Source organism: Chionomys nivalis, chromosome 15, assembly GCF_950005125.1.
Source record: "Chionomys nivalis chromosome 15, mChiNiv1.1, whole genome shotgun sequence".
Classification (NCBI taxonomy): Eukaryota; Metazoa; Chordata; class Mammalia; order Rodentia; family Cricetidae; genus Chionomys; species Chionomys nivalis.
In genome coordinates this window covers 7,232,904-8,386,336 of record NC_080100.1, presented here as the reverse complement: position 1 = coordinate 8,386,336, position 1,153,433 = coordinate 7,232,904, and the positions used below count along the sequence as shown (strand labels likewise).

Genomic DNA, 1,153,433 nt, shown 5'->3' with positions numbered 1-1,153,433 from the left:
AATTTCACATCATGCACCCCAATTACATACATCATCTAGTTTCTCTATATTCATCCTTCACCCCTGTAGAATTCCCCCTCCCCAGAAAAATTCCCCCTATTGATTAAAAACAAAGCAAAACAAACAAAAATCCCACCTCCAATCCTCCATATTTCTCATCTCTCCAACACCTCTTTATTGGCATTGGAAGCTACAGTTTGTCACACCCCTTTTGGTCTAATCAGCCACACAGACAAATGCTCATTTAGTGAGTCACTGATCTGGTTCAAGGCCTCTGGGGCATTATCACTGGACCCCCCACTGAACTCTTCTGGGATATCCTGCTGCTTCCCTAGTCACGGAGATCTTGCCTGTGGCTATCTTACTACAGAACCAGTCCCTTAACACACTCCAGCAGGTCATAGGTTGGATGGATGTTTGGGTGGGCCAACGCATGGCCTAGAATGTGGATATGGGTGATAGCTGATCCATGTGAGCCACCGGACCTATCACTCCATCCAGGCAAAGGGCAGAATCAGCTGCCCTAAACCCATGCCATCAAGGCCAGCTCTCCAATGCCTGGGGTGAGGGGTCTGGTTATCTCTCCATGAGAGGGCCAGCTTTCCATGAGGGTCTGGGCCAGGTGTCTTATGAGGGGCAGGCCCAGATCTTCTGCTACAGCGTCCAGTGAAGGACTGGGCTGGCTATCCCAGGGAAAATAAAGGGCAGAGCTGGCTCATCATGGCCCTCTGATTTCAACACATAAGGCTCTATGTACCCCCACTTCATCCTGAAACATAAGTCATAGACATCAACTCAGGTTGCAGCTGCAGCTGGACAGCAAATACAGATCTATTCTTCTGTAGCAGCCTGGGCCCAAATGTCACCATGGCCCTGATGGCAGAGCAGGTCACCCAGATAAGTATGTCCCTAGCAGCAGCATGGCCATCAGATACCAACATGGTCTCAGATGACTGAACAGACAAGGTTTTCGGTGGTTACTGAAGCATGAACATCAACAGGGAGACAGGTCATAGACCCAGACATGACCCTTGGCAGCAGTTCAGGCCCTTGCTGGGAAAGGCAACTCAGTACGAGACATTGGGTACTAAAGGCCAGTAAAAGTGTCTGAGACAGCCTCTGCTCCCACAGAGAGTTCCACAAGTAGACCGAGCTGCACAACTGTCACATACATGCAGAGGGCTTAGGTAAGTCCTTTGCAGGATCCTCGTTCTCAGTTCAGACTCTATGAGCCCCTATGAACATAGTTTAGTTGATTTTGTGAGTTTTCTTGTGATTTCCATAACTCCTGTGGCTCCTACAATCCTTCTTCCCTCTGTTCAGCAGGATTCCCTGACTTGGGCCTAATGTTTGACTGTGGGTCTCTGCCTCTGTTTCCACCAGTTGCTGCATGAAGCCTCTCTGATGACTATTAGACCAGGCACCAGTCTATAAGTATAGCGTAATATCATTAGAAAACATTTTATTGACTTCTTTTTCATCTAGTTGTGTTTAGTTCAATCCTAGATCTCTGGTCCATCCAACCTCTGTGCCCTGGCACTACAGCAACTGTCGGGAACATGCTCACTCTTGTGGCGTGGGTTATTGTTTGGCTACTCCCACAGTCTCAGTGGCACCCTTTCCCCAGCACATCCCATTGGCAAGACAGACTGTAGGTCAAAGTTTATGAGCTGGGCTGATGTCCCAATTCCTCCACTGAAAGTCTTGCCTGGTCACAGGAGATGACCAGGTCAGAATACATACCTACAATTGCTATGAGTCAAGGCTGGAGTCGTCCTTGTAGACTTCTGGGAGTTTCCCTTGCACCAGGTTTCCACCTGACCTTAAAATGGCCCTCTTTTCCAGGATGCTCCTTCAATACTCTCACCCCCACCCAACTCCAACCTGATCCCTCTTCTGCTCACCCCACCTATCCCCCTCCCCCATCCACCCACAAAATCTCTTTTATTTCCCCTTGTTAGGGAGAGGAATGCCGTGCATTCCCCATGTGGGCTCTCCTTATTACCTAACCTCTATGGGTCTGTAGATTGCAGCATTGTTATCTTTTACTTTTCAGTTAATATTCACTTATGAGTGAGTACATATCGTGTTTGTTTTGTGGGTTACCTCACTTGTTATGAGTTTTTTTTAGTCCCATCCATTTGCCTTCGAATTTCATGATGTCATTGTTTTTAACAGCTGAATAACACTCCATTGTGTAAATGTACCACATTTTATTTTATTATGTTTTTAGAAAACATGTTTTGATCATATGCTTCTCCTCTTTAAATTCCTCTTAAATCCTCCTTACCTTCCTGTCTATCCAATGTTGTCTTTAATCTTGTCTGTCTGTCTCTCACCCTTCAAAAATAAGAAAAACAACAAAAACTAACTAAATAACATATCATTAAAACAATAATTATCAAAATAAAAAGTAAGGAGTCCATTTCGTATTGGTTAACTACTCTTAGGCATGGGTTCTTCCCTTGAGTGTGCCTAACATACTCACTTAGACTCGGCTTTAGGCAGCTGATTTTCACTTCCCTACTAGGTGTCATAGCAAATAGCTTCTTGCTAGGAATGGGATTTCTGCTTCTCCGGGCTTTGTTTTTGACTGCTTTGGACCTATACAAGTCTTATGCATGCCAAATTTTGTTTTGTGGTGAGTAATTATTTTTATGAGAACAACCAATCCTGCATCAACAAATATCAAAGATAATAAAGTTTCCAATTATAATATCTGCCAAGGACAATGGCACTGGGTTTTGATCCTACTGCAGGATTTGTGGGAGCCTAGCCTGTTTGGATGATCACCTTCCTAGACCTGGATGGAGGGGGGGACCTCGGACTTCCCACAGGGCAGGGAACCCTGACTGCTCTTAGGACTGGAGAGGGAGGGAAAAAGGAGTGGGGGGAGGGAGAGAGGAGTGGGGGAGGGGGAGGGAAATGGGAGGCGGGGAGGAGGAGGAAATTTTTTCAATAATAAAAAAAATGTCTGAATCAATTTATAGGAGGAATGAATGGTTCCCTGTGACTCATGAGTGCATAGAATTTGCTCCATGGTTACTTGGATCCATTGCTCTTGTGCCCATATGGAAGCAGAGCCTGTGTTGATGTCATACTGCTCACCTCAAGATGTGCATAAAGGGAGAAGGAAGAAGTGTCTAGGGTTCCTAATTTGGTTCAAAGTCACACTTCCAGTCTCCTATCTTTTGCTATTGCCAGTCTCTTAAATGATTCATTAACTTACAGTGTTATCATGAGCAGGAAAAGGAGATAAAAATCCAACTCATAACCCTACCATTCCTAAATGTAAGAATATGACTATGATTGTGTGAATGGTTCTCCAATATTTCTAGTTGTTACCTTAAAAATAACAGTATTCTACAGGTTTCACATATTACTGAAGTTCCAGAACTGAGCTCAAAAGTGGGAGGGCTACTCTGAGGATGAATTCACTCCAAGGATACTGCCACATAGAAATTGTAGTCAATAATTTAGGGAAATATATGAACTTTAAATGTTAGGCATCTTTCCCATGGTGTCCCAAGTTGTAATATTTCTTCATAATGAAAAGGAACTCACCATAATATTTTAAATATAATTATTTCTAAGATAAAGCATTATAAATATGCTAGAAGATATCACCATCTCAATTCCATTTGTTTATTTTTAATTAGTTCCTTGAAAATTCCACACAGTATTTTTATTGCATTCACCACTGTCTCCCCTCCCAGATCCGCCTCTCCTTTCTGCATCCATCAAGCTTTCTTTTTAACCAATAAATATATGTGCTGCCCATGTATTCTGGAGCGTGTAGCTTTCCACTGGAGCTTTTTCAACCCACCAGGCACCAAACCGTTAAAGAGAACTGAGTCTCCTTTTCCCAGGAGCTATCAACAAGCAGTACCTGTTCAGCTATGGGAGGGACTTTCTGCCCAGCTTCCCATCTGGGTTGAAATTTTGTTTAAATTGAGTCTGCCCAAGTCTTTTGCATGTTGTCACAAGTTCTGTGAGTTCCTATTGCAACTGCCCAACTGTGCACAGAAAACACTGTTGCTTGTGGTGATCTGCCGTCTCATGTGTTCCTTTTGTTTAGCTTTCTTCTTTTTCTTTTCTTTTCTTTTTTTAACTTAAAAATTTCCACCTCCTCCCCTCCTCCCATTTTTCTCCCCCTCCCCCCACCTCCCTTCCCCTCCAATCTCCAGTCCAAAGAGCAATCAGGGTTCCCTGCCCTGTGGGAAGTCCAAGGTCTTCCCCCCTCCATCCAGGTCAAGGAAGGTGAGTATCCAAACAGCCTAGGCTCCCACAAAGCCAGTACGTGCAGTAGGATCAAAACCCAGTGTCATTGTCCTTGGCCATCTCTGACTTTTACACTCCATTCTGTCTTCTGCAGTGATGCCCAAACCTGTGGTAAGGAGTATGTGATATAGCTGTTCCATTTAGGGCCAAACATGCCACAGTCTATAGTTTTTAACACTTTGATCAGTTGTAGGTTTTTCTGTCAATCACATCCACAACAAAAAGGATTCTTAGATTGAGAGGTGCCCTCACCTATGAATATAATGAAAAAAATCGTTAGTACTCAGTCTGATAGTGTCTCCATTTAGCAGAGTAGTAGTAAGAGGTTGAATTTTCAAATCATTTTTATGAATTGTCATTTTACTTAGCAATAGAAATATCCAGTTTATTTTTCCATTCTACAGAAATGTGTATGGTGGGTGTTTTTTTACCTTGTTACAAAAACAAACAAAAAAATCATTCTACTTTGCACTTCCAAACAACACCTCGTTAAAGCAAACCTAATGATAAAAACCAATAGCTGTGCTTAAAATAAAAGCCAAGAGTGAGGAAGACAAGCGAAGACGTTTTTACAAAGAAAAAGTCTGCATCTGTTGACATTTGAGAGGTGCGGATGAAAAGTCGATCAGTCCCCTAATGAATTAACAGTCGCCATTGGCCTCTCATGCTACCTTGTGCAAAGTAACTAATGAGCAGGAGGGAAGCTAAAAGCAGAGCCGTCAGCACGTTTCAGAACTGTGCTTCCTGTCTAGAAGGCATTATAAATAGTACATGACTGTTCCCTGATAAGGAACTTGTTTCTCTTCTTCTACATTTAAAAGAATTTGGTAGATTTTTTTCTTTCTAGAGAAATAAAAATAACATGGGAAAATTAAAAATATGTTACTTGACACACAATTATACTTTCAGTTGTTTAACTTATTCTCTATGTGATATTCACAACTAATTTTATTAACAAGCTTTTTAATCCATCTCAAGTTCCCAGGAGAATAGCAGTCTCTCTCTCTCTCTCTCTCTCTCTCTCTCTCTCTCTCTCTCTCTCTGTGTGTGTGTGTGTGTGTGTGTGTGTGTGTGAGAGAGAGAGAGAGAGAGAGAGAGAGAGAGAGAGAAGTTGGAGTTGGGGGTATTATACGGGGTGCATATGGGTGGATTTGCTGTGGGAGGGTGAGGGTATGACGGTGGTGGGGGCAGGTGAGGGGTTGTTGTATGTGTGATGTGTAGTGTGTGTAGTGTCTGTGTGTGTGATCATGTTACAGGACTCTCATATATATGCCCATGTGAATGTCAGAGATCTACCTTGAATACTGGTCTTCCAAAGGTAATCACTTTTTAAAGAGGTATTCATTTATCTTATGAGAATTAGTATGTTTCCTGCTTGGATGTATCTGCAGTGCTTGAGTGCTTGGTGCCCATGAAGGTCACAAAAGGGCATTGGATTTATGAACTGTCACGAGCTGCAATGTGGTTTGTAATAACTGAAGCTGGGTCCTCTGGAAAGCAGCTGGTGTTCTTACTGCTAAGACATCTCTCCAGTCCCTCAACTTGCTAATTTTTAATGTATTTTTTTAGATCATAATTGCATAATTTGCCTCCTCTCTTTCCTCCCATCCAAACATTCCCATATAGCCATTCTCGCTCTCTTTCAAATTCATGCCCTCGTTTTTATCATTAATTGACTAATCTGGATAATGTTACTTATATGGACGTTTTCAGGACCCACCACTTGATACTATTTAATCAGTTGATGGGCTCTTCCCTAGTGAAGAATATTTCCACTGTACTCAGCGTTATTTTGTCTGTTGTTGGTTTGCTTGCTTGCTTGTTTGTTTGTTGAGAGAGGGCCTGTTTCTAGGACATGGACCTGAAAGTTGAGGCTAGAAGCTCCAGAGGAGTATACCTGTCTCCTACATCCCACATCCTCAGTGCTAATATTATGCTGTGCACCGCGGCCCCCGTCTGCGCTCTATGTGCTAGAAACCAGTTCGGGAGCTTCAGGCAAGGGGCTGGAGGTTGAGAATACACACGCAGAGACAGACTGACATGCAGACCTTCCAACATTGGTACCAAAAAGCCCTTCTTTAATAGCGCCATAAAGGTTTAAATACCCTGCAGTCAATGACCAACAGATGAAAATCCCATCCTCAGATCCTCTAAGCTAGGCACAGCTTCTAGTAACTTCAATTAGAAGGTTATAGACAGGGAAGAGCAGCTGAAAGCCAGGACTCAATTACTCTCAATATTACAAGAGTACAGCTAATAATTGCTCACTAACAAACAAATCTCTCTCTCTGTGTCTCTCTGTCTCTCTCTGTCTCTCTGTCTCTCTGTCTCTCTCTCTCTCTCCCTCCCTCCCTCCCTCTCTCTCTCTTCCCCCTTCTCTCCCTCTCTCAAATGTTGGCATGGATTAGAGAAGTAATAAACTATACATTATTAACATGAGTTCGTCATCTAAAAGTCAATTCCTTTCCACTTCAAGAGCTTGTGGATAGGTGAAGACAAAATTTTCGACATTGCATAGTTATTTAAAGTCCCAAATGGTATCTACCTATGCACATGAAAACTTCATTAACAAATGTTCATGCTTTAGTCAAACACACTTAAATATTTAGTTGCGCATAGCAATGTTTAGCCATAGACATGTAAGTTGACTTTAGGATCACAGAGAATATGTACCTTCCCCAGTGATCTGTCCTGAACTGATCTCTGGCTTCCTAGTGTGGAGGACCTAAGTTAGAAACTTGTGACCCAGAAAGGACCAACCAGACTGTTTTGAGTAAGATGGTTTATAAGAGATTCTCACAGATACAGATACTCCCATTTGTGGAGAATGAATCATCACAAACGGAAACAAAATAATAAGAAAGTTCAATGTTGTCTTTTATTTTTTTTTTTTTTTGGAGGGGTTTAGTGAACTGACTTAAAACCTCTTCAATCTCTAGGTACATTCCTAAAAGTTTTCATTATTTTTTTCCTCATGGTTGAATTTTATTGTCTATATGTAAAATAAAGACAACAAAAATAATCTAACAAGAAAGCCTGAATTTAGAAGGAGAATCAGATCTTTGGTTAGGATCCAACTCCTTGTCTTTGCCAATGGGGATCTGAACAAGAACCAAGTCGACCTTCTTTAACTTGAGTGAAATTACATTTGTTGGCAATTTGATGACTGTCAAGAGGACAGGTGCCACTGGAACTTGGTGTTTCCAGTGGTGGGGCTTAGAAAAGATTTTGTGCACAATGAGAAGTTCAGTTTTAGTCACAATTCATCAGATTTAAACACACCAATAGGAATAAATAAGCCAAACAATAGAACCAGAGAGACCCTTCCTTATTTAAAAAATCAAAGTGTCAATTTTGAGGTCGATGGTCACTTGCTGGAGTCAGTGCAAGTGCGCAGCCTTTTCAGATCAACCTTAAGTCACTGCCCCTTCTTTCCCTCCTCTCTCACTTCCTTCCTTCTGCATCTTTCCAAAATTCACCTGTTACTGTTTAACTTATACATGGAATATTAAAGTATATTAAATGGTTTTGGCTTTCTTTTAAACCTTTCTTGTCTTTTTATTATATTTTAGGAAGGAAAGAAAATGCAGCCTGTTCTTGAGAATCCTAAATCTAGGGATTTCACGTCATTTCTCACCTGTTTTTCTGCCAGCTCACACTGACTAAAATCTTACATTTCTGTCAATTCTTTTGTTGTCTTTTGAGAAAAATATCTGGAGACTTCTTCCCTTCTTATAATTTATTTTTGAAATTTTATATAAAAAGAAACTGTTCTAAAAGATCTCTACTTGTGAAGTGTTCTGTACCACATCACTAGCATAGGTCCATGAGGAACGATGTTTGGCATATGTATGCTAATCATAGCTATATGTGGCAATCACACACAGATACACATGCACACACACATTAGCATGGTTGCTTTGGATAAGAATGCATGAGAAATCTTGGGGAATTTGCAGGTTTTGAGTAGGCCTTGGTGTGCATTGTAAAGATGAACCTGTTGGTAATGCTGAGGAAAGCAAGGGTTGTATTTGGGGTGTTTTTCTCTTTTGCCTACACTATAAAAAAAACAAAACAAACAAAAAAAAAACCTGTTTTCTTCAAACCCATCAGCCTTCTCAAAGATGGCTCTTTGTTAGCTGAGTGGGTTTAGTAAACATGAACTTGAAGCTCACTATTATGTGCCCAAACCACCTCTAAGTTACAAGGAATAATCGATCATTCATGCACATGTGATGGTTAGCTAGCTGCAGAAGCACTGGGAAGACCGCTGCTGATGGGGAAAGAGGTGATGATGTATATGTCAATGAAATAACCTGTTGCACATATGCTGTAGTTCTGTCTGCCTTCTGTATACTTTGTTACGGTTTGACTGTAAATACTCCTTTATCCACCTGAGAGGTACCCAGAGCAGTCACTTCATCTCTGCTTTGTCTCTCTTTATCTAATTGACTTGCTTGGCTTAAAGAAGATACTTAATCGACATTGCTAAATGGAAATACGGAAAGTAATTCTGAATCACTGCTTTAATCAAGCTTCTTTTGGATTTGCTGACTTTTCAGGATTTTCTACTGAACATGGAACTCTGCCTAGGAACACTTTCACTACAAATGAGATTAAAATCGCCCTACCAATGTTGTCTATTTGTTGAACAGTGGGAGTAAAGTCCTCGTATCATCCCCAAGTGCAACTCAAAAACACAACGCTCACCTCAAAGAGATGATCATGGCCCAGGAACAGATTTATGGTACTACAATTTCCATGCTCCAATGTGGAAGCATTTTCATGAAGTATTTAGTAAAAAACCAAAGTCATGAATCAAGAAAAATTTAAAGCATATCAGTGTAAACATCAGAGAGATCAAGTATAGCAAGGCTAAGAAATCGCAGGTGTATTTTCTGATGCTGTTGGGTGACACTGTTGACTTTTAGGATAGTAGAAGCTAGTGGACTGATGATTCAATACATGCCTAAAGGTTTTTAACTGTTAGTAATAGGATATTAGGTCCAGCATAGAGGTAAGCATGGTGTGGTTAATTAAGAGACTAAATATAGCTCAACGGAAATTGTAATTAGACTCTTGTTTATAGCACGCTTTTTATTGCATTGGAAAACACCCTGACCACAAGCAACATGAAGAGAAAAAGGGTTTACTTCAGGCTACAAATTGGAATCTCTCATAGAGGAAAATCATGACAAAATCTGGTGCAAAGGCCATGGAGAAAAACTGTTCCAAAGCCTTGCCTCGATGCCAGTCTCAGCTGAGATTTAATCTTCCCAGATGAGTCTAGCTTGTGTAAAACTGACAAAAAGTAACCATTGCAGCCAGGGATGTGTGACAGTCCAACCTCCCCGTTTCAATGAGTCAATAAGTACCACAAATACTTCTTCTTTCCAGGGAGTCTCCTTCACAAAGGGGCATCTCTCAAAGAAGCAAGAGACAGAGCCTATGCAAGGAGACTATAAACATGTGAATGTACACTCAGTCTTTTTATTGTTTCTGTTATTTTCCATGTCTGAAAATCCATAGCCAAAAAGAATTTTGTATCATAGTTTTGTTTGCTTTGCTTTTAGCAGAATTCAAGCACTCTCCCTACAACACTTTCTTCACCAGATAGCTTCAAAATCGAAATTATCTGTAATATTTTCACCTTATAGTTATTTGCACAAATAAATTCAGCACCCACTTTCTTTCTAAAAAGAGTCAGTTTGAAATTCAAACTGAATTACACAAGCCTGACTTGAAGCCACAGTTTCAAATATGATTAGATAACTTTTAGGAATTGAATTTTGTTTCATGGTGACAATTAAAGTTCTTTAGAAAGCATTTGCCTTATAATCTTGTATACAAAGTTCACATGGTTGCCTTATAGACAGAGAAATAATGTCACCTCCTGACAAATACATTTAGGTTGTCAAGAAAAGAGTTATTCAACAGGTATATGTGTGTGTGTACATACATATATATGTATATATATGCAAACAATTAGTATTGTCAATTGATCAAAACTTGCAGGTTTTTGGCTGAGAAAAGTATTTTCCATTGTCTAAATGAATTGCTGAGCTATGCGTCATAGAAGGCAATTATAAAATCAGTTAAGCATGCTGATTTCATGTCTGTTACATTTCCAGAATGCATTAGAAATATAATGTTCCCTTAACATTCATGATGTCTCAATTTTGCTGTTAGTAAAATGATGTTGAGCTTTATGATGAGCAATCCTGAAGTCCAAAGGAAAGCATACACTGAGAAGAAGTATGAGCATGTGTTTTTTCCCTTACTAATGTGGTCTGTGAGCAGTAGTCACACAAACAGGCGCCATCAACTTTTCTGTCTCTCCGTTAGTTCTCTAAAGAAATATGATATTTTCTATTTCTTCACTTGGAAATCTGATAATTTACCACTTTGAAAGCTTTGTTTGCATCACTGAGTTTTCATTAATTTGAAGAAACCCATATGAGGACAATGTTTACTGAAAACCACAACCTGGACTTAGGATCCTGTCTCCCAAGATTACAGCATATTTTCTTTGCTGTTTTACATGATTACTGTGTTCTCAATTGCTTTATTTTTTAACTGAAGCTTAATAATACTTATTTTATAAGAAACTTCCAAAGGTCGGGAAGACTGCCTTGAAAGCATATTTTAAATATTTACTGAGAGTCATTACTAGCAGGATATCACATTTTCAAATGAATTAAAAATCATCATTCCTGTATAATTTCATAATAATACTGTCCAAAAATAAAACACTGCTTCAGATTATATTAAAATTTTCAAACTAGAGAATCCAGCTTCACTAAAGTAAGACCAACCATGCAGCCACACTTAATATGATGCCATGAGTTTCAGGTATAGATTTGAAAGCTAATCAATTACCAAATATAAGCCTCTGCTCATACATAGCTATAAATTAAAACAAAATTCATATTCTCTACCATTGCAAATAGGTGGTTTTCATAGATATGGACCAAATTTAAACTCTTTAGAGAAATAATACATTTCTAAACAAATAGAGGGATGAGTGAAAGGGAAACACATGGGCTCTTGGAAATCCAGAGCTTCTGCTTGTCTCCACTCTGAATCAATCTACAGAGGATTCAACCTAAGCCACCTCTTCTATTTGAACAAAACCTAGAAGTGTGACGATATGAAAACTATTTATTTAGTTAGAAGAGAAGGAATGATGAACCTTTACACATAAAGCAATAACTCAATAGAAATAAATCCAAAGCATTTAAAATAAATTAATATAAAATGGATAATTAATTATTTTGAACCTTAGATCAGATGAGCGACTAAATACTCAATATCAATAGTAGAAGCTATACAGTTGCCCCATAGTATTTGAATTTAAAATAAATCTTCCTTCTAGTTAGAATGCCTTAGGCCAGAGCTGCACTGAAATATTGGAGTTCAATTGATATCTGGTTATGCAAATGATGTCCACCGGTTTAGACCATAGTAGAACTTTTTCTCCTCAGTAAATCTAATAGTTTGCACTTAAAATTCTACCATGCTTAATATTTAAATGTTCATGGAATGCTTTCTTGCACTGTCTCTAATAGCTTCCTTTAAAGACTTTAATCATGAACTCTACAGAGACAGTGAAGAAACTAAAGTTTGAACTGGCTGCATAATTTCTAGCTGAAGGGAAATAAGAGTTTGTACCTAATGTAATGCAAGAATGTGCCTGTGAAGATGGTTTAATGTATAGATAAGTGAAGCTGCATGTGAGACTGTTTTCTTTCATATCATCGTGAAATGCCGAAATTAACCTTGCAGAGAATAGGGCAGAACTTCATTCCCCAGTCTGTGATCTGACCAGCTTCATTGACATGTTCTGTTTTTGTTCTTGGTTCAGCTAAGTGCACTAAACTTGTCTGCAATAGACATCCTCTTCACATGCTTAATCTGCATCCTTTAAAAATAAGTATAGCACTTATATATTTTTACATTTATGAAAAAGAAGATAATCTAGCACCATGTCTTATAACTGTTCAATGGAGTATAGAGATGATATAAGTCATGAAGTAACATTTGATTTATCCCTGTCTTTGGAGCAAATTACATTGACTCCAAGTTAGTGCACTATAATAAATAATTTAAAGAAATAATAATATATACAATAAATAACAATTTAAATAAATAGTTAAAGTAATAATATCAACATTTATTCTGGTGAGTTTTGTGCCTATGAAATGCCTTGGTCTCTGAAGACCCTGTTGTGTGCTTGAGGATTCTCCTACCCCACTCTCTACACACAACATTACTGTCCAGTCAGTCCTGCTGTCCACAACCTCCCAGTTGGTCTTTAGGTCTCATATTTACAAATATGAAAACAGTGGTGTCTTAAAAACCTAACTTTTGGTTAGACATTGTGTTCGGTTGTTAAAACATTTCCTTTTTAATCCACAAGCACTTGCATTCAGGTCTCCAAAAGCAATGTAAAAGCTTGAGGTCTAGCAGCTGTCTGTAATTCTAGTATTGGAAGATAGACAAGGGACCCTCTGAATAAGCAGATCAGCCATACTACTCATATATACATTAAAATATCTAAAGTCAATCACTTACCATGTCCCATAGCTTACCAATACAGTCAAGATTAAATTAAATCGTTTTTACCATCTCATGTAAAACCTCTTATGATGTTTTTCTGATGGCTTAAACAAATTGTTGATGCCTAACAATGATCCCTCTCAGTGTCACAGGTTTGACCAAATATTGGATTTTTTTCAATTCAGAGACAGTAACTTCACACTATATTCTGCCTATTTTAAGGTAAATCATTAATATTGAAGAATATGTAATGGAATCCTTGGCATGTGGTTAGCAAAATTAACAGTATGAGAATGACCCAAAAACTTCCTGACATACTTACACATGTGTGCACACACACACACAAAAAAAGAAACCTCTCTCAGAAATACTAATCTGGATTTAACATACATGTAAAATATAAAAATGTGACATTCTTTTCCTCTTCTACAGTCCTCTCTTATTCTTCTAATTACTTCCTCTATTCTTCCTTATTTAAGAGTTTTTATTTGTTTTTCCTATCCATGTAACTTTTTTGAATCAAAATTAAAAGACATAAAACATGACTTGAATAAATATTTGATTATTTTTGACAACATTTGTAAGCATGTGCCGCTTTTAAAAGAATAATATTCAGATTTTATTTCCTATCAATACACAAATGCATTAATTTGTTATCACTTTAAAATTATCACCAATACACACAGAATTGCTCAATGGCATTTTCATGAATTCTGGCAACTTGTTAACATAAGACACCCCTCAACAGTTTCCAGTTCCACTTTCCTTAGTTGGTATTTTTAATTAATAATTAACATACAACAGACAACAAAGGTCTTTGAAATGGTTAATACTGCCAACTTGATAGGACCTGTAGTTACCAAGGAAACAAGCCTCTGTACACCACTGTGAGGACTATCTAGATTACTCAAAGAAGGAGGATCATCATTCTGTGGGTGGTACGTATTGTGCCCAAGGGCTGGGACTCCATAAAAAGAAGAAAGCTGGATGAGCAGTCTTCTCCACTTGTTGACTGTAGATACAATCTGACCTACTATCCCACTCTCCTGCCATGGTGACCTCTATCCTCTGAAACTGTGAACAACAGTAACTGTGAACCAAAATATACCCTCAAGGTCGCTTCTTGTCATGGTCATGAGACAAGTAACTAACAGAGGTTTCCTCACTTGTCTACTGGAAAATGGACTACTGAGACTTTATCAACAACGTTTACAGTCCAGTAAACAAGTTCATGCCCCTTGTCCTTCAATTCACGTTTGTATAACTGATTCTTGTTTCAATCAGGAGTCAACTGTTGACTTGGTGAAGTCCTCCACATCCCTGGAAATCCTTACTCTGGTTCATGTAACAGCTATCTGTTTGAGCAGCCAGGTCACATGGGAGCCTGGACCACTGACTCTGTCTTTCTCAGTCACCAAGAATACATCCTGCAATATTTTCAGTCACAACCCTGAAAACTATCTCTGTTTGTTGTTACTCGTTAGAGATCCAACCTGTGGTTTATAACTTGTAACAATTTTGAACAATGAGAGAATAATGCTGACTATCTATTTGGGGTCAGAGAAAAAGTGTCTTTTGCCATGGCATAAAAGGGTACTTCATGTAAAGACTGAGGATGAACTACTAGGAGACCTTCCAGGGTGTTTTTAAATTTTCTACACTTTCTCAATCTGTTTTGTAAATAAGATGTTAGCTTTCTAATATTGTCAAATGCATATTATCCCCACAAATAACATTTTATTAAAACCCAATTCACTGACAAATATTTTAAGAAGCTAATTATGATGAACAGAATATATTTCTATTAATTATAAAATATAACTGGACTGTATTTGAATTACATTCATGGTCAGAATAAAAATGCTTTTCAATGCCTGATTCAGCTAATTAAAAATATACACTTCGATAACTTCGGTGAAGTTAATGTAACAATACCATAAATTAGATAGATTAAAGATGAACATTTGGGAGGTTTTTGTTTGTTGGTTTTGCTTTGTTTGGTTTGTTTTTACATTCCTGAATAATAAGAGAACAACATTATTGTCCACCTGATGTCTGTTCAACTCTTCTCATGTTGAAGGTGTGGTCCTCCTTCTGCTTTATCTATGACTTTCTTCCTCCACTCTCACCCTGTGGTTCTCTTCCTATGTCGTCTGTGTCTATGCTCCCCTTACAATGATGCTATTTAAATTATGAGAGCCCCATGCTCTCTACCTTCTCTACACAAATACCTTTCAAGAGACTCCAAGAAGGTTCACATCTTGTATTACTGAACCAATACAGTAACTTTTAGAGGGCACAGCTCCATCTAAGCCACTATGACCCAGGCACTCAAATTTCATGTGCTTCCTGTTTTGATCCTCAAATTCCAAGTCTTTATTCCAACACACATCATTTATAAAATTTAACATCTCCAATGACCTTCTAAATTTTATATAGTGAGCCTTAAGGAATTATTCATCCTGAGGCAAATTTTTTTCCACGTTTTGAACTTGTGAAGATTGGAAAGCTATATATGTTATATATAATATATCATATATATTACATATACATCACACCACACACACATATATATGCATATACATTTATATAACAAAAATTAATGAAAAGAGGCAATGAATTTGAAAAAGAGTAGGATGGATATATGCAAAGGTTTAGAGGGAGGAGAAGAAAGGGGAAATGAAGTAATTCTATAAATTACAAAAGTAATAATCGCAGAACTCTGTTTAACAATTTAACCCTCTATTCATCTCCTTTCCCCATATATCCTGAGTAGTCAGGGGACAGGGAAGCCTGTCAAGAATTTGCTTCACAAATAAGCTCTACTGTCTAAAACACACACACACACACACACAAAAAAAAAAAACCTGTCTAATTTTCTGCCACTTAATAACAATCGGTTTTTCTCCAGTTTCCCTGCTGAAACCTGGCAATAGTCATTCTCAGCATTTGTGTTTCTCTATTGGACTGAAGCTCTCCCACCCTACTGCTCATCCAGAGCCCACGCACTGCAATGTAGTAGGTATTTGTGACAGAGGCACTTCTCATCTGAGGACCAAAAGCTGACAATCTGCCTGGGCTCCTATAATTAAATGCCAGAAGTTTAAACAACACATCTTGATGATGCACCGATTTGTGGGATGACAAGGCCAATATATTGCTTGCCTGATTCAATTCCTGGTGCAGATCCTTTCTAATGTCATGTATTCTCTGGGTAATAATTTGTTCACAAGGTTGCAAGTATACCCTGGGTAATAATTTGCTCGAGAGGTTGGGGCCATGGTTACCTCATCTAAAGATATAACCATCCTCAGCTTCCCAACTCCCAATAACATAGTGTTTGAAGTTGAGGCTTCAAATACGAATAGAGGCAAGGTGGAATTCAGTTCTTCACCAAAAATTTGGTATTTCCTATATACGCTCATCCTTCTGTTTCTGCATACCACACCTCACAGTTCCACATTACCAGAGGGAGCTTGTTGCAATGTTTGGAAACATTAAGTTAAAGTTTGATTTTAGAAAATAAATACCAGTGTTTTCAGAGGAAAAGTTGCTGTATCAATTGATAGCACACCACATAGATAAGAAGAATGAGAACTGGGTATGGACTTATTTACAGAGTTTACTTGTCAGAAAATGTTTTTCAAATGAAGAAGACCAGTAATTTTGGAAAAAAAATGTAATCTTTTGCAGAGAGGAGAAAATTTTATTAAAACAATTTAATAATGACCAAGTTACTATGGATATGTGGTGAGTTAAAATGCTCTAAGGAAATGAAGGAGCAGTAATGACATGCAGCTGTTTTTCTAGGTAGAGCACACTGGCACACACCTTCTTTTCATTAACTGCCTTCCCTTGAGCTAATTTTCATCTCTTAAATATTTATAAGTTTGCATTGATGAGTAATGATAGACATGTATGTACTTTCAGTTTCCTAAAATACATAAGGAAATATATAGTTGCAAGCATAAAAAACTAATGTGGTACTGAATTTTACCCCTTGCATATTATTTCCTGTTTTCCTATAGACAGAGAAAGCAAACAAGCTTTTGCTTAGTGATTAAATAGTTTGGTTTTGTCTCTGTATGTCATGCAAATGCCTTTAAGGCTGCCTGAATGTTCAAAGTATACTTACAAGTCTATTAAAACACCCCAACATTGTAAAGTCAAATAATATTTTGGAACATATATCTCGGGTTGTTATCTCAGAGTTACACATTTAATGATTCAAATAATTATTGTTAAAGTGCTTGCCAGAGTGATATCTATTGATTACATGATGGCTTAGTAGAGATGGGTGCCAAGATTATTTAGGAATATTATTATTTAGAAATTGAAGGAGGCAAAGGGAAACACAACATAGAGAGTTACAAGAGAGGTGAGATCATCAATAAACTTTGCATTGACAGGCCCCAAACCAATGTGAGTTAGTGGAACTTAACTATGTGTCACCATGTCTGGGAGGCAGTGGTAAGTGTGAGCCACAGGTTATAGCATTCAAGGGGCAAAGGAACAGGGCAACTTTGTCATTCCCTATCAGGCATTAGTTGAAGGCAGTTACTAAGGATACTTTCATAATATCCAACCTGCTCTGAGGTTGACAAAATACGACACCCGGCAAGAGGAAAAGGGTAATAGAGAAGTATAATTGTTGGCATTTGTGATGTTACACTGAGATGTTAAGTGTCTGGCACCCTCAGATAGATGGTGGAAGAAATGATTCCATGTGGTGTGCGAATTTAGTTGATGTTACAGAATAAAGCAGACCTAGAACTTCGGTAAATCCAAATGTGTTTGTATCCTCTTAACTAAAAAGATTTTTCATTATAAATCTATATTATTCCTCAGTAAAACGATACTAGAAAACAACATGGCCACTGTTATCAACTTGACCATATTAGGATTCATCTTGGTGACAGCTCTGTTTGCCCACCATGTGAAGGATTATTTAGCTTCTGGACTTGCCTGTGAGGAATTGTTTGGTTAGATTTAAGGCAAGAAGACCCACATTAAAAGTGCACAGCATCATTCCCTGGGATTTCATCCTGGACCGTATACAAAGGAGAATTCTAGCTCAAAATGAGAATCCTTAAGTGTCTACTTCTTGACTGGGGATACAATGTGTCCAGCATCCTCAAGACCCTTCAGCTGGGACTTCTTCAGCATGAGGAATTACATTTGGAATTATGAGCCAAAATGCTGCTTTGTTCAGAGTATAGCAACTGAAAAAACAACACAAAGCAAACTAAGCAATTTAAGAAATCCAAAATAATTAGGATTCCAATGAGAAATCTAGAGCTACAAAAGTTACCATGGTCATTTCTGCATCATATAATTATTAATATAGATTTGTCCATGAATAACACTGGAGAAGTGTTTAAAATATATTGTTTCATACTTACTTTCCTTTTAGATATTTATTAAAATATCTTAGGGAAATGTTAGCATCATTCCATGACAATTATTTTCAGCCTAATACTCTTTTTTTATTATTATTATTTTCTTTCTACACAGGAATGACATCACCATTCAGCTGCCACAGTGTTTCTATGGAGTTCTGTACAAATCTCCTCACGAGAGGGCTTCTACAATTAGATTATGTTATAGAATATTATTTTAAGATATGTTACTTTTGTTTATGTTCTGGAACATCCGTTTAAGGATGCAAAGATGTGTTTGATTAAATAAAATTCACCTGTGGTTTGGAGGCTGATGAGAAGTTGTAGGGAGGAGACAGAAGGATAGGGGTTATAAGGAGGGGCATGAAAGAGTACAGACTTCTTGGGAGACACGGCGGGGGCGGGGGGGGGGCTTGGTGAGCGGCTTGCTATTCAGCCTCTCTGGGAAGCAGGATTCTACATCAAGCTTTGAATCTTGACTTCTTTAGCAGGACAGAGATAAGATTACTTAGTAGTTTTGAAAGAGTTGGTGTTTGAGGGACAGAATTTCTTTAGGCAGCAGCTCTAGTGGCCTAAGGGCTGTTGGTAGCAGTGGAGATGCAGCTGCTGACGATGAGAGCCATAGTTTAAAAGGGAGACAATTGAAAAGAGGAAAACAAGATTAAATGATCTTAATGTTTTTCTTCCCTAATAATTATGGAATTCATATCCTCGATTCAATAAATGCGTATCTTTCATTATTCAACACATGAAAAATCTATTCCATCACAAAGAATTTTTATTTCCAATGAGAAGAAACTCACCAAATCCCAGGACAGCGAGGAAAGTCAGACCGGAAGAAAATTCTTACTTTTCTTGTGTTTTTCTTCTTTAGATGCTGTTCTTTGTAGGGCTATTTTCTCAGGAGAGTTTGGTTTTAACTCTCAGCTTGAAATTGCTGAAGTGTTTCTCACATCTTGATGTTTGCATATTTAGTTTGGATTTGTTTATTTCTACCAAGAAAAAGTAAAAAAAGAACAATTAAAACCCACACACTCAGTTCTCTTTCTCACTCTAGGTTAGTAACACCAGATATCAACCAGAAAGAAGGAATTTATCTCGTTCCACTAGTTTCCCCATTCTAAAATTCAATATATAAAGCACATTCACTCTGTTTCATGTGACCGCTTCTGAAGCCAGCATCCCCTTTAGAAGACCCGAGACATCCTGCTTAGAAAGGAAGTCCGTACCCTACCCTGCCTCCCTTCTCTTGTCTGTGACTGACAACCCAAAAGAGCAGTTTCCTGCAGTAAAGTGCTGTATTGTGAAACAGAGCTTCAGGCACAGTCAGTTTTTCCCAGCCTTAAATAAAGAGGGGTGATCACTAGGAGAAACACTTGAAGAAATATAGGACTTCTTTCTATATCTCTAACTCCAGCCTAGGGAAAAGATACAAAGACACAATATAGAGGAGGTATCTATGTAGTCAGACAAAGAAGCAAACAACTGGCCAAACAGATGAAATTGATAGTTTAGTAATTGTGGATAACTGAGGTTCCTAGCTTGCCAATGTTTGGATGGGCAGATTCTCTCTCCCACTATCCTGACACCATGCTAGATTTCTTCCAACTCATTTTCCGAGCAGTCTTATCTGACGGTATCAATATTGTTTGCAATCCTCTGGATAAACAATCCTAAATGAAGCAGATACCATTTTCCCAGAGAACCATTTGGCCTCCAGCCTGGTCTGAATGTGGATATTAATCATGTAACTACTCAGTACTGTTCCTAAAGCAAACACTCAAACTCAGCAAGAGAAAAGCTGCAGGGATACACAACAAGTTCCCATGGGAGACAAAGCAGAAGCCTTTGCAGGGGGTATTCTCAGGTGTGATATTTAAAATGATCTCCTGGGTGCATTTCATGGGGGTGAACTTGGTAAGACTTCTGAGTTTACTACCAGGGAAAGAAGTACCCTCTTCCACAGTGAGTGAAATTTCTACTTGCAATAATAAAGATTACGAGGGAGTCAAATTTGAAGAGATTGTAGATTCTTAAATAAAAGAAGTCATTATCTGTAATTTAAGTCATTGCATGGCCACAGAAAATTATGATTGGATAATGTGTTTCATTCAAAACCACAGCCCTTACCATTTATCCTGGGATATTTCACCATCTAATTTTTAAGTCTCTCTAATTATCCCGAGCTGTTGAAGCCACTGTTGATTTGGGCATTGTATCTGGAGGCAAAAAGACCACTGTTCTCTGGGGTTTTTATTTAGAGCTTGAATAACTGAAACAAAAGAAGACATTTTTACTGCTCTCACTTTCTTAATTGTGAAAATCTTTGATCCATAACATTTGACTTATGATATAAATATTTACAAAATATAATAGTGAACTATAACACATTGTTTTTAATTATTTTAGGTACTTTGAAAGACTAACATTTGGGTCAATATTTAGTTCAGAAGTGCCATTATCTCTTGCAAATAACACAATAAATGCTATTGGATGAGCAAAAGCAAATAATGTTTATCAAAGATCTCATTTGCTCATGTCTAAATTATCTCATGGAGGACACTGACAAGTATTGGCAAATAACTATTTCTTTATCTCTGGCTAAATATTTTTACAATCATGTCTACAAGCGAGAATGTTACTGACCAAGAACAATAAAGCAAAATAACCCTTTGCTTCTCATGAACAGTTTAAGAAACAATTATTCTGAGAAAACTTTTATTTTCATTTTCATCCGTGGTCGTTCCTTGGATACCACATTCATGAGACATTCCTTCAATTTGCAGGAAAACGCAACAAAACAAAACTCTGTTCCCAGGTAGCCCCTTTGGCCAACAACTTAATTAGATATATCCCAATTCCATTACTGGAAGCTTCCTTGGTAGACAGAAGATGGTTGCTTAGGACTCTTTCTCACCCATTATTTGGCAATTCTGTTTACATCACCTTCATTTTAGGAGGTTTCTCCTGTACTAGGATTCCATGCTACCCCTCAAATGATCCTTGATTTTAGTTGTCTCTCCCCATATTCTCTACCATAATCCCTTCCCATCTCCCTCCCCACTTGACCCCCCTTTCCAGATTCCACCCATCTATCTATAATTATCTATTCTATCTCCTTTTCTTCTTTCCCTAGCAAGATCTATCTGTTCCCTCTACTCCCTTACTCTGTATCTGCCTTCTGTTATTCTATAGATTGCACCCTGGTTAACACTGACTTCGCAGCTAATACCCACATATGCAAGTGAATACATATCATATTTGACTTTCTAGGTCTAGAATACCTCACTCAGAATTATTTTCTCTAGTTCCATCTATTTGCCTGAATATTTCAAGGTATCATTGTTTTTTGAACAGCTGAGTGATACTCTGTGGTATAAATATGCCACACTTTCCCTTCCCTGCCCTAGATGGGATGTCCCCCCAAATCCCTCGTCTCAGCTTATACTGTGGAAGAGGAGGTAGGTGCAAAGGGTTTAAGAGCCAGAGGGGATGGAGGGCACCGAGAAAACAAGACCCTCTAAAATTAATGTGAGCAGAGCTCATATGAACTCAGAGACTTAAGCAGCATGTCCAGGGCCTGCACAAATCTATAACAGGTCCTCTGTGCTTATATTACGACTTCCAGTCTAGGGTTTTTATAGGGTTCCTGAGTGTGTGAAGGAGTGGGTCTCTCATTCTTGTGCCTTCTCTTGGATTCTTTTTCTCTTGTTGGCTTATCTTGTCCAATTTCAATGTGATAGCTTTTGTTTTATCATATTATATTTTATTTTGCTTTATTTTAAAAGGTAATTAATTGGTTTATTAATCAATTAATGAAAGGCTAGCCATTAGGGAAAAGGTTAACAACTGAACAGTCACTTAGACCTTTCGAAAGAGAGAAAATCTCTTTTCTTCATTTGAGAGACACTGGGTATATCAACCACTCCAGAATAGGCGTCATGTTCTGGAGTAGCTGACCAATATATGATTGGACTCCACAATTGTTTGTATACTTTTATTTGGTTACAGTTTAGTGGTTGGCCACTCTCACAAGTTCCACCTTTACCCCAGCGTATCTTTCCCTCTGCATATATGTATGGGTATGTAGCTTGGTCTTCTTGTGGGATGCCTAACAGTGTGTTGAGGGCAGGGAGCCTCTGACTCCATTTCTTGTGTTTGGGACTCTTCTCTCTATTGGGTTGCCTCGTCTAGCCTTAATATGCGTTGTATCTTGTAAGCTTATGTCTGGTTGGTATCTCTGGGAGGCCTGCCCTTTTCTGAAGAGAAACAGAATAAATGGATCTGGGGGAGAGGGAGGGAAGGAGGGAAGGACAGGGAAGAGAGGGGACGGAAAACTGTGGTCAGGATGAAACATCATATGACCAGTGGCATCATGCATCTTTAGAAGTGAAGATCGTTTCCTTTAACTACTAGATAACAAACATGAAATCTGAAGATCGGTTCCTGAGTTCCATAAGAAAGCAGGCTGAGCAAGGCAGTAAGCAGCACCCTTCCATGGCCTTTGCATCAGCTCCTGCATCCAGATTCCTGCCCTGCTTGAGTTCCTGCCCTGACTTCCTTTGGTGATGAATTGTAATAAGAAGTGTAAGCTGAATAAAAGCTTTGTTCCTCTACTGTCAATAAAATAAAATACTTCTGAGTGGAGGAAGCATTCTTCATGCCATAGTCAGGCAGTATTAAAAATCCAAAGTGAGCCTTACACTTTGATGCCACATATTAATAGCTGTGCCTTTTGTTTTGCCAATACTCATTCACCTCGACAATTTTCTTAACATTATGTCTTATAGATCCAAAACAAAATTATATCAGATGCAAAGAATAAAATCTAATGTTTTAAAACAAGCAAAACCACAGTAGGAATGGCTCATGAAATAGAAAAGGTCTTTAACTAGTATTAGTTTGTGTATTTTTTCTCTTTTTTAATTATTACTTAAAAAAATACCAATCCAAATTCCCACTCCCTCCCCTTCTCCCAGTCCCCTCTCTCTCCCTCCACAGAACCTCCCCACCTCTCCAACCCCAAGGGAGTACCATGCACCCTGCCCTGTGGAAAGTCCAAGGCCCTCCCTACTATATCTAGGCTGAGCAAGGTTTACATTCAAAGAGAATAAGATCCCATGACGCTGGTACATGCAGTAGAGACACATCCCAGTGTCACTATCAGTGGCCCCAACTGTCAACCCCCTTCAGAGGGGCTTGGTTGTTCTCATGCTCCTTCACTCTCACTCCAGTTGGAGTTGGTGAGCTCCCATTAGCTCAGGCAAACTGTCTCAGTGGATGAACCCCTCATGGTCTTGAATTCCTTGCTCATACTCTCACTCCTTCCACTCTTCAGCTGGATCTTGGGAGCTCAGTCCAGTGCTCCGATGTGGCTCATTGCCTCTGTTCCCATCTGTTGTTAGAAGATGGTTCTATGGTGATATTTAAGATAATCATCCAGTCTGACTACAGGGTAAGGTCAGTTCAGACACCCTCTCCTCTATTGCTTAGGGTCTCAGCTGGGTTCATCCCTGTGGGTTCTTGGACATTTTTCTAGAGCCAGGTTTCTTGCTAACTCCATAATGGCTCCTTTGATCAATATAACTCTTTCCTTGCTCTCATATCTGTCCTTCCTCCATCTTGACTATTCCATTCCCTCAAGTTCTTTTCAACCCCTCCTTCTCCCCTTCCTTCTACCTCCTCCCCACTGCTCCCAAATTTTTGTCTGATTCCAATTTCTAGGTGGGTCTATAGAACCTGGAAACAACCTAGATGCCCCTCAATGGGAGAATGGATAAAGAAAATATGGAATATATACACATTAGAGTACTACTCAGTGGTAAAAAAAAAAATTGACATCTTGAATTTTACGTGCAAATGGATGAAAATAGAAAACACTATCCTGAATGAGATAGCCCAGACCCAAAAAGATGAATATGGTATGCACTCACTCATTAGTGGACTCTAGCCATAACAAAGGACATTAAGCCTATAGTTCATAAGCCTAGAGAAGCCAAATAACAAGATGGACCCAAAGAAAAACATATATAGATCCTCACCTTATTACTTAGTTTCTCTAGGATCCTGAACTATAGGTTTGTTGTCATTTGTTTATGACTAGTATCTACTTATGAGTGAGTACATACCAAATTCGGGTTTTTTTTCCGGGGGGGGGGAGGGCATCTGGGTTACCTCACTCAGGATAATGTTTTCTAATTCCATCCATTTGCATGCAAAATTCAAGATGTCATTATTTTTTACTGCTGAGTAGTACTCTAATGTGTAGATGTGCTACACTTTCCTTATCCATTCTTCAGTTGAGGGGCATCTAGGTTGTTTCCAGGTTCTGGCTATTACAAATAATAACCTTGTGTATTTTTTTATTCTTACTTTCTTCTCTAAGGCCAGGCAATAGTGTCAGCATATTGAGATTTACTTTGTAAAGACATTCACTTCTAAATTTTAATATCAAGTGTGGTTTCAGTAAGTAAAGGTAGCTCTATTTGAAACTTCATCTACATCTTAAAATGAATGTACAAATTAGCCATTGCTAGACAGTAAACACTCCACAACATAAAACAGTATCTTTACTCTTTGTGGTTCTAGGAGTGTCTCACCAGTTTTCCTGTGTGGCTGGGTCTGTGATATCATATGAATTTATACATACATTTGCCGTCTGGAGGAAATCAATTTGCGTATGATTGGTGGCCAAGGATACATTAAAGTAGCTGAGTTAACTCTATTGAAGACTCACTCATATGGCAACTGGAATGGAGTACCCAAGTGCAAACTCATATTGCCTTTGTCTACTTAATGTTTGACAGGAAATAAAGAGACAGAAGCAGTGTGAAAAGCCTGCTGAAATCTTGTTTTAGATTTAAACAGATTCTTTTTAAATACTTTTGTTTTGCCAGGTGGTCGTGGCACATGCCTTTAATCCCAGCACTCGGGAGGCAGAGGCAAGCAGATCTCTGGGAGTTCGAGGCCAGCCTGTTCTACAAGAGCTAGTTCCAGGGCAGGCACCAAAGCTACAGAGTGATGGAGGAAGGTCATTGGCTAATAAAGAAACTGCCTTGGCCCATCTGATAGGGCAGAATTTAGATAGGCGGAGTAAACAGAACAGAATGCTGGGAGGAAGAGGAAGTGAGCTCAGATGCAGGGCAGCTCCTCTCAGAGACAGACGCCATGCTCTCCTCTCCAGAGCAGACACAATGAAGCTCCGACCCAGGATGGACGTAGGCTAGAATCTTCCTGGTAAGCACACCTTGGGGTGCTACACATATGAATAGAAATGGGCCAAGCAGTGTTTAAAAGAATACAATGCGTGTGTTGTTATTTTGGGTATAAAGCTAACCATGCGGGAGCCAGGCTGTGGGAAGAGGCCCGCAGCTTCCTACTACAACAGAGAGACCCTGTCTCGAAAAACAAAAAACAAACAACAACAACAAAAAAAAAAAAAACAAAAAAATGAGCAGCATTATTTTGGGGGCTTGGGTCCTGGAATGTATTAAAAAATAAGACAGTGATCTGAACAAAGATGTATAATATCTTCTCTTTGCTGTTGGCTGTGGATATAAGTGCTCGCTTGGCTCCCCTTCCTTCACAACTGTAATCTGGAATTACAGGCTAAAATACATACTTGCTCCACTTAGGCACTTTTTGGGAGCCCTTTATCACTGAAGTTAAAAAATTTTATAATTAGTGAAGCATCGTGACATGTGATAGTCGTTTACACACTGTCGGTCACAACCCCTTGAAGGGTCAAACAACCCTTTCACAGAGTCACCTAAAACCATCAGAAAACAGATATGTAAGTGGGATTGACAGCAGTAGCAAAATTACAGTTATGAAGTAGCAGCAAAAATAATTTTCTGGTTGCGGATTCTCCACAACATGAGAACTGTATTGAAGGTTACATAATTAGGCAGGTTGAGAACCACTGTGCTAAACTATCAGACATCACAGGTGACAGTACTTGGGTCAGAATTTCCTATCAGCTAAGTAAACTCAAAGCCCTGAACTCAATAGAAGGAATAGAAGGGAATTTTAACTACTGAATAGGAAAATGAGGCATAGTTTTATCAGGTAAACTTTGGACAGCACTTTATAATTCATTAATAAATTAGTCTTCTAGATTGATATTCAAAATCATGCAATGACATGCTTATGTTGTTATTCCCATGTGGTTGATGAGGACTGTATGATGTAAGTGCTTCAGGACTTTCTGTTGTATTTTTGCCAGAAGCAGTAGTACACTCCACATAGAGTTTGTCCTGGCTGGTTTTGTCACTCTGACAGAGACTAGGGTCACCAGAGAGGAGGGAGCCTTGGTTGAGAAGATGCATCCATAACATCTGGCTATAGGCAGGTCCTTAATTGGTGGCCCATGGAGGAGGGCCCAGACCATTTAGATTGGTGCCATACGTACTGGTAGTCCTGGGTTCTATGATAAAGCAGGCTGAATAAGCCTTGGAGAGCAATGCAGTAGGCAGTACCCCTTCATGACCTCTGCATGAACTCCTGCCATCAGGTTCGTTCTCTATTTGAGTTTCTGTCTTGACTTCCTTCAGTGGTGGGTTACTGATGTGGATGCTTAAGCCACACAAGCCCTTTCCTTTACAACTTGCTTTTGACCATGGTGTTGCATCATACCAATAGTGATGCTAAGGCAGAGTTCATCTTCTGAATCACCAATTGGATGATGTTAACCTCTGCTGTTAAACATGAAGGAATGTATAAAGTCACGTGTGTTGCTTTGGAGAGTCAAAGACAAAGACATTCCTAACAAGCAACTGACCACCTGAGTAAGAAGAACTTGATTGAATTCCCACAAAACCTGAGCCTTGACTGGCTATATCAAGGAAGAAAAAGGTTGTCAGAGATTAGTTTGCATCTGCCTTAGGGTATTCTGTGTTGCTCTGAAAAATTCCTGGGCCTGAATAATTCATGAGAAAAAATATATTTATGTATCTCACATGTTTTGAGATCCAATGGTACCTGCCAGTGTGTGTTCAACTTATGATGAGGTCCCATTACAGATGGCATCAGATGGCAGACATGGAAAAATGGCAAGAAGATTTGTGCAGAAAAGGGCAAATACCATGGTAACCTGACTTTACCAGCACCTGCTGTGCAGGCTAATCCAGTCCCAGGAGATCCAGATAGCTCCCAGGGTACTTAATCCAGTCTCTACAGAAAGAGAATTGTTTATAAGAGAAACCTAAGGTTTTTAAAGATTCTATCACATCTCAACACTGTTATATTTGGAGTAAAATAGGAATATGAGTTTTATTGGATACTATCCACATCCAAAGCACAATGCTAAAATAGAGAAAATATAGTAACAGTGACTACAAAGATAATAATCATAACAATTTTTAGCACTGTATAATTAATGATCTCATATTAATAAATATACATTCTATGTACATATATAATATGAATAAGAACAAATATCTATGTGTAAAAATACATCTATGCCATTGTGTATTAACATATTTTATATTGTAAATATAATGTATATTCTGAGTATGCAATAGTATATTGTAATCACTATAATATAATAACTGTATTGCAAATAATTATCAATGCTATGTATTTAAAGAAAGAATAGTCGTTGATAGCAATCAAATGTATTTAGTGACAGAGAGGAGCATGTGTGATCATTTCTGTGGTGCGGTGTGGTCTGCTACTCATGTTGGTGCATACAGGCTCAGAGTCATCTGTCTCTATCTCTGTGACATTCTGTATCCATTCTTTATGCTCAAGTGAGAAATGTATGGTTTATTTTCCGTAGGAAATTACATGTTCCTTTAAGGGTCTCCATTACAATTGTCAGATTTGTTATAATGGTAAACAAATAAAACCAGTTTTACTTGAATATCCACTGACCATCAAATAAAATTTTTTTGAGTAAGAAATATTTGTGTTGGGTTCTTAAATAAAGAAGAAAATATTGTACTTTTGTGATAACTTTCATTTGCAACAAGGCAGGTAAAATTTTATGTGTTTTTTTTTTTACTTTTATTAAAAGGCACAGTCAAAGATGAAGCAGAAGTTAAGGCCTGAGAACCTGAAATAAATAAATAAATAGATAGATAAATAAATAAATAATTTGGTGAACTGGCTCAATTGTATTTGGAGTTAAATTGTGAAATCAAAAGGTTTCAAAGGAAGTTGGTGCCATCAATTACATAATCAAAGTCAATGTGTCAGTACTTACCATGAACAGCAGCATGGTCCAGGGACAGAAAGTGATAGGTAGAAAACGTAGGGCAGGTTCCTTCTGTAATAATAGAAGGCCAGTCAGATGTATTTCTTATCTTACCATAAGTAACATGTATTGTTTTTACTGCAGTTTTCCTATGCAGAAAAAATAAAATTACACCATACCTTCATGATAAGCAATTGCTGAGGCTTATAAATAGAATCAATGAAGATGTCAGGTTATAAAAGGAATTCAGTGTAAGAGAAAGAACTTCATTTATTTCATCAACTGCAAGTCAGCCAACAAATTACATTTTGTTTTTTTAATAATATGCAATTTAGTAATAAAAACAAGAATTTGGATAAGATAGGAAATAGAGAGATCCCTCAAAACATTCAGTGTACCAAGACTGAACCATTGAAGGACTAGATAAACTTACTTGAGAAATCATAACTAGAAAGATTGAATCAGTGGCGTGGCTAAACATGTTTCAGGATTTTCCAGTGAAAGGAGAGAGTAGAAATATACAAGAAGGTAATTTGTATAAATGTTACATCACCAAAGTCCTATGGAGAACCACATAGCCCGAATATTACAGATTGCAAATGTACAGTTGAAAAATTAAAACACAAACATCAGTGTCTACTTTTTACAAGAACGTAAACATGAAAGAAGACACTAAACACTTCCTGGTCTGGAATTTAATTTTGCATGAATTTCTTCTGTATTGCCAGTACTCCTTCCCACATTCTCTGAAGAAATCTATTCACAAGGTGAAGACTACCCATTCCAAAATAATTTGGAAAATGGTAGTGTAAGTTATTTTCATTTTTCCAAATTTCCAGCGACAGGTAACATCTGAGTTCTGAGGTGTTAATTAGCTGATATTATAATTCCATAAGACCAGCTGAGGTCCCAGACAATTCTCCAAGGACTCCATGACATGAGTCACTTCAACAACTCCAATAATAAACAATTCATACCCATCGCAACCCTTTTCATCTCTCTCAGCTTATTTGTTTGGGGTTGTTTCAGTTTTTAAATGTTACCTCTTTGTCATCTATGTATTGAAATGTTACATGCTATGTTCCTTTCATGATTACTCTACCTACTTTAACACACAAGTGATGGAGGAAGGTCATTGGTTAATTAACAAAAAAAACTGCTTGGCCCTCATAGGTTAGAACATAGGTGGGTGGAGTAAACAGAACAGAATGCTGGGAGGAAGAGGAAGTGAGCTAAGACACCATTTCCTCCTCTCTGGGGCAGACGCCATGCTGCTGTGCTCCAGAGCAGACATGATGCAGCCAGTCGCCAGGTCAGACATGCTGAATCTTTCCCAGTAAGACTGGTGCTACACAGATTATTAGAGATGGGTTGATCGGGATATGAGAAGTAGCCAGTAAGGGCTAGAGCTAATGGGCCAAGCAGTGTTTAAAAGAATACAGTTTGTGTGTTGTTATTTCAGGGCATAAGCTAGCCAGGGGACCAGGAGCTGGGGTGGCAGGAACACAGCCCGCAGCTCCCCCTACACACAAGTACCCTTAAAATTCAGTTTTTGATGGGAGCTGGAAAAATGGTCCAGGTTAAGAGCATTGGCTTCTCTTTCAGAGGGCCTAAGTTTGGTCTTCAAAAATATAAAAAGGGAATCAAAATAGAGAAAGTGTTCCCATTAAACTGGCCCTTGGGAAAGCCTTGGGGTCTTTTCTTGATTAATATCACTGATGTTTCATGGCCCAGAACACTATTATTGATGCTATCTCTGCATAGACCATCCTGGGAGGTATATGTTAGCTTAACATGAACCTGGAGAACAAACCAGCAGACAGCAATCCTCCATGGCCTTTCATTCAGCTCTTGCCTCCATGTTCCTTTCTTGAGTTCCTTTGGTGATTTACCTCGGGGAAGAGGTATGATTTGATTGTTGTAAGATGAAATATAAACCTTTTTGTGCACAAGTTGTTTTGACCATAGAGTTTTATTATAGCAATACAAACCTAAGAGAGTTTGTGATGAGTTTCTCAGATGAAAAAAAAAATAATAAAATATAGACATTGTTAATGAATGAGAGGTACAAATATGGTGTTTTAGCTATGATTATATCTGTTTTTCTTTTCTTCAAAGACTTGCTACATGATCTTAACAAGACGGAGGGTGTGCTTATCTTATAAACATGCGAACAGTATGTTATTCATATACAGATATTATAGATAGATGCACTTTTTGTAATAAATACATAAGCAAAGAGATGATTTTGACTACTAAAGTTGAGAAATTTTAGGCTATTACACACACCTCTTGATAAATGAATGCATGGGTTGATTTATATTTGGATTAAATTTTTTAGATACACCTTATGAGGTAGGTAGAATTTGCTCCAAATAATGCATTCACAAACAATAGAAAAATAAAAGAGAACCACACAGCCTAGTTATCATATTTTAATTTAATTATATTTTTCCCTTTTCTAATTTTATTATGGTACAAAGAATTTCTTTGATTTTTAGCATTCTTGTCTTCTGTTTTTTTTTCTTTTTTAAAATTTATTAGATTTTTTAAAATTTATTAGATTTTTTAAAATACCAATCCAAGTTCCCACTTCCTCCTCTCCTCCAATTCCCTCCACACATCCTTCCACCCCACCTGCCTCCAAACCTCAGAGAGGGTAAGGCACATTGCTTTGTAGAAGATCCAAGGCCCTCCCTACTGTATCAAGACTAAGCAAGGTATACATCGAAAGAAAATAGATTTCCAAAAAGCCAATAAAAGCAGTAGGGATAAATCCTGTTGCCATTCCCAGTGGCCCCTCAGTCTGCCTCAGTCATGAAACTGCCAACCACATTCAGAGGGACTAGTTTGGTCCTATGCTTGTTCCGTCTAAGTCCAACTGGGGTTAGTGAGCTCCCATTATTTCAGGTAGACTGTTTCAGTGGGTGAACCCATCATGGGCTTGACCTCATTGCTCATATTCTCATTTCTTCCACTCTTCAACTGGACTTTGGCAGCTCAGTCCATTGCTCCAATGCAGGTCTTTGCCTCTGTTTCCATCAGTTGCTGGATGAAGGTTCTATGGTGATATTTAAGATATTCATCAGTCTGACTACAGGGCAAGTCAAGATCAGGCCCCCTCTCCTCTATTGCTTAGGATCTTAGCTGGAGTCAGCCTTGTGGATTCCTGGGAATTTTTCTAGAGCCAGGTTTCTGCCAAACCTATAATGGCTCCCTCAATCAAGATATCTCTTTCCTTGTTCTCATCTCTGTCCTTCCTTTATTTTATTGCATGGAATAATTGAAAAGGCCTTTTCTAGTGTAAGCCACTATACAGGGCTTTACCTGACTGCCAAAGAAGTGGAAGTAATATCTCAAGATGCAATGACTAAATTTTCTTTAAAGCCCTGGCTCTACAGCTTTGGAATCAAAGTGATTCATGGGTGAGAAATCAGGATAGCGTAATCAGAAGTCCCCGCGGTGCCATTCTTGACCTTTAAAGCCAAAGCACATTTGCAGAATGGGAAGCTGAGCAGGCTGTCTGTTTGCAAATACTGGCCTAGAAATGCTTGGTGTTTCACCATGACAGCGCACCTTATCAATATTTCAGAGACTGATGGAACAGGTGCCCTTTGTGATCAAAGGTCAGTGAGAGGAAAGGAAAAAGAATACTTAGAAGAAAGTCACCTTCAGAGTACGAATCCTAACCACTAATGTTCACAAAGGATTTCTACATGTTAGAAAAGGATTTTCTAGTATTGGATGTAACTTAGAAGCCTTAGAAATATATAATGCCTTTATAATTGTAAGAGCAGAATGGCATCCACATATACATGAATTCCACTATTGTGAGATTATACAAGTGATCTGATGGACATTTGTAGAACTGGGGCACTACATTTCCAAAACACATGGGTATAGAAGTAAAAAGTTAGAAATATAAGCCATCCCTCCATTTCATTCCTGCTTCTCACCTCATCTCAATGCATTCTCCCCCTCTTCTCCAAACACATGCCTGTGGATGAAACGTGTGTCTTCTACAGTCACAATGTGCATCTTAGTTTCATAGCCAAATCACCGCTACAGTTCTACACCTACCAGAATCTAACCTCAACTATGGTTTATGTTTCACATTCGTCTATCATCATAGACTGTATCACAAAATACATATTAGAGTCTTTGTATCAAAATCCCATCCTTTCCTGAACTGGTGTTCCAGGTGTGGAAAAGGAAAACATAGGATTTGGATTTTGGTTGAATCAAGTTTATTTATTAAGATGGTCTAGGTTTCAAAGCCATTAATTACTGTCTCCACTAAAATTAGTCAAGCACAAATAGGATCAAAACAAATTACTAGTCTAGCACTTGCAATTATCTGAATAGATTTATTGCACCATTCAATAGGAGATTGATATTGATTAGCAATTTAAACAATTTAATTGTGAAAACACTCATGAATAGCTATGCTACATACCCTTGTTTTAAAAGAATTGCCTACATCTTTGGGGGAAAGTGACACATAGATGGCATAAATGAGCAGAAATAATACAAGACCCAATTATTAATAATAGCCAATAAAAGAGGCTGAGAAAAAAAAAGCCTTACAAAAGAAGTTAAGAAGAAAACCTCAGGAAAAGTTTGTTACACCAACAACTTAAAAGGTGACGTTTCTTGGTAATGTTTTAATCTTGATATAGACAAAATTTTCTTTTTCTTTGTTTTAAAAACATGATCTCACTATGTTGTTCAGATTGGGAAGAAACTTGACACCATGGTTATCTTTTCCTTCCTGATATAAAGATAGAAGTGAACTCATGAAATAGCAAGTTACTGAGCACTACACTAAACGTAAGAAGGGTAACAGATCGAGGAATAGGGTGATGATGGTGGTGGTGATGATGACGATGGCAGCAATAATAATAGTACAGAAATGAAATCACTGTGAGTAGCATCATGATCTCGTGATAAGATATAGTCTACCTCTTAATCTAGTGTAAGTCATATACTGCGGGCAGTGATAGGATTGAAGGAGACATCACTATGTAATATTTCATAGCTTGGTACACTCAAATCTGCCTGTCTGCAATCAGTCTTCCACTATACATTTCTGAGCAGTATTCATAAATAAATTTAATATTAGAAAAAAAATTGTCACTTCCAAACTTGTGGCATTGTGTCTCTTCTCAAAAGAACTTGGGCTTTAGAACACTTCAAGTTTCCAATTCTTAGCACAGAATATTCAACCCCTGTGTAGTTTTTTTAAGGAAAATGAATAAATTGGAGAAATTTTATGTTCTAGTAGGTTCAATAACAAATTAGAAAAGGCTCATGGCAGAGGAACCCGTTGGAGCTAGAAAATAGTTTCTTGTTGATTCCTCTAAGAATCTGTTGCCTCACAGAAATATTCTGACCTTGAACATGTGTTTCCACAGAACTGGTTAATTTTTATCAGTCCAAATTGTAGACTAATGATTATCCTTACCTGTAATCACCACCAGTTTTCTCTCAGCTTGTTTTCTGACCCTGGCTTGTTGCTTGACAATGTCAGTATAATATGTTCCCTGCCCTACCCTGGATGACCTGCTCCTTCCCTACTATATGGATTGGAGCCTATTCGTCTCTTCAAGATCAAATCTTCAATCTATACGAAAGATTCCCCAGCCCCCAAAAAGTGCTTGGCCTTCCCTCATCCATGATTTCAATAGTCAAACTTAAGATAAATCCTAATGCATCTCCCTGATAACTAAACTCATCCAGAAGTAGATGTTGAGAACCACTGATCTAACTATCCTTACAAAAGTCTATGTAGACTCAACAGACTGACCAGAAGTGTTTCCCAATTGCATTTCCTGGTCTTTCCATAACTAATAAAAAATTTCAAGTATTAGCTTTTCTGTTGCTGAATTCCATGTTGTCTTTTTATTCTCTTCTACAAGTGGTCTGTTCATATCACTATCTTAGATCTTCAATGCTATGCTATTATATTTAGAGTTAGGCTACTCTAGGGGTTATTAGTCACTCATAAAGAACTGTCTATGAATAAAGGTTCATTTTTGTCTGTTTTATATGTAAATGTTGCCATACATCCAATATATTTCCACCTTGGTCAGATTTCTCAGCCAGCAGAGTAAAGAAATCTTGTGCCATATGCTTATATAATTAATCCAATATTAATCTCTGAAGTTCCTAACACAAAACACTTAGTTTCTAAAATTAACCATGATGTACAATTAATTATTCTCCCTATAGATTAAAAATAAAAATTCAGGGATTTTACAGAGATTTTGTTCTTGTATCATATATTTTGTTTCACATGAGACTGTTATGTGCTAATGTGAATACGTCTGGCAAAATAATGTTTTGAAATGAAAAAAATCATTTTACACAACATACCACTGCTTCTTTCTTGCTCTTTGGTTAGATACCAAGAATTGAAGAGGAAAGTAACAATAAAAAATATAAATAGTAACCAACTACATAGTGCAAGTTTAAAATTTCTGTGGAAAACAATTATATTTCATACTAACTACCTTGTTTGGATTGTAACGTGTTTGTTCTCTTCAGTAGAAGGAAGTTTTATGTCTTATATTTGTATGATCCTTGAAAGACAATAAAGCATTTTATTTTTTCATTCACAGTCTATAAAACTTAGAAGGGGCGTTTATGTGAAGTACATTTTATGTGTCTTACACAAGACTAACAATGGTTTGATATCTTTAAAAAGCAAACAAAAGCAATCACAAATAATGCTATTGTAATTATTATGCTTTAGGGAGCAATTTTGTGAACTGAACGTGCCTCATGCTCCCTTGGAAAAAAGGAGTAGGCGGGAGAATTAAAGAGACCAGGAGAGGACGATAGCTCTCCTTTGACCATCACTGCATCTCTCTCTGTCTTTAACGTCTCATTTTGTCACACTGACTTCCTTTGCCTCCAGTTCCTCTTTGAAGTCCCCCACGAAGGATGCTGAGTCTGAGTCTGTACCCGATTCAGGCAGTATGTATGACCTAGAAAAATAGACCAGCATAAAGCTCACCTTTCAGGCAAATATCTAAAGTCATGGATAAGTTTAAATATGTGCGTGTACGTTAACTTATATTTATTTAAATATATATATACACTAAGATATATATAAATGTAATATATATATACATATATATATATATATATATAAAATAAATGTCCCAGAGGGTAAGAGGTTTATGTCATCTCATTAATTTGTAAGGAAAGCCATATTATGAGGAAGAGATTTGACCCCATGTAGATCCTCAGAAGCTTTCTAAAACATACTTTATTTATATTTTTAAATTATCTTACAAAATTGCTGGTTTCCTTAAGGTCTTTCATGAAAAGTGTTCTCAAATACCCCACTCAGGCCAATGTCACAGAAGATGTGGTTACAGGCACTGAGTACCATGCATTAGCCATAAGCATCATGGACCTTTCTATAGCCCAGCAAAGTGGAAGAAGACAAACAGGAGACTCCATAGAGAAGCAAAACAACCTTTCATACAACTAGGGTAAAAGTCACAGTCATGGGGAATTAAAGGGTGCAAAAAAGGGACAGGGTGCAAAAAAGGGACACGGTGCTGGGTGGTGGTGGCGCACACCTTTAATTCCAGCACTCGGGAAGCAGAGGCAGGTGGATCTCTGTGAGTTCGAGGCCAGCCTGGTCTACAAGAGCTAGCTACAAGGAAACCCTGTCTTGCAAAACCAAAACAAAACCAAAACAAAAAACAAACAAACAAACAAAAAAAACCAACAACAACAAAAGACGCGGTATAAGGGTATTGGCTTGGGATAGAATAGTCTTCAGGGCTTGAGGACCCAAGATCCAGCATTGAGAGTTTGCATCTGCCAGCTTTCCATTCTTCGTTCACCTCTTTAGTGAAGAGGAAAGTTGCATAAGAGCATCTCGAATGTATCTTCCTGGTCTGGAAGTCTCGTGCTTTTTTTCTGTTTCAATCTTTTTTTTTTTTCATACTTTCTTTCTAGAGGTTAACACTTCATAAGGTTATTACAGCCACATGTTTCTGAAAATACAGACTCATTGAAATAGCAGAATTAATCAAGCCATAAAAATAGACAGAGTTCAACATGGTATTGAGCCTAAAAGGAAAAAAGTGAGGGAGTCTATGATGAGAAAATTATACCTGACCTCACCTCTCTATTTCCTTTGGCTTTAGCTTTTATAGGATGCTATATTTCTGGAGGAACCATTCATATTTGCTGCAGCAAAAGGTCAAGGTACAGGCCAAGGGTAACTAAAGCAGAGAAACAGCGCTTGAGAGTGATGGAGACAAAATGCCAAGTGTGGATTCAGCATGCACCGTGGATGCAGAGGGAAGAAACAACTGCAGGAAAATAACACAGGCCTCACCACAGACTCACAATGCAAAGAGAAGATTGGCATTTTCCTTTCTGTACCCCAGCTTTTAAAGTGGACCCTGGTTGAAGAAAAATAAGTCCTTAGAATTATAAGGCACTGTGCACGAAAACTTTTAGTTATTTAATTAGCTGACATTATGAAGAAAAACACAATTTTCTGCAATACAAAAAAAATTACCTGGACAAGAAACACAAAGCAAGCTAATCTCTCCAGTGACATGTTTTCTTTTCCCTAATATAAATCATAACTTCCACTGGAATTCTTTGTAATATCCTTTTAAAAAGTAAGCAAATATAAGCAACAGGCAAATCAAGTATTCTTTCATCAAGCCTCTTTTGGAATAGAGGTACACAGCACAGATCAGGATGTTTTCATTCTGAGAAGCCACTGGAGGATGTAAATAAGGAAGTTCTCATTATTTGACATAATTAAAAAATTATGTATACTGGTTTCTAATGTTTTAAAAGCACACAGGTATAACCTTCAGCTTTGGTTTGAAAGCCAAATGGGCTTTTGCATACGATTTCATGAGCTAGTGTGGTGGTCTCAGAGATACAGAAATTGGCGTTTAACTTGACTGCTAACCTGCTCAATGCAGCTTGTGCACTGACAATGGATTTGGAGTCACCATCAAAGAAAATACGAGCATCTTTTTCTTTAAAGATATTCTTTACAGTTGCAGACTCGTGTAGTTACAAGAAACAGCAGAAAGAGCGGGTACACCCTCTGTGCCAGTTTTCTGCAGTGGTTATGTGATTAATAGCACAACTTGGAGATCCTTGGTGGCAAGTAGGGGACGTCTGTAAGCTTTGATTTTATGTGCTTGTGTGTGTGGTATGTTTTGTTTATGTTTTTAAAAAATTATTGAGTGTTTCGTGCATAAATAGAATGCATTTAACAAAGCTACCACTCCTCCCTCCACCGTAACTCCTCCCATACCACCGCATCTTTTACCTTCTATCTTCATATACTCTTCTGCAAACCTACTGAGTTCACTTAGTGCCTCCAAGAAACACATGCTCCCTCTTTTATAATTTCCTTGTATCTTACAGTGTGTAATACAGATGTTCTTGCTTAGGACTGGGCCTGCAACAGACCCTTATTCTAAGCTTACTGTGCAGCCATGAATCGCTGCTTTTACCACCATTCACTGTGAGGTTGAACATTTTCTTAAGAGTATAAGCACAAACATTTAGAACACAATTTGGTGCTGTGTCCTCTTACCTTAACAACAGTAATGAGCTATTCTACCCTGAAAATCAGCTTGCCCCACCTGCAGGCCCTATGACCATCACCACCCCAGCCATGTATTTATGACAAGTTTATTCTATTAAGTATGGATTCTGTCCTTAGGGTGGCTCTTAAAACAGGTGATTGCCTACTTGCCAGCCATGAAATTATTGCCCCATGGGCATTTCTTGCCTCACATATTGGCACTGTGGTTTGCAGGATTCACAACTTAGAAACACTGTTGATGCTTTATCACCCTGAACAACCTGTAGAGAACTTTCTGGCACTATGAAATCTAGTCACCAGGTAGGAAGCCTGCAGTTCAGGTCTTGTTTGAACTCTCAGCACCCTGTATCAAGGTGTGTGTGGTATTCAGCTCTGGGCCTTATGTTCTAATTCCCATAAGCTATCAAGAGTAATAACAACAATTTGTATTGTTTAGGTAATACAGGGGCCCCCTGACCGACAACTCAAATGGCATAGGTATTTTGTCAACAATGGCTTTTAAGGAAGACATGATAACTTTGAACTTTTGACACAGAGAACAGTGAAATAAGAATTTGTGTTGTTTTAAGTCATCAATTTTGTGAATATTTGAAGTTTAGTATCAGTAGTAAATAATACAAGCCTCTACACCTTCCATTTTGAACCAAGAAATGATGCATTGGCCTTTGTCATGATCTACCTGGTTTGGGATGTTGAAGGATAACAAACATACCGGGAGGCATTCTGTTTGTAGTGTTTTTCTACTCTGTGATATATTTATTGAGGAGAGACTATTTCCTCAGGTATCAGGAATGCTTGTTTGTGCTATCATTACATGTAGACAGAGATTGCTCATTTGTTTTCTGGTCACCCAGACCTGGATAATCACACAGAAAATATATTAATTCCAACAGTGTTTTGACAATGGTTCAAGGGTATTTCTAGATAGCTCTTCTATCTTAAATTAACCCATTTCCATTCATTTGCGTGTTTCCATAAGGCTGTAGTTTACCAGTAAGGATCTAGGGTCCTTCTTCTTTGGCAGCTACATGGCGTCTCTTTGACTCTGCCTATTCTCTCCATATCTCTCTTCGGATTTCCTGCCAACCTTTACTCTGCTAAGCCATTGGCTGAAACAGCTTTATTCATCAAACAATAAAAGCAACACATATACAAAAGGACATTCCACATCAATTACATACCCTCCCCCAACAATAGCAGGCACTACTGAAATCTGTAGCTAAGATCAAAGCAACCAGAGCAAATGCAAACATCTCCCTGCCAGTGAAGCTCACAACATACATCCTATTTATAAATTATGACTCCCATGTGCCAGACCAGGTATTGTTTTCAGTTTTCCTCCGCAGACAGTAAGGAAATGACTTTGGCTTCAGCTTCAGCAGGTAAAAACATGCATTGCATAAGCACGAGTGTCTGCATATAAATTCCCAGCATCCGTGTAAAAACAAACAAGCAAGCAGAACAACAACAAGAACAAACTAGGGTGACTGCATGTATACCTGCAACCCCACCACTGTAGTAGGTGAATACAGGAAGATTCCTAGGGCTGCCGGCTCCAGACTCAGTGGGAGATCCTGTCTCATAGGAGTAAAGGAGAAGAGTGATAGAGCAGAAAACCCCATGTACTCCATGTATTCCTCTGGCCTTCGTCATGGAGGGTTACAGGCACACACATGGACACTCAGCACACTTGTGTAAACCAACACACACACTACTTCTCCCCCAACACATACTGCCTTTAGCTTATGTGTGTTTCTTCTACTCATGATAAATAACTCACCACATATGTTCATATTTGATCATTAATGCACCCATAGATCATTAGAGCATAGTAAATGGATGGATTTATTAATTAACATAGCTATAATGCAGACTTGCTCCAGGTGAAGGAGCTTATATGACATTTTATGTGTTTTGCCTCAATATGCAGTATGTAAATGCAAATCTGAGTTGTTAATCTTTTTAATTCAGGAGAACAAGATGAGGATGTGGTTAGGTTATTTCTAATGGACAATCTCTAGCCTAGTTTCTTGGGTCTATGGAAGAGATGGTCCTTGCCACTTGGCAAATGAGAGGTACAATGTACACACAGTCCCTGACAGCTGCCTTAGAGTAAAAGTCTCTCTATATTTGCCCTTCTCACTGTGCAGCCTGTGTTTCTATTTTGGCAAAAATACCTGCCATGGTATTCTTTGAGCTAAAATACCTTGACTATTGCATAATTATCAAATAACTTATCTCAGTGTACACTAAAGTGGTTAGCCATGCAGAAATTGGAAGAAGACTGTGTCAAGTTAACACAGTTTCTGAGAAACCTGAATATCTTACAAATGCAGAAAGTGATGCAGACATGGAAATATAGAAGCAATAGAAAGCAAACACCCATACCAAAGCAATATATAAAATCCTGAAACAAATAGATGAATTTGAAGATTGGCAAGAGTTTGCAAGGTGCAAGTTGAGTCAGCATGAGGTGGTAACACAAGCGAGGAAGCAGATGCTTGTATAGAGAGAGGTTTCTGAAGCTACTGTGTGTTGCAAGCCTCTGTGACCATCAATGCCTCTGTGTACTATATGACGGGAGGTTGTCCTTCACATTCTTTGTAGCTCCTGACACTCCTGCCCCCAACTATTTCCATTTTTACCAACACATTTGAATCTTATAACATCAGCTTAATAGTATCTTTGTTATGTTTTATAATAAATAAAACTTCTTACTGTCTCGGGTTTCTATTCTTCTCAATGGTAGAAAATTCTACTTAGATGAATATGTACCCCACATTCTCCCATACTGCACATATGAGGTAGTTTGAAGTTCCAGAAGACGGATGGTTGTGGAAATTTTGACAGTACTGTGTGTAAGGAGAATAGCAGAGTGAGTGGGAACATGCCTTCGTTGCCTTCTACTTAGATATATACATGCATAAATACACACATTAATGTGCATGTGTGATTTGTTCTCATCAAGCCGTGCAACGACATGCGTTTGAAACACAAGACTCATTATTACCCCTTGGCAATTTCTAAGTTGCAGGCTTCTTAACACCATATATGCTTGGATGCTAAATCATCTTGTCATTGCTGTATTTATACATCATTGAGGCTGTGCCTCTGAGGGAAAGGACTATATTGTTCATTTGTTCTTTCATTGACTAAATGCATCAACACATTTGGCTGCTATTGCCCTGATTTTGATGTTCTTTTGGGAGTGCGGCGTTCTTAGGGAGAACTCCGCATTGGTTGATACTTCCCCCCTTGTCTACTTAAACTTTTACCCTACCAACTTAGGACAATTTCTCCAATTTAGAAGCATGAAGATTCTAAGAAAATACATTAATTCCAGAAATCTGTCGCTAAATCTTCTCCCTTTCATATTAAGATTTTTTAAATGGCTGCAGATAGTAATGGGTTCTATATTCTCTTCTCTTGTGTCTTCTCTACAACTGGGAAGGGACAAAGTTCTACTGCTTTCATGGGAATAGGGGACATAGGTTGCAAGGCAATACAGCAAGGAAACCTTACAAATATTTCAAGAAAATGGATTAAAATATTCGCGTTAATTATGGAAGCTATAGAACCTAAACACTAAGAGTTTCTCATAACAAAAATGTTGTCTACCAACCTCACAGGAATAAGTTTCTCCTGTAAAACAATGAAAATCTCAGCACTCGATGGACACATTTATGGGAGTGCAGTTCTCCTTGTAAGGCTTCAGGACTTGACTCATTAATTAAACATACTTAAGTCAGAAACATTGAATAATAATGATGTGCCCAACAAACAAAATTTTCTATGAGAATACAAAACAAACAGTGGGTATTCTCTTATATGTTTGTGTATCATTCCAATATTTTCTTGGCTAGTAGAAATCTCATAGCACAAGCTCTGAGAAATAATGATAATAACAGCAGCTATACATTGGCATTGTATCTCAGTATTTATAAACATTCCTAAACATATTGTAAGATTCATTTATACAGGAAAAAAATTGATTAATAACTTTAACAGAGTCCATTATAATGAACAAAATAATTTATGGTTTTCTTATTTAAAAAAGAATATTCCAAGGAGTACATTTATAATCCCCAGATTTCATGCAATAGTTGCTGTCTAATAACTAAGCCCACAGTCACTTCCAAAAGCAGGAAAATTAGCCTTCTTCTTTAGATATACTGTATGGAATCTTGTCTCAATTCAACTCCAGTGTGTCTTCATTTTTGTGAATTATTTATGGGAACTTTGGTTGAGTGAATATGTAATCTGAAGTATTTATTTTGAACAGTTTCCTGCATGTCTGACTGTTGGTAAAGGCTACTCATTTGTTTCCTGACTGCCCAGACTCCTGAAACAATCACAAAGAAATCTGTATTAATTGCAGTATTGTTTGGTGAACAGCTTAAGCATATTTCTAGGCAGCTCTCACATCTTAAATCAACCCATGTCTATACAACAGCAGGATATCCAAGAGGAGTTTTGGTGAGGGTACAGTGATAATGGTGTTCAAGAAGTATTGAACTAGATTAATGATTCATTGCAGTGGACATTTTGTAGGTGGGGTTGATTGGACAAAAGAGTATACTGCATGTCACACCACAGCTCCCAATGTCATTAGGATACATGAAGAAGTGTTGAAAAGACAGAAAAATGAGGTAGGTTTTTGTTTGTTTGTTTGTTTGTTATCTTACTTGCTTGCTTGGTTGGTTTTAACTAATTTTGAAAGAGTGTGTTGCAGGGATAAGGGGTGGATTTGGAAGAACTGACAGGTCAAGATACCTGTAATATATAGACCCTTTTAGTAATTCAAAATGGAGTCTTTGATCATTAAAAAATTCCCTGAAATACCCAGGGAAACAACAGGAAATTGTTACCAGTGTTTAAGACTGGAATGTCAGTTAGAATGTGCTAATACTCTGATTTCCTTCTGGGTCTTCAGAAGGTCCTCTATATGGATCTATGGGTATGCATGCAGTTATGCGGTAGTGGACTTTAAACCCTTAAGCCACTCTCTTACTCATAGTGAATGGTTTGTAAAAATCAGGTTTGCCTGTGAGAGAATAATTTGGTTATTCTGATTCTTGTTTGAGTTATACATCAGGACTTAGATTTATAAATAGTGCTGCTATGAACATAGTTGAGCAAATGTCCTTGTGGTATATTTGAGCATCCTTTGGGTATATGCCCAAGACTGGTATTGCTGGGTCTTGAGGTAGCTTGATTCCCAATTTTCTGAGTAACCACCATAACCATACTGATTTCCACAATGGCTATACAAGTTTGCACTCACACCAGCAGTGGAAAAGTGTTTTCCTTACCCCACATCCTCTCCAGCATAAGCTGTCATCAGTGTTTTGGATCTTAGCCATTCTGGCAGGTGTAAGATGATATCTCAGAGTTGTTTTGATTTGCATTTCCCTGATGACTAAGGATGTTGAGCAATTCCTTAAATATCTTTAGGCTATTTGAGTTTCTTCAGTTGAGAATTCTCTGTTTAGATGTACAAGATCAAGATGGGGAAACCAAGAGGGACAGCTGACCATTCGTAGTGGGAGCTCCCTGAAGCTGAACTGATAGCTGGGGTACCTGCAGGGGACCGAACTAGCCCCTCTGAATGTGGGTGACAGTTCTGTTGCTTGGGCAGTCTGTGGTCTGTGCGTCTATGGGAAATAGGACAGGATTTACTCCTAGTGCATGAACTGACCTTTTAGAGCCCATTCTCTATAGAGGGCTACCTTGCTCAGCCTAGATATGGGGAGAGTAGTTTGGTTGTGCCTCGACTTGATATGCCCGACTATGTTGACTCCTCATGGGAGGCCTTACCTTTTCTGAAGAGTAGATGAGGGATTGGGTTGGAGGAAGCTGGGGAGTAGGAGGAAGGGAGAGAGTGGAAACTGTGGTTGGTATATAAAATGAAAAAAAAAACTTAAATAAAAATTTAAGAATAAAGACTTAGAAGCATAGAGCTAGAAAGAACCTCACACTTAAAGTTATAATGATCCACCATTTTCTACATCAATACCCAACGCTAGGATTTCTTCTATAAGAAATTATGTTCCAATATAACAAAATTTGCTTCTATGTGATAAGAACCGCATCCATATATTTAATATCTAACTCTAAAAGATTTTCCTTCTAAATTTGGAACTTCCTGCCGGGCAGTGGTGGCGCATGCCTTTAATCCCAGCACTCGGGAGGCAGAGGCAGGCAGATCTCTGGGAGTTCGAGGCCAGCCTGGTCTACAAGAGCTAGTTCCAGAACAGGCACCAAAGCTACAGAAAAACCCTGTCTCAAAAAACCCCCTAAAAAATTAAATAAATAAATAAATAAATAAATAAATAAATTTGGAACTTCCAATGATTCAATCTCTTGATCCTGATGAGTTTGTTACAATAATCATAACAATATCTAGAAATTCATCTATAAAATTTTTCTCTAGGCATTGATTTCACTGTAACAACCATAATTAACTTGTTTGGTACCCATCATCTCCAGCACAGAGCATCCACACACAGATTTTCTTACAGAAAATTTTGAATTATTTTGAATTACTATTTCTCTTATCAATTTTGCTTCCTTAGGGCAATATTCTTAACTGATATTCATTTTTCCAGTATATTCTCCTAATTTACTTAACATAGTATAGACTTTTCACAGCGAATCATTCTATCCCATGAGTTAAAGCATAGTTCTGCCAACATTTAATGATATAGCAGTTTTATGTGAGGAATTAAGTCTTCACTATAGGTTGCATGAGGGTACCCCATCCATTAAAGGCATGGTTCTCATCCATGGCACTATTGAGAAATTGTGAACTCTGTTAGAGTTGAGGTTGTTTTGAAAGTCTTCTTGCCCTTAAGGACCACAATCCAGAAGAGAGCATCAGCACCTGCCCTCCCCACTTGATATTTGTTGCCAGGTGTATGAACAGAGATATTTGGTTTAGAGTGTATTTCACCCAAAGTGAGATGCCTCACACAGCACATCAGCAGCAAGGTTAGGAACCATGGACAGAAGCTTCCAAAACAATAATACAGAATAAACATATTTCCTCTTCATAAGCTGACATTCTCAGGTGTTCACTACAGTACTCTCACACACCGTCAGAAAATGGTTGTAATGTTACAAAGTCTACAGATCATGCCCCCATAAAATTCCATTTAAGTTCATATAAAACTTTAACCTTTATTTCCAGGATTGTTTCTGTTCATGAATTTACTGTTCATCCAAACTAGTATGTGCAATATTTTCATTTAAAATTTTACTCATTATTTGCAAACCAAACTTTCCCCTGTATATTCCTGATCAATATTTATATCTTTTTTTTTTTTTTTTTTTTTTTTGGTTTTTCGAGACAGGGTTTCTCTGTGGTTTTGGAGCCTGTCCTGGAACTAGCTCTTGTAGACCAGGCTGGTCTCGAACTCACAGAGATCCACCTGCCTCTGCCTCCCGAGTGCTGGGATTAAAGGCGTGCGCCACCACCGCCCGGCTTTTCAGGTTTTTTTTTTTTTTTTTTTTTTTGCAATATTTATATCTTATGCCACTTCTTGAATTAAATAATTTAATAATTAGGGGTTGGGGTATCAGATTTCAAAGTGTGAATAACTTCCCATATTTGTACTTCCTATGATTTTTCTAGAAATATTCAAAAAGCAAAAGAGATCACTGATATGCATAGTTTCAAAGACTGGAGCATGACCAATTAACATCAATTAATTAACATCAAACTCAGAGGAGTGTTGGTACTTGAATCATGTGAAAAGCATTGATCAGGAAATGAATCAAAGTCAAAAACGTAAGTACGGTACCAGTCACCATGAAGCAATTATGGAATAGCTTATGCAAATGTTAAGGGCTCCTCTGTGTAATGATCACAGATCCAGAAAGGTTACTGTGAATTCAAGGACCTAAAGAACAGTTTCATTAAAGGAAACGAAGACTTTTTCAAGCTCCTAGACGTGTCTGACTGAGGCTTTGTTAACTTAAGAAAAGGGCAACTCCATCACCCTCTTCCCAGGACATGACCATCCTGTCTCTTCCTTAGTTGTGACAATTAGAGGATCTCCCGAAACTGACATGTGTCCCCTTAAAGGCAGCATCACCCTGAAATGAGAAGTTTGCATTTGGATAAAATTTAAGAAAGTCTCCCAGATTCCTACTATGGGTTGGAGTTTCATTGCTAACTCATTAGGTAAAACACCTGATCTATTGCCTCTGTGTGTTTATACAGAGGCCAAGTCTACATTTGAAAGCACCGCTCTTCTGTTCTATAATGAGCACCTCATAGGAATTTCTCCATCGTTCCTTCCAGAGAAGGTCTTGCTTCTCATAGCCTTGCACATTGAGCACACCATGCAATAGACAGAACCCTGTGTTTGCCACTTGTGAGGACTGACTTCATGGATCAACTTGACAGAAATCTCAAATTTTTTGACTGTATGTTCAGAGGGCATTACTAGCATTGTAATCAGCAGATTGAGTAAAGATGTTGGCCCTTCCCAATGACAGAGAAAGTGTATGTTTGTCGTCATCTTGAAAATATTCATCTTCCCTTACCCCAGACAAGACAACTCTGAGGACTCTGTTTTTTTTTTTTTTTAAGTATTTATACCAGCAGGACACTCTGTCAATCTATCAATATTAAGTTTGGTAGAAGTAGGTCTTATAAAGCCTTAAATGAGAGGAAAAATACTGCAACTAACACACATACACACACATACAGAGCCTTGGATCACAAATCAAACACCATCATATCCAATACTTACTTACCATGCACATTTCATACAAACATCTCCCTTGATGAGAACCCTTTTTTTCCTAGACAACCCAAACTGCAGAGTGCTTTCTCCCAACCAGAGGACTGCATTTTCTCTACCAAAGGTTCTCCAAGCCTAAAATGAAACTCAGAGCAAATATGTTCTCACGTTTTTATGGATTATAACAAGCTTAAGGACAGACATCATTCAGTCCTTAATTTATGATCTGTCCTTCACTATGCACCACATATTTTAAGAAGGTCTTTCCTTAATTAATAAATGAAATGTTCTGGGTAAAGAAAAGAAGTTCATTTAGTTTAGCATTGTGATAGCCAAGGAACTGGCAATGACTTCTACTCAGTTCTTCTCAGGACCTCAAGGAAGATGGCATAACAGGGGTAGAAGCCTATGTGGAAAAGGTCACAGTAAAGAAAGAAGATTGGAGTATAGAGAAGGGCTCTTTGTTCACCTACTAGTGACTCCTTCTAATGGGAACTAGTCAAGTAGAATAATAAATCAGTCCTAGTGAAGGGCTTTCAGAGATCTAATGGCCTCAACCACATCTCACTTCAGCACATGACTGACAAGACAGGAGCCCTGAATATCATATTCTAGCAAATCCAACCTGCAGCGGTGCACATGGATCAATCTGAGACCTCAATTCCAAGAACACCATTTGCCTGCATCCCCTTTGCTGCTTTGTGCAACCATATGGTTTGGATGGGAGTACAGAAGGTGTGTAGTTTCCTAAACACCCCCTTTAAACATATGAAAGGCCCTAGCTGTAAGCACTTCACAATTACACTGATTAAAGAGAAATTACAATTTTGCATTAAATAAAATGCATTCTCTATTAAAACTCTGTGATATAGGTTATCAAGACAAATTTTGTAAAATGTATTTTGTGATATAGAACTACACAGCTCAAATTAGAATTGAAAGAAAACTAAACCTAGGTTTTACCCAATACATTCTTGATTTGAAGAGGAATGAAGCATTTCCATTCATTGCCTTTTGGAAATTTTAGGAAATTCAAGAAGAGGAAATGCATCATATGTATAAATATCTAGTCTAGAATAGTTTAGTCATGTAGAATTATAGTCTGGATTTAAGATAGATCTTAAGCTCTGTTTTGAACAAACATGGCATATCATCTTATTTGTCTCAATAATTAACTTTTATGATATTAAATCTATAATATTCAACACAATTATAATAGAGTCAATTGTGGGATATTAAGATGTATCTCTGGAAATGTAATTTGCAAAATAGTAGGAATGAGCAGATCTAAAATTTATGACTATTCAGCTGGAGGAAGCAACACTCCCCCATGAGACTGCAATGACTCTGCAGTTCCCTCTGCTTGGGGAATATATATATTTGATTTTTCGAGACAGGTTTTCTCCGTAGCTTTTGGTTCTTGTCCTGGAACTAGCTCTTGTAGACCAGGCTGGCCTCGAACTCACAGAGATCCGCCTGCCTCTGCCTCCCAAGTGCTGGGATTAAAGGCGTGTGCCACCACTGCCCGGCTAGGGATTATATTTGCTTTATCTGGGCAATTTCTCCTGAAGTCCAAGGCTTGCAAAGGGTTGTGCTGAGAGCATGCAAGTCTTGACACGTATCCACTCAAGTTGACACTGAGTTACTTAATAGTCCTTAAATATATTAATGTCCCTTCTACTAAAAGAAAAAAAGAAAGAAATATTTGGATTAGTTGGTAACGTGAGAATTTAAATTTACTACACTTGGAATATTTCATGATTTAATGTTCCCCCTCCACTTACCATGACTTGTTAAATAACTACCACTTTACATGAAACAAGTCAAGGCCTCAGCACCATTTATATAAATCAATGGCTCTGTTCAAGAAGTCTTAACACTCAAGTCCTCCAGGGTATTACAAAATGAGCAATCCTAGTCACTTCCTTTAGTTAGCTAGCTACAGTTCTGTGTGGATATCCAGTATATTTTATCCTTTTAAATGTAGGCTAGGAGGCTATTTGGGACATTGGAGGGGCTGTTTAAGACTCACACAGTATTAATACACTCTGTAGCTGAGATCCCTAAGTTGAATAGAAGAGGTATTTATTAGACATGTCTGTTTGTCAGATTATTTTCTACCTAGTTTATGAATTTTATTTTATTTAGTTAAAACAACATTGAGGTTCCAGGGATATCAGTAAGTAAGATAACACTACTTATTGCTCTTGTAGAGGACCCAGGTTTATTCAAAATATCTACATCAATATGTTCAAAACTGTCCATGACTCCAGCTCCAGGGAAGCCGATGGCCTCTACTGACCTCCAACTGGCTCCTGTGTGCACCTGCTACACATACAAACACTTGGACATATGTACGTACACACAAAATCAATGCATCTTTATATAAATTTAACAATTATGCTTGTTCTCACCCAGTTAAAGAAATAGATACAGAGAAATGAGGGAATGTGATCAAGGCTGTATCGTTGTAAGGGACAAAAACTGGAGTCCCAATTATAGAGTCTGTCTCCACAGGTCCTTTTTAAACACCAGAATATCCACATAATAAGTCAAATAATATTGTAATATGGACAGCATCAACTTTAATACATTTGAGCACAACTAAACGAACATTATAGAAAAACATTCTTAAGGAATAATAATTAGCTGACCATTGAACAATATTAATTCTTTGGTATATTTTCCTCATTGGGTGGATAAATATGATGCAGAAACTTTATTTTCAAGTATCGTAGCATACCATTATTCTGTTAAATTGTGCAAATAATTTTGCACATTATGGACTTCTAGTTAATGAAAACAATTCCCTTCTTTCTCTTCATGAAACTTAAATTATAATAGAATATACTATTAATATATATAAATTATAAAAAGATATGTAATAAAATTTAAATCCAGACTGTATATATTACATATATTAACAATGGTATTTAGCAGTTTTGATAGCTCTCTGTTGAGTCCGAATTAATTGTTCCTCTCCAAAAGCTACACTGTGGTCCTAATGAATAGCATTTAGAATATGAACCTCAGAAAAGGAGTCACAGCAGCTGTAGCCAGCTCAGGTTAGAGGCCTTCCTCCAAGACTAACAAAGGCCTTCATCCATTGAGCACTGTGCTCTTTTTGGGAGGAAATAAGGACACACACAGACAGACACACACAAGAGCATCAAGTGTACTTTTCAGGGGAAGATGGCGCCCAGACATGGTGCACTGAATCTACAGAAAGCCTGAGAAAGCTTGGGAAAGAATAGAGTAAAGCATGTTTTCTTCGTAGCAGCAATTTCTTGGGTCTGTTCTGCTTGCTAGATGCAAGCAAGCGCTCTCATCTAAGAGAGGCTTCCTGACTCAGCTTTAGCGGCAAAACCCTGCAGCTCTTAAGAGGTCCTGCCACAAAACACTTAAATGGTATTGATAAAAGCTGACTGAATGCTTGTTTGTTTTCAGCTGTAGCAGGAAAAAGGTTGTGCTGTTTTAAAATGCTGGCTTTGTGGGCCATCCTGCCAGGGCATCTCTGACTCTTTGAAGCAGGAGCTCAGCTACAGAGAGAGCATTTGAGTGTTGTAGCTGGTTTGCTGGCAAGGACCTTGAAACGCCACAGAGTTGTGGTGATAAACATGGCTACAGCTGGTAACTCCACCGTGAGGCTGGAAAGCTAAGGAATGGGCTGGATCTAGCTGGCAAAGCCACGGCTTTAATCCTACCCATATTGCTCAGTAATTTAAAGGCTCATGTGGTCAAAAAAAGAAAGAGATACAGTAAAGAGAAATTCAAAGACAAAAAAAAAACCTTTAAATGATTTACAGTGTACTTAAAAATATATACAGACTAAATGTTAAAGTTCTTAAAAGTAAAAAAAAAAAAACAAAAATAAAAAAAAAGTAGTTGGGTGTGGTAGTACACACCTTTAATCCCAACACTTGGGAGGCAGAGGGAGATTTACCTCTGTGACTTCAAGGTGTGGTAGCACACGCCTTTAATCCCAATGCCAGGAAGGCAGAGACAAAAGGATCTCTGAGAGTTCAAGGACAGTCTAGTCTACAGAGTTATTCCAGGACAATATACAAAGAATATAAAATATCGGGATATGAGAATTAGCCAGTAAGGACTAGAGCTAAAGGGCCAAGCAGTGTTTAAAAAATACAGTTTCCGTGTAATTATTTCGGGTATAAAGCTAGCCGTGCAGGAGCCGGGCAGGACGAAAAGCAGGCCCGCAGCTCCCCACTACAGAAAGATTCTAAGATTAAGACAGAATGAGGCTTAGTATAGATGCTGCCTGAAGTCTTGCAACCTGAAAGATCCAAGGAAAGACTTATCTAGGAAATGGGGAAGATTCTTGCCCTACCCACACCATAACTGCAGACATCTAGTCCCTAATACAGTAAGAATTTTTGTTGATTTAGATTACCTATTTTGTTTCATATTGTCATGTAACAGGAAACTAGTAGACCACCCAAGTAACTCAACATTAGATTGGGTTTTTGAATAATTAGTTCTATTTCATGTACTTTCCTTAAGCAAATTTTAACCCAGATATAAAAGCTATACATATTTATGAGGTCCAAGTGATGTTTTGTGATATGTAAATACTGTGTAGTGTTAAATAATGTTAAATCCATTTACTTCCCCAAACATTTGCCATCTCCTTTCCACAAGCTAACAATCCTTTTTTTCTGGATTTTTAGAGCAGAAATTCACATTGGTACAGACTGCAGACACCAAGTCCATTCTATACACAATTTAGAGTTCATTTCTGAAAGTTTCTCGAGTTAAGTTTTTAATGTCTTTTTATGTGTGAGAGAGAGAAGGAGAGAGAGAGAGAGAGAGAGAGAGAGAGAGAGAGAGAGAGAGAGAGAGACTGTAGAGGGAAGAAGAGGGTATTGAATCTCCTGAATCTCCAATTGGAGAAGTTCTAAGTCACCAAGTGGATGCTAGAAACCAAACTCAGGTCTTCTGTAAAGACGGAAATTACTGTCCACTGCTAATCCATCTCTCCAGCCCAGTACTTTCATCCTTTGGATGACTATTCTCCATGGAATGAAGGGATCTTTTGAGGGTTTTTCTCTAATTTTTGTGATAACTAATAATCTTGGGATTCTTGTTATACTTTTGGCCACATGTGAATTTTAAGAGCTATGTTTTCTTGCTCCATTGTCTGGTCTTAAAATATTCTATTTAGAGACTGCTGAATGTTTGGGGTTTGTTTTGTGTACTACGGGTTTCGCCCCTTGTCAAACATTTGGTTTGCAAATTTCTTCTTCAGTTCCACAGATTGTCTCCCATCTTCTCGGCGGGAGGACCTTTCTTTTACTAGGTGGAGTGTTTGGGTTTTCCTGTTCCCATTTGTTATTTATGCTTTGGTGTCTGTGAATTGGGGTTTTTGTCTCTTACATTTTTTTCTGTTCCAATATCAGCAAGCTTCTAACTAGTTCTTCATGATGCATTATTACCCAGGTATTTCAGATATATCTTTAATCCATTTTATAAAGTGATTATTTATTTATTGTGTGTATGACACTGGGAAGGCATGACATAGTGCATGTCTCCTTCAATCTCTATGTGGGTTTAAGAAATTGAACTTGGCTTATCAGGCTTTGTAGCAAGTGATTTTACCCACTAAGTCATCTTGCCAAATCAATTTTAACTTGATTATACAGTGCGCCATCTTATTTGGGCAGAGAAATAATTTTTGTCTGTAATAATCTAACTTGAGCATTGAAAATGGTAGTCTAGGTTTTTAAAACAGATTTCTAGCCGGGCAGTGGTGGCGCACGCCTTTAATCCCAGCCCTCGGGAGGTAGAGGCAGGCAGATCTCTGGGAGTTCGAGGCCAGCCTGGTCTATAAGAGCTAGTTGCGGGACAGGCACCAACGCTACAGAGAAACCCTGTCTTGAAAAACCAAAAAAAAAAAAAAAAAAAAAAAACAGATTTCTAATTTTACCCACAAAAAATCTGAAAATTATATCTTTTATTAAAGAAATACAAATAATCTCAATTATTTGAAATTTGCTATCTAGATTTGCTATCTATCTAGCTATATTCTACATATATGACACTGTCTCATGGTCAGAAATGAATGCTATGTAGGATAATATTATCTGACCAAAGGGTTGACTTTAGTTATGAGAAAGGACAAATTACACATTGTAACTTAGACAATGGTAGTATCAGAAAAACCAAAACTAATAAAAATTTTAAATGGATGAACACTATATTTTATAGCAGCCACTTGAGAATGTGTTTTGTGTTTAAATTCCTTGTTAGACAACTTCAGTGTGAAGTTATTGGGAATCAATGGCTGAAAGATCGTTTGGGGGTAAAATGAGATATTTGCAAACATTATGTGACTGTTTATCAGAAGACGCTCATGTTATTTAAAGAACCATATCAAAAAAATTGATCCGTATGTTAATATCTCATTGATATTCAGAAATACAGCTTGTTTTGAACAAGAGAATTAATTGAATAGAAGATCAGAAAATCAAACTCCTATTTTAGGTATGCTGGCAAAAGCATCCCTCTGTGTTCCTATAAATATGTGTGTAAGTGAGAAAGATGTGTGTTGCCTGATTACTTCAATCATGAAATTCAAAAATTACTGGGGATTAAAATTTCCCCTAAAACTGATTGTTCTGTTGATATTTGGATGAATGTTGCATCAGAACGAAGCAGCGTGTGACCTGAAGAGACCATCTAATAATCTTCTATAGTTGTACACATAATGGAACAGCACGCTGGTGTTGTTCAATAAAAAAAAAAAAACCAAATGTGTATGCAAAATCATGAAATAAGACTGTTGGTCAGTTGAAAATAAAAACTGATCTACTAATTTCTACCTGACTCAGATGAAGAATGAAGATGTCATTCAATGAAATGAAGCACCCTGGACACTTGAGTCAACACACGGCAGTCTTGGCTTCAGTCATAATAAGAAAACACCAAATAATAGATTAATAAATCATCCCATAGTTACCAGGACTCTAGCCGCTTGACAACAGGGACAAAGGAACACTAACAGGAAAACAGAGAAGAATTCAAAGATGAAACTTTCTCAGGAACTGGTCAAGCCACAGTTATAAAAGGCGAAGATGCAAAGATGCTACTCTGTGCATGTTGCGAAGTTGCATTCTTTGGAAATGCTCTTCTCTTGCCCGGGTCTGCACAGATTAGTGCTTTCACCACAGTGATGCGGGCAAAGAAGAGGGCATGCTGGGCTTATTCTCAGCTGTAACTAGTCAAGCAACTGCGATTCTTCCGAAGTTGGAATACTCTACAGTAACAGTAAATAAAGAGAATTAGTGCATAGTAATATGAATACTAACTGCAATTGTTTATAGAATCTGAAGACTGCAACTAGATGTGGGTCTTATACGGATTAGGAAGTTACACACATGAAACCCTCCTGCGTAGAAAGAATTGCAGTACAGATTATGCAATACCATCTGGGAACTATTACTATCTATACTGCAGAGTGGTTGCTGCAGCAAATAATGAGAAAAATGTTGGAGGAGCTTCTGTAGCATTCAGAGGACAATTGCTATTCTCAGAGCCTCAAGCATCTCCATTCACTGCCACCAGTTTTCCAAATGGCCATGAAGAACGGTTCTCTTGTTTTCACCAAGTCACAGATACCCCTCTGCAATTTACCATTCTTTTACAATCTTTAGAAAGTCTAAGTTTTTCCGTGCTCAAGGTCAGTGTTGTGAATATAGCACAGAAAATATGGTAAAGAATCGGGTAATTTGATTATTCAGCTTGTCTGTGAACACCGTCTTCCATTAGATTTTGTCGTTGTCAAAGCTTGCAAGGCGAACTTTCCCAACAGGAGTCCTAATGATATCTGTGGACTGTCTCCGTGTGTTATTCCCAAAGGAGTTCAGGGAGGAGATTCTATTGTCATCATCTTCTACGTGAACAAATTGCATCTACCAGCCTGACATCACTCCTGAACTCACAAGTACACTCTCATTTAGCCCTGTGATGGTTCAACTCGAGAGAATTGGGAGTGAGCAAACAGGCAAACCTGTGTGCACATGTGTGAGGCTTTATGCTGAGGAGTAGATTAATTCACTTGGCAGATAAATGTAGGTGACATCATTCCTTTGGCTAGAGTCTGGGAGTAAATAAAAGCCAAAACTGACAGAGCATGGGGTTTGTGGCTCCCTTTTTCCTGACTTTGGATGCTATTTGACCAATTGCCTCAAGCTCCTGCCTCCCTGCTTTAACCACTGTGATGAACCACGAGTCAAAATGAACCTCTCCCACTCGGGAGGCAGAGGCAGGCGGATCTCTGTGAGTTTGAGGCCAGACTGATCTACAAGAGCTAGTTCCAGGAGAGGAACCAAAAGCTATGGAGAAACCCTGTCTCGAAAAAAAAAAAAAATCCAAAAACAAAAAAAAAACAAAAAACCTCTCCTTCATTAATTTGCATTTGTCAGCTATATTATTCCAGAAACTTACTAAGTGACTACGATAGCAACCTACTGTCACCAAATATCTAATTGGGTTAAACAATAATTTCCACCCCAATTTGCTAACCTGCCTTCTATTCTTGCAATCATGACAAGGTGTTTAATCTACTCAGTGCATTTTGATGTAATTGAGAATCAACTAAAAAACTAGAAAGTGGTCTTCGAAAATGAAAAGTTTCAAGTATACTACAGATATTAGCTTATCACTGTTAGGATGTTGTTGAGTCATGTATAATATGCTGAAAGCCTGAGGAAATTAGTCACATCTCAGCATAGCAGTCTTTGTTTAGACAGGCAAATGCATTCACCTTACCTGGAAGTGCTCAGAATAAAAATGTTCCTGCATCATGATCATTCATCACTATCTAGTTTGTCTTGTTCAGGTTCTCTTCACCTCTCCTCTTTTTAGGCCTCTCCTTTCCCCCTGTGTCATCAACATTTACCTGGAACTATGACTGGCAATGGGGTTTGACCTGGAAAAAAAAGCTTTATATCTGAATCATTTTGCCCTGTAATGAACTCTGGATCATAAAATTCGCTGATGTCATACTTACAAATAAGAGAAGCAAACAAGTGTGCATAAATGCTGAGATATGGCTACTGAGGTTAAATCTAGGTCACGATATAGAGAGCTTTACTGAGTGACAAACACCCAGACCCCGCATGACTGAGAATATATTTCACGCTGATTGAATGTCGTCTCAACATCACCTTTGTACAGACGTATAACCATAACAGTTGCAAAATTAGAAGATATCCAAAAGTCACTGTAGCTTATTTCAGGTCTGTATTTTGAGAACAATTCTATCAGAGAATTTATGCCCCATAACCTTTCAAGTCTTCAAAACAAGATCAACATAAATCTCTGTGAAATATGGCTTTATAATTTATGTTTTGATAATTTCTGAGCAAGCAAATTCAGCTGTTGGATAAGAAGTGATAAATTCCATGGTCTCGAAGAATACTGCTCAGTTTTGTTCTTTCCACACTGAAGTTCTTATTGATTTTTAATCTCTGGGACCCAATTTAAAATGAAATCTTCTTTGCTTATAATAGAGGTATGAAGAAAAGGGGCATGGTGCAATCACAATAGCACAGAAATGATCTAATCTCATTTCTCGTTTGTCATTTCCTTTAGGTTCTGGCAGGCGTGGAATCCCACCTATCATGTAAGGATCATGAACAAATACCTTAAAGAACCTACCCTGGTGCAAAGTTCATCGTTATTGCTCTGTTCCTCAGTCACTCCCAAAATGGAATTACAGGGCTCAGGAAGCCCTCGGGTCTGAAAATAATCCTATGAATATGGTTTTTACTCTCTAGAACAAGATATATGTGAATTTACTCATACTTTTCCCCAGTATGCATTTAAGTTTATTTGAATGGACTTTTCTAAGTACAGGAGCACTAATTTGTCTTGTTTCATGGACTAAATTCTGGGTGTGGGAGATGGCTCAGTGGATCAGGGACTGGCAAGGCTAGTGCTGGGACCCAAGTAAGGATCCCCAGAATTTATACAGGAGCACTGGGAGATATGGGAAGACAGAAGCAGGAGGATCCCAAAAACTCACTAGCCAGCCAGTGTAGCTCAAATGACAAGCCACTAGTTCACTATAACAAATGTAACAAAATTAAATTATATACTACTGCAAAATTGCTAAGCCGCACATGGTGATATGTGAGAGGCAGTGGCAGACAGATCTGTATTCAGGCCAGCCTAGTTTATATAGACAGTTCCTGGATAACCAGGGATACATAAAAAAATGCCCCTCGCCTCAAAACAACAGAAACAAAAAGCCTAAATTCTCATTTTCTTTTCAACTAAGTGCTTAGCTAATCACATAACTTTAGAATCTCAGTTTTTACAATTATTCTAATTACCAAAGTCTCGTGGGCTGCAGCATTGGAAATGGATGTTTCTGGACTTTTCTTCCAACTTTTCTCTGTACCCCCCATGAGAGCCCATGACTTTACTGTGTTCATGAGATTAGGCTGGCTCTTCTCTGCCCCCCGTCATGACATCTCTACATACAAAGCCTGGTCCCTTCCATTCTTGAAGAATTGTCTTCCTCAAAGGGAGCCTGCATCGCCTGTCAGCCAGAGTGAGTCCCTTGCAGTCGTTCTGCAAATTCAAACTTTTCAATCTTTCCCCTAAGACATGTCCCAAATCACAGCTTGCATCTTCCACATTTAGACAATCAGAGGGAGCAAGGGAAAGGAAAGGGTGGCTGCAGAAGGTGCAACCAGGCTCAGATGCAGCTGTGCTCGGTGTCTCCTCGGAGACCTAGGGCGGTTACTTTCCCTAAACCTGCGCTAGTTTGTTTATCTCTGAAATGCAGGTAACAAATAGTTTCCTATTTGCAGCCATCCTGGAAATTTTTTTTTTTTTTTTTTTTTTTTTTTTTTTTTTTTTTTTTTTTTTTGGTTTTTCGAGACAGGGTTTCTCTGTAGCTTTGGTGCCTGTCCCGGAACTAGCTCTTGTAGACCAGGCTGGCCTCGAACTCCCAGAGATCCGCCTGCCTCTGTCTCTCGAGTGCTGGGATTAAAGGCGTGCGCCACCACCGCCCGGCCATCCTGGAAATGTTTGGTGCGATTATATGATCAGTGTACAATCCCTCACTTTTCCACAGGCAACTAATTTCTCCATTGAGTTACTGGCTTCCAAGGGACTCAGACAAGGCTGGATCACCCCCAACCAGAGAGGGCCGTGCAGAGATTCCTAACATAGTACTTCTCGTGTACTGACAAAGCAATATCACAGCGTTTACTCAATCAGATATAGATAAAACTTAAGAGATGTCAGATTTTCAAACAGGGACATTTGCAAATATTTTGTCTTCAAGCAGAAAAGGTTTAATTGCTGTATGACCTCATGTCTTACTTATTAATGTATTAGTAAAATTCTTTTACTTTCTAAAAGTACAAAATCTGTTAAAACGTGAATTATGCTTTAACACAGATAATTTGCTTACATTACAAGTAGAGAGAGCATTGGATAGTGTTTGCATTGTGCAATTATAATTGAAATAAATGTAGTTAAATTTGAGCTCATTACACAAAGAGGGACTGAAATAATTTACCAGTATATAAATTTCAGAAATTGTACTATAAAGTTATGGACAAATGGCACATTCTTTTGTGATCCATTACTCTGAGATTGAGAATGATATGTTTAAAGTCTTGGGGAAAGAGCTATTAAAAGATACTGGATTGTTTGGTTTTGTTTAATAAAATGTTTGTTTTAAAACACTATGATTTATTTTAATTTTTATAAATTTTAGGGGTGTTTAATGTGCTTTGAGCAAATCTAAGTCCAATCCCAATTTTCACTCCTCCAATTCCTTTTTCCTCCTGACCACCATGTTTTCCTCCCAAGTTAATATGTTCTTTAAATCCATTGAATCCATTTAGTGCTGCCCGTATGTGCACTGGTGTAAAGCCGTCTAATGGAGCTAGGGCACCTCTCAGGAACTGCATCCCTGAAGAAAACTGACTCTCCCTCCCCAACAGCCAGAAGTTACCAATAGCTCCTCCGCTAGAGTGGAATTATAACCCACTCCCCCAGCCACTTGAGCTTTGTCAGGCTTGCACCTGTGCAGGTCACATACAGGGAGTCACAGTAGCTGTGAATCTGTCGGAAAACAAGTGTTGCTATAGTCTTCACTACCTTTGCTTCCCACAATTCTTCCAGCCCATCCTGCACAGCAGGTCTGGGGAAAGACATTTTACTAACTTACTACAGCTTTTGTAACAAATCTCCACAAAAGCAACAGGCTCAAAAGATCATGGAAACAATGTTAAGCCAGTCCAGAGAGGTTTCAGGAGTGGAGACCCCTGTGTCTAATAGCAATCCAAGGACACTGGTACTCAGTGTTCAGCTTCTGAATGCATCACCTCATCCTGTTTCCATGAGCACATTTCCTTCTTCCTCCTAAGGCAAGGCTCTTTGAATCACTCTTTTTAAGGATACATACAGCTGCCATTAGACTCTACATAAATATCTCAATCACATTTCAGAAAAAAGAATGTCAACACGAGGTCATTATTCAGCTTTACAGCAGAAATTTCACAATCATGTCTAATAGGCAGGAATACAGTTAAAAATTCCGAAAGTCTCTAATCTGAAGGGAAATTGCACAGATCAGTTTCCATCAGTAAATTGTATTGACAAGTCTGAAAAAAATATGTTTAGGATTGTGTCAATAACTTATTGAACCTGTCCCATCAATAGAAACAACTTTTGTTCAGAAACATTAGAAGAAATGTCTATAAATCCTTCCTAGGCAAGCTCCTGGGAAGGATGTTTAATCTACATTAAGAGAGGTTTACATTGATCTTTGGAAACTATTAATTAGCAAATGCATTATTAGCTTGTTAACCATCTTCTTATTGAAGCTATAGGACTAAAAGTTGGAAAAATAGATAAGTGATAAAAAGCACTGAGATATAAGCTAGAAGTTGGAGATAAAAGATTGTAGACATGAAGTTATAATTTCTTATTTTAATGAGATATTGGCCTGAAACTCACTACATAGACTATGCTGGCCTTGAACTAAAAGAGATCTGTCTGCCTCTGCCTCTCAAGCACTGGCATTGAAGTGTGAGTCATCATGCTTAACTCATTCATTTTTTTTCTTAAGGAGTCAACTAGTTAAAATGCTTGTATCCATCAGAGAAAAAATATATCCCATTGCTGTGGGATAACCCTTCTCTATGCTGTGAATATGTTTTATTCCCATTGGTTAATAAAGAAGCTGCTTTGGCCTATTGCAAGACAGAATAATGTTAGATGGGAAAGCCAAACTGAAAACACAGGGCAAAAGAAGGGCAGAGTTGGGGGAAAGACACAAACAGACACCAAGAAACAACATACCAGCAGACCAGTAAAAGCCACAACCACGTGGCGATACATAGATTAATAAAATGGGTTAATTTAAATATAAGAGCTAGTTAGTAAAAAGCCTGAGCTATAGGCTAAACTGTTCTAAATTAATATAAGTTACTATGTGATTATTTAGGACCCTTTAGTCAGGACAGAAAAGCTCAGTCTCTATTTACAAATAGGTAATGAAGGGGGGATATCTGTGGATAAGTCAGGTTTATTAATCAGGTACAAAATATAAAGTATACTCACAATATAGAAGGAGGTTGCAATGAATGCTACTGTTGTTTCAACTGCTGGTCCTCTCCTACCCAATGGTGGTTGGGGAGATTCAGGGAAGTTCACCAAGCCACCACTGTCAGCAAGCTCTCCACAGTCCAAGAGAGAGTCTATGTCTTTCCCCCTGGGGTTTTATGGGTTCACATTTCTCCAGAGAAGACAATGCCCATTGGGCCAAGACACCAAAAACAACTGGCTATCAGACTGAATTCCCACAACATCCCATATATTATAAAGTGAAGTAAATTGGGTCTCAAATTCATTTGTTGTGTGTGTGTGATGTATTGTATGTGTGCATGATTAAGAGTCCCTGACTACTTATAAAAGAAATAAAATAGTAGAAGAAAAAAAGAATAAAAAGGAAATGAGCAAAGCAGACAAAGACACGGAGAGGCAAGAAGGGAACAAAGAATAAAGGTCTTCCTGTTCTAATTAACAGTCAATGCAACTTGCAAATTAGAATGCAGAGACAAGACCACCAGCCTTCAAAGAGAGGATACCATCATCATCGGCTTTCATAGCCAAGTGTCCAAGAAAAAATGGGTTTCAGTGTGGGTAAGGCAGGCAATGCCCTGCTGACTAAGTAAAAATGCGCGATCTCATGCTAGCTGTATGCCAAGTTAATTTTTGAGTTCACTACATCCAAAATGATTAGATGAATCATTTCTGTATATTTATGGTACAAAATGTGGTCCCATCCATGCTGGCAGAGCAGAAGTATATTTCAATTACATATACAAAGGTAGAGCCAACTTGTCTATCATGTTAATAAAAAATAATTTAAATAATTCTGCAACCAATGTACCGAATTCTGTAGGTATGACATTGATTTGAAAACAAGCCATGGTGAGCCACTCTACTGAAGTCAGTATTGTCAAATGCTACCCTTTAACTCATAGCAAATGGTGAGGAAGCTCCACTTAGAACACAATAGCAGGGAATTTATATGAGTGCAAGGCATTCTGTGTTCTAAGTAACTGCCATGAAAATGTCACATGACACAGTGCAACTCAAAACAACTGCATTTCTCTTGTTCACAGAATGAAATCTGAGATAAATTAACCTCAAATAAAATGTTCATACTAGTAGCAAGAGCAACTATAGTAACTAAATCTAATTTGTGCAAAGAAAAACGGGGTGCTTTTTTTCTAGATGTTAGTAGCTTTACAATAAAGATAAACAGAATTTTACTTGTCTTCACTCTCTTTTACATTACTTGTCAAATAATGATGCATTTCACAATTATTTGTGAGACATATCTTGTCTAAATTTCTTTATAAGGTGCCTCGTGGGTTTCTCTATCCTACAGAAATTAAGGCCCCCCTGTGTTTCATGAGGGAATTCAGTTAATTATTGGCAATGTATTAGAAAATCAAAATCTGTATTGCTAAGAAATTTTAATTAATATGTCTATTGAAAGTATGATTGAAGGATGAAAATTACAGCTCACCCAATTAAATGGTGGCTATATTTAGCAGGATTAAATACTTCTCAGTGAAAAATCAGACATTAGATTGAGCAAAGACAGAAATACACTTTATATCTATACTGAGAAGAAATTATCCTATGTGCATGAAAACCACAAGGTGTCATATACAGTAAATGTATGCACTCTTCAACCATCACAATAAATACTTTAATTATATACACTGAAATAAACAAAGTTCATTAGTGCTGTATATGTATGTGTGCGGATGTAGATATAATTCATGAAGATAGAGGGAGTCACAAGAGAGGAAAAGATCTAAAGCTTTGGAAAACAAAAGAGAGTACAGATGACAGGGAAACAGACGGGAATAGGGGGACAGAAAGGGGGAAGATCAAACGCACATGAAAATGTCATAATGAAGCCCATTAATCTGTGTTTAATTCAAGCAAATGAGTGAAATGTGAAGGAGAAAATAAAGTTGAAACAGTTATGTGTGTTACATGTGTTTATATGTGAGAGATATATATATCACATAAGTCCATTATCATAAAAACATGATTTCCTCATTTTCTGGAATGAAATCTAACTTCTGCTTTTATACCTGCTTCTTAGGAAAGGTGACGTCATCTAGCTTTGGCCAATTCTATTACTTCCCTTCATGTCAAAGTTCTGGGAGCCTAGAATATAAACTCGGGGTGCTGTCCTGTAATGCGCGAAACAATCCCACACCAGCTAGGATTTAAAGGGGTGTTTATTTTGGGGGGTAAAACTCACAAAACACCAACCGTCAGGAAAGGAGCCTAGTCGCTGGAGCAGGAGCCAGAAGCAAGCACCGGAACCAAGAGAGCTAGCCTAGGCTTGCCGCTCTTTTTTAAAAGATAAACAGACCACGCCCCAGTGGGCTGGTATTTCAGCAGCTATTGGCTGAAGGAGCGGAATGTCCTCCTGCCTTAGTCCTGTGTTTGTGGGTGCATTTTCACGTGTGTAGTCCATAAATAGCAGTGCGTTTTGCTGTCATCTCAAGTGTAGTGGTTTCACTTGCAGTCTCCATTCTGTAGAAGAGCCCTGACCTTTGACAGGACACAAAGCTTCCTGCCCTCAGATTCACCCAGAGCTCTCCGATTGTTTCTAACACCATGAAGGACACACAAACATAAATAGTAGAAATGCATAGTTATCAAAGATTTCAAATTTGCGTAGGCTGTTTTGATGATACTTTTAAGAACAATCTTTTAAATCTTTTAATAGAAACATCTCAGGTAAGTTTGAGGTTCTGTTTTCGTACCTGAAACACCACTGTCTTCTGATCCCTACTGTTCATAAGCAAACCTCCCAGTCCAGATTAATGTGCTCACACCAGAGAGATGTCAGAGCATAATCCACCCATCTCATCTCCATTCACGAGTTCGTGTGCTCCTGACAATTTCCAACTTAAGTCATTTTTAAGGCTAAGTGAATATTTTACTGAGACATGACTAAAACTTTATCCATGCCATAGACATAATGTGTAAAGAATTATTTAAATTGTGGCACAAGCCCTCTTTGATTAAAACCCTCTTTGGAATAATACATTTTCTCCATAATTTGTATTTATTATTAGAATGAGTTTCTCTAAGTGTGGTGCGTGGTGTGTATGTAGTGTGTGTGTGTGTTTGTGTGTGTGTGTGTGTGTGTGTGCCTGCCTATATGTTAACAGATTCTGTGACTCAAGCTCAGGTCTTCGGCTCAAGCTCTCTTACCCACATTGTGAATTTCTCAAGCTTTTTAATGATTTTCTTGATTGTATATCATCCACAATTTCATTTTAATATTCACTATTCATATCTATTTTGATTTCTTTTTATTGCCTACTGCCCACCAGAATAAGCTTAAATAATAGCCATGGTATCCAGCATAGCTTCCTATTGCTGGCATAATGGAAATATTGTATTTTTCATCACGACTGTTAAGAAATATCCTAGTTTTATTTACATTGCTACAATAAAGCATCCTGACAAACAACTTAGGGGACAAGGGGTTTGTTTTAACTCATAATACTAGGTTCGAATATAACATTGTATGGAAGTCAGGTCAGAACTGTCAGCAGCTACATTCAAAATGAAGAGCAGAGAGAGAACATGTATACATGCTTACCCATGCTCACCCCCTTTTCTATAGTTAGATAGCCCTGGACTCTTACCTAAAGAATCTTCCCACATCAATTAATACCAATAATAAAGACAATCTCCCATTGGTATGCTAACAACCCAGTGTGATCTAGGCAATTTCTCATTGAGTTTCTGTTCTTAGATGATTCAAGATAATATCAAGTTGACAATTAAAACTAAACATCACAAATGTTTTATTCAATCAGTAAATTTATATGCAAGTTTGAACAGTCGAACACTATCATCTTGAGAATGCTTTGTCAATAACTGATTGGAAAAATCATCAGACATTTCTGACTTTGCCCTTACACTTTGCCTGCACATTTGCCTTCAAATAAGTTTGACTTACAGACCTCTAGTAATGTTACTTAATCAAACTCTTCAAGGATTTTTATATAAGCTTCATCAAAGTTATCTACAATTAAATATTAAGTGCTAGAAAAATACATGTATGTCAGTAACTAGCAAGACTGACTGATTAAGTGAACTGTAAATTTTACTGAAGGTGATTTGCCTTGCACTTTGCTCCATATTTGTGTTAGATTTAATGTACAAACCCATAGAGAGCCTTTCTATATTTTGTAATAAAATGACTTTTTTTCAGAGAGCCTAGCTATAGAACTAAAGTAATAATCAACAGATGAAAAGGGCTTTTAGAGTTTTGTAATCTCACGCTATCAAGCACCTTAATTCAGTGCTGTAAGAGTTTGGATGTGACAAGTGAATTCTGATTATTCTTCCCATAAATATGTCAGCCACTTATTAAAATACACTCAGACAGACTTGCATTTTAGAGCATAATGCATAAGAAGTTTATGAAAGCGACATACATTTCAATGCTAAACAATGCATAAATAGCTGAACTGTATTTTATTTTGCATTGAAAACATCAGTTGTCTAAATACCCTAAATTGCCTTTGGGACGCCTCAGTGGTCTTCAGAATATTATGTACTGTGCTAAACTGATGAGTCTCTTGGGAGTGAAACTCAATTCATAATTCTCATTTGAATATAAATGTGATAATATTGTTCAAAATATGAATTTATTATGTGTAAATTTGGATTTTAGTCCACTTCCAAGAGATTTAAACAGCAGTAATCAAATCAAATCAAATAGTGATCAAAAACTGCTTCTGCTCATTTCATGTGAGATAGTAACTCAATTAATTATCAAGAAAAGTTATACAATCATGTAAAATTATAAGCACCTTTGTTGTTTAATTAATATCTCAATACCACAATTAAAATTCCTGGATTTTTTCAATCAGCATTATACTTTTTTTTTATCAGTATATATGTTTTTCCTTTTTCTCAGTTATGTATTCAAGCAAACTACAAAGTAATTGATGACTGGAGGATGGTTTCCTACAACATCCTGCCTGTGGTTGCTTCTTCTCTCTCTGCAAAAAATGCTTTCGTTTTCCCCAGTGCTTGCCAGAGAAGCTCTTCCAAGGAGGCATGATCACATATATTTACTTATTCTAAAATGTTCCCATGGATGTTGTACAGAAACACTAACCCCACCTACAAGATTTTGAATCTACTGGTTTTCTCTCAATGAAATGTGTTAGTGGTGGCATCACTGATTTCAGTAACTAAAGATAAATCTTAGATGCCATCCTATGTATGCTATACATCTCTACTCATCTTTCTAACTTCCTTTTATATCTAAAGACTAAGACTAACTAAATACTTGTGTCCCATTTTTAAAATGGTGAAGCTGAAAATCATGACATATCACAGACATTCTCCCAAATGAGAAAGATGTACTAGGATGGAGGGTGCCCAAAATGAGATTAGAGTCTTTGGAAGTCTCATGAGACTCAGCCTTTGCCTCTTTGTATTCGTCTCCTTATCCAATTAGCTCCTATCTCCTCCTCTTGCAGCATTTTGATGCCCCTTCTACAGTCAAGGTCACAGTTATGTATTCCAGATGACCATGGTGGCTTCCTTCTTCATTTACATCAGACTCCTCGTTGTTTCAATGCATCCTACAAAGGTGATACATTGCATTCCAGGTTTAAGAACCCAGCCAGTCATTTGAAAGACCTGCTTCAAATTCTCCACAAATGTTTAGCTACCATAAAACTGTTCAATTCCCGCATTCACATGTGGATCATATTGTTCTGAATTTTTCTTGCTTATTTATTTATTCATTTGTTTATTATTTATTTTTGTTCAGCTATATGCTTTTCTTCAATCCCCTTCCCTCCTTCCTTCTCCACTTCTACCCTCTCCCATGATTCACATGCTCTCAATTTACTAAGGAGATCTTGTCTTATTCTACTTCCCATGTAGATAAGATCCATGTACATCTCTCTTAGTGTCCACTTTGTGGTCTAGGTTTTCTGGGCTTGTGAACTGTAGGTTGGTTTTTCTTTGTTTTATGTCTAAATGCCAGTCATGAGTGAAAACATATCATATTTGTTTTCTGGGTCTGGCTTACCTTATTCAGGATGATATTTTTTAGATTCATCCATTTGCCTCCAAATTTCAAGATGTCATTATTTTTTCCCACTGTGTAGTACTCCACTGTGTAAATGTACCACATTTTCTTTATCCATTCTTCACTCAAGGGGCATTTAGGTTGTTTCCAGGTTATGGCTATGACAAATAATACTGCTATGAACATAAATTAGCACATGTCCTTGTGGTATGATTGAACATCCTTTGGGTATATACCCAAAAGTATTGAGGTAGATTATTTCCTAATTTTTGGAAAAGTCGCCATACTACTTTCCTAAGCAGCTGTACCAGTTTGCACTCCCACCAGCAATGGAGGAATGTTCCCTTTTGTGTTCTAATGACATTTTCAAATTCACACAAAAACAACAAGTTTCATGACTTTTAAATATATATATATATATATTATATAATTCCACAGCACAGTAGAACATGTTCCATCTCAAAATTATGCTGTGTTAGGATTTAGAAAATTTTAAGGTGTTTGGTATGAGAAAAATCATATGTTGCTGATTAAGGATGATTTCTTGGACTTTCACAAATGAGGATCGTTAATAGACTTCAATAAATTCATCAATAATTAAAGATTCAACTATGATCTTCATACAAGTAGATGGTCTCTCACCTTTCCCAAGTGCTGGAGCACACAGGTGACCTTTCTGGGTTCATACACACCGAGTGAATCATTAAAATCACTACAGTTTGGGACTTGCCATACTAACTTAGTGCATTTGGGCCTGGGATAATTTTAAGCAAATGTAACCTGTCAAGATACCTGGTACTAGAAAAAAAATCACATTAATGTGCTCATCTAGTCTCTGATCATGTTATCTGTTATCTCCAAGAAATCACCAGGGAATTTCTCTTGCTAACTATAATTGCATTTAGAGTACCCAGAGAGTATAAAAAAAATCCCAACAAATTTTTTTCCATATTGCTAGTTTGGAACCTGTTAATTTTAAAAAATTCTTGCTGAAAATATTTAGACAAAATCATGTGTTTATTTATTGAGAGCTTTTGCTTTCTTGGATATATAAAATGCCAAATTATTTTTCTAATAGTTTAAAAAACTGCATTAAACAAAAACATATGACCCCAAGCTATTTCTCAGTTATAAAGATCTAGATCAGGAAGTCTATAGAGAAAAGAGGTATCATGGTCCTTGAGATAATGAACAATAGATTGAGACAAGGCATGTAACTCAGTGGAAAAACACTTGTCTGATGTGTGCAAGGACCATGTTTTGGTGGTGGTGGTGAGGGGAAGAAGGAAAAGGATGACAAGAAGAAGGAGGTTAAAGAGAATAATATCTCCTCACTGAAAACTGTGGAAGAAATGAAAAAGAGGAAAGGAAAGCCCAAATGCATGATCTGCACAGAAGGGCCAACAAGGACAGGGGAGGGGATCTCTGCCTTGCAGACCTCCCATAGACTCTCTGAAGCAGCGTTCCCCAGACAGCAGAATATAGTAGTGGACATGTAGAGGATTTGTGAAAAGCAGGATCTGGATGCACTGATTGCCAAAGAAGACTAATTCATGTTAGATAGCTTAGTAAGTGGAGGACAGGACACAGTGAGTGCAAACCCCCATCCTGCGACCCCTGCATGACACACATCAAGGACACCCTTCAGTGGTGTGAGCTGTAGTACATTTCTTTGTCTTCTTTTTCTAGATAAGTAAGGATCAGAAGAGATTTGTTTTCAAGACAGATGCTCAGCTGATGTGGGAATTTCAATCCCTGTTATTTCCTTTTCATCAGCTTTTTACTGGTGTGTTGTTTGTTACTTTTGAAACTTCTTTAGTGCTGAGAATATATGAAAAATTAAGACATATTTTGAGAGGAACACAAGTAATAGTGGAGTTCCAAAAGGTAAATTAGTCTCTCATTTAGTGAATAAAGTAAAATATGTTTTGAAATCAGAGCTTACAACATAGATCAAGAAGTTACTTATAAGAGAACTCAAAGGGGTTCTAAAAAGTTTGAACTTACAAGGCAAAGGTATTCCACATATCTCACAGAAAGTGCTACATGGTTGTACACACTGTATCTCAGTATATGCTTCCAACTGCCAACATCTAAATAAAATAATAATGAATGCAAAAGCAAAATTATAAGCATTAAAGGTAAAGATAAACTTAAAAAAGCAGAAATAAATTAGGCTGCTTCCAAAATTTTATATAACACCATTAAATAGATATGATAATATCTAAGTTGAACTAAAGTGGTTGTATTTTACAAATTTCTAAATTGTTGTGAAAAATGAAAAAAAATTGGAGAGATGCAACTATTTCTATGGTTACCAAGAGTGACTTTGTAAGAATAAATAAGGACAATATTCTCCAACAAAGGAATAACAATAAAACGATGCTTTCAAAGACCTAGCAATAAAATTCAATTCTACTACTTACATGTTATACTCAGGTGAAAATCATGGATGGGTTTATTCAATAAAGTATTGAAATGTTATAAAGCACAATCATAATAGAAGAATAGGAATAAAATTGCTAAAAGATACTCAGAAAGACAAACCAAAAAATTGTGAAGAAGAGGTGTACAGGACTATGGTTGTCTACCACACAGAACAAAACAAAACAAAAGAATATAGAAGAGGAAATAGAAAAAAGTTAAGAGCTAGAAGTTGAGGAGAGAGGCTATAAAATACTGTTTTCTGGACATTATGAGGCTGATGGAATCACGGACTCAGAGCAGCTATTGTTAGCTGCACAAGATCAAGTCAGCTAGTGCCATGGTAAGGAGGGAGGACCTACTCCTGGCTCTACCCTTACCCAGCAGCTGTTTGTCGTGGAGAGAGAGAATCATTGTTTTGAGGAAGTGGCCAGCAATAGAGGGGGAGCATGAAAAACCTATTTCTGGCCACTTTCTCTGATAAGGGTGAGAGGTGCATTAATCTACAGTTATAGCAATATGCCATTAGGACTTGATTTATACAGTTTCCACTTAACAGCAAAATGGTAGTAGGTTCTACCCTAGGGTATATGATCTGCCTAGCCCCAGGTTTTTGGCATTATAATGGTGATGTGTGTATTGGTTTCATCTTGTGCAGTAAAACCTCAATTCTAACAGAAAGTGTTTGGTTACTCCCATGTTATTCCCACTAGTATTGGACCAATACAGGAGCATATCTTAGTCAGCTATTCATTATTGTAGCATGCAGGGTTCAAATCTGGATAAGGTTTTTCTCCTGCCTCATGGGAAACACCTCTGAGCACCGTGAAAGCTACCCAGGAGAAATGATTTTCTGGGAAATTCTTGCTCTGTGATTGATCAGGCACATGGTCTCTTCAGCAATAGGGTTTTGTTGACAAGGTCGGAAGGGTAGCCAAGACTGTTGGCAATAGTCTGCAATGCTTGGGAGTCTGTGGGATCTGATTGGCCAGCAACTTCAAAAGAAGAAACACATTACTGGCCCTGGGATTGTTGTTTGTTAGACTATAGTGTCAAACAGAGTTATTATCACCCCATTATAAGTTAAATCTTATAAAATAATGTGTGTATGCTTATATCTATATGTATATTTTACATATGCATGTTAAATCTTATATGAGTGAATATATGTATGCATGTATGTATGTATATGTGGATATTCCATACTAGTTGGTGTCCACATAACTTTTTCAAAAGGCCTTTACTGTTATTTATCCCTCCCTGTATTCCCTCATTCACCTGCCCTCCATTTCCCACCCCAATTTAACCCTTCTTGGTTTTAGCCCCTTTAAACTATTTCATTATATACTTTGCTCTAGCTTCCATTCCTCAAATACCACCCCCATGACTTTTACTAAATTCCTGACAACTCTCCATTGCCCAGCTGAAACACACACCTCTGAAAATTGAAAGGTAATATTCGCAAATAAAGGAATCAGGCTTGCAAAGCTGGTGTTTCTAGACCTGGGTCACCTCCCATAGAATGATTGTGTCTACCTGCGCCCATTTCCTTGGGAATTGCACAATTTTGTTTTTCTTTGCTGAATAATATTGCACTGTATTTAAGTACCACATTTTCATTATCTAGTCATGAGTTGATAAACATCGAGTCTATTTCTATTCACTGATTATTGTGAATAGCACAGTAATAAACATGGATGAGCAAGTAACTCTATAGCAGGATACAGAACGCTTGTGGGATACACCAACGAGTGGTATAATTCGACCATGTGCTATGTCTATCTTTAGATTTTTGGGGGAAACCCCAGTGATTTCCACACTGTCTACAGCAGTTCACATTAACAACAGTACTTATTAAGTTCTCCATTTTCCTTACATCTATTCTGTATTTGTCACCGTTTGTGGTTTTTATCTTAAACATTCTGACTGGATTAAGATGAAATCTCAAGGCATTTTTCACTTGCATTTCCCTGTTGGTCGAAGACACTGAACATTTTTTTGAAATGTTATTTGGCCATAGGTTTTGTTCTTCTTGATAAATCTCCTTTAGCTCTATGCACATTTTTAAATTGGGTTATTTGTTCTCTTGAAGTATAGTCAGAGCAAAAAGACAAGTGAAAGAGACAAGGGGAAGCAAAGTGGAGAGGAAGAAGTCAAAGTATCCTTATTGGTAGATTATGTGGTCACGTACATAAAAGACCCTATGGACTCCACCAGAAAATGTGTACCGCAGATAAACACACTGGGCAAAGGAGCAAGGTATTCACTGTCTTCACTACAGTGACTTTCTCCACCCATAATTCTGATGGTCGTATTTTCATGGTGTTCTGAAATTCTGCCTTGTGCTATTTATATTTGATTTGAACCTCCATTGATGCTTTCCAGATGATCCGGTCCTAGACTTTGTCTTCCATACATAACTCTATTTTTCATATAGTCCATTCTGAGACAGGATGTGTGCTGAGGCTTTAAGTTGGCTGACTAACTTGTTCTTTTCCTGCATTGTTTGCTTGGATTTCCCTTTTATCTTTCATTCTCCTCTTCGAGCAACAGCTGAAATTTATACCTTGCCCGCTCTGCAGTTTTTCTTTTAAAATCTAATAAATGTGTCTTTGTGCCTCCAAAAAATATCAAATTCTATTTTTATGCCTAGTATTGACTGCCTTATTTCATTTATCTCTTTGTCTTTGTCTTATTTGAGGTCAGTGATCATAGTTATAATTCTCTTGAATTCTTTGCCTAGTTCTTCCAGGTAATTTGATATTCGAGTTTTATTTTGTATTTTTTTAAGTCAATTTTCTTTCAGGAGTGGGTTAATTCATATCATGATTGAAATGTTGATTTCCTCTATTTGGCATTTGGGGATATAGCCTCTTTCTGAGGTCTGCTGCTTGTCAGAGACAGGGTGCCTTGTCTCTGCATGGGACAATTTTGTCCTCAGAGTGTGGACTGGCAGTAAATATCAAGGCTGAATATGGCAATGCTGAATATGACTGCTGCAGTCAGCAACTGGAAATGCTCTGGTAAGATCTGAAAGGTGTGTCCCACATCTCTGCTTATGATGGTTTGAAATAAAATGAACCATCAAAGGGAGTGGCACTCTTAGGAGGTGTGGCCTTGTTGAAATGTATGTGGTCTTGTTGGAGTAGGTGTGGCCTTGTTGGAAGAAATATGTCACTGTGAAGATGAGCTTTGAAGTCTCAAATAAATGTTCAAGATATGCCCAGTGTCTCAGAACACCTCCTGTCATTGTGAGTCGAGAGAGATGTAAGAAGCCTCAGCTCCTTCTACAGCACCATGTTTGCCTGCATATTTCCATGCCCTCTGCCATGATGATAGGTGGACTAAATCTCAGAAATGATAAACCAGCTCCAGCTAAATCTTTTCCTTTGTAAGAGTTGGTGGGGACACAGCATCTCTTCACAGCAATAAAAACCTCAACTAAGGCAGAAGTTGATACCAGGGACTGGGGAATTGTTGTGATAGGCCAGACCATGTTTTGTTTGAAGGAATTTGGACCTTTGGTCTGTGGATTAGAAAAGCTTCTTCTTCTTCTTCTTCTTCTTCTTCTTCTTCTTCTTCTTCTTCTTCTTCTTCTTCTTCTTCTTCTTCTTCTTCTCCTCCTCCTCCTTCTTCTCCTTCTTCTCCTTCTTCTTCTTTTTTAGTGATTTTCTTCAAGCTTTACATTTTTCTCTGCTCCCCTCCCTGCCTCTCTCCTTCCCTTCAACCCTCTCCCAAGGTCCCCATGCTTCCAATTTACTCAGGAGATCTTGTCTTTTTTATTACCCATGTAGATTAGATCTATCTATGTGTCCTCATTGTTGTCTAGGTTCTCTGGAAGAGCTTTAAGAATTAGAATGTTTTAGGAGCTGCTAAATGGGCCATACTAGTAGAAACAAGGAAGACAGTGGTGCTGAGGGTGATTTCCACTGTGTGAGGCTAGCTCAAGTGGTTTTACAGGAAAAGAATATTAACCTGTGGCCTACAGATCATTCTTGTGATATTTGGGTGAAGAATGTGGTTTCCTCCTCCTTTTGTTTAAAGAATCTCTCTAAGGCTAAAGTGAAGAGATTTGGATTCATTCTGTTGGCAGAAGAAATCTCAGAATAGCCAAGTATAGACGCTGTCATGTAGTTATTAGTAATAATTCTAATGAAGATTTATAATGAAAATGAGCAAGTTGAGAAGGACAAATTATAAAATGTAAAATTTGAGAAGAAAAGAAGCACCAGAAAATGAAATAGAGCTAAGTCCTTTGTTCAAAGAGATAAACAGATTAAGAAATGGAATATAAGGAGCATGTTTCCAACTTGTGAAAAGAAAAAAAAGCTTAAGTCCAGGGTGGTTGTGAGGCATGCCTTTATTCCCAGTACTTCGGAGGTGGAGGTTGTCAGGTCTCTGAATTTGAGGCCAGTCTGGACTACAGAGCAAATTCCAGAACAGCCAAGCTTAGTCAGTGAAGGTAACCATTGCAAACAGAAAGCTGGTGAAGATGTAATTGAATGAGGGGGTCATGTTCCAGTCCTAGGAAGTAGCAGAGTTTGTCAGCTTTGGACATGAGGTTCTGGGATTAAGAGTAGAAGAAAGGGGCTATGATGGAATTTTCCTCCTCAATAAGGAAGCCATTGAGGCCAGGCATGTGTCAGGGGTATCCCTGAATGGAGGCCCAGAGAGGCCATTGTGTGAAACTGTGAAGTTAAAGCCCAGATTGCCTCAGAGATCTCAGGATGTTAGAGATACCAAAGATATGGCACACCTGCTGAGGAAAGCTGCTAACAGGGAGTGGAAACAGCCCAAGAGAAAAAAAGTGTATTGTAGTCAACAAAGCTGAGAAGATTTGGAGATCTGAAGATCTGACATGAAGATACAAAGATTTGAGTTTGCCCAGCTGATTTTCTGTCTTGCTTTGGTCCAATATTTCCTCACTATGTTCCCCTCCCTATGTTTTAGAATGGTAATATATATTCTGTGCCATTATATGTTGGAAGCATGTGATCACTTTTTGATGTTGATTTCACACAGGATTACAGTTAAGAGATTGCATGAATCTCAGAAGAGACTTTGAACTTTAGAATCTTAAATAAGTTTGAGACCTTTATAGACATGGAGACTTTCAAAGTTGTACTGAATGCATTTTTGCATGATAGGCCTATAAGCCTTTGGGGAGCAGGGAGTGAAATGTGGTGGTTTGAAAGAAAATGGCTCCCAAAGGGAGTGGCACTATTAGGAGGTATGACCTTGTTGGAGTAGGTGTGGTCTTGTTAGAAGAAGAGTGTCACTGTGGAGGCAGGCTTTAAGGTCTCCCACGTGCTCAAGCCACACCCAGTGAGACAGACATTTCCTCTTTCCTGCACAGGATGTAGGACTCTCAACTCCTTCTCCAGCACCCTGTCAGCCTGCATGCTGCCTTAATAATGGTTTAAACCACTGTACTCTAAGTGAACCACCTCAATTAAACATTTTCCTTTATAAGAGTTGACGTGGTCATGGTGTCTCTTCACAGCAATAGAAACCCTGAGAGATTGTTTCATGTACGCTGGCTAGAAGAGTGCCTTTGCATCTCCGTGCAATGTGGGAAACCTGGAGTACCCATGACAGGCAGAATTTGGGATCTTATTAGTCCTAAAGGGAGGGAGAGAGACCGAAGGAGACCCCAGCAAGCAGCTGTTGATCAGAGAGGAAGGAAGCTGTTAAAAGGAATAAGGGGCATCTACCTATCTTATTTAATATTTCTGTAATTTTATAGATATATATGATACAAATTTTGGAATGAAGATTCCAATACTTATTGTTCCAAATTTTATTATTCCTTTCATAACGCATCATATTTTGAAGTTTTTTCTGACTCTCTTTAAAAATAAATTAGTAATTTTCCTCCTTTAATGTGTTTTATATACTATAGTTTACATTAGATTTATACATTTTCTTCATAGTAGGTGCACTCATTTCTTCCATACAAGACATTAATAAAATACCGGTGAAAGAACCCTCAAGACCCAAGGTCTCTGCCATCCTTAAACTCACATACTACTGACTATCATTTCTTGGGAGAAGATATCATGTTGCTCTTGATATTTGCAATACTGGATGTTTCCTGATGGGGCAAAGAGAAAAAGATGTGAAAGGAATCTTACCACTAGCTAAGACGAAATGTCAATTCATGGTCACCAAACATTTCTTGTTTATGAAATGACATGATAGTCACTTAATATATATTATCCATTCGTAAAATTAACATTTTATCTAATTTTGCATATCACATATAAAATTTTGTATGATATTAAAAATGAAAATGCTTCTATTCACTCTCTGAAGCCTGCCAACTAAAAAGTTGAGACGAAACAAATGCATGAACACTGAAGGGTAGCACCCTGAGAGCTGCAATAGACTGTTGGGACTGCAGCGTACTTGAAATAAGACTTAGAACTTAAATTTTTCATTCAATTGCATATTTAATTATTTTGGGATTTTCTATGGATCAGTCATGTCCTTTGTTATTACCTCCTCCTCCCAGTTGCCATTTAGATATTTCACATTTTTAATTCCTCTAGGAGTGTGGAACCTAAGGAAGTAGAACCACTCATCCTCTACTAAATGCATTCTAGCAGAAATGCCTCTAGTAAAAGGTTAGGAGATGGAAACATTTAATCTACTGACCAATAGGCGGCTAGGGAATTAATTGTGAATTTCAATTCATTCTCTCACATATCGCATTATTGTCTTGGATAATCAGAGTTTTCTGTGTATTTACATGATTGATAAAAAGATTTGGAGCATATTGTTGAGAGGCTGAGATACTACAAGGAGAAGATATTAATAGGATTTGATATTTACTACACATAGCCACGTCTATTCATTTGGGAAAATAATGTAAAGCTATGTATGTATATCTCTGCAATTTCCATATTTCTTGAAATTTACAAAATCATTATATATTAGATTAAATATTTCACAAAAAAATAAGATGGAATAGCAAATTGTTCACTGAAAAGAACAATAGAAAAGAGATCACCCATTTACCTAACATTTACATATAATTTTCCTAACTTCTTCCAGGAAGTTTGGATACAGACATGGACAGGAAACCAAGACTATTCAGTATCATAAGTGAGAATGTGATCAATTTCATTGTACTTTGGCTTTTCCCAAAGGTGAGATTTGTCTGAAAAACAGATTCTAAGAAGAGGGAGACAGATTTTTGATTTATGCATTGAAAAAATACTACATACCTAAAATATTGGTGAATACTAAGAGTTCATACTCAATGAAGATAATGACTAATCAAATATGTTATAGATTTATAAACAGAATTACTTCTTTGTACCTTGATTTTTTACAGCTACATAAACATATTAAAAGAAGACCAAATTATATTTATTAGAAAGTTTTAATAAAGCATCATTTAGAAAATTGTAGTGTATATGTAATCAGATTATAAAGGCACATTGCAATTTCCATGTTAAGGATAAGGACATCATAAACACAAGAAGAGATAAATTTATAAGGGTACAGCATGAATCTACACGTTGCTAGAACAGTATTTTTAAATGCTTACCCTTCATAAGTAAGAAGATGATTTCTACTTAGGCAACCATAGCTAATAATCATGAAATGGGTGAGATGTCATGAGAGTTTGTATCTATCCTCTCCTTCAATCTTTACAAGGCTAAGTATTGAGTGCATTCTTCTCTAATTTTACATTAGATAAATGTGGATTAATTAACTTTTGTAACTTGCTCCCTAACATTTACTAAACTAGAAATGTTATCTCAGGCATTCTGCGGAAAGGCTCAATACTCATAATGTAATATTGCTTAGAGGTAACATGATTTTATATGCCAATAAAACTTAAGTAGTCACACATTATTATTAGAGTCCCACTTAGCATACCAAAGCTTATCAGCTTGAATCATGATGCATTGTTATTAACTGTGATTATCCTATTGCGAAATAGAATGTGAAACTATGCATACGAACTCTACACCTCTTCCCATTGACCAGTCTCTCCACATCTCCCTCCGTCCATCTTGTCTACCCAAAGTAATCCAAAGCAGTAATCACTTTATACTTCACACATGAAGATGATCAAGTGGTGTTCTTCCTTTTGTGCCTCACTTCTTTTACATAATTCAGTTTGCTCCTGGTTTACATATGATATGTTGTTAAAACTTGCAGGGCTCCCTGCTTCTTTGTAACAAGCCCAGGCCATGTTCAGTGAAATATACGTTTGCTACCCTGTGTTGTTGGAGGAGGCTGCTTGTTTGTCCCAGTCGCCCAGAACCCTAATAGCCACACAGAAATTGTATTAATGAAAACACTGCTTGGCCCATTAGCTCCAGCTTCTTATTGACTAACATTTACATATTAATTTAACCCATTTCTATTAATCTGTGTATTGCCATGAGGCTGTGGCTTACAGGCTAAAATTCCCAGCGTCTGTCTCCGACAGCTCCATGGCTTCTCTCTGACTCTGCCTTCTTCCTCCCAGCATTCCGTTTTGATTTCTCCACCTAGCTCTGTTCCCCTATAGCTCTTCTATAGGCTGAAAGCAGTTTCTTTATTTATTAACTAATAAAAGCAACACATAGACAGAAGGACCTCCCACACCAACTATGTCTTATATTTCTCATGTTGCCATAATTACATCTGTATGTGTATACACATTAGAAGCAAGCTGTGATAGTGTTCATTTTACTTTAAGCAGAAATGAAAAGGAAAACCACATCATATAAACACCACTGTTTGCTGTTTTTGAAGTTATTTTATTCTTTCCCCAAATTAGAATTTATCAGGCTTTTTCTTTGATCTTGGAGAATTCTACTTCTATCTTTTAGCATTGTTAAACCTTCAAGTTGTGTTACTTGATTAACTTTAATTCATTCAAAAGTATCTTTTCTTGGTTTTTATTCTCAATGGGTTTTATTTGGATTTCTTTGTGAATTTTTCAGTATGTCACCATATCTGTTTAAAGAATATGCATAGATTTTAGAGATTCGTTAACATTATAATCCAGATTTCTGGTGTTTAAAGGTTTGGTAGAGTGTCTAAAACCTGATCTGAACAGAAAGAAACACACTTATCATTCTTTATCCCCACCTCCTAAAAAGTGCATGTGTCCATAATCACTGATATCTTCTTCTGCTGAACAGATACACATAATAAGTGCCACACATGAAAGAAATAACATCGATTTAGTATTGGTGGAGTTACAACCTTGCCAAAACACCAACTGCCTCTAGCATTTCTACTGGTAGGCGAGATAAAGAAAAGATCATCCAGTTTCCATACTAAGTATTCAAGGAAGATTCTGTCCACCTACACACATGGGCTTCATTATGCATTTCTAACCAAATCCTGAAGTATATTGCCAGTGCCACTACCTCAGTGAAAAGATTTAATGAGAATGGGTGCCTATCTACAAGTGGTGGTAAAATAGCCAGAAATATAATAATTCTGTCAACAAAATCATCCATCAGCTGTGTCATCCCTGAGATAGCTTAATTTCCATAATCACTAGATTGCATAATCCTTTCTCAGTGCATAATTATCAAGTAGAGCCGAGCATAGCGTGGTCAGAACATGGTTCATCAGCTCCAGCCATTTCGGTGCCTCAAAGATGAGGCTGGTGTCAGACAGATGCTAGCATGTTTCTAGACAGAATTAGGAAAATGAATAGAAAGCATCATATCTGTGTGTTACAGATTACATGGTACATTTTGGTTATTTTATACATCATTTCCTCCCATCAGAAACATTAAATCCACCGAACTGCAAATCCCAGGAAATCTGCAGATTTTGATGGGGTTAAAAAAGATATTTAAACTTATTTTTCAGCCGGGCGGTGGTGGCGCACGCCTTTAATCCCAGCACTTGGGAGGCAGAGGTAGGTGGATCTCTGTGAGTTCGAGACCAGCCTGGTCTACAAGAGCTAGTTCCAGGACAGGCTCCAAAGCCACAGAGAAACCCTATCTCGAAAAACCAAAAAAAAAAAAAAAAAAAAAAAAAAAAAAAAAAAAAAAAGAATAAACTTATTTTTCATAAATTAAATTGATAAATCATGGAATTATATGTGTTTAAAATTTTAAGCATTTTACAAATATGAGTAATAAAATATATGTATTAAAATGCTTAAAATATGTATGGTACCACAAAGTAAATTATTTACTTAAGTGAAATAGCTCATTGTATTTTATCTTGGAATCACAGAAGTTCATGAAACTATAAATATGATGTTTTGACATGACAGCTTACAGGCATCCCTTGATGGGACAGCACCAGGTTTTGACATTTCTAATCAAACCTGTCAGCCCTAGTGACTTTTGTTTTTTCCTGAGGGCAGCATTTTCCTTTTAAATTTTTTCTCTCTGTCTAATATACAACTTTAACTCTGATTTTTTAATATCTTCTTTTAACTATCTATAGACACAATGGATGATTAACTACTTCTTAGATGAGTTACTGTACTCTAGTTTCACATACAAATTGTGATTGAGAGTTTCCCAGCTGGAATTTCAAACTAACACACTAGTGTTTTAGACTGATAGTGAACTAAATAGTATGTACAACAATTCTGGGAGGCAAGATATTATGAGAAGAGATTTGATGCACAACTCAAGTAAGATTGAAAAATGCAAGTTTACCTTTAGTCTTATGAAATGTCCTTGAGAAAGCATTTAAAGAAAATCTCTTGCTGAAATTGTTGGCTTACACTACCTTCACAAGTGGTGTCACTTGCTGGTAGTCAAGAAGAGCATCTGTCTCATAGTGTACAGTCTGATGTCCTCAGACTCCTACTAAAATTGGCCTCTAGGTAAGCTTCTAACTAAGTACTCTTTCAACAAATTTTATACCCCAAATTGGACAGCATCATATCAACACAGAAAGTAGAAAAAAATTCAAAAATGATAACCTGTTTTTGATATTGTCATATGCTTACACAGTTTCCGAGTTGGCCTACATCCTGAAGCTGCTGACTATTTTACCCTCCTGTATTTGTTGCCTCAGTCTTACTGTTGAGAAATAAACATGTACACCTAACTATGCCAACATAAAAAAATACATTATTTTTAGTTAAACGAATTATTTTTTTTCTTGCTGCAATGCTAGAGATTGATGTCAAGAGTCTTCTGCACCAACTTATTTTAGAGACAGGAACTCTAAAGGAGCCTGAATCTCACTGATTCAACCAGAATGGATTGCCACCAAGTCCTCAAGATCCACCTATCCATACCTTCCCCAATACTGTGTTACAGCCATGTGCCTCAGAACTTGGCTTTCACTTGAGTGATTACATTTTTTTCATGCTTGTACACCCTACATACACCTTACATAGATAACACCCTACATACTCTGTCATCTCTTTGACCCTATTCACTTGAACAAATTAGTCCATTCACGTTAAACTATACTGTTATTAAGATAAGATATTCTGTATTCCATAAAAGAAGCTCCCAAGACTATCATCAGGTTTGGAGATTTGCAGGAAGAACACCATAGCTTAGCCAATGACTCATTATTTTGAGATGACACAAAACAATATCATCAAAAGAAAAATTGTATGTAGTGATGTATGGAGAAACAGGCAAGTTTATAACAGTCTAATCACGCTGGAGTCATATATGATGAGACTAATTCCTCCAGCAGCAATTATCAATACCAATTTGAGACTCAGAATCCCTCATTCATGATGGGTTTTATCACAGACACATATTCTTCCTTGCATGTACGAAAATTTCAGACTCTAGTAAAGGAAACAAGAATTCAGAATTCGGCTTAAATAAGAAATTACAACAGCTTAAGCTAGTGAGCCAAGTTAACATCATTCATGCAGGTACAACTTTCTAAGGAATAGATCTCAGACTTAATGTCTGAACAGTTCACTCAGGATAGTGTTTTCTATTTCCGTCCATTTGCATGCAAAATTCAAGAAGTCATTGTTTTTTACTGCTGAGTAGTACTCTAATATGTATATATTCCATACTTTCTTCATCCATTCTTCCATTGAAGGGCATCTAGGTTGTTTCCAGGTTCTGGCTATTACAAACAATGCTGCTATGAACATAGTTGAGCATATACATTTGTTGTATGATAAGGCATCTCTTGGGTATATTCCCAGGAGTGGTATTGCTGGGTCCAGAGGTAGGTTGATCCCGAATTTTCTGAGAAACCACCACACTGCTTTCCAAAGTGGTTGCACAAGTTTGCATTCCCTCCAGCAATGGATGAGTGTACTCCTTTCTCCACAACCTCTCCAGCAAAGGCTATCATTGGTGTTTTTTATTTTAGCCATTCTGACAGGTGTAAGATGGTATCTTAAAGTTGTCTTGATTTGCATTTCCCTGATTGCTAAGGAAGTTGAGCATGACCTTAAGTGTCTTTTGGCCATTTGAACTTCTTCTGTTGAGAATTCTCTGTTCAGTTCAGTGCCCCATTTTATAATTGGGTTGATTGGCCTTTTACAGTCTAGTTTCTTGAGTTCTTTATATATTTTGGAGATCAGACCTTTGTCAGTTGCAGGGTTGGTGAAGATCTTCTCCCATTCAGTGGGTTCCCTTTTTGTCTTAGTGACAGTGTCCTTTGCTTTACAGAAGCTTCTCAGTCTCAGGAGGTCCCATTTATTCAGTGATGCCCTTAATGTCTGTGCTGTTGGGGTTATATATAGGAAGTGGTCTCCTGTGCCCATGTGTTGTAGAGTACTTTCCATGAGGTAAGCCAGACCCAAAAAGAGGAACATGGGATGTACTCACTCATATTTGGTTTCTAGCCGTAAATAAAGGACATTGAGCCTATAATTCGTGATTCTAGAGAAGCTAAATAAGAAGGTGAACCCAAAGAAAAACATATAGGCATCCTCCTGAATATTAAACTTCATCAGGCAATGAAAGGAGACAGAGACAGAGACCCACATTGGAGCACCGGACTGAAATCTCAAGGTCCAAATCAGGAGCAGAAGGAGAGAGAGCACGAGCAAGTAACTCAGGAGCGCGAGGGGTGCACCCACACACTGAGACAATGGGGATGTTCTATCGGGAACTCACCAAGGCCAACTGGCCTGGGTCTGAAAAAGCATGGGATAAAACCGGACTTGCTGAACATAGCAGACATTGAGGACTACTGAGAACTCAAAAACAATGGCAATGGGTTTTTGATCCTACTGCACGTACTGGCTTTGTGGGAGCCTAGGCAGTTTGGATGCTCACCTTACTAGACTGGGATGGAAGTGGGTGGTCCTTGGACTTCCCACAGGGCAGGGAACCCTGATTGCTCTTCGGGCTGACGAGGGAGGGGGACTTGATTGGGGGAGGAGGAGGGAGATGGGAGGTGGTGGTGGGAAGGAGGCAGAAATCTTTAATAAATAAATAAATAAAATTTAAAAAAAATGTCTGAACAGTTTTGTTTGTGGTCAATATAAGTCAATCTTACAAGGCATGCACTTTCTATAGAAGCAAATTTTCTTCATCTGGCAATTTGCATGTATGGAATCACACTGAATAACAGTGCTTTATAGTGATTTAATTTTCAGAAATATTTGATAGTTTCTAAAATCACGTGTTTTGATTTATTTTCGATCATATGTAACAGGCAACACGATGTAACTCAAACACTACGTCCACAACTAGTGTGAGATAGCCTTTATATGGTTTGAACACTGGAACGTCTGTGATAATGCACAGTTGACAACTCCAGGAAAAAAAAATCAGACTGAATTGAGTTCTGGTGCACTCCGAAAATGACATGGAGCAAGGAAAGCATGGTTGGATTGATTTGAAGCCAGAGGAGAGTCTAGTGGGAAAAGTGATTTCACTTTTTGATGCTTCCTGATTCATGTGGCCAATGCACCTTACCTCTCCTCTTTGTTATTAAAAACACTTGCTCATCTGAGCAGATGTCTCCCTGAGTTACTCCATCCAATCACCCTTGTTGAAGTGAAAATATACCTTTCCTTTTTGGGGGGGCTTTTATATTTTTATATTTTCTGTTTTGTTTCCAACATATCCCAATCTCAGATTCCCCACCCCTTTCACTTCTCCCAATCCCCCATTTCTTACCCCAATCCACTCCTCTGTTTCCCTTCAGAAAAGAACAGGTTTCTCGGGGATTTTAGCTGAATGCAGCATAACAAAATACAATAAGACTAGGCATGAACCCTCATTATAAGTCTGGGTGAGGAAACTCAGTAGGAGGAAAGGGGTCCCAAGAACAGGTGAAAGAGTCAGATATACATCCCCCCCCCTCCCACTGTTAGGAGCTACAGAGAAACACAAAGCGAACAACCATACCATGGATGCAGAGAACCTAGGTCAGACCCATTCAGGCTCCCTGATTCTTAGCTTCTGTTTCTGTGAGTCGCTATGAACCCTGCTTAGTTAATTCTGTGGGTCCTGCTCTCCTGGTGTCCCTGAGCCCTCTGGGTCTTACAATTTTTCTTCCCTTTCTCCCATGGGTTTCCCAACTCCACGTGGACAGACTCAATTTGGGCTCTTTCTCTATCTACTATTTGACTGTGGGTCTCTGCATCTACTCCCATTAGCAGGTAGCAGAGGCCTCTCTGATGACAATTGGGCCAGGCACCAATCTATGAGCATAATAGAATACCATTAGGAATCATCTTAGTGATTTTTCCCTCTACCAGAGGTCTCCTTTTTATACTTTTGTATTGTGAAATATCATTTTGTCTTTAAATGTGCTAGTGTCTTCCTCCCTCTTCCATATGCATGAGGAAAGCTCAAATACTTGAGAGTAAGCAAAAGCTTTTTAAAAATTTCATTTCCTACATCTTGAAGCATTAAAGTTTGTAACAAAAAAGAATGCAACTTTTACCAATATTTTATGCATATTCAATACCACTTTATAGTCATTAAGGTAACTCTCTCCCATATTAACATACTCTTAGTAAATTAGTTCATTCCTATCACATGAAGACTGCTTCTGATTAAGTTGAATTTTTTAAATCTTAAATTTTAATAAAAAGGTTTCTCTTTTCCAGTTCTGATAATCATAACATATGCAGATGCCCATGTTTTATTAAAGGACAACCCTCTGAACCATTTTGAATGAATATTTACTAACGATAATTTTGTGTTATGACTCCTGTACATGTACAAATCTATCCCCCAAACTCTTCTAATTAAATAAAACAAGACTCAGTGATCATCTTATAGTTAAAAATTATTCCATCCAACTTCACAAGCTTTAATTTTCTAATTTAATCTCTATTCTCCAGCTCTGTTAGTAAAGTGTACATATTGAAGATCCTAATAATATTTTTGTCAGTACCTCAGCAGCTTATCTTTGGAGCAATTTCTTTGCTTAAAGTATCAACAATCTGTCTGGAAAAGAACGTAACTTTTCTGCATGATATACAGCAAGAAATAAATGCAGAAAGAAACAAACACAAAAAAAAATCACTTTTGTAATCATCCTTAGTGTTCATCGCTCTTCCAGCTCTCTACATCAGGTTGCCCCTTCCTTCCACTCGGTATATCCATCCCTTCCTCCACCCCAGAACAACTCCTCCCTTTCTCCTTCATATCTCCTGTGTCCTACTATCCCTTCTTTCTAGGCACCCTTCTACCCCGCCCCCCCCACCATGTGCCTTCTTACTTCCCCATTTCTATGGTTATTCCAGGTTGTATATTCACAACTAAAGATTCACAAATATGAGAGAGCATATGATGATCGTCTTTCCAGGTCTGGGTACCACACTCAGTAAAATCTGTCCTAGTTAAACCAATTCACTCCAAATTTCATTCTTCTTTGCAGCTGGATAGTATTTCGTGGCACATGTGTACTACATTTTCTTCATCCCTCACGAGTTGAGAGACTTTAGGGTTGTTTCCATTTCTTAGCTGTTGTGAAAAGGGCAGCAATGAATATGGCCAAATATCTGTTGAGTAGGTGATGAAGTCTATTGGACATATGACAAGGAGTTCTATAAGTCATTCAAACATTAGATCTACTTTTATCCTTTTCTAATTCTCCACACGTGTTTGCATAATGGCAGCACCAGTTACTGCCCTGCCACTAATGAAGAGGGTTTCTCTTATGTTACATCCTTGTCTTTAGATGGAAGTTTCTGTACTGCTCAGTTTCACAGCTGTTCTGCCCCCCAAAAAAACACATAGAGGCTTATATTAACTATAAACTGTTTGGCCACTTAGCTCAGGCTTGTTATTAGCTAGCTCTTATGACTTAAATTTACCCATTCTTGTCTATGTTTAGCCATGTGGCTTGGTACCTTTTCTCAGTGAGAACTTCTCATCTTGCTTCCTCAGCATCTGGCTGGTGACTGAATCTCTGCCTTTCCTTTTTCCAGGATTCTCCTAGTCTGATTGCCCTGCCTATACTTCCTGCCTGGCTCCTGGCCATCAGTGTTTTAAAAACATTATCTTACATTACTTTCTGCTATAACACTGAAGACTACTTTTGAATAAAATGCATTTTTCACAGTAGTGGTTATGATCAAAAGACTGCATCTGCTTCAGCCAGTGTTACTGTTTTAAAGCATGTCATATTATACATGATGAAATATTAATGTACGTGTGTATGTGTGTGTGTGTGTGTGTGTGTGTTAGTAAAAGAGAGAAAGAGAGAGGACAATGCCTGCTTCCCTTTCACAAACAAGTCCCTCCTCTGTTAAAGCCCTAAGCCATTTACGAAGGCTGAGAACCCCTAACATTCTCACTTTTGAAAGGTTACAGTCTCCTGGCACTGATGGTAATTTCTCAAAAACAAATTTGGAGAAAAGCAGTAAAGTATTCAATTCACTTCTTACACTAAGAAACAAATGGATGCCAAATTAAAACAACAGCAATGACGTAATAAAATATAATAATTTGAATTTTATAACTGTATGTCTTCGGAATAAGTAAGAATTTGAAGAATATACTGACTAGAGAGAGTGTATGCTCGTACAATTTTAAATAATTTAATCTCTAGTCTTTCAACCTACATTTTTCATATGATGGAGCCCTATTTTAACTACCCATCAATTTATGGCTTCAAATCTTTAGAGATATCTCCAATTTCATAAGAAAAGCTAATATTCAAGGTGTCAGAACTACTGATGTTATAGAGTGGATGATCTTCCAGAAGCATAAGGTGCAGCTGCTCACATAATTTGTCACGTCTTTGCTCAAAATTAAAAGCCGTATCTTTGGCCTGGTATACCTTTTGCATGCTGACATTTCAAAACAACCTTCAAAGTTTAAATCCCTAGGCACTCACTTAATATTGATGTGTACCTTCTTATTGTTTTCTAATCTATGTTCTTTGTTTTTTTGAGAAAAGACTTTTTCCAGCTATAAAGGCCAATATTAAGAAAAGCAATGACTGTATTTTCAGAGAGAAAAAATCTGATCAGGTTTTAGTATATGAATGTTTTAACCCATAAAGATATTTTTAAACAAATGGACATAGGGTAGAACTTGTGTTTCAAACAAACTAAAAAATGATGCTTACTGGTTATATGAAAATAAAATTAAAAAGAATAACTTCAAAGACCCTATAGAATCTACTAGAAAAATTTATATCTACTAAGTACTTACAGTAATGTTATAGGATGTAAAATAATTATTAAAAGAAAGGAGAATATGTATACATATACATATACATCATATAATATGTTCTCAGACAAAGACATTAAGAAAGGTATTACAAAGTAACTGCATAAATATACATCTAGGGGTTGGAGAGATGGCTCAGAGTTAATTGCACTGGCTTTTCTTTCAGAGGTCCTGGGTTCAATTCCCAGCAACCAATAGTGACTCACAACCACCTATAACATGATCTGATGCCCTTTTCTGGCAGAACACTGTATACATAATAAATAAACAAATCTTTTTTAAAACCTTCTAAAGAATTTACAGCAAAAACAAGACAACACTCAGGAAGAAAATCATGAAGACACTAACCGACCAAAAAACCTTCCACGTTCCTAAACTGGCAAAGATAATATTGTGAAAAAGATTGTACTACCAGAATTAATCCAGAAAGGTAGCACAATATTACTCAACATTACAATGTCATGTTTCATAGTTTTGGGGAAAAAAGTGGCAATCCAAGACTTCATCTGGAACCACAAAAAAAAAATCATGAATGAACAAAGGGGTAAGAATATGGCTGGAGGTATTACAATATCCAACCTCAAATTATACTGCAGACCTGCAGCGAGAGAGACAGCCTGGCCCTGACATAAATCAGACAAGGAGACCAATGGGATAAAATAGAGGACCTAGTAGTTAAAAAGCTACATCCACCTAAGATTTAACAGAGGAGGAAAACATTTACATTGGCAAATTAAAGATACTGTATTCAACAAACAGTGCTGGTAAAACTGCATACCCCAGTTCCGTAAGAATGAAATTAGACTCATATCTTTCAATTGAAAATAGTTCAAAAACCTTAATTTAAAACCTGATCTGCTGAAAACTTAGAGCCTATCCCTTAAAATGGTAGCGTGAGTCAGAGCTAGCCTCAACTATCAGCAGGTATGAATAGAGCAGAGGAGGGCATCATCAGAGCACACAGACACCCCACACAAGGAGAGGACAGCTACTTGCTACACTCAGACAGAGTCCTAATATCTAAAACTTATAAATAATTGCAGAAATTAAATATCAGGAGAATGAGACTGCCAGTCAACAAATAGGTTAATGAATTGAACAGACAGTTTTCAAAGAGAGGCATTGAGCCAGTAACTATTTTTAGAAGTATTCACCATCCTTTGGTAACGGGAAAATGCAAATTACAACTACATTGAGATACCACATCACCCCATTCAGAACGGTATCGTCAAGAAACCTGCCAATACATGTCAGATACATGGATAGAAGTGTTTTTAGTGCTGATAAAGGGTGAAAATTAATATAGGCATTATGGAAATCCGTTTGGAGAATCCTCAAAAATTTTACAATGACTTACCATATGACCTGGCCATTTTACTCATGGGCATACACCCAGAGACCTCCATACACAACCACAGAGATATTTGTACACCCGTGTTTATTGCTACTCTATTCCCTATGGCAAGAAAATTGAACCGATCTAGTTCATCAACAGATGAATAGATAATGAAAATCAGGTATCTATGGAAAATAGAAAACTATTAAGGTCTAAAAAAATAAAATCACAAAATTTGTAGGACAAAGGATGGGTTTAGAATGTATACCATTAAGCAAGGTCATCTAATCTCAGAAAGAAAGAAAAACTGTGTGCTCCTTCTCATTGATGAATCCTACGTGTCATGAACACATGTAAACAAAATACATGTGTGAGTGAGCACACCATGACACATAGAAAAGGGAACAAGAAAGATACTGTTAGGCAAAGAAGAAAGAGGAAATGCAGACAAAAAACTCATGAGCTATGGGATAGGCTATTAACCAAATTGTGTTTTCTAGTTTTAACAGCGTCACAGATTTTTAAATTAGGATGAGTGGTGGATAAGATCATAAAATGTAATGTGGGTGAAAGAGCAAATCCCAAAGCAAAGCTCCACAGTTTCACAATGGCCATTGTGACTACACGGAAGTTTGTGTGGACTTGGGACCTGCGCAATACCTTGCATGAGTGATTCTGCTAGTCTAGGGGTGTGATCTTTTCTGTTTGCAAGTTCTTTACAATGAAGTGAATTTTATTTAATAAAAATAAAAATGAAATGAAGGATACTGATTATGAAAATTAATCAAGAATGATTGCTTTTTAAAAGCTTCAATTATGATGGTATTTCTAGCTACAGAAGAATAAAGATGTGAGGCATCTTAATATAAGTAAAAGTGATTAAATAATGAGATTTTAGAAATTATTTTTTAGTTTATATTTTGTATGCATATGTTTTCAAGTTGTGTCTACTTGATTGGTTCATTCTAAATGATGTCTTTATGAAACATGTAAGTTTTTGTTTCTAAAACATTTTAAATGAAATATATGAAGAAGAGAAAGATCAAAATTTCTTTTTCACATACTTCATTTAAAACATCATAACTTGGGAAATGAAAGTATAAAACTTTATAATTTAAGAACATGTAAAAGAAGTTTTTGGAATATTCTCATTGCACAAGTTACTGGCTTTGCAACAAATTACTTCTGAGCAGAAGGCAAATTGAACTAAATGCTATAAGCTCTCCCATTCCATGCAGTAGAGAAAAACTTGACAAAAACAGAAGGTTGAGAAATCATTGTTCAATTGCTTTGGGAACTTGGCTCCCATTGGTATACTTGATTCATTAATATTGACTTTCACAAAACACATGTTTATTTGTTTCCTTAAAACTTCTCTTTTTCTTAATGTCACAAATTTTTACTTTAGGTTTCAAAGATAGATTGGAATCAGGGAGCAAGTGAGGCAACACCTGATAAAATTTACAGAGCTAGTCCCTGGATGAAAGAAAAGAGTAATTTCTTGTTTTGAAGCAGACATTTTAGCACCTAGCTAACACATAATAATTTACAAAGGGGCTCTAAGTAAAAAGAGTACCAGTAGGCTTCCAAAAGAATGATTTATCGTGGGGGATCTTCTCAACTTGATTAACCTAATCAAGATAATCCCTTATAGGTGGAAAACTTGATCTGCAATGATTAGATTAGATAAAAAACAGCAAATAAAGGGGAAAAAAAGAAAGAACATGTAGAATAAAATAAAAAAGACTAAAACATGTTTTCTGTTGCTGGGATAAAATACTGCTACCAAAACAACTTAAGGGGAAAAAAAAGACTGTTTTGACTAAGGTTCCAGAACACAATCTTATACCTCAAGGTTTCTCATGTGGCTACAGTCAAGTTTTCCAAGAAGGTTTGCTCTCTTCTCTGAAAACCCAAGGAGGGGTTGATTTCCCACTCTCAATGACTGTTAGCATGATTTAGCAGCTAAGAGGTTGCTCAACTAAACATGCTGTTCACTTGCTGGTTGTTGGCCAAATGCTATGCTTCATTTTTGTTCGCTGTTATTAAAACCTTTTGCCATATGGAAGTCATGAAGGCAACCGGAACTGACTGCTGGTAAGGGCAGAAACTTCCAGTATTATGGAATGAATGCATCCTAAAAAGTGACTTTCCACTGTCTTTGTCAGATTCTATTAAATCAAAGCTAGTTTGAATAGACCTATACTCAAGAGCAGACTCCATTCAAGAGTTGGAAACAAATGTTTCAATTATAAATGGAAATTATGTGGAAATGCCAATGCTTAAGAATTGGATCTAGCCAGGCGGTGGTGGCGCACGCCTTTAATCCCAGCACTCGGGAGGCAGAGGCAGGCGGATCTCTGTGAGTTCGAGGCCAGCCTGGTCTACAAGAGCTAGTTCCGGGACAGGCACCAAAGCTACAGAGAAACCCTGTCTCGAAAAACCAAAAAAAAAAAAAAAAAAAATTGGATCTACTGTCCCTGGACTGCTGTTGCTGTAGCATCCCTGTCTTAAATACTGTCGGCACAGTTGAAGATCAGTCCCTTGCTCCATAAACACCAAGGTTTGGACAACACGACTCTAAAAAGATTGCTGACTTATTAAGACTGGCTAGGTCTCACTTCAAAACCCTTACCTTCTCTGAGGTATCCTGCTACACATCTATAACCCCTGCCCTTAAGACATAGGATAAGGAGTTCAACATTGAGTGTATATAATAGCAGACTGAGCAAGTCATGGAGACTAAAGCCAGCAAATGAATTCCTGCATGATCTCTGCTTCAGTTCCTGCCTCAAGTTTCTTGACTCGAGTTCTTCCTGCCTTGTAGTCTCTCAAAGGACTGTGAGTTGGGATATGGAATACAAACAAATTCTTTTCTTTCCCAGCTTGCTTTGGTTATAGTCATAACACATCAACAGAAACCTAATGAGAACAATGCAATATTTAGCAAATATTGGTCTCAAGTGAGTTTTTTTTTACCATGTTGAAACTATGAAGTATTAACCTTTGCCCAATCGCAATTCATCCATCTTACAAGAATGACTAAAACTCATTATGGATCTAGAAATAAGCAAATATCTTACCCTGGAGCCATCCTTCTGAGATATTATGAGAAGTAGGATAGTGCCTGAGAGCAGTAGGCCTGATTCAGCCAATACGTTTTATGAAGGAAATGATATTCACTACATCTAATAACTAGGTGCAGTTAAGAGGCCAACTTTGTTGAATGTCAACATAAATGAGTTAATTATTTCATCCTACATGTAGATGAAGAACATTGTATCAGGCTAGATTCTCTAGAGAAACTGAACAAAGAAAATATCATTAGAGATATTTATTGGATTGACTCAGCAATAGAAATGAGTGTTATTCTGTCTTCACACTGGAAGGAGCTATGTCTCCAATCCATGAAGAGTGATATTTCAACAGTTCCAGTTCATTGTTGAATTCATAGAAGAAGCCTGGAGAGTCTGAGGTACTAAGTCTGCATTGAAAGGCTGACGAATTCAGAGCCTAGTTTCAGTAACAGCAGCAAAAATGAACATATTCAAAAATAAGCATTAAGTTTATTTCATACATTTTGGTATCACTAATACAGTAACAGGAACATTTTCTGATCTGAAAAAGAGGCCTCTTCTCTGGCTTCAATACTCTGAATATGAAATTCTCCTGAGAGTAGCTTTCTTTTATTGTATTTGTAGAAGTTTAAGAACACAACTTTATTTTATTTTATTTTTGGGTTATGTGGTTACTGACAAATCTTTGGAATAGTCTTCCAATAATTATTCATTTTCTTTCACTGCCTTCAAGATTTCCTCTTAACAGTTAGTGGGTAGTTCCACCATGTTATGGTTACATATACTTTTCAGAGTTAACTTTTTTCTGAATTCATTTATTCTCTCTCATGTCTGTACCCTCTCCAGTCTAGAACTACTACTGCATGTTTATTAATGCATTTGATAATGGTCCATACCTGTAAAATGTTCTGTTGTTTTTCCTTCAGCTGAGATTTTTACCTCGTGTTCCATTTGAATATTCCACAGATGCAACTTCAACCCAGTTGCTGAAGAATTTTAATAATGTTCTCTATTTGTAATTTCTACTTCTTTCCTTAAATTCCCCATCAGTTCTTGCATGCTGTCCAACTTGTTGATAGATCCCTTAACATACAAGCTATAGGCATTTTAGATAATTATTTAATAATTCTGGTATCTAAGTAATCTAATAAGTGTAAGTGAACTCCTTAGTTTGGCTCTAGAAAATCTTTATTTGTACACTGTTTCTGTCTTACTTTGTTCTTCCTTCGCTTTATTTGTATGTTTGATTGATTTGGCTTTTAAATATGGAATCTTGCTATGTAATGCATTCTGTCTTTAAACTCACTATATGGCTGAAGGATGATCTTACATTTGCATCCTATTTCAACTCTGTGAATTTTGGGATTTGTTTCTTAGTGTTTGTATTGAATAGTGATTATTACACAGGCAGGCAAGTTGTATTTTTACCTAAATGCTATTTCCTGTGATCCTTTTAGATTGTTTATAAAATACTATTTAGAAAGCAGGGTTTGGTTGGCGTCTTTACTGTTGAAGTTATCTGAAGTTCACTGAAGTCTGAAAATCTCCCACACTTCTGCTGCTGTTCCCAGGGATTCGTGTGACACCTTCCTCTTCACAGTTTTACTAAATATTTGTGCATAGTCTTGCATCAGGAAAAGCAGACTTTCTTAACCCGGCTCTCACCCTGTATCTCTGCTCCTTTCCTAGAAGTTAGCTTGCTACTAATGCCTGATAGATGGGGATTTCTTAGCTGCTAACGCAGGTTCTAACAAACGCAGGTCATACGATGACCCCAGGGAGTATTCTCATGCACACTATGGCATCTAAAATTTACCTTGTATCAGGGAGAAGACAGATGAGAGGGACTTTTCTTCTTCCTCCAGCATCAGATCCTCAGTTTGTTTGGCTGCAGAATCTCTGGCAAGCAGCACTTCCAACCCTCCTCTTCCACAGGTAGCTTCTGCTTCTTCAGCTGCTTGGTCAAAAGATTTTCTGGGACAGAGGATCGAGGGATTACCTGTCTCCCTTCTGTGCATACTGCTTCTGCTTAGAAGAGAACGGTGTTCTGAGAAGTGGAGAGATCCCTGTCCTTACTTAGGAAGCCACAAGTGCTGTCTTTAGGACCGATTTCTCTGTGTTTTTTTGATAAACCTCACTCTGGAAGAGGCAAGGGCTATGTCTCAGGCTGGTTTTCCTGCATTTTCCTGATAAGCACTCAACTGGATCCTGTGTAATAAGGAGGGTGGTATCTAAAGCCCTCAGGCTTCTACCAATATTACTATGACAGCAAAATCAGATAAATTCACAAGAAGAAGAAACAAGAACACATCCACTATGGATAGGTTTGCCCAATGAGCAGCGATGCCAATATTATGACTGAAATATCTACCAAAAAATTTAAGAGTGTATTAAAAAGATCATGTTACCGCAACTACCTTTGTCTTATAACTGTGATTCCAGAGCACTTCAGTATATACAAAGTAGTAAGTTAATACACTATATGTATAATCGTAGGGAATGAAATCATTTTGATAGTTGCAGAAAAAATACTGACCAATAATGAACAATTCTTCATGAATGAAATATTGCATAAATTAGAAATAGATAACACATATCTCAACATAAAAAACTGTATACAGCAAACCTATAACCTACATTATAGTAAACATATATAGTAAATTATATCCCTAAGATCATGACCTCTAAAGTCTAGTGAGACAAAGATAGCTGCTCTCTATACTCATTAAATTAAAAGTCAGGATGACATGAAGTAAAATTTCAGGTGTGTTATTCATAACCTAATTTTAGAGTAGTATAGCTACACGCTATTATGAGTGTTTCAGGTTTATCTGTCACAGTAAGGACCTGTTGTCATAGCCACTGTATTTGTCACTTCCTATGCTGACAAGTCAGTTGACCGGTAATTACGTCATCATTATCAACAGATGCCGTATGTCCTCCAGTAGGCTCTATGCTAATCATTTATCATCCACATTCACCCAGTGCCATAACAAATATTATTATTCCTTTGTCCCAGGGAAGAAACCAAAGTTTGAGAAGCCCCAACTGCTCGCTGATGTCAGCTAGTTCATATATTGCCTGGGACTGAATGTTGGACTCCTGCTTCTAAGTCTAAGCTACAGCCAAACGCTCCACTTATGAATGTTCAGAACAATCATTGATTTGTGCCTATGCTGTTAGTCTTTACACCAAGACCAAATACACACCAAAATTTCTGCAGGTAGTCTTTCAAAAGTGTCTTTCAAGAGTAATGATGTATTTCTTCCAAGAAGAATTGATATGATTAATTTTAGAGTTTCCAGTGCAAGGTATTCACATAAATATAATTTAAGTTTAGAAGCTAAATCTCATAGATTACAAGCTTATTCATAAGATTTCTTGTTAGTCTTGAAAATTAGTATTCCTTTCCACATTACATTATAATGGCAATTACAGAGATTCATTTATCCCAGAGTATTAGTGACTATTTCTAATTTACTAGGATGAAATCTGTACATATTCACTAGATATTAAAATTGATCATTTAAGTTCATGAATGAAAAATGAAGAACTTAGTTGGAATTTAGGGACTAATAATAATGCACCAACGAATTCTATTTGTGTAGCACTCTCCATGAAAATCACACACATGTATTAAAGGTTAAATTAAACTTTATTTCTCAATGTCAGCAGAAAACTATTCAAAGATGACTTAAAATGAAGTAAGGGGCTAAGACCTGCTCCCTACTGGGCTGGCCTTTCTTTATAATGTCCCCATGTTATATTCTAAGTCATTTTCATTGAAATAATGTGAAATTCACATTTCTTCTAAGTTTACAGAAACGTCACTATTTCTTCATGTTTTCTGTGTAGTATACGATAACAAGAGCTGCAATATATGCTTTTGTAAAAAATGCCCAGGTCATTTGAACAGCAAAATACACCCATAGTTTGATTTTGTTAACACAGACAGCTGATTTCTCCATACAAATTTGAGAATCATGAGATTATTGTATACACAAAAAATATCTAAACAATCAAACCAATGAATAAAACAGTAGCATGTTGTGGCCATCGAGGAGGAAGTGTGTCTGGGTCATAATGGCTAACAAAGGGTATGTGTGGTTATTCTGGGGAGTCCATAGCAATTTCCCTAGCAATGGGCATTAGATGGGGGAGCAGCAGGATGAGTGAAGCAACTTTACTCTGTTAGCGTCAATGACACTCAGAGTGTTTTGTGCAGTTGCCTGCCGCACTAAACCACATTGCTGATGCTAAGATGCTGAAGGCTAAAAGCAATGGTAATTTAATATGTACTAGATTCAGGCAAATCATATTCCACAGGACGTAGTCTAATTTGCACTTCCTCAACCATTTCTTAGGCACACCCATAACTCTAAAACCCCTTTATATCTACATGATACTTTTCATTATAAGCTTTTAATTGTTCGACAATCTGGTATGTGTAGAGTTTTCTTAAAGGCTTTACAGCTCACTAAATACCTATGCATCTTTAGGAGTTGACTATCCGTTGATACTCCCCCTTACAAACTGAGTTGTTTATTCACATTTCATCTTTCTTTCAATCTTTCTTTCATTCAATCTTTCTTTCCTTCTTGATAAAACAGCGAGGAATTACTTTTTTTAAAGTATCACTAACTGCCTAAAGGGGCTACATGTGAATCTGAAAGAGTTATATGGAAGGCAGCCAAATGTGCCAAGAGGTCATAGGAACTGGGAGACAGTGGTGGAGATTTGAGGAAATTAACACAACTGTAAGCCAGGTCATGGGGCAGGCATTATAGATTCGGTGGGTTTGGTGACAAGAAGAGCAAGCTACATAACTACAGTGTGCTTGCTTAAAAAATACACAAATGAGGGATCATAATTAGAGAAAAACATTATACATCCAGGTAGAAAAGATATAAAGTTCATTGAGAGCCTAAAGCAAAACAAAAACCACATAGATCAGGAAACATTAGATAAAGTTTAACAAACAAGATAAAGAAGTGATGTGCTATCTTAAGACCCATTTATATTTCATCACTATCTCTGCGCTCTGTACACTTGCTACTTTCAAAGAGAGAATTGGGTGATTGGAGTTACTGCAACATGGGAATCAGCCATAAATGATCTGACACCATGGATTCTCTTCCTCTGTCTTAATTAAACGGGTTGCATTTTGAGAATGTGCTATTGCTACAAGATATTTATTTCAGGTGTGCTCTTAGCAGGTACCCTGCTATTTTAAGTGTTTGAGTCTCTAAAGATTCAGTTTCCATATTATTCTACTTGCTGACATTTGTGGAAAGCAAGACTCATATCATTTCAAAATAGGAAGAAAAGCCAGGGAAGTTATGTGCCTACACCTTGCACTTGCAGAAGAGCTGTGACGGAGAGCTTTGGAGTCTAGACTCCCACCTTAACTTCCTGCCTCAGTCCTCCCTACATGCTGTGTGACTGGAATATTTTTCACCTCTCTTTGCCTCAGGAATTTCAAACCAAGACAGTTGTGTTAGTCAGGGTTCTTTGGAGTAACAAAACTTACAGAATGAATGCCTCATGTCTCTCTCCTCCCGTCTCCCTTTCTCTCTCTCTCTCATCATATATATATATATATATATATATATATATATATATATATATATATACATGTGTATGTGTGCATGAAGGGAATTTGTTAGAATGACTTATAGGCTGTGGTCTATCCAATCCAACAATGGTTGGCTATGAATGAAAATTGCAAGAATCAGATAGTTGCTCAGTCCACAAGGCTGTATGTCTCAGCTGGTCTTCAGTATACTCTGGAATCCTGAAGTAGGCTCTAATGCTACTGACTTGATAGCAAGGTGAGAGCAAGCAGGTAAAAAGCAAAAGTTTCCTTCTTCCATGTCCTGAATACATAGGGTTCCAGCAGAAGGTGTGGCCCAGATTAGAGATGAGTTTTTCCAGCTCAAAAGAGCTGGATTAAAGGCATGTCTTCCTACCTCAAAGACCCAGATTAGAAGTGGATCTTCCTGCTTCAAATTAAGCTAAATTCCTCACAAGTGTGCCTTCCAATTTGGAGTTTTAGTTAATTCCAGATGCCATCAAGTGGACAACCAGGAACAACCTTCACAGGGGTGATGCTATTGCTGTCTCAAAGAGTTAAAATGTTGACTGTGTTTATGCATGCGGGAATCTGAAATGTATGCAGCACACCCAATAATGTTTAATTTGTATTAGCCATAACCTTAAATCTGAAAATTTAATCATCTTTTACCCATGCTTCTTTGGGTGGTTTGAACAGAAGTAGCCCCACAGGTGCATGGCGAGTGCATTGCTTAAAAGAAGTAGGGGATGTAACTTTGTTGGATTAGATGTGGCCTTGTTAGAGGAAGTGTTTCACTGGGGTTGGGCTTGGGGTTTCAGAAGCCAAAGCCAGACCTAGTGGCTCTCACTCTTCCTACAGCCTATGGATTCAGATGTGGAAATTCCAGCTACCACATCTGTTAGCATGTTATCACATGGGTAATGGACTAAACACTTAACACTGTGAGCAAGCCCTGGCTAAATGCTTTCTTTTATAAAAGCTGCCTTGGTCACAGTGTCTCTTCACTGCAATAGAGCATAGACATGACATCTCTTTCAGTCTTTATTTGGTTTAATTTAGTTTGTCTTCAATCAGTTTCATAACACGAGACACTACTATGAATCAAAAATGAATATACAAGCATAATACTCACACAAATAGATGTGTAACATTTAGATATGAAACAAGACATTCACATACAAGGTAGCTTTGGAGAGATGTGAATTGATTGCTCCTGTGCAAGTTTCTATTTACGGGGGAAGGGGGAGGCAGTTGTCGTATTAGATCTCAAATCTTATGACTGTATGAACACATGGACATAAATGTTCTCAGGGAGTGGTTATGCTTTAAAGGAATTTTGAATCTCAACAGAACTTGAAAAAACTTACTGCAGAATAAAGCCCATATTCAGACTCAGTGCCAGCTTCAAAGTGGATAAAAATATGAGTTAATAACAGAAAGCATTGCAAAAGTGCAAACTCTGATCCATTGTTCAGTTTTTCTCATTCTAAACTGGTTTTAAAGGAGTATAAATGGTTTTGTAAATTTAATGCAACTTTAGCATCCGGTCTTCATGTCCTCAATGCTGGATTGGGAGCTTATATCCTTCAGTCTTCGTGTCCTCAATGCTGGATTGGGTGCTTATATCCTTCACATATTTGCCTTCCTACTTTTGAGATTTCCAATTTTGCCTCTATAAAGGGTCATATTTTAAATTATGGAAAGTTTTCACCATGTATAGAAATATTAAAAAAAATCTTCCACAGATATGTGCTATTTTAAATTCTTGTTTGAAAGATAGTTCTTCAGATTTTCTTTTGTTCTGAAATCCAGGTAAGTTTGTCAAATTGATGATGTTTGTTATTTGCTAATTTATTCATTTTAGGAAGATATAGGAGCTGTTTTGAAATCAGCTGAGGTCACTGTGATTCTACTCTCTGCAATGCATCCAGCTAAGTAAACATTACAGCTTGCTTAGTTAAAACAGACAATGAAAATGGTGAGTATTTGGCTTTGTAAGCTGAAATTTATTCACGATTGCTTGACTTAGGGCTGGAGCCCAGCACATCATTACCTAGCATGTATCAACTACATCATGAAGGTCAGTCGAATGTCAAACCTGAAGCATCAGATAAACAGGTGAAATTATCAGCTCTCAAGAGAGAAAGGACAGATTAACAATGTGAAGCTTCATCTAGAGTTTATCATATTAAATTAGAAGTACTGAAACAATGTATATACTGACACCTCCTTAAATGTACACATAACCAAAACCACAGAAGCTTTCTTAAAATTTTAATATTATAGTGTAATTATATCATTTCCCTCTTCCTTTCCCTTCCTCCAAAGTTTCCCACATACTCCCACTTGCTCTATTGAATTCATGACGTCTTTCATCATTGATTGTTTTTACATACATATATGTACATGAACATCACCTACCTGTTCTCCTTTAGGATGAAGAACCAATTGAAAACTAAATCTCCACTTCAAATAATATCTTTCTCTCTTGATAAGATTCAAGTCATTTGTGAAACTCTTTTCAGGTCCTGCAAACTGCTCAAATGTGGAATTCTCTGTACTTTAGTTTCAGTACAATAACATGTGGGGTTAGGTTAGGCACAAACTGGCTTCTTCACTGCGTCAGACTCATTCTTGTCTTTGCAGATTCTGTTTTTAGAAGGTGGTGAAATAAAGATATTTCTTGGGCTGAGTCTGAGAAAGTAAAACCCTAAGGAGAGCAGCTGCTGACTGTTGAACATCGCCACCTGTCCTTATGGTAGAATTTCGGCACTAGAGACATTACTTGAAGGTGGTGCATCAGAATAATTCTTCACAAGCAAGAGCAGTGCCAGAAGCAGCAACCCTCCCCAGCCTGACACTGTCCCTCTGCCCGCATCCTCTCCATCCCCAGATTTGCCGACTCTTTGAACGCAAGCGTAAAAACTGTGCAGCAGACAGAGAGCTAATCTTACTTTCACAAAAGAGATTTATAGACATCCAAATGGCTGTAATATGCACAATCTAACAACCAGCCGATTCAGTGTAAAATCAGAATCATAATCCCTTTTGCCTCCAGATCTAATAGTTTTCCTAGAATCTTGATCATATTTTCCCTCCACCCAAGATACATAGTGCTTAAATGTCCATCCTATACCACAATGTGTAGTATTGAGCAGCGGGCCACTTCAAACCACCCAGCTAGCTTTACCCGAAATAATTGCACGGAAACAGTATTCTTTTAAACACTGCCTGGCCCATTAGTTTCAGCCTCTTATTGGCTAATTCTCACATCTTGCTTTAACCCATTTTTAATAATGTGTGTAGCACCACAAGGTGGCTTACCAGGGAAGATCTTAACCTGCGTCTGTGTCGGGTGGGAGAATCATAGCAGCTGACTGACTCTGCTTCTTTCTCCCAGCATTCTGTTCTGTCTACTCCGCCTACCTAAGCTGCTGTCCTATCAAAAGTGTCAAGGCAGTTTCTTTATTAACCAATAGACATATGACCCTCCTCCATCAACAATGTTCTTATTCACTTATAAATTATTTATTGATTCATTATCTATGAACCAGAAAAAAAAGCCATTAACAAATTATAGCCAATAGGAGATGTGTAATAGGCATGAAGTGTAGTAAATGAAGCAGCTGTAGAAGAAAAGATCAGAGCTAAGAGTGGGAATGATGGCTCTTTCAGTCCTCTGATCAGAAAAACACGTGGACTTATTCTCATCTCTGCAGCATGGAAATGCTACCTTTTCCCAACATTGAGCAAGTGTGTTTTATATAAACCCCTAAGAATGAATGCAAAATATATGTAAACATATAAAAATAAAATGTAAGAAATATGAGAAGATGGGAGAAAAGGATGAAGATCTTCCACTACTGTGGCCTTGTATGTCCTGTGTTCTACTTCAGAGAGCATAGTCAATAAACTGGGTATTATTATTAGCTATGGATAATTCAAGGAAAACCTTGGTGATGTACTGTAACCCACTGTGTCCAGCTTCTGCACATGTAACAGTAGGGCTACAGATACATTGCATTATTTCACAGTATTAGGGACACATATGTCTAGTAAGTTCACCACACTTCAAATTTCTCATTGTTGTCTTTGATAATTCAAATTATTAGAGCAGGAGGAGGCATTTAAATGTGCGTAGTTGTTCACTTGAGCGTGTTTTAATCCTTTTTCTTGTCACTGAGATAAAATATCTGAGATAAACAATTTAAGGAGAAGGAGGTGATTGCCTCATTGCTTCCAGGGCTCTCCAGCCATCACTGAAGAGAACATGAGCAACAGATAAAGCTCAATCAGAGCCTGGGCCGAGGGACAGCTGCAAAGCACTTCCTTTCCCAGTAGCTGGCTCATCCAAGCTGGACACAGATCTAAAGACTCTAGGATCTCACTTAAAGCACCTACAGCTGTTGACCAAGTGCTCAAACACAGGAGCCTGTGAAGAAGATTGCACACTTACACACTAACAGCACACTTACATGCTAAGAGCATGCTTACACGCTAGCAGCACACTTACCCCCTAACAGGATATGCCACAATTTCAAAACCTTCCCTGGAAAGCACAACATTGGTGAGAAAGGAGCGTTAGTGATTTGTTTCAGAAAGACTAGAATTTGGGTGGATTTGAAGCATTAAACAGTTTTTGATACCCAATGTTTTTGTTTGTTTGTTTGTTTTTTTAACAGCATAGAAAAAATGAATAAAGCTAAGAGGAGAAAAAAATCATTCATTTTCCTCCTCAGTGAAGTAGGATACAGCATTTTCTATTCTTTAAGGGAGTTTCATGTAAAATGCCCATTGTTTTACAAGGTCACTACTATTAGGAAGGCAATGAACATGGAACCCCTTGGAAACAGCTCTTGTGGCCCTTCTGAGCCAGTGGTACAGCAGGGTAAATAAATGATGTTCACAGGCTGCCAATCCTGACTAACCTCTTAGGAAGTAGGCATGGTGTGGATACCATGGAAAAGACTTGCAAGACATCTTTAAAGGCTTACAGAGTAGCCCTGAAGATAGTAGGCGTGTGAAGCACCAGCCTTAGGTTTAATCTCATGTTTCTTCTTACTACTACCTTTGTTAATTCACTCACTTTCTTGCCTATAAAATGGGGAAAATTATAGCCACCTTCCTATAGTGCTTTTAAGATTAATTTATCTAGTGATTGAAATCTCCCTTTAAAATATCTTCCCTTTACAACCTCTGAATGCTTGTTAATAATTATTACCATTATTAAAATATAAGGTTCTGTAGTGTTCACACCATATACTTCTAAGGAACGTGTGTGCTCAGGCAGACAATGTTTTACGACCCTTCCAACTCAATGCTTTAAGAATAGTCAACTCCCAGATTTTCCAGAAACCCTATTATTGATACAGCAGCAGCCACAACTCTCTGCTTCTCTGATGACTATGATACATGCTACAGTGTAATTTATTTTTAGCTAATGTGGGTTGTCTGCCGAGTAAGTTTTAATGTCTCTTTGCCTGAGACATTTCATCTTATCACCTCAATTTATCTAGTTTTATCAGTTCTTAGTGTTTTTTTTTTCCCTTACACAACATACAAAGCCCTCTTTTGGTGTAGAAAACCTGTTTTCTCTTATCTTAAGAAAACCAGATTTTTATCCCTTGAGTACTATATTTTTTGAAAAATTTTTACATTTGTCCAGGCAGTTCCGTCAACATAAATGAGGCCTTCCTACAATATGGGTTTTTTTACCTGCTCTTAAGTTTAACAGTCCCCATCTCTGAGTGGTAGAACACACAGACACACAGAAACACGGACACACACACACACAAGTGCTCTGTTGCTCTGTATAGAAACTTCTGCTTCACCTGTTGTGGAAAGATGTATTTTCCAAAAGCTACCTCTTAGAAAAACATTCTTGAAGGTCGCTGTCGCAGAAATTAGACACACTGTGCCCTGGAGAGAGAAATGAAGCAGAGAAGACCCAGGGCAAACACATCAGTGTAGGCCCATACTGCAAAAGCAGCCTCAGACTCTAGACTCTAACAACCAGTGAAGGCCAGAGGTGACCAGAGGTGACCATTGTCTACCAAAAATATGAGCAGGTCTTTGTCAGAAACATGAGCAAGATAATGAAGCAATTTCCTATCTTTAATTTGGGGGACCATATCATATTTAACAGTTTTAAATAAGAGATCATATCTTTTTATTTACTCCACCTTACTACTATTTTATAATTCTCCTGTGTCTGTATGTGTTTGTGTGTGCTGTTATATTTTGATTTTAAAACAATGTTTCATGTAGCTCAAAAGGTTAGACATGACCTTGAGCTCCTAATTCTTGCGTTCCTACCTTCCAAGTGCAAGGATTTCAGGCAGGCATGCACCACCATGCCCAGATCCTATGTTAGATCTCTCTAGATCTCTCTAGATCTCTCTAGATCTCTCTAGATCTCTCTCTCTCTCTCTCTCTCTCATCTTTTCTGGTTTTTTTTTGTATTGGAATATACTGATTGCTTTGTTTTATTGGAAATATATTCTTTTCTCACACAATACATCCTGACCACAAGTTCCCCCTCCCTCCATTCCCCCCAGTCCCCCCACCTCTCCCACTCAGATCCACTCCCCCTCCATCTCCCTTCAGAAAAGAACAGGCCTCTAAGCGACAACAAGTAAAGACAACAAAACAAGATACAATAAGACAAGGTAAGAGATCTCATATCAATGCTGGACGAGACAACCCAATAGAAAGAAAGGAGTCCCAAGAGCAGACAAAGGAGTCAGAGACACACCTGATCCCATTGTTAGGAGCAAACACCAAGCTAACAGCCATTACATATACTCAGAGGACCTGGTGCACAGCATGACAGGCCCATGCCTGCAACTTCAGTCTCTGTGAGCCCATGTGAGCCCTGCTCTGTTGATTAAGTGAGCCGTATTCTCCTGGTATCCTCCAATCCCTCTGATTCCTACAATCTTTTCTTCCTCTCTTCCATGGAGTTCCACAAGTCCCAAGAGGGAGGGACCCAATGGAGACCTCCAATTTAGACTCTCTCTCCACAAAATGTCTGACTGTGAGTCTTTGCATCTTGCCCCATGGGCTGCCAGGAGAAACCTCTGATGAACTGAACAAAGTGCTGATCTGTGAGTATATCAGAACGTCCTTAGGAACCATATCATTGCTTTGTTTTGTTTTGTTTTTTGACCAATTGTATTTGCTTCTAACCTAGGTCTCTGAGTTATTCAGTCTCTGGTTCCTGATCATCCAGGTTGTGTATGGTGTGAACTCCCTCTCATGGAGTGGGCTTCAAGTTAAGCCAAACACTAGTTAGCCATTCCCACAAGTTCTATAACAACATTGCCCCAGCACATCTTATAGGTAGGACAGATCATAGGTTAATGGTTTTGTGTCTGGGTTGGTGTCCAGGTGTCTCTTTCCATAGCCAACAGAGTACCCTCCCATACCAAAGAGACTAGAATGTGAGGCTGAAAGCTCCATGCAGGCACCAGCTCAATCTGTTCACATTCAATGAGCTGTAGGGACTTAGAATTTCTGTAGTGCAAATTCTTACTAGTCTTAATAATAAAAACCCAGAGTCAGATATTAAGGAATAAAAGCTGAAAGATCAGAGAAGCAGAGCAGCCAGTCACTGGTTGCCTCGACAAAATCCTCAGACTGAAAGGGGTATCCTGTCTCTACAAGTTCTCAGACTGAATGCTGTCTCTATGAAACCTCAGGCTGAATCCTGAGCTCTTGGTTCCTTATAGCTCTCTCTCCACTCATATTATTTCTTGTCTCCACCTCCCTAGTGACGGGAATGTAAGTGTGAGCCACCACCACTTGGTTCTGTTTCTTCTTTAGACTGATTCAATCTCATGTAGCCCAGGGTGGTCTTGAACTCACAGAGATTCTTCTGCCTCTGTCTCCGGACTGTTAGGATTAAAAGTGTGTGCCACCATTGCCTGACCTCTATGGATAACTATGGCTAGCTCCATACTCTGATCTTCAGGCAAGCTTTATTTGTTAAAGGACAAGCGAAATAACATAACAAACTTCTTTTGAAAGTATGTACTGTATCAAATTCTTTTGGGAAGATAGTACTTCATTTGAACTTACTTCGTTCTGAAACTTGGAGTGAATTCATTTTTATCAATGATGTTTGTATTTAGTTATTAATTCAGTTTAAGAAAGTGCATAGGCATCTGTTAAAGCTGTATGTTTTTGCTAGCTGTTAACTCTGACACACAGCAATGCTCCTCCTGTTCTTCTGCCCATTCCATGTCCAATCCTCCCCAAGCACATAGTCCACTAGTCTTTAACCATTGTTGCCATATAAGCAAATTACCTAATAATACTTATATTCAAGCTACTGTTCCCCTTTAGTGTTGCCCGAGTGTGCATATTTCATTTTTCTTTGCTGCTGAATAGTATTCTGCTGTGTATATGTACTACATTTACCTTACCTGCTCGTTAGCTGAAGAACATTTATGCTATTTCCATTTCTTATATTTTGTAAGTAGATTAACAATATTGCTGAGCAAGTGTCTGTGGAGTGGGCTGTTAAGTCCTTCAGGCATATGCCAGGAATGGTATATTTTGGTAGTCATGTGGCCTAGTTACAAATCAGCATATGGATGCTTCTCCAACAGGTCTCCAGGAGGCAAAGCAAGTACCAGTGGACATTGAGACGATGCAGAATACTGCTCAGACCACACAGCCTGCGTGCCTCTTCTCTCTCATAATGTTGATGATTTCTCTTGCTGGTTTTTTAGTTTCATTTTGTGGGTTATACATGGGACAGACCCAATCATTCCTGTAAACCCACCTTTTTTATCTGTAAAATTTTCTCCTACAATTTTCTTGGGAACTCTTGCTTCTCAGGATTCTTATCTGGAAATACCAGTTGTTACTCCAGACCCTAGGAACTTTTCTGATTCAGCACTGACAGGATGGGAGGCAATAAAATTTAATAGACACATATAAGAAAGCAATACAGGAGACATTAACTCTATCTCCCAGTTCTGGGGAAAAGAAAAACATCAAGAATGATGTGGCATGATGGGAAAAATGCCTTAATAAAGTTCGCCATTTATTGAGAGGTTCAGGCATGCTTTTATAGAACAAGAGAACAGTTAGAGAAATATGAGTTAACTGTATACAAACAGCTTATGCAAACCACCCCTATTTCTGTAAATGTGTTTTTTTTTTTTTTATTTTTAATGATATTGTTGCTCTTGGGAATGTGGACCTATGTCTATCCACCTTTTAGTTTTGTTAGGACAGGATGTGCCAACGAAACACTGAGCATTGTTTCTGGTTTAAAAGTTGTTTTGACTTAAAAGTTGGGCAACACATGTTTGTTTTTGCCTAAGGTTGCTGCTTTGGGGTGGGAAAAACATGTTTGTTTTTGAAGTATAAATAAAGATGGCTCAAGCTATAAAGGGCTGTCACTTGTGTGAAAATCCTCTGGTGGTTGAACCTTTCTTTGCTGTACAGATACTTCTTCCCCATCTCAGGACCTGAACCCAACTGGCAGGACCCTGGCAGGTATAATTAGGTCATTATGTAGGTCTTGTTTATACAGCCATTTTCTTGATCATATGCCCTCTCCCTCACCTCCTGTGGAGACCCAAAAATGTGAGCCTGTTTTCACCTTGTCTGAAGGTCAGAGTTTGAGATTGCTCAAAATTGTTGACAACAACCAGGGCTACACATACTGAACCAGGATGTGGTTACTTGGTTCTTCTGACGTTAAGAGAGCCCAGACAGGTAGATCCACTCTGCCTGATAAATGGTCAGGAGAAGCAAGCATACTTCTGTTCCTTCTTTTGAAATAGGAGGTTTGACATTCGGAGTGGACGCCTTCAGGATGCTTGGTCTAGGGTGGCTTTGTTGCCTAAACAACAGAATGCTAATAACTTAATATTTCAAATTAGCTAAGCAACTAACTGTTCCAGTTGTCCTTTGTACCACGTTAAAGAAGTCTTTTGTTGACTTCTTCCCTTTTTGTATTGGGGAAGTGTATAGAAAATTAAATGCAGGGATTTCAGTATTCACTGAAACTCCCTCCCAGTACTGTCCTATATTTTCTGTTTTATTATTTTTACTCGCATCTTCATCCTCTTTACTATTTTTCTGATCCCCATGCCCCTACCCTAGTAAGTGGTAATTTTGTCAAAGCTGGTCTCCCACAAACTCCTCCAAGGGTTCTCATACTTCCTGATTCATGCAACTTCATGTTCTTACCCATTAATTTTCTCTGTCTCTCTGTTCCTGTTTGTAAAAACTCACAAAATCACAAAACAGTTAAAAAAATTTTAAAATATGTCAAAGAAAACAAAATAAAACAAAAGCCCACAAAAAAGACATTTGAACTCATGGGCATGCCCTGGGGTGTGGTTGATGGACACAGTGACACTCCACTGGAGAAAGATGATTTCCCCTTTCTCAGTAGGTATCAATTGTGAGTAGGTTCTCTGTCCCCTTCTGTGGTTCTCCTTTTCCTTGGGAGTCACTGCCCTTGGCATCCCAGCCCCACAAGCCTCACAGTTCTACCACCACAGATGCTGCAACAGATAAAACACCTGGGGAATCCAAAGAAAATTCTTTCCCACATTAAGAATAGGAAATATCACAATGTAGGAAGTTAGGGCTCTGTATGCTGCCGCAATGGATGACTTAGACAGTCACTGGGTTCCCTTTATTTCTTGACTTGCACAAGTAAGTCTGTATCTATGGAAAGCGGGTATTTCAAACCTGCCAGACTGGAAGCTTCCCTCCTCGATACACTAAATCAGCTGAGGATTCTTTCTCCAAGGACGGTACCCCACAGGATCTGTGTGTTTTTTGCTTTCTTCTTGTTATATTCAATACTTTTTTATTCTGTCATGTTTTAAAGTTCATTTTGTCTGCCGCATTTCTTAAAATTATGGTGTATTTTGTAGTTTTTCTTCAAAACACATGATTGCAACCTCATTTTTTGGGTCTTGTAACTTCATTTTATTCCAGTGTGATTTAGCCTCATTTTATTTTCCTTGTTCTTCAAAATCTTCATTGTTTTTTTTAGTTTTCACTGCAAAACACTACTGTCATTTAACACAGATTTTCTAAAAAAAAAAAAAAAAAAAGGTTTACATGTGGCAAAGATCACACAATTTTTCAGATGGTAAAATTTGAAAAAGTAGAAGTTTTAAATATTAAAAAAATGTTTAGCAAATGATTATTAAACGGTGTCAGGCTTCAATTTCTTTTTCTGTCTGTTTTGGGTTAAGTTGTCACTATTAGCGGATTCATGTTATCTCAGTGTTTTAGCTGAGGGTATGTCTCAGCTGAAAGACTGTTTGCCTTGCATACACAAAGCCTTATGTTCCATCCCTTCTATTACATATACCAGACATGGTGGTCCGCACCTCCTCTCTCAGCACTGGAGAAGTAGAGGAAGAATCAGCAGTTCAAACTCACCCTCAACTACTCACATGGAGGCTAGACATGTGGCCCTGCCTCAAAAAGAAAAGGAACTTTTCAAGTTGTTCATAATATAATCGGTTTTCGTTGCTTAAATGATCAGTAAAATCTATTTAATTGTGATGATGATAGTGGTAGTGGTAATGGTTTTATTGAATCACTCACACACACACAATACAAACCAAAATTGTTAATTGTTTCCTAAATTTATAACACCTATATCTGTTTCACCTATGTGTGTCCTCTGAACACTCAGCTCCCCGCTGCTTACAGGAATCTCTAATTCCCCCTTTTTAATTCTTTCATTTGCAACTTCATCCCTACTAATGTTTTGACACTGCATGTCTAACTGAGATATCTTCTTACAAGGTTAAACCTTTTTCTCCCTAACTGCCTGTTTTTAGATTGATCATGCATTTTTGGTACATTTCATAATTACATTGTTAATTATACATGGCAATGTTCCCCATAGTTTCACTTATTCACTCTTATTTCAAAGGAATGCAAGTTCTCTCTCTCTCTCTCTCTCTCTCTCTCTCTCTCTCTTTCACACACACACACACACACACATACACACACACACACACTTCTTAATACCTATTAGAATACTTTTGAGGGGATAGAAAGATGGCTCAGCTGTTAGAGAACTTGCTGCTCTTTCAAAGGACCTGAGCATAGTTCTCAGCATCCATGAGAATCTGATGCCTTCTCTTTTCTCCTTGGGCACCAGCATACACATGGATTTTACTCACAGAGACACATAAATAAAAATAAATCCTTTTACAAAAAAAAAAAAACACTTTGTTCTCAGTGTTCAGCAGTTTCTTACTTATTTTTGCTACTTGCACTGACTTCATTGATTTCCAAGGGTAATCTTTTAAACAACCCTTCTTGTTCCTTTCCATTCAAATGTTGCATTATAAGTTACATAATATTTTATAATTATGATTATGAGTTACATAATATTTTGAATATAAGATTCTAAATATGAGGATGAAGAAAGTGCATTGCAGTCACTACAAATATCATACGAAAAAACATGTGCTGTATTATGAATATATCAGGTAATAAAATCTAGTACTGATTCTAGTAACTACTGAAGTTTAAATTAATTATGACTCAGTGACAATCTGAGTCCCTGCAGCATATGAAATATGGTATAACGTTATAAAGTCTTTGTTACCTTTGGTGTTCTATTTGTAAATAAGGAAGCGATGGGTTTTAGAGATTATGAAAAAGACGCTATTTCATGTTCATACTTCATGATCACTTAAATTATATTCACATCCCTATGTTCTTAACAGGAAACTCTGCTTCAACAAAGCCCGTGCCTAACAATGTGGCCGTGTGTCTATTCATATCTACCACCATCGTGTACACCTCGGCTGAAGAAATAACAGGGCCAGGATCTACAGGGTCTCGTGTCAGTTGTGTGTCCTTTCAAATTAAAGCAGAAGGTCATGGAAAAACACGATAGGTGTTGGGTGACTGGTTGTTGTGGGACAGTCTACTTTCCAGGTGGTCAGTGGAGTTAGTGTCCACTGGTGTTCAAAATAGACTTGGGAAAACTGAGTAGACAGACACAGTGTAAGAAACTTCCGATTTTCCACAGACAGACATACAACTTTTAAATTTATATCCAGTGTATAAATTCCATGTCTGGAATTCTTATAATATAGCTCGACTCGGGATACAACTTGACCAGACTGCATTATTCCTAAGGATTTTTGCAAAGAAAACGTCCTCGCTGGGCTGAAACAATGGCCTTTTGCTCGGGCATCATATTGTTTGAATTAAGAAGAGAGCCAACAGAAACTATTTCCAGGGAGTGACCCCCTCCAGATGGCAGTAGTAACTGAGGACCCTTTACCCCTCCTTGCAAACACATTCCTTCTTGTCCCAAGACTTCAGGGGAAGGTGTGAATGAATCCTTCCTTAGTTTATGCACTTCTAATAAAAGCAATTTGCTACTGAACAAGTTCTATGGACTATTGCCATAGGTGTCGTGAGTAGGTCACAGAACTGTTAGAATATCCTCTAATTTTTGTTGAGACAAACTAGCAATGATAGAACACAAAGGACTAAAAAGGACACGGACTTCATCGGAATGCTGATCATGAAAACAATCGAAAGAGGGGCTACTAATCAGTGGGTGTTTTGCCACCTGTGGATGTTCTGACAGCAAAGTGGCCCATGTTGTCCGGGGTGTTAAAATATTTTAAATGAACTATTTCAAATAATCATAATTTTCCGTTGTTACTAAATATGACATAAGTTTGAAGTACGATAACACACAGATTTCTGTCTTTTATATTAACATGTGATCAGTCTTACTTTAGTATTTGTTTCTAACCCCTTTTTGAAATCTGTCTGTGGCCCATTTCCTAGATTTTTTTTTTGCAAGATTTGCAAGAATCACAGCAAATACCATGCTATCACTCAAATACGAGTTGTTCCTAAATAGACTATCTAGTTAATAATACACCAATCACCTTTCACGTATTTAAATCTCTAATGATGTAAGATAAAACCTAGGACTCCCGCAATCAAATTAAATCAGTTTATCCAAAACAGTCCATAAATTAAAGTGCTAGATGAACAGATTTGATGCTGTAATAGTCTATAATAATTTATTTAGCCTCTTCCCCTTAAAAGGTATCAGGTAGCTCAACGTGAGTCATCTATTTGTGAATTCTCTGCCCTTAAGTAAGCCTCATGCCATCAACAGCATAAGATTTCTCCTTGCCCAGTAGAGGGCAGTGCTGCACATGGAACCAGTATATCCCAGTACTAGGTTCTTCAAGAGCTTTGAATGAATGACCATCTTCTCTCAGCATCTAGGATAATGATTGTTTCTTGAAAAGATAAGCCTAAGGGAACGATGGGTAAATATAAACATACACAAAACCAAGTGTTCTGGATGGACACCGATGGCCCCATCATCGCTGGGCATGAGCTATGAAGGATTTTCTCTTGAGTCAAATAAGACGATATTAGAAAGGTAATCAATCATTTTATTTTATTTCAGAGTACATTAACTAATTGGTGTCTACTGCTATGAGGAAATTCACATTTAAACCCCTGCAATCTCCACCATGATGTGTCATTCTTTTGAATCAATGATCTCCAAATCACGACTGAGTTTTACTTCACAGTATACCTTATGATGGGATCAATATCACGCCATTAAATATTCATTTTAGTAATAGTTTCTAATAAATCTCCCCTCAGAGGCATTGAAATAACACAATGGGACCTTGTCGACATATGCAGCTATGATTGTATTGATTCTTAGAGAAAAACACATCTGTTCTACGTGAGGCTTAAGTTATTCCGCTCCACAGTCTTATTAAACCAGCACTTACAGTTTTTCATTAGCTTGTCGGTTAGCAGTCCTGATGCATCATCTCAGATAGAACATCTCCATTCATTTCCATAATGCTTCTAAATTTTAAACACTTCAGAAAAAGCTATTCCGTCCTTAATTATTTTTAATTAATCAGTTATTTTTAAGGATTTTATATATGCATGCAATAAACTATGATCATATCTATCCCCACCTCTCCCTCCAATTCTCCTCATAGCTCCACAACACACATCTCTCCTAATTTTTTTGGATAGATAAATAAGTCCAGCTATTTATCCACATGTGTATGGGTGTGGAGCCATCCACTGTAGCGTGGAAAGTGGTCACATCCTCAATGACTGTTCCCCCTCCACCATTAATTTTCCACAGGCAATAGGTCCTCAGTTAGGAGTGGGGCCTGGATGACGTCTATCTCATGGTTGCTCGAATTTCAGCTGGTTTGACCTCATGCAGCTCTTGTGCAGGCAACCACAGCTATGATGAGTTCCTAACTGTGGCAGCCACATCATACCCAGAGGCCAGCACTATACAGAATTATTCTCCATCCTGCAGCTTTTATGTTCTTTCTTCCTCCTCTTTTTCAGATGTGGAGAAGATGGGGTTAAAATATAGATGCCCACTTCAGGGCAATTTGAAAAAAACAGAGATAAAAAGTTCCTTCTGGATATCTTATCATTCGACTTTTTGAGATTTAAGATATAAGAAAAAGAAATTGTTTTGTTTCCCGTTTTGAAACCAAGAGTTGAGAGTGATGGATCTTCCTCAGGCTTTCTTCTCTGTACTACTTTTTAAATTTTATTAAAGAGAAACATCTCATAAAAAAAAAAACCTTAAATAACGGCAAGTGTGCCTTAAACAAATCCAGTTAGTTTATGGTATAGCCTCTGAATCAACCCCCACTAAGAACAGTCTCTGCTTTTCTAATACTTTGCATGGAAGCGGAGAAATTGGTGTTATGGTAGAAAATTACCATTCAAAATAGTTATTTAGAAAAGACATTGTCAACAGAAACCTCCAGAAACCAACTATAAATTATTTTATATATAATAATTTGACCTGAAATACATGAACTCACATTTCTGTTATTATAAAATATTTATATGGTCTATTAAATGAGGAAGAAAATACCTAATCTGAATTGAGGGAATATTTCAATGTACAGTAAAATGCTGTGGATTTAATTTAGGCTCTGATGTTTACGGGACTAATTTCACTCACTGGTTCCATTAATTGGGAGCATTTTTATGTCCCTGAGAAGACTCACTCAAACAAGACGGGTGAGCGTATGTGAAGATCCTGTCCTAAGGACCACAATGTATTTGGTGAGTAGGAAATATTGATGATAATCATTTGCTCTGAAAATGACTTTGTATTTGATATTGGTTAAAGTGCTAAGTTCTTTGACTCATTTCAGCTTCCCTGAAATTGGTTACCAAAGATTGCTGTTAATTTGAAATGAAATAATAAAAGTGAAGCATAAAAACACTTTGCAAGTGATGAAATACTGTGCAAATATTATGGTGTGTAATTAATCAGAAATACATAGAGGAATTACAGTGGAATAATAAACACTACATTGAACAGTTTATCATCTGAGGAGATTGTTTAGAAAAACCATTTTTGAATGAAGTTTTCAAGGGCTTGAAAAATAGCAAGTCATATTAACAACATCGTTATACCTTTTTGCTTGTTTTGTGGAGATTGTGTTTATGCTTCAGAATTTTGTCTGAACAATGACAGATTGATTTAGTGCATCAGACCTAATAATGTTAATGCTACACTTAGATAAAGTAAAGTACTTCCAAGACAAATTCCCCTCCTATGTGCCAGCATCTCTCTCTCTCTCTCTCTCTCTCTCTCTCTCTCTTTCTCTCTCTCTCTGTGTGTGTGTGTGTGTGTGCATGTGTAGTTCAGAGGAAAATTTGCAGGAATCTGTTTTTTCTTTCTACCATGGGGATCCAGGGGATGAAACTCAGATAATTGGGCTTGGCATCATTTGCCTTTGCTTGCTGAGTCATTTCCTTGGCTTGGTGTATTGGGATTTTTAAAGGATGTATGCAGTTACTATAAACTTCTTATATCCGAAGAAAGCAGTGCAAAGGTAGACAACACTGTGAACCACCTTAGGGAAATATGTTGAAGAGCCTTGAACCTTGCCCTTCAGCTGCTCTCTCTCCTGACAACTCTTGATTTACCGGTCAATTGGTTTGTTTAGTTGCTTAATGTGGAAGTATCCAATTCTAAAAACATAGAAACTGATCATATTGATATATTCATACCTATATCAGGTCAGGTCACTGGCTTTATCTTCTAGGCCTCACCTCATCACTTCAATAATTCATGCTCAAAATATTGCAAGTGGTAAGAGACACAATAGTTTATTCTAACAGACAGGATGTCAGATTCACCTATAAATTCTTGTGGACATCAGACCTCAGCTAACTAAAACTCACTGAGAACATGTTTCTTTAACATATTTTTATTGATTCTTCAGAAATTTCACACCATTCACCCCAATTCCATTTATTTTCCAGTCCTCTCATGACTGCTCTCTATCATTGTATCCTTCTCCCAAAAGAAAATAATAATAACAATAATACAAAGTTTGAAAAAAACCCTTTGCTTTTCAGTCTTGCCCACCTCTCTGTCACATATTCCTCATCATACTGGAACTGCGAGCTGTGGTCTGTCCTGCAGTATACTCTTTCTGTTCGCAAATGGTCAGTGTAATGAGTTGGTCAGGTTCAAGGCCTCTGATTTCTGCTGCGCCATCAATACCGGACCCTCACTGAGACTCCTCTCAGATCTACTGTTTCCCTGAGTCACGGAGATTCTGTGGCTATGGTTCCACAGGACTGGTCCCTTCACGTGCTCCAGCAGAGTGACCAACTCAGAACACTAGATGTGGCCATGCATGGTAGACCAGTTGCACAACAGAACCCCCCCCCCTCAGGAGAGGGGCAGAGTCAGTTCTCCTGCCGTCGAGGTGAGCCCCCCCCCCCAGCCCAGCTCTCCAGCACCCATGCGGTCACCTTTGCCACGTTGTAGCCAGCAAAATGGCATTCACATTCCCTGAATGTGGTGGCCAGTGAGGGGCAGCACCTGCTCTCCTATGCCCATGCCAATGGAGCTAGATCTCCTAGGAGGGGCAGAGACAGCTTTCCCATGGACAGAGCACCAGGGACAGCTCTTCTACAGGTGTCCATTGTCCTGATTGTCACTTAAAACTACCATGTTGACTTCCAAGGGCTTTGCTGAGCAGGCCCTGCCCCTCACTGACCCTGGGAGAGCTGGCCCCACCCTTACGGGAGAGCTGGCTCTGGAGGCATAGGTGCAGGAGAGCATACTTCAGCATACACCTAAGTTATAGTGTCGCTCTTCAGTGCCTGCAAATACATGGTTTTCACTTCTCAGCCCACCATAGTGCCTCTTTACTGTTCACACCATGATGGCTCAAGCTGAAATGGAACATCCTACACAGGGATCGGGCACTGATTGATAAGTCGGCTCCTGTAGCAGACCATCCACAAAGGTACATGATAGGGCTTGTCTATGAATGCCCACAGAAGCGTCTGCTTTCTCATCACTGTGTCTAGAGACCACAGTACAGCGCAAAGGCCATGGAAGAGCAGGTAATTAGTAAATAGATCTTAACAAATAAGTTGGGTGTGCCATCATCTTTAGGACAGAAAAATAATACACTTTTTCAGGATATGTAGGTTATTTTGCCTCACTTTTAAAAACCAGAAAGCATTATGGGACCATTTTACAAATGGCGGGCAGAAAAGAGGTAGACTGAGAAGCAAGAGCACAATTGAGTGCTTAGGGTAGAGGCTGTGCTAGTATCATCAAATACCGTGGAAAAGCAAAAGGATAAAGAAAGCAACTCAGTGAGGGAAGGAAAAGGTAATGATACAAGAAAGGGACCTTCTGAGAACTTTCAAATAAAATAAGTGAAAGGCTGTGAGAACAGTAACCATGGAGAACCGGAGGATTCATGACTGTGGGAGGATGACTGTGGGAGGATGACTGTGGGAGGATGGCTGTGGGAGGATGACTGTGGGAGGATGACGACTGTGGGAGGATGACGACTGTGGGAGGATGACTGTGGGAGGATGACTGTGGGAACAATGCAAAGAATTAAAAAATGAAAAGACACTGAGCAGGTGACCCTCTTCTGTGAACCACTTTTCCAATGTTAATAATGGTTCTTGTTTGAGTTTATGTATCTGTAAGCAATTCAAAATAATATCTAGCTAACAGAACTAAAGTCTGAGAGTCTCGTCTGTAAAAAGTAGACTTATAAGAAACTGGGGAACGGAAAGGTGTGTGTTTGGCTCTAAAGGACCAAACTGGAACAGATGGGGAAGCATGAGAACAAAGGCCAACTTGTAGGTCGTTGATTTGAACAGCAACGACTGGAACACTCAGTGTATGTGACATATTTCCAAGCAGCTTTTAAAGAATAAACACTGAAATGACCTCCCACTACAAACACGGCTTCCACTAATTAAGACATAATTCATTAAAACCATGCAATTCTATTTAATTATGATGATCCGCCTTTTTCCTTTAAAATAAGAAAGCCTATTTCTACAGTTACACTTACATTTTGCATTTGGGAGGTATCCAAGTACAGATTTTTGCAAGTTATGTACAATACTGGCTAAAAATAATGTCTGGATATTTGTTTCAGAACAGAAGGAATTCTAGACTAATGCGGCAAATGGCATTCCCCCGACTGCACCCATAACTATTCCATTTCAGTTATGAAGAAAGTTTCAAGAGAAGACAGAAATTAAAATTTCTATCTTCATTGCACTTTAAATTGTGGCATTCAGAGTTTTAGCAATCCGAATACATTCACCATTCTCTGCTTTAATACATAGGTATAATATTGAATTTTAAACCATCTCTGTCATATGATTTTACTAGAATACATAGGAATAGTGAAACCCAATTGCAAAGTATCAAAATAGAAGCAATGGGAAGAAATACATATGCAATAATAAAACTTATATGCAAAATGAATTATAATTCAATAAGTGATAACAGCATGTGTGATGATCACTGTCATCAACTTGAGATCTTCAAGAAGACAAAAAGCTTCTGGGTGTGATATAAAGACTTAGCTTGATGAGGCAAATTGAAGTCTAAAGTCTCGCCTTTAAAGTAGGCAGCGTTCACAGGTAATACAAAGGAAGCCCTCATTCAATGTAAACATTTAATCTAATTGAATGTCCTTAATTATAGTCTCTCAACTGATTTGTAAAGGTGACATTGCAATCCAAAAGAACAGTAAGGGAAAAGATTTTTAAATTGCCATCCAATAAATATTTTAAACAGCTTAAAACATCTATTTCCTACAGTCATCTGCAAAAGGAGCAGGCATCACGATGCCATTAGTTTCACCAACCTGTGTGTCAAAGCCACAGTCAAGAGGTTACTCATATCCCCCAACCCAGTGAAGCAGGAGCGACACTTGAAATGCCACAAGTAGGTGAGGGATAACCATGAGGAAATGTGAGGAATTCAGCAGTCATTCACTGGTATTGGCTAAGACTTTCCTAGCAAAACATACAAACATATTTTACTTTTGGTTAGAAATAAATTGGCATGAACTCAACCTTGACCTAGCAGCCCTATGGACACCCCTGGATTCTAATTGAATAAGGTCAATGCTGAGTCATGATTTAGTTTTTCATGCACAATTAATGAACTATGTAGGTGTTGGCAAAAGTGACTGCAAGATTCTAGATCATTTTAACAATGTGAAGGATGGGCAAATGCCTTAGAAAGACATCCATGCAGTGGTTGTAGTTGAAAAGGGAAAAACAGATGATTCTGCATTCACTAGAAAATTCAATTATTTATATAACTGTACACAAGAAATTAGAATTAAAATGTCAATTTTAAAATACTTGGTTAAGAGGAAGAAATGCCACTGCCCGCAAAAGACAAAGCCATGTCAGGTTTATTGATCCTCACTGTGAATAGAATCCAAAGTTAACATCTTGCCTGGAAATCATCTTTTATCTTTTTAAATATTATCAAATTTGTTGATGTGCTGGCTAGTTTTACGCCACGTGACACAAGCTAGAGTTATGTGAAAGGAGGGTCCTCAAATGAGAAAATGCCTCCCTATGATCTGGTTGTAGTGGTTATCGGAGGAAGTCCCCAGCCCAGTGTGGGTGGTATCACCTTTGGAGTGGTGGTGGTGGTCCTGGGTTCTATATGAGAGCAGACTAAGTAAGTCAAAAGGAACAACCCCCTCCACGGCCTCTGCATCAGTTCCTGCCCAGGTTCCCACCCTCTATGAGTTCCTAAAATCCAGCTGTAAGGCATTTTTATTTTTAATTAGAGACTGGTGGGGGAAGGTCCAGCCCATGGCAGGTGGTTCCATTCCTGGGCTCGTGGTCCTGGGTTCTATAAGAAAACAGGTTGATCAAGCCATTGGGAGCAAGCCAGTGACCAGCTACAACAGTAGTGTGTGGAGAATAGAATGAAATAGTGGTAATGTCAGCTGGTCAAAGTCGGCCACTTAGAGTTTTCCAAAGTATAACTGAGCTGATGATTTATGAGACTGTTAGTGGGGAGAAAAACATAGCCCAATAAGAAGTGAAAATATTAACTCTTACCTTATTGGATTATACCATTAGCATAGTCCATACCAGACAATATTTATAATGACATAATTGTTTAGATACACAAGACAATCAGCTACGTGCTTGCTGACATACTCGGTGCTGCTGCTGATAAAAAAAAAAAAAAAAAAAAAAAAAAAGCAATCTACATTCCTCAGGTCCATGGCTGAGACTAAATGTTACCATGTTCCCACTGAGAAGCCATGCATGGCGTTGGAGCAGTGGTCAGCTCTCCCTTGGGAAGAGCATACTCAGAGCACAGGAGTGCAGATGCTGAGCCGACAGAGGAGCCTTCAGGACTCCTAGGGAAGGAGGCAGACACGGTGGCAGAAAAGACCCAAGCAGAGTCTGGTTTTCCACCCCTCCTCTCAGCTCAGCTCAGCTCAGCTCCTTATATTTAATCTCTTCCTTCATCGTACTTGTTTCGTCTTCGCCTTCACTGCCATATGGAAGATAGAAACAAATGCTCCCTCACTTGCCAAACTTACAGATGTAGATTGAAAAAAAAGATGAAGAAAATATTCTCTCGGGTTGAGCTTTAAATCTGTTAACCCTGTAAATAGCCAAGGTACTGCTCTATGGAACAGAAGCCAATGGTTTCTACTCTATGGGAGTGGCCAAGAACCAACCACACTGAAAGTCTCACGTTTTAAAAATAAGGCATTTACATAGATCTCATATGTGATATGTAGTGCAGTTTTGCTCAGACTCCTGACACTCCTAGGTTATGAAAACTTAGACTGCAAAAGAATGAAGGCGTCAGAGCTACTTAAATTCCCCGATATCTGGATGAAAATTGGCAACCGCGATGGACAACATTTTAGATTGGCAGGAGTCCACTGTAATGGCTCAATTTGGAGTCTTTTATAAAGAAAAATAATTTGGTCTGAAGATGGCCACATAATTGCTGGGGTTTGTGTAGGACAGAGATGAATGATTTTTCATTGTCCTACACTTACACTCAAGACATTCCTGTCTTTTCTCCTTTTTTTGGTACTTTGCAGTCCTGACTGGTTTTGCAGATGGCAAAGGAACCACTATTATGTTCACTCTAACTGTTGGCCAATCCCAGGCTTTCCCACATGTCATAAGTTAAGGACAACACTCCACTGTCTCAACAAAAACAGTGGAATACTGCCCTTGCCATCATGTGGGAAGTCCTTCTGTATATGTTTTGCTTTTATTGATTAATGAATAAAGCCAGTTTGGGCCAGCGGCTTAACAGAATAGCGCAAGGCAGGAGGGAGTTCCAAGAAGATGGAGGACAGAGAGAGCAAGTGGAGTCAGGGAGAAGCCATGTAGCTGCCAGAGGAGAAAAACATGAGCTGCCAACTAGAACCTTGTCAATAGGTCACAAGCCTCGTAGTAAAATGTAAAATAATAGGAATGGGTTGATTCAAGATATAAGAACTAGCTAGCAATATGTTTAAGCTATTGGTTAAGCAGTGTTTTAATTAATAGTTTTGTGTAATTTTTCAGGTCTGAGCGGCCGGGAAAACAAACAAGCAGCCTCCCACAACACCCAACCACATCCCACATTTAATCCTAAAGATATTATATCCCTATTGTAACTTCCATACAATTTTTAGCTGTTTGGTGATTCCCACAGTATTAATGTCCTTTTCACATAAGTAAGGTGTTTTTTTTTTTGTTTTTTTTTTTTTTTTGGTTTTTCGAGACAGGGTTTCTCTGTGGCTTTGGAGCCTGTCCTGGAACTAGCTCTTGTAAACCAGGCTGGTCTCGAACTCACAGAGATCCGCCTGCCTCTGCCTCCCAAGTGCTGGGATTAAAGGCGTGCGCCACCACCGCCCGGCTATAAGTAAGGTGTTTTAATTTTGTTTTGACTTAGTTTGCTGTGACTTTTTTTAATGCAACCTTGGTTGGTTTTTATGTATGCATTTAGCTATGCATTTATTTTGTTTTGTTTTTAATTTATATAAATTTATTTATTTTTAAAAAACAATCTTTTCTCATTCTCTGTACTAATCCCAATTCTCATTCCCTCCCCTTCTCCTGCTCCCCTATTTACCCCCCATCTACTCCTCAGAGAGGGTAAGGCTTCCCAAGGGGAGTCAACAAAGTTTAGCACATCAGTTTTAGGTAGGTCTAAGGCCCTCTCCACTATATCTAAACTGAGAAAGGTATCCCTCCAAAGAGAATGGGCTCCAAAAAGCCAATTCAAGCACTAGGAATAAATCCTGGTTCCACTGTCAGTGCACCAAAGATTGCCCCAGCCATACAATTGTCACCCATATTCAGAGTGCCTAGTTTGATCCTATGTATGCATTCAGTTTTATGGCTTGATTTTCAGGCCATTTTGTTGCTGTTGTTGTTACCTGGTTAAAAGTTTCCCTGGAGATAGTCAAATGGTCACCTTCTACACAAGTGTCTACTATGAATCAGATCAATAATGCAAAAACCCAGGAACAGCAAAAGCAAATTTATCAATCAAAACCCTGTCTTTAATGCCAAATTCCTAGATGCCAACCCAAAGCCAAGGTCATGAGAAAATTTTATAAAGATCAGTCCTATTTGTTTGACAGACTGTGATATCTGAAAGTAAATCCATTTAAGCTCTCTCTCTCTGTGTGTGTGTGTGTGCGTGTGTGTGTGTGTGCGTGTGTGTGTGTCTGTTTGTGTGTATTCATGTATGCATTTGTATTTGTGTAAAAAATTTAGGAAACTTCAAAATCAGTAGCATCCACATGGCTTTTCCCAAGATCTTTAATGTTACTTAACTCTCCCTATATCATTTTATTTACCCTCTTCTTCCCATTTCCCTCCCCACTTAAAATTTCCTTCCCAAATATTCCTTTTTTTTCCTCTTCATACTACCTCTATTTAACTCTTTTCATCTCTTAAATCTTCTCCAGTGTCCATTTCTAGTTTCTTGGTTTCTAAAGGTACTGCAGTTCAAACACACATATCTAAAGATTCAAAGCTAAGATCCACATATGAGAAATGCATGTGATAAACACACATATCTAAAGATCCACATATGAGAAACACATGTGATGCTTCTCATTCTGAGTGTGCATTACCTCACACAGAATGATTCTTTCCTGCTTTATCCATTTGCCTACAAATTTCATTTCTCTTTATAGTGGAGCAAAGTGGCATTGTGTCTATACACCACATGTTCATTGTCAATTCACCAGTGTGTGAACAGTTAAGTTTCCATATTTTGGATAGTGTGAACAGAAAAATAAACATGAGTGAACAAGTCTTCTGGAGACTTGTAGGAGATAAAGTAGATATAAATATTGTAACTGTAATTCTTGCTTGATAACTGTTTTGTTATATGTAATTTTACTATGTTAAAGTTAAAGCCTTCCTTTTTTGTTTAAACAGAAAACGGGAAATGGTGTAGGAGTTCCTTCTGTTTATGTGTTGCTTTCATTGGTTAATGAATAAAGAAACTGTCTTGGCCTAGTTGATAGGGCAGAACTTAGGTAGGTGAAGAAAACAAAACTGAATGCTGGGAGGAAGAAGGGCAGAGTCAGAGAAGCCATAGATCCTCTGCCTGGGATGGATGCTGGTTAGAATCTCAGGTAAGCCACTGCCTTGTGGTGATACACAGATTAATGGAAACAGGTTAAACTTATTTGTAAGAGTTAGCCAATAAGAAGTTAGAGCTAATGGCCAAGCAGTGTTTTAATTAATACAGTTTCTGTGTGGTTATTTTGGGTGTAAGATAGCCAGGCTGCAGGACAAACAAGGGGCTCTCTCCCTGTAACAGTGTTCTTTATTAGAAGGAATCCTTTGAGTCTATGTCAGGCAATGGTATAGCTGGATTATATTCTAATTTTTGTGGCACCTCCAGACAGATTTCAATAGTGACTGTACTAGTTTGCACTCCCATTGAATTGGATAAGTATTTTCTCCCTACACCCATCAAGAATTTGTCATTTTTTCCTTTTTTAAGAGATTTATTTCATTTTTAATAATGCCCAGATGAGTGGAGAGTGCCCATGAATGATAGAGGTCTTATATGCTGTGGAAGTGGATTATCATTGGCTGTGAACCCCCTGAAAAGGACTCTAGGAAATGAACTTCATTCTGGGAGAGCAGTGCACTAATTCATCTCTCCAGTCCTAAGCCTAAGAGATAGGTAATCTCTCTCTCTCTCTCTCTCTCTCTCTCTCTCTCTCTCTCTCTCTCTCTCTCTCTCTCTCTCTTTCTCTCTCTCTCTCTCAGGTTTGTCTTGCCTAGACTTGCCTAGGGCTCACTGCTTGACTCTACCTTCCAAGTCGTGAAATTAAATAAATGGATCTTTAAATTATTTTTTTAATATCAGTCATGCTGACTGGAGTAAAATAAAAATCTGAGTGGATCGGGGTTACCTCGTTCAATATAGTCTTTTCTGGGTCTATTCATTCACCTGAAATTTTCATGATGTCAATTTTCTGTAGGGCTGGAAAATATTCCCCTGTGTATATGCACCACATTCTCTTCAGCCACTTGTCTGTTGAAGGACACTCAGGTTGTTTCCTTTTTCTGCTTGTTGTGACAGGCAACAATATTGCTGAGCAAGTACCAGAGGATAGGATGTCAAGTTCTTTAGGTAAATGTCAAGGAGTAATACAGATTTCCTTTTAGGTTTTGAAGATTCTTAATACTGATTTCCAGAGTGGCCAAACCAGTTTGCAAACCCAACAACAGCAAAAGAGGGCTTCCCTTTAAAAAAAAAAAAAAAAAAAAGTCACTAACATTTGTTGTTGGTGTTTTTTTTTTTTTGTCAATCTTAGCCATCCTGATTGCTGTGAAGTGAAATCTCAAAGGTGTTTTAATTTGCATTTCCCTAATGGTTAAGGATGATCATCACTTTTTTGAGGTATTTCTTAGCCACTTTTATCTCTTCTCCTGAGAACTTTCTGTTGTAACATTTGTTTCCTTGACCCTTCTTTTTTTAATTTTTGGATATTCTATGTATTAATCCTCTGTCCAACATTGCTGACAATTATTCTCTCCCATTCTGTGGGTTTCTCTAATGCCAAATGTTCTCTTCCACCTGCAGTTTCTAGCTAGCTCTGACTCCTCAGCTATGAGTATACAACATGGAGTAACCACAGAAACCAGGAAAGTATAAAGGATCCATAGGCAGGGGTCGGTCTGAGTAGAGTAGATTGGGCAGGGGACTAGTAGGTTAAAGGTGATATGAAATGGGGAATAAAAACAAGGAAGGGGCCAACTGGAGAGGAGGGAGGGAGGTCAATACAATGGAACACCAAGCCTCAAGGAATCATATTACTTTATATTTAATATTTACCTAAAATCACAGAGGGGGGCATGGGGGAGATCATTCTTTTGTTTGATTGCTTTGTTTGTTTAAGGAAGTTGAGCCATTTGAGTTGACAATGCTGTGCACAAGAACCAGCCTAAAGAAGCTACAACTAGGCACAAAGTACTCCATTTGAATGGTTGGTAGTGGTAATCACAGTAGTCAAAATGGCTTCTAAAACAATACAATCAACTTAGCCCTTTCATCCACAGTTTCTAGCTAGCTCGCTTGTTTGTTTGCCTCTCGGGAGTTGCTGAGGACAAGGACGCAACACACATTGGACGCAAAACTTGGATAATTCAGGCTGAATGTGACCTGATAGCCTTTTTCCTGAGGTCTAGCAGCCATGGTTCCAGAAAATCATATGTGAGCTGCCATGGGAGGGAAACAATTGAGCAGTCCAACCCAGACACAGCACCTGTGAACCGCAGAGTGACCAGCAGTGCAAGAAGTGACTCTCACGTGTCAGTGGTAACCAACAGAAGTGTCATTGGACTGAATAGCAATTCAACAGGAGAGAAACATGCTTGGTAATATGTCCCGCTGGTCCCACTCTATTTCTTTTATTTTTATTTTTAATTTTTGGCTTTTTGAGACAAGGTTCCTCTGTGTAACTTTTGTTTTCCTGGAACTCACTCTGTAGACCAGGCTGTCCTTGAACACACAGAGATCCACCTGCCTCTGCCTCCCAAGTGTTGGGATTAAAGCTGTGTGCCACTACACTAAACTACTCTTTTTCTTTCTTTTCTTTTTAAGATTTTAGCCTTTTTTTTTATCCCAAGCCTACATATATTTTAAACACACTGTAAACCATTTAGAGGTTTTCTTCATCTGAATTTATCTTTACTGTATATCTCTCTTTTTCTGACATGAGTCTTTATTTTGCTAAGTGATATCGCTAGGATTAAAGCCGTGGCTTTGACAGCTGGATCCACCCCATTTCTTAGCTTTCTGAGAGTCCAGCCTTATGGCAGAGGTACCAGCTGGAGCCATGTTTATTGCCACAACTCTATGAAGTTTCAAGGTCCATGTAGTCACCAAAAAGCGTGCAGTTGGCTATTCATCAACACCATTTAAGTGTTTCATGGCAGGGCCTCTTAAAAGAGTTGCAAGTTTTTTTGCTTCTAAAGCTAAATCATGAAGCCTCTCTTAAATGAGGTGCACTTGCCTCTAGCAAACAGAGCCCACCTGAGTAAATACTACCAAGAATCCATGCATAACTCTGTTCATTTTTTTCTAGAATTATTTCCCAAACTCTCTCAGGTTTTAAGTGGATTTAGCTGTCTGTATTGGGTGCCATTCTATTGGCTGAGGTTTCTGTCCTGCCCAGTTTCCACAACTGTTCAGTCCCAAAGAAACACACAGAGGCCTGCATTAATTATAAACTGATTGTCCTATTACCTCAGATTTCTTTTAACTCTTATAATTTATATTAGGAGAACTCTGAGAAGAGGAAAGCTCAGTCTGCAGCCATCACCCAGATGCAGAGGAAGCAAGATGAGAATGCCTCACTGATGAAAGGTACCAAGCCACATGGCTAACACAGACAAGAATTATGGGTTAATATAAGTTATAAGAGTTATTAAGAAGTCTGAGCTAATAGGCCAAGCAGTTTATGATTAATGGAGACCTCTGTGTGTTTCTTTGGGAATGAACAACTGTGGGACCAGGTGGGACAGAAACCTCAGCCAACAGTAATGGCGACTAGAGAGCTTCCTGAGTCTAGGTAGTTCATGGATGTTAGAAAAGAATCTATAGCCATCACTTTTCTAGACCAGCAAAACTCCTTACAACATTCTAAACCTTATCCCTATACTCACAGAAAAGTGTAAGTACTACATTAAGAAGTCTTTATGGCAAATGGAGACTATCATATTAAACCACAACTGGATGCAATGCAGAGATCAATACATCATTGAAGTCCCAGATCCACACAGCTTCTGAATCAAAGGCTCAGAGAACATCACTGAAGAGAGGGCTAAGAGCCAGAAAACTAGGATGTCTTCTGTGAAACAGTTTGTCCTACAAATAGCTACATATACAATAGAGCCAAGGACATATTAGTGTAGAAGAGAGAGCTTTTCACTGTAGGATACTAAGACTGCTATATAAGCTCTCTTGACAACGAGTCCTCTTCCTGTCTGTCTGTTGTCAGCCCTGAAACCACATAAATACAAACAACAACATACACATGCAGTGTTTCAACATTTCTGCATACACGTTCATTCATATGTATTAATAACAACCAAAGTAATGAAGTTATCAACTTCAGAGTGTGCATAGGAACACGGAAGGAGCTGGACAAAGGGTATCAGGGAGGAGCCGGTATAAGGAGAAATATGTGGGGCGGGGGGGGGGGGGCGGGTAGGCAGTTCTTTTACAATATGAATGTGCCTAAATTTTTAAGTTAAATTTACAATACTCTGAGTGGTTTTGCCTTGACTGTTAAGTTGTTGAATATTTTAAATACATCAATAATTTAAATATTTAAAAATATTCCTTAGACATTTATATTTTTTCTTTTAAGTAATCTCTAAGTTCTGACACCCATTTTTTTTAAAAAAAATTCCATATGATATATTTTAATTACATCCCCTCAGCTCATGCCAGATCCTCCTCACCTCCCTACCCACTGAACATCATGTTCTTTTACATGGTCCATGTTTATTCAGGTTATTAATTTTCTTGGTGTTCAGATTTTTATAAAGTTCTTTCTGTGCTCTATTCACTATTCATCTCTTGTTAGATGTATTTCTGGAAAAGCCTTTTTTCTATTCTGTAGGCTGCCCTTTCACAAACACTGTAAGATGTAGGTTTAAGCTGTTGGTGAGGGTATTCATATTGACCCTCAAAATAATAACCTCCATTACCCACTATTGGTACACTGGCTAGTTTTATGTCAATCTGACATGAGCTAGAGTCACCTGAAAGGGGGAAGCCTCAATTGGGAAAATACCTTCATGAAATCTGGTTGCAAAGCATTTAAATTACTGATTGATGGTAGAGGGCCCAGATCATCATGCATGGTGCCAATTCTGGACTGGTGATTCTGAGATCTATAAGAGAGCAAGCTAAGCAAGTCATGGTGACCAAGCCAGTAAACAGCACTGCTTCGTGATTTCTGCATTAGCTCCTGCCCCAAGTTCCTGCTCTGCTTAAATTCCTGTCCAGAATGTCTTTAGTGATGGACTATGGATACGAAAACAAGCATAGGCCAAATAAACCCTTTCCTTTCCAACCTGTCATTGGTCATGGTGTTTCATATTAGCAATAGTGATGGAGGTGGTTCTTGTATCTTATCTGTTGCTTTCATTGGTTAACTAATAAAGAAAACTGCCTTAGCCCATTTGATAGGCCAACCCTTAGGTGGGTGGAGTAAACAGAACAGAATGCTGGGAGAAAGAAGCCGAGTCAGTGAGTCGCCATGATTCTCCCACTCCAGACAGACGCAGGTTAAGATCTTTCCTGGTAAACCAGCTCATGGTACTACACAAAATATTAAAAATGGGTTAGATCAATATATAAGAGCTAGCCAATAAGAGGCTGAAACTAATGGGCTAGACAGTGTTCAAAAGAATACAGATTCCATGTAATTATTTCTGGTAAAGCCATGCGGGTGGCCGGGTGCCGGGGACGCAGCCCTGCCGCTCTTATTACTACACAATAGTAATACTAAATAAGACAACTGGTCCCTTCAAACATTCCAAACCCTAGATGACTATTCTCAAGTTGAAATTCACAGGCTTATAAAAATTGGAGGTAAAAAGCCTGATGCTAAAGACACAACATTCCAAGTCATAGGGTTTGGGAAAACAAAGCTGGTACTGTATTTGAAGCATTATCCCTACTGGGTTAGATTTCATAGTGATGAAGGTGACATGCAGGCTTGAGCATTAGAAGACCAATCGTCAGCTGTGACCCCCGTGAGTACCAATATTTACTGACCTGGCAAAATAGGTGTATTTGATCTGTAGTGATATGAATCTGATGACAATAACGAACCATTCTCTTATTGTAGATTGACAAGATGAAACTAACACTGCTACTGTTAACATTGCCCATAGTTGGTAGATAATAGGCGCCAGTGGAGAACCTATTCCAGCTATTTAGCTAAATGGGCATACTATCAAATTATCCTGTAAATATTTGTCTTTATACCTATCAATTACTGTAGTTCTCAAACTTTGTTAGAGAAGCTTCTTTTTGCAGTAGATCAAGATTAATATGGATGCTCACTTGTCTAGAGAATGAGACTGTCGTGTGCTCATTTCTAAGTAGGATGTCTTGTCTGTATTACAAACCGTGGCAGCAAGGAAGAGGGGGAAGGACTGAAATATCCAACAATTTAAGGGGTAGGATGTAAGAAAGTGTTATCCAGACATGCTATGGCCTACAAGAACTCACAGCAGCTGTGGTTGTGTTCACTAGAGCTGCACAAAGTCAGATGTAAAGAAATTGCAGTGCCAAGTCCCACTCCAATTGCGAAACTTCCGGTTACTGATAGGAAGAAAGGGGGGGAGTGAAGAAAAATATATAGCTCAATAAAAACAATTAAAAATACAAAAAATGAAAATGTACCATTTTAACAAAAAGGCTAAAAGGGAAAGTACATATTACTGCAGCTGACTGTGACTACGAAGGTGAGGGTCAGGAAATAGGAGTAAATATATAATAAATAAATAAGAGTTTAAGAAAAAATAATTAGCAAATTCATATTTGGTACAAAAGAAATAGGAGCTGCAGTGGTTGTCTGCATAGTTTTCACTGTCAGGGAAGAAAAAACATTGTCCTGGGAAACAGAGGTTTCCTTGGCATTTCCTCTAATGTAACCACCCAACAGTGGATGCTGTCATGGACCTACTGAGCAGAAGGATGTGCCTCTGTGCAGAGCATCCCATAAGTACTTACTTAAAGCCATTTCCTGCAATAGTGCTACATGTAGCCAGTTGGAAAGCTGCCACATGCAGCTACAATGTGTCAACTTTTAGGACCATATGGGCCCAGGGTGTATCCTCGGGTGACCTGAGTAATTAAAGGATGAAATCTCGACGAGCAGTCAGCTTAATCTTATGCAATTGTCCATAATGGTAACATATACCAAGTCCTCCTTGGATAATATAAACATGAGCGATTTGGTGAAGGCTGTACACAAATTAGGCAAACCTGTCTGTTGGTCCTAAGCTCGTTTTCCCTTGATACAGCATTTAAAATGGTGATTATGTACTTACGGGAAATAATCTAAGATCACTTAGGTAATCTCCATAGAAGGTGAGATATGTGCTTCTTTACCTTCATTTCCAGCCATTCTTTCCCCTTCTCCCACGTTCCCTCTCGGGTACAGCAGTATACCTTGTAAACCTACAGCGAAGGAACCTTGGAGTACTTGCCTTGCAAGAGAGTCTCATCCAGCTATGAGCTGTGAGCTGTAAGCTGTTTCACTCGCTCAAGCTGAAAAGATACATTCTTTCTTTTCTGAATCTGAATCTAAAACGATAAATTGGGATGAGAACTTGAGAATGAGAGATAGTGCTGATAACAAGGCATAGTTCACGGACAAATGAACACAGGAATGCTTGGGGAATGTAAAGCCTCAGGCATAGCTGGTTGGGAAAACTGATGAACAAAGAACAGAAGAAATAGAGCAAAGGAGAGGGAAACATGGTGGGCTGTGTGAGACTCTTTAGACTGTAATAATAAAGTTATAATATGTGAAAACTAATACAGTCTTTACGAGAACAAAAACACATCCTGCAGTTTTAGATCCAGAGACTCCTAGGTGAGGGTAGAACAGTCAAGAGTTGGTACAGGCCCTCTTCTGCACATCAGATACTCCCTTCTTGAGAGATCTCACTGGGGACCTTTCTATGGGTACCATCTCCCAAAGGCCCTACCTCCTAACATAATCACCTGGGTGCTAAGAATTCCCACATGTCATTTTTTTTTCCAGTGGGCGACACGAAAAGACCAAAGCATCTAAAGATCTATAAGCTGCATAAAGTCCACATCCATCTTTCTACTGTTTTTCTACTTTCTACTTTTTCAAGCAAGTTTTCCAGAGTCAGGGAGTTGGCTTAACATTGTTGAAAACACCTGAGGATAGAAGGAGAAATGATGGATAAGGTGTGTGAAAGTGAGCTGGCAAAGCGAAGGCCCTGGAAGGAGATCATCAGGAAATGATGAAAGGGCAGCTTAGTCTCCAAGTCTCGGGCCCTAACACAAAGCCCCTACTTTCTTCACATTGATTCCATACGCACACTTTTAAACCAGTTTGCAAAGCTCATATAGACAACACATTTTCGAAAACTAAATTTTCTCTTCACTGGAGTATTATCACGGGGTTAGCAAAATTGAAACAGAAATCCCTGAGTAGAGAAAGGTATCGCCATTGCCCTCTAACAATACAACCTTAGCTGGGAGATGGAGTGGTAGAAAGGCTAAAAAGGAGAAGCTAAAACCCAAGGACAGGAGGAGGCTAAGGGAGATTGGCCCATGCCTCTGGGAATTCCTCATGAAGCAAGTTCACTCTTGCAGATATGTGGTCCTGGTCAATATCCTTATTCTGTTCTCAATATTGACCCAGAGAAGATTCTTCTGCAATGATCTCTAAATAGAAGATATTTGATTCCTATATTTGTCTCCTCCTGCATTGGAAAGTCTCCCCGTCCTCTCCCCCCCTCTCTCTCTCTGTGTGTGTGTGTGTGTGTGTAGTTTTGGGACTGTGGGAAGTTCTGTTGGACCCGTCTGTTGACTTGCTCCTCTTGTTATGGCTGCATGCACTCCGAATACATTTGAGAAAGTACAGTGTGAAAGAAGAGAGGCCTAACAACAGCTTTTTAGAATTCTTAAATCTGATCATTAGTCCAAAATAAACTGATTATACTTGAGAAATTTAATTAACAAAGCAAATTGGCAGCAAATATCTACATTTGGAAATGTTTCACATTTTTAAAATGAGTGCCATATTAAACTAGTCACTAGGGACATTTAAATAAAGTTTGTATAGGTTTCAGGGACTTCTCAGTGAAGTTACATAAATATAAAGAATATATCAAACCCTAAAATAAATAAAAAACAATAACACTACCAAAAAAAATCAAGATTGTCTCACCTCTTGTCCTCTATAGTCACAGTGAATATTGTTCAAGTCAACTACAACAGTACTGGAGGAAGAGACCTGGTCAATCAACTTAGACCATGAAATCCAATATGGACAAGTTCAACAGAACCACCATATACAGGCTGCTCATGCTTGCTTCAGCATTGTCAGGGCATAAATTTCATTGATTGATTATAGTACTGCAAAGAATCTTGATATGCAGTAAGGTCCTATAGATACCCTAAGAGCTCTTTGCAGAAATCAACGGCTACAGTGAGTTGTGTCTTAATGTTCTCAGCCTGACTTTGGTTCAGCAAACAGATACCTGAGAACTTGCCTTAATGCATAGTTTGCAAGAAAACTAGTTTATTTTGAGTCTGTTCTGAAGTCTGAAATCAGCTAAATGTGTAAAAATCTGTCTTTGTAAGAATGTTGTAATTTTCCTCTCTGAGCTATCCAAATTCCCATCCTTCCATCCCTCTCACCTCCACTCACTCAAGGGATCTCTTTTATTTGTCCTTTCCAGGGAAATCTATACATCCATCTTTGGGCCCTTTTTGTTATCTAGCGTCTCTAGGGCTGTGGATTGTAGGCTGGTTGTCATATACTTTACTCTTAGTATCCACTTAGGAGTGAGTACATACCATGCTTGACTTTCTGGGTCAGGGTTACCTCATTCAGAATGATATTTTTCTAGTTTCATCCATTTGACTGCAAATTTCATGAGGCCATTGTTTTTTTACAGCTGAGCAATTCTCCATTGTGTAAATATACCACATTTTCCTTATCCATTCTTCAGTTGAGGGGCATCTAGGTTGTTTCCAGGTTCTATTATGAATAATTTCTTTTAGGAACATAGTTGAGCAAGTGTCCTTGTGGTATGATTTTGTATCACCAAGATGGTAATGCTGGGTAGGTCAGGAGGTAGGTTGATACCCAATTTTCTGAGAAACTGCCGTAATGATTTTCAAAGAAACTGTACAAGTTTGCACTTCCACCAGCAATGGAGAAGTGTTCCCCTTTCTCTGCATCCTTGCCAACATAAGCTGTCACCAGTGTTTTTTTATCTTAGCCATTCTGATAGGTGGAAGATAATATTTGAGAGTCATTTTGATTTGCATTTCCTTGATGACTAAGGATTTTGAACAATTCTTTAGGTGCCTTTTTGTAGCTGTTCACTCTATTCGGGGAAATAACCAGGCCAACTTAAAAATAAACAATTATATTTTTAATTGTTATAAGGGGAAACTCATGCCACAAGAATGGGAAGTCCGAATTCCGCTGTGCCCTACAAGAATCACCCAGAGACAGGATGCACCTGGTCTGTCCCAGTTTCCTTCCTGGGCTCCAGGTAGCCATGCCTTAATTAGGTTCCACTTCTTTTTTTTTTAATATATATATATATATATATATTTATTATGTATACAATATTCTGTCTGTGTGTGTGCCTGCAGGCCAGAAGAGGGCACCAGACCCCTCTACAGATGGTTGTGAGCCACCATGTGGTTGCTGGGAATTGAACTCAGGACCTTTGGAAGAGCAGGCAATGCTCTTAACCTCTGAGCCATCTCTCCAGGTTCCACTTCTTAAAGGTGATTGGTTAACAGAGCTTCCCTCATCACCTTTTGGCCATTTAAGACTCTTCTGTTGAGAATCCTCGGCTTAGATCTGTACCCCACTGTAGTGACATTTCATTTGTATTTTAAGAAATAAGGTTTGCCTGAAGATCAGAGAATAAAACAACCCCATTGATCAGCCGTACAGACCAAGCAGTGGTGACACACAACTTTAATATCAGAATCACACTAGTTTGCCATAAAAATGGGGTCGTAGTGGTACACACCTTTAATCCCAGTCCTAGAGGGGAATATAAGATAGGAGGAGACATCTCTCAGACACAGCATTTTTCTGAGATTCCTGGAGTCAGGATTGTCATTTTAGACTGAGGTAGATGTAACAGCCAGTGGCTAGCTGTTTTGTGTTTCTGACCTCCAGATTGAACCTCAGTATCTGTCTCTGGGTTGTTATTAATCATGCTATACCAAATTTTAAAAATTGGATTATTTGGTATTTTTATATTTAGTTTCCTATATATCTCTATATATCTTGGAAATCGTAGATCCTACCTCAACTTGATGTGCCATGATTTTTTCAAGCACATATATATGTGTGTGTGTGTCTGTGTTTATATATATATATATATATATATATATATATATATATATATATATATATATAAATATATTATGTGATACTATTCAAGAGGTTGGGACAACATTTAAAATACATGTCTATGTAAGAACTACTTTTTCTCTACTGTCTGTGAAATTGGAATTTGCAAAGGAATTTGACATTTATAGTGAGATAAAAATTCATAGTTCTTGATCCTATTGCACGTAATGGCTTTGTGGGAGCCTAGGTAGTTTGGATGCTCACCTTACTAGACCTGGATGGAGGTGGGTGGTCCTTGGACCTCCCACAGGGCAGGGAAACCTGCTTGCTCTTTGGGCTGAGGAGGGAGGAAGACATGATTGGGGGAGGGGGGGAATGGGAGGTGGTGGCGGGGAAGAGGCAGAAATCTTTAATAATTAAATAAATTAATTAATTAATAAAAAAATAAAATATAAAAAAATATTAAAAATTCATAAAGTTAGAATTTAAAAATTAAGTAAATTATGCATATGTATAAATGACTTTACAAACTATGAAAAACTGAAAAAGAATAGTAAATATTTATTTAAAAATTAAATAAATCTTTGTAAACACATAAGAGGGACTTGATGTTTTCACTTTACAGGTGTACCCTGTGAGCACCAGTGAAGTCCCAGCATTCAAGGAGGCAGGTGGATCTCTGTGAGTACAAGTCCAGCTTGGTCTACAGAGGAAGTTCCAGAACAGCCAGAGATACACAGAGAAAATCTATCTCAAAGAGTTAAAAAATAAAAATATAAAAGGATTGGTATCCATTAAGTTACAGTTTCTTGGACAGGAAATCCTATTAGAAGTGATGAAGTATAAGTATCTTTTATGGCATTTCCTACATTACACATACAGAATATTAAGTAAAGTATTTACAAGGGAATTCTCTTTACACATCCATCAGTCATTCCTGGCCAGCTCAGCCTGATTCTAAATGTTGCACATGAGGAGATTGCGCTGACTTTATTTTAGATAGTTATTGAAATCAGGGCAGCAGGGGAATAAGAATGGAAGTTCTCTCTGTAGTTCTACACATAAAATTCTCCAAACCCCACCAAATTATGTGATTGGAAGTCAACCACAGCGCTAGCACTAACCAAAAGGACAACAGTTAAGAGAACAGGAATTAAATTCTGTCTCTTAAGGGAGATATGATGAGGTCTCTACAGAAAGGACAGTGGAAAACTAGAGAAAAAAAATTATCTCATTTTAAAACTCTACCAAATAACAGGGGAGGCTCAGAGTGTGACTACAGCGTCAAGAAATATAACTAAGAAACACCATGAGACTTGGTACCACATAGTCAGCATCCAACATGTTATACATTATGTATAATATATATAGTTTTCTTACGTGTGCACATATATATGAGAGGGAACCTCCAAGGAATCTATGTCTTATGATGCTAAGAAAGGTCGGAGGCAGACCATCAGTAGGCACGCAATCACAGGCAAATCACGAAAAAGCACAAGCAATCAGGTATTTCCAATGAGTAAAACGGCAAGAAAAATAAGAATTAAGTTAAAGAGGCCAGAACTGGAGAAGGAAAAACAAAACTGTCTTATTTGTACATAAAATAACTCCCTACATAGAAGGATCTAATAGACTCTAACTACAAAGTATTATGAATAATATGTGCTAGGTAGAATATCAATAGAAAAATGGTATTTCTTTACAAAGCAATAAGAAGAAAATTGAATTAAGAATGCCCTTTACTATAGCAACAGAGATGCAGTATCTGAGAAGATAATCAAATAACACTTGCCTAAGAACTCAATATAATAACTTTTAAAAGACCAAAAAGGAAGGAAAAATATCTACAAAAAGGCATTTGCTTGACATACTTATTTTATTTTTACTTTTTTTGTATTTTATTTATTTGCTGTATATATTTACAGGCTTGTATTTGCACACACACACAACACACACACACACACCACACAAACACACACACACAACTTACTGTGGAAACCAGGGAACAACTTGCAGGAGTTGGTTCTCCTATTCCATCTTGTGGGTTACTGCACTAATCTCAGATTTGGAGGCAAGTGCCTTTACCCCTGCCATTTGTCATCATTCCATGTTGACATATTTAAAATGAGATTTAAGCATATCAATATTCCTAAAATACATACTAAAGAAATTTCAAATCACATGAGAAGCAAACTATAAACTGTTTTAGTAGAGAAAGAATATGAAAGGAATTACAAATGGTATGTATAAAAAAATGTACATAGGCTTGAGAGAAAGAAGAAAAAAGTATAGAGAGTTATAAAAAGAAATAAATGGTTTTAAAAATACAAAGCAAAGTCTTTAAAGAGACAGAGTACAGACAATCATTGATTAAAGGAGTAAAGATAATGAAATAAATATTAAAAAGTAATAGAGTAAAAACAAATAAGCCACGAAAAGATGGACTATACAGAGGGTCTGGATTATGTATATTACCGTGGTTTTTTTAAAAAATTTGAGCCTTGTGGTAAAATATAAAATAATAGAGGTGGGCTAATTGTAGATGTAAGGTGTAAGCTAGCACTATGCTTAAGTAATTGTCCAAGCAGTGATTTAATTAATATAGCTTCTGTGTGGTTATTTCAGGAGTCTGAGCAGCCAGGACATGAACGAATGGAGGGCAGCTGGGAACACACTAACAGCCTCTTACTATATGAACCTGTTAATATTTCACAGATGCTGAACATAATGGACAATGAGGACTACTGAGAACTGAAGAACAATGGCAATGGGTTCTTGATCCTATTGCATGTAATGGCTTTGTGGGAGCCCAGGTAGTTTGGATGCTCACCTTAATAGACCTGGATGGAGGTGGGTGGTCCTTGGACCTCCCACAGGGCAGAGAAACCTGCTTGCTCTTTGGGCTGAGGAGGAAGGAAGACTTGATTGGGGGAGGGGGAGGGAACGGGAGGTGGTGGCGGGGAAGAGGCAGAAATCTTTAATAATTAAATTAATTAATTAATAAAAAAAAATATTTCACAGATGCTGCAAGAGCTGGAATCTGGAACAGTTTTTAACACTCTCACCAACACCCTTCATAGAATTCCCAGTGATGGTGACCAAAATTCAGACCAAAGGTTTAAAGTACTTTTGCCATAGCTTGATCAGTATCTAAAAACCATTTCCACATAATGCATAATCTCATAAAACTTAATCCTAAAAGTTATTCTCATTTCATTGAGAACCACATAGAAATTTCCAGTGTATCTAAATTTCCTGTATGTTTGGTTGTTTGAAAGACAATGCTATCCATAAGAAGTGGCATTATTAGGAAGTGTGGCATTGTTGGAATAGGTATGGCTTTATTAGAGGATGTATGTCACTGTAGGTGGGCTTTGAGGTCTCCTTAGCTCAAGCTACATAGATTATGGTACACAGACTCCATCTACCATCTACAGATCAAGATGGAGCATTCTCAGCAACTCTCAACCCCATCTTCAGCATCATGTCTTCACACAGCCATGTCCTGTGATATATGATGATAATGGATTAAACCTCTGAAACTATAAGCCATTCTTCCTTTATAAGAACAGCTATGGTCATGATGTCTCTTCAAAACAACAGAAACCCTAACTAAGACAGACAGTAGTACCAAGTACTGGAGAATTATTGTGATTAAGTCAGAACATGCTTTTGTTTAGAGGAATTTGGCCTTTGGAAGTTTGGGTTAGGAAAGCAATGGAATGCTTTAAGTGCTACTTAGTAGGCCGTATTAGTAAGAGCATGGAAGACAGTGGTACTCAGAATGATTCTAACTGTGGGGGCCTGACTCAAGAGGCTTCAGAGAAAAAAATTTTTAGTGTGTTGCCAAGAAACCATTCTTATAATATTTTGGTGAAGAAACTGGCTGCTTTTTGCCCTTGTCTGAAGAGTCTTCTTGAGGGTAAGTGAAGAGATTTGGATTAATTCCATTGGCAGAGAAAAATCTCAAAACAGCCTAGTATAGACTCTGCTGTGTGGTTATTGGTGTTAACTCAATGAAGATTTATAGTAAAAAGGAGCAAGTTAAGAAAACAAAAACACAAAATCCATAATGCAAGAAGAAAAAAAGCACCAGCCAGAACAAAGCACAAATCTCTTTCTAGTCTATGCTTAGGTGATTATTTAGCACATACAGCAACAAAGTTAGATTGGCTAGAGTCACCTCTGCCCTACACAGGAGCTTGTATTGTTATACAAAAAATCATGGGGAGGGAGCTGGAGAGATGGCTCACAGGTTAGGAGCACTGACTACTCTTCCAGAAGTCCTGAGTTCAATTCCCAGCAACCACATGGTGGCTCAGAGCCATCTATAATGAGATATGGTGCCCTCTTCTGGCATGCAGGCATACATGGAGGCAGAATGTTGTATACATAATAAATAAATAAATCTTAAAAAAAAAATCATGGGGAGAGAAGATAAAATTCATGTCAGGACCTCTCTTTCTTAGAAAAGTTCATTCTTGCAGAGCCACTATAGTATCTTAGGAGCAAGGAAAGAAAGAATATCAGAATAAGACATATAAATACGTTCTATAACTATATATAATGTAAACGTTGTATTGTGCCCGTAATTGAATAATAACTGAAGAATCTCTGGCCTGAGGATTTTTCTTGAACACTCTGACCATTTAAAGTTACTAATATGCTGCTCAGGACATGGTAATCTGCCCAGGCTGGCTTGCAGATCCTGTCTAGTGTCCTTGAAACTGGAAGAGCTGCATAGAAGTTGTCTCATAGAGTTGGAGAGTAAAAACGATAAAAAAAAAAAACCTCTGTTGTCACAGTTTATCAATGATGACTAAAAGATATGGAAGAGTAAGTAAAGCATGTGTCCAAAACCAGAAATGATATGATCTATGTTTTGGAACTATCTGAATCTATCCCTGATTACTGAATTCTTTATAAGAAGCATTCTGACTGCTAATCAGTCAGGCTGTAGATTCTCTCAACTATCATGCCTCATCCTTCCCTTGAAGACTTCTTATACCCTTTGGGGGACCTGACCACTGCTGGGGCTGGTTCCCAGCAATTGACCTAAAGGCAAGATCCCAGTCAGCTAAGTTTCCAACTTGTGAAAAGGAATTAAAGAAAAGCTTAGAGCCCTGTGTGTTGGTGCACGTCTTTAATCCCAGCAGTTGGAAAGCAGAGGCTGGAAGATCACTGAGTTTGAGGCCAGTCAAATCTACAGTTCCAATTTCAGGGCTGCCAAGCTTAGGCAGTGAAGGAAATGATGAAAAACAGAAAGCTGGTGAAGATATAATTGAATGAGGGGGCCGTGTTCTTGTCCTAGTAAGCAGCAGAACTTGGCAGCTTTGGCCACATGGTTTTGGCTTTAGAGTCAAGGATAGAAAGGAAGGAAGGAAGGAGTTATGGAATCTTCCTCTACAACCAAGTAAAAGCACTGAAACCAGGCATGTGTTAGAGATGTCCTTACATGGAGGCCTATGTAGAGAGGTCTTTTTGTGTAGCTGTGCAGATGAAGCCTGTAATCCTTTGGAGACCCCAAAATATTAGATACCAGTACCATGGGATACCTGGTGAGGAGAACTACTAACAAGGAGTGGAACTAGCCCAAAAGGAAGAAATGTGTTGCAATTAACAAAGCTGAAAAGAGTTGGAGATCTGAAGAGTGTTTTGACATCAAACATGAAGATGCAGAGATGGGAGTTTACCCAGCTCGTTTTTGGTCTTGCTTTGTTTCACTATTTCCTCACTATGCTCCCTTCCCTATGTTTTGGAATGGTAATGTATACCCTGTGCCATTATATGTTGGAAGTATGTGACCTGCTATTTGATTTTGATTTAATAGGTGATTGTAGTTAAGAGATTGCATGAACCTCAGAAGACTTTGAACTTTGGATTTTTAAATAAGTTTGAGACAGTGAAATGTGGTGGTTTCCAAAAAAAAAATGGCCCCCCATAGGGAGTGGCACTATTAAGAGGTGTGGCTTAGATATGATCTTGTTGAAGGAAGTGTGTCACTGTGGGGTGGGCTTTCAGGACTCCTTTGTTCAAGCTACTCCCAGTGTGGTACACAGGCTTCTGCTGCCTGCAGATCAGCAACTCTCAACTCCTTCTTCAGAACCATGTCTACCTGCTCACCTCCATGCCCTGCCATGCCATGATGATTACAGACTAAATTTTTGGAGCTGTAAGCTGCCTCAATTAAATGCTTTTCTTTTCTAAGAGTTTCTGTGGTCATGATGTCTGTTCACAACAATAGAAGCCATAAATAAGACAAGGTTCATGGGCATACTAGCCAATAAATTTAAAATCCAACTAATAGTAATGCTCAATTACCCACAGAAAGTAAAAGTACTATTTCTACACACACACACACACACACACACACACACACACACCTGTATTACTGCTAGGTTGTTCCTTCTTTGTACTTTGGTTGAATTTTTAACTGTATAAATTAAAGTTAGGAATTAAAAAGATATAGCTGCTCATTGTTTTCTCACCATGACTATTTCTATTTTGACAAGAATGCACCTTTCTTAACTTGTTATTTTTCTTTCATCCTGTGACTTCCTGACATTTTCGTTGTCCTTTTCTTCTTAGGGTGACATATGTCAAGGAGTCTGGGATATAGTAGAGGCATTTGTGATCTTTTACATTGGCCTAACTTTATTTGCATGGGTAATAGATAAGATCTAGTGGTCTTTTTTTCTGAATCTCAATTAACTGCATACATCATAAATATATATCATAACTACATATATCAGTGAAACAGTGCAGAGGTGGATCATAAATAGTCCCAAATGATCTGTTCATTTCAAAGTGGCTGCATAAAACTTCCTGCATATTGCTTTTAAGAGAGCACTGGAAAAAAAAGAGTTCTAAATGCTATAAATATATTATCAGTTTTATGTTTTTATTCTTTCTGGATTTTTGAATCTCCTATATGTAGCCCACATTGGTTGTGAATTCACTATGCAGCAAATGCTAGCTTTGAGCTCATGATCCTCCTGTCTCAACCTCCTGAGAGGTCCAATTATGAAAGTGAACCACCACACATGACTTACTGTTGTCTCAAAGCAATAGAACAATAATGGAAAACAAAGCATCTCTAGGGAGGTTGACTTACAATAAATTGCATTACCTCCTCAGTTTGTCTTTATTATAAAATTCAAATTTGTACAGAAAAAAAATCTTAATCAGCTACCACTAGAAGTAATTATGTATTTCTCCCAGAGGTGTATTTTATGGAATTCTAGCACAAAGAAATAACATTATATCTTCAATTTATTTAGAATTCCTAAATAATATTTAATAATATATTTAAATATCTATTGATAGTCAAATAATGAATTAAAAGCAAAATTGTGTTCTAATGCACACATTTATGGATACATTCATATATACTTTATAATACACCTTTAAGTAACACAGCTTATGTCAATTGGTAGGACTTGTTCTTCTCTTTTAAGGTGAAAGTTTGAAAAAGACTAGTTGTAAACGATAATATCAAGTTACATATGTATATTATGAGCTGCCAATAGAATGTGTAACCATAAAATACTGTCGAGAATAATAAGTTGGACATGTATAATTCCGTTAAAAGAGACAAGGATTAGAAGCCAAGTTTTATATGAATAAACTATTATTTAAATTAAAGATTCTCTGAAGAACACATCAGAAGAATCATACACCATGAAGTCAGCTTCACCCCAGAGATGCAGAGATGATTCAACATACGAAAATCTGTCAATGTAATCCACCACATAAACAAACTGAAAAATAAAAACCACATGATCATCTCATTAGATGCCAAAAAAGCTTTTGACAAAATATAACATTCTTTCATGATAAAGGTCTTGGAGAGAGCAGGGATACAAGTAACATACCTAAACATAATAAAGGCAATATTGCAGCAAGCTAATAGGCAACATCAAGATAGTTGGAGAGAAACTCACAGCAATCCAACTGAAATAAGGAACATATAAGCTTGTTCACTCTCTCCATATCTATTCAATAAAGTTCTTGAGGTCCTAGCTAAAGCAATAAGACAACAAAAGGAGATTAAGCGGATACAAATCAGAAAAGAAGAAGTCAAACTCTCACTATTTGCTGATGATATGATAGTTTACACAAGCAACCCCAAAAATTCTACCAGGGAACTTCTACAACTCATAAACACTTTCAGTAATGTAGCAAAAAATCAGTAGCCCTCGTTTACACAGATGATAAATGGGTCAAGAAAGAAATCAGAGAAACATCACCCTTCACAATAGCCACAAACAGCATAAAATATCTTGGAGTGACTCTAACCAAACAAGTGGAAGACTTGTATGACAAGAACTTTAAATTGTTGAAGAAAGAAATTGAATAAGACACCAGAAAGTGAAAACATCTCCCATGCTCTTGGGTAGGTAAAATTAACACAGTAAAAATGGCAATATTACCAAAAGCAATCTACAGATTCAATGCAATGCCCACCAAAATCCCAGCAAAATTTTTCATAGACCTCGAAAGAAAGGTGTTCAACTTCATATAGAAAAGCAAAAAACCCACAATAGCCAAACAATAAAACAACTTCTAGAGGCATCAGTATCCCTGACTTCATACTCTACCAGAGAGCTACAGTACTGAAAATAGCTTGGTATTGGCATAAAAACAGACAGGAGGACCAATGGAACTGAATTGAAGACCCCGATATTAGTCCACACACCTTTGAACACCTGATTTTTGACAAAGAAGCAAAAAAATACCAAATGGAAAAAAGAAAGCATATTTAACAAATGGTGCTGGCATAACCGGATATTAACATGTAGAAGAATGAAAATAGATCCATATTTATCACCATGCACCAAACTCAAGTCCAAATGGATCAGAGACCTCAACATAAAGCCAGTCACACTGAACCTCATAGAAGAAAAAGTGGGAAGTAGGTTGAACTCATTGGCACAAGAGACCACTTCCTAGACATAACCCCAGGAGCAAGACACTGAGAGAAAAAATTAATAAATCGGACCTCCTAAAACGAAAAAGCTTCTATAAAGCAAAGTACATGGTCAACAAGACAAAACGGCAGCCTACAGAATGGGAAAAGATCTTCAACAACCCCACATCGGATAGAGGTCTGATCTCCAAAATATACAAAGAATGCAAGAAATTGGTCATCAAAAGAACAAATAATCCAATAAAAAAAAGTGGAGTACAAACCTAAACAGAGAACTCTCAGCAGAGGAATCTAAAATGGCTGAAAGACACTTAAGGAAATGCTCAATATCCTTAGCCATCAGAGAAATGCAAATCAAAACAGCTCTGAGATCCCATCTTACACCTGTAAGAATGGCCAAGATCAAAAACCCTGATGACAACTTATGCTGGAGAGGTTGTAGAGTAAAGGGAACACTCCTGCATCACTGGTGGGGTGCAAGCTGGTGCAGCTCTTTTGGCTATCAGTATGGTGATTTCTCAGAAAATTTTGAATCAGCCTCCTCAAAATACAGTAATACCAATTTTGGGTATATATCCAAAGGATGCTCAATTGTGCCACAAGGACATGTGCTCAGCTATGTTCACAGCAGCTTTGTTTGTCATAGTCAGAACCTGGAAACAACCTAAATGCCCCTTGACTGAAGAATGGATAAGGAAAATGTGGTACATTTACACAATAAAGTACCACACAACAGAAAAAATTAACGATGTCTTGAAATTTGCAGGCAAATGGATGGAGCTAGAAAACATCATATTGAGTGAGGTAACCCAGACCCTGGAAGACCATTGTCATATGCACTCACTCATAAGTGGTTTTTAAACATAAAGCATAGAAACCAAGTCCACAACTCACAATCCCAGAGAACTTAGACAACAATGAGGACCCTAATGGACATACGGATATAATCTACATGAGAAGTAGAAAAAGACAAGATCTTCTGAGTAAATTGGGAACATGGGAGGGTTGAAGGGGAGAGGAGAGGCAGGGAAGAGAGCAGAGAAAAATGTGGAGCTCAATAAAATTAATTGGAAAAAAAGAAAAAAATTAAAGATTTTCTTATTTCATCATCTGGCTTTCCTTTTTACCTTGGAGGAATATATATCTTCTACCACACAATTTAAAATTCAAAACTGAACTAGATGAAATCTATGTTCCCACAATCTCTTCTAAAATGATAATTATGTCATTATATAACTTAAAATATATTTCAATATATTCCTTTTTATGTAATTGCCATTCTTTAACAGTTCCATGCATGAGTATACTTTATTTAAATCATTTCTACCCCTTCCTCTTCCACTTCAAACTCCTCTCTTCTGCTGTTCTGCCCCTCAGACTCTTGACCTCTTCTTTAATTATTGCTAACATACACACATATGTGTGTTTGTGACCTACTGAGTTTAGTTAGTGTTGCTTATAAAGACACATGCTTAGGACTAATAACATATGAATGTTTGGGATTGGATAAACTATCACAAGTCTGATAATTTTTGACCAGGAGTGGGTAGGACCTTGTAAAATGACTGCTGTTATGTCAACTGGTATGTTCTTTATGCAAGTCTTGTTTAGGTGATCATACTACTGAGGCTTCATGTGTGCAACTTCCCTGTCATGTTTAGAAGATACTATTAGTAGTAGGCATTCTGGTCTTCTTCCTCTGCTCATCTTCCCATGCCTCTCTTCCATGGTGTTTCCTGAGAATCAGGTGTAAGAGTTGTGCTGTGGATTTATTCATTGGAATTGGGTGCCCCATGGTCCTCTCTGAGTTTTGACTTCTGTGGATTTGTGCAGTAGCTTCCATCTGCTGTGAAAATAAGCTTCTGTGATGGGTTTGGGGACGGCACTGCTGTTTGTTTGGGTGTATAAAGAAAATATAGCCTGGTTACAAAAGATCTCAGGTTCAGGCTCCATATCCCCCCACTTCTAGGAGTCTTTGCTAGGTTCGTCCTGACCAATTCCAGAAAATATCACTGCACTATGTTTCTACATCACAATTCAAGACCCCAAATTCCAGTCATCTCTTCTAGAACTCTCTCCTCCATCCCATCCCACCCCATTTGATCCATATTGTTCTCACCCCAACCTGTCCCCAGTCTTCCCCACTCCAAAATCTATTCTGTTTTCCATTTTTAGGGAGATCCATCCCTGAGCCCTCCTATTCAGCATGCTAAATGCTATTTGTGCATACGTATCGTTATTCATGGGAAAACACCATAGATAACTAACTGAAACTGCGTTTTCTCATTGTGGAATTTTATTTCTTTTACTCTTATGTTGAAAATAATGTGTGACCAGAAAGAAAGTAATTTGTAATCATTTCACATTTAACCACCCAACTTTTCATTCAATATTTGCTAAAGCACTGAGCTTTGTATAATATGGCTAAATGTAAGTCAATAATTTTTCTAAGTCATCTAATATTCTTACAAAGACTAAAATAAGATTTATATATAACTAAAATAGGATATATATATATATAAATAGGTATATAACTGATTACTTAAGTATCATAAATATATTCAACCAATAATTTTAAAGAAAGCTGCTAAGAGAATTTTGAATGCTATGAGCAATGAAAAAAGTCAAATATTTATTTTTGTGCAACAAAAAATGAATCAGTTTATTGAATTAGCTCAACATGATGTGATTTTTGAACTAACGTGTCAAAGCTACACTTGATCTCACAAAAAAAAAAAAGAAATTCTCAACAATTATTTTGCTTAAAGTTAAAACACCATATGGTTTGAGTATAGAGTGTCCTCCACAGGTTCATGCACTCAAACACTTGGTTCAAGGCTGCCCATCAATTAAACTGTTTTAAGAAGTTGGGGAACTTTGAGGACATAGTATCTATCTAAAAGAGATAGGCACTTAGGTGCAGGCATTGATAATTACAGAGACTGGAGCTCTGCCCTGCTTCCTTGCACTCTATCCCCCAATATGACTTCTGCTGCTGATGGCTTCATCACTCCCTGTTCAAGATTTCCTTCCCATGATGGCCTCTATCCTCTGCAACCATGACTTTGCTAAATTGTGATTTTCAGCTATTTCGCTATAGCAACTGGAAGAGTAAATAATAAAGCAATTAAATAATGTCAGGCATGCATATGTAATTGATTAAGAAAGGATGTAATTACCTTTAAAATAGTGTTCTTGTTGAGTTTAGAGATACTGAATTCATTTGATCCTCAAAGTAATGTTCACTATTGATAGAATATGTAACATTAGTGAATCGAGACTTGTTTACTCCCAAGTTTTAAAAAGTTTATGAATACTAACGTGAAAAGCATCAACGATATCTTTGATTTTGTACTTTAGAGAGACATAAGTAATCTCAAAACGTCCAGGTAAGATGTCAAATTAGAACGGACATTTAAGGGAGTGGATGAACAGGGTGGAGAGTAAGGAAGGACTGGGCCCAGAAGGATGGGGCCGCTCAACCACCTCCACTTCCACCAAATCCCTGAACTGTCGGCCAGCACTTGATGCATATTTCAGCAAGTTTCTCTGAGGAAGGGATACAGGGAGACTGGTAGGTGTGTTCTCTGATGCTGCAAAAGACAGCGGAGGCATCAGCTACAGCCACCCTATTGACCAGCCTGCACTGACATACCAAGGAACTGATCAGAGTAGCAGCTACTGGGAATTCAGAGAGACGGTGTGAGACTGTGAAAAGAAAACCCCGTCATCAGCCTGGAGCAAAGTAAGCCAGAGCACACAGCAGAAATGTGGCCTGGATACCCGAGCCTTACGTAGTCAGCCAGAAAAGCCAGCTACAGCCCCTCCTCATCGCCAGGAGCAAGACATAACCACAGACACACTGCACTGTGGAACCCACACAGTACCAGGCTGGCAAGGAATAGGTGCTCACATGAGCAGCCTTCCACTTCCCATCACAGAGGGGCCTGTGGAAAGCCGGGTCACTAATTCCCTAGAGGAAAGGCTGTAACTTTGCAGGGCAGGGCCTTTGGCCTGGGAATTCTGACAGTCGTCTACATTCACAGAAATCCTGTTAACCGGAAAAGCCGCAGTGACTTACCTTGTGTGAACTCCTGGAGACAGGCAGTCTAACCCTTTCCTCCTTGGGAGACTGGTACAGGCCAAGGGCAAGGCGAGGCCATATCACCCCAAGGAACAAAAAAAAAAAAAAAAAATAAAGACTATTGCACGAACTGTCAATTTTTTATGTCTATTTTTTAGATGCTTAGCGCTTTTTTATGTATTTTTTCTTTTTATTTGAGCTTAAAATAGTATACTTAATTGTTAAGCTATCATGTTTCTCTTCATTTTTAACAAAATAAAATATAATTAAATAAAGCAAAAAGCATCACTTCATAGTTGGACAAGGCAAACTAACCAAAAGAAAAAAAAAGAGAGAAGGCACAGGAATCAGAAGCCCACTCACTCCCACACTCAGGAGTCCCAGAGAAATACTAAAGTGAAAGCTTTAATATATCTACAGAGGACCTGGTGCAGACCTGTGCAGGCGCTGTGCTTCTGCTTCAGTCTCTGTGCGCTCACGTAACCTTTGCTCATTTTGTTCTCCTTGTGTCCTTGATCCCCTTTGACTCCCACGTTCCTTCTGCCTCCTCTTCCAAGGGATTTCCTGAGCTCTGAGGGGAAGGATTTGATGGAGAAAACCCATTGAGAGCTGTGTGTTCCAAGATCTCAACAGAAAGAATTCAGGATGTTAGACTTTAAAATGATCCATGAACAAATAAAAGACTTATATAAGCAGATAAAAGAAGTAATGAAATCAACTCAGGAACTCTGTAAGAGAGTTACCAATGTGAATGATGTGGCCAGTAACATGGAGGAGAAATTCAAAATCTCAAAGGCAACATTTGCTAAAGAAATGAAGACACTAAAAAAGAATCACAAAAAAAAGTTCTGGAAATTAAGCAATCTATCAAATAAAATACACAGAAGAAATCAAATCAACAGACAAGAAAAATCAGAACAAGTTTCAGGTATCGATGACAGAATTTAGATAAAAATATATTCAGACATATATAAAGAAAAAAAGTAAAAAAACAAGCATGGCCCAAACTTCTAAGAAGTCTTAGATATATACAGAGACCAAACTTAAGAATCCATGGGGTAGAAGAGGATGAGATAAAATCAAATGTCGGAGACAATTATTTATTAAATTATACTAGAAAAGTTCCCAAACCTCAGAAAGACTTGACAATCCATAGCAAGATACATATATAACACGGTATACATAATGAAAGAATTGCTTTGGGGCATATGACAGCCAAGATGTCCCAAATACAATATAAAAAAAGTAACGCCAGTGGCTGAGGGAATGTCTCAGTGTACCAGCGTAAAGATCTGAGTCCAGTCCCCACGACCCATGTAAGAACGCTGGTGTTGCAGCTCAAGCCTCTAACCCCACAAAGGTGGGGCAGAGGCAGATAAATCCATGGACCTTGCTGTGAGAAATCCTTTCCCAAAACCAGGATAGAAGTGGCTTGAGGAGGACACCCAACAACAACGTCTGGCCTACCCACACATTGGGCACTCACACCCATGCATACGTGTAAACACATGTACATGAACAAATACACTCATGCACACTACACATATGCAGATACAGAGGAGGAACGAGGGAGAGGGGAAAGCGGGGGGGGGGGAGGAAAAGAGGGAGGGAGGCGGATACTAAAAAGCCTGAACTGGAAAAATGCCAACATACACAACACAATAAAGACACAATCATCAAAGCAGCCTTGGAGCTTTGATCAGTGACACTGAAAGACAGGAAATTGTATAGCTATATAGACGCCGAGAAGGCAATAGCTGCCAATGGAGATTTCGTACCCAGAAGTCATGTACTGCCTTTTCTTCACTTTATATTAGCACACCGAGTTTCAGGTTTCTTTATGACATTTCATACACACTTAGGCTTGTGTCGGCCTCCATCCCCACTCACCTGCCTCTCCCATCCGTCTCCCTGCGTTCTGCCTACATTTCACCCTCCGTATCTAGGGTACCCTGTATACTCTCAGAGGAACAGTGTTTTGTAATCTTCCTCACTTCCCTCCTTTAGAGCGCCCCCTGCCCCCCGCCCACCTTATCACAAACTCTTTTCTAGTTTCTGGCCTCCGTCTATACTCAATTCTACATGAATATACATGTAATAGTTAAAAGCTGAAATATGCATATTCAAGAAAGCTCTGGTGTTTGTCTGAGCCTGGATTGTCCTACAAGTATATTTTCCAGCTCCATTCAATTTCCTGATTTTGTTTTTTCCTGTATGGTTGAATAAAATTCTACTGTTCTATGCACCACATTCTCTTTATCCATTCTTCAGCTGATGGACATCTAGGCTTGTTCTCCTTCCTTGTTACTGGGAACAAAGCAGCAGCGGATGGATGTGCAAATGTCTGGGCAGCAGGATGTGAATCTTGGGATGTATGCTTGGAAATGGTATAGCTAAGTCATAAGTCGGTTTTCTCTTAATTTTATTGGGAACGTTCCATATTGATGTTCACAGTAGCTGTACCAATCAATACTCCTATCACAAGTCCTAAGGCTCCTCTCCAGCCACATCTCCCATTTGCTGTCATTTATTTTCTTAATAACAGTGAATTTAACTGGGGTGAGTTGGCATCTCAAAGAACTTTAAAAAAAAAAGTTGTATTGTCCTCATGTCTAGCAACATTAAACAATTTTAAAATATTTTTGGTCTTTTGTTATCTTCTTTTCAGGATTATACAACCAGTTCGTTATTCTACTTTTTTGGCAGTTTTGATTTGAGGAGGTGTTTAATTGTTCAGTTCTTTGTATATTCTAGATATTAACCGTTTGTCAGAAGTATAGCTGGGAAACATTCTCTCTCCATTTGCCCTCTTTCTTAGTTTGTTTTCTATGGTTGTGATATAAACCATGACCAAAAGCAATGCAGAGAGGAAAGGGTTTATTCGGCTTACATCCTTCAGTAGATCATCCAAGAAAGTGAAGGCAAGAGCTCAAACAGGGCAGGAACCTGGAGGCAGAAACTGAAGCAGAGACCATGAGAGGATTCTGCTTACAGGTTTGCTCAGCCAGCTTTCTTATACCACCAAGGGCTACCTGCCAGAAATATCATAGCTCTTAGTGGGCTGGGCTCTCCCGCATGAATCATTAACCAAAAAATGTCCCAGAGACTTGCCTGTAGATAATCAGAGAGAGATTTTCTCAACTGGGATTTTCTCTTCCCAGATGATTCCAATTTATATCAAATTAATGACAACAACAAAAGCAGCAGGCCCACATACTCTAATTATCACTTAAGATTGATGGAGAAGGGGCTGGAGAGATGGCTCAGAGGTTAAGAACACTGACTGCTCTTCCTGAGGTCCTGAGTTCAATTCCCAGCAACCACATGGTGGCTCACAGCCATCTGTAATGAGATCTGGTGCCCTCTTCTGGCCTGCAGGCATACATGGAAGGAATGTTGTCTACATAAATAAATAAATATTTTTTTAAAAAAAAGATTGATGAAGAAATAAGAATATTTAAGACAAACTCACTCAGATAATGCATAAAAACCAAACCAGCTCTGTGGAAATACTTTTAAAAGCTGAGCATGGTGGTGCATGCCTTTAGTCCTAGCACTCTGAAGGCAAAGTTTTAAGACAGTCGAGGCTATACAGAGAAATTGTGTCTTGAAAACAGAAAAGAAAGAAGGAAAGAAAAAAAAGTACTTAAAGAAAAACTACATATGGAAAAAAACCTACAATCTCATATATGTTAAAATAAGAAATAATAAATTTCATCAATAGAATAGATTAGTAGCAAAAAGGAGGAAAGAAAAAATTATATTTAGCACAGTGAACCAGCAATTTAGTATTACCAGGGTAGCAAAGGGATGACCAGCAATAAGCCAACATTAAAAAGGGTTGTCAGAGGCCTATTTTTTGGGCAACTTTAAATGCTTTCAAACTGACAGTTGACACTACCCACCAAAACAGTCTTAGCCATCTGGGAAAATGCAAATCAAAACGACTTTGATATTGAACCTCATCCCAGTTCCAGAGATTTTCATAAAAGACAAATGACAACAAATGTTGACGAAGCTGTGGGGAAGGAGGACCCTGTACTGCAGAGAGGCATATAAAGTGGTCCAGCCAGGAAACGGAGCTCCACATGACCTAGCTTTGCGATCAGACCAAAGACTACATCCTACCACAAAGACACTCGCAAATGTGTGCCTATTGCTGTTCTAGTCATAAACAAAAGGAAACGAAATTGCCCAAGCTGTTCATCTACAAATGGATGGATAAAGATGGTATGGTACATTTACACAGTGGAGTTTTACTCAGCTATAAAATGAAATTATGAAAACTTCATTAAAATATATGGAATTTGACAATACTACTTTAGAGAAAATAATTGGGATTCAGAAATATAAATATCACAGGTGCTCTCTCGTATTCAGGTGCCAGACTCTAATTTTCAATATGTTTACATGAAAGCGTGAGTGGGGGATGAAGAGAGAGTTCAGAAACTAGAACTAGGGCCATGGAAGGGAAGATAGGGGGAGGGGGGTTGAGGAAGCAAAGGGAGGTTCACAGAGCAGAACCCGTGGGATAAGAAGGCAGACTAGAAACTACTATAGTAGAAAGGTAAACAGGAGAAGGACAATGGGGGTGAGAGATGGAGGAGCAACACAAATGAATCATGTATGAAAATGCTATAATGAAAAAGACATTGTGCACATGTAATTTTTTAAAGCAATCTCATGGTAATTGGATGAAACGTTCCAGTTTCCAATAAGGTAATGATAAATTAAATCTGGGTTGAATTTTGTGATTCATCTGATAATAAATGTCCCTCTGGTTTATCATGAAAAATAATCCTGATAACATAAATTATATATATGTGTATATATATATATATATATATATATATATATATATATATATATTTGGATTTTTCGAGACAGGGTTTCTCCGTAGCTTTTTTTGGTTCCTGTCCTGGAACTAGCTCTTGTAGACCAGGCTGGTCTCAAACTCACAGAGATCCGCCTGTCTCTGCCTCCCGAGTGCTGGGATTAAAGGCATGCACCACCACCGCCCGGCTATATATTTTTAATTATGGGATAATTTTGTTCTTTTCATTTTTTTCTTCATATATGCATTAAACGCATTTTGCTCAGTGCTTGTAAGCAAAGCCTCACTCATCCCTTTGGTAAGGTAGTTATATCTGTAGCTGGGTAGCACCCTCCACAGTAACTATCAGTCATCTCTCAGACTCTTAGTGAGGATGGAAGTTCGTTCCAATGTAGCTAGTAAGTTAAGTGACAGAACAAAGCTATAAACCGTTTACTCCCTCCAGATTCTATCCTGCTTCCGGCACAAATCCTAACAAAGGGAAGCATGGCATGCTGGTTTGGTCTTCTCCTTTTGCTCCTTACCATTACATCTATCCTTAGCTTATGATCCAGTCAGATCTCTGAGAAGCCCTTCCCTTGATCTGCACTGACCATATATTTATTCTATGCCCAGGGGTTGTTCTATAAGTCTCTGGAATTCAGTCTTCAGCTGGAGTATGACACCAGGTCTTCAGAGCCATGTTTTTTTTAGGAAACTCTATGACAGGTCTTGTATTTGTCATGAGCTTCACGGAAAGTTCTGAGGCTTAAGGAGCTGCAACTGCAGAGGTTGCTAAGTAGGACTTGTGGTACATCTTCCTCTAAAGATGCCATCTCAAGGACCCCTACCTTCACTGTTTTAAATAAATATTGTATACATGCAAGTCTGTGAATACTTGCATAGACTTCCTAAACTTTGTGGAGTTGCAGAGGTAATATAGTTTTAGTAGAAACCATATCACTGTTTTGAAGTTTTGATCTTTTCCCAGTATGGTCCTCTTTCACTGTCTTGGGCAGGTGTCATTAGTCATAGCTCTCAGCATTGCTTGTGATTCTAAGAGCTAATCCATCTCCTGCTGTACACTAAACTGTGTAGCCAAACAATGATGGCCAGAAGGTCATGTGCACTTATTGAATTTGATTTGTATTTTCTCCTTACAATGGAATTTGGGGATTAAGTCTCAACATGAGTCAGGAACTTCTACAATTACAATAGGTAGGACATATTCAGATATCCTCAGACATGATTTTAAATGATTTTAGATTATAATATATTTACGTCATTTTCTACTTCCTTTTCTTCCCTCCAAACCCTACCATTTACCCACTTCCCTTGTTCTACTTTAAACTCAAAGCCCTTATTTTTCCTTAGAAATACACAAACACATCTTGCTCAGTCAAAGTCCATATAATGTTACTTGTATGCATATTTTCAGGAATGTCTTTTGGTATTAGACAACCAACTAGTGTGCTCTTCCCTGGGGAAAGCTCTTTCTTCCGTTCCCAGAGTGTCTTAGTTGCCTATAATATTTTGTGTAAGGTTGGGGCCTGATGAGGTTTATCTTTTTATGTTAGCATGTCTGTTGGTATCATAACTGTTCAGATCGTGTTTAGTCAGCCATGTTGGTAAGATAACATGGAACTAGATTATGATATTTCTATTAGATAGAGTCTCCTAGAAAACTCCCTGAACTTCTGGCTCTTACAGTCTTCCTAACAACTGTTCCATAATGATCTTGTAGCCTTAGATACAGAAGTTGTACTGTAGATGTTACCAGTTGGAAACAAGCTCTACAATTATGCATTTTGATAAGTTTTGGTTTTCTGTAATGGTCTCTATTCATTTCAAAGAGAAATTTCCCTGATGAGGGATGAGAATTACACTTCTGTTGATATAATGACAAATATTTAGAATGTATTCAGGGATTCTAATTGTTTAGTAAAGGGGTAATTGTAGGTTCTCCTTTAAAATTTATGAGTCCAATAACCTGATTCTTAATAAATTGTCACCATATTGCGCTCCCATATTTTGAAGTTTAATATCTTATTTTTAAGTTTCAGTCAAAATTAAAGAGACTAGTTCTACTTATTATAACATATCAACTACATATTGCAATAATAAAGTTCTATTATTATAAGCTGTCACTAAACCATAATTTATTGACAATAATGTTCACATTTATATAAACAAATTGGCTGAGGATTGGTTGGTGTGAGCTGGGATTCTTAGGGCATGGCTGTAGTTATTGGTAGAGTACAAATCTACTTTTATCCACTTAGAACCAGTGAGTCATCCAGGCTGAGATATTGGCAAAGCTATCACCAGAGCACTAGAAAAGAAAACAAAAAAGCAAAAACACACTGCACAAATTTTATCCTGCTGCTTTCTAGCATCAACGTGATGAAATAATGTCTGCAAGGTATTAATAATAACTTTACCTCAAGCATTTCAAGATCAGAGGACCAATTTCAGGAGTTGATTCTCTCCTTCCACCATGTACACACTGGAAATTGAGCTCAGGCAATCAGTTTTGACAGCAAACACCTTGACCCAGGAGTCATCTTTCCGGTCCCTCCTCTAGTTCTGAAAAGGAGAGCCTTTTGACTGATTTTCCTGACTTTGGATCTAGGTCTGGGTTATTAAGTGTATAAATAATTCTTCACACAACCATTTCTCCCATCATTACTTTCAATAGTTGGGCTTTTTGAGGGCTGCATTGCTTGCAGAATGATAAGAAATCCTACCCCACAGTACAACTCGTATGTTTTCAGAGTCCATCCTTCTAACTTCAAGTCAGCACAAATGAAAACTGCATGCAGCCCTACATATCCAAGATGGGCAATCAATAAATCCTATAGGCTTGGGTTTATTTACCCCCAGAGGTTTTGCTTTGTTGAGGTGTTGTTTTGTTTGTGTTCTTTCTCCTTTGAACTGAGTTACCAATGGACAGATGATCATTTCCAGAGAAAGTGCTGCAGCCCCAGGCAGCATGTGAAACCTGCAACAGTAGTGGCGTTTACTCTTCTTATCTTCCTTTTCATATAGCCAGTGACAGGGACATCTCCTTTAGAGAATTCTGTTTTATATGGCTTAATATGTACTATGATCCAAAGTACCACAGAATTACAATGAGATATTTAAAACTACCTAAAATTTATGTTAAAGGAGCTAGAGATACAGTTTGGAGGTTTGATATCACATTACCCTTACAGTGGTCTGAATTACTTTACTACATATATGCATATCAGTGTGTGTGTGTGTGTGTGTGTGTGTGTGTAATAGTCTAGAAACATCTCTTTAGTTTCTAAGGCTCGCCATATGTTCTACCAAGACTAGTTCATTACTAAGCTTGTTGTGCTTTATTTTCCACTTGCCTTCCAAACACAGCACCTTTTCTATCTTTGGAGCCATGAAACAGGCCATGCGTTGCTACAATCAGGTTTTTTTTTCATTGTGAAATTTTTTCTTAGAAATTTAAGTTTATCAGTGTCAGGTGAGGCTATTAACAATCCCAGTTAAGAACAGGAAAACTGCCTTGAAAATCAAATACCCTATATTAAGCCACTGATTAAACAGTAATGCGCTAAGATGTAACGCACTAATGTAGTAAACATACTCAGTCAAAAGGAAGACACTTTACACAAAGTTGTTTTCATAATCACAGTTGAGTTGTATGGTGTTCTGAGTGAAAATGTCTCCCATAAACTCATAGAGAATGGCATTATTGGAGGTGTGGCCTTGTTGGAGAAAGTTGTCACTGTGGAGTGGGCTTTGAGGTTTCAGAAGCAAGAAGTAGACATAGTGACTGTCTCTTCCTCTTTCCTGACAAATAGGGTTTAGAATTCTCAGATACCTCTCCAGCACCATATTCGCCTGTCTGCCACCATACTTCCCACCACGATGACAATAGACTTAACCTCTGAACTGTGAGCCAGCCCCAGTTAGATGCTTCCTTATAAGAGATGCTATGCTCATGGTGTCTCTTCACAACAACAGAAACCCTAAAAAGACAAGTAGTGTTTTGAATAATCTTCAAATCAAGATTAGGCCAATGGTTTGGCAGTAATTTGAATATGTATTTACTAATGGCCTATATAATATATTATTAGTATTGTTCTTAAAATAATTTTTTAAAATTGTAATATTTTACATCATTTCTCCTCTTCCCATTCCATGTACCCTTTTGCCTCTTGAAATTCATGTTCTCTTTTAATTAAATTATATATATATTATATAAAATATAAATATATATAAAAGCATATATATATATATATTCCCAAATACCTAAATACATCATTAAAACCTACTCAATCCATATAATGCTAGATCTAAGTATACGATCACAAGACTGACCTCTTGGTATTGGGTAACCAACTGGGGTGCTATTCCTTGGGCAACAATCTCTCTCATTCTTAGCATTCTGATGTTGCCCATAGTTCTTTGTCCAATGTAGAGATGCTGTAAACTTTTCTCCTTCAATTTTATTATTTCCAATAGTGCTAGCATTGTTTAGGTTTTGTTTAAATAGCCAAGTTGATGGGATTTCATGGATATAGCTTCTCTGACATTTCTTGAAGGCAGAGTCTCACAGCAATCTTTCTGTTCCTCTGGCTAAACCCTTCTTCCCCCTTTTAAATAATTCTTTTTTTTTTTTACCTATTTTCCTTTCAAAACCAAAAGCACACATATTTTTCTATGCTTGGGTGAAGCTAGGTTATTATTTGAGACCTTGTTTTTTTTTAAAAAGACTATAAACGAAATTGGCCTTGTGATATTTTTTCTTTGACCTGGAACTGTCTCTCAAAATTTCGTGTGATCTTTGAATCTAATAGCTTGCACAATGAGCATCAAGGTTTTCCTAGAAATAGGTCAGCAAATGAGAACACCTATCAAAACTGGTGAATATTTACATTGTATAGTCATATGTAAAAATTGTTGCAGAGATTTCAGTCACTGTGATGAATTGGGAGCATATGGGAAACATTAGCCAGACATTAGACAATGAAATACAGACTGATTTCCAACTGTAGTGATGTAAAATTGAAAATATTGTCTGTTATAACCTTAAATATCTGAATCTGAGAGGTACTTAATCACTTCCCTATGGACTCTAAAAACAATATCACAATATGATGAAACTGTCCAATATTGATGATTCTTAGGAAGAACATGAACCAATGGACTCACTGTCCAAGAGACAGACATAAACTGACAAACTGTATATTAATAAAGTACTTTGCAATACTTGATAATTTACACTAAAATTCCAACTGTGTCTTTGTTAAGTAAAAGCTTGAACAGATTCTTTTTCCCAAAATAAAAGCTCAGAGTAGGTTATAATAAAATTAAAAGTGGCCTCTGGAGATATATAAAAATATTAAAAGAGGAGGTTGATGGATGCTTGTAAAAACAGGTAGTATCGCAAAACCAAGCAATAACGTGCAAAGAAGGTAAATTTTGACGGACCATTCTTTGGCCAGCAATGGAAGTTGGCTTACTGGGAAAGAAGAGAAGAAGGTGGCTCAGGGGATTGTTAGAAGTAAAGGAGCAGAGAAGGAGAAATATGCTCCATATAGTCTCATGGCTTGCTATCTAACTTTAATTTTTGAAAAGTAAGGCTTCATAAGACTGAGACGCACAGAAGCAAATAAAATATATTTTGCACACAATCAAGTACATCTTGAACTCTGCTATGCTTACTCTTTATTAAACCCAATCTTAACTCAGGAAGTTATGCATTAAATGTCACTATACAATATAAAAGTTTAAAGCAATAGTATTTCCTCAATAGTTTCAGGTGATTTAATTTTTATCTAAAGGCATTATTTATTTCTATTATTAATTTAATGTTGATTAAACTTATGAGAAAAACATAACTATTACAAAATCATTTTTGGATGGTATCATCAAGAAAGAAAGGTCTAAACTTTCTTAATAACCATTCTGATGTGTATTGATCAGCTAGCTAAACCTGGTGTCTGTGTGTGTGTGTGGTGTTGATTTGTTTTCATCTTCAGTGCATCTTTTTTTAGGAGAGAAGAAACTTGAACTTGGTAGGTAACGAGTGAAAGAGAATCTGGAAGAAGTTGGTGGAGGAGAAAAAGTATGATACAAATATAGTGTACAAAATTCTAAAAAAGACTTAGATATATTTTTAAAAGTTAAAAATCATAACCACTTATAATTTCAGGCTTCCAAAAGTCAATAAATAAGTGTACTAAGTGTCCCTAACCACTGTATTTAGAATTTCTATACTCCTACTCTTTGCTCTACCCCAAGTTTATCTCCAAATAATATTTTAATCTTTTCTCTACTAACAAATTCATCTCACCTCCTATAGTTTTTATCCTTCCACTGTGGGAGCATTCAGTCCTTTCCTGATGTTCTATATTCCTGGTGACAGCCAGAGAATGTGTATTTCTTTCTTAACTAGATTTCTATTGCTGTGATAAAACACTGTAACCAAAGCCAACATGGAAAGAAAGGGTTTATTTCACTATGTGTGTCATACAGTCCTTTAAGAAAAGATATCAGGGCAGGAACTAGACCAAGAACCTACAGGTAGGAAATGGAGCAGAGACAACGGAGTGCTATTCACTGGATTGTTCATCCTGGCTTGTTAAGTTTGCCTTCTTTTAAAGTTCAAAACCATCTGCCCAGAGTTGGCATCACCTACTGTAGGATACACCCGCTAACATTCATTAGAATCAAGAAAATGTCTTACAGGTGGTATGATAGTCATTTTCTCCATCGAGAGCCCTCTCCCAAATATCTCTATCTTCTGTCAAGTTGGAAAGGAAATTAAAACAGGGACAACAGATAATGCCCTAATTTTGGGCTTTGGGTAAAGGATGAATATTTCAATTCCATCCATTTCCCCATAAGCAGAATTCAACACAGAGTCGTGTTTTTTTTTTTTTTTTCCTCTGTAGCTTTATTTTTTTTGTGTGTGTGTTTATTCCAGCTCATGGTTTATTTTTTTTTCTTGCTGATTTTTTTATTAATTAATTAATTTAATTATTAAAGATTTCTGCCTCTTCCCCGCCACCACCTCCCATTCCCTCCCCCTCCCCCAATCAAGTCTTCCTTCCTCCTCAGCCCAAAGAGCAAGCAGGTTTCTCTGCCCTGTGGGAGGTCCAAGGACCACCCACCTCCATCCAGGTCTATTAAGGTGAGCATCCAAACTACCTGGGCTCCCACAAAGCCATTACATGCAATAGGATCAAGAACCCATTGCCATTGTTCTTCAGTTCTCAGTAGTCCTCATTGTCCATTATGTTCAGTGAGACCGGTTTTGTCCCATGCTTTTTCAGTCCCCGGCCAGCTGGCCTTGGTGAGTTCCCGATAGATCATCCCCATTGCCTCAGTGTGTGGGTGCACCCCTCGCCGTCCTGAGTTCCTTGCTCGTGCTCACTCTCCTTCTGCTCCTCCTTTGGATCGTGAGACTTCAGTCGCCTGCCTGCACGCCGGTGCCTCTCAGAGTCGTGTTTTTTAAAATGAGTCTTGTCTCTGTGATTCATGAGTTCTATCCAGTGCTTATCTTACTCCTTTCTTCATACACTAGCTGTTAGATGTGAGCTTCTAAATACAAGAAGATTGTACCACGGCATGAATCAATGAGTATAGGTCAATGCAGGCCTTTGTACCACAGCATGAATCAATGAGTATAGGTCAATGCAGGCCTTTACACAGTCCATGTTTATTATCCAACAAATTGTATAACATAGTGTGGTAGGCAAACACTGAGATGCCCTCACTGCCAATGGCCATTGTAAACTTTGTCTTCTTTGGTAATAGAATTGATGAGAAACCAAGTGAAGGATGATTTCAAATTATGAAACAGATTTTATATTGATTAAAGGAGTTAGTCTGTTTGAGTCTATTCAAATCACAACCATTTAAAAGCAGAGAATTTTATTTGTGTACTGATTGAAAAATGTAGAAAGACTAAAGTTTGGAGAGAAATTCAAACTGAGAAAATTCTTCATGACTGTCTTTGACACTAGAGGAGCCACATGGGAAAGGATAGGGAGAGCAGCTCAACCTTGTAGCCACAAGGGATGAATTCTATCGACAGTAAGAAAGAGCTTTGAAGCATGTCTGTAAATAGAGCCTCTAGACAAGTTCAACTAAGAAAGAGATTTTAGCCTGTGCTGCCCATACCAGAGACTCCATGAACTGTTTCTGACTTCAGACTTACAAATCGGTGGGATAATATTGAGTTGATGCTTTGGGGTGTTTAGTTTGTAATACACTCATATTTAGCAGTAAAAATTGTGATACTCAAGCAATATTAACCTCTTGAGGCAATTTTTTCCAGGATCTTCATTGTTAAGACTCTCCTATTTATCTGTGTATTAACTAGTCTTATTTCAGGGGATTTAGTAAAAAATATACTTAACACTATGTGTCACTAGCATGCCTATATGCACAGAGATGTATACCTACATGGATGTACATATATAATAATCTGATCAATATTTTTATAAATAATGACAAAACTTTTTGAAACTATGCTAATTATTATTAATTATATTCTCAACCTTAGAGGTAGTTAATGATCTAAATTAGTATTTCTTTTGGCCAGAAATATCAGCAAGAATATATCTTATAAATGACAAAATTCATTATTTCATACTTCAGACAGCTAGAAATCAGATATCAAGTTGTCAGCATCTTTAGTGTCTGGGGAGATCCTACTGTTTTACTTAAAGCTGGTGCTTCTTGATGAATCCGTCATTGATAAAGAAGGCAGAAGTGTTTCCAGAGGAATTTTTTATGGAACATCAATTACACTATAAGGTTACCATCTCCCAAATGTCCCTTTATCCTAGATCTATACTTGAGGGTCACGATTTTAGCATATCACTTTTGAGGGGATGCAAACATGAAGAGATATATAAGCTATCAAAGTGCTATGAATAAGAGACAGTGTTATACCCTAAATGGAAAATCAGTCATGAATCTCCACATATAACATCAAGGCTCAAGAACATTGAGAAAGAAGATATGGAAAAAATATAAGAGCAAAAAGATAAGCGTGGGTGTTGTGAAATGCTGTCCTCTAGACCTGATCCGGTCATGGCACTCCTAAAAATCACAGATTCTTTGTTTATCTCGCAAAACCAAGTAAGTCTTTGCTGCAGACATGGAATAGATGATCTTCAATTCCCAACAAATGCTGAGGAGTTACTGCCGGTGGCTGGGAGATAGACAAGCATTCCTTTGTGGGGACGTGATTTCTGGTAGGTTTTCCATCCTCATATGGCCTCATACCTATGAATGCATGGGTAATACTAACTAGACCTACTGACTTGAGGGAGAGAGGGAGAGAGTTGAACTGGAGGCACACAGTAGGATGGTAGGAGGGTGGGTGGAAATGGAGAAGAGATAGGATCATAATTCATTGAACCCGTGTTTGAAATTCTTAAAAATGAAGAAAAATTAAAAAGAACAAAGTCACTTCCCACTGTTAATTTTAAAGTTTAAAACATGACTGTTTTCAATAAAACTGTTATTTATATGGAACTAAGAGGCTTAACATGTAAAAGTTTAAATAAAAAATACGTAGCTTTTTTATAATTCCTCAAAATCAATTGTTTCTGTAGTAAATACAGATAGATACAAGGCATTTAACCAAAGTCTTTGAGCTTTTAGTATAGTTTAAGAGTAAAAACAAACTCTAAGACCAACATATTTAATAACTTAGTACATATGCCTGGGTTTAGTGTGTAGTTTAGTGGTAATTCTGTGCTTAAGACCCTAGGTTCGTTCCACAGTAAAACACAGACACATAGACACACACACACACATACACAATTTCTAATGGAAATGTTCTCTTTTGGGAGACTTTTTTAAATTATTTCAGGCATGGTTGAAATACACTTAATACTTAACTAGTTATTTATTTTGTGACTGTGAATTCCTACAAGTTCTATTTTAAAGAATGTCAGCACTATGTAGAATTTAATCTGTAAAACTTAATCCTGCAGTTCCAGTCTGGAGAGTGAGTGTAAGAATATTAAAGGTTCCTATGAGACAGGGAAGATGTTTTATATCCACTTTAATGAAGGCAGACTAAGAACTTTTATCTTTGTAAGAAAACATATTGGTCATTCAGCATATGAAATATGGTTCTCTGTTTATATTGTACTCCAACAGTGAGATGGGGAGATACTCTGCCCCAAGCACCGACCTATTGACCAAGATAAAAAGTAACAACTATTCAGAACATTAGTTTACTTAAAAATACATGAGATTATTTGTGTAAAAGACATTAATACATATATTATTTTCAGTATACCATATAAGTATGGTAATAACACTTGGATTATTCTACATGAAGGAAATAAGAGAGAAAAGCATTTGTGGTGTGCATTAATAAGTATGCTGCCTTGTTGTTATTTTTAACCTGACACAAACTAGAGTCAACGGGGAAAGAGAGCTCAGTTGAAGAACTGCCTTCAACAGACTGAGCTCTGGGAATGTCTTTGGTGGATTGTCTCCACTGATGATTTGGAATGAGTCTTTTTCTGTCCTGCCAGCCAGTTTTCGAATAATGACACGAAGATTCTTATTAATTATGAACGCTCAGCCTTAGTTTGGGTTTGTTCCACTATCAGTTATAACTTAAATTAATGTGATTCTATTAATCTATGTTTTACCGTGTGATTTTTTATTTTTCTTTCATTTTGTACATCTGACTCACCCCACATCTCATTAGTGTCTCTGCCTTTCTTCTTCCCAGAGTCCTCTCTATCCCTGCAGATCCTTCCTACCTTCTTCCTGCCTAGCTATTGGCCATTCAGCTCTTTAATAAACCAATCAGAAGATACCTTGGCATACACACATCTTTACAATGTAAATAAATATTCCACAACAATGATTTATTTGAGGTGTCAAGCCCACTGTGGGTGGCACTACCCTAGGCAGGAGGAACTTGCCATAAAAGAAATCTACATGAACATGGGCATCGGAATAAGTCAGCAAGCAGCATTTTATAGTTTATGACGAAAGTTTCAGCCTTGAGTTCCTGCCCTGTCTTCCAGTAATGATGAATTGTAATCACAAGTGTAAAATTAAAATAAGTCTTTTTCTACCCAAGTTGCTTTTGGTCATATCACAGCAGCATAAAAAAGTAAAGATAACAATAAGAAAAGCTGAGGTGGACATCTCTACTGTTGTCAGTTGCTTACTTTATTATTTCACTGACATAAATACCCCACATTCCTTTGTTCTCCGAATAATGCCATGTAAAAGGAACCCATGTTTGTCTTTTATATCAGTTAAAATTTAAGAGATATTTTGGACAGGAAAGTTTGGATAATGTTCAAAAATAGCACTTTTACAAAGTTTTCTGACAAATAATGAGATTTCAAATGTATATTTCAGTTTTAGACTGGCAATTGCTGCCTAGCAATTTTTTTAAACCAGTAAAGCACAACTAAACTGTACAGATGACAAATTCAAAAGTTCATCACTTTTCTTTATCTAATAGTCTATTGTTGGTACAAGAAAAAAAGTGGTTGACGTAATTTTGAACAGTAATAACATTTTGAGAAAATAAAATGTTCAATTATCTTTGCATCTAAAATTCTTCTCAGGGTAGAAAATAACATACCAACAGCAATGCTCCTTGTAGAATGTATGTTAATTCAATGCTCAAATCACAAAGTAACTCAGCCACACATACATAAATCATTAGGAGAATACAATTTCCCCCAAATAATTTATACTAAGCTTTTCTTAACAAGTCATATTTATTAAAAGCTGAGCTTTTGAAAATGTTTCTGATGTTCTAAACCTTCAATACAAATTTATAAATTTGCTGTTAATTACCTTTCCAGATACTTTGACAAAATGTTTGAAATAATTACATTATATAAAGTAGTATTTTATTTTGACCCTTGGATTCGGAGATTTCAGTCTATCATGAGTTGGCCCCATTGCCTTAGAACTGAAACCAACTGAAGCTACAAACAGAAGCCCATGGAAAAGGAGCTTACCTAATGCCAGCCAGGCAACATTGAGGGGGAAACACAAAGAGGATACAATCCCAATAAACTCTCTCCAAGGTAACAACCTCACTTCCCTCCACTAGACCCAGTTGCTGAAGCTTCTGCCATGCCCCACAAGCACCACTGAAAAGAGACAAAGACACTGTCATGTGTCTGTTGGAGCACATCTGAAACCTGAACTGTAACATACAATCCGAAAGACAGCTTTTATTAACCCCAGTTCATCAGGACCATCAAATTGTACTCCCCAACAATATTCCAAGATCTAGGTTTTCAGTTGTGTTGTGTTGTTTGTTTGTTGTTCTGCCCTGTCATTGTGACATAAAGATGCTAAATTTAAGAAGCCCAAATTTCTTTGCATAAAACCCTTTGACAAAGCTGGGCAGTGGTGCCTCACACCTTTAATCCCAGCACTCGGGAGGCAGAGGCAGGCAGATCTCTCTCTGTGAGTTCAAGGCCAGCCTGGTCTACAGAGTTAGTTCCAGGACAGACTCCAAAGCTACAGAGAAACTCTGTGTTGAAAAACAAAAACAAACAAACAAAAAGCCTTTGACAAATATCATAGTCCTATTCTGTTTTAACCAAGAACCATTAACTGTGACTAATTTCAGTCCACTAAAGCATTATGTGAGTCAGGATATCTCAATGGTTTCTTATTTACTATTATTAAGCAAAAACAGACAAACATTAGTATTGATGTGCTTTGTCTAGGAAAGCAGTTCATCTCCAGACCCTGTCAGTAGACACTCAAATATATCATCTTAAGACCTAACCTTCTGTCTTAGTTAGGGTTATTATTACCGTGATAAAATACCATGACCAAAGCAACTTGGAGAGGAATTGGTTTATTTAGCTTAGACTTCCACACCACAGTTCATCATCAAAGGAAGTCAGGACAGAAACTCAAGCAGAACGGGAACCTGGAATCAGGAGCTGATACAGAAACCATGGAGGAGTGCTGCTTTCTGGCTTATTCCTCATGGCTTGATCAGCCTGCTTTCTTATAAAACCCAGGACTACCTGCCCAGGGACGGCACCATGCACAACGGACTGGGCCTTCCCACGTCAATCACTAATTAACAAAATGCCTTACAGGCTTGCCCATAGCCCAGTCTTATGGAGATGTTTTCTTAATTGGGCTCCTTCCTCTCAAATGTCTTTAGTTTATATCAAGTTGACATAAAACTTTCCAGCACACTGTCCATGTTATAACATAATAAGCATTCAATCTAACCTTTAAGTACCCATTGTCTTCAATAATACTAACATTTTAAAATTCTAAACTCACTTATTTTAAGCTCCTACAAAATAAAATATAATATGCATGTATAAAATGTTCAAAGAGCAAATTAAATTTTTAAAAACCTAGTGAGAGTTACGTTCATTCCACTTACCATTCCAGAGTGAGCATTCTGCTTCCAAAGGAAGGAACTGAGCACAAAAAAAGAAAAAAAAAAAAAAAAGGATGGTTACACAAGGTTCAACAGGGCAAACGCCAAATCTTCCAGCTCCAAGTCTAGCATCTGGGACTCAGACTGCAACATTCCAGGTTCTTAATGTTCTTGACCTATGTTTCTGTCTTTAGCCTCTGCAGTATGTAAAGATTTGCTCCTAAACCAGAAGGAAGTGACACATACCTTTAATCCCAGTACTCAGGAGGCACGGGCAGGCATACATCTCTGAATTCGAGACCAGCCTGGTCTACAAGAGCTAGTTCCAGAACAGGCTCCAAAGCTACAGACAAATCCTGTCTTAAAAAATCAAAATAAATAAATATTTACTCCTAAGCTAGCTTTGTTCTGTGTCTACAGAGATCAGTGGTAGGCCTCCTACAATCCTGGGATCTCAGTCCAAGATCTATGGTGAAATTGAGGTTTTACCTACATAGTTTTACACAGTGGCCTCTCAGGACTTTCTTCAGGGACTCGGACTGTGTGGCACTGATGTCTTTTTAAGGAAGCTAATGTTCTTAACAATTGCAGCTGCTTTGCTTTCTGTAGCTGCCTTGTGTTAAATGTTAGCATACTCACATGCCCTTCCACTGTCAAAATCATCATCGTCGTCATCATCATCATCCATTGTATTCAAATCCAGTTTCACTCAAGTCCACATGGACTGGCACAAGAAAACAGGATTCTTAGTTAAATTATCTCAGGAATAGTCCCTAGTCCAATGCCTTATAGAGCCCTTGCTTCTTCTGAAGCCTCTAGAGTGAGGCCTCTGCTGTCAACATTCTCTCTGCTTTCTACAATCTTCTGACCAAAAATGCCCTATTAGCCACAATTTCCAGCATGCTATGTTGTTTCTAGCCCCAAGTAAAATTTTTGCCTACATCCCAGCCGCAGAACAATTCCAAAGACCTAAATCTTTCCTCCTTTTCTGGATAAAATACCCTGACAACATACAGGGGAAAGGCTTATGTTGTTGGTTTTTTGTTGGGTTTTTTTTTTAATTTTTGGTTCATAGTTTCGTGTTATAGTCATAACAAGGAAGTCGTAGCATCAGGAGTTTGGGGAAGATGATCACATCTTGTCTGCAGTTGAGAACAGAGAGCACTGAGGAGTGCACCCTTGCTGTTCCATTTCATTCTACGTCCATAAAATCCCACATCCCAGGAAGGAAACGGTGCCACAGTGGAAGGGTCATCCTAACTCCGTAAGTGTAATACAAATATCCCACTGCGGGAATGCTAAAAGGCCCCTCTTCTGGGTGATTTTAGATCCTGTCATGTTGACAACTTTAATAGTAACGACTGCTAAGTAATTAAAGATAAATAGATGTGAACGGCAGCATCATGTTCTTCCTGCCACCGTGCCATCAGAAAGGCAGACTCCAGTTCATAGTATTGAACCTGATAGTACACATTGTGAATTTAAGCCTAAAACCAGTTTCCAACAAATCTGCATTTAAAGACATGAACTAAAATAACCAGTATTACTTCAAAGTAATAAAATATGAATAAATATTTAAAGTGAATGAAGATTACAGAGGTCTTTACATAAGTTCAACAAAGGATTCTGGATAGGAATTTGAATAAATAACTTGGATAAAACGTGAATAAAGCCCATAGATCGATTAATAGCATTATGTAAAGGCTAACTTTAAAGTTTTATTAATTATTTCATATACTTTTAAGGTTTTTAATGAGAGAAAGGTTAGCTAAACTCTACATTATCTCTGTACTGTTTCTAAAAGTATGATTTTATTCCAAATAAGAACGTTTTTAAATGGTCTTATGTCCTATTTAGGGTTACTGCTGCTGTAATGAAGCCCCAGGACAAAGCATCTTGGGGAGGAAAGGATTAATTCAGCTTACACTTCCACATCACAGTTCATCATTAAAGGAAGTCAGGAAAATAACTCAGGTAGGGAAGGAACCTGGAGGCTGGAGCTGATCACAGGCCATGGAGGAGCGCTGCTTAGTGGCTTGTTCTTCATGGCTTGTTCAGCCTGCTTTCTTACAGAACTCAGAACCACCAGTCCAGGAACACCACCACCCACAACGGGCTGGGCTCCCTCCTGTCTGATGACTCTAACTTGGGTCAACTTGACATAAAACTATCCAATACATCTTTCAAAAATAGATAATCAGTCCTCTAGAAAAAGCCTATAATCTCTTACCCTGGAACTTGAAGAAAGAGGACCTTGAGACCCAAGTTCACGGCACATCTAGGCTACACAATGAATCCAAACCATGCCTGTCAGAACTGTAGACATGTGTGCTCTCTTGCAACAGCTTTCTAGGATAATGCCAGATATATATTTATCCTCAAGAGTATCCTAACATACCTCTTTCCTGACAACAGGAGCCGCATAAGTACAGGGATTGTTATGACTGGCCAGTCTTCTAAGAGAACCTGGCACTTACTCAGCGTTCATACATGTGAACTGAAGGAGGGAGGGAGTGAATTAATCAATATCAATTGTATTTGAACACTGCATAGCAAAAGTACACAGGAGTTTTTGATAATAACTTATGGAGCTCTTCATAACGTAGTATAAAGTTTTATTGGCTTTTCTTAATGAGGAAGATCTCTACGTCTGCCTCTCTAGGTCTTCACGTTAAAGAGAGCTTTCTACTACTTACTCAGAAAGACTCACTGAGCAGTGAGAGTTCAATGGTCTCCTGTTTCCGGTGTAGTCACCATTCAGCTCCCCTTACCTTCTCCTAAAGTCTGGATCTGACCTTCTCTCAACTCAGCTCCCTAGCCTTGACCGTCCCTCACAGACAGTCAACAGGCCACGGGTCATTTTCAAACTTATGACAATACAGTAATATAAATAAACAATTTAAATCATAAATATCTGGATTAGAACTTGAATTCAAATTATCCTAAACTACTCTACAGTGAGGTGTGTGTTAATGAAATTTGTAACACACTAATAAGAAACCTGGAAAAGAAACTGCAACTTTATGTCCAGAATTAATACTGAGAATGGAGACTTTTGGGGGGACTTTTAAGCAATTTCAGCTGCTACAAATGCACTGATTATATGTTCTAAAAGTTATATTGTAAAGTTCTGGAAGTTGCTGAGTTTAGGGAATATACTCTATATGATACACCACCATAAACTATGCTATTTGGGTGCAAAGCTCACATGCTGACAGTCCTGGAAGCTGGAAAGCACAGGTTCAAAGCACCTACTGCAATGACCTCTGGGAGACCGTGTTCCGTGTTTGTAGTTCAGAGGCTCCATCACTCAGTTCCAAAGTTGAATTCAATTTTTTTTGGTATTTATTACAGTTGTGCTTTGCTTCTCAGTATCAATTTTTCTCTCTTAGTTTACCGAGTTATAAAAATATTATGAGTGGCTTATAAATAACAGTCATTGATTTCTCATCGCGGTGAGACTTGGAAGATTGAGACTGCCCTCAGACACAGTCTAGTGAGGCCTCACTTCAGATTGCAGAAAAGGAATGTTCTGGGATTCCAGTTAAGGGAACCCTAATTCCACTCAGCATTTCCTTTTCATGTCCTAATCCCAACCCTAAGGCCCTGCCTCTAAACATTGGTGCTCAGATTTCAGCTATAACAAGTGAGGGGAAATAACCAGTCTTTATCACAGTTTTTCACTTCAGTAGGTTTAACTGTACACTTACTTCACTGCAGCAACCAGTCCATGGAATGGGGAAATGATTTTTAAAATCTAGCCAAGAAAACAAATGAACAACAGAATCCACTAACATCAGCATGATTACAGGAGGAAATAATAGAAATATCAACGCACGTTTCAAAAGCAGTGCTTGAACACACTGTGACGTGATGAGGGTTTCAAATGTTGAAGACAGAGTCAACTGTTTCTCATCTTCCATTGACTATCATCCAACAATCTACTTGAAATGATTTTTTTTTGTCCAGAAAACCAAAGGTTTTATTATAAACAAAAAGTTAATTTAATAAGTCCTTGATGTCATGCTTTCAGACAGAGGCAGTAGAAAATTAATGTACAATCCTGGTCAAAAGCAGGGGGAATTAAGAAGTAAAGAAATAGATGGATAAGGTATTAGTCAACTTAAATTGATGATGTTAGAGAATCATAACCTAAACATATGTTCCTCCTTCTCAGGCTGTTCTTAATTCTAGCTCGACATTGTTTCTTCTACTACGTAGATCAGAGTTGTTGTATAAAAGATAAGCATACTGAAAGTAAAAGTGAATTGTGATGGGAATTTTCAAGGGCTGAAAGAGTAAATTGATTTGATTTTATTACAAGTGTCATAAAACATTATTAAATTCGTTCTTTGTTCCAAACAGAACACGCTACAGTTTTCACAACTAAAACAGTAAGCAGTTTTAGATAGTCCTGGAAATAAGTGATCTTAAATTTAGTGCCTTGTGTGTGTGTGGCATTATAAAAATATTTGTAGCTTTTTATCAAATTGGTATTAATACCTATGAATTACATAAAATTGTATTATGCATTCATTACCTTTAATGGTTAAAGTAACTTATTTGAGAAAATACCAAAAGATACTAATATTAATCAGGCATAACGTGCAGGTGGGATTGTAAGCATAAATTTCCTTCATATTCTGTAAAATATGCTTTTCTTTCTCAAGTAAATAAATCATAAGTGATTAATATATGCTCAATTCATAATCCTATAATAACAGAGTATGTACTCTAATTTTCAAATATATGTGACTTTAAGCTAGTGAAGAAGGGTCTCATCAGCTAGCAGTGTGGCTGCTGCCAATTATTACAGCTGTTGTAACACTACCTTTTATTATACTTGATTCACATACAGAAGAATCTCATGAGTCCATAAAATAGAACACTTAGAAAAATATAAAAAAATTACTGTTTTACTTAGTTTAACCAAGATAGAAGAGATAGTAAAATACTAGGATCAGACTAATGAAACATATTCACAAGAAGAAAAGAAGCAACTTGTCAAGATATTGTGAAATTATTGAAAGCTATTGTTTAATATTATTGAAAGTTTGTGATTGTTGAATGTATTGACATCTTCATGAGAGATTTTTTTTTAAAAAAAAAGAGTACTTCAAAAACACTCCACACACATTTCTGTTTTCTGTCTGAAGAAACAGAAGCTTGCTTGTGTAAATGCCCCATCAAATCCAGACTAAAGACCATTCCTGAAGGAGAAGCCCTTCAAGCATCTCTTCTAAAAGTCAGCAACAGCACGATTATAACAACCAAAACAGACAGTAGATTATCCTGTGCAATTAAAAGATACGAAATCAAGGGAAATAAAGAGCAAAAATAAGCTTTGCTAAGAAAATGTTCATTGGGGAGTAATAGAGAGAAAGTGAATTAATCACAATTGCCATCAATATTGCTCTTATAATTTTAATATGCAAAGAAGCAACCTTTAATGAAACTATAGCAATTAGAAAACCTATTGATGTAATGAATGCCTCATTCCAATGCAACATAACATGTCAAGCTCCTAAGCAAAATAGCACATAAATCTTACATGGATTCAAGTTCTGAAGTTCAAATACAGCTATGAATACAGTATCATATTCTGTATTTTATAATATGCTATTAGAATTAAGAAATTTATACCGCAAAACTCCATTGCAAATTCAAGGCTGGGATTCAAGTGGCTGTTGGTGACAATGTCTAAAGAATTTTAGAAGTGCACCTTATGGTTCTTTACATATAAAGGATATACTAAAACTGAAAGTACCAGCTTTTAGAGGCAACATGTTAGGTAACATATTGTCTAATGAGTCCTTCTAATATACACTTTTTAGTATAAGGGAAGCTCCTTCCTGTGTGAGTTATGTAGTTAATGACTGGCACATCTAGAGTTTCTATAAAATGCTTTGTGCTGACAAGCCACGCCACAGGGTCGTCTTTCACAAGGATCTGATGTTTGAATATTCCCAAATTGAACCAGCACTGCTGTGATGTTTACCTCAGCACAAACTGTAGTGTACAGTGGCATAATATTTTTATTCTTTTCTTTTTCACAAAGCTTCAAACTACTTGATTGTCTTGGCCTGGTAGAGAGGTCTGAGACAGGGGCCTGTCTATGGGCATCTTAGCTGCTGCTCTGAGGGTTTGGTAAGGAGCTAAGCCCACCTTGGGAAGTTTGGCTTAAGAGGAAATTAGAACATGAGAATTGAAGAGACAGATTTCAATGCTTATATTTAAACCACAGGACTCAAGTCAAACACCTTATTTTATTTACTGAGTTTAATTAGTACACCAGGTCATGGGTTGGGTTTGCCTCCGACATTTTCATACATGCATGCTTTTTCTCTCCCTCTCACTGCTTCTGCACATCTTCACTGCTTAAAATCGTGTTTACCTCTTTGTATAGGCTCCTTTATCAATTATGTATCTATAGCCACTCATAGAAATAAACACAAAATAATTAGTGAGGGGCATCTAAAGAAGAGAAAGAACAGTCCATATTTGTCTTTTTAAAAATTCTGTGTTCTCTCAATATAGTCCACTCCCATCCATTTTCTTAGAAAATTCATTTTTCTTTATGTGTTGGGGGAGATGCTTGTTGGTTCCTGGCTGCCCGGCTACTTAGGCCTGAAATAATCACACAAAAATTAATCACTGCTTGGCCCATTAGCTCTAGCTTCTTATGGGCTAACTCTTTTATTAATTTAACCCATTTTTATTAATCTGTATATCGCCACGTGGCAGTGACTTGCCGGGTAAAGTTCACAGCATCTATTTCCAGCAGTTCCATGGCTTCTCTTTGACTCCGCCCTTCTTTCTACCAGCATTCAGCCTAGCTTTCCCTGCCTACCTAAGTTCTGCCTTGCTATAGGTCCAAAGCAGTTTCTTTACTCATTAATGGTAATCACAGCACACAGAGGGGACTCCCACATCATTTATGGATGAATAAAATCACTTCATGTACATGGACCACATTTTCAGAATCCAATCACCTCTTGATGGACTCCTTGGCTGAATCCATTTCTTTGCTTCTGTGAATAGAGCAACAACAAGCATGAACTTGTGAATGTCTCTGAGATAAGAAACAGAGTCCTTTGATTGTGTCTCCAGTAGTGATGTGACAAATCACTTTAATGAGTAGAATCTTTCAGATTGGCTCAGATTAACAAATGTTTTGCAGTGCTTTCTGCTGGGAGCAAATGAAATCATGTCTACCTTACTGAGTGTGGTTTAAAGTATGCTATTTTAGAGTCAACACTTATTTTTAATTATTTATATAATATTTGAATGATTGCATGTCATTGAAATTGAGATGTATATCTTTCTGAAGAAGGGTTCCTGAACATGGTGAACTCTTGCATCTACCCATAGAGCTAGATGTCTCTTCTGATATATGTTCTTTGGTCTGTTTGTTGAGATTGAGGGGTCTCATTTTGTGGCCAAGACTGATCTCACACTTAATGACAATCTTTCTGTCTCAGACTTCCAAATTCTGGGATTACAGATTTGAGATGTGGATCTTAGCCCTGTAACACTCTCACACCCACAACATTTAAAATAATGTGTCATGGAATTAAATCTACTATAAGACAGTGCCGATGTTCCCCTCCACATACATCCTCCCCTGCCTGCCTCATGATTGGAATACGTACAACAACAGACTCAGCTAGCAAAACTTCACAAATAATAAAGTAAAGATGACATCCCAGAGGCTTTGCAGCCAGTAGGGTATCGTGAGTTCTGCAAATGATGTTTAACAAAGCAGTTTCTTGGAAAACTGTACTTTACTTGAAAAATTCCTTCTTAACCAAATTCTCCTAGAAGAAATGTATGCCCTGGTTAACTATCTAATTACTATTAATAAAAACTAAAATAAAGGAGGCAATTCACACCTTTTAAAACTTGAAATAGGCCTAGTAGGATGATTAGTGAGGAGGCTTATAGCCAAAATTATGGACCTGAGTTCAATTCCTACATGGTGGAAGAATAAATCAATTCTAATCTACACAGACATGCACAGACATGCACACACACAGGCACACATACACAAACACTTGTGAATGTGTGTGTGCAGAGGCACATGCACATAAACATACAAGTACACACACATATACAAACACATACAGTGGCATACACAATGGTCTGTGCCACAAATGATTAAAAAAATGTAGTCATTAGCTTTAAATAATGACAACAAAATTTTATAGAAAACACAACTTAATTAATAATAATAATATAGGTAATTGCAGAATACCTGTAAAATATAACTTTTACAAAATACCTGTAAAAAAAAAATAACTGAAACCCTGCTGGGTTTGGTTGTATTAGACAAAGTGCCTTATTTTCTCATTTTAAACCTTATCAGAGACCATCTTCCTGCAAGGAGGCTTCTGGTTCATTTCAGTGAAAATCTGAGTGACTGTCGGGTGTCTGTGGAAATCAAAAGTTGCTTTGCAGTAAACCTTTAGAACAGAAAACAATATCTGAAAGACAGAAAGTAGAGCCGACTAGCTTCCCAACCTTATTATACTTCAGTGATTAGAAGTTAATTGATCTTCTCTCCACGGTGCAAACCCAGTCGAAACCCACGGTTCTCTCTTAGGGCACTGTAGTGAGAAATCGTCTCTCTTAGGAGGGAGATATTTTAAGCCATTTTTCTGGAAGGGGACAAAGGGGATATTTCAGTGTAAAAATCTTCATCGTTTCAAATGTACAGCTAATTTTCTCAATAATTTTATTCAAAACTGAACTGTAGGAGGATCTCAGAAGACATTGGAAAGGGAAGCATCACAGGAACGAGTGTGAAGGTAAACAGATTGTCCACAGATCTCAAAGCAGATGTGGACTGTTTATTGTTGGGTTTCTCTTGCAAGCAGAAATGGAGGTGGTTAAGTTTGTTTTCAGTTGAAAGCTGGGTGTGAATGCTGCGTGTTTGTAATACTTCATGAGTTCTAACAATAGGAAAAAAAGCTACAAACAAAGAAAACAACAATAACAGTAAAGCAAGGGAAACATACAGGTTTAATACATGTATCTGACAACATCAGGTCATAGTGTTGCTCTTCCTGCTCAGCTGTGACCTTGTCTCATGCCCTTGAAAAGGTACCCAGGCTTACTACACACTTCCTCATTAAGAGATAGGAATAGCGGATGCTATCTTACATCTACTTACATGCAAAGGCAAGATCACCAAAATAAAGCTAATTTTAACATCTCTGTAAGAAAAATACAGAATCTTCTGTGTAAATGTTGCAGGAATTCTATGCCCCGGCATGACAAAATTCACACAAATCACAGATTAAGATTGTTTAGCTTCCTATGAACAGATTAAGTTCTTCTATTTTCCTTTATAAAAAGATTTGAACTTGGACACAGCTGAGATTTAACTTGGAATTATATCTGCAGAATTTTGAAAAATCTTACAAAATCTCAGTTAAGAGGAAACCATATAATGGAAGAATTGAGGATCAGACAAGCACATGTTCAGAAGGGGTCAGTATTTTCCTTACACGGAAGTTATCCTTAGCTTTAAAGATAGCACGATCCCTTATAGTGGTATAAAAATCCTTTTGCTTGGAGACTGGAGAGACTACATTAGTGAAGTCCTTGCCATGAAAGCCTAAAGACTTGAGCTCAGAATTCACATTTCAGTGTCAGGCATGCTTTTCTCCCATGGCACCTTACTTGGCACACTTTGATTATTATGAGACCGTGTCTTCAGGTAGGAGGTTTCTAGGTTAATCTAGCTCTTTTCCTCCAAGTACTATGTCCAGAATTTGTGACATCTTCAATAAGTCTAGGAGCCACAATAACGGCCATTGGTACAATAGTGGCATTTTATCTTAAGGGAAACAAACAGTTGTCTAGTTGGATTTAAGGGCCACTCACTACGAGGAAAGTTTTTGGTTCTGTGAATCTAGCCAATTGCCACCAACTAAAGTAATTTTAAGTGTTAGAGAAGAGCCTAATATGGTCATTTTCCTGAGCCAATATAATTTCTAACTGTCTTCTAAATCCTCATCCTTGTATCCATAGATAAGTGTGATTTTTCTCTCGTCAAATAAACATTTTTTGCAGCAGCAGATGGATGCTACTACAAAGATCTTCAATTGTCAAAATGCAGAGACTAAGCCGGGCGGTGGTGGCGCACGCCTTTAATCCCAGCACTTGGGAGGCAGAGGCAGGCGGATCTCTGTGAGTTCAAGGCCAGCCTGGTCTACAAAGGGAGTTCCAGGACAGGCTCCAAAGCTACGGAGAAACCCTGTCTTGAAAAAAACAAGAAAAAAAAAAGTGTAGAGACTAAGTGACTATGGGGGACCTGGGCTCAGAGCAGGAAACCTGGTAGACAGTGTCTTCTAGACATGACAGTAAACAGTATCCATGAAATCTCACCAATATGGTTTCTAAATGAGACATGAATAGTGACATTATGCCAAAAAAAACAGGGGAACTTTCATAAGCCCCCTCCCCCTCCAGATGAAGCCAATAGCTGTTGACTGAGAGATCAAGAACTAATTTTCCTCAGGGATGAGCCCCCTGAGAGGTTATCTACTAACAAGCTTTCAACCCTAATTATGTGTACACGCAAGAACACTAAATGGACTCAGTAGGGTGTGTGTGTGTGTGTGTGTATGTGTGTGTGTGTGTGTGTGTGTGTGTAACAATAGCAATATAAAAGAAGGGGTCATGAATTGAATTTGAGAGAGACTGAGGGGGAAGCTAGGGCTTGGGGAGGAGAGGAGGGGAAATGATACCTATGGGATACACATGGGCGGTCTGTGGGGCCACTGGCTGTGGGACCAGGATCTATCCCAACTGCTTACACTGGCACCTTGAAGTCCATTCTCTTTGAAGGGATGCCTTGCCGAGCCTAGATATGGGGGGAGGCCTTGGTCTTGTCTGGAAGTGAAGTGTCAGACTTTGTTGACTCCCCAAGGGAAGTCTTACCCTTTCTGAGGAGTGGATGGGGGGGGTCTAGTGAGGGGAAGATAGAGCAGGAGGAAAGGAGGGAGTAGGAACAGGGATAGCTATGTAAACAAGAAAAGATTTATTTTAAAAAATCTTAATAAAAAAGGAAAGAAAACAAAAAAAATCTCAAAAATCAAATTTTTAAAATCCAGGAGTGGTGGCTCTCCTTGCAATCGCAGCCGTGCACAGGAGGAGACAGGCAGATCTCTGCAGCTAATTGTCTAGCCGGTGGCGACTACTGGACAACCTCCCCTCCAATGAAAGACTCTGGCTCGAGAAATAACAGCAGCAGTTGTTTCCTGTCTTTTAAGAACATGCACACACACACACACACACACACACACACACACATGAACATATACAATCTTGTACCCAGACACATAAGTGCGCACAAAATTATTTGATTTGATAATTTTAAAAGTACGTAAAATTTCCTGAGAAGCATTCTTTCAACCTCTGTATAACTTTGGTATTTTCTATCTGTTTTGATCCTTAAAACATGCATGCATTCACTCACAAATGTCTTAATTACAGATTTGTAAATAATAAAATTGCACTCAAAATAATTTAAAACCACTTTTGTTCATAGGAAAACCGAATAATAGAAAAAACATTGCAATATGTTCCAGGTGCCTACTAACAAAGAGTATAATATAATAAATGTCTAGCATAGTGCTCACTCTATTACTTGATGATAAAATAACTGCTCTCAATGAGGTACTTGTTAGTTTTGTGTCTATTGAGAAGTATTGAGGACTGTCACAATAGATTTTTTTCTGTGTTATTTACCTTTGTGTCTGCATTGCTTCGGGGTACTTTGTAAACATACTTTCAATGAAGATATAGGTTTTCTTAATGCCAGAGATGAAAAACAAACCAAGACGGAGAAAACAGCAATAAACATTCAAGTAAGAATTGCATTTCATATCTCTTAAAAATGAATGTGATTATAAGCTCTAGTCAGTTAATGTCAACATCTGTAACAATATCTCCTTGCTTTTATCTCCACGGCATAAGAACCTAAGTTGGCAGATTCGCTGTTAATGGATTATTTCACTGTTGTGTTAAGTTCTGATATGACAATGGAAGTCTATTAAAATAAATATTGCTTCAATGTCATCAATGTGGTTTATAAATTATTTTCATAAATATATATGCATATATATCAGATAATATTATTTTTCTTTGCATTAAAATCTGAAGTGGGCCAGATAGACTGGCCTGAACACTAGGGCGATATTAATGGTGCTGTTTTATCATCTTCACAGAGGGTCCATGCAGTAACACACAAAAGCAAGCACGGATGAAGACTAAAAATAACAAGCAACAATCAGAAGCTTCTGAGTCCCAGGTGCATGGCTTCAGTATCTTCTGAATCCAGTTCCCAAAGGAACAGAACACATTTAGGGCAATTAAATGGCACTATCTTTTATCTCGTGGAAGGGTCAAAAATCTATTTTTGCAGTCAGCAGCAATTATTGGCCCATTATCCTCTATTTACCCCCGAGGATCACTCACCACCTCAGTTCTCCGCCAACACTTGGGGTCTCTGCACATGGGCCTTAAGGGAGGAGTCATCAGAATGCAATGGAAAAGAGCTCAGTGACAGCCATTTGGGGAATAACGACACAACTGGCAATCGGCTAGATGGATTTCCTAGGAGTGCTCATGAAAATACAAAAATAATTAATACAACCTTTCTGAAAACACAAGCCAAACACATGTGATCAGATGGGTTGTACTGATATGTTGGCATTTTAGGGAGCTGTGGGATAAATCACAAGAGTTCACTTTGGTTAAACATTTCACAGAAATACATGCAGCGTATATTACGTACAAAGCATTACTGGGTACTGGTGTTGCCATGACCTCAACATTAAAAGCAGAACTCAACCTGCCAAGAGATTTAGTTGGGGCAAGTGCAGTCAGGTACAGATTTCAAGGTGGGTGTGATTACATTCTTACTAGTGGGCAGGTCACACTGCAGTTATTGTCACTTCAATCACTCTGCCTGGAGCAGCCATGGATGGGGTGATAAGAGACGAGACAGTTCCTTGGGACCTGAGGGGATCACAAAGGCACCAAGACAGGCAACTTCATTTCAATGTTTTTTCTGATCCAGCTCAGAATGGAACAGCAGCTCCATGATACCTCTTTGTTCCAGGCTATTATAAAACATAGTAATATATTTATCTTAAGAAGGAAGCTTGGCTACAACTTTCAATCTTACAGGTACATGGTGTTCTCTAACATCGTGTCCTTTGGCTGCCAAAAGTCAAAAGGTTATTCTGTGTGTCTGATAGCCCAAATATTATAAAGTTTCTTGGGAAAAGAGTAAGTAAGAACCAATCTCAGTAACTCCATTATCACTGAGATTTGGAAATGATTTTACCTGGAAGAAAGGGACCATATTCTCATTGTAGTATGGTAACAGCAGGCTGCATTCCTGCGAGCTATTCCTGGTTTCTGCATTTCCTGGAATGTGACTCCACTGGTTAAGAACTCCCAAGATGGAAAAGCGATCTTGGATATTACAGCTATGCATTTTGTTTAACCCAGAGCTTCCTCTCCAAGATATTGATCCAACTGCCTTCTCATTTCTCCCCGAGCCAGCACTGCTCACACTGATTACAGAACAGAGGTAAGTTTCCAGCGTAGGAGCAGAAGAGGTAGGGAGGCTAAGAGCTCTCCCCTTTCCATGGATAAGCATGTTTATTTGTTTTAGAAAGGGATATTCTAGATAATCAAGACTGAACGGAAAAAAACCCTTCATAACACTTCTAAATAGTTTTAAAATAATAATAATAGAATGAGGCTGGGGAGACAGCTCAGCAGGTGAACCCAATTTCAGATTCCAGCACCCATATAAAAAAAGGTGAGCTCTTCTTTCCCATTTTTGCAGAGTTAGGAAGATCCCAGGGGGTCACCAATCAGCCATGCTAGCTGAATCAATCCGTAAATTCCAGCTTCAGTGAGAAATTATGTCTCAAGAAGTCAAGAATTCTCTGAAGAAGACAAACACCCACTGCTGACCTCAGGGCCACATGTGTTCATACATGCATGGACATACACATGTGCACGCACACAAATATGAACACATATGAACACTACATACATATGACATCATAAAAAAACCCTTTTGTATAATTGTTGCTTGTGCGCATGTGTGATTTGTCACTATGCTGACATCTCTCAGTATTTCAACGCATTTATTTTTTTAAGCAATTATTCACTTTATATTGTCTGACTAATGAAATGAATTATTTTCAGTGCCAGACATACACATACTATCCATAAATCTTCTTTTAATACAAAGGATTTGACACAGTTGTAGATTTCCTTGGATGTGGGCTTTAAGATGCAAAGTAACATGATCTACTTGGATTAAAAGTTATAAGGTCTCATTAATAGAAAAATTAAATATCAAGACATCGAAGAACACACAGCACCACAGGGCCAGAAAGTTAGAGTTTCACTTTGAAAGATAAAAAGCATCAAGTTTTTCAACAAGAAAGTGAAATGGTCATATGTAGTCTTAAGGAAAATTAATCTGACAGCTATGGTTATGTTGAATCAGAATGAGCGCAACTGGAGTGTGGAAGAGCATTTTCCTAGGTGAATTTAATAAGAATCTAAATTAGAGAAGTGTCAATGGAGCTAAAGAAGAAGGAGCTAAGAGGCTTGTGTTAGAGCCTGATCCAGCTGCACTCAGACTTTAACTAATGGTGCAGCAATAGAGGTGAGGAAGATGTCTCACCTCAAGTTCTGGGACCAGGGCACTTCCCTGACAGACTTATGGGGAAAGGTGGAGATGTTGGAAATATGAGAAAATAATATTCTGAAAATACGACAATCTCAGATGGAATACAGTATAACACAATAACAATTAGTGAAACGGCATTTAGATTTCAAAGAGACATGTTTGGGTTTCCATCCAAAATAGAAGAGTTTAAAATACACATGGAGACAAAGAAAACTATGATGGAGTTGTATAGAGAAAGACAAAGCAGGCCAAAGACTTTCTTTATTCACAGGAGAACCACTGCAGGAAAGCTATTGTTATGCATAGCCCGCGTTGAACTCCTGGATGACAAAGGACAAATTGTATTGACTTGTGAGAGTCTTTAAAAGGAGGACTTTCAAAACATGTTTATTATAGTGTTTAATTGTCTCAATATGTAAGCCAAGGAATTTATATATGCTATCATGGAGCAATTAAGGAGGCAGACTGTGTTCCAGATGTTTCTGCTCCAATGTTTGAGGTAAGACTGTGTCCATAACATCATGTCTATGAAACTGCTAACAGTAATGCCAGTTGGAAGGCTGGAGTAGAGAAATGGGCAGCATCCAGACCATGAGGGATAACAACAGTAAAACCACCAAGGCAGCAACCAGCTCAGGAAGCAACTACTGCAACAACCAGCTCAGGAAGCAACCACTGCAGCAACCAGCTCAGGAAGCAACCACTGCAGCAACCAGCTCAGGAAGCAACCACTGCAGCAACCAGCTCAGGAAGCAACCACTGCAACAACCAGCTCAGGAAGGAATGAGTACAGCAACCAGCTCAGGAAGCAACCACTGCAGCAAACAACCCAAGAAGCAACCAGTGCATCAAATAGCTCAGAAAGCAACCAGTGCAGCAACCAGATCTTGACCTACAAGAGCCCACTAAGACCAGGACTTAGCCAATTACTATCAGCATTCTCAACCGCTGTGCTTTCCCACTCAGGTTCAACTAGCAGAACAACATGCAACAGAACAAGTCACACAAGCACTTCGCTTTTATTGAACCGTCTTCAAACGGATATTACACAAAGTTCCCTGCTTATCACTGGGTTGAATTGTTTGGTTTTTGTGTTATGTGATTAAAACTTCCTGTGTCTCTGGTTGCCTTTGAATCTCTGCCAAACACTAGGCATGGTGGCTTGCTACTTGCTTTAGGGATTCCTGAATGATTAGTTTATGGGTTTGTTTGATTTTAAAATTTAGGGGAAGGGTTATTCATTTATTTCTACAGTTTTCCTCAAATGGCATAAGGAAATGAAGTCTTCAGCTTTCAAACAAGTACAAGCAGTAAGTATAGGGTCTTTTGTCACTGTGGTTTGTCAAATATGTGCCAGTGTGCTGCTAAGTTTGAAGAGGTCAAGGTTGGGTCCCTTTGTGTTAGGTTCCCTGAGAACTCTGTTCCATGCCTAGATGTTGTAAGATCCCATATGTGAAGCCTTCATGGAATCAGGCCATTAAGTTTCACCCTTCTTGACTTTTTTTTTACATTTCCAGGTTGTGCCACTCAGTCTAAATTCATTGCTGTCGTGTGTAGAACACAGCACAGTTTCTGTTACCCTGTTATCGAAGTGACTGTGGACTCTTAAACTTTTCTCACCTGTCAGCATCCATCTAAACATTCCTATAAGTCACCAAGAAAACTGGATAAAATTCTCTCCCTTCCAGTATTTTCTTCCTGGGATTATGGTTCTATTCCAAAGAATAATTTCAACTCATAAAGAAGCATAGATTGTTAAGACTCAAGTTGGATACAGTCATTAGCTTGTAACCCAAAACACAAAAGACCCAAGGATCACTTTGACTTACCATTGTCACCAGCCACAGAGTCATTTATGCTCACTAGTCACAGGGTCATTTTTGCTCTAGTATCATCATACCCTACTCAAAAGAAGAGTGAAGAAGGAGAGAAAGCTGTATATACAAGGTATATGTAAAGAGGTCGAAGAGGCTAGACTCCACAATAAAACACATCTTGTCTATGAAGCTATCAGATGGATAACTGCCAGATACGCTCCTCAGATTTGGGTGATTAAAAATGGGCAAGGTTATTTATTAACAGAATCAGGGGAAATAAAGCAAAAATGGAGACAATACCTTGACATGCTATCAAATTAGGCTTCAATGGGAAACACTTCAGCAGTCATTCGTACTCGAGAGATGTTGAGAAAATATTAAATATTGATAGGAGCAAGATAGAGGAAGCTATCAAGAGAGCAAAATGCAAGAAGGCCCCAGGAGTGGATGACATCATGGTGGAGGAGCTGGAGGTGGCTACAATAGGCTCAGGGGCCTAGGCACTTCTCAGACTCTTCAGAGAGATATGGGAACATGAAGTAATTCTCACAGAATGGAAGTACTCAGTCATAATTTCCATACACAAATAGAAGGACAAGCTGGACTGCTCAAACTAAAGGGGCATTACATTATTTTGCCACAGCAGCAAGATCTTCTCCTCCATCATCCTGCAAAGAATCAAAGGCAGAACAAAGGATATCTTAGCAGATGCCAAGTACGGATTTAGAATTAACAAGAGCACAACTGACCAGATCTTCACTTTCAGGCAACTGACAGAAAAATACAAAGAATTTGGGGAAATTTTATATGTCTGTTACATCTACTTTAGGAAGGCATTTGATAGACTTGGAGGAAAGGATCTGGGAAACAATGAGGTTCGGTAGGTACCCAGAGAAAATCATAAGAATACTAGAAAATGTCTATAAAGATACCTTTGCACCAGTCAAAATCTGTGGAGGACTAAGTGATCAGTTTAAGACAATCACAGGAGTGTTGCAGGGAGGGACGTGTTCTCTCACCACTACTCTTCAGTATATTCCTGGAATTAATAATAGCCACAGCCCTGGAGGATGAGGAGTTAGGCGTGCAGATAGCTGGTGTGTGAATCAATAACTTGCGTTTCACCGACGATACAGCACTGTTTGCTGAAAGTCCAAATGAGTTGTGGAAGTCAGTGAAAATCTTGATAAGAAAGTAAATATTGAGAAGACTGAGATACAACACATGGGAAAGACACACAAGGATTTTAACATTGTAATAGTCAGAACCTCAAGCAAGCAGTTCAAAGGGAGGAAGCCTTAGTTCAAAGGAGGGGAATATTTCAGATGTCAAGTGGTAGATAGGGACAGTGAGGGCTACATTCCAGGAGCTAGGAAAGGTTTGGTCAGCAAGAGACATAACAACAACAACAAAATTACAAGTGTATGAGACCCTTGTCTTGAGCTGCCTTCTTTACAGTTCTGAAACCTGGACAATGAAATCCTCCTCAGAACAATGACTGAATGTGTTTGCGACGCCGTGTCTCAGGAGGATTCCAGGCATCACGTGAAGAGATAGGCTGCACAATGATTACTTTAAAAAACATCTTTATCTACAGAAGGAAGTAAACTACAGGATACAGCACTTGAGATACTTTGGCCATGTTATAAGAATTAACGACAAATACAGCATAGTTTGGAGGAGTGCACAGGATAAGACAAAGAGGAAGGCCCCAGAAATGCTGGAGAGATCGCATTAAGGAAGACGTGGAACCTTGGGTATGACAGTAACAGAAGCCTCTAGGACTGCCCAGGACAGGAACAGCTGGAGAACCACTATAAATGAGCTGCTCATGCATGCTTAAGCATTGCTGGGGCATAAATGAAAAAATAATCATACTCTTCACTGTAAAAGTTGACATCCTCTGTGCCTCTAGGGAAATATTGTGTCTTAATCAGTTCTCACTGAACTTATCCATTCTCACTGAAATACCAATTTTTGCACCTATCACGTCACTTGTTGAAAGTGTGTTGAAACAAAATTAAGACAAGAACAAAATGAGATTATGGACCAATGGGTCAATAAGTAAGATTGTTTTCATGGAGATAGAGGTCTCTTACCTCCTTGTTTGGATTTATTGCTAGCTACTTATTTTGAGGCTAGTGAATGGGAGTGTTCTCATGATTTCTTTTCCAAGGCTACTGTTTTTGTAAGTTAATTTTGTTTCTTGCCACTTTGCTGAAATTGATCATTTCTAGAATTTTTCTGGTAGAAATTTTGGCATCTTGTATGTATAATAACTATCACATCATCTGCAAAAAAGGAGAGTTTGAGTTCTTATTTTCCTATGAGTTCCCTTTCACTTTTCTTCTCTTGAAACTTCTAAAGTTCTAAGCCTTCAGACGTACGGTATACTGGAAAGTAGTGGGGATGGTGGTTAGCACTGTCTCCTGCCTGACTTTAAGAGGATTCCATTCAGCCTTTCCCTACTTAGAATCACGCTGACTGTGGGTTTGTCATATATAGACATTACTAGGCTGAAGAGTATTCCCTCCAGTCCTATTCTCTCTGGGATTTTTATCATGAAGTCATGCTGCATTTTATCAAGAGCCATTTCTGTTTATATTGAGAAGATTGCACTGTTTTTACCTATAAGTCTATTTATATAATTTGTTACACATGTAAGCTCCATCTCTATATTTCTAGCATAAAATAAATTGCCACATTGGATACGTTTTTAAAGCTATGTGATTGTATTCAGTTTTCAAATAGCTATGTTCTTCAAGGAGCTGGTTTTTTGTTTGTTTTTTGTTTTGTTTCTTTTGGGAGAGTTTTTAATAGTTTCAACCTTAATATATTTGTTATGAGTCTGTTTAAGCTATTAAGAGATTAAAAATAATGAAGAAATTAATTAGATCACAACCACGATAAATATCTATTGGTAAGGAAACTTGCAGATAGTATATCAAAAGGCACACCAAGACCCTTTTTTCAAGGTTTCAACTTATAAAACAAATGCAAGGTAAAGAAAAAGCCTGAGAGTTAGACTCCAAAGAAGGAAAATTATGTTTGATATCCCATATTTTTCTTAAATAATCAAGAAGAACTATGGCTATAAAAGGTCAACCTTATCAAATTTTGGTAGATGTGGGTTCTATTATTTCTGCATTAACCCTTGTCTTTTTTTTTTTTCAAAGTCATGAAGTATTTCAAATAACCCATCCGTTTTAATTCAACATTAGGCCATTTGTTCTTTGTTTTGTTTTGTTTTTTGTTTGGTTTTTGAGACAGGGTTTTTCTGTAATTTTGGAGCCCATCCTGGAATTAGCTCTTCTAACTAGATAAGGCTGACCTCAAACTCATAGAGATTTGCCTGCCTCTGCCTCCTGAGTACAGGGATTAAAGGTATGTGCCACCATCACCCACCTAGGGCATTTGTTCTTTAATGAAGTACATTCCTTCAAGCTCCCTAATTGTAGCCCTATAAATCTAATAGTAAAAAATGTAGTTTACAGAATAAATGATCAAGGAATATACTTCAAAACAATAAGAACTTTCTCAGTCAGCATACCCCTTCCCCACACACACACACACTCAGGACCAGCCACTTCAAGCAAACTCACCTCTCACTTTGCCATACTAACACCCTCCAAACAGAGCACACCTGAAGCTACCCACCCTTTTTCCATTAGAAAGCATTTCCACTCCCCTTGGCTCCCATGCCTTCCAAATACAAAAGGCTCCTGGGTCTGGCATTATCGCATATGTCTTTTGACAAGCTTTAGTTTTGCCAATTTCAACCCTGCTTGGAGATAAGGTGTTTTAAAGACTATTGAGCTGGCAAGAAGCCATTAGGGTGAGATTCTGCTAACATGACAAGTGTCTTTATAAGAAAAGGAGAAGTCTCAAAAAAAAAGTGAGCAAAAGAAATTCCAGGTGAGAACACAGACTGAAGATGTCTATCTTGGAGCCACTTAGAGGCTGGGGGCGGGGGGATAAAAACAAGACCAACTGGCATCACAATTTTAAACCTCCTGCTTCTGTATATTGAGAAATAGGAGTCTACATAAGGTACCCGGAGAGTGCTATTTTGTTACGTCAGCATTAGAAAGCTTCAGGTTCCGGTTCAGGGTTGCGGGGCATTATCCTGGGCTGCATTGGGTATATTCATTTTGGTCCTTATAGACTGCTATGAGATAGGTACTCTCCGTTAGTGAGACTTTCAGCCTCATGACCAAATATCTCACAGAAACAACTTAAAGCAAAGAGGAGTCAGTTCTGGCCCAGTTTCACAGGTACTATCCATTAGTGGGAAAGAGGCCCGGAGTGGAGCATTAACATCACAACAACAAAGAAGTAGAGAAGGGAATGCCCCACACTTGGCTGACTTCCCCCTCTCCCTCTGGTTATTGTATCTAGGCCCTGAGCTCCAGGGAATGTTATTGGCCACATGCAGGGTGAGTATCTCATCAAAGTTAATCCTTTCTGGAGATACCCTTGTAAACACACCCAGAGATGCCCTTACCAATCTCCAACATGATTCAAAATCACGTCAAGTTGAAAATGAAAATTAATAAACATGGGTAGAGTTACTCTCCTTATTTTGTGATACAGAGATGGAGAATAAAGATTTGCACCTGGATTGTCTGCCCCATGATCCTCTTAACCAACCTGCCTTACAATTAATGTAACAGCACTGGAAACCTAAAGAAAAGTATCCCCTCTCCTTAAATTTTATAACCAAGTGCAAGTGCCTCTCCTTGTTTCAACGATTACTCTTCGGAAGAATTAACGGTATACATAAACAAACAAATAGTTCTCATTTCAAGCTACTTTAAACTTTTTGCCAACATTGAAAAGAAAACACCCTGGAAGTGCTGGTTTTCCATTTGCCAACGCTACTGCTTTTCTTTCCATGCTGTCTCATGGGTCCTTGAAGGTATTGACTTACTGTTTTGTGCATTATGACATGTTCCACAAAAGAAGTCCTCACTTTGGTCTGGTTCCTCGTATTATTAGATTGTATATGCTGCTGTAATTTCCCTACTTCGGTAATATTTCTCCTAATAAAAGATAAGCTGGAAGTGGTTTGACCTTTATGCACTTTCCTGACGTTTCTTCTAATTGTACATCTTAAACAATAAGACTACACAGAGATTGTTCAATTAAGGAGACTTATCTTTCACCAGGCCATTGGGCAAGGGTTGAGAATTGTTAAAGGGCAATTAATGATGTTGATGTTAATAATAATTCTTATGATAAGCATCTCTTCTGCTGCTTTCATTATTGTTGTAAGAAAAAATGTGGGAGAAGGGCATGTTGTGGCTTCCTAACTGACATCTCTTGCACTTTAATCGGTTCTCTGGCTGCCTTGAACAAATTTGCCATGATCAAATGACCATCTGGAATGTCCTTAAGGCAGTCTTGGCTGCTTTGAACCCTGGAGGAGATTGTATCCAGTCGTGACCCTTTTCCAGGATTCCCAGTTTATAGCCAACTGTTTGGCACCACAAATCTTAGTGAGTTAGAGGCGAATCCAGAGACTTCTCCACCTAGATCAGGGAAAAAAAAAAAAAAAAACATTTATAAGTGGCCTAGCAAAGGGACTGTCATGACTAACAATGTAAAGATTAACAGAAAGGTGCATTTGCCTGGAAGGCATACTATGTTTAGTGCCAACACCCTTCTCGAGCTAAAGAAGTAGACTATTCCCTTGTAGCATGCTGAGAAATATGTTCCTGTGTCACCTGGTGTTGGAGGTCTTTCATATTTTCTGTCGGCAGAGCAGGTTGAGCTGGCAACAGTAATAATCCAATGATTGACCCTGTACTAATGTGCACAAACCAGCAGCACTAATCTAACTCTGTTATAAAGAAGAAGAAAGAACAGCAAATGAAGCTGGGGGGAGATGAAGGATCTAATTGTAGCTCGGGCGGCTGGATACGCTAAAACTCATTGTATGTATGTATGTATGTATGTATGTATGCATATATGCATGATGGTTTCAAATAGGTAAATGAAAACCTTTAACAATATAAGTGAAGGTAGAGAGACTGTCAGGCTAATCTCCAGAGGCAGCAGGGTGGGTGACTCCTCGTTAACGTATATGAAGGTGGGGTTAAGCAGGCAGCAGGCTAGGATACAAGGGGTGCAGAGGAATGACTGTGTTGAAAACTGGAAAGGTATCAGAGCAGCAACTCCATCAGTCAACAGTAGCAGCCATGACAGCACCAGCAAAAGGAGCTACAGAAGCCACTTACTGACTTGCATCAACTGCGATGATGAGCTTAGCAGCGTAGCATGGCTTGGAAGTTCAAGAGTGACCTAGAAAGAAAGAAGGACAATGCAAGCAAGTTAGAGGGCAAGAGAGGACAGAGAGGTCAGACTGCAGAAAAGTAAAAGGGGTGAGAGTCGCAACAAGAAAACTGTGTAGATCTTGGTCACTAGGTCACTAAAAAAAATTCCAGAAAGTGATGACGTCTGTAGTGTTAAGGGTCTCAGACACAGGCAGAGGGGTTACAATGCAGGCTGCATTCAATGCCTTATCCTAATGTCTAACCTTGAAAAGTTTACCTGCTAGACTTCCTACACATACACGAGTTATACACTGGAAGAGTTAAGGGCCCTAATACTAGAGATCTATAAGCTGTAACATTTGTAAGGCTATGCAGTCCCAAAAAAACAAGCTTATACAAGAGCTGCAACACCAGAGGGAACTACTTGTGGCTGCTCAATCTGTGTCACTCCCAAGATATGCTTCTGTCAAAACTGAGGGATACAAATGTTCAGTTCTGAAAATACAAGTAACATTATACAGACTGAGTAGGTTATATTTATGTATTTAGATGCTACCTTTCATTTACCTATGGTTTCATCTGTCAGAACATGATTGGTGGCAGAAATATCAATCACTAGCATGAAGGACACTAGAGTCTGTTGACTAACTGTCTGTAGCTCTTGGGACACATATTTTCCTTCCTTGGGTTCTAGTGTTGAATTTCTTTCTTTTTAAATATTTATTTACTTTGTTGAAAAAATTTCTGCCTTCTCCCCGCCTCCCATTTCCCTCCCCCTCCCCCCACTCCTCCCCCCTCTCCCCACTCCTCTCCTCCTCCCCCTCAAGTCTGAAGAGCAGTCCGGATTCCCTGCCAAGCGGGAAGTCCAAGGTCCTCCCCCCCCTCCATCCATGTTCAGGAAGGTGAGCATCCAGACAGGCTAGGCTCCCACAAAGCCAGTTCATGCAGTAGGATCGAAACCTAGTGCCATTGACCTTGGCTTCTCATCAGCCCTCATTGTCCGCCACGTTCAGAGAGTCCGGTTTTATCCCATGAATTTCTTAATCTATAAAATGGAGAGCTTGGAATAAATGAGCAAAAGAACACCCCAGGAGGTAAATCCAAATGAAAAATTACCACTCCTGCCCCCTGTGCCCATGCATTTTATACAAACTTTATACGCTGGCAAACTGTATGCTTCTCAGTGCTCACACACTAATTAGGGTTTTGCAACTAATAAAACCTTCTTGGCTTTAAAAGGTGGGTGATGATGGAAACCTCCACCAAGGATTTCCAAGGTGCTGCTCTTTGACAAACACAGGCTCTTGGAAATGGAAACTGACTCTCAAGTCCATGCTTCCAATTAGATATTTAAGCTAAACTTCTGGAGTCAGAAGCATTTCTGCCACATAAATCTGGCATGATGATGTCAGGAAATCACTATATATTTACTAATAGCTTAACTTTAAATATGTAATACAGCATATTAATATCTAAAGTGTATTTACCAAAGGAAGCTTGCTTCTTCATAGGATAATGTAAATCAATAGTTTACTATTTATTATTTGTTGGTTTGCAAAGATTATAAAAGTGACTTTGAAAAAATATTGTCAGTTTTTACTCATTCTGTTATAATGATTTTTATCCATCTATACCAGAAACATAAAAGTGAATAAAAGCTGAAATTAATTTTATATGAAAAATCTACTTAAAGTTTTCAATATTGTATAAACTTAGGATTTAGTATCTATATTAATAACAAAAGTCTGTGTTGAATATCTCCTTTCCTTTTAGAAACCACATTTGCTGTAAAATTCTGAGCAAAAGCACAATATATCAGGTTGTTCCAAGTGTTCATTTTGATCATATTGCTTCTCATAATTAATTACACTTATAAAAACAAAACAAAATCAACAGCTCTTTGTTTACTGGTAAGATTCCTTTTTATCTTACCCAAGGCAAATTTAAATAACTTTAAAGAAGATTCTTTTGTACTATAGTTTAACTATTAATATTGATCTAACCTCACTTTTATTTTATATCAAGTCCAAATATACGACTATAAAGGATGAATTTTTCAGATTGCTAGAGAATTCTGACAATCACCATGTTCCTTCTCGAGATAATGTATCTGGATAGAATATAATGTTTGCAAATATCAGAGCATTTGATGAATAAATCCATGATGATGATGGTGATTATGATGATGATTTTGGTGATGACAATGCTGATGATGATGGTAATGATGACAATAATGATGATGTTGATGATAGTGATAATGATGGTGGAGATGATGATGGTGGCAGTGATGATGATAATGGCATGATGATCATGTGATGATGATAGTAGTGGTGGTGGTGATGGTGATGATGATGGTGGTGATGATGCTGATGATGATTATATGATGATGATGGTGATGATGATTGTATGGTGATGATGGTGATGATGATGGTGGTGGTGGTGATGATGATGATAGTGATGATGCTGATGATAATTATATGATGATGATGGTGATGATAATTATATGGTGATAATGATAATGATGGTGGTGGTGATGGTTATGATGATGATGGTGGTGATGGTGATGATGGTGATTATATGATGATGATTATATGATGATGATGATGATGATGATGATCATATGATAATGATGGTGGAGATGATGATGGTGGCAGTGATGATGATAATGGCATGATGATCATGTGATGATGATAGTAGTGGTGGTGGTGATGGTGATGATGATGGTGGTGATGATGCTGATGATGATTATATGATGATGATGGTGATGATGATTGTATGGTGATGATGGTGATGATGATGGTGGTGGTGGTGATGATGATGATAGTGATGATGCTGATGATGATTATATGATGATGATGGTGATGATAATTATATGGTGATAATGATAATGATGGTGGTGGTGATGGTTATGATGATGATGGTGGTGATGGTGATGATGGTGATTATATGATGATGATTATATGATGATGATGATGATGATGATCATATGGTGATGATGGTGGTGGTGATGATGATGGTGGTGATGATGATGATGGTGATGATGATTATATGATGCTGCTGCTGATGGTGATGATGGTGATGATGATCATATGGTGATAATGATGATGATGTGGTGGTGATGGTGATGATGATGGTGGTGATGATGATGGTTGTGGTATGTTAAGGATGGTGATAACAATTGTATGGTGATGATGGTGATGGTGACAATAATGATTGTGGTGGTGGTGGTGATAATGATAACTTGTTCTAAAACATACAGGGTCCTTGATGTGAAAACCATTCAAAGCTTATTTTGGCATCCCACTGTCATAAAATGATGCTATCAGATGGAGCTCTGTCCTCTATTGTTAGGTGAGAAATTTAAGTACAGCAAAGATTGTTTTCCTGAGTCTCAAGTTGGTCCAAGGCCTGGGAAGTTATCTCAGCAGTTAAAGCACTGTTTACACTTCAAGAGAACCCAGGTCCAGGAACCATCCTGGACTCCCAGCACCTCCATGGTGGTTCACAACTATCTATAACTCCTGTCTCTGAGGAGATCTTATGCCTTTTTCTGGGCTCTGCAAGTACAAGGCACATACCTGGTGTGCAGGCACATGAAGGCAAAACACCTATACACAAAAGGTAAACTAATAATAAAATATTTAAAAGAAGTTGAGTCGTATAAAAGAGCTTTAATTTCAGTCTGGATCACACAGCTAAGCATACTTGGTACTTCGTCACTTTAATTGGCACATTTTTACTCAGCATCTTATAAACTGTAAAACTAGGCGAGGTATTATAAATACCAAAAAGGTTCAATTCAGTTTGTGTTCATCACTCATAGATATTAAAAGGCTCTTATGAGATTAGAATATGGCCATAGCCTTATAAAATAATCCACTTTAATCCACTTAGATTTGAAGGGATTGTTTATAAATTTTTATTTTGTGTATTATATATGAGTGTAATTGAATTTTTACATTTTTTGTTGTTGTTGTTTTGAAACAGTATCATTATGTAGCCATGCCTGGTTTGTAACTTACTATGTAGACTTGGCTGGCCTTGAACTCAGAGATGTATCTGCTTCTGCCTCTGCCTCGGGAGTGCCAGGATTTAAGATGCATGCCACCACATCTGGTGAATTTTATGCTTAATTACACCTCCTAATAATGCCACTCTCTTTGAGCCAAGTATTCAAACACATAAGTCTATAGGGGACATTCCTATTCAAACCACCATAAAGCACATACAGGGAAAGAAAAATAAAGATACTTCTGGTTTTAGATGACATAATTTTGTATGTAGAAAAACATAAAAACTCCACTAAAAGATTGTTAAAACTAATCCATGAATTAAATACATTTGCAGGATAAGAGGTGTAGCCTCATTGGAATAGGTGTGGCATTGTTGGAGTAAGTGTGTAATTGCAATCTCCTGTTCTTTGTGGTGTCTGATTGGAGGGTCATAGGTTGGACTATTGGAAGAATTCTCCATTTTTATTCCACATTCACTCTGAGGAAACCATTTATTCATATTGTGCACAGGAAATCTCTTATCTGTTTCCCTCTGTTTGTAGTTGATGACATCAAGCTGTATCAATCCCATGAGTGCTTCATGTTAAATGAGACAGAGACAACCACTTTGGGAAGTGACTCCAAAGACCAAGCATGTGTGAGGCACTATATACTCTTCTTCCTTTATTTTTCTAGCAGGAGAAGCCTCCAACAGTGCACCTTGTGTCACACAGCCATAACCTCAGAGGCAGCAGGTGTGCCTGCTCCAGTGCCTTTTTTCTTAACTATTCCCACGAGTCTGAGTTATCCCAGGACTATCAGAGCCTGAAGCACAGTGAAAAATAATCCAGCCAGCCATGCAGTAAAACGAAGTCTAGGGAGGTTCAAGGTACACAACGTTTTCTTTTCCTTTGTGATGATAGCCCTGAGTTCAGGCCTTTTCTGTAACTTCTGAGTTCTGCTGGTTTGGAGGAAGATTTGATGCTTACGAAGTAAAATTGCTACTACAAAGATCAGTGCAGCTACTCATGACTACTCGAAGAGTAAATTTTATGCAGTTAACAGAGAATGAAGCTTTATAAACTTTTGTTTATAAACTTTATATTATTTATTGTATTTATGTTTATTATATACTGATAGGTTTTGAATTCCCAGTTATTGTAAATTCACCACTGCCAATGTAATAACCAAATCAAACTGAATTATTAAATCCAGATTATTGAACAGAACATAGCAACTCCTGGATGACCCTCAGGAGGGCAGGAGATGAATCACGTAGCAAATATGGCCACCAGATCTTAAGTTGTGTATAGGTGTATAATCTTGAGCAGCCCCTAGGAGGGGTTGACTACTGGCAGGCCTTCTCAGGGGCAGAGTTTGAAGAGCACAGCTCCAGGGGAGAGGCCATTGCTTAGCACACTGAGGGTGGGTTTTGGGATAGGAGGAGTGAGGCCTGAGAATGGAATGGGGCTCTGAGTTGGAGATCCCAATCATCCCAACCTTGTTGCTTATATATGAATGCCAGTAGGGCATCCACCTAAACTTATATTATAATAAATATAATTCTATTTATTACACCTATTATGTGTATACTTTGTTATACTTCAAAACACATTATAAAGATTACAAGTTTATTATAGGTTTATAGATGTTAAGTTTAAGAGGAAAAGAATAAGAGGAGAGCCTGTATAACATTCTAGGGATGGGCTACCATCAAGAGCACCTGCTTGGTTGTTAATAAGCATTTCTGGGTCGAGGCAAGGGGCAGTCATAAGGTCATGGATGATCGTTCCAGCTGGTCAACTAATAAGTTGTCCCAGTGCCTCTTCTTCCGGACAGTTATGTCCTTATTCTAGACAGTGGCACTCAATTTACATTGTGTCAAAGAAAGACTGCAAGAACCATATGAAGAATCACAGCTCCTCCCGGATGTTTCTGGCCCTTGACCAGGAAAGAATCAAGAACGTTTCCAGGTTTGAACCAGGGACAAGATATGTCCTTGACCCTCAACTGCCTGATCAGCTTCTCCATCCTGTTCTCCTCACCTCTGTGAAAGAACAAGAGTCAAGGCTTGAAGAGTTGCACTTTCCTGATGCCATTTCACGATGTTTCAACCTTGCTTCTCTTTGTGTAGGGGTGCTGGAAAATCCTCACCACCTTCATCATCCTCTTTGACTCTGCTTTTCTTTGTCTACCCCAAATCATATTCTAGGTATTTTACATAATTAAAAAAGAATTTTAGTGTGTATATGTGTGCATATAAAAATAGAGTTGTTTCTTTTATACATGAGAAGTTTTTATTCCCATTGTTGCTGTCCTGCCCACCCCCAAAAGAAACCTGTATTTGTCTGCTAAATCTGTCATAACAAAATACCACTGGCTGGATGATTTAAACAGCAGAAATTTACTTTCTCATGATTTTACATGGAAAGTCCAAGAACAAGGTCCAGTGAGGTCAGTTTTTCCTGAGGACTGTCAGGGTTACAATCAGTCACCTTCGACAGGGCCCCCACATGTCTTTCCCTTGGACATAGTAGATGGATGGTGACAAAAGCAGAGACAGATTTCTGCCATATTGTCCTCCGTCATATATGAATGTCAGCCCACCGCCCTCAAGATCTCCATTGTTCCGAATGTGCTAAAGGATCTTTTTCTAAACACAATCAAATATAAGCATGTGAGTGTACACATTTTAGTACATAACAATTATTGCAAAATTTTTCACAATTGTTTTTAGTTCCAGTAGTAACATTTCAACTTTATTTTTGTATAATGCCAGGATTACACATGAAATTGTTGTCACATTATAGCTGTGCACTGTTTATACGATTAATGATATCACCACAGATGCTGATGTAGTAAGAATCACTGACAATCATCAGCATTTCCAAATAGCCTATTCAAATTCTCACAAATACTATTGAATTTATATTTGATTAAAATAATATCAACAGAACACCACTAAATCACCATTGTAAAATTGAAAAATAATCTCATTTTGCATTTTCGTGTACCATATTAGCTGTTATTCAACAATGAATTTAAGGAAATGGGTTTTTCTGTGAATAGTATTATTATAAGCAGTAAAAATAATAAAAATTTTATTCTTGTAACAATATTATTTGATGAGATTGTCTGAAATGTCTGGCAGTTATTTCCATCTATGTAATTGATTTTTTTATGTGTTGTATAGTTTTTCAGAATAGTAACTTATTTCACTCCTTTACAGTTTGGAAAGTTGTACTTTGTCTTTTGGAAAACATTGCAATTAACAAAAATAAAACTGAGAGTTGAAGGTATGCATTCAGTTTCTTCTTGAGATCAAGATGAACTGACTTTGATGAGGCTGTCACTACTATTCAGTAATATATGTGTCTACATGTGTAAATTTATATGCATCCATATTTTCAGCAAATGTAGTCCAGGGGACAATAGCTTCCTGTGTTACCAGGAATTTTAAGTGGCATGTGTATGTATCAAACTGCTTGGAAAACTTACGATGCTATCAACAATGCATTCTTGCCTCCACAGTAACCTGCTATTATTACCATGTTCAAAGAAAAATGCATAATCCTTCTGTTGAGGGCAGGCCATATTATTGGACTAGCTCCCTGTATTGCTCAGTAGCGAATCTATCAAATAATATGACTATGTCATCAATACTGTGGTAGGTTATAGTGTTTTTGCATCTTTCTAAAAGTATTTAGTTAAAAATGGGTTATAATTAATGCATGGCTTTGGGACTGAGGTCTACTCTAACTCTTTTGACCTTGGAAAAATAATTTACCTCCTTTATGCTTCAGAAGCAAAATAAAGATCACACAAGTGATTTATAACTTCCTTTTAGATGAAACAATCTAGGACAATCTTATGAAATTAAGAACTAATTTCCTTCAGGCAACAAACATTCTAATCAGACTACTATAAAAACTCTTCCGCTTAATAGCATCCCCAGCCAAAATATGATTTTAAATTCAATGTCTCCCTCCCTTTTAAAAATAATAAATACACATTATCATCAAATATACATACATTGGATCTATTTAAAAGGCATATTAAAATTTAAAAAGTAATCATTGACCAGAAATCCACTTTCTACATCCATATCTTGCTTCTTTGTGTGGACAGAAATTCAAAAGGAATAGGGCTCCTTACTGTTCCTCTGTTGTCAACCATCAATCAGCACAAGCCTGGAAGTGCAGTACACTTGCAATCTTGGGTACTCTGAGCCTACGCACGTGCAATTGGGTTTGACTAGATGAAGAAGAGAAAGAAGCAACTTTCTTAATACTCGTTTTATGGACATACTATACAGACCTACAAGAAATGTGTGTAACACATTCAGAAAAACTTCAGTGTTCATGCAGATGGGGTGTGTGTGAACTCTTCTATGGCTGCCATCAGTACAGGCACACAGTGGCCACACCCATTTACTAAGATAGCCCACAACTTTTCTTAGCAAGCGGGGTACCTTAATCTGCACACAGACAGGCTCATCTGTGGTTCTTTCGCTGACACTGCCTGAAATTCTCTAGAGTCTAGAGTATTCTCAACCTGTGGGTCATGATCCCCAAAGAGAATTGCAGATCATATATCCTATCTATCAGATTATGAAGTAGCAGTGGAATCATTTTATGTTTGGGGGTCACCACAATGAAAAACTGTTTCAAAGGGCCACAATGTTAGGAAGGTTGAGAACCACTGAAATAGACTGTCAGGGAGGCTAGTAGATCATATCTACAGCTTCACCTTTGTGCTTTCAGTTAGCCATGAGCAACAGTGCTGTGTAAATATTAAACAGAAAATTTTATAAGAAAACAATTCATGAGTTTTAAATACACTTAGTATAGTGTTGAAGTGTTGTATTCTGTTATTAATCATTGTTGTTTATGTTGCACCATGCTTAGTATAGATTAAGATTTCATAGACATGGATCCATGGGTAAAACACAGTATGCAGATATGGTGCATTCAATAAGAATGGCTACCACAGGTTCAAATATTCAAATAGTTTGTCATTAGGAAGTGGTGTTTTTGAGAGTGACTAGGAGGTATGGCCTTGTTACATTAGGTATGCCCCTTTTGGAGGAAATATGTCACTGAAGGTGGACTTTGGGGGTTGGTTTCAGAAACCCTAGCCCTTCTGAGTGACTCTTTCTCTACCTGCTGGCTGTGAAACCAATGCAGAACTCTCAGCTATTTTTCCTGTGCTGTATCTGACTGCACACTGCCATGCTTGCCACCATGATGGCAATGGACTAAACCTCTGAACCTGTCAGCCAGTCCCAATAAAATGCTTTTTTTTTTGATGGAAGTTTCTCTGGTCTTGGCATCTTGTCAAAACAATAGAACATTGACTAAGACAGACATTGATTCCAAGAAGCAGGGTATTTCTGTCTGAGGGTTATTTGACCTGCAGGGGCCTGGTTCAAAGAGTTTCAGAGGGGAATAATAGTAGAAAGTGGCCTAGAGACTTTTCTTGTGATATTTTGGCAAAGACTGTGGCTGCTTTTCATTCTTGTCCAAAAAATCAGCCCAAGGCTAAATTGAAGAGTTTTGGATTAATGGCATTGACAGAAAGGATTTCAAAACAGTCTAGTATTGACTGTTTGGCGTAGCTATTAGTGGCCATGTTTATACAGATCTATAATTTAAAAAAAAAGAGAAAGCTGAACAAGGAAAAACGCAAAATCTACAGTGTAAGCAGAAAAGGAGCACCAGGAAGTGTAATGGAACTAAGACCTGTGTTCAAGGAGGTAAAAGGCTTTAAAAACCTGCTGGTAAATGAAATAAAGGGAGTAGTGATCTCAGGGCAAGATTCCATACAGGTAAGCTTCCAACGTGTGAGGAGGAATTAAAGAGAAGCACAGGACTGGGTGTGCTTTAATCTCACCACTCTGAAGGCAGACGCAGGCAGGTCTCTGAGTTTGAGACCACCCTGGTCTTCAGAGAATTAGGTAATGAATGAAACCATTGAAAACAGGAAGCTGGTGAAAATGTATTTGAATGAGCGAGCCATGTTCCAGCTCCAGAAAGCACCAGAATTTGGCAGCTTCAGCCATATGGTTATGGCTTTAGAATCAATGACACTAGAAATGGATTATGAACTCTCACTCCATAACTAAAGAAAACTGCTGAGACCAGCTCTATGTCAAGGGTGTGCCTGCATGGAAGCTCAGAGAGACCATGAGCTATGTGAAGCTATAAAGGTGGACCCTAGATTGCCTTGGAGACCACAAGATGTTGGAGATGTCAGAGATACATCTGCCAAGGAAAGCTGTTTACAGTAAAACCATTCCAGGAGAAAGAAGTGTGTTGCAGTCAATAAGGAAGAAAAGAGTTCAAGATCTGAAGAGCATTTTGATATCATATGTGGAGATCTAGAGTTGCCCTGGGGTTTTTAGGTCTTGCTTTGGTCCAATATTTTCTCACTATGCTCCATTTCCCCACTTTTGGAATGGTAATATATATTCTGTACTGTTGTGAGCTGGAAGTATATGATTGCTTTCTTATTTTGTTTTTACAGGGGATTACAGTTGAGACATTACTGTGAGTCTCAGAAGAGACCTTGAATTTTGGATTTTTAAAGTGTTGAGGCAGTTATAGACTATGGGGACTCTGGAAGTTGGAGTGAATACATATTTTGCGTTATGATATGGCTACAAGCCCATGGTGGTCAGGGAATGGAACGTGGTGGTTTGAAGAGGAAAGACCCCTCCAGGCTCAAACATTTTGAATGTTTATTCATTAGGGAGTGGTGCTATTTGAGAGAGATTAGAAGGTGTGGAGTAAGTGTGTCACTGTGTGTGAGTTTTGGGGTTTCAGAAGCATAAACCAGGCCAGTGCTTCTCCTTCTGCCTTCTGCCTGTGAATCCAAATGTTGACTTATCAGTTACAGTCCAGCACCATGTCTGCCTGTGTTCCACTATGCTTCCTGCCATGATGACAGTGGGTTACATCTCTAAACTGTAAGCCAGCCCCAGTTAAATGCTTTCCTTTATAAGAGTTGCAATGGTTGTGGGGTCTCCTGACAGCAACAGAACACTGAAACAGTGGAGGTTTTAGTGCTATCTTGATTTTATGCACTGAGCAACTAAACAAAGCTCCACAGATTAGAAAATACTGTTGTACACCAAATAAAACTCTCTATGTTCTTTTATTTTTTATTTTTTATTTTTGAGGCAGGGTTTCTCCGTAGCTTTTGGTTCCTTGTCCTGGAACTAGCTCTTGTAGACCAGGCTGGCCTCGAACTCTATGTTCTTATTCGATCACTCAAAGCACAGTCTCTGCCTTGCTGTCTTCTCTGTTCTCACATGCAGCCAGTTACAGGACCACAGCGGAGTAATAGGGCTTCAGAAGATAGCCATCATCACATCCAGACTCACAGATGTAGAGGTATCCACTTATCATGTCCCTAGCTTCATTACTTCTGTCAAACCTCCAGACTCAGGGCAGAGATGAACATTCCTCTGCATCTAGGTCAAATCTTTACTCACATAAACAAATAAATCAATAAATGAATATTACTGCTGCCATTTGTTTATTTTCTATAGTGTTACAACTTTTTAAACGGTTCTTTCAACAACCTATAAAATATTAAATTCTGATTGAGTAGGGTATCACCCACACATAATTACAATCATAATATAAAACTCATCATTGTCATGAAGATAACTTTTATATTGAACCATAAAAGGGAGATATGGTAAACATAGACATAATATGATTGATTATGAAATTATTCATTTATGTATCACTAGAAACATACATTTAATAATAATTATACTAATATTTAGAGTATCATTCATGCAAGATGTTAAACAAAAAGCATTACTTCCTCTAATTTCTGCTCTTCTTGCTAAGCCTTAGTCCCTACCATTGTTAGCAACCTGGAATTTCACATGATCTAGGGTGTGACCAAGGGATTTACTATATGGCTACAGGAGATATAAAATCAGTCACTTATCTTTGGGATAAACATATCTTGTCACATTCTCCATGATGCAGAAATAACGGGGCAGAAAGAACAGTGGCATGGAGCAGGAGAAACAAAGACCCCAGACTGGGTAAGAGGCAGCATCCAGGGGTAAGGGTTGTTTACCAAGGTCAGTACAATTGGTCCTCTAGATCTGCAATCTCCAAAGACACAAATCCAAACAACATTAGTTGGAAGACATTTTAAAATAGTGCACTGAATAGGTTCAAAGTTTTCACTTGTCATTATTCCTGAATGACACTGGGTTCTTTACACAACATTGGCTTAGTGTATGACTTGGGGATTTTGTTCACTCTGACACATGGCCAGGGGAATGACTTCAAGGGATGACAGGTTTGTTGTGACTCAGAGACTCTGATGTCTCAATACATGGCTATCTTCTCCACTTCTCTGGGCCTCTAATAAGGCAGAGTATCATGGCAGCACGAGCAAGAGGTGGAGAATGGTGCTCACCTCCTGGCAGACAAGAAACAGAGGCAGACAGGATATGACAAGGGATGAGAGACTTCTTTCAAAGTCTCTTTATCTCACCCCTTTTCTTAGCTAGCTTCTGATAATATCATTAAGTTAAAAGCACATCAATGGATTGATTAATTAATAAAGGAGACACACTATAATCAGTCACTTCCCAAAAGCCAATCTATGAACACTTCTTGCATGGGAAACCAAACCTTCAATACATGTGTCCTTTGAGGGGACACTTCATATTCAAACCATAACATGTGGTTTTATGTATTAGATATTTTAAGTAATCTAGGGATGACTTACAGTAGAAGGAAATATTTGTGTAGGTTATATACAAATGTGATGCCATTTTATATAAAAGAATTGTAGCTCCACCGATTCTGTTCCTAATGGGTGTTCTAGATTCATAAACACTTAGAAACATCTGTGTATTCTTTGAGTCAGAGGCATATATTTGTGAGTGCCTAAATATACACACACAATACACAACCAAGTATCCCAAATCCCCAAAGATAAAAGGAAGCATACATGGGTTCAGGTATCAGAGGTTAAAACAAAAACAGGGGGCTAGGGCATTGACTCAATTCTTAAAAACACTTGTTGCCCTTGCACCGGCTCTGAGTTCCACTCACAGCATCCACATGATTGCGCACAAGTAGTAATTCTAGTCCGCAGCAATTTGAAGTCCTCTTCTGTCTTCTGTGGGCAGAAGGAACACACATGGTGTACATACATACTGGCAAGTAAAACAGTCATACATGTAATATATTCATATATGCACATATACATTTATGGTTATATACATATTCACACATGTGCTTACATACATAATACAGGCTTATATCACACACACATGACTTAGAGTTTAGAGTTTCTGTCTCTGTGAAGAGATACCATGACCATGGCAACTCTTACAAAGAAAAACATTTAATTGGAGAGAAAGTTAAGAAGGTTAATCCATTATTATCATGGTGGGAAGCAAGGCAGACATGACACTGTAAAAGGAACTGAGAGTTCTTACATCCTGACTCCCAGGCAACAGCATATGATCTGAGATACTGGGCATGGCTTGAAAATTTATGAGACCTCAAAACCAGCCTCTACAGTGACACACTCCTCCAACATGGTCTTTTGGAGCCATTTTCTTTCAAACTATTACTCTTTCTCTCTCTTTCTCTCTCTCTTTCCCTTCCCTCCTTCCTCCTTCCCTCCATTTCTCTATCATCTATCTATCTATCTATCTATCTATCTATCTATCTATCTATCTATCTATCTATCTATCTATGTGTACATATGTGTATATATGTATGTACATATATATTTATACATATCAAGGTTCACAAATAATTTTTAAAATATATAAACAGCTTCATGTTGTGCTGTGGGTTTGAATTTTCTATTCCTGTGATGCTCGAAGTCTTAGAGCCCAGAAAAAGGAGCACCCCATTACAGGATGCAGACCAGTTCCTTACCTGGGTACACCCCACTACAGGACACAGAACGGCTCCCCGTCTCTGGGAATGCCTCATTACAGAATACAGGTCAGCTCTCTGTCTTTGGGAACACCCCACTACAGTATACAAAGCAGTTTTTTTTTCCTCTGGCTCTTAAAGCAAGGAGAGACAAGTAAAAAATGTCTCTAAGGGAAGTCAGCACAAGTCATCACAAGACCATTAAGGAAACCTTTATTTAGTCTCTGATTTTGATCTAGAGGCTAAAATCAAAGAACTGAAGGTGCCCAGGAAGAATTTCTTTGGTCTTTCCACCCTTGAATAACCAGCAGAACCAGCCACAATTCCAGGTGGTTTCAGGCTTCTAATCACTTGATTCTGGTCTCCGTATCTACATTATACAGTCTTCCTCCCGTGATATATCTCTGTATTCTCTTTTCTTACAAAGACACTATTTCTGACAGAATTCACCTAAAGCCAATGTAATTTGATTTTAATTCTCCTACTTATTTACAAAAGTCCTTTTTCTAAATATATCCCTTTTGAGTTACATGTAGAGACAAATTTCAGGGGCTAAGTTGGATTATTATATGTGTCAACCTGAATGATTGTTTGATATCTACATTGAATACTATTTCTGGGTACATGTCTGCACCAGTATCTCCTGCCTTCATAATGGGCTCTCTGTCATTGGCTCTATTAGTTTCCAGGCCTTCATATTCAGACAGGGCCACATGACCCACTTGTCTGAGTCTCTGGTTTGGAGCTGGCAAATGAGGGACTAATGAGCTTCCACGGTCTTGTGTCAGCCCCTCATAAAACGTTACAGAATTTATAAAGTTTCTAATTTCGGTGCCATGACTTGTGATTCTTCTGTTTTACCATAGAGTGAAAGCACATCCATATGACTGCTCTATTTATTTCCACTGTGCCCTGATAGTCAACAAATTACATGAGACACTCAATGTAGAAGAAGCTGCAGGCAGCATTCCTGCTGCCCAGCTTCCGGCTGCCTGGCTAGCTTATGCCCCGAAATAACAACACACAAACTGTATTCATTTAAACACTGCCTGGCCCATTATATCTAGCCTCCTCTTGGCTAACTCTCATAACTTGCTTAACCCATATTTAGTGATCTGTGTAGCACCATGAGCTAGCGTACTTCTATCTTGGGCTAGAGCTTCATCATGTCTGACCCAGAGAGGAGAGGCATGGCAATTTTCTCACTTCCTCCTAACATTCTGTTCTGTCTACTCCACCCACCTAAGGGCTGGCCTATCAAATGGGCCAAGACAGTTTCTTTATTAACCAATGAAAGTAACTCCTCCATCAACTCAACCCTTAATAAAGTTGGCTTTGTGTCAGATGACTTTTCCCCATTGTAAGTGTCCCCACAGAATTTAATATTGGCTAACCTAAAATTTTCAGAAAAATATAAAATGCATTTTTCACCTAATAATACTTTTAGCTTCACTTTGTTTTATTGGGATGGAACCCCAATCAAGGTAGGTGTGTGTGTGTGTGTGTGTGTGTGTGTGTGTATGTGCTCTGTTTTTCTGAAGAATACTACAGACTAGTATTATAGAGGAACAATATTTAACCTACTTCAAAGTATCACCATCCTGGCTAGGATGTGATTGACTGTGGCCATTAGGTAAATAGAGTTTTATAAATAAATAATATAAAGTAAAATAACAAAATTTAAGAAATTCATAAATAGAGCTGTGTGTTGGTGGCACGTGCCTTTAATCCCAGCACTTGAGAGGCAGAGGCAGGCAGATCTCTGTGAGTTTGATGCCAGCATGGTCTACAAGAGCTGTTCCAGGACAGGCTCCAAAGATACAGAGAAACTCTGTCTTGAAAAAACAAAAATAAACAAATAAAAAAACAAAGAAATTCATAATATATATTTACTGTAATTTTGTTAAAGAGTTGTTAAATGTCAGCATATTTCCACATAATTTTGTCTATGCTTTTATATTGATGTATGTTTTATATACACTTTGATTAATTTGGGACTCCAGCTCTATGAGTTTTGACAAATATATTGGGATGTTTTATTAGTTCAAAGAAAATACAGCTTCCAGGATTATACAAGAGGAAGAAGATTTTGTGTTTGGCAATCATGTAGGTGACCAATATGTTTACTGACAAACAGTATTTCACTGCAGGACAGTAATATTTTATACTTGTAAAGCCTATAAAATTGTACTCTGAGTTTACATGGGGCTGATATCAAAAACTGCATCTAAACATGGATCAAGTTTTCCAGGAATATTTCCACAACAGTAAGGGATACCCACTGAAGCGCTTCATATAGAAGCAGAGCTGAGATTTCAGATATTCTAATTACAACCTCCCCGCCTCTTTGCTCTCAGCCTGTAGGTTTGTTAAAAGTTCTCTGTCCCTGTTCTGGAAAAATAATCTTTACGGTAATGTAAATAAATGTCCCTGGTCATTCAGGTTGGTTGTGTGCTCAGAGGCTCCACAGGACTGTGTGGATTGCAAACAAACCCTCCCAGTGAAACTTATCACCTGCAGAGTGTTGGACCCTGCTGATATCTAACATCATTCTTTAGTAATACAGCCTTGCTTCATTCGACTCCCAGGGCCAGGTGAGATGTTTCTCTTAAACAAACAGAAGCTGAAAACATAGCACCTATTGTACATAGATATTCTGAGTTTCGTACCCACTCCTAACTTACAACACTGTCACAAATTCCTTCTGGCTTTCGCGCTACACATAAACATGGACAGCTTATGAATGCAGGGACCTTAGAAAGATACCATGACTGCAAATATAAGTATGTACTGGCTATTAATAAAATATGAGGGAACAAACTGGTACTATCAAGTGTTAAAATGTGGTAATATTCTATAAAGAACTCCTGAAAAAAAAAACAAACAAAATTAAAACAAAACAAAACAACAAATAGAGAAAAAACAACTAAGCCAACGGGAAAAAAATAGAACTTTAGCCTGAATATGACAGAGAGGAAACAGAAAAATGACATCTAAAGCAGTGATCCTGTTATGTAAATTATTACAGAAAAAATATTACACTAAATATCATAATTCAAGGTAAGATTTTAGAAAAATTACCGTTAAGGTCAGAGTGGGATCATACTGTGATTACTTCTTCCCAGGCATGCACTGGAATTACCAAGCAGAGAGGTGGAATTCTAACGACTAATACCACTTAACAAGATGTATGCAACTTTAAAGGGGAAAACACCAATATACGCTACATGTTGACAGTGCGGTGGTCCACTGAGCTGCTCCAAATAAAACTGGCATAAGCAACCTGGAAATCATTAGAGAATTCATCAAGGTTGCTGCTTCCTCCGCTTAATGTATGATGTGTGGTTGTTTAAGAAACACTTCCTCTTTTAATTCCATCTCATTCTCAACTCCCTGCATTTCCAGTAGCTGGAGCTCGGAGTTTCAATGCAGGTTTCAGTTGAAATAGAAATAAATACAGCTTTCTGTGTCAGATGAACACTAGGATTTATGAACCTATTTCTCTTCCATCGAAATGAAAATGCTGTGTACTAACTAACGAAAGTGCCCCCAGTGTTTACTAAACCCCATCAACAGTTTTTACCTTGCTCTTGCAGTTGTCGGTAGTCCTCAGGGGGCTGCTCACAGCTGGCCATCCTTCAGGAAATAAGAATTTCCCAAATGGGAAGGAAATACTGTTTTGGGATTAAACTCCAAATGGATGTATTGTAGCTAATCTCTGTTGTCAGTTGGATAAGATCTAGAATCGCCTAGGAGACAGGAATATACCTCCCAGGAATTATCTGGGTTAGGTAATCTTAAAGCTAGTCTGTGGGGAACTGTCTTGATTATGTGGATTGAGCCTGAGTGCTGGACTGGATGAAAAGGAGAGACTAAGCTGAGCCCATCATTGCCTCTCACTGGTCCTTGAATTTGGAGGCAAAGTGACCAGATGTCTCTGGCTCCTGCTTCTGTGACTTGCCCAGAGATAGGAACTGTACTGTATGTGGGACTGTGAGTCAAAATGAACTCTCATTCTCGCTTTTGTTAGAGTATTTGTTTGTACAGCAATAGGAAAAGAACTAAGACAGCCGGCATGATTCCCAGGGTAGGAGTTGTACGTGTCTAACTCCTTCCAGTCAGGTATGTGACAGACGGCAATTGAGAACAAGCAAAGTAAAGAACACCGATATCTTAAAAAATAAAAATAAAAACCAAAGCTTCATTATCCCCAACCAGCCCTTTGGCATGATGACGTTCTATCATTGTTGCTATCGCTGTTGCTAGGGTCTAGAAAACCATAGTACAAGTTCGTGCACAAAACAATCTCTTGTCATTGTCCCTTAAATTACCCATGCCTGGGGACTGTAAACCAGATGCATTTGCTTTTCAGCAGTCCCAGAGGCTAAGAGCTGAGAGTGAGGTTCAAGGTTGTTTTCTTTTGCTCCTCCTCCCCGCCTTGGGCATGAAGCCAATCCTCTATGGTGTCCTGCCTGTGCTCTGGCCTTTTCTTATCAGGACAGGGATGAGAATGGAGGTTGAGCTCAGTGGCTACTGCTTGTCTAGAATGGGCAAGGCCCTGAGTTCAGTTCTAGCACCACAAAAATGAACAAATAAATAAGAGAGTGACAATCATAGGTGACTGTGGCACAATCCTAATGACCTCTCTTTAATTTTTCTCCTATACTCTATACTTACTGCAATGGTTTTACATTCCTTATCCCTTGCCAGTGTTGTGTCATCTACTTAGAATACATGCATCTGTGATATTAATACAACTTCTTTATATATTGAGAGCCAAAATGTCATCTACCCAGAGAAGTGCCTCCTGAACACAGAATCGAAAGCAACATGCTTTAAAGTTCTAGCACTTGCTTCCATGTCCTTCAGGTTTCAGCACTGACATATGCATGCTAGAACAATATGGAGACATTTGTTTCTCTGCTTATTGCCTTTGCCCTCCCTTCTCTAGAGTTCTTGTTCCAGGACAGCAGGGACGCCTGCCACTCCTGGGCCCACAGCATAGCCTACAATTGAATAGGAACTTAATATTTGATGATCCAATGAATGGATGGATGAATAATGAATTAGCAAGGCGAGGCAAAGAGATCTCAGTCCCCAATTACCATTACAGACAGCTAGCAGATGGTCACTCTTAAGGTTAGAATTGTGGCTCACTCGTAAGTTGAAACCTTAAGTCTTCTTTAGAAAATGATGACTTTTGGAGACAAGGCCATGAAGGATGTAATTATATCAAAACTGGAGGGAAAGATGGAGAAGCAATAAGCCCACAACATAAGAGAGGAACAGAGCAACAGTTCAGAGAACACCGCAAGAAGGAAACCATTGGAAAGCCAGGGGCAGTCTCCATGGAAACTAAACCTGCACACACCTTGATCACATACTTCTATTCACTTGTAGTGGTATGTTTGCTTTGTCAAGCTCTGTCAACTAACACAGTGTCTGAACTTAAACCAACAATTAGGGGCAGAGACCTAATCTTGCTATGTAAAGGTGAACAGACAAACAAAGGCTATGCCTAATTGATAGTGCAGAAGGCATATTGAGCTGGAACATAAAATAGATGTTTTAAAAATTATACATCTGCTAACATTCAAATAATGCACCTTTTCTTTTAGGTCTGTTTTGGAAAAGTGTAAATTAAAATCCTGTAGGAAAGTTTGATGTCTTTTTCACATGTTGATTTCTAGCTTCATCGCAGAATTGTTTGAGAATATATTCTGAGTTCGTCTAACCTCATAAAGCTTCCTGAAATTTTCCTCACGAGTTAGCGGACAGTTTATCTGTTGAATGTTTAGAAAATATTCTTACCTGAGGTATTAAGTAAAATCTAATTAGCTTCAGTTATTGCAGGCGTCCTCGGACTCATAGAAGAGTTATCCTCACAGATTCCAGTGTTTTGGTGAATTTGTTGATTGTTTTTGTTGTTATTGTCTCTTGGTCACTTCCTTGATTCTATATTACTTTGAGCATATAGATCATTGCTGTTCTAAACATCCTGTCTCCTGGTTCCAACTTCTGGAGCACATGTGAGTCTATTTCTAATCCATATGTGTTCACTAGGTTTTAGTCATTATTATTTTTTTTTTTTTTTGGTTTTTCGAGACAGGGTTTCTCTGTGGTTTTGGAGCCTGTCCTGGAACTAGCTCTGTAGACCAGGCTGGTCTCGAACTCACAGAGATCCGCCTGCCTCTGCCTCCCGAGTGCTGGGATTAAAGGCGTGCGCCACCACCGCCCGGCCGGTTTTAGTCATTATTATGTAGACATTGTCCACATTCCTGACTAATTAATTGCACTGAGTAGTAGGTCATATGTATACACACTGTGGACATTCACCTCAAAGGTTTCATGCTTTCTCTACTTTTTCCAGGAGCAAGACTCACCTTTGCACTCAGGACTCCACTGATTTGAGCTGTCCCTCCCCCCATAAACACACACCATTCTTGTTCTGTCAACAGTGAGAGCAGCAAGACCTCGGGCAACATTAAACAATGGCTCTCTCCCTCGGAACCCAGCCTCTTCCACAGCTCTGGACTCGCAGAGACTCCTGTGGGAGAGAAGACTGTAACCTCAGCTCTGCCCTGAACCTTTTGTTGTCTGGGATCTTGGCTCCTCTGGTTCTTTCTGCTTCAGCAAGGCTCAGGTGCTTTCTGGGAATATTTCTGTTCTCCATTCAAGACTTCTACTTATACCCAGCAGGGATCGAGATCTGCCACAAAGTGGTCCATCCTCCCTAGCAACAGAAATCCGAACTATGTCACAAACAAAACATTTATCTTTTAAAATGATTGAGAAAAGTCTCCATTGGATGTTTTGTTGGCATGTAAAACAAGATATGAAATGGAAACTGGATATTAAGGGATGGTCTTGCTTTGGAATAGAAACATGCTAAAAGCAATTTAAAAGTATAGGAATATTGTTTTAAGTGAATACAAGGATATGCATTTTATATTATGTCTCAATTTAAGAAAAAATATGAAATGATTATTCCAAGTGATCTGAGGAGTGACAGCCTTGTTTTTTCATAAATTTTTGAATTATTTAGGTAAGAACTTGCTGATTTTACAACAAATGAAACAAAATGTATGATAATATACATACTTATAAATACAAATTTCATTTCAAAAAGCATAAAATATCACTTCTATATATCCTATGTAGAGAAACAAAATTTTTAAATATGAATCTCACTTGATACTGTATCAGTGAATAAATCAGAATGATGGACTAATATAGAAGAAACAAAAGCATCTAAATATGTATGACATCATGAAATATAGCAAAATAGATAAGCTTCTTGAGTCATAGATTTTCCCCTTTTAACTCCTTTAGATTCAGAGAAGGCATTTAACAGAGCTAGTCTACACAGTGGAACTGATCATGAAATCTCATCATTAATCTGCATGATATAATAGTTTGTATGTAGGAGACATTCAGCTAATGCCTATTTGAAATAAATGAATATGAAAATAGTTCATTGTAGTATTGCATATTACCGCTGTCCTAAACCAAAAAAAAATGTAATAAGTGTGTTTTGTTGCAGCAAGACCAAGACAACAGCAGTAAAGGACATTTCAATGTCATTTCTCATACCAACCACGAGTCATTAACCATTTCCATGTCCAGGCATGCGGCACTTGCTTGTGAAGTACTGATTCACTCATTTCAGACTCACAGAAGATTGGGAAGAGCGTTGTGCTTATTGTAGGTGATAAAATGGGACATTGAAAGGCTTTATTGTAATGAGTTGATTCACTTCATGCTGTGCTCTGTACACCATCTTGGAAGTAACATTTGAGTGGGCGGAAAACATAAAGCTGACCTATGGCAGAGGGGAAAACTATCCATTAGGGAAGATGTAAAATAACCACTGAAGCAGGCTTTTTACACACAGGATCGGTTAACAAACACATCACATCACATGCTGCTGTGCGCTGGCCTCCACTCTCACACATGGGGTTTCAGACCACACCAACAACTTCTTTAATTGGAAAAGGTTTAATTTTAATTTAAGGGAAAATACATGTGAGGAAAATACACTATATATCAAGAGGAAGAAACATGGTTTTTTAGTTTTCTTTTATTGAAAATAGATGTTTTTCATACAATAAATTCTGATCACGGTTTTGTGCCCCTCAAATCCTTCTAGATCTCCCCACTTTTTCTCCATCTACATACAAACCCTTTCTGTGTTTCCTTAAAAAATAAACAGGAATCTACAAAATAATAATAAAAAATAAAATTAGATAAAACAAAAACAAACAATCTAAAATAGGATAAAAGAATCAAACAGTATAAAAATAGCAAAAGAAATCACACAAGAAATACATATAGAGGCAGAGATACATGTTTACTTGCATAAGAATCCCATAAAAAGCCCAAAACCAGAAATCATAATATATATGCAAAGGACCTGTAAGGCAAAACAAACAAACAAACAAACAAACAAACAAACAAACAATGTCCTGACAAAACAATATGAGGCAAAGAACCTCCAGAGATGACACTGAGTTCATTTTGTTCAGCCATCTACTCAGAAGTGTGGGGACTTCAACCTCATTAAACCCTAAGAATGGTTTGTATTCCCAGTGAGACTGTTGAAAAGAACTAATGTTTCACTTGCAAGTAGTTATCAATCGGAGTAGTTTCTGGGTTAGGGATGGAGTGCTGGTACCCCATTTTGGCAGAGATCCATGAAGGCCTTATGCATGCTGTCACAGCAGCCTCAGGGAGTTCACGTGAGTGTCGCTACTGCATGCTGTGTTTAGAAGGCTTTGTTTCCTTGGTGTCCTCGATCTTCACTGGCTCTTACAGTTTTTCTGACTCTTCTTTCATAGGGTTCCCTGAGCTCTATGGAAAGGGAGTTGGTGAAGACATCCCATTTAGGATTGAGTGTTCCAAGTTCTCTCACTCTCGGGACTTTGTCTAGTCTCTGTATTTGTTTCCATCTACTGCAGGAGGAAGCTTCTTTGATGATGGCTGAGCAAGGCACTCACAGCACAATGTCATTGGGAGTCATATTATGTTCCTTTAACAGAAAAATAGTATTTAGTTTTACCCTAGGTCCTTGGACTGTCCTTACTCAGGTTCTTGGTCATCTGTACAGAATAGGTGATGGGTTCCATCTCATGGAGTGGATCAAACACAATCAGGTATTGGTTGATTACTCCCACAAGCTTTGTGCCAATAATGCAGTAGTGCACGTTACAGGCAGGTCTTTATAGTAGATCGAAGACAATGTAGCTGCATTGGTGTTCACCTTTCACTTCTGGTAGCACATCCCAGTACTTTAAACTCTGGTCAGTAGGGGTGAAGTCTTTAGCTATGCTCGAACTCACCTTCTCCATGTTTAACGAGTTGTGTAGGTGTTGATTTCAGGAACAGGGCCTTACTGTCAATTTGAGGACAGCAACTAAAAGCCTTGGCAATAGCCTGGGTTATTTGGGGGCTCCCTTGGGGTCTCTTTGTCCAACAATTCAATTAGATTTAATGCATTCTGAGCACCAGAAGCTTCATTCGGTGACAAGAGATGGCCAGTTGGGACTCTGTCTCCCCCATTATTTGACAATTTATATTAGATTGCATATGTATGTATGCATCTATTATAATATATATAATTAAATACACACCATATTTGTCTTTCTGTGTCTGGTTACCTCACTCAATATGATTTTTTCTATCTGGATTCATTTATTTGCAAATTTTATGGTTTCATTCTTAATGACTGAATAATATTCTACTGCATAAATGTATCACATTTTATTTATCCATCATTCATTGATGGACATCTTGGCTATCTCTAATTTCTTTCTGTAACAAATAGAGAAGCAGGATGTAGAGCCTTTTGGGTATATGCCCAAGAATGATTTACCTGGATCTTAAGATAAATCAATTCCCATCTTCTGGAGGATCTACCATCACACTGATTTTGACAGTGATTGTACAAGGGTGCTGTTTTTCCCTGAAGTCTGCAAAAATATAGTAATGCTCTAAAGTAAGATGCGGCATTTTTCATGTTTGCTATTGTTTGCATGCATCATATAAATCAGAGATCATGATTGCACTGATGGGTTACTGCATGGATCCTTCGTTGTAGAATTTAAATCATGGTTTTTTAAAAGATTTGTTTTAATGATGTATATGTATACACGTGTCTGCAAGGGAATGCAGTGTCTGTGGTCGCCAGAAGCAGACATCAGATCTTCTACAACTTGAGTTACAGGTGACTGTGGGCTGTGCCGCATAGGTACTGGAACCAAACTTAGATCATTTAAAAGAGCAGCATGTATTCTGTCTCTCTCTGTCTCTCTGTCTCTGTCTCTCTGTCTCTGTCTCTCTCTCTCCCCTCCCTCCCTCCCTCCCTACCTCCCTCTCTCTCTCTCCCTCCCCCTTTCTCTCTCTCTCCATTCTGTCCCTCCCTCCCCCTCCCTCCCTTCCTCCCCCCTCCTCTCCCTCTCTCCCTCCATCCCTCCGTCCCTCCCTCCCTCAACCCCCCCTCCCCGAGACAGGGTTTCTCCATAGCTTTGGAGCCTGTCCTGGAACTCGCTTTGTTGTGTGCCACCACCACCTTGCCTGCACCTTTAACCTCTGAGACATCTCTCCAGTCTCTTTTAAGGAGTTATTGTGACTATCTGTATTGACATTCAGTTATACTTTCCAATGTCAATAGCTTTGTTTACCAACAGGTAAACAAAATTTTAGAAATGGTAAGCCATTATTTTCTAGCTTTCATGACCAAGATAACAATTTACTAATATAAAGATAACAACTTTTCTAAAATCGGCATATTTTGAACTCTGAAATATGGTATATGACTTTATAAAATGTTGTGCATTGTTATATTTTATTCTCAAAACATAAGTCAAACTTCCATTTAAATATATTTGTTCCATAGGTTAAGTTGATTTGGAAAAAAAATCAAGATACACATGTTGCTTTTCGATGTGATTTCTGTAACTCATTGCTCTACTAATGTGCAAACCGTGGAGCAACAATTACGTGTTTTCCTTTAGCATTGATCGCCATAATTTGAAACAAACAGAATAACCATTTTCTGAATTCATAGTGGATGTGTGAAATTAGGATACTGCTTGCTCCAAAGCAGGAGGCAAAAGATGGCAGCAGTGAGTCATGCCAGACTCAGCAGCACACAGCAGCATTACGTCTTACTTTTCAAAATTATCTAATTGTGAATTTAATAATATCTCCAGTTACAAATTATTCTGGAAGAATAGAAATCATAAGTGTTTCAATGAAATGCAGCAGAGAGTAAATTAAATCAATGTAGTCCAGAGCATTTCTGTTTCTTAAGTATCCCACACCCACCACAGGAAGTTCTGCGGGGACTGTTCGTGGGTGTTGCCACGGTGCAAAATCAACCAATGGGAATTTTGCAATTGCTCACAAAAAGAGGAAAGAAAACAGAATAAACAACTTGAACAAGGGCTTTGGAAGATCATTTTCTCACACTGAGTCTGTTTGGACATAAAATGTGCTTATGTCTGAGGATAGATTCTGAGCACCCGCTACATACAATAACTGATTTTGCCTTAACATTTTCCCTCTCCCCATGGACTTACTAAGTTGAAGTACATAAGGTTTAGAAAAACAAGTGACGCAGAGATGGCTGGGTAAGTGTGTTTCTTCTACAACTGGGAGAATCTGAGTTCGGATCTCAGCACCGGCATCAAAAGCCTGTTGAGGTCACGCTCACGCCTGTAATCCCAGTAGTGTGGGGACCTGGAGACTGGAGGATTTCTGGGGTCTGCTGTCCTCCAGATGAACAAGTACCAAATGCAATTGGAGCTGATGTAAATAACACCTAAAAATGACCACAGGTCTTCCTTCGCAAGAAACAGACTATGTCATCAGCTTTAAAGTAGTCCTCACACTGGAGAACTGCTTTCTGCAAGTGAGACCTAGTCTACCTGAGGTCAGCGGAATGACTGCCATTGCTCCATCTTCCATTTGTTCCCTAGCCTGCTTAATCTGTTTAACTTTCCTTTACATTTGTCTCAGTCTTTAACTCCAGAGAATAATAGAGTATAGCTCAATTTTAATACTTGATAATCTCTTGCAAGCTGAATAGGAACGACCCTGAGATTACGGAAGCTGGGACAAGCCCCTCCTCTTATTACAAGTTTGTGCTTTCTGTCACATCTATCTGTGTCTCAGAAACTGGTCCTAGGAAGGGGTGGAGTGGAATGTGGGATCTTCCGGGTCTAGGCTGATGAGTAGTGGGATAATTACGAGAATTATTTGTCCTGAATGTGACTCTTGGACTTTGCCACTTAAGAAGTCTGCAGCACAGGGACATAGGAGAAAGGCCTGATGGCCTTGGCACGTGACGCCGGTCTTGTTTTCCAAAGTGTGATTTTGCTTGTTAGATTTCTCACCCTGTGGGCCAATGGCCATCTAATCGAGAGCCATATGGATAACTCAAGTGGAAATGGAGAAAGCTGCACAGGCTTCCCTGGGGTCTGTGGAAGAGGAACGAAGTTTCCATTTTAGCACGGGACAATGGGAAGAGGAGAAGGAAAAATGGTGGATGTGCAGAAGAGGACAACTGAGTAAGAAGTGACACGAGGACGAGGGGAAATCGACAGTCTTTAAAGCTCTAGATCAGACAAGGCTGTTTCTCGCAAGAAGTTCACCTACATACCAGATTTGAAACCAGACTGAGTTTGCATAAGGAGAGAGTATCTGTGAAAAAAAAAAAAACATAACCAGAACACTGGAGGTGGTGGAAACGGGGCCGACTCTGTGAAGAGAACCTCACAGACGTCACGCAATCTTCTCTTTGGAACCCTAGAATCTGCAAAAGCATCCATCCCCATCCCCATCCACTAGCTCGCAAGGCTGGCTCGGTGCTCTCGTTAACTCTCAAGGTAGTCTAGAACCCCTCCATCGTCACCCGTTTACAGACTGGCATCTGGCCCGCCAGAGTCTCCACACCTGTTCTAACCCCAGTGCCTCGCGTACCCGAGGATGCTCGGCCCTCTCCCAACCTGCTCCGCCTCCTGCCCCCCCTCTCTGCTGCTGTGGCTGCCGCCGCGAAAACCAGAAGTGGAATTTGTGTGGCGAAGCGCCGCGCTCTCTCGGCGGCACTGGGCATGCTCCGCACCCGGGGCAGCTTTCGGCGGCGGCGGGGCGGACGCTCGCTCACTAGCCAGGCGCCGGAGTCGGCCGCCGGGGCTGAGCCGGGGGCTGAGCTGCTGCGCGCGGCGGGAGGAGCCTCGCTCTCGGCGGCGGCGGCGGCACAGGTGGCGCGGGCCGCGCGCAGGGCGCAGCTCGGGAGCGCTCGGCGCCGGGCACCAGGGCGGCCCAGGCTCGCCCCCGCGGCGGCAAGCGGCCGAGCGGAGCGGCGGGCGCGGCGGCTCGGGAGCCCGGGCCGAGCCCGGGGAGCCCCGCGGAAGCCCGAGCAGCCCGCGGCGCCCATAGAGTCGGGCAGGGGGCGCTACGCTCGCCGCGCTCGGAGGGGCGGCCGGGCCGGGCGCTGCGCACTCGCGTCGGGAGCCGCCTCTCGCCCGCCGCGCTCGCCCCTGCTCCCCGCCAGCATCACTTGTCCCGCGGCCGCGCTCCGACAACAAAAGCGGAGGATGCTGCAGCTGGGCAAGGTCAGGACCTTGCTCTGAAGCCGGGCGGCGGCGCGCACGCCTTTCCCCCGACTGAGGAGCTGTCTTTGGCGGCGGGTGCATGTTCGCCAGGAAGCAGTCGGGCGCCGCGCCGTTCGGTGAGTTGTCTTCGCTGAGCTGCTGGAGCCGGGCGCATCCTCCGGGCGTCGTCCTCTTTCCTACCTCCGGTGGGGGTTGGTCCTTTGCCGCCGGCCGGGCCAGGGGTGGTGGTGGCGGCGGCTGAGGGGTGCTGTCTGCCTCCGGGGAGGACTGCGATCGCGCCGGGTCCCCTTTCGGAAGACTGCACTGCCCGGAACGGGGTCCGGGGCCAGTGTCTTTCTTGGAGCGGTTACCAAGTGGCTTCTCCGCGTGCTCCCCTCCCTGCCGCCCCTCTCCCCCGGAGGACGCGTATATAGGGCAACACCGACTGCTCCTCGCCACCCTTCAGAGCAACCCGGTTGCATTCATGACGTCCCTAATATACGGGAGAAGAGGGGGTGGGGGTGGGGAAGACTTCCTTCCAGTCTTTTGCCCTTATGTTCAATGTCATTACGATGTTTGGCTAGAACAAAATGGAAAGACTTGGTCATATGCGTCCATGGCCGTTTCTTCAGTCTCCCGCTGCTCGCCAGACCCAGACCCCTTTGGTCTATATTTAGCGTTTCCGAGGACGCATTTTCAGAGGGATTCACAGGCTTCCGGGGCTTCTCTGCCCTGACAATAGATAGCGAGGCTCTGGAAAGCGCTGCCTGACAGCCAGGTTTGGCAAGGGTGCTTGTGCTTGGGAGATCCGTGCAGCGATATTTGGGTGATTCGTAATTAATGGCTGAAAGCAAAGCTGCGCGTCGCTCTCCTCCCACCCGACCTTCCTCTTCTTCTGGTGTGTAATGTGTTCTTATCGATTGCTGCTCAGCAGGTTTGAGCCACTCTGTTCAGAATAAAGTCGTTAGGAAGGAGGTACAACCTCCTTGGTCTTAGGGTGGGGGTCGGAAAATAGACTTGGGGGGCTTAGGGGGTGTGTATCTCTGGATTTTCCACAAAGACCCACTTATTTCCCAAATGCCCAAAGTTGCGTATCACTGTAAACACCGGGGTAATGAAGGGTGTGGAAGAAGAGGAAAATGGGGAGGCTGTGCTTGCAAGGGGGTTTGTATTTCCCTCATTTGAACTGATCTGATGTGCTTTAGCTCTGCGAGGCTTTATAAATATGCGTGCCTAATGTTCTCAAACAAATATGTTGGCTTAGAAAAGAGATATGTAACGAGCAAAAACCAGGCCTGGTGAGCATGACGGACAGTTCACTTTTAGGAACTGTGTGACGGATATGTAAGGTGTTGGGAATTTTCTGCATTGACTTCCATGAAAATGGGGAGGTGTTGCCATGCCTATGAGTTACCTCATTGTGCGCCCTTCCACTGATGGTAGTTTAGTTCATGTCTGCTGGTGGGGATGAATCTACATAATCAGAAGGCTTCCCAGTCACACTACTAAAAACCCCATGAAAGACTGTTTGATATGAGTCCCTTTGGATTGCCGAAATAGATCTGTGCATGATTTGGGGGATCCGATCTATGGGAAGTATGACCAATAGGGGCAAGAATCCTAGTGTATGGACTAGCTGCTTTCAACTCCCGGATGTCTCGTTCTTTAGTGTTTCTCTGTGCCAATCAGAACCCATTGTTAATGTTGAACAGTATGCTTACTGCTCTGTGGGTCGCAAGGTCTCGGGGCTTGAATGAAGATGGCTGTGTTTGGAATTAGTTGTTGAAATCTAGAAGGACTGTAATTATAGCAATAACAAGTGAGCATGGTGGGCGCTGTACCGCCAGAGGCTTCACTGCTCCAGTTAAGGGAGCGCTGTGCTTCTTTCTACCAACATGCTGTACTTCCACCTTTATTCACATTTCGGGACCTTTACATGAGCGCTTGGAGCACACTGTTGCATTATACGAATGTACAGTTTCTCTCAGAAGCATGCTTTAGAAGGAGGAGGAATGCCTTTCTCCCTTCTTCCCTTCCCTCTCTTCAAGTCTAGTGTTTCAGTCTAAACCATGGTTCTTAGAATCTAGTTGATACCACTGTGTGGCTGCGTGCACCTTCAGGGAGCAGGTGCTGGACACAAGGCTTTTACGTCGTACTATGGGTTGGAAATGATAGCACCTAACTGAATGGCAGTTGCAGCAAGTGCATGAGGTGGTTGCTGTATTGAAACTGCCCTAGTCTTGCTGAAAGGGGTTATTTAATTCTGTATGTGTTTGTGCAGTTGTAAAACCCGGTCCTTGTAGATGTCACTGATGTTTGCATTGTTTATAATAAAAGTCACGCACAGTCGAATTACTTCATTGCCAGCCACTCTGTGTCTTTCACAATACAACAGAAGTCACCGGTTCTTCCTCCCAGTTCAGTCGTTCATCACAGAGAGGAAAAAAATGAAATTCAAATAATATTAGTTGGAAAAGGCAATTTGTAGTTTTGTTCAATATTTTCTAAGAATAATATCACTTTCATAATGGGATGTAAAATTGAAAAATAAACTTATAGTGTTCTCCAAGTATCTATCTCTTCGTGCACGTAATTGAATGGGTAGTGCCTCTCCCCAAAATGTAACTCTTTAATGTCGGACACACATGTGGAATTGTTAAACAGTTTTGCACAGTGCTCTTGTATTTAGACAGGTCCTTCTTATAAAGGAAAACCATCATTTTTAAGTTGGAAGTGATTTATAGTAATTTGTCTATAAAATCACATATTCTTTGTATGGATGGGTATATCTAGTTGCAATAAGCCAACTGAAACCAAAATAGAACATGTTACATCTCAGACTTCCCCAGAATGCACCTTTTGCCCTCCCCATTATGAATAGAATATGGACACGCCCTTCTTGGTGGCTTCTCTTTAGGAATGGTGCTGTCCCTTTTAGCAGAAAGTGAGGCTTGTGTTCCTCTTCTGACATAGTTTTCACTCCTAAGAAGATTCCACATAGTTGGAAGTATTTAAGCTCAAATTCAAACTATGAATACAACGCAAACTTGCATTGCACAGTTATTTTATTTAAGCCAGTAGTTTGGTTGAAGGTGTCGCACAAAGAGTTTCTGCTGACTGGGCTAATGAGTAAGTAAACTTTAGATCCAAATCCTCCCACTGGCTTGCAAGAGGGTTGTCATTGTCCGCATCCCAAAAGTGAGGTGCTTCCATGGCTTCATGGGGTGTGTGTTGTTGTGCGCGAAAAGTTAATTTCAGTAAAACAGTTCAAGTTTATCTGATTACATGCCAAAGTAGCAGCTTTTTATATGACTGTAGAGTATTAAACATGCCATACATAAATAGTTTCCATCCCATTGTCTGCCAATCCAGCCTACTGATTAATAAACTGCCTGGTTAGGTTTAATGAATCCAATTATGTTCACAAACAGTACCTCCAACACAGGGAACTCATAGAAATATTTTATCATTCTGTGATTTTAGTTGCTTAAATTATGACTCATAACAAAATAAGGGATGGCAATAACTCAAGTTCTTCATCTTTTAATTACATGGCAGGTGAGGTGATTTCAAGGTCTTTATCTTGGCTAATTGATTTGTAGGAAATGGCTCATAGACATTAGGATATTGGAGTTATAGTCGGTATCAATTGTTTTTTGATGGGTTACAAAAAATGACCAAATAAATGAGAGAGCAAGTGACATCTAGAACCTTCTGTGTTACACATGCATCCAGCCATGTCTCTGGTCAAGTTGTCTGCTGAAAGCTAAACTTATTTTTTATGATTATATATATTACATATTACAATACATACCACTATTTCAAAATCATAAAACAGTGACAAACAGGTTGTAGGGCATGGCTCAGTTTTTCTGTATACTTATGACCTGCAATGAAAGTTATTAGAAAATGGAATTTACATAATGTAACCCTGTCTCATATCTCTCCTAATGGAGAGAACACTGGCTTTGAGTGAAGTCGACTCTTGTCTTTTAGCTGCTTGCCTATGACCACTTATGTGGTCATTAGACTCAGCTTATTTATCTGTATAATGGGTCAAGTAAGGCAGACTATTACAACATTTTGATTTGAATATAAACTATGTGAATAAATGGCTTGTAGTTTTTTTACTTATTAATGAAGATGTATGCTTTAGAATAGATTATTGGCTTTAAATGATTCCCATCCTCTCTAAAATTAAACATCGTTTACTATTATTTTGTAGAGACCCATTATTGTAATATTATATTTTGTAGATTGACATGTAAAATGACAAATTTCCTACCTTGCAATATATATTTCCTATTACTTATTGATCTATATAGCCATTATGGTATAGGAAATTAAGTTATATCTTCTAGCACTATTTCTTTAAATGATTGTCATATCCCAGTAATCAGAAATTTCAAGACTTTGTTATTCTTTCTTATTGTTAACATAAACCTCCTGATGACGATCAAATTTTCTACAGAGATTAATGTTGTACAGCGAATATTATAGACTATTTAATCAGCATCACTCTGTGAGGTCAGATATTAACCAGCTGCTCAATTTAAAGGCAGAGAGCTCCATTCTCAGCAAAAATCATTGTAAGGAAATAAAAAGAAACAGCAACAAAACCTGTATGGAGAGGAGACCACGTCCTCTGACGTCCTCAGAAAGGGAGCCACGCGCACATTGGCGCCATCGTGAACATCAGTTGTCATGGTTATGTATTCCCTCATCCTAGGGATTTGCAGAGAAGACCCTGAGGGCTCCACGTCCTCCTGGCTCCTTTGGCAACACCGAATTCCCCAAAGTCACTGCAGCTGTGACCTTCCGTAGCCCAAGCTTTGTGGTCACTGCACTTGGATATGTAGTAGAATTTGTTAGCGACTGTGACCCGTGAGACTGACAGGAGAGACCAGCTTGTCTTCAGTAGAGGAAGCGTTTGGCAATCAGCATGGTTGTTTATATTCACATTTATGCTTTGTTGTAAGAACTGCCAATTATGTTTTCAGAGTAAAATGCATGCTAAGTAAGAGGCATTACTGGCTTTATTTTTTGTTTGTTTTTGAGCAAAGTAAACAGGTGAGCCAATTATGTTTGGTAAAATCAGTATAGGTATATGTGTGTCAAAAATTTCTACAACGTTTGAGTGGCATGAATATACTTCATTCAGAAAGTGGTAGTGTCATTATGGCCAGGAAGTTGTGTCGCTGAAGTTAGTAAGGATGGCTATTCTCCATAGGTAAGACCTGGGATTTTTTCATTAGTATTGATTTATTTCTTTAATGATTGTCATTATCACAACTAACCTTAGAAATTAGGTTTAAAAGATGTATGTTGGTTCAATACATTTTTGTAGCTGTTACATATAGTTAGTTCTGTTGGTTTAGGAAACTCTTCATGTCTACTGAAATACCTCCTCTCATTTACACATGCAGCAACACTATTATAGAATAGTTTAGTTTATCTTAAATTATGAAATACGCATAAATATTGATTAATAATGCCTCTAAGGAACCAAATAAATAATCCTACCCTGATGTTCTGGGCAAGTTAGGGAATTAGAAGGGGGAAAGATGAAGGAATCCCCTGTGGGGACTAAACATAGCTTTGTGTGACCACTGACTGACATCCTAGGTCCTTGGTCCGTCTTCTTTCTTCCTCCCCTAGGAGACTTAGCTGCATCTGAGTTGGTAGAGCCCAGCTCTGCTCTCTGAGACAAGGGTATGTCCAGAAGAGCAAGGGGGAAGAAGCAAGGCAACCCCTTCCTGTGTTCTTCAGAGACAGAGAAAGTGGAAGGTTGGACTGAGGCCAGAAGTGTTTCATTAATTAAGTTCCCTTCACCTGACAGGAAGCGTCAACAGTAAGAAAGAACTGTTCCCTGTTGGCACAGCCTATAAAGAATTCTGCTTCATAGAATTCAGGACATGGAAGCGTTCACAGCATTTCATTTAGTAGCTGAGTTCCTTAAATATTTCATGCTGTTTTGTCATTCTGTGAGGAATTGTCAGGGGAGTGTCTACTGCCTTGGCTGAGTTATAGCGAGGATGATCCATGAAAGTCAACTGAGTTATGAATGGCGAACTCAAAAGTAATTGCTGTTAGGGTTTCTTTCTTACTCTCCACGTTAGTTTTTTTTTTTTTTTTTAGCTAAAATTAATTGGATGGCCTTGTAAATGACAAACATTGACCATGAAAAGGATCATGTCACAGGCTAACTTCCCAAACCACATAAATACTGATCCAAGATAGCTACTTTAAAAAAAAAATATGAAGGTTGAATGTTTTATCAGCCTGTGTCATTTTCTTTTGGGGAACCTACATTTCTACACTCTACCCATTTCTCCTTTTCTCTGCTTACCTTTTAGTAATTTGAATTGTTTATCTGTAATAATTATCCTTCCCCTTTCTGTGTCTTAACAGCTGTAGAGTTCATTTCATTAACTCTTATTTGCAGAGTATGATTCTGAACCTCAGAGCGGCTGCTGAGAGGATAGCTTAGGAGTTGCACCCCAAAGGTGTGGGTTGTTACTGCCATTGTAAGTCGAGAAGACATACTAATTCTTAAATTTTCCAGTAGTATTGAGGGAAAGTTAAGGAATAATGTACTTAAAATACATAGCCAAGCACGTAGTAAAGAGACATTAGGAGTGTTGGTTATTTTTTCTGCGAAATAATAAAATATGACGTCATTGTTCTGTAATTCCTACTTTTGCCCCTCACCCCACGATGCATCATTAGGTGCCTGCAACAATACAGGGGCCAATGCTTGAGCAGGCCAGGTGTCCATGGTCACTGGGGCTCTTGGGTAGATAGGTGGTCCTTACCTTTATTACAGACCCTTTCCTCAATGTTGCTTTATAGACTCCTGCTTGTCAGGTTAAAGTTCATTGGGGAAGTAGAGTTTGGCACCGATCTAAGGAAAAATACTTTTTTTTTAAAAAAAAAAATACGTTCATCCTTTTCCTTCAGAGATGGGCACCCATTTTTTGGGGAGTTTATTTTATTATCGATCCTCATTAGATGGTGATGGGCACACAGTAAATATGCTACTCATTACAAGCGATACATACAGCTTTGCCTTCATTGTCTAAACCGGTTCATGGACCTTCATGAGGTTTTGTTGGTATTGACTTTGGGCTAATTTTGGATACTGGCTACTGGGACCGTATGAAAAAAAACCCAGTAGTTCCACTAGTTCAATAATCCAGATGATAGTGGCATTGGGGACTTCTGTTCACCTTACCTGTGTGCCTGCTTTGTCATTACTTATTGGGATGAAACTCTCAGGGGTTTCTGGATGGGAAAACCGTATGGAAACGTTTAAGTTCAAAATACGTTTTTTGGAACCTTTGATGTACTCCGAAATACATCAATTTTTATGAGTTGGAATGAAAGTATTTTCTTGCTTGTAAAACAGTGTTTGTGCTCCGTTTCAATACCAGTTACAAGCAAAACAAACCAGCCTACAAACCACAATCCCAGAGAACTTAGACAACAATAAGGACACTAAGAGAGACTTACATAGATCTAATCTACATGGGAAGTAGAAAAAGACAAGATCTTCTGAATAAATTGGGAGCATGGGGACTTTGGGGGAAGGTTGAAGTGGAGAGCAGAGAAAGGGAGGGGAGCAGAGAAAAATGTAGGGCTCAATAAAAATCAATTAAAAAAATAAAAAAAACCCAAACCCAAAACCAGTTACAACATCCCCACTTCATTGATTGACTATAATGATTGATGTATGGTATGACATTGGGTATCTCACAAAGAAAGGAATCTTCGTGGTAATATACTTGTTAGTTCTTTATACTACTTCAAGAATTGAATATAGTAAATCAGATCAAGAATTTTGATACTCTAAAAGGGGAAAGCATAAAACCCTATTGCTCTTCAGCAGTGAAGTCTGTGAAGCTATCTCTAGAATGCTGTTTTCTCTACCAGGGGGCTGTGGTGTCTGGCACCAATGAGGCTTTATCAGAACCGTTTTAGAAGTGTGAACTCTGTTTTGGCTTCCATTTTTTTCTCTTACAATATTTCTTTTAAAATACTCTGAATAGAATTACAGAGATTCTTATCACCCCAACTGTAGCCTGTCAGTGGCAGAAGTCAAGGGAAGTCACAAAATTTTAATTTGTTACACATTCTCCAAATGTTTGAAGGAAATAAGGAAGGGAAGTTAAAATTGCCCGCTGAGTATTATCACTTAGCAAGTGGCAAGATTTTAAGATTTGGAGAAGACCTATCTTTGTGGCTGTTTATTTCAGGCATGGCGGTCTGGTTCCCTTATTAATCTAATGTCTCTTCCGCAGCTCAGGTGCCTGATACATTGCAGAATGACACCGTTCTTCCTATGTGAGAACCTAGAGCATGCATGACCAACGGTTCTACCTTGCACCCGTGGACACTAGATAGAAGTGGACTGTCACAGGAAGGAACTAGAAGATGATTGTTGCAATTGAAAGGAGACACCCCTTGCTTGACAGGTTTATATACGGACAAGCCAGACAAGGTGTGTTGTGGCGAGTCCTGAACTGGGGGCTTGGATAAAAAGTGAAGTCATTTTGAGAACTGTCAAAGAATGAATGTATGGCTGAAAGTACTTTCACTAAGCTGGGCAGCACTAAGTTTTGGAGAAGTAAGAAGTCCACAAAGAGGAGCCAACAACATGTTCTGAGTGTGTTCTTCCAGAGCAAGATAGGATGTCTTCCCCTTCGAGATGTGGGGCATTTTTTTCTCTACTTGAAAGATTATAACACTTCTGTTCAAAATCAGTTTTTAAAAATGTAGATGGTAGTACAATCCTATTTTCCATTGGGTCTCTGACATACTTTGGTTCCTTGTGCAAGCAAGCTTTCTTAAATTATATTCATAGCCACAAAGACTCTGGATCCTTCAGTGTTAAGTGTGCATACTCTCTTTTTCCCACAGTGTAGCAAGATGAAATTACCTGTAGCCTGACCAACTGTCTTCTACAGCATCTTGTTTTGTACATGGAGGCTAGCAGGTGATGCCAAGTTGCAGGAGGGTTTACCGCTGACGGAGCCTAGAAGCGTTGGCTTTCTTTGAGCAGAGTGTTGAAGGAAATAAAAACAGAGTTATTTTTTGAGGTTTCCTAGCACATTTGTTTTTACATGTGTATTCTCATATTCTAGCACTGGATATGAAAAACATTTTTTAAAGCAGCATTTCAGATTTCTGTCCAGCCAGTTTTGCTGCTGCTCACAGATCTTCAGAATCCCCTTCAGTGTTATCTCCTTGATTGCAAATAGCAGGAAGTAATGTCAGGCATTTCTCATTGTAGCTTTTGAGGTAGGGTGTGGCAGGATTCAGTGACTTGATGAAATTCACAGCTTTGATCCAAAGAAGAGGTTAACACTAAGCTATGGTCACAATCTTGCTCAGTATCCTTCGTGCTCACACAGTTCTATCTATTGCGTATCACTCTTCCCTTTCCTTCTCAGTATTTAGAACAAACTGTAGTCTACGAGTGTATGCTTTGTTTACTGTAGCTTATTAATAATCAACATACTTACCAATAGCATATTAAAGAGGATGCTCACATACTATAGGAGTGATTTCAGTTTTACTCTGGAAAGCAGCCCTGCTACCGTGTCAGGAAGTAAACTGTACATGCATGCAGGTTTTAAATTGGGCGTACAGTAGGGTTTTATGTGTTTCAGTGTGTGGCTGTTGGGTGTGCAGAGTACCAGGATGCCAGAAGACTTTGTGAAGATCTTCAGGATGGCAGGGAACATATTGCATTTTAACAAAGTGTCTGTGGATGATCTGTAACATTACAAATCGAGTAGACTACTGAAAGACTTAAGTTATACCCAACTCAAGACCTAAGAACATATCATGTTTCTGTTTTGTGAGTAGTCCTACCTGGCTTTTGGGGACGTTCATTAATTGAAATATAGAAGGACTCTTGGTAAGATAGGCAGTTGTCAAAACAAGATGGGTAAGGGCTCTCTTCCTATTTCCAGATCCTCTCTTCTAGCTGTATATTTCTTCACATGGTCTTTTGCTCTCTGACCTCTGCTGGGAGGTATTTGTGTCCACCCCAACGATGGATTGAAGGAATGTTTATTCCATCTAAGACAAGCTTGGAGAGTCAATGTGTTTAATTGGGGTTACTTAACAGAAGGATCTGTGACTCTTAGGCACCTGTATCACCGAACAATCCATCCCAGCACAGATGAATGACTAATAAAATATGTAAATCCAGAATCCCCATACAGTTTTCAGCAAGTTACTACACTGAAGAGTTTGATATTGCCAAGTAATTGTTTGTATTCTGTAAACCATGGGAAGGGTTTTGTGAATCTTATGTTTCTTTATGAGTCCTGTGAGCTTCTTTCCATTCATGTTTCAGTTTGGAGGAACAGACACACACACTCATGTTCTAGATTTGTTTTGTCTATACCCTTCATTTTGTAAGATTGTTGATTCCATAAGGCCCTCCTGTGACTTTGTGGCACCCTACTTAGCCTCAAAAGACCTCAGTCGTTCATTCCCAGAGCTAGGGCTTCATCAGATACATTTTTTTTTTTCTGGAACGAGAAAGTGTTTCCAATGAGACTATAGGCCAAAGACAATGAGGTCTCCAAAACCAAGAAGGCCAACCTTAACAGCAGGTTTTCTGATTTTAAGACTGAATTATTTCTGGACAGAATGAGAATGTTCAGTAGATAAAGTTGTCAATTCTTTGAGAAATTTTAAATTATTCCTCAGGTCTTCTTAAATATTTGACTTTGATTTATAAACTACAGATCATGGTGTTAATTATGCTATAGAGTACTACACACAATGTGTTATTAAGGTTTTGCAAAATTATTTTTGCATGTATTGTTCAAAATTAGATGGATGCTTCTCATCTTGGTTAAACCTCTTTCTTCCGTGTATCTGAATTCCTAATGCTGGTCCAGCCCATCCCCCCATCTTACATTTCTACTGTAGATTCCTGATGGCAGGAACACTTGGCTTCGCTCCAGGACACCATTCCCAGAGCTTCCAGAAGGCTAACCTCTTGCTTTTGCTTATAGCATCTGCAAAGATGGTCAAATAAAGGACCAAATCTTCTGATTTCCATGCTAATACAGACATTGTTCTAGTAAAAAATGCCCCCCCACATTTTATCACCTTCCTAATATCATGTGAACCAGAAATCATCTCATCTTCTTATTAATGTGTAAGATTGTTTTCATGTGTTCATCCCTTGAGGGTTGGCGCTTCTATTATGTCAAAGGAAGCATAGATGGATGTCACACTGCACTCTGGGAACACTAATGCATTCCTGGCTTCTAGGCACATGCCTTATAAGGATCCATTCTTAATATATGATCATCACTGAGGCCTGTGTTAGGTACATGTTGAAAGAGAGGAGTTAGAGGGCAGCTAAGCTAACAGTAGATGGCCGTGAGAGATCAATGTGGCCGTCAGTGAGCAAGAGTTGACAGAGTGTCCATAAAAGGTCTAACATAGTACTTTCCTTAGTAAGTTAGCTGCCTTGTATTTCCCTGCAGGTTATGTCTCAAATACAGATTATCTCATCGTAAATATAATTCAAAGATCCAGAATATTTTGCTGCAGAATAATATTAAGCATACCTTTAGAATCCCACCAACTTCATATTTTCATGGGAAAATAAGCAGTACCTTAGAGAAGAGTTGTACATTAGGAACCACACAGGAGATGCTGGTTTGTGTAAGAACTTAGAGACGATTCTTCTAGAAACATCATCTTAAGGATAAGTATAGGCGAATAATGGTAGCATTACAAATGATTATCACATTTAATTATGAAAAGTTGACTTGTTTCCCCAAAGTAGGTACTCACCACCCAATTTAAATTTCAGATACTATCTGTGAAATAGAATATCAAAACTGAAAACTAATTTATTTCAAACTCTACTAGTGTCCAGATATTAATTCTGGGATAAGACCTTGATTGTTTTATGTGAAACACATCGTATAGTTTTTCATAAGGATACATTTGTGTGTATATGGGTTATCAATGGTTTTGAAATACTGAAATGTAATAAAACTGTCAGCCCCTAATTATGTGACTTCAAGAATTGAAATTTGGTAGCTTCATGTATACTTTTAGTTTCTCTTATATTCGTGACTCAGAAATAATATAATGCTTTTGCTTTTATATACATACCTGTCATTTGGACTTCCTTGTCACAAAATTCCCTGCCTAATTAAATTTCGTATGCCTTTTGAGTTGTCTTCAAAACAGTTTCCTTGTGAGATTCCTTTTTTTGACTGTCTACTCAAAGAGCAGTGTGGACCAAGGCGTTTTCCTCTTGGAGCCTTGTAGTGGTTCCGTGTTTGAGCATCTTAGGCTTTTGGGTACTGCACTCTGTTAATTCTTCCTTAAAACACCTGACTCAGTTTAACTCTAGAGAGTGTTCTAGAGTTCCAGACTTAGTTTGTATCCTCAGCAGCCGTGCTGAGAGAGTGGACACCTCAGGGCTAGGTAGCAGGTGACATTCTGACCTTTCCTTAACACCTTCCTATACACTGTTGGCAATTTGTGTGCTATTCGAGTCTCATGGAAAGTGAGAAAAGGAACATTCAGCTGACTATTTGCCAAATGTATCCCATGCCTTGAAAATGTTCTTATTTAATCATCTTGAGCATTTGAAAAATGTACACTCTGACCTGCATTACTACAGTGTTCCTGAGAATATTCTATAGGCTCAAAAGAATCCATGCTGTGTGTCCTTTCCCTACCTTTCATTCTTTTCATTTGTTTTTCTTGTAATAGGGTCTTGCACTTTAGATCAGTTAGTTTGCAACTCACTATGTAGCCCTGGCTGGCCTTAAAATTTCCATAGTTCTGTATCAACCTTCTGAATGCTGAAATCATCATATGAGATACAGTGCCTTTACATCTATCTTTTGTCTACAAAAATGTAATTTTAATCTAGTCATTTTTCTCCTCTATTGAGGACCTAATTAATAATTTAAATACAATGCTTAAATTTTTTTTCTCTTCACTGAAATTTTCCATTTGGTGGCTTACCGAGTAAGACACTTGAATCCTCCTGTTTTCAAAACACTAAGGGAGATGTGCCAACAGTTAGGTCATGGGGGATTTCATGATTGGATTAATATTGGTGTGGCTAGAAATAATTATCTGAAGTCCCTAAGCAACTCAAGAATCGTTGGGCTGTGTGTGGCTCTGCAGAGGGCTGCAGTCACTCTCCATAGGCAGCTGTTCTTACGTCAGCAGCACTTCTGTCTTTCCGGGTTTTATACCCAGCTGTAATACGAGAACTCAACTGATATACCATTGTAATGTGCTAGTGTTTTCAAGAAAATTCATTTTCTGAGTTTTACTTCTTTTTTTTTTTAATTATCCTTCTTTCATACATTGCACCGTGAACCACAGTTTCCCCTCCTTTCACTCCTGCCGGTCCCCCCATCCAACTCCCCAGTCCCCAGTTCCACTTCTTCATTTTTTTCAGTAAAGAGTGGGCCTCTCATGGATATCAACTGCAAATGGCATAGCAAGTTATGTAAGACTAGGCACACATCCTCATATCATGGCTGACAAGGCAACCCACTAGGAGGAAAGGGGTCCAAGAAGTAGGCAAAAGAATCAGCAATACACTCATTTCCACTGTTCAGACACACACACACACACACACACACACACACAAACTCGCAGACATAAAAAATGATGTAAAAGGTAAAGTGAAGCTTATCCACTTTGGGTATTTTGTTGATGTATCTGGCCTTCTGTATCTGGTGTTCTGCATTCAAGGACTCAACTACACCAGAACCAAAACTAAAAATAAACAAATACTAGCATATATGCATAGAGTTGTTGTCTTTGTTTCTGTTTCCAAAAATTACTCTGTGACAGCTGATCACATGGTATGTGCATTGTTTCTAGTGCGGTTTTGTCAAGAGCTGCTATAAACCTAAAGACCCTGTGTATACGTCATAAAGATTGGATACTGCATCCGTTTACCTAAAGGGCTTGACTATCCAAGTACCATGTCTGGAGCAAGTACATTATGGATAGTGGGGCATCACTGTGCTGAGTTGAAGGCATTAAAATGTAGTTGTGTATTACAGAATATGAGCAAACAACTCATAAAATTGTCTCTAACCCTCATGCTGCTCATGGTCTTGATACAACATGCTGAGAGCAGCACCTGATATTTGTGAGTTCCTGTGAGATGCTCATGACATCAGTCTGATGAGGGCAGCATTCCATGTGGTATAGGAACAATGCTGTTAGAGCAGCACTTGATCTTTGTGGGTTCCTGTGAGCTGCTCATGACATCAGTCTGATGCTGTTAGTGTTGTTAAGGCCCCCAAACAATGGCGATCTAAGACCTTTAGAGTTGACAGCAGCCCACAGGGATATGATACTAAATGAGGTGTGGGGTCTCCTGTGGACTCCTTGAAAAGTAAAAGGACATTAGGGAAATATGAGATGAATTTAAATTAAGTATAGACTTTAATTAATAGCAATGTTTAAGTATTGGTTTATTAATTGCAACCAGTGTACCATAGCAAAGAGGATAAATTGAGTATTAAAAGATAACTCAGTATTAGAATTCCAGAAATTCCTGTTCAGAGTTTTCAGAGGCTTCAGGAAGGATGGGGAAGCTTGCTTCTTTTGAATACTTTCGGACTCTGTCCTAATGTTTTATGCTTGTTTTTCAAACCTGACTTGCTGCTTATTAAATGGCAAATCAGTGAAGTATTATAATTAGTTCTGTCATAGATGTCTTGCTCTGGTAACAGGAAAGAGAACACTAAAACTGCTTTAAAGCAATAAGTTTTCTGTCGTCTTGATGGTTGCTCATAACCATAGGAAAAACTAACTCAGAAGTTGCTGAATTTTTCCATTCAGTGTAATTTTAGAGCAGACCTTTCAGAGAAGCAAAGAACAACTTTATTATTTATATCAAAGTTGCTTTGACCAATTATTAGGAATATTTTCTTCCTTCCACATACAAAACAAAACAACAATAATAACAAAAAGAAAGAAGAAAAAAAGAAATAGTGTATGTTTTGTGAATGGTTTTTCTAATACTTGAAAATGGAGTCTTAATGCCCCCAACAAGGCTGATGCACAACCCATTTAGTCCCCAGGTTCTTCTAGCCACGCTTACAGTGGATCCAGTTAGCAAGAGAGGATGTGAGAAGCCTACCAAGATTTAAATAAAACAAGACTTTAAATAGTGCATTTCAATTTTATTGTTTTAAGAATTTTTAGGGTAACTGTGTCTGAAATAGTACATTAGATATGTACATTGAAACAAAATTGACTTTCTCTCTAAAATCCAAATTGAACTTGGCCAAACCAAGTTAATTAGCAAAATCACAATTCTCTCCCTTAATTCTACTGATGCCAATATCTTTGATGCTGCTAACACTGGTGGACCAGTCTTAGCATTTTTTGGTCACCCACAATCGTGATGGGTTTCCCTATTCAGCAGTTTCTCATATCACTTACTTAAATGTTGTTTTCTTGTGAAAGCTCATCCAGTCCTACCTAATCTCAGCCCTGTGGAGTCCAAACCAAAACATACTCTGTGTTGCTTTTTATAGTAATTATGTGCTCATGAGAATCTGTCATAGTTCCCTGGGCTCCTAGTGATAATGGATAATAATGCTTTTCAATCACATATTTTATTTTTTTTATTGATTTTATTGAGCTCTACATTTTTTCTCAGCTCTTCTCCCTTTCTCTTCCCTCCCCTTCAACCCTCTCCCATGGTCCCCACGCTCCCAATTTACTCAGGAGATCTTGTCTTTTTCTACTTCCTATGTAGATTAGATCCATATAGTCTCTTTTAGTGTCTGCATTGTTGTCTAGGTTCTGTAGGATTGTGATTTGTGGGCTGGTTTTCTTTGCTTTTTGTTTAAAAAACAACTATGAGTGAGTACATATGATATTTGTCTTTCTGTGTTTTGGTTACCTCACTCAATATGATGTTTTCTAGCTCCATCCATTCTCCAGCAAATTTCAAGGTGTCATTTTTTTTTCTGCTGTGTAGTACTCCAAGGTGTAAAATGTACCACATTTTCCTTATCCATTCTTCGGTCTGGAGCATTTAGGTTGTTTCCAGGCTCTGGCTATGACAAACAATGCTGCTATGAACATAGTTGAGCACATGCCCTTATGTACGATTGAGCATCCTTTGGATATATACTCAAAAGTGGTATTGCTGGGTCTTAAGGAGGTTGTTTCCTAATTTTCTGAGAAATCGCCACACTGACATCGAAAGGGGGCTGTACCAGCTTGCACACCCACCAGCAATACAGGAGTGTTCCCTTAACCCCACAACCTCCAGCATAAGTTGTCATTAGTGTTTTTGATCTTGCCCATTTTTTGCAGGTGTAAAATGAAATCTCAGAGTTGTTTTGCTTTGCATTTCTCTGATGGCTAAGGATGTTGAGCATTTCTTTAAGTAACATGGAGGATGTGTGTCAGTGTGAGTCAACCTAGTTACGCAGCCTGAGAACTCAGTCCCTGGCTTCAGTAGACGAGAATAGAAAATTTGGTGCATTACAGCTTAGATTGCCCAGGGCTTGATATGAAGTTGTATATAAAATAGTTACCTGGGCATTCAGCCAATGGATTCTCCACCTTTGTAGGTTTCCTCGGCCAGTGGGGGAAATGAATGAAGTCTTAAATGACATCATACACCACACAGCCATATTTCATCAGGCAAAGTGAACCACAGAGCCATGCATTCTTACCTGTGCCAAGAGACAGAGAGAACGAGGGCAGTGGTTGAATGGCCCTAAGCATACCTTTAAAAGAGACAGAAGAGTCTTAGTGACCTGGGTAATTTAGAGTTTTGGATTCAGGAATCACTCCTCTGGAGCACGTAGTTCTATCCACAAAACCATACCTGGTTTAAGAACTCTTGTACTAAAAGCAGAGCTTTGGATATTGTGCAGAAGTTAAGAAAAAAAAAGTCAAAGCTTCATTTGTCGATGGTGCGGAATAGGATGTGAATCATGATTGCGAATCAATATTATGATAATGTGCTCAAATAAAGTAGCAGCACATTCCAAAGCAATCTTGTTAGCTTTCAAGAATTACCATTTCTAGATACCAAGAAAATCCAGACCCATTTTTTACATAGTAAAGGCATTTGTGTGTATGTGTGTGCCTATGCATATATTAGACATAGATTTGTGTTTATTTGGCTAATAGATAGGTTGATTTATGGATTGATTTTTATTTTATTTTTATTTATTTACTTTTACATGTGCATATCTCTGAGTGAGTTTTATGTGTATCACATGAATTCAGGAGCCAGAGGAGACTAGGAGAATGTCTTAGACCCTTTGGAACTGGCATTCCAAGACTTTGAGTTATGAGAAGTGAGCTACCGCATGGGTTCTGGGAACTAAACCATGAGCTGTTGAGCCATCTTCCAGTCCCAATAGATTTGACATTTTGTCTTAATTTGGTAGAAGTAACGGATCATAAGCAGGAATACTTGCTCATTTTCAGGCTTATTCTTCTCCAGTTCTTCCTTGCTACCATCCGTCCACATCTTCCTTGCCTATCACCTGAACCTCAAGGGTATTAGTTCTGCAGTCATGTTTCTCTGCTCCACTTGGCCCCACATCACCCTCCTTCTTCATGCTGGCATGGTCTCCATGGCAACCCCAGGCTGCTCCACAGGCAGCTGGCCGTGCAGGATGGCTGAAGCTGGCTGACAGAAGCGATCAAAGAGTGAGGAGGCCTTGAAGAACCCTGGAAAAAACTTCTGGTGTAATCACAGAGACAGAAATGAAAAATGTTATTAATTTGAGATATTCAGGCTAGTGGTCAAAGTCCCAGGAGAACTCATGTTCCATCTGCACCTTGCAAATGCTAGTATTCCCAAGTCCCCAAGCATCTTCCATGGGTGGGATTACTCTGTTGGTAGATGCATGAATATGGGACAGGCAGATTGACCACTGGGCAAGGGCCAGTATCTGCACTGGGCAGTTGTGAACAGACACAGGATGGCGAAAGCTCTAACGAAGCAATAGGAATGGTCTTGCCCCAGATTCCAAGATCTCTGTATTTTATGCTGCATATTTCAGTTTAGTAGTCTAGAAATAAGCTTTAGTCACTTCCTTAGTCTACATGTTTTAGCGCTGTTTGATTTCCCTTGTACTCAGTGTAAGGTCTGAACCACAGAGCACTGTCAGACATTCAGTGGTTATGCGTCCTTTAAGCATTGATCTGTCCTGAAGATGGGAGGCAAGCTGCAGAAGCCCTGCTTTTTCCTTGGGTTCCTCTGAACCTAGCACGACTTGATTGACCTTTCTCCAGGGAGCCCATCCCAGAGACAAGCTAGCAAATGTTTACAAGAAATAGCACATCATGGTGCAGAGTGAGAGGCAATAGCAAGGGGGGAGATGCTCTTTAGGGACCATGTCCAAAGAAAATGTGCAATAGATAAAACACGGTTTAAAAATAAACTCCACGCACATGTTTGTTGCTCCCTGCTTCTTAATGCGTAGTGATGTTGTTTCTCAATATAAAGTGAAATACAGTTTAGAAATGATATAATTTTATCTTTAGTCATGTTTCACATGCTTCTAAAACATTCCTTTTTGTATACATGTGTATGGAACTGGTACGTGTTCTACAATGAACTTTTAAAAGGATAAAGCTTAAATAGAAGGTAGTTGTTTCATGTGTTTCTTATAAGATTCAGTTACTTAATCCCACTATCATAGATGTTAATAATTTTGTTCAATGCTCTAAGGTACTTAAATATTTTTCATTATTAGGTGAATATATATGTGTAAATACCCATATGTATAAAATAATACATAAAATATATATGGAATTTGTCTGTAATTTATAACTGAATTTACTTTCACTTGTGGAATGGAGATTTTCCTGACGTAAATCAACTCTCGATTCATTGTTTCATGGTTTGGTGATGTTATTTGTCTTACAAATAATTGATATTCTCAAACAGATGTTAGTATGTGGTCCTGACAACAATAGAGACCATGACTGAGTGTGAGGAAAGTTTTCCCAAAACCCATTTTCAGACTCCAGCCTGTATGGTGACATGGGGTAAAAACTTCGCAGTAGATAACCCTAGCACCGCAGGCAGAGCGTCTCTAAGGTCATTCAGATAGCGATAATAATTATAACTGAAAAAGTACTTTTTTAACCTTTAAAGTCTTTCTATTAAAAGTTAAATCTGATTTGCAATTTTAACTGAAAAGTTTTAAAAGTAACTTTGAGATACCACAGTGGCTTGTAGAAAACCATATACCTTACTTTCCATTAATAAGCATGTATAACTGAAAGAACCTATCTAACCAGTAGTGACACTTGATGGTATTTAATGTACATATTGGAAAAGAAAAATGTCTGATGAAGAATGAGCCATGTGCATATCTGAAGACATTAGGAGAAAAGATAGTAAAGAAAATGAAAGAAAGCAGGTGAAAATTGGCCCTTACCGATATGTGGGCTATAATCGTTCCTAAGAACATAAAAATGGTTTAATAATTAAAAATTATCAGTTACAAGTCACTTCAGGATTTACAACAGAGAGAATTTAAAGGAGGGTGATGGATGTGTATTTGATAGGAGAGCTGAGAAGCCAAACAAGAGATGGAAAACTTACTTATGGACTAGTCTAAGAAAAGCTTGGCTCCCTTTTTGGGTATGTTGAGCGCCCTCCTACCTCCCACCGTTCCCCACCACCAATTTCCTCAGTAGTTAACGTGTTTTTCATGAGCATGGAGAGTATTATTTGAATCTCATATACAGACAGAAGTGATGGTCCTCAGAACCCAGCCCTGCATTGCTGAGCCTCCAGGTCTCCAAAATGTAAGGAATGTTAAGATGAAAAATTGATGGCCGAAAAAGATAGTGGAAGACACGACCCATAAAGCACCAGCATGGGCTCTGCAGGAAAAGCATAGGGCGTGTGTAACTGCTAGCTTGGAGTCTGAGGAAGGCAGAGAGGAGGGGACAGTAAGGATCTGGCTCTTCGATTCTTCTTTCTGTTCAGAGCTTCCAAGTGGGTAAAGCCAATTAAAATCTGATTGACAGACATCTACCTGCAGGGCAGCCCCATGGTATGGGGCAAGGCTTGCTGGGAAAGGTGTGGAAGTCAATATATATAGAGAAATGAATCAGCTAATGCTTCCAGTCAATGCCTAAAATGTATTAAATTTCAAAATTATGCACAATCAACAGCTCTCAGCAAACTAGAAATTTAAGAAAATATTCTGAACCTTAATAATATTTAAACCCTAAATTTTTGGTATTATTTTGGTCATGAAAAGAATAAGAAATATAATAATAGTTTTCCTCAACCACTACCATAAAGCGGGAAAGTATATATGAAGTAAAGGATTTAAGAAAACCAGTAAATTTAAAATATTTGCTGATTATTTGAATATTTACATACACTTCTGAAGGGAATCTGAGGTATTTATCAAAACTAGAAACAGAGCACAGAAAGATCTTTGGTCCCTACAATGCAGTTCTAGTTATGGCTTGTCTTATAGCTTGGTTTATGTTTGTTCAAAACGACTATATTATAATTAATTGTTTTAAATATTTATAATATTGATGTCAATTAATACTGCCAAAGAAATGAATTAAAAAGCAACAGCAAAAGTATAACATAGAATACAGCTGCCGTTGAATATACATTGCAATTCATTACATTGTTAAATGCCCATAAATATTTAGTATGTTTTAAAAATAATTGTTTATGCAAATTTGACTGTTCCTATATTCAGCTTTCATGCAAAGTTGCTTCTCTTTTGATCAGTTATTGTTTTCTTTTACATTATATGTGTTCATGTGTGTGTTACACATAGATTTTTAATTCTATGATGTTTTATTTAAGATGTAAGTCTATAGATGGATTTTTTTTTTTCAGTGAAATGTGTACATGACCAAAGTTATTTTTCTATTGTGGTAATGAAACACCGTAGTTATGGCAATTTAGAGAAGATAATTGGCCATACAGTTTTAGAGGATGGATTCATCCATGACGACCATTGCGTGGAGCATGGCAGTAGGCAGGCAGGCATGATACTGGAACAGTAGCTGAGAACATGTATATTGAGACAACAATGAAACAGAGAGAGAGAAAATTGGTAATGGAGTGGGCTTTTGAAGCCCTAAAACAGATTCACAGTGATACACTTTCTAAGACAAGGCCATGACTACTCCAAAGGCCATGCCTCCTAATCCTTCTCACACAGTTCCACCAATTGTAGATCAAGTATTCAAATATATGAGCCCATGGAACTCTTATGATTCAAACCATAACATCTACCTTGTTGAAACATTACGTATGCCACCAGTTTTATACCTATGTACCTATCATCTCTTCACCTTCTACCTAAACTCCTAACACGGCATCATCTCTCTATTCACTCAAGGGAATATGAGGATATGGTGGCTCTTCTGTATGGTGAATAAGCATGGTTGAATATAATATGAAGAGAAGTCACTTGATGATATTGTTCAGTCATGATATGAAAATGTCGAGTGTATATGCTTTTCACTATTTTATTTGTTTAATTCATCACCAGCCGTGTCCTTTGTAAGACTGTGGGGAAGCAAAAGCAGCTGTGTCAAAGAACCAGCACTCGAGGTCCTACGTCATTGTTGTAAGAATCAGAATCTATCAGTTATCATGGTGTTAGTTAACTTGGTCTCCTACAGAAACATGTGATCTGGTGTCTCCTCTTCTTGTAAGGACAGTGACCATATCACAAGACCCCTAACTTTGTAAAATTCTGTAAACCTTATTTCCTCCCTCAAAGTTCTGTCTGTCAATATCACCACAGTGGGAGTCAAGTGTCACCGTTGACCTGGGGAAAGGGAGAGGATTTCCTCTGCTCTAGTCACTGATTCCAGAGTCTGCAGTGAGTGCACTCACACATTCAGCCCTCTTCCTAGATCTGCAGGTTTTGAGCAGAGCTCTATGTTCTTAGACTAAGAACATAGAGAAATGCTGGGTGTGCTTGCACGAATTTAACCATGAATAACAGAATAAGGAGGCAAGACCTGAGCTTGTGGGAAAGGAAGCAATTTCAAGCTGAAGCACTGAATACCATAATAGACTAATAGGCAGTCTGAACCTAGGGTTTAAAACTCAGAAGAATACAGGTTTCTACCAGATGATTCAACAATTTGGAAACCTTTGTTTGTGAAAGAATAAGGGCTTTGTACTTTCATACAAAAAATTATTTTTAACCTATCCATCTAAGTGAAGGAATATAGCCATGAATACTATCTGAGGTCACAAATCCTGTCTTCTATCTATGAAAACCAATTTGGGATAATTTATAATTATTAACCATAAGTGTTTAGAATATTCTAGTTAATTACTACTACATAAACATTCTTTCATGTTTATTTTTACATCTATCTGGGCTATATTTTCCCTTCAGAGTTAGAAAGAGGATTTGCCTTCTTTTAGGACAGGCTGCCTAGCCAGCAAGTTACAGAACTTCTTTCCTGAATTACAACTCTTTATGTCTCCTTTGCTCCATGATACTGTGTGATCCTGCTTCCCTATTTGGTAAGGTATGGAGGTGAATAGGTTTTCCTCATGAAGTAGTGTTCAGGATGAAGGAATATGATTAACCCTTGCTGTTTTCACTTAATGGTAGTTGAGAAATAGAGCTTTGAGGTTTTGTTACTAAATTCCAAAGTTTCCTTTGTTCTCAAGACCTTTTCCCCTAAAAACAGCCCTATAAAAACTCTCCAGAGTCTTCTCACCAATAACTTAGCAGGCTCTGAAGGACGGCTGGAAGGGTTCTCCATACCCACTTCTCTCCCACTCTTCTGTAGATAGCTCCCTCTTTTTTGTTATATCCCCAGTCTCTCAAGAGGCTACCTGCTAAGATATCCAATAGATGCCTACAGCTGTGGCTAACACTGAACCATATGTATAGGAGAAGTGATATTTATTTTAAATACACACGAGGTAAGTGGTATATACAGCACGGCCACTCTTGCTTCCTCCCTCCCTCCCTTTCTCCCTTCATTCCTCCCTCCCTTCCTTCATCCCTCCCTCCTTTCTTTCTTCACAGATGGTTCTGAACCTCCATGTGGGTTCTGGGAAGCAGGAGTGATTTCAATTGGTGGAGCCATTTCTCTAGACACCTAGGTTCATTTTTAAATGTATATGTGTGTGTGTGTGTATTCCAGGTATGTGTATGTGTGTGTGTGTGCGTGCGCGTGCATGTGTGCGTGCTTGTGTGTGTGTGAGAGAGACTGCCTGCAGAGCATGCGTGTGTGTGTGTGTGTGTGTGCCTGCCTGCAGAGGCCAGAAGAGGCTGGAATTCCCGGGAACTGGTATTACAGGCTGTTGTGAGCCATCAGATGTGAGTGCTGGATATCGGATTTGGGTCTTCTGGAAGAGCAACAGGTGCTTTCAACTGCTGCATTAGCTCTCTTTCCAGCCCTCGCTGAGCTGTAAATGCTTCAGGTTAGATGTGCTCTAGTTTTTAAGGCAGAAAAGAACCGTGTTTGCATAGAATCTTTGCATGAGCCTATTGAGCACTGTTTAAGAGTGAATAGACTTTCTAGAAACTATATTCAGAGTGTATCACTGAGTAATACTACTACTTTGCCTTCTTTGAAAAGTCTGCAGAGAAAACTTCTTCTGTAATTAATTCTTGTTTGAACTTGTCTCCTCTCAAGACTCCCAACTGCTCGATGAGTGTTCAAGATGTGCTATATTTCAATTTGCTAATTTATAAACAACATCACAAAGAGTCACCAAATATTTTAAGGTCATTTAGAGGCCAAAGTAAAGCCTTAAGGGGTGCTGAAGCATGCTTCTTTGGAATAGTAGTGATGACAGGAAAATTCTTCTTTTAAATATTTCATCATCCTATGCTTTTATATTTTTATTATAATATTTTTATTTCTTCTGTATTTCAGATATATGCAATTTATTTTGATCATGTTCACCCTCTACTACTTCTTGTAACTCTTCCCGGATCTAACCTTCATCTCCACATCCCTTCCCAATTTGATATCTCTCTCTTTCCCTCTCTCTCTTTCCCTCTCTCTCCACTCACCCACCCACACACACAGAATGTAGATATATGTATGCAAATAAATCACCACCAAGTTCAGTTGTATGTCCCATATACTAGTGTATGTGGAGCCGTGACTTAAACATTGTCAGAGTACAAGGGACCAAACCCTTAACGAAAACTAATGTTTGTTTCCCTTCAGAAGCTACTCATCACTGCTCCTGGTGATTACAAATGTGTTAGTTCAGAATTAGTCGGCATGTAGAAAGGAGGGGATCTCTGGTGAACATCCTTCCTGAACCTGTTATGTACTCTGAAGGGATGGTGTGTCTGGCAGATACTCACACAACCCTTGTGCACAAGCCAGTTGACCGTGACAGCCGAGTGAGCAGAGTGGTAGCAATGGACTGGAAAAGATTCCCTGTTGACTAGGAGATGTGGAAGTCACATGTTTCTTGCTGTGCCCTGCAAGCCAACCTGGCTCTGGGAATATTTTTAGCACCTTTTTGTATGGAGGAGCCAGTCTAAAGAGCTCTCATTTATCATCAGGCCTGTTTATGTCAAGGGATGTTGCAAAAGAATGTTTGCTATAAGCAGATTTGGGGTTTTTATATTTTTGACTGTGTGGCTTGGTCACCATGCCCCTGTTGTTCCATTTTTAATGGAATGAGCAAGCTTTGACAGACTCTGTTTTTATGTAGCTTAAAGTTTGTTCACCTTAGTACTATTGACACTGGATTTGATGACATTCCAACTGTCTCTTGTGTTACACGAATTTTAGCGACATCCTTGGCCTCTGACTCACTGAGTGACCGTTGAATTCCATCTCCCAGTTGTCATTGCCTAATGATGTTGATACGCATGGCTAAATGTCTCCTGCAGAGAGAATCACAGGTGCATATGTAAAGAGCCCTTATGGGAGCCCAAGCCCTGCCACTGCTCCCTGTGACCCCACCGATAGACTGTGAGGCTCTGTCGCCTTCTGCAACATGTAACTTCCTACCTCGCCTCTCAGAACAAACACAAATCTATCAAGTGGATGGCCTGCCCCAGCAAGATCTCTGCCATTTTTCAGGAGGCCAGACACTTTGAAAGTTTTGTGTCATACGATTTAGTGACTGTGTTCAGAGTTTGAATAAGAATCTTGCTTTTTTATTTTCCCTTATTTTATTCCCAAGGCCTCAGTGTTATTGCTCACGGGATTAAAACATGAACCATTCTGTTCTATGACCAACGGCCAAAGGGATTGGTCTTTGGCACTCATTTCAGCACTAATAAATGGTAATTTTAAAAGTGCTGATCACTTACTGCTCACACAGTAGCCCCCGCGTCTCAGCATCTTCTGCCAGACTGAACTGCCATCATCTCTATGTGGACGGGAGAAAGGAAATCTTAAACAGCTCATTAAGGTTCTGATTGGCTGATTATAATAATCTGATATGTTCTTCGGAGCCTGGAATGTTTTCTGTGATTTGTATTTTCTTTTTTCCAAATAAAAAAACAAAACCAGCAATTATTTCTTGCCTCAAATAATCATTGGATGTTTTTTTCTGAAATGAGTCCAGCGTCTGAGCAAAGGGCAAATTTTCTGGCTAGAATGAACGTGATATAAAATTAGCACTTGAGCCTTTAGCAAGTCCGTGCTTTTCTGGAATAACTTGACTTGTTGAATCCTTCCCTGGCTTGAGTGCATTTTGCATCAGCCAGCCCACTGGGCATTCTCGGCAAGGGCATTCTGCCTTGGCAGCCCAGGAATGACGACACCTCAAGCTTTGATCAGAATCAGGTGGTACTATAGACAGGCTTGTGGTATTAAAAAGAGGCTGGGAAGAGAAGGTGTGATGCCATGTCATGCATCTGTCACAATGATAGATGTGTTTTCGGATACCTAGAGAATTTGTCCCAGCTTATCTGCTGCTCCTGATAAGGTGTCATGGAGGCAGCTACTTGGATGGTGTGCATGGTGGCTGAAATCACATATTGATCGGAACTACATAGAGAAGCACACAGTTATTGATTGTTTGAGACTTCTAAGAGCTGCAGTGTGGCACGTGACCCCTCTCTCTGCCTATCTATTTTGCATGGGCACCAGAATAGTGTGTGATGAGTTCAACACAGGGAAGAGTGCCCTTAGATAAAGGTTCCCGGTCTGTCTATGGGGAAGCACAATAGAATGTCCACAGTAAACGCTTATTTAGAATTTAGGAGGTACAGGCACTGTGCTGCACAGTTTAGATACCAAGTCTCTTCAAACTCTTCAAGTAGCTCCCTAAAGTAGGTTTTCTTTCTTTTTGTTTGTTTGATTTTCAAGACAAGGTTTCTCTATGTAGCTTTGCAGCCTATTCTGGTACTCTCTCTGTAGACCAGGCTGGCCTCGAACTCACAGAGATCTGCCAGCCTCTGCCTCCCAAGTGCTGGGATTAAAGATGTGTGCCACCATGTCCGGCTTCTAAAGTGGATTTTTAAAGACAATTTCAGTATTATCTAAAACCTTCTGATTCTTTTATAAAGAGTTGATTTGGCTCACAGTAGTATTTATATAACCACAGAGTATTCTGTACTGAGATGTTTTTGTTAGTTCTTTTCTTGACTCTTTTGAGACAGGGTTTCCCTGTGGAACAGTTCTGACTGTCCTGGTATTCGCTTTGTCGGTGAGGCTGGTCTTGGCTTCACAGAGATCCACCTGCCTCTGCCTCCCGAGTGCTGGAATTAAAGGCCTGCTTGGTGGTTGCCTTGGTTTGTCTTCCAGGGATTCCTTACATCCGAGGGTGTCTTTTGCCTCTGTAACAAATCACTGTCCTGCTGTGCCATAAAACACCACATACGTAGGCTCTTAAAGTACAGTATACCAGGATTCTACCTGAGCTCTCACTGGTACCATCCAGGCTGTGGTGTCTATGGAGATTCCCCCAATAGAGAATCAATTTCCTGCCTCCCCCATAGTCCTTGGCTCACCTAAGTTTTGCTTCTTTTTTCAAAGCCAGAGACCCACAGTTTGAGTCCTTTGGGTTGCACAGTCCTTCCTTCCTTCCCTCCTTCCATGTCCTCTGTGAGTCTCGCTCCCCTTTCTCGCTTGCCATTCTCTCATGAGTTGATCACCTTATTTCTCAAACCGGATAGTGCTTCTGAGTTGTTTGGAGATCCGTTCCTCTCAATCACAAAAAGTCTATGAAAGGGCGAGGGTGATGGAAAGAACGTTAGAACAGGTGGATGATCATCTTGAAAGGAATATCTGAGTAAATGGTCTCTTCTTTTGAACCCTTTTTAGAGCTTTAAAGCCACAAATCACCTGTGATTTGATGGGTTGTTTGTGGCAGGTTCTCCATGGAGGATGCTGATCGCATCTCTAGGCACTAGCTGAGGTTGTTGTTTTATGTTTGTTCTTGTTATTTTGTTTGTTTGTTTTTTCTCATCTGGGCATGAGGGATAGCACTGCTAATGCCCTCTAGGTTATAGAGTCCAGAGGAGTCTCTAGCACTTTGCCTTACTTGTTCTTACCTGCAGTACTGTTTCTTAAGACAGAACTTAAGACAGAACAGGTAAGTGCTCAGACCAGTAGCATCAACTGGGAAGCCTATGCTGAGTCTGCCAGATGGTGACAAGGGACTTGAGATTAAGAAGTTTTTATCTTTCAAGAGGTGACACCTTGGGACAAAATTTCAACTTTTCTTGCTACAAGTTAGTGTACTCATGTTTTGTGAATCACGGTCAGGGGATTTCCAAATTTACATCACACAGTGTTTTCTTTGCTTGATGTGACTTCCACTCCCCCCCCCCTTAGGTAAAACTATGATGATTTTTTAAAATGAATTCAGTATGAATTTCTAGGAATTGCAGCATTATTTGTTGTAAATGAGTTCTTGTTTCTGTTTTCTCTGAAGGGACTAGAAGACCACCATGGTCATTCGCAGTAGAAACTTTTAATATGGCTCTTGGAACTTTTTGTTTCTTTTTGTGAAAATATCATCTGCTATTATTGATGAAGACGAAGAAGTCAAGGAACTATTAGGACATAGAGAAACTGATCTGAGTGGAGAAGCTTATCTGAGTGGAGAAGCTGATCTGAATGCTTGAAGGGGGAAAAAGGCAATTCATGATCTAGTTCACAATCATAATCAACATTTGACAGACATGTAAAGAACCAGGATGAGCAGACCTAAGTTGTTGAAAGAACTCTGGCTTCTGTCCTAGGTGGATGCCAAGTAAAACCTTAAATAAGTGCCTATTAGCCTAAGTGCACTTCTACTGGCGCCAAATACACACATGTCTTTCATACAGAACTGTTGAAGAGCATCCTAGAATTTGGTGTTATGATTTCATCCCATTGTCTCAAACAGCCTGGTGTTATACTACCCTTAATTGTGTATTATTTTTTACTATGTTTCCTTTGTATTCATGATTACATTAATCTGAAATTCAATCTGGACAGAAATCATACTTTCAGGGAAAACAAAACCTACGTGACAGCTTGAATTCTGTGCTGATGATGTGCTCAGAGCATCCTGGTGCTTGTTTAGAGATTGCTGACTTCAGTTTTCTGAGCTTGGATCTAATTATTATTATTATTTTTATAAAGGTCAGGATTAAAAGGAAAGAACTCCATTCTGCTCTTGTTCTGCCCATCTAGCTTATAGGCAATCACCTATATCTGAATAATTGAATTTACTGTGGGAAGTTATTAATAATTTTATTGTCCTAGTAACATCTGCCCATGTAATGCCTATTCCAGTAAAAAATAATTGGTTCCTTGGCTAGGGAATCTATTGTGCTTGGGGTCCTGGTGTGAGATTTCTGGCCCTGTAATTTGATTTATTCCTGTTGAGCAAAATCCTTTGAGACCTATATCCCTCAAGCTCTAAAAAGGAATATTTTCAGGATACACATTCATGCTAAGAAACAGCCATTGTTGGCAATCAGCAGCTTTATTATTGAGTGTCTATTTGCATAACAATGTGCTGCATACCATGGAGAATGCAGATGACTATGTATGATTCATTTTCTGGAAGAGAAAGTTTTTGTGTTTATTAGGAAGAAACCATTTAATCACTGGAAACTCAAGGGTTAAAGGAAATCTGGTAGAAGTGATGACACCTGGCTGCATTGGTGAAGTAAGAGTGGAGTATACTATGCTAAGCTTCTCAATCTAATTCTGAGCCCTGTTCTTCCACTCTTGAAGCCTGAATGGACTTAATATATTATTTTAGCCCTAAGTTTCCTACTGAATTGGATGAAGAGGGCTTTTTACTTTAACTTGTGTTTCCAAATGGTATTCACTGTATTTCATTCATGTTCGATTTAATATAGCTCTTGTTTGCATCACCTTAAATGTATTCAGAATGGATTTACAATAACTATAAAGCCATTTGAGAACTGTCAAGAGGCTGAGAATGGAAGGGTTTCCTCATGTGTAGAAGGAAATAGATTGGAGTTAAGCCTAGGGGTAATTGCCTAATAGCTATGATAAACAGAAGCTCCCTTTGACAGAAGGGGTTGGAATGTAGAAAAGAAGGTATAGTCAATAATAGTAGGATGATTATTGTTTTTTTTGAATCACTTTTCAAAATGCTTACCATTTTTACAATCACAGGTAAAGGACTAAAAATAACTACCTCAGTAATAATGATTAGGAATGCATCAAAGTTTTAAGTTTGCTAAACCTGTACATATACTATGAACTCTTAACACATGAACTATGAGGGTTATTTTCTTTTGTTTAGCTTTTGAAAATCACTGGCCTTGTGAAGTGGACAGGGCTCATGTGGTTAGTTCACACTTCAGTGTTGCCAAGGAGCTCTGTTTGGGAAATGCTTCAGAAAATATAAGTCACGGTTGATACATTTTAAACAGTAAAAGAAAAAATACCTGCATTATATTGTATAACACAAATGTATTTGAAGAATTTTTCAAAACTAATGACCAAAGTTAACAGAGTACACCTATGAAAATTATGATTAAATCTACAGATAAAAGAAGTCTTGGCTTCCTTTTCACTGAATCCCCCTTTCTTCTAGTTGAAGGTAGAATATTTTAGGAGGTGATGTGTCATTGAATCATAAGGCAACTCCGAGGGGTTGTGTATGAGAAGTTCAGGTGCCTCTTTTGTGGTTGTAAATAGAACAGTGAGAGACACACATTGACAAGATGCCAGTCAAGATGAAACTTCAGGACGGTGGGACAATAGACAGCAGCCATGGGGGTAATTAGGTGCCGGGCAGGGATCCAATAGCTTAGCTTCCTGAAGAGTGAGAAAGCTGAGTGTATTTGCAGAATGTAAAGGACAGCAACTGGCTTGGGCACGTAGGCAGGACACACAATACGAGATGTCGGGATGATGTCAGTTAAAAATGGGAGGTCAAACCAAATTGCCCTGTGAGTCACTGTGAAGATTTCATTGCTTTCATTCTATAGAGTTTTGTTGAGTGGCCCAATCCAGTTCACATTTCAAAAAGATCCTTTTTTTTTTTTTTTTTTTTTTTTCTGCCCTAATTGTTTGGGGACCAAAGTTGGGGCAGCAAGATCCTGGCAGGAATCTTGACAAGAGATGAGTTGTTCTGTATAATTACACTGATTATATTCTATGGGTAGGTTTCAGACAGATCAAGTAGGGTAGAAAAATGGTGCAACAAATGTTGACTGGGAGAGTCATCTGAGCCATCATTGAGAGTTAAGCTTTCGGGGAGAAAAGTTCAGTTGGTCAGCTACATATTGAGATGTAGCAGATATACTATATTGTGTAAGGCTATGCCTGGCCGTAGAGGTTTACCAGATGTTTATTAAGTAGAGTGGCCCATAGGGTAACAGGTTGCACATATCTGACATTAATTAGAGAAGCCTCATTGGGACTCCAAAAACATAAAAATATATACGTTATTAATGGAAGAATTAAATATATTCTGCAGATATAAAAGTGAGCTCCACATAATAAGGATAGATAGGGGTTTGTTTGCTATTTAAGCCATTCCCTACAATTTAAAATTACATGACAGTGATAATAAGAGCATTCTTTTGCCTTTTAGGATTCTATTAAGTAAAAACAGTAACTTGATTAAGATTTGACGTGGGATTCCCCTCTGTGAATACCATTGGTTAATATAGAAACTGTCTTAGGCCTGTGATAGGGTAGAGTAGAGCTAAGCAGGCACACTAAACTGAATGCTGGAAGAAAGGAGGTGGAGTCAGGGAGACGCCATGTAGCCTCTGCCAGAGACAGATACACTGGAACCTTGCCAATAGGCCACAAGCCTCATGGTAAAATATAAAATAATGGAAATGCATTAAATTAAGATGTAAAAGCTAGCAAATAAGAAGTTAGAGCTAATAGGCCAAGTAGTCATTTAATTAATACAGTTTTTGTGTGATTATTTCAGTTATGGGCAGCCAGAAACAAACAAGCGGGGCCTCCTACTACAATGATTGGCAATAGAGATTTCTGAAAACATCATCTTTACTTATTTTTTATCATAAAAACAAATTATGATAAATTGGCACTATAGAAACTCTGCTGCAGTATTAACATGTTGATGGCCCTTTAGGCAGATGCACTGCCATGATTTATGCTGATTATATTGTTAGGGTGGAACGTTTTCTACAAAACCCTGATGTAATGGAGATTTGGCAGCTGTCTTTAAGAACTATTGTCTTTAAACACCACATTGCACTCATGGAGGTCATTGCTTGAATAAAAGTAAATTGCAGGTTCTAATTGGTTTCTAAATTACTTAGTTTAGCTTCTTTATGCATGTATCACAAGGGAGGTTTTCTCACTTGTATAAATACAATCAGCCTACCTTTGATTCCCATACGGTTCAGTTTAGAAGTAAAAACAATGACATGGAGTTTTGCCTTCTCATAACTTGCAATTTGAATATTTCTCACCTCTGTTAGATAATTTTAACTCTAGTTATACAATATTTAATTAAAATAAGTTGTTAAGACAGTGAAAATTAGAAATGAACTTAGAAACATGTAGCTCTTATAGAGTTTGTTGCAAATCTGATTTAAAAAGCAAAAGTACATCACTTGTCTTTTGCAATATTTCAAAACATGATATTATGACACAGCCATTGTAACAGAGCTTTCATTCCCCGATAACTGAGTTGTCCAGTTAATATAATTATTCAAATGTCCAGTGGTTAGAGTAGTTGTAAATAAGCACAAACAAACAAACAACAACAAAGCTGTTTGTAGGAAAGAATGGTGGCTCTCTTGATCAGAATATATATCTATATCTCTTATCAATAGAAGAATTAAAATAAGACCAAGATGTTGCTGTGGTCAATAGATTTTGCTTATAAAACATTTCTGCTGCAAATTTTTGCTATATATTGTTTTAATCAACACAGTCACTCTTCTAAGGATTCAGAAATATTATAATACTATTAATACTAAATAAAAGCATAAACTACCTAAGTTCAGCGTGAGCACAGCAAACACAGCAGATGGCAATAAGCTATACAGTAAGAACTGCCCGAAAATACTAGGACTTTTTTCATTTTTGTAACTCCTGTCCTATCTATTTTCATGATAAGTAGAGGTGGAAGTGGGAAGCCCTGATGGGATCACTCCCCTCAAGCATATGGGGGTGAATGAGGCTCAGCAGCTAAACCCATAGCTGGGAAAGCACTGTCCATGCTTTGAATGGATTTGTAAGTTTACTGTCCAATAAAGTTTGAATTTTCAAATTGTTATTTCAGTATCATCCAATTGAGGCTTGAGTATTTTAAGAGACTTCATCTGATTTGCTCATGAATGGCACTTCAGGCTCTACATTTTTTTTTCTGTGATGACTCTTAAATGACAAATAAAAGACTAGAAAAAAAGTGGCCAGTCCATCCCTGGTATGACCTGCATGATGGCAGTATTGTGGGCAGTGCGTGTGGTTGGATTTTAAAAATGTAGCCCTAGCTTCTACTCACAGGGTGCTCATTCTTAGCTTTAGCTCATTTAGAAGACAAGTTTCGCCTGTTAACGAGTGAATGTCAGATACTGAGAAAAAATTAAGTGTGAAGAAAGTAAGATTCTGGGAAGAAGAGAGAGTATTGAGAATGCCAGGAATGTCCTAGAAGGCGTGTTCAAAGAAGAGATAAGTGGGTCTAGTGGGAGGATGAAGTAAAAGAAGTAAGTTCAGGAAAAATATGTATAAAACACTCTGAGGCAATTTCCTGAATGGAAAGAAGGCTCATGGGATGAGCGTTGGTGAATGATGGAGGCCCTGCTTCGGTGTAGAGATCTGGGGATTTCCAGTAAAGAACCATGTTTTATTCTAAGAATTAGGAGCTAAGAATTACAATATTCTCATGATCTTCAGATCTATTCAGTGATGAAGATATATTTTAATTATTGCTGTCCTTGTTTTTCATTGTACTTAGTGGCATTCTAGCAAAACTGCTCTAGGAAGGTTGCCTTGTGGAACTTCACTCCTGTAGAGGTAGTACCATAGGATAGTTCAGAAGTGAACTGCTCCAGCCATTCACAGAAAAGAGACATTAGCACTGAAGGAAACTGAAGAATCTAGACATGATGAAGCTTAGGCTGTGAATAAGTTGATAGGCCTGGAGCCAGTAGTCACACATTTGTAATGAAGGCCAAGGGTCCTCAAGATCCAACAGTTAGCTTCTCACTCTATCAGAGTAGATCTTATTTATGCCATTGATTTCTTAAGTGAATGAAGTCATGAAGACAAGACTTTCATTCTGAGGCCAGCATATAGAAGCTTACTAAAATATTAAATACTTAATTTTTTGCTCTTGTAATTTTGTTTTGTTATTTAATCACTTTAGTAAAGGTCCTAGAATATTTAATGTTTTGTAGATAAGGCTGTGAACCTGTGATAAGACTCTAGATCAATAAAATGTATATACTGTTAGCAGATAAGACTAGAAAGAATGGGGCAATATTGCTATAGTGTGCTTACATTAAGACCTCACATTGTAGGTAGAAATTTTGGTTCCCTCAATTCACAACCACTTCAAGTTCTTATAAATCAACCTTCTTTCATTTTTATTTTAAAATCATTTTGCTGTCAATTGGAAATTTACCTTTAAATTATGAGGCTCTCCCTGGGTGCATGTATATTAACATCCCTTACCAGGAGCTATGAAGTAAAGCCAGCTATCTATTTTTATTGTTAATTAGAGTCCTGTGTTTGGGGAGATGTTTAAGAATACTTCTAGAGATGCCATGGCAACTAGGAAAACCAAATTAAAACTGGAGAGAAGTGAGTGGAAAACAGGGAAGAGCAGTCACCAAATAAAGTAACTCAAAAAAATGGTGTGCAGCTGGGTTGAAGCACGCTGTGTGTCGCTGAATTCCACTGCAGCCAGTCTGAGGGTCCAACTTCTACAACTGGTCACCCCCAGAACTACCCTTAAGGGAACACAATGTATGTTTTCCTCTCTGAAAAGTTTTCTTTGTCCCTTGAGTACTTTATGACCTCGGACAGAAATGACCTCGAGCAGAAAGATCGTGCAGAAATAACGGTATGTTCTGTTTGTTTGTTATATTCTTCCTTTCACACATGCATGTGTACTATTTCAGAACACACTGCAGAGCAGTAGGTGTAACTTCCCCTGTATTGAGACTCTTTGTCTTTACTAGCATGAGGATCCCTGGTGAAATAGGCATAGCTCAGTTTGATTAAACACGACACTAAGTAGGTTAACCCACACTGAATGCATATCAACTCTGGTGCTTGCTGAGTGCAAAGTTCATAGACTTGGTCAAGAGTCAGAGACTTTACATTTTTCTGGGTCCCATTAGAAAACAAGTGTAAAGTCATTGGCAAGGGGTAATCAGATCCTGTTATCGTCCTGCTCAGGACTCTCCCTGGTCCTCCTGTATACCAAGAAGAGCATCTTTTACAGATCCTGTAAGGCTGTGGCCCCAGCCCTATTACTGGTTTCCTGCTTCTTTCAAAACAGGTACTGCATTCCTTGTTACCTTTATATGTGCCATGCATTGTCCCACAAAAATGTCTTGAGACATGACTGACTAGCTCTTACCATCCCAAGCTTCATTGAGATTTTTTTCCCTGAGCACATTCCTGTATTGACCATCTGAGAGTAGAAAATGTTGAAATACAAAAACCAATGTATTCATTGTTTACTAGGCATGTGGGACATGAAGAATGCAACCTATATATCAGTGCTTTGAGCCTGACTTTTAAAGCCAGAGCAAGTTCAGGCCACATTTGCATGGCCTCAAAAAAAAAGATTTTCAAGTGCATATAGCCAACATTAATGATAGAAAAAAATTTAAAATATCTACTAGTTGAATATTGGTGTATGTTTGCAGGCAGATTTTAACAATATAATTGTTTTTTTTTTCCTGGGGATTTGATAAATGAGAATTATCAGATTTAGTTTATATGTAATATATTTCTATAATTTTAGTTTCTTATTGCCTGGATATTTCAAACTGATGGGATTTTAGTTATTATTCTAATTGATTAATTATTATTCTAGATTTAGTTTTTATTCTAATGGATTAATTATTCTAATTAATCAATTGAAATTAAGATCTGTTCCTGTCCAAGTATACACTTAGAAGTCCTACAAAGTACTCTGTTTTCACCATGCTATTGGTCGATTGTGTCACATGCCACATGTTAAAAAGAAGGATGTGTATGTGGTTGTATGTGTGTCTGTATATGTGGTTGTATGTGTATGGGTGGATGCCCTGTCCACCTTCCTCTTCCTTTTCTCCTCCTCTTCCTTCTCAATTTTGAACTCCAGGATCATACAGATTTATCTAGAATTCCATTCTAGAGGTGGACAGTACTTCCCATTCTCATCTGCTAAGTCTACTTCCTTTTCCGCCTTTCTTATCTTTTCTGGACCATTTCCTGTTCTTTCCCTCTCTGGGCTCTCCACTACGGTTCAGTTGCTGCTGCAATTCCACTCTGGGCTGAGTTTGTTGGAATTAGAGAAACACAGGCATTCTCCAAACCTTTGGCATCTTTTTACCAAGAGTAATAAAAGGAAAACTACTCATAATGACCCTTGAGCGCTGACCTATCTCCCACAGCTGTTCATACTACTCATAATGACCCTTGAGCACTGACCTATCTCCCACAACTCTCCGTGCTGCTTTCTCTGCCCTCAGACCACAAGCTGCAATTGGATCTTTGGTTGCATCTTGAGTTGCCCAAAGCCTTGCTAATTTCTTAGCTGCTATAGTAGGACTTGCATTTGTCTTTTGCATTTGCCTCCATTTTCCTGTATTTGAATTACTTTATAGTACTATAAATTTTCAATGGATAACCCACATTTGTTTGTTGGTTGAATTATTTATATATTTTTATTTACTTACTGTCCTCTAATATTGTCATGAATTCTTACAAGTTGTTGTTGCTGAGTAGCTATTTTTTGAGTTGAAGACTGTATGCTCCCCAAAACAGTGTGATCTTTTAAATGGATACCATATTCATTCTCCTTTCTAATATGTTTTTCTTGTGACCAAACTATATAACCTCATAATTTAGGGTAAAGCAAAAGACAATTAAGCTGAATTCTCCATCAGTAGTTTCATTTTCTTAGAGTGAAAGGCTTGAGGTGCTTTTTTTCTGCATTGTCTTCATCTTCAAGGACTTTTAGAAGTTAAACGGCTAACCCCCTGACCCAGAGACTCTGACTACCGTGGTCTGGAATGAAGCCTAAGAATGTGTGTGTCTCAGGGCTGGTGAGCCTATTATTAGCTAAGAGCACTTCCTACAAAGCCTGGCTACCTGTGTGCAGACCTGTGACCCCACTTGTTGAGAGGAGAGAAATCACCTCCACAGTTATCCTTTGAATTCTACACGTGTGTCATGATTCATATGTGTACACACAGGCACAAATACATACTAAATAAATACTTTTTAAAAAACAGACAGTACGTGTCTAAGAGGTGCTGGGTGACCTAGACAAGGCTCTGCTACATCTAGTTTATGGTGAACAGGGTCACAATTTTTCAAATGTCCTGAGTCAGAGAGTAGACTCTCTGTGGTTGATCTAAAGGTAAGAGATGAAACAGTTCTTTCGAGTCAGGAATGTTATAACATACCTATAATCCCTGAATTTAGGAGGCTGAGTTGGGAGGGTTGGGAGTTCAAGTTCAGCCTCAACTACATAGAAAGACCCTGTTTGGAAAAAATGAAAGGCAAAAGTCATGTACATACATCATACACTTTCTCACTTTTTGATTTTCTTTGCATTTCTACGCATGAAGAATCTGTACACAAACCTTTCACTGACCATTATGCATTTGGAGACAAAAATTCTTGGTGAATATATACATTAAACTTGTGTTTGCTCCTCGTGTTTAATTGTCCAGAAATGTTGCTGAAAAGGTGATTTGATTCATAGGTGACTATTCACTAATTTTCACAATGATCTTATGGATTGTTCCTGTTTTTAGCGAAGGAAGGCCATGTCAAGGTTCACTGTGATCTGCAAAAGAAAGGCTGATGAACTTGGATATCAGTCTGGGTCTGGGGACCTTGTAGTGCTCAATTCTCTCCTTTCTCTGTTGTTAAACAAGCTGCTGTTGTCCCATTCTGGGAGATGATGCCTTTCATACAGATTCTTTTGGCATCTCCTACTAATTCCTGTTTGAAGGCTGCCCTTTGGGCACTGCAAGGTTTTTCTGCTCGAATGGGAAAGCCCAAGCAACCATCATTCTTTAAGGAGCTGTGACATACTAAGATTCATTTGGGGATTTGAGTGCAGCTGCACCTCATAATTATGGTATGTTTTTAACACTTGCCTTATGAGAAGTGACAGCACATCACAACTGGCCAGGTTCAAAAGGAAATAGTGGGTGGCCATCACAGTCATCGTCCGCTTGTCCCCCTGTGAATACATAGCTTGATTGTGTCAGTACTTAATCTTAAAAAGAAATCAACAAAATTCTGAAAAGTGATGTTTACTTTATAGAGAAAAAACTTTGAGAAAGAGAAGTTGAAGAAATTCTTCAAAGCTATGCTGTAAAACCTGGATTGAAGCTCAGGGCTGGCTGTTCGTTCCAGCTCACTGATAGTTTCTCGGGATAGCTGGTGCTCGCCATGCATCATGACATTTATCTTTTACAAAAGTTAGGTGATATTTTTCAATTGCTAAGTACAGTTGTTAGCTTTGAGTATTCCTCTAATTAACAAATGTTTGCTTAGTTTCTCTCATTTAAGTAGGGGGCTCCTGGAGCTTCTTGGGTGGTGTCAGTGATCAGAGCTTAATGGCACTTGTTTGCATGGAACACTGAGTGTGGTGGCGGAGAGTGACAGTGACAGTGAATTATACTGTATAAAATCTGATGTGCGCTGTGGGAATGAAACGAGGAGATCAGGGTCAGGAAGACTGGCATCGAGGCAGTGGGAACAGGGATAGAATTTGGTTTAGGGCTCATAGACAGAGGTGACTCATAGGAATGAAGGATTTATGGAATTTGGCCCCATCTGAGAAATCAGTGGTCCATAAAGAGCCGTGGGGGTCTAGGGTCACATATGGAAGTGCGTATAATGCGTTAGGACTAGTGTCTTGGGTGCTGTAGCAAAAAGGAGAGTGGTATATGACACTTTACAGAATTACCAGCAGCTAGATTTTATAGGGTGTTGTAGCTCTGAGGATATTTTAAATTAATAGCCTTAGATATGTCTAGGTCTATGATAAAGAGGGAATGGTGGGCACATGGAGGCCTGTTAACAAACCGTGTCATCAGTTTAGGTGATGACTCGTGCTAGGAGGGGACAATAAGGTGGAAAGGTGAGCACATGTTGGATATATAAGAATGAAAGACTCTGCTAAAGCAATTCGTCCATTGGCTATAGAAAGAAAGAGGGAAGGCTAAGATCAGAGGTACTGTAGGCACCAGCTGAGGGGGAAGACAGTGTGGGTTGAGCAGGTTTATGAGATAAATCAACTGATCACAGCCATTTGAATTCAAAAGGCTCAGAAGGCCACAAGACATCACTGTAGAAATATGTATGTATAGAAGTGGAGTCCAGCTGCAGACAGTGTCTAGAGGTTCATTAATACTGGCATGGTGGTTCAACCTTCCAGAATGCATGTTCCCCTCGAACAAGTGGGTTACCCAGAGAGGAGCTTATAGGGCTAGTGAGTGTAAGTACATCAGCAAGAGCACCTGAGAATCACCCAGGGGCTTTGCAAGTGGTGCTTCTGGGAGACTGTGTCACTAACGCCTTGTGAGGAAGGGAGGTAGATCCAAGTGATAACAACAAGATGTTTCTGGAGTGAGCTTTCCATAGAACGGGGACTTGGGGGGGAGAGGTGGCAGAGCAGGTGTATTCTTTGCAAGTTTGTGTCCACTTTTAAGTTCTGAGAGGCCTTGCATTCTCCATGTGTGAATGTGCTTTCCTAATCTGAAGCCATTTTCACAAGACAGGAAAACAAAAACATTGGAAGAGAAACAGAGAAGTAGGTAAGGCAGACACACAGGGAGCAACAGAAGGATTATCAGAGAAGCGGGAAAGACACTCATCACTTAAAGTGCATAAGTTACCATACTAACAGCTTCCCTTCGTGCATTTCCAGATGTCTCTTCTCGAAATGGTAAATAATTAACAGAGTCTTTATGAACAAAAGTTCAAATATGTATATTTTGGGCCTCCCCTACTTTCCTTTCTTTCTTGATTATGTTTCCAAATGTACATAGTTTAGGCTGTAGTAGGCATTGAGAAATAACAAGTAAAATTTGAAAAGGTGTTGGGGATAGATATACATTGGTCTTGGGTTGAATTCTTACTGGCACACACACATCTAATCCCAGCATTTGGGAGGTGGAGGAAGGAAGATCTGAAGTTCAATATCATGGTGAGAATTAACAGGAAAAGTGAGGAGATACAGTGAGAAAATTCACTTGTGTAAACACAGGGCACTTCTACCTGCAGTGAAAAGAAACTGTAACTGAGACAGTTAGCTCTGTGAAATCACCACTGACAGAACAAAGGCCCTTGGAGTGGTCCAAGCAATATCCAGTCCACACACATACATCTCCGAAAAAGATAATGTACATGTAAATTTCAAAAACTTAGATTTGCCTTAGGAAAAAGTCTTTTTAGGCTAGGTACCAAATTTAAGACTAATCTGAAGGACATGAAACTTTTGTCTCAAATAGAAAAGTAAAAACAACTACAATAGGACCAGTGAGAGCAGGCAGTACATACATTGTATACATCTAAGAGTATAGAACAATAGGACCAGAGAGAGCAGGCAGTACATACATTGTATACATCTAAGAGTATAGAACAATAGGACCAGAGAGAGCAGGCAGTACATACATTGTATACATCTAAGAGTATAGAACAATTCGAGGAAGAAACCAACTTTAAGTGTATAGAAGGAGAACAGAAGCAAATGCACAAGGAAAAATAACTTGCAAATGACTTCAGGTAGAAGAAATTCATAGCTGGCTAACTGGAAATACACTCAGAATCTTTTACTTGTACTTTCTGGAGATTGTGGAATGAAGTCAGCTGCCCCTTGTCCTCACTAAATTGTCTCATGCTGATTGAAAAATAAATAGCTTGTTCTAGCCAGATATTTTGAATATCAAGACAGTTCTTTGGGGGATTCTTTTTCCCATCAGTACCTTTTGAACATATTATGTTTACCAAATCACAAATGGAATCCACATGGCCCAAGTGAAGACTTGGCAGCCAAAGCAGGCCAAGCAAATTCTAAAAACACAAACATGCCTACAGACTGATGGAGAAGCACAGCCAGAGGATGGCACATTGTGGCAGGACTGGGTGGAGCTGGATTACCAAACAGTCTCTGTATGAACACTGGCTCATAAAGCATGCTACTCCTGGCTTGAGAATGGAGGAAGTGAATTATCATCAAGTCCAACAGTAGGCTGTAATCACCCTGTTGCAGTTCCTCAAGTTATGAAGTCTACAGACTTCACATGGATTGTAGGTGTGTCAGCCATTGTATTGTCGCCATGCCCAAATACCTAACAAGAAATGGGTTAAGACAGAAAGGGATTATGATTGGGTATGTCTCAAGGGGCTCCTTCTTTCTTGGTGGGAGAAGGCATGGAGTCATGACCAAGATGGCAGGTAATAATTCACCTACAGTTTGGAATCAGAGAGTTAGGAAGAAGTGGGACTCAGGTATAAGACCTTAATATCATCACCCATCGATCCACTTCCTGCAGTGAGACTCCACCCCTTAGATTCTAAAACTTCCCCTGCTGCACACTTTCTGGGAACTAAATATTCAAACACATAGGCCCATGGGTGGATATTTCATATGGAAACCACAATGGTAGAACTCAGCCAAGATGTTTGCAGTGATATTTAAATACCACATCAAGAAGAGACCACTCCAGAGAAAAAGAACTGGTGTACATGACTTAATAAAATGTGTGATGTGTGACTATGTTCTGTACCTGTGCACATGTCCACATATATATTGTGCATATTCAGAGAAAGGAGATCATTTTTTAAAATTGACATAATCATGGAAACTGACAAGTGCAAAATCTATAGAACAAGGAGACAGACTATAAATTCAGGTAGTAGTTGAATTCAAATATGTAAGGTGAAATATGTCCACATCTTGAGGTAGAATTCCTTCTGTTGGATACCCCTGTTATGAAGACACTATGTCAGAAACAACATGAATCCTTTAGACCTTTCCATGATGTCAGAATTTATGAAATGTCAGAACATTTATGAAGTTATTTTTAAAAAAACAGTTTCTGAAGTAGTTCAACTTTCTTTCATAGCTGTTCAAGTTAAATGAAGGTCTTTTATTACAATATTTTTTACTAATACTAACTCTCAAATCACATTCTGTCATCATGCAGTAAAGCTTCTTATCTAGCATTCATCTATCTATCTATCTATCTATCTATCTATCTATCTATCTATCTATCTATCTATTATCTATCTATCTATCCATCTACTATCTATACTATCTATCATCTATCTATCTATCTATCTATCTATCTATCTATCTATCTATCTATCTATCCATCTACTATCTATACTATCTATCATCTATCTACCTATCTATCTATCTATCCATCCATCTACTATATCTATCTATCTATCTATCTATCTATCTATCTATCTATCTACCTACCTACCTACCTACCATCTATCAATTCATGTTACATATTGGTTGTAAAGATTTAACCATTGTAGGGATCGCAGGGCCCCTTTGTTCTGGCCGCCCGGCTAGTTTACACCCAAAATAACCACGCAGAAATTGTATTAATTAAATCACTGCCTGGCCCATTAGCTCTATCCTCTTATTGGCTAAGTCTCACATCTTGATTAACCCATTTCTATTAAATCTGTATATCACCACATGACTGTGGCTTACCAGCAAGATTCTAACCTAAGTCCATTTCAGTCAGGAAATTCATGATGTCTCCCCATCTGCCCTTCTTCCCAGCATTCAGTTCTGTCTACTCTGCGTACCTAAGTGCTGCCCTATCAAAAGGCCAAGGCAGTTTCTTTATTCAACCAATGAAAGAAACACATAGACAGAAGAACCTTCTACACCAAACCATGACCCAGCAGAGTTTAAAATGTTTGAAATAGGCCCAAGAAGCTGAGAGAGATGCAGAGAGAGTCTCTGCATCCGTAACTGAAGTTCTGCTGGTGACGCTACTGCTGCCGTAGAGTCCAGCTGCTGTTTCACAGTTGAGCTGTATCTGTAAGGTGTGGTACAGGCTGTAGCAGTGAAAGACAAAACTAGATTGAGATGATTGAACAGGCAGAGAGGTGAATGCCAGGTCTACACGGGCAAACAGGGGAAGAGACAGAAGACAGTTTGACTAGAGCACATCAGTTATAGAAACTGAGCTGAGCTAAAGCTGTATTTTATACAGTGGTATTTCTCTCTCTGTTAGTCCTTTCATATACACACTGAGAAAAAAAAAAGATAGGTTAGTAAGCCCTGGCCATCACAATGCTAAGTTTGTGACCACTTCTTAATAAGGGCAGGGCGAACTTGAACTTCTTCTGTCTGATGTGTCCAATAAGTTCTCATATCTGGTTCTCCTCATAGGATATTAATATGTACATATACCCCTATAGCCCCAATTGACCTTGATGTATATAGGGTGGCAGCCTTCCTACTTCTAGGGAAAATTATTTATTGATCTCTGCCACGTAAGTGTTTCTAGATGGGATACTGTTCCTGCATCCATCAAAGTGCAACGCCATCCTTCTTTTGCAGACGTTGTCAAAAGCTGCTTATCCAGTGGTGTACCTTAGGGGACAGCACAAGCTGAAAAATTACTGTTTTGTACAATATAGTCTAACCTTGGACAAGGCAAAGCATTGTCTCAGCACTTGTATGTGAACAAATTTTGGGTACATAATCCAGCCAAGATGACACATACCGTTACCTATCACAGTAAATCAAATGTAGAAATTTCAAATATGTTTAATTTATATAGTAGACACTCTGAACTATAAAGAAATTCATCTCCAGTGATGCACAATGTACTCTACATTACAAACGCATGCTCTTTATTAAATGAAATGTAAATGTGTGGGGAGTATACTGTGATCTTGAGTTGGCATTCAAGGTACCGTCATCTCCTTTACTGCTCAGTCATATAAAGGATTGCAAAGTAGATGAAGAAAAATTCCCATTACTTTTATAAAAACACTAAATATTCTACGTTAATGTCATTTGCCTTCATTATCATTCCTCAAGGCAATGCGTCTGCCAATGTGATTTTTATTATAGATATGTAGTTGGATAAAACTACTGCTCACAAGAAACAGGTATTTATTTGACGTAAATAATGCATATGAATCTCTGCTTCTGTATAAGTGAGAAGCTGATTATTACTAGTTTTCATGTCACCCCGCTGTTATCTTGAATTATATCTTTGTGAAATTCAGTTTTCTTTACACGATAAAATATGTTCATCAGTTTTAATTGGTTCGAAACTAGAGCCTCCTATTCCTTTCACTCATGTCCCTCCTTGCCTTGACGGTCTGGTACAGGGGAGATGATGGCCTTTCTACAGCGTTCTTGAGCCTTTGGACTTGGAGTACAAAGAAATCTGTGTTATTAGCTCGGCTTGTCACTGTTTCTGTATCCTCTCGGCTCAGGCGTTTGGTATATTTGAAAGCATGAGCATTGTATTCTGTCCGTTGGGCAAACCCCATGACCATTGGACTGTGTGTGGCTGTCCGGTCTGCAAAGACTACTGGTTTTCTTTCTTTTTTTTTTTTTTTATTAATTTATTTAATTATTAAAGATTTCTACCTCTTCCCCACCACCACCTCCCATTCCCTCCCCCTCCCCCAATCAAGTCTTCCTTCCTCCTCAGCCCAAAGAGCAAGCAGGTTTCTCTGCCCTGTGGGAGGTCCAAGGACCACCCACCTCCATCCAGGTCTATTAAGGTGAGCATCCAAACTACCTGGGCTCCCACAAAGCCATTACGTGCAATAGGATCAAGAACCCATTGCCATTGTTCTTCAGTTCTCAGTAGTCCTCATTGTCCATTATGTTCAGCGAGACCGGTTTTGTCCCATGCTTTTTCAGACCCCGGCCAGTTGACCTTGGTGAGTTCCTGATAGAACATCCCCATAGACTACTGGTTTTCTGACCAATGAATTTCAAGTTACTGGCCATGGGTGCGCTGTGCCTCTGTAGTCACAAGTTTCTTTCCTTACCTTGCTTTGTGTCTTCTCAGTGTTTCCATACACAAAACTGTTTATCTTTGTAAGGGTTTGCTGAAGGCTGTGCAAAGCATCCTGTGTGCTCTGACATGTCTGCAAACCTCCACCCCCAGGCCTGGGGCACGCAGACAGGAGTTCACTTGTTGCTTTGCAAACAGAGGGTAAATCTCAACCTTTCACTAGATCCAACCAGGTCTATTTTTCTGACTCAGTGCTGACTGCCCTGGGCATCTTTCTCCATAATTGATGATCCCTTTATTAAAAACGTGAAAGCCTTCTGGGTGGTAGTGGTGGTATATGCCTTTAATCCCAGCAGTTAGAAGACAGGAGGATCTCTGAATTAGAATTTATCCTGGTCTACAGAGCAAGTTCCAGAACAGCCAGAGCTACGCAGAGAAACCCTATCTTAGAAAAAAACAAAGAAAAAATCAATTAAAATCAAAATAACTGAAAATATGGCATTTGTTGACTCTTCATAAAGTTGCAGGTTGGTCCCTCCCCATGTTTATTAGGGCCCATTAATCTATTTACATATCAAAATTCTTTTATCTTTTTAAATGAGATTTATCTTCAGCATGCTGTTTATGAATGGTGCTGACAAAAAGAGTGAGATATGCAGACTTGGAGGGCATGGTTCCACAGCATCTTTATCCTTTGCAAGTGGAGGTACCCACGGAGGCCTGTATTTCAGTGGCTCTGAGTGTAGAACAGTGTCCCTCATGAAGATGTGTGAAATGGCATGGTGTGTAACTGAGACATCTCAGTCCTCGAGAGATCAGTTGAGGAGCAAAGGCGCATGAAGAGAACCAGCACTGGGGGCAGAGAAAAAGGTGAAAGCATCCCTCTGGATGGGTATGCCCTTAAGTCCAAGGTAGAATTGCTTAATAGGAGCATGTGGAGCAGAAGTAAAGATGTCAGAGGATGAAGGTATGTACTTTAGGCTTAGGGACGTGGGCCTGATTGGATCACGAGCAGAACATCCTAGCGAAGCAGTGTAGGCAAGGCCTCCTCGGGGATGCTGAGCAGAGACTCTATGTCTGTATCAGTGACTTTAGCCACCAGTTTCTATAAGGATGACCAAGAGTTGGCTGAGGACACCTACAAAAGTTCTGAAGTTCATTCACAGTGAGGACCACTGTGTCTGCATGAAGTCATGTTTTCAGTGTGTGAAAAAAGTAGAATTGAGTCATCCCCTGAAATCAAATTCCAAAAATGTAATATATTATCAGTGTGGCTGGTGACTTATCTTCCACAACTATTATTATCAAGCACACTATATTAATACCATTTATTTGTTTTTATTTATTATATAATAATGAGTAAACTACTTTTAGCTGAGTTGTGCATGATTAGGGCACTAATAAGCATAATTTAAAGGTGGATGTCTTTATTATTTTTATTGAAGGTCATGACTTTGTGGAATGTGAGATTTTTTTCCATAAAACATGGCAATATTTGAATATATGAGAGTAATTTGATAAACAGTTTAAAATTCATTGATAACTAAATAAATAGGAGGAGTAGGGCACAAAACTTTACCTTCTCTGGAAGTCAGTGTCTGAAGATGATGGAAAGAGCACCTAGGACTAGAAGGATCCTCATTGCCATTAATATCAAACTGTTAAAGGTAAGAACCAAATATATTTTATATTGTTATAAACAATGGCTAGTGTTTTTTTCCTTTTTTAAAATTGATTTTATGACATCCTAAAATTTGCAGACAAATGGATGGAACTAGAAAACATCATATTGAGTGAGGTAACCCAGACCCAGAAAGACAATTATCACATGTACTGACTCATAAGTGTTTTTTAAACATAAAGCATAGAAAACCAGCCTACAATTCAATTCACAATCTCAGAGAACCTAGGCAACAGTGAGGACCCTAAGAGACACATACATGAGTCTAATCTACATGGGAAGTAGAAAAAGGGAGGGGAGCAGAGAATAATGCCTAGTTTTAACAGAATTATGATTATTGAAATATTTTATTTATGACCCTCGACAATGTCATTCTCAAGTGATTTATTCAGAAAAAGGTACTCTGTACATATTGGCAAATTACTCTTCTTGTTTAGACAGTGCACCGTCTGCTTCCACATTGTGAGTTTTGTAATGAGCCTTTTAAAAATACAGCAGCTTGCTACCTGCACAAGGTGAGATAGAATTTGATAACTACTTATTTGACGTGCTGAGAACGCCACTGTGTGTGCGTATGCTTGTGTCGTTTTTCACACTGATGGCAAATGGCATATTTCTTATTTTTCCTCTAGGGTTTGTTATTTGTGTGTATATGTCTGACATATAGTTGTTAAAAATTTACAAAGTTCTTCTAGTGGAACTGGTAATGAAATGATACTTTCTTGTTCCTTCTCTGGCTTGAAGTGCTGATTTTTAGTAATTTGTGAATTTATTATTTCCTGTGCTCATGTATTTTGAGTTATTCTTTTCTGCATTATTATTCATTAGGCAAAGCATGATGGTTTGTGAACACAACAACTTGTTTTTTTGTTTTCTAAAGATGTGTAAATTTTTGTTTCTTTTTTTCTCAAAGGGCTTGTGTTACTTTTCCTTGACTAATTTAATGGATCTGTTCTTGCTTCCCTAGGAGTAAACAAACGCTATGCATTAAAGTCTAGATATTAAATTTTACAGTGTATAGTTTGACACCTTTTCTCACTCTGTCTGGGTTACACTGCTGGTTGCCAAGGCTTCTGTAACTCCACTGCTCCTTTTCAGGTCTGGAGCCCAGAAGTCTAGGCCTGGGTGTCCTCCAGGAGGGAAATGTCCCAGCTGTTCTCCACTCCATATCACAGTCTTTGGTGTTATTGCTCTGATCTCTGTGGTCATCCTCCGCTGTCATTCCCTTCCATGCGGACACTGGTCATGTTGAATACCAGCCTAGCTCTGCACTCTTAGGACTTTGTTCTCAGTGGCTGCATCACGATGATGTTTCCTACTTCTAGATAAGTAAGATATTCTGAGGTCTTGATGGAGCAGGATATCCGCACAGGAATTTTGTGAGTGTATAGAATCCATGTCCATTCAAAGCAGCTAACCATTCAGTAAAAGGAATTTTGTAAGTGTATAAGATTTACACCAATTCATAGCAGCTACCATTGAGTGAATGAGCTTTATTTTACTAAACATATATTTGCTACTTATCTACTAAGTCCTGCACCATGCAGCATCCACAGGAAATAAAATAAATTAAGACACATCCTCCTTTATAGCAAGTCAGCTTCACAGTGATAAAGCAGCACTTGCATCCTGACTTTCTAGGTCTAGATGTCGATGATAAAATCTGCTCTACTTAGACTTTCTCACCTATCACAAGCCTAGTTTCCTTCTCTGTCCCCAGATGTCCAGCCTGGAAGAATCAGGTCCCTTGACATGTCACATTAGATGACTCTAATTGGACCAGCCACTCATGATTATGACAGCTTCCCATACATAGTAAGGTGAACTCTGATCTTCACATGATGCATACAAGCCATTCCCAAGAAAGTTGACTAAAGATGCTACCAGGGCTTATAATAGATGAAGTGTAAGAGTAAAAGGCATTTTCCTGGGGCTGGAGAGCTAGCTCAGTGATTAAGAGCACTGCCTGCTCTTCCAGAGAACTTGAGTTTCATTCCCAGAACCCATACCTCAGCTCGCAAACATCTGTATTTTTCTAGTCCCATGGTATCCAGCACTCTGTTCTGATCTCCACAGCATCAGGCATGTATGGGGAACATGGGTGTACATGCAAGTAAAATACCCACACGCATAGAAAAATATTATAGTTAAAAGTGGGTCCCTGGGTAAAAGTACTGATTAATTTTTTTTAAAAAAATCAGTAATTGAGGTTGTTATTTACTTTTTGACCCTTCAGTTCTTCCAAAAGCAGACAGTAGAAGATGCCTGGCTTCTGTGAAGGACCCAGTAAAGTGAACAAAGATTGACTTGTGTCTCTGATTAGAAACAAGGTGAGACAGAAGGCCCGAACTGGGCTGGTTTACACTGGACACATTCTCCGAATTTCAGAACAAGTGAGATAATTACAGCTGGACATTGCCTTCATTTAAATGGGGTCTGCAAGTACAAATGCTTTTTTTGGCTCCAGGAGCTGCCTGAACAGGCTTGGGAATCTGTCAAGGAATGCATGTGTGTTTCAGTCTAGCATTCCTCACTTAGGAGACCTTTAAAACGCATTCAAGGTAAATGACTTCATAGTTTTCACGAAAAGTTTTAGGAGTTATCAAGCAAGCTTCCTAGAAATAGCCATTAAAGCCATTTGTAAGGATGTTTGTTCTTCAATATAACCTAGGGTTTTATTTGAGGAGATACGGGCTTTATTTGGCTCAACATGACACACTTTTCCTCCTTGCATCTACATGAAAGGTGGAAGATAGAAGGTTAGAATTGGAAGGAAGCACAGCAGGATAACCACGCCCACACTCAGAGATAGGACAGTGCAATCTCAGAAATAGCGCAAGTGTGGTGAGAATGGGCATTTCATGTGAATTCCCTTGAACCCCAGTTAGTATCTTAAAGAGAGCAGTGCTTTAACCATTTTGGGCTACTGATAATTCATAATTTGGGAATAGGTCAAGTTACAACAATTACATATTCTTGTTTGTATGTGGAAACAGAACAAAGCACTTGACCTGAAAGTGAAATCTTTCTTACAGAGGACCGGAAGGGTTCGAAGTTTGACCGAGAGTACAGGAAAGGTAGCTAGAAAGCATCAACGCATACCGCATATGTTTGTGGTGGCTTCCACGCTAAATCCCATTAATATTAAAGCACTTGGTTAGTGCGTAAATTGTTTTAAAATGCCTCTGACTTAGTGTCTTAGCAGATATCAATCAGCATCCCTAATGTGCATCTGGAAGATAAATTACTTAGAATTAGTGAGATATGAGCCCAAGTGTATGGTTTTAACTATAATAAAAGTGGGGTAATTCCTTTCTTAGATGGTAGTATATTATGGCAAGGCAAATTAAGGGAGGAATGGTTGATTGTGTTTCACAGTTCTGAGCAAGAGGTCCATCGTGGTGGCAGGAATTTGAGGCAGCTGGTCACATGACATCCGCAGTCAGGAAGCAGAGAGTAATGGAGGCTGGTACTCAGCTCACTTTCTCCTCTCTACTGACTGTGAGACTCCAACCAATTGAATGATGCTGCCCAATCTTTGTGTGAATCTTGCCACCTCAATGAACCTAAACTAGACAAAGCCTCCCAGTCATGCTAAGAGGCCTGCCTTTTGGGTGACTCTAGATTCTATCTGGTTGGCAGTTTGCGTTAATCATTGCACATACTACATCATAATGATACTTCTGCAGTTTCTTGTTAAATATTGTCAGCCAGGATGGCACTTTGTCGAGGTCAGGGTTGTAGAATGAAGGAGATTTTATTCATTTATTTTCCCTCCTCTGACACCAAAACAAGGTGACAGGAAGTTGGTTGGTTTCAGAAAGGCAAATTGATAAGGATATTTGGCAAGAGTAAATAAAAGGCATCTACAGGAGTATGTCCCCTTGGTGTTAGGAACCCTCTTTCTTCTGCTGATGTGGGGGCCATCTAACTTTCCAGTCACCATCTCTACAGTCTCAAGGATGTTGATTCACCTGAAGAGTCAAGTGGAGGACAGATTAGGAATGTCTCACAAGACCTTGGTTTTGTTGGATAGTTAGACATGGCTTTGCTATGCCATGACATTTGTTCAAATGTTTTAAAAAGATAGGCAAGTTCACTTTTCATGAGTGTATGGATAGTGATGAGTCTCTGTGGTCGATTACACTGTTTACGTGTGTTTAAGGGAAGAATGGTTCAGTTTTGATTTAACTTATACAGTAGGATCAAGCTTAGCTCTATTCCTGGTCTCTGTCTACATTGGTATTTCTGCTCAGCAGTGTTCTACACATGTAAACAGAATTATCTTAATGGTTCCTGTTTGACTGTAAAGTAGAACTTTCTAGTGGGAAAAAAATAATGTTCTACAGAGTTAATTTTGCTTTTCTTGTAGTTACATCAGCAAAAGAAATAAAAATAAGGACTGTTATTTTAGTAGTCTATTAACATGTAATATCATCCAGAATCATACTTCAATAAAATTATTTGAAGCATAATTTCTATTGGTTTCTCTTCCTGGTGATCCACGGTTTATGGTATATTATAGGTATATCCTGTATTATTCAGATTAACTCAGGTTTAAGTGCTGAAAGCCAACCGTGACTAAGGGCATCATATTGATAACACATTATAAGCCAAATATCTAGAGTTTTGTGATACTCCCGTTAGTTTCATAGATTCAAGCCTTCCACGAGCTGGTCCAAGTGACTGGTGTCATAATTGTGTCACAATGGGTCTTGGTGGAGGATGTGAATTCATTCTAGATCAGGCTGTCAAACCTCAATAATAACAGTAAGCCTTGCAAACTGCTTCTCAAATCTGGGTGTGCATAATGTATCTTTGAAGCCTACGAAGTCTGATTCTTGAGGCAATAGAACCAGATTTTATGTTCTGAGTTCTCTGGGAATTTCACACAGTTGGAGCAGAGACCACACTTTGGGTAGTAGCAACCTGGGGTAACTGTTGTGGAACCTCTTACTGTAGGCGTCTTTCTTTTTACCACCAGCCCTCAGATAATGACAAAGACTTTTTATTAATTATAAAACTTTGGCCTTAGCTCTTAGGTGTTCCCCACTAGCTATTATAACTTAAGTCAACAGATTTCTATTTATCTATATTCTGCCACATGGCTCTTTTTCTCTTTTCCATTCTGTATGTCTGACTTGCTCCACACTTCACTGGCTTAATCTCATGTGACTCAGATTTTTCCTGAGTTTCTCTCTCTCTCTGGGAGTCCTCCCTTGTAGTAGAAGACTACTTGTTCATTCCCAGCTGCCCAGACCATGAAATAATCACTCAGAAAATATATTATTTAAGTTACTGCTTGGCCAATCACTTAAGTGTTTTGTTAGCTAGCTCTTATGTCTTTGGTTAACCCATTTCTATTTTTTTTTTATTTTGTCACTGGCAAGGTTTCAGCTGGCAGCTTGCATCTTTCTCCTAGGGTGGCTCCATGGCATCACTCTGACTCCATCTACCCTCTTTTTATATATCTCTTCTAGCCTGGCTATATTCTGTTAAGTCATTGGCCAAAAGCAGATTCTTTATTCATTAACCAATAAAAGCAATACATATACAGAAGGACCTCCTACTCCACTGCGTATTCTCTCCTGAGTATCTATTGGCCATTCAGGTCTTTATTAAACCAATCAAAAGATACCTCACACATTTTCACACAGTGTGATCCAATATCCCAGAACATCTTACTGTTGGTTATTTTGCCTTATACTTCTATTGCTGCCTAGGACATTTTCTCCATATACACTGATGCCAACCTGTGATTTTTCCTATAGCTCTGATATACATGTTTTCTAAACTCAAGTTTAGAACTATACATTTGTTACTGGTGTATCTGACTAGATTCATTCAGTCCATCAAGGGTGAGAGGTCGTTGTGTGTCTTACTTCTTCATTTGAGGTATTCAGAATTGTCTCCTCCTTTCACATGATCCCTATATTCCCAATGCCATGTACTTCATATGATACTTTATCTGAAAAATTGACCAATAATTTTTTCACTGACAATGGGTCAAAGGTATTTTTCCAGTTATGAAAATTTGGACAGTAATTGGTAGATAGATTATATCACTATCTTTATGGAGAGACACAAAATCAGCCAGTGTGAACTCCTGTAACCTCTTTGGTTACATTTAGAAATACGGTATCTCTCATGTTTAAATATTTACTACTAAGCCTTCCTGGATTGGAAAGAAGGGAGCTGTGTGCCCTGCTGGGGAAAGGTGAGCTGTGTAAACAATATGGTTAGGACACGGTTGGAGCAGCTGGGCACTGTTGTTTTCTTGTGCTGAAAGGTGTCCAGTCCCAGGATTTCAGAGCCCGACTTTACATCCTGTGCTACTTGTGTCCAGTTTCCAGCTTTATAGTTCAGCAGTCCTGGGCATGAAGTGGTTACAACAGTAGTTTCTGAACAAACTCTGTCACCTTGTCAGAAATATCGGACCTAGGGAGCCCTTCCCTGTCACCACCTTCTCTCTCCTTGTCTCCATTTCATTCTCTTTTGCCTTTTAGCATTGTGTGTCTCTCGTGTTATCTCTCACCCTGTAGACCATAGGCTCTATAACATTGTCCTTTGAACTGTTTACCCTGGTACCTGGAAGAGTGTGCACATGTGGTCAATAAATATTTTTGCTTGTTTAATCAACCTATTGCCTAAATCTATTAAAAATCCATATTAAAAATATAGGGAAATTTACCTGTAATAACCAATGGATCTATGATTTTTTAAAATCTGAAATCGACTAACTGCTGACCATGAAGAATCTTACATGCCTGACTGTAGTGCTCATACTTGATTAGGGACTGATAGAAGTGAAAAAGGTGATTAAAAGTGATTGGGAGGGGGTGACAGGTACACACAGGGGCTATTTTAATTTTTCCCTTCTTTGCTATTTATTGTAAACAGTCCAGATTACCGCTGTATCATTGTGAAAATTGAACTGTCTATACATTGGGTGCTTCAGATCCAAAATAGAAGGAATATCACTCTCTGTATGGCTTACAGATTAATTGAAATAATGTAATCCTGTCACTAACATAGTGTTTCAAATACTTGTGTTAATGGTTGTGGAAGTTAACATTGTCAACTTGACAGACTCTGGGATCACCCTGGAGGCAACATTCCACGTGTGTCTGTGAGGGATTATCTTGAATAGATTGGTTGAGATGGAGAGACCCTCCTTCAGTTTTGGCTGGGATTCTGGACTGTATGAAATAGAGAATGTGGGCTGAACACTGAAATTCATTTTCCTTTGTTTCCTACATGTGGATTGCTTGTGTCCAGCTGTCTCATGCCTTGGCTGCTGTGACTTGCTAAACAGTGATAGACTAGACCCTGTAACTGTGAACCAAGATAAATCTACCCTTCCTTCCACTGCATCTGTCAGTTTGTCGCATCAAGACAGGTACCTAATGCAGTATTGATAATGTGAAAATATGTTTTAAAGTTTGTTAGTAACTACTTGGTATGAGATGTATAAATAGTGAAGAGTGGTTTCTAAAGTAATCCATAAGTACCCTGGCTATCAGATTTTTAGGTAATTTTGAATTTTAATTATAATAATTGAATAATTTGATTATAACCAACAAAGATACTTACTTTATACTAACATTCATTCTTAAAAAGCCTCTAATATTCCCCTATGTCCACTTGTTCCGATTGGCAGTTTATTACAGAGTACTAATTCTTAGAAAAATTTCGTCTCATATAGCAGGGTGCCTTGGGTTTACATAGTCATGATCCCTGTTATAATACTTGTATTAATTCGTTGATAATGGCATGCAATATATTTTGATCATATTTAACCTTCCTTTTTCCAACTCCTCTGAACTCCACCCCAACCAAATTAGTGCCCTCCTCTCTCCTACCCCTCCCTACCCAGTTAAACTTGTACTGCCCAAACAGGCTTGACTGTGCAACTGCCATGGAGCATGGCTGCTTTGTGTGAGATTATTTGGTGTGTTCAGATTTCAGCATTTGAATTTAAGTTTTTAAAGTTGCATTAAGATTACAAAGAGTGAGTGTTTCCCCACTAAAAGTTAATTTATTTCTGAAACAATAAAAACACAAGTCACTCTTAATGTTATCCAAATTGCTAGAGTTCACATTTACCTGGTTTTAAAAAGTAGGGAAAAATAAGCTATTCCTTGATCTTAGATAATTTTAAGGACATCAATAATTCCATCATGTGTTCTGAATGGATTTTTAATGTCCAGTAATAAACAGTTAATACTGAAGGAGAAGCACTGTATATGGTAACTTAGGAACCAGGTGAGAGAGCTGGAGAGATGACTCAGAGGAGGTCCTAAGTTCAATTCCCAGCAACCCCATGGTGACTCACAACCATCTCTAATGAGATCTGATGCCCTCTTCTGCTGTGCAGGCACACATTCAGGCAGAACACTGTATACTAAATAAATAAAATCTTACAAAAAAGAATCTGTTCAGAGTTTTTGTATTGGTGCAACTTGTGTTGAAGAAATCTGTATGTGTGCGTGTGTGTGTGTGTGCACGCATGCACACATGCATTTGTGTCTCTGTACATGCAGGTGTTTGTTTTGTGTGTATGGAAGTTCTTACACATATGTAAACACATTTACAGTATTTATGTGTGTTTATGCTTGTGTGTTTTTATGTGTGGTTTTTAGGTCTCCAACATACATGTATGTGTGCAAATGCATGTATATGTGTTTCCAAGTTCTTACACATGAATGTATAGGTGCATATTGAGTTTTATTTGTGTGCATGTGGATTCACTTGTGTGCTTATGTGTGTGTAGTTTTAGTTCTTCCATGTTTGTTTGTGCATGTACATTCATACATGGATGTATGTGTTTGCATTTGAGTGTTTGTAAATGTATATGTTCACATATGTTTGTGAGTTTCCACAAAGGCATGTATGTGTGTACACGTGTATGTTTGAGTATCTTTAAACATATATGTATGTACCTGAATACTTTCACTTATTGAAATCAGTTATATACTTATATGATAAGCTTTCTCTACTAAGTAGAGACATTACATTTAGCTCTTATACTTTATTTAAAAATAAAAATCTTTTTTTTTTGGTGTTTCACTTTCCCAGTAAATGTTATTGTAGGAAGATTTTGACTTAATAATTGGAGAATAACTATTTATATTTGGAATGCCTCTTCATGGTGATTTAATACTATGCCAATAAACTTAGAAGGCTGTTTTCCCAAACAAAGATTGGATTTAGTGACTTGATTTTAACCAACGTTCAAATACTCCCAAGTGCCTTGGTTACTGAGGAAGGTCTCAAAAAGTTCTGTAATTCACATAAACGCTTAGTCTAGTTTGCCTGATCCTTCCTTGCTCCTTCTTCCTTACCTTCCTCCCTTTTTTTGTTTCGTCATTTCTCTCATTTAGAGCTTTGACTCTACCTAAAAGAAGTATAAGTTCCCTGAAGTCAGGCTCTGGATCAATCTGAAGACTATATTGAGATTGGAAGAGTGATCCGATCCTGTGTTATAACCCCAGCTGCTCTCCAGATTTTCTATCCAGTCTCCAAGCCACTTCTGGACCCATCCACTCTTGCTCTGACAACAAATCCTAAATAAACTCCATTTAGCCCTGTCCGAGTAACTGGGGCAATGGAGCGTATCAATAATGATTAAAAAAAAAAAAAGGTGAGTGGTACCCATAACTCTGAATCATTTGTCACTCTAGAAAAGTCTGTATTTGAAGGAGTCTTATTATCCACCTGGGCTTTATAGTACATAGATCAAGAAACAATTCATGACTGTGATGTGTCCCAAGCCCTATCCTTTCCTGGCTATAAAGATCAAGTTGACTACTGCAGGAATAAATTTCAGTTCCTTATTTGATGAGACACAATATCAAATGCAGAGTATAAATGACTGTATGGTGTTCAGCACTAAGGAGGATGTGGTGTATATTTTATAGCCACTCCCCCATCAGTTCAGAGAACATTGTGGAAGAGAGAGTAGAATTATTGCGTGGAGGACTGATGCTAATCAATGTTTTCTGGACATGACAAGGTCACTGAATACATGAAATCACAGTGACTGTGATTGCCTGTGCATGACCTACATAGTCAACTCAGTTAAGAGCAGCGTGGATGGAGGGGAGACTCACAAAGTTCACTCCTAGCTGAGAAACTATTGGCAGCTGATGGCAACTGAGGACATAAGAGTCAGTCTTCTTCAAGAATTTGACCCTGTTAAGTTGCTCATGCTCTAGTACATGGTCCTACCTGCTACATTAATTCATCTCAGTGAGCTAAAAAAAAATGAAAGACATGAATTGGGGCAGGAGATGTGGTCAGATTTCTTGGAGGAATCGGAGGGGAGAATGAAGAGTGGATGTGGTCAAAATACTTTGTGCACTTGGAAATTCTCAAAGAATAAACATATTTTAAGAAGCACTCTAGAGTCACATGGATGTGTGTGTTTGTGTGTGTAATATACATAAATATAATGACTGAATAAAATAGTGTTATTTTATTACTTTATTTTCATAATAACTGGATGATTTTATTATTGCTTCTCTTTTGACTTTGACTTCAAGTGCAATTAGTTTCCTGTTGTATTTAGTTGATTCTAAGAAAATTTGACTTTCGGATGCATAATACAGTATCCATTACAGACAGCAACATGAAAGAAGATATATAGGTCGGGCGGTGGCGGCGCATGCCTTTAATCCCAGCACTTGGGAGGCAGAGGCAGGCGGATCTCTGTGAGTTCGAGACCAGCCTGGTCTACAAGAGCTAGTTCCAGGACAGGCTCCAAAACCACAGAGAAACCCTGTCTTGAAAAACCAAAAAAAAAAAAAAAAAAAAAATTTGAAGATGTATATTAAGATATCAAAGACAAACAAGTATGAAAACATTCTGTCTTAGCTGGATTCATTACAATGCTTAATGCTTCTATCTTCCTAGTTAGTTAAGAATATTTGACAAATAAAAGACAAATTGCAGTGTCGTCATGAATTGGGTGAACCTGGCCTTCATCAAGAAGTGCAGAGTGTAAGGAGTCAGTTAGAATTGCTTTCTTTGGCAGCTGAAACATGTTACCTCTAATCCCAGTGGTTCCTTCTAAGTACTAATACATATCTCAACCCTTATCCTGAATCATGGAGAGTCTGGACTTGTCATTTCACTAAATTGCCAGGTGACTCTGATACCCACTGAAGTGTCAGAACCAGTATTCCAGCACACAAAACATCTGTCAGAGAAATGGTGCACTTCAGATCTTTGAAGGATAGGTAGAGGAATCTAAACACATAGATTTAGGAGTGGAGAAAAATTGCACAAAACATAGAAGTCAACCCTAAAAACTGTAGTTTAGTAAAGGTGGGAAAATCATGTTATCAGAGAACTGATAATCATTGCCGTTCTTTTGAAATGTCAGGAGGGGAAAATTCTCTAGGAAGGGAGCATGAAGAGATGAAGGAGATGAAATTCAAGGATGTTTTATGTTATTAGATATAAGCTGTGTACAGAATTGATAGTCCCAGCACAGTGGGAGATGTGGTCAAGCTACAGACTGAAGGAAGTGTAAGCTTGACATAGAGCAGTGGTTTTTGCAATGGGGAAAGCAAAGAGCTAGAAACAGAAGAACATCAGAACTCTACACCTGGCTGTTTTCAGAACTGAAATCTACTCCAAAGATGACCTGAAGTGCTGTGGGACAGTTTTATCAGTTGTATTGCTTTTAATAAAACACTGATTGATCAGTAGCCAGGCAGGAAGTATAGGTGGGATGGCCAGGCAGGAAGTAGAGGCGGGGCGATGAGAACAGGAGAATTCTGGGAAGAGGAAAGATTCAGTCTGTAGCCATCAACCAGACACAGAGGAAGCAAGATGAGAATGCCTCTCTCATAAAAAGTACCAAGCCACGTGGCTAACACAGACAAGATTTATGGGTTAATATAAGAAATATTAAGAAGCCTGAGCTAATAGTTTATAATTAATGTAGATGTCTGTGTATTTCTTTGGAATTGAATGGCTGTAGGACCAGGCAGGACAGAAATCTCAGTTAACACTGAAGTTCTAATCCCCACTTGCCAATGGACATAGAAAACAAAAATCACTAATTTCTGTTCCATGGAAGAAAAAGGAAACTCAGAAGCCTTTAATGTGAGGTGGGGTTCCAATAATATTTCAGGTTCATGTGTCAAAGATCTGACTGGTCTCTGAAAATACTCATTCTGAAAAAAACAAGCAAACAAACAAAAGACAATCCCTGTGTTGTTGCTTAACAACTCAAAACCTGGGCAGGGTGGAGATGCCCACTTTGTATAGATGTTCAGGATTTCTCAATTCTGATACGACCTTGACATCTGCCTACAGGGCATCCTTCCTAATCCTGCCTTCACATACTTCACATAACCAGTGGCGATTCTGGGCCAGTCTTTGTTTATAATTTGCAAAGCATTTCCACTTACACTGTCTTATCAACTTTTGAAGAATTCTTTCCTGTTGGATTAGACAAATTTTATATCAATGGACTGCTAGCCTATACAGGTAATAAAATAAAAAACCTTAAGAATAATAACCACCACCACCACAACAACCCTCTGAACTAGTATTTTTTTGTTTTTGTTCCTGGCAGTCATAATCATATATTGTTATGTACTGGAGTATAATGATTTGCTACATATATAAACTGCTCATTGGCCAATTTGGGGTACTTAGACTATCATCGACCTTAAACACTTATTTCATTGTGATCTCGGGTATTTTAATTCAAGTACTTTGTTCTCTCTCTTCCTTTACCAGTTTTCCCCATGATGCTGAACAAGTAATCTAGTACATATTGAATGACATAATAGTGTTCTCTTTAATCTGGTGGAAAGTTTGCAGAAGTTTAAAGTTTGCAGTCTTCTGTATTGACAAATCCCTACATTAATGCTAGGAAAACTGGCATCCATGAATAAAGGTAGCTTAACCAAAGTTTACAAATATAAAACAAGTTAACAAGTCAGGTGTGGCTGGTTCCCTGACTGTTCTGAGAGATAAGCCTATTCTGTTTGCTATGCAGATAATTGGGCTCTGTGCCAACCTTAGTGATTGCTGCTCACCACCTTTCTCTTGCCGTCAGGTTTTCAGCCTCAGCATGGCCACACACACACAGTATAAGTTGTCAGCTCCTGGGATTTATCCATGCATGCATTTTTATGGCCATTATGGTTACTCTTGGTAAGCTGAAATATAGTATAAAAATAAAATGTATTGATTCAAATAAATCTATTTCAGGACTTTAAAAAAGTGATTTATTAGATTATTAGGAAGCAAGGGAAATTAAACGAATGTCAGCAAACAAAGATATAATTTATCTCTGTTTTTGGGTGAGAGGACTTTCGTTTTTGAGTTTTATTTCTTTGCTTGAATTTTAATTTGCTGAATGTTTTCTGTAAGGGAGTAAAAGTTTTGGTGAATCATTTCTTATTAGTTTGTGTCTTTTCAGTGATGCTATCTCATGTTTGAATGAAGGTAGGCAGTGTGATTTCTCAGAATCAATCAATGGTATCTGTACCCAGTAGGAAGCAGAAAGCCCTTGTGTTTACTTCCTCATCAATACTCACTCTGATGAACTAAGTACTTCCTATCAATAAAGGGAAGCATGTCTCTGCAGTTTCGAGATTTCACAAGATAAAACTACTCCCCACCTTCCAGAATTGTTTTCTGTGAGACACTAAAGAAGCTGAGATGGCTTAGTGTCAAAATATTCTTCATTTTCTTCTAAGTTTTCTATAAATAGAATATTTGAAAGTTTCTCATTTACCACATACTTCATTCTGCTCTCAAATGGTCCAGATCATTTTATTTGTGATCTGAAAGAGATGACACCTTCATTCTTTTGAAAATTAAATATCACACTTCTGATGGATCTGTGGATCAAAAAGGAAGGTCCATGAGAAATAAACAAAATATACTGAGCCAAATGAAAATTTATAATACATCATATCTAAATTTTGTGTGCGCAAAAAAGACACAATTGAGAAGGAAACCTCTGGCCCCAAATGCTGTACATACAAAATGCGAAAGGAGACATATCCCAGATTCAGTTAAAGGAACTTCAAAAAGAGGAGGTAAACCCTAGTACAACTAGAATGGGAGATATAATAAAAATAATACTAAAAATATAGGGTTTCACAGAGATAAATGTTAGTGAGAATAAATAGAACAGGTGCATCTTTAGGATTGTGATAGATCTCTGTCTGTGTGGCAAACACATGAAAAAGCAAAACAAAACAAAGCAAGACAAGTTTGATTTTTTCCAACTAGTTAATGGGTTCAAGTCATTGTCATTTGACTCCAGTGGTCCTGGACTAGCATTGGCAGAATGTCATAATGAAGAGTGTCAAGTGCAGTGTATTTACTCAGCTCCTATTGGCCAGAAAGAGAGAACACAGGAGGGATTGAGATATGGATGCCTTCCACAAAGCCCTAACTCCACTCCACTACCCTAATTGTGCCACACACTGGAGACTGTCCTTCTGTTTGATGATTTGGGAGAAGGGAATTTGAAATCCAAATCGACCAATAAATTAAGATTTCTAACATCAGAAGACAGAAATTACCATTATCAGAAAGCAACTGAGAAATCTTATTACCGATCATGTTGATACTAAAATGAGGTACCATGGACAGTTCTACATGTGTTAATTGGGCAAATTATATAGACAAAATGGAACAAATCACTGAGACTTATAAACTACCAACACTAGGTTGTAATTAAATTGGTCGTCTGAATACTCCTTCAGTTTTTATTGACACTGAACCCATAATTTAAAACTTCCTAGGTGAAATTGTTCCTATGAAGATTTATGAAATATATTTAAAGTGTAAATAGCAGTAATTTATATAATATCTTCTTTTGTGTGGAAAAGAGAAGAGAGAAGTACTTGCCAACTAATTTCATGAAGTCACATGAATCATAATACCAATTCAGATAATTTTAATGTGGAAAAACTGCAGGCCAGTATAGCTCATTTTGATACATATAAGAAAGTTTCAAATATTGTCCAATCAAATCCAGAAATTATGAAAGGAATAATTTACCATTACCATCTTGTCGCTATTTTACATTTTAAAGTTGGGGCAAGGTTAACAACTAATTAGTATACTGCATGTATTATTATCTATTTTATGAAGGAAATTCATATAATCTTTCAATTGATGCAGCAGATAGCATTTTCAAAAAGCCTGTTCATGATAAAAATGAATAGAACAAACTATTATTTGGAGAAAAGCCATATGCAAAAGACATATAGCTGCCAGGCGGTGGTGGCACACGCCTTTAATCCCAGCACTTGGGAGGCAGAGGCAGGCAGATCTCTGTGAGTTTGAGGCCAGCCTGGTCTACAAGAGCTAGTTCCAGGACAGACTCCAAAGCTACAGAGAAACTCTGTCTTGAAAAAGGAAAAGAAAAAGAGAGACGTATAGCTGTCTTACTTAGCAAAGAACAATTGACATGTCTATTTTCCATCATAGTAAATATTTACATGAAATACAGTAAGTGAAATATTATAAGAGCATTGACTCTCAACAGTGCTAACAGTGCTGAAGTTATTACCAGTGCCAGTGCATTAAAGGAAGAAAATCTGTTTAAAACGGTTGAGGAGGAAGAAACAAAAAGCCCTCACAGAGGAAGGATGGTCCTTCATGTATAATAATACAAACCGTTTACAAAGAGTTTGACTGTAGATACAGGCTGAACATACACAAATCTAATAATTTTTTTTAAGTACACCATCAGGAAATAATTAGAATCAAAAATGTTAAACTGACTCATTAATTTTCCAACAGAAATATGCGGACATATGCTGAGCATACTATCTATATGCTGAAAAAAATCACAAAATGCCTATAAAAGAAGTTCATGATATTTACAGCAGAGGGACCAACAGACCTTTGCTGCAGATTGTGAGACTACACAGTCTGGGCCACCCATCTTATCTACGGGTCTGATGCAGTTTCCACCAGATCTTTGTAGGAACCTTTGCAGATGCCAGTACTAACAATCTTTATTCTATGGAAAAGAAAAATAACTATCCTTTTTTAAAAATAGATTAGGTTTGGAGGATCCTAGTCGCTCATGTTAAGCTTCTTAACCACATACAGTATAAGACACAGTAGTACCTGAAGGAAATAGATCAAGGGAACAGAATAAAGACTCTGGTTACAGCCTTGCATGATTATATCCAGTTGATTTTCATGAAGTTGCTGGCGAAATAAATGTAGTAACAGTGGTTTTAATCAGATGGAGAGACTTGTTTAAAAGGAAGAAGAAAACCCCTTAATTTAAATTTGACAAAATTGAAAAAAATCTTTCATACATTTAAGTACAAATTTATAGGTTTTGTAGAAAATATTCATAACCCTAGTTTGGGTAAAACTTAGTAGGCCAGCTTCCCATGCAAGGTTCATGAACAAGGATGCTGGTAAATGGACTTTAGTAAAGTTACTTTTTTCCTGTGAGTTCTATATTAGCAGAATAAAAAGATAAATTTCATATCATCAAGCAACATTTGTTTATCACCTGTTCAAAAGGGAACTTGTATCCACTACATGAAGAACTGTCTACGATCATGGGAGAAAGCAATACAACTAAATACTGTCTAAAGATTATTGTGGCGGTGCATGCCTCTGTGTGAAGCACTCAGAGGCTGAGGTAGGAGGGTTGTGATTCTAATGCCAGCCTCGGTCATGTAGTAAGAACCTGTCTCAGAATTTAGCAACAGTGATGATGATGGTGATATTAATAGGTGAGAGAGCAAGAATAACACTTTGCCAAAAATATATGCTGTGGCATTAAAAATTCTTTCCTTCAAATTGAAATATTTCTTCTTAGTCAAAAACATTGATGACAACTTATGCTGAAGAAGATGTGGGGTAAGGGAAACACTCCTCCATTGTTGCTGGGAGTGCAAACTGGTACAGCTGCTTTGGATATCAGACTGGTGATTTCTTAGAAAATTAGGAAGCCACCTATTCAAGACCCAGCAATACCACTTTTTGGGTATATACCTAAAGGATGCTCATTTGTACCAAAAGGACGTGTCCTCAACTATGTTCATAGTAGCATTGTTTGTCATAGCCAGAACCTGGAAAAAAACTAAATGCCCCTCCACCAAAGAATGGATAAGGAAAATGTGGTACATTTACACAATGGAGTACTACACAGCAGAAAAAAATGACATCTTGAAATTTGTGGCAAATGTATGGATCTAGAAAACATTATTTAGAGTGAGGTAATCCAGACCTAGAAAGACAAATATAACATGTATTCACACATAAGTGACTTTTAGACATAAAACAAAGAAAACCAGCCTACAGATCACAATCCCAGAGAACCTAGACAACAAAGAGAACCCTAAGAGAGACATACATGGATCTTATCTGCATGGAAAGTAGAAAAAGACAAGATCTTCTAAATAAATTGGGGATCATGGGAGAGGATAGAAGAGGAGAGGAAAAGGAAGCGAGGGGAGTGGAGAAAAATATATGGCTCAATAAAACCAACTTTAAAAAAAAAAAGGTAAAATATCTGAACAAGCCATGGAGGAAGTCAGTAAACAGCAGTCCTCCATTGCTGTGGGAACTCCTTCATCCAATAGCCTTAACGATGCTGGCCTACCTTGGGTGTAGTCAAATGTACTATATGTACAGTGTAAAAACGTGTGCAGGCCCCTTGACTGCCGATCTGTGAATATATTCCTAAATAAAGAAGCCTTTATTATACCCTCCCCATAAAAAGAAAAGAAATATTCCTTCTTGGAGAGATGAAGGAGGTTCATGTGACTTACCAAGCTAAGGATAGTTAAAGGCTTTGGAAAGCTCAGATAATCACAAGATTGACAAGGGACCTCTCCAAGATATGAAAAGAACTAAATAACTCCTAAGAAGGGAATCTATGATAGAGCTACCTACAAGTTGGGCAGAATGCTCCAGGGATATAGCTTTTGTGAGTCACTGCCCATGCATGTTTGGGATTTCCAAGCTACATTTGATTGACCATGTTACTGTACGGAATCCCAAAAATGTCACTGGGTCACCAGGCTGAAGTTGGCATTTCTCCCCAGGAAAAGTCATACACGATATGACAAATCACTCAATATGAATAGCACACATGAAGAGATGTTAAAGGCACCTTGACTGTTAAGGGAATGAAAATTAAAACCATAATTAATTTAAATTTATATATCTCAGAATGATTCAACTAAGTGATGCCAACAATTATTATTATTATTTTGGCGTTTCAAGACAGGGTTTCTCTGTAGCTCTGGAGCACATTCTGGAACTCAGACTGGCCTCAAACTCACAGAGATCGCTCTACCTCTGCCTCCCAAGTGCTGGAAATTAAAGGCATGCACCACCAACAACCAATGAGACCAACAATTATTGATGTGATCTGCAGAGACTTGGAACTAGGCACCTTGCAGTTTCTTGGTATGAATGAAAAATGCTTTAGCCACCCAGAAAAAAAGCTTTTCTGTGGTGGCTTCCTATCACTCAATATGATGCACTGGAGATTACAGTGCACAGCTTTTTGTAGTGTACATCAATAAGGCAGGAAAACATCTGATTGATATTCAGTGTGTGAATGTATCAGACTTACCCACTTACTAGTTAATGGGCTTTTGTATTGCTTCTGCTGTAGAGTTATTATGAATAAATTTGTAATAAATAAATAAATAAATGTTTTCTTTCTCAAATGAATGCTAGAAATGGGGTATAGTTTATCTGTGTGTGTGTGTGTGTGTGTGGTACTTGGACTTGAAAATATTAAGTAGTTGCTATACCACTGAGCTGCATCTCATCCCAATTTTAATCGCTTGTTTGGAGGCAGGGCCTTCTTAATTTGCCAACAATGTCCTTGACCTAGTAGCATAGGTGACCTTTTAAACTTGAGATCTCTGACCCGGCTTCCCAAGCAACTGGTGTTCCAGAATGTTGCCAGTAGTCCTGGCTGAGACACATATTCCTAGGTGTGTTTAGTCGTTCCTACTGCTTCACACCCTACCAAACTCGCAGTGCATGCTTCTGTTTTGACCAGCAGTGTCAAAGGGTTCTAACTTCTCCCAATCTTTGAAGGCACAATGTAGTTCCTGTATGCTTTCATTTCATTCATGCAAGTTGATGGCTTGTGGTATTTCATTGCGGATTTTCAGTCCATCTCTAATGGATGCTGGTATTGAGCATCTTTTTAATGTACTGTCTATGATCCACATCCTTCCTCCCATGATGTCTATCAGGATCCTCTGCCAATGTTTTAATTGAGTCATTCTTCTTAAAGCTTATAGCAGGGAGATTTTTTTTCCCTGTATTCCTCTTCTTAAGACATTCTTTCATTAAGTGGGTGTTTGGATATATCTTCATTCAGTTTGTGTCCTTTTCATTTTTGATATAATATTTCAAAGAATAGATGCTTTATTTTGGTGTTCTTTGTTCTCTTTTTTTCCCCTGATTTCTGTGTTTTGGGTTCTATATTTAAAAACTTTAACTTGTAAGTTGAATTTTTAAAAACTTATGCCAATTGTATCATTAAATTGTTGCACCTTGAAGCTGGTGTTGTATAATGAGAGATTCTTTTGTTCATTTACCTCATAATTTCTCCAGATAAAAGGTAAATCTACCATCAGTTGTTGGGAACATCTTCGAGTATGCTGGAAGAGACCATGATCAAAAGCAACTGACCCTCATATGTGAATGTATATGTTAACGAAATTTCATTGGACCCTTATTTGTATATCTTGTCCTATATCAAAGTGATACAATCTTGACTCACTAAAGTTTTAATGGGGTCTTTTGAGGAGATCAAATTTGTTGCTTTCCCCCACAATTTTGTTGTTGTTGTTGTTTTACAACAGCAAAAAGATACTTTTTACCTTGTGACATTTAGTATCATCTGCTCCATTTATGTGGAAATGCTTACAAGATATTTGACAAGGAGTGCAAAGAGGAGCGGCTTGTAAAGAAGCTGTGCAGTCAGCATCGAGTCTTGAATCCAGCTTAACCATTAATGCATGCGAACATATTCTCCTGTAACTTTTCTATTGTTGTTTTAGAACTTTCCGTTTGCAAGTCTTACATTTATCACTACACATCTCATGTGGTTTAATGTTATAAATAGTCTTGGGTCATTTCAATTGACAGCTGCTAGTGATTAGTATATATTTAAGGCATTTTTTTAAATGTTGTGACTTGTCCTGCAACCTTTGTTCTTCTAGTAACTTTTTGATAGATTCTTTGAGAGTCTTTAGGATCTAATGTGCTGTAATCGTTCTTTCAAACAATGTATCCCTTTTCATTTATATTTTAATAATATGAGTCCCTAATTCATTTTTTGAACTAGCGGTGAGACTGACTGCCCTTGCCACATATACACCACCATCTTCACTTAGACGCTCATCGTTCCCACGCCTGCGCTTTATACCTTTTACATTTTACTTTTATTCACAACGTTCCCTTTTATTTTTAATTTGCATGCTTTTTATTATTCCGATCAAGACGATTTTTCACTTATTAACATAATTTAGTTTGTATGTTTTCTTAAATGTAAATTATATTTTAAAATTTCTGCATTTAAGTTTTTTTCTGTTGGAAAGGAGTGCTGAATTTCATAATGGAAATTGGATTTTATTCCCTTTTCTTCTTTTACTTTTATACACTTTATTTTCTATTCAGGTCTGAATTTTGTCTTAGTATACTGGGAGGATTTTTTTTTTTAAATTAGAGATTGAACCCATGTTTTTGCATGCTAGGTAATACTCTACCCTAGTTTCTTCTTGTGTCTTCTTGATGAATTGGTCATCCTACAGTAGTCTGTATAGTTATTGCTTTGGAAACTGTCATGTTCAGCAAAACATTAGCACTGTAGACATCCTTTGCCTGGTGTTTGATGTTATACACGGTCTGTTTGTAATTACTACCTCATACAGTATAACCGATCTTCCAACATGCTGGTCACAATGCATGCTGCAAGTGTTGATGGTTTCTCTTCATGAGTCTGCAGCTGACTGAGAGCTTAAGCTCCCCGGGAGAAGTTAAGATCCCAAAGAATCTACATACTACAGAATGCACACATTTCTTCATCGTCACGGGGAAGCCAGCAAAGGAATTGCTCAGTTTGGAGCCTTCTATTTGAGGGCCCATGAAACTTTTGCTTCTGCTGTTGTATTTCCCACAGCTTTCATCACTACTTTGGTTTCGTTGGAGTTCCTTTCAAAGTGTTGCTTGTTCTCTACTCTTGGCAGATTAGCTAGACACCTTCCTTTTGTTATTAGCTGGATGTTATATGGCTATGAAGGTATTTGTAACATACCCAATTTTACATCTTATTACAGAACTTATTATGTATTTCAAGAAACTAAGAGACTTTACTATTATTAACTCTTTATGCTGTCCCATGCTTTTTGCATATGTTTCAAACCCCACAATGTAACACCATTCTTTTGTCAATTGCTTTTTAAACGATTAAAAGACTTAAATATGAGAATATTTGTGTAATGATTTTTATTGAGAACATTTTTTTCTGTCTTTATACTATACCTTACATTGTATATCTCACTATTTACATGAACTTTTTCACAAGTGGCATTCATATCTCTCCCATAGATTTAATTCTTGAAGTACTACTGAGCAGTTTGTTACAAATGTGATACCTACTAGCCTAGAAGACTTAAGCACTACTATGAATAATGGCGTTTCTGCACACTCGCGGACGAGAGAGCATTGTCCTGCATTGGGAAATATTTATCAAAGTAAACAAGTAGCAGTAACTTTTGTGATGAAAATATGCTATATATTAGATGAGTATATAATAATTTTATAATAATTAATATAGCTTTACTCATATCAGCCATGAAATCCTGTGCTTATGATTCGGGCTGCCTTCCAGTGTGTTTCTTTAGCTATAGCTATAACATTTTCTGGATCATGCTAAAATGAAAATACTATCTGGGGACAGATTTGAGTCAAGAAAATTCCTGATTGACTATAGCACTCTTTTTTGTTTTAATTGAAAATAGAATCTTCTCTCACACAGTGCATCCCAACCACAATTTCCCCTTCCTTCAGTTTTCTCATAGATTCCCTTCCTCCTCCCCTTGATTCCAGATGCATTCCCCATCCATTTCTCTTCAGGAAAGAACAGGCCTCGAATAAAACTACAGCACTCTTCACACACACACACACACACACACACACAAAGAGAGAGAGAGAGAGAGAGAGAGAGAGAGAGAGAGAGAGAGAGAGAGAGAGAGAGAGAGAATCCAAAGTCACAGTAATTGAAGAAAGTTTGCATGTGTCATGAATGGTTTCCTACACTGATCCTCACATTAGCTGTCTGTGGGATATCAAATGTCAGTGTGAAGTCTTTATCGTGTGCAGTTGTAGTCCTCATTTAATCCAGGAGTCTCCAACATTAGTCTCATTTAAAATGTTGAATTGTTGCCGAGAGTATTGAAGTTATGGGTACAATATGGATTAAAGAAAATTATAATTAAATATAAATTGCCAACAGCTAGAACATAAGAATCATCTTAACATAGCAGCTGATTATATGAGAAATCTATTGTTAAGAAAGTTTTGAATATCCTAATGGCTTAGAATAACACAAATTAGGGCCTGGAGGGGTGGTTCAGTGCTTAAGTGTAGCTACTGCTCTTGCAGAAGACCTGAGTTCAGTTCCCAGCACCCAAGTTAGGAAGATCACAACCACCTGTATTTCCAGCTCCAGAAGGATCAGATGCCTCTTTTAGCTTCCTCAGGCAACTACACTCATGTGTGAGTTTGTGTGGTGACACACACACACACACTTAAAAGCAAACCTTTGATATCAGCTTTGTGGTGGGGAGTCAAGGTGTGCCTTAGGTGGTCTTCTGATTCTTGGACTCTCAAAGCATCTGTAATTTCATCTGAAGTCTTGTGTGCTAAAGGATCCATTTCTATAATCTCTCCAGATTTCCAGGAATATAGCACCACTTGTTGGGCTGAGGTCCTCATATCTTCATTCACCCTTGGTTAGAGATTTCCCTCTGTCCTTTGCTATGCTTTTTTTTTCTTTCTAGGGTAGCAGCTTGCCTTAACAAAGGATGTGAGCCTAGAAGGTCTATATAGAGTCTAATATCAATAATAACTTACAGTACAAAGTTTTATTCTTTTGACTCTTTTGGCTTTTTGGGACGCCCACCACCCAGCTCTCAAATAAATATCACATGGAGACTTACTTTGTACTTATTAGTACTCCCTCTTCAGCTTGGCTTAAATTAAATTATCCCGACTACCTTTTGCCTCTGCTTTTTTTTCCCTTTTCTTATTTTTCTGCATATCTTACTTTTACTCTACTCCATGGCTGACTGGGGATGGGTGGCTGGCCCCTGATGTCCTCCTGCCCCTGTTCTCTCGTCGCTCCTCCTCTTCCTCATTTCTTCTTCTAGTTCTTCTCTCTGCCTGCCAGTCCCACCTATCCTTTCTCCTGCCTTGCTGTTTGGCCAATCAGCTCCTTATTAGAACATCAGGTGTTTTAGACAGGTAAAGTAACACAGCTTCACAGAGTTAAACAAATGTAGATTAAACAAAAGTCACTCACCTTAAAATTATATTCCCCAACAGTAATCTTTCATTAGAGAAAGGGTCCTGGGGGAAACTTACATAAAGTCATAAATGCCAGGCTGTGGGGCCATTGGTTACCATCTCAGTGGCTGTCTACTATAGCAAACATCACAAAATACTTCTTACAAAACTAGGAGTGCTTGTCTTTTTATTTAGAATAATTGTTGTTCAAACGAGAATTAAAATCCCTGAAAATTTTCAACTTCTATACTATTTAAATTTTTTTGAAACACATCATTAAAATTTCATCTTAGCCAAAGATACTACTATTTTTCTGCCATAATATCACCTCTAGAGCAGGGAATATAGTCTAGTTGATAAAATCCTTGCCCAGTGTGTATGAAATGCTAGATTTAACCCTTCATATCATATAAACAGAATGTGATATCCCATACCTACAGTCCTAATACTTGTTAGGTAGTAACTGCATTGTCAAAAGGTCAGTACTGACCCTGGCATCACAGCAAATTCAAGGCCAGGTTGAAGTAAAAAAGGAGTGGAGGGAGGAAAGTGGGAAGGAAGGAGAGAGAGAGAGACAGGCAGAGAAAAAAGAGTAAGGTAGCCCCCCCCAAAGTAGTGTAAGACAAAGACCAAGTTGGGTAGCTTCAGAGCCCCTGAGAGACTGAGATAAGAGTTTCCTTTCCAAGTTCAAGTTTAACCTAAGTACATAAGGGCCCTGCTGGTGATATGCATATATAATATATTTATGTGTGTTAATGTCAACTTATTGTGAGAATATAAATAGCACAATGTAGAATCAATGCATGATTTTATTCAAACTCTTGTCCAACCGATATTTGAAAAATATTTCATCAAGTATTTTTTTTAATTCAGATGAAGCTAATAATTGACAGTTTTATAGTTTATATAAAATGATAAAATAAAACATCAGTATTTTAGAACTGAACTGTAGCTTGTTTGTAGTACGAATTATTATTATGCATACTACTCAAAAAATGAGGAATCCTGCTCCACTGATGGGACCTACTAACTTATTCTTAGTAAGCTGAGTGTATTCTTTGCTTATTTGGCACAGTTTTGCTCCTGTAACGGATTGTTAAGAAATAGTTCTAGCATATGCATTGCTAAATTAGATGCTTAAAATAACATAATGCTAAATTAAATGAGAATGGCTTTAGATTTTCCCAATTAAATAGGAATGTCAGTATTTTTAATTGACATCACAATGTGAATTTAAGTGTCCCTTATGCTAATATCAGGTTATTGACATTAACATTTAGCTTAGGAAATGATTTCTAAGTAATGTATAATGGTGTGTGGTAAATCATATATAGAAATTCACTCAGATAAAGCAGTGAAGTTCCAAAATAATAACTAGCCAGCAGTTCACATACAGAGGGTCTGAAGTAATGTCTTGGGTGAAATTCATGCATACACTTTTATGAGTGATTTAAATATGTTTTCTAGAATTTTACTGTAGAAACTTTAACACTACAAAATGCTGAATTTTCTAGTGAGCAACCACACATCTTTGTTCTACAAGTGATAATTCACTATACTAACTTTTGTCACATTTCCATTCATTCTGTCCTTTTCTTTACTCTTCCAGCTCAGTCTATTGTTGGTGTTTCAGCTTGTGCAGGAACTATTTTAGCTTGGTATTCTCAGCTACACCTTATGTTCTGACAAAAGAATTTTAATCCCGAGACTTTAAATGATATCTTGCAAGTAATAGCCAGCTTGAAAACAAGAAGATGTTGTTTTGATAACTGGTTAAAATGTTTGGATAATGACAAGAGCTAGTTCCAGGAAAAGCTCCAAAACCACAGAGAAACCCTGTCTCGAAAAACAAACAAACAAACAAACAAACAAACAAACAAAAACCTCAAAACTCACCTGTTGTGGGAGCTCAGTCCGTTTAGCCAATGGCATTTGGAGGGACCTTGCCATGGGTGTGGTTTTCTCTGGAGATGTGATGAAATAAAAGGGAGGTTAAGTGTTCTCTTGGGTGGTCAGCCAGTGGCTGAGGGCGCTGAAATTGCCTCACTGAGACTAATTCAACTATGTAGGTTTCAGTCTACTGTATGAGACAGACTCCCTTAGGAGTGTAGGCCTGTTTCCGTTCATCTATGCTCTGCTGAGTTTCTTCCCTTACTAGTCAGTCCTAAGGTGGCAGGGTCAGGATGGACATTTGCTGAAGTGGATCCTGGAATGTGTCAAAATCGCTGCCATGACCCTGGTGAAAGAGACACTGTCAAGAAGGCAGAAGTACTTTCTTTGGCTTGGACTTAGCCAGATCCTATGCACAATGACAAGTTGCTTCCGCAGCCACGCAGGGAAGTTACCTAACCCTGGCTCAGCAGGTGGAGATGACTGGGGATTATTAAACAGCTTCCAGCTGCCCTGGCTTATGCTGGCAAGCATTACTGGAGTTAGTTCCCAACCCTCCCAGGACCCTGATTCTTCACTAGAACTCTGTAAAAATCTAGATAGAGATTCAGACTTGCTGCTCTGACCTGAGCCAAGCAGAGACAAATCTACCAGCATAGTTCCTACTTTTCTGGTGTTGGAGAAAAGGTTCCCTACAGTTATACAACGTTTTCCACTGTGAGGTTTAAAATTGGACTGGAGAGATGATGTCTCAATGAGGAGGATGTCTTACTCTTAACAGAGAAGCTGGGTTTGGTTCACAACACTCAGATCAGGGCATCCCAGGCCACCTATCCCACCCCAGGTGATCTCGTATGCTCCTCTGGCCTCTGCAGGCAATTGCACTCATGCGTACATATCACCCTGCAGATACAGACATATACATAATTTAAAAGAAAATATATATTTAAAATGTTTTTATTTCTTTTAAATTCTATACCCTTTTATTCTTCTGTAGTTCCAAGACCTGATATGATCCGGCTAGTTAAATATTTATTAGATTAACATGGCAAATATATGTATATAGAGAGACTTCATGAACTCATAGCATCTGTCTGCAAGGAAACACTGGTAAAGAGGAAAGAAAGGCAGTAAAGACCGTTTAACTAAAAGGGGCAAGGAATAGACCCCTGGACATTCCATGCCCTTCCCCCGCCAGCCCATACCATCATGATCACACTTCCCTGCTGTTAGGGGAAAATGTGCAATGACTGAGCCTGGTGATTTCTTTCATTCTAATTTCATTGTGTGCATCGCTCAGGTTTAAAGGTTAATTTTAGATACCGGACAGATTTTCCTGTCTGTGGGTGCATGCTCTATGTTCTCTTGTCTTGGTGTGTTCTTTGATTCTGGGAGACATTTCTGTTGCAGTGTTTTCTTGCTAATTCATTGCAGCAGAGTGTGGCGGTTTAGAGTCCAGATCGGTCAAATTAAATTCTTCTATTTCGGTGTGTTCTGAACATTAGTGAATTCATGAAATATCTTTATTCATGATAAAACCCTCCCAGTAACACCTAGATTATAATCACTATACATCCTTCTTTCTGTCCATCTTTCCTTCTTTCATACTTGTTAAAATACTGATAATTGGTTTTCATATTATAAACTATAAGGAAATATAAGGAGTCACAGCCATGTTCTAAGTTAACGACAGAGCTGTTCTTTGAAAGGAAACATAATATAGACTTACTATTAGATTGAAGAGAGATGGTACACACCATTTCCTATAACACATATCTTCCCTTAATCAAAGCTTGAAACTCCTCAGGAAGATTTTTCTTATTGAAGTTGTAATTTTCTTTATATACTCCAATTCTGGTTTTGAATTAAACCCAAACATTGATTTTCTTATTTTGTAATCATGTTTCCCTTTAGGGTAAAGGGTATGCCTCCACTGCTGTTGGACGTGGATTCAGAGCCCTGATTGAGTTGCATGTTTGCATCCGGCTGATCAGATGGGCTCTGCTCCACTGACTCCTGAGGCCCTGCCTCTCTCCACCTCCTTTTTCAGCAGAATTGTAGAATCCCTAACTACTTCCCCCATCTGTAGACAGAGAGCATAGAAACTATTTCAGATAGTGGAATCAGTCAGATGTAATAAGCCCACGACTTTCATGAATTGTTTGGTTTAGAATTTCTGTGGTGTAAATCAAAACATCATTCCCTTTCTCCCTTTTCGTCCTCAATCCAGGCTTGACTTAGGGGATATGGAGACTGGAGGTTTTTGTTCTGTATGTCTGTGTTCTCTCTCTTTTTGTCTCTTCTTAACTCCCTCTTCCTTTTCTTCCTGGGATAAGAGGAGGGAAGGACCTCAGGAAAACTATTTGTGCTCACCCAGATAGCAGCAGGCCCTCCATTGTGACAGAAATACCATAGGCACCTCTCTGTATTTGTGAAGTTTTACTTAAACTTGGATCCATGGACTTTGCAGTTTAGCAAGGAGGCCGCTTGTTCGTTCCCCAGCAGCTCGGGAGTTCATACCTGAAATAATGACACAGAAACTATATTATTTAAAACACTGCTTGGTTTGTTAGCTCTAGCATCTTATTTGCTAACTCTTACATCTTAATTTAACCCATTTCTAGTAATCTCTGTATCACCACATAGCTGTGGCTTACCGGCTAACATTCTGTCCAGCTCCAGCTGGGCTACATGGCTTCTCTTCCGACTCCGCCCTTATTTCTCCCAGCATTCAGCCTAGCTATCCATGCCTAACTAAGTTCTGCCCTGCTAGAAGGCCAAAACAGTTTTCTTTATTAATCAATGGTAATCACAGCATACAGAGGGAAATTCCACATCATTTAGCCAGCATCAGGGGACAATAGAATGCTGTCTTCACCGCCACTCATCATAGAGCTCACTGTGTCCCTCATATACCCATTAGCTGCAGCAAGATTGGTGGCAATAGCCTTGCTCTCTGCCCTTCTGACACAAAGTTCAAATCTTCTCATAGCGAGCATGTTGGGGTCATCTCAGTTGTGCTCCTGAAAATGCGCACCTGCTCTGGACATATGCTGAAATGTCCACGCAGTAAGAGAGCTCAATTTCTCATCCTCACTAAACTAACAAATTGATTGTCTGAGCTGTTTTACTTAAAAATCATACTTGATTTTGTCCAGAGCTATCTCTAAATACTATTGCTTGCCAGTTACAATGTGGTACAGTTTAACAGAGCAGATGGAAAAAATAGAAGCTCAGTCCACTTAATGTTGTCTGTGTAGCGAGAAGAATAACTACTCTGTAATTAGGTTTTCCTAAGATAAAATTCTTAATAATGGTCGATTAGTTAAAGTAGAAATTGTGAGCTGGTATCTTTCTAAGAAGCACTTGTCCTTGCTCATGTGGTGATGAACATGAATGTAGCCTTAGCCATGGCAGTTACCTTACCAGGTCACAGTGTAGAGCAAGTTACAAAGTATCAATGAAGGTTGTAACATTCGTTTGAATTAACATTTAGTGTTAGTGGTTTTGGCTGCTGCAGAAATGATACTTCTTCTTGAGTTTGAATTAATTTAAATATACTTTTCATTTTTATTTCATCCATGACTATTTTCAAACAATTTCTACATCTGGATACATGTCATATTTTCAAATATGTTCACTTGCTATGTTTGTGTGTTTATGTATCAGTGTGGATGCCAGAGGGCCACTTACTGGAGCCAAACTTGGATATAGATGCCTTTTCCTACTTAGCTGTTTTCCTGGACCACATACCACTCCTTAATAATATTTCCCTGTCTTCATGTATCTTCATCTTATGGGAATTTTGTATGTGGTTATTATTTACACGTGGAATCCTTTTAGCAAATATAATCCTGGCATGCCCAAAATTTTGCAAGTTGAAACAAGAGCTTAAAAACAAGTCTCTCAAAAATCTTCTGTGTCTACAATACACATTTACTGTGTTCAATTCTGCCTGGATTCCCATTGATCTTGGTAATGGAAATATGGGCTCATTTATCTTCTTTATAAGCCCTAGACATAATCTATATTGTGACCTCACAGCCAGATATATGGAGCTACTTGCATAGCAGTTCCTTTGGAGTTTATTTTCTTTTGTCAGCTGGGCCTGCTTTGCATAGGAATGACCCGTGTGGTTCGGTGTGGATTGAGGCTGGACCTTGGCTAGCAAGACTTGTCATTTGCCGTTAAAACCTGCTGGTTGGATGTGACCACAGACAGCTTGCCTCTAACTAACAGATGCCTCTCACTTGCTAGGTAGGTTCTCTTTTCACTGGCCAGCTGCTGCTTGCCATAATTTATTGTATGTTCTATGTCGCTTCTTCCACATGACTGCAGTTGTCATTGATATGAAGTTTAAGGTAAATTTTAGACATATCTGAATTCTATATAGTATTTGCATATTATATAGACTGTGTATGTGATAGCTGCATAATATCCACATAAATCTAACATAAAGCTGTTACAAAATTCTTCATGTTAGCAATCAGCATCACAGTGTAAATGTCTCCATGCCTCAGTGGTATCCCACCCATGTGAAATTGAGCTTCCATTGGCCCTTACATCCTTTATTAAATGCATGTCTGGGCACTCAATGTTCTGTGATGTAAATATGCCTTAACTTTCTTATGTGTGATTCCTGATTACTCTCTGTACGTATACAAAACCATATGCAGTTTGTAAATATAGGTGAATTCAATGCTTATTGAAAATTTACTTTGTCACAAGTTAAAATACATTAGCAATAACTTAAATTGATTTTACATCAGTATCAGAGTGCCAAGTTATACCATTAGTACATGCAGAAGTCCGTGAAATACAAGGAATATAAAGAAGAGCCTAGGCTTCTAGAGAGAAGGCTCAGCTGTTAAGAAATTGGTTATTCTTGAAGACCCACCTTCATTTCTCAGCGCCTACGTGGTGGTTCACCACCTTTCTGTAACCCCAGTTTCAGTGGTCTGATGCCATCCTCTGTCTTCTGTGGGCACTGTGTGTGTGTGGTATAAATATATACATATGTACATGCAAGCAAAACACATTCACATGGAATCAAGATTAGTCTCCCAGAAAATAAATATCAAGCATAAAGGAAAGAAATGTCTGGAATGTAAATTCTATTAGCAGTTATCTTGTGGCTGTATTCGAATATATATCCAAATAACTATGCATATTCTTATAAAATTCTCCTGGATCAGTGAATAAGTGAGCCCCTCACTGATTCACAGTAAATACTGAGAATTATGGCTTCCTTCTAAAGCCTTGTTGATTTTTAGTTAATATACTTATCAAAATCCTTGCTCTAAAGCAAATATGGACTATTATATAAAGTGAATGCTGGCATAAAAGTATATATATGCATATATATATATATATATTCACAGTACCAGTTGCTAGGAGATAAGGGGATATATGTTTCAATTTATGCAAAACCAATTAAGGGCAGAAATAATTAAATTCATTTTTATAACAAGTGGAGGAGAAAGAGGGTTGCTAAGTTTTATAAAACGAAAAATTAACAGATCACTTCAGATTGTGAAAATGTTGCATGGGCTGGTGGAGGAGACAGAACTTAGTATTTCAATATGTTCTGGAAGAATATAATGTGAATGTTATTCTATAAAACATGTGACTGTATAGCCACTGCATTGTTGTTGATGGTGTTGGGGGCGGGGTGGTGGTGGTAGTGAGTATGTATGTGTGTTTGTGTGTGTATGTGTGTGTGTGTCTGCATGTGTTGTACAGTAGTGGTTATTCAGGATATTTTTGAATCATTAGCAGGAAACCGTGCAACATTAAATTATTGTGAGAATATGTTGTTTGACATGTCTGAAATTTTACTGTTATTGTGGGCTTCAGGCTCTATAATCAGGACTCTAATAACTGTTCTATAACTGACTTCTGGTTGCCCTGTACTAAGAGGTGGTTTGAACCTAGGCCTAGTCCCCTTGCTGTAAAGCAGAGACTACCTCAGTCCTGGTTCTCCCATGCCGAAATATATCAGCCAAAGGAAGAGACCCTCTGCTTCTATAGCGTCAAACAAAAAACAAAAAACCTCAGCATTGCTGTCACTTTCTTAACTTCATCTTCACCCGATTTGTTCACAAGTTCAATTGTATGACTTGCTTGAATGTCTACCCTTCAAAACACCAGTGTTCAGATTAAGCCAATTCAATGCAAAAGTCATGGCTGTTCATGGTGAGCTAGAGCAGGAGTCCGTGCTGGAGAAATCAGTCTGGTGTTGAGAAGAGTGTGGAGTAGGATGCTTGGGACATAAGAAGGACCATATTGTGTCAGCCGGAGGACACCTTTCCAGTTGGCCTTTCATGAGAACACCCATTACTGACTTCTTAACGAAAACATATTTTTAGGAATCTTTATTTAGCCTGAAAACTAAAATGAGGAGTAAGATAGCAGGGATGGCAAACAAGGCAAGGAAACCGAGAGGAAAATGAAGACAGAGGTTTAGGTTCCTGTCCCTCAAACACTACCAGGCTGTTACGTGATCCATGCAGTTCACCCCACAGTGAGGCATGGAAGCCAAGCCACATAAAGGAAGGGCTCTTTGACTCTTCCGCATGTTCGTAGACATCCCTTCCATCTGACAAGGAGCTTTGTCATCATTCGACTGCCTTGTTCCTCTCAATCCTTTCATTCCATGCTAGCAACACTTGAAGTTCATAGGAAATAACATCTTAATAAACTAAAGATCATTCTATATGAAAATGCCTATTTTTCCCCTCCTGCTCCCATTTCTAATCCAAGATGTCTAGCCAAAGATAGCTAACCTGTTGATCAATGTTGAGGAGGAGCCTGGACAGCCAGCCAGGAAATTAAAAGCAACAGTGGAATGCAGTGTCTTAGAGTCTTGTAAACCAGATCCACATAAGATGAAAATAGGAAATGCATGGCCTGTTGCTCCACTTCACTTTACATTTCAAAACTAAAATACATTATAAGGTTAAAATCCTTTTTTATCACTTTATATGTAATGAAGTCATCAGTTGGACCCTATGTGACCAAAAAGGAGAAAGGAGGAAGAGAAGAGGAAGAGGAAGAGGGAGGAGGAGGAGGGGAGGAGGAGGAGGAGGGAAGGAGGAGGAGGAGGGAAGGAGGAGGAGGAGGAGAAGAGGAAGAGGAGGAGAAGGAAAGAAAAAACATGGAAAATTAGTTGATATAGATATTTTGCAGTATACAAAATGTAAATGTTTGAAGCCTTCAAGTATTCTTTACATAAACATGGAGACTTCAGATGCAGCTGAGTGTTATCTGTGTTCAGACACTATCTTGATGAAGACTTGTGAAATTGCATCCTAAGATATATAAGTGTGTATGGGGTGTTAGACATGAGCATTCCATCGGGGAAACCAGGATGGGCAGATGGGCAGAAAATAACTCAGTCCCACCTGCAGTTTCAATATCTCCTCACCATTCGCAGGCTCAGTGTTCCTTTGTACAGCACCCTGAAGTTGATTTCAGTCCCAAAACAGAATTGAACTACTTTCTTCAATTTTAATAACGTCTACCCAGTTCCTTATGCTCCAGACTGCGTTGCTATGAAGAGAACGTGGTGCTGGAATTGGAAGGCTGTGGGCAAGCTGAGCTTAGCTACAAGCTATGTGAGAATGTTTGTATGATGTGTGTTATGAATCCCTAGGTCTATTTCTCTAGTTGCACATAGACTCATTGGGAGTGGGCCCCTAAGAAACCAAAGCAGTATGTGTTGGCTAACTGTAAAATCCACATAACTTTAGAACATTGCTTTTTAAGCACAAACATTTCAGTTTTAAGATGACTTTCTTAAAGCTTACTATAAACATTTGTAGCATTGTACACATTATATTAAAGTTCACATGATATAAAAATATAAATTATTCATGTACCACAAGCATCGTTTGTGTCACATGTCATAACATTTGTCTTTCATTAAAAATTCTTAGTGCTCAAGTGAAGTGCTGACTAATTTGCCCTGATTTTAAGCTTTCATTTAAGGTGGTATGACAATACTTAATTAACGAACTTAAGTGATGTGTTGCTTTTAAATTTAATCAGCAGGTACCTGTATATAAATGCATATGCACTCACAGGCACACCAACAATTCGGTTGGTTTCCAAATCACTCTTGTCTCATAATAAGCATTAGAAACAAAGTTGTTTTTCAAGTTAATGATTTTTCTGACATGGCACAATTGATGTAATTGCAATTATGTTTTATATTGAATGGAAAATATGATCATTTTTAATTTAGAAATCAACATTTGTTAAAAGTAGTAATCCACATTAAAACATTTAATTCATGCATGTTTAATTTTCAAAACATTGCTTCAGGCAAAGGTTTGACATTTACTTACAGTTATAAGATTGATTTTCAGGATTAAACTGAAAAAATTAATTTGCTATAGCAAATCCTTGATAAAAAATATGAACACCATCCAAAACTTCATACCCATCTTTAATGAAAGGCTTTCTTTGTCAAAGTCAGTGCCATAGTTATACTTAATTACTCTTTAGGCTTGTGTCATAATCGTGGCAATTTAGCTTAAATTAACACGATTGCTCAGATGGCAACATTAGTAAACGCTCGGGGAACATACTTAACACTATGGAAAACTGGTGCCTTAGACACAGGAACTGGGTTGTCTAATATATTAAGCAAGATGAGCTAAATGTGGCAGCCCACACCTGGAATCCCTGCGTGTGGGAGGTAGAGACAAGAGGATCAGGAGTTCACGTCCATACTTGCCTACGCAGTGAGTTCTAGGGTCGCTCGGCTACTAGGGGCCCTCTCTCAAGATGACTAAAACCCAAAATATATTAAGAAATATAAAATACAAGGAGGGGGGGATGAATGCTATCTTAGGCGTAACTCCTTATATTTAAGATACCAAGTTGGTGAGGGGTCGAGGTTTCATTGTTGTGTAGAATGTAAGATATCGTCAGCTTTGATGTTTTTGCTTAGGCTCTGACACTTTCCTTGGCTCGTTTCATAAACGATTAAGGCCAATATTTACATTTGGCAATGCAGCTTACTATACATTCTTCAACTGAAGGCAGTGCAAGCCTTCCCTCCAATTACAGTATTGTTTTGGCTGCAAATCATTGGCCACTCCATGCTTTCTACCCAGTGAGTGATTATTCTTCCTCCTGTTTATTTGGCAAGAGATCATATTTACAATTGCTTTCTGATTCCACCTAACTAAACTGTGAGAATTCTGTAAGCTGGAACTCATCCCTGTATCCTAGTAGAGAACAGAGCTTTAGGTGCTCTGAATGACTGGTGCTTTAACACTGTTTGGGTCAGTAGGGAAGTGACACTGGTTATCTGGAGTCCCGTGACTCAGCACCCTGACTTGGTAACTCTCTTTGCACTCATGACATCCAAGTTTCTAAACTTGACTTATTTTTCATTATCATCTGTGAGATTTATGCTTATTAGCATCCAATCATGGCACATAAGACTGAGATTGTTTATTAAATCTTGACCATGTGTCTGTACTTTTAAATGGGCATCTGAGCCTCTACATTCTGAGTGAAGGGTGGGTACTCTTCATTCCACCGCTTCATGTGGTGTACACATTCTGCTTTAGGATACTGGACCTCAAGACTCTTTCAGAAATCATCCCTAATGCACTGTCGTGATATGTAAGGTTTAACATCACTAATGGAATGATGTGCTGGCATTAGTGAATACACTTCTAGAATGTGATGTTTCAAGATCCCAAAAGGTGTTAACATAAGATAGCCATTATGAAAAACTAGATAATGAGAGCGTCCAAGTTTTACATGAGTATCTGAGAAACCCATGCTTTTACACATTTCACAACCATTTATGGTGTAGTGTAATGCTCTGTGTATCTCTTCAGTGAATTACAGACCCTGAACCCTGGTCTCCATTCTTACCCCATTTACTTTGTTTGGGGAGATTTGAACTCTAGTCCTCTTGCTTGTGTGAAATGTTTTAACCGCCAACCAACTCCGCGTGCCTCCGGAGCTCTATTCTGGCTTTGAGCCTGTGTCCGACAAGTGTCCGCTGTGTCTCGGAGCTGTTTCCACAGTTGTTCATTCCCTCCTTCGTATGTCGGTGTCCTCTGATGGTCAAGGTCTACTTTGTAGTCTCTGGACTCGCACGCTTCTCAGTAACTCCAGACTTTTCATATTGGACTGGCAAAAGTTCTAGCTGGGCCGTATCTTCTAAATAAATTGCAAGAGGAGGACGCAACTACAGCATTGGCATCTCTGCGTCTAGAAGCGCTACCATCATGCTTCCTGCATCTTGTAAGTACTGAGCACCCCATGGAAGAATATTACTGTTCATATAAATTTTCCACTGAAATTTCACAGGTGTTTGGACACCAATGAAATGCATGATGGGATGAGTAGCTCTATTGATTGAGCCACTTGACCGCAGCCAAGTCTTACCAACTTCCAAGGTTCAACTCTGGCACCTGAGGGTAGGCTCTTTTTCCAGTTGCATTTCATTGACTAAATTTCAGCATCTTCTGCCAGCATCTGCCTTCCTGTATTTCCACACCTGCATCTGGACTTGTCCTCTGTGTATAATGTAGTCAGCTTCCTCCAGGGCTACCTGGTCTACCTTCTAGATGAGGCTTCTGATGCTCTGCTCACCAGAAATCTGTGTAGCCTCAGCTTTGCCTCCCTTCTCTTTTGATACATCATCTGTCATTTTTTTTTTTTTACCACTGACATTTTATTATTTTTGTGAACTACTGAAATTCCTTCTCGGTAGAAAAGGCTCTTTTTTTTTTCCTCTTGTTCGACTTTTTTTTTTCCCAGTCCACATGGAAGAAGCTTCTAGTTCATTCTGTTACTCAAAGCTTAATCAATATTATTTTTTAAAGATCTCCTTGTGTTAGATTGACACAATATGGGTGATGTTTCTTGTGCTGAGTCATGTGGAGTGAAAGACTTGGGTGCCTTACCTGAAGATTGAAGCTGTCGCAGCTCTGAAAATCATAAGCTTCTTCATGTTTTCATGGCTAATCATATGGGGCAAAATGCTCACCTATTTTGATGCACAGATATTTGAAATTATTTGTTTACCTTGTATAGTGTGAGTATTCATAATCTTGTCTCATAACTATCAACATAAATTGGCACCAAGTCTTCCTTAAGACTTTACCATGACTTTGGTAAAAATAATACATTCATTTCTATACATCCAATAAGAATTGCACATGGAAACACATGCAATTTCATTGATTTATATAGCAACATATAACATGAGGGTTATAAATGATGAAATTTTATAGTTAATATTCAGCTCAGAAATTGAATCAGCAGTTAAGAACATTAGTTGTTCTTCCAGAGAATCCAAATTCAGTTCTAAGCACCCACATAGTGGGACACAACCATCTGTAAGTCCATTCCCTGGGGATCCAGTGCTTACTTATAGCTTCTACAGATACCAGATACATATGTGATACTCAGACATCAATGTAGGATGAACACCCATACACAAGGAATAAAATAAAATAAAGTGGCTCTTTAAAAAAGAACTGATTTTACTAAAATAAGAAGTGTTCATGATCAGGCATAGAGTAACGTTACCATGGTTAAGCAAATGCAGAAATTTGCTACATATATCTAAGTCTTTGAGTGACTGTAATTTATATTTTTTTCAATGTCTGTGTCTCTGGTAGAGAATTGGAGAAAAACAGAGGCAGGTGCATCCGAGGTGGTCGACAGCCCAGCTGGAAGAAAAAGAATAGAATAGAAACCTTCTAGTTGTAACAGACTTCAAGTTCTGGCAGCTATGAAAAATACCACAGAACAGTTGGCATGAAACTGTTTGAAGACCCAGAGCTACAGAAAAGCCCTGAGAGGAGCGGATTCCCAATGAAAGAATTCCCTGTGGGGATCTGGGGCTAGTTTGAGTAATGATTGATCTCAGTTCAGATTTCGCTAGGTTGTAATTGCCTGTTTGTATCTCTGCACCCTATCTAGACCGTGAGCGTGGGCAGCCAGTCTGTTTGTGCTGCTGAGGGGGTAGGAGAGCGTGCACTCCTCAGACATCATCTGGCAGCTGGTGGGTGTTCATTAGCTCTTTGGCAATATGTGAATGAAGGATGGTTCGCTAGGGTCCCATGGCTTCAAATCTGCACGTCATGTTTTTAGTTTTTGAAGTTTAATGAGTGTGTCAGAGTAGGGACAAGGAAAGGAAATGCTTTGTGCTTTTAGACGTTGAAGCTCTTTGGAGGGTGGGGTAGGGTTTATTTTGACCTCACTGCTTATGACATCCCATCCGAGCTCCCATATGTCATCGCAGTCAGGATATTCTATGTGTGATGCAACTTGCTGATGCACCGCTACTGTGACTGATAGACGCTTTCGCATGTTTGTTTGGTGCCGACATGGAACATAAGGGTGAGAACCACTGCTGGGAAGAGGTCCAATCTTAGTCAAACACATTAGTGAATGGGTGAGAGTGAGTGTGTGTGTTTAGAAATTGTAACAGCAAGACATGTTTAACTCTTTTTGGAGAGGAAAACCATGCATGAATTCCTTTTGGGCAGTTGGATCTTAGGAATGGTGTGGACAGTGGTGGCTCACGTCCACTCCTATAGCTGAGCAGTGCACACTGGGAATGGTGTGGACAATGGTGGTGTGTGTCCACTCCTATAGCTGAGCAGTGCACACTGGGAATGGTGTGGACAATGGTGGTGTGTGTCCACTCCTATAGCTGAGCAGTGCACACTGGGAATGGTGTGGACAATGGTGGTGTGTGTCCACTCCTATAGCTGAGCAGTGCACACTGGGAATGGTGTGGACAATGGTGGTGTGTGTCCACTCCTATAGCTGAGCAGTGCACACTGGGAATGGTGTGGACAGTGCAGTTGTGTGTCTACTCCTATAGCTGAGCAGTGTACACTGGGAATGGTATGGACAGTGGTGGTGTGTGTCCACTCCTATAGCTGAGTGGGTGCACACTGGGAATGGTGTGGACAGTGCAGTTGTGTGTCCACTCCTATAGCTGAGCAGGTGCACACTGGGAATGGTGTGGACAGTGGTGGTGTGTGTCCACTCCTATAGCTGAGCAGGTGCACACTGGGAATGGTGTGGACAGTGGTAGTGCACACTGGGAATGGTGTGGACAGTGGTGGTGCACACTGGAATGGTGTGGACAGTGGGTGTGCACACTGGGAATGGTGTGGACAGTGGTGGTGCACATTGGGAATGGTGTGGATAGTGGTGGTGCACACTGGGAATGGTGTGGACAGTGGTGGTGCACACTGGAATGGTGTGGATAGTGGTGGTGCACACTGGGAATGGTGTGGACAGTGGTGGTTCACACTGGAATGGTGTGGACAGTGCTGGTGCACACTGGGAATGGTGTGGACAGTGGTGGCAGCTCTGCTACACCTGGTGAAGTAATAGTGAATAGCATTGATGACAGCAGAGAGAAGGCTTGTGTACATTATTTTAAACATCTAAAGCCTGAGAAGTGCAAGGACTTTGTGAGCCACAAAGCTTGGGAGGCAGATGGAAAATAGGAGGACTTAGAAAAACTGACTTTTCACTTGTCTAAATGGGAAGACAACAGAGTCTAACTGGATCCAGCAAATAGCCTTGATGTGGGTCTATTATCCAGAGACGAGGAAGTCATGGCTCGAGATCACACACAGAAACAGAAAACATTTTAAAATCACTAACATAGTACATGCTAAGGTTGAGGGCAGGATAGAATTGATTCTCAACAGAAAACGTTCTGAATAATTAGTATTTAAATTTATGCACATACTATTATCCTAAGACAGAGTTTAAAAGGATAGACTATAAGTGTAGATGCTTATGTCTTAAATGCTTATTTTGTTATAAGTTAATGCATATTTATCAAGCGGTTGAAAACAAGAGAACAGCATAAAGAATATCACCCCTGACATGAGCACTTAAAGGTAACCACTATTTGCCCTGCCCTCCCCATTTTCCCCCAGTTACTGAACAAACCTGGAGAGAGAGGAATGACCATCTCTTTGTTTAGGATAACATCTTAATGATAACCTTCAGCATCATGATGGCAGGTAATGCTTGTGCTGATGATGTTTGAGATGCCCCAAGGTGTTTTATGAGCATATTTCCCAAACAACCATGTAGATAAGTGTATCCAGAACAGACATGTCCTAGGCAAGGGAGCCTAGATGCAAACCCAGACTGCTGGCTCACCCGAGATACACCACCAGACAAGAGAACACTCGAGAGTCAACACTGTAGAAGAGTCAGTGCGACAAACTAATGTCTGCCAAGGTGTTGAAAATTCTCTTCTACCTTATCCAATAGAGATTAATTTGAGAATAACTTTGAATGCCTTCAGGTTCTTAAGGAATTTAATTTGTAATCAGAATAATGTTGATTTTAGTAATCAGCTCCTATTGTTATTTGTTTAAATCACTATAGGTGAAATACATGTTTTTAAAATCTTTTAAAAAATGTTTGACAGTTTCATATATCTGTAAAGTGAGTAAAGAATTAATAAAGAATGCTTTAGGGGATCAAAGAGATTGCTCATTGTGTGATGGTACGGTTCACACTTAGGCAGAGAAGAGTGAGACTACACCCTTATCAAGAGTAATTCTTCTTCATGAGATGTTACCTTTTCTCCTCATGCTAAAATTTGTTCACACCTTTAGTGTGGATATGTGAATGTTCATTTTATACTTCAGGAAAAATTGCAGCACAAATGTGCTTAGTTTATTGTTGAGGTAGTTCTAGTTTTTTTCAAAGAAGCTATGTATTCTTTTGACATGCCTATGTGCATCTGTTTATTAATTACCACATTTTTCATTTTCTTTGTGTGGGGGTAAGTGGGGTGTGGTAAGTGTGTGGTTGTTTGCTGAGACCAGACAGTGGTGACATGCACCTTTAACCCCAGCAGTCACAGTAGTTGCTATAGAAACCGTGAGGTGCATGACTTTAATCTCAATGGTACACGCCTTTAATCCCAGCCCTAGAGAGGATTATAAACAGGACGAGACAGCGCTCAGTCTCAGTCTCATTCTGAGATTCCTGGAGGCAGAATCACCATTTTCAGACTGAGGTAGAGGTAACAGCCAGTGACTGGCTGTTTGCTTTTCTGACCTACAGGTTGAACCCCAGTTTCTCTCTCTGAGTTTTTATTAATCACGCTTCATCTATCCCTTCATTCTCTTATTCAACCCTATCTCCCCTCCCCCTCCCCACTTGATCTTCCTGTTCCTGCCCCCCCCCCCCCGCTACCTCTAGTCCACCCATAAATCTATTTTATTTCCTCCTCCCGGGGAGATCCGTGTTTCCCCCTAGTACTTTTGTCTATACCTAACCTTTTTGGGTCTATGGATTGTAGGCCACTTATCATTTAATGACTGATGTCCACATATAAGTCAATGGATAAGTTTGGTCTATTTTAATACTAGCATTTGTATAGTAAACATCCATGCTCTTCCTGCACAGCACAGCACAGCTAAGTGCCTATAAGCAGATGCCAAAATAAAACACACTTGATTACTGCCTATGGAGTCCCGATCATACACCTGAAGGGTGCCAATCATGGCTGCATTATGCAAATGGACACTGTAATTGTTGGATTATCATAGGTACGAAATCCTCACCTTGGCTTTGCCCTTTTCGTTCCTACTCAGTTAGGCTGGTGACCACCGAGGAAGAGCCCCTTTTTGTTGTTGTCTTTTAATTCCACAGCAGCTGTGCTGCCAGTCTGATGCTGTGCCCTTGGTAAATGGAGCCATCACTGTTCCTCCCCCCAGGCGATGAAGAATTTTGTCATTAATACATTTGTTCTATACTGGCTCGGAAAATAAAACCACTGTGTGTGCTTACACAGAAGCACCAGGCTTAACTGGTACCTGTCGGCTAACAAGACATTCTGCCAGCGGGCTATTTAGCACAAGGAGCAACATCAACAAATGAATGTGTTCATTTGGGGAGAGACGATTGTAAAAGATAATTACGGTAGAAAGGCCCAAATGTGTCTCAGCCTCGTATTATTGCTGTAGGAGATGAGATCCTTGAATCCGTTCTTTCTTTGTCACAGGTGGATGGAAAGAGCATCCTCCGGAACAGTCAAGCAACGCTGTCTGCGCCTCCTCATTAGAAGTCTTCACACTGTGGGTTGTTAGCTGCCGTGCTTACTGAAAGGAGGAGAGGGGGATTGTACAGTGTTTACATGGATGATAAATAAGACTTGTTAAGCTTCCGCTGCTTTGGCTTTGGCCTTTAGATGTGTGTGTGTGTGAGTGCGTGTGTATACATACAAATACACTCAACTTGAAAAGAGAGTGTTCAAGATTCCAAATATTCAAAAATATACAGAGGTGCTAATGTTTTGCTTAAATTGAGCCATCTTTGCCTAATTATTTCAACTGGCTTTTTTTTTTTTATCAATCACTATTTCACATTTTGAGGAGCCCAATGAAAGCCGCATTACAAAAGCTTCGTTGGTGGCATGAAGTATAACCTGCTCCCCACTGACACTTGTTATCCAGACACAGAATGGGACGCAGCAAATGTCTTACGTTTGGAGGAATAAATTAGAGGTTTTATGTTGACCTGTTTCTCTTTATTAGTACTGCTAATTACTGACTCAGAGGCTTATAGATACCCTTCAAATGCATCCCATAATTCTGTGATTACAGTGCTGAGGACATTACATTTATAAGAGGTTTGAAGGAGCTATCTCCCAACATTTATGCACTGGAACACATTAACTCACATGTGTAATTGCTAAGAGTTGCCAGTATCAGCCAGTAGCCTGATATCTTTCAGCCTTAGTGAGAAAAGCGCCCTTGCCTTTAATTCATCTCAGAATTAGCCTAAATGAGGACCCAAAACAAACAAACTAACAAACTAATACTGTGTTTTCATCCGTGAAGATTGACATTCCAATGAAACAATACTTACTCAAATCTATGATACGGCAGTATTTAACCCTACTTATTTTACTTCATTGTCTTACTGACCCATTCAGCTGATATTGCCACTTGAAGTTTGAAAGAAACTTTGTCTGAGAAGCATTCATTCAGAAGATATAAAGCCATAGATAGTCGCTCTTGGAAACCCACAGTTCTGAATGACAGGCTCTGTAATTTGACTAAAGTTGACATGTAAGAAAGTGAATGTTGTTTTTCTTTATTTTATCACAGTAAGAATCTAGCACTGCTGTTTGTGTTTTGTGTGAGAGAATAAAGCAAGGAATGTTTTCAACCTCCTGTCTCTGTAGAGGATTCCTTGAGTGGCATATAAATAGTACCTGTTACTCCCCACACTATCAGGACACTGTTCCTTATCTTTATAGATATTGCTTTCCCCTATAAACATCATATGCCCATTCTGTAGCCAAGAGGATATCTGGACAGAGAAAGGTGAATATTCACAGGATTGTAGAAATGTATAATATGTTTCATTAAATCTTTCAAAATATGCACATGTTGTCTCAGAAGAAGTAAATATATTTCAGATAAAGCAATAAATCAAAATAATGTAGGAGAAGTCTTAACAGAAGGCATAGGAGACAATTGTTTGGAAAATACACTCATGTTTTCAAGAGTGCGTGACCCAATAAAAGTTAAGAGATTGAATAATCTTTGACACCGTAGAACAGAAATAATAAATAGAGTAGCCAGTAAGGACCCAGAAACTTCACTGTAACACACAGAAGAGGAAAACAGTAAATAAAAATAGCTTATGAAAATGACACAGAATTTCCATCGGAATTTGACACAGAAATGAAAATTACGGCAGTGGAGGTGAGAGTAAGGCATAACACAGCTAGCGGAGGCGGGAGACTTGGTTCTGAGGAATCTGAATAGATGACAGCTGGGAGGCGGGCTCCGTGAAGACCTGGAATCTCACAGGCGTGCTGTTTCCCAAAGGGAAAGAACACGTCATGATTGAAATAGCCGCATACGTGTATACACAGCAGAAGGAGAAAGTGAGATCTCAGTTAGAGAAAATTTTAGAGAACTTAAAAATAAGGCCAAAAGCAATTGAAAGCAGAGTACTTTTCAGTTTTCAATTGTGGATATGAAGTATTGCTAGATATTAATTGGAAATGGCACAATATGCAAATCAATGTTTTAGTTTTCTTGTAGGTAGGGATTGCATATACATATATGCATCATGCATCAAAGCATGATTTTACATATCACTAAATATATATGCATATTAGTAATAACATGTAAGTTTTCTGTGTGTCCTCATGCTGGGCAGAGATAAATCGATGTAGTGAAAGAGAACACTTCACCTCAGTGACTCTCTAACGCTTCACAAGCACTCTTATTCTTGAGTGGAGGGTGGAGCTGTTGCTGTGGAAACATGTGAATGGTGATACTAGTTAGCCAGGAAATTTTATAATGATGCCATTCATGAAGTAAGAAATAGGGCATCCAATGATATACTTAAAAAGTCCCAAGTTTTGTCCCATGCTTTTTCAGTCCCCGGCCAGCTGGCCTTGGTGAGTTCCCGATAGATCATCCCCATTGCCTCAGTGTGCAGTCTCGCTGAACATAATGGACAATGAGGACTACTGAGAACTGAAGAACAATGGCAATGGGTTCTTGATCCTATTGCATGTAATGGCTTTGTGGGAGCCCAGGTAGTTTGGATGCTCACCTTAATAGACCTGGATGGAGGTGGGTGGTCCTTGGACCTCCCACAGGGCAGAGAAACCTGCTTGCTCTTTGGGCTGAGGAGGAAGGAAGACTTGATTGGGGGAGGGGCAGGGAATGGGAGGTGGTGGCGGGGAAGAGGCAGAAATCTTTAATAATTAAATTAATTAATTAATAAAAAAAAAAGTCCCAAGTTTATCTCAGCAGTATGTCAAGATGTTAATGCTTGTCAGTAATTCACAGTCCCCAGATGGAAATTCTCTTTGCATCCAAAGAGACTTGTTAATGGCCCTAGACAAACAACAACATGGACTTCTTTTTCCTGGTCTCTTAAAGTGTGATATGACTCACCCGAGATACCCATTTTCTGTGAAAAACTGCTCACTCATAGTAGCCTCTATATGAAGTGATTGGTAGTGAATCCACCAACAACTAATTATGCATGTGGTTTATAAAAGTAGTAATTGTGTTTTTTTTTAATTTAGAAGTATTCAGGGCATAACCTATAACATTTGTCTTTGTGCTTAAATGCTGTGTATATACTGTGTGCTTTGAAAGCAAGGTAACACCCTGCGCTCATGTGTGATTTCTTGAATGACAGAATGAAGTGAATCCCTCTTCTACCCCAAACCATCCTCTGTGGTTCCTTGGAACCTGTGTGCCCCAGCATACTTCTAGCTGATACAGTAACTAGTTTTCAGTATTGGTAGCAAATCATTCCTATTAATAATAATGATTAAAATAATAAGCTCTTCCTTCGGTTTAAGAAACAGCTACAAAACGGAGCTCAAGTGTTTTTAAAGTTTAAGCATACTAATTATTTTATAACTGAGCCTGGTTCTTGGGGAAGCCTTGCGTGTCTCCCACTGAAGTAATCACCTTGAAATGAGCGATGATAATCCTTGTGTGTACAGTGCTACATTCCTTGGGGAACAATGATGAAGATAAAATAGAGGGAAAGCTCACACTTGGCTTTGAATGCTCTTATTAATGTTTAATGAGAAAGCTAGCTTTTAGTCATTTAAAAATATGTTTGTTTTAAAAAGTCTTGTTTCAAAGTGTGGATTAACACCTTTGGAAAATATAAGCTAAAAAGTAAATATGAAGATGGATAGCTTAGTTGTATCTGTCATAAATCATTCTCCTTCACACACTAGCAAACCTGCCCACTCAGTACTTACCACCAGAGTAATATATATCAAAGTTATTACCAGTAAAATAGTTTATTAAATGCACATAGCAGTAAGTTAATATCTTTGTTTGAAGAAACAGAAGTTATTAAAATATTTTATTTCCTTCAATTTTGCTAGAAATGTGTATCATAAATTTTTTCTACCTGACAAACATATATACCTACTCAGTGGTTATCACAAGAGTAATATATACCAAAATAACTTCCACAAAAAATAGTTTATGAAATGTATAAAACAGTAAATTGGTATCTTTGAAGAAATGCAAGTTATTTAAATACTTTCCTTACTTTTTCTCAGTGCCTCAAAAATCGTTCCAAGACTTCATCCTTGCCCAGGAGCCAGGGAAGGCTGAGCATCTGCTGGGTTTCATTAAAAAGAAATGTGTCAAAAAAAAAAAAGAAAAAAAAATAAAAAAAAAGAAAAAAGAAAAAAAAAGAAAGAAATGTGTCTGTGTAAATGTGTTCTCTACTTCAGAATCATTCCTTAAAATCCTGCACAGAAGGGGACTGCAGAGATCGCTCAGTGTTTAAGAGACTTGCAGGTCTTACAGAGGACCTGAGTTTAGTTCTCCATGCTTGCGATTGCCTACATAACACAGCTTCCAGGGGACCCCATGCTGTCTTGCCTCCTTCGGGGACTGCACTCGTGGACTGCACAGAAACTCATGTAGGCACGTGCAATTATTACTTATACATAAACACATAGAAGTCTTAAACCATATACTAAAATATCACATTATTCTGGATAAAACTATTATTTTAATCTATACCTATGCCATTTAAATCTGCATATGGAGCCCTTTTTACCTACATTTCTTGGTGATAATCTAATTAGTGTACATATTTAAGTTGCATTGTTTAATGAAAATACTGAAATATAAACATGTTTATTTTTAATTGACCATATGAATATATTTCGTAATTCATATGACCTGTTAATGTTCCCTTCAGACACGTTTGTTGTTCAAGTTCCAAAATGCTTGGTATGTTAAGTGTTTACAAATAAACAAATTGAGGTTAACTTCCTCAACGATAGATTAGCAAGGAAGACAAACTTTTGAAGAACCAGGAATTGACTTCAGCTATTTCACACTCAGAGAGAGTATTAACTCTCATGAATGAAATTGTCCGCTCACTCCCCTAATTTTGTAGATTAAACTCATGATCACTCATCATGTAAACTACACAAGGCAACCACATTCTGTGTATCATACTGCTTAATATGTAAAATGCTTAATGTACATTTTAATACAAAATTATTGAACAAATTATTTTTCATTAAGTATTACTTTGGACTGTGTCTTTGAAATAACGGGTGATTACAATTGTGTAAATTCTCTATTTTTTGTAAAAAGAACCATTACTTAGGTGATAATTTGACACAGATTTTTGTGCATATTTAGTAGTTATCACAAGAGTAACTAGACTAATGTATAACAAAATAACTTCGAGGGCTGGAGAGATGGCTCAGTGGTGAAGAGCTCTGCCTGCTCTTCCAAAGGTCCTGAGTTTAATTCCCAGCAACCATATGGTGGCTCACAACCATCGGTAATGAGATTTGGTGCTCTCTTCTGGCCTGCAGGGATACATACACTGTATACATAATAAATAAATTAAATTTTAAAAAAAGAAAATAACTTCGACTAAGGATTACATACAACATATTAATGTAGTCAATATCTTGGTTGGAAGAAACACAAGTCATTAAAACGTTTTTTGTCTTCATTTTTTCTTGTTGCTGCATTTAGCCTGTGTCCAAAGTTGAGTTTTAGAAAAAACTGCATATAAATGTACATTAAAACATTGTGTCTTTTCATCTTCACTGAGGGGGAGAGGAAACTTGTATCTGTCTTTGTTGTGTTACTTTTATTGTTTCTTATTGTGTTGTCTGTCTATGTTAAACCCTCAAAGCTATGCTGTCAATTAACAACATTGAAATCTATAGTAGGAAGAAAACAATTAAAATTTAAATCCTAAGTCACACAATCTTAAATTTCTTGAATTCTAGCAAATGCTTACTGCTGAGCATATTTGAAAGCAGTTTATTATTTTCATAGTTGTGCTCTGAAAATTTTTCACTTAAAATATGATTAAAGGAATTTATATTTAAATTATTAAAGTAACTAGTAAAGAAGCTTCGTGTTTAGAGATGAGTTATTTGTGGATAATAGTTAATGTAGTGTGGAAAATCTTATTTTGGGATGGTTGTTTACCACTGATTCTATGTAACATATATAGAGTTTTCAGTTTATCTGCCATTGTGGGGATACTAGTGAATCCTAAGTTAGGGGATACTTTTAAAGCATAGGAAAGGTTAATTTATTTTATTCCTGTCGAATTTGGAAGGTCCGGCCCGGGCTCAGGACAGTCCCCTGCCTCCGTTGCGATTCAGGCTGGAGCAGAGGCAGGAAGATTAGAATACTGTGCCCCCTGCTGCCCAGGGTCCAGCCAGGCTCTTCACACAAAAGTGATCAGTGAGCATTCGCTTGCAATGATGGAGGTGGCTTTTAAGGGACTTTCTCCATTGTTCATCGAAAGAATTTAATTTTAGAAAGAAGTCTTTTTTTCAGTTAAATTTCCTATTTTAATATATCTAATGATTCCTTTCTGGCTTATTTGCCTGTTTATTGCAGTTAGTGTTTGGAAGTGTTCTCTAAAGCTCTCACTGCTGGGCTGCATCCAACACATAGATTTTACTCTGTCATATTCTTCAATAGTTTGGCCCTTAGGTTTTACCAACAGATGCAGCTTTAACTGTGGTCCTTTCATAAAAATATTTTGTTCATTTGACACACCAACCACAATTCCCCTCCCTCCCTCCACTCCTCCCACTTCCTCCCACCTTCCCACAACCTACCCTCCCACCCATGAACTCCTCAGAAAAGGTAAGGCCTCTTATTATAGGGAATCAACAAAGCCTGGCACATGAAGTTCTGTCAGGACCAAATTCCTTCCTCTTGCATCAAGTCTGAGCAAGGAATCACACCATAGGACTTTTGGGAACTCTGGTCCTTTTTATGTAGCTTCTGATGATTTTTCTTGTTGTTAGACTTCAACAATATTAAGCATTCTTGTCTATTGTTTGTTCCAAAAACAAGAAAATTGTTTGTGTAGATAGACGCTTGTTCTGATTTTTATGTAGATTGTTCTCATTTATTGAAAATAGATTTTTTTCTCATACAATATACTCTGATTACAGTGCTCCCTCCCTCTGTTCTTCCCAGTTCTTTCCCACGTCCCCTCCCCTCCAGATCCACTTCCTGTCTCTCTTTAGAAAAGAACAGGTTTCTAAGAGATAACAATGAAACATAACAAAATGAAGTATAAGATAAATAAACAAAAAGTTAAAAAAAAACCAGAAAGATGGACAAGGCAAATCAACAGAAGACTTTGCTTTCTTGGTGTCCTCCATCCCCTCTGGCTCTTAGACTCTTTCTGCTTTCTCTTCAGCAGGGCTCCCTGAGCTCTGATGGGAGGGATTTGATGGTGACATAGCATTTAGAGCTGAGTGCTCCAAGGTCTCTCTTCTCTCTCTGTCTCTGTCTCTGTCTCTGTCTCTGTCTGTCTCTGTCTCTGTGTGTGTGTGTGTGTCCCCTCTATGTGTGTGTGGGGGGTTCATGTATGTGTAATGTCTAGCTCCAAGTGTCTATATTTGCTCCCATATGCTTCAGGAGGAAACTTTTCTGATGAGACACTGATCTATGAGTATAGCAAATGTCATTATGAATCAGTTTATCACTTTTTTTTTTTTGCTGTTGTTGTTTTGTTTGTAAAGACCAGTAGTTTTTGGTTTTACTCTAGGACTCTGAATTATCTGCTCTTTGGTTCTTGGTTTTCCAAGCAGTATCAGATATGAGTAATATGGCATTTACTAACCATTAAAAGGATTAGGAGATCCAACAAAGGGACCTGTTACTTACAATTTTTTAAATCTTTCATTGATGTAAATTAATTTGTTTAGAATTATTTTGATAACTGACAAAAATTCACAATTGACAATATTCTGAGGTTTTCTTCATTGGTATAGGAACTGATAACTTTTCTGTGCTTCCATAAAGAGCTTCCTACTCATGTAAGAAAGTGCAGTTAAACTCTGAGTCTGGCCTAAACACCTAGACATAAAACACAGAAGGAGAAGGGGTTCTTGTTGAGAAGTAGGGTTTCTGGAAGAGGGTACGGAGTGATTATAGATAACCATGGGGAAGGAAAATGACAGAAATCCTTATACACAGGGATGAAACTGTAAATGATGTAACAATACTGTGTGGCTTGCAGCAAACCGTAGAAGTGAATTGAGAAGTTCAGTGGATGAGGCAAAGGTTTGGCAATGTTGTAGATGCTACTGTCCAAGATTATCTATGATAGGAAATTTGTTGGCTTGTTGTGAAATGGCAGCCATTCAGACAACGGGGCCGTGCATAGCCCACAATGATGTTCTGTATAAAACAGAACTCTTTTGTGAAGCAAACCCTTTCCAGGTAAGTAAGTGGAGTAGACATGAACTAGGGTGAGCAGGCAGAAATATCTCAAATGTGTGGTTAGCACGAAGATGTCCTTTGAAGGCATCCATTTCCCAACATTCCTAATTCTTAGATTCTATGACTGTGAGACATCCCAAGGCAGTGGGCTTTAGAGTTTCGAATTAGATTAAGATTGCAGTGCAGCTGGCATTGAGAAGATGTGTTTTTGGCTCTTCCTGATGGGCCTAATAAAAAACACAAGTCCTCAAAAAGATTTGATTCTTTCCCATACACAGAGGTGACAATAGAAGAGAACCATTGAAGATTTTGATCTGACGATAAAGGTCAGGGGCCAGGAGTCAGGGTCTGCAGGAAACCTATGTAAGATAGGGATCAGGGTCTTGACTAGAGTTTCTGGCAATGTCAGTGAAGGTTGCCACATGTGTGTTGAACTTCTGACCTAATGAACTTATTCTACATTGATTTGGGTGTTTAGGCACTTTGTCTACTCTACCTTTCCCTATCAAGTAGAACACACACTGACTTAGGTCTACTAGTGAGGTCTTCCATGTGCAGCAGTTCCTTCTAAAAACTAAGGAAATATTTGGATTTTAAGGTAGCATACCCTTGTCTCTATGACATTTTTTTCTCCTTCCTCACCTGTCATGTGCTGTCAGTCACTCTGGCCAGACCGTAGTGCAAGTCTATCCTCACTTCTGTTCTTTCTACTCTCTCATGCCCTCTTTCTATTTCCGCTGCTCTATGATGAAGTTACTGTAGCCGCTGCTCAGCTGACATTCTCTGTCCTGTCTCATCTCTCCCAGCTTTTACCCATTAAATGCGGAACTGCAGCCTTGCTAGTCCTAGTTCACCTTGGTGGTTTCTCAGTACTTTAAAGATAAAGTTAACTTTAAAACATGTTGAGTTTTGCTCCAAGCTTTTTGTTCCTTCTCTGGGTATTGTCTCTTCATCTGCTGGTTTAACCGCTCCTCCTCTTTTATTTATTTATTTATTGATTGATTGATTGATTGCATATCAATCCCAGTTCCCCCTTCCTCCTTCCTCCCACTCCCCTTCCTTTCTCCTCACTCCACCCCACCCCAGTCTTCTCCTCAGAGAGGGTAAAGCCTCGGCCTCCCCTGTTAAGTCAACTAAGTCTGTCCCATCACCTTGTTGAGGCAGAACCAAGGCCCCCTTTATTCTGTGCCTAGGCTGAGCAATGTATCTCTCCACAGAGAATGGGCTCCACAAAGTTAGTTCATGGGTTGGAATTAGATCCTGATCCCACCGCCAGTGGCCACATACACTGCCCAAGCCCACTACTGCCACTGTATTTAGGGGCCTAGTTTGGTCCCATGCAGGTCATTCCTCTTCTTATCTCAGCGCACAGCCAAAGTGTCATTTCCTTTAAAGGTCATCCCTGGTCTTCTGCAGACAGTAATCTCCCTTCTATGCTGTTTGGCTTCTTGTAGTTTCAATTGTTGGATGACAGCCATTTTCTGAAAACACTCAGTGGGGGCTAGAGACTTGGCTCAGTGGTTAAGAGCACTTACTACTTTTGTAGAGGGCCTGGGTTCAATTTTCAACATACTTATAGCAGTTCATAATCTTCCTTAACTCCACTCCTAGGGCATCCCGTGTCCTCTTTTGACCTTGCATGTATAGCAGACATACATACACATGAAAAATTATAAAGTAATTTTAAAAAAATTAAAAACTACTTAGTGGGGGAACAGGGGAGATGGATTAATGGTGAGGAATATGTGCTGTTCTTCCAGAGGACCTGGGTTCTATTCTTAGTACTTGCTTGACAATGTACACCAGTGTCTGTAATTCCAGGTCCAGCTAATCCAATGCTCTCTTTTAAAATGAAAAATGCTCAAAGGGAAATTCCAGCAATAAATATTAAAGTTTCAAGTAACTTTTATGTATATCATTAAAACTGTCCCATCTCATTGTTAATTGTTTGCTATGGTTAATTGGCAATTTAAAGTTTATCATAGGTATGCATGTACAGATGAAAACAGTATAGGTGGAGTTTGATACTAGCCACAGTTTCACCATCCCCTGATGGGTCTTGGAAAGTGTGCTCTGTGGGTAACAGGATTATATGTAGAAAGATACCTGTCATTCATTGTGTCTACTTCCTCCTCTGGGTGGGCATTAAGGTTTACGACAGAATTGATAGCACCTAGGAGATACCCAGGATGGTATCTCACAGAATACGACCATGCAAATTTTGTTTCAAAATTGAGTGAGTTGATAAGTTTTTATTATCCCTGAAGAGTTTTGTGCTTCGTTCTTCCCAATTTCATAAGGTTTTGATGAGGATAAATCAACACATAGGAGGAAATATGAGATTTGTAAGTATGAGCGCAGTGGTTTTTGAAAGGAAATATTGTTGCGTTAATTTTCTACAGGGATAATAACATGAGTTATTGAATCAAGCCATTACTACAAGTAATGATTTGAACCACTGTGAATACATGAAGTCATCCAAGTGTCTACCAAAAGAGGTAGACACAGTTAAGTGGGAAAACCATCCCACTGGGTTCTAAAGCTTTCATTTCATAACCTGTCCATCACTTATTTGATGGAGGATAGATGTTATAAAGTCTAATTCGGTCTATGATTGCTGTTGGTAATTCTTGTTTTTCTTCAGACTGAAAGTTGTCATCTTTTGGTACTGTTGAAAACAGTCCTTGTGAACAAAGATGTTTAAGTATGCTTTCAAGTTGCAAATGAATTCTAAGTACTTAATATCCCAAACAGAGTTTAATCCACAGACAACAAAGCAATCCAAAGAGAGAAACACAAAGGCACACAGCAAGACTCTTGTGCCCAGGCCTGCACTCATTGATCTAAGTAAGGCTACTCTGATCTCGTAGGCTGTAACATCGGTGCCTGCAGTTCAGCTCCTAATTACATAGTGTCTTGGTCAGTAACAATCGTTTTTCAGATTCACTATCTGATTTTTCCCCATAAGATTAGCTCAGTTTCTAAATTTTCTACAAAACGAAAGGTAAAATATGAGTATCTGTAAAACTTGAGAATACCACTGCCACATTGGTTCCTTCCTGGGAAAGACAATAACATGAGAAGCTGGCTTGTGAATAATGAATGCTAGGTTTAGTGCTTGGCGTGGTTCACAGTCAGTATTGCTTTCTGTATGATTGACAGGGGCACTGGTATAAAGTAGTTGGGTGATCATGTTTACTATGTGCCAGCAATAGTATAGAAAACATAAAATCGTGCATGGTACCTTATACTAGTTCTTACTAGTAATTTACTATTTGACTTATCCATATGCCTTGTATATACAGTTGAGACTGATACTGTTTCTCAGAAAATTTCCTCATGATAAAATATTGAAGAATAAGCCTATTAAAAGTAAGCATTGACCAGAAATTATGTCTGTGGGTGCATTAAATCTGTAGTATTGGCTGATCCATTGAATACAGTTCAGGTTTATTGGGGTGTTCTTTCAAAATATGGTAACTGGGCAGCCTAGGACCATAGAAAGTTTCTTCCTGTTCTAGAGTCCAGAAGTTGAAGGTCAAGGTGTCAGCTGAGCTGACTTCTCTGCAGCTGCTTGGGGATCTGACTCAGGCCTAGCTCTTAGGTTCTGACCTAATGGAAACAATTGCCAAACTTAGGTGACCAGTTCCAAACGACCTTTTGTCATGTCCAAAGGTTATATCAGATTGAAGTTTGCCCTACTCCATTGTGAATTTTTTTTAGAGAATTACATTCATCAAAACTTTCAGATATAATCACATCCTGTTTAATTGGGGGTTAGGATGCTAGCACCAGAATTTAAGGATGAGGCCAGTTTAAGATAACGAATAGAGTATTGAAAACTAAGACAGGAGTCATGGATGAGTGAGAAAAGTATATGAAACACCAGAAATAGAAAACTGGGATGATCAGTTCAGTGATATCGGAGACTAGGTTCCGGGCAGATTGACTTGAAGGGCTCATGTGGAGTGTGCTGTGAATCAGCATATATGATAAACCATACACATTTACTTAATTAAATTTTCTATTAACAGCTCAATTTCTCTCTGTGGGGAAAATGACAGACCTGATTTCAGTGACCTAAAGCATTTATAACTTGCACTGACATGTATCACTACTAAGTCATTGTGTTCAGTTCTTGTTTGACAAATGTGAGCATTTTACTCCTTCATAAATATAGCTTATGTATTTAGCCATGAGTTGGTTTACCATTTCAAGCCTTTTTGGCAAGGATTTGATGGCCATGAATGGGAATTGGCAGACAAACTTCCCTTAGGGGATGAGGAAATGCTAGGATAATAGAAGCATTGTAAGCTGCTAGAATATTTTTCTTTCAACAGGACATTGCTGTTTTATTGGTGGAAGTAACCATGGAATTTGATAATTAAAAGAAAGAATAAGCAAAATTCTAGGCAACCAAGAAGCGAAGATTTTTAAAAAGCCATGTCAAGTATGAATACTATCTTGAACACACAATTCACTGCCTATGATAAGCTTTCTTTTAGACCCCTGACTTAATTGTGTTTGAATGTCTGCAAGTTTTCATGTCTACACACAAAGATAGGGAAAGGATGTTCAAGACTTTTCCTGTCTCTTATGCTAGGAGACCCAGGAATCATTGTACCCGTACCCATGTCTTCTCTCATTTCGTTAGTGATTTGAATTACTTGAAAATAGAAATCTCAATATAACACTGAGAACTAATTTTCGTAGTTAAAATTTGGGCTTCAGTGATTATTAGTGATGAATTTTAATAGGCATATTCAGAATTTTAAAATATGTGTGTGAATATATTTTAGAGAAAATGGGATCCTGGTGTCTAAGTCAGCATGGCCTAACAGTTTATAAGTGTAGAACATTGCCATAACTATTATCACTCCTCCCCGACTGTGTAATTAGAACATCGAGTTTGGCAGGAGTTCCCTCATTTCAATTGATTATCATCTGAGAATAAAAACTTTGAGGCTGCCTGGTCTAGTGAAGAGAAAGGAGAATTGATGGGGAGAAATTCTGGTTTCATTCCCAGATTTAGAATAGCTCCATTATATGACTTGGACAGCAAGTCAATTAATTCTATTTGTGGAGTGTTAAATGCAGCCACTCCCTTCCTTGGCCTGGCATCTATGTCGTTGATCCTGTTTGACCAGAGGGAATGCAGCATGGCTTCTCCTGATTGCCTTGTGAAGTCAATCACTACACACTAGTTGACTTCTCCCTACTCATCAATCAGACAATGAGGATGAACAAATGAAACCTCCAAGTGTAAGAGCTGTGCTTTCCAAGAGTAATTTTGGATTTTAACCTTTAGCAGTGATGGATTGAAAAAACAAAAAGAGAGTACAAGGTGAGGATGTGTTCCCATGGCCAAGATGTGTGATGTGTTTTCAGCAACAACTTTCATTGATACACTGGAGATTATGCGTGTGTCTTTATTGCATGCAGTGTTGGAGGAGGCCGCTACTTCATTTGCCCACAGCCCTGACTTGAAATAATTACACAGAAACTATATTATTTAAATTACTGCTTGGCCAATCACTTAAGCATATTGCTAGCTAGCTCTTATATCTTAAAGTAACCCTTTTCTATTATTTTATATTTTACCATGAGGTTTGTGGCCTACCAGCAAGGTTCCATTGGCAGCTTGCATCTTTCTTCTCTGGTGGTTCCATGGCTTCTCCCTGACTCTGCCTTCTTTCTCCCAGCATTCAGTTTAGTTCACTCCCCACCCCTGCCACCTAGCTCTATTCTGCGCTATCACAGGCCAAAAGCACAAAAGCAGCTTCTTTATTCATTAACCAGTAAAAGCAACACTACACAGAACAACAGAGTAATATATACATAAACATGTCAACAGAGTAAGGTGGACTTCCCACATCAACAGAGTAAGGCTCTATGGCATTATTTTCAAAATACGTTAACAAATCTGAAAACCATTTCCCAGACTACTGGAAAACTTTGAAACAATGTTATTAACTTCAGCACACTTAGGCAGCATGTCTCCCGAGGCTGTGCTTTTTATGGCCTTCCACCCTTCCCTTTACATTGGCTCTCGATTGCATGCAGCTCAGAACACACTCCTGTTTTCATCCCAGTTGGGATAACATTTGACTTAGTATCAACATTTTCATGTTGCTGGTGGCATACCATCTGGCTCTTTGTTTACTTCATTGACATCACGAATCTCTGTCTCCTCTCCTGGCTTTGAGCTATCTCACCACCTTTCCTGGAGCTCCCCGAAAAAAGCAACACCATTGGTGTTTTAGAAGAACAGAAGTATCTTACCCTAGGCTTCTGGAGACTGAAGATAAGAAGTCAGGGTATTGACAGAGCAATGGTCCCTCTAGAGCCTGTCAAGGAGGATTCTTCCGTGCCTTTTCCAGCCTCTAGCTGCCCCTTGATTTGTATGTATTAGCTCAACTTCTGTGTCTTTATAAATTATCATAAATAATATCTAAATGCATTTGAGAGACTTTAATTCATACTATGCTTTTAAAGTAATTATCTTAGCAGAAATATACAGGCAGAATTGTTTAACTTTTTAATGCCGAGCGATACAGATGGTTTCAATAGTGAACTATTAGATTCTAGAATTATAAGGCTTTGTATAGTCTGTAGCACTCAAGATTAAGACACTAGAGGATCCTAAGCATCAGAGATGAAAGAACGAAGAATCATGAAGCATGCTGTCATTAGGACTTCATAATCACAGCCCAGAAACCTAGAAGAACAACCTGTAGGCTATTGGAACCAATCCATGAGTACATTTAAATACCCACATCAAATCTCAGAATATAGAACCAGAGAGCTTTCTATACCAGTCATAACTAGAAAATATAAAATGCAATTGCAAAAAAGAGTAAATTGATAAGAAACAGGTAAAATATAAACAATTTTATGATAAACACTCTAGAAGAAAATTGTAAAAATTTATTGGAATTCATAAAGGAAACTTGGGTTATAACTGCCTTATGAATAGGAAGGCTCAGTATACTAGTCTTACCTAAAAATATTAATCCTAATAAACTAATGTGTTGAAATTTCCCAAGGTGTTCAGGTGTGGAAAGAAATACTCAAGTATTACATATTTCACACAAAGAAGTCTAAAATGATTTCAAAAATAATGATGATTTTCCTAGGGCAGAACTTGTAGGCATTGATGGTTTTCATTCATATGACCACGTCTTCACATCACAAATCTATAATGCATCATATATGTCATGTAATTAAGACTAGCAACATACTCAATGTGTGTATGAGATTCTCCTCTGTGGGAGTGAAGGAAGAAACTTGCAGACGGCACCATTGTCGTGATCTTGGGTCACTGAGTATCTGTCTGGCGAAGCGACCATGACTGGACTTTTCACACTGTAAACTTGAATTCTGGGTTGGTTAAACCTGGAATTCAATGTTTTTAAATTATGCAATGTTAAGTAAATTTACTGTAATTTGATCTGTGGTTAAATTAATGGTCATCATCCCTCTCACAGATTTTAGTGAAGAGTACAACTTCCTAAGCACCATGGTGGGTAGGAGCTTAGTTTTTTAAATGAAGGAAAATGTATAGTAATAGGTTTAATAGCCAGACAGGGAAAAATTTGGATTCTTGAATAGCTGCATCTTTATAAAATCTATCATCTGTATGTCTATCATCCATAGCTGCAAATGTCTGGAGTCAAGAATGTATATGTAACTAAATCTACATATAGAAATTATTTTATATATATATATATTACACACATATATATATATTTAATTGCCTTAGTTTTGAGATCCTGTAAAGAGACTTTGAAATAGCATCATAGAAGAGTAATTTCTTGGGCTTTAATTTCTTGCGGCTTCTCCGCAAACAGGAATCTTGAAGGTGGATAGTCCATCAATGACTGCTGTGGACTTTCTTGGAAGTCTGTCTTCTGTGGGGCCCTGTGCACACTCATACCCAATTTCACTTTCAAGTAAACACACAGGAAATACCAATGTCCCCACTCACCCTCCAAAAATGTGCCTGTGTTTCACTTATTGGAAGTTCAAGAAGAGCTATATATAATAGCCTTCCTGGTAGTAATCCTTCTTGATCTATCTTCAGTCTAAAATCTGTAGTGCTAAGATATGAAAACACTCACAGGCAACACACCTAGCATGTCTTTAGTAAAGGCTAGATGTAAGTAAAGTTTGGTGGTTTCTAATATAATTACTAAAATATTCTAAATGTCATTCCAATAACTCTTCTTAATGGAAAGGCTTAGACACTCAAACGGTCTACTGAGAAGTTAAACAAACATTCCAAGTGTCTGAGAACTAAAGCATCTACTAACACATAGTGTATCAGCGTAGTCCTGACTAGAGACCCTGACTTACGGGAGGTCAGTGTTGCCTGTAACCAGTTCCTCGGGGAAGGGGTTGATCTGTAGTAAGTAAATCACAAACTATAGCTACTCTGTGACTGCTTTCCCCTTACCTATGATTTGTGTTTAATTTTTAAAACTTTAGCTGAGATGAAGATGTACGTGGAGACATTGACTGTCTTGGTTGTGCAAAGATGGTCCAATCTCAGTATAACAGTTATGCTTAGCTCTGTTTGGCTGGAGTATTGCTTAATGACACTGTTTGAACAGTTTCAGCTGTATTTATCCAGAGGGTTGTGTAAGAGTACCATTGTTTAATTTTGGAACAATTACAGATGTGGATAAAATCTTGCTATTCTCTCCCATTTCAGAGTGTTAATAACTTGCCCACTAGTGAATGGCATAGAAGTCCTACATGAGGCTCACGACATCATTCCATCCATAGCATATCTCAAATAGTTATAAAAGTCCAGCTCTGGGTGACTTAAGCTGTGATTTGTCACTTTATTGTTTAAGTAATTGAATTTTTGTGGGAGTTAGTCTGTCACTTTGTCTGCTGGTGTGATAAAAATACTCAGACAGAAACAGTGTCTGTGATCAAGGGTTTATTCTTGCTCGGAATTTAAGGTACAACTCAGCATGTCAGGGGAGTCACAGTGCCTGGTGTATGAAGCAGCTGGTCACATTGTATCCACAGTCAGGGAGCAGAGAGTGGGACATCCTTGCTTCTCTGGCTTGCCCAAACCTACATAGTTCAGGACACAATGAGGAACTGGTGCTGAACACTTTCAGGATAGGTCTTTCTACCCTAGTTAACCAAGTCCCTCATAAGCATACCTCATAGGTTTGTCTGTGAATTTGTTGCCTAACTAATTCAAGATCCTGCCAGTCTGGACATCAACACTATTGCACTTATTAATATGCCTTTTTCAGACATTTCATGATCTTACTCCTTCCTGAAACTCGGTTTGAATATTAGGAGAAAGATGTCACTCAGTGTAATAAAGTTAAAATGGTGTCTCTCTCAAACCTACCCAGGGCTGACAAGTCAGTTAGTGTAGCTGTGAGATTGTCAGAGGTGTTCAGGTCAATCTGTGGGAGTTGAGGGAAGATGTTAAATTTAAAAGGAAGGTGTCTTGAGGGTGAGTTATCTTTTCTATTTTCTATTTTTTTTTTGAAAAAACTTCAACTTATTTTGTCAGAAATATGCTATGAATGTGATGCCCCAGCATAGCGCCATGTTTTTCTTTCTCTCTGTCTAGCGCCAGAGCCTTTTGTATAACTGCATTGCTTGTGCATTTTTCAGTGTTAGAAGGAATTGAATTATCAACATCAATTAATTTTTCTAGCATTGCTCTGGAAAACCGGTAGCACTTAGCCTTCTGGGTTGGGTACTGAGGGATTTAAGGTGGAATGCTTTATTTATAACAATCTCAATGATTTATCTGACAGAGAGAACCTTGGGAAGCTGCCTCACTTTAAAAAGTGTTAACAAATTAATAGATATCTGAAAGAATCTCCAGGAACTATGTACACTGAAGAACTCCCTTCGGAGAGGGCCGTCTTCCTCTCTGCATTTCTAAAATAGAAGTGCAGCAGCTGTAGAAGCATGCCGCGATTGCGGTGAGAGAAAGAAAAAGGAGCCCCCACCCTTCTAGAGAAGATGAAGTACTCTAAACTGTGCTGGCCTATCAATGTGCTAGCCTATTGCACACACACACACACACATGCACACACACACACAGAGAGAGAGACAGAGAGAGACAGAGAGACAGAGACAGAGACAGAGAGACAGAGAGAGAGAGAGAGAGAGAGAGAGAGAGAGAGAGAGAGAGGCGGGTGGGGGGGAATCTAAAATACCATTACTCTATAATTGGCTAACAATGTCCCTACTAGACATCACAGGCCAACAAAAAGCCAAGTTCCAAGAATGGGTTTCCTCTGAATTGTTGGCTACTGTGGTAGCATACAACCCCAAACATTAGAGGTTGTTATCAATGTTGTTTGTTACTTTCCAGCACTTGGTAGTAAGGCCCCTTTGCTTAAAAGACATCATGCACTTGGATCCTAGAACAGGACAATATTAATCTGGTACTGCTAGAAGCTTCATTCCTACTGGTCAAATTTCATAGTGCTGGAAGGTGCAAGCTGCTGGGGTGGAAAAGTCGTCATCAGCCACACTCGGCTGGAAATCCTATAAACTACAGCAGACACCCCACTGGTGCAGAAGCAGCCTGAACATGCGAGAGGAACTGCCCAGTTTCTGATTGGATTGAAATCCTGCTCTACAAGATGAAAACCAAAGCTGGCGTCATTGCTAGCTAACTTTTCTGTACCATAGAAGACCACCTGCCCATGGGACGGTACTAATAAAAATGATCCGAGCCTTTCTACTTTGACCTAGCTTTCTTTCTATTCCTGTGATGAAGACCTGGAACAAAAGCAGTTTAGAGAGAAAAGGGTTTATTTGGCTTTCAGTTTAGATCACAGTCCATCATGGAGGGAAGTCGGGGTAGGAACTGAATGAAGCAGGGTAGGAACCTGGAGGCAGGAACTTAAGCAGCGACCATGGAGGACCTCATGACAAATGAAGGTCCTCTAAAAAGAGGTAACCTCAGCTGAGAAAATACCTCAACCAGATTGCCCTTTAGCCAAGTCTGCAAGGATCTTTTCTCAACTGATGGCAAATGTAGGAAAACCTGCCCTACCATGGGCAATGACATGCCTAGACAGGTGGTGCTGGTTTGAATAAGAAAGCAAGCTGAGAAAGCCATGGCGAGCCAGCCAGTAAGCAGCATTCCTCCATGGTCTCTGTTGCAGTTTCTGCCTCCAGGTTCCTGCCTTGAATTCCTGTCCTGACTTCCCTTTATAGTAGACTCTAAGTAACGTGAAAATAAGTGATTTTCTCTCTAGGCTGTTTTTGGTCATGATCAATAGCCCATTAGACAGGTATAGAAAACAAAGTAGTATATACATCGATTAATAATCAAAACAATCCCTCAGAGATATGCCCATAGGCCAGCCTATCTGGGCAGTCCTTCAGCTGAGACTCCCTTTGTAGGTAACTCTAGGTTATATCAGGTTGATAGTCAAATCTAAGGAGGACATTCAACCAAACCAATTGCTTCTGCAAGATAAATCCTAATACTTATGAATTTTATCTTATTTAAACCACAAGTGTGGGAATCTGCCTTTACTAAAAATATGTTCACAGCATACTTCCATCTCTTTCTACTTGTTAAATTGTGTTGAATTATTTTGACGGGCATATATTATGCAACTGACTCATATTTTATTCACTTTAAACTGGGACTTAAATTTTTGAAGCATTTTTCATATATATATATTTGATGTTCACATTGCTGGGTAGTGCTTAAAATATCTATTTTGAGAATCTATATTAACAATTTCTTTACTTCGGTCATCATTTATGATCCTTCCATTTAAAATCTCTGTATAAGCTACTTCCAGAGAGATAGCTTGCAGGATAATTATCACCCTTCTCTATCTTCATCTGCATTGAATTTCATGGTGAAGTATAATCATTTTTAAGCATGTCAACGGGAAATACAAAGAATTGCGACTGTATTTCACTTTTATTATTGCAAGTCAAGAAGACTATATGAACTACTCTTCATGCCGGTGGTCCTTAGTGACTTTTATTTCCTTTATTGCTGAGGTTATGATATAATTAGACCATTTTCCCTTTCCTTCTTTTGAATACTTCCATATTTCCCCTTCTCTCTTTCAAATGTGTACTCTCTCTTTCATTAGTTATATGCATATATAATATATATCTGCATAGATTCCTAAATACAATCTGATCAGTCCATATAATTTTACTTATATGTATGTCTTCAGGGTTAACCATTTTGTATTGAATAACCAATTGGTGTGCCCTTCTTTAGGTAAGATTGTTTATTCTTGTTACTTAGCTCCTCTGGGGTCATAGACTAAAGGCTCCTTATTTTTTGCTTAGAGCTAGTAGTTATTAAGAGTGAGTACATACCATGCTCATCTTTCTGGGTCTGGGTTACCTTACTCAGGATTTTTTTTCTAGTTCCATTCATTTGCATGCAAATGTCAAGATGTCTTTGTTTTTTACTGCTGAGTAGTCCCAGGTATCCTTAGCCTTATTCCCCAGGGAAAGATGAGTGTGCTATCTGCCCATTTGGCAGACTCACAATGCAGGACAATCAGACACGATAGGGAGTCAAGTCGAGTCAAATCAGGAACTCAGTTTATTATTGTGAGCGTCAGCTTATATAAGTTAAGTGACATGTGATGCGGGGGTACCTCCAGGCAGTGAGAGACATCCAAGCCATCCCTATGGCTAGAAGGGCGTCTTCCTAGATTTTGCTGTCTCATCCTCACTTAGTAGCTTTGAGACTATCCTTCAAACTCAAGCCAGGCTTTTCTCTGTCCTATAGACCTCGCGGTACAAGCCCCGAGATAACTTTGGCCGAACAGAGTAGTACTCCATTGTGTAAACGTACCACATTTTCCTTATTCATTTTTCAGTTGAGGGGCATTTAAGTTGTTTCCAGGTTCCGGCTATTACAACTAATACTGTTATGAACATAGTTGAACACATGTCCTTTTGGCACGGTCAGGGGCTATTGTGCCATTCTGGTCATTGATGGGGTCACAGATGTCATAGTGAATAGGATGGTTGATTGCTTCCCTCTTTGAAAGCTTACATGCTACTTTCTCATGTCACAAAAGGTAGTCCTCAGGGTGGAGGTCATTTAGGTCAGTTCCAGCTCAGGGGCCTCTGGGCCCTATGTCTGAAGTGTATGTTGTTTTACATATATGGGAATATATGTTTGTGTCTGTTACTTACATTCTCCAGTATATTGTTCCTCAGTTATATTATAATTTTTGAAAAAGTAAACACTTAGTCATGTACACATACAACATTTGGCCAATGATGGACTGCTTATATGAAGTCATTGCATGCAATTATATCACCTAATGATATTTTATAATGTTTGTCTTAAGCCAAAACTGACTGAAAACTTACGTTTCTGACAGTATAACTATTAACTAGTGCATGACTATGTAAGATTTTAAACTACTAAAAATGATCAATATTAATTTTAATTGTATGAACATGAAGACATGTATGTGTTTAGTTACTTTGTGAGAACAATGGGAAAGAACGGTTGCACACATTGTCTCGTGTTAGTTCATACTTTGGAGTCTTAATTATACCCATAAAATCCCCGTATCTTTGTCATTAAACAATGCTTTATCATACCCGCTGTATCCACGAGGCTTCCTTCTGGGTATCCTTTTATCTGTTTGCCTCCCATCTTCAAGAAAAATCTTCTAAGAACAGTGGAACTGCCACCATGAATCTCTGACCTGTGATTGGTGACTGTGCTATTTTCATTTCCTATACATTAAAAATCATCTTTTCCAAATCATTGTTACATAGTTCCCTTTGCCTAGTATGTTTATCCTTGCACGTTGCATGTGCAAAAAGACGTCTGTTATCTGGGCTGCAGGGAGAAGGATCTCATTCCAGGATTTCTCTTTCCATCGGGGAACCACATTCAGGAAATCTGTGCAACTTTTCTTGACCCCACCTTCTTCTTTTCCCTGGTGATTAGGAACCCAACAGAAGCAGATGCAAGTAGACACTGCCCCACTCTTTCTTCCTTGAGTTTAGTTATTTCTTCCTTAATGCATTAAGATTTAACAGTATTGTTTGTTGATCTCCCTATGCATGAGCTTTGACATTCAGGTTCCCTTGGATCGCTGTTCTAAAGCTTATTCTCAGTTGTCTATTAGACTAGAACATGGAAAGTCCATTTCTTTGTTGTCTCAAGTCCCTTCCTCAGGTGCCTGTGTCTAAACTTGAACAGAGACTATGAATAGCAATTTACTCGGTTCCCTGAAGAAATGTAAATGTGGCTTCTGGAGAATCCACTCTAATCCTGTGAAATAAGGATCAGCGTGCAGATGTAAAACGAAACCCAAATCTCATCCTGGAGTAAAATAATAATAGAAATATTAATATAAATAAAATAATAATAAAAAACATACATAAGTGATTGGGTGTTTCCCACTAAGGGAGACCACTCTAAGACCCAAAGCAAAAGTTACATTAAGGATAAATGAATGATTTAGGGACTATTATTGGGGAAAAGTTTGTATTTGTGGTGTATAATTATTCAAATATTTGATCAGTAGATGACAAAGGATGAAATTTGGTAAGAAAACAGATATGAAGGGTATTCTTTGTTCAAGATGCTCTTGGATGGGGTTTAAGCAAAGGGTCTTCCATGGTCATTCTTTCAAACCTTCCCTGTCCTCATTGGTACACATTTAGAAGTGCAGTTCAGACTGATGAGCTCGGACCCTTGATATAGTGTGTCAGCATGTTTGGCTCCATCTCATTTCTTTAAAAAGAAAAGGTTCTGACTCTACTAAATTCACAAAAGAGTTTCTTGTTTTTGTTTCATTTAACGTTTAGTGGCACTGTGGTTGTCAACCATTGAGCTTCTTAACATTCATTCCCTATCCCAGATCACACAGCCTGCTTAGTTGCTTCTGCATCTCAGATGTCAGTTTTTAGAAACCCGAATGTAGCTTAAAAGTTGTATGTTACACAAAGAATTTTGAAAATAGAGATGTTGGGAATTGAGTATATGAGACTAAATGGGGCCTCATTGTGAGTCGTTGGGAGTGAAGTGGGGCCTCATTGTGTGTCGATGTGAGTCTGATGCTGTGGGGAGAAACAGAAAACAATGATAAAGGGATGCTTATTTTACCTGCATTCACACTTGAAAATCAGGGGTAAATACATGTGAATTATTGCTTATGTAAATTAGCTATTGAATATATTAGAGAAAAGTGGAGATTTTCCATGTGTTTACTCATACCTTCATGTGTATGCTTATGTGACTTTTTAACTTAGTTTCCAAAGTAAATAATAACTAATTGCTGCAAAAGACAGCGGATGTGTCGCATAGCACAGAGAAACCCGTGGCAGGAAGCAAGTTCTTCAGTTGTGACTAGTTCTTTGTAGTTTTAAAAAACCTTAGCTTTACTTAATACACTCAGTTTTTGGCAACTGACGATCTTAAAGATGTTACAGATCAGAATTCAAGAATAAAAATAGCAACATAAGGGAAGGGTGGAGATTACGTAAGTATATGACTCATATATGAAAGCGTCAACAAATAAAAAGCCTAAAGACAAAAGAAAATGGTAACATGAAATTGGAAAGACAGAATTTTTTTTTTGTTACAAGTTAACCAGGCACAAGTGTTCACTGTCTGTCACTGCTCAGTTCCCTCCTAGGGAAAGCATGGGCGTTCACTGTCTGTTGCTGGGGGATTGTCTGAAGTAGTATTTTTCAGACTCCTAGTGATTGTCAGTAACAGGTATGTTTTAATGAACACTCTCTTCAACACGAGCTTGAAAACAGCACGGAGGCGTACTTGGCTAAATCAGTGCCTCTGAAAAGGAAATAAAGTAGTTAAAGACATTTAAATTGAAGGATATGTAGACAATGCATGGATACACAAATAGGACCTGCTCTCTCCCCAACAATGAAGTAGCTAGCTATTTCAAGAGGAACTCCGGGGATTGCGGTGACATTAGGAGAATTGTCTATAACAGGGGTTGATTGGCTAAGTGGCATCTTCTGTTTTCCAGGCTTGGGAATGGCGGGTGCTGGTTCACACACACTAAATTCAGAGGTTTACCTGGGCAGGGGTGATAGAATCACTGTCAGGGTCATAGCACTGTCCAGACAGAGGCAGTGTGACTTTGTCATCTTAAAATTTACAAGAACTTAATTTTCATTAGGGGAAATGGCATTATTTTAGTAAATACATTCAGTGATAATTTAGCATATTATATTTGACTGTCATTAAAACTAGCTGCCCAACTTGAGAGGGAAGTCTAAAATACAGCAGTCACTGGGTACTTTAATAAGGGAGGGAGGAATTACTCTTTAAACATTAGCAGCTGGTAAGTCTTCATAGAAGCAAGGTGGATCTTTCAAATGTAGCAGAATTCACCTTCATCTAAGGGGTTTACTGGCCTACCACGCCCCTAGTGTTCTAACACTTTCTCATGCCATGGCCCCTGCCACAGGGAACTGATTCCACCACATTCTTATCCTCTTTCCCCTCTTCCTCTTCTTCTTCTTCCTCCTCCTCCCCCTCTTCCTCCTCCTCTTCTTTTTTCCCCTCCACCATCAAACAGCTTCCATCTCTCCCATCAAGTGACTCTTAGTCAACAGAGCTTTCCACACTGTTTTCTTTGTCTGTTGTGTTATCTTCACACTGGAATATGGGGCAGCGCATAAAGAAAACTCTTATTTCAGTATAAGCTATACGCAAAGCCTTAAGGTAAGAAAAAGATCATAGCTGTAGGATTATTGAGGGGTGGGTGAGGAAGCAGAGAAAGGGGGTCTAAACAAGTGGTAAAAATCCAGGATTGTTTTGCACTTAACCTGTTACAGAGTTTTGGGGTTTTTTTGCATTAATTAAACACAGACCCGAGTCTACACCTCATATGTTTTCTTGTGAACGACATGATAGGGCCTCAAACCCCAAAGCTTAGATTTAGAAAGGGCCATACAAAAGTTGGGAGTGGTTGGAACTGTTTATGTCTTTTATACATCATACTAAAGGATGTGCCTATCCACTCTTGTCCTTTTTTATTTATTTCCTTGACTGTTTTAGCAAAGTTTTCTACTTAGTGCAGTGTTATAATCGCAGAGGTTTTTAGGGGGTAGTGGAGTTCCCACGGGCTCACACCCAGTCGTCTCTGTTATCCACTCCTCCAGAAATGCTGTGTATTCATCATGATGCGCAGTCCAGGACCAACACAAGGTCATCGACTGAAGCTTTAAGAAGTCTTCCTCCCTCACCCGCTCTGAGAAGCAGACAATGGGTGGACATCGGCGAGGTGGGGAGGGGGGCGGGAGAAGGGGAAGGAAGGGGAACTGGGATTGGTATGGGAAATGAAAAATAAAATTTTTAAATAATTAAAAAGGAGAAGCTTTCCTGCATTTCCCCTAACACTGCTTCTGTCCAGCATCCACCAAGAGCTGGCTGGAGACTATCTTAATAATCACATCTCCTCACTGTGACAATTTCTGCCTTTGTTGGCTTTGTGAAGAGCTTGACAGTTTGTGGGAGTGCTACTCAGGTGTTTTATGGAATGTTTCTCATTTGGTATCTGTCTCATTTTTTCCCCTCATGATTCATCTAGAGTTAGGAATTTTGGAAAAATGCATGAAGTGTCATCCCATCATTTTATGGGCCCATGTGTCACTCACTATAACTTGTTCCTGTCGATGTCGGTGATGTTCCGGAGGCCAGTATTTGTGCTCTTAGTCAACTTTAGAAACTGCTGGTTACTCAGAAATGAAGGATTTGGAGTTTTGATTCTCAAATGAAAAGCTCGAGGTTGTGTGTGGTCTAAGACAAAGGCTATATAAGTCTCATGCTTTGTGTTCCAAGAGGGCAAGGTGAAAATGGTGTGAACACAGAACCCGTGCATGAAATTCTCAAAAGAGAAATTAAAATTTTAGGTTCTGAAAACTCATATGCTGGGACCGTCCCATAGTGGAAATCCAGGTCCTGAAACAGAACAGACCCTGGGATGCCAAACAGCAGAGTCTGTCAGTCTCATTTGGGAGCTTTAACAAAGAGCTCAGGACAAGTCATGGAGCTGTGGACAGAGCCAGGGCCAGGGCAACACCGTTCTACACGGGAATTCTGAAAGTTGCGAGCAGCATAATTTTCTGCTGTGGAAAGATGGCTGCTGTTTTTGCTTGCCAGTCACCCCCTCCCTGCTTTCTACACCTCTTACTGGCGCCCAGAAAAAAAGCCCCCTCCCCTGCCTCTTCAGATTTGCTGCTAAGACTCTAAGGGTCCGGGATGAGACTTTGACCAAAACTCCCTTATAGATCTACTTCTGGTCTCAGAAGTTTGTGAAGGGCTGGAGACACAGAGAAATCAGCACGTCTCCTGTCTATGCAGAGGTTTGCCAGTGAAGGGGTGAGGGGACCATGAACTTTTTGCCCTTTGCAGCTGGAAGCATACACTCCTTACATCAGGAAATAGCCGGGTTTTGTTTTCATTTGCAAATAGAACTGTGAATGGCCACCGGTGTATCCAATCAATATTTCAGAATGGATCAGAAGCATTTTGTTTTCTATCAACAAAGTCATATGCACTTGAAATATATCCCAATGAACAAGTATGTGCACGTTTTTCAATAATAGTACTGGATATGGGCTTATTAAGTTATTTTGTTTAAAAAAATAAAATGAAGCTACTACTTGGATTTCCTTCTGCCCAGTATTGTTGGGTGACCTGATGCAGCCCTCCATATGCATGTAGTTTCTCATCTTGTTTAACTTCTCATTGAATGTTTTCTGTCCCGCAACAAGTTGATAAGAACGAACATGTAAATTTTAATAGCTACTTTCCGTGATCCAACCTTATTACTTATTCTCTTAGTATTAACAAAAATAATTTACTGGCTTTTACGTCATAATTTTCTTTTTAAGCAGATTCGACCTAGAGTTATATTTCCACATGCGTCATTATTAAATCTATATATATGGTATCTTAGTGTAAATCAAAACAGAGATTTCAGTAGTCTGACTATAAATAGCATCTGGAGCCAAAACTACATTGTGCCCCAGTAGGCTCAGGCTCACTTGGCTGAAGAGATATTACGTAATATCTAACTCTTTTTGCCCATGTTATGGGCCACTTGCACAGTTTGCAATCCTGAGCAGGAAAGCTCCAGAAACCGAGCTTGCTTCTTGATGAGCATCACTGTGTCGATGTAGGTTTGGAGGATATTGAAATGCACTCGCAGATTCGTGTCTTCCCCCTTGCATGCTCACTCAGCTGAGTGAGACTTAGCCAGTTATGGGGAGACGTTATTGGCTTTCAGTTTTCCGCTGGCATTTGGGTTGGCTTGACATCAACAGAAACTGTTCTGTTAGCACAGAAACCGTGCCAGGGGTGTCATTCTAGTGAGTTTGCAGGAACTCCAGTCTTGTCTAGGATGCTAGGGTGCTGCTGGCTTGGGCCATTTGCTTCCCTACTATTTGAGAAAAAAATAATATGAATTTTTCTCATTTAATCCAGAATGTATTTCCTGGTTCTGTAACTATAGTGCATCTATACTGCATTGAGTCTTTCTGGACTCCGTTTTACTTAGAGGAAAAAAAATGAATTCTGATGGCATGGACTACCTAGAACTGTATATATATATATATATATATATATATATATATATATATATATATATACACATATATATACACACACACAATATTTTTAAGTTCTGTAGTAGGTTCTAGACTGTCTCATGGAGCTCTCAAGAAAGACACCCTATCTCTATTGGACTGATATCAGAAACCCCTGCTCTGCCCACTGATATCAGAAACCCCAAACTCTCCCTCTCCTGAGGGAAGTTTTCTTATTTCAGAGCCCCTAAAATGGTACAAAAGAAGTCTGTTAACATATATCTGGGGTTGAGATCATGTGTATGGGAGTCAGTTATCTCCTTCCTCATGAGGGTCCTGGGGATTAAACTCAGGTCATCAGGCCTGGTGGCAAGTCCATTTACCCCCTAGCCTATTGAGCCATTTTGCCAAGCCTCATTCCCAAAGAGTTTATCTTACTGAAATGGACAGGTCAGCAGACTGCCTGCTGAAGTTCCTAATCTGGAGTAGGAAGCACTTTAACTATGTAGAATGTCGATCAGGCGGACAACTGTAAACATCCACCAGGGAGAGACTGTGTCACCACTAAAATGACCACATGGGTAATTTCAGTATAGACGGGGATCAGGAGAATGTATTAGTAGAAAAGCACATGCTATGAAACATCATCATATAACATTGAGCATGTGTCTGTGAAAAATAATGAATCAATATCAGTCAGCATATTAATATTGATTTTTCTGAATACTGATTTTTAAGTAATCTGGTTCTTTTGTGATCATGTTCCTTGTCTGTGTTTATGTTTTCTCTTATAGGCCTGCACTTAATAAATTTTTAAACGTATTTTTAAATATTTAATTAAAAAAATCAAATTACTACAGTACCACTTGGGGCCAGCAGAGGGCATCAGATCACTGGAACTGGACTTACAGATGGTTGTGAGTTGTGTGTGCTAGAAACCAAAGCCGAGGTTCTTTTTCATTTTTCAAAAAGCATAGCTTTTCTTCCTGTGTATATACTGTGAGTCTGAGTTTTAATACTCAAGCAGGGTGGTTTCTTTGTGATACATTTCACTCATCGGCATTTAGAAAAGAAAGTGGTTTCATTTGGCTTTAATTGGATGTGGCTGCTTCTCTCATAACCTGAGAAAGGAGCAGAGCCTGATCTCATGGGTCACTGAAGCTCCTGCTGCTCCTTCAGGGACAGCTCTGGTGTTTCCGTGGGCTTCTGTCGCTCAGTTGTTGTTTTTATCTCTGGTTTTCCCTCTCCTCTTTTCCTCTTCCCTCTCCTCCTTCTCTCTCCCTTTCACCCAGTCTAGATGAGAATTCAGATGGATCTCTCACCTTCGACATGTTACTACTCTCTTCCCTAGAAAGTGGTGTGGGTGTTGAGAGCCTAGAGGGAGCTGGAGGCAGTGAGATTCCCACACAAGGTGACTCTGGAGATAGTCTGCCAGCTCCTTCAGTCATTCCTGTCACTTGCACAGCTCAGAGTAACCCCCTTCTTATTGGGAGTCCTTTATCAAAATTAAAAACGGAATCACCATATTTAATAACATCTTGATTTTCTTCTGTATAACATGTAACAAACTGAACCTGAATCTTCCCTGGCATTTCGGGGTTTCACACATTCTAACTACGCTTGCTTTATGTAGAGTTTCCCCAACACCTGGTGTGCACAGTGAGGTCTCTGCCAGATTCTGTGACTAATATCCCTGGGTGTTAGATCTGAAGCTTCAGGATTTCTTGGATTTTTCTCTAGTTTGTGCTGTGGCTGTGGTCTGTCTGGGTCGAGGGCTACTGTGTCCCCAGTTCCCTGTGGCTTTTCTCTCCAAAGGCTTCTGCAGCCCTGAGGAAGCTTACGTTCTCCTTTGCAGTTTAACCCAGAGGCTGATTGCATTCTTTGAATTTCGTGAACCATTTTAAATTTCATGATTTCCTCCTGAAACTTAGCAGTGTGCATTCCTGAAAAATACACAGAAAGTTATTAAACCTGGAATTAGACTGCCAACATATTTTCAAATCGAATGTTTAATTTCATAATTGGAAAATGATACATCTGCCTAGAGAAAATCAGTGGGGTTGGAAAACAAATTATGTCGACAGTGTTGGTACAGAAAGATTATACATATTTATGAATGGCCAAATCATCTTATTACTGGGATTTGAAAATATAATTATTAACTATTTATAATGTAATGATTTCAGTTGGATGCCATATCCAGCAGCATAGTGTGTGTGTGTGTGTGTGTGTGTGTGTGCAAGCACATCTGCATATTTAGATTGGTGACTGTATGGGATTTCTGGTTAACATCTCATTTGATCTTTAAGCTATTATTACTATAACCCAGAGTCTGGTGAGCTGAGTGTCTGCTTCATTGATATAGGCAAATGGATACCAAATGATATGGTTAGTAAAACAAGCTGGTATTTTAATCTGTAAGAAAACGGTATAATTTGCAGTATCTTAGTAGGTATGTAATTTGCTCCTTAAGTACATCTTGTTAAGTGTTCAAAGACCACATTAAACTAAGTTCTTTAAGGATGTAGTTCTCGCGACCAGAGGGAAATGGGCGTGTTCCGTTGATCAGTTGTTATTGGAGCGAGGGATGAACACAGGTGTGCTCCCCACCTCCGTTCCTGTTAATATGGCTGGGAACCTTGTGTCATCCACACTAGGGGGGACCTCTGGAGGCACTCTGCCAACCCTCACAAAGCTGTCCCCCAAGACACAGCTTCTCTTTCTGTGTCTGGGCATTCGTGAGAGGTGTGGGGTGGAAATGAGTTTGTGGCCCTGAAGGCATTCAAGAACCTGTCAATCAGATTTTCTGAGGGTGATGCCTAGAATCCTGTGTGTGGAAGTTTGAGGAATTGATTGATTTGATTGATCACTGAATTGATTTGGAGCGATAGCTTTCATTTTTAGAGTGAAGAATGAGAGAGTAAAAGAAAACAGTCTCCTTTTCCTCGTAAGGAAATTGTCTTTGTTCTGCCAGCCCAGTGAGCTGAGCAACAGGAACCTGCACAGGATGGTGCAGTACAGGCAGTGTCTGCAGAGGAGGTGGGACTGGGTCTTGAAGAGGCAAGGTGGGGAAGCCGGCCTATAGGAACTTAAGGAAGTCTCCTTCTCATGGGAGTCTGTGATTGATTAATCTTTAGCCCTGTTTGTTCTCAGGAATAATTGTTGGGTATTCTTTTGGTGGGGGGGAGGTGGGGAGAGAGTGGAGCTGTGTTTGTGAAAATCAGGATGATGTTTTTATAGTTAAGGAACATTTCATACTGAGCCAGACTTTGTGGGTTCTTGCTGAGGCTTAGTTAGACTTGGCTTACAGGGACCATATATTATTGTCCATATGCCTGTTTTCTTTTTCTTTTTTAATAGTTTTTTAAATTAATTTATTTTCATTTTATATACCAACCCATTACCCTTCCCTCCCCTTCTCCCACAGCCCATCCCCTTCCCATCCCACCCCCCATCCACTCCTCAGAGGGAGTAAGGCTTCCCTTGGGGAGTCAACAGTGTGGCATACAAGCTGAGGCAAGACCAAACGCCACCCCCCTCCTCATGGCAGAGCAAGGTCTCTCACCATAGGGAATGGGCTCCAAAAAAGCCAGTTCATGAACTCAAGATGTGTCCTGGTTTCTCTACCGGGGCCCCTGAATAGGAAGGATGCTTTCTGGGCTCTGGATGCCCTTCTTTGCCCTTTCCAGTAGAATATATCCATAATAGGTACAGGGTGCTTGTCACAAAGGCCATGCACTAGTGAAGAGCCATAAGCAACCTGTGGCACTTAGTTCTGAAAAGCTTCTAATGAAAGCCTTTAGATGATTCATACTGTATTGTAAAATTTGGCTTAAGAAAACATACCAACTTTTTGGGGGGTTATTAATAGAAGTAAATGAACACAGAATTTCAATGCCAAATCTTTGCACTGTTATTAGTGATTTAGCAAAAAACTGATTGGGGTATTGTCTTAATTGACAAATAAACCTGGGGTATTATGCATAGGTACTTGCTTCTACATTTTTTGTATTTGCCCTATATTTGGAAAATTACTGTCTGAGCAATGTAGGATCAAGTAGCTAGTGGGTGCTCTAATATAGGCTTAGTCAACAGATGAAGCAGCTAGGGGTTGCTATAATGTGTGCTCAGTCAACAGGAGAAGTAGATAGGGGGTGTTGTAATACAGGCCAGTCAACAGATAGAGTACCCGGGAGGTATTGTAGTAAAGGCTCAGTCAGCATTTAGAGTAGTCAGGGTGCTGTAACGCAGGGTCAGTCAACTTTCCAGTACTGTCTGTTAGACTGCCATACAGAGAGTAGACCTCCTAGTCTGTAGTGACTCCTTCAGAACTCAGTTGAAAACTAGAACAGATTCAGGGACAAATATGCCTTATGGCAGTTCGCTTTGATATGTGACCTCTGGAATCCACATTCAGTGTGCTTAGAAGTAGGCTGAAACATAGCTGAGGTACTAAGAGTCACATGCAGGCATCCATCTAACTCCGTCTGCTGAGGGGAGACTTACTTTTCCCATTTAAAATAATCCCTTGAGTGGAATATAATATATACTCTCTGTCGTCTTTTTTGTTTCTATTTATAGATCGTGCTGATCAAGCAGGATGTGGGATTGCAGAAATTCAGTGTTTGTCTTTAATCAGATGAACATGTGTGCATGCCTGCCTACCACCACAGACCTGACATCACATGGCACACTAGTAATTAATAGTTGTTGTATAGCTGATGGCTTTCTACCGTTAAGACATCATTGATACATATAATTCCTGAAAGCTAATTTGAAGGAGAGCAAGGAGAGGCATATGGAGAGAAAGGAAGGAGGATATGATGTGATTATGTTATACTCTCAAAACTAATGTTTAAAAATAAGTAAATTTAAAAATAAAAAACAACATTGAGTCAATACTATGTTGAAGAGCTGCAGAGAATTTGTGCTGCAGAAGTTGAATAATTCATCCTTCCTGCACACCACATGTGGCTTTTGATCTTAATGTAATGATTTTATCCGGTAAGTGTAGGGAGAGGGGTTATTTGCTGCCTTTATTGGAGTTCACAGCTGATAGCACATGTTGCAGGGACCCAGAGATACTGGTGATGATTCCTGGTCATAGCTGTGTGTGTTAGAAACAGACCAGCTTCCTGCATCTCCTGACTAAGGTGCATGTGGTCATGAAGACCCACAGTGTCCTTTCCACTGTGGGGTATGTTAGAGGCCTCGCATTGTCGTGCTTTGTTTTGTAGGAGAGAAGGGAAGTAGGATTTGCAGCCAACCAGTCCTGAGTGTGTGCATTAGTCCGTATTCCATTGCCAGTAGCAAAATGTCAGGGCCTTAAGAAGTCACAAGAAAAAGACGCTTGTCAGCTCTGCCTTCATCCGCTGACACCTGGCTTGTTGGCATAGTCCCAGTCCTGTGCATGGAATCATATAACACAAGAAGGAAACTACAGTGCGACCCTTCTGCCCTCTCTTAAAAAGCCAATAGTATTCAGTCATGGGCATGCACTCTGGTGACATTTTCTCATCCTGTTCACGTCTCAAAGGTTTCACCTCTTCTATCCTTTTTGGCACCTTGCATGATGACTAAATCTTAGGGACATACTCAAGCCATTTTATATATATATATATAAAATCTCCTATATATATATAAAATCTCCAGACCATATCAGGTTAAGGAACAGGAAGGACTTCCTCACTGATTTGTTTGGGGTTCCCTTTTCATTTTGCCTATGCCACCAATGTGAGTATCACTGGCTCTGCCCTAGTCAAACCAATACCGTTACAGCTTGTGTTTCTGTCCTTAAGGAGCACTTCCCACTTATTCTCCTCACAGGTCTGCGTTCATTATCAGCGGAAGAGGTGTTGAACACCTAATAAAAGGAAATATTGTTCAGCCTAAATTAGCTGGGAGAAAATGTCATATGACTAAATGCTCATTGCAGTGTCAAACACACGCTGTGAGGTGTTCTCAGGTTTGTGTGCCTTCTACAAAACCAAGCTTTTCTTTCTGTGATTGGTGTAATGTTAATTTTTGAGAAATAAGGCAAAGTTCACAAAGTGGGCAGGCAGGAAGGAAGGAAGGGGAAGAATAAGGGGAGAAAGAAGGGAAGAAGAAGGGTCAGAGGCAGGAGGGACAAAAGGAGGGAGAGAAAATGGACCTTATGAGAAAACCAACAGCGTAACTTCTTGAAAATACACATCAAAGTGATCACAGCAGCACAGGACCAATGAAGTCTGATAAATTTACAGTCTGAGTTAGTTCCCATGATGTAAGGTTTCCAGCTGTTTGTCAGGATGGTTTTCCTGATATGAGTTTAACCTTCTATAACTCAAGTGTATAGTGGGGACTGCAACATTATAAATGAATTGGTATTGAAAACTTTTGCTGCTGACTTCCTGATCCCTCAGATGAGTTCAATATCTGGCACTCAGAGAATACTTTTTAATAACAATCAACCAAGGACCTTGTTATAGTCAGGGTAAGTGTCTGAATGAATTAACATTGTGTTTAGCATCTTTGGCCACAGATGGAAGAAATTAGAAAAGGAAAAGTTATTTATGGGACATGCATAAGGTACTTGGGCGGTAGAGGGAAAAAAAAAAAAAAAGAAGCTGAAGGAAAGAAGTGACCAGTGGTCTGGATTGCAGAGGCTCAGAACTACAGGAACATCAGCGGCAGGGGTGGTGCACGGAACCACCACCGCAGGGGCTGAGACACACCTGCAGCCGGCCTGGGGAAGACGGTTGCTGGTTCCATTGACTTCTGTGAAAATTTACCATGAGTGCTATGGTTTAAAACAATGCACATTGTAATCTTCTGTCTTTAGACATTAGCATCCTGATTCACATGCCCAGGCTGATGCTGTGTGTTGGCCATGGTCTTAGGCTTTCCTCTGGAGATTGCTGGACACATTTATGTTTCCTCTCATTGGATTTTAAAGTACTATTTTGGGAGGTCATCTAGCCTCTTGGATAAGCAAGTGTTTGCTGTTGTGTGTATGTGTGTGTGTACACACACGTGTGTGCATGCATGCTTGTGTGTGTGCACGCACATGTGTATATGCATATTTGTGTGTGTGTGCATGCGCACACGTGTGCACGCGCATGAGAATGCCTGGCCTGATGTCAAATGCTTTCATCTTTGTTACTTTTGCAAGAATATAAGATTGGAAGGAGCCCCTGGACATTGCAGTTTATATCTAACAGCCAAAACTTATGGTTTTGTTCTCTGCTTCATTAAAGAGTCAGGGTATGACCTTGAAAATATTACTTAATTCTTTTATGCCTCATTACGCTCCCACTTACATGATCTCAGCCAAGAGTCCTTCCTCTCCCTGGGGCTGCTCAAGGACTACTCATGTGCTTCCGAATGCTTTGTTCTATGCCAAGAAGAAATGGGTAGAATGGCTATCATTATTTTAGGGGGCTCTAGAATTGACAAGGGAAAATTGGAATTTCACCTCATCAAACCAGAAAATACTTTTCAAATTTAAAAGTGCATTTCCCCCTGCCCACGAGAGGAACTAAGTGCGTTAGAAGTCACTTACTTGTGCCAGAGATGATGGCACATGCTCGTGACCTCTGAAAATGGACAGCTGAAGCAGAAAGACAGCTAGTTAAGGTCAGCCTGGCAGTGTACAACAGGGACCTGTCTGTGAAGCAGAAACAGGCCAACGAAGTCACAGAGCCTTATAGGTAACTTGTTTTTGTGACATTAATCCATGTCAGTCCTTGTAGTTTTACTCTCTAGTTTTCTACTGATGCTAGAATATAGTTTTCCAAATTTTCCCATTACTTTCATTAATGTAGCCAGTTTTAATGTTAAGCTGACAGGTTTTTTGCTGACCAATATAATCTACATATTTTGTCCGGTGTAAGATAGTTTGTGAAGATAATTGTCTGCAGGTCCTATTGGGGGTATGTGGCTACCTAGTGAATTCTCATATAAGCAGGAGATTCCACTGTGCTCCGAGGGGGGTGACTGTAATAATGTTGGTTTCAGTTCATGTAGAAACCCAGGAAGCTTGGATTTATTGGTGTATTTGTATATGAAGGTGCAAATTTAGATATACAAAATTTAATATTTTGTTACTTATCTTCCCTAAGTATCCATGCATTTAAATAGTGACTTAATAATGAGTTTGATTATATCTTGAGAATAAAATCTTCAAATGAATTTGTAATTGACGTTCTTCCTATTTTACGCAGTCTCTTCGCTGTGTCACTGGGGCTTTAATCTTGTGCTCAGAGTTCAGAGAGCTGCTCTACTTTTTAAAATAGCTAATTAAGAGACATCTTTTCTCAATTGTGCAAATTATATGTGTGGTACGTAGAAATTAGATAATGATTTGCCAATAAGATGATGTGTAGATTGGTTATTCGAAATTGAAATTCAGTCAACTTGTACAATTTAAATTTAGCATCGTTCTGAGAGTAATTACCACTCCATAAACTCAGCTTGTCTGTGATGCCTCTTGTGGCTGTCGTGCACAAACACCCTCCCCAGGGAGCAGAAGCTGAGTCCCTGTGACACAAAAGGACCCTTCAAAACTAGGCTTCACTTTCCTGGGAGGAATGGCTGACATCATCAAATGCCAGTAGCCACTTGTTTGTTAATTAAGTTAATAGATGACTAATTGATCCAATAAGTAAATCATTCTTGGCAAAATACACACTTCCATTCTGAAAAGATCAACTGAACAAAAAAAATCTCTGAACAGACAGACTGGGTTTAAACATCCTCAAGTCACTTATTACTCATCTGCCAGTCACTCATCCCACAAATATTACTGAAACCCCACTTGGGGACAGGAACGCTTCCAACCAAGTTCTAGAGACCAGTGGGCTAGGATGGATTCTTCCAGTGAGGGACTCTTAAACCATCTGTGTGTTGTGCTTCTTTTGGCTCATTGACCTTATAGCAACCATGTGTCTTTTTTTATTATTGAAATGGGAGTCTGCACCTGTGTATGCCACGTGAACACTGTGTTTGCGGTTTCTGCTTCTTAAGGAGAGCGAGGAATCTAAAACATGGGTGAGAGGATCATTTCCGTGTTTGTGCTGTGTCCCTCGCCATTCAACACCGCTCCTCTGTAAATAATTTCATGGCGTTTTAATGGTTTGTCTTAAAGGGGGTTCACCAAAGCAGGCATTTAACAATAATCCTGTCTTCTGGATGCAGTTATGTTTCCGTGGTTTACAAATGTTGAATCGAATGACTATGAAGTAAAGTGAGGTGAGCGTGATTGGAGGCTTCTGATATATGTCCGTCAAATATTTGTGGGAGGAGTCCCAGGCTTCCTTGAAGTAAACAACTGACCATAGGTGGCCAGATTCCTGGGCAACAGGGTGACATGCTGGAGCTAATCAAGTGTCTTTTTAAACATGTTTTTCTGATGTCACAGTATACACTAAAACAAACAAAATACTAAGCTTGCTGGAGAGCTGCCTGCTGGTAGGCTTTCTTCTCTCTTCCTAACCAAACCCTGGATGCTATATCCTGTCAGTAATGTACACATTTTCTCCAGCAGTCACTCCGCAGGAGGAATTTATCTTTTCATCCAGCCCCAGTGGCTTACTCTGGACCTGGATTGTTTCTGAGTAATGAGCTGTCTTCTTCGCTGTGGCTGAGTTAAGGGCATCTCGTGCAGTTAGGCACAGTCACAGACTGGGAACAGCAGGGACTGGACAACAGCTCTTCCCTCTGATTCCCTGTGGGTGGCACTTCTCTGGTTTCCTTTTGCCCTCTGGAAAAGGTGGTAGGGGGGTGATAATAGAACAGCCTTAGCTTGTTTGTTAACCAGTCAGCCTTGCTGAAGAGCTTAGCCCGGTGCAAGGTAAGTACTCAGCTCACGCCGCTTTTATGTGACTTTGAGAAAAGCATCTGTTCATAAAGAAAACTTAAAACTCTGAGCATGGAAGCAGGAGAGAGACTCAGGTGTTAAGGGCATCTGCTGCTCTCCCAAAAGGCCAGAGTTTGGTTTCTAGCATTTGCAGCTGCGTGTAATTCTAGTTTCTGGGAATCTGATCCCCTCTTCTGCCAGGCATGCACATGGCGTGTAAACAGAGTGGTGGGCAAAACACCCACACTTGTGAACTTTTTAAAAAATAAAAATAAAAACTTTGAGTGCAGACTCATTTCTTTTGCCTCATTTGTAATGCCACCTATGTGCATATTCAGGATAACTGCTAGGGCTGGAGTACCACAAATGCAAATTTTCAATTGCTCTTTCTTCGAAGAAAGACAGAAATGGGTTGATATAGGACCTCTCTAGAAACAAAGAAAAAGGCTATGTTGTTAGGTGTTTGTGCATTTTTTTCTAGCCCAAAATCTATATACCTACAGGGTTTATCTTTATTTTTAGGTTTTCTTTTAGATATATGGAGTCATAGACATCATGGATTGGCCTTGTACTTGCTATGTAGCTGAATATGGAATCGAATTCCTTATCCTCCTTCCTCCATCTCTCCTGCATCAGCTCACCTGGCTTATACAGTACTGAAGATTGAACTCAGGGTTTCATGCAAGCATTCTAGGGTATTTATATAACGGAAAGTTTTAAATTTGTTGATAAATGGAGAGTTTAAAATATGTTAGTAATTTTTTTCAGATCTTTGGACCTAAGAGACTTGCTCTTTGTGGCTGGAAACAGCTGTTTGTCTCATAGAGTTTTCAGCATAACAATCCGGTTTATACTACACAAGACACTGTGTGCATTGTACTCTAATTATCACATTGTCAAAAAATATCAAGGATCACTCATTAATATTTGCTAAAGTGCATGCAGATTGTCATTCTTTTATGATGTAAGCATGTGGGAGAACTGTCTGTATTCTGTCAATCATATTTTAAATAAACGCTGATTGAACAGGCAGAAAGTATAGGTGGGAAAACCAGACAGGAAGTAGAGATGACAAGAAAATTCTGGGAAGGAGGAATCTGGTTCCTACCAGTCCTGCACAGACCACCAAGGAAGCAGGATGTGATCTTCTAGCTAAAAAAGGTACCAACCAATATGACAAAATAAATCAGAAAAATGGGTTGATATAAGCTACAAGAACTAATAAGTAGCCTGAGCTAATGGGCCAATCAGCTTATAATTTATGGAGACCTCTATATGATTTTCTTTGGGGCTAAACAGCTATGGAAACCGGACAGGACAAAAACCCCCAACTAGCAGGACCTCATGATACATAAGCGGACCTCTGCTGCTAAAAATACTCTAAGGGAAGGATACTGTTTCCTATCTCTGCCTCACACATTCAGATCCTTAGACCAACACATTTCCTAGGTGTCTGTTCTAAAATGATACATGTATGGAGTGACAGGAAAAAAAAAAACATGTCCCCAATGCAGTAGCTTTATCTGAAAAGACTTGCAAATGGATAAAAAGAAAAGAAGCACACCTCACTGGCAAAGACACTCACAGGCTAGGAGTCAGAGGGTGAAGCGCATCCTATCCCTAGACATGGTAAGTGCTTACTTTCCTGTACCTCAGAAACAGCATCGTGCTGTTAGCTTGGGCTTGGAGTGTACACTTGGAAATCGTCCCTAATAACTTGATTTCATTTTATGGATGTTTCTCATGAATTAGGGTGTAGCAATGCTGATGCAGAAAGTTATGAGGTTATGGGTGGCAGGGAGAACGCTAGTTGGTTAGCTGCAAGCTTGCCAGTATGATACTTAGTAAATGGCTTTTGAATTTGCCTTCCATTTTTGCCCTGAGTAGAAGGTTTGAGTATACATTAAAGGAGTGTTGCTTTAATTGCCTGCTATGATGAGGTGAATAACTATGTGGCTTCAATTTTGCCTCATAAAGATTTTGAAATGCATCCTAGTTTTGTTTAAGAACATGTCTCTACCTCTACCAATGTGTCATTTATATGACAAAGTAAATTCATTGTAATATACCCTGTGTGTTATAGTTCATTTATCAGTAACTATTGATTATATCTTAGTATGTAAGATGACTTAAATGGTATCCAATAGATTTTTTTTAAAACTTAGAATCAACTTAATAATAATTTTTAATGCCTAGTCAAGAACTTCATAGTTTTCCAAGTATAATAATGAGAATAGTTTTGAAACAGACATAGTCCTTGAACAGAGATCATTGCCTGCTCTGCCAATTACAATGGGGCGTACGAGTATATTTCCCAGTGGTATGGTAATTAAACCTGATCACTTCCATCTCCTTAGTCTGCCACAAATTACAGCCACTGGCTTCCAAGCCTAAAGCAAAGGAGAACAAAGGAAAATGAAGAATGAGATTGGTTTTTAAAAGCAATTCATATTCCCATGTCTTCTTCACTGAGGAAACTTTGTAAGACAGCTGTGTTGGAGCCTTTGGATGGTGTGTCAGTCAGTACGGGCAGGGAGTGTGGAATAACAAAGTCTCAAAGCCCAGCGCCTTTCTCCAGGCACTCTGTGATATCCCAGGTGATGTTTCTAGTGGATTTGAACAAAGCCTTGCTTTCTCATAGTCTTTGTTCAAGTGCTATGCCTCTGCCACCCACACCATGCCCAGAACCTCCCAGAACAAGGGAAAATGCAGAATGCAGATTTGTGCACTGGTTTGAAGTACATGTATAGCAACCAGGTCTGCTAGAGAAGGCATGGAATTCCATGTTTCATAACATGGAAAAGAAGCCATGTTTTGGGGTTTGTATGTGTTTCCTAGCATGTAGCAAGCAAAAGCAATTGAATATATATCAAGTAGCAAAACAAACAAACAAACAAATTCCCCACAGAGGTTATCCAGAATCATGAAATAGGCGTGTAGAGCATCCAGACTATGTGACTGCGGGGTCCCTTCTGAAACATTTGTTCTTGGGTTCTTGACTGAAAGGTTTTTCAGACGGGGCAGAGCAGAGGCTGGTCTCCCCAGAGATGAGCTCCCAGCTTCTTGTTTCCAAGATGGACAGTTTTATAGCATGGGATAAATAGTAGTGATCGCTTTTGGAAATGACTCACCTTCTAGCTGGTCTCTCATATGCCGGGCTTTTGATCACCACAGCTCTTTGTTTTTCTTTTTGTCCTCTGTTAATGGAGCTAGGGGACGATATTACCCAGGAAACAGGGCCTTCCAGGCTCCCAAGTCTACTTCAAAAGAGTATACTCCACAATTTCCCAGTATAATTTGTATCACAGTATAATTTATAATTTATATCTAGCTTCTCAAGAGGCTAAGGCAGTAAGATTACAGCTCCAAGCATAGTTTTTGACTACAGAGTGAGTTCAAAGCCAGTTTGAGTAACTTAGGTATATAGACTGTCTCAAAGTGAAAAACCCACCAAAGGAGTGGGGATACAGCTCTGTATTAGCCCTGGATTCTATCATTCAGAGGACAAAAATAATAAGTAAATTATTTAACAAATGGTCATGTAATCACTAATATTTTATTGACCAAATCAAGTCCTAATATCAAGACTTTTTTAATGAACTCTTTTCCTAAATTGAACTATACAAAGAGCAGCACCGATTTCTAACTAGATACAATTTCATACCATCTTGTGTTGGGAAAGAATGCAGTTCTTTTAGACCAAGACCTGAAAGGGACCAGTAGGCAATTAGAAAGGATCTTATATGTTATATTATAAGGCTTCAACTTGAACACATCACAAGAAGAGAGCAGGACCTGCCAAGAAAAGCTCACAAAATCCTTTCAGAAACTGCATCCTTGGAATCTTAGTGTCAGCCTTCGCCAGGTAATTGAGGGTGATTATAGGTATTCACCAGGGGGAACGGCTGAAACTGTAAGGAATAAGGATCTGTTTCTTTCTTTCTTAATTGGGGTGCAGTATATGAATGAAATTCAATCATCTTAGGATATTAAAACATTTTGTCCCCATCACTATTCACATAAAAAGAGACCAGTGTATATGCATATTTTATGAAAATTATAGAATAGATTCATGCAAGTTAACAGGATGTCCAAAAATAGCATCACAAATTTAGCAATACTATAAAATACTTTGTATACATGTGCACTATTCACTCAAATCTCTGAGCAGACACAAATAAAACACCTTGTGAAGTCATCTTCATACTTAACTAATTATTAATACATTGGTCTAACTGATTTCTCAATACTCTTGGCTTTACTTAAAAATGGCTGCCTATTGGAAATGATGAGTTGCCAACGTGGATGTGGAAAATGTCAGGGGTCCCCAGCCCTTGATGAAGAGCTACAAGCAGTTAACTACTGCTGGGAAATAGTCTTCCCCAGGGGTACGCCCTTTGATTATTCAATACCAAGTGATCAGCCCAAAAATCACATTCATATAAGCAACGCTAAATGCACTCAGTGGGTTGTAGTGTGTGTGTGTGTGTGTGTGTGTGTGTGTGATGGTGTAGCAATAATAAAGAAAAATAGGTCATGTACCTGAGTTTGAGAGGAAGTTGGAGAAAGGAGATGGGAAGTGGGAAATGAAGACATTTTAATTGAAAAATAAAATATACTTAGAAACTAACAAAGCAAAGTGTTAACTTATGGTAAATGATAAACTCTAAGCAGCTGTCTGGAATAGATTGTGACGATGAAGGATGAGTGTCTGTTTCTCTTATTTTTGTTTCATTCCACATGGGTCTCTCTAAAAGACTGTCACAATGTTAGCATTGGCATTGAACTCTCAAGCACATCAAGATTGACAATAATCTCACTACTGTTCATTTGTTGGTACAGAACGCATTGCCCAAGAAGCTAAAACACTAATCCAGGAATTTGGTAGCAGCTTAGGTACGTGTCTGTGGATTTGTATTTCTAATACTGTGTCTGGGAGGATCTCAGCCAGGAGTCAACCATTCTAAAAGCACGGGGGAGACTTTCCATTATAGCCCTCTTACACCACTATGGCTAACATTGTGTAACATTGATGGGAACGCTGGGCTCTGTCATTGGCAGTGTCTCTGTTGGAATGAGATAAATATCTTCTCTGACAATGGGTGTTTACTCACGGTGTGAGTTCTGACCCAGAAAGCTCACTGATAGCCACATGGGACAAGTGGCTTCCAGCATCCTGGGAAATTGTGAGAAATCACAAGTATATTCGTGATCAATGTGAAGGGTAAATTGCTGTAATTTCAGTGGAAACATTCCAATATGACATAGTAAGAACGTATTGCTGACCAGTGTGGGGCCGGCATTAGGGGACTTTCCAGTTAATAGATAGTGACAGTCTGAATTGGTAATTCATAGCAGTTAATTTTTTGAGGGCTGGCTGCTGCACATCATGGAACATCCTTTTTACACTGAGACCCCATCATGCAGATCTCTGTTTGAGCATGGGGATAGAATGGAAATCCATGTATTTGTTTGAAATATGGGTGAAAGAGTACTTTGGGAGGCATATTCTTTTCCTTGTCAAACCGAGATTGTTCAGCACCTTGCACAGACCCCAGGATTAGATATAGCTTTAGGCTGCAGGAGCTGAGAAGGGAAATCCTCCACACTCTGAGGCAGTGGTAATCTGTTCTAGATACTCACTGTGTGGCATGCACTATATGGTGAACTTTTTAAAAATTGTTTCTTTCAATTTTCAGCTAAAATTAACAATTCAACTAACCCGAGAGAACCTTCCATTATATAGTCAAAACCTTAATGTTGATTGTACCAACTCTCTGTCCAGCATATTGTTATGATGGTTAGTGTTTAATTCTAGAAGGCCATACTTCATTCCTTGTCTTGATGAGAAGTGTCTCTACAGTGCAGCAAACCCATTGATCAGCTCGGGAAATGCATTTGTGTTTTTTGGGAATGAGCGTGGTTATTGATTCCAGAGGTGGACAGCTGTAATTTTTGCCTGAAATGCTGCTTTATTGTGATCATTACTTTCACTTAGACATTCTTCTTGTAATTAGGGGCAAAACCAGTTGTGTGGCTTGTCTAAAAGCAAGGACAGTGTCTCAGTACTTTAATATTATGTGTATTGTTCAAACTCATTAGTTTGTCAGTTTCACAAATGTGGCAAATTTATAGGACATTTGTACAACAATCAGAGTTTTGGGTATAAAATTTCTTGACATTTTAAAATAAGGCTAATATTAAATTTTAACTCTATTCCTTTTTTGACATAATAAGTGCTAATCATGTCAGGCACGATTCTAGGCACTGAGGTCATAAATATGAATGAGACACAGTTTCTGAGCTCAAAGAATCCATGACCTAATTAGGAGACATAAAATGTAAATTTACAGTGTTTCCATAAATCTGAGCACATCATTGATTTAGGGGCACTTTTAGTTGCAAGTGGCACAAAAATCCATCCAAATCGCTTAAAGGAGAAGGGGACCATAGCTGTATCAAGTATTGTCCCAATTTAAAAAGCATTAAATGACCCTTTTTTAAAACAAAATACCAGGAGAAGTTAGATGGTTAGATCATGGGAGAACGAGCAAAGAGAAAGTTATCATCTTAGTGATGATGAATACATGCAGGAGAATGCTCTGTAGGGAAGAGTCCAGGTAATAAGGTATGCCGTGTTGATGAGTATATGGGTGAGCACACCCAATGTCCTGAGCTTCATCACTGGGACGTATATGGTGGAAGGAGAGGACCACCTTCTGGAAGTTTTCCTCTTCACACATGCATTCTATGACATGCACATGCCTATATTTGCACAAATAGCGTACAAACACATGCACACATAAACAGAAACACAACACACACACTACGTAAAATAAATAATAAAACATGATGTGCATGGAACTACACGAAGCTTGTGTCTATACTAGAATGTGTGTGTAGGACCGCTAGGGTAACTGAGACAAAACAGGAATTGAGAGAGAGAAAAAAAAGCAGCATAGTTAGGCCAGGACCACTGCTTCCCATGACCAGACTTCACACTTTATACCAGTGGTTTCTTCTCTACTTTGCTTCCATCAGTTTAGATGGGACTACTGTTTTAAAGAACATTTATTTAATGTGTGTGTGTGTGGAGGGTACAAGTCTTGAGCACCACAGTGCTCATGTAGATGTCAAAGGGTTGCCTGCAGGAGTCCTTTCTCTCTTCCAGGCTTTGAGTCCCCGGATTGAACAGGCTGTGAGGCTTAGTGCCCAACATATTTACCTTCTGAGCTATCTCACTGGCCCTCCCTGATGATTTTTTTAAATGAAATTAAAGGAAACAGAATAATGTTTGTGTGTTATTGGATGATAATTTAAAATATATTGTCTGTTTCAAATAAATTGACCCTCATTGTCAAAGTTGTGATTGGAGGAGGCAGTGCCGTAGGGAGATGGGTGACGCCGTGATTTTTTTGACTCTTCTGTTAAGAGATAAGTGCTGAACTTGGTGTCTGTGGGGTTCCCAGGAAGGAGATAACAGGAAATGACCTGCTTGGATGGTGGGGATCTGCTCACCGTAACCTTCCAGGTCATCATCTGCATAGCTAGCCTCAGATGAGTTTGGTTTCCCAAAGTGTCGTGAAGCAGGAGGATGTACTGCTTCCAAAGGCTCATGGGAAGGTTCTGGGTTTCAGTCTGCTCTCCATGGGCTATGTACGAGAACCCAACTCTGTATATAGAGTGCCTGAGTCATGTCCTTAGGTAGTCATGACACATGCAGTAGGTTACAAATGGGTAGTTTTCTAACATCACAAATCTATAATCATTAACAAATTAAAGGTTGTCACTGTACCTTAGAGAGTCCTCCACAAGTGTCTCTTTAACACAACACCTGCTTCCAGTTCCCTTTCCTCGTAGTATTTTGAGAGCCATCCTGATGTCCCTCAAATCCCAGCCCAGGGGCTCCTTTTCCCTGATCCCCTCATCTTACTTAATGATCTTTTCCTGTCCTTTCTTCTTTGTTACACTCAACTTTTCTACTCTTAGGCATTCAACCTTCGACCTTCTTTTGCCTTTTCTGCAGACACGTAGATTCTTAGAATCATGACTGCCCCAGAGGAAGCTGTCAGCTGTCACTGTGAACCTCCCCTGTTGGCTCCCTCTACCTTTGGTGCTAGCCTTGGCATCTCAGGATGGAGGCTCAACTGGAACAGATTTTGGGGTGAGCACGGCTCACCCTCAACTGCTCCCTGTAACCTTTTGCAAAAACCATTTTGGATACATGGTTGATAAATTGCCTTTCACAGCATGGAAATAACTCATCTCACACGTAAAAGGAAGGGGGCTGCACAACATGCGGAAAGAGAGGAGGAGCCTTCCTTTCTCACAAACCTCACAGTTCTCAAATATGGCTGTGCATTTGCCATTCCCTGTGGTAGCGTCCATAGGCACTTCCCTTAACCTGCAGATGGAATGCTTGTCACTAAGAATAATAGAAATTACAAAATAATACATTATAATGCAAAACTTAATACCCCAGACCTTAAGTTTGTGGTGATACTCAGTTGGGTTTCACCTTCCTTGATGATCAGTAAACAGTCTATGTAGTGATACAGAATGTGTCTTTTGGACTTCCAAGCTATGATTAGCTTCCCACCGTGCTAATGTTTCTGGGACACAAGTAGAATGGATGGTATGATGCATACATTTTTTTCAAATTCTTTTTTTCAACTTGCCATTTTTATGTGTCAGGTCCCAGAAGCCTACTTGATTGATGGTTGTACCTTAGTATCCAAATACCCAGGATTCATGACTGTCAGGACTCTAGTGAGCCAAAGCCTTCAGCTAGCCTTAGGATTTCTGAAAATCTTTCCTAAGTCAAAATAAATCACTCAAGTACTATACAGAAAAGTGCTCCCAACAAAAAGCCCATTTTGCTTATATTACATGCTCTAGTAAGCAGCCACTATTGATTTTACTCTAATAGTTTATACATTAACTCAACAGATATTAACTGGCTGCAATATATCAGCTACTGAGCTAGGTGTGATATATTGAACATGGATCAAGACAGATCACACTTCTATCCTAATTACTCAGCTTTGACAGTGATTAACTATTTTCCTGTTTATTTTATGCCGAGCAGTGATTTTAAATTTCTCTTCTAAAGGACAGAAGAAAGGGTAGATGTGTTTATATCAGTGCAGAGCACATCTGACAGAGGATGGGTTTCTGCTTCCCCTTGGCAATCGTATATTACTTACAAACTGAAGATTGAGCTTGGGTGTCCACAGTGATCACACAACGGATGAGTTAAATGTTAGTGTTTTAATGCTAATCTGTCCTAGCCATGGGTTTTATACAGCTTACTTTTCATAAAAATGCCGACGCTTATTCTTGAACTCTTTGAAATATTGCAATTTGAGGTAAAAAATATAAAATAAAAAAGTGAAACATATTAAACTTTTAATGATTAAGCAGCTCGTATCCATATGTATTTAAATGGAAATTCTTGAAGTACTTCATTACTTAGAATTAATTTGGTATGAGTGATACATTATGAAAGCAATTCTAAGCGATGGCAGCAAAGCAAACAGTGTGTTATGTGAAAGTGTGCTTGTGTTTTAGAGCATACAACCAGGGGGTGTTGTCATGAGGAGCTGGTTCTAAACAGTAGCAGCACAGGGAATTCTAGTTGGGTACGAGGAGAAGTCTAGGGGAGTCCTATAAGCTTTTATAGGGTTGAAGGTAGAGATGAGAATGTCAGAAGGTGTATAGATAATGAAGTAGAAGGTGAAATACACTTATTCGGAGAAGAGTAAAATACGGAAAGTATGCAGACTTGACACTCGGAGTTTAGAAACACCTGTATGTTATTCTGATTAAAAAGAAAATGTGGTTTCTGGCTGAGCATTCACTTGCATAGGATTTGCACCAAACATAAACCTTGGAGGGTGGATGTGGGTTTTAGGTTTGCTGTAAGGAAGGCCACCTAATACTGTATGTTGTATATTGAGCGTTTCCTAAAGGTGCAAGCGTGAAAGTTTTGCTCCCTATGGTGGCCCTCATATTATGTGGTGGAACGTTTAGGAGGTGGTGTCTCATGGGAAGTTAGTGGGTTATTGATGCAGGCTATACAATGCGCCCTCTTCCTCTTCTTATTGCTTCGAAGCTTGTGAGGTGAGCTGTAGCTGGACTTTCTTTTGTGGGATCACCAGCCTGCAAAAAACAAGAAAACTTATTAATTATGAAAGCTTGACCTTAGCTTAGGCTTTTTCCCAACTAGCTCTTATAACTCAAATTAACCTGTTTCTACTAATCTGCATTCTGCCGTGTGGCTCAGTTACCTCTCCTCTGTATCCTGTGTACGACTTCTTCAGAGTTCAATTCCTCTCTCTCCCTAGAAGACTCATCTGTTCTCTCTTGCCTAGCTATTGGCCATCCAGCTCTTTATTAACCAATCAGAGGCAGAGACACATCTTTACAGTGTACAGAAAGATGATCCCATAACAGTGAGCACTTAGCTCTGCCATGCTTTGACTATGACTCTCCAACCAGAGATTTAAAATCAATGGTTCACTTACCATGGGCTCAAACATCAAGAATTGTGAGCTAAATAAATTTTTATGTTAAGTTAATTATTTCAGGTATTTTTCTATACACTTGGAGGACTGACTAACATTAAAATGGGCAGAACAGTTTTTGGTTGAAGGTTTGTAGACAATGTCCTTCGTGCCAGAGTCTTTTCTACCCAGTCTGGATATCGCGGCAAAGCCAGTCGCTAAGAATATAGCTCTGAACTCACCTAGACTTGCCTCCCTTCCTCCCTGAACATTATTTCTTCAGATTATGTCCAAATGTAACAACTCACAAATTCTCCCATTTAGGATGTGAACTGGGATTGCATCCAAGACTTGAATACGGAGTGTTTATCAGAGACATCCATAAAACTTGGTGTGTGTCACTAGTAATACCTTTTATTTTTCAATATAAGTATCTACAGGTCAGAGCTACATGCTATTGGACACTTGAAAATAAATAGTGCAGCATTCATTCCTGTATTTTTACCTCTAGAAATTTGTTTATTGAAAAAATATTATAAATTCCAAAATGAGACAGATATTACACATAAACATTAGGTAAGTCAATTTTGAAAATGTAAGTTTATCAGACATTGAATATTTATTGCACAATTAAAATCATACAGGACATTTTATGCATACAAGAAGCTATTCAGGACATATTGCTGAACAATGAAACCTGTATATTAAGTCTCTGTTCATTATAGAGAATATATTATATAAAAATCAGGTTGTCATACCTTCTTTAAAGTAAACACATTTCTGTATCTGGGATGGTAGATTTACTTAAGTGTTCCTTCCTCCCTCCCTTCCTTTGTTTCCTTCTTTCGAGGTTTCGAGCTTTTTATGTTCCTGCCGAGGCAGTTTGGGACTCAGTTCTGGCAGGTCATCTCCACATTTCTGTTGCCTCTTCTTTGTATAGCATAAGATAACAAGTTTGGGAGGAAGTGCTGACAGTCTTTGCTTCTCGGGCATAGTAGTGACCAGTGGTCAAGTTACAACAGTAACTGTCCTGCAAAAGTTACTGTCAGTCGTATTCATTCAGGCATGAAAGTTGCCTCAGATAACACATGCTCTGCATGGGGGGTAAGCCGTGAATATTTCACTTTGCTTCCTGCTCGAGCTTCAGAAGAATGATAGGAAAGGGGAGTTGGATAAACAGCACTGTGTATCTCTTAATTATGATCTTATTTGGATCAAATGTCAAAGGGTAATCCTCGGTTCAATGTCTATTAAACATTTTATTTTATTTAGATAGGTTGCTGCTATAGTTTTAAGAAATACATTCTATAAAACTTTGTTGTTAGACTAGCATTTCTGATGTGTTGCAGATTGTTGGAAATAGACATATCAAAAGGTACTAACGGAGGAATGGAAAGACAGAAAACCTGAGTTCTGGCTTCTTAGTAACTTTGAGACCTTACACAATTTCTTTATCAGAAGACACTTATGATAACCCTATCCTAGAACCCAAATTAACATGGATCAGATAAAATTTAGAGAGCATAAAATTTATAATAATGATTTAAAGTATGCAAGACTCTAACGTTCTCAGAGTTAGGTGCTTCTATGTATTCCTGTGGAAGCCGCCTGCGTGGGCAATGGCAGAGGGTCCAGTGTCAACCGCAGAGGTGGCTCTCTCAGATGCGACAATGTGACATTTTCTTTCTTACTCCTCTGGGTCTCTAGCTCCTTCCTTTCTGAAACATCTCCCAATTTCAATGCTGTAGGTCTCACTTCTTTACCTGGGTGCATTTGTTGACCTAAATGTCTCCATCCTGCAGAATCAAGAGACTTGGTCAGAAAAGGAGAGCACCTGGCAAAGTGATGTAAATGCATAGATACGTTTCAGGTGATCTTCCCAGCAGCACACCATAGTCATCCATTCTCTTAGTTTTCATCCTTTCGAATAGACATCTTGAACTTGTCAGCTGTAGATGCATCTCCCCTAGTCATATTTGTGCTGATCATAATTGTATATTCAAATTTTGTTTTCCTAAATATGATCATGGGTTCTGTTTTCCTGGGCTTATTTTCCAGTGCTTGCCTGATCCTCCAGGTGCTATTCTAAGTAGCTTACTTCAAGAGCTGGTTGGCTGAAAGGTGCAGTGAGAAGTTTGAATGACACATTTTTATTATATATTTTGGGTAAAATAGGGTTTAAGTGGGCTTTCTTAGGTTTTTATACCCCAGTAATATTAAACAACTGTAACAGATAACATCGAATAAGAGCATCTGTAGAAATTCTACCTCAGTATCAAAGCTAGGATGCTCTGAATGGGGTCATAGAAAGTACTTTTGGATATGCGAATTGCAGTGGTCCCTACTGTTGTGCTGTTATGAGAATACATTTCATCTATCCTTAGCCTTTTATTAGGATGTTGTGGTTAAAGTTTATCTTAGTTTTTAATGCTTTCTTTGTTAATGAATGTTGCTAGAGGAGATATGCACCTGACAGAGTAGTTTTTGTCTTAATCCATTCAGGATTAATCCATCATGCCAGTGACGGAGTGCTTGCCTGCTGTGTATAACACCCTGGGTTCAATCTTCAGCACTCTAAAATACATACATGCATACATACACTCATATATATATATATATATATATATATTCATCACTACTCTACCACTACCATCATCATCATCATCATCATCATTTTTCACAGTTATAGAGAGTCAAATAGTCCAAGTTCAAGGAACAGCAGAATCAGTATCTGGTGAGGTCCTATGTTCTACTTCATGGATGATTCTTTTCCCTATGTTTTCATATGGTGGGAGAAGGAGGGGTACCATTTGGGCCACTTTATCATAACACCAGCAGGCTCATAGCCTAATCAATACCAAATAGACTAATCAATTACCAAAAGTGTACCACCTCATGCCATTAAAATTCGAATCTGTGTGTGAGTTTGAGCAATGCAATAGAACAAAAATAACTTTGGAGAATCTTACCTGCACCAGTGTGTCCATTTTGTATTGATATTAATGTGAGTTGAGTTTATGATTTCTTTCTTAAACTTAGACTATGTAAATGGATTAAAAAAGGGGAGGGCTTTCTGGTTTTAAGAGGTTTAGTCTTCTCTCTGTCAGGATATGAACTTAACTGTGTGCAGGATGAACCAGCTGTTTTCTGTATTTCACAGTACTAACCAAACTTTTTTGGGGGGTGGGGTGGATATCCCTTTAATTATTGATAATAGTTGGTCATTTACGTTGTGTGATATCTTGCTTCTACCTTATCATAATTTATTGTCCCACATACAGGATAAGAGAGAACAAAGGCATGCCTTTGCTATCTCAGACTTGGTTGGGGTCAATACAGAGTAACATTTTGTTTGACTTCACTCTTCCTTGTTATAGAATTATAACACACTTGTTGGGACAGCTTGTGCCTTTTATTCCCCCAACTGAATTCCCTGCAGTTGTGTTTGTTTACGATGATGTGTGGTTGGTCTGACCTTGTCTTGTTTTGTTTCAGGAGCTATGCCTGTCCCAGACCAACCTCCTTCAGCCTCAGAGAAGACCAGCTCCTTGAGCCCAGGCTTAAACACCTCCAATGGGGACGGCTCTGAGACAGAGACCACCTCTGCCATCCTCGCCTCAGTCAAAGAACAGGTAGAAGCATTCTATTTGTGTCTCGTTCATGGGGGCATGTAAAAATTGTTTCTTTGGGTGAACATCCATGGTTACATTGTTTGAGCATAATATTATGTTACTATTTATTATATAAACAATATTAAAATATGGTTACAATTGTTTTTGACTTCATGCTGTTACTTGCGATTCAGGCAGCTTTTCTTAAAAACATAATCCAACATATTTCATAAAGAGGAGAACACGTTCATGGAGATAAACTTTTGGAAGGTATATTGATTAAATTGGCATTTGTTGTTATTGGGCATTTCAGGCCAAATACTTGGTGTACTGAAATATTGTCTAACCTGTCAACAAATATCTGGAAACTTAAAAATTGAGAATATGTTGATAATAGCTGAATATTGCAGTAAGTGAAGGGAAAATGTCTTTCCTGGTGTTTTTTTTTTTTAATGACTTCATTTTTGGGGGGGAATGGAACAAGATTGCACTGATACTTTAAAAGATTGTACGAAAACATAAACACTTGACAGTTTAAGGATACCAATAAAATTCATCATATAAAACATGTTAATTACAATACAGGAAAAATTCTACAACTTTCCCTATCAAAGTCTTCAAAACCTGATTGACTTCTCAGATATGTCATTGCTATAAAAATGGATAAATAATTAAAATTTAAGTCTGAGATTTAAAAAGAAACTGTTCTACAAATGCTATGCTTCTTGTAAATCAAAGGTGATTACACAAAACTGGATGGAGACTTGTATTTTCTCCTGCACATATTCTAGAGAGTAAAACAGTATAAAAATGTAATTGACATATAATTTTTGGATTTATTTAAAAAATGCAGTTTATAACTTGAAACATGCTCTACAGAATCTATAGATTGGGTGATAGGCATTTCTACCTGTGAAATGAATTCAGGCTATTTTCTTACAGTTATTTTGAATTCTTACAGACTTTAGATAGTTATCCTGCCATGTTGTAGAACATTAGACAGATTCTTCCGTTCAGTCATACTTTGTTGCCCAGCATTGCACCTCTCTGCTCCTTCACATCCCAGTCTTCGTGGGCCTCATTCTGCTCTCTGTTGGGTTTGAGCCATTTTATTCCATGTTGCTGGGTTCTCAGATGCATTTGTATAAAAGTGACACATGGAACACAGACAGGGAGGAGCACAACCCAAAGGTGGGGCCATCAAGAGTAGGCACTGCTCTGTATGCAAATGAAAAGTTCCAGAGGAAGCTGATCATGTTTAATAAGTGGGCTGATTACATCAGTGTAGGAAGCCACCTACATATCAATCCATCAGTAAAGCTAAAGGAGATGCCATTGACAGGGAAGATCAATGACGCTGTCAGGCATGCTCCCTAGTCCCAGGCCCACTTCAGAAAGTGTGCAGCTAAAGAGGTCTACAGGGAAAGCTGAGTAGATCGATTTGATCATCTAGAGCGGGAAATGTTAACTAGGATTGTGCTGCTCCACGAGTTTGGTGGTGACAATCCCATTCGTGAGTTTTGTGATCATTCTGAGGAAGAGTGGATGTGGGAGCCCAGTAGGGCTTTAGGCCAGCCCAGAACTTGGGACAGTTGAGGCAGCCTGGTGTCTTCTTTGGATTTGATCTGGAAGTCTTTTGAGACACTGATTTAGTTCACTGACAAAATATAAATTGGGAGATCAAAATTTAACAAGAAAATTGCATGACTTGTCTAATGACAAAAACAGTGTTTTATTGTGGGATTTGGTAGTGTAGCTTACAATGAGAGAAAAGGCATGAAACATAGGTCATCAATATTTTTACCATATCCCACAGGGACACATAAAGTTAGACAATTGTTTCGTTGTCGTTTTGATGTAGTCTCATATAACCCAGTCTAGGCTTAAATCATTATGTATCTAAAGAAATTGACTTTGAATTTCTAATTCTCCTGCCTCTACTTTACAAGAGCTAGAACTACAAGCATGTATGAACATTTTTGGCTTATGAGATTCTGGGGATTCAATTCAGGGTTTCTTGCAGACCAGTCAGACACTCTACTGAGTGACATAACCTGCCCGTGTTTAGGAATCTGTAGCCAGTATCATCTGTCTGGTTGTTTTGTAGACAAACATTATTGTTAAGATCTTATGGATATATGAATATGTGAAGATTCAAAGAAGGATAGAATATGCTTCCCAAATATACTAATCACAGCAGTATCAAGTGGATGGAAATAGCAAGACTTATTTTGTAGGACATAATGAAGGGCTTATAGCAGATTCAGATGTGAGTCAAAGTCCAATTCCTTTCCAGTTAGTATTCAATTTAATACAGAGGTGTGGTGGTTAAATGATGCCAGTGTGAACATCTCAAATAAAGTTAAAGTTCTTGCTTTATAATATATAGGGAAAAAACATCCAAGGAAATACTATAGCTGTAAACATGAAAAGTAAGCATATTTGAAAAAAATATGGGAGATAGATAGTTGATGTCAGGCAGTGGTGATGAGGGCTTTTAGGCAGAAAAGGCAAATTATTAGGGAATGTGTGGTATGTGAGGCAGTGGAGGAATAATAATAGTAAGGAAATTATGCATTAAAAAGTAGAAAATGGAGCTGAGACATGGCTCAGTGTTGAGAGCACTGGCTGTCCTTGCAGAGGACCTGGGTTCTGTTCTCAGTGCCCATATGGCAGCTCACCATGGTCTCTGCTGTTCTAGTTCTGATGCCCTTCCTGATGTCTGCAGGTACTAGACACATGGTGCACATGGTACAGGCACGCAAACCATTCATACACAAAATGCAAGTAAAATTTATTTAATTAAAAGTAGAAAATACCCGAGGAAATATATGTCATAGTGTAACAAAATGTCCATAGAGCTAATGTAACATTTTTTTCTAATGCTGATGAGAAAAAGAACAGACAAGATTAGTAAACTAAGTAGAAGAATGAAATTCACAGGAGAAAAATTCACACAAGTCATTGTTGTGGGGAGCTGCGGGCAGCATTCCCACCTGGCTCCTGGCTGCCTGGCTAGCTTATGCCCCAAAATAACAACACACAAACTGTATTCTTTTAAACACTGCTTGGCCCATTATATCTAGCCTCTTCTCGGCTAACTCTTGCACCTGGACTAGCCCATTTCTATTAATGCGTGTAGCACCCCAAGGTGCGCTTACCGGGAAGATTCTAGCCTATGTCCATCCTGGGTCGGAGCTTCATCACATCTGCCCCAGAGAGGAGAGGAAATGGCATCTGAGCTTACTTCCTCTTCCTCCCAGCATTCTGTTCTGTTTACTCCACCCACCTAAAGGCTGGCCAATCAAATGGGCCAAGACAGTTTCTTTATTAACCAATGACCTTCCTCCATCAAGTCATGGCTATGCATTTGCCTTTGGATACATACAATGTGCATGACGAAGTTTAAATACAAACAAATTCTCATTTGATTCTATCAAGTATTCCAGTGTAAAAAATGCTATTATTTTATTCTAACTAATGGTTAAGGTTTAGGGAAATCCTCATTTTTTTTTTAAATTCCAAAAAATGACAGTGAATTGCTGTATGCTTTCCTTGGTCAAAGGATCTGTTTGTATGCACTGGCTTTTGAGTAACATTGTGAGTATCTAGTAGGAGTATTGAATCCTTTCAAGTTTGGACAAATTGTCTATACCTTCAGATTATATATACATATACATAATATTTACACACAGATAATCTGTCTGTCTATCTATCTATCATCTATCATCTATTATCTATCATATATATATGTATATATATATATATATATATATATATATATATATATATATATATATGGATATTTAGTACCATGGTTATTTGGGGGCCACAAAAAAACTAGAAGAATATTGGCTAACAAAGAGAGGAAATGATAGCAAATTCTTTATGTATGCAATCATTAGTAAAGGTGAGTTGGAGCTGTATGAGTAGCATTTAAAAACAAAACTATGAGACATTGTAAAAGGAAATGGTATATAATGGTGTTACCAGGTCTTTAAAACAAGAAGATAAACTGGAATTTAAAAGCAAGAATTGAAATTGTGTGGTAGGAAAGTGGTGAGAATCTGAGGGATGTTGAAGGAGAAGAAAAGAATATGGTCAAAATATAGTCAATAAAAATGTTAACAAAAATAAATTATTTAAAAATTACTTGTTTTGGATATTCTAGAGACATTCAAAGGAAAAGATAAAAATGTTGCCTGTGATTTACTGATTGTAGTGGGGAGCTGCGGGCCTCTTCCCACAGCCCGGCTCATGGCTGCCTGGCTAGCTTATGCCCCAAAATAACGACACACAAACTGTATTCTTTTAAACACTGTTTGGCCCATTAGCTCTAGCCCTTACTGGCTAATTCTCATATCCCGATCAACCCATCTCTAATAATCTGTGTAGCATCAGTCTTACCAGGAAAGATTCAGCATGTCTGACCTGGCAGCTTGCTTCATCGCTTCTGGCTCTGAGAGGAGCTGCCCTGCATCTGAGCTCACTTCCTCTTCCTCCCAGCATTCTGTTCTGTTTACTCCACCCACCTAAAGGCTGGCCAATCAAATGGGCCAAGGCAGTTTCTTTATTAGCCAATGACCTTCCTCCATCAACTGATTAGAGTGTGTGATTACTTAGGAAGAATATACTGTGTTCATAGAGAGTACAGAAGATATCAAAAGTTACAACGGAAAATTTGAGTCTAAAATAAACATTTGTAAGATTTGGTCAGCAGAAATTCCTCTTCAAGCTGAGTTATGATTGGATCAATGTTGAGAACTCAGATGATGCTCTTAGTGCCAGACTTCATTGTTGTAAATAAAAGAGCCCCAACCAACCCAGCCCCCACCCCCGCCACACACACTTTTTTACATTATTGAGGATAGGTCCAAAGCCCCTACATCCAAGGCTAGACCTGTAACACTGAGCCCCACATCTACTCTCCACCTTCTTAAGGAGAATAATGTAAAACCTGAAGAATAATTTATCTAAGTAGTCGAAGAATTCAGTGTTTGATTTTAGGGAGCAAAACTGAGATTCTTCTGTGGTAGATGATTAAGATAAGAAGGAATCAAATGCCTTCCTGGGAACATGACGTGGAGCACGCTGAAGGGCTCAAGGGAGACCTGTGGTCTGATGTGTAGTGTTTGCTTAGGTGGAGTGAGAAACACACAAGGAAAATACAGAAACATTCTTGGGGTAGCCTCATCCAGACGATCCATCACTTCTGTATTAGGGGATTTAAGTTCTAAACAATTTTAAAGGATTGTTTTTTCTCTTAAATACAATTTTTATTTGTACAGTTTAAACAAATTAATGCTATTTCTACGAAATATCATGTTGTCATAAAAACTGACTTTAAAAGTTAGTCTTTTATTTTTTTCAAGTTTTCTTCTTATTCATGGGTATGTATGTGTGTCTGTGTTAGTGTGTGCCATTTGTCCAAGCAAGTGCCCTTAGAGATAAAAATAAGATATAGGATGTCCTGGAGCTGGAGCTATGGGTAGTTGTAAGAAACCTTTCTTTGGATGCTAGGGACTGATCAGACCTTCTGAGATATGTGTGTGTACACACACACACACACACACACACTTAACAGCTCTACCATCTCTACAGCTCCAAGTTATTCATTTCTATCATTAGCAATAACATACAATGTAGTTTTGTATTTTTAATTTAAAGAATACAATTTTATCTCTATCCTATAGGTAATTTTGAAAACTGGCTATTTGACTAGAAATCACATTTATGAATAAGGAATTTCAAGTAGAATCTTCTCTGATATCACATCATGTTCTAATCCTGTCTTTTTGGAAGTCAATCATTTCTGCAGCAGGGAAGTCATTCTTTTGTACAGCAGGCATATGTTCTGAATTATCATGCAGTAGTTGAATAATTCATTAACCCATTCATCATACATACTAAGAACTTTATACTATCCGCATCAGCATACACTAGGGCAATGTGCACAGTGAAAATCGAGTAGCTAGAGTTCATTAAAATAAGTTGTTAATGAGATGCAGGCTGGTAGTTAACTTGAATGGAAATAAATTCTAGTTTACAACCACAGATTGAAACTTAAGTCATGCTACACCATGTGCTTGGTACCTCACAGAAAGGCGTGAGTGAAATGTTTGTAAGATGAGTCCTTGAACATAGCCGTCATGCATTGTTCGACATAAATGTGTTCACTGATTTTTATTTTTGCTGCAATTTCCTATCTTGATTTTCATTTAACTAGTGGATTTTCCACCTTCGTTCTTAGCATAAATAGATGGTTTAGCATGATAGGTGGTTAGTTAATTCCCATGTATCAGTTTCCTTGCCTCAGAATCCCTGCCTCACTTCCAACAGTTACCAAGTCTCTCCTATGGAATTTTTGAGAAATACCTAATCTTCACTTTCTGTCCTGTAACTGAGTGTTCTTCACCTAGTGAGTAGGGAAGAATGAGCATGCATTGTGTGGTGAGGCCGTGATGCCAGTCATTTGGATAAATAAGACTGGCCATGGGTACCTTTGTGGAAGGCATTATTCAGTCGTGTTTCCCAGGCCCCTACTGTGTGCTCAGGACTGTAATTATGAAAGTTGATTCTCAGATTTCGAGTGTGCCTTCATGACAGGTATGTGATAAGGTTTAGAATGCAAGGGTGGGAGGGGAGGGGCATTGAGGAAGAGAAGGCTCAGGAGAGCTGATCTTATGATGGAAGATGGAAATGACCCATGACTTGTGTAACTGGTGTTACCTGAGAGACCGTCATTGAGTGGACAAGAGTGAGCTGAATCCAGGATACACGTGGAATGGAGACAATTTAACTTTTTCAAATGGCTGCAGAGCCAGTTCCGCTGAGTCTAGTTTAGGAAGTTCGGGTTGTTGTTCCTACTGTTATCACACTGGCCCTGCCTACTGGTTTGAGTTCATAACTTCTAAATATGTAAGGAGTTGGGCTGAACCAAGTTAGAGAAAGAGAGACAAGGGAAATGAGGGATGAAAGACTTTATTTCTACGTCTTAGAATCCCCACCAAGTGAAAAAGATTACTGACTAACATGCCAATAGAAGAAGGGCTTCGTGGCCACACTGAAGATGATGTAAACCCAAGTATGGGTACTTAAAACCAGGAACTGGAAAGCAACTGTCGATAATGCCAAGACTCACGTTAAAACCATGAAACTGAGGGCATTAATAAAAATGGAGATGGCACATCTGTTGACAGCTGGTGTGGGAGTGGAGGTGGGGCAGTTGTGAGGAAGGCCTGGCGCTCTCTCCGGTGAGGAAGAGAGAGCTGGAGGTCATGCCTTGCTGCTGGAGAACAAGCTTGCCGGCCTGTGATCAGCTAGAGGACAATCACTTTGGTCTATGTTTGCTTGCCTTCATTTAGAAAAATAATGGTATGAAGTTGGTGTGTTCTCCAAACACGAGTTTATATTCGACCATACTTTATAACGTTTGCCTTCGTGTTCTGTTTGCAATGAATCTGAATATTACACTTGCTCTTTACAATATTATAAATCCCCTGGAAATATACTTTTGATTAAAAATAACATCTCCTCTGTTGTTTAGCCACTGTATCATTCGATAATTTTGTGCTTTCAAAAATTAGTATCCAGGTGAGCTTTCTAACTTATATTTTGTATGTGTTTCTGTGTCATGCATACATCTATGCTTGTTTGCGTGTGTATGTGTGTGGCAAGGCCAGAAGTTGATATATAGTAATTTTTCCAGTCACCACCCCTCTTATATACTGAAGCAGTACCCTACTTGAATCCACAGTTCACCAACTTTTCCAGTCAAAATAGTCAGCTTGATCCAAAACTCTTCTGTACTTGCCTCTTCCATGGCTGGGATCTCAGGCTGGCTGCCACACATTCTCAGCCTTGCAGGTGGTGCCGGGCATCCAGACTTGGGCCCTTGCATTATACGGCTAGCACCTTTACCTTCTGAGGTATCTCCCAAATACTCCAAAGTGGCTTTTTTATGAGGTAGAAGAAATTAATTGAGGAGTTTTACAGTCTTACTTAGTGCTTATTGATATTTGCACACTGTGTTAGCTATATAAATGACTTTTTCCACCATTCAGGTTTATTCAATTGTGAATCAGCCACACGGAGGATTTCTAGGCGTATGCTAGTTTGTGTAAAGACATTTTTTTCCCCATAGCATTTACCAGGCTCCTATTGTGTGCCCAGGACTGTGATTACAAAGGTTCATTCTCAGATTTGGAGCTTGTCTTCATGAAAAACATATATTTTTCATGTATTTTTAAAGTATAAATATTGCAAAGTTTTACACATTATTGAATTCCAAATGATTTATACAAAAAAGTACTCAGCACCGTTAAGACGCTTAGCACTGATGCCCTGTTGCTGCCGTAGTTTTACTTATTCTCCCCCATCACACACATTGTAAATCATATTCCTGATTAGAGAGGCATTTTCTGGGCCAGTGTTGAGTATTTGAGGATTAAGAGATAGCAAAGACCATCCTCTTGTTTATACGCCCTTGTGCTTGTCATTCAATAGAGGAAGAGACAGAGCTGGAGGCATTTCTGTGCTTCCAGTCTGACCGAACCACTCCACTGTGCCCTTGACACAGGATGTGCCTGCCATAGTAAGGCACATATAAACTATAAACTATATAAATTAGTTGTTCTTTTCTTTTTTTTTTTTTTTTTTTTTTTTTTTGGTGATTCAATCTTGAGAGCTCATGTCCATACCTGGGTCGGCCTGACTCTTGCCCTGAGCAGTTGCCCTCCTGTTAAGCCCTGTGATATAAATGCATGTAATATTTGTATGTTTCCCAATAAACTCCAACTCTGCTTCAAGAACTTTAATTTTATGTAAAATTAAATTTTACTCTTTTGCATTCATCCACTGGATGCTCTACTTCCCTTTTAAAAATATAGCTTCTATATTTATAATTTTAAAGAACTGTAGGATGGTGTCTTAGGGTTTCTATTGTTGTGACAAAACACACCATGACCACCGAACAAATTGGGGAGGAAAGGGTTTATTAGGCTTATACTTCAGTATTGCTGTTCATCATTAAAGGAAGTCAGGGCAGGAACTCAAAACAGGGCAGGATCCTGAAGGCAGGAGCTGATACAGAGGCCATAAGTAAGCAGTAGGGGAGCTGCTGACTGGCTTGCTTTCCCTGGCTTGCTCAGCCCACCCTCTTACAGAACCCAGGACTAGCAGTCCAGGGATGGCAGCACCCACCATGGGCTGGGTCCTCCCCCATCCATCCCTAATTGAGAAAATACCATACAGCTGGATCTCATGGAGGCATTTCCTCAACTGAGGCTCCTTCCTTTGATGACTCTAACTTATGTCAAGTTGACACACAAAACCAGCCAGCACAGCATAGAAGAACAGCATTTTAAAGATAAGATTATCTTTTCCCTTCATATGATAGTCTCTTAGTTGCTGTTCCCCAGTTTTGCATATTGCTTGACCTTTTAACGTTATTGATGCTACTACAAACACAGCTGTAGCTCTGATAACACAGTATGGAATATGACAGAGCACCATGAAACATCCCCTAAAAAGTATTCTGGAAAAGCATTTTGTGAAAGTAATGACAGAGTTATTTTCCATGGAGAGAAGGAAATTCAAACACCTTCGGGAAAGGTCAAGAACAGAAAGGATTACCTACAAAGACCAGTGAACTTTAGATTCATTTAGTCAGAAAGGCAGGGATTAGACGTACCATAATACCAGCATGGAAATTTTTCCACATGTCAAAATTAAAAAGAAAGTTACTTTGTTCTTGACTTTCAAACTTCATATCTTGTTTCAAGCCTTGCATAAATAAAGGAAGAAATGATTGCCAAAGTACGATTGTCCCTACATTTTCTTACTCATCAGAAGCTGCTTTAGGAGAGTGTGTTTCTCAAGGTGTTGCTAGGAGCCTACATAGTGGGGTTTCTGTAGTTTAAAATATAGTTTACAACAAAATATATACAAAAATATAGTTTACAACAAAAATAGGACAGAATCTCAGGCAAGACCTCTGCACGTCACTGACAAGGATGACCGGGCTGTGGAGTTCTGGAGTTGCCTGTATGGAAGAAAAGGATAGTCAGTATTCAAACGGTCAGACAGGGGCTGGACAGATGCAGAAATGAGGGCGACACAAAGGTAACAGCTGTTAGGAACTCGGGAGCTAAGGCTGCAAGTCATCTTTCTCTCCGACCATTCTCCTCTCACATATTGTTCTGCTGTTTCCTGTGAGGTATCTTGTCTTTGTCTCTTAAAATGTATTTTCTCTAAAAATTTCCAAATACATCTCTCCTCAGGACATTTCATTATCTACTTATCTGCTTGAAAAGCTCCACTCCACTCTAAGGGTGAATCCAATGGATTCCCTGTGCCCCTTTCTCTGTAACCGCTCATCGTGGGGTTCATATTCATATGGCCGTGGAGACTATGACGATTCGGCTTTGCATGCAAAGTAGGAAGGAAGCTTTTAGCATATAGGGTTTTGAAAAATGTTTTGGTGCCACTTACCATTCTCTCATATTTGTCAAAAGAAATCATTGTTAAATATTTATCATGTGGAATCATATTAAATATTTAAAATATAATATTTTAGCGTTTTATGGATTCCATGATTAAAGTAATTCTTGAATATTATGTGGAATACACAAATACTTATAAAAATTTTATTTTGTGATTATTGATACAATGTTTATTTTGCTTGGTAACTATTATGACCTATTGTAACTCATTTAGCATATCAGTAGTATTTTATATTATTACATTTTTCATCTTTTTCTAATATATACAAAATGCAAAATCATTGTGAATTTTTTAATAGTATATTTTTTTAAATTTATACGAGTGTTGGTTTTCTCTGTTGATTCAATTTTGTTAGTATAAAAAAATTCAGCTGCATGTCATACTTTCTCATTCATAAATCATTTGGTCTGCTCTGACGGAGGTGCCTGGAGCAAAGTTTTGGAAAAGAGTTTAATGACCCTTACAAACTCTCTGGGAAAATATGTCATAATTAATTACTGATAAGGGCCTCAGGCAGAACAACAAAGCAGGAACTCTTGGAATATAAAATTCAATGCCTTGTGAGTAGTTTTCTTAGAGTAGGAAATGAACACATGGAACTCCAGGAAAAATAAACAGGGAAAACACTTGTTGCTCACAAAAACAGAGATAAATATGTCAGCCTAGCATCCGTCTGTCCAGCAGTTAGCTGTGTGGTCGGAATAATTGCGATAACACACAACTCATTAGAGGACGAGGAAGCACTCATAAACAGTGTCTCAAATAAAATACTTTTCTAAAAGAATATATCTTTAAATCTGCACTACTTTATAAAATACATATTTGTTTTTTATAAATTCACATGCAAAATTGTCTCTCAGGCATATAATGTTTATCTGATAAAGGTTGTATCCGAGGAGGCTGCTGGGAAACCGAAATGAAACATCCATGTTTGCTGTCAGTGGTGGCTCTCACACAGTACCCAGTCTCATGTCTTAAATACAACAGTAGACGTGTGATAGATATGCTCTCTGTCCATCTTCCTATGAAAATGTTTTCCTAGCACAAGGGTTCTTTCTGCTCAGCTAAGACGGTTTCCCCTTCAGCGCTGAGCTCCACTGTGCTAGGGACAGGGAGGGACTGACAATTCCTTTAGCAATAGACGAGAGGGTCATTAGTGACGATTTAATCAGTACTTAGACACTGCACAGTTAGTGAGTTCTTTCTGTGGACAGGGTGTAATCCTTAGAGAACACTGGCTTAAGTGCGGTTCTACTTTACTGGGGCGTTCCTGTTGTAGAGAGTCAGTGCTTTTGGACTGGAGTTATCTGTACCATGCATCGATGACATAGGTAAACATGCCTGAGGCAGGCTGTCACTCATGTTCAAGTTGCTGTCGCCGGGCCGCGATCATAAAAGGCATGAACAGGTTCAAGCCTGGGGCTCTAATTGAGCCTGCTCTGTGGCTTGCTGCTGCTGGAACATGAAGATCAGCATTCTCGCCTTTCGCTAATGATGACTTCTGACTGCCACACTCCACTCATGGCCTTGGGAGTCAGTTGGACTGCTTGCCTAATTATTGTGGAAAAAGAGCAACTCAATAAGGCAAAAAGAGAAAAATCACTTTTGACATGTGATCCTCCACATTTAGAGAGTTGGGATCGAGTCATGTGGGGATGCCTTTGCAGCTACACATCTGAGATGTTATGCTTCCGGGTGACGTCGCACTCAAATGAAGACTTAAAACAACACATAAGTCAGTGCCAGATTATGCCAGAGTTGTTTTAGGCAATCACAAACAATGCGATGTGCAATTTTGATGCTCATCTCTTCTGTTAGAGGTGATATTGTAAGCCCCATGTGTTGGTCCCTGAAATTGCCACACTCATGACAGAGGAGAGGCGCTCTACCCAAACACGTCAGCCTGATACGCAGATCACCTATTAGCAAAATGAAACACCACTAGCTGCCTGTTCCAAGTGTTTATTTGAGACCCGAAATTGCCTGCTATCGACCTCCTGTCAAAAACTCAGGCAATTTATTCTTAAAATTAATAAATTAGAGTGAAAATACTCCCTCTTTGGGGAACTCTGCTCAAATTGGGAGCAGCAACTCAGCCCTCCATGGAATACTGTCCAAGAGCTTGGCTTTAATACTGCCAGGGAGAAAATATACCACCACATCTAAGATGATGCAAGAAGAAAAATGGCCATTCTGAGAGCTTTGCTGGGTTACACAAAAGGCTAACATCGGGAATCTTTCCGATGTGTTCACTACTTAATATTTAATAAGAAAAATTTAGAAATAGATGTGCAGTGCTGCTGTTAACTGGTTAATATCAATTAATAGGAACAGACATTTTATGATACATTAGCTAATTAATTCATTTTTCTAAAGCTTGCAAATTTTTTTATAGCCCAAATTCCCTACAGTTCTTCCCCTTCCTCCCATGCTGTCAATTTACTAAAGAGGTCTTGTCTACATCCCCTTCCGGGGCGGTCCATGTATGTCCCTCTTAGGGCTCTCCTTGTTTCTCGTCTTCTCTGGGGTTATAGACTGCGGGCTGGTTATCCTTTGCTTTATGTCTAATATCCACTTATGAGTGAGTACATACTGTGTTTGTCTTTCTGTGTCTGGGTTACCTCACTCAGGATGAGTTTTTCTAGTTCCATATATTTGCCTGCAAATTTCAAGATTGATGACTACCTTGATTGTCATCATAGAATCTTCATCCAGTAACTGATGGAAACAGAGGTAGAGATCCACAGCTAAGCACTGGGATGAACTCCTGGAGTCCAGTCATAGAGATGGAGAAAAGGGACCAAGACCATGATGGGGAAACCCACAGAAACAGCTGACCCGAACAAGTGGGAGCTCACTGAACCTGGACTGATGCTGGGGAACCTGCATAAGACAGAGCTAGGCTCTCTGAATGTGGGTGACAGTTCTGTGACTTGGGCAGTTTGTGGGGCCACTAGCAGTGAATCCAGTATTCCTAGTATATGAACTGGTGCTTTGGAGCTTATTCCCTATGGAGGGATACCTTCCACAGCCTAAATACAGGGGGCAGGGCTTTGGAACTGCCTCGAGTGATGTGTCAGACTTTGTTGACTCCCCATGGGAGGCCTCACCCTCTTTGAGGAGTGGATGAGTTTGTGGTGGCCATGAGGGGGGGGGAGTAGGAGGACAGGAGGAGGAGGCAACTGGGATTGATGTGTAAAGTAAGCTTGTTTTTAAAAATAGAACAATATAAAAATAAGTAAAAAATAGTGATGTAGTATTATATCTAGTTTGGTGTGCTTGTTTACTTTGATTGCCAACTTGACAGGATCCAGGATCATCCTGAAGACAAATTCATAGGCTCATCTTGGAAGGGTTTCTAGGTTGGGAAGACTGCTAAAACAAAAAAAGATACAGGGAGTTTAGCACAAGCATTTACCTCTCTCAGCTTCCTGGACTGGATATAATATGGCCAGCTCTTGACTCCAAGATGCCCCTGCCATGTGGGACCCTCAAACTATGAGTCCAAATACATCCTTCCTCCCTTAGTAAGCATTTGCCGTGGCAGTTTGTCCATGCAATGAGACACATTCCTGGTACACTTTGTATGAATGGGTCAAGAAGTTTTTGTAAGAGATACCTTTGTGGTGGGTACCCAACCACCCTAAGGCCCATACATGTGCACAGTGTCCCAAGTTCATGCTAACCATGCAGGATTGATGGCGTGGGAGTGGCCGAGTGAACCAATGTGAACATCCGAGTTTGGCTATATCTCTTTGTCTAGCTCTGTTTTGTGAGAGGAGTTCACTGACCTGTAGCAAAAGTTAGGACGACTAGAATACATGTTCTGTGAAAAAAAAAAAAAAAAAGCCAGAATGGTTAGTTGTTTTATTTATTTTTTTTTGAAGTTTTAGTTGATATGAACAAGTATCTTTTTGATAAAGTTTTTTTTTGTTTGATATAGTTTTAGAGGACTCAAAAAATGTCTCTAAAAAAGACTGTTGAGTAATTCAAATCGTGCTGGCACAACCAAATGATTCTCAGTAGGTCGCACATGTGGGATCTCATGCCCTCCCTTTATATGACAGTGTGATGGACAGTGCCTTTGAAGGCAGACCCATGACATCTCCTTTTCATTCAGGAGATGACTGTGAGACCCTTTTACAAACTTAGTGATCTGCTGCAGCACCCCCAGAGTATTCACTGAAGGCCAGGCCACTTAGAACTGACTTCCAAGGAAAGAATAGGATGGAGAAATCTGCCTTCTGCTTGCTTCTGTGACTTGGCTAGCATTCTGCAGTTAATTAAAGGCTATTTCCTTAAGCAAAACGGCTCATTTGCTTATAGGTAAGGTCTGCAATTAAGCCAGTTACTGTAAAGTAATGATTCCCAGGAACCTGCCAGGGTGGACTGGAACAGAAACCTTTGCACACTGCTCGTTTGATTTGCTTTCCTGCCTTACCAGCCAGAGAGAGCAGTGACAGACCGGAGATAACATGCTTCTAGAAGGCGTTTGGCATTCTTTTGAGATAGTCTGTAGCAGAATGTGTTCATGAGGAGCACACCCATGACATAGCCATCTTCCCTACATATAGAACTGGACTGGACTAGAGACAAATCTATGTTAATTTGGAGTCCACTTTTCTAACTGCTCCTGACTTAGGGACACTGAGGGACAGTCCATCTTCCACAAAAAGCATAAGGAGTTTTATTTCCACATAGCTGCTGTTGCTCTGCTTGATAAGGACAGGAATAGCTAACAGCAATGTGCCAAAATATAACTTCTCTTGTTTAAATTCCTAAGTCCTCCTCATTTTCAACATAAGAAAGATTGCACTGTACCCCTGTTTAAATTAAGATGAGGCTGAGGAAAAAATGTGATTCATATAGCCACAGATTATTAAATTTCTGAGTGTGGTTCAAAAATAAATTTCCCTGCTTTTAGAGTAAGTTCACTTCTGTGCTTTGTAACTTTACCTGAACTAAGTTATAGAAAGGAGAAATTTAGGCAATGAGCTTTACTAAAATAAGCCACACACACATACACACACATATATCATCATCATCATTATCACCATCATCACCATCATCATCATCATCACCATCATCATCATCCTCCTCCTCATCATCATCACCATCATCCTCCTCCTCCTCATCATCATCACCATCATCATCATCCTCCTCCTCCTCATCATCATCACCATCCTCCTCCTCCTCCTCATCATCATCATCCTCCTCCTCATCATCACCACCATCATCATCATCATCACCGTCATTGTCGTCATCATCATCACCATCATCGTCATCATCATCATCATCACCGTCATTGTCATCATCATCACCATCATCATCATCCTCCTCCTCATCATCACCATTATCGTCATCGTCATCATCATCATCATCACCATCATCGTCATCATCATCATCATCATCATAGTTGTTGTTGTCCCTAGGAATATAGATATATTTAAAGACTCAGGGAAATATTTGTTTCTCTTTAAAATCAACTGCAGTCAGTTTTACTGGGTTTCCTTTTTTATCTTTTTTTCTACAAATTTTAGCTCAGCAGGGACACTCCTCCATCATATTCATTCTGTGTGTTTTCAGATAGATTTACAAGAAAAATCTTTCAAGTTCTCTTTAAAACTAAATTAAACCATCTCTCACAGCAAACGCACACTCCCCATGTAGTGAAATTAAGTGTAGAGTGCAATTTACAATTAAACTAACACTGAACGTGCTGTTGGCACCACAGCCTGGGTACAGCCCTGCCATGTTTGAATGGCTGCGACTATGGAGTCCACAGGGTGCCCCCTGATGCCCTCTCTGACTCTGTCAGCCTCTGGGACACAGGTCAGGAAGTCACAGTCACTCGTGAGTGATGGCCTGTTTAGCTTCAATGGGTGGATTCTTCAGACTGACCACACTTCCATTCCAATGTGCTAAGAATATTATAGAATTTTCAATTTCTATTTCATGTCTCCCTGTTTAAACAGACTTAATTTTAAAATGTTTTAATTATATTAAGATTATTTGTGGAGAAAATCTTTATGATGAAAATGTTATGGAAAGTGACAGTTTATAGTCCTAGCTCTCGGGTGGCCGAGGCAAAAAAGAGGGTACACGTGAGGCCAGGCTGTTCTGCACATTGAGATGTTATCTCAAAGACATATACTGGGGGGAAATTCTGTGAGCATGTAAACAATTGCATTTTCTATGTAGATAGATGCTAAGTAGCCCTACAGTGGGTAAATAGTTTTAACCTGGATCCTAGCCACACAATAGTCACGGCAGTAGCAACAGTGTTGAGTTTCAGCAGTGAAATTTCTCCTTTGCATATGTTTCTCCCTCCAAAATAAGAAAGGAAAATGCTGACTGTACATACTTTCCTTTCTGATGAAAGCTAATAATATTTTCTCCAGAAAAGGTTAACTTCTTATCTCTTGCTACTTTCTCCTGTGTGCGTGCTATTTTATTATGTAGCTCTGTTTGCTGAGACTGGGCCCTGCCTTCATTTTCCTTTATATTCCATCTCGCCTCCAGGCTAAGACAAATTTTGGTAATAAGAAAGGACCATGCTCTCAAAGGCTGCTATTTAGTCCTATTGATTGCTCTCTTTTAAGCTTTTATATTTATTTTCATTTTATTTCTTTGTTTTGTTTTGAGACAAGATGTTGCTAGGTAGCCTTAGCTGGCCTGAGTGTACCTTAGAGGGAACTCACAGAGATCCCCCAACCTCTGTGTCCCAAGTATAGTGATTTAACACGTGGGTCGCCATGTTCAGCTGTTTCCTTTTAGTATTAATTATGTGTGTTGGGCTGGGCTAAGGGAGTCCTGTGTATGTGAATGCAGTTCCCCACATGGTCAGTTGGGGTCACCAGATACCCTGGAGTTGCAGGTTGTGGTTGTAAGGCTTCTGATGTGGGTGCTAGGGACTGAATTTAGGTTCTTTGCAAGAACAGTGCATTCGCTTAACTATCGAGCTGGGTTTTCAGGCCTTGACTTGCGTTTTAAGCCATCAAGCCTGGGACAGTGGGATGGTTCTGAATACAAATTTCCAGATTTGGCAGTGTTTCTTTAACATTTTTAAATGTATGTCAAAGTAATGCATTATCCTCAAATTCATTAAACAGTTGTTTTAAATTATACTCATTTATGCAGCATCATTGGAAATTGGGTTTTAATTAAGCAATAGCAAATGACAGTTCTTGACCTTCACAAGCAGTGTTTTCTATTTAAATCATTTTATAAAATTATTTTTATTTTTATCTTGATCTGTATTCCTTGGTGAATTAAGAAAAAAAACACTGCAGATGTTTGAACATTTTCATGACCTCTTTGTGTTATTAGTAGGAAAAATTAAGTTTACTGTGCTTCATCCATGAACATAGAAGCATGCGCTATAAAACTGCAGAGAGGATGGTTTGTGTACCAATTGCTCCAGAAATTGTTTCACATGCCACCCACACTTCACTGTCGAAAGTAGGGACAGCTTTATCAGTGCGAGCGCACGCCAGTCTGGGGACCTTGCAGCTTTCTGAAGAGGTAATTGTGGAATAAGAGGTTGAGGCAGTTTTCTCCCTGTGGACTTAATAAAAATGATAGTTGATATAGTTGATACAGTGTGCTGAGTACCTCTGCAAACATGCTTTGATCTGACCTTGAACTGTATGATGTGGTTTCAGGGGACATGTAGCTTAATCTCACAGCTCAGGCCCAGACACTGGCAAAGCAATGGTTTTAGTCAGTCCATATGAATTATGAGTTCTCCACATTGGCCAGGCTTTGAGCTTCTACTAATAACAGTACTAACTAAAAATCACTGAGGACTTAGTGTGACCTAGGGCCCGTGTCATTCACACTAACTTACTCCACGTTGGGACACGTGCAGTCACACAGTTCATCCGACAGGTGGAACTTTCTCAGAGAGGCTTAGCTGGCCAACTGGCTGGCATACAGAGAAGAGTCATGATGTGAGGATTATCCAAAAGACAGGGCTACACATGACTTCATTTTAATCATAAATGGGAGCATTGTAAGATATATTTTATATTTATTAAACTTCTCTCTGCTCCAAATTTATCCTCTATGAAAGTCAATGTCTATATTGAAGGGTTATTAGAAATTCAAATGCAATATCTAATACAGCTTAAAATCATTCATTTGTTTTTATATGAAAGACAATAATTAAACTAAAGCATTTGATATAAAAAACTTGGGATGGATAGTTATATATTTCCATATGAAATTCTATGTAATAATACCGCTGTATATGCAGTGTAGCACTGTGCCCACGCAACAAAAGAGCAATGCCCTAAGACTGTCAATAGTAGAAAGAAGGTGTCTCTCAAGGACTCCCCTTTAACCTAAGTCAACACAAGAAATATTTGAAGGCAAATCAAAGAGTAATGATGGCCGATGATGAGAAGTTGTTTGCTTCTGCATTTTTGAAGTTGTTACTGTTTCCAGCGATAAGCTGTGCTATTTTTCCATGACAGACAAATGAATTACTAAGAAAAACTTTAATCCAAGTTGTAGGCTCAGCTCTACCCGTCTCTTCTTCATATTGAAAATGCTGTCCTGGCAGTTCCCTGCCTTGTATTTCAGGTGTATTTAGTGGAGGAGGCAGCAGGAGAAGAACTGGGCATGAAGAATTAAAGATTTATATGAAAACGATGCCAGTGTTGTTTTGTGGTGACACAGACAGGCATGGGGACTGCCACCTACCCCCTTTCTCTCTCTTGATTTTCTGGGTCATCTTCTTTACCACTCCAACTTTAGAATTCAGCTGCTTTTCAAGGAATCTGGAAAGACATGTTCAGTCGCAGGAGTTTTCAATTTTTCATGTAGACAGTGGAAAAATATCGCCAAGGTAGAAGGGGTAGTTATGCTGTTTTGTGACACTATGCCTGGGGAGATGTGAGCAAATGTCTCCTCACCCCAGAAAGGAAACGAATGACAGACTAAAGTCCAACTATGTGAACAGATGTATTTTACTGGCATTACCTACAGGAGTATGGGTGAGAGCTTACAGGAGCAGAAATGGTTCAAAGAGAATTGCATCACAAAAGCAACATCCCACCCTAGGATGGGACACAGCTCACAAGAACTGGAAAACTGGAACTCACTGTACAACCTGTAGGTAGTTCGATGGATTGGAGAATCCTTTTTGTATAACTCAGTTGTCTCAGCCTCTTCTGGGTAACTCAGCTCTCTGTCTCTTTCGGGTGACTCTCCTGGTCTTTGCTTCTTCCAGGAAGCTCTGCTGGAAGTCTCAGTCTACTCATGCAGCTCAGCTGGAGCGGCTTTCAACAGGCAATATTGCTTAGGTGCTGTTGTGGAGGGCGGGGTCAAGGGAATCAGGGACTTCCCCAAGCTATCAAATTGTTTACTTCCTGAGCTTAAGGAGCATCCCTGCTGGATGGAATGCTTTTGCCTCTTGTGACAACATCTTGTCTGAAGGATCTTCTCAGATGGAAGGCTTTATCTGAGAAGAAATTACCACCCTACATTTAGTAACTGTAGTTCTCTTTTAAAGCGGAAGTACAGTTGAAGGGACTCTGGCCAGCTCAAGTGTGGCATGCTGGCTCTGGCAGGCATTGCCCTTCTCTCCTATCCCCCCTGCCTTGCCAAAAACTACTAGATTACATTTTTAAAGCTAGTCACCAAGGCCTGTTCCCTTATTTGGTCAGCTCTTCCTCCTAGGGCTGTCTACCAAGGTCCAACTATCAAAGTATTGATCGCGCCATTTCTGCTCCTGTAACCTCTCACCCATACTTCTGTAGCCATCCAAAGCCCCTGTTGACTCACCTAAGTAACATGCCCAATTAAAATTAAACACGTCATCCTATCTTGGGATTTCCCTTTTTACCTTTATATACTAGTATTTTCCTATGTGCCACATCTGTTTCTTCTCTGCACAGAGGCAGTTGTATTTCCAGAATAAACACACTTATCCCTTCTTTAGTTCTCTTCCCCTTCTCTCTGGTCCTCTAATGTCTATGTTTGTTTCTTATTCCCTGCCCTCTGTCCCTCTGAGAACTTGACCTTGGCAGTCATAAGCCAAAGCTTTTCCTTTCCAGAGTGAACAGATTGCCCTTTGGGAAAACCAAGACCCGATAGCCTTGTGATGGATGCTAATGGAAAGGTTAAGAATTGTTATAATGTGCTACAAAAGACGCAATAGGCCAACCCCAAAAGAATACTGGGAAATGAAATAGGATGCAAGAGATATAGACAAAGAATTGTTGTATAGCATTTAGAAGATTCTGACAAACACAGAAAAGCTTAAGCATGGTTTCGGCCTGAAAGATCAACAGGTTCTTTAGACTTTCATCTGACTTAGGACATGGAGGCAAAGGGAAGAGGTTGAGACAAAGATGGAGGCAAAAGTGAATTTTAATTGGTTCTCTAAAGCCAAGAATAAGCAAGAGATGATTATTGCTGGTATTAAGGTTGTCAGTGTGAGACATTCTCTCTGTATCTCCCTCTGTCCTTCTGAAAATTGTTTTATATATTATACCTCATAGAATGCATAGCATCTATGGATTTTAATTGAAACACTGCAGGCTTCAAATCACCACCTCTTTAGTTTTTATATTATCTTCATCTAATTTAATCAGATGTGCATACACTTTAGTGACCTCTTCAACCTAGTATCTTCTATCTAATGGAACCTAAATTTCATGTTAATGTTGTTTTATACAAAAGCCTCTCTGCGTTAAAATGAAACACCCTCAGCCCTCCTGACATCTTTTGCATCGTTTTAAGCCTTCTCAATCCTTTGTCTAGACTTTTTTTTAATAAAGGGAGCAGTTCTCTTTATGCTGTTCTTTTTGTTTTCTGCATAATTTCAAACTTTTTACATTGGTTTGTGGATCACTGTATGTTCTTAGCAAGCAGAAAAAGAAATAGCACAGAAAGTGTTTTGCATTGTTTTGTATAATTTTAGAATACAGTGTTCATTCATCATCTTCCTTTATGTGACATTTTGACAAGCGTCTTAACAGATTGGAGAATAGAGATGCTTTTACATGATTAAATTAGACAAAGAAACACACATACAAGCCGTGTCATGGTATAGCTCCATTTTCCCAGAGTCACTGAATAAGAGATTCTTGACACCTCTGTGTGCTGGGGGCTGGAGCCAGCTCTCTTGCTTAATGCTTAAGAATAACAACTTTGAAATCGCTTTGATCTTGCCAAGTCTCTGCCAAGCACTTTTGATAGGCCAGTCAAGACACCTCCACTTCTGGCTTGGGATACAGAAATTGGAAAGCCGAGTTTGATCTTCCAAGCTCTTCTGCAGCCAAGCACACCATTCACGATGCATAGTGTATGCTTGTCCTTCTTCAGTTGTGCTTAAAAAGTTCCTCTCCTGGGTAAACTGAGGCACATTTAATGGCATGAAATGTATACTTATTTCTACTTTATTTTTTACATTTTCTACTGATAAATCCATTCATTTCACTTTTATGTTTCAAAAAAGTTACAAGTTCAACAATTTTAATTTTATTTCTTATGAATGAGTTACCCCATAGTGTCTTAACTTACATTTTAGAATTAGAGAAATAGATAAACAGAGTATGAAAGTTTTCAGAAATACTTAATTTCATCTCTTTGCTCTATGTATACATGGAGACTCCAAGAGGCAATAGATTTTTCTGCTTTCTGTAGAGTGAAAAAATAGGAAATTTTCTATCTTGGTTTACTCTCTAAAATGCTTGAATGCTTAAACACTCCTATGTTCTAGGCTGCGGCATGCTATGTGTTTCAGTTTGGGCAGGATTCATCATCTATCATAGCCTTTCTCCGGAGTCTCTGTCTGAGTTCCAAGAGGAATGAGTATTGATGATGCATTTCCAAGACTGCTTTTCAGTCAGGCTGTTGGCCCTGATGCAGTTTTCATCAGTTGGATTATTTGCATGAAACTGAGAATGCAGAAGGATTTTGAGAGTAGTTATTTGGTAAACAGACATCGGGAGGCAGACAGGGGCTCCCATTCATCCATGGTCCATGTGCTTTTGTGGGAGGCTAGGGCGCTACCAGCTTCGCTGTTTCTGAAGCCACCAATGGGTAAAAGTCCCAGGAATGAGATAGTTCCTTTTCATTTTATTGTATGTAGCATATCTCTGACAAGGAAGTTCAGAAAGAAACAGTTACCAACGTACAGTGACAAGTGATGTGAGACTCCAAAGCCTGCTTTGATGCAGGAGACTGTACGATTTGTGGGCCCCACAAACAGATGGAATTAGACAGAAACTGTTAGCAGATTCCTGGGGAAAGGAGAAGGCACTGATTAAACATTCTGTTCCTTGACATCGTGACATGCATCTGTGTGCATTTGTCAATTTTGTATAAAGTTTATATACAAATGGTGGATTTTACATCATGGGAAATTTTTCATCAGTGGACTGTTGTAAAATACTAAAAAGTACAGTTGGGTGAGTAACTATATTCTGCCCAAATTTTCTCACCATGCTTCAGGTCACACCACACGACTGGGAAGAGTGTTGAAGCTTCGTCTCATTTTAGATGTGGTCTAAAACAACACCCATGTGTCATTCCCAGTGGGCAAGTTGGGAATTCTAGCTGGTTCGTCTGCTCAGCATGTCAGAGCAACATTCAAGGTGTCCTCTGGGTTGGATATGCTTGAAGGTCCAATGGAGATGACTTGTGCCCATGTTTATTCAGATTGTTGAAAGTATTCCTTTAGAACTCTCGTTTTCAAATGCTTGCTTGTCCAAGACTGCCATGGCTCCCAGAGGTCTCCTCTGGTTCTTGAAAGTTTGCAACATCTCTTGGTTCTGCAGGCTTTCCCGGCAAGACTGCTTCCTTCAGCAGCCTGCACAAGAGGGTCTCTAAGATAGTCTGATGGCAGGGCCCTCCCCTGTTGTGCAGGTTGTATGATGGAGTGCCCTCATCATATTCTGTTGTTTATAGCAAGTCACAAATCCTGGTTACCCTCAAGGCAGGCAAACTGCAAGCCCAGACTACTATACCCAGCCAAGCTTTCGTTCACTATAAATGGAGAAAACAAAATTTTCCAGGATAAAAACAAATTTAAACAATACGTAACCACAAATCCAGCCTTACAGAAAGTAATTGAAGGAAAATCACAACCCAAGGAGTCCAACAATGCCCACAATAACTCAGACATCTAATGACCCTTCACCAGCACAACTTGAAGAAGGGAAACACACAAACTCTACTACCAAAAAAAAAAAAGAAAGAAAGAAAAAATGACCGGAGTTAACAACCACTGGTCATTAATATCACTTAATATCAATGGACTCAACTCACCTATAAAAAGGCACAGGCTAAGAGATTGGATACGAAAACAGGACCCAACATTCTGCTGTTTACAAGAAACACACCTCAACCACAAAGACAGATATCTACTCAGGGGCTGGGAAAAGGTTTATCAAGCAAACGGACCTAAGAAACAAACAGGTGTGGCCATACTAATTTCTAACAAAGTTGACTTCAAACTAAAATCAATCAGAAGAGATGGAGAGGGACATTTTTTATTCATAACAGGAACAATTCATCAGGATGAAGTCTCAATCCTGAATATCTGTGCCCCTAATATAAAAGCACCCACTTATGTAAAAGAAACATTACTAAAACTCAAGGCAGTCATCAAACCACACACACTAATAGTAGGAGATTTCAACACTCCTCTCTCATCAATGGACCGGTCAATCAGACAGAAACCTAACAGAGAAATAAGAGGATTAAGGGAGGTAATGAATCAAATGGACTTAACAGACATCTATAGAACATTCCACCCAAATAGGAAAGAATATACCTTCTTCTCTGCAGCTCATGGAACCTTCTGGAAAATAGACCACATACTTGGTAACAAAGCAAACTTACACAGTTACAAAAAAATATTAGTAACCACCTGTGTCTTATCAGATCACCATGGATTAAAGTTAGAATTCAACAACAATGCTACCCCCAGAAAGCCTACGAACTCATGGAAACTGGACAGTCAACTACTGAACCACACCTGGATCAAGGAAGAAATAAAGAAAGAAATTAAAGTCTTTCTTGAATTCAATGAAAACGAAGGCAGGCAAACTGTATAAAACTGTGAGCAGACCTAAGGGCCACCTTAAAGTCTGTGTGCAGTTTAGAAGATGTTGTTGCTTTGGGAGAGTACGGACATGAGGGGAACATACAGAAGCAGGGCAATGGAGGTCAGAGCAGGAGGACATTCGACTTGGAGACAGTTGCAATGCTTTGCTGGGGTTTGTTTGAATTATTGGAGGATAGGCCCTAGGCAGATTTTCATAGCTATGTGTTAGGAAAGCAAAAATGTAACTATATGAATACAGCAAAAAGTAGAATTCCTCTCCTCACACTAGGTACTCAGATATGTGCTTTTAGTTCTAGATACATTATCCGTGGCATTATTGTATTTATATACCATCAAACGAATACATTTTACATATGAAGAAATACAGCCTTCTTAATACCCATTGAGGTGTCTTCTGGCTCATACTCGATTCTATCAAGTCTGGACAATGCCAATTGGTCATGGAGTGTTTGGAGTGATGCTCTGTTCTACTGCATTGTTTTTCTACACAGACATAGGCAGACATTTCCCTGGGTAGAGCAGCCAGTCCCCCTGGTTCCCCACAATGTTTGCACCTTAGGAGCACTTGAATTGCCATTTGGAAATTATTCATTCTAGCCCCACTGACAAATGTCAGTTCTTCACACGCTGATCATTGTCTCCTATTCCTCTCTGACTTTGTCATCAGATAGCTTGTCCTCTTTAATTGTAAGAAAATTGTCTCTTGTTTGTGAGATGCTTGGTTGAGATATTTCCCATTGATTTCTAGCAACATCTGCTTTTGGCTCAAGCTCTGCAGAGGAGTGTGTCAGCTCTCTGTTGCCTCAGTTCTGTTTTACTGGGTTTGCATTAGCATTGTAAATATTTCCTGTGTTAATATGTGTGCCTGTATTATCTCCCTCTATTCCAGTTGTGAGGAAAGAGCCATCAGGTGTGTGTCGGTCGGTAGTCCTCCCTCTTTCCTATCTCAATGCTACAGCTAAAGGGAAATGGTTGTGTAATAATTGGGGCAGACTGAAGACCTCCAAGAAAACCAGTTTCAACCAATATTTATTTAGATTTGAACAGAAGTGCACGTCTTGCTCTTTGTCAAATGACGGGTTAAATTTATAAAGATCAAAATAAATGGACTCATTTAGAGCCAACACATCCAGTCCCCCAAACTAATTGAACGGCACCCATATTTTGCTCATCTGGAACCTAGAATTTGAGTCACATCTGATGCCAGAGTTCTGGTCCAGCATCCTGCTACACAGTAGAGGTGCCTGTAATACCCTGGCCAGGTGGGAATGGGGTGATAGTCGCTTCTTTTCATCAAACTCATGTTAACCATCTGTTAACTGTGTCATCATGTCTCGACCCAAGTGAAAAATGGGACCTGTCACTTTGACTCTGGTGAGGTAGCCTTCTGCACTGTAAGGAGCGTTCTTAATTAATCTTCGTGCAGTGAATGTCAGGCAGTGCCATGCATTGAATCTGTTCTGATGTTGGAGCTGTCTTCCCACCTCTGTAGGTGGCTCTCTTAGGTCATACCCAAGCTAAATTGATAGGACGAGCCCTGTGCTTTCAGATAATGAACTTGAAATTAGTTTAAGCATATCTTGTTTTCTAGTTATTGTTTATAAAATAGCATGTTCAAAGTTTTGCTCAAAAATCATTCTCTTTCCTTATAGTTGCCATTAAAAAAAGACAAAGGTTGTAGAATTGTGGGCCAGTAATGCCTTGAAATGAGTACTTTAGTACAAGCATTGTTAAGACATTGTATTAGTCCTTTAAAATTCCATGTGGCTCAGAAAAGAATTAATTATTGTGATTTTCTACTTCCTGGATTACATTCTCTGGCTTCTTGTTAATTATTTCAATTACCTATTGATTGTTGCCAAAGCCTTTTAGTATTGGTAACATTCTATTTTGTTTCTGTGATGCTTAATCTGGTCCGTTTGATGGACTTAGAGTCATCATAGAACAAATCTCCGGGTCTGTCTGTGAGGGATCTTCTAGATTCCTTTAGCTGAAGTCAGAACACTCGCCCTGAATGTTGGGCAGCAGTATTGTAAGGGCTGGAGTCTTGAACAAAAAGGAGCCAGGGAGCCTAGGAACAGCATTCAGTGTTGTTTTGTTCCAGAGGATGCCATGTGACTCCTGCTGCCTTGATGAATTGTGTCCTTGAACTGAGAGCCCAAACTAGCCATTTCTCCTTAAAGTTGTTATCTTCAGGTGTTTTGTCAGAGCAGCAGAACTAGTAACTGATACAATATTTTTATTCCAAGCATTGGTTTGTTAGATTTACTACAGTAAGAGAAATAATTTGTAAAATTAGAGGTTTTGTTCCTTTGTTTTCAAACCTAAACAACTGAGAGTAATTTGTCCCTCTCTTTACTAAATATCTCTATGGAACGTGTGGTCTGTTTCCAGAGGCTCCCCTCATGTTGTACCTAGCCAGTGTCCTGTTCCACTCAAAATCCACGAGACACTATAAGCTCTACCTTCAGTATAGTATTTATTGAATGAATACTAAAATGAGGGTTAATGATTCATTTCTATTACATTTGGTATCTGCAGGAGATAGAGAATGCTAAGATACGGTGGTGTGTGTGTTCTACTCTGTCGCTGTGACTCTTCATACCTAGTTAAAGGGAAGTGAAAGTGAGGCGCTCTCAGCTGCCAGTGAATGCCAGGCAGCTGTGCTGATTGTGGTGCAGGATTTCTCACCAGAAGCACCGAGCCAACCAAACGTGGATCTTATCTGGTCTTGCTTGGATCATGTTAAGATTTAAAAAAAAAAAAAAAAAAAAAAAAATTACTTGCAAACTACATGCTTTCTAGTTCTAATGAAAATTTGGAAGATTGGAGCTGAACATGAGTACACATATCTATAGTCCTTGCGCTTTGGAGATACAGGCAAGAGAGTCAGTTCAAGACCATACTTGGTTTCAAATTCAAGGCTAGTCTGGGGTATATGTCATACTGTTTCAAACAAATGAACAAATAAACTAAATATTTGTGATCAAAATCCTTTGTTTTATAAAGAATTCACTAGAATCAAGTAGCTCTTACTACCTTTGGATAGAGCAGGAAGACTAGTTAGCCAGAGCCCTAGCCAGGTGCTGCCTGTCTGGACTTAAAGAGGTAAGCTTCATAACCTCTGAAGGTTTACACAGAAAATTTCTCTATGATCTCTGCCTCTCCCCTTCCAACACCCTCTCCCTCCCCTGCTCTCTCCCTTCCTCTCCCATTCTCCACCCTCTCTATAATATATATTATGTATGTAATATATATATATGTGATATATATATATATGTGAGCTACCTACAAAGGTGTGTAGCTACAACACACACAGAGAGAAAATGTGTATATATGTTTCTACACAACTTCTTGCCTCTGTTTTACTCTTGCTTGTATGAATAAGATTTCGAGGCTGACCTCTTGATATTAGAAAACCAGTTAGGGGACCCCGGGAATGATTCATACTCTCCTGTCTCAGCATTCCTTCTGTGCCTGTAATTCTTTGCCTAAGGGTGAGGTACCTTGAAACTTTACCCCTTCCTTAATAGCATTTGTTGGTTCATCATTGAAGTCCTGTTTAGACAGTTATATTGTTGAGGTTTCAGCGAAACAGGAGCACACCACAGACATCCTGGTCCTCTGAATCTCAGTATTGTGACCTCTCTGCAATGTCTCTTCTTCCTCCCTTGTTTATGGGAGAGCCCTATAGGACTTAAGCATCAATTATTCAAGTTGACCTCATGTGATATGCAGTTCATCCTTCGAGCCAAGTGGGAATTTGGTTTTTTGACTTAACGTAGAGTTTATAGTGTCAGCCTCAGTTTATATCTAGAGAGATTATGAGAGGCGTAGTGGTTTAATCCGACTTGAGAAAAGTGATGATGAGGAGGGGACAAGGCTCAGTCTCTGCATAGACACTGTGCTAACAGACAACTTTTGATCAGGGCCCATGGGACAGCTCTTGGATAGAATGGGCTGGAAGCCTACCAGGCAAGCTCTTTCTCCCTCAGTTTTCTACTATAAGAATGTGGGAAAAAAAAAAAAAAAGAATGTGGTATGGCAGTCTCTCAGCTCCAGAGAGTGTGTGTGAATTGGTTAAATGTTCTTGTCTTCTAACCCCCTTTGTGTCCCCAGCTCAGCATGCCTATTCTTCCATGTTCTCACATCAATGGTGGGTACACGAGGCAGAAAACAATTTACACTGGGCATGTGCTCATGAAACCTTCATCTCTGTTCTGCTTCCCTCTCTACCTGCTTCCAGGAAGAATTTAAGAGGATATTGCAAAAGTAATTCTCATTAAACTCTTGTTAACACATGCCGTAAATATCTTTGGGGTATTCTTGTCATAGCATATTTCAGCCAACTTGACAGGTGTGAATTCTTAAATATTTTCTCATCATTATTTTTATGTCACAGAAGATCTTCCATATAGCAATTATTTCTCTTTGTGTATGCCTATGTGAATGTGATATGGATATGCATGTATGTAGGTGTGTTTACACATGTGTATAAACATGCTATGTATTCATGTAGAGGCCTAAAATTCACATCGTGTGCATTCCTTATTCATGCTTAACTTAGATTATTGGATAAGCATCTCTAAATGAACTTAGAGCTCATCAACTCCTGCTCTGTTAGCTAGCCACTTTCCTCAGGGATCCTGTCTCTGTCTCTCAAACATTAGAGTTACAGGGGTGGGGACCAGCTTTTATGTGGGTTCTATTCCTCACATTTCTGTAGCAAACTTTATCTCCTGAACCCCACAAATATTTCTTATCATTAACCTTTTATCATAAGACTTTAAAAAAAGAAATTATGTATTTATGCTCTAGGGGACTTACATAAAGAATATTCAAAAGACTTCTTTATAATTTTATTGTTAAATGTGCAGGTATGTTTAGAGATATTCCTAAAAGACTCATTTTGATTGTTGATTAGTTTTGAGTGTTTTGGAGACAGATTTCAATATTTAGGTTTTACTAACTAGAGGTCACTATACAGTTCATTGGCCTGGTTTCAGACTCATGAGCAATCATCCTGCCTCTGTTCCATGGGCAATATGATTACAGACCTGTGCCACCGGGCATAGCCTAAGTTTTCATATACAAATTATTGTAGCAAATGTAGAGTAAAATTTCATCTTAAGATTTTTTGTGCACTTATGAGATCTTACAACAAAATTCATTTTGCAGTTTAACATTTCAGAAGTCTATCAGTTTAGCTCAATATAGGATATAGATATTAAATATATATTTATTTTGGAAAGTTTATATAGTCACTTTGTGCAAATTATATATTGGCTAACATCTTATCGTTGCTAGGATGTTCATTCGTTTCAGTTTGGACTGACAATACTAACGACATTCGTCCACTGTCTCCAGCTGCCTGGCTGGAACGTAGCTGTTGTCTCTGGTGCTGCCAGTGATGCACAGAGGGTTCATAGCTGGGCATGGCAATGCTCACCATCCACTCAGGAGAATTCTGTCAAGGAGACTTATGAAATCACAAGTCTTATGAAAGCAGAAATGAATACCCATTCAGCCTGTTGTGCCTTCAAATAAAGGGGACAAATCTCCACCTAAGGCCAATGGGTATTTTTATAGCCCTTTTAGAGTTTTGACAGGTGATTTAGACATTTGAAGAGGTTATTCTGTGCATATGGGTATCAGATTACCATAAGTGTCTTTAACTGAAATGAACATCTGTCTAATGAAGCAACTGCCTTTTGATTATGTGTGATGTTGCCAGTGAAGGATAATCTGTGTAGCCGCGTGCTGAGTTAGCAAGACCTGTCTTCACAACTTCTCAAGAGCTCTCTCAACAGGAAGGGCCCGCATTGTTGCTTAAATCGTCAACTTCAAGTAGACCGCTTGCTTTCACGGAGGCCTTTCTCCCTCTTTAGCTCAGTTGTTCAATAAGAGTCTTATTTAAGGAACTTATGTCTTCTTTTCTTAAGCTCCTAGCCGTATTGTGTCTTTTAGAAATGCTCTGAGATCTGGGAGTATTCTATCTAAAAAAGAAAATCTTCTATTCATTTGATGTTTCTATTGACTCTTGCCTTCACTGAGTCAACAGAAAACAAAATAAAAAGGATGCCAGCTGAAGAGGCTGGCACAGAAGTGTGTGTGTGTGTGTGTGTGTGTGTGTGTGTGTGTGTGTTTAGTGGAGACTGCAATAGTTTCCCTATATAGCATACTTACAGTGTGGTTTATTTCCCAAACACTCCAGAAAACAAAATAAGCCTATGATTCTTTAAGTAGTTGATTCAGCAATAAACTGGAACCTCCTTAAGGTAAGAGCAGGCATCTTCAGTAATTGAATCTTTGACTCAAAAATTACCATGGAGGATAGTCTTAGAATAACACGAATGCACACACATGCACAGAGAGAGAGAGAGAGAGAGAGAGAGAGAGAGAGAGAGAGAGAGAGAGATTTAAATCCATCATGCAAGCGATTGTACGAACTTTCGAAGATCAGTCACATGAATTTAATCAAAGGACCCAACTCCTCTGCCGATGAGAAAGAATCCGCCCCTGGAGATTGATTAAATTCACACTTGGAGGCAGTGTACTCATTTCATGCTCACCTTTGTAATTTCTAACTTCATAACAAACTAATTAAATTTCTTATACAGGTACAAGTTAGAATGCTTAAACAAAGGCTTCATTTAAAAAAGAAACTCTAGGCTACCCATGTGCATGTGGAAAAGCGCCCAAGATGTAAATACATGACTGACAGAGGATTTTTTTCTTTTGTCTCATTGGACTTAAATAATTTTTTGCTGAAACTCTGGAAAACATTGATTTACTGACATTCAGCCATTTTAACTTCTTTTCTTTCAAGGTTTCATGACCCCTGGACACATTAAACTCTACACGCCCATGATTTATCTCCTTCCCATTGCTTTCACCTTCTCCTTCTGTCGTTTTATTCTGAATCCTCTCATGATCCAGTCAGATGCCAAGTCCTTCGAGTAACTATCATTCCTCTTCTTCACTGGACACAATCCATAAATCACCAAGACCTATTTTTTGTTTGTTTGTTTTGATCTTGCTTTACTCTCCTGTTAATAACTCCAGAGCCTATAGACAATACTATGAGTTAAAGACAGAGCAATATCTCCAAAAAAATACCTGAACCTGTTTTCCTAGTATTTAATATTATGACTGTGTGAAAAACCTATTCTGTAGCCACTGACTTGATAAAACTGACATACTCTGTCACATTTTTTCTAAATTTTCTTTTTCTAAAAGCATAATTAGATGGACTTATAGATACATTTACATTTATACTTGTCTATATGTATTTATGAATATATCACATATATGTAGCTAACTAAACAAAATTGTGGAACATTTTAATAATAGCATACCATGGTGTTACAGCAATTGGTAAAAGATAGGCAATATTCTTAATTGATATCAATTAGGTTGGAAAAGTCTGAAAGATATAATTTAAAATAAATTAAATATATTTATAAGTTCTCTAATGATTCCATTTTCCAAAAATAATCAGAATAATGACTTACATTTTACAATTCTTCAAATTCTGTGATGATACTGGCTTACTACCCTTAGTAACATTTGTCATTGCCTGTATGCCAGCTGGAAAGGAACATTTCCTCCGTGTTACACTTCATCCCCTTACTCATTTCCAAGGCTTCCTGAGAGACAGGTTTAAGGTCAAAGTAATGCACCCTTCCCTTAGGAGAATGCACTGCGTTCATGGGAAGTAGCATTCTTGGTCTTCGCCATTAAGTGGCCCAGAGAATTAGCCTGGGGAATGTTGCTGGGGAGCTGTCTCCTTGGTGGATGTGGCAGTGTTCCCTCTTTCTCTGTTGTCTTCACTCAAATTTAAGTTAGAATAAAACAAAATAAACCCCCAGCAACCTTTAGTCTTCCCGTTTACATTCTTGTTCACCAGTCCTTATCATCCAATCGATACAGCTGCTGTCCAGATTGGCTTGTTAAAATGAGATTGTCCTGGGATCTCACTGCGGCCTCTCTTCGGCTCTCTGGTCCTTGTGAGCTCTGATGAAAGAGGTTTGGAGGAGAGAGAGAGTGTAGAATAAAAGCAGAATTTGTTACAGACGAAAATGAAGTGCTTTCGGGTGCTGAGGGTGGACAATGGCCCAAAGGATCTTCTCAAAGAAGAATACGCTCACAGGATGAGAGTAGACAATGACCAGAGGGATTATAGTGGCAACACACATTTTAGGTGGTCTTAATAGTATTTCCAAACTCCCTAGATTCACAGTTTTCCTTGAAGGGTATTGTCCTTCTCAGATGATTGACAAGTCCATTTGGATTAACTCAATGGAAGGAGCAGTGGTCTTTGTTCTTTACTAGAAATCCTCCAACTAGATAACAATGTTAGAAGACTTAGATTGTTGTCTGTTAATGATCTCTGAGGCAGTCAAATATCATGTCTCCACTTTACTCTGTCTACTGAAACAATGCTCAGATACTATTCATTTGTATAATCAGATTCCTGTAGGTGCAATTCCTGGTTTTATAAGATCTGGATTGTGAGGGAGGGGTCCATCCCCAGGGAACCTCAAGATCTTAATATCTTACCTCCAGCCTAACAACATCTGATTCATAACTCTTCATTCTTCATCCTGTAGCTTGATTATTTTTGGTTTGGCCCAGGCTTGCTGTAAACTTGTCATACTTCTTCCTCAATTTTCCAGGAGCTAGGGTTTTAACACTGCACACAGCTCTGCTTCTCTTTGAAGACTTCATAGCTTTCCATTATTAAGGGATAAAAGTTGAGCTCCTGACAAAGGTTTCCTCATGTTCCAGGCATATCAGCTTTCCCTTTGTGGAAGGAACAATGGAGTCTTCCAGAAATAGATGTTATACCTGCTCCATTTGAAGTGCCTGTCTTTTCTCATTGTTGATGCCCTCGAGCCTTTAGGCTTTATTTTGAATCATCATTGCTGAGAAAGACTTTCCTAGTCCACTGTTTCCTCAGATGACCCCTCCCTAAAGTTTTATTGTCCAAAACCAAAGTATCAAGGTTAAGATCCAGCCTCCGAGTGCTTGGTTTAAGATCCAAAACCTAACGTAAGTGTGGAGGCTCATACCTTTAACGTCAGCCCTCCAGAGGCAGAGGCAGAGGGGTTTCCCAGCAACCAGGACTTCATAGTGAGACTTTATCTCCAAAAATGAAGGAAAAAGAAAAGTCTGTAGCACAAATAATAAAAAAAAAAAACAGAGACAGATAATGGGGTTCAAGCTGAAGATCAGAGAAACAGTCAGACCATTAGAGAGATCTTACTATTCATACTATAAAAGTCCTAACCCACTCTTTGAAAGGTTGTATTTATATCAAGGAACCCACCAGTTCCATTGCCTTTAATTTCTTCATTAGAACAGTGAGTGCAACATTAGAACTTCTCTCATAAGGTTGGGATTTTGAATATATTTAGGTGTCCTGTGCTTAGAATTTCCTGACATACTGAAAAATGGTACTTATTATAACATCCATTTTTTAAAAAAAATTATTTTATATCCTGGCCATCATTTTCCCTCCCTCCTATCCTCCCAGTTCACCCTCCATATGCCCTCTGTTCCCACCCCCTAATTTATTCCTCCTCCATTTTTGTCAGGAAAGAACAAGTCTCGCATATATATCAACGAAACATGGCATATCAATTTGCACTAATACTAAGCACCTCCCCATGTATTAAGACTGGGCAAGGCAAACAAGTATGAGGAGTAGGGTCCCAAAAGCCAGTACCAGGGTCAAAGGCAGCCCCTGCTTCCACTATTAGGAGTCCAATAAGAGGACCAAGCTACACAACTCTAACTTGTATGCAGAGTACCTAGGTCAAAAGGTTGACCTAGCATCCCATTCCTGTAAAATACTAAGTAATGTCTCATCAATATCAACTGGTTGTTTCTTAAACTCTAACTTCGAATGCCAATGCCAAGTTAGGGATGGCTTTTGCCTTTTTCTTCAGTGGCGTCCTGACAGCTGCACACTAGAGGATCTCCACACATGTTTTATTGAAGAAATGAAAACTGGGGTCAGGCATTTGCTGGTCCCTAAACCATGCAGTTGAGGCCCATCTCTCCTGAGCTACTCCTGTAAACAGAGAATGACTGATACCACTCTGATTTCTGAAGACCCTTTAGGAAGAGCTGGTATTCAGCTGCCTTGGACTAACAACCAAGTTCCTCATCACATACTGCTGTTCAGACAGATTCAGGGATTCAAGGACCTCCATTAGGATCAAGCTGTAGGTACTCAACCTAAACACTTACAGAAGGCTTAAGAACTACCTGCGAGCATCACTGACTTGAACAGGAACAGTCTAATAGCTGCTATGCTAATGGACCACTGGTTTCCCCCATGGAAACTCATTCTACTGCACATTTCTTAAAGTGTCCATCATCCATCAGATTTAAAGATGGGTGATTCATTTGAGATAGTTCCTCTTTAGAGGATGACGCTTCTGATTGGAGAGAGATCAGGCTTCTCCTGGAGCAAAAGATGCTCATGAAGCCAAGTAGTAATTGACCAAGATTGAGGATCAGCAAAAGACAGCTAGAGGTGAAGTCCAATTGGCTGCCTCTTTTTCTTTGGCCTGTGAGCAAACAATGATGTTCACATTTTGGGTAGCTACACAGACTTGAAAGAACATAAACATCATTTAATATGGGAAGGTTATATGAAATTTAAAGTGCATTTTTGTTGGAGCAAAGCAAATATATGTATTCATATCTCAGCATCACTTCTAGGCACCAACATGACGGCATTGGATGCTTGCAAAATAATTATCGTTATTGGCATTAAGTGCCCAGTTTGCTGCTTCCTAGTTTAAACTGTCGTATAGGCAACATCATATTCTCAATAGTAAATATTTTAAAATATACAGACTCACATATATAAATATAATAATATATATAAATAAATATATATATTTTAAAATCTCCCTAAAAGTGCAAAATTATTTGTAGCATCCATGGTGAATGGCTCAGGTACATCAAAGTCATCTCTTTTAAAAAATGTTCTATGACATTAGACAACAGCCAATGAATTTTTAAAAGACTAAATGCTGAACAAGACAGCTGGATGTGATGGACTACACCTTGAACCCAGCAATCAGGAAGCAGAGCCAAGTGGATCTCTATGAGTTCATGGCCAGTTCATTCAACAGAGTGTAAAATGAATGGGGCCTGCTTGTTGGGGTACCCCAGCAGAGCAATCTCTAGGCTAGTCCTGGCTATACAGTGATTGAAAACCTGTTTCAAAACCAGGGTTTTTTGCTTTGTTATTTGTTTGTTTTTATTTTTTCAAGACAGAACTTCTCTATATAACAGCTCTGGCTGTCCTGGAACACAATTTGTAGACTAGTTCTTGAACTCACCCAGATAGTCAGTCTCTCTGCCTCCCAAGTGCTGGGATTAAAGATGTAGATCACAACTGCCTGGATCTAAAACAGTTTTGTAAGAAAGCAAATACAAGGCTTAATATATAATAAATATGCTTTTATAAATTTTGGAATAAATTCTAAATATGAATATTGTCAATAGAAGAAAAATCTCCAGTAATTATTTTTACACATTCATCAAGTCATATTTAAGTTTTATTTTACAAGTTATTCCCATTGCATGTTTTATAAATCTATTGAAAATGTATTAATTCATTTTATACTCTAGATAATCATTTTAAATTCTATTATATAAATGGATCATTTTATTGGTAAAAAGACATTTAAATTATGATATATTTATATTTTTTGTTTATATATGTTATATTAATTATAAAAAGAGTGTTATTTATATATTTTTTAATTATAATCAAATTTAAACAAGAAAAAATATATATAATATCACTTTCATTATTAAATATGTAGGCACATAATGTTTGTTTTTCTTAAGAAAACATGGAAACTTCTTAAGAGACTATGAACAACAGCAGTTTTATTTGTTATATAACATTTCTAAACATATCTACATGTGTTTAAAATAATAAGGCCACAAACTAACATGGACCACCAAATTCATGCCAATGATTAGTTACTAAAAGAACACTTTGCATAGTTTTCTCATTTTCGAGGTAAACATAAGATATTCCATCTATTTTCAAGAGATAGAAAAACATCTCTGTAATCCACAAATGAGAAAATAGTCCCAAATGGCTTCTTATTTATCCAGTCTATTTAACAGAGCAAAAGGAAAATTGAGGAATGTTCTGTGCCAGTTCTTAATGAGTCTGTAGACAATGACTCAAGCCTTGATTATCAGTGCAATGAAAAAGCAACAAACCAGGAGCTGCTGAGACAGAAGGTTGTTCTCCTCATTGTCATTGCCACCAAACAACAAATCAGGTACATACTAATGGGTGATTAATTCCCATCAGGACACTTGTTAAATTATTGTCTTGGACAGTGGGACATTGTGTGAGACAGTTGGTAATTTTAATAACATGTTATGAACCATTTTCTTCCATTATTTGATCCCAAATCTTCCAGCCCATCTCTTCTCGATCTGGCTGTCTGTAATTGTAGTCGTTTCTTGATACATAGGGGTATGTTTTATGAGCCACCTCCCAGCCACACACACACACACACACAGTGGATGCTCAAAACCTCAAACAGTAGCTAATTTTGTATATGCTGTGTTTTCCCCTCTATAATCTATTCTGTGGTCAAATAGTATTAGAATGCATCTGTTCTCCCATGCATTATACTACAGGACTGCCTCTACAATTAATATTCTTAAGGTTTAAGTCTATTTTTAGATAATAATGGTCACTTGAACTTACATACTCAATGATAGCAAGAAGTTTAGTCTTGTAACTGAAGAGGAATAAGTGACCTACAGGCAAACAACATGCATAGTGTTGATGGGGGAACTAAGGATAGCTCATGTCCTGAACAGAATGGAACAGCTTGGATAATCACATTATCCAAGCAATTGTGCATTTTAAAACTTTAAACTGTTTGTTTTTAGAACTTTCTGTTTTAGTGTTTTCTTACTTTTTGTTCTACTGTTGGTATTTGAAAGAAAGAAAACAAACCTCTTGATGGAGGTGGGTCTTTTCAGCCAGCCACACCCTTAATTAAAGGTAACAGCCTTCCATGTCCTTCCTGTTTACTCAGTGTCAATGTTTTAAGCTTGTCTTCTTGCTAAAATGCTTTTGTAACTCTCAAACTAATTGTCAGTGTGCTCTTGAAGTCATATACCACACTCATGTGGCCCATGCATACCACCAAAGAGATACTGGTTTACTTCTTTTGAGTTCACATATATAAAAAACCTCTGTTCACAGTCCATTTACTGCCACATTTTGAAAACATATTCTCTTGGGGATAAATGTTGCTTAAAAAGGGCCTCAAAGTGTGGTGCTACTGCTGTTCTACTATGATTTCTAAATACAAGAACGCTATCATATGACTTAAAGAAAGCTTCGATATGGTTTAAAATGTGTGATAGATAAGCTATGTTTAGGCTTGAGTTACAGAGCTGCTAGCTGTGGATTCAGCGTTAAAGCAGCTATGACTCATGATAATCCAATACCAAATGGTCAGCCATAAAACATAAATACAGGTTACATTATACATACTGAGCAGGTCATATTTAAGAATATACATGTATACACATATTCATATATGCATGTAATAATTACTGAAGAAAGAGGCCAAGAATTTGAAAGAGTTTGAGAAGAGGCATATAGAATGGTTTAGAGGGAGGAAAGTGAGGGAGAAATGATATAATTACATTTTAAAAGATTTTAAAAGAAAACTCATTCATATTTAAACATTGCTTTTTACCATATAAATCAATCTATGCATGCCACTGTACAGATTAGAGGGGATTGCTTATTGTTTTTTTTAACATTGGAGGTGCAACAATTTCATACAGCTAAGAATTTCTATATTGCTGACACAGTAGAACAAAAAGAAAAGAAATAATTTAAAAGTTGCAGGATGTTTTTAAAGGAATGTCCAAGATCTCCTGTGTAGTAAGTGGAAGTCTCTCGCGTGCAGTACCGTGTTAGGTTTTCTTGTTGCTATGACTGTATGATGGGACTCTTACTGAAGAATTAGGATTTTACAGGTGACACGATGCCAAAGCAGCAATATGGAGCTTAGACCCCATCAGCAGTAAGGCTGGTACTGCTCATTCCAAGTCACTCCCATTTCTCATAGCAACAGGCCTTCTTTTGTGGTCCTCGCTGTGTCCTTCAGTACAGGGGCCCACCCGTGACCGGTGGATACTGAATGAATTATTCCTGCTGGTGTTTGTTCTCGACCCTCACTCCCAAGGCTCACTTTTCCCCCCATGGCCTGTGGATATCTTTCCTGCCTTATGTGGACTCGCTAGGATGCAACCTTGGTGAGGGAGTGAGGGCTGTGTGAGAGGAAGCAGCTGTAGGGCCCTTCTCCCAGAACAGATTCCTGGGCACATGACTAAATTTTCATTAGTTGCTTCATATTTTGGTCCTCACTTTCCTTTCTTGGAAAATGGAGATGTTTAAATCAGAGTATCACAAGGTTATTTTTGAAATGTATTTAGATAACACATGCAAGAATTTTGAAAATCATAAAATGAAATAATTTTAGCAAAATAGCCAAGCACTGCTGAAGTTTATGCTGACATTGCTTAAAATTGAAAATATGATGTCAGGGGAGGGGACGTGCTTCTTTCCTGCCACTATTCTCAGTCTCTTCCAGAAGATTCTTAGCTCTGTGTGGCATCTGGACTTTGTGTGTGTGTGTGTGTGTGTGTGTGTGTGTGTGTGTCTGAGCGCATGCTTGTATGCCTCTCTCTGTGTATGTGAGTGTGTCTGTGTGTGTATTTAAAGCTTTTTTTAATTTTCCTCTTGTTCCTCTAGCATGCAGTGTTTACAGGATCTCTCCTTTGTTTTAAATAGCCAGGTAGTACTGAAAAACTGAGATGAATCCCAGCCCTGGCTTTCCAGGAAGTAACTGAGGTTTAAACTGTGACTATAATAAGTAATAGGAGGCATGGGCTGTTCAATGACAGCAGAGGCCTGGGGTGGGAGAGGAACCAGACTTTCAGAAGTGCAGGAAGCTGCCCTGGACCTTAGGCCAGGCATGCTGGATGGTAGATTTGGGGTCTTGGTAGTAGTGGCACTTGTTAGGGACTCCACATGAACTGTACCCAAACGCCCTGCCGGGAAATGGAAGGTGGTCTATTTGGGTGTGACAATACCACCCAGCCAGCCATGTGTGCAGAGACTGTACCTGGGCCTGTCAGGAAGGTAGGCAGGTAGCTTTGTGGACTTGGCAGGACAGGTTGGTTACTATAGCAACCATGGCAGGTTTAATGTGTGAAGTGAGTGTGTAGTAGGAAAATCACTCTTGATAGTAGTGTAAAGGATAAGCCGGAGGGAAGAAGGGAGACAGGGAGGAGAGAGAGAGAGAGAGAGAGAGAGAGAGAGAGAGAGAGAGAGAGAGAGAGAGAGAGAGAGAAAGAGAGAGAGAGAACACTCCGATCACACATTTCTAAAAAGAAGAAATCAAACAAAAGAACGATGTCTTGCTTTCTTGATTCTATTTTCTATTTAACTCTGTTATTAAAAGAAATAGATAATACATATATATTCCTTATAATAATTTTATGTAATTATATGCTACTTATATGTTTTATATGAATATCTGATGTCCTTATATATCATTTACACTTGTATATAAAATAAGCATATTTTATTGTATAATATTTATTATATAATGTATATATCGATACAAATATTTATCTGTATTTAGTCTCATATGATGCTATTATTCTCATCCATGTTCTCAGTTATGAAGCACAGTGGCCAGGATTTACTCCCTTCCCTCCACTCACACTATCCTCCTCAGAAGTTCTGCTTGATCCGTAGCCAGAGCGTGACAGGGGGAGGCCTTGCTGCAACTCTCAGTCTTGAGAAAGTACTGTGGCAAGAACCATGAGATACCAGTGTTGTTGTTTGCTGAAGACCCCAGGAGCCATCATCACCAAGGATACATTCCCTGGCAGGCTCCTGACCAAGGCCTTCCTTCTTGAAAACACTATTTTTTCTAAGTGCTTGAAAGAGAAAGATCATGAAAATCGAAGAAGTATGGGAGGACCTGGTATGTCAGGTCCTCCTTTTCTTCCAGGCAAAAATGAACACTGTAGTGTTATATAATAATAATTAATAAATAATAATAACAATGATAATATTAATAATGATAATAACAATCTCTTGTAGTATACAGCTTTTCATGAGGCTTTTTCCCTTAAGTCTTTGAATTTCTAAAATACATTTTAGTCATAAAAGGAATAGGCACCTAAATAAGCCATACAGAATCATTGATATAGTTGACCTTAGGCTATAAATGGCTTTGTTTGATTCAACTGCCAGTGAGATGGTGGGGAGGGGAGGACTGGACTATGAGACATCAGCGTGAGGGTGAGGAGTGGGTGCTTTCTCCTTCCTCACTGCTGAGAACAAAAACGTGACAAGGAGAAACTTCCAGAAGGAAGGGCTCACTGCAACTTCCACTTAGAAGGGCGGAGTCATGGTGACGGGTGTGTGAGCAGCCATAGTAACAAGTGTGAGCGGCCATGGTGACAGAGTGTGAGCACCATGGGGACAAGAGCTTGAGCAGCCATGGTGACAAGAGTGTCAGGCAGCTGCAGTCAGGAAGCTGAGAGAGATTAATTGCTGGTGCTCAGCCCATTTCCTCCTTTTTAAATAATACGAGAGCTCAGTAGACTGGTATTGCTTACATTTCGGATGAGTTTTCCACCTTTAGAAACCCAGTCTACAAGCTTCCTTGGAAATGTGCCAACGTGTTTGTTTCCTAGGTATTTCTAGATCCTACCTAGTTCTTAAGCTCTCGCGTTATCACGGCGTCAGCGTGCATTCACAGGCAGAAAAGAGGGTGGGGTCGTTGCATTGTTCTTACTCCTTTATTCCTATTGGGAAACCTTCTCGGCAAAGACCTTTTACATGAAGAAAAGTCTTTCCATCCTAAGAAAGGTGAAGTGGAAGCTGATTCAGTTAAAAGCTCCAAGAAGTGTGGCTGAGATGATTTACCCAAGGAATCCGAGGCAGTTCACACAGCCGTTCATCCCTTGGTGAGGAAGGAAGCAGGTGCAAACTCTGTAGAACCAACCGGCTTTGTTCTATCAGAGGTGGAGCATTTCTGCAGCCAACCTCCTGCTTCCGCTTCTAAAACCAGCCTGACATCCAGGTGCTTGTTTTCTTCAGCCTTGATTTTGTCTGCATTCTACGGCTGGGTTCTCCTTAGGCCTCCACTTGTCCTTCCAGTCATCTGTCTCACTAAGCAAAATCAAACTGTGAATTCAGAAATGTTGCTAAACAGGCCTGCTAGTTTCTGTGTTGGGTACAGCAAACCCAGCTGTTACCTTGGAAACTGTCTTGACACATAAAATTGGAAGGGTACCTACTCAGTGAAAAGAAAAGAAAGTGAAACTTCTGTGTCTAAGAATCACACTGTTGCTTCAAACACAAGTTCTTGGTAGCTGCGTCACTGAGAGCCACAAAAGCAGGTCCTAATCTGAAACATGCTCCTTCCCCAGCCATTAGATCACAGTTGATATAAAATAATCAAGCAGAGAAAAAGAAAACAAAAACAAAGAAATAAAACATGTACAACACAAAAAATGCATCAATGAAGGCTGTTAATTTAGCATATTCATGTTGTGTGTGTGTGTACGTGTGTCCATGTGTGGGCGTGTGTGTGTGAGGGTGGGGATGAGCGTATGATGGTATGGAGGCTAGAGGACAATCTTAGGTGTCACCCACAGGAAAGCTACCACACTGTTCTACAGCTCACCAGTTAGGCTAGACAGGCTGGCCAGGGAACTCCAGCACCCTTCTGTCTGCCCCTCCCAGGGTTGAGTTACAAGTGTACCATTATGTCCAGCATTTTTGCATGGACTTGGAGTATTTGGTTCAGGTCTAAATGGTTGCATGGCAAGCTCTGTACAGAGGGAGACTTCCTCTCAAGCCATAACTTCAAACTCTGAAATAAGAATGTGGGAGAGGAAGTATGTGTAATGACTGCCCATCATTATATTCTGGCTTCTTAAGTACCTTAATGCACTTCATATAATTTTGGGGATATACTTGCTTAAAATAAATCATGTAGAATGTTCTACTATTGCTTCAAGTAGTTAATTTGTTCAATAAAGCAGGATCATTAAAACTGTTTCTCTTTAAATATTTGAGTGAGTTTTCTTAATGTCAATAACCTTTCAAACTGTGATACTGGCAGTTTCTCTTGATTAAGAGTGGATCAGTCCTGTGACGCTGTGTTATTAAATCTAGATCCTCTTGGTTCCCCTTCCTCAAATCTCAAACTACCGAGTCTTTCGCTGTCACAGAGCTTGAGAACTGGCGGAAATCTGGAGTTTATTTCCTCCAAACTGCTTATGTTGCAGCAAGGAAGCAGAGACCCACCAGGCCTCTGTGACTCGGGCTTTGACCTAAGTGTGACACTCAATCATGGTGAGGGAAACACAGTTATTTTGCCTGGAGTTTTTAATGTTGTCACTCTGTGGGATTTCCATGGATTTTCAGGTTACTCGCTGGGATCATGCGTGGCTTTTGGAGGGAGAGAAATTAGAAACTTGTTGACCAGGGCATGCTTGTCCTCAAGCTTCAGAAGTTGTACATTCGTTCTTGCTGAGCACTTTCTGAAGAGCAGTTTTACAGAAAGTCAAATAACAGTACTATTCACTGCTAAGTACCATCCAATGCAAGGGCAACAGTGTCAGGGATAATATAGCTTACGCTTTGAATCAGCAGAACTGATAAGTTTTAATTTTGAAAAATTGGTTTTAAGCTGATTTTATTATTGTTTTGGATTATTACTTAAGGTTTTAAGATGTGGCTTATGAGACAGTAAGGTTAGAAGAAAATGAAAACTGTTTTCTGCTACACTTTAAAAACTAGTGTGCCAGGCTAGGGTATTTAATTATTCTGGATGAATTTTCATTTTTCATTGGATTTTGCATCCTTACTTTGAAGTTTAGCATTCTCTTTATTGAATTTCTGTTCAAATAGTATTTAAGTATCTTGAGTCTACTTTCTAAGTCAGAATTAGAGTATGTTATAAACTAATTAACTGAGCTATTGGCATATATATATATTTATATATATTAGCGTGACAGACTGAATCACTAGAAAATATAGTACATGCCTACATGTATGTATGTGTGCTTCATGCATGCATAGTGTTCACAGAAGCCAGGAGAAGGCAGCAGATCCCCCGGAAGTAGAATTCCAGAAAGCTGATATGCCCTGTGGCGCTAGAATCTGACTGTGAAGTCCTCTGCAGAAGCAGCAGTGCTCATTCTTAGGGCACCTCTCTAGCCCTCTATGCCTGCACAGCTGAAGGCATGTCTCCTTGAGAAGACTCTTGTCTTGTTTATGTCTCTAACCTCTCCAGAAGGAGCGGCCATTTCTATCACCCATAGTCAGCACATTTCCTGGAACACTGTCCGCTCAGGACTTCCCGTGCTGCCTGCTGTAGGCTGGAGCAGCAACAACTCCCAAAGGATCCTGTGATAAGGGCCTAGTCACAGCCTAGGGCACAGGAGGGACTTGGGGAATCGTTGAGGAGATGGAACTTACCTGAAGGAAGTTAGGTCATTAGAATCATGCCCTTAAAGGGGGGCAGAAGACCTAGATTCTTCTTCCTGTTTTGTATCCCAACCATGAGGTGTGTGGGGCTGCTGTACTACATACTGCCACCAGGACCTGCACCATTGCCTTCTATCTTAATACTATCTACTAAGAAGCAATTATATCAATTAGTCATGGACTGGGATCTCTGAAACTGTGAGCCAAGACTAGCCCTTTCTCCTTGTGGACTGGTGTGTACCTCAGGTGCTTGCTATAATGACAGGAAACTGACTAACATCCTGCCTTTGAGTACAAGATAGTTCACCTTTCATACATGTTATATAACCTGCATATTGTCCTCATTTGTTTTCTATTACTATGATAAATACCACATCCAAAAGTAACTTGGGGAGAAATATCTTATTTCACCCTACAACTTATAGTGCATCTGAAGGGAAGTTAGGCACTAACTCACCGCAAGAATCTGGAGGAAAGAACTGAAGTAGAGATCGTGGTGGAGGAATGTTGCTTATTGATTATTCCACATGCCTTGCTCAGCTTCCTTTCTTAGACTACTCAGGACCTCTGGCCCAGGGGTGGCATCACCTACAGTGCACTGGGCCCTCCTATATCAATTAAGAAAATACACTAAAGATTTTCTTAAAAGAAAATCTGATGGAAGCATTTCTTTTTGCAATCGAAAGTAATCTTTTCAGATGTATCTGCCATAAGTCAAGATGACAAAATACTAACCAGAAAAAATATTTGTATACATATATAAATGTATGTCTCTCTCTCTATATATATATATGTATTCCAAAGTATTGCCAACAGCAAGACACATTGCTTAGAACAATTTGTACAACTTGAATGTATATATTCATATATATACCCATATATATATATATATATATATTGAGAGAGATGATAGGTAGGTAGATAGATAGATAGATAGATAGATAGATAGATAGATAGATAGATAGATAGAAGATAATCTCCTTGCTCTGGAAGAGGTGGAGGTAGACTAAAGTCTCATGCAATAGCCAGCTTTATTCAGAGCATCAAACAATGTATACTCTATGAAGAGAAACTATGAGTAAAGTTCTGGTGGGTTCAAGCTGTGTACAGTCACAAGGACATTCCACACAGCGAGAACAAGTTCTTCAGTAGAGGAATAAAGAATGGTTTAAAATTTTAATTGACCAGCGTCAGCAGGCAATAACGAGCAATCTGAAGTAAACTCACTCCTGTGTGCTTCACCCGGGGAGAGCGTGCAACCACCCCAAGGGTGACTCCGTGTGTTGAAGACACTGAGGTCACAAGTTTCTTCTATTGTTTTCTTGGAGTTTTCTCACAAGAACTCAGAATCCTCATACAAATTCATTCCTGGACTGTGTTCCAACATATATGATCTTAGAGTCAACCTCTTGGTATTGGAAAACCAATTACATTTATTATAAATATAAACTAACCAAGACACACAGTTTCAGTTATGTTCCATATTTACAAATATAAGAAGTATTATTAAAAAAGAAAGAAGTTTTATTTTACCCTGTATTTACTCAAATAAATATTTTTGTAGCATCAGGTTGTGGAATCTTTTCATCTTGAATATGCTCACTATGCAGAGTAGACATCCTTGATTTTTGTGAGTCCCCTTAGATGTTACTGTACAAATTGTCCAAAGCAACGTGTCTTGTTTGCAGTACTGTGGATTAGGCCTAGAGCCCTATACATGCTAGGCATGTGTTGTACACTAAGCTACTTTTGTATTCCGTTTTTGTTTTTTTATTTTGCTAAGGCACTCAATCTTCCCTTAAACTCACTCCATAGTCCAGGTGGACCTTGAACTTGTGATCCTCTTATCTTAGCATTCTGAGTAGCTGTGATTATAGACATGCATCACCAGGCCTTACTGGCAAATTACTTTTGCCCACCTAGGGAATATAGCATACTGAGGTTCAAGGACAATTCTCAATACCTGTGAAGATCTCTGTAATCTTGTTTCCATCTATTATTTTCTAGTAAATACCAGTTCAAAATATGTGTCCCAGGCTTTATATTCATGGTATATCTAATATAAGCTTCTGAATGTAAGTATGAGAGTATGAAATTGCCTTGTGTTAAGATGAAGTATATCACCCCACCCCGTTTCTTTGTTGAAGCAGTAGATAATTCAAATGCTATCTGACTTTATACCATGACTCCGTGGTAGGAAGTTACAGTCAAGCCAGTTGCTATTCCCAGGTACCCAGGGCGAACAAGCTGGCACTCACCTGTGTAGAAGGACAACATGCTGTTTCAGGACTCTCCTCTGCAGACAGCTTGTGTGTATCTTACTGCACTGTGAGATTTACTTCCAGTGGCGACCATGAGGATGCTGCTGAGAAATGTTAACCCATTCCTGATAGGTCAGCAGGTTTCTCACAGGTAATTAGTAACCTCACAGGTAGCTGGCAAGGTGCGCGTAAACCAATTTGTTTAAGGAATTAGGCTCACAGCTCTAACACATATCTAAATGTCATGGCCAGTGGTAATTATATTGTGATAAATGACTCTATCATTAAGATTATTGTGTAGCTATATAATTGTTGGTTTACTCAAAATTAGCATTTTTATTTTTTGTTGCAAGTATTATCCCTTCATTATCTCTGCGTGATGAAAGTTGAAGGTGTTTCATTTCTTGAAGAGTCAGAATTGCTTAGAAAGCCCTTGACCAGGTGCAGTAGAAGCAAGGATCAAGCATACTTAAGATTAACTAAGACTGAGGTTAACCTGAAAGGATGGACATGTGTTAGAAAAGATCAAGCTTTTGACTTACTTTTTGAAAAGACTAATTTCCATCTGAAATTAGTTTTGAAATTATTTGAGAAGTCTAGTTATTCCATCTGGGGATAAGTTTCACGACCGTCTAGCCCATGCCATCCTTCTTTCCTGACAGACTCTCTTTGTTGAGTCCAGCATACAGTCTTTCCCTGGTTTTCCCCTTACAACTCTGCTCATTCTCTCTATTTTTCATTTCCCTTGCCACCACTCTCTTCTCTGCCCGACTTCTAAACTTGTGTGTTCCATAAGCTGCAACTGAGACCTCACAAGACTCGGCACCCCCTTTATATCTCTCTACATGCACATATAGTCATTCCTGGCTTTGTTAAAAAGTTCTCAAGCTTTCTCTATCCCACCCTAACTCTAAGTTAATTACTGAAAGTAGAATTTTCTCTCCAACACCAAGTCCTTCCTAGATATGACTGGTAGGTATCTCTCCCTACTCAATTGTAGAAGACAAAACAAGGGAGCTCACTTCTTGGAGCCTCTCCTTTTCTTGCTCCTCATGGCTGTCTATGGACAAGGATTTTCACCTTGCATATACTGGTACCATCATTTTCTATCGGCATCATGCTGGTTTGTGATGTTATTCTCATCCTGACATCATGGATTATTTCTAAATTCATCTTCCTCACATATGTGTTTGCTGTCTTTTTATTCATTTCCTCATACGACTATCAGAGTTTGTACGGTTTTAATTGCATATTCCACACATTCCATTATTATGGTACTTCTCTGCTGAAAGTGTCTGCAATCTTCCCATTGTGTTAAGGCATCGTTGTTGCTGTTCTTGTTTAACACTGGCACTGTTGATTTTCAATCCCAATGACCCTCTGCTATAGAGATCAGCCTTCTGCATAATGGGCATTTAGCAGCAAGCCTTAAACTATGCCAGATGCATGTTGTTACACTCCACTTACTACCCACGGCATCTGTGACAAGCAGAATTCTAAGACAAATGTTGGTGATGATAGGGGGACAAAGCTATTATTTGAAAATGATTTGAGTCTTCATATAAGCCTTTCCTTGTCCACTCTTTCCCTTGGCCCCACAAATGCCTTATGCCTTCCTCCCTTATTCCTCATACCTGGGTTTTCACATCTTCTCAGTGTGCTGTTATCTTTGCATCTCTGACTTATGTTCCATGGACTTTGGGTTCTTGTTCATTTTCTGTGGATCTGGATGACTTGTTAGTAGTCATACCACTAATGAGGCTGGAGCTCTCTGATGGAATCTAGGAGCTCTGTGTGGGAACCACACAATCTCTGACTAAAATAGAATTAATTTACAGTGTTCTCTCACATTTTGAGAAGTGTTGACTGAAACAACACAAAACGAATCTTAAGTACATGGGTTTATAAAAGGTGATGTATGCATTTTTTTGTAAATTTGGGTTTATATAACCGTGTGTTCTCTAAATATACTTATGATGCATTGGAGTTTTAGGTACTTGTCTCAAAACCATCTCCATCTGAGCATCACACCACATGCTCATTTTAACTCTTATTTCTAGACCATCATGATCATGATGCTCTTCCTGCCATCATCTTAATTGGGAGATGATTTAGAACTTAAGGTAAGACAGAATCAAACAGACAACCAGGAGAGACAAGGAGATGTGTTTTCGGTATAAATAAGTAGTTGAGGACCAAGTTTGGGGTTGTTTCCTAAAGATGATGAGATAATGTTGAGAAAAGATTCATGAGCTGAACATCCTTATAGGTAATACGTTAATGTACATGGAAAGAAAGCAGGTTTAATGTTAACTGAAATTAAGCATTTTTCATAGAAAAAGCTCTTAGACCAGACGAATAATGGAAAACTGAATTTGAAAATAAAGTACAATTGTGCTGTACTTCTTAGTAATGGCTAAGGAGTTTTCAAACCTTGAGATTAAAAACCCTGCAAATGGCTGAGAGCATATGGCACAAACTGATTCAGAAATAAGGTCATTTTTAGTTACTGAAAAAGTATAGGAAGCAGTTTGCAGAATGCTCAGTAGCTTACATGAAGCCCTGGGTTTGGTTCCTCGGCACTGTGTAACTTGGTGTGCTGACACGTGCATACCATCCCAACAATTCAAGGTCAGAGATGGGAAGATCAGAAGTTAGGGACCAAAGTCAGCAACATAGTGAGTTTGAAACCAGGTTGGTTACATAGGAAGTTATCTCAAAATCAATAACATTGAAATACGTACATTGTTACTTTAACTTTAGTCAGTATTCCAGGGTGATTTAGGCTGTTTGATGTTTTTTATTCTGACCCCTACGTGCTAGGGATGAAAGTTTTGTGCTTCAGCACTGAGATACAAAAATATAGCATTCTAAAATTGACTCTCAAACTTTATGCCACTATACTTACCCATTTTGTGGATTCATTCCTACATTTGATCTCTGAGCTTCTCCCTGTACTGCCTCTCTCCTTCCCCATGTGAGCAAACTAGTTTCTATAAGTCTAGAACTATCAATGCTGAAGAAGCTTAAAAAATTTACTTCATTTGCTTGATTGCCTAAGAGCTTCTTGGTAATTGTGACAACATTTAGCATGACCTAGTAATGGGAACAATATTGAGATGTGTTAGGGACCTTTCCCCCTAATTTTATGCAAATAGAACTTGGTACAAAGCTGACTTTTATCTGAAATACAATTTAAAAAAAGAGAATAAGATGAAGTGAGTTGAAAATATATCTATATATTGCATAAATATAGACATAGTATGTTACATGGGTAAATAGGGAGGTAGATAGATAGATAGAGAGACAGACAGCAGATAGTCATTCCTTTAAAGTTTTGTTTAATGAACTGACAAACTAATGAAAAGTTTTGATCATTTCTATAATAAAATCTTTTCAGAGAGACTCATGAGTTGAAAGAGTAGAAAGTGAAAACTACGGGAATGGAACAAAGACATGTCTACATTGTCAATAGTCAATTGACTCCGTGATACTGTGTATTTGTCATTTAGATTCGCATGTATGTGGCCAAAGGGACAGCTCCATGTTTCTCAAAGGGCCTAGAGAACATATAGCAAGTGCCCCTCCTCTTTCCCTTTGTGTTCGTGGCTTACCGGCTAAAGTTCCAGCATCCTTCTCCAGCTACATGGCTTCTCTCTGACTCTGCCCTTCTTCCTCCCAGCATTCAGTCTAGCTTTCCCTGCCTTGCTATAGGTCCACGGCAGTTTCTCTATTCATTAATGGGGATCACAGCACACAGAGGGGACTCCCACATCAATACAGAAGAAGTAAATCAGCTTACTGATGCCAACTGGGTCCTTGATGCTTTTTACTTGATGCCATTGAAGAACATCTAGTAACAATAAAATTTAACCTAAAGAAAAATTGAAAACACAGAGGAAACATTAGACTGGATTCCTCATTGTAAAACAGCAATAGCTCAAGTTAATTTTGACTCTTAATTATTTGAGTACCTCTATAATTATTTGCTATAGTTTCTGTTGGTCTTGTTAGAGCAAAGTCTCCAGGTCAAGATGATGCTTAGCCTAATAATTCGGTTGAACCTTACCATTTCAGTCAAGGGACAACCCCTAGGAGGGTGGACTCACTTTATGCCCTGCTAAAGAGATACATGGAATAATTAGTCCTTTAATGGGACACTGTAATTTTTTCTTCCCAGAATCCCTGCCTCTAGCACAGTCGCTTATGTAGGACTGTAAGTCCATCTAGTTTTATGAGTTATTCATAAAAGCCTATATTTTCCCTTTCTTCTATCTCTTCTCTAAGTGTGCTTCCTTTATCATTTTGAGCTTTCTTAGTCTTTGCATTTCTGCTCTATGTGGCTGATTTGTCAGCCTTGTCCCTAATCTTGTTCCACCTTAAAATGGCATGGCTTTTTTTCCTTTTTCTTTTTCCTCAATTCTCTCTTTCTGGAGGTGGCTGCGGTTTCACAGCTTGCCTGCCATAAAAAGTTTTTGTTATTTTAATATCTAATAATTATCCTTGAATTTCTTTTTGAATCTTTTTGTATTTCTTTTATTAACAAGACTAAGAAGCTCAAGTGGGGACTTTGCCTTCTCCTGTATTTGTATTAGTCTAAGTACAACATTAAAACAGCTTTTAAAACAATCCCCGAGAGCCACAACCATCCTTTTCTGGTGACATTCTTATCTTTTTGTGTTTGTGCATCTGGAAATAATATATATATATATTAATGAGTTGGTCAGTATACCAATAGTTACAGAGGTAGATATAGACAGGAAAAATCACCCAGAGATACTTCCGTCCTTTCTATTGTTCCTTGGGTAGAAAAAGGCTTCCCTAGTGAAAACTGTCTAAACTACATTCTCTGTACTCTGGATCTGAATGTCCGATGTGTCCTCACCTGGAAGAAATTTGACTCCCTCTCCAGGGAGGCTTCTGCGTGCCTTATCAGTTTCTTAGAAGTCACTTTCTCTCAATTTGAAGTGTAGAATTCCTTCTCCTTTACATTACAAAAGAGCAGTTAAGAATCTCAAGTGCTCTCTTTTGTAACTGACAGGAATATGCCAAGCAGCAAGTTCTTCTCCACAACTCAGATGCAGAAGAGAGCAATTCCTATGATGAGGCACAATTAGTTCCATTCTGTGATTTCATTACACCACACTTTTATTTTTACCCAAATATATTCCTTCAACTTGGTCTCAGATTTTTTCTCATTTTGTAATTTCCAGTTGTTCACATGATCCCGTGTATGAATACTCTTTAAAATCTTCCTCTCTGAAGAGTGCGATTGAAATTTTTTTTTCCTTAAAGTGCTCATTGCCTAAGGATGAGCCAAACATGCTGATTGACTAGAGACTTTGCTTCTCTCTGAAAGGAAGTACCTAGGCACCAGTATTCTGGTAGCTTGGGCAGTGTGTACTCTGCAGACAGAGGAATACAGGCTATTCATTTATCTAAGCTCAGAATTTGTATACATGTCTTTATCCCCTTAAAGCTTATTTGGGGTTTAAGGCTTGTCTTTTTCATTTTATGATAGATAGACATCGGATTTAAACTGTTGACTACCCAATAGATATAGCCAGCGTAGTGAAGCCCTCGGATCTCTGAAAATTGTTTCTGGTTCTTTACTTGAAACACATATGGCTCTTTGTTAGTTATTGTGAAAGGAAAAAGTTAATATATATCTTACTTTTTGTTTATTTAAAGTAGGAAACCTTGTTTGTAAAATGGGAACACATGTAGCTGGTGCTTTGGGAAGAACAAAGGTATTATTGACAAGGTGAGGGTGAAAAGGCTCTCATCACTCAGCTGACTAAAATACACATCTTTTTCTCTTTTTAGGTCATTATAAGTTACAGAGAAAAAAGTTGGCATCATTCACCCAATATAGGAATAAATATATGTCTTTCTGGAATGCTGAAACTAGCAAGAGGTGGGCAAACTTGCATAGACTGTCCCATAAGCGTAGATAGTAAAACACAATTGCAACCCCTGGAAAGAAAACAAGCCCTTGAGTGACCTAATCTGTTTTTCCCTCACAAGAAATCCCCAGAGACAGCAACATTTCTGTTCTGTGGAAAAGTAAAAGGAATTGTACCCAAGTCTCGGGGGCTCCGTTTCTATTAAGTAACCTGTTGTGTGCTATAACTAGATGGCATTCAAAGTATGTGTATGAAGTGGAACTACACCTTTTTAATGCCAGTTTCACTGTCCCCACTCCAGCCATGAAGCAGCCGTCTGGAATAATTTGCTCGTTTTATGGTTGCGAAGCAGTGGACCTGAAATGCATGGGCTGGGTTCCCAGATGGCGCACAGATGCCCCGCCACATGCACACACAGTTGTGTGGATTCGCTCATGTACTGGGGTTCCCAGATGGCGCACAGACTCACCGCCGCATGCACACATAATTGTGTGGTTTTGCTCATGTACTGGGTTCCCAGATGGCGCACAGACTCACCGCCGCATGCACACACAGTTGTGTGGATTCGCTCATGAACTGGGTTCCCAGATGGCGCACAGACTCACCGGTGCATGCACACATAGTTGTGTGGATTCGCTCATGTACTCTGATTGGGTATCTCACCTGCACCAATTGCACGTATTACCCTGGCTTTCTTTAAAGTAAACCCATGATTTAAGTTATTCTTAGGAACTATTGTGAGATTATTATTCAGTTCATCCACTTCCTTACTGATTAAAAAACACTAGTATCTCTGATACTAGAGCCTCACTAAATATGGATGAAGATGATATCAGATAAGCAATTGTCAGTGCCTGCTCATGACACGAAGCCATTCTTCCTATTTGGACACCCTCTTCATATTGCTTTCTGAACTGCTCTGCTGTCATTCTGCAATTGCATTGCCAATCGTACAAGAAACTGTGCCTTCATAGTGTTCTCTGTGTATATTCTATTGGAGCAGTTCATTCTGGGGAGGAAGGATGGCACAATGGTCAGTTCCTGCTTCTTTAATCAATGGGAAGATGGTGGCAGGAGTGGCAAGGGGTAAGCGCAATTAATTAATTGAAGGTGATAATTTATGAAAACAATCACTGCTCAGAGGCCATCTGAGACTATAGAAGGAAGCACACATTCTTCAGCAATATTTTTGTATTTTTACAGCATTTAGAATAAATAATTTTATTTTTTAAAAGTCTACTTAATGAACCCATTTTTGGAATCTCTTTACTTGTTCAAAGCTTTGGGACAGGAGTGGTCTTTTCTTAAAGTATTGCTTAGAATGAAAATATTTGATGGGTATGTGACATTTTGGACGAAGATATTAATAGTGCTCTCCATTTATAATATTATGCGGGTGTTATTTTCTTTAGAACCTTCACTTATAATATTCAGATCTGAATAAATTTTTAGACTAACATATAATGTAAGTCTTCTGTTGCTAGCCTTCTGGATGTGAAGATGAAACAGCAGTTGGAGGAATGAAAAAAAAAGAAATAATAGGAAAGGAAAGGAAAAGAAAAGACATGACTACTCCTAGGTATGGTGGGGGAGAGGATTTATTACAGACGTGGGAGAGCATAGTCACAGGCAGGGGTATCTGGTAGAGTCCAGAGTGGACATGACCAGACGGAGCTGGGTCATGTGGGGAGAAGGGGGAAGGGAAGGAAGAAAGGAGAGAGTGGAACCAGGTACATCAGCCAAGAGGCTAAGAGTACGAAAGGGGAAGGGTAACCAGAATTACTGGGCTTGTGATGGTTGCTACGGTTACAAGCGAGATCAGTTGCAAAGAAAGAAATCACCCGTCTGAAGTGTCCAGACAGTCAGACTTTAGTCTTGCTCGATAGAGTGTGTCCAGGAAGAGCAAACATACACCAAGGCAGGAAGTGCATTTGGTTTTTATCCTAAGGAAGGGGGTGACTGTGTCTTTTCCCCATTCATCCGCCACCTCCAAATCTTACTCAGTTGACTGATCTGAAAAGAACTGGAGCATAGGAAATGGCGAAGGGAAAGGAGTCACTGCTGTAGGCCATTCAAATCCTAGGATAGCGAGCAGTGGGCCTTTGTGTTACTGACTGGACAGGATTAAAGCATTTGCAGAAAAGTCTTACTAGGTTATGCAGGTATATTTTAATTTCTTGTCCTAAAAACATGTTTATATCATAGAAAAGAATCATATTTGATATTTCTTACACTGCCACCACAGATCAAAAGGATCTAGTTTTGTGAGGTGCTTTCAATTTTAAAAGGCTTCTAAAAACATGTTTTTCTGTCAGTTAAGAGTCTGTGAGCTCCTACTCGGTCAGGTCAGCTGTTTCTGTGATTTTCCCCATCATGATCTTGACCCCTCCCCCTCTCTCCCTCTCTTCAACTGAACTCCAGGAGCTCAGTTCTTCTTAAGGCATGATGAAGAGATCTTTTCTTGAGATTCTTTTGTGATAAAATAATCATTAATGAATTAATAAGTGTATGGAGATATTTTTCCAACCACCATGAAAATTAAATTTATCAACTAATTTAATTTAGGAACTTGATAATTTTAGCTTTTCAATATTGTTGACCTCAGATGTGTTGGCATGATATAAAATACGTTTATTATTATCTTACATGTCTAATGCCTTATGATAATTATTTTGTTATTTCTAGGTCAAATTATGATTTCTGGGATTATTTTATTAGCAATAACCTTTTATTTATATAGGCTTTTTGTTGAATGAGTGTCTTTTAGTACTTTGTGGAAACTTAGAATCTGATCTTAGTTGTCTTTCATTTCCAAAAATTTTCCTGTTACCCAGTGAAACTGGGTTCCTTTTTGAATTATTAGTTTAACCAATAAATACAATGTTTTTAAAACAGAGAGTGTTGTGGAATATTCCTTTACCCAGTGTGAAGATGTGTCCCTGTGATTGGTTAATAAATTGGTTTAATAAAGAGCTAAATGGCCAATAGCTAGGCAGGAAGAGTTTAGAGAGAGGACTTGGAGAGGAAGAAAGGCGGGGCCTCAGAGGAAACTGGACATGCAGGAAGAGAGGTAAAACCCATGAGCCACATGGCAACATGTAGACTAATAGAAATGGGTTAATTTAAGTTATAAGAGCTAGTTAGGAGCTAACAGGAGCTAAGGCCACGCTTTCATAGTTAATAATAAGTGTTCTTGTCGGGTTTTTTTTGTGTGTGTGTGTGTGCAGTGGCTGAAGGAAAGACTCATTGCAAGAGGGAAGTTCAGGGATCATTGTATCAACACTTGAAAGAAATACAGGGGAGACAAGCTGTAACTCTTTGCAGGTGCCAGGGCCAAGGCTGAGAAGAGAAGGAAAGGAAGGAAGCCTTTTTTGAGCTGGCATCCATGAAAGCTTTTGTGTTCAGCAGGCAGCACCATGGTGGGCAGAGGAAGACTTCAGAGATAAAGTCTGGAGTGTCAGAGCAAGAATAGTTTGACTTTGACATGGGAAAGGAAAAGGTACACTGTTCGAGTTAAAACTGAGAAAGGTCAGCAGACTTGGCTATGCCGATGGAGGCACCTTGAGCAACTGTGAACACATTATCATTTTTGTTTTAAAAAGTTTTCTGTACAATGTATTTTGGTGTTTTTCCCCTCCCCAATTCTTCTCATCTCCCTACCTACCCACCCAACTGTATGTTTTTTCTCTCTCTCTCAAACAAAGGACTTCACAATCCCACAAAAATAAAAAATCAAAACAAAAAAGACCAATAAGACAAAAAAAAGTCAAAACAAAACATAAAACATCATTAAAAAAAAAAAACACTGAGTTTATGATGCCACATTCAATCTAATCCCTGAAAAGAATCTTGGAGCTGGAACACACAGACTCTCCTTACTGCTTCCTCTCTGTCTGTCTGTCTGTCTGACCCGTGGTGTCTGGTATCTCCCTGGTGTCTTTTTTTTTTCCCCTTTCTTTCCGCTGAGCCTAAATTTCCCCTCCTATTTACTCTCCCTCCTTCCTCCCTATTGACTGTTCCTGTTAGACCAGTTAGGTGCCTTCAGCAGCCAAGGTAATTGAGCAACACATCTTTACATAATTAAACAAATGCAGCATATCTTTCCATAGTTAAACAGATATCCTGCAGCACCCTGAGCTTTGAGAGTTTGAAATATTAGTAAGATAAACCATTTAGGACTTACTTCTCTAAAGTTGCTCACTGTCTGCACACTGTCCAGTTGGGGATCTCTGTGTTAACTCTCATACACTGCAAAAAGAAGCATCTTTGATGTGGGTTGAATGAGGTTATGATCTATGGGAATAGCAGTATGATATTAGGATTCATTTTATTGCTATATTCCTTTAGTAGAATAATAATATTATATTTGCCCCTAGGCCTATGACGTATCTATTCTCAGATTCTTAGTCACTTTAGAAGTTTCAGATATGGGTATCATCTTATGTAGTGGTCCTTGAATACAATTTTACAAAGATGTTAGTTAATACCATAGCATGTGTGCCAATATTGCACCTAGAGGTTTGCAAGTATAGGTTGCAGGGTTTGTAGCTGGGAGATTTTGATAATTAACCATTTTCCTCCAGCAACATACAGTGTAACTTCCAGAACCGTGAAATCAAGTCTATAGGGATGGAACTTGTAGTCATGGGCCAGCTCACCTTCTCAGTATAGCATGATATAATTAAGTGTGGTCTTAAGCATTGGGTTCTTATCATCAGGTTGTGGAGAACAACCAATAGCCTTGGCAATGGCTTGTGATATTTGAGGGGTTCAATGAGACCCTTTGACCAATGGCTCAAAAAGATCCCCATTCAACATGTAACCCATTCCTGGCACTGGATTTTTCTTGGTGGCATAAGGTATCTATTGGGGCATTAACTTTCCTCAGTTGTTTCGTACTTTCCCAGTATGTAGTAGTAAAAAAGATCATTTCATCCCACAGCTATTAGCAAGCTTTACAGAAGCAAAGGCAGCTGTCAATACCTCACAGCCATTATCCTATTCTTATCTCACCTGCAGGCCACTGTGACCTCCCAGGCATTCCTGAGCAAAAGGTCAATAGCCCTCAAGGGCTGCCTGGCTCCACATTACTTTCCTTTGTTATCACCTTAGCCAAGTTAACAAAAAGACAGAGAGATCCAAATTAAAGAATTAGGAGTGAAAAGGAGGATGATTACAACCGACACTGAGAATTTAGAGGATCATCAGGATATACTTTAAAATTTCTGTTAGGTCAAACTGGAAAACCTAAGTACACTCTTTTATTAAGAGGACAATTATTCTTTCCATCTTCTTAGCATATCTTTAGATGACTCTGTTTTCCTGTGGGTTGGGCTACTAGCAAGGTGATTGACAAGTACAAATGGATTAGCTGCTTAAGAGAGAAGACAATAGTATGTAATGCCAATCTTTGAAGCATATCTGTTTGTCATAGGGTCAGAGGTAGAAGATACGATTCCATTCTTTTGACCCTTAATGGGCCTCAGCAAAGCCCTTGTACCTCCACCTTTTTGTTTGAAAAGTTGTGATGTTTTCATTTCTAGTGTAACCAGGGAAACATAGAGTTTGTGATCCAAAGCCTCAGTGGCCTTCAAAGCTACTGAGGATTCCTGGAAAGAAGCTGTCCACAATGGTTGATTGACTGATTAGGACTTCTCTGATAAGGACAGGTAAGAATATTGTAGACCTAGAGCCTAAGTACAATTTATCTTTCGCTGTGAGCAGCCCCTAAAGAGCCAACCCTTACCCATATGTTTAGGTTTCTATGACTAATAGATAAAGCTGAACCTAATGTTTGGGTAAACACAGTAAAACCTTAGGAATGTGTTAGTTTAACATAACCCTATTCTCCAGCAGTCAAAGGGCTAAGAATGCTCTCAGATAGTATGTGAGGTCTACAGCTGAGATTTCTTCAACGTGCAGTAATCACCGCCTTTGTTTCCACTGGTTTACACGAGAAATTTCTTGCTTCATCTTTGTTATGTTACTCTAAGAAGTGCATGAGATTGCAGCCTCATTTTAACATGGAATTTGGAGAACCTAAATCTCAGTTTCCAGGCCATTGTCACGCATGTCTGGCCCCTTATTTCTTTTGAAGTGAAACCTGCATTTTTTGTGTATGCTACTAATCCCTATAACAGGACTACTGCATTTAGAATAGTAGTAAGAAAAAAAAATACTGTGTTAATGAAAATATATAACCTATTTACATGTACATAACTAAGTTCACTATATTAAGAACATATTATATTTTAATGACTTTCCTGGTTATTGCAAAGCATGTATATTCTAAAAATAAGCATCTTTTTCCTCCAAGAATATCTTTGTCTTGTTCATTAAAGGACTTAAATTATGTCAGTATTGTCCATGATTTATTTTGACAGACTATTTATGTGAAATAATTGTAGATAGAAAAAGTAACTCATATTCATATCTGAAGTAAATTTTCTTGATGGAAAAATGCTATTCACTGCAGATCCGTCATCATAGATGTACAGAACATGAAAATGCTTTTTAATGAGTACGTTTTTCTTTTATATTTTGAGATTACAATCTAATTTTATTATTTATTCTTTCTCATTTTTCCTTCAAACCCTTCCATGTACTCTCCTTGATTTTTTTCAAATTCTCAACCTCTTTTTTTCCATTAATTGTTGGTATATACATATATGATACACACATATTTAAGAATACAGGCATCTAAGCCGCTCAGTCTGTCTAAGGATACTTGAGTTATTTTTTCGGAGCTGTCATTTTGTATTGGATTATCAGTTGCTTTACTCTTGCTTGGAGAAGGCAATTTAACTATTTGCACCTGAGTAAATCGTGGAGTCATATTCTTTTGTAATTTCATGGCAATTTATTCTCCAAATTGCAGAGGCATGAAAGACCATCTCGTTGTACGTCTTGTCTTTATGTAGACACAGGATTGAAGTACTCCTATAAAAAAGACATCTTGAAAATTGCTTGAGGTCATCAGTTATCAGCTTTGCTTCTATTATTCCCCTTAGAACATTGCTACACTTACCCTGTTTGTCAGGACTTAAGACAACATGGTCTACTCATTTCTGCCCTTAGTAAGTACAAACTGGAAACATTTGGACTATTTTATTTATTTACCATTTTTTGATATAATTGTTTAACTGGATATAATGTGAAGTGGTGTGTACCTGTAATTCCAGTGCTCTGGAGGCTGAGGTAGATTCAATGAAAAAAAAAAATGGTGGTAGTTGGGGATGTCAACATCTCTGCCTCAGTAGCTAATACAACACGTAAATAAAAATAGTACACACAAAATATTTTATCAGTCTTTGTGGTTTTTGTGCAAGGACACAGACTACATCAGCAAAATATAATAAATTTGAGAAAACAAGCCTCACACCAATTATATTTTTTAAATACCAAGTAATGTGTTTAGGCTAGTTCAAAAGTCTGAACAGTTTTACTTGTAGTTTAGTAAATGTAAACCAGGAAAGTTTAAATTGAAGAAGCATTCAGGGTCTGTGTGGTTTGAATGAGAATGTCTCCAATACATTCAGGTGTTTTAATACTTGTGCCTAGTTGATTATGCTATTTGGGAAAGAAAAAAAAATACTGTGTTAGAGTCTTAGTTGGGGTTTTATTGCTGGGGAAAAAAAAAACACCATGACTGTTGCAAATCTTGTGAAGGATAACGTTTAATTGGGCATGGCTTGTGGTTCAGAGATTTAGTTCATTATCATGGCAGGAAGCATGGTAGTACGCAGACAGACATGGTGCTGAAGAGGCAGCTGAGAGTTCTGCATCTAGATCCTCAGGTAGCAGAAAGTGACTGTAACACGCTGGCCAAGCTGGATGGAGAATCTGAAACCTCAGAGCCCCACCCTAGTGACATACTTTCTTTGACAAGTCACTCCTACTCCAAAAAAGCCATACTTCCAATAGCACCATTCCGAAAGAGATTATGGGTCTAATTTTACTCAAACCCCCACATTTAAGAAGTGTGGCCTTGATGAAGGAAGTGTGTCAACATTGCGATGTAAATGCAGAAATGTTGGTAAAGAGGATGTGGGGAAGATGTTCAAGTACCCAGAGTTAGGGCAGCAAATGATGGTTGTGACATAATAGTATTTGGCCTTATGACGACATGTGTCAGAATACATAGAGGGGCCATGGCACTTGTGTAGGGTCAGGTCCATTGAACAACATCCCTAAGCCTGGTTCTCATCGTCTTCTGTAGAGTAACATTCCAGTTACAGATATAGGGTCATGCCCTAGTGAGGTATGCTTGTGAAAATGTGCATGCTAACTCATAGAAAAAATAATTTATGAAGCAAGCAGGATCATAAAACTTCCAATTCTACAAACCTCACCTAACTTTGGTCTACAGAAATGAAGGATTCACAATAATAGCATATCTTATGTTAGAAATATGTGCAATAAATTATCTATTACAATGCAGTCTACTAAAATAAATTTTTAAAATCTTTTATTAAACTGCTAAATGGTTTTTAAATGTTCTATAATTATAATCAGTTTTATGAAAATAGTTAATTCATACATCTTTAATTGCTTTTAACTCATCCTTTATAAACTATAGAAAAAGGAAGATGTTTGTATTTCTTAGAGAAGACAGTGAGTTTTCAAATTTCAAGTTCCGTACCTCTTTTTCAAACTCATTTTAATAGTCAATAATGCTGATGATAGCCCATGTTTTCATATCGTGTGTGTAGAATTTTAATTCATCCATTTGTCACTTCCTTCCATCAGCAATCCACTGTCATTTGTGGAAAGCTTACAGACTGAGTTCATGGAGCCAGAGGGCTTAAGTGACTTCCAGACATTGACTGTAATGTTTTTAAGGCTTTGACAAAGATGAGGGATGTCAGGATTTTTCAGTTTAGTGAGTTTCCGACAGAATATGGCAAACCCCTTAGCACTTGAAGCCAGGAAATAAGAGCTTTGCAATAACGAATTTGGTTTAGTTGTTCACTCTCTATAATTTGACTTGACTGAATCTGATCCACTCGGAAGAGCAGATAGATTCAAAATGCCCAACACCACTGCACATCTTTGATGTGTAGAAGCTGCATCATTACAGATGGATTCACTCTTTTTATAAGGTGAACTATGTAATGGGAAGGAGTGTTTGCAGACCAAATATTTAATCGGGATAATATACAAGTATATAAGAACTATAAAAAATATTTTCCTTCACAACTCACACAACTAAAAGAAATGAGAAAGGAATAAATGTTCTTGTTTTCCTCAGAGAACACATATAAATGACTGACAGACTTATCAAAAAGTGATCAACATTGTTCATCATCAAAGGTATATAAATCAAAACTACAATGACAAATTTATTCATACCTGATTGATGTGGGATTTACCATTGTATGCTGTGATTACCATTAATGAATTAACTGCTTTGGGTCTGTTGATAGGGAGAATTTAGGTAGGTGAAGAAAACTAAATGGAATGCTGGGAGGAAGATGGCAGAGTTAGAGAGACGCTATGGAGCCGCCGCCAGAGTCTGACATGCCAAATCTTTGCCGGTAAACTACTGCCATGTGTGATGTACTAATTAATGGAGATGGGTTAAATTAAGATGTAAGAGTTAGCCAATAAGAAGTTAGAGGTAATAGTCCAAGCAGTGTTTTAATTAATATAGTTTCTATGTGATTATTTCGGGGCTGAGCAACCGGGAATGACCAAGTAGCCTCCCTCCCTGCACACCCAATGATAATGATGCCTATTATTAAAGAGTAAAATAAGTGTTGTTAATAGTGTGAAGACAAGAGGATCATTGTACAGTGTTTTGATGATAAACTCTCTCACCATGCTGGAAGTTTTAACTGGCTTCATGTGCACAGGTCTTGTGTGAGTAACCAATACCATTGCAATAAGAAGATTCTTTGATCAAGGTCAGAACAACACCAATATATGACTATAAACATGAGTATTTAATGTCCATTTGACAACATGAACATTTAGCAAAACAATATTGATAGGTTCTCCCCTAGAGCCTATGATTTCTGAGCCATGTTTTTTGACCATGCCTATAGTATCAAACATAAAATTCCTTCCTGCTGAGGAGATCTCAAATCCTATCAAGAGACCAGTTGATTACCTCATAAATAGCCTTGCAACGATTGTACTAGTTGGCACATGTTTCCTGGTAGGTCACTATTGCAGCATGTAAACAGACACAATTTAATATCAATCAGCTTTTAAAAAAGAAAACAAAGTCCTACACATTTCAACTAATATGGATAAAAATAAAGACATTAAGATTAGTGAAATAATATGGAGCTGGGAAGACAGCTCATTGAGTAAGATTGCTTGCTCCTCAAACACGAGATTCTGACTTTGACCCAGAACCCACATAAAAGTTTGGACATGTTGCTACTGTGCACATTAACATTGTTTGTCAGAGTCAGGACGAAACTGAGGGATTGTTGGAGCCGTGACTACAAGCTTGACTATTATAGATGACTATCGATTAACATATATGTTTTAACCTATATTTCTTAAGTATACATTAAATTTTAAAATAAACTACACAATTACAATACCTTAATCAAGAGCAGAAATATATGTATAACAAGATTTACCTTAAATTTGCATCAATAAACCAAGATTCATGCCAATGCAAATCTCTGTAGCATATCCATCTTTAAATATAAAGAAACATTTATAAACAATTTTTGGGAATTTGAGTGTAGTACTCGCCAAACTGCTTCCTGCTATTTATTAGGCAAAACAAATTTTTGAGGGGTGTTCAAGATGACCTTTCATGGGGTCTTGGTCCATAAAACCATATTAATCTGGAAACAATTCACAGGTTCTCATCCTCTGTGGGAACAAAGGAAGAACCTCTTTTCCGTAGCAAAATATCCTTAGATCCATATTTTGAATTCAGGATACCTTTAATATATATATATATATATTATATATAAGTGTAATATATATATTATATATAAGTGTAATATATATATTATATATAAGTGTAATATATATATTATATATATGTATGTATGTTGGCTTAGCTTAGCTGTCCCCAGAATCAGATGTTTCTCTACAGTCAAAAATTCAAAGAAAACACAATAATATTCGTAATCCATACTCTCTTTGTATATTCAATCTTTTTTTTTGTTTCGTTTTGTTTTTCGAGACAGGGTTTCTCTGTGGTTTTGGAGCCTGTCCTGGAACTAGCTCTCGTAGACCAGACTGGTCTTGAACTCCCAGAGATCCGCCTGCCTCTGCCTCCCAAGTGCTGGGATTAAAGGCGTGCGCCATCACCACCCGGCTGTATATTCAATCTTTACGTGGCTTATTGTTTTTTACTTTTTATAATCTATATCTGTCTGCACTCCGTCTCTTTAAAGACTTTTTTTATTTTTAAAACAATTTACTTCTTTTCCAACTCTCTATACTCTTTTTTCTTCTTTCTCCCAAGCCTACATACATTTATTCAACAATGTGACCCATTTAGAGGTCTATATCTGTCTGAATCTGTTTAGGATAGGGCCATTTTAGGGTCCCTCTCCTCAGCTGCCCAAGGAACTAGCTGGGGACATCTCTATGGACACCTGGGAACCCCTCTAGAGTCAAGTCTCTTGCCAACTCTAAAATGGCTCCCTTAATTAAGATATATACTTCCCTGCTCCCATATCCACCCATTAATGGTAATCACAGCATACAGAGGAAAATCCCACATCACTGGGTAGTATGAGTAGTTTTTTTGTGTTGAGAAGCATTAATTTCTATAAGGTATTAAGTGTAGATACAAATGCAATTACTACTTTTTCTCCAATGACATTATTTCCTTATTTATTTTTCATACCTCTGTGATAATTTTGTAAGTAGATGTATATATACATGTATACTGATTCAAAGAATGGTTTATTCTCTATTTAAAAAGAAATCATTGTGCCATATAAAAGCAATACATTAAACATCCCCATGGCATAGGCTTTGTTGCATATTAAAAAAAAAACTGGGTAGTAATTTTTAACCTGTGGTTAAACTTACTGTCAGTAGCTTGAGAAAGTAATTTGAGGTCAGGCCTTTTAGACAGTGCTGTAAGATGCACAGAATTTCAGGCAAGCAGTTCTCTGTACTATGCACCATTTTCAGAATGTTGACTGATGTAATACATACTCAGAATGATTTGTTGTGAATTGACACTGTGTACCAAAACTTATTTAGGATTTTGCTACTTTATGGTTTGGGACCACACTGACAATTCTGCCATTAAATCAAGTTACTTCTCTCATATTTCTACTTTCACAGAATTATCTACAAAAGGAATCCATGTTTATATTTATCTTCAGTTTGATTTCTGTGAGATAAGCACCCATTCTTCAACTGGGTGCATTAAAGTGCCAATACAATAAGCCTGTGAGCGGCAGCCATGACTGTCCTCCTCTTCTCTTCTGGGGCCAGGAGAATTAAAATATATATATATTGCTTGGTGATACACAGAGACTTTATTATTGAATAATAAGTCATTTGCCTTAAAATGTTTTGGATGTTGGTAACTTGTTATGAAAAATATCCTATAAGCTGCCTCCTTAATCTTTGTGTCCTGTGTCTGGAATGATATGTTCCTGTAATGTTTTCAAGTACTATTGATACTGTATAATAGTGTATCTGGAATGACATGTTCCTGCCAAACTGTCAAATACTGTTATCTTGGTGTTTTCACTGTGCCTTATTGACCTGCTGTTGGTTTTCCTGTTAATGAGACTCTCCACTCTGGGGAAAACAGACAAAGTAATAAAGTCAGACTCCAGACTAAGCAATTTTATCATCCTCCAGACTTTGAATATTTAGGAAAAGAACAATCAAGGCAGACTTCTAGCCTGTGACCTACTTCATGCTAGACAATTGGAATGGATCTTTTAAAAGATTTCTTCCTCTGTCAAAGAGTTGTTTTCAGTAATCACCACAAAATCGGATGGATAATGCTGTAACTATGTGAGGAGTAATGACAGAGAAATAGGTACGGAAATTTCTGTCATCTTAGTTTATATATTCAGGGTAATAAAACAGATGATATTACCATGAAAAAAGGAAATAGATAATAACAGTATCTATGTCACTGCATTTTGATAGAAATTTTTATAGAAATATAATTACTTTTACTTCTCATGATAATATGTAATAATACACAGCTTAATAGCATATATCTAAACAAATAATTTAAACATAATATTTTTCCTGAGATATTTTTGAAAGCAAGTGAAAGATGTGTATGAACTAAAATCTGCATGTGTGCATGCACACACAGACTTGACTCCTGATGGCTTCCGATCTATTTCACTGTCTCAGTGTGGGATACAAATAAAATGTCAACATGCCAAAGGCTTCAAGTTTAACCCGGTGCTAGACTGGGTTCTTGGTCTGGGCCAGCCTCAGGTTTAAATCTTGACATCCAGGAGAGAAAAAGGCCAAGAACTCACACAGAATCCATCTGAAGATCTTCCCTCTGGCAATACCTGATTTGTCATTTTTTCTAAGTGTAGGATTAGATTTGCAAAGACGTCAAACAGGAAGCTCATGTGGTTCCTCGATGTCATTGCGTGTGGCTGAGAACACATCTATAGGACCGATTACACAGCAGGGAGTAGCCACAATGATGCTGAATTTAGTCCAACAAAAAAGTTCAAGTGTTAAGGATGATTGTATTGGCCATGTTAATTAGAATTGTTGCCATCCTCTTGCTGGCTTCCTCACCTCCTCTAATTCTCTGATCAGAATCACATTAGGAACCCCTGCTTTGATTTTCCTACTGCAGACTGTATCTCTCGCTGTCACATTCTACTCTCCTTTAGACGTGATTACCTCCCTGGAATATAGTACATAATTTGTTGACTGGAGATGATATTCTTTATAATTGTTCTCTGCCTTTTGCTCCAGGAAGACGATGCTCTTTATTAAACTGATAAGCAAAGAGAGTACATGCGGTCTTAGGCAAAGAGTCAAGAGTGAATGACAGTGCTCTGTATGTATTTTCATCATTGTGACATTCCATACCTGGTAGGTAATAGTTTCTTGGTAAACATGTCTTAGTTCCTTTTTAGTTGCTATGACAAAACTCCATGACCAAGGCAAATCAGAAAATATTTCATTTGGGGCTCACAGGTACAGAGAGTTAGAGTCCATGGCCATCTTTCTGGGAGCATGGTAGCAGACAGGCAGATGGCAGGCAGGCATGGAACTGGAGCAGTAATTGAAAGCCCACATCTCAGTCCACAAGCCCAAGGCAGAGAGAAATAGCGTGGATTCGGCTTTTGAAACTTAAATTCTCATCCCTAGGGACGCACTTCCTCTAACAAGGCTATACCTTCTAACCCTCCTAAAGAGTTCCATCAGTTGGGTGGGGAACAACTGTTCAAACATATGAACCTACGGGGGCCGTTTTCACTCAAACCACCCCACATCAGTACTATTGTTGTTAACATGTATTAACTGCACAGATCAATGGGCTTCACTGTGAAATCTCAATGCATGCACATAGCATATTGATCACATCCTCCTTCTTCTTCCTTATCTACCTTAGCAACCTCCCATGCCCAGGTGTATTAGTTAATTTTCTCATTGTGACCAAGGACCTTATGGGGTTAAACTCTGTTCTGGGGTCTCCTTTTTTCTCATGGTCCATTGGCTACCAGACTGCAAGGGAATAGCTGCCATCCGCAGAACTTTGTAAGGTGGTGAGTATGATGAAAAGTCTTCCAGAACTCAGATTCAGTGAGACAGCTCAACGTTATTCCAGAGCGAGGAAAATATATAGGACAGGGACAGTGGCTGGGACATCACATAACTGGGTGCTCATAGCGTGATTCATTTGCACTCGGCAGCATGGTCCCATCATACAGATAGGAGCACAACATCTAATTATCATGTGGGCAGCAACAGGAGAGTGTGCGGTGAATTGTATCAGAGGTCACACATAAGATAAGTAAGGCATCCAGACCCAGGGACAGATTCCAAGTGAGGTCAGACAGCGAGGAGGAAGCCCTGCTGGGGGAATGGAGTCTTCCGTTATGCTCCAAGCTCAGAGAGCTGTCCAGACATAGTGGCCTGCAATCTTAAGCAGTAGGACTTTCCTACAGGGTTCCCTTAAATTTTAGCTGAAAGTTTGGGGGGTACAGCCTACCTCAGACTGCCGGGAAACTATGAAGACAGGAAAATGAAGCAACTGGTCACATTATATCCAGTCAAGAAGCAGAAATGAATGCTGATAGTCTTTTCTTACTTTTTATTCAGACTAAGACTCCAGCTTTTGGGATAGCGCCACACATGTAAGCAGTCAATATTAGCCTTTTCTATCAGGGCTGCAGAACTTGTTTACAACAAGGAAGTTAAATCTTCTTATCTCCTTCACCTTGTAAGATTTTTATGCAAATTATTTAATCCTCCCACTGATAAAAAGTTTTATGTGCCCAAAGGCCCTGCTATATTTTGGGAATGGAGTGACTTGCGCGGCAAACCTACCCTACCTTCTTTCACTTCCTTTCCACGGATTCTCTTAAAACCAGCCAATGGAAAAGGGTTGTGGGGTCGGATCCTAGCTACTGAGGGAAAGACACAGTTACCGTCTGCCTCAGAATTAAAATCAAGTGCACTCTTGCTCGGGCCTTCCTGCGCTTCTGTGCATAACGTCTGCCTTGTTGAGTGGTAGTCTATTTGGGACCCTGAACTTAATTCTAACACTAGCATCGAGGATACACGTCTGTCTTCACCAGTGATGCTTCTCAGGAAACACCCTCAAAGACACACCAACAGGTGGGTTTCCGTGGTGATTCTCAGTTCAGTCAGGTTGGTAATAAAGATTAATCTTATATCTGGTAGTCTGTATTTTCAGGTCGGCTCTTTACTTTCACGTGTAGGAGATAATGTGTTAAAATTCTCTGACTGTAACTGTCTTAATTTATTTTACATAGTGCCCTATGATTCTTCTATTTAGCCCTGAATGACAGGGTTTCGTTTTTCTTGATGGTAGAATCATTCTCTATTGCATGTACATAAAATTTAAAGTTTTTTTTTCTTTTCATGCATCTGTTGGCAGATGCATGCACTGATTCTATATAATGTGCGTTGTAAATAGTGCTGCAGTGAATGCCAGGGCACAGAGGTTTCTTCTGCATGCTTACCGCATGCTCTTCAGGTACATACTAGATTCATCCCGTATGCGGAGCCTCTGATCCTATGAGGGCTCTGCGTTTTGTGTTGTTTTCCCCCTTAATTCTCTGTACCATTTTCTATAGTTGCTGTCTTAGTTATTTTCCCTGCTGATCTTTTAAAATAACCCCAACAAAAGCAACTTAATGGAAAAAGGGTTTATCTTGGCTCCCAGTTTGAGGACACAGTCATGGTAGAGGTATTAAGGCAGTAGAAGCTTCAAGTAGCAGGTCACATTGCATCTAAAGTAAATGCTTGTGCTCAGCTCGATTTCTCCTTGTTATGCAGTCAGAATCCCAGTAGAGGGAGCAGTGCCAGCCACAGTGGGCAGATCTTCTCTTTATTTGCCTAGGATTGTCACCACAGGCACCACAGAGGCTGGCAGACCTGAGTAATCGCTCACATGTGTGCCTGAAGCTGTCTCCTAGGATACGCTACATCCTGTCAAGTCAGTAGTAACCATGACAGTTGCTATAATATTTTATACTCTCTTGAAGAGTGTATGAAAGTTTGTTTTTTTTCCATATCCTTACCAACAATTTTTATAATAGTTTTTGTAACTAGGAAGAATCCTATGTAATAAAACATCACATATAAAAATACCTTTAGAAATTTCTTACTTTCTAATGCTCATTCCATGGTTTCAGTTCTTACATTAAAGTTTTGATTTTCTGGAATATGGGGTAAGTGTTGAAGAATCTCATTGCTATGCACAGGGTTGTCCAGCCTCTACAGGACCGTGGTTGAAGATGCGCTTTTCCCGAATGGACATAACTCTTCTCAGTGTGTGGAACTATGATAAAAGAAATGTTTTCCAGACTTTCCATCTTTTTTCACTCTTATGAAATGATTTCTCTAATCTCACCAGTGAAGCTTCCACAATTTAATATTCCCCAAGAAAAGCAAGCAGCAATTGCCCTAAGCCTTGTGAGAGGGAATGCTGGGATTACGTTATGTACCAGAAAGAAAGGCTGCTGGGAAGGCAATGGGATCAGCGACCAGCTTTATCATTTTTAACCATATAAATTGTCTTATATTACCTAAATGAATACTTTCAATTACCTTGTGAGTGGGGCGGAAAATACTCTTTATTCTTGCTCTAAGAAGGAAGTTGATGCTAAAGGAGATTAACTGCCTCCTCTCATTTTAAGTGGCCAAAGCTAAAGAGGGCCTGGGGTGTGGTTTATCTTGTTCTTTAACTGGAACTGTTTCCATTATTGTACATTAGAATAAATCTAAGAGAATGAGATATGGTCATCACATTTTCTTTAATCTTAAATAAATGAAAAAGTTTATCCATTCCACATGGATTCAGGAATCAAGGACAGCTCACCCTTTCCAAAATCCTGTGCCTTGAATGAACTGAGAAGATGACTTCGCTCAGCACCCTGAACCCATCGTCTGTCATGTAGAAAGCACTTATGGCAGGATAGGTAAAAAGTTGAGATCATTGTACTCTGTGTTATGTGTGTGGCTCTGCTTTTATTGCTTCATTGATCAGAAGGATTGATTGGGCTTATCATTCTCACATCATCCATTGACCTGATTTATTTCATTGTTCAGAAAGGAATGGCTTTGGTTTATCAAAATGACTATTTAGCATCCAAGGGTGTCTGAATAGCTAACTAGTCTTAAAGATAGAAAACTTTGTATTCGTGTGTGTGCATGTCTATGTGTGTGTGCATGTGCCTATGTGTGTGTGTGTGTGCATGTGTGTGTGTATATATGTGTGTGTGCCAAGCCATTCACATGGAAGTTAAGGTTATCTAAGGTGTTGATCCTTGCCTTTGACATTACCCCACCAAATATGTCAAATTAGCAATGTACTGGGCCCTTTAAATGGCCTAGGAGTTTCTTTGAATTTGCCTGGCTCCACTTCCCATTTTGCCATAGGAGTTCTGGAATTGGAGACATTCATGTTCTACATGTTGTACCTGGCCTACATGGCTGCTAAGGATTCACACTCAGGTCCTCATGCTTTTGAGACAAGCACTTATGCTCACAAAGCCAGAGTCCCAGAACTCCAGAGCCATAAAAGAGATCTGAAATCTAACTAAAATCGTAACGGTGAATAGGATGTGTTGTGTGGGGGTGTGTCAGGGTGCTCGCGTGCGTGCGTGCATGCGTGTGTGTGTGTGTATGTGTGTGCGCGTGCGTGCGTGCATGCGTGTGTGTGTGTGTATGTGTGTGCGCGTGCATGTGTGTGTGTGCAGTTGTGTTTGTTGATTGTCAGTAATAGCAGGAGCAGAGAAATCCTGTTACTGCCACACACTGCTGCCAGCGGTCTGTTGTTCTTAAATCTCTCTCCTCCAGCAAAGCCAAGTAGTTCACCTTAGAAATAATGAAGCAGAATTGAAATTTATTAAAATAATTTGAAGCATAGACTTTAAGCATGGGAAAAATAGAGAGGCTCTTAAGTAAGGAATAAGCACACCAGAGTACCACAGGGGCAGTCCTGATTTGAGAGTATTGTAATAGCCAACGTTTCTGGTGACTTCTAAAACTTCACCTCAAAGGATGCTAAAGCATCTTTTCCTTTTTGGCAACGTACATCATGGCTTGGTTCCTGGTGAAAATCGGGTAGGGTCAGAGCAGATAAGGTAAAGCCACCACAAGGTAGGGCCTACAAGGCAGTGTTGATGCTTGTGGGGCAAGGAAAGGCTTAGTCCTCTTATGAGGCTGCCTGAAAATATCTGGGAAGAGACTAAAGCCTCACCTGAAAGTCATGTTTATTGCAATTTTAGCATTTTTATTAGAAAATATCTATATTGGGAAATATATGAAAGAAATACTTCTGTGTTAGTAATCTGAAATTTCATTTTTTGGTTTTTAATTTTGTATGCATGTGCGAGCACACATTTGTTGGTATGCACATGTGTGGTCAGGTGCCATGGAGGCCATCAAATCCCTGAAATGGTAGTATAGACGTTGTGAGCAGTTTGATATGGGTGCTGGGAACCAAACTGGGGTCCTCTGGAACAGCAGTATACACCCTTAACTGCTGAGTTATCTGTCCAATTCCAGATGCCTCCGTTTAAAGAAAGACTTAAAGTGTTTTATATGTTTTGTATGACAACAGTCTTCACAGCCAGTGCCGTCTCTTCTGCTGGAGTTCTTTGCTCTCAGCGTACGAAGAGTTTCGACATGGCTTCTTTCCCTTTCCCTGTCCCTTTAATTTTCCTTCTCATTCTGCTCTGCCTTAGCGATTGTTAATGGGCTGTTGGAAGAGACCTCTGTGTGCGTTCTTACATGCCATGCAGTTCATGCCACATTTAAATATTGTTGGATAAGTATGGCCTTTTCCTCCACTTGGCTAAGGTGTGAGCATGCTATTGGGTTTGAGCGGAAGGATACATAACTCCAGTCTTGGTTCGTCAGTAGTAACGCATAGGAATACCTTGTGTGCTCGCCATTTTAAAACTTTGACATTGCATCCATATGCATAACGACATATTCACATGAAATACCAAGGACACAAACTCAGTCTGTGGGACAAACTGAGGAACTGCTAATTGCAGAGGAAATGCTCATTGGTCTGCAGTACTGTCTACACTGAGATGATTGCCTTCACTGAGTAAACCTTCAGTAACCCTTAACATATTAGTGATGAGGGAAGACAGTCAGTGACTGTGTATTATTTATGGTGTAATAAAGTCACCGTTGATGCTATGAGTCACTCGTAGTTTTCCTTTCTCTCTCAAAATTGTTTCCAAGCATTGCTTGCTAAATTATTGCTTCCTTATTCCATACTTGGCTAAAGCAGCTGGATGATCTGAGGGAATTTTGAAATCTGATTTCTGAATGAGGAGACTCCGTTCCTAGGCCTCAAGTGGCTTCGTTCTCAGTGCTCCAACTAACACTGCCCTAGATTTTTTTTGTTTTGCATCTTGCTTTGTGTGTGAGAGAAAATGTCCACTGTTACAGTTCACCTGTTTCCTTGTGAATGTCTTCTGGGTTTTCATCATACTGCCCTTGTCCTGGTGGTCCTTAGGTGCTGTCCTTTGTTGAGGCAACGTGTGTCCTCAAGGATAATTGACCCACACCTCTATTAAGAGAAGTTTGAAATTATTCACTTTCTGTTTCATTCCCACACCAAGAAAAGAAACTGTGTTGCATGAAACCCTGCGCTTACTAAAGCTCTGGGGAAGGACAGATTGCATAGCTGAATGATTTTGCAGAATACTTGTAATACCTTTCACAGTTTCTTCAGGAGCCTTTGCCTCTTAGAGGTTCTTTAATGCATTTGCTTGTTTCACATAGACATGTTCACATTAACTGAAGCTGTCACTTTGTTTGTAATACAAAAACTCACTGAAAGTAGTGACAGTGTCGCATTGGAGACATGGTGCTGTACCAGGGAGTCACTGTTTAAGTAAATGATATTTTAGGGGGGCTGTTAGACACATGCTTAATATTTAAGGGTTTCCCAAGTATTATATGGTCAGTGCTTTCAAACTTGACAAACCATTTGAATCAGTTGTTGATTTGGTAATCATAGAATATTTGAGTAGGTTTGTGATGTGCTCAGCTTTCCCAACAAGATCATGTAAGCCAGAGCTGCTTGAAGACAGTGGTGTTAAGTAGAAATAATTTGAATCAGTGTTCTTACCCTTGACTCTTTACATCCTGGGCTCTTCATAATTCTTTCCTTTGTGTGTTACTGCTGGCCTGTGTCTGAGCCATTAATGATTCCATGACTAATAATTTTCATTTTAACTATGACAAACAAAATGGCTGCTGGGGAGTGGGAACTATATTGCTCTAGGGAAAAGACTATTTATTTACATGACTTTCTTGCTACAGACGGACCCTCTGACTTCTGAGGTATCCTGCCTCTGATGGAGAACTTCAGCCGGCATTGCAAATCTGTTCAAATGGGTGGAGATGAAGGATATTATTATTATGAAATATAGTAGCCGAGAGTGTAACTTTATGATTGAGCCTTTTCCTAAAATGAGCAATGCTTTGGGTATGATATTCAACGTAGTAATAATTAAAACAATGTCAAAGAAAATATGAATATGTAGATAGATGGATGGTTGACTGAATGAATGAATGAGGTATAAAAAAACTAGACTTCTTTCTAATTTGTGTTTACTGTGAAGAGAATGGAGAGGTGTTATTCCATTTAGTTACATTCATTGTTGGTATGCATGTTTGCTGACATTTGCCTGAAGAGTTTATTTGTGGTGTAAGTGGACTTTATAATCAAGGAGGGAATAGCTAGAAGATAATAATCCTTGGAGAGGTAATAAAGACTGAAGGCATCTTGTTCTTTACTACATGGCCTGACATTCATTTGACATATGCCACTCCTTTTGCCATTTTTAACTTAATAAATGAAAGTATAATTATGATAGAAATAAAAGATTGCCTACTGTATGATAAAATATCAAACATTAATTGTGACTGGAGTTTTAAACATCTGAGTTCTCTATTATGAGATTAGATACTGAAGGTTTGGGACTATGACTCTTTCTAGAGGCAAGTGCATTAGTTACAGAATAAGGAGAAGAGGTGTCCCTGTGTAGACTCATGGTGTCAGTCTCCCAGAAGGGCAGAAAAGGAAAGGAAATGCTCCTTCTGCTCTGCTTTCACCAATCTAAAGTTGAGAGAATATATTAAAACTTTAATAAACCCAAAGCTAATTCAGTTGACCAAAAAAGAGATGCTATTATCTTTTCTCATTAAAATCAAAGACTTTGGAGACTAGTTCTTTACATTAGATTTTACTGATGGCTTCTTACAAGGTATGACTTTTCTTAAGCAGATTAATCCTGCATCCCATTTATATCAGTTCTCTAGGCCCTGCATCCTAGTCTATAAAGTGAGGCTTAGATAAGATGGTCTCTAAGGGCTTATCCAGTTTCACAGCACCAAGATTTAGCCATTGTGTAATGGTTTTAGCAGAGGACTGAGAAACCAAATTAGTTATGAAAGTGAAATCAGAAATGCCAACTTTTTAGGATCAGCTTTATAAATGACTGCACTGTCTATAAACAGTTACTTGATTAAAGAAATCAATAGCTGGTCAATTTTAGGGGTGTTTATGAATATCATAATGTTAAAAATTAATTAGAAGTGATCACTGCAGCATTGTGCTGTGCGACTCTGATTTCCAGCAGTGTTGCTCTGAGACTGAAGGGCTAGAACTCCATTTAGTTACATTCATTGTTGGTATGCATGTTTGCTGACATTTGCCTGAAGAGTTTATTTGTGGTGTAAGTGGTGTAACCCTCAATAAGCAGTTAGGAAACAAATAATAAGCAATGCATGTAAAGACAACTTGGGCATATGAAAGTCTGCAGTTGGGACAGATGGATGGCTTAGTGGGAAAAGGCGCTAGATCCTTGGGATGCACGTGATGGAAACAGAGTACCAGCCCCTGAGAGCAGTGGTCTAACTTCCCCATGAGGGTGTGGCATGTGCACACACACATCCCCTCCCACACCACCATATCAGTAAAGTTGAAAAGAATCAGCAGCAAATGTAACCGAGTAGAAATTGCATGGTAATTATTTGCTTCTCTAGTCACAAGATAAAATTTGTTTCTTGAGTTTGTTTCACTGAGGCCACCTGGTGTGGGAGGCCCCCATACTCACTGTTTGAGGCACCTGTACTCAGCTATCAGCATGAAGCCACTGTTCCTGTGGACCTGGGTTCTGCTGAGTAATTTTGTTGAAAGGACTCGGGGTATTTAGAACTGTCAACATTTTTTCCTGTTTGTCTTTTCAAATGTTCATTATACATTTTAAGTGGAAAAATTAAGGCAAGCATCTATAAGTAGAAAAATTTTAAGGTCAATTTAAGCATTTTAGGGTAATATTTTTAAAGTTAAAGAAGCTATGAACTGCTACGTGAAATGGCTAGCCTTGTTGTTCTGAAATTGCCATCTGTCTGAGGTGGAGGACTGAATTTTTTTTTCTCATAACTGAGTTTTGTTTTGTTTAGTTGTCTCTGTCATAGTTTTCCAGATCATAATATTATTCATTTATATTACAATCCACCTGCACCTTGGAACCCTGAGAAATAAATTCTAAAGGCATAAAAGCATTTGTGAGGAATTGCCTCTGGCTCTCAAATGGAAGGTCACTGCTTAGTATTTATGTGACCTCCTCTGCTCCTTCTTCATGCTTCATTCAACACCAGTGTGCAAGCCTTCAACTCATTCCCCGTGCTTGCTGATAAATAGATCTGCTCCAAATGGCCGCACTCCGGCTGCTTGGCAAGATGACACTCTTTATAATGTCTCAGAAGTGTCTCTCAAACTTGTGCGTTGGACCTGATATCCTTTGATTAACAACACTCTACTTTTCTGGGAAGTAGAGTTTATACAAGCTTGCCAGGCTGGATTTGCGGATGGGCCTTATCACGAGATAGAGAAGTGCACCACTGGGGCTGTACTGCTATACCTGTGTTTTGCCTAACTGTTCACACGGCTCAGCCATTTGAACAGCTCCCCCACTGCAATTCTGTGTTTTCTTACCACTTAAAATTTAATTTCCATAATTACTGAGGACATGAAGTGTCTGTTATCATCACCATCTACATGGATGTAGAAACACGCTGTTCTCCTTCACACAGAATTACCTCCTACTCTCATGGATGGTTTTATCACCAAATGGAAGGAGATGTGAAGGCAGTGATGTTCTCAGATTCAGTCGTATGCACAGTTACAGTGGGACAGCAGTAGGCTTGAAATTGCCAGTAATGAGGTAGTCAAATATTCTCCAACCAATTTATAAACATGTCAAAAATGTATATGTGTTTAATTTTTGGTTAGGTGTTTTAATTTTTTTTTACTGTCTATTTGTGGGTAGTAACAGAAGACTAAACCACTGATGTAGAGAAGATCTGAGAAATTTGAAAGTATTTGTAGGGAACTGAAACTTATGGAATAATTTTGATCTATGATATACATACCAAAGAAGTCATAAAGGAACCAGGACAGGAGTGGCCCTGGCTGGATGATGAGTTTCCCAGGAAGCATGCATGCAAGGCAGGATGAAAAGAACCCTCACAATGTGTCAATAGATGAGCAGTCTGAGTTAGATTTTCAGTGCACTCTCTCCTGTGTATAGTGGAAGACTGGTCTGTGGTGGGACAGGAGGATGATGTCCCAAAATCCCCAAGAGTATGGGATACAAAATGTGTGCATTTCATGAAGGTACAGAGGACTGCAATATTGAGGGGAATTTGGAAAAGAGCTGTTGTGCATTTTAGAGTGCTGTCAAAATCAATACTAGAAATACATTATTATTGTCCAAAGCAACTTTCCAGGAATGGTGGTTTTCATCCCTTTCTATCACAACTGATCACTGGTGATGGTTGTTATGAAATCTCCTTATCACTGGACTCCTTTCCCCATCCACTCTCTTCCCCCTCATCTCACTTCTCTAGTCACCCCACCCCCCTGGGCTCCAGTTTTCTGCTACAGCCCCAGGCCCTGTGCTCTGCGTTTTCATGTTCTCATACCTGCCTGCCCTGCAAGGTTCCAACACTGTATTTCCCCTGTGTTCAGTAGATGATGTTAGGACTTGGGTTTCTCTGTTCTTCTAGTCACTTTTCAGGTATGAGTGGTCCCTTCTTAAAAGAAACACTGAACCATAACCCCAGTCATTTTGTTACACATTTGGACCTTGGATCAGTACTTTGCTTTTTCTCAAAAGTGAAGCCATTCCCCTTCTTAAAGCTGCAGGTTACTGCTGGAATCATCCAGCCACAGCCTGTCTTCACTCTAAACTGATAGCCAGAGCCCTTCATTTTTCTTTCTCACTATTCTTCCCATGCCCTTACCACCTAGGGCCTTTAAAAGCGTTCTGTAAAATCTCTCTCTATCTTAGTTTTTATTGATCTTTCAGCCCCAGCCTGCAGAATGTCATTAAGGTTGCTCTAAAAGTTCATGATCTGTTGGCAGAAAGAAATGTTCTCTAATACTTCTTAACATGACTGATATATTTATGGAATCTAATGCTGTGCGCTACACAAGTGGGAAAGTCTTACTCTGGATTTTCATTACCCCTCCTTCCCCACACACCTTATTTTCCTTTTCTTGTTCATCTCCTAGCCGTCTATGTTTCATTTCCCCCATGTTTTCTTAAACATTATTATTCCCGGTGGTTCTTCCTTTAAAGCCCTTGTCATTGTGCAAGCATTTTCTGAGTCATTTCATGTTAATGTGCCTTTGTCTGCTAGCACATCACCCGCAAGGTAAATGTTCCTCTTTGGTGTCTTCCACATTGTGAGTACCGGGAGTTGCAGAGCCAGAGAATAGGATGGAGACCCCTGACTTGTCACTTATTTTTACTCAAGAGTAAAGTGACAGGTAGAACCGGAGAGCCAACGTACAGACCCAGAGAAAAAAAGATCATGTAACTGCTTTTGCACATATATGTGCGTTGCACTGTCCAAAGTGCTGAACTTCCTTTGGGCCCTCCTGCATGAAGTTAGATGCCTTGGAAGACAGTGGCTTATTGCCAGATGCATGCTTGTGCCTCTGCTCAGAGTGCTGGTGCTGAAGACAGATGTTATAGTAATGTGCTGTTTTCTCTACCCAGGTGTCTTCCCACCTTCTAGTGAATGCACTAGAAAACTAGTGAAAATAGATGTGTCTCTCTTTGACCAAAGTTACGGAAGGGAACAGATGAGATCAGGGCAGCTCACATAGAGGTGAATGTTATATGTCAGAAGCATAAGCCTGATTTGGTCAACTTAAAGCTGAACTTTAAAGCTGAACTCACAGCTCTGCTTGTGAGTACTTCCCGGGACCATTCTTTTAGGAGTGCCCAGTCTTATAACTAGCATAAGCTTCCACAGATATTTGGATGTGCCACAATCATTGAACCAAGAGGTATACCAATCTTACCAAGACTACAACAGGAATATTCTTGTGCTTGTAAACAATTACTGAAGTCAGTTAGTTTCACTGTTGGACTCTTAACCTGTGTACCTGAATAATACTCAAGAAGAAGAAAATGGACATATTTCATTCAAAGTTCCTAGAACCTCAGAGTTGACCCACATTAAAGAAAGGAATATATTTTCTTTAAAATGAAGGTTTTAAAACAATGGATAAAGTCCTTCAAAGAAAAGCTTTGAAGAAAGCCACAAATTCAGAATGAACCACCGAGAAACTCCACAGCCCACAGGGAGTGTTATATATAGCATGTCAATCTTTGCTACACTGTTCTATGTGTTTCTTGGCTTTCGATTCTATTCCATTGATAAAAAGCTGTGTCAAGTGCTTTCATCTACTACTATAAGTAGTGTGTTAATTTTTATTACAGTTACCTGTAGCTAGTTACCAATTGTAATTGGTTAGTAACCAATCATTACTGTTGAATTTTCCTTGTTTCTTTTCAGTTGTGCTTTTGTTTTGTATATTTGGGGATCTCTGTATTAGTTGAATGTGTGATAACTTTGAATATTTCATGCCACTGTCTTCTGTTCTTTACTGTTTAGTGATTGTTGGTTTTCTTGGTATTCCTGGACCATTTTTCCTCTTTCAACCTTTAACTATAATATGCCTGGCTTGGCTCTATCTGTTTATGCCCTCCTTGCAGCTCTTTGAGCTTTCTGGATGTGTGAGTTGAAGTTTCTCACTAAATTGCAGAAGTTATAGTCATTAGGTGTTGAACTTTTCTCCGTTCTCTGTCACACCAGCCCTTCTGGATACTGACTGGTGTCCCCACTTCATTCAGATATTTTGTTCAGTTTTTAAATTTGATAATTTGTTCCAGTCTCATTTCTCTCCACCATTTTGGTTTTATGTCATGTAATAGTCTATCTTCAAATCCAATGAGGTTTCTTCTGTTAGCTCAAGTCTACTACCCATGTTTTCTGATAAAATGTTTGTTCTCATTATTGTCCTTTTCGACTACAGAACTTTAGTTTGATGGACTGCTGCAACTGCCTTTTAGGATCCTTACGAAGGGACCAGCAGTTTTTGCATTCCACTCCTCTACCTGATCTACATTTTCATATTTCTCTGATATCTTGTAACTAATTTAATTGAAAACTAGGCATTTTAGAAAACATACTGCTTCAAGTCTGGATAGTGAGTGTCACTCTTGTTGATGATAGTATGGGCTGCTGTCTGCTTGTTTGTTTGTTTATGGTTGTAGTCTGGTGAGTCAAGGTTTCACTTACTGTATGCTGGTCTCAAATTTTCTCTATAGCCAAGGATGATGTAAGCTCCTGATCCCCCTTCTGTCCTCCCAAGTTCTGTGTGTACCACCATACCTGAGTTGTAAACTGACAAAGATGTTTTTGTGATGTTTGTTTTTCTGTATTAAGCCCCTTTGTATAGAATGTGGTCACCCTTACTGCCTTCCCCCTCTGTCAATACCCCCATGGTTGATGCTCAGCTGTAGTTTTGGCAAGGAGTCTTTGAGCTGTTTTTTCCTTGAGTCTCTCTGGAGACTCTCTTTATATCCCACTAGATATGAGAGTCTGTGATTAGTTCTGGCCCCAGGAAGGACCTTCACAGCTCTCTGTCTTTTTGAGCCTCTCTAGTCTTTCTCCCTAATCTTGATGCCATTTCATTTATTCTGGTCTTGACTTAAGTGAACAGGTTATGCAGATCTCCACCATATTCAGGATTCCCATTCACTTAACCTTTCGAAAACAATCCCCTCAGGAAAACTGTGGCTCCCTCTGTCTATTGGCGCCTTTGTCCATTTGGGCAGCATATCTGTGCCGTGACTCTGGAGGCAGAGGGAAGATATTGAGGTGTTTCATTTGCAGTGAACCCTTCCTGCTCTCTAGACAAAGGTTTCTACAATTGCTATGGGCCTTTTAGACAATTCGTAGATAGTTTTAATATTTTCATAAAAAACAGTTCTTACCAACTATGGTTGTCTTCTGGAACTCACTGACTCTCATTCTCAGGTGGATTCTCTACTCGGGTCCTGTTTTAGAAAGCCCTCATCACTCTACATTTTTCCCTATGTCATTTGTAAGCAACGCCTTGCAGTTTACTCTCAGCTGTAAAAAAAAAAAAAAAAAAAAAAGCCACTCATCTAAAGTAGTAAGAAGGCCGCTAGTAACTTTGCCTCTCTGACTTTGCTTTTCCAGAAGTTTCACAAGGAGACAACTGCCCTGGCTGTCTTTTCATTCTACTCCTTCTGGGTCTTTCAGTTTGGGCATCAGTCACTCATTACTTTCAGGTGCTGAATAGTATTTCATTGGTCAAATAAGTGTATGTTTGCCTACCTACCACCAGGTGAATTATCTGTTTGGAAACTAGTAAGTGGATAATATTTCTACAGAAGTTTTTAAACATGTCTTTGTGAAGATAAACATTTCACGGGCGTGTCCAATGGAAGTGTAATTCCTGGGCATACTCGGTGCATGTTTAACTTTTAATCAACCAACAAGTTGCTTTTTAAATGGCTGTGTTATGATGCATTCTCACCCATACTGGGTCACTGTTTTGTGTCCCTGACAGATTTTTTTGCTATCTCTCTTTATTGTACACATTCTGGTGATTATGCAATGCCCTTTCTTCTGTTTTTATAGGTTTTGTTTTTATTTTTAAATATATGTACACACATATAGTTGAGTTGTGAACATGAGTGAGGTTTCTGACAGAAGAAGGCCTCCAATGCCCTGGAACTGAGGTACAAAGTTGTGAGCCACCTTCAGTGGGAAGTGGGAACCAGAGTGGTATGTGCTTTTAATGTTCATGTTATCTTTCTGGCCCCTGTTATCTCATTTCTTAATTACGATAATGAAACAGTTTTTAATTGACTCCAAATAAATCCTTCTATATTTTCAAAAGTCACAATGAATACTGGTTTATTTGTTAAGTTATCAACATTTTCTTAAGTGACATTATGAGGGATGTTCAAAAAAACATGTATACTAAAATGAGATTATCACCTTAGAAATATGGATATGGTTTATGAGGTATGTCCCATTTTTCTGCCTTTTTTCTCACTGAATTGCTTCTTTCCTGTTGTGGAGCCTTTACTGATGTTAACTGCATGGGGCTCTCATCCTTTTCTGTGTCAGCTTCCTTCTTTCATTTTCGAGTTTCTTGCTCTGCAGCAACAGATGTTGCTGATTCTTCAGCTGCCCGTGCATGGTGTCTGAAGCAAAGCATGAAGGTGAGTGCATAGCTGAAGCCTCTTTCCTAGGAAATTTGTCCAAAAATGGAGACAGGAAAATTGCCTTTTTTTCCCACTGAAGTTTCTATTTGGGTGATTTTTATTGGCTCATAAAAATTTTAGAGCTTAAGCAGACCTTCAGCAGCATCTTGTCTGCTTTATTTTAGAAGTGTGAGACGTGGGTCTTAGCATTGTATATTAGTAGATTTTAAAAAGGAAAGTCTTTGAATATTTCTAGTATTTCTGCGCTTTTAAAAGCTTATTCTTCAGAATAAATATGATAGGGTGAGTCTTTATCAATGAGTATACTTGAATTCCTTTTTAATAGCTTAATGCTCCTTCTTATAATACGGCTTTGGTATTCTCAAGGATAAGGAGTTCATTAGAGAATGTAAAACAAAGAAGTCAATGATTAAATGTAGACAACTTATCTCTAATATGTAATCGAAATAACAGCATGTCTTTTGGAAAACAATAAAGAAAATCTTCTTACTAAAATAAAATCTGTGGGTTTTTTTAGTAATAAACAAATATATCATTGTTATAGAAAATTCCAGAGTGGATAAGCATGAATATGTAACCTTGAAGTTATGAAAAACACAACACAACTTGACTTCCTGTTTAATCCTATTAGGTTTCTGTTTTAAAAAATTAAAAGTGGCAGACCATCTGTATCAGTTAGCCTGTTGTTGCTATAACAAAACACCCAAGTCAGGCCACCACTGGAAAAAAAATGGATTTAACCCACACCTTTAAAGATGCACAGGCGTTTTGCTGGTGTGAACTCAGATCTGGGGGAAACCCTCCCTTCATCGTTGAGGAAGGCCATGATAGAAACGATTGTTAAAATCACTAATGCGGACACCAGACAGCAGGGTAGGGGCAGGGTGAGGCTTTGGTAATAGTTCTCTCTCTGGAACTAGCCAGAATCCCACTGGAAATGACTCAAGTCTTTGGAGGGCTTGAGGTGCTGTTGCTAAGTCCCATCTTTTGAGGACTTCATCATCTCTGTGCATCAAGTGTCCTACGTCATCCTACCTGCATAGGAACATATAAGGTGAGAGACAGCATCTTAACCATAGAACAACACTTTAGAATGTAGAAAGGAAGACTCTTAAGGGATGAGTTTAGTGACAGCAAGGAAGGAAAAGCATTTTATTCATTTTACAGGTAAGAATCATAAAGGTAAAACCTTCCCCAATATTCATCCAGTTAGTGACTATAAGAAATAGTTATTTTCCAGGAGGGAATGCTCAGAATAAATAGGGAAGCTATTCAAACAAAGCAGAAAAGGACCCAACTTCCTGCTGGAAACTAAGCAAAGGACATTGTTACGCAAGCTTCAGAGTGGAAGGCAGAACCTCTTCTTGCTAATTTGTGAATTTGATTCAATTAAGACAGAGATGCCCAGTTTGAACTAATCAGTTTGACAAGGACACAGGTATAGAGTACTGTCGAGAAAAGGGGCAGAAACTCAGCTGTGTGCTTGGTGATTTTTGTGGTTTGAAAATGAATGGTCCCTAAACTCTTATAGGAGCTGGGTTGCCCATTAAAGATAACTTTATCTGACTGTCATGTTTAAAAATGGGCTCAAGGGGGGGGATTAAGATTGGATGTGATCCTTAGCATTGGATCTTGATAGCTTTTATAAGAAAATGAAAAAAGCCACTGTATGATAGAGTCCTGGCAGCCCCTAGGCAGAACCTATGCAAACCCCTTGGGCATTGCAACTCCAAAAGTATATGCCCAAATAAATCTCTGTTCTTTATAAAGTAGCCAGCACAAGTATTTTCTTAGAGTAATGCCAACAACACAAAGGCAGCTACAGGGCTGTGCTAGCTATCTCTCTATAAGTGTTTTAAGGAGATCACTTCAGTGAGATTCAGTTTGTTTCTGTGTTCTTCAGTCCGCTGTGATGTGTGTTTTATTCTCCAATGGCTCACAAAGTGATTATTAGGCTTTTATCACAGCATTGCTGGAAGAAGAAAAGTCAGGAGCTCCTCCACCAGCAAAGTGTGGTTCATGCCTTGGCCTAAATTAGTGGTCATGTCCCTGTACCATGCCAGAGACAGAGATAGAGTCTTAAGGGACAAGAGCAGGAAGCAGAGTTAGGGGACTCTTTAAAGATGCTCCAGGAGCAAGCCCTACTGAGCTTGAATTCAAATGTCATTAATATACTTCCGGTTAGTTGCTTCTGTGGAATGGCGATTGAATGGAGGATGTCAGATATATAAAAAGATAAGCAAAGCGCACAAAAGCAGACATAAAAAAAGAACTGACATCTGCTGACCAGAGGTCAGATCTCAACAGAGGAAAAATTGTTTTAAAAAATGTCTACTTTGCCTGTGAAAATAAGGCACATTAACATTCAGTTCTCTCAGCAATTGAATTATAGCAAACTAAACCATAGCTTATGTGATTTGGAGACCGATGATATATTAAAATAAAAAATATCAAGTTTTGCTTGAGGTAAGGGATGTGAGCTTACAAATTTACACTTTTTGGTCTTGCATGCTTGAAATGTCCGGAAATAGAGGCAGAGTTCTTTCTGAATGACCAGCCAAGAGACTCTCAAGGTGCCTGCCTGGGGAGTGGGCGTGGTGTTTCTGTGAAGGACTTCTGGCGAGGAACTGTTATGCCAGTCACCTGAAAGGTCTGTCCCATCATGGACTTGTCTTTTCGGTTGGGGGAATTATTGATTGTTTTATCTATTCTCCCTTTCCTCGGTTAGATGGTGGGACTATGGCTCATGTTCAGTGATTAATGAAGGACATTATGTGCATTATTCAAAAACATTGCGCCGGGTGGTGGTGGCTCACGCCTTTAATCCCAGCACTCAGGAGGCAGAGACAGGCGGATCTCTGTGAGTTCGAGACCAGCCTGGTCTACAAGAGCTAGTTCCAGGACAGGCTCCAAAACCACAGAGAAACCCTGTCTTGAAAAACCAAAAAAAAAAAAAAAAAAAAAAAAAAAACATTGCTATTTCACTTATCAAATCATAACTTTAGCAGTCTCATTTGTTCTGATAAGTAGATCATTGGTAAATAGTTAAGGATTGGAGCATAGGAGAAAGAAGTCTGTGCTCTCCTACCCAACATGCCAGCCCCATCTAGCTTCCTGTGATTTCCTGCATCGAGGGATTGACTTCATGACATATAATTAGTCTATTCTAATTTGGGAGAGTTGCAATTTCTGAATGGTTTCCTGCCAGGTCCTAGCAAGGCAACAATTATCAAGGAAGTCCAGTTTGCATGTGACAGTTCTAACCCGTGGAATATTCATTCAAGAGCACTATCGTGTTCTTATACTTCAAATTTCTTGACTATACTTTCTTTATATAGCATTTCCTATCCTGGAGTTGCTATACTTTACATAAAATAATGTTATCAAAAGTCAAGGTGTTGATTAAGAATAATCACCATGAACACTCTGGAATGTATAGTGTTAGGACTCTCAGTGCAGCATTTAGCTTTATTGACACTGAAAATAATAAATCACAACTTAGCATCTTTGAGAATAAATATGGCCTGGTAGAATTGAGCATGGATGAGCCAAGGATGCTACTTGTACATGGTGCCACATGTTATTTCCTTGTTTGACCTTGTGCAGCCTGCTTAAACACTCTGAATTCAACCTTCTCATCCTTTCTTGTAAATTCTGTTCTTTTTTTTCTAATATTTATTTATTTATTTATTATGTATATAATATTCTGTCTGTGTGTATGCCTGCAGGCCAGAAGAGGGCACCAGACCTCATTACAGATGATTGTGAGCCACCATGTGGTTGCCGGGAATTGAACTCAAGACCTTTGGAAGAGCAGGCAATGCTCTTAACCTCTGAGCCATCTCTCCAGCCCCCGTAAATTCTGTTCTCACTATGATCCAACGCTCTGAGGATTGAGTTATGTGATATTTGTGAACTGTTTAGTACCTAAACTAAAACAGCATACTCAAACAGTAAAGATACTACTCATTATTCTGCAACCTTAAATGAGATTCAGTCTCTTTATCTTGGGCCATAAAAATCTTTACATTGGCATTAAGATTATTTTTTATTCATCCTAATTCAATTTCACCTCTCAACTTAGGATTCACTCACTCTTCCAACATTGTTCTTTTTTAGAATCATTGCTATTATTCAAATGATAGTGAATGGCCTCTATTAAAATCCCAAATTTGAGAAGAACCTTCATTAGGGGTTATGAGAGAACGTCCCACCAAGTGAAACAGTACAATGTTAAAATTATTATTGGGTTTATCCATGTATGAACCATTACACACAGTGTTTTCTTCTTTTTCTCTGTGACTTCACCTGCAGGTTTTTTTAATGTTTAATTACTCACATGCATGCATGTGTGCATGTAATTGTGTGCACATGTGTGTGTGCATGTGTGTGGTATGCACACAGAATGATGCACACATGGAGGTGGAGGACAGCTCATAGAAGTTGGTTATTTCCTTCTGCTATGTGAGCTTTGGTGACTGAGCTCAGGTTGCCAGGTTTGGTAGCAAGCAGCTTTACCTGCTAAGCCATTTAACTGGCCCTTAACTGCATATTCTGTTAATTATCATTGGAAACCTTATTACGGACCTGCAATTGGCTGACATTGGAGCATCATGTTCTTGAAGAGGCAGGTGTTAAACAAACGGTTCAAAGCGTTGATGCAGAGCTGATTACAGGCAGATGGGGCCTGTTCCTTAGAGCTGAGGGAGAGCTCCTGGTTCTCTTTTTGGATTAGCCACCATACTCTCTGCCGGGCTGTTGACATCTGGAGAGGTCTTGAAATGTGATCACACATGATGAAAGTTAGAAGGGCATCCCAGGAGCACTGTCTTCTTTGATTGAAGGCCAAGTGCATTGCTTTTACCCAATTTCCCAGTTCTTCCTGCATTTATAAACCTAGCAGAGACACTTCTCAGCCTGGAGAGATTTGCTCTTCATGACCCAATTTGGGAGCTTAGTGATCAGCAGTAATTTTTCAGGTTCTTGCAGATACCACTGCTAATGAACTTTGGTTGTATTCATCAGATATCTGCTACTTGACAGCTAAAACCAGACAATAAAAACAGCCAGAGCCCTGAACAAACTGACGAAAGAAAAGAAAAGAACAGTCAGCATTCTTTCTAGAAGGATTTAGAATGAAGTCACCAGTGCTAGCTCATGTTTTGCAAAAGTGTGTGTTTGTGATCTCTATAAACTCTTCCCAAACCTTTGTTTTTGAATTTGCATGACTTTAGTACTTTTTATTTTTCTTTTTTAATTTTGAGCTGTACCAAAGAAACAAAAGCAAACAAAGAAAGGCTCAGTATACTTTTTGGGGTGGGATGTGTGGTTAAACAGCCTGCTATACCTGAGAAAAGCAGCCGGCTTTTCCTGCTTCTCCTGCTCTAAAGAAAGTACGTTGATTACACAGTAGCAGCCACTAGAGACAAAGTCGGAGTGTCTAGAAAAAATGAAAACACGTTTCAAGGCTCAACCACTTAACAACTTGTTGAGACTTAAATACCCTGACTCCACAATTTGTGCTAGCAGATGGAATATAATTTTGTAATTAGCAGTGTGTACCTTCCTAATATGATGTACACTCAATGAATTATGCAAATCTCTTTACCTGCAAGCTTATGTTTTACCTCTCACCTCATTACGAAATATCATGCATGGCATAGTGTTCACTTTGAAGACAATGCAATTAAAACTTTCAATGAAATAATCAGTTGGCCACAACAAACAGGCGTCCCCGAATCTGCAGTCACACCAAGTAAGAAGCAAAAATTCTGCTGCAGGTCTTGGAAGAAGCAGACTGGTTGATGGCAACATGCAACCATAGACGTGAGTGGAACGGTGTTCCTGTGTTCAGCTGGCATTGACAACTCTATGACCAAATGGCTTCTAACATTTGTCCAGGATTGTAACTGCACTGGGCCTGTGGTCTATTTATTCTTTGAGAGAACTAATCATATTCCTTTTATATTGCCAGCCATGCTATATAACGGAGGTAGAAAGAATATGCTAGTAATATTAATACAAATTAAATTTGTTTATACCCCATAGTAAACATTTAAGCTGTTCAGTTTTTTAAAGGGCTTTTTTTTTCTTTTTTTTTATTAATTAATTTATTTAATTATTAAAGATTTCTGCCTCTTCCCCGCCACCACCTCCCATTCCCCCCCTCCCCCAATCAAGTCTTCCTCCCTCCTCAGCCCAAAGAGCAAGCAGGTTTCTCTGCCCTGTGGGAGGTCCAAGGACCACCCACCTCCATCCAGGTCTATTAAGGTGAGCATCCAAACTACCTGGGCTCCCACAGAGCCATTACGTGCAATAGGATCAAGAACCCATTGCCATTGTTCTTCAGTTCTCAGTAGTCCTCATTGTCCGTTATGTTCAGCGAGACCGGTTTTGTCCCATGCTTTTTCAGACCCCTGCCAGCTGGCCTTGGTGAGTTCCCGATAGAACATCCCCGTTGCCTCAGTGTGTGGGTGCACTCCTCGGCTTTTTTTGAGGTATAATCTATGAATTGCAAAACTAATCATTATTTAAAAACAACTTAAGTGGTTATTATGAATGTTTTGCTCCTATATATGTTTGTCCACTTCATTCCTGCCATAGTGCCCACAGATGCCAGAAGAACGTGTCAGATACACCAGATCTAGAGTTACAGAAGGTTGTGACCTGTTTTGTGACTGGTGATCATTCCCTTGCAATGACAGCCACTGACCTGTTTAATTGTCACCTTCCCATGATTTACCTGTACAGATTCTGGGTATTTAGTCTTTGGGATAATACTTTTCTACTGTTCACTCCAACAAGAAAATGAAACGAAACAAGTCAGCAGAATGAAGTTTTGATGACAAAGTCACTTTTCAATAAAGACTAGAAGCTAGAAACAAACAGACAAAACAGAATACTTACTCATAGTAGTAGTTTTCTTTTACTGGTTAAAATATTTTTACCTATTATGATGCTCCAACAATCAGGGCATCTGACCATTTTTGTGTATGCTGTATCCACAGTGAATATTGCTAGAGTGCATTTCAGTTTTCAAAAAATATTTATTTAGATCGCAATTGCCGCCTGTCTTGGCTGAATCCTGTTGTGGTGATAAGACACCCTGGCAGAAACATCCTACAGGAGAACAGGGTTTTTTGGCCCACGATCCCAAGTCCCTCATTATGAGAATGAGGAGGCAAGAGCTTGAAGCAGCAAGTCATAGTACATCAGCCATCAAGAGACAGCTGTCAAGAGCTTTCCCAAGCCAAAGTTAAAGCTATTCTCCTCATTCATTCCATAAAATAAAATAAAATAAAATAAAAGTTTGTCGCAAGTAGTGACCCACTCCTGGTACTGCATCCTGTACTAGTCATGGTTCTCTAGGGAAGAAATGAGTCGGATGAATAAATATTACAAGAGGGTTTGCTAGGTTAGCTTACACAGCTATGATTTAAATGATCCAACACTGGCTGCCTTTTTTACTTCTTGATATACTGGGAGTGGAAAAGCCCACTATCTCCCCCAGCCTCGGCAAGTCCTCTAGCACTGAGTGCAATCTCCAGTCTTTTCTTTTGTGGTAGCATCAAACAAAGTTGCCCAGTCTTCTCTGTAATTCAAGAAGGCTTTGGTCTTGCAATCCTCCTGCCTCGTCCTCCTGCTTAGTTGAGATTATAAGCCTGTTTTAGCACACCCTGCTTTCTTCAATTTAGGGGCCAAAAATAATGATGGGATTGTAAAGCTTGTTGGGGGTGAGGAATAATTATTAATGTGTAAGTTTTAACAGTTAGTTTTTCTTAGCTGGGTAATATTCATTTTTGACTTCTTGAAAGTTCTTCTATAAAAACTCATAGAGACTTCTTTCTTTCTTTCTTTTTTTGGTTTTTCAAGACAGGGTTTCTCTGTAGCTTTGGTGCCTGTCCCGGAACTAGCTCTTGTAGACCAGGCTGACCTCAAACTCCCAGAGATCCGCCTGCCTCTGCCTCCCGAGTGCTGGGATTAAAGGCGTGTGCCACCACTGCCCGGCAGAGACTTCTTTCTTTAAGAAGCCAATTCTTGATAAAAGTACATTTTCCAGAATGTCATTGTTCAATTTCTTTCCAGTCTCCTTTCAATGTTGTATTTGAAATTAAATGTTTATCAAAGTTTCATATGAGATTAAATCTGTTTAATTAGTTACAACCTACAGAGTTATTTTCGGCTGATCATTGTCAATAAATGAAGTAACACCATTGCCATTAAATATTACAGGAGTTCTGTAGGTGTTAAATAAATGGAAACACTGGGGTTATTCAATGCACTGTCTTATCAAACACTCGGAGTTTTCAGCAAGCCTCTTTCCTGTCATTGAATCAATTGAGCTCTTACTTTGCAATGAAGAATGTGACCCTCCTTCAAGAGATGTGCTTCAATGAACATTAGTTACTTTATCTTTTAAACAATATTTATTTATTATTTATAAAAAGAAGAGGTCATGAAGTTAAGGAGGAGTTGGAAGGGGAAGAGTATAGGATGGAAATGATGCAAAAACAGCACCAATATATGAAAGAAACTGAAGTATTTATTTGTGTGTGTGTGTGTGTGTGTAAGGTGCATATATACCAAGTCTGTGTAAGGGTGCATACATACCACAGTGGACTTGTGGAGGTCAGAGATCAAACCCAAGAGTCATTCTTCTTTCTCCCATGCTTGAGACAGAGTCTCACATGTCAGAGCCACCTGCATATGCCAGGCTTTCTGGCTCACATTTTCTATGGAGGGTGTCTTACTCTGCACTCATCTGCTGTAGAAGTTCTGGGACTAAAGACATGAATCTACCTTTACATAGTTCCAGAGTTCTAGCATAGGTCAGCAGGTTTGAGCCTTAAGTGGTTTGTTTTGTTTTGAGTTTTTTTGTTGTTGTTGTTTTGTTTTTTATGCAAGATCTCCCTGAACTCAGTCACTTTAACTTTAAAGCAGAGAGAATAATAGAATCATCACAAAGATCCAATGAGAATTTGCCTTAAAACCCATCACACAGTTTAACACACAATACATAATAAATCCTCCAAGCATGAATGTACCTGCCCTTGAATTTCCATTTCTGTACCTACCACAAAGAAAGAAAATACTCAAACCTTATTCATGACTGGACAGTTCTTTTCTGGTGTGTTTTCCTGTAAAGAGTATTTATCATGGAGGTCAAAACAGCCTATGAAGTTGAAATGATCCGTGTTTAGGGTCAAAGTATTTTGTTTTTCTGAGATTAGTGCTGTTGGAAGTAGGACTCTTTGCTTGTTTGATTCCTATATTAATGTTGCTCTCTCTTGTCCAGTCCAAAATCGATAGGAAAGATAGATAGATAGATTATAGATAGATAAACATACATACAATGATACTCAAAATATCCAAGAGATAGCATGTGATTCTACAATGTGTGTGTGTGTGTGTGTGTGTGTGTGTGTGTAAACACTGCCTGTCACTGGGCAAAGGGAATAAACAGTAAATGTGTTCAAGAAACCTCATTGCATCTTTGGACAGGCATGGATGGGGGAGGCCTGGTAAGCAGGCTGAATTGAACATGTACTAGCTTGAATCAACTCCTGAGGTCTTGGGTGTAGAGTGCTGTTCAGTTCTAGGCTCCTGTCCTTGGGTGGCTGGTGCAAGGGGATACAGCTGTGGTTGTGGGATCTTGGTGGTGGTGATGTTCTCTGCAGAGCGAGCTTGTTTACAGAAGGCTCCATGAAGGTACACATTGCTATTTCTAGGACAGACAAGCTGTGTGGCAGGAGCTGCAGCTCACCACTAATGTTCCCTGTAAGCTCAGTGGACTCCAGAATGTTGAAGCATAGGAATGACAGAGTTTAAAAATGTGATTGACACACTTTTGATACTTAGTATTCTTTCCACGATGCAGAGTGATAATAATATTACTGCTATTTTAAAAGCATCTATTTAAAATTTATGATAACATAAAAATCAAGAAATGTAAAATATCATTAATGAAAATCTCTGCTCTTATTAAAAGGCCTTCGAGACATTACTTTAGACAGTTTTTGGGAAAAGATAAAAAAAAATCATCAAATACTCCGTGCTTGTCTTCAACTCACATTAAGATAAACTGGAAGCTGCTCCCTGAGAGAAAACCCCAGCCGGGCACACAGGATGCCCGGAGAGGTCAAGCCAGGGAGAACCTCCGAGATGATAATTTCAAACTTCAAATGCTAAGGTGACTCCCATGATTTTCCTTCTGTGAGATAACCAAGCCCCCAGCAGGTTGGATGCCATTCCATCAGTACCAACAGATGGCACCAGTAGTTAGCGGAGAAGGGTTACAACTCCAGCTGAGATAAGCAGAGGGGATTAGAGAGTCCCAGCTACTTGCGAGACATTAAGAAGCTGGGATATTTCAGATAATGTCATTTTTATATCCTTACCTAAGCCAGAATGCTTACACCATCTGTTTGGGATGCTCAGATTTCCTCCTCTGCCATCATAGGAACACACTCAGAAATTTAAAATATATTAATTGCAACTCATGTTGGGAGTGCAGATTGCTGTTGATCTCTCCTTGTTCATTTGATTTTTAGGAGTACTAAATAACAAATAACAGATTGGGGCCACAGTCATCTCTACCCTTACACTACATTGAAGACCAGGTATATGCATCCATGCTCATATACTTATCTGTCCATACACACATGCACATGTCCATACACACACACACACACACATAACATCCATCCATACACACATACACATGAACACACACACATTCGCACATCCATTAGTAGACACATATGTAGACATACATGTAAACATACTCTACCAATCTGAGGAAAGAGAGTTAAATCTCCAGCAAAACAGTTTGGGGGATTTGTTCGTGCTTCCCTTACTAAAACATTTAAGGCCGGGCGGTGGTGGCGCACACCTTTAATCCCAGCACTCGGGAGGCAGAGGCAGGCGGATCTCTGTGAGTTCGAGGCCAGCCTGGTCTACAAGAGCTAGTGCCCGGACAGGCTCCAAAGCTACAGAGAAACCCTGTCTCAAAAAACCAAAAAAAAAAAAAAAAAAAAAAAAAAAAAAAAAAAAAACAAAAAAACATTTAAATAAATGGCCAAGAAGTTTGGGTAATAAAGTATTCTTTGTTCTAATTCAGCTTTTTGTATTCTAAATTCTATCACTAATGTTTATGCAAACGTGTTTCCTACAAGATGTTTTGGGAAATGGCTCCTATTCCCTAGTACATACATATTAAGCAAAAACTAAGGCCATGAGCCATTTTTTTGTATTTGTATTATTTTATTCTGCACTACCATGAACCTAGAAAAAAATAACTATGCAGTGAATGATTGTCAATACACAAAAAAGTCTCTAGTGAGATGCCACCTTCTGAAGTATCCATAGTGATCACAAACAGCCCCAGCATATGGAAATCAAGTATTCAAACAAATGATCCCATGGGAGACATTTTACTGTTCCATACAGTGCTTTTGTAAAGAGCCTTTAAAACCAGGTCTGGAGGCACACATCTTTAATCCCAATACTTAGGAGGCAGAGGCAGGAGGATCTCTGAGTTCAAGGCCAGCCTGATCTGCAGAGTGAGTTCCATGACAGCCAGGGCTACACAGAGAAACCCTGTCTTGAAAAACTACAATAAAATAAAATAACAGCCTTTACACATATCAGGGTTCATATTTTCTACATTTTTATGTGTTATATACTAAGAGTTAAAGTTCATCTTAATAACCTAACACCACATTATTTTCCAAAGTGGTTACTTAAGTATATCCAAGTGGCAGTAGAAATGATTCTGTTGGTTCCTGTTGCCAGCATCATGGTTCACTGAAGTGAGTCCTAAGACTGAAATAAAGGGGAATCAATGTTCCTGTCTCTTCATATTCATCACAATTCAGACATCAATCAAGACAATGCTAAACACTTTTAAGCATCAATATGTACCTTTGAAAATTAAGATTAGTAGTTTAACTCACTAAAGATAGTATCTACATAACAGTTAAACCTAATAGGCATATCCCAGAACTGAGAAGGCTGAGGGGGAGTGGCGATTCAAGGGAATCACATACTACATAGCAAAAGCCTTTTCTAAAAAATGGTGAAGAGCATCCAGGCAATCAGAAGTATAATGATTCTCTTAAGAATCAAGTCCTCTATAAATAATTAACATGATTGCATTGTTTTCAGAAACAAAAATCTAAGTTAAGAGTTGAATATCAAACAGGGTATTATGTGATCTTTTTATTGAAAATATATGCATTTTCAATTAGCATACAGTTTTAATCACAAGTGTTTGTAGATTTAAAATACAGTTCTCATGAGACACTTTGTGCTCAACTATGATCAAGCCTTAAAGAAGTTAGTAAATCTGATAAAGTGTGGAAGAAGTTTTTGTTGAGCAGCAAGGGTGTGGAGAACAAACATTGCAGGATTCTGGTGAGTTCACAGGAAGTTAGACAATTGTACTATTGATACATTAAAAATGTAATTCTAATTCCCCAACCTAGACCATGGAGAATATGGGGAGAAGTGGACAGATCTGGAGCTGAGAAGTTACTAGGCAGCAATCTAATTCCAGGAAATTCACCCAAGTGGAGAGTATGCAAGGTTATAATCACAGCATTTGGTCCAATATTTCGTCAACATGCCTCCATTCCTCCCTTTTACAGTGGTCATTGATATTCTGTATCATTGTATGTTGGAGATGTGTAATTGGCACATTGATTTTGAAGTTTACAATTAAGAGATTGCTTTAGTCTCGGAAGACTAAAGTCTTTTGGACTTTGAAGCTGTTAAGACTGTGAAAGATCTTGGGGATTCTTTGAAATTAGTCTAGGTGTACTTTTCATTGTAACATGAAAGACTGTGGTGGCCAGGCATTCGAATGTGGTTGTTTATGGGAGAATAGCACCAATCAGTACATAGATTTGATTACTTGATTCCAGTTTGTAGAACAATTTGAGAAGGCTTAGGAAGTGTGGCCTTGGTAGAGGGGGTGTATCACTGGGAGTGGGGTTTGAGGTTTCACAAGCGCCCCCTAACTTTCCCAGCAAGCTCTCTCTGAGTCTGTCTTCCTCCATCGCTCCGTCTCCTTACTCTGCCTAGTAGTTGTGTCTCAAGATGTAAGCCCTCAGTTACTGCTCCAGTACCATGCCTTCCTGCCTGCTGTCTTGCTCTCTGCCATGATAGTCATGAACTCTCCCTCTGAAACTGTAAGACCCCAGTAAAACATCATAGCATCTTAGCATAGCCATATAAAGTCAACTAAGACAATTACCTTTGCAGAATTATACAAATAAGAATTCAATACAGGGGCAATAAATTGTCTGAAACAGAAAGCTCTGATGCGTAAATAATAAAGGCATCTACTCTTACACCTGAAGGGACTCAGCTTTAGCCTGTCCCTCAGTTCCTGGTTTATTCCTAGGTTCTAAATAACACAGAATTTTTGTTTCTTGAGACATTCCTTTTCTTATTGTTTTGAAGGAGGCCTGGCGTTTCCTTGCAACTCTAAGTGGCCTTCAGAGACATTCAGTGACCTTTCGAAACATTATTTCAAGTTAAATTTCAATAGAATTTCTAAAACACAAAGTTGTGGTGAAGAACCGACTTAAGCTTTGATTTCCTTACTTACACATACTATGTGAGGTAGGATAATTGGTGTATGAATGCCGTCTTGACATTCAAATATAAATAACTCCAAAGCAAAACAAAACTTAATGAAGAAGTCTTGACATTGGCGAAATTTCTTAGAAAATATTGCAGAGAACATGTTGGAGTACTCATACACCTCAGTGCTGTTGGCAATGTGAAGCAGGAAAAGTATGAATTCAAAAATAGATGTCACAGTAGAGAGAGAGTAGCCAGAGAGAATGTCTGTTCCTGGAGATGAGTGGAGTCATGACCCTTAGCGGTTGTCAATTGACCCTTAGAAATTTTGAGAAGTTTAAATTTTTTATCCTTAAAAATGACACTGTAGACTTATTAAGCAATTTAACCTCTAGCTTTTGTACCTATAGTTTTAGTGAATAACTTTTCTTTGTACTTAAATTTACTAAATGAAGATGCCTTGAAAAGGCAGAAGGGTGCATAGTTGAGATTCTGCGTATCTTGGCATAGTTCTGCTTATTTGGGATTTTAGCACTTTAAGGATCTTTTAGAAAGACAGACAAGCTTGATATTCATTAAAAGCAATTAGTGATTACTCCTGACAGTTTCTTGTTTCTACGAAAAACAAGCTTCCAAATATAAAACATGAGTAATAATTTATTGAAAGAAAGAACATATAATCATGCAAGATAATTCACATTCACATGCTCCTTTTGTAAAGTCATCATTCTTTTTATAATCTGAGACATTTTCCTTTTAGATAAGCACTCATTATGGTGTTTTCATGAGTGTAGTGTACGTATACTCTGATCATGTTCGCTGCCCCTGTAATCCTTGTTATTGACCTTCCCCTCCAAATATCTCTTTCCTGGTCTCAAATACAGTCCCTTTAAAATATTTATTCTGATAAGCATGGTGTAAATTATATTGTGTAGCCTCCATAATTACATCACAATTTAATGCTAAGTCTACCTCAAAAAGAAACTGAAAGTTGTAATTAACCTGTTTTTCTGTTAGACTTGTGTTTCTACCTTATGTTCATGGACTAACTCGAGTCCAAACTGGTGTATATATAAGCTGTTTATCTTAAGCAAAGTATGTTTTCCTCAGACAGAGAATAAAGAAGAATATCCTTGTTAGCCTAAGCAAGTATGCAGGCACAACTCAACGAGTAACTGGGTATTCAAACAAAAATATGTCAGTGACTCAAAACTATGGCTTTATGGCAGTGAAGAGAACTGGAACCCCATGGATGATAGAACCTTCAGCAACATATTTTGTTATAATTGATACGGGCAACATCTGTGAGATTGACTCTGTAACTTAAAAGTTATAACTGTCTGTGAGTCCAAAGCCAGTCTGCTCTACAGCCCTAGTTCCAGGACAGCCAGAACTATTACACAGAGAAACCCTGTCTTGAAAAACCAAAACAAAACAGAAAGGAAGGAAGGAAGGAAGGAAGGAAGGAAGGAAGGAAGGAAGGAAGGAAGGAAGGAAGGAAGGAAGTTATGGCCACCAACTAGAACGCAAAGTGTTTACTTTCCTGAGCAAGGGGAAGGGAGTAGATAATTGAAAGGGCTCCCCTGACTGTGAAGGAAACTCAGGCAGTCTTCAGACCTTAACACTTACTGGTTATTCACTCTGAGCTGGTTACTTCTCTTCTCTGTTTACCAGTGTCAAAATGGGAATACTGCTGTTCTCTTGTACAACTCACACTGACTAGGTAAGGGCTTATGGTGAAATTAGCTCTTCTTACAATTACATTGCTTCTGAAATGATGTCCCCCCCCCCAAAAAAAAAAATAAATCTGTACTTGTAAAAGATTATGTAAGACTGACAGGCCCACTGGAATTTCTAAAAATGTGGGGAGCAGAAATGTTGCAGGTCCCAAATTAGTTTGTCCTGAGCCATCTTCAGCCCCATTAATAGCCATTTATGTCTCCTGTTTGTATTTGACCTAATATCCATGTGTCAGTCAAGTAAAATCCTTTTTGGAAAGTGCAAACTGACCCTAGCTTCCACTGACTCCAATGCTAAGAACAGCACCGCACCGTGCAGCCCCGAGGCTTCAGCAGAGAATTTTTCACTTTACTGTGTCCAGCCTACCTGATGTTCCCACCAGTGCGTTTTAAAAATACCTTGACTTATGACTTTCTTCTCTTACTATAAAAAAGACCATGAAACTATTGCCATGTTGGAACATGGAATTTGTGGAAACCTCAATTCATATTTCCAGGTCATGGTTACTCATTTCTGACTCCAGAATAAACTGTCTCTTTTCTTTGAAGTGAGCACTGTGGTTTTGTTTTGTTTTGATTTTTTATGAACACCTTCAAAACTTTTAAGTATAGAGCCTGAAATGCTTAGTATTTCAAGATAAATACACAGGGCCTAGTGAAAATTTTCAGTATTTTCTGCTTGATATCCAAGTGAAATATTTGCCTTTTTTACCTGGACAAGCAGTGAGCTTTTGCTTAAGACTCACTTATGAAGGTCATTTCTATCATTGGTCTGGCTAAGTTTCACTGAGCTTGAGTCCCATGGAATGACCTAGTGATGTCAGTGGAGTGGTGCAGAGGGAACTCAGCAATTGGGCAGCTAAAGTGGTACTTTGTGTCCAGAACAAGCAGTAAAAGTCTGTCCTGGACACTTATATTGTGATCATAAATCAATATGGGAAATACTAGGACTCAAACCAAAATGCTGTCAAATAAATCAGTTCTAAATTTCTGCTTAGATTTAAAGGAGGTCATTGTGTAGGTTAAAGGATTCTCATTGAGGTTTTGTTAGGCAGAAAACTACAATGATAAAAGGTTAATGTGAGCTGACTAAGGGCAAGGAATTTATTCCTTTATTGCCCCGAGTCCACAAAGTATAGATGGATGGGGACCATCTTCGGTTCAAGCTTCACTTGAATGTTAACCCAACCTGGGACTGAGCTAACCTTGGTCTACATACACCATCAAAAAAAGTTCCTTCCTGCTATTTCATTGGTTAGAGGTGCATATTATCCACTATACTGTGAAAAATATAAATTTTATTCATTATAAAGTTCCAAAAATTTGAATGTTATGTTTTCCAAAGTTCAAGAAATGTCAGTGAGCAATGAATAATTCTTTTCACACTTAAGACTGACTGTCCTGGTGACAGGGAGCAGATCCCACAGATTTAGAAAGAAGGTCATACTCTTTAAGAGTACATAATTTTCTACATTAAGTAGGAAAAATAGCTTTAAATATCAACTACTCATAGTTCATATAAAAGGAGAAAAACACTCCTATTTTGTGGGAAGAAAATAAGAAGGTATATTCCTATGTCACATTGACGGATCAGGAAAACAAATGATCAATATGTAAATAAAACTATTAAAAATCAATAATTCATACCCGTAGTGCCAGAGAATGGTACTAATATAATAAAACCCATGGGACATTGAAACTGTAAATTAGAAGGCAGTGGTAGCAGAGGAGAAAGCTGCCTGGATGAGTCATATGTGACTCGGACTTGCAGGAAGGACTAGGGGGAAAGCTGGGCATGGGTAAAAGTGAAGCTCTGTTGGAGTGGAAGGATTGCTTCATTGGTTCAAGAAAGAGATGCTACAGTATGGTTAGGATTTGAAAAAAACACTTGGAGACAGAGAAGTTAAGTAAAAGAAGACAATCCTGTCCCATCCTGCAGACTGCTTCACAGCTACAATGATGTTGATGAGCACAATGATGATTGTGAAGAGGATGATTGTGCCCATGAAGGCGGTTGTGACATCTGCCACCCTGCTGATCACTAAGGTTGACTTGATCATGGATGGCTTAGCCTTACCTCACCCCTCTGTGTGTATCCCAACCCCAAAGCTACTGGCCCTCAGGATAAGGACCTCCCAAGTTAAGGGGTAACCCTCCTTTGGTCAAAGGTGCATGAGTAGCTGTACTCTTTTGTTAAGACCTGCTAACAAGATCATGAGGAAAACATTTCAACCTTTGATGCAAAGTATGTGGTTAAAAATGAAGAAAACTCTCTTCTCTGTAGCAATGGCTTGGAGTTTGGGCAAGAACTTAAGGAAACAAAGAAAAACACTATTGCAGAACTTAAATTTTTCATTATTTATTTACATTTTTGTATGAAGTGTCCCTCTGATGCCCAATATGTTCTTTTGACTTTATGGGTTCAATTTATTCTTCCACCTCAGCCTTTTTGAGTAACTGGATCTATAGACGAGTACTGCACCAAGCTAGATATTTAGAGCAGAGAAGGATGGTTAATTGACATTATTAGCATTCATGGAAATGGTCCAAAGTACAGTTTGCAGTATAGTGGTCAGAAAGGAATCTGCCTGATATATTTTTGTGATGTTCAAGGAAAAGCAACTTAGCTTGAACCCTTCAGTGAAGTTTCTATCCCCCAGGGCTACACTGCTGAAGATATCATTTCCAGAGGTGGGGATGACAAGAACTAGGAAGACCAGGAGGGACTGGGCAGGTATAACAGGAGAACTAACAGATCTGGTTCTGGGGCATGAAATTCAAGAAGTCAGATAAGTAAATACCAAGAGGAAGAGGGAGGAAAATAGTTGGCTGGATGAGCCCAGAGCTCCACGGGGACATTGAACTGAGATGAAAGCCTTGGAAACCATCAGCATATAGATGATATTTAAAGCCTTAGGCCGGTCAGAGATAGCTCTGCATTAATTTCTACTTCTAACTAGGTAGTTTCTGGGTTTCTGTGAATCATGGTGATTCAGAATTTAACAGGACTCTTCCAAGTTTCTGTTGCCTTGAGTCAGTCTATAGTGCATTTAGCACAAAACATTCTATTTCAGAGCTTGTTGCAAATTGTTGGTAAAATTCAAAGTTGCTCCATTTTATGAGAGTATGTTCCCTCTGGGTTTTTTTTCATGCTTTATAATGGACCTGAGAATGTATTATAATGCATAGTGTCAACCTTAAACACATTCTTTGCATGAGGCCTAATTATGTATCAATTTCTGCTTATAGCAGAAGGTATGCTCCTTTTCAAGTTGGAGGGGGTTAGATGCCTGCCGTGTTCACAGACTTTCACCTCGAATTCTGAATTTATGCCATTTGGATTGTTGACAGTTTGACATTTTTAACTGTTATAAGTTAAATAAAACATTACTTGGATAAAGACAAAGACTGCTATGCATAAATGGCTTCTTGTTAAGAATATCAGTAGTTTTCTTTCCATAATTTTTCTTACAGGATTAATAGTTATTTGTACCAATTGAATCTCAATAGATTTTGTCACAGATCATGTAATAAAAGGATTTATTTTGTAAGTCAATTTATGCTTGATAATGAATGCGTGCTTTCTGTTTCTTAAAACTTGAACATTTAAAATGATGATTACTGTTGTAATTGGATGAACAGATTATCTTTTGTTGTCATATTTTTATCTCTTTCATTTATTGTAGTTTGAGTGAAGGCCATCATGCTCAAAATACAACTGGCTGACTACGACAGTGGCCAATTTTCCTACACTGTGTGTGTCCATTAATTTGTTAGGTTTGCTATTGCAAAGTGCCTGTCACTGGGTTGCTTAAACAGCAGCCATTGAACATCTCAATCTGGAAGTCCATTCAGTTCTAGGTATAAGAGCAAATCTGTCTCCCTCTGAGACTGTGAAGGTGTAGCAGCCTCATGCTCCACCCCTGGTCTCTGATGGACTGTAGGCCATTGTGGCTGTTGCTCAGTTTGTAGAAGCATTGTGCTGGTCCGCGTTGTCATATTGGGGAGGCATGCTCGCTGTGTGCAAGTCTCTATCTTACACTCTCAATTCTTACAAGGTCACTGATTTCTTAAGAGCATGCTGAGCTTCCTAATGACCCCTTTTCAATTTTATTACCTCTATAAAGCCTCTGTCTCTAAATATAGTCAAATTTACATGTTCTAGGATCAGGATGCCAAGATTTTTTTCCCCTTATAGTTTAGTCTGTTCTAGTGTGTAGCCTCTTCCCATTCTTAATGCTGATGACTTTCCTGACTTGTAAGTGCACTCTGAAGGCTTTCTCTCTTTATCAGTATTGCTTGGAGCACATGTGCAACTCTACTTTATCATGTATAATTTTCATGTTCATCACACAGCGTATGCCTTTCACCCCTCATGTTCTCGTTGAAATCCAGATGTGTGCTTTCATTTTCAGCTGCAAAACTTCCAGGCATCTCAAGCTCAGGATGCTCAAACTGGATGTTACTTTGTCTCCCTCCCAAAGTTGTCTTCCAGCTCAGCACAGAGCCCTCTGAGCCCCTAAACTCCATTCTAACATGACCTGTCTAAATTCTCCTTTCCCTTAGTCCTTTCCGGTGTGACCGTACTGCTAGCTGGCTTTGTATTGCTGCTCTATCCAGCTGTAACTACAATTGTGGCACAAACTCTTGCTTGGGCCAAATAAGATTTTTTTTTTTTCTCTGAAGAGCAACATGACCCTCACTGGCCTGAAGTCAAGGTTCAGTAAGTGTATTAGATTCCTTTCTGGAGGTCTAGCACAACGCCCCTTTAGTTTCAGAGGTTGTTGGCTTACTTAGCAGTGTTATCCAGTACAGGTGTGGGGGTCTCTGATCCCTTGGTGTTTGGGTGCTAAATATCATCACCACATTGTGGTGGCGTGAATGAATGCAGACAGATTATATAGATATATACAGCTTTAATAAGGAAATAGACTTACAGGACCACAGGTTCCCGCGGCGGAGCAAAAGAAAAAGGGGCTGCTGGGATCACGCCCAGCAGATTTATCTGTAAACATTAGCCCGAGGCTAACACGCCCCCAATGGGTGGGGCTATGTCCCTACACCACATGGCGAGACTACCTATGTCTTTTGGCTCTCTTCTCTTTGACATCATCTCTATCAACTCGGGTCTCTTCTGTACTACTCTGACTGAAGCCAGACAGCATCTTTGATGTCTGTGGGATCCTGTGATTTAATTTGATTAAGCAGGATGATTCTAAAGCCTTCCTGTTTTATGTCAACTATCTAGAAAGCTTAGCTAATTTCAAAGCCCCTTCACAGTAGAACCCAGGTGAGTGCTTAATCGTCTAACTGTGAATGAGGGGATGTAATTCTTCCACTAACAGCAGACTTTCCTCGTTAGTTCCATGCTGACACAGTCCATCTTCTCTACTACAGCCACCCCAGTTCCAGTCCCCACTGTTTCTGGGTAATTACAGTAGCTTCTTTTATCATTCCCTATATGATTTCTCTAACTAGTAGGTGGGCTTATTCTTTTCTAAAACAATACCTGTAGATCATGAAATTTAGGAATCTCTTCTGTCTTCCTCTGTAAAGCAATCGAGACTGCACGAGCAAAGGAGAACTAACCTGGGAATACAAATGCTTGAAAACATGTGATAGTAACCGTCTTCTTATCTTTACTACCTATAAATGATAGGACAGTAACTAACTATTTGTGAACTCTATTTTAATACTGGACACTTCTCAATTCAAAAGGAAATGCTCTTTTAATCTGTTAGGCCATGATTAAATTCTTACTGTAGGAAATTCACTGCAGAAATGAACAGATCGATTTGCTTAGCACAGCTAGAACAGTTCCTAGAAGAAGCAGTGGGAGGCAGGTATTGCTTCCCAGCTAAAGTGGACTGTACACCGTTTGTAAGTGTGGTCACATCTGTCAGCTTTTTTATCCCTCAGTAAAGTGTCCATAACAAAGCAAGACATGAATAACTGTGAATTAGTGAATGAATGAATAAGAAAATAAAATTTCTTAAGGTAATAATTCATTTGATTATATAATAGACTTCTGTATAATTCATCCCCAGATTAAGCTCTGCCTGTATTTATTGCCTTTTATTTTTAAGGAGCATAATCTTCCTGGGTTTAAAAAATAATGTGATAATAAAACTGCGTATTGCTAAGTCTATAATTAGCCATTTCTCTGGATTTCTTTGAGTTTGCAGTTTATTTCAATTCAAAGCAGATATATGGAGGGATAACCTTGGTGATCTAAGGACAAAAGTTTTGGGGAGAGCCCTGTAGTACATCAAGTCTTCATAGTGAAACTGGAAGACAGTATTAAGTTTGAAAACAGTCTGCAAGTACCGCATTAGAAAGTAAAATGCAGCTCAACTAATTGTGTTTGCTGCCTAGGATGGCATGTTGGCATGTTCTGAAACTTATGACATTTAACAATATATTGTGAGAACCACAGCTGATGGTGTTAACCCTAAAAAGTTAGATATCTAGTATGTTAACTGTAGATGGAACCCTGCTGGGATTTACAGTCTAAAAGCATCCTAGCTGATGGTGAGTGTGAGCTCCATTTTAGAATTAAAGGCACTAACATTCAACAATTTGCTGTGTTGTTAACACACCTATTGTGAAGTCTTCTTCTCTGTTCCTCTTCAAAGAACGATATACAACCCTCTGTACTTAGCGTTCCACTTAAATTGCTGATTTATTTATCCTTACTAAGGTACCCCAGCAAATCATTAACATTTCCTGCGATGTACCAGGTCCATCCTCTCACTGATGCTGTGCAGAGATGGTGTCTTTAATACTATCAGCCTCATAAGGGAAAAGCAGTATTAAGGTTTAGTGGCTTTTATTTCAGTATTTAAGAAGAAAGTGAACTTGTGCACTCATTTCTTGCTCATTTCTGAATTTTGTAAGTCTATTCCATTAGCGTTCTCAGTGGTTTAGCATGTCACTCCTCCATCCTGGACAGTTGACTGGAAGCGACACACTGATCTCTCTGGCCAAAGGGCAGTGGCCTTGTTTCTTGCTGCTACTGCCGAGAAAGTGTTTGACTAGCACTGTGGAGTGTCACCGTGATTATTATGCGTACTGACATGCGGCCCAGGGGAACTTGACTGAGGAGAAGTATTCTTTTGTGCTTCTTTGAATTCCCAGATCTTTCCAGATGACAAAAACAACAGGACTCTTCTTGGTACCAACAATGAAAATAAGTAACTCACACACACTTCTCCCTATAATTTATAATTATACTATGTTAATACAGAAGCAGTGAGGCATTGCTGTGAGCAGTTCCCAGCATTAAAAGTTAAATTATTGTAGTGGAGCCGTTTATAATAACATGATGGATAAAAGGAGAAATGTTCTTCATTTTCCTAAGAAGAGAAGAAGACTCCTTCACTGATTTCTGTTGGTCTAAACTCCTAGAGTGTTATTGCTGCTGCCAGAACCATGGGAACAATGGATTATTAGGAGAAAGAGGCTCTCTTTTCACCCTTTTGAAAATTTTACTGGAAATTTCTGCATGTGGGATTAGAGGCAGTTGGCAAATGGTGTAAGATGCAATAGAACCAATGTGTGTTCTCAATAAGCAGACCTGACTACCTAGTTATATATTAGTAGGTACCTGCATATTGTCTGTAGTGTTAGCCTGGCAGTTTATTCCCCAAATAAGAATGCTGTGGTGATGGCTCTGCCCCAGGTCCTCTGTGTGTGCCATGGCCATTAGCTTGCTGTTTTTGTGGATCTCCTAACATTGAGAACGGGTGTGTCTCTGACTCTTCTGCCTGCTCTTGGAACTCTTTTTCTCCTCTTGAGTTGACTTGCCAAGCCTTGAGAAGAGGACTTTTGCCTTGTGATACTGTATCTTGTTATACCATATTTGGTGGTTGTCTCTGGGAGGCCTGCTCCTTTCTGAAGGGAGTCAGGGGATGGGAGAAGTGAAGAGAGGGGAATCTGTGGTTGGGATGTATTGCATGAGAGAAGAATCTATTTTCAATTATAAAGAAAACGAATGCTGTGGTGGTGTAAATTAACATAGTTATTAAATTCACAATAACTTTCTAGTTTTGGATATTAATAAGTCCCTGAAAGATTATTGAGAATATCAAGTGATGATTTATTTCAGATCATTTTGTAAACCATGAGATGGGAGATATATTCATGTATTATTATAATGATAGATTTTCTCATTTAGAAAATTATAACTTCCTAAAATCATAATGACTTCTAAGAACTAAAGAATTAAATATTTCCAATTAAATCTAATAAAATAATTTAAATAAATTTAAAATGATTAGAGATTTTCAAACACATCACATTAAAATTTAACATCTAAATTTTATTTTTAATAGCTTGAATTAAATCTATTTCAGTTAGTAACATGATTATTTAGAAAAAAAATTCACAAAAAATAAAATTCATGTAGAAAAATATACTATTCATTGTCTACAGTAATAAAAGACATCATCAGTACAGAGTAGTGGGGACAACAAACTAATCATTTTTATTAGGTCACATGATTAAAAGTGTCTGCTATGGAGAAAAGGAATCACCTGTGAAACTACTTTTCTATAGTTATCAATTATCTATTAGTCAATATTATGAATACATGCAATGTGTTCTAACGTGTTCTGACATGTACATATGAGAGCACATTGTTACATATTCTTTAGTTAGACTTTAATATCAGAGATGAGTTGCTTCAGAATATGTCTATGTCTGTGTGGGGGACTATGAGAACAATAGGCATTGGACACAGGATTCTTTGTGCTTCGTTAATTTGATTCAGGCTGTACCTTTGGGCTTCCAGTGGCATCAGCAAACAAGAACTGTCAGATCTCTTCCCAGCATCCGCCCACGTGTTCCTCATGAATTCTTTCCCCATCAGCCTTCTCATTTCCTTTCTATTCCTGCCTTGGCAATTGATGGCATTTCTTTCCAGATCAAACCTTTCATTAGTACTATCATTGTCTGTAACTGTTCTGCTCAATAATTTTGAAATAATAATGCCCTGTGCTAGAATTCATTTAAAAAATTTGTTCATTTGTTGGCATATTGTTCTACTTTAATAAACAAAGCACAAGATATATTAATACATGTCATGTATAGAAAAATTTAGACACATATTATTCAAAAGCTATTTTTAACTTTATTGTCTCTCAATTAATATTTCTTATTTAGGACTCAGTGAATACTTTCCATAAACTGAATGCACCCCACATAAACAACATATATATTCATAAATGTGTATATGAATATATATATATTTAAACTCCTACCCGGTTGCTCCATAGTATCAGCTATATGTATATCATCTTGATAATAACTACTTCATTGACTGTCTTGGACAGTCAGCAATATTAGATGAGGGAATTTGAGTCACATACTACGATCATAGATCATTTCAGCTCAAACCTATAGTTATGGTTGTACTTCAGAGACAAAAAATCCACCACAGTATTTAAGACTTCCCAAAGAGTAGTTATGGTTGATTCATATGATGCCAATTCCTAACTGGAGCTCCTTAGAGTATAACTGAAGGATCACCTGGATGAGAAGAGAATGCCATCAACAAAACACATAATCCTCCACCTGGAGGTTCCCAGGCACAAAGTTCAACTCTTAAGATGTTAGATGACTGAGTCCATGTTCTGTCTCTCATCATTGAAACAACTCAGTCATCAAATAATATGTTGTTCAATATTATCAACACATAAAACGTGTTGACTCGAGTTCTTTTTTGTACATATACCACCATGATTGTCACATGATCTTCCGTTAGTCTTTAATTTCAGAGATGAAATGCTTTAAGGTATGTATCTGTGTCTATGTATAGGATTCCATGCCTAAAATTCCAAGTGCAAATTCTAGTTGCCCTGAAAGTTCCAGAGCTGAGCTCTGTGGAGAGCCAAGAGAGCCTTGAATGAATGTTTAAAGATCAGATGAAGTTCTGAATGGAAGTGTGTTGTTCACATGGGCATGACATGTTAGACCCAAAACCTTGCTCCCAAGGTCTTTAAAGTGTGGCAAAATCTCTTTCTGGTCTGAGTGTCAATGCTTTTAGCGTGGGTAGACACTAGCAGCTGCCACCTTCTCTTTCCAGATGTTTACAGCATGAGACTTTTGGACTAAGAGTCAACCTACCAATGATTGGCTAAGTCATCCTCCATCTGTGTACACAACAAACATGCTCCTGTTCTGCATGTTTCCTAGTACTTGAGCACATGTCTGTGCTGCTCCCTGCCTTTCTGTACGTGTGTCTGTGTGCTCATATTTTCTTCATTCTCTGCTGTCCCGCATGAGGTGAAGCAACAGTTGTGCTAGACACATTGTCAGGTATATTTTATCCTTGACCCCTATTGATCATAGCTGATTAGAGGACCTGATTTCCGTATGAACTTTAGGAATTAGCAAAAGTGAAGAGAAAGTTCAAAAACAAAACAGAATTTTATTTCTTTTGTCAACATGGATGTAGTATTTTGAGAAAATGAAACACATAGCAAAAATACTCTTGGAATTGTGACAATTTCATATGCAATAAATTAGTAAAAATCCCCCCAATAATTTTATTAAATTGGAATACATAGAGCTGTTGAAATGGTTTGAAAGATAAGGACACTTGTCACTAAGCAGGATGATCTGAGTTCAATCCCTGAATAAACATGATGGAAGAAGAAGAATTCCTAAGTTCACAGAAACTTACTTTGCCTCTCTCTACCATACAATATACATACACATCATACATAACTGCACTTATAAAAGTTAAACATCATAAATCCTGCTGTGTTAAAAATCAGTAACTATACAAGTGCTGTTAAAAATCTATCAGAGGTAAAAGGTCTGCTGCAAATGACATTTCTTCCAGCTTTGAAGGAACTGTAGCATCCTGACGTGCAAGACAGACTGATGAGTATATTTTTGTTGGAGTACACACTTCCTTTTGTTTTGTGTGTGTGTGTGAGAGAGAGAGAGAGGGAGAGAGAGAGAGAGAGAGAGAGAGAGAGAGAGAGAGAGAGAGAGAGAGAGAGAGGGCATGTCATGAACAGATACTAATGAAAATGTGCAGTAAAGGTATCTACTTTTGACTGTGTCCCATGCTTTCGTATGCATTAGCAGAGATTATTTGGCTCTTCACCTTCACTCCTGTTATTAAAGGACTAAGTGGCAGACACTGCGTCTCTTCAATTTGCAAACCTTTCTACAGGAGGCTTATTTAAAGGAAAAAGCAGATATGTTTCCTTTCATTTAAGGAAATGTAAGTGGACCATTCAAATGTACTTATACACAGGATTTTAAATTTTGGGGTATGTTGTGTGGCTTTCACTGTGTCTAAAATGACTGGAGAAATCATGTTTGTTGAGAAATTGCTTAGTGGATAGATTGGAAGGGAGACAGTCACAGCTGTTCATGCCAAGGGAATTTGGCTGATATTGACGGAACTGGAGGCTCTCACAAGAACTGTGCTGTGTTCTGCTGGAAGTGGAAGGGAAATTCTGAGCCTTCAGCATCATGTGAACATTTTAAGAGCAAAATCAATACATCTGAGGTGTGACTCCTACGAGACAGACTGAAAACTTCCTGAGTGAGCCCTGGTCTCTAATGGGCAAGACCCCTGAGCTGCTAAAATTCAAATAGAGCTTTTTCCACGTGAAATCTGTGTGATATGGGAAAAAATATTTAATCACAGAATCTGTTTTTTTTATTGGTGAAATGAGGTCATAATCCACTTCATTGGAATGTGTTCATAAATGTGGAAATTCCCATGTTGTGCGTAAGCTGTTGTTTTGATGTATCTTAAATACTGCTATTTCCTGTCTTATAAGCAGGTATGTACAGATGTGCTTTCAGTAGCATAAGGCATAAGTTACTCTTGATAGCCAGAAAAATTACCTGTCCAAGAACACTAATTATTCTTTTCTTGGTTTCATTATTCTTTAGATATTTTTTTTTGGTCCAGGATGTTTATAAGTAAATAACTCACCTTATAGACTGGGGCCTGCTTATTTTAAAGCCAGACCAAGAGTTAAAAGACATAGCATAGACAATCAGAGCTAAATGAGCCTTCATTTTCATTCAGTACTCGTGTGAATGTAGTTCTCAAATGCCAAGTTGTCCCTCCATCCTCAGTGCACTGGAGATACCAAGGGACAGATGTCAGTATTTAGGAACTCTACAGAACTGAGAGCAAATCAAAGTGGACACTTACTAATTCAGTATTAATCCTAGAACCAGCATAAATTGTGGCATACAGTTGGCTCCTGGTGTCTTAGATGTGTGTGAAAATTTCAGGAATGAAGAAAGATACATCAGAGTCTTATAGAAGAGGCTTCAAAATTCACAAAGGATGATGCTATGAGTATATCAACAAATGGCAAGGTTCTGCTCCCACTGTGGGTCGTGTTGAAGTTGTATAGAGTGCTACCACATATGAGCAAAAGTTTCCTTGTGTGTTGGACTGGGGAGGGACCTGTTCAGCAATGGCACATGTTTAGGGCAGAGTTTGACTTAGGGATATCTTCCCCAATTATTTTTCCACCTTATTTTGTGACAGGGTCTCTCATAGAGCCCAGTTCTGACTGATTAGCCACACTGTCTATCCCACACGCTAACGGAATTCACCCCTCTCTGTCCTAAAGCACTGGAGTCACAGATGTAGGGCAACATGCTCTATTTTTATGTAGAAGCTGGATATTAGCTCTGTAATGGTCTCATGAAATCTTGTTTCACCTGCACAAAGTCTCATGTCATGAGCACCTCATTTCTTCATGCTTGCACAGCGAGCACTTCACATACCAGTCGTAGCCCTACCTCAAAGTTATTTCATTGCAAATCAGTTTGATCTCATTGAATCTAGTACCCTAAGGTACTCCACATACAACTAATCCTACTGTAAGATGGAGAATGTACTTAAGGGTTTATCTTGGCTATCTAAGAAGAAATGTAACAGAGTATAATTTTATGAAGGATTGATAGTAGGCTGCTTGATAGTGTTATTGGATTTTGTGTATTTGGTCTTTTAACCAAAGACCATCAACCTAAAGGATAAAGAGAATACTAAAGTCCAAGAGTTATGGGAATGCAGACCTTGTTTATTCCTGCACCCTAATGACTACAACACCATCATTCCAGTCCTCTACACTTAGCTGTCCGAGGTGAAAGTTAACTCTTGAGATAGGGGACAGACCGTCCTGGCATCTGCTCAAGTACTACATAACCTACAGGGAATAGGTCTACACATATACTTATGTAAATATGATCTGATATATTGAGTGGTAGTACGTTTTCAAGAATTTACTCATACTTGTTTTAAAGTGTTTCTTTTCTTCTCACCGTGGGTTCTGTGCATGTGTGTGCCTGCATGCAAAAATCGTTTTCAAATGGTCCCTTTCGCCAGGGTCTTAGCCAAGCACACTGTGTGAAGAACTTAAAGTGCTCGGTCATGTGCGCTCTCCTATTGGTATTCCTCCAGCGCCCTGGCCAAAGGCAACAGAATAATATGTAAATCCAAGCGAAGAAACAGGGCTTACTCTGTTCTGACAGGGTGTTACTCATGATCACCACTTTATATAAATGTTAGAAAGTATAAGAATAAAGAAATGAGCTAAGTATGCAAAAAATAGAAACAAATGTCATTTTTGATGCTACGAGATTAAAATGCAGTTGTTAGCAATCGGATGGACTGAGTTTTCTTCAAAGATAATGTCTTAAATACGCACTTTGGACATAAAGAGTAAAATATAGTAGACTTTCTCCACCCAGTTGTAAACAGAAAAATTGGCTTAGTTGTGCCACAAGGAAACTGTCTTTTGTAATTTAAAACTGTATTACCTTCTGCCAGTGCTTTCCTACGTGTGTGCCTGTGTGGATATGTGTCAAAGAATGAGAAAGATGGGAGAGGGGACGCCTCTACAAGTGGGAATCCTACATTTGTTATATTTCTATTATTTGGTAGAAAATCATATATTAAGAGTAAACCCAGCACGGCTTTCTGTCATGCATTCAGTAGTCTAGGAGTTCTAGTCTTCAACTTTTATTTTTCCTGAAAACACAGGTCACGGATTTCACGGACTAATTATGTATGACATCAAGAATGCTGAGGGGTCAAGGACGTACTGCCAGGATGGTCGAGTTCAAATCCTGCTTGAGAAACCGAGAATGCCCCTAACACGGTGAAATTAGTTTCATGCCAGGACGGAGAGCTACAACTAGCGTTGTTTGTTAAACTGTCATTGTTGGAGCTTTACTTTGAAATAAATGAAGGAGAGCATGTAATTTGCTTAGTGTGAGGTCCTAGATGGAATGAGTACTAACGGCAACATATGTGATTAGGGAGATTTACAATTTTCTGCATTCTTCTTGACAGAGTTCTAGTTTACCCCGATTGACAAACATGAGCTCGTGGAGGAAGGCATACAATTGTAGTCTCAGTAACCAGAGACTCGCCTTGTGTCTAGTGAGCTCTCCATAGCTCAGGGAAGCCAGGGATCACACTGGACTCTGGTTTTATCTGAGAAGGTCACTGATAAGTCCTAGGCAGAAGTCCGACACGGTTTTCAGCTTCTTTCCTCTTTTCTCCTTTCTGTCCCTTCACCATCTCCTACAATCTGTCTTGTCCATGGACCGCAGAGATAACTGCAGGCCTCCGTATGAAACGCTGAGCCAGCTCCAGCACGGTTATTCCTTGCAATTGTTTGTTACAGCACCACCCTTCTGTAGACTCTCCATGGCCCTTGGAAGGCCAACTCAGTCATTTGACTGTCCATCACGTGTCATTTTATAACATAGACTTTGGAAGGAGAATGAATAGAATTATAGACTCTTGTGGAAGAATGTTTATTCTCAACAAAATGGAAAGACAAAATTTCTGGGAAGATGTAAGCTAGGAAAAAAACTCGTAGAAATATAAAAAGTCGTATTAAACAGAAAATTTACACGCTGATGTAGCACTTAATTATAAATCACTACAAAGCCACCTGCTTGTAATATCAGGTGTTAGCTTTCAGTGTTAGTCATACTTCTCTTCCTCTCTGAATGTACAATTAAAAGATAAAGTCAAGTCATTAAATATAACTTTGTTTCTGTCATGGTATGTGAAGGCCACAGCATACCGAGTTATTTTTGAAATTGATGATCCTGTATTACGTGATAGCTATTATTCTTCCCCTGAGTTCTGTTTTTAGTCTGTATAATCTAAAATAATTTTTTTCAGTGATATTGCTAAAAATCTCTGAGGTTATAATGTTTTGGTTGGTTTTTTTTATTACTCGTATATTTAGTGGCTAAATAATGCTCTAGTTTTCAAATGCACATTCCTGCTATAGCCTCCAAAAATCTGGCATTGAAAGTAATTTAGGACTTAAAATTTTAGTAGTATATGTTTTAGTCTTTATGCCAAAATGGGTGTGATATAATTTCTGATATGTAATGAGACATATAACATAATTTCTGATATACACCGAGACATATGACATAATTTCTGATATACCCTGAGACATCAAAGTCCTCATTCAACTTCTGTCTATGGAATGTTTGCTATGGATTTTAACTATTAATGTGTCTTGCATTACCTGTAAACTTCTAGAAATACCTAGTAATTAGCATGATTAAGTCATCTGGTATGTATAAAATAACATGATTAGCATATATTCATTTTTCATAGTAATGACTTTAATGACATTTTTATTCAAGTTTATCATGTACATTGGCTGTATTCACTCATGAATTATGTTCCCATACTCACTCCCCTGGGACTTTATTTCTGTGTGCAGCACACAGATATAAAAGTTCTTTGGGTTCACCTTCTTATTTAGCTTCTCTAGGATCACGAATTGGTCCAAACCAGGAGCAGAAGGAGAGAGAGCACGAGCAAGGAACTCAGGGCCATGAGGGGTGCACCCACATACTGAGACAATGGGGATGTTCTTTCGGGAACTCACCAAGGCCAGCTGGACTGGGTTTGGAAAAGCATGGGATAATACCGGACTCACTGAACATAGCGGACAATGAGGACTGCTGAGAAGTCAAGAACAATGGCACTGGGTTTTGATCCTACTGCACATACTGGCTTTGTGGGAGCCTAGGCTGTTTGGATGTTCACCTTAATAGACCTGGAAGGAGGTGGGAGGTCCTTGGACTCCCCACAGGGCAGGGAACCCTGACTGCTCTTAGGACTGATGAGAGAGGGGGAGTTGATTGGGGGAGGGGGAGGGATATGGGAGGTGGTGGCGTGGAAGAGACAGAAATCTTTAAAAAATAAATAAATTAACAAATAAAAAAAAGTTCTTAAATCATCAGGAACAGCAGGCTTGCTATCATTTGTCCAGACTCAGTCTTAATGTCATATATGGCTTCTGCGGATGTGTGTTCTTGGTTGAGTAGTAATCTACTCTGCACATATGTCCCTCTGCATCTATTCTAGTTAGCAGACACCAATTACTGTAGCATAAAGACTGCTGGGAGCATCTCAGTAAGTGAGGTCTGGTGTGCTGGCATATGCATAACAGGTGCTCCTTTTTCTTTAATTCATCAAATTTAATTAATAGTTACATAGTTTATATTTATTCTATTTTATTCATAGAAACATGAAAACACAAATTAAATATGGTTCCTGTTTTCCATTGTTTTGTTGTTGCCAAATCACGGGATTCCTGTGTTCTCCTAGTTTTCCAAGGTTACTATTTGTTCCTTTGTTCTGATGGCTGAGTGTGGGATTCTGCCTTGGAACTGTATCTCTAGCTTCTGAAAACTTTGTTTGTTTGTTTGAAGCTGTTAAGTTTTGTTGAATTTGTCATGAACAGTTATTAACTCATGGGTGTTTAGGATTTCCCTTCAACCGTTTTTATATACTCTCACGAGCTGGAGTCATTCTACTTCGTGTGAACACGGAAAGAACCAAACACCAAAATAGTGGTGGGAATATAAAATTCTATTCATCATCATGCTAGGAGCAGAGTATGCCTGATATTGTGATATGTTGAATTTAGGTGTATCTTTCCTGATAACAGAAGAATGCATATTTAATTTATGAAGGACAGGACGGGCAAGGACAGTGCATTGAGAGGGGAGGCTTAGATTCCTAACTGGAATCTTCAACTGAAATGCCAAGTGATAAAGTCAATAAGAAAGGGACACCATGGGCAGGGAACCTCAGTTCAGACGCCTGTGGGATGAAACTCGTTTGAGACTGGGACTGGAACTGAGGAGGGCACAAGAGCTGCAGCATCAGTTGACAGCCACCTCCCCAGTTCTGTGCACTGTACCCTTCCATTCCAGTCTGCTCTTATGGACATCAGTTAAAATAGATTTTCCATAATGCAAATAATATATCAAGGAGTTTAAAGATTACTATGCTGGTGCTACAAATTTAAAATGTGGAAATAAATCAGAGAGTAGAAAGAGATCTAGCAGTGTACCAAAGATTCAGAAATTATAACTCCAGAACAAAGCATTGCTTCCAAGTGTAAGACTATGTTCATCATCATAACCTAACAAACTTAGAATCGTGAAAATATGAATCAAAGTAGACATAAGGCAAGGTATGAAAAGAATAACTGAACTCATGGGAAATAGAATAGTAGAGAAAGAAATAAACCCTTTGCCCGAGTGAAACTGTCTCAGAAGCATCAAAAGAAATGGCAGACATTGGAGGAGCGGAGGAAATAAAGCAGGAAGAAGAAGAGCAGCCAAAGAAACGTGGTAGAGACCAAAGAGAGTTGGCTGGGAGAAGGCCCATCAGCTGTTACAGCATTCCTTACCTGTCTCCGCTGTTTACAGACAGGAAATAGCCAGCTTTCCACACCTTTCCTTCAGGGCTCAGTGTTGGATGGCATCAGGATGCTTCCCTTAGAATGACTTGGGATAAAAACTCTTGACTTACTGTGCCTATGTTTGAGTTCTATACCTACGAAACCTGACAGGATCCCAGAAACATATTCACAAAGATTCAATGCATGGTGTAGCAGCTGTTGGAGACTCTTCCCTTCTGGGATTATGTAATGGGAATTTGCCTTCCTTGAAGGCAACTGAAAAGCCATCTCCAATAGGCATTAACAGAAAATAGACTCACATGGACGGTTTTCACAAAACTTTCCTGAAAACAGTACCAAAAAAAAAAAAAAAAGAAGAAGAAGAAAGAAAGAAAGAAAGAAAGAAAGAAAGAAGAAAAATAAAAGCAAGTTAAATTGAGATGAGAAATTTAGATTTGGAGATGCAATTATACTAAAAACACTATTGAAATTGGAGTGGAGAAATTTTGGCCTGGAACTGTAATATAATCTATGAAATTATAACTGGTCACTTTTGTTATTGTTTTGGTAGCTTTGATGGGGCGTTAGATTCAGGACCCTGATGGCTAAGAAGGTGTTCTGTAACTGATTTAACATGCAGCTTTAAACGTGTGCGTGTGTGTGTATGTGTGTGTGTGTACACACAAGTATATGCATGACTATGGAATCCTCAGGAAAGCCTCTGCCGTGTGTTTTTCAGGTCATGGTTTTGTTTTTTGTATTTTGTTTTGTGTTTTCTTTCCCCCCTTGAGACAGAGTTTCTCATTGGTGAGAAACTCACTAACTAAAGTAGGCTGCCTGCCAACAAGCCCAGGGTCCATCTTGTTATCACCTCCCCTAAACGGATTTAACACACCTGGATTTTAAAAACCTACTTCTGGGGCTTAAACCAGGTAGACTTTACTACCTAAGCTATTCCCACAACTTTTAATTTTATATGCATGTGTCATGTATGTATATGATGTGCACATATGATATATGTGATGTGTGTGTGTGTGTGTGTGTGTGAGAGAGAGAGAGAGAGAGAGAGAGAGAGAGAGAGAGAGAGAGAGAGAGAGATGGCACACAAGTGCAGAGCTTATATATAGATGTCAGAATAGCCTTCAGTGTTAACGCTTGTCTCCCACCTTATTTGAGAAAGGCTCACTTTAATTTTTGCTGCTGCACTGGGAACATCAGGATAGCTAGCCTGTAAATTTTCAGGAACTCACCCATCTTCACCTTCCGTGGCTGGTATTATGCTGGGATTACAGATACATGCTACCTGCTTCAGTTGATGTAATATGGGCTATGGGAATTGAAACCCAAGACTTCCTGCTTTTGCAAGCCCTTTACCCACCAAACAGTCTCTTAAACCTTGATGTTTTAATAAGCTTGCACTGTTTTTAAAAAAAAAAAATCACAGTTTCATTTTACAAGGCCAGTATGTGTTTTGGTTTGAGTGAGAGTGGCCTCCATAGGTTGCTTGAATACTTGGTCCCTGATTGGTAGAGCTCTTTGGGAAGGATTAGAGGTGTGGTCACATAGGAGGAGGAGTGTCCCTAGGGGCAGGCTTGGAGGTCTCAAAAGCCATTGTTATTCTCAGCTGACTCTCTACTTTGTGGCTGTGTCTCAAGATAGGAGCTCTCAACCATTATCCCAGCCTCCATGTCTGCCTCTCACCATATTCCATGCCATGATGGTCATGGACACTAGCCCTCTGAAACCATGAGCCCAAAATGAAATGTTCTCTTTTATAATTGCCATAGTTATAGTGTCTTATCACAGCAATAGAAAAACAATCAAAATACCACACTTAGTGCTTGTATGAACTGACTTTAGATTGCACATCGATAAGATGGGCAGTTGTAATCTTTCTGTTATGCTTCAGCCAACATCATCCTGAGAGCTTATAGTTGTCTCCAGTTATAGAGTTAAAGAAAGCGCCCCTGGATGTTCACAGCAACCTCGTTACGTAGGGGTGCAATCTCAGTTGCAAGTAACTTTCTTTGGCTCATCTAGTTATAAAGTCGAACTGCGGTTAATTTGGCCCACAGTTCAGTGAAAATTCTTTTAAAGCTGCAGCATTTGTTTTTGGCTAAAATTGAGCGAATAAGATCCTGTTAGAGGTATACAATAGCTATAGGGGGTGAAGGATTATGTTGATATGTAAAATTTAGCTCTAAAGTCAGCATCTAGACAGGTTTCTTTTCGGTACATTTGGTGACCGCCTTAAATTTTTGCCTCATTTTATTCTTTTGGCTTGCAACCTCATTTCAAAGCCCACAATAGTAAGAATAAGCACTTGCTTATCCAGCAGCTGTCCATCTCTGAAACCAGCATGGTTTTGGCTATATTATGAAGTAGGTACAATTTTGCCTTTTAATTCACCCAGGAGTCAACATCTAGAATTGGTATGCGAATCTTATTTTATAATCTTTGCTTTTTTAAAAAAAAAAAATGGGTTGATGCTGTTTTTGTTTGCTCTGTTTCTTCGGATTCAGATAAGGATAGCTAAGAACCCAGGTACAAATCTGGGGCAAGAGAGAGGAAAATTGGAAAACTAGAATTTGCTAGGCTGGCTAGTGGGAGGGTCCTTTTGTGATGAAATGTTGCATAAATAATGCCGGTGGGGGTCTAAATTCACTGTTGCCATGGAGACCTTTGTGCCTGGCTGAACTCTATTCTTTTCTCTTTTAAGATAGCCACCACTAGCGCTATCTTGTGCTTCTTGCTTTGCTTTCTCTTAACACTGTTAGCTAGTGGAAGCAGAAATTAAAGTGTGGAAATTCAACATCCTGACTTTCCCAGGACTGCTGTTCTCTGCTTCCTTGGACTTTGAGCTCCTCTGCTTGTCTGTAGCCTTCTTTCCAGGAGGGAGGAGCAGGTGGGGAGAAAGCCTGAAACAGCCCGCTCTGTGCCCGGCAAAGGAGGGCATTGCATCTCTTCTTCATCTTTAGGACGGGTGGACTTTCCTGCCTGGATCACTGTGTTCAAGTGTTTAAGGACCCTTGATTTGCAAAGGTCTAGCAAAGGTAAAAGAAACAAAATAAAACTAACCTCATTTGGCTTTCCATCGCTTTCGTGATGATCGTTTTGTTTCTGTGATGCTTTTCAAGTTTTGTAACTGCGAAAGAGAGTTGTGTTTAGAATATAAGAATTGATTCATGGCCTCACAACGGTTGGTTTATTGAGTGTATGAATGCTGAACCTGGGAGAGCCAAGTAAGGGAACTAAACAGAAAGGGATTGTGAGGTCTGCTGTTCCACTTCCATCTCCACTAACTACCATGTCTGTTTCAGTGATTGTTTCTAGTCAACGTGGCATGTCAGATGCATGCTTTTGATTTCATGAAAGTTCTGGTTATTCATGTCAAAAGTTATCATGTGTTAAGAGGCATGCATGACTTTATTTTTAAACTTTAAAAGAAAATTCAATAAGTGAATAAGCCCGAAAGAAATATCCAAGGAGAATAAAGACAAAAAAAAAATCAGCTGATAATGTAACTATGTGGAGCAAATGCAAGAATAAAGTACAGGGGTCACTTGTTGCTTGGCATTCACTTCCTTGTGGCAGTTGTTTGGTTCTCAATGGCTAGTTTTACACTAAAATCAAAATATAGTAATTAAACATTTTGATTATTGTAAATGGCACAGGCGTAAATGGGATGCATGCATCCCATAATTATAGAAAGTCATTTGTCTTCATGCCAGTGTCTTTACCTTGCTTTGAATCAGATACTTCATTGAAGGAATCACTGCTCCAAACTGTCAATGGCTTCAGATTTCAATTGTTCCACCATTGTGGTTAAGAAAGTTTTTGAGATTTTTTAACAGGCTGTTGAAACCAATTGGGAACAGACAGGCAACGTGAAGGGTGATCACGATGGTGACAGACTGCCTATGGTCACTGGACATGAGACTGTTATATTTGTAGCACACATGTATACTATAGAATTGTGAGTGGTGTCACATCTTCAGAGCCAGGGAGTGTTGACACTTTTGTCTTTAAAACGGAAGTATTTCTGAGTGGGTGGTCACAGTGACAGGAGATGATTTCCCATCGATGGTACCAGTTATAGATGCGTCCCAATGCGTTCCTAGAATTAGACATCTCTTCCAGAGGATCGTAAATGGCTTTTTTAATGCAGGTGCTAAGATGAATTACCATACTGATGTAAACATGGCATCTTATTTTTAGTTGTTGGTGGGGATGGTCTCTGTAAACACATTCCTAAAACCTTTAATAGAATTTTGATAGAAACATGTTTTTGCATCTTAAGATTTTAATTGCCCTCTCTCAGTTATTTTTATTTCAAAGGTTAAAAAAAAAGCCTATATATACTCTGCAGGTGCACCTTTAGCTCACTATCTCATTGAATTAAAAGTTAAAATGCATTCTAGTCATATTAAATTTACGAAGACTTTAGTTTTTAGATGTGAATGTAAGCCTCATTGAGTGGATTTAAAATAGCACTTTAAAGGCTGGGGACATCAGTGGTGGAGCAATTGCGTAGCATTCATGAGCCCTTGGATTTGATCCCCAGCACTGCAATAATAAACAAAAGGAGTAGAAATTTTAGAAGACTTTAACCTTTGGCAATTTCTACTGTATTGATCACTATTTAGTAATTTTATCAAAATATTGGAGTAATTACCCATGAAGCTTCTCTTTAAGCACATACAATAGACACAAATTTTTAAAATCAATTTAATGCATTTTAGATGACGATAAAACCTCAAACTGTATGGTACAATACCTGTGTGTAACCGAACAGGTAATCTTAAGCTAACTAATTAGATAGTATCATTGTCTATTTCCACATGTTACATAGTTTAGGTATTTGACATGAGAAAGTAATTTGAATAGTATCTTAAATTTAAATGTAAGTTTCTATATCAGGTGGATATAGAAAACACAAAAATAAAGTTCTTACACAGCATCTGAAGGCACAGACAGAGCAGAATGTGACTCAAAAAGAAAATACACTATGAGGCTTTCCAAATGCCAAGCTGAAAAATGCTGTCTGTGCAGTTTTGTGTCTAAATGCTAGCCACACAATTAAGAAAAATAGCTCGTTTCACTTGTCTAAGAACAACATTTGCTTGAAAGTCATAGATCTGGTGCAAGGGGCCCAACTCAGCCAAACAGTGGAGCCCTAGGTAGAAAGTCTGACAGGAACTGTTTGCATCAGCCTAAGATTGAGTCTGTTGTGTTTCTCCAGTTAGTTGTGTCTGCAGTTCTTCTGTTGTTTATGTATTTTTTTAACACTATGTATTCAACAGATTTAGTCTTAACACTCCTCTGTGCTTAAAGACAGTAGAAAATGCCAAATGGATAAAGTATTATCTACTATCGATGAACTAAGAAGTCTGATGGGATCCAGATATCAAATTAGAAATGATGATGTAGTAGCTGATTTGCAAAATAAGTGTTAATAAATGCTAGTAAAAAATACTTCAGATGGAAGCCTACAAGTGTTGGAGGAGGCCACTTGTTTGTTCCTGGCTGCTTAGACACAAAATAATCACGAAGAAACCATATCATTTGCAATACTGTTTGGCCAATAGCTAAAGCGTATTTCCAGCTTATTCATATCCTAAACTAACCCATCTCTATTAATCTGTGTATATCCACGTAGCAGTGGCTTACCAGGTAATGTTCCTAGCTTCTGTCTCTGGCAGAGGATCCATGGCTTTTCTCTGACTCCGCCCTTCTTTTTCCCAGCATTCAGCCTAGCTTTTCCTGCCTATCAAGTTCTGCCTTGCTATAGGTCCAAAGCAGTTTCTTTATTCATTACAGCACACAGAAGGGACTCCCACATCATACAAAAATGTAAAAGTTGTAATTTTACCACTCTGAACAGAGAGAAATTGGAATCCTTATGGTTTGAAAAGGGCTTCTGTGGTCCTCCAACTGACTCCACCCTTGCACAGTTGGCTGAGTAGAGTATGGCCTTTGTTGGAGCATGTTCTCATCCCTTAGGAGTTTAGTTTGCTGCACCATCCCAGCTTCCCTTCCCTCCAGCCTTCAGCACTGATGGAACTACTTTCCTCTCTGTACCATTTCACATCTTTGTTCATATTTTGCTAGCTTTGTTATAGAGGATCCTGCTTCCATTCCTTCCCTGTCAGCTTTTCCTGAAGTATTGCTCTTTGCCTTTATTGCAGGTAGCATTCTGCATCATTTACAGGCTTGTTCACTATTCAGGCAAGTCTTATGTCGACTTGACACAAGCTAGAGTTATTTGAAAGGAGAGAACTTCAATTGAGACTATGCCTCCATAAGATCCAGCTGTAAGACATTTTATGAATTTGTGATTGGTGCGGGAGGGACTAGCCTATTGTGAGTGGTGCCATTCTTAGGCTGGTGTACCTGGGGTTTATAAGAAATCAGACCTAGGAAGCCATGGTAAGCAAGCCAGTAAGCAGGACCCTTTGGTGGCCTCTACATCAGCTCCTGCCTCCAGGTTCCTACCCTGTATGAGTTCCTGTCCTGGCTTGCTTCACTGATGAAGTGTAAGCCAAATAAACCCTTTCCTCTGTACATCAACTTTTGGTCATGGTGTTTCATCACAGTAATAGAAAAGCTAACTAAGACATTCACTGTTTTCTCCATCAGAAACAGATACTTTATGAGGGTAGGGATCTTTTTATTTCCCCCCTTTCATCATCTACATCCTTGCCCAGTGTATTTGTTGAGTGAATAAATGAAGGTATTTGTGTACTACCACAGTATTCTGTTTCCTTTCCTAGGAAACAGATTTTTAAAACTATTGGAAATAGTGAGTATTCCGGGTTATCACTTGCAACCCAGTAGTTTGTCTTGCAGGAGGGAAAGCGGCGGCCATGCTGACACTGCTATACCCTCAGCTAAGGCATCCTGACCAAATGGGAGTCCTGCTTTAGCCCTGTGTAGTCAAGTAGACTTTCAGTGAAAACCCACAGAATTTCTTTTCAAGCTATTTTTGTTTTTAACAATTTGCATATATGTGTGTGTTTCTATGTGCAAATGACTACTCTGCTGTGCTGAGATACCATGACTAAGAGGTCTTACAGAAGGTAGAGTTTATCGGGGTCTTACAGATTCAGAGCTAGTATCCCTGGCTATCATAGTGGGGAGTATGTCATCAGGCAGGTAGTGTAGAGATGGAACATTAACTTAGAGCTTATATTTTAATCCGCAAGCACCAGGCCAACAGAGAGAGAGAGAGAGAGAGAGAGAGAGAGAGAGAGAGAGAGAGAGAGAGAGAGGAGAGAGAGAGAGAGGAGAGAGAGAGGGAGGAGAGAGAGAGGAGCTCACTAACTCATTGATAATGCACAGACTTTTGAAACCCCCAAAGTCCACTCCTAATAACATACCTCCTCCAACAAAGCCACACCTTGAATACTTCCAATTAGTTCCCCCAACTGGGGAACAAGTATTCAAATGAACCTATGAAAGCCATTATCATTCAAACCATCACACTTTTTGCTTTGCTTTTATAAAATGCTATTTGGGGGTCTGGAGACATGTCTTAACATGTCATGGTGAAGAACACTTGTTACTCTTACAGAAGACCCAGGTTCGGTTCTCAGCACACGCATGATACCAAATGCACAAGTGGGGCACAAAACACTCAAACACAAAATTTAAAATCTGAAAACAAAAGCTAGACCTTTCTTTACAGGTGTCACATGTCTGATTGTTTGAGCATGAAGTACATAGATATTAGCAGCTTTTTGCTGAGGGTCACCTACCATTTTAGGCGCAGGCTGTAACCCCGGAGGGCATGCTCCTGTAAGAAGGGACTCTCTGGGTAGGATTGCTTATTGCATAACTCCTCATTAGTCACACATTCCCTCATTATGAGTTGCATCTGCTTCAGTTCAGGCCCTCATGCTCTTTTGAACCAATTTCTGGTAATTTTCATCAGCATTAATAGCGTTTCTTCAAGAGATAGTATATTCAGTGTGGAGTTGTTAAATGTAATTAAATTTAGTTGCTAAGGTTGAAGACTGATTGTGTATACGTTACTATGGAATACATCTGCCAAAAAATACCAAAAAATAGAAAGCTTAACTATAGAGGTGGAAATGGGAAGGAATTAAAGAAGAAGATATTGAGTCATCTGGGGACAGTGACCTTGGAATCCCATAGCCATTTGGTTAAGGGCTCTGAGGTCCTTCGGCATGGTTAGGAGTTGGCATTGGCAACAGCCCAGAGCAGGCCTAGACTTTGCATTTGTTTGTGGTTTTAGGGGTATCATGGGATTTATTTGGCCAAGAAAGGGCATATGTGTTGGTTGAGGGCCATACATTTTCACTTAGGAGTGATAAACCTGATTTAAATGTTGTGGAGATGCAATGTTTGCTTAGAACAATGTAGATATTTATAGTTTTTTGAATGCCAGTCATATAAGAATCTCAAATTAGATGAACATTCCCCATGACAAAGGAGGCAGAGTTTGGTGATGCTCACAGACTGTGTTGCTTCACCATGTTCAACGCGTACTGCTCTTGCAGAACACTGGTTGGCAAAGCAGAGCACTGAGAAACGTTCTCTGACCCTCTCCAGTTCATTCTGTCTTTTCTCTTTTTTGTTTTGGCTTTTGCTTCATTTACTTGCTTGCCTCCAGACCAGGGTAATATATGTTGAGAATGGATTAGAACCAGCTCTGGTATTAACTTCACTTCATTTTTCTTTTCCTTGGTCATGTCCCATGTGGGCTTTAAAACTGCATAGTCTAGTCATTTAATCCCCCTCCACCTCCATTTCCATAACTGCAGAATTAAAAGCTCCCTCTCTATGATCCCTTATAAATGAATGGGATTTTCTTGTCTGTCCTACGGGGCTCCCCAGTACAACTCTGGAAAGTATATTTAAGCCGTGGAGGAGCATCTTCTTGTCTGTGATCCCACAGCCCCCAGCCTTTGTTAATTTCCCTCCTAGATGAAAGTCTTCTGAGCAAGAATATCTATTGTAAGCTCATTGAGTTTTATACGAGATAAATGTGCCACTCTCAGATGTACATGTCATAAAACAGTCTAGTGTTTTAAGTTATTTTAAAAACAAAACATTTAAATATAGGCTTGAACCTTTACACCCGTGCTCCATGGGATTGTTGTGTATACCTTGATCTAAAAACAGCTATTTCTCCTATACAGAATTGGCTGGCTTAGCAGGAAAAAGGGAAGAGAACACTTCAGTTTTCAGCCAGAGGTATGGGAAATAGGTCATGAAAGGAGTTTATGTATTTGTTCTTCCAAGGCTTTCTGCCTTCATCGCATTCTGAGTTGAGGGTGTCTGAAGAAGACTGTCATATTGTTGTGAAGGATTGTTGCTTACAAATGACATATAACTACCTGTCTTTCTGCCGATAGAAGGGCACTAAGACAACGGTGACAACACAGAAGCTAGAAACATACCCACTGTATGTCTGCTTTATATGCAAATGGTATGGCATGTGTTTATGTATCACAGAGATGTGCTGTTTATGCGCCATTATTGATATGAAAGTGAGTGTCAGGAAACAATGAACTATGTGCTTACTACTCAAATCTGAAATCAAAGAATTAGACCCATGTCTTCAGATTAAACACAAGCATATCATAATATGCATATTTTTGATACAACAAATTTTGATAAGAACACAAAATGCTAAGAGCTATGAAATAATAACAGAGATATAAAAATGGGGGGATGTATGTCTTGCCTGTCTATAGGCAGAAAGTTGTTATCTGCAGGGTATATGGTGTAGAGCTGTCTGGTTCAACAGAAGGTCGTAACCAATAGTCGAGTTGAATTGCGATTTCATTTGATGCAGCTACTTGGCAAGGTTATGAAAGCTCATTGAAGTCCACTTCAGATAGTAAGAGAAGTCTTGGTACATAGGCACTTGACAGTTGTTACGCTGTATCAGGAGTGGTATGTGAGTTGTCGGGAGTTCCAAAGTGGGGTAAATGGAACCAACAAACAAGAAAGGAAAGAGATGCAGCTGTGATGAAGTTTCCCATTCCGTTCTGTGGGGTTTTCCTACCACAAGTAGTGTGTGCTCCGAGCAGGAGAGTCAATGTCATGCTATTGGATGTCTGGTGGCAGACTATTCGGAATGCAAGCCAGTCAGAATCACTCAGCAGATTCTCCTAAAATTTTGATTTTGATGCTAAAAGTTGACATTTGGTGGATTTGAGGTGCCGTTCTTGGTAACTCTCCAAGAAAAACAAACTACATGATACCACCCACATAAGACATCCACGACACTATAAAGGTGTGGTGCCTAGATTGTCTAGAATTACATGAAGTTCAGTTGTGTGGAGTCTGAAAGACCCAGACTTGGGAGATAGCGAATAAAGTACTCATCATAGTGGCATGAGGAACTAAATTCAGTACTCAGAACTGTGTAAAACCTAAAGGCTACGGTGTTCATTTAGAGTCCCAAATTTGGAAAGATAGAGACAGACAGACAGACCCTGGAGCTCCTTTAGCTTCCATCATACCTGGGAGTCTGTGAGTAACTTGGACCAAAATTAAGGTAGGCAGCTCCTGAGTAATGACACAAGATTCTCCTCTTCATCTGTGCACTCACACATGGCCACATATATGTACACACACATGTGCACATATCCACACATACACATAAAGTTAAATCTAAAGTGATGTTTATGGTGCTCAGTTTTCCAAACACTGAGCTATGAGAGTAAAACAAGTTGGTAGATGCCAGGTGATTAAGGTGTAGAAATGATAAGAAAATTAGGTTGTTCCCCAAAATACTTACCTATCCTATACGTAAGACTGCTTGGAAGTATATTTAGTTAAACATATCTATAGATCCATGTGCATATTCTAGTCCTGCTTTCTATCTGTAAAACGAAAGTAACAGAATAATGGTATTTTTTTTTTGTCTCTGAAGATATTTTGCATCACTTGGGGAAGGAAAATGGGACATTACTTCTATAACAAAATGCATTGCCTAAGTTTATTAAAATAGGTCCTCCATGCTGAGTGAGATAGGACTGGATTAAATCATTTGATTTGACTAAATACCAGTTCTGTTGTGTTTATTAGGTACACATTTCTTGTTGACGATTTAATTTCCTCCTAGAGTATTGCTCTCCCCCGCTTGATTAGCAAGGGAAAATTGTTTGGGCAAAAAAAACGGCCTCATCGGTATGAAACAGCTGCCAGAATCAGAAGCAGCCCACAACCCCGTGCTGCCGCCCGGGGGGGGGGGCAGGGAGGGGCTAATGCCAGTCTGCCCTGCTCTCACTGCCAGGTGAAGCTGCTGTTGATGGGAAGTTTAGTACCTGGTTTCAGGGGACAGGAAGATAATTTGGCTGTTCCTAAAAGGGCATAAACAAAACATTGGCTGAGTGTAGACAGATGCTGAGGTTACTCTTTGTACATGAATTCACATACTTGAGTTCGCTTTATGGGGCCACGCTTATGGCGAAGAGCCCTGCCACCCATTATAGCTAAGTTGTTATGAGCTGCTCATTGGCTGGAAGCTGCTGTACCATGCGCAGGCCCAAGTGCCGTGATGTGTCTCGTGGAACTTACTTTGGATTAAATGTGGAGTCTTTTAGTTTTTTCCTCATGGTCTCACAGAATGATATTAGCTTGTCTGCAGTGTGACAAATTCCGCATAGCAGGAACATCTGGCAAGCTCTTCCCGATAACTGAGAATAGCCTGCAAACTCAGGGATACACACCCACTGAGACATTTCACACACTGGGGGCTATGGAAACATGGCGACCATGGAGGGTGGGCGCCATTGGCACAGTTCGTGTAGCCACAACCTAAGTGGTTCACACTGTGACACATTCATCAACACAGCATACCTACAAGTTCCTGTTTGATCATCAGGAGGCAAATAAGAACGTACCTCTTGTCGAACTATGCTTCATTTATTACCAGTAGAGACATTTCAAAATGGGGAAAACAATATAGGAAAGGAAAAGTAAAGCCTTCACAGCAGGAAGACAGGTTTAAATTCAGTCTTTTGATGTTGATCTCAGAACAGATCACACTGATATGTTCAAACCACGAAGTTGCTATAACAAAGAGACTTTAAAATAAACACATAGTATGTGAGAAATGAACAGTACGTCAGATTCTGTTGTCTCATTTGAATTTAAACATGTTAATATAAGAATGTTCATGTTTTGACTATTGCCTAAGCTGGGGGAAATATATTTCACAGATGAAAGGCAAGGGTTGACATGTATATGCATACTAAATACCTTATCGAGCAATGGGAAAGAGCTCTGAGCTGTCTCTGTTGGTTTTCCTTCTGCACCACTGACTCACGAAGTAGTCTGAAATTATTTATTTAAACCCCTGATTAACACTTTACTCCTCCTTACACTAGTGGAATATTTTTAATCTTCTAGATCTTTCCCTAGGTCACAGTGAAGAATAAATGCAGTAAGTCTGTAACTTATTGTACAGCAAAACTGTTACAACTATCACGAAAGGTACAATTATAATAATGACTCCTTTTATCTGATCTTGCCCTAATGATTACTTGAGACCCTTCAGAAAGTACCAATGAAAATGCATATAGAAATGTGAGCTTAGTGTATATAGCAATTACTTACATCCAAGTGTTAAGTTATGTATAATATGCATACATTCTGAGTGAGGATATACAATTTGGTATCTAGACTTTGTGATTAACTTAGAGTCACTACACATATTCATTCAAAATGTAGTTTTATTCTAGTAAAAAAAAAAAAAAAAAAAAAAAAAAAAAACAAAGTGAAATAAAATCGCCCCAGAGCAATGAGGGAAAGAGGATTCAAACTTTGTGTACCCCAAATCAATAAAGTATCACCAGCAACACAATGAAGCAGCAGCAAATGGAGCTGCTTCTTTGGACAAAATGACTGGGAGTTCTGTGTTCTAAAGTCCTGAAGGATGTTGCTATGTCCTTGGTTATAAGAAGTTTTGCAGTTGTCAATGATATGAAGAGACAGGCAAACTGAGAACCTCGTCGTGTAGCTTTGGACACAGCCTATATTTACACAATCAGTCCTGAGAGTTTCCAAAATAGTCATTCTCGTTAAGTATTTTATCATCAGGGAAACAAGAGAGTGGACATGTTTCTAAGGGGACTTTTACTGGGAATATGGGAAAGTGTTAACCTTGTTGTCAAGCAACTGGCACCTACTACATTGCACTTACATTGAGCAATTACTTGTACTTCCTGTAGTACGATGGCTTCCCTCCACTCTTACACATAGTCACTGCTAAGTTCTTATTGTCCTGAAATAATAACCCCTGCACCTGACATGGCCTCTGAGTTCTTCCTTCTCTGTCCTCATCTTCCCTGATAAGTTACTTATAAGTTTCATTTATATTTCCTTCTTGATACTTCAACAGGCTACTTTGTAGTAAAGTAAATTTTGATTAGACTTCAGCTCTCTTACGAGATTGAAGTCCATCAGCAGGATCTATGCCTGACTTAATTTTGCAGTTCATATCCTCCTTGCCTGTACCACTAGTACCCTGCAGAATCCTTTAAGCACATATACATTTTTTCCTATTGTTATTTTATTCTTTTACCTTTTTATTTGTTCATAATATGAGTAGATGCAAAAGCTTTGGATGGAGAAGATACAGTTTTGCTTTTGGGTAAAATACAATTATGGAAAAAATGACTGGAGCTTATCATTTATTGCCAGCCAATGGGGATGAAAGAATCTGCAGAGGTGTTTGCTTCTGACACAGGGGTAGCGATTCTTTGACATTTCATTAAGACGAGTTTAGGCAAGAAAGAGAAATTCCCCATTACCACACTTTTACAAGTTTTATTTTCCTGTGATCCAGTGAGAGAGAAATGTTTAGGAACTGTGGAGTCATTAAAAAGATAGGATATTTCCTCCTCAAACAATGCTAAGTCACACCCAACTTTCAAACAAATACCAGTAAACTTAAGAGAATTTTATGTTGACAAGAGGATAAATTATGGGAAAATGGAAGATTATGACCTAGAAATGAGGTAGAGTAATAGTGTGTAGGAAAAACACCTCAACCTTGAAATAGTTTTTCTAAATGTGGACTTCACAATTAAACGTAGGACTTTGGGGAAGGGAAATCAGGTGGTGAAAGGCAAAATGTCCCGATGGTTTTCTCATGACCAGAGGAGTTTGTCTTCACTCTGAAAATGGTTACCAACATTCCTGCCTTACCAGTCATCTATTCACTTATTGTTATTTGAGTATATGCTTCCTGTATTAGGGGAAAGGAAAGTAGTAAAGCTAAGTATAGTTTCTACTGCCAGGCATGGACAGTTGAAGAACGAAGACAAGGGTATAGTTAAGTGAATTCAAGAAAGTATCACCGGTCTTGTGAGCGCACTGGTCAGGTCTTCACAAGCTGAGGTGAGAAATACACCTACAGAGAAGAGGGGGCAGTTGCAGGACGCAGACTTGAGATTTGTTGCCATAAAACTGAAGGGCAGAGGCAGTCTTCCAGACACCCGTGCAGAGAGGGAGAAAGTAAAGGAAGCAGTAGGAAAAGATGAGTTTACTTATTCCTCATTAAAGGAATTGATATTTCAATTATTGATGCATGATTCCTGGTTCTGTAGTCTACATGAAAAGAGTGGATGTGATTAGCATCAGTGTTTTGAAACAGTGAAGTTCTGAACACTTAGATAAGGTTAGATCTTCAGATCCAGGTTGAGCTATCTTTGTGGAAACCACTTAACATCTTCATTTCAGAGATATCCCAAATAATTAAATGCCTACTTGGTTGAGATGATATTTGTTGGAATGAGTAAGTAATGTCATAAAGAGCACTTAGCAAAGACGGATATAATTTCTTATTTGTTAGCCTACCAATTCATTCATCGTTTGTTGAGGACATTCTATACCAAGAGAGAAGAAATTCTTATGTAAAGTATGGTCTGTAAGACCATGTATATAGTTTAAGAGAAAAAATAGGCATGGGGTTAAGTGAGTTCAGTATACTCCAAAACGCTTTATATTCACTTATATGTTTGTTATGGCTATGGAACCAGAAAAGAATATGGCCAATGCATGTAAAAATATTTAAAGCATTGACTGTCACTTTTATGTGCTACTGCCATAACTACAGTAGGCGCTCTTTACAGATGTGTATGTCGAACTTGTTATCTGAAAAAAAAAAAAAAAACTACAAGCTCTGGCGTCGTTTTATCTACAGATTTATATTCTCTAGTGTTAGAAGGCATTTTAATGTTCCTAGAGATACTTGGTATAACTAACAGCCATCAATATTGGGTATTCCTAAACATTTAATCAAGACTAATGGAATTAACATCACCTTGAAATATGCAGAAAAATGGTTTTGCTAATTCCCAGGTGTCCGCCTCTCTGTGAATGAAGTGAGTCAGCTAGCATACTTCCAACAGCTAACAAGGCCTTTGCCAAGCTAAAGAAAGTGGCAGAACAAACAGATTAGAGCCTGCTGAACGTAAGGCTTGGTCAGAAAACGGTGTTTTGTTCAATTTCATTGAGACTGCTCTGGAAAGGTGCCTAAGAGCCCGCCTCAGAGTGCTGATTCCTGTCATCTGCTGTCTTGCTAGGTGACCCAGAATGACACCATGGTTGTTTAAAACATTTTTCTGTCAGCTTTGTAAACTTCTGTAGACAGCTCTTTGCCAGAGTTTTTGACTCTCCGATGAGGTCTACACAGCTGAACAGCTGACATTGATTTGTTCCATTCCATCTTGACATCATGGCTTGTTTCCCCCACATTTGTTGGACACTGGGCTGTAAGATTCCTATTATTACCCTGTCATTTCACCATTCTCTGTTCAGACGTGCATTGCTGTGTGTCTAAGTTGGACTGCATTAACATTTTCAGAAGGTAGTGGCTATGAAGTCAACTCATTCATGTGAAATGGGAATTAGGTGTTATATAAGAAAGAAGGTCATTCAGTATTATTTGTATCTCAAACCCTTCCTGAGAAACATTAGGGTGCAAGATATTACCTCTGCAGTGAGATACTGAGATGGAGAAGCTACCGTCCTGTACTATGACCTCCACCCTGGTAAATCAGCATTCAGAGATAATGTGTAGATGGTAATAATGACCAAAATTTACTTGAGCCACCATTGTCCTCCAGGGTTCAAAGTGTGTCACTGTTAGAGATCCTGGAACCATTGTCTGAGAAGCTAAAGACAGAGACAACAGTGATCTTTAGTCCTCTCATTTTATATGGAACTGACTTGATTGTGTTAACACTGGTGCTTGTAAGAGACAGGTCTCCTCTGGAGACAGAATGGCCAATACACTGAGAAAATAGAAGAAATACGGAGTTTGTAATAGGGGTTCTGTGAAAATGAATAATCCTCTGATATCTAATAAAAGTGGTGGTTATGGTGGAATTGAATGTTCTTAGATCAGAGTAAGAAAGAGTCCAGACTAGGGTAAGGGTCCATTAGGGCTGTAAGGCCCTAGATAGTCAAACCCACCATCAAAAGAAACAAACACCAAATCCAGAAAGGCTATTGAGAGGCAGAGCATTGATCCCCAATAAGGTTGAGTTATTAAAATTCCTCCCATAAAGAGTACATGACTGAAAATTGACTGCTATCTTTATTTCTCACCCACTGATTTGCTCAAAATAAAATGAAGTATGAACCCAATTTCCAGAAATAGAGGCCACAGGAAGAAACTTGACCAAATTTTAAAGTATCCGATTTCAGAAATTGAAAAAAAAAATCTTCCAAAGCAAGAACATGGCAAGCACCTTGGTGTATGAAGTGTTCATGCTTTAAATGAGAATGTAGGGACCATACAGTGTAAATCCAAATTCAAGTTCAGAGAGTTCTAAGGTTAGGACAGAGTCTTTGAATCGTATAAGCTCATTGTTCCTCTTAGGCATCCTTCTTTCCTCTGAAATTCTCAATTTTCTTTTAGAAATTAGCATGAACTCTTAATAAAGAAGGTGGGTTGATCCTGTATTAACCCCTCCTCTCTGGCCCAAATGGCAAGGAAATGATTTAAAAGAACATAATGTATAAAATCAAGATGAGCTGGATGAAGAAATGTGCTTCTCCAAGGTTGCAAAACATCAACTGTTAGTATATCTTTAATGAATTCTATCAGGAAAGCAGCAGTGCATTCTAAGTCAAGGAAGTAAAACCTAGAGGCCTGAAGTGAAGAATACCTTAGAACTTTCTGTTAGGAGGTACTGGTGTGGTAGACAGACAGAGTGATTGATTCTTCATCACACTGGAGAAAATGGAGTTCTAAGGAATATAGAGAAATAAAATCATAAAGCTATCAGGGACCACCTTTGATAAAAGTACCTCTTGCCAGGGTAGAGGCGTGGGGATTTAAAAATATAGTAAAGAATATGAAGATGCAAATGAAAATATTAAAACAGAGAAACGTATAGGAAAATATTGGGAGGAAATTTCAGTGAGCACTGAAATTCACCCACGTTTAATTTCCAATTGCTTTAAATACCCATGACCCCAAAAGATAGGAAAAGAAACTACATTGACATGACATAAGGAAGAGAACATACCAACTGAAGGTCACAGGCTACATTCATAGTTAAACATTCTGTTGCTAGAACAAAACAAGTCACGCTTACACCCCAAACTGGAACATTCTGTAGGCAAACCACTCCCTGGGTGGAATCCAAAGTTATCTCCATAAAGGAACTGGAACTTCATTGGATCCTTAGACTTTTGTTTGAGGTTAGAACACATCTACTCCTCTATTCCTGGAGTACAAGACCTGACTATTAGCCACACCTGTTGACAATAACCTTGAGAGAGCAGAACTCTCTAATCTAAGTCCAGGTGGGACCTTTCTTGAGGTATAAGCAGAGCGACCTTGAAGGAACTAGAGGTGTAAGCCCCAACCCTCTGACCTTTGGTCAACGTGGAAAGAGGCTCACATTTTCAGGCCTCCACATAAAGCACTGATACAGAATTCATCATCATGGCTGTATGGAAATAGAGGTAAAGGGAGAGGATAGTTTGAGGACGAGGGCAGCTTAATATTTACAGCCATCTTTCATGGGCTGCCACATGGTACTCATTATGCACACTCAGAGTTGTCCTGAGGAAACACAGCCAGGGAACCGCTCTCAGGCTGCATTCTCCATGTGCACACTCAGTACCCAAATGTGAACCACTGAATACAGAACTAGAATATTTTCAAAGATGCTATGTCATGGGGAAATGGACTACATGTAGGAAAGCTTATAAAATCAAGAAAAAGAAAGCACTAAAATAATGTAAAGGAAAAATAATCTCATGCTCATACATTAGATACCAGATGTTAATTAAAGGGAGTGTTTATAATGTGATATTTATCTCTTAAATTATAAACCCAGGAAGAGCAACAAACTAAAGTTAAAGGAAGAAATGTTTGCATGATGAGGAAGCAGAAGATAGCACAGTGGAAAAGCAAAGAGAATGGTTGATAGAAACGCTTGGGAACAGATACAGATTTTAGTATGTATACAACAAGGAAACGAGAATACAAAAACTAGTTAGAAAAACATTTAAAATAAGAAAGGAGAGCATTAAAAATATGCTGTAGAACAGTGTAAACTTCATATTTCACAGAAAATTCTGTTGAGTGTCCATCAGCATCTCTGAAAGCAGATATTTCTTAGGTAAAAAATACCCCTGTAAGTTTACCTTCTCTCCAGCAACACTGACAAGCGCAGATAACAAAATCCACTTGATATCCTGAAGAGAAAGAATTTCCCTTCGAGAATTCCTCTACTTTCATACCCAGCCCTATTATTAGATAGGTGTGTATATGCTAAAATAGAGAGCTGTTCTGTTTCTTAGAAGAATGCTTCTTATTCTGTCTATATTGAAAGGTAATTTTTAGTCAAGAAAGGAAATCAGGAATTAAGAAGAAAAGTCTACACAGGAAAGAAAACACTCGAGTGCAGAAGCCTGGCAATCCACAGATGCACAGATATGAAAGGTTTGAACAAGCCGGAAACTCTGGCAAAGATTTCTTCCATACCTTGCATTGATGGCTTTTTTTTTACATTTCTTTTGGGATGTTTTTTATCTTGATTAATCAATTTAACTAAATTAGAAAATGTTGTATTAAACTTATAACAATTACGCAGACAACTAAGCAAAGGAATGACAACAGCAAAAACATCTGTGGTATCAAATTAAAAATATATAGCCATTGATGGATATACTGGTTTACTATTGGTCCTGGACAACTATGTCCACCCTTGAAATATGAAATGTATTGGGGGGTGTGATTACCTTATTTTAATCAACCTGCCTGTTGCACTCAAGAAGTTATGCCTTGCGATCTTAAATAATTCATTCATAAACAAGCATGTCCTAATTCAACTACTGGCTACTATTTTTTCAGAGGTAGAATTCCGGTTTAGGAAGTGATGCCTTTTGTTTGAGTTTTTTCACCCTGCAGGGACAGAAACTGAATAGGTAATGGCTGTAAATGAAGTGTAGTAGCAGGACCTATTATATTGTTGTGTCTTTGGATATGTAATCTCATCATACATTATTTTCATTTTACTCATGTATATTAACCGATCAAATTTTGCATATTCAATTGTCCAATATATTTTTGAAATCCATATATATCATGAGATGGCTTAAGTTAAATACAACTTTGGGCATCTCACAACTTAGCACTGCAAAGAACCTGCAAATCTAACCTAATCAGTTATCATCAATATAGTATATTGTTATCATGTATAGCTGTCACAGTGCACATTAGACTCCTTGCTTGAACCTGCCTCTCCTACATAACTGAAAACTCTTGTTCTTTAACCACTAATCTGTGCCATGACACACAATTCTGTGTAACTAACATTCTCCTTCCAAAAGTTAAACTTTAAATTCTACATAAAAGTGAGATTATGTGGTATTTTGTCTCTTTGTGTTTGCTGTGTTTTACGTAACATCTTCTCAAGGAGATATTTTTTCCATTTTTACAGGGGACATGATTTTCTTATTTTTCAAGGATGCCGAGTGTCCCATTGTACATATATTACAGCAGTAGGTTTTCCATTCTCAGGGAACTAGACACATCAGGAGGAACATATGATTTTAGTGTCGTGGTGGAGAATATCGGCGTCTTCACCAGTGTGGTTACAGTCATCATCCTTGGTTCTTTCTACTCTTTATCCTCACGCCTGCCCGCACTCTTTCAGAACACATCTTACTCAGCACTTCTAATGAGTCTTTTTGGGTCCTGCCTGTGCATAGGATTCTTTTCCTCTTTGCGGTAGAAAGAAGTCAATGAAAGAAATCAACTCAGCACATTAAGTACATTGGAGGGTCTTCAGACATGCTTAGCAGCCACTGCCCCATTTCATCTAGTTCTGAGCCTAGGTGCAGAAGGTTTCCATCTCATCATTTATTTCCTGCAAGCAAACCACATTGTTGCATAAAGAGCACTTCTATCCTGGTGTCTAATCTATCTTCACTGATCTAATGTCTGGTCTGCTTTTTATTTTCCCATACTGGTAAAATCATCCCAAGTTTATTTTATTCAATTTATGATTCAGTCTGTTTTCAACCATCCTCAAGTCAGTTTTTTCCTTCCAAACTGATAGCCCCGGATCTCTGTGAGTTCGAGACCAGCCTGGTCTACAAGAGCTAGTTCCAGGACAGGCTCCAAAACCACAGAGAAACCCTGTCTCGAAAAACCCAAAAAAAAAAAAAAAAAAAAAAAAAAAAAAAACAAAACAAAAAAAAACAACAAAAAAAAAACCTGATAGCCCATCATCTCGCTACATATCATATTTATTGCAGGAATTAGATGAGGCATGAGGTTTCAGGTTTTTCAGTTTTCATACTGACTAGCTAAGCCCTCCCAGGAGACTTTATATGCTTTTAGACATTTAAAAACATTTAATAAACCCCATTTAATTAAAGGAAATAAATTATTAATCTAGGCTCCTCAGGACAAAGTTATAAAACTATATGATAATTTTCATAATAATCCAAATGTATTATATGAGTCAGTGATGCGTTGTTCTAAAAGTAAGACTATTTATGTCTGCTCATGTACATTTTAATAAACTTGGAGTCATAGATCTGATGATTTTACAAACGTTTGTTCCCTATAAGTCAGGGCAACAACTATATGGTGGAGGAAAGGGGATGTTTTGCACTACTTTGTATCTCTTAAAATGTCCTTCACTGCGGGTCATTCTGTCTTACCCTGGCACGAGATTTTCATCAGATCCTGGTGTCTCTGGCCAGTTCCATATTGTGTATTTTGTAGTCTAATTTGCATTATTTCTTCTCCACTGGAACTGTGTAGATGAAGGTCTTAGTAGACAGTTATTCTAGACAACCCCCCCCCCGCCTGACTTTTATTGTTCAATTTGCTCTCCAAGTCTTTGCATTTCCTCAGTCTTATTTCAGGAACCCTCATCTGTGTTGAACTAATCCAGTGCCGTGTAGCTGTGGACAGCTGTGTTGTCTATTTCGCTCTGTGCTTTTTTTTTTTTTTCTGGTTGATCTCATACATACTCTTCAGATCAGCCTAGTGCCATCTCTCTCCTGATTACTTTCTGGGAGCTTATTCAGGCTTGAGAGGTCTGCTCTCTCTCAAAACACCATGCTAATCTAATTCAGCACGTCATCTTTCCAACCCCACCACCCTTGCGGCATACCTCATGGCCTCAGGGTCACCTCCATTCTGGAAAGATAGTGACTGCTCTAAATGCAGATGCATTTTGGTCAAGTGTATGGCATACACCAATGGAAAAAGGAACCTTCCACTGAACGGCCAACTACTTGTCCCATCAGTTACAGTTCTTCATGACTCAGTTGTTAATCTCGGTATAAGGCTATGTAAGGATAGGGTGAGTATAGCCGGAGAGCTTCCACATCCAGTAAGTGGTATATTGTGGCTGAAATAGCCTTCCTCATAAGCCTTAAACCGATTTCTTGGGAAAAGTGAATGCTGCCTCTGATCATACTGTCTGTGATCTAGGAAGACAGAAACAGTGATTGACAAACAGGGAAACAAATGCCACTGTGATGTGGGATTCCCCTCTGTATGCTGTGAATACCATTGGTTAACAAAATACTATCTCAGGCCTGTGATAGGGTGGAGTAGAGCTAGTAAATCTTAACTATATGCTGGAAGAAAGGAGGTGGATACAGAGAGAAGCCATGGAGCCACAGCCAGAGACAGACATGGTGAAACCTTGCCGGTAGGCCACGAGCCTCATGGTAAAATATAAAATAATGGAGATGGGTTAAAATAAGATGAAAGAGTTAGCCAATAATAAGATAGAGCTAATGGTTCAAGCAGTTATTTAATTTATACAGTTTCTGTGTGGTTATTTTGGGAGTCTGGGCAGCTGGGAAATGAACAAACGACCACATACAACACCACTGAAGTTCTCAGGCTCATAGATTCAAAAGGTTTTCCTTGGGGGCAGAGTTTCTTCATTTAGCAAAGAGCAGAGAAGTAAATCTGAGTACAAAAGTTACCAAAGAGAAGGAAAAGAAACATCTGAAGACATAAGAGGACACGGTTTCTGGTGTTCAGCTGGAGCTGGAAGTACATAGCTTCCTTTAGTGTGGACAGAAATCCCCTCTGTTCATGAAGTACTGACTGGAGTTCCAGAAGGGTCTGGGAGGATGATTGACACTAGGTTAAAGTACTGTTTTCCCACGTAAGGGTTCAAGGAATCAAATTGCTTTCTAGTGACTTTATAGTGCTTCAGAAGATAACTGGTAATATTTGTAGGAATATGAAGATATTCAGAGCCACAAAAAAAGGAAACTGGAAGTCATTTCAAGTCTAAAGGTCACTATTTGTGCAGAGGAGCCTGAACTGAGATCCATGCTGAAGAGAGAAGTCAATCATCAGCTGGATCTAACACAAGATGCTGCAACTGATAAATAAACACATTGTAATAGTGACAAAAGTATATTCTTCCATGCTAACAAGAAGCCCAGTTGAATTCCCAAGCAAAGCTATTGGGGTTTTAATTTACCAGAATTTGAGATAAAACACTCCGGGAAGAATTAATGAAATATTAAGCAATGCAGAAGAAAAGATTACTTAGTTTGACTTCACCAATAGAAAACATACAAAATGAAGCATGAAGAATATTTAATAAATGTTTTGTGAGTTGAGGGTCAGTTCTAAGTAACATATTATATTTTCAAAGAAGGAGATCATGCAGAAATCATAAACATTAATAAAAATTAATCATAACAGATTAATTTTTCTTCCATATAATGGAAGCTAACAATTCACTAATCTGGTCAGCTTAGTCAATTCTAAGTAAAAATTATATCAAGGAACATGGCAGAGAGAAAAGAATACCATATTTATAATGCTATAAAGTTAAAACAAATGTAGAATTTTATAAAATTTTGGGCAGAGACAGTATAAGTGAGAAACATTACAAAAAATACCTTTAAAATGAGATCATTTTTCTTTACATCTGAATAGCATTCCATCATACATATGTACAATATTTCCTTTACCCATTTGTCAGTTATAGGACAGTTAGGTTGTTTCCTTTTCCTAATTGCTGTGAATAGCAATGAACATGGCTGAGCAAGTATCTGTGTAGTGTGATGGTAAATGCTTTGGGTAGATGCCGAGGGTTGTACAGGTCAGCCCTAAACACATGAAAATGACAGCTTAGAGTGGACTCTGCAGATTATTTACAAACATATGTATTTAACAGTATTAATTAAGGAAGAGATCAATAATTTGAGAAAGTCAGGGGTCATGAAAAGAGTTGAAAGGGAGAAAGAGAGAGGGAAAATGTAAATATAGTACTCATATATGAAATTCTCAAAAAAGAAATTTTAATAAAAGATGTTGTAAAATAAAGACATATTCAAGTCTTGTAAATTTCAAAGTATTCTTCTTTAAAAACGTACAGTAGGCATGGGGAGATGACTCAGTGGTTAAAAGCTCTGGCTACTTTTCCAGAGGTCCTGAGTTCAATTCCCAGCAACCACATGGTGGTTCACAACCATCTGTAATGAGAGCTGGTACCCTCTTCTGACAGAACACTGTATATATAATAAATAACTAAATCTTAAAAAAAAAACTTACAATATAGGAAATATTCAAAGATCCTCAGAAAGGTGGATGTGTGTCTGTTTAAAGGGATGCCATATGCTGGATATTATTTGTTCATAATGCAGTTTTCAAATGAAAATTTGCCAGTATCTCCTGACAATAAATGGTCTCCCATCACTCCTGACCATTGTCTCCTCTCACTCCTGACTTGTTGTGATTTCCCTTTACTCCCAACGTTTGAGTGTCTCTCATCACTCTTGGCTATGGACATCTGTGATCACTCTTGGCCAAGATACTGTTTCCCATGGTCCTGCCTGTTGAGTGCCTCCCATCACTTTTGACAATTGACTTTCTCCCTCACTCCTAACCACATTGTCTCCCACCTCTCTTGACCATTAACTCTCTTCCATTTTCCTGACTTTTGGAATGACATAAAGAAAGCAAAATATGAGGGCAGCTATAAGCAAGCTGTGTGTCCTTAATGTGTGTACCTTGACTTTGAACACATTGCTGTACCCTGTCACCATAATGGTCTTCTATGGAGAAGAAGAAATATAGCAATTTAAACACAAATCATAGACTTCCATCTGGATGGCAACAACCCTGTGTGGCCTTTAAGTTCTATGTCCAATACAAAAATATGATTTGGTTTCCTGTAGCATGAACAGAATTAAGACATGTTATTATTTAAATACTAGAAACGAGCAATTGGATATTTCTTTGAGGGTGAACTTCCAAATCTTTAGAGAGGAGGCCAGCCTATAGGACATTGATTCATCCAACAGGGGTCTTCATGTTCAGTTTTTACCAGAAGTAGTTGGTACCACTCAGAATATTTAGAAGAGAAGACTGAACTTGACTGACACGCTTCCCAAGTTTTACCACTGTGGTAGGAAGAGGGATCCCTCCTTTGCAAAGTGTCTTCTACTTGAATGTCCAAATAATATCAGCACTTAAACTCCACTTTTATGAACAATAGATTTAAGTTTATTTTTTTAAAATAAAACTAAACAAGCTAGCTTTTTGGAGCCCATTCCCTATGGCGGGATACCTTGCTCAGCCTCGATGCAGGGGCCAAGGGGCTTGGTCTTGCCTCAAGTTTGTGTTCCAGACTTTGACTTCCCATCTTAGGCCTTATCCTTTGGGAGGAGTGATGCGGGGATGGACTTGGGGGATGAGGGAGCAGCAAGAGGAGGAGTGGAATGGAAAACTGTGGTTGGAATGTAAAATGTGACATAAAAAATAAATAAAAAGCTAAAGAGACAATCACAGCCTGTGATATGAAATCTTTACCCACAAATATCTCAAGTTAACTAATAAGATAGTTGACTATGTTGAAAAGGCAAACCCACTAAACTTTGAGAGATTTTAATTCTCTAAAAATCTACCTCTATCCTACTTTTAGGTTATAATAATATTTTTCCTTCTCATTCCTGAAATATAATTGTGCAGATAATTTAATTTTTGAAATAGTTAAACATGAAATTGTAAAATAATAACTGTTAAAACTTTTCTTAAATATGTGACTTCTTATAATTTTGCTTATTAAGCAAAATTATAAAAATTGTAAATCAAATAGGTAAGAAAAGTGCTTTAGCTAGGTATCTCACTTAATTCACAGTTCCTACTTATGAAATTAGTATTTTAGCCCATTTAAAACATGATGAAACAGATAATAAATAAGTTATATTAGTGTTTTGGGGCCAGTGTCTTACACATCTAATTTTCAAGCCCTTGCCTTATATATAGCAAAACCCTCTGTGTCTCCAAGTTGATGCCTTGAAAAAAATCTTATTTTCCCCATCTGTCTTCTTGTCATCTTGGTTCTAAACTTTGTGTTTTATATAGATGCTACCATTCATCTTTCCGGTGGGTTTCTTTCAGGAATTACAGTTTGAAAGGCTGACCCGAGAGCTGGAGGCTGAACGCCAGATTGTGGCCAGCCAGCTGGAGCGATGCAAGCTTGGCTCGGAGACTGGCAGCATGAGCAGCATCAGGTACGGGCTCTGTGCTCCCTGCGTCTTCTGTCCTTTGAGTTGCCATTAGGATGGGGTTGTGTTTGCTTCCTTTTAAACCCAGCCAGGGAATTGGGACACTCAGTCAGATGTGGGAAAGAAAGAGTGAGTGACCTGAATTAAGAAGTACGATGTTCAAAAGGTGTCCAGAGTAGCCTGACTTGTATTTTGAAACTCTTCTTAACAAAATTAGTGCTTGTCCCGAATACAAAGTGTGCAAATTTTACACAAAGAGAGGCTTTCCTGCAGTCCACTGGTTGGGAATCGGAAGATGCCAAATCCCAAGCTTTATCCTCCCACTCCAAATGATACAGAGCTGCAGGTTACTAAGATTTTGATAGAATCCAAGTTGTTTACTAATGTATAATCCAGGTTATACTAATGTATAATGCTGTTAAAAATTACTCTTCCAGTAGCAAGGACTTATGAAAGAATATTTATTCATTCATGGCTAAAAGTCTTCAATTAGTTAGTTTAAGATTTATATCTCCTAAAACCACTTTTTAATAGTCACTTGATTATAAGCAAACTGTCCTTCTTGGGACCATGTGTAAGATTCTGAAACATAGTGTACTTCTCCATCGTCTGCTTGGTGTTATATTTTTTGTGTACTTTAATGCCTGTGTTAAAATCCTGTGGCACAATATCTCCTGGTGTCTTGAGTCATGATCTGGAGAAACTTGTCTATCTCTTCTGTCCATTTTTAACTTGGGAGTACAAACACTCCTTAATTGACTTTCTGCATCTTTCTATCCATCTGCCAAAATGATGATTATCTTGAGATTATTCATCTGAATATATTTCCAAGATTTATTCTTCAGTGAGTGAGATAAATGTTACTGATGTAATTATGATTAAATGTATAGGGAGAGACCGTTTGTTATTCTCCTTGAAGTCCTGCTTTTTTTCACAGACTGCCCATGTCATCTGATAATTTTACTAAGATTTATGTCTATAAAACCAGCAAGCATATTAAGTACATTGCTGTAAAATTGACATCTTTTCCAGGAGCTGTGTGTAGGTTATTAAAAAGTTTGAAAAGTTAATGCTTATAGTTCCTTGTAGTTTCTCATGAATATATGTCTAAACCTTTCTACCATTTTTGGAGCCAAGCTTCTTTCCAAAATGTCATCTCAAGCAACTAGTATGCATTTTAAATCTAAAAATAATCAATTCACAAAATTTTATTCACAGATATTTTATCATAAAACAGATGGTGGATGAGAACTATAATGGATTTTGAAATGTAACATTTTGATTGAGAGAGAACTGAAATCTGTAAGTGTTTAATTAGCCAGGAGATCTTTTGTGCGCGTGTTTCTATCTTTGTAACATTTATTTCCAAGAGATGTGAAGTAATGAGTTTTTAGTTACATAAATTATATTTCAGTTTCAGCATTCTTGGGCTGGGGATGTGGGTCAGTGGTAGAAGTATTTGCCTAGCCTGCATGAATCGCCAGCACCCAGTACTAACAAAACCAAACAGAGGGCCATTGTGTTTCTAGGTATTGAGTAGTTTTGCCTGGAGATATGTTTTCCATATCTGTGAATTTCAGTTTTCTAGCTATAGAATTGTGATAATGCATTTCTATATATTCACAAAGATAAAAGGAAGAATGGAGGTACATAAGGAGACTCATAGTTTATCACCAGTAAATCATGTATGGTTTTCTTTCTCAGCAAACGTACAGAAAACCTTTCTCATTGCAGCCCCTTGCTTAATTATTAAGCAACACAGATTATACAAACCAAATTTCTTTTCACTCTGGACAAAAATACAGGGTTTGTGTTCACAATCCAGACCAGACACTCAGAAAATGACAAGGTACAATGAAAGGAAACTCACACAGGACAACTTACAAAATCAGTTTTGTTCCATTGATTCTATGCATGCTATTTTTGTTTCTATTTCACTGATGTCATCATTGAGTTTTATTATTCCTTCCCTTTGACTCTTTTTAGGCATTGTTTCTTCTCATTTTTTAAAGTTTTCAAACTATCATTATGCTACTTACATATTGTTATAAAATCTCTCCAGTTGTGTTTTTGTTTTTTAGTTTTCATTAGGCACTTAGTGCTAGGACTTTTATTCTGAGAACTGCCTTCGCTATGTCCCATACATCTTGTCATATTGTGTTTAATTTGGTCATAAAACGTTTTAAATTTCCTTCTTGATTTCTGTCTTGACCTACCTTTCATTCAGTAGTGAGATATTTAAGGTGCATGAGTTTGTGTACTTTCTATCAAGTCTGTTGTAGTTGGTACCTAGCACAAAGTACTATATTCAAATTTTTTCTCATCTTTGGACACAGAACCCGAGCAAATCTTCACAGATAAAAGAGAATTGAAATAACACCCTGCACCCTCTCTGGCCACCGTGGATAAAAGCTCACTGAATCTGTAGGTCTCACATTGGTCTAGATAAGGTGGTAAAATAGCTTTGGGAATCTGATAGTGCCCTCTTTCTAGAGATAGGCCATAGAAGTTAAGCAAAAGTAGTCAGTGTCTCCAGAAACTTCTAGGTTGGGTGGAGAGTTTCTGGAAACTCCATTTAGTCAAATGATACAGGAAAAGAATAGAAAGTGACTGTTTATTTAAAATATTTTCTTAAACATTTTATGCTCAAGACCTACTGGTACTTTCTGCTTAACTTCTCCTGGAAGCTTTACCATTCCAAACAAAGACACTCTGATTTGTTTTACTCTATCCTGTGTGAATATATTCTAATTCTCTTTCATCCAGGAGAAGCTATCAGGATTTTAAATGTAAGAGATTGCTGTGCTAGCAGCAGGCAGCAAAGATGTTGCCTAATTTGTTGACAGTAGAGCGGGATTCATAAGCCCCAGTCTTCCCAAACATCTGTTTGTTTATTACCTCAAGTACTGAAGAGGTTTAAAAACCACCACATATTGTTGCTTATTCTTATGTACTTATTTGAGAATGTAGCTCTCAGCAAGATTTTATTGAAAAGATCTGTCCAAGGAATTGACTGCCGACTTTTCTCAAAATTTAGCAATTAACCTTCTTCCCCTAATGTGTGAATGATGGTGTCCACCTGTTGAGAACTCATTGTCATTTTAACATGCCTCATTTAAGGTAAATAATTAAATTATGTCTTTCAGGACTCACACATTGCCAGTTAAGTTTTGAATATCTAGCAAATGCTTGGCTTCCATTTAAGGAATTTTTGTAGGGTAGTAGTGAAGACAGTGTAGTTGGAACCTGTGAATTCTAGAGTTGAATGTCAGTATTACCTGTTTGTAACTTCATGAAAGTCCTTTTAAATGTTCCATACCCACTTGAAATTGGGAGAGTGATTACCTTTTAGGTGTGTTACAAGGATCACTGTAGAGACCGAAAATTATTACAGTCTTTGTCACTGAAAAAGCATTTGATACATATGGACCAATCTTTTTTTAATTGTTTTTATTGAGCTATATATTTTTATCTGCTCCCTTCTTCCCCCTCCCTTTCTACCCTTTTCCATGGTCTCTATGCTCCCAATTTACTTAGGAGAGCTTGTCTTTTTCTACTTCCAATGTAGATTAAGTCCTTGTATGTTTTAGAGTCCTAATTGTTGTCTAGGTTCTCTGGGATTGTGAATTATAGTCTGGTTTTTCTTTTTTTTTTTTTCTTTTTTCTTTTGATTTTTGAGACAAGGTCTCCTGTCCTGGAACTAGCCCTTGTAGACCAGGAGTCTGGTTTTTCTTTGCTTTATGTCTAAAAGTTACTTATGAGTGGATACATATGATTTTTGTATTTCAGGGTCTGGGTTACCTCACTCAATCATCTATTTGCCTGCAAAATTCAAGATGTCATTATTTTTTCTGCTGTGTAGTACTCCATTGTGTAAATGTACCACATTTTCCTTACCCATTCTTCGGTCGAGGGATATTTAGGTTGTGTCCAGGTTCATATGCTGCTATGAACACAGTTGAGCACAAGTCCTTGTATAATTGAGAACCCTTTGGATATATACCCAAAAGTGGTATTTCTGGGTCTTGAGGAAGGTTGTTTCCTAATTTTCTGAGAAATAGCCATACTGATATCCAAAGTGGCTGTACCACTTTGTACTCCCACCAGCAATGGAGGAGTGTGTTCCCTTTGCCCCATATCCTCTCCAGCATAAATTGTCATCACTTTTTTTGATCTTGGCCATTTTTACAGGTATAAGATAGAATCTCAGAGTTGTTTTGATTTGCATTTCTCTGATGGCTAAGGATATTGAACATAATTCTTTAAGTATCTTTCAGCCATTTTAGATTCATCTGTTGAGAGTTCTCTGGTTAGGTATGTACCCTATTTTTATTGGATTATTTGTTCTTTTGATGATCAGTTTCTTAAGTTCTTTGTATATATTTGAGATCAGCCCTCTGATGGACCAGTCTTAAAGTATTATTTAATTTATTCAAACATTGTATGAAAGCATTTGTAGGACATGTGCAAGAAGGCAGAGAATGCCCTGATTTACAGACAGGGCAGACAGACAGACAGACAGACAGACACACACACACACACACAGCCCCACCCCATCATTTTTATTCTTTTACTTTTAGTGGGTGAGAGATTATGACTATACCAAACTATAGATTGAGTTTTCAACTATTGCCATTTCTCGCCAGGAATAACATGGTAAAATTATATATGTCATAGGTGTGTGATTTTATAGCCAGAGCACACTGAAGTATTACAGTGTTTTGCATAGTAGTTTTAGTTTTAGCATAAAAAATTGTTGTTGTTCTCACTTTAATTGTTGCCACGACAATTCTTAGGTCTTTGTTGAACTATTGATAAGGGACATTTAATTCCCAGCCACCTCATACCAAAATCTTGGTCATGCTATTTGCCTTACAGTGTGGGATACTGGAAAGCAGCTGTCTCTAAGAAGGGAAATTTGCCTTCTCTCATGCAGACTACAGGTTTATTACACGGAGCAACAGGCTGTTCTTCAGTGACAGATTCCTTAAGGGAAGGAATGAGGGATCAGTTAATAAAATAGGAAATTGTGTCAGGAGGTCTTGCACAAGCTAAGTGTTATGACAAACAAGTTTGTTACGAATTGCAGCCTCTCATATATGGTTTGCAGGAGAGAAATGGGGCAGAGTCAGCAGAAAGTTACCATATGATGAGATAAAGCCAGCAGGAAGCTAATGCAGCAGGGTTTCCCAAAGAGAACAGGATGTCTTTTCCTGTGTGTCAGAGACCAAACACTCAACAACGCTAGGCTGGATAACTCCAGTCTCTTCAGCAGGAAATCCAAGTTGCCAGGACCTGAAGCCTAGCTCCTTGAGGCCCTGGCCCCAGTCCCAGGTTACACCTTGCTATGTCTTCCCCCGGGGCAAAGCCATAGAACTGGGTTCATTTTATCCTTTTACCAGGACCTCTGAGAAAGCCTTGATTGGCCTAGCCTTCAATGTTTACTGCTGTCTTATGGATAATATTTATTTATCACGGATGTAGCGTCATCTTGCCTGGGTAAGAAGAGTTCTCTTAAGCACCCCTAACTAAATGTCTGTTGGGGTGAGCTTTGTGTTTCTATAGACTGCTCTTTCCCAAAAGAACATAGAGAGAGATGAACAGAAATTCAAAGGAAAGATATCAGATTGATTGCTTTCATTCAGGGAGGGGCTGCAGAGCTATGCTTTAACCTTAACCTTGCCGATTGAAGCATTTATAAGACTGGCTAATGAGCAAGCATTCCACAGGGAAGAGGTTAAACACAGCCTTGTTTTTTATGTAGCAACAGAAGAAGCATAAACTAATGAAGAAACAAAGCTTGAATAATATTTGAATAGGTGTGTTTTTAACAAATTGTATTTATTTATGCATTCTTTTGTGCTTAAGTGCTCTGTCTGCATGTATGACTACATGCCAGAAGAGGGTATCAGATTCCATTGTAGATGGCTGTGAGCCACCATGTGGTTGCTGGAAATTGAACTCATGACCTCTGAAAGAGCATCCAGTGTTCCTAAGCATTGAGCTATCTCTCTAGGCCCATATTTGAATAGTAAAGAAATAATGAAAACTGAATACTAAGGAAGTCTTAAATAAGACATAGAGGAACTGTTGTTGGTGACATCAGGGGATCATATTTCCAGATTTTCACAGAAGATTTATCTGGCCTCATTCCAGGGAGAATTCTTTCATTGTAAGTCAGAAAAGTACAAAGCAAGTACATCTCTGAGATGCTAATTACATCCAGGGATCTTTCCAAAGAAATCTATTCTCATATAGTAGATGGAATTATATACTATTTTTAAAAATGTTATCATTTATTGTAGGGTTTTAGTTGTAATCTAGAAAAAATGTAGTTAAGATTGTGCTATATAAATATAATTTCCAGATGCAAATATTACAAGATAGTAGCACATACAGTTTGACTCTATTATCTACAATTGGGAATACAGAATATTTGTAAGTTCGTGGTTTTTAGGAAAATGTCTCAGTTCTGCTGCCTAGTAGCTACCAAGGACTCCATTTGACTCTCCAGTTTCCCACATGAAATTAGAATAACACATTTCTGTATTTTCCTTTATTCATTTCATTAAATTCTTTATAGTTTCTCTTACAGGTATATTTAATATATAAAATATTTAGTCTTTTTGGTTTTTGAATTCCAAATATGTGTTATACATATTTCGCAAACTTGTTATGTATATTATATATGCATGTGTATGTATATATGTGTATATATGTGTATATATATATATGTACATACAAACACACACACACATATAACTTATTTTTGCTTTTTAGGATCAGTTAGGCTGTTGTGGATGCCAGTAGTACGTGCACTCTCTTAGCTGATACCTTCTACTGTATCATGTGAATAAGTCTCATGGAGTTTGTTATGTATACAGAATATTCTGAGAATTTGCAGATTTTGGCTCTGTACACATATGGGGGGTACATTGCTGAATGACATTCATGATAAGGGCAAGCAATGGTTCCCGTGGGTATGGGCAGAAGAGCAAAAACCAGTGTGTAAGGCTAAGAAATTTCTCAATTCTCTCCATGCACTCTCAACAAATGTTTTCCAGATTATTATTTGTTCTTTTAAACGTGGTGAACGCTTTCATTATATTCTAATTCCTACTCTATTAGAATACTGTGCACATTTATTAGGTATTGATGTCTACAGTTCCCTAAAATGCTTCTCATACATTTCGCATATTTTATTCTATTGATGTCTTTGTTGTAGCTTAGTTATTTTCATTCTCAATATAGTCAGTTACTAACTTTCTGTTACTCAGATATATTTCAGTCGTGTTCTCCGAAGTCTTTGGCATTTATCCCCTTCCTGTGTCACCTTTTGATGGACATATATGTTCTTGTTTGCTTTTATTAGCTTGTTTATTTCCTTTTGGTTCTAGGCTCCTGTTTCCTAAGCATCTCCAGCCCACAACTCACTATTTTGATCCATGTGATTACCCAGTCAGTGTTTCTTTTGGTTTATGGCTTTAGAAGCTTGTTTTTGACTCTTTAAGTAATTTGAGGGATTGAAACAATGACCTATGAGAGTACTCCCATTAATTGAGAAGGTATGTCTTTCTATGTTGTGATCTGTTGATTGTTTATAATTTCAACATATCAAGATGGATTCAATTTTACGCCCCCCCCCCATGTAAACAGCTGATTGTCTCCACAGCTGCTCTTCAGGAGACTTCCTCTTGCTTCATAAATTCCAGCGGTCTCCGTAACGAATCACATTTTTGCAGCTGTGCACTCTACTTCTGGGCAATTGATGCTTTACGGTTACAAGTCATTCAATTCATGAACATGATAGCCATGTATTTCGTTCTTTCAACATGTCTCCATGGAATTTAGACATCTATCTTTAAAGGTTTCATTCCCTCATTGAGCTGTTACATGTGTCTGACACACACACACATACACACACACAGTCTGTTCTCTGTAAATTTTTTTTTGTGTAGCAGTGAGATGGACATTTTGTTTATTTTTACATTTTTACAATTAAATTTTTGCTGAATATTTTAGTGCACAGGATGTAGAGAATCTTCACTATCTTTCAGAGTTTATTGCTATTTTGATTTTACAATCCATTCCTACAGAGGACACCAATTGTAGTTTTTCCCTGCCTAGTTATGTTCCCCTATAGCACCAACTGGATTAAATACATAATAAAAATATGCTTAGGAACATTTCAGAAATTGCTGGAAATTCTGTTCTAATCCAAAATCAAAATTCATTTTATGACTTTTTACAAAATACAAAACAGAAATTAAAACAGCAATTTTTAAAGCTAAACATTCAAATACAACCCTATATTTCCATGGGAATTAACTGCGGTCTGGATTTAAATATTGAATGCCCAGAAAGATATGGACTTGTTCTGCCAAGCACAAATGCTTACCACTCACTGATCATGCCTGTGAAATGAACTGTTAGTCTGTCTTGGGAGAGATAGTAGAGAATACGAACTCAGTACCAGACACACTGGAGCAAGAACCCTACCATTCTAAAATGCTTGGCTCTCTCTTGGGCTTATATTCAGGTGTTTAGGGGTACATGCCATCCATATTTCCATTGTTTATTGTCGAGCTATAACATCTAAGACACTGAAAACACTATATAATAATGGTATAGGACCCTTGTACACCATAGCTCTCAAAATGACTTCTTGTATTTTGTCCCCTTCTTGTGATGATAGGAGATGATACAGCAATTATCTGATGAAGGGCTGTGAATTGAAGGGTGTGGTCATTGTGATCTGGTGTTCAGGTGCTACTGGCCTAGTGCTGATGGTCCAAATTCTCACTGAGCCTAAATCATATTGGATGGTCACTTGTAACTCGCACTGTGGAAAGACACCTTCAGATAGGGAGTGACTCTGTACATGTTATGGCTCTAACAGAATTTGTGTAAATAATTATGTATCGTCTGTGCCATTTTTCATTTATCATCAACGATTGGATCATACACGACAAAATATTACAACACAAGGTAACAGCTCTCTCCAATCATCTTGCTGCAAACATGAATTCTATGAGTATTATCAATCCTGTTTTTATTCTCCAGTTTTTCCCTATACCCTGGGGCATTTCTTGGTCTTTATCGCTGTAAGGAGTGAGAAGCATGCCGTCATACCCATTCTGATTGTATTTACACATCAGAAAGCTACAGCCTGAAATGAGGGCAGACTTGATCAGTGTAAAGAGCTGCTTGCGAATAACCTTCCAATAGGAACCTGAAAAGAATGACAGACTTTAGACATCACTTGATTAAGCATCTCATCAGCAATGGGTAATTCCATTTGCTTGAGTACTTGTTTGCTTTCAAATTAATTACTATCTAGAATGCATAAAGAATTTTTAAAAGGGTAGATGCAAGAAATTAAATAATCCAGTCAATTAATTGATCAAAGAAATGGATTATTCTCAAAAGACCAAGTACAAATAGCCAATAAACCTAAAAAAATCAACTTCTTAACCATCAAAAAAGCATAAATCAAAGCGACACTGAGATTCTATCTCGCCCCAGTCAAGATGACATTCGTCAAGAAAACAAGTGACAACAGGCACTGCTGAGCATCTGGGGCATGGGGAGTCTTTATGCACCGCTCGTGGGAATGGAACTGGCTGTGCCAGTGGAAACAGTGGAAGTTCCTCAGAAGAACTAGAGCAAAGGAAATAGAACTACCACAAGACAGCCTTACCAATCCTGTGCAGTAAGTAAATACCCAAGGGAATGTGAAGCAAATTATGACAGAGCCTCTCTTTATGGAAGCTCTGTTCATAATAGCTAAGCCACAAAATCTGGCTAGGCATCCATGAACAGGTAAATGGATAAAACATGCATACACATAACGCTTCACAATGAGTTGTGTTCAAGAATAAAGTTATGCTATTCACAAAAAATGAATGCAATTGAGATGTTATATTAAATGAAATAAGCCAGACATGGACAAATGTATTATGTGTTCTCTTGTGGACTCTCACATTTATATAAAAAGAAAATTATGGATATCCAAAAAGAAAGTTGAGGTCAGGAGATGCTCTATTGAGAGTTTATAATGAAGAGTTGGCATGGGGTTTCAGTTGATAGGTAATTTAAAATTAAAATTAGATGCACATGTCTTTCTTGAGATTCTTGAAAAATTGCTTTTGAAAAGCACAAATTTAAGGTGACTGCATTGTGCGCCTTCGCAAACAGATTGTTAAATGAGCTCAACATTTCTCAACCTTGCTTATTAACGTGTGAACATTTATCGTGTGTTTTTAAATGGCAATGCACTCTGTGTCATTTATCATAGCTAGTGACAGACATTTGATGCTGGTGTCTGGTTCATACCACCGACTTATGGTGGTGGCAGTACATATTTTAGTGTTTATTGTACAACTAATCAGAGTTAGTGCTCATGATTCTCCTTTGGAGGCCTTGCCATTAGATGAGTGGAAACAAGGTTTAGGAGACTATCCAGCTAGAACCTAGAGTCATTATTTTTAACCTGTCCATCTCTTTTCTTTCCTACCATGAAAGTAGTTTTGTCTCAACAGGAGGAAGTTCTGCCCTGCGTTCCTGCTTTGACTTCCCTCAGTCGTGGGTTGTGCTAGGGAATTTTAAACTGAAAAGAAGAGAAAATGTCCTCTTTTGTGGTGTTTTATCACAGAAATAGAAATCCTAATGAAGAAAGCCAGTCAAGATATACTATTTATTTTTGCATATATTAATTATGCAAGTAAGCAAATCCGTCATACCATTTTCATGCATCATATAGGAACATACTGTGATCATATTCACTGTTACCATTTCTCTTTCTTTTTTTTTTTTTTTTTGGTTTTTCGAGACAGGGTTTCTCTGTGGCTTTGGAGCCTGTCCTGGAACTAGCTCTGTAGACCAGGCTGGTCTCGAACTCACAGAGATCCGCCTGCCTCTGCCTCCCAAGTGCTGGGATTAAAGGCGTGCGCCACCACCGCCCGGCCCATTTCTCTTTCTTATTCCCTCCTCTTTCCGTATTTTCTTCTGTCTCGCTGATTTCACACTTCCCTGTCCTGCTTTCCACTCCATAGTCTACCTAGGAGAGCAAAATGTTGACACTTAGCCTGTGAAAGTGCCTTGCTTCACTTCTCAACTTCCTGGGAAGCAACAATTTCATTCATTATAGCTCAATGGAACTCCATTGTGGGTATATCCATGCTATTCTGAATGCCTTCATCAACATGAGGAAGCAAGTATTGCTATAGTAACCCAACTTTGATACTTTGGGGTAAAATTCAGAGGCTTTATGAGTCATCGTGTAATGAAATCTTGCAGAACCACATTTCTGGTTTTCCCACCACCAGCCAAATTGTCTCCTCCATCCTACAATCCCACCCACCGTTTGCTGTTGCAGATTTTTCTGATGATAGCCGTGCCAACACCAGACCACAGTGTGGCTTTAATTTTCATTATTAATGTGTTCATGGGAGAATGTAGATCTTCAAGGGACAAAAGTTGTTGTTTTGATTTTTAATTTGATGACGCCAAAAAACATTAGGTGTCATTGTGGTTTGTGACCATCCAAAGGACAAAGGACAAAAGCAGGCTTTGGTATACCTCGTTTGGCATGGGTGGATAGAGAATCAAAGACTCCTTCAATGACAGTAACAAGATACTACTGCTGTTTATGAATGAGGAGCACCTGTTGACACAGCCCCTTGTTTAGATGGGGAAAAGAAAAGGAAAATCATATTTAGTTTGATCTGCTGAATTGAAAGCACTACAAACACATCAGAGATTGTAACATTTAAAAAAATGCACATAGCTTTAAGGTAATATGTGTCACCACATAGGAGAGTGCTTTGATTCTTTTTTTTATTTTTTTTTATTGATTTTTATTAGCTCCCCCAAGGTCCCCATGCTCCCAATTTACTCCAATTGCCTTTAAGATTAGTTACATCTGTCTATTAATACGAATTATTTATTTCGGATGCCTAGATATGAGGTAAATACTTAAAGTCAATTCAACTGGGTCCCATGCCCAGACAGTAAGAAAAGCAATAATAAAAACAACGGCAGTATGTTTTGGGGGAAACACATCAGAGTGAATCTCTGGTATCATGACCGAGGAAGAAAAGGAGAAAGATAGGAGGAGCCAAGCTTCCAAAACCCCCCAGTGCATGCCCCAATGACCTAACTACACTATCTTAGACCCTCCTTCTCACAAGCTGAGTGCTTGTTAGACATGCAGAATTGAAGCCTATAACCCAGACTCTTGGTTCAGATCCTGCATTTTAGCAGGATCTTGGAGCTTTGGAAAAGGTATCAAGGTTTATTCACTGACGGCGAGTGATCTGCTGCTGATGAAAACTGGCCTCCCCAGAGAGGAAGAAGTAGAGTCATGGAAGGTACTGATGCTCATGTTGAGAGCCATGGGAAAGAAGTTAGATTTAGCAGGATTGGTCTGTCCCATAGCTACAGTCTTCTGATAGACCCCTGAGCTGTAGTCAAGGCAGAGGCTACATATTGCCTGAGGACCATGTAAATTTTGCTCCTGATTCCCCATGAAGCCAGTTGGAAAACATTTTCCCTGGGAAGCTCTCCAGTGTAGAGTCTAGACTGTCAAGTGCCATTCCAGTTGGAAGGAGTCATGAGGTCAAGACATCTTCTTAGAAAGTTTCCCGAGTGTTGTGGAGAGTCCATGGTCCTTATCATTTCCTGCTCAGTCAGAAATATCAACCTTTTCTGGCATGTTGTTCCTGGAAAACATGCCCCCTGTGTTTCATTGGCAGTTTTGCATTTAATGCAGGAATTAATGTTAATCCAAGGTTTTTGGAAGAGAAGAGCTGCCTCCTGTCCTTATGAATGTTGATTTTTCATGGATCCTCTTAGGGCTGAGAGCCTTTGTGAACTTGTATCTCTACCTTTCCTATTTCCAGTCCCCTGTGCCTGCCATTTCAGTGTGCTAGTCCTTGTGTTGAAGTCCCCACTAATTGCTTTATTATTTCATGAAGAGGCATTAATTGCTAATATGATGTTCCCTCTCCTCTGAATTGATTACTCTTATAATGCAAAGTGACTGCTTCTAATTCTCTCCTGGTTATGCCCCAACTCTAAGCCCCACACAGTCCTTTTTTCCCTATCAATGTAGAAAGAAAGTTCACCTTTGGGAGTGGCTATGGAAGTCTCTGCCTACAGCTGGACTCTTGCTGTGTAATGGAAAATTTATTCTGTGACATATCAAAGTTCTTTAGATTCCTGTTTTGATGGGTTTTGTTATATTTTGAAACAGTTAATCTGTTTTAAGTCTGCAAGTGCCCACTTTCAGTTTTCATGACCAAAGTAGTTGGTAAACCTTGGGCTGGGAAGCAGGTGTGAGCTGGGGATGCCAGCATGGCTCATTGTATCTAAATTTACAATGTCTATGCCAAGGGAAAAGTTCTTTGATAAATATGAATAGCCTCAGATGGCCAGAAATGGCCAAGAAAAGAATTATCTGAATTCTGTCCCTATAATGAATGGGACTTTGGTTAAAATGAATCCAGTTTGAGACTCAATTCAGCTTCATTTCCAAAATTTATTGTGTGGCAGTCATAGACACCACATGGCCCATGTGTATGTATTCTCTATAGAGCTTCTTAGAGCATTGGTTACAAGAATCCATTCTGTTTAGGTAAGTAAAGGAACTTCCATCAAAACAGGTGAACCAAAGATAGGTAAGTAGCAAGAACAACCCATCCCTAAGTCAGTTCAGAAAACACAGCCTTTCTTAGGTGGGTATGGGACCTACAGGGCTTCATACCTTAAACCGTGAGCAATACCCCTGAAACACTAAAATGTAGGACTTGTAGAATGCGACACCTCTCACACAAGAGTGGTAGTGTCTTAACAATCTTCCTAACTACTAAGTTCTTAACATTATTTGTTCTGCAAATTACTGAACACCTCTAGCCTCTCTTCTACCAATAATCAAAACTTGATTTTAATTTGCACATCCCAGGGGTCATACTCCAGAACGAGACCCCTCACTAAAGTTTTTCCATTGACAGCCATCTAATCTATCATATTAGCTCCCCAAAAGCAATGCACTGTTTCTTCTGTAGCACCTTTAAGCTTAGTTCTTCTGGAGACAATTTGACACACGGCTTTTTTTCCATGCCAGCCATGAAAAGATTATCTCCTAGGTGGGGAGGAGCAATGGTCAATGTTGAGCCCTTGTTAGAGGAGATTATTCTAAATTCACAAAAGACATCAGATCCCGCTTGAATATGCACACCTGGTGGTCCAAGTGTCTGAAATCCAGTACGCCTATCCAAGTGACCCATGAGGAATGGCATAGCCACAGAAATAAGTATATGGATGAAATATGTTGGTGAGTGAAGACATGGCGGAGGCCATCATATTCAACTCTTAGAGTCAAATGTGACACTGCCATTCGGGAATTTTATCATATGATACAAAATATTATCAATACAGAGAAAAATACAGGCATAATTGAAGCCACCCAGAGATAGCACTGACCATTGTCAGGTATGCCCTCTAGCCTTCTTTCCTGTGGGCATTTTACACATGTGAGTCCTGCATATGGGCACTCACCCTTCCCTCTTTGTCTTTCCTGCCATGGCTCACTTTGGGTGTTGGCGTAACTAGACTAAGGACTATCTAGCTGATTAGCAGAACCTTCATTTTGGGTTTATGATAGTGAGTTCCGGGCAGCTAGTCTGCCCGGGTGGACTGAGCAGAGAAAGTCCCTGCTCAATGTGCGTGGTGGAATCCTCATTGTCAGACATTCTATCTGGGTGGGGCCCAGATAGAATATGAAGAGAACGATTTCCTCTCTCTATTTTTATTTTGTACTGGAGTGGGGATTCCCTTCTGCATGCCCTCAGACATCTGATCCCTAGGCTCTCTGACTTCTCACCTCTAGAACTCAAATGACCCTTGGGTTTTCAGCTTTTGATCTCAGACTACAGTTAACATCAAAAGCCTAAGTCTCCCATGAAATGTGTCAGTTCTCCCCCATTGTCACCTTGCCTGTAAGGGGACTTCTCTTCCTGAACAGTCTGGTGAGCCAATTGTCCTAATTGCCAGTTAAGTCCCTTTGCTTCTATTTATAATTTATACCTACTGTATATCTGAATGTCTGTATGTGATCCATAGCAAATTCACCCATTTCTAGATTATCACCTTACCTCTGTCCTGTCTCTACTTTTATGTCTTCTGGGAGAACCCTGACGAACACCCCACTACCCTTTCCCCTTCCCTTTTCTGTGTTGATCCCCAGAGAATCCCCAGTTAACTGCTCACATATTATAATCTATATCCAAGACACACAATAACATTTATAAGATATAGAATAGTCTATATATAGACTGTTTATAGAAAAGCATTCTTCAAGCCAACTTCAATTCCAAATTATTAAAATATTCTAATTAAAAAGATATTAAAGAACTTTGAACTCCAAATTTTCACTAAATTATTGAACAACTACCATATTCCAACTATTACAGAACATCTCCCTTGCTGGGAGGCTGAAAATAAGTTGTGTGTGTATGTGTGTGTTATAAGGTGTATATTGTGTGTACTTTGTTGTGATAAATGAGTTGTGTGGTAAGAACTATTAATAAATGTGTATGGTGTTTGTTGTCTTTTCTTGTGTATGTAGTGGACTGGAATGAGCAGTCTAAGAGATGAGAATATTTTAACTTATAATGTGAAATTTGTGAGACTGACAAGATAAAAGCCACTGTGCATAAAATGATTTATTCTGTTATTTCAAATTATTTCTATCCTGCAAGAGAGTTTAGGATACCTCTTTTATAGAAACAGTTTAGTATATGAATCCAGGCTTACTGCAAGGTAGAATACTGCATAGATTTCAAGGTAATGACACCTTTAAAAAAGCAATCTTATAACATGTTATGTAATTTCTAATATAAATGACTGTTCCTAAAAAAATAGCAGAATAATTGAACTATTTGAACAAAAGAATTTTTGTAATTCTAGGAAAGATATTAAATGCATATATTGAATTATTTTAACAACAAAACAAAGCAAGATCTCTCAAATCCTTGTTTCCGATTGTTTGAAAAGACCATTAATCTCTTTAGCCAGCCTTTTTAATGAAATGTTTCTTAGTCTGCTTGAAATTTTGTCTTGAATAAAGCTTAAGATATCTCCATAATCATAGTTGACTCTGAAACTCCATTCATATTCATAGTTATGCTAAAGACTTACCAGCCCCATCCAATCCCTTTGTTTAGCAGAGGCAGCCAGTTTCCAAACTCAGCTTTATTTGACTGCAGTCCCTTGGGAATATTGCTTTTTATTGAACCATTTTTCCTGTGAGTTTCCCTTAAGCACCAAGGCAGAGTTAAAAATAGATCAAAGATGGCTCGAATCATCTGGAACTATGGTGTGTGTTTCTTATTTATGAACTATGTAGGATTTGTCCTCATTTGTCTCCTTTTCTGAGCCTCTGTAAATTACATGTTCATTCCTGAGAGAAGCTTTAGCTTGTCAGACCGTTTGACATTTTAACAGAAATTAAATAATCTCTTTAGTAACCTTGTCAAAATAACAATATTTTAAAGGAAAATCTGACTTTTGTTTGAAACAGTCATAGTAGGAGATTGTTGCTAAGTAAGGCAAAAACATCAACACCTTAGGCAAAGTATGTCTAATCTTTCATCTTTGAGCAGGATCATCTTCAAAGTTCATGACAGAGAACCCACACAGTCAACTTACCAAAAAGAGAAAAATATAAAAAAGTAGCAATACATCTATCTCATACTGTTGTTTGTAAGTTTAAGTGCCCTTGATTTCCCAGATCTCAGAGGCAGTGTCTACAGAATATCTTTACATCACCATTTATTGCAAGCCCCCATCTGCCTGGATTAGCACTGTGCATTTTTTTTTTATTGAAAAAAAAATTTCCGCCTCCTCCCCGCCTCCCATTTCCCTCCACCTCCTCCCGCCCCTTTCCCCCTCCCCCCACTCCTCTTCTCCTCCCTCTCCAGTCCCAGGATCAGTCAGGGTTCCCTGCCCTGTGGAAAGTCCAAGGTCCCCCCCCCCCCTCCATCCAGGTCTAGGAAGGTGAACATCCAAACTGTCTAGGCTCCCACAAAGCCAGAACATGAAGTAGGATCAAAACCCCGTGCCATTGTCCTTGGCCTCTCATCAGCTCTCATTGTCCGCCATGTTCAGAGAGTCCGGTTTTATCCCATGCTTTTTCAGTCACAGTCCAGCTCGCCTTGGTGAGCTCCCAATAGATCGGCCCCATTGTCTCAGTGGGTGGGTGCACCCCTCGTGGTCCTGACTTCCTTGTTCATGTTCTCCCTCCTTCTGCTCCTCATTAGGACCTTGGGAGCTCAGTCCGGTGCTCCAGTGTGGGTCTCTGTCTCTATCTCCATCCATCACTAGATGAAGGTTCTATGGTGATATGCAAGATATTCATCAGTATGGCTATAGGATAGGTTCATTTCAGGTTCCCTATCCTCAGGTGCCCAAGGAACTAACTGGGGACATTGCCCTGGGCATCTGGTAGCCACTCCAAGTTCAAGTCTCTTGCCAATCCTTAGGTGGCTCCCTTAACTAAGATATGAGTTTCCCTGCTCCCCTATCCAACCTTCCTATATCCCCAATCATCCCGTTTCCCCAAGTTCCCCTCATCCTCTCCTTCACACTTTTCTCTCTCCATCTCCCCTTACCCCCATCCCACCCCACCCCCCAAGATTCCAATTTTTTGCCCGGCAATCTTGTCTATTTCCCATAGCCAGGAGGATAACTATATGTTTTTCCTTGGGTTTGCCCTCTTGTTTAGCTTCTTTAGGACCACAAATTATAGACTCAGTGGCTCCCATCCATGGCTAGAAACCAATTATGAGTGAGTACATCCCATGATCTTCTTTTTGGGTCTGGGTTACCTCACTCAGGATGACAAAAGCATTTGTTCAACTATGTTCATAGCAGCATTATTTGTAATAGCCAGAACATGCAAGCATCCTAGGTGTCCTTCAATGGAAGAATGGATGAAGAAAGTGTGGAATATATACACATTAGAGTACTACTCTGCGGTAAAAAAAACAATGACTTCTCGAATTTTGCATGCAAATGGATGGAAATAGCACTGTGCATTTAATGCCAGGATTTTGCTTCCAAAATATTTTTCATCATTCCCCGAATTTAAGTGTAGATTTCATAAAATAAGCATGATCTTTAACATATCTCATATAGTCAACTCACATCAATTAGCTGTCAAGTGTGGAGAACTACCCTGGACCCCCGGCGCTTTGGGGCCACCTTCCTGAGGCCGAGAGGAGACCTACTGGCCAGTCTAAGACAGAGAGAACATTTGCCTCACAGGAATGGCTCCTTCTGTTCAGACAGTGCCACAAATGGCCAAGAGGAAACGGCTAACATGTCTAGTTCCCCAGGCCATTTTCTCTGAAAGATGCTGGGGAAGGGTTGAGCATAGTTCAGCATCATTTTGTAAGTGGACTTGTGGTACAAATTCCCTGTGAACTCCTGGGAACTGCATGAAAGCCTTTATCTTCAGCCCCAGACTCTCAGACTTTTTTGGGTGGTTTCTAGTTCTGGAGACTTTATATCCCTTTCTGATCAGAGCTATCACAAGCCCAGTGATATATTTCAGTTGTCGTGAATCTCTAACATCACCATGAAATGAGTCTAACCCATGAAATTCTATAAAATGCTTTCGTGTGTACATACATGCGTGTGTATATGTGTGTGTGTACATATATAAAGATATTTCATTTTCAGTGTGAATCACTGGAAATAGAAGTCCTTTGTTTCATGAGTGTCTGCATTTTGCTTGATGGACATAGCATGGGTGCATAAAGGGGGAGTCAGCACGCCATTCTTTAAGAGCGCTCCTTTAAGCTTTAACGTGTCGTGAATAATCACAGATCCAAAGGGCCTCTGTGAGTACAGCTTCTGCAAGTTCAGCTTCCAGTTAGTGTGGCTGTGGTGATGGATGGGATTGTTACTTGACACACAGTACAGTGTGGGGAACAATGTGTTCATTCTCCGTGAACCCTGTGTGAGGGGCCCGAGTTAAGACACCAATTCCGAAACTGACAGTGACTGATCCGTCCCACGGGGAGCTGTGACAGGCGTCTTTCTTCACCTGGATGCTCATACTGCCGATGGTTTTAAGAACTGACTCTATTATCATTGTGGTAGAATATCTTTTCAGTTTATTTACTAAGGGAAAATATATGTTTAGAGAAACCCTGTCCACCCCTCTGAATCTCAACATTCGTGTCAATACCACGAATGTTGGTGCTGACTATTCCCCAGGTACCTGTTTGGCAGACATACAGGGCAGTTTGTTTGCTAAACAACATGTGTGTCCACGGTTCTCTTCTAAGTTCTGGATAAAAGTACCATTTCTCATTATGAATAGGCAGTAATATCCGCAGCACAGACTTTTATGAAATGTTAAATATGCACAGTAACTCTGAAGAATGTCATCTTTGATCACCCGTCATAAGAAACTAACTAGAGGAAGAAGTGAAGTCTCAGAGGCACTGAGATGACCTTTGACCCCACCCTTGGTTCTGTCCATCCAAATGAAGTGGACTTTTGACAGGTGATCTTTAGCACCTAGAGTGTGGGGAAGGGCATCGGGAGCTTGGTGGGGTAGAACAAGTACAAAAGTCTGAAGTCAAGGCAAAGGTGGTTTGGAAAGAGCCAGGAGTCAAGCTTGCTAGAAAGTGTGCTAGCGGGGTGGCATATATCCTAGGAGTAACTGTGACCAAGCGTGGTGAGCTTTGTACATGAGCATCTTTGTTCATTAACATGCAGGACAGCTAACAGAGGTGAATGCAGCCTGAGTCTGAGCCTGAATCTGCTGGCTCACAGACAAGAGCACAGCCCAGGGAGAAGCCTGCTTGAGCTCTTAGTGAAGATCTACTGAGCTTTCTGGTGTAAACACGACATTCCATTTCTTTGAAGTATATATCTCTATACCTTTCAGATATGTTCTAATATATGCATAATATTTATATAAAGTAATGTCTTCTAAATTGCCATGTTAGCTGTTTTAATGTACAAATTAATATCTTTAGTACATGTAAAACAGTGTACAGCTGTCACCACCATCCATTTCCCGAGTCTTTTCATCACCTACAACTGAAATGCTGTGTCCATATCATGACTGGGGAATGGAACCTGTGTTGAAATCAGATTGCTGGTCATTGTGCAGTGCTGGTAGAGTGGCTGTTGAGAAAAGGACTGCATGCAGCCAGCAGTACCTTTCCTTAAGATTGATGTGAGACTGGGCAGTTACAGAGCCCTTCCTTGCTCTCACGTGCATGGGTGCTCACTTGCATTCTTCTATGCCAATAGTTAAATCAACCAAAGGCCTTTGATAATACCAGGCTCGTGCACGTCCCAGCCTCCCTAGCCGTGAGCCTAGGCAAACTGTCCTCCTAACTTCAGCTATTCAACCTCAGCAATAGACAAGAGGCAGATGGCCTGTTAAACAGGAACTCCCTTACCCTGCCCCCGCTTCCCTTGTCTCTGACAAGCCCTCATTTTGGTTTCTCTTCATTTTGAATTTGTCTTCTTGTTTGTACCACATGTAAACAAAACATAGCTTTATTTTCTTCTGTGCTTGTCTTATTTCCATTAACATCTTCAAAACTATTCTATGTCATAGGATATTCATTCCATTATCATCAAAGTCATCATCATTAGTGATGGTGGAGGAGAAACAGTATTTCTGAGATAGGGTCTAGTTGTGTAGCCCAAGTAGGCTTCAAATTCAGGACCCTCTGACTCAGTTCCCAAGTACCAGAATTAAATACCTGATTCATTCTTTTAGATGGTTAAAGATAACTACACTGTATATGGGAACCACATTTGCTAATGCAGGTAGTTATCCTTAGATATTGTTGTTTCCATCGTTTGGCTTATTGTGAAGAATGCTGTTATGAATCTTGGTATGTAAGTGTCTGCCTCAGTCTCTGTCTGTGGTTCTTTTGTGGGTAGACCCAGGAGTAGAGTTGCTAGACCAAAGACCATACTGCATTTAACCACCTTGTGTATACGCTTTCTTCTGGGCTAAAACAAAAGATATAGGTGTTCCTAGCAGCAGTGATCTTAGAAGCCTGAAGTGTTGGTGCATACCAAGTGTTTAGCCATGTCTGGAAGCATGCTGGCCCCAGAAAAGCTGTTGTTTGGTGCCGATTGCTATGACTTTGTCTTTGCTCGGTGCAGGGGCATCATGGCAAGCACCTGTAGGTGAGACCTGGTCGTCAGCAGTGTCTAACAAGTAGTAGGAACCTCACATGCCTGTGGTCTTGAGCAACCCATATATTGACCTTTATGGGTTTCTGGAGCACTGTTATTCCAACAGCATTTAATCTTTTGAGTAGGTGAGGAAGCTGATTCAGCACACTGACCCCCAAACAACTGAGCTCTAAGGTCATAGTATTTAAATGTGTACTCCCTCAGTTTTCTATGAGGAAATAAAATGTGACTATTGGTTTTAATTGATAAATGCTAATTCATGATGTGAAAAGACTGTATCCATGTTTACAGCTCCCAAATGTCTTTCTCTGAAATGTCCTGTGTGTTGACAAGAGTCTCCTGGTGGAGGGACTGCCCAGAGAAGGAGATTTCAACACAGAGCACTTTGAACTCAAAGTTCTGTGTGCTGGTCTGAGTAAGAAAAATTTCCCTTGATGCAAACCCCAAGCATGCGAGTATGGCCATGACTAAACACCTGAACGCTCAATCCAGCTCTTTTTTTTTTGGTAGAAGTTAGTTCTGTTGATACCTTGCTTCCTGTTACTGGACAGAAGTCAACTTACAAAAGCAAAGAAAAAGTACTTTTAGCCCCCTTTGGCAACCTGATTTTCTAAGATTGTCAAAATTAGTCAAGTATTCCATTTAAATTCTGGCATGGCATGTCAAGTAATATCCTGTGAGGGTTTCTGAGAATTGTAACAGATACACAGCATAGAAATGGGTCAAATAAAAGCACCACCGAGGGGCAGACAATGGTTTACAAGATGGACCGACTGTATGGGCGCGCATTCTTGTATGACAAAAACACTAGCGTGCATTGACACCGGAAAACATGCACGGAACATCTATTTTCCAAGGAACAATAATTATGTTAATGTAAATAGGTGCTTATTGAAAAGGAAAAGAAAAAGAGGGTGGGATCTTGTAGAAAGGAATTTGTCTAGAAGAGTAGACAAACGTGATCCTCCCTCATTTGCCTCCATCATCGGTCTTCAAATTACCTGTAATCCTTTGGCTGTTGGAGGGTTTGTTGGAGAAAGAGACTATTAAACCATCACTCTCTGCATCACCACTAGTGTCCTCATTCAGCTCCCTCAAAGCCTGAAGACTGTAGTGTCCCTTGTTGGACCTCCCAGACATAAAGGAAGAATTAAAGCCCTTTGGTTGCCAGTACTGAAATTCCCTTAGCAAAGAACAAATGAATTTTAGTCTGCCTACAGCCGTGCAAACACTTTGGGGGTCCCTGCTTTAGTGTGGTGACATTTGACCTAGGGTGCAGTTCATTCATAAACAGTGCACATATGCCTCCATTTCCTTCGGAGGTGAAAGAGAATGCGCTGGCTAGAAGGCCCAGGACCAGGTTGAGAGAGGGACAATTGGGGATGAAATGCCAGGGAACTGGATTAACAATGCCTGAGGGAGGTTGCCACCTCCTCCCCTCCATTCTCTTGTCTGTAGCTGAGGAGCTTCCAGAAGGAGTCTGCCCTTAAGAGAGGTTTTTTTTTTATTTTTCTTTCCCTGAACAAGCATTTCTCCCTATCGTGATTTATGAGGATCACTTTTGAAACATGGCTGAATTTATAAAACCAGGGGGTTAATTAGCTGAAGAGTCACAATGACAATAGCATAGATAAAGCAACAGAAACCTAGACTCCCGACTGAGGCCTCCTTTTAGCCAGCACCCGATGGAGAAAGAACATGCAGCCCGAAGAATCTGCCCCCTGTCCAGCCAGGGCGGGCTCAGTGTGTGCTAGCTTCAGGTAGGGCAGAGAAGATGTTCTGATTTGGAAACAGGAAGAGAGGCCATGGCAGACATAGAAGAGAGGCATCCAAGCACTGTGTGTTTATGGATGATAGTGAGTTGTTTCTTTGTATTCTGCTTCGAAATGACATAGCCTAGTTGCTATGATATGTTCTTCAAATTTACTCATTCAAGAGGCACAGCGTCTAGCCTGTAGCACTCTGCACTGAACCCACAAGCCTGTCTTCACTGCAGATGTGCCCTTTTCAGATTTGTGATTACAGCTCTAACATTCAAGTACAATACTGAATGTTCCCATGATGGATACTAAAATTGAGGGTCATCGTGCTATCGGATTCATGGGAAATCTCTTGGTGGTTGTTAGATCATGCTGAAGAAACTGATGTCCACATCTGTGATGCTAAGTCTTGTTAGTAAAAATGTTTAAGAACAGCCTCAAACAGAAGCACCAGCCCAATTTTGTTAATTTAATAGGACCTAACATGAAGACTCTGGTCTATGACATCACCATGGGAAATAGTTCATTTATAACTTTTCATAACTTCCTGATCTTCGCATTGTAGATGAAATATATATTGAAAACAAGTTCCCTTCATTTACATTGATTTTAACTAAAATGTGTGTGTATTTATATACAATAATCTCTGTAAATGCATAGCTTGTAGAGACAGAATTTATCACATGACATTTTTCTTATATCCATTTTTCCCCTTTCCTATCCAAGAGTGCTAGTGTTCTCTATAGGGAATAACAAGATTCAATTAGTCTTGAACAACGCCGTCAGATTCCTGCCATAGCCCTGTCCGGCACTCTGCCACAGGCTAGCTGTGATGCCAATGAATGGGAAATCCAGGGTAGGAGAGCTCTGGATGCTGCGTAGCTTCAATTTTCACTTACACGGTCTCAGTCAGGTGGAGACAGAGCTGGTGGCTGTGTGCAGCACTCCCTCGTTGTGAATGCTGATTTGATATTGTCTCCCTGTAGACAGAGCCTGGGTGCGATGCTGAATTCTAACTCAGATAATAGAGTTGATTGTGTCCGTGGTAATGGTTGGGGAGAATGGCACTAACAAAACAACAGATTGTGTTGGTGAGTTGTTGTTAGAATCTTGAGATCTTATAGCTACAAGGGAATAGACAGATTTCAAATAAAAACCCAGGCCTGCCTGTCAGATGACTTATTCAGAAGCAGAAAGCCAAGACGATTATTATTGCATCTCTAGAAACTTCTAACTCATTCCCTTTCCATTCAGCTATGTGTTACATAGATTCAATAATAATTTACACTTCCATATTACCTGTCACACAAAATTTACATTTTATCCCCCCCACACACGCACACAGAGACAGACATTTGTTTATGGCTGGGTTAAACACCATGCTGTTAAATATCTACCTTTCTGTTCAGCATTTCTTTTAATTAATTTATTTATTTCTTTATTAAAGCTTTCTGCCTCCTCCCCGTCACTGCCTCCCATTTCCCTCCCCCTCCCCCATATAAGTCCCCCTCCCTCGTCAGCAATCAGGGTTCCCTGTCCTGTGTGTGTGTGTGGGGGGGCAAACTTGGAGGTAGTATGGAAAGGTAAATAGATTTAAATGTGTACCAAAAGGCTGGCCTTGAACTCATGTTTCTCTTTCAGCCTCCTCGGTGCTGAGATTACAGGCCTGTTGCCATCATACCCCATTTGGCCATTTCCATTTTGGCAAATTGATTATGTCATTTTCTCGATATTCCAAATTTCCCTTTGCTATAAATATTTATTCTGTTTCCTGGTAATAATAAATGTGTCTGCTTAAGCATTCAAAAATTTCTGTTACTTTTTTATTACTTCAAATTAGAAATTTAGAAAATAGGAAAGCAATGAAAATTCCATTAAGTAAATAACCCAGACAGCATAACGCAACTCGTTCTCATTTGTTTCTTTGGGTTCATATAATCACAGTGTTTCACTGGAAGATGTGAATTTTACCGACATTAGCATTTCCTCCAGAGACCTTGTCTATTTTAAGTCTGTTTCTCAAACTGCAAGGTACTAAGCTCTGGCTTGTGGCGTTATGATGGTGTAGCTTCCTCACTAAAGCTACTGAGATACTAAAGCTGCCCAGCCCAACAAAGGAGAATGGGAGGCATGGCAGTCAGTGTGAGCACTGGGTAAAGAAGGGAAGAGCCACAGAGTAGAGCAATCTCCACAGCACCAGCTAAGACTCAAAAGGAAGGGAAAAGGTCTTAGACAATCTCACAGTGGTGCTGTGAGACTGGGGTATGATGTTAACTAAAGGCTTCTGGGGAAAATAGAGGAGCCATTCCGGTAAGCCCAGTGCAAACAGCACTGTCCTCTCATGATAGCAACATCATGGTGTCTGGTCCACCTCTGAGGATTTATAGGCATAGCAAGTACCCCATGAAGACTTGTTCTTCTTGCAAATGTAGGTTAACTTTGCATGTTGGCAGGCTAGGGCAGTACTTCGAATGAACATTTCTAGAGCGGTTGGCCTCAGATATGGAATACAGGGAGATGCTATGTGTAGACAGAGTGGATCCCAGCCTTGGCAGAAAGGAGGGCTATCAGGAGTCATTCTTAACTACTATTTTTCTTTACTGTTTTCCTGGGAATGAGGGATTGATGGTTGTATGCACCCATCCCACTCTACACCTTTTTGTCCCATCTCTCTATTCAGCAATCTAGTGAGTTGTTTTTAAACTGTGTGTGTGTGTGTGTGTGTGTGTGTGGTGTGGTGTGGCTCATGAATGTATGTACTCCTTTGAGGAAATAAAAAGTAAACCAGGCTCAGTGACCTACAAGTGATGAGTCTCAGTTATGCTTCACAGGGAAGAAGACACTTGTTGAATCTTTTCTCTTTTTTCTCTCAGTGCTGCATCTAAAACTTTGCACTCTTAGCCGCTCTTACCCCCATGGCCTCTTCTCCCCTGGCAACCAGTCCCCCAGTATACTCCTGTGTGTTGCAATATTTTATATCCTACATAAAAGTGAAGTCAATCAGTGGTTTTTATTGTTCTGTTTTGTTGTTTATTTTGTGTGTGTGCACCTGGATATCTCATATATGACACTCTGATCAAAATATATTGAAATTTGCTGCAAGGGTAGATACCAGTCTTTTTATGATATTCACACACAAGAGTAGAAGGGAAGTATGGCTATAAGGGGTTATGGACATGTTAATTACACTGCCGTGGTGACGTTTATGCTGTCAGAACATGAACTTGGACACATTTGACGTGGGCTTCCTCCTTCTTATTCAGTAATCTGTTAAAGTTTCCTTGAGTCACTAAGATCACTTAACTAAAGCTATTGTCTCAGAGAACAAGAATGTAAACCTGCTTAGTATTACTTTAATGTAATTCTACATGTAATTCACTTAGTTTTTGAGTGGATAAATATGAGAATTTGCTATTTTTATATCTTCTTCCCTTCTTCTTTTTCCTCTTTTTCTTCCTCTTTCTTCTCCTCCTCCCTCTTCTTCTTTACCTTCTTCTTCTATTAAGGTCTTAGTAGTATATCAAAAGTTGACATAATTTTCAAAGAATTAAATTAAGTCAGTATTTTAACAAATAGGATAATTACATGAATTAAATGTTTGTGCTTGATTCTTATAAATTCGCATATTTCATATGGAATGTGCCTATGGTGGTCAAATATTTCTTATTTAAAATAAAAAATGCTGGAATTTATTTTAATATTAGAAAATAATTATTATACTGTACTTATCCAAATTCATATAAACACACATTTTATAATTTTTATAAAAATAACTATATTTTGAAATTTTATTAACATAAAAATCTGTGCTAATAACTACATGAACCTCACTGAGTTTGTGCGTTGGGAATTTCAGTTCTGCTAATTTGGGCTTTTTTCTCTCTTTATTATTCCGTGTCATTATATTGCCATTTAAATTTCTTCACCATTACTTTCTTATTATTTAAATCTATATAATTATATAAAGCTTATTATTTTCTACAAAAATGGGGAAATGATATTTTTATAGAAATTGAGATCAGGGTATAGTCTTGTTTAATGGGCTTTGTCATCTTAACAAAATTGAGTTTTCCAGTTTAGGGCCATGAAAAATCTTTGTGTTGACTTAGTTCACCTTTAGTTTTTAGACACCGCTTTTTGGGGAGTTTTGTTTGTTTTTTTAATTTCATGCTGCATGTATTACATGTATTTTGATGAGTTTATTTTTAAATATGTTGATGCTTATTGAAGAAAAATCATATTTCACCTTTATTTTTTCATTAGTTCATTTCTATAGTGTTGAAATAATTTCTTCTGTCATGTCACAAACCTTGCTGAACATGATTGCAAGTCTAAGATTTGTTTTCTGTACTTCAGGATTTGTTATTGCAATGTTATATCAACTGTGAGTTGAAGATAAATGTATTCTTTATACTCCTGTCTAGATGCTGTTAATTTCTGTTTCATGCCTAATTGCCTTGGTCAGGACTTCCCTCACCATGTTAAATGGAAGTGCTGAGAGCTCCCTGTTTTTATGATTGTGATTTGCTCTTAGAGGGGATCACTCATAATCACCTAGGAATGAAGTATGGTGACTGTAAAGGCAGTTCCTGTTTTCTCTCTTTATTATTTAATTGCACTATAGTTATTACACTTTATAAGTTAAGCAAATGTTTGAACTGAAATAAAATATTAATAAGCTTTCTATTCACTATAGTAAAAGGATCCATAATTAGATTTTTATAGATTCTGTTACTACTTTAGACCCTTATAAGAGAAAGCTGCACCTTTGAATATTTAGATTTTTCCTACAGGCGACATATGCACTTCTGATGGAATTCAAACAGGGCCATTGTTTAAAATCTGAGTGTGGTGTTGTGTTCATAAAAAGGTATATTTGTAGTAATGTAAAGCCCATATAATGGCATACTTACAGATTACCTTTATGTCAGGGATTGTCAAATTCAAAGAAATTCAAAGATACATTATAATACAGAATATGTTATGAGCTGCTAAGTTTGTCCCTTGCTTGTAACATCAAATTCTCATAGGTATCAATTAAATAACCATCCACACACAAGTACATCTACCTGGTAGAGCGGAGCCCCAGGTGGCTACAGTGCATCATAAACTGAATCGCCACCTGAGACACAACTGTCCTCTTCTTGACTGTTCACGTTGCCATTGTGCGGTCTTGTCAGCACAAAGAGGAGAGTAGCTTCATTTATTCTGCAGAGTTTCACATCATTAACCTTCCAGTACCACTTTTATTATACAAGTAACATGAATGGATCATATCTGAGGAACTATACTGCAGCCTCCCCTGTGTTGAGAGAGTGCAGACAGAGATGACCAGAGTGCGTCAGCAGAGAGAGCATCTTCCTTGCTTTAGAAGGCTTGTTCTGTTGGTGTACATCATTAGGCTGTGTGTGTCTAAGACCTCTTGCTTGCTTTTCCTTTCAGGAAATGTCATTAACCTTGTTTCATGTACAAATTACATGAAGCAAACATTGGCCTTTCTTTTCATGACTTCGAAAGTATTTGACAATGCTGCCTGCAATCTTTCAAGGTGTGTCAGCATATGCCTGTTTTCAGTCAGGTGTCAACAATCATGGAGCCCAATGAAATGTCCATGCTTGCTCACCTGTTCTCATCACACATGCTGCCATAATGAAATCCAGGAACAGAAGAGAGATCCATGCATTGATGAGATGGCTATCACTGCTCTTACTAATACAATTGAACAGGAGCGATGAGCCACCCAGGGTGGGTAAGGAAAGCCAAAAACTACCATATTGTGTGCTTATACATGATGCTTGATGAATAAGTTATGTATCAAATATGAGAAGGAGTGAGTTCAAGTCCATGTAACAGTAGCATAATCCCAGCACAACCAGGGCAGACAGCCCTTTTCAAAAGGAGATGCAAGCCGGGCGGTGGTGGCGCATGCCTTTAATCCCAGCACTTGGAAGGCAGAGGCAGGCGGATCTCTGGGAGTTCGAGGCCAGCCTGGTCTACAGGAGCTAGTTCCGGGAAAGGCACTAAAGCTACAGAGAAACCCTGTCTCGAAAAACTGAGATATATATATATATATATATATATATATATATATATATATATATACATAGAGAGAGAGAGAGAGAGAGAGAGATGCATATTGCCAATTTTAAGGTTGTCTCAGTCCTGAGATACTTAGAATTATTCTTTGGAAAACACGTGACAGATTTTTTACTAATGTGTTATGTGTGACTCTATTGACTGAATGAGAGACACATGCAGGTGCCCTAAGGAAGTCAGAAGAAGGTGCCGGATCCCTTTGAAATAGCTTTGCATATGATTGGGTGCTGCCTTACATGGGTGCTGGGAACCATAGTCAGAATCTCTGGAAGGTCAACAATCGCTCTAGCCAATGAGCTCAGCCTCGGTGGAAGAATTTTCATTTCATCACTTTTTCTGAGTGAACAGACTGTCTAAACACAGGAAAGAATTTCCAGCTCTTCTGTGAAGGGGAAGACCAGAAAGGAACAGCAGGAAGGACACGATTTGTACAGGCGGGCACAGGGCCAGTCATGCAGCTCACAGGGCTGAATTTTAAGATGGTGGGCTGGTGAGATGGCCCAGCTGATAAGGGCACTTGCCACCAACCCTGACAACCTGAGTTTCACCCTTGTAGCCCATATGCTATAATGAGAGAACACATTCCTGCAAGTTGTTCTGACCGTCATGCTCATTCATATATGCACATAAATAAATAAGTGTAGATGTAACTTTAAAAATTAAGGTGATTGCAACAGAGAATTAAACCAAATACTATGTTCTTCTTGAATATGAGTCCTGTGAGATTTCATGTGACCTTGGAACCACCTTGGATGGGGGAATAAGAGAGAGTTGAGTTAAATTTGTGAAGGTACCAACATCCCATTAAATGAGACAATCTGACTCACCTGTCTGCAGCGTAGATTTGCTCTAATAAGTCTGGTGACTTCAACAGAAAAAAAAATGGCTGTGCCAAGGAAAGACAGAAATTAAATCTTTAGCTTACAGCTGTGAGATAAGCTCTAAGAAAGCTGACTGTGGTGGTATCTAAGTGGTAGATAGTGCTTTAGGGAAAACTATATGAAGATAGGGAATGGGATGGAGGTTGGACAAGAATATAGACTGTGAGACATAAACATTCAAAATATAGAATGGTTTCCTTTGTTCTACAATGAAGTCTCGCTATATCATCTGGGAAAACCTTAAGCTTGTTATTCTCCTGCCTCAGATTATAAAGGTGTGAATTCCCATATATATATGGTATGTGCCATACTTGTATCTAAGTACCTGAGCCCTGTCCATGGTGCTGAAGATTACACACAGTACTTGTGTGTAGAGTTCACATGTTCTACCACTCCGCTACAAGTCCTGCTTTGGGAAATAACAGCAAGATCTAGTTCTTAGTGTTCCAGCCTTAAGTTGGCCAGGCATATAAGTGGTTAACTGATGTGAATAAGGAAAGCAAAATCTAAAATAATTATTTTAAATGATATATACGTTTTTATTACCCGCCTAGAAAAAGTCACAAAAGATTCAAATGCACTGGTGACTTACATATTGTGGAGAATGTAATGGGACTTCAATATTATTGATGTTTTGAAGTTCTGGGGTGTCTCTCCTGGCTCCCCACTCATCAAGACTGAGCATTGCTTTTCTGCATTCTCAGCCTCAGCTTCTATTTTACAGTCAAGGCTGACTTCAATAGGAGCTGTACTGGTTCCAGTCTCCCCTGGAACATGGCTATGGGTCTTTATTCTAATCCCTGACAATCTAAGTTAAAACTGTGGTTTTGATCTTTGCCTGTTACAGATAGAAACCAAATATAATGTTGTGCCTGCAACTCATTAAATATTAGATTTTTCCTTAAGAAAGTGAAATGACCTTTAACACTTCCTAAGAAAACATGACAGAAATGCTGGTAGGAATGATTCCTTTAAAAAGTAGCTGGAATCCTCTCTCAGCAAGTCTGAAATGCCACAGGGCTTCTCCTGTGTGGGGCCTTATTATCATAAAGTTCAAATTCCTGGATAGAGCATTGCATTATCAAAGTCTCCTGCCTTGTTATGTGGGAACTGCTATGGGCTCCACTTCCAGATGTGGTGTGAAAGCTAGTGATCTTCTCTATTGAATGTCTTTGAAACTTGATCACATTTGCTTTTTCGTGTGACTTTGTTGCTTATGTGATTTTAGTGCTGCTCACAAATAGGTACAATTATTGGAAATCCTACTGATAAGTTATGAACAAGGATTAATGTTACTCAGGCTCACAGACAGGACTGCTCAGCAAAAACTTGCCAGAAATGGAACTCAGACAATGCCTATTTCTCACGTCTAACAATTTTTATAAGTAATTCTCAGTTTGGTTGAGTGTGTGCTTCAGTGATCTTACCCTGTTACAGCTGGGCAGTTTGGCATGGAGAGTGAGGTTTTACTTTGCAAACAAGTTTCTTAGATGATGCATCACTGCTGGGACCATAGACCACATTAGACTGTCAAGGATCTAGGGAGTGGAATAAAATGAAAGGGGATTTTATTTTATTTTCTCTGACCTGTGCAACTTTGTTTCTGTATGTAAAATAACAGGAGGCTTTTCTGTCTGGAGGAAAAAGGAATTCCATCTAGAGAAGGTGACGAGAGAGGAAGAGTGTGTACGGGGGGATATGAGAGAAAGGGGTTATGAGGGAAATGACAAGGTCTAAAGAGGAGGAGGAAACTAGAGGGAAGCAGAATAAATGAAAAGACAGAGCAAAGGATGGTTTAAAGAAAGATGACCAGCAAAGCAAAAAGAGACAGAATAGGAGACTGGAGACCCTGGAGGATACATAAGAAGCACACATGTATGAAAATGTCACAATAAACCCTATTTCCTTGCATGCTAATAATGAAGAAACACTTTTAAATCATTTGGGCTCTCTCACTGGTCCATTACATAAAATGTTTGGCAAATGCTTATAAAATAAAGATGAAGAAAACCAGGATGAGAAGTTTAGCACACTCCCTCATAATCCCTGCCTGGAGTCATCCTGTGCTAAAATTAACGTCCATTTCTGTCTAAGGGTAGGGAAAGAGGTTGGATTCATTTTCAACATTTTCCCATCTTCGAGATTATGATTTAAAAGTCTAAATGGAATACTCATTTCTCATCTAGCTACCTTGTATTCATTTGTTGTGTTTGTCTGTATCCTCTGTTTCCTTTCCTTTGGAATGTTTTGGTACTCTTACCTCTAGAGTTTAGTTTCTCCACCTTCCATGATCAATATTCTAGCATAAATTTTCCTCATAAGTCCACTTTTTAATCATCATGGGGTTCTTAAAATTCCATCCTTACTTTATTTTCTTGCCCTTTCATCCCTCCCAAAAGTAAGGTTTGGGTGGGGGAAAACGAAAGAAATATAAACCTGTTTTGAACTAAATAAATGTTATAAAACACTTTGGGAGAAGGTTTTTTAAATAGTTTTTTTAATATCTCCACTGTGTGTGCAGTTTCTGGCATCTTCTATCTGTTTAATAAGCACCTTTTATAAGTCTAAATGGCTGTATTTACAGAGAATTGTTCCCTTTAGCCAATAAAGTTAAAATCTGTTCACTGCTGCTTTGTCTCAGGAAAACCCAACTGTGAGCTAGACCTTAGAATGTCTGGCAGTGTGCTCCTTTTTATTAAATGTTTGTTTATGTGATCTTCATGGTACTCATGCTTTTATTTATTTATTTATTCATTCATTCATTTTTTGATACAGGGTTTCTCTGTAGCTTCAGAGTCTGTCATGGAACTAGTTCTTATAGACCAGGCTGCCCTCGAACTCACAGAGATCCGCCTGCCTCTTCCTCCTAAGCGCTGGTATTAAAGGCATGTGCCACCACCGCCCAAAGGTACCCTTGCATTTAAACGCAGTAGTTTAGTCTTCTTTTTAAACAAAATTCAAAGGTACCAAAAAGTCACACAGATCAGATCAAAGTCATATTAATACCTTACAGTCGGACCTTGCTCAGTTATATTTCTAGTTTTTTCCGTGTATTCCAGTATTAATATTATCTATCCTATAGTTTTAGTGATGTCATGAAAGGTGTTCTGGATCCTCAGAAATTTCTACATTGTTTTTCTTTTCTGCTATTAAGCATTGTTGTTATTTCCAAGAGAATGTTAAATTGTTTTGAGTACAACATGGCAGACATTATTTCACATGGCAATATATGACAATTTGGGGCTACATTAAAGAAATCTCATTTCCTCATTGGCTTTGTTATGTCAGACTCAGGGGCAGATTCTTTCTCTTTCTGGTTCCACATCTGCTCTTTCAACCTGATGTCTCAGTAACTGGGCAGTTGTTTGTTTAATACACACTGACAGGAATGCAAGGGGGAAAGCCAGATCCCATATCAGGCTGCTGTTTGCTTTCCAGAACCTCTGTTGATGAATGAACCTTTGCGATAAAACAGATACTGAGTTTTTACTTCATAGCCAAAATTCCTTTAGACAGAGGAGAGCCCCAAACATTTCCAGGTGCTGAGTTACTGCCTTAGAATGACTGCCTGGGAATGACAGGGAATATCACTTTATACTGGAAGTCATTCTCAATCCTAACTAGTGTCACATAAAATGAGGACTACAAAGCAAAGATTGCAATTATACATCATTCTCCTCTGTCATTAATGCAACAGAATACGAACCAACTTCTTCATATGGCCAAGGTACCAGGTTTCTTACCCTTAGTGTTTAGTGGTTCTGAACATTGCATGTGCCACCCCTTGCTTGAGTTTCATATACTTAGTTCTCAGTGTTCTTGGTGTGTGGTACAGGCATGGCCATCTTTCCCCTGTTGCTCAGTGATTCTCATCTTTCAGTAACAGATGGGACGCCACCCTGCATCATCTAGTTCACCTTGAATAGCTCTGGTAAAGCTGAGAGAGAAAGAATACTTGATCCCATTCAAAATGCCTCCATTGCTTTGGGTGCATTTACCATACCTCGCTCATACTCTTAGAGCATGAGGCTATGGTTCTTATGACACTGAGCAAGTAGGGGGAGACTCTATCTTCACCCTCAAAGTCTAGCGCATTTGTTTTTGGGTAATGGTCTTGAGATCTCTCCATTGGAATCAATCCTCTTCTCATATTTTAAAGGCACACACTGAATACTGCTGTAGAATTTCCATTAGGACTGTTGTCTTAAATTAAATGAACGGGGTTGCAGCTGTGTTCTCTGAAGGACATAGAATAAAATGCAGTCCAGTTTCTAACCACAGATGGCCTTGAATAGAGCTATCGAACGATAAGACTCCACTGTACCTGTGCTTCATCACCACTTATCAAATCTTCTAGAAAATCTTTGTAGACATCTCAAAGATAAGTTTGATTTCAGGCTTACTGAACGTTCCTGTCTCTCTCTGCATAGGCACCAGCTGGCTAAAATGCACCCAATTCTTATTAGTGAGCAACACTTAGAGTTGTGACTGCGGCATCTGCTGTTTTCATACTTGCTTACCGTCTCTACGCAAGGCCAGGTTCCATGTGACAACCTCATTTTCAGCACCTGTGCTGCTTATGGTTGTAAAAGTCCAGCTCCCACAGTCCCAAGATCCCTTCCCCAGCACACTGTCATCATGAGGAAAATCTTAATTAGACCAGGATATTACAAAGAGAATTTTCTTCTCAGGAAAAGAAGCAAATGACTGCCTTTTGAGGTGTCTCAGATGTCCCACAAGGATGAATTGGGCACCCCAAATTCTGGAACAATTGTCAGAATAAAAAGTCATCACCTCTTTGGGCAGTCTGAAACCTGGTTGTTTAAGTCATAGCAAACATTATTCCTTCCACTAGCCATCTCATAACTGTAGCCTCTGCCGCGAATGCTAATAAGAGCAAGAGGTACGCATATTCATGATGAGGATAGGATTCATGCGTATCATGCACAAATCGATGATGAATGTCAGAATCAGGGTGTGAAACCAAGTGCAGGGCACGAGGCTGCATTTGTCTTGTTAGTTGTCTTAGCATCTGGGAAAGGAAAGGATGTATTTCAGCATACATGTTCTAACCATAGTCCTTTATGAAGGAAAGCAGAACACGGAACTCAGGCCAGGAACCTGAAGGCAAGAGTTGATGCAAAGAACATAGAGGAGTGATGTTTTAGGCTTACTCTTCACGACTGGCACAGCTTTCTTTCTTATACTATCCAGGACCAGCCAGAGTGGGTGGGTGCTCCCACATCAATCATTACTTGAGAAAATTCCCCCATGGACTTGACTACAGGTTAATCATATGAACGCCTTCCCTCAACTGAGGTTTCCTCCTCTCATGACTCTAGCGTAGGTAGTATTGGCAAGAACCTAGTGAGCTAGAAGGAAGGGCTAAAAGGGAGATTTCTTTCCCTAGTTAGCTCCCATAAATTTTCTTATGTTGGTTTAGACAGTGGGTAGAAAGAAAATCAAAACAGTCTGTGTCTCGGTATTATTTAATAAGCTGGTGGATGTTCACTGATCCTTGCACACAGCTATAATTAGACCTCCCTGCGGTGGGGACCTTTTGACGAGGTTCTGGTGCCTCTTTTTTCTGCATGGCTTTCCTTAAGCAATAATATAAGCTGCATCTTTTTCTCCTGAGTGCTTTTCTGATCAGCTTGCACCTTTTTTATGAATAGGGAGGGGCGTTTCCGTACTGTAGCGTTTTGCACTACAGATTTGTGTGAGGTGAGCAGACACCGGGTATCTAACAGAACGGATACTATGGTCCTGAAGCAAATTTACTCTGCACATTGAGATGATCACAGCTTGCTTGTCTTGTGATTGCTGTGATGAATATCAAGGGAAAACACAACCCAAAGAGCCAGGTAGGTTGGTTATTCCAGACTGTGCTTAAACAGAAGGCAAGAAACTACCCTAAACCAAGAAGCACTGGCAAGACAGTGAGCGCTCCTATATTCACCAGGGAGATAGTGGGACACAGGCATAGTTAACAGGCACCATTCATGATTAGTATAACGTGCATGTTTTATGTGATTAATGTCACTGTAACAGGCATAAATGAGTCTTCTATAACTAAATGTGCCTAACTCAAGATGATTTGACGTTTTTAAAATCTATTTATTTTTATTTTATGCCGATGAGTGTTTTGCCATGGTGTTAGTCCCCTGGAACTGGAGTTACAGACAGTTGTGAATTTCCCTATGGGTGCTAGGAGTTGAACCCATGGCCTCTAGAAGAACAGTCAGTGCTTTTAACCACTTAGCCATCTCTCCATCACATGGATAATTTGAATTCTGATCTTTTTTATCAAGAATTTAATTTAGACTATAGTAAATTTATAGTCAATTTAGAATAAGTCATATTGGCTAAGAACTTTTAGAATTCATTGTGTATAACTTTGAAAAATTTGTGGTTCCTGTCATGTATTTTGTGACACATTTTGAATAATATCACTCATAACTGGATTTATTCATAGCATAACATTTTATACATATTGAATCCTTTGAGTTGAATAGAGTCATGATAAGAAAAGTCCTCACTGAGCATAAATATGGATATACTAATAGATGTAGGGGGTGTGCATTAAACCTATAGAATAAATGTTTTAAAACAATTTTGGGAAGATCATTGACAAGTCACTTTAACGCCCAAAATAGTTTATTACTAGGATCTTGAGGAAAGCAAGAGGACTTAAAATGGACCTAGAACCTTTGTGATCAGAAATGGAAACAAATTCATTTCTGCACTGGGACTGGAGAAAGTGCTGCATCTAAAGAGGAGGATGCCCACCTGTGCCTGAGGGCAGAAGACTGAGCTCACAGCCCCATCTGCTCAAATCCCAGGCTTGGTTCTTCAGGCAGTAGAAAGCCTTTGGACCTTTCTGAGCCATTAAGGGCCTTATCATGTAAGGATATCATTGATAGCCAGGTGAGGATACACTTAGAGGAGGTGAGGTTGTATGCACAGTCACTCAGCATGGAAATGTGTGTCCAGTGTTCTGTTTAGAAGTCTTCTGCATATCAGATAAAGATGGGTTGGCCACCAAGTAGACTAGTGACTGGGTGAGAAGACAGAAGGCCACTATTCCTCTTTAAGGTTCAGTTTGTTTATTTGTTTGTAAGAAGAAGATAGGTCTTGGCCACTGATTGGACCCAGGAACTTCGATGTACTGAATGACTTTGAGACTTTGAGACTGATCAGTAGTCCCATCTCCCTTCTCCTATTAACTTCCTCTTCCTTATTCTGGGTCCTTTGATCTTGTCCCTGTCTTTTGATTCTGTGTTGTGGCCCTCTGAGTTTAACCAGGGCTGTCTGTGTTATTGTAGGTTTGGAACTATCCAGTGAAGTTAATGGGCTCTTCAGTATGTTTTAAGTACAGACAATGGCTCCCCTTCTCCCAGTTATCACAGCCAGAATGCCTATTATCAATACAACAAATGACAGAAAAGACTAGAGAGGGTATAGGAAAAGAGAAATCCTCATCCTTTATTATTAGGAGTTCCAGTTGGTACAATCACAATGGAAATCAGGAAGGGGTTACTCATAGAACTAGAAATACATCAAACATATATATGATCCAGCTATACTCGAGTATAGCTTGTGTGTATAATCAAAGAACTCCATAACTTAGAACAGTGAAAGTTGCTCACCTGTGTTCATTGCTGTGCTATTCAAAATAGCTAGGAAATGGGATTAGCTTAGATATCTGTCAACTAATGAACGGATAATTAAAATATGGTAAATATATGTGATTATATGTGATGGATTTTTATTCCACTATAAAAATGAATTAAAAATTCCTCCTTTTACATTTATATGTGTGTCGAAAGGAGTGGGAACTAGTGTCGGGGCATGTATGTGGAGGTGAGAGAACAGCCTTTGTGAGTCAATTCTCTCCCTCCTCCACGTGGGCACCAGGATTAAACTGAGGTCATACAGCTTGCTGCCAAGTCCCCTTTGCTCACTGAACCAGGACAAATAAATTATTGAAAAATTCAAATAAATAAAATTGCAAATAAATATATAGAACTGGGAAAAAATTAGTGAGTGAGGGAACCCAGGCCCAGAAAGATAAATTCCACACGTTGTCTGTCATATATGAATTCTAGCTCAGATGTTTTAGCTGTTGGTTTAACCTGAAGCGCTTGCAGAACCTGGAAAACTAGAAAGGGATAATTGAAGAGATGACTTAAGGGGAAAATAGAATGCAGGTACAATGAAAGTAGAAAAGGGGAGTTTGGGGAAGTGTAAAGATTTAAGTGGGATTGAGGAAAGGATGGGGAAAATGGGGGAGAGAAGTTAATCAAATCCAAGGGTGAATATAAAAGACTTGAAAACCTATTGTTGTGTAAACCAATTAAATGTGAGAAAAAGGGAGATATCCTGCCCATATATTGTGTAGGAGCTGAGTCTGGCCCCACACCAAGGGCAGAGAACAAGGCTGTCTGTGCTCTCTGTGGTTATACTACAAATAAGGACCAAAATGTTGTTCAGTTTCAAGAAAATCCCAATTATAAATATAATGAGTCTTTTGCACCCTCATTCTTATCTTTTGTATGTTTATAATTATCTTTCAGGATAAAACAATAGTAAGTCTTATTTAAATGGAAATTTCAATTTCACATAATTCATGAAAGGTTCTTTTTTTTAATCTCAAGGAACTTGTTGAGCTATGCCCCAAAGGGCTTCCTTTCCCCAGACCAGGCATGTGGGAAAGAGGTAGAAGGAGACCATACTTAAGATTCGATATTTTCTTATACCCTGTGTTTCTTGTAGCACCTTTATTTGCCCATAAATATTTGTTATATGGTATGTATAAAGCTTCATAAAAGGTCCAAGTACAAATAATGAATGTACAGAAAGATAAAAACAAACAATTGTGAATTCCATTGTGTACTTTACCTCTTCTGCCTTGAGTAGATCTCTGTTAAATTCTTTCAGCATTCATGGCAGAAGCTCCCTTTGAAAAATTCAATAAACTTGTGAGGAATTGTGGGTTTCAGGGAGACAAAGCAATAGCATTATTGAGAATGTTTGAATCCATAGCAAAGATGAGGTGACTTGGTGGCTGATTGATCGATCAAAGCTTATTATAATGTGGCTGCCAGCCTAAGAACTTTATTCCAAAAGACAAGCAAAAGCTTTAAATGGGAAAGCTCAAATGACACCTCTGACATTCAGGGTAACGTGGGGAGTAGGTCTTCAAGCTGAAGTCATAATTTTCAAGCAAGTAAATATGGTCTGTTTTTCTTAGAGTGGTTTATAAACTGACATTAAGACATGTAACCTTCAGTGGGCATGATATTAAGCCCTTATGTCATTCAGATATTGTTAGTGAAGGACATTTGAACAGTTATGTCTTCATGCATTGCTTATGTGTGGGCACCAACTTTTATGTATATGTTGAGGGTATAGATTCATCTGAAAATGCCAGAGATAAACTGATTCCTATAGTGTCATAAATACTCAATCACTATAATCTATATATTGATTTCTATTGCAATATAAGCTTCACTCATTAATAAACCTTTTGGTATGAGTATAATAATACAGTTTATTACTTATTGTGTAGATTTGGTAATATCATCTCTGAGCACTCCAAAGACTTTCAGAAGATTTCAGGTTTGATGTTAAAATGCAAATTGTTTCTGTTGATAGTTTAGGTAGTCATGTAGGCGAGATTTCATAGCGTACCGTTGAATGTTTTGTGGATATCATGACACTTACAGTGCCTCAACCCCAAACAAAGAACTAAAAGCAACTAAGGAATCCTGAAATCAGGAGAATGTCTTCCCCAGGGAGGAACACATAGATTGGTTTTCCAATACCAAATGGTCAGCCATTAAACTACACATACAAGTAATACAAGTGATATTATACAGTCTGAGAAGGTTGTATTTATGTAATGAGGTACACACACACACATACTAACACACACACACACACTCACATACACACACCACCAAGAACTACAACAATTTAAAAAATGAATTTGAAAGAAAGCAAGGCATGGGAGATTGTGAAGGGAGGGAATGGAAGGGATGAATGATGTAACTATGTTATCATCTCAAAAATAATTTTTAAAAATGTGAAGCATGCCCTCAGACATTTGTCCACATTCCAGCATTCTACTGACGTTTCTATTATGTCATTACGGGAAATGTACTTCGCGTCCTGTGAAGACACAGTAGATTAGAATACAGTAGGAAGCTTAAAGAAATCAATAAGGGTAAATGATGAACTTAGAAGAGAGAATATGCAAAACAGTACGGATATGATCATTAGAGGTTGGGAGCTTGGCATCATCTGATTTGAGCTGGATAGAAATGCACTATTAACCCCACCTGGGCTCAAGCAAGATGGCAGTGATGAGGGAGAGGATAATAGTGTGGGGACTATAGATGATAAGGGCAGAAGTTTGTGTTAAATTAGGTCTTCATGAATGCTTTTTGAGAAATTAGAAGCTTTTTTATTCTTAAATATTTTATTTATTCCTTGATAATATGTATAGTATATAATACAATATATAAAGATTATATTCTTTTCCCTCCGCCAACTACTTCCAGATCTGTCCCCACATCTCTACCCATCCAGCTTCATGTTCTTTCGCTCTCTTAAAAACAAAAACCATGGAGTTTGATTAGTGTTAAATGATGACTCTTGATCATAGGGACTGCTCTGGAGTGTGACTGGTGTGCTATCCAGTGTCACTGTATTGAATAAATCTGATTTTTCTCTCCAACAAGCTATCAATTATGGAAAATTTCTTGACTAGGAATTGGACTTTGTGCCCAGTTAGAGCCAAGCATTTCCAAGTCTCTTTTTCTGTACACTGTTTAGCTCTGGATCTCTGCATTAATTACCATCTACAACAAGAAGAAGCTTCTCTGATGAGTGTGGAATGCTGCACTGATAATATATGGGGGCCCTGATCCTGTGTGTGTGCGTGTGTTTGTGTGTGTGTGAGCCTGACACATACTAAGGTTATCTAAGAAACCTCAGTTGAAATAATGCCTCCATAAGATTGAGCTATAGGGGAGTCTTCGGGGCATTTTCTTAATTTATGATTGATATGCAAGGGCTCAGCTCATTGTGAGTCGTGCCACCTCTGGACAATTTGTCCTGGATGGTATATGAAAGCAAGATGAGCAAGCCACGAGGAGCCAGCCAGTAAGCAGCACTCTCCTTCTGCTTGGGTACTTATCTCCAGCTTCCTACTCTGGTTCAGTTCCTGCCCTGCTTTCCCTCACTAATGGAATGGTCTGAGAGTTGCCAGATGAATTAAACCCTTGCCTCCCCAAGTTGCCTTTGGTCATGGTATTTTATCACAGCAATAGAAACCCTACATAAGACAATGTAATATGCCATCAGGTGTTTCTTTATAGTAATAGTAGTAATAGGTTCCCCTGAGGCCAATGACCTCTCCTAGTTTCAGGTTCGTGACTTTGTGGACAGTACCAGATGTGGGTCACATATCATAGGGTGGAAGGTTTGACTAATAGCTAATTCATGGACATAGTCTCAGCAAGTAGGTAAGAATGCAGAGCTTGCTATGATTTCACATCCAGTGCTCCCAAGGTCAGACCTCCTGACCAGGCTTTCCTTTTCAAACGCAGAACAACTTCCAGCTGGAATTAATCATGCAATCAGAGTTACATAAGATTCTGTTTTCTCCGTCAGATTCCTTGAGTTCAGTTTCTTAGAAGCAAATTATCAGTTTGTTCCTCACTGTACAGAGAGTACTTAGAACCATACCCAATTCATAGCACTGCATATTTAATATCACGGCCAATTTGGGCATCAGCAGCAGACTGTGATAACCTCATAGCTTAGAAACCTTACATGCCTTTCAGCTCTGGAGGCTGGAAGCCTGTGATTGTGGTGAAATGGGGCTGTGTTCTTGCTATGACCTCTGCTTGCATTTTAAATCTTTAGCTGTGTCCTCACATAACAAAAATAGAGCACGGTAGCCCTCTATTATCTTTCTGTTAAATCACTAACCCTATCCAGGATGCTCCCTTTCTTTTATTTAAATAACACATTTTTTCATTTTACCTATCAACCAGTTACCCCTTCCTCAGGTTCTGACCACTTTGGCAAACCTCTTTCTCTGAAAATATTTACATTACGATTCATGACAATAACAAAGTCACAGTTATTGAATAGCAACAAAAAGAATTTATGGTTGGAGGCCACCACAACATGAGGAACTGTTTTAAGGGGTCACAACATTAGGAATGATGAGAACCAGTGATTTAGAGGCTCCACAGTTACTTTTCACTGACAAGGCTGGGAACACTTTTTAGGAACACACAGTTCTAGAGTGTCATTTTCTTTCTTTCTTTTGTTAGGATTGCAATGAGTTTATCTTGAAGGAGTTAATCTTGAAGGCTACCGAGATTGTTTTTTCATGAGTTCTCAGAAATGCTTTGAGGAGATAAATACCATACAAAACAAAACAACCTTAAGAATTTTGAGTAATGACTGAGGTTTCTCTTGCTTTAGCTGAACCCTAGTCATGTGATTTTATGAAAGAATAAATGATCAGACAACTCCTAGCCTTACTTACTATCTGCACTAGAATAGTCAGTTTTAAAGGATAGTTTAAATATGTTTAAATACAGAAATTTGAACAATAAGAAAACTTAATAGAGGAAGACACTTGAGAGGCGATTGACTAATAACAGATTAAGAGATGTTGTAATGGCCTTTCAGTTGTATTTTCATAAATAAAGTTTACCTGAAGATCAGAGAGTAAAACAGTCACACTGGTCAGCTTTACTTCCAGGTGGTGGTAACACACATCTTTAATCCCAGTAGCCTCACTAGTTGCCATAGAAACCGGGAGGTGCATTCCTTTAAACCCAGGTTTACGCCTTTAATTTCTGCCCTGGAGAGGAATATAAAATGGGAGGAAATAGATCTCAAACACAGTTTCATTTTGATATTCCTGGAGGCAGGATCGCCATTTTTAAACTGCGGTCTAAGTCAGAGTAGTGGCTGGCTCCTTTGCTTCTTGGGTCTTTAGGTTGAATCCCAATTTCAGTCTCTGAGTTTTTATTAATGGTGCAACATTTTGGTGCCCAAAGTGGCCAAAGCTAGACAGGCACAAGCCAGGACTGGACCCAAACCTAACCATCTGGGTTTGGGAGAAAAAATAGCACTCCAAGCTCCCATCCTCCTCAGTTTAGCATCCTTATAAAGATGAAAAATACTCAGAGAATTTGGATACTGTGTGTTATTGTGTTGTCTTTGAATTGTTTGACTGCTGAGGAAGAAGCAACAGTTGTTAAAGACACGTGATTATAAATGCTGCCGGATTAATCCAACCTACATATTTTGAAAATGCCTTGACTTCAAAATTTAAAGCAACAAAACATAAAGATATGTTACTTTGTAGAAGAGGTTTTTCTTTTGGTTTCATAGAAAATGAGAGGCTGTGGATTCATTCTGGGTTAAGAAAAATCAGATTTTATCAAGGAAGAACCCCTGAAAAAATATCCTGTAATAGAGGATAACTCAAATGAGCCAACATTTCAGAGGACCTTTATTACAGTTTCCTCTGAGTTCTACATCCAGAACAACCTCAAGACTGCTGGCAACGATGATCCAGGCTCATAGAATACTCCAGTCAGGATTTGACCATAATCCTAAATTTTCTTCGCGTCCCCATAAGATTATCAACATCCCCAATCAGCAGGAAGTAACCTAGAAAACTATACCCACATTCTCCAAAAATGAATTATGGATATTTGTCTTTGTTTAGAGTGATGGTTACAAGTTGTTATTGATAATGGACATGAAGAAAGTTAAAGGAGATTAGATTGAGAGTTTTTATTTTGAAAAGATAAAAGGGGAAGTACTATGGGATAATGCTCTTGTACCCTGTAAAGGTTTGTTACTCATATTGGCTTAATAATATTCTGGTTGGCCAATAGCCAGGCAGGAAATATAGGTGGGTGACAAAACTAGAGGAATTCTGCGAAGAGAAAGACTCAGTCTGCAGTCACCACCAAGATGCAGAGAAGCAAGATGAGAATGCCTCACTGACTAAGGTACCAAGCCACATGGCTAAACATAGTTTAAGAATTATAGGTTAAGTTAAGTTGGAAGAGATAGTTAATAATAAGCCTAAGCTAATAGGCCAAGCAGTTTATAATTAATATAAGTCTTTGTGTGTTTTGATGGGACTGAATGGCTACAGAACCAGACAGGACAGAAATTCCGCCTACAAGATATTAATGACTTGATCATGTTTATAATTAATATAAGCCTCTGTATGTTTTGCTGGGACTGAATGGCTATGGAACCCAACAGGATAGAAATTCTGACTACAAGATATTAATGACTGTCATGTTCATGTTCTTTTAATGCCACCCAAGTTTATGGTTCATTAGTTGTGTCCTATCTAGCAATAATAATAATCCTTGGGTTTTTTGAGTAGTAAATTTGGATTTTACCTGAGAGAATAAAAATAAATCAATTTGTTTATATTATTTAGAGTCATGGTTTGTCTTTGAGACACAAGATCCTAATTCACTCAGAGATTGATGGGGCACTCCTAACTCACAGTCTGGTGGTCAGTGTGTATTATAGACTAGCTTGTGATGACTCCAAAGAGCGGAGTCTCTGTTTGCGGGGAGGTTGTTGTTTTGTTTTTACTTCCCTTATGGCTGAAACAAATACTAAGAGCTGCAATGTCAGTAATGATCACCTATGTCTGTCTATGGAATACAGCACCAGACTGGGTAACAGTTTAGTGAAGTGATTAACCAATCTCAGAATGTGTTGTAATAAATATTTCAAGAAAAAAACTTTCTTCTAAATCAAAACAATAGAAAATGAACAAAAAATTTCTTCTAAATCAGAACAATAGAAAATAAAATACATGAGGAAACGATTAGATAAAGAGGAGCCTCAAAATTTAGCAAAACAATCGAACATTTGGAGCTGAACACTACAGCAACTATAGGTGAAATACAGGTGTCCTGGATTTGTTTCAAATACTTTCAGCAAGGGCTGGGGAGATGGCTCGGTAGGTAAAGTACCTGTTGCACAAGTGTAAAGACGTGAGTTAAAATATTCAGAGCCCACACTAAAATCCAGGCAAGCACACTGGTCACCTGTAATTCCAGGCTTGGAAGGCAAAAACTGAAGATCCCTGGACAAGCTATTAACAGGACTAGAGAAAAGCTGAGGTCCAGCTTTAGCAAGAGACCGTGCCATAGTAAGTGAGGCAGACACCCAACATCAACTCAGGTCTCAACATGCAGTCAGAGACACATGCACCCACAGAAAAAGTGTGCACACGTATGCACATATTCACACCATATACAGACATACAAAAGATGGGGTCTAGGGGTTATAAAGTCTTTCAGCTGAAACAATTGGAGTAGGCTTGGTAGATAACACAAGATAGTCACAGTATTAAAAATTATTGAAGTCATGTGATAGATACCAAAGGTCAGCAAGCCTCCTCCTATATATATAGATGATAGACGATAGACAGACAGACAGACAGATGCATACTTACATACATAGGTGGATAGATATCAGAAGCAAGTTAATAAACAATAACACCACAGGTGTCTGACCAGGCTGTGACCTTTGGTGGCTACAGTTTGTAAAGCAGTGAGGAATTAGATTAACAGGAATAAACACTGTCCGTCAACTTAAATATAATCAGAGTTCATATTCTGGAGACAGTAAGTTTTGAAACACCATATAACTGCTTACTGATTTTAACTGGCGGGTTCTCTTTTTCTTTGGTTTGTGTGTGTGTGTGTGTGTGTGTGTGTGAGAGAGAGAGAGAGAGAGAGAGAGAGAGAGAGAGAGAGAGAGAGAGAGAAAGAGAGAGAAAGGAGAGAGATTCAGTTTCTCAGGGTTCTCTAAAGGAATCCTTATCCAGAAACTTGGGCTGCACCAGGGTCCAGGAGTCACCGGTGAAGCAGTTTCTGAAAGTCGGGAAACTCATGTATCTTTGAAGAAGTTTAATTGTTCTATTTTAAGAATTCTCTGCACAGCAGTGAAGACTCCAAATCTCATGAAGTCTGCATCTTAATGTATTCAGACTCTTAAGATAAAAATGTTCAAGATCTATCCAATGCAGTTACCAGAGGAAAAAGAATCACAACGAGGTCTTAGACTGGCCTGACCAGTGTATTAACGGCTAAAAATAGCAATAGATGCTCTTCAGTGTCGTCCCAGAGTCTACTTAGTAAAGCTTCATTGTTAAAGGAGCTGCTTCAAAGAGAATAAATACAAACCTTCATGAGATGGAGAGAGTAAGGGCAGCATAAAAATCCCAGCTATACACAGAGAACAGTGTGGCAGCATCTTCCTAACTGAGGAGAGAACCATCTACTAGGAACACGGGAGGCATCTCCAGCCTTAAATGAGATGTGCATGGAAGACAGGAATGAAGTGCTGTGGCCACTGTGTCTCACACACATGCTTTCTTATTTCAGGGGAAAAATGCAATTTCATACGTCATTTGCCGCTAGTTTTTGTTTATTTTAAAGTTTGAAGTATTCCGTAGAATGGATTTACAAGGACGCTCAAAGCAATAGGCTTGGAAATAGCAACCCAATTTTAATTCAGTTGCTAAATCACAGCCTTACAAGCCATCTTCTGTTGTTGTTGCAGTTCAGGGTTGCAGCTCATGTGCTCTCACAGAAACTAAGGATTGCCTCTCTGTTTGTTTTCAAAGCCTGAGCCGATTTGTTATATGTATTTTGTTTGTTTGTTTGGCTGGTTGTTGGTGGTGGTGGTGGTGGTGATGGTGGTGGTAGTGTGTGTGTTTATTAAAATTTATATTCATAGCTGCAGCTGCAACAAAAATGCATAAGAAGCAACATGAAAATTCAGTGATATCTAGTAAAAAGAACATATATGCACACTCACATCTGTGTACACAGACAAAAGCAAGGGCTTCACTCACGTATGTGCACATGGACAGAAACAATAGCTTCACTCATCTCTATGTACAAGGACAGAAGCAGAGGCTTCACTCACATCTGTGTACATGACAGAAGCAAAAGGCTTCACTCACATCTGTGTACACGGACAGAAGCAGAGGCTTCACTCACACCCGACACAGACGCAGGTTAAGATCTTTCCTGGTAAGCCACACCTCGTGGGGCTACACTCATTAATAGAAATGGGTTAATCAAGATGTGAGAGTTAGCCAGTAAGAGGCTAGAGCTAATGGGCCAAGCAGTGTTTAAAAGAATACAGTTTCTGTGTAATTATTTTGGGTAAAGCTAGCCGGTGGCCGGGAGTTGGGAGGCAGGAAGTGGCCCGCTGCTCCAACTACAAGCCTCAAAGTCCACTCCCAGTGATTGACTTCCTCCAACAAGACCTCACCTTCTAATCCTTACTGAAGGATTGATCTACCTACTAGAGACCAAGCATTCAAATCTACAAGCCTCTGGGACTTTTCTCCTTCAGAGCACCACAGATGATGTTCCTCTCACTGTCTTAATACTTACACAGTGAACCCAGGGCTTCTGTCTTTCCAACTCTGGGGGCTCACTAGCACCAAACCTGACTTTCTTTTTAATGTGTATTCTAGGAATTCAACCTCAAGTTCTCGTGTGTACATGGCAACCGTTTTACCAACTGAGCTACACCCCAGTTCTTACACTAATTTAATTTTAAAACAGTCTCCTTAATTTCCAAATTGAAAGTCAGAATATGACCAATATAACCATCTGGACAAAGGACTCAGAGTTGATCAAGAATTACCCAGTAATAGTAAGGATATCACATGAACAATACATATACATTTATTGCAAATTTCATAATAAACTTTTTTATTTCATAAGGAAAACTGTCTGGTTGGAAAAGGAAAGTCTGGATGCTGACAGAGATGTAGATGAAATTCAGCTCACAGGAAGGATTCTTATATGCAGACATCTGCATGGTTATCTCCAGATACATTTTGATATTTATAAATATGTATGTCATACTCACACTATTGAATAAAACTTTCCTTGAGTCAAGGCCCAAGGAAGTGAAGAATGCAAAGCATTCTATAAAGGGAAGCACACTAATTCAGAAGCTCGTTCATGAAAGGGCATTAACACTGGATTACATTTTCACCCCTTCATTCTTGACAATCTTCTCCCAAGACAAACCAGTAAAAACTCATGTTCCCCTGCCCACTTGATGAATTTAGAGGTTATGAAAAACATAAGCGTTAAGTGTGACTTATTAATAGTGTGCGTCATGCACAGATCATGTACAAGAGAATGGATATTTTATGGAGCCTGAGAAAAATATTGAACTGTGAAAACTGGTTCCCACCTCACCCATGGAGATACCCAGTAGCTAAATTTCATGAGTCTTCACATTGCAAAGGTTATGATAATTTTTGACAGCTGTCCTTGTTCTTTTTGAAAATATTTTGCTAGGCAAGTTCTCATGCATGAAATTGTGGTGGTTTAGCGACAGTGGAGTGTTCAAGGACCAAATGTTCAATGGTAATGAGAAAGAAAGCACCAAGCACGGTTGCTGAATCTTTAGATTCTGTCTAAAATATCTCACGTAAAACATTGACTTCTGCCTGGAAATCAGACTTGTCACTTTAGTATCCTTCCATTTTGGCGTCAGTAACTGCTTTGGGAGTCATTGCTCTGACAGAGACCCAGTTGGCTTGCCAGGGAGAGTGCACTGTGGTGCCCTGGAGCCTTTGGTCTTTATAGAGCAGTAGGGATGAGGCAAGGTCTCAGGGCTCTGTGTTCCTGTTTTCCTAGGATGCAGGGCAGTGCTAAGACTTTCAAGTCTATCGCAAGAAGGTGACTCTGCAGGTAAAATTCATATGTTGCTGTGCAACCATGAAGAGCAGAGTGCAAACCCATTAGGCACATGTTAGTGCTGGGCAGGTATGGAGGTGTTCACATGATAAAGGTAGAAGACTCCTAAAGAAATCTGGCTAGCAAAACTAGCTGAAGCCATGGACTCTAGGTTCAAAAGATAGAAGTAAGAAACCTTGCCTCAATATATAACAGTGAGAGAATTAACCAAGATATCCAATGTCAATCTCTGCCTACATACACACATACATACACACATGCACACATATATATACATATGTGTGTATGTATGTATGTATGTAGGCAGATATATGTATATATATATACATACATACACATGCACGCTCATCACAACAAGCATAGGTACACCTGATAAGAATATACCTACATACACACATACATGCATGCTCACCTACGCAAATGCCAGGCCTCCTTAGCCTTATTCCCCAGGGAAAGGTGAGTGTGCTATCTGCCCATTCTACAGCCCCATGATGCAGAACAGTCAGACACGCTAGGGAGTCAAGTCAAAGCAGGAACTCAATTTATTACTGTGAGCATCAGCTTATATAGGTTACATGACATTGTGTGATGTGGGGGTACCTCTAGTGAATGAGAGACAGCCAAGCCCTCCCTCTGGCTGGAAGGGCCTCTACCTGGATTTTGCTGCCTCATGCTCGGTAGCTTTGGGACTATCCCTCAAACTCAAACTAGGCTTTTCTCTGTCCTACAGGCCTTGAGGTACAGGCCCTGAGATAATTTTGGCCCAACATCTCCCCCGTTTGTTTTCTATCCCACCCCCTACCCCAGTCACCAAGCTAGACTAGCTCACCGGAGAGAGAGTACGGGTCAGGGCCACCCCTATTTAGACTTTCGGCTTGGATACCCTCAAATTGAGTGTTCATCCATGGGGTGAGATGCATCAAGCCTATCATAATGTACTTGAAGGGTCATGAGTTGTACCTGTTGTGTCTGTTTTGGGGATGCTTATTTCAGCTTTTAGAGAACTCATGGGCCAAAAAGACAGATCAATAAACAATTTGCCATTGGCCCAATTAGGAAAGAGATAAGTGTGGCTTACCCTGGGGACCAATTAAACCAGGTCTCATAGGGGATCTTTGACTTAAATGAATCAATATCTTTTCTTAACTCATCTAGGATTTTTGTAACTATTTCAGAATGGTCCTCATAAAAGCAACATTCTTCCCCAAGTCCCCTGCAACTTCCTCCCTGTTTCATAAACAGCAAGTCCAAGCCTTTCCTATTTTGTAAGGTTACCCTTGCTAAGGAATCCAAAGACTTTTGTAAATAATGTAATGCGGTCTCTGTCCTTTCTAATTAAGTCCATCCCAGTCTACTCACATCCCCAGGAAAAACAATAGCAATCAGGAACCCCCCCCCACACACACACACACAGCTTCTAATAGCAGAGGCAGTCCAGTTGCTTCCTGGGCATACATAAAAGGGTGTCTGCAGGAGGCCATGTCTCCTAAGGACATGAAAACACCCAGGCTCATTAGAGTAAGATGCCTGGGGTATGGTGTACCTCCTAGAGCCTCCACATTCAGGTCTCCCTTCGGTTCTGCCACCACCACCCCGAATCCAGTCTCCCACATCCCAGCTCCCCTGTGCCAAATCACAGAGGTTAAACATCAGGTCAGGTCACCACGTCCAGGGTGTCATCATCTGAGAAGCCTGGTTTAGGATCCCTCCAGTGCCAGCACTTGACAAGATCCACATCACCTTCTGCGGTTGGTGGGGTCTTTCTGTCTGGACCTTGGTCCTGTGAGAAGAATTAACATGATTACTGCCGGGAGGGCCATCTGGAATAGATAAACAGGCAACACTTTCCTCAAAGGTCAGTCTCCTTTGGGCAGTGGCGATTTTTCTCTTCTTGTGTTTGAATTTAAGGGTTGTCCACCATAATCTCTTTATTGGTCATTTTGGTCTTCCCCATAGTTCTGAGGGAAGGGGAGAAATTTTAAATTACAGGCAGGTAGCCATATAGGCGTTTCCCCTCTATATGGGAAGACACATCCATATCCTTGGCCTTGTGTCAACAAGGGATTTGGGCCCCTCCATTGGTTGGTGAGAGGATCCTTCCACCTAACCTTTAGGCAGGGCCTCATTGGTAAGGATCCCTAATGTTTCTGGAATCTATTTTGTTCCTCTGATTTTTGAGAATTTAAAATATTGATGGCTAATAACGCCTTTTGCAGTTGTAGGTGGAGAGAGACCTTTTTTGTTCCAGGTTCCAAAATATGTTTTTATTTTTTAAAGTGTATGGTGTTTGTACATGTGTGTATGTGTGTCCATGTCCAATGCACATGTGTTTGTGAGGGTATGCATGCATGCATGGGTATGGATGTGTGTTCTAGTGGGGTATATGCATTAGTGCAGCATGTGATTGTGTTTATGTGGTACATGTGTTTGTGGGGACGAATAAGAGGGCCCTTTTTGTTTTATAAGGACCTCTTTGAGATATTGGTGATGTCTTTCGACATTCGCTTTACCATGAGGGTTGTATGGGATATATTCCATCCCTGAAGAATTCTTTTAATGTTTTACTTATAAAACAGGGGCCGTTGTCAGTCTTGACCTGTTGTGGTAGTCCCAACATACCAAAATATTGTATAAGAAGTGGCTTTTGGCATGGCTTGCCCTTTCCCCTGAGTGGGAAGTAGCCCAGCATGCCTTAGAGTATGTGTCTCTGGTCACAAACATGTATTTTCCTTGAGCATCTTAAGTTTAAGTTCAGGTAATGACCACTGCTCCACCCATACCAGCTTACCAGGTGCCCACCTAATGGGAGAACCCTGGGAAGTAGTGGTCTCTACTTTTGGGGGTGAATCCAGGTGTCAGGGTCTGCCTGATGACACCTTGCTTGGTTTTATCATCATAAAAGGCTAGGTGGTCAGTGGTAATAACGGCATCGATTTATCCTAACAAATCTTGTCCCAAGAGGTTCCACCTCACGTTCCTCTGTGTGAGAGTCCAATCTTTGTGTTCCTCCTGGAGGGCTGGTATATTCATTTCATCCTGGTAAGTATGGAGCCCTCTTATTCGTCCCCACAAACACATGTACCACATAAACACAATCACATGCTGCACTAATGCATATACCCCACTAGAACACACATCCATACCCATGCATGCATGCATACCCTCACAAACACATGTGCATTGGACATGGACACACATACACACATGTACAAACACCATACACTTTAAAAAATAAAAACATATTTTGGAACCTGGAACCAGCCTTCCTGGGTCACAATCCCAGCTATGCCTTCTCCTAGGTTCCAGACACCAAACGTATTATGTAATAAACCTCTTTGTGCCTACCCCCTAGTACAGTTGAGAGGCACTAATGGGAAAATAACTGGAAGACAGCTAAGATGGGATTTAGTGCTCAACAAATGCTATCTAACTATTTATGCTTCCTATGGTAAATGATCAGTCCTATTGAACACCCCAAGTTCTGTTGACATCATATGGACCCCCACACATACACAAAGAGCCTGGGAGTTTCCATGTGTTGCTATAGAAACAGCCTGATGCTAGGTTAGTTGTACCCTTGATAGTGATAGTAATCAGCATGACTTCATAATGCTCACGGATTTGAACTGCCACAGTCCTTATAAAAATTCATTCTGCTTCCTCAAAATCTGAAAATTGCTAATCACATTCATGACTTTTTGATTTCTTAATCATAATTGCAGCTTTCATCATAAACAATCTCATGTTTTTATTTTAATGCACATTTATTTTGAATATTTTATTCCAAGGACAGGGCTTACCAAAAATTATGCAAGGTTTTTGATAAATGACAACTATGCATCCTGATATGTTTATTTATGTTTGCTAATTAATGAGAAAACAATGTAAAGACAAATTAAAAATGCGTATGAGTGTGTTTGGGTGAGTGTAGAGGTAAGTGTGTGTGTATGTGTGTCTGTAAAATCTATATTCTTTTTCTTTATTTACTAAAATCAATACTCTTATCAGGCACAAAATTTGGGCTATAAAATTCAAAATGAGATGGCTTGAGATATTAAGTAGTTCCATTAAATCTGTCTGGCATGTTGTGGAGCTTTTAGATTTTGTAGTTAGTGCCTAATCCATGTTTGCCAAAAAAACTAAATGCATAATAAGCTTGCATTTAATTTCCAAAGCTATGAAATAAATTAATAACATAAAGAGTAGCTTTCATCTTGGTCTTAGGTTTATGCGCTGTAAATATCATATTAAAGATGTAACATGTTCCTCAAATATATTATTTCTTAGTAGGTAAAGCAGTTCTGAACTCTTTCAAAAAATCTTTGACTCTTAAATATTTGGTGTCAACTAAAAATCTAACCAATTTAGAATTCTTAAAATTGATATTGATTAATTACCTGTAGTTCTTTGTGGGTGAGACCCTACACCATTTCACCCCTTCTGTTTTAACATGCCCATTATTATTGCCGCTGTTATGGTTTTGTCCATGTGACCATGTCTCGGAGAGACTGGACATAAATGCAATTGTAAGTTCTGTGTAGCACATCCTCCCAAGTGGGAACCATAGATCGTGAAGTGCTGAGATTGGGCTTTCCCTGGGGTTTGCCTGGGATGCCCACCAGATTTTACCTTCCTTCCCTGTTCAATGGGCAGATCTTTCTAGAGTATGAATCTGATCCATGGCCAGGTCAGGTGGAGACACGAGGTACTGGGAAGAGCACAACAGCCCTAGAACAAGATTGACAGGCAGCCTCCATCACATTCACTGGGTTCTCACTGCACACACAGCTGTGCCTGCAGATGATAAAGTCCCTTCCTAATAACAAACCTAGTTTGTTCCTTTATTTTAAGACTATAAATAAAATGAAATGACAAGTGAGTGTGTATCAGGACAGCTCACTCAGGCACAGAGAATAAATTCATACAACAGTAGCAGTGATCAGGGAGCCTTGTGTCAATCGGCACATTATCACCCATTAGCTTATCGCTACATATTCAGTCACGTGACCCGGAATGCGTCTTCCTAAACAGTCTGCTTCATTTCACTCCAAGCAAGTAAAAGTGTGTGCTGAAAAGACCCTCTGTGTAAATGTTACTCCTCTTCTGTGATTGTCAGATCATCATTTATTTTTGGAATGAGTTTTGTTTCTCTTTTATGAGAGCAAAGCCAGTTGGCAACCTAAGAAATTCAAATAAACTAACAAATCCAGCCATAGTGTCATAGCCTGTAAGTTCTGTCTATAAATATGGTCCCTGTAGTTGAAAGTGGAAAGTGTCATGGAGGACTTGAGCAGACAGCTCACCAGTAAAAACCCAAAGACGACACATGAGCCCAGGGAGACGCTGAATATCTTCAGAACTCAGGGAAGTGGTAGCCTCACAGCAGTTCTGTCCACTGAACACCATGGCAGTGCACACCGGCTGCAACCTCACAATATCAGAGCCCAAAGAGACCAGAAAGAAATACAAAATGCTATGAGTCTTGGCAAACATGTTGATGATTTCTTACAAAGGTGTACTCAGCAGGTAATTCAGAACCTCATCTTTGGACCTTTATGCTGTAGAAATGAATATTTGAGCCTGTATGAGAACCGTGTGGGTTAGCTTTATCTGTTCCCTCTCAGTGTTGGAAGCAAGTTGAACCTTCAGCATCTAAACCATGTTGTCCACATCATAGGACATGCTTCTGCCATAAAAAGCACCACCTACTGGTGTGTACAGCAACTTTAAGACATCTTAGCACCACCTAGCCATTCAGGAAAGATATGTGTATGAGTCTTTCTGAAGCATTCTCCAGGGATAATGTTGCCGTGCTGAAAAGCACATCTGTGATTGGCAGGGATTGTGAGGATGATCAAGGAAGAAATGAGGAAAGGTTTAAGTGAGGCTGCAAATGCTCCCATTCTTCCCACATGCACACACACACACACACACACACACACAGAGTCATACACACACACGCACACTTATACATATGCATGTTAAAAGCCATAAAACTGTATACAATAAATATACTTAAACTTTTGTAGTGAGATAGTTAGGGATTTTTTTTTCAAATATATTCCATTGTAGGCTGCCTAAAAAGCTAAATTCTTCCTAGAAAAGCTACACCAATACAAAACTCAAAAAATGAACTGTAAAGTCATGTTGTTGGATAGCGTTTTCCTTTCAGCCTTGTGAAGTACAAAGAACCAAAGCCTGGGAAAGATTTCTTATGATGGTTGTGTACAGTGTGGAGTTAGATGGGTATCTTCATTTTAGTAATTTAGAAATTATTTTAGTGAGGATTTAAGAATACATAAAACACATCAGATCCACAAGTTCATGCTTTATGTTGCTTAAAAGCAGGCTGCTTATTTAAAAATGTATTTCAAGAAACATTTATGAAATTTTATAAATAATACGAGAACAAAGATTGCCAAGAAATCAAGTGAAAATTGAGAAAACAATAGATTTCTCTTTATGGGGACAAGCAGCCATTTATATCATATGCAGCAGAAGAGAACATGTTATATGCGAATAACTGTATGACCACATGCTTAAATAAAAAAAACCATTTTTTTCTGAAAATGTAAGAGATTAGATAAAAGATGTTGAAGGTTTGAATGTAACTGTGTATACATGAGTATTATACTATCAAGCCAAAATGCAGAGCAGACAAGAGAAACTTAAATTGTATTTTATAAAGCAAAACTTAATAGTAGAAGAAGGGATAAGCACAAGCCAGCATTTTGTCTCATTTTAGCCCTGTTAAATTATGTCCAACATCATCATTGAAAGTCTCACTTCAGTATTTGGTCATGAGTAGATAGTTCAATAAAGAAAGTACAAACAAATAAAAAAAGTTAATCTGAGCCGGGCGGTGGTGGCGCACGCCTTTAATCCCAGCACTCGGGAGGCAGAGGCAGGCAGATCTCTGTGAGTTCAAGGCCAGCCTGGTCTACAAGAGCTAGTTCCAGGACAGGCTCCAAAACCACAGAGAAACCCTGTCTCGAAAAACCAAAAAAAAAAAAAAGTTAATCTGTTTCATGTTTTTATTGAACTGAGAGTTGTTTTATGTGAGCATAAGTATTAGTATTAAAAGAAGTGAATGATTTTACATACCGTACAGTTTGAGGTTATTGCTATGTATGTTGGTTGCTGCTAAAGCTTGTAGGTGGTTTAAACTGTATCTCAGCTACTTTCATGGTTATTTATGTCTCTCGTGGGTTTATTAGTCTCAAGTGAACTGAATCTTGCTGAGTTATATTTTCAATATTACATGAGCTAGACATTCCTTTTCCTTCTAACATGAAAATAATATGCTTTTAGTGCCACTGGCTGAATGGTATTGTTTATTAGTAAGTAGTATGCTTACTAAGTCCTCACAAGCTCCTTATACCCCCTGAATTCCCAGACCTATCCTTATTCGCTCAAGTATCTGCATCTGCATTGATTGCAAGGTATTTGAGATATTGTCTTTTCATTAAATTTATTTATTTTCCATCGCAACCACAATTTCCCCTCCCTCCTCTCCTCCTATTCTCTGCCCCCACTCCCTTCGTCACTTCCAGCTCCAATTCCAATTCACTCCTTCTCTGTTTCTGTTCAGAAAGGGCCAGACCTTCCATGGGTCTCAAAAAGGCATGGTATATAAAGTTTCAGTAAAACTAAGCATCTCCCATTGTACCAAGGCTGGGCAAGGCTACCCAATATGAAAAATAGAGTCCCAAAAGCCATTGTCAGGAGACCCACAAGTAGACCAAGCTACACAACTGTTACATGTGTGTAAAGGGTCTACATTGGTCCCGTGCACGCTCCCTGGTTGTCAGTTCAAACTGTGAGCTCCCGGGAACACAGGTTAGTTGTTTTTGTGTGTTTTGTGATGTTCTTGACCCCTCTGACTTGTACAATCTTTTCTCCCTCTCTTCAGCAGGATTTCCTGAGCGTGGCTTAATGTTTGGCTGTGGGTCTATGCATTTGTTTCTATTAGTTACTGATTGAAGGCTCTTGGGTAGTCACCAATCAATGAGTATCACCTAATATTGCTAGGCCTCATTATGTTGACTTTGTTTTCCTTAAATCATGTTTGGTTCTCCCCGAGGTCTCTGGGCCATCCAGCCTCTGGGTGCCAGCACTCCAGGCAGTGTCAGGGGTGGCCTTACTCTTGTGGCATGGGGCTCAGGCTGGGCTGGTCATTGGTTGCCCACAAAATTATAAAATCTAAAAGAAATGGACAAGTTTCTTGATAGATACCACATATCAAAATTAAATCAAGGTCAGATAAACAATTTAAATAGATCTATAACTTCTAAGGAGATAAAAGCAGTCATTAAAAGTCTTCCAATCAAAAAAAGCTCAGAGCCAGATGATTGCAGCACAGAATTCTGTGAGACTTTCAAAGAAAAGCTAATACCAATACTCCTCAAATTATTCCATAAAATAGAAATAGAAGGAACATAGCCAAGTACTTTTTATGAGGTTAGAGTCACCCTAATAACCAAACTACACAAGGACTCAACAAAAAAAGAATCTTACAGTCCAAGTTCCCTCATGAAATTGATGCAAAAAATACTCAAGAAAATACTCACAAACCAAATCCAAGAACACATCAAAAAGAACATCCTCCTTGATCAAGTAGGCTTCATCCCAGAGATTCAGGGGAGGTTCAACATATGAAAATCTGCCATAATCCACCATATAGACAAACTGAACGATGTTGTTTCTAAAGATGTTTAGTTGGGTTTTCTTTTCTTAATGCAAATATCTAAGTCATTTACTAGTGTGCTGTTAGCTGCATCTAGACTTGATTTTTCAAGGAGAAAGAGAATCCACATAGATATCAGGAAACTGTATTGAATATAATCAAGTATACACACGTACACAAAGACACACACATTTTGATTAGAAGTGGAATTTTAAGAGTACTGTGTCTTTCCAGTCAGGAATAAAATACCTTGTTTTCTGAATGCATAAATTATTTCCTTCATTAAAAATTATAATTTAATTCTAAATTTCTTTGACCTTTTCATCTGATGCATCCATTCAGGACATTTTACACCGCACAAGACTGTAGAGATTTTATCACTCAGTGGTGCACACTTTTAGCCACTTACAGAAAAGTATTGCTTTTTGGTGTATATCATATAATTTTCTATTAAACTGGTTTATGGGATAGCTGGTTCTTGGAGATTTTCTTAGTTTATATTTTAGATTCTCTCGAGTATACATGGAAGTGTAAATAGATATGAAGTGTTTAGCATGCATCATCCTTACACCTCATTTAGAACATTTTGATAAGTTCTTGGATGGGAGCAGCTGTCAGTGAATATTAGGGTTCTGGCGTCAGAGCAAGCCCAGTGAACACTGTGCTCTGCACTGGCTCAACAGTGGTTGGTTTGCAGGGGGTTATATTATTTTCATTACTTTTAATCAATTTTAGGTTGGCACAGAAAGCTATGGATTTGATGATAGCATTTCTTAAGCACAGGTGTTTGTGTTTGTCCTTCTGTCCTGTCCCCACCCACTCCTGCAGGTCCCCTTCCACTTCGGCTTTATACTCTCAGCATTCATTCAATCTAAGCTTCAGCGTCACTGGTGAAAATTTCCTCACCTCTCTGACACCACCTCCTTCCCTCATCTCCAAATTTTTAAAAATTATGTCTTGGAGAAGCCTTTTTGATTTTCTGATTAACTGAATTAGAACAAGGCCTTGCCACTGTCTCTGCCACCTACCCCTGCTTTATGGTCTATCTTTTCTTTGTCTCACTCATATCTGTTTCTAGGCGGCCCACCCCCACTGGAATGTTCTAACCTTGAGACCAAGGATTTGGGGTTTCTTTATTCATTGCTCTATGTCTATTATCTAAAAGTCATCCAGTGTCTCTTTGTTTAATGAAGGAGTACAGGCTTGCATTCCTGAAGCTCCCCGCTCACTAAACATTTATTTATGGGTGGATATTAACCATACAAGTATTTTATATGTAGCTTGATTAGGAGCTGGGCCCTTGGAAACTTGTCACGCTGACACCACCCATGAAGATATCCCGTATATGCAGATGAAAACCCCTCAGATGGTGGAACTGCCGCAAAGATGTGATGAATGGCAGGCTGTAAACAGTGTGCCCTGGGAAACCACAAAATGCCAATTCCTGTCATATTGAGGTCAGCACTGTAGTGTCCAAAGTTCACGCATGAGTCTGGGTTTCATTGGTAGGAGAACGTTAATTTTTCCAAAGTTTTTTACTGGTACAAAGATTTGTGCCTCAGGCCCAGAAATGGAGCAGCAAGAGACCAGGCACTTTCTTTCTGACCCCAAGACTATGTTTTATATTTTAAACTTACAATAAAAGGGCTATGCAAAATAATACAATAAAGAACAGCATAGTAAAATCCTCTGAGCACAATTCCCTGGCATGAGAGTTTCTTGGCCATCGGCTGTCCAGCTTTCTCCATACGACCTACAGAAAGGAATGCATATTCCTACCCAGTTCATACTATTGTGATATTTAAAAGCAAACAATAATAAGTCCTCTTTGTATAAGATGCTAAAAAAAATGCCTTTTAGTCCAGTTTTAGTTTATTTGTAGATTTTGGTGGCTGTTCATAAACTCAGGAAGAGGCTTAGACAGACAGGAAATTAATGGAAGGCTAATCTAGCTAGCCCAATTGCCCTGGAGTCTGCTCTCTCCATCTAAACACTGAGATTATAGGTGGGCCCCCCTCCCTCTGACCTTTACCTGGGTTTTGGAGTCCTGGACTCTGGTCATCATACTTCATCACTTAGCAGGCTCCCTAGCCCTGCCGCCTGCCACTCTTGTTTAGGTAGCAATGCAGTTTAAAAAGAGGTAAACACAACTGTAAATCTCCAAACTGGTCAAAACTAAGTGCACTGTTCATAGTTGGTCTCAAGCTCCTCAGCATGTGTGAAATCGTCCTGCTGATAGCCGCCACTGCTTTCAAGAGCCTGGTATTCAAAAGCCACTGCAAACCCCAGAAGACCCTAGATTCACATGCATAATTAGAATAGGTTGGTGATTTGCTCTGACCATCGAGGGAAACGGGGATGTAATGAAGCAGCAATATGCCTGATTGAAAATGATCTTAAGAGTAACGCTGTCTCCGGTACTTCACGACAATGAACAGATGGATCTGGTGTGGTGTCCTCACAAAGCGCCCTGAGAGCACACTGCTTCCAAGGCTGAAAAGCCACTTTTTCGTCAGCAGTCCCTGCCTTCCCGAGCCACACCGTCAGATTTCACAGGCCTCACGAAGGAAATGAAATGACTTTATAGGAGTGTGGGGGACATGGACCATTTTGAGCCATGGGTAAAATGCAAGATTTTACATTCAATCAACTGTGACAAAAACCACTTTGGTAAAACAGATTCAAATTCATGGGTCCCCCAAGCACAGCAAAGGGAGTAGGCCCGCGGTAGAGTGGATACAGGTTGATGAAATAAAGTGGGAAATTTGTTAAAAGAAATTGCCGTCTTCTACAAAATAGAAGAAAACTGTGCAGACACCAATGCATGCATGCACACACGTACAGACACACACACACTCACACACAGTACACACAGTACACACACACGATGAGACCAGAACCCACTTGTGAATCCTACATATTAAAAACATTTTTATTTTAGAGATCATGTGTCTTTTACCAGAGCCACACTGCCCCTGATCTTTAAGTGAATTTGGGAAGAGAGCCCCTCAAAGCTGGGTGACTTGTGACATCCAGCTCAGGGTTTGCTGTCCTCATCCCTGACTTTTTCTGAGAAACAGCGGGATGCCACAGTTCATGGGAGGAACGTATTCACAGATCAGTGTGAAATGGTGGAAGGGTAGTAGGTGTGTAAGGGTGTGGTGGGAGTGGAAAGACAGGCGAAACACGTTCAGGTCACCAACAGTTTTCCTTGGGTTGAGGCTGAGTTACGGTGTGAAGCTAAGTGTGACCAACGGGCTCATGTCTCTGAAAGGCAGGTTTTGAAGTAGGCTGCACCTACCCAATGAGTCACTTGGGCCCCCCTTGTTTTGAAGGCTCAGCTGTGTTTTTGGTTCCATTTTTTGTTCTCTGCTTGCTGCGTGTGACCCATCATCTCTCTCCACTGCTTACATGATTGATCCCACCATCCATTCTCCTTCCTGATGGACAGAAACCCTAGTAAAATCTCAAGTCCAAATAAATCCAGTGAGCTACTTCTGCCTTGGAATTTCCCAGAGTAATGAGGTCTATAGTCCTAACTGATGTATGTCTGCTCAACAAAGCATTAAACAAATACGTTTGTTAAAAACAAAGCTGGAAAAAAAATGAAATAAAGATGCCAAAGTATTGAGAGTTAATTGTGGTTCATGGGAGTTAATCACCATGATAACCGTGAATAAATCATTATCTGCTAATAAAACAGTGAGGTGTAAAGATCTTCCTATAAAGCTGAGGAGTAAATCCACAGCACAGTCATTCAGTGGGTCTTCCTAACACTTCCTTCCAGTTCATTAAGAACAAAATCATTACAAAAGGCCTTTTATTTCTATCATCAGATATCTGTACTGATGAGACCCAATCTCTAATGCTAAAAGGTTCCTCATATCAAAGTAGGGTATTTGACTTCAAGCAGTTCATTGTTAGCTGAAATCCATTCATCCCCTCTTGGTCCCGTTTTATAATCCAGTTAAAGGAACAGACAAATATTTTTAAAAGCTATAAATATAACAGTTACCTCAGTGGTACGAAGTTTCTCTACTGCTCTTTCTGTAGGCATTATTAAGCTCTCTAACTTTTGGAGCTGGAAAGGTGACTCAATGGCTAAGGATACTTTCTGTTGTTGCAGAGGACCCAGATTTGATTACCAGCTCCCACCTGGGTAAACACAACTGTCAGTTATCTCAAGGCCAGTGAACAGTGGGCCCTGCTCAGCATGGCCCTCAGATCTCCATGGCCCCCGGAGGTACCATGTGTAATGGATTTGCTGCGGGTCCCTGGCAGCTTGCTGAGGGGTCTAGACCACACAGCAGGTCCTCAAACCAAGGTGGCTGGTCCCCAGCCATGTGGCAGCTGGATGGTCCCAGGCGAGCAGTGTGGGGAGGCTGCGGGTGGGAGGCACAGATGCTGCAAGTCTCTGGGACTGCTGAGGACCCAAAAGCAGCCAGTCCCAGGGACCACGCGGCAGGGAAGGTGGCTGGTCCCCAATGGCAGCAAATGGATAGAGGGCGGTGGGAGACACAGAGATAGACACACTATACAGGATGAAATTGGACATTTATCTGGTGTTATGGAAGGAAAGGAAAGGGGGAGGAGAGAGAGAGAGAGAGAGAGAGAGAGAGAGAGAGAGAGAGAGAGAGAGTGCGCGCGCGCGCGCACACGCAGGAAGGGAGTGGGCGTGGCTTGTCTCTTAAAGAGACAGAAAATTACACCATGGACCATTGAAAACAGTTTTGAGAAAATATCATGTGGCTATAGTACATGTCTCTTGTATTGATAAATAATTCTCTTTGGACAGAGTCCCCTACTGGATATGAAATAGGCATTATAATTGTAGAAAAAGTAACTTGTGGTCACACAGGGAAAGATTGTTGGTTGCATGGCTGTGTGGCATGTTTACAGGGGAAAGTTTCTCATCTTCTCTGCCTCATCATGAAAGTGTAAGTATTGCTAACTTTCCTGGCCCAGCTGAGCCTCCCATCTCCTCACCTGAAAACAGGAGTAATAATTTCTCTCTCGTATTGTTATTCTGAAGTTCAACTATAGTTGTGCACTGAGCTCACATGGCATGTTGCCTGGCACATGCTAAATTGTCTGAGTAATTATAGGTGAGCACGGAAGGGTCAGGGGAATTCAGAAGCATCCTGAAATTCTGAGAAGTCATTAATAATGCAAGGCTATTGATAGAGTTACAAGTCCTTAAATAGATTTTCTGAGTTAATTAATCTTCCAAATCATCTACTTTAAGTCCAGCTATGTTTAGCAAAATAAACTCTTTTCCTTTTTTTTTTCTTCATGTAACTATAGACATAAAATGCCTATGGCAACCCTACTTTAAGTATAGAAAATCAAAGTTTCATTTTATGGGCCTCTGCCCTTCAGTATCAGCTGGTTCTTTCAGCCCTGAATCACGTTATAATATATCATCTTTGTGGACTTCTGTTTCCTGGTTTTGGAGCTGACTTTAATGTTTTGCACAAAATTATAGCTCATGCAAGCTCAACATTATCCCGATCTTCATTGGAATTCACTCTTCATGCAAGTATGTCTCCACACTTACCTACAGCAAGGGTCTAAGAAATTAGGGATCTGTTTGTTTCTTTGTTTGCTCTGTTTGTGCATGTAAGAGACTTTTTTCCATGTTCAAATAAGTGCACAATAAATACTATTAAACTCAAACTGATTGGAGATCCCAGACAAGAACATTGTAATTATTACCTTATTTACTCATCATCTTGCTGGCTTGGGGGAGGTTGATGGATAATTGGGAATAGCAATGAGTAACTCACTTACTCTCCTTGAGTGTCTGAATCCCTGAATTTGAGCCTGAAGGAACTTTTCTAACCTCTTGCTTTGGCTGGCAAGAGCAACTGCTGTAGACTTGCATTCTTAGACTCTCTGCTCATACAGAGCATAGCTCACAGGCCCTAGTGGGAAGCAAAGCCCCGGGCCAAGTAACTTGCAGTATTCAAAGAATACTGACAGTGACTTAATGTATGCTTTCTGCCTAAATGAGTCTTCAATATTAGTCCAATGGGCAGTTAAGAATATAGTAGCTGTGGAGGCAGAACATGAACTTTGCTGGTCACTGGGGAAAAAAACAATAAAAACAGGTGAGCACAAGATGTCATAGAAATGGAACTCTGGCATGCAAAACCCACAAAGGGCAGGTGCATGCAGACTGGTACTGGGAACTCATGAGAGTCATGATGGAAAAATGAGTTAGTCATCTTGCCATTGCTGTGAGAAAATACCCAAATTTCAGAAGTTTCTGCACATAGTTGGCTGGATTCACTGATTTGGGGACTGTGGCAAGACAGAGGCATCAGAGTGCCAGTGTTCAGGAAAGTCGATCGCTTCACAGCCAGGAAGCAGAGACGATGAGTCTTAATGCCATAAAAAAATTCAATGACAACATTCAAGTTTTGTTCTATTTTCTAATCTATTTAAGATTAGAAATAGATTAGAAGATCCTTGATAATCCTTGCTCATGAGGGTGAGGTAAGGAGAGTCGTAACACGTATCCCAATGCTAGACTTGGGGCTATCAATCAATTGAATTATTAAGTGAATTATAATCTATAGTAATTAATTTGTATCTTGACCATACAAGCCATATTAGATTCTCCCTCACCAATTTTACATAGACAGGATACAAAATTCTGCAGCTCAAATCTTGAGTTTTCTTCATATTATAGAAATAAAAAGAGAGACCATGGAATTGGGAGGAGGTGAAGAAGTGTGGGAGGAGATAAGGGGAGGATGGAGGAGAAAAGGGGAATGCCGAAGTAAGACCCAGTTTGGTATGACTTTACAGTCTAATAAAAATCTGGGTTTTTTTTTTTCCTAAAGATGTAAAGATAAACTAAATAGCAATGTCATAATGATATGTTTTTGTGGGACTCTGTTCCAGACAGATGAATTCTTTTGAGACGTGTTTTTGGCTGCTTCTGAGTATGCAAGAGTCTGCTTGATTCTAGTTACACTTAGTCACAAGTCTGCATGCCTCATAAATCTTGCTGCCATGTTAAACCTGCCACAGAAGATTCGCTAGGAGTTGTGTCATCCCCTGTGGGCTGAAGCTAAGGCCAGTGGTTCCCACAAGACACACCCCGGATGCTGGGATCTTAGACGTTGTTTCCTGCTGTTCCCTCTGGTGTCTTGCTGTTGTCCTCTCCTCTCTGGCACGATCCTGTGTCTTGTCTCAGTATGCTCGCTCTGTGCCTTACCCATCTCTCATTCTGGTCAGGTGTGAGCTTTTAACTTTACATTGAGTTAACTAATGTTTCTGGAAATGGTGGTGAAGCCATTTCCCCCTACTGTTGATTTTACCAGTGAATACTGAGGAGCCGCGAGGGCAAGCAGGCCCTGCTCTTTCTTTACTCCGGTATCCTCTGCCCATGCCGCTTCTTTTCAACATCCTTGTCAACTTTGGGACTGAGTCGATGCCCTTGGGATGCCCTGTAGTGCTTGACTCTTTATGTTTGGTCCTGGGAGGATCTAATACTTATAACAAAGTACATGAGCGTCCAATGCCAGTGTCACATACGGGCTAGAAGATGCTATAAGCTGCGGGTGGGTCTTACGGAGTTTGCATTTGCTGCTTCCCCATTCTCATTGGCTTTCTTCTGTGGAGACCATAAAATCTTGACAAACGCTATGGCCATCTGTTCCCCTTAGTCCTGCAGCCACATGTCCCCGCTATAGGATGAATCCTATTCCTTCCACCAAGGAGCTTTGTCGATCTGTTTGCTGTTCCCTGCTGTGCTTTTGTGACTGCCACTAAACAGCGAGATGCGACAGTGACCAGATGTAGGCAGTAAACGCCTCTCATCTTAGAGAGCAGGAAACGGTTCGTTTTTATGCACTTCATTCACTCCTGGAACCTCCCTGTCATGTAATTGCTGGGCAGCCGACCGCTTTCTTCCTGTGTATCTTCTGCAAATCATAAAATACACTGTAATGGGAAAATCAATAACGCCTGTCTCCCAAACCCATTCGAAAATCCAGCGCTATAAGACCGGAAAATACAAGTGAAAAACTCAAAATTCTTACATTCTTAGAAGTCAATTAAAAAAAAAAAGTACCGGAAGGCCTAAATACAGAGCTTCTGGAAGTGCTTAAGAATAAAGAGTATGATTAGCAGAATGTTTGTCAGTATATCGCAGTACACTTAAATACTGAATACAATCCTGACATGAACACAGAACATAATCAAAAGTCTGCTTAGGAAAGCCAGTGAGGGAAATTAAAAGATTTTAGGAAAATATTCAAAGAAGTGAAATTTCCCTTCAACTGTGAAAGCCAAATATTACACTACTTAGACCTAAACGTTGCTAGGGATGCCAGAAATCGTGAAAAAAGAGAGGACAGCTATGGACACAGTCTACTAAGAGATACGGTGTTTGTACCACTGGCTACGAAATAAGAATTAACATTAGGGAGGGTCTGTATTCAGTTACAAGTTGCCGATGAGGTACGCGGATTGAATAGGTATCTGCCTAGGAGGAGGAAATGAAGCTGCGGAGACTGAAGTCTTCACAGGGACAACTTGAAATTTTTGTTTTGCCTTTGTTTCTGTGTTTTGTAAACTTACTCTGCTTTTCTTTAAAGGTGTCACCTGCACATGGTGCACACCTGTAGCCTAGCAACAGGGAGGCTGAAGAAGACAGAATTGCAAATTGAAGGCCAGAATAGGCTTCCTAGTGAGACAGTCTCCAAAAACAAAATATCAACATTATGGACAAAATGGAGTCAAGCATAGACCTGCATTTTGGCGTACAACTTTCTAGCTTGTGACTTATTACCTCATAGCAACACCAACATGTAAATAATCCTAATTTCCACACTTTTTTTGCTTCACTTTGAGAATTATTATATTAAATTTGATTTCTGCTTTTTGTGAAAGTTACATGTGTTCTTTTGGGTGTTGTTAATTCCTGCTTAGGGATCAATCCTTGACAATGACAGGAAACTCCTGTGTCAAATATTCTCAGCATGATTTTGATGTGATATTTAATGGACTAGTTTTGGCCTTTAGAGAATGAGCTGTCTGCTCTTTAAAAAGTCGTAGTCAATATGGGTCCATCAGCTAGAACCGGACACACTAATTAGCCACACGAGCTCAGCATTTGCTTACCATTCGCTGTAGGTAAATATCTTTATCAAAACCAATATTCTCTTCCTCGAATGTGCTGTTTACAAACATTGATAAAATTGATGTGAGTTTAACAATAGGAATCGCTGCTTTCTGAATATAGACAGTCCTGTTTCTCATTTTTAACATAAATGAAAAATATTTTTAATGCAGTAGAAAAGGACAATCAACTGTGTTTAAGTCTTTAAGTTCAGTCCAGAAACTAGAAAATATATATTGAGATATTATAATAAGAAATTACACGGCATTGTAGTTAAAATCAGTATGGAATGCACAGAGACCCCCTGCAAGTGTCTTTTCTGACATAAAAATATACTAAATAAGAGCTGAGTGGGCTAACGCAGAATGATTCTGTGTTTGGGTGTGTCTGGACTGTGTGTGGGGCCCTGGAGGGCTAGTGGTGAAGTAGGTGTTGGGGTAGCCTTTGGAAAGCTCAGGTCAGGGAGGGTCTTACAGAATTTGGAAGTGACAAGGTCAAGCACCTGCACCAGGGACACTGAACTGGAGGCCAAGGCAAGACTTGAAAACTGTGGGATTAGCAGCTCCTTACTGAAGGGCGCATGACCAAAAGAAAGGGGAGTCTCCTATACTGGGTTTCAAGTCAAAAATGGATATTTACAAAAGTTGACAAAGTTAGGGAATGGGCCCACATGTTGAAGATACTCTTGGAAAAAGATGTATCTGTTCAGAAGGTCATGGGTGAAATATGCGGAGGGTAGAATGTGCCAGCAAAGTGGAGTTAAGTTGTGTGGCTGTGGTTTTCTAGTCCTGAATAGAGATCATATCGGTATTACGCTGCTCCAGCCATTGGAACAGCTATGCAATTTTGGTTTTGTTTTTGCACCAAAATTGAGGGGAACCCTGAATTTATGATGCTCTACATTCAACTTACCTGACTTCAGCCATATTTATGGTAGAGATTATTTCATCTGGTCTTCCTCCTGCACACACAAAACACAGATACCAACCCAGTGGAAAATCTCCCTCCAATATTAGTACACAGCTTTCATGGAGCAGATGAAAATCCACACACACAACAGAAGGAGAGTATTATCAAATCATCTCAGTCCATTTTTTCCTAATAACTCAAAGCTGAAAATTGGTGAGTTGTAAAGAAAAAAACAGCGTATTTTGGTTCATGTTTCTGGTTAGAGTTTTCTGGGTACATCTTGTTGGTGCAACTCTATGTCTGTAGGGTGAAGCTAGTGTATATGTGAATGAGTGTGTGTGAGTGTGAAGGTGTGTGTGTGTTCAGGTGTGTGTTTCTGGAATAAAGCCACCAGGGATCCATCATGGGTGCTCTACCCCAGTGCTTTAGTCTAATCTTAATCTCCCTAAAGCTCTACCCTTAGACACTATGGAGATTAACTTTCTGTCACACAGTGGCAGCAGCAAGGATGGCATTGCAATGTGGGGTTTCTGGAGCAAGCAAAGTGTAGCTGTTTCCTACATGTCTTGGGAGTTGTAGAAAGTAGTTTTCAGCCAGATGACTTTGTGGTTATCATCTCTAGAACCCTGACCCTGTTAGGGCACTCCAAGACAGAAGGCAACTTCCCGACAGCATTTAGCCTTGTGGAAACAAAGTGGGAAGCCATCAAATTTCACCTTACACTTGGCTTTCAGACTTTTGCTCATACATGGTGTGCCACAGTCATCTAGGTTCGCATTTGTATAGGATTTTGTAGACATTACCTGTTTTTCCTCTTTTTAGACATGGGGCATAGGGGAGTCTGTGAGTTGACAGGCCAGACTCAGGGCCTGATGAAAGGCTTAGAGCTGGGGGTAATCACTAGTTGTCCGGTGCACTTCCTTCCAGGTGAATGGCTGCAGGGCAGAACACTTTGTGTTGAAAAAAAAATGCTTTTATCTTTGTAAATGAAGCACAGAGCTTCCGTGAAGGCCATTTTCAGTTGTACCACGGGTTTATTTCCATGGAATGTGCCATTAGGGAAGCTTTCCAAAACTGTCATCTGCCCCTCTCGATTTACACTGACTGTTGTCTTCAAGTGCTGTGCCCTGAATCAGCTGAGTATGAAAGCTGTGGCCACACCTCCGTCTGTGTAAGGGAACGCCAAGGAAGGACAGCAAACTTCAACTGTGCTCTGGTCATCTTTCCTCCGGTATTTTTGGAAAGGATAAGCTAGACCAGCCTGCTAAGTGGATTTAATTGCTTTAATTGGTTTTGATATTTTCCAAGTCTGCAGCATGTGGAAGGGGAAGCAGATGTTGAGTCACAGTGTGGCGCTTCGAAGTAACGACTGCTGAAATTGGGTAAATCAGGATCCAGGCAGTCAGAAGCGATCTCCATTCCAGTCAGAGACGAGGGTGACAGGAAGGTTGCCTGGCTTTAGCCTGTTTAATTCCTGAGCCTCAAAATTAGAGTACAGATTATGGAGGCGCGCCCAGGTGCAGAGTTCCTGCAGTAACTGTGTCTTTATTTTCTGCCGTTTGCCAAAATGTGCCTCCTACCATACTCTGGAGCAAGTCTGCAGCCTGCTCTCTACAGGAGGATGAGAGTGCTCAAAGCCCACTGTTGGCTGTTTTGTACTGTGTCAAGGAAAACAGTGATGACCTCACATGCCTACATATGGCAGAACTCTTTAGACTATACTCTTTTTCTTCCTAATGGACAAAGTAACGCAGATCTGTAACTTGAACAATAACCGTGTAAAGATGTTAAATATTTTAGTGTAATCATTAAAGGGAAAAAAATGTGTCTCTCACAAAACTTAAGATGATTTCAAAAAGTAAACAAAATTTGGAAGGGAAAAAAATGATTCGGGAAAACAAACCAAGGCCTGCGAGAAGAGGTCCACATTAGGATATACCTGGAGTCCTTCTGTAATGAAGTAAGAGATAGTCGCACTGTCTGAATGACCATCATGCTCACTACTTGCAGTGTCCCGGGCTTTCGTCAGGTAGAGTTCATGAATGGAGCCGGGCAGTACTTACTTCCTAAGCTTTCACAGTCACATACTATGGGAAGCATGTTACGTGCTATGAAGGTCTGTGAACTTGAGAAAGAGATGGCAGGGTCTCCAGAGTCATTTTTCCCCATTATAAATCTGAGGTTCACCTGGGAGACCGAGACATAGCTCATAGATGAATGTTTACCCGGCTTTCACACCTTGGGTTTGGTCACTAGCACCACCAAAGACAAATAAATAAATAAGTGCAGAGTAAAGCTATAAGACAAAAAGATAGGATACAAAACACTAAAACAACTGAAGAACTATTATTTGTGTTATTGAATTTATTCATGTTTACGTTGCCATACATTTTAAGAGACAGATGAGTGGGTAGACAGATGAATGACGCTTAGTTCTGAAGAGACTTACAAGTCCATTTTCAATTTTGTACATAAATTAACATGGGGAGCAGTCCTAGAAATGTATCGTATACCAAAAGGGGGTTATTATATAAATACATTTTTCTAACTTGGCCAGCAGCAATAGAATATAATTATGGTACACTTGAAATGAAATGTTGAAGGGGGGCTTTAAACTGGCGAAAGATATTATGCTGGGCTTGTGTGATTAATCTCTGAGGGGACTGGCAAGCAGATTTTTAATGAGTTTTAAATGTAAGATCAAGATTGATGGATAGTCCAGACTTGGTATTGAGACTGAAGTGTGTGCAAAGGAGATAGGGGAGGGCATCTGGGCAAAGTCCACATGGGACAGAAGTGTTTTCTGGGTGGTTAACTATACTGCTATTTTTCTTATTGCTCTGACCTGTAATTGTTTACTATAGACCAGCGTTAAGAAACACATAGATTAGAATCACAGCCCCTCGTTTCTTTGTTGACATTCACAGAGCATATCATAAAAATGAATTACTTTCCAGATCTCAGTAAGAGAATTTAGCTTTCATTTATATTTCTAACCTTGTCTTTTCTTTCTATTTCTTTTTTTGATGTCTTATTGATATTTTTCCTCATAGCCTATTTCTATAGAATAATGATTATCCTGTAGAATAAAATTAAAGACAATATTTGCTTCCTGGATGAAGTTCTGCTATCCTAAGAATCAAGCCTGAGGCTACAAATGACAAACATTGTCATCATCAGGTTTCCATCTACTACCACAATGAGGAATGCTCAGCCAAGGGCAGAAGAGCCAGCAGAGACCAGTCCAGGGCCCCAGGCGAGAGACGTCTGGCATATACCAGTGCTCTGCTGAGCGAATGTTAAGAAGTCATGTCATGCCTGAAGGAGAAGAAGTGCTTGTCTGAGTCCCATGCCTGACTGGGCATCTAAAGCTAACTAATGATACCGTCAGAATTGGAACTGTGGCCTTTCTGGCCTTCAGCCGTTTGATTTGGCCAGGCATGTATGTCTTGGCTTGGTATGAGTATCAGAGCCAAGCCGTGCCTTCGGATGCTGGTAGACTATAGCAAGAGTTGCCAGGGGCATTCCTGCTCCAGTAACCCTCTGTGAAGGCTGGGACATAAATTCCTATGGCTTAGCTATTTGTGAGACACACTAGTTAAATAATCCAAGGATCTATTACAGTTTTGAGGGTGAAGGTTTTATGATATTGGTTCATTGTAGCTAGAAAATGCTCCAGATGAGTTGGGGCAATACAAATTCCACAGTAACCTTGACCTTTGTCCTCTGGCCCTATGGTGTTCTAAATAGAAGTCATTTGAAGTTCTCAAAACTGTTGGGTTGAGACACATATAGTTATAATATGAAATTTATGAGCAACCCCTGCCCCTCTTCATTCTTACTAGAATTCTTCTGATCCTGGTTTCCTGGGGTTGTGCTTATGTCTGACGTGATATTGAGCTTGAGTCCGTTTCTTGTGAGCTGAGGTGGGAAGGGCTGTGCTCTCTGCAGTCCAGTGCTTCTGAAGATTGAGCAGGAAAGGGCTGCTCTAGTCTGCTCAAACAGACCCATTCAACACATGGATACGGGATTATCAGAGGCACGATTGTTCTGTGCTCTCATAGGGGCTGAAAGAGGATCAGTAAACAAAAAGGCAGGCCCGGCCTTCATCAAGATTGCACCTAAGAAGATGAGAAGCAAACAAAGAACTGTAAAGAAGAGTAGAACCGAATGTGGAACAAGAGCAAGGGAGGAGGCTGTTGTATTCACTGCAGCCAGCAGTGTATCAAGCAAGGAACCTTATAAGCAGAAGAAAGGAAGTGATCCATCTTCGAAAGGACCTTTGCAGAGGTCCTGTGATGTTGGGAGTACAGTTCACCCAAAAATAGCCCAAGTGGGCAGTTGTGCTGAGAGCAGGCAGAAAAATGCAAGGGTCACCCTTTCTTTACAGCTTGTGTTCTTTAAAATACAAAACTCGTGTTTTATCAGTTTTCAAATACGAATACTACATTAAAATATAAGATGTATCTAATTCAGTGTGTCACCATTTAGATTCACAAACAAATCAAATCCCTCAACTGGGTGGACAGTTATAGAAACAGGTGACCGATCTTAGCTGTGTTGTCCAAGCTTAGCTACCGAATGTCTTCCTTCGAGTTGCTCCCATACTGTTCTGTTTTTCTGTTTCTTTTTGGATTGTTGTTTCCAAAGACGCTCTAAAATCTATCAGTCATGGTATTATCTCCATGTGGCATAAGATTTAATAGGCTGCAGGCAAGGAATGCTTTGGTTTTACCAATCTTGTGTACTTGATGTGTGAGGTGGGGTGGGGTGGTCGGAAGACAAATTGCCAGAATCCATTCTCTCTTTCCACAATGTGGGTCCTGATATTTAAACACATTTTCCATTTTCTGTAAGTGCTTGGACCTACTGAGTCATCTCCCTATCCCTTCTTTAAAAGTCTTAGCTCTATAAACTACACAGTGAAATATTAACATTGGTAATAAATGAATAAATCTCACTAAAATCTTACCTCTTTATGCCTGCCTAATACTGTGTAGGAGTCAGGCTCTCCCCACCATCTCTACCCTAGCTGTTGTTCATAGTACCTTGAAAATCAGAAGCAGGCCGAGTGTCCTAGCGTATATCTACCCAAGCCTCCAGTATGTGTGGTCTCAGCTGGACCTGCGAATGTGAAGGTGGCTGCCTGAGCAGACGTGGGAGAGAAAGCAGATGAGAAGAGAGGAGGGAAATCACGTGTCACTCATTGACGGGCCCTATGGATGGGACCCGGGGAAGAAGAACTCTGAAGACACCAAGAGCTGTGTCCTCTCATGACCAAGCTCATTTTGAAACAAGTACAAGTATCAGGTAAATGTGATTAGTGTCCCTGTAATGGTTCTTGAGTCTACATCCACTCTGCCCTCCTTCCACTGCAAGCAGTCAGGGCTGAGTATATTTATGCATGGGCAAAACAATCAAGGTCTCCTTGAAGCAGGGAGGAAAACCAAACACAATTCTTAATCCCCTGGGGCACATCAAGAAGTAGTAGAACCTATTAAAGCCTACCATCTAGATGATTGAATTAGATTTCAAAGGAATGATGGGAAGAAGTGCTTATTTGACCAACTGCGTAAAAATTGAACTATAATTTGCAGTCTTGTAGTTGCTGTACCGTATACAGACTAATATATAATAATAGATATAGGTTTCACTCCTTTTCATTGTATTAATTTAGATGGGTTTTTTTTGTTCTTTTGGCCTGTAAAAGGTTTGCTTTTTCTCTAATGAATAAGTAATTGCATGCCCGTTGCCAATGGGGAAGATTTATGCTGACAGAACCTAATAGCAGATGTAATCTTGTTTCTCAAAGGCGCTTGAGCAAGCATAATCTTGGTTGGGCTGGAAAGCAAAATGCTAAGCTCTTATTTCATCTGATCATTTTAATTTTGAGTGGAACAAACCTTCCTTGATAAGCATTAGGCACTATTATTTAAAGTAAAAAGTCATGTTTTCCTCCATGCCCTTCATCTCTCTCCTGTGAGGAACAGTCCTTCCCTGGATGTCATGACTGATAGTAAACTGACACCTCAGGATGGGAGGAAGGAAGTGGGAGGAGCCCAGTACCACAAAACTTTCTAAGCTGTCTCTTAGGGAATTTTAAGCATCACTTCCTACCACTTAGTGAGAAATCCCTAGTGCATCCTGGAAGTCTACAGAGAGAGCAGTCTCACCAAAGGTGAGCGGGGGGCATGTCCTCTCTGTATGTGGCATGATGGGAACATTTGGAGACTTTTTCCAGTAGCAATGAAAAGAACATGATCAGTCATGACTTAGTAAACTGAAAAAAAAAAAAAATAGGAAGGGGTCCAGATAAACTGTTCTCTCTATAGCTGACAAGTCAATACGGTTCCCCTAACCATGCTTCACTGTGGGGAAAAGTGAGGAACATACTGGTTCCTGGTTCCGCTTCTGAGTACATCATCTTTCTGTGTGCAGCTCACTTTCATTTTCAGTCTTGTCCTTGCTCTTTTTCCAATCTAATGGTTGGGTGTCCTCAAGGCTCTGCTGCTATGCATTCTTCCAAGTCAGCCCCCAAACCACACAACAAGAAAACCCAAGTGCTGACTCTCTGCCTGTCCCACTTAGATTTCAAGTAACTCTCAAGCTCCCGTCGTTAGGATTTTGATGCAAAAGGAGAGAACAACGTTTTGCAAACAGTGTTCTCATGCTCAAAAATTGCACCCTATTTTGAGAAAGTGTCCAAAAATGCACTCTTATTTTTAAAAAGACATTCTTTTTTTTATGTTAACAGAAAGTCACTTAATGAAAAATACAGATAGAGCCTTCTGATACTGATATTCTTTTATATTTTTTTATTTCAATTGTGTTTTATTTATTTATCATACAATACATCCCAGCTGCAGCCTACCCTCCTCTCTCTCTCTCCTCCCAGTCTTCCCCCACATCCCCTCTGTCTATTATATCTTAACATACAGCTTGGAGCAATCAAAAGATTCATCCAAAGGATGTACTTGATTTGAAGATAAGATTTAGTTTTAGCACAGAAACCATGCTAATTATATTTAGTTTTTTACTATGTTTTGGTAAGAAAACTTCCGATGTCACTGAGAAACTCAATGGAAGATGTTCATAGAGAAGAACAAAAAAAAAAGTTGGTGCATTAGAGCAGGCAGTTCTGCCTGTTGCTTCTCTTAAAATGGTAAAGCTTTAGGACTGTCCGTTTGGGGTGGATAACCAACTCCTGAGCCCTCCCCTGGGGGAGACTCTTTGTCACACTCTGTGTGCTCCTCAGCTGCCTGTAGCGCTTTGGGTAAAACTGAGGCCTCTTGGGCTTCCTGAATCTGCTTTAGCACGTCAGCTGTCGCTGGACTTGTGCAGCTTGTGTTTATTTACGCAGTCATGATGGTGCAACCCTATGGGTGTAGTAGATGCATATATACATATGCATATGCACACACATATATGAGGGTTACAACAATCAGTGAAGAAAGGCAGCTATGGATTTGAGAAAAAACAAGGGAGAGGCATCGGGGAAGTGTGGAGGGAGGAAAGGCTTAAGCTTTCATCATCTCCAAACGTAAAGGTAATAGAAAATAAACAAATAAAATCAGTTAAAAAGTCTTTATCAGATAGCAAAGGCAGATCTTCTCAGGCTGCCCTCTGTTCTTATCCATCCGAACTGACTTCCGGCTCCAAGCTTGTCTTGTAGTCTGAACATTTTGATGTAGACCTCAGTGGTATATGATAAACTATGATGGATTTTTGCCATGATGGGGGATTATGAGACAATGAGAAAGAAATTGTGACTAGGTATCAGTAGATCTACAGATGACTTCGTTTTATCTTTTTAATGTGTCTTTCTCCAAGAAGAGATGATTGAAAAACACTGGGCATCTTGGAGTCCAGAAGCTGAGATGCCACTATTACTGTCTAGGTTCAGTACAAGAAAGAAGCGCCTGGTGTTAGCCCTCTGGCTTCTGCATGCTAAGTTGTAATGACACTGTAATTTGTTGTGGAGTCGCATGTTTGCCAGAGTCCAACGGGCATCATGCAGAGGGCCCAGAGTTTGACATTCCTGGCATCTGGGTTTCAATTCCAAACTCCTTTACCACTCTGTGAGGCCTTTGGCTTCGGTCACCTAGAGTGTGAAATGGAGAGGGTACCCCTTTCTCCTCAGGGGTGTTGGCATGTAAAGTTCCTTCAATTTAGAAGGAAGTCAGCACCTTGAGCACTGATGAGGCTCACCAGTGTCTGTCTGGGTTGCCAGCTCATTCTCTGGGAAGCCATTTTCTCCAGACTGACACTGATCCCTGGGATGTGCACACATTATAATGTGCTTTAAACCGGCACTTGAAAGAAATATGTGCACAAGTCCAAAACCTCTTCAGATTTAAACAAACACTTTCAAAGACAGCTTAGGTTTCTTGTTTGAGTTTTCTCCCAAGACCAGGTGGTATTATAGGCATTAGATTCGATTAGAACACTGGTTGATGTGGAAGCCGTTTTAATGGTCTCAAAGTCAGGTGGCATACCTGTGTGTTTGCATCATTGAAAGTACAGCTCAATGCGAGCAAAATAGCTTCATGGGTGAAATCACTTTCTGGGATGTCTGTTAACCTGAACTTGACAACCTAGGACCCAAATGGTGAAAGGAGAAAAAAGAACCCCACAAAACTTGCCCTCTGTCCTCACATGTATACAGTGCATGTATGTGAACACACACACAGAGACACTCAGAAAAAGATATAATGATAATCTAAACAAGTAAACAAAATAATTTATTTATTAAGTGAATGAGAAATATTTAAAAATTATAAAACCGTAGATCAAGCATTATAATTATACTCGAAACCTCACATATTCTTTAGGTTTTAACAGAACTGAGCTCTATGAAATGAAACTTCTGGAGAGGGAAAGCCCAGCAAGAGTCCGCTAGCTCTTCCCTGAACGTTTTTTTGCCATAAAACTTTTCAAATTATATGACCCAAAATGTTTGAATTTCTGAAAACCTTGAGACTAGCTAGCATTTAGAAGGAGCTTATAAGTTACATTTGTTTTGCATATTTTAAAAGACAAACCATAAAATTTTAATCTGATTTTGGTTTATATTTTTCCATGGCAACTCAATTTCTCTTTATGAAGCATAAAATACATTTCTATTTACCAGCATGTTCTCTTCATTAAGTCGGAGAATTTCAATAAAATTATTTCAACCATAATAGTTGAAAGACTAGGATAAAGAAAGCAAATATTGAGTCTGTGTGCCCTTTATATGAATGTTGTGTAGCCTGGCTTGTCATCCTTCCTCTGCTGGCATTGAGAACTTAGCCCAGAGGAATGTAAGACTTCTTACCCATGCAAACATGTGACATCATTAAAATAAATAACCTACTTTATAGTTCCTTTCTGATGCCTAAGATTATCCTTGTAATGACTATAGAATAGATCTCATTGAATGGTCATTTGAATTCTGAGGTTACTGTTGGCATTTATCTAAATATAGATGACTAAAATAATAATGTGTGAATCTAGGGAGCATATGCCAGTGTCTTTACTCTTTAATTCCAGAATGTTGTGTGCACCATGGATTGTTCAATCTGAATATGTCTTCATCAGTTAAATTTTCAAGTTAAAAACAATTTATGCAAATAGATCTTGAATATGTGACTCACATAAATAATATTTTTGACTAAGCTTTCCATTATAGATAACTTGCCCAGAGGAGTAGAAATTTGTCATTCTTTGTCATTTATCAATAATCGTCATGACAAACATTGCTCTGAAAGACCAGATTAAAGGAAAAAATCATGATGAATTTACTTAATCAAAGTTTCTTTGTGGCTTAAGAGACTGAAGAAATGAAGGTATTTAAAAATGGTCTCCCTGTAGCTGTGAAGGATCGACAGTGGTGGAAAAATGAAAATAAAGACTGGTAGACTCTAGACTACAGTAGACATTTAGCTATAGACTGGTAGACTCTAGACTCTAAACTACAGTAGACATTTAGGTATAGACTGGTAGACTCTAGACTACAGTAGACATTTAGGTATAGACTGATAGACTCTAGACTACAGTAGACATTAGGTATAAACTGGTAGACTCTAGACTACAGTAGACATTTAGCTATAGACTGGTAGACTCTAGACTAGACTACAGTAGATATTTAGGTATAGACTGGTAGATTCTAGATTACAGTAGACATTTAGGTATAGACTGGTAGACTCTAGACTATAGCAGACATTTAGGTATAGACTGATAGGCTCTAGACTATAGTAGACATTTAAGTATAGACTTACTCACAGGTGGTGAGCAAGACGAACCCATTCCTAATCTTCTGAAAACCAGTGTGGGTGAAGGAGTCTCTGGGATAAGAGTGATAAAGGAAAATAAGGGAGAGGGACACTGGTCATAATCGGTTCTAGGACTTGATTAACCTATCTATGACCTACTTTCAGAGATAAAACTCTGGTTTCTAATGCTCCTTTGGTAAATGAGGAGTGGCAAGAGAGAAGAGGGTAGATAAGCTTATAGACACTACTTCTGAGGGCTCCCAACATTTTAAGTAAAGACAGATTACAGGAGTGTCATATTTTGGGATGTGGTGTGCTCATTCCAAATACAACCTAAGAGTTCAATATTTTGGTTTACCATACTATCCTGAAGGCACCTAAACCCAAGTAAATCTGAAGTTAGGCAGGTTTCAAGCCTGGTTGGTAGTTGAATGGGAAAGGTCAGTATTTTACTGTGGTGGTATGGTAGTATGATATATCACCATCCATTAGACACACATACCTACTAGTCTTCAGATACATCCATGCAAAAAGAAAACTATACTGTAGTTAGGTTTTTAGAGTTCCTATTTCTGTCTATAGCTGTGATACTAAAGTATGGATGAGGACATGATTTATGCATGGCCATGTGCAATATGAGGATACAGAATAAATACCTACATAGTGACACACACACAGTACCACAGATAATGACAGAGATTACGTGCAGAGAACACATTGTCTCTGGTTAAGCTGTATATCAATAGGATTGTGTGTGTGTGTGTGTGTGTGTGTGTATCTTATGTGTAGGAAATTGATTTTTTACATAAATTTTGTATTTGTAGTGATTGAGGTTATGATGATTTAATAGTTTGGTAAAGGAAGCTGCTTCAACAGAATCTAATCTCTCATTACTGAAAATGATCATAATTAGCTATTTTTCTGTTGCTGTGATAAAATGCACCATGACTAAGACAAGTTAGGGAAGAAATTGAATTCTGTTTAAGGTTCCAGAGGGAAAACAGTCCATGATTGCAGGGCAGAAGCATCGCAGCTGGAGCACAAAGCTAACAGAGCTTTCTCTTTAAATCTTAGGCATGGGCCAGAGAGTGAATGAGAAGTGGGTAGGGCTTTTAATTCTCAGGGCAGCCCCAGTAACATACTTCATTTAGCAAATTCTTACAACCTAAACCTCCCCAAACAGTGCCACCAACTAGGAACTTCGTATCCATATGCCCAAGACTCTGAGGGTCACTCTCATTCCAACCACAAGAACTGAACACATTTATGTTTTTGAAAGGTGGTTTATAAAACTGCTGTGGGGCCTTAAATAAGTCTCTTTCCAGACCCCACACTTGTGAAGACAGAGTAAAAGGTGCTGTAGGAAGTTTCTGTGTGCTGAGTCAGCGGAGCAAACTTGGGACTGGTTGGCTTCCTGTCTCCTGCACTGACACACTGGAGAATGCATGTGATAACTGTCAAAGCAACTCCCGTCAGCTGTGTGAGTCACTTTCAGAGACTTAGGTTTGCTCACTGGCACCCCTGATGAAGGCGTGAGTGTTCCGTGTAGAGTTTGATACTCAGCTCAGCATGGTCTTCTCAGGAACTTGGGCATGCCATCTGTAATCACACCTTCTATAGACTGTGTGGTAGTTTAACCAGTGTGACCTCTGACTAACCCATGTTCAGTATGCATTACATAAATCTCAAGTGATCGAGTAGTGGGGGAAGGGAAAGACTATGATCAAAATACATTATACAAAAAGCCTATAGCTTAATAGAGTGATCAGGTAGATAAGTTCTTCCGTAGTCTCGCTTCCTAATTAGCCTCAGCTGTCAAACTGACGCAGCCTAGCGTCACCTGGGAAGGGTATCTCTATTGAGGGACTGCCCAGATCAGACCTATCCGTAGCCTGTGAGTCATAGTCCGTTCGTATAGGAAGGCCCAGCTGCATGTGGGTGGCACCATTTCCTAGGCAAGTGGTCTTGAATTATATAAGAAAGCTAGCAATCCATGATTCTGTAAGTGGGTTAGTGAGCAGTGTTCCTCTATGGCTTCTGCTTCAAATTCCTATCCTGAGTTTCCTCAGTGATGGACAATATCCTGTAACCTGGAGTAAACCCATGTCTCCTAACGGAGCTTTTGCTCACATTGTTTATAGCAACAGAATGTCACTAGGATACCTGGTAATTTATTCAGGGCCTGTGTCACTCGCAGAGGGCATTTGGTCAGTGGTGGTGTGCTTCATACGTCTAAGTCTTTTTAATCGCCCTGACGCTTGGCATTAAGTCAATGCCAGGATAGCACAGTTAGCATCTTTCCGAATAACTGCTTCTGAAGTGAGTCACACAAAGCCAGCATTCTACACTGTTGGAGAGTGATTAATCATGTCACATATCCATATGTAGAAGGGAAATTGTGCCATTGTCAAACAGCCAGTGAACAGGTGGCATGCATGTGGAATAAACGGGTGATGTAAAAGGAAACGAATGCCCACCCAACATCTAGTTGGAACTGTGCCCAACTGTAAGCTTGATATTATAATGTCATCCTGGAGAAGAAACCTGTAACTCACAGTGTTTAAAATCCTCTAAAGTTGATGCCATGGAGAAATAACAGACACTATATTTGAACTAGATTTTATGTGATTTTGAAACACCTCCTTACAGAATAGATTTTCCTTCCATTATTTAGAGTTACTTTTTTCTTAGGATAACAGTGTATAACTAGAGGGAATATATAGATAACTAAGAAAAAGTCAAAACAGAGTAGAAAATAAATTTAGAAGAGGAATTTTAACTACAGAATTTAATCTGCATACATCTGCATACTCATGTATAAAAGACTCACACATGCATGTATCTTCCTTCACATGCACACACACACACACACACTTAGAGAATGAAATCAAAGGCAGGTCTAAACTTATTGTTAGGGACAAGGACCCTGGCTTATACCAATTCTACTGGACCGGCTACTTTTCATTGAGTCACAGTAAGCCACATTCTTCAGATTCATCTGTGAGAAAATGCCAGTGGAAATCAATATACACTGTTGTAATTCCCCCGCCTGTCTTTCCTTTGTCCTCTTCAACTGCTGACATACAGTGGAGAATGTTTTGAATTACATATGTATGTGAAGTGTAATACATGAATATATATGCACATGTGTACTTGTGCATGCATGCAGATACACACAGATAGAGAGATGATAAATATATGGCAGATAGCTAGATACGTAGACAAATGGTAGGTAGATGACAGGTAGTCTTAAACTTCGGAACTGATTTCTGTTCGTAGGCAGAGCATAGTACATTTGATGTTTACCCTGGGTTCACACTTAGAGCACTGCGAATCCTCTCTAGAAGAGAAACACATTTCCCAAACTTCATCCTGAATCCAGAACTCAATTGAGATCCTCAATAAGTAAAACTCAAAGTTGATTCAAAAAGAATACATTCTTCCCACTAAGAGTAAATTAGTATTTTTAATTATTATACCGAATGTATATAGTTTCCACTAACATTTATTTCTGTGCCAGTCTGTTCAGCATCAATTCTTGCTGTTTTTCATAAAACGTAGTCACTAAACAAATCTACACAAAGTATCTTTTATTTTTTTCATAAAATACTCTGGTTTTTCCAGTCTCCCAAATATAAAACTGCATCTACAGCTACTCTGGACTTTTATTTTAATACAGAAATGAATTATGGTAAAACTCAATATATACATTGTTTTCATAAAATATTATTACCACAGTGTATGGAACAAAAAAATTATTTCTATGTAGAATGATGGAGGAAGGAATGTGTCTATTTATTGTTTCCACAAGCATTAAAAGGAAGATGTGTGTGGTAGGAGGCTGCTTGTTCATTTCCCAGCCACCCAGACTCACAAAATAATCACAAAGAAACTATATTATTTAAATCACTGTTTAACCAATCACTTAAGTGTATTGCTAGCTAGCTCTTACATCTAGAATGAACCCATTTCTGTTATTTTATATTTTACCACAAGGGTTGTGGCCTCTCGGCAACATTCCAGCTGACAGCTCATGTCTTTCCCCACTGGTGGCTACATGGCATCTCCTGACTCTGTTCTTTCTCCTAACATTGAGTTTAGTTTTTCCCACCTAGCTATGATCCCCTATAGCTCTGCTATAGGCCCAAAGCAGTTTCTTTGTTCATTAGTCAATAAAAGCAACACATAGACAGAAGGACTTCCCACACCAGATGTGTTTAACAGGCTTTACATAATGAAGTATGCCTACATGGAAATGACAGTACAGGTGAAGATGTAATCACAGTCTCAGTAATCACCCAAATATCAGGATCAAACTCCTGAAGTACTGGCATTACAGCTAAAAACTTCCCCAGACACATGCCTTATGGTATATTAAACAAATAAAATGAGAATTCTCACACATGTCAAATGTTTCTCCAGCAATCATAGACAAAGCCCCTCAGTTGGAGCTTTCCATAAGTATTTTCTCATGCACAGGTAAAGTTTCAATGTATTGTGTTAGAAGAGCAACATTCAACACAACTTAACTGTTCACCCTGAACACACTTCATGAGAGCTATTGCCCAATATGAGAAAGCTGACAGTGGTCTTAACAGCTCTATCAATACAGAGCTCTGTTCAATCCATTTATTAATTATTTGTTAGAATTCATAGAGAATGCTGCATAATAGATATCTATTACTATAAAGAGAAATTGAGTTGTTGATAATTAAGAGATTTAGAAGCATCAAAGTGAAATAATTTTTATAAAACTAATAGAAAAACATTAAGGGTAAAATAGCTAATGGTTCTTTGTCAAGGGCTCATCCACAATATTTTTGTAAAGTAAGGAAATAACACACTGAGAAATATAGTTATTCTTTCTTGCTCTATTTAGGTGAAGTTGTTCATAATAAAATGCATTAGCCACTTAATGTAGATATTGTTTTCAATATTTAAAAAGGTTACTTCTTTGATTTACTTGAGGAAAATTGGCACAGTAAAAATAAAGACATATTACTCTATTAACAAGTCAAATTTTCAGCATTCTAATCAATTTTGGACTTTGTCAGTGTGCAAATTATCGATTTTATATACTCATGTTAATATATGTTAAACCATTAGGGAGTTAACTTATTGAGACCCATGTCTGTATTGACTTATGTATGAATCTTAAATTTAAATTTGGACACTGAAAACCTTAAGTGAATTTGAATGCTTGCCAAACTTCTTTTGTTGCTTCATTTGTATTCATTTTACATACCTACCACTATTACATACCAACCTCTCGCACTCCTACCCCCTCACCTCACTCCGCCTTCCACTCCTCAGAAAGGGTAAGGCCTCCCAGGGAAAGTCAACACAGCCTAGCACATCAAGGTGAGGCAGAACTAAGCCCCTCCCCCTCCATGTCAAGGCTGGGTGAGGTATCCCTCCATAGGGAAGGGACTCCAAAAAGTCAGTTGATGCACCAAGGATAGATCCTGGCCCCACCAACAGACCAAGCCACACACTGTTACCCTCATTCAGAGGACCTCGTTTGGTCCCAAGGAGGCTCCCCAGCTGCCAGTCCAGAGTCCATGAGCTCAGGTCAGCTGTCTCTGAGGATTTTCCCGTCATGATCTTGACCCCCCCACCCTTGCTCATGTAATCCTTTCTCCCTCTCTTTGACTGGACTTGTCGAGCTAGGCTCAGTACTTCCATCTCTGCATCTGCTTCCACCAGTTACTGAATTCAGTTCTGTGATAACAATTAGGATAGTCACCAATCTGATTACAGGAAAAGGCCAGTTCAGGCACCCTCTCCACTCTTCCGAGGAGTCTTAGCTGGGGTCATCCTTGCAGATACCTGGGTATTTCCCTAGCACCAGGTTTCTCCCCAGCCCCATAATGGCTCCCTCTGTCAACATATCTCTTTCAATGTTCTCCCTCTCTGCCCCTTCCCCAACTCAACCGTCCCATTCACTCATGTTATCATCTCCTATCCCCGCCTCTACTGTCCCCCACCCCAGTTCACAAAGAAGATCTTATCTATTTCCCCTTTATAGAACAATCCATACATCCTTCTTAGGGTCTTCTTTGATATTTACCTTCTCTGGGACTGTGGATTGTAGCCTGGTTATCCTTTGCTTTGCATCTAATATCCTCTTATGAGTGAGTACACACCATTTTTGTCTTTCTGGGTCTGGGATACCTTACTCAGGATGATTTTTTTTAGGTCCATCCATTTCCCTGAAAATTTCATGTCATTTTTTAAAGCTAAGTAATATTCCATTGTGAAAATGTACCACATTTTCTTTATCCATTCTTTTGTTAAAGGGCATCTAATTTTTTTCCAGGTTCTAATTATTCTGAATAATGCTGGTATGAATGTAGTTGAGCAAGCGTCCTTGTGGTGTGATGGAGCATCCTTTGGGCATATGCATAGGGTGGTATACCTGGTTCTTGAGGTAGCTTGATTCTCAATTTTCTGAGAAACCTCCAGATACTGATTTCAAAAGTGACTATACAACTTTGCACTCCCACCAACAATGGAGGAGTGGCCCCTTATTCCACATCCTGTCTAGCATAAACTGTCATCAGTGTTTTTGATCTTAGCCCTTCTCTCAGGAATAAGATGGTATCTCAGTATCATTTTAATTTTCATTTCCCTGATGACTAAGAATGTTGAGTAATTCCTTGAATGTCTTCCAGCCATTTGAGATTCTTCTGTTGAGAATTCTCTGGCTAGATCTGTAACCCATTTTTAACGGAATTATTTGGTATCTTGATGTCTAGTTTCTTGAGTTCCTTGTATATTTTGGAGATCATCCCTCTGTCTGATGTGGGGTTGGTGAAGATCTTTTCCCATTCTGTAGGCTGCCGTTTTGTCTTCCTTACCACATACTTTGTTTTACAGACGCTTTTTAGTTTCACTAGGTCCCATTTATTAATAGTTGATCTCAGTATCTGTGCTACCGGTGTTATATTTATGAAGTGATCTCCTGTGCCAGTGCATTCAAGACTAATTCCTATTTTCTCTTCTATGGGGTTTAGTATAACTGGATTTATGTTGAGGTCTTTGGTCCACTTGTACTTGTGCATGGTGATAGATATGGATCTATTTGCATTCTTCTACATGTCAACATCCAGTTATGCCAACACCATTTGTTGAAGATGCTTCTTGTTTCCATTGTATAATTTTAGCTTCTTTGTCAATAATCAGGTGTTCATAGTTGTGTAGATTTATAGTGGGGTCTTCACTTCAATTCCATTGATCCACGTGTCTGTTCTTTTACCAATACCAAGGTTTTATTACTATGGCTCTATAGTAGAGCTTGAAGTTAGGGATGGCAATGCTTCTAGAAGTTTATTGTACAGGATTGGCAAACTTCTTCTAAATAGTATTTTTTGGAGAAGAAAGTTATAAAATTAGTTGATAACAATTAAATAGTTTATTTTTCTCAATCGTTTTGATGCCATCTCTTTAAGTCTGTTTAAGAAAAAGAAACAAAGCCTCACAAGGATATTTGTCACAGAAGGGTACCAGTCATCAAAATTTCTCAAATGTATAATCAAGTTACAAGAAAACCAACTAAATGTTAGAAATTAGGGACTATGAAATACATTTATAATAGTCTTGTGTAAGAAATACTGAAAAATTATAGCTAATAAAAACATGTAAGTCTATAGTAATGAGAGAAAATACAGTCAAATGTCCATAAATATTTCCTGTTATTTACAAAATTCTGAATGCTTTAAATATTTTCGGCCTTACTTATTTATTTATTTATTACTAGGGCTTTTTTTCCAAAAATAATCTTAAGCAATCACAAGACATTTCACTGAAACACACATAAAGGTCTCTCATACCCAACAACATTGGGAAAAAAGTCAGAGCAGAGAACCACATGGGCTTATTTGCTTCTGTGAATTTTGTCAAATTGTATTAAAGAAGGAAAAGGGAGAAGATAATTATGGCCCATGATTATGCTAATGGAGGTCAGGTTAGAGAAGATACTGTGTTGATACTCCTAGGTTCTGATGATTAGGGGCCAGGACGGTCTGACTGACTTTCTCCCATTCTGCCCTACAATGGAGCTGAGACATCACTCATTAGCTCCTTGGGTTCTCGGAGAAAGAATTTTTGTCTTTTTGAGGTTTGAATGATTTTACATTTGCACACTGTAAACGTAATGAACCAGTGTGGAAAATCTAGAGAAGCCACTTTTGCATTTGTATCACCTCCTCATAGTAAGTGAAGTCAGATATCCTGAGACCTTTCATGCAGCTGCAAGAATAACTCTAAAAATTGCTGGTGTCTGGGTATTAATTGTCTGACCCACCTTTCAAGAAAGTAATTAGCAAGCAAGGTCCGTCCGGGTGTGCTGTTTTTCAGCTTTCTGTCATAGCAAAATCATCATCACTTAAGGAAATGACTCCACCAGGCTCCAGTGGACGATTCCACCCTGATGGTCACACAGACAGCCCTGGTTGACTCAGTGAGTTACCAGAGAAAACAAAGGGCATGATTGTAGGAGAAGGATTGGGGAGGAAGTGCTGCAGGTGGAAGAGGATTAATAAGAATGAAGTGTGAGAGTAACAAAATGCCCTATATATGGCTATTAAATTGCTGAAAGAGGGGCTAGAGAGATAGCTCAGCAGTTAAGAGCACTGACTGCTCTTGCAGAGGGCCTGGGTTCAATTCCCTGCATCCACTAAGGCAGCTCACAGCTGTCTGACAACCTCACCCAGCATACTTCTAGGCAAAACATCAATGCACATAAGATAAGAATAAATAAATTATTTGAAAAAAAAAAGAAGTTACCAGAAGAAAACTTAACCAGTAAAAAAAAGTTCAGTAATGGTGCCTTAAGCTTTTGTATTTATTTATTTTGGGGGGGAGGGGCACACATACATGTGGAGGTTATAGGTCTCAAACTTAAGTGATTGACATGACAGCAAGGAACTGTACTCATTGAGATATCTCACTGATCTCGATGATGCTTTGTATCTTTAGCTCCCAGATGAGCAAAAGTTCTATCTTTTTGAACCCAAAACCCCGCCTCTTTCTCTTCAACTTTTGTTATTTTATATGCATTATATGTTTTCACAGAAGACAATCAGAGACTGAAAAAATTGGTTCACATGTTTATATTTAAATTATATTTAAGCTCAGCCTATAAAAGCTAAAGTGCAGTTTTACAATTTTATAGATTGGACAATACAAGGAATGATTCTGTTAGCTAAAATTCAATGTAAATTCTCAAAAAAACGTATATCTGCCCATATTACATTTGTCTGATACATATGTCTTTTGTCCTAAATGCATTTTTAAAGTATACATTTGCCATGAACTGCACTACAGTTAATCCACAATAACTGTTGACACAGATAGTTCATATTTCCAATACTGTGAGCATTTTCAAATAATAACGGAAAGCTGAGACACATTTCAGTCTCCTTAAGTCAGGCGTGCCTCCCAGTAATTCTCATGTCATAATTCCTCACAATCAATCTGTTCTTACCCAGCAATAGAATTGAGAAATGCTTTTGTTTGCTCTTAACTTTTCACAAACATTGAAATAGTCTTAACGTTAATAGCCTGTCTTACTAAGGTTTTTTTTTTTTCTCACATTACAGTCTTGGTGGCTCTCAGCTGGAGCCCTGTGTAATCAGTTGACTAGGAGAGTAGAAATGGAGCTGGAGGGAAGAGATATTAAAGCATCTTCACCTGCTGAGTCCATTTCGAGTTCCTCCTAACCTAAGTATTTAGGGCTGACCACTTGGTGTTGAATAATCAGTTAGGGAGATCATCCCTGGGGAAAACTAATTATTCTTCTCCCAGCAGTCAATAACTGCCTGTAGCTCATCCCTGGAGCAGAACCTCATTTCTGTGCCCATGTGATGGCTGTTTTACCATGTCATTCAGCTCCTGCCATGACAGAGACTCGCTCTCTCTGCACTCCCCCAATACAGCTGAAACTGTGATTCATGTGCTTCCTTTTAACCATGGGGTCATGGTTGTATCTCACAGCCCAAAATGCATCCTATACAGTCCTTTCCACCCACCTGTAGCATCATCTAGAACTGTTGACCTGACTTAAACAAGTCATCAATTAAATTCTTTCATGGTTGTCTCATGTTAGAAGTCTTCCATGTCAATACTCCCGTATAGTCTCTTTTCTTTTTATTTATTGAATTTTGTCTCACCATTTCTTTCAAGTCCTGGACCATACCATGTTTGTACCCAGATGTCCTCCTTGGTGTAGGAAATCTGGGGGAAATTTCTCTCCAGTCCATATCTTAACACACTTAATACATTCTGATTTATATCACTTTCTATGTCATCATCTCTTGATGATTCGCATGTTGTTTCCATTCTGAACTATAATTTTCTCAAAGTAATAAGACTTAGCGCTTTAATAGTTTTGCTTTAAGTCTCAATTGCAGAAATCCACAGTATGGAGTGTATCTAGCACTCCTTTTAAGAATTAAATAAAATACAAGATTGACTCATTCTTCAATGAAGACACTACACAGTACTTAACCCATTGTTTTTGCACATATCCTTTTATTGAGAATAAAATTGTCCTGCAGAATTTCAGGATGATTCGCACATTTAATAGTCAGTCATTTGACGAGTTCTCTTCGTGTTGGCTGCCAAGGAGCACTGTGTGCTATGCAGATTATCAGTTCCACCTTAACAAACCTTCCCAAGGTCAGGGGCAGCAGTACAAATGGACTTGCCCCAGACCTTGTGGGTAGAGAATCTAAGTAGGGCAAACGGGGAGCTCTCGTGCCGTTCCTCATGGCATTAACCAAAGTCATTCACTCTACCAGCCGAGCTCAGAAGTAAAGTTTAAGATCGTTTCTCTCAAATACCTGCCAACTCAGTGTGCCTCTGGGCATCTCCTGTCTCTCCAGCTGGCCAGCTTGGGCTTTCTCGTAGCATGGTTGTCATAGTGTAGCCAAACATCATCTATGGAAGCTGGTGTCTCAGAGCTACTTTTATTTATTCAAAGGACTAACAGCTGAAGATCTCCTAAGACCCAGCCTGCAAAGTTAGAAATTTAAAAGTTGTACTCTCCCCGCTTTCAAATTCTCTCTTTTATTAGTAAAAACAGGTCTTTGGCCAGTCCAGACTCAAGGACTAAAGGCTGGGGTTGGGGTGGGAGTGTCTAGTGGACTACTTGAGATTTGTTTCATCAGGATTAACTGCTTCCGGGAGCTGTGAAGGATCAGTCCAACAGTTATTGTTTGATTTCTTGACATCTCCATGACTGCTCAGTCCACCTCCATAAAACCTTTGTCACCTTTCATTTTAAGTTGTAGAACACAAACTAGGGGCATGCAAGTCACTGAACACCTGCCTCCATAACGGAGCCCAGAAGAAAAAGAAAAAAGAAAAAGAAAGAGTCCATACAAATCCCCCGCTATGCAAATTCATCTCAGTAAAGAACAGCTGTTGGATACTTTGATTTCACAAAAAAAATGTTTCAGACAATGTTAACACATAGCACAGGCTTACTCTTTCTTTTAAACAGTTGTGAGAGCCTTTAAACTCACAGATTCAGCTGCACATCCCGACAGAATACGCAGTTCCTACTGATAGCATGAAGAGTTCTTGACTGAATCCCTACAAAGGAAGAAAATGAGAGCGGTGAAGTATGACCCTGAAGCACAGTGTATTTATTTCACCCAGACACACTGAAATTTCATTCCCTGTGCATCATTAACCCTAGGGTTAAAGAATGACATTTCGCAAATGTCCCCAGTCTAAATTAGGGCAAAAAGGATGGTCTTGTTTTTGTTCTTGTTGTGTGTGGTCATGGTATGGTGTGTGTGTGTGCGTGTGTGTGTGTGTCTGTGTCTGTGTGTGTGTGAGAGAGAGAAAAACTCTGTGTGTGTTGTGTGTATGTATGTGCTCCTGAACTCACATATGCATGCACATATATGAATATGCTAATCAAAAGTTCTCATATCAACATTTCACCCCATTGTGTCTGTTTTTTCTATTAATAACGCGACACTTTCAAAGAATCACATAATTTCTGTAGAGAAATCAGATTAATCTTATCAATTACAAGTAAAAGAAAACAAAAGTCATATTTGGTTTCCTTGTTCTTTCTTCCTGACTACAAAAGGAAAATGAAGGGAAGCTGGACCTTGGGGAGAGGCAGGATTTTCTCCTAGATTGACAGCCATCAGTTTCAACCTTCCCTCAAGTTCTAGAGGCCTTTCCTTCACTTCACTTATGCAACAATGTCTCAGTCACCTCCCCTGACCTCCCTTATTTTTTTCTTTTGCAATTAACTTGTTTATAATTCCTGCACAAAACCCCAGTTTTGTAATCACATTTGTGTGCATGCCTATCATTGCGTATGATGCCTATTCTGAGCAAATGACTCCGTCCAGCCATTTCTCCAGGATCGTAAGACTCTAAGAGTCTGCTAAGAACTAAGTCAACACCACCCCTCATTTCATTAAGGCCATTAAGCACCTCAGGTGAGGAGGATTTTGTGATTTCCTCAAAAGCTGTATTAAACCAACAAATTAAAATGAAGGATGTCCTCGCTGGCTGTGCGTTTCTTCAGACCTCACTCTTGTTCCAGTTCCCTGTTGTCTTGAACAAACAGGAAGTCCTCAGGAGCAGAGCGGGGATATGGTAATGACAACTGCCACTGCTGAGTGTAGATTGATCTTCTTATAATTGTCCCCAATTAGAAGCCACTGAGAACACATCGCAGAACACTGATAAGTGAAAATAATGTTTCACTTAACAGGAAGCTTGAACGAGTGAAATATTGCAATGGGCTTAATTAGAGAGAAGAAAATTAGTTTGCTCAAGTTTATACATCGGACAGACATAACTGAAAGCAAAAGACATCCAATCATGAGAAATAACATTCAATGGTATTTGCAAAGTATGATCTTCGTGCATGTATAAATGGAAGCTTAGTCAGAACACTGAGACATAATTTCACTTTCTCTTTTGGAAAAGAGTATACATACAGACTTTAAGAGAAAATGGCTCTGGTTTTTCCATTCTGCCCCTTCTCTTCTGCTTTACCATCTCTTCCTTCTGTGATCTCAGAGCCTTAAGGAAAGGAAGTGTAACGTGAGACAGATCTGTGTCAACGCACAGCGGCTGTGATTGCGTGAACAAGACTTTCGCAACACCGAGTCAGACAAACATCCAATCATGCATTGGAGAGAGTAAAACAAAGTCCCACCCCTGCCAATGGGAAGACATTAGTAATCAATGGCTGCTAGAGGAAGGATACTGCTTCAGAGATGTGGCCCTTCGAGGCCACCCATGCGCCAGTAAACATCCCAGCCCCTTGCACACAAAGGCAAGAATGTATGTGTTTAATCAGCACATAGGGTACGCATGTATGGAGTTCTTAACTACCAACTAAGGAAACGGGAGACACAAAATGGCTCTTTATATTTACATGTGTAAAGCATAAATTAAATTTTCGCTGTTGCTCTAAGTGGTTCTGTGTGTCCACTGTTAAATATAGTTGGTGTTAAAGTATTGGCCACATGGGAAGATGCAGGTGGGCTGGGGGGAGCAGGGCTTTTCTGACTGGTGAATGTTTTTATTTCAAACAAGATTGTTTCAGTTGAACTTTCACTCAGTAGGTGTCTTATTTATTCCAACCATGCTTTATGACAGATACAATGAAGGGCTCGCTCCCATTCTGTCGCAGTAAATATCCAAATGAGATGGACTTCTTGAAAAACACAAGTAAAAGATCCGCTTAGTGAGAGGAACCTCTGTGCTGTCTACCCTGTGGTGACTCCCACCCAGAAGCACATGACTCATGAGTGCCAATCCCCCAGCTTCCTGCCTGCGGTGGACTCCTAAATGGATGCAGCTTGGTCTTCACGGAGCTAATGGGTTAGAGAAGACAAGCACAGGTTATCTCAACACACTTTGATGAAGTAACAAAGCAAGGGTGGAGTCTCAGAGATGCTGAGCCCCATTCATGCATACCTAACAGGGCAGCTGAGATGAGGTCCTCACAGCAGCTTGGCGGTGTCTCCACCAGCCTACCAGGGCTCTCCAGAAGAGCTGTGTGTCACTCTCACATCCGTGGACATCCTCTGACAGCTTGTGAGCTCAGGTCACTTGATTGGGTTCTGCTTTAGAATCTCATTACAGTAATGCTCTGTGTAATTGGCTAGAGCAGAATCACCGCCGGCCTGAAGAGCCCGAAAGATGGCTGCAGCTAGGTGCAGAGAAACTGAAGAGAGGCACGGAGTTTTGCCGCTGCTCTCTCCTCAGAACTCCATATCATTTAGTTGCTATACCATCTATCAGTCACACATCATGTTGCCGTAATCTCCAAATCCCAGTTCATATACAGGATAAAGTATGCAAAAGGCTTGGGGAAAGATGCTAATGTGTTTAAGGGACTTGAGGAATGGGTCAGTTGGTCGCATGCTTATCTCGCAAGCACAAGAATATGAGTATCCCTCAAAATCCCACATGAAAAAAGAACAAAAAATTTGGGCATGGTTGTACATATTTGAAATCCTAGAAGTGAGAAGTCAGAGAAAAAAATAAGAATTTAAAATTGTTAGCATAGACTTTACTTTTTGTTTAGACGGTTGTGTTCTGGAGTGGTTAACTCAGGTGCTGCACCAGGGAAATCACAGAGCACATAGTCTGTGGCCTGTGCACGTGTGTGCATTCGGCTCCTCCAGCTTCAGCGGAAACACCGCACAGAGCTGCCCCCACTGTCTCACCTGTGCACTGACATCCGCATGCTGTGCATCCTCTTACCCAGTTGTCAACAGTCCCAGTCAGAGTCCAGCTGTGGCTACCGTGACCTCCTTCCCCCCCGGTCATCATTTTATCTCAGGTGTTGGCTGACAAGGGAAGAGTAGAAGAACTGGGATAATTCCTTGGTGGTTCACATGTCTGAGAAGGTCTTGTCTTCATCACCCACAGCCAGCTCTGGTTCAAAGGCAATCCCTGGCCCTGTGGATCTGTGCACTCCCGCTTTCTCCATACTTACGGTCACATACGTACTTTGGATGTGCTCTGAGTCCCAGTCATGGCTCCAGTAGGGACCGTCTACATGAGAATGAGCTGTACAGAGAGAAGCCATCCTGTGGGTTGTGTGTAGCACTTCCGCTTCCACACCTGCTCCTCTCCTGACGGGAGAGTCGCTCCTGTCTTCTAGGTATAGAGCTCCATGTACCACTGCACAGGAGGCAACACAAAGTTCCTGCCATGGCAGGAGTATGGGCATCAATGGACATTTATAATGGAAAATATGCAGAAATGCTCTCAACCAGAGAGGTGGTTTAGATATCTTAAAATGTTTTCATTTGTGGCTCTGTAAAAGATTTGAGACGTTTTGCAAGCATTACTGTTGTTTAGCAAGAACTCTTATTCAAATCTTCCTTCCTTCATGAGCCCAGTTGTTCAGAATAAACAGCTGGTTTCTACCTGCAAAGGGAAGGGTCTGATCAAATCTTTCCATTTCAAATCTTCTGGACTGAACATTGGAGAGTAGTTTTAAATGTGTGATTTTAGTTTCTAGCACAATATATATGGAAAGCAATGGATATGTGTAATTAGTCAAGGAGACCAGTTTCCAGGCATGCAGAGAGTGGTTTATGAGACAGGCAGCAAAACGGACTCTGCAGTTACCTACAGATTTGCAGGAAGAACGGAAGACTATCCACCAGATAGCAGCCTAACTTTAATAAATGTTTGCAGAGAGGCAATCCATTACATTGTGAGATCTTCTGGATTTAAAGGGCATGCATAAAAACTTGCATTTTGGTCCTGTATATGAAACCAAAATATCATTTTAAGCTTTCTTTGAAATGATAGGCCGATGATGGGAAGGAGTTTTGGGTTCTGATGTGCAGTGACTCTGAGGTATAGATCGCCCTTGAGTTTTCACCAATGGCAGCTCAGATCTTGCCCCTGATTGGCAGTGTGATTGATAGAGTATGTTGCTGAGATATTACCTAGGAAAGCATCAATGAGCCTGGGCAGGCCAGTCAGCTCTAGTAAGATTGAAGAACAAAAGGATAATTAATGTCAGGTGAACAATGCTCGCTTTTCCCTTCATCTTTTCTGTCCTCCCATCTCCACCCCTCCTTTCTCTGTCATTATCCCAATATCCCCGGGCTTCATTTTGTTCTAGTTTATATTACATGAGAGAACCACTGAATGGCGTGTTGTCTTCAGAAGAAAACAGCCCAGGAGAAAGAAAACGAAGCATTGTCAAACCATACTCCACTTCTGTTTTGGTTTTTATCTGTATCTAGTCATAGGTCCATGGAAATACAAGATAATTTACACAGAAATGTTACTTGTAACTTTGCTTCTTTCCCTCTACAATTCAATATGTAAGGCATTGATATAATCCACAATTTTCTGTTTTTAATGTACTTCTCTCTCCACCTCTCCCCCTCTGTGTGTAAGAGAGAGAGAGAAGAGAGGGAGGGATGGAGAAAGGGAGGGAGGGAGGGAGGGAGGGAGGGAGGGAGGAGAGAGAGAGAGAGAGAGAGAGAGAGAGAGAGAGAGAGAGTTGTATGTGTTTTGGGTTCTATGAGAATGTACTACCACCATTGTCAGTTCAGAACCATTACATCATGGCATGGCTCGCTCATTCTGCAATACCCCTGTTCCTGTCCTTAATACTTGGCTATCATTAATATTTTCTCCAGTCTTCTAGTTTTGTATTTCAAGACTATTGCTTCTTTAAGGAAGCTTAGTCTTTTGAGAATCATTACCTAGTGCACATCAAAAATCATCCTTTGCTGAAGAGGTTTCCATAGTGTGATACATTGGTACCACTTACTGCTCAGTTGATGAGTTACATTTGCTGGTACTCTAGCCCTTGGTGGTAATGAATATTTGTACATCATTTGTACCATTGAATTTTTTACTAAACCTTTGGGCTTGCATGGTCAAAGGTTACTGCTACCCTTCAGAAAGTGAAGACTGAAATTGCCGTGGCCATTACTGTCCATGGATGCCATGTGGTGTCTTCTCTATAGAAAGTCAAAGTGGGATTTTATTTTTGCAAATCATATATTGTTATTCACACCTTTTCTCTTTCTTGAGAACTAAAAGACTATTTTTGCATATATTTCCACTGAAGATCTAAGGGATAAATGTCATATATATGAACACTCATATTATTCAAGTCAAATCAGAGCCCAGACTTTGACATATTTATAACATACACACACATACACACACACACATATTAAGTAAGAATGGATAAATGAAAAGCTGGGGGATTTGTGTGCAATTTACAACAGTACGCCTAGTGATCAAAAATTACAATTTACTATACTCAAATTTGTGGACTGCTTGCTGACAAAGATATTATGATAGCTTATTTTCTAATGTAGTCAGCTATATTTCTCCAACTACAATAAATGTCCTGTGTACCAGTAAAATCATTTCAAAAATAATTTCTAACCCATGCAAGAGAAGGTTCTCAGGAGTCTGTGGAAGGAGATACAGCATGAGAAAATCATATTTTATAATACACCATTTGTTGCTGCTTTTAATATTGGATATTATACATAATATGCCTCTTGTAATATAGCTACAATCAACTCTAAAGCAACAAAATTAATTTCAAGAAGAGAAACTTGGACTGATTTCCTTCCCATGGTAAGAACTCAGCTTTTGTGTAGCCAGCACATTTTGGACGGTGGAGCCTCAAGCTAATTCTTTGTGGATGCAGAAAAGTCTGTCAAAGGAATGAAATCCAAAGAGACTACATGTTTTTTCTGTCTTACTTAGTTCTGGCTGGCTCACCCCCACATGTGACTGTGTTGGGGCCCTTTGAGATACACACAGAAGCCACTTATACTCAGGCTACCCTGGGGGAGCATGCGTGTTTCGCCGTATCAACTGCTTGCGTATTTTGTCAGTCATCAGTGCCAACACAATTAGCTTAGGAATGCGGATTTCCTCTGCTTCAAACTGAAAAGAAAGCCATAATAACAATGTAAGTCCTCTGTATTTTCTCACTTGGTTTTGGGAACAGAAAATGGTCCTGGTTTTCACTGTAGCAAGAGTGAAGGCAAATGCCAGGAAAGACAGCCTGCCTGTGTGGCGCTGATTGAAGAAACTTACAGCTCAAAAGCAAGCCGCCCCTCTTTTTAAATCGTACACCCCTGTTTTATTTTCTGTTTTAGTTTTAGTGAAAGATATCACAAGCTCTGCAGAACCTATGATATATTCGTGTGTTAGTATTCATCCGTCCCCAAGCAAAGACAAGTTGGATTCTGTGACTGTCCCATGGAAGCTCATGTTGTGAACTCATTCTTTCTTTCCCTGGAAACTCGTTGTTTCCCAAGCATTTGCTCCTTGGGATTCTATTCACAACATCCCTCATGATATCAAAACCTATGTTCCCATTACTGTTCTGTGGGTGTAAGTTCTTTACAGTCTTGGTTTTCACAAGTCCCTATGAGAAAGCTATCCCTTTCTCTCAAATGAGAAAACTGCTGGTTAGCAGCAGACGTGTCGAAGGCCCCCATGGGCTTGGCACAAACTCCTTTAACAGACTCTTGCTCCCAGCTCTGTGCGCATGCCTGGAGACGACCCTACGCCATTGGCACTTATATTAATACACTTTCCGTCACTGTAACAAGATACCTGAGAAAATCCATGTGCAAAGATTCAAATGGTTGCTTGGACCCCCAATTTTGCGGGTTTCTATCGGTGACTGGTTAAACGTATTCCTGATCACATCGCAATGAGAACATGTAATGAGGAAAACTCCTCACCCCACTAGACAGACAAAAGAGAGGATGAGGCCAAAGTCACACAATGCCTCTTTGGGGCCATTGTCAATGACTTTAAAATAAATCTCTCAAGAATGCCAGTCTTTCCATTATGTCCCCTTGGGACCATGCCTTTAACACATGAGCCCTTTGGGAGCATTCAGGTAGCAAACTACAGTGGCAGTTGGGGATCTGGTGATGTCTCCCTCTGTTTCCTCAAAGCCAGAAAAGGATGCTCGCCAAGAAAATATGTAATCTGTGTTGTGGCATCCTCTCGGGACCTGTGGTGACCAACAGTAAAGGTGCAGAAATCACCATGCATGACCGTTTCTTGTACCAACACTTTCTCCATGATTATTCCCCTTTAGACCCTCCCACAGCCAACTTCCATGCGCCGGGGAGAGAAAACGGAGAGTAAGCCATAATCAATCAGTTTATAATTACTGTCACTGACATTCAGTAATTTATAATAAATGGTTATAGTCAGAGCCAGCTATTACTCATAAGCAATTTTAAGCCATTGCATACTTCTTAGGTGCACTAAGCCCCTGATCAGCACACATTTAAACACCTGAGAAAAAGGAGCTGGTTGAATCCTCACAATTTGTCCTTTCATGTTCAAGTCTTGCCTACAGTATTGTGAACTGAACGTGTCAGAGCTGGGCTCCAGCTCCACGGGGTCTGGTTTCCGGATACTGCCCTGCCCAGTACTACATACACCTGTGACTTCCTGGTTCAGGTGGTGCTCCTTATGCTAACTTTTGAAGCCCTGTGAAAATGTTTGCAGTAGCAATAAAAGTGTATATTTTGTTTCAATAATCAAAGCAAAAGGATTTGTGATCTAAGAAAGAAATCAACATGTCATTTACATGGAGGATACTGTGACTGCGCTGTTTGGCTGGTGCTATTTTGGGGACAGAAGCCACAGGCAGTAGCCAAACAGAAAAGGAGAGATGTTCATCCGCAGCCTAGGAAACAGAGCGCACAGATAAAAAGACGACAGTGGCCTGCAGCAAAGTACCCCAAAGCAGACAGACCCATTTCTCGCCACTTTTATCACACACGTATCATTCCTATAGTATCTAAGACTTTGAACTAAGGTCATTTTATTTTGCAATCATTGCCCATAGTGTGAGGTACTGCATAGAAATTAACTGCTAAACGCTGTTTTCTGTTAGAGCCGGGGTCAAGACACACAGATGCCATCAATATGAGGATCTTTGTTCCTGTAGGGTAGAATCAAACATGAGTTTGAAAGCAATTTATTTTACAATAGCTTCCCTGGCCTGTGTTTTAGGTGCTGTGCTCAGCTTCAAAGCAAACCTAACACAAGCGTCGTCATTCTGTACCTTTATTTCATTTTGAAAGAAGTTGGGAGCAATCATGACCCACACGGTTCAGGGTAGAGACTGGTGCTTCAGGCACCTGGAAGCCACAAAGGAAAATATATTTGAGAGAAAGTATCAGCAGCGACGGCTTGCTCTGTGTCACCTCTGAACTTTCATCTGTGTTCTTTATTAGAAATGGCCCGTAGGCGGGTGAGGTGATCATCAGGGAAGGCAAGGGTGGGACCCACTTTGCAGGGAACTCGAGATGATTCTTCGATCTAAACTACTCTCACCACACACAAACTTCATGACCTCAGAACATGGAAGTTATCGGTTGCCAGCTAGAAATGTTCAAAGGACCTTGATTTTGCAAACATGATTCTGTCATTTTCCTCATGTGTGACATGGAGGGGGAAAGTGAATTATGTCTTTCTACAAATGAATTTTTTCATTGTACTAAATTCATTTTTATAATTGATGATATTTACTTCAGGTAATCCCCAATCCTCGACAGAAGATTATCTGAGGCACAGGCCTGACCCTTGATCATTTAGTGACTAGTTGAGCTTTTGGCGTTTGGGGGTTTTGTCTTCTTAAGTTGTATCCACCTTATAGCTCTTCTTAAGGGAAGGAATCAAGCATACAAACCATACAATTACATAGAATCCCGGGGCAGAGAAAGGAAAGTATGCATTTAAGGAAACAAAATCCACACCAGGTTCCTCTGGGGATGTCTGCACTCTGTGATCAGTCTTACTGCTAATGCGTTTTAGCTATTTGAAAGAAATCAAGGAAGCCACTGAAGTGATTAATGCTTTTTGTCTACCCCAAAGGAATATAATTTTTCTTCCTGAGATTTTTCTATTGTAATAACAATAATAATAATGTTTCTTCTCTTTTCTATGACATCATAAACCTGAAACACTTTAGAAAGGGATGAACCAAAGGATGACTATATGGTAATACGACGTTATTCAGTGTTTCACCTATTATTGTAGAGGAACAGACAAATCCCCAAAATGAGCAAAAGCAGGGACCCCACCTTCTCTTTGCAGCAATTGCTTTGGGCCACTTCCATCCAGCTCCATCACCTGCAAGGTGTTGGTCCAGAAGAAGAACTGCCTGTGAGCACCAACAATGACACACTTCTCTAGTGGTTAGTGTGACGTGCATTCTGCAGAATCAGCCTTCAACGTCAGTGTTTCTACACCGAACCCCCTTATTCTCACCTGTGTTCTGTGTAGGCCGGCAGAAGTGTCCGTCCTAATGCACCCATCTGAATACAGGGCTTAACCTGGTAGAATGTTCAGAGAACCCATGCCTGCCCTTCCGTGCTTGGGGAGGAAATGTCACCGTCCTCTTCCTCCCTTGAGGCTTTGTGTAACCCCATCTGCATATAACGGACTAGGGTAATGTGTATCTCAGTGTCCCACAGGGGGAGAACGGGACACAGATAACCCCAAGGGACAGGTCACTCACTCACTGCTTTAGACATGAGGAAGCTTAAGACGAATCCATCCTCCACACCCCAGTGAGGGACCTTGAACCATGGAGGAGAGGTTGACTTTGGGTTATGCCAGTCAGTTCAAAGCCTTGATGAGACTCTTAGTTGCTATATAGCCACAATTCTTAGCATCACTAAGTTCTTCTGTTAAAAGGAAGAAAAACGTTGGTGAATGTTGAGAAAAGGATTTGCTGTATATGTGGTCTTGGTACCAAATACATGAATTGTTTTTGGCCCGCAATAGTATGAAGATAGTAGCAATCCTCTCATTGTGTGAGGGGAAAAGTAATATTAGAGCTCTCAGAGGCTGCCATGACAATTACCACATCTTTCTGGCTTCAAAACAACACAAATTTATTCTCACAGATTTGGAGGCCAAAAGTTTGAAGCCACTGTGTCGGCTGAGTGACAGGCCTTACAAGACAGAATAGGAAATCCCCCCAACCCCGAAAAAACCTCTTCCTGATTGTGTGGTTTTCCCTGACCTGTATCTGAGTCACCCCAGTCTTCACCCCCATCTTCATCTGACAGTTCTCATGTTTCTGTGGGTCCTCTTCAATCTTTTATAAGGATTTCATGTTTAAGTCCCTCCTGTACAAAGTCTGACTGAAGACAGTGAACTGATAATCGATCCTCAAAGCCCTGTCTGAAAACCTGCCATGCACAAGTTCCAAGACTTTGATCTTGAGTTTATTTTGGTGGAAAGCCACGATTCATCCCACTAGAGTGTGAGAATGTTTTCTATTCTTGTATAAATTGATGGCATTAGACTTAGAAGGTTATACCACCTTCAAAGTCTGTCCAGCCTTAAGATGCAGAGTTACAAAGCTTAGATCGGCACTAAACTGATCACGAATTTCTTACTTAGTGATTCTAGCATTCAGAGCACATTAGGACTGTGGAACCTTAATGTTTACAGCAGACACTCAGCTGAGCCTACATATTTTCTGAGTTTTTAGGTTTCTGGTGGGGCTTCACCTACACATTTAAGAAGTGCCACAGATGATTATGACACAAATAATATGCACTAGAGTCACTCAGAATCAAAATGCCCAAATACTAGTACAGTTTGGGGAAAACGTCCAGTGAATTGATGTGTAATATTAGAATCATGATGGCAGATGCTCAATAAATAGCATTCTTAAGGGTTTAGTGTGGCCATGATGGCTGTGGTTAAGGCATACCATGGTGATTCTTAGAGCTTTTATGTGGAGCAGCCTTATAGTCTATGATACCTACTAAGGAGCCTGCCCTCCTGGTCATTTCAGAAAATATTGACATTCCTATGGTAAGGGTGGAACTGTGTGGCTATAAATAGCTTTTGTATGATTCTCTATCTTTTTAATGCGTGTAAGGGTTTCATGGAAATGAATTTGTAGTTACCTTTTTATGTGTCAGGTTTGCCTTTAGCACTTAGCATTGTTAAAGTCTTTTCCATTTTGCTAATGGGAGTTGGTTCAGGAGCAAGGCATGCTGTAATAGTCATTCGTTTCTAAAGGGACCATTCTTGTTCTCATTTACATCAATCATGGCTTTTCTGAGTGCTGATTTCTACCAGAATTCCCCTTTCCCACATAAATGTATTCAGAAGCTGCCTCTAAGGTACAAATTAAGGGTCTAAAATTCACTTACTGTAAAGGGACTGATGAGCCATTCATAGAAGCTGCTTGATCAAGACAAAGATCTAGTGAGATGCCTGAAGAAAATCATTCTCAAAATGGTGTCTGTCACTGATGGCCTTGTTTCTTCTCAGTTATTCACAGGACATGATAGTACCGTTAGAAGAATGTACAACGGAAATTGTTCATGACCAGAAATTTCAAATGTATTTACCTATGTTATAGTTAATAAGTGATGCAAAATAAATCAGTCATGTATGCAGGCCTATTCTGAAATGTCACTTGCATATCATAGATAAATAGATAGATAGGTAGATAGATAGATAGTAGATGATATAGATAAAGAGATGATAGATATAGATATATAGATGATAGATAGATAGATAGATAGATAGATAGATAGATAGATAGATAGATAGATACGCACTCCTACCTGTTAGAAGAAAAGGTTCATAATGTGTGCTCAGTTGGTGGTAATATGTTATTATTTTTAAGCCACATTGTTTAAGCTACAACCATCAACTGGAAAGAAGGATTCATAGGAAATGTTGAGATAAAGGCAAAAAAACTATTTTATTTTGTTTTTAATTAAAAGAGGATATATATTTCTTTATTTGGCTACATTACAGTGTCTAATACCATGCATACTTATATTTTAAAATAACTGAAAATGAATAAAACTGAATTATCCATAAGCTATTGCTTAATGGATTGGATTTGTGAAAAAAAATGAGCTACCTTTTTGAAAATTACTGAATAATGTCCATGTATCACATGGTATTACCTGTGAATCAAAAACGGATATATGTAGTTATCCTTTAATGCATTATTAAATGCATTAAATTAAGATTCTATCTCAGCGGGACCCTTTTCCTTCGCAAAGACTTAAAGCAAGTTCCAGGAAGCTGCCTCTCCTGCTCTGAGTTCCCTGTGTATCTTGTGTTTAGAGGGCTTTCTCTGCTACTCGGTTTATTACAGCTCTGAGTTCCCTGTGTATCTTGTGTTTAGAGGCCTTTCTCTGCTACTTGGTTTATTACAGCTCTGTGTTTCCTGTGTATCTTGTGTTTAGAGGCCTTTCTTTGCTACTCAGTTCATTACAGCTGTGTGTTCTCTTTCTTGCAGTTCAGCAGGAGAGCAGTTCCATTGGCAGACACAAGGTAAAGTACAGCCATGTGATGGGGTCTTACTTCTAGATGCACCTCTACTGATTCATGTTCTCATCAACTTTAGATTTTTAAAAGTGAATTAGAAAAAGAAGACAGTAGGAATTAAGTAAAGTTATGATGCTCATGATTTGGGGTGAGGGGCTAACTTCTCTTGATTTTCTGAGAACTGAATCTCCTCCAAGGGTACACATAATTGATTAGCTTTTCCTTCTCTGCTTGATGTCAAGGCTTGCAAAGATGCTGTCTGTCAGATGTAGTATTTAATTGTTAAATAATAACCTAAAGTAGTGCTTCTCAGCCTTCCTACTCCTGGGACCCTTTAATACAGTCCCTCATGTTGTGATGACCCACAACCATAAAATTATTTAATGGCTACTTCGTAACTGTAGTTTGCTTCTATTGTGTATTATGGCGTAAACGCCTGAGGTGCAGGTGCATGCAACCCCTGTGAAAGTGTCCTGATTCCCCCAAAGGGATCATGACCCACAGGTTGAGAGCTACTGACTTGGAACTCTAGTATTGACCTATCGTGCTGACCGCTTTCTGTCTCCTTTCAGATGGACAGAAAGACATCGAAGATGAGCTTACAACAGGCCTGGAGCTGGTGGACTCCTGCATCCGCTCTCTGCAGGAGTCAGGAATACTCGACCCGCAGGATTACTCGACAGGTGAAAGTAGGTTGAACAGAAGCTCCCTCTGCATGCCGTGTTTGGCATTTCTTTTTTTCTTAAGGCGGTGTCATGGGGCTCAGACTGTCTTCTCACTCACTATGTGTGGAGTCAAAGACAAACAGAAGACTCTAAAGGAAAAGAACAGAACAGCCCAGAGTCTGGAAGTTAAGACAGAAATTCAAAACTAATGATAAGTCCTGAAAGCATATATACAGGTAACATTATACAGACTGTTACATTTTGGAATACACACACAACACACACACACACACACACAAACATGCCTGTATGGATGTAGTGATAATTAATGAAGAAACAGGCCATGGGTTTGAACGAAGAAGGAGAGATATATGGGAGGGGGACTGGAGAGAGGAGAGGGAAAAGGTGAATGATGTCATTGTAAAAAGTACTAATTCGACCTGTTCCATGCACATTTAGATAGGATGCTGAAAGAAAAAGGAAAGGAAAAGTAAGTCTTACAGTTGCTAAGTATAGAGGTTCCATTGGCAGACTGCTTATGTAGCATGCACCGAGCCAATCCCTCAGTCCCTAGGATGGGGCGTAGCTGAATCTCCCTACTTTCTATATGGAGGCAGGAAGATCAGAAAATCAAAACTACAGAGGCCAACCTTGATTATATGAGTTTCTATCTCAACCAATAAGTAGCAATTAAGAAAATATTTTAAAAACAATATATTGAATATATTTTCAACTTTTCTCATATGATTATAAAAATACCTAGTTAGGAAATTTTGACATGAAGGATCAGAGAGAAAACAAAGACATAAAATAAAAAACTTACATTCACTGATAATAATTCACAAAATTTAAAAACATAAAATTATAATACAGGGAATCATATTTGTGTATGTATGTATATACACATATACACACACATGCACACACAACACACACACACACTTTTGGGAAGCATTGACTCTGATGAGAAAGTTATGCACTATTTACAAAACAAAACAAGAATATTTCATGATAAAACTTGTATTTAGTGGAAATATAAACTTTCATCAAAACATATAGGAATGTTGTATTTATTTTTGGAAAATCTTAAGAGCAAACAAGAGCTGGAGAGGCAGCAAGTGGTTTCCTGTACACGCAGCCTTTGTAGAGGACCTGAGTTTGTCTCTCAACGGCATGTCAGGCAGCTCACAGCCACGTCCAACTCCAGCACTAGGGATCTGCTTCTGCCCTCTGGGCTCCAAAGGAACCTTCATGCGCACATACGCATTCTCACTCAGATACATACATAAACACACGAAAGATCATTTTTCAAAAGCTAAATTGGTAATAACAAGAAAGATGGAAATGGTATAAAGTATTTCAGAAATCAAACAACAAAGTGAAATAGTTGAAGAGATTAAATATGTATGATATTTTATTATAATAAGCAGCCACACTTACCTTCTCCATTGAGAGGCTCTCATAGAGTTAAAGGACATTAAAGGAATGTCTAGTGAACTCGTTTCTTCTCCTGAAGTGTGTGCTCAGAGTCATCCAGAGATGGCATGACCCTATACTTCTCTGCCTTACAGGCATTTAAACATTCCCATTATTACAGATATATTTTGCCATTGTTCTGTCTTTTAAGGAAACTTATGTACTTTCTGTAATGTACTGAGTAGTCTGATAAAAGATAGCTAAGATTTTCTCGTAAGCTCTGGCATGCAGCTTTAAAGAAAGAAAAAGGAACTAAAGCAAACTGCCCTCTAGCAAGGCAGCACTACAGACCTTGGTATGCTTTCTGGGATCCTTGCGAGCTCAGTTGCATAGTATCTGCTTTGCATTGTAACTGTGAGATTTGTTCATTTTGTTTTACAAAACAGTAGTTAACTTTTTCAGTACTAAATAGAGTTAGATTGTAAAAATATATTACAACTCATTGGTCCTTTGGAATGTTGATTGCTATTTGGCTGTTTTCTAATTTGGGATATTAAAATTCTATATGTTTAAGTGCCGGATGATGAAGGTAGCACCTGAACTTTTGTGCCGAGGGATTCTGAGCAATCCATGTGGGGATTGTTGTCATTCAGGGAAGAAATTTGTTCATAACAATTTCAGAAGCACTTTAAGACTAAAAGACACTGTATAAAATTTAGGGGGAAAAATGAAAATGTTAGACACAGCTATAATCTGGGCTATCAATATATGGCTAATGTCAAGTGTTGAAAGGACCTGAAAATTAAAATGTTAGCCATTCCCTGTACGTCTATCAGTTAGGGATCCGATAGAATAAAGATTCTATTCAAAGGAGTTTAAGTAAAAGCAATTTAATTAAGAGACTATTTACAAAGAGATAGGCCAGATTAAAGGAGCAAACAGCACATGCTGAAACTCCCAGGAATTAGCAGCAAACTGACAGAAGCTGTCACCACCCCTGGACCTGAAGGAACTTGCTAGAACTGGTAGAAGCAGAGTCAAGCAGCAAGAATGCAGCACCGGTAAAACCTAATCTCCTTGCTGCTTTCCTAGATCCAACAAGTTCTGGGCCTCCTTTTCTATGGAGGGATGGAATAGAGTGAGTGTGAAGGCTCAAAGTTCAGCCAGCACAGCCGTCCACTGTGTAGGGCCATAGTATCTGCCCTGGATGCTCTTGGTCTAGAAGCAGCACATAGATGTGTAGCGCTCTTGGATACATCCGTCTAATTAGCGTAAGCACATCAGATTTGGGGAGTCCCTTGTGGTTATTCAATCAATGGCTTCATTAGCTAGAATAGCTGTGAACTAGCTAATGCTAAATTGAACCTGGCATCATGCCCTTGAGTCTCCTAATCCCTACTCAAAAAGGACTGAAACAACACTAAATAAGTCTAAATCAGCCTGGAAAAAAATATTAAATGGAAAGCTGTTTCAATAGCTGAGCAAGTGGTTACTTGATTTGTTATATTTGAAGCCTTTGTTGTTTTTCTTCCCAAGGACTGATTAAAAATAAACATTAAATCGTAGTAGACTTGTCTTTCAAAGGCCATGATGAGCAGTAACGAGCTTCACTAATGTGTGGTGTAAGTTGTAAATATTTTCCTACTCTCTTTGTGAAACACGCTGTCCTGAACAGTATGTAAACTGTGAGCAACTTTTGGCACCCTGCAGTTTCCTCAGCGTGTGTCACCGAGGCAGCAGAAGGATGGCTTCCGAGATTGTAGCTTTAGTTAAACAAGACAGAACAAGTGATCAACACAAGCAATTTATGGAGGGTGCTAGGAACCACAGCTTCTCAGTGTCCTGCATGGCTTAGCCTGAATGAACATGGATCTAGAACTTCGTTTAACTCAAGCATCCTTGGAGATACAGATATGACAGATTAAGGGTGATATTATCTCAGCCAATAAATAGTAAAAAATACTGTCAGTCAAAATCATAACTAAAGCTGGACCAATACAGGAAGAAAAGGACAGCTTGGGAGAAAATGACATGTAAGTTAACCAGAAATTAAGTTGTCCAATATATTTTACAAGAGTGATTATTTCTTTATTTAGTGTGCTGATGAATTTGAGCTCTACTATAGTGTGGCTAATTCTGCCATTCATCGGGAAACTCATGGGAGCTCATATATGAAGAATTTTTTAGAAAATGTATATAATTTTAAGCTTTCAAATCATTACATAAACATCAAGAATCAATCATGTATAGAATTCCACTGTGAGCAGACAGGACCCAAATAGAATATCTGCAGTGTGATTACTGCAGGCCCGTTATTCACTGTGGAGCTCCAGTCTGTCCTCTTAGCTCACGAGAGAACCTTTGAGACATCCAGTTATAAAAATGCTGTACAACGCAACACCACATAGCCATGTGATTCATAGTATTAAGAGTGGGAGGCATTTGTGAAGTGACTTTTCCTAGTTCCAGGAAGGAACACCACCAGCAAAGATAGAATACTAGAAATAAAAATGAACGTATGAATCAAACTCCCTGAGCATGTGGAAGCCATGGTCAAGGGGAAGGGGATCGTGTGCTTTCTTTGTTGTCTATCACGGTGGAAACCAAGTCTAGATTCAACAAGATAGAAAGTCTTAGGGTCTATATGGCTGCTTTCTGAACTTTGTCCCATATCTTCTCTCATGGGGAGATACTGGACCCCAGATGCAAACATGGAGATCTCCTAAAGTATGCTTGGGAATTCTCAGAAGGAGGTGGTGTTTGTTGAGACTTTTGCAGAGAACCCTCAAAGTCAAATGGTCTTCACAATGCTAAGAGACCAATTGCCTTTCAATGATTTTTTTTCTCCCACGTGACAGTTCACGGACATTTTCCTAAGACCACCAGCATCCATACTGTAACAGTAGGAACTATGGGCTTACTAGTAGCTCATTCTAAATACTTCAAATACCACAGCATATAATCCACATCAATAGAAGCTGTTAAAGGTCCTCTGTTATGTGAGATCAGAAAGTTTGAGAGCTGCTAGAATTGTTAGAGATGATGTAGCACCAGTATATCTCCATGTGAGAAGATAGATCATAAGAAACAGGGACAAAGTTCACAAGCAGCCTGTAGACCCCAGGGACAGGGACAAGTCCACCACAGTGAGGTATCACCATGAGCCAGTATGACCCAGACATTGACTGCTGCATTTTTCAGATTCTGTTGTAAGGCTTTTCTCCTTCATGACTGGACTCCATTAATTTTTCATTTCTTTTCAAGATTTTTGGTACAGAGAGATGAAACTGCCTTCATTGGATTATTAATTTACTAGAATATATTTAGTATTTCCTCCTCATTACACAATGGTAGTACCTAAAGATAAATAAGAAGAAGATAAACCTTTATAAAAAACCACTTGGGAGCTACAGTGTGAAATAAAAACACTGGTTACACTCCCAAGCGCTGTAAAATTCTTTACAAAGCATTGCAAACTAAAATTACATCTTTGGCCTTTGTGCTTTTGACAACTATGCTTTCTCAGTCTTCTCTTTCATGTGCAGATCTAAAGGAACAAACCCTGCATTATCTGAGACCCTTTACCAACTTTGGGTCTATGTCTCTGCATCAGTCCAGCTTGCAAAAGCAACAAGACAATGGCATTTGTTGGGTTTAAGTCAGTGTAAAGTTTGTGTGTGTGATCCAGGTCATCTGCGCACCATTAAAGTTTTAATTATCACATGAATTATTTTCCAAATTGGAATCAGCTGACAAGGGCTAGTAGCGATTCTGGATACAGAGACAGAAGTGAAACGCAAATGCCTCTCTGTTCATAGAGCAGCCCCGTCAGCTCTAAGCCCCTGGAGTTCTGCCCTCGGGTACGTTTTGAGGTGGTGGATGGGTTGGGCTACTATTTCTAGGGAGCCTCCTCCCTGGAACTTCTCCAAATGGCAACTCATAAATAGGTTATTAATGAAGTTCAAGAGAATATAACCAGCTTAGCACCACCAGGTACATCTTCTAAGTGTCTTGGGAAAGTGGCAGGTTCCTTTAGAACCCATGAAGAAGAAACCTTTGCAATAGGTAAAAAGGATACGTCGTTCATTTTAAACTAAGTCAGTGTTTATATTCTGCAGAACAATTTGTGATTACTATGACCATAATAATCTTACAAATTATTACCCGTCTTTCCCTTTATTTTGTAATTTGTAGTGACACCTTGGTACATAATCACCACTACATGCTTGGCTTAGCCCTGCCTAGTGTTTGCGATAGGCCAGCTGCTACCCCTTTTGTTTAGTATTGCAGTGAGGGTTTCCTCTCATTTCAAACAAACCAAAAGAGGTCTTCATTTTCAAGTCATTCTTATGCTTCTCCAAAGATCAAGTAGCAAGAAGGCAGAAATGAATGCCAGTTTCTCCACTGTTACAGAGGTGTGTGAGATTTGATATAATAATTTTTCATGGCCTTCATAAAAAGTTTTCTAAATTATCTTGTAAAAAAGTAAAAGTTTGACTCCAGAATATATTTCTGGTCTTCCCGAGAAGCATAAATTTATCTAATGTTGAGAGTGTGAGGAATCCCCCTTCCTGAAGTGGGCATCATTTGCATGTTTATTTTTCTGCTGATTATCCTAAATTAATAGTCTCATAGGACATCTCTTTGGGTGCCTGTTCAAGGCTTGCTCAATCCTCTTTGGGTTTCTTTTTCCCTTAGTATACTTTTATAGAGCAGTAAATAATTCTTTGAAATGAACTCTAAACTCTGCCTTTGAAGGTCTACCAGTGTCCTCGGGTTTTCCCACGCCTCTACAGGTGACTCTCACGGCCACACTCCTGCTCTCACGTTTTATTTATGTATGATTGAAGCATGTTTTTATAGAAATGACTTGGGAAATTATTAAAGATAAAATATTACATTAGCCAAGTTTCATAGAGTCTGGAGTGTCTTTAAGATCTACAGAGGAAGTCCCATCATCTTCTCAAGCTCCAGGACTGAAAAGTAATGTAAGGAGTCTCCACATGTGGGTTCGACACACACCTTCTTGCCACTCAGCCTTGTGCGAACGTGTTTCCTGTCTGCTGGGTTCTTTGCTCCTGTCACTTAAGTGAGTGTCTCCCTTTCAGCCTGCTGTCCCCCTGCTTCCGCTGTGATTTCCAGACTCGTGGCAAAGGACTTTGTCCACACTGCAAGGAGTTCCCAGTCTCCATCTCTGCTGGCACTCAGCATCACCCTGCTATCGCTTTAGATACCTGTGGTTTTTATAAAAGTATCCCGTGATAACCCACTGTGCCACTGGAGTACCCATGTTCCCATAGTTTCAGCTTCCATCCCATTTTCCAAGATCCTTCCTGGTGCAATGCAATACACAGGATGACAATTGAAACTCCTTGGAATTGGGTCTGTTGTGAATTAAAGTAACGTGGCAGGACAGGATTAGCTAAAGTAGCATTGCAGGACAGGGTCAGCTAAAGTAGCATGGTAGGACAAGGCTAATATTCCCTGGACAGTTGGCCATGAGGGAAAGGTTCATGGAGAAGGTAACAGTTAAGCATTTGACATTTGAGAATGAGCTTCGCAGTTAGCAAAGAAAGAAATTTCAGGTTGAGAAAACAAGAACAACTTTCTCATATTGACAAAGATTTTAGCTTTTCAACTCCTGGATGCGACATTAAGTGTCCATTTGTTCTTAATTATTTTACTGCAGCAGGCCACTTTGCTGAACGATGTATTAGACACCCCCACCCACACAACAGAAGCAGGAAGAGTGTTGAAAGAAAGCAATAAGCGCTATATGAGACAGCCCTGTGATATGTTTCCAGGAAAACAAATCCCGCTCAGGGTTTTACTGCTAGCAGAGTGTGACTCTGTGATTGGGCAAGTAGATAGTTAATAATAAGGATGATGATGATTAATAATCATGGTAATGACAGTTAATACTAACAATATCATATAACAGAAGTCACATAAAATCTTGAGTCAAGAATTTCCATGCTCACAATTGGAGAGGTTACAATGTGAAGCAACACAGTAATGCAAGGCCTTGGGTAAGAGCACTGCTGAAGCCAAGCAGCCATGTTTAACGACCCCCTCCACCCCATGTCACCATTTAATTAGTAACTTCAGCTGGGGACTCCCAAGTTCCCTCAGCGGTAGAGAGACTGACAGCGCTATTCCTGCTGAAACTGTCTTAAATGTCCATTTGTTAATAGGTGTAAGGTGCTCAGTACAGTTCTTGGGACCTAGTAAAGAGTCCCTGCTATTCCCATGACTACTCCTGCCAATAGATATGGCTGAGGGAGTATGTAAGAGGACTAGCCCACATCTGTTGACTTCTTCTTCTGGGTTGATTTTTTTTTCAGTACATACCCCATCATTTTACTTACATTGTTGTGACTTAAGTGATGACTTGCAGGCATAACTTAGGGGGCCTCTGGCCTTTCTGTGTTACTGGACACTGTGTAGTTTAATTGGGATTTAATGTACCTGGAACAGATTTAATATATCTGGGGCAGATGTTCAGCTAAGTCAGATAAGAACTGGAAATTGCAGATACGGCCTCCTGAAAGCTTTGCAAACATATGTACATGGTCAACCACATGTGGTCGTAGATATTCTTAAAGTACCCAGTTAATTTCATGAGAAAATGACTGTGTATCATGGTGTCTGTGTTATTATAACCTGTAAGTGGGTCTAAAGCTCTCTGTAAAAAAAAAAAAAAATAGCATTCCAGCCTTTGTATTCACTGAGGTTGGGACTCAGAAATTGACTGGGAAAATAATATAATCTGAGAAGTGAAGGCTTCGCCTGCTGCAGGGGGCCTGTCTGTTTTGTAGACTGTTTCATCCTGAAATGCTGACATGTGCGTGAGTATTGAGGGTTTAAAGGACAGCACTTCCTGGATGAGGAGACAGAAGCCTGAGGGTCAGGGCTCATTTTCAGCCACTGAACCCGAGACATCAGCTCTAGTTCTGCCTGTCCCTCTCTGCTCATCTCCTGGGAACAATGAAAATGTAAAGTCAGCCTCTCTGGAAGGCTGCTGTGTGCTCTTGCAGTCAGTTTCTATGTGTGAGAGCCTATTGAGGTGTTTCCCTCACGTTCAGTAGCCCTTGCTCCCTGCATCCCACAGAAGTAGTGGGATCAACTATGGCAGTTCCTGGAAATTTTTCTCCTCCATCCAGTCAGAATGGGAAGGATTGGTTGGTCAAGGACAAAAAGACTGTCTGAAACACCACAAACTGACCAGGTCTCCCTGACCTTCAAGGAATGGTCCTTCCCAATTGACTTCTGACCCATCTTTAGGACTCTTCTTTGATGAGCTCTACAATGACCAGTCTAGACGTTCCAGCTCAGTTTTCTAGAAGCATGCATCCAGAGCATGACTTTGGTTTTCCGTAAAGTCAGAAATTGTCAACCTCAGCTGCTTGGAGTTAGAGTGTCTTCCGGTGCAGTTATTGGTGCTGAAGACAGTATTTTCATCCATTCAATTTAAGGCAAAATGTCCTCTGTTTCCCCCACTAAATTCTTCCACATTACCCCATCATCCTCCAACACATACATGCCACGGCCTCAAGAATATTGCCTAAATTTGTTAGTAGCCCAAGCAACTCTACATATAAATCCAAAAGTTCTAAAGGGAGAAAAGAAATATAATTTAAATTCCTAAACTAAATTCTTTAAAAAATCTTTGGCAAATTTATACTTTTCTGCCTCAATACACCATACCATTAATCAAGTAATGGAAATTTATATGCAATTTTGATTTCCATTATGAAATAATTTAGGGATATTGTGTGATTTTTAAATCTTTTTTATATTTTCATGTATGCATGTTTTCCAAAATTGAAAGGAAAAAATCTTGCTCATTCGAAGTCAAATGAACAGTGGGAAGAAATTGAGCAGAGGGCCTGGGCTGTTGTCCCGACTGTTTTGTCCTTGGCAGGTGACATGTCGGTATTGCGATGTGATGATACTGCTCGTTGGGGCAATTATCATTGTCAGAGCATATCTTGGTTTCAGGGCTTGAGATGTATTAGTGGGATAATGAGATAGCGAATCCTGGTTTGTTTTCATTGAATATTGATCAAATACATGACTGATTCTCTAAAGGATGAGCAGGTTTGATTACCCCATGATGCATTTCTCAGGAGTAGACAAACCATCATTTTAATGGCAATTCATTTTTAAAAAGAACATGATGTTGCTTATTTGAAAAATCCTATATAAACAGCATTTGTACATTTCTGGGAATAGTTGTGTGAAGTCAAAGGACACAAAATTATTTAACTTGCTACTCAGGAAAACTTCATTGGAGTAAAGTCACATACTCTCTTGAAAGGCAAATAGTTAAAATATGTGGGCAATTGGTTTGTGGATTATGTTAAATGATATGAAATTAATGTTTCTCTCTTAATTCACTCTGTTGAGATTTCAAACTCTGTGCACTGTTGTTGTGTCTGCTATGACCTTCCTTGCCCTTGAGGTGCAATGTAGGAGGAAAGTGTGCCCAGTGCAGGTTGTTATGTGCCCATCTACTATCCTGAATGAGATAACAAACTAAGACAATGCGAAACTTCCTCTCTCTGGTAGGGAAGAGCCATTGCTCTTCCACCATGCTCTCTCTCCATTCTGGTCTTCACTGAGGACCAGGACTAAAGCACTTGGCCAGAACTCTTCACTGCTCTTCCAGTGAAGACCTGTCTCTTCTCCATGGACCACCACCCCACACAGAGTTTCCTAGTATGCTTCCAAAAGCTTTCCCAGAACTCTGCCTGCCGATTATGTAGAATGGAGAGACAAGCTCTTTATTCTGCCATGGCTGGCAGCTTCTACCACTTTAATCAGGACAGGGGACTTCTACTGTCCTGAAGGAAAGGGAATACCTCTCCCCACAGAGACAGCATCATCCGGGTGATTAAGCTTGTAATACCATCAAGATAGATCACCTGGTCTTTTTGCAAGCTGTTGAAAACATAACTGCCTGGTGCATACTGTCTCCTTGGGATGGTGTTTTGTGTTAAAAGAAAAAGAGTTGCACTTGTACTTTTATAAAACCTTTCGTGATAAGGGGACTAAATGGAAACACAATTTAAAATGGTATCCTAGCGTTTTACAATTTCAACAGGGAATGCGGGAAGGAAGATACCTTAAATGGCAAGGGTCATGTGAACCAATACACCTAAAAATAGGCAAGTTAGAGTTGTCAAAGAATAGTCCCTGTCAATCCAGGGTTTCATCTGAAAGAGAATGTCATGTTTAAAGACAAACAAGAACCCTGAAATTTCTCACTTAACAGAAACGATCCTGATATTTTGAGAAGCAAAGCAAGCGTCAAGGATGTTTCATGACAGTCCTGTAGGCCATATGTTTTATTACTCCGCATGAATGAAGAACTGGCTTCCTACCATGTTGCAAAGAAACACGAAGACATTGGTATCGCCAAATTCTAGCTCCCCTAACACTATTCCTCCACCAGCCATCTCAGACACACACAGGGGAAGCTGGCAAATACATGCTCGCTTCTCGGTGAAGGTTTAAACTCCCAAAGTGAATATTAGGTTTGAGTTTTAATTTTTTTTCCTGAAATAAAATGTGTAAACTCCTACAAGAATTCAATGCAAGTGAAACACAAGAAAATAAAGCCAAACTGTACGTGCAAACTGTGATGAAATTTTAAGGCCAGGACCTGCCCATCCTCCCCTCATTCCTATAATACACGCCATGTTGACAGCGTCAATCTTAACACCATAACTTTCTCTTTGTTCTCCTGCTGAGCATTTTCTGTGATGGCAAAGATAACTAGTCCGCAGGGACTCTATGAGACCAGGGTGAATCCTACATCGTATGAACAGCTATTAATAATTTAAGCACTGTCTGCTCTCTGGCACTGTGGTATTGCATCATTATTCATACAAAGGAAGCTCTCACTGATCAGAAGGTTTTTGAGTGTTTTAGCATGCCAGTCATGAAGTGTGAGATATAATTATATTAATGCAATTAAAATGTACAAAAAAGGTGAAGCTTTTCTTTTACATTATTTCAAATGTTTCTGATATTGTCTGATCCAAAAATAACTACTTGATTAATTTGCTTCATAAGAAATATCTCTATGTAGGTCAGAATGAGATCATTTGAAAAATCTACTCCTCTGAGAACTTTTAACACACACACACACATACACACACACACTCATCTCATCTGGAGCTAAATTCTATGGTCATTTTAGTTCTCAGAATTCAAAGCGTAGAAGTCATGTGCGTGTGATAATTCTAGGCTACTCTCAATAAATAATACATGTCATTTCTGCTTCACCGAGACTGTCACTGACTGCTCTAAATGACTTTCAACGCAGGACCCAGCCTGCTCTCCCAGAGTGCACTTCAGCTCAATTCCAAACCTGAAGGGTCTTTCCAGTATCCGGCCAGCTACCATAGCAACCAGACCCTGGCCCTGGGTGACACAGCCCCTTCTCAGCTCCCAGCACGCAGCACACAAGCCCGAGCTGCCGCCCAGAGCTTCAGCCAGGTAAGGGTCCTTTGCTCCTTTGTGGGGTTGTGCTCCCAGGGAGCAGTGGCAGAGCCAGGGGCACAAGGAAGGTGGGATCCAGAAGGTCTCTGTGAATGTGTTGAAGAACTTACAAAAGGTTCTTTGCTGTGAATGAATTGAAGAAATATCAAACTATGAGTGTGGAGTAATACAGAACGGGCATTATTTTCTTTAGAATATCTGTGAATTGCTAACCTTGTGTCTCTGTTGTATGGATTTAGCTGCATGGATATATAAATGAGCATATAGTTACCAGACTGACATCTGTGTTATCAGTAGATCAGACAGTCTGAGTCTCTGAGTTTACCTGGGAAAAAGACAATAGTCTTTATCCTTAAAAAGAAAAAAAAAAGTCATGCAATTATTCTTTGAAGTTAATCCTATCAAAGCCAGTATAAACTCGTAATCAAGTATATGGAAGTAGACTGTAGATAACTGAGATTAGTTTAGGAATAGTTACACTTTGTCAAGTCAGATTTTGAAGTATACCCTCAATTGTTTCTTTAAGGCACGTAAGTATTCTTACAATTGCATAAATTCATTATCTGTAGTTAAAGACAACTTGGTTAAAAGCAGCCAGATCTAACACATGGGGTACTTATGCACAGGGGAGCATACATACACATGCACAGGCACACACACACACACACATTATCCTTTGAAAACTTTTATACCAACCTAAAAGAAAATCTCAGGTCTATGTGTATGTGGTGTGTGTGTGTGTGTGTGTGTGTGTAAGCAACATTTTTGTTTTTATGATTTGGATGTATTATATATTAAATTATAAATTAAATGTAATAATTATATTATTAAATAAATACAATATTATATGTTATTATTAAATTCTATATAGTCAATCAATCCACCAGAACTAATATATTCTATAGTTATCTTTTTTAATGAAATTTTGAGCATATTTTCATCTATACAAGACATTCTGAAATTATATGCCTTTGATCCTGGAATGAAGGACCAGCAGCTTCCAGCTTTTAAATGAGGAGGTTATTCATTTCTTAGGTACTAACTGAGTACTGCACTTACCAGGAACCCTTCCCAAGTGCTAGGACCCATCACTGGGTTCTCTAGCCCATCTCTTTCACTGACTTTTGTTATTCACCTAGCTATCTTTCCAACAAAGCTTAGAGGTGCTTGAAAGCAGGCTCTCCTTTACATAGCAGTAGGACCTCGAGGGTCAGGTGGACCCCGCAATGTATGCAGAGAGATTAGATTACAGTAGCCTCATAGAGCCACTACAGCGGTCACGTGTCCCTGTGCATTTCATTCCTTAAAGTGAAATCATTCTGACAATTGTATTTAGAAATGACTTCTTTCCTAAATCCTTGACACGTGTGGTTTTGTAAATGTTGCAGTCTTGTGTACTGGGCTGTAGCTGAGTAGATGAAAGGGAATTATAAAGCTGCTCATGGACTCGAATGCTTGGCTGTCTGCCTCCCGTGAAAGTTGAATCTTTGTCGGGATGTCCCAGCTGTGTACATGGCGTCATTCCGGTCGAAATGTGAAGACGCCAGTGAGTGGGAGTGCTCAGATCTAGCTGTAGCGGGAGTCCAGTGCTGTGGTGTAGAGAGACGGGATGTCCTGATGGACTGTGAACTTTTCCCAGCAGAGCTGAGATGAGAGCTGACCAACTAAGAAGCTTGCTGGTTATTGGTGCTGTCTATGAGCAGCTGCTTTGCTGGATAGCCCAGAAGGCCTGTAATTTGAAAGTAATACCGTAGAAATGCTGAACCAGAAAACTAGCCATTTTACCAAACCATTAGGGTTCCAGCCAGACCCCATTTCAGAAATTTCTCATTCCAAAGCCCCTGTGATATTTTCTGGTCAATATTCACAATGGTGTTATATCGCTCCTTCAAGGAGGATTAATTGTTTGAATGTCCGGGAGTTAAGAAGTGCTGCAAGGGTGAGTTAACCCAAATCGTGGCTAACGGATGATGAGCTGAGTAAGATCAGTCAGTAATCAACAGTAAAAATGTTTATTCATTCTCTCTACAAATTGAAGTTCTGAAGTGATGTGAATTGTTTTGGTCTTGCTCGAGAATCCTGCCCCACTGTGACTGTGAAGCAGTGTCATCAGTGTTTAAGATTCCAGTTTCAACTTTTAGAAAGATTCTAGTTTATCCAGCCTCCTAAGAGTTTGTAGAACGGCCATTGCTAATTCTGCAGTAGGCCTTGGGGATGGATTCTGGCCTCGTTGTGTCCTCTCAGAGCCCATTAGTCAAAGGAGTCACTGTCAGACGGTTCCTCTGTGTTACTGGCTAGACTTTCTTCAGATGCTACGGTGAATTCATGCAGTTGAATTGTAGGACAGCAGATATACAGCCCACCCAGCAAATGTCACATCCAGGAAGTGATGTAGCCTGTTTTACCTCCAGCTCTCTCTCCTCCATCCCAGAGGCTCTGCTCACCCAAGTTGCCCACTTAGAGTTTCTCAGCAGGCTTTGTGGATTGCTGCCCCATCTGCTTGCTTCTTCTCGGCCAAGTTAGCTCTTATGAGCAGTCCAGCTTCCCTCCCATTTACTTAATCTATGACCCTGTTATTCATTGATTCTTCAAGACATTTATTCTATGCTACTATATACCATGAGTCTGTGTTCTTTGGATGGTGAAATATAGAAAATAGACACGGTCCTGGTCCTCGGGGGCCCTTTATTCTAGCAGTATGTATGAAAACAAGAAAACCAACACTTCAAATAAGCACTGTGCATAGTATATATCATATATTAGAAGGTGATGGTCACTGAGGGAAGGAAATGAACACAGAATAGGATAATATTCAGAGAAGAAAATAAAACACTATAGAATTTTGTGGAGAAGACATTTAGGTAAGGGCACATAGGAGAGATACATGGTTACCTGGGGGATGGTGAGTGTAATGTCCTCTGGGTGGAGTTGACTTAGTGGATCCTCGGTAGAGCTCATCTTAGAGTAGGTGTCTGAGCCGAGCATGACAATGTGTATAAAGGGATAGTCCTGTCATATATTGTTGCATTAAAGGGCCCCATTAGTGTGATTCCATGCAGAGTTTTTCCTACTGTAATTAATGTCTACGTCCTCCATAACTGGCCTAAGGCCCACAAAATTCCACCAGGTTCTGCCAGCGTCAGGGAGATTCACCGTATTGATACCACACCAACTTCTGAGTAGTTTGGAGAACAAGGAGTTAGCCTCTACATATTGATACCACACCAGCTTCTGAGTAGTTTGGAGAACAAGGAGTTAGCCTCTACATATTGATACCACACCAGCTTCTGAGTAGTTTGGAGAACAAGGAGTTAGCCTCTACATATTGATACCACACCAGCTTCTGAGCAGGTTGGAGAAGGAGTTAGCTAGCCTCTATGTTTTTGCTCACTTCCATGCATGCAACATTTTCTGTGTCCCTACTTGAGATGCTGTACATACAGCCTATAAAAGAACCACTCTGAAAATGATTTTTCTCACGTCTAAACATAAAGTACAATCATCCAGCAAGTCACTCCTAAAAGAAACAAAATAAATGGAAAAATGAAATTACATATCTGAGGACACAACCCTGGAAAAGTAGTATCGGAGCTGAGAGATTTTTTTTTCTTTTAAAGCCATTCACATGTTTCCAGGAAGGCCTGAAATAGCCATGGTAATTCCAGGGAAGTGGCCTGCAGGAAGCTGAGAGTCATATGACAGGTTTCTAAGATGACCCTAAACAGTAGTGGACATTCTAGAAGGGCAACAAGCTTTTCCATAGAACAAAATTCTTCATTTCTTTTCAGTGTGGCCTGTCTGTTTAATGTTACACTGACTTCATGTGTTTAAAATCCCTGTGTATGCTATACAATAATCATGAATATGCCAATGTTTAGGTCTCCCAGAGGCAGATAATTACATTGTTGGAACACTGGCAAGTAGGTGGCTACTTTATTAGTGATAGTAGGGTAGACCCTAAATTCCCCTAGGGTGCGGAGGAGAAGACAGTTCCTACCAATGAGGCATTGTATTCATCTCAGCATGGGAAAGGCCACTCTTACTTGCTTAGTTATAAGAGAAATTATCTTGAAGTAATACTTTGATAGACAGTTACCAGTACATTTAGCAAACATAGCCTTGTGTCGAATGCAAAGATTGCATCCAGCATGCAACCTTTAGAGGAGAAAGCATGTTGTTTTATGCATTTTCCTTGGCTTATCTATGGGCTCTGGCAGGAGGGTTTTGCTTTGGTTTTGGTTTTGACTTTTTTTCCTGATAGTCTTAAAATATTGCTTCTTGTAAATCTGCGTTTCTTGCATGACTTTCAAATCTTCTCTCCTGTTTTCTCTTTCTAGCATAAATATGTTTAATCTGGCTTTGACAATTGAAGTATTTTAATTGCAGGGAGTGTATATTTGTGTTCCAAGCGAATATTTCCTTTTCTGTGCAAATATTTAGATTATTAGAATTGTACTGATGGAGCTTTGTGCTGAAGTGAAAGTCTTATGTGATAAATTTTTGCCAGTGTTCATGTAGACTTTGAAAAGACGTGCCACTAAGACACCCTGCCTATATATTATTTACGATAAATATTTATGGGATCTTTATGTCATTATTTCATGTTTTTTTCTCCACTTTTATTTCTATTGGTGTTTATAGAAATGGTTATATGTAAAATGCTTATTAGAATATTTATGAGCTAATGAACCTATCAAATTTTTATGAAAGGGAGGATAAAAGACAGGAAAAGCAAGTATCCAAGGAACCAAGTAGCACCACATTTGTTCTAATGACATCTTTAAATCCTAAGGATTTAAAACTGGAGAGTTTGGATACTCGGTAGTACCTCCTGTCTGCATTGCTAGGATTGCTAGGGGCCCAATGGCTGGGGGAGGCAGGGGGAATCTCTCAGTATCTCTAATGTGTCCTCTCAATCTCTCTCCTCTCTTCTTCCACACCTTTTAGTTTTTGTTTGTTTGTTTATTTATATATTTTAAAACTTCTTTATTGAATCTTTGGGGGTTTCACATCATGTACCCCAATTCTGTTCACCTCCCAGTCCACTCATAGTCCCCCGTCATCCCTGTTGCGTTCCCCCCTCCATGAAAGAAAACAAGACAAATTAAGCAAGCAACAGCAACAAAATAACCCATACAAACAAACAAACAAAAAACCAATAAACCATAACAGAACTGAAAACCACACACCCAAAACAGCAAAATCTCTGCTTGTCCTCTTCCTCTCCTACGTCTCCATCACCTCTTCACTCGTCCTGATGCCACTGGAGGCTTTGGTGTGTCGTATGATATATCACTTTGTCCCATCAGCTTGACTGTCAACTGCTCCCTTCTTTTTTATCAGTTAAATTTTTTCCTTTATTATACATCCTTACCACAGCTTCCCCTCTTATCCCCTATTCTACCCTCCCACCATCCCTTTAACTTCCTCCTCAATCCACACTCCCCACCTCTGTTCGGAAAGGGGCAGGCCTCCCATGGGTGTCAACAAAGCATGGTATATCAAGTGTACCTGTATTAAGGCTGAACAAGGCATCCCAGAAGCCAGCCGAAACAAGGCCTTCTTCTTGCTCGTTCTCCTCTTCCCTCTGTCCTCACCCTCTTCCTTCTCCCTTCCTCCTTCATTCACTACTTTCCATAATTTACTTGGGTAAAAAGTAAGCACTGTAACAATGGGGGTGGTCTCCATGGTGATCCACAGGTGATATGTGGTCTTGTGGCATTTTAACTCAAAGGGGAAAAAAATAACTATCTTCATTTTTTCAATAAAGTTGAATTTGTCAGTGAGATGCTGCCCTCAATTTTACTAGCCCTTCATTTTCCACTTATGGTACCCACCGTGGCAGCTAATGCCTTCGGGGACAATGTGGGCCCTGTACCTAGAAGCTGTCTCTTTTCTTTATGTTGTTTATCAGTTTTTATCAAAGCCAGGACCCTTGAGAGAATCTCTAGACAAGCATCACAGCATTTTATTTGACTGTTCCCAAAATCAAATCTTTCTTACAGTACCAAGATTTTTCTTCTTTTAAATTATAGACAGACCACTGCAGAGGAAAAGGTATTGTATTCCTATGGACAATGGTCGTAATGCAGAAGCCAGGTTTTTTTTTTTTTTTTTTTCAATCCAAAGAGTAAATTCAGAGAACATATTTGGGGATGTAAATTTATCCTCATAGTTACATTTCATATAATGCATTAATAAAGACATTTGCATTTTAGAGTTGGTGATTTTTCTCATTTGAAAGGTTGCAGAGCCGATGGTTTTGTCCATGCTTGTGTGAACTCCTGAGAAACCGCAATGCCTTCTCTTCAGCTTTAATCAGCGCAGAGCTGCTGTTACGAAATCACCTTACTTGATGGTTCTCAGTGAGAAACCAATGTCTCCAAAGACGTCATTGCAGTGCCTTGTCCTTCAGTCTAGCTTCCTTGAGTCACTGGATGACTGGTCATCACTTTACTTTCTGATCACTTTGAAATCACCTAGACCACACTGTGTTAAGATAGTTCCTGCAAGTGTCAGCCCAAGGCCCTTCTGATGCAAGCCAGTGCTGCATTGCTGGCACCTCTCTAGACAGCCTGCATGTGGAGGCTCTGCTTCCTGATGCAAGTCAGGGCTGCATCCCTGCAACTCTCTGGACAGCCTGGATGCGGAGTCTCTGCTTCCTTTGAAATGTGCTGTCCAGATTTTCCTTCCATGACCCTGTGCTGACCCAGAAGTGCTTCTTCCAACAGAGACTTAGTCACCACCATTCAGAGCTGTCTTCAGAGGGGGCACCTTTAGTGAAAGGTCTGCCCATGTGGCATAACCACAGGAAACTGGGAAAGGAGAAAGTATGTTTAAAAAAAAAAAAGCAGGTCACAGACTGTAGTAGGCATTCAAGAGGTTCATCTTGGGAAGCCACCAACCAGTGACTTCATTTGTCCAATCCTGACCTCACTGTGCTAGCTGCCTAGCATTCTGGGCAAACATGATTCCTCTCCCAGAGCCAGGGGTCTTATGACTACTTCAGAAAACTTGGCAGTTCTCACTGTGTCCTTACAAGGACTGCCATAAATCAGACCCTGTTTTATAAGATGTGGTTTCATTTAGTGTCATGGTATACTCATGATTGGAACCCAAGATTCCTGAGAGCTTGTTAGCTGTCAGGTCACTGGAGAGCTAGCCAAAAGCACTGGGGTTTTTCTTTCTTCTCTCTCTCCTTTTCCTGTACTTTTCTTTGTTTAGATTGTCAAAATTCCAGGAAAAGAGAATAAAATATCATTCATGATCTGAGAAAAGGTCCCCTTTGTGACCTCGTTGCCATCCCTGGTTCTTTTGTAGATGATTCAGAGTGACGATCAGGAAGCAACTGCTTGCCATTGAGGCCAGTGCAACTTACTGAACTAAACCCACTATATTCTCAGGGTCTCCATTCTTCCAGAATAGAACAGTATCATGTTTGTGACCCAGTGAGTACACAGCACACACTAAAGTTCAATGACATGATATCCCAGAAAAGGACGGTATTCAGGAGATGCTAAACTCGCTTTGAGAGCACGCCTCACTGTGCCAGGCAATTGCTCTAGTTAGTGACCAGTGAGTGAACTGACATGTCAACCTTGGACTCTGTCTTAATTAAAACCTGTTTGGAAGCCATGTGTGCCTTGCCTAACTTCCGTGTCCAGTGTCTTTCAGTAGTGATTGGACAGTATATCCTGTACTATCAAAAAGGCATGAATCTATTGAACACCTACAGAGAAGGCTACAGCAAATAGGCAACACACGCACAAATACATATACACACACAAACACAAAAATAGAATATAAAATTCATAATTACAGTATATTCTGTCTGTCCCAACTAAAATTTACATTCAAAGAGATAAGCAAAAACATTTATGAGTTTATGCTTTCTATTATTTTAAGGATTTTCTAACAATAACTAGATAAAACTAGAACTACACTGAGCAGGTACCAAGATCCAGCCTGCTGGACGCTATTCAGTCATATTGCCCACTGGATAGCTGTTTGTCTCTGATACCTACTTCCTTCTTAGTTCCAAAGAGGTGCATCTCCACTTTCTCTGGAAACAAAGAAACTGCTGTTCCTGGACTAATCCAAGGAACTATGAAGGGAGGTATAGGTAGGAACAGACCCTGCCAGCATCCAGAACCATGGCCAAGGACAACATCAGGACTCACTATGCTCCAATTTTTTGTGAAATGTGTTTTACTATTGTTGTTCCTTAAGGGCCTCTTCAACAATGACACATTTCTTTCCATTATCATTGCTTACAAACATCACTATAAAAAGGGGTCCCAATCCTTAATTTTTAAAACATCAAATTCTGGCAAAATATAATCTGAAAAGTAGACCTGCATTTTTAGTTGAGGTGCAGCTGAACCGCTAGAGGAGTGGGTTAGGGTCTTGGTATCTATTGTGCATTGTTCTCAGTTCAACAGTGGTTATAATAAACCATACTATGAACCATGAAGTGGGTTTGAACTGCAGCCTTATGGCTCCCAAACTGGTGAAGAGTTACTAAATGAATTTATGCAGTGAAACAGAAGTGGCTACATGCTCCCAGATCCCCATTTTTGCACAAATGATGAGCTGTTCTTAGACATTTATTACTCCACCAGCCTCTGTGATGGACCGCAGCACCTCTGGACCATTTGTTACGAGCTGAAGATGGGCTTGTGCAGCTGTACAGCCCAATAAGGTAGTCTCCAGCCACATGTTACTATGTAAATTGAGATTAATCATATGTACGGTAAATAGATCTTCAGCCGACAGGCAGCATTTGAAGCACTCAGGGAGCTTGTCCACTTGGTGGCAGCCATACTGGGACACACCAGTTAGGACATACCTGTACATGGCCATGCTGCTCAACAGGTACTAGTAAGGCTGGCATCCTGGGGAGGCCAAGCGATGGAGGCTTTTACACGAATGGAAACAGCAGGCTATGTTAAATTCTCATTTCTCTGCACAGTGAATAACAGGACTTACTGCTTCAGAGGATGCAAAATGCCATTGTCTCTTTCTCCCTCCCTTTCCCCTTGTTAAAAACTCCAAAAATCTCACCGAAATCCTTCTATATGCCTATTTTTGAGTTGGATGCCTTTGCTTTCAAAATGTCTAGAGGTAATATGGCATTTCCCAAAATTTCTACTGAATTGGGTGCCATTTGAGGAAGCTATTATTAACATTCAACAGAATTAGTACTCTCAGATTAGACATTCCAGAAGACCAACAGAAAGGGAAGGTGTGTACAAACTATATCTTTCCTGGCTCACACATTATTCAAATGCAGAGATATTGAATAATTTTCCTATTTTATTAGTTAATCAGCTTATTAATTGAGTTAGTTCCTTTTAAAATTATTTTTATCAAAAATACAAGTGAGTTGCATGTACATTATTTCTACTCCTCCCCCTCCATGCTCCAACTCTTCCCATGTGTCACCTCTTAAATTTATGGCCTCTTTTTTAATTAGAATTGTCTTACACACACACACAGAGAGAGAGAGAGAGAGAGAGAGAGAGAGAGAGAGAGAGAGAGAGAGAGCGGGAGCCAAGTCCGTCCAGGGTCGCTCATATGTACACGTATTATTTAGGGATGACCACTTGGGATTGCACCATCTCTCGGGGAGGCCACCCTTGGAGAAACCTGATTCTTCCTCTCTCAGCAGCCTGTAGGTCTTCATCTAGGGCTGGAGCCTTGTGAGATTTCCTCTATCCGCATTGACATGTTGGGACATCAACTTGTGTGATCATTTTGCAGATCATGTTTAGGCAGCCACATTATTTAGATTTCATCGGCGCAGCATCCCTCTCACATATAAAAGACATTATCTCCCAGTAGATGCCCTGTGTTGGTGCCCTGGCTCTTAAAATCTCACCACTCCTCTTCAGCAATGATCCTTGAACCTTAAGTATAGGGGCTGCGTTGTAATGTGCCAAGTGGGGCTAGGAAAACACAGTCATTAATTCTATGAATATTCACTAACTGTGGGTCTTTATAGTAGCCTCTATCTACTGTAAAAAGACACATAAAAAAGTATGCATCCCTTGAGAATTTCATGCGTGCATACACTGTTTTAAAATCATACACACACCCCTCACTCCTGGTCCTTATTTACCCTCTACTCTTCTCAGACCCCAATATACTCCATCCAACTTCATACCTCTTCTCATTTTGAAATCCAACCTGTACAATTAGTGCTGTCTGTAGGGGCATGAATATATGGTCATCCACGGGAGCATAGACAGCCTCCCAGGGCCACACCCCTAATGCAAAGAGATTCTCCATTCCTCAGCAAATCTCCTGGGTGGAACCTTTGGATGTAAGGTCCCATTCGTGCTGGGACTGACTTTAGCTTACTAAGGTCTTCTGCAGGCAGCCATCTGTTGTTGCAATGGTCCTGGAGAGTCCAGAAAACACAATTGCAGAGCGCTCCTCCCTGTTCCCTGACTCTTACCATCTTTTGCTCGTTCTTCCATGATGTTCCTGAGCTTTGAGAGAAGGTGGGTCCCGCACAGCTGAGAGCTAAGTGGGTCACAATGACTTATTCTTTACACTCTTTCTAGTTGTCTGTCTTTATATCAACTTCCATCTGCCACAAAAAGGAATGGCAGCTGCACTTCAATTAATTATATTTATCAGTATTGATTAAAGAAGTATGTCGTGCAATGCCATCAGTAATGTATTCGAGGGTGATCATTCATGCCATAGAAGACATAACAAAGTGTTTTATTGTAAGCAGGGCGCTCCCCTAAACCTTATTTTCCCACCATTATCTTCCTGTATGAAGCTCTCCCACCACTTACTAGCTGGGTACCACGGTGCAGAGATTCAGGTTAAAAAACATAGCAGAGCCTCAGAAAGAAGTGGTCTACGGGCTTGTCAGAATTTTTTTAGGTCAGTGCTGTCCACCTCCCTTGGCAGACTGTTAGAAATCCTACCTCCAGGACCTAATTCAGACCCCCAGAACCAGATGGTCTCCCATTGGTGGTTCTCAGTGTTTGGTGGTGACTTGGCCACCTAGAGAGGCTGTCCAAACAGAGGGAGCTGGGCTTCCAGCAGGGTTTCTGCTCTGTTCAAGGTAACCATGCTGTTGCTTGAATACACAGCACCTTCTGAACAATGGCAGCTCTAAGAAGTGGTTCTCGTGTGTGTTGGGCTTTGAAATCTCCTGGGGAGTGGCTGGCTTCCCTGTCGCTTAGGTCCTACCTTCATGTTTCTGAATTAAACGTCTAGGGTAAGTGATGGCTGCTCTAAAATGTATTGGAAGTTCCTCTGGCAATTTGCACCTACAGTTCAATTTAGGATGTTATGTTCCATGCTCAGAATTACTGCTGGGGAAGAAGCTCCAAGCTTCACAGGGTGAGACTGGACCACAATCCTGGGACCCAGGGTGATTAGGGAGTTCTGCAGAGCTTGTATGTCCTTAAAACTGTCAAGGCCAAAGCCATGCGCCAAGCTTGCGAACCCCTCCTTCATGTGCAAGCAACTGCTACTGAGGTGTCCTTTGTGGACAAGGTCCTACTATGGTGGCTAGAGAGACATCTTTGAGCACACACTTGGGACTTGCCTTCTGCTTTTGCTTTTACTGTTAAGCTAAAAATGATTCCATTTCAGCTGGGGATACATAATGCCCCTATGAAATTCATATTAAGCATACACATGGTATATAAACAAATGTGTGAGAGAGAAATACACACATACACCTTTCACTGAGAATGTCTCTTAACAAATGGTTTTCTCCCTCACCCAAAGCTGTGTTTAGAGTGTGCATATAAGTGTGAATGTGTGTCTATGCCTGTGCATGTGGCCTGTGCCTAAGTTGAGGCGAGGTCAGGTGATAGCCTCAAGTGTCGATCCCTGAGCTCTGTGCACCTTTCCACCACAAACACGGTCTCTGATTGGTCCTGAACTATTCCCAAGAACCTATGCTGGCAGGCCAGTGAGCCCCAGGGATGCTTAAACTGTCCAGCTCCCTTGTAAGCAGGACCCCCATTTGCCCCTCCTTAAAGGTGGGTTTTAGGAATCAGCCTGGACTCCTCCAGCTCCTGAGGCAAGAGATAGATGAGATGTCGTCCCAAATCCCAGTTTGTTCTTAGTGGAGGAACTTGATGCTGTCCAGCTAAGCCCTCAGCGTTTCTCCGAACATCCCAGCCACAATTGGGAATGCTGTGTGTGTGCAGACCAAGAGCCCAGCCTCCCACTTGCCAAATGCCATCCCAAAGGGCAGAGACACAACTAAAATGTTCTATAGAGAGCACGAACCGTCTCTTCTGCCCCCCTTCCCCCCAGCTCCTTGCTCTCTTCCCAGCCCAAACAGAAGTCTTTGTTCCCAAGCCTTCTTTTTCAGCTTCTCCAACACAGGGAACACTGCTACTAGCTTTTCACACACCAGGGACTCCTGGACCCTTTCTGTTCCCCTGAGGGGAAGCTTGAAGGATCAAGACTTTCTCCCCAGAAGTGGTTGACCCTGTGGGGCTTTCATTGTGATGCAAATCTAATTCAACACTATTCAAGGAAACCACCTTTCCCCTCCATGATCTAACTCCACCCCAGCCCTTGTCTTTTTTGTTCTAAGTGGTGGAAAGCAGCTGGCTTTCAGTTGAAAGAGGCAACTGCAGGGGCTCCTAGGAGCCTGCTGGAGAGGCCATGGACGGAGCCATCTAGAGTCCACTTTTAAAATCCAGAAAAGAGAAGCGCTTTTTGTCATTTCAATTTTAATTGACCTGCTTCCTCTAATTTTTTTTTTATATTGAAAAACCAAGCTTACTCTTGTGAGGTAGCATTTCTCCCTCCGTTTAACTCTTGCCCCCCCCCCCAAAAAGAGTCTTAACGGTAAGGCATCAGAATAAATTCTAAGAAGTGCATCTCTTACATCCTCCATCTAAGATGCGGTTCAGTCAGTTTTTGGAGACTGAAAGTGTGTCTCCCGAAATAATGGGAGCGTTTAATGCCTGGAGTTTTCATTAAAACTGCCAGATAGGGAGGGCGTTCTGGGCGATCACCGGTTGGGTGGCCTTTAATTTTTTTTTTTTCCCCTGTGACTAAAACCTCTTGGAATGCTGAGCAGAGGCTTGCCTCTTGCCCTTTGTCAGTCTACCTTAACTAACCCGCTCCTTTCTCCTTGGAAGGGGATTAGATTGGGCGTGAGTTCGCGTCCCTCTCCTCCTGGAGCCTGCCTTTCCCGCGGCTCTGGTCGCAGAAGTTGTCCTTTGCAACCGCGCGGGGCGGGTGGGCGGCTGCCTCTCCAGCACTGAGCGCGCGTGTTCTCTGCTCTCCCGGCACAGGGCACGACCGGTCGCGCGGGGCACCTGGCGGGGTCCGAGCCTGCACCGCCACCTCCGCCTCCGCGGGAGCCGTTCGCGCCCAGCCTGGGCAGCGCCTTCCACCTGCCCGACGCGCCGCCCGCCGCCGCCGCGCTCTACTACTCCAGCTCCACGCTACCAGCGCCGCCGCGCGGGGGCTCCCCGCTGACCGCCACGCAGGGCGGCTCGCCCACCAAGCTGCAGCGCGGAGGCTCGGCCCCTGAGGGTGCCGCCTACGCCGCGCCGCGAGGCTCATCGCCCAAGCAGTCGCCCAGCCGCCTGGCCAAGTCCTACAGCACCAGCTCGCCCATCAACATCGTCGTGTCCTCGGCCGGCCTGTCCCCCATCCGCGTGACCTCGCCCCCCACCGTGCAGTCCACCATCTCCTCTTCGCCCATCCACCAGCTGAGCTCCACCATCGGCACCTACGCCACCCTGTCGCCCACCAAGCGCCTGGTCCACGCGTCCGAGCAGTACAGCAAGCATTCGCAGGAACTGTATGCCACGGCCACCCTCCAGAGGCCCGGCAGCCTGGCAGGTAAGGGGACTGGCGCTCTGGCGCAGCTCACCTGGGTGCACGGCGGGGAACAAGGGGGACTGGATCCAAGCAGCAGGTCTGGGCATGAGTTGGGACCAATTTTCAGATTCTGGGGCTGTGGGAGTTGTCAAGGCTTGTCTAAAAAGACTGTCAGCATCCTTCTTTAGTAATGCCTATAGTGTGGTCTCTCAGCCTCTAACACCCACCCATCTTCTCTCTTTCCTCCCAGGAGTCTAAAGACTTAAACAAAGCAACAAGGTTAATTTAGTTGGACCACATAGACCTGTTACTTGCATCCAGAAAGACATCCAGGAGCTATCCCAGCGGATAAGCTCAGAGTTAGTTGCCAGAGAAAGTTAGATTCCCCACCACGACCCCGGAATTAAATTCTGAGCTTACATGCTGCAGAGTAAAGTAACCAATAGGGAAGTGTCTTTAACGTGTTACCTGTTTCATTATAGACGTGCATAGGGTGGGGGTAGGGGGTGCACGGGGGGGGGTTGCTTTCCTCTGCCAGTGTGGAAGAGGTGACATTTCTGTGGTGCCTGTCCCCATCACAGACTAAGCTGAGCTGATGACTCTGCTGTTCTCAACATATGCTCAGCTTAAACAAGGCACTGTGATTGAAAGAGGAACGCTCGCTCCTTAAACACCTGACAAGTCATCTGGATTTATTGCCTAGTTCTTCCCTTATAGAAGTATTCGGTAATTTTGCGGCTCTAGTAACAGCTGCTGTGCTCGTGTGTCTCTTTTCTTGACACAAACAGATGACTGTGAGGATAAATAGGATAAAAAGAGGGAACTTGTTGCAGCCACAAGGCAGGTGGCCTAGGGCATCTTTAATTCAAACACAGTAATTGCCAGTGTGGACAAGCCTCGCTTAGCCAGATGCGGGTTGGGGTATGCTGCCCACAGAACTGTGCTGGGTGTGTTTACAGAACTGAAAATAATTGCTCAGTCTGCATCGCCTGGAAAGTGACATTTTCGAGGTAGACCATCATTAATACCCAGATCACTCTCATGTAGTCACCAATTTGAAAAGCAGCCTGAGAGACAGACACCAAACTTTAAATTTATGAGGTCAGACCAAGAGGCAGAGAAGTGGGAGGTCACAGGAGACTAAAGCCCGGAGACCTCCTCTCCCCATCCCCTCTGCCACCAGGTACTGTAGAAAAGATTCAAGGAGTCTAGGTCCAGAGTACTAAAGACCATTTCATTTCTGAGTTTACTTGATGAAAGAAAGTAAAAGTAGTTTTGTTGTTGTTGTTTGCTTGTTTCTTTTTGGGGGATGGTTCCCAGCTCTTCCTGTACCTGCTAATGTGTGACAGACATGTGCCTCATGTTACATTGTGACCACCACAGTAAAGCAGAGAGTCTGGCCAGGTAGCTGAATATGTGGGGTCTTGGGGTTTAGGGAATGGAAACACAATAACCAAGAACTCAACTGTCCCTTGTATTGTTGACTCTAGAAAAGTGATTGGATTTTGAAAATGGTTGATACTTTGATGTCTGCAAAGAGTTTTTCAAAGGTTTTGCTGCTGCTGCTGCTGCTGCTGCTGCTGCTGCTGCTGCTGCTGCTGCTGCTGGTGGTGGTGGTGGTGGTGGTGTAGTAGTCGGGGTGTAGGTGCGCATTCAAGTGTCTATTGGTTAGAGGTGAGGACACTTCTCTATTTCTCTGGCCAGAAAGAGCTCCAGTTGACCAGTATATTTCCTCCCATCTGTTTCCCATTTTCTGGCCATATCTCATTTTTGTTACCTAGTGAGAAAAAAGATATTCCATGTGCCATTGAAGAACCTCAATTTTAGAGTCACAACGAACATTTTAAAAGTTTGAGTTCGTTTATTTCACGTACATGTTAAAATATTCATTTAGAGACGTCTCCATGTAAATTGATACTGGTGGTTTTGAGTTCAAATTTATCCTGTCAGAGTATGTGAACATTGGACTTGAATAAGATTTCATGCTCCATTTAGAAAATAGAGACCCATGCCTGACCCACAGGAGATCTAGGAGAGAGGCTATGCTGTGCATGAGCTCACAGATAACAGACCTTTCATGCTCCGTGACTGATGTCCTGTGTTTGAAACCGGTCTCAGCATCATAAAGTTGGAAGTCGCCTGTTCTGCCCATTGAATTTTCACCAATACATTGAGACTACAAAGTAGATTTTGTCTCAGGAGAGCTAAGGATTGGGAGATCTGTCACTGACAACTAGAAGTATCAATAGATACTCCTTAGTAACAAATTTCACATTTCTTCAGTATGTGGCTCTTGTGTACCACCCCCGGATCAGTCTCTGGAGATAATGTAGGCTCTGAAATCTGTAACCTCCTCTCAAATAGAGAGGACAGAAAATTATTTTTTTCTTTTTTATTTTTTTAATTAATTAATTAATTTAATTATTAAAGATTTCTGCCTCTTCCCCGCCACCACCTCCCATCCCCCCCTCCCCGAATCAAGTCTTCCTCCCTCCTCAGCCCAAAGTGCAAGCAGGTTTCCCTGCCCTGTGGGAGGTCCAAGGACCACCCACCTCCATCCAGGTCTAGTAAGGTGAGCATCCAAACTACCTAGGCTCCCACAAAGCCATTACGTGCAATAGGATCAAGAACCCATTGCCGTTGTTCTTCAGTTCTCAGTAGTCCTCATTGTCCGTTATGTTCAGCGATACCGGTTTTGTCCCATGCTTTTTCAGACCCCGGGCAGCTGGCCTTGAAAATTATTTTTAAAAAGAAATACTTTCAATGGGGTGACTTTTGAATCCAGTTAACCCTGTGGGTGCTGGAGAAGGGTGTTCTGACCAAAGAAAAGGTGAGTTCAAAGGCTGGGGACTGGGAGTGTGCCTGCTGTGCACAGCGGAAAGCAGTTAGCAGGAGGAAGGCTTTGCCTTCCAATGAGATGGGGGGGGGGGCTGGAGGAGAAGGATCAGGAAGGCCTTATAAGATAAGACATTGAGGGTGGGAGCTGAGGTGACACAACCTGGCTTAGTTTGTAGCAGGCTCATTCTGGCTCATGTATTAGAAATAAAATTTGAGGATCAAAGGCAAAAGTAAGACTGTAATTCGGGAGTTATTACAGTCATCTAAGTCAAAGTTAACTGTGGAAGCATTATACTTAATTAAAGGTGATGAAGAACAGGGTGTGTGTGTGTGTGTGTGTGTGTGTGTGTGTGTGTGTGTACAAGTCTGAATGCCAAAGTGATTTTCTCATGAGCTAGGTGATGATGGTCAGAAAAAGATTACCAAAAGAACAGAGTTTCAGTGGCAGAGATAGAGCGGGTTCCAGAAGCGCATGTGTACGTGTAGGGAGTGTGGATTAATACTAACACCTCGATTTGTACATGTGTTGGCATTCTGCCAGGACCCCTGTGCACATGTCACATAGAAAGTTGGATATGTGGGTCACAGTTTTACTCGGGACTTGTTTTATTTAGCTAAAAGGATGTCAAGCATTGCAAAATGCTGTCTAAGGATTTCAGGGTGTGAGTTGGAGAAAACTCGATATTCACCTTCTCTCCTGGATCTTACTGGTGACTGCACCTTACAAATGCTAGCCCAAGATTTCAGAGATTATTTCACAACCTGGATTAAACCCAGGAAAGTGTAAGTTTTGAATCTTAAGTCATTAGACACCCCTGATCTCTTAATAGTTTTTTTTCTTGTGTAGTTATATCTTATTTTATCATAAAATCCTGAATGGAAATCAGCTCTGCATCATGGGAGGTCCTGAACTTTAAACAGCTGCCTACTTCATGTAGGCAGAGGGGGTACTATAATATTTGTTCTTCCTATTTGACAAGTGACTAAGGTGATATATGTGAAGTATTTGTGTATTTCTGACTGGTTAAAAGTTAACCTTAGAGTTATCTATCAGGTAATCAACATGGGAGCTTAGAAGTGGCTGGAAGAAGCTGTGTGTTTTGCAATAGGCAGAAGGAAAGTGTGCTGAACTGGTTGGTAAGCATGCCCCATGCTGGGGTTAGCATGTAAAGGAGGCGTGGTGCCTGTGTTCAAAATGCATAGCTTTCATTGAGGAAAGTTCAAAAAAAAAAAAAAAAGTCTCCCACTGCAGTGTAGGTTGACCTGGAAGTCACTGCGTAGCTCAGGACAGCTCTGAACATACAGCAGCTTCTCCGCTCTGCCTCTGCCTTCACCTCCAAGGTGCTGGGATTTCAGTCACAAGCCACCATTCTCAAGTTTTCAATAAAACCGCTCCAATTTCAGTTTTAATGCCAGTGTAGAATGAGACAGAGCTTAGTTGTGATGGGAAAATCTAGAAGGGGCCAGTTAGTGGGATATCATGTGTGCCTAGCATGTGTCCTTAAGGAGACCATCCCAGAGTCTTAACTGTGAATGAGGAACTAGTCCCAGCTGAAATGAACTCCAAACTTTGGTGTGTTTATGTGGTGAGGGGCAGGGGACAAAGGACCAGCACATCAGTGTTTATCCAGCAAAGATGGGTGAGTGGCAAGACACGTCAGGGAAGTGACCAGAGAGGAGCGCAGGAGAAGAGGAGTGGATCCACGCTGAAGGACTTGCCGTGGCGTCCTTTCTGCGGGTGTCGGCAACTGTTCTGGGAGCTCTGTGCACCATGGGTCAAAAATAATGAATGCGCAAGCCAACAGGAAGGGCTTAAAACTGCTCTTTCCGCCTGACCCAAATATTACCACGATCTCCTGCTTCTGTAAAGGGGTGACACTCAGTGCTGGTCACGTGTAAACGGCACAGGAAGGAAACTCTACCGATGACAGAACTTGCCTTCCACCCTGTTCTCTCCACAATCTCGTCGCTTAACTCAATTTTCTGTACAGTGAGTTCAACGCCTTTATCTTAATGAATGAACACATTGAATGCGAATGATGAGCAAAACTCTATTGGAGAACACATTATGCGATAAAGCATTTACCACGCAGCCCTCAGTGTGCTGCACTCTGCAATGTGAGGATCATGTGATCTCCAGCAAATGATGGGGGTCACGTGATTTTTACCTCCACCCAGGTCATGTGATTTTTACCTCCACCCCTCAGAGTTGAATGCTGAGGCTCAGAAATGATGTATTCCTTCAGATGTATGCCTTCAGATGGCAGGAATGTCATTTAACCTGGGCAATTTTGATTAGAATTTTCATAGTCTAAGTGATACATAATCCACGAGTAGAAAGCTTATTTTTCTGTCACGAAAGAAAAATAGTCAAGACATAGATTTATTTTTGCCTACCAGTATAAGGTTTTAGTGTATGTAAATCTCCAGTGATTTTAAAGGAAACAAAGGCCTCTCCCTCCCAAAAATAGTTCAGATTCCTATTGAGTATGACTTCACTTGTGCCAAATTTTGTTCCTTTTTGTGAAGAAAATAACATGATCTGAGTTTAGAGCCAAATTAATCCTGTTAGAAATACAAATACAAGTTGTAAATATGTATTGAAGTTGTCAAGCTTCAGAAGCTTACTTTGAGAGGGAAATTACACATGCAATGTAAATTCTTAGCCAGCAATTTCCATGGGGATTGCCCTTATATGGAGAATTATTTAGTCAAGACATGATCATCTCATACTCCAGCCAGATGGAACTAAACCATCCTGCTTGGAGTGGATCAAGTACTGTAAACCCTGAGTTCTAGTAATTTGGAGATAACATTAAGTCCCTGACTTAGTAGCTCCCAGGTCTCACTTGTTTAATAAACCAAAGGGAGAGTACCTATCAAAACTCCTGTAGGGTCTGCTGTGCTCCACGGGTTTCCTAGAGGAGATGGTCCAGGAGTCGAAGGGCGTGGTCACAGGGAATGCGTTTAACACTCAGCTCCTGGGATTCAGTGCAGAAGCAATGGGATGCCTGGCTCCTGTTCTTTACGTTTCCTGGAGATGATGGTGTCCTGGCCTTTGGATGAGAACAGGATGAGTCTCGTAAGCATCTGCTCACTCAAGCACTAGACACCGATGAAAATGAGACCTTAAACAAAAACCATTCGAATTTGCATTTTTCTGCTTATTATTTGATCAGCTGAGATCTCTTAATCCATACCTAAACTTGGTTAGGAAGACAACCTCTCAGCTGTAACATCAGCAGGTCTCTTAGGAAGAGGCTTCCTGGGCAGCTCTCCAAACCAGCAGACGCCTGCGTTTTCCCTGGCTAGGCCCCTCACCCAACCATCCTAGAGCTTTTGTGCTGGAAGACCAGGTCCTGCCTGGGACATTTGAATCTGTGGCGAATGTATCTCTCTCGCATGTGGTGGTTACACTCTGGGATCCCGTGTCTCCACCTACTTGGAGAGTGCAGGCCATTTACCACATAGTGACCATCTTCTTCAAAACCTCAGCACCCCTACTTTACCATCATCTTGGCGTTTCCTTAGAGGCGCATGTCATATGTTCCCTTATCCACAGGAAAGCAGACACTTGACTGCAACACGCTGTCCTTCCTACGGGCAAGTTAGCCCTGTGAAGTCTGTCTGGCTAGCAGTGCAGAATTCCCAGAAGAATCAGACCCTCCGTAGCTGTAAGCTCCGTCAGTGGACGTCTGCATTGCAGTCTCCTTGCTGTCTAACTTCCATCCAATCAGTGTCCAGGTGAAACGGTAGTGGGGAAAGTGCTGCTTTCAGTGTCCTCTTCCAGGACGTTCATGGCTGCAGCCTTGAACCTGAGCTCACATCGCTCGAAGGCCTCAGAGACCTTGCTATCACCATCCGATCCTTCCCACCTCATACCGCCCCTGCCGATGAAAATGCAGTAAACAGATTGACTTGTTTGAGAAAGAGAAGTGGTATCTTCCTATTGAATTCTTATAATACAACTAGATATTTGTATCATATTTAAATTTAGACTGAGAAATTCTAAACTAAAAACTTAACTGGAATCACAAGTAGGGGTTCAGCTGGTAGCCTCTGCCTTGGATTTGTGGTCCTGTTTCTCACACAGCACCCCCAAATGCAGATGTAAGGGTGCAATGGGGAATGAAGTCCCAAGAGAGACAGAATGTGGACTCCAGTATTACTGATAAGCAAATAAAGAGTTTGTAAAAACCGGAAGTTAGAAGTTAGACTCAACCTGGGGCTTCTGAGGACTCTGAGACATGGAGCTGAAGTTGTGGGGGAGGAATTGAAAGTGAATGTTTGCCACGATCAATCCTAAATTGGTATCCATCTTTCCCTCTGTGTCTTCTCTCCTGCCAGAATGGCTAGGACTTACTCTGGGAAAAAGCAATGGGAGTGTTATCTTGAATACTACCATAAACGGTGTTAGAGTTAGACTCCTGGTCCAGATGTTAGCATCCTGGGTGAAGTGCAAATCCCATAGGCACACACACGGGTTGGGAGAAAGGAGGAGGAGGATGCTTACCTGCCAGTCATTATGGAAGAAGATGTCATCATGCATGACCCTCCCTCTTTATCCTCAGTTCATACTTGGAAACCGCACTTCTGTTCGCACCATGCAAAGAAGCTGCCACTGCGTTTTTCTTCCTCAAATATATTAACAAGGATTACATAGGAATGGAGAGAATTATTGGCTTGAAAAAGAGAGACTAAAATAGAAAAATAAATTATCTCTTAGAAGAAACAGATAATTTAAGGGATGTAAGAGATTAAAAGAAATAAGCAAAAACTTTAGGTCTGGCCTTGAAGAGGATTTAGGAAGATCTTGAATTCATTAAATAAAAACTGAATAGGATATGTAGAAGAAGCAAAGAATGTGAAAATCCTTTTAGGCTGTAAAAACATAACTCATAAAACTAAAAACAAATGATAAAGATGACTGGGAAATAGCTAAGGAAATAGCCCAGGAGGTAGAGAAACAGAGACAGAAAATAGAAGAATAATACAAGAAGAACCAAGACAACCTTGGGAGATATAATGTTTGGTTGGGGTCTCAGAAAAGGAGTAGAGGAGGTAAATTATCAAAGTCATAAGGTAGAATTTCTCAGGGTTCATGCCTTAGTCAGAAACACCTTGCGCTAGGAATTGAAAATGTTCCTGTTCCACATCATGAAAATTCAAAGCCCCAGGATAAAAAGACCCCAGTGTCTCCAGAGAGAAATAAAAGACTTTACTCAACTAAGCAGTCACAGTTTTGGACAGCAGAGAACACGAGGTGCTGCCCGAGGAGCTAAGGGAGTAATTCTCAACCCCCAGATCGACACCCAGCCTGCTTCCCATTGTGAAGGAAAAAATCAAACATGCTCTGGCATGTAGCTTTTCAGAAAAGCTATCCGCTCCGCACACTGTCCTAGAAAAGATACCACATTTGTAAAATGTTTTCTAGCTAAAGAAAAGCATGAGATGGGAGGAAACAACATCCAGAAATAAAGCATACTAACTAAAAGCAGCGAAGAGAAGTCCAGGAAAAGGCCCCAGGCAGGAGGTTAGGAAGCCAGAGAAGGGAGGCTCAACCCAAGTCCCAGAGGACAAGTAAAATGGAAATGTCAGTATCTAAAGACAGACGACCTGAAACAGCAACCAGCTCTATTGCAGATGGAGACGGGAAGAGTTGTTAGACTTCATAGAGTTCTGTAAATCCAGAAGGCAGCGGTTGAGAGATTTAGCACGTAGACAGATGTGTGGGCATGTAGCTCCATCCCTTCTTAGCTCTGCCATGTTGTGCCATTTAAGTGAAGCCAATGTAATTTAAAGAGCATGACTTTCATGCCAGGCACTCTTCTTAGGGATGGGGACTCACCTGTGAGCAGCAGAGGCCAGAGCCCTGATGTTCTATCAAGGGTCAGATAAGACCAATCATGGATGGAGACTAGGGAACACAGAGATCAGAGACAAAAGCAAACCTCTGAAGGAAGGAGAGAGGAAGTACATTGATATTGAGAAGAGCATCTGAGGCAAAGAAAACATTGAACCCATGGGGTCTGGGGGAAAACAGTGCACTGCCCATTAGGATGTAAGATGGTATTTCTCAAATTGTTGGCTTGCTTTGCAGTGTAAGAAAAAGAAAAGAATGACAATTGCCAGCTTTAAAACATTCTATGAGGTCTCGCTGTCTCTTGTTTAGCATGTCCACAAGTGAAACAGGCTTCCTAATCATGTTTGGTTTCCAAGGACATCATAATGTCTGACTCTTCTGGGCATTCAAATATACACAGGTTGGAACCCAGGACTTAAGACTCGTCTTAGTGGAAAGACAGAACAAATCTGTCTAACACAACTTGATATGAGAAGGGATCTGATTGGAGGAAACCTAAGAGAGAGGCATATAGGGGTCAGGGAAGGATTGTTAAAAGAGGCAACTTTCAAGGTGCATTGTATCCCATAAGCACAAGAGAGGAGTTAGCGTAGCTCCACTCTCGTGGGGATACCTCAACAGATGATTCGCGAGTCTCGGATACAATGCTTTGACTCTGTTTGTTCTCTTCCTGTTGCCATCACAACATACTTGACTCTGACTACAAAGAAGGGTAATTTAGGTCAAGGTTTTAAAGGTTGACAGACTATGAAGGATTACATCATCGATTTGGCCTCTGTTGAGAGCCCCTTACATCATGTTGCTATGTGACAGGTGACTTCAGAAGGACAGCATATGGGAGAAGTCACATGGTAAGAGAGGCAGCAAGAGATTCAGGAGCCATGGTTTTTTTGTTTGTTTGTTTGTTTGTTTGTTTTGTTTTAACAACCCATTGACTCAGCATATAACCCGAGTTCCACAAGAACTGCCTCAATCATGTTCACAGGCAACATTGTCAGTGACTGACTTGTCTTATAACTAAACTAGGTCCCCTCCTCTTATGTACTGATGGTTTCAACTATCAGTACATACTACTCCTAAGACCGAGCTTCCAACACATCACCCTTAGAGACAAACTATACCCAAACCACAACAGAACCACACATCACATTTTGTTTTTAAAGCAAAGGCCAATTTTTATTTCTGAAAGAATACTTCCTCTAGAAATCCAAATAGGATTCTTTGCATTACCCTAAGGGTCCCCAAGAGAATGCAGATGAATACTGACAACAACAGAGACTGGAGGCAAAGTGAGGGTATGTGAGGAAATTAAAGAGGAATCAATTAAAAAAGGATTGCTTCTGGGAACAAAAAAATGCACCAAATGCCAGGAAATTTCCTTGTTCTTTGAGAAATAGGCCATCCGGTGAATGAGCCCTGTGGTTTACTGGTACTGTAAGTGTTTTTTCAGGGTGCAGAGAGATGGATAGGACACCAACCATCTGCTGGGAAATGCTTGTCTGTACAATCTACAATGGCAAAAAGAAACCACGGAATGGGAACAGAGAGACTCAGAAACAGGAATCTGCACTTAGCTGGGATGCCGGGACTGGGCTTGGATGCCGTCTCCCCCACAGCCAACTGGGGAAAACTTAGTTGACACTGGAGATGTTGCTGAGTTTATCCTTAACTTCAGAACCTTTTACTTTTGACACCTAAGTTAATGGGACATTAAGGAGAAAACAGAATCAGCATACATATTCCCTGAAGATTAACTCAAGTGGAAATATCTAAAATCTCTGTAGGCTCATGCCAATGTATGGGTCATTATAAACATTCACTATGATAAGTACTGACTTTGACACCAAAAGAAAAAAAAGCAACAAATGTACAGAGTGTTCATTTGGGCTCCTAAAAAGCAACTAATGGAATCTCTGTACATGTAGAACATCATATCATATGCCTCTTCCAAAAGACAAATCTGCAAATGTGTTGGCTGCCTATGGTAAACACACTAGTGAGTGAAATTGTTTTAGTTGATAGATAACCAAAAACCATGTTAATAGTGACCAAAATGTGAATACAAAGAAATACCAGATTGTGTTAGTCGAGTTAATGTTACTATAATTAAAATATCTAAAATTTTAAAAAGAAAGAAAGAAAAGAAGAAGGCCTCAAGAGTGAAAGATTTATTTAGCTTCCAGTGTTGGAGTTTTCAGGAAGAGCTCAACTGAGTGGCTCACCTCACACCAGACATGAAACAGAGTGATGAAGTTACAGGATGGAGCCAGGGCAAGATGTCACCCCTAAGGAAGCACCCCAGTGACATCCTTCACAAGTCTGTCTCACCTTCCACAATTCCTCCTCCCAAGCTTCTTCTGAAATCTTGAATTTATCAGTGAAGTAAACTATCCATTAGGCCAAAGTCTCCATGATCTAATATCTCTGGAAATACCCCCTAGAAATAACCAGAGGTATTTCACTGATCTCCTGGGTGTTTCTTAATCCAATCAAGATGGTAACGAAAATTAACCACCATACAGGTTCTCCCTAACGTGTGCAAAATGATAGAAATCAATCAAGATCCACATTAGAGGTGACTATGGAATATTCTCAGAAGAATAAAGGTAACTCTGTGGGACATTCTCCCACAGAGAGAGAATGTCTTTTCCTTACCCCTGATCTTCTTGGCTCTCTAGGAAGTGTGTCTGTCTCTCTTGGGTCTCTATCTATGGATATCTGTAAAGCAAGCCACAGATTACTGTAGGTTCATCAACAGAGCAGCTACAAGTGTAACCCTGGGAAATAAGATTCTAAAACCAGACAGGATCTGTTCCATAATTTTTCTTGACCTTCGGCAGTATAGTGTGGACCTTCCAGGAACCCATAGCAAAGGGAATCTAAAGAAAACCTTCAGTAATTTGACTAAGGAGCAAGTTTGAACAAGGCATTTCCGTTTCTGCTGCCTGTGTAAATATCTTCAAAGAGACTTTCCAGCTTTGTTTTCTGCCTGCTAATCCTCATGGATGGTCTCTGAGGCCAAGGAAGTAGGTTACCACAGAGGTAGACTCAATGCTGAGCTTTAAACAGCAGTTTCTCAGTCCAGCCTTAGTTGTCTGTGTATGGACTGGCAACATGGTGTAAGGAGGTGAACCACCTACACCAAAAGAAAGAAGCATACATTTCAACAGTTATTGTAAAAAATTAAAGTCATTGTTCTTTCTCCTTATGATGAAACACACACACACACACACACATGCACTATGCACATGCTATGCATATACACTCATTCATTCAAGTTTTATGCTCAACTGGTTAGGTATAGAAAATCTCATAGCCTTCTCTGGTTATTCCATGTTGATGTATTTATCTATTTGAGTTGCTTTAAAAATAACCACAAATGTCATCATTTTTATACAACATAAATTTACATGTCACAATTCTGAAGGCTAAGGGATCTAGGACTAGAGGGGCAGTAGATTCAGTGTGGAGTGAAGCCCGCTTTCTGGTCCACTGGTGGGTCCCTGAGAGAACATTCTAGGGCATATTTTATAAGAGCCCAAAATCTCAGGAATGAGGACTCTGTCTCATCCGTGTTTAACATCTTGATTTTAGAGTCAACTTCGGAATTTGTGGAAGATACAAGCATAATGCCACGCTCTCCGATGAGCTTGTTGCTGTCGTGTGCTGACAAATAGCCCCAACTCTGGTTGACAATGCACTGTCACATTTACTCCCTTGTGGAACTTTCTATCCTAGAGACGTGTCACTTGTACCATGGGATCCTCTTCTCAGATGGCTGACAGCTCGTCAGTGTCTTTTCTGAATAGAGACATCTGAGAAATGGGATGGGAGCATTGCAGCTATTCACTGGTGCTTTTCATGGAGGTTATGGTGAAGCTGATGTTTTCCAAAGGCAACTGGCACCAGTGGGTCGTGATAGGTACTCAGTTCAGAAATTAATTAGACTTTAAAACATATGTAATCAAAAGAACATTCTAGAACTTTTAGGGAAGAATCAAAAACAAAGTCCAAAGCCTCTTGGAAACTGCACATTTCATAGTATACATCCTGTCATCTCAAACCCTTTTTGTGTACCAAATTTGATATAGGTGAAATTATCAAAATTAGTAAAACATCAATGCATGAAGAGATTATGAAATGTATACGTAGTGAATAAATAATCTACTAGGTCTATCCCTGGCACTTTGTCTTTGTAAATGATGTTGTAAGTTAATGTGTTTTTTTCTTATCCAAACCACGAAGCCCTCTCTCTCCTAGTTAAACCACTACAGAAAGACAGTAGAGAAAACGCATTGCACTTGCGTGTTTTTGAAGCTCAGTGTCTAATTCTTAAAAGGAGTTTGCTCAGCCCATGTATGATATAATAAAAACAATCTAACAAAGGGCTTTTGTTTAAGATAGAAATGTAAACCATCTCCAGTCACGTATACGTATCTTAAGAATTGCATCCCACAGTGGTTTTGCACACCTTTAATTCCAGCACTTGGGAGGCTGAGGCAGGTGGAGTTCTGTGAGTTCATTCCAGTCTGGTTTCCTTGTGAGTTTCAGGCCAGCCAGGGGCTACACAATGAAACCTTGTCTCAAAATCTCAAAAAGCAAACAAGCAAAACTGTAATTCATGAAAACATCTGCCTGCTGATTTCCCCTTTCAATGAGCCGAACTCTTCTTCTTTCCTCTCGGAGAATTTCCTTTGTGGCCTGGGGCAGACAACCTTGTTCCCCTGGTACTTTGAAGAACTAATGAAACTTGCCTTGAGGTCTCAGGCCGCCTGTGTTGCTTAGCTATGAAGATGTGCTCAGCCACCTTGCCCTAAGTACTCCCCATGGACACACCCAGAATTATCTATAATAATTTGACCAGGACTTAACTGTGCAGATGCTAGGAATGCTAAGACTTAAGAATGCATTGATGAGGTATCCCAAAGCAGCAATTGAAAAATGAAAGAATACTCACTGAGTTTCATTCCTCTTGTTAATAGAGACAAGTTTGTGTGTGCTTATCAGACTGACCACTAAAACTCTGGGAAGTGACTAATTAATACATTGTCAAATCATAGATTGTTTTCATCAGCAGTTAATTAGGACAATAAGGAGGAACCAGTGAGCCAAACTTGTGATCTATTCCATCCAGGGAAGAAATATATTTTGAATCAAATTATAATAACTATAAAACTCCTCCCAGGTAAAAATTAAATTTCGTATGCTAAGCTTCTTTGCTTGTAGATGTCCAGACATTGTAATTATAAGTATGAATATGTTGCTCTGTATAAGAGTATAACAATTCAGTTCTCCCTGTACTTGCCAGGAAAGGGTTGGGGTGCTGGGGTGGAGTCTTTTTGAAGCCCCTTTTGTCAGGTTGAGTCTGAAGCTGATTGGAAAGATGCCAGCGAGTCCACAGGACATTCATGAGCCAACTCTGACCCCCCTGACTCTGTAGCCTATTGCAGAGAGGCCTCAGAAGTTTATTGCCACTGATAATCACACTTGATGCTGCTCAAAGTCTTTTATCAAAAAAAAAAAAATCCCAAACAAACAAACAAAACTGAAGAAGGGCAGGAGGAGGCAAGAGTGTCCTGATGTCTATACTTGGTCACTGGCTGTCAGGTCTCAGGGTTTCTTAGCAAGAAGGTAATTGTAGCACAGAGTGCATCGTGCTAGGGGCCAAAGCCCATAACCTTTTCGTTGTTGTTGTTCACAAGGGCACTGCTAGCTTTCCCCAGCAGCCCATGTGCAGTCCAGGGGCCACTGTCCACGTCTGTTCCAGAATGGATATTCCTAGGGCCGTTCATTCCCCAATTTAAGGGAACTGCTGAAGATTAAGCCTTGAACGTGCACGGAATACCCTATGTCTTGCCTCAAATCTACTGTGACCATTAAAACCACCAGGTCACTTTTCAGAGGCACCTAGAAAACACCAGCTGTTCTCTTCTCTGGGCTTTCTTCTGAGGTTCTGGTCTGGAAAGGGTCTCCTGCATAAATCTCCTCTTCTAAGTCTCAGAGGTGCACAGATTTTCCCGGGGTGGAGCTGTGCTACTTGTACTCACAAACGAAGCGGAAGATGAAGGGACCTTTGTTCTGCAGGGTGTGTGCACCGTGGCAGTGCAGGGAGCCTACATGCGTGTGCCACGTCAAAATCAGGACCGCCTCAGCAGAAACATCCCAGCCCATCCAGATTTTAAAAGCCCTCTGATTGATAAAAACAATGCCCCTTTCTGGAAACGACTCTTCCTCCAGATAACCATAACCCTATCCCTCCAGGCTGTCCCGAGGAAGAGTCCGTCTAGGAGAGATACAAAGAAATCATTTGTGGCCCCCTGGTGTAGACCTGGCCTTGGGCACCACACAGCAGCTACAGGATAAGTCACCGTAGTGACCAGAGCATGAGCATGCTGAGCCAGACTGTTGGGCACCTGCCAAAGTCCCTCTGCACGGCCAGCGTTCTGCTACACTCTGCCCTGTGTTTTCGTTGAGGCCACTTGTGTTCGCTCAAAAAGGCAGGGGAGATTATGGCATCGATATGTCTGCCCCTAGCATTCAAGACAGGTACCTAAATTGAAGTCCTCTAGCAATCAGATAGGTGCTCACAGCTAGACCAATGGCCTCTGCCTTCTCAACCACAGGAGAAGCAGTAGCCTGTTAAGTTGTGCAACCTCAGATCCTCAGAAAAGCTGAGAAAGTGAAAAAGAATATGAATTCCAATCAGGACATTCTTATGCATGGTATTCGGAGAACCAACTACCCGACTCCTCTCTGCCCTTGGAGGAGAAAAACTGGCTTCAGGGACAGGTGCCCAAGCACCCTTGTGTACCTGGCGTGTCTCCCTCATGTCTTAGACAGTCCACACATCTCACAGTGGAAAGTAAAAACGCGGTCATCAAACAGCGCCCCTCAAGAACACAGTGCTACCAGAGGCCACATTGCTTGTACACCGACCCTGTCATTTCTGCTTTGCAAAAGCCTGCCTTCCACTGAAGGAAGAGGACAAAAGACGTCTGTTCTCTGAAAAGCTAAGGGAGGAATGCTTCGGCTTAGACAGGAAGTTCAAGACCAAGAAACAGTGCCTTTACAGGAGACGAGATCACACAGGTACCGCCACTGTAGCCTGGGGACCAGTGATTTTGGCCACTGGGTTTTTAGTTTTACTGGAAAGTGCTTGAGTCACAATTGGTGATGATATTCATTTGGGAAAAGGGGAGATACAGGAATCATAGAGCATCAAATTAGATATCTCATCAAAAAAGTGATGGGAAAGAAATCTGGGCTTTGTACACAGCCACTTGGTTCATGGCCACAGGCTCTGTGTGTATCCAAGGCCTCCATGATAGCAGCAACACTATATGATATATAGAATATGAAAATCTAGTATGTATGAGTCAGAGGCAATAGGAAGGATACTCTTTCTTTCCAAAAACCAAATCATCACGGATCAGCTTTGTATCATTACATTGAAAGTATTAGGTTACAATGCAGTTTTATTGTTGAATACATATGAATTAGTAATTTCCCTCACAAATATTGATCTGAAATATGACTCTGAGTCTCCATGAAAAATGTATCGATATAACTTTGCATTTATAGCCATGCGATACATTATCAAGTGAATTCAATGAATTGGTGTTCATTTGCAAATAAAATTTGGTTCATGAATTTAGCTCAGAAGACAGGGAGATTATTCTGGAATTCTTTTTTAATACTAAGATTAACTTTTGAATTAGCATAGGAGTAGGAAGGAAATTTGGGAATTTCAGTTAGAATCACAAACCAAATCCAAGATGAGAACTGAGCTGAGAAAGAAGAACGTTGGTGGGCTCACTTTTTATTTGCGTTTCTGGTTGCTTTGTCTTGTTGAGACGGCTTTTATTCAGGAGCCCAGACCGACCAGAAACTCACAGCACTCCTCCTGCCTCAAGCTCTTTAGTGGTAGGGTTTCCGGTGTGAGCCCCTGCACACTTCAGGTGGGTTCACTTAACTCAGAGCACCAGATCAGTTTCAATTCAGTGGTTTTTTTCCTCAGTTCCACAGTAATCTTTGCGTCTTTATCTACTTAGCTGGTGAACACTTGTGAGATTATGAGAGTGACCAAAACTATTGGAGTTTATATCTTTAACTCTTCCTGTCCATATGTCACATTTTCCTCTGAGTTTCACCAAACAGCATGATATTTTTTTCTCAAGAAATAAAAAGCACCCTAATTGATGTTTCATAAAACTACCAGGAGAATTTGCATCATTTAGAATGTTTTAAAATCAAATCTCCACATTTGTGAAACTTGCATAGTGTGTGCTAGAAAAGGTACTTACTATTTTGTTTTTTTAAACCAACCTGTACCTATGCACAAGATGGCTTCATTTCTTTTCTAGAGTCTGAAGTCCAGGGGACAAAGGACATCTGCCACTGTGACTCTACCGAGTGCAGAGCTCTCTTGCACACGGTCTCTTGCTTCATACCTCTGGAGTCCCAAGCTGGACAGTCTACGTTTCTCTGTTTTATACCCTTGAAAAAACTAGGGATGAGGACACTTTGGTGACTTGCCCTGAGTCACTGGAGTGGCTAGAGACTGTTCTGGGGTAGAGTTCATGTCTGGTTTCAGCTCTGCTCTCCCAAACTGACACAGTAGAAGCAATAACATGTCTTTCAAAGTACTGTTTCTGTTTGCATTGAAGTTTTAAACATTATGGCCAATGCCCCAAAGTCACCTTTCCTGGGCATCATTAACCACAGTGTCAGCCTTCCCCGTAATGATACCACATATACGATGGGGACTACATGAAACATGGGATGGATGAAGCCTTGGGCCCTCCAGTTCTCCAGCTTACCCAGCTCTCATGGCCCCTAGCATTCCTAGCACAGGACTGAACTTTTTCCTACCCTCCTCCAACACCACAGTCAAGTGGTCTGAGCCACCTGTCAGTAACCTTGAAAAGACAGCTTGGGCTCAGAGGGAGTTCTGGTAAGAGTGGCCTTGCCCCAGTACTATGTCAGTGTGTGGCTCTCTCCTGGGGCTTCCTCAACCTCTGGGAGCAATGAACTGCACAGGGGGGTACTTGAAAGACACACTGTAACCATTCTGAATCACTAACTTATAATCCTGTATGTCGTGCTCACATTCCAGACGTGAGCCTTCTCACATACTTCCGGAAACATTGTGCACTAAAATTGCCAGTGACTGAATTCTGTGGCCTCTGGGTTCCATTGAGAAATAGGAAGAACGGGGCCACATGATAGATTTGAATTTTGAATGTTAGAATGATTACATAAGTAAGTTATAAAGTGCTTTATATTGACATTCTTCCTACAAAAATGTTCTTCTGCAGGGGCAGAGAAAACAGTCCAGGCAATTGGTCTGGTGTTCCTTTGGTCCATCGTGTTTGGATTGCATTTTGCTACTTTTTAGCTCTGAGCTCTCAAACTTGAGTCAGGTCAAGTTCCCAGGATTGTTTGCTACCAACATAATTGGTGAGGGCACTGGACCTTGGCATTGGGGACATTTAAGACCAAGTCAAAAAATTTCCCAGCATGTTTCTTCTTATAATAGCAGAGTTCTAGTTCCTGGGAAAGATATGCGTTCGTGAGGGGTGTTTAGCATCTTGGTGGTGCTTAGAACTTGATCTCAAGTAGATCAGCTGACGACAGGAAATTTCTATCAAAAAGAAGTGCATTTTGTTTGAGTCAGAAGATATATAAAGCATCCAGTGAGATTTTGGTGCATATTCCCAGAATTGGTTTTCATGTAAATCTTCCCTTCGTATTATTGGCCATGACAAGGAAGATATTTATATGGATCTAACAATCCTGTTTTCCCCCTGAGCAAAGCAAGTAAAAAATTCTTTTAATGTTTGACCCTTTGGCTTCTCTTCTGGTTCACAGCCCTTTTTGTTTGTCTAGATAATAGCTGTGTCCACCCACAAGGTCTTTAAACCTGACCACAATGGTTTAAAAAAGTATAAACAGTGCTCTTTTTGAGAACCATTTTCTCCATGCTCTATATACAGCTTAAATGGGAAATTTAATTTACACAACTGTTCTCATGGGAAAACACTTGAACTGTTACTATTGCTAATGATATTCTAATATTTCATAATGTCATTATGATGCTTTTGCTGATCATTTGCATTTTTTATTGTTTGAGAATTCCATATGTGTGTACGATGTATCTGATCCATCTCCTCCCCTCCAATTCCCCCTCTATCTCTTCACCACTGCTCCCTCCCAGTTTTATACATTTCCTTTCGTTTTTTCTTTAAGTCCCCTGGGTTCTTAATGCTTTTGGTGCAGGGGCATGGGGCCTTCTCCTGGAACATGGACAGTCTCTTGGGGCTCACATCTTTAAAGTAAACAGGATCCACCTCTCCCAATTACCATCAATTGCCAACACCCTCTCAGTTAGAGACAAGACTTTTGGAACACCTCCCCATTCCATGTTTGGATTTTTGTCTGGCTTGACCTTGCGTAGGCATTGTCCATGCTGCCACAGCTGTTGTGTGTTCCTAAGTGCAGCTGACGTATTGATTCTAGAGATTACTGCTCCACTGTACCTATCTACTACCTACAGCTCCTACAGCCTTCCTGCCCACACTTCATGACCCCTGAGCCTTAGGAGAAAAGGGTATGGTGTAGACATCTCCTTTAGAGCCGAGCACACTGTAGTTTCTTCCCGTCTTCACGCTGACCAGTTGTGGGTCTCTGTGTTCGTTATGACAACATTTGTGACAATATCATCACACTGAAAGTCTGATATCCATATAGATCGGCTTCATGTTATGAAACTGACTCTTCGCCTAGCACTAGATTATTGATTTGTGAATGGTACTAATAAATAAATCTTAAGAAATATTTTCACCCAAGTGCCAAAGTCAGCACCAAAGTTCAGTAGCAATCCTCTTTGTCCATCACTGGGTAGGGGTTTTTTTTTTTTTAAATCGGAGCAAAGAAATGATATTAGAGTCACCAGTCTGAGTCCTAGAATCATGCTTAATTTTAGTCAAACATGTAAGGTCAGGATAAAAGTAAAGTTTCCTTGTTTTTTTAGACTTTGGAGATCTTAGCCACATAATCTCAGCCTGCAGGAAGAGCTGAGAGCAGAAACTGAAAGCACACTACTGAAATATTCTTGGCAAGCCCAACCTTGAGCTCCAGTGGGGCGCTGGCATTTGGAAAATCAGATGCAACGAACCTAATTATGCAAAACAGTTATTTCCAATCTATCATTCATCACAACTCTGTCTAAATCTGAAATTAGTTAATTATCAACAAAGAGAAAGACCTTACCTGCCCTGATCCTCCTCTTCCTGCAAATATCTAGTGATTTTATTTTTATTTATTTGAAATAAAAATATAATGACGTCATCTCCCTTCCTCCCTCCAATCCCTCCAGCGCAGCTCCCTTGCCCCCTCTGAAAGAGCTCCAAACCCCGGCTATGGGAAGGTAATCTGCAGTTAAATCCCACGATGGCTGGTGGGTGTCAGTTTGGGGGCTGAGGGTAAACAGTCATTCCTGAAACAGACAGAAGTCCCCTGTGTTTTTAATGTGCATTCTCTGCTCAGCATACATACATAGCACTCCTCCTTGTCGCCCCAGGTCCGTGTCATGACACCCTTGCCCTAACCTTTCTCCTCTGGACATTAGTTTTCACTGGTTTCTCATTTCCTATCAGTGGCAGGAATGTCTAAGTCTTTCCTGGTGTGGCAGGCTTCGTTTTAGAAGCGTCTTTCTCTGCGGCAGGGCTCCACAGTGACAACTTACCCAGGCTACGCAGGGAGTGTTGTGAGTGAAGATTCACAACACTGGAGCGTCAAAACACTTATACCCATCAAGTGTGAATAAGCCAGTTAGTGGTAAGCTTTGAGACTTTGTCCAGAGGGAGACAGACTCAGTGCAAATGCTTCTGTTGGGTTAGGCAGAGGGAAAAGAAAAAGGGCGCAGAGATCTTGTCCTTAAACACCTGCTTCTCAAAGAGCTAGGGGCCACTGTCTGTCCACTCTGACTCATTCGTTGTCCAGGACAAAGCCTGAGGATGCTAGTAATTTCTACTTCAGTCTTCAGGGGTGAACATCATGATGTCTTCGCTGATGGAGCCTACTGATGTTTTCACCATTTCGAATATTCTCTCTTGTACTAAATCAAAACGATGCATGGACTCTTTAGATTGTCTGTCCGTCTGGCTCCTTGGGTGAGGAGGCAGGCTTCACACATCAGGCTGTGGGAAAAAAGTTTCAGTGGTCCTGTTGGGTGTGGAATTATTTGAGAAACCCCAATATTCGTCCAGTGGCATCAGCTTTGGGAGCAGAACAAGGCAGCTGGATAGGGTGATGAGCTGATTAGTCTGGCCTCTAGCTGTCATTTGGTGTTATTCATTGGTTCTTTGTAGATTTTAATCATTACACTATTCCATTCAGATGTTCTTGGATAAAATACTGTTTGGATGTTGGCTGGGTCTTAATGTGCCATCTTCATTTCTTTTAGCTGGGTCCCGAGTCTCATACAGCAGCCAGCATGGGCACCTGGGCCCTGAACTGCGGGCCCTGCAGTCCCCAGAGCACCACATAGACCCCATCTATGAAGACCGTGTCTATCAGAAGCCCCCTATGAGGAGTCTCAGCCAGAGCCAGGGGGACCCTCTGCCGCCAACACACACTGGCACCTTCCGCACGAGCACAGGTATGTATTAGGGTACATTCAAGCCTTCCCACTGGGCATGGGGGATATGGACCTCCTTGGAAGCTAAATAATTGTTCCCAAATGAAAGCAGTGTGTGTGTGTGTGTGTGTGTGTGTGTGTGTGTGTGTGTGTGTGTGTAACCCCAGTCAAGCCTTATAACCTGCTTCTGTCATCAGTATCTTTGATGATTGAAAGAGAGTGGAACTCCAGCTTAGCTACCTGGTAATTCTATGGATGGTAGAATCACTAAGGGAATTGTCATTACATCATCAAGTAGAAAAACTCAAAACAAAACAAAAGATCAAACAAAAACCCATGGTTGATTTTTTCTGTGCCCTAGGTAGACGATTTAGTGAAGTATAAGTTCTCCACAAAAGGAATCACAACCATGTCATGAAATATAGATGCATTATTTTTATAAGACAGTTTTAATGATGCAGTCTACCTTTTAGCAAGCTTGGAGATCAAAATATGTGTTTAAAAAAAGTGGCATGTTTTGAAAGGTAGCCTTAGAATATGTTTCATACACACTAATAGTCTAAATCATTCAGAATTGTTATTTAAAGGTTGGGATTTGATAACTCAATAAACACTGTAGTCTCCACCATTAAACTTATATATTTTTAGTTGTACATAGCCATAAGACACATTGAGAAGGACAGGCGTTTCCTATGACCTATAGCCATTCATAAAGTAGTCTAAGGTTATGATTATGTTCCTAATGACAGCGACTTTAATGATAAATATGGAAAATTAGACAATTGTTGAGCAGTGCACTCCTTGTAAATCCTCACCCTCCCAGGTAAGCAGCAGAGATGCCTGTCTGTTAGCTGCAGGTGAAGCTTACCTTTTCCGGGCTATGCATGCTCAGAGCCACGGCTAAGGAGCAGGATGGACCGGTAGCTTGTAGTGACCGCTGAGTACAGTGCGGTGACTTTGTTAAACTGCAGGTGATGCTGGATTACATGTTTTGAAGCCGAGAAAAGCTGCCCTTGTGGCTGATGATGGCTATTTACATTTCAGTGTTCCATGGCACTGGAAGAGGGAAGGCTCAATGTGCTCCTGTGACATCGCCAATGCCATTCAATATTAATAATATATATTTAGACTTAGGGAAGAAAGAACACTGATTTATCCTTGTCAGACCTTTTGCTCACAGCCTGCTATATCTGCTGTTGTCTGGAGTTGGGCCACTTGAATTATTTTTTTGCAAATTATCAATTTAGATAATTTTATTTCCTTGTATACACTTTGTGAAAAAAGAGGTGACAATCATAGTGACATTGAACACCTAATTTGAATAAAAAAAGACAACAAGAGAAGCTTATTGTGCCCCTGCCCTATATATGTCTTTAGGACTGTATTTTGTTAGTAAACTTCTGAAGGATCAGTCAAAAATTAGTTACAACAAAAAACTGCCATGTATGTTTCAAGCCATAGAAAATGTTCTTAAATAAAGGGCAGCTGTTTCTGTCAGCTACTCTTCTGTTACTGTTACAAGATATCTAGGCAAATAGAAAAACCGCACAACTTAGAAGAGAAAAGGATTCATTTCAGCTTGTATTTGCAGAAGGGACAGGCAGGCATGGTGACAAGAAGTTGACTGATACCATTCCACACACAGGAGGTAGAGACCAAGAACAGGAACAGGAAGTAAGGTGAGGCTATAAACTCCCCAAGCCCCATCCACAGTGGCACACTGACTCCATCAAGGCTACACATCTTAAAAGTTCCACAACCTCACAAACACCACCAACTGGGAAACAAGCGTGCAAACCCATGAGCCTAACAATAGTATTTCTCCTTCAGACCTCACACTGTTCCACTCTCTAGGCCTAGGGAGTCTACGCCTGTGCTAGGATAAGGGATTAATATGTGCTAGTGACATGAAATTCAAATTTTAGTGTCCCTGTGTCAGGCTTTGGGTCACACCCTCGCCCTTACCTGTAAGTGTCCCCTACTGCAGCTTTGGGTCTGCAGAGGCAGCAGCCTGAGTCACTGACGGAAATCATACAGCTCCTAGGACTTGGCCTATTGCCAAAAGTTTACAAACCTATTTCCTGGTGCCAGTGGAGAGACATCTTGAGCAAAGGCATGCTGTGCTTTTCTCCTTCTTTTGAGGGCAACCAGCAGTCTCCTCAAAATGCTTCAGAGAGTCTGTTGCAATGGAAACCATGACAGAGACCTGGAAGCTGTGGCAGTCAGAGGTTTGACACCTTATGCCAGCTGACACAGTGGAACTTGACATAGTTTGTGAGCAAACGTGATGAGTCACACAATGCTGTGAGTGTCACACGATGCTGTGAGTGTCACACGGTGCTGTGAGCATCTCACAATGCTGTGAGTGTCACACGGTGCTGTGAGCGTCACACGGTGCTGTGAGCATGTCTAAAATCACATAGAAAAAAGGAACAGGAAGTGAAGCCCAAGTCTCAAGACACAAACTTTCAACCCACCCCTGCCCGGGAGGTCTTGTGCCTGCCTCTGGCCTGCTTTGTGCTTTCACACTTTTCTAACCCGAGGACCCATTGCTTTAGAGACTAAATGTCTAAGATGATTCCTTTAGTGTGTGTGTGTGTGTGTGTGTGTGTGTGTGTAAGTATGTATCCATAATCATTTTATTCACAGCCCCCTATGTTGTACACATCCCTGTGTCTGGAGATCACTAAAACTGAGCTAAGAGATTTCTAGGTAAAAAATAAATACACTTAGGAGAAGGGGGCACATTCTCATGAGACCCTTAGTTTGAGGTACTTGATTCTCCATGCTTAGCTTGGATTGTTGGCTGATGTGACATGACCAAGCAGCCTTACCTTCCTGACTTTCAATGACAGGAAACCAGCTGTAGCTCATTTGTTTCTGTGTCCCCAAACAATACAGACAATCCTGTATCCAAACAGAAAATGGGTCACTCTCTTTCACTGCATCCACTCCTGGAAATAAAGATGAGGGAAAGGCGCATCGATGCTTAGGGAATGAGGAGTTGGAGCTGAGAACCAAGGGTGAGGTCCTAAGAACAAAAGCAGGTAGCACATAAATATTTTGGGGACAGCCTCTAGTGCATTTAATATAGTTACTAATCCTGCAGCTGAGGTAAATTTTGATGCCTTTTCTATATATCATAAAGGAGACATGGAGATGTTGCTTCCACAGTCACATAGGTTGTTTGGAGTCAATCTTTGAAATGTTATGTCTAGGCTATCTTGTCCTAGGTCCTGTTCTTTTTTGATCCCATATTTGTAAATACCATTTAAAGGCCAAACAGGTTCATTTTGTTAGCCATGGAGTTTCGTGGCTTTGGATGTTCTGTTATTACAGGGGTATCTGCTGAGATCTACTGTTGACTGGGTACACTGGCTCATCAGAGTGGCTTGCAGGCTACTGCTTAACTTTGAGCCCCTTTCATCTCATATAGTCTCATAAACATAGAAGAAATTGACTAACAAAGGATGGGAATGCCTGAAAGATGAGTGTCATGGATTTGTTTTCAACTGCCTTGGTCTCCTAAGCATCGTACTAACTCCATGGCAACTGTCTCCCTGTCCTTTCCTAATACACGCTGACCTCATCTCTGGGCCATTTGGTGCCTGATTACAGCTATGCTGAATAATAAGTCACTTTTTAGCAGAGAGATTTTTAGGGAGAAAACTGGACAAAATAAAGAACAAAAACAAAAACTGAAATCATGGCTGCAGATGCAGAAGAAAAAGCGTGTTGAGACTACAAACTTCTCCATCACAAGGAATGACCCAGGAGTTTCTTCTTATGTTCACTCATCACTCATCTTTTTCCTGTTTCTTTCCATCCTCCTTTCTCTCTTTCCTTCCATCTCAGCTTCCAGATGTAAACCGCTCATGTCTGTTGCTTTGATCTGGGGACTAAATCTCAGATGCCAGCTTAGACAGTTCCACCTTTCTACTTTTGTGTAACCAAAAAGTCCCATGAACTCCTGAGCCATGCATGGGCTACCTAACCCTCATGTGAGTGACCTCATGAACATTGTTTAGAAACATTCAGGGTCATGCTGGAGCATCAAGAAGCCCAAGGCCCCCTCTTCATCTCTCCACTATGGTCTTATGGATGGTGAAGCACACAAACAGCCCATTTTCACATAGGAATTATTTGGATTCTATAAAGCAGATGCACAATCCACTGAAGCCATACCAGAGGCCATGTATACCACTACCCCTTCTTGAAGACTCAGCTCCAGACACCGTCTTGCTCAGGCAAACCAGACCACTGCAAGGCAGAGCCTGCTCTCTCTTCTCCTTCCACACAACCTAGCAGAAGGATATAGACTCTAAGGATGACCTGTCAAGTCTCACTACTCCCAGATGTGTTATAAGTAGAGATGTTTGAAGAAAGTATATCTCTTCCCTTGCCCAAAGACAGTAGTGACAAGCAGAAGTCAGCATAGTACTCCAGAAACACAGCGACCTAACAGAGGCCAGGACCACTTTCTGAATCTGCAGCGGCTCCTAGCCAGATAGACTGCCAGAGAGGGTCCCATCACCACACGTGAGAAGTCTTTCTTGCTTTGAGAAACTATAAATGTGGATGGTGAGATGAAAGGGAAAGTGTTAGGTACTGACAAGTAACAAAGTTAGCCTTGTCCTGAAAAGTCCACGATAATTCCACCAAGCATAGCTCTCTCATCTATCACGTCAGTAGACGGAGCAGTGCTGGAAAGAATCGAAGCCAAGGATGGTGTGTCCACTGAGCAGTGAATATGATGTCATTTATAATTTTCACATAAGGGCTCAACAGCACCAGAGGTTTCAACTTAAGAACAATTAAGATTTGGACCCATAATTACAAGTTAGCAGGTTGTACCCTCCATTCTACACATTTTCTATCAATTCAAATGGTTAGAATTTATTTGTATGGCCATTCCAGTTCTTGGCTGTCTTTCAGATTTGCAGACGAGTGAGTAAATCAAGATTAGAGCACAGCCTACATCTGAAGTGGAAGTGTTTACTTTGTACAATGAAAATAATCACATCACCTGTAGTCCCAAGTCTACCAGATTCCAGGCTGTGCTCTTGACTCAGGTTATTAGCTAGCTGGGAAATTTTGTTTAGATAATTAAATTTCTACAGTATTTCTTCTTTAGTTTCTTGTTCAGCAGGTAGATATTTGTATGCATATAGAATATAATATCCCTTTAAATCATAAGAACACTTGATGTAAAGTCATTTAGTACTTAAGATAGTGGAGAATATTAGTTCTGTTCTGCACCCATCTAGTTTTTATGGTAGCTCTGTCTCCATGTTTGAACCTCCTGTAAAGCCAACTAAAGATGAGCTGTCACTAACTTTCTAGAGACGGCAACTAGAATATCTGCTCATGTTTTCTCTGTAGTCTGTCTCCCTGCCTTCTTCCTCTTCTGCTATATTGGGTTTGCTCAGCACCTTTATGTCACCCTAGGCAACAGAAGTGACTCTACCATAGATATGTTAGCACTTTCCCCATTCAACTATGCCATTTTCATCTTCATGGAGAATACTATCCAAAATCTTCATCTAGGCCCATACAGCTTTCACTTGAAGGCAATTTTAGCACAGTTCTTTGCAAGTGAACAGATACTGATGAATATTTAAATAGAGCAGATAACAACTAAAGATAAAATCATACAGACTTATCTAGATCTGACATACATATAATCACCTTGTATTTTAATTTTCTTTGGATTTTCTGCAAACTATATTATCATTCAAAGCACATGGGCTGTATTTTCTGGGCATACCCAATATTTAGTGTCCAACAGGTCAAATGGGATGAAATAAGCAGAGAAAGTTTAATCAACCTGGGATTTGGTCCCCATTTTACCCATCCCGCTCCCCACCTTCTCCCCTGTGAAATGAACTGGCGTTTAGAGATGGGACCATTCACTCAGGTCATTGTTAGCTCTAAATGAGGGTGTATGTGATGGCTCATGACATGGTGTCTGCACAAAAGGAAACTCTGCATGAGGATAGTATTGATTATCTTCTTTCCTCATCTCTAGTCAGGGAGGCATTGACGTGCAGAACTGAAAATGGGCTCAGGGTGTTTAAAAATACAGAAGGACATTCCACACCACTAGTAATTATTTTTTCCAGTAATCCATATTTTAAATACCTGATTAAAAAAATACTTCTTAAGAATTCTTAGAGCTGGATTTGGAGAGATGATTCAGCAGTTAGAAGTATGTGATTTTCTTGCACAGGACTAAGGTTTGGTTTTCAGCACCCACATGGCAACTCAAAGCCATCTGCAACTCATGTTTTGGGGGATTCAACAATTCCTCTGGGTATCAGGTTTACATGTGATACATAGCTATACATGCAAACAAAACATTCAAACATATAACATGCCTAAAATACATAACTAAATGTCTAAATATCTAAAATAGCATTTGTAATTCTCATTGCTGTATAAAAAGAACAAAACTGTTCACTGCTTAAAATAGGATTTTGTCCCCTTTTCTCTTTCAAACCTAATGTTGTATTCATTCATGGTGACCATGTCTGTGGCATTCCTACATCTGATTTTACATTTTGGGGATATTTATCCTCTGTTTCCAGTAAAAGAGTGAAATCCTGAACGTTAGTTATAAGGATTCCATGAGGAGTGTTACCTTGCTGAAAATGCTTCTTTTTAAAAACAATAATGACATAAAGCTATAATACCATGTTGTATTTAGTCTTGAATAGCTATCCATTAACTATAGTCTAGTTCAGACTGTGTTAAGTGTAGAAACTTGGAAGACACATACAGTTCAACTTTGCTGACAGCATGCCAGATTGGGGACCTTTTTATTCCTGAAGTAATGGACTTAAAAGCTCTTAGCCCCACTTTCACTAAGCCATCCTCGTGTTCTAATTAGAGGCAGCATTCCATAATTACCTTCTTATATATTTCTTCTGTATTAAGTTATCTAGTTAATTTGTAAATACATGCTGTGCTTTCATATTTATCCGTATATACAAATATATATAGAAACGCAATGAAAGGAAAAAAATCTCAGAACCCCCAAGACCAAGTTCTGTGCACAGAGTAGGTTTATTTGCTCCAGAGAGACAGAGGGCAGGGAATAGGAGACAAAGACAGGAGGCAGAGGACAAGGGAAATGGGGATCTGGACAAGGGAAAGGAGGCAGCGGTGTTTGGCCCAGAGGGACAAAGGATTGCCTCTGAATGCAGAGGAAACAGACATGGCCCATAGGAAAATGGCAGTATATAAAGTTACAAGGGGAAACCCCATGTTAGAATGATGTGTTTAATTTTAATTGGGTGTGTTAGTTAAGTGAACCCAAGGGGGCTTTAGATTACTGGACTTTAATACTTTTCGTAGCTGGACCTTAGTAGTCAGCTTCAGGAGGAGGAAGTGACCATGCAAAGGAACAGGCATTGATGGCTAGCTTTAGAAATGTAATCTAATGGATTTTTAGCAAGGCAGAGGGGATGGGAGAGAAGGGCAAGGCCTGCCAGAACCATGCTCACCACAGTCGAGCTGATCAGAGTCCCTTCACGTAAGACTAGAGAAATAGCTCAGTGGTTATTAATAAGGACTGCTCTTTTGGAGGTCCTCAGTTCACTTACAATCACTTACAATAATGGCTTGTAAATATTTGTGACTCCAGTTCCATAGGTGTCTGAGGTCCTCTTCTGGTCTCCATGGAAACCAGACACGTACATGGTACACTGAGTCAAAACACCTATACATGTAAAACAAAATGAAAAATATATAAGTATATAAAATCAAGGGTAAAAATACATTTAAAAATTGCTTTTCTTACTCTTTGTTGGATTCCACTATATATTCCTCACAACAGTTTCTTACCGTGTGCCCAGATTCCTGGATTTTACTCTCTTCTTGTTTTTTCCCTTTTCAGTAAACAATGCTTGTAACCATCATTCAGAAAGCAATGCTTGGCTTTATTAACAAGGATGCATTGTTCCTCCCTCAAATACGGCACACAAAGCATCTCTCTGTTTTGCCTTGACAAACTAAGGTTTTATTTGTGTAGCTTTCAGAAAACAAACACAATTTCAACAACGGCAGAGGTGTCTGTCGAGGTGTCAAGTCTACTGCAGAAGAGGCAGCTTGTTAAATCTCCCCAGAGAGGCTAACAGCACAGTTCATTGAGTTCTAAGAGCTCATGGTAGGAGAAGGGGCTGTTTGCAGAGGACGTGAGAGGAGAGGGACAAGTTTGCAGAGCTGATGAAGCGCTAACCCCTCCAAATGTTTGCCAAGAGGACATTGGGTTGGTTGGAGTAACCCGCAAGGTCAATCAGTGGAGCTCTTGGAATGAGATGAGAGAAAGTGTTCCGTGGTGGAAGTTAAGGAGAAGGTGTATGACATGGGAGACTTCTAATAGCAGGATGGTGGTTGTTTATCCGTGGCAGCAAACAGGCTTGGTAGGTATGAGGTGTACCAGGAGCTAACTAGCTGGGCAAATCAGAGGGCAACACTGAGCACTGACTCTGGCAGTAGCTTCCCGACTGCCACCCATCCAATCCCATAAAACAGCAGCTGTGGCGTTGTTGTTTTTCTGAATCAGGGTATTGCTCTGTAGCCCAGATCATCTTCTAAGTGTAGATCAGCATGGGCTTGTACGCACAATCCTCCTGCCTCAGCCTTCTGAGTACTAAGGATAGAGATGCCCATCACTATCCCTAGTCAATTTCAATCTTCCTAATGCTGCTACAGATTTTCATCCATGCGGTATTTTCTGTGTACCAGATAGCCAAAGCAAACTGTGATCTCATGATCCCATGCTGTAGTTTGGGGAAACATTTGCCCTAAATATGAGGAATTCCATTATTGTATTGTTGAGGGTCATGGCTTCTCACATATTTTGTTCTCCAAGGTCACAGGATCTGTTCTTTACATTAAAGAGTTGTTGTTGCCCTCTTTGTATTGGTAGACACTTTATTTTCATGGCTGGGGTATATTAATTTCACAGCATTTATTTGAATTGTGATTTTTCTATCTCAGAATTCTCAAAAAACTATCTTTCTTACTGGGACCTGCACAGAGATTTAAGTATTTATCAGGGTCTGACATGGTAGGCCATCAGGTGAACTGCTTGCTGTCCAGCATGAGGATTGCTCCCCCGAATCCCATAGGGGAGAAACAGCTAGCTGTGGGGTTGTGAATTTTCTTTCTGAGCACTGGGGAGGCTGAGACAGTAGCATACCAGACACTCAGTAACCAGTTCAGCTAGCTGAGTCAGTGAGTCCTGTATCCCGTGAGAGAGAGAGATCCTGTCTGTCAGAAGATGCGAAGTGAGAGCCCTGATCCTGGAGAAAGACACCGAAGGTTCACCTCTGGCCTTCACAGGCCTGAGCCCTGACATGTTCACCTCCCACAGCTGTATCTGCACATGCATGCAGATGTACGTGTAAACTCATGCACGTACAAGCTCCCCTGCTCTCCCTCCGTCCACCCCCTCTCTCTCATGTTAATGGATGATACTTTTGAAGGGTCAACTCATCAAAGTCAAAATCATTGCGATTTGAACATTAATAAATAACTTTTGGAAAGTTGCTCATTCACCTTAAATTCTATAGCCCACCTCCTCATATCTTCACATGGTTATATCAGGGATGAGACAGAATCAAAATACCTTAAAATTAAGATTCTTATTTGCATTCTTTTTGTCTTCTGAAAGTTAAGTAAAAGTCAGATTTTTTTGAATACTTTATATGTCTTTTCTATATATCTATGTAAATTCAAGTTTACAAAAATAATATAAATTAGTTTACACAACAATTTATCATAATTTTTCTAGTGTGATCTTTGGGTGTTTGAGTCCTGTGACTAACCATCTCTTCATCTGCCTTTAGTTGACATTCTAACTCCTTGTTGTTATTTAACATTTCCTCATTCTACTCAGTAACTCACAAATATTTGTCCTGGAAATTCTAAGCCTGGTCTGGAAGCTTATGTTGGTAGCAATCGTGGGCATCTGGAGTCTGACTAATGGAGCTTAAATTCATTTCCTCTTAGAGACCTACCTGCTAGGGCACTTCATTGCTTTGGGTCTCTGTTTCTCATCTGTAAGGCACAACTGGCATTCTTCCCTCCTAAGAGGTTGCTGAGGGAATGTGAGTTGGTACAGTGGAGCACACAGAACAGCAGGAGCATTCTGTTGCCTGGGGCAAGGCCCTCCCCACACCCTATCCATAATTCCTTTGTGTAGGATTGTGGGTCTCTACCTTGGTAGTAGAGTGATGACCCATTAGTGTGTGTCATTTTCTCTGTGTGACATATTGGATGTTTTTCCTGCCTGAAATCAAACAATAATCCCAGGAGGCCATTTTACTCCCTTCCATAACTCCCAATGTCTCATCTTGCCCAAGACCGAGGACTAGAGCCGAAGTCTACACCTGACTCCTGAAGCCAAGCACTCCATGAGCTGCGTGGTCCTTCCCTGGAAAAGGCCACAGTGAAAACCAAATAGGGGCCTAGAGGGCTGACTCGGTGGCTAAGAGCACTTGTTCCTCTTCCCTCGGACTCACATGGCAGCTTACAACCATCTGCATCTCCAGTCCCAGGGGATCCAATGGCCTCTTCTGATATATGCGGGAACCAGGCACATGTGTAGTGCACAGATACACATACAGGCAAAACATTCATATACACAACATAATGAAATCAATTTAAAAAAACCTTAAACTCAATAGGAACTTAACCTTCTCCATCACTCCTTCTGTACATGTCTAGGTTTTGCCTTAACAGAATTGCACATGGTGCCCATTTTGAGCCTGTTCCCTTGCATCCTTCCTTCCCAAGTTTGCATCTGCTACTATCAGTGTTCCCCCCCCCAACCCTCCCCTCTTCTTTAATTTAGTGTCCTAGACAGATTGGGAAACAATCATTTCATTCCTCTTACCTATCCTAGCATTAGCTAATAAACATCATTTTAAAGATGCAGATGTGTGATATATGAGTGTGTATACCCATGTTTCTGTGTGTGCAGGAAGACGTGTGTTTGGTATGAGAGAAAGTGCATGCCGAGCATGGAAAACAAGCTTCTGTGTCTCCTTTGAGACAAGGTCTGAAGCTCACAGATTAGTCTAGACCGGCTGGCCAGGGCGGCCCAGGGATGCTCTGTCCAGTTTTGGAGATGGCAAGCACACACCTTGTCCAGTTTTGTCTCGTGGGTCCTGGGAATTGAACTCAGATTCTCCTATTTCCACAGCTAGCCTTGTACCAGCTGATCTTTTCCCAGCCTTCAAAATGGTCTCTGTAGGTTTTTAATATTTCTTGGTCTCGACTACATGTGCCTTCTTGTGTGAATCACTAGGATTAACAGCAAATACATTTTTAGAAGAGAATTTATTTTTGCCTGTAAACAATTTTCAGCAAGAATAAACACTGGTGTTTGGTTTCCTGAATGAAAGATGTGCTTCTGTGAAAAGGAGGCAGTGTACTAAGTTTCTCCTTTTGCCCTTCATTTTCTCACTGCTTAACACAACTCTTGAGCAAAAGAAGATTTTATTTCTGCTGCTTTGGTTATAGTATAAAGTATATTGTTCATGATATTTTAATTTTTATTACATTTGTTTCTTTATGGTGGTTGGGAAAGGGCATATGCCACACTTGTAGTTAAATACAATTTAAAATACTACTTCTTAGGAAATATGGACACTTTTTCTTAGAATAATTTTTCAAAACTATTTCAATAGTTTTCATCATGCTATTTATTAGTGTGTTCTCCTAATTTTTGCTCATCAAATGATAATAGCATTGCTAAATAATTGGAGAAGTAAGATTCTGAACTCATAGGTTCTAATCCAGACCTCATCAGGGGGATCTCTCCTCCAGTTTACTTTCAGCATCTATTGTTTAGAAAGAATTCCTGGTACGCTCTTAGCAATTGCTTCCTTGGTGTGCCATAATTACCCTTGTGTTCATTTGGTATATGGCCCTTATAGCAAAAATAAATAAATAAATAAATAAATAAATAAATAAATAAATAAATAAATAAAATGCACTAAAAAATAATTGCTGGGAAGTCAAACTTGTGTTGTGTGACCTGGAACTGGAATCTGATTCCATATAGCACACATGGGGTGTGGATCCCTGGATGTAGACACTTTGCTGTCTCTCAGCATCTGTACTGATCCAAGCTGTCACAAAGCAAATGTCCTCATCGTGATTGCTGCTAGGGTGATAAATAACGAGTCACATCCCACTCCTAAGGAAGACGTTATTTCCATTTTATGTGTCAGTTTGCCTTTAGAAGGGAATATTTTTGAGGGACAGATGAAAGCAGTGGCCTGGCTTGTCTAAGAATAACCCGAGGAAAGGAAAGAAATCGAGATTCAGTTTGGAAACAGTGAAACTGATCTCAGTAAATTGTGTAAACTCTTCTCAGAGCATCCTAGACATGTTGAAGAGATGCAAAGACGTTGGGGAAAGCCACGTCAACTCCCGACTCTGCCTCGCTCACTCCTGGGATGACTTGTTCCTTCCCTCACATGCCTGCTGTCTCCCAAGTGCATTTGTGAAAGCCTTACTGAGAAAGAGGCCCATAGGGATCCACTTTACAGAAAGGAGAACAGCCCGGCACGGGATGCTGGCACACTAATTATTCCTGTTGAGCCCTCCTCACTCCCCATCCACCTCTGGGCAAATGCTCTCCCTTCCCCTTCTTCTATTCTGGAAAATTATTTTGCTGCTAAATCTATGACAAATCCAGTAAAGTTAGTGTCATGTTAATCCGAACACATCCTGAATGCTGTCCAGCAGGACAACACAGAACTAATTTGTCTGTTCTTCCTTATAAAATATTTTCCTCTGAAATGTATCTTAACCTGTGCTGGAGATTGAACCCAGGGCCTTCTGCACACTACCCAAGCACTCTGCCAGAGCCACACCCCAGCCCAGATTTTAGTTTTGAACAATGTTCTCATGCAGGATGCTTATGCCTTCCCTGTGATTTTGGTTAGCAAGGAACCCCCAGCTTTCTCCCCATACTTTCGACATAGTTCTGAGACAGCATGTGAATTGTCATTTGACTAGATAGTACTGACTATGTTGGGAGATCTGTGACAGATTAATTTTGTTTTATTCTTTCGAACCCTTTTTTTTTTCATGTGTGTAACATCCCCCCCTGCCTAGACCTGGTTAACCGTTTCTGCGAGCAGGTCCTCAGTTTTTTACTTTGTCCCTACTTTCCTGTCCTAGCCCCATCTTCCCCCGGTGTCGACTCCGTCCCCTTGCAGCGCACAGGCAGCCAACACGGGCCACAGAATGCCGCCGCAGCCACCTTCCAGAGGGCCAGCTACGCTGCTGGCCCGGCCTCCAACTACGCCGACCCCTACCGACAGCTGCAGTACTGTCCCTCCGTTGATTCTCCGTACAGCAAATCGGGCCCTGCCCTCCCACCTGAAGGCACCTTGGCCAGATCCCCATCCATTGACAGCATTCAGAAAGATCCCAGGTGGGTAAGACCGTATTTATTTACTCTGAGATGTGTAAAGGGGTTTTATAACCCAGTCTCTTCTTTGCGCTCTCGGTGACATCATAGCCTTTGCCTTCCTGCTGTTGACTGAGAATGAAAAAATTGATTTTTCTTGAATTTTACAGTATTTGGTATGATATATGGACACATAAGATGGACCCCTATTATCTATGGGTCAACACTCAAAAATAAAACATAAAGAGCTATTATAAGAACGCCTTTGGGTGCTTATGGTTGTAGCCATCTGATTGAGCGGGTGGGGACTTGAGTGACGTGGGAGCAGAGATGGGAGCTGGGCAAAGGTCTCACCTGACCGTCAGTGCCACTGTCCACGTGTGCTGCTCCCATCTGAGGAGATGAATTCAGTGCCATCCTCTGTTTCTCTGGTTATTACACTATAAAGATTCTCCCACCCCAAAAATTATTCTCCGATTTGAGAAGTCCGAAATTAGTTGTTCAGGGAGTGGTGAGAAGTTGGCTGTGGATTGTTGGAGAAATGATTTGGTACATATGGTGTGTTTCCCTCCCACCTTCTTGTTCCAGCGGCAGCGCGGGTTGGCATGATGCTCTACTCCTGGAGTTGGGATTGACTCCCTGTGGATATGTAGATGCAGTGCCGTGTGTGCACACATACAGATGTGTATGCTTACACATATGTGTACATATACATCTACTAGACATATATATAACCTGTACCTGTGAGCATTCTAGATAGGCCCAGATCCTGGTATTTCTTTAGGGCCGGGCTGGAGTGTGGTGATAAATTTGAAATTCCTCTCCAGGCATTTCCCTGACAGAGGACACAACTTCTCTATATGGAGAATTTGCATGGTTTCTCTTATAAAAAGAAATGGCTTCTTCAGACATGAAAGGCAAATGGAATCATTTCATAGTGTGCTTTGAGATAGCTGCCTCGGTTCAGATGAAGCCCACATGAAGGGCCTGCTAAGTGTTGTATGTGGTGCAGCCCTCACTGTAAAGCCGAATTGGACGAAAGGCTCAGCTCCGACAACAGGAGATTGAAAGGAAAGCTCAGCCACAGTGCTCAGGGCTGGTCTCCGGATTCTCAAGCCTTCACAGCAGTCGGAAGTCTTTGAACTGAAACCTGCCCTTCACTTTTAAGGCATGAATGGTTAGAACGTTCTTCAGAAAGTATTTTTATCATGCTTTATTTGGAAATATTTTATAGTTAACAATAAGGTAGAAATATGTAGAAATAAGACCTTACTGAGAACAGAAGAGGTGCTCACAAAGAACACTGTATCAGACTTGACACCGTTTGACTTTTAACATTGTGTTGCATTGGATATTATGGATTTTAGTCCTCCTTCTGTTGTTGCAATAAAACAATGACCGAAAGGAGTGTGTAGAGAAAAAGGCTAATTTGTTTATACTCTCCAGCCATAATCTATCCCTGGGGAGTCAGGGCAGGAATCCGAGGAGCAGCTTGAATCAGAAGGCATGGAGGAACTGGACTTAATAAGAAACTAAACTTGTGTTTCTCTGATGCAGTCCAGCTTCTGTGCTTTATACTGTATGTTAAAGGCTCTTTATTTTATTCAATGGACATTCTTCCTTTTCTATATTGCTGTCACTTCTATAGGTTTGTTTCTTTCTGTATAATGTCACAGCTTTTACCTTTTCAAGTCATGGATTATGTTACCTGTATTTACCGTGCCTGCTGAATCCCAAAGAGAGAAACGCCAGTAAGAAACGGGAGAAGAGTGAGAGGACATTGGCCACTGGTTTTTAGTATGTGTTAAATTTATGTGCAAATTAGTGCTGTGTGGATTATAAATTCACCTTCATTTTTAAGATTACTAGATGCTGGCTATCAGAGTGAGTGTTCATTCAGACCAAAAAAAAAAGGGGGGGGATTATGGCAAGAACCAGAAAGGATTTGTTTTTTCTGTTTGTTTGTTTTGCTGTTTGTTTTTTGTTGTTGTTGTTGGAGAGAAGAGTCTTGTGTTCCCTCCCCCCCTTTTTTATTGATTTTTATTGAGCTCTGCATTTTTCTCTGCTCTCCTCCCTGCCTCTCCCTTCCCCTTCAACCCTCCCTCAAGATCCCCATGCTCCCAATTTACTCAGGAGATCTTGTCTTTTTCTACTTCCCCTGTATGTATGTCTCTCTTAGTGTCTAAGGTTCTGGCTGGTGCCTGGAGTCTTTCTCCTTCAGCAATTATATGGTGTCTTCCTGACTCCACCCACTGTCTCTCTTTATCTCTGTTTGGATTTCCCACCTGACTTCAGTCTACTAAATCATGGGCAGAAACAGCTTCTTTAACAACCAGCAGTAATAAAACATATTCATAGCGATCAGAGGGGAATCCCACATCAAAAGTAGTTTTTAAATGCTTCTAGAAAAGTGGAGGTTAGAATGTTTTTTAAATCTTAATGCTTAAACTGTATTACTGTGTAATTAGATTATTGTCTAGCTTAAGTCCCACTGCTGAGATGTTCACAAAGTATATATAGCATTTCCATAGTCTGCTTCTCTTGGGCCATGACTCTCTGAGGATCCTAATACTCATTTCCAACACACAGTTATCACTCCCGTAACTGGCCGTTCCAGGTTTAAGAATCATTCATTTCACTGAGTAGCAGCCACCCTATTTCCTTCTCTACCCTACCCAGTTCCTGCAGCTGGCCACTCGCATTGAGCTATTTTACAGAGCTGTTGGAGAATAAACCAGACCCAATGATGTTAATGATACTGGCATTTGTTTTTGATTTGGAGTTTTTATTTTGGAGAGGTCTCGTGTAGCCCAGACTACCTTCAGGCCTGCTATATAGCTAGATGACCTTGAACTTCTCATTTTCTTGCCTACACTGCTCCAGTACTGAGACTAGAGATGGCCACCACCGTACCATGTTTTAAGAAATGCAGAGAGTGACATCCAGGGAGTTATGTGAGTAAACCAGCACTCTGCCAGCAAACTGCATCCCCAGCCTTCCACACTAACATAGGTGGAAACAAAGGCTGTGTCTCTTGTAGGTTCATTCTTTGATCTTTTCTCTTATCTTTGAGATTGTAGGAGAATGTGATGGTTTCCTCTTCAAAGAACAGTAACTTTACCCTCCCATACCCATGATGGTCATGCCCTCTGTCCCTTGTCAAGCTACCACTGTTCTGCCTGGCTTTCTTATCACTCCCACACCTCACCATTATTTGTAGAAATGTAGTCAAGGTTACCTTGGACCCCCTACATTTACTGTGGTTTTACCTGCTGGTAAATGACAGTGATATTCATAAGTGACAACCCTGATAATTAAAAAATAACTAATAATATCACTCATGTCTAGTGTTAAACCCTTTATATCCATTATTTAAGGTTTTAAGGTCCTCATCCCAAGATCTCTATAGCCTGACTTCCTCTTTAATTACCAGTTAACACTCATGTTAAAGATGTTCTTGGCTATGGCTGCCTGTCTTTCATCATCCTTAACCATGTAATGCCATACATCCTGTAGGTCCTGCTTCAATACAAACCTGGTGTGATCTAATATCATCAATGCCTCTTCATTGTGATTATTTGAGGTGTGATTGTTTATCCTCCAAGGATTCTAGGGACAGGTCTGAAGTGGCTTGAAACTTCAGAGTTCTGACTTGTATTCTCTGAGATACCTCTACTGTTGTGTGGGACCATTGGACTTATCTTTTTCCAACCATATTTGTAGTGCATTTCCATGATAATATAATTAATGTGTGGAATAAGTCTTGACTGTTTGAGTCAAGAGAAAGGTGATGTGTTCCTGGAACAGAACAAGATAGAGCTGGCTATAGATAGAATAGTTAAAGGAAGCTCAGAAATGATACCTCCTATCATCCTGTCTTGTTATTCTGTCCCAAGTGGTGATGTGCAATCCTTCTTGTCTACCATGAACAACCAGTATTGATGTGTAACTCATTGTCATTGGTCACTTTTGTTTACCATCTTGTATTGAACAATTAATTGCCCTCAAACATGGAACACTCAAAATATTTGTTGTTGCCAGACAGGTGGTGGCTGATTGTCAGTTGTTAACCAGTGACAATTAATTTCCATGGCCTCTTGAAAAGTTTTGCAGCAAATTGAGGTCATTAATTTAGAAATTTTGACATTGACAGAAAGAAGATTAGCATTTCAAAGTCAGGAGAACAATACATTTTAGCATGAAGTTCCACTGTGCTGGGCATATTATAATTTGACAAGTCCAGTAGCTGAAAATCTTCCATCTACTGAAAACCATCCCCAACCAGTTGGACAGGCTTGCTTCACTGTGTGTGTTATCAGATCGTAAATGTGCTAGGAAGACAGAAGGTGGGGGGAAGCATGAGAAAAGGCGCCAGGGAGAGCTCTGGGGCACGATTTCATAAATGAAGCATGTTGATGGGTGAGACAAAAAAAAAATCCACATATCTTTGTCTTAGTCCTCCCTCAATTTTCTAAGACATTCCCACATTTTCTAAGACATTCCCACGTTTGCTTTGTTCTTTCATTATGCCTGTCATTTAAACTTGCATGTTGGAGCTTGTCACCTGAGCCACTAACTTAGGGGCACCTTAGAGATATGACACCACACTGATGAAGTTCATGCTGTGATAATTGGGTCACTTGAAGGAAGCCCTGAAGTGGAGATCTCAGTCTGCCCCATGTAGCAGCAGTATGCTAAAGGGTGCCATGCTAGGGGTGGGTTTCCTGACTTTCAAAGTTAGCTTAGGGGGTAACAGTATTTTTTTGACTCCATACAGCAGTTTCTTTTGAAAACTTTATGGATACCAACAGAGACTGACCACTCCTTTACCTTGTACAGAAGCATCCCCAATCACTTAAGACATGGGGAAGAGACACAAAACGACTCTGAATGTAGAAGAGTTGTTTCAATAAAAGTGGACTTATGAAAAACGAAGACCAAAGTTGGTTAAAGACAGATGTTTGGAAACAACTGGCATAAAAATCACAATGAGGGAGCAATCACTTCTTGAACAAGGGAGGGGTGTAAAATTAGTTTAAGACACCCCCCCCCACACACATACATATATATACTCCTGTGAGTGTGCGAAGAGTCACCTTGGTCACTCAATAGACTGTTTTGAGTATTCTTGATGAGCAAGTGAATAGGAGAGCATTTCTTCTGAATACAGTTCATGCTCTCCCCTAAAGGTGATAATACTTCTTTTTAATCAATTCTAAAAAAAGTATCAATACCTACCATATTATATAAAATTAACAATAATGAAGTTTGAAGTTACAAACATCCAATGTGACACCCAGTAGTACTGCCTTCTGTTGTTTATATCTTGTGTCTACCTTGTCCATGTTGAATTTGAGTAGGCCTGTGTGCATAGCAGAATAATGCAGAGAGGAAATTTTTGGGTTATGAAGGCAGAAAGCAAGTCAGAGTTCTAGGGCCATGCAAGCGGTACTGTGAGCCAAGTTTGAGGATACCCTTCCCTCTGCCAATCTAGCCTTTGCATCTTCCAACTTAACTCTTAGAAATGGTGGAACATAGATAGGGGATCATCCCTGATGCATCTTGTCCTGGGTTCCTGTGCAAAGACACTATGAAGTACTAACTAATATGCTTGCTGTTTCCCGTCACTGAGTTGTCGGGTGAGTTGTTAAACTGAAGCTGACTGATCTTCTCAACGAACCATTAACCTCCACTTTCAGTATCTCCTCAGAAACCCTTTATCCCTCTGCTTATTAAAAAGAGAATAGTCAAGAAGTTGGCACAGCTGGACGTGTTCGCCAACACATGAATGGATAAACAAAATACACAGTATTCAATGTTGATAAGGAATGAAGTAAGATGTGTTGTAACATGGATAAACCTCAGGGACATTCTCAGTAAATAGGCCAGGTATAGGATGGCCGGTGGTTCTGTAGAATATCGTGAGGCAGTAAGAATATCACATTCACAGATCTATGAGGTAGAATAGTGGCTATTAGGTTTGTGGGAGAATGATTATTTGTTTAGTGACCTCAGCTTTATGTTTAGGATGAGAACATACTAGAATTGAATTGTGAAGGGTTTTGCCCAGAGTTTGTGAATGTGCTTTATAACGCTAGCTTTGAAAGAGCTAGAATGGTAAAAAATCTCTGTATATTTTATAACAACAAAAATGTAATCGAGGGGGCTGGTAGAATATGTCTCAGGCAGGAAAGTCCTTACTGTACAACCATGAGAACTTGAGCTCTTATCCCCAAAAACTATGTATAAAACTGAATGTGGTTGAATGTCCTGGCACTGGAAAGGCAGACAGGAGGATTTGTGGGCCTTTCTGCCCAACCAGCCTTGTCAAATTTTTGAGTTCCAGGTACAGGGAGAGACTTTGTCTCAAAACAAAACAAAAAGCTGAGGTATAAACTAGAGAAATGACTTGGTGGTTAAGAGTGCTTCCCGTTCTTTCTGATGATCCAAATTCAGTTTCTGCACCCACATCAGGCAACTCACAATCCCTTTAACTCTAGTACCAGGAGATCCAATATTCATTGGTGTACAGGGACACTTCACCACATGGTGAATGTACAAATACACATGCACAAACAAATCATTTTTAAAAATCAAGGAGTAGAGCAATTGAAGTAGGTACCTATTGTCGACCTCTTGCCTCCATGTGTACCCAACCCACGTACCTGAACACATATGTGTACACACACACACACACACACACACACACACAGGATAGTAGCCAGCAAATTGCGCCCAGGAACTACTATTTTACAGAGAGAAGCCTACACAGGTGCAGGATAAGGAAGCCAAGAGGAGAAAAGATGAATGTGTCATGCTTATGAATCCTGACCATGGCTGTTTTCCGAGCTGTGCCTTCCACTACCTTGTGGGAAATGGTAAAAGTCACTTCTGTGGAGGTGGCCACAGCACTTTTGCTTTGCACTACTCCTAAAATAGGCTACTAAAGTCTATAAATATATTATAATAATATATTGCCTAATTATAATAACTATAATACCATGTTAAAGAATGAATGTAAAGTAGCTTTTTAAAAGAGATACCATATTATTCTGCAGAACAAAAACATTTGTTCATAGTACTTGAGAATTAGCATCTTTATGGTGATCAATTTTAGATATTTTATTTTTTTGCTTGGGAAATATTTCTTGAGCAAACTATCAGGCACTGTTTTAGATAGTGAAAAATATTTGCATCAGGTAAATGAGGTGAAAATAGTGACTAGGAAATAAATAGGAAATGGTCATGCTTAAAATCATATAAACTTCAAACTGAATGTAAATGTAAACTTACCTTTTCCATTTATATTTAAAATTGCTCTTAGTAACTACTTATGCCAAACAGCACGTATTTCTTTCTCATAACCTCAGTCCTCCTCATACTGCCTGTTTGCTTCAGAGACAAAGTTCCATCTCATGACTTCTACCTCAGTTGATTTCCCCTCACCCAAAGGACAAGGCCCCAAATCACCATAAAGGCCCCAGATGACCACAAAGGCCCAAATCACCAAGTTGTCCACCAACACTAAAGAATCTAGTAGAAAAGCATCCTGTTCCCCCGGGAGCCAACAGGACTCTTCCCCCTTCTCAAAGATGATGCTGTGTTTCAAGCCAGTTCTGGTTTGATTAAGGAAATTATTCTCCATGATAAATGAAGTTGACAACAGCAAGGTCCTTCTGACATTGAAGGGTGACATATTCAATGCCCAGGTATCTTTAGAATAAGGTGGTGTGTTTCTGCTGGGGCCTTGGAATGTGCTCATTGTTCTTTATTCTGAGGATGATTGAAACATTAACAGATTTAAATTTGCCATAAATCAGAATGAAAATAACAGAAAATGGCAGTGTTAATACTGTAAATGGAGTCTTAGTAGCACAAATTCTGTGTATCTGCAAAGGAATGTATAAATACCTTTGTAGATATAGCTACACAAACACCCACAGACAAACATATTCAGATAGATACATATACACAAATATCACACACACACACACACACACACACACACACACATTGGACCTTCCTCTGTAGAGGTAGCTTTAAATCTAACCTTAGCTACAGGGACAAGAACCCAAATCATCCCAAAGAATGCAATTTTAGTCTCCACAGGAAGTGCAGATGCGATTTTATTACTGACATCATTGGTTTGCTAAAAATGGAGGTGAACTGAGCATTGCAGAAAAATCTCTTCAGCCCCTGAGCCTGTGCGGTGCATCTGCCATTCTGGCCCCTGCGCCAGGCCAAAGTGCCTGTGTGTGATGTGCTCATTAGCTCATTCTGCACAGCAAACACTTAGGTTGCAGGGAATGTGAATGCACTGTGGCACGCTCAGTCAATAGGAGCTTGTTGCAAGTTTCCAGAGAGGTATGAAAGAGACAGGAAACGGGCCCACCAGCCTCGGCCAGGAGGGCCTCATTGAAAACCAGTTCACAGGCTCAGGTTCAATAGAAGCTTTCGGGGCCTGGGCAGGAATGTGAGAATGGCGCTGCGGGTGGAATGAGCCTGCTCTGGGCCTTACAGCACTCTGTGTGAGAGGTCTAGGCCCCTCTGCCCGTTCTCTGCCACCTTGCTACTCACTCTCACATCCCACTCCTCTCCTCCTTGTCTTGTCTCTGCTCACCAGGGCTATTATGGCAAAGATTAGGCTATGCCTTAGGCCTCCACTCCTTCCTCTTTGTGCAGAACTCTCCAACACCTTGAATTCCACCTTGCTCGAGAGAGGTGTTATGGACTTGGTACTATCCTCCAAATTCCTGTGATGAAGTCTTAACTCCTAAACTCACAGTATGTAGAAACAGAGTCTCCAAGAGGGTGGCTAAGGTGAATTGAGATCACTGGTGAGAAAGACTGGATGCAGACAGTGGGAATCCAGCCGTGTGCAAATTAAGAAGAGAGGCCACAGAAGGAGGAAAATGGGCTAGGAACTTGACCTTGGGGTCCAGCCTACAGAGCTGTGGGGAAATGAGCATTATGTTGTGAGCAGCATGTAGCCTCTGGTACTTGGTTGCCACAATCCTAGCTGGGTTTAGCACCTTCAGTGAGCAGCCATGGCAGTGCTAACTAGACATCAGTTGCTCAGAGATTGTGTCATCTGCCAGCGGCTGAGAGTATGTCCCCTGGGCCACGTGGATCCTAAAGCTGTGATGGGATGCTGTAGGAATCTTCAGAGCTGTGCCCTTAAGAAGTAAGGTTGAGTGGAGCTGTGATCGTGACAACTTCTCTGAGAAGGCCAAAGGGTGGCTGGTCTAGCTGGACCAACCTTTGTTCATATAGATATGGCTTTTCTGAAAATTAATGTGACATAGATATAAATACAATATACAGGTCAAAACAGAGCCATTTATCAGCTCTAAAAAAGTTGAAAATGAATATATAGGTTCTGTAAAATGAGATTTGAAAATGGGGAGTTCTATACTATTCCATGTACCTCTCTTTCTCTCTCACACACACACACATTTTCTCTCTCTTTCACCTCTCTCTCTCCCCCTCTCAGATGTATAAAAATGAGAATGAGTTACAGAAGTGAACTTATTTCTATAAATTAATTATCATGTCATCACTTAAGGTTTAAAATCACTGAAAAACTATTTAGCATATTTTGAATTTTGCCTTAAAACCTATTTTACTCAAACAAATGAGCTCTAGAGTGAGAAAAACTTACTAATATCTAGAGGCTTGCTCTCCAAAAGTGTGGGCCTGAGCCTGCATGCTGGCTGGAAATTTAGAATGCTAGGCCCTACTCCATGCCTCTGACACCACAATCTAAATCTTAACCAGACCCAAAAATGTGAGCTGTGCATGCAGAAGTTGGGGTTGTTGATTCACCCCTCAACTACCACACCCGGGTTATTGCAGAAGCCAGAAATCAAACAATGGCATTAAGATTGACCATTAAAATTGATCTGATTGGACCATGTTTAATGTGCTTGGTATTATATTGCAGTGGTATGGCAGAATAAAGTATGAGGATCATTTGATTTTATAGACTTAGAATGTTTCTTAGTTGATGGAATGTCTGAATTTGAGAACTCGGGTGTTTCATGCAGCTGATAGCATGATCAACAAAACGTAAAGTCACCATTTAAAATTTCAAAGTGTAGATATTTAAGGCATACTTTACCTACTAAAATTTTTATTTTCTTGTCTTTCAAAGATTTTCTATGCCCTGTTCCCCTTCCCCCAGATATCCTCAGCTTGATGAGGGAACTTTGAACTCTTCATCCCGGAATCACTTACACTTTCCAAAGCCTTATTATTTCTATAATGCTTTGTTTCATTCCCTGCCCTCTGTCGTGCCCTTGACCTCCATCGGTCCCAATGTAATTGCTACACCCAGGCTCCTCTGATTGCATCTAAGCAGGAGAATCTCTCTGCACTCTGAGATTCCTCAATCTGGACATGAACGCTTCCAACATTGTCATTCTTCACAATCTGTGTGTAGAACCTTGTCTCTACCTCCCACCAGATAGATGTTTCTCCGGAAACTCAGCCATGTATTTCTAATCAGCATGGAAAACCTTTCAAGTCTGATATCTGCAGCCAAGAGTTCTGCACTGCAGCCTGAAATTCCATGTTAGAATTGCAGATTCCTGTATTTATTCCCAGACCCACTGACCAGTATTGGCAAGACCATCCGATACTGATTTATTTTTACATTAAAGTTTAAGAAGCTTCACTTGACAAATCATTATTGCCCAGTCCTTTTCCTCCTGAATTATCAATAGAAGGTTACAACATTTGTTATACCTTGTTATGGTGGTGCTCAACTCTTAGGGACCAAAAAATGAGGGACAAAGAACTGACTTTAACCTTTATAAGGGAAAAGAGAATATTCGGATATACATAAAAGGAAACAGCCATGCTAGCTGTGCTGTTAGACCAGATGTTTTCAGAGATAACAATAGGAAATGCAGCCAGAGTTGTAGATTAACAGCGCTCAGGCTGAGGTAGTGTGTCTGAGTGCAGGGAGACTCGGTTTGTTCAGTATCTGGCTCAGAGTCTACACTTCTCCCAAGGCCCCTTCCTAGTCACCATCACAATTTCCCATGCAGCCTCTTCACACATACTGAGCAATGCCTCCCCCTCAGAAACTCACTGTATATATATATATATATATATATATATATATATATATATATATATATATACTGTGTAGCATTTCAGAAAATATACATGTATAGAAAACAAAACTAGGATAACCAGCATGTCTCATTCTTAAACATTAATTCATGGGAATAAAACCATGTCAACAGAGGTTGTACTTTCAATAAAATTGTACTTTTTGTTTCCTAGCTATATACCAAAATTTTATGGCTTAAGACATATTTTTGTTTAGCTGTGTCCTATTAGCCATGATAACCACTTAATTCAAAAACAATTAGATCTTTAGTGTTAGCAGAAATGAATCACACATGTATATTTATGGCTGTATATGTGTTAATGAATTATCACAGTACTTTCTTGATCATTTCAAAGGGATAAAACATGGATATTCCTTTAACATGTGAGAATACATCGTGTTCTATATTTTATTGGGTCAAATATGACTCTTTCATTAGGCCTAGGAAAATAAAACTTCTGAAGGCTTCCATTAGGCCTCACCTTTGAGCCAGTTTCTCAGAAATAAGAAAAGAAACAGTCTCCACTCCTCTCAAACCCTCGTTCAGGCAGAAAAGGGGTCAGTCCTTCAGCTACAGACTTTGATTTCCATTTAAGTCTTTTACTCTTTAGAAAAACAGAATAGTGTGTTGTGTTGAAAGCTGGAAAAAAATGAAGCTTGGTCTTGAGGTTTTTTGAGAAATCAGTACCCATTCCCTAGCAGATTTCAGAAGTAAACCTTTTTTGCCTCAAAATAAATACTTCCTTTCAATTAACGGACAGCAAAGGACAATGGCCAGAGTGCCTTTGAGACAAGGGCCGATCCACACTTCCCATCCCAGGACGTTTCACGTTCAATGACACCCTGTCCAAACAATGGCATGCTGCCCTCAGATGAAGAAGACTTGGGCTTTTCATCTTTTCAAGACAGCCAGAATTCTCACCCGCCAGCAACCTGAGGTGCCCCGGCCTTGTTAGGAAAGGTACCATCTAATATCCCATTATTATTTGTTGAAGTGAAGAAGACCAGGTGATGTTTTCAGATCTCCCTCCCGGGTTCTTTACACAGGCAGAAGCCAGCCTTTCTGAAGGGTATTGGAGCTCAAAAGTCCCTTAACCAGGCCTGCCAGTTACTCACTGACTTACATTTTCCCTTTAAGATTTGCCACACTAGCTAACAACTGGGGAGTCGTACCTTAGACAGCTAGGAATGTGTCCCATTGTGCGGCAGTGTTGTGATGGGGCAAATGGTCTCTGGCACTGTTTTCGGTCCCATTGGTGTTGGTGATGTAATCTCAGGAAAGGGTTACTAGAACCTGTGTGAAATCCTTTTAGACCCAGCAGCACGTCAGATACTCCAAGCTCTGGAGATAACCCAGACCATGGTCAGAACACACCTAACACAGTGGAGTTCCGTATCTCAAACGTTTGGCATCTCTCTCATGATAGTCTACCTGTCACCTGATGTCTGGAATTCTGACATTTTAATTTGCTAAAATCCATCTAGTAGGTATCTTCTCATGGCCAAACTATGAAATGCTTCTTATCCAGGGCTGAGCCCACCTTGGTATCATAGTACTAGCCCCTACACTCCCTCAGACAGATACTAACTGCATTGTGGTGATTCCCATTTTTCTATAGCTTTAGGATAGTTTCCTGGGCTGGGATTAGCTGCTTGCTCATCAGTATCTCCTGCCAAAATAGAATACCCATACTTCTGTGAAAATTATCTTGACCTGGAGCTAAGGTTCTGTTCTATGCCATGCACGCTTTGATTTTCCCACTTGTAATAAAACAGTTGCTCTCTTAGAGCGTAGAAAATGAAAATAGCTTGCATAGTAAATGCATTAAAAAACCACACAAAATGTGTAATTCAATAAAATATTGAAATCACCAAACAACTGAGGATAGTGTGACTGCTCTCTAGACACAGATTTGACATCTGATGAGGCGCTTGTATGGGAAAGTACCATTCTGTCACTAATCATTTTGGTGGCAGTACACGTGTGCTTATCACATGTTATTGAACAATGACGCCTTCTTTATGTCAACAAAGATTGAGTCAACGCCGTGCCCCATTTAAATTACCAAGAGGATTAATGTATGCCTACATCTAAAAGCAACTTGGGGTGCCTGTGGGAAAGGACAGATCAACACTTTCCATCCCGACCATTCAACATAAGAGTGACAGGCACCGTTAGGAGAGTCGTGCGGAAGGAAAATGAGCCAACTTTCTAGAGCAAAGATGCTAAAATACATTGCCAACATGTAATGGGTCAAAGAGCTAACTGTGGCGTCTGAACTACTAGCAATAGTGAAAGGTCTCTGGAGATGAGGTGATCGAACATAAATTCAAAATCAAATGTGCATTGAACCCAAGACACTTCTGGCATTGCTTGGCCATGTTATACAACGTGATTTCGCCAAAGCCTTGGTACCTAACACTGTGAACACCTTGCACTGAGCAAGCCTCCAGACCACTCAACACCAACAGATGCTGCCTGAAATTTACCAGTTGGACGTAATTATTCCATGTCCCAAAACAATTACTCCTGTGTTTTTATTGATCATATAAAGTTTGTTGCTATTATAGAATTATGGCAAATAAAGACTTTTGCCATTTTCCTCCTATCCTTCCATCATACTGGTATATCTTTGGATTATATTTTGTTAGAACATTTATTTAAAAAAAAACTTTTGAGTTGCTGACTTGACTTTCATTAAAATTAAATGGATTTTGGCTTGAGATAAAGACAGTATTTCCAACTATTTAAATTATCACAAACATATTTCTGTCATTTGTACTGAGTATTTTTGTGTGAAATGGTACTCTCAACATTGAATATTATAAAATCAAAGTGTCAATCAACTGAAAAATGTTGGCGATACATACCATCTATCTACATCCTGCAGTGTCAAATATTCAGCCAACATTTAATTATTTACATAAAAAATACATTCATCTCATTAGCATGCAAATTGCTCCATAATTATATTATAGAAGCTATAAGCTACATATAAACTTTATGTATATCAAGTAGCTATTTTAAAAGAAACTTCTGTATGATTTGTCATCAGTAAGTGTTGAATTTCTGTCTCTTTACCCCTAGTCACAGAAAACTTTTCTCAGATGAGAAAAGGTGTTCTGCAGAAAAAAAGAAAAAAGCCTTAAGAAGCCCTGTTCTAGAGCTAACTGCATGAGATGGTTGGAAGATAAGCAGCCCCCACAGCAGGTTGAGGACGAGTTTCCCACAAAATAAAAGCACTGTAGTTTAGGGAGACATCGAATACCCAGCATGGAAGACAGAGCTATGGAGGGAAAGTACTCTGTAGAGTGTGATTCTCAACTTGACCTTGTCCTGATCAGTCTGGACCTTTTGAGCTGGTGTAAACTGATGTCTTTATCATACTTCCAGCCAGGGCCCCAAAGGAAATGGTCCTGATTTTCACAAAGTCCCTGTCTGCCTCAGGATCAGACACAAGAAGGCTGTGTGTCAGCCAGCCTCCATATTCGCAGTCTCTAGGGACATGAGCACTCGCAGTGTGGTTAGTTCTCTTGTCTCTTTAGAGTGGATCAGCCTGCTGGTACACGCTCCCTGTCTTCCTCAGTTAACTCCAGCACTCTGTATCTCTTGAACTTCTCACAGCTTACATCATGTCAAGGCAATGTGTGCTAAGACTAGAATTTGGGATGGCTTTGCAGTAATAATGGGAGTTTCCTAAGTAACGGAGGCTGCAGAGATGAGAGAGAGAGAGAGAGAGAGAGAGAGAGAGAGAGAGAGAGAGAGAGAGAGAGAGAGAGAGAGAGAGAGAGAGAAGGTGTTATTGTGTCTCTGGCCCAGAGAATGCTGTTTGGACCTGAAAGTCTGTCCCGTTTCCACTGTCACCTAGGAGACGTGTGAGGCTATACCTAAGGTTCTCCACGATGCAGTATTGCTTTAACCTAATGACTTTGTTATGGATATACTATAGGTGACAAAAATGTAAAATCAAATTCTTCTTCAGTGCAGTAGCATGTATTTCTGTCTCATAAGTTGTTTTTCTGTTGTTTTGTAAAATAATGTCCTTTTTATGTTGGTTATTCTAGTAGCTGAAACGGTTTTGATTCTGTGGCTCTTGGTGGACGGTTCATTTCCAGCTTGGTTATATGTTGTGTGCTATTGGAAAGACGATAAAGCTGTGTTTTAGAATGCATTGCTGAGGTCTGCATGTATTCAAGCAAAAGAGGATTGAGCGGTATAAGCTTTGAATGTATAAAAACAAAATTTGTCATAGAAGATGTCTTGAAAACATCTTCATGCTTATCAAACTCAAGAGCAGATTGCATGAATCAGTGTTAAGTTCTGTCTGCCCATTCTCGGGCACTGGTTTCACTTTAATAACATCAAATATTAAACAGCCCTTCTTTTCAGTGTTGCTCTAACACACTTTTTCCTTTTCAGTTGCTCAGCTGATGAAATGCTTAGTATTCTGCCCGATTCCCTCACCCACAGAGCTTTTTTGAAAACCATGACATAGTCACTTGTTTGTCTAAGGATACAAATATTTAGCTAAACAAAAATCCTAATGGAAAAGGCAAAATTGAACCAACTGTGTGGAAATAAAGGTATTAAGTCCCAAGGAACCGTTCCATTTCTGCCAAAATCTGTCCATTGAATTTACAAAAAAAGGGGGAAAAAAACAGAAAAATTTAGATAAAATATTTTATTTGAAATTTATGTAATTTACTTTTGATTTATGTTGGTCTTACCACTTGGTCCATCCATGCCAGTTGAACGCAGTTAAGCAAATCCTATGACCAATAAGTTCAGGTGCAGACTGACTATAGAATGATCAGGAACCCTCCCCTCAGCTGCATTCCCAGTCAAATTCGATTAGTATTCTGAGGTATCAGGTCCATGAAGGGCACCAAAGCATTTCCATTTGAAGCCAAAGAAGCATCCCTAAAAGCTTTTGAAAACTGAGAGCATATTATCCATTGCAGAGTCAAATGTGATGTACCAGAGTATTCTGGATGTATGAAAAATCTGAAGCAATTACAGATTTATTCTGTGCTTCGTCACACTTAAAACTTACCAAACGGCCTGTTGGCTCTACACACACAGTACATAGGCAGTCACAAGGTGGCCACGGAAATGCACATCGGAACAGAAGCCAGAATAAGAGTACAGGTCAGCAGAGATGAAGGCTTCAGGCTAAAGGGAATCCAAAAGGCAAAGTCCTGAGAAACTTTAGCAAGAAAGTCTGTGAGCCTGGAGAAATGGGGTAAGAAATGTAGAGGAGATTTATGCAAGGCACAGATGTGGGGTGATCCTGTTAAGACTGGATCTGTGAAAAATCAGATGGAGAAGCAGTCAGCAGTTTTACAAATATAGGTATTAGATTTTAAAGGATTGCTAGGGCTTTGAGAAAAATGACCCAGAATGGGACCAGGCTAAGGCTTGTATCGGGTACTGCAGACCTAGACTGTAATCAAGTGGGCCGAGCATGAAGTTGAGAAGGATGGATGGCTATCAGGAGTCCTCACACTGGGAATGTACTTAAGGTGGCATCCACAGAGTCCTCTATGAATTTAACTTTCTCAGAGAAAGGGACTAGGATAGCCACATACTGTTGCCATGAACAACTGGGAAGAACCTTGTTTCTCAAGATGAGCCATTCCAGACATCCTGTGTGGGTGAAAGGAAAAGGAGAAGGACGGAAAGGTTGGAGTTGGTCCATTTCTCTCCAAGTACAAATGTGGACCAGAGCTCAGAGCACAGACAGGGCCGGCAAGAAGACCTGGGCATGCCAAGCCTATGACTCCACATAGGTGAGACGCTGGGTTAAGCTGTTTGCCCATATTGCAGCAGCTTTACGACTCCTACTACGGAGGCACTGTTCTTATCCTCGGGTGACATGAGCAATCCCCTCAAAGCTGGCGGATAGCATTGAACAGAGGCAAATTTGGCAGAGAAAGCTGACACGATGCCAGCCCTGGGAGAAGGAGGCAATCAAAGAGGGTGCTCAAGCGTGGAGAGCACGGGAAGAAAGCATGGTGGAGAAAGGACAAACCCGGGTCACCTGCTGCCGGGCCATCTAGTGCGGAGGGTGATGAGGAACCACTGAAGTCCACAGCATTAGATCTGGGATCTGGGCCAGTAAATCTCAGTCCAGACTAGGAAGGGAAACAATAAAGACCTCAAGTGTAGTGGCGTTTAGCACAGTGTGCCTTCAGGAAGAAGGGCAGCTGCCTTGATTCAGATCTGTTTCTCTCAATTAAAAGCTGCTGTGACCTTAAACTGGTGACCTAACCTCTTTGTGCCGCAGTTGTCCAAATCTACTATGATGATAATAAGTCCTGTGTTAATATGTGCAAAAGGAACAAAATGATGCCTGATATTATATGGATTATCAGGCTATTTATCATTATCAATATTATCAAGCTATTTATCATTATCAATACAGCATTGTTAGTACAGGTATCTGTGGTTATTTAGCTAAAGATGAGCATGGGGTATGTGAGTAAGGACAGAGAGAGAGGAGAGAGAGAGAGAGAGAGAGAGAGAGAGAGAGAGAGATCTTTCCAGTAACAGATTTGTTAGCATGTTGTTAGTTGATGGAAGGCAGATGCATACAATGCGGGGTGAAGGCAGGTAGGGTGATTGTGAGGATTGTTGTATTTGGCAGAAAAATGGTTTTAGTGGTATCAAAGGAAAATGGAGTGATTTTGTCTATTTTAATAATAAAAAAGGCCCGAGGAAATGGAAATAGGCTTGGTCAGGCGGAAGGATCTGAAGAGAGTGCCACAATCTGTTTTCTCACAGGACAAAGATTCTAAGTGTCTGAGGTGAGCACACGGAGAGATCTGGAATCTAGAGGTCTCAGGAAGCTATGTGGGTTGTGTCTTGAGTGTGGATTGGTATTTGGGGTGGTGGTATTGCTGGTAGGGTTGAGAGGTAAGTTGTGGTGAATGAAAGCTGCCATCATGGTTTTATGTTGGCTTTCACCATGGTAGCAAACCAGAGACCACAGTCTGGATTCTGGGGTGCTGCCAGGAGGATGTAAACAGACAGTAGAGGATCCAGAGTTTGACTATAGCTGACGCTGAGCTCAGACAGGGGGATAGCCAGGATCCTAAGAATGACAGTACAAAGGTATGTGTGGTCAACACACTTAAGAATTCTTTTGTGTTACTAAAGAAAGAGCTAGGCTCTCTTGAGTCTCTGAGCATTCCTGAGACACCCCCAGACAGACAACACTTGATCAGACTCCTAAGTCGAGGGCTCTCCAGCTCTGACAGGGGCTTTGGTACAAAAAACCTCATCGTACTCTATTCAGTATTGCGTTAGAGATCGTCGACTCTTCAGACATCTGAGGAAAGTGCCTCTTCACAGTCCTGCCTTGACATAGATCCTCAAGTAACGTTTGATAGGAAATGCAGTATCTAAAAGTATGTTTTAAATGTACTTATAATTAGTTCAAAATGTACTTAAAGTGGAGAAAAGTACCATATAGAACTATATAAAGGGTGATTTAGAGTTTATTACAGTTCTTCTTAGTTGTGGTTACTATTGCTGTGATGAAACACCATGACCAAAAACAACTTGAGGAGGAAAGGGTTTATTTCACTCACAGTTCTGTACAACAGTTCGTCATCAAAAGAAATGAAAGCAGGAACCTGGAGGCAGGAATCTGGAGGCAGGGGCTGATGCAGACGCCATGAAGGAGTACTGCTTACCGCCTTGCTCACCATGGCTTACCTAGACTACTTTCATATAGAACTCAGGACAACCATACGAGGGATGATACCACCCACAATGGGCTGGACCTTTTCCATCGATCACTAACTAGGAAAGTGCCTTACCGGCCTGCCTACAATCCAATCTTTTTTAAATTAGTTAATTAAAAATTAATTAATTGCTTTTACATCTGTAGTTTCACACACACACACCCCCAGAGTCCTCTCCCCACTCCCCTCAGTCCCCATCCCCAATCCACTCCTCCTCTGATTCTGTTGGATGAGGGGTGGGAAAGGGCAGGTCTCCCATGGATATCAACGAAACATGGCTTACAAGTTTCAGTAGAACTAAGCACCTCCCCATGTAGTAAGCCTGGGCAAGGAATATGAGAAGTAGGCTCCCAGAAGCCAGAAAAAGAATCAGAAACAGCCCCTGCTCCCACTAGTAGAGATCTCGTCCCACTCAAAGGCCGAGCTACACATCTATAACATATGTGCAGAATGCTGGGTCAGTCCCGTGCAGGTTCCCTGGTTGTTGGTTCAGTCTCTGTGAGCCCCTATGAGCCCAGGTCAGTTGATTCTATTGGTTTTTTTGTGGTGTCTTTGACATCTCTGGCTAATAGAATCCTATCTCACCATTTTCTACAGAATTCCCAGAGCTCTACCTAATATTGGACTGGGTCTCTGCATCTGTTTCCATCATTGCTGGATGAAACGTCTCTGATGGCAGTTGGGCCAGGCACTAATCTATGAGTATAGCAGAATACTGTTAGGCACCATTTCATTGACATTTTCTCTATTTCTGTTTGGTTCTATCCCTGGTCTAACATAAAATCCATACCAGGAGAATAAGCCCATTCCTGACACTGCCTGGAATACCAGGACCCATAGGTTGAATGACCTAAAGCCCTAGGATAGAGCTCAATCTTAGGGAGGCATTTTTTCTTTTTTCATTTGTCTTTCTTTCTTTTTCTTAGCTTTGGATCCCATCGTGGAACTAGCTCAACTAGCTCTTGTAGACCAGGCTGGTCTTGAACTCAAAGAGATCCACCTGCCTCTGCCTCCCAAGTGCTGGGATTAAAGGAGTGTGCCTCCATTGCCCGGCTAGGAAAGCATTTTCTTAAGTGAGGCTTCCTCCTCTCAGATGACCCTACCTTGTATCAAATTGACATAGACCTAGCCAGCACACAGGTGAAAAGGAAAAGCTTAAGGCAGATACATAGTACATGCGTGAATGTACCATCCTTAGTTCAGCCTCGTTCCTCTTGCCAACTGTTCTTCCCTCACCATCAACGCAAAGCAGCCAATATGGAAAGGAGGTAGCCTATGGTATATAGTAGCTAAAGCAATGGGACATGCTAATGCAGGTGGGAAAGGAAGAGTCCTTGTTGTATAAAAGTCAGTGTCTAGTCATGATGAGGGGAGGTGGGAGGAAAGGATGGAGGAAGGAGGTAGTAGAAGGGGTGGAAGAATGGGATGGGGAAGGAAGATGGAAGAGGTGGTAGGAGCAGGCCAGAACCAAATAGAGTTTGGCTTAGTAAGATAACAAGGAAGGCAGTCCCCTTCCTGTACAAATGTCTGGTGCCGTCCAGGTTTCCTCCCTGCTCTGGGTAGATGTGCTGAGGGTGAAGGGGCTAGGAGAGAGACTCCTGATTATCCATGGAGGGGTGGGGCTTAAAACCATCTACAGCATTTTAGAATGAAGGTAAACATGTTCTGGAAAGGTAAAGTATCATAAGCAAAAACTCATTCCGGAAGCAGAGTCTATGCAAAGGGGGTGCAGCTTGAGGCATTGGGGCTGGTTCTGAGTAGTTTGTGTGGCACAAGTGAGAGCATGGACCTGGGAGTGTGAGGGAGTGAGTCTCTAATGTGTTAGAGTGGATAAGGGTGACGGGAGGTGTTTGGTGTTGGGTGTGGACGTTACTGCATGTGTATGAATATACAAGAGTGTGTGTGAGTAAGGAAAGTGTGTGACTGTGGGCACGAGTGTGTAAAAAGCTATGCATATGTAAGAGTTTATGTGATTATGTTAGCGTGAGAATATGTAGGGACTATGATTACATATATGTATGTATACAAGGAGCATGCATGCGTACGTGTGGGGGGGTGTCTGTGTGTGTGTGTGTGTGTGTGTGTAGTAGTAGTAGGTGTTTTTTGGGGGAATGAGTGTCTTGCTCATGAGAAGGGGCCCTCTGATCTGAACCAGGTGGCAATGTCAGTGGAAGAGCTGGCCAGTCTTCCCTTGGCAGAGTCACATGAAGAGGCAAGGACCTGTGTTTCTGAAAACCAAGAGCTCCCAGGTGTTATGAACAAAGATTGACAGAATCAGAGCTGAGCTGCAGAAAGATTACAGTGATTTTAATGTGTAGGATGAAGTGAAGAGATGGCTCTATGAGCTGTCACAAGAGATGACTTTGGAGTTTTCAACCTCAGAAAACAGAGCTATAAATAGAGGCATTGGAGGTAGGAAGAGAAACAAAGTTTGAGGGAAACTGAGGATCCACTTCTGGAACATGGAATAGAGTATGGCAGGCCCCTTGGCAGCAGAAATGCTCTGAACACCTCCTGGAAGCCAGGCTTGTGCTCAGCACCGAGGGGCTGGAGGAAATGAGGGATATGTGCAACCTCTGGGCGCCATCGATGCGAAGCTCCTCGCGGGGCCAGTGTGGTTTGTTTCTATCCAGCCACTGCTATAACTGAGGCCCAGACCCTAGAGATGACCCAACTCTGTGTTAACAAAGACTTTTATATCTGAATGGAAAGATCTAATCTAAGCAAAGAAAAGTTTTGCCTGGATTTGCATTCTGTTTATTCAGTATTTTTAATTTTTTTTGCCTTGATTGAAGCCAAATTTATTTTTAAAAATATAAAAGTCAAACAGTTAACATTTCCTTAACATTTCCTGTATCATTTCTACCTCTGAGCTTGTGACTAACAAAACCTCAAGGGAAGTAAATCCACTTTTCCTAAATCAGGGTTGGCAAACAAAGAACCTGCAGGTGAGATCTGGTCCTATCCTGTTATTTTCAGTAACATTTTATTGTCATGCTCATCTCTTTACTCATTGTGAGTGGCTCACAGCACAACCGAGCTGACTGGTTCATTCTTCAAAGCCTAAAATATTTAATCAGTGGTGACTTTTTGGAAAAATAGATAAATCACTGAACTTTCTAGAACAATAAATAAGCCAAATGCTTGTTTGCAAATGTAATATACAGATAGCTATTCCCCCCCAAAGTAGTCAGAATTAATAAAGAATATATATTATTCTTTGTGCTATTCTAACAAAAAAATCCACCAATTGAGTGGTTATAAATGGGATAAATATTTTCTCCCATACATGGAGGCCAAGCAGCCCAAAATGAAGGGTGCCTCAAATCCAGTGTCCAGTCAGGACCAGCTTACGTGTCAATGATCAGCATTCATCGTCTGTGTCCTTGTGGCATTAAGAGACTAGAGAATTCTCAAGAGGGTGCTGTTACCTAACGACCTCACCCTGTGCCCTTCGGGATGAGGATTCCCACACATGGATCCAAAAGCAGCATGGACATTCACTCCCCGGCAGCAAGCACTCTACAACCCCTTTGTGGTGACTCTGGCCAAACTCTGGGAGGGGCACTGACCTAAAACAAGGAAGAGCGGGAAGGACACATTTCATTTTATCCTGGACATCTGCCACTTTTCACTACAGACCAGTGTTTTGTTTTTTGGTTTGTTTCTGTCATTTGGGGAAGACCATTTAATTAATACCAGTTAAAGTGAGCTCCGCGGCTCTGTGTAGTGGTTCCTGCCTACGATTCCATCACTTGGGAGGCTGAGGAAGGAGGAGCCCCGAATGCTCAGAGCCACGTGTTTCTCATGAATTCATTTCAGGTCAGACTGGGCTACAGAGTAAGACTCTGTTTCAGAAAATAAAAACAATAAAACCAAACAAAAGATAAAGCGATCCTACGAGCTCAGTAAATAATGAATTGGTATAGTGTGCACTATTAAAGAGAGTGTGGTTTAAAATCTAGGCAACACCTGATTACTGAAACTTCTCTTACCCACTTGGCTCCAAGTCTTAAAGCCCCCAAACGGCTTCACGTGGTCTGTCTTATGCTAAGAATAGGCCTTTCCTCCCAGCAGGCTCCTTCTAAATTTGAATACCGTGCTTTGCAAACCTGACTCATGAGTTAAAGCACTGTACTCATGCATGCGGGCACATACACACACACACGCACACACGTGCACGCACACACACACACACCACAGACGTTAGGGTATAACCTTGGGGACAAAGGCCTCTGATCTTCCTTCACTTCATTCTCTGACACAGGCACAGAGAGTGAGGGATGACATTTCCAAACCAGTGATGTGGAAAGAATTGCCATTGCCGTGAAGACAAATTTGTCCACGGGGATGGATAAACGACTTTGAAGGCAATTCAGAAAAATGCTTTGGATCACATTTTGAGTAAGCCTGCCTCATTGAACTAAGCTAGTGGCCTCGGGGTCCACTCTGAAGGAGACTGACCACTTCCACTTTCACCTCAGAAATTTTGGTCACAATTTACGAAGAGCAAAGGTTAGCCTTGCACCCAGACACAAGCAGTGTCAGCATTAGAAGGGGCACCATGGTCATGAAGGCAGCAGTCAGCTCTGTTCTGGGGCAGAAGATTGTGACAGCTGTCACTAATGGATGGTCTGAATTTTAGACCAAACTCAATTCTTTGTTTTTTTGTTTAAGCACAATAAGCTGAACCTTTGCGATATTTTGGCATTTCAACTCAGCATCTGGTAAAAGATGACAGAGTCAAACACCGCCTTGCTCAGGTGTGGAGAGAAGCACACTCTGATGTTTTAAACATAGTTGGTCCTTACATTGCAAGGTTCAGAGTCAACCTGTAAATTCTGCAAAGAGAGCAAATCAAGGAGGCAACAGTCTCTGTTTCCAAGGCAACAGAATTATACACACACACACACACAAAATCTTGATTTTTTTTTAATCCACTAGACAGTTTGATGCTTCTTGTAACTTTTCAGTTGAAACTGTCTGTAGAAAAACAGATGCCCCAGGATTTGCCCCATGGCCCTGTTTTCCTAATAATGTTTCCAAAAGATGACCTAATAATTTTGATGGAAACAGCTTCCAAATTCTAGTATGGACCCAAGAATAGAATTTCATGTCTAGTATAGACATGAAAAATGATATGATAACAGTTACCTAGTTATATAGGATTGGTTTCAGTGGCTTACATAAATTGTTGATAGGATCCTGAAAATATAAACTGATGGAGGGGGAAAGAGATAGATTAGTCACAGTGCTGAGTTAAGAAGGTACAGATTAGATATAGCCACCAAGCCTTGAAGGATGCGTAGAAATTGGAAACAGAGAGGCAAGGAACGTTGTGTAGGACGGAAGCCTCTTGGACTTTCCTGAATCATAATATCATGTGTGTTGCTGTTGTCTTTCTTCGGCAGCCATGCTGGTGATAGTTCTGGGTGTAGCTTCTCACATTACAACTAAAGAATACTGAAAGTAGAAGATGTAATCTCCCCTGGGGAAAAGCTCACCAATTGGTTATCCAATGCCAAATGGTCAGCAGGGAAACACGCATATCAGTGCCACTATACAGACTGAACAGGTTGTACTAGCATGACATAGACGTGTGGGGGTGTGGGGGTATGAGTGTGTGTGTAACAAAAATTAACGAGGGGGGAGAGGCCATGAATTTGAAGAAGAGCAAGGAAGGGTCCAGAGGGAGGAAAGGGAAGGGAGAGATGATATAATTACAAAATAAAAACTTAGAAGAAATTATTTTAAAACGAGGCAAGGGACTGTAGAGTCAGGGGAAGAAGACGACCGTCATTGGCAGCAGGAAACTGTTGTTAGCAGCCTCTTGATACCTGAGTGGGGAAGAAAGGGGGATGACTTCAAGGAGGCTGCTCAGGTAAAGAGAGACAGATCTAGAGTCTTCCCTGGCAAGGATCCCTCCCACCACCTCAACATACTGTTTCTTGCCCCAGTTCTCAGCTTAAATAAATAGCCTTTTTAAAAAAAGAAACCCTGGGGGTTGACAAGATGACTCAGTGGGGAAGGACGGTTGTTGTCAATACTGATCACCCTGAAATCATGTGGTGGAAGGAGGAACTGACACCCCACACATGGTCTGTGGCATACAGACTGCACCCCCATAAACAAAGAAACATGAAAGAGCTCTAATTCTGAGTAATCTTACACTTTTGTAGAAGAACCCAAAATTACTGTGCCGGTTTCAGATCTTCAAACGCGGTGTGTCTGGATAATTGGTGGAGGACTTGTTTCTCTTTTTACAAGACTCTGTGTTTTCTCACCAGTCAACAAATGATTGTGAAGTAAATAAAAAGGTAAAATGAGCCTTCTACGCAGTGGGACATGTATAGAAGAGGGTGTGTGTACTTGTGTGTGTGTGTCTCTCTGTATATGTGTTTGTGTGTCTGTCTATCTGTACTTGAAAGGCCAAGTTAAAATAACAGATTGCTTTTGCAACATTTCACAGAGTAGATCAAATACCAATACTCCCATTTTAGAAGGAGCATTGAGGCCCAATATTTCCTGAATGACCACAATTACATTACTCTACAGAGGTGAGACTGTGAAGTCAGGGTAGCTTTCTAATGGCATCTACTTCCTTCTAACGGGCATGAGAAGTTCCAGTAGAAAAATGAACCTGTAGCTAGCAAGTGGAAATCATTTCCTTCTGACCAATGATAGACACTAATAGTGGACAATGAAGGCTTACTCTATGCCACGCTCCTAACTTTAGCAACCTCTGTCTCTTATAGAGCAAAGTCTTCACAAAAACCGAGTGAAAGAATTTATTTTGTTACTTCTTATAGAAGAAGGAAACTAAGACCCCAGACTATATGTGGCTGACCCAGGACCTCCAAAAGTGTAAAGAGGCTAGAAGCCATCTGCCTCCCAGGGTCCTGCTTAGAGCCATCATGACCTTATGGCTGCCAGGGACAACCTGTGCTAATCGGAATAAATGATTAGATTTTAGCTTTGTCCTGAAATGAAAAGCAACAGTCTTTCTGCCCATCTTAGTCTTGATTTGTGCCTTTGATGTCAAACAGAAGTGAAAGTCTGCTGAATGCTAAAGACTTCACTAAATAATGTGAAAGAGAAGGGAGTTGCTGGTGCTGCTGCTGGCCTGAAGATGTTTACACCGTTGAAGTAAAGAGAGATGTGACAGTGCTCTAGGGTTGCCCAGTGAGAAGTGACAGACACTGACCAGGGATAGGAGTCCAACTGCCCTTGTGAGTGTGGCCCCTGAGGATGTTACATAGAGCAGAAGAGGAGAGACAGGAGATTTCCATGGAGAGGCGGACTTACAAAATGGCTGCTCTCCCTGGTTTCACTCTGCTCTTGCACAGCTTGCCAGGCAATGCTTGCCACCCAGCTGCATATACTACATTCAGCATCCCAGCGTACACTACATTCAGCATCCCAGCGTACACTACATTCAGCATCCCAGCGTACACTACATTCAGCATCCCAGCGTATACTACATTCAGCATCCTCTGTTTGCCCTGAGGTCATTTTCTTCTTACAGCCGTCCACAGCCAAAGGTGGCCGCAGAGAGCTGGGAAGCTGTGGCCGTGGTGGGTCATACCATGACATCCTCCGCACAGAGAACAAGCCATGTTTGATCAAACTCCTCGGAGTCCTCTTCTCTGTGGCTGCCTTCTCTGGGTGGCCTTAGCTAGTGTGCTTAGTTCTTGATGCTGTATCCAGTTTCTTCAGGGCTTACCACATAGTCCCAGCACCAATTATGCCAGAGTGTGTAGCCTCCCTTTTTCTTTTATTCCTCTTCTGTGGCCCCACATAACTTTGGGGTGAGAGGAACTGATGTAAGAACAACTTTCTTTGTTGAAACACAGCACATGCTCCTCCCAGACGGTGGCCAATAGGATCCTGAGGGTAAGAACTCTACATGCCAGAAGAGACTAAGGGACCATCATCGCCTCCACTGACCTCTGATGTAGTCTTCTACCTACTGCGGCTGTGGTTTCCACCTGCTGATGAGGTTCATCTGTCCTAGGAAGTACAGCCCTCTTCCGTTTCCCATCTCACAGCAGATAAGGACTGACACCATTCATTTGGAATGACAGATAACAACTAACAATGCCATGAACGTGCTCGAAGCCCAGACTAAGTAAAACCAGCTCACTGGGTCCTGGTTGACAGCCAATTGCCTGTACCAGTACAAGACTTCCTAGGTTCAGCCTCCACGCTGCCCACTTTTCTTCTTAACATCCACTCCTATCTTCTGTGAGTTGAAAATTCTTCTAGAGGCCGTAAACCAGCCATTCAATGTTAAACCTGCTCAGAAAAGAAGAAAAGACCAGTGAAGAATCAGTGAGTTCCAGAAGTATCACTGTCGAATTGGAGAAAAAAAAAAAAAACCTAAGGCAATATTCCCAAAAGGAATGTATCTTTTTTTTCTCTCTGCTGTAGGAAGGAGCAAAATGGGCCGAGTCCCCACTGTTTATAAGGTGCTATAGTTAGCAACGTTAATATAAAGTGTACATCTTTAGGATTAAAATGAACTATAACAATAATGTGTTCTTACCTGTTCCCTGCCTGCTCATAAGCCATACTTTATTGTAAGGCAGAGGAAAAGTAAGAACTTAGAAATGTCATTTATTTCCTACCAACAGTAAAACTTTAGAGGAAAAATAATGTTTGATTTCTTAGAGGAGTGTTAGGAAACAAATAAGCAAAAATGTAGCATTTGAGGAAGTCGTGCAGAAATGAGTTCCCTGTAGTTGTTCTTATAAAATGTACAGTATAGTGATGTGCACACTCCTTGTCAACACTTCACTGCATAGCGTGGGAACCACATGCTGGCCATGAACTTGGTCTTCCTCCCGGTTCTCCCACCTACTCCAGCTGAGGCCATCAGAGCTGTTTTCTGATCCCTGAGCTCTAGGATGAAGAAGCAGATGGAGGAAGACCTCATACTAAGAGTTCCTGCTTAATTCTGTTTTTATTGTCTGCTCCTGCTACCATCTTTGATGCTCTCTAGTCCCCAGGGAAGAATGTGCCCTAGACCCATATTGTCTGAAGATAGCTCCCTCCTGTTTCCATGCTGGGAAGTCGGTGCCCTGGAGAAGCCAGCACAAGAATCTGGGGATGCTCAAAAGAGTTGTGTACCCACTGAAGAAGGGTTGGGCTTGCTGAATAAAATAAAAGAATTCCAGTTAAGGTTGAATTTCAGGTAAACAGCAGCTACATTTTTCATCCCGGATGTTACATGAGACATCCTTCAGCTAGAAACTTTATCAGAAAGTCAAGTTTAATCGGGACTCCTAGATTTTCACTGAGAAGTTAGCAGACTGTGAGAGAAAGAGCAGGGCAGGCAGTGAGTCTTTCCAGTCCATGGAGCTCCAAGCTTCACCTTCATATGGAGAGCAGAAGTAGCAGAACCTCTGGGGAACATGGATCCCTGAGGAGAATGGATCGTACAGACCTGAACTGTGAAAGTATGAACAGTGGTCTTCCATAAGGTGGCCGGTGACATTCAAGGACTGAATGGCCACACGAATGATCTCCTGCGCTTACCCTTCCAAGGTGGCAAATAACCCTGAGCTTTACCTGCTTACCCCACCTCTCAGAGAGAGCAGGCTTGTTCCCACAAACATCCTTTCTCTGGGACAATTACCTATACTTCCTTATCCTGGAAGCCAAAATCAATCAATCCCTCCTCCCAAGAACAAGGTTTTCACCTATTTTTCCTGTTCAAAGTAACTGAGCATTAGCCACAGATTCTTCAGTGTGATAGATGCAGGCTACAGTAATACTTTCCAAAGGTTGGTTGTAACATGGAAAACACCGTTCCTTTTGTTCAAAATCCATTGTATTCTCTCAAGTGAACCTTGAAGGTCATAAGTGGATTCTTTAAAATGCCACGTGATGTTGACGTAATCCACAGTAGGTTCCTTTCAGATCGTCTGAATACCAACATGCATTATATGCCTCCTAAAGTCCCATTTGTTGATATTGCTGATGGTTGCTTGGGAAATCATTAAGAACTGCATGTGACGAGCCTGTTTTCCCTGTGCCACCTCTGGAAAGCACGGTTGAAGCAGTGGTGAACAGTACCGTCTTCTGCGTTGTTCTCCTTGAAGTGAGATATTTCCTTTGTTTGTCTTCTAGAAAATGACTTGCAAATTCCCCAGCATAAATAACCACATCCAAGAAAAACTGCCTGATTGGATTCAGAACCCACAGAGGCTATTACAGGAGAGAGCCATCACATAGCAAAGTGTTTTTACATAGTCTTCTCTGTCATTCAGAATATTAAAAAGACTGGTCTTCCTGGTCAGATTCCTTAAAATTGACAATTTTTACTACACATTCATGGTTACTCAACTAGAGATGGCTCTTTATTTTTTTTTCCTAAAAGAGTGTCATGAATAGCATAATGTCATGCTATCGCTGTAAGTTAAAGTTTGGTGTCACTTCAGAATTGATGCTCAGTGTCCAGTAATTTTACCACCTGTTGTGCATATTTCTTTACACTGGGTGAAGATGCATTGCTGGTTTAATAAAGAGCTGAATGGTAAATAGCTAGGCGGGAAGAGGTTAGACAGGACTTCTGAGGACAGAGAGGACTCAGGGAAGAAGAAAGTTGGGGTTGCCAGACATAGAACCAGCAGGACATGCAAGAGCAGAAGTCAAAACCAGGATTCACGTGACAGCATGTAGATGAATAAAAATGGGATAATTTAAGTTATAAGAGCTCGTTAGAAACAAGCCTAAGCTAAGGCCAAGCTTTCATAATTCGTAGTAAATCTCTGTGTCATAATTTGGGGTCTGGTGGTCCAAGAACGCCTTCTACAACTGCCATTACTTCTTTTGTGTAAACGTGAGGAAAGTGCAAAGGAGCACAGTGGCCGACCATCAGGATATAGGTGTATCTTGTGGGTGACATTGAAGGAATCCTGGGGTTCAAATACCTGAATCATTGTGGGACATTTCTCATTGAAGACACCACAGTGGCCGTGTAGATTTCCAGATAGCCTGATCCAGCATACCAAGTTTGTGTTAAGCAATGCCCTTAGCTTACTCAGTAATTGTCAAGCTTGTCAAGTAGTCAAGTAGTTCAAGCGCGAGAGTACAGTTTAAATCAGCCAAGGCAAAGTGAGGAAGCATGTCTTGTCGTTAACAAGGAAACAGATCCCAGCTCTTGGGAGTCAGAGGCAATCAGATCAGACCAAGGCCAGCCTTGTCTATAAAGAAAGTTCCAGGATAGCCAGGGCTCTGTTACAGAGAGAAACCTGGTCTATAAAGATGAAGAAGAAGAAGAAGAAGAAGAAGAAGAAGAAGAAGAGGAAGAGGAAGAGGAAGAGGAAGAGGAAGAGGAAGAGGAAGAGGAAGAGGAAGAGGAAGAGGAAGAGGAAGAGGAAGAGGAAGAGGAAGAAGAAGAAGAAGAAGAAGAAGAAGAAGAAGAAGAAGAAGAAGAAGAAGAAGAAGAAGAAGAAGAAGAAGAAGAAGAGGAAAACTCATGCTATGTTGATGAAATACCTAATTGGAATAATATATCCTATGAATTGTCAAGAAGGGAAAAAAATTGGTATAACTTCCTAGGTTAGACCTCTTGCCTTTGATTGATAGCACCTGTCCAGCTGACAAAGCCCAGGTGGAGATGGGTTTGATTCAGGAGTACTGCAAATAGAAGTCAGGGCAATGCTTAGTATCCACCAAGAAACACTATTCCTTAAAGAAGGTTAATATGTGACCACTTCTCTTTCCTCCTGTTCATGTACTCAAATTGTTTCTAATAACAGTAACATAATTTTAGCTGTCAACAGCCAATCTTCCTAGGACTCAATTAAGACCAATAGTTTTATTGAATCTGACAAACCGACTGCTTTCACATCATCTGGTCCTTTTTAGGGATCCTTGTGCCTTGCTTTGGTATGCCTTGTTAAAAAAGATGATGAAGGTCACTTTGTGTTAAAACAGGTTCTTAGGAAAAGACTCCACTTTTGATTTATCTCTTTTAATGTTAAAGAGTAGTATGAGCGTGGGGTTCACACCAAAGCACAAAGTGACCTCCTTGATTATAAAAGTGAGGCCAATAATGGGCAAAATCGATGTTCTCAATGAAATGTCCCCTTTGATAGAATTCTTTTATACTTTGTTAAAAGCCCACTCTGAAGGTCGATTATAGTGGAACCCAAGGTCATTTTTCAGCAGACGTGATAAAATGGTAGGTGTTTATTTGTATGAGATCCTCCACATACAGCTAAAATGAGTTTCTGAGACAGGGCTTCAAGTCATCAAAGCTTACCAATAACTCATGATACTCTTCAGCTCCCTATTCTGCTTCTTCCTCCTTCAGAGTACAAGGGCTGCAAGTATGCACCACACAACTCAGGATATAATTGTAAATATAAAACTGATACATATTTACATCTGGGAAAATAGTTCATTTGGTTAAATGCTCGCCTTGCAGACAGGAAGATCTAGTTCAGACTACCCAAAACCCATGTTAGAAAGCCCAACCCTATGGTACACACTTATAATTCAGTGCTAGGGAGACAGAGATTGATGAGCTGCAAGGTCAGCTCGCCTAAACCAGTTACCAGGTTACTAGTGATGGAAGAGACCTATCTCAAACCATCGAGATGGAAAGCCTGTGAGGACAGACGCCTAAGGTAGACCTCCGGTCTCAGCAAGCACTACATACACACAAACACGCGCAAAGCAGCCATTATTTAAAGTTCTCAAGGCATCCTGAAGACAAAAACAGTAAAAGACAAGCCGTCGTGTTCATTGTTGGAACTGAAGGGGAATGCTACAGACTTGAGCAACCAATTGTGCTGCTAAGAAAAACACATACCCCAGGTGCGTAAGGTTTAGCTCTCACAGTACAGTCAGCATCCTGTTACAGTGTCTTGCAGGGAGCTACAAACTAAATTAACAGCTGGCTTTGTTTCCGTATAGCTTTTAATTTAGTCTAAGGGAAAGAATGCAGAACCTTTAAAACTACTTAAAGAGGCCTATGCTTTAAACTGATGGATCTTTTCTCATAAGCAGAGAGCAGATTGCTCGGATTAATGTGTGCTAAGCAGCAGAGCATGGAGAAGTTTCGTGGAAGCGTGTAACTCACATCCCGCCATTTATAAGTCAAGGACAGTACAACTCCTTGCCTTCTACAACATTTTTTTTTCTCTAGACCCCATCCGATTGGTTGCAGGAGGAGCCAGGCATTTCATGACCCTGGATGGGCTTTATGACAAATCCAGAAATTACTGGAATCCCCACATCCTGGTGTCAGCAGCTATTCCACTGCTTAGCTTCTTATTCAAAGCGAAACCTGTGAGATCCTTCCCCTGGAGTTTTTGGACGTGGGCGCTAAAAGAGCAATCTGCATTAATCTCAGATGGCGCACAGTGAAGAGCGCAGTCACAAGTGGCCTCTGAGGTGATGAGGAACAGTTGAGAGAAGCAGTGATGGGTAGCAGGGAAAGCGAGTCCCCGAGACGCCTTTGAGTCTGCTCTTTCTGAGGTTTCAAAGTTCCTAAGAACCCAGAGAGCAATAGTGGAGCTATTGTTCATTTACGGGTTGGTTTGCGACTTATCCTGTGGGCTGTTCTCATTTGCATGAATAGAATTCTACCTGATGGTAAAGGAATTCTTCAGCGATCTGACCTGCAGGATAACATGCCCACACTCATGTTGTAGGTACTCTTTTGAAGCAAAGGAGCTGTTTCTCTACAAGTACACCATTTTATCAGTACCCTGAAGGTATTCTGATGGCCAAATTTCATTTACTAAGAGAAAATACTCCCTTCTGGAATATAAGGAAACCTGTAATGCTCACTGGTGGGTCTTCATGGTTGCTCTTGTATTAGGAAAAGGCATCTATAAGGAAGTCTAGAGCATCTGTGTAAAAGAGTAGACAGGTGGGATTTGGTTCCTCTTCCTTATCCCCTGTTGGGTGTCGTGTCCTGCTTAGATGCTCTGGGTCCAACGATGAAGGAAATAAGTGCTAAGAGACACATGAGCAAACAGCCACACAATAGATACAGTACAATCAGATTCATGGCACGATCTAGGAATGGAGAGGTGTGGGAATGGGGGAAGGTTAATGGGAATGAAGTAGGACACATCAGAACTGGGATTAACTGGATTCTGTAGTGAGATGAGGGATGTTCTAGGGTGGAGCCACTAAGGACAAAGGTGTGTGTGTGGCTGTGCATCACTGGAGCCAGAAGAAAGTGACATATTAAGCAGAATTGATGACTTATTGTAGGGAGAAACCTAGAATACACTAGAGGTAAAGCAATTGAAGTTACAATTTTGCAAATATTTTATGACTTTTTATTGATATTTAAAATTAAAATATGAACATGTATTACTAAAAATATATAACATCATAGTAAATGTATTTTTTCTGAAAAAATATAAAATGAACTACAGTTTTTAATCCTTAGGGTGTCATCTGTTAACTATTAAAATTAATAGATTATGGAGTATGTGATCTGGTGCTTAATGCGACATTTGGCAAAGGATGGTAAAATCCTTGAAAGACAAGAAGGACTGCCATCATCATTCCAACTTGTCTCTTTCACTTTACCCAAGAAGACAGTGAGATGCAGGGAGGATGAGTGGCTCATTCGGTTTCCTGGGAAGAGCAATCTAGACCAGTGATTTCCAAACTACGTGTTATGAAAACAACTGTAAAACACAAAGAGAAAGAGTGAAGGAAGACCACTTGGCAAGGTAGAAAAAGCCAAGTTGCAGTACAAGTAGGGAGAACAGTGTCTTGTAACCTTTGGTTTTATTTATATATGCAGTAATTATCAAATACAGATCTATGTGTTCTGGCTGCAAGGCATGGGAAAGGATGTTCTGGGCATTGGGGCCCTGAGATACAGCTGAAGTTTGGTCCATTAGCTAATGTTCCTGGAAACAGATGATGCTCAGGGGCCTGTGTGGACCTAACAGATTGGCTGGTACCAATCAATCACATTCCACCCAGCAATGCAAAACGCAACTCCCATCCCATAGGGAGTAATAGATAGTTCATACTTGAGCAAAAGTGGGTAGCCATGGCCAGGGAACATAGATTAGGTAGCCCTTAATAACTTGAGAGCCTGCAAAGATTTTCCTGAAGGTTTTGTAATTGCAGAACAAAAGCAAATCATGAATTAAGGCACTGTTCAGTTACACTGATTGAAGCATCAGGTAGGCAGATTACAGCAGAGAAGAAAACATATCTGCTGTAGGTCTCAGATATTATCTGATGGTATTATTAGCTTTTGAGTTACTGGAAGTTAGTTCGTTAAGTTAATAAATGTCCAAAGGTTACATGATAGTCACAGATATTCATACACAGGTGGATAATGAATAGCTATTAAGGGCTTAAAGTTTAAGTCCTTAATTTATCATGGGCCTTAAAAGATAGCCCAAGGTATTTTAACTCTGGATCTCCTACATTCCAACTCTCACAATCATCAGACTCTGCTCTGTCAATGAGCCTTGTAGAATCTTTAAATTAGGAATTTCTTTAATATGGGAATGGCGGCACTCCCTTCCCCTCACACACACTCACACACGTTCTTCCCACATCTCCCCCTTTCTTCCTGCTGCCCCCCCCCATGCTGAGGCTGTTCCTTCTTCCCTCCCTGGTACCCTACTGCTTTTCATAATCAGTCTTCATTCTGCCTGAATTTAAGATCTTTATGAGTAGAACCCAAGAGAAAGGCTCCGGTGCAGGTTATTTATTTAGGAAGCAGGGAGGTTCAGACAGAGACTCCTGGTACTGAGTGAGGGCTGATTGTATCTGCCTTGGAAGAAGCAGTCAGAGTCCCTCTGCTTGTAGTCTACCCAGGTAGACTTATACCCACCAGCTCCCACTGATTGGCCTTGTCCTGAGAACCTTAACTTCACTCTACTTCTAGGCTGTACTCGGGTGGAAGCAGATGGTTTCTGTAGCTCTGGGGGAGGCTTTGGCAGAAAACTGCAAGGCCGGGGCTCAGCTGTGTGCACGAGCTCACAAGGAAATGTCCCTTGAAATTTCAGTTCATACAAGTGTTGGATTACAAAGCCTCTGCCGTCCCCACCCTGTGGTCCTCATGATGTCTGTCACATGAGGCAGCATTTGGGTGCTTTCTAGTGAAACTCACAGCCAGGAGTGGCATCCAACACCCAGATTCCTGAACAGTACCTCCTCCCGCTCCCCACACTGCTGCCAGCACCGTTTAGCTCCTTTCCTTTTTGTTAAATGAATTCGCCTGATAGTCCCTGGAGTGTCCCTGTTTCATAGCGTAGGAAACTGTATTTACTCAGGCTAGTTACTTGTTTTCTGTGCAGAAAACGATTCTTTCTATCTCATTTGAATTATTTATTTTCCTTTGAAGAATGCTGAGTGTAAAGGTTCATTTACATCCCTGGCATCTCAGAATGGATCCTGTCAGGAATCCAGTGGTAACAGCTGCCTTGGAATGGTACATGCTGGGAGACAGGAAGGATACCTTTCTGGGCCTTCCCACAGAGGAGGCGCTAGCCTGTTCTGGACTTTCCACAGCATGCATTCATCAGGCCTGTTGGCTCTTACTACAGAGTCATGTGCAAGTGTTTTTAGGAAGAATGCTATAGGATGTCTTTCTGGACACTGTGAATATGTGTTGCTTTCATTGGTTGATAAATAAAGCTGCTTTGGCCTATGGCAAGGCAGGATAGAGCCAGGCAGGAAATCCAAGCTGAGATAGAGGAGAAGAGTGGAGTCTGGGAGATGCCAGCCAACCACTGAGAAAGCAAGACATGTAGAAAATGAGGTAATGCCATGGCTACATGGCAATTCATAGATTAATAGAATTGGGTTAATTTAAATGTAAGAGCTAGGTAGTAATAAGGGTGAGCCATTGGCCGAGCATTTGTAAGTAATATTAAGCCTCTGAATGATTATTTGGAAATGGCCGTGAGACTGGGTGGGACATAAAAGTCTCCATTTACAAAGAAGATTCAATGTCAGAAAGCTGCTGTCCATTCTTATTAGTTCTGTGAGATTGCTTCTTGACTGGATGGAATAAAGGAACAGCGAGAGTCTAACTGTAGACAGTTTAGAAATATAAGTAAGTTGTGTGTCTTGGGCCCCAATTTCATACACCTCCTGGTTCTAGTTAGAGTTGGACTCACCAGTCGCTCACATTGGATGGAGAAGCCTGGGATTTTCATCGTCCTTATTAATCTGTGTGTCTTCTGAGACTCCTGACAAGCTTCCTTCTGCCTTACACTGAATGCTGTGTGTTTGCCGTAGCCCCTCCTCTGCCTGAGGGTTGACATCAGGGTTTGCTTTGGGAGGTGCCACCCTAGTTCCTATTGCTCCCATCCTATCCTCTCCTTACACGGTGCAGGCAGGAACTGAAAAAACTAATAACAAAGATTCCATATCTGCCACCTGAGTGGTTACTGCCAAAAAAATTGATTTGCCAATGAAAGAAAAGCCTTTTCCACATGGTCCTCTTCTTTATGGTGGACCTTCACCCCCTTGTGGTCTTCTTCCTGCTTCTCTTTAGAGTTTTGGTTTTACTGACAAAGTTCAGTTACAGAGAATGGATCACTGCCCAATTAAAATGTTTCCCTTTTAAGGATGCTCCTAGTGTAAAGCTCTCTTTACAAACTTCTGTTTGTCAATTTTTGCTACCTTAAGACTCTGTCTACCTAAAAAGCCATCCTCGATTCTCAACTGTGGTAAGTGTCCCATCATAGCATTTTACACCCTGTATTCCACTTCCTGGTTTGTTATCTATATTCCTGCCAAGGAGCCTTCTTCTTCAGACAGGATCTGTGTCTTGCTCAATGGTGCTCCCAGACCAGGACAGAAGAGATGAGAATGCACATACTTTTCTTATTGAGAGTTGGGTAGGATCTTAATGTTCTCCCGTGGCTTATGTCTTGATGGCTTGGCCTCCAAGCTGATAACACCATTAGGAGGCAGGACCTGGTGGAAGGAAGTTAGGTTATTGGGAGTATGTTCTTGCCCTTAACAGGAACATTGACCCCCCTCCCGTTAACGTGGACACTATTTCTGTCTCTCGGGGAGCCCTTCCTTGAGCTGATTTCTCTCTAGTCTTTTATGTCAATGAAAGAAGCTAACGTGGCTGTCTGTATTTGGTAGCCCTTGAAGTCACACATCTTTTCCATAACGAAGGAACCCTATATGTCACAGCAAAAACAGAAAGCTTCAATTTTTAGTTATAGAATTTCATATAACCAGCTTGAGATAAGGTAATATTCAACCTGTGTAGCCACTGTTTCAGAGTCGTTTGAGAAAGCTAGCTTTCAAACCTCAGTCCCACCCACTTTCTTGGTTGATTGATTTCCAGCACAGGTATCCATCTTTATCCAGATCAAAGACTGTGTAAACGGATGCAGACAATGAGGTCCACAGTAGAGGTTCATAAGTGAATAAGTATCTTTGACAACCTATATAATAGTTACACTCATAGAAGCATTGAAGAACTGATTTGCATAACAAGGGTTTTAATTAGAAATCTATTAGCATAAGCGACATGGTGTTAAAATTAATTAGCAATTGTTTTTCCTGGGCCTTAAAGACATCACTTGAAGGTATAGCAGGAAATATTTTATGAGCTATTTTCATAATAACAAAAACTATGTAATGGAGATGAGTTTCAATATATCCATGTCATTTAGTGTTACATTTCCTTGGGAATTCTAGTCTGATAGGATATTAAGTATACAGTATGTGATTTTCATTCATATCACCTTAAAATGCAAACATGATGTTTTATACAAAAGGAAAATAAGCTGTAGCAATGGATCAGGCTGCAGTAGATTCCTAAGCAAGAAGACACTCAATAATTTGTCATACCTGAATGATGTCTGACATGATCCACAAATTAGAACAGCATAATTTTCTGCTAATTCATACTCACAACATACATTATAAATTATAACACACATCAAAATACCAATTCTTTGCCATTACAAAATAAAAATGTAAAAACAACAGCTCAGGAAGAGAAAGAAATTTTAACTATTCTAACAACCAACTGATGCAGAATTTCCACTCTAGCTTGCAAAACTGTCCAGTCATTCAAATTATAATTGAAGAAAATCAATTCATCTTCGTGTGCCAGAAATGAAATATAGTCACTGTCCTGAAAAAATGAGATCCACTTGAAATACAAGTCTCAGGATTGTCTAAACCCGTCCCCTGCAGTTGCATGGCCGGCAGACTCTTTAGACAAGCCTTTGAAGACTGTGTGTAGACTGTTTTGGTGTTGTTGGTGAAGAGCAATGTACCATCATTCCCAGTTATACCGTCCAGGGAACACTTGACTGCCAGTCCCTTTGTGTATTTGAAATACTTACATCATCTAAATCTGTTATTTGGTATTCTCTGAGTAAATAGTCAACAGAAGACATAAATGATAGATATGTAGACAGACAGACAAATAGACAGGGCAATATTTATATTGAAGAAGTGGCTCATGACTCTGTAGAGTTTGAACAAGATTACAACTGCAGATAGGGTTGCAGAATGAAGATCCTAGGGAGAGTCCAAGTGTGAAGACAGTCTGCTAGAAGAAGTTCAATTTCCAAGCAGAACATCTTTCTTGAGCTGATTGAATGAGGGTCACCTGACCCTAGGTATTCTACATTCGTCCATCTGCTAATTAAATGCTAATCTCATCTAAACACCTTCACAGAAAAAGCTAGGATAATGTTGAACCCAGTGTGGTCTAGTGGATCCTGTGGTCTAGTCTAAGTGACACATTGCATTGACTGTCATGCTGAATGTACCAGAGATCTCTAGATTCTGTCATCTAGTCCACATGACACATGGCACTGACTGTCATGCCACTATACCAGATGTCTCCAGATTCTGTGATATAGAATCCCGTGTTGCTTATACCGGAGACCATACTTGAAGTTTCACTCTAGAGATCTGCCCATGCGGGAATGTGACTGCATATTTCATTACTTTTTTCTGCTTTGTAATATTTTATCAGTTGTATAAACTATAGTTCATTATCTGTTATCTGATCAACAGATATTTTGATATCTGTCATGGCTGTCTTACTTGTCAACCTGACACAACCTAGAGTCGTTTGGAAAGAGGGAACCTCAATTGAGAAAATGCTATCACTAAACAGGCTTGTGAGTAAACCTGTGGTATGTTTTCTTGTTTGACTATATGGGAGGGCCCAGCTCACTGAGGCAGAGCCACCCCTGGCCTGGTGGTCTGGGGTGCTGTAAGAAAGCAGGCTGAGCCAGCCTTGAGGAGCAAGTCAGTAGAGTAGTATTCCACCATGATCCACCCCAGGTCCGAATCCACATTGCTGCCCAGACTTCCCTCGGTGATAGACTTGCGAGCTATCAACTGAAATAAACACTTTCCTCCTCAAGTTGCTTTTGGCCCTGGCATTTTATCACAGCAATAGAAGTGAACATTTGTCAGGAACCACTTGTTTGTAGGCAGATGTTGAAGTGTGTCCCGAAGCATTTGAACTGCTGGGATAGAGGTGTATCCTCTCACATCGAAGGGTTACCTTTTATTATCTTCTGAAATGGTTGCTTCATTTCTGTGTCTGCTATAAACCTAAGCCAGTTGCTGTTTTACCATATGTATCAGTTCTTACTCAGCCTTTTAGGCACTTGCAAATTTAGTGCATTGGTTGCTTCAATTTGTTCAGCCATTTTCATTCTCATTCATTTGATAAGCTGGTTACTTCAATTTGCATTTCTTCTATTGTGTTCAGTATTTAGCATTTTTTGAGAACAGGAAGTGTCTAAATTGTTCACTATCCTAGTACTGGATTATGGGCAGTAGTGTTGGAAGGAGGCCGCCTAAGCATAAATTCCCAATATACTAGTCTTGATATCTCACGTGATGTAATCCTTATTTCCTTAAATCCTTTTTTAATCTTGAAAGTGAGACGGCTACAATTGCAGTCTTTCGTTAAGTTGTTTTGTATTGGTTTAGGGCTGTGTGTGTGTGTGTGTGTGTGTGTGTGTGTGTGTGTGTGTGTGTTGAATGCATGTGAGTGTGAGGATGCACATACGCCTGTGTATCCATGTGGAAATCATCAGAGGAGGACATTGAGTGTCTTCTTTGATTGTTCTCTGTATTATTGTCTGGCAGCAGAGTCTCTTACTTACTGGAAGCTCACAGTTATGGCTAGATTAGCTATCCAGGGAGATCTTAAGTCTGCTTCTCTCTGCCCCACCCCCACTTCTGGGGTTATATACATATACAGTCATTTCTGGCATTTTATGTGGGTAATAGGGATCTGAACACAGATCCCCAAACGTCCAAGACAAGTACACTTTCCCACTGAGTCATTTCCCCAGGTCCCATTATTCTTTTGAAAAAGCTTATGTATGCAGAGTACTTGAACTTGTTGGGTTTGTGAGTGAGAGCCATCACTAGTGCACACAGGAACAGCTAATACATTCCTGATAGATCATTATCCTTATCTTTTCTCTCTATTTATGACAATTCTTATCTTAATCTTTTAACTTTAAATTTTAACGTATTCCACCTTTGTTTTTATCGCTAAGGGATCCTCCTTTGTGCTAAGTCTAGGTAAAATTTCATTAGAAGTTCTCAAACAAACATGGTTAAAAAATAATAAAGACAGGAGTAAAAAGAATTAATAACTCAAAAAAAAACATGTTCTATGTGCTGAAAGTCTAGCCATTACATCTTTAACCACTTGAAAGAATAGATCTGGTCTCTTAATTTATCAGATTTTTATTTTAACAAATCAGGAAGAGAGAATGCTGGATTGGAACAAATGTGACCTTGGTTTTTTGAGTCTGGAGTAAAAGTTCTCCAGCAAAATTTATTATTAAGGGGACCACAGAATAGCAGAATCTTTACTTGCCATTTAATGTTTGAGTTAAAACTGATAGGAACAATTAAAATAGTAATAGTGTTAAATTAACTCATGGTTCATTGCTCTGTAAATATTAATTGCAGGAAAAATCTGCATATGAAAGCCTAATTTTAATCACAATTAATTGATTCAAAAAAGATATGCAAATCTACCTGCCTGGGTGATCTGAGTCCGTGTTAATCGCCTAGCAACTGGAGACCCCCCCCTCCGCAACCAGTTTTCTGTCACGTGTGCAGCAGGACATAGGTCCCAGTGGAGCAGTTCATGTCAGTTGTTAACCAAGGCCATCACAGTCACCTGCATGGGGCTGGGCACTTGGCAGAACACCTTTGCAGTAACTTCCAGAGCAACACTTGCTCTTCCCCGCCCTATACCTAAATCAGATGTTTCCTTTCGGGGGGTGGGGGGGGTTACTGTCCCCAGGTCCCCGGAGTCAACTTATAGAGGATACCTTCTTGGACCATTTCACAACCAGGAATAAGTATTTAGCAACCACTGTCTGCCAGACTTACAGCTGGATGACGTGACAGAATGAGATCAAATGTGAACATCAAGTGGAAATGGCAACCTTTAAAGCACCCAATGGAGCTGGCTAATGACAATGATCAAGGCTGAGATGGCAGAGCCTGGCCCCTCTACCGCTTGACTGACAACCAGCTGGCACCACTTGATCAAGCATGGGAGATGAGTTAGTTACCTTCCCCACTGCTGTGGAGAAGTGCCTGATAAAAGCAACTCCAGGAGAGAAGAGTTGCTTCTGGTTTATAGCTTAAGTATCATGGTGGGCAAAGCAGGAACATGAGACGGCCACTCACGTCTGATCTTCAGTCAAAAAGCCCCCTTACCCCAGAAATTGTTGCAAGTTTTTGTGAATTCCATCAGATAAATAATGGAGAACAGAAAAAAAAAAAAAAAAAAACAAAAAAAAAACCTCATGATACAGTCAGCTCTCTGTGATTGGATCCATCAGCTAAGGACCAAGCTTAGACCAAGCCCTTGGAGGATATTCCATAGCCAAATGATAGCAGGTTCATTTTGGCTCTTGATTTGGGAGTCTGGGAAATCTTACCTAGACTACCAAGAGCATTTTGGCTTAACCCTTGGTACACGGAAGGAAGGCAAGAGGACACATGAGAAAATACAGAGTGAAGGGTCACTTTACTCTCATGGTCACTGGTCCAGTCTCATGAAAGTGAGAGCTCATGCTGACATGGAAGGTATCAATCCATTCACGGGGCCTGGACCGTAACCCCAATGGTGTCCTAGTAGGCCTTGCCTCTCAACATTGCTACTTGAGGAACTAGTGCTTAGCAAGAGTTTTGGCAGAAATATTTTTAAACCACTGTATTCTTGTAGGTACATTAGCTTGCAAAAGAGAACAGAGCTGTGATAAAACATGCAAGAAGGTGTACTGAGCTACTGCTTTCTCTCACACCAAACGGCATCAAAGTTACGAGAAACAAAGACATAGTAGCCCATCTGAAATGACATTTGGTCTCTGGCTTTCGGAGTCTCTATATATCATGTGAAATTCCTTAGGATTGTGTGTGTGTACACATGTTTATGGGAGTATTTATTTCATATACTCATGTGTGCTCATGTATGCTTCTACATATGGAGGCCAGACGGTGATGTCAGATGTCTTCCTTGGCAGCTTTGCATTTTACTTTTTGAGATAGAGTCTCCCACTGAAATGGGGGTTACTAATTCAAGTAGTTGATATGACCAATGAGCTCCAGGGATCCCCTATCTCTGGCTCCCCGGAAATGGTATTGAACACAAGCACTGCTGTTCCTGGAATTTGATATGATGCTAGAGATTCACACTCAGGTTCTCACGCTTGTGTGGCAAGGATGTTACTGATGGAGTCATCTCCCAAACCACTCAGTATTTTTTTAGTTAACACGTAAGTTATATTTTTTTTATAAATTAACTATTTTGCTCTTAATTGAAAAAGTCAATCTTAGAATCAAGGAAAAAACTGATTTCTCTTCTCAGCACAAGTGATACTTTTAAAAACCTGAATATTCATAAGTTATTTCATAGAACCCACATTTTTAATAAGTTTTGTGGGGATAGATCATGCCTAGAAGATGATTTGATGAATATTTTTTCTTGGGCTAGCAAGATGGCTCAGCGAGGAAAGGCACTTGCTAGCAAACCTGAGGACCTGAGTTCCATCCCAGGACCGATGTCACAGGAGAAGGCAGACTTCCAGCTGTCTTCTTGTGCCTGCGTGCTTCCCCTGACACACATGTGCATCTCTCTCACCACTGCCAGAACTTATTTATTTGCAAATAAATAAGAAGTGTAATTAAAAGTGTTTCCTCTCGTTGCTCCAGGAAGAAGAAATTAGACAAAAGCATAGGGCCACATTCGAGGTGCACTACATATCACACACTTCGATTGCGTGCCTGCTGTCTTCAAATGCATAGGTTGCTTGTTTTCTTAAGGCCGTCAAAAGAAATTGCCATAATGTTTGAAGCATAAATCAATAGAAACATCTCCTCCTGCCTTCCTAGGGGCCAGCGATCTAAAGTCAAGGAATGATCAGGTACCTGAGGGCTGTCTCAACTGTTCCCTCCTACTTCATGGTTTTCATGAGGCTTCCTCCCAGATTCTCTTTGAATCTCAAACACCCTCTCCTTTCCCTTATAGGGGTATAGGTCTTTGAATCCACTCTAAAATGTTTTTGTCTTGAGACCTTTAATTTTATTGGCAAGGACTCAATAACAGGCAGTAGCAATAGCATGTAGATATACTGTTTTGTTGTAAGCATATTGGCAACTCACTACATGTGTTTTTGTAATTTGAGATGCATTTATTTTTAGATCAGCATGCCATTGTTTATTATATAAATAAAGTTGTTTTGAGTTTCGAAAGAAGTAAGGAAGCCTATGTTTTAACTGTATTTTTAAAACCATGTACCAAAATTAGATGACATGGGAATTAAAATCAGTTATTCCACAGTCTGCAAATTGTATGTTTCCCTTGATGGAATTAAATTGTCTAGAAAACACAATTAGTAAAATGTCTGTTGAAGAAATACGTTCTGTTCAATGCATTCCCCCATGGCTTAGCACAAAAGAGCATCCTGATTAATTTGAAATCATCTCAGTCTTCAATTCTAGCCATTTTAAAGTTTCGTTTCCCTTAAATGTGGAACTGTGGTGTTTTATGAACTAGCAGGAACCAGCGAAGGTTCTGCTTGTGGGTTGAGGGAGAGGATGCTACATCTCTACATCTGTTTCACTTAAGGCTTTCTCAGACTGGGATCTTCTTTGTGACTGGTGATTGGAGTCGTTCAACGAAACAGATTGCATCTTACACCTCCTCCTCAGCAAAGTGGGAAACTGGACCCACACACATGGTCAGGTACCTATCTAGGAATCCATCTGGCAGAATTCAAACCCAGAACATTAGTATTTGAACTGGCTGGTTTGGAACTAACCACAACAATAGAAGAGGAGGCTTAGGACTACGGTTTCTTTCCTGATTTCGCCACTGCTAATGGTAAACAGCCGTCAGGGAGCAGTGTGGTGAAACATTAGACATCATGTCTGGCATTGATGTCCTAGTTTTCAGTGCCGCCTCAAACGCTCTCTTGAGCTACTTACTTGTATATTTGTGTCTTATTTTAAAGTGGAGATAGTTGTATCGCATGGCATATCCCATAAAATAAAAATGAAGTAAGGGATTTCCACATGAAGCCCACGTAACAGGGCCTGCTCTCAGAAGGGCCTGTTGAGAATAGCTGTCCCCACCCAATGGCCTAACCAGAGTAAGGTTTCATCCTGAGAACTTGAAAGCCAGCTCTTTCTCATCTACCTTTACACATGCAGTTTTGCTTTTTATTGTGTTTGTGTGTGCACGTGCATGTTCACGTGCGTGTGTGCATATGTGTACAGGCACATGTCTGTGTACAGTTGCACACGTCCCACAAGGTGCAAGTGAAGGTCAGAAGACCATTTCAGTTGAGCGTCTTCATCCTATGCTTCTTTAGAGACAATTCTCTTGTGCACACTTGCCAGATCAGCTGGTTTGTGATCTTCCGGAGAATCTGTCCCCATATTGTCATGGTACTGGGATTACAGTCCTGTGCTACTGAGCTCAGCTTCACGTGGGTTCTGAGGACATACATTAAATGAAATGCACTCAGAAGAACTGCCCATGAAACCTGAAATTTACTGGTTTTTCTCCCAACAGAAGTAGTTTTGGAAGATACACTAGTACGCATTATCTAAACATATTCTTTCTATCTTTTAGGGCTTCCTTTCAGATCTATGCTTCGAGCCTGCCTCAGATTTGTCCTTCGAAAACAATTATTTTGATTTAAAAAAAGCTACTTATATTAAAAAATATTTTAATGCAAGACTTAAAAGCAAAACCAAGTTAGAATATTTTATGCATGAAAGATGTTTTTTAATTATTATTGACTTGAACTTGATTTTGGGGGCTTATAATCTATTTCTAAATATATCTTATTTAATTTAACTCATTCTACAAGAATGTGTTAAAATCAACTGTGGATAAATCTTGTTCCAGTGAAATTTTGATATGTTTTGGTGGTTTTTTTTTTTATCAGCTACATTTTTGCAGAAACTTTTATTGTGTTACATTTTCTAGTTACTCTCCAAAGTGTGTTTTAAATGTGATATTGAATACATGTTGTTTCCAGCCTTGAGCTTGTCTAATGTCTTTACTGATACAGGCTATTTACTGCATAGTGTGACTGCAAGACATGGGGTTTGATACAGTAGTTCCTGTGAGAAAGCTTTTTGGCTTTGCTACAGCAGACATAAGAACAATAGAATTTGGTGAGAGCCCCAAGCAGTCACACAAACCCCCAGTGTCTATGGTCTCACAGAAGTAGGGGACAAGGGTTCACCAACACTGTGAGGGGCTGGACTTCACAAGGCTGCATTGGTGGCGGGGTAACTAGCCCGGGTGAGGATCCCAATTAGAGGCCTGTTCTCCTCTCCCAGAGAGGAGAAAGTGACTGGTAGGTTGCTGTTGAAGGTTTTCACTCAGGAGTCCTGCAGAGATGTAATTCTGAGAGTGGGAGAGTATGGGAGAGTGGGTCAGGAATCTCGTCATAGCAGAGTAGAAATTAAAAGCATAAATACTCCCTGGGAAATCTACATAGGCATCCGATTATGCCTTCCCTTCCGGGGGTGCTAAATCTTAAAACCCAACTACTCAAGAGAGCAACACATCCTTGTAGGTAAACTTGACACGATAACACAATGTGTTTGTTTTTGGTTTATTTCTGAGAGAAAACAATATACCGAGCCAAATGAGGAGGCTTCGCGGTCAACACAAAAGCAGACTATTGCATCTTGACTGTAATAAACGCGAGGCTGCACAGTAAAACCATCTACTGGGCCCAGGGGTGGGAGCTACTGCGAGCCAGCTGCCCTTGCTGGGAAAGCAGGAAGCGCTCATTTGCTGCGTTGCTCATTAAGTGGAGGGCCTCCCACTGCAGAGGTGTGCAGCTTCCGGGAGGTCAGGGGAATTCATTAGACAGCAGTTTTATTGGATGAAAAGCCCAGTTTTCCTTTGAGCTTCTGACTCTTAATAAAAAATAATACCTAGTTATTTTTTAACAAAGACATCTGCCTCACCATAGCTCATGTTCAGAGGACACGCTCACAGGTGGCATGCACAAGGACGCACGGCGCGTAGCTCAGTCAGTCGTGCCTCTCTTGTGTTCATTTCACAAGCATACACATAGCCACCCAGTGTCTTCTTTTAATTAAAAATTTATGTTTTGAAATAATACATTCTGATTGTGATTTCCCCATTCCAACTCCTCCCATCAACCCAAATCCACACCCTCTCCTGCTCTCTCATTAGAAAACAAACAGGAATCTAGAAAAAAAGATAAATAAAAATTAGAACAACCAGGCCACAATAGGACAAAATGAATAAGCAGACAGAAAAAGAACAAAAGAAAACGTACAAGGAACACACATAGATGCAGAGACACACAAATTCATATAGACAGGGTGATGTGGGATTCCCCTCTTTGTTATATGTAATTTTACTATGTTAAAGTTAAACCTTCCTTTTTATTTAAACAGAAAAGGGGCGGTGGTGTGGGAGGTCCTTCTGTCTATGTGTTGGTTTTATTGGTTAATGAATAAAGAAGCTGATTTTGGTCAATGACTTAACAGAATATAGCCAGGCTGGGAGAGATATTGAGAGAGAGTATGCAGAGTCAAGGAGACACCATGTATCCTCTCAAGCTCCTAGCCGGAACCTTGCCGGTAGGCCATGAGCCTAATGGTAAAATATAAAATAATAGAAATGGTTTAATTTAAGTTGTAAGAGTAAGCTAGTAATACATTTAAGCTATTGGCCAAACAGTATTGCAAATAATAAAGTTTCTGTGTGATTATTTCAGTTCTGGGCAGCCAGGAATAAACAAACAGCCTCCACTTACAACAGGAATTCCATAAAAAACAGAAAACCAGCCAGGCAGTGGTGGCACATGCCTTTAATCCCAGCACTCCGGAGGCAGTGGCAGGCAGATCTCTGTGAGTTCAAGGCCAGCATGGTCTGCAGAGTGAGTTACAGGACAGCCAGGGCTGTTACATAGAGAAACCCTGTCTCGAAAACAAAGAAAAAAAGGAAACAAAATAAACAGAAAGCCAGAAACTATAATATATAAGCAAAAGACTTGCAAGGTTTAAAGAAAAAAAAAAAAGAGGAAAAGCATTAAAAAAAACAACACCTCCAAAATTTGCATTGAGTTTGTTTTTGTTGGCATCCACTGTTAAGTGTGGATTTTTATACCCACTGAGACGCTGCTGGAGACAACTGGTATTTCCTTTACAAGAGGTTATCAACTGGTGCTAGCCTCTGTCTTAGGGATGGGGCCCTGCGTCCACTCCCGCTCTCAGCACTGGGACACGTCTGGCTTAGACCTGTCCAGGCCTTGTGCATGCTGACACAGTCTCTGTGAGCTCATATGTCTGTCAGTTCTGTTGTATCTAGAAGGTCTTGCTTTCTTGGCGTCTTCCATCCTCATTGGCTCTTACCATCTTTCTGCTTCCTCTTCTACAAGGTTCCCTGAGTTCTGATGGAAGGGATTTGATGGAGACATCACATTCAGGGCTGAGTGTTCCAAGTTTCTCTCACCGTCTGCACATTGTCCAGCTGTGGGTTTCTGTATTAGTTCCTGTCTGCCATAGGAGGAAGCTTCTCTGATGATGACTGAGCAAGGCACTGATCCGTGAGCAGAGCAGAATGTCATTAGGAGCCATTTTGTTGCTATATTCCTTAATAGAGCAGTAGTGTTTGGTTCTACGCTAGGTCCATGGCCTGTCTAATTTCGGGTTCTTGGCCACTCAAGCAGTGTCAGACATGGGTTTCACCTCATGTAGTGGGTCTTAATTCCAATCAAACCATGGTTTGTTACCCTCCCACCCCCAAATACTGTGTTCAGAGTGGTACCTCCAAGAATCAGGCAAAGAACCAGCAATGTGGGGTGCCATCAGTGGTTGTACAATCAATCACATGGGTAGCTATGGTGGTGTGTTGCATTGGCTGGTCGATGATTGGTCCAGCCAATGTGTGTGTTTGTTCAGATAGCAACCTCATGTTGCTCCGCTTGTTTTGTGAATCTGTCTGTGTAGTTAGTACACAGTGATTTTTGCAATTTTTTAAGTACTTGGTATTCTAATTTACATCATGGAAAGAGCTTGGGAATTGTTTCAGAGGACAGAGAACTTGCATTGCACTCAGCAAGAGCTGGGTCCTCCTTGTGTTAGTGGGATGGTCCGTATCTCAGAACACTCCCATTCCCTTCCCTGCCTTGCTCCTTCCCTCTTAGACTTCCCATCTGATAATTAGACCCAGTTTTATAAGTACTATCACATTCTCAAAGACAAACCATGGTTCTTTCCAGTGCCTCATCTAAATCCAATATTCTCTGCTTGTCTGAATATAAAATCTTTTACAATGGTGGTGAAGGCTCCCTGATGATTAGGGTTTTAATCCAGATTAAAGCAGGTAATGTTATCATTATCACTGCGGTTTTTATCTTGTTCATGGTACTGGAAAGGTACCATGTGTGTGGAGGAAACGAGGGAGGCAAATAGTCAGAAAATCACTAATTAGAATCATCAAAAAGTTCTTTTTCCTGCTAATGAAACGTTACTCTTTAAAAGTGATTGGTATATCACTTCTCAGACCATTAGTGATCAATACACTCTACAGATGATTTATCAGGATATATTTACTTTGCTCCAGAGTGAAATGTATTCACACACATCCATACATATGTAACACATGTGTAGCACACACATAAGTGTGTGTGTGTGTGTGTGTGTGTGTGTGTAATTTTTGCCAACTGTAGGCTGCAATTCTTTCATGGGCAGTAAGGGCCACTTGTTAATCACAAGTGATATTTTAAAATTGATTCAGAACTGAATAAATAGAAACTTTCAGTGTATTGCTCCCCTCAAGGTGATTGGTGTCTCACTTATTTACACATACACAAACCTGGGTTTGAGTGGGTTGATAATCATGTTTATATTCATATTTAGCTCAGTCTTTCAAGTACTTAGACATAGAACTAAAACAGTGACATCAAACATGCTCCCTTTCTTATATTACATATGTATTGCCAAGTGCTAAGGCACAGTAATTATTGGTAGGTCTAAATACAATTTATTTTCCATAAATATTTTTATTTTGGTTACACGTGGTATTTGTATGAGCTATTATTTGGTTCTCTCTCCTCTCCCAGGGTATTGTTATTGGATGTTTCTTATCTGCTGTTTTACGCATTCTTGCAATAATAAGGACTAAGGATTGGGTTGCAATAATCCAATAAAGGCACACAAAGGAAGTATTAAGAGTCACAGCCCAGAAGCACAATGCTGGGTACTCATTTCAGGAACAAAGATCTTGATCCTTCCTAAAGCTGCTCTAGCAGTGCCGCATGTTGAAGCAGGAACCTGTAGCTTTCACAGACATTGCATCATATCTATTCTTTCCCAGCCGTGTAAAAATCAATCTAACCAGAAATATGACACTGGGAAAGCAGGGGAATAGTTAAGACTGCGCATTAGCGTGCTGGGCTTATGTTCTCTTCTCTACCAGGGTTTCTTCCTTTGAATGTATATAATAGGATTATGGCAATGCAGTCACGTGTCTGACAGCCTGTCACATGTTGTGTGATGTATGTCACCAGCACTTAACAGTTGTTATAGGCTCGTGTCACATGTTGTGTGGTATATGTCTCCAGCACTTATCAGTTGGTATAGGCCCATTATATAACATGCAACTTTAATGTGTGAGTTTCTGGTCATACACGTGAACAGTTGAATGTTAGAACTTTGTGGCCAGGATGGAGAAAAACTCTACTGTGTTCATACTTTTTGCTTATGAATAAAATAAAAATAAAAACAGCCCCATTTGGAGGAAGATCTTAAAGGAACTATTCTGAGTAATTTCTGTATTTATGGAAACTTGACTCAAAATTGAGGGCTTAGTTTGAATGTTGTCCACACCATTGCAATAATTATTTGGTTTCCGATTTACAGTTCCTTCTGTGAGAAGCTTTTTGACATTAATAGTTGTATGGTTAACATTCCCAGGATTAGTACAGCCTTCGAGCTCATGATTCCGTGTCTTACATTTTTTCCATTGGTATGATGATTTTAGAAGTTGTAATTCCTGGATGGATGTGGGGTTCTGAGCATGCCTGCTTTGGACTTCTGGAAAGGCTGATGATGGCATCCTGAGTGTCTTGGGGCAGGGGGATTACTCCTGTGAAGCTCATTCTACAGGGAGTCTGCAGAGGACAAGTCCAGAGGGAGCTCTGGCAGTAGTTTCCAGAAAGAGGCACATTTTTTTTAAAGGTGAGTATTTACCCTTATTTGGTCTGAATATCAGATCTCATCTTTGTGAGACCAAATACTCGGGTCTCTCTTCGCATTTAACGTCTATATCTGTGTCAGCTTTAAAAACAGCATGGGCTATGTTCTGTGATCTGACTAAATATGGGTATGGTCATGATGTAAATTTTGACAGAAATATATATTCTTCTAAATAAAGATTTTGGGGTTTGGTTTGGTTTGGTTTTATTTTAAACAAAATGCTCTCTTTATTTTGGTCAGAATCAGGTAAGTTAGGAAAGCTCCCCTGCCAAAGTCAGGTGCACTCCTGCCTCTGTTACAGTGGACTAGACAGATGTCAGATGCTGCCATAGAAGGGCTTTAGTGTACTACAAACCTGTTCTTATATACAGATACATGTACGCAATCTTTTAAAATTGCATGGTGAAGATTTGACATTTCAGGACTAGGCAAATAGGTTGGTCCCCTCTTGTTCTTAATCAGACTCTCACAAGGAGGCTGTGTATAAAAGAGAGCTGGTTGCTGAGGGTCTATCAAGTTAATAAAAATCTCAAGTGTTTTATCTGTGTCTCAGTTAATGACTGGTGACATCTAGTGGTGACTGGTGTTGAGGCACTGGCGGCTGTGCCGGAGAAGCAGATCCAAAATAAACTGTAGTATTGGTGTTTGCAGATGGAGGTAGTCAGGCGGCAGCATCTTGTGGCGCTGTTGCCAAGGCACCAGTTTCTACCGTAACTAGTGAGGGCATGCCCTTAGCCACCCACGCCTTGGTAAACAATACGTGTTAGGGGAACTCTATTGGTCCCCTTTCTGAGAAGCCTGCCCTCCCCCTCATTCATCATTTACAGAAAGCAGTGTCAGATCTGCTCGGTGTATGCGTGGCAGGAGCAGGAGACTTTGTCTCATTCTGATGCTCCCTTGAAGGGTTTCCACATGGGAAGCCAACCCATAATGGCAGCTTCTTTATTAAATATGTGCGTGGAAATTATGCTAATTACACCGGAGTGTAATTATAGACTAGAAAGACTCACAGTCTGACTTGAATTGTTGTAGATAAATGTGCATTAACTTAATAGTGTGCAGGTAATTAGGGAAGGTAAAGGAGAGGCAGAGATGGAATCAGTTACTCGGGGTTTTAAGGATGCTTCGTCCCAGGCAGACTGTACCCATAAGGCCCAGGTACAGGGAAACCCTGCAATGAAAGTTCTTTCTCCAGCCGTGTCCAGAGTTTCAACACAGCACTAAAAAACAGCTAACCCTACTTGTCAGTGGCATTCATGACAGCAGAGAGTTAAACACTGTGGAATCTGCTGCTCTATGTTCTAAGTATGTTTATGTAGTTAATTGTTTAGAGTTTATTTATGCTTCTGTGTGTACTTATGATAATTATGGAAATGGAAAAAATTCATCAGTCCAACTGATTTTAAATAGTCAACAAAAGCTGTATTCTGGGAAATAAGTTCTATTTACATGCGATTAAAGAAGTCTGAGTAGTGGTCAAAGTCACCAATTCAAAGACTGGCATTGTTGGCCTGCTGTGGTGATGGGAAGGACATATCAACTGTTTAGATATGCTAGTTAAAAATTTCTTAAACCTGCCAGTAAGATGGCACCATCAAAGACCCAGAAAAAGTAAATAGTGGTTTAAAAAAAAAAAAAAAAAACTCATGCATATGGGGAATGCTGAATGATTTGCAGTTTTGCAAGTAATCAGAAAATGTAATCTTCACATGTCTTCTGAGAATGGCTAATACCCAGTCAAATACTGGTATGGGGTTTGGAAAATACTTCTGTGAAGGGAACAGAGATCCAGCAGATTCAACTGTTTTAAAGGTTTGCACTGACAGGAAGAAAGGCCGCAGCTCTAGCTGGCAGAGGTTCACCCTGGGGACTGTCCTGTGAACGAAGAGGCTGTGCCAGAGGAAAGCACACCTGATCCTTCCGATTCCCTCGAACCTTAAAGAAATCCTTGTACTTGCTTTTACAGCCAGTGAAAGCTTGAAGATGTATACCAGGCTTTCACTGATTTCTTTACTATGTGTTTAGACTATCTTCATTGTGAAAACTACTGGGTTTCCTGTCACCACCATACAAATGTTATAGACTTTATTCTTTGACCATATCCACCCTGTTACTCTTGCTATTCCACTCCCTACTCAGTTAATGCCCTTATCTCCTCAAGCAGTCAACCTTCTGCTTTTATACTCGTGTGTGTGTGTGTGTGTGTGTGTGTGTGTGATGGGGGGAGGGAAGGATGGCCCTAGATTCCACATATGACAAAAAAATTGTGACATTTGTTTTCTTGAGTCAACATGATGATATCCAGTTGCACCTGTTTTCCTACAATTGACATCATTCTGTTAATGGCGCTTCATTGTGGACAGACATCTTCCTTTATCCATCCCCATGTGTGATGGCAGCTAGACTGATTCTGGCCATTATAAACATGGGTGTGAGAGTATCTGTGTGGGTGCTGACATGGATTCCACTGGGTATATTACCGGGAGGAGTGTAGCTATATAATATGGTAGTTCTTCATCATTTAGTTTTCTGAGAAAACTCCACACTGACTTCCACTTATGGCTGCACTCAGGGTCTCTCTACAGTGTCCAAGGTTCCCTTTTCCCCACATTCCCACCAGCGCCCCTGTTGTGTGTCTTCTGACTGGAGTACCAGAGAGCCTCCATGCAGTTCTGATTTGGCTTCTCCTGATGACTAAGGATGCTGAACACACTTCATCTTCTTATTGGCCATTTGTATTTCATCTTTTGAGAGTGATCTGTTAAACTGCTGTTTTCCCATTTCTCTCATTTACATTATTCTTCTGGTCTCATACATAAAGTGTTTGAAGCGCTATCAATCAAGAGCTCTCGATTTTCAGTTCCCTAGATCTGTTGTGGCGGTGTTCGTCAGTTCTTTAGAACACTTAGACTAATTCCTTTTCCGACTTAATAAAATTTAGCCTAGACTTGTTTTGCTTTTGACATGTCATTACATTTCTTTTTTGCTAAGACAATAAAGGCATCAGAAGAGTTTTGGAAAGCTGATTATTTAATGAATATGCTTTTGATTAAAGTAGGAAATTGATCTTTCCTGTGTGATAGTATGACTGAATGGCTACACCAATGAGTTCAGCTGATTTATGCCCAGTACGATGTGTAAGCTATGATTTCACAAAAGATTTTTGTCTTTTGATCTCAGTTCCCTCCCCCATGAACACTATATAATGATCTTATAGACAAATTACAATACCCTGGCCAAGTCTACCACCCTACCTGTTTCCATAAATAAAGTTTTATTGACACAAAAGCATGCCCACTTTCTTGAACTTCCCTGTAGCTTCTTTTCTGCTGTAAGGGTAGAGTTAAATAACTTATTCTTCCTCTTTCTTCTCTCTCTCTCTTCCTCCAGCACACATTTGGAATATTCAGATATTCCCTTTATCAGTTTGAGTCTTGCTTTGTTATTGGCTGTCATTTCTTGACCAATTCCCATTTATTAAATATAATTTCTGAATCTTATTGATTTTCAATAGTCTTCTCCATGATAGCTCTGTTGATCACTGTAGTTAAAATATACTTAAACCCAGAAATGTATCTTAAAAGGAGATATTACATATATTAGATAGTTTGAGATGTCAAGGATAAAGCCAGAAAGGTTGAAGCATCCTTGTTGGTCAATAGGAAAAAATATTAAGAGTGGATGCTTCCTAAGAGGGGCATGGGCTGATTGCTAGAAAAGAAATCTCTTGTCCTATACATGGTCTTGTGCTTTTTTCTGTTAGTTTCCACTTGGGGTAAAAGTTGGCTCATGTAGGCACCAGGTTTTGTTCATCTCTTGAATGTTTTGTTTGCATCAGAGCCGTTGGGAGTTCCTTCTGAAGATCCTGCCCTGTGTAAATAAGTTAAGTGATTGTAGGACCAAAAATAAAGTCTTTTCTCAAGGCCTGGTTTTAAAAGTCTGTGTTATTGAAAAGCGTTGTAAGGATCAAGCTAATCCAGAGCTCAGTCTTTGAATGTTAAACTGATGTCAACAAAAAGTCTCACCAAACGAGGTTTCAAAGATCTAACTGGCTTTCAGTATTGATTTATGAGCCAGGCAGCATCCGTTAACAAAACGGGAAGGTGCTCTGGTGGGAGAGTGCTCTGTCTTTGTAAGGCAGCTTTAGCTGGACCAGGGAAACAGCACACACAAAACTCTTGCTGGTTGTTATCAGGTTGTTTTCCTTCTGTGGCTGTCAGCTGAGAGTCCATCCCTGTGATGTTGCCTTAGGTTGACTCGGCTCCCTTTGGCTATGTTCTCGTGAATATCTATGCTTGTTTGGTTTCCTTTTAAGCCACCCGTTTGAGAAGTAGGTATTGTCTGTCTCTGGTCATCAGGCCAGATTGTACAAATCAGCTTGTCCACTTTAGCAATGGGACCCCTAAGTGTGAGTGACAGCATCGGGGGCCAGGTACTTTGCTTAACACTCATGACTTATTTCATAGGAACTGTGAATTAAATTGTTAATGCATGACTGAATTTCATCACATCTTGGTTAAATTAGACACAGAGAGAGAGAGGGAGAGAGAGAGTGAGTGAGTTTGGGTAGTGCCCAGCACTGTTGGGGTAGGTACTCAGCATGTTATTTTATAGCATAGTGCCCATTATTGCAATCCCCAGCTGATTTACATGATAGGAAAAATTGGTAGTCTACTTACCCATGCTGACAACTACAAAACCTGTGATACTCCACGCTCTCCTTTCTTTCCCACTCACCAAATCAAGTTGTGGTTTGGAAAGCCAAGGTTTGCAATGACAAGAGGCCACTTCTCAGCCCTCAACAAGAATGGAAGTAAGACACTTGGCCTTCAGAATGCACCACTCGCTAGAGAAATAAACAGTTCTTGGTTTCTTCAGCAGGGCCATAGGATGCTACTTTCCTGTGAAAGCGTAATGAAAAGCCAAGACCTATTCAGCTAGAGGACTTTATACCTGGGCATTTATCAGTTCTAATTGTGAACTGCCAGGAGAGCACTGGGAACCTTGCCAGATCCCAAGTGTGGCATCAGCAGCAATAATATCAGCTATAGTTTTCAGAGAGCAGATTGAGGGAGGAAGAAACCCTCAGAATGTAAAGAATTTGGAACCTCCCAACCCCCCACCCCCATATAACTTTAGGGGCAAGACGAATAGGGACAGCCTGGGTCCTTATAAAACGCTGGAGATAGGGAGACTAGTTCAAATTTTTGGAACCATAGCTTGAAAACACAGTAATTTTGTTTCATAGTAGGAAGCATATTTTTTTCCTTTAATTGAAAATATACTTTTCCTCACACAATGTATTCTGGTTACAATCCCCCCTTTCTCTAGTCCTTCCAGTTCCTCCATGCTCCCCATCCCATACAGTCCCCCCGTTTCTGTCTCTCATTTAAAAACAAACAGGGATTTAAAGGATAATAATAAGATAAAACAAAAACTAACACATCTGAATTGGATAAAACAAATAAACAGAAAGAGAAGGTACAAGAAGCAGACATGCACTCAGAAATTCCCTAAAAACACTAATTGGAAGCCATAATATATACAAAAAGGACTTTTATGGTAAAAATGAAAGAGAGAGAGAGAGAGAGAGAGAGAGAGAGAAGAAATGTTTGGCTGTAGGTCTCTGTATCAGTTATTGGATGAAAGTTCTCTGATAACAGTTGGGGTAGGCACTAATCTGAAATCACAGGAGATGGCCACTTCAAGCTACATGTCTACTCTTACTAGGATTCTTAGCTAGGGTCATCCTTGTAGATTTGTGGAATGTCATTTGTTTCAAGTTTCTATGTGACCCTGAAAGGCAACCCCTTTCCAGTCACCTTTTTCAGTACTCCCCCCCTCAACCCACTCCCAACTCGACCCCTCAGCTTCCAATCCCCTCCCTCCCTGAGTTCACCCAGGAGATCTCTTCTAATTCCCCTTGGGCCTTCCTTATTACCTATCCTCTCTGGTATGTGGACTGTAGAATGATTATCCTTTACTTTATAGCTAATATCCACTTATGAGTGAGTACATGCCATATTTATCTTTCTAAGTCTGGGCTATCTCATTCAGGATTTTTTTTTTTTTAGTTCCATCCATTTGCTTTCAGATTTTCTGAGGTCATTGCTTTTAACAGCTTAAGAAATATTTTATTGTATAAATGTACATTTTCTTTATCCATTTTTTGTTTGAGCATCGAAGTTGTTTTCGGGTTCTGGCTATTACAAATAAAGTTGCTATGAACATAGTTGAGCAAGTGTCTATGTGGTATGATTGAACATCCTTTAGGTATATGCCCAAGAGTGGTATACCAGGGCCTTTGGGTAGATTGATTTCCAGTTTTCTGAAAAACTGCCATATTGATCTCCAAAGTGTCTGTACAAGTTTGCTTTCCCATCAGCAATGGACAAGTGTTCGCCTTGCTCCACGTCCTCTCCAGCATAAGCTGTCATTTGTCTTTGATCTTAGCCATTCCAACAGGTGTGAGATGGAATCTCGGAGTCATTTGAATTTTATCTCCCTGATGGCTAACGACATTGGGCATTTCCTTAAGTGTTTCTCTGCCATTTGAGAGTCTTCTGTTGAGAATTCTGTTTATGACTATACCCATTTTTAAGTGGATTGTTTGTGGGGCTTTTTGATGTCTAGTTTCTTGAGTTCTTTATATATTTTAGAGATTAGCCCTCTGTCAGATGCATGGTTGGTGAAGATCTTTCCCCATTCTATAGATGGCCATTTTGTCCTATTGAGAGTGTCCTTTACCTTACAGAAACTGTCCAGTTTCAAGACGTCCGACTTATTAATTACCAATCTTAGTATCTGTTCTACTAGTGTTCTATTCAAGAAGTTATCTTCTGTGCCAATGGGAGACATTCCTTTTAGGGCTGAGTGTTCCAAGGTCTGTTATTCTCTGTATAATGTCTGTCTGTGAGTCTCTGTATTTGTTCCCTTCTTTTGCACAAGGGTGTTCCTCTGATGATGGCTGGACAAGTAGAGTGGCATACAGGTTTTTACAGTATGTTTCACTATCGTGTACCTTTCATTTCTAATTTTAATACTTTGGATATTCTCTCTCTCTTTTAGTTAACTTGTATAAGGGTTTGTCAGTCTTATTGGTTTCTTCAAAGAACCAATTTTTGTTCCACTGATTTTATATATATATATATATATATATATATATATATATTAGTTTTATTGGTTTCAGCTGGACTTTGATTATTTCTTGCAGTCTGCTCCTTTTGGGTGTGATTTCTTCTTTGTGTTCTAGAGATTTCAGATATGCAATTACATTTCTAGTATGAGATTTCTCCAATTCCTTTATGTAGGCACCCAGTGCTGTGAACTTGCCTCTTATAGCAGCCCTCATCGTGCCCTGTGTGTTTGGATATGTGCAAATTTATTTTCATTCTCTTCTAGAAAGTCTTTAATTTCTTTCTTATTTTCCATCTTTCCCACTTTTCATCCATTAGTGAGAGGTTCAATTTCCATGAGTTTCTAAGATTCCTGTTGCATCTGTTGTTGATACCCAGGTCTAATCCGTGGTGGTCTGATAGGTTTCAGGGTGTTAGTTCAGTTCTCTTGTATATGTTGAGACTTGCTTGGTAAAGCACCATAATTTTAATCTTTAATTTTTTTTTCTCAAGGAAGAAAACACATCAAAATGCTTTGGGAACAAAAATGACATACACATACATACAAACTTATAAGTTTGTATTGATTGATACAAAAGATTGTATTGATAGCATGATTGTAGCTATGTATATTATTAAAAATATTAGCCCCTAACCCAATATTGCCATATGTACCTAAAGACAGATTCATCACTCCAAGATGTGAGCTAATGACAATTAAAATCTTCAGACCTCTGCTCTGGGCCCATTGTAATTAGAAATATGTCAGAATTAATTTAATAACCTTTGTATGAATTAATTCTTTACCCATTAATTCATCAACTTCCTAGTAGCACTGAATTTTATATTAATTCTCCAGTTGTTGAAAAATGATCATCTTTGCAAACCTGACATTTTTCAGATTATTTTCCACTCTTTATTTTTAAAATATATAGTATATAAAATTTAAATATTTTGATATTTCAGTTTTTCCTTTTTAATGAGTTTTCATCTGAAACCATGTGTTTTTAACCTCAGCAGAAGTAACAAACTTAAAATTACGTTATTTATTATCATAACTATTTGTTAGTTAACAGTACCTATGGACTAGCTTCCCAAAGAGCTACCTGTAACAAGTGTGTTAATCTTTCTGAGAGAATCTTTGTTGCACATTGAAGTCTTTGTCTCCCTCCGTCTTGTCTCTTTATCCTCCGTGGTCCCACAATTGCTCACTCCTACCCGCACTGTGTCAAAGCAGTAAATAGGAAACATGCATGCACCACTGCATATCCCATTCCAGGAAATAAAAGACATGCATGTACCATTGCATATCCCATTCCAGGAAATAAAAGACATGCATGTACCATTGCATATCCCATTCCAGGAAATAGGAGACATGCATGTACCATTGCATATCCCATTCCAGGAAATAGGAGACATGCATGTACCATTGCATATCCCATTCCAGGAAATAGGAGACATGCATGCACCACTGCATATCCCATTCCAGGAAATAGGAGACATGCATGTACCATTGCATATCCCATTCCAGGAAATAGGAGACATGCATGTACCATTGCATATCCCATTCCAGGAAATAGGAGACATGCATGTACCATTGCATATCCCATTCCAGGAAATAGGAGACATGCATGTACCATTGCATATCCCATTCCAGGAAAAGCCACTGTTGCTTTTCCCCACCTATTATTTTGCTGACCACATGCAGAACCTCACAGGGAATACCTTTGAGGAGCCATAAATTTTAGGATATGGTTTCAGTTTTTCCATTTTAATATAATTTCTAGGTAGCTTAAAGTATATTCACCCCTTAAATTTTTAATTTTATTTTATATGTATAGGTGTTTTGCCTCCATATATATATGTACAGCATGTCTCCAAGGAGGACAGAGAGAGAGAGACAGTGTAAGATTCCCTTCAACTAGCATTATAGACAGTTGTGAAGACCTCTGATTCTTGTCTAATGGAAAAGACATTACCAGAATTAACTAACTATATGGACACCTGGCATCCCCCTTTTCAGTAGTTTTCATCATGCCCTCAGAATACTGTATCTGGTTCCAACAAATGAGAAGATGCTTAGGTTTGGGAACAACATAGCAGAAGCTATTCCTATGCCCTCCTTGTGTGGAGCTGCATGATAAACTACCCCCAAAACGTAGTGGCTTAAAAGGATAACTCATAGCCTCTCATCATTCCCTGGATTGGCAAGGGAAGCCTTAGGTGGGAAATCCTCATTTAGGTAGTTTCATGAGGGCACAACAAAATGGCCATGGGCTAGTCTTCAAGGTTTGTTTCTACTGCTGTGGTAAACATGACCAAAACTGAGATGAGAAGAAGGCATTTGTTTAACTTTCAGGTTTCAGTACACCATCTAGAGGAACCAAAGCAAGTACTGAAGAACATTGCTTTTGAACTTACTTCCTCTACCTTGCTCAATCGCCTTCTCTGTATAGACTAAGCTCTTCTTCCTAGGGATGGCACTGCCCAAAGTAGATTTAGCCCTCCTATACCAATTAATAATTGAGAAAAGGCTTCGTGGAGCTGAAGAGATGTATGGTTCAGCAGTTAAAAGTCCTCTGGCTGGTATGATTCCCAGTACCCATATGGTAGCTCAGTCCCTATAACTCCCATCCTTAGGGATCTGATACCTTCTTCTGGCCTCAGTAGATACTGCATGCATGTGGTGCATAGATGTACATACAGGCAAAACATCCATACGCATAAAAAATTTAAAAAGAAAATGCTTCAAAAAATGGCCTCAGGCAATTTTTTGATTAATGTTTCCTCTTGTTAAATAATGTGAGGTTTGTGTTGACAGATGAAGTTGTGACAGCTGAGAGCTTGGTGTCCAATATGGGACCATTCTCATGTAGGCAGTTGGCTGTTCAGAGCCATTAGACGAGATCTCTGCTCCTCATACAGCAGCTGGAATCTAAAGGGACCTGTCTTAAGAGATGTAGGCAGTGACTGTATGGTGTCTTAAGACGTGAGCCCTGAACCATCTTCTGTTAGTGCAGGCAGTTCACACAGGCCATCCAATTTCAAAGGTGATGATTATTCTTGACTGCCAGCTTGCCAGGACTTTGAATTACCAGGGGAGAAGGGTTTCGGGAAATATCTGTGAAGAATATAGATAAGATCAGCTGACATGGGAAGACCTGCCCTGTATGTAGATGGCACTGTGGGTTTTGGTCTTGGACTGTGTGAAAAGGAGAAATCAAACAGAGCAGCCACACCCATCTCCCTTGCTGTTTCCTGGCTGAGTGGAATGTAAGCAGCTTTCTCAAGATCCTGCCATGAGGTCTTGAGTGGACCAGCAAACTGTAAGCCAAAGCAAGCCCTTCTTTGGTTATTTTTGACAGACATGTTGTCATGACAATGAGAAAACTAGCCAAGGAATTCAGACTATGCCTCCTGATAGGAGTAGAAGTATGAGGCCACAGCAGGGGGTGGGAGAGGTGTCATTGTCATTGGTACCCATTCATCTTTCTACTGCATCCACCAGCAGAAGCATTTGCTTGAGATCTGAAATGGGAGATTCCTGTTTTCCCTTGGTCTTTATCTTTGTTCTCCATCAATACATGCACACACATGGTGATGACAGAGAGACAGACAGACAGATAGACAGAGAGAGCCTAACAGTAATGTGTCTCAAAAAGAGAACTGGAACCATGATGTATCCATGTATCCAGTGTGTGTGTGTGTGTGTGTGTGTGTGTGTGAGAGAGAGAGAGAGAGAGAGAGAGAGAGAGAGAGAGAGAGAATCATGACATTGTGGCTTAGTAAGTCTGAAACCTGTAGGGATGCTCACAGTGCACAGTGTCAGATGCTCACGGTGTCACAGGGCAGAAACTCTAGAAGACATGGGTCCTAAGGTTGTTTCTTCTTCTACTACTTCTTCTTCTTCTTCTTCTTCTTCTTCTTCTTCTTCTTCTTCTTCTTCTTCTTCTTCTTCTTCTTCTTCCTCCTCCTCCTCCTCCTCCTCCTCCTCCTCCTCCTCCTTCTCCTCCTCCTCCTCCTCCCCCCCCCTCTCTCTCCAGGTTATTCCTCCATTACTGAGATCATCTTGTCAGGACCACATCCGGAAATACCTTCTGAGCCACACTGATATTCAGGCTTCTTGATGTGACTGTGAGCTGACACAGAAAACAGCCTTCTGTAAAAAGGACATGCTGATTCATACTCAGGCACAGTTGTTGAAGAGCTGGAGAAAGATGCAAAATCTTCCACATAGCTAGTGATTGTGGAAGAAATCAGGTGTTCAAAGAAAAAAAAAACATTGTACATATATACAACTTTTCTATTTAACTTTGCTTTTTGAAATTTAATTTTTCTCTTTAATTTTTTTAACCAGGATATAATCTCATACCATTATGACATACCTAACCAGTATATGCCTTGTGGTTCGGTTCCCCTCACATCGTCAGCCCTGAAACCTCCCAGGTCTCTTCCTCTTTCATGTCCCATGACTCTTCCTACCCAACCCCAGTCCTTCCTCATCAACTGTTCCTACCTTGTCTTGGTTCTCTTTCTAGTTTTTTAGACTTTACCCATGCTTACATCTGTTTATTTATGTACACATGAACATGTATAACTGGTATTCACGAGTGAGAGACAATGTATGGTCCTTGCCCTTCCTAGTTAGGGTCACCTTTCCAGCTGCGTCCACTGCCGTGATCTCATTTCCCTTCACAGCTGCCACAAAAGGCTTCTCTAATGAAGGATGAAGCTGCACTTACCTGTGAGAGAAGAAGTATTTACAGCATGATTAGGAATGACACCTGTTTAGAAATTGGCAGTAGTAAGGGTTCCTCTAGGGGTCATGACCTCACCAGCCATGGGAGTTGGCTGGGTCTTTGATACCAGGCATGAATTATTTCCTATTGAGTGGAACCTGGATGTCGTTTCACTGTCAGCTGGAGCCAACTCCACCAAGCAGATGCTTGTGAGAGTGATTTCAGTGCTGATGAGTAAAGGATTTGGAGGTTACCAGAAGGAAGTCACTGTGCTTCTGGGGAGAGCAAAGAAAAAGTGGGGCTGGGCTAGCTACGTGCTTTCAGCCTGACCTGCTTTGTACCCCTGATTCTAGCCACATGTCTGTGGTCTTCCTGGCCATTGGAAGACATTGTCCCATTTGCAGAATTGCCAGGCTCCCTAAAAGAAGGGTTTTATGTTTCTCCAATGTCTGGGTTTGTTAGAGAAAATACATCAAGGCTAAGGTGCCAGTCTGGCTTTAGACAGCTGTCTTCATTAATGCCATGCTGAAAGGATCTGACTTTCAGACAGATCTAAATTTGATTGAGACGCCATAGCATTTGAGGAGCATTATTTTCCCAAGGAATATGACATTAGAAAATTCAGTACCAACTCAGTCCCAATTGAAGATGGCCCGATTGGGTGATAAGAAGGCGAAACAGTGTTAAAGTGCTCAGGACTCTTGGGTATCTTCCCCATAAATATGTATGCATACTGCAGAGTTCCCTGGAAGGAGACAGCATAGAACAGTCGTACAGTCATTCACTGAACTGTATTTGTTGAGAACTGAAAAGACCCATAAGCCATCAGGCTACTGTTGGGGTGGCTGATAAGATCTGGAAATTTCCCTATACCTACATCCTCCTCGTGTTGTTTCTGCCCCATAACTGGTCATTCGCTTAGGTTATTGGAACCAAAGGTAACAAGAGGCCACTATTGTGCGTCTTTCCTGCTCTTTCTTCTGTACACGCAGTTCTAGTTCCAAGCTCACTCAGCTCTAGTTCACAAAACTTGCTCTGCCATTGGCTGAGATATCAAGAGATCAAGAGATAAGTAATTAACACATACTGAATAGTGTGGCTGGGGGTGATGAGCGTGCTGGGCCTTTCTCCTGCTACTTCAGAAATCCTACTGCGTGCTTGTGTTTCTCAACAAGGTATGACGTCCTAGCCTCCCCACAAAGTATTGTGTAATGTCTGCACACATTTTTATCTGGCACAGTAAAAGGGGACTATATGCTATAGGATCCTATTTGATAGAAGCCAAGAAGACTAGTTAGCATGTTACAAATCAGGGAGCCTATTGTTTCTATAAACCCTGTCTTACACTATGTCACTCATCACAGTTGCCAAGAGCCCTTTCTTCTGGAGATGGGCTAGTCCTCATTGGCCTTCTGCATTTGGCGGATGTTTGGGGTCCCAAAGGCAGGATAAGAGAACACTGAGCAGCTGGTCAGTCATCCCATGGTTCCTATCTACCGTGAATTAGCTACATCTGCCCATCAGACACTTACTCTGTCAGAGGCCATATGCTGGACTTTGAAAACATAGAGGTTGAGTTCTTAGAATGTGCAGGAGTTAAAACTGGCAAGAACCCCAGGGGGATTACCTACCTCAGTGAGAAAACACCACAGTGGCTACACAGTGAGCCTAAGCTTGCAGTGATGGAAGAGTTATGGCAGCCTTTCCATTGCTGCAGAAGAGGCCAGGCAAGCTTCCATGGTGTCAAGAATTAGGCAGCGTTTTCCTCAGAGGAAGCCTGACTCACAGGTGGCATTTTAATCCCGTCACTCACCATATGGATAAGAATAGTATCAATTTGTTTTTCATTGATAAAGACCCTTTACAGGTACTGAGAAGCCTACGGTGACAATGGATGGGCCATTGACAACTTTGGTTGCAGAATGTAGGTAGTATCTCTAGAGGGTTACACACAGTTTGGGTCTGGGCTCATAACTTTCACAGGGGACAGACAGACCAACAATGTAGCTGAGGGAAGAAGTAGAATGAGAAGCTGTACCGAAGTAAAGCCCAGGGGTGGGAGGGCACAGGTCAGGGCTGCTGGAAGGTCACTGCGGAAATGGAGCTCTCATCTTCAGAAACCTGCAGTGGCCAGGGTTTGCAGGATCAATGGAAGAGGACCCAGCCTGGAATAGAGAGCTCTTTAGAAAATATTCAAATTTCCAAAGCGCCAAGGCCTTGGGAATATTATGGAAGATGAGTTTATAGCTCTTTGATTGTGTGTTAGAAATTACGAACCTTTCTTTTATTTGCAGTAATTATTCAGCAGTTACTGAAGTAATGGGCCTTTGAACTGTGTGTTCCTCTGGGATGATCCTGCCCTCTCTTTGCCATGTCCGTTTATGGTGATAACAATGTCATGGGTTTTGCATTTCAAAGAGAAAACAGATGTGGTTGAATTTTGTTTCATATAACAGTATCCCAAATTTTAATTCTAAGATAGTACTTTTTTTACTTTTGCAAAGAAAAAAAATAACTGTAACGTTGATACCTGCTAAATGAACAGAAAATGTGCTAGGATCCCAGCATGCATCTCCGTCACACTTCTGCCTGCTTGAAGTTCTAGTTGGCTTCTCTGTGAAGCCGTTGTATGGTGTCTAAGCTCTGAGAACTATGCCTAGAAATAGCGAGGGGGGTGGGTGCGGCTGTCTCAGTAAGTGGATATAAGTCGGATGCACCATCCCTTTCTAGCCCAAGCTATGGGTTGCGATGACCAGGTTAATGAAAGAAGAATAATAGTTACTTGGTGATCATTCTGTGTGACTTAGGGGCTTTCAGTCAACCAAAGGTACAAAGGAAGAAACTACCTACCTACTCGGATTAGGTGAGCAGGGGCAGTCATGAGCGTTTATGATGGGACAAAGGAAGTGGGAACCAATGATGATGGACTGAGCGGGAAACCCAGGAAGGCTTGTTCAGATTCTTTCTGTCCTTTCTGTTCAGTCCTCTGCCCTCGTAGGTATGAGACAGGACTCCTGAAATGGGGTCCTAGGACTTACTACCAAACAAGGTGGGACAGAGAATTTCTGTGTCCGTAGCTTTCATAAAGAAAGATGAGGCCTGGTTAGATAAATGTATATTTTATTTTACAGCAAAGATATTAGTTCTTTTTCTTACTGTAAGAGCACACTGTTAGCTCACAGTTTAAGGATACACACACACATACACACACACAAATATATATATCCTGATGGTAAAGGCATAGCCGTACGAACATTAAGCGGCACAACCAGGAAGCAGCTATGCATACCTGTGCTCCACTCACATCCTTAAGTGAGGCCACAATGAGGAAAGGTCTTCCTGGTCTTCCCTCTTGAGGTACGCCTCTCATAGGTGCTCACAGAGGTAGATCTCCTAGGTAATTGCAGATCCTATCAGGACAACAGTCAAGAGCAATCATCATTACAGTTGCTTTGGTGAAAAGGGGCTTTTAGGTTCCACAACCTGTTGTGGAGTAGAGTGTGGTGGTTTGAAAGAAAATGACCCCTAATGGGAGTGGCACTGTTAGGAGGTGTGACTTTGTTGGAATGGGTGTGGTCATGTTGGAGGAAGTATGTCACTGTGGAGGTGGCCTTTGAGGTCTCATATGTGCTCAATCTACGCTCAGTATGACACTCAGACCACTTTCTGTTTCCTGTAAGATGTAGGAGTCTCAGTTACTTCACCAGCACCATGTCTGCCTGTACACTGTCATGTCCCACCATGATGATAATGAATTGAAACTCTGAACTGTAAGCCAGCCACCCCAAATAAGAGTTGTGGTCATTTGCAGCAATAGAAACCCTAACAAGACAGGGAGTTCCAGCTTTTATGCTTCCTTTGGGAAAATTGAGGGGTGTCACAAGAGACCAAGAGAAGGAGCGAGAGAAACGTGGCTTCCAAGGCCACCTCTGAGGCCCTCATTGAGGGGTACCACCCCACTGAACCCCCACAGACAAACCCTCACTGAAATGCACAAGCACAAGCAATTATCTTAAAGTAAGACTTGGTATTCCCCCACCCCTTGTCTTCTTAATGCAAACCTGTCTCCCTTTGATTTAACTACAAAGGAAGTATAACTTACACAATGAACAGTAAACTTGAAATCTCAAATATTCAAAGTCTTAAACATAAATAGGTCAAGAGATATTTAGGAAAAAGTTTCAGTTGAGACGTGTATGATGGATGCAGGACAGAACACATCTTAAAATGTACCATTAGCTGCTTAACTGACATGCTTAGAATAGAAATTGTAGATATATGGCCAGCAAGATGGCTCACTGGGTAAAGGCAATTGCTGCCAAGCCTGATGACCTGGCTTCAATCTTTAGGGTTTATGTTTTAGGCTATCAAAGTGAACACGATGTTTTAATCAACCACAAGTACTTTCTTTCATGTGCAAATAAGAGCTACAGTTGACTCTCCTTACTTAGAGAAATATAGACCTTTTACCTTCCCTAGCAGATGAAAACAAACGCTCACTCTAATGATGCTAACTGAATCTGAGAGTTCTCTGAACTCTAGGGAATACACCTTTCCTCTGACCTAGTAGAACAAAAGCTTTTTTCTCCTCTGGCCTCTGAGCCTAGTCTGTACCTCAGACACCTAACAAATGGAGTTCAAACACTTGTCAAAGGGAAGCAGAGAACTGAGTGACATTCAGTCACTCTGTATCAGAGGAGCAAAGTAATCTTACTTCCTTGGGATTAAATTATTTCATTGTATATGTGGAACAATGCAGCTACCTTTACAGGTTTTATACCCTTAGCTGCCATGGGGTTGGCTTTGTATCAGGAGCAGAGGGGATGAATCCAGTGAAGACCAAATGGCGACCTATGAACTATGGGATTCTTTTTCAACTCTGGGCAAGTCTCTCAAGCTCCCTGGTGTTCAAGGTTTTTATCTGTCAACAGAAACAGACAAAGCCCCCAAGTCCCAGCACTTTGGAGAAGACCAGCAAATTGATGCCTAAAGTTTATTGAGCAGTACATTAAAATAATGTCCAGCTAAGGCTTTAGCTTGATAGAATTGCTAAAAGACAGTCAGCATTCTCTGAATGTCTACTCTATTTTTCTAGTCGTCATACTAGATTTTGATAAAAAGTTCTAGGGCAAAGTAACACTACACCAGATAAATACGTGAGTACTGAGACTGTAGTAGGTTATGTGTTTTATATTGCATCATGCTTAAAGAAAATGTGAGGATGAATTCTTAGCCAGAAGATTCTGATTACCCTGGGAAAAAAATCCGTTTTAGAAGACTTTAAATGTGAAAATACTAAGATTGGCAGAATAACGCAAATAATGGGAAAGTATTTTACCTGGAGGACTTTCCCCCACTGAACTACCAAGGAGCACAGTTCTCTGTGAACTGGGTATGTAGACAGTCCATTTTATTTGACTACCTTGGTGCTTTATTAAATGGTTAACAGATGACTGGCAAATGCCAGAGGAATAAAGAGTGTAAATTAGGAAGGAATCTGGAAAAGTAGGCTCTCTGTGGAACTGAGGCCAGATCATGAATGAGAAGCAAACAAGCTGTACGGACTTTGGGAGAGAGGACCCATCTTTCCATGCTCCATCACCCAACCCTGGCCTCCCGAGAAAGCATAAAAGTCAGTACCATAAAATTTTACCATATGGGTGACTGACATATGTATTTTAATTACAGAGCTAGATCTAAAATTGCAGTATGCCTGGTGTCTGTACTAAATCCAATAATTTCTCTTTTCTGATCCTAATGGAATTTCCAAGGGGTATAAATTTATTCCTGTTCTTGACTTGTAAAATGATAAAGAATGTGTAATGAAATGGTGAGCATCTTGGCTGCGACCACAGGCACACTGACCCCTGATTATGGGCTTGAGGAGTTGTTGAATGACTCTGAACCCTAGTGGCTGCACCTACATGAGAGAGTTAGCTTACCATCTGATGGGAATGGGGTGCACATCACTACAAGTGTAGTCCCCTGCTGTGCAGAACATGCCTGATACATGTTACCTCTTTCTATGTGGAATGAAGGTATGTCAATGCTTACTGGAAAGTAGTGTAGCATTTGCAGACAATATATCCAATAATTAGGTAATAATCATCTCTAAGTGGAAGAGAGAGTAGTATCTATTTGGCTTTTATCACCCCCCTTGCAGTCAAATCCAAGATGAATTGCTTGTTACGTTGACCCCAGAGCAGAACTCGCTCATCACTGAATTTGTTTGCTTTCTGTGGCTCTCAGCCCTTTCGTATGATATCTCCTTCTGCAATCTAAGTTCATCGTAGCCAACAAAGGCTCTGGAGAAAGGGCAAGGAATGGGCAGGAAGGAAGATCATTAAGATCAAATAAAAGATTGAAGATGTTAAGACCAATTTCCTACTGTGAAGAGCATGTTGTATGTAATAAAAGAAGTGTTTTCACTGATAGCTGCCACTAAAGTGGTGCTTTTGTCATGAGCGTTGCATGACGCTTTGTGCTGTCCTGTGACCCGGGCTGTCTGTCTGGACCGGTGCATCCAGGTTCTTGGCTCTGATTAAAAGAACTAGGGAAGTGCACATAAATAGCAAACAGTGATAGGGAGACGGTACAGTGCACACTGCAAAAGGAGCATTTGGCTCCTTGAGGTTGAGTGCCAGGAGCAGCAAGGGACTGTTTGGGTTTTCCTTTATGGGTCACAAGAGAAAGGATTGATTGCTAAAGTAGGTGGTTTTCTGGTTTGGTTGACAGGTTTGAATCATGGAAGCGTTTCCTCATTGCACGTCTTCTTTCCCTTGGTACATCTGACTTTAATCATATGCATGGCCAGTCATATGTAACCAAAAATGTTTTTCCTTTCCTAAAACTTCACTCCGAAGACAAAGGTTGTCTTACTGCATATGCATCCCAAAGCAGTCTAGACTGGAATGCCCCCTCCCTCTAGTTCCTAGATATTTCCCTGAAGTGACTGAAAGAAAGCAGGGAGTTACTAATGGCTTCCTGCATGATTTGGTGTGGTGTGCAACCCTGTGTAGCTGAGGGGCCCTAGATGCTAGGTGCATTGTTAGGAAGCAGGTGTGGGCTCAGGCAGGACCCTCAGTTGCTAAGCTTTTCCTACACTTGCTGCCCAGTACCCTGAGGAAAGAGGAAGGAGGAGGGAGATGGGGCGGGGGGGGGGGGCTGTTCAGAGAACACCTTAAAGTGATATTGTTACCCCTTGGTTAGATAGTCATTAAGAAATACTCTGATTTATGTCCTTCATCGTGAATAGAATATTTCAAAACATATTCAGAAGAAAATTCTTAGAAATGAATGAAGTCTATTTTTCCCCAATGAACAAATATTTACATTCAACTGACTTATCTGGTGAGTCATTTAATTGAAATTCTAAAATTAGACTTTATAGACTGACTTCCATTCATATGCTAATGATCTCCCCTTCCTCCAACGATTACTTATTATGCTAAACTTTCTCGCTGTGATTTAAGTAACAGCTGTAGTAGGGACAGTTCACTTACCCTTGTTCCCAAACTTTTCCACAGTAGTAAGTTTGCTCATGGACACACAGAAAGTGCTAGGGGACAGTGGGTTATTTTAAGTATTTCGAGAAAATAAAACAGTGCCAAGTGTGCAGTAAAGCTCATATGAACTTAGTACGGTTTCAAATGTTGACTACGACTCATTTTTGCTTTCTTAATCTCTGATCAAGTTTTTCATCACTTTGCAACATGGATTTTTAGAGGTTTCTATGATTTAAAAAAAAAATCCGTTGCTATCAGTAAAGGACAGGAAACGGAGACAATGTGACCTCTGCAAGGTCTGAGTTTTTTGGCGCCAGAGACCTTTACCTTCATGGAACACCGGCGATTCTTAGGTTGTTGGGATCAACCCTGAGTAAAGGAAGGAGGCAGACACATCAACCAGGGCATCATAAAACACAGAGCCACCCAACTCTCCCAAACAATCGCATTTAGGCACTGATTTGGTGCCACCAGGTCGAAAGCATCCGGAGCTTGCTGCCCTCTTTGGTCAGTCACTTCTTACTAAAGAAATGCAGTGTTGCACAGCCATTAGCTCAAGCCAATGTCCCTAAAGGGCCACTGCTCTTACCCTTAGCGATTTCAGGTTAGTGCTTATACAGTGAGCTGAAAACTAGGCCATTCTTATGGACAAAAGCTTTTGGTCTTAATTAGTGAGAAAAATAACAAACATAATACATGAATTTATGACTTGGATAGATAAACCTCTATTATCTGCCTTTCCCTGCGGTGAAGCCTCTTTATCTTTCTGGTCAACCCCTGCTCGTCTTACATTGTGACTACTACGACAATACCAAGAGTGCTCCCTAAACTCACTGTGAATGTTTAATTAATTTTCAAATTAATCAGAGCAATTCTGGTAAGAGTTAGGTACATGCTGACCCAATAAAAACCAGACTTAGGAACTTACTAACAAGGAGAAGCATAAGGTGAGTGGACACTCTGTTAAAATGAAACTTATTTATTATTGTTATTGTAGTTTGCATATATATTTCATTGCCCAGCCATGGAATTCTCTAGAATAATACTCTACAGTTCCCCACTGCCACACACCACACACCTCATGGACTCTACCCACTGATTGACACCCATTGTCATTTATTTGATTCAGACTGATGGGTAAAAATGCATTCTGTGTATAGCAAATACTGATATTTTTATAACTCAAAAAATCCAGACATTGGGTATGGATGTAACTTAGAAGGTTTATAAGAAAAGGCACTAGGATTGGATCAAATAAAATGCCGTTGGGATTCCTCTACATTTGATGCCAGGGATGAGAAGTAATCATGCATGCACCCTGACCTGGGCACCGCCATGCTCTGCTTATAGACGGAATCAATAGCCCGAAGATTTCATGCCTTCCTTAGGCTCCCTTATCCCAGCTTAGATGGATGCATTTTGGCTGGTTTTTTGTCCGAAGCAGCAGTGGCTACAGACCTAATTGAGCTGGTGCCTTTCTGCTACTTTGCCATCCTAGCAGCTAACCACCACTGGGTTTGTATCTCAGACTAAAATAATGTAATCTATGAATCACACTTCAGGAGTTACACGGAAGTGTCAGACTCGCTGTCTGCAACATTTCGTGATATAACAATACCCAGGAGAAAGGAGCTTTATACAAGCAGTGTGGCTTCCCTGAGACAGTGCAACTCATCCATTTCAGGCCCTTCTTTCATAGAAGTTGTAATTTTGCTATGATGTGCAAAGGGCTTGGGACATGACTGTAGGTCCCAGAACAATACTTGAGTAGAGGCAGACAGCTTTAGAGTAGGAAGTTTCTAGGTGGCATTTTCCCCTTTCTTCCTATAGTGTCAAGATCTTTTCTCTGGATAAACATTGCCTCGACTGTAGGGTGGAAATAGGTCCCTGGCGGCCCAGGACTAACTTCCACCATGGGTGGGTCATGGTGCTGCTGTGTTGAGCTCTTGTAAGGCAAGGTGACTGTCGCCCGAAAGCCTCCCTGTGCTGCCTGAATGACGGGTGTTTTAGTGCCAGTCACAGGGTAAGTGTTGTCCCGCGTGTGGTTCTTTAAGGCCCCCATGCACAGTTGCGTGTTTGCAGATAGTTCAAAACAAAACCACTCTACTGGGGCACCAGTACAGCCGAGTCCTGAGAAGCTGTTTCTGCACCAGCATAGAGCCATGCTCCCGTGGTCTCTGTGGAGTGGATTCTTCATGTTATGAGCACTATCGCCCAACTTTGTTCAACCACAGGTGTGATCTGGTAATCTTGGTTAGATACACTGATATAGCACTAATGTGTTTAAAAACTCACTTTTGAAGTTTATTAAATACTACCATATATGATCTGTATTCACCAGAAAACTAATTCACAGATCATAAAGGGATGTACTGGCCTCTCCCTTGGATTGTATTCATAGAGTATTGTGTAATTCTGCCTCCTCTGTTGCTGACAATAATCCAAAGCAAGGGTTAGAGGCTGAGGGCGCATGACCAGATTTCACAGCAGATCTGGCTAGAGTCTACTGAGATGTTCTTTAAGGGCGCTCTCTCTCCTGGATGTTGTCTTAAGTAGAGATTGTAGAGTTAGGGAACTGGCGGGTAACAATAAAAGTGAATGTGTATGTGGGAAGCATGTTACAAATATTTTTAAGAGTAAACACAATATTAGGTAAGGTTATATAGTGTAATGACTGAGGCCAAACTCAGGCAGACAACCTGAAAACCTCCATATTTGTGTTTGTGACTTACACTGTAAAGACTCCATGACAGGTGACAGAGAACAAACACCTCTTTATGCGCAGGAACATACAGACCACGGTGGAGCACCAGGAGATGGTCTCATAAGTAAGATGTGTACATGTGCCATTGTGTCTTCTAAGAGAAACTCCACACTTCAGAAGTCAGGTTCATCAAATGCACCTGAGTATAGTTACTTGATTCATTTTTTAAATTATTTATTTTGTTTTTTTGAGTTTATAATATAATTATATTATCCCCTCTTCCCTTCCCTTCCCTGCCTCCCCAACCCTCCCACATATCCCTCTTTATTCTCTTTCAAATGTATGGCCTTTTTTCATTAATATGTACATAGATTTGTGTATGTATATATTCTTAAATATATAAATACAAGCTGCTCATTCTAAATTATGCTACTAGTATGTATGTTTTCCGTGATGACCACTTGGTATTGGCTAACCATCTGATGTGCTAGCAGTCCCCGGGGGAAGATTATTTCTCCCTCTTTCAGTATTCCTTAGTTGCCTGTAGGTTTTTGTGGAGGGTTAAGGCCTCACGGACTTTCCTCTGTCCACTTTAGCATATCTGTTGTCCCCCTTGTTCATCAGATGGCTAGGTAGTCAAGATTTATTCATAGTATTTCTAGTCTACTATATAGTATCCTTTCAAAATATATATATGTGCATTATATAAATATATATAAACATGTGATCTATACTCAAGTATTATATAGATGTGTGTATAACACATTTAAAAACGCACACACATACATATATGAATATGCATACATACATGAATATTACATAAACTATTCACACAAAGCATTCTAAAGGTGACCATTTTTTTCCTCATTGAACCTTTTTAGTTGAATACATTCAGTAACATTAATGGATACATAGCTAGTATTTTAAGTTTCATTGACATCATGGAGGTATTATAATAAATGGATATCTTTTACAGCCTAGTGGTCTTTTGGAATATCTAGGTCTTTACTAGAAGCAGAAATCTGTTGATTTTAAACTATATGTAGTTGAAGTAAATAATAGCATTATTAAGTGATTTCCTGTTGCTGTTTCCCCGGTGAGCTAGTGGAGCAGGTGGCCACCCAGGCGTGAGGCTGAACTGAGGAGTCATGGCAGAAAGAATGCTTGCTTGTGATATGGCTGAGAGAATCTGTTTTACTAAAACTGTACAGTCTGAAGAAAGCCACTTCTTTCTGCAAAATTAAAACAATTCCCTTCCTTTCTAGATGATCCTATTTCTAGTACTATTTATATTAAAGATTTTTTAAAAAAAATATAATTAACAGATTTTTGGCAGGTTTTTGTTTGGGATTGCATAGTACTCAAGAATAAAGAGGAAAACATGAATTCTTTTATGTGAGTATCATCAGATAACTTCACTTTGGTGAGTGAAAATGGAAATATCTCCTTTTTATTATTAATGAAAGCCTTCTGCCTACATTCTAATTTCATCACCTCTGAAACACTCCCAAGTTCTTCAAGATAAAGTGAAGTAAAGAGCAAAACAGCCTACCTCATGGCTTTGTATCTAAAAATTCAAATTAGTTCAGTCTTTAAAACTTTTAGAGTTCAAAAGTTTATAATGATCATAGTCCTAAAAGATGGTCTAGTTGGTAAAGTGTCTTCCCTACAAGTATGAGGGGCTGAATTTGGATTCCAAGTACTCCATTTGAGAGAGAGAGAGAGAGAGAGAGAGAGAGAGAGAGAGAGAGAGAGAGAGAGAGAGGTCACCTCAGCAAGCTCCAGTAATCTCAGAGCTCGAGGTTGAGATGGGCAGTGAGGTGATTGGCCAAGCAGCCTACCCAAAGCATTGTTCAGTGAGAGACTGTCAAAAAAAAAAAAAATACAGTTTAGGAGGTCCCTAATATCTACTTCTTGTTTCCACACACTTGCACACATGTGTGCTTGCACACTTACATATACACACATACACGCCTGAGTGTGTGCACACACATGCACACATACACATAAATAAACACACACACAGTTGAGGTTTCTTAGTCCAGACAGGCACCAGTGAAGTTGGTCATGCTGCAATAGAAGGGAGAGTGTTCACTCTGACAAGAACCTCTGCTAAAGGTGAAATCTGAATTGTGAGAACCCTGGGTGTCCTCGGGTCCTTTTCCTTGGGGAACGTGATGAAGTGTTGTGACAGCCCACCAACTCTTTGATTTCGGTGGCAGCATGTCAGAGTAAGAAATTTCAAAACGGCTAGCTCTTTAGTTCTGTGCTGAGCCTTGTCATCTTAGCAATGCAGACAGCCCATACATGGGGGAGGGTGTATGGCAATGTTGTTGGTCTATGTGACAAGCTTTAGTGGAGGAAAGGTTACATTTGCATATTCTCCAGTCCATTACCATCGCCAGGGTAAAGCCCAGTAACAAATGAGAATTGCGAGTTCACCTTCTAGGAATTATAGATGGTTCTTATTTCTCATTCTTCTCTCCTTCGTCTAGTTATATGGAATCCCTGACATTTCTAGAGGGCCCACACTGGGTGCCAGCTGTAACTATTATTGCTAACCATCCCACCAGTACACGAAGGTAGGAATCATTATCTCACTCCAACACATGGCTTAGCGAGCATCTACTCAGCCAGTGCTCTCCACCGTATTGGTGCACAGAGCAAGCAGTATATAGAAGGTCATGGGGGTTCTTCAAGCCTCTCTTCTGAGAGACTGGGATTTTTGGAGGGTCGGAACCAAAGGAGGGCAGTCAAATTCACCCTGAAATGTCTGGGAGAGCATTGAGGTGGGAAGTGAGAAAACAGGCTGTGGATGGGGAGTGAGGGGCTGCCGCCACCTTCCTTTCTCCTGTCCATGAACAGTTTGGAATGTTCTCCTGCCACATCTGAGTGTGTGTGTGTGTGTGTGTGTGTGTGTGTGTGACCATGTACACACACATGGTCATGGTCAAGATTCCTAAGACTTCCCTCCTGGAGGTATTGCTCAAAAGATATTCTTGATGTATACCCTATAAGCCATTGGCTAATAAAGCAATTACCATCTGGCTTATAAAATAGGCTGGAATGCGTTCTTTACCAATTGCCTTCTGAAAGTGTAAGTTTACCTACATTCATCGTAGAGATGCCGTGACTTTACGTGGAAGTTTAATTTATAGGTACTCTGTAGATTTGAGCTTCCTTTGCATAAAAATATATTTCTACTGGGATACTATTATGAGGACAGTGGGTTTTTTTTTAATTACAGAGGTGATCTAGAATCATGCAACAAAGGGAAATTAAATTAAGAGAAAAACCGGTTTTTAATTTTTTGACCAGTAATTTTCTTCTATGATCTCATAGGCGAGGAGGGTTCGGTGCCAGCATCGCTTAACTATTTTCAGCAAATATGTGTTCTATATCTTTTGGGAAATTTTTCAGCATGTGTATTGAAGACTTCCTCCACATGAAATCAAGTGGTTTATCTTCCCCAATAAAAACTAACCATCTTCAGAAGCCTTCTTATCCATTTGTCTTCAGCACCAACGTGCTTCAGGCTTTGCTCGTCAGTTCTCCCAGTCGTAATAAAGGAGAGATAAAGAGGACAGGTTAGAATCTGCCAGGAAACTTTTAACCCCGGTCTCTACCTTCTCTGCCTCATTTTTCACAGCTCCTCTGCTCAGGCAACAGCTTTGACCTGCAGCAGTAGACGGATGCTTCTGAGTCACTCCTCCAGGAGGAGGGGGGGCTGCAAAGGTACCCCATTTCTCCTCCAGCCCATCTTTCAGATTAATACTTCCCATTGCAGCTTCTGAGGTCAGGTTTTTATCTCTGGTCTCAGAGGTTGCTTTTTATTTCTCTGTTTTAAAAAATCAGCTCTCTGATTTCTAAGAATAGAACCCACAGAGTTCACCCTATTGGTCATGCGGTTCGCCTGAGGACCCACAGAGTTCACCCTATTGGCCATGCAGTCTGCCTGAGGACCCACAGAGTTCACCCTATTGGCCATGTGGTCTGCCTGAGGACCCACGGAGTTCACCCCCCTGGCCACGTGGTCTACCTGAGAGAACTGAGAAACTTCATAGAATAATATTCTTGGGAACAACACAAAAATGAGTTTTAGTATAGAAGTAAATATTTTGGAGCCTATATCCTGAAAGTAAATAAAGAATCAGCTTCTTGGACTGATTTTTTTTTCCTTCTTCTTAAGAAGAGGACACAGAAAGGAAGACAGGACACAAAATTTGCGAGCATGCATTGAAAAGCTCTTCACATAAATAATTTCCCTTTTTAAAGTCATCATGCTACTCTACTTCTAACCTCAAATAAACATGAAAGGGTCTACTCTCTCTGTTTCGTTTTGTCTCTTAAAAGGCTTTGAAAATAGTAATAGTAAAATAGCAATATTAGTATGCTCACTTGGTCTTGTGGCATATTAGATTGTACCCATTGTTCTTCTCATCTGAGGATGTAAGAAAATGCTATATGCCAGGTTTTGAAATTATTTATTAAAATGATATGTCCTTTATCCATGTAAGCCCAACTAGAAAAAGGGGAGGGTGGTATAAGTTATCTCTTCTTCATCTTCTGTAACTATTTAGTGGAGATATTCAGTCACATGTAGGTAATCTTCATGGAGTATGAATGTATACATATGTGGATGAGGAAAAGCTGGTACCCTAGGTCTTTTCAGAAGTCCTCTCTGCACTGGACCAGTCCGTGCATGAAGAAGACAGTTCAGACATTGTTGCCTTGACTGCTAAGCACATTGAATCAGTGTTGGAAGAGCATTGCATGTGCTGGGCTTTATTCCTCATACTCTCCTTCTTCCTTTCATACAGGGAGTTTGGATGGAGAGACCCGGAGCTGCCTGAAGTGATACAGATGTTGCAGCATCAGTTCCCTTCCGTTCAGTCCAATGCCGCAGCTTACTTGCAACACCTCTGTTTTGGAGACAATAAAATTAAAGCAGAGGTACGTGCTCCTCCCATCATCAGGTGAACGGTGTTTGGTTCATAAGTACTTAGGGATATTCAGAGTCATGTCAGACAGAGATGCAGAAAAATTAGACCGTTGACTTGTAGATTCATCCTTGAGACTGAGACATAGCACTTGTCATCAGTCGCACATGTATGTTTAGACCCTGAGGATGAGAACGAAACCAGGCCTGCCTGCCTGTCTTAAGGAAGCTGAGTCTTCAGTGCCTCATGCTGCTATGACTTGCCTTTCTTTTCCTAATTTTGTTTTTGTGAATAATCTGTCTCTCAAGACATCAATTGTTATCTCCTCAAATCATTGTCAGGATTCATGATGGGCTGTCTGTCTTTGAGAACTTGTTAGTAGCATGAGCACTGTAGGCTTTGCCATGGAACCCAATGCTCTGAGCCATTTACAGGAGCAACAGTGGATATAATATGGATATATGTGATCCATTAAAGAGCCTGTTGTCTGTGTCCATCACATAAATGGTTGTTAAAATGCCTCATGCTTCTGGAATACCCTCAGGTATGTATTACATTGTAGTGTGTTTTATTTCTAGAAAATTACCACGGTCACTGTAGCTAACCCACATTCTTTTTTCAGATAAAGGACAAGCATTTGCATGCAAGGAGCTGAGTAATCAAGTTTTTAAAAAGATTTTTATAAACTGTAATGAGTTGTCTCCATAGCGTGTAAGCAACTTTGAGCATGCATCCAAATTGGTTTAATAGGGGAAGGAAAAGACATGAGGATGGCATTGCCCTTTATCCTGCATCTTAGCTTGTTTACGTCTGGATACGTGATTTTCCTTTAAGAAGTTGGTTCATGCCTATCATCAAAAAACCCACATTTCTTTGTAGTTCTCAAAAAGCCGTGATTTGGTGTCTGGAGACATTTTAAACTGCCATAACTGGAGGGGATGTGGGAGTGGAACTGGTACCCCGTGGGCAGAGAGCAGCAATGCCACAGAGCATCCTGTGATGCACCTGGCAGCCACACAGTGTACAATTATCTGACCTTAAATGCTAACTAAGCAACGGTAAATTTTAAATGTGAAAATGGACCTACTGTTAAGATGACCTAAGTCACATTAAGGTTCTACAGACACCATCTTAGGATCCCTGCTTTGACACTCTAGGTCCAGTCATCATGTACAGTGAAGGGCAAACTGGGATACAAAATACTGAAAATATTCTAAGAGGAGACCTTTTGAGTTTCTCCCAAGGTCATGAAAGTTTCTTCCTTTTTCATTGGCAAAACGTTGATGCAGGAGCACTTGGCATACCAGTCCTGTGTGGACTGAGTTTCTGTGAGTCACACCCCAAGAACACACAGTGAGGCTTGTTGTTCACATGACAAGACTCTCAGGGATGAATAGAAGAGCTCTCATATAGTCCAGATGTGGCTTCCGAGAATTTGGAAAGGACCCGGGTTCAGCCCTGTGAATGGTTGGGTAGTAGGCTCTTACCCACAGACTGGGCCTCCTCTGGTTTGAATCTCCTGATGTCAAAGGGGGGAATGTGAGCTTTCTATCATGTTGTTTGGATGAGGGACAGAAGAGGAAAAGGAAAGTGACAGCTTTTAAGCTTTCAGAAGTCAAACATGAGAAAAGGAAGCCATCCAGTCAGGCTGCACAGCCTCCATGACCCAAGGCAGTCAGAACTCACTTCTCTAACTAGCTCTGTACACATGCTCTGTGGACTGGCCTTGAGGCCTCTTGGCTGCCATGCAGCCCGGCAACAGATCTCAGACTTACTTGTAGCTATATCAGAGTTACCGTCTGTACCCTGCGGGGGACAGGGGCTGTGCAGTGAAGGGGAACCAATGTATCCATCAAATCTGATTGAAGATGCTTCCCATGCCAGCAGCCAAGCCTGTCATCTGGAACGGAAGCTATTGTCCTCTGGAACCTCTTTGCTTATCTCTAAAATAGTGAAATAATGGGAAGCAGGGAAACGTTGTAATTAAGTTTTAATGTAAAGAAATTTTAAAAGAAAAAAAAATACAATAGCAGAAACGTGTATGGAAAACCTAGTGGTGCTGAAACTGTATTGGTGATGTCTCTGTGGGATTGAAGGACTTGATTAGTGAATGGAATACTTTATCCACAATTATTAATTTACATTTGTAACTTATGAATGTACACATCTGAATGTGAGAACTTGTGTGTATGTGTCAACGGGCACATGTGTATGTTATATGCCAGTGTGCTTGTGAGCATATGTAGGTATGAGTTTGTCTGTGTGTATATGCCCATGTATATGTAAGTATGCATGTTCTTTGTGTGTGTCTGTATATGTCAGTGTGAGTGTAAGTATGTGGAAGTGTGAGCATGTCATGTGTGTGTGTGCACACACTTGCACATATAATTCTTTCTTTTGCTGTGAGTGTCATTGGGCTGCCTGTATCACCTACCATTGTTTGAAGTCCCTCTAACAGCCAGAACATGAAGGACAGTTAATGTTATCAGTGGAATTCTTCCTCCTCACTGGTGCCCCCATCCTCAGCTCTGGCTCTTCATGGTGACTGGGGTGACAAGGAAGACTGGGGTCATGTAGGGATGAGACCATGACGACACTGAGATGAAAACATGACGTGGAACATGTCTCCCCACTTCCTGTGATCATATGGGGAGTTAGACGTCTGTATATGAACATGTACACACACAAACATATAAAGTCTGATAAAATTCTGCGTGGACTTGTTTTGTCCTCTCATCCTTACTTAGAGTCCAGACTGTTAGTAATTGCTCCCGCTTTGTGATGGATGGCTGCCTGTCATGTTTTCATATACAGATATTGATTTTTGTAATTACCTGTTGTCCAAATACTAATCTGGCAGGCACTAGCCTTTCCAAATTTACTCAGTCCTCTAGCCTCTCTATTGCATTTTATTGAATTGATTTAGCCCTTCAGTCTACATTTCATTATTGGTATTGACTCTGCTCACACAATGGATAGGCCATTGAGCAGAAGGCAGAATTAAATCTCCTCTACACGGAGGGCCATAAATCATAGCTCCCTCATTCCTTATCATGGTGCTTTGTACAGTTTTCTTGTAATGAAGGGGGAAAAAATCAGTTTTGTTCAAAATGGTGCCAGAACTTACAGGTACAAAGTCTTGGACTCACTTCCTAAACATCAACAAACGAAAGCCAGCCCTTTGCCGTTTTTCTCCAGAGCTAATAGGCTAATAGAGTTGAATGTGAGCATCCATGCAGCTCCCTGCAGTGCAGCCAAGCTGAGGAGCATCAGCCTGACAGTGTCCAGCGACTAAAGTGAACTTTGTGTCTACCGGGTGGCCTGATCCAGGGTAGCACATTTCAGTGTGTATGCTTTGAAGATCAGCAAGCACCCAAAGGTGGGGTAAGAAGCCGGGGTCACACGCAGCTCCTTCAGAGTCTAAGGCACGCTCACAAGGAAGGCAGCTGAAGGAACACTAGAAGAGAGCAGAGGATGCAGAGAGGGTGGGAAGAGGGTCTGCATTCTGACTGGCAATGTCGTGTGTGAGGCTTGTCAAACACATACTCCATGCTTCCTTTATGTGTGTGCCATAACCCCCACATGTGGGAAAATTTGACAGATGGCCTGAATCTACCAGAAATGAAGACTTAATTTAGAGTCTTGACCTGATTGCTCCTTATAAGAAAAATTAGCGTGGCTATCAGAATCTATTACTAACCTTATGCCCTTTAAAGATAAGGAAAATTGCACCAGAAAAGCAATCCAGGTTATAGTTGCCTCCCCCTAAACAGCCCTTCCCAATGTTGTCATTCCCTAAAGCATGGTGTTGATGTCCCAGAAAGGTAATTCTAGTGGAGAGAAAGATGCCTCAACATCTGGGTTTATATTAAAAGAGAGATTCAAATGTTACTGATATGTAGGTTAAGGAATCCACACCCACCAGGCAAGCATATGTAAGCAGCACATTGTCATTCAGGGATCACACTCGTGGGAGGGCAGAGTACAGCTCCAAAGTGCTTGGAATAAGAACTTAAAGTTCAGTTGGGGAAGTTGCCTGAATTCTACGGTGATGGGTAGCCCAAGTTAAAGAAGGAAAAAAAAATCCAAAAATCAGAGGTTGCCAGAATAATACTATCTACAGTGCACTCACTTAAAGCTGGTGGAGGAGGTCTGAGAGTTAGCCTGCAGCTCTGGGTTTATTTATATCTATCTATGGAACTTCTTTTTCTTTCTTTTCAGACAAGGGCTCACCATGCAGCCCAAGCTAGCCTTGATTTTCATCCTTAGCCTTCTGAGTGCTGAGATTGTAAAAGATTATCGATGTCTGTCACCACTCCCAGCTGTGTGTTTTTGTGTGTGTGCGTGTGTGCACATGATACCCAGTTTGTATCATTTATAATAATTTTTTCAAATATGGAAGTGTCTTCATTTAACTGGAACCCAGAAATGGATCTTTATATATAAATGTTCCTTCCTCCATAATTTTGTTTTACTCAGGCGAATTTAAAACATTTCAGATGTTAAAGAGATTGGGACTCATTCCTGTCTACTGTATGTGAAGTATTTCCTGAGCTTATTTCACCTCTGATTCTTTCTACCTCATGTGTTCAAGGGAGGCTCTATCTAGCTTTTTACTCAATTGCCTTCGAATGATCCCTTCTCTGGAAGTTGTCCCTCCTTCCTTTGGCACAGAGCCTGTACTTGGTTGCTAGGCATCAGGAAGTAGAATGCAGTTGCTCTTATCAAAAGGGTGCCGGAACCAGCTCTTGAACTCTGCTTGTTGTACAACTCTGGCTCTGAGACCTCCAGGAAACTGTTTTTGCTTCTCTGAGTCCTAGACAACCAGATTGAAGTGGCCTGGGGGCTCTGTATTCATGTGACAAGGAGACCACTGTGCTGGCAGCGAAGAGCAGATGTCTCCTGGAAGAATTTGTAGTAGTTTAATGTGAAACCAGTGTGTGTGGACACCCTCTTCACCTGTCCGTCTCCCGAGGCCTGCTGCTCTCAGCTAGAGGATGCAGAACCAGGAGGTAGATATTAACAAAGAGGGCTCTGGGACCTGTTTCCAAGGATATTCCTGATCCCATTAGATCACATCAGCTACAGTCGAGACAGGAGGAGGAACAAGCTGAAAATGTGCTTCGGTCCATAGTCGGGTCCATGGTTAACTCTATGGAAAGAGGAAAGCTTGCGAAGATCATGGCATTGCCGACACAGGAGGAAAATGATGTGCCGTCCACTGTGAGCACAGTGCTGCCAGAACTAATATAGAATGAGTGACGATGATGGCCAATACATTTTTAAAAGATTTTCCGAAAGCCTGGTCCTTCACACGTGAAGGGTGATGGAGGAGGTGGAGCACCCGTTATGGGACCTCAAAGGGAATGAAGCGTGACTCACCCTCAGTGGACGAGATAATAGGTTGGCAATATTGCTAACAGGCTGCGGCAGAATTAGAAATAAAGAAGATAAATATGGTTCCACTGAGGCATGATGGATGAGGGAGGAAGTAAAAATTATGACCCTTTGGAATGTGGAGAAGGGAGCAGAGACAGAGACTTGTAGAGACTACAGGAGCTCCTTATTAAGAATCTTTTCTATTTAAAGGGAGGAGGCCTGGAGTGCTCCCCCCTGGCCTCCATCACATGCTTCCCCCGCCCTGACCCCCATCACATGCATTCCTTCATCGCCTGCCCTGGAGCCCCTCCACCTCCCATTGCCACCTCCTCCTCCTGTCAGTGTTCTATCCGTCCTGGGCCTGAGCCAGTCAGAGCATCCCTCAGTCAGTCAGGCTCATCTCGGCTTGGAGGTTTTTCTCAGAGGCCTGTCTTCTGGCTGTCATAGAAACCTCAGATTCGAGCATGACACTTTTAGGTGACTGATGCGGTGCACCAAATAGGTACTTCTCACAGTCCCAGAGGACACGGCATACAGACATGAACAATTATCATACCCATGACAAAAATGAGTTCATTAATACCAAGCCTAATTTGAAAAGGACACAATTCTTGATAGAACTATATCTTGATAGTCTCTACAGTGGCTTCATGACCACATTTGTAGAACATAGCAAAAGACAGAAATCCCACTGGGAAAAGGTGGGGTGGAGGGATGGAAGAGCCACGGTGTTTATAGGAGGCCCAGCTTCCTGAGGATTTCACTTCTTAGCTGGTGCCTTGTCTTGTGTTTCTAGACCAAATGGAGGGTTGGCACGAGGATCTAGGGATCTAGGACTGCCCTAAAATTTCAGGATTCCTCAAGTGGAGTCTCACAAGGTTATGGGAGAAAGAAGAGGTTAGAAGCAAAGAAGTGTCAGCAATTGATAGAGCTCCTTGGATTGCAGAGAGACTGTAGCACATATTGGGGATATTAAGGTCTATTAGACACAAGAAATAAAGAAATGGGGGAAAAGATCAAAAGAGTCATGAGGGAGGAAGATAATGAAAAACAAACAAAAACAAAGACCAGAGTCATCAGCGCTGGGCACTGGTCAATGGTGTGGCCATAAATCAAGCAGTGAACTCCTTGACCTTGGTGCTTCCTCCAGCAGAGCAGGTAATCATTTGTCTTGATTCTCCCAGACCTAAGTTCAGCCATGTCATTTGCAGATTACTTCATCTAGCTGCCCAGAGAGTCCCAGTAGCTGGCGCTCGGGACGATGATGTATAGGTTACTACAGTGGAGATAGGAATTTGAAGATCAGAACAAGAGGGCACAGCAGCCTCCCGCTGTCCACAGGTGTGCAGATAAAAGCAGCCGCTTTGTTATCTACTGAAGGCTGATTCCCCCCCCCACACACACACACACTCCTGAGAGCATAACCCGGGCCTCAGCCGCAGCCCTGAGTATCAGCTTCCTGCTGCTGCTGTAACAGATGACCACAAATCCAACTGCTTCATTTTAAATAAAGTCGTCATCTTAAAGCTCTGGAGCACAGACATCCAAAATTGGCCTCTGTGGACTGAAACCCACTGCCTGACAAGGAGGTCTGTGTTGCTTTTCAGAATTGTCTTGGGAGAAGCGATTTGCCTTCTTTTTTTCCTTTTGTTCTTTTCTACCTCCTGCTGGTTTTCATTGGTTCACAGCCTCTTCAGTCTTCCAAGCCAGCGATTTCTAGTTGGATCTTCCTCCATACTGTCATCTCCCTGATTCAAAGCCTTTTATCTTCCTCTATCATAGTAGACAGAATGTTGAGATTCTGTTGGGACTGTCAAAGCAATCTAATAGAAGCCTTCTTTTTGAGGTCAGCTGATCAACCACTTCATTCCACTTGTAACCTGGATTCAACATTGTCAAGTAACATAGTCACAGACACCAGGAATTAGACCATGCATGTCTTGTAGGTGCATGTCTTGTTCTTAATACTGCAGCCTGTTAGAATAAAGAAATGTTTCTCTCAATAAGAGCCCTGGGAAAGTAAAAATAAAGAAAAATTCCTGTTGCCTTGCTCTGTGGAGTCGCCTTCCCTCAGATAAGGTTCTGGACTCCCTGACTAGGTTATGGACATCAGTCCTTTTCTCCATGATGATTCTATGGTCTTCAACGTATCTGCATTGATCATACACCCCAACTGCTTTTATGAAAAATCCCCTTTCAGCTGCTTGAGTGGACAATCACAGTGTCCTGGATCTTCACATCCAGTCTTGCCATTTTCTACCCCTGAGTGTCTACATTAGCCCGTCCCCCTTGCAGGTTATAATATTATCTCTCAGAAAAAAAAAAAAAAAAAAAAAAAACAGAACTGATGTTTTCTTCCCTCTGCCAGTTTCCCTGGCTCTAGAGTTTTTCTGCAGTGAACATCCTAAGAAATGAATCAATAGATGATAATTTGTTCTGCAATTCAAATTTTCTATTTTAATATTTGAATTCTGCCTTCCACCCAGAAGAATGACAGCAGGATGGGAAGACTTCACGTTATGAATAATCTCCCTTATTGTTCTGACTTTTGTCTGCCTCTTTACTTTATAACCCAGGCACACCTCACAGAAATTGGGCATTCATCTACAGACCTGAGTGAGACCTATTTCATGTGATTTTATATGTTTTTATATTAGAGCAAACAAGATATCTGCATATCTATAATTAGCTAATATATTCAGCATCAGCCTCTATAAACAAGATGCAGGTGCACATAGCACTGGAGCACAGTGGTGGCATTCGCTTGTGGAAAAATTCCTGTTGCTTCACAAATGAAGTTCAAATAAAAACACTTTCTACATATGCAAAGTGTTTACCTGAGCTCCTGTCTGCCTATTCGGTGTTGTATAATATTCTAGAACTCTGAAATAGCTTCTTAGGCACTGAAATTTTTATTTAAAAAAAAAACAAACTTTTTCTTGGTATATGGGCTTCTTCAAAAGGGTGGAGTGACAAAACAGGATGATTATAAAGTTTCCAAATCTAGGCTTAAAGCTTCATTCTTCAATAGAGTATGGTATGTCTGCTCAGTGCCAGGTAGTACCCTGGACCTTGAAGAGCTGATTTGAAGGCTTCAGGTAATATCTCTGTCCTCCTCACAGTGCTTATATCCTACAGTTTTTGGGTGGGAGCAGAAGTTCGTAGATATGCATAAAACAATCAAAAAATAAGTGCAAAGTATAATGAGACCCAGAGAAGGGGAGGAAACCCTAAGGCAGAGGGAAGAGGTGCCAGGTGAAATGGGCATTTCAGTAACTACTCAGGCTGGTCAGATGCCATTGTGATGGAAAGAAGCCATTCTGTAACCTTCGTGGAGCATGTCCAGATGTCCAGAGCAACAGAAGCCCAATGTAGTCGATGGGAGATGATGGCGGCCAGAAGGCAGGGTAGAGTGGGCACAACCAGACCCTGGGGTGATGACCTTCGAATGTGGTATGTGGAGGGTTCTTAGCAGTGACTGACACATCTGATTGCATGTGTTTAAGTAAAACAACTGTAATGATTGTATCTCCATAATTTAAAACTCAAACCAAAGCATCCCTTGGCACCATCCTGCTTTGCTATGTATCCTCAGGGTCTACCAGCCAGTTAAAAAGATAGTGTGGACCCAGTACCTGCCATCCGCCAGCACGCAGAACTCACAGGACAATTCTTGAAGAAGTAAAAACAGAACTCACAGGACAATTCTTGAAGAAGTAAAAACAGTCATTTATATAGACTATGTTTCTTTAAATGCATAATTAGAAAATCACTAAAGAAAGTAACTTGATAGTTTAAACACAGGATTCAAACATTTTGAAGATTTTGAGTTCTTGAGAAGCTGCGTATGTCAAGACATGAAGTCTGAATGCAGAGTAAAATCTGAGTTTTAAGTACTTATAAAGTAGGTTGGTGACATTTAATCTGGCAAGCTCCAGTGAAAGTCTTTGAACTGAAGTTATTGATGTAGAGAAATAATTGTTCTCAGCCTCGGTGGCTACATTATCTATTCGGGAGTTGCAGGCCTCAGGCAGGACCTTTGGCCCTGCAAGTAATGAGTTAAAAGAACAAAGAATATTAGTGTTAGATATCTTTAATTGCAGCAAAATAAATGAGTGACTCGTTTTTGTGAGGAAGCAGAGGTCTTTCTTTTAAAATTGTGTGTGTGTGTGCATGTGCATATGTGGGCGTCTGTTAGTTACTTTTCTATTGCTGTGATAAGGTTCCATTGCTAAAGCAACTTACCAAAGAAAGATCTTATTTGGGCTTATGGTTTCCTAGGGATGAGAGTCTATCATGGCAGGGAATCGTGGCAGCAGGTGGCAGTCATAGTAGCTGGAATAAGCAAGAGCTCGCATCTTGAACCTCAAGCAGGAATCAGAGAGTGAGCTGGAAATAGCATATGCTTTTTAAAACATTAAAACCCACCCCAGTGATACACCTCCTCCAGCAAGGCCGTAGCTCCTAAACATACCCAAACAGTACCACCAACTGGGAGTCAAGTATTTAGACATCTGAACATCAGAGCCTACAGGGACATTCAAGCACTCTCTCTCTCTCTCTGTCTCTGTCTCTCTCTGTCTCTCTCTCCCTGTCTCTGTCTCTCTCTGTCTCTCTCTCCCTGTCTCTGTCTCTCTCTCTCTGTCTCTCTCTCTCTCTCTGTCTCTCTCTCTCTGTCTCTCTCTCTCTGTCTCTCTCTCTCTCTCTCTCCCCCTCAGTCAGCCCTCATTGTCAACCACATTCAGAGAGTCCGGTTTGATCACATGCCTGCTCTCTATTCTTGAAGTCACTCAGTGATCCCACAGACTTCAGGGACCCAGGGCTGCTGGCCAGAGGTGCTTGCTGTAATCATGCAATTCAGTTTGGTTATGTTTTTCCTTTAAAATTTCTAAGAATATTAAATTCTACTCCACAAAGAAACCAAAGTATCCCTGGTGACATATCAACAGTTGAAGAAATTAGAAGATGAGGAAAACATACTGTCACCTAACACTAATACCAGACCCTCTCCCAAAAACTGACACCTGTGGACCCCGCCCAAAAATGTGTGACCCTCAGGACTGGCAATATGGCTCAGTAGGTATAAGTTCTTTCTGGCAACCTGGAGGCTCAAGTTCAGCCCTCAGAACTGACATGGAGATAGGGATGGCTGACACCTGCAGTCTGTCTTCTGATTTTCATGCTTATGCGGGAGCCCGTGTGCACTCACACACTGACATACACACTCACACACTCACATAAAAACACACTCACATAAGTACACACTCACATAAACATATACGTAAACACACACACTCATGTAAACACACACTCATGTAAACACACACAACCACTCATATAAACATGCACACACTCACAGAAACACACATAAACAGACACTCATGCAAACACATACACTCATGTAAACACATACACTCATACACTCATGTAAACACATACATTCATGTAAACATACACACTCATGTAAAAATGCACAACTCATGTAAATACACACATTCCTGTAAACACACATTCACATAAACACTCATACACTCACAAAGCACAAACTCACACACCCACAGAAATACATGTACACACTCACAGAAACACAAGTAAAAACACACCCTCATGGTAAACACACACGTAAACACACACTCATGTGAACACACACATAAACACATTCATACACTCACATAAGCATATATATACACACCCACATACACACACACTCATGTAAACACACACATGCTCACACAAACACAAACTGTAGGAGGAGGCCGCTTGTTCATCTCCCAGCTGCCCAGAACCAAAAAAAACCACACAGAAATTGTATTAATTAAATCACTGCTTGTCCCATTAGCTCTAACTTCTTATTGGCTAACTTTACATCTTAATTTAACCCAACTCCATTAGTCTGTGCATCACCACGTCGCATTGGCTTACCAGCTACAGTTCCGACCAGTGTCTGTCTCCTGTGGCTTCATAGTGTCTCTCTCTCCCTCTGCCTTCCTTCTCCCAGCATTCACTCTAGTTTTCCCTGTCTACCTAAGTTCTGCCCTATCAATAGGCTAAGGCAGTTTCTTTATTTATTAACTAATAAAGGCAACACATAGACAGAAGGCCCTCCCACACCAACACACACTCATGTAAACACATATACACACACTCACATGAATACATATATACTCATGGAACACACACATAAAGACACACAAGCTCACATAAATACACACAGACACTCATGTAAGCACATACATATACAAACTCACATACACACATTTACATAAAAACACTCACATAAACACACACATTCACATTCACAAACACATATACACACACTCACATAAGCACACAAAAATTAATGTAAAACAATCAAATGTGTCACTGCTGTATCCTGAGCATTTGTTTGCACACTGCTTGCCTGTCTGGAAACCTTCCGTGGACTTTACAGTGCAGCCTCTACCTTACTGTGAGATCTGCTAGACCAGAACCAGCATTTAATAAATATTCTTTCTCAGCCATAATCTGGTCCCCTGGATATTGGTTAGTTCTACAACAACAGTCAGAAAAAGAGTGGGTTTTTGGAATGTGTAAGACGCTTCATAACTGCGTACAAAAAGGGAAAATATAAATGTATAACAAGAAGACCCTTTCAATCATGTAATTCATATAATAAAGCCTATTTTTGATTCTATACAATTTCAGGAATTTTAGTGAAAAATCTTACTTGAAGTGGCACTTTAAAAAAAAAGACATGTAATTTTAAAATAAAATAAATGTGATGAGAATTTCTACCAGCACTCACCATTGCTCTTCCAGTGGGATATGTTGTGTTTTCTTTCCTATTTATCATCTGTGATAACTGTGGCCTAAAAATGCCAATTTTCCATTTTGCATGAATAAGGGAATAGTAATTTTTTAAATGTATGCTTTTATGTTAACACAATGAAATTTAAATGGGGGGCTGTGTCTCTCATAAGTGCTTTGCCATCTGTCAATCAAGCAAATTATGGCTGAGATGATTATCGACAGCATGCTTGTTTATTAAAAGTGAAAAAGCTGAAAAATCACAGTCAAGCCATGATTCCTTCCTTTGACTCAGGCATCATGCTTATGGCCCTATCTACCACGCAGATCTGGATTTTGACACTGTGCAAGTCATCTTCCTGTCAATCATATGGAAGGTGCTGAGTTTCTCCCACTGGGTTAGTCTTTATGGCTTTGCCTGGTACCCAGTCTATATCCTTAGGCATATTTATTAGTTTGTAAGAAGTATTTTAGAGCAAACTTCATGTTTGCTCAGAATAAACGCAGTACCCCAGTGATGATCAAAGCCCCTAGAGCCAGCCCTGCAGTGTGGTACCACGTCATACTACAGCCACCCTTCTTTCTCTCCATCCCTGAGCCCAGGCCCTGACCTCCTTGCTCATCCCAATGCCCCTCATCACCAGACCTCAAGCAGTCTGCTGGTCCTGGCACCCACACCCTCTCTTCTGGTTCTGTCATTTGTTTGGTTCTTACTTCCTGGGTACGGGAAGTGTACATACAATTCACCTGATCATCTGTAAGGTAAATCTGCAAAATGGTGACCACGTGACTGCTGATCTCTCCCGGGTGGAGCTACCCCTAGTTTTTCCTCTCCACTCATCATACTTGCCTCTTTTCTAGCTTCTTTGTCTCTGACTCCTATCTAGGCATGTTACCTCCTTAAGTGGAAAGTCTTGGCCATCTAACCCTCCCCTAAGGCTAGACAGGAGGATGAAGCAAATGAGTAGTGGCCTCATCTTTACAAAAATAAAGGCTTGGAGAGAATATCTGGGAGCTTCCTATATTCTGATGTGACTCAGATAATTAGGTTGTATCTAAACCTTTTGGAATTTGGATCTTCAAAATTTACACTAGTGCATACATAGAACTCTGCTACATGCTAAGCCACATGTGAGTTTCAGTTCTCTATACATAATCTCGTGAAAGTATATATTTTCACAATGAAGAAATGAAAGAATGTTAGTAATTGGTAGTCTAAGGGGGTAAGTGTTTAAACTCGAAGGAGAAGTCTAACTTGTTCTCTTAAGATCGGCATCTAAAGAGCGTCTGTTCGGAGTTGACGCTTGTATCTTTGAATTTTTCATGAACTCGAACCCGCTCAGTCCAGCCCATGTTGGCACTGAGAGACAGGAAGGAGGGAGGGAGCAAAGGAGGTAAACAGATGAGGATGTCACCTCTCCTCAGCATGGAGGCCCTCGTAGGTTGTGTCGCAGTCTTGTTCACACTTCTAGAGTCCTGGGTCCCAAACGCTGGAGCAATTCTTGTGTCTGCAAACAAGTAGGGGTTTTTGGAAATAAGTTACTTATATTATTATTTGTGTCCATTGTTCAGGATTCCTTGTTCATCTCTGAAGGCATTTTTATGTTCTTGTATTTTTTAAAATCCCTTCCATGACTGCATTAGACAGTAAAGAAAGCTAAGGTATCTTTGGGGTTCAGTAATTCTGATCACCAAGGACGATATGGAGGACATGAGACCCCAGCCCTCAGGAAGATGGCTTGAGTTGCACTTAGTGTCTGTGCTTGTTTCTTTGGCAGGTAACCAACTGCTCGCACACTCACGCCTCTCCTTACCTTGTTCTTACACAGTGTAACTGGCCAGAAACCTTCATTGTGGTCATTGTTAGCAAGAGGAGAATTGTAGGCAGAGCCTTGCAGTGGAGGGAAGATGGATTTCTTTGTGGTGTTGCAGGTATTTTTGTGTTTTTTAAGTAGCTTATATAAATGTGTCACTGTGTAGAAGATAGGGATTCATACTCCATCCAAAATAAAGGATTCTCCCCTCTTCTTTTATCTCTACAAATGATTGGACCCTGAGGTTCTATGACCTTGAAGTTAATATAGCAGTAAAATAGATCATTTCAGAGGCTCCTGTGACAAATGGTTTTCTTTAACCAGTTATAGACAGAAAACTTTACTAATATTTACTATAATCACAGCTACTTCACTTAAGTGAAAGGTAATTAGAAATGATTAAAAATTGTAGGCAGAGGCTGCTCTTTCTTTCCCAGCTGCCTAGTCCTGAAATAATTACACAAAAACAATATTGTTTAAGTCACTGCTTAGCCAATCACTTAAGTGTATTGCTTGCTAACTCTTATATCTTAAATTAACCCATCTCTATCAATCTGTGCATCACCACAAGGCTGTGGCCTACAGGCAAGGTTCCAGCGGGCAGCTCACATCTTCTTCCTCTGGCAGCTACATGGCATCCCACTGACTCCACCTACTTTCTCCCAGCATTCAGTTTAGTTTTCCCACCTAGCTCTATTCTGCCCTAACACAGGCCAAAGCAGCTTCTTTATTCATTAACCAATAAAAAGCAACAGAAAGTCTTCCCGCATCAAAAAATGTCAAAGTCTCTTTACCAAGGTATTTTTCTGTCACATGTTCTGGGAGCTGCCTGTGGATGGTCTTTTCTGGTGCCAGTGCCAGCCAAGGAAAGATATGTTGGTGGTGTCAGAGTCTGTGTAGATAGATACCTATGCGGGGAAGCAAAGAGTTTATGAATTATGGGAACTTTAGAGTTGATACTTATGTGGCAAGAAGAAAGAACTCACAAATATTAATGCATCTGTAGGCTTGTGCCCTGCTCAAGCATCCCTCTGCACTGTCTCATTTGCGCCCTAACAATTCCCTGAGTAGACAGAGAAGAAATACACACTGCAAATCCAAGTAATTTCATGCAAGATGCAGGTGGAGATGAAAGTCAAAGCCCTGCACATCCTCCACCAAGGTTCGGAAGTAGTGCCTGGGGAAGTCTGTGTAAGAGAGGACCATCTGGCCCATTTAAATTCTTATTGAGGCATCAGTTGCTATGGTTTTGTTTTCTCTTCTACTTACTGAAAGTTACTCTTTTAATTGAAGTGTTCTCTTTAGTTTATATTTCATTTAAAAAATTATAGCACCTTGAGATTCAGAATCTGAGTATTTTTGCATAATCCAAGTTCTTGGAATTAAAAGGAATTTTATTTCTGAAATATATAGAGAACTAAGATTGCTCAAAATCGTTTAAAGGCCTTTAAGAAAATCTGCTAACTTACCATGAAAAGAAAAGCAAGCATTGCACTCCCTTTTAAAATATAAATTAATTAATTTTTCTTATATTGACAATATAGCTAGGAAAACTCTTACTGGACAGTATTTGTGTATATAAAATTACTTCTTAAATAGCCAGTAAATCAATACAGTTGATTAGAATAATAAAGCCCCTACTGATTCCATTTATAACATTCCAGATGGGATTCTGATTGTATTATATAATATTTTTAATTTCCACTAAAACCACTTTATAAAGGTACAGCTAGAAACTGCATTCCTTCTTTTCTTCGCTACTATATTTATGTTATTCTTTCAGTAAATTAATTTACATATTGGCCAGCTAATAAGTTTAATAATAATATCCTTTAACAAGTTGGTGTACAGTTCAAGTTTCTTAACAAACAATCTTTTTGTAAATATTTTTATTATTTCTTTGAGAGTTTAGCATCTTAGATAGTTTAATGGTATTACCCCTTCACATGGTGTAGCAGTTAATGCTCTGGACTCTGAATTCAGTGATCCAAGTTCGTATCTTGGTGGAGCCTGTTCTTTGAGGAAGAGACCTTGTCAGTCATCCTCATCAACTCAGACCTTGAAACCCAGTATAACTGGGCTGCCCGTGCCTGCTTCAGTATTGCAGGGGAGGGGCATGTTTCATTTCACCCCTTCACCAATTCTCCTGATCCACGCATTGCCCGGGGTATGTTTTGTTTCACCCCTTTGCCAGCGTCTCCTACTTCTGTTCACTTCACTTTGAGTCTCTTCTTTTTAAAAATAATAATTTAAAAACTCATCCAGTATGATCTGTGCTGCTCTGATACTCTTGGGTATGAGGCTGTTGCCTAGACCATGGTGATCTGACTGAGCAGAGTCACATCTTTAAAGAAGAAATGATTGCAGTAGATCCTCAGCTAGAGTGAAACTTCATTTCAACCTCCCTGGCATGGGCCAGAATTTTGTCCTGCTTGAATTTGTTCAGGTCTAATGTCTGCCTTCACGGTAACGTATCACTATAACCATGGATTAGTACCATCTCTCAAACCTCATCAAAAAATATTCTGATCACAGCAGATAGTTATTAACACAGAGACCTAGAATTGGTCAATGGGACGAGAATAGGAGCTCGAAGCATACTTAGTCCAAATGGAACATCTGTATCACAAACCATCCTTCAGAGGCTCAGGGGGCAGCATGGCAGAGCAGATGGAAAAGACTGTAAGAGACAGGAATGATGGATGACGTCAAGAAAACAATATTTTAAATCTTGTTTAGTCCTGAGAACAACCAACCCTATGAAGTACCCTTATATTGTCCATATTTATAGACATTAACTGTCTAAAAAGGTACAGAGGAGCCACAATTTGAATTCCAGGGAATCTTGATGCTGTGCTGTGTCTCAGATATATAATTTAAAAACAAATATAACTCATCTTGATTGAACTATTAAGCAGAGGGAGCGAATTGTTTCACATAACCGGAGGGAGAAAAAGAGCAAATGGAGATTCTCTCTCAAACTCTTCAAAATGTCTTCCACTGTGTAACTGGAACACACTGTGTCCCCTCTGGAGTATACCTGTTTGTTATTTGGAGGTACGCACGTGGACTTGTGTTAATTCAGGTTCTATAGAAGCATCTGTTGCTTCACTGATTTTATTTCACAAGCCCAGTATTCAGAAGCAGAAAGGTCTGAAGTTTAAGACCATCCTGAAATACTTTTTTAAAAATGAAGGAAAAAGAAAGAGCAAAGAAACGAATATCTTGTCTGTCAACAACCCAACAGGACAGACAGTTTTGCTTCGGTTAACAAACTCATACTTCATCACTGAAGGTGGAGGCCATCAGCCTGTATCTTCTTAGTTCTTGATAGACTGGGTCCCATCTAGATCCTAACTAGGTAGAGAAATAAGTATATCCACATAGAAACTATTGAATAAGTGAGCCAAATGTCAAAGAGCTATGTAATATTAAACAAGTTAAGGCTGGCTATCTGGGATAAGAAGGAATAAAAATCCTTTGTGATCATTTTCTGATTTTGTCAGGTTCCGGAATGTAGTTAACTCAAACGAGCTGTGATCGTCCCATCTGCATTTCCTCTTGATTTTATTTAACCACATGCATTAGTGCAAATAAATCTGATTTATTCAGGAGATCTTAGGAGAGGGAAAACGCAGGGCCATTCGACTGCACACTTAGCAGTGCTGAGAATCCAGGCACTGAGAACATTAGCTGCCGCACGGTCATGGAGCAACAGGAGGTTGTGGGGGCCATACAGAGTGGTACAGCAGCTGCTTTGCTAGGGTGTCCAGCTGCTTTTACCAAACTGATTATTTTCATAAGATTCAACAATCACACTCTTGTATTTATCGAGAGGAATCCAAAACAAAAGTACATACAAAATTAAGCAAATGTTTAGGTGGATTGGCACATAATTTTTAAAACTTGAAAGCCACAACCTGTCTAATAGAGGAGCAGATAAATTCACAATAGTATATCCAGAAGCAGGATGTTATTCAATGCTAAAAAGGAAATGGAGGCAGGAGAAGACAGAAAGGAATCTGAAATGTATACAAACTGCTCCAAAAAGAAGCCACCTTGGACATGCCATCTATCACTCTTTAATGCATAATAATTATCTACTCGCTTACAGCTGAGGTGATAGCCTTCACCTGGATTTTATTTTATTGTTGTAGTATATAAAACATTGCATATTAGCTACTATAGAGTTGTGTTTTAATAATCCATAAAAACTAAAGTCTTTTAAGATTTGACTTTCAAAGACTCGTGCAGAAAGAGTTGGGGAGATACTGCAGTCAGTAAAGTGTGCTATGCAAGCCAGAGGACTTGAGTTCAGATCCCTAGCACCCGCATAAAAGCCTGGAGACGTAGTGGTTTGCGTATGTGATGCCAACAGTGGGCAGGTGGAGTCAGAGAGCCCCTGGGGCTCCATGAATTCTATATTCAGTAAGAGATCCTCTCTCAAGATCTAATGTAGAGAGCAGGAATTGTTTTAGTTGAGGTTTCTATTGCTGTGAAGAGATATCATGACCAAGGCAACTCTTATAAAATAAAACAGTAATTGGGGGTGGCTTACAATTCAGAGGTTTAGTTCATTATTGTCATCGTGGGAAGCATGGGGACATGTAGGCAGACACAGTACTGAAGAAGTAGCTGAGAGTTATACATCTCGATTGGCAGGCAGCAGGAAGAGTGTGTGAGCCATTGGCACTGGCTTGAGCTTCTAAAAGCCTGCTGCCGGTGACACACTTATTCTAACAAAGCCACACCTATTCCTGCAAGGCCACACCTCAATAATGCCACTCCTTATGAGTCTATGGGGCCTTTTTCATTCAGACCATCACAGGAAAAGCAATTGAGTAAGACACCCAACCTCATCCTCTAATCTTCTCATGCATGGGCACACATATACACATGCAAGCAAAGACCTACCATTCAGATTCCAGAACTGTTTCTGCATATTACTCCACTAAATTGCATAAATGTGAATTATATTATCACAAATTAAACATATTTACAAAATTAAAAAGTAACTTATTGACTTCCTCCCACTTTTAATATCTATGCCTGATAGGTTCACTATCTGGTGAGATTTATTTTTTCTCTCTCCATGGCTTCATTATTAGAATTCATAGAATTATAAAGCACAGAACACATATGCAAACACACACAGAGGAAAAAGGGGGCTTTCCTTCTAGGCTTTGTGTACACATGGAGCACCCCTCTGAGTTGAGGTGATGAAGTGGCTGGGGCTGCAGTGCAGACATGCTCAGTTCATCACACACACACACACACACACACACACACACAGTTCTGAATGCTGCCAGATAAGCCCCGGGGTAAAATTGTGAGGGAGGGACATTGTTTCCGGTTCCATTGTTTTGTTTTGTTTTGTTTCTTAAATCAATTCAACAGTCCTTTCAGATGACTTCCCCAGGCATCCTTACCCCCTGCAGGCTGTGCACAGTGCACAGAAGAGAACTCCGCATTCACTCAGCAGTGCTGTGCCCTAGGAGTCCTCCCCTCTGTCTTCTCTGGTGCTTTTCCCATGGGAGGCACAATACACGAAATGCTACATCATGCTTTCTGGATGAAAGAAGTGGGGTTCTGTGAGCACGGCGAGGCTTTCTTCTTTTTCTGTTTGCATTGTGTGCATGAGTGAAAACACTTCTCGTAGGCTCCTAATGAGTCATCAGTGTTCCACCCGGTGTGCACGAAGCCTTCCTTCCCTCCTTCTGTTTGTAAGCTGGTGTGGGAAATGCCCCCTTGAGATTCCTGCATACCGCCTCCTGGACTATTCACAAAAGGCCTTTCCCCCCTCTTTCCTTTGCAGGGCATATTGCTCAATTTTGAAAAGCAATACTTTAGTAAATCTGTAGAACCTTAAGGTGCAAGTTATATATTAATTAATTCTCCTCATTCATTCATTTCTTATGCGGTGAACATTTACCATGAGCATGGCATTGCACTTGGGATGAAAACGTATTGGTGAAGCAAATAAAGACTGTAGTCCTATGGAACGGTGGGATGCTGGAGGGGGAGTAGGCATGCCCAGGTTGCAGCGTGAAGCTTGCTGCTGAGCACCATTGAGAGAGTGGCAGGATACAGCATGTGTCCTAGCACATTTCTGGGATGGATACGTTTTCTGGAATATGAAAATTAAATCTCAGAGGTGTCAGTCCTTCATCCCTACTAACACTGCAGTCTAAAGAAGGACAAAGCAGCATTCACAAGTGAATCAGGTGATTGTCCCCATAAACACAGCAGAGTTCAGATGTGGTTTTGCTGATGGCCATGCCAAGAAAGAGCCTGTGTATTAATGAGCTACTTTGTTCTCTTTTGGATTTAAATATTTAAATCGCCCCCAGTGTTAACAGGCAGCACAAAGAACATAAATCTGGAACACGTATCATGAAGCATTTGTTGCGTTCATCTCTAGATAACCATTTCTTTTTAACAAATAGAACACAGAAGCATAATGTACTCTTCACCATTGTTAATCAAAGATGTGCCTTCCGGGGCCACCCATGCTGTGCCTCGCACTCAAAGTGACCTTCTTCATCCCCCAAAGCTTCTGAGAAAAAAACCCTTGGATCTGTTATTTCAGCTTTCCCGTGTTTGAGGTCTTCTCCTTCTTATGTTGAGTAGACTACTTTCAGTGTTTTCTGTATCAGCTGCTGCCCTTGAAGACAGTGGTAAATTTCAGTAAGATGTCACAAACCGTAATCATTCTAACTCCATGAGCATGTGACATTATTGTTTTCTTTAAAGAAATGTCTGAGGCACCCATTATGAAGTTAAAATCATATTTCCAAGATTCTGTCATTCAAAAGCGGTACATTCCGCTCCTTATGGGTCGCATATTAGGTGGCTGCCTAGGATGTTCTCTTTCCCCTTCCTAAGCCTAATTCAGTCCGGGCAGTTGTTGGTGGTGGGTTTTCTGAGGAAAACAATTCTTGGGCTCAGACAGTGGAACTTGACTCTCCAGGCCAAAGCTGTTCCCCTTGCTCTTTCAGATAAGAAGACAAGGAGGCATACAGCTCCTGGTGGACCTGCTGGATCACCGGATGACGGAAGTCCACCGTAGTGCCTGTGGGGCTCTGAGGAACTTGGTGTATGGGAAGGCTAACGATGACAACAAGATCGCCCTGAAAAACTGTGGTGGCATCCCAGCGCTGGTGAGACTGCTTCGCAAGACCACAGACCTGGAGATCCGGGAGCTGGTCACAGGTGAGGCTTCTCATGAAATGGATCTATTTGTCTCAAGATGCGAGTTTTGTTTTCTAGCCCAGTAGCAAATGTAGGAACCAAGTATTACAACACAGAGCCTCCCAGGTCTGATAACATGGTCATTCTCCAATTTCCAATGAGTGAGCAAAATACCATCAAAGATAGCTCACATAGGTTGATCATACTCAATAATCCAGTAAAGGCAGCTATCAACAAAATCCTGTGATCTTACTTCAGTCCTTGTCATTCATTGCTTTAGAAGTAGTTGAATATCTTCAGAACCCACAGGCCATCATTAAAGTAACATTAGGAATACCTGATAAAAAAGACGAGGCGTTCAAGCTATTGGCAATCGGCCGCATGTTCTGGTTTATAAATATACTGAGCATATTGTGCTTCTAGTGTGAATTTATTGAGTAAAATACCCCTGCTTCAAGTCCCAAGGTTGTAGTACCGAATACTAAAGAACTATTTGAAAGTTAACTTGAATGCCTTTCCACATTCACAGAACTATAAGAACGGTAGCTTGTAGATTAATGAGGGTGCAAACAGGGAGACTGTTGAAAGCAGTCAGCCCATCCATTTCTTGGAATAATTGGACAGAGTAAACGTTAACCGCTAACTGTCATTCTTCACTCTGTAAGTGTGTGGTCTTAACTTGTTGGAGTTCTAATGACCTGCGTGTCCCCAGTATGGGATTCCAAATTGCTCTGAAGCTTCCTTTTCTTCGTTATGCTTGCTGCTGTTGTAGGTCATGTTGGCATCTGGTTCATTACAGTACCCCCACAAGCAAGTCTTTGATAAATGAATTCCAAATGCAACTCTCCCAAAAGATCTCTTAATTATCCACAATACCATCGCATTGACCTTCTGTCTCAGGTCCAAAATTTCACTTCATCTACGCAGATGAGGCATGTGAAAAACTTATTTAAGGAAATACATAGCTCAAGCCACAGAGTCATAAATAGGCACACAAGGCCGAGTCCAGACCCCCAGTTTCAGTACATCTCCTTGTGTCTTTTTCCTCCAATGGTGTTCTATCCCTTTCTTGTTTTGAGCTAAGTTTAAACCAGACCCACATTGCCTCACTCTTTTTTATCTTTTTTTTTTGTTATGTCCTCCACTAACCCTTGCTGGCTGGCTTTATTTCCTCTTCATTTTTCTGTAAGTAAAGGGTTTTCCTTGTGGAAATAATTATTGGCAAGGGTTAGAGTATTATTAAAGTAATGTTTCACAATAAGCTCAGATGGGTCAGGCCAGGTAAAGTGGTTATTATGTGCATTTTGTGATTTTTGAGGACTGTTTGGAGGTGAGCCAGATAATCTGAACTACTCCCTGTCATTATGGTTATGCAAGATGACCTTTATTATCACTGATTGAGTGTGAGTTGGGAATGCCTAGGAGAAAAGACCGCAATATGTGTGATGGAAACAAAATGCTTGGTGCATAGAGATTTTGCTATTGGATGCAGAAAGCCAAGAGTATGAGAGTCTACAGTGCCTTCTGCATGCGCTGTACATGCTATCTCCTGCTTGGAAAAGACTTGTAATTAAGTCAGCTTTGTATTGTCTGTAAAACCATTATCTCGAGGCTGCTTCAGTAGCAATTGTCCTGTTGCTAAAGCAATGCTGTAAATGTCAGAGGTAGAGAAACCCATTGCATGAGCTACTGCTGGCCCTTGAGCTGCCTGTAAAGGAGTCGAGAGAAGCTGGAGCATTCCCCTGCCACCTTTGGAAGATCTTGGAAACTACCATTTTAACGCAAAATAATGGTAGAAATGTCTCTGTGAACTCCATTTGGAAGTAATAAAAAAACCACATCCTTCTTAGAGGGTTGAAGAGACTCCACTTGTGGCGAAGCTTCGGCTATGGGAAGGATGTGGTTAGTACTTGACATACAGAGACCTTCCCTTCTTGCTCTGCTTCTCCTGAGGAAAGCCAGACAAGTGTGTCCCCATGGTGGCCAAAACTTTCTTTGCCTTCCTTCATGAAAGGAACACTGTCCTTGAAACAGCAGCGAATCAATTATGAACAATCAAAGTTAGCACCCTAGCCGATGTTCCCTGCCTTCCCAGAGGTGGAGTGTTATAGTCTCGCTGTAGCTGGAATTAGCTTTGTAGGTGATGTTAAATAGCAAACTTGGGCTGCAGTGCCATCCCACAGAAGGAAATGGGAAGAAGGAAAGCACCTGTGAGGACAAGCTTGCACAGAGGGGTGGGTGCCGAGAATGCAAAACCTCCCAGGTGTCCCCAATGACAGAGACTTGGGGGATACCAGTAAGCCTGCAGAACTCAGCTGGCTTCTGTTTAGACATCACACCAGTGATCAGGTCTAAGCAAAGTCATTCCCCCAGCCTGAGGAACAGGAAATGAGGTGAATTGAAGGTATCTCAGAGAGCCTTAGAGAAACATTTTCATCTTCAGCACTGGCCCATGTCATCTGCCAAAGGGGCCTTCGGAGCACTGATTCTGTTGCCTCCTGCAGAACTTGAGGAATTCATGGTTTCAGTTCAACTAACCCAGGTTAACCCCAAGGTCATCGAACTCTCCCATGTCTCTCTCTCTCCTCCTTTGAGACACTTGTCTCCGCCCAAGTCCCATGGTCTTCTTGATATAATAACCCTGCCTATGTGGGCCCAGGAATGTCATCCATTCCATTCATGCCTCAAGCACTTCACAAGACTCAGGTGGTGGGTAGTCTGAAGACTTGTTAACTAACCACCCTCTATCTGGAACTCACTGCCCGGGTGAAGCCCTGCTCTGAATGACCGGCGCCTGTGTATTAATGATAAATATGTAAAGAATCTCTGATGGCTTGAATAGAAATGGCCCCCAAAGACTCATGTGTTTGAATGCTTGGCCTATAGGGTGTGGTACTCTTAGGAGGTGTAGCTTCATTGGAGTATATGTAGCCTTGGTGGAGGAAGTGTGTCACTGTGGGCCAGGTTTTAGGTCTCATATGCTCAAGCTATGCCCAGTGTAGCACACAGTCTCTTTCTGCTGCCTGGGGATCAAGATGCAGAACTCTCAGGTCCTTCTCCAGCACCCTGCCTACCTGCATCCTGTCATGCCGTGATGATAATGGACTAAACCTCTGAAACCATAAGCCAGACCCAACTAAATGTGTATAAGAGTTGTGGTGGTCATGGCATCTCTTCACACCACATCCTAAAGGAAACAGGAATATTCTGACGAATGTATCCACATTTTATAAACTTACTAGATGAGTCATGAGGAAATCAATGTCTATAGAGGGCAGACAAGGATGTGAGAGTGGCTTGCTTCACTTCATCTGCTCCAAGGAGCCTCAATAGCTCTGCAGATCCTTTGGCAATGAGGTCAAGTGTCCATGCACGAATTATATCAAACTGTGACTTCTCAGTTCTCCAGGAGGCATGATGAGAACTCATCAAGGTCTCATGACGTGGTGTGTGATAGGGTCCTCTAGGTAAAGGGAGTTGTTTCTGTCTCCTGCCCCTGAGCAATACAGTGCATTGGGAAATGGGGGCCAGGGAGAGGGGTTCTTTGGAGTCGTTCTGTCTATAGTTATATATTGGGATGTGCAGAATTGTAAGGTGATGAATTGGGTGATTTGAACGTGTTTTATAAGCAGGAATTTGGATAAAATCTTGCTATTAAGTCTCAGAATCGGCCTCTGTGTCCATCAGCAGGGAAATGAGTGAAGAGAAAAGTGGCATATACACATACTGTAATTGTATCCATCAGTACAGGACAACATTGTGTTGTTCACAAGAAAGTGGATGCACCTAGAGATTAGCATATGAAGGAAATTATCACCTTTCTTCTCATTTGGGGGTCACAGAATTTATATAGATTCGTAAAATCACACATGTATATGTGACAGGAAAGTAGAGGTGAACTCTCTAGGGAAGCTAGAGGGACTCACAGGAGAGGGAGAGATGAGTGGGGCCGTGACACGGTCAGGCTCCTGACATCGCTGCATTAAGATGTCCACATGAAATGCATTACCATATGCAAGGTGTATCTACCAATTCAAAACAGATACTGAAGAAGCCAGAATGCAAACAATAGAAGAATAAAATAATTATCCTCCATGTCTATAAATTGTTTATTGAATAATTTTTGGAAAATTATTTTGACGTGGGGGTGATTTCTTTCTAATCTGTTGCTTTCATTGGTTAATTAATAAAGAAACTGCCTTGGCCCATTTGATAGGCGAACCCTTAGGTGGGCAGAGTAGACAGAACAAAATGCTGGGAAAAAGAAGCCGAGTCAGGCAGTCGCCATGATTCTCCCACTCCAGACAGACGCAGGTTAAGATCTTTCCTGGTAAACCAGCTCATGGTGCTGCACAAAATATTAAAAATGGGTTAGATCAATATGTAAGAGCTAGCCAATAAGAGGTTATAGCTAATGGGCCAGACAATGTTTAAAAAAATACAGTTTCCGTGTAATTATTTCGGGTATAAAGCTAGCCGTATGGGCGGCCAGGTGCCAGGAACTTAGCCCGACGCTCCTATTACTACATTGTTTGATCAGTAATTAATTGTTAAAATAGAGGTATCTGTATGCAGCACACAGCCATAGATGCTGGAAAACACCTGCCTGCTCACACTGCGGCCTCAGCTCCCAGCAGCATGCATTTCTCCACCACGTAGTAGACCTGGGAATACATAATTTTCCTTCTATGCAATAATTATGATGAGATAATGATCAGCCTTGTATTTAACCCTAGTCGAAGTTATTCCCTGCTGTCCATTACTCACGGTGCTTGGGAGCAAACGCACCAATTAGAAATGTTGCCTGTCCTGTGGGCTTGACTAATGGAAGGTTTTCTCTCTCTCAATGTGGAAATAATCAGCATAAATTTTGAAATACACAACTGAAGTTTTGAGAATGCTTCACAAATCATAATAAAACAGTGTTTATTGGAGAGGACTTGGTTAGTAGGTTTTCCATTGGGTTAAAACAAGGGTTCTTGGGAGCATCACTTCCCAAGCAATAGGAGGTATTCTGTTTATGCTGCATGTGCCCAAATGGTCCTTTCTTTTCATTAAGGAGACCAGGCACTGACTCAGCCTTGCCAATGATTTCATTTTTCTTTCTTGGTTTTTAAGTTGGCATACAAAGTAATGGGTTTCATGGTGGCGCACCACGCCCATCTGCACTCTATGCGCCACCATACAGTTCGTGAGCCAAGGCAAGGGGCTGGAGATTGAAGCACACAAAGACTCACAGACAGAGACATGGGTCATCCTTGACGCCAGAATGCCCCCTTTATTGTGTCCAGGGGCAGCTTATATAGGGATAGCCACTCCCCAGCCAAACGCACCAGAAACCACTCCCCTGCCATCAGGAACTCCTGAGGGTCTCATGCTCAGAGCAGCTGTAGGCACTCAGATCAAGTGAGTTGGGGAAAACAAGTTTGTTTACAAGAAATTCAGGATCTGGGGGTTCACTGCTCCCAACATTTTGTTACAGCATGTTCATCTATACTGTGTATTTTATTACCTGCTCTTTATTTTATTTTTCTTTCCTTAAAATCTCTTCCTCCCTTTTCATGGTCCCCTTTCTGCATTTCTGCATGACTACACATGCGTGCACGTGCGCACACCCCCCCCACACACACACATAAATTAAGTCCTGCATATAAGAAAAATCATGCAGTTTTTGTTTTTTAATCTTTGTCCATGCTTTTTGTGATCGCTGATCTCCTTCTGTCTACTCCATATATTGTATCCCAAAGCCTCACACATCTGGCAACATCAGGGTCCTGTTCCCCAAATCTACTGCACAGCAGCCCCAGGTTACAATGTTCCCTAGATCTCACTATCCTCCTCTCTAGTGTTTTACTGTCTTACATATTCCTAAAAATGGGCAATCTGGAGGTATTATTAAGAGAACACTGTTTTAACGTCTCACTTGTAAGTGAACTATACTGGATGTGGAATTTATAGTAGGAAGTTATTTTTCTTAGGAATATTTTATGAATGCAATTTTACCTTTGATATTATAGGACTCTGTGAATGTGTGTGTTGCTAGCTAGCTGTGTCTTTCTTTTAAAAACCTTCCTTGGTAATGAACACTTCCACATTAAAAAATGACATTCTCCGGTGCTGAAATATTACCTTTTTTAAAAACACTAATTCCCATAACCTCTTTTTTTGTCCTCTATGTAATTAGTCAGACTTTCTTTAACCCTCAAGTTATTTTTTTTCTTTTCTTATGTAATCTGGAGACCTTTGCCCTCTCTGTCACATAATCACTGAAGAGTTTCCACTGCCTAATATTTATTTGTGGCATTCATTTTTCTCACTCTTTGTATAAGCCTCAGGGAGGAGGCTGGAGCAATAGGATATCATCTCTTTCATTAATTTTAAGAACTCGCTTTATGATTTTATGGCCTCTATTTTCGTTTTCCTAATGCATCCTGTTAGAGAATTTCTCTGGGAATGTTATGTAGCATGGATTATCTCACCTTTCCCTAGCAGCCACTCCTCAATTTGGGGGCGATTTTCTCTGTCGTATCACAGGCATGCTTTGGCCTGACCATCACCCTAGATTTTCTAACTTATAAAACAGATGGTAACTGGGCTTTGTTGAGCTCTGTGCATGCAAATGTGGCATGTTCTATGTGGTGAACCATTACTGAAGGTGAACTGGTAGGGTAGACTTTGTGGAAGGGCCCTTTTTAGGTAGGTTTTTCTTCACGACTGAATTTTTGCTAGGGAAACCTTTTAGCCCTCCATTACATTATCAGCTTTCTTCTCTTTATTTTTTCTGAAGTTCTTCAGAGTTGTCTATTCTGTGTAATTGCTCTGCCTGCAGGGATGGGCCAACACGTTCCTGCCTGTAAGTGAGTGCCTCTCCTATGTGGCTGGGGCAGAGAGAGCAGGGACTAGCCCACTGTTTCTATACAGTGCCTTTAGAGTTTCTCTCTTCCTGTCTCCTTCCCATATGCCACATGCTTGCCTTCTGGGAAAATCTTCCTGAAAGTCCATCTAAAGAGCCAGTCTCCTCATTGAAACAGAGCCCCTGGCTAGACCCAGCCGCAACTGAATCCCTCACAGCCCCACTAGTCCACTGAACTCCTTCTGTTTGCATGTTGAGGACATAGGATGAGATGTCCTTATGCTTCCATATGTCTTTCCATTCTCTTCCTTACTCCATTAGATTCCTAATGAATAATACCTTCCCCGTGTGACTTCTGAACAGTGATGGATGAAACAAAGTGTAAATATTGGTGAATATTATCCTCCTTCTTTGTGGAAGCCAGGTTGGCGGCATTACTCTTGGCATTGCAGCTCCTTGAACTTACTAATTCAAGATATTTATTATTATTATTATTATTATTGTGCTTCTGTGGGTTGAAGCCATATTCTATTAGCACTGTACAGCTGAACTACATCCCCCAGCCCCAAGGGACTTTTTTTTTTACCCAGTTTTCTACAACCATCCAGAGGCTCCTTCACAAGCAGGCGCTACGCGGTTTATCGTGGCAACCTTTCTTCCACCCTTATGGCTCTTGAGGGAGCGGGTCATTTAGAATTCTGGGCAGAGCGTTTATACATCACCACAAGAGTTACTGAAATGGATCAGAAAAGCAAGATTTTTCATCAAATTGAGAGTCATCATGTTCTCAATTCAAAATTAAACCCCAATTTCATTCCTTATTCCAAACACTATGTACCCGTGTTGTCCAGCACAGTGAATCAGGCATCACAGTAAGGAAAGGCAACAACACAGAGGTGAAAATGAATACAGATGTCCCAGAAGGACAAGACAACAATGCAGAAATATCAAATTCCCAAGAAGAAATTAAAATCAAAGGGTAAAGCCTATTTCGTGTTGAAGTCCAAAGAAATGAAAGTTCAAAAACAAAATAAAGTTTAAAAGGCCAGTGTCTCTTGTCATTGTGTGTTCTAGTTCAAAGTGAGTGGGGCTGTTAATCACGGGCTTAAAGGGCTAAGGAGAGGACCTCTTTGATGGGCTGTTATTCTGCTCACTGGAGTATCTGGACAAAGGGACACCCTTGAACTTAGGAAAAGAAATACCAATCTGGTTTCAATTTGCTTCAAGAGTCCATTATCAGTGAACTTAAATTTAATCAAGAGAAACGTTGTCTAGGTTGATGATGGTGTTAAAGGAGGTGGTAGAGAGATGGCTCAGTGGTTAAGAACACTGGCTGCTCTTCCAAAGTACCCAGGTTCATTTCCAACATTGCTCAAAATCATCTGTAACTCTAGTCCTTGGGGATCTGATCCCTTCCTTCTTCTGGCTTTCTTCTGTAATTTACATACATGGCACACAAACATACATACATGTTAGCAAAGCATGCATACACATAACAAAGTTATATAAATAAATCTTTCATTTTGGTGTTAAACATTTTACCACCTGAAGGTGAATTGTCTGTAACCTGTTGCTTTATTTTGGACAGTGGAATTCTAAGTGTTCAAGTCACCTTACAATATTAATGTGGCATGGAGGCAACCCATCCCATCATCAGGTATATCAGACTTAGTTACACTGGAGGAGCAGACACCCTGGGAGTGACATGGAAAAGGGACTTGACATCATGATTAGACCTGATATTGTCGTCAGCGCTGGCAATGAATGCTCTGTGCCTGGTGATGAGCTAGGAAGGAACACTGTTCATCAAGCTATTACTGGGAACAAAAGCTGGACAGATAGCATGAAAGACAACAGCGACCAATGACTACCTGAGATGATGTCCGCTACTGCTGGTCACTGATTATGTGCTGACCATGAGTGATGGTTCAGAGCTCTCCTATGTATGTGCTTGCGGAAGCTGAGAGAAGAGATTCGGTGTGAGCAGACAGATCTGTGTACCCATGCTGCCTTCTTCCCAGAAGGGGACACGACACAGCAATGAAAACGTACATAGGCCAGTGTTGGCTGTGCCTTGCCTGCTATCCTCAGAACTCTTGGCTGTTGCTTCATTGGTCCCTGCCAAACTTAATTCCCTGTGGACAGCCTCACCTGGAGCTGGGAAGGAAGGGAGTTCTTGAAAGTGTAGCGCCAGCTCAGCTCAGCAGAGACAACTTAGTATAACCCACCTTACCAGAACTGACGTGAGGTAACAATCTTCCCTGAGGCATGTGTATACTGTGAGCATGCCTGGAGGCCAGGGGAGAATGAATGGATGCCTGCTGTCCTGCCCATCCATCACTCTCTCCCACAGTTCCTTGAAACGGGGTCTCTCAGAACCTGGAGCCAGGCTGCATTCTAGAAGGCTCCAGTGTTCCCCTCCCACCCAAATGCTGGGGTTACAGACCTGTGTGTAGCCTCACCCAGTTCTTGGATGGGAGGGGAACACTGGGACCTGCTGCTGGCTTTCCTTTCTCTATTTCAGTCTCTGGCAGATCTCTGGAAGGCTCAGCCAAGTCTCTGCATTGAGCATGGATTTCCCTTTGGATTCCACAACAGGAGTTGGCCAACTCTATAGAGTTGTAGCTAGAAACCTTTCCAGTGTGTAGCCCCTGGGGCCTGCATTAGAATCACTTAGTCTACCTACACGGGGAGTGGGAAAAGTAGTCACAGATTGTACATACCTGCATGGGTGTGAGTGACTGTGTACCAGTAGAGCTTTAGCTATACATACAGGTGGCAAATAGGTGGCTGTCCCTCTGGTTACAGTCGACAGAAGCCTCAGTCTCATCTTCTTCCAGTACCCACTGTGAGTGGCACTATTTCCTGAGTAGAATCCTAGACTCTGTAAGCAGTGTATCCTAAGTGAAGATGCAGTGTGACTGGCCAGCTTCCTGCTCCTGGCATCATACATTCTCTCCTTCTCTGCCTGCTGCCGTGTCCCTGCCATGTGACACCTCTGCAGCCAAAATAAACCATTTCCCCCATAAGCTGCTTTGGTGGAAGTGTTTTATCACAGGAGAAGTGGCTAAGATTGTAGACATGTGCAGCCAAGAATGGGCACCCTCCTGTGGGGCCTGGCAGCTTCATGGTCCTCCTCTAGCAAATGCCAGGGTACCTCTCACGGACACCAGGGAAGCTCAAATCTCTATGGTTACTCTAACAAGAGGAAGAAGGTTAGAGCTCAACCTTACCAGACAAGCCAGCTGGTGTTTTGGTTGAGCCCTCTAGAATTCTGGGAAAGAGCACAGGAGTGATGGGAGATGACGCCTGCACTCTATCATGTGTGGTCCACTCATAGGAAGGAAGGAAGGAAGGAAGGAAGGAAGGAAGGAAGGAAGGAAGGAAGGAAGGAAGGAAGGAAGGAAGACTTCCTGGGGAAGAATCCTTCCTTACTATGCATGGCTGTTAATTCCAGTCAACTGCTGAGGGGCACAGAAGATGAATTGTGTTTGCTTGGTCTCTTACGGACCGCACGACATCTAGCCAGGTTATAATGATTACGTTCATTATAAAGACATTGCCTGTTCTTACCTGCTCTCATTTTGGCCATTTTAGAGTCATCTCTCTACCGTGATTAGCCCCATGATATGCAAAGAAGCAAAAACATAGTCCTCAGCACTGTTCTGACGCCCAGTTCCTCCTACCCAGCTGAATCCCGTCCAGTTAGGAAATGTGCACCATCAAAGCCTGCCCACCTCACTCTCTGCCCTAGAGGTAGAAGCCCATTTGTGGGTTATTCTCATCCATTCACTAAACACATTGGTGAGCGCCCACCCTAAAGATGTGAAGCCAAGGTGCTTAGCATTGCAAGAACAGAAAGCCCAGATTCCTCCTGGCCATAGACCAGCTTTCCCGTGGATACAGATTCCTTTTCCACAGCTAAGATCACAGTGAGTGTTTTTTAGAGAGCCAGATGGAAGATGGGGTTGGGAAGAAGCCAAGGAGAGAGAAAATCTGCTTTTTCAGGTGAATTGTATATGAGAGAATGAACACCCTACGTAGAATTTCATAATCAGTTCATAAAACCTTTGCGAGAGGTTTCAAGCTTAAGCCCAGAGAGCAGAGACACGCCTTCACAGATCGTGTGTCGCAGTGAACAAAGCAGATAGTAAACCACAGCAGTAGATCTGGGTCCACGGAGTTGCAAGAACTGGCATGAAAAATCAAGTGAGTGGTTTTCCCGAGAGCAGAGAGGGACGAGAGCTTATCTACAAAAAGTCTCTGCTTGAAAAGGGAAGCCTGCATGTAGTGACATATTGAAGTAGAGGCAAGCTTCACTCTCTCACTCTTGACGTCTGAAGGGTTGTTTTAGGGGGATGTCATGACACAGTCACATAGAGTCTTCATACTCATGTTCCTCCACAGCTGCGGCTCCCCTTGCTCAGTAGGGTGCCTCTCTTCCTGCTGATCAGGATTATGCCTTAGTAAGATATTTTGATCTAAATTTCACAGAAGAGTTATGGCTTATATTTTATTGTATCTAGACAAGTCATCCTTGCATCCCTTCTTTACAAACTGTAACACAAGTCATAGCATGGAATCAGATGTCGTTGATGGTGCTGTGTTGGGGGAGGGCTCAGTGTCATTATGGCCCTTTACTTACAAAAAAAAAAAAACACTATAGAGTTTCATCAAGATTCTTTATATGGGTTATACTGACTGTTCACTTTTTGCCCTGCAAAAGTGAGGACTTGAGTTTGAATTCCCCAGAATCAGAACCGTACAAGCCGGTAACTCCAGCCCTGAGGACACAAAGACAGCAGAATCCTCCAGTACAACCTATGAGCAAGATCTGGGCTAAGTTAGAGACCTTCTCTCAAAATAAAACACCATCAAAGGTGGAGAAGCGATTGAGAAAGACACACACACACACACTGTGTATGCTTGTAAGCTAATGTTAAGTGATCATCCTCATCTATCCTACATATACCCAAATCACCTGAGGTTACCTTTGCTGATCACACAACATTCATCTTTATGAGCTGTAGTGCTGGAGACCTAAGATGGGATTCTCTTGCCAGGCATGCCGAAATCTCAGGAAGGTCCACAGGAAGGTATTGGTGAGCTCTCTGGGTTTCCGTTGGCTTCCAACCTTGAACTGTGCAGTGCATTTGAGCTCGTTAGGCCTGACAATGTGTAACTGATTTCTATCTCTACTCTGCAACTCAGGAGTAACAAGTTAATTAGAAACACTTTTCCCTAATTATATTTGGGAGTTTGCTCTGTTTGCTCTACAATTATCACAAAAATTACATTAACTAGCGTTAACAAACACAGCATATAAATCCCCACCGGATGTTGGAGGTAAGGGGCAAGGCATACAGTGTCAACATCCCTTCCAGAACACCTGGTTTCATTCCCAACAGATGTTTTTATTCTATACTTAAAGCACCTAGAACAAGCTTCCTTCATGCTGTATCTTAGAAGACAAAGCTAGCCTGTGAGATTGGAAGCTTCACTTCTGCTCATTCTTTACAAGGCTTGCATAGTGACTTGCTCCTGCAGTGAGCTTTCCATTGACAGCATGATTGACATTATGAACTGCTGGATGAAGCGTTTATCTAATTATTCTTTAACAATAAAAACTGCAGAGTCCGATAATGGGGCCAGAACCTGAATGATCAGATAAGAGGCAGAGAAGCAAGCAGTAACCTCCTCGCTCTCTCCTTCCTCTATCTAAAAGAACTGAGAATCTTTCTAGGCACCACCCTATTACTTCCTTTGTATCTTCTCTATGTGTCCTTGGTTTTCTGAAACCTCTATGGCGAATTTTGGCCAGCAAGTAGCTAGCTTCACCCTCTGATTCAAAGTAAATTTTATTGGCAGTCTTGGGAGAATCAGAGTGTGATCAAAATATCCCATAACAGGTGGCTGTCATCGAGAGAACACTCAGAGAATGGGTCTCAGGGACATTACTTCTTAGCACAGGAGCCATAGTCTAGGAACTTGAGAAGCAGGGACATTGGTATAATGCCTGTCCTCTTTCTTTGCTGCTCTTGTATGGTATGTCTGAGCCACACTTTAGTCAAGGTATAGTAGACAGTAAAGAAAAGAGGGAGATGTGGGCTCTGTCCTCAAGGAGGGATCAGTTGAGAAGAATGGATCCGTTCTCCCTAAGATGAGCACCAGGAAAAGTATAGAGAAGCCTGCAGCAGGAAGTATCACCAATCAGCTGGGGGCTCTGTGCTTTCCTTTGATATCCTTTGTCGATAGTCAAGAAGCTCTCCGAGTGCCACACTGCAGTAGCTTGTGATTCCCCTTCCCCCCGCCCCCCGTGTCTGATTGTAGCAAGTAGCAGCAGCAGGCGATGCCCTCTAACTTTGTAGTTGTTGTGCCCACCGTGGTATCCAGATCTTAGTCCTTGGTAATGTAGTTGTTCGAGTCTTGCCTCTACAGAGTTGGCACCTCACTGGAGCATCTCTTGTGACTGTAACTTGCATTTTCCTCTTGACTCCTTGATATATTTGATCAGTTCCCCGAGTCCCTCTTCCTCTCTCAGCTTCTAGTTCTTTTCTTAACTCTCTGCTCCAGCTATTAGTAACTGCTGCCAAGATGATTTGGACACTTACCTGCCTCTGTCGGGAAAGCATTCTAGAGATGAGGCATGGAGGACTAGGTCTTGGGTTAGGCAAAGATCCATCAGGTTCATGGGAACCTTGGGTAGGGTCGGTACGTTGTCTGGGGAAGCAGATCTATACTGAGACCACCAGGTGAATTGGAGCCTGTGGGTGCTGTGGGTGGGTGGATCTGAAGTCTGTGTAGGAAACTTGTTTTTCCAGCTATTGGCAGCAGTTGCCAGTTTTATACGGGAAATCCAGGACTTGGGCAAGCAGGGCTTCTCCAGAGTCCAGCACTGAGTATCAGTTACGGGGCACCAGCTGCTGGACACCTCTGAGGCCGTAGGACCTCTTCAGCTGTCAAGAAGCAGTTGTGAGGAACTCAGGTAAACGTGCCGGGCTGTTTGGAAGGCCAATGATGTAGCTCTAGGAAGTAGTGTTAGAAGGTTGCCACCGTCTTGGGTTCAGATAGCCGCCACAGTCTTTGGCTGTCTAGCATATGGGAAACATACACTGTGCCCGTGAGCTCAAGCTGCTGCCAGTACTGAACTGAATTGAGCACCTGTGAATTCAAGGTCACTGGAGATAAACCTTTATTGGACCAGATACTGACAACACATGGAAGTTAGCAAGAGTGTCTCTCGACCAGTTCATGAAGTAAACTAAGCGTCCTGCTTATGTACCTGGAGAGCGAACATGTTGGCCAGGCATAGCTCTTGATTGGGCAATCTTTGTTTCTGGACCAGGCATACTCATGAAGGCTTATGTTTTGAATCAGTCATAATCTTGCTACCAGTGATAGTTGTCTCTCCTCCAAGGGAAATGCTTCTCCTATGGCCAAAGTAGAAATGGCTCATCAAAATGTGTGATTTCAGAAAGTCTAGTTCAAACGGTTTTGACAATTCTCCTGGCGGGAACCACGCCATCCGGAGCCAGGAAGCCAGTGACAATCTTTCCATGGCTCTCTCAAGGCATCTGTAGAATGTTCCAGATTTCTGGTGCTGAGGGCAGTCTGACTGATGTTAAACAAATAGTCTTTTTTTTTTTCAGAATAACATAGTAGCAAGAGAGAGTCCAACCTCTGCGAATTAGGAAGTCAAAATTATCACATTCTCAATATTTTTATCTGTGAAATGAACCGCACAAAGGGAACTTACAAACTTCAAAGAATCCATCATTAACAGTGATAATTTAACAAAGAAATTTTTGTTTTAACAGATATTAACAATGCCTTCCCAGTACCCGTGGAAAGGAGTGCATCTCTGGTCTAATCTCCAATGGAAAAGAAAATTAAAGATTTAAAGATGAACGCTTGGCTTTAAGATAGCCATAGCAGAAAAAGAAAACATGAGTAAGAAAGTTGTCACTTTATATAAACCCTTAAAGTTTGGCAAGAATGCCTTTAAGCTCAGTCATCTGTTTGCTTATCTTGGTGCAAGTATGCAAACTTACACACACACTCACAAATACACACACTCCCACTGAGTGTAGAAAGCTTTTTCATGCCTGCCATTGCCAGTTCCTTTCACCGAGGTCTAATGTTGCACATTCAGTCAGTCCAGGATTCTCTCCTTATCAATATGATCCTCCTCCCCAAAATCTGATCTCTGTGTGCTTCTGCAAGGAAGGGGTGATGCGAAGACATACGCATCCTGACCCATTTCACACAAATACACGTGTCCTACATTTTCCTTGGCTTTAGTCTATGTTGATTTTTTTTTTCCTTTGACAGCAAATGGATTTTCATTCAAGTGCTATGTTCACACACGGTGTCCAAAGTTCATCTGTGCAACTCCTTAAATGAAAGCAGAAGAGCCTGCACCCCAGTCAGGTGTCCACTATTAGATGCTTTCCCTTTGCACTGACAAGACTTCTTCACAGTGCATGGCAAGAGTGGACAAGCACGTGCATGATGTCCTCAGGACAAAGAACTACGCTCGCTCCTCTTCCTGTGATTCAGAACACTGCTTTTGCAATTAGTAAGAGGCAATAAGACACGGGACATACAAGGCTGAGAAATACAAACCCCCACACACTGAGAAAATGTTAATAGAACAGGATACTGGGCATGAAAACTAGCAGTTTGATCATACTGGTGATGGGTCCTCTTAGTTGCTTTGTTGTTTTTATTTTGTTTTTGTTGTTTACCTTTTGGATACTTAGAGTCTGGATGTGGCAGATGTTTCTGAGCATTCCCAGGGCTCTGCAAAGAAAGAATGAGGAAGAAAGGATACAAAACTGAGAAAGGTTTAAGTTTAAGTAACAACATTCCTCTCCCGTACGCCTGTTTCCCCCAAGACAAGAATCCACTGGCTTGCACACACAGGCATGTATAAACACAAGGGTCTATACACAGGTGTGCACACACGATGAGTGCTTTCTCAAGTAACAGTTGAGTGTAAATGCTTCTCTCTCCATCTCTCAGCCCTTGACCTTGACCTCAGGGCTATTTTCTGTGATGTGTAATCCAATCACCATGCACAGCTGATCCCATCAACCCTTTCTTCAGCGTGTTTGTGGTAGAATTGTATCAGCCTGTTTTGCCTTCTGTGTGGCCTTCAAGAGACGCCTAATACTTTGTTACATTGACAGAAAGTAGGAATTTGTATTTAACACATTTTTGTGCTTTTGAGATGAATGCGAACCATTTAGGCCCTTCGAGCAGTTAATCAATTTGATAACTTTCTGCAAAACTGTCTTTGCTATTAACTTAGTTATTGGAGTGTGTAAACCCAGATGTGAAGTTTTATTGTCGGGGGAAAAAAACTTCACACTGAACATGCCAAATTATTTATATGTTGAATCTAACAAAAAAATGATTGAAAGGGGTAAACTGCGTGATTTCTGAAGGGGAACCACCCCGCAGCAGGCACAAAGCCTCATTAAGCTAAACAATGAATGGAAAGGCAGATTCTCATGTTTGCCTGTCTACTTCTGCAATGGTTTGAATGAGAAACATTGCCCATAGGCTCAGGTATTTGGACATGTAGTTCCTGACTGGTGATACTGTTTGCGGAGTTTAGGGGGTGTGGCTTTACAGGAGGAATTATGTCATTGGTTGCTTGGTGCCATGCCTCTTTACCATAACAGACCCATCTCTCTGGACCTATAACCCCAAATAAGTTGCTTGGGTTGTGGTATTTTATCCAGGCAACAGAAAAGTAAGTTAATGCAGTCTCCAAATATTAAAAGTCTCTACTTCCAAGGAGTTCCATCTCCATCTCCATCATTTATGTCTGAGGGAACAGTGTTTGCTATGGTAACAGCCAACTCTATGCAAAGTTTATTTTAAACAAATAGGATTAGGCCACGGTAAGTTTGTGTGACATGGAATGTGTTAAGTACTCCAGCTCACGCTACACTTGGAACTACTTCCTCCACCCCAATGTTTCTCATTAGCTACTCTTTCTATGTGTTTTCTTCAGAGATAGTACTACTGAAATCCTTGGATGAGAACAGTGACCGTAAGAGTTTAGGGCAGGAAGGTGAGAGCCATCCAATCACCTGTAACGTGAGCTCTCAGGCATCTATGGGTTGTGGTAAAATAAAGTCACCCAGACATCAGTAAGAGGGGCGAGAAGCTGAAATTAGAGCATTGCCATTTAAAACAACAAAGGGAAATTCGGTCTTGTACGGGGACAAGCTGTCTTGCAGGTAATCCAGTCCTGTCTGGTCAGCCCTAAACACATATACATAGGAATAATAATGAATATTCTTATCAGGTTATAGATTTATATATTTATGTGTGTGTATGTAGCAATAACTGAAGAATAATAGACCTTGACTTTGAGACAATGTAGAGTAGAAGACAGCTTGAAAGGAAATGGAAGGAAAAGTGAGAGGGAAGAAATGATCTAAATATTGTATTCATATGAAGCCAACAGTTACCTCCCAAACACATCTCTTCCTTGACAGCGGTTCAGTGGCTTTCACACAACTGGCATGCACATGTGTGCTCACTCAGTTGTGCATGTACAGGGACCAAATGTACCTTTAATTATGGCTGTGCAATATTGGCGTGCTCAGACATACAAGTGTAGACATGCAAGCACATATCCAGGCCTGCATACACAGCTGTGTATGCACCAATACACACACACACACACACCAGTCAAGGTGCCCTTGGACTTATCATGCATTTGTGAGCCTTCTCAGATGAAGTTCTATATTTGAAGGACTTCTGTTCCCAGCCTTCTGACTGCATTTCTACATCTGTTTTGTACACCAGGCCCAGCAGATCTTCTGCAGTGCTCCTAGAGATATACTGGTCATCCTTCTGATTGTCACTGCTCCCTAGGGCACCGTGATTGCTGCTCTGGTGGCTGCTCCAGTCTTGCAGGCTGGTTTCCAGACAGAGTGCCCCATGGGTATCGTCCTCAAGCCCCCAGAGAGCTGTACCTGCAAGCTGTTATGTGGCCCAGAAAGAATAGCTTGCTGCCCCTTGCAATATGGCTTATATAGAAATCCCCAAAGAGTGCTCCTAAGGCCCCAGTTGTGATAAAAACAAAGATTTCCACCTCTGCCTCTTCCCCTGAGATGAGATTCGGGCATCTCCTTACTGAGCCGGGGCAGACTGTGTTCAATTCCTTCAAGCTCAGTACCCTCATGACTGCGTTCTATCCTTGTATCTAGTAACTGGCTTCTGTTGGGACCAGTTTCTCTCCTAGGACCTTTTCTGCCCCATCAGTCAAGACTCTCCCAGTCCATTTGTCCAATCAGATAGGTCCCAGTTCTCCAAATTGTTTTGATGCCCAGTGTAGCGGCATTTCAATTGTATTTTAATAAATAAAGCTCGCCTGAAGATCTGAGAGTGAAACAGTCCCACTGGTCTGCCTTGCAGACCAGGTTATGGTAGCACACACCTTTAATCCCAGTAACCACAATGACATGCACTTTTACTCCCAGTAGCCACACTAGTTGTCATAGAAACTGGGTAGTGCATCCCTTTAATCCCAGTGGTGCACATCTTTAATCCCGGCCCTCGGCCCTAGAGAGGAATATAAGACTGGGGGCGGGGGGGACTCTCAGACACAGTCTCATTCTGAGATTCCTGGAAACAGGATCACCATTTCAGACTGAGGTTGAGGTAAGAGCCAGTGGCTGGCTGTTTTGCTTTTCAGGTCTTCAGGTAGTCTTTATTTATTAAAATACAATTGAAATGCCGCTACAGCCCAGAACCTCCTGTGTCCACAGTTTGAAGATCAATTATGTGAAATGTGTCAAAACAAAGTGCTTTTAATTATTTTTCTCATATTTTAGAGTGCATTATAAAATACACATTATGAACTATCTCTAAAATGGGGCACAATCTAAATTTGGAATTCATTTCTATTTCATACCCACCTCACACATGTTGTCTGAAAATAATCTTATATTTTTTTAGTGATTTTGTATGTGCAACAAACTTTGCACAATGGTAAGGGACTGGAAGTGCCTCTTATTTTCTCTTGGTGATGCCGGATAACCCAAGTGGGGTGCCCACATTTTTACTGCACCTTGTCACATAAAGTAGGGTGTGTTGTTTTCTGCCAGAGCCTCGTGATAGCCCTCGAAACCCTCATAATTAGAAACATTGTCAGTTTGAGGTTGTCTGGTTAGGACTGCCTTACCTGTAGTAGATTCTGTCAGCCCTGTGTCTCCATGCTGCCTGGACAGACAGGCCCTGCCTCATTTCCTCAGGGGACAGAGGCATTCTGTTTCACACAAGTTGCCAGGTTGTGTCACCACAAGTGCATGCATTTGTTTGACTGTCTACAGATCTAGGCCAGATTTCCAGTGTTTGCTAGGAAGCTAGAATTTTCATAGTCCTTGATGAAAACCAAAGTGCATTGGGATTTATTGTGGTTATTTGTTTGTGCTCAGTAGATATTAAGAACAGGTTTCAGTGAAGTTGAGTTAAACATAAAGTGTATTTAAAACACCTTGTTCATGTGGTATGAACTGATAACAGAAAAAAAGAAAAGTCGCAGCTTGAACATCCATCTAGGCGTGTAACTGGATTAAAATGGACCACTAGTGCATGCCTTTAACCCTAGCAGTCAGGAGCAGGGACATGTAGATCTCCAAGTTCACAGACAGTCTGCTCTCTGTAGCCAATTCCAGGTTCACTAAGGCTATGTTGTAAGACGCTGTTCCCACTCCCCTCAATCAATGCAATGGACTATTACTAAGCATTAGAAGTAATACATGCTACAGATTTGTTCATACCAAAATACATCAATGCTATGTGCTGAATGTAAAAAGCTAGCAAGCAGCATGTGTGTTGATTTCTCTAAAATGACTTCTGAAAGTCTGCTGGACAGAGAGAGACAACGGGAGTCTGCCCTAGTAACTCTCAATGTCTGTGGCTGGATTTCTTTTTCAGGTTATTTCTTTTTTCCTAGACTGAAGGTTTTAATCTTGCCATATGTTAAAGTTAAAGATAGAAGGGGAAACTAACAGCGTATACCAAGGCATGCACATTTTGTGAATCTAAAATTGAAAAATGATTAATTACAATGTAAATTGAAATTATAGTCTATGTATCCCTATAGGAAAAATCAGGAATTCCAGAAATAGATGCATTTTAAAAGCTTGGTTGAAAGAGATAAAGCATGGAACCTCTACATTTTAACATAATGGCTCAGTAAAAGCTGTCTTTGATTCTCGGGAAACAATACCGTTTCCACTCACCTGTGGTTAGTCAACAGATAAATGCGTTACATGTGTTTCGCATAGTCAACAATATCTCTGCAAGTCATTTTATCAATTTTGTGATTTACCTGGAGGAGTGATGCTGAATGTCACACGGCATTTAAATAAGCAAGATTGTCACTTTCCCTAAATTGTTTTCTGAAAATCCTATTACACTTTACATTCCAGTCATAATAGCAGTCCCATCATTATGCATCCTCCGCTACGCTCTGCTTCTGCTATTGCTTTGATTCACAAAATGCCTAAAATAAGCGATTTTCTCCCCTCCTGTCATTTGTTCTGCTTATAGTCACTGAGTACCTGACGTAATGATCAACCTTCTAACTTGCATCTCTTTGTCCTCAATCAACCCACTGATGGGTCTAAACCAGATGCTTTGCGATGAAAATTGATGCTCAGTTTTTGGTGGGAGTGTGTTTGGGGGGGAATTATGTGTAATAAGGGAAGCTTACAGACTGAGGGGATGGTTGAGTCAGTAGAATACCTGCCTGTTTGGATCCCTGGAACCCACATGAAAAGCAGGGCCCTGGGGCAGGTGCCTATTATCTTAGAGTGTGGGGCAAGCAGAGTCAGGTGGATCTCAGAGCTAGTCACCCAGCCAGCCTAGCCAAACACTTGACCTGCAACTTTAGTAAGAGTGCCCATCTTAAAAAAATAAAGGTAGCCGCAGGGCAGTAGTGGTGCACGCCTTTAATCCCAGCACTCAAGAGGCAGAGGCAGGTGAACCCTGTGAGTTCAAGGCCAACCTGGTCTACAGAGCTAGTTCCAGTACAGACCCCAAAGCTACAGAGAAACCCTGTATCAAAACAAAACAAAACAAAACAAGAAATAGCATGCCTCCAGGAGAGACAGTGATGTGCCTGTGTGCATGTGAATGCATCGGCTTATGGAGGCCAGAGGCAGACATCCTTTATAACTAAGGAGAACTATAACTAACTATCTGTCATCAACTCTTCAAAGACCCCAGAGGGATATATTACCTAAGTAAATGGGAAGTGTATTGTAAGTAACTTCCAAAACTCTAGAATTGACAGAGACATCTTGTTGCCTGAACAGTCAGTCATACAAAGCTTTTCTGTAACATTGGGGCATTCATCTTCAGCCTACAGGCCCATAGTAACCAGCAGACTTACCTGTGAAACAGGAAATTTGAAAGGCATTTTCATCTATATTGACAGTTTGTCAATCACTTTCTTCTGTGTCCTGCAAAATGTCTGGCAGACTCTTTCATGAAGCAGGAACCCTGAAGGACTATCTCACCTTCTTTTGACAGTTCAGCAGTCATTTCTCTGTGGGTCCTGAATGTCCAGTTTATATAACATACCATCAAGAAGTCCATGCAAGAGCAGTTTCTTGCCCAAATGACTAGCCTTGTCACATTGAAGGCAAATTCCATAATGGGTTTCTTTGATGTCTATCAACCTCTCTGAAGTAATTGGTGCTGCCAGAAGCAGACATGTCTCACTGTCAAGAAAAGTCTAAGTTCTTAAAACATTTTAAATGCCATAGTCCATAGATCTTTAAAGTGTTGAAGATTATCTAATTGAAATATATCTCTGTATATCTAAAAAAACCTAACATGACTAAAAGTTAGATTATTATAAATGACTTTTTATTAATCTGTATTTCTTGATTATATATTACATTTTTAAATGAGCTGTGCAAACACAATACCTTAAACAAGAGCAGAAATACATATACACAGTGTAAAAAAATCAACTTTAAATTTGTATTAATAGACCAAGATCCATACCAATGCAAAGTATTCATCTCTATATCAGATCCCCCTTATTTCCATTAATCATTTATAACCAACCCTTTTAAAATGAAAACAAACATTTATAAACAATCATTTTGAAAATTTGTAGATTGTATTCTCCAAACTGCTTCCTGCTGTTTATTGAGTAAAGTATTTTTAAGGTTCACATAGACCTTTCATGGGGTCTTACTCCATCAAATCACACTAGCCTGGAAGGAATCCATAGGTTCTCATCTTCTGTGGGAACAAAAGCAGAACCTCTTTTCCAAAGAAACAAATCTTTAGACCCAAATTTTGAAGTAAAGAAACCTTTATGTTGTTTTAAACTAGCAATACCGAGAATCAAATGTCTCTCTGCAGTCAAAAATTCAAAGAAAACACAGTAATATACATAATCCAGCCTCTGTGTATATTCCATCTTTACATGGCTTATTTTTCTCTACTCCTTTAGTTTATGAGTCTATACTCTTATATGTTACTTTTACTGTTTCTTCAAAGACTTCATTTTATTTTTAAAAATTGTTTCTTTTTATACTTGTCTATACTCTTTTTCTTCTTTCTCCCAAGCCTAGATACATTTTTTAACACACTGTGACCCATTCAGAGGTTTATTTTTGTCTGAATCTGTCTTTATTGAATATCTGTAATTATTTTCTGGCCAGGAGCATCTTTTTTTTTTTTAATTACTAAGCAGGCATGGCTAGGACCAACTCCATGGCCCTGCCTATTGGCTCTGCCCTGTCCAACATGACAGACGTATGCTCACTGACTCTGCAAGCCATGCTTACCACCCCAGCTCCAGGGATGCAGTGGGTCTATGCTGCTATTAAGCAACTAGTATCATGCTGCTCACAAACCCCATTTAAGTTTAGGACCTCCCGAAAGAGCCAGAGCTATCTGTGCCACTAGCACAAACCAGGAAGCTGTCTCTCAAAGAAGTCACAAAGTTTTTGCTGCTAGTGTTGAGTCAGGAAACCTTCTGTTGAAGGAGCCGTACCTTTGCCTGTGGCCCACAGAATCTATCTGAAAAAAAAAATGCAGCTATCAAGAAGCTCCAATTGACTCTCATTTGTGTGGGTCTAGAAGCCCTTTGTAAGCTTTCTGAGGCTTTATGTGGATGTACATTGCTGAACGTTTGGGTGCCATTTTTAAATTGTGACTGAGTGTTTCCACATTGGGTGCCATTATGTAAGATGGAGACTGGAGACTGCTTGTTCATTTCCCAGCCACCCAGACCCAAATAATCACACAGAAACTATATTAATTCCAACATTGTTTGGCATATTTCTTATTAACTAATTCTTACATCTTAAATTAACCCATTTCTAGTAATCTGTGTATCACTGCAAGGCTATGACCTACCAGTAAGGTTACAACATTCCTGCCTTTCTCCTTCGGCAGCTACATGGCATCTCCTTGACTCTGCCTACTCTCTCTATCTCTGCTCAGATTTTCTGCCTGGCTTTGCTCTGCTAAACCATTGACCAAAACAGCTTCTTTATTAACCACTGGTAATAAAATGTATTCACAATATTCAGAGAAGAATCCCACATTAAATCTCCCCCACCACTACACACCCATTAAAAGGAGACTTATACTTTCAAATTGCCTTTATATTTTAAAAAAAAATCTGAGCAGTTGTAAGTTAACAGCTGAGATCAGCTGAGATCTCAGACCCATACTACTGCAAGGCTAGCAAGTCATTAATCTAAAACTTCTATAATACCTTTCTTCTGATACCAAACTGCCTGCACCATTAGCCTCTGAAATACCAGCCCACTAAGGACCAGCCCTGGGCTGTTGGCTCTTTATCTAACTCTATTTCTGTGATTCCATTCCACTCTGTGCCCTAAATACCACCTAAATGCTGAGGCCTCTGTGTTTCTATCTTTAGTGATGTGCTGCTGACTCGCGCAGCAGCTGCCCGCTGCTACCTCCCCTGGATAGCTAATTGGCATCTTAAATTTAACACATCCCAACCTGGAACCCACAGTTTGCTTCCAGTCTCTTTCTTTGTATCTAAGACACAACTGTCTGACTTCCTCCTCCCTCCTTTAGTCTAGTCAGACAGACATTTGAACTCCACAGTTGACTGAAACATTTCTCCTGCAAAATCACAATGTAACCTACAACTTGTTTTACTAACTTCTAACCTCTTAGGAATATATAAGCACCCCAGAGCAGTGCCTCCATATACCAAGCAACTTGCTAGGGTTATAGAAGCATGCTCTTCTAAGGAGGCATGGTACCTGCTCACTGTTGTGAATGTATTAATGCAACTGAACTGTACATGTCAAAAGTGTAAGGTGTGTATTACAAGAGCTTCATCTTCAAAAATTCATCTTCACATAGTTCTTCTCTATTCTTCGAGAAGTTACACAGGATCTCGTGTTGATGAACTCCGTTGAGTTGGTCAGAAATACGATACAATAATGGGCAATTTCAACGGCTCTTCTTTTCAACAATTCTGTAAATCACGGTGGCATTCTGGGCTGAAGAGATGCTCAGCAGGGAAGATGGCGTGCTGCTCGTGCCGAGGACCCAGGTTCAGTTCCAGCACCCATGTACAAGCTCATAACCATGTGTGACTCCAGTTCTAGGGGATTCAATGCCCTTTTCTATCCCCTGTGGGCACTCAACACACAAACGGTACATATAAATACATGCAGGCAAAACACTTGTACACATACAATAGAAATGATTTTATATAATGGTGGTGCCCGCTCAGTCCCCAAGCCATTTCTTCTGAATTTCCTCATAGTGGAGAGGTTAACTATTTTTCTAGGATATGACTGAAATTGCCCAAATGATAGGTATCTTCTGGATAGTTAAAGGATATACCTTTTGGTTCAACATTTTAGTTGGCATCTACTATGTAATTAAGCCTGCAAACACTAGGTCTCTTACCCGTTCATAACTGCAAGGCTTTACTGTGTCTTTCTCTTCACCTGACCTGCCCTGTCTTTCACTGGATAACTCTGTACATCAATCAAGGGTCATTTCATGATCCACCCCTGCTTTTGAGCCTTCTTTCACTTCCTCCTGTGGAATTTCCTTACCTATATATTCTTTTTTTTTGTTTTTGTTTTTGGTTTTTTTTTGGTTTTTCGAGACAGGGTTTCTCTGTAGCTTTGGAGCCTGTCCTGGAACTAGCTCTTGTAGACCAGGCTGGCCTCGAACTCCCAGAGATCCGCCTGCCTCTGGTTCCCGAGTGCTGGGATTAAAGGCATGCGCCATCACCGCCCGGATTACTTATATATTCTTGTCATGCTTTCTCTGATGGCTCATGAATGTTATTATATAAGACCCTCTAGCGTCAGCTTCAAATTGTCCTGAGCACATGCATATACCTTTTTATCCCGTACGTGGCCTCTGCTTTATTGACTGTCTCCAGAGTTACTAACAGAGTCACGACGCCTTGTGTTAGTAGATAGTCGTCAGTTATCTGCCGAAAAATTAAAACCTTTAATGACACAAGGAACAGGAATGCCCCCCAAGGCCTGGTGAGGGGTGGATTGGCTTATGGAAACCGAGTGGGGAAATCCATAGTTGTAAAAGTGAAACCGAGAAACCTAAATTTGAGGTGATCAGCAATGATTACAGCTATCTTAATGACTGTATCGACTGCTGTCGTATATTTCCCCTGAATTAACCTCCAAGAATATCTCCAAGGGCCAATAGGGTCCAGAGAATGGGAACCAGTGTTTATATTGGAGGTTTCTTATTTGTAACTTCTCTTTGAGAAATTTTTCTAAATTCTTTGATTACTGGATATAAATCTGTAAAATGACACCCCCAGCTATGCTTTGTTCCTTGGTTCTAATCAGAGTTATGAAATATTTCAGGCTTACAGTGCAGCAAAGTATCTTATACTTATTTAACTAAAAACAGGGATACTATTATAGTGTGTAATTATAGTAATGGGGATTTGGGTTGAAATTATTTCCCATTCCATCTTGTATTTGTTCAGCTTTCCACCACAGAAGATTATGATTATGTTGCTGTAGCTTTCATTTTGATTGTTTTTTTAGGTAGAGATAATAGAATTAAATGTTTGCAAAAGATTTTAAAAAGTTATTAGCAGTAGTTTCACAGCTCCAAGTCTTCTTTATTTTGAGAGTTCAAATGGCTTCTTGAAATTTCTCAAGCTGTGTGACCTGAGGCTAAACAGAAACTGGAGAAAAGATGAGAACAGGGCAGGCTTCTGAGTTCATGCATTCTGCTCCAAAAGTCGGCAAAGCATATCGCCTCTTTAATTCAAGCTGCAGATTCACGCACCTGACAGTTTTCTGATTTCTCACACACGTCCTGTCACATCTGGCCTTCATTCTCATCCACAAGGAGAGTGACTTTGGACAGGGGACTCGACTTCATTTCCCTGAATTTTCTTATCTGTCAAAGGCAATTGGTGGAAGTTTGCATGAGTCAGTATATATGAGGTACGTGGCAAAGACCCTAGAGAATAATAAGAACTCAAAAGGCGGGACTGTTTGGCCATTTTAAAGATGCTTTTTCTTTATTTTCTTTATTATTGCAAATAGCTTTTTCTCGTCTAATATATCCTGATTATGGTTTTCCTTCTTTCTAACGTACTCTTCCAGCTCCTTCCCACATCCTCTCCCATCTGGAACTGCCTTCTTTCTGAAGCTCATTAGAATACGAACAGGTTTCTAAGGGGCGATAATAAAATGTAATATAATAAGATAAAACAAAAGCTAATACATAGGAATAGGACAAAACAAATACAAGGAAAAGAGGGCAAGAAACATCACATAAAACAGAGATAGATTCAGAGAAGCACTCACTCACACACTTTGGGATCCTTTAAAAATGCTAAACTGGAAGCTATTACACACACACACACACAAAGACACTGCCTCCCCTTCCTCGGGATTCCCTCTCTCTGAGGTGAGAAATTTGAGTGTTCCAAAGCACTGAACTACAAGTATAACAGAATGACATTATGGATTATTTTATTGTTTTTGTTTTTAAGAACAGTAGGATTTGGTTTTGCCCTAGGTCCCTGGCTATCTAGTCTCGGGTTCTTGGTCCCCTAAGTAGTGTTTGGTATGTGTTTAATATCATGGAGAGGGCCTTAAGTCGAATCAGATGTTGGTTACTCCACAAGCTTTTTGCCACCATTGCCCTAGCATGGAGGGCGCCATTGTAGACTGTAGCATTTGTGGCTGGGTTGATGCTTGCATTTCTCCTTCGCTAACTTGCAGAGTACCATCCTTTACAAAGACGATAGCACATAGGGGTGAAGGCTCTATATAAGTGCCACTCGATTTCTCGTGTTCAGTGAGTTGTGTAGCTGTTGTCTTCAGCAGTGGGGCCTTGCTGTCAGTTGTTGTAGAGCAACCTGTAGTCTTGGCAGAAGCTGGATTGTTTGTGTGGGGGGGGGCAGTGTTCCAATAAGATCCCTTTGAGCAACAACTCAACTAAGTGTAAGCCAATCCCTGTCCTGGAAACTTCATTTGGTGACAAAAGATGGCCCGTTAGGTCTCTGTCTCCCCCATTATTTGGCAATTTTATTTAATCCCCTTCATATACATACATAATTTACAAAGGTTCTCCTATGTTGCATTTTCATTCTGCCCCTCAAATGGCCCTTGATTTTAACTGTCTCTCCTAATAGTCCCTCCCTCATTCCCTCTTCCCACTCGCTCTCCACTTGATCTGCCTGTCTCAGCCCAGCCCCATCTTTAACTATTCTATTTCCCTTTCCTAGAAAGATAGATCTTCCCCTCCCCAGTCCCTTCCTCTATACCTAATCTCTGTGGTTCAACAGATTGTAGCTTTGTTATCATTGACTTAACAGCTAATAAACTAGAATATACCATATTTGTCTTTCTGGGTCTGGATTACCTTACTCGGGATGATTATTTTCTATTTCCATCTACTTGCCTGTGTGTTTCATGCTTTCATTTTTTAACATGTGAGTAATAGTCCCTTGTGTAAATGTGCCACATTTTCTTTATCCATTCATCTATTGAGGGCTTTCTAGATTGTTTCCAGTTTCTGGGCATTATAGATAGAGTAGCAATGAACATGGTTGAACAAGGACTCTGTGGTAGGATGAAGCATCCTTTGCATATATGCCCAAGGGTGGCAGAGCTGGCTCTTGAGTGGATCGACTCTCATCTTCCTGAGGAATCGTCACACTCATTTCCTCAGTGGCTGTACAAGTTTGCACCCTCACCAGCAGTGAATGAGTGTCCCCACTTACTTCACATCCTTGCCAGCATGAGTTGCCACTTGCTTGATTGATCTTAACATTTGGACAGGTGTAAGATGAAATCTCAAAGTAATTTGGATTTGGATTTCCCCAATGACCAAGAGTGCTGAACATTTCTTTAAGCGTTTCTCAGCCATTTGAGTTTCTTCTTAGGGGAATTCTTTGTTTGAATTTGTACCCAGTTTTTTAAATTAAGTTACTTGTTTTCTTAATACCTAGTTTTTTTATGTTCTTTGTACAGTTTGAATTTTAGCTGTCTATAAAATGTAGAGTTACTAAAAGTCTTTCACCATTCTGTAGCCTGCCATATTATCCAGATGACAGTATCATTTGCCTTGCAGAAGCTTTTCAGTTTCATGAGGTTTCATTTATTAATTATCTCTCTTAGTGTCTGTACTAATTGTGTTTGTTCAGAAAAATCTTATCCTGTGCTGATGAGTTTAAGGATATTCCTCACTTTCTTTTCTATCAGGTTCAGTGTATCTGGTTTTATGCTGAGGTCTTTGATACATTTTGAGTTGAAATTTGTACAAGCAGGGTGATAGGTATGGATCTATTTGGCTTTCTTTACATGTAACCATCCAGGTTGATTGGTACCATTTGTTGAAGATGCTGTCTTTTTCCCAATGTATATTTCTGGCTTCTTTATCAAACTCAGGTATCCCCAAGTGTATTAATTTATATCTTGATCTCCAATGATTTTTCAATGTGTTCTTATTTTGGATACCTTGCTCAACCATCTGTGTGATAATTTATATATTATCATTTGTGTGGTCCTATAGCTTTCCTGTGAACACCTATAGCAGACCTAGCAGAGGCTATTTCGTAATGTTTGTGAGAACTGAAGTATCAGCGAACTTCAGTCTTTGGTTTCCAACTGTGAGTCTTTTTATCCTGCTACATGACTTTATAAAGGCTTCTTTTAGTCATAAGAATAAGAATATTATTAAAAAGGACCCAATTGTTGTTCCCAGTTGCCCTCTTCCAAGAGTATATTAATTCATTTTTCAATAACATAACCACATAGCATCTGAATCTAGATAACTTTATAAAGAAAAATGCTTATTTAGTTTATAGTTGTGAAGACTATAAGTATAAAAAGAAATCTGTCATCCCCTTGTGTCTAGCCTGGGTGTAGCTGTCATCACAGTGAGCTTTGATAGAGGAGCAAGACTTCACAGGGCAATTCAGGAAGCCAGAAAGGTCACGTCCCAGGATACTTTCCCAGGCCATACCTATGTTGATCTAAGCACTTCCTCCAGATTCCACCTTTTAAAACTATGACCTCCACACTGAGGCCCAAACCTTTGCAAGTGAACCATTAGGAGGCAAAGAAAGTCCAAACCACAGCCCAGGGATGCTTAGCTGTGAGAGGACCAAACTCTGATGCCTGTACCAACAGCACAAGGATAGACTGCAGTTCTATGTGTGGTAAACATGGAAGCCCCCAAGGTGGCCGGTGTCCTATTTTGTATAGAGGTTACATAGCTCTCTGTTTTCTTCTCACAAGGCCTAGAGAGAGATGCTAGAGTGGCTGTGAGAGGTACTGCCAACCTTTGAGGCTGTGTGGGCCTTGAGGTGTGACAATTAATGGAGCTGCAGATGGTAAGACAGCTTACCCATCACTCTACACCCAAGTAATATCCCTATAGCTGAAGGATCCCCTGTGCATTCAGGCACTCACAGGCTCTGTGTTAGCCAAAGTTGAGAGTTCACACCTTCTCAGATATTTATATGATTTGACAAATGTCCCAAATGACAACAAGCAAAATATTGTTGATAGACAAAGCTAAGTTTATTAGAGTCCCAGTCATGATTCGTATGGTATTAATCACAGAAGAAATTATGTCAGAGACTGTAGGGCATTAGCCAGGTTCTTGGGGGCTGGGTGGATGACTGAGTGGGTAAGCGTGCTTGCCGTCTAAGCATGAGGACATGAATTTAGATCTCCAGCACCTACAAAAAAAAAAAAAGATAGCTATACATGCTTATTACCCCCAACATTGGGGCAAGGGAGTCAGGTGGATGCCGGAAGCTCACTGGCCAGCTAGACTAGTCAGAACAGTAAGTTTAGGGAAGTAAAAAAGAAAGACAGCCAATGTCCTGTTGTGATCTCCAGATGCACATGCAGAAGCATGCACACCTACACACTCATATGTGTGCACCAGAGAAACATGCACCACCTACCCAACACACACACACGGCTCATCAGTGCATGACTTAAGATGGGTATTGTTCTGGGGTGGGCAGAGTTTCTGTGGGTGGCACAATACAGGGAGGGTGTTGGTAAACAATCTCTAGCTCTTGAGAAACCAGTTTTCAAGGCATCTTCTTCTTACCTCTACAGGAGGTAGACACACCCATGGGTCACATACATATATGCAGACCAAACACAGACAAATAGAATATTTTCAAAATAAGTAACCTTTTAGAAAATGAAGATAGTTTTCTAAAGGATTAATCAAAAATTTAGAAGCATATAGGTCTCTTGCCTATATTAATCTTACAAACTTAGGTTAAATTTTCATCATATATAAGTGGTGTAGAAAGTTGAACTTGAGGTTATTGTTGGAGTCCATTCTGGCTTTAGAGCAAGAGACTGTCAATTTTAATGGCTACGTCTTAAAAGGGAACCAGGTAGATTTTGTTCTCTGAGACCAGAATATGACTGCTTTAAGCCAACAGAGGTCAAAATTACTCTCAAAAGTAAAGAACAATTCATTCTCCACCCGTTATGCAATTAAATTTGGTGACTGATTGATTTTTATTTGAAGATGAGCAAAAACTTAGTTTAATCTTAGCCTCTACCTGCATGTGGGTATTTAGAATGCCCCAGGTTTGGTAGAATGGGAATGTGTGCTGATGTTGGAGTCAGTCCCGCTTTGCTTTCTCTTCACCCCCAAGTTGACCATGCCCCACAGCCCATTTCTCTCATAACTAGCTCTAAATGCTTGCATGAGCTGTAATTCCAAGAGGCTTAACCTTCACTGTGCCCCCACTGTGGAGAGCAAGGAGGTTTACTCTTTGGGAATATTAAAGAGATATACTTCCTTTGTTCTGCCTCCTCAGCCCCTGGCACTCCAGAAAGAAAGCTTGAGGGGTCTGGGCCTAAGGAATTGCCCCTGGTTATAAGCATTATTATGACAAATGTGAGCATAAAGTTCAGATTAGTGACTTTATTAAACAATATTCCATAGGCGTTAGGTGTGTCCAGAAGGACTTTCACTATGATGCAGTTCTCATGCACATCTGCAGGCCTTCGCCTCTTAAGTGTACGTTTAGACTATGTGAGCACTGTCGCTGTGAGCACTACCAGTGATGTACACAGTGCACCTATAGACAACCCAGCAGGAGTTCCGTCAGCAGCTCAGTCCTACTCAACACTGTAGGTATGAATGAATCAGGGTGGGGAAGAATCAATAGGTTCCTTCTCGGCTCCCTCTCAATGACCTCACTAAGCCCAACTCTGATTTTATTACAAAATAAACTCTTTGGAATCTAGAGGTTACTTAGCAATAGAGTGCCCTGGCTGCTCTCTCTGAAGACCTGATTTAGAATTGCAGCACCCACACAGTGACTGACAACTACTTGTAACCTCAGTTTCAAAGGCTCTGATTCCATCTTCTTGCTTTTGTGGGAGCTGTATGGGTGTGGGGCACAGACATACATGTACCCAAAGTACCAAACACACATGATAAAGATATGGGGTTTTGCGGTTTTGTTTAAGCCTTGTATGTTCTGTTGACTGTGTAGACCAGGCTAGTCTAGAACTCATGGAGGTCTCCCTAGCTCTTCCTTCCAAGTGCTGGGATTTAAGGTGTGCACACTAGCACACCTGGCCTGTAGGCCTATGGTTTTTAAAAATTCAATAAAAAATGGTTTGGATCCCATTTATCTTTTTCCATTCCCTTCCTCAGGTACACAAACTGTCACTCTCAAAATTAACTAAATGAAAGTGTTCCTTAAACTAAACCCTCATACATTAATTTTTCATGAACTGATTAATTTTAAATAAATAATTTTAAAACATTTAAAAGAAAGTAAGCCCAGACTTCTTCTGGGCATTTTTAAGAGGCCCACCTTTTGTTGGGATTCTTTCTCAGGTTTTATAGTAAAAATCAAGATAGCTTCAAGCACATGGAGGGGGAAATAAAGGCCTGTGTGGCCTGGAGGCCATTTTTCCAGCTTGCTGCTATGAAAGCGTGGGTTTTGTTCATTTTTTTTTCATGGAGATAGTCATCTTTTTCAGGTTAAAAAACCACAATTACCCCCTCTTAAAACAAAATAAAGGATCAAATGAAAGTAATTAAGACCTTATTAAAGAAATTTTAATAAACCAATTAGTGCTCATGAATATGATAATCTCTAGGGGGAAAAGCCACCCTTTGCCTGAAATAAAAATAAAGTATCTCTTAAATATATTTAGTATACATCATTAGTTATTTAAATTTCTTCTCAACTAAATCAACTGTCAATTATATTTGGAACAGTAATAACAATAACTTTGTACTGATAAAAAGATGCTGCTGAATGATGTAATTAATGGAATATTCCACAAAAAAAACAATTTTATTACAGTTTACTATCAGAAATAAATTAGCATGCCTCTGTCATGTAAATTAAAATATCCCAGTTACCAATTACAATGTTTTTTTAGTTAACTTCTCATGGATGTTCTACAATTTTTTTTATGTGTTACAAATTGGTATTGCCCTGGATAATATAGAATTATTGGTAAGTTACTGTGATGAAATTACCCAGATCAGCTGCAAAAGGTGAAACGCCTAGTGCTAAACTGATTGCTGTTTTTCAGAGGTATAAATATTTCTCTGCCAGCTACAGGTAGAATGTCTACAGATTCAGGGCATATCATATCGTTTAAATAGTGTTTTCCTATTTGCACCTGGATTTCCTATTCGTCTTGCGTCTGCTATTTTATTCTTTCAGCTCACTGCATCATCTTGCTAGCACTGTAATTGCTTTAGAAGTGCTCGATGCTCGGCGCCCCTGGCATCCTGCAGGGTCCTGTCCTATAGTTCCTCACTCTGCTTTCTGCAGTAACTACTGTGCAAGAGCCTCCTGGGTGCTAGAGCATCTTCTGTGTGCTACAGGCTGGATGCTGAAAATGTGCTGCACTTTTCCAACACACGTGCCTCCTGTCCTCTCGTGGGTGGAAAGACAGCAAGGACAGATGTGTCTTGGTCAACTGAGGCGCAGCTAGAGGGGCATGTAGAAATCCAAAGTGAGGTGAGCCCATTGGACAAAGGGAAGGGACATGAAAAGGATGGAGAGAGACAGCAGGGTGTGAAGGAAAGGAGTATAACAGACAAAACCGCAGAGTTTAAGAGCTAGAAACAGCAAACATATCTCACAAAGTGTCTAAGGGTCAGGGATCCAGGAGCAGCCCCATTCTGTAGCCCTGGCTCTGCTCATTTGCAAGACTCAAGTCTCTGAAGACTTGGGTAGAAGTGAAGGACTTGCTTACCAAGTGGTGTGGTCACATGAGCTTGTTCAATGTGGGCCTTCCTCCCCACCGCAGTGACCCGTGTGTGGGCTGCCTGTGGTCCTGGGGCATGAGAGCAGGCTGCACTGCCAGGAAACGCCCCAGAGGGGAATATATTACATCCGGGTGTGGGCTCTGCTGTTGGCCAAAAGAAATCATCGAGTCCCCTTCTCTGCTGTGTTCAGGCTTTGGCTGCCTAGCTTTGTAGGGAATATCAAACAATCTCTGTCACAGCCTAAACCACCACAGAAAAAATGAGGAAAGAGTAGAGAATTTGAGAAAAATCCAATTCTCATTTACTCAGAGAGGAGGAGACCAAACTATCTAGTGTCCTACACCAATCTCGAATCTTTCCCTCCGAGGAATTCTCTCTCTCTCTCTCTCTCTCTCTCTCTCTCTCTCTCTCTCTCTCTCTCTCTCTCTCTCTCTCTCTTCCTCCCTCCCTCCTTCCCTCCTTCCCTCCCTTCCCCCTCTCTTTCTCTCTTTCTCTCTCTCTCTCCCTCTCCCTCCCTCCTTCCCTCCCTTCCTCCTTCCCTCCCTTCTTCCCTCCCATTTTCCCTTCCTCCCTCCCTCATGTGTTTTTGTCAGCACAACTGTGGACCCAACTTTTGCCTGATTTCGACCTCTCTCAATATATTAACCATTGCATCAACTATCTCCAGAAAGTAGTGATTCATCCTTCAAGCTTCTACTTGTGTTCAGATAATTGACCCAAACTCACATTTTGAAAGCCCCTCTCAAATAGTTGGCTGGGTTCCTCCCAGAGGAGTTGTACTGTTGTACCCATTTTTCCAACTCTTCAACTCATCCCAGGGTTGTCCTGGGTGGAGTCATGGTCCTCCCTTCAGGAGAGGCACTGTAGGTCTCAGATGCTCATGAAGCTAGGCAGAAGACGGGCAGATGCAGACCACAGGCTTTCATAAGTCCGCCGGACTGGAGCATACCCAATAGAATCAAGTGGAAAGTTTGATTGAATAAGAGCTAAGAGACCACCCCATGCTCAAGTCTGGACTAGTGTAAACTAAGAAATTAACAAGAAAGATGAGGGAGACAAAACAGTTCGGTGAAGACATCTTCTCTTTCGTCTTCTCGCTTCTTGTAAAAGATTAGTCCTTATGTTTTCCCTTGATTTGTTTTAACCTCTTCTTCCCAACTCTTTTTCGGTCCTTAAAATAACAAAAAAATAGTTATTATTTATTATTATCACAGAATGGCTTATATGTAAAAAAAAATGTACATTTTACTATTTAGTTACGTTTTGCTGTGAAACACTGCCCACATTTGAAGTCACTCCCTTTCAGACTTGAATTTGTGTTAATATTTTCAATCAGGAGCTGGTAATGAAAGTGTTCATTATCATCTGTCACCATTGTTTACATACAGTGCACATCAGTGCTTTCACATGCCTTTCTGAAAGGGCACCCTCAAATACTGAGATGAAATATAATTTATTTTAATGTTCTCCTTTAAACTGAAAGATCTATTGTTTTGCTATGAAATGACATAGTGACACTACCAATGAATGCTGGTGCGCATTTTGATTATTTCAGTGATCAGAATTTAATAAAAGATTTCATCATGGATGAATGAACAGGTTTATCTTATTTTCAAAATGATATAAAATGTTAATATTTCTAGTATCACAACTCAGCCCCACTGGAAACATATTTTCTACACCAGCCATTTACCACTGAGTGTTTTGTGTACTCGATGTGAGAAGAGTAATGAGAACAAAAGTCGTACACAGAGCACACGGAAAATCATTGATGGATAAAAGGGAGGTGGCTAGACTCTTCGGAAAAGACAGGATGACAAGTTGTTTGTGGACAAAAGCAGAGATAAATATGCCAGTGGGCAGCGGGGTCTGGTTCAAACCCAACTGTGTTTGTAGAAACTGGTAAACCCGACAGCTGGAAGTTTATCTTGTACATATTTTTTATAGTGCTGTGTAGTCACTTATTTCATTAACCATCAGATTTGTGTGATCAATGGCTCTGTTTGGTAGAATGTGGAATGCGAGAATTAATCAAAATGTTAATAACAATGTTCTGACCCAATAGATGAGATATTTCATCTGGTTGAAATGCTGCAAGCCCCTTAAACAAGTAACCTGGAAGTCACTGTCTGAAGAACAAGGCAGTCCTTCCTCTGCATCCCAGTAGGAATTACTCCAGCTTAAGCACAGACATTTCCTTCTACGCCGAGTATTTAGAACAAAAATAAAATAGGACAGTTATTTTAAAAGCATTTTTAAACAGCAACGTAACATCGAGACAATGCCAATGACCTCATCTAGAGTCAATTTTGTTATTGTTAATTCACGTTGTAAAACCCAAACCATTCTGTGTGGTCAAACATTGTTGCTTTTGTTCTGTCTCCGTTCATTCCTGTTATACTCAATCTGGTGCTCCCTCTTTAAAAAAAATATTTTTAAAGATTTAAAAATATTTTAAGATCATAATATAATCATTTCTCCCTTTCCTCCCTCCAACCCATCCTATGGACCAACTGGCCCTCTTCTCTTTCTAATTCATGACCTCTGTTTTTAATTGTTGAGGGCAGGCTCTAAGACTCATGTGCTTAACCTGTCCTGTCTTTTATGTTTATGGTGTGTGTGTGTGTGTGTGTGTGTGTGTGTGTGTGTGTATGCAGCACACATGCAGATGTCAGAGAACAGCTTGTTGCAGAAGTCTGTGTCCTAGTAATTGAACTCAGAACATCACCCTCAGCAGCAAGCATCCTTACCTACCAAACCATCTTGCTGGCCCAGTGCATACTATTTATTTACCCCTTCCTGCCAATACTGTTAACTCCAATAAGGAAACCTGGTTGAGATGAGAAAGAGCGGTACCATTCAGTGGCTTTCCTTGTATGTCTTCCAGGAGTCCTGTGGAACCTCTCATCATGTGATGCACTCAAGATGCCAATCATCCAGGATGCCCTGGCAGTGTTGACCAACGCGGTGATTATCCCCCACTCGGGCTGGGAAAACTCACCTCTTCAGGACGATCGGAAAATACAGCTGCATTCATCACAGGTGCTGCGCAATGCCACTGGGTGCCTAAGGTCAGTCCCTTCCCTGCCCACCAGGGTCCTGGTGCAGGAACTTTTTTCTGTAACCTCGATGACTGTTTCCGGAGGACCAGACTGTTCTGCTGAGACAGATACTGGCATGGCAAACAGAAAGCTAAACAAAATCATTTGAAGAGGAGGTTTCCACAACTCTAGACCCACACAGTGCTCAGCTGAGTTAGCTTGCTGGCTTACATCTAGAAAAAATCAGAGTTCCGTCTCAACTGAAACCAAGCCCCTTTCTTTCACTGTAAACAGTAGTTTATAGTAATTTGACATGACATTTTACATGTAAAACAACCAGGCAATTGCTTGGGGAGAGTCCGTGACAAACGTATGGGGGTGTAATTAAATACCACCAGGAACTACTTTTATTCTGATTTTTCCCCCTTAATTCTTTGTATGTTTACAAGAGTCCTTAATTGGTTGGAAATGTCTTCTTAAGGAGACCCACTTTACTTAGTGTTTCTCAAATAAAAAAAACTTATAAGCATCTATAATCTTTTCTACTGCATTTAAACAAATCACACAGTAATCTCTGTCATCTTCTTAGCATCATCTGTGAGCCTCGACTAACTTTTAGGAAAGGAGGTAGGTACCAAACAAGACAGACGGTCTTCTAAAGTCAGCCTGTGCTCCTAGGGAAGGTTTGTGTTAAAGTTGGAAATTTCTACCAGATGGGGTTAATTATGGGATAGGAGCCAAAGGGCTTGTTGAACATGCCTAATCTAATAATCTGTATTTCAAAGCTAAAATGTTGAGAATGACTTCAGCTGGGCTGCCACGGACCTACAGTTTCTCCAACAGTTGGTCTGTTTCTAGCTGCAGTTACAGTGTCTGCTAGGAAGGAACAAGAGCATGTCAATGAGAATTAATACTAACCATCTTCTGACTCTCCGTACCAACGCTCGCAGCCCTGGCTTTGACATGGCATCTTTCATGGGTTAGGTACGTGTAGAGTAAGGATCACAGTCAGCACCGTGAATATCTTCACATACTTAGAAATAGAGCAGGAATCCTGTGAACACTTTTCGTCCTCCACGTGGCATATGAACCTTTGGCATGATTTTTCTGCCACAAGCATGAGTCTCTACCACAAGCCAGATTTAGGCTTCCCCCCAAATCCCTGTTGTGGCGTCCTTTTATGACTGCAGTTCTGCTGTGCTTCGGAGGCCCCACTCTGCCTGCAGAGCTGTAGCTCTTCCAGTACCAGAGCCTGACACAGGCTGGACAGGGAGTCGACCACTAAGCTGCATCCCTCACCCTGCTCACAGTATATTCTCCTATTTTTTATAAGCTCAGTAAGTTTGTGTTTAGGTAAGTTATGAGGCCACTCCTGACTTTTGACTCATGCCTTGAGTCTTATGCAGACCTTTTCCAATTGACCACACTTGAGAGGATGCATCAAGTCATTTGTCAAGCCCTCCTGAAATAGTGCATAACAACCAGCCAAGCAACGAATAGGCCACAGAGTCCTATGTGTTTGTTTATTTAATCTCCTTTCCCTTTTTCTTTTCGTGTTTTTGAGACAGGATCTTACTCTGTCATCCAAGCCAGCCTAGTACCTGCTTGTGGCAATCTTGACTCTGTCTCTTGAGTACTGGGAATTCAACATTTACCATCATGTTCCCCCTTAATTTCTTTGTGAGCATTTACTGAGTGGCACTTGTCTAACTAATAGATGCTCTGCCTTTAAACATCAGCTGTTCCTTCTTCTCTCCCTCTTGTTACTTTCCATCTTCAGTCCTGAGGTCTTTCTGTGGTTGGATGTGAGCCGTGTCCCTACGGTCATATGCTGGGAACTTGGTCTACACTCTGAAGATGTAGAGAGCTGGTGGCACCTTTAGAGATGGGACGTGGCTGGTTCCTGGGACATTGTCTTCATAAGGAACAGCTCTAGCCCCTGACTGGTTCCCTGAGACAGAGCCTCTCAGTGAGTAACTGGAATCCCATCCAGTTCCTGGTGCCTTCTGCCCTCTCCTACCATGGTGATGGATTTGCCTTGAGGTCCTCACTAGAGAACAGGCAGAAAGCATCACCTGACATTGATCTCTGGGCCTCCAAAACTCAAAATCATTTCTTTTGATTTTGAGCCTTGGACAGTTTCCCAACAAGCCCCATCTGAAATCTTCATTTGAAACCGTGGATGCCCTCAAAAATGACATGTAGATACGTATTTTAGGACGATCTTAGGTACGTGTGCCATGTTCCTCTATTCTGTGACTGATAAGTTTAAGATGAGTTGATATTTTAGGCTTGTCTCTGAAACTAATACATAAATAAAATGAATAGAAAGGAAAATAAAACTATTTTCCTGTCACAGGTTTTTCTAACCTAGCACAGCAAATGGCAGGTAAAGATGTATCGGACCATTCTTAGCTATCATGACTCTCTGTTCATAGTGTAATTCAGACTTGTTTCTGCTACTCCAGCATAAGAAGCAAGACCGGGAATTTAAGCAGTTACTATTATCTTCACCATTTTACTTTTCAGAGATGAATTCAGGTTTAAGAATGTAAGCCACACGGCTTCTCGCTGTCCAAACGCTCAACAGAGAAAAATTCAAGTAAAATAAGTTTAATTTTACAAGCCAAAATCTGAATGTCCAGAATCATATTTCCTCAGGCAACTCATGGCCTTGGTTGACAGTCTAAGTTCTTGTGTGTCCGCCAGCAGTAGATGTTCAGTGTTTCCATGGATGGCCACTTCCGTCAGGTCTGGCCGGACTGGTCCATCCGTTCCTGAGGGGGGGGGGGTGTGGATTGAGGAAAAAATAGTCAAGAGACAGAAGATAGAGTCAGAAGAACTTCCAGTGAATACTGTAACAAATAAAGTCTGAGTTTATTAGTCATAGTCCTTACATACCCCAATCAAAAGGGGAAGGCACCTGACTCCCATGATACAAAGACAAGCATGCATAATTACCTCCTTATATCTCAAAACACCCAGTAATCATGCCTTAAGTCAAACATCCTGTTGTCTGGCTTTTGAGGAGCAAAGTATACAGTAGCCACACCTTTGGCTGAGTGTTCTGTTGTTATCCGTGAGGAGCAAGAACAGATCAAGATGGAAGGGATTAAAAACTGGGGGCCCTCACCACAATGCCCTCAGTCCTTTCCATTTAAAAGTCATTTTGGGAAGGAAATGGAATTTTTCTCTGGAAGATCCATCTATTTGTTCCTGAAATGCCTATTTATCACTAATAAAAATAAGATAGAAATAGGGGCAGGGAGATCTCTAAAATTTTGTGGAAGGAATGATTTGATAAGAAAGGACGGTAGCTGGATGGCGGGATGGGATAGAGGGCCTCAGAGCCATGAGTCCTCAAGATGCAGGGCAGGGTAGAACTTAACACTTCTCACTGCCTCCACCATGTCTACCTTCCTGATCCCAAATCCAGTCACCCTCATCCATGCTCATTTCTTCCTGTTTTGCAATGCCATCTTCTGTTCCAAGTCTGCTATGTCCAAACTTTATTTTTAAATAAAAACCATTTTTAAAATATTGTCTAAAACAAATGTGACAAGTATTCTGTTAGTCTTTTTCTTCCTCCTTTCATGATTCGGAGCGCCTCTGGGAAAATGACTTCATGCAGACCAGGTCAGACCTAGGAATAGATTTGGTTTTGCACTGACGATTGTTTTGTTGAGCACTGTGTAATCAAATGTGTCTCTTAACCTTTGGCCATTGTAATGATCACCTTCATCTGGAAACATGTATTAACAGACTGCATGAGGCCAGATCCGATCAGTTTGTGAACAAGTTCTTGCTGGCTGAGGTCACCGTGGTGGCTGAAATAAACATTCCTCCAAAATCTTTGTCCATCTCTAACCTTGGAAAGTGACCTTTCTTGGAAATAGTGTCTTTGGAGAACTCAATAGTTGGATTAGGGTGGGGATACGTGTAATAGCGCCCTTTTAAGGAGAGATTATGGAGGGAAAGGCTTTGGAAACAGACAGGAAGACTGGGGATGCCTAAAAGCCACCATAGGAAAGGCTCCCTAGAGCCTTCAATGTGAGCATGGCCATGCTGGCGTCTGGATTTTGGATTTCTAATTCTGGGAGGATACATTTCTGTTGTTTTAAACCATGAGGTTTTTTGAGATTCTACTCTGGCAGACCCAGAAAAGAAATGCATGTTCCATAGTTGGAAAAAGAGGGGCCTGCAGAGCCAGGGGGCACCTGAGGACACAGGATAGGGAAGAAAATACGTAAACCACTGTTCCCAAATGGTCCTCACAAACTGGGACAGAATCACCAAAGGGGGACTTGATTTTGTCTGTGTGTAAAACCAATTGCCTCTATAGGTAAGGAACAGAGGCATTACCTATGCAGGGGTGAGGTCTGCATGTCCAGGTGTGATTGCCTGGGACTAAGAAGGTTTGCCTCCAACCCCCTTACTAGACATGCATGAAGGAAGAGACTTCCTAGGTGAGTGTGTGATTTCTGTGTGCCCTGCTCTTGCCCAGGAGTCTTTCTTCACTGTCTCTCCTGACTCTTCAGAGCAGAATTTGGATTTGCAGAAGACTCTGAACAGCCAGAAGTCCTTCTAGGTTCCCACAGTGCACTCCAGCAGCAGTGTGCAGAATGAATGCTCCCTGAACCTTCTGAGAAAGGTGATTGTGTTTCCCATTTAACACGTATAAATCAATACCCTAAAGACTCTTGTCATGGCCATAATCATCATTTCAGAATGAGCTGTAGGCGAAGGCTTGATAAGCGGCCTTTTTGCTCTCTTTTAATCCAGCCACTAGCTCAGTAAGACAACTTGGATTCGTTCCTCTGAGGCTGAGCTGCATTTCGTCGTGGGCACTTAGGACTTCATCAGCAGGGGGAATGTGTGCAGAAGGCTGGCTTTGTTAGCTTCCGCAGCTCCTTTACCCATGCCACCAAGCCATTTCTTTATTTTTATTATTCCCTTCCCACTTCGGCATCTTTTCCTGAAGGACAACAATATACAACCCTAATTTTTCTCATCTATCTTGTGTACATGAAATGTTATTAAGCCTGTCGCTGTGCCTGTGCTTATGAGTATAATTAAACTCAGGTCCTCAATTAGTCATTTTAACCCATCTAATGGATGAGCGCTTGGTCCCACAGTACCACTAATTCTAGAGTGACCTTGAGAAAACTCATCACAAAGTAATGCTTATGATAATCACACCATGGCTGGAAGGCTCTGAGGACATTATTTTATTTGGTTTACTCTTGCATTAGCCATAGGTAAGAAGAGGAAAAATTACTGTTTTTATGTTAAGGCCATGCCAGTATTATCCACCTATTCAGATGAATGATCTTTTTAATATTTTATTTAATATCCATACACGCATATAATGTGCTTGGATCAAGTCCAGCCCTCATTCTTTTCCCTCTCCTCCCTCTCTTGTCTTCCTCACCCCTTGGACCTCACAACTTCATATACTCTCTTTTAAAGCTAAGTTGGTTTAGTGCTGCCTGTATTCATACAGATTGGGACCATCTACTCAAGTATGGAGAGCCCCTCAAGGCCCACCTCCCTCGATCATGCTGCCCTCATCTGTGGGTGTGAAGACAAGGCCTCACAGTGTAGTTTATTCTGTGTCCACTTAACAAAATAATAATACAATGTTCTCCCCTAGTCCTGTGACCTAGTCCTTTTGGGCCTAGTCAGTGGTTCCCAGGGACCCATCTTATAAAGTGATCTTTAAATCCAATCAGAAAGTTATTATTGGCTGTTCCCATAGCAATAATCGGCTTCTCCCATAACAGTTGTGCCACAGTTGCACCAGTGATTAATATATCAGCGGGCTGGCTTTTACTTTAATGCAGGGTTCACAGCTAGGTGCTGCTGTCGAACTACCTAGCTCACCTAGTGGCATTCAAAGAGCCTTCCAGTACTACAAAAGATGGCCAGCAGGTCTGAACCTTCAGAATTTGCAAGTGTTGGATGTTGAACTCTGGGATGGTTTGCCCATCTGGACAAGGATATGTGGCGTGTGCCAGCTACACAAAGCACACTTTACCTGGTGCTTGGAGTGGAAAGGCTTTTCCCTAAATTTAGAGGTGCTGCATGTAGCTTGTCCCCACTCCCTTCCTTTTCATACCTGGACCTCAATCTCCTTACTGGTGAGAGGGTCTAATGTAGATATGACAGAGCTTCCCTGAGTCAGGCCTCGGCAGCGAAGGTCATCCAAGGGCGCAGAGGTCAGTGGGGCAGCACTAGAGAGTCTGGGAGCTCATTAGACTAAGTGATTGCTGCCTTATCTAGCAGCCGCATTGGAAACAGGGCTGTGTGCCCTGTCACTAGAGCCCAGTTCCCTTAGCACAGTCAACAGAAGGTAGAAAATATTTACACTTGCTCAGCTGCTGTATCAAAGTATCATGGACTGTGCGACCCGAGTCCCCGGATCTGTGTCCTCACAGCTGTGCGCCTGGAAATCGGATATCCAAGTGCCCAGTGGGCGTGTTCCTCAAAGGACTCTCTCCTGGACTGGCAGACTTCTGTCATCACTGGATCTTCCTGTGGTCTTCTCTCAGGCATCTGGACCCAAGTGTTCTTTTCTTTTAAGAGCACCATTCAGATGTGGCTAAGACCAAAGACTTAATTCTAAGCATATTGCCTCATTTTAAAGTCCCTCCTTTAAATACTGTTGTGTCCTGCAGGGGAGAGAGCTCTAAGTCAAGACTTCGCTTTGAATTTCAGAGTGATAAACCTCAGGCTATGGTAATGCTGTGACTGTTGGATTTCTCTGTTTGGTCCCATTTTAGAAAATACTGTGGAGTCTTTTTTTTTTCTTTAAAAATGATCACACAAAGATGGGGTTAGTTATGGCATTTCCAATACATGATTCTTTCTTTGTTTCTCCTTTCTCCCTCCAGGGCCCTCTCCTCCCTCCTGCCCACCACCTGCTAGTCCCCTTTTCTCCCACCAGAAGTTCCCATTCCACACGTTCATGTCACATATATTCTATTACCATATTTTCTTTTTTCTCTCCCTATTCTGTCTTCTTTTCCTTTCTGCTTCTGTGCCCTGTGGCCATACTATAAGCATATATGTATATGTGCCTATATAAAAAATTAAAATCCAGGATATGCACATGAGAAAAATCATGTTTATTTGTCTTTCTAGGTCTGGGATATGCAAATCTCATGGGTTTTTTGGTTTGTTTTTTCAAGCTGAATAAAATTGCATTGTATATATGTACCATATTATTTTTGTCCATCAATCTGTTTATTGATATCTAGGCTGGCTGTATCCTGCGTATAGGTATCTCTGCCCCTGGAGTGTTGTAACTAGATCCTAGTTTCAGGGTCTGAAAACCCATCACACAGATTTCTGCTGTTTTAGTTTGCATCGTACCAGCAGTGACCAAGCCTTTCTCTTCCCTAGCATCCCTGCCAGCTTCATCGTTTGGTTTCTTGGCTTTATCCATTTTTGCTGGGAAGAGATAGACTCTGAAAGGGGTTTTAATCTGCGTTATTCTAGTGACTAAAAATAACTGGATTCTTTTAAAAAAGATGATTGATTGGTCACTTGCCTATCTAATTTAATAAGAACTGTCTTCTTAATTAATACATTGGCCCATTTTATTAGTTGGTAGTTCTGTTTTCATTTGGGGGTGTTTGATTTTGGAAGTTTCTTTATATATTCTATATGGTAGCTCCCTGTCGGAAGTACAGCTAGCCAAGATTTTCTCCCACCCTGCAGCCTGTCTGCTCACCCTGCTGATCGGACACCTTGCCTCACCCTTACTGTGCAGAAGCATTTTGGTTTCATGTAACATGAATGAGAGTCAAGTCAGTTCTGGGAGTAATATCTTGTACTATTAGAGTCCTTGACAGAAGTTCATGCCTTTGCCTGAATCTTGAAGTATATTTTCTGTTTTCCTTGAGCAGTTTCAGCATTTCAGGCTGTAGATTAAAGTCTGTGACACAAAACTTTATTGAGTGTGTGTGTGTGTGTGTGTGTGTGTGTGTGTGTGTGTGTGTGTGTAGTGAGATCTGATTTCATTCCTTGGCAGGTGTATATCAAGTGCTGCCAACTCCATTGGTTGAAAAGCCTGTGTTTTTCAGATGTCGCCTTTTACACACCCATATTAAAATGATTTGGTTGTAGCTGTGTGGTCTTAATTCTGGAATCTCTAAATGTCTATTTGTGCTTCTCTCGTCCTGTGTTTGGCACTTTGGCTCTGTGGTATAATTTGAAGCCATGTACCTCGATACCTCCAGCATCATTCCTTTTACTCCTTGACTATGTGGAGTCTTTCTCTTGTCGGATGAATCTTAGGATCATTCTGTCTAGGTATGAGAAGAATGTCAGAATTTTTTAATGATGACAGCATTGAATCCATACTCTCCTCTTGGAGGTCCAGCCGTTCAGTCACTATTAATTTGATTAGTCCATTAGCAAAGAAAGCCTTAGCATAACCAAGTGTTATGTTTATTTTAATTTGTATTTCTGTCTATGTGTGCTCATTATATGCATCTTTTACATTTTTTGGTTTATTCCTAAATATTTTTAATCTATTGTAAGTGATCTACTTTCCTAATTTCTTTCTTAGCAAGCTCACAATTGTATATAGAAAAAAAATCAAATTTTGTCTGTTGGTTTTATATCTTTCAAATTTGGTGAAAAGAGTTTATCTGAGTTATGTATTTCAGGGGAAGTCTGTGAATTCTTTTAAGTATAAGCTCATATTGTCTACCAATAGGGATAATTTGCCTTTTCCCCCCGCTTGTATTCGCTTTTCTTCCCATATATTTTCTCTGGCTGAGATTCGAGCATTATGATATAAGAGCAGAGAGAGTAGACACCCGTGCTTTTCTAGACTTAGATTCCTCCATTTACTATAACATTGTTCATTTTCTCATGCACAGCTCTCTCCTATACGGATGTATTTTCCATCACTTCCTACTTCTTTTAGGACTGTTATCATGAAGTCATGTTGAACACTTTCAGATGCTCTTTCTGGATCTGTTGAGAAGAGGTCATGTGATTTCTGTCCTTAAGTCTGTTTATATCATGTGTTCTGTTTATTGATTTACATGTGTTGGACCAAATCTTAAAATTTTTGCATCATCAAAATTCTTTTTTGTTGGGTCTTTATCTGATTTTGGCATCAGGATAATTTTGGTTGTGTAAAAAGATTTTGGTAGTGTTCTTTCCCTTTACATTTTTCAAAACAGTTCGAGAAGTATTGATATTATGTCTTCCTGAAAAGTTTGGAAGACAGGCATCTCTCTGCTGGAGGCTGAGCTCTGGGAAGAGCTAAGTACTCTTGTTCTGCTAAAGTTACATGCCCCAAACTGCCTCCTACACATCCTTTAACTTTCTTTCTGGTGTTTTATTGGTTGGTCTTTGAGACTCCAAGGGGACATGGAAAATTCATCCATCCACCCTCATTTGTCCTTGTATCCTAAGGACACTGTACCAGGCTGCCCAGCATATTTCCCATGATCCTTCAGAACTCACCCAGGCACTGGCCTGAAAGGGTGTGTTATCGTCTTTGGTGAACATCTCACTTTGGCATCTCTTCCCAGCTCCTGCTTCCCTTCAGCCAGTTCCCTGTGAGTGCCTTATCCAGGCTCCTGTCACATTTCAATAGCCCAGGCCTTCTCTCTGGCTAGTGTGTTACCTGCCCAAGAGAACATTTCGCTGGCAACAGTAGTGTAGCCAGTTGGCAGCAGCTCGGTTCCTTCTTCCTGGAGAAATTCCACCTCCGCATCATTTTGTTTCCTTTAGGCCTTTCGCTTCTATGGATAAAAGCGATTGTGTTTCCATCTTAACCTTCCTGAGGCCTTGTTCAGATGCTTCCTATGTCCTGCCAACACACCCAGAATGCTGAAATGGTGGCAAATAACTTTCAATAGCTTCAAACCTTTGTATAGCAAAATCATGCTGACTAGCATGACGTATGTTTGACTCATTATATAGTATAAACAAAACGTTTATTTTATGACCTAAGTAAAAATAGCTAATGTTAGCTTTTAGGTCCCATTTCCAAGTGGTAATGATCATAAACACGGACTGTAAAAATGTCCTGTATGCAGGCTTCCCTGTTCATTTCCTTCCCCGGGGAGATGAAGCTGGAGCTCAGCACAGTGGTAGAGTGTGAAGCAGGAATTCTCAGCTTACTCTACTTCTACCGGAAGTTAATATTCATAGAGTGACTTCTCCAAGCCAGTTAGTGAAAGAGAGAATCATAGCCTTGTATGACACCAGAACTAGACTCCTTACTGCATGCAAGACAGAGACAGGCTTTTCTCAAATACACCTGTTTATTTGTGGTGAGATGGATATGCTGGCTCAGTCCAGAGTCCTCCAAAAATCATCAAAAGGAAATCAGCGGTTCATGAAAGGTATCTGTTCAGAGGCCACACCTCTGAGGGAAAATGGACAGCCATCAAACCTGGAACCATCTCCTGGAACCAGGAGAGCCATCAAAGCAAGATACAGATTTCCCTCAAATAAGAAAAGGGAAGGGAGATGGGGAGAGAGGGAGGAAGGAATGAGGCAAAGAGGTGGCACTGGAATGTCAGGCTGACAGAACTCATCAAACCACTGGAGAGGTCTTTAGCCCAGACATCCGTTCCAGGAGCTGAGTCTCCTGTATATGAGCTTGCCTCATGGATGCTGCTAAGATCTCAGTCAACTGGCTGCAGCATACATGGGAAACGAAGCCTTCATCTGAAGGCAGACACAGGGATGCATTTCAGGGCACAGCAGCCAGGCCTATCAGTCGGTGACACTCCTTTATCTGTGTCTAGCCAAGCACGCTCATGGAGACTACACCAGCATTTCACTCTCTGTGGACTAGCTGCATAAAGTACCAGTGCATAACCAGGAAGTTTCCTGGTGAAATCCAGGCCAGAGGAGTGTGTTACATCAAGTGAAAGCCCAGTTCTCTCTGTGGATATTCCTTTGGGCGTCCCTCATGCTCCAAGCCATGGACTGTGGTTGTGGTCATGCTGCAGGCCATGGACTGTGGTTGTGGTCATGCTCCAGGCCATGGACTGTGTGTTGTGGTCATGCTGCAGGCCATGGACTATGTGTTGTGGTCATGCTGGTAAGCAAATGGACATTGTCCACAGATAGCAGCAGACGTCCTTGCCTATCCATCCTGAGGTGAACAGATGTGTGTATTTTCTCCAATTTACACAAAACAAAGAAGAGTATCTCTCTTTTCTCTCTGTGTACGTGTGTATCTGTGTGTGCATGCATGTGTGTGTGTGTGTGTTTTCCTGTGTATTTGTACACATGTAGTGGCTACAAGTCAATGTTAGGTGTCTTCCTCAGTTTCTGCTGCATTATTTTTTGAAACAAGGTCTAGCTGACCAACTGGCCAGACTGGCTGGCCAACAAGCCCCATGAATCTTCATGCCTGTCTCCCTGTAGCTGTGATTATAGACACACACTGCCATCCCTGGGTTTTACATGGTTGCCATGTATATAGTTCCCTAGCTCAGGTCCTCATGCTGTTATGGAAAGGAGTTACTCTAATTATCCATAGTTTTTTCCAGCATTCATATTGCACGAACCAGTAATGAGGAACACTTCTTCCCAAACAATATGTTGTTTCACTTAGTCAGAAAAGGTGAGCATATAATGATTTCACCTTAAAGATAACTGATTAGCATAAATATCCCATAATATGCTATTCATTCCATTTTACAGGCAATAACTAAAGCTTAAAATGTTTCTGTTTTTTTAATTTGGTTGTAAGTTAGCTTCTTTTACTCACTTTTCCTAGCTATACTTGGATCTAATCTCAATACTTAGGAATAGAGGCAGGAAGATGGACAGTTCAAATCCAACCTAAATTCTGTTGCATTCCAGGCCACCCTGAGCTATAGACTGAGACCTTGTCTCAAAAGGTCAAAAAAGCAAAAATCGTTCTTCCTGTCAGCATATAAATACTCTGATAGTTCTATTACGTTTTTAAATGTGAAGAAATTGCTTCCTTAAAAAAAAACTCAGTGAAATGTAATTCATTCCCAACCAATATGTCAAAATATTAAATATTTTAGACTTTTTTATTGATTCTTTCTGGATTTCAAGTCATGCATCCTGATCCCATTCATCTCCCCATCTCTTCATATCCACCCTTTGCCCTAGCAACCCTCACCCATAATACAATAAATTTAAAATGAAAGCTAAAAACAAAACAAAAACCTAGAAGAAAAGTCTCAGTGTGGCAGCTGTAGTGTGTATGACACCATGAGTCACACCGTACACCCGTTAGTCCATACACCCGTTAGTCCATACACCCGTTAGTCCGTACACCCGTTAGTCCGTACACCCGTTAGTCCGTACACCCGTTAGTCCGTACACCCGTTAGTCCGTACACCCGTTAGTCCGTACACCCGTTAGTCCGTACACCCGTTAGTCCGTACACCCGTTAGTCCGTACACCCGTTAGTCCGTACACCCGTTAGTCCGTACACCCGTTAGTCCGTACACCCGTTAGTCCGTACACCCGTTAGTCCGTACACCCGTTAGTCCGTACACCCGTTAGTCCGTACACCCGTTAGTCCGTACACCCGTTAGTCCGTACACCCGTTAGTCCATACACCCTTTAGTCCATACACCCTTTAGTCCATACAGATTTACTTGGAAGTGTTTTTTGCAATGTGTCCTTGGTGTGGTTTAAGGCCTCTGACCTCTGCTGTACCCTCAATACTGGGCCCTCACTGGGACTCCTCTGGGATGTCTTGTTGTTGTCTTGTGTCATGGTGGATCTGTAGGTCCAGCCCCTTCACATGCTCCATTACCTAATAGATGAGGTGGATGCTGGGGTGGACCAGCTCATAGCCCTGGTTCTGGGCCTGGGTGTTAGCTGGATTGGGCAGCCTACCAGTTTTCCCTCATTGACGCCACCAGGGCCAGCTCTCCAGCATTGCCCTGCAAGCTCACCCACTGCAGTAGGCAGGAAGGAGTGGGGCCGGTTCTCCTGCCCTCCTGCCCTCGGGGCTTGGGGGTGTGGGTGAGCTGGCTCTGAAGACCTGAGAGCAGGAGAGCTAGCCTCATGTCTCTCTGTCCCCTAGCTACTGCATCTGGGAAGGCTGGGTCCAAAGGCACACGAGTGGGAAGACTGACCTTCCTCTCACCAACTGCAGCCCTTGGGAGAGCAGGCCTTGCACTTGGCCTGGGCAGCACAATAGAGCTAACCCAGTGGATGGGGGAGCGCGATGACAGGTGATCCGGTGCCAGGAACTGGGTGAGAGGTCTGGCCCCGCCCCTCATCTACATATGAATGGCGAGGGACTTAATACTTGATTTTATAAAACAGTGTTTTACAAGAGGGAGCGTGTCCTTCAAAATAAAATGATATAGTTCATTCTTTAAATCATCACAATTTCTTGATATGATATATATGTGTATATAGTATATGTATATATGAAATTATCCCAGATTGCTTTGCCAATACTGGGTAATGAACAGTTTCCCTGAAGATGCAAAGAAGCAATTTTAGTACCTGACAGTGCAGGATAAAAAAACTCAACTTTCTTAACTTACAGTTTACGTCCTAAGCCTTTGTAATACCTTTACATGTCTGCTTGTGTGCACTCTTTTCAAAGTGGGATTATTTTAAAATAGTTAGCAACAAGCGTAGTTGGAACCAAAGCAACAAGGTTAATATGGTTCACACAAGATCAGAGACCAACTGATGATGGTTCCCCAGCTTGCTTGTGTGAGTCCTCTTAGAAGAAGAGAAACCTAACAAATGAGAGAGCCCTCAAAAGCATTCCAGATGTGCTGAGTCCGAGGTCTCACCTCCAACACACTGGCTTGTGATCTTGGAGCTGGATATTTGAGCCGGTACTGCACTGTGTCCTCACGCTGTCTTGTGAGTTCTGATCTGGATGCTTGAGCCGCTACTGTACTGGGTGACCTCACGCTGTTTTGTGAGTTCAGAGATGGATGCTTGAGTCGGTACTACACTGTGTGTCCTCATGCTGTCTTGTGAGCTCAGAGCTGGATGCTTGAGCCAGAACTACACTGTGTGTCCTCATGCTGTCTTATGAGTTCATAGCTGGATGCTTGAGCCAGTAATGCACTGCATGTCCTAGTGCTGTCTTAAGGGTTCTGGTCTAGATGCTTGAGCCGGTACTGCACCGTGTCCTCACGCTGTCTTGTGAGCTCAGAGCTGGATGCTTGAGCCAATGTGGCACCATGTTGCTTCATTTTGTCACCCCTCATACTCATTTCCTCCATTCCAGTTCATCCTTAGGCAACAAAAATATTCACAATTGATGCCGGTTCTTTTTACTGAAAGATTTAAGTAAGAATACGTAGGGGTAAGGTGAACAAACAAGTGAATGCCTTTACCTTCATGTTGTTGGACTCTGAGCTTTTCTGTCTGCGTCATGGATGTATTTCTCCATCTCTTGATCTGCTAAGTAAGAGAACAGACTCGCTAAAACTTCTGATTAACCTGTGTTCTTCATTATTGTTCCCGGGAGGTGCAACTGCATCATTATTCCCCATTAACAAGCTCTACACCGGCACGGAAGACATGATGTCACCGAGGTACTGACTGGAGCTAATGAATTCTCTACAATTAATCACGTTTCTCCTTAGGTAACCTATTACCGGGAAGAAGCTAAGCCAGCACAAAGATTGTCTGTGCGACTGACTATTCCCAGGGGAGGCCAGCTGATTTGTCATGCCCCGTGATGCTCCACGGGCATGCTATGTTGACTTTCATGTCCTGGCCATTGTTCTTCCCAGGGTTGCATTTTTACCTGACCTTCTTTTGGTAAACAGTGTAAACACTAATTGCAAGCTAATTTAATTTAAGCCAATGAAGGTCATGGGCCACCAGAAGTGGGCCTGACTGCTCTTACAGCTCTGTTGGCACAAGGGTGGGTCAGGTGGTTGGAGCAAATGAAGCTTTCTGGAAAAGGTAATTAGTTACCTCAAGTAAGAGTAAAGGGCACCATGGCACCATGACCTTTTGGAGTCTGCCAGGAGGTGTGGCTTGTGGCTGTCACAGTGAGTGAGTACCCCATGGCTGTAGGAGGAACCTGGCTCTGGCCCTTGGCTCAGTCTGGCACCACCTAAAGGTCAGGCTTTCTCCCTAGCGAGTCGGAAAGTGGCACCAATAAGCTACTTTCTAGAAAAGTAAGGAATTTTACTTCTTTTCCACTGTGAGTAGCACTGTCTTCGGGGCTAGCCAACATGATTAAGTGTCATTTGTCCTTGACCCCTGTCACTCCTAAGCAGATGAAGTGGATGGACGGGACAACAGTCCCCAGTCAGATGGGGAGAAAAGTCTCATCCTGCCCTGAAGCAATAGGTTTAATTGGGGAAATGATGCTGTTTATTTGGATTTCCCAAGGCTAATTCCCATTTGAGGACAGATCATTGAGACTGATGATTCTCTTATTTCCCACCAAGCAGTAGGTGGGGAAGTTCTGCAGCTGCTTAGGGAGACCTTTCGAGACAGCCTGTCTGAACACCCATCCCAGGGCTTGGAACGTGCAACAGTTCCCACAGGAAACATACTGGTGGAGAGAGGGGCACCTTGCTTCTCATCTCCCAGGCTTCTTCCGCTTTCTTTAGTAACTCACTGAGCTGTGAAGACTATTTCAGGAGACTCCACGGACTATCAGGGCCACAGGGACTCCTAGAGATGCAACTTTTCAGGCATGAGTACATTTCTGGCCAGCAGAAAAGTTAGATCCAATAGCTAAGTTCCGTCGTGATCCCCCATCCCATGGACACTTCCTTGACTTAACTTTTGTTGTGTTTTGTTTTCATAAAAATAAGCTCAAGTGAAAGTCATAACAGTGTAAAGCTAACTATTTTAAAGAACTGCAAACCAGTAGTGTCTAATTCCAAACTAAGGCCTCCAAAAGGAACCATGTCCTCGTGAAGCAGTCGTGAAACAGTCACCCTGCTCTCTCCCCAGGCCCTGGCGCTTACCAACCCGTGCTTTATTTCCTTGGATTTACCTGTTCTGTGTATTTCACATCAGTGGAATCATGCAATGCGTGGAGCTGACTTTCATGTAACATATGTTCTGGGTTCGTCCATTTGCTGGTTAGTTTTTGTTAGCAGTAAATCAAATGAGAACTTGTATCTCAGTGTCTCACTCCTTTATGTGTGAATAATATCTGTGTATGAATACACTGTCCCGGGTACTGAATCATTGGTAAGTTAGGCACTAGGAATAACCCTGATATTAGTACCCTTGTATGGGTGTTTGTTTTTAATTCTTTAGGGTTGATGCCTAGGAACAGAATTTCAGGGTCACGTATTGTAGGCAGAGACTGCTCGTTCGTGTCCTGACCACCCTGACCCGAATAATCACATAGAAGCTATATTAATTGCAACACTGTTTGGCCAATGTCTGAGGCGTATTTCTCAATAGCTCTTTAATCTTAAATTAACCCATCTTGATCAATCTATGCATCACCACAAGGCTGTGGCCTATCGGTAATGTTTCAGCCAGCCTGTTCTTCTCCTGCAACAGCTACGTGGCATCTCCTTGGCTCCACCTACTCTCTTCCAGCTCGGCTGTAGTCTGCCTGCTATAGGCTGAAGTAACTTCTTTATTGACCAATGGCAATAAAACATATCCATAGCATACAGAGGGCCAATTGAATGAGGCTTTATGGGAAAGAGTCAAGGACCAGAAGATCCTGGCATATGACAGAGTAACCGTTAGGGAAACCTCCAAATCACTCCATCTCCAGTTAAAACCTCCAATCTTCATCTCCATTGCTCTCTCTCTCTCTCTCTCTCTCTCTCTCTCTCTCTCTCTCTCTCTCACACACACACACACACACACACACACACACACACACCTTCTCCCTCTTCCCTCCATCCTTCTTTCCCTCCCTCCCTCTCTCCCCCCACCTACTTCTCGCTTCCCTTCTCTTCTTTCACATCTCTCCGTCACAGCAGGCACAGATTCACTTTGGGTAAGCCTGTGTTTTCCTCCTATTATTTCTTTTCTATTCATCACTAACTTAATCCGTGGTCTCCATGGAAAAATCAATCCATAGCGAAAAGGAAAAAGAAAGAGCTGACTATCTTCATGCAGGCTGCTATGACAAGATACTTGCACTCACGTAATTCAAAAACAACAGAAATTTGTTCCTCTGTCCCAGAGGCTGAGATGATGGAGGTGGCCAACCCAGTCAGTGTCACAGATGGTTGCTTGCTGTATCATACATTGTGCCTTCTTGCTGTGTCTTTACATGAGAAAAGGGACAAGCATTCTCCCCCAGACCTCTCTTGTAAGATCTTGCTCATGAGGGTTCCACCTTCCATCTAATCACCTCTCAGACACATCACCTCTGAATACCCTCACCCTGAAGGTTAGCTTCAGCATAAGAACTTGGGGTTGGATAAGGGCTAACACAAATATTCACGCCTTCTTCCCATTGGCCAGCACTGCTGTAGAGGTAGATGCTGCAGCCTAACCCTCCTCCAAAACTCAGATCCAACGGAGAATGATAGCTCACCCCCAGTGTTTGTAGCTGCATGGAAACCACAGTGCACCTTGCAATGTGCAGCCAGGGTTGGTAGAGGGTGAGAGCCATGGACACACAGCCCTTCGGATGTGTCCATGTGCAACACAAGACAGGAACTTGTAATTTCTTTGAACTTGGAATAAACTAACGTTGTGATTTGATTTTTTTTCACATTCTATAAAAATATTCCATGTTGAGTACTTATGATTAAAATTAAAGTGGCACAGTGTGTTTGGGGGAATTTTAGCAAATTATCAGATTAAGTGAAGCCATTCAGTGCCTAGCTGAAGCAGCTATAGCTTGTGCATTTGTATAGCATACAAGGATCCTCTAGCAGTATATAGTTTAAACAAAACTGTTCACCTACTCTGCCTTCTTGTAGCTGTGTTCCTTACTGGCCAGAGGGTCTCTGAAATCTTTCTATTTTAATACTCATGAAAGGGATAGTCATAAAAACAATTATATTAGGATGAGATTTAAGAAAATCTCAAGTTTCTGGCTTCTGTGTTCTAGGTTATTGCTGCACCACGCTGATGTCTTGTTATGGTTTGTCCCAGGCGTCTAAGAATCCTAATTATCTACAAAGTACAGTGAGGATGTGAGAGGCAGGTGTACCTAGGCTGGGTGTGAAGGAAAAACACCTTCTCTTTTGCACTTTAATTTTCCTTGAGGAAGATAATAAGTTGGTTAAATGTATAATTTTCAAATAAAATATTTATATTTGCTCCAAACCAAGAGCGGTGAAGGAACTACACGCAGATTAAAAACCCTTCGATGGTGGCACTTGTTAGGCCTTATTAGGTTAAATCATGAAACTCAACTCTTCATGGTCACCTCATGACCTGCCTAGAATGTTGCTTTGTGGATTTACAGGGTGCCTTTGCGTCTGACCTTTGGACGCAGGTGGTACCGTCCCTGGATTTCCAAAGCATCACTCCTTCCACAGCCACAGCAGTCGAATGAGATGATACACCCTGCCATGGGTACCGTTATCCTACACTCACTGAGTGCTCTATCTGGTGGCAGTGAACATGGGGCATTAGTCTTGGGTCCTACCTACAGTTGGTGAGAATCCTGCTCACATTGAATTGTCGCAACAAGTGGCATCTAAAAGCCCTGATGACTGTCTCCCATCTTGTTCAAAGTATTTAAAATGTTCCCATAAGAAGAACCAGAAGGCTGCTCTAATATCCATTAAGTCTGCATGTGGCAATGTCAAAATGAACATGTATGCAAAATTGCCTGATGAGGTCCAGGCTCTGATGCACTGTCGAGACAAATTACCACAAACTAGAGTCACAGAATGTATGGTTCTATAACCACAAAGTTCTGTGCCCCCAGAAGGACAGCATTCACCTAGCAGAACTGCACAATTCTCTCTAACCCATCTACTGGAATCCTCCTAGTTGTGACATTCTTTGGCCCAAGTAACATCACCAAATGAGCCTTCAAACTTAAGTCATGATTTAAGAGTTTGCAGAGATGTGTACATTTCTAAGACAATAAAAAATATATATTCTAATTTTTAAATTACTTCTATTTTGGACACAGTTTTTAATCTTTTGGTCCAATGACATTTTTAGTAGCATTTTTATCATAAATTAAGAGCCCTCCTCCCTACTTCCCCTCGCAAGGAAGAATTATAAGAAAATCGTCATAGTTAATTCAGGTTTCCATGACTAAGTGTAGCTGCTGGGTAGCTTATAACCACAAAGATTTTTCACTACTCTGAAGACGACATCTGAGAGCAGAGGATCAGAATGCATCGATTCTCACAAGTATCATGTTCTAGAAACAGGTAGTGGCTTCTCCTGTGCCTTCCCAAGGTAGAGGAAGAACTAACCAGATCTCCTTCATGAGAGCAATGATTCCTTCAGGTAGGCTCCTCTCTTATAACCTAAAGAACAACAAAGACACCACCTCCCAGTATTGTCACACAGAGAGAAACTCAACATTCAAATGTTGTTGAGTCCACCACAAACACCAAACACTCAGAAGGAAGAAGACAATAACTGGGCGTGGCCTGGATTAACAGAACGTGGGCTTTCGACTGCTCGGCTCCTAGCTTGGGGCTACTTAACCCAGCCATTCCACCCAGCCATGCAGGACAAGAACCCCAAAGTCAGGGTAGGGAAATGCTGATGGCAAGCAGCTAGGAGGGCTGGGGAGTCACACAGGTGGAGCGGCTAAGTTATAAAGGCACAGATAGTTCTTTTCTCTGAATATGCTTTCTTGTGGTTGTTATTGGTACCCAATAAACTATGACTGTGTGATCAAAGCTGTCGTGTAAATAAGAATCATGCCTGGAGGAAGACTTAGCATCCAGATAAGGAAGCTTTTAGAAACCCCTTGGATTCCCAGCTTTAGTAAGGCTTTGAAGTACAGTTTGTTAAAATTTCCTTCAAATAAATAAATATAAAAGATTACATGATTGCATATAGGGAATTAGATGAAGAATAGAAATGCCTATTGAAAGGCTCATTTTAATATCTATTCATAATCCAGAGTGCCAGATCTTGAGAGTCTTCAGACTACACACTGACACTGACCAGGCAGGTGACCAATTCTAGTGGTCCCTTCCTTGTCAGTTTTGTTCTTCTGCTCCTCAGAAGATGGAGGCAGTGACCTCCACAGGAGCAACTACAAGGGAGTGACTGCTAAAGGAGCAGGTCCAAGCCATAGAGGTCTGTGGTACTGGGACCAAGCCAGGGAATAGACCTGAGCCCACAACTCCACCAGAGTAGACCTGAACCAGCCACCTCTTCAGAGCAGGTCTAAGGCAGCAACCTCCACAGGAGCAGATACAAGGGAGGGATCACTGAGGGAGTAGGCCCAAGACAGAGACCTCTGCGGTGGCATATACCTTTAATTCCAGCACTTGGGAGGCAGAGGCAGGTGGATCTCTGAGTTTGAGGCCAGCCTGGACTACATAATAAGTCACAGGACAGGTAGGCCTATGTAGAGAGACCCTGCCTCAGAAAAAAAAAAAATAACAAAACTTCAAAAAGCAAGGATACAACCACAAAAACAAACAAATCATGGAGAGTTCATACTACAAGGAGTTGGATTTTGTCATCGTTTGATGCTCCTCTTCCTGGAGGCTCAGTAAAATTAGTATTGAATTTATATTTTCATTGTTTCTTTCGATGCCAAACACAGCTCTCGCTTCAAAGGCAACAAGAGACATGTTATTCTTGAACTAAATATGAGTGGCCATGGCCGTGGAAACACAGATTCTCATCGCCCTGAAAACCATGTTCCAAAATAGAAATGGTCTCATGAAGCTTTTACAGTGACACAAGGAAAAAACTCACAAATCAAACCATTTTCAAATACATTGGTGGGAACATCAGGTTCTGCTGGAGGGGAGAAATTGATTATAGGCTTCAGATTCTGTCTGAGAATATTCTTAGCTTTGGGGTTGATGATCTACTAAGTTAACACATTCCAGAAGGTTGTATCTGAGATTCACAGCATATGAAACCACAGAGAGAAACAGGCAGCGAGTGGCCATGAGGACGCTAGTGATGGCCCACGATAACCTGACCCTGGGTCTGTAACGGTGCAGTGCTCTGCAGTCACAGTTCTGAGCAGTCATTGTCCTGGCTTCCTTTCTGTTGCTGCGATACAATGGGACCAAAACACAACTGAAAGGAAAAAGGGTTTATTTGGATCACAGTTCCAGGCTACAGTTAATTGTTGAAGGGAAGTCAGAGCAAGAACTTGAGTGCCCTGCTCACGGCACAGCCAAGAGCAGAGAGAGAAATGCCTGCCATAGCCTGCTTGTTCCGAGCTTCATCTTCTCACTTATATACAGCTCAGACATCTTGCCTACGGAATGGCTTCGCCCACTATGGGCTGGGTCTGCCCAGATCAATTAATTTAGTTAAGACAGTGTCCCAGAGATGTGTCCACAGACCAGCCCAATACAGAAAATACTTAACTGAGACTCTTCCCAAATGATCATAGCCTGTGTCTGGTTGACAACTGAAGACGGTCACCACAGTCAGCACTGTAGTATCTTCAACACAGGCATAGGTTTTGCTGGGAACCCCAGTTTTCATGTCCTAGCATGTTAATTTATATACATATGCATGTTCACGTTATGCAACACACATATTCATATATGTATAATATAGGTGTGAAGCTCAAGTTTTCTGATGTCTCATATGAAACCACATCTGGCTGATGAATAATTTGAATCAGCAGAAAAGGGAAGGAAATATTCACTATTTTTCATTTGTGAACTTCGTTCACTTTGGATCTTTGCCTTTTTTCCTGAGCTGTTAGTACTTTTATAACTGGGCCATCACCAGCCCACTACTTAGCATGGCGTAAATGCTTGCTGCAGTGGTGTGTGAATTTCACCAAGGTAGAGTTACCAGACCTGTAGTTCATATGGGCGCTTCCATACTAATACTCGGGTCTTCAGGTCAGTCACATGTAAGTAAAACTTTGTATGCTAGTGTAATCAAAGGAGGTGGGCATTGTCTGGGAGCTGAACCATGTGAAAACACTCTTCAGTTCTGGTGGTCACCAAAAGATCAAATACCAGAGAGTACAGCTCATGCTGTTAGTACAGCCAGATAGGAAACAAATGTGAACAGAGTGGGCATGTTTGGGGAGCTCAAAGGGCCACATGCACAATTAGGTTCCCAGCTAATGGCTTTAGCCACACAGCGTTCGTGTTCTTAGCCCTGTGATTTCCCTGTAATTTAGCCCAATGGAAAACTTTCAGCAGACATTTCATGGAGCCGTTAACTCCATGGCAATCTAGTCTAATTGGAATCATGTAGCTAAAGCCCCAGGTAGTACTTGACAGTGAAAGGGGGGTCTTTCAACTCAGGTACCTCTGGTTCTGCTTTGGACTTCCCTGGAACAATGTTCCCTGATGCATGGCTGACTGCAGAAGGCACATACCCAGGCTGTCTTAAAAAGGGACAGTGTTTAATCGTCAATGAAAGATGAGCTTATCCATCTCCTTCTGCTTCTTTTCATTTATGAGGTGACCTGGGGACCATGGGGGAGTCTGTGCAGCAGTGGATGCTCGGAGTGTGGAATAACAGCAGGCTTCTCTGCTGGCCGCAGTAGGTAGCTGGTCTTTGGCCACTGAAGCATTCTGTCCCCGCAGCTCTGCAAAGCAATTACCAAGCCCTTGTCATCTTGATTTATAAAGAAATTGCCTTCCTCGAGAGAAGACAGCCAGGTGCACAGTAATCCAAACAGCTAGGCTGTGCTAATCCTTTAAAAATTAAGGAAATGTGTTTCTCAGGAAACAGCTCTGACTGGGCCGTGATGAGGTACCATTTGTACTCAGCTGTGGGGGTTGGGGATGGGGGGAACAGGAGCTCTTAAGTCACTTCTACTCCCCAGTGAAAGTATACAGAGCTATGGTTAATCCTAATGTGGTTAATATTTCTCAGTATGTTTGACTGGCATTTCAGATAATGCTTTTCTAAAACTTTGATCACCTTCGGTTAGCACAGAAAGTAAAAGCTGTGGTTACTGATTTTCATAGATAAGTGTTTGGATGATTCTCCTCCCATTTTATCCCAAATCTGTCCTGCTTATACCTCTGCTCCTCTGGGAACCTCCTTTGTGCTTTTACGTCACAGGTGTCTTGTTATAAACACGTGTGTATGTGTATGCCTCCTTAAACGTCTTTCTTTTGTTTAGTTTCAGAATCTACACCCCACACCTTACACTGACACACACGTGTGTGTTTACACACATACACACACATATTTGATATTAAAAGCAAAGCTCTACATTTGAGAGAGAACTCGCAGTATTTGTTTTTCTGAGACATTACAGTCATTAACACGATGGTTTCTAGGATGACCCAGTTTCCTTAAACCTTTATACCTTTGCTTTAAAGCTGAATAAAAATCTATTACATACATGTTTCATTCTACATTCATCTGAAGATGGACACCTGAGATAGTTCTGTTACCTTGTTATGGCATAGATGAGCAGATATCTTTGGGTTATGACAGAGTCACTTGAGTCTAGGCCAGCAAGTATATAGCTAGGTTGTGTTTTTGTTCTAGTTCCAGCTTACTGAGAAGTCTTCAACTGATTTCTGTAGTAGCTAAGCCAGGTGCCCCTCCAGCCAGCAGTGAAGAAGGATTCCTCTTTTCCCACTTTCTTGGCAGGAGCTTTTTCATTCATTTTTTTTTTTTGATAGCCGTTCTGACTGGAACATGATGGAATCATGTTTTCTAGTAATGTCTGTACAATTTCTTTTAAGTATAGAAATGTGTTATCTAAAAAGAGGGAAATTTTGACTTCTTCCTTTTCTATCTATATCCATTTATATCTTTCTCGTGTCTTAGTTTCATGGCAATGCCTTCAAGTCACAGTGGATAGGGGTGAAAAGATTGGGCACCTTTGTCTTGTTTTTTTATTTTAGAGGATATCCTATTTTTTGTTTTCTACTACTTGGATCAGTGTTATTGATAGGTTTGCTATATTCTGCCTTTGTTATGTAGACATACGAACTCATCTATTCTTCATTTCTTCAAGACTGTTATTATGACAATAAATTGAACTTTCAGGCGATTTCTGCCCTTAAGACTATTACATGATAAATTTTTTAATGATATAGTAAACTAACATTGAATCCCTAGAATGAAACCAATGTGATAATAATGTACGATCCTCTAACATTTTCTTGAATTGAGTTTGAAAGTATTTTGTTACGAAATTTTATATCTGTGTTCATCAAGAAAATGGGTCTGTCATTTCCTTTCTTCCTGCCTGCCTGCCTTCCCCCTTCCCTCCCTCCCTTCCTTGATTGATTGCTTGCTTTTGCCTTATTCTTTATAGGTTTGAGTTTCATGGTAATACTGGTTTTCTAGAATACCTTTGGTGGTATTCCTTTCCTTTGTATTTTATGTAAGAAGTGTGGTTGTTAGATCTTATAAACTTTATCAGAATTCAACAATAAACCTGTCTGGTCTTGGCCTTTTCTTTGTGGAGAGATTTCTATTACTATATCAATCTTATTGATTCCTATGGGTGTGTTGAAATTTTCTGTATATCCTGGTTTTAATTTTGGTAGGTCATATAAGTTTAGTAGTATATCTTTTTCTTTTAGATTTTCAAGATTTTCAAATATAAGTTTTTAAAATGTTCGCTACACTTGAGCCTATTGTAACAAGTCTCTCTTCATTTCTAATTGTATTAATTTGGGTCTTCCAGTTTTGTTAATTGTATCAAAAAGCCAGCTCTTTGTTGGATTGATTCTATGTATTTTCTTTTAATGTTTGTTTCATTAATTTGTATCCTGGTATCTTTTATTTCTTAATGCCTACTGCATTTGAATTTGCCTTCTTGTTTTTCTAAAACTCCGAGGAACACTGGGTTATTTATTTAAGATTTCCTAGGACCTGTTTGGCAATATTCGCCTGGTATACATTCAAAAAAATTATAGGAGAAAGGATCCAAACCTAGAGAAGTAAATGGACATTCATATAAAAGAGACATGAAGAACCCCAAGTAGACATGGCCAGAAAAGACTCTTTCCATGATATGACATAGTCAAGATGTCAAAAGTACAGATCCCAAAGTTCATGTTCAATTTTTTTTTTTTCCGAGACAGGGTTTCTCTGTGGCTTTGGAGCCTGTCCTGGAACTAGCTCTTGTAGACCAGGCTGGTCTCGAACTCACAGAGATCCGCCTGCCTTGCCTCCCGAGTGCTGGGATTAAAGGCATTCGCCACCACTGCCCGGCCGTCATTTTCATATGACTATGGGAATTGTTTAGTTCTTTCTTTGTCCCACTCTCTTCAGTTAGTTCCCATCTAACTTTATTATTTAGTCTTCAGGTATTTGTGTTGTTCTCAGGCTTCTCTTACAGTTTATTTCTAGTTTCATTTGGCTGTGGTTGGATGAGCTATAAGGAAGTATTTCAGTTGGGTCTTGTTACACTTTTTTCTTTTTTTTTTTTTGTCATGAAAGCTGGTCTTGTTTCACTTTTTTTTGTCATGAAAGCTTGCTTTGTAGCCTATGACATGTTCAAGTTTAGACAAAGTGCCACCAGCTGTCTAGAGGAAAGTACAGCCCAGACCTGTTGGCGGTCTTCATCTGCTGATACTGTTAAATCCAGTTGATCCATGGTATGTCTAGCTCTGACTTTCTTTTCTAAGTTTTAGTTTGGAAAAACTTCCTAAATATGAGAGTAAGATGATATTGAAGTTTCCAAGTATCAGAAACCATGTGATATCTTTTTTTTTTAATGAAATTGGGAGCTGCAAGATTTGGTGCATAAATATTTACAGTAGAAATATCTTCTCAATGAATTGTTCTCTTTATTAAAGTCTAATGGTCCTCTTTATATATTCCTAACTAGTTTTGTTTCAATATCTATTTTATGAGCTATAAGAATTGATATGCCAACTGGTTTGTAGCTTGTCTTCCTGGGAAGTTATTTCCATCCACTGACTATCTTGTTTTGGATTTCTTTACCACATCAGTGTATCTCTCCTAGACTGCAGACAGCTGGTTCTTCATTTTTAATCCCGTCAGTTAGTCTGTATTGCTTAATTGGTGAATTGAGACCATTTGCATTTTAGGTTGTTACTGAGAGGAGTTTGCTATTTATTGTGGTTCTCTTCGTTGCTATACTGATTGACTGGGTTATTGACATTTCTCTTCCCTTTCGCCTATTAGCTAGCATTAGAAGTTTACTGGTTTTGTGTATTGGCCATGATTGGTTGTCTTTGTTCATTTATTCCTCTTGTGTAATATATTGCTTCCTATGTTCTCATAAATGACATGGCATTTCTTCCTACTCCCTTACACTATGCCTTTAAGAATTTTCTGAGGAGCTGGCTAGTTTGGCATGAATTGTCTTAAATTTGTTCTTGAAATGTTGACTTAGTTTTAGCAGTTTTAAAACATAACTTTGCTAGGTACACCAGGCACATGATTTTGGTTAGCATTTACTTTCATGACTTGGCATATCTTTCCTTGCTTTTAGGGTAGCTGAAGAAAGTTCTGATGTTATTCTTGCATTTCTACCTTTGCATATGAGTTACCATTTTTCCTTATAGCTTTTTATATTATTGCTTTTTAATTTTAGCATATTGACTATGATTCTTCACTTGTCTTTTCTACTTGGAATTGTTTATGCTTCATTTAGTTAGGTATTTATTTCCCTAGGCATGGGAAATTTTCTGCTCTAATTTCATTGAATAAAACTGTATATGACTTTGGACCTTATCTCAATTCCTTTTATTCCATGGTTACTTAGGTTTGGTCTCTTGAATGTATCGCAAATGTCTTTGAAGTTTGGGTCATATTTGTTAAAAAGAATTTTTTATGTTTGTCTGAATGTATTATTTCTCAATTTCACCTTCCATAAAGTCCTCTGAAAGAAAGTAGTTTGTCACCATCATGAGCTTGAACAGAAAAAGGGCTGAGGTTATCAGTGAAGAGAAAGTAAGGGTGCTAGGGTGTTCGTGAATCATCTCTAAGGAGTCTGGGTTCCATAATTGTTTGGGAAAACTCGCCCACCAAGCAAGAATGACACGCCCCTTGCTGCCCAACATTCCTCATGCCATGAAAGACTAACTGAAATTTTTGACAAGCTTCCTGAACGTCTACAAAGCTCAACCTGGTGGAAATCATTTCTAGGTGGTATGATCTATAGCATTCTTTTAGAATTTCCCTTCTGGTTTAGAATGACACCACCATGCCGCTCACAAATTTTTCCTAATGGACAGTTACTCCTCTCCTGCTTCATCTGCACCAGATACCTTCTCAGAAACAGAGACTGTGATTTACAAGAATTCACATTAAAATGTTTTTGATATTTACCCAGTTTCCTTATCTAAGCAACTAAAATCTTCTATTTATATTTTAAGATCAGTAAAAAATCCTATTTAAATTGAATAACCTTTCACAGTGTTATATTAAAGTATTGATAGATCCTATTTTAACCCACCCTATAAAACATTTAGATATCAAAGTAAATAGTTAGGATCAGTAGCCTTTTAACAGCATTACACCTGTGTTCTTTTCATTAAATTAAAATCCCAAACAGAACCAATCATCCAGATCCCGCACCAGCCCCGTAGGGCTCCAGTTTCCCTCCTCCACTGACTCGGGATTCATTGTGTCCCCTTCACTGACTCCCAGAACCTCTCTTGGGGCTCAGCTCCTTCGTCTTCAAATCAGTTCAGTGTCCGCAAAAGAAACTGGAAGTGAAATGAGAGAGAGAGAGAGAGAGAGAGAGAGAGAGAGAGAGAGAGAGAGAGAGAGAGAGAGAACCATGCCAGTCAGCTGATGGAATGAAGTCACCCTTGCTGTCTTCTCTCCAGACTCTGCCCAAATGCAAGATTCTTGTAGTTAGCATCTTCAGCTTTCAACAGTCAGCAAAGAGCGCCACTCCTGCAGTAAACTCATCCATGGAGTTAGAGTCCAGATGTCATTCTCTGTCGTGCTCTGTCATGCCCTGTTATGCCCTGTCATGCTCTGTCATGCTCTAGAAGGTGCATGTTATCCCCCTCCATCTAAGCTTTTAGAGTCAGATTCCAGAGTAGAGTGCAACACTACATTCTAGCTGCCTTCAAGATCATCATCAGCATTCCCAAATTTGAGAGCCATTGCACTCTCTCATTCTCTTATCCTCGTTTCCTGGGTGCTCTCAAATTCTTCTAATCTTGTGCCTTCCAGCATTCTTTCTGTGTTGTCCGTAGTCATTGCAAAAAATGTCTCAGTTGGAGCTGAATCATAAATATAGACAGAACATTTTTAGGTGACGGAATAAATAAACAGCACTCCCAAAGATTCTCTCTGATAACCTGCCAGGGATTCTTATCTACTAGGACATCATGTCTTTTGTAGAGCTAGAAGAATGTCTGCTTAACCATGTGAGGTATTAAACAGGCTCCTTCTGTTGCCTTTAGCTCAGGATGTGTAACACGGGAAAGAGTGTGGTGTACCTCCTTCCTATGGGCTATGTCAGAGACATCCCAATGACACAGAAAAGTTATGTTCCTAGAATGAATTCCTACAAGTATACTTCTGGCAGGACGGTAGACGGTATATGTTTAAAGCATTAAAAATACGTCCCTAAGGTATTTAGTAAGTTGGAAGCTATGTTTGTGAAAATACTTGAGATTTCTTAAAGAATGTTCAAAAAGTTTCTGATTCCTTCTTCAATTGTAAGTGAGGTTGAGCCTCTAAAATTCCTAGAAGTCTCCAATTCTCAAGAGTCTAGGACCCTCATATATCTTGTTGTGAATTCTGCATTCTCTCTGTAACAAGTTGCAATAGATGCTTATGAATTAGCTCCAAGATGTGTTTGTTGAAGCCACATCTACTTGCTAAAACTAAGCATTTTAAATGGGAAAATAGCATTCTTCTGAAAGGGTGGTCTCTTGGCGGCTGTCTGAAGGTCACTGTCATGTTCCTTTGCCTTTCAGGAATGTAAGTTCAGCTGGAGAGGAGGCCCGCCGGAGGATGCGGGAGTGTGATGGGCTCACGGATGCCTTGCTGTATGTGATTCAGTCTGCGCTGGGGAGCAGTGAGATCGATAGCAAGGTTGGTGCTGTTTGCATAGATCCAGATTTTTAGTGGTCAAAGGTGCTCCTGAAATTAAACAACAGCTAGCAGCCATGGGAAGCTGTCACTCGGCTTCATACTGACAAGCTCTATCCTGATAGGACGCCAGCGTTGACCAAACATCTAAAGGGATGCCCACTGTAGCTTAGACCAGCATTTGAAAATTGCTGGTTTTGAAAATTCAGTAAGTTAAAGTGAAATTTAGATTGTCATAAGTGAATAAAACCATGGGTGTCCTGAATGAGTAAACTTTCACAAATCTGAGCCTCCGGCTTGCACTCTTAAAAAAATAACAATCTACTTGTAAAGATGAAGATATTAATATTCCTTGAGATTTGAATAAATATAAATTCTTGTAAATTAAATTTTAATAACTAACTATATTAATTATACTAAGGGCTGTTTTTAAGTGACTGAAAACCCTTTTTCAATTTTCAAACTGTTCAGTCAAAGCTTCCGGCGTGCTGTGTCTCAGTGTCACTGCACTGCATTGGTTCACAAACTCAGAGAGAATTCATTATTAGGTGGTCTTCTCCAGTACTTGAGATATTTTGTTTTATCTTAATTAAATTAGCTATTCATGACAATTAGAAAGTTGTGATCGTGTAGGATCTTGGTATATGGCCATATGCCACGTATACTTTTACAAATAATGCGTGTGGCAAATGTCACTCTTTAACAAGGACTTATCAAGAGCTCCCGCTGGAGACATTCAGGTCAGAGCAAGCCTTTGTTGTGAGAGTCTGTGCATTGAACTTGCTCAGCACTCTCTCTGGCCTCTGTCTACCTACTAGATGCCAACAGCTTTCCCCACTCCCGTCCACCACCATGGTACAGTGGACACAAAAACACAACCCTTAACTCAAAGGCCATAAGACAGCTTAATGTGGAGCCAAATTTTAGTGACCATGGTCTGGGAACATGGATATAGGTTACTCCAAGTTCCAATTGTTCAACACAGAATCAGTTTCATGGAGGTTTTAAAGTGCTAGAACCCAGGAAATTACCAGTCATGGTTTTAAGAATGCTCTGGTGGGAACTTCGGAGAGGTGGGCTACACTACACTGGAAAGAACTGTAGTTTAGGCCTTCAGTGCTGCGTGACAACACTCCTCATCCTTTCATTGGGAGAAGCTAGAGTCCTCTGAATGCATCCCAAAAGGTCCGGCTCGTCACAGGACGTTAGATCTGATGGTAGGACAGGCCAAGAAGGTAGAGTGATTGTGTAGTGAGTTAAAGATTACCCGTAATAAACTGTAATTAGACTCGATCTGTAACTTTCCAAACACTCCACAGCTATAGACGTTTTCGTCACTCAGTCCCTGCAGCCATATTCTCTTCAGGAATTCTCATCCACAGTGCCAAACAACAGGTTCCCCAAACACGGAACATGTCCTGTGAGGAGCTCAGCTGGCATTGCTGAGAGCCACTGCCTTGATCCCGTGGTTTCCAGCATTAACTCTTCATCAGAATTGCCTTTGAAACAGCTGGGGAAGACACCTGCAAGGACCCCATTTCCACCCTCCAAATCTGATTACCCAACTCTGGCCTCAAGAATTTACCCAATTGAAAATTAATCATGATCTGATGATAATACGGATTAAATTCTTGCCTGAGTAGATGGAGTTTTGAAATGGACTACTTAGGAAGGGTACATAAGGGAATATGGTTGTAAAGTCAGATGGAAAGCAAATAGGTGGGGTTCGGTTTGTATGGCGTTTGCAGGAGTCCCCGTGTGCAAGCCCCGGCACCACATAAACAGCATCAGTCACACACACCTGAATTCCACCCCTTGGGAAGTGAAGACTGGAAGATCAGAAGTTCATGGTCATCCTCAGCTGTATTGAATTCAGTGTGAGCCTGGGCTGTACGAAACCTTGTCTCAAAGAAAGGATAAAACAAAAGAACACTAATTTGGGAGCTGGAGAAGCGACTCAGCAGTTAGGAACAATTGCTGCTCTTGCAGAGAACCTGAGTTCAGTTTCTAGATCCCACACTGCAGTTCATAACTGTCCGTAACTCCTGTTCCAGGGGAACAACGCCTTCTTCTGGCTTTTATAAGTATCAGGCATACACATGGTACACATACTTACATGCAATGAAACAATCATGCACATAAAATAAAAATAAATCTTAAGTAACAGTTCAGTATGCTTAGCCATTAATTAGCTTTATGGGTGAGTTAGCATAACCCTTCTTAACTTTGACTATACATTACAGTTACTAAGAAACTTAGAAAATTTTACTGGTTTCTGAGCCTGTTACCCTGAAGAGTTGGGCTCAAGATGTCTTCCAGGAGTACGGTCCTGTGCACACTGGCTCCATCCAGTTGTAAACACTGCTGTCCTCCCATCACTGATGCTCCCTGGTCCTAGGGCCAGTCATGTACCACATACTACTAATTTCAAGGATGTGATGTTATATAATAAAGACAAGCATTCCTCTTCTGGAAAGACCCTTAACTGTGTTGTAGACCTATTAATACTGTTGACAAGAAAATTAAATCCCTGAAGTTGTGACCAGTCAAGAAATCTTGAGTATTTACGGGAGCCTGTTGGTGTAATAGACACATGAGGTATGAAAGCGCTCATGCAGGTAGTTCACTGCCGTGGCAGCACTGAACACTTTAATATTCACAGTAGCAAAAGACTGAGGCATGGAGACGCTAAGTCTGTGAGTTTGGACACAAAGCGCTTTCCCGCTGTCTAAACCTTGCAGGTGAATAAAATAAAAGTCACTGCCTTATGTCTCTGCCAAACTCTTCTGCTCCCCTCTCAGGAGGTTTAGGCAGTTTGCGGGGCACAGGCAGGGGCACCATCATCTTAAGCATCATTGTCTGACTGCTTGGATGATCAGACTCTTAATACTCCTGGGAGAGTGGGAGATAATCTCTTTTAATGCCCATGTTTTTTTCTAAGAGATGGAGTTGGCGTGGAGGACTTCTCCAGGCAGGAGTGAGAAGACTTGGAGTATCCCTGATGAGTAGGGCGTGGGCTGAACATCAGGACAGGGCCCTCTCCATCCCCCTCCCTCTAGAGCACTGTACCCAAGTGCTCTTAACTGGTGACAGGAAGGACCGTTATAACCACATGCCCTGACTGTTGAAGGGCTCCATCCAGTGTGGTGATAAATTACTCCACCATGCCTTGCTGGCTGGATCGTACTATTGACTTTTAACATATTATTATTGCACCATAATTTTCCACTCAGCCCTCAGCTTGGCCGCTTCTGAGCTTTCACAGTGACACGTTAGAGGGGGGAGACATGAATGCACATTCTCTTTAAGGCCAAAGAAGTTAATGAATAAGAGCCTGCATTCCATGCAAGCTCGTGGCTCTGCTCCTATAATTGGGAGACTTTATTGAATGGGTAACATATGGTGGAGCGCTCCACGGATGACTCCCAAATTAGCCTGTTCTAATAGAAAATAAGGAGTCACAATGACCCTGGTGACCAAGAAGAGCACTAAAAAGTGCTGTTGACAGTAATGGATGTCACAAACATAGCCACCAGACGCCATGCACCTTCTGCACTCTGTTTAGAGAAGTGCTCTTGAACTGGGAACCTACCTAACCCCCAACTCCAGGAGGCTGGAGAAGCACAGCTTTCCTCTCTGGGCCCTCTCTCCTTCTCCTCTCCAGCTCCTCCCCACACCACCTCCCTAAATGCAGACTATTGGCAAAGCTTTCTTTGAACCTCCAGATTTAGTCTCCCTTGTCCTGTTGCAGGAACACCAAAGCCCCAGGGAGGATAAACAACACGATGAGAAGGAAGCTTAGTCTCCGGAGTCCTTGATGGGAGAGAAGTCAGTTTGAGATGATTTGAAAATTGTCCCGACTTGTACCCTAACATTTCCCTTTCAAGGAGAGACACGTCTGTCTTTCTTGTGTCCTCCTGTGCTTACCTGCTTTCATGCCAGCTCCCTTGCCTGATGTGGGAAGGATGCTCCAAACAGAAAATAGAGTTGGCTCAAAGCCTGTGGGATTAGCAGTCATGAAACCTTGGCAAGCTGATAGAAAAAAAAAAAAAAAAGGCTGAGAATGGCACAGGCCCCAGAGTGTATCCTGAGAACCACTTTTCTTGATTGACAGTCACAGCACCCCTCATCAGGTAAAGAGCACAGGCTGCCCTTTACCTGCGTCCTGCCAATGAGAGCAACAGGCTAGGATCTGAGTCCCGTGTCCTCTGCCTGTGCTGGCACTGAGCCCAGACTGAAGAGGGATGACTTTCATCAGTGAGCAGCCGCTAGTTGTCTTCACCGATCCCCTTCCCTCTTCAGCGTGAAATTAGGTTTCTTGCTTTTAGTAGTCACATGGTGGGTCTCGGAAATATAATGGTCAGGTGCAAGGGTTTGTTTTCAACTTCCCCTAATTGTTTTCCCTGAGAATAAAATTTAAAAGGTCAGTTTTGAGGCCCCGTGATATGGCTCAGCCTGTAAAGATGCTTGCCTCACAAGGCTGCTGGCAGCTTGACTTTGATCCACAAAACACACAGCGAAAGGAAAGAAACTTCTCCAGGAAGCAGTCTTCTGATCTCCACGTGTGTGCTGTGGCACGCATAGACACATACAGACACAAACACGTAGACACAGATATACAGACACACAAACACAGACATAATAAATAAAACGTGTTCTTAAAAGTCAGCTTTCTTTCAGGGAAGCACTTTCTGCAGAGGGTCAAAGGACAAATGTGGGACCCACAATCTCTGTCTCAATTCTCTTGTTTCCGATAGCAACCCGGGATGTGTTTTGCCCTCTGCAGGGGTGGTCATAAACACATCGGCCTGCCATATTTGTGAAAACATTATATCAAGACTAGCCTCAGGTTGGCTCCAGCCTGCAGGATTGCAGCTTCCTGAATCTTGCTCTCAACTTCTGGAAGCCACTAGAACTTGTTTTGCCTCACCTCCCCAACTTAGCGGTGACAGCAACAAGTGGGCAGCAGGTCTCTAAATTCATCCTGTCCTCTGCACAGTCCTGTGGTGCTGGAGCTTGTATCATTACTGGCTTGCCAATGAAGAAACAGAGGCACGAAAGGGGTAGTCACTGTGCACAGAGCCACACGGTCACTGGCCAGAGCTAGGATTCACACCAAAGCCAAGACAAATGTTGAAAGTCCCGGGCTAATGGCCTTCCCTGTGTGGTTTCCAGCATTACTGAAACTGTATTAATGTATTATTTCTTGGTAAATGATATGCAACGGCATCCCCAACCAGAGCCAAACTAAACCCACCCCCTGTGATATAGTGACTTGGGTTCCTAAACTCCTGGCTGGAGTTGCCTGTAAATGGGGATCTTGTAGTTGCGAGTTTGTCCAGTTCTCACTAGTGCATTTTGATTATCCGTGACTGGTGTTTGTTGAAGTACCCAGGGTTGATAATTATTGTTTGTCAAGTGAGACGTGGTCTTAGGACCTTCCAACCTTTTCCAAATTCTTCCTGTTGTAGCTGTTAGTGGAGCCCTTGAAAGCAGGCGCTAAATGCAATGAGGACCAATGTGTCCATGGAGACTGACTGCCTTCACAGGGTGGAGGCGCCTGCTGATTGGCTTACATTCACTCCTCCCCGCCTTTCCAGTGGAGGCGCCTGCTGATTGGCTTATACTCACTCCTCCCTGTCTTCTCAGTGGAGGGGTCTGCTGATTGGCTTACACTCACTCCTCCGTTTCCCTTTTTCTTTTGGGGACACTACAGACCGTTGAAAACTGTGTGTGCATCTTGAGGAACCTCTCCTACCGGCTAGCAGCGGAAACGTCTCAGGGACAGCACATGGGCACAGACGAGCTGGACGGGCTGCTCTGTGGGGAGGCCAACGGCAAGGACGCTGAGAGTTCCGGGTGCTGGGGCAAGAAGAAGAAGAAAAAGAAATCCCAGGACCAGGTGATGCTACCTGCTCGCAGCTGCATGCAATTATCCCCTTCCCTACTACGATATTAAAGCACCATCAGTATATAGAAAGAAACAGGGCTCTGCTTTCACAATGTATGGTGAAATCGCTAGCGTGTCTGCATCATTTTCCTTTCTTCTAGTTCAGGCTGGGTAGAAACTTCCCAAGTAAAGAAAAAGCCATCAACACACTCCAATGACCCAGTTCCTAGAGTGTGGGTAGAGGCAGGTATGATGCCTGTATGTTGAGTGACAAATACATTGAGTCCCCTTTGAGGGTGGGGAAGGGCAGTTGCCATGAAGGTGATGAAATGTCAAGGACAACAAGAGGTGGGTAAGTGGGGAAGTTGGCAGAAGAGGCATGATATTCAGTGTATGTTTGACAACAGGTTCAGAAGGCTGGGATATTGTCATGTTTAACCCCCCCTCCAGGAGGTGGAGATAAGAATCTGTAGGCTTAACAACTGGATGATGTCAGAATTTTGGTCTTCGAAGCATTTTGGTAAATCCAGAATGCTGTAGCTAGAGAAGGAAGCCTCCTCCACATAGAATGCTCTGTACTGCAGACACCTGTGGGACCGTTCCCCTGCTGCACTGTGAAGGCCATTAGGCAGCTCTCCTCAGGGTGGTGGTGAGGATAGCAGAGCCTTCAGTCTGTCTCTGGGGTCCCTGGGGTATGAAGGCCCTCACCCCCAGTGCCTCTGGAAGAAGGCATGGTGGAGCTGCCCTTCTGCAAGCAGCGGGGAAGCCTGCCCTGGAGTAGGCTGGTCCAGACAATGCACCTGTCCGGTGGACATCAGGCCTCTAGTCTTCCCCTCCACGCTGCACACAGGAAATTCTCACGTTCAGCACTCACACATCCAATGTCCTCCTCTGGACACTGAGGTCACATGGCCGGCTTTTCCTGGACACCATACTAATGCATCCAATTGGTGAGAATTTTGTCAGCCCATGACCTGATTAACCTGAAGAAGTGGCTGCTAAAGAGAGACAGGGCCTGTAGCCATCTCTGTAGCCAAACTTTGAATCCAAGGAGATATGTTTGTTTATTAACATATTTGTATTCATATATGTATATATGAGTAGTACCGTATTCTAAATGATGTAAGAAACAGTTTCGCTTCAAGTAAAGAAAGTGTTTTCCTTTCTTTAAATAAATAAGGATTAGCAGGAATGCCCTTTAAATCTCATTTCTAAATTTACCTGGAAGGCTGGCCTCAGTATTAGATAGAAGTTCACAGCTGAGAATACCAGCTATGTGCAGTTCCTGAGAGTTTCTTTCCCATGTGCTTCCCACAACATCTGGACCTGCACGTCCTACTTACCCGTGCTTCTGAAAGCGCCATGCCCCGTGCCTTGGGCAGAGCCTTCCCACTCGGAGATCTGAGCCCCAGTTCTGCCTTTTCCTCGGTCAGAAATCAAAGCTTTGCATCTCTAATCTCCCTGAAAGGACTGAAGGACCCAATTGTGATTCTTAACCCAGCCACTTAATACCCTCCCACCACAGGGCTGCCAAGGGCATCTCATCGCTATTCACTCAATATTTTAATGCTGGCATTATATACTAGCTGCCATGTTATCCTTCAGTGTTGTGCTAGGACATCAGGGAACCAGAAAATACAGTTCTGCTCATTCTCCTCTTGAGCCAACTAAAGCAGGACCTTAGGGAAATACAGTGGGTTCTCCTTGTCTGTAGCCATGCTCCGTGACCACAGGGCCCACCCTGCTTTCCCCTGGGAATAACAGCCATGGCATAAGGATACAGAGGAGAAAGCATCTCCCACCACCGTAGGATTGTGCAGGGGAAGGCCCAAAGACTGGAAGACACATTCAGGAAGCAACTCTAAAATACCAGTCTTAACGGGGGTCTTTTGACTGATGCTGCACCCACTCCCATATCCGGCTTCACCCCCAGGTTTGAGCAGCTACACCCTTGCCTGAGCCTCTGACACTAGTGTCTCACTTCATAAAATCCTGACACAGAACCATCCCCACTGCATCCAGATGTCCCTTATTAACCCTTGGGTGACAGAGGGGATCTGTGGCAATTGGATTCAGAGAAATGAGTAGCCAGAAGAGAAGGAACACTGTGGGCCTCCCCCAATCACAGCCCTCTCGGGGTGAAAGCCTTCACGTGGATCCCAGAGAAGGACCTTGCAGCCTTCACACTGTCCTTGGTGACACATCCTGGGATATTTTTCAACTTTTCAACATTGAACATGATATAAACTATTCAAAGAATTTTGTGGGGTTTGCCAGAAGTCAACATAAAGTTGTTAATGTTTCATTGTTCCCATTTTGTCTAAGACTTTTCTTAAAGAGCGATTTACTGAGACCTCTAACAGCTAAAGTGCGGTGGAAAGACTGAAATGACAACCAGTCACAGATTTTTGTTTTTGATTGTTTGGTTGATTGGTTTATTTGTTTGTTTTAGATTTTTCACCATGAACTAAATATATGCAAAAACTAAGTGAAAAAAAAAACCTTAACTGGGGTGTAAACTGACAACTATGCTTGTTTGGAAAACCGTTTAGTGTGTTTTGTCTGTTTCAATATATCTTTCAAATAGTTGGAAGTGAAAACTATCCATCTTGCAGCTGCAGAGAGATGGAGAGAAAACAAGGGTGAAAGTCTGTAACAGGGTGATGGCAGAATATGAGAGAAATGAGAGATGCAGGCAAGGTTGGGGACTTCCTGCTATCTGCAAAGGAGAGAATTATGCTATGTGTTGCTACTACTGGGGCCAGTTCAGCTTCTCCAGGTTAGACTAGGCAGTGATTTCCCCAGGCATATCCTGCAGTTCTTTGTACATGGGGGATGAGGCCACCATACGGAAACAGGAGTGAAGGAGCTTACAGAAATTAGAGGCAGGACCCAGGGCCCCAGTTCATCACTGTTACCAGGATGCAGCATAATGAGCAATGCAGATATCCCAAGGCCTCGGCAGGACAAAGCATAGCTGTCTTCTCTGACTCCAGAACAGCAGACTGCCTTCTGCCTTGGGAATTACCAAATTTGCCTAGAAGCATCCAGAAACTTTTATGTATATAGCTTTAAAGATGAACAAAATATCATCTGACCCCAGAATCTCTACTGCCCCGAGGTCAGGAGTTGACTCGGCCTTGCATTTGCTTTTAGTTGCTGTGTATACTGGACAAGGGCTCAGCACCAGCCATGCCACCAACCCCTCAATCCTGGGTTTTTAAGTGGTTTGAAAAAAATATCTAATATGAGCTTTCAAAAGTGGTAGAAAACAATTTTATATACAAATAGATACATAGATGACAAAGATACGGATGACCCTTCCTCAATTTTGTGATATGTATGTCGTATGAAAAATAAGATGTATGTGTGTGCAAAGTATTCTAGAAAAATACAAGGTCCAAGATTGACTGGTTCTGATCACACTCAGTAATGTCTTTTAAATGTAATGCTCAAGCTTGGTGCCTGTGGTACACACCTGTAATCCCAACAATCAGTAGCCTGAGCAGGAGGATAGCCATGAGTTCAAATACAGCCTAGCCCACAGCACAAGATCCTCTCTCTAAACAAAACCAAGATGTTGAGATATCATTCAGCTGTAGAAAGTTTCCCAGCAGGCATAAGGCCCCAAATCTGGTGCCCAACACCAACTCCAAAAAGCCCTGGGTAGTGAATTCTGTGTATTACTATAAAAATGCTCAACTCTTTTCCTGTTATATGTAAGATGCCTCAAAGAAGGGTGGAAAGGCCTCTTAGAAAACCAAAGGATCTGTATTCACCACACAGACCTCCCACTACAGAGGACCCAACTCATGACATCAGGATCAGTTTAAAGATGGCCCTGGAGTTTTCTGTTTTCTAGACATTTGCATCAACCCTTAAATTTGGCTTTAGTGACCAGGTAGGGAAGCACACTCCTTTAATCCCAACCTTGGGAGGCAGGGCAAGCGGGTCTCTGTTTGAGCCTAGACTGGTTTACACAGCAAGTTCTAGGCACGCCAAGGCTACATAGTGATATACAGCTTCCAAAAAATTGGCATTTGTGTTTTGAACCTTAGAAGAACCTATACCATTCTGCAGGTCAGGCTGAGTTATAAGATAAAAATCTCAGAAATGTTTCCTTTTATTTCCTTGATAGGGATAATTCAGAGAAATGTACACTACGAAGGTATAGCACATTCTTGCTTTCATTTAATTAAGTGGTTGCTATGGAAACACCTGAACTGTCGCCCTGAGTACAGATCTATATGAACGGGGCATGTTTTGCCCTCACCTATGAAAGCTCTTGGCAGCTGACTTTGCTCACTGTCTGTTGCTGAACCCCAAAGCCCATAGTTCCTGGTGTCCCTTCCTGGATATAACTTCCCGAAGTGACCACCATCAGGCTTCTCTCTGTCCCACAGTACAGTTTTGTGATGACAATCTGGCCTCTCAGGGCAATAGAGCAACCTAAAAGAGTAGAAGACAAAATTAATAATTCTTCTTCTGTATAAAGAAGCCCTTTGGGTTTGTTTTTGAACTTGGCATGTGACTGAAGACCCGGTAACAGTGCACTGATGGGTTCTGCTCCATCGTAGCTGAAGGGTCACACCACACTGGCCTACTATTGGCTGCAAGCCAGGATGACCTAGGTCTCACTCAGCGTGAGTCTGGCACCAGGAGAAAACCGCAGGGCCAAAGCAGCAAAGGCAACTGGGAACTCGAGAGCCCAACTCCCTGTCCCGGGAGTCCCAGACGCTCTCCTCTCGAAGAGATGAAAAGTCAGGTGTGTGTTCAAATGAGTGACAGGACACTGATCAGACTCCAACAAGATTCTGACCCAGTCTTTATACACACATAGGGTAGATTTTCTGTTGTGATCATCTTTGTTGCATGATCTATTGCATCATTATCACTGGAAGAGATCATGTTTGGCTTTGTGCAGATCTCCTTCATTGGTTGTAGATGCTAGATGCTTAGTTTAGTGAGAAGTTTCATCTGTTAAACTCTCCTTGGCATTCCTTCACTACTTCACTGAGAGAATGATTCCTCGTAAGCAAATTAAACCTCAGCCACACCCTTCCAAAGCAACCCCATGTGAAACTGCCCACTGGTCCCATCTACTCATGTCTTCATGTAGTTAGACTGCTCTCATAGTCCCTGGAGTTGGATACATCAGTGGGTCTTACAGAGGGTAGATAGAAGGCCTGTATGGAACTTATCTTCATATGTGACTTTCACTCCAACACCTGGCACCAGTTATACTGTCTGGCCATCAGGGTGTGGCCTCTGGTGCCTCTAGTTCTTGCCAGAGTCTTGTTTTAAGTGAGTGTTCACAACCAGGGTTTGTCCAGTCTCAATTTTTTCTTTCTTGAAGAGATTTTATGTTCAAGTGGCCGTGAGACTGTATACTCCATGCTCTTCTCTTTCCTGGGTTTTCATCTTCTCTACATGTTATCACATTGATAGTTGACATCTAGAATTACCTAGAAAGCTAATCTAATACACATTCTACATTATCATCATTTAAGAGCTTAGAATATGTGGCCTGGGATGATGATTCAGTCAATGAAGTACTGAGTTCTCTCTCTAAAATCTGTGTAAAATAGGAAGCTGAGCATGGTGGTGTGTCCTCCCAGTCCCAGTGCTAGGATTGGGGCGATGGGATCCCTAGACTATATGTTCTTCCTTGTTAGAGAGACAATGTCTTAAAAAAATTAAAAGATGGATCGTGCTTTAAGAACTACACCTAAAGTTATCCTCTGGTCTGCATACATACACACACACCCAGCACAGACATGCAAACCCACACACATGCACACACAAACATGTATACATACATACATACATACATTCTTACATACATAACTTAGAATTGCATGCATATAGTATAAATGTATGTCAAAGCATCCTTGCAAATGCTATTTTAGATCATAGTGGAAGGAAGGAATACTTTGCCCTAGAGGGATTAGCATAGCATTCCTGAATGCTACCAGGGACCCCATCACCCGCCACATTTTCTTGAATCTTCAGGATTTTAGCACTGGGTTTTAGCCTTTTGGAAGCCCACCAACTCATGTGTATGATTTGGCCTGAAAATGAGAATCTGAGCCTAAATAGCATGCAATATCTCGAGGCACAAATGTTAATTTTAATACTCATTCAAAATGTTACATTAGAGATTTGAATTCATTTGACAGTTTTTTCTGTCAGACAAAGCAAATGTTAATTAAGAAAAGAAATCCAAGCGGCTTTCACCTCTGGATTCTGTATTGGCATATGCAACCAACAACAGACGAAATACTCAGGAAAAATGTCTGTTCCAAACATGGTCAGACTCTTGAAGGTAGTCCTGAAATAATATAGCACAGCAACTTACTACACACAATTTATGCAATGTTATTTACAATAAGTGGTCTAGAGATGATTTAAAAACAAATGGAGAGATGGGCACAGGTCATGTGCAAACACTACATCCTTTTGTGTGGGAAATTGAACATGGATTTTGGTATCTGCTGAGGATCCTGGAACGGATACCCCCAAAACTCTATGGGATGATGCATATATATCCATCATGTGAAAAAAAGTATGTAGGCAAAATAGAAACACATTCTAAGAAGAAATATTCATGCATGCAAGCACCCTCACCCATGAGAACAGAGTTGACAGATCACAGGTCCATCATTTTGAATCTTTTCATTCTGCATACATCCATAGCATAGTCTGACACTTCAGAGTACAGTGACGTGTTGGTTGGCTGCACACACATAGGTTCTTCTAGTAAGTGTTTCCCACTGGTGCAGACCACCATCCTATAGCTAGCAGGAGCAGATGCTAGATCTCTTTCAGAGTTCTTATCTTTAGGATCCTGAACTTCTCTTCCCAGAACTCTTCTCATCTGCAGTCCATGAGCAAAAACAGAAGACAAGCATTCCTGCCCTTCTGGATGTGTCACTGGTCTCCAGGTGGCCTGTGCATCAGAGCAGAGCCTTATCAAAGTATAGAGCTTTTCCTAGAACGGCCTGGATTCTCTGCAAATTATCCTTCAGCAATGCTTCAGTGAGCAAAAAGGGGTGCCCTGGAGTATTAAATACGTCCAGTGGGGGGACCTCTCAGAGAGAAGTATTGTTCAAATTGTGTAGCAATGCCTGCACAAGGTAGTCATAATAGATCTCTTATTCATTTCATTGTTCATAAACACTGCAAAGAATGCAGTCCCTTCGTACCAACTCTCAGGCCACTTCTCCTCTACCTACCTGGACCCATCTGTGATGGCAAGAAGTGTAGGGAAGACCCACTGTTCTGCTGCCAGCCACTTGTCACCTGATACTGCACAGCCTGTCTCCGTCCTGGCAGATAGCCCTTTAGCCTGGGAAGCAGAAAAGCTACTGCAAATCCCATCCTGGACTCAAGCTGTGGTGTGCTGACCCCAAGCCTTTACCAGCAGAAATTTCCGCTGATGTGAACTGTAGTAAACATCTGTATAGTCAACGATCACCTACCTCTTTAATCACTTCTTAAAAATGTATCTACCAGGAAGCATCTAGAACAGATGAATGTCTTAAGGCTTTTGACACCCGAACTACTATTTATGTTTTTGCATGTGAATGGCACATGTAAATATGATTGTGTTCAAATGTAAATATACATGCTCATGTATGAGTGTGTGTGCACATGCATGTGGAGGCCACAGATTCCTCAAGTGCATGCCTCGTTTTCTTTATTTTTAGACAGGGTTTCTCACTGCACCAGTAGCTTAACCATGTGACTAGATCAATGGCGTCAACCAGCTCCAGACATCCTTTTGTCATTGCCTATCCGTGTGTGGGGATTGCAAGTGGATGCCACTCTACCTGACTTTCTTCAGTGGCTTCTGGGTTTCCAAACTTAGGTGTTCATGTTTGAACAAGCTGACTGAGCCCCCAATATTTGTCTTCATTACTCTGTGAGTGGTAATTTAAATAGATGAATTTGGTTTTGCATATATAATCACCTCGTGACTCTGTCCTTTATGGCACTATTGGTGACCTTAAAATTTTCATGTCTTGATGTCACAACTGCCTTCTTCTTTCCAGACAATTTTCTTTTCCTTATTAGCAGCCACAGTTTTATTTTGCTGCTTAATACCACTTCCTTTCTGGCCATCTGCTGTTTTCTGTCCCTTCTGCTGTTGGCTCTACCTTTGTCTCACTCCACTCTCACCCCACCATATGCTAGGATGTTGTTGACTTAAGAACCACATTCGGCATCCCTGAAGCGGCACAGTGCACATTCCCGTGAAGACTGGCTGCACCGTCCCACTGTTCCCACCTGTGCTCGAGATTCTTCTTCCTCCTCACTGCTAACAGCACCTCAGAGGGGCTCAGAGACCGAAACGCATGCCCTATTTAATTTGCTGAGGTATACCTTACTGCTCCCTACTCCCGGCCATCAAAAATGGTTTCTTAGCCTATTGGACAAGGTCTAGCACTGAAAACACTTTGTGCTAGATAATTCTGTGTTTGGTCTGCCCTGTGTGTTAGTGTTTGTCGGCCTCCCTGGGCTCTACCAGTAGATGCCAGTAACACCTCTTCCACCACATATGACAACCAAAACTTCCAGATATTGCCCGTTGTCCAGTGAGCAAGACCATCGGAGTCACCAACCAAATAACCAAGTCCACGGAGTTATGAGAAAGGTATTAACACACCAGAGACAATGCCTCTGCAGAGATCAGACTTCAGGTTTCCCTAGGCTGAGATGGAAAGGAGCAGGAGAAGAACTCAGGATAAACATAGTGCTGCTGTAATTGCAACACAGCGATGTAGAAAATGGTCCAAATGGATTCAGTAAGGCTGAGCTGCCCTAGCAACACATCTTCCATCCTGAGGGATGTATGCCCAGCCCCCATGGCTGTCCTCCAGGCTATCCTGCAATGCCTTTGTCCTGATACTTGTAACAAAAGCCCTCCTCCTTGACAGAGGTGTCCAGTCTCTTGCCATGATCTATAAGCCGGGCCTGGAGACAATGCAGTGTCTGGAAAACACAGCTGACTGGGCCTGTCGACTCTGCCCAGCCTCAGCTGTGCACTGTGGCTCTGGATAGCGCTTGCAGAAATCCACACAACTGAGCTACCTTCACTTTTGGAACCCCAAGAGATAGCATGAAATAGCCTTTCCCTCTGGCTTACAGTTAGAGTTTTTAAGTCCCCACTTCTGCCATCTTTCTCCTACCACACCCCCATCCCCAAAAGGTTAGGAGTGATCAAAGAATATACCCTGAAGGCAAAAATCATGATGTGCTATTCAGACCACACCTGCAACAATGACAGTGGAGGTATTTGGGGTTGGATTGTTACCTTTAGATGCATTTTATTCAGGCTGCAGCCCAATTAAATCAAACCCAGTTTGAGAAAATATCCTACATACTAAAGGACTTTGTCTTTCTGCATTTTACCACCTGTGACTTCCCCAGGAAGGAAAATATGGGGTCGTAAGTCAGACCGCTCCTCGATGCTGCACATTCTCTTCCTTTATCTAGCGGCAGTTCCTGCCTCACTCGTTCTCTTAGTTCCCTGGAGTTCCTTTAGGTAGAGTTTGCCTGCGCAGACATAATGTGGTTGTCCCTCATCGGCCAAGAAATCTAGGAACTATAGCTACATTCTGCTGGTAAGACTGGCCTTTTCTGTCTGTGACCCTCAGAAACAATTCACCAAGAAAACATATTTTTGGAGCATAAGTTTCGCTGGCTGAGATTAGAGCAAAGTTATGACGCTTGGGGCAGAAGAAGGCAGTCTTTTCATAGTTCCCCTTTGGCGGCAATCCTTCTACCTGTGTAACAAGTGGTTTTCGTTTGTTAGCAAGTCCATGGTACACAGCCTAGGGCACGTGAGACCAGGCAAGGAGGACACTGAGATCTGGTAAGGAAGAGCTGAAATTTCCTATAGTTCTCCATAATCAGCATGAGCTTTGGAATGTAATGAAGAGAATGATCCCGTGAGTCTTCTTAAAACCTGTTTGAAAAGTCCCATTTGTAAATTGAATTGACATTGTCACCTGGGTTTTTTTTTATTGATTTTTGATTTTTTAGCCCTAAGTTATGCCTTTCACTTCATATAAAGGATAAATGACTTCTATTTTTAATCCTCTACTTAACTGTAGTAGAAACATTTTAAGTAGAATCCGAACCCAACAAGGACACCAAAGAGAATTTTGATAGTCTTAACTGCCCCTTGGCAGTTGTACATACTTGGGGGTACAGCTATTCCAGTCCATGTGAGCAATTACAGTAATCGCATCAGCACAGGTGGCATACTCATCTCCTAAAACTTGTGTCATTTCCTTGTACCGGAAACATTCAAACTCTTCTCTGCTAGTTATCTTTAAAGCATTTTAAAATACATTTGTTTTCTTCTTTTATTGAAATAGATGGTTTTCATTCAAGGTATTCATACTCACTGTGTAACTGAGGCTGGGCTGCGACCTCTTAGCCTCCTACCTTCAGCTCCTAAGTGGAGATTACAGGCGTGTGCCACCATGCGTCAGCATCCCATGTACCACCATGCCAGCATCCCATGCAGCACCACGCCAGCATCCCATGCACAACCAGGCCAGCATCCCATGCACTGCCATGCCAGCATCCCTGATGCTTTCATAATCCAGCTTGTTTGGTTTTGTTTATCCTAGTTTTATTATTATTCTTTATATGCCAATATCTTGATAATAAACCTGAAGCATAAGCAGTATCCCACACAATGTAAACACAAGAAATGACATTCTGAATAGAACTCCACTCGTTCAGAAATTAAAGCCAATAGTTAACAAATGGGACCTTGTAAAACTAAAACCCTGTATACAGCAAAGGACGTACTCCGCCAGGTGAAGAGAAAGTCCACAGAATGGGAGAAAATTCTCTCAACTCTGCATGTGATAGGAGATTAATAACCTGAATCAACAAATAAAAAAACAGAATCAAAAAGACAAATGAACAGATTTTAAAATTTGGGCTATAAATCTGAACAGATAATTCACAAAAGAAGAACTAAAAATGGGTAATAAATATCTTTAAAAGTGTTCAGCATCATTAGCAATTAGGGAAATACAAATTTTAACTACTTTGAGATTTCATCTTACCCCAGTCGGAATGGCTAGGTTCAAGAAAACAGCGATCAGAAGGAGAGAAATGACGTACATGCAGTACTAATATCTGGGAGGGTTTTCAGTACTACTGTGTATCACCAGGTGATCTATTTTTAGCTTTATGAGAATTCTCCAAACTGATTTCCATAATGGCTGATCCAGTTTGCAATCAAGACAATAAATGGTAATCCCCCTTTCTCCACATACCTGTCAGCGTTTGTCATTCATATGTAGAGATATGAACATACACCCCATCACTGAAGACACCACACACCTTTGACACAGGACTTGTAGAAGTCCATGGAACTGGCACAAAGTCTGGGGACTGACTCTCATAGTAGCTAAAGATGCCAGGAAGCTGCCAAAGGAGAAAAGCCAATCCGTAGCCCTAGGCCACCGCAAAGTGAACCTCAGCAATGGATTGAAGCACGACAATGAGCAGCGTGGCGATCTGCACAAGGACACAATAGTGGCACCCACATCCTGAAAGGAGCTGACAGCTGTCCAATTATGGTTGTAAGTCCTGTAAACCCTCCAGCCACCCTTGGCTGGTGAGGTGATGGACCCTGGAGGAGAGCCTACTGCTGTCTCTTTCCTAATTAGTTTAATTTTTAACTTCACTCTAAACACTCAACCTTATACCCAGAGATAAATGTAGATCTCACCCGTTATCAATGAAGGAAGGTCTTTTTTTCCCCAGCAAATAGAACTATTGCAGAAACCCACAACTTGTCAAAGTCCAGAGAACAAGTGACCGTGGAATACCCAGCTATGTTGGATACATCCACAGTGCCCTTCTGCACCTGAGGTTCAAGGAGTACTGTAGAAAACTGGGCAGAAAGACTGTCAGAACCAGAAGACTAGACCATCTGCTGGGAGACACGGTCAGCTGTGTACTATAGGGATGCTGTACCTGTGAAATCCCAAAACCAGAGTCACCTAAACAAAACCAGCACCAGTGGACATGGCAACATGGATAGAAGAAGTTTCCCAAGGCCTCACCCCTAAATGAAGGGCTCCAGGTGGTTCATGGCTGTTGAGAAAGGGAGACTCAGTCTTCTGGAAGGTCAAACCCCCGATTAGATTTAATTCCAAACAGTCAGCTGCAAACACATACACAAATGAGCAATACTAAATGGACTCAGCAAGATGCATTCTTTCATATATACTCAACAATAATAATTGAAGAAGGAAAAGATCATGAATTTGAGAGGGAATCCTGAGGACAGGGAGAAGATGTAGATATAATGTAAATACAGCACTCGTGTGAAATTCTAAAGGAAAAAGCAAACGGTTGCTACATATAGAATAGTTTCACCTGCATCCATTAAATCCACACCAACATTGACCTACACCTTCTTGGTGTTGATTAGCCAGCTAAACAAGGTCACATATGTTGACACAGCTCTTAAAGAATGCTCCCAACCGTTTCTAATGGAAAATTGATGCTTTCCCTTTGATTAACTCGATAAAAGTTTGGAGAAAGTGCCTAGATAAAGGTCCATTACATTGACTGGCTTTGAAATGGTTCTTTTTCTTCAGTGTTATTAGCATGTGTGGGTTTCATCAATGTTCTGAAATCGCAGTGATTCCCCCTTTGAACTCCAGCCCCTGGTCACCATCAAAGATTATCCATGCGCACGCCAGTTGTTCTTTTATTCCCTCAGATTTCCTCTGAAGCTGTTAAGACATGATTATAATAAAAGGTATATAAGGCTTGCAGAGAAGACATGTCAGAGCAGAAGAAAGGTGTCTAGTGATCTAATCATTTACCCTGGTTTATAGAGCAGGAGCTGGGAAAAGGGGAACGAGATGAATCCCAGCCAAAGCGAATGTGACTGTTGTCCCCATGCACCTCAGCTGCCACACCCCATAGCAAGCATCCCAACACACCCTCCTTCCCTGTGGTGTGCGTGTGTGTGTGTGTGTGTGTGTGTGTGTGTGTGTCTGTCCTGACAGAGGTAAATCTCGTCGGGGCTTATCTGAAATTTTATATTCTGATTTCTGTGAATATTATTAGACTTTTAGAACTTGAAATGTTCTAAGAGATAACGAGTAGAAAATGAAACAAACAGAAAAACAAATGAAATCTCTGTCTATCTCTTGTACTACTCTCTCTGTCAGTCTGGACTCTTGAGAAGCCTGTGTTATTCCTGTTTGGTGTTGAAGTAGGCTAAGTTACAGAACGACTGTCCTTTCTCTGGTGCTGTCTTTCTCTTCTAGCAACAAGCTAGTTTCAAATAACAAGCCAGGAGCAGTGTGGCGGGGCTGAGTTACTTTCCTCCTAATATTTAAAAGGCATAGACCTCTCCTATGGGTGGTGTTCACAGACGTGGGGTTTCTTGGAGCAGTCAAGATGAGACTTTGATGAAAAGAACAAGAAGCCTCGTACACTGAGTGCCCTGATTACAAAGTTGAAATTGCATGTCAAGCTAATTAGGAATGACCTTTTATGACTTAGCCACCGTCCGTCTGTGGGATGGCATTCATTGCCAGGCTGCAGCCTTCACTTAAACCAAACTACAGCATAATTGAAAGAAACAAGACAGGAGTGCTTTATCTTTATCTCGGAAAATAATGAAATTCTTGAAACTATTATGGCGGTTAAGTAACAAAGTCTCTCTCACATCTTCATTTTTATGTAACAAGGATACTAGGCAAGCCAGGATCTTCCTCTGATGAAAACTTAAACACTGCATGTACTTATTCTGATTCTGAAATATAGTAATATTTTCATGTTGGCTCACCTGTAGACATATCTACAGATATATATATGCACATAAATGTATGCAAGAACACTAAATACATATATTATATAAACTGTGCTTACTTTAATGTAATTATTAATGTATATAATAAGTCAAATAGCTTAGCATCTCTACTCTAAACCTGAAAGAAATTGCTTTGTCTATAAGTTATCTCAGGATTAAATGTAATATTTGTGTGTGTATGTGTGTATGCATGTACATAAATATAAATATATAATTTGATCTGTGCTCCCTGGCTTTGGTTTTCACAGAAGATAAGATTTATGTGATCAAAGATGAATATAATTATTTTAATGTTGTTACTTTTAAAAATAAGTGTGATACAAGATTATTCTGGGTGGTGGTGACATATGCCTTTAATCCCAACACTCGGGAGGTAGAGGCAGGCAGATCTCCGTGGGTTCAACTCCAGCCTGGTCTACAAAAGCTAATTCCAGGACAGGCTAAAGCTACACAGAGAAACATTAAATCAGGAAACAATATATGGTTTGATATGCAAAAAATTGAATTGAATAATTTTATTAAAGCTTTTCACTATTATTATTATAGGCTTTTCTAATGCATTTGCTTAGGATAAAACATTAACCCCTACACCTTTATTTCATTCGTTTAACTTTTATTATTACTATTTTCCAAGATGCCACAGTCGTCATGGCTGCCATTTTTAATGGTGAACTGGTATATCTTTGTGAATATAAGCCATAATTTTTAAGCTATATGCAGCTAGGTTTTGGTTACAAATTCTCTTATTATTCATTATATTCAGCAGAAAGTAAATTTAACTATCAGGATGGCAGTAAGATCTATCTAAATTTGCCACCTGGTATGGGGGTGTATGCCTTTAATCCTAGCACTGGGAAAGCAGAGGAGGGCAGATCTCTATGAGTTCAAGGCCAGCCTGGTCACATAATGAGCTTCAGTACAGCCAGGACTACATTTGCATAGTTCATATGAATCTATATACTAAATATAACAATTTGCTCTCCATTGTACATTTTTATGTGTTTGTTAGAAACAGTGATGGTAACCTACATCAAGCCTAAGACATATAGAAACATACCAGGGTTGTACAAAAGTTATCACACCTATGCAAAATAAGTGAAGGTGTTGGGCTGGTAGCTTGTCACTTCTGTGCAGTGTCTGTTATGTGACAATAATAAAATATGTGACCTTGATCTTGCCATTCTTGCACTCCAAAGTTATGCATCTCTGTCTCCTTCCTTGACCTAGCAACTGTGTTGGGGTATTCCCAAGAGTGGGCCCCCTTCAAATGCTAGGCACAGTCCCTTCTGAACATAGGCTAACCCCCATTCTCCCATGATCAAAAGTTCTGTATCAGGAATACCTCTCCGGTTTTCGGTGGTTCTTCAACTGCTGACCCTCTCTGCTTCACTAGTTTGGACAGAATGCTCTAATGCCTGCTTTTGTGTTTGCCTGTGATTTGTGTAGGAGGCGGTATCGTGAAGCATAAAGATGTTAAAGATGTTTACTCTCTCGTTTTTCTTTCCCCAGTGGGATGGAGTAGGACCTCTTCCAGACTGTGCAGAACCACCCAAAGGGATCCAGATGCTGTGGCACCCATCCATAGTCAAACCCTACCTCACACTGCTCTCTGAGTGCTCAAACCCAGACACGCTGGAAGGGGCAGCAGGCGCCCTGCAGAACTTGGCTGCAGGGAGCTGGAAGGTACGGCTAGTTCATTACCATACAAAAACAATCTGCAATTACGAGCAAGTTTTAAAAATGGTACAGGTTTAGGTTTGAAAAAATGTAATTCTAATAAATATTTTTAAGACATTTGAGAAAACCAGTTCTATTGAGCTGCTGGACTTAGAATGCCCTTAAAATTTTTTTAGGTACTCGAGTGTCCTTGAAGACCATTGTAAATGTAGAGAAATAGACATGAGAACAGCCATGAAAAACACTCTAAAAATGTTTATCATTTTCCATGGTTAGCTAACCTGCTTATCTTTCAGGAATTATTACGATATGTTGATGTTTCAAAGCAGTATCATTGACCATGAAGGGGCCGAATCTAAACACCTTTTCTAAAGCACCATGTGAACATGTGGACAGTGTAGTGCCAATTCCTGGCCCTTAAAGTTAAGAAAAGTCCAGACTTAAAGAAAGGAAACAGCAAATGCACGACTGTAATGACCAGAAAGAGACCCCTTTTCCTCCAAGGTGTTGCAAACCATGCCCCTGACTAATTTCCATAAGAAATCATCATCCCTTCATTTGGGGTAGAAAGGATTCTCCGTATTGAAAAAGCCATGGGTACACTCACTAGCAGCTCCATGTACCAACCTGAGGATGTATGGGAGAAAGGCCAGGAAAGGAGATCAAAAATTTTGAGTTTTCCCATCATGTTCCTTTCATTTAACACCAGTGCCTGAGTCTGGGATGTTCATCATTGCTTTATTCCTTTGATATCCATTCTCTTCAAAACATCTTCCTGTTGACACGCAGAAACGTAATGTTCAGAATCACATGCCAGAGATGCACAGGACACATTGCAGCTGCTCACTCCTGCTCAGACCTTCCAAAGTCGGTCTTTCTCCTCTCACCTCGTCCCTACTTTCCATAGATGGAGCCTGAGCTTTTGTGTTTCCTTTTATCTCCCCCCTGACATCCTAGCTCTCTGGGCCCAGACCTAATGAGTTCTCTTGATGCTACTCATGGTGGGCAAGCTCACCTCTTCTCTCAAAGACCTTAGGGTTTTACCAGGCGGTGGTGGCGCACGCCTTTCATCCAGCACCAAGGAGGCAAAGGCAGGCAGACCTCTGTGAGTTTGAGACCAGCCTGGTCTACAAAGCGAGTTCCAGGACAGGCTCCAAAGCTACACAGAGAAACCCTGTCTCAAGAAACAAACAAGCAAACAAACAAAGGACTGATGGGTTCACTCCCACCCATGAGGCACCTCCAGTGCTTAAAGAATTCGGGTTGGGCTGGGTCTCAGGTGAAGCTGTCTCTAATTTTCAAGCAGAGTGTGGGAGAGAACTTTTAGAAGAAGAGTCCCGCTCTTCAGAAGGCCAGCACACCTGTGGCTAGGAAAGAGGTAACAGTGGAAGCCACGCCTTTGAGCTAGCCCGCAGGCCTTGCATCTCTCTAAGCTTTTAGGCACTCAGAAGCTTTTGTCTAAGCTCAGACACTCAGTACAAACCTAGGCTGGCCCCATCTTTTCTGAGCATGAGAAGACAGGCTTGTATGTCACATGACTTTTTGAACAGAGGCCATGTGATTGCCACACGCTGCAGCATGCAGGACCGTCAGAACACTGGATGCTGAAATGGTAGAAGATGTAGCGGATTCAGCAGTTGTCTCTCTGTGCGATCAAGAGCACCCCATGCGCACAGGTCCCCTCCAGCTTCCCTTCCTCAATGCACCTATGGACAAGCATATTTGGGTGAGCCTGACCTGAGGCATGAAGATTTACATGATAGCAAATCACATATTTTATTTTAAGATACAGTTTTATAAATAAATATTGTGTTTGTCAGTATACTTTTCTGTTTTTATCATTTTTCATGTTCCTTAAAAAAATTGTATGTCCTTAAGACAATTTAAAAGTGAAGAAATGTCTTGGACACTACAAGATTTTGAATGCAAACATTTTAACTTAAATTCTGTATTTCATGTGTTCTAAAAGTTAAGGGGAGTTATATAGATGACCTAAATCAAAGCTCTGGAATCTTTAAAGTAGTGTCAAAAATTAAAACTGCATGGAATAAAATTAATGACAGTCTAAATAATGCAAAAGGGTAAAAAAAAAAGTCAAAGAGCTTGAAGACAGTATAAGAAACTACAGAAAATGAAACCCACAGAGAAGAAAAACAATGTAGGCACAGTTGTACTCATAGGCTGGTATGTGGACTGTTTTCCCACATAAGAGGGCAAGGAAGAGGGCAGAGAATAGCTAAATAAAGTGAGTACTTTTGATATTTAATGAAACCACACATTTATGTATCTAGAAAGTTAGGAAAGTCTAAGCACACATGCAAAACGAAGGGAGCTATACAAAGAACATTGTAATCAAATTGCTCTAAGCTGGTAATAAAGAGAAAATGTTAAACGTATTCAGAGGAAAGAAAATTGTACGCAAAGTGACGCACTGTGTCTAACCCCAGCATGTAGCATGTAATCAATGTCACTCGTCATCCATTCATTCAGGATGTAAGGCCTTGCTGAGCACCGACCGCTCTCTAGGAGGGGGTGTGACCGTGAGGCCCTGAACGACTGAAGCCATGAGCACTTTTCTCTTTGTGCTCTACTGACTGCCCTGCGCTTGGAGTAACTGAAGCTCTCAAACACTAGCACTCAGCCCCAGCAGCATCTGGCCACACAGCTCTATACACTGCTCTCAGTGTTGACTCCTAGGTATCAGTAAGACGTTTAGAGCATATATTCCTCCCCAGGCCATCCTTAGAGGGTCACAGTTCAGGACTCCTCATTTGATTTTGAGTATTTGATTCTGATAGCAACATGCTCTGTTATTTTCATCTTTCTCTCTCATGTGTGTGTGTATGTATGGGTGTAATAGAGAAAGAGAGAGTCTGTCATATGTGGAGATCAGACAACCACTTGCAAGAGTTAATTTTTCCTTCTACCGTGTGGGTCCCAGAGATTGAATTTGGGTCCTCAGAACTGGCACAGGTGCTTTTTCTCATTGACCTTCTCAACAGCCTATGGCGTGCCTTTGCACAATGAGTCATCTCATCTCAGCAGCCTATAGCGTGCCTTTACACATTGAGTCATCTCAGCAGCCTATGGCATGCCTTTACACATTGAGTCATCTCAGCAGCCTATGGCGTGCCTTTACACATTGAGTCTTCTCATCTCAGCAGCCTATGGCGTGCCTTTACACATTGAGTCATCTCAGCAGCCTACGGCATGCCTTTACACATTGAGTCATCTCAGCAGCCTATGGTGCCTTTACACATTGAGTCTTCTCATCTCAGCAGCCTATAGTGTGCCTTTGCACATTGAGTCTTCTCATCTCAGCAGCCTATGGCGTACCTTTACACATTGAATCATCTCCGCAGCCTATGGCATGCTTTTTATGTGAAACTGATAGAGAGGAGTCACAGGACAATGATCATTTCACTCTTCTAGGCTCGGCAATGCCCAGTAGTGCAACCTAGATCAACAGCATCTGCCTGAAACGTGGGCTACTTTGTGTAACTTACCAGTCTGTGTCTTGGGATAACCAGGATAGTTTGCAGAGTTAATGAGACATGCCTACGCCCTTAATTAGAAGGAGAAAATGATAGAGATTTTAAATGGTTGCTATTTTTATATTTTCAAATTCTTTCCTACTTTGGATCATGTAATGCAAGGAATGAAAGATGTGTGACATCCCCCCGGGACTTCAGCCAATCACATCATGCTCCTCTCAGCCCTTGGACCTGCACATTAGTGTGTCTGGCCCCCACATGTCCAGAGGACATTTGTTTACCAAATTCCAAATTTTCTGTTACTTTTTTTTTTTTTTTTTTGGTTTTTTCGAGACAGGGTTTCTCTGTGGTTCTGGAGCCTGTCCTGGAACTAGCTCTTGTAGACCAGGCTGGCCTCAAACTCTTTTTATTTTTTTTTAATATTTATTTATTTTATGTGTACAGTATTCTGCTTGCAGCACCAGAAAAGGGCCCCAGATCTCACTACAGATGGTTGGGAGTCCCCATGTGGTTGCTGGGAATTGAACTCAGGACCTTTGGAAGAGCAGTCAGTGCTCTTAACCTCTGAGCCATCTCTCCAGCCCCAAATTTTCTGTTACTAAAGTGAAGGTTAGTAAACAGGAGAGAGTGAAGGTTAGTAAACAGGAGAGAGAAGCGCTTAAGAGAGATGAACTCACCCTCTCAGAAAGCTGGATAAAGTTTAAGGACTATGACCACTGAACTTTTCGAGTCTATATTCAATAATGAACAATAATTAGAAAATGCAAAGTCTTAAACTTGCAACAAGGAGATGCACCATAGTGGCAATATCCCAATGGCAAAGGGAAAAGGTAGGCAAGAAAGAGAAGTGCCAGAAATCATTCCAAGACTCTTTGTTCCTTAGCTTCTACTGAGTGATTGTCATAACGGTGTGCCACTGTCATCAGGATGTCTAGTTGTTGTTGGCTGTTGCAAAGGTAGAATTTTAGAAAGATTCCTATCCCAATTGTACAAAGTAGAATATAGGCTCTTAGGATGTCAGTCGTACTGCAGACACTTCTTCCCTAACAATTCTAGACAAATGTGTTGGTCCTCTGTCGCAGCTGAAGGCCTCCGAGTGATGTTGCTGTGCATTTACAAATGTGCACACGTACGGAGATCTTATTCATTGGATCCACATGTGTGTGCAGGAACCAGGCACATTCCTACCGCCTACTAGACACTTCATTCACTCTACAGGGGAAAGGAGATAGAGGGTTCTTAGAGGAGATTAAAGAAGAATATTGTTACACCAAACAATGATGTATCATTATAATCAAAGAGATTGAGAAAGTCTAATATAAAAACTGAACAGAAAAACTCTTACTTGACAGAGACAGTCTCAGGTCAAGGCTGATGGCTGACGCTTGCTGGACTAGCCTAAAACCCTGAGTTCATATTTCTAGAATCCACATAAAAAGCCACTGCAATGCCAAGTGCTAGGAGATGGAGACAGGAAGATCCATGGGGCTTGCTTTCCAGCCAGGATAACCATTCAGATGAGCCCTAGATACGTGAAAATCTCTGTCTTAAAAACTAAGATGGAGAGTGACTGAGAAAACACTTGATGTTGACTCCTGGCCTCTGCATGCACCTTCACACCAGCATGTAACCATGTACATGTACATACATGCATCACACTCACAAATGCAGAGATGGCTTTTAAAAAGCATAAATAACCAAGGCTATGGCAGGGCTTTCACACAGCACTGCCCTCAGCAAGCGAGCCCTCTAAGAATGTGTTTTTATAGCGACTGTCAAATTTTAGTGGCATTTCTTAGTAGTCCTTAACTTTTTATGACCCAACAAAACAGAAATGAGGAGGTAAAACTGGAGAATTTTGCATGGAGAGAGCTCTTTATGGACCTCCTTGTCTGACACAATAACTTCCATTTATGAGAAAAGTGTGATCACTCTTTGGCGATGACAAATCAACTAGCAAACTATATCTTCCTAATGGCCCTTATCACTTTCTACACTTTAACGTGTTCATCGCGTGGTTCATGAACATCGGACAAAGATAACGAAATTATGGCACAAACAAAGTGAAGAATGTCTCTCGGAACCAGCATGGATGTTAGTTGCACTTTTCTTGTTCATAGACAGTGAATCTGTTTGTAGCCGAGTATTAAAATGAGTGATCTGGTAGTTTGAAGATTTCTGAAGTGTGAGTGAAACTCTTTCAACTCCCGAGGTCTGTAGATTCTTCCTGTTGTAATTGAGGCTTACGAAAACCCAGGCTTTGAAATGTAGAACTGGACGTGTGATGACGATGAAGGTCAACATGTAGATGGCCTCAGTCTATTTCTGCTAAAATATGCATATTCTCTAAGAATATTATCAGGCTGTATATAGTTTAAAATAAAGTAGAATAAAAGTCACATAGATAAGATCATATATTTTCTGAAGTGACAAGATAACAATGTAAAATTAAGGAGAAAGAAATAGAGTCACTGGCCATATGACCCAAATGAAATTTTTTAGTTGTAAGATCACTCGGAAGTTTGATACTTGTCCTTAGAGAAAGGAATGGCGACCTTGAGAGGGTCAGTGAGTTTAGCTTAGTCTAGCAGTTTCTGTGTGAACCAGAGCAGATTAGTAGACTGCCCCAAGAAAAGCAAGAGTCGTGGTTTGGCATCTAAGATGCAGGGAGTTGTCTTTGCCCTAGTTTTTGGCACAAGCCAAAGCATAAATTTTAAAAGCAAAGAAGAGTTTCAGAAAATGAATTTTAAAAATGAAACTTGAAGTATGATACCTGATAGATGAAAATAAAAATCAAACTGTCCCAGAATAAACATAAGGCTGTCTGAAGGCTCTGCCCACGTGGAGTGCATGAGAAACAGTATGTCAGGAGACAAGGACTAGGGTGAAGGACCAAGCCTAGGGCCAGCTCTTGGCCTTTGTCACGCATGGCTCGGCAGCTTCTCCCCCACGTGAATCAAGAAGTTCAACTGAGTCATGAACCACAACATATTGCAAATGCCACCTACATTGATGTCAGCTCCAGAGGTGACCTGTGCTGCTAACAATGCTGGGTCTGTCACTGTCAGGACAGACTGTGGCTCCCACTCCAGCTCTGATGTAAGAGTCACAGAACTCCTGAACCAGATTGGCAGGAGGAGTGACAGGGTCCAAATTGACCTTCTTCTGAAGAAAACTAATAAAAAGAAATACGTAGAACAGTTGGGTTTTGACAGAGAACTTGAGGACAAGAAATAAAAAATGTGATCCCTGAAATCAAAATAGATAGAGTTCGTGGGACGAAACTTTGAAGATTCTGATTTGACGCAGGAAAGTCCCCTCTACCATTCTGCAGGGAACTGTTAGCACTTGCCTGTGAGAAAACCGCCTAAGCCTGTCAAAGGCCACCTGAAATAACAAGAAGGAGCAAAACTTGGCTCCTAGATGAGATGGACATAGGATGTGTTTCCAGGTGACATACGGGAAAATCTCACAATTCACGGGCCATTGGCTAAAGCACACAGAAAAGTCTCGTTTATCATGAAGAATATTAGCCATGGACTGGTTTCCTATAGAACCTTATAAGCAAGATCCAACTTTATCAACAGTTTCAAATTTTATTGATTGCAGTCTAAACAAAGCCTTAAAGCATCTATGGGAATTCAGGAATTTTCAATGTCCCATGAGCTAAAATTGGGGATGCCTGCCATTCAGCTGGAAATTACACTGCCAACAAATGAAAAAGAAAATGTAGTCCATAATAAAAGAGAGAGAGAGAGAGAGAGAGAGAGAGAGAGAGAGAGAGAGAGAGAGTAAGCTCAGGACTGACAGATGTTAAAATTAGCAATCATGATAAAATTGATGGCCTCATGTATGTTCAGAAAGTTAGAGATAGAGGACATGTGTTTGAAAAACCAAATAAAACATGTTGAGTTAAAAGTACCATGTTTGAAATGAAAAATACATGATATGTAATAAATACCAGATTAAACATCACACAGAAAAAATTAGCACACTTCAGGACAGTGATGCATCCATGAACCTCAGCTGGCCCAGTGCACACATCATTGGCCTCCCCAAACCAAAAGACATGAGAAGGATCAAGAGAACAGAAAAAAATGGCAGGAGAAAGAGTTAAATTTTTTTCCAAACATAGTGAAAACCATAGACTCACAAATCCAAGAAGTTCAAAAAACCCCAAACACAAGGAAACTGATTAAATTGTAGCAAGTACTTTATACTCAGCTCACTCAAACTCAGAAACAAGAAATGCTTCCTATCCCTCTAAGGTGAGGATTTGGGGGCGAGAGGAGGGGGAGCTGCTCTCACCAGCAGGTCTAGGTCAGCACCATGGACAGCAAAGGGCATTTCTAACAGTGACTAAGGAAATAACTGTCTTAACAGGGCAGAAACAACTTCACTTAGAAAAGTTGTAAAGCTACTTTCTGAGTCTTTTCTGAGATGTGAACTATGCTAAAAGCAGACACTGTCAATCGCCCATGTAGTCAAACCAGAGGGAAATCGGGACATAAGAACTTGAGTTGAATTGCTATAGCATTGATTAGAGTATTGGGCAAAGCAGCTCAATATTCTGATCTTCCCATCCTGAATAAAAGCATCTACTTATGAGATCCTAGTCAGTGGGTCCTAGCACCACAGATAGGGTTACAGGAGTAAAGGATTAGTTTGGCTACAGAAAAAACTCCCGCAAGAGCACATAACCACTTAGGACCTACAATTTTTTTTTCCCTGTGGAAATGGTTGGAAATCTCTGGCCCCATCAGTGATTGTATTGTCTTAGATCTTTAAGGCATAGACCTTTTCTGTGGAGATAGTGCTGCCTTACATAATGAGCACTTGGTGTTGAAAATCAAGCGGGCGCTTTCTTTCATCAATTAAACACTTCCATCTTCCACTATGGACCAGAAACTGAAGACAACTGAAGCAAAAAGATGAATGTAACTTTGTCTCTCCTTTACTCTGTAGTAAAGATGTAAGTAAAAAGTTCAGAAAGTCATTGTCAACGGTGTGATGAGAGTATGTCAGGTCTGGGAGTGACCCTGAGGTCACTTTTAAAAGAAAGCAGTAAGGAGGAGCCGCACACTCCCAACATTGCTGCTTCAAACTCCAGGATAGAAGCTGATGGTTTCGAATTACTTCGGCAGACTAATCCAAGTGGTCTGTTATTTAAAGGAAGGCCAGCTGCTATGGCGTTCAGACCCCCAAATACAGAAAGTCTCAGACAAGATAGAAGGCAGAATTTATCCTCTCCTGATCTCAGAGGGAAGGTCAGAGGGCAGCAGGAAGCAGTTCACACAGGCTGAGAGCAGTTCTGTCAACAACATGTGACTCCAAGTCTACTCCCCTTGTTACACCCACCAGCAAGAAACAAAGAAAAACAAAATTTAGTTCCCTGGCAAGAAATAGTCTCCATGCAAATCCCAATGGCAGCTGTGTTCCCTGCTGGTAGTCTAGGGTCCGGGGGCTGGGGGGGGGGACGGACACTTGCATGTGGTTTTGCTCCTAACAAAATGGAAAAGAATTGTAGGAAGGTCCTGAAAATCTAGATTCAAGAATAAGCTTATCTTCTTTCATGAGAAAAAGGAAAAGCTTTCACTAATATAATGAGTAGGAAGTAACTGCACTTGGGTGTGGCTGCTGCATAGGTATCCATAGACTGTACTTTATGGTTACAAGAATAAAGACCCCATCATTGTGACCTCTCCAGACTGCTCCATATAACAAAATACAGATTTCCTCCGCCCCTGTCATCAAAAGAAAAAAATGTTTTAATATCTCCAAAGCGGAAGTCTCCTGACTCCATGAGAAAGATAATAAGACCAGTCCCCTGTTTTCGTGAGAAACTACATTTACAAAGGAAGACTTAAGGGGAAATTTTTGGCATGGTATCAAATAAGGGAAAAGTAAACTATTTGAGTTACTTCCCTTGTCTCATATTGAATAAAAATGGTGGCCAGCTCAGCCTTGGAGCCTGCCACCTCCACTACACTCTGCTGGTTCGAGAGCAGGGGGCTGTCAGTCTCCCCTCCTCAAGGATGTGTTTACACAGCGCTCTCAAGGGGGAAATACAGGTGGCTCAGGGTGAGACCTGAGGCAGCCTTAGTTTCATGCATGCAAGACCTCTGGCCAGAAACAGGTGCATCAGATTCTCTGGAAGGCATTTCTAAATGCAGCTACACACAGTGTTTGAGAAAAAAAAATCACTTCAGAAGGTTCGTGTTTAAAGATACGTTGTTTCAATTGATAATTGCTGGTCTTTGCCATGGCTGAGGATGGGTTATAGGTATTTGTTTAGCTTAATGAATGGTTTCTCTAGGTCACTGTGAGTTGAGCCTTCCTTACTTCGTCATGGAAACACAGTAACATCCTTTTCCTCCCCGAGCATACTTGGACGTTAGTGTTTCCAGCAAATACATGTGACAAAGCTCAATCTTTGCCGTAGCCTGACTTAGATGTGAGAAGCATGAGCGGGGTTAGTCAAACCTACCCTTTAAGCACACAATGTCTGCTGTTGCGTTAGCCAGTGTCTCTGTTTATAAATTATAGCTTTGCTAACAAGAAATTCTTCACTAGTGCCCTTGACCAGAGATTTCACTTCTGAGAGTAAATATTGAAATTTTGAAGATAAAAGTGTATAATCTTATTACATGACTGAATTAAAAGCAGCACATGAATGCCATCAATGTAGAGGAACCCTCGTGGGGACGGCTTTGTGCTGACATTACCCAACTACTTTGAATTCATTAGTAGCCACCAATCACAGTTGTATTTCAACTATAAAGGCTTAGTAACTCAGACAATTAGTAATAATAGTAACAATTGTACTAGCATGAGCCATATAATAGAAACCACATGTTTTCTGAATATTTAATACATTCTTTTTGTAATAAAACGTCTAGTAAAGTAGCACTGAATAAATAATTTGGCCAGTGGGATATGTTATGCCCTAATATAATGCTAATTCGATTGCCAAGAAAATACCATGGCATTATAAATAAATTCAGAAGCAAATTTTAGACTCTCATAATTTATACTAAAGTTGTTGTTAGGTGTTTTTCATTTTATGGGATAAGAATTAAGTACATTGAGGCCCTACGACAGCAGAAGATGCTAGAATACTTCTGAAACATTAAATTATGGGCTGAGAGAAATGAGTTGGTAAGGTACTTGCCCTGCAAGTATGAGAACCTGACTTCAATCCCCAGAAACCATGTTTTAAAAAAGAATAAACTGGGCACTTATCATGCATGGGGGTGAGTATTAAATTTTATTTTAAATTATTAGGTTTTAAAATGGGACATTTCTTTACCATGTCAAGAGATAAAGTGGGAAAGTGTCTACTTTAGTAATTCCAATGGAGAAATGTCTGTCATTTAACATAAGATTTTTAATAGCTAATGACTGTACTACTAAAGCAACAGAAAAGGTAAGGACGAGCAAATTCATCAGTTCAGAATTTTAGCACTCTTGGGTTCAGCTTCAAAAGAGACTATTTTGTTCTTAATGGAAAACACTATCTTCAGTTATTTAGTGCAGTATTAGGATTTCAAGGTGAGGGGAGGAGTAACCTAGGGAAATTACCTCTTACCTATATAAATCAGCTTTAGTGGAATTACTTCATTTTAATGTGGGATAATTTTTAGAGTTATCATAGCCATCATTTATGTTTTATTCTGGCTGATATTTTAAAATTAAGTCCCAGGAAATCCACAATTGAATTAGGCAGCTTAGATTTAAAGAATTAAAACAAAATACTGACTTTACCTGATCTTTGAATTCCTCCGAGTAAGGAAATTTATTAGACACAAATAACTCTGTCCTGGATAGTTCTTTTTAGGTTCGTCTCTGAGCTTCATTTTGCCTAAAACAACAAAAGTGGTAAAACAACCATCTAAACCTTTATAGGCAAACTCAGCAAAGGGCAGCTTTCCCATGTTGGCATCCCTCATCTGCTAACGTCGAGGTGATGCTGACCTTGGGTTCTGTGAGCGAAACTCTGTAGATGGGTAGGGATTGGATCCTGCACTGATCCTGTTTCTCTGTCTGGAGTCAACCTTATCCTCCAGTGCCTCCTGTCTGGGGCACATAATGGTGTGAGGGTCAGTGGCTGAACCACCTCTGCTTTGCTGTACTCTCTCAACCTTGTCTCACTGTTGAGCATCCTTGGGTACAGCCATATCTCCTCCATGCTAACCATTCTTATGTGTCACCTACTTCCTAGCCAAGGAACTCCTCTGTAGTTCTTATCTGTGGCTCTTTTCTCCTTCACACTCAACCCATAGAAGCCCTCAGGGCTACCCTGGTGACACTGGGGTCAAGAAGCCATTCATTCTTCATGGATCCCTCCAGGATGTCTTGAAAACTTCACTAGTTAGTTTTTGGCCTCTTCTGTAGTCCAGTAAGAAAAGTCATTCGTTGACTCCCCATTCTGCCATCTTGGTTGAGGAGGAGGGAGAAAGTAACACCACGCCCTCACCCATATCAGCGGCTTGCACCTGGACACTCCAGCATCGTGACGAGAGCTCACAAAGTACTGTTGCATCTCTGACATCTTCCCATGATGCGCCCCACGCCAGTGTGGAGACTCTGTGTGGACTCTGAAAAGTGCACGTTTTCTGCTCCTTCTCATCCCCTTTCGATCTATCCAAGCTTTAACTGGTGTGCTGGCCTTAAAAACAACCGTTTGCTTTTTCATCTTTGTCCCATTCTGACAACATCTTGTGGAGCCGAACAATGACCCAAATTCTGCCCAGGAGAAAAAAGAAGAACACAATGTTTATTCTCTGAAGTACTGTCTCATTCCATGTACACAAAAGCGACCCTTTTCTGACACAAACCGCACTTAAGGAGAAGCAGCTCCATTCTCTTCTGGAACGCTGTGTGAGCTTCCTGCTTCTATATGACTTGCACATGTGAAGCATTCCACAGTTCCCAGGCATCTGTATCTCCATTATGCCTTCTGTTCTTTTAATTCCTTCCTGGGTAACTCATGGGTTTCCAGCACACTCCCTGGCTGATGGCCTGAAAACATTCTGACCCCCTCTCTTGGAAAACCTAGAAAAACTCATACAAATTTGCAGCACCCTTTGAATATGATGAATACGGCAGGCTTTAGACTGTGGTGATATGAGAAGACACCCCCCCAACACACATGCATGCACACACACATACACCACAACACACATGCATGTACACACACACAAAAAGCCAAAAGTTCCAAAAACAAGAAAATTCTGCTCTTAGATCACTTGAGTGCCAAATCCATTGTCAGGCTGTCACTTTTCATATCGCAAGACGGATGTGTGGAACTCATACACACTGGAAGTCTGCATGGCCACCTTTCGGTTGAGTTTTGCTTTGTTTCCTCTCGCATTCCCATCAGAGTTAAAGGGACTCTCTCAGTTCTCCACTTACGAGGCCATCTTTCCATCCATCGTAGGGGAAGTGAGTGTAGTACTAGACCTTCCATGAATGTCATAGCTGTCACGTTTAGGGGCGTTACAGATGTAGCAGTGTGGAAGACAGAGGTCAAGGGTAAACCAGAGTTTGAAGGCTGATCGTAGATTACCTGGTCAGGAGGAGCAACAGCAGCAAAGAGGGAGAGCATGAAATCTTCAGCCAAAGGAGACGCAGATTCAGGGCCAAGGGTATCTCTTGTGATAAGGTTATTTAATATTTTATGTTTAAATATCCCTACTGATAAGGTGATGATGCTGATATTCCTGTGTTTTCGGGAATTAGAAGAGACCTCAACTGTATAAGCCAAGAGCATAGGACCTGGAAAGCTTGGTAGTGGAAAGAGAGCCATCTCTAAGGCCTGTGCTTAGGGTGCCAGGAACTGTTTGCAATGGTCTTTCAGGACAAAAGTATCCCAGTATTATTTAGTATTAATGTGCACTTTTTAATTCCTATTTGTTGATACAAACTCTGAATCCCATTGTCTTAACTCCAGGTTCTCTCCTAATTTTATAGACGAGGCCAACTGTAAGCAGCTGCATAAGCTTAGGCTTCAGTCCTTTCGGGGTTGGGTGCTAGACACTGGACAGATAAAGCAGTGTGTCTAGAGGAGGCGCTATTTCTATGTGGGGAGCAAACGCACATGTGGAAGTGGGCACTTGATGCCAGGAGGAGCACTCCCTTCTGGGAGCTGGTGTCAGAGCCGCGCAACACGGTCTAACTTAGTGGTTCCCAGACCTTGGTGTTTCTCCATTGTCGACTGGGCTCCTGAATGTTGGTCCCTTGGCTTCTGTCCGTGGGGCCATTGGATTGGCTGAGAGGTGCCATGGTGAGTTTACTGCGTGCCTCTTCCACAGGCACAGAGAGGAGAAGAGAAGCTTGCCTTCCTGGATGATGGTGTTGAAAAGAATGTGAATGTGATTTCTAACATAGGACGGGATGAAGTTGTTTGTTTTTTTTTTAAATCTCATATTTCATGCAGGGCTGGGCTGAGGATGTGGCAGGCATGGCGTATGCCCTACGTTCACTGCCAGAGGGGGCTCCCTGCCTGCCACAGGTGAGAGCCAGCTCTGGGGTGCCTGTCCCTGTGGGGGATTGGGGGGCTGGAGTGGGCCTGGTGGGGGGAGGGGCAGGGAAGGACTGGTTCCCTCCAAATCCAAATCCTTTCTCCTGAATGTATTTTTTCCAGATCATAAATGGAATTGCCACCCATCAAACCCTGACAGTCAGTCTTTCCTCACAGCTGTCTCTGGAACTCTATGGAACAGTACAAAACATGTGTGCATGTCTACAAGGCTCAGGCTACCTGCATTTTGTTAAATGACTGAGACCGGGGGCTTTATCTGCCCAACAAGGGCACCAGCCCCAAACCAAAACAAATCATGTCTTTAAAAAATAGGACATCTGATGATAGCCCTGGAAATAATACATTTTTATCTTAATGTTCTTATTTCACAAAGTGTTATCATTCTCACTCTTGCTTCCCAAGGTCCTATTTCCTCTCCCCAGTCCCATACTCTGTTTTCTACTTATTTCTTCTCCTTTGGTGAACAAAGAGTCCCCTCCCTTGCATGCATGGGGCGGTTGATCTCTATGGGCCACCTCAGAGCTCTTCAAAGACCACCTGTATGCATCCCACACCACTTGCTGCGTGTGGTAGTTCTTTCTTAATTTCTCTAATATCTAAGTGGTCAGCTCTGCCCACCCCAAACCTCCACATTGTACAGCATCACGTGCACATCCTGTTGGTGGCTTTCGCCCCCCCCATACCGAAAACACTGCCACCATAGAAAGGAACTGTGGTCCATGGAGCGACCCTGGAACCTCCCAGTGCATGTCTAACCTACTCAGCCTGTTCTGCAGCTAGGTCATGGCAAGTCAACCTTTTTGGCTCCTGCGAACAGAACAGCCGCCTGGCGACCCTCAGAGCTGTCGGCTTTATAGGGCTTCTCACCTCTGTTTCTGATCTCCTTTGCCTTCCCTCTTTTGGCAGTGGTCCGTCTATATCCGAGCCGCTGTCCGGAAAGAGAAAGGCCTGCCCATCCTTGTGGAGCTCCTCCGAATAGACAACGACCGTGTAGTGTGTGCAGTGGCCACGGCGCTCCGGAACATGGCCTTGGATGTCAGAAATAAGGAGCTCATCGGTACGTTCTCTCACTCAGTGTCCCAGTTTTTTGCACAGGCATGTGTGGGCTGAATTCCCTTTGAGAGCATATGTGTGTCTAAGAATTGTGTTTATTAGGAGCTTTGTGTGTTTCCCACTCTCCTGTTTCGATCGATGCACTGGTTGATCCTTGAGAATTTAAAGGAAATGTGGTTTCTAGTCCTTGCAAATGGAAAGTGAACTCTGCGCTTCATGTTTGATCCTGTCCTCCCAATATTTCGAAGCTCTCTGTGCTGTTTGTTTGCCTCTTGCTTGGTGAAATTAGGAAGCCTGATAGGGTTCCTGCTCCTTTTCTCCCTCTCTCTGTTCTCATTCATTTATATGTTTGGGTACCTCTTCCTGTATTGGTTATCTATTTTTATCCTACTTAAAATGAAAAAATCTCCCCTAAGAAATGTCAGAGATCTTTTATTAAGGGGGGCATTAAAGGGGTAAAATATGTATGTGCCTCTTCTATTAGTTCCAGGCCTGATCTAGGTCCAGAGAGTTATCCCAATGAGTGAAACAGACAGGAAGCCTTGGGATACTCTGTACAAGAACTAAAACAAATAAATGAATCACATGCCTAGAAGTGTTCTTTGGGGGAAATGGTAAAGAAGACTGTCCTTGATGAGCTTGCGATTCTTTTTCAGTTGTGTGTAAATTTACGTAACTACTTAGCCATTTTAAAATGTGCAAGTTCATGGCATTAGGTGTTTTTCTAATGCCATATAATTGCCACCTCTTCATTTCAAAACATTGTCCTCATCCCAAAAGAAACCTGTACTCAAGAAGCAGACTCTCTTGCTCCAACTGTGGTGGCCACCAAGCCAGTGGACTCCCATGATCCAGATGTTTCTTATATGTAGATTCGGGGAATGTATGAGCTTATATGTCTTGTGTTGTTGTAATAGGAGCGGCGGGGCTGCGTCCCCGGCACCCGGCCGCCCACATGGCTAGCTTATGCCCCGAAATAATTACACGGAAACTGTATTCTTTTAAACACTGCCTGGCCCATTAGCTCCAGCCTCTTATTGGCTAGCTCCTACATATTGATCTAACCCATTTCTAATATTCTGTGTAGTACCACGAGCTGGCTTACCAGGGAGGATCTTAACCTGCGTCTGTCTGGAGTGGGAGAATCATGGCGACTCCTGACTCGGCTTCTTTTTCCCAGCATTCTATCTGTTTACTCCACCCACCTAATTTTCTGTCCTATTAAAGGGGCCAAGGCAGTTTCTTTATTACTTAACCAATGAAACAACAGATAGAAAGATGACCCACCTCCATCAGTGTATGATTCTTGGAATGGTTGTGGGTTATTTTATCATGCATTAATAAATTATAATTGTATAATTAGATCGCAAAGTGGCATTAGCACACACAAAATGTGGAATAGTCAAATCAAGTGACAGTTAACATAGTACCTCACTAGCTTTGTCAAGGTCTCCACATACAGCACATGCTGCCTTTGGGTGGGTTTAATAGCCAAGGCTAGCCTCGAAGTTATAAACACTCTACCTCGGCCTCCCTAGTGCTAGGGTTATAGACCTGAACCACCATGCTGGAATCAATATTTATTTATAATAGAACATTTGCAACATTACTCTGTAATTAAAAATAAAAATTCTTTTTAAATCTGGATTTTCTTTTAATTTTACCCTTTGACCAATATCAATCTACGTCTCCCAGCTTGCAGCCTCCTCTGGTAACCAACATTCTGCTCTTGCTTCTAAGGGTTCATTCATTTTATATTCTACATGTATATTTCCCTTGCCATGGGTGGCCCACAATTCCATCCATGTTGTCATTAATGTCATCATTTCCTTTCAGTTTAAGTCTCAGGATCAATATATTGGATTCCCCACTTTTTTTATGCACTCAGCCATTCATGAAAAGGTTGTGCATATGTACCCAGAAATTGAATTGCTGGATCATATGGTAATTCTATTCTGTTTTTTAATGTAACTTCCATAACATTGTCCACGATGTCTGTGCTAATTTACAATCCCACCATCAAGACACGAAGAAAAGTTCCCTCTTCCCACTTTCATTTTGTAGAAGCTATCTTGACAGGTGTGAGGTGATGTCTCGCTGTAGTTTAATCTTCATTCCCATGATGATCAGTCATACTGAGTATGTTCTCAACTATGCCTTGGTCATCTGTATGTCTCCTTTTGAGACACGTCTAGTCATAGCCTTTGCTCAGTTTTGAAATGAGCTGTTTTCTCGCCATTGGGGTTGATTTTGGGTGTGCTTCAGTATTAACCCCTTGTCAGGTGTGGGCTTTGAGACATTTCATCTCAACCCACAGGTGGTGTCAATCATTCCCGTTCTTAGCAGGGCTTTTGTAGCTCAGTGCAATCTGGCATGTGTGTTTTGAGTTTTCTTGCTGAGCTTTTGGAGTCAGATCTGGAAAAACTAATGCCCAGGCCAGCTTTCCCCTATACACTTACTTTAAAACATCATGCAATTTCACATTTAACTATGTAATATATTTTGAGCTTAGTTTTATATATTGATGGAGATAGGGCTCATTTTCATGCCCCTGTATGCAACTTTTCCACTTTACAGCCATTGTTTTAAATGAGGTTAAGTTGGAAGTGGCTGATAAAAAAAAGCTTTCAGACCTAAAAGCTTCTGTAAAGCAAAGAAGACGGTCAACAAGACAAAACAACAGCCTGCAGAATGGGAAAAGATCTTCACCAACCCCACATCAGGCAGAGGACTGATCTCCAAAATATACAAGGAACTCAAGAAATTGGTCATCAAAAGAACAGATAATATATTTTTTTAAAAAATGGAGTACAGACCTAAACAGAGAACTCTCAACAGAGGTATCTAAAATTGCTGAAAGACACTTAAGGAAATGTTCAACATCCTTAGTCATCAGAGAAATGCAAATCAAAACAACTCTGAGATTCCATCTTACACCTTAAGAATGGCCAAGATCAAAAACACTGATGACAACTTATGCTGGAGAGGTTGTGAGCTGAAGGGAACACTCCTGCATCTGCATTGCTGGTGGGAGTGCAAGCTGGTACAGCATCTTTGAATATCAGTATGGTGATTTCTCTGAAAATTATGAAACAACCTCTCAAGACCCAGCAATACCACTTTTGGGTATATATCCAAAGGATGCTCAATCGTAACACAAGGACATGTGCTCAGCTTAGACAGAACCTGGAAACAGCCTAAATGCCCCTCTACCAAAGAATGGACAAGGGAAATGTGTTGTATTTATACAATGGAGTACTACATGGCAGAAAAAAATGATGACATCTTGAAATTTGCAGGAAAATGGATGGAGCTAGAAAATTTCATATTGAGTGAGGCAACCCAGACCTAGAAAGACAATTATCACATGTACTCACTCATAAGTGGTTGTTAGACATAAAGCAAAGAAAACCAGCCTACAAATCACAATCCCAGAGAACCTAGACAACAATGAGGACACTGAGAGATATATACATAGATCTGATCTACATGGGAAGTAGAAAAAGACAAGATCTCCTGAGCAACTGGGAGCATGGGGACCACAGGACAGTGTTGAAGGGGAGGGAAGAGGCAGGAAGAGGAACAGAGAAAAATGTAGAGCTCAATAAAATAAAAAATAAATAAAAGAAAAGCTTTCAGTAAAGGCGTAAAGGAAGGTGGCTCTGCAGATGCAGACATGTAGAAGGATGAGAGACCTTCTTGTGACTCTCCATAAATGGGAAGGTGTAGGGCAAAGGCTGCTTGGTGTCTGGAAACTGAAGTGGCACCAGCTCCATAGATCACTGTTACAGGGTGGCACTGGAACTGAGGAGATGGCAGAGTTCCTCATGGGCTTCCCATATGGCTCCTGGGCAGTTTACCGGCTTTCACCCAAAGGCATTGCAGCAGGTGACAGTGGTTAGTAGATGGGATCTGGAATCTGAGCAGCAGGAAGCTGGACCAACCACAACAGTCATGGTGCAGCCTACTGTACCACTTGGCAGTTTGGAGACATGAGATATGAACGGGCAAAACTCTTTCCCTGGATAGTTGAAGAACCAGGCAGGATGCTTTGAATAAATGCTCAGTGATCCAGGAACCTGAAACCTTTCCTGTGCCATTTCCCAGTGTGCATCAGATCCTCCACTCTGAACCAAAGTATGTGTGCGTTTCCAGCCATTTATTTACTCAGAAGAAAATCAGACTTCGGGTCAGTGTCTCCTAAGTGCGCTCACTCATTATCCTAATAATATAGTATAAAGAAGGATGTAAACTTACAAATTTGTTATTTGTACTTAGTTTGGGCTTAATTTTAGTATTTGCAGACTCAGTGTGCTTTGCACATTTAAACTAAGCTAGTAAATCAAAAGGTCAAAAGACCCTCTGCATATACATGTTTCCTTTCCTTAAATAGCTACTGCAGACAGGACCAGCACCAGGCCTTCCAATAAAAGCCTCATAGCTTCTCTATAACATAGAGGGAAAAATCGATAGCTAATCAGTCTACTGCCTAGATGCTAAACACTAGGTATTGTGCGCTTGCGTGTTTTATGTCTTTTGGTGGATTAATATATAACAAAATACTGAAGTATTGATTGGCTTTCTAGCTCCCGGACATCTTTTTATTCTGTAAAGCCAGTTATCCAGTGGTCCATCTGAGCTCGGAGCACTTGAAGCTCCAAATTGTCTATGAAGCCATTACTATCAGATGTCACCAAGGAGGAAATGGAGGCGGCCATTCAGAAACAGCGCTGAAAGCACTGAAGCCCGGGCTTCATGAGAGCGGTAGCTTTTTTGTGAATGAGAAGAATAGAATTTACCAAATTGTTAAGATTCTGTTTAGGAGAAAGCACACATGACTCTTGTCAACTGGCTGACTCTAAATATTGTATCAAAGTGACTGTTTGTACCGAGAAATGCTACATAGCACTTTGTACATTGAAAACAATGGCTTTGAACTAAGTACAACGGCAACCGCACAAAGAAAGACAAGTGTGGCCATTTTGTCCTTTCTGTCAACTGTCTCTGAAAGTTTTGGTGACCTCATCTGGGTTCGTGACCTTAAAAGATCCTCTTCCTGCGGGTGTCACACACTCAGCCCTCACCCCAGCAAATGTCACGTTCCCGAGAGAAGCTGTGCTGCACAGTACCCATCAGCCCAGCCCACCTCCTTCCCCGATTGATTTTTAATAGAAGTGATCTCTATTTAAGATGACTCCACTTAGAGCCTTTCGACTTTATGATCATAGGCACCCAGAAGAAACTGCTTTGAATTTTTGAATTTTCATTTTATCTCATGCTGGTGGTTCATCATGCAATCTTCTTTTTCAACGCTGGGCCGTGGCATTAAGTGACAGCTCCCAATCTGCCTTGGATCAGTGGGGGAAAGAACTCACGTTCTGCCATGCACTGCGTTGCACTGTGATGTTCAGTAAGTTAGGTGTGCTGCATGCATATGTTTACAGTCTTCTCAGCTTATAATGCCGTCTTGTGACAGGAACCCAACATGTTGAGGATCTCCCTATGTAATGATAGGACCTCCCCATCTTTCCCCCTCCACTTGGGCACGCGCTAATAAAGAGCGGAGGCCTTGTTTTATATTCTGATGCAGTCCTTGTGCCTGGAACTATATGTGACCCCCAACAGGGACTTGATAACTATATGCTGAATGCATAGCTGAGATAGATTTTTCCTGTCCAACTATCATCTTATACTCAATTTCAGAAAACAAATAACTAAAAAGAAAACATTAACCAAAGAAAAAGATTTTGTGTCGATAAATGATCAAAAAGTTAGGTCATTGTCTCCTTAGCTGTTCTAGATGCATGCAGGCTCTCAGAATTTCAGAAGGAATCCAGATTTTCCCATCACTGGTTCTGAGGTTTCAGTTTAAATTACAGCTGTCTTGGATTAGTCTCTTAATTGGCAAGAGAGCGGGCAGACAGCCACATTTGCACTCGGGGGATAGATCATCTTCAGACGACCCCCTTACAGGAAGCTGAGTGAGCAGTAGTCACACTCCCCTTAGATCTTCTGAGAAGCAAATGATATCGCGCTCAGGAGCAGAGCCGCCTCCACTCATCTCACTGGCCTGTCCCAACAGTCATGTGTACCTCTCTGCAAACTGATGACGACTGTGCTATAGATAGATCTGAATCGTTCTTAATGGCATGGCTAGTAGCCGAGGTACATATATACTTGGCAACTTTCAGAAGTGTTAATTATCCTCCTATGTAATGAAGGTTGTTCAAAAGAATGCTGTAATTGGCTTCCATGGAAAGGGCAGACCGTACCGCCTCATTTCATTTCCAGTTTGCCTCCCGTGTCAGCATTTGGACAGTTCCCAATGGGGGCCCAAACCCAGCAGAACAGAAGCCCTAAGGCATGTGTAAGCTTGTCTCTCGTGACCTCCCACTTCATTAGAAGCCCAGCTCAGGTATTCCTCCCTGATGGAAACTCTTTCCTTAACTCAAGTGACCCTTTGTGTGATCTTCAGATTTTCACACTGCACTCTTCCCTGAAGCAGGGAGGGATCCTGTTAGGGATAGAGTTGTATTTAATTATTTATTATTTTGAAATTTAAATTTTGTTTCAAGAATTTTATACACAAGCATTGTCTTTATTTATATTTTCCTCTCCCCCTCCAATTCCTCCCATGTCTCTCACTTACTCCCTCTCAAATTATTGACATCTTATTTAATTAATCAATATTATTGTTATTGCTACATGTGTATACACATACCTGCTAAATTCAGATAATGTTGCTAATGCATATATGTGTTTAAAGCTGACTCCTTGGGATTGGATAATCTATCAGGGTCCATTCCTGAGTTGTATTTATTTTTATTTTGATGTTCCACAATGCCTGGAGCTTTTCTAATGCCCATAAGAGGCACTCAACATATATATGCTGAATGAGTTCATGGAGGAATGAATACCACATGTTAGTTATTCTGAAGAGTTGATCTGAGGGGTGGAGGGTTGAGGATCAGAAGTGAAAAGAGAATGACTGGGGGATGTGCCTGGTTCAGCATTTATCCAGAGCCCAGGAACCCAGGAGAACAGTGCAAATCCAGGATTCTAAGCGACTTAGTCTCCTGCTGATTTAGATGAGATTGGGTGGGAAATAACACTTCCCATGTGTGACTCAGTCACTGCCAAAACGTCTGCGTTGGCAAGGCCCCGGCATCCCCAGTGTGTCAGCAGAGCCCATGGAGTGCCTCCCTTGGCTCCCCTGGGTGGTGGCTCCTGGCCACATCTCTGGCAGGCAGGCCAGGACTGGGATGCTGTCAGCATCCTTCTAACTTTTGTGCATCTCCCTGAGCCGAAGAGGAGAGCCTCTCCATCACTTCATGAGCCAGAGCCCGTTTGCCTCTGCCTTCTGACTTGTAAAACCACACACACACACACATACACACACACACACACACACACACACCCTGGAGTGTTGCCACAGGGTTACTTGGTCCACCCCACTGTTGTAAGCCACAAGAACACAGCTATTCCTAGGCTGGTCCAAATGTACAGTCATGTTATATGAGCCATTCTTCCTTTGGTTGAACTTTTGGCTCTGTCAGCTAGTTGGGCTTCTCTTTGGTCATTGCCCTCACCACCAAGGGAAGCGCAAGGCAGACCAGGCTTTTTCTGAAGCCATCAAGGAACTGTTTCCCACCATGTGTCCCTAAAAGATGGGCACAAGTAGAGCACAGTCCCTCCATGTGTACCAGGCCATATGCAGCTCACACTTCCATAGGGGAATGAGATCTGGAATGAAACAGGGGCCGCTTCTCACCTGTGAGTCCCTGTCTCTCTCAACAGCAAACCTTCTACAGTTCTTTCACCTGTGAAGGTTTGGAATCACACATTTCAGTGGGAAGGTCTACAATACTCTTTCCTAACTTTCCTTTCTTGCCCCAATTTATCTTAAATATTTAGATTAAAAAATATATATATAGTTTTTGGCCATTCTAAAGACTGCGTAGAGCTTGCTAGTAATATTTGAAGAATGACAAAAAATGTTCCATGTTTAACCAAATGTTCCGTGTTTGACCAAATGTTCTGTGTTTAACCAAATGTTCCGTATTTAACCAAAATCAATGCATGGGTGATGGATGGAGAAAGTAGGAATGTTGTCCATAGGATTGCAAGTCCCTCTTCTCCACACCAGATCTTAGTTAGTGAGACACTGTACTTTCACTTGGAGACCTGCAGAGCTGTGAGGAGGATGAAGGGCAGGGAGTCTTCACTGTGTCAGATAGATCACAATCTTGAGTGATGCATGGCTTGGTAAGCTTCCTTTTCCATTTACTCAACCCGTGACTGAATTCTTGATGAATGACTGCACCCGTAGATTTCCAGACCTGTACATACTTACTGTCTTTGAAACTCTGACACACATTCTTACCCACCTCAGAAATCACAGCTGGGTGTTCTTGAAGGACTGAACAGAGAGTCACACCTTTGACCCTGCCTCCATAACAGTGACTTCACCTGAAATCATCCTCAAAACTCTCTGTAAATTTTGCAGCTTAGGATCGGGAAACATCTTAGTCACCACACATTTGTGTTTGGTGTTGTGCTGTGTCTCCTGGCAGACCTGAAAGGCAGAGGGAGGGCTCGATAAGACTTTCTCAGTGTAATTTTACCTACATGCTTGTGGGCCTGCATGTGTGATTTCCCCATCTCAAGCCACTAGATCAGGGGGAGCAAAGGCTCCTGGGCAACATCACCTCCGCTCCAGGAAGTGGACCTCCCAGCCAGTGTCCCTCATATGATTCCATAAGCACTGTCTTCATCTGTGCCCTGACCCTGACGGATTCCATCTGTGTCCAGAGACAGTCTTGAGACTCTAGAAACCTCAGAACACTCCAGGAAGCAATGTGCCATTTCTAATCCCCGGATGGATAAACATCACTTTATTAAGTAGATCTGAGGAAATTTTAGAAACCTACCTTCTCTGCATCTCAAAAACATGCTCTTCAGCCCAAGGCAGAAGCTGTTTTAATTAAAACACACGTAATTTCCATTAGTATTTTAAGACAGGGTGATTTATGAGAGCACTCTGCTGCCTCACTTTAGTGATTTGGTCTCACAAGCCAGACCAGCAGAAGGAAAGCTCAGCTTCAGCCAAAACTTCACATCTTCAGATCCCTTGTTTGTGTCCTGACCCCCAGAACTCAGTCTCAAAAAAGCCACTTCTCTTCTCTATAAAGCCATACAAGTTCCTTGTTAATTAAGTTTGAACACCTGCCTATTGGGGAAATGCTGGTGTCTGGGTCTGTAAGTTAAGACTTCTTTGGAAGGGTGCTTATAGATAAATCAAAGAGTCAAAAATTATTTTATTAGACAAGAGTTTAAGGGTTTATTCTTGGAAATGTTTCACATAGGTAAAATGCAAAAATGATATATTTCCAGTAGGTTCCTATTCAGGCTCAAAACCTCAGAGAAGAGGGGGTGGGGCTTCATGTTGACTGGGCGTTCCTGTAATGCCTGGCCAAACAGCTTGAAGAAAATGCTTCGGGAAGAGGGTATGTGAGAAATGAGGTGGCTCTCTGCAAACATCCCATCAAATCTTGAGAACTTAAAAGTAGAGAGGACGACTTTAGGAGGATAAGTTGTTTAAATTGCTTTCCTGTTGAAGCATGAACTGTCTGCCACCAAAAACTTTCCCCTTGTCCCCTGCCCCATTCCCAGGTGCCACACACACACACACACACACACACACACACACTATTCTTGATCATATGGAGAGAAAGTTTATGCTCTAATACTAAAAATAATGTTGTACAAAGACCTTAAGATTTTTAAGATGAATATTCTTTTAGCCATCCTAGTTTGTTTGTTATTTATCCTCTGGATCTAGAAGAAAGACTAGACAAGTGAGTACATTTGTCATTAAGCAATCAGATTTCAGAGTGAAATGGTGTCAGATGGGCCAGAGGTTCTACCCTGATTGTGCACAAGAAGCAATAGGGGAGGCAGATGTTGCAGAGGTGAGCAATCATAAAGGAGAGAGGACACAGTGACTCCCCAGGTACAAGCCAGGGAAGGAATGAGCAAGAAGCTGAGAGATACAGGCTGTGAGCCTCCAGGTAGCCTGCGGCCAAGGCAAGAGTGTTGGTCTATTGGTAGAGAATAATGAGGGTTCTCTCCTTGGAGCTCTTAGGCATGATAATACCAGATTTTAAGAACAAACTCAAAGTGAAGCTTGACAGCAATTTTCTTAGCCTTTCAAAGAAGAACCCCAAGGTGACAAGCTGTAAACCCAAGCAACTATTGGGAAAGGAAAGGTGGAGAAGAAAGAAGAGAGGCCGTGCTGTTTGAGTTAATCCATCACAGGTGTTGGCCACATGGTACACAAACAACCAAGGGGTGGGGAGAAGGGATCATTAGAAAAAAAATAAGGAAGGCCAAGTACCAACTTAGGCACTGACCAGTGCTGAAAAGGAAGAGACAAAAGAAAAGAAAAAGGTTAAACAGGCCAGGCAGAACCTCAGAGCCGGGGGGCTGTGTAGGCGACTCCACTTCTGGTGGGAATTCTGGGAAGGAAAGGATATTAGATGGGTAACTATTCCTCCTATGCCTTTAACATTGCCCACGGAGGAGTTGCCTTCCAGAGGAATGGTACTGACATGTCCTGCTGCTGAACACACTATTATTATTGTCTCTTGGAGGAGGAGACAACATTGTGTAGAGTCCATTCTTTAATATAACGCTATGAAATGGTTTCCACAAGGGCAGATTTTGATCTAAAGTCCAATGAGTCAAGAAGAAACATTTCGTTATGTCATGCTGCCATTGGAACAACGAGAAAGGAGCAGGGCTGGGGCAGCATCCCGGAGCCCATCCTAGACTCTCCTGAACACCCTTCACAGACCTTCAATGTACAGAAGGGTTTTTGTCCCTCACACCCTAGGAAGTTCATGATCCATTACTGTGTGATAGAAAATCCTGTCTTTTATTTGTAATAAATTACTCATTTAATTTTGTATAGTATGCCTTTAATCAGCATCAGGTAGAATGAATGACTTGAATTGGTGAAAAGTACAATTAAAAAGATAAAAGAAATCCATCCCCTAATGGACACGTATCCTCTGAACCACTGGCAATATCCTTGTCATCATTTGGTAAACACTGGGACAGGTAGCCCGGGATGAAGAGGATAACCGCCACTGTGTGCTGTGCTGACTTTAAGTAGCAGCGAGTGATATTGCAGCTCCAGCATTAGAGGGTATCCTGTGCTCAAGACAGACCGAAGGATAAAAACCCCAGTGGTCCTCATCTTGAGATTGGAAACACTTTAATTTGCTTGTCAGAAAGACAAGGACTGAAAAGGAATGGTACTAAATCTTTAATTAAGGTCACAGACAAATGGACCTGGTGCCCGTGTGAGTCAGGCCATTTTAAAAGTGACCTTATTACTTTTAAATGTTAGAAAACCCGATGGTTTTAACTTCCAGTCACCATCGAGTTCACTCCTCTAATTTGAGCCCTGACTTGCTGCCTTTTTCCCAGTGAGGAATGCATTGAAATGCAGACTTCCTCCCTCCCTTTTCTTCTGTAAATCCTTTTCTCCAGTACTCCTCCCTCCCATCTCTTTTTCAACTCCAGCCAGTGACCAGCCAAGTAGCCAGAGTCCTTTCCCTCTCCATTGCCGCACAGAGACCTCCCCCATCATGGTTGCCGCCCTGACAACTGTAAATGGCTTTAGCTGCAAAGGATTCAGAGTTCTCTAATGTAAATGATGCAAAATAAACCAACAACTGCCTGAATTTCTCAGGCAAATCAGTTTCTGCCTCAAGAATATCTATGCTGATTCTTAGTACAATAGGCACTTTAAAAAAAAATCTTTAATTTTGTGAAATCAGACCTGCTCCCATAAAGTTGCAATGTGGTCATAAACATGAGCTGAACAAGGACCCCAGTAGACATGCTAATGGGGGGCGGGGCTCAGAAGGCCACAACCCAAAAGAACTACAGGCAACTAAGGAATACTGAGAGCCGGAGAAATAGTCTTATTTAGAGAATAGTTTTTTAAAAAATATATAGCTCTAACTGCCCAGTAGCATTTGATAGATTGATAGTCTTCATTTCTCAGACACACATTGCCTAGCCCCTCACCTCCTCTCTCTTTTGTCCCTTCCATGCTTTCTCTCCACCTTGTCTCAGGCCTCTAAATCTGCCCCTTCCCCTCCCCTCTCCTTTCTTTTTGTTTATAGAGTACCTCTAAGACCTCACTTCTATTTTATATCTGGTCTCTTCATTTCATCAACCCACCCTATGTAATTCAGCCACATCTGGAGTAAGTCTCCTTTGCCTGAATGAAGTTCTTCAGTAATTCCTGTACTAAGGGTCTCTGAGGGTTAATTCCTTTAGACATTTTTCCCCTCGGAAACTATTTATTTATTTATTTGCCATTCAGAATCCCTCAGCTTGTGGATTCTGCCTTGAGTACTTTAAAGATACCATGGTGCTGACTTTTCCTCTCCATCACTTTTTTATATTTTATTCTTTGGCAAGTTCATATTTTCAATGATAAGTCATTCATTCTTACTGCTGTTACCTTGAGTGTGCGCGCACGTGTGTGTGTGTGTGTGTGTGTGTGTGTGTGTGCGAGCGCGCGCGTGCGTGCATGCGTTTTATGCTCTCTGGCTTAAGGTAACTGGTGATATTTGTAGTAATATTTTGTCTATGTCTAACTTTCTTTCTGGGATTCTAGCTACGTATATGTCACATAAGTCTCACTGTTTCGGATATTCCAGTCCTCTCTCATATAGCGTTTGGTTTGGATAAATCCCAAGTCTGTGCCTTCCTGTTTGTGGTCCTTTAAGGACTGCTGTCAATCTTCTGTAAAGTATCCTGTGACTCCCTCGTTCTGAAGTGTTTTCTGATTCCTTGATTTCCACCTCATGCTTAGACATTTTCTCAGTTCCCTGCTCATCCTGTCCGTTTTTCTCACATTCTCCTTCTTCCCTCAGTACGAGTTTCACACTTGTCCCAATAAAATCCTTTTCCATCGTCCAGCACCTGGATTACCACCGACTTGTCCGTGATTCTTTCTTCTTACGCTGTGCTTTCATCTTTATGCTCCACGTCTTGTTATGCTATGCCAGGAATTTTGTGTTAAAAAAAAATACGGTAGACTGAATTAAATAACTCCTTCAGTAAATAACACCCCATTTCTTTTCCTGTGTTGCTGAGTAGAGGGGGTAGGTTAGTTTAATGCACAGTTAGGCCATACTCCACTTTACTTCAAGTCTGTCAGGCCACACTTTTCATTAGATTGACTTGTCACAGAAGTCAAACGTTCCAAGAAGATGATCAGTGTTTAATTTTCAGTTGGGCTGAAAGGTTCCAGAGATTTCTACACACTCCACGGCCCTGCCAGGCACCAACTTTCTGGACCTTTCTCTTCCTCATAATTTTCTTTCCATCTGGCTCTTCCCACCTCAGTAGTGAAATTCAGCTTTAGCCCTATGGACTGGTGTATCACCAGCGTTTCCAGCCGTAACATTGTTTCTGCTGTGTAGAGCTTCATCACCACATTTTGGGTCTTAAGTAACATTGTGTTTACTGTGTGACTCTTTATCACCACATTTCGGGTCTTAAGTAACATTGTGTCTACTGTGTAGCTCTTCAGCCTTCCTTCCTACTGCGCATTCCCTTCTGTTTCCACTCACTCAGTTCCAATTCAGCTCCTACACTTCAGGTATTTCTCTAATCGCTCCTTCACCTCTTCTCTACCCCTCCCTGCCCATCTTCAAAAATATTCCAGTACCACTCTTTCACAAACCACCTGGGAGAATGCTAACTTTCCCCAGATTTGAGCACTTTCCTGTTTATGTATATGGACTCTGAATCTAGCACTTTGGGGATGCTGAGGACAAGTCGGCTATCTCCATGCAAATCAAGAGTCCCGGGGTCATCCCCTCATCTAAGTGACTTTGTTTTTACTTTCTGCACTTCTTTTGAAAGCCCTGACTAAACCTAGTGTTGTGTAAGACAGCAGTAATGGCACACATTTGGATCATTTCATCCTAGAGATATGAGCTCCACTAGAACATACACAGTGTCTTCCTCATTTGCTGCTACATCCCCAGAACAGAGCCTTTCTGGTACCTGGTCTATCATTAAGATCTGTTTTCAATTGCCTTTTAATGGACACCTTGATTTGTTCTCCCTTTGATGTGGTTGAAGCTAAAGAACTGAAAAGTTCAATCTTAAAAAGAATTTGGTGACCCATCCTGAGATGTGTTTCCTTTGCAGGCCAGATTTGGCCACACTGTTGTAAATGGGGACTTTTCTCCGTCTCAGCTGGCCCCACTGGGCTGTTTCCTCCCACCAGTCCCCGTAGTCCCTCATAAGATAACCACTCAAAGGCTTAATATTAATTGTAATTGTTTGGCCACTGGCTTAGACATATAACTAGCTCTCACAATTAAATTAACCCATTTTACTAATCTGTGCATCGTCAACTGGCCATGGCTTACCAGTGATGCCCTGGCATGGTACTCCTTTGGCAACTACATGGCGTCTTCCCAACTCTGCCTTGTTTTGCTCTGTATCTTTGTTTGGATTTCCTGCCTGGCTCTATTCTGCCTGACCATTGGCCAAAACAGCTTTGTTAATCAACCAGTGAAAAAGACACATATTCAGAGCACACAGAAGGACATCCTACGTCACATTGTGGTACCTTAGTTTCATTCCACAGGCTGTGAACCATCCCGGAGTACAGAGAAGTTTGGGTCTTGTAAAGAGAGAAAGGAAACATCATGAAGAACATACCTGCATGCTTTCTAGCCAGTCGTCTTTATGGTATTAGTAAATAGGGAACCTGAGAGTCTGGCATGGCTTCTCTAGACCCCCACATACCCTCCAGACAAACTGCATGCGATCTCAGAACCCATGGACTACATTTACAAAGCACTATCCTACAACAACTGGGTCTGATAGACTGTGGCTGTGGCTCCGAGGCTGTTCCCACAGCCCAAGGTTAACTTTGGGAACACGTGCCTCTTGGGGATGCACCCCAATTTCCCCAAGCCATTTCCCCGAGTGCCCTTTTCATACCTCGGATCCCCAGAGGGAACATACTGTGAGAAAAACAGCCACGGAGTGGAGTGTGGACACGGGCGAAGATTTACATGTTACATTTTAAGGTAGTGAGTCTGCAGGATGGGTTTTATGCTAGATCATCATTTCTTATCTACACATAGAGAGCCATTATTGGGGAAATGAGTGTATTATTGAAAACTTTCTGGAGACCAATTAGATATAAAGAGAAGTCTGGCTTTCCGACTGCTGGTGTCACAGCCCAGCTCTTATGCCATAAAAGTCTAATAGACTGTTTAACATAATTGTCATCGCCCTGTATTAAAAATAGTTAACTATCGGGAGCTTAATGTCATGTTATTTTCTCCTTGTCTATTGACTTCCAAGAAATGGAATTAATTTATTTATTCATTTGAGCAATAATTGTTGACGCCTGCTGCGCGTCAGTCACAGTTTGGCACCGAGTATTCTGCTTCATGGAGCCATGGTCTGCTGTTTCAGACAGCCTCCCGAGCAAGCAAACAGAGATGATAAAATAGGATAAGGGGTCACAGAGTATCAAGGAGAAAGGGTATTCAGGGTAGTGTTCAGGAAATGACTCTTGGAGAGAAGCTAATCATGGAAATATCTTCAAGGTCTGTGGAAATAAGAGAGCATTGAGTGCAAAGCCCATAGTGTGGGGGGCAACTGGCATGCAGCAAAATGGGGCGTGCATTGACTGGCATCTGAGCAGGGAACAGTTGGATGCTCATGCTGTGTGTCTTGCACGAGCAAGGAACTCTTATTTTGCTAGTGAAGTTTTCATCTGCCCTATGGTGCGAGCAGTTACCCTTCATCTTATCACTTGGGGACTTGATGGGTACATATAGAGGGGACAGGTGGCCTAGTCACTCTGTCTTTTCAGTTTTGCATGGTATATTACTTTTGAAGGCTGTATATGAAATGTCACACTATTTATTCATGGGATATATTATAATGACTATAACTGGGTGTGCATCTTTGCTGGTATCTCTATAGTGCGGAGAGGGTGCCTCTCTCCTCCATGGTCCCCACCAAATTCTCTGGCTGTGAATAAGATCCTGTTTTTCAGCTGAATGTGAGACTTGATGGGAGACATTTAGAAGTGAGAATAACCTGTAGAGAGGCAGATGTTTCTGGGATGGATGAATTTAATTGATGGAGGATCATGGGATGCACTTGGTAGTCAAGGTCCCTTTGTTTTCCAGGAAGAGGAAACATTGCAATTCCTTTTCTGATTTTAGGTAAGGTTTAACACTCTATATAGTATATTTATTTATGCATGCTATATTTATGTGTGTATATGAAATAGAATTTCTGTTATACTTTTTCTCATAAATTAAGTGCTCCTTCACTTCATTTGAATTTTAGTTGGCTATGAGTGAATGATTTTCTTAATTGCATGTGTGTGCATGTGTGTGTGTGTGTGTGTGTGTGTGTGTGTGTGTGTATCTTGCTATGCCTCAGGACTTTTTATATGATTTTTTTCCAAAGCTATTTTCAGAGTCATATGTGAATAGAAATAAGAACACATAAGAAATCATGCTGGTTCTGTCTTTAAATTCCCAAGAGACCCTTTTCATGTTTGTTTATGACTGAGACTCAACTCTACAGTACTAATGATCTACACAAGAAACTCCAAAATCACCTTCAAAATATTCCCATTCACTTCATTACTACTGTTCTACTGAGACTCAGTCCTGGCCAGGACAGCTTAGGATGCCATTTGTGGGCGAAGGAAGGCTGTTGACAAAGATATGTGATTTCTATTATTTGAATCATGGAGCATCCAAAGTTATGGCTCACATAGACAGACATCACTGCGCTATAGCACAAGGCAGGATTCCACATGCTGTGATTGGTAAAATAAATAAATAAACAAACAAACAAACAAATAAATAAATAAATAATTGTTCTGCATGCAGCCCGTCAACTTCAGAAGCATCTAGGATGGTATATGCCCTGGACTGACCCCAGCACTCACGAGTCCTGTATCTCCAATGGCCCTGGGCGTCTATCAGTCTGAGAGCCTCACAGGCACCGCTCATGCATAGTCCAGGCTGAGCTGGTGTGTGAGTCTCACCAGATTAGCCTCCCTCCTCTGAGGTTTTATTTTTTATTTTATTTTTTTTAATTTTTATTTTTCGAGACAGGGTTTCTCCGTAGCTTTTGGGTTCTTGTCCTGGAACTAGCTCTTGTAGACCAGGCTGGCCTCTAACTCGCAGAGATCTGCCTGTCTCTGCCTCCGGATTTCTGGGATTAAAGGCGTGTGCCACCACCGCCCGCTCCCTCCTCTGAGGGATGCTGCTCTTTTCTCTCTTGTGGGAATACTACGCTTTGAGCCCTAACTTATTGCTCACAAAGGCTTTTAAAACCTTAGAGGAAACCTAGGCGATGTGCCATTAAGATGATGTAACATGACCATGTGTTTAAAACACTTAGCCAATGAAGTGACAACTGGGTCATTGTTCCACACAAGGATAAAAATACCCCAGTTCTCATTCTAGTATTTCCTTATTAATAATTACATTCCATCAGTGAACATTAACTGAGGAATTGCCATATTCAAGACATGAGGCTGGGTTTCGTGATTCCATGCCCATTATCTAATTCGATTTTCAATTCGAAAGGATTGCAGAGTAATCTAGAAATGTGAAGTGCTTATTGTTCTCAGTAATAAAAACTGTTGCTCAAACATCTTGTTTTAATTCAAGCAAATGCTTAACAACGTACCAGCAGTAGGCAACATCTCCAGCACACTCCATGGTCTTAGCGTTGTAGTTACACATGAGGATCAGTTGGAATTCTGTATTCATGAGTGAGTATTTGTGAGAACCCTCCCCACCATATCTGCTTGGACCATGAAGCGGATCTCTCTCTTCAGTCTGGAGGCCAAAGAAGCCAAGCTTGGTACTACAGGTTGACTTTCTGTCTTCTCAGCACACAGGCGTCCAGCCTGGTATGATCATGTAGCCTGGGCCGTCTGTTGGGGCTCCGTCCTTGCTCAGAGCAATCTCAGATGTGCTGATAGGTCTCTGTCCCTTGCTTCACCCAGCCTACATTTTCTTTTATTTACATCACTTAGCACAGCACAGCCAAGCACAGCTGCTTCTATAGCAGCTCAGGGTGCTTCAGCAGTTTGTGACCAGGGACACCCAGCTCAGTTCCTAATGGTTGTACACAGTATTCTATATTAAATACTCGAGCTACCTGCCTGGTGGAGGAAGGAGAGGTGGACTGATGATATCAGGTTATCGAGAAGAGACAAGTGTTTTTCACAAGCCTGTAAAGAAGTCACTGAACAATTGGGGGCTTTAACAGGGAAAGAGGGAGGTGGGGCTGGCCCCATCTGGTAAAAAGCAGACTTGGAAGAACTCAATGGTACTACAGGTGCAGTTTCTCACCCCAGTGCTCGGCATCACTCTCCCTGCCTGGAGACTCCCTAGAGGGGATTTAGATTAGTTTAATTTTTAGAAAGCTCTGCCTTGGAAGAGGAGGCTGCTTCTCAGCTTTATCTTTAACCGTTCTAAGGTCCATCTAGGGTCTTGGCAGGGACATTTAGGTAGCCTTCCCTTCCGCCTCTATATTCTTAACCACATTGGTCCCATTGCTTTCTTTTCCCTCCCTCCCTTATCAGTCTTAGAGGGCACAAAAAGGAAGCAGATCTTGGCAGACTTCGGACAAGCCCTGTGAGACGGAGAGGAAACAGGACCCTTAGTGTTGCCAGGCTCTTGGCTAATACAAAGCTGAATTTGTTGTGCACAATTCTGTGGTGCAGGAGGACTGTACCCAAGGACCTCGGGGGAGGACAGTACCCAAGGGCCAGGGGTGGGGCTTGGAAGGGCAAAGGAGATTTTAGACTCTGAAGCATGGTGTACAAGGCAGACCTTTCAACGCTGGAACTGGCCAGAATTCAGGGTTGGTAAAAGCAGGAATTCAGAGTCTAGGGTACAAGCTTCTCCTTTAATACATGCAGTAAAGCATTGATAGGTCTTTCCACAACTTTCTGTATTGAACAATCAAGCCATTTGCCTGGGTCAGAATAGCAAGTGATGCTAATGAGGATAATTAAGTAATGTTAACGAGGAGAGCCAGACTTTCATGCCAGTTCATTGTGAAGCGGTGTGTGTGTAAGAGCCAAGCTGGTGATACAGGGGGATGGGGCTCCTCTGCAGGGCTCAGGGCTCTTAGTATCATTAATAGAAGAGTTTAGGAATGGACTCAGAAGCACAAAGACAGTCTTAGGATTTGAAAGAAAAGCCCAAGTATGGGCAAGGCATAGAATCTCAGCAGCTGTCTGGAGGAGAGTGGAGGGGAGAAGAAAAACGCCATGCCATTTCAGCTGGCATAGACCTGCTGCTGTACCGCAGGGGGGGAGGCTTTTTCCAAACATTGAGAGGAATTCCCAAGGTGTTAAGGAAAGCACTCTGCAGCACGAGAGAAACAAGGAAGGAAAAGTTACGGTTTTCTTAATAATTCAGAGAAGCAGGCAAATTAACAACTCTACATGGCTGTGGTCTGTAAACTCCTGAAATGGGGTGGGGATTCTGGGAAGGAAAAGTACAGCACTTCGTTAAAGAACCAGTGATTCTGCCTACGTCTTTAGCATGGCTCGAGCTGAGCCCACCTTGTCCTGACGGCCCTTAAGCCGGAGTGACTGAACCAGGCCAGCTGGAACATTAGGTCTCGACCCAGACCAGACAGTGTGTTCTCTTGACCAGAACTGTTCTCTCTAGCCCTGGAAGGCTCCTAGTTTCAGTTCTCAGCAGTCTGGAAGGAAACGTACATCCCCAAACTGCTGCTTCATAACTGACAGGTAGCCTGACGAGACTGAAGGAAAGCTACACCCAGATTGGTTCTCTTTTCTCAAGCAGTTGCCCATGTGGCTGGAGGCTGATGATTCACCCATTTCAAGTGCTTCTTACATCTTCACATCACTGAGGGACGTGTTGGAAAAGGACTATGGGAGTTGACATAAGAAAGGCATAGTGGGATGGCTGAGCTTATTAAATGTGTAGAGTTCTGCCAGCAAGATGATTCAGAGGGTAAAGGTGTTTCCAACACAAACCTGGGTCCTGAGTTCGAATCCCAGAAGCCACATTTGAGTGGAAGGAGAGGACCAGTTTCATAGTTGCCCTCTGATATCCGTCTATATGCATACACACGCATTCTAAGAAAAAATAGAATTATTAAAGTACAGATATAACTCAAAAAGAACCAATCAGCAACAACTATGGTTTTTAAATCACAGTTTAAAGCTGTGTTTTAGTCACTCTTAGCCCATGGTTCTTATTTGTCTTCTGAATGAGTTCAAAGCAACAAAATTTCAGCCTGTCAAAGATTATTTGTGGAGCTGAAAAGTAATTGGCATTCCTGCTTTAAGTTCATAAAAAGCAGGCACAGCAGGAGCTACAGCTTGAAAATACTGGGGAAAGTGTGAAATGACCCAACTCTCAGAAGACTTACACGGTACCCCAGTTACTCAGGGACACTCTGTCATACACTGGACGCACTGATCAGGATCTGATGTCAGCATTTTTCTATCCTGGACCTCTAAGAGATACAGACATATCAGGGGATGTCCTAAGTCCCTGAGACTGAGCACACACTTACAGTGTGGTTCATGTTCTTGTCAGTGAAAGCAAACACAATTGTCAACTCATCTGCCATTCTTACCAAGATCAGCAGAATGAACCAGGGAGCCGCCCTGGGTCTCCATTTCTCACAGGCTCTTTGCCTGGCCAAGTTCCTTGCTGATTTCCTATCTCTCATCCAAGATTCTCATCAGCTTCAGGCAGCCCTTGTATCTCTGCATGTGCTGTCCTCCCAGGGCACCAATTGGCAGTCTGGTCATTGAGCAAACATGTTCCAGCCTAGAGACAACAATAATAGTTAACAAAGAGCCTTTTGAAGATCTGAGGAGGAAATCCACTAACACTGTGGGCAGTTTATAATGTTGATAAGGTCAGCTCCTTTACCTTTCTTTGGTGGAAAAGGTCATGTACTCTAAACTTAATCATAGCAGGGTATCCAGCTACCAAGATTTGAATTTGCCAGGCATCTAAAGGCAGAGGCATAGAAGCTATTCCAGTACATTCATGGTCAAACATATCTGTGTACTCATATATGTGTGTGCATGTATGTATGCATGTGTGTGTGTATTGGCGGGTCTTTGTGTACCTGACTGGAGGCTGACAGCCCATGTGTGTGTGTGTTTGCATATGTGTGTGTGTTGGCAGGTCTTTGTGTACCTGACTGGAGGCTGACAGCCCATGTCTGTGTGTGTGTGTGTTGTTAATGGCCGAGTAATACTACATTTTGTAATATTTTCCATATGAAGTTGAAAATTGCCCTTTCAGATCTTCACAGAATTGTATGGGAATTTTGATGGAGATTACAATGAATCTATAGATTGCTTTTGGTAGAATGGCTATTTTTACTATGTTAATCCTCCCTATCCATGATCCATGAGCATGGGAAATCTTTCCATCTTCTGATATATTCTTTAATTTTTTCTTCACATATTTGAAGTTTTTATCATAAAATCTTACATTTACTTGATTAGAATCACCCCAAGAGATTTTATAATATTTGAGGCTATTGTGAAAGAAATCAGCCCTCCTATACACAAATCACAGACTGAAAAAATTCCCTGATTTCTTTCTCAGTCTGTCATTTGTGTATAGGAAGGCTGATTTCTTTCTTTCTTTCTTTCTTTCTTTCTTTCTTTCTTTTTTTTTTCTTATTTAGTTAATCTTGCATCCCGACACTTCACTGAAGGAGTTTATAAGCTCTAGGAGTTCCTTAGGGGAATGTTTAGGACGATTATGTACACTCTCATAATCATCTTCAAATAACTATAAACATGTTGACTTCTTCCCTTCCAATTTGTATCTTTTTGATCTCCTTTAGTTTTCTTATTGCTCTCTTTCATGAAGCAGGAACCCCAAAGGACTGTCTCACCTTTAGGCAAGTTCAGCAGTCATTTTACTGTGGGTCCTGCATGTCCAGTTCATATGGCATAGCATCAAGCAATCCAGGCAAGAACAGTTTCTTGCCCAGATGGCTTGCAAACTCCATAAGAAGCCGCTTCAATGCCCATCTTCCTCTTGAAGTAGATTGGTGCTGCCAGGAGCTAATGTATCTCATTGTCATGAAAAGTCCTAAGTTTTAAAAACATTTTAAATGCCATATTCTGTAAGTCTTTGAAAGGTTTGAAGACTATCTGAAATATATCTCTGTACATCTATAAAACCTAACTAACATGATTACAAGCTTGACTATTATAGATGAGTACATATTAATCTGTATTTCTTAATTATACATTACATTTTTAAATGAGCTACACAAACACAATACCTTAATGAAGAGCATATTTATATACATATAACAAAATTGATCTTAAATTTGTGTCACTAGATCAAGATCCATATCAATGCAATGTATTCATCTCTATATCATATCCCCCTTTAAATATAAACAAACATTTATAAATGATATTTGGGGATTTGGACATAGTTCTCTCCGAACTGCTTCCTGCTTTTTGTTGGATGAAGTATGTTTTAGGTGTTTACAGTGACCTTTCAGATGGTCTTCGTCCAGCAAACCATGTTAGTCTTAAAGGAATCCACAGGTTCTCATCCTCTGTGGAAACAAAAGCAGAACGTCTTTTTTAAAGCAACAAATCCTTAGACCCAAATTTTGAAGTCAAGATAACTTTAAAATATATATGTTGGGGTATCTTAGCAGCTCATACAATGAAATGTTTTTCTGTACTTAGCTCATTCACAGTCAAAAATTCAAAGAAAAGACAATAATATACATAATCCAAACTCTGTGTATTTTTCATCTTTATGTGGCTTTTTTACTTCTTTAATCTATGACTGTCTTTTATATTATAACTGTCTATACTCTTTTTCTTAAGCCTACGTACGTTTATCCAACACTGTGACCCATTCAGAGGTCTTTTTCATCTGAATCTGTCTTTATTGCATATCTGTAATCCTTTTCTGACCACGACTGTTTCTTAAAATGCTACATGGCGTGGCTAGGACTAAGGCTTTTTGCCTTTTGGCTCTTCCCAGTCCAGCATGGCAGAGGTCCATCACTGCCTCTGAGACTGTCAGGTGGGAGTCATCCTCACCACCTCAACTCTGGTAAGCAGTTGGCCCATGCTGCCACCAAGTAACTTGCAGCACGCTGCCCACAAACCCCATTCAAGTTCTTGGCCTCCTAAAAGAGCCAGAGTTCATGCTGGCAGCACAAACCAGGAAGTCTTTTTAAAGGAGTTGTGCAGTTTTTGTTGCTACTGCTGAGTCTGGAAACCTCTCATAGGAGTCACAGTGCCCCTGCTCACTGCCAGAAAATAGAGCCCATCTGAAAATAAAAAAAAAAAAAAAAAAAAAAAAAAAAAAAAAAACCTACAAAGAAGTTGTACTAAACTCTGTTTGTTGGTACTAATTTCTGGAAGGTCAGGAGAGGATAGTCTGTGGGACCCACAGGAGGTGTGGAGCTACAGCTGGGACAAGTTTGGGGGAATGGAGTCTCCTTGGGGAAGAGAGAGAAAGCAGAGGTCTGTGGGCAGTCTGCTTGGTCTTCCGGCAGGCATGGCCTGTGATTGCTTGTCTGCCCAAGCTGGGAGCTGAGACCCAGAAACAAGTGGAAGGAGGGACGCCAGGAGGGGATCCACAGGAGGCTTGCACAGTGGGGAAAGGAAGCTGCAGTTGGTGTTCTGTTGCCAAGCTAGGGATGAGCCTGAGGGATTGGGTCTGCTGAGGAGCAGAGAGAGCAGAGAAAGTCTACAGGCATGCTACCTGGTCTTCTGACCCAGATCTTTCAAATATGCTTTAAATGTCTAATTGTTTTTAGTATAATATAACAGGTGCTGTTCTGAAGTGCAAAATATATGTTGAAAATACTCTTCTAAATGAAGATGCCCTACTCACATTTGGCTAATAAGAAGTTTGACTTTCGGATTTGGTTTTAATTTGTTGGTACTAACCATGATCATTAGATAATGATAACTAAACTATTTGTAGGTCGAAGTGCCTGCTCTTGCATGATCCTTGCAGGTAATTATTTCCCTTGCTATTCCCTGGCCAAGCATGCTGAAATGCACTTGAGAGAATGTCAGGGCAGTGCGCAGTACACACTCATTGTCCATGCTTTAGAAGGTAACACTCCTAGGGTGTCATTCTTACCAACGTCGAGAACAGTCAGGAGAATAAAGCAGAGTGGAGGCAACTCTCCTCTGTTCCCCAAACATCCCCTGGAAGATGTGAGGCCAGGGCCCTATAAGCCAGTCACTCCCAGACTTCTGTGATTGACAGTGTCACCACCCCTTGCTTGATCTCCACAGTGAGCAAGACGAATAGACCCTTGGATATTTCAGAAACGGACTGCATTGATAAGAAAGCTAAAACTCCAAGTGTTTGCTGCACTTTGGAACAATTGAACTGCAGATACCCAGGGCCTAATATTTTTCTGCTTTTTTAATCTTCCATGCAATCTCTCCCATTCATCATGTCTTTCTCCTCCTTTGCAGCAAGGAAAATCCCACCACAATAACGAAATTGCCAAAGGACTGTCCAGTTCCTTTTTCTTTCCCTAGAATTTTTCAGTGTTAAATATTGCTTGTAATAAGTGGGTTATCAGCCGGACTCAGATCTCATGTGGAACCGTTTTGATGGAAAGGGATTAGCAAAAGCAAACTTCGATCTGTTCTTTGTCCTCAAAGCTCATTTTTGTTTCTGTTATATCTGCATGGTCTCTCATTTATTCTTTCTCTTTATATCTGCTTCTCAGTAGTTCATATAATTGTTCTAATTGTTGCTGGGTTTTTTTTTTTTTTACTGCACCACAAACACAAAAACTTTTAAACTCATCAAATACAAATCCAATAAGGTTTCATTTTTTTGCAAATATCAAAAGCCTGCAGCGTATGTGCTGGCAGATTAATAATGCTGGCAGTGCCATTCAGAATGTCCACTGTGGTTAATTCACAAGGAAGCACTCAATATTATGTGGCCCAGGACATTTCTGAAGTTCATAGGAACACTGCTTTTGCAAGCTAGGGAATTGGGAGAAACAGCTAAAACATAAGCCAACTGTTATTAAAATAATTTTTCAATATCTTTGAGTTCTAATGTTCTTTCTCTCAAAATCCATGTATTGCCAAAATATGAAAAATGCTGAGAGTCTTTATCATGGAAGAAGCACCTAATATATCAGTGAACAGAAACTACATAGTAAGCTTGATCTAAACTTCAGGCTCTATAAACTTAAACTAATAACAAAAAAGAGTGGATATTGGGAAGTTATTTTTTGCCTTTTGCTTTAAACAAAGGAGCTGGTTCATTTAGCTGTCAACTAGACACAGCCCAAAGTTATTTGAGGGAGTCTCAATTGAGGAATTGCCCTGATCAGATTGGCCGGTGCCTATGTGAGTAGGAGACTGATGGTTGACAGTTGATGTGGGAGGGCACAGCCTATTGTAGGCAGCACCATCCCGAGGAAGATGGCTTGAGCTCTATACGAAGGCCAGCGGAGGAGTAGGAGCAAATAAAGGATTAGTAAGATGTGTTCTTCTCTGGCTTCTGCTTCAAGTTGCTAACTCATGCTAACTCATGCCCTGACTTTCCTCAACAGTGGGCTGTGAACTGGAAGCATAGAGGAAATAAATTCTGTCCTCCAAGAGTTGTTTGGGGCTAGAGTGTTTTATCACAGAATCAGAAACGCAAAGCTATTGCTTTGGTTGTAAGAGGCTGACCCCAACCCCTCACTCAAACCAGGTGTCTAATTAGGGTTTCTATTGCTGCGAAAAGACACCATGACCATGGCACTTCTTATAAAGGAAAACATTTAATCGGGTGACTGACAGTTCAGAGGTTCAGTCCATTATCATCATGGTGGGACATGGCAGCGTGCAGGCAGACATGGTGCTGGAGAGGCAGCTGGGAGTTCTGCATCAGGAACAGGAAGTGGTCTGTCTCACTGGGCGTGGCTTGAGCATATTTGAGACCTCTAAGCCCATCTCCACAGTAGCACACTTCCTCCAACAAGGTCACACCTACTCCATCAAGGTCATAACTCCTAATAGTGTTCCTCCCTTTGGTGGTCATTTTTTTCAAACCACCATACCAGGATAGGGGATTATCCCTGAAGGGTATGGAGAAACAGGTGTTTCAAAAGAGCTGGAGGCATGGTTGGGTCTGGTGGCCTGTAATTTATGCTCCATCTTGTTTTCAAAAAAAGAGATCAAGCAACTGACCAGTCAGCACCACCCCCACAACCCAACCCTATACCACCTTATCAGAACACCTGTCTCCTGCGGCTGACTGTGGCTGGGAGTTTTCTCTATGCTGCTGGTCCCTGGACCAGTTTCTCTCCAGCTCGCTAGTTCATGCTGCCACTTATGAAGTAATCACTCAGAGACTAATATATTAAATATAATGGTTTGGCCAATGGCTTAGACTTCTTACTGACTACCTCTAACTATAAATTAACCATTTCTATCAGTTTATATTTTCCCATGAGGTTCATGGCTTGCCAGTAATGTGTCTCCTCAACTCCACCTACTCTCTCTCTCCCTCTCTCTGTTCTGATTTCCTGCCTAGATTTACTGTGCTAAGCCATTGGCCAAAACAGTTTTATTCATTAACCAATCAAAACAACACATATACAGAAGGACTTTCCTCATCAGCTGACCTTTGCTCTACAGAAGCTCTTCACAGGCTGAAACAGCAGAATCATGTACTGGAAACCAGTTACAGGACATCACATAAGACCCTCTGTGCTGATAGCACATAGTATGAGCAGAAGGAAAATTAGGGCTGACTGCTGGAGACCAGTAGTTAGCTTGTTGGTAGGCACCAAAATAGAAAAAAACTGATTTTACGACAACAAAATCTTAAATGAATTTAACACAGAAAACTTCCTGCCTCTGAGTAATGACATTGGGAATTCTTCCATATCTACCTAATTGATTAGGAAGAGGATGAGAGTTAAGGGATATACTGTGTCTTTCTTATGCATCTTCATCTCTCTGAGCAAGGCATGAGTGTGGAGAGTCAGAGGAAGGATGCAAATGTGAAGTCCGGATAAGGCAGGTGCACTTAGGAATAAGGATGCCTAGATGCTCCCATCAGCCAATGTAAGCATACATTTCCTCTGCCATCTTGTTAATGTCCGAAAATTTCACATGTTCATCTAATGTGCTTGGATCAAATATACTTCCGTTCTCCCCTCCCCCCCCCCGCCCCGGAAATTCTACCATATCTTCCCCACTATTTATCCTTCCCAATTTTATGTGCTCTTTAAAACCCACCGAGTTCATTTGCGCATGGGTATAGGACTATCTGCTAGAGCCTACATCTCTGAAGAAAACTAGCCCTCTTCATGCAACCACCACTAGCAATAACTCCTCACCTAGGAGTAAGCCTCCGTGACCACCTCTCATATCTGTGCTGATCTTTTTCTGATTTGATCTCACATGGGGCTTGTGTATGCTGTCATACTATGAGTTCATATGTGCAGTGGCCCTGACAGGTCCAGCAAATGCCATTTTGCTGTAGATATTCACTACCCTCTGGGTTTTACAATAGTGCCCCCCCCCCACAGTAATCCCTGAGCCTTGGAGAGAGCGGTGTGATGTAGATGTCCCATGACAGTAGAGTGTCCCTGAGCTCTTATTCTGCACTTGGACCAATTGTGGGTTTCTACATTAATCTCCATCTACTACAAAGAGAGTCTTCTCTGCTGAGGATTGAGGAATGCACTACTCCATTAATATAAAGGTAAAAACTTAAGGGGAAGTTTATATCTGTGTCCATTTAGAAGAAGGTCCTCACCTAGGACCTAGGACCTAGCCAGGCGTGAGGTTTGGCCCAGTTAATGGTGCCAGACATGAGATCCATCTTGAGGCACTGGCTTTAAACCAGATGAGAAAGTGGCTGACTCTCATACCTTCATGCCACTATCGTGCCCGTGGGAACGTCATCAGGCCACGTGTTATTCTATCTCACAGAGTTCACAGTCTACCATCTTGTTTCCACAGTCAGGGGGATTCCATACATTCTTATTTTTATTGATATTAACTCGCATTGCTGTGAAATTTAAACGTGTTTGGTCATAAAGATCCAGGAATGCATAGAAATTGTTGTATAAACCTAAGAGTTGGTAGCAGAAATAGCAGGGGATCTCTAGAATCATGATTACCAAGAAGCACTGCATGTTTTCTCTGCTCACACAAGTTTGGAGAAGGCTGGGTTAAGCTTATTTAGTCAAGGAGCTGCCTTTTTATGTATTAGATAGTGTAGGATGTTTTCTTTTCTAACTTGAAGTAAACATGCTAATATCTTGAGACTAGATATTAGAGATCTAGTATATGAGTTTCCACATTCAGACTACATGAACCCGTTTTAGCAGCATCTTATAGCAGTTATGCTCCCAAGACTTTTTTTGGAGGTGGGCGGCTATAATGGGAGGAAAAGCATGAATGCAATTCTCAGAGGTCAAAGCACTCATTGCTCCTACATTATGCGTTCTAAGGGTGCATCCCAGGTGTGGATTAGTTGGCCAGGAGACATCAGGTGGTTTGATTTTGTCCAGCGTCAGTTTACAACAGCATCAGAAAGGTACATCCAGCATACCAGTCACGAGCTGGCACTCTGATGAGTGTCTATGGAATCCCCTACTGAATAAATAATGGTTGAAAACTGTCCCAGCCACTGAGAGGTCTCTCCTGTGAAAGAGATTGAGGGAAGGACTGAGGAGGGTCATAGCGCATGGGAAAGCTCCTCCATGTGAGACTTGCAGGTACCAAGATACAAGAGACAAATCTGCTCTGTATCATTTCCCTTCTTGGACTGCATTTGTCTTATATGGAAGTTGGAAATTGTGTGTCTCCTTTCTGTACCTCCCAGGGCAATGCAAAACCAAAGTGACAATAACAGACCTGAGTGTTCTTGAAAACATAGGGCCACTGTGTCATGCAAACGATGCGAAGTCGCATATTCCTCTCTTAAGTAGCCTTAATTGAAGCTGCTCCCCAATTTGGGCAGTGTGCAAATCAGTTTGCTAAGCCAAGAATGAAAAAATGTGATTTTGAAATCCATCGTTAGGCTATTGTTGTACTCAATACACTTTCCCAGTGTGCTCAAGTCAGACTTCATTCCTGAAATCAATTTTTTATTATGGAAATACTAACTCATTCTCCTAGGGCAGACTATTGTTTTATGAAATTTTTATCTTGGGAGAATGCTTGGCTCTTGATAGATATCAATTCTAACCAAAAAGAAAAGATCTTCCATATGTTTTTCTCTTCTGAAACTATGATTAGCTAAGTTTGAATATGATCACTTCTGCTAAAATTAGGCAATGAGTTGAGATAATTATTTTGAGGGCTATCATACTTAATATTTAATCAAATTAGCTGAATCCTGTTTGAATGTATATCAGCTGCTTGCATCATTTTCAATATTTCTGAAACTCAATTCATTTCTGGTTCAGAAAAGCACTACACCCAGCCTCCTTTTAATTAGCTGCTGTCTTTATTTTTAGAATAATTCTCATGCTACTTAAATGTGCATAACTTCACTGCCTTCTTGCTGGCATTTCCACTCCTTTCCTTCCAGTCCTTGACACTCAACAGTGTGGGAATTCCTCAGATCTAATTCAGGGACTCCTCTGGATGGAAGCTTGGGGTGTCAAAAATACAATTCATCTTGTATTCTCGACATATGAGGAAGGTTATTTACTGGGAGTGAATAGCTCATGGGAAAACTGCATACTACACGGAGTGAACATGAAGGATTCTGCCGCACTTAGTACTACTTCTTTCTCAAAGAGTTAGTCACCCTTTGAATCCCTTTCTCAGGCTAGCTGCTCATCAATTCTGGCATGTAATACAGGTTCTTGTATATGTTATAAGTTAGTACTTGTTTGGAAACCACAGTTAGTAGATAAAGCAAAAGAAACTCTAACCTGTCTTCTAGACTGTATCTCAACCTCTGCCCACACCAGCCATCAGATCCCCTACTTCCAAAGGATTCCTCCTAACCATGCCCCCCCTTCACATTTTTCCTCCTGTTAAAAGTCTCTAATTGAGTAACAGATGCATTAAAAGAAAAAGAGAATTTAAAAATAATTCATCTCTGGCAATATCTGTTCCAATCTACCACATGCGGAGCGGGTCTCCTGCTGGAATGGATCTGATATGGTTCAACCAAATGACTGCTCTTGTTGCTGACATGTTCCACCTGTGGAGGGAGAGCTGAAGAGAATGCAGCAAGAAAGGAACCGGGGAAACGTGATTTTACCTTTGCAGCGGATATCAGTTGGAGATGGCTCCGTGGTGGTGGGTGGGAGCCCATGACACTCCCTCCTCGTCATTCTGCGACCCCATCTGACCTGAGCCTGTGCAGGTTGTGTTCTTGCTGCGCTCATACATGCATCGTCCTGTTGTTGGGAGACACTGTTTCCTTGCAGTCATTCATCCTCTTTGCCTCTTAGATCTAAACCCTGTGGCCAGCAGTAGAGGGCTAACACAAAACGAACTCAGCAGTCGTTCTGTAGACTTTTTGTCTCGTATTGCTTCATTGCTTCATTTGAATGTTTTTGTTTGGTTGCTTTTGGTTTTGTCTTACTGGCCTTTTGCTTGAATATTAATTATGGTTTCCAATTTTGTGTTTTTGTTTATGTGTGTGACTTGCTTTTGTTTCTTTTTTAAAATTCCAATTTGTTTGTTTGATTGATTGATCGTTCTCTAGAGAGAGAGAAAGGACTTAAAGTCAGGTGGTTAGGGAGGTGGGCAGGATCTAGAAGGAGTTGGGAAATGGTGATAAGAATAATTTGTGTGATAATTTTTTTGGTAAAGATAAGAAGAAAGAGAATTTTACTTATGAATTATTAGAAGGGAGCCAACCTTAATAACTGGTGCCCATATATGGAGTGAAAGAGGGCACGTTTACCATGATGTATCATGATGCTTGCACGGCACTGAACAAACAGGCTCATCATAGGATAACCTTGCTATCGTCTGTAAGGATATAGTCCATGTCAGAGATGAATGGTTAGAAGCCCAGAGCAGGGCTGGAGGAATGTGATGGCATATTTATTTTACTCTTTTTCTCTTCTTGCTTCTTTATTCCCTGAGCTAATCTTCTGTGCTATGTTTATGTTGATGTGCATGCTGCCAGGGGGCAGACAAGCTAGGAACTGGTTTTCCTTACTAGTCTTCTCTCATACTGAAGTGCAGATGCCACTATAGACGTCTGCTTAGCTGTGTGGTTTGCGGCCATTATTGAACGTCTTGCCAGTTTTATAGACACAGACATAGTCAGCAGGACTGATCCATTCAGAAAGATTTCTTTGGTTGGGTGCACCCCTCATGGTCCTGACTTCCTTGTTCATGTTCTCTCTCCTTCTGCTCCTCATTATAACCTTGGGAGCTCAGTCCGGTGCTCCAGTGTGGGTCTCTGTCTCTATCTCCATCCATCGCTAGATGAAGGTTCTATGGCGATATGCAAGATATTCATCAGTATGATTATAGGATAGGTTCATTTCAGGTTCCCTATCCTCAGGTGCCCCAATGAACTAACTGGGGACATTGCCCTGGGCATCTGGTAGCCATTCCAGGTTCAAGTCTCTTGCCAACCCTTAGGTGGCTCCCTTAACTAAGGTATGAGTTTCCCTGCTCCCCAATCCAACCTTCCTTTAACCCCAATCACCCCAATTCCCCCAGTTCCCCTCATCCTCTCCTTCACACTTTTCTCTCCCCATCACCCCTCATCCCCATCCCACCCCACCCCCCAAGATTCCAATTTTTTTGTCCATCAATCTTGTCTATTTCCCATAGCTGGGAGGATATCTATATGTTTTTCCTTGGGTTTACCCTCTTGTTTAGCTTCTTTAGGATCACAAATTATAGACTCAGTGGCCCCTATCCATGGCTAGAAACCAATTATGAGTGAGTACATCCCATGATCTTCTTTTTGGGTCTGGGTTACCTCACTCAGGATCGTATTTTCTATTTCCATCCATTTGCATGCAAAATTCGAGAAGTCATTGTTTTTTACCGCAGAGAGAGAACATGAACAAGGAAGTCAGGACCATGAGGGGTGCACCCAACCACTGAGACAGGGGGGCCGATCTATTGGGAGCTCACCAAGGCCAGCTGGACTGCTACTGAAAAAAACATGGGACAAAACCGGACTCTCTGAATGTGGTGGACAATGAGAGCTGACGAGAGGCCAAGGAGAATGGCACAGGAACTTTCATCTGGCGATGGATCGAGAGAGAGACAGAGACCCAATTTGGATCAACCGTCTGAGCTCTGAAGGTCCAAATGAGGAGCAGAAGGAGGGAGAACATGAGCAAGGAAATCAGGACCACGAGGCGTGCACCCACCCACAGTGACAGTGGAACTGATCTATTGGGAGCTCTCCAAGGCCAGCTGGACTGGGACTGAATAAGCATGGGTTGAAACTGGACTCTCTGAACAAGGAGGACAATGAAGGCTGATGAGAAGCCAAGGACAATGGCACTAGGTTTCGATCCTAATACATGAACTGGCTTTGTGGGAGCGTAGCCTGTTTGGATGCTCACCTTCCTGGACCTAGATAGAAGTGGGAGGACCTTGGTCTTCCTGTAGAGCAGGGAATTTGGACTGCTCTTCAGTATCGAGAGGGAGGGGGAATGGACTAGGGGGAGGAGAAGTGGAGTGGGGATAGGGGGAGGGGAGCGGGGGGAGGGGGCAATATGTGGGAGGAGGGGGAGGGAAATGGGAAACGGGGAGCAGTTGGAAATTTTAATTAAAAAAGAATAAAAAAAGAAAAAAAAAGATTTCTTTGTGGTTAGCAAGTGAGAAGTGTATGCAACAAGTCTCAACAGTTAGCTTTTTCTCTTGATGGAAATGCTTCATCCTTTTCATCTGAGTTACCAAGGCCAGGCACACAAAATTTTCAGGAATGAGCTTCGCCTCTTCCAAGTCTCTCCTCCTTTGCCTGCTTCAGAGATTACTCCAGGTTCTGAGCTCATGTTTTCAGTGATCCCGACCATGCTACCTATAGGGCTGAAATCCCCTAAACCATGTGACTTGAGCCAAGCCAGTGTCCTAGGAGGAGGCTGCAGATAACCAATTTCACATGTAAAATGCTCTAATTCCTTAATAGCCTTGTCTTGTCTAATTAAATTTTATTTGTCTCTAAATGTAACATAGCTGGTAAGGTCATGGTTACAGATTTTATTTACCTGATTACATGCTGGTGAGATTCAGACTCATTATATACCATGAATACCTTTAGCTAAGGAAAGAACACAGAAAAGGCATTCAATACGTATAAACTCCTACTCTGAGTTGTTTTAACTCAGGCTGATCAATGTATATTGTTACATTTCCAGGCTTCGTTGCTGTAGTAATCATTGTTGTCATTGTTGATAACTGTTTGTCTTATCATGTGTCTTAGAAACCTTCACAAGGATCTTTTCATTGAACTCTGAAGGATTCCTTAGAAGAGGGTTCCATTTGAATAAAGTGTAGTTCAAATTTTACAGTATAACCTGTCAGAGGAGGCGATAAAGACAATGGAAGTGGGAAGAAGGCTTTTATAATGAGCCTCATTTGAAATGTGATGTTAGCCACAGTTATGTGTGTTTCACTTTGGTCTTAGATCTTTATTTTATTGATCTTGGATTAGTAAGCCATCCAGCTTCTCCAGGTGGTCTGATTGGAATCTGAATGAGCTGTGGGAATCCCGACTTCTTCATTGTGTTGATGATGTCAGTTTTGACTGTCAGCAACAGCCTAGTGTTTATCACTGTGTGTGAGCATCCTGTAAGCAGGATACTTTTTTACAAAGGCACAGTGGGTGAGCTGGGTCTTAGGCAAGCAGGAGAGAACATCAGGAATCCCCTGCTACCAATGAAGCTGGGTATCTGTAGTTGTGCACCCCCCCAACCAGTAATACCAAGGCTGTGACACGTGTCCTACCATGGAAGTTAATTGGCGACCCACGTGAGAGCAAGCACACTTGGTATAAGCGTAGATGCAGACATGGGAGGGTGTGAGACAGCTCCAGGCCTTCTGCTCATCCATGCAAGTGCACTCCAGGATTCCCAGCAAAGGAAATGGCTATCTCTGATACCTTTGTATTAAAAGGTTCATTCTTTAAAGAGAGGAAAACATATGTCTCTCTGAAAGACTGTCAGTTATTGCTGACATCTGATCAGGATGAGGATACTGGTCACAGTAAATGGGAGCTCAGTTCTCCTTGTGGTCCCTGGTCAACCATTTTGTGTTGGCTTAATTGTTTCTATTTGTCATCATCATCATCATCATTATACTGTTTCAGCCTGACCTCTAACTTTATGCCAGTCCCTAGGTTCTAGGATTCTGAATGAAAGCCATCACACCCAACTCTTGTGTCAGACTCTTGATAAACAGGACAGTTATCACCACAAATGTGACATCATATAACAATCTGCAGAAAGCCATACATACCTAAAGTTTTGCATCCCATATTTCCTAAGGTTCTTTGGTGTCTAGGAAACTCCTAAAATGGTTCATATATTTTTTTACTTTATTTACTTGCTTATTTACATTTTATTAGCTTGGTTATGGGGTGTAAGTTTGGAGAAGGCACTTTCAAACACAGTTCTTAAAGGACACAAGACATGAATGTTAACCCTGAGTGATTAAAGACAAGGTACACTAATAAATCTGGTTTGATTCAGAATGATACTATTTAAAATAAAACAGTAGCAGTAATGATAGCAAACTCACCTCACTCATCTATTCTTTTCCTTTTTTCATTTTTATATTTTTCAATTTTTGGTGTATGCAAGGATCCTTTGGTAAATATTAAACTAAAGCATTTAACTATAGAATTTTCTCAGTGTTCCTTTTGCCCATCAGCTGTGAGGTGGAAGAGAGGCGGGCTACTGAGTAAGTATTCATAGAACCCAACACAAACATTACAGAAAAGTTGTGTCTCCTTTAGGCTTTACAGATTGGGAGGCTATGAAGAAATCACACATTCACAATTATCCAACGTAGATTCATTTATTTACTTAATTACTTAGACTCAAGGTCTCAAGTAGTCTCGGCTTGCCTCAAACCTTCTGTTTATGCAGGGATGAATGACCTTGACCTTTTCATCGTTCTGGCCCCACCTCCTAAGTGCTAGGACTCACACCCAGTGTTTTGTGCATGCTAAGCAAGCCCTCTTCCAACGAAGCCGCATTCTTTGCACCTGGCATTTTTAAGTCAAAACAGCAGCCCAAACAAAAAAATTCTGCAGATAAGTCTCTTCTCAACATTTTTGCTTTCAGCCATGGCAAAATTAAGGTCACAGGACCAGTCTTGCACACTCAACGTGTGAATGTCCCACATACTCAATGGTTAAAGTGTCTCTCAGTCCTAGTCATCAGAACTTCCTGCATCACGGAGGCAGGGAGGAAAGGACATGTCCGTCTCCTTTCGTCGATGGTTGACAGATTGTCTTCCGGTGGCTTATGATAGAACCGCAGGCATGCTAAGCTCGACAAGAAGCAAGCTCTTCGTCAGAGTTGAGTTGATTTAACGATAAATATATCAAGCAATTTGCTGTGAGGACTATCCACACACAAAGCATCCTCTGCAAGCCACTTTGAATGCTGTCATTAGAAAATAAATACGCCACTTTGGGGGGTTTTCAAGTCAAAACGCTTCTCTCAGACACTTCCTCTACTGTCATCAACTGAATGCAGACGCTCTTCTATTTCCGTAATTTAAACATCAGCGTTTTCTGTCCATGCTAAAATAAGCCACTAAAATAAGGATAAGAGCAGATATCAAAATATCATATTACAGAGCCTATGTTTTATTTATTACTGCCTGGAGCTAAGATACTGCCTATTCCCGTGGGATTCTTTCTCCTGCCCCGCGTTGCCACACACTGGGCAGTTTCTCAACAGAAGGAGGTGTCATTTAGAGGTCTGTTACAGTCAAAGTATTTCCTGTAACTATTAGAAGCTGGCTACATATGTCTAGTCCTGGGGTGGGAGGTGAGTAAGGGACCTGACTTGGAACACTTGCCAATTCCGCCTAAAATAATTCAGGGACAACAGACTTTGCTGCAGGCTCTTGTTTACTTCCAGAAGTAAATTAAAGGAGCAGAATTGGAAGCTACGGGTGGGATGCATTAATTGTCCTGCTGGGCTGTTGGTAATGTCTAAAGTGCTTTGTATTCTAAAAACACTCCATAAATCTGTCACTGTAAGTACCTTTATCATTGGGAGAGGCAAGACCGGTAATGATAAAGTGAATTAAGTAAGCAAAGTTGGGTTTTATTTTACTTTCACATGAAGAAAAACATGCCAGGTTAGTTAATGCTGCATTACAGAATCGTGCAATAAAGCTCATCGGAGAGACAAGGTGACCAAGTACACAGGCTACTGCATTAGACAATTTGTCAAGGTCGCCTCCCCTACGACTGCCGTTACATTGTACAGATCCCAGTCTAAGTTCATGCGGTTGTGCCCGTCACCATACATTTATTTACTTCCGGGGATATCAACATGGCATCTGTTGAAGCTCTGTTCTTTCTTAATTATGGAATAAATGCTTTCTATGAATTTCCTCAGCTCATCTTTAAGATAATCTTATAGATTTCGTGTCCTTATTGTTCTTGCTTTAAAAACTGAAATCAGTGAAGCTTAGAGCCATAATGTCACTCCCAAAGAGAACCGGTCCTACATCTATGGACAAGCAGACCCTGGGCCTTGGCTGTGAGCAACTGCAGTTGGTCCTCAGTACTGCATGTACCTCAGCCAGGACTCATCCACCTGCAGATCGAAATTATTTGATTAATATTCATGTACATTAGTTATGTGCAGAATTTGTAGCAATATGACGTCAACTGCTTTTGCACAGCATTGGCATTGAACTAAGTGATAGAAGTGATGGAGAAGTGATTTAAAGTGTGAGGACAGATGGAAATATGCTGTTTTGTGTGAGACCCAGGCTTCCATGTATTTAAATATGCACAGTGTGATGGTGAGGATGTCCTGGGCCCAGTGGCTGTCGGTGGGCAACCTTCCTGTGCCTTCTGAAATCTCCCTGCACAGAACAGGCAGTGCCTTCCTGCACCCACTTTTCCTCTTCTGTTCCCAGCTCTCCGTTGCCCTCTCCTTCCACCTTCACCTTCCCTTCGTTTTCTTTCCTAAAGGCAAATACGCCATGCGAGACCTGGTCCACCGGCTTCCTGGAGGGAACAACAGCAACAACGCGGGGAGCAAGGCCATGTCAGATGACACCGTGACAGCCGTGTGCTGCACCCTGCACGAAGTGATCACCAAGAACATGGAGAATGCCAAGGCCTTACGGGATGCTGGCGGCATCGAGAAGTTGGTTGGCATCTCCAAAAGCAAAGGAGATAAGTAAGTCAAGGGGCAATATGGTCTTTGGGTTAGAGTATGTCAGAAGCGGCATTGCCTGTGCATTGGAGTAAGTCAGGGTCGGCATTGTCTTTGCGTTGGAGTAAGTTTGGGCAGCATTGTATTTGCATTGCTAAGAAAGACTTCACAGCCCAGCCTACAATCTGAGTTCCTTCACAGGGCAGCCAACCAGTTTAGTCTGGAAACATGACGTTATCTCCCTGCTGTTGTTCCTCAAATGTGCTTGCCAGTCCCTGTATCAGTGGACCCGCATCCTTAGGCTCTGTGTCCCAAGTCTTCACACAGGTGTCTTCTCTGTGTGTCCTTCCTACGGAGTCAGAGAGAACCAATTCTACTTGTCTGCTCCTTCACCCGCTGTGAGATTCTGGGCAGGTTATTTGCTATGTTCTTGCTTTCTAACCTAAAATTGAAGGCAGGCCTGGCGTGATACCCTTCCTGGAACCAGGGGTCATCAAATCTGAAAGGATAAATAGAAACTCCCCAGGCAGAGAGGCAATATTCCCTGTGATTTAAGAATCAAGGGTATCTTACTGTATGCAACAACAACAAAAAAAAACTTCATCAGCTAGGATGCTAGTGTATCAGCTAGTGTATCAACCTTTACAGAAACCTTCACTATCCTTAATTAAATTTTGTCTTCTCCAAGTCCCTCAGTGTAATCAAAGAAGATTAAATGGGTAAACTTTTTATTATCAAGGGCCTGCCGACTTCTTGCCTTTTCATTCCCTGCCTCCCGTTCCCTTACATCTAAATGCTAAATAATTAATTTTTCTTTTGTTATTGAAGATGGTGAGGAATGCTCTTTGAGACTCTCTGGAAACTCTGTCTCATTATTTCATTTAACTCGAGTTATTGGCAATGTGTTATAAAAAGTTTCGGGGGGAGGTTTCTAAATACCCTGAGATCCTTAAATAGGCTCGTTCAACAATTCAGCATTAGATTTGAATACGTTCTTGTGTCAAGGGGTGAAGCCCATCAGACTCAGGCAATTGTGCAATGTAGATTTGGGACTTGAATTATATACAGCTTGTGATGTTCTGTTGAAAATAAAACATCATGGTTCATAGCCAAGAAGCTACGTAGTTTTTTTCTTCACATAGCTCAGCAGACCTGTGGGTCTCAAAGAAAAGAAATGTTTACTTGCCTTGAGCATTGTGATCCCAATATATTGTTGCTGGGACCACTTTTCTTAAAGGCATATACACTTAGGAAACACAGTAAAACCAGTCGACAGGAGCATTCTATTCATCTGTACTTATGAGACATCCCAAGGTTAAAGTACATTCTCTGAATTTAAAGACAAGAAAACTGGGAGTGGGGAGGGGGTGGCAGGCTATCTATCAAGTCCCTTGGGTTGTCTTGAGTTTCTCCACAGCAGTACAAAATGGGCCTTGAGTACAAAAGATGCTGTGGTCAGACTGATAGCCAAAGAAAACTATTTGGTGAAACTACTTTGAAAAGTCTGTTTGGAGAAATCACCTGTGAAATCTTGCAGCTCTTCCGTGGTGGCTGTGAGTTGTCCTTCAAGGTGTGGCCCAGACTTGGTGGTTGCAGATGGGCAGGTGTTTTTCATCTGTCGGTGATCTCACAAGTGTCCTTTAGTTTGACTAAGCATTTCTTCATGCACAGTCACCCATTTCACCGATTTCTTCCTTCATCTTTTTTTACTCTTTGTCAACAGCCTGGAATTATGACTTTAATAACAAGTGTTAAATTGAGCTGAATCAGGTCTCTTACAATTGCAGTTCTCATACTTCCGTTTCCATATGGCTTGTCTCTTTGGTATACGAATATCCTGACTAATTGGAGGATCAAAACAAGGTTTTTATAACCTCTCACTTCCTACCTACACTTCCATTTATAATTGCTTTTCGCCGCTTTTGAAACAAAATGAGACCAGGAGAGCTGCTCTGATTCTCAGCATGAAACTTGAATTTGTTGCTCAGTCCTATGGTGACAAGCCTTGGGATTCCCTTGAAGCTCTCAATGTGTTTTAGTAAAACAAAAAAATTTTTCAGGAGTAGAACTTTTGAGCTCAGGACCAATAGCATAGTAAAAATATCAGTTCATTCCAGTTAACCTATACAACTATCACAAAAATGTCCAGACAAAATTGTTTTTAAAAACTTGCTTATAGAGCTAAGTTCAGTTCAAGTCTGGTTTTTCTTTGAAACAGCATGCAAACAAACATGACAAAGCAAACAAGAGCATAGAACAAAACGCAAATAAGCTGCGGTCCTCAAGTTTTCAATATTTTTACATTTTACTTCGAAGTATGTGTTGTAATAAGAGCGGCAGGGCTGCGTCCCCGGCACCCAGCCGCCCACATGGCTAGCTTATGCCCTGAAATAATTACATGGAAACTGTATTTTTTTAATCACTGCCTGGCCCATTAGTTCCAGTCTCTTATTGCTAGCTCTTACATATTGATCTAACCCATTTCTAATATTCTGTGTAGCACCAAGAGCTGGCTTACCAGGAAAGATCTTAACCTGCGTCTGTCTGGAGTGAGAGAATCATGGCGACTCTCTGACTCAGCTTCTTTCTCCCAGCATTCTCTTCTGTTTACTCCACCCACCTAAGGTTTGGCCTATCAAATGGGCCTAGGCAGTTTTCTTTATTAGTTAACCAATGAAAGCAACAGATAAAATACAAGAACCACCTCCATCATTTCCCCTTTTTCTGTTTAAACAAAAAAGAAAGGCTTTCACTTTAACATAGTAAGATTACATATAGCAAAACAGTTATCAAGCAAGAATTACAGTTATAATATTTATATCTATTTTATCTCTTATCATAACTAAGGAAAACTATAACTATCTATCCATTCTTCAACTCCATCAAAGACTCCAGAGGATATAATATTACCTAAGTAAACAAGAGATCCAAAACTCTAGAAATGACAGAGACATCTCACTGCCTGGACAGTCACCCAAAGTTCTTTTGTACCGTTGGGGCATCCATCTTCAGCCTTCAGGCCCATAGTATCCAGCAGACATTTTCATCAAGCAGGAAATTCCAAAGACAGTTCAGTCACTTTTTGCTGTGTCCTGCAGAATGTCTCACAGACTCTTTCATGAGTCAGGAACCCCGAAAGACCATCTCACCTTTAGGCAAGTTCAGTAGTCCTCTCTCTGAGGGTTCTCTGTGTCCAGTTTATGCAACAGTCCAGGCAAGAGCAGTTTCTTGCCCAAATGGCTATCAAACTCCATAAGGAGCCTCTTCGATGCCTATCTTCCTCTTGAAGTAGTTGGTGCTGCCAGGAGCAGACGTGTCTCATTGTCATGAAAAGTCCTAAGTTATTAAAATATTTTAAATGCCATGTTCTGTAGTCTTTGAAAGATATGAAGAATGCCTATCTAATTGAAATATATCTCTATATATCTAGAAAATCTAACTAACATGACTACAAGCTTGACTATTATTGATGATTATCCATTAACAACCTATATTTCCTATTTTACATTACATTTTTAAATGAACTACATAATCACAATACCTTAATCAAGATCAGAAATACATAAACATATAACAAAATTGACCTTAAAATCATACCAATGCAAATTATTCATATCTATATCATATCCCCCTTTAAATGTAAAAGAACATTTATAAACCATATTTGGGAATATGGGCGCAGTTTTTTCTCTCCAAACTGCTTCCTGCTGAATGGGGGCGTCGTTAATTAGGTCTTTCATGGTGTAACCTGTGTGCCAGGGTCATCTCGGTTGGCAGTCGTGTGAAGTAATTTTTTGAGGGTGTTCACAGTAACCTTTCAGGAGGGTGTGGTCTATCATACCATATTGGGATAGAAGAAATCCACAGGGTCGCATCCTCTGTGAAAACAAAAGAAGACCCTCTCCAAAGCATCATATCCTTAGACCCATATTCTGAAATCATAATACCCTTGTATCCATTCTGGTTTAGCTTGGCAGCCCATATAATGAAATGTCTCTCTGTACTTAGCTCCTTTACAGTCAAAAATTTTAAAGAAAACACAATAATACAAAGTATCCAGACTCTCTGTGAATTTTCCATTTTTACGTGGCTTATTTTTCTTTATTTCTTTTAATCTATAACTATCTGTACTCTGTCTCTTTAAAGACTTTATCCTTTTTTTAAGACATTAACTTTATTCTTTATATATATTTTTTTTTCTCTCTCAAGCCTACGTACATTTATCCAAGAGTGTCTGAATCAGTTCTATTGTGAATCTGTAATTTTTTTACTATCCAGGAGCACTTTGTTTTGTGCTTTTAAATCGCTAAGTGCTTAAGAATCTAAGCTGTGACATTCCTAGGTCAAAAACAGGTACTGCTTGCTTGCCCCGCCCAGTCCAACATGGCGGAGCCGCTCGTGCCTCTGATCCTTGCACATTGCACCAGTAGCGTGGTGGAGCTGCTTGTGCCTCTGAGCCGTTTGGTGCCCCTGAACCACTCACAGTTCCAGGCACACAGTAGTCCACATTGCCATCAAGCAAGCCGTAGCACTTTACTCCAAATGCTCCATTCAAAGACTCTTTCTCCCGCAGGAGCCAGACAGAGATCGCGATGGCGGCACAGCCCAGAAAGCTGGCATTTTAAAACAGCCAGTTTTTTCCTGTTGCTGAGTCAGGACAATTTCTTTGCCGCACACAACCCACAATCAGCATAAAGCTGTCTTAAATTCTCTCTCTGTCCTTTTTAAGCCCTCTCAGGTTTTACGTGGAGTTCATTAGCACGTTGGGTGCCACTCTGTTGTAATAAGAGCGGCAGGGCTGCGTCCCCAGCACCCAGCCGCCCACATGGCTAGCTTATGCCCTGAAATAATTACATGGAAACTGTATTTTTTTAATCACTGCCTGGCCCATTAGTTCCAGTCTCTTATTGGCTAGCTCTTACATATTGACCTAACCCATTTCTAATATTCTGTGTAGCCCCACGAGGTGGCTTACCAGGGAGATCTTAACCTGCGTCTGTCTGGAGTGGGAGAATCATGGCGACTCCTGACTTGGCTTCTTTCTCCCAGCATTCTGTCTGTTTACTCCACCCACCTAAGGGCTGGCCTATAAATGGGCCAAGGCAGTTTCTTTATTAAATGAAAGTAATTCCTCCATCAAGTATGAGCAAACCTAACCAAGCGGTGATGGGACCACAGTGCACCAGAACCACAACCCCTATGGTGGTAGGCACCTGGTACTCTGCCATGCTACCCCGATGTGACCGAGTTGTGAAGCCATGAGGAATCGCTCCATCAGACGTCTTCAGCCACCCCGGATTTGACAGCTCCCAGGAAGATCAAAGCCCTGTGTAATTGTTATCAACACTTACCGGAGCGGAGTGCACATTGTTTTGAAGTCTGATGACTTACTATTTTCGTATCATTTTTAAACATACACTGCAGACATTCTATCATGTCCATCTGTTCCAAATACCTGCTTTCATGATTTCAACAGTTATGTGGGAAATTGTGTTGGATGTGTCATTGTATTTATCATAAGGCAGAGAAGCCATTAATAGTCTGGATTGTTGCTTGTTAGTATAGAGCTGTGTGCTGTGACTCGGGTTATAATCGCTTAGGAACATTGAATTTTCCTAGTCCTTCTGCTGACAGTGACAGCTTTTCAAGTCGATATTTTTATGACACCAGTCAGTGGAAGGATCAAGGGAAGACGAAGAAGAGGGCAGTGTGACTTTTGACCTTCATGCTGCTAAAACACCATGCTATTCTGCCATTTTAATTGAGAGGCTAACCTGCTCCTCATAAGCATTCACAGTCTTATTTTGTAACTAAAGAAGAAGTTGAAACAAACCAAAAAATTACACTGTGTCCGAGAAATTTTTCATTCTAATGTGTCAGCCACACCACCATTACCTGAATTCTAATAATGTTCCTCCAGGGTTGCCTGGGCATTGCCAGACACAAATCACCGAGTAGCAGTGGTAAAAACACAAGAGCACTTAGTCTTTGTTTAACCTTGGTTATGCAAGGCCAACCCGGGCGCTAATCTGTATCCTTGCAAAGGTTTGCATTTCTCTAAGTTACAGGAACTTAAAACTGTAGCTAGAGCATGGTACTATCATAAATTATAGAATAATTAAACATCCATTCATTTTAGTGAACTAAAACAAATGTTACCTTATTGTAGCTAATGTATTAATGTATTATGGACAAAAAAATGGAATTCGCAGAACCTCATTTTTGTTGTTGTTGTTGTAATACAGCCAAAGTTGGGTTGTTTCTCAGAAACAGGTAGCTGTCACTATTGCTCTTCAGTCAGTGGATACAGGAGCTTTAACCTTAGCTTGTATAAACTACAAACGTGAAGACCCAGAAAAACAGCAGCCATGCTCTCCACATGTCCTGCCGTTCCATGACTTCACTATAGAGTGCCTGCCGTAGATATTCGTTTATCTCAGCTCTCAAATTCAAACTCACCCCAGTTCATCCACCATCTGCTTCCTTTGCATTTCAAAGGCCTTTTTATTTCAAATATGTCTTTTTCGTTAACATTTTGAGAATTTCATACATGAGTTCTTATAATTCCACCCTCCCTCTCCCCCTCCCAAACTCCCCATCCCCCAACCCCCTCTCAAATTCATGGTCTCTTAAGACTCCTGTAATTTTCATTGGTGTGTGTTGGGGGGAGTGATCTGCTGCCATTTAATGCTGCTCTAATTTACATGTTTGGGGCTGACCACTGGGGAATGAATAGCTTACCCGGGGCCCTGCTCCTGATGAGCACCTGTTCATCCCCTCTCAGCACCCTTTGGTTGCTTGTAGTTCTTCATATTAGGGTGGGACCTTATGAGATGTCAGCCCCCCCATCCGCATTGGTTTGTGCCCTGGTGTTATCATTGTGAAGGTCTAGCTTAGGCTGCCATATTGTTGAGATTCCATGGGTACAGCATTCCCTTCATTATTAGAAGACCCTATCTAGAAGCAGGTGTCCTGGTTCTCTGATTCTTCAGGAAGAGGGGACAACAGAGAGGGTGGAAGAGTCAAAGACATTTTTGGTCTCACTTCAGAGACTTGTCAGTGGCCCTGCCATATGAGGAGTCAGATTCTGAACTCTCCATTGCTTTGGAGGCCTTAGTACTTGGTTACAAAAAAAAAATCTATATACTATGAGTTCCTGTGACATTGATCCAAAAGGACCAAACTTGAGGAGCACACAGGTACGAGCATTCTGAGGTATCCATGTTAGGGGTGTGTGTGTGTGTGTGTGTGGTTGTGGTTGTTACAGGAGGTCCTTTCGCTCCTCCAGCCAATAGCCGCTGAGATACCAGCCCATTGGGGCATGGTCTCTCTCCCTTTAAAAAAGTGGCCACCTCCCTCCTCGCGCTCTCTTACTTCCTACTCCACTTCCGGCGACTTGACTCCCTTCCTGATTGCGCAGAGGGCTGTTGTCTGTGACGGTGATCTGTAAGTTTTTTCCCTTTTAAATAAATAACCATTTTATTAATCATAATTCCAAACTGGTGTTTGTGACTTACGCCTTCGCCTTCATGTGGTGTGTACTTAGCATCCACAAGCAACAGAAGCAGTTGCTTGTGCTCACACAGGTCAGGGTGCCAGCCCCATAGCTGTACCTGTGCCCTGGGGATATGGCTGTCTCCATTCTTCTTATTACCCATGTGTAGCTTAACACTGCTGTAAAAAAATCCCTAGACTCATTCAGTGCTGCAGAATCACTTTTTTTTCATATATCTCTTCCATTTTGTATAATTACAGACTATATCTGTTTTCACCCTGAGTGTCATGGTTCAGGTGTTTGCATTTTGGAATATCTTTGCCAAATTCTAGTGCCCCCCTGCGGTCACCTTCCAGATGTGTCATTGAGAATGGGGCAAGGAAAGGAATAGTCTGCTGAAGAGAAAAACCCAGAGGATGTGAATTTTATTCTCTTCTGACGAGACAATGTACTTCCAAACTAGACGCCATTGGTCATCTGCATTTCCTGTCTTTTCTTTATCAGGCACTCTCCAAAGGTGGTTAAGGCTGCATCTCAGGTCCTAAACAGCATGTGGCAGTACCGAGATCTGAGGAGTCTCTACAAAAAGGTAAGGGCTGCTTTTTTCTATCTCTAACCTGAGACTCCTGAGCTCCCAGATTTTAGGGCCAAAGGTGCCAAATATGACCATCATAAGAACCATCCCACATATAGTCAGTGTTTGTTCAAAAGCCTTGGGAGCTGAAACAAGAAAGAAAAAGATGCTATCCATATACCAAGATACAGCATGTAAGCCTTCTTGACTAAACAGATCTAAACTTATGTAGCCTTACACCAAAACATCTTTTTTTGATTCCCTAAGAGTCTATAATTTCTTTTCAAATTTTTAATTTAGCATCGTCATCATTATTATTCTTACTAGTGTGTGCTTGTGATGTATGTATATGGGCACGTATGCCATGGTGTACATAGGGAAGTCAGAGGACAGCTTGTGGAACTGGTCCCCTCTTCCTCCTTTATGTGGATTCCAAGGTGTCAGAGCACAGTGTCAGGACCGGCTCAGCCAGCACCTTTGCCTGCCGAGCCATCTCACTGGTCCCTATGAGTTCTTTTATTTTCAGATATTCATTTGCTTCTTTATTTTATGTTAGAGCATATGTGTGTATGAGTGTGAATGTGTCTGTGTGTGTATCTATGTACTACTCGTAGATGCGGGATACCACAGAGATCAGAAGACATTGAATCCCCTGGATCTAGAATTCCAGGAGATTGTGAGCCACCATGGGAGTGCTTGGAAAGGAAGAAACCAGGGTCTTCTGAAGACTAAAGAGTGATCTGAGCCTCTAAGACACCATTCCATCCTCCTCTTCCATTTCTAATTAACACACAATACATATACATATTTAGAGAGTACAGTGTGCTGGTTCAAAACATGTATTTATTGGTTATTGGCACACTCAAAGTATTTACCTCATTCATTCTCTTAGGCATGTATCTTTCTTTATGGTTAAAATTTCAAGGTTCACCCATCTAGCCATTTTGAAATGCATAATTATATATTTTGAATAACACTAATTCACTTTATAGGAAGAAAAAAAAGCACTGTTTTTAGAGCTTGTAAAGTAGACCCAAAGGTCATAAATTTAGAGATTTTGAAAAAAAATTAAAAAGCATCAATAAATTTAAACAAGTAATTACAGAGAAGACACAGGAAAAATAAACAGCTCAAGAGAAACTGGAGGAGTCAAAATATATGAGGGCCGGAAGAAATCACCTACACGATGCAGAGCCTACTCTGTGTTCTGGGTCCTGATGACGTTACTACATGGCTGCCCAGAGGAAAGAGATGAAGGTCTGCCTGGCCTCTATAACTACAGGAGGCTTGGCCTTCGTTCTGTGTGCTTGTGAGGCAAGCAGGAATTCATATTTTGCATTTAAAAGCATCTTCACTCTCCATGTGGCTCAAACATAAAACCTGAAAAGTACCACTTCTGGAGATGTTGATGCTGTCCATCATGGCCGAGTTCAGTGAAGAAAGGATGCTATAGAAGATGGTGGTCAGGCAGGCCTTCTTTGGTTGGTTGGTTTAGTTTGCTTTTTGTTTTTTAGACGATAATTTTTATTGAGAGTTTTATATACGAGCATTGCATCTGTACCACTTCTACTCCTCCTTCACCCACTCAACTCCTTCTGTGTCTTTTCACCCTCTCAAATTTATAAACTCCAGTTCTCAGTAGTCCTCATTGTCCGTTATGTTCAGCGAGACCGGTTTTGTCCCATGCTTTTTCAGACCCCGGCCAGCTGGCCTTGGTGAGTTCCCGATAGAACATCCCCATTGCCTCAGTGTGTGGGTGCACCCCTCGCGGTCCTGAGTTCCTTGCTCGTGCTCACTCTCCTTCTGCTCCTCCTTTGGATCAAAAGCATGGGACAAAACCGGTCTCGCTGAACATAACGGACAATGAGGACTACTGAGAACTGAAGAACAATGGCAATGGGTTCTTGATCTATTGCACGTAATGGCTTTGTGGGAGCCCAGGTAGTTTGGATGCTCACCTTAATAGACCTGGATGGAGGTCGGTGGTCCTTGGACCTCCCACAGGGCAGAGAAACCTGCTTGCTCTTTGGGCTGAGGAGGGAGGAAGACTTGATTGGGGGAGGGGGAGGGAATGGGAGGTGGTGGCGGGGAAGAGGCAGAAATCTTTAATAATTAAATTAATTAATTAATAAAAAAAATTTATAAACTCTTCTTTAATAATTATTGTTACATGGATGCACATATTCTTAACAATATCTTCCAGGAGCTATTTTGGTTTTTTGCTATTCCTAGCTAAGCAAGTGGGGAAAATTTAAATGTCACTAGTAAGGAGAGATGAAGGACATCATAAACACAAGAAAACCACTAGGGTTCAGAAAGGAAAAGCCAGGCTGGAGAAGGTAGGTGACTTCCTTCTACCATGGCCAAGGACCCTCCTGCTGAAAGAGGCTGCACCTCTGGGCATCCCTCATCACCAGCCCCTGTGTGCCTGCAGCTCCTTGGGCAGGGGTGTGAGGTCGCACACAATGTCCCACATCAGAAGGAATGAGACCCATCTTGCCAGAGGCACATTTGGTCTTTCTCTAAGCCTGTAAAATATTTAATACCTGGCTCTCCCGTGTTTTAGTCTATTTTTAGATTTCCCCAACGGCTCTTCTTCTTCCCTTGAGCACCCAGCACTTTGCACTTTAAGTTGATAAAATTTAACATATGCATGTCTCTTTCCAAGTTTTCCTGTGCTTCTAGACATGACGTTTGCATCAGAGATCATAAAATTAGGAGTTAGGGACTATACCAGATTGGTGATAAATCTTTCTAAATATTTTTCTCTTAAAGATGAGCGAGTTTTCTGTTTTGCATGAAATTCAGACCCCCACTCCCATGGTCTCTGCTCAGCTCCTTCTTGAAGCTAAGTGAAATCTTCCTCATAGCTGAGCAGTGGTGGCACATGCCTTTAGTCTCAGCACTCAGGAAGCAGAGGCAGGTAGATCTCTTTAAGTTCAAGGCCAGCCTGATATATAAGAGCTAGCTTCAGGACAACTAGGACTATTACACAGAGAAACCATGTCTTGAAAACAAAAACAAAAGAAAGAGACAAAAAGAAAAAAGGGAAAAAATCTCCCTCAGAAAATTCGTTGAACTAAGCAGGTTAGCAGACATGGCTGAGCTAAACTGGCGGGCACACATAGTGTTGCCCCATAAACTAGAGTGGAGCCAGTAGTTCTGAGCCCCTGGCTAAAGGAGCTCCAGGAGCCTCTGCTTTACAGGAAGCACCAGCTCACCTCCCAGCTCTTCTGCTCCTCTGCAGTGCACCTGCTCACACTCTGTGCACCGTGGGAAAGCAGCTCTGAGACACCCTCAAGCTGTTTAGTGAATGGCAGCACAAGCTTTTCACTTTCGGGTAATTTTTTTTTTCTCTGTTGGTAGTAGAGTTCAAGAAGTGTAATTGTCTTTGTATTCCCACAAATGGAAGGGTGTGTTGACAGAAACTTAATGGAGTTAAAACTCAAGAGCTAAGTTGGTTTAAAATAACGTGTTTCATATGAGCACATTCAAGAAAGATGGGCTGGAGAAATCAATGTGATGTTTTTCGTTGGTCCATGATTGAAAAATGTTGAGAAAGAGTTGTTCTTAATCATTTCCAAATTATGCAGTTGTGAAATGGAACAGGGACCTCTGAGCTCAGTGTCATGAGCTCTCCTGATAAAGCTCTGCATTCATAATCATTTTCCCTTTAAAAGACCTGTGAAAAAGCCCAGTTCATTCTTCCTCTTCAATTGTCTTTAATTGGCAGGGAGGCCGATTTCTGTTCTGTTCTTCATTGACATTTTGCATACCTTTGAAAGCTGTGTGATCCATATCTTTTAATTATCCTTATGTCAAATCTACTTATTAGAATCTATTAGAGATCAGTAACTGAAGGACTCCAACGAAAACTTAAGACACAGAGGCCACGGCTGTGGGCAAGTGTAAAAGATGGAGCAATTGTTGGCAATTCTATTACTTTCTGAATTATATTCTTTAGGTGTTAAAGCACGGATCAAAGGGAAGAAAACTATAGAGCTAAATCTTGAAGAATGTTTAGAATTTGTATAATTAAGAGTTTGGGGTGAGGGCATTAGAAGAGGGAAAACATAGCTGGGAGATGGAATTTAGGATGTCTGAGACCCAATGTGGCTACATCCATTACTGGCTTCAGCTACACAAAAGCCAGACGTGCATAACATTAGCTGAACCGTTTTATTTTCCAGATACACATTTAGTCAGCTAGGATACCTTGGCTATCTGGGTTCTGACCAAAACAAAACTGTGGTTTATTCACGATGCATTTGATGCCCCCAAACACATTCACGTTATATGAATCTTCAGATTGAGTGGAGGCCATCTGGACTATCCACTTTGGGAAAGATGAGCAGAGGTTATCATGGTTATGTAACACAGCAGCTTTTCTAAACAGCCCTCATGTTCAGCTAGCCCTACATAGAAGTGTGAAATCCTTTATCATCTGTGAATGGCCGGTGAACGGTTCATAAAGCAATGGAGGGTATTTGCAAACCTGTTGGTTATGTAGGACGTCAGAAGTGCTTGTCTCTCTAGACACTTCAGATTAAAAACAAGTCCCTTGACAAAATGGAATGCTCATGTTTGATGGTGTTTGGGAAGTCTTACGATGGGTGGCTTGGGGAAGAGTAAATAAACTTGGGAGGAGGAGGGTATAAAAATCCAAAAACAACTGTCTAAATGCTATGTGGCATCACCAAGAAATAGAATGGGGTATAAACAAAGTCACTAAGCAGACAGCGCAGCTATAGATGATCCACTTAAGTAGCTACTTCTCCTGCCATGGGCCAAGATCAGACAGAAACCCTCTGCGCTCTCTCTCTCTCTCTCTCTCTCTCTCTCTCTCTCTCTCTCTCTCTCTCTCTCTCTCTCTCCTCTGCCACGCACTATAGATTCAATCCTCTCTGTGTAAGTTAAGCTTATTGACTGCCCCCCCTCTGCCCCTTACACTTACTCCAACCAAACAGTGGAAGAGAGAGCTGGGCAGTCAAAGAGCAGGAAGCCGCTGAGCTCCAGCTCATACCCAGGGAGCTAGGACTCGGCCTGGGCCTACACTCAGCTGCCAGGGTGTCCCAGGGAAGTGGTTGGCATGAGCCCTTTGATAATTCTTTGACAGTAGAGAACCAGTCTAGGCTCCAGCAGTCATTTCCACCACCATTTTCGCTGCTGCTTTTCCCTTGGTCCCCTGCTCTCTCCTGCTGTCTGTAGATGCCAATGCCCTATCCTTTACCCACAATCTTGCTCTTAAGCGACTCCACCTGCCAACCATTGCTTTGTAATGGAGCCCAGCAGGAAGAACCATACATATGAAGGCTTAGTAAAGCAAACCACAGACTTGGTGTTTTAGGACGTGACTGAGGAAAGCAAACTGCTATGGTTTTGTGGGTGGCTCTTTCTGTTGCATGTCAGCGCAGAGTGCATGTGCACAGTGGGGTGGATGTACTGAAGACTTCTGTTACCTGGAAGGTCAGAGTGAGGCCTAAGGAAGAGCGAGATACGCAATCAAGCAAAGCCTGTTGCTGCCCTCCTCCCACGACTGTCCCCATTTTGGTCCCATATGCTTCTCCTTTGAAGTGTCGCAGAACAAATGAGCAAAAGCCGTCTTTTCATGACTCCCATTACACGCCAGTCCTCCCCTTTGCCTCAGGCTCCCCACTGCCTCTTCTCCATCCTTGAGCAGCTCATCTTCCTGTTCATTCCTTACATTTTGGTGTCTCGAGCTCTTGATGCTTGGGACTCGGTTGTCTGGTCTGCGTATTTCCCAAGTGGCCAGAACTCTCCCCGCTGGGTGCAGTTAACCAAATGTGGCTGTCCCTGCGATCTGTCTCCTAACCCTCGCTCTTTAGATCATTAGCCATCTACACAGCCCATTTAAATAACTTTTCTGCAGTGCCCCACTGACGCCAGATCCCAAAGAGTCTGCTCCTCCTAAATTCAGCTGCTCTTCCTGGGTCCCCTGCACTTCATCGTGAGATAACACTGCTCTCCACACCGGTGCCAGGAACCATTCCTGACTCTACAGAAAGCTGTAGACATCTCAGGCTCTGCCCACCTCTTTTGACATTCAGGGATGCATAAGCAGCCACTTCTTCTCTGCCAGATCACTGGGCTGAGCTCTGATCTGTGCTTCTCGACTTTAGACTTGGCCTTCGCCAGTCTGCTCTCCAAAGGGCTGCAGGGATAAAACCGTCTAAAGGGTCAGTGTGATTCATGCCTTCTTATGGCCCTCTTGGTCCTGAGTATGGTGTCTAAATATCTTGGCATGGCTCGTGAATCCTTCCAAGACCAGCCTAGGCCTCTCTCTAAATCATCCCATCCCTTGCAAGTACTTATGCAGCCATATCTGACCTTGCCCTCAGACCGTCCCTTAAATCTGTGTTCTGTCCCATGGCACATCTCAACCTTCATTCTCCCTTTGGTTTTAATACTACCTCCCTTGAACCTAAACTTTATGAACTCCTTAATCCAAGTTAATAGCACTGCTTAGTAACCTAAAACAGTTTTTTTTAAATGATGAGTTTAATTAATGTTTAATTTTTACTTGAATTGCTTTTCAGTATTATAAACCCATGACTAAACATATTCCAGTTTACTGGCACTATACCATTTAATGACTACGTAAGTATTTATGCTTCTGGTAGAAACAGCTTCCATTCCTGGCTCAGCTACTTGTCATGGGAGAGTTTTCACCATCAACTTATTTACCTGGCAAGTCATCCATCCCTTCATAACCATTGACATCACACTCATCTCTGACCCTGGAGCAATTAATATCCACCCTAAGGAAAAGCACCAAGTGCAAGGATCCCCCAAATATATAAAAGGCAGGATGAAGCTATGCCTCTGGGAAGAGACTTCATCTGTATGCATGAGAAATAAGACTGTAGTCAATGAGAGAAACCAGAGCTGTGTCACTGGCAAACGTGATGGAGATGCTTTTTAACTTTTCCTTTTAATAAAAAGTCACACTTCTTAGTTTATCTCAACTACTTTGATTACTCGCTGTGCCAAGCTTAAAAGTTTCCTCTTCCAGACACCAGTATCTGTGAAGATACAGCCTACGGTTTAATGGAATAGAAAATTGAAGCTTATCTCCTCCTCAGCCAGTGTTTTATGGGTCTTCATGGGGCATTATGCTCATGACCACTTTAGCAGACCTTCCTGAATGCAGACCGGGTAACAGACGTTGATTTTAAATTTCACACAGCCCATTCAGCTTCCAAAGCGTTATATACACAGCAGCTGCCTGAAGTAGAAGCTTCCTTTATCATTTGGACTGTGGGTTTTTGTTATTTGGGGAAGTTTATTGTTCCCTATTAGAGTTTAAATCTTTGTGTTTTAAGTTCATACAAAAACTAAAGGGGGATACAGACTTCCCATGTGCCCCCATCTGTAGATGGAAATTTCTGTCCCACCTGGTCCTCTCTGTATGCTATGACTATGTTTTATTACCACTGGTTAATAAAGAAGCTGCTTTGGTCGATGACTCAGGCATATTTCTAGTTAGTTCTTATATCCTAAACTAGCCCATTTCTATAAATCTGTGTATCCCCATGAGGCTGTGACTTACCAGTAAGATTCCAGCATCTTTCCCCTCCAGCAGCTGCATGGCATCTGCCTGACTCCACCTTCTTTCCCCCTGCATTCAGTTTAGTTTTCCTGCCTACCTATATCCTGTCCTGCCACAGGCCAAGGCAGCTTTTTTTTTTTTTTTTTTTTTTTTTTTTTTTTTTTTTTTGATTTTTCGAGACAGGGTTTCTCCGTAGTTTTTGGTTCCTGTCCTGGAACTAGCTCTTGTAGACCAGGCTGGCGTCGAACTCACAGAGATCTGCCTGCCTCTGCCTCCCAAGTGCTGGGATTAAAGGCGTGCGCCACCACCGCCCGGCCAAGGCAACTATTTTTCTTCCTGAATCACTTGATGTCAAGTTAGGGTAGCGAAAGAAAACACTGAGGTTCAACTCAGCTACGAAACATCCCCCTCTATAAATCTGGGAATTTACGTGGTGATGTTTGTATTGACAAAGAAGGTCTTCTTCATGAGGTCCCTTGACCTCTAAAAGACAATTCTTAGATGCTCATCATATGATATCTGTCCAAAATCAAATGTACAAACGGGAATAGTAGCAAAAATCAATCGTTCAAAAGTGAAAATCAATGAACGTGGCAGTTACTGAACAAGAAGTGACTAAATTACACCTCTTCCTCCAACAGATCCCCAAGGAGGGGAACCCCATGTAGCTACACCCAAATTAGACATTTCCTCTTTGATCCACTCTTATCACAAAACTTCTCCCATACAGTTTTAAGTCAGAAATTGCAGAGACAAAAAGCAGGGGGCAAAAGACTCGGTCAAGCACGAGAAAATCCAACAAGGGGAATGTAAGTTTATATACACACAGGAACTCACTTTGTGATATCAACTCAAACTCAACCACTTGTTTTCTGGCAGATCAGGATAAACTGTGTGGTGTTACAGCTACCCTAGTTCCTCCTCGCCTCTGTCTTTCGTGTGCTGAACTTTTGCCCATCCCACACCTGCCAAGCTGGTTAAATGGAGAAAGAAACGGCTCCATAGTGAGGAAAGCTAGCAGAGTTTCACCTGGCTTTGGTCACTCTGCCCAGGAGACATGTGCCCATGTTGCCTCCTTCTCTCCTGGAGTCAGTGGTATCGTTTTCTCAGAGTCGTACCAATCACTGACCCTCTGCCGTCTGTTGATGGATCACTTATGCCTGGACATCTTCACTGGGCTACTCAGAATTGCCTCAGGTTTTTGCTAAACCTCTACAGGCAAATTACACTAGATACAAAGTCTATAGCCTTATATCTGATGCCATTTGAGAAGTCCTATTTAAAAGGAAATGCTTATAATTATAAGATCGTGTACAACTCTTGGAAGTGTGTCATGCAGTGGCTCCAGCTGAAGCTTAAGCCACAAGAACAACAGTCATTTCAACCTGTCACTCAACGTGTAGATCGCTCAGCTGACACCACTTGAGACGATAACCCCCTGCAGCCCCCAAGTTTTCAAGAGTGCATAGTTCATACTCCTTTTGCCTATGCTCAGACTGACTAAAAACACGCTCTCTGTCCCACATCTTCCATCTCAGTGAAAATGCTATAGTAGTTACCAGTAGCTTCAACCTTAACAGCTACGCACGTCCATGGTTCCCTGTCCTGTACAAGATCAGTGCCCTAGGAAACAAGATGTCTTCAGATGATCTGTCACAGAGTCAACAATATGAAAACTATCATCAGTGGTCAAGGGAGAAGGAAAGTCAAAGAATTTGGAATCTTGATGCTTCTTTTTGGTGCTACTGGTCCTGGGTAGGGTGACACCCTTGACATGGTTCCCATGAACTCGAGAGAGACACTGAAGCCCCATTTCCCCAGCTCCCATCTTCTTGCCCTGAGTGCCCCCTCCCAGTCCATATTCATTCAGCACACAACTGGATTCCTGTTCCCTTGGTTGTCTTCTAGGCTCTGGGAATTTCTAAATGGGTTTATTTTTTAATGGCTTTCCTTTCCCTGTTGCTTAAGCATGTGATTCTCAACAGTTATTTCTTGAATGCGCTACACTTATTTTTTTCTGGACTATTGGGAAGCAGATATATGTGTCTCTTGTTCATGGTCTGAGATTCTGTAGCAAATGGTCCCCGTTTGCTGTCAAGAGAAGCTTCTTTATTAAGAGTTGGTAGTTACACTTATCTGTAGGTGTAAGGATAGGGTTTAGAATGCCGTGAGGGATTGTGGTAGGCTAGAAAAGTTACAGTAGGAGATTCTTTTCTAAGGTCCGTGACCTCACTAGCCCTGGAGCCTGGCTGGACTTCCAGTACATGGCATGTTTTGCCTCATGCTGAGTCGACCTTAAGTTAAATCAGACAGTTGTTGCTGGCCACCAACATGTGCATGGACTCACTGAATCTTCATGCATAGCTTGCCACGCTGGTGACATCATGGTTCAAAGGTGCTACAGCTAGGTAGGACTGCTTAACTGCCTCCATTCCGTGGCAGAGTATTTTCTGGAATCACAGAAGCTAAACCACAGAAAAGAGACTGTTGTATCAAGTGATGTCTTCAGTAATAGGGGCCCACCCTCAATTCCCGAGAGGCAACCAAGGGTTACACCAATAATCTGTGTTATTTGGGGCGTCACTTTGACGCCCCTAACAAGCTGTTTCAAAGGAGTTTTCGTGTTTCTTGTGCAAAATGTTGTCAGTCCAAGTGGCTCAGCTCATACACACATGTATGCAAACACACACATTCATATGTATTGTGTATAATTTTAGGTAAATATAAAACATTATCTGTTGAGGCTTTAATCACACAACCCTGGTGTTATTCCTACTCCTTCTTCTTCTATATTGGCTTCCCTCTCTCCTCCTTAGTTTTAGCCCTGTCCCATCCTGTGTTTCCCCCTTTATATCACCTGTATCCTGCCGTTCCCTCTCGTGATCCCCCGTTATGATCCCTTCATACTTTCCTGGTTCTGCGGCTGCTCCATGCTATATACTCATCTCTGAGGATATGGAACCAGGAACCACGGATAAGAGAACATGCGGAAGCCAGGCGATGGTGGCGCACGCCTTTAATCCCAGCACTCGGGAGGCAGAGGCAGGCGGATCTCTGTGAGTTCGAGACCAGCCTGATCTACAGAGCTAGTTCCAGGACAGGCTCCAAAACCACAGAGAAACCCTGTCTTGAAAAACAAAAAAAAAAAGAGAGAGAACATGCGGTGTTTGTCTTTCTGTGTCTTTCTAGTGTGACCCTTTCTAGGTCCTTCCATTCATATTCAGTTTCGTGGTATCCTTTTTCTTTACAGCTGGAGAGTATTCCACTGTGTATATGTGCCACGTTTTCATTCTCTACTCCTCTGGTGAAAGACACTTATGACCCAGCCCCCTCTCTCATTGACATACACCCAGAGGACTCAACATCCTGCTCCACAGATCCTTGCCCAGATGTGGTCATTGCCACCCCATTCACAAATAGGAAATGAAAGTCCACTGTTTTATTTAAACTCCCAAAGTGGCACCACAAAAGAGACTGGCTTGATCTTCTGGTGTTTTAAGGTCTTTGTTTTTCTTCTTTTGGTACCTGTTGGATCCTGACAAATCGTGGTAAACCTCTTTGACTAAAGTCAATGCATTCCTTCACAACTTGTCAGATCTTCTTGATGATAATAGATCTTCAGGATTAGCCCAGCTGAATTAAACTGAGTTCATAAAATTGATTTATAAGTATTTGCTTTTAAAACATAGTATTTCAGAAGAGCCACATCCTAATATATACTGTACCTTTAGAGCCCAAATCAATTTAATTAAGTTTCTTTAAAAGCTGAAACAAAGTAATGAAAGTCAGGGGTCTGTCAGGTAGTATTTATTTCTGCATTAAACCGCAAACACTCCCTTTTGGCCCTTAACATTTAGTTTAAATATTTAGCGCTAATGGCTTCTAGAATTGTTGGAATTTAATGAATCCTTAACAAACAGTTTACCTTTAAAATAGAGATAATTTTGTATTATTACATCAAAGAACAGCAGAAGGTAGCATCAGTATGAGAAGTCTGGCTTGGTATTCAGTCACACTGGCTATGTATCAAACATTCTTCTTCTGCTGTTTCCATGCCGGTGAGCATTTTAGGTTGAAATAGTGACATAAGGCAGTACCTCCACTAATTCAGAAAGTTTTCTTTCTCTGCTTAGTGTATTTATATTAATGAGTTCCTCATACCTAGAAATGACTGGAGAACGGCACATCTCTGAACAAGCATTTTTCAATGTATGAGGGTAATCTGGCCTTTTTCAGAAGGCAGTCACAATGTATGCTTTGACTATTATTTGAACATTTGTTTCCCCAATGAAGAAGTCTGGGATATGGATGTGAGTGACAGGCTCTAAGTGTATGAGGTTGATGAGTGGACGAGCTTGAGTTACTAAAAGCCCAGAGGATTTGCAACACGCATTCCTTTCTATTTCAAGTCGCTCAAAGAAAATTAGAATTGACAGACTTCGTGGACTGTAGAGCCTTCCAGGACAGCAAAGGCAAAAAACTTGTATTTTTTACTTCAACACCAAGTAGTTTCTGGATGTCCACTGAGAAATCATTGTTCTGAAGCCAAATAAATCTTATCAGAGGAAGAAAATTTGAGAGCTGTTTATAAACAAGGAGGAAAGGCCCAGCGCCCATATGTGAATGACCACTGCTTAGTGTTTATGTCGGGTTTCAGCGGATGTCCCCTGTGTGCATAGACAGTGTTGATTGTCAAAATCAATTATTTATTGAACTCCATGCCAGTCAGAGACGTCTTTATCATAAGAAAAGAGTTTGCCAAATCTAAATTCTAAGTCTAGAAAGCAATACACCCAAACTGGCTTTGGAGATTGCTGTGAGCAGGGCCTTCAGCAAGGGCCTTGTGTGGGCTGTGACTCTTCACTGTCACCCTTGTTCCCACTCTGGCATGGTCTCCAAAGCCCATCCTCCAGAAGCAGAGGTCAGAGGTCACAAAACAAGTAACCCTAAGTCCTGTGCTGTGCTCGCCCTCACCTGATTAGTGAGAATTTGCTATATCATCCCATTTTCTCTCTCCTGAAGACCAAGTCTCTCTCCAACTTGCCTTTTAGCAGCCTTTGAGACATGTCTCTTCCACCTTCTCATAAGCCCTATTCTGTGACCTGAGCCAACTCATACCCCTAATCCCCCTCCTCCTGTGATGTGAATTATAGTTGCTCATCATTCTCTGATTGAGTGGGAGTCGAGGGAGGAGGGGAAGGTCTATTCAGGACCCCACACCACAGTTCTCCTCCCAGCCTACCCAAATGCTCTCCAGCCGTCTGGATAACATGGTTATCGCACCTCCTGGAATGTGACTCTGTGTCACTGTTCCCTAGCCAGTAGGGGCCCCACCAGGTAATGCCTTCAGGAATCTGAAGTGTGTTAGGCACACTTCTGCAGTGGGTGTGAGTGTCTACCCAACCTTGAAGAAAACTGGAGCACAACTAATGAGAGCTGTGATGTGCCCTCCCCCTCCTCCTTTCTCCTCAGCTCTCCCAAGACTTTGTGAGCAGGGAAAGCCGAGTGTCTTTGCTATGGGTGGGAACTTGTATTTCCTAAAACCGCAGAGATGAAGGAGCAGGGCCACATGCTCTAAAAGATGGACTTGGGATTGGCATCAGTCCGGGACCAAACGTACGGGTAGATGGATGCTTCAGAATTCCTCTCAAGGTTAGATTAAAAAGGAGGCAAGTTCATGTACTCCACACCTAAACATAGGCAGCCCAGAGAAGCCGTCACTGCCACTGCTGGAACCGAGCTAAAGACTTCCTCCTGAACTACTTCAGCAGAACCAACCCTGCTTTGCAGCCCAGCTGTGTCTATGTCATGAACCAACAACAGAAAAAGATTCTCGTGTGATTACTTTCTGCTACAACAGTATCAAAAAGATCTTGAGGCTCTTTCATCCTTGTGACACAACCAGAGAGTACAAAGACCGTGAAGCTAGCGGCAACACCTGTGGAATTGATGAGCACTTGGTTTTGCAATAATCGCTGCATTATCTTACAGCATAAAATCCAAGTAGCATATGTCAGGCATAGCTGTGTCCCGGCATTAAGCCCAGCACCAGAATCTCAGAAACCAACAGGGCTCTCTGTCTCACAGCTGGGAGGCAGGCAGACAGGATCGCTACAGTCTGTAGCGTGATGTGAACACGCAGAGTTAGTGGGAAATGGAAACCAGAGTGGATTTTCTAGACGCTCCCGAGGCTGGAGGCAACACACATTTAGCTGTTATGATTTGATGCGCCTGCACTTCCTGCCTCCTGTTTACCTGGCACAAAGCAGAGCCAGGCTGGTGTACTGAACAGATTGGAATAAAGAAGGTGTTGTGCTAGTTCTCTGAGGTAACAGCTAGGAGATGTGCACATGTAAAGCCGAATCCCAGAGTCAGTGAGGCTCCGTACACAGGTGTGACCGGGCTGATATGAGTACAGTATCTCTCAGCTCTGAGATTGTGGCCTAGCCTTGTCCCCACAGAAGTCGACATTGAGAATGCTTTATACGACGTTCCCAAATACACTAGGAGACTGGAAGACTTTGTTTATGCTCATGTGTGTTCCTCCTAGCTGCCACCTCTGCCTGTGTGGAGAAACTACAGGAGCGGCTTGCAACTAGGGCGAGTCATTAGCATCAGCCAGAGGGAGAGGGGAGATCCTGCCAGGACTTATGCCTGGGTCTTCCTTAGAGCAATGTGAAGGGAATCTCAAGGGCCAAGGCACAGGTGTTGCAACACTTTAAGCCCCATGCTCATGAGTTCTGTCGCCCTTGGTTTATGGGGGAGAGAGAAACTAAAGCAGAGATTCTAACACTGACGAGAGGAGCTGAGTCCTCCCTGCCCTCTCTCCTCCTCTCCGTGATGTGAGCCCTCTCCACTAGGGCAGAGGATGATCCTAAGAGCAGTTTGGGCCTCAACCAGCAGCTCTGGCTCAGCCTATGAAGACACCTAGCAAACTCCATACAGATATAGGTTTAGTGCCTTGTAATTTCTCTAGGAAGAAGTTATGGGCAAAGGTATGCTGTCCTAAGCAGTTTGTAAGGGACTCAGCCCCGCGTCTCACCCTGTCAGGGAGGTCCCTCCACTGGTAGCATTCTGTTTGGCAATGTTCACTGTATGTTCAGTGTTCACTGTATGTTCAATACTATAAAGAAGGGCTTGGGGAAATGACGGGCACGGTACCTGTTCTGCAAGCATGAGAACCTGAGTTTAGATCATCGACACCCACACACAAAGTCTGGTATACAATGTACATCTGTGTCCAGTGCCGGGAGGAAGAGACAAGAGGTTCCTGGGGGCTTGCTGACCAGCTAGTCTACCCAAGTGGTGAACTCTGGGATCAATTAGAGCACCTGACTCAAATGTAAGGTGATGGAGGGAGACACTAAGATTGAACTCTGTCCTCCACACACGCACTTGGGTGTGCAAGTATACTCACACACGGGGGGGGGGGGTGTCCAGTTCACATGCACACACACCACAGTCCTCATGCTACGGGAGCAGCTACAGTCTTGAAGCACTCGTGTTCCTGAGACCATAAAGTTAAGCATGGGTTCATAAAGTTGACCTGGTTCCCCTGTGCTTAGAATCCCCAAAAATTCCACTGTAGGAAGCCACAACTTTGATGGGTAATAAACTTCTTAGAGAACAAATAAGAAACTTTGACACAGAAGCTGAAGCTGGGGGAAGACAACAGGAGGATGTGGAGAAAGGGGAAGCTGATTCCTAGTGGCAAGTTAGGCTCAAGGACTTTGGGCTTCTCTTTGAATTTCTGTTTCTATCTATGTGGGACAATTTAACAGCCTCCAGTTTTAAATTTAATGTGTTAAAAATAAAAACCAATTTGACCTGCCAGATATCATATCACATTTCTGACGGCTTAGCTGGGTATCTAGCTAAAGGGCACATCTTCTGGGTCACTGCTCAAGGTCTGCAGAGTCATGGACATTTCAAAAGTTCCTTATCGTCAGCCTTGGGGATTAACAGCTCCTCCCTGGTTACTGTGGCCATTCCTCGTTCTCCATTTTTCTTCCCTGAGCTTTCTTATCTAACCCCAGCAAGCCATAGGGAATGTACAAAGGGATCTTTGGTTAAGCGTTTAATATAATAAAATATAAACACACACACACACACACACTATGGGCAATAATGAGTTAAAATTTAAACAAAGGCTAGTGAGCAAAGAGACAAATGATAAAGGAAACTATCTCCTGGAGTTGTGTACTTGTGTGAACCAATTTTAAGTCTTTGTGACAGCAAGAAGTAAGGAAATGATAGTTTATTGCTAGCTAGATTGCAGATATGCACATTGCTAGCAGGACCATGTGCGGTTAGCAATAATGTTCTCCTCAAAAATATATATCTTCATTATCTGAGCTTATTTAGTACACAAAGAAAGGATCGAATGATCAAAATTCACCCAGTAGACAATGTGGGAAGCAGTGAGGCTTCGCAGTTACTGATGAGCCAGAGACCGTGCTTGGAATCAGCTGCGATCTGTTTCCACCTGGACCAGCTGCACGCCGGTCTCCTGCATCCGGTGTTATACCATGCTATGACATTTGTAAGCATGTGCCATCAGAATAGAGAGCTTAATGTCCCATCCAGGCTTTTCCAGATGCAGTCATATCAAAGTTCTACAGCTTGGCCATTCCAAGATTCCTGCTTCAGTGAATGGGAGGGAAGAGAGAAAAGGTCACCTCTCATCCAGGGTTGTTGTTTGTATGCTGTGTGTGTGTTCTGTATGTGCATGCGTGTGTGTGTGTGTATGTATGTGTTCACATGCATGCGTGTGTGTGCATGTGTGTGTATGTGCATATGCATGTGTTTGCATGTGGGTCTATGTGTGTGTTCACATGCATACACGCATGCATGTGTGTGTGTAGTATGCATGTGTAGAGGTGCACATGTGTATGTGGCCTGTGGAGGCCCGAGGTTGATATTGGATTTCTTCTCTGATTACTCTATATCTTATATAGATTGAGACAGGTTTTCTCTTTTCCCCTTCAGCCCAGAGTTCACCAGTCAGCTAGTCTAGCTGCCAGAACGTTCCTAGGGATTTAATTTCACTTCTGAAGCACTGGCATTTCAGGTAGACCAACACACCTGCTCAGCATTTCCAGGGTGCTGGGGATCTGAACTCAAGTCCTCATGCTCGCTTTGCGTGGTACACATTGTACCCACTGAACCTTCTCTCCGGCCCCAAGACCCCTTGCTTCCCACTTAGCTCTGGGACTGAGCCCCTCCTCAGTTTTCAACCCCCTCCTATTTCTCCTCCTGTTGTCTAAACTGTTTTCCTTGCTTTCAGAGGATGACCTCATTTCTCATTTTCACTGAAAAAAAAAAAAAACATGCAAAACCAAGAAAGAAGATTTCACTCTCCTGTCCTCAAATCTCCCCACTTCCCTGTCTCTTGGCTGGATGGCCTCTCTCCTCACCCTTTCCTCGTAGCCAGCAACCCCTCGGTCCCCTGCATCCTACCCATCCTATACTGTCCTGTAATGGTCTCTTCTCCCCTGTGTCACCAGCTTCTTTGTCTTGGATGTTGAGTTGTTCCCATCAGCACACACAATGCCTGAATGACTTCCAGGTGATCTCTTTAGGAGTCTCTCCATCCCTCACTCTCTTCAAGTCCTATTTTGCTGCTTCCCTCAAACCTAGAACTTCACCAAGATTTGTCCATACTCAGGCTTCCTTTCATCCATCCATATAATCCTCTGAGCCCACTTGAGTTAGATTTAACCAAACTTGTCAAAGAAAGCACCTCAGTCCCCACCGCAGTGGTTTCAAACTCTCCAAGAACAATGCTTGCCTTTGCCGTCTGCTCAGTCTCCTCTTACATGTTTATCCTTGCCTGATGTCACACCTGCCTCCACCTCCTCCCCAGTGCTCCATTCGGTTCCTCTCATCCTACTTCGAAGCTGCTCTGACTCTGATTACTGAAGCGTCCCTGAGCTCGCTTAGCCTCTGCTTTATGCTCTTCTTAATTTGCATCCACTCTCCGGGTTCTTTCTGTTCTCTTGCCTTGGGTAATACCTGTGTTCTGATCTCCAGAACGTTACCTCTGATCCTGCTCCTGAGAGCCAGACTTGCAGATTTGGCCTGATTCTTTATCTTGCATCTGTATCTTTCAGGCATCTCTAATCCAACATATTCCCAAAACAGTCTTGGTTTTCCTTCCAAAACTGTTTCTCTGCCATATCCTTTCCAGGAGAGCTCCTCCAGCCCCTTAGGCTCACGACAGAAACACAGAATGAAGCACGATTTCTCTGTCTAACACCCGAAGGCCAAGGCATCAGGTCTTCCGACAGAGATGCAAACATTCCACTTCTCCATCTGAGTCAGTTGCGCACGTGCTCTCTTGTGCCCTCCAGAGCTGCTGCTTCTGCTCTGTGGTCTATAAACTGTCTTCAGCTCCCAACACTCAGAGGGCAATGTGTCTTCCTGTACCCTTGAGCACTCCTCAGTCATGGCAACCATTCTGTTTCCACCCAGTACCTTCACTTCTGTTTTTTCCTTGACTTGGAAGCCGAATTTAGTGACTGGGTCCATGTAACCCCTATAGTGTGAACTCTTCAGGTGCTTCCTTGACGGAATTTCACAACGCAGCCACGCTAGCACTCTGCTCGCCTCTGATGCTGTCTTCTCTTCCAAGTATAAGAGCTTCACTTTTAACCTCAGCATCCTTAGCTTGCTTCCTTCTTCACTTTGCGTGTCCTCACTACCTTCCTTCTCTGTGAAACGGAATCCAGTTCTTGGATAGAATCTTGCCACATAGTTGCTTACCCAAGGCATGCTAGGTAATCTCTTCCAAAAGAGCCTACTTCTAATCCTGGCTTTATCATATGAGTAAGAACAGAAATTACCAAAATGAGATTTAAAAAGAAAGACATGAACAGATATTGAAATGAATATAAATTTTTGTTTTTAGTTTCCATCTATTAATTTGCAGTGATTCAGCGCGAGGACCTTGGGAGAAGGTTGGAGAGGAGGGGGAGGCAGGGAAGGGAGCAGAGAAAAATGTAGAGCTCAATAAAATCAATTAAAAAATAAAATAACAATTAAATATAAAAAATTTGTAGTGACTTCATAAAACATCAAATTATTTTAAAGTCTAAATATTATCTTTTAAGAGACAACTAAAAGAGTTGGAAAGAGTTGACTCCATGAAGAGGGAATCGGGAGTGGGCAGGTGCCCACTGTTCTTTCTTGCTATGCTAGCACTTCTTGGGACAGTGCTTTGATAGAAATACAGTTGAATTAAAGAAGAAAGACTGGAAGGAAAGCCTATGACATATTAACAAGAGTTAACTCGTTAACTCTCTGCAGTTGCAAAGACTTAAACCATCAGCTGTTTTAGTGTTCTTCTTTGTTCTCTACGAATTCATAAATGGCCTGTAATGCATTTGTATGGGTCTTATAATAAGATATACATTTCACATGCTGACCGGATAGTGGAAAGCTAGGAAGACGTGGTGGGAAGCATTTGGAGAATGTCCTGATAGGAAGTGGAATTCCCAGGATCTTCTGGGAATGTGTCATCCATTCGGGGTCTTACCAGAGCCTTGAGGTCCTGAGGCAGGAGACTGGGTTTCTGTGATGCAGAAAGAGATTGGTAATTATGTAATGGTGATAAATGATGTGGCAGGATGCTGTCACAGGACCCTGTTGTTCACAGATCCATCCTGAAAAATAAGAAAGTAACACTTGAGAAAGGTTAGCTGGCAAATGGAGAGCAAGCAGGCAGAGCTGAAACCAGGTAGGCTAAGATAGACATTTCGAGCCATCTGACTTTGAAAGAGCAGTGCATTTGCCTTTAATAATGCATATGGCCAAAAAAGTTGGCACAGAAACCATTATTCAATATTTGGGGCGGAGGGAAACAGATACAAACCGCCCACCTTCCTGGGCCAGGCTGCCTTGGAGAGAGAGAGGTGTGTCCTCAATTCCCACTGCTCTGGGTTAAGCCTTGGTGATGTGCGGGGCTCTGTAATCTCTTCTGACACCTGCAGAAATGTTTTGCAAATTCAAATGTTTGGAACTCTGCAGAGTCAGGAGGTGAAGCATCACCGTGCCTTCCCTGCTTAACAGGAGTACGCTGTCTTTTGCAGGATGGATGGTCACAATATCACTTTGTAGCCTCATCTTCAACCATTGAGAGGGACCGACAAAGGCCCTACTCCTCCTCCCGCACACCCTCCATCTCTCCTGTGCGTGTATCTCCCAACAACCGCTCAGGTAAGAGCCCCAGCCCAGGCCGTGGTTTCCTCCTGAGCCAAGGGATTCATGCCCAGCCCCTCATCTGGTCACCACACTGAGAATAGCTATCTGGCTTGCACACTGGGTAGTATGTAATGTATTTTCTGTTGTGGTGGGCAACTCTGTTGGCTACACACAGACCAAGACCAGTCTCCACTGAGCTTGCTTCCTATCTATAGAATGTCCTTATGCACTCTGAGTAAGAAGTCTAAAGGAAGCGTTCACACATCACAGTTACACAAGTATTTCCAACTATCCCATACTCAACTCACTTCCTATAAACTATGAGTCATCAGTAAATTTATATCACTGCTAACATTTACTCATAATTTTTCTCTCATTTTGTCACATCCCTAGCACTTTCATTTTGTCGGTTTGCTTCTAAAATATTTTATATGATTTTCCAGTCATTTTGAGTAAATCCAAAGATTATGTGTAAATATGAAAAGTCAATTATGTGTGTCACTTGGTAACATAAGCATTCTATTGTTCTCTGAAGCATGATTAATAAAAACTCAGAGAGAAAAATTGGGGTTCAACCTGAAGGTCAGAAAAGCAAAACAGGCAGCCATTGGCTCTTGCCTCAGTCCTAAATGGTGGCCCTGCCTCCAGGAGTCTCAGAAGGAGACTGAGTTTGAGAGCTGTTTCCTGCCCTTTTATAATCCTCTGTAGGACTGGGATTAAAAGCGTGAACCACTAGGATTAAAAGGTTTTCACTGCCCAGTTTCTATGACAACTAGTATGGCTACTGGGATTAAAGGTGTGTGTTACCACTGCCTGGCCTGTAAGACTGATTAGTGTGGCTGTTTTACTCTCCGATCTTCAGGCAAGTTTTATTTATTAAAATACAATTGAACTGCTACTACAATTCTCTACCTCAACGGATAAAGTTTTAAGCTTATCTTTTCATGTCTGAATGTGTATTTCTTTGGCTGAGGAATGAGTGAAGACTCATTCAGATGTCCTCACGCATGCCCTGATGTCTAGGCTCTTATTTGTGACAAGCTTCTATTTCTTGCCCCACTGCTGACCCCTACTGAGGAAGCCCTGTTCTCTGAAACAGCATTTTGGAGGGCTGGGCAAAAAAAATCTTCTCATCTAAGTGGCTTTTGTGTCCCTTAGGATGACTGTTCTCAAACTATGACAGATTCACTTGTCATACAGTTGAGGAAAAGCAGAAACAAAGAGAGACTCTCCAAGTTCCATGAAAGTTTGTATATTCAAGGGATGGTTGTTGCTTAGGGCATTTGATCCAACTGTATATGAGAATCAGGAACCCCCTGTAACTTGGAAGCACAAAAGTGGGCACATGCTTCTAACTCTACAGTTCTGAAGGCTTAAAGAGAATCTGGGGCACTTAGGAGGCTGGTTTTTTAAAGGCTCTACCTACCTAAGAGCTACTTTCAAACAACCAGATTGGGAAGATGAAGTGATAGAGGAGATGGGAAGGTGTGGGCTATGGAAGAGCCATGTCTGAGTAGGCAGACAAGGGCCAGACTGAGGACGCATTCAACAAGTGCTTTGCCTTGGTATTTCCTAGGCCAGGCACATCAGGACACCTAATAAACATTTGCTCGCATGAATTGATCTTTCCTGAAGCTTAAGCCTGATTTACTGAAGACTCGGGGCATCACCGTGTGCAAGGTCTCAGGAGATAATTACATACTTCATGTAGCTTAATAAACGTCGCCATCTGTGCAATATTAGACTCTCATTTTAAAAGCTTTGGTCAAAAGGCTCCAAAATACTATGCCTTCTTGATGGATAGCACTTGACATCCAAGTGGCCAGGTTCTATGCAAGAATACCCAGGACCAGAGGAACAAGGACAAAAGAAGGTGTTTCCCAGAAGAAAAAGTTTAAGCATAAGAGAGAGAAGGCAGAGGACTGTGGAAGTGAGAGCCCCGCAGCTGATGGGCAAGACCGGGAAGGATGGACGGAGCACAGCCAAGCTGGGGGCTCGTGGGAGCCTCGGTTGTTCTCACAGTGATTCCCCACAGTGATTTGAGCTCAGTATCCTGAAGATGTGGAAAATACAGAGTCCGTTCGCCATGCCCCCAGTCTAATCCAGCCTCAACCAGACTGCAGCCAGGTCCTTCTCTGTCCTAACCTTCATTGGACACAGATTCCTTCTTGAAGAGCACGTGTCCCTGTGTAGCAGGGCAATGCACCCTTGAGTCAGATCGCTAAGATTTCAAGTGCATCCAACTGCAGGTTGTCATGTCCCATGATCCTGGATTCCCTCTGGCTGCTTTGACCCAACTGGTACTGTCTGGGGCTCAAGCATCTATTTCTTAGGAATTTGGAGAATTGTATCTAGGACAGGAAATCTCCACATACCTCACGAGCTGAGCAGTGAGCCCATGTTTCATTTTGATCCACTTGGGATGTGTAGTGAGGTTTTTCTGAGGCAGCCAAACAGCACCTCTGCTTACTTTCCTAGCATTTGGTGTGACTTTTCCTAAATGCTTCCAGGTCCAATTCTAAAGTCTCACATGTCTATTTCCCTGCTGTGCTGGGATACCCTGAGTTTAGTGGGCATGCTACACTTCTTATCCCCGCAGTTGACTCTGGCTGGCACAGAATTTATTAAGTTTGACAGAATCCAATGACTCACATGGTGGAAAGACATACATTCAGGGTAGAAGCAAGCCCTGTGTGCTAGGGCTGAGGAACCCTGTACAGGATCAAATGATGCTGTGAAAGGTAAACTGAGGCATGGTTGGAAAAGCAGCTTAGACACTAGCAAAGAAGGCTAAAAGTCAGTTTCTAAAAAAAAAAATGCAGCCTTATTCATCACCTGCTGTGCTTGTAAAGAGTGGATTCCAAGGACTTTCTGTGAAAAATTCAAACCAGAAAGGGTCAAGATTTGGTGGAAAAGCCCTACACTTTCAAAGGCAGATCATTGAGTGAATCAAGATTATGGAACACTTACTGCCCTGGGGCTTAGGAAGTCAACGGAAAATGGAAGATAAAAGCACACCATGGCCACAGTCCTCATACTGCATCCGATGTCCCCATCATGGTGAGACTAGGCCTGGCTCACACCCCTATAGCACCAACCCTATTTTCTGCCTCTTCCCACATCAGCTCACTGTTGAGTTGCTACCAAGCCATCCCATGAACTGTGGTTTCCATGTTTCTGGTGCCAGTTTGCTTAAAATACCATGGAATTCCCCAGAGAGTCCTTCTTAGAATTACAACCCATCTCCTTTACAAATAGGAACGTGGCCATTGTGGGGGTCCGTTCCTTATGCCCAGCAGTCAGCAAGTAGCTGAAATGTAAGGGCTGCATGAGCCATAATCACCTAAAGAGCTGAGCCCTGTAAGGAAATAAAAGCAAAAACAAAACAAACAAACAAACACTCTTCCCACTTATCCCAGGCTACCTGGAGAAGAGGCTCGTGGGTAACATAGTTCGCAAATCTCCTTCATAGGAGACATTGCTTCAGTCTTACGTAAGGCAGCATCTGGGCAACTCTGTGTTGAAATCACATTGTATTCTTTTCATAAGGGACTTTTCCATGACAGCGTGATTCTAAAATCCTTTATCCAAATGGCTAAGACCAGAAATGTTTCAGATTTCTCATTTTTAAATATTTTTTTTAGCCTGGAATAATTTTGTATATATCTGGAGACACTAAGCAGAGAACACAAGTCTAAACACAAAATGTATTCCTGTTCCCTTATGGACCTTTCACACAGCCTGCAGTCGATTGTATAACATAGTCTACGTTACTTGGGGTGCTTTGACTGCAGCCTGTGTTATGGGGCAGAGTGTGGAATTTTCCACCTCAGTTGTCATGTCAATGCTCAGAAAGTTTCCGATTTCAGAGTGTTTGTACTCGGGGTTTTCAAATTAGCAATGCTCAAGCTGTAGCAGCTCCTTTGAAGCATATCTAATTAAACAATAAAGTGAAGGCGAGGGGGAGAGAGGGGGAAAAGCTTGGAAGACCAGTCTCCTTCCGCAAGCTCTCGTGTACACCTAGGGACGGCCGTGTCTCCGCCATTTCTACCCAAGGAAGACGATTCCATCATGTAATCCTCAGTTGCCCACCTCCAAGTCAAACTGTCCCTCTTATGAAAAAGCAGCAGTTGCATGAATGGAGGGAAGGTGGTAAAAACAAGAGTCAATAGAAATAAAAGTGAAAAATGAATGATCCATATACCGTACTGCCATTGGTCAGGCCATGTGTATTTCTGAGGTAAACCGTTACGTGAAAAGCCATGTGTGCCACGGAGTGAGACACAGAATAATATCTTTCTCCTTTCTTTATGTAGCAAGTGCCCCAGCTTCACCTCGGGAAATGATCAGCCTCAAAGAAAGGAAAACAGACTATGAGTCCACTGGCAACAATGCCACCTACCACGGAACTAAAGGAGAACACACTTCCAGAAAAGACGCCATGACAGGTAAGCACCATCATGACTTAGGATCAGTGACCTTGATCAGGATCAATGCTGACAGCCAGGAGGACTGTCAGAGCACTTGAGATCTTGAAAACACCCAGAACTGGAGGAAAAAGACAAGGGTATCACAGGATTCTCATTGAGACATTTTCTTCTCCTACCATGATGCTGATCTCTTAGATGACAATGCCCATGAAGCTTCTAGAGAACGGATGAGGTTTTGTCTTCATCCCACCTCAATCGGAGCCATCATCCTTTTCCATTCCTCAAGCTGGGACTGTAGGGAAGCCAAAGTGAATACACTTGGTGGCCGGCTAGTTCCCTTCCCAGAATGCCTTGCTCATCTTGACTCGTAAATGGGTGTGGCCTTACATATCCTTTGTACAGTTTTCCTTGGGGATTTACAGTCATCTTCAGGGTCTGAATACACTCTCTTCCACTGATAGCTCCTGTTAAGAACACAGATATAGAGATGGAAGAGGAGAAGCAGGACATAGTTTAGATCGTCCAAACTAGATTCTCAGAGCCGTGTGACTCAACAAGGGACCAATGCAATTCTCTACCACATAAAAATGAAAATGGGTCCCTCCTGAAGATAGACTTGAGTAATGGGCCTTTAAGAGGAGATCAGGTGGTCATATCATTGATAGAAGTGGGGTGCAAGGGGTGTAACTCTAAAGTGGCACAGAGATGCTTTCATGGGAGCACGCTCCAAAAGTACAGGGCATGGATCTCTGATGTTATTTATGCGTAGACCTGCAGGGAAGCAGAGTAGACAAATTGGATGATTTATTAAATGTCTCCCAAACCCAGGACAGATAAGATAAATTTTTGCAATAACAAATCTATTTACCCCAGAAGCAGTGTCTTCCTTGTTAACCCTGCACAGCTGTGTAAAGAAACATGCGACGAAGATATATGTCCCTCCTGCACCCCCAGGACCACATTCTGCCTCCATGAGCAGATCCCACATGCCACCCTTGATCCTGAAATGCCTCTTAAATGGGAGAGATGAATTCATTTCACCACCATAGCCTATCCTTCTTTTTCACTGTGTTTTTCCCTACCCTATAAATGTTGCTCTCACTGTCACTGAATATGAACCAAGAAAGTTGAGACTCTGAGTCCCCAGCATAGAGGTCCCCAGTGTAAATCTAATTCATACTGATGAGCCTGAGTTAACAATGACAGCAAATTCATATGACCAGTCCAGTTTATAATTATTCTTGCCCCGGGTGCCCACAGCACCAGAATCTGGGATGACCGATTGAGATTATAGTTACAAGAATAATTGTTAGATTGATTGTAGGACTGTCATTTGAGTTTAGTGTTGCTCTTCCGCTCTCTGGCCCAGTGGCATCATCCCAATGGATTTTAAGAGCAATATGTTTATGTTGAACTAATTCTAGTAATACATGAGTTTGCCCACACACACACAGTAAAATAAAACTTAAAATATCTCATGGGCCTGATAGTCCTCCTGCCTAGGAAATGGCCAAAATCTTGACAGCCCCGCTACATCTTAAGTATGGAATTCTTTAAACCTACTTAGAGGCTCAACAGCTTAGCTTAGTTCTAAACAATGCTATCAGTCATGTAGTCAACCTAGAAGAACACTTAGCTCTTTACTGAATGTGTGTATATAAGAATGTCCTTCTCAAGTCATTGGTTTTATATAAAAGCTGGTTGTGATCAGTGGCAGCAGCGAGGGTGGCAGAAGCAATCAGGGAAGTGGAGGTGATGGTGGTGGGAGCAACAAGAGGATTAGAGGCGTAGAGAGGCAGTGGGAGCAGGGAGCGAACTGGAGGTGACTGAGTGCTAACGAGAGAACTGGAGGTGGTGGTGGTACTGGTTGGTGTGGAGGTGGTGGTAGTGGTTGGTATGGAGGTGGTGGTGTAGGTGGTAGTGGTTGATGGGGAGGTGGTGGTGTAGGTGGTAGTGGTTGGTGTGGAGGTGGTAGTGTTGGGAGTGGTTGGTGTGAAGGTGATGATGTTGTTGGTAGTGGTTGGTGAAGTAACAAGAAAAGGGAAGGTGATCATGCTGGTCATGTCATGACCATGGTCATAGTGCTGTGAGATAGGTGTTAGCAAGGATGCTGATGATGGAGGTCCAGCTCCATGATGGGATGTTAAGGGCAGAGGTGAATGTGTCTGTAATGATGGAGTGTGCTGGGAATGACATTAATATGCTGGGGAGGATGAGAGTGGAGGTTTTGGTAATGAGCCTGATGGTCATGATTGCCTTCTTTCAGTGGTGTAAGTCAAGTCACCAGCCGAGCCACAATGACACCAACACAAGGTCACACTGGAATAGAAAAGCTGTTTCACTAACTTCCACTCTGGAAACTTGGGGAAATGCCCATCATTCAAGAATTCACTTATGAAGTCAGATTTCTTAGGATGTCCACATCAAAACTAGTCATTGTTTTTCTCGTTTAAGATTAAACCCAATATGTGGTAGGGTTTGGTGGAGAAAAAAAGACCTCAAATGTCTCTACCTTCCTTGGTCCTGAGGGACCACTGATGCCCTGCCATTCCCCAGTGGGGAGAGGCTGTCCACTGTGGGAAACAATGGGCCACCTGCCCTCACAGACAACACAGTCGCTCCCCTGTGTGCCATCGCCTAGCTTGGACCTCAGATCCATATCCGTGTGGATGTTCATCCCAGCCACCCCCCAGCTCTCCTCTTCTTTCCTAGCTTCTATCATGTCTCTGAGAATACCATCTCCCTCCCCTTGTGTTTCTGCAAACAAGGGGCCCTGAGAATCCCAACGTCAGCTGTGCAGTCAAGCATGCCAGATGCTGGCAGCTATTTCTCCAGCTGTGGTTGCCTAGGAACCTCTTTGTGCCACCTGATCCCTGGTGATGCAGCCCAATGTTTACATTTATCTGGGGACTTCATCTCTCCATGTGTGCTTCCCTTTTCATCAGTGATGCCTGCGGGTTTTGTCAATGCCCCTCTTGGGCCTTTTAAAGCCATTCTAAACCTTTCGGCTAGCACTGGAGTGTTTAGGGAATGACAAGAAAAGGAAGGCACTTCTCATGAAGAGCATCCTCGAGGTCCTCTGCTTCGTAGGCCTGCAAATGGAGTTCACTGTCAACCAGAGTCTCTTTTACACAGGTGAGCCAGCCAAAGAGCTCAAGACAGAACTTCCAGCAGAAGCATCTTCCACTTAAAAACCAACAACACAACAGGAAAAGAGGCGTAAAGATATTCCAGCCCCCCAGGATGCAGTATTCCAAATACTGGAAAAACCTTTTGCCTTGACCTTGAAATGACATTTTTATCAGCAATACAGAGGGCAGATAGATCAATTTCTAAGATTCATGCCTTCGTTCAGTCATTCAGTAATTACATAGCTTGCTCTGTGAAGATCCTCTTGAGACCAGGCCTGTAGTAATAGAGCTGTCAGTTCATTCCCAGCTGCTCAGTCCTGAAATAACCACACAGAAACTGTATTAATTAAATCACTGCTTGGCCTTTTAGCTATAGCTTCTTATTGGCTAACTCTTACATCTTAATTTAACCCATTTCTATTAATTTGTGTATCACCACATGGCTGTGGCTTACTATCAAGGTTCTGGCTCATTTGTCCCTGGCAGGGGCTATATAGCTTCTCTCTTACTCCACCTCCTTTCTCCTAGCATTCAGTTTAGTTTTCCTGGCCTAGCTCTATTCTACCCTATCACAGGCCAAGGCAGATTCTTTATTCATTAACCATTAAAAGCAATACATATACAGAAGGACTTCCCACACCAAAGGCCCCTTCCCAGAGACACACAAGCAGAAAGCACAAGACATGGTTATCTGTTTTTTATGGGCCCTCTGCTCTCGTAAACAGAGGCCAGCAATAAACAAGGTCAGCAGCAGAACAAATTCTCCACAAGGTGGAGATCACATGGTCACATGATGCTGAGCATGACGAGGGGCTAAACAGATACTGAGACAGAGGAGGCCAGGTGGCAAGGGCAGCTTTACATGCCATGGGTAGCAGAGAGACATCTCAGCTGATAGCTGATGGTAATCAGCCAGATCCCAGAATCTGGGATAATGGAGGATTTGCAGGTACAGTCTTCCCAGGGGACACAGAAGCTTGACTCACTCAACAGAGCAAAGAGGAGAAGCAGGTGGCCAAAGCTCCATAACTAGAGAGAGGATGGTTGAGAAATATGGTGGAAAGTGGGGTTGGGGCAGATCATGTGGAGAGCACTCGAGCAGAGAGAGAGAGTGATGTAATCCAGTCCATAAAATACAAGGACCGCTCTGCCTGTGGAAGATTGGTCCATAGTGAAGACAGGACAGACAGGAAGTTGGGCCCATTGGGAAGAGTCAATGAGCCAGGAAAGAGTAAGAAAGATAGATAGGCACCATGTGTATATATCCAGAGAGGGTGCCTTGCACGCATGAGGACCTGAGAGTGAAGCTCACGTTCACACTGGAGCTTGTCCGCCTGTGCCTGTAACCCTAGCACTGGAGGGGCAGAGGCAGGCAGTCTGGCCAAAGTGGAGAGCTTCCGCTTCAGTGACAAGGAAATAAGGTAGAGCACAGTAGGGGACATCTGATGTTCTGCCCTATCCTCCACACACGTGAGCAGGGGCTCACATGCCCACACTTCTGTACACATGCAGCATACACGGGGTAAAGGGAAAGCGAAAATGAGCGTGACTCTCACTCCGTGTGCAGATTTTAACTGCACAGCTGCTCTATGCCTTTTAGGCAATAATAGTGGTAATGGGTGGTATGAAGTTAACCCTTGATACGCTGTCCTGATTTGGTGTGCTTTTGATTCTAAGAGAGTAGGGGGTGTACAGATTTCCTTGTCCTCAGATCCTGGAAGATTTTTGTGTGTTCTATTGATCCTGAACCAGCAGCATTTTCCAGACCTTTCTTAAGCCATGACCCCTCAGTATCCGTGAGAGGAGCAGTGACCTTCATCTGGGCCTGTGGCGTGTACCTTTGAGGTACCATCTAAGGAAATGGACCTCCTCTAGAGCACAACACCTTCCCCCCTGCCACCTAGAGACAGGTGTGAAGACAGCGTGGGCTTGTCTCTGTACCCAAGAGGATTCTGAAACTCCCTATCGCTTTTACCACCAGATGTGCAAGGGTTGTTAAGATAGTGCCGCCACCGGTGCAGCCTTCAGACCTTAGAGGGTGAACTGTCTGAGAGATGACCAAGCATTTGTGTACACGCACATTAGAAATTGCATCCTTGTCATTCCCGAGCTAAAAGCTAAGCTGCTGATGAAGCTCCTACATGCTCCAACGCAGGTGACCAGCTCTTACCCTTGGTTCTTACCAGGAAAGAGAGCAATAAAACTTGCACGATGACCATCTGTTAGCCGCAGCCTCCCTGACCCTGACCACGATACGAACATTATTAGAATAAGATGACAGGCTAGGGGAGTTCACAGCATGCTTTCTCCTCTTCCTGAATATGGAAAAGGGGATTTGGGGACAAAGAGGTCCTTCCACTTGGAATGGTCCGTGATAAACCAAGCTCTATGAGGCCAAGACTCTGCCTCAGTGCCCATCCTTCCATCCTTGGCACCTGGCTTTTATTGCTGATAATTTTGTTTTCCTTTTGCTTTCAGCTCAAAACACTGGAGTCTCAACTTTGTATAGGAATTCCTACGGTGCGCCCGCTGAAGACATCAAACACAACCAGGTGAAGTGCAAGCAACACGCTTGTTTTCTCGTTCCTGTTGACTCGCGTGGCCTAGAATCCCAAATTGGTTTCTCAAGGAGTAAATTGACTTCTGCCTTGCATTCATCAAAACAAAAGCCGCCCAGCATTCTGTCCTCATATCCAGTATATAGTGCACTTGCACGTGGTAGAGTCACAGGCTTTAAACAGCCTCGGGCTTCAGAACAGCTCTTGGCTTCGCTGTCACTTCCTGCCTGGCAGGAGAAAGTAGGCGTCACACTTTGGTACTGTCTGGTTCAGATGTGGTGTGTCCCCAGGGTTCATGTGTCGGGCATGTGGCCTTCAGCACGGCAGTGCTTAGGATGTAGAAGTGGAGTCTGGTGGAAATTCATGGGCAACACTGACCCTGAAATGACTACAGTAGTCCCTGTGAGGCCCAGAGTCAGCTTCCTCGGGATCCACCCCTTCCTCCTGGGAGACAGCCCCATCCCCAGGTAGTCTCCCTTGCACACATGAATGTACTCTAGCCGGTGCCATGCCCTCTGAAGTCATCACCGTGCAGTCCAGTGCTGACACCATGCCCTTGGCCATCCTGAACGAGGAGATAAGTTGTCCTCTTTCTTTGATAAAGCTGCCCAGCCGCGAAGGTCCCATGATACGAGTGAGACACAGACTGCAGGTTGGACCTGGAAAGAAAGCCCCAGCTAGATGAGTGTGAGATGCCAGTGACTGGAGCAGAATGGCCATCTGTGATTAACACAAAAGCTTTCCATTACACATAATATTTATGCATAACAGAAGCACCTCTCTAAAGCACTAAACAGAAGACCCTTAGTGTTTGCACTCTGAGTCTCTATTGCTTTGTTCCGGAACTGTTCGTTGACGGGTCATTTTGCCCATTTCCATGGGACTATAAGAGCAGAGACAGGGGCTGGGCCTCCCTGATACACCGCCATTTGTTGCCCTCACTCCTGTGGTGGGCATCAGAGCAAGTCTGGCTCTCTGCTGCTAATTTGCCTCTGTGAATGCCTTCAGTTCTTGTCACACTTCAGAAAAGTCACATGGAGGTGAATAACCGAAAGCCACGTGCCTAGTCGCAATGACTAGGGGTAGGAAAGCTTGGAGAGCGTGTGGCTTTAGATTAATACCAGCACCCAGGAAAGCAGCATCCCCCTCTAGCAGGGGGACATGCGCTGTGCAGTCCTGCTTCTAAGGAAGGGTGGGAGAACACTTAACTGTCCTTGAACTGCAGTTGGATTTCAAGTCTGACCAACCATCGGCAGGAAATGCGACCCTTAGCAGAGGCGTCACGCTCCTACCTTCTGTGTTCCGGTCTGTGCACACCCACTCCGGAAGACATCTGGCATTGTTGTAACCCTCCCACCCATGAATGCAATGGTTCAAGAGCCTGCCTGGCTGGCATATTGCTAATGGCAAACTGCCTCCCTTCAATTCTGGGCTTTACTACAAGTAAAAGCAGTCAGTGAATAGATAAACTGGATCATGAGCAGTAGACAGGAAATCGCCAAGTGGCCTCAACTGCTTTCTTGAACAGTGAACCTGCCTACCTGTAAAGTTGGGGCCAAAGTATGCTAGAGATATCAACTCTGGTTATGGAAATAAACTCTTCTCCTTATAGTAAAAATCATGAAATTCTGTAGCTATGTGGAGCCAAGACTCTCAAGCTCTCAAAGAGATTTGCAGGGGTGCAAAGGGAACTCTTGATTTTGCAGCCAAGAGTACAGGTTTACCTTTAACTACCCAGGTAGCGAGAAGCTCACTCCAGAATCAGCGCATCCCACGGCAGCCAGCCTTCCTGTCCATGCAGTCCTGCTGTACTTGGTAATGAAAACATAGCTGGTGTAGCCCAGGCCTGGTCTGACTGCAGTAGCTCCAAAGACTGTTCCCTGTATTTGTAGAGCAGTCCATAATATTCTCAAAAGCACATTTTAAGAATATTCTGGCCATTTATGAAAACTAGAACTAAGATTTGCAAAGTACCCAAGAACAGACACCTGATATGGGCCAGGTTTGGTTCCTCAAACCCGTAATCCCAGCACTCGGGATGCCGTTGCCATTAGTTCAAAGCCAGCCTAGACTGCATAGTAAGTTCTAAGATAGACAGGGCTGTAGAAAGAAAACCTGCCTCTAAAGGAAGCAGTCACAGAGAAGGGACAGACAGCAGCTGGCCTTAGAGAGTTGGGTCTCCAGGACGATGAGGAAGACTGAAATCCCGAGAAGAGAGCACAAGTACCAGCACCTGATGTGTGAGCTGGCATGGTAGGGTAGGGAAAGAGCCCTGAGCCACATTGCTGTGACTCCACAGAAAAGGAGCTGGGTGCTGGGGCACAAGTCATGCGACTCCCAAGAACTCCTTGCACTTTCTCAGGAACTACATACATAAAGTCTCCCAGGAGAAACAACCAATAGTGTAAAGTTGATGATCCTTGCTTCTTATGTCTGGTGACAGGTCACATATGTTATTTTAACAGTTCCCAATGTCTCTGTGAACTCCTACTCATCAATACCATGCTCATAAATGCAAATATGTCTAACTATGTGTGCCTATCTGGCAGGGGAAGTTTTTGTTCATAAGCTCTCAGTAAAGGAGGTTCGCGTTTTGATGACCAGTACTCGAAGTTATACTTAAACCATGACCTTGAGGATTTGTTGTTGTCATTGTTGTCATTGTCCTGAATCCCAATCTCCAATAAGCAGACAAGTCTGTCACTGGAGATAAGGAAATGATTATCCAGGGACAGGGTTTACCTTCAGTCCTCCACCTGGAAGAACCAAGGATTTAAACCGATTCTTCTGTCTGTGTCCTACTTCCTGTCTCTTGTCCCAGTGGCCTTAAAATCTGGGTATGAGTCTCACTCCCCCTCCATTTCTCACCCCTCCAGCCCCACTAACACCACCCAGTGCTATCAAACCATAAATCTGTGCCCCCCAAACCAGACTGTCTGATTCAATAGATATGGGGTTTAGCCCAAGAATGTACATCTTGGACAACCTCCTGCTGCGGTGACAACATTGAGACCCAAAAAACAGAATAAAATGGAAGTCCTTCCCGCTTGGCCCACTTTATTAACACTCTGAATCTTCAGTTTTCCTGAATGGAAAACATTGAAGATCCTGTTATCTGCAGCTATTTTTGCTTGTGTTCAAAATAAATCCAGCTTGCTAGTCAGTCCTGACCTTTTTTCTCTGATGCTGTAACAAAATGCTGGAAGCTGGGTGCTACATAAAGGAAATACGTTTAGCTCCTGGGTGGAGAAGCTGAAGGGACAAGATCAAGAGGCCCCATCTGTTCCGTGTCTTGTAAAACCTGTCCTGGCTGCACAGTGTGCCTGAGAAGCAGAAAGGAGATGTGTTCACTGCAGAAGAGGCCAGCAGGGTAGGAGTCGGATGGGCAGACAGATGGAAGACACGGATACAGGTCTCTGTGGTGTGCACGTGCGTGCACTTCTGCGACACTTTGAGGAATAAGAACAATTTATCCAATACTGAAGGCGATGCCTACTGAAATATTGACAGTTCTAGTAAAAGCCCTGTGTGAGTTTCTAAGACTGGACCCTTCAGTGCTCTGAGCTCGGACTGTAGCACAGTCTCATGGAGCACACAGCTCTTTCTGGAATGGGAAGGGCGCCCTCCTGTTCAGGCAGCCTGCTAGACCTGGCCTTCATGCATGTTGCAGGCTCCTTGCAAAATTCCTCTCAGGCCCAGAGTCTGGGGCTAGCAGAGGTTAATGCTCCATGAACATCCGGAGTTTCACAGGCAGACTGAAGTCTCACTCATTCGCTACCACTAACTGGAGGTATGAGGCACCCTGGACAGCCTTCTGTGGAGAACCGATCGATTCCTGGTATAAATCAATCCTATATAAAAGATGGAGTTTCTCTTGAAAGAAGAATTCTTTGTGGCTCATTAGAGGCATTCATTTACACACACTGTGCTAATAACAAATCACTACCTATTAGCTAAAGCCATTTCCAGAGGTGGCCACCACACTCAACCTTAGCAAAATTAATAGGGAATTACCGAGTCTGCTGGATAGTCATCAAACTGTATCTTCCCTCAGTGTTTTGTAATCCATGCCAGACATCCTGGCTATTACAGGCTAGAGCTTTACATATCGCCGTGGACACTGGCTGTGAGGTCCCCCTCATCCCACACCTGGGGCAGGTACCTGAAAAAGAATCCTAGAGTTTCTCAGAACAGAACAGGATGGAGGGCTGTGGGGCGGGGACGGCCGGCTAATGTATTATCGGCCCAGGAATGTTCCTTATCTTCCTCTCACTAAAACCAAGAACAGGAACCCATTCTTGACTCCTAACCAGGCTCTCGTGACCTTTGAATGTTTCTAGTCACTGCATCAGATAGTAACCTACAGAGGCCAAGCCCAGGGAGTACTGAGTTGGGCTGGGACACCAGAGAGCGCTGCAGACAACACTGTCTATGAAGAGCTTCAGAATGCCATGAAGTATTGAGGATCAAACCCAAGGCCTCGATAAGCAGGTGTTCCTCCAGTGAACTGTGTCCGTGACCTTCTGAAACTTTAGCTTTAAGGCAGTGTCGAGCTGAGTTGCCAAGGCTAGCCTTGAACTTCACACCCTTCTGCCCCAGCCTCCCTCATCTGTGGTTTTTCAGGTGTAAACCATTGTTCCGCAGCCTTCTTTAATTTAATTAGTTCTTAGTTGCACCAAGTGTCAGGAAATGTTTGGTCTTCCAGAAGGTAGAATATTTGGAGTGAGTGTCTGTCTGAGGTCCTAGTCACTTTGGGCAGGTATGATGGAGTAGACCAACCACAGGGACGCCACAATCCCTTACGTAACCACAGGAATGTGTTATAAGCGGGAGAGAGTAGCCCTCAGACCTTGTCATTTCCAGCCTCTGATACTGCAGCACCTGAGTCTGATGCCGACAAACGTAGAAAGATAAAGGGGACACCCTGTATCAACCTGAATCTTTAGCATTCAGTCCACATTCACTCCACAGCTCACCCCAGAGAACCGCAGAGCTGCTATGGCAAACAGTTGGGGGTTCCTCACAGGGCTACACATAGAGTTATCGTCTGATCCAGGGCACACACCCACAAAACCAAACATGGCTTTGGTTAGTAGACAGAGGGACATCCAGTTATCTAATTTGGTTTTGGATGAACAAAATGTGGTGTGTCCATTTTTTATTCATTCTTCAAAAAAAAAAATCTGACAAATTCAACATGCAGAAGTAATGAAAACTTACTGACGGAGGAAAGCCAGACACACAAGCATAAATACTGTGTGGTTGCACTCATGTGAGACAGAAGGTAGGCAAATCCGTAGAGACAAAAACCACCTTGGACATTGCCAGGATCTCGGAGTGGGCAAGAGGTTTAATGAGTATAAAACCTGGAGCCACCAAGCCTGTCTGGCCAGCTTGCCCCGGGGATGCCCTGTCTCTGGCTCTCTGGTAAAGGGACTATAAACATCCACCACATCTTGATATGGGTTCTGGGAATCCAAACTCAGGTCCTCAATTTCGTGCCAAGAACTTTATTCATTGATGTGTCTCCCTAGTCCACTGGACTAGTTATCAACCTCTCCTGGCCCTCTCTTTCCTGGCTAGGACATCAGAAAGATCAAACATACTCGCTCTCCTACAGGCCTGCTAAAATAAAAAAATCAAGTTGCTTTCACAGAAGAAGAATAGACCAGTGGTCAGCTGAGTCAGGAGGAGTGGAGAGGAAGAAAGAGAGGGATGCCAGATAAGGTCTCCACGGCCCCCATGAGACAGGGGAGTGAGCACTCACATCCACAGTACCACAGCATGAAGCTCATGATGAGTTCTGTGTGCCTTCTAAAGGACTAGAAGGGGAAGAGTTTGAAGATTTCCAACGCAAGGAAATAAGAGGCTAGGGAGATTGAAATGCTACTCAGCACGTTGAATTCTAGCATCAAATCGCCAAACCCGCACCCATAAATACGAAATTAAAATTAAGAAGTCAAATTACATAGAAAGAACACAGCTGCTGGTGCTGTGTGCAGAAAGCCCAGAGCAGCCTCCAGCCCTTCCTGTGCCGGGCTGTAGAGTGGCGTGGGGAAAGGAGGGTGGGTTAGGTAATGGCTAACCCAGAGTGACACTTTCTCTCTGGCAGGTTTCAGCACAGCCTGTCCCCCAGGAGCCCAGCAGGAAAGACTATGAGACCTACCAGCCATTTCAGAATTCCACACGAAATTACGACGAGTCCTTCTTTGAGGACCAGGTCCACCACCGCCCTCCAGCCAGCGAGTACACCATGCACCTGGGCCTCAAGTCCACGGGCAACTATGTCGACTTCTACTCCGCTGCCCGCCCTTACAGCGAACTGAACTACGAAACGAGCCACTACCCGGCCTCGCCCGACTCCTGGGTGTGAGGGAGAGGAGCCAGGCCACATGCGAGGCACTCCGGGAACAGTGCATGTGCATGCATACCACGGGACATTCCGTTTCTTTTCTTTTCCTTTTCTCCCCCCTGCAGATTTAGTTTGTTAAAGCCTGTTCCATAGGAAGGCTGTGATAACCAGAAAGAAATACTCAGAGCTATTTTAGAAAGCGAAATGAATCGAGAGTTAACTGGGAAATCGAGAGGAGGCTAAGCGCACTCCTAAATGTGACCATATTCAACACCTTTCTAGTTTGAACTGTAGAGGTTTCGAAGTGCTTTATATGCCATGTGGCTGAAGGAAGGAGGGAGGAGACGGTCAGGGTGGTGGGCGTGGAGGTTATCGCTAAGCACAAGACGGAATAGTTTCCACTATGGGGGACGGCTTCTCACGCTTCGTTACTCCCTTCATCCGTGTGACTCTAGGCTTCCAGTTGCATTGGGGTTTCTCTGTACAGCAAGACGTCTCTTGCCTTTTGTTAATGCATTGTTGTAAAGTATTCGATGTACATTACAGATTAAAGAAGAAGACAGCATTGTGTATATTACACCAATGCTGCTGTGTTTCCTCATCAATGGTTCTAAATATTGCTTCAACTTCAAACTTTTGAAAGATGTATGGATTTCCAGTTTTCTTTTCTTTTCTTTCTCCCAGTATGTTTTAACAAAAAAGAAGAAAAAAAAAACAGGAAAAAAAAGGAATATTTAGCAGTATTGTTCGTTCTGATGTGTGATGTTTGTGGCAACTAAACAAGGCATCCAGCAGTTTCTCACGGCTAACACGTCATTCCACATCCTTGTCAACAAGTGCTTTTTCACTGCCCAGAATTTTAGATGTAGATATTTGAAATAGATTTTTTTCATTTATACCAGTTTTCTTTATGATGATACAGTGTTAAAAGAAAATAAATTACAATTGATCTGTCATCCATACTTGCTAAGAATGTCTGTTTCCATGGACCAACCTTACAAAATACACATTCTTGCTTGTGTGTCTGTGCGTGTGTGGGTGTGCGTATGTCGGTGTATGTGTAATGCCCTGTGTGGGATTTTCTTTGGATAGAAGCGACTTCATCTGCTGTCCATCTTGTCCAGGCCTTTTGTTTTCCCAGCATCCGTGTGCATCGGTTTGTTCCTTTTGTAATGTACCTACTCTTCTCGCCATCTAGTGGCTCAGGATATTAGCCCAGCTGAAGGAAAGTAGGATTCTCACATGTTCACACATTCTTGGGTACCAGCTCTTTCTACAGGTCAACCCCTTCCACATTTTATGCCCTCGGAACATGCTAAACCATGGCCAACTCGGTAGTTTCCCTTTGGGGCCAATTACTTGAAGTATCCATAGAAGATGTTAACTGCTCGCCTTTTTCCCGCTCCGACGTTTCTGTTCATGTGGCAGGGAGCAGTAGACAATTATGGGCTAGATGATTTAAAACTGAACTTGAAACTAACGTTAGTCTAGTGGTTAACAGAGCTAAGAAATAAGGCTAACCATTTCAGAGAACGTGGGCTGTGGGTAAATTAGCTTTGCTCTTTAGATGCAAGTGACTGAGGCCAACAGGTGCCTGGCAAATGTTAACTGTTCTTGGAAAAAAATAAAAAATAAATAACGAAAGAAATTGCCTGCCATCTTCCTTTAAAACCTGATCTCCCCTCCACCACCACCACCTTTGTCTACACAGTTTAATCAAAGTCGAAGAGTTAACAATGACTCGAATATACTTTATTCATGTAGCATTTGGGGAAAATAAAAGTTAAATTTCCAGAGGAGAACAGCAGGCAGACATGGGAATTGTCCTATAAATTGCATACCATGTTGTTTTGTCTATTAAGGACTCTCGAGTTCCCTCAAAGAAGTGTGTTCCCATCCATGCAGAAAGATAAATGTGTAGCGTCAAGGACAAGGACACGTCGTATTTCCCGTGTCACGGGATGAAATAGTCATGTTTATCAAGGCAGAGACTAGCGTCACTTACCACAGCCTAATGGCTGGCTAGGTCTTTTCAGTTTCTTGTTCCGAGCTAAGCAGAGGGAAATAAACACGTGTTGAGGACCTCCTTCTTCCAGAAAGAACCTGCTATTTTCTTCTCGATTCTGAGTCTCAAGGCATGGCTCACAGCAATTCCTGAAGACCGAAGGATTTCTTCGCTATCTGTAGTTCTTTAGGAGTGCATCGTACTGGGCTATGATTAGCTAACTCATCTGGCATCACAGATAAAGATACAAAAGAAGGCCGGGTGGTGGTGGCACACGCCTTTAATCCCAGCACTCGGGAGGCAGAGGCAGGCGGATCTCTGTGAGTTCGAGACCAGCCTGGTCTACAAGAGCTAGTTCCAGGACAGGCTCCAAAACCACAGAGAAACCCTGTCTCGAAAAATCAAAAAAAAAAAAAAAAAAAAAAAGATACAAAAGAAGATTTAGAATGGTCAAACTTATTTAAACGAACCCATTTTTCCTTTTTGAATATGTTCATACAGACACAAGACAGATGTAGCCTGACTGTGAGGGAGGGAAAGGTGACCAACATGGAAGGAAGGAGAGAAGGAAGGAGTGGGTGAATAGGTAGTTAGTGGATGGAAAGGCTTGACCTGAACTCTAAAGTAGCCCAAAGCCCCCCATAGGCTTCTTTGGTCAGCAGCTGAGTCATGATTTGTAACATGGCACACACTGGATAAAATATCAAGATGGAGAGGGACACTTCTGTGGTTTTCCTTCCATTGTGTTGATGACCACGTACGACATCCCATCCCAAGTGGCTGCCTCTATAATCTGGATTCCCCCTACTGAGAAAAGAATGGTGATTTTTCAGAAGAATATCTGGGAACCCCAACATTTCTTTTTCTATTTAATCCTTATAATAGAAAATAAATGTACTCAATTTACTTAATAGATAAAATTCAGACCTTATGTATGAAAAATAGACACCCTTTTCACTTGAGAATGTTATCGGCAGAAGCTGAGGGGTGCTTGGCATTGGACTGAAAGCTCTCAGTTCACAGGTTAAGATACTGGATCAATTGTAACGCCACCCAGTACTTTGATCCTTATTAGCAGGCAGTGAAACTGAAAGGCAGAGTTTAAACTCAGCAGTAAAGCGGACAGCACCAAAAGCTCCGTGTATTTTATGTCCTGTTTCTCTTACCTCAGCTCTCCTTTGTCGTGTGGTGCTGTTACCCTGGGTCCTGGGAATTGTGCCTCCAGAGGTACGATTTCTGTCTAGAGAAACTAGGTATTGTTCACATGGGCGGAGGAAATACACTCAGCCTGTGCCTGAGAAGCCTCCGTTTTCAGCATTACTCCCCCAGACCAACAAGAACACTCTGGCCAGTCCATCTCCACCTGTGACACGGAGGATGCAGTGGCCAGTCTATTAACCCAAGGCTAGCATTACCAACTAATCCTTACCACCCAGCCGAAAGCCATGCTAGACTCTCCATAAGACCAAAGAAAAAGTAAGCCAAGCTTCTGGGAAGCACACATTGTATGTTAGAGATCAGTGGCTGTCCAGTCCACCCACATCCAGAAAGATTTTCTGGGGGAAATGTGTTCCTGTAACTCTGGTCTCCAAAATGCTATTGGTCAGCTTCTTCCTTGGGATCATGCGAACTCCTCAAGCCAGCAGCTGCTATGCAGCTTGCTTTGGGGCAGTCTGTGCATCTCCAAGCGCTTCATGCTCTGTGCTTACCGTTTGTCTGGCGACCACTTGGCTAGTTCTCCTGTCCGTGTTTGGGCACCAGGTGCTGCCCAGACTGTTGTGTTAGGGAGTTGGTGGTGCGCACCTGATCCCAACAGAAAATCTGGAACCTTTTGTCTTCTCATTTACCCTGAAGTTCCCACACCGACAAACTAGTACTTGAACCCTTAATAAGAGAACTGGACCTTGGGTTGCCAAGGCTTCATTTGGGTCATAGAAAACAGCTCCTTTCACCTCAGGCCAGGATCTCACTGGCCTTGGAGTAGGCTCTGTGGGCAGTCTCCACATGGAGTATCCTCCTGTATCCTCTAAAACTAAGTGAAAAGAGTAATTTCCTGGGCCTTACAAAAAGAAGTGAACAAGATCTCTTGCTGTTACATCAGCTGTGACTGGAAGACTCCAAGTTGTGGACATGTGTGCCCTTCATATTCCGGTGCCACCAGGCCTGCAATCCCAGATACTTGGAAAGCTGAAAGAGGAGAATCTCAAGTTCAAATCTAGCCTGAGCAAGTTAGTGAGATGCTTCTTGGAAGGAAATGTGATTTTGTTCAGTAGCAAACCACTTAACTGCTGTGCGATGAATCTGGGTCCAATGCCCAGGAAAGAGGGGAAATCCTGTGAAATATGATTTCTGTAAGTCAGTAGCAATGACTGCCCCTTGATTGATAGAGGCGCCTGAAGATCCTGCTGAGATGTGAGCCTGAGTTTCCAAATGCCCGGAGATATAAAACCTGTCCTTGGGAATTAGAAATAACATTTGCAGCAAAGGAAATTCACCATATTTGAATACTTGGCGTCACCAATGTTGATGGTAAATTCAAAGGGAATGTTGCAAGAAGCCAGGAGAAACCAGGACTATGAAAGGAGATCTAGGGTTAAGTATCATCTCCCTGGGGTGGAGAGTTGAAGAGTTGACATGGGTAGAAAAATACATTTTTTTGAAAATATGTGGAGAAAAGAGAGTCCTGGATTGGCGGAGGTCCTGACGGAATGCCGGAATCCAGCTCCAGCAGGTCATAGAAACGGAGCAGGAGATGTGGGGCCAGCAGCTACACAAACACACAGGAGACTTCTCTGAAAGAACAAAATTTAATTCTTTCTTTTTTTCTTCTGTCTCTTTATTTTTCTCTTATCCTTTTTGTACCACCTAAGACAAATTCTCTATGCAAGAAGGAAATACCTCACAACCACAAGTTCCATGTTTTCAGAAAACAAAATCTTTACACAGGAGGAAATCACATTAGAATCACAAGTTACATGTATTTCATAGAAGCCCACATACATACAGTTAAACCTCTTCCTTTGTAATAATTTTCCCGTCATAATGACTTCACCCCCAAAAGCAATGGTTCTATTATTGATTAAGAAGGCTTTAAGCAAGCCAAGCATATTTTAGCTAGTTCCTTCGTACTGTCAGACTGTAGTCTGAGATTTCAGGCTAGCGGATTGCGCTCTTGTTTCTACTCTAAAGCTTTACTCCTGTGGTCTAGCCAACCATCTATTTTTCTGTTTTCTTTACACTCAATAGGGTCTTTTAATTTCCCTTCAAAACTTGTTTTTTTTCAAGGTGCATACTAAAACCTCTGACTAATTCTATAAGCTACATGACCGAGAAACTCAGACCTAACCTTAGGTATAGTGATATAATTGATGTCTTGGATTATCAGCCTGTTTTTCCACAGGCAGAATTCATGGGCCTGTAATGCATGGAACTTCCTTATTTTATTTTCCATCTCCAGCAAATGCCATTGCTCTATACAAATCATCTTCATTATAATCTGCATGTAAATTGCCCAGTGAGGAGTGAGATTCTCCCATGAAACAATCACACTATACTGGATATGGTGGGATTCTTTCACATAATAATCACACCATTCCAAATACTGTAAGAACATGATAGCAGCCAGCAGGAGAAAGGTCAGCAGAAGCCAGGGGCATTCTGGAGACAGCCCCCTCCCCTCCTGGGCTTTGCTTCTCTGGGGTGCACACGTCATAGCTGTGAGCTGTACTCCATGAGCTCCATTGCTGACCAGAACTCCTCCGACATGGTCACTGCTGGAGGAACTTACATGCTTCAGGGAAGAGAAAACAGAGCATCATGCTACTGTCAAAACAGAGCAGAGAGACTTTCATAAGAGGTGATAGTGAGGAGGAAGAGGGCTGAGAAACAACCTTTGCAGGGCAGGTGGGACCTTGGAGAGTGGGTGTGAAGGCAGACAAGCTGGGTGAGGAACACCAACCAAAGACACTCACCAGCCAACAGTTCCAAAAGAGGTAACCCATCCTTGACACTAGGCTTTTTATTTGTTAGCCTGTAGTGTCTAGCAGGGGCATTGTGATCTTTTTATAGGTTAATGTCATTAAAACTCTTCTGATGTGTGTGCATGTATATATTATTGATAACTTCTACAGTTGGAAGTTTTCTTATGACTTTTTCCAAAGGCCTTTATTGTTGTTTATCCCTTAAACCAAAGGAAAAAAAATTTAAGTTTCTAGAATGTAATTAATATAAAAAACACAGCACAGTAAAGTCTATTGGACTCAGTGAAGGCAATCCTAAGAGGAATATTTTTACTTAAAAATACCAATAATACACATGAGTTTGTATATATATATGTGTGTGTGTGTATTATATATTATATACTTATATAATTATATAATTATATATATATATATATATATATATATATATATATATATATATATATATAAAATAAAAATTTCCCAATTGGGCTGACAATGCTCCCTCCAGGAGCCAAAGACCACCTAACAAAAAACCCAACATGACGCATGAGAATCCCTCTTCTGAGTCATAGGTATGGTTGTCTAAGAAACTCCTAAAACATTATGAACCACTGATATTGCCCTTGGCTGCCCCCCTAGTAGAAGTGGAAGGTACGTCCCTATTATTGAAGATAGCATGCACTTCAGACACAGGGACAGAGACTCCTGAGCTGGAACTGGTATGAAAGCCTCCTCCATGAGGCTTATCTTTCATTGTACCAGAACACGCCATGCAAGCTTCCAGACTAGGGATGAAATCAGCAGTCTACCACAGCAATGGCCAGTATGGCATAACCCTAAGCATGCAGTAGTGGCATGAGCAATTTTGTAGTAAATAACAACTCTCTAATTGGATGTAAGACTAGTTCAACAAGATGAAAGTCATGCCTGGTACTGGAAACCAACCTTACTACCCAGGTAAGAGAAGCATTTAAAAGAAAACAAGGGGATATATGAGAGAGTTTAAAGGAAGTAAATTATATAATAATATTATAATCTCAAAAATAAAATATAATTTAAAATCAAGGCTGAATTTAATGAAATAGAAAAGAAGAAAGCACCAATCCAATGAAGAGTTGGTTTTCAAAAGGATCAACAAGGTTGGCAAACCTTTAGAAAAATTAACTGAAAGAAAGAGATCAATATTAATGAAATTATTTTCAAAGGGAGACATTACAACAGATGCAGAGGAAATGCAGAGGCTCAAAAGTACATCCTTTAAAAATATATAATCTACTAAAATAGAAAATCTGAAAGAAATATATGAATTTATAGATAGATTTGACCCACCAAAGCTTAATCAAGATGAATTAAATAATTTAAGTAGACCCATAACATCCAATGACAGAAGAGTAATAGTTTAGCTATTTAAAAATAGTTGATTCAACTACAAAAATAGGGTTGAAAACCATGCAAATGTAATTTAAACTACGTGCTTTTCGATTATTTCCTACTGTGCAACAAACTGCTCCAAACATTGTCCAAGAATTTGCATTGCGGGGGATGGAGAAGGATAAAGAAGCTTTCTGCACAAGCATGAAAACTCATATTCAGATCTATGTACTTACACAGAAAGCCAGGCACGGTTGAGCCTGTGTTTATAACCCCAGTGCTGGGGAATGAGGCGGAGACGGGAGGATTATCGGGACTTGCTAAGGACAAGTCTGGCTGTAGATTCAATGAGAGACCTTTTATCCAGAACGAAGCAGAGAGTGGTAGTAGAAGACACCCAGCATCCTCCTCTGGCCTCTGCATCTGTGAGTACAGCCCCCGCACCTGCATGCATTCATACTTAAAACACACACCCATCAATCAGCACTGTGAATTACATTAGTAGTTATTATTGTTAAAGCATATAGTAAAATTACAACAAGACTATGCATTGGCATATCCAGAGAAGCAAGAGAAGACAACAATTTTTGTAGGTAAAGAGAAAGAGTTATTGTCACTGTTCTGAGATGGTTAGCCTAGGCTACAAACATCAAAGCCGGGATGGCATCAGTTCAAGCTCAACAGATAGTTCTGAACATGTGCCCTCTTGGAAGTGTATCCTGGGTATGACTGAGTGTTCCTTGTACAAGTTGTGATTCTGACAGAACCCTTTGTGCCAGAGATATTCCGATATTCCTCTCTCTCTCTCTCTCTCTCTCTCTCTCTCTCTCTCTCTCTCTCTCTCTCTCTCTCTCATTCTGGTTTAACACAAGTGAATCCATCTTAATTATAACAGTCTTCACAAAGCAAGGTCATTAGCCTCAATACCCAAAGTAAATCTGATGTACAGATATTTCCTGCTTTTGCAAGTCAATTGTATGACCCTGAAAGTAAGGGGTGCTCTGGAAAGAACACCAAATAACAAGCATCTTTGGTAACCTATGGGATCTTGGGACTCTTCTTCCATGATCTCAACCCTTAACCTCAGGCTCCTGTTCCTTGACAGACTCACCTGCTTCCTTGGAGGCTATCAGAAGAATCTAGATTTCATTAGGAAAAGCTGGTGTCAGTTAGAGTAATGATTGCAATAGCCATTTTCACCAAGGGCAGCACAACATGATGCTGTTGCCCTTTAGTCTTCTAGCAAGGGTTGGCAAAGCTAATGAGCAAGTAGGTGATGGTATAGAGGTGGCATTAGGAAGAGAAGGAAAGCTCCCATGACTCCACACTGTGACTGAGCACAGACTGGGAAGGCTGCCTTTGTTTGCCTCTTGCTGTCCCTGAGGCCCAGGGTTGGCACTGGCAGCCGCAGGCCAGATGCTAGAGTCAGTCCGAAGACATTTTAGTTATTCATTATTGACCAAACTCTCAGCACCCAAAGAGAGCCCTAAAGATGCTGCTGCTGTGGTTTTTAGGGTAACATCTCTAAGATGATAGCTGCCGAAATCATCCAGCAGACATTTCAAGTCAAGGTATCCTTGAAGTAAGGAAAAAAGCTGTCCTGGGATCTAAGAAGAGGTAGATAATTAGGAACAGATTTGCTCTCGGTAGCTCCGTGCGTGGAAGAATGGAAACAGAGCTGCCAGGTTGGGAACTGACATTAAACAATGAGAACACAGCTATAAGGACATGAGCCTGTCTCTCTGGAGCACTGCGGCTGTCACAATCTTGTGTTGCATGTGGCTGAAACCATGATCCAGATTTGAATTAGTTGACACACGTAAATGAGAACTCTAGGCATGATTAGGCTTCAGGCATGGCTGGCTTCAGGGACCAGAGTCATCCTTCCTTGTTTCTCTCCAGCTCTCAAGTCTGTCTCCAGCTGTCTAGGTTTTCATCTCCAAGTTCAGAGGTAAAAAGATCTCCAGGAAGCTTGTGCTCACAGCCTTGAATCGATTAAGTAAGAATAAATTCAAGAAACCTAAACAAAACACTTGGGTATCTCATTATTGTGGGGTCATATGCTCATCCCTGAATGAGTCCGATGGGAAAATGGAAACCTCTCAAGACACAAACTATGCTTTTAAGAGAGTCGTCGGGTGCAAAGTACCACACTAGAGGCTCCACTGTGCATTTCTTAAATGGATTTTTAAAACAATTCCTAAGAAATATCTTTGATCTTTCTGATCTTCTAGGCAGGCTCAGAGAGATTAAATAGCTTGTCCAGCGCACTGAAGCGATGGCTCAGTGGATAAAGTGCTTGCTACACAGTGTGGGGACCAGAGCTGGGATCCGCAGAACCCACATAAAAGCTAGGCAAGCATAGCAGCTGCCTGTAGTCCCAGTGCTCAGAAGGAAGACACGGAATTAGGGGTAAGCTGCCTAGTGAAACTAGACAGAACTGACTAACCACAGTCTCAATGGTTACAGTTGATAGCAATCAAGAAATAAACATGACATAAACATGAGTTCTCCATGTGCATACGCACATCCACCCACATTCGTGTAAGCATTCATATACTCATAGGGGCAACACATACACACACATATGCAAATAACATATCCGGAGTTGCAGAGTATTTGGTGGGATTTAAAGGGTACTGCTGGACTTGGGACTCTTACGATTGAGTCACACTAGAGCTTCCTAGTCCAAAGCAGAGTGGTCCATAGAATCCTCGACAGCTAGTCACTGTTTTACGTGGATGTGGTAGAAACTGTCAGCAGGCCTACCCAAGCTGCAGTTGCCCTGCCCAAGCCAGCCCACATGAGCACGCATGGCAGGGACTTCCTCCCTGAGCCAACCTAAGGCGTGCTGCTACACTCAGAGACTATTGACCCAGAGACACCTGACCGGAGATGCCTATGAGAAAGGGACAGCGCAGCAGAGTTGGCCGCCTGAGCCAAGGGAACCTTGGGAGGAGGTACAAGAGGCCTGCCCATACCCTTAATAAATGAATAGCTTTTGCTACTCACCTCACTCCCAGAGCCTGTCATTGGCTCAGTGACTTCTGGCCCCCTCTCCTTAGAGGTGCCCATGCAGGGTCGTCTGCAACACATGGATGCATACTACATTGTCAGACCAATTAATGAAGTGAACAGAAAGACAGCTAGTATTGTACCTGCCTCCGCACTTGCTATCAGACATGGTTCCAGGTCTGTTGGAACCTGTTTCTCAGCTGATTCATTCAGCCTAAGTTTCTTTTCTGTTTATTCCACAGAGCTCATGCACCCTACACCTCAGTCTCCTGAAATTCTAGGTTTGGCTTCACTTCATGTTCATTTTTCTAGATATGAACCATGTTACCAAGAGCCTCTCTTCTTACATCTATGCACTTGATCTTTTCAGCCGCACTTAAATTTCATCCTGTCCCGCCTCTGCTTTTTCAACTACAGTGCTTACAATACGCCTACCACAGACCTTCACCTGGTTCTCATGTTCGAAAGCAAATTGCCCATTCAGAGGCATACAGACCCAGGAAACATTTCAGAGCCAATTTTATTGATGAAGACTGTTGCTTGGGCCATGTGTAGCACAAAGAAGCCAAGTATTTCCAATAGTTGTTGATCACAGTGACCACATTATGTAGGAACAGTATCACAATAGCCTCTGTCTTAGAGTTTCTACTGCTGTGAAGAGACACCATGGTCACAGCAACTCTTGTAAAGGAAAACATTTAATTGGGGTGACTTAAATTTTCAGAGGTGTAGTCCATTATCAGCATGGTGCAACATGGTGGCCTGCAGACAGACATGGTGCTGGAGAAGAAGTTGAGTGACCTACATTTTGGTTTTCAGGCAACAGGAAGTAGTCTGTGTCACTGGGTGTAGCTTGAGCATAGGAGACTTAAAGCTCATCCCCACCATGACACACTTTCTCCAACAAGGTCACACTTACTCCAACAAGGTCACCCCTCCTCATATTGCCATACCATAAGAGCTTATTGGGGCTAATTACATTCAAACTACCACAACATCACAATAGCCACATTGTAACAGTGTCAGGCAGTGGTGACATATGCCTTTAATCCCAGTACTCAGGAGGCAGAGGCAGGTGAATCTCTGTGAGTTCGAGATCTGGTCTACAGAGTGAATTTCAGGATAGCCAGGGCTGTTACACAAAGAAACCCTGTCTCGAAAACAAAAAAATGTAGTAACTGTATCACAATGACTGCATTAGGTGGTAACAGCATCACAATGACCTCATTATGTAGTAACAGCATCACAATGACCACATTGTGTAATAACATTATCACAATAACCACATTAGGTAATAACAATATCATAATGACCACATTGGGTGGAACAGCATCATAATGACTGCATTAGGTGTAACAGCATCACAATGACCTCATTATGTAGTAACAGCATCACAATGACCACATTGTGTAATAACATTATCACAATAACCACATTAGGTAATAACAATATCATAATGACCACATTAGGTGGTAACAGCATCACAATGACCACATTAGGTGGTAACAGCATCACAATGACCACATTATATAGTAACAGCATCACAATGACCACATTGTGTAGTAACATTATTTCATTCTTAAAGTTCTTATGGTTCTCCAAACTTTTAAATTGTGAAAATTTAGACTAAAAATGTTTGCATTTATCTTTCCAAAATACCATAGACCAATTGGCTTTAACAGAAATACTTCCTTTTCACAGTTCTGGAGGTTGGAAGACTCAGATAGAGGCACCAGTAGATTTGGGGTCTGAGTCTTTGTTAATAAGAAATCATATTTTTCACCATGGCTTCTTTCTATAGTAGAAATGAGAGAAGGGGGGAGGGGGAGAGAGAGAGAGAGAGAGAGAGAGAGAGAGAGAGAGAGAGAGAGAGAGAGAGAGAGGGAGAATGTGTGTGTGTGTTTGCATATGACCACCATATCTAAAGGTCATCTTCCACCTTATTTGAAGCAAGGTTTCCTCTGTGTTCACACTGGGTACACCAGCCAACTGGCTTGTGAGCTCATGGACGCCTCTGTCTCCACCTCATCTCACGCTAAGAATGCTGGGATTACGGACGTACTCTTCCATATCTGGCCTTTACCTGAGTTCTGGGGATTAGAATCCAGGTCTTCAACTTTGGGCAAATGCTTTACACTGAGCCATCTTCTGGTCCAGCAAATTACTTTCTTGCCTGAGCCTCTGTTTTCTCCATCACCAAAATAAGAGGGTTATTTTGTCAGAGAGACTCCCGAAGTCCTTTCCAGCAGATTTACTCTCTAATATCTATATGTTCAGTGATGCTTTCCTTTCTTGCTATTATAGTTTTGAATTCAGACACTATTTTTAAAACAAAATTTCGTGCAAGGATAAACAACAGTTCATACAATGTGTCCCCTGTCATCTTTGCAGCCCATCCACTTATTTTTTTTTTCATTCTCTTGCCTGATTTGGAAGGTCCTTTGCAACAAAGCAGCCCCTTACCTATCCATAAAAATCTTGCCAAGTACTTCTTGGTGATGAGAAAAGTGCTCCGTTCAGATTTCTAATATACACTTCTACTCTGTCAGCTCCCTCCGGAAACTCAGTGACACGCTTTCTATTGCAGGACTGGAATAGATCATCTTTTAGAAAAGACTGGGCTGATCAGGTGGTTCAGTCTGTAGAGTGTTCACTGTCTAAGCAGAGGACCTGTATTCAATCCCCAGAATCCACGTTTAAAATGCCTGAGGTGGTGGCATAAGCTCACGATCCCAGGACTGGGGAAGGGAAGACAGGCTCCCTGGGAGCTCCTGGCCAGTCAAACTAGCTGAAGCAGTGTGTTTAAGATGAAAGTGAGAGACCTTGTCTCAAAAACCAAGGTGGGGAGCAATAAAGGAAAGCACCCAAGGTTGAGCTTTGGCCTCCGCCTGCACCCACCTACCTAGCTACACACATGTACATTCACACGTGAACATGCACACACACACACACACACCCTGGAAAATAAACCTCACTGACTTCTTGAAGCTGCCTCTCCAACAGATACCTCAGTTGACATCTTAAAGTCTAGGGACTACCTCTTCCAGCCACACTCCTCCGTGTTTCAAATGATGCACAATTACCCATGCAAATAACCTTCGTCCCCGCACCATGTGAGACATAGTCATCTCTCAAAAGAACGAATTGCAAACACAGTGTTTCGTGTTTAGTTTACGAATGCAAAGGAAAGAAAAGTCACAAAATACACGATGCCAATTCCAGATCGCCCGAGAGAGGGAGCGAGCCATTCGTCAACTCCTTGATTACAAATGTCCACCTATAGAGACACCGGTGAAGCAGAGAAAGAATTTTTAAACTGCCAGCATGGGTTATTAAAATATTCAAAAATAATCACTGACATAAGTTTTATTTCAGGTAGAAAAAATTATTATAATTGACAACAAAAAGAGGTAAGACCTAAAACAGTTTTTGCTTACACATTTTTCTGGCCTTCAGCGTCAGCCTGTGACATTCACGGATGGTACATAGGAAGGACTTTGATCTCCTTGGGAGCACTTGGTTGAATTTTGCCTGTCTTTATTTCACCAGGCACTGTTCTGTTTTCTAGAAACACATCTGTTGATAATTTGTTTCTTAGCAAAATACGATCACAGCCAAGCCATAAGCCTTTCAGGTGAAAGTGTCTGAGTGATAATGGAAAATAGGGGGGTCCACAGGATGCTGGAAACCCTGGTAACATGGGCAGGAAGATGGTCCCAGTGCAGGAGCTGGACAAGCAGGAGCAGCTGTGGACCCCAGAGGAAATCGCATTCAATCACCTTCAGCCATGGACGAGGGAGGATGCCTGGCACTCTACCAGGAAAAGGCCTCCTTATTGGGTGTCTCGTTCTCCTTACCCTCTCAGTTCCTCGCTCCCAGCTGTGTGTACTCTCTGTAAAGGCCAAGAAAACTGTGTGTATGTCTGTGTGTGTCTGTCTGCATGAGGAAGACCTACAGATGAATCCTGTGGTGTGAACAATGTACTGTCTATGGACTGGGAAGAAACCCCAGCCAGGACTGACTCAGTAGAAGGAAGTGTCCAAAGACCAGTGAAGCCAAAGGGGGCTGAATCTGTATGACAGAGGCAGGGAAGAAGAGCTGAGAGAGGTGAGCCAGCGCTGCAGCCTGAGCACCTATGCCTCCCCCCAGAAATGTGTGTTGAAATTCCAAGTCAGAAGCATTTGGAGGTGGGGCCTTTGGGTGGTGACTAAACCACAGGGAGAGTCCTTGCTCTGTGATCAGAGGGCTAAGGGGAGATTCACACAATAGCTGTGACTTCTCTGCTTTACCTGAACCTGATTCTTCCCATCACTTAGGCAGACAGATCATTGTTAGAGATACTTTCTTCCAAACACGGCTTTGGGTCCCCATTTCTCGAGGCTTTATGATGGGAAATACTGTCAAATCACATCAGTCACATTTCGTGGGATTCTTTATTCATGTGCAACAATGTACATCATGAGTTTCCAGGGTTCATTTGACAACTTAACATATCTCTCACGTGGCAGCTCTGAACATGCCAGGAAACTTGTGTTCTAGAGAATTCACACATCCCAGGGACAGCCCTGCCTTTCATGCCACCTCAGAGAGTAGAACAGTGCACAGCTCCTTTGTAAAAACCAGTTTATCAGAGCTGGGACGCCTGCTAGCTCTCTGATGACATGGTTCTCGTGATCCCATGCAATCTCTATGGAATATTCTGAAGAGGAACAGCAAGATAAAAGAGGATGAGCCCAGTTGAGGCTTCACATCAAGGGACTCTGGCTATCATGGGTAGGTGGTGAAGTGGAAATCAGGAGAAAGCAGAGAGGTAGACAGAGGTGATGAACACTTCCAATTAAACTCAGAACACTCATGGAGATGATAAGACCCATGATGCTCATGCATTCCATAAGAATATTGATAACAGGGCAGACGCCTATCAATGAGGAGTCAAAGGATCCTTTTAATCACTTATTAACACCTTTTCTCTTTCTGATAGACACTGTCATATCTTTAAATCATCACCGTGGGAACAAACTTCATGGACAACAAGCCTTGGTATAATTTTGAAAGTCGCCATCCTTACACTGAACAAGAGCACGCACACTGTTTCGAGAACCTGGAAGAAACAGAAAGGACGGCTGACAACGAATGCTATCAATGAACCTACAAATAATTGCACAGCCGACCACAGCTCTTCTGTACGTTGTAGGATGCGTTATGCCTGTCGAAGTTGTAACTGACTTCCATTGTGTCTAGAACACTGAATATGCACCTGAGCAGATGAGACTTTTAAATATAAAAATCAATAAAATGGGTATCTGCTCTGGAATGTCGATGAAGATGGGTAATGAGTGACTCTCTGTGTACAGTGGGGCATTTTTCATGCAGCTACAATCCCGTGCATCCTCCTTATCCTGTCTCATAACTTGTCCCGAATTGAGAGTACACATTATCAGGTACTGATAATGTTATAATAACAAATTAAAGGTGGGTAATCATTACTCCTGCGTTAGGCCTTTCAAAATGAATAAAAGCAATGGCTAAGTGTGAAAATTAAAAGATAAAAAAGCAATGGGGAGGCATGGGTCATAGATGAGACAGGGGGAAAGGTTGAGCAAAGGTGGGCCATTCTGGGCAGAGGTCATAGGGTCTGGGGCCCTGCCTTCCTCCCACACCGGCGCTTCCACTCCCAAGTGGGCACGTTTGTGCTAATGGTTCCGTGGTGTGATAAGTACTGTAGTTGTTGGCTGAAACCTTGAGCTCAGAAATACAATTGGCCTGTGGAAGAGGGGAACTGAGTTGGTATGTCAACTTCAAATTTACTTAGTCTACACATTCAGGGTGAATATGTTTGAAGAAGTTTTCTGAAATTGATAAAAAAGCGTTTTTAAACAAACCTGTGCCCCACTCATCTGTGTATTGAACTAAAAGCAGACAATCAGTCCTAGGTATGTGGGTACTCTCTTAATGGGATGTTCAGCCAATCAGCAAACCTCAAAGCATGATGGTGTCCTCTTATTGTAGACTCTAAAGTCGAAGCAGAAGTGATGAGAGAACAGGAGGCTTTGCAGTGCCAGCTGGTCAGTGCGCTAATGAACGGGGAGCGACCAATTACACTGCTTTACGTGCATCGATCATTTCCCATAGAAAACAAATGGTGGGTGCCTGTTTTAAAAGAAATCACAATGTAAAGAAGCCAGAGCTGGTCTAATATACTGGAAATTGAGACAAATGAAAGCAAAAGAAGGTTTATAAGAGCACTGGTGGTAGAAAAACCGGTCTAGGAATATTCAAGAAAAAAGCAAATGCTGGCGCATGAAACATGTCAAAGGAGTTCATTCCCCATAGACTTTGTGAAAATTCATATAATATTGCAGTGATTGAGAAAACTTGTAAAAAATATCCAACCATTGCCGAGTGTTTTAGTTGTTCAAGTTTTCTCTAAACAGTTCAAAATATTTCCTGCATGCCCCTAGAAAAGAAGCAGCCTTCTCCAAGGTGTAGAACACAGAGGCGGCAATGTATGACACTCCATCTTCTTTAACTACGTAGACAGGACCCCTCATGATAGAGAAGGTCCTATCTAGAGAAGGTTTGGGGATTTGTGTAGTAGAAGGAGAAGCTTCCATTCTTTGCAAACAACTCACATGGGGAACAACCAATAGAATGAGTACCAGAGAGTGTAGGCATGTCAGCACCTCCTGGAGCAACATGGTCGCGAACTGAAGATTCTGGAATAATCCTCCTATCCCTGACTCTTCTCTTGGCATTTCTTTGTATTCTTCCTTCCTAATTTAATACCTAAGCAGTAAACTTCCTATAGCTCCTCTCCTTCCTGCTCTGTCTTCCACTCATCATCTGAGCAGCTGTCTACAATTGTCTAAGTGAACAGAAGCCCCTGTTCTCAGTCAGGACCTGGGTCTTGAGTTGCAGACATCATAAATAGCCTCCTACCCTTCTTCTGCACCAACTTTTACACAACTCAGTGGGCTACACACAACAAGACATTTTGAAACTGGGGGAACTTGTTTGAGGGGAAAGAAAGATTTCAGCAGGAGAGGGATAGGGTAAGAAGAGAATGAAGACGCAAACAGCTAGAATTCATTACACGTGTGTATGAAACTACCAAAGAAATTAAAAAGAAAAGTTACAGACTCTAGAGTGGGCCTGCCTTGTCAAGCTCTCGGCTAGACCTCCTATGCATGCCGGGTGTCCCTGTAAACTCACTTCGCTAAACTGCCACCTGCGCAGCTGTAGAGTGCATTCTAAATTCTTCCTCCTCCTATGCTCTGCCTGTTTTAGTGTGGAGGCCCAAAAGTATGAGCCTATCCTCACCTTGTCTGATGGTCAAAGAGTTTGGAGGTTGCTCAATATTTAACAACAACAAGGGCTATACATACTGACTCAGGATACTGCAACCTTGGCCTAGGGTGGGTTCACTGCCTAAACAACAGAGTGCTAATGACTTGTTGTCTCAAAGTGTTGAAGCAATTAACTATTTGAGTTGCCCTTTGTATCATGTTAAAGAAGTCTTTTGTTGCCGTCTTTCCCCTTTTGTATTGTGGTATAAAGCATGTAGAAAATTAAATGTAGGTATTTCAGTATTCACTGGGACTCCTTCCTAATAATATCTGATGTTTTCTGTTTTATTATTTTTATTCACATCTTTGTCCTCTTTGTCCTGGCAAGATGTCTTTTTGTCCAGGCTGGTCCCTAGCATTTTAGTGAGAAGTTTAAAGCTGGGTATGCTCCAGTCCTTCATTTCGTCTTTCCACCATCTCTCCTTCTAGCCAGCCCTATTTCCTCCCACCCGGCTCCCATACCGCAGAGTATCTCCAGTGTCTTCTACTCCATAGACCGACTGATCCTCTGGGTCCCATTGCTGCATTTCCAAGACCTTCTAGGATATAGTCTGAACTTCAAGAGTCTTCATATCAGAAACTGCCTCGACAGCAACTCCTTCAGCTGTGTGCCTGGATCTACACCTCTACCAACACCAAGCTCCTAGTCATGCCATAAAACCTTCATGACTTACCACTTGGTGAGCGTTCTGCTGCCGTTTGGTGTTGACACATACTTATCTTCCAGCTTAGCTTGAATGTCGTGTCCTCTAAAGGGGGGGGGTTCTCTGGTGCTATGACCTGACTTCCTCCCATTGTATCTCCATCACCTTGAGCTGCAGGCACTTTATATTTCCTTGGCAGACTTCCTAAAAGACATCAGCACGTCAAATCCATCTTGAGTGTCTGATGATCTTGACATTCTGGTACAGTGTCTGGCGCATGATGGCCAATAAATGTAGCGGCATAAAAATGTTTGTGTCAAGAGCAGTTACTGTGATAATAAAGAGGCTGTACAATGCCAAGGAGTCTGCTCTGAAAGTTTCTCACACTTCGGTGAGATGTGGGTGTGCCACATAGAAGACAACTGTGCTGTTAGAGAAACGGAAACACAGTTCCTGGGACTGTGGGGGGTGGGGGTGGGGAGCAATGCTTATCAGATTTCTCCAGAGATAAGGCAGATGACAGATTTGGGTTCCTTCAAGAGGAAAAATTAGAGGCAGAGACAGGCAAATCTCTATGAGTTTGAGGTCAGCCTGGTATGGAGAGCAAATTCCAGGGCAGCCAAGGTTACACAAGGAAACCTTATCAAAAAAAAAAAAAAAAAAAAGTCTCAATTAAGCCAACAATCAATACGGCTTTTATTCCATGAAGTAAATGTTTTATTAAACTAAAATAACAGATAAACCCCATGCACAGTTTTCTAAAATAACTCTAGAATGCTATCATGGTTGTATTTAGAGAAGACAACCATCTTTTGGTTGATTAATTATTTTTTATTCTCTAGCAATTTCATGACTATGTGCAATACAGTTTGGTCATTTTCATCCCACATTTGTCTTTTTCAGGCACCACCCGAACACTCACTAACCTGTCTCTCCCATCAAGTCTTCTTCCTCGTTTAACATAATGTTGGTTTTCTTTGGGGGTTTATTTGGTTGGTCACCCACTGAGTTTAATTAGGGCTGCTTACATGAGCAAGGGCAGAGGGTTCTTGACTGGAGCATGGGCAAGTTGCAGTGACTACAGCATTCCATGGAATAATACCCCTCCCCCGGCACTCACTTCCTGCCGATAACTCCTAAGGGAGGGGCGGAGCCTGTGATGGAATATCTGTAGGTCCTGTTTTGTGTAGGTCTTATGCAGATAACCACTGCAATGAGTCTGTGAGCTCAATGTACACATCTTGTCCAGAAGACAGCATTTGGCAGCTCTCCTCCTCATCCTCCTGTTCTTCTATTCTTTATGCCCCTCTTCTGTGATGCTCACAAAACATACAGGGGCTGACACTGATGTTGATGACTGAGCACTCAGCAGTTACTTGTCCCGTATTCTCTGGCCAGTCGTGAATCTCAGTATTGACTACTGCCCACGGCATGGGCAAGCTCTCTGACCAAGGCTGATCACTCATCAGTGCATATCAGAGTCTGCAACCCTCTACTTTGATGATTATTCCCCACTGAAAATCATTAAGTATTTACCTCGTCAATGCAGTTTTTCAAATCCTAAGAACCTTTATTTCCTCTGGCATAAGTTGAATATCTTAATGTACCTGAAGTACAAAGAAAGCAGGAAAGACAAGTGCATGATGGGTGTTGACAGAGGTTCAGTGGTTTAACTGTTTCTCAGTAGAGAGAAGCCCACAAGCCTCCCACCCGTCAGGAGAATTTTTCAAACTTCGGTAAGCACCAGGACATCAAAGCCATTTCCCTTATCCACTTCGTGACCTCACATGTAAGAACAGAAAAGTTCAGACATTAAAACACCATTAACATCACTTTGGTTGTAGGAGTCCCACAGGCTCAGCAATTCTGGGTCTAATTACTGCTGCCTTAAATGTGAAAAGAGGGTATTCCAGCATTGCTTACAGGAGGATCTCAGATGGTATTTTTAAAAAAGGCAACTGAAAACCAACAGTGAGAGAGCAGACTGTAGCTTAATTAAACATAGCTTCTGGTGGGAAAAGCAAACTGTACTCAGGACTGCTGACACTGGAAACTGAGATACCTGAAGTGGCCTGGTAATTAAACAATCAAAACTCCTAGCACTTCTGCATTCCTCGTGTTCCTTCACAGAAGGGAAATAGATGCTCAAAAGACCAAGGGTAACATCCAGAGAGGCCAAAGAAAATTTGCAGAGGCAAACCCCCAAGTAAAGAAGAACACGGGGTATTTATCCCCCTTCTCACCCACTGCAATCCGAGGACTGCCTGGGGCATCCCTAAGCAATTCTGACCTCTGCAGCAACCCCAGGGAAAGCCCCTGTGGTCCCCCTTGTCTGGTCTGGGATAGTGTCAGGGTGAAAAGAACAGGAGGCTGGACGTTTCTGCCTCGGAGATCTGGAGTCACCTGCTCAGGGACAGGAGAGCCTTAAGGACAACTATAACAATGCTGGAGAGGACTCTGTGATGGAGCTGCAGACGCCACCTGTGTAGCCTTCACGCTGTCTGGCCTGTCTGGCTCAGCAGGCCCAGACTTTGCCAGCCAAAGCTTCTGTTGAGGCTAGAGTTCCTACAGAGCTGTATCTGAAAGGTCATTCCCTAGTCCTTTCTTAGAGGCATTTTCAAATACTGGCTAAGACCTCATTATTTCCCAAAAGCACCTTTTCTGGATGTGAATTCTGATGTCATTAATGTTTCTGTCAAAGATTTTTGAAAAGCTCCGCTTGTTTTTGGCTGTAATTCACCTACCCTGCTCAAAGCTGTTTAGTCCCAAAGGTGTAAACTGAGGGGAGATGTCTTCTATGTCTACTTTGCTGCACTCAGTTGAATAGAAATATTTGGGTTTAGAGCATTCCAGATTTGATTGATGGAAAAGTCAGGCAGGACCTCGTGAGGAAAAGGGAATGAGGAAGTGGGGAGAATGTCCTCTGGGATTTTGCTGCTCCGTTTAAAGCAGGTTCATTGAGACATGAACATGACTTTCCTGAAGTGGAAGGATCTGTCCCGCCTTCACCCAATACTGTTAGGACAAGTAGATGGGAATGTTCTGGCACTTGGCATCACCTATCCGAGATGGTGAGACAATGTGAGCAGCTTCCTCTAATGTCAGTGCGTTAGTCTCAGTTCACAAATTATTTAATAAAATCAACTACTGAAAGGAGGAGGAGGAGGAGGAGGAGGAGGAGGAGGAGGAGGAGGAGGAGAAGAAGAAGAAGAAGAAGAAGAAGAAGAAGAAGAAGAAGAAGAAGAAGAAGAAGAAGAAGAAGAAGAAGAAGAAGAAGAAGAAGAAGAAGAAGAAGAAGAAGAGGAAGAAGAAGAAGAAGAAGAAGAAGAAGAAATGACAACATTTGACTGCTGTTATAATGGGGGATTGAGAGGAACAAAGGCCCCTGGAGGGTTCCCTAGCCAGAGATGATCAGAGCCTAGCCTGCAGGTCCTGACCTGGATCCAACATAGACAAAAACAGCAGTGTATGTTCCTGAGTCTGTGACAGCAGGTCCCCTCATGAGCACCACAGAGATACTGGCATTTGCTCATTGGTGCTGATGGGTGTGTATCTAGTCCTCTGCCCGAGTGAATACAGTGGCTACCGAGAAACCTGATAGTGGCCCTGCCTGTCATAACTGTTCTTCTATGTGGTGAGAAGGGAAAGAAACCAAACTTAAAGATAATTGTTGGGCTAATTGGTGATGAAAACAATTAGCATGTCTCTTGCTGTTCAGTCATATCTGGAGGGATGATAAACACCAAAAGGCAGCTTCTCTCTACTGTAGCCCAAGACGCATCCTCCACATAGGCTCTGCCTTCATCCCTTGCTTATATTCAGTCCTGAGTGGGAGAAGTCTTCTGTAAGTTGCTATAGCTGATGAGGTGGGGCTTTCTCTTCAAACAAGGCAGTCCAGCAGCCCTGAAACCCTCTCTGAAAGCCCATCTTCAGTAGCTTCTCTAGGGGCCGAGATCGAGCCTGAAACACTGAAAACTACAATCCTACTCGTGACAAAAATCACAATCCCGTGTCCCTGAGGCACATTGTATTACAGGAGCATGAGCGAAGGTCTTTTTATATCCCGAGTGCCACAGAGAAACCCTCTCACTGCCCAGACAGTCCTCATTGCTTTCCTGGGAGGTTTAATTGAAGAGTTAATATCATGGCCCTGTTGCAGCTCCAGGCAGGCCAAGCACACCTGAAAAACAACAAGAAACATTTGTCAAAAACAGCATAATTCCAAAAAGACAGATACATAATTTTTTTTAACCTACCTTCTATTTAGCTCTATTTCTAGAACTAAAATTACAGACTTGCTTTGCTGCAGGCCGTGGCACCAAATGCAGACAAAAGCTCCCCTGGCAGCCCCACAGCAAATTCATCTGACCCAAGTCCCCCTCCGTGTGTGAACTGGCACCCCCATGCCTCTCCACACGAAGACGCGAATCCTGAGAGGTCAGAAGCAGGCGAGTCCAGCTGTCAGTCCATTCAAGTCTGCATTTCTCTGAATAGAATTTTTTCTTGCTTTTAAAAAAAAATGCATATCTGTTCATTTGTAATCTCCACGCTACTGTGAGACATTAAGTCAAATCTATTTTGCTGTTCGGCCATTTTTGCAGAAGTGTCTTCAAAATTTCAAGTCCTGCTCTCAGCAGAAGGTTAACATCTTTATCTCTCAAGACAGCATTTTACTCAAATTCCTGTGGTTAGTTAAATGATACATGTTTATGACATCACCATAATTTATTTGAACATGGAGTTCATACCACATCCAGGGAATGGATAGTCATGTTCAGCAGATTTTTTAAGCTCTGAAGAATCTAAATATTAACCTGTCTTTATCTTTGTTCCCTTCAATACATAATGCATAGTGAGGACTCGGAAAAGGTTTGTTGAATTCATTTATGTCTGGACAAATATCAAGAACACGTAGGAAACTAAGCCATGACAATGGTCGCCCATTAGGTGAGAGAGTAGCTGGCTCACAGTGTTGGTCTTCACTGAACAGGCTCTGGGGCTAGGTACTACCCTCGCTATTGTCCATGCAAAGATACAGGCATAACTGAAATGACAAAGGTAACGCCATCTTGTCCTCACTCCAGTTTGTGTCAGTTTAGACACTTCTCAGCCCTCTACACATTCCAACAACCATGTCTGCCTTGGCGACACATTTAGGAGCTCAACGCCCCTGGCCACAGTCTATATGTGTGAACCAAAATAACGAATGTTTACACCAATTAAACCTAAGCTAAAATAACTGAAAATGTATAGATCAAAATTAGTTGACTTTTTGGGCCTGAAATAAATGCTATGTTCTGTCATAAAAATTTTTGCAATGTTTCTCTGATCCTCATCTATCACTGAAGTGGTCATGGTTTTTGTTTTTGAAAATGTTGTAGTTCTGAGGTTTAGTACCAAAAACTCCAAGGCCTGTCCTTCGTCTCCAGCCAAACTTAAAGAAGTCCTAGACTCTTAATTGTCTTAATCAGCATGCTTGTCTCTGTGTCTCTCTAGTGAACTATTTTATCACCCCATGGGGTCACCTGGGGTCAATTAGAGTTATACTAAATCTTGACATGTTCCCAAAAGAAAAAAAAATGTCTACAAAAGGCACTTTTGAAAATGAGATTTTTCCAGAAGACCCCACAGGGAGACCACAAGCCTGATGCCCCCACTGAGTAAAAGCTCTTGCCCCACTGCTCCTCCCAGCCACATGGCAATCTCTACCCTGCGAACCAACCCATCACACTCTTGACTCAGTATTGTATTATAGAGAAAAGAAAATCCTCCTGAAGATGTGTATCAAGCAGAGGGGTTTCCATGTCTGTAAAGTGGGAAATAGATATGGAAAGAAATGCGAACAGAAAGGAGCCACCTTATCACAGGTTTGTCAAGCCACAGACACATCTGTCTAGAGCCGGCTGCAGTGTTAACATCATAAACAGAAACCATATTTTCCGAAGGGTTGTCGAGACACACGGAAAGATGAGCATAAAGACTCATGGTCCTCGCCACAGGGAACACAATCCAAGAACAGATTTCAACAGGAGGAAACTATGCATCAAAGTGAATGAAGAGTATCAAATTCAGGTGCAAAAGAAGGAAGGACTGGGCTGAGAGACACAGGGCAGACGCTGATACCAAGAAAACCCAGCGCTGACAGTTGCTGACATTACTCCTGGAATTGAAAATGTGATTTACAGGGCCTTCTTGAAATACAGAAAATGCTTATAATCATATTAAGTAAAATGGGAAAAATTAAAAAGCAACAGACCATGGTTATGGATTAGAGTTGCTTAAAAATATGTGTGTGGAAAAGGTTTGAAAGCGCTCTTAGAATTTAAAGAGGCCAGCCACCCAAAAGCTATTAGATTAAGACTTTTTTCCTATAAAAAATTACTTAATGGCTACTTCATCAGTTTTTTAATTTAAAAGAACAAAAAAGTGTTTTTATTTTCGAAGTAAAATCTCTCTCTCTCTCTCTCTCTGTGTGTGTGTGTGTGTGTGTGTGTGTGTGTGTGTGTGTGTGTGCATGCTCTCAGTGCTACGGTTCAAACCCAGGGCCCTACATGTTATGCCATGGAGTTACATCTCCAACCCCAGAATCCCAAACAAACCTAATGTAGCAGTCCATGCGAGTCACCCCTGAGCTGCTGCACACCGAGGGGACACACCTTTGAAGGAATATTCTAAGGACAGCCTTCCACAGAGATTCTTCCAAGTGTTAAACACAAACTTTCTTTCAACCTCACACAACTGAACCAACTGCCAGTATAAAGGAGGCCAACGGCAGACCCAGCTCCATCTCTGCCTCAACAACTTTTTAAAATCATTGTAGAATAAAGCCATTTCATCAGTATTTGCACTTTGTCATCCCAAAATGGTCTTAAAGAAATGTCTGGTGGGAAACAACTGGAAAGGGGTTCTCGAACATTTTGAAGTGTTGCCTGGAAGAGAAGGGATCTATGACACATTACACTGCCTAGACAAGAAGTGGGCACAGCTAGAGTCTAGATGGGCTTCACAAAGCAGGTGCTGGGTCTTCGATGGGTCTTTCATCCTCTTTCAGATCCTGCAGCTCACTAACCAGTCACCTGAAATAAAGAGAAAGTGACATTGGGTGACTTATAGGACATATAATGAAAGAAATTGAGGTCACTCATTTCAGTTCCCCTTGCACCCTCCTTTCTTTTATTTAGGTTTGGACAAGACGCTACTAGTAAACGTTCTCATCCATCTAGAACACAAAACCACAACATCAATCTTTATGAGACACAGGAGGCACCCAAGCTGAGGGCAGTGTTTCCCCATCTGTGCTAGGGAAACAATCCCATAGACGAAAGAAGCCCTGGGTGGGACCAGCCGCTGTTATTGGCAGCCAAAGGGAACGGAAGCTGTGACTGCCAAGGAGACTGCTGGGCAAGTAGCAGACCTTTGTGGTGGATACGGCTGATCATGAGATTTCCAAACGACCTGGCGTGAGCCAGACTGAACCCTAGTGTAGTAAAGGTGCTAAGACTTCAACATTCAATACATTTCAGAGCAATCAGAATTGAGCAAGGAGAACATAGGTCACCCTGGTGGGAGAGGATGGGCAAAGCCCGTCCCGGCTAATGTGTAAGTGTTAGTGAAAGAGCTGCTAGCCACTGGACCAGCGTAAGCAGACCTGGCGTTGTGTGAACATCCAGGAAAGTGTGCCTGAAGGCATCTCAACAGACCGAGTAAAAAGACTAATACAGAGGAGTTGACTGCACCCCCCAAATGTCCCTTGCCCAAACACCTATGACATGAATCTGGAGGTTAGATTCCCTATCTGTGAATTTTATCAGACACATGGAACTTGTATCGGCTGCCTCACGCCACCTCCACTGCCCTTTGCTGCGTTTGAGAAGATGTTTCCCATGGAAAGAGATGTGCAGCTCTGATTTTAGAGGAAAGGTCTTGATGTGTCAGAGAGATATTCAAGCCCATGACCACTTCCTCCTCTGAATCTGCTCACACTGTAGCGTTCAGCAGTACCCACCAGTGTGTTTGCAATTCATTCTGAACACAACTGCCACCTAGCACCACCCACCAGCCATTACCGCCTACTGCCGGCCACCGCCTGCCACCACCAGCCACCACTACCCGCCACCACTGCCCAACACCACCCAACACCCAACTCCATCGCCACCACCACCACAACCACCGCCCACCACCGCCCACCACTGCCCATCATCCTTGCCTGCCCTTCATTCTCAGCAAATAGCATAACAAGATTTTTATTTGTAAATTATTTCCCTGTCTGCTTGTAAATGTGGAAAGAAGAGGTGAGCTGACAAACTTACTGAAATTTTTATTTATGATTTAAACTGCGTACAAAACTTCATTTCAAACATGATGGAATTTTTCTGTCCTCCAGAGTTACAAATTCTGCATGAATTTGCCTGGTTAGATATCCTGCTTCTTCCCCCGTTGCTGTGGAGAAGGGAGAACTAGGAGCTCTGGCGACAGCTGGTAGAATTACACAGGGCAAGTTTTCGGCATCATGTCAGGGAAGGGATGTCGCCGTATCAGTAAAATCAGCTCAAATGACTAAATCGTTTGCGAATGAGAAAAAAAAAGCCTACATGGTGAACATTAGAGGAGAAAAATGAGAAAGTCGGCCTTAGAGGAGGAGGAAGATAGTAAGTATATCTGTTTCCTGAGTCCAACAAATAACACTGGGGCCGGAAGGCTGCAGTCAAGCTCAGGCTCACACAGGTGTGATCAGTTGAAGATCCCAGGGGGAAATTAACCCGAAGCTAGGGTGGGCTCAAAAGCCAACAGTTGATATGTTTATATGACAAAGAAAAATTAATTTTAGTGTGAAGCCAGGAGAGCACCCGGGGTTCTCCCCGGAGACAGAAGTCAGCACATCTGGGCACAGTGATCATGACACCTTGTGCTCAAAACATTTTTTGAATATGAGATATACAGACCAAAAGTGTGAGGGGAAAAAGGCTTTCAAGATGCTAAGAAATTTAAGCCCCAAAACAATACAGTTACATAGTTAAAATGAGAGACAGAATCAACTGTCAACTCAGAATGAATGCAAGGCTAAGAGAAGTACCTCTCAAAATTTAAGATATTAAAGATTTTTTTTGTGCCAATGAACTTCACTAAAATAAAAGGAGTATTTTCAGACAGAAGAAATAGAATATTAGCTCAAAACACAGAAATGCCAATAGGACATAAAAATGAAAAAGCAGCTCCTCGCCACACTTCCCGGAAGTTATACTCGCGACGCGGCTTTCCTTCCCACAATCCCTCGCGCCCGTCCTTTCCAGCTTGGGCCCTGTAGAATGGCTCCCGCAAAGAAGGGTGGCGAGAAGAAAAAGGGCCGTTCTGCCATCAACGAGGTGGTGACCCGAGAATACACCATCAACATTCACAAGCGCATCCATGGCGTGGGCTTCAAGAAGCGTGCTCCTAGGGCACTCAAAGAAATCCGGAAATTTGCCATGAAGGAGATGGGGACTCCAGATGTGCGGATTGATACCAGGCTCAATAAAGCCGTCTGGGCCAAAGGAATAAGGAATGTTCCATATCGTATCCGGGTACGTTTGTCCAGAAAACGTAATGAGGATGAGGACTCACCAAACAAACTCTACACATTGGTAACTTACGTACCTGTTACCACATTCAAAAATCTACAGACAGTCAATGTGGATGAGAACTAACCTACTGAATCTCAAAGTTGGAGAACTGCCAAAAAAAAAAAAATGAAAAAGCAATATAAAATATAAATAAATCTAACTGATGCATAAGATAATAAGAGTGTCTTATAACACTTGAAGCATATAAAATTAAAATATACAGTGACAGTTCTGGAAGCACAATCTGTAGCAAATGTTAAATTTAAAAGGGATCTGTATGTTATTGCTGCTCCAGAAGTGAACCAAGGCAACACTTGTAGCGACTAAGTCAGATCTGAGGTGAAGGACTCAGGGGCCCATGCTATCTTCCCCACAGAAATCACTAGAAGAATAGTAAAAGGATGTAACTAGAGAAGGGTCATGGCATAATGATAAAAATCAAGCCCTGAAAATTCCAAAAGAATTATAAGTTCAAAAAAAAAAAAAAAAGAAACCTAAGTAAAATTAAATTAAACATGAAACACATAAACTATGGGGACCAGAAGTCCCAGTGTGTCCGTGGTTATATAGCATCGGGAATGACAAGACACCTTCAGGAACAGAAAAACACTGCAAGTCTGAACTAAAAGAAAAGCTAAGTTTAACCCATACACTGGCAGCCCAAGATGTACCTGAAAATAAGAAAACTGCAGCAATTAAACGCAAAATAGAGTGAACTGCTGAAGTGCTGGTCAAGATAGCATGTGCCTGTAGTCCCAGGGCCCCGGAAGCTACAGGTAGGAGAATTATTTGACTTTGGAGGTCAAGACCAGCCCAGACAGCACAGCAAGACACTGTCACAAAAACAAAGAAAAACCTGACGCAAACCTAGTTGGTCAAGGAAAATAGATTAGATCGCATGCATTCCTAGGGATGTGGAGAAACATCTCATACAGAAAAACAAACCTGTCAGTCCATCAGGAAGATTTAATAGTGGTTCGCACCTGAAAACACGGTTTAGAGAACCAAAGGAAAGATTGACAGATCTGTGCTGAAACCAGAGCAGCCAGACATGTTCACCATCCTCCCCAGAAACTGACAGTACACAGGGACATAGTGACCAATAAAGCGGACTGGACTGTGGTTAATGAACACGTCATAATTGTCACACATGTGGAAGCCAAGCATCGTGTAACATGAAAGCAATGCCAAAGAGGAGAGGCTGGAACAGGAGGACTGTGAGTTCAAGACCAACCGGGGTTGCTTCAAAACCCACCAATCAAACAGAAGCCAGCAACTACAACCACAACCACAACAAAATCCAAGTAGGGAGCAGGGGAAAACATGCTACCATCGACTATACAATGAAAACTATCTCAACCACTCAAAATGTCTTAAGCCCCATTACGACTGAGCTAAACTTGATTTAAAAATCACTACAGAATCCTAAAATATTTGAAATTAAACAAAAAATGGATAAAAGTAATTAAAGGTATTGATTTCATTGTGTGTCTACCAATGTGATGGAGTTTTAGGCTCCATTGAAGTCAAGAAAATTAAAAAAATCTTCTATTTTCTGCTTATAAATATAAAGGTTTTAAGATGTGAACATTTTTAAAGTAACTTTTGCAAACCCGAGTTTTAGGTGTCTCTGTTTTCTGTTGTACAAGGGTAAGGTTTGGTACTTGCTATTCCTTCATTTTTAAATTTAAAGATAAAAGACAAACATTGTAAAAACTGCTGTTTTGATCACCCATGTTCATATTAGTGAAAAGACTTGGCATTCTTTAACATGTCTTTGGGATTTAACTGTTTGGCCTCTGCATGAGTTGTTTGGAATATTTTTGACACAAGGTTACTGCTGGCCTACTCAATGAAAGGTAGAATTCTTGACACAAGGTCTTGCTGGCCCAGGCTGGCATGAATCTTGTCACTCTTCCATGCCAGTAACTTGAGTGCTGGGATGACAGACACACGCCTCCAAACCTGTCCGTTAAATCTCACTTCTTACCCCACATGCCTGCTCATGACACTGCCCACCATTTTGTATGTGCCGTCTGGTATTTGATTATCACAGGAATGGCTTTGGAGGAGCTGGTAATGGTAACACTTAGGCTTCTGGTACCTTAGTGTCATGTTCCTTCTTAGGAAGAACTGCACAGCTATCAATGCAAGAAAGACCTTTCCCAGTGCCTGACCAAGTACAAAGTGATGGCCACTAGCACTAAGGAAGAGTGCTTACCTCAGGGATGAGGCTTTTCAGGTTTTGTTTACATCCTTAACATTAATAGAACGCTATACCTTTAAGCGGAAGTGTAGGAAAGTACTCCGGCCATACACAAAGTAGGTCAAGTGTGTGTGGTGGAGGTCCTCCATAGATGAGTCGTCCTGCTCTCTCCACGAGATGACCTACAGAGACTGTCTGCCCAGAGCTGCTCCTTATGATTTGGCATAAAGGCTGATTGACAAGGACATAGCAGGACAAAGGGCAAGAGCAGAGAAGCCAACACCAGCTGCTACTTCCTCGGCACTCATGTTGCCAGCAGGGAGAAGCCAATCAAAAGTCTACCCACCAGCCCTGGATGCTCATCACCCTTAGCGTGGAAGAAAGAGTAGGTGATTGGCAAAATCTGGAAGAGCATGGTATTTTCTCCAATGCCTGACCCTGATTCTGGAGAGACAGTCTCACTCCAGACGGGATAATTTTTTTCTTAAGCATTACCTTTAAACTAATGTGTTTGGTGCCCTTGCCTATATATTTGAGAATGAAATCAATACAGAAGAGTGAATTAAAATCAGCAACTAATTGAGCTGATGTCAGGGGAAGGAAAATGCAGTCTACCAACAGCCATATTAGTGACAAGTGCGGCCCTGATTTTCTACAGCTTCTCATCAGGGGAGGAGAAACTCTTTTGATTTTAGCCTTTTTCTTCCTGCTGCGTATGATTGCTCTTCGTGGCTTTTCTGCTGTTAGCGGGATCCATGGAGACCCTCATTTCAACCCGGTGTTGCAATGCAGCACTGTGAAATTTGTGATAGAAATTGCCAACCTGCATGGAATTACTCATAGAAGGGTTGATTTAGCTGCACAGAACATCCTGAGAGCACTATAGGCCAGACCTAAGAAAGAAATTCCCCTTTTACTTAAAATAGAAACTTGATGAAGTTTCTTAGGTCTGGCCTATACTGCTCTCAGGATGATTATTTCCTTGAAAATCAAAAAGATCCTAGGACATTTTCTCTTCGTGGTGTGTCCATGAACAAATAAATTTTGAGAATAACTATTTGGCCGGGTCCTTGGCAGAATTCAAAACTAATTTGATCACCTGACACCCAAACTAGATAGTGAGGTCATAGGTCCTTCTTCATGCCCCTCCTCTTCCAGTAACAAACTAACCCAGACAGAGTTATGTAATAAATTACCTTGGTTTCTCTGCATTTCTTCCTGTTTTCCTTCCCTCTTTCCTTCCTCCCGCCCTCCTTTTCTCTCTTCCTCTTTCTTACATTCTTCCTTTCCTCCTTTCTTTTCTTAATATTCCTTGTCTTAAGCCCTGTCTTTACCTGCATTTCCTTGGTCTTCTGACAACAGTCAGCACCGAGCTGATCCGGGACTCATCTACTGCTGCAAGCTTCCAGCAAAGGTGGGCGGTTCTGATGGCACATAGTGACTCCGTGAACTCCCGCTGGCGGAGATTTCTGTTGAATAAACAGATGAGTGAGTAAGCTTATGCCATGTCTGAATGTCCATCTCCATCCATAAACAGTCAATATTAAGAAAGAATTCTCAGGAAAGCCATAGTGAAGAACAAAAAGAAAAAAATCCAAATTCTCAAAACAGAAGGAAATAAGGCCAGTGAAGACCAATGGTCTCACTTGGCAGTTTCTCTAAGCAAGGAAACAACCAAGATCTGAATCATCAGTAAACTAAACACAGATACTAGGCATGTCACACAGGCAGCTGCATTTCAGAAAACATACTTTACATATGTTCATCTTGCTTTCTATGATCTTCCTGTGTCCTTCAATGCCTGTCAGCTCACAGAACACCCAGAAGATCCGGTTCCCCCTGAACAGAGGCTTCTTTTGCTGTGGCCACAATGACTCTTGCTCTGTTTATTGCTATGGATGCCTCGGACACTAAAGTTCAGAGTTCTGGAGAAAGAGAGGTTTTAAAGACTGATGGTCTTCTAAACGGTCATCACTTTCGTACATCAGCCTTTGCCTTAAAAAAGGTGTCTTTGCATTGGTATTAAAGGGGAAACCAGAAACCCAAGAAAATACAAGGGACATTTACTAAAACAACTACCAAATAGATCATAGGCCCTTCACAAGCATGACATTTACATGCATTTACATCAACCAAAATATTCTAAAGTGCAACCTTCTTGATGGTTTTTCTTCCTGCACAGTCTGAAAACTTTGAATCATTTTAAAATATTTTATGAACGCCCGAGTATCATTTTTATAGAGTCCTTTGAATATTATTTTCTACTGTGTCTAAGTGTGGCCAGATCACTGACTTGATGGTAGCAACTGTGACAAAGAAATACATACTGCATTTTCTCTTCAAAATTTGTAAAGTTAAACTGCATGAATTTTAGTGGGGATGACTGTTAAGAAAATTAGCTTTGAAAACAACACCAATAATAGCGATAACTGTCAGCCTCATGGGGCTAATTAAAGTCAATAGGATGAAAAACTAGACCCTGGTACTATCTTGCTACTTGAGGCCAGGAAACTTGTCAAAATATGATGTGTGTTGTGAGGAGCATTTACTTTGCAAGTGTATTTATCGCTCACTTCGTCCCACTTTTCTTCCCTTCTCCCTGGACTTAAAGAAAGGAGACCGACATCCTTAAATTACACCTTTTCAGGTATAAATTTGGTAGATGCTTTCCTGGGCTTCCCTTGAAGATTCTCAGGGTCTGTTCATGGAAGACAATCATGTACAAGGACAGATACTCAATCACCTTGTGCTGTGAGGGCAAACAGAGACTCAAGCCAACAGCCTGCCGTGAAGCATTCCTGGTCTGACCGGTTTCCAAATGTTGACTTTAACTCCCATCTCTTTCCTAGCTTTGATCTCTGCCTTACCTCCCTTAATGGCTCTTTTTATTTGCAAGTCCTTGCTAAACTCCATGTAAATGCTTCAGGGATGTACAGTGAATAAGCAAATTATCTTAGCAAATGCGGAGGAAGACAGAGCAACCACAGCCGAGGAAAAGGAAAATCCACAGAACACGTCTCCAGCATCAAGAGAGAAAACCCAACAAGCCACTGTCCCTGCTAGGAGCACTTGCTTTTGTCTCAATGGAAGATCCGTGAAGTTGTTCAGATTCTTGCATCCATATGCAAATGTCACAGACAGTGTCCAAGGGTGGTGGCGGTGGCTTCTTCTTCTTCTTCTTCTTCTTCTTCTTCTTCTTCTTCTTCTTCTTCTTCTTCTTCTTCTTCTTCTTCTTCTTCTTCTTCTTCTTCTTCTTTCTTCTTCCTCCTCCTCCTTCTCCTCTTCCTCCTCGTTCTTCCTCCTCCTCTTTCTCGTCCTCCCTCCTCCTCCTCCCCCTCTCCTCCTCCTCCTCCTTCTTTTTCTTCTTCTACACTGGGCTCAAATGTAGTTATTGAGTCCTTCTAATTGTTAACCTGTTTTTTGTTTTCTGTTTGAATTTTCCTCTTTTCTACTGGACATGATTTTGTATAAATGCTTTTTTGTAAGCTAAGGTGGTGATTGTGTCAAAGAGAGAGGAGTTTGTGTATAATCTGGACTTACTGTTTCGTTTTTTAAAAAAAGGAATTACTGTGTATATGTGTGGGAATTTTGTCTGCAATTAAGTCTGCATTCTATGTGCTTGCCTTGTGCCTACAGAAGCCAGAAGGGGGCATCAGACACCCTAGAACTAGAGTTACAGGTTGTTTTATGGGAAATCCAGGTCCTCTGGAAGTCAGTGTTCCTACCTGATGAGTCATCTCTCCAGCACCTACCCTGGAGGTTCTAAATAATCACCCTTGAGGTTTGAACAGCAGTTTACCAATGTAATGCCAAACGTATCATCTGACTCACCCCTAAATGTGGCAATGTGGACTGTGGGGAAGCTGAGTGGCAGGCACGTCTTCCCAGGTCCTTCCTTTAACTGTCTGGTGTCACCTCTGCCCGCTGCCCTTCCTGCTGTGCTGACCTCCCAGCAAGACAGGACAGAGTCCTCTGAAACTTCATCAGCTGCTGTTCACTGTCACCTTGCCAAGGGTCCCAGTGCAGACAGTGTACCAGAGCCTTTTTTGTTCTCTCTGAACCTAAGAAAACTTCACATTTGGGTAGTGGATAGCAATTTTCTAGGTAAGTCAACTTAAACACATGCTTAATTAAAAACATGCTCACAAACGTGATTGGAGCCAGTGGTTTGTGAAATAACACACTTCCATAGTATTACAGGGATAACCCTCTTAGAAGTTATTCTCTACAAGGGCCCCTGTCACGCAGCAGAGTAAAAGGGCTGTCACTGGACACTGGGGTGGGGGCTTCTGGAGGTCTTGGGCGAAGAACACATACTTCTATGTCAACAGGAGACATGAGCTCGAGGTCTCTCTTCTTTTGAATATTTTTAAATTTAAATAACATTTCCTTCACTTATTTTACATACTACCAGTTTCCCCTCCCTTCTGTCCTCCCATTCCCTCCCCTTTCTCATCTGCCCCCTCTCCATCTGCTCCTCTATCTCCGTTCAGAAAGGGTCAGGCCTCCCATGGATTTGCACAAAGCATGACCTAGCTCCATCCTTTACACTGAGATGGGGCCAGGTAATCCAGCATGGGGAATAGGTTACCAAAAACCAGCTAAGCGCCAGGGAGAGGTCCTGCTCCCACTGTTAGGAGCCTAGGTCAGTCCCACGCAGGCTGCTAGATGTTAATCCAGTGCCCATGAGCTCTTGCAAGCTCAGGTCTGCTGTCTCTGTGGGTCCCCCCCCATGACTCCTCTGACTCATACAACCCCTCCTCCCTTTCTTTCACAAGACTCTCAGAGCTCAACACAGTGATTGTCTGTGGGTCTCTGCCTCTGCTTCCATCAGTTACTGAATAGAATATTTCTGATGGCAGTTAGGGAAGTCACCGATCTGCATACAGTAGACGGCCAGTTCAGGCACCCTTTCCACTGTTGCTAGGAGTCTTAGTTGGGGTCGTCCTTGTGGATTTCTGGGGTTTCCCTGGCACCAAGTTTCTCCTTAACCCTAAAATATACCCCATCAAGATGTCTCTTTTGTTACTCTTCTGCTCCAACCAGCCTCCAACACCCAGCCTGACCAACCTGCTCCCTCAAGTTCCCATCCCTCCAACTCCCCAACCCCCACACCCAAGCACTGTTTACCTAAAAAAATCTTTTCTACTTCCTTTTCCCAGGGAAATCCATGCATCCTTTTGGGGGGCCTCATTGTTATGTAGACTCTCTGGGGCTGTGGATTGTAGGTTGGTTATCCTATCCTTTAGTCCTAATAACCACCTATGGGTGAGTACATATTATGTTTGTCTTTCTGGGTCTTAAGTTACCTCATTCAGAATAATTTTTTTTCTTGTTCTGTCCATTTTCCTGCAAATTTCATGAGGTTATCGTTTTTTACAGCTAAGTAATACTCCATTGTGTGAATATGCCACATTTTCTTTATCCATTCGTCGATTGAGGGGCATCTAGGTTGTTTCCAGGTTTTGGCTATTACGAATAACGCCTCTATGAACAGAGTTGAGCAAGTGTCCTTAAAGACACATACTGGATTAACTCAAAAATGTGCAGACAATGAGACTTTCTGAAGTCTAAGATAGTCCTAAGTGGGATGTCTTCATCAAGCTCCTCCCCTCCAGGCTCAGGGAGCTCTGCGGTAGAGGGGCTGGGGAAATCACAAGAGTCAGAGGAGGTGAGAGATTCCAAAGAGGCAGTGTCTCCCAGACACAGCAGGACTGGCATACACACGAACACATGGACACTGTGACAGCGCCCACAAGACCTGCACATGAATAAGCCAGACAGGGTCTCAGCACGAAGAGGGGAAGTGGATATGGACTTCCACCTCTAACTAAGAAGCTATTTGTAATTGATACCTTCGGGAAGAGGAAAAATCAGTTTTCCCCAGTGGGTGTCGATGGTATATGAGTCACACCCCAGGGTTGGCCCCGTGCCCAGGAAATGTTGGCCAACACAGAATGAACTCCATGGGGGTTTTCGTGGGCTTTGTCTTTTTGTCAATTTGGCATGTCATCTTAATTGATATTTTGTTTGTTTTTATCTTAATATTGTGGGGTTTCTAATTTGTTTTTGAAAGAGTGAAAGAGAAAGAGAAAATATAAAATTGGTTGGTTAGGGAGGTGAGAAAGATTTGGTAGGAGTTGTAGAAGGAACAAACCTGATCAAAATATATTGTTTAAAAAATTAAATTACAAGAAAGAAGAAAGCTTATCAAAATGTCACATCCAGGGTAGTACTGGAGGGATGGATGGGGACAATTTAAGGTTGACTTCAATCTTTGGCTATGTTCAACTTTTAAGCAGGAACTTGAATTGCTTTTAAAGTACCAGTGACTGCCTTTTAAAATTAAAGATTTACATGAAATACACAGTAGCAGAAGTAATTGCAGCTGATTAGTATGTGATTCAGATATGTAACCCGTGGGATATTCGACCTCTTGAGCAAGAAACAGAATAATGTCAGGACCATGGATGAAAGGGTGAGAAGATCTCCATGTCTTGGTGAGAAGTCCCCTGCTACCTCCGTACCTGGCCTGCCCTTGATAGAGTCTGTGGGTCCACCATGGAGCCTGGAGAACATATACACATTTTTTAAAAATTTTGATGAGAATATCATACATGAAAACTGCTTTTGCGTAATTTCCATCCATCTCTTCCTTCCTCCATCTTCTTCTCTAGCTGCTACTCCATCTCTAGTTTGTGACCTCTTTTTAATTATTATTGTTTTACACACACATGTATTCAACCTGCTGATCCCATACAGTGTTGCTCATATGTGTATGAATGTGGCCATATGAAATTAGATAACAATTTACAAGCGGTTCATCCATGGAGAAGACATTCTTTCTCTCTCAGCAGCCATTTGTTGCCCATAGTTCTACATCCAGGGGTGGGACCTTGCGAGATTCTCCCTACCCATGTTGGCACGTCAACTAGCACTGTTACTGTGCTGGTCCTGGTTAGGCAACAATACCATTGAAATTTTGTGGGTACAGTTCCCCTGTCATAGATAAAAGACACATTCTCTCAGCCGCCATCTTAGTCCCCTGGTTCTTGAAATATCCCACATCCCCATGTCCGCAATGTTCTGAGCTTTAGATGTGGGGGTGTTGTAGATATATCAAGTGAGGGTCAACCTCCCATGGTCTGTCCTCTTCGTTTTGATCAGCTATGAATTTCTCTACTAGTCTCCATCTTCTACAAAAGAAGCTTCTTGGATTGGAGCTGTGGGCATGGGGGAAGTTTTGAAAATGCAGTTAGGAGCTATATTGCTTTAGGAAAGTAGCCATCATCGTTCTCCTCTGGAGTCCATGATGCCACCAACCCTGAGTAGCTGACTGGGTTTACAGTACCAGGCATGAATCTCCTCCCACTGAGTGGGTCTTGAGTCCAATTAGACAGCAGTGGGATAGCCCCAAGTACAAGTGCCTCTGTAGATAGGAATAGCAGACACCAGGTTCTTCGAAGGGGGTGATGGGAAAAAAGGGAGGGGGAGGTTTGGTAATACAGAAAGCGATGAATGAAGAATAAATAACAATAAGGGCTTTTTTAAAAAACCACAGGAAAACGTTATTTTTGTCTACTTAAAATACATATATCATATATGTACAGGAAGTAACACCACTTGGGGTTATAAAGTTCCCCACAAGAGCCATAAACTGACTATCTAACAAAACTCCAGTACCGAGCATGGAAACCTCCTCTTGAGTTGGTCAGGGAAGTCTGAGAAATCCCCCCAAACAATAGTCTGTTACTGTTGCCCTTGGTGTCCTCCCAGCTCCTGAAGGTAGGACCCTATTTCTGAAGGCCCGCATGCTCTGGGCACAGGACTTGGAAGAATCATGCTGAAGGTCTCCTCCTTGAGGACTAGCTCTCCTCGGAGCCAAAGTTGCTGCATAAGCTGCCAGGAGAGAAAAGCAGTCAGTTCGATGGGACAGTAAAGCCTATGGACCACAAGGATCAGCCCACTGAGGTGTCGAGTTCACATCTTGAGCATCAGGACCCCTGCACTTGGATAGTGAGGAAATGATGAGGCTGGCTGTGCTGGCCGCCTCACGGGGAGGAACCTACATAACCACAGTGGGTGGACCCTTCTACTTAGACTCCCAGCTGACTCGTGACTGGAAATGGCAACCACATAATTACAAAGTTAAGACTCCTGAATGATGAATGGGCTGTGGTGGCTTCGTTCTGTGTAAGTCTGGCTTACAGCCACCATTACCTTAAATACAGCCCCTTCTAAATAAATCACAGTGCGCACCAGGGACTGGGAAAGTGAATTATGGTGAAAATGCATTCCCTAAATCCATTTTTTCCCTCTGTGCAAGCTTGCCAAAGTTCTATAGCTTGTGTTCATGCAGGGCTCTTGCTCTGGTGTCTACTCAAAATACAGGCTACAAGTCAGGACCGCCCTTTCCTTAACTGAACTTCTGTATCAGGAGAGAATCTTAACATTTTCCCATCCACACAACTAAAGGAACTTGTAGAGAAGGAGCTCCCATTGCCCTGCCGCGTGCCCACTCAGCCAGCAAGCACTGTGATGCCCTGGAAGGAAGCCGGGCATCCTCTTCACCCCTTCCTTCCTCTTCCTTTCTTTTTTTATGTTTTTTATTCTTCCTTTCTTTTCAAAAAATTAATTGAAATTAATACACAGAGCACAGTATTTACCACCATAACCCCCTTTAACGATACTGTTCACTAGAGTTAAGCAAACTCACTGTGTTGGACAGGTAGTCCGTCTCTAGAATGTTCTCATCTTGCTAAAATAAAACTCCAACTCATTCAACAAAACTTCCCATACCCACCCCCTCTTAAATAAGATGGCAGCCACCATTATACTTATCCCAAGGATTTTAGCTACTGTTTACCTTTTGTAAGTGGAATTGCAAGGAGCATACCTTTTGTGACTGGTTCATCTTATCCAACATACTATCTCAAGGTTTATCCGTGTTATGAATGTCTCAAGATTTCCCTCCTTTTAAAATAGAGGCATATTCTATTATATCATATATCGCTTTTTGTTAGTCCTCCTCTGTCAAGGGGCACAAGTTCCTTTCCACTTCCGGCTGTTGTAGAAATGTTATTGCAAATACACGTTTAGGAGCCTGGCTTTAACTCCTTTCGCCTGAGCCTCGTTCTATAAGGCTGTATGCCAATGAACGACTGTTCTGAAACTCCTGTGTTCAAACAGTGCAAACTGAGCATCGCAAAAGCTTTCTCAGCTAAGCCCTGCTTTTTATAAATGAGGATGAACGAAGCAGATCAATAAACGAAGAGGTCAGAGTGTGGAGAACATATCCAGGTGAGGGGCTCTAGAGACTGGGAAACAGGGAGGGGAAGAGAAGGCTTGCTTGTAAGAGCAAGTTGAGGAAAGCCCTGGGGAGCTGGGTATGAGAGGTTGAGGAAAGAGAGCCCTGGGTAAAGAAAATACCTCATGCAAAGACCTTGAGTCACTTTCACGGCTGATGCTTGAGGTTAGGAGTGAATGCCAAAAAAAGCTGCTTAATGTAATTTATTATTTGCATAAGAATAGACCTTAATCAGTAACATCTTTTATAAACTAAAATATACTATTTCCCTAAAGGGTTTTATTTTGATTTTTAAGATAAAAACCACAGACTATATCTTTCTTCTATTTTCTTGCAGCAGAATATTCATGCAGATTAGGGATAAATCATGTTAAGTTGCATCTTTGTACTGGGTGGCTTCTTAATAGGGATCTAATAAGGCTACTTGAGCTGATCTTTTTAAGTGGCTACTCATATTTCATATTGTGTGCTCTGCTTTCCTTACCCCGAGGTACAGGCAAGAACACGCACGCGCCCACACACTCGCGCAAATAAATTCACATTATAAATGTCAATTAATTACATTCCCAGTTGACATTATTAAATATCATGGTGTCATTTTATGTAAAGTCTTCTTAAATCCACATTGTCTTTAACATAACCTCTTCTAAATGAACCACACCCACCGTACATTGGAGACCAGAAAAATAAATTGTGCTGAAAATGAATCTTCTGCCAGAAACCATAATTCTGAGTCATGCTTCCAGTGACTGAAGGGCCGTACAATGTGGAGAGACTTTAATAACCATGACAATTACAGTGACAGACACTTCCAGAGCCCTGGAGATGATACATCAGGTGTGCTATTAGGTGTGCTTCATTTGGTCCTCACAGCTCTAAGGGCTATACGATTAATTACTGTCTGCTGCTCCTCTGCAAAGGCCAAGGCTTAAGAAACACTTTGCCTGAGATTCCAACGCAGCCTTGTCTGGATCCTGGTGAGCCTACTCGTGAACCACACTCTGTCCCTGGACTCTTCAACTCATCCCTTCCCCTGCTGGTGACAAATTTCCCTATAAAATGTGTTGTTTTGTTGTCGGAGGCTGCTTGTTTGTTCCTGGATGTGCAGACCCGAAATAATCACACGGAAACTATATTATTTGCAATATTGTTTGGCTAATAGTTTAAGCATATTGTTAGCTAGCTCTTACAGCTTACATTAACGCACCTCCATTAATCTGTGCATCGCCACAAGGTCGTGGCCTACAGGCAAAGTTCCAGCTAGTGGCTCACATCTTTCTCTTCTGGTGGCTGCATGACGTTTCCCTGACTCTGCCTTCTTTCTCCTAGCATTCAGTTTAGTTTTCCCGCCTAGCTCTATTCTGTCCTATCATAGGCCAAAGCAACTTCTTTATTCATTAACCAATAAAAGCAACACATAGACAGAAGGACTTCCCACATCAGAGTTTACATTACTTCCTCCCTTACACCCTAGACATCTCAGCTTGCTTTTATGTACACTTAAAAACATAAATGATGTTACATGTCCTTTTTTTCTGTAAACTAGGCTTTTATTTTGAAGTATATCTTATGTCATAGATTCACATAAACTGACAGTCAACCCTCGTAAATGTTTTGAGTTTCTGTTTTTTTTTTTTCCTGGTGATGTTTTATGGAGGTATGTTGTTTCAGCACACTGTTCTTCCCAATAAAAGTAGGTCTCCCTAGCTATGATGTTTTGCAGCAGTACTGTACTGTTTTAAATATGTAATAAAATAGCTTAATGTTAGAGCAACAGGACAATCAAATTATCACTATATTTTCCATGTATTCTTTAAAAATATGTAGGAGAAGCCCAGCAGTGGTGGCACACACCTTTAATCCCAGCACTCGGGAGGCAGAGGCAGGCTGATCTCTGTGGGCTCGAGGCCAGCCTGGTCTACATAGCTAGTCTCAGTACAGGCATCAAAACTACAGACAAATCCTGTCTTGAAAAACACAAAAGAAAAAAGTAGGAGGAGATATTTAATGTTAAATAATTTTTATTTTTTTCAATTTAATCTTTGTAACTAATGAAAATATATCACTGTTTACAAGAGTCTTTCTTCATATTTTTTCCCAGAGGTGTTTTTCAGATTTATTTATGATGTTGAGGTGCGGGGGAAATGCTCACATCTGTGGAAAGGCAATGTGCACATGATTGCTCATGGCAGCACACAGTATAACAGGCAAGGTTTCACTTATGTCTGGAATAGTCCATAGCATGAAGATGTGCTAGGGTGGCCCACACCCTTCCAGCAGGATCCTACAAACAGCATGCTGGCCACAACAAACAAGCTAAAAAATGATTCTTTCAGTAGGATGCTATTTCATGGGGCATTAAACAAACCACAGAGGGAATTTAGGGGTATACGAAACTCAAATGGATATTTAAGAAAAGCATTAAGAACAGCATGAAAAACAACCTTCGTGACAATGACTTTTCTCTGAGGAAGGAAAGTGATCAAGGGAAAATACAAGAGTCTCAACTGTATTGGCACTGTTTAATGTCTTAACCAAGGTTGCAGTCCCAAAGCACATGCATGGTTTACTAATACTGTCCAGTATTTGGATATTTTATACTAAATTATAAGCAAAATCACTATCATTTTTTTGTGTGATCATTTTGTAACAGGATAGCTTATTTAATTTTCTTTTTGTTTCTATGAATACGTTCATTGGCTATTGGTGGGGTTCCCAGTGAGTGAATCATATCATAACTGAAATTACTGTCCATGTCTTACTAAAGTATAGAAAACCGATTGAATTTTCCATAAATTTTACTATACAGAACATTTTACAATGATGGCTACGGAAGTTGCCTATTCATCATCAAACATACATAGTTTATTATTCCAGTATAATGATAAGACATACAAAATCGTGTGGGGCATGCAGGTGATGAAATACATATTCAATGTGCATATGCTGTTGTTTCTGATCTCATCTTACTACAAGGAAACTTTCATTTACTTTGACTTGTGCTGCCGCAAGCACTTCTACAATTCAAGGTGGATTGGATGGAACAGTTTTGTTCTGTGCTTTTTGTAATACAGTTGAATCCTAGGTTTTTCCCCTAAAGCAGAAAGAATGAAGTTTTCTCATTACTTCTGGATGCCCGTCCATCAGTTCCTTAAAGACGTGGAAGGATTCCCTTGCGGAGCATAAACTTTGAAGTGAAATATGTAGTCTTTTTTTTTTCTCCATTTTTTAAGGAATTTCTTGCAATCTTTAGAAATAAGTCTAAACACAGCATCATCTCCTGACCATCACAACTGTGTTACCATGCAATTTTACACACTTCTCTTGCAGACACAATGACTCGTGCAGGCAGAAGGCGTATTTGGCCACCTGTACAATGAGTGTTTTATTTGTAGAACTTTTTTTTCCCCAAACTTCTCTTTTGAATACTACCAAATCACCTCCATCATCCTTCCCTGTTATGATTACCCACATGGGAGATGGTGGAATGGAGAGAAAACACCAGTCTTTCATCTGGGATATGAGAACTTCAATATGCCTGGCAGTAGATTTTCAGCTAGTTACAGAACATGAGCAAGATTAGTATCCTTCTTTCTAGGAAAGGAATGTCTGTTTCTGCTCATACAGAACGGAGTATTTTCTACCACCTTGATATTAAGCATTGTGGGCTGAGCTGACAGACTCAGAAGCTTATAGCTCCAATCTGTGAACACTAGAGACTTATGTTGGCGTTGGAAGCCAGAACTTATAGCTTCATGTTCTCCAGACAAAGGCTCAATGCTCTGAGCTCTGATTTCCAGTGGGCTGGCACCCAACCCTAGCTAATGAAATCTTGGCTCAAAGCAGTGGTCAATAGTCAGTGCCAGCTGGTGTGATGGTTCCTAAGTATTGGATCTCAAGATGTGCGGCGCCTAACAATGAATAGTGCTGCAGCATTTAGGTTTCAGGACCCTCCAGCCGTCACAGTGGCTCCTGCTACACTTCTCGGACTTTGGGACCCTTGACCTGCAGGGCAGAGTAGCTCTCTGGGATTTCCCAGCAGATGGAGCTCATAATTCATCTTCAGTTCCACACGTCTTCTGCCTCCTGCTGTCTTGGCAACCCTATCTTCTCTCCCTTTCTCTCTTCTTCTATTGGCCTTTGACATCTTTACCCTAGTGGCATCCAGCAACGCCCGGGCTGCCTTTGTGCTCCTTCTGCTGCTGTTGTAGCCTCTTTATGGAATCATCTTTGTCTTCTCTAACCGCAGTGACGGTCAGAAGTGGACAAGAATACTCTTTCCTTGGGTCCCAGTGTCACAACACCAAGGGCAGCATAGGACACCCTGGTTATATAAACAGAAAAGAAGTGTTTTTTTTGGGGGGGCATTTAATTAGCATGTGTTTCTTCCTGTTTCCCCAACTGTAGCCTTACATATTGACCAAATATGCAGGGCTCCCATGACAAACTCCATTCTGAGCCACCAAGAGAGGTCCACCCTTCTTGGGCTGATTGAGAATAGTTCAAGGGTCATTTAGAGTGTAAAAGACATGTCCCAGAGTCATGTATGCTGAGAGTGCACAGGCCGTCTGGAATAGTCACGACTAGAACAAGCGGCTGAAGCAACAGTCGTAGGATGGTGATGTAGTTGCTGGGATGTTCTCACAGTGGCAGGAAAGTGCCTACGTCCACCAGGCCTGCCCTGGAGGCCATCTGGCCAGCTGCCAAAGAAGGGGCAGTTTGCTCAGAACAGTCTGTCAGGCTTAAGGGAAGGGCCTGCTGGCTGCTGTTTCAGTGATCTACAGCCCAATTCTGACCATTTCAGTCACTCACAAAAATAATAAACAATGAATGGTGCCTTCAGAAAAGACCAAAAGCTGAATGCAAAACTAAGAGTCTTAGCAACGTTGAATGACGCCTAAGCCCTGGCTGAGAGCTGAAGAAAACTGAGGTAGCTCTACTATGTCTCAAATCGGTGAAACCTGGGCTGGGGAGCCAAAAGCAAACATAGATGTTCCATGGTGGTGTATCAAGATAGCAGCCATAACAACCCTACGTTTCCTTCTGAATTTGACATGGTTCTACCAAGAGATGGACACTGAAGATCAATTAAGTTTCTTTGTTAAAAAATTTTAGGCAGGATAATAAGAATATCCCTCAATTAGAGTATTAGGAGCAAAGTGAACACATATTAATTTGCGATCACAACTTTCCATGTCACAGCCAAAATACTGCTGAAAATACCTTTTAACCCTCTTCTCTTTCTTTTGAGACAAGGTCTCACCCTGAAGCCTAGACTGGCCTTGAACTTCAGATCCTCCTGCAAGTACCTCTCTGGCACCCAGATGATGGGCCTGTACCACCGTGCTTGCTAAATTTGATTTCTTAAAGTCACCTTAGATGGTTTTATGATGAACTCAGAAAAGAATTTATGAGGGACAATTAAGACGGCCGCCATCATTTTGTAAGTGTCCTGTACAACATGCACCAAAATTGATTAGATGGCTTTAGTTAAAAAAAAAAAAAAAAAAAAAAAAAAAAAAAAAAAAAAAAAAAAATGTAAGTGCCAAGCTGCAAAGACCCGGAAGCTTGCTATCCTTTCCTTGTGTAGTTCTGAAGTACTGACTGTAGCCTCCTGAAGCCTAAGTACTAGCTCAGCAATGTGTCCACAGTGTGCGTTTGTGTAATCAGCATCTCCTCCCTGACCTTGTTTTCCCCCGTGTTTATACTTTAGCTTTTATCTGGCCAGTTCTATGCACGATGCTTGTCTTGTTTGCCACTGTACATGTGCAAAAATGGCAGGAGGCAAGAACTTGGCTGTCATTATCATTATTACAGAATCCTTCTCAGCTTCCATGCTGTTAATTCTTCACCAAGTCTTTCAGTTCTTCCATTTCCTTCAGAAACATTCAGCAAATTCATCTCTAAACACCTGTCTTCCTGTCCGTGGGTAAACAAGGATTGAACACAATGACATTCGCTCCTCCCAGTCCCTGCGCACACTTCCACACTTCTCGTCTCTGGAGATAAACTCCTCCTCTGAAAAAAAAAAAAAAAAAAAAAAGGAGCAGGCCTCCCAGGGATGTCCACAGAGCATGGCCTCACAAGATAAAATAAGACCAAGTAGAAACCCTTATATCACAGCTGGAGGGAGGAACAAAGTAGGAGGGAATGAGTTCCATCACAGGTGAAAGAGTCAGAGACACTCCCACTCCCGTTGTTGGGAGTCCCACGAGAACACCAAGCTACACCAACCATAAGGTATATGTAGAGGACCTAGCTCAGACCCATCCAGACTCGGTATTTGTTGTTTCAGTCTCTGTGAGCCCCCCTGAGCCCTGTGTTTGATTCTGTGACCTGTGTTTTCGTGGGGTCTTTGACCCCTCTCGCTCCTGTATTCCTTCCTCCCCTCTTCTGTAGGGTTCCACAGCTCCACCTAGTTAAATAGTATATTCTTATTTGGGGTATTTTATTGTCTAATGATTCTTGAATATTCTTTCAAAAACCTTGACAAAGTACTCCAAACATCTTTTCTCTTAAATTCCCAAAATAAAGTATTTCAAGTCCCATTCAAGTTTAACAAGAATGTTATGTTCTTGTTATAATTATGATCTTTTAAAGTGCTGTTACCTGGATCACAGGAATGACAGAAGACCATGAACTCTTTGAGCAGAATGTGCGTATAAACTGAGTGTTTATGTTCTCTCTGAATGGGTTGAAATTCAACTTCCAAGGTCATGGCATTAGGAAGTAGGGCCGATATCTGACTCCTGATTTTTTTAATGATAAAGAATAATTAGATAAACGCATCGGTCATGAGGCAGAGTCTCATGGAAAGGATTAATGCTCCCATTAAGCAGAACCTAGAACGTTAGCTTGTCCTTTCTGCCAACACATCAAGGAGGCCTTGCGTTTGAATCAGGAGGCCGTCCATCACCAGACAGCATGGTACTTTGGTCTTGAACTTTCCAGCCACAGAATTACAAGAAATAAGTTTTTGTTGATGATGAGACACAGGTTCCATGGTATTTTTGTTTTGAAATAAAATCGTCCATCAGACTAAGACCTGCATGATTTTCTATGAAATCTAAACCTAAGTCATCTAGCAGTAGACTTCACAGGGATCTCATGGTACTTTGAGCAAAGACCCCTGACAGGAGAACTGACTTGTCATTGAGTCCTAAGGAGCATAGTCAAGCTGAATCAGCCCCTTGCTGTATCTGTGAACTTTTCATTCACCTGCAGTAGGTGTAGGGCTAAGGTTGCCACCTGGAGCGATGTGTTGGCAGAGGACCATGGCAAGCCTGAAATGGTGGCGTTATTTATTAGAATAATACTTTCATGCTTCACCCTTAAACCTGGGGCCACTTTTGTGTTAAAGGCTTTTTTAAAAATAACTCATCCATGGACTTTAAATGAGACTATCATTCAAAATGAACACTTAAAACCCGTGATTAATACTGAAAAAGTATGTTCTATTGTAATATTGCCAGGCACCCTTTTAAGTGCTTTTAAAACATCATTTATGTATGTGCATACATCATACCCTTTAATTCTTCAACCCTAAGAGGAAAGGATGCTGTTTCATCCTGGTTTTATAGATGAAGAGAGCAAGACTTTATATCTGCAATTTTAAGGACCATCCAGTGAAACTTTCAAAATGACAATCATTCAGATGATGGGTCTTTCTCAGGAAAGTTTTAAGACAGTCTAACTGCACCAAAATGTAAATTCATTCTTAAATCCATTGTAGGAAATATAGGTTTATAACAACAGTACACATCGAACTAAATTAAAGGTAGATCTTAGCCCCACTTGGTGGAGCATGCCTATAGCTGTAGTGCTTGGAAAGCTCAGGGAGGAGAATTGTACTTGCAGCTAGCCTGGGCTACAAGGAGTTCCAAGCCAGTGGGAAAATTACATAGTGAGTTTAAGTCTAGCCTAATAAGTAGTAAGTCTCTGTGTCCTGCCTCAAAAGGAAAACATGGAATGCAAGATATGGGTCTCATGGTTTAGCTTATACATAGTTTATGAACATACTAGGTCATGATTCTAAGAATATTGTACTTGTTCCTAATCTGAGGCATATTTAAATATTTTTAAGTAAACTGTGGAGGGTCACAATAGTTTCATAGCATCCATGTATGCTATACTTGAGAACTCACTGGGCAGCAATTCTCTCACCCCCTCACTTGGGTCCAGCAGCGGTCCTCCGTCAATGCCCAATATGAGTTTGCTTGCTTGTTTTTTGTATTGTTTTGTTTCTGCTACAGATTGGGGCTTTAGGAAACTGTGAAAACACGCACCACTCCCACTCCAAGGCAAAGTCCCAAAGCTTAGTGTAGCCGGTCACTTATTCATTCCAAACTTACCTGTGATTTATATCACTCATGGATCCATTTTCTAAGCAAGTATTTATCTCTGGGAGGTCCAGAACCTCTATCTTCCATGTCTGTTTGCACTCTGGACAGAACATGCTGGATTCAGCCCACAATAAACACTCAGATGATGCCTATTAAATAAATGTGGTTTAAAAAACAAAAGTAGCCGAAGACAGAGAGCACCCAGCACAGCAAATCCACCTTCCCATGTGTTTCACCAAGTCCTGTTGGGTTCCCCAAGCTCACTGAAGCACCTCTCCTGGGTGTTCACCTGAGGGGTGCACAGGTGTCTATAAGGACGTACCGCTCATTGAAGGTCAGGGAGCCTGCGGATGAGCAGGTATCTTGAGTAGCTCATTAGGCCCTCCTGACTTTGCATTAGAGTCTACCGCTCTGCCACATTTTGTTCAACTATGCTTTCTGATATTGACCAATCAGAACCTACCCTCCCATTGGTACAATGAGATATACGACTAGTGTTTTTAATCTTCACTTTCCCATGGGTTACTGAGGTCAAGATGATTTAAACCCCTTACTTAATGTCATCCAAGTTAGAACAGACATCAAAACAGTTTTCAGGTGTTTCTCATGGAACGTTGGCCATCTGTGTTAAAAGCTACAGGAACACACAACTCACATTTCCAGTCTACCAGGACCTTCCTAAGCACTTAGACCATGCTCAGATTTACACTGTGCTTCTGCAATGGATGAATAAGTGCATAAATTCATGGCTCTAGGACCCATACGTAGAGGATAAATACCCATATACTGTGCCCTACAGTTACAGAATAGAGAAATTAGCTTGAGCGCTTTGTGGAGGAAAGCCACAAGGTGATTCATGAGACTATTTGGAGATGATACAGGACTCTGGAGAGATTCTTGCCAAAAATGGAATACCACAATATGCTCTAAAAGAAGCAGCAATTGGTATCTTGGCTCATGAGGTAGACAACATAGGAACAGCCTGAGACGCCACTTGGCTCTGTGCCTGCACTTTCCCTAATTCTCTCAATAAATGTAACAAGAGCCTTCAAGGAAGGCAGGTGAAGTTTGTCCTCACAGTCTCAGAGCAGAGACCCTCCTCTTCCAGTCCTCGGATGTTATATGGGCAAAATGAAAACAGCAGAAGACGCCACACCCCCGCTTTGCAAACTCCTTTAGTGCAGACAAGGAAGATCCCAGAGGTCACGCACTGAGGAGCAGGCAGCCCCACCAGATCAGAGCTTGAGTTAAGGTACAACACTGACTACAATGGAGGCTGAACCCAGCAGTACCCAATACCACTAAATGCTTTGGTTCCGGGCTAGCCTTGCTTGCATAACCTGCCCATCTTTCAGGAACTGGTCTCTGACTCTTCCAAACAATCTTGAAATGGAGTGTTCAATTTGGGCATCTTTTCTAGTCTTCCAAGTTAATGTGTCAACTTCTAAACATCCCACGTCATCCTCGACATTTTTAGAAAAGTCACTCTGAGCGAGTTTCTCTCTCAAGGAGATAAAGGAAAGATAATTTCTTTGAATTTTATTTTTCCTTTCTGTTGGTTCACAGAGCAGGAGAAGTCGGCCCACTTTTAACAAACCTCTAAGATAAGTCAAGTGCAAGGGTTGATGAACACGTACACAGAAAACTAGTTACCCACTGTCAGCTTTGTGTGCCTAGGGTCTCCACTGATTCCTCCCTGATTCTATCTGCATGTCCAGTGCTGCCATGTCCACTAGTCACCACGGTGCTGCACACTGAACAGCTGCAGATTCTAAACAAGTCAGCCACAGTGAATTCAGACTTGAATACCTTTCCTTACTTTGTTTTTTCTTTAAGGACAAGTCTTCTGTTTTTCTTTGTTTAAGAATGAAGCGCAAGAGGCAGAGAGGGGTAGCAGAGAAAATGTAGAGCTCAATAAAAATCAATAAAAAAAGAAGAAGAATGAAGCACACCATTGAAAGACAGAACACCCTAAGCAGTCACACTTGAGAACACGGGACTCAGGTAGACCCTTGGGCGGTAACCACCTGCTCTTCCTCATCCCTTTCTTCAACACAAACCCAACTCTCGACTTCCTCTCTGCAAGGAATTCTTTCATCTTCCTTATTTTTTTAAACTTTTTTCTGAAAAGAAAATCTCATTAGCACATTTTTTTGTCTTCTCCCAAGAATGTTACTGAGTTCTAGCCATAACAAAGAAATTCTGTAATCAGCTATTATCTCTTAATAATTCTCCTTTAGTCTGTAGGCAGGATGAAATCATCAAAACAATCTTTGAACCCAAGATGACAGCAGCCACCATGAGTAGACACAGAAAAATGTATCTGGTGGATGAGCTTCACTGAGTCATAGAACAATAACAATGAGCCACCATGAAAGGCCAAGACAAAGGAATTATTAAGAAAGAAATCATTACATACACAACATAGGCCCTCCACCCTTTTCCACAGTGGGCCACAGAAGCACACTATGTCAGTAATGGTCGCTGTTTGCAGGCTCTCCTACTGCCCCTATCTTTTGCTAGATCAACACCCACAGGATTCTACAGTCAGTAGCTTCATAGAAAACCTTTTCTGTCCTGAGAATGGGTTTCAGAGTCTTTCTTGAACGAATGAGTGACTACAAGCCAGACTTTGTCTGTAAGGAACTTGGAATGCTGCAACTCAATGTTGTAGAGTCCCAGCCACCACTAACTCACCAGAACTCATTTACAGAGCCAACCCAGGAACTAAGCAGGTAATGGAGTCAGGAAGTAACTTTTTGCTTCTTTAAGAATATATATACATATATGTATATATATAAAGTCTTATGAAATGATATGTCAGGACTTTTTAATGAGATGAAACCAATATGGTGTATTCATTCCTTGGTATTTATAGGGAACTGGTACCAAGGAACCACTTAGATACCAAAATCTGTGAATGCTTGTGTCCTTTATATAAGACGGTTTAGTATTTGCATATAATGCACATGTATTCTCCTGAACATTTTAAATCATCTCTGGGTTGCTTTAATACTCAATAGGATGTAAGAAGTCATGCACCATTAGAAAAGAATAGTAAGGAAAAAGAAGTCTTTACATGTTCAGTACAAACACGAATTTATAAATATCTGCAGTTTATAGTAAGTTAAATCTGGAAGCTTAGAACCTGTGACTATAGGGAGAAGATGGATAGATAGATAGATAGATAGATAGATAGATAGATAGATAGATAGATAGATAATAGATAATTTTTATTTATTTATTTATTTATTTTTTTATTTATTTGGTTTTTCGAGACAGGGTTTCTCTGTGGCTTTGGTGCCTGTCCTGGAACTAGCTCTTGTAGACCAGGCTGGTCTCGAACTCACAGAGATCTGCCTGCCTCTGCCTCCCAAGTGCTGGGATTAAAGGCGTGCGCCACCACCGCCTGGCGATAATAGATAATAGATTGATGATAGATAGGTAGGTAGAAAGATAGATAGATGATAGATAGATGATAGATAGATAGATAGATAGATAGATAGATAGATAGATAGATAGATAGATGTATACAAACATACATATATATACACACACATACATATACACATACATACATACATAGAGATAGGAGAGAAAGAATTTATTAAAAGAATTGGTTCATGAAATTATGGAGACTGAGAAATATACCATATATTGTCTACACTCTGAAGACCTGAGAAAAACCATGTTATACAGTTTAGGACATCAGAACCAGAGAAACTACTGGTGAAAACCTTAGCCAAGGTTGAAGACCCTAGAGCCTAGAATTTTAAGTTCCAGGACCGAAGGATAGAGAACCTAAAGTTACATTACCCAGGGCATGAGAAGACGGTCCAGCATCACAAGAGCAGGGAACTCTACCCTTCCTCTCTCTTCCGACCAGGTCCTCAGTTAAGCTGGTGCCCAGAAATGTCACTATCTATGCATTTCTTCATCCAATCAACTTGAAACCTAAAGTTAACCACCCAGACAATACATAGCTTAAAGTTCATTTAATTTATGAAGACAGCTCAATTTTATTGAAATCAAATATTTTAAAATGCCCCTCTTGTCAGGATTTTTTTTAAAGAAAAAGCACAAGACTGAGCACTTGGTGTTGGATAACCAGTGGGTGTGCTCTTCCCCATGAAAGATTGTTTCTCCTGCTCTCAACTTCCCTCAGTCACCTCTGGTTCTTTGAACAGGCTTGAGGCCCTGTGGTCTTTTTCCTATCCTCCACAGCATGTCTATTGTTGTTATCCAATGCCGAATGGTCATCCCTTAAAACATACATAGAAGTAATATCGTCCAGACTGAGCAGGTTGTAATTAGGAGGCAGGGGAGAGTAGAGGGGGAAATGCATGCACGTGACAGCAATTAATGAAGAAAGGCTATTACTTTAAAAGAGGGGAAGAAGGATATAGGAGGATTTCAAAGGAGGAAAAAGAAGTGGAAGATCATGCAATTACATTATAATCTCAAAAAGATAAAGCAATAAAAAAGAAATAAGCACAAAACAAAATGTTTTTAAATAAAGAATTTTATATCAGAGTTAAAATTATGTCCACATCACCTCTCTCTAGTTTAATCCCTCAGAGTTAGTGCTGGTAAAGAATTTCAATGAAAAGAATGATGTCACATCAAGCTGAGATTGTCCATCAACACTGCCCACTTGAAGAGTGAAAATGACAGCGCGATTTCGCTGTGAATTCATCTCTGCTCTTGGCCTCTCTCATGCCAATGAAACAGTGGATGGATGAAACAGTGATGCTCTGTGCCTCGGGGTCGTCACATGTGCTCCACACTTGGCGGCGGTTTCATTCTAATCTAGATGAACTCAGTCCCAGCATGCTGCAGACACATCTCCCTGGATGTGCTGTGAGCATCCCAGACATCTGAACACTGAAGCGTTCACCAGCTCCACGCCCTAGCTTCTAACTTATCCTGCCTCTGTCTTTCCAGGTTACTGAGTCAGAAAACCAGATGTCATTCCAGCCCCAGTTTCCCTGACTCACATCTCACCCAAATTCACCATCACACCCTACAGATTTTCCTCTCTAACCCTCCCTTCAGCCTTCTGAGTAACTCCTTAGCTTCATCTACTCCTCCACAGATTGCAGCAATTCATCCAGTTCTTTCTCCAAGAAGACACCCCAGATCTCTGTCTCCCCATATCTGTAGTGCTTCTGCTCTTCCTGATAGGAAAATCAGCTCCCCAGTAGATGCCCAGCCCTCTGTGTTCTTTAGAACAGGCAAGGTATCCTCCTCATCCTCTTGGTGTCAGAATAAATGCCATTTGTTCAAGGAAGCTGTGCCCTGATCACTCATAAAAATGGAACGCACATACACTTACACTTGTTTATATCATCATAGAATCCTACACATAACACAGCTTCTAAATATATAGTTACTTTGACATCTTTTTGAAATCCAAGTCTTCTATTAAATTATGAATCAATTTAGCTTCTACTTTGTCCCTTGCACTGGACCATATATTCAACAGAATAAGCAGCCAAAAAGAACTTGTTGAAGAGTGAACCAATGGTGTCTTCAAAACTGACCTTCTCGCTAAGCCCCTTCAGTACTACATTCTCAAGCTGGAGGGGTCTTCTTAAACTGTGACCTCATCACTCTGCTCCTTGAGAGTTTTAGAAGGGTGTGGACATGGTGACACACCCTGCAGCTGCAGTACTTGCTCAGGATAAAAGTTCAAAGTCAACCCGAGTCCTACAGAGAGACCTTGCCGTGATGCTGGCTCCTATGTGGGTTGCTTTGGGTTGCTACAAAGAGAACATTAGCTGTACAATCAATCCCTGTGGCTCTCCTCAAATGTAGGACATTTTAATTTTTCTGTCTTCAGCATCTGAGTCATCTTCTCCTGTCTTCCTGCCAAAAGAATTAAGTTCAATTTTCTTATTCAGGCATCATACTGCATCGAAAATGCACATATTCTGAGCTCCTTGTTTGGATCTTCTGTCTTCCAGTTCACTGGGCTCAGCATTTTCTGAATTATTAGAACTCTCTCGTTTATTATAGAATCCCAGTTTATGTTTTCCATCATGATATTTCTCAGATGACAAATGCCAGACAGTAAATACATTACATGTCACTATCTGACACAATGTAGTCTTATTTGCTTTGTTGATTCTGTCTGCTTCTTTGCTGTGGAGTTATAATTTCATGTATTCCCGGGGACCGGCTTAATTGAACATTGGATTGGCAGTGAAAGGATAACACATATCTCAGTGGCATAACTGAAACGTGGGGACAACTTTTCAACAAGCTCAGGGTTCTCAGGAGAGGAAGCTAACCACATGTGGGGTGGGGCAGAGAAGGCTGCTGTCGCCTTAAATGACTGTGAAAGCTACATTCCCTTAGACACACAAGTAAGTTGCTGCCTGGTGTTGCTTGCAGGAAGCTGAAAATCTAGTTGGAGGACTGGTTGATGGAAAAAAAAATCAGGACAAGCAGGGAACATTGATCCCCAAGACAGAGCTTTCTGCAGAAACCAGGGGATGCTTCTTATTGCTGAACCAGAAGTTTCAAAAGAAAGTGGAAGAGGAAGCAGCATTGAGACAGACAGCAGGGGATTTCGTGCAGCAGTGGGGTGCATATGAACCTCCAAGGATTTCAACAGGGAAAAGGAAGAGCATCCCAGAAGGGAAACATGGAGAGACTTTTGGCCCATCTGAAAAGAGCCTGGAGTTTGATCAGAGAAAATCTTGTAGTAAGAGGTGGGCAAAAGAAAGAGCTGAGCTCACCCAGGTCAAGAGTCACCAAGATGCTGATTGTGCATCACCAAGGTGGCTGAGATGCTGACTGATGTTGCCCTGGATGGCTGATCATATGAATCTCTCTCTCTCTCTCTCTCTCTCTCTCTCTCTCTCTCTCTCTCTCTCTCTCTGTGTGTGTGTGTGTGTGTGTGTGTGTGTGTGTATAAAGAGAAAGATCCACCCCCAACAAAGTCTGCACCGGAATCTCCAAACTCTCATTTATAAAAGGCAACAAACTACTAACAGCTCTTCAGCTAGAGGCAGGACTTCAAGGCCATCTCCCCCTCTGTGCGAGGATCTTTTGTCTTTGAGCTTGCACAGGTCTTGTGAGTAATATGACAAATTTCCTGAGATTATTTTTGCAACTGTTCTGTTGTTTCTGGGAAGCACTGCTTTCTTTATTCATCCCTGACCTCTGGGTCTTAGAATCTCTCCCCCTCCTCTTCCACGATGATTCCTGAGTCTGGGAGAAAGAGAAGCAATGTGTACAACCCACATATAACCCAAGCACTCTACGGTCCCTTACTCTCTGCACCTTGGTCAGCTGCGGGTCTCCATGTGAATCACAGTCTACCGTGAGAAGCTTCTGTGATGACGTCTGAGAGATCCATTAATCTCTAGGTATACGGAGAGTCATTGGGAGTCGATTTGATACTGTGTTCTCTTAGCAGAGCAATAGTTGTAGATTCTCCACTAGGGTCTGCAGCTGCAAGGAGCAGGTAGTTACTTTTCTCTAAGGATACAACCACTTACATCCAACATACTCCAGTGGTGGCTACACACCCAAGCGTGCATAGCAAGAGCTGAACTGGATTTTTTTAAATGAGGACATAAAGTTGCGTGGCAATGAGGGGAGTCTGGGAGGAATTGGGGAAGGGGAATGAATAAGATCAAAATAAAATGTAATTCTGAAAGAATTAATAATAAAAAGGAGGTTAAATTTTTAAATAGAAAGGACAGAATCATTCAGTAAAATAGAATATACAAGTTTTTTTAGTCCAGACAATGAATCAGATTGGTGACTATCCTGTCATCATAGAGCCTTCATCCAGTACCTAACAGAAGCTGATGCAGAAATACACAGCCAAGCACCAGGCCAAGCTCCTGGAGTCCTGCTGAAGAGAGGGAGGAAGGATTATATGAACAAGGCGGGTCAAGACCATTGACAGAAATTACAGAGACAGCTGAATGAAGCTCACGGGAACTCATGAACTCTAGACCGTCAGTTTGTGGAGCCTGCGTGGGACTGAGCTGGGTCCTCTGCGTGTGGGCGACAGACTTGGTCTGTTTGTGGGGAGGGCTGACAGTAGGACCAGGATCTGCCCCTGGTGTATGAGCTGGCTTTTGGAGCCCATTCACTATGCTGGGATGCCTTGCTTGGCCTTGATACAGGGGGAGGGGCTTGGTCCTGCCTCAACTTAATGTGCCATGCTTTGTTGACTCCCCATGGGAAAGTTGGATGGGGAGTAGGGGGCAATGAGGTGGATGGGAAGTGGGGGGCAATGGGGTGGATGGGGAATGGGGGGAATAGGGACAGACTGTAACTGGACTGTAAGAAACAGCTTACCTGAGTTAAGGGGAGCTCACTTACTCTTGACTGACAATGCAAACTAGCCCTTCTGAATGTGGGTAACAGTTGTATGATTGGGGCAGACTGAGGGGCCATTGGCAGTGGGACCAGGATTTTTCCCTAGTGCGTGAACTGGCTCTTTGGAGCCCATTCTCTTTGGAGGGATACCTTGCTCACCTTAGATACAGCAGAGAATTTGCCCCAGGGTTGCTGGAACTGAGCTGGGGACCTCACTCGACATCCTGCGCTTGGGGAGAGAAAGCACTGAGAGCCTTCTGTGTTTGTGTGGAGCAGGCTGGCTTAGCTCCTCAGATGAGACTGCACCCCTCTGCAAGTTCGGCAACGTGTCTCCCTCCTGCACTCATGAGCTAATTCTCCAGAGAACTTGTGTCTTAGAACTGTTTTGTTTGAAATACATCTTTTCCCATCCTTGGCAAAATAAAGCAGACTTGACAAGAAGTTCTGGTAATTACTCCCCAAACAATAAATCACTCTGCTGCTGAACCATATGAACTCCACGTGGGGCACGAGAACATTTCACGGGAAGCATGCCGAAGGAAAAAAATGGCACCCAGTGAGGTGATCACAGCTCACACAGACAAGGCTCTGCTGACTGTCAGATTGGCAGAAGCCATCCAGGGGGCTGTTGCGGAGAGAGGGGAGATCTCTTTTCACTCGGCTGCTCCTCCTCCTTGGGAAAATCAGGGGGCACTGGAGGGAAGTTTTCAGTTTTTCTCCTTCCCTGACTCATCCCCTCATCCATCCATCCATCCATCCATCCATCCGTCCATCCATCCCATCCATCCCTCCATCCGCTCAGTTGTCAGCTACAGGCTGAAGCTCAGCTGATACACAGATGTGGGGGTGAACAGTCTTTTTTTTTTTTTTTTTTTTTTGGTTGTTTTAGAGACAGGGTTTCTCTATGGCTTTGGAGCCTGTCCTGGAACTAGCTCTGTAGACCAGGCTGGTCTCAAACTCACAGAGATCTGCCTGCCTCTGCCTCCCGAGTGCTGGGATTAAAGGCGTGCGCCACCATCACCCAGCGGGGTGAACAGTCTTAACAGCCAATGTCTGTCATCCTCATTGACTGTTATTGCCTTGCTGTACAGGAAGCTGATTCTTGCAGATACCACCCTATTATTCAACTTAATCAAATCAAATTCTCTATAGTCTGGAAGAACAATGATGGTACTACAGATATATAAATGCATGGCCTGAGAGTCATCCTTAAGGAGTTTACCAACGGGGAGGGAGATGTTACAGCTTAAGAAAGATAAAGCCCTCCCTAATATTTACGTTTAGTAGAAGCAGAAGTAGCACCAAGACCCAAGGTTTAAAGTGAAGAAGGCGTGGAAGGGCATGGGAAGGGCAGAACCCAACGGACTTGATTCATGTGAGAAAGGGTAGCTATCTAGGATGGTATAGTGGTTTAAAGGAGAATGTCCCCCATAGGCTCAGGTATTTGAACACTTGGTCCCAGTTGGTTGTACATTTTGGGGGAGGGACTAAAGTTATGTGGCCTTGCTAGAGAAAGTGTGTCACCACGAAGAATATAAAGTTTCACCCTACTTCCATCCTGCTGTTTCTGCTTCCTGCTTGCATTTGAAGATGTGAACGCTCAGCTTCCTGCTCCCGCTGCCATGCTTGCTGCTTGGGGACATGCCTGTAATGGACGCTTGTCCTTCTGAAAACTTAAGCCAAAATAAACTCTTCCTTTTGTAAATTGCCTAAGCTGTGGTGTTTTATCGTAGGAACAAAAAAGTAACCAATACAGATGGTAACCTGGAAAGACTCTGGAGGTGTGTCCTTAACTGTGCAGGGGAGGAAGCGGGTGGCATGATTAATGGGTTCTTGCAATTCTCTTGTCAAAATCTTTCTTCTTTTACCCTCCCTCCCTCTTTCCCTTCCTCCTTTCCTCTCTCCCTCCCTCATTCCTCTCTTCCGTCCTTCTTCTCTTCCTTCTTTTCAGCCTGGGATCCAGAAGAATGGAGACACCTGCCCTTACAGAACAAGCAGACAGATTGGACACTGGGCTGCAGAGCCCCCAGGGTCTAGCTCCAGAATTCTTTCCACCAGGTCACTGGCTTCATAAGTGAGATACAAGCACTCTGAACTTTTAAATGTAAGAGCAGCAACTAACAACCACGAGGATCTGGGCTTGGCACTGTGCTAACGATTGTATTAACGCCCTCAAGCTTCCCAATGAATCTGCACCATAGATTCATCCTTTCCCTCTCAGGTGAACAGACCGAGGCATTATGTTAGCCAGACTTACTGTTGCTGAAACAAATATCTTAGAAAAACATCTTATGGGGATAAAAATTGTTATTTTCGCTCACAGATCCAGAAGTTTCTGTGATTCATTCATTTTGATGAACATAAAGAGGTGAAATAAAGTTAAAAGAGCTGGGGGGACAAGCCCAAACTAAGGCTGAGCATTCATAATTGATGGAGGAATTAGTAAGTCTATGTGTCTTGCTGTGGGAACTGGTTGGTGGCCCAATGGAAAGCCCAAACACAGAACACTGTTTGCATCAGCGACTGAGCCTTTAATGCAGCCTTTTGCAGGCACGCTTCACATCCAAACACTAGCAAGCGCCCAGACATGGCTGAATCCATCCCCGTCAGCAACTGGTAGAGCTCAACTTTGAAACTAGGCAAGTTGCTGTCAGCATCCAAATCAACACATCTGTTGTAGTCTGGTCCAGCCGGTTCTGCCAAAACAGACTACTGTAGATTCGGATTCTTGTAAAGAACAGAAGTTTATTTCCTTGGGGCTCTGGAGGCTGGATGTGCCAGCGTCTGGCGAGGAACTCCTAATCACATCCTCTCCTGTCAGGACAAGGGCATGGGAGGCAACAGAGGGGTGCTAACCTGAGGAGCCCAGCCCGCAACATTAAACCCACCTGGGGCAACAGAATTAACTCAGTCACTTTGTTCTGTATACGTAGTTGCCGCACATGCGACCCCATCTTCCAACACCGTTGCGTTGGGGCTTAAGGGTCCAGCACTACCGGGAAGTACCTTCTCGACCTATTCCTGTTCTCAGAATGAACCCTGGGCATCAGCCTCAATCCTTGCACTCTCGCTGAGCACTGTTGCCCTGCTGTGATTGTTCACCTTGACCCGAGGGAGGCGCCACGGTAGTTTCCAGATACTGAGACCCAAATACTTACGAGGTAGCATGGTGGGGGGATTTTCACCTAGACGAGAAGGCAAAGCCCATTTCCTGGATTCAAGCTATTAGGGATAAAAGACCAATTTTCAATTTGTTTCAGTTTTCTCTGAGAAGTTATAGGGTATTTATTCTAGTTTAATTTTATTGTTTATATGATGGGCTTCCTGAGATATTTCACTTTGCACCTCTCCACAGGGAGCTGTTTTCTTCCATCCGTTCTGTTTCCCCAAGGGAGCCTTGGCTTGGGCCACATGCTCGTTATCTTCAATTTATTAATAGCCACCTCTGTCCAACGGCAGGGAGCTGATCTTCTAATGGGAACACGGAGAGTAAAGAACACTGTGTTCTTTTGAGCTGAAATAAATAAGAAGACTGTGTGGGAAGTGTGGCGCCATGAATTAAGGAGGGGAGAGTGTCATATATGTCACGAGGAATAAACACACACTGTCCTCCTGAAAAGTGAGTCAGACAGCTGAGCAGGAATTCCACCTCTGCCGCCAGAGACAAACTTCAGGGCCTTTTCCCCTAGTGACCCATTTGTGATACAAGACGGTCTGGAAAATACCTGTTCTGCTCCACTGTTCTTCCCGATCTCTTGGGCTGGAGCGGGAGTCTGGATCCCCACACACCAGGATGCTCTGGGCTTTTCTAAGAACTGTGCCGAGGAGGAAGCTAACTATGGGGAAGGATGCTCCAGGGTGTCACTGACGGCGGAGTGGCTGAAGAGAAGAGTCACCGATGGCTGACCAGGGCTAAGACTGTGGGGCAAGAGATTTTACTGAGCTGTCTTGCTGCCCAAGTCAGCCTTAAAACAGTTTCTCTCAACTCCCATTCCCTCCCAAGATGAATCAGCTAGAAATCTTACTAATTTTTCCTCCCACATCACACCCCATAGATACCAAGGCTCGCTGGGTTTCTGTTGTCTGGTACCCTAGGTTACAGATAGGAAGGGCCAGGAATGAAAGGATGTTTATAAGTTCAGAGAGAGAGAGAGAGAGAGAAACAAGCATCGTGTCTCTGCATTGTCACCCATGGGTCCCACCCACAGTGCCCCTGCCACAGTGACTAACATCTCCAAGTGACGCCTCCAGGTCTCCCCAGCATTTAACCGGCACAGTGTGCCCTGTTTCCTGACAAAGAGTGGGTGGGTTGGGGAAGGCCGTTTCTGTTGACCTAACAAGAAAACGGCAGCAGAACTTCAGAACTCTGAGGTGAGAACTTCAGAACTCTGAGGTGAACAGAGGGATACAGAGGATACCAAATCAAGTCCAGCTGTGGCTTGTGAGGACAGGCTCACTCCTGGAACTCCCAACATGGGAACTTCTTGTAAGAGAGCAAGATTCCCAGGGAAGGTGTTACTGAAAGAAAGGAGGTGGGAGGGAAACACAGGAGACCAGGACGCACCCAACAGGGGACTAGCAAGGGACAGGACAACCTCTCAAACAGACTGCCAATGCCAAAGGGGCAGCTGGGTTCTTGGAGACCAACACACAGAATAAGGCCTCTGAAGCAGACATTTGCTTTTGTTTTCATGCAGGAATAGTTTCATGTCACTACAGACAGCTTCACCATGCTGTGCCGGATGGGGAAGGAACACTTTCTTCCAGCATCCTGCTCCTGACTTAGACCAGTTGTAACCACTGCTAATCTTGAAGCAGGGCTGATCGGCCTGCCCACGTCTGACCTTAGAAGGGCACTGATAAGCCGTTTTACCTTCACAGCTTTTTTATTGCATTTTGGTTATGTGTGCGTGTGTGCATACTTGTGTGTATGTGTGCCGCATGTTTGCGGGTTCACATGGAAGTCAGAGGAGGGTTCTGATACTCTGAAACTGGAATTCCTGGAGGTCAAAAGTTGCCCACTGTGGGTTCTGGGGCCTAAACCCTGGTCCTCAGTAAGAGCAGGTGCTCCTATCTGCTGAGTCATCTTTTTTTGAAAATGATAAAATCAGCAAGAAGACAAACCCAGTGGTCACTCATTCTCCCCAGTAACAGTATCACATAATGATGGGGGGGGGGGGTTACGCCTCTTGGGTTGGAGCCCAGGCAACCCCTTGTGTGAGTGAAGTTGGTGAGTGGAAAAGTATCAGCTCAAGACCCCTGAGACTAAGTTCTCAGCATGAAAGAGATTTATTTGCCCTAGAGGGACAGAGGGCAGGGAATAGTGAGAAACACAGGAGATGAATGACAAGGAAGAAGGGATAGGGGAAGGGCATGGGTGTTTGTCCTGGAGAGACAAAGGACTACCTCTGGATATAGAGGAGACAGACATGGCATATAGGAAAATGGCAATTTATGAACATACCAGGGGAAACCCCGTGTTAGGATGAGGGGTTTCATTTTAATTGGGCACGTTAATTAGAAGAACCAAAGAGGACTTTTGATTGCTGTACTTCAATACTTTGATAGCTGTACCTTGGTAATCAACCTCAGGAAGGGAAAGTGGCCAAATAAGGGAACAGATTATGGGGGCTAGCTTCAGGAATGTAATCTAATGGTTCTTAGCAACGCAGAGGGAATGTGCAAGGCCCCCAGAGCCATGCTCGCCACGCTGGGACATTCAGAGTCCCTTGAGTTGGTAAGGCAGGAACTCTGTAAACACATGTGTTCCTGGGACTCTAACAAACAGGTTGGAGCACAGGTGACAGGCACAGCCATTGGCAAGAGCTCAGCAGAGTCTGCAGCCAAGCTCAGTTGTGCTTTTCTTTCTCCGTGGCAGAGCTCAGACCACTCACACATACCAGGGAGTAAGAAACGTCTCTGCCAAGTGTGCTCCTTCAGGCAAAGTGTCAGCCATTTGCATGCCTCCTTCCACATCCAGATTCTACAGCGTCTTATAAAAACAATTGCTCACAACGTTCACAACATTGCCATTTATGCTTTTGTTGCATAGACAGGAAAAGGGAGTTTTAGATGCCTCCTATGCCCACAGTGTTGAGTTCAAACCTTAACACAGGAAAAAAGATATAAAGAACCCAAAAGGAGAGTTTCAGAGAAACTCAGAGCGCCTTTTCCTAAACGTGCAGCCAATAAGGGAATAATTGCTTTATTTGGTGCTGCAAGTATTCCAATAAACTAGCTTTTTCAAGAACTGAGATATGAGTAGATTTATCATAATAAAAGTTTCCCTGTTTCAAAAATATGAACAGCAAAGCATTTATCGGTTTTGATCAAGAACAATGACTCAATTATTCAATTAAGGAAAAAAAATATGTCCAAACTGCAAGTCCATACAGGTCTATGTCAAGTAGCCAGAGTAGTAACCACACTGCAGTTCTGACAAAGCTTCTGTATGATGGACTACCCACGTACCAGAGGGTGACCCTTAAACCCAGGCACACACTGAAAGCACCAAGTGAGCTCAGAGGATTTCAGGAAGTGCACGTGGAAAGAAAAGTGGTGGGGTGGGGTTGAAAGGAAAACAGTAAGGAGTGAGTTTGATTAAAGCAGATGGTTTGCCTGTACGAAATGCTCAAACTTTCAAATCTTTAAGAGTATTGTTAAATTTCTTAAAGAGCGACATGAAAACAACAAAGGAGAGACTGTTATAATGTAACCTACAGTCTGCATTATCTGTACCAGCGACAGCAAAAGAAACAAAGAGCAAATGACATCTCCTCTCGGAAATGACAAAATGTAGCGAACTCACACACTAGTCTCCTGGGACGACCATAACAAAACACCACAGACTGACTGCTTAAGTCCCAGAAATTTGTTTTTGACAGTTCCGGAGACCAGAAGACGGAGTCACGCTGTTGGCAGGACATGTTTCTGCTGAGTCCTGTCTCCTTGGCTTGCAGTATTTCTCCCTGAGCCTCCTGACCTCTCTCATATGCCTTCAGCACGGGTGTCGCCTCCCCCTCTTATAAGGACATTCATCATGTGTGGTTATTGTCCCACCCTTATGACCTTGTTCAACCTGTTCCTGACTGCAGTGGCCTTAGAGGTCATGGCTTTGACAGGAATTTTGAGGACAACACGATTCAATCTGTAACAGCTCCTTGTCAACCAGAGCACAGTTCAAGAACAAAGCATTTTCAAACATGCCCTTTTATAGTTATCAGATCAGAGAGAGGATTCCATCAATTTATCTGAAATCACAAGAACTATTTGGAATTAATTGATAATTATTTCACCACCATTTCTCCAAATCACAGAGATTAAGAAAGACATTTTTCAGAAATGGGAAGGATTTGCCCTCCTGATGTCCCTGAGTGAACAAATGACATAGCTGTGCATATTTGACTTGGTGAACACAAATGGTCTTCATTGAGACCCGTTCATATGTGGATAGACTTTGCACACAGTCAGCTCCCACTGCCATGTCTTGTTACCCAGCCTTCTCCATCTTCTGTTACCCTCCTTCTCCCACACAGTTGCCCTTTGTGGTGGGTAGCCCCAGCTATCAGCTCGATGGGATCTAGAAACACCTGGTACATGGACCTCTAGGTTGGGGGATTATCTTGATTACATTGATTATGGATCATCACTGTGTGAGGCATCATTTGCTGGGAGAGGCCTCTGAACTCTATAGAAGCAAGAAAAGCGATCTGAGCATAAGTGTCTACCATCCTCTGCTTCCTGACTACAGGTCCAGTGTGCTGGATCGCCTCAAGCTCCTGCCACAGTGACGCCCTCTCCACGACAGACTGTGAGCTCAGACTGTGAGCTGAAGTTAGCTCCTTATTCCTTAATTTACTTTGTTGGAGTACTTCATCACAGCAGCAAGAAGAGTAACTAATACTTTTTGGTTTTTCAAGACAGGGTTTCTCTGTGGCTTTGGATCCTGTCCTGGAACTAGCTCTGTAGACCAGGCTGGTCTCGAACTCACAGAGATCTGCCTGCCTCTGCCTCCCGAGTGCTGGGATCAAAGGCATGCGCCACCATTGCCCGGCACTAATACACTCCTGTTATGTCATACAGATTATTTTTCCATTTAGATTCCATGTATAAGAGGAACATTTCTGCCTTCTAAAAATGACAAGGAAGCTACACACATCATAACTTGACAATATGACTGCCTAAATAAAACCCAAACGATGACAATACCAATAGATATGCTAACAGGGAAAAAGAAATATCCTAAGGTCCTGCTCCTAGACAAAGAACTACAGGCAACTAATGACTGCCTAGAGAGGGAGAATTAATCTCTCCCAGAATGAGCCCTTAACTGATAATCTAACACAAAAAGATCAGCCCCCAAACCATATACACATAAACAACAAACACAGACTCAGATGGTTGGATAGATAGATAAAAGATAGATAGATAGATAGATAGATAGATAGATAGATAGATAGATAGATAGATACATAGATAGATAGATACATAGATAGATACATAGATACATAGATACATAGATAGATACATAGATACATACATAGATACATAGATACATAGATAGATACATAGATAGATACATAGATAAATAGATGATAGACAGATGGATAGATAGATACATAGATGAAAGATAGATGATAGATATGATTTGTTAATAATAATAAAAAGAAGAGGTGATAAATTTGAAAGAGTGAGGGGACATGAAAGATGCTCATGGGAAGGGATATGGAAGGAGAAGAGGGGAGACAAAAGTGATATAATTATATTTTAATTAAAATTTTAAAAGACTTTTTCAAAGGAATCTTTGCTTTCTGAGTCTGCCTTGTTTTGGTGAGTATGATGATCTCTAGTTTCTGTAACAAAAACCCCAACAAACAAACAGTCCTGGCCCCCTCATGTTACATCTAGTTCCATACATTTTCCTACACATGACATAATCTCACTGCTCTTTATGGCTAGGTAAAACTGCGTTTTGTGTGTGTGTGTGTCTGTGTGTGTGTGTCTGTGTGTGCATGTATGTGAATGGTGTGGGGTAAGGGGTGTGGTGTGTGTATAGTGTATGTGTGTGTAGTGTGTATGGTGTTTGTGGTGTGTGTGGGTGTGTGGGTGTGGTGTGGAGGGGAGGGGTGTGGTATGTGTAAATGGTATGTGTTTAGTATGTATGGTGTTTGTGGTGTGTGTGTGTGTGTATGTGTGTGAGGGTGTGTGTGCCTGTGTGTATGTGGTGTGGAGGGGAGAGGTGTGATGTGTGTATGGTGTGTGTGTGTGTGTGTGTGTGTGCGTGCGTGTGTGGTGTATTATAGTGTTTATGGTGTGAGTGTGTCTGTGTATATCTTGTTTTCTTCACTCATTCACTGTTGACAGACACATAAGCAGATCCAATATATATTGGCCTCTATGAATCACTCCACAGTAAACACGGACATGCTGACAACTCTTGCTTCTGAATCACAGGGCAGTTAGATTTTCAGTTATGTTGAAGAGCCTGCATGCTTACTTCCACAGTAACTAAAATAACTCCTATTCCCACCAGCAGCGTGTGAAGTCACTTTTTCTCCACCTCCTGGCTAACACTTGCGACTGCTTATTTTCCTGATGGCAATCATCCTAGATAACACAGAATCTCAAGACAATTTTCATTTGCATTTCCACGATGGCTAAGGATAATGAATACCTTATATATTCATTGTACACTTATTGATTAGATTTGGTAATGGTATTGACAGTTAATTTTTAGAGTTGTTTATATACTCTGGATATGAATCCTGTCTGGTACACAGCAAAGATTTTCTTCCACTCTATGGCGTGTCTCCTTGTTAATTGCCACCTTCCTGGGCAGCCACCATATGACTTCATGTAACCTCTTAGAGTCTTGATATCGGAGCCCTTTTCAGACACTGCCCTCACCTGTGACTTGAGATGCTCTCCTTGTCTTCACCTTTAGTAGTTTTGAAGTCTCGATCTTCAATCCGTTTTGAATTCATCTTTGTATAGGGTGAGAGTTATAATCTAATTTCTCTCTTTAATGGGTGAATATTCAATTTTCCTAGCACAATTTTTTGGAGAAACTATTTTTTTCTTCAGTGTATATTCTGGGCACGTTTTTAAAAAATAGCAACTGTAACCGTGTGGGCTCATTTCTGGTCCTTTGTTCATTCCGTTGGGCTGTGTGTCTGGTGTTGTGCCAGTACCTCAACTCTACACTGTAATTTGAAACTGAGTGTTATGGTACCTTCTCTCTAGGACCAGGATTGCCTTGGTTATTTGGGAGCTTTTGTGCTTTCATGTGAATTTAGAATTGTTTTTCTTCTAGTTCTGTAGAAAATGGTACTGTGATTTTAATGGGGTTTACACTGACTCTATAGATCATCTTCGCTTACACAGCCATTTCCACGATACTAATTCTGAAAATCTGTCTGTGGGGAAGATCTTTCCACCTTCTACTTGTCTCCGCCAATTTCTTTTAGGGTTGTGAAGTTTCTAGTACAGACATCCTTCACCATCGTGGTTAGGTTTAATCCCAGATTTTTTTGGAAGATATTTCAAGTGGGATCATCGCCTACGGTTTTGTCTCCGTATGTCCTCTGCTTTTCTATGTTGGTGTTGGAACTTTGTTCAAAGTGAACATTGACCTCAGAGTTCTCTGGAGGAATATTTTATGGCCTTTAAATTATAGAACCACATCTACAAACACAGACGACTCAGCTTCTTCTTTTCCTATCTATCCCTTGTACTTGTCTTGTTAGTCTTCTGGCTAAGAATGTAAGCATTTTATTAACTAAGAATGAAGTGAGCTCACACCTTTCTCTCATTCCTGATGTTAAAATATCCTGAGTTCTACCCATTCAGAGTAATGTCAGTTTAAGGTTTGTCATATGTAGACTGTTATGCTCAAGAATGTTCCTCCTACTTCTAGCTTTTTTAGGGTTGTAATCACAACTACACATCTGAATATGACCCTTCAGAAAATTGACCAGATTGAGCCATAAATGTAGCTTAGTAGTACAATACTGTGTAAGGCTTTGGGTTTGAACCCCAATATTCAAATACATACATAAAAAAATAAGTTAACAATGTATTAAAATTATGAATCAGAGTTTATTATTATCCAAATTGTTTTCATTTTGGGTTAATAGTTAATTTTAACTTACATTAATTTTCATTCATTTAAACTGTTGACAATTTAAGTAAGTATGATGATATGCTCTTAAAATTCATTGCTCTATAAACTTGCACATTCCTGGGTATTTCTGGATATGTCAGCATTTTTTCTAGTCTAACAATATTTAATGTGCAATAAGGAGGGATTGCCACTGAACTATGGGTAATGCTGGGAGGACGTACATTCTGTTATGTTTTGTAACTTATCAGCCTTTATTCCTGCCCCTACTGTGCTCTTGATTTCTTCTGCCAATCACAGCACATCACTCCTCGCTGGCCATCAGAAGGTGTCCAATTATCTTCTTCCTGAAGCCTTGAACCCTCAAGCTACTTCTCTGTCTCACTCTTAATCCCATCTCTCATCTCCCTGTTGATATTAAGACTGGGAGATGACCACACCCACTCTCACCAACTGCTTTATCTGCCAGTAGAAGATCATAGAAAGATCTGTGTGGACTCTTTCTATCTCTCAAAGGCCTCATTGTCTTGGGGGTTTGGATACTGGGTCTTCATACCACTTGGCCCTAGACCCTTGTTTACTCCACACTGTCTTCTTGGTTGCTTTATCTTTCCTAGAACATAGTCTTCAGTAACTTCTGTATTTCTTTCTTTCTTTTTTTTTTTTTTTTTTTGATTTTTCGAGACAGGATTTCTCTGTAGCTTTTGGTTCCTGTCCTGGAACTAGCTCTTGTAGACCAGGCTGGCCTCTAACTCACAGAGATCCACCTGCCTCTGACTCCTGAGTGCTGGGATTAAAGGCGTGCGCCACCACTGCCCAGCAACTTCTGTCTTTCTTGAAGGTAATTCAGTAGTCTTCATAGCTCCAAGGTCTGAGTCCCACAAGAGAGGAGGGTGTAGAAGTTATTTGGTACCACCTCTCATCTCCTGAGCAGCCACACAGTGCCTACATCTTCCCCGGTGTAATTGATTACTGTGCTGAATGGTCACTCTACCTCAGTTAGAGAGTCCCAGGAATGCATGGGCTTCCGCGGTCCCAACTATAACTCTATTTCTGCATCTGGATGCTCATCTCAGAGACGATAGGTAGGTCATGAGAATTGGAGGGTTTATGAATTTTGATGTAGGGAGTTTTATTTTTTTATTTTTTATTTTTCTATTCAAATATTTACACTTCCTTCCCTCCTCCCAGTCCCCTCCCACTTCTCCACACCCCCTCCTCCCTCTCCCTCCCTGCTTGAGAGAGGGCAGGGAATCCTGCCCTGTGGGAAGTCCAAGGCCCTCCCCCACTACATGTAGGCCTAGGGAACTGTGCATCCATATAGACTAGGGTCCCAAAAAGCCAGAACATGCCATAAAAACAAGTCCCAGTGCCTTTATCAATGGCTTCTCAGTCAGCCCCCATTGTGTCAATCAGAGTCTGGTTTGATCACATGCTCATTCCGACCCAGTCCAGCTGGATTTGGTGAGCTCCCATTAGAACAGGTACACTGCCTCAGTTGGTGGACCAATCCCTCGCGGTCCTGACTTCCTAGCTCATCTTCTCTCTCCTTCTGCCTTTCAACTGGACCTTGAGAGCTCAGTCCGTTGCTCTGATGAGGGTCTCTGTCTCTATTTCCATCTGTCGCCGGACGGAGATCCTATGGTGATATTCGAGATAATCATCAGTGTGATAGTGGGGCAAGGACAGTTCAGGCACCCTCTCCTCTGCTGTCCAAGGACCTAGCTGGGGACATCCCCGTGGACACCTTGTGGGATCCCAGGTGTCCACGGGGATGTAGGGAGTTTTAGTACATGACACTCCAAAATGTCTTTTTTCCCTAAACACTCAGTGAGAAGAAAGAACACAAAAGATAATCTAGAAAATCATAACAACAAAGAAAAATATCATTTACCCTTTCCTTCTACATACCTCACCCTTGACTCTCTTTGCACGTGCAGCTGTGAGTTTATGCAGCCATCCTTGTATCCTGCTTTCCACTTAAGATGCAACAGCGGATACATAGCCTGAACTGACCATTTCCTGTGACCAGGAAGACTTCTAGTGGATGGACTGGGACACCAACCCAGGCACGTGACCTTTGACCTACAGTCTGCCCTGTCTATGAGGTGTGCTGTGGTAAGTGTTGCTCAGAGATCAAGGCAGTGGCCAAAAATTATTTGTCCAGAGACCTAGGATAGAACTAAACATGTCAATGTAATGATGCCTAACAATATTCTGCTATACTCAAAGACTGGTGCCCAGCCCAATTGTCATCAGAGAGTCTTCATCCAGCAGCTGATGGAAACAGATGCAGAGACCCACAGCCAAACATTAGGCTGAACTCAGAGAATCCTGTGGAAGAGAGGGAGGAAGGATTGTAGGAGCCAGAGGGGTCAAGGAAATCACAAGAAAACCCACAGAATCAACTAACCTGGGCTCATAGGAGCTCACAGAGTCTGAACTGACAACCACGGAGCCTGCTAGGGACTGACAAAGCCCTTCTACATGTATGGATCGGTTATGTTTTCCTGTGGGACTTCTAACAGCAGAAGCAGGGGCTGTCTCTAACTCTTTTATTGACTTTTGGGACCCTATTCCTCATACTGGGTTGCCTTGCCCAGCCTTGCCTAGCTTTGCCAAGCCTCCCTATGCAAGAGGAGGTGCTTAGTCTTATTACAACTTGATATACAATGTTTTGTTGATATCCATGGGAGGCCTGCCCTTTTCTGAACAGAAACAGAAAAGGAGTGGACAGACCAGGGGCAGGCAGAGGGAAGACGGGGGGGGGGGGGATACTGTATTAGGATGTAAAATAAATAAATAAAAATTTTAAAAAGATTATGTAATCTTCCCCATAAGTTAGCAACTATAATTTAAAACTTTCGTGATTCTATTCTTTATCTACAGTTAAATAAAATTAATGGGCAAAGCCATTATTCAGACTGAACTCTGTTATGCCCCAGATCAAACAGACTCACTCATGCCCAAGGTCCAGATCCCTTATTAGTGTGGTTTATTAGAGCAGTATAGCGGCCACATCCCCCAGAGGCCAATTTCAGCCAGCTCGATAAAACAAGATATCAAGAAATCAATCTCAAACTGACCAGGAAGCTCTCTCGCCGCTATTTAGCGTCCATAGACCTGGAAACTGCTCTGCAGGCTGCTGGGGAATAAAGGACCTCAGTGGTTTTACTCACTACCAGGCCTTACATACTACAGCACCAAACTGTCAGGCAAATGATATCAAACGGTGCAGTAGTGGTGCGATGGTTATGGAGATAACCAAGCGCTTTATGACTGACTGTGAAACTTGCTCCATAGGGGAAAGACATGTCTGCTACCGTGAACCTGGTCAAAGCCCGAGACAGGATCGATCACAAGCCCTAGGGGGTATTCTACTGAGATTATTGCACTAAATGTTTGTGCTGTCAAACTAGTATACTTTATATTTATGTTTAGATGCATAGATTTGTGTTGCTCTCAACCTGGGTCAGGGAAGCTTCTTTTTGCATTGGATAGTATTTAGAGCAGACTCTTGTCTTAGCGTAGAATGATTGGCCGTGAGCACTCAGCCGGACACAGGTCATCAACCTCCTCCCGCTAAAGCTCAGAAGCATCATAGGAAAGTGGACAGAAAGGATGAGGAAGCTGGAAGATGGGGAGAGGAGCTGTGAGATGCTGTCTTCCAGCCATGGCAGCTGGTGTCGCAGCAGCTGTGGAGGCATGCACAAGGTGAAACAGTCCAAATGCCAGGGTGGGCGTGGAGAGGCTCCCTATGCCCACCACCTAGCTGAGGAGCTGTTAACCATTCATGGCTGCTGAGGGACTAGGAGTTGCTTTTCTTTGGAGATGTGGCTACTGGTAGATTTCCCACGCCCCAGTGGATAGCCTGACACCTATTCACACATGGTCAGAAATCACTGGACTGGGATCTGGTACTATTACTACTAATAATAACAATAGTGGTTTAAAACAGGACATAAATTCAGGGGGAGATATATTAGTGTTTCTGAAAAGAGTGGGAAAGAGATAGTGGGCATAGATAAGAGGGAAATACATTGAAATAATGTATTTATTACATTATATGTAAATACATTATTTGAAATAAATTTGTTAGTATTTTTCTATTAATATGGTAAAATCCCATAACAAAAGCATTCAGTTGGGTTTACAGTTCTAGGGGGCTAGAGTCCATGAATGATGTCCAGAATAACGGAGAGCTGCTGTCTCAAACTGCAAACAGGAGGCAGATAGAACAGGCTCAGAATAGCATGAGTCTTTCGAAACCTCCAAGCCCACCCCATAACACCCTTCTCCAAAAAGGCCACACTGCCTGATCCTTCCCAGTTCCACCAACTGGGGGCCAAGAGTTTAACTAGCCTATGGAAGTCATTCTCATTCAAATCACTACTAAAAATTAATATATTATTTTGGAAAATTTTATTAGAGGGGTTGAAATTATCAAAAGAACCAGAGGGCCAGGACATCTGCTGTGAAATTATGTCTTCTATATATGACAAGAAAGTTGCATGCATGAAATCTCAAAGAGGAAAACAAATGGATAAGACTTATACGATGACAATACCTGTTGGCATGTCAAGACGGACGGGGAAATCTCACACAGTCCTATACCCAAATGAGGAGGGTCTTACTTGGGGTTAATGAAACACCACGACCGAAAACAAACTGAGAAGAAAAAGGGGTTATTTGACTTATACTTCCAAATCATTTTTCATTATTGGAGGAATTCAAAATAGGACTCACATAGGGCAGGCACTTGTATGAGGAACTGATCCAGAGGTCATGGAGGAGCGCTGCTTACTGGCTTGTTCCTCCCTATTTGCTCAGCCTGCTTTCTTATACCCGTGACCACCAGCCAAGAGCGACACAACCCACAACAGGCTGGGTCCTTCTACATTAATCACTAGTTAAGAAAAGGCCTTACAGCTGGATCTTGTGGAGGCATTTTCTCAAGAGAGGCTCCCTTCTTTCAGACAACTGTAGGTTATGCTAAGTTGACACGGAATTAGCCAGTCCAGAGAGCTATAGACGGTCAATGGCTGCTGTAGTTACTAAGAGAGGAAGAGCCAGTGTTCTCCATGGATGAGCCTCCGATAGGTTAACCAATCTCAAGCAGTCAACCCTAAAAAATTGCACATTTGAAGAACACTATTGTGTGTGTGTGTGTGTGTAGCACGTCTGTGTGGTATATTAGCTGTGAAAACCCCAATAATTATCAGCAAGAGAAGACTAACCTTTGAAGCTGTGCTGGGAGGGTCTAAGGAGGAAGCTAGGCCTCTGGGGATGCTCTGGCCTTGCTGTGTAGCCAAATGCTGGGCCGACTTGCACAGGTTTCTCAGAGTAAGCAGGATTCTGTCCAAAATTATACTTAGCCTCTAATGCGTGGGGTTCTAATCAGCTAACTGCTGTTGGGAGATGCGGAGAAGTGTTGCCTCTCAGAGCTGAGGATGAAAAGGAATAGCACGCTGTGTGGTTAGCACATGTGCATGAGCGTTTGAAGAGGGAGAGAATTATTGTAACGCCCTCCCTCCATGTCTCCTCCCCAACCACCACTCACACGCAATTCAACCAAAACCACTAAATTGCACCTGAGAACTCTTAGGCAAACCACTCCCACTCCCAGTTTGATATTAACTGGGATTGCAGTGAGAATTAATATATGTATCTGAAGTCCTGAGATAAAGTAGCCTCTTTGAAAATCAAAATATATTAAACAGCAAGTGTTTTGTTAAATAGTACATGTTTAATTTGCCCAGAGAGGATACTCAGAATAGGAGCTTAGCTTCCTTCTGGCTATGTGACATCGAAAGGTTATCCCAAATCTCTGAGCTTCCTTCCCAAAGTAAAGAGATGTACTGGAACATAATAAAAAACAATTACAGTGTTTGTTTGTTTCTTAAGAGTAAAACAGAATATCCAAAATCTGAACATAATGTCTGCCATATGCTACATTCTTAGTGCATTTTTTTAATATAGCAAGAACAAAAAAAGACTCCATAAAAGCCACTAATCCCACTGGGAAATGGCGTGGAAGCACCCACAGGAAATGGGTTGTTTTTAAGAGTTAGCACCTCAAGTCCCCCTCTAGTGCCAGCCCTCTAAAGCGCTCAGCGTGGTGGGGGCTCTTGGATCTCCATGTTGTCTTCCCACCATTCAATGGGGACCCGGACTCCAAGTCAACAAGAAATATGACTGCCCCACACTAACCAGAATATTTTCCATGGAGATGGAAGGGGATCCAGTGAGATGGTGAACATTGCTGTGGTTTGTGTCTGAAGTATCTCCACTCCTGCTCCTGTGCGGTCCCTCACACAAGTTCAGAAGAGGAGTTTTTGGGAGAGTGACTTTCTATGACCCCACATCCAAAAACAGCCAGTGCCCCCTACTGTGACACAAGTTATATAGATAGCCCCAGGCTCCATATTCTCCCCTCCAGCATTCAGCTCCATCCAGCTCTCTGGCTGCATGGTTCTTGGACTGCTTCTCCCTTCCCAGAATGGGCCAGCTCCATGGTGACTGAGCCTGAATCCCATCCCAGGCATCTCCTACAGGCTCCTACCTCATTTTTCTGGTTAGCATTTGCCAGCTTGACAGAAAGAGTGATGGAGGAAGAAGGACCATGGACTAAGGGATTACTGCCATTGAGGTGACCCAAGGGCCTAACTGGGGGGCATTTTCTTGATCTCTACGCAATGTAGGACTCAGTCCACTGTGGGTGGTATCATCCCTACATGAGTGGACCTGGGCTGTAAACTGAAGATAACTGAGCAAGCAGAGGAAGCTAACCTGTCAGCCAGTTCCCTTCACGGTTTCTGCTTCAGTTCCTGCCTCTGTGTTCCTGCTTGTGTTCCTGCCCTCAATGATGGACATGCAAGGATGGACATGTAAGTCAAATAAACCCTTTCTGCCCAAAAGATGGTTTGGGTCAATGTGTTATTACAGCATCAGATTCCCTATCTGAATAACGAGGTTATTCATCCTTCCTCTTCTGGAGTCAATTGCTCTTCAGTAGCTCTCTGCTCTGGGGAGAGCCCATCTAGACTCCAAGCTTATATTTACCAGTCATTTTAATTCTTTCATTCTTAACTATTCCTTTTTTCTGATACTTAACTATGCTATGGTGGTCATTTTTGTGTTAACTTTTACTTAGATCCATACCAGTACTAGGTTATAATATTGTTTAAGGCCAGGAAGACCACACATTTAGCCCGAATTTCACAGAATACCCACTAAAATATGTGTTGAATTTTAATATTTTTTAATTCAATCCAGAAGATAGTTCAAATAAATCTTTTGTGGGTTTTATCTTAAAATATAATTCAAATATTCATTTAGTAATCATTTCTTGCATGCTTTTTTCTATTCGTTGTTGTTTTTGATGAAATTTGAGATGACATATATATATATAGTAGGGTTGACTGGAAAGTTAATTGCACAAACACAAGGTGCAGGCAGCCAACGGTGAACAGTGCGTGATGTGCATTAGGAGGCTTAAGGGAGCTAGGCTTGTTATGGTGAGGACATTTCTTAATGCCTTGTGTGTGTTCATGGACAAAGTGCCAACCAAAAATACGTAATCATATCTCTGAAAAATTTTAAGCTCCCTAAGTGATTCTAATATTCAGTGAAGGTTAGCAAGCAGTGCATCCATAAGTCTGGGGTCCCAAAAGAGTCGGAAGCATTCCATAATCCACCTGCCTGATTTTCCCTCTCCTCCAACTGTCTCATTCCCACCCTGGAGACTTTTATTCAAGGCATGCATGTGAAGGATATTCCACCCTGGAGACTTTTATTCACGTGAAGGGTATCTCCCACTGGGGACAATCGCCATCACCATCTCAGACTGCACTTGGTAATACATGAGGACAATTTTGTTTCTCAGCCCTGGAGGCCCTATGACTAGAATCTGCAGTGTGGGAGCCAGGGATGCTGATAACTATGCAGAATGCACAGGCAGCTGCACAAAAGACATCAGTGGTACCAAGGGTGCAAACCTTTGTCTCCAGAGAGAGAAAACAAGCTATGGTAGCCTTAGACCCATGCTTTCCCAGCTCAGGCCTGGGAAGGGGCAGAGGAGACAGAGCACAGATTTCAGGCTCCAATGCTCCTCATTCACAGTCCACGTGGAGTAGTCTGCTTTTATCAAAGTAAGCCAGGTAAAGCGCTACAACCAAGAAAGAAAAAAATCTGAAGAGATTGGGGTTGGGGGAGATAGGGAAGGGAAAAGGAGATAGAGATGAGAGAGGGAAAAGGAAGGAGGTAGGGAGGGGAAGGAGAGAGAGAGAGAGAGAGAGAGAGAGAGAGAGAGAGAGAGAGAGATACAAAGTCCATAAACTCAGCAGGTATATTATAGCTGTGCAAAACTATTAGCCCATGAAAAATTAATTCTAGTTTTCATTCAGTAGCAACTGACATTAAAATGAAAATAAGACCACTCAAGTAATTTTGAACAGCATCATCTCCGCCAAGGCAAAGTGGTGGACTATCTGGGGAAGGCACTGTCAGTCACCAGGCCCACGAAGCAGAAAAACAGTCATTTCAGAGGGCTTGCGAAGCACCCAAACAGCAGCCCGCTTGCTCTTTGCTTTCCCATTTAAAAGCATTCAAGAATCAGTTCGATGGAAAGCACCCCTCAGAAAATTTAAGATAGTGGGTTTATTGGTTCTCCTCAGACCAAAAGAGAGGAAATAAGGCAGCCGGCATGGAGCAAATGAAGTGTGCGTTTCCCTCGGTGGCGCCTAATGAATGGGCTAGACGGGTGAGTGACTCGGCGGGGCTCTGAAAATGAGCTGCCTATGCTTGGTTTGCAGCTGCAAGCAGTAGGTTCCAGAGACAAAGACAGGGGCCTGCTTCCTGACGAATAAAAACGCAGCCTTGGAGGAAACGTGGGTATCTGTGGAGCAAGGTCAAGGCTGCTGCTCTGAAGACCAACAGCCGCACGTCCAGTCTCCAAGGGAGCTGGGACATCACTTGAAGATGAGTATCCCGCCAGAGATTTTACAGTCAAATCCTGGACTCTAAGACCCCTAGCAAGCTAGGCTTCCTACTTGCCTTCAGTAGATTAATGGTTTGAGATAGAATGTGAAAAATTGCTCGATATGGTCACAAAGGAGAGAAAGATATCTAGGCCCGGTCTGTCCTAAACATTGTCAGCATCGAGTGTATTCTGTTTCCAAGAGATAAACGGCCCCTCTAAGTTGACTGTGGTGAGGCACACCTTTAATCCTAACACTCGGGTGGTAGAAACAGGCAAATCTCTGAGTTCAAGACCACCCTAGTCTACATAGTGAATTCTAGAACAACCAAAGATACACAGGGAAACCATGGCTCAAAAAACTATAAATAAATAAATAAATAAACTGCCCCTCCGACTGATACAAGGGCCCTAGCTCTTTTCTCCCCAGGACAAGACTCCCGTGAAAATCCCAATCCCTTGGCTTCTGTCTGAGCACTGAAGAGAGGCATACATATCTCTCTTTAAAATATCCTCACTTCTAAGACTACACTTTCAGGGATCATTTCTACAGTCCTTTACTAGAATATCTTCTCTTCCATCCAAATGGCTATGATTCTTGCTCTATTTGGAGGCGGGATCTTCCTAGCTGACAAGCATTGACAGGCACAAATGTCTGGTGAGGGACTGGTTTTAAGGTGTCACCTTTGAGATAGGATGGGAGGCCCTGCCTATAAAGTGAACTTAGAAACGTTATTGCCGTCTTTGCTCTTCCCACAGTGAAGCCCACTGAAGGAGGAACCGTCACCCACAAAGGCTCCAAGACTGCTTTCCTGGGTCCCACGTGCTTTGTGTCATTCTCCAAAGTTTCTCTCCTTATCCGTTTTCCCCGCAGTCTTTGGCTCTGAGACCACAGACAGGAGACTTACTAAATAGCCAATGATGGTGAAATAGACAGGGCCGAACACCTACAGCCTCCTATAGCTCCAATATAAAAAACTTCCAAGGGTATTCAAAGAAACGGGGCGTGGCCTGAGCAGCGAGGTCTAACAGAGGTAGACAAGGATGGCCGCCACCCATTACTGCCACTGAATAAAGGGGTTTGGGGTTTACCTGTTGTCACAACGACCCAAAGTTAAATTTCAATTGCACAATGAACCTGGGATGTGGCTGGTAGCACTCACCTGTGTGACATCATAGGATATCACTGCAATCTTGATTCTGAACACCCAACATTCAAACCGTACGATGCATGCCACCATGCCATGCCATGCCAGAAACCTTGATTCTGAACACCCAGCATTTGAACTGCATGACACTTGCTACTGTGCCATGCGATACCAGTACAAACTTCTTGAAATGGAACTTGGTTTGGATTCGGGACACTGTGTTCTATGGGTCACAGTGTCTTTACTATACACTTAATTTACTTAATTACAGAAAAGATTTATTTGACCTTTCTATGTCTTTGTTCCTCAGCGTGTGAGCATCAAATCAGTGTGTCTTTGGATTATATTCTATTAGAACATTTGATTTGAAAAAAAAAAACATCATTTTAGTTGCTGACTGGAATTTCACTTCAAAAGATCACTGAATAAATTTTGTCTTGTTATTTGATTAGGGCAGAATTTCCAAAATCGTCCTGAAATTTTTATATTACATATTAATATGAAGAATTCTGAGGACTGGCAATTATAATCAAAATATCAATCAAGTCTGAAAACATTGAGGATGTTCACCCTGCAGTATCAAATATTGGGCCAAGACTTAGTCCTTTCTGTGGATATAATCAAGACATCTATGTTACAGATATACAAATTTAGTCTCAAATTTAATAAATGACAAAATTGCGTACACCAGAGAATGAATCTAAAATACATTCATTTATTGGTGGTTTCTTATCAGTAAATATTTGCTCTACATACCTATTAACCTGAGGTTATATAACAGCATCTAGATTAGGGTCCCAGGTTGGAACAGTTGAAGAAGGCCTGGTTTTCCTCATGCATAGATTGTTTCCTTCGCTAGACGGAAGCCTTTCAGTTTTGTGCCATCCCGCTTGTCAGCTATTGGCTTTAACTCCTGCTCACATAGAGCCCTGCTCAGAAAGTCCTGTCCTACATCTCTATCCTGCTGTGTTCTCTTCCATCTCTGTCTGCCTGTGTTCTCTTCCATCTCTATCCTTCCTGTGTTCTCTTCCATCTCTGTCTGCCTGTGTTCTCTTCCATCTCTATCCAGCTGTGTTCTCTTCCATCTCTATCCTGCTGTGTTCTCTTCCATCTCTATCCTGCTGTGTTCTCTTCCATCTCTATCCTGCCTGTGTTCTCTTCCATCTCTGTCTGCCTGTGTTCTCTTCCATCTCTATCCTGCTGTGTTCTCTTCCATCTCTATCCTTCCTGTGTTCTCTTCCATCTCTATCCTGCTGTGTTCTCTTCCATCTCTATCCTGCTGTGTTCTCTTCCATCTCTATCCTGCCGTGTTCTCTTCCATCTCTATCCTGCTGTGTTCTCTTCCATCTCTATCCTTCCTCTGTTCTCTTCCATCTCTATCCTGCTGAGTTCTCTTCCATCTCTATCCTGCTGTGTTCTCTTCCATCTCTATCCTGCTGTGTTCTCTTCCATCTCTATCTGCCTGTGTTCTCTTCTAGCCATTTGAGTGTTTGGGTTGAGAAGTAGGAAGGGGAGGGATATGGAAGGTGTGGAAAGAAGGAGACACGGGAGAGTTTGAAGAGAGGAAGGGGAAGGTGTCATGAGGTAATTGTATTTTAATTTTTTTAATGTAATAACTAAACCAGGAAGAGAAGGGATTCCCGTTCTCGAAAACTATTAGCGTGAGCACAAGGCATAGATATTACCTACATAGCAACTTGGAGAAGCTGAAGATACATTGCACACCTGGGTAACCTCAGAAATTTATTATTTTTAAGTTAGGTCAGAGTTATTGAAGCCAGAGGGCTCATTGAATTGGTTGGTCACAAAACTATTAAGAAAGGTTTCCAGGCTCTTGTTAATGGCAGGAAGGCAGACTCTGTTGAGGGTAACAATGGCAGGGGTGGGGGTAAGCGGAGGTAGGGAGGGTTGCAGTAGCAGAGATGAATGGGCTCATTTCCTAAATATATGAGCAAATGAAGATATTTATTTATTTATTTATTTATTTATTTATTTATTGGCAAGGAGCAGAATAGTGGAGAACAGGAATAAAATTACTAAGAGGAAACACTAAAGCTAAGGAAGTCTTGTTAGATGGATCCAGCATGGTTGCTGCTGAAGCAGGCCAGGGTGATAAGATGTGGGGGGTGAGGGGAGGAATTTGATCCCATATCAAGTATGGAGGATTTTTCACTTAACCAACCCACAAGGTAAAAATCAGATGTCAGGACCTTGAGGGATTTGATTATCCTGACTAGAATCAGGTGGAGGAGAGAACCTTTGCCTCATAGAAGTGCTACAGTCTGGGTCCAGAAGGGCCTACAAAGGCCTATGTGATCAGTCCTGGTCTCCTTGCTCCTAGTGCTGTTGGGACCTTACACAGCTGGGGACTAGTCAGGAGAAGTTAGGTCACTGGTGACACAGTCATGAAGGGGATATTGGGAACCTCTCTGTCTCTCTTTGCTTCCTTGCCTTCGTGAGAAGAATGGGCTTCTGTGAGAGCCAAAGTTAAGTTTTAATTACTGTGCTTAAGAGATCTGTGAAGCAAACGTTCCTCTACCCTGTAAACCCCATGCCCAAGGACAGATACTTCCTGAAATGCTGGAGGCTGTTGTTTATAGAAGATAACAAGCCACCTGCCTTCATTCCCCTAAGCAAGTTTGTTTGACCCAACTACACCAGGTGTGCTCCATCACCTGTGGGCAGGAAGTGCATAGGCAAGAAATATGTCAGAATGTATGCTTGCCCCTGATTGGCTGTAGATGGGAGATACACAGGATGAAGTAAGTCAGGATATATGCTTGTCCCTGATTGGAGGTAGATGGGATTTACACGGTGTTATGATTCCAGCCACACAGCGTAGCTGGCACTTCCAGGTTCCAGGTCCACACATATGGGGGCTAGCACTCAGGCAAAATACTTAGCTGCCCCAGGGACCTTAAAAGGTGAGACTCTATAGCCTTTTTTGGACAGGAAATTTAAAAGAGCGGAGGTATTAGTTTTGCTAATCTCCAATCATGGACTGCAAAGTAAAATATCATCGACATACTGTCTGAGTTTAGACTTAGGGAGAAATAGTGAGAGTAGATCAAAGCTAAAGCCAGACCAAATCGGTGTGGGCTGTCCCGGAATCCCTGGGGAAGGATGGTCCAGGTGAGCTGTGTGGAGAGGTGAGTCTTGGGGTCAGTCCAGGTGAAGGCAAAGGTGTTTCGAGATTGAGAGCTGAGAGGAATAGAGGAAAAAGCATTCTTGAGGTATAGAACTGAGAAGTGGGAGGTTCCTGGAGGGAGAATGGAAAGAAGTGTGTAAGGGTTAGGCACCACAGGATGAAGAGGGACCACTGCGGAGTTAATGGCACCAGTGAAATTACCTGGCAAGAGTGAGAACGAAGCATGAAGCACACAACAAACCTGCTTAGGAGTTTATTAGAGGTGACAGGTATAGACCTGGGAAGTCAGTGTGCAGAAAGAGAGAGTTGAAAACGGCACGTCCAGCTTTTAAAGGATGCCTAACGCATGCGCACAGGGGGCTGGTATAACTACATCATGATGGAGCTCATGCATGCGCACAAGGGCTCACGTAGCTTCGTCATACATAGGTGATGCCATGCCACATGTAAGTCACACAGGGCCTTTTAAGGTTCCCGGGGTGGCTAAGTACTTTGCCTGAGCGCTTGTCTGCACATGCATTGCCCTGGAACCGGGAAGTGCCAGCCACACTGTGTGGCTGGAATCATAACACACAGGATGAAATAAGTCAGGATATATGCTTGCTTGCCCCTGATTGAATGTAAATGGGAGGTACACAGGATGAAGTAAGTCAGGATATATGCTTGTCCCTGATTGGACCTGATGGGAAATACAATGGCTCCATGGTTTTACCTTTTTAATCCCCTGCAAAATATAACCCATGGCCATTTCCCATTTCCTGACAAACCTGGAAAGTACCTGGTCAGAGTCCATCAACCTGGCCAGTATTTAATTAAAACTTGCTTCAAATTTGACTTTAAATTGTGGTAGTGGTCTTATTTTCAACCGGAGAAGCTAACACTTCCTCTATCACGCACCCAACACAACAGACCGTGCTGACGCAGGCCCAAAGTAGGAGCATCGAGAACTAAGGGGTTTAAGCCATGAGCCAAAATAAACTTCTTTTTTTCCTTTAACTCTTCTCATATATTTTATAAAATAATTCAAATCTACCACAGAATTAAACAAAAGTCAGTGAGCGGTTTGGAAAGCACCTTGTCTAAGTGTGTCTTTGAACTGGGCTGCAGATACACTACACTCAAACCCTAAGCAACCTGAACTTCCAGTTTTTTTTTTCTAAAATATTTTTCATTAACTTCTGCTTGACTCTCTACATAACTAATTATTTTCTGCAAGCCCCTCAGAGACTGAAACAACACCATGCCTGTTTTATTAAAGGCAGTTTGCCTTTGGCAGGCACCAACCAGAGTTTCTCACTAACAAGTGATGTCATTTCCAGCTCTCCTCTCTGGTTTGTAGCTATAAATACCAGCAGAACTTTGACAACTCTCACAGCTTTTCACAATTGCTCGCATCCATGTTTGCCAAGATTACGTTCCTAATTAGCCCCACACAAATGCCATTTTCTTCACTCTCCGCCAGGCTGATTTTATTCTCAATCAACAGTCCTGAGACATTGCATTCCAAGTCTCGTCTCTGAACTGGTAGGGTTTGAATCTGAAATGATCTCCAGCAGTGTTTTGGACGCCCCTTCACCAGCTGGTGGCTCTATTTGGGGAAGTGGGGCCCAGACAGAAGCAGGTCGTAAGAGGAGGGCCTCTGGACACTGACCTGGCCTCTGGTTCCCGCCACTCAGTGCCTTCTGCTGTGGGCAGAGACGCCTCCACCACAATCCTCCGCCATGATTTCAGCGGTTCTGCCTCGACTTCCGCGGCATGATGGATGGAAACCTTCTGACACTGTAAGTCAAAATCAATCTTTGTCTATGTAGATGTCCTCACAAAGTATTCTGTTCGCAGTGCTCAAAAGTACAAAATGCAGAAAGCAACACCAGAGAAGCATGTTCTTGCTGTGACTAAACCCAGCCTAGAGGGTCTGGGCCTTTGGAAGTACTTGTGGGAGGAGTTTAAAGAACGTGCAGATGCGCACTGCCGAGGCCCTACAGTATCTAAGTGACAGGCGTGTGGAAGAGGCCATTTATGTCACGTTCTTGCACAGGGTCTGCCCACATTCAGTCAAAGGAAGCACCCAGGTACTGAAAGGTTGAGTGAGTCTGAATTCAGAAATAATAAACTAATCAATTTGGTGGAAAGAACGTCCATACAGCATAGCACTGAGACTGTGCTGTGGTTACTGCTTGCAGCTTCCAGCTAAGTTTACATGGGGAATTGGAAGTAAAAAGAAATGGGAAATATGTGAGGGAAATGTGCTGTTTGGCCAGTAGAAAGGACTGTGTGCTTATGGCTGCAGGTAAAGAAGACCTGTGCCTAGGCACTAAAGAGATGAAAATCTTTTTTTTTAATATTTATTTATTTATTTATTTATTATGTATACAATAGTCTGTCTGTGTGTATGCTTGCAGGCCAGAAGAGGACACCAGACCTCATTACAGATGGTTGTGAGCCACCATGTGGTTGCTGGGAATTGAACTCAGGACCTTTGGAAGAGCAGGCAATGTTCTTAACCACTGAGCCATCTCTCCAGCCCCAAGAGATGAAAATCTTGCACGGTTTAAGCATGAAATGTCCTCCACAGTTTGAGCACTTTGGCCTTACCTTGTGAAACTGGGGAAGTTGCAACCTTAGGGCGAAAGACATGGTAGTGGGTCACAGGGACTGGCTTGGGGGTCACAATCTGACTCTGTCTGGCCTGAACTCTGCTCCAAAAATGTGTGAACAAATTATACTGCAAACTCCTGCCACATGGATGAGCCATCCCAGTCACCACCCTCTTCACTGTGATGGGCTGTGTGTCTAACTATGGCCCCCAGAAAGCCTGTCCTTCCTGGAGTGACTTATATCACTACAAGGCAAGTAGCTTACTCAGGATCCTGTAAAGACGAAGTGATGTGCACCAGGCCAATAGGAAAGATGCCGTGGGAGCAAGGCTCTGCCTATTTCAGGTTCCAGGGTCTGAAACTGCAAACTCACTTAGAAACCTGTCTTTGGAAAAGAGAGGCCATCCAAGCTTCCCTGTTCAAAACATTCCACACGAAGAAGTGTTTCCCAGGCTCATCATCCAGGGAGTCAGAGGGAGTTTCAGTCGCTCAGAGGGAATTCATCTACTGCCTCGGCTGGCAGCAACACTTGGCATCATCCACACGGTAAGAAGAATGCATGAGTTACACCGCCATCTCATTGCATTTGAAAGGTGCCTTCCGAATTTCTAAGGCATCTGAAAACCAAATAAATGTTCCCACTCTTCACTCTGCCTTAACTGAATAGCTGAAACCACTTTATCCCGGGACTTCTTGCTTATACTGACATGGCTTTAACACTCAGTGGCCCACATCAACACTCCCTTACTTTTCAAGGGAATTCTTGCCCAGAGGAAGGTATCATAGTCTATGTTTCCTTAGCATCGTGACAATCTGTTCATCCAAATGAGAGCTGACTCATCAAGATGCTATCAGGGTAGGATCTCACGTCTTTAGCTTTCCAAGTGTTCACTCCTCAGTCTCCTTCAACCTAGCCTGTTATATGTATCATGAATCATATAATCACATTTTTCTCAACTCCAATTAGCACCTCCTTTCCAGACATGGAAAAAACTTACTCTAAATGTACCCTAAGAACTTGAAGAATAATTCCCTTCCCTGACACTCACCAAGCCTTTGAAGCAACTCTAAAACTGTTGGTGTTAGAAAACTTCTACTGTGCAGGGTTTCGAGCAGTTACCAAGGTTCAGCTTGATTCCCAAGTTCCTCTGGTGGCCCTTTAAAAAATATATCAACCTCCCCAAGTAGTGGTAGCACACACCTTTAATCCCAGCATCTGGAGGGTGGAGGCAGGTGGAGCTCTGAGCTCAAAGTCAGTCTGGTCTACAGAGTGAGTTCCGGGAGAGTCAGGACTACCCAAAGAAACCCTGTCTCAGGGAAAAGAATGACCCTCGATGGTGCATGTTAGAATAGCCATTATCGTGAGCCTCTTTGGATTGTCGTCAGTGGAAGTCAGTGAGAAATCACTCAGACATTTGGGTGCTCGGTTTATAACTGAAAGTCATGAATGGCTAGCTCTTCCTCACAATTCACACACACACACACACACACACACGTGCCTGCATGCACGCACACACACACACACACACGTGCCTGCATGCACGCACGCGCACGCACACACACACACACACACACACACATTATACACGTCTCCAGCTTGAAAACCTGATATTGTAAATACTTCAAAGTCTAAAACTTCTGAGCATCAGCCTATCGTGACAAGTTGAAAATGGCCACATCTGACCTCGTGTGGTGGGTTGTAGTCAAACCACAGGCGTTAAAACTACTTAATAACACATCCGAGCTATTGTAGGTCACATGTGGAACTCAAAGGGATTTCATGTTTAGATTTGCATCTAAGATTTCACATTCATGTGTGGAATGCTCCAAAATTTTAAAACTTTCCAAAACCCTACTTCTGGGCCTTAAACGTTTTAGATAAGGGATCCACAGTCACAGATTGGGGGGGGGGGCTCGTATGGCACCATTCAAGAGAGGTGGGGGCCAGGGAAGAGGAACATGGCGCCTATTCCATGGATGAAGATTGGGCTCTAAATCAGGACAAGGGGAGAGGATGCAGCCCGGAACTCTGTTAAGAACCAGGAGTGGGAAGTCAAGGGTTTCTAAATCCGGCATGATTCCCCCTGTTGCTCAGCTTTCCTGGGTAGAAGCAGGCTCAGGCTCCCCTTCCCATTCCTACTCATGCCTCCTCCCAGTAGCCCTGCCCTCCACTAACCCTGATAGGATGAGTCCTCTGCCTGGAAAGAAAGAGCAGTTATGTCGCGCTCCATGCAGAATAAACCACTGCCAGACTCAGACACCGCAAGAACCTGTGGTCTAGCTGCTGAATCATGAGCATTGAGTTTTGGTTAATAGAAATATTTCATACCCCATGTCATTTTATCCCCATCCCTCTATTTAGGACTTAGGGACTAACCATGGGGAAATGATGAATAAGTTTCTAGAATCTTCCTATAACAAAAAAAAAAAAAAAAACTCCTGGATAGTAAATGGCTGACTCTGAATGATTTCGCATTCCCCAAGCAAGATCGTGGTCTTATGCTTGCAATGCACACATTTTAAAAATTTCCGAAAATGCTGAGCTGTCAATATTTATTTTACCAACTTTCCACTTCTTGGAAAACAATATTTTGGAGAAAACACACTACAGATAGGCCCTTCTGTACTCTTGGAAACCTTGGGGACATTAAGTGGAGAACATCTGTGAAGATTCAGGGAAAAAAATCCAAAATTGCTCGTCTGGGTGAATGACAGAAATCCCTCAGCAGCTAGAGTGTCTTTCCATATTTGTCTCACTTTACCTGTAGCTCAGCCATGTCTCCTAGCAGGCCGGCCAGCCGACATGCACAGTTCATTGTGACGCTGCCTTGAAGGCTTATGAAATCCATCTTGTTCAGCAGCTCTTTAAAGGCTGTCCCCTCCCACAGGTGCACTGGTTTATCCATGCAGATGAGTCTCTGAACAGCCTGAAAGAAGTGGTGCCTGAGCCTGTCCAGCTAGTTTTCACATCCTCCCTAGTTACAGGCTTGCTCTCTCTGCAAGGAGAGGGCCAGCTGCTGCTTCCTTTTCCATTAAAAAAGTGAGGAGATGGGGAGGTAGCTCTGTAGAGCACTTCCAGGGCATGCAAGGAGACCTGGGTTCAACCTTCAACATTGCATGCATTGATCATGGGGGCATAGGCCTGTAATCTCAGCACTCAGATTATAAAAGCTGTCCAATTAGATACCCAAGATCATTCCCAGCTTCATTTTGCAAGTTCAAGGCAACCTAGGGCTACAAAGAGTTCTGACTTAAAACAGTATTCTTCCTGCCCAGGTTCTTCTCCACTCTGCCGTGTAGAAGGGCCATCCTGGTTCAGGCCTTTAGAAACGTTAAGTGAGGGTTGAGGGAGGGCATCTCTCAATGAGCCGACACCAGCAATCTGGGTCTCAGAAGTGTGAAGGATTTAGCAAGTGTCCACCAGGAGGGAAGAGTGAGTGGCTCTCAGTTCCCTGGCAGCTGCAGACTTCCTCAGTGCTTCTCCCTGCTTCTTTCTCAGCATCCCAGGGCCAGCACTCAGTTGCCCTGACCACTCTTTCTCCCTTCCTTGATGAAATATTTATTGAGCAACTGCTTTCAGTAAGAAGGGGATTTTGACTCCTATGCAGCTGGGTCTCCAGCTTGAGAGACAAGATAGATAAGCACCCATGAAATATTTAATAATGATACAAAGGCCAGAACAAGCAATTCAGAAATAATGATAGCTGTAGGATTCTTGGGAGAAAAAGAGCTACAAGGGTCAAGATGCTTGAGAGAGGCTTTCTAGAAGATACCAGACAGAATGAACTTTGGGCAGTGCAAAAGCTAGGGAGGAGCCACCCCGGGGGCACCAGAGAGAGACAAGGAGAAAATGAGCTGATAGGTTTTGCTTTAGGTTTTGCTTTGTTTTGCTTTAACACAATATAGCTTTTATTTCTTTTCATTGGCATACAGTCACTGTCGACAACGCTGTCTGTCATGAGACACGTGCTTTGTCAAACCTATCATCTGCTTTGTTTACATCCATTCCCCTGTGTCCTTTCCCCCTCCCTCCCCCTCCCACTAGTATTCTTCTTTCCCTGGTCTCCCTTCTGCTTCACACTATATGGGGGCTTTGAAGAAGCACTAAGATTATGTTGAGCCAAGGAGATTCACACTGGGCTCTCCAGGAAGAAAAGTGTGTTTGACGCAGGCTGGCAGTCTATGGATGGCTTAGACTTCTCCAGACTTGCTTCTCATTTCCCTCCAGCAGACGCTATCAGAGAGTGTGCCACCCCAAAGCCATGGCTGGATTTTGGCTTTTGCTTTTTTCTTGAAGCCTGAAAATCAGGATAGGATATAATTAGGATGAACTCAGGAGTCTACGAATGGAACAAACCAAGGTATTCAAGATGCTGTGATTAAAGGGGAGCTATTGGGGTGAGAGTAGAGAGGCCAGTGGTAGAGTACTTACCTAGATTTTATGATCCCCAACATTATTCTAAGAAGGAAGGAAGGAAGGAAGGCAGGAAGGGAGCAAGGGATGGAGAAAGGAACAAAGGAAGAAGAAAGAAAACTACAATAATAATTATCTTAATGGTACAAATTTTTTATAAGCATACAAATATAAGATCACAATTCCTTATTTTCCCTAAATCAAGTTACATCCAGTGAAACAGAAAATTCTAGAGAGTCCTGCAGACACACATCACTTAACATGTGACCACAATGACATCACAGGTGAGGGCAGGAAGAAGGGTGGGGTCAAGTAGAGTCATCTAATTAAAGAGAATCTTCTACCCTCACACCATCCAAAATAGCCAATTTCAGAGAGGCTGCACATCTATAAGATTGCACAAGACTTCTAACTTTGAAACCGGGAAAAAAATAATCATAAAATTGCACAAGATGACATTCATGCCAAAGAAGATGAATGAAGTAGAACAGGTTGAAATTAGGAGGTCTTCCTTTATTACAAGGCGACTTTAAAAGAGTGAGTGGGAACCCAGGGAGGAAGAGAGAATACTTTCAGGGCACACGAATCAGTTTGGGGTGCTATCTCATAATGATGCAGAGTAAGTAGTTGATAACCATTGCAGTTCACCCCTCAGGGTTTTGGGGGCTGAGACGTCAGACATGCCTGAATAAGTTATTCCCCTGAGGACTCACTTGGTGGTCCATTCTCCCATGTTGGAAAGCTCACAGAGTCTCTCTCTCTCTCTCTCTCTCTCTCTCTCTCTCTCTCTCTCTCTCCCCCCCCCCACCCCCGTGTGTGTGTGTGTCTAAAATGCTAGGGCTCATGATTAGGGAGGTTCCTCCTTCAGGACTCTATCCCCTCCCAAATCTCCAACCTCCAAATTCTGTCATATGAGGGATTAGGGTTCCATGATTAAATTTGGAAACCGCCTGTTTGCTTGCACTCTGATACAGGAGACGTGCCCAGAAACCTTAAAGAATGTCTTCAAACCAGTAAGACAATCCGCCCAAAGGAACGACAAAGAAATGGCCCAGCTTGGAGACTCGTGAAGAGGAAAGACAAGCATGCAGTAGAATACAGAATTATGCAAGCTCATCAGTAACTGGAGAGATGTAAATTACAGCTATAGTTAGATATGTGTCCTTCAGAATGGCTAAATTGGAGAATCTAACAATGCTGTGTGCTGACAAGAACCTGGGGCAATCAGAATTCTCATACAATGATGGCAAATGAGTAGGTTTATACAAAATTTTGCTTATTTGCTGTTTGGGGTTTTTTATTTTTAGATTTAAAAATGTTTTATGAGCTCTATGTTTTTCTTAAGTTTTCTATCCATATTTTACTAAGTTGGACTTTATAGTTTTCTCAGACATACAATAACAGCTACCATGGATGTTATTTTTTAAGAAAAACTAGCCTTACATTGGCAAAAATCTCTAAAGTCAGAGAAATCTGAAAGTTGAATATGTACCATTGAATATTAACTTAATTTTTCTTACAAAAGAGTTTATGGTTAATATCATCCAATTCATAAATGAGTCTTTGAGGTACCCTTGCATTCTCCAATTTACAAGATAATTTAGTATATTTTTATTATTCTTTAAGAATTTCATATATGAATACAGTGAATTTTGATAACATTCTATCCTCCCTCCTTGGAATCGCTCCTGAACTTTCTCCCTAGTCTCTTTTACATTTTCATGACAGTTTTTTATAGTAACTTAGTAAGTTTGGTTAGTGCTGTGCACATATACGTGGGTGTGGGCCCATCCACTAGACCATGAGTAGTGCCCTGGAGGCCACACTTAGGAGCTGCAAATAGGTCCTTAGCCTGGGTGAAACTTAAAAAAAAATCACAAACTATAAATTACATTATAGTAAAAAATTAAGCCCTAAAAATAATCTAAATACTTGAATGTTTTTAAGGATAGTTTTATTTTTATTTTATTTGTATCAGTGTTTTGCCAGTATATATTGTGTGTACCCTGTACATGCAGGTGACCACAGCAGCCAAAAGGAGGGCTAGCAAAAGAATCCCCTAGAACTGGAGTTACAGATGGTTGTGAGCCACCAAGAAGGGGCTAAAAACTGAACCCAGGTCTGTTGTAAAAGAAGGGGTTTCCCCAAAGTCACTGGGTCTCCTGAGTGCTCTTAATTGCTGTGCCATCTCTCTGACCCACATGTTAATCTTTGCATTATTTAACTTCATATAGCAACAGCAACTTTGCAAATTACTTAGCAAAGGCAGGTCAAGGGAGAAGGTGATAGTATTGGGGACACAGAGATTGGAGTGGTATACTTGAAGATGAAAGATGGGGCCATAAGCCAAGGAATTCAAGGAGCCATTATCAGCTGGGAAGGCTACAAAAGGGATCTTCCCCTGGAACCCCCATAGGCATTGTGACCCTGCCAACACCTCAACTTTAACTCAATGAAGCCCATCTCAGACTTCCAGCCTCCAGAACTGTAAAAGAATCCATCTGTGTTACTTTAAGGCAACAGGTATGGCCACTGTTAACAACAATGATAAGAAACTTGCTTAAAAGAGTTTCAAACACTGACAAGACAAAATTGAATCTCTCTATCTGACAGGTTGCCTTGCCATGGAGAGCAGCCATTGGGCAGCGCCAGGTAGGTCCCACTCACCAGGGACAACTGCCTGCTAGGTCGCACTATTCATTTGTCAAGAGGGAAATTTTATTTGCATGGCCCATTACCTTCCCAGTGACGCTTACTCAATGCTGAATGTCAATTTTCGGGATTCAAAGATTGGATTTTGTTGCTATATACAATTTCCCTGCATGAGAAACAACCCAGCACACAGTCATAAATCAATAGGTACATGCTATGATTCAAGTTCAAACTTTGGCCAGAATCTGGGATGGGGTAGATCATCAGGAAGTGCGGATCCTGGTGAGGATATCTTTTAATATGAACTAAAATTGCCAGTGTACAAACTGAGATTGCCTTGGCTTGTTGCCATTTTTATTAAACACTAAAGAAGTGTCAGTAACAAAAAGGTTTCTAATACAAATGAACCAAGTTACTGTACACTCCAAAAATTGCTCTCAATTGGATACATGGATCATTTGAAAGATTCAAAATTGTCCAATAGATTATACTAATCTTAACTAATTTTTGCTTCACATAAAATGATCCTGAGACACATTTTTACCTAAAACAGTTTCCCAGGTACAAGGGGAAAGTGTATAAATACTCTACAATTTCCCACTCTCATTTTCAAAGTTTTTCTTTCAACATGTAAGTTTTAATCTTTTTTTTTTTAACTTAAGAAAGAAGCTGCTTTTGAGAAGGGAGTTCTTAGTGGTGGATTGCAGCTGTTTCCCTGGTGGTTACAGTATCAGCATCTTTCTCCCAGTCCTGGGTATTGTCATCATCTAAAGACTTTGTGGTGTGGGAATAAGACATGGGAGTTACTGGTACCCTCTCTTCCAGAAAGGATGCTTCTGGAAGGGAAGAGCTAAGAGGTCTGTGTGAAATGAGATCAGATAGAGGGAATTTACCCAGAGTTCTCAGCACCTCTTCCCTGATGATGGAACCAAAACTCTCTACATCTCTGAGCAGTGCCACATAAAATAACCCATATCCACAGTGCCTGTGCTACGGGGTCCTGAAGAGAAGGGAAACGCCACAAAAACTCACAGCCTGGCCTTGCGGAGAGCCTCGCCTTCAGATACCCCAAACACATAACATATTCACTGCACCTCCGATAAGATGTGTTCTAAAATAATTTCCAGAATCAGGCTCTTCAAAGAAGAGAAGGAACTGGAATGGAAAGAAAACTACACTCGAGGTTAAAGTGTTGCTCTTGCTCCCGACCCCTCAGCCGCACTGGTGAGGGCTGGTCCTTGCCCTCCCTCACTCACACACTCACACCCCGTTTTCTCTCTCAAATAGACTCAAGGAATCATTTCAGTTTCTTTTCCAAGGCCTTTATTTGTCTAATCCCATTCCCCCCCGGGGATGGCGGGGAACACTTTTTCTTTCCTTTTTCACACTTGAACTCTCTGTTTACACACGTTTTCTGACAGCATCCATGTGTCAGGGAGCCTCGTTCATGAACTCTTCCTAGAGGACAGCAGCCATGTGTCAGGGAGCCTCGTTCATGAACTCTTCCTAGAGGACAGCAGCCATGTGTCAGGGAGCCTCGTTCATGAACTCTTCCTAGATGCTGCTTTCTCTGGTCTCCCACCGCCCATCTCCTTTCTGCCTCCTGGCATGGGAGGCATGGTCATCTGCTCTTCACAACTAAGCAAACAGTTAGTTTGCCTTTCTGCTCAGCTATGAAAAGTAGATGGCCACCAGGACCCAGAACTAGCACTCCCCAGAACTGTGGGCCCTTAGCACTCTTGCCTCTGTTAAACAGGGCTTATCATAAGAAGGCTTTTATAGAAAAGGATATAGGGTTTGGATACAGACTGGCTTTTTTATGTTGATGTCTGAATTTGAACCTCAAATGTAATTCTATGCTATAGTCAAGTTCTAGGTGGAGGGCAAGGAAGGGAGAAAAAAATAGGATGGGAGTCGGGTAAAGGGTTCATGGGGAAACTTGAAGGTAATTGTGCTACACAACCCAGGGATGCTCCCTAAATTGCATGAGTTTATATCCACTTTACCCCAAAATGGATTACTAATTTTGCTAATCATTTCTCCAAATTATCCAAATACCAGGATATCCAAATACCTGTGTTAGGTTTTTACAGCAAAGGCCATCAGATCACCACAGGTCCTGTTTTTATGGGCTATGGAGTCTGGGATAAGGGGCAATGCCCAAGGAAGGGACAGCACGCAGTCAGTAGATGCTGTCCTGAGCATTGTCTCAAGCATACTCCTTGGAGGTTAGTTCATCACTGACCTGCTGGAAGACTCCACAACAAGGGCTCTGGTTGACCGTGCTGCCTACCTACAAAGGGCTCTTGGTGATTGGGGAGACAACCACAAAGAGAAGTTGCTGAGGAAAGGGATGCTTTGAAGAAACTGCATTTAGCCATGCAACAGCAGGCATAGTGCTGATGTAGGATGTTCTGGGGCTGTTCCAAGGGGCTCAGTGGAAGCCATGAGCCAAAGAACCAAAAGGATAAATGTATTCCACAAACCTGAGAATTGTGTCCCTTGTTACACCCATAGGGTGGGTGTACAAGTCAAAAGTAGGGGAACCAGTGGTGCCAATGAAGAATTCTTAAGAACTTAAACCAACTTTAAAGATCAAGAAATGGGCCTCTAAGTGTGGGGTACACGGAAGGATGTCTTCTTGACCCTGACATTGCTTCAGTCTTCGGCATCAACTCTTGTCCCTGCAGCATCTTTACGATGGATGTGATCTCTACCTGGCCGTGTATGAACATTAAGAAAGCTTGGGGTTTGGGCGAGTACTCTATACAGCTGTTGCTGCACAGTGTGTTATTCTCCAAAGAATGTAGACTTTATGATAGCTGGGAGCCGTCTGGTACTTCCGCCGTAATTCTCAGTCAGGGGATTTTATGTGGCAATAACTCTAAAGTTTTCCTGCCCTTCGTCTTTGCCTCTCTCTCTCTCTCTCTCTCTTTCTCTCTCTCTCTCTCTCTCTCTCTCTCTCTCTCTCTCTCTCTCTCTCTCTCTCTCTCTCTCTCTCTCTCGTCTTTCTTTCTTTGATCTCTACCTGTAACTGAGGTAAAGCTAACTGCTAACATTGGGAAGCACTTTACAGTATACAAAGTATTTTTTTATCTGCTGCCTGAAGTCATTTGATTTGGTTTATGGTTTCTGAATGCTCCACTCCTGCAACTCTACCAACAATGATTGTTTCTATAAACACCACTGAGGGAGGCCTCCCAACCCCCAGCAAAGATCAGGCCCAAGGGAACCCTCAGGAAGCATCCCCAAAGGACCCTCAAGGGGTGAGCAGAGAAGAATGACACAAAGGGGACAATCAGGTGCGGTCAGGCGTGATTTGGTCCCCTCAGGCCTCTGGAGGAGACTCTGAACCTTAAGTTTACCCCAGCTTCAAGCAAAGGACCATCTTGCCTAGTGAGCCGTGGACTGATCTTGAGAGGGAGAAACACAGTTTATAAATACAGGCACTGTCACTGTTGAACCATGGGCTGATCTTTTTTTTTAAATATTTATTTATTTATTATGTATACAATATTCTGTCTGTGTGTATGCCTGAAGGCCAGAAGAGGGCACCAGACCCCATTACAGATGGTTGTGAGCCACCATGTGGTTGCTGGGAATTGAACTCAGGACCTTTGGAAGAGCAGGCAATGCTCTTAACCTCTGAGCCATCTCTCCAGCCCCCTGGGCTGATCTTGAGAGAGAGAGAAACATGGTTTATAAATACAGGCACTGTCACTGTTGTTTACGGACCTGGGGGAGGGATGCGGTCCCCAGAGAAAATCTCCCAAAGTCACAGATAGCCTTAGCTGGGAAAGAGAGAAATGGCAATAGGCTGAACAGGGTACTGGGCTGGAGACGTCCCCATCAGACCTGCAATTGACTCCACCTGCTCCCTGTGGTGCACAGGCCTTCATTCTCCTTTCTCACGCTGCTCCTTATCCACCGAATCCAGCTCAGGTATTGGTGGCACTTGCCTTGACTGCTGGTCACCCCAAAAGCAAACTCTGTTCTTTCACTTCCCTTGTTTACCTTGAGCACCCGCCTAAGAGGGGAGCTACTCATTATCAGCTTAATGAGTCTTACCCTGGTGTCAGCCGCGCTCCCTGTTCTAGGGCTGGTCCCAGGTCACCGACGTTCATACATCACTCCAAGACCCTAATTATCTCCAGAGAGGCAGCTGGGGAAATGAACTCACTAGATGACAATGACTAATGTTAGCACCATGACTCTTACCCATTGCGAAGTCTGTGTTCTTTACCGCATAACACATTGTGTGCCAAGAGTTGTCTACAAAGTATTTCTCAAAACCGTAAGCATTCCTCATTGTCACAAATACTCAAGTGGTGAACACCTCTGTCGTTGGAGCGCTGTGTGGATGTTGGAGCTTATACCAACGAGCAAAGCAATGCCATGGGCAAGAGTATAATTTTCCTTTTGCGTCACACTTGGTTGTGCATTTCACTTGAGTCCCAAGCAGAAACACAGTCAACTAATAATTTCGGTCTTCGAAATTCTCCTTTAAGCTACATCAGGCAAGCTCACAGGTGTTTGACAAGGTACGTGGACTGAAGGAGAGAAAGAGAGAGATCATTCTGCTGCTGAGAGAGGATCTGGGTCAATTTTATAGATTTTCACCCACACGAAATACACAGAAGCACAAAATTTGGGAGATACCAGTTAAAGGAAAAATCGTAACAACTATCAGAATAAGTTAAATTGCTGGATGTTCACAGTTCAGTAAATGGAAACTTTCCAGGATCTTGGATCTTACAGAATTTCCTTGGGATTCCGGTATAACTTTAAACACACACACACACACATGAACACATATGCTAGCACATGAACACGCATGCACGAGCGTATGTGCGCTCTCTCTCTCTCTCTCTCTCTCTCTCTCTCTCTCTCTCTCTCTCACACACACACACACACACATACACACTTGCAAACTGTTCCTGAGAAGCAAAGCAGCAAAAATTTCCACTTTCACTCATCAGGATTCCAATCGATTTTACTCGAACAAGCTGTCCACTCAATTCACACTGATTAACATCCACCCAATCACTGGAAATCTGTGGTTCTGGGATATGCTTTTAATTGTCTCCATCATGTACTTGGAAGGTCGCTGGGGAAACCGCACACACAACATGTCCTGTAGGCCACTCTGACAAAATAAAGACCCAGAGCTGTGGCACCCAGGAATCCAGAACTTCATCCCAAATTGGCCTCTTTTTTTTCTCTTCCCTGAATTCCTCACTGCTTCTTTCTCCGTGGATATTTATGTAGATGTCGGCTACTTCCCTGACTCTGTAGAGTTCCTTCTTCCCCAGGGCTCTAAGACAAAAGCAGCTGTTCAGTCAAAACCCTGAAATTTTTTATTCTCCCTCTATTTGTAGCAAAAATTAGGCTTGCCTGACAAATTTATGGGAATGCCAAAAAGCTCAATAATCAAGATAAATAATGTCTGAAGGCATTGCTTTCCAAAATCAGAATGAATGCGAATGAATTAGAGTATGATGAATAAAGAATCAAGTTCTCAACACCTCTACCTCGGCAGGGACTCAGCGGGGGTCATAAGTTATTATTAGTGCTTCTTGACCCATAATGCATTGCTTCTGATTCCCCAGTCAATATAGATAGAGACATGTGACCAGTTCTAGTCAATGTGTTCAAACAGAAATAGCCACTGTTACTTCTAGATGGGAGCTTGTGCTTGCTATTTCAAGGTCATCCAAGAGCTCTTTTTCTTTAACTCACAGCGATGGACAAATTTATAGACTAGCAGCTTTGCATCGCAAAATTCCTAAACAGGTTAAGCAGAGCCTTCCTACAAATCCACAGCAGCCATGTGTTTTAAGCAGTAAATATATCCGACTATTTCAAGGTATCTAGGTTCTGGAGACTGTTTGTCACAGCAGCTGGCCAAACTTCCTCTGACTGATGCAGACTGATGCAAGGTTCTTACTTGGGTTGTTCTCAGTACTCCAAGTGAGAGAAACAGCACTGTCCCTAGCACCAAGGCTCTGCTAAAACTTCCTGACCGAGAACAAACTGCTTCTCTTCCTCCTGGAGATCTTATTCTTAAATCCAATGTCTTTGTCATTGGAAAAACACAGTTTGGAAAACTCATTGTACGTCTTACAAGCACCTAGGATTTCAGACAGCTCCTGAGAGGAGTCTGAGCTGTGAGGCCTGTAAAGCCAGGCCAGAAGCCTTCCCACCTGGAGTCGCTATGAAACTAAGTAAGGCAGCACAGGGAGTCCCCAGAAGCCAGCTGATGATGCATTTTAACCCAGTTTCAATTGCACCCAATGTGCTCACAGAAACACATCTCCACATCAGCCATCCCCTACCCAGTAGGTCAGGACTGCCAGGCTGCATCACGGAAGCTTTATCTGGTGGTTTTGTAATGGAACCCCCTTTGTATCTCCTGATTCTTCCTTTCCTGGCTCCTCCCTGCTGAAGCCATAAACAGTAATCTAGGTTGTTCCATCTATAAATTTATATTCTTTGCTAAATGACTGAGGGGGGAGAGGGGATGACCCCTACCAAATAAGTGTGTATAACTCAAAAAAAAAAAAAAATCGAATGAATAGGAAATCAGTGTCGCTTTTAGGAATGAGTCCTCTGCTAGTGATAAGTAGATGTAATACTATACCCCAAAATTCACATGCTGAAACCCCAGGCCTCAAGACGATGATGTTAGAAGGTGGAGCCAAGAGAGATGATCAGGAACTCTCACTAAGTGGATCCATCCCCTTATCGAAGAAGCTTGCTAAGTCTCAGGTCTCTCACCATGAGGAACATGCGAGCTCCAGGGCAAAGGTGCTGTATGAACCAGGAGGCTGCCTATAGCGTACACCAAATCCACCAGGGTACATATCCCAAACCTCTGGGCCCTAAAGCTAAAGGAACCAAACTTCTGATGCTTATAAGCTAGCACTCTATGATATTATGTTAAAGGAGCCTGAACCGTTCAGACGTGGGAGTGTCCCTAAGGTTAGCAACGTCAATGGTGTAGTTGGCTAATGTGGCATCCATGTGTATCCACCCACCAACTACTAGGCTGCATCCTAACTATTTGGAGTTTGTGTCAGTACAAAATTGCCACTTTCATGTTGAGTCCAGGGAAAGAGGTGCTTCAATGAATCGGGGCAACAAAGGGTGTCAGGACCCCCAGATTTTCCTTAGCAAATACAGTCAACTGTTCTTCCAGTGTCAGAAACCAAACTCCTCTGTAGTGATATTTTGTTTGTGTTCTAACAAATCAAGCTTGCCTGAAGATCAGAGTGCAGAGCAAACTACTAATTAGTCAGAGACCAGGCAGTGGAGGCACACACCTTTAATCCCAGCACTCAGGAGACAGAAGCAGGGAGATCTCTGAGTTCAAGGCCACCCTGGGTTACACTAGATTGATCCAGTCTCAAAGAGAAACAAAGCCAGGCAGTGGTGGCTCACACCTTTAATCCCAGCACCAGGGAGATAGAGACAGGAATGACATGGTTGTGCAGAGAGAGGAATTTAGGGTGGGAGGAGACAGGTGTTCATTGCAGTCTAGGCAGTCAGTCTCATGTAGTCAGTCTGAGAACAGGATTGCCCTTTTGTTCTGAGCATTGGTAAAGGTAAGAACTCTCTAGTGACTGACCAGTCTGTTTCTCTGGTGCTTCAATTTTCATCCCCTAATGTTTGACTTCTCCCCTCATTCAAACAACCATACCTTGAGTCACAGGAGGACAAAATGGACATCTGTGGGGTTTCCCCTAAAAGTCTGTAATAGCATGTCCAAAGGTTACTGGACATCATCACATGCCATTTCCTGTTTCATGCTAGGTTAGCATGCCATCTGTGACCAGATGCCAGCTGATAGCAGCTGCCTGAGATCCAAACTCAGAAGTACTGTCCAGGATATTTGGGAGATTTTCTTGGGTTTGGGTCTTAGGGGGCATTCATGTTCCACAGTAGAGGCAGGAGGGGGGGTAACAGATCATGTCATCTATAAATGTTCCCAGGGAGCTAAGTTGATACCCAAGGCTGGCAGCGGGAGTCAGGCAGAGAAAGCATCTCTCACCTTAGTGATCAGGAGTCACTTGAAGGCCATGAATATAAACGGTAAATGTCACCCATGCCTCTTGCACAGAACAAGCTGCACACTGGGAAGGCCTGGAAATGAGAACATGGTTCACGAACCAGTCAAGGACGACATTAGCTTCTGTCCTAAGGAAGAGATCCAGCACTCCCACTTCTCAGGGACAGGTGATAGGAGAAGTTGTCAGGAGGTAAGAAGAACTCATCTGAGGGCATGTGTGGCAGAGGCTACAGTGTTCCCATCCATGACCTGTTCTTCTAATGTTCCTTACAGCAAAGACTGCTGAGAAGCATGACACTATGTCCTTGCTTCAGACGTGCATGGCCATGAGACACCTGTGTATTTACAATGTGATGTCTTAGAAGCTTGAAACAGCAATATTCTATTGCCCCAGAGTTCTGGAGTGAAAAATCCAACTCAAGGTATTGACAGAGCTCTATTCCCTATGAAGACTGCAGGGAAATCTTTGCCTGCTTCTTTTGGGCTTTTGTTGGTTCTTCAGTACGCCTTGGCCTGCAGTAGCTTTTCTCTATTCTCTACCCCTTTGGCTGTGCGGTTTCTGCTGTGCTCCATAACACACAGCAGGATGTGAGCAGGGGTCGCTGGCAGAGCTCCTGAGGAAAGCTTAAATAAGGCGATAGAATTCACACATTACTGAGGTTTCTCTTCAATCTCCCATCTTGCTTAAGTCACTGTTGTTTGAGTTTTCTGTTATCTGCAGCTGAATTGAATCTTAAGTCAGTCAGGTATGCTGGCTTTCCCAAGGCAATAGCGCAGTGTCTCACTCAGCTTTCTATTGCTGGGATAAATCACCACGAGCAAAGGCAACTTGAGGGAGAAAGGGGGTATTCATTTCACCTCCCAGCTTGCCCATTCAGAGAAGTTAGGGCAAGAGCTGAAACGGGACAGGAACCTGGAGGCAGGAACTGACGCAGACGACGTGGAGGAGTTCTTCATGGCCTTCTCAGCCTGCTTTCCCCTTGATATATTGAATATTGCATGTGAGTATGCTTCTACCTCTGTCATTTGTTGCACATTTTGGAAGTTTCTCGTTTGTACTTCCTGGTTGCTCAAGTAATATTACTTCCCTTCTCAGATCTTTGATGGAGTTGAAGATTAGATAATCGTAGTTACCCTCTACATTATTTAGACTCCTTGGAATAGAATGCTTAGTGAAACTTTTGTTATATGTTTCTACTGTATATAGTTTTATTGGGTTTGGTTCAATCTTGTTTAAAAAAAGAGGGAGATGACGGGGAACCTCAGCCAATCACATTCTGTTTGGGGCGTGTTCCCCTTGGGCCAAAGAAAACATAAAACATCCATGTGTGTTTGCCTCCTGCTCTTTGTTTTCCTGTGCTCCTGAATCGCTGGAACCCTGGTTTTGTAAGTTCCCCTTCTTCCCTTTATTAAAGCTAAATATTTTATATTAAAGCTAGTCTGGTTAATTCTAACTGCCATTCAATTACGCCCCTTCACTATTTCATCCGAATCTCCGTGTGACAGTGAGAGCATAAGGCAGTAAGTCCTAAGGATTTCTGCTCCGTGAAGGATGCCACAAGCAGGCAGACAGATGGCCCACTCAACAGAGATACTTCCGCTGTATGAAACAACAAGGGACTCATGTCTAGAGTAAACAAAGACTGTCTTTAAATTGTTCTTTAAGCCAGAAGGTGTTTCTGTGAATGGGGGACTCTCTGGTGAGTGCACACAGAGAGGAACCCTGCAAATTTCCTGTAATACACAGAAAACGGAAATGGTGGTGAAAACCCGCCCCAGAATATAGGCCACTGTGGGAGAGACACTCGCGTGAGCCGCTGCAGCCATGGGAGCCGTCTGTAGGGGCCTGCAAAGCTAGGCACACTGTCCTCAGTCTTGGCGTGCACACCTGATGACTGCTCGCCCAGGCCTCGGTCACTCCGGTCCATGGCTCCATGTGCAAGGAAACACATAGAGGCTGTGCCTGTGGTCACATCAAGGCAGGGGCAATCTGTTGTCATTTGGTAGGCGGCTAGACTCAGTGGTAGCTCCACTGTGAACAGGAATGAGAGAGCAAGATGAATGAAGAGGTCTCAGACAGGTAAAGCTCAGCGGGATACCCAGGGAGTGTGAGCATGAAGAATAATACTCAAGTAGGTTTTACACACACACACACACACACACACACGACTACACATTCTATGCAGATACCCTCTAGGATGCGTCCCTAAATGCAGATCCTGAGACAGGGTTGGATGCTACCAACTCACCGAGGAAGGCCTGCAGGGAGAAAGAAGGAAGGAAGCAGGATAAAGCAGATAGCAGAGTAGCAAGGGGAAGGGGGAGGGGCTAGAAAGGCCTCTTGGAGGAACTGTGGGGCATTCATCATATCCCAGACTTGTTCTTTTGTCTCCAGAGGACTGGCCTTTCACACCCTCTATTACACAGGTCTTGGTTGGAGCAGGGGAGGGACTCTCAGCAAGGGTCACTCTCACGGTCTGGAGTCAGCAGCCGTAAGAGTACTCTGAGCCAGCTCCTGGGACAAATGAGGAGGGCACTGGGAAAGGACAAAATGACAGAAAATATAACAGAGCAGATCTCAGACAGCAGGGCTGTGGGAACATGCCAGAAATAAGAATGCGGTTAACCTCAGGACCCCAGGCCCCTGCCTTGTAACATAATAGAGAGGAAGGCAGTCTGGACAGACGGTGCCCCGTGCAAACCCTGGAAGCTTCCATCAAAACAAGCAGGATGGACACCCTGCCCCCTGCTGGCAGATGGCACAGTACAGATTCTGCTCTTCTGTAAGAAGCAGGGCTCTGGGCCCAGGTTTATTTGTGAACAAAGAAATCAGAGAATTCAAATCCCCTCTCTGTGAGGTAAAATATGTATAGCCTCAAAACAAGTGGCCATCGAGGGGAAGCACAACAAAGGCGAGAGGATTCTAAGCTTCCCTCTGTGTGATCCACACAGAAAGGCAGAGCCGAAATGAAAGGCTAACTGGAGGGCTTTGCTGGGCAGGGAAGAAGCAGCAAACGCAAGATAATCAGAGCCAAAGATGAAGACATCTCTCACACAAAAAGAGATGGCTACAAGTGGAGGGCAGAATTCAAATCATTGGGATTACTCTTGACACCTTTGTGGAGGAGCGGCAGGGGCTGGTGGCTTTGTCTTGCCTGAGTAAAGCAAAGCAACAACACTCAAGACTGTGTTATGCATGGGTTGCGCCCAAACCATGACTGCACACAGGTACCTGCATATTCCTGCACACAGTTGCATGCTTATCCACATACACTTGCATGCGTTTGCACATGCAGTAATATATGTGTGCACATATGAAAATCCACCTCCCTCTTTTCTGAATCTCATCTGCCCACACAGATGATGTTGGGGACTCCTCTATTTCATAGAAACCATCACTTCAAGTTTCTACCCAGTTTTATAAGGACCGAGACTCAGGCCCAGGGGCTGGGCTCAGGCATCAACCTTTGACATCCTGCCAGTCTCAAGGCACACACGGACTTCCGTATGATTTCCCGCCATCAGAACTCCCACGTGCAAAGTAGTTTCTGGAAACCCCTTCTTATCCTCTCAGGTCGTCAGTCCTGCCCAGACTCAACCTGATGAGATCCCATCAAGTCACGCGGCTCAGGCAAGCGAGACTCAAAGCATGATTCACAACGATGGAAGCTTGTCAGAAGGACCTGCTCTCACATCCCACCCAGACTTAGACTCTTAAGCAAGATGGGGAATGTGTGAGCCTCAGAGGGCAGGAATGGCTGTCCATATCCTGGAAGCCTAGAAAGAGATGAGGATTTGGCTGCTCAGAAAGGACTGGGGCATTGCCGTCCCTTCAAAAGAAGGGACATAGGAGGTGAGGGAATATTGAAGTAAAGACTCCGCAGGAGAGCATCTGGGCCAGACTCCTCAGGAAGCTGCTAAGCATTGCTTTACCCTAAATCTTGTCCCACAAGAGAGGAGACACTGTCACTGTGTCAGCCAGAGGGTCATGGGCTGGGGGCTGCCCTCCAGGTACTGTAAGACCTGCAGGACAGCTTCCGTTCCTCAGGTGTTCTCATAGACAGCAGCTCAGGGTTGTCAGCCTCCCAAATACCCAGCAGTCAGAACACCAGTGAGGAGAGGGACAAGAGCTGGGTGCCCCTCTCCCTTGACCAGCCTCTTGGCTCCTGCACTGTTCTGAGCCGTCAGGACATCAGCCCCAAGAACTGATGGGGAGAAGTGGATTGGTGGGTAATTCCCTGAGCCTTCTCATTTCCTTGGACTGCTGGAAGAAAGCAGAGCAAAGCAGGTGGTTTAAAAAGAATGTAAATCTTCCCGTCTCCAGCTGCCGTAGGGAGAGCTGCCGAGCTGCATCCGACGGTCATTCAGAACTGCTTCAGTTTCCTGACCAAGACGAATAAGCAGACTTATAGCACCAAGGCCAATAATCTTAAAGCCTGCAACTCCTTCCGCAGCAATGGGCTGCTTCACCTCAAGACTGTGGGGGTTCAGCCTGCGGCCGATGGCCAAAGGTTATGGTGGTCATGAAACGAAGATCCAGTCAGTGAAAACCAGCTACTTCTTACATAAGGACCAATGACAAGACTGCACAGGTGTCGGGCACCTGATGCGAAAGAATGAGTAGCCCACTGCTCTGTGCATGGCAGCCGTCTGCTGAGCCAGTGTTGTCCTTAGAAGCCAGATGCTTGAGGTGGTGGAGAGGAAACCGACCCACCCCACCAAGAGCTCCTGAGCCCCATACCCCAGAGGCAATAATGAGTCCACTGAATTTCTCAACAACCAACCCCCCCAAAAACAAAAACAAAACAAGCAACGCCCACAGACAAGTTCTCTCATAGTTTTGTAACTTTGAAGGCCAAAACCATGGCTTTTGAGGAGGTTCTGTTCCCTTCAGAGTTTCTTCAAGGTTCTGGGTCTTCATGTCTCTCGGTGTTGAGATGTGTCTTCCCAACCCCTGCCTTTAATGCTGCATGCCTCTGCCCAAGCATCTATGTCTAATGTTCCCTCTCCTCTTCCTCAGAAAGGAGAGGTAGGCACTCCCTGAAGTCGACCCTTCACACCTCCAAAGATTATTCCAAACATGTTCTACGGGCTAGAACTTCAACCCGTCTTTGAGGCAGATGCAATTCAGCTCAGAGCAATGAGGATGACTTGAAAGCCCAAGCTTTTAATAGATGTAGAGACTGCCATACCCCAGGGGGCTCTATGAGAAACTCAAAGTGGGTCCTCCAGCAAGGAAGCTGCTAACGTGAAATCCAGGGCTGATTCCAAGCAGTTTAAAGAACCCTGGGCTTAGCTAGCCTTCTGGAAAAGATACCCATGCTGGCAGGGAGCACTCCTTCCATGGTGATGCCCCTTAGTAGAATGGGCAGACTTCGACCCCACAGAGATTCAGACAGACAGATAGACAGTAGAGGCAATGACTAACAACCATGCCCCGTTGGAAGTGAGATGGGCTATTGCCGGCAAGGCTGGGGAACACTGATGACTTCTGGAGTCAAATCATGTTCTAACAACACCAGTGTTATCCTGAGTTGTCATTTCTGCCCTGAGATTTCTTCTTCATTAAAATAAGACAGTGAGGGCCCAGGCTTCCAGCTGCAGGGAAGAGCAATGGGTCTTAACAAGGTGGCAGCATGAGCAATTGACCTTTCCACCTAGAATCCGGGCGGCCAGCATCTGGAGACAGGGAATAGAGGCAGGGTCGTGGGAACCAGGGATGTGGTTACCAGCTGCAGGCAGGAAAGAAAGGAAAGGGGGCTTATATTCATGTCAAATCAAGATCAACAGTAAGGAAACCTACAGAAAAGAATCCAGCCCAAGACACACGTGAGGACAGGTGCTGTCCAGGGCTTAGAGAGTTCAAAGGGGCCAGAGCACAGCCGATGTGTCTGACTATCAGGAGGAAGGAAGCTGCCTCCCAAGGTCCCTATTGCTGTGCTCTGGGTTCACCAGGGGACCAGAACCAATAGAGATCCAAGTGCACATGGAGATGAGGGGTGGGGAAAGGGACAGAGAAAGAAAGCAGAGAGGAGAGAGAAGAGAAATATAGAGGAGAGAGAGAAACAGGGGAGGCTCGCATATGGGGACTAGGCTGCCTTTGGTAGACAGGATACCCAGGTAACCCAAAGTCTCTCTTCCATGTGAGATGAACAAAGACAGACATTCCTGTTGCTAACGTGAGACGTAATGGAACTGGCTCTCAAGGGCTGGAATGGGGAAAGGACCTTGCTAGGAGCCCAGGCACAATGGGACCCCAAGCTGGATACAAAAGAGAACCTGTCCGAGTCTGCAGATGCTAAGCCTGAACATAGGCAGGATGAAGCCCACAGGAACAGCTGTCCAACTCCACTGGATGGAGCAGCCTGCTGTCCACCATGGCCAGAGGTCAGCTCCCAGTTCAGATAGTTTGCCTCACTGCCTTGCTTGCTAGAAAGCACATCACCCCCAAGAGAAAATTATTTAGAACCATGAACTAACTTATTACCCCTCCCCTAACAGATACCAAGCTTTAAGCCAGCTTTAAGCTTGCCAGAACAGGCTGGAATCAGCAAGATAAAGCTCTCTGCCATGTGTAGACGTGAGGGTCTGTGAGCTAAATTAAACTCAATTATAAAACAATAAAGAAAGATACATTTCTGCACACTAGAAGTTTATGGTTGTGAAGTTTGCACCTCCCATGCAAGGACTGGAATTGCAAGTTGAGACAGCGTGATGTATTCATGCCGCCTCTACCAGGGAAGCAACATGGTTTATGGATTCAGGGAAAAGGGGAGCATGCGCCTAGCAGAGCTTTAGGATCTGTCTCCGCTTATAGTTCAGCCTCTCCATCTTACAGATTACCTGACACTCTCCCTCAAAGCCAGCGTCCCATAACGGTATTACTTATGACTCTTTGGGCCACCAGTGACAAAATCCCTAACTCAAATAAGCTTAAGGAAAGAAAAAAGGAATTTCTTTGTTCAGAAAACTGAAGAATCCTAAGGGCGCTGTTGCTTCAGGCACAGCTTGATCCAGGCTGCACAAGGTCTCTCGTGGATGGAGCATCTGCCCCTGAACTTCTCAGTCCTGCCTAGCCCATGCTCAGGGCCCATGTGCTCACAAGAAACTGGCCACAGTTCCAGCCCAGTGACCCTTTCAGATGCATGCCAACAGGAAAAGAAAGACTTCCTGATCGTTCTAATGAAAACCCTTCTCAGATGTGGGCATCAGGTGACCACCACAAAGCCGATCTCTCTGGTGCCAAAGGATGGAACATGATGATTGACTTAACCGGAGAGACAGCTTTGCCCCTGGCCTCACTGGAGAATGGGGAGCACTAAGGACTCCCCAGGGGGTGTAGGGGCATGATCGTGACTAAGCAAGTGTCTAGTAGTCTATCTCAAAATACAGTTCAGAGTGTCACTTACTGTTAGGCCATTCCTGAGTCCAAGCAGCTTTCTAGTTGTTTGCCCCATGAAGCTGTGATAAAATACTCAAGAGCTCCTTGGATTTGTTAATGTCACTGGTTGAAAGCAACACCGACCAATGCAGGCTATCTTTATGACAAAGGTGGGGAGGGAGGGAAGCCAGCAGAGAGAGGGGAAGAGAAGCAGAGGGCAGAGGACAGGGAAAGGGACAGACAGAGGATAGAGGGACGAGAATAGGGAGGGGCACGCAGGAGAAAGGGAAAGGGACCATACTGTCAAGTACAGAGGGATCATGGAGACTCAAAGAAAGGATCTGCATCAAGTCCCAGGCTCCAGGCCCCAAGAACTTTTCTGTTTCCTGCTTTATTTTTTCTGTGTATTCATGTCAGCTGGTGACCCCTCTGTGTCTCTGTCTGTCTGTCTATCTATCTATCTATCTATCTATCTATCTATCTATCTATCTATCTATCTTCTATCATCTATCTATCCATCCATCTATTTACCATCTATTTATCTATTATCTATCTATCTATCTATCTATCTATCTATCTATCTATCTATCATATACCGGTCTATCTATCTATCATCCATCTATTTATCATCTATCTATTGTCTATCTATTTGTCTATCTATCATCTATCTATCCATCTATCTATCTATCACATTATGTCTCTTTCACTTACAGTTTTGATTGTTAGCAGTGATGTTCTTTAATAGACAGAAAATAAATGGAGTAGGAAGAATTACCCTTTCCACTCACATACAAAAAGGTCAGCTAAGCATTGAACACACAGGGATGAGCTGCATACCACAAGGTGTTTTCCTTGCCACCAGCGTGTTCCATTCTGTAGGGATTCTCCATACGGACCACAGTACATTACAAAACCCTGTCTTCAACAGGTTGGTGAAATCTCAGGTTTTGGTACTGCAGGAGGCTGCAGAAGTTCCAGTCGATGACTCCAGGCTAAAGTGCATACCGTATATTGCATCATCACTTCCCAAAAGTCCCACTAAGAATGTCCTCCCACCTCTCTGACTCTGCTTGAATCACCTGCCGACACCTGTGCCAACCCCTGTAGCTAGGAAGACGTACTGCTCTCACCTGGAGCTAGGGCTGGAGCCAAAGAACTTGGAAAACAGGAAAAGCAACATCGAGGGACTGCTCTGAGCTGCTCAATGTCCACAGACCCCAGGAGCCACAGGATACCATGCAGAGACATTTCCCTCCGTGGGCACCTCCACTAGCAGAGAACTTGGTTGCTGTGTTTCATTCCACATCACCAGCATATTCCCCACTGGTGTCCCTGGCTGCGTGCTTCCTCCTTGGTGAAAACACTTAGCAATTATTACACTGTGCACAACTTTCCTCAGCTTTCTGAATCCCCAGGGACCTGGAGATGTTCTCCTTCAACCCTAACCCACCTGCCCAGTAAATACAGCAGAGACACCTATCAACAGCCAAATCCCAGATGCACTCAGCCATGCAGAAACATTTAAAACCTTCATCCGAAGTCTCCACAGGTTAATTGAATCTGCTTCTCTTTTTAAATTTTATTTATAATCGGTGTGCTAGAACATGTGTGAGGGCACAAGGATGACACCGTGTGCATGTGGAGGGCAGAGGACGACTTTTTGAAAGAGCTGGTTTTCCCCACGTCCCCTCTATGGGTTCTGCCTGCCAGCTTATGTTGGCAGGCTTGCATGACAAGTGGCTTTGCTAGCTGAGCCATATCACCAGCCTTAGATCTGTTTCTTATGTCTTGTGATGGATTGAATGCTTGTATTCTACCGCCACCCAGAAAAGTTTGAATGCTGATGTTCTGATCTCTGACACAATGTTATTTAAAGGGGAATGCTGTGGGATAATGTACCCTGGAAAGATTTGTCACTTATATTGATTTAATAAAATGCTGATTGGCCAGTAGTCAAGCAGAAAGTATAGGTGGGGCAACCAGACTAGAAAAAGAGGAAAAGCTCAGTCTGCAGTCACCATCCAGATGCAGAGGAAGAAAGATGAGAATGCCTCACTGAGTAAGTTACCAAGACACATGGCTAAACATAAATAATTATGTTTTATAGGTTAATTTAAGTGTAAGAGCCAGTTAATAATAAGCCTGAGCTAATAGGCCAACCAGTTTATAATTAATATGAGCTTCTGTATGTTTTGTTGGGACTGAAAGGCTATAGGACCAGGCAGAACAGAAACTTCCGCTTACAGGGGAATTTGGGGGAGCCATTAGACTTAGGTGAAGACATGCGGTTGTAGCCTTAGTGATAGAATTAATGTCATCAGACAAGAACAAAAACAACTCCCCTCCTCTTCCTCCTCCTCCTTCCCCTCCACTCCTCTTCCTTCTTCTCTTCCTTCTCCTTAGTTTTCTCTCCCTCCTCGTCCCTCTGCCCCTACCTTTTTGCTCCCCTATGTGAGGACATGGTGAGAAATGAGCCCAAGCTGGGCCAAAGGCCTTCTCCAGGAACTGACCATGCTAGTCCCCTAATTATGGATGCCAAGCCTTCAGAATTGTTATTTAAGTCACCTGGTCTCTACTATTTTCTCAGAGAAAAACCAATGTCTCTTGGCCTGAAAAGTTAAGAGTCACCAAGGTAAAAGGAAAGAAAGAACTCTTTTCTTTTTCTTAATGTGGGTATTTTCAGGGTCAAATTTAGATATAAATATATTCTGATACAGCAAAGGAAGTTTTTCTCAGACACAGCTTGCATTCAAACGTTATTTAAATCATCAAAATGTATTCAGCTTTGCAAATCAGCGAGGATTGCGGCAGTTCCAATGTAAACAGGGAACAGGTGCAGGGCGCTGAGAGCAGCAACCAGCGGCAAATGACTGTGCTATGCTGAGTGGCAAGCGGGAGGGGGAAGGCGAAGAAGAAAGAAACCTCACTGTTGAGAAATGTGTGTAGGCAATCGCTGTGCACATCAGTCAGGCTTCAGTCAACGAAGCAGCGCCCTGGAAATGTGTGTGTATGTATGAATTACTGTATCTCAATTTCCCTTTATAAAGAAGCCACTCATGTTGATCGGGGCCAACTGTTATGCCGATTTACCTTTGCTAACCTGATGAAGACCCTCTTGTTTCACAAGGTCACAGTCTGAGGTTATGGCAGTTAGGGTCCCACCCATTTGTGGAAGAAGACACAACTCAAACCATGTCCTCATTTCAGAATAAAGAGGGTTTAATGAGACACTTAAGGTAGAGTTAGTATGACCTAAAATCAACAAGTTCTAGAAAATTCTCAGTGAAGACATTTATTTTCTTCTGGAACACTTTCAGGTGCTATTAACATTTTAATCTCTCGTTGAAAGAAAAATTTAATAGTTTCCAACTGTTAACACAATATGACTCGGTCTCTTAGCTGTACAGCTTTCATTTAGACCTTGTATAGCAGGTTCCTTTTTTTATGGTACTAATAATGGACAAACAGACCCGTCTAGTAGTGATAGATGCTCATTGTCACACATCACTCCGATTGAGTTCTTTTCTAAACAGCATTGCTGTGACGTGACATGACTGCACCATCACGGGGAGCAAAAGGAGAGAAGAAGCACTATATATGTATTCAAAAAGAGAAGGCACACAAAAACATGGAGTCTCCTTTGTGTTGACCAACTGCTCCTGGGGATGAGGACTGCTCTGGAGTGTGGTTGATAGACCCAAGGTCACTCCATTGGTGCAAACTGATTTTTCCTCTCCCAACAGGTACTAGTTACAAATAGCATCTTGGTTAGGAGTGGGACTTTGTGCCCTCTTTGCCTTTCTGCGCTGGCATTTTTGGGGGATGAAACATGCGCAGGTGTTGTGTGTACTGTCAGAGTCTCTGTGTGGTCATGTGTGTAGCAGTCCCATTGTGCCTTTAAGATCCTGTTTCGTTGGAGTCGACCATTACCTCGGACTCTTACAATGTTTCTGCCTCCTCTTCTGCATATATTCCTGAGGCTTGAGATGAAGGATATGAAAAAGAGATCCCATTTAGGACTGGCTGATCCAAGGTCTTTCGCTCTCGGCACATTGCCCAGTTGTGAGTCTCCTTGTTAATTACTATTTACTACAAGAAGTTTGTCTGAGGGGGTTGAGCAAAGAGCTCATTGGCAGAGGAACGATCTCTCTAAATGATACATCAATGGTGCAGGCATTAAGACCACCAATTAGTAAATGGCCCTTGTGAAGCCAAAAATCTCCACAGCAAAGGACACAAAAAAGATGCAGCCTACAGAATGGAGAAACATCTTTACCAACTATACATCAGACAGAGTGTTAATATCCAGGATACACGAAGAACTAAAAAAGCTAAACACCAAGAAAACAAATAAGCCAATTTTAAAATGGGATATAGAACTAAACAGAGAGTTCTCATAAAATGAAGCACACGTGGCTGAGAAACATTTTTTTTAAAATGTCCAACATACTCAGTCATCAGGGAAATGCAAATTATAACTACTCTGAGATTTCATCTCACCCCAATCGGAATGACCAAGATTAATAAAACAAATGACAGTAGATGCTAGCAAAAAATGCGTGGAAAAAAATTTCTTTTTTATTGCTGGTGTAGAGCAAACTCGTACGGACACTGTGGACATTGTGGCGGAGGTTTCTCAAAGTTCTGAAAATCAATCTATCCAAGATCCAGCTATCCCAAGCCTTGGGCACATACCCAAAGGAGCACACACCCTACTAGAGAGATACTTGCTCCTCCATGTTCATTGCTTCTCTGTTCATAACAGACAGAAAATGAAAACAAGTTAGATGCCCGTCAGCCGAGGAATGGATGATGAAAAGTGGTTCGTTTATACAATGGAGTGTCACTCAGCTTCTAAGGAATGTGAAATTGCTAAATATGCAGGTCAATGGATGGAGCTAGAAACCATCATCCTAAGAGACGTAACCAAGACTCAGAAAGACAAACTTTGCCTGTCATCTTCTCTTCTATATGGATGTGAGTTTTTGTGCTTTAGTTCTGTTTAGAATATCTATAGATGTTCAGTAGCTACTAAGAAACTGGGGAGAAAAGAATACTACCAAAGAAGGGGAAATAATATAAAGCTATAAAGAGATAAAGGGGAAATTACAGTGGGAGGATTAAACGGGGGCGGGATGGAAGGGCAAGGCAAATGGACTATTGGGGAGGGACTACTGACTCTAAAGGCTTTTTGAAAAGCTATATGGAAAACTGCTACGGCATGGTCTCTCTAAAATATATGCCCAGTAGGAGGAATTTCAGAGGAGTCACCATTGGAGGACACACTCCCCCAACTGGACATTATATGCTATCGAGAGTAAGACACCCAATACCAGGAACTGGTTACACATTTTTGTGTAGTTGACCAAAGGGGTTCCATAAACGCCACTAAGCATTACAGGCTATTACCAACACTACTGGATACCCTCTATGACTTAATGCTAAGGCCTTCCTGCTGAACACAACTTACTTACATCATCAAATGTGGAGACAACAAGCCGGTGCCCAACGAAAGCCTCCCCTACCTATAGACTAGTGCCAGATAGAGGAGAGAAGTAATTATCAGGCTCAACCAGCTATGGACTCTTCAAGCTACAATGACTGACCTGCCCACAAGATACGCTGGTACAATAGTGGCACAAGTATGGGAATAGCTAACCACTTTTTGATTGGATTTAAGGTCTACTCCATGACATGGAACTCACACCTGATACTGTTAACAAAGTCAGGAACCGGGACTAAACAGGTCATGAGTCCTACGGGAAAACTTGAAGTGGTAATCTAATTATTCTTTATCAATATAAATTTAGAAGTCAGATGTTGGGGCAAGAACCTGAAGGATCCGAGAAGGAGAGAAGCCACCGGGCCTCTCCTACCTGCTCCTCACCTCCCTTTGAAAGGGCTGAGATCCCTCTCTGCTCTGCCTTACTACTTCCTGTCCTATCTATCTTCAGTCCTCCAAAACCTCTGTGGTTAATTTTGGTCAGCCAGTGGCTAGCTCCACCGTCTGACTCCAAGCAAGCTTTATTTGTCAGAACACAATCAAAATATCACACAACATTTCCTTCTTTTAAGAACAGAGCAGGTCAGGGAGGCATGGTTGCTTCTCCTCTTCTCTGATCCTTCCCTGATATCTGAGTACTGAATTTTTAGTACTCAGAATAAGAATAAGTGAAATAATACTTCAAAAACCTACTATTATTATTCTGCTAAATGAGCATAGCAACAAAATGACTCCTAATGACATATTTCTATACCATAGATTTCATTTATATAAAACTGTAAAAACAAGCAAAGCAAAAGCACACCGCTGGCGCTCAGAGAAAAGTTTACCCCTCTCTTTGAACTGCTGGCTTTCCAATTCTTGTTCAAGGCTGAAGACACGTGATTATATATTCCATCGTTGAACATTTATTGCATAAATTTTTCTCTTTACTTGGTATATTTCAGCTTGTTTTTCTCAGTTAAAGTGAGATTGGAATGGCTGTATTGGACAACAAGGGGAGAGAATGATATGGAGGGCATTTATGGCTCACATTTTTGCCTTGCATTACATTCTGTTTGAAGGACAAATCAGAAATCTAAGACAGTGAGGATCAAGTCATTCCAACTACTCAAGAAGCTGAGGATGTCTTGTACCCAGGAGACCCTGAGTCCAAAACGAATAAACGACTGTAAACACACCTTAGAACAGGGAGAGAAGCAATGCCCTCTATAAATGACAGAACTGATAGACGACACTCATTTGGCTTACTGGTCCCTGTGGAGAACACACACACACATACACACACACGCTGGAGTGGAAGAGCAGAGAGCATAGTTTAAAAGAACGAGTGCAGACGGCATCCCTCCTCTCAGCAGGGTCGGATGCTGTTGGGGACCAGCAGGATCTTGAGTCCGCAAAAGGCATGACCTTGTGAAAACTCTAACTCTTCAACTCCCTCACGATAGAATAAGACTAAGGATGCCTACGATGCAGTAGTTTTAAGGAACAAACGGCACGAACTGTCAGAGGGTATCTTTCAACCGCAAGGTGCCTCGCCATGGAAGGTATCCACTTTAAGAGGTTTTTTTCTGTGCTTTTCACAAACCAGACAAAAGTCCATGAGGCCACTTGTGGTCACGCTGAACTTCAGCTCTGAATGCTGGAGTGTGTTTCTGTGCTTGAAGTTGAAATTACTCAGCCCAAGCAGTCCAGCACAAGACCTTGGGATGCCGTTCCATTACTCATTCTCAAAACTTTTATTTAAGGCACGAGACGCCAAGACTTTGAGACAACACCGTTTTAATTCAGAACTGCCCTTGCTAATCCTGTAGGGAAGTGAGAGATTGCCTCATTATCCAGCGTGAGGCAAGGGCTTCATCACTTTGGGATCAGCGTCGCTTGCACTTCCCCGCTTTACGAGGCCCTTCTTCCAAGGCTGTGACACCTAATTCTAATTTACTCTAATTTTGGAGCCACAAATATAAACTTGTGTGGCATTTCACATCTCTCTAAAGTAAAGTTATTGCTCTGGTTCTAAGTTCCCTTTTTAGAGCACATTATTGTTTGTTGAGTTATTGATCTTACTTGGAAAATTAGAATATTAGCATTCGTGTCCTTTACATTAAAATGTCATTTGTTAATTTGCATTAAGTAGCTGGCATTATGGGCCCACTGTGGATTAATTTTACTTCTAGCTGTTACTAATTATTAACATTTTTTTTAATCTTTGTGCTTCAAGTGTTTGTTTTGATATCCTGCTTCTCTTTCTGTTCCAAGGCGTAAGTCATCAGGGAGGAAGCAATTAATCCACCAGATTGCCCGAATGGCGTTCATCCTGGGAGATCATTTATATTATGAACTAGAGATTACCTTTTAACAACTGGTAAAGATCAATCTGTTTCAATATTGAGAACTGAAATACAGAGACTTCTTGATGCTTAATTACGGTGCGTGGGACCGACCAGGGCCTTCTGCCTGACTTTGATTTCTGACACTAGGGAGAGAACAAGCTGCTGGGGACATCTACTTCCTCCTAAAATACAGAGAAACTCTGGAGATGTGGGAAGCATTTAGAAGAAGATGAGTTCACAGGAAGAGAAAGCTGTGGTGGCTGCTCAGTCGGTGAAGTATGCCTGCCCTGTAAGCTTAGGGACCTGAGAGCAGCCCCTGAGAGCAGCCCCGGAATCCATGGAAGAGCCAAGCCTGGTGCCATGAACTTCCTGGGGAGGAAGAATCTCAGGATCTCACTGGACGCGCTTTGCATTATGACCCCAGGGTTGTGGTTCTCCGTGCATCCTGTATCCTTTGCCACCAGCTCTCTTTTAACTCTATCAGACAGGCACTCGGAGAGGACGGAAGAAGGAAGGAGAGAAAGGACTCGACACTTGCTGCTTGCCCTCATTCCCGAGCCACTGACCCCACCACCGTGCTCCTTCGGGAGTGACAGAAGTTTCCGGTTTCAGTTTCTTCTCAAAGTTTGCAGTCTAATGTCAGAGACACCAGTGCCAGCTGGTAGCACCCCTGCTTTGAGGTCTGGATCTTCGTGGTGGGGGAACTGTAGTCCAGGGTGTAGCATCTAATAATCTCCTCCTTGGGAGAGAACACGTGTGTGGAGAGCCATAGCTGCCCATGGTGGGGAAACCCAGATCATCTCAGTCTGATACTTGCAGCTCTTCAAAGTAAGCAGGATGACGGTTGATGGGACAGCCCTTCTGAGACGAGGCTTCAGCAAGCTCCGGCTCCTGTGTTGATGGGTCTTACCTCTTGCATGTTCACTGTCTAGGAAGCTGGCTGCTCTGCTACAAGAGTCTCTGTGCCGAAGGCCCGTGGTGAGGAGCAGAGGGAAGCCTTAGTCAAGGTCAGCCAATGACTTATAGTTTATGAAGAACCAACACTGACAATAGCATGATCTTGGGAAGAGATCCCTGTCCATTTGATATCTGAAGTGGAGCCTTGGAAGAGCTGCTGTGTTGGAAGGCCCCAGGGTGCACAGCTGACAGGGGCTGTGAGATCATGCATGACCCTGGCTTAAAGTGACTCTACTTCTGATAATAGAACCACGTTTTTGTAGAGGCAAAAGATATTTGAGCACACTGACTAAGGGTAAAGCTACACACTCGAACTATCTCCACTCTCTAAAGGGGTCTGAATCCATTCTCTCTAAACACAAGCATTTAGGACTGGCCCTCAACCGTTGGGCCCCAGGATATGGGGCTGCCTCTTACGCACTGTGTAACCTCTTTCTTAGCGTCTAGAAGCATCTGCACATTCCATACTGTCTGTCTCCCTCTCTTTATTTCCTTCTTTGTATGTATATGTGCGTATATTCATATGCTACATGTGTGTATGAGGTGCATGTGAACGTGTATACATGTGTGCATGAAGATCAGGGGTCAATTCATCAGAGGCTGTCTACCTTTTTTGAGACAGGATCTTTCATAGCCTGGAGCTTGAGAGAATCAGAGAGAGAGAGTGTGTCCCTAACTTATGATGTTTCAACTTAAGATTCTTCAACCTCATAATGAATGCCTCCAAAACAGTATTTATCCAGTAGAAAGTATGTGTCCAGTTTTGATCTGTCCTGTGGCTAGAGATATGTGGTGAGGTGTTCCTTTATGTGGTCCTGTACCCCATCAGCAAGCTGTCCCTTCCCATCAGCCCAGAATTCATCAAAGGAGACAGCCAACTAGATACAGAGTACTGCATAAAGAAAACACGCTTTGCAGGCCAGACAGACTGAACGCATCCGCAAATGGTAGTGGGTTTATGGAGGCATCACTTCATCCAAATCACGGAGTACCTGCGTATGTACTGAAAGTGTCCCTAAAAGGAATGGAGAATAAATACAGGGGGGTGCCAAAATGCCCACAAGACTGAAGCAATAGAGGAAGGGAAGCAGGAGATATCTAGAAACCGTGGCTCTCTGAGGATGCTGGTCAAGACACTCAAGCAAGATGAAGTTATTTTCATGTCTCCTGGTCTGCATTTGATTTGTGACCCCACCTTCCCTGGGGCCGCAGAAAGGTTCCTGCTAGGTGCCTGAGCCCTGGTTTCTCCTGTACATCCCTGAGGATCCTGGCTCGGACTCCCTTCTAGAGTCATTCTGAAATCACCTGGATGGCATTTTCCACGCAGTACAAAAGAAATCTTTCATTTCTTTTCTTTCCCATTCGGAATCCTGGGCTAAGTCTCCAGGATGGAAGGAACTGTAAAAAATGCTGGAAGCGGTGGTAAAGTTAGTTAGATTTAGCTGAGTAAAGAGCCTGGAGACACAGCAAGTAGAGCAGAGCACAACAGGATGTAATGCAACCCAGCAGAAGGTTTGCAAGTGCAGAGGTCAACGGACATCTCGGGGTCAAAATAGGAAAAGGGAAATTGGAGAGGCAATGGTGACATTTTTATAAACATACTCAATTCAAAACCATACAAGCCCAAAGGGAAGAGTCCTTTATAATCTGTCAAGAGTCTCCTACATCCTGGTGGCATGTAGACATGACCACTAAGCTCCCTGATCCTAGCCAGGTCCGCTGACTCTCCTCTACCTGTGACACTTGCTCTGCTTACTAACGAATGCAAAATCCCCTGAACTACAACAGCAGCCATGATGCTTCTGAGTACAATCACTGCTGCTCCTCCCATCCTCACTCCTGCAGCAGAGTTGAGCATCACTTCTTCCTGGATCTGTGTCCAGCACTCTCTTCCCACATCCACCCTCTCTCTCCTCAATCTGCTTCCTGGGCTCCTTGGCCTCTGCTGGCCTATGGGCGATGAATGTCTCTCACTCTTTCTCCCCAAACATCCCAAATTCTGAGCACTAAATCCCTAGTCTTCAACTGTTGTGTAATGCCATGTCTACTGTCTTTGAATGGCACCAAGCTGAAGACCAAACCTGTGACCCTAAGAACATTCCAGATCTTAGGACTCACTCAACTCTGTAGTTCTGTGATTCCCATGTGGCATGGAAGCGTTTGGGGTGGGGAGGTCCGTGGTCTAGAAGCGTGTCCCCCAGAGGCAGCCAGCACAGCTCCTCATAATGGGGCTCCTGGTGCAGCCCACTCATAGCTCAGTGAACTGGCCATCTGCCCCATGCCACTGTGAGCTCATTCAGCAGCCAATAGCACTCAGAGGAGCACAGAGCAATGGGCAGTGTGACCCAAGTGGACAGACTAGGGAATTCGAAAATAACCGTTTTCCTTTGTTGGAAATTGCATGGCTCCCTTTCCCCCCTAAACATAGTTAGTTCTTTTTAAAAATACTTCTAACTTAAAAAAAAAAAGGCAAGCCTGTTGAATTTGACAGGATTTGTTGCCGACATGTAAGGTCCCAGGCATACTGTATCTAGTGTATACCCCGCACTTTCAAACCTGCACATGTGTCTGATACCAACACTTCATTTTCACAGAAGTGTGAGCTAAGCAGATCTGGTTCAGCTATTTTCACTCTCAGATGAAGGGACTTGGATATTGAAAGCTTAAGCCTGTGGCTTCGGCTCAGGTGACAAAACAGCGGGGATATAAACACCCACCTTGAGATTCTCATTACAGCCGTGTCCATCACGCTACAAAGCCCTCATTGACTGAGGCGCGGGTCTCCAGCACGCCGCAGTGATCAGATCTCCACTCCTCCTGAGAATCTGGTGTTCGACAGAGAAGGGAGATAGGGAGCCAGAATATCAAAAGCAATAGATGCTGTCTGAACTTGAAAAAGTAGAGCATGAAAGAGAGGGAGGGAGAAAGAAAGACAGGGCAGAATACAATGGCTCAAGCGAAATCAGATAATCCTTAAAAATTCCACCTAGACAAACGTTCACATGTCCATCAAATTTTAGGCCGATGTTAAAGCCTTGGGAGTGTAGCCATTTACAGACAGGGCTGTGGAAAGACTCAGGAGTTATACAATGGGTCCTGGGTAGATGGTTTGAAAAAGGAAGGAAGGAAGTTAGAGTATGGCCGAAGGATCTGTAGAAGCTCAAGGGTGCTCAAGGCTCCTCAGTTCCTTGCCTTCTAGTCCCTCATGTGCGCTGACATATCCCCTGTGCAGAGCCCTGGTGGGAAGATAGTCCCCAGCTTTCATGTTGAGATATGGCCTGTGGGAAACATGGGTTGCAATGGAAAGGATTGGGCCAGTCAGAAGCCCCACCTGGCCCCACTTCTGCTATTGACCAGGCGTCAGCCCCCAGAGGCACTCCATGTTCGCTATAAACGATGGATTGAAGCAGCCGATCTTAAAGGTCACCTCTGCTTTGAACTTCAGTAAGCCAGGGAAGATGAAAAGAAAGGCAATAAATCCCTGAGATTTACCCAGGTCCCTAAGAGCTCTTTCTAGCTTTCCTTTCTCCACCTTGGCCAGGCAGAACCTTTTCTTTCCCCCCTCTTGAAGCAGGCTAGGATCCAACCCCAGCCTCTGAGCACAGACAGAGAGCCTTTGTCTCCCACTATGTTTATGTTGCAAACTCTTGGGTCTACATTTAACTAGACGAAGCCAAGACCAAGAGTAGGAACTTGATGGACACATAGAGATTTTCTTATACCAGCTTATATGAGTTAGGAGTTCCGTTCCAAGCTCACTGCATGTGGAATTGAACTAGGAGAAGGAAGTGTGTGGCTCACAGGAGGTAGATGAGGCCCCAAGACTTTGAGGACATGGCCCTGCCCTCTGATTTTTGCCGGCCCTTTCCCTTAACCGCATTTCATTGCCATCTCTCATTTTTATTGTAGTCCATTGCTGCAATTAACTGAGAAAGTACGTAAATCAAAACACATGAGTAATTATGAAGAGCACGGAATTCAGCCCCAACTCTAGAATCTAATGACTTCTTGGGAAACTGTTCCTTACGGATAGATATTCATTTTAAATCCAGCTAAAGCCATTTATCCACAATGATTAAAAGAGCATTTTTGTAGTAAGGTACAAGTTCATGATCCAACTCAAGATGGAGTGATCTACAGGGAGAATAAAATTGAAAGTTGAAAACAATTCTAGATCTCGCATACAAATGGATGGAAATAGAAAACACTATCCTGAGTGAGGTAAGCCAGACCCAAAAAGAGGAACATGGGATGTACTCACTCATATTTGGTTTCTAACCATAAATAAAGGACATTGAGCCTATAATTCGTGATCCTAGAGAAGCTAAATAAGAAGGTGAAGCCAAAGAAAAACATATAAGTATCCTCCTGAATATTAACCTTCATCATGCGATGAAAGGAGACAGAGACCCACATTGGAGCACTGGACTGAAATCTCAAGGTCCAAATCAGAAGCAGAAGGAGCAGAAGGAGCAAGGAACTCAGCAAGGAACTCAGGACCGCGAGGGGTGCACCCACACACTGAGACAATGGGGATGTTCTATCGGGAACTCACCAAGGCCAGCTGGCCCGGATGTGAAAAAGCATGGGATAAAACCGGACTTGCAGAAATCTTTAATAAATAAATAAATTTAAAAAAAATAAAAATAAATAAACTATCAAAAATAAATAAATAAATAAATGAAAAAGAAAACAATTCTAGAAAGGGATTTGGGTGTGTCGTTTGTTTGTTTGTTTGTTTTTATGAAAGAGGCCACTCCTAGTCTGAAAGCGACTTGTTTGTTGTCATTTTCAGAAGCGAGGATTTTAGCAGTGAGGATGACCAAAGATACTATGGACTATTATTAACACAAATAAATGAACACACCTCCCAAGGAATTCATGTATTAACATTCACAGTCACGCAAGAAAGAAAAAGTAAAAGAGAGTTAGAAAAATATGAAAAATAGCCGTGTATCAGAATGATTCAAAATAAAGCAAAAATGGTGACTCTGTGTATCAGTCAGCTGGATGTGGGCCACATGCAGCTCCCCAAATAAGCAGTTAATAATTCCTGCACTTTAGAGAACAGGAGCAGCAGGGAAGTGTGGCTTCAGACTCAGCAACTTAAACCAAGCAAGGTTTCATACTGGGTCAGCAGGCTCTCGCTATGCAAATACACACGGGCTCTGTGACCCCGGAAGAAGCAGGAGCCGGTGTCTTCACCCTCTGCTGAGTCATTACAGCTCTTAACAGGACAAATGACAACTGTCTCCAGTCTGCTTCCAAAACATCAGTGCTGTCTGTCAAACCCAGTTAACAGGACAAACCATCCACTGTTCCACATTACCATGGAGGGAATAGATTTTGCACGTGTGCACATTTTGGGTAGAATTTTAGTTAAAGTATTTTTTACAGCACATTTCTTTTTACATAGTGGAATATCCAGGAGGCTAACAAGATGGCCAGCAGATCAGGGTCAGAATTTCTTTCTCATCCATTTCTCTCTCTCATTTATGTGCCTATACATTTACACACACATGCGTGTGTGTGAGCACATATGAGTGTGCACACGCATGTGATATGCAATTGATAGCTCCATTCTCCCATACGTAGGGCGAGAAACTCATGGCAGTATGTCTGGAAACCTCAGTTTGGGTACTGGGTAGCTTAGACAGGTTTCCCACCCTTAGCCTCTGTCTTCCCATGTTACCAATACTGTAGCATGAAGTTCATGAAGGAAAGCCCTGACACCTTAAGGAAGCCATGAAGATCTATTTATACCCTGTCCTACATCTACTTAACTTTCTCATGAAACTGGAGACAAGCTGCTGGAAAAGGCATAGCAGTTCATATGCCTAGCCCATGTATACTCCCCCAGGCTCACAAGACTTCAGACTGTCCTTTCTTCACAGGCTGAGTAGGATGCCTAAGGCAAAGCCCCATCCACTCCTTCACAAAATTCAGGGAGTGGCCCTGACAGGTTGTGGTGACCTGGTTCTTCTCTTAGTTCTTCTACTCTAAGTAGTTGTGTGACCTTTGATAAAAATTGTTTCCTTGATGGCCATCTGGGCTCAGGGCCCTCATCTCAGGTGCCTACCATGGATTATCCTTAGGCAGCCATTCAAAGAATTGGTAAACATTATTTAGATGACAGTGTTATCTGTATCCTGACTGATTCATTGGGGAGATTGTACATGATACCAAATATCTTTGATTTTATGCAAACCATCTGCCAGTGCCATATCTAAATCCAGATCATTTAAAGTGCTAGGTTATACTATGGCTTAAAAAATAAGTTGCTCATTCTATCAAGAATCTAACCCCTGTTTCATAACCTTATGCATTTCACCTCAAGGTTGGATATGAAGCAACAATACAGACCCTTCACTAAGGCATTTTTCTTCAAACGGTTGCTAAGGCTCCAGGGGCATGATGAGGCTACTGACCAGCAGTGTTTGAAAACCCAACTGGCCTCACCACCTCTCTGAAAACTCTAGGATCACAGCTTCTTCTGCATGGAAATAAGTCCCGGAGTGACAGAGCGCCTCTCTGCTGCTAGTGAAGAGGTGGCAGTAAGGAATCAGCCAATCAAAGCAGCGTAGGCTGGTGTTTGTGATGAAATACAACACTGGCGGTTCAACTCGTGGCCTTTGCCTTCAGGGCCCTAATGTATTTTCATCTTAATGCTTTTTCCCATTAAAACTTGATTCTCCTTGGCTTCATTATAAGTCTCACGGTGGCCTCTAATACTAAAAGTCAGCTTTTGTCACACCAAGTAGAAGTGACATGGGACTGCGCTGAAGCCACATCCTCTGTGACTGGCCCTCGAGTGGAAGGTTCCCACACCCTACAGCTCTGTGGAGACTGAAGGAAATCAGCTTCTCCCCATCTTCACGCCCTGACTTCAGAAGTTCTGCGAGATGCCTCCTTCTTCTCCTCACACCTGTGAGGCTGGAGGAGGAGGAGGTCAGTAGAAATTAATTAAAAGAGTCACTTAAGCATAAAAGTGGAATTTACCAAGCAATTTCCCAGTTCTTGGTGAACATCCCATCCTCCGCCATGTCTACTGAACAAGTGGCTTTATTTCGCGATTTAACAGTACGACAGTAGGGTGTTTCATAGCTCATCCAATCTGCATCCATTTTCACACTGGATGAACAAATGCAATTAGCTTGCAGTGAGCCAAGTAATGGTTTTCTTCAAGGACTGGGAACACTTCTTAGACTCTAATGTGTACGAACGTCGGCAGTGCCTTTTTCCACCCAGACTCCTGATTGTGTAACCACATGTCTTTTCCGCTGGACCAACACAAAAGTTCTGTGGCCCAGAAGCAATCTTATGGGACTGGAGAGCCCGTTGAGATTGATAGGCGATGGGCTTCCATCATTCCTAGGTTGTGTCTTGGCCTGGAAAGAAACACTGCCGAATGCTGGGCCTTGCACCGTGAGCTGCCATACAATGGACAAGTATGCCAGAACCTCAGGTCTGCCAGATCAGAGACCGTAGCGGACCTTACCACCATTGCGTCTACAGAGTGCATGGGCAAGTCCTCAGAATGTTTGCCGCAGAGCTGTTCCCAACAGCCAAGTCCCGTTGGCCTTCAGGGGATGAGTGAGTAAAGGAAGTGTGGTGTGTGGACACAGTAGAGTGTCCTTCAGCTGCAAAGAAGGAAACCATGGCATTGGCAAGAAACATGAGCAGCGCTAGAAATTATCAAGAAAACTGAAAAGAAATCTAGATGCGGGGGCATGAGGAAAGAAGGAAAAAGAAAGAAATGGGGGGAGGAAGGAAGGAAAGAAGAATTAAAATTAATTTTAGGTAATTTCATTTCTACTTCTTTGTGTTCCTTAGATGGGGAAGTTGGCCTTTCCTGGAAAGATGCCGAAGACTTCCTAATTATCACATCTTATGATATCTAATGCAGAATCTTATAGATTTTTAAGCTATAAAACCTTAAGTACAAAAGGAAATCCTAGTTCTTGAAAGGCTCTGTAGCAGTATCAGAGCAGAGACTGAGAGAGGGGAGCAAGAGGCAAAAGGATGGAAGTGCTGAACCGCCAGCCTCCCACAGCATGGGTGCGGGGGTCCCAAGGGCCTGCAAGTTCTGAATATCTATGCAGTAAATGAATGAATGAATGATTAGCTGAAGGTACAGTAGTGTGAGAAACAGCTTTGTTAAACACAGGGTATCAGTTCCCAAACCACAGAGTATTAAGAACGACTGTTTATCAGGATGCATGATGTGAAAACCACAAAGAATCACTAAAAGTTAATTTTAAAATACTTTAAATAATTTAAGTGAACCAGGCAAAGTGTCACACCTTTAATCCCAGTCCTCTGGAGGCTGAGTCAGGAGGTTCATGAGTTCAAAGCCAACATAGAAAGACCCTATCAAAAACAGGAGGAAGATATGGGAGAATGAAAACCCCCGTGTGGGTTTTCACTGTATGGAAAGACAGAACAAACCAACTAAGATGAAATTCATCTATGTAGTCAGAGACTGCTTGTTAGTTTCCCAGTTACCCAGACCTGAATAATCACACAGAAACTGTATTAATCACAACACTCTTTGGCCAAAAGCTCAAGCATATTCCTGGCTAACTCTTATATATCTTAAATTAACCCATTTCTATTCATCTGTGTATCACCATAAGGTGGTGGCTTACCAGTAAGGTTCCAGCATCTCTCTCCGTTGGCAGCTACATGGTATCTCTTTTACTCCACCTACTCTCTGTATCTCTGTTTGGATTTCCTGCCTGACTTTATTCTGCCCCGCCATAGGCCGAAGCAGCTTCTTTATTAACCAATGGTAATAAAACAGGTTCACAACATACAGTAGGGAATCCCACATCACATCTATTTCCGGAAGGGTCATGGGTGGGACACTGTGACCTGAGGCGTGAGAGAATGTGTGTGTTCACATAGGTGACAGAAGCAAAGCAAGCAGAGCTGGAATGAACTTCCTAACCAGGATTTTAAGAGTTAGAAAAGTCAGGTGCTATGTATAGTCTTCTGGTACCGATTTTGCCAGACCCAAAAGAAGTCCACAATACATCCCAACCTAGAGCGCTTCACTATTCGTTTCCTGGAGAATGCACAGCCCGTGGGATGATGGTGGTCAAGACCAACCTCCAATCAATGAGCCTTTACCCAGAATATGTTCTCCTGTGAAAGGTGCGTCCTGGGACTCCTGCAGAAAGGCGAAGGGCCTCGCTATCGGGGTGGAGTCCTGAGATCAGCTGGAATAGTGACTGTGGGTGAAAAGTAGCATCTTTAGACACAGTCTCCTCTATGGTTCACATCACATCTCTGCATCAGGTGTAGGCTATAGACTCCACCCTTAAGGGATGGAGCCCACTGTGGGAAGCTGCCAGTGAGGGAGGGAGCTGGAGGCCCCCAGCCCATCTCCTTTCCCTAGCACTTGGCCCAGTGAGAACTGCTGAGCTGCTCAGTGCCTTGCCGTGCAGCAGGTGTGAGAGGCAGCGCTGTCACTTACGTGGGGATTGCTGAATCTTTATTCCTGGCAATGAGGTGAGAAATAGAAAGTGCACAGCTGGATGTTCTGACCACAGGTGGGGTTTATAAGGCTTAGGGGCGTGGAGGGGAGCTGTCTTTTTCTGTGCTGACTGAGCAGTCAGGCTGGGAGTCAAAATCCATAAACTCAAAAAGGAAATCCCATGTTTTTGTACGGCTTCCCCATCTCAGTTGGGGAGAGTCTTGAAAAATAAATGGCAATTTTGTTTGAGGTAATTAAATGAGACAAGCAAGAATCCCCACCAAAGTGAAAATCGTTGAATATAAATAATTTCAATATAACTCCTGTCTTTTCTTTACAGGCAGTCTATATATTTCCTGAGAGAGGAGATGTTTGTCCACCTCTTTTATTGTCCATGCTACAATTTATCATGACACACATGGCAGGAATGAATATTTATTTTTGGAAAGCATACAAAAAAAAAACCCACAACTCAGACACAACCCTACTCTCCACCAAAAAGGGGGAAATCGTAGAACAGAGACCTCGGGAGTATACACAATAAAGTGTTTGTATCTACTACATTAGGGAAGAAATGCTTGCAGCAGACAGGACAGGCGTTCAGATAAGTAGATCTGAGTTCAAATCCAGCTTTATAAAAAGTTTATTCTGTTTCTGTGAAAGCAGCCTAATGACTCTGCAGAGTTTTCATGTTCCATGGAACGTAATTCAGAACTGTCATAACCGGCTCTAAGATCTCCCACAATGACTTCATACCTCCTGACAAGTAAAAACCAGTGTCACACCAAGAACTAAAAGTCAGGCATGGGGGCTCATGTCCGTCCGTACTCTCAGCACTTGGAACACCGAGGATGTGAGCTCAAAACCCATCTCCCTTGCATGATGAATAAGTTCCTGGCCAACAAAACAAAACAAGAACTTGTGCACTGTGACATCCCTTTGGGTCACAAACTGCCTTCTCATCCTTGGTTGACCTCTACACCGGCCCCTCCACCATTCAGCCGACTGAGAAGCCAGGAAGCATAATCCAGAAGTGAAATGGACTGTCCTTCATTAATAAGAAGAGAAGCTGGGAGGAAGCCAAAAGAATAGATTCTGCTCTTCGGTGAATGCACCAAGACAGTCTTCTCCTGTGCACTCCCCAGAGCCCTAGCAAGACAGGGAGAAGGCACCACCTGCTGTGCTCGTGGAGACTGGTGGTCCCAGGGCCAGCTGAGGGCATAGATCATTGTTCACCTGGTCTCCCCTCTCTCTCCCACCTTGTGCCTGCAAAAGCCTCACCCCAGCCTTCTTCAGCATGGAACTGATCCTCTGTATTCTGCTGCTTCTCTATCTTCTGTCTTCCTTCTAGAAAACAAACTCCAAAAGGGCAGAGGCTCCATTTATCCACAGCAGGTAGAATGCTACCCAGCGCTCAGTATTTGTCAGGTGAATGGATGAGTTCCGGGTATCATATCTGCCACCAAAGATCTGTTCCCACAAACTGAGACTGTTAACATTTCCCCAATTTCTGTGATATTCCGTGTTTTGTATACTTCAAACACACACAAAAATGTCTTTTCCTAGGGTAAAATAATCTGTATTAAGAAATACTGTCATGTATTTTAAGACACGCCCATCTTTTATCATATGTTTAATTGTATATTAGCACCAGTATTCTTCCCATTGTAAAATATAAACATGACCGAAAAAAAAGGATAGAACAACCATGGTCCTGTAGCCCAGCACCTAGGGGTAAGACAGAAGAACTGGGAACTTGGAGCCAACCCTGATGACACAGCAAGACACTGCAGAGAGAAAAGGGAACAGCAGAGAAAAGCTTGAGTAAGCGTCATGGAGTAGAGTTACTAGGATCTATGAGAAAAGAACATTCCTGAATGCTGTGGCAATCTATATAGGGAAAGAGAGAAGGAGACAGCAGGAGGGAAAGAGAGAGCCAGACAGATGACCAAACACAGATAGACAGACAGGAAAGAAAGGGAGAGGAAGTGGGTGAGAGGGAGACACAGAGAGAGATTTGCACAGCTGTTTCAGCTCCACAAAGTTAATATTATGACTGGAATACTTGAAACTTGCTTTACTTTTCTCCTTATGTTTCCAGGAGAGGTCAGCAACCGCCCTGGTCCCGATCTCCAAGATCTCAGACTCAGATCCCAAACATTTGAGTTCATAATACAAAGAAGATTATAATATATAATAAATGATAAAGTATACTATATTAGTATATTGTTTATTAATTGAAATATGGTAACAAAATAATGTAAATAAGTTCTTTATATAAATAAGGTTTTACTTTATGATTGCATATCCAGAAAATTCAACACATCGACAGAAAGCAAGCTACGACACCAAAAATATTTAGTAAGATTGCAATATTTAAAATTAACAAACAAAAATAATCACTAAATGTTAAAATTTAAAAAACAGTAAGAATATGTAACAGAAGACCATGCTTCCATTATTTTGTCTAATTCTTTATTTATATTTGTTTTTCTGTTTGTTCCTTTTTTAAAAGCAGATCTTACCGTGTAACCAGGCCCTCAACTGCTTGGCTCTCCTGCCTCCATCTGCCTTGTGCTGGGATTGCAGATACGTGCCTTGCCTGCACTCCTGGCTTTGAAGACCACACTAATGACAAAAGAGACAACACGGAAATGTGTCTGACTTACTAAGGAGCAGTTAAGGCCTATGAGAAGGAAACCGGTAAACATCCTGAAAGACACAAGAGTGTACTTGATGCCATGGGAAGACGTCCATGTTCTTCCATGGGAGCACTGTGCATATCCAAAGAATCACTCTCAGCTAATACATAAGTCTACGTGACCAGAAATCTTAGGTGGGCCAGTGTTGTCAGGCTGAACTCATTAGTAATAAACTCAGAGTCACAGTAAGGTGTCAGAGTCACATTACAGAAAAGTGACCCATATTTGAGTTCTCTAGTTCTTGCTTCTGTGCCTCCATCACCTTGTCTACATGTATCTGAACCTGTGCCTGCTTGAATACAATCTTGTGAGTCTGTCTGTCCTTTTCTCGGTGTCTGTATGTGTTCCTGTGTGTCTTAGGAAAAATCCCTAACAAAGGATTTTTCTCTCTCTTGTATTGAGCAGCACAGAAAGCATCACATGGGGAAGTGAGGAGGGGGCTTCACAGAGTCTGAAGGGAGGGGAAGTCACACACACACATACACACAGAGGGAGACACACATATACACTCAGAGGGAGATACACACATACACACAAATACACACACATATACACTCAGAGGGAGATACCCACACATACACACACAGAGAAACACACACATATACATATGCATACACACAGACATACACACACAGAGAGAAACACACATACACTCACAGAGAAACACACACATATACATATGCACACACACACAGACATACACAGAGAGAGAAACACACATACACTCACAGAGGCACACATGCATGCACACATTCACACAATGAGCAAATGATTATCATAACACACATGCACATACGTGCATTACTCTTGGGTCCACACACGGAAGAATACACGATTTTAATATTACAGCTAGACATTGGCTTAGGTTGTAAAAGTTGGTTCCATGGGAAATCAAAGGCAAGAAAGGTTGATTGCAACATTGTTCCCTTAAAGGCAGGTTAAACCAGTGGCTAAGTACACAGTAGGGTAGCAGTCTTTTAAGTGACCTTAAGGTGTGTTATTAACTCTGACCCCTGAGGCCCAGCGAAAGTTCCAGTTGCTTAGAATGTAGGAGGTGTTTCCATAATAATGCATCGCCACAGGTCAGGGAGTCTGATTATACAGTTCATTTAAATAACAAACAAGCTTGCCTAGCCTCAAGGAAGAAGGGGGGCGGGGCTGACAGCGGCTAGACTTCTCAGGTAAACACAATGTGAAGCTTCTTTCAGAAAGCTTTAATCTGGTGCTCAGACAGACAGATTCAACAAAGCAGAGACAATCCAGACTCACGTGAGAAAAACATTGCCAAAAAAAAAAAAAAAAAAAATCATCTTGCTAAACCAGTAAAGACAGGTGGAAAATATTTTATATATTTAAATATGTATATATTAGATGAAAATGTGGATAAGTTCCTCTTTAAACTGAGAATTAAGAAAATTTCCCAATTATGATCTGGAATCTAGAAGAAATAAAGGAAAGATCAGCAGAGGGAGGAAGAACCAGGAAGCGAACCACTTTCTCTTGAGTCTCTCAGGGTAGATTCTGTTGACCCATCATGCTCGGGCGAAGGCCACACGTCCAAGAGCTTGTCCAAGGGTGTCTGTGCAGCTCGGCGAAGGCCACACCTCCAAGAGTACCTGTGCAGCACAAACTGGACTTGATCAGTGGAAATCGATAGCTTACGGGAGTTGGATTGATAAGGAATAAGAGCGGATCTGGGAGGGGCTGGGGGGGAGGGCGAAAATGATCAAAACACACTGTACAAACTTCTCAAAAAGCCGGGCGGTGGTGGCGCACGCCTTTAATCCCAGCACTTGGGAGGCAGAGGCAGGCGAATCTCTGTGAGTTCGAGACCAGCCTGGTTTACAAGAGCTAGTTCCAGGACAGGCTCCAAAACCACAGAGAAACCCTGTCTCGAAAAACCAAAAAAAAACTTCTCAAAAAGCTAATACAAAATAAGGGAAATTTAGTTTATTTAATTATCTGTAAAACCTCTTTGTTCTCCTGTTTACTTTTGAAAACTTCACACATATTTTACAGTTATATTATGATCATATTTCCCCTGCATTGCTCTTTCTTTATAGGAACAGGAAAACCTCAAGAAAGAAAGTAAAAACGAAAACTAATACACCAAGAAAATGCAAAGATCCGCGAACCTAATTTGTAAAGACATTTTAGTAAAGGAAGACCAACACTCGTACTTCACCGTAACCTAGAAATATTAAGCAGAACATTTGTGGAGAAATGAGTGCAGCCGACTCACTGACAGACGGAAAGATGCTCCACTTTGGTTATAATAAGACAAGTGCCAATTAACATTGTCCCGAGATAACATGGAATTGAGATGCTTTTAACAATACAGACAGACGAGAGAAGAAGAGTTTCCCTGGACGCCTGTGGAGGGTGCCTGAGAGCCGATTCATTACAGTAAAAGTCAGCAAGCAAAGAGAAAGACTCAACCACCAGCCCTGACTTTATTAAAAGCCTGTCATTGGGTGCACTCAGAGATGTGATAGAGGGAACCATCTCCAGACTATGAATAAGGAAAGATGGCATTTAAACATCACCATTTTGCAACCTCTAATGAACTCATACACTGGCAGAAAACCAAATTGACGAGATAAGTACCTTTAGCCCACTTTTGGGATCTAATCCAATGAGCTACTGGCAAGAATTTGAAAATAAAAATTCCAAGGGCTATTCACTGAAGCATCTTCAGTTAGATGCACAAAGCATCGAACAGCCCAATTGCCTATCAATCAGTTTTTCAGTAAGTTATCTGGGTACCACAGTACTACAGAGTACTAAGGTATCTTGCAGCCATACAGAATGATGAGTATATTTGTATCATGATAATTTCTACAGTCAAGTCGGAAGAGTAAAGATGGAGAGACTAGTGGATAGAGTGGGCTAGGGAAGGGAGAAGATATGACTGGAGAATTCACGTAAATTCTTTTAAACACAAGAATATAAACGCTTAGAAAGTCACCTACAGAAGAAAAAGAGGTAATAAAATAGAAGGGATAGGAGAGAAATCAGAGTCTGCGGAGGTGGCTCAGGCAATGAAGCACTTGCTGCATTGGGACCCGAGATAATCACCAACACCTACAGAAACAAAGACAGAGGCGGGTGGAGAGAAGAAAGCAAGCTGGCCACGGCAGAGCTCACTTGTAACCTTAACACTTGGGAGGCAACGACAGGAGGGTCCTTGAGGCTGGCTGGTCAGCTGGTTGCATTATCACCAAATTTCAGATTCAGTGGGAGACCCTGTCTCAACAACTCAAGTGGAGAGTGATGGGCAAAGGCACCCAGTGTTGACCTCTGTCCTCCACACACATGCGCGCACACACGACCTTCTACCCATCCGTAGATACACAAAGAAATAGAAAGTTAAATAAGGTTAAACAAATCTTATTTCATAGATTTAACTTTAGGACATAATCTAAAACAAAATTAATAATAATAAAAAAATAAACCTTAGATACGGGAAGGTAGGTGAACCGGAGAGAATTCAATAGCGTCCAGGCAACAGCAGAGCCATACGGGGGACTATCCAAGGGCTGCTAGAATTCCATCTGCACATCTCTTGGAACAAGTTCGCAGTGTGACAATAACCAACAGATCTTACGCTGCTTTCACTCGCCAATTGCTCCTCCAGTGTTGATGCTGTGGAGGCTGCGTGTGCACTCTTACATTCTCCAGGGCATTTACTATGCCTTTCCCACTCATCTCTAGCTGGGCTTTCCAGCACAGGAGCCCACATCCATCCAGGGCAGCCTCATTCCACAACACAGAACCACACACACACACACAATGTTGAAATGTGCTTGCTACAGGCAGGGGTAAATGATCACTCTCCCTCTTCCCCAACAAGTCACAGTGTGTTGGAGTCCCAACCCCCAAGATTTCAGAATGTGACCTTATTTAGAGACATAGTAGAAAATTATCTTCAAGCTTTGTTTAAAAGGTGTGTATGGACATAAACGAGTTGTTTGAACTTGGGTCTCATCTCCAAGATTGTCTAGTGTGTGTCTGTGTGTGTGTGTATGCAAATATTTCAAAATCTAAAATAATAACCCAGCACCTAAACACTCTTGGTCCCAAGCACTTCAGATATACTTTGTGCTAACAGCCATGGCAGAAAAACATAGCTGAGAACTCCCTATAGTCACCTTGTCTGGCTCATGCTCCGCCCTACCCCTGGCATTACCACCACTGCCATGACAGGTGGGGACAGGTTGTGTGGTCTGATTCATGCTGCAGAACGACTCTGGGACCCACAAGAGGTGGTCGGACATCCTCTCCTCGGTGTACTTAGCTTCCTGCCTTTCCTGCCTGGTCCATCTTCCCTTCTCCCAAGGGCCTTTCCTTTATTGATCCCTTGCCCAGGCTCCCTTGGCTTATAGTCAGGGGAATCTAGTTCAAAGCCTTGGCCTGCAAGTCAGGCCTTTTCATACCCACAGACGCTTCCCAGCCTGGAGGCATCTGCCTGGTCCTGCTGCTGTACAAAGCCTAGCTCCAGTTTGACATGCTTATGTGACAGGCTAGGGTAGACAGAAAGGAAAAGCCAGCGGCAAGGTGGCGGTGGAGGGGTGGGGGTCTTAAAGTCCTGCTGGTTTAACAGTCACTGGGGAAGGGAGCTGCAGACAGCTCAGACAGTGAAAGTACAAAGACTCACAGTTCCACGCTGGAACTCGAAAGCTGGGTGTGGCAGCACACGTTTGTGATAGCAGGGCTGGCTGGGGAAGTTGGAGCTCTAGGGCTTGCTGTTCAGCCAGCCTAGAATACAAGGCAAACTCCAGCTACTTAGAGAAGCAGCCCTGCTCCCGGGACAAAAAGAAAAACAAAGGTGGAAGATGACGAAGGAACGCTGACCAAAACTTTCCTTTGGCTTCCACATACACGGGCACACGTGTACACACAGATGCATATAAAATTGAAGGCTTCCTAAGACGGAAAATCCACCCATATCCCCACCAGAGTCCACAGACTCACATGGACAAGAGCTCAGATGACATTTTCTTCTTGAAGAAGTCAAGGGAGGGGGTCCAGATTTTATAGGGGTTTGCGGGAGATCGAGCACATATGCTTGTTTCTCTTAAGTTTCAGCTCTGATTAGGTTTCCTCCTTAGTGAAACAGCCCAGGGAACAAACCGGAAGGTGATTCTGCAAACTGCTCTCCCTCTGATCAGGTACAGCAGGTCTGGGCAGCCTGTGTGTCGGTCCAGTGAACCACTGTTTGCCGGGCTTGTGTTTGCCTTCAGAGGACGGCTCCTTGCCCAGTCCTGGTTCTCAACGTCCACTACGACATCTCAGAAGCAAGCTCAGAGTAAAACCAGTTCGGACCTCCTTCAGGCAGCCAGTAGCTTTCCCAGCAAGGCTTCTGTTGACATTCTTCTTCTATCCAGACTTAATTGTCCCTGTACTGCTGGAGCCACCAGCTAGCCCCTGCATGGTTCTCCCTCTCTCCAAACCGGGCACACTCAGAGTCTCCAAACAAAGGAAAGGCACAGAAGCCCAGTCCCACATTCTTGGCGGCTACTGCAGCTTCTTTCCCCATCCAAGTCCCCACCTAAGCAGTCAGCTTTTGACCACACTCAGGCACAACCCCAGCTTGTGGTGGACATGTTGTCACCCCTCATCCATAATCTATAAAACTTTCCTGCCTTGGTTTGGGCATTTGACTTCTCTGGCCTCAATCTCTGGGACCAGAGAACCCGCCCAGGTTGCTTTGCTCAGTATACCTGTTGTTATAGTTTGTCAGTTCAGCTTGATCTGACTTACTGCATGGGCGGAGAAACTTATTGTCTAGGGGCAGAAAACCTATTCGCCCCTCCCAGTTTTTCACTTTCTCCTGGGCCATCCTAAGGTTGACCTCTCTTTGGTTCACGCCTGCTGCTTGTGTTTTCATTTCTGGCCTGATTTCTGAGCCTGTAGTCCAGTTAGGCCTGCCGTTTCATCACCCACGTTTGTGAAAATAAGCTCCCTGACCCACCCTTGGACACAGACTGAAAGATGGAGGGAGTGAAGCCTGACCTTGAGAACGGCAGCAAAGAGGAAAGCAATGCAGTGCGTCTGAAAGACGGATGGGGTCGTGTTTATCAGATGGGAGACCATTGTGCAATTTTACCAAGGGGAGGTCGAAGAACCATCTCACTCACCATGGCTTTAGGAAAACGCCACTGGAGTGATTCTGAACGATCGATGTGTTTCAACAGATAAAGATGGGAAAGCAAGGACATGAAGACTGTTTGCTGTGAAGAGAAAGAGTTACAAAACGGTGCAGCGCCAAACTCACTGACCAGAAGCCAGCCCGTGGGAGTGTACACAGGATACAGAGGACAGAACAGACAGATTAGTGCCAAGGCAGCAGGGCGCTGAGACTTCAGAGAGCATCCAGACTCACTATTAAGAACCTGGGAACTTTGTATATTTTGGAGAACAGACCTCTGATGTGGCATTGGTGAAGATCTTTTCCCATTCTGTAGGCTGTCGTTTTGTCTTGTTGACCATATCCTTTGCTTTACAGAAGCTTTTCAGTTTCAGGAGTTCCTATTTATTAATTGCTTCTCTCATTGTCTGTGCTGCTGGGGTTGTATTTAGAAAGTGGTCTCCTGTGCCAATGCGTTCAAGTGTACTTTCTACTTTCTCTTCTATGAGGTTCAGTGTGGCTAGCTTTATGTTGAGGTCTTTGATCCATTTGGACTTGAGTTTTGTGCATGTTGATAGATATGGATCTATTTTCATTCTTCTAAATGTTGATATCCAGTTATGCCAGCACCATTTGTTGAATATGCTTTCTTCCATTTGATATTTTTTTATTCTTTGTCAAAAATCAGGTGTTTGAAGGTGTGCAGATTAATATCTGGGTTTTCAATTCGGTTCCATTGGTCCTCCAGTTTTTATTCCAATACCATATGGTACTTATGCTGTTTTCAGTACTGTTGCTCTGTAGTGGAGTTTTAAGTCACGGATTGTGATGCCTCCAGAAGTTCTTTTATTGTACAGGATTGTTTTAGATATCCTGGGTTTTCTGTTTTTCCATATGAAGTTGAACTCAAGAAATTGGTCATCAAAAGAACAAATAATCTAATAAAAAAATGGAGTACAGACCTAAACAGAGAACTCTCAACAGAGGAATCTAAAATGGCTGAAAGACACTTAAGGAAATACTCAGCATCCTTAGTCATCAGAGAAATGCAAATCAAAACAACTCTGAGATTCCATCTTACACCTGTAAGAATGGCCAAGATCAAAAACACTGATGACAGCTTATGCTAGACGCTGTATACAATGACCTATGTTTGCAGCGACAAGGCAGGAAGGGAGGGTCTGTTAACTAAGGACTGTGGACTCTCCAACAAAGCGCCTTTAAGTTTGTTTTGGCTTCAGTTGTGGCCCTCTAGAGAAACAAGAAACAAACCCAAATCCCTGAGTCACTCTGACTCACTACTCAGCTCATTACTGATACTGAATGTTTTACCCAGAGGCCTTCCACAATCCAGCATCTTTGGAGCATGGATGTATGACCTTTACCTGTGCATGCCAACTTACATGTCTGCATCTACATTTGTAGATCGATCTTTCCTATGAGAATATGTATGGTCTCCCCTCAATCACAATCTGTTGTGTACCACGCAGTCTGAGCTCTATGGGCTACCATACAGTTCGTGAACCGGGCAAAGGGCTGGAGATTGAAACACACAAAGACTCACAGACAGAGACACAGGTCAACCTTGAAGCAGGAATGTCCCCTTTATTGTGTACCAAAACAGCTTTTATAGAGATCCTTAACTGATAACCACGCCCCAGCCAAACCCACCAGAAACCACTCCCCTGCCATCAGGAACTCCTGAAGGTCTCCCACTCAGAGCAGCTGCAGGCTGTCTTGTTTTCAGGATCTGGGGAGTTCACGGCTCCCAACAACAATCCCTTGCTTTCCTAGTTTGAGGGGCACTGCATTGAGAATGGTCCTTCCTTACTGCAAGCAGTAAGCCTTGGCCTGCGGCTACTATAGCCATGCTTGTACCGCTGTGCGTCAGAGACAGAAGAACCTGAACAAGTCGATGTCAAAACCTATGTGTGTTCTGCAATCGCCAAGTTGAGTCTCACAGGAGACAGGCTAAAAAGGGAAAATTGAAGGGTCAAGAGAAGGGAAGGACTCCCTTATCCTGGGATATAGTTTGAGTTTCTTGCTGGCCAGAGTCAAGAAACTCCACACAACAGATAAAATTCAAACTGACAACACAGATGGTGCTTATCTTCCTAAAGATGCCTCAAATAAGGGTGTGTTCAAATCACTTAACAAGTCTCCATAAGGCCTGACTGTTTGTGGCCTTGTGTTTAATTGTGTTTGTAATCCACTTTACAGTTTTGTCTCCGGAGGGAAATTCTTAAGAAGAGAGATAGATAGCCTAAGACTGGGGAGACAGCTCAGTCAGAGAGGGCTGGCCTGGACAGGAGGGAAATCTGACTTGGATCCACAGAGCTGTATAAAGATGGTAGGTGCTACGTGCTTGCTTGCAATCCCAGCACTGGGAGAGGCAGAGATCACAGTTTCTGGACTCTCAGTCCAGTCAGCGTAGCCTACCTGTTGAGCTCTCTTTTAAAAAACAAGGACCCGGCACTGAGGTACCACACCCAACCTTGACCTCTGACCTTTACATACATAGACACACATAAACCTCCATGCGTGAACAGACACCCTCAGCAAAGAGAAGATAAACAACTCATGTTTTTCTTTCAGTTCATTTTTAAATTTTTCCAATTCTTTAATCTTGTTGTAGATCATATCCTTGGAAAAAATGTAACTTAAAAAAGCAGAATCATATATATTTCTATTGTAAAGACTAAAACTAAAACATGACAGTTTAGTTCTCTCTCTCTCTCTCTCTCTCTCTCTCTCTCTCTCTCTCTCTCTCTCTCTCCTCTCCAGATCCATGTATTGGTATGCACTGTACTTTTCCTGTGTGTGTATGTGCACTTCCAAAATGGCACAGCTTAAAGCCAAAATGTTTTCCATCCCTTGTCTCTACTTAACAAACTCACTAACCTGGTGTCAGTCTGACTTTTCCTGAAATTGTTTTCAACATAGCAAGATCCCGCTTTGCCTGAGCAGAGGTCCTAAGGGATGCTGGGAAGAACTCCTTGGGATGCTGGTGGCACCACACAGCTGCATCTCACTGTTATAACTGACACCAGGAACTCCTCCCCATATCTGCATTACCCAGAAGCCCATGTTCTAAACCTGAGACAGAGCTCCAGCTGTGATTTGCTGGCTTCCTCCAGTTCTCTGTGTCTGCCAGCCTGCTTTTGTGCTATGAGACAGAGTATTTTTCCATTGAGAAGCAAGTAGGTAAGCCTGCTACCACTGGGCCACATGCTGTTCTTCTAGGTTCATTCTCCTGGCATGGATAGGAAGCAGGAGCAGTAGTAGCAGTATTTCATGGTGCATCATGCTGTCCCTTCACAGTTTATGAGACATTTTCACACATGCTGTCGAACTCATCCTCAAAGTGATGACTAAGGGGAGCGGACATAACTGTTCTTATTTTACAGAGGAAATACATTTGTAGAGGATTACTGGTTGGACAGAGGACAAAGAATAAAGATTTGGGACAAGTAAAGATCAAATCCAGAATCATTTACTTTGTGTTTTTCTAATTCAGTTCTACTTGAAGTCTTAGTCTTTAAGTTATACAGGTATTAAGTACCATAGGTCAATAGTCATCTATGTTTGTCATACTTATAGTTAGACTAATCAGGTTCTTTAGATACATAGAGATTGTATTCTGCATAGATTGGTAATCTTCAGCCACTTCAAAGAACTGTAGAACATGGCATTTAAATAAGTTAAGGTCCTGTTGAAGTGAGACACGATTGCTCCTGGCAGCACCGATCTATTCCTGAGAGAATGTTGAGTACTGAAGACACTCCACTTGGAGCTTGTTTTCTTCTTGGCAAAACTGACCTTTGAACTCCCCATGCCTTGACCACTGACAAAATGCATGATGTCTGGACAGGACAAGCAGGATACAAGAAAAAAGACTGCCAAAACTTGCCAAGACAGGGTAAGACAGTTCTGAAAAATGGTCTGTTGTTACTCTAGACCTTAGCCAAAGTTGTTTGCTTCAACATTGCAAATGACACTTTGGGTGATTGCCCAGGTAGCCAGTTGTCTCTGTCATCTACTGCACATTTTGGAAGCTGTTTAATTGCACTTCTTGCCTACTCAAGTAATATTATCTCTCTTTTCAGGCCTTTGATGGGGTTGAAGATTAATTAGATAGTTGTAATTACTTTCCTCTTGTGATTTAGTCACGCCATTTCTAATACAAACTTAGACTCCTTAGGATAGAATGATTATTGAAACATTTAGCATATGTTCCTTGATTAATACTGGTTGTAATTCTAATTTTTATACTTGATATTTGTTCTTATTATATATAGTTTTGCATTAGAACTCTCTTAGTTAAACAAAAGGGGGAGGTGCTGTACGAATTCCTTCAGTCAGGAGCCTTTAAGGTAACAGCCTACTTGGGCATGGCCTCTTTGTTGGCAGAGGCTGCTAGTTCATTTCTCAACCACCCTGACTCAAAATATTCATACAGAAACTATATTATTTGCAATACTGTTTGATCAATAGCTTAAGCATATTTCTAGCTAGTTCTTATATCCAAAACTAGCCCATCTCCATTAATCTGTGCATCACCATGAGGTCATGGCCTTCGGGCAAAATTTTCCAGCTGCTGGCTCACATCTTTCTCCTCTGGCAGCTACATAACTTCTCCCTGACTAGGCAGGGCCACCAGAACAGGAGAATTCTGGGAAGAGGAAAGGTTCACTCTGCAGTCATCACCCAGATACAGAGGAAGCAAGATGAGAATGCATCATTGATAAGAGGTACCAAACGACCTGTCTAACACAGACACGAATTAGGGGCTAATGTAAGATGTAAGAGTTAGTTAATAAGAAGCCTGAGCTACTAGGTCAACAGGTTTATAATTAATGTAGGCCTCTGTGTGTTTCTTTGTGACTGAACGGTTGGGCTGCAGGACTGGGTGAGACAGAAACCTCTATCAATACTTAATCAATCTTTCTTTACCCCTCAGCACTTGGGGATTGCCTGGGATGTCTGTGAGGAAGAAACTAAAAATGTTCCTGTCCTGCTTAGGAGAGAAAAATGGGGTCAGGTTGGTGCCCATCAGGGGGAACCTCACACTTTGACTTGCTATGCTTAATTTATTACAGTTTCAGGAATCTGGTATATTCCGCTAAGAATTCCTTTCGGCTTGTTTCTTCTCAAGCTCTATATGGAAATGGGGAGCAGAAAATAAGGCAAGGTAGTATTTATAAAACTGATGAATGACTGTGCTCAGCAGAAGATAAAGTACAGAAACCCAAGAGGAGAATCAAGGGGGTAGGGTGGGGATGGGGGCACAGAGAGGGGTGAAACTAAGATTTATTAGGGGAAAGGGGGAGTCTCACAGTGATGGAACTAAGATTGATTTAGTGAGCTGACTAAACAACAGAAAACATTAACTTTATTTACAAAATGCTTACTGTTCTTCAGGAGTATCAGTTAGTTATTCATAATTAATCAAATGCCTCCAAATTCTGTGCCTGCAAACCAGACTCATCAGTTCTGAGTCTGATGGTTGGTTCTGCTCGTCCAGGGCTTTTAGTTTGATTGGCTCAAGTGCCTGCAGCGGCAGGGGGCTTAGTCACAGGCTGGTTGAAGCCGACTCTGGCTGAGACAGCTTGGCGCTACCACACACCAGCTTCTGTCTTCTAAGAGTCTGGCTGGGTCTTGTTGTCATGGCAATCCCAGGACCATGGGAGTGAGTGGATATTTGTCAGATATCTGTAGGCCCAGGCTTAGGTATACTACCCTGCCATATTTGTTGCTTTATTGGATCTAAGGCAAGTCATAAACTGGGATATACCCAGGGGTCAAGAAACTAAGCCACCTACTGATATGAACAGCTTTAAAACCCCATTAACAAGGGGCTGGGGAAGAAGGAGAGGTAGGAATGGGGTGTTGATGGACATGTGCTGAATTTGAGGGCCAGTGGAACACTTGTGAGATTGGCATGATCTTTCTTACTTTATAGAAAGTAATCACAAGCCACTTTGTGAGCTGTTAATGCCCACTAAGAAAGAGTGCATAGAAAAGCAGCAGTGAGCATGTTCTTCATCATTAGGAGGCAGGGGTAGGAGACAGTGGAGAAATGGCTCAGCATCTAAGAAGATTTGCTGTCTTGTGGAGTTCTGTTCACAGTACCTACGCTCACAATTGCCTCTACTCCAGTTTCAGGGGCTCAGATACCTCTAGTATGGGCACCCAGGTAAACTCTCAGCACACGGGCAAAAACACCGATACACACAAAAAATAAATAAAAAATTAATCAGTTTTATAAAGAGGAGGCAGTAGCATTATACCCAAAAATAAAAGAACAGACCAAGAAAGCTATTGCAAGTCAAGGTCAGGGCCAGCAGCAGCTCCTGGTACAATGGCACTGGAGGACTTCAGCCAGCTGTCCATAACCAGCTGTTATGTGAAAAAAGCCTTAAACACATTGCTATTCTTTCTGTTGGCTGTCAAAGCACATAAAAGTAAGAAGTATTTGAGGATTTGTTGCCGGGTTTTGTTTAGCACATTTCTGAGAACCCTGATGGAGGGGGCATACTTGGGTTTATCTGAGATGTGTCAGGAACACTTCCTCCACAGAAGTTAACAGGAGCCTTTCTATACTTCCTGTCCAACAAGACACTGTTGCTATTCCCAGCCAGGCCCCTCAGAGCTTTCCAATACTTTAAAGCTTCACATCCTTTTATGCAAGACCAAAGTATATGATCAGAAAAAACTAGGATATCTGAAACAGGTTGCCCTGAATTTATTTTTTATCATGCAATTACCATTAGCCAATGATTTTACGGAGTGCTAATATCAGACAACCCAGGAACGGCAGAAACCTGGTCATCTTTTAATGAATTAAATCCCAGCTCTGTCTGTGTTCCCTGCAGTAGTTTTCTGACTGACCAAATAAGAAATACCTTTGCAGCAATTGTCAATAGATGGAAGGTATCGATTTAGCAGAAAATCCTTGGGGAGTGTTTTAATTATGAAATTCACAAACATGCAACATTCAAGCACGTTTGCTTTTAGCAGTCAGCAATAAAATGCCATTGCATGCCCAGACAAACAAGGGATTGCAACTAAGAGAAGGATATAACCAAGGCCTGATTTGACCTCTAAGACGATTCCTGCTTAGGAAAAATGAAATGCTTCTTGCTTGATAGAGGCAGACAGATGGCATTCGCTACTATTGCTCTGTCTTTATTGCGTTATTTTTCTGTTTGGGCACCTGATTTGTGCAATCGACTCCTCAGAGATCCAAACACCATCTTCTCCTGTCTGGAACTCTTTTGAGGTCGAGGTGAATGGATGGGAACAGAGCTGGCCTCAGCAGTCGGCAGCTCACTTCAGCTGTGCCTACCCTGACGCCATGGTGTCTACAGCCCCTGCATGTTCTTGGCACATTTTTTTTGCCTCTGTTCAGATATGTTCTGTGACTCTTCCTGCAGCTCATCCCAGTGGCCAAGTTATATTTTGTCACCTGCCAAGGAAAACCCATGCATACTATCCACCCACCAGAAGAACCGTGTGTATCCCAAGTCAGAGAAGGATGTGGGATAGACTTGAGCTGTCTTGGCTGAGCCGGGGGCCCTTGAGCAAATTCTCTCTCTCTCTCTCTCTCTCTCTCTCTCTCTCTCTCTCTCTCTCTCTCTCTCTCTCTTTCTCTGTGTGTGTGTGTCTGTCTGTCTGTCTCCCCACCTCTCTCCCAGATTTACTTTCCCCCTAAGAAGAGCAAGAGACTGATTAGCAGGTGGACATCTCCTAGGGTGCTGATCTGTTGAATGGGCATGAAAGGATCATCCTCTTTGCTCAGAAAACTCTGATATCAAATGATGCTAGTGTCCAATAACACCGCAGGCTCCACAATGATGGAGTTCAAGCCAGTATCCTCATCCTTGCCTGGGAAGACAGGCCTTCCTGAATACACTTGAGTTATAATATTGGTTAAAGCGGTACTCACATTAGAGGTGACAGAAAGTAGCACATAAATGGAAACATTTCTTCTGGTCCCTGAATAAATTTAGCTGAGAGCTTAGAACTTTGGTGTCCAGTTGTTTCTGTCCTTACTGGCTATGGGCGAGTTACTTCCCCTCTTTGAGACTGCTTCTCAAGACTCAGTGTGAATTCTAAGAACTTTTCTCAGTGTGTCTCTGTAAAGTTTAAAGGGATTACTACCCATAAAGACCGTGGAGGTAAGAGCAGGCAAGAAACCGTGAGCACACAGCAGGGCAGAGCAGCCTGGTCTCAGAGCACAGGGAGGGGCCTAGTACTCCTGCCCGTGTCTCTGAGTGCAGATCCAGAGCTCCACTCCTACCAGGAGACAGCAGAGACTGCAGAAACCAAGGTTTGAACCAAAGCTCAGGCCTTGAGACCAATCTACCTTCCATTGGCCAGAAGCCAAAAGGCTTATGGAATAACCCAGAGAACATGCAGCACAGGAAGCTAAACAGATGCTGCTATCTCTCTTGACCAGATGCCATGTCTTCTCAGTTCCTAGGTGTCCTTTTGAGTGGTAAGAAAGGAGTAGAGACAAGAAGAGGGGGAGAACGAGGAAGGAGTGATTCAGATCTTCCCAGTCTTCTGAGAATCTCCAGCCCTCAGTTCCCCACTGCACCGAGGAATCTAGGTAGCTGTATACTCAGGCTGGGGGACTCCCAGCCTGACAGTCAGATGGGAGAGAGAGAAAACACATGAGGTGGCTGGTACTTACCTCATATGTAAAAGAACACGCAAGTGCATGTGCTCACAGGTCCACATGAAAACACCCATGCATGGATTTGCCTACACATAGCTACATAACATTGTCATATATACGCGTGCACACATACTCATGTGCATGTCTGTGTATATGTGTGTTCACATATAGATATAAAGAAGCATGCATGCACATGAGCAAATCCATGCATATGTGTGTCTAGATATGAGCACACATGGGCTCAGTGATGTACAGAAGTATTTTAATGAACGAACCTACAAATTCAAGACCACGCAGTTGAACACAGATAGATGTCCATGTACACATAGGCTCATATAGGTGCACAAAGATAAATACAAGCTCTCATGCACAGGTACACAGACATACAGACACACAGACACAGTGCACACACAGGTACACACACAACTCTTGTAGACAGAAGTTTCTGTCCAGCTAGGGCCCACAGTCATTCAGTCCCAAAGAAACACACAGAGGCTTATATTAATTATAAAGTTTGGTCTATTGCTCAGGCTTGTTACTAATTACCTCTTACAACTTAAATTAACCCATAATTCTTATCTACGTTTAGCCATATGGCATTCTCAGTAAGGCATTCTCATCTTGCTTCCTCTGCATCTGGCTGGTGACTGTGTCTCTGCCTTTCCTCTTCCCAGAATTCTCCTACTGTGGTGACTCGCCTATACTTCCTGCCTGACTACTGGCCAATCAGTGTTTTATCAAACCCATATGAGTGATAAATCTTTACAGGGTTCAAGAGCATTCTCCCACAGCAAACTCCCTAATGTGCACCAACACACACAAACATACTACACAGGAACAATGAGCACGCACATAGAATTTCACACAGGTATGTTCACACGGGTATACTCAGAGGAACAGCTACACCTCCCAGCTGAGGAGTGGACCAGATAGCGGCAGTGGGAATGTCTGGCTCATAATAGTGTCTTCATCTGGTGATGAAAACCCACATCCATTTTCTGGATGCCAACTTTCTATCCAACACTCGACATCTAGGGTCTGAAACATGAACGGCTAGCCACAGGCACTGAAGGGTGCTACCATCTAGAATCCAGCTCTCTGGGTTAGGAGTAAAGCAGTCTTGACTTTAGGGTGTTGTAGAGTTTGCTTATTTCCATGCTGCAGATAGCCCCTTGCAGACAGGTTCAAGCTGCCAGTATGAGGTCACCGAAAGCAGAGTTAAAGACGCTAGCAACAGCTCTTGTGAACAGCACCAGCACACGGAGGTACCCAGGAGCCATGTGGCTCCAGGTAAAAGGTGGATGCCTGAAACCAACAGAAAACAGATGCCACACCGCCTCACTTGACAGCCAAGGCTTACTTATTCAGTTGACACTGTTTACTCAGTAAACAAAAACAGTAGGGGAATCTTATGGAGGAAGGCTTCCCTCTGACTCCTGGCACAACACGCAGCTACCAAACATAGCGAATTTTCCATGCAGAAATCAGCAAGGCAACAAAGAGCACTGAGTAAGGTCCGAGGGACATCTAGCTACTCTGAGGAGGACCTTACTCTGAGTAAGGTCCGAGGGACAGCTAGCTACTCTGAGGAGGACCTTACTCTGAGTAAGGTCCGAGGGACAGCTAGCTACTCTGAGGAGGACCTTACTCTGAGTAAGGTCCGAGGGACAGCTAGCTACTCTGAGGAGGTTTGCTTGCTTTGCTCTGGTTTTGCTTGTTGTAACTTTGAACAGCTTTATCTCATATCAAGTTGGGGGGGGGGGGTCATATTAGAAACGCAGTTCAATCTAGAAGACACCCATGCAGAAAGAGTCTCCACGGCACGTGGGAGGTGATTTTGCAGATTGAGGTCACCTAGACCCGGGGAATGGCCAACTCTGTGGACAAAAGCAGTACCCCCTGCCTAAGAAATCGACTCAAGCAGTGGCCTTGCACTGTTATTTTGCAAAATGCTCACGAAACAACTTCTCTCCATGCCTCTGCTTCCACGGGATTGTTTTCAGCTCGTACTATTAGGCTTTCTGGATGCCAACCCAAGGTGGCTCCCAACACAAACAGAGAGAGCGCTCCGTTGCAGTCCATTTGAAAAAGCTGCACACTGGAATAGGGAAATAGAAAACACACTCTGTATTTATCCAAAAGCAATGGAGCCTCAAACAATAAGTTCAAATTGTATTCTTGAGGGAGGCAAAATTCTCGATTCTAATATAAGCTACATGACTGGTTATCTCTCTCCATCATTAACAGAGTCCCTAGCCAGATGAACTAAATATACTCTGGGTAGAGGAGCTCCTCTTCAGAAAACCAGTCAGGTCATAGACAAAGGAGAGATTAAAAACAGAGGGCTCATCCTGCTCTGACCTCCACGCAGAAGGGCCCAGATAACTTTGTGAGTGCAAAACAAAGCTCTTGACTCAAAGGAAAAAAAGGTTGCTTTATTCTGAAGCTCAAATATGAGTGACCATGCTCCAGGAATATCAATTTAGCTAATCCCAAATACGGTGTTCCCACGTGGAAGGAGTTTTATGGGGTTTTTATTATAACAGAATAAAGGAAGTTATAAATCAAGGCAGTTTTTAGATAGATGGGAACCTCAGAGGTGGGTTGCCCTAAGATAGGAGAATCTTCACCATAGACTTCCGCTGTTACTGGGTAGCATTCTTAACCCTTCCGTCAGGGGAGGATGGGGCTTTGTTGAGTTAATACACTCCAAAAATGCTTATCTCTGTGTTATGATCTTAGGTCTGACTTGCAGAACGGGGCAAGGAGAAGTTCTTAGGGTGGGGGATGAGGCAGTAAAGACGGTCCAGGGGAAATTGTAATTAGGATCCCACCAAACTCTCCACAGTTGAAGCTTTGATTGGCCTTGGTGACACAGCTCTCTCTCAGGAATTCTGCTTCACAGAAACGTTTTATTTTACAGACCTTCTAGAACCTGTGCTTTCAACAAATTGAGATGAACCTGTTTTTCCAGGTAACAGGAAAATGCAGGGGGGGCGGGGGCAAGGAGCTAGAGATTTGAAGCCCTGAGTTACCAGAATGCTGAGACAGGGGTATCCGGGGACCTTGAGTGGATTCCCTCCCCAAGCAGGGAACCTCGTGAGCCTTCCCTTGGCTTCATTTCAGGTTACATCTTGTCTCTCTTAAACTCATTAAACTCAAAGTGCTACCTTGATGGAGGTTATGAAGCAAACAGAGGAGGAGGAAGGGTGGATGAAAGGAGATTGGGTTTAATCAAGGTAAACTGTGGGCAAGAGCAAAAGCATCACACTAAATCCCATTAATGTGTACAGTTAATACATGGTAGAAACCAAAGGAGCTAAAACGGAGGCACTGAGGAGGTCATTTCAGAGCAGTGCCCAGGATCATATGCAGCTCAAGGGGGGGACACGTGCAAGAAGAACAATATAAGATCATGCAAAGGAGCTACAGGATTAGATGAAGTGGTGTCCTAGGTACTTTCTATTGTTGTGATAAACATCATGAACAAAGAAACTTTGGGAAAGAAACTTTATTTTATCCATCGCTGAGGGAAGCCAGGGCAGGAACTCAAGGCAGGAGCCTGGAGGCACAGGCTGAAGCACAGGCTACAACAGAATGCTGATTACTGGCCTGATTTTACAGCACCCGATACTACCACTTTAGGGGTAGCACTGCCCAGAGTGAACTGGGCCCTTCCTCATTAATCATGAATCAAGAAAATGTATTACGCTCTTGTCCACAGACCAACCAACCTAGTGGGGGCTTTTTCCCTATTGAGGTTTCTTCTTCCCCAACAACATTAGTTTGTGTCAAATCGCCATAAAACACAATTGTCAACAACATTTAAACAAAAATAGTAACAGAAAGTTAGCTTGTCATAATTTCCACCTCCATTTTGGCTCGGTAGAAAGAGTGTAAAAGACTCCAGGTGAGATTCTCTGTGATGTTAGTTGAGCCCCAGAAAAACAAGGGCCTGGCAGAGAGACCCCTCTCCTTCCCAGGATTCAAGGGCTGCTATCCCACACAGAATGGCCTTTCCAATGTGACAACACTCACTCTGTTGTGTCCCCCCCCCCACCGCTTGGCTGTGGTCTTTCCATGGTAGGCAGGACCATGCAGGCCTGACATTCCTGTTTCCTAGCATGTTAGACCATTGGGATTTGAGGCCTACAGCACCATGTGCCACGCTCAAGATCCTCGGGGTGCAAACAGATGAGGCTCTTAAGAAACGTTCTTTCCATGTTCCTGGACACTGTGTTCCAGGACAGCAGCCTGACCCTGATCTTTCACCTAATCAGAAATAAATGACACTGTTTGACTCTCAACCTGGGGTCCTTTCTGATTTTGTCAAACAACGTAGACTGACTCTGCAGAAGCTGAAGCGGGAGGAAGAGCAGAAATGAGAGTGTGGAGGGATGGGAAGTCAAGGACATTTTATTCCTCTCCACAGTTGCAGCAGAGAGCTCCAGGGGGTCATTTCATGGAGGTGTCCAGAATGGGGGGGAACCCTTGCAAGAGGCACCTCCCACTGGAAGTCACCTGGTTTCACAACTGAGGAAATTCACTAGTAAGTGAGAGAGGATGCTACAAGGAGCCTGCTTCAGTGTCAAAGGAGTGAGAGTTTACTGTTAGTAAAACAGGAGTCGGGTTTGGGGGTTCTCACTAGGAGATCCTAGAAAGACACACACACTCATGTTCAAATTCATACGCGCACACCCCTCGCTATCCCGTGTTATTGTTGTCACGGTGTTTGCCATTACCTAAACGTGTTATTTACTTGTACTAAGAGTTCAGCTTGTGTTCTGATAGGATTCCATGGAAGGACACCACTCCCCGGAGCCCTGGGACTTTATTTATTGGGAGCACATTAAGCCAATTTATTTGCAGAGAATGGTGTACAATTTTACCTCCAGTTTACAATGGAACGCTTGAGATGCTCCTTAGAAAATTAAAGGGCTCTAAGGAGATGGTCTCTGTGGTCAGAAGGCCTAGATTGTTCTATTCAGGCAAAGGAGGGATTCTTAGAGTGGGAAGGGATAAAACCTGGGTTTGTATGGTCATCTGTCACTGTGAAAGAGGCACATGAACACTGGCTACAAAGAAAACATGATAAGGCCCCTAAACAAATATTGGCTTCAGTGTTGGTCAATTGTTCCCCACCAGTCGAACATCCAATATGAATAACATTGATCCTGGAGTCATTCCAGCTTAGACGGGCATCACACCCTAGCATTACCAGCTGTAGTGTGGCTAAATCTCCTAAGTTTCTTTAACCCTCTGTTTTATCATCTCTAAATCAGATGTTGTAACAACCCCTTCAAAGGTTGAAATAAAACTGAATGGTACACATAAAACACTTAGTATAGACAGAAAGCACCCAGAAAACATTGCCTGTAACTTCTGTCTAATCCCAGAGTGCTAAAATATTTCTTGTTATATACATTTGATTATGATGCCTTCCCAAAAGGGGTGTATGTTGGATTCCTGATTTCCAGGATCTCCGAATGTGAGTCGCTGGCGTTATGGTCTTTACAGAGGTGACAAAGCCTCCTAACACAGAGAAATTAGTCAGGAGTGTGCATTAGACGAAGTCCATGGGAATGCAGAAAGGAAGAAAATGGTTTCCTATAAGTCAATGAAAACGTTAGAGCAGACGCTCCCTCAGAATGAACCAACACTGCTGCCTCTGTAGCTTGACTATCCCCAAAAGGCCCCTGTAACAAAAGCTTGGTCCCCATTCTGTGGCACTTTGGGATGTAGTAGAACCTTGAGGAAGAACAGCCTAGTAGGAGGAAGTGAGTTCCCTCGGGGACTATGCTCTCGAAAGGGATATTTAAATTCTCCTCTCCACGCTGATCATTTTGGCTTACAGGCACCATTAGGTAAACAATCTCCCAGGTGTTTCTGTCATTATTTAGTTTGATACTGAAGGCACAGCAGGGGCAAGCAACTATGCCCGAAACTTTCCTTATAAAGTCTGTTGTCTTGGGCGCCTTGTCACCATGTAGAAAGTTAGCACACCTGCTGATCCATGGCTGTCAGGCTTCCAGCCTCCAGGTCTGGGATAGCTAACCTTCTGCTGCTTCAGCCACCAGTCCGAGAGCTGCAGCCATAGTGTAGACTGGGCGCGTCTAACCCACAGCCAGGGCAGCATGCATGCTAGCACAGTCACATGGACGTGGCCCAGCACTTCTGGAGATTACAATTCCACATTGCAGTGATGAGAGATTGAATACCCCAGGATATGATCCCAAGACTCAGCCATCGCTGCAGTGGAAGCTGTTAGAAGCAGAGTTCTGTGTCACCACTAGACACTCTCACCCAACCGTGTCCATCCTGGACCCTGACTGTATTTTTTAGCCTTTGTTTACAGAAAGTGAACAGTTAGCTTAGAGGTGCTGCTGTCTTTGCTATCAGGAGACACAGCACCAAGAAGAAAGGTGTATCTATGTGCAGCTCCAGGTCTAGATGGTTCTAAGTTCATGCTCTTATACAGAAAGTATCTTCGTTTCAAGAGTCCACACATGTGGATTAGCAGAGAAAAACAAAGAGCACAGGTTGGACGGGTTTCTGCTTCCCATTCTGGTGTCCATCCAGACCCAGCCCACACCGGCACCCATTAGTCCTGTTCTTCTACCCTCACAGCTCTAGCTGATGGCCACAGAGATTTCGTCAACAGTGCAGGCCACTGGACAACTGTCAGGGCCTAATAAGCAGTAGGAGCCAACAGCACGTGGGGCTGGCAAGGACACTGGGTAGTGACAGCTGCCTAGGCCTGGTTGCTAGTGGCTTCTCTGCCAGGCCACCAGAGGTTCTGGGAGCTGATGGAGCGTGAGAGCTGTTCAACAGACTAAATACAGGTTTAAGCTTGCGTTTGCACACAGTCCAGATTCTGGGATCTGTGATGCGCATAGCTTCATTGTAAAAAATAGATACAGCCTTTTTGTCCAAAAAGGTCATTTTCTGACAATTTGTTTCAAGTAAAATTAGCCCATTTCTGAGCATGAGACTGTGCTCCTACACGTGTTATGAAATTATATCTGTACATAGAGACTGCCTGAGGCATTTGCCCATTTTCAGAACAGTGTGCAACCTAGGAGAGGGGAGTTGGGCCCTGGGCATGTTTGACAAAAGGTGGAAATATGTGACCTCGTGTGACAGCATCCATGAACCAACATCCATGGGTTCAATCAACAACAGTCTGAACATATTCAAATAGCCTTAAAGTGAAAACTTATCTAAATTGTGAAAGCATAGCAGCTGCCTACATAGCACTGATATTGCATTAGGTGTTGCAAATAATTATTAATTGGTTAAAAGCATAACAAGATCACACCTACTCCAACAAAGCCACACCTCCTAATAGAGCCACTTCCTAAGGGGCCAGTTTCTTTCAGACCACCCCAAAGTGTAGGCCCAATTAAAAGCTTCCTTTCAAAAGTGGCCTTGATCGTAGTGCTTTATCGTAGCCGTAGAAAAGTAGCTAAAACAGAAGCTTATTGGTTCACAGTTCTGGAGGCCAGAAAGTCCAGGACTGAGATGCCAGCACCTGGTGACAGCCTTCCTTCTGCCTCACCCATAGAAAAAGATAGTGGAGAGAAAGCAAGACTGAGGACATGACAAGTGCTTTTGTACGGAACACATACTCTGCTACTGGGTCAGACTCATCTCGTGGCCCCTTCACAGATAATGACATGTATTTTGCATGAAGATAAGGCAAAAATTAAAGTCAAATATTCAATAGAACTAATGCGCTACCGTTTCCGACAAAGCCTTAAGAGAACACACATACTTAAAGTGATTTACCATAAAGAAGAAAGAGCTTACCACAGCATTTACAAATTTCGTATTAAGAGGCCGTATTGGCAATCACTGTCCAAATGCGACAGGTACAGGTGTGACCCATGAGCTCTGTCATTTATAATCATTTAAAAAGTGGCATCAAACTGTTGAATCCGTGAGCTGAAGGTGGAAAGATCTGGAATTCAGTCTAATGATAAACTTCCTCCTAATCAACTAGACCCAGGTGCGAGGGTTGATCTTGATTTGATTACATTGGAAGAAGTGGAGGGGGCAATAAAGCACACCTCTGGGTGTGTCTGTGAGGGTATTCCCAGAGGTGATTAATGTGTGGGGCGGTAATAGGGAGGTGTTGTCCTGAAGGCTTCTCACTTTCTGAGAGTTCAAGTTCCCTGAAAGCCGTGGATTATGTGATGCTCCGTAGCTCTGAATCCTGATCACAACCCAGTCACCAGTGAGCATCGATAAGCCTGAGGCTGGATGAGAACTTGAGCTCTGCGAGCTTTCACTGACATGTATGCTGCTGGCCTGGGGACCACACTCTCAGAACTGCTGCTCTGAAGAAGGGAACACAACAAAAGCCAAATGAGTGCTTTCGGTGTTGCAGCTCGGACCACCCGTACTGCAAATACTCCATGCGCTGTTCCAAGGCAGAAACCACCATTAGCAGTGCATTGTGTGCAGGGTGGCTGTGCTCCAGCGAGCGTATGGATATAAACACAGGCAGCAGGTTGAATCTGGCCTCGTGCCACAGTTTACTGATCCCTCCAGGGAGAATGAAGGATTCTTCAAAAGACTCACATGGAGGAGCAACGGAAAGGGATAAAGTCTATGCAGGCGGTACCTCGCTAACCCATACTTCTTCCTCAACGCATGCAATTAGAACCACAAGGGCAGTGACACCGCCTTTTCCCATCAAAACTCTGTCCCAGGAACTGTAGCGTCTGAGCAGAAAGAACTCGTCATGTTCATGTTGAAAGGTTTCAGAAGGAGAGGTGATACTCAGCTCGGCAACTTGTCTCAGTGACTACCGTAGCCTGTTTCTGCCACTTGTCAACACGTCGTGCAAAGCCTCCAATGCCATCAAAGTGGGGACTTCACCTTGACGTGCTAGAAGGGTTCTTGGCATTCGGTCTGAAAATATGAGTCGAATGAAGGAAAATCTGAAAGATCAATATTCCTTCTGGTCTTATGATATCTAAACTTGACCCGGGAAAGCCTGGTGCCAACTGTGTTTCCCTCCTCCCATGACAATCCCAGGGTTCTAGGCGCAAAGCGGCCATAGGATCAGGTGTGTTTGTATGGACAAGACCACCACACTTAGAGAGATGACGAGGACAGGATTCCTTTTGTTCTGGAGTGTTTGGGGAGCCCCACAGAAGATGGTATATGTCACCATGGGATTTGGAGTTCCCTCTTTGGGTTTTTGGCCTCACTAATAAAAAATTAAAGAGAAAACTCAGAAGAAAAGTTGTGGACAGTTTTCTTATTATTTAAAGGAAAAACAACAGGGCAGGCAAGCTGGAAATCTCAGCAGCTGTCAAGACAAGGAAGATGGAGAAGAAGAGAGAAAGCCATGCCGTTTGAGTTAGGTGTGGAAATCAGTCATGTGGCAGACGAGTAGCCGCATGGCAAGGATAGAGAGAGCTTCAGAGGAAGTGTGAGCAAACCTAGGGGACTAGCAGCAGAACATCAAGGAAAAGTGTGTATTTCTGAGTCACTCAGAATAGCAGGCAGGCTTAAGAAAGCCAAAGGATGAAGTTTTGTATGCAGCTTCCCTGAGGACAGGAGTCAGACAAGGCCGAGACCCTAGGGCCATTAGTGGGCAGGGCCTGGAGAGGGCACTGAATCTGATGGGACAGGTCAGACTCAGGAACGGAGAGGTCAGCTGGGTAATGCTGGCCAGCGGGAGTAAGGGGTCAGTTGCCCAGAAGTAAGAAAGGTAATTATGTACATATAGCCATTGAAAATAAGGAAACATGTGCTATGTGGAACGGGCGCCAAGAAATTGCTTGTGGAGAATGGAGATCTGGGATCCCTTCTTTGTTTCACACCTGCCTCCTTTGTCTTAAAACTTAGAGTCAGACTGGTGTTTAACTTTGCCTGCTGGCAAGTTACCCACCCACAAGGTGACTTCTCTAGATAATGGCTGCCTGGACTTGAAACCTAGAGATAGCTAACCTAGTCCATCCCCCTTCAGGGATGAAAGCACAAAGATAAGACAACCAGACGTCTTACCATCAGCTTTTAGAGCGTCCAATTCCATCCTGAAAATCTGCAGTCCTCCTCTTGGGCAGGCACCTCCTGGTACTCTAGGAAGAGCAGAGTGTCGCGAACAAGGTCACACAGAGCAACTGCAGTCATCTCGTGGAAAATGGTCCACCCCTTGAGGGACAGCTCCGGATCATCTCACATAACCAGAGCTGAGATAAAGACTCTCTGGCCCCCACTGTGACCAATCTGACTTGATCATCCACATTGCTCACCTCTGTCTCCAGTACTCCCTCTTTTTTAACCTAAGCCAGTGCCCCAAAGGTGGACTGAAATACACGCTTTCTACCTCCCCCGAATGACCATATTTATCGGAACCCTTTCTTAGATTTTCACCATTACTTTTGCTTGCTTTTTTTGACAGTAACTAGAGTGGGCATTTGGCAACCAGCTAGGGCTGTAGCCACACATGCAACCACTTAGATGACCTTGAGGGAATTGTTTCAAGTGAGCTAACACAGTCACAGAAGGACAAATACTGTACAGTTCCACTTAAAGGAGAAAATGTAGACAGAGACTGCACTTTTGTTTCCTGGCTGCCCAGACCCAAATAATCACACAAATTCTATATTAATTACAAGACCGTTTGGCCTATTACCTCAGACTTCTTATTAACTAACTCTTACATCTTAAATTAACCCATTTCTATTATTTTCTATTTTACCACGAGGCTCGTGCTTTGTTACAACTTGCTTCTTGGGTGGCTACATGACATCTCCTTGACTCTGCCTACTCTCTCTACATATATCTCTGTCCATATTTCCTACCTGGCTTTACTCTGCTAAGCGATTGGCCAAAACAGCTTTAGTCATTAATCAATAAAAGCAACACATATACAGAAGGACATCCCACATCAAGAAATGTAAAGAAACTTGGTATGGGCTGATGGAAGGAGGCATGGAGATGCCAATCAACTTGATTGATACGGTGCTTCACCTATCCAACTCGAGTACATTCCCAGGACAACTCTGGGCCTGTTGGGGACAGTCCTGCATTGCACATTTGCTTGGTGAAAAGTGTCACTATGATGTTTAATGTTCCTTTCATACTTTAACAAGCCACCAGAACGTCATTTAATTCTGTGAGGTTCAAGAGAATTTCCACAGATGTATAATCTAGTGATTTGCCACATGACTAAAGCCAGTGAGTTGGCTCTTCATTAACAGTAGGCAGCCGGTGAACAAGAACAGGTTCCCACAAGGGACAGGCTTAGCGCCTCATAAAATGCTCTTAAGTTTCTTTTCCATCTTGGAGCTACAAGGTATGAGGCCCAGGAGTTTTGTTCCTGGAGATCAAAGGCAGCACCAGAGGACAGAGGTGTTGTTATCTGCTGACATCAAATTACAGAACCATTGGATAGGGTGCATCAGAACCCTGGAGTAGATTTCCTGGGAATAGGCACCTCAAGTGTGGCCAAAGACCTGATTATCAGCTAATGAGGCTCCTGTCCTTGCTGTGGTCACTGGGTTGTAAGTGTTTTGTCTGCTTCTGCTTACTGATTAAGACCCAGAAAGGTCACATCGCAGAGCACCCGATCCCCAGTGAGCTTGCTGCATGCTCTCTAGAGTAGAGGGGTTGTTTAAAATAGAAGAATGGAATGTGTGAGCAAGGGCCCTCCAGAGATGCAGGATCAGGAAGGGTGTGAATATGTGTATTACATGCACACCATACACACACATGCACACACACACACACACACAAAACTGTGTGGGTAAAGAGATGCAGAGATAGGTCCATAGAGACACTGCCTCAGCTGCTTTTCTCATTGCTGTGGCCAAATATCCAATAAGAAGCAAGGAAGTATTTCTTTTAACCTTGGTGTGAGAGTACAGGCCATTGTGGTAGAGAAGGCATAGGGACAGGAGTGTGACGTGGTCGGTCACATTGTGTCCACAGTCAGGAAGCAGAATTATGGGGGTGTCTGTAGGCACAGCAGGGTCTCCTGAAATGGAAGAAAGCCCATGGGAACACTTGACTTTCGAACTTCAACAGATACCATCAGAGAGAATTGTGGCATTAGTGTGTAGCATTGCAGATGGTCTTTCCTCTGTTCATGTGCTCCACAGTTGGACACACCATTACCAAGGCATCAAGGAGGGTCCTCAATCACCTTCACTCCAGATTCACCAATTGAAAAACCCACCTGATCTGAAAACTCTCTCTACAAAACCTAAGAATCACATTTGACCAAATATCTGGGCACTGTGGCTCGGTTGCACTGACACTTAGGATAGAGGGCCACAATGTGTCATCCACTGACAATGTCCTGAGAGAGGATGCTCTTGCCATGTCCAGAACTTCCTGGTCATTGCTGAGTCTTCAGACATCTTTCCTTAACCCCAGGAACCCCTGCTGTGCTCTATAAAGCTTCCCATAATGTTTCAGAATGTTCTCTTTCAAAATGGGTAAGTGGAAAGAAAATGAGAAGGACAGCACTCCTATGTGACAAAAAATCAGGAAGCAAGCAAATCTAAGACTGGCCCAGAACATCGTTCTGTGGTGTGTTTGCTGAGGGTGTCCTAGAGCATCATCCTGCCGTGTGTTGCTGAGTGGTGTCTTGCTAAGCAGTATCTTTTCCACAGCCTTGCATGGAAAACTCAAGGGTATCATTTCTTCCCAGGTCCCATAGGTCTTCACTAAGATAAAGAAGATGGGAAGGTACCCAATGAGCTATGGAAATTGCATCTTGTCTTTTCCATGGCAAAGGTAGCCTATTAATTTGTGCCAGGGAAAAGCTCCAGAATGGCACCCAGAGGGTCCTTCCACCCCAGAAGGACAGGTGGAGATTTGTCCTCAGCTGGATTAACAGCCATTGTATTTCCCTAGCTTGAACTTTCTCTAGTGTTGAACAATCACAACACAGGCTTTGTCGTAGACACCGAGGACCAGGATGTGACAGAAGTCATTATTTACAGCCTTCCCCGGCCTGCAAAGCCACACAGATGACACTCTGGTGGGCGCAGAATAATTATCAGTGATGGGAATCACCAACAGAGAAGAAAAATGGCTTTGAAAGAAACCCAAGTAATTTCAGCAGGAAAAAATAGGGTTTGAATTTGTTAGGAATATTGCTTTGCCACCTCTAACCTCCAGAGACAGAGAATAAGGAAAAGATGAAGAAAGCCACAGGAAGTATCTTCCAGAACCGTGTCCAGAGATAAGCTTGTTAATATAGGCTCTTAGCAACTGTTATGGGACTCAAACTAATATCATGTTAGTCCGTTTTTTCATTGCTAACAGGAAATACCTGAGGTGGACCATTTTAAAAAGAAAGGAAGGTCTATTTCCACACACAGCATAAGATCCAGAGGCATCATTTGACAGTAACCTTCTTTGTTGGCCATCACACGCATCATGGATGAGAGATGACACCATGTGTGTGTGTGTGTGTGTGTGTGTGTGTGTGTGTGTGTTCTCAACGTTCTTCCTCTCTTTATAAATCTGCAGAAATACAATGGTGGGGCCTTCACTCTGGTGAATTCAATCCTCTTCCTAAACAGCAACCTCATGGCAAGCCTTGATCTTCTCTATGAGGATGGAATTTCCATTAACGAAGTCCTGAGGGCATTCACACCATAGCCAAACACAAAAAAATCAGCCGGTTCACAGTGATTACTAAAAAAGATCTTATCTCACCAATACGTTAGCTTTCACCTTACAAAACTGCCATATTTCAAAACCTTCTCCATCAGTGGGATGATAAAAGTCACCATCTCCCGTGACAAGACACACTGACAGAATGCTCCTCCTTGCCTAGTATGAGGACAATGTCCCAGGGGCGTCCTCCCCAGCCCTGCAGCTACTGTTAATGAGGAAAACATCCAACATCCACCGAGAGAGAGAGAGAGAGAGAGAGAGAGAGAGAGAGAGAGAGAGAGAGAGAGACTCTACAGAACGAGAGTGGGAAAAGGATCATCGCTCACCCTTGTCTGGTGGTCTGGATGGGCACACGAAAGGACATGGTAGCCAGCTCCATGGACTGGTTATGTAGAATGTCCTTCCATATGCTGCGACTATGTATTTCTCTTACTGGTTGATGAATAAAGTTGTTTTGGTCAATGGGCAGGCTAAATATAGCTAGGTGGGAAGTCCAAACAAAGATACAGAGAGAAAGAAGGCAGAGTCAGAGAGACACCATGTAGCTGCCAGGAAAGCCAAATGTGAGATAACAAACCATGACCTCGTGGTAAAATATAAACTAATAGAAATGGGTTAATTTATAGTTAGAGTTAGTCAGTAAGAAGCCTAAGCCATTGGCCAAACCATCGTAACTGATAATAAGCCTCAGAGTGGTTATTTCATAAGCGACCTCAGGGAGCTGGTGGGCGGTGGGCGGAGAGAAACTGGTTCAGGGGACAGCAGGACAGAGAAGACTCCCACTACACTGGCGGACTGCTGACCAAGTGCTGGCTTGCTCTACGCTTCAGCTGTGACTCTGCTGTTTAGGTTTGACAAAGGGCCTTGTTTTATAGTTTTCTTCCAAAATGCACTCAGATTATGTCCTCATTTCCTGAAAGCAGTCCAGACATCCATGTGGCAAGTTGAGAGAAGCCACAGCACAGAGCTTTGAAGGGAACAAAGGGGCAGCAGCCTCTGGCGGAGTCCTTTCTCTCTTCCTCTCAGGGAGCCCTGAGATAGCGAAGAGTATGCACTAACACATGCAGACTGACAGTCCTCCACACAGACGTGCAGAGCAGGGCCCAGAGACACGTGGGGCTGCAGCAGAGACAAATCTGGGGCTGCAGCAGAGACAAACCTGGGGCTGCAGCAGAGACAGACCTGGGGCTGCAGCAGAGACACGTGGGGCTGCAGCAGAGTCAGACCTGGGGCTGCAGCAGAGTCAGACCTGGGGCTGCAGCAGAGACAAACCTGAGGCTGCAGCAGAGACAAACCTGAGGCTGCAGCAGAGACAGACCTGGGGCTGCAGCAGAGACAGCAACAGTTCACAGACTGTCCTGGGGAAACCTGGGGGCAGTGAGAAGAGACTAGACTCAGACAGAATGGCTAGGAGATCATGTTTATAATGTACTAAAATCTTACCGTTTTCCACTCTGTCTCAAGGCAATGGTGGAGCTCGTCACTGCAGGATGGGATATGCCGAGGTCATAAATGCAGGTACGGAGAGGATGCAGCTCTCTGGACTTAGGGCAGGGCCTCCTATGTCTGCTCACTACGCTCTCACATCAAGTGCGGTAAGATCATGGTCCTCCGTCTCCACCTGCTGCGCCTCTGCTCTGTGCCGCCTCCATGTGAACACCCTCCCAACTCCAGTCAAGCAGAAAGGCTCACGCTCAGGGCCTTGAACACCTTTCTCCTCACCTTTTCCTAAGCCAGCACAAAACAGTGGGAATCTATTACTATTCTAGAATGTTAATCAGATTCTTCCCTGTGTTGTACTTCATTGTTTTTTTTTTCCTCTAAAATCTCTAAACAAGCAACATGCTTTGAATAGACTTGTGTTCAATCCATAAGGCTTACACAGCACTCTCAGTATGTTATACTATCAACCCACATGTGTCTCAGAGACAATCAAGACGGTGCATTACAGTCTGTGTTAAGACTGGGACATTGAGGCACAGGGAGGGTGGCATTTCTGGAGCTCACACATGGATATGCAGTCAGGATGGATCCTAACATGTCTACAGACCTCCTTCATGGACTCTTTGTTCTGGTCTGCCTGCACAGGAAAAAGTCCAAGCAGAGCCCCGTGGGCTTGCAAAGGTCATGGTGACCTCCACACCCTCCTGGTGCCTGTCTCACTCCCATGCTCTCTGAGATTGATGGACTCCCAGGCGAAGAACCTTCCGGAAGGGTTTTTATATGTGTTTAAGGGCAGTGTTATGTCTTAGCAGCTCTGTCTCCTGGATAGATGCTTTAAAAACAAAGTAACAAAAATATTTTATTATTCAATTTTAGATGCTGGGCTCCCCTGAGATTATTTTGTCTTGCTGAGAGCCTCTTTATCCTCCACGTCTTTGTCGTGTTTATTTTTATACTTATAGCAATTTATATACCCTTGTAAGAAATTTTATATAAGGAGATAAATGCTGTGCCATAATATTGAATCCCTAAAATAAGTGTTATTGCCTCCAATACAGAATCATAATCACAGACTGCACACAGAGTTTCCACAAGGTCAAACATGGCTCCTGGGACAAGCTGGAAACGCCGTTTGTCCACACCCTTCCCTCGTGTCTCCACTAAACACATCTTTTCACATCTGTAGTGCTGCAGGGAACCCGCGTTAATAGTGCCATGACTCTCATCTTCTTTATGGTTTCTATTTTCTCACTTCCAAACAAAGATAGGAGGAGGTTTGCCAGGGTTCAGGTTGGTCATTTCTTTCTTCAAATGTCTTTTACTAAACTACAAGTTCATATGGGGCTGAAATTGACTCCGTGTTCTTTATTGGCTATTGAAGCCCTTCTGAAAATGCCCTGGGTGGTTCCTCAATCACCCCTGTGGCTGAGGACAAGTTGAAACCTCAAGGATCGCTTGCCTCTGTGCCCATGCGTGCACTTGTGTGTGCGTCTGCGTGTGTGTGCATGTGTGTAACATTTGCCACAATCTTGCTTTTCTTTGGCTTTTGGAACCTGTGTGGGATTTTCCCCCATGTGTTTTATATGTGTGAATGCTAAATCAATTATATTTGATTTTATTTATAATTTCTATGGCAAAATAAAGAAATACCTTTAATGCTGTGAAGTTGGGTCAAGAATGAAAGCTACCCTCCCCTTATGAGCCGAATTCACAGTATGAAAGAATTCTGTGTAGTGAGTAAGAATACAAAAATTCTTATCCCTAAGACAGCAGCAGAGGAAGACAAAAAGTCGAGGCTGGAAGAAGAAAGCAGTTGAACTGACACGTACAGAGTTATTTTAATACACAGTGGGGCAATTCCTGTATTTTACACACCGTGATAAAAAAAAATTCCATTGCAGAAACAAAATTATATTCTCTAGCGTATTGTTTTACTAGTGCTTTAAAACATGCAATCTAAACAATGGAAAGAGCGGGGTTCTCTCTCGTTAGCTGACCCTCAGAGTTGGTTGTGATGCAGGAAGCAGTGGATCATGTGGGAGTCTGGAGGAGACCATGCTCACTGCTGAAAATGGTAGATGCTAAGACTGAAAGAATTGAGCCGGGCGGTGGTGGCGCACGCCTTTAATCCCAGCACTCGGGAGGCAGAGGCAGGTGGATCTCTGTGAGTTCGAGACCAGCCTGGTCTATAAGACCTAGTTCCAGGACAGAATCCAAAACCACAGAGAAACCCTGTCTCGAAAAACCAAAAAAAAAAAAAAACAAAAAAGACTGAAAGAATTGGCCTGCCCCTCTAGGAAGCCCCAGAACCGCCAGTGTGGGCCAAGGAGCCATGAGCAAACTATTAAGTTTGCCAGACCCCATCACGAAAGAGCCTGGCGGGGTGTATGTGCTACAGGTTGCATTTGGCATCTGTAAAGGCTTCAAAAATGGGAACCTCCTCTGCTGATGAGAATTTGTTCTCTATACAAGCCTGTAATCCACCTGCCTCATGAGGGCTGTAAGTTAAATAAATACCTCTTTTTATGAGTTACCCGGACTCAAACACTAGTACAGGAGAGAGCACCCAAGGAACGTGTAGGGAAGAAGAGCTGAGACTGATGCATTACAGGTCTACAGGGAAGCAGGCCAAGCTGAATGGCAAGCCAGGGTGGCCTCCGGACTGGACAAGACACAGCATCCCTAAAGCTAAAGAGGATCCACAGCTGTCTCCAATGCTACTACAAGATCAAGGGCACTGGACAAGTGATCTTTGGATTTGGCAGCGTGGGGCCAGGGAGGGGGCTCGTCAACACGTTGTGGATTGAGAAAAGAGTAGAAGGGTGTGGCACCCGGCCTCTTTGAATAGCTGTGTCGTCAAAGGTACATATGTAACCCAAAGGGGATGGTGGCAGGCCTTTTCCTAAAGACAGGAAATGTGCCACTGCTGATCTTTGTAGAGCTGTGAGTTCTGGAGAGGCACCGGATGGGTCGCGCAGCGGAATGGGCCAAGGAGCCATGGACAATGAGCTGATAGCTGAGAGATGAAACAGGCCGCTGTCATCTCTGAACAAAACCCGGCGCTGAGGTCTCGAACCACCGGCGGGCGATGCTACCCTCGGGGACAGCTAGGCGGAGGAGCCTCATTGCTCGTCCTGCTCTCCAGCGATCGCGGAGCCGCGCACCCTCCACGGACACGCGCCTTGTCACTCTGCCCGGCTAGCTGCCAGCAGACAGACGTGGCGCTGGCCGCTGCGCACGCTCCACACGGCCAGGGCGGGGCAGGGCGGGGCGGCTCGCCCAGCGCGAGTGGGCGTGGCCCTGCCACGCAGCCGCCCGGAGCCGCGCCCTCGGCCCAAGGCGGCAGTGCGCGTCCCCGAGCCGCGCGCGCCACACGCCTTCCTTCCCTCCGGGACCTCGCGCGCGCGCATCCGCCCACCCCTCCGCCGCCGCCGTCGTTGCCCCTCGAGCCAGTGGCGCCATGTCTTCGCCTCCAGAAGGGAAGCTGGAGACCAAAGCCGGACACCCGCCCGCCGGTACTGACTGGTTTGCACTTTGTCTCGGGGCGCCGGGCGGGGGCGGGGCAGGATCGGGGTTCCCCGGGTCCCGGACCGGGGCGATGCGCACGCGCGCAGGTGAGCGGGGGCTCCGGGTTGCAGGTGAGCGGGACGCGGGCGTCCAGCCCTCCCCGGGGGGGACCCGTAGCCACCTCGGGAGTCGCCGCGAGTGCCCGCGCTAAGCCCAGTTGTACAACTCAGAACTCAAACGTCGGCAGCTTCCGCTGAGATTGCACAGATGTTTGGGGGGAGTCCCCAACAATTAAAAGGCAGTGTTATGCCGTGATGATTAATCGTGGGCTGACAGCGTTTCACACTGACAGACCAAAGGAGCGGAAATAATCCCGATCACTAATCACCTGGCATGGCTTTCTCTCCTCATTTTCTTTTCTCATCCAGCTTTCTCTTGAAAGTGGTTAAAGTAATATTTTTAAAGCAAACCCTCAAACTCTAAGCCAAGGCAGTTAAGTTCAGGAAAGAGGCGCCTTTCTTAGGAAATGGCAAGCAACCTCTGTGCGCTTTGGGCGCCGCCTCCACTCAGTTCCTGTTTGTTCCTCCGTGGCTGCCACGCTGGTGGGGCTAGGTGGCAAGGATACCTGTGGGAACACCCCTGAGAGGCGGCTCGAAGGCCGCGGGTCCCAGAAACCAAGTCTTTTTAGAGCGCCTCCAGGTCTCGGCGGCACACGCTCTGAACCAGGGCTTCTCCCAGCAAACCTTAGAGGACTGTGCTGGGTGGGGGCACATCTGTGCTGTCTCTCTGTTGTAAAAATGTCACACCTCTGCAGCTGCTGGCCCCCACGTGAGGACAGGAGTGATGGAAAGGCGGTGCACTGTGACAGCTCCTCTCCGCTAACCTCACGGGGTGTAGGAGCTGTGGTGGAAACACTCTGTGTTTGCTGTAAGATTCCATCATGGAGTATGTAATGCTCTGGGTTCTAATCCTCGCTTCGGACCAAACAAAACCACCCTTGGAAAGACTTCCTTTAAGACACAGACTCCAGCCCCTAACCAAGCCTATCCAAAACTAGTGCCTGTTTTGCAAAGGAAAAATTAGTCTTCTCCAATAGAGTCTAATTTTTCAGAGTAGGCCCCATGCTCCGTAGGTAGATGACCAAGGCAAAATGAACTCAATGGTATTTTTTTGTAGATTTCCTGTCTTGTGTTGCTTTGGGTTTTTTGTTTGTTTTGTGGGGTTTTTTTTTTGTTTGTTTGTTTGTTTGTTGGTGTTTTTTCTTGTCTTATTAGTGTTTTGCTTTGTGTGTTTTGGTTTCTGGTTTTGTGGTTTGTGTGTGAGAGAGAGTGTGTGTTTAATTTTCTTTTTTAAAAAAAAGTGAAGTTGGATGGGTAGAGAAGTGGGGGAGGAGTTTGGGAGGGGAAAATCATAATCAGACTATATTGTATAAAAACTTTTTTCTATTAAAATTTAAGAAGAGCAAAACCAAAGAACAACAAAGAAAGATTTCCGTTAAGGAAAACCCTGACCCTTAACTCTTAAAGGAGTAATTTGGGTCCAGCTGCCTGTGGATCTGTGCTGCTTGGCCTGACCCACAATGCAGGATTCCAGGCTGAGGCGAGGGGCCTGTGCTCAACAGAGACTCAACTGAGTCTCCCTGGAGAAGGAGTTCATTAATGTACGCCTCTTAGAAAGACAATGAGTCAAAACAACATTGATTAAATTGCTCACAGAGACTATGAGGCACACCTCAGGATCAGAGGAAGGAAAAGCTCACTTGGAGAAACTGGAGAGTTCTAGTTTTACTTCAGTTTGCATTAGAAATAGAATACCTTGTTTGTGCCTGTGGAGCTGTGCACTTGGGCTCTAAGTTTAGAATTTTGGGGCATGACATTGTGCTTCTCTGGGACTCAGGGGTCTCCTCACCTGATGTTAGAGGCTGGACCAGACGGTCTTCCTCTGGGGTAACTTTTGGTGGGGCCTGGCCTTGGGACTGTAACTTTTGCTCCTTTGCGTGTTTGTTCCTCTTGTTAATCAAACAGACCGTGTGACCTAAGGGCAAGCCCTTTAACTCAAAGGACACTAAGGTCTGTGAGTGGAAATCCCAAGGCCACCGAGACCCGCAAGCCCAGAGGAGTGGGTGGAACCGCGCTGATGGCAGGCTGTGCTTCTCAGCTGCACCCTCCTGTGTAGTGTGTGTTTCTCCTTATCTGCAGAAGTTCCTTTCTGTGGCCGGGAGGCCAGTGTGTGCCCTGTTTTGTCTGGCAATGTGAGAGAGCAGCAGTGCTGCAGGATAAATGTTTGTAGAAAGAAGAAAGGGCCACCCACTAGTAAAAACAATAAAGGATTGCCAAGAACACAGTCCGTAAGTCAAAATGACTCGTAAGAACTTCGGGAAAGCTTTCATTAAGTGCTTACATTGTATAACAGACTTGTGCTTAAATCTTTCATTGGAAGTAATAAAATCCTCTTACCACGCCTCTTTTGCTGTCCTCTCTTGTGTTCTCTCTTTATTGGCCTCTCCAGTCCCTACAATGCCCGTTTTCTTAGCTGCACCTACCTCCAGTCTCCCACTCTCCTGGCTTCCCTTCCTGCCTGCGTCTGTTCCTTCAGGGGCTGGCAACATTACCTAGAATGAGACACTTAGTAAACAGCTCCACGAAAGTTTCCCCAAGGCCTGTCTGCCCCCACCCCTCGCCTCACTTTCTAATGCCACGCCTACAGCCTCCCTGCTGTCCTCATTTGCACAGGTAGTGAACAGCTAGAGTCAGCATGATGGAAGCAGTAACTAGACTCTGGTCAGTGTTACAACCATACCAGGAAGTATTTAAGTGCTGGGCACTTTGACTGCAGTGGCCTACCGTCAAGATACTGTGGGCAGTGCCATTTAAATCATTGGCAGAGCTATTTGGGGTGACTTACTAAACCTCTAAGAGCTGGTTATGGGAGGTGGGGGTCTGACCTGAAGGACCTCAGCAGCCTGACAGTGTCCATCGCTCATCAGAGGCCACTCCCAAGCTGTGAGGTTGGAGAGGTGGTTTGCAAAGAAGGACTGCTGCACAGAGACCTTCCTGGAATAGATGGCACTTCTCTGTGCTCTGCATGCATCTTCCTGACAGCAAGCCAGGCAGCCCAGACTGTAGCCCTCACTGCTGCTCCTCACCAGAAAATGCCTATGGAGAACGGGGGTGGTGGGGGTGAGCCCATTGGTTTCACTGTTCTTGCTAAGGCAGCAACGCATTCAGAAGCTGCATTAGTTCTAACGGCAGCCGTGGCCTTCCAGGCTGCCCAGACTACACGCAATGACTCACCCCTGCCAGTCCCCATGTGAACTGGATAAAGACTCGCTTGGCAGATACACGTTTCAGGCTTATAGCCCCCACCACGTGTACCCATTGCCCAGGGGAGCCAACACGATAAGTCGAGTTTCATAAGTCTGATAAAGTGATCCCATCACGTGTTGCTGCTTTTCTGTAGGGCTTTCCCCCAGAAGTTGTCAAATGAAAATGTGAACGTGGCTGTTTATGTCACGTACGGCGGGAAATAGGCCACTTGCTATTTTCAGCAACACCGATAATTCAGCTCCATTGCATTAGTCATTCAGACATGGCTTCAGGATTCATTAAAGCCTGCGGATGATAATTGACCCTGAAGTACTCTCTTGCAGGAAGTTTTTGGGTTATCCAGGCTGTTCTGTTGCCAGAAATGAAAGGTGAATTTGCCTTTTTGTAGCGAGCATCCTGTCATACACATGGTAAGCAGGTTCCCATGTTCAGCCAGGGAACCCAGCCATTGACCACCGGTTGAAGGGAGAAAGCACCCTCTGCTTCCACTCCCAGCATGCTACGGGGCACACCATGCTTTAGTGACTGTTTTGTTTGTTTCCATCAGGGTTGACCTAGCATTTGTAATGTGGTTACAGTTACCTCCCCTATTCCTTAGACAGCTCCAGCTAGCTTCCCTTCTGGAGCCTTCTGTATGTGTCCTCACATGGTTGGTGGCCGTCTCACACCCATATCTCAGGCATCGTTTTGCTTACACAGGAAATATTCCCTTTTTAAAACAGTCTGAACTGAAGAAGTCAAAGTTCCTTTTTCTTCTGTTGAACCTCCAACAAGGAGCTTCATGGAGTCCCGGGCACTTTCTGCCCTATGATGCTGCCCTGTCTGCACAGGCTGCCACAGAGGGTTGAATGTGGTGGAATATCAGGTCTCTGGCGGGGCCCGTGAGAGGCAGGCTTTGCTGTGGTAGTTTCTGCAGGTAATTATAGTAAACTTGGTGGTTTTAAACCATGATGAGCTTAAAGTCACTAGACAAATGATTGTGTTTATTTCAAGTCGAGTGGGAAATAGTGCACTTTGCTCTTTGTAGTCCTAGACTTAGCTTTTTTTTTTTTTTTAATCTCAGTAAATGCAAAATAATTCAGTTCTTCCTTGCACAGTCTGGGAAGAGTCTAGAGTAGGTGTCACAGTGCTCAGGCCAAGGTGTGAGCAGGGAGGGATATTGTCCTCTGGAAGCTCTGGGGGGAGCCTTCTCCGTGCTGACTTCACCCGCATGCCTTGGTTTGTAGCCCCTTCCTCCATCCCCATTGGGACCCTGACTCTTCTCTTTCCTCTTTCCACATCTAAAGACCTTTCTGATTACATGGTCCACGTGGCTAATCGAGAGTAATCTTAGGTTCAGACGATTGGCTTTCAATTCCCTCTGCAAGCATCCTTTCCATCCTTGCCATAGAACACATTCGTAAGTTCTGGGGAGAGGAGATGTTAAAAGTAACACCACAGTCACTGTTCCCCGTTCTGTTGCCCATGACCCAGCTAAGTGGCCTTGACCCAGTTGCCACGTGGGTCCAGAGGTGGCATCGGCCAATACCTAACAGTCCCTGCCTCCAGGATTTCTGATGAAAATTCTCCCCAGCACCTCCAGCAGTCGGGTCCTGCTTTCTCTCGTGACTGACGAGACAGCTGTGTGGTGCCTCTGCTCTAGACGCAGTGACGTGGAAGATGGACACAGCCTTCATTGGTCCATTTCCTCCCCGGCCTGTGTGGCTTAAATCAGCAGCCTGCACCCTAACTGAAGAGCGTTGCTCTCTTCCACTTCCCCTCAGCTTCCTTAGTGATGAGCTGTCTGAGGTGCAGGATCAGGGCATGGGGGGCGGGGGGGCTCATAATTTTAGCGCATACCACGGAGAGCCTCTGGAGACTACATGGTCTGGGGCAGAGGGTTCTCGCTGGGATTTCCCACAACTGACAAGTAGATAGGCCAGACATCAGCACCCAGTGTCCACCCTTGCTGCTGCCCCTCACATTCTCCACCTTTGCCTTATAGAGCTCACACCCTGGGCTATGTGAGCGTCCACTGAAGCCAGGCAGGTATGGCAGAGTTCACGATGACTGGAGGCTTCCCATTTCTTGGCAGATCAAGAGACAGTGCCCAGGACTGGAACCAGGGCTGAGTTATGATCTCCAAAGCCTCCCTACCCCCTCTAGCTGTCTATGTCCATCTGCTAGGTGGCATGTCTCAATGGTCCACAGTCTTGCTAAGCAGAGCCAGCAACCAGAGGCCAAGGGCTTCGAACACAGCTGCGTGAGGCATGCCACATTCAAACCTTGGCATCCGCTGTTGCCCTTCCCATGCTAAGAAATCCATCAGAAGGATGAGAGGACCTGAACGGAAACAGTTACAGCCTCTCTCTCCACAGAGCTGCTGCCTCCACCAGGAGCGACTCTTGCTGTCTCGGGCAGGGAAGAGACAGCACATGAGCCGCAGCCACCAAGCTCAGGAGCCAACAGAGGTAGACAGCAAAGGTCGGCACACAGAGACCTCAGTTGAGGAAATAGCGGGACAGACAGCTGCAGGACAGAGGTACCTGAAAGAGATACATGGTTAGAAACAAGGGAGGACCAAGTCCCCAGCAAAGACCTGATAATGACGTGGAGACAGAAAGTTACTGAAAATCAGTTGTTGAGATAAAAGGCAGATTTTCTGGGAGCATGGTTAAACAGGATCGATCGCTTCTGTGGACAGCTCCAGGGTTCTGCAGACCATGAGAAACCAGCATCCTTGTCTTTCCAAACCTAAGGCTAGCTATGTTTCCCGGGAAAATCAGAGTCCAGACCTGAGAAGACCCTGTCCACATGCACTGTAACCTTGCCCATTCCCCGTGACCCGGCAGGATCCATCTACACCAGGAAGCCCAGAGACTAGCTGACGACTCCGTTCCATGCGATACTGGCCGTGCCGTAGTAGAAGAGTAGAGAGCCGTCCTCAGGAGGAGAGGCGGGGCTCTGTCTGTCCTCGTTTAGGGGTCTCTATCTTAGGGGGGGTCCCCATCTCTGGCAAGTGCGTGCAATGGAAAATAATTCTATTTCAAAGCAAACAGTTTATCCTGAGTCACAGGAACACGGGTTTGGGTGACTGACATAATCCCTCTGAAAGACTTACTGAGCTTCTGTAGCCTCAGGAGAAGTCACCAGTCAGTACAGTCAGCAGATGCCTTGTTGGGAGTGTCGGGCAGGTGGGCCGTCCCCAAGTGGGAAATCTTTCCTATAGGTTTCAGATAGCACTTCATTCTTAGTTTTAGGTCTGGTAGAGGCTACGGGTCTGCTGGGCTTAGCATAAATACATTTTTCGAGAGCTGTCCAAGTCTTGAGAACATTAGTTTAGAGGCTGAAAGGCAACGGCCTACAAGATTCCATCACACACTGTCACGGTGCTCAACCTGGGCTAGCTCAGGCATTCTCCAGGGTCTCGAGACAGATCAGCTTTAAAGAACTTCAGTGCCACACCCTGGTGTGAGCTTGGTGAGCACAGGGCACATGCAAACCCTGTCCTGGAACAATGCTATTAAAAGATGATACTCAGGATTATTGGGGGGCAGATATATCTGCTGTCAGATATATCTGGGGAGACTTCATCGTTGCCTGAGGTTTCTGTCCTGCCTGGTTCCCACAGTCATTAAGTCCCAAAGAAATCACACAGGAGTCTACATTAATTATTAACTGATTGGCCCATTAGCTCAGGCTTCTTATTAACTCTTATAACTTACATTAGCCCATTATTCTTATCTGTGTTAGCTACATGGCCCAATACCTTTTTCAGTGACGTAGTTATATCTTGCTTCTTCTGTGTCTGGACAGGACTGCAGAGGGAGCTTCCTTCTTCCCAGAATTCTCCTGTTCTCAATGACCCGCCTATACTTCCTGCCCGGCTACCGGCCAATCAGTGTTTATTTAAAACATAATTGACAGGATATAGACAATTGTCCCGCACCACTTCTTGTTCCATCCCACCTAAAAGCTTCTTGATGCACATTAGCTCAGTGAAGGCTCATAAGATGTCCCTTGGACCCATCTGGGGCTGGGGAGATGGCCGAGTTGGTAATGTGCTTGCTCCAAAAGCTTGAGGATCTGATTTCAGATTCCTGGCACCCACATAGAAGCTAGTTCGTGTCTGTAATTGCAGTGCTAGGGAGATGGAGATAGACGGCTCCTCAGAACCTGCTTCACTCAAAAACAACAGGTGGAGGAAAGATTGAGAAACACTTAGCGTCCCAGAGAAATATCCAGTATCCACCCTCGGCCTCCACACTCTCGCACGCATGGTAATCCATTAGATTCTGTCTACCTGGCATTTCCTCATTTTTTCCATCCTACACGCTCCACCTCCACCCCTTCTTCCCTGGCTAGCTTGACTACAATTACAGGTAAAAAGTGGGGGTGCACACGTGTAGAAATCAGAGGCCCCGTCATGGTGTACGCCGGTCATTTCTCAGTAGGGTATACAGGGTTTATATGGAACCCATCTATCCCATGCCTATATACAGACCCAAGGAAATGAACACACAGACACAGAAAATTATATAAACGTTATCCAGCGCTGCAGTGCTCATAACAGCCCAAACTGCCAACAACCTAAGTGCCCATCACCTGGTGAGAGGGTAAATCAAATATGTGCTATATCCATGCAGAGGATTGATTGTATTTGGCATTAAAGAATGAAGGCCTAATGCATGGGGTAACATAAGTCAACTTTGAAAATAAAGGAAAAGAGCCAATGACCAAATTCTGTGTGTTCTGTGATTTCTTCTCTACCCTAGATGTCCAGAGTAGGACTGTTGGTTACCAGGAGCCCAAGGAGGTATGGGCGGGGAAGGCTCTTCATGGGTGTGGGATTTCTGCGTGGGGTGAGGAAAAGCAGTGATAGCATGGTCTCACCGCTCTGAGTACACTCAGGCCGTGTTAGACCGTCTAAACAGGCTAGCTCCGTGGTACAGGAAGTGTGTTTAAAAGCTGCTTTTAGAAAGAACATGACTTCTGCCAACAGCGGCCTTTTGGAGCACTGTTTGGGAAGGAGGGTTGCTCTGAATGGCTTTGCGGCCCAATGCTGGGCTCTGAGATTCACCCAGTACGTGTCTCTCTTGAGAAGAACCCATCGGAGCTGAGAGAACAGCCATTTCAGCCCAGGGCTCATTCTGAAGCCTGTGGACTTGAGTCCGGATTCCTGGCACCCACCCAGAAGCTGGGCGTGATTCATGTCCGTAACCCCAGTGCGAGGGAATTTCCCAGAACCTGCTGGGCAGCCATGGCTATGTCACCCTGTCCAAACCACTGGTGTTTGAAGAAATCAGATCACGAGGCAGACTTTAAGCGGCCCGTGTTTCGTCCGTATGACACAGAGAGCCCAGAGTAGCCACGTTGTCACCTGGCTTATGTTCCGTTCACACTGCTGTTCTTAGAAAGTAGTTAGAGGCAATCAGAAAGGAACACAGGAACCTTGGGAAGTTTCTAAGGTATAAAAGGACACCGAGGACTGTTATCAAGTCCGTCTCCTCTACATCACGCTACCCTCCCCCTGTTTATGATTGTCACTGTCCCTGGCATCCATTCGATAAGCGTGGCCTTCCATCAGGTACCCCAGATCCACAGGCAGACACCCTTCCACCCTGGTCACCCCACCTTTGTTTTTATTTCAGTGAAAGCCGGCGGAATGCGGATTGTGCAGAAACACCCACACACGGGAGACGGGAAGGAAGAAAAAGACAAAGACGAGCAAGAATGGGAAAGCACCAGGTGAGAGACAGCTAGTGACGCGAGCAGACTGTGCAAGTGACCACTTGGTTAAATATTAATGCTGTCTGTGCGTCCAGCACCTCTTGGACTTCCAGCCCGCACACTGTGTGAGGCAGGGCTCTGCGCTAGCAGGAGGGAGACGGTGCATTTGGAGTGTGCTGTCTGGCTCACCTCCGCCAGGCACCCTGTCCTCTGGTCTAACCAGGGCTGCTGAGCCCAGGAGCTGAGTGTGCATACCCTCACCCTGTAGCCCTTTAGTCTGGCACTCTGGAGGGGGCAGGGAGACACAGCTTCCACCCCTCCTGGCAGGCACAGGGTGGAGGAAATGGATTCTTGTGCCTGGTGGTTCTTGGTGCTCAGGTCTCTCTGCCCAGTCCCGAGACGTGTGCACTGCCCATCTGTGGACAGGAGCTCTCCACTAGGGCTTCTGCCTGGAAGCTCCTGTGACCACTCACACTGTGGAACCTCAACATCCTCACAGGTAGGGTAGGGAACCGACTTGGGAAATGCTCTGCAGGCAGATCTGTAATAAGCAAGGCTACTCTCCAAGTGACCGTGTGTGTCCTTCAGTGGCAGCCCCAGCCCTCCGGGGTCCTGCATTCTGTTTGCCCCTCTCTGTCGGCCACCTGTTTTCCTTGAAGGTTCTGATCTCAAAGCTTGGTTTGAGGGCTGCATCCTCCATCGTGAATAACCGTGTCATATCATCGCCACCACAGACGCAGCCGTGAATACACCCATGTGGAATTCCGCTGCACACGGTGTCTCCACTCTAGCAAGAAGGAAGGAGGTTGTTGGCCAGGAAAGGGAGTGGTCCAGCCTCTAGATTTCGAGAAATGGAAAGTTACCTGTGTGTAGGAGCCAAGACAGGGTGGCCCCTTGTGCTTCTTCTGACTTTCCAATGAGCGGAAATGCAGCAGCTAAAATCACGGAGGAGTGGCGTTGAGAGGAAGATGGGGTGTGCCCGCCTTATATTACAGTATCCTCTTCTGAAGGATTAATCAATCCCCCCACCCACACACATCTGTAGAGCCGGGGAGGATGGAGCAAGCTGATTGCAAAGTCGAGTCTGCAGAGCTGCAGGCAAAGTCTCTGTTGTGCTACCCTGGAGTCAGATTGCTGTGTTCCTGTGGGTATATTGGCTCTGGCTTGGCTCTTCATCAATGTGGCTAAGCCATGTGACCTAATGGGAGCACATCCCGAGTGGGAGAAATCTGCACAGCAGGCTGTCGACTTGTGCTGATGCAGGCATCGGTCCTGGTGCCCCGTGTGACGGTGCAAGCTTGACTTTGCCTCCCTCCCTGTTCTGTGCTGGGTGTCTGAGTAATAGTCAACATAGCTCAGTAATGATTATCGCTGTTGCTTCTTTGGGGATTTTGAAAATACTTTATTGCTTTTCTGTGTGTGCGCACATATGCCACAGACCACCTGTGTACCTTCACCATAAAGAGATCGGGGAGTTACCAGTTTTCAGCGTGGCTCCAGGGACAGGGCTGGCATCGCTTTATATGTGGAAAAACCCTGTTTATTTCCAGAATGTATAGAGTATGTAGTCGTCCTCCGGGGAGTGGCACTGGGTCTGCAGTTGGGCAGACTTTACTCTCACAACCTTAAGCTTTTACTCCGGATGTGAAAATAAGGCTGGTGTCTGCGTCCCCTGACAGTCTCCCCCTTAGAGTCACACTGCAAACTCTCTTTTAAACATCTCCTGGATGTTTGAGACTATTGAACTCATTTCTGGTGGCTTCCTCCTTCCTCTTGGAGACAGAGCAGTGATTACACAGAAGATGAACGTTCGGAGCCCCGAGGAGGTCATTTTGTGACCCAAGGAGTCTCACAACCTCCCTGGCAATTATTTCTTCACATGAGCTTATGCAGCCCTTAATCTTTAATTTTCCAGGGATTTAGAGATGCCTTATGCTGCCTGGCTGTTTTGAGATACTAAATGTAAGAGAAAAATGAAAACCATGAAAATGGGGGCTGGAGAGATGTCCCAGTGATCAAGAGCACTGGCCGCTCTTGCAGAGGAACCACGCTCCATTCCCAGCACCTTAGGGAGCCTCCCAAGCATCTCTGACTCCAGCAAGATGTCCAGTGGCTCTCTGGCCTCTCCAGGCACTAGGCACATGTGATACATAAACATATATGTAGATAAAGTGCTCAGCACTAGGTGCCTTGGGTATATATACATATGAATATGTATATATAGACATATATGCTCATGTTCCTAAAATAATAAAAGGTAAAAAGAAAAAGCCTTGAAACTAAGACCACTCTCCCTTGGTGTTCCTGCTGTTCTCCCTGTACTCCCGATACCATATGTGGGAACTGCTAGCCACACCTCTCCTGAGGACCAAGCCTTCATCTGTAGCACTTGCTGTTTTGTGATCTAAATACTCCCGCCACGGCCTGCTTTGAGTAGAAACATGGGATGGCTAGCACAGGCCTGTGAAGAGGGACCGTTAGCTAACGCTCAGAGCGGAGCTAGCTCAAGCATGTCAGGGACTGCGGTCCCCTTGTACATAGCTAATGTTTGTTGTTTATAGTTCATAGTCTTGAAAGAGGTTAAAGAGATGAAGTCATTTATGATCTACTGTAGATGTCCACATATGTATTCTGCCTGGTGTCCTACAGTGAAGGGGTGTGTCTTGGAAATAGGCCAAGTCTGCTCCTCAGACACTCCTGAGTTGAAATTCAGCCCCCACTGTGAGGCAGAGACGGTGAAAAGGTCAGACTAGCAGGCTTTAAGAGGTGGTTATGTAAGGCATGGCCTGGGCCCCATGAATGGATTCTGGTGGCTTTGTACACGACAAGACGGAGGCACAGGAAAGTGATACATTTGCCATACCCCCAAGCTGCCCCGCACCCCCTTGGAGCTGTCACCAGACGCAGCCCCTGACCTTGGACTAGACCATGAGCCGAGGTGGACGCTCTTTTCTTTACAACTACATCACTACATTATATGGCAGAAAATGGCCTGTGACAGAGTGTCTCTTGGGGATGGATCCTTTCGTCTCTCTCTCATCTGTCTGAAAACATATTTGTTCTGCTTTAGCTCTGGGAAGATGGTGTGTTTGTTAGCCTCTTTGTCCCTGGGACAGAACGCCTGACATAAACAGCTTAGGAGGAGGAGAGAATGCTGTGCAGAGGGTCTGTGTCTGCTCGTCCGGCTCTGTGCTGGAGGAGTCTGTGCTGGCACAGGTCTTCCCTTAGGATGCGCAGGAATAGAGGGCTCTGGACCATGGCAACGGTGTCTCTGTATGCCGGTTTTGCCGGCTTCCCCACTCTGTCTCATGGCTACACTGACACAGATCCTCCTGTTCTGCCATGCCCTCCCTTCCATGATGGACTGAGCTTTCCAACCTGCGCCCAAACCAATCTTTCGGTTGTTCTTGTCAGGCATTTGGTCACATGATAAAACCAGACAGAGAACTGGAACTAGTAATGGGGTCATCTCTGTGACAACCTGGCTGTGTGATCCAGCAAGAGCGTGGAGGTGCAGAGCAGAGACGTAACTGTGGGAGACACGTGGCCCTGGGGCTTTACAAAGGAACGGGAGGTCTCCTGAGCACCCCGTCCTTCCGCCACAGGAGAAGCTTGATTTCCTGAGGCATTGTAGAAGTGATTCACAGCTGCTCTGCTTCAGGGTGGCACTGGCCATGCCCAGCCTGGAAGAAGCGGCTTCTGCACAGCCAGCAGTGTCTGAGTTTCCGTGACTTGTAGACCTCACACACACCGCCTCCTCCTGTCACGTGTCTCCATGTCCATATTTCCCCTTCTTCCTGCATTAGGGCCTCACCTTGGTGACCTTCCTCTGCCTGTCTCTGCGGAGACACTATTTCCAAATAATGTCGGAGTTTGAAGATTAAGATATCACCAAAGCCCTATAGAATGAGCCCCAAACAAATGCCAAATTATGATCCATTGCGGTCTTACTGGTTCTCTCTGTACGTTATCTACTGGGATAAGAAATAGGGAAATGAGAACTCTGAAGCCAGAGGCTAGCACAGCTGTTTGTCACTTAGGTCACAAGGCCCCCCACATGAGACTGTTTATCTCTGGGCTGTGGTCTGGGTATGTGAACCCTGATGGCTCCGTGTGGTTGACCAATGTGTAAACCATCTGTAAGTTCAGCATTGTCTGTAAGTCCCAACTGCCTGTCGAGTGTCCTCCCCCCCAACATGTATGCAGATACAGGCAGACCAGGGTTGCTTGGTGCCAACAGAACAAACTCAGTGTTGTATCGGGGCCCCGGTGACATGGCAGCCAGAGCTGACCCAGGTTGGTGTGCAGTGGGCTCTGGAGCCTTGCGCTGCACCAAAGGCTCCGTGTCTGTGTATTCAGGGCCTTGTGTGACATGAAAGATCTTTACAGAGGGCTGACTGGTGGCCCCTGTTTATGGACTGAGATGACACAGCTGTCACAAGACCCTCAGAACAAAGCGTATCTGAGTGAGGTACAGTGTGTGAGGATCCCGTGGCAAAGGAGCCTCTCTGCCAGCATTTACTCTTGTCCTGGTTGAGCACTGTAGCAACCCATCTTCCAGGCCAGATGTTCTGTCCAGAGGGCCCCATATTTCGATCTCATGCCCCATCGATTTTAAAGAATATTTCCTGTATTCATTCTGTTGGATTGTTTGAGAAAGGTCTCACTGTATAGTCGAGGCTGACCTCAAACTTGAGATTCCCTTTGCCTGAGTCTCCCAAGTGCTGGGGTTATTGGCTTGTGCCACCATGCCTGGGCCATTTTTCCATTTTACACACACACACACACACACACACACACACACACACACACACACTGGTTAGTTCTATAACTCCATTCTGTAAGTTATATGGTATCTATAAACTAGATGGCAACCTAATTGATAAAGGTGAAATAAGCAATAGCAACCTGATCCTAATATTAGCTATTATGTCAAGGTCCAGCCACCCTTGTAGTGAAGTTTCCCATTAATGATTCAGGATGTGAGCTTAAATTTGTAATGACCTTCTGGGCAATTTCAGGTTTAGTGGGGGCGGACTGCTTCTTGTCAAATCCAATTAGATCATTGGCATTTGCCACATCGTTGGTGATGAACTGAGATGAGATTTCCTTTCCTTTTTGCTCCCAAGTGTGCATTTAGATGAGCTTCACTGTAAGCCGCTTGTCCGTTTTCTGAAAACTCGCTTAAATTCATTCCTAAGGCGGCATTTGAACACAGTTCTAGGCACTTGGGATGAGTCCAGGATGAAGCGAGACAATTTGCCTCGGGAAACCATCAGCCACGCGCATTGCACACCAATTGCAAGGTGCTGAGGGCAGGTGAAGGGACATGGGTCTGGGAGGGGTCACCCCATCTGCTTCCATGGGAGCCCTCAGGACTGCGAGACCTAGTGATAGACAGCCCATGTGTTAGGTGGTAGCCGATTTAACTTAATATGGCTTGTTTCTTCAGGGCAAACAGGTGTGAACGGAGTGGAGCGGGTTCTCGTGTCCATCACTCTCCAAACTAAACTCAAGCCATTCTAAGCTCAGTGCCCGCCTTCTTCACCGATTGGCTCACATCCCAGCGCCCGTCTTGTCATTGTGCACAGCGGGAGTTAAACCTTTCTTCCCAAACACACGGAGCACGAGTTTTACATGATAGGCAAGACTATAACTGCCTTTAAGAAGTTCTAGTTAGGGTCACCTTATGAGCGGAGCAGGGCGTGTGTAGCAAACAGCAGCACCAAGAGTTGGCGCTTTCCCCTCATCCAGCCTGATTTCTCTCACTAAGTGGGCGGCAGAGGAGGGTTGCGTTTGGTTCACAGCCAATCAAAGGTGTCCCCAAACAGGCTGAACTCTTTGAGGCTGGGGATAAGAGTATGAGGTCTCAGCTTCCACGCTGCTGCTGCTAGCGTTCATCCAGCATCTGGCTGCAAAGCAGGTGTGGAAACCAGAAGTGGTTTGTTAGCTTCTCAGTGGCCCCTAGAAGCCAGATGTACCCTCCCTTCTGGTAGGGCTCCTCTCAGCACGTGGAAGAGGGAAGGAAGAAATGAGGCTTTTCTGTATGTGCGCTGCAGGGCTGACCTCTCCGTTCTGTCTGTGGAGACTCCAAGAGTTGCCCTGTGTGTCAGGAATGTTTGCTTACCATGAACATGTGAGCCACGCTTGGGTTTATAAAATGAAATATGTAACAATAACTACATGGAAAACAAGAGCCTTGGTTGAGTCTACTGCCCCATTATTACCGGAACCTTCCTGCTCTTTTAAATGAGCCTGTTGGCGTCAGCTGCCCAACAGCACAATGCTTGCTTGGAAGACGTCTGGCAGATTTTTTAAAGAGGTAGCTTTAAGAAACCTGCTAACTCACTGCCACCTCCAGCTGGTGGGACAGGAGATTGGCCTGGTGCCTATGTGGGGAAAGAGCCCTCTTCACCTTCTTGGCCTCGTTCTGTTGTTGCTCAACTCTCTTGAGGCAAAACGCTCATTGATTTTTATTTGTGTTCATCCCTTGGGGCAGGGATGAACCTTTAGTCATTAAAGGTGAATTACCGTGGATTGAAAGTCTGAGAGTAATGTCACACTCGGAAAGGTCACCTATTCACAGGACAGTGACTGCGTCTGGGGACGCTGTCCCGGGAGTAGTTGACATGCCCCCCTTCTTCATTTATTGTTGCAGCCTGTAAAGGCTTTTTGTACCCCCAAAATAATAGTTCTGTGAGGACATACACTCAAATATTATCTAGAGTTTTAAAGGGGAGAAATCGTGTCTCGTGCCACTGCAAAGAGGATCTTGAAATACTGTGCCAAGTGAAAGAAGCAGGGGTCAAAAGGACACAGCCCGCAGGACTCCATTGGCAGGTCCAGAGCAGAAGCAGGGGCCAAAAGGACACAACCCGCAGGACCCCACTGGCAGGTCCATTTGAGCCTAGGAGGCTGGCGATTTTATACTTTGCTGAGTGGACTTATCAACACAGTGGAGAAGTAAAGCCAGTGGAGGACATGTAGGATTGATCAGCCCCTAAGAAGACCTCACATGGGGACACCCGAATGGAATCTTCCTAAGTAGTGACAGAGACAGCTGGGCCCTGGAGAGACATACGCACACTGAAGCAGCAGAGGTGGGTGGGTGTTACCTAGGCTGACTGGCAGGCTGTCTAGGTAACCTCACGGACTGTGTGTCACTGTGTGTCAGTGAGGTCACCTCACCTCACAGGGTCTGTCCGCCCAGCTTCACTCACTGGAATCTGAACTCTGCACGCTGGCCTGTAACTTATTTCCCCGAGGCTCTGAGAAAATGGAGCAGAAGGTTGTGGTACCCTGGTGGTCATTGTCACCTGTCCCTGGATGGAACCTAAATCTTCCCAGAACCTTAAGGATCCTCTGCTTTGATGTTTTGGAGCATGGTCAGCTCACTAAAACTCAGGACACACTGTGAAGACAAGTAGAAACCCAATACAAATGAATAACAATGCCAGATTACCAGGAGGTCGGTCAGAAGCACACAATTCATAAGAGACTAAGTGTAAATAAATACAAGTGGCAAACAAATAAAAATAAGACCTCACTTTTCTTGTATAAGAGAGGAGAGAGAGAGAGAGAGAGAGAGAGAGAGAGAGAGAGAGAGAGAGAGAGAGAGAGAGAATGAGAATATGAATGATAGATAACCAGGCAGGCTAGAGAGATGGTTCAGTCAGTAAATCCTTTGTCACATAGCATGAAAACGATGTTCAGTCCTCAGGCCCCTCCCAAAAGCTGGGCATGGTGGTTTGTGCCTGTAATCTCTTCTCTGAGGACACAAAAGATCCCCGGGGCTTACTAGCTAGCATAGCTGAGCTGCAGAGACCTAGGTTCACCTAGGTTCAGTGAGAGGCCTGGTCGCAAGAATAAGAAGGTAGAAAGCCATTGAGGAAGAAATGTATCAACCCCCAGCCTCCACTTGCGCACACCTGGGCCAGGGAGAAAGTTTCCTCCTCCTCGCTACTGTTTCTTTTCTGTTCCTGCATCTTGGTTGGCTATCTCTGGGTGCAGAAACATCAGACCACCTGCAGACTGAGCATGCTTGAACCCTCTCCTTCCTGCTTCCGAGGCGCCCTGCTGAGCTCTCATGCTGGAACCAGGGAATTGGCACTTTCTCCTGACTGTCAGGAGAAAACTCCCTCCTCACCAAAAACAAGGCCACAGCCCTGTTCCTCATACACCTCACACCTGAGTACTGTGGCCCCTCCTTAGGTCTGAACGCTGTGGCCCAGCAAGCTAGGAAACACTTTGACTTGGGCTCCCTCTGTCACAGCACTGGCTTGATGGTGGCCGCCTCTCTACTCACAAGCTCCTGGAGCTGCCTCTGTCATATCCTGCTGTGTCAGCCTCCTGCTGTCCTGACGTGCTGACAGTCAGTTCTCCTGGATACCTCACAGTTCTGCAATCTGGATCCTTAGAGCCAAGACCCACCACCAAGATGGCATTGCTGTGTGCAGATGCTTTCCAGGCCTCAGAGGCTTAAGTGCCCACCATTCCTTCACAGGTTCATCCTGAATAGAGGGGATAAAGTCACCCCTCATCCCTGAGACAGCTGCTGGTGTCTCAGTCAAGGAGAGCTGTCTCCATGTCCCCAGAGAAGACAGAGGGATGTCACCAGAGCCCTGCGCAACATCAACCAGCCTCATTTCAGGGGTTCCCTCCTGGGAGGGTTCCACTGCATGCACAGGTGACCCCTGCTGCTCACGACACCACTGCCTCGCTGTGGGAATTGATTCTTAAGGGGCTGCTATTACAAGGATCACTGACCTGGTTTTTATTCCTGTTTCTCTGGAAATGATGGCTGTTTTTCTCTGATCTAGAGCAGAAAGAGAAGAAGCCTTGTATATTTATTCTCTTTCCCAACCTTCTCTCTTCACTCTTAATTCTCTTAAGTCTCAGTTTCTACCCCCCCCCCCCCCCACACACACACACACACATTCACACACAGCGGTAGGCTAGCATGTTGAGGCCAAGGCTGAACAGGACTCGGAGACCTGGTGTCCTGCATCCTGGGACAGGACTTTACCAGCCATGGCCTTCCTCCTCTGGGTGACAGGGAGTGGACAGAACCTCTCCCACTAATGTGATTGCAGCCCACAGGCCAATCTATATCCTCGAATCTGTGGACCTGAGACACATTTACCCCCAGGGCACTGATCCCCTAAGTTGTACACATCCTCCAGCCTATGTGGTACACACTCTAATAACACTTCGTGAGTGTTATTAGAACTCAGTGATAGACTTCAGGGTTTGCTATTCTCCTGTGGGGAAGAGGAGGCTGAGACCCTGTCGACAGAGCAGTGTTGAAGATGTTTTTTATGGGACTCTAATCTGCTTTGCAAAGTATGTCATTTAGCCTGCTGAATTTGTAATTACACGGTGTCCTTTCTGGGCCCTGGAGGAGAAGAGGTTTAGAAGGTTGTTGTGGATGTTGAACAAGCAATTCTGCCTTGCTCAGAAAGTCTCATAACCAAATAATGGCCACTGAAAACTACCCTCAGACTCGGCTAGTTAGTTTTCTCCTGTCTGCGTATCCTGCAGGGAAGCTGATGCGCCTATGGTTGAAGAGTTCAGCCCAGAAAAGCTAATGACATGTTCTCCATCACACTCAAAGAACTGGTGGACTAGGATTTGACTCGGGTGTCTAATTAGGGAGAGGGGTTTGCCATTCTCAGGCACACCCCCTCTGTTCTGGTGATGAGTAGTGTTTCCCCAAAGACCTGGGGCCGGTTATTGAGAAGGGTATGTGTGGGGTCTGCCTGTAACTTTGAAATTCAGAAGCGTCTTCGCAGGATGCAATCGCGTTGCTGGACGCTGGTTCCCAGCGCAGGTCATCTCAGACAGGGACACTGCTGATGTTTCCACTTACTGAGTGTCGGCTCAGGCCCTGGGGGTCACAGGCCCTGGAGCAGTGGGTGTGCAAGTGTGTGTGCAAATGGCACAGGCTTCCGTGGAGATGGCTGTTTCCTCAGCTGCTAGTGTGGAATGACAGTCCACATCCAAATCAGCCGGTCCAGGATCTGAGACCCTGTCCTTCCAGATGGGGACACGCTGTTACACAGGTGGACACCCTGATGTCAGAGACTGGAACTCTCCAAGGCTGTTGCAGAGAAATCAGGAGGGAGAAATACAAATATGGGGAAGTTTGAGTCAGGGTCAAAGCGATGACTCACGGCTGGGAAAGCCTGTTGTAACCCTAAGTGGGGAACACAAAGCGTGCTTTAAATGAGAAGGGCAGAACCACCGGGGCCACAAGCGAAGACAGACGAGGAATGAAGTTTGTTTTCCCTGGGCTGATCTGTTCCACGTGAGACTGTAGATGGAAAGAAAGGAGGAACCTTCTGACTCTGGCAAGACAGCGCCCACAAAATGGTAGCATCAGAGAGGCAGGAAGTAGGCAGGATAGGGCAGGGCAGCGGGCATTCTGCAATCCCTGGGTATCTTTGGGGTGGTTCGAACTGTGCCTGTGGGTGTAGATCTGTCCTCCTGAGAAGCCTGGACAGCCCAAGCCAGGGAAGCAAAGAGCCTCTCCTCCTGCAGCCTCCCTCCTCTAACGTCCCGCCCCCCCCCCCCCCCCCCGCCCCCTGCAACAAGGGCTTGAGCTTGACTCTTTCCTGTTAGGCTTTACAATTTCCTTTTCAGTCAGTGACTACGTGCATGATGCTAAATTAGACAACTAAGGGGCATGTCACCTCCAAGAGTCAGAGTTAAGCATGGACCATTTTCAGCCTAAGCAAAGGAGACTTGAGCTGCCTGGGATTCTGGTCCCTGGCTCCCAGCTTGTCTCTGGGATCCTGACCTGTGACCGCTGGATGGCACAGGCAGGTCACTAAGCTTTGGTGCCTGTGCCCTTGTCCAGAGCCCAGAAATTTTACCTCTGTCTCTTTCCCTGCTGAGACACTTGTGGTGGAAAGAAAGCGAGATGAAAACGAAGATCTGTGGTTGTGAAAAATGTTCAAAGCTCAGCGTGCTTTAGTGACTCCATATTTGTGAGGATCCAGAGCCTGTCTAAAGACTGGAGGAGACCGCAAAGCAGAAGTTGGGCTACAGACAGCTTGCCTGTTGATCCTTGCAGAACTCGCTCTGTGGGGAGGCTAGTTTCCAGTTAGTTAGAAATTACTCTGCCCCAGAATTAGAGGTGCTGTAAAGTTTTTTAATTTTAAAAAAGTGGGATTTATTTATTCATTCATTGTGTGTCTGAGTCTTCTGTCTGCGTGTGTGTGTGTGTGTGCACCATATACGTGCCTTACGCCTGCCAAGGCCAGAAGAGATAGAGTTGCAGGTGGTTCTGAGCCTGTGAGTTCTGGCAGCCAAACCCAAGTCCTCTGCAGTAGCATAAAGTGCTGTTAACATCTGCACCCCTCCCCAGCCTCGTGCTATGAAGGCTTCACAGAAAATGATTGTGCAACCTTTGTACAGAACACAGGAAGTACACGCTGCGCCCAGCAGGACGTTAGTCACACCTCACAGGGCCACTTTCGTGTTGTACGTTTTCTTTGCATCCCCACAACGCACCGTTTGTAGTTGGACATTGGCTGAGTCCTCTTCCAAACAGACACCTGCCAAAGAGTGTGACATGCAGCCCCTGAGATGCAGAGCTGGATGGACAAATCCCCTCTTCAGTGTCTAGCAGAGAAGGCATTACCGTTCAGCACTCTCGGGAGAGTAAGATAAAGGCCTGTGATAAGATGCACAGCCACTGCAGCCCAAGAGTTGATGGGAGCCTGATTTCTCACTTTTATTCCTTTACCTGAGTGTCTGGCCTGGAGCCGGTGACAGAGTCTCCCTCAGGAAAGGACTGTGATAATTAGCAGTTCTAGCTTAGAGTCTCCTTCACTGGAAATGCTCAGCACCTCTTGGGTTTTTTTGTGTCTTTATTGCTGTGCTGATTTGTTCAACCATGTACATGTGTGTCGGTATACATGCGTGCAGGTAACTGTGGGGACCAGAGCTACCCAATGTGGGTGCTAGGCGCCAAACTCGGGCCCTTGGGAGAAGCAGTACATGCTCTTAACCACTGGGCCATCTCTCCAGCCCAGGAACTCTTGACTTACGGGTTTATCTGGGTCTTCTTAATGGGCACAGCTGCAAGCGCCACCTGCCCTTGTGGGCTCTGCCGTTCCCCAGGGTCCCAAGGACACACAGGACACACACTTACCCACAGCATGTCGTGGTCCTGGTAGGACGGCCGAGAGAGAAAGGACTGCTGCTCTGTAAGTTGAGTGGATCTTACAGAAGGCATCATGGAGAAATGCGAGTCCTGCTAGAAAACCTGGGCTGCCAGCAAACTATGAGTATCAAAGTATAGGGTGTGTGTGTGTGTGTGTGTGTGTGTGTGTGTGTGTGTGTGTGTGTAGTTAAGTGTCCAGGGGTTTGTTTAATTTTTTTTTTTAATTTGAGGAGGTACTGATACAGAGTTTCCTCTCTGTGTCAGGGTTAAAGGTCTCCTCACATACTGCCTGAGAGGGACTGATACACAGCTGCTTTCAAAGGCTTGCTCTTCCTTAGAGGTGACCGTGGTGGCCGGAGGAAACGGCGACACACGGTGCAGGGCACGTCTGTCTGCATTGCTTCACCACTGACAACGCCATCAGTGAATACAGCTTTGAGAAGTGCTGTCCCTGACCGTGTTGGCGCTTTGGGGCTGCAGTGGCTGGACGCATAACGTGTAAAGAGGATTTCTTGGGACATCAAACTCTGGCCACCCCATGCTGTGACTTTAATGACTGACACCCAGCCCTGTGGGCTCTTTCCCCACTGGCACGAGTGCCAGGCGCTGGGTACTGGGGTGAGAAGGCCATCGTGTTAGTGGTTAAAGTGTCTTCATAGTGGCTTCCAGCCTGGGTGCAGTGTGGCCTCCGACCGCCACCCTCCTGCAGAGTGAATGTTTCGGGTGGCCATGATAGAGGGGAGCTAGGCTTAAAAAATTCTTTCTTGGTACCCGAAGACACCTAGACTTCAATTTATGTTGTACACTGGCTTTGTGTTTGAGTTGTTGTTTGTTGTTGTTGTTGCTCTTCTTTGTCTTCTTTTTTTTTTTTTTTTTTACATTTTTTGGGTATATTTATTTTCTCACTGATTCTTCATGAATGACAGGTAATTTCTGTATCTCACTTTGATACTCTTTTTGTCCCTAAAATTTGGTGTGCAGTAATTGCATAAACCCATTGGCTATCACGTTTGCAAACACTGGCCACACTGCCCACTAAGCCAGGCCAGTGTTGCTGTGAGGTGGACACCAAGCAATCCTGGACCAATATGTGTTTCCCATGTTGGAAAAATTAACAACGTTGTTTATCTCTGCTAAATCCGGGCATGATGTATCAAGAGGCATGCTTGTCAGGCTCAATTTAGGATCATCAGATGAACTATTCCATGTGACAGGTTGACATGCAGAAAGTGATAAATAGCTCGTGCTGAATTCTGCGGTGGGCTCTCATGGTGAGGGGCACAGGTGATGAGCTAGGCTGGCCTCCCCTCTGCCTGCTGCCATCTGCCTTTTTCGTTCCATGGCGTCAGAGAACTGTTCCTCCAGACTCGAGTTACCCACATGCTCCATGATGCTTGCGTTTAAGTGCCATTGAATTGCTTGAGAGGGCTGCTGTTTCCCTGGTGTTGACCCAACAGCTATTTCCAACAAGTATCTATGGGGGAGCAGAGGGTTAGAGAGATGCCGCAGCGGCTACAAGCACTGGCTGCTCTTCCAGAGGATGCATACTCAATTCCCAGCGCCACACAGTGGTTCTCAGCCATGTCTAAACTCCACTTCCGAGGGACCCAACACTGTCTTCTAGTCTCCAAGGTCACCGGGCATGTATGTGAGACACAGACGTATAAGCAGGCAAAACTACCATACACATAAAATAGTTTTTAAAGAATTTTTGTGGGTGGCTGGGGATGTCACTAAGTGGTAGATAGAATGTTTGCCCAACACCACCAAAATTAACAGACGACATTTGCCAGGGCCTCAGGACATTACCAGTGGTGGGTCTCAAGGTCAACAGATGTCACTGGGGACCCATCACTGACCTGCGTCTCCACCTCTGAGCAGAGGAGGACCCCTTGCAGGGGAGGCACACTGCCCGGTCTCAGTTCCCCCTTTCATTTTCAAGCAGGGAAATGCTGAGCAGACCGAGGAGTTGCCCATGCAGTAAGAGTCCCTGTGTTTTTCCCACTCCCATCCAACAGAAGGCTTGCCTCTCTCCCTGCCCTAGGCATTTCTGAGTGAGAGGTACTGTCGCCTCCCTGGCTCCAGGACTGTGTCTCTACGCGTACCCTGAGCAGGCCTGCTGCCTGGAGAGATGGCTCTTGGTGTTCAGACACCCCTCCACCTCTGGGGAAGAGTGCAGCGTGGTGGGTGCGTAGCTAGGAGAGGGGGAGTTAGGTGTCGTGAGCCTCAGCCCTTTGGGATCATGGAGAGGCATCCCATACCCTGGAGCCTGAGGTTCTGGGTCAGATATGAAACCAACTAAGAATCTGTCATGTGGAACACTGCAGCATGTTATGGCTGGTGGTCCTGGTCCTTCTCAGCGGGGCCCATACACTGATGGCTTATCAGCTGTGACCTGCTCACTTACCCACAGCTGACATGTTCCCCTGAGAGGGCCTGGGACTGGGACCACTCATGTTCAAAGCATAAAGGTACAGCAGCTGACAAGCAGCCCAGCCTAGGTTTCCATCCTGGCTCACCCCTACCACAGCCTGCGCATTTTCCCCTGGCCAGGCCACAGGCTCCAGTGAGAAGCACCATCTGCCCCTAGCCTCCAGCTAAGCCAGGCAGAGGGCTGAGAATATTCTTTGTACAGCATCATCTGAAGCCGGCTTCTCAGGAAGCTGGTCCTAACAAGCCCTCTCGCAAAGAGCCTCATGGTCAGGGGTTCCTGGACATCCAGCAAACACCCTCCTTCTACGGCACATCTTAGAAATTCACAGTGCACCATGGCATGGGGTCTGCTTAAGGGGAGGCCCTTGCCTCAGAGAAAGCCACTAAACTCTTCAACCCGCAGCACTTTCTGGTCACTGCCGGGAGGTGGGAGAGGGTGTGAGGCCTCCAATGGTGGTATCTGCATGGTGTCTCGCCTGATTGCCGTGCCCCTGTCTGGGACTCCACCACGTCTGGGTCTTGCACACCAGGCAAGAGTAACGCAGTATAGACAGGACAGTCTGTGCATCGCTGGAACTGGGCCTCTGTGTGTCTTCTGTAACAGGCAGCTCCTGTCAGTCTTTGTAGGACCACGTGTGTGCGTGCGTGCGTGTGTGTGTGTGTGTGTCTTCAAGAGACAGATAAGGACCCATCTGTCACACCTTAATATCAGAGAAACCAAGAATTAGGTGTTGTGGGCGACAATACTGAGGTTGCACATGCAGCAGCTGCAGAGTCCTGTGACCACAGGCTAGACCCCGTCAACTCTCAGCTTGCTCTTCTCTGTGGGATGAGGTCAGTGCTGTGTGTCCCTGGCCTGTGACCACAGGCTAGACCCCGTCATCTCTCAGCCTGCTCTTCTTCTGTGTGGGATGAGGTCAGTGCTGTGTGTCCCTGGCCTGCATACATAGGAGGCTGGTGGACCGTGGGCAGATAGACAGTCATCAGTGAAAGACCATAAAGCCACAAGCCAGAGTGTTTCTACTTAGTAAGGTCAGAGCAGAAAAGAGCAAGCCGAGGCTGGCAGTTGGGAAGGTTGTGCCCGTCCCTCTGCCTGGCAGGTGGTTTTAATTGAGACTCCGGTGTTGCTCATTGCAGACCGTGCGTGGGATTGCACGTAAGGTTTCTAGGCAGTTCAAGGGAAAGGCCTCCTGATAATTTTACCATCTCGTCTCTGCCAGGTTCATTCCTGTGTCTTAATCGGTGGCATAGAAACACGTAGGCTACAGAGAGCAGAAAGTGCCAGTGTCACCAGGCAGATGAGCAATGCAGAGGGCTTGGGAATCTGTACCGCTTTCACAGTTCCGAGCTAGAATGTACCTGCTGATGGCAGTGCCACTGAGGTGAGCCCCTATTCCTCCTCCTCAGGCTGATGCTGTTTTTCTGTCGACAGATGAATAAGTTTTTAGATGGCATGCTGTGAAGGTCCTCCCCCCAAGGGTGCTCTTTACACTTAGGGAGCATGTGCCCTTTATAACATTTGGGAAGCTAGGGGCTGTGAGGTGGCTTTAGTGAGGAAAAAAAGTACTCGCCTTGCAAACCTAATGAGCTAAATTCAATCCCCAGAAACACTCGCCAAAAAAAAAAAAAAAAAAAAAAAAACCTCCTGGATGCAGAAGCACTGGAATCATAGTGCTCCTTAAGCAAGATGAGCGTTAGAGACAGGAGAATCATCCAGAAGCTCATGAACCAGCCAGCCATGAGTGCCCCAGAGCAGCCCAAACAATAAATAGATAGCTTGCTTCAATAAGGTAGAGTAAGAACCAACTCCCAAAAGTCCTCTGGCCTCCACCTGCACGCCGCCGCAGCGCACACATGCCTCCACAACACCGCACCATACTAACAAACGTTTCTGCAACTCTGGAAGCCCTGGTGGTTCCTGGTAGAAGAGACCAGAGCTACAGTGGAAACTGAGACAGTGTTGTGAACCAAGTGCGCCTTTTCCTGCCCCTAGTGTTTGAGGGACATGTTCTGTCCCTTGGCCCAGCAGAAGGCCCTGATGTCTGCAGTGCTTCTCGCTGACGCGTCGAGTGATGAGGGCCACTCTTCTGAAGACTCTTGACTCTCCTGCACCCACGCCTGTCTGTCAAGACACCACTGGCACATGTCCCAGGATGCTAGCTGCTGCTGTAGCCAGCAAGGCCTTGTTGTACCCGTCCATTATGAATTATTGAATTGCATGCATATTTATAGCAACTTCCTACTAGTTTAATAATTTATTCATCCCGTATGGCTCCTTCGGTCTATTGCTTTTAATTGTTTGGGGAGTCTTTTTAGAGCGAACTCTACCAGGTTGCTCTCTCAGAATGACACTTCCAGAATTCTAAAATAGAATCCCACACACTTGTCCCTGGTTGGAAACACCTGCTGCCCAGTAACTAGGACTCCAGACAGGAGCCCAAAGCATATTCCCAGCCCACACACATGGCTTCTGCTACAAGTCTGTAGGAACATCCGGCTCTCCTCTTAGCCCTGGAGATCAGGATACAAAGATGCATTACGCTGCCCTTGAATTTTGTGTAAGATGAGACAGATCTAAGGTATCATCTGTAAGAAGAAAAGATCCTTCTGTGTCTCAACAAGTCAGCTTCCTGCCGGGGAGCACCCTGTCCTGTCAGTGTGGCCCCAAAATAAGCCCATTCCTCACAGACTGCACCCCCCCCAGCTCTTGCCGCTCAGAGATCTGTTTGCATGCAGGTAACTGAACCCAGTAGTTGGAAGACATCCCCAGGTAAGAAGGGAGTCTTTGGTATTCAAGAGTCTGGCTGTGGAGACAGAACACCCCAGATTTTTCTAGGTGAAGACAAGGCTAGCACATCTTTGTGTTGAGAACAGGCCTTGGACACAGTGGTCTCGTTTGCACTGTTGAGTCTCTTGTTGTGAATGACATCGCACAGTAAAGACATCAGTTTCTTTCTTTACATGACAAATATCTTCTATGCCTGAGTCTGATGCTGGTCACCTGGACTTTCAGAACCATTCCAGATTTTTAGGGACATGCAGGAAGAGTCCTGTGAAGAAAGCCAGCCATTGCTGGCCAGTGCCATGAGTTAGCATACGGCATGGAGACAGGCTTGTTTCCTATTGAGTTTGACTCAGTGTCTTGAACGTGGCCTTCAGTTGGTACACACTTTGTCCTTCTCTTCCTTTCTGCCCCCACCTGCTGTCCTTATGGGTTCAGCTCCTGGCCCCGGCCCCATTCTCCAGTCCTCTGAAGAAATGCTCCTTAGCCCGAGCTCATGGTAGGCAGAAGGTGCAGCAGAAGCTGGGGGGAGAACCCGTTAACATGGGCTCCAGGGCAGTGCCCCGTTGCCCATGGATCCAGCTCAGCCGGGTCATTAGGTAACAAAACGGAATCCGCGCATCTCCAGCTACACATTTCCAAGCTTTTGAGGCTGACAGTGCACAGCTAGCTGCGTACATTGCTAACCAGGGAACCGTTAAGCCACCTCTGGTTCCTTGACTCCCTCTGTGACTGAAATCCTGTGCTAAGCTTAATGTCACTCTCTGATGATGCTCCCGGCTCCTGTGTGTGCCAGGCAGTGTGCTGGGCACTAGGTGCACAAACTCCCCGAAGTCCCTGACCTTCAGAGGGAGCCAGCGTGCAGAAGCCTCCATCATATCAAGTCTTGTGGAAACACAGCTGCCTTGAATCAGTTCTGCCCTTGGAGAGTCCGGGAAAGCCAGAACGGTAGCAGGTGTGGTAGCCTTTGAAGTTGGTGTTGACTAGCTGGCTCGAGCATCAAGGTCAGGGTAGGCAGAGGAAATATGAGCATTTATAGCCTGAGTAAAGATGAGGCTGTTCTGGACATGTGTCTCGACTTGGAATGGCCTCCAATGTTAATGTGTATGCCTTTAATAAGGAAAGAGGGCGCTGTCGATCACTACCCAAGGACAGACTGTCCCGGAGGCAAGGCCACCCTGTAGAAGACCCCAGGCCTCCTGAGTGTTTCTCTGAATAAAGTGTCTTCTCCCTCTGCTGGTCAGCAGGGAGACAGCAGGAGTTGGGAGTGATTTCATTTGTTAAATTGTTTTAGAATAAAAGGAAGGCAGACACAGTGCCGTCTGCCGTTACAGTCATTTCTGAAAACGTTTGTACTCAGGTCCCGATAGCCATCTCAGGCCTCTCTCTCTGTCTCAGCCCTATTACTGAGCCATAAAGATGCTGGGGGTTTCTTTCTGTTCCAATTGGTCCCTTATTGAGGCAAGTGCCAAGGAAATGCACCAAACTGCATCCCGAAAGTGGACAGAATCCCTGCTTCCCCTGCGTTCCCACGTGTGACAGAAACACATTCAGGGTTAATCCTCCTGTTCCATCTACACCAGCCTTAATGAACATGCAACAGAGATACAGGCATTCTCATCTGGGGACGTCCACTCATGCCTCATTTTAAATGAGGAACAGATCGTAGAAAGCGGGCTCTAGAGCTGGTGAGAGGGCTTGGCAGGTAAGAGCACCTGCCACCAAGCCTGATGACCTGAGTCTGATCCTGGGACCAAACCAATGGAAAGAGAGCACCAATGCAAATGTTCCTCTTACATGTGTGCCATGGCATGTACACGTCCACACACCTGTACATACGCAAACGCACGGCATGTACACACAAAATAATTGTAGGATTTTTTTTTTTAAGAAAACAAATGTTTCAGGTGGCCGCTGTGTGCCCTGCATCTCACCACGCTCTAGTTCGCACACAGGTGTCGCCTCTCCCTCTGGTTCACCTCTGGGAGGTCCATACAGCGATTCACACCCCTGCTGCTACAGATCAGGGTACACAGGACCTGGGTGTTCAAGGACAGTTCTGGTGTCGCATTCTCCCTGACTGTCCACACATGACCTGACGCAGGTGGTCTCTTCAAGGATAACAAAATGCAAAACTGTAAGGTTAGCTTCCCAGGAGAATGGAAACTCCCCCACCCCCACAGAGGGACAAGCCCCGAGTCCACACCTCCCTTAGATCCCAGAACCTTCCTGAGGTTGTACTCCATTAGGTCAAGCCTGTCTGCATTGCTACTCCTGGGACACAGCACCCAGCACTGTGAACACTAAGGGTTGCTCAGTAACTGTGGGTGCATCGGGGGAACACAGGTCCCCACCGGCTGGCTGCTGTGTTCCATATACTAGGGCTGCACTGCATAGATACCCACATGTAAGGTACGGCTCCCAGTTGGAGCTGCTCTGACACTGAACCTACCCACTCCCCAGTCCTGGCAACTCCTTGCCTCCCTGCTTCCTGTCTATTTCTCTCTCTCTTTCTCTCTCTCTCTCTCTCTCTCTCTCTCTCTCTCTCTGACACACACACACACACGCACACACTACATCCTGACCATAATTTCCCCCCACCTCTCCTCCTCCCCACATCCACACCTCCTCTATTCCCCTTCAAAAAAGAGCGGACCTCTCAGGAAAATTAAACATGTCATAGCAAGTTTCAACAAGACTAGGCACAAACCCTCATATCAAGGCTGGACGAGGCAACCAGTAGGAGGAAAGGGGTCCCAAGAGCAGGCAAAGGAGTCGGAGACACCTCCCACAAGAACACCAAGCTACACAACCGTAACATAGTGCGGAGGACCTAGTTCAGACCCATACAGGCTCTGTGGTTATCAGTTCAGTCTCTGTGAGCCCCTATGAGTTCTGCTGAGTTGATTCTGTGGACCTTGTTCTCATGGTGTCCTTGACCCTTCTGGCTCCTGTAACTCTTCCTCCTCCTCTTCTGCAGGGCTCCTGCATTACACCTAGTGTTTGGTTGTGGGTCTCTGCATCTGCTCCCATCGGTTGCTGGGTGAAGCCTCTGCTGACAACTGGACTAGGCACCTATGTACGAGTATAGCAGAGTATAGTTAGCAATCCTTCCACTGAGTTTTTGTGTTTTTGTTGTTGTTTTTTGGTTTGGAGGAATTGCCAGTTATGTTTGGGTCTATCCAGCCTCTTTGTTCCTGGCCATCCAGGAACAGGCATGTCAACCCATGGGCTCCCTCTCATGACGTGGGCCTCAAATTAGACAGTCATTGATTGGCCACGCCCACAAGCTCTGTGCCACCATTAAGGCAGTCTTCTTGCAGGCAGGACAGTTTGTAGGTCTAAGGTGTTGTGGCAGGGTTGTTGTCCCAGTCTCACCACTGGAAGCCTTGCCTGGTTACAGAAGATGGACAGTTCAGGCTCTGTATCCCCTTCACTAGGAGTCCTCACTAGGGTCACCCTTGTAGACTCCAGGGGGTTTCCACTGCGCTCGGTTTCCACATCAGCCCCCAAATGTCCTTCAGTTCCAGTCATCTCTCCCAGTATTCTCTCCCTCCACTCCCCACCCCAATTTGATCCCGCCTGTCCCCAGCCCATCCACAAAATCTATTTTATTTCCTCTTCCCAGAGAAACCATTGGGGTCCCCCCTTGAGCCTCCTTATTTGCCAAGTTCACAGAAATGCTGTGGTTCTCCATGTACCCTAAAAATAACTAGATGGGATGGGGGGACAGACATCTCAGTAGAGGCTCTGTCTCATGGTATTTCTATTCATCCTTTAGGACATACTCAGGGTTTTCATGGTTTCCACAGAGACTGGCCACACTGAAACTGGACAATTCTGTTTCTGGAAAATTCTAACGACCTTCCGTCTCAGCTCCTGGTGGACTTTATAGGTTGTTTCGCTGGCTTCCTGATGATCTAAAGCAGCCTTTTGGGAAACAGTCCTTATCTACCCCATCTGTAAACAGGGCCCCTGGTGTTTGTCACTCTCTTCTTGCTAGGGCAGAGGAGGGAGAGGACATCATGAGGAGAGAGGACAAGCCCCACCCCTCCAGCTACTGAACAAGCGGGAAACCCTGTCGTTGTAAAGCCGACCCTCAAACCTGGATTTTATTTCCAGACGTAACAATTAATACCCAAGTTTTCAGTACCTGCCTAGTCAGCACCGGCGGTTCTGTAAACTTCCTTGTCATTGAAATTCAAAAGAATGCCCTAAAAACATCCCTGTTTTCAGAATCAAAGATGGGAGGGCTCTAAGTGTGATCCTTACTGAAATCACGGAACCTGTAAAGCTTCTAATGCATGTGTGGTTTTATACACGGCCTGATGATCACACAGACTGTGCTCAGGCTCTCCTACCCCGTTCCAGCACGCTTTCCAGACATCACTACAGACAGGTCCCACTCCTGGCTCTTCATGTGCAGGGGCTGCCTTCCACCAACCAGAACCTTTCAACCATAGTTCACCTCCCACCACTCCTCCCCAGCCCACTTCCTACCCTCTCCTCCCAAAGGGTAAGGCCTCCCATGGGGCATCACCAAAGCCTGGCACATTAAGTTGAGGTAGAACCAAGCCCCTGTCCGCTGCATCAAGGCTGAGCATGGCATCCCACCATAGAGAATGGCTCCGAAAAACTAGCCCATGCACCAGGGCTAGATCCTGGTCCCACTGCCAGGGGACCCTAAAATAGACCAAGCCACACAACTGTCACCCACTTGCAGAGAGCCTAGTTGGGTCCCATGCGGGATCCACAGCTGTCGATCTAGAGTTCTGAGTTCCCACGAGCTTGGTTCAGCTGCCTCTGTAGGCATGAACCTTGACCCACCCCCACCTCCCCCACCCCTCATCTTGTTCATATAATCCCTCCTCCCTCTCTTCGATTGGACTTCCGGAGCTCAGCCTGGTGCTTGACTGTGGTTCTCTACATCTGGTTCCATCAGTTACTGGATGAAGGCTGTATGATGCTAGCTGGGGTGTTCACCAATCTGATTACAGGGGAAGGCCGGTTCCTGCGCCCTCTCAACTATTGCTAAAAGTCTTAGCTGGGGTCATCCTTGTGCACGCTTGGAAATTTCCCTAGCACCAGGTTTCTCCCTCACCCCGTAACGGCTCCCTCTATCAAGATACCTCTTTCATTGCTTTCCTACTCCTCTCCCCACAACCATCCTGTTCCTTTGTGTTCTCATCCCTTATCCTCTTCTCTCTACTGCCCCTCCCAGTTTACCCAGGTCTCATCTAATTCCCCTCCGCAGGGCGATCCATGCGTCCCTCTTAGTGTCCCCCTGGGAGGAAATCTTAAGTTACGGTTCAGAAGACAAAATTAATTCCTCCGTTGCCCCCCAAATGTGAGCTTGCAGACAGGTGTGTGCTGCATGCAGCCACAGGGTTATTCGTTTAAGCTTCAGCTGTTGCATGAGGTGGACCTCACTCCCATTTTACAGACAGATAATGAAGCCAGGAAGCTGCCCATCTGGCCCCAGAGCCTCTGTCTCCATAACCCACACCCTCCAGCACCCCTTCTCACACCCTCTGTGCTCCAGGGTGGTGAAAACACAGACAGCAGTGTTGGACTTGCATGGCCTGGGTCTCTCCTCTATGGTGGGATGGAGGGAGTGACTCTTGGGCACCAAGGTCATCACCACATCTAGCGTCTGTGAGGAGAGGTCAGTCATGGAGGATCCATGATAACTGTCCTCTGCGTCAGGGAGAGGCAAGAAAAGGGGGGGCAGAGAAAGGGTTCGATTTTCTGGTTGTAAACAGTCCTAGCCAAGAACAGCTTTCGGGAACTCTCTAGTGATAAAGGCGAAGGTCGCAGGCCCTCCTGAAGCAGCTGGCAGTTCTCACATTGTGTCCTGAGTGAGTGCACAGTTGGGCGTTAAGTAGAAGCCAAGCTAACCCTCTCACTCAGCCCTAGGAGTTTAGCTTCTCTTATGTGGAAGATTCAGCCTTCAAGATCCAGTCAGCCAAGCATTAGAGAGAAGTATGTTAGAGCCCCAAGCAGGAGCTGCTGCATCACACGGGGCCCTGGCCCAGGCCACCTCTGGACACTTGGGAGAATACCCTGGACTTAGGATATCTGCAGGAAGGAGTAGGCACTTAGGCCCCACTCCAGTGAGGAAATTTCTCCTCGTTGCCAGGCAGCTCTAAGACCAGACCGACCATGAACATCTGCTAGCCCTCTTAAAAAACATGGCCAATTGCGTGTGCCAAAGGCAAAGGGCTTGGGTCCTTCGCTCTCGGGTTAGCCCCACTGGGAGTGCTCAGGTTGAGTTCCACCACCACGGAGACCCACCTGACAGTGATTCCCTTAGAAAACGCTGGGCTTCCTGATGCTCTTGAAAGGACCAATGGCGCCACCTGGTGGGGACATGCAGAGCAGGCGGGAAGCAGCCTCAGCCGGCACACTTGAAGAATGACATTACAAACCCGGCCTGGGTGCAGTGGGGTGAGACAGGAGCCTCCACGCGCCAGTCATACTAATGAGTATTCAGGTGTCCGTGAAATTAATAACCCCAAGTAGTAGAAGACCAGGCCAGAAAGGTATTAAAAGGACAGAGAGTGGCAGGAAAGGACTCTTTCGCCTGTTTGTTAGGAGATGCTTTGGGAAACACCCCAGGTGGGAACTCTGGGGACACACAAGGCCACAGGTTCCAAACAAAGCTGAAATAAACTCCCAGGGTTTGCTCCCAAGGTGTCATAACTCTGCGTCTATGCAAAGGGTAGCCAAGAAGTATGCATTTCACGAGAACCACCCAGCAACTGGGCCTCTCTGTAGAGAGCCGTGTGGAGTCACACCTGATGGCTATGTGTAGAGAGCTGCGTGGAGTCGCACCTGATGGTGCTGGCTCCCGCCCTCCGCGATCCCGAAAGCGAGTGCTCTCTGTGATAATCAACTCCTAATATCAACTAGGCCTGACTTATGCTGTGATCACGCAATGATTGTCAGCTGCTTGCATATGCGTGGACCTATGGGCAGTGCCCACCTGGCAATCCGGGGTTGGTTGCCCATGCCTACTTAAGGGCTGGGAGGTTTTGCCTGAGAGTGGAGAGAGAAAAGAGAGAGAGGAAGAGAGTGAGTGTGAGTGAGAGAGAGTGAATGAGAGAGAGAAAAGGAGAGAGAGATATAATTGTAAAAAGGTCTTGAATAAACTGCTTAGCAAGAAGAGCTCCAGTGTTGCGCATCTTCCTTGCTGGACGAGGGGGACCGCGACACCTCTCTTTCAGTTTGTCCTTCTTCCTCTCAGCATGGAGTCCTCGGTTTGGTTTTTTGAGACAGGGTTTCCTCTGTGTAACATGTGGTTGTCCTGGAACTCACTTTGTAGGCCAGTCGGGCCTCAAATTCTGAAATCTGCCTGTCTCTGCCTCCCAAATGCTGGGATTACAGGCGTGCACCACTGCCTCCTGCCTAGTTCCTGGAAATCTTACTAGGTGATTTTAAAGATTGGAGAGGCTTGAGGCCAAGGGAGGGTAGAGGTGGCTGCCATTTCTTTTAAGAAAACAATGGTGAGTTTTCCAAACAGCACTGGCCAGAAAGATTTCCATCAGAGAAATGGAGCCTGCAAAGTAGGTGCTTGTGGCTATAGACCCTCGGGCACGTAGGGGCGCAGCGCACGGCCTCGGGCACGTAGGGGCGCAGCGCACGGAGCTCTGGAGCACTCGAGTCCAGTGCCATATCACAGAGCTCCTCCATCATGAACTTTCCTTTGAGCTACCTGGTCTTCAAGTGTTCTCCTTGAGCTCCCCGTGGGTCCTCAGCTTATGACTGTCTCCCCCAAGCCTCCCTGTGATGGATGGGGATAGGAGAGGTCATTCTTACCCCTGCGGTCTCCTTCCAGCCCTCAAGCCCTTGCAGCCATTTAAGTTTATAATGGGGAGACTCAGAGTGGTAGGGTGCTGAGTAGGGACTGGAAAAAGGCTTGTTTCCAACCTGCCCTGGAGCCACATCTGTTTACGCCTATCCTGATTCTCACACCCCCTGTCACTCAGTGCAAAGCCCCGCCCGCCTGTCAAGCCTGACTCACCAAATACCCACAGGCCGCAGCTGGAGTGGAAATAGAGGAGGCAGGTAGGGGGATAGTACACAAGGCAGCCTTGCGGTATGATCAACTGTTCTTGATGCCCCGGAGCAGGTGCTGATGTGAGGTCCCTGGTAACCTGGTTTCCAGGCAACTTGGACAGCAGCTATGACATAGTAATTCAGAGTTCCAAGCCATTTTAACACAGTGAATCTTGGGGCTAGGATGGCAAGTTCCTCGGTGTGCAAGAAGGAGTTAGACTCATCCTTTCCAGCCTCTGATTATTTCCTCACCGTGTACCAGGACAGCAGCCCTCCCCAGAGACTCCTCAGAGCTGGCTGTGCGTCAGACAGATGGGCCTGGGGCCTTTGCGGCTGCAACTCCCAAGGTGGTCCCTGCCGGAAGTAGCCAGCATGTTCTGAGACTGCGCATCTGCAGCCCCTTCACTACACGAGGAGGTTTGGAATTAGCAAACTGACTCCTCTCTGCAGTTAAATTGGCATGCGGTAGAGAAAGCTCTGACCCAGTTAGCCCCACCACAAGCAATCAGCCAAACCGAGAGACACAGGAATGTTTCTGAGCTGTAAGGTGAAGCTTCTCCTGGAGCAACAGAAACTACTTGAGGAATTTCAAGTGGTTTTGCTATAATCGCTAGGATGTAAGCATTCGCGCACTTTCTAAATAGTAAGACCTTTGCCTACACACACACACACACACACACACACACACACACAGCCTAGCTGTGGCTTCCTTCAAAGGAACCCTGCGGCATAACCCAGATGCAGAGCTATGGGAGGTGGCTGGAAGCTCACGCGATACTTCTTCAACCATTGCCTAGCAGGCCTGGCATTGAGCACAACAGCGTCCCAAGGACCTCCCTTCGGTCCCGTGTTCTGCCCCAGTCTTTCTGGGCTGTGACTTGTCCACAGTCTGCCTCTGAATGCCTCCCGCATACCATCAGAACAAAACACAGCTCCTGCTTCAAATGCAGTAAGAGAAAGTTTATTCCAAGATCGTGAATATGGATTCCCTAGAAGTTAATATGGTCCAGGAACGCGAGTTCAGATCTCCTCCAATAAATTGTTCAACCACGGAAGCAGCTGCATGAACCAAAGAAAGTCCTAAATCAGTGCATTTGAGTGGGAGAGAGGTCAGATGGCAAAGCCCTTGCCGTACAAGCGTGATGGCCTGAGTCCCAGAACCCAGCTCAGAAGTAAGGTGTGGGAGAGTGCACTGTGATCCCGTGCTGGGGACATGGGTACAGGCAGATCCCTGGACTCCCTGACCAGCTGGCCAGACCCGCTCTACACACGCTAAGCCAGCGAGAGGACCTATGTCAAACACACATAATAAATAGGGTGGACGGTGCTTGAGGAATAACCCAAGGCTGGCCTCTGACCTCTGTACACACAAGTACACAGAGACATCATTGCGCCTACCAGGTTCATCAGGTAGGGAGGTGGTCATCACAAAACGGTGTTTGCACTGTAGGTTTTAGACTGTCTGATGACACCCTTGGGGTCGGGGTTGGTGGCAGCTAGTGGCCTAGTCATGCTTAGTTAACACCTTCCAAAGTGTGTCGTAGTCGAAAGAGCAGGTGCAGAGGTAAACAATGAAGGGCTTTGAAATAACCAGAGCGCCCAAACTCATTTAGATCAGCATCTCAAACCCAGGTGTGGCTCTGCCGGGGACGTTAGTTCGTGGCACCCCGCTCCCTGCTTCTGACTCATCGTGGCGTTTATGAACTCTGCACCATGCATTTCTCCAAGAAATCAGTGCCCATAACAGGATTTTATACGTGACATATGCCTGTCATATTTCAAATAAGAAAGCAGTTTCTGACACAGTGTGATTACTTTTGTAAGAAAAAAAAATGAAGAAGAATACGACCAGATCCACAGGAATTGGGAAGGAGAGCCACCGCAGTAGCCGCGTGAGACTGCAGCAATTGAACGTGTTTGGGCCCATCTCTTTTCCCTCAGGATTACTTCGATGTTATATTCTGCCCCTCAGACTGTAGACAGTTTCAGGGAGCTTAATATGAATTAAGGTGTTAAGAATTGGCACTAACACAAAGAAAACGTATACAATTAATATGACCTTCACACACACACACTTATTTTTCAAGTTGTGAGGCAGGAGAGATTGTTCAACAATTACGAACACTGGCTGCTCTTCCAGAGGACCTGGGTTCCATTCCCACCACCCATAGGGCAATTCACAGGCACCTCCAGCTCTGTGGGATCTGGCGCCCTCTTCTGGCCTCTCTGGGCACCAAGCACACAGATGCATGCAGGAAAATACCCATAAACATAATCTTGTCTTTTAGTTTTCAGTGGCTTTTTTTTTATTTTGTTTTTTTTTTATATATATATTGTTTTTAGATTTTTTTTAAAGACTAGTCAAGTACAGTAGTGAGAACAGGGTAATCAGTTGCTATGCAACCATGAACGGTTGCTAACAATTGACAGGGTGAACAATTGTTACACAACTGTGAACAGTTGCAAGCAACTGCCATTAACAGCTAACTGTTGTCAAGCAACAGGAAGCACAAATGGCTGACTGTAAACAGTCAGCTGAGAGAACTCACTACCTTCGGCAGCCGCTTTTTTTTTTTTTTTTTTGCCTTTATAATTCTTGGGGGTTGGGGGAGGCACCAAGGCCTGGAGTTTGCTTTGACTCTGAGTCTCCCAAGTTAGAAACTTCCAGAAGCCTCTGAGGAATACCCCGTGTGAAGCTGTTTCTGCCCCACTTCAGGGAAGCCTGTTTTCCAGTCTCATAGACTCACAGTCTCACTCATTCCAGCAATAAAAGAATCGGTGCTTTTATGTAATTCAGCTGTTACTTGCTGCAGTCCATTTCCACGCTCTTCCTGGACTAACCTCAGAAGTGGCCCCACAGCTCCTGGGCCCCATAGCCCCCAAGTCCCACAGCCTCCTGAGTCCCACAGCCCCCGAGTCCCACAGCCCCCGAGCCCCGCCACTCCGAGCCCCACAGCCCCGGAGTCCCACGGCCCCCTGAGACTCACAGCCCCCAACCCCCTCCCCAGCCTGGTTGTTGACAAAGCAGCAGAGGAAAGAGGTCAGCTTCCCCGTTCCTCTTTTCCCTCCTCGGTGGCAGAAGCCACCACTGCTCATTCTGGACTCTTCCACAGCTGCTTTGCCCTTTTTTCCCTTGTGTGAATCATTCATTAAATCCTCTTTTTCCTCATCTGTTTTCCAGCCCGCCTAAACCAACAGTGTACATCTCCGGTGTTATTGCCCGGGTAAGTGTGACCTCTGCACACAGACAGCAGAGCGGCGCGGTTCTGCACCTGATCCGCTCCTGGAAGAGTGTGGGCACGTGAACTCCCATGCAGTCTCTTCTTGCCTACGCCTTTAATAAGCACCAGTGCTTCAGTGATGCCCACAGCTGAGCACCCGCCTGCGTGCTGCCGATTCACCTGACACTGTAGGCTATGGCTCTGGGCCTCAAGTAACCTGGCCTGCACGCGTTTTCCCAGCGTCAGTACAGTGTATGACAAAGGAGGCTTACATGAAATACCAGTTCAGCATGCCCATGTGTGTCCTGCCTGACTGCTTTTGTTTGCTGGCCCTCGGACTACACCCATGTTTTCTGACACACCATGTACCTCTGAGGAAGAAGCCACCATTGCTGGGGACAGCTATCACAGCCATCTAAGCCCTAGGGCCAGCCAGCCCGTGGCAGGTCACTGTCTGCATGGGGCCAGATTCAGTCCTTGATTTCACGGTTCTGTCTGCCCTTGCCCAGATCAAGCCCGCTGTTGGCATAAGAAGCTGAACATAGCCCGCCCCTTTCTCCAGGCCCCCCACAGGCTCACAGCCCTGCTGACAGATCCTAGTTTGAGACTCTGCATTTGGCCTGTCTTGCTCCCGGTTCAGATGACAGAATCAGACCTAGAAGGGACACCAGCCGGGTCTTCTCCAGGCAAACCTGCAGGCACCATTACTGTTCCATCAGGGGCTCCAGCCTCTGCCCCGTGGTTCTGTTGGCCTGCAGGGCCTGCTTAGCCGCAGAGGTAGCCTGATACCCACTCATCCCCAGCCCTGCAGCAAAGGGTGGGGCTGGGGTCAGAGAACTGTCTCTCTACCCCTTTCACTTCCTGTTAACCAGCTTGTGTGTTGTCTCCTCGCAGGGTGACAAAGACTTTCCCCCGGCGGCTGCCCAAGTGGCCCACCAGAAGCCGCATGCCTCCATGGACAAACATGTTTCTCCAAGAACACAACATATCCAACAACCTCGCAAATGACCTGCGCGCTGGCCCTGGCGCCCTCTGCAGCCTCAGCACCCAGGCCCGCTCCCTACGATGCTCCCCTGACCAAAGGAACTTGCGCTTTCTGAGAAAAGCCTAAGGCAAAGCAAAGTGACCCCCCCACACACTGTCTCAGATCCCCATATTTAAAACTAGAGAGGTTCCAACTGCAAAGGTTTTCCTTGAGTCCGAGTTGTGTGACACTGAAGGGCCATTGGCAGAACATGGCGAGTCCCGAGGACTCCTTCATCCTGGCAGTCACTTAGAGTCCTTACTCTTGGTCTTAAAAGGAAGAAGCCACCTTGGGGAGATTTGATAAAGTTAGCAAAACAAAACACTATGATACGGATTTTATAAATTGTGATTTCTTCCTGCCCTAGCATACCCTGTATTGGCCCCGGTCCATGGCTGCAGAATTCCTGCTTTTCTGAAAAGTTAAAGGGCTCCTTTAGCCATACATAGAACCTTCTGGAGTGCTGCTCACAGAGTACTCCTGGCTGTCCCGATGCTCTGTGACCTGCAGCATCTGCACCACCAAACATTCTGGAACTATTCAACAGGCCTGTGCCGTTTCACTGAAGGAGGGGCGGGCTCCTTTGAATCTTATAATCAATCTGGTATCCCAGGATACCAAATTAACAGGGAGCAGGACATACACCTGTTTGGTCAGTCTCTTCATTCTTAATTACTGAAGGCCTCTTCAGTGCCAAGAACCAAGGCTCACACTAGAGACCCAGGCTTGGGTGCAGCACTGTCGTGGAACCCACAGCCTTGCTCTGTCATAGGGGACCAAATACAGGAAAGGACCTTAGAGCAGGTAATACCAGGTCCCCTGTGCAGACCTTCTTGCCTTCTGGTACCTAACTCCTGAAGCGTCCATAGTCCCTTTCAGTTCAGCAACCTGAGAGGCTGTTCCGTGTACTCTGAGCTGTCTCTGATGTGCCTCTGTGGGCTCTAGGTCACTGAATGTGACATGTTTCCCTAAATAAATTTAATAATCTTAATGACATTGAGAATATGTTGATTTTAATAAAGCTCCTGCATTCTGCCTTGGTCTCTCTTTTATGTCTCAGAGATTCCCTTTTTCAGCTCGCCAGGGCTGCTGGTTGTTTCAGTGGAAGTACAGACAAGCACACGTGATGGATATCATCAACGCCGACTTCCCGCACAGAGCTGAGCTGTTGGGCATAGTCACCTCTGTAACTGTCAGAAACAGAAAGGCTTAATTCAGTTGATTGGCATGTCCTGCATAGGTCCAGCAGCTGGCCCTGTGCTGGGCAGGTCCTTCCAGGGCAGAATTAAAAGAGAATTAGTAGTAGTAAGCCCGGGGTGATGCTGAACAGCTTCTGATACGCACGGCACTTACCTATTTCAGGTCCTCCCAGACAAAGTCCTGATTGCTAAGGCTGGAGCCCCAGCATCAGGCCGCTGAAGTTTCCCCAACCACAGCAAGATGTAAATCAAGGAAGACTTGAGAGGCTGGGAAAGGAAGATCAGCAGTTGAAGGCCACCTCGCGTGTGGCCGGTTCTGCACTTTGGCTAGTCTGGTCACTCGTGGAGGCCACTGTCGCTCTGCGTGTGTCTTGAGTCATAAAGAACAGCAATGTTGATCTTCACTGTGCATCCGGGGACAGAGAGCTGTTGTTGGTAACTAAGTGTGATCCGTAGACACCATAACAGCCTGAACTTGTCCCCTGTTGCAGGTTTCAGAACTAGCCCTGGAACGGACAGGCAGAGAGAGAAGACAGAGACAGAAGCGCTGGGGCCCCACGCTGAGCGGCTGTCCCAGGTGCAGTGTCTTCTGCTGTTTGTGGGTCAGTCGCCATGTCTGCAGTCTCCCTGCGGTTCAGGATCACCTTTGCACTGCGTGACCTGTCAGTGAGTGTGTTCTAGTGTGAGGGGAGATAAAATGAGTCTCCGTGGTCAATAAGTCCCATCATCAAAGGCCTCTGATAAGATACACCGATGGCCAGTAAGCACATAAAAAGGAACATATCCTAGCTGGGCCCAGTGGCACATGCCTATAATCCCAGCACCTGAGAGACTAAGAAAGGAGGATCGTGAGTTCAAGACTGTCTTGTGCCGTATAGTGAGACCTTATTCCAAGGAAATTAAAAGTAAAAAACAATAAAGTAAAAAGGCGTTCCTCTTTAGTCATCAAGGAAACCGAATGTCGACCCACAATGAAACACTGCTGCAGGAAAATAGCTAAAACCAAGGTCAGACTGTTACAGGTGCCGACAAAGGTGTGCAGAAATCAAGAGTTCTCTTAGGGTCCAGCTGGGAGTGTAAAGTGGTGCAGCCCCTCACAGAAAGAATCTGGCAGTTCCCTGAGCAATTCAGCATGCCGCTACCAGCTACTTACTGCTGGGCACTAATTTGAATTAGGTATGCTCATATAAGAGACTACAACTCAATAATAGGAATGAAACATGATGCGCTGTAACACGGATGAACCCGAGAAACTATGCCAGTCAAAGAAGATGGTCACCTAAGATCACAGGTTATATAAGGTCACCCCTGTGCAATGTCCAGAATGAAAATCTAGAAGGGGGGCAGCCAGGATGTGGACAGAGGGAATAGGAAAGTCACAGCTAGTAGACATAGTGATAGCTCAGTTGAAGGTGTTCGCTGGTCTTGCTGAGGACCGAGTTCAGTTCCCAGCAACCACGCTGGGAGGCTCAGACCTGCCTATATCATTCCAGCTCCGGGAGATCTGAGGCCCCCCTTCTTGCCTCTCTGCACACCTGCATACATGCTTGCATATACACAGAGAAACACGCATAATTAAAAATATGTGCAATGGGAATCACGTCTCAATAAAGAGTGTTTCTTTAAAGATCACCGTCAGCTAATGCCTCCGCATTGTTCTGAGCCTCGAGCCTCTGGTCCCGTGGCTGTGGGGAGGAAGAGCTGCTGCCTGTCTGGTCACAAAGAGTGAGAGGCAAGACTGCTGCTTTGCTTTCCAGGCCTGTAGCCAAGCTATCGGGGACCATGACACTAACAGGAACATGGCTGGAGAAAGAACTTGGATGGGAGATAAGAGACCACTCATGGCTGACTCTTACGTGGCCTCAAGCAGAGCTTCTGATCTGAGTTTGACAAGTTGAAATGAAGACTGGGCGAGATGCCAAGGCTGGCATGGAAATGCTAATGAAGGTTGGGGGTTTGGTGAGGGAGAGTGCGGACAGTCCCCTGGAAACACTACAGAGGTGACCATGGAGGCGCCAGGGAGGCAGGATGGAGGCATGCCAGAATGCCCATATGGTAGATGAAAGACTGATCAAGACCAGGAAGCTAAGTAGGTGCCCCTGGGCTAAGAAAGCTCCCATAGATAACACTGGGGGCAAACAACAGAGGAGACCCCAACACTGCCTCCTCACATCCAAGGACAGATGCTGAATTCAACTGAGTCCTGGATTTGCTCTAGGTGGATCAACACTCATCCATTTTATAGGTTTTCCTTAGCTCCTAGTGCCTGGGACAACAGAACCCAGAGCTTGGGATGAGCCTCAGTTTGAAGGCCTGCTTTGTCTGCTTGTTACCCAGAAGACCTTGAGAAGTTTGTTTTTTTCCTTTTAGGTCTCAGTTTATCATCATAACACATGGAATTTTGCAGAACCTCCCAAAAGTCCCCAGAAGCCTTTGTACACGCTAAGACAGTTCTCTGCCAACACTGATATGTCACCATTCTTGTTTATAAAGCAAGGTCAGAGATGCCATGAATTCTGCCCAATCATCAAATCCCAAGAGGAGGTTGGGGAAGAGAAGGGGAAGCCAACCCTCCCTGAGAAGCACCTGGACATAGTCAGACATCACAAGCCTCGCTGCTACCCGGAAGGGGCACAGTACTGCCCTGCACACCCGCCCTTCACTCCTCCATGTGTCCAGGTGTGGGACATGCCAGTTTCCAATAACCCTGGCCACTGGACAGTGGAAAGGCCTTCAGCCAAGCAGGGCATAAGCTTGGGGAGCCTGGAGCTCGGATGCCCTAGAGCTGGGTGGCGGGCAGATATTGGCAGACCCAGCAGGTTTGTGATTAATTTACTATTTTCGAAACATCTGCCTCCTGCCAGCACAGTCCATGGCATTCTGCTGTTCTGCAGATCCCTAACTTCCCAGCTGCTGTGCTGATTCAATGTTGCTTTTTACAAATTCAAAAGCATTTTTCCCCCAAGACAGGACATCCTGCTGGTCTCTGCAGGATCAAAACACAAACCAAACAAAAACCTGGGCCTTTTGCAAGGCTCCAGAGTGGCTTCGACAGCCATATGCTCCTGCAAAGCCAGGAGACAGCAGTGGAAACTGAGTTCATCACAACTATGGCCTGGGCTGGGAGTCCCCAGAGATCCAAAGCCAAAGGACATGACCTATAGACACATCTCGCATAGCCGTGTGCTCAGTGGTCGGCCTCCTCCCTCTCATTCTGATTCCTGGGTGTTTCCATGCGATTGCATCACCTAGGGACCCTGCACCTGTCACGGGCTGTGTAAATACACACGCGGTTTGAAAATGGCAAAATCACGTCATGGCTCATTTCTCAGAGCAAACACCTGTTCTTAAGCGGCATCTAACTATGCACACATACACGCACAGGCACATTTATGGAAACTTTTTTGCCCTTATTTACAGTCTCCTATCCATACACAATGTGGATTTTTTTTATTTTTATTTGTGTATGCATATACATAGGTGTATGTGTGAGTGCGTGTATACATGTGTGTGTCTGTGTGTGTACGCGGTATATGGACACCTAGTGAAAGGTTGCGTCCCTGAGCACAAGCAGAAGCTAGAGAAGCACACCAAGTGTCCTGTTCTCTCAGTCTCTGCTCTATTCTCTTGGGACAAGGTCTCTCACTGAGCCTTAGGCTAGCAGCCAGTAAGCTATAGTGATCTTGCTGTCTCACTCCACACAGCACTGGAGTTACTGGGACGCACAGCCAAGCCTGCATGTTGGGGAGGGATGGTTTGAACTTGGGTCTTCCTTTTCTGAAGCAAGCCCTCTATACGCTAAGCCAGCTCCCAGCCTACATTGTTGGTTTGGTTTTGACTTTCATATATGCAATGTATTGACCAGATTTATCCTTTTCGCTGGTCTGTCATTCTTGACCAAAACCTGTCCTTCCAACTACACCCTCTCCTACTTTTATGTCTTGTGTTGTTGTTGTGGTGGTAGTGGTGGTGGAGGTGGTGGTGGAGGTGGTTGTGGTGGTGGTGGGTGGTGGTTTTGAAACAGTCTGTGTAGGCCTGACTGGCCTGCGGTGTGCTAGATAGACCAGGTTGGTTGTGTCTTCTTTAGTGCTGGGATTACAAACATAAATCAGCAGGTGTGGTGGTGCATGCCAATAATCCAGCACTCAAGAGGCAGGGCAGGCAGATCTATGTTAATTCAAGGCCAGCCTGGTCTACAGAGTGCGTTCCAACACAGCCAGGGCTATATGGAGAGACCAAGTCTCAAAAATAAACAAACAAGTGTGAGCCTCCGTTCTCTGTAGAAGAAACTCATAAAAAGAACTGGCTCGTGAACCTACAGAGACTGGCAAGTGCACTCTGTAGACTCAGCTGGTAGGATGTAGACCTGGGAAGAGTTGAGGTGGCCGTGGAAGCCCAGGGGTTGTCTGAGAGACAGACCTCCAGGACTCTTAGAAGCATCGGCCTTGGAGGGACTGCTAGAGGCTTAGCCACATGACAGAGGACAATCTGCTTTTGTCAGAGTCCACCAGTTTAAACCTTGTTCAGAAAAGCCCACACAGGCATCGTGCATGCCACTTAACCAAATACCGGGACACCTGGACACTGTGGCGTGTTGACAGAGAATGAGCCCACATGAGGTCAGCACACTCATGTTTACCCCGGTCTCAGAGCGCTCTGGATCCGTTCCCCTCTGACAGCACGGACGCGTCTGCAGGTCCTGGCCGCATTCTGTCTAGCATTGAACATGCTCTCCAAGCAGGCATTCTAAAATTCAATTAGTCACATTCATGACAAGAGAAAATACTTTTCCTGCTTCTTCCCCTTTAATCCTAAATATTATGGTAAATCCAACTGCCATGCTTTAAAAATATCCAATTCGTCAACTGGAAAAAACTCAACACCATCAGATAAAATAAACTAATATAATCAGTAGGACTGAGAAGCCCTAAATGAGATTTTTTTATTACGTTTCGGCACTGTTGTTATGCACTGTTGAAGGTCACTTGAAAGAGACAGGCCAGCAATCTAAGGCAGAGGGCTCAGTTTCTCATGCAAATCACAGGAACCCTTCATGGTCTCTTCCAGAGAGATTCTTGGGACTATGGAATGTCTTTAGAGAATCAGGAAGAACCCTCATTATGCCAAGAAGGTGGTTGCTACCTAGGAGTGATATCATCCTAACAGGGAACATTTGGGAAAGTCTGGAGACAAATGTGTCACAGCTGGGAACCTGGGGGAGGGGCTAATTGGTAAGCATCCCCTTGCACAGAGAGGGCCCCTCTCAAAAGGTCAACAATGCCAAGCCCATCAAAGTCACATGTGCCTGCCCTGTTCTAGAACCCTCTGGTTTATTATAATGTAACTAACCAAACAACCATAGGCAATTTCCTCTTGCTCTGGAATCTTGAAAACACATAATCCGTGTTTCCGCGATGAAGGCACGTTCAGTGGAAATGGCTGCCACCGCCTCCCCAGTCCTGGAAGCGCAGGGAGCAAATTGCCGTGATACAGATTCGCTCCTGGATGCATTAGATAGAGCAAATCTCTTCCTTCTGGGAGAGCACGCAGCAGAGCTACACCGTAATGGTTGTTTTCTCCTATGCCGATACAAAGAAGAACCGAGATAAATGTCCTCTAGTGACTTCCTCAGCCAATTCGCAGAGGGCAGGCAGGACAAGCTGACGGGCTTTTGGCTCAGCTATTTAAATTTTCTCTAAGAAAGGTCTCGAAGCCTCTTTCTGAACAGTTACCGCCTGTTTTCCACCCCGAACGGTGTGCGCTCAAGCTGATTAACCTCGAGGCCATCAGGGCCCGCAGCAAAAAGACAAACAGCTAAAGAAGAACACGGTGTCTCTCTGCAGAACGGGCTGCAGGGAAAGACGCTTGAGTGTCTGCAGGTAGAGGGGGCGATGGCCTTGGCCTGGGTCCCCGTCTTCTAGCAGAGCCCTCGTTTCTGTCCCGAGGAGCAAAGACTATTCAGGAACTGGAGCTGTAAGAACGGACACCTTCCCACCCTGATAGGGCACCGGTCTTGGACCAAGGACTTGACTTCACCCAAGTCAGCTTGGTGAACTATGAGATTCCTGGGCTTGCTCACAAGAACGTGGGTGAGGACTTCCTCACATGAAGTGATACTTCATTTGTCTTTTAATAAATAAAGCGTGCCTGAAGTTCAGAGAGTTAAACAGTTGTCCTGGTCAGCCTTACAGACCAGATAGTGGTGACGCACACCTTTAATCCCAGTAGCCACACTAGTTTACCACAGAAACCAGGCAGTAGTATTGCAAGCCTTTAATCCCAGCACTAGAAAGGAATATAAGATGGGAGGAGACAGCTCTTATGCGATCTCATTCTGAGATTCCTGGAGGCAGGATCGCCTTTCAGACTGAGGCAGAGGTACGAGCCAGTGGCCGGCTGTTTTGCTTTTCTGACCTTCAGGTTGAACCCCAATATCTGTCTCTGGGTTTTTATTAACCCTGCCACACTCACAGGTGTGCAGGTGAGCGCTTCCTCGCAGGTCCATGGGTGAGCTGGCAGCTGTATCACTGAGCCAACCCGAGCCTGGGTACCACTCATGACAACTGCATCTCAGGAGCCTCTCCACAGCCTGCAGGTATCGCTAAGATTCTCCTCTCTACTTACATATCCCTGGGGAGGTTGTCCTTTCTCCTGAGTTCTCCTAACGTTCTTTTGGTGTTTGATAAGCCTCCCCTTTCTCCCTCCAGGGGGAGGAATCTAGTGGAGCCAATCTAACCCACAGAATTCTTGGGGAGAGTGCTCACTTAGCCCCACACTGCCTGAAGACAAACATGGAACTCGGCTTCCTTGACAGCCCCCCTGCAATGAAGTCATACAGCTGTTCTAGTTTCAGCTGCTAGGTATGTCTGCACAGCTGTAAATGACAAGTTTCAGAGCACCGGATAAAGTGAACTGTAAAAGTCTACTGCTTTCTCATCAATTTTACTCCCCACCATGATGCCGCCTCCACCTTCGCCTGACAAGACCGGAAGCCAGTTTCAGGAAACCTCCTGAGGCACGCTTCATCTCAGACCCTCAAAGTAAAGAGGATGGCAAAACAAGAACAATTGTGAGAAACAAGCTAAATCCCGAGGCGCAGTTCCGTGCTCTTTGAATGCCTTGCAGTGTCCTTCCAATGATCTGCCGGGGCCTTCCTACTCATGTAACACCCGGGGGTGCTAACATAACTGTGACAGCCGACTGTCCCCCAGAAACCGGCTGCTTTGGTGTCACAGCTAGAAGTACTTTTCCATTTAATACTAGCATTCTTCAAGGCGGCAAGTTAGACGAGTTAACTCTTCTTAAAGCCGTTCTCATCACAAAGGAAAAAAAATGCCCAGTTTTCCCAGGAGGGTCGGAATGACGGCTCGGGAGTAAAGGTGCTTACTGAACAAGCCCGGCAACCTGAGTTCGATCCCCAGATCCCACTTAGAGCTAGAAGGAGAGAATTGACAATACAGAATTGTCTTCTGACCTCCACATGTGACCTGTGGCATGCATGTCCACACATATCACACATACACAGAGTAATTTTTTTAAAGTTAGCCCAGAAAAGGACAACAAAACCAAAAGACCATTACATTGTGGGGACAAAACAATTAGCATCCCTAAGAAGGGGAGCTGGCGTCAATTCAGTGAAGAAGTTATCTTCTCCAATGACATCTAGTCAACCTAAACATAAGGAGATGATAAATAATAGGCACGTAAACACGACACTGTATTTCGTTAATCACAGAGACGTTGAACTAGACAGATCACAGTAAATCTAGGGCTACACCACCACTGTGATCAACCACGCAGTGCCACCATCATCGTTAGCATCTCATCAGAACCCTCAGACCACCAACGCTGGCATCTCCATCTTCATCGCCCCCATCTTTATCAACCTTCCCACATTCGTTGACCTTACTCAGTACCAGGCCTTCCCAGCAACCCTACTTGCTACACTTTGTCATTTTGCAGACGAGAAAGACAAAGTTTAGTGAAGTCAAAGCCTGATTCACACAGTTAGGTGGCAAAGCTTTGACTAACCTAACACTAAATTCTATGTTTTCTAATGCTAATCCTTCTCCCCGCCTCATATCTCAAGACAAGATATCATGCTAGCCCAGGCTATTCTCAAATTCACAACTTTATTATATAGCCCTAGCTTACCTCTGTCTTACACTGACTCTCTTGCCTCAGTCTCCCCAGTGCTGGCATTATAGGCATGGACCACCACACCCAGCTGCCCAGCACCAAAGTACAGGCTTTGAGACTGAACTCCAAGCTGCTTCTCAGCATCTCCTTTTATTAGTACCAAGGCCTCCTAGGTACTTGTCCTCTTGGTCTTCAGTTTTCCCATCTGTAAGATTAGAATAGTAACAGTCCCTGAATTTCAGTATTCTAACATGCCTGGCCACAATGGTCTGTGTAGACAATACTTTTTAGCTGTATTGTTGTTATCTTTTACATGGAATTGGCCCTAACCCGACCTGATACAGATGCTCAAAAGGCCCAAGTTTCCTCTTAAAGAATGAGGAGATACTGCTACCTCCGTGTTCCCTTTCAGCTTCTCAATGGAACCATGAGGAAAGCCAGCCGGAGGCTCCCTGCAAGGAGGATGCTCTAGCGTGTGACCTGTTTCACCACAGATTGCCCAGTTTCACACAAGAGAGAATCTTCAAGGGTGTGTGAGAGAAAGGAGGAGGAAGAGTTAGGGACGAGGCTGTGGGGAGCCAGGGCCAGTAGAGAACGGCTGGTGGTGTGGCTCTGGGGATGCCTGTCATGACATACACCACACATCCCCACCCCCCTAAGCTTGCACCCGTTCTGCAGCACTGGACATGGGTGCGGCTCCCAGTTCTGCTTCGGCTTCCTCTGCTCTCTTCCCACATCCTGACCTTGGGGTGTGACTGGAAGGGATCAAGACAGCCTCCTGCGAATTCTTTCTTCAGCGTGGAGCCAGATGTATAGTGACATCTCCACCTGCAGGTGAACAGTTCAGAGCACCTCGCTGACACCAGTTCACACAGGGTGAGACCCAGTGGGTCTGGCCTCTCTCCACCTGCAGGTGAACAGTTCAGAGCACCTCGCTGATACCAGTTCACACAGGGCTGAGACCGACTGGGTCTAGCCTGTCTTCCCAGAGGATTAGAATTCAGGAAGCCTTTGAAACACACATCTTTCTGCTCCCTGCGGGCCATATTTTGCTACCCAATTCTCCATCAGGTATCCCTGGGGCTCTGGAGAGATATCCCTGATGGTCTGAAAGGCTTGAAAGCAGAGGAGCTTAGGAGAATCCCTGAGCATCCCAAAGACACTGGACACTGAGTCTATGCTCAGAGTCACTCCCAGAAGACCACTCTCCGGGACTCAAGAATGAGTTCAGGATTCATGGATTCACTAACAAAACACATATCACAAAGGAAAAATGTAATCAAGACTGGCCTCCAGTCTGTCTGCCTCCGAAGGCTTCCTCACACAGCTTAGAATATGCGTGGTGTCATTTGTTTAATTAAGCAAGCCAAGCATCTTCTTCCCCGTATGCCTTTCTGGGAGAAGAGCCAGGCTGGGTTTAATAAAGCTGGGTATTTTCCACATTGTGTCTTCAACTGAGCTGACTTAGCTGGTTTTTATTATTGTCCAACATTCTCCTAGCAAAATGTCAGTGCCCTTATTAACATGGTCCAATCTGCAATGTCCAGACAAGCATTTCATAGGACAGTCACCAAGTCCATGCTACTGTTTGGCGAGCCCCTTCTCTGACTCCTGGTAGAAGGGGTAGGTAGGCAATGGGAGCCTTCCTATGAGAGTTCACCGCGGGGAATGATGGGAGCTTTGTGCTGGCAATGCTGGGTGCCAGAGAGAGAAGCGCAGAAAGAACCGGATGACCAAACAGGGCAGGGCCATGAGGCCGCAGTGAGGTGAGGGGTTCCCATTATGCCCACGGGCTAGAGGAGAAGCGAGCCACGTGCTGGATTTCTGGTGTGGGGCTGCGTCTTCCAGCTGATGTGGAGCCATGAGCATGGTCCAGCATTTGTCCAGTCTGCCTCCGTGCTCATGGTTTTCAAAGGACTCGGTTCACAGCCCGTGGACACAGTGGGCACAGTGGGCCAACTGCTACTCAGGAAACCCAGGAAGGACAAAGATGTCACCTCCGGTTTGGTGGGTGCGGGGCCAGACGGTAGGGAACATGAGAAGGTAGGGTGTCGGGAAGACTGGTGGGGCCTCTGCTCAGTGGCCAGTGCAAACCAACAGAGCCACTGAGTGGAGGCTGAGTGAGCAACAGACCTCCAGGATCTGAGCGCCGCTGACTCGGGACAAAATATTCCCATCTGGGCGGAAGAAAAACTGTTGCCGCATCCTTATGACGTCATGGGCGCAGGAAGGGCTGGGAGCAGGGGACAATGAGAGATCTGACTGCCTGTAGTACTAGTGGGAGATGATAGAGCCTTCAGGAAGCGGGCCCTAGCACCTGGGAGTGCGCCCTTAAATAGGATCTCTCTTATCTTATTGGTTCCGTCCTCCCCCTCCTCCCCTCCCTTCTCCCTCTTCTACAGCTTCCCTGCCTTGACACTCTGCCTCTTCATGGCCCCAACACAATGAGCTGTTCATCTCTCTTCCTTTAAGTTGGTTTTAAGGTATCACTGTGTCTAGTAGCCATACTCCAATCTGCTTTTTGCATTTTATATCGTTTTGGTTTGGTTTTTGTCTCATTGATTTTCTTGTTTTAAGTTTGTTTAGATTTTCAGGCTTTGGTTTTTGTAGCTTTCTTTGGTTTTTTTATTCTTTGAGAGGGAATAAGAACATGAATTTGGGTGGGTAGGGATGTGGGAGGACCTGGGAGGAGTTGGGAAGAGGAAAGAATATGATCAAAATATACTGTATGGAAAAAATTCAATTAAAAAATTTTAAAGAGAAAGTAAAATGCCTTATTTCCTTCTACATAACAAATACTGTTTCTTTATTCATACAAACTATTTATATGTATATAAAAGCAGGATATTTTATTATCTCTAAAGGGTAATATCCAAGAGCATTTAACATTCCATCAATGAGGAGATGGCTAACCAATCATAGTTCACTTCCACTTTGGACTTTTATACAGTAAAGAAAATGGAAGAGATCTAAAGTGTTCCCTGTAAACAGTGTGTTCGCAAAACCACATGGTCAATGACAGGGACCTTGTTCGACAACAAGGGAGAACACTTCAAGGACACAGTTCTAGGGGCTGACTTAGTGACTGAGAACAATGTGGGGAAAGGAAGACAACTTGTTGTTCTTGCACGGGACCTGGATTTAATTCTCAGTACTCACAGCCATCTGCAACTCCAGTTCCAAGGGATATCATACCATATTCTGACCTCCGAGGGCACCAGGCACACACACAGATCAGATGTACAAGCCAGCAAAACACCATCTCCTAGGGTTTCTACTGCTGTGAGGAGACACCATGACCATGGCAGCTCTTATAAAGGAAAAACATTTAATCGGGGCAGCTTAGTCCATTATCATCACAGTACAACATGGTGGCGTGCAGGTGGATATGGAGCCAGAGTGTCCTGCATCTTAGCTTGTAGGTAACAGGAAGTGATCTCAGACACTGGGCATGGCTTGAGCATGGATGATCTCAAAGCCCACCCCCACAGTGACACACTTTCTCCAACAAGGCCACATTCACTCCAACAAAGCCACACCTCCTAAGAATGCCACTCCCTTTGGGGACCATTTTCTTTTAAATAACCACACACCGATACACATAAATAAATCTTTAAAAAATTAAAACCACAGCTCTATACAGTACAAGCCCGTGTCTACATGTAAAGGACAACATGCATTTATATGCATATATATACACACATATATGTACGTATACATGCATTAATCTGTGAGTGTGGGTAAAGTCCCCAAGTTTAGGAAGGATATTGAGAGGGTAATAGCAGGAATTGAAGAAGGATGGGGTTCAAGCAGTACACGTGGGACAGGAAAGAAGACAGACAGCTAATATTTTCCTAGTTTCACAGTGCATTTGTGATTTCAACTTTCTGTGCATTGAAGCAGCAAGAACCATTTTGCATTTCAAAAGAATCCAGCATATGTTATTCCTCTGAGCCTGAGTGTAGAAGCTAGGCTCCCTTTAATTCCGTTGACCATTTATGAAAGGGGAATTAGACATGACTAGTCACACGGACCCAACTCAGTAAAATGGTTTGTAAAAATTCACTCTGGGGGAGGGGTTTTGTCACCTGTTTTTTTTTTCTTCTATTCAAAACTGTACCAATGCTATTATGTTATTTGACATATAAGTTGTATTATTATATGTAAAATACAGTTTTAAAAAATAAAGACACATGGGTGGAGAGATGGTTCAGCTGTTACTGGCTCGTCTTCTAAGGGTCCTAGGTTTGATTCCTAGAATGCACATGGCGGCTGGCAGCCATCTGTAACCCATTGCAGAAGATCTGAGAGCAGTAGGCATACAAAACACTCATATACATAAAGGAAAATAATAAATTTTTAATGAGAAGTTGAAATGAAGCTCCAGCTCTAGAAGGATCACACAGCTGCTCAGGAGCAGCCTCAGGTGCTGAGGAATTCCTTCCTCACAGACCCTGCACCGTGGTTTCTTGTTGCCCCCTTGGGTTGGCTACCTTTGGTTCTGTGAAAACTACTTTTTAATATTTTAAACAAGCTGTGGTAATACATAAAAGTAGGACATGCTGAAGGGGCAGAGGCAGGAGGATCGCAAATTTGAGAACCTGAAGTACACCTTTTAGACTGGGAAGACGGCTGTGAGCAAAGGGAGCGGCCAAGCCTGGTCACGTGAGTTTGATCTCCAGTAACTGCCTGGTGGAAGGAGAGGATCAGCTTCCACAATTGTCCTCTAACCCACCACACCAAAGGCAAGTGTGTCACACATGTGCACACAAATAAGTCATAAATATAAAACTACATTTCTAAATTATTTAAGACTCCACAAAGAAATTTTAATTAACGATTAAAAAAATCGCTGAATGATAACACATATGGCGTGCCACTCAGGTAAAGGGAAACAGAAGAAAACTGGGATGCCTTCTGTCTGAGGGGTGTGCCTTCTGGAAGGGGGGACCATGGTCCTTGTGAGGTACAAGGAAG

The 1,153,433-nt window shown here is 41.3% G+C and overlaps 3 protein-coding genes and 1 pseudogene across 5 annotated transcripts; all 4 read left to right on the top strand.

Moving 5' to 3' along the window:
- The first annotated feature begins 213,790 nt into the window (after window positions 1-213,790).
- Window positions 213,791-941,322, top strand: Ctnnd2 (catenin delta 2). Of its 3 annotated transcripts, XM_057789656.1 has the most exons (23): window positions 213,791-214,124; window positions 353,445-353,581; window positions 494,163-494,275; window positions 596,359-596,393; window positions 596,960-597,076; window positions 608,802-608,974; window positions 622,267-622,822; window positions 643,969-644,163; window positions 657,346-657,601; window positions 735,078-735,210; window positions 756,175-756,388; window positions 792,895-793,078; window positions 821,977-822,094; window positions 827,808-827,993; window positions 843,358-843,531; window positions 857,458-857,532; window positions 858,469-858,619; window positions 895,869-896,079; window positions 904,055-904,139; window positions 923,784-923,910; window positions 928,212-928,343; window positions 933,935-934,008; window positions 940,127-941,322. In XM_057789656.1, exons 1-23 carry the CDS (start codon window positions 214,088-214,090, stop codon window positions 940,385-940,387), a joined length of 3,744 nt encoding a protein of 1,247 aa, XP_057645639.1. In that variant the 5' UTR covers window positions 213,791-214,087; the 3' UTR covers window positions 940,388-941,322. The 3 variants fall into 3 exon arrangements, with proteins under 3 accessions (XP_057645639.1, XP_057645640.1, XP_057645641.1); XM_057789657.1 differs by lacking the exon at window positions 857,458-857,532 and having other exon boundaries at window positions 213,793-214,124; XM_057789658.1 differs by lacking the exons at window positions 213,791-214,124; window positions 353,445-353,581 and adding an exon at window positions 471,159-471,306.
- Window positions 941,323-967,999: 26,677 nt separating this feature from the next.
- On the top strand, window positions 968,000-968,392 carry LOC130887455 (60S ribosomal protein L31). Its single transcript, XM_057789919.1, has one exon. It carries the CDS (start codon window positions 968,015-968,017, stop codon window positions 968,390-968,392), a length of 378 nt encoding a protein of 125 aa, XP_057645902.1. The 5' UTR covers window positions 968,000-968,014.
- Window positions 968,393-1,038,717: 70,325 nt separating this feature from the next.
- Window positions 1,038,718-1,043,361, top strand: LOC130887671 (60S ribosomal protein L28-like; annotated as a pseudogene).
- Window positions 1,043,362-1,100,200: 56,839 nt separating this feature from the next.
- Window positions 1,100,201-1,140,153, top strand: Dap (death associated protein). The gene is made up of 4 exons (XM_057789812.1): window positions 1,100,201-1,100,404; window positions 1,109,353-1,109,449; window positions 1,138,055-1,138,097; window positions 1,138,989-1,140,153. The coding sequence occupies exons 1-4, from the start codon at window positions 1,100,350-1,100,352 to the stop codon at window positions 1,139,100-1,139,102; spliced, it is 309 nt and encodes a 102-aa protein (XP_057645795.1). The 5' UTR covers window positions 1,100,201-1,100,349; the 3' UTR covers window positions 1,139,103-1,140,153.
- Window positions 1,140,154-1,153,433: the final 13,280 nt, after the last annotated feature.

What these genes read in the sequence shown, in the direction of transcription:
- Ctnnd2 (XM_057789656.1), top strand. Translation starts at nt 214,088, where the DNA reads ATGTTCGCCAGGAAGCAGTCGGGCGCCGCGCCGTTCG. An exon ending in GAGGCCCGGCAGCCTGGCAG is followed by an intron (nt 622,823 to 643,968) that starts GTAAGGGGACTG and finishes CATTTCTTTTAG; the next exon opens with CTGGGTCCCGAGTCTCATAC. An exon ending in AATGCCACTGGGTGCCTAAG is followed by an intron (nt 793,079 to 821,976) that starts GTCAGTCCCTTC and finishes TTTGCCTTTCAG; the next exon opens with GAATGTAAGTTCAGCTGGAG.
- LOC130887455 (XM_057789919.1), top strand. Translation starts at nt 968,015, where the DNA reads ATGGCTCCCGCAAAGAAGGGTGGCGAGAAGAAAAAGGGCCGTTCTGCC.
- Dap (XM_057789812.1), top strand. Translation starts at nt 1,100,350, where the DNA reads ATGTCTTCGCCTCCAGAAGGGAAGCTGGAGACCAAAGCCGGACACCCG. An exon ending in CAAGAATGGGAAAGCACCAG is followed by an intron (nt 1,109,450 to 1,138,054) that starts GTGAGAGACAGC and finishes TCTGTTTTCCAG; the next exon opens with CCCGCCTAAACCAACAGTGT. An exon ending in TCTCCGGTGTTATTGCCCGG is followed by an intron (nt 1,138,098 to 1,138,988) that starts GTAAGTGTGACC and finishes GTCTCCTCGCAG; the next exon opens with GGTGACAAAGACTTTCCCCC.